This window comes from Uranotaenia lowii, chromosome 3 (assembly GCF_029784155.1).
Source record: "Uranotaenia lowii strain MFRU-FL chromosome 3, ASM2978415v1, whole genome shotgun sequence".
In the NCBI taxonomy this organism is placed as follows: Eukaryota; Metazoa; Arthropoda; class Insecta; order Diptera; family Culicidae; genus Uranotaenia; species Uranotaenia lowii.
The window spans coordinates 163,355,677-164,509,109 of record NC_073693.1 but is presented as its reverse complement, the minus strand read 5'-3'; the positions used below and the strand labels follow the sequence as shown (position 1 = coordinate 164,509,109).

The window sequence follows — 1,153,433 nt, the reverse complement described above, 5'->3', positions numbered from 1 at the left end:
ACATTGTTCGATAAGCTTTTTTAATATTAAATTTTGAATGATTTTATTTTTGAGATTATGGATGAGAGCCGAGATTTATAAAGGAAAATGACTCCATTTTAAATTTTAGTCAATAAGACGACTGTTTGGGTTTTGTTTAAAAAAAATCATCCAATAATTTAATCTTGAATTACTTCATTAATATACTATGTTTTGGATATCGCCTTTTCCGTATTATTTTCTCACACTTGTCAAATGTCGAGTTCGCAGCAACAAAAGATTCTACTTTATTGCACTGAAAGTCGAACCGAGGAGGGCTGCCTGCAGTGCTCTGATCCGGGAAATGCACCCAAAAAGCAAACGTCGCAAAGCTATTAATAGGCAAACTGGGACGATGCGTTGGAAATGTGCGTTAGACGCATGCAAAATGGGAAAATCGTGTGCAAAGTCGGTCGCAGATGAGCAGCATAGCGATGATCATTATGTGTTTTGGATGAGACGTCCCGTCGAATTCGGTGGATTCACACCTTCTTCCACGAGGCCATCAGATTGATCTCATCAGGAAGGAACTCGCAGCTAGTAAACGCCAAATTCAAATATTCTCAGTCATTTTTCCCGACCAGCAACTTGAGAAGCCAAAAAAAAATCAGTCTAGAGATAGAACAATAAACAATCTTGAGATGCACGCCCGTTAGCATTCGATGGGTCGTAAATCATGGACTTTACTATACCAAAGGCACTTCTTCGTTTGGAATCATCGTGCTCGTAAAATCTTCGAAGGCAAAGCGTTTGTTTTTGTTCCATTTTAACAATATCAAGTAACAAAAGTAGGGAAAACCTTTCAAATAAAATCAGCTTTTCACACGAACGAACAAATAAACTGACTGGAGGTACCGTTGAAAATAACTTATTTTTCATGCAACAGGCAACATAATTTGACAAACAGATATAATATTTAAAGCAAGCCAAAAAAAAAAAAAATTATTAATTGTTTTTTACAGTTTTTGCAGATCAATTCTGAGATCGACGGAAATGAGAACGCACCGCAGTTTCAACTGAGTAAATGAACATGAATTGTTACATGCACCGCAGAAATTATTTCCCCATTTACCTACTTTGCTCGCGGGAGATGAAATTACTCGTCAAAAAAAAAAAAAAAACGGCGAAAAACGGATTCAGGAAGCTCACCACAGAAATAAATGTGTCACCGGTGTCATCTTGCTTAACGTTTCCGAAGGTGGCATTTACGCAGTCTTAACGATGGTCTCATGTGCTGATATATTCAGAAAAAAATCACCAATGTTTTGGTTGTAGGAAATGTATTCTAAGTTTTTTCTATCAAATACTCGGTGATTTGAGAAATTTTGTGCAGTATCTCAAAGAACCTCTTTTCAAAATTTATAAACCATACCTGCCTTATGGCCATGTTTAAACTCTACATTTTCAGAAGTTCAAAAGACATCCATTGCTCGTAATGCCGTGCCTTCATTAACCACCTTGCACCCAAAAGGCGACGTCAGAGGAAAATATAGGTCAGCTGATATTCGACCAACAGGGTGATCGAGTTTCCACACACAAAACGGTGACAGATGAGTGGTCACAGGCGCTCAGGTAAAGTGCATTAGCCGTGGACGCGAGAGACATTTAGGGTGGCTCAGCAGCGAAAGGAGTGTTAGTTTTGTATATTGACATCAAGGTTTTTTGACGGGAGGCTTGAGATGTCTATTTAGACCTACACAGCAAAAAAAAATGTAACGCTGAATGATGTAATTTCTGGAGACGACGTAGTTTTAGGGCTTTTTGTTGTTATAATACATCTAAACGACGTACGCGAATGCGAACATGTCGTGTAGTGTAATATCACAACCTTCTATGTGATATCGCATCAAGTAGTCAATGTTTTCCTCAATTGACGTTCAAATGTTATTCATTTCAAAAAGTAAGAAACGGATTACGGACCTCAGCTGTATTTGTTTGGCTTGTAAGTACAATCAAAATGTTATAAAAATGTAAGCAAAACCATAGCTTCAAATATAATTTGATAAATTTTCCTTTTTAGGCAGATTCGGCAGGTTTGCATTTGCGGTACAAAAATAATTCTATAATTAACCAACAGCCGGGTACATCAAGAAAATGTAATATTAGGTACCATTTGCGACTCAAGTTATGTGCAGGTATTTGATGTAATATCACAACACTTTTTTTGCTGTGTAGATGTAAATATAACAACGAATCAGCAACCAAAGTTTCAGCCAAGTTGCTTAGTGCAGTCTTTATAGAAGTTTTCGCATTCGTGTAAACAGTCGTCTAAAACTTTTGTTGGAGCTACGCATTAACTCTCCGTTTCATGAAATTACGGTTGTTTATACATATTTTTAATACCTCTGATAAAGAAAGAACTATTATAATAAGCAGAGCTATGATGTGGGATAAGAAAATTTTTGGTTTGCAAGTTTCTCAACGGTACAAGAAGTGAACGCAAGTAATCTGGTTTTCCAGTTGAATAAATTCTGTGAATCATTTCACAAGCACGAATTTCATAGAATTCTTCGAATCGACACCCAATTAAGTTTGACTGAAGATGCGAAAAATGACTAATTCTCGAGAGCCTATAGACATATCTAACGCGCGCATTTAATGCAATGCGAAATCGATTTATTGATTGAGCCTGAGCATATAGTATAAAAAAAGAACAATAAAGGAATAACGGATAAACATAAGCTTTAAAATGTTTTAATTTTGTACATGAATCAAAAAATCTGGTGGTTGAATTCAGTTTTTTAAGTGTACCATAAATTTTGCCACACTGAATAGACACGTGCTTTTTCCAGTTGAGTTCGTTATCGAATGTAACTCCTAGATTTTCAGCATGTTCCACAAATCTTATTGTTTCCTGATTCATAAGCAAGAGTGGCGGCTCTAAGCGGTTTTTGCGTGTGCATAAAAGCATTGCTTTTGATTTAGCTGGATTAATAGGGAGAAGGTTGTGAACTGGCCATTCATGGATATTCTGAAGATCAACGTTAATTTCATGACTCATTTCTGAAAGAGAAAATAAGTTTTCTTTACACATGTTAATCTGAACATCGTCAGCAAACATTTGAATTTTACAGTGCTGTATAATCTTGGGCAAATCATTAATAAATAGTGAAAACAGAAGAGGGCCTAGAACTGATCCCTGGGGAACACCAGATTTAATATTAATAAAATTTGAAAATTGTTCTTCGAAATATACGGCTTGAGTGCGATTTTTTAAATATGAGAGAATCATTTGAGCTGCTTGTTTGCTAAAATTGAACTGATTCACAAGTTTTTGTATTAACTTCACATGAGAGACTCTGTCGAATGCTTTAGCAAAATCGATCAAAACTAAAATAGACACTCCTTTTTTGTCTAAAGCTAGCGAAATATCATTATGAACTTTCATGAGCACTGTTTCTGTGCTGTGTAACGATCTAAATCCGGATTGAAAAATGGTAAGCAGGTTATTGCTATTGACATATTCTGTAATTTGTAATTTAACAAGTTTTTCAAATACTTTAGAAATTGAAGGTAAAATACTAATTGGTCGAAAATTTGTTATTCCGTTGTTATTGGGTTTCTTTGCGATTGGAATAACTTTAACCTTTTTCCACTGAAAGGGAAATTTTGAAGTAGTGATAATTGTAGCGAATAAATGAGAAAGTAAAGGTAGTATTTGAGGAAGAATTAAACGGATCAGCTTTAGAGAAATGTTGTCAAGACCAATAGCGTCTGATTTTATAGAAAACTAGCTGATCCCATACGAACTCCGTTTCGCTTTCAATTTGGTATACGGCATTAACAGTTTGTTTAAAAGTCAATTGCCAAGCATTTTCCAGATGCACTTCCGAATTCATGGTTAAGAAAAAATTCCAAAAATATTAAACGATCACTTTTTCTGTCGTAAAATCGATTACCCTTCCCTCAAAACTCCCGTGTGCAAATTTTCAAAGCAATCCATTGCATAATTGCCCGTCCCTCAAAACTACCGGGTGCAAATTTTCATCCCAATCCGATGTATAATAACGATTATTATTATTATAATTTATTAGAGACCTTTTAATCACCCGGGTCATTCGGGTCTGTATAATAACGATGGTATTGCAAAAATATTGAAAGGTTAATATGGACGACCCCCTTTGCCGGCCCCTTACACTAAATTTCATACCTGAAATCGATTGCTTGTCCCTCAAAACTCTCGTGTTCCAATTTTCATCTGAATCCGATGTATAATAAAGTTGATATGGACGACCCCTTTTGCCGACTCCTTATGCCGGCCCCTGACTTTAATTTGGAATCGTGAAATAAATTATTTGTCCCTAATGACTGCTATGTGCGAATTTTCATTCCAATCCGATGTATAAAAACGTCAATATCACTAAGATATTGAAAAGTCTATATGGACGACCCCCTTTGCCGGCCCCTTACACTGAATTTGATACCTCAAAACAATTGTCCGCCACTCAAAACTATCGCGTACCAATTTTCATCTGAATATGATGTATAATAACGTCAATATCGCAAAAACAGCGAACAGTTAATATGGACGACCCCTTTTGCTGACCCTCTACACAAAATTTGATACCTGAATACCTGAAATTGTCTTTTAAAACACTCATGTACAAATTTTCAACACAATCCGACGAAAACTAACGTCAAAATCGCGAAAACAATATTTGTCTTGTATGGACGACCCCCTTCAGAAGAGGTCATCCGAAAATCTGAGAACATTTTTCATCATGCCTGGTCCTAATGAGCATCCATGCCAAATTTCAGACCTCTAGCTGTTAAGTCGGCTGAGTCTATAGAGGACAAACAAACAAACAAACAAACAAACAAACAAACAAACAAACAAACAAACAAACAAACAAACAAACAAACAAACAAACAAACAAACAAACAAACCCACAGAAATTGCTTTCACTAATTCTAAAATGAAAACCTCCCGCATTACTGGGCACTATAATTTTAGAATTGCAGCTTTGTGGAAAATTAGAAGAGAAGAATTCATTAATCTCGGAAACAGAATAGTTCAGGTGTATCCACTTGACGTTTATTAAGTCCAAGCCTTTTGAGATTGTTCCAAAATTTCACAGGAGCTAAATTTTTATTAAAAAAGTTTTTTGTCGCGGTTTAGTTTAGCTTTATGAATCAGACTCGTAACCTTGTTTCGTAATAATTTATAGAGAATTTTATTTTCTATGGTTTTCAATCTTTTCCAAGATCCAAGAATTTTCTTTATATTTTCTGAACTTTAGGGGAAAATACCTTTCTTGTAAATCTGTCAAAAAGTCGTTCAAAATTTGCACCAGCATATCGGAATCATTAATACTGTAAAATGAATCAAACGGGAAATTAGAAACATGATTAAAGAGTTCTGCAGCGTTATAGTTTATGTAGTCCCGGAACCAGTATTCATTAGGTTTTTAACTTGGTGAGAAATTCAAGGAGGCGAATATCAAATCATGATTGGCAAAGAAATTTGATTGAATCTAAAGATGAACTCTGGAGAATCAGAATCAAAATATCCAGGGGTGAATGACCATGGTTGTGAAAGTACGTTGGTTCAAAATTCACATGATCCATTGGCAGGCTGACAAGAGTTTCTTTAAAATTCTGAATTCTTCTCGTATTTTTTAGTAAGTCCATATTAAAGTAGCCAATAAAAAATGAATGGTTAAAATTCATTGCAAACTGTTGATAGTGAGTCGCAAGCAAATTTGAGCAGTCAGTGGATTGTAGTACAACCCAAATAGTATTTTGTTAGAATTGGAAATAAGCTCAAATAAAAGATACTCAGTTCTTTCAAAATCGGGTGAATGCTCCAAATTTACCGATCTAGCTTAAACCATGATGTTTAGATTACTTTTGACATAAGCACAAGCTCCGCCACTATGCCTGTTCCTGTCATTACGGATTTATTTATAACCACTAATCGATACAATCGAATCATGAATTGAAGCATCAAGCCAGGTTTCGCTCATCAAAATTATATCAGCTTTGCTCCCAACAAATAAACTCTTGAGCTCTTCGAATTTACAAAAATTACGAGCACATAAAGTTTATACGTTGATATGACAAATGTTAAGTTTTTCAAGACAAAATGCAGCATGTAGTACTACTTTAGATATAGCAGAGGTATTGTTGAATGAAATATCATCCATTAGGATTATTAGAATGTTTGAGAACGAGATTGGGTTCTAAGAGAAGTTCACTAACTAAGTTCACAACTAAAATTGAAATCTGCATACTAAAACTAAGGGCGTAAAATATCATTTTCACAGATTTTATCGACTTCTAGATTATTTTGAACAGCAATAAAAATAGTTCTGATAACTTGAATTTTTTTCAATTAGTTGTAGTTTTGTTTCGGTTGAGAATTTTAACACTGATTTGTTTTGGTTTTGTTTTGGTCGATAAATTCTTTACAGATAGCAATTATAATAGTTCCGATAAATTGAACTTGTTCATTTGGTTGTAGTTTTGTTTTGGTCGACAGTTTATCATTGATAACAGCAGTTTTTGTTTTGGTCGATAAATTCTTCTATAATAGCACTAACACCACAGTTGAACGTTACCGGTTTTTTCGAGATCGGATGATCTCTAAGCAGCAAGACGAACAGCATCTCATCGAACATCAGCAGCAATACAGCATCAGACTTTTAGGAGGGGTATAGCGGAGTCATGAGATATCGCAGGATAGGAGTCAGGGGAAAAGTGGAAAGGATAATGAGAATTATCAAGGAAAGGGTTTTTTAAAATGTTTTTACTTTTAGGAGCGGAATAGGAATCAAAGGATAATCAGGATCGGAGTCAGAGGAAACTGAGGAAGGAAGAGAAAAACTATTTGGGAAAGGGTTTTCAGCTTTACAGCAAAGAGCAGACAGTGGGCTACTACTCCTAACAGCGATCGGTTTCTCCTTCTCGCTCCGTTGGACGAAGATGTACCCATCTCGAATTCTTACTTGGTGAAGCCTTCCTAATTTCTTCATCTTGACCGCATCATTCCGTATATCTCGACCAAGCGGAGTGAGATTTTCGTTTACGAAGATTCTTCCGTCCTGCTCGAAACCGATGTCACGAAGATTGATAGTGTTTCTACCAATATAGCGCCGGAATTCTCGAGCTTCTTAACGCAAATTCACACAGAATTGGAGGACACGATCCACGAGTGATATGACCACGACCCAATCTTTTGAGATCAGCTAACGGGAACGTTTTGAAATCCAGGCGAGATGCAACCCGTTGAGAGACCCGGGAGCACTGGCTTATGGCTGATGCGAAATTTTCGGGAAGAAAAAGGAGTGATTTTATATAGATTGTAGCCCAAGAAAAACTTTTATTTTTCGTAATATCGTTAAATGCCGTGCCCGGGAGTGAATTCACAGTGGAGTTTTGTGAAAGAAAACGGAGTTTCGCGAGTTATTTGTGATTTTAGTTTTGGAAAATTTGGTCTTTGGATGACAATACGATGGCGTTTGTTCGAAAGCGCCGAAAAAAGTGTCCATAAAATGAAAGAAGATGACGCTGGGAAACTTTTAGATAAGGTTTTGGTCCAGGCTAAAGTCGACGTCACATATGGACAACGCGCAACGCAGGATTGAATGGAATGGAGAAGTTTTGTAATTGACCAAGCTAAGTACATTCTAAAAAAACTAATCGTTTTATTATAGTTATTTATTTGTTTTTGCTTTTCATTATGTCATTCTCCCACAGTATTAAAATAACTTTATCATGATTTTTTATATTATTTCGTAATTTGTTTACATCATGGTAGAGTTTGTGAGAGGAAATGGGTTTTTGCGAGTTACTTGTGAAATGAATTATGGTCTTTGGATGACAATACGATGGCGTTTGTTCGAAAGCGTCGAAAAAGTTTACAAAAAAGGAACGAAGATGACGCTGGGAAACTTTTAGATGAGGTTTTGGTCCAGGCTAAAGTAAACGTCACATATGGACTACGCGCAACGGAGGATTGAATGGAATGGATAAGTTTTGTAATTGACCAAGCTAGGTACATTCTAAAAAAAAATATTTTCTGAAATCAGTTGCTAAGCAAAAATTTTAATCAAGAAAAAAAGTTTTCCCTCTTTTAACTTTAATGAAAAATATATTCTAGTACTATGTTTTCTTCAAATTATTGAGTTTCGCAAGAGACTTCGGGCGGAACAGTTCGCGAAAACTTCGCCTGCTTCTTATTCCAAAATTTTAATTTTATTTAACTTATAAAAAATTTCAGTTCGAGTGCTTGGTAATCAAAGAAGCCTGCCATTAGAAGCTCCACAAAATTAAAAATGGATTTTCTACTAAGTTATAAATTATTTTCATGGATGTTACCAAATGTCTTGGCTACGATTGCTTTCTTCTTAGATTTTACATTTTTATTGACTAACGCATATTTTAAAATTAAATTAATAACTGTTTTTTCAATTAAAATTTCGGTAATTTTGGTTTCAGTTTCATATTATTTCACCTGTCTATATTTTAATGAGAGAGGAGTAGGCGTTGAGCCGTGGCGAACGCACGCGTTTTTTCTTCGCTCGCGATTTTTTTCTAATTTTTAGTTTTTCTTGTGATAAATACAAGAAAAAGTTTTGAAAAATATTACCGAAATACAGTTGAAAACGGTATGAGTCACAATGTGATCAAAACTACCAGTCGAAGAAGGATTTTTTGGTTCTATCATGGTTTTTAATTTGTGCTTTCCGTTCGGAAACCATTTCACAGCAAAAGTGATGCAAACCTTCGTTGGTGCTCCCCATTTCAGTGCGATTGTTGAAATCAGGAAAATTCCTTGAAAGAGATATGAGTGTTGGGTGTGTTGGAATAGTTTAAAGGTTCTATAAAAGAAGAATATACATTTTGGTGGAAAAAAGATTTCATGTTGGAACTCGAAGAAAATTTTCCAGATGTTTTCATAGTCAAGTATCTCAAAGACGCGACGATTGTTTTTAGCTTACTGTGATCTGGGAAAAATCTGCTACATACATAGTAAAGTGGTCACAAAGAATCGGTATACCTACAGAAAAAAAGTTGAAGATTGCTGCCTTAATCATACACTTTAAAATGATGTTCAAGATTTTAAATAGATTTATTTTAAACCGAAGTTTTGATTTTTCATAGTAAAAATCTATCGAATGGTTGGAAAAAATTGATATTCAATTTATTTGTTTTAATTTTTCGTTCATTTTGAGAAGCTTAGTTTTACAACATAATGTGTTGTTTTTAATTTAATTAATGATGACAAATGTAGAGAGACAAATATTTCTATCATGTAAATGTGTGTTCATATGTGTATGTATTCTTTTTGGCGCTGAAATCTTTAGAATGGAAAAATTCTAAGGATTTCGATGCTGTATTAATAATTTCTCTGCTCTTTCAAATCTTTTCAAAAGCGAGCAATGGCGCTATAACCATGGTCGATGACCTGAGATGAAGGTACAGGGATCCAATATTAAACAGTGTATGATGGTTAAAGAAGAATTTCTTTAATTATTGTATTGTTAAATTTTGAACTTCATGTAGAAAAACCTCATTTCCATCCCCTGAAGGAAGAATAGCAAGGCCCTACACCAAGGAGCATAGAAATATCTTAGCATCTATGCTCCCAACGAATTAATATCAAATAAACATGGGAACGTATGGTACTGTTGTCCACGTTTCTTCCTCCCCTGGTTCCAGTCGTCTCTGCGTTCAATACTGCACAGTGGGCCCGGCCTAGATAAGATGAATAGTGAATGTATTTTTACTATTCACCGGGATGCTGACAAGATCTGGCTGTGTACGTATCATAAGCATAAGCATAAGCATAAGCATAAGCATAAGCAGGCGAGATGCAACCCGTTGAAAGATTGCTTGCAGATTTTCATGATGATGGTACGGAACTCCAGTAATGATGACCTCGTTGCTATTGGCCAAGCAACGCATAGTTTCAGAAGCACTCTCTATTTCATGACGAACGTTGCTCACCAATAAATTCATTGAGTCAGCCCGCTTCGTGTTTTCAGTTTTCACCATAGATACATAGTTTATTCTCCAGCTGATCAATACGCTTTTCTAAGTCCGAACAGTATGTTTCAAGTCTAGATACAACATTTTCTAGTGACAGTGAAATTCTAGACCACAGTTCATTCAACGACTTTATTTTGCAATTCTTCATGTCACTCATTATTTTTTGGTGTGATTTCTCACAAAAATATCCGAGAACTTCTTTCTGAAGGGATAATTGTTTACTAGTTTACGGCTGTAAATAATTCAACGAGGTAGATGTTTGAAGATAGATTTTAAGCTTGGAAACTCGGCACCAATATCGATTTTTTTGTGTATCACGGGTATAAACTATAACGAATTATTCCCGGCCACTTTAGCGATTTTATATCAGAAAAAACAGGTTTAATTATCAAAATAATCTAGAGCACTTAAGAATTTTACTCTGTACTATTCATCCCTTCAGGAACGTGAGTATTTCGAACAACTCTTCCAAGTCACGAATAGCGATGGCCAACAGAATCCGCAGCTCGAAGCGTCAAAAATAAGTCGCATTAATGGCGTCAACTCGGAACCACTCTCGCTGACTGAAATAGAAGCGGTAATCAAAGACATGAAGTCCAACAAAGCGTCTGGGATCGATTGCATCCCTGCTGAAATGCTGAAAGCCGACCCTGCCCTGTCAGCACAAATGTTGCACCGTCTTTTCGTAGAATCTGGGATACTGCAACATTCCCTGCCAACTGGATACAGGGTATCCTAGTAAAGGTCCCGATGAAAGGAGACCTGACAGAGTGCGGTAACTGGCGAGGCATAACGTTGATCTGTACAACCCTCAAGTACTCTGCAAAGTGATCCTGATACAAGATTCGAACCGCGACCCTTCGAGATGTTAGCCAAACACGCTGCCACGAGGTCACGCCTAGATGTTGCCTTACCAGCAGCTAGAACTCGAAGTGGTTATAAGCTTCCCTAGAATACCTGCAAGGGCAGCCAGCGGCCAGCAGCGAAGACGCCTTTTTGGAACTTGAAGTCCATGGAAGGCTATTTGAGACCCAATTTGTAACTTTTATACTGAAGGGATGCGATTGACATGTCACAAAAAGGCTATTTAAGGAACTTAGTGGAACTTGAAGTCCATGGAAGGCTATTCGAGACCCAGTTTGTAACTTTTATACTGAATGGAAGTGATTGGCATGTCACAAATAAGCTATTTAAGAAACTTTTTGGAACTTAAAGTCCAAGGAAGGCTATTTGAGACCCAATTTTTCAACTTTTATTTATTTATTTATTTATTCGTCAACCGTAACGTAGACTAGTTTGATACATGTGCATTTCCTTAAGAATAGGTTTAAGCAGTGTCTGCTTTACAATTTCTCCTTAAGAGTTTAGATTTCTTCGATTAAAATATTGTTTGAGTTTTTGCCGAGACATTGTAAAGTCAATGGTTTCGCAGTGTTGATTGTAAGAGGCCATCAAGCGATTTATTGGCCCGTTTTTCGCGTAGTTTGTGCGATAGTGATTAATGAAAAATAAATATCGATTTCGGAGTTGCCGAGAAGGTGCATAAAAGTTTAATTTTGATAGAATTTCTTTTGAGTCAATACGCTGCGAAACAATATCGTTTACAAATGAAACCATTGCATATTCACGGCGTTCTTTTAGTGTTTGTATGTCAATGAGCATGCAGCGCGCTTTATATGATGGAAGTGGAAATGATGTCCAACCTAATTTACGAAGGGCATATAGTAGAAATTGCTTTTGTACTGATTCTATTCTTTCTTCGTGTGAAATTGAATAAGGTGACCAAACAACGCTGCAATATTCCAGTAAAGACCTTACATAGGCAATATATAGTGTTTTTATTGTGTATGGGTCTTGAAAATTAAAGCAAAAGCGCTTAATAAAGCCCAGCATGTTATTTGCCCTATGGATGATAGTATTGTAATGGTCTGTGAAAGTAAGTTTAGAGTCTAAGATAATTCCTAAATCCCTAACTCGTTCACATTTTTCTACATTCTGATCTCCTAGTGTAATTGTGATGTTTGGTGTTGTTCTTTTTCTGCTAAATGATATTAAATTGCATTTTTTTACATTGAGCTTCAGAAGGGTTTTTTTGCACCACAGGTAGAAAATGTGAATTTCATTCTGGAATATGCTGATGTCTTCTTCATTTCTTATTTCCAAATAGAGCTTCATGTCGTCGGCATAAATGAGCATTTTGAGATTTTTGAGAATAAAGGAAATGTCGTTTACATAAAGTATGAAAAGTAGAGGTCCTAAATGAGATCCTTGCGGAACTCCTGAAGTGACTTGAATAGGGAGCGATTTCTTTCCATTGAAATTTATTATTTGTTGGCGATTCATCAGGTATGATTCAAGCCATTTCAGGAGTTTAGATTTTATTCCAATTTTTTGTAATTTGAAAAGAAGCATTGGTATGTCTATGCGATCAAATGCCTTACTAAAGTCTGTATAAAGAGCTTCTTTTTCACGTAGCTGAAAAATTTCTTTGGACAAGTCTTTATTTCAAGCTCAGTTTTCTCATTATATTCTTCAAGTGCATTGCTAATGACCAAGTTCAGTTGATCGCATAAGTTTAAATATGATGCTAAATTTTCATTAGTATTGTGTTTTTTGTAAAATTTGTGTGCCTTTTGTTTCCGATTCTTTAAGTTCATGATTTGTCTATTGAACCAAACCGGGTACTTAGAGTTCCGGTGACGTCTTCTTTTCTTCAATGGTGTTTCTTGTGAGATAATTCCAAATAAAATTTTGTAAAAGACGTCAACAGCAGTTTCCACATTTCCTTCATTCCTAAAAATTTCTTGCCAATTGACACTGTTTAATCTATTCTTAATGTTTTCATAATTTGCAGATTGGTATTCAAAGACTTCTTCATATTCGCAGTCGTTGGGTCTTTGATGTTCATGTATAAATATGGAATATTCAATCGCCGTATGAAACGCCTCGTTTTTCCATAAAGGGTTTTGCGCTTCAATAACGCAAAAATCTTCATAAATGTTTGTTAGTAAAAGGTCTAAATAGCAATTTTGCTGGTTTTTTATGTGATTAATTTGATTCAATCCCAAATTAGCAATTTTGTCAAAAATGAACTGCAAAGTTTCATTGTTCCCAACGACTGGGAGTAATATGCTTTCATTTTCAGAGTCCTCGATGAAGTCAGCGTGGCGTTGATTGAAATCCCCATAGATATGAATTTTAACCTCAGCAAATAAATGGGATATTACCTCTTCTGCAGTGATGAGGAATTTTTCATAAGTATTTTTATGAGCATGGTCTGGTGGAAAATACACTGAGGCAAACACGTGTGTTTCACCTGCTATGTGTGCCTTCACCCAAACCTGCTCAAATTCATTGAATTTTTTAGTTGGAATTATTTCAGAATTAAAGCTATTAGAAATGGCTATAAGAACTCCGCCACCTGAAGTAATATCGAACAAAAAATGGCTGTTTTATCCTGTTTAAAATTACCAACACAAGGGGAAGAGTCAATTCACCTGAATAATTAAAAAACTTGAACATATCATTTTTGTCCAATTAGCCCCAGTAAATGTAAATGTAAAAGTAAATGTAAAAGTCATAATGTAAGGTCATGTAAATGTAAATGTAAAAGTAAATGTAAAGGTCATAATTCTCTTATTGTTGTTCGGAATCCATATAGGCTTGTTTTCTAGCCCGTTACGAAACGCGTCTAAATTTTCCCTTGATCTGTTTCGGTCTGTCTAGAAATTCGTGTGCAAAACGCACAAAAAACGCATTAGTTTTGGTGTAAGTATGTTCAACGGACGACCTGGTTGAAATCGATCGAAGTCAATTGGAAAGAGACAGATTACCAACTGTCAAAATCCATTCCTACTTGTTTCGACCTATTTCAACCTGTTTCGACTAACTTCCATTGAACACACATGATGTAATAATTTATTGAACCACCTTAAATTATGCCATTCTAGAGACAAGTGACGGCATTCAACAAACTCAGATGAATTTAACCACCACGATATCAGCCTAACGTTAAAAACAGGACGTGTTTATAATATTCCGAACCAACAATATTTCGAAATGCTAGGAATATAAAGAAATATTTTTCAATAAGCTTAAACTTTGCAAAAATTTCATTTTCCACTGAAAAAGTAGCACTCGATTTTAAATTGACACACTTACACAATTTTATACAGAAATTGAACTGAAAACACACTCTGAGGGGTTTTTCACGTTTACATGATGTAACCACCAAAACAATGTTGATTCGACACCCGCAAGGCTTTTCCTGCTGTCCATTTTCCCGGCAGCGCGTTTTCATTCAAGCCGAAAGCGAAAAATATCGGCCAACGTCAAGTGGTGAAAAACAAAGCCTCACTTCGTCATCGGCCGGCATCAGCTCGTTGCATCCTCGTGGTCAATGGAAATAAATGACAGACCTACTCCGGATCCCGGCCCGGTGGCCATTTGTCTGAGCTGGTAAGGCAAACGGGAATGTTTTAAACACACCAAGAGCGAGTGTAGGGAAAAAAGCAAACCTTAAAGCGAGAAAACTCGGTCGACTGCGTGGGATGACGAGGAAAACATTTCCCTGGACTTCACTGCGGGATGAGTCGGTCGAACAGCAAAAGTAAAAAGAAAAAGAAACAACCAAAAACAAATGGGACCAGCTGAACGAGCGAGAGCTGACTTGAAATGCAGTTTGTAGCGGTTTTTTGAAGTGATGTTCTCCACCATGTTCTACCAGAGTGGGTAGCGAATATTGCATAATTATGATGCGGTCATTAAAAATAAAGTGTGGAACTTTATCTGTCTCCCGCGTAATATGAGGATATGCTTCATTTGAGAACTGCTCGGGTAGCAAAGTGAATGTTTTGCAACACACTTGAAAGCTTTCAGGCGCCAAGATTGCCAATATGTAGCGAATTGAAAGTCATATTTACGTAGCTTATTTCCATGTATGATTTTCTACCACCCCTTTTTTATGTGCCAAGATAATTTAACGTTGATATAGCAGCTTATATTTTGTAAATAAAGAACTCAGGAGTAAACAAATTGAATTGACAAGACAAATGAATGGAAGAAATTGTCATTATACACTTTTATTTTAAGATAATGTCTACAACAAGCGAAGGGATGCCCGGTTTTGGTTGCTTTAACCTTCTCAGGACTTTAGGAGACTTAGACGTTTGTCCCTAATATGTAAGGCTCATCTACGGCCACTTCTGGCGAAGCGGTTGGTTGCACGCCGTGATTTGTCCAATATAAGCAACATTCACAATAAACCAAATGAAAGATCTGGGAACAAGCTATAAAATCTCACAGTACAATTTTGAGAATCTCATACTTTGAATGGACCAATAACGACGCTGGCCAAGTCCGAGTAGTCGATAGGGAAGAGAAGTGCAGCGCATGTGATGATTTGTCTTGCAGAGACCGGCTGTACGTCATATTTCCACAAATCTCATGCTGATAGTTTGGTGGTAAAGGAAATATTGTATGGAAATAACTTTGGTAAATGTTGTGGCCAACCTGTTCTCCCAAGTTTTTAAATTTCGTAAGTTTACTATTGAGACTTCTGACTAAGATGAGTGGACCAGGAAAATATATATAGAAAAAATAGATTCTGAACTATCATAGGGTTACTATATCTTGCGAAGCCAAAAAGAGTACATTGAGATTACTTTTCAAAAAAAATACATTGTGTACTAGAAGGTTTTAATTGAATATTCAAAGGCGCTTGTTGTTGTAATAGTTTAGTGCAGCATCTTCAAGGTAATTTTTTGAAAAAAACGATTACAAAAAAAAAGAAGGTAGTGTAAAATATTAAGTTTTCCACAGTTAGAAATGAAATTTTTGAAAAAGTGATTCTATAAATTTAATGACTTATTTTTTTCATATCACATATGAATGTTTTTATTTGCAACATGCTATTTGTAATTATAATTGTTTCTTTATTCACTGACTATTTCCTTCAATCTAGACATTTTCACGGTCAATAGTCACAACAATAAATGATGATTCACTTTTAACAAAACCTTTTCGATGATCTTGTTTTCATTCAATTTTAGTTTCCGACAAAAAGTTTCACTTTAAGCAGAAATGCAAATATTTGACTTTTGAAATTACTTGTCTATTTCAAGGCGATTTGAAACCATGTAAACAATATCCATAAAATTAATAAATACATAATAATAATAATAACATATTTTTATGTGAATTTTCATCGTTTTCGACAGTTAATAATTTCTGTACCAAATCGTAAAATAAAAAAGAAAAAAAGATAAAAATAAATCTCAAATAACCATGCTTATCATTTTTATCGTTTCAAACTGCTTTCAGTTGGAGATTAAGTTAATGTTATCCATGTTTCAAAACCGTTCAAAATTAATGAATAAAAAAATCAAAGTGAATCTCATGCACTGGAATTAATATAAATATTTGACACTATTTTTTTTGACATTAATTTTTTTATTTCGAGAAACAGAATTAAAAGATTTATGGTTGGTTCATTCATTGATAACAGAACTAGCATGTATGGAGAACTAGTTTCTCTATCATTTAACTTTTATTGATAGATATGTATCAACAATCAAAGAGCACGCTTTTTATAGAACAAAGCCGATTTTAAGTGTAAATGTTCGTGTTCCCGATCAATAAAGTGTTCACCAAAGAAGTTAAATGAATTGTTTTACCACAAAGGGTGGGTTTTCTCTAAAATTATTTACAACTCCTTAGTGAATTTAAAGAAATAAGTCTGTTTACTGTACAAATGTCTTTCAACAAAAAAAGAGTACAATTCGTATAATTTCACAAAAAGAAGAGTACACCCATTTTTCGATCGAAAAAGAGTACATGTACTCTTAAAAGAGTACGTATGGTATCCCTAAACTATCAAGAACAAATGCGAGTAAAAGAGTTTGCTTTGAATAACATTATAACCTAAACTCAGATTAAAATTTAATATGTACACACAGCCGAAAAAGAAACGTTAAATTTACCTGGATTTTCACGACGCCATTCGTTACGTGAATTTTTGCCTGATTTACGTGAAGCACTTAGGAGTTAACAAAAAATCACTTGATCTTTATCTGAAATTCACATAGTTGAAAGCTGTCAAAAGAATGGCACATTCGATTCATGTGAGAATCCAGTGATCCGCAAAGTACAGAGGGATTTTGTGTATCTATGTGATGTTCACGTAAAACCTGAATGGCTCATTCACGTAAAATCTGTGTGGAGGAATACCAGTTGCAATATGGCGCAGATCCGACAGTTGGTGCATACAGAAAAAAAAATCTAAGTGATGGAGAAGCTGATATTCTTTTCGTAAGTAATAAAGTTTTGTTGTTAGGATGCTATTTACATCTTTTGTTTATTTTTCAACAGGATTTGAAATTTAGGCAGCGGAGACGGCCAAGCAACCGCTAAAGAGGCCAAACCAAGGACACTTTTCGACGAATATGTGTTCAATAAATCAAGTGAAGTGAATGTTAATAGTGGAAATGAAAAGTGCATATGTTGTGCAAGTGTGGATTAAAGTAAAGAAGTTTGGTCGAATAATAAAGTTTACTTTCGAAATTAAAACATTTTTATTAAAAATATCCGAGAAAAAACCTCCCTACATTAATACTACAATGAAATCTACGTGAATTGCACGTAGCAAAACGAATCCCTGCCCACATTCGATCTACGTTCATTTCACATACAACTCATATGAAAATTACGTGAATTATGCTTGCTGCGCGAGCTCTGTTTGCTACCTGAAATTCACGTAGGTTTCACGTGATTTTCATGGTGGCAGAAATCCATGTACATTTTCACGTAGCGTTCATGTGAAGAATTCTTTCGGTGTACTGCCGAAATTGAAGTATATTGTTCCTGTACTGCACAGCTAATTGAAATTCTATTTGAACAATTTAAAAGGGTGATTTATACATAGATTAACCAGCTCAAATAAAACAAATTTTGATATACCCCCCTGATCAGCTGGAGGCGGAGTTTTACTTGCTGTAAAGTCCAGACTCACGGCTCAGCTGATCGAAGTTAGTTCCTGGAACAATTTGGAACTTCTTTGGGCCCGCAGTGATCTCGGTGATCGGAAACTGTGCCTATGCGTAGTTTAAGTGCCTCCTGATCGCTCTAGTTAGCAGGTTGAAGCAGAGTTTCTCGCGCTGCCTCTCGAAAGTAAGCTCAATCTGCTCTCTCGAAGATGACATACTTGTTATCGGTGATTTCAACATGCCTGGCTTGAAATGGTGCCCTTTACACGGTGCCTTTTTAGTTCCCAGATCCTACGCGCTCCTATTTCTCGACTCCTCCCAACATCTTCTTGGACTCTTTGAGCACCGCGACTTTTCGCCAGATCAACAGCTTCGAAAACAAAAACGGCCGTATGCTAGACCTCTGCTTCATAAACGAAGGCTTCAGGAATAATAGATTTAGCTCCCGCTCCTCTCGTCAAAATTGTTTCTCATCATCTAGCTTAATAGTAGTCTCACTCGATGTTTCTTACATTAACGCCCCTATAGAGGAAACTGCTTCCTTCTATCAGGACTTCAAAACCGTCGATTACGAAGCTATCTCCTTCGTTTTAGGTTCCATCGAATGGGAGAACGAGCTCGATCTTTCTAACCACAATGCCACGCTGCGACTCTTTCAAACATACTGAAGTACTTACATAATCGATCGTAATGTTCCGAAACGTAGCCCACCTTCCAACCCACAAGCTCCCTGAATCACTAATCAACTGCGACAACTAAAGACGGCTAAACACCGTGCTCTTCGATACTACAGCATGCACAAGTCCCTCTGCACAAAAGAAGAATACCGCAAGCTAAACACGGCGTAGAAAAAAAGCAACAGGCGTTGCTACCAGAACTATCTTCATCGGCTACAGCGCAATTTTAATACCATCCTGAGATCTTTCTGAAAGTATGTCAAAAATCAGCGGAAAGAATCCGGGCTTCCGTTTCATATGTTCTTGAGCGGCCCTGAAATAAGTGATCTTTTCGCTGAGAAATTTTCAAGCGTTTTCGCAACAGGTCCATTTCCTCAGAGCAACTGTACATGGCTGTATAGAATATTTCACCTCTAGATTCTTCCTTAAACGGTATCCCATTCGATGACGCAGTCAATTTGAAGGCATAAATTCATCATCTACGGGTCTGGACGGGATACCAGCTATCTTCTTGAAACGTTTCATGCCACATTTACTGACTCCCATTAGGTATATTTTAAGAGCTTCGCTGGTCTTCGCAATCTTTCCCTCGCATTGGAAAGAAGCCTACATGGTCCCTGTTCACAAAAAAGGAGATAAGAAAGATACAAACAACTACCGTGGCCTTTAAGCTCTCTGTTCGATAGCCAAACTGTTCGAATTGATTGTTCTGGATCCGATTTTCTCGTCCTTGAAGCAATACTCGACAACAAATTTGTTGACTTTCACATCGTTCGTGCTAGACAGCTTTGCCATGAAGTCCCAAACTGACGTTATCTATAGGGGAGAGTGGGGATACTTGATCCCCTTTTCTTATTTTCACCATATCTTTTTGGAAATATTTAGCAACTCGCCGTCTTTGACATTTTCTGATAGTTTGTAACTTCAAGTTTATATGCTCCAAAAATTAGAACGATACTTGAACCCGTTGACGAACTAGAAGCATTTTCGTGGGAGTAAAAAAATTGCGATTTTTCTGAAGTTAGGGGAGACTTGATCCCCTATTGAAGGAGACTTGATATTTTATTCAGGAAGCCCTAATCCTTGTACAAAAATCAAACAAAACCCCAAGATAGAATATTAATTGACTGTTTTGGTCATGTTTGTTCTCATTTCACAATTTAAAGCAGACATAAGAAGAAAATTCTATAACTTTGTCTCAACGCTACAACATTGCATACTTATAGGCGCTATTTTTATAATTAAGAGAAAATTAATTATTTTTGCTCTTTTCTTCAGACAATTGTTTGATAAATATTAGTTTTAAGATAAATATTAGTAATTTCGTAATCAGCAATCATAACGATCAATTCAGAAGAAGAATATGCCGTTTGGAAGGGGGATCAATTGTACCCAACTCTAGGGGATCAATTGTACCCATAATCAACATTTTAGAAAACTTTTTCTGAAAAAAGTTGAGAGTTTTCCATTGCTTTGAAAATATGGCATTATGAAGTTCATTTTACGCTCGAACGATTGATACATTGGAACAAATATTTTTTTATAATTTTCCCATGTAAGGAACATTTTAAAGTGATGAAAAAAGATCTTCAAGTTACATTTTGTGAAATTTTTCAAACAAAGTTAAATAACTCAAACAATTAGTTTGTTAAAAATTTTTTAACTACAAGAATTGTTATTTTGGTCATTTTGGCACATTTTTCTAGAACATTTAATCTTTGTAAGACATTCCAGTTTCGAGATATAGCTAAGGAATCAAGTATCCCCAGGGATCAAGTATCCTCATTCTCCCCTACTGATCTGTCTGCTGCTTTCGATAAAGTAAATCACGCAATCGCTATACTCGTACGCTCAGCATTCTGTGGATCATTACTGGACTGGTTTCAAAGCTACATCATATTGCATATCAGAAATGGATGGCGGAAAACAAATTGATGCAATTTATACTGATATTTCGGCTGCATTCGATTCAGTGAATCACGATATTCTCCTGAAAAAATTACAACGTTTGGGATGTTCTGAACGACTATGTGCTTGGATAAAAAGTTATCTTACGAATCGCCGTTTAGCTGTTAGAGTTGGTTCTGCAGAATCTCCTGATTTTATTCCAAAGTCTGGGGTTCCACAAGGCAGCAATTTGGGCCCTCTGTTGTTTACAATGTTCTGCAATGATATTAATTTGCTTCATACTGGCTGTGGAGTACTCCTGTATGCGGATGACCTAAAAATATTTTTGGTCATAAACAGTTTAGCTGATTGTTACGAGTTACAAGGCTTCCTGGACATGGTTGTGAACTGGTGTGCTGATAATTTACTGGTTTTAAGCGTAGCTAAGTGTTGTGTTATTACATTTGGTCGGAGGAAACATCCATTCATATATGAATACAGCATACTGGGTGAGTCACTGCAACGTGTGGATCAGATAAAGGATCTTGGAGTTTTATTGGACAGTCATATGACTTTTAAGCCTCATTTCTCTGTGGTACTCGAGAAGGCCACCAGGATGCTGGGATTCATTATACGCCTGAGTACGGAATTCACCGATCCCGTCTGCCTGCGAGCTTTGTACTGCTGCCTGGTTCGATCCATATTGGAATCTGCAAATCTGGTATGGCGGCCGTTTGAGGCTTTGTGGGTTGCGCGTTTCGAAGCAATTCAACGGCGATTTGTGCGGTATGCTCTCCGTGAACTACCTTGGGAAAACCCGTTAAATCTACCGCCTTATCCACAACGATGTGCTTTGCTTGGACTCCATACGCTGGCAAAGATCTTGAGAAATGAAATTGACTACTGTTGGCTACTTTCCCGTTGTAACATTTATGCTCCAGAACGAACCCTTCGTAATCGAGACTGGCTCTCACTGGAACCACGAAGTACGCGCTATGGCAGTAACGACCCCCTTCGTTCCGCAAAAATATGCTTCCTCCGTTATTATACCCTATTCGATTTTAATGTGTCCATTGCAACTTTCAAACAACGGATTGAGCATAGCATGAGTGAACGATTAAGAAACTAGCAAGATTTATGTAAACCTAGATTTAAGTTTTATTCATTCAGACACCCAACTTTGTCAGATGATATCAAGATAATAAACAAATAAACAAATAAACAAAGAAAAGTGCTAAAAGTTTCCAAATCAACCGTTACAAATGTAATTAAAGTGTTTGGTGAACGTTTGTCGACAGCCAGGAAGTCTGGATCGGGGGGAAATCGAAAACTGGAAGCCGCTGAGACAACAAAGAGAGTTGCCGGTAGTTTCAAGCGAAATCCTAACCTCTCTCTCCGAGATGCCGCAAAGAAGCTGGGTGTATCGTCTACAACCGTGCATCGAGCCTAAAAACGAGCCAGTCTATCGACTTACAAGGTGGTAGTGACTTCAAATCGCGATGATAAACAAAACTCGACGGCCAAAGCGCGATCCCGGAGGCTGTACACGACGATGCTGACGAAGTTTGACTGCGCGGTAATGGACGACGAAACCTACGTCAAAGCCGACTACAAGCAGCTTGCGGGACAGGAGTTTTATACTGCAAAAGGAAGAGAAAAGGAAGAAACTGTCAAAGTTCGCGAAGAAATATCTGGTTTGGCAAGCCATCTGTTACAGGTTACAGGTAAAGTACCTGTGGCTTGAAAAGCAGCATTTTCATAGCTTCCGGGACTGTCAACTAAGAAATTTACGTGAAAGAGTTTTTGGCATCTTGCCATTACGGATTTGGCATCTTGCCATTACGGTAAAAAGGCCATGGAGTTGTACGCCGCCAACAACGTGCAGGTGGTTCCCTAGGACAAGAACCCTCCCAACACGCCAGAGCTCCGCCCAATTGAGAAATACTGAGCTATTGTCAAGCGGAACCAAAAGAAGACCAAAAAAACTGCTTAGGACGAGCAGCAGTTCAAGGCAAACTGGCATTCTACGGCGAAGAAGGTGGACAAGGTGGCTGTACAAAATCTGATGGCAGGGGTTAAGCGTAAGGCCCGGCAATTCGGATTTGGAAAAGCGAAAGCCTAACTGAATATTTTTCCTGAATTTTATACTAATTAAACTTGAAAAAGAAATTTAATTAGATTTTTTAAATTAACGATTTCACCGATTTACACGCGTTTTCCTTTGACCAAATTTTGACCGTATCACCCTTTAAGTGTTTTAAAACTTTGAGGTACATATTACGAAACAGCAACCTCTCCCAAAATATTTAAAAATGAATGAAAAAAGTGATCAAAGTTCCCCCAGTTTACGGTACATAATTTGATCTTGTATTTCAACTTACAGTAATTTGTTGCGTTGTTTCAGATAATAAACGATACTTTAAATAAGTAATTGAGACAAAGGCTTACCTTAAAAAATCCTTTCTTTTTCCGTTCTTTTTTATAGGAAGATTAAAATCGTTCTATTTTTCTGACATTTGCGGCTTTTATCAACGTTTCAGTTTGCGTACAATTATTAAAAGCTTATCCGGTACACCTGAGTTAGAACTCGCGGACATTGCAGTTTTCGCTTAATGGCACGATTGAAGATTGAACCAAAATATGGTTTTAACTTTGAGAAACCTTTCAAAGTGCTATGGAAGGAAAACGATCGCGTTTGAAGGGATTTTTTTAGTATATTTGGCCGTTTGTTGTGCCAATCGTTATGTACCACTTATCGATTTGCATCTTCCACAGATTGTCAGACAAATTTAGTACTAGATACATTTTTTTTTAAATTTTTTTCTCGTTTTCGCTTTTTAATGAAACATTTCTGACAGGAGGTCTACCAGTAGTCCGCTAGAAAGTTCGTATCAATTCCTTTCACGAAATTTTTCAAAATTTCACACCGCTAACGGGTCTACCATTTTGAGCACGATTTAATCACCGTATTATGATTATTCTCTCGGTGGACAGTTTTTTTTATCATTGAGACACGTTGTTTGGTCTGTTGAGAGAATCAGACAGAAAAATTGACCTTCTTTACCACTTCTTCAATTGGAAGTTTCGGGTGGTGCTTTGGTAAACCACCCCATACCATAATGGAATTAATCATCCCTTGCTTCTATTCAAATTTAAGCTTACTGTAAGATCCTTTAGGACTTCTAGAACGATTTATCATTAGACGCTATTTAAAAGACTACTAAACAGATCGCAACAAAATTCATCTTTCCGTTCAAAAGTTATTCACAAAATGAAAGTGTTTCAAATTCAGTCCTTATACGGGCTCGTGTATAATCAAATCGTCAAAATCAGTATTTCGAATAAGGAAATGGAATTTAACTTGGAGAATACTCCATCTACAGTGTTCAGGAACCTTGTTTAATCGGCAAACCAACATTTTCATGCAGTCATCGATGCCTTGAAAACCGAATCGAAAAATTAAAAACTAATACTACCAATTTGTACCGCCTGATTTAAATTTCTTTCGTGTATTGAGAAAATGGACACAAATGGCCAAAAACAAATGGATTTCTGTCAAATTCTAAATTTGGGTTAATGTAAAGGGGTAAAGGAACGAACGATTGACTTGCCTGACTTTCTCCAGAGATGAATATGGATTACTTCTGCAAAACGGGAGCAAATGGCTCCAGTGTTTCTTGACATTAAAGAAGCTTCTGATTTAATCTCAATGATGGTTTTATCGGAAAAACCTCAAAACTTGAAACTACAGCTTACTCTAAAGGAAATATCTGAACTTTGTTCAAGAAGATACTGCAATGAGAAGGACTAACGTAAGAGTCATCTATAATTGTCCTTCGGATGGACGGATGACGGCGTAATATCTGTAACAAGATTAACAGAGTTCCATCTGCACATGAGATTGTCATCATAGGTTTTGAGGATTGGCTGGAGCTCTCTTCCAATTGAGATTGAGATCTGGACTATTTACATGTTTAAAATCTTCCTTCTTTAAAATGCTCGTCCATATTTTTGTGGTTGAAATCTGCTTTGCATGTTTAAGTCTCGTGCGACATTCCAATACCAAATACATTTCAGTTGGGGATTAACGCAAATGTCAGAAAAATTACATTAGGAGTTTTCGTTACTCGAATGAACCGAAACACTTTTCAACCGCTTAAAGCCATTGTGATCGGATGGAATCGTTTCTTGTTTTCCTCCTAAGATCTTCTCAAAGTCGTCTGTCAGTTAGATTGTTGCATTTTCTTCTGCTGTTAAATCGTGATTTGTGTTTTCTCAGGGCCCATAATCGTTAACGAGGAAGCATACAGGCTGCATCAGGGAACCCAAACACGTAGTCTAAAAACGTCTGCCGGTTAGTCACCGTTCGCATGACTAGAGAGAGAATCCGTTTTGCGCAAACGCACCACGCTTTTTTTTTTTGGCTCGTGCCCGTCGAGTTTTCATCGAGGTTCATCGGGACCGAATTTTCCGCCGCCGGCTCAGTCGCAGAATTTCGATCTTCCCGGATCGTCGGTGGTGTTTCTTCGACGTGTTTCGGATTGTCGATTCCGCGTGGTGGGGTTTCAGTTTTGCAATTTGCTTTATACCATTTTGTGTCCGGCGAAAAATGTGATTTAGTTGGGTTTTAATTTGCGAATTTATTTACTGCGATCGATTTCGATGAATTGCGAAGGTTTTTACGAATAATATTCACCCAAACGACATCCGATAACGAAGAAACTGATTGCGAAAGAGTTAGAGTTGACTATCGTCTCGTCAAGCGGTAGCACTTAAAATTGTAGTAGTAGTGGTGTTTTCAGTGCCTAGTAATGGCAATAATCTTGATTCACTTGCGCCGAATTCTGCTGTTGATCACGGTCGCCTATTTGTGCGGTACCCTGGTGAAAAAACTGCTGTATGGTGTTCGATACCCGAAGATCAATAGTTCCTTGTTCGCTAAACGTCTTCACTGCCAGGTGTGGGTCTACCTTTACACCGTGTATTTCTACGTCATTGTGCTCAACTGTATCGGCTGGAATCAGATCAACGTTTTCGAAGCATTCTTCGGATAAATGTAAGTGCAGATTGTCTTGATTAACAAATCCGGGAAATTCTTCCTACATACCTATCTACAGACATGTTCAAGATTGATAAACTTTGAGATGCTCTGGCGCTGTTTCAGTGAATGGTTCATTTTTGTTGGTATGAGGATACGGGAAAGTTGGCATACCAATTGCTAAAAATAAAGCGTGTAAACGTATCTCGCAGTTCGCGAGCAAGAAACGACGAAAACGTGGCGTATTTTATTTCATGTCTCTTTTGTATATGCAACTCGTGGAGGATTAAATCGATATAAAGCAGAATATGTTTCTTCATTCAGGGGGTACTGAGGAATTGTAATATTTATGTCACTTAGTAACCGAAAAAGAAAAACAACTACTCAAAAATGTTCCTAGTCATTGGGAAAAACTATTTGATGTCAAGCATGTTAGGTGATATTCAACTGAATCACATATTCGAAGTTTAGTTATGATTTATCAGCGCTTCTGAAAATGATTCATGTTTCATTCAACATACAACATTTCATTATATTTATAATTTAAATTTTAACGTCCCAGGGAAATATTGTTCCCTTCTACAGAAATTGTTCCGAAGAATAGCAAAACTATTCAAGTGAGATTTATAATAAACCTTACTGTTCGTTTGTGTTATAGTCCATAGGGAACATGGCCGTAGGGAGGGAAGGGGAAGGGGGGGTGGTAATGTTATACTCTATACTTAAAATTTCAAATTCTTGATCAAATTTTGATAAACTGACTCAAGAGTTACTAACTCGACTCAGAACTAAGGCAAATCCTCGAAATCTTATCACAGGTCACTATAGTTTTTCGAAACATTTTTCACAGGTTGATTGAAATTTGGTACCGAATATCGAAATTATATAAGATTAGACTTGACAGATTTTCCGGAATGTGCCCGGATGTATTGTGTCATTAGAATTATGTATTTTGCGTCTTAAACAAGGTCGAGGTGCACGAGACAAGGTCTGCGATCAGATTTCGGTTTCTGTATCCAGTTTATTGTTCTTGATTTTCAGTTTAGAGACAAAATATTGATTCGAATCTTGGTTTTGCTGCTAAAATTAGATGCATTTCCATATTCGATACCCATCATATGTAAAGAAAATATTTTAAACTACAAATTATTTTCAGGATTTGGTTCTGAAATTTTTACCCCTAATTCTTCTTAATAATTAAAACTTTTGAAAATTTCATAATGTTCATCAAGAATTGTTTATTCATTGTTCATCAACAGATCACATATTGATCCAAATGATGGGTTAAACATTAAAGACAAACTACAATTACACGGAATTTACCCTAAACTATACTTAAAGCACTAAAGATTCTTCTTTGGAATAATTCCCTCAAAACGTCAAAATCAAAATGATCGGAGAAGCGGTTAAACGTCCATATTGCATCAATTTGCGCTGTATTAGCTCTGTAGTCATTCTTTCGGAGAGGAGCAAAGAGCTGAAGATCACGATTCCTCAAGCCTCGAGATCGTACGCGGAGTTGGAGTGCTTCTAACAGTGCGGGGCAGTTGGTTCTCGACGAAAGCAGATCGGCGACAATACACGCCCGTGTTGAGGTCCGGCAGGCCTGCAGCGTTTTGATGTCGTTAAGGCGGCAGCGGTTTTCGTAGTCGGAACGGGTCTTGCCAGTTCAGGTTCCGGAGAGCGATACGCAAAAAACGCCTCTGGATGGCCTCGATACGCTCCGTGCCATTTTGGTAGTAGGGGCACCATACAGGCATTTTCGAGGAACGATCGAACCAAGCTGCAGTAGAGAGTCTTGAGACAGTAAATACCCTTAATGTTTTTTATTATGCAGAATAAAAGACCCAGGAATCTAGTTTGTAGTTTGTGTGGATCTTGAAATCCAGCCGTTTGTCCAGGATCACACCAAGGTCTTTCACATGCTCAACTCGTGAAACTGCCTCATGCCCCAGAAATTAATCAGCCGATAGCGGGAGCCGCTTGTGTAAAAACGAAATTACCGTACAATTGTTGGGATTCAAGGGAATGCAATTAACATCACACCAGGTGGCGAAGATGTTAAACTGGTTCTGCAAGACGTTGACATCTTCGGGGCTGTTGATGGGTTGAAACAATTTCATGCCGTCGGCATACGCCAGTTTTGGTCCACCGAGAAGCAGCAGCACGTCGGTAGATCATGAATATTATGGGTCCTAGGTGGCGCCCTTGAGGTACTCCAGAAGAGGCAGGAAATTGATTGGAAAATGATTCACCTGATCGTACAATAAGTTTCCGTCCTACCAGACAGCTATGGAACCATTCAAGTAAAGAGCCGCAAATACCGATACGATCAAGTTTGGCTATGGCTATTTTGTGGTTTACCTTGTCGAAGGGTGCCTTGTTTGAGATCCTCTGGCAAAGCTGTCTTGCACGCAGGGCCGGATTAAGCCATCGGGGGGCCCGGGGCAATTTTTCTCGGGGGGCCCCTTTGATTCGATTTTTTTTCAAATGCTATCCCGGAGAATGCAAAATATTTTTTAACGTGTAAAATAACTGGGAAAGAGCTCAGTATATTGTCTTCAAAAAGCCATGTTTACTGCATAGAAGATAGTTTCTGGTATCTTTTCAACCTTTATCCCCAATTACAATTCTCTGATTTAGGAAAATTCCGGGATAGATAATTTAAATGAATTTCATTTTATCATTGATCGTCTGATTTGTGTTTCATAGAGAAATAATCACCTCATGACAATTGGGAAGCATCATGAGCATTTGAAATATAGAATACAAAATTCAAAAAATGAAAAAAATAATTGAAATCAAGTGTCAGAGAGAAACAGATATAAGAGTTTAAGAATTCAAAACTTGAATTATATTTAGAAACACAATTCAATGTCTCAAATCTAAACCATAATTTCAAATCAAGTTTTGAGAAACAAAATAAGAATTAAATTTAAAAAAAATCTAAGTTACAATCAGAGTCAAAGTAAAAATTGCATCAAATGTTAATTTTAATTTTATTTCTTTGAAACACGAAAAAACGTTTTCATGAAATGTTTGAAAACAATTTTTTTCATCTGATGAGAATCATATTCGTTCTCATCAGATAACAAAAAAATAATTTTACAAATTGTTATTCTAAACGTAACAAAATTATCATTCCATACCCTCAAAGCCAAAGCACAGTGGTCCAGAAATGAAATTTAGCGGGAAACAATTATTTGCGCTCTTGCCTTAGGTTTAAGACATTTGGTGTCCAAGACAAAGTTGTACAACATCACAAGGCGCTACTTTTGAATGAAACATTTTTAGGGTGGTTCATAAAAATCCTTAGATACGAAAATTATTTTTTTACTGTAAAGAGATAGTGCTATATTATGTTCAGCAATTATGTAGAACAACATAATTGATGAAACTTTGTAGAAGACTTTGAATGTCTATCTATTAACGTTTAGGTTTTATGATGATTTTTCGTGTACAAGTTAGGGTGGTCCTACAAAAACAAGTTTTTTTGTTATAACTTTGTTGGGTATCAACTTATCAAAATTATGTGTTCGGCAAGTATTTAGCAAATCATTATGCGCATCTTTTGTAGCAAACCGATTTCTAATATCTGCTTTTGATTCGCAGTTATCATGAATTTTGTGTTCAAAAATGGCCGTTTTGTATGAGCCATAACTTCAAATGGAGCAAACCAAAAAATTCAAACTTTAATTCGTTTGAAAGAACATGTTAAAATCTACATTATATCAAAAAACTAGAGAGGTGTTTTTTGTTTAAAGCTTTTTATTTACATTTGAACTTGACCAAAATTGCCATTTTTCATATAACAAAATATATCACTTTTGCTCTGCGACATGGAATTCTTCTTTGCTTTCGCACCCTTAGTCAATCATTCTAAATTTTTTACCACTACAAAAGCAGAGTTTCTTATTCATAACCTTTTGTAAAAATTTTGAAAGACTAACATAGCCAGAGGGGCACAAATGAAAAAAAAATGAGGATTCTTGATTATTAATGTATAGAATCATAAACCGAAAACAATGAATTACTAACTACCCAACAAGAAAGTCTTGAATTGTATTTTTCTTAGAAGGAGTTATAATTCACTTATGTCCTTTTGACTGTGAAAGCCAGTTTTGGTTTCTCCGGTGATCATTTTGATCAAACCCAATATGATATTCTGTCCTAATACTATACTGAATACCTCGTATATCTGGCTATCGACTGATGCTGACTCACTCCTTCCACGTTCACCCAAACACTGTCGTATCCAGTTGCTCTACACGCTTATTCAGGATACCACACCCAAGTAAACCACACAGTTTTCAGTACAAGAGTTTCGATTATTCGTGATGAACGTTCAAAGGAAAGTTATAGTCGTTCACTGGCTGAAGGGGTCTAGTGAAAAAGATGTGGTTGAAGTTCTGTTAAAAATTGATCCGAAGCTTTCGAAATTAACATTGAAAATGAAATTAATTAATTAAATTAATTTGGTGGATCATACAGTGGAAAGGTTGTTGAAATATTTACAATATGATTCTACATTTCAGGGAAAAATGCTTCAACTGATTTTCAAATGGGAAGAATATGGTAGCTCAAACCACAGCAGGTATAAATTTATTTTGAATGAACCTTTATCTTTTGATCTTCAAACTATTTCAATATAGTTTTAATCAATCATTCATTGACGAAGATGATGAAGGAGACATGCGTGAATACAGTGATTCACACATTTTCGCGGTTTCTCTTGTTCCGTTACGTCTCGTAGATAAATCGAATGGGATACAAAACGTTATCTGGAGTAACGATTGCCCATCCTCAGAGAAACCAAAACTGGCTTTCACAGTCAAAAGGACATAAGTGAATAATAATTCCTTTCAAGAAAAATACAATTCAAGACTTTCTTGTTGGGTAGTTAGTAATTCATTGTTTTCGTTTATGGTTCTATACATTAATAATCAAGAATCCTCATTTTTTTTTCATTTGTGCCCCTCTGGCTATGTTAGTCTTTCAAAATTTTTACAAAAGGTTATGAATAGGAAACTCTGCTTTTGTAGTGGTAAAAAATTTAGAATTATTGACTAAGGGTGCGAAAGCAAAGAAGAATTCCATGTCGCAGAGCAAAAGTGATATACACTGAGGTTTTTTTTACGCGTTTTTTTTTACACGTTTTTTTTTACGCGGCTTTTTTTACGCGGATTTTCCAATTAACGCGGTTTTTTTTTTACGCGGATTTTCGAATTAACGCGGTTTTTTTTTACGCGGATTTTCGAATTAACGCGGTTTTTCAGAGAAAATATTCTAAGACTTTTTCAAAGGAAAACACTTAGAATCTTTTTGTAGTTGGGAAAATCTTAGCTCTGAGACTAAGAACGTGATACATGAGATCTGTGACCTGAGACCTGAGACTTGAGACCAGAGACCTGAGACATGAGACCTGAGATTTGAGACCTGAAATATGAGACTCAAGATCTGAGACACGAGACATGAGACATGAGACCTGAGACCTGAGACATGAGACATGAGACATGAGACATGAGACATGAGACATGAGACATAAGACCTAAGGCTTGAGACCTGAGACATGAGACCTGAGACATGAGACATGAGACCTGAGACATGAGACATGAGACATGAGCCATGAGACCTGAGACATGAGCCATGAGACATGAGACATGAGACCTGAGACATGAGACATGAGACCTGAGACATGAGACCTGAGACCTGAGACATGAGACCTGAGACATGGAGACATGAGACCTGAGACATGGAACATGAGACCTGAGACATGAGACATGAGACGATCTGAATTCCACACTGTCAAATAAGCCTCACTATATTCTACTATTCTATTAATCTAATTGATTTTGTTTTTTTTTCTTGAAAATAAACTATCATTGTACGTAAATTTTTAAATAATCATGATTCTTACGCGTTTTTTTAGTAACGTGCTTTTTTGCTCGAATTTTTTAATTAAAATGGATTTTTTACGTGGATTTTCGAATTTCGGGGTTTTTTACGTGGATTTTCGAATTAACGAGGTTTTTTTTACGCGGATTTTCGAATTAACGCGGTTTTTTTTACGCGGATTTTCGAATTAACGCGGTTTTTTTTACGCGGATTTTCGAATTAACGCGTTTTGTTTAGGCGGTTTTTTTTACGCGGGACGAAATACGGCGTAAAAAAAAACCTCAGTGTATTTTGTTATATGAAAAATGGCAATTTTGGTCAAGTTCAAATGTAAATAAAAAGCTTTAAACAAAAAACACCTCTCTAGTTTTTTGATATAATGTAGATTTTAACATGTTCTTTCAAACGAATTAAAGTTTGAATTTTTTGGTTTGCTCCATTTGAAGTTATGGCTCATACAAAACGGCCATTTTTGAACACAAAATTCATGATAACTGCGAATCAAAAGCAGATATTAGAAATCTGTTTGCTACAAAAGATGCGCATAATGATTTGCTAAATACTTGCCGAACACATAATTTTAATAAGTTGATACCCAACAAAGTTATAACAAAAAAACTTGTTTTTGTAGGACCACCCTAACTTGTACACGAAAAATCATCATAAAACCTAAACGTTAATAGATAGACATTCAAAGTCTTCTACAAAGTTTCATCAATTATGTTGTTCTACATAATTGCTGAACATAATATAGCACTATCTCCTTACAGTAAAAAAATAATTTTCGTATCTAAGGATTTTTATGAACCACCCTAAAAATGTTTCATTCAAAAGTAGCGCCTTGTGATGTTGTACAACTTTGTCTTGGACACCAAATGTCTTAAACCTAAGGCAAGAGCGCAAATAATTGTTTCCCGCTAAATTTCATTTCTGGACCACTGTGCAAAGGGTTATACGTGCAAAAATGATCGATGGATATAAAACTCAGAATAGATATTAAATACCTATTTAAAACACAGAATGAGTTATCATTGAAAAAAGTCAGATAAGGCATCAAAATGAGTGTAGTACCTTAAAAAAAGATCCTGAGTTCTCAAAATTTAGAAATACTATGAAACTGAATCTCAGTTTCTGAAGAAACAACTCAAGACTTGACAATCTCTATTAATTGACTCTGGAAAAAGATAAGATTGAAAACATAAAAATATTCATGTTAAGAGAATCACTCAATAATATTATATACTCAACTGTAAGAGCATTTTTATGATAATTTGAGAATAATCAGTTGGAAAATGCTATGCAGAATTCAGTATATTTACTTCATTTGGATTCATTTTGGATGAATCAATTTAAAATGTTATCATTCGAATTTCAAGTCAAGGACAGAATAGAGAGAAATTCAATAAAGAAACTCTGTATTATCGATTGGTCCAATTTAGGCAACTACAGTTTTTTAAAGATTTTATTTTCAAAAATAGGGAGAGAAAAGTGTTAAGAATTTATAAACCAACGGAAGTTTCAATAGTAATGATTGAAAAGTGAAAAGTTATAATGATACCGTAATCTGTGGTAATATTGATCACTTTTTTCAATATTTTTCGATTATTTTTCTTGTTAAGGAGAATGTGGCATGTTTCATATTTTTAAAACCAGTACTGGACTCCTATGAATTTAAAAAATGGTTGCAGAGATTTATTTGACTGCTTTAAATTTGATTTAAAAATCGATTTCGTCGCTGTTCAGGAATTAACGCTTTGGGGTAACATTGATCAGTCTTCATTTTGACGGTTTTTACAAATTTTCTTGATCATAAACTGTACAAAACACCTTCAACATTATACTAATAATATACTAATACTAATTTCTCAATTTCACCTTGATTTTTAACGTTTTCTTTTAAAAACATTTATAATCGAAAAAAAGAATAATTATGCTGCATACATCTAGGGGCAAAAATTATAACAATTGCTAAATAGTTTTAGCTTAAAAACACAAATGAAATTCCACTTTCACACATTCCCCTAGGCCGTCCCACTATTTGCATTTGCATTTTTTCTTCAAAATCAATCATTTGATAGGATTCCTATCCATTTATCCAATAAGGGCTTACTCTAGGAAAATGTCCATCCTTTTAAATATCAAAAATTCATCATTAAATGACTAAAAAATAGCACTATAACTATACATATACAAAGTATAAAAGTTGATCTTTCACATTCAACCTGATAGTGTCCGGGTAAAATTCTGAAATGTTTATCATAAAGCTTCTCTGCTCTCTCTTAGCACTGTTGGCCAGTTTTGGCGAAATTATCTGTTATTTTAGTGCAGTAACCATTACTTAAAGTTAAAGAAATAATTAAGATCATTATTGTGTATGCAATGAAAATGGGTAGATTTTTTTTCTTTGTTATACCTTTTCTGTACAGAATATCCTGACTGACATATTTCGATAAAAAAAATTAAAATTTTAGGTTTTTTTTACTCATATTCTTTTTATTTTTTTTTCGATTTTTTTCGAATTCGGTTTACATTATTTTTGTCCAGATATTAGGTTGAAAATTTTGAAATTCAATATCACGTTTTTGATATTTTCAGCACGCGAAATGCGGGAGAACTCCTTCACTGCTTACTCTAGGGGGCCAGTAAACTCATGTAAGAGAAAAATTATTCCCGATATTATTTCACGGGTGCCCCTTTAGTTGTTATATTTCAAGTCTTCATTCCGATTTTCTAGTGCTGATTTCTTTTCATAGATTTGAAGAAATTAAACTAGTATTATTAAATTTATGTTAAAACTTTTTTTTCCCTCGGGGGGCCCCCCTGAGCCGGGGGGCCCGGGGGCAATTGCCCCTTTTGCCCCCCCCTTAATCCGGCCTTGCTTGCACGGAAGATGTGAACGTCAACAAGTTTGTTGTCGTAGCGCGCTGAGGCATGAATTCATGTTGTTCGTTAGAGAAATAAAAAAGAAATTGCAATACGAGAAAAATGGATCTAATACAACCAGCGATCGCTCATAGGGCACAAATACCGTGATAATTGTTAACGTTCTTCCTATCACATTTTTTTTAGACCGGAAACATGTAAGCCTTTTTCCAAATGGAAGGGAAAGCGGATTCCGTGAGCGATGCTTGGAAGATTCGTTTTATAGGAGTCAGCATAAGTGATATATATCATTTTAGGAAAGTCACTGGAATGCCATCCGGATCTGCAGAAACACTGGATTTCAGCTTAGCAGTCGCCTTCAAGATGGTATCGTCATCGATTACGATGTGATGAAAGGGAGTACTCTGACGTGGGACGTTACTAGCTGCAATAGCTAACTGGTCCATGGATATTGAACCAGAACCAAAAGTACTACGAAATTTGACCTCTTTGAGGTTACAAATATCACGGTCCGAGGTTGCCGACTTGTCTTCCTAAAACATATAGGACGGTAAGCCCGATTCTTTTCGTTGGTCTTTAATGTACTGCCAAATCGATTTGGATCTAGTTTTTAAACCACTCTGTATCCGCATAAGGTAGCCCTGGTAACAACAAAGGTCAGTGGCTGCTGAACGTTTTGGTACGTGACGATCGATAATGTAGTTTATGAAATGGAGAGCTTCATAGCAGCGGCATTTGGATCAGAAGATTCGAGTTCAGAATCCCAGTCGATGGCCTCAAGCGTTTGTGAAATAGCGACAAAATCGGCGTTCTTTAAATCGACGAAAAGGATGCCGGCTTCTTGATAGTAGTCACAACTTCAGATATTTCCAGCGAAAGCAGAAGTGGTGGGTGATGAAGAACAAGCTTAACCAGAGGCGAAGGAATTATTAGGGACAGTGTTCCGAATATCACTCATTTTCAATGAATGTTTCTGATTGCACTTCGCACCTGAACGTACAACGGTCAGGTTTCGTTATTGATTGCTACTGGACCTACCCGATCATCGATCGTTCAATTCATCGCTAAAATACAGATCACCTCGTACGATGCTTGCTGTCAAAACAGTGCAGCACCATCATCAAATTGGAATCTCACCAATGCGCAATGCATATGGCGAATCTTGTTGGTCTTCGATCAGGAGTGAATGGATCAGGCAGTGAGTGAGTGATACATGAAGCCGATCATTAGCGTATTTTGTTTGATTTGATATATAGCAAATTAATAAATTTATTTGTTGTTATAACGTTTTTTAACATCAGTATGATCAAAATCAAATTGAAGTTGTGTTTGTGAGGGAAAGATGTTCACTTTCGCCATGTTTTTCAAATTTTACAAGTTCTCTTATTAAACTGTCGTCCGTCACGTTAAAACTACTGAGAATTTATGGTGTCCCGCACAACTGTTTGATTTTTCTCGTCCTGCAAAAAATAATTTTGAATTTCATATAATTCAGGCAGATACTGAGTGAGCTACATTCAGAATGCATCAGTTTGTATCTCACTCATCTCCGATATGCGATGTTTGCTAAACCGATGATTCTGAATGATGCGACTCGGTTTGCATAGCTGATAGGAGCACTGATCGAGATTGCATACCAGCCAGGCGAAGCAGTTGCGAGAGGCGCTATCCCATTATACAATCTGAATGTTTCCAACAGGAAACGCATCCTGAGTGTTTGTTTTGATTGATTTTCGGAAGACTGATTAGGGATTCAAATAGCAGATGATTTCATTGTCATAATTTTGTTCTTGAATCAAAACCAAAATTTTATACTCAATCTAAATCAAATCAGTTTGGAAACACAAACCAAGTGAATATGAAAAAAATATACAAATTGAGATCTTGATTCGTTATGACAATTTCATTCATAGAGGATTCTATTTAAGAACTAAATTTACAATGACTGTATCTGTAGGTGAAATTTCAACTGTTGATGTCCCGTAAATGATTTGTTATTTAACATTATTTTTATTACCAATCCTTTCAAAACCAACTTTTAAAATAAAATCTCAGATTTCAATCGATTTTAATAGAGTAATAAATCTGATTGGAACCGTAAAATTAGTTTTTTTCCTGGGCTTTGCTCAAATAAAAGACACTGAAAAAACTAATCTCCAGTTTTTTTAGTATCTAATATTTGTATAACAACCTAGTTATTGCAACAAAAAGCTTTTTTTGCCCTAATTGGAGATATAGCAGCTCAAAAATTGATAACTTTTACAAAATAATGCTAATATCAACTTGACGTATTTCTTTCAATTTTGCATTTAAAAAACCTAAAAACCCCTCATTTTGAAGGTGTGTGTATGTAGAATGTTGCTCCTATTTTGATTTTGGAATTCACTCTTCAGTTGTCAAAATGCCGTCCAAGGAAGAAGAGCAGCGTATCAAAATTTTGCTCGCGCATCGCGAAAATCTGAGCTACTCGCACGCAAAGCTGGCAAAATCTCTAAAAGTTGCAAAATCAACCGTTACAAATGTAATTAAAGTGTTTGGGTAACGTTTGTCGACAGCCAGGAAGTCTGGATCGGGGGAACCGGAAGCCGCTGAGACGACAAAGAGAGTTGCCGGTAGTTTCAAGCGAAAACCTAACCCCTTTTTCCGAGATGCCGCAAATAAGCTGGGTGTATCGTCTACAACCGTGCATCGAGCCAAAAAACGAGCCGGGCTATCGACTTACAAGAAGGTAGTGACTCCAAATCGCGATGATAAACAAAATACGAAGGCCAAAGCGCGATCCCGGAGGCTGTACACGCAGATGCTGACGAAGTTTGACTGCGTGGTAATGGACGACGAAACCTACGTCAAAGCCGACTACAAGCAGCTTCCGGGACAGGAGTTTTATACGGCAAAAGGAACGGAAAAGGTAGTAGACATTTTCAAGCACATGAAACTGTCAAAGTTTGCGAAGAAATATCTGGTTGGGCAAGCCATCCGTACCTGTGGCTTAAAAAGCAGCATTTTCATAGCTTCTGAGACAGTAAACCAAGAAATTTACGTGAAAGAGTGTTTGAATAAACGTCTGCTGCCTTTCCTGAAGAAACACGGTTGTTCCGTACTGTTTTCGCCGGATTTGGCATCTTGTCATTACGGTAAAAAGGCTATGGAGTGGTACGCCGCCAACAACGTGCAGGTGGTTCCCAAGGACAAGAACCCTCCCAACACGCCAGAGCTCCGCCCAATTGGGAAATACTGGGCTATTGTCAAGCGGAACCTAAAGAAGACCAAAAAAACTGCTAAGGACGAGCAGCAGCTCAAGGCAAACTGACTTTCTGCGGCGAAGGAGGTGGCTGTACAAAATCTGATGGCAGGAGTTAAGCGTAAGGCTCGGCAATTCGGATTTGGAAAAGCGGAAGCCTAACTGAATATTTTTCCTGAATTTTATACTGATTAAACTTGAAAAAGAAATTTAATTTGATTTTTTAAATAAATGATTTCACCGAATTGCACGCGTTTTCCCTTGACCAAATTTTGACCGTATCACACTTTAGCTTCAAAAGATAATAAGATAGCCATTCACAGTTTTCGAGATATTGATAAAGTGTTTAGAAGAACACATTAAAATGGTAGAGTTTCTATAAAAAAGTTAAACGCGAAAAACCGTTGCTCTATCCACTTTTTATATTCGAAAAAAGTAAGTTTTTCTTGTAAACAACCGCTGGACCCAAATGATTAAAAAGGTCGTAAGTAAGAAAACAACTGCGCTCATGTGAGTGCTGGCTGATAGATTTTAATAAAGTATAATGAAAATGGTAGAGGCATCCTATTAAATTTAAAATTTAAGTTTAATCGGTTTATGAATACAAATTTTTTAAACATTTTAAAGAACATATTTTTTTTCTAATAACGTTAAATGAAAGGAAAGATCTGAGATGTCATTTTTATCGCGTTTTACCAATTTCAACAAAACTTTCTCATCACACAAGAATTGTTTCCAACAACATAATTGCTTAAAATTTTAGTGCGTTTTCTGAAGCTACGATAATTTTTCTCTGAGTAACTTGAGCTGAACAGCTCTGCACACAAACCCTTCTGGTTGAAATCAATGACAGATTTAAGTTCCTGAAAAAAATGATAAAAGAATAGATTTATTTGAGGTCTGCCAGCCTACCTGAGGGATTCAGGGACAGATTTTTTTTACTGTGCAGGGTAAGAAAGTAACACTTTTCTAAACTTGTTTAAAAACAGTATTAAAAATTTCTTCATTTAAACACTGTTTTGTTGGAAAAGCATACTTTTTTAACAACGAGACTTTGTACTATTCTTTTTTTTAAAGGAATTTAACAGAAAGCTGCCATTATTCTCAATTACTTTTGTCCTGCTCACATTTTTTGATTTACTCTTTGATTTATTAATTTTTTTTTCGTGCTATTAAATATTTAAATAGTGTCACACAAATAATTCTCATGAAAACTAATGCAAACATATTAACTAGCCTTCACGCAAGTTACAATGACTCAACGCTAAATATATGAAAAATTACACTGCTGGAACAGTTTGGTAGAATTAACTACAATTTGAGAGTATCGTAAATTGGGGGAACTTTGATCAACATGAAATTTTTGCTGATAATCATCATTAGCCAAGTCTGAATTTAAAATATCTGAAAACTGTTTCCTACGTTTGAAAGCCTATAAATTGAGATTCAAATAGGCAAAATTTGGATTGTAGTTGAAGATTTTTTTTATAGTAGATAATTGAAATGTAGTTTTAAAGTTTTAAAATATCTATTTTTTCGAAAACTCACAAACAAACACCTGCTGATAAAATGATAGCATTTAGTAGCAAATGGTTTTTTTTATATGAAAGTATAACCTTTTTTCCTTTGTATAGTAATAGTGTTAGTGTTATCTTAATGGTCATTCTGTTTTAATTTTTGAATATTGTAATAATACGGTTATTTTCTTTGAGAAAGCCTGTATAAGAAAATGAATAAAACCCCTATCAAATGGTTAAGTTTTAAGAAAAAAAAACATGGGAGCAGTAGGAGGACCTTATTGATGGTTTAAGCCTTCTGTGCTAATTGATATCAAAACAATAGTTTTGAAGATGTTGAGATACGTTTAAACCGTAGTGTTCAAAATTACCACGAAACATGAAATCTGGTTTTGTAACAAACATTTAGTTACAGTCACTAATGCCGTTTGAATATTCTGCTATCAATGACCATGCGTTATACTCCATACCTCAGTTAGTATTTAAAAAAAAAATAGTGTTACAAAAAGCAACCCCTTCCAAAATATTCGAAAATTAATTAAAAATGTGATAAATATTCCCCCAGTTTACGGTATCCAATAAAATCAATGAATCCATAGAAAAAATCTGATCATAATATTTTCTGTTGGTAAACATGATTTTTTTTCAAGTTTTCAAAAAAAGTTGTTGTTTTGATTGATACACCTATCCCAAAATCCTCACTAAAATACTGTTTTTGTTATTTCTTTTACAGAACACGGCTTTCACCCCAAGTGGTGCAGCGCGATTCTCCGCTAGTGTGAATAATAGTTGATGTAAAAATAAAACAACAGTTCTGGCTCTAGAGATAGAAAAAAAGTTGCTCCTTTTGGTTTGATAGCAGCAGCAGCAGCAGAAAGCATCTAAAATTAATCTGGAAATCACGGCAAATGGAGAAAAAAGATATTCAGCCGCGGTGTGTTGTTGGGTGGTGCTGATGCAACAAGTTGTGGTTCGTGTTGTGTTCTATTTGAACAGTGTCAGTTCGAGTGAAAATAGTTTTGCAGCACTACACACTAGGTAGTAAGTCGGCGCTACAAATACCAACACGGAGAAACGGAAGAAGGAAGGCACCCATTCGGTTGGAGGGGAATGCGAGCAGCGTTGTGGGTGGGGGAAAAATCTAATTGTAGAAGAAAGCTATAATTGTGAAGGCGCCTGGTCGGACGTCGGAAAACGAGAAAAGGGAATAAAAAGTTCGGAATCAGTTCAGTGCTACGTCGACAGTTTTTTTTCTCCTGCCTATGTCAAACGAGCTGTTTTCAATGGTTGTTTGAAGAAAAACGTGTAAGCGGAAGTGTGTATGCGTATGATAACGGAAAGGACCAGGAAGAAGAAAAAGTTTGATAAAATAAGAAATTCCGGTAGAAGAAAAACTTCTCCTGGCGAAACACTAAATCATTCTAGCGTTGGTGGTTTGGTTTTTGCATAAGCTGTTATACAAATTTTGGCTGGTAAAAAGGCATAGGGGGGGAGGGTGGAGTTTTTATGACAAAGTGGATAGTTAAAGTGTTAAAACATAGTGAAAATGTCCTACCGGAGCAACTATAGTGTAAGTATTTTCTTTAAGTAATTAAAATCGTTCTTGTTATGAATTTCTTTAAGGTTACACGTTCTGAATTTAAGTTTTTCAAGTAGTTCAACAAAAATGAATAATGAAAAATGAATTGACGAACTCTTTGAGTCAGGAATAGTAATGATAAAAATTCCAAAATTGCTGCGCAATTTGCAAGAATTTGCACAATTTATCTGTCTTTGAGCAATGATTTTTCTCATTTTAAGCTCAGCTTAGCTTAGCTTGTTTTACAACTCATATCCACCTTAAATCATTAAGCCCCAAAAAAAAATTTCACCGGACGAGAAAAACTAAACAGTTGTGCGGGACACCATAGATTATCAGTAATTTCAACGTAACGGACGACAATTAAAAAAGAGAAATTTAAAACACGGCGGAAGTGAACATCTTTCTCTCACAAACACAACTACAATTTGATTTTGTTTATACTGATGTTAAAAAACGTTATAAAAATATTTTTTTTTATTAATTTGCCATGTTTAAAACCAAACAACATTCGCTAATGATCGGATTCAAGTATCACTCACTCACTACTTGAATCACTCACTCCTGATCGAAGACCAACATGATTCGCCGTATGCATTGCTCATTGGTGAGATTCCAATTTGATAATGGTGCTGCACTGTTTTGACAGCAAGCATCGTGCGAGGTGATCTGTATTTTAGCGATGAATTGAACGATCGACGATCGGATAGGTCCAGTAGCAATCAATAACAAAACCCGACCGCTGTACGTTCAGTTGCGAAGTGCAATTTGTAACTCCCTGATTGATCGAGGCCATCAATTTTGTACAAGGGCCAAAAGAATGCAGCTTGGAACTAGGAACTCATTTTTAATGCACAAAACTCATGCTCTTCCTTTTAAAAAAATGATTAATAACGGTCCCAGTAGTCAAAGAGAGATGAAGGAAGGATTGTTAGTAATATACTTTTTAGGATCAACCATAAATCTATTATTCCAGTTTTCTTCAAAAGCGAGTTTTGAAAACTCTAAAACAATGATAATTCAGTATCACCATCCATAGAAACCGTCTATACGTCTGCGAATCTATATTCAAGTATCTCAGGAAGGGTTGTTTTGGTAAGAGAGAGGCTTAGATCAGGAGTAATTTTTTGGAAAATGGTACGATTTTTGGTTGACCTACACCTCCTATGCTCCTAGATACTTAAGGAAACTCCTAATAATATTTAGGGTAACGGACTTATTTTGGACCAGTGGACCAATTTTAGACCACCTTGTATAGCTCTCTAATAAAACAACTTATAATGTAAAAAAAAAAAATTAGTGCATTACATTAAGTGTAAGGGCTTCAACAATATTTGCTAAAAAATTCGTGATTATTTGTTTTATAAGGGAGCTAGACAAGGTTTTTTTTTTCTAAGGGTCCAGCGCCGATTGACCGGCGCATAGGGCTGAGATAATAAATAGCTAGACAAGGTGGTCCAAAAAAAAAAATAAGTCCATTACCCTACAAGATGTTTTAATTGGAAAATTTAAAAAGAATTATGATCTCAAATAAGGCCGGAACAAATTTCAAATCCTTCTTTTGTCACTCAGAGTTGGAGCATCGCGAGGGGGGGGACAATAAATAATAATGCGAAAAACAAATAAATTGGAATAAATTGCACAAAATCTTGCATGCAAAAAATTGCATGCTATATCATTGCACAAAACCTATAAAATAATGATTTTTTTTATTGAAAAATTCAATAAAATCAAGAAGACACATGGTGAAATTACTTCCATCTTCCAAAATTCCTTTTTTGGTCTTGTAATCTTTCGGATACTTGAATTTTTTATCAAAATTTCCATGAAATACTTAAAACTTTATTTATTTCCCCCTTCGGGTTTTTGGAAATTTCGAAGGGGGGGGAGACAAAAGAAGAAATTGATATTTGTTCCAGCCTAATTAGAATAGCAACTATTTGAATTTCCTAGAAGCAACAGTACCGTTCATAATTGTATAGAAATTGGAAACAGGCGCACTGTCACTTCGACTTTGAACTTCCATTACTTTTCACTCCGATGATATTTTTGATCAAATTTCTCGTGTAAGATATAGAGTAGGGTGGGGTAAAAGTACGAGTTGGGTAAAAGTTCGTTTTGAAATGATCACAAACTGAGTACAGCAAAACTCAAAACTCTAGCGTCGGTTGACAGTGAGTTAGGGATCATCCAGATATTTTTTTTTCGTAGAAATGAAAATATTCCGAAAAATGAGGTAAAGTAGCTTTTTTGCATAAATGAAGTAATATTCAAGAAAACGGCAAACACGTTTGAGAGTTTGAGCTATCGAAATTCTGGCTTCCAATGAAAGTGTGAATGTGTCTGTATAGTTGTTTTCAACCACTATCAAATGCCGAAGAAAGAATTCCATTAATATGTCTCTGTTTTGCACAATACACTGTGAATCACAAGAAACCTTGAAGGGGCAAAAGTACGAACTGCAAATGGGGCAAAAGTACGAATGATATACAGAGTTCACTGAAGGAAAGATTTTTCCTTAAAAAAAAATGGACTGGAAACATAAGCGCATATTTTTGTTTCTTATTACAAGACCTGCTCGTGTAAAATTTTTTCTAATACGATGAGAACTGGATTTCGCAAATTTGTTGAATATGGACAATTATTGATGAACTAGGTTGTTCGCCGATGTATAGGATTTGTATCAGAAGCGAACACAGGAGCTGCTGCTGTAAGCAATGATTGATATAAAATAATTCTCCTCTTGACTTCATGCAGAAATGTGGAGTTTTGAATGGTCGTACTTTTACCCCACATCATTCGAACTTTTGCCTTCAGAGGTGGGGTAAGAGTACGTTTCGATAACAGTTATGCATTTTCACTACTGCTAGCAAATGTGGCGATCGAAAACCTTCGTAATTTTTCAGAAGAAAGATAAAAGTCTAGAGAATCAAATACTGTTCTTGGTTTTTTGGAAAATCAGCTACAAGATTTAATAATAACAGGAAATCACTAATGTCGTACTTCTACCCTACCGTACTCTATCAACTATCACACTAAAATCACACAAAATTTAAGCTTTCAAAATTTGTATGGCCTGAGACACAGTAATTCTTGCAAAATCGGGCTTTTTGAACTTTTACCATTCAAACGGCAATAGCTCAAAAACTACGCTGCGCTTTTCATTGAAATTTTGCAGAGTAATTGTTAAAATATAAAGTTAGTATGTCTGAAGTTTTTGAAAAGTTCTATCGATGGGATCGAAAGTTACGCGAGGTGCAATATTTTAGGCATGGGCTGATATGAATAAAGCTCTAGTAATTGCTTTAGCTATTTTCGAGCAGTTTTGTGAGTCAAATACTTCGAATGGCATACATATTTTTAATCTGGAACTGGTTGAAAGTAAATTTTTTACTTTGCTTTTTCATATCTAGTTGAGCAAATGCTTTTCAATTTTGCCATTCTAAAGTTCGAGCTAAGAAAAAGCAATTGCTGTTTTCTAATTTCCACCCATGAAGCTAGAAATGCGATTTCTATAGAATTTTGGACGAATGTTTCCATAAGAAAATCATATTTTATTTTCAACAACTAGTAAAACCTATTTAAATTAAACACTCAAAATAAAACCGTGAGATTCTGGTTTCAAAACACAAATATATCATTGATTCCATTTTTATTTTCTTTATTGCTTTTGCCAGACATTTTTTGACTGATTTGTGGATGGAAACGATATTGTTCCCATGAATCGTGCAAAATTCTATAGAAATCGCATTTTAAGGCTTATGCCTGAAATATTGTACCTCGTGTGAATTTTGGTCCCATCGATAAAACTTTTCAAACATACTAACATTATATTTCAGCAATTACTCTGCAAAATTTTAATAAAAATTGTGAAGTAGTTTCTGAGCTATTGAAATTTGAAAAGTAAAAGTCCAAAAAGTCCGTTTTTCGTTGAATTACTGTATTTTAGGCCACACAAACTTTGGAAAGTGTTTGTCGATCTATCTTACCTAGAAAATTTTACCAAATATATCATCAGGTGAAAAGTTATGGAAGTTCAAAGTTGCAATGACAGTGCGCATGATTTCAATTCCTAGACTATTATGAACGGTACTGTAGCTGTTTCCCTCACTATAATCTCTAACACATCACTGATTCTCGAAACGAATCTTGAAATAAAAAAAAAAAATAAATAAACACACAAAAATCATGGAATAAAGAATCAAAAAGTTATAGATGATGCCATTTGAAAACATGTTTAAAGGAGCAAGAGATAAGTAAAATAGAAATGTGTTTGGTGTTAAAAAAATTGATATTTGATCATAATTTTTTGTGATAAACATCATATAAAATGCTACTGAAACAAAAATACTGTGAAAATGATTTCAATAAATTATAGGAAACCTGAGACTATTTTGATTTGATTATTAAAATTGTATAAGGTTTAATATTAGAACAAGCTTCACATAGGGTAAAACTTCCAAACAAATAGTTTACATGGTTTACACTTCATTGGAATGTATGATTATTGGGAAAATAAAAAATAATTTCATAAAGGTCATGATCGTATTCAGTTACCCACCAAAAAGTTTATTTAGCTATTAAAATTCTCGAATGAAATCATTGCATACCTTTTGGACAAGTATCAATTGGCAAAAGGTATGCAACTACAAAACGTGACAAAACCATGTTTAGCTGGAAAAAATAATTGAGAAGCTTATTACACCAAAACTTGAATTCGAGATTGAAATGAATACATCATTCAGCATGAATAACCTAACTTGTAGCAAAAATATCAGCTACCATTTTTTTTATTCTAAATATTTTCTATTTAAATCTAACACTTTGTCAAAGAAAACAGAATCGGTCCACTTATCTGAGTGTGCCAGTTTTACTTCTTGGTTGAATTTCATGCCGCTCTTTCCTTAACAAATATTCTGGACCTGGTATTCGTAGCATCAGCCCCGTTGATTCAATCATTCACAACACTTTGCAAAAAAGGTAAATTTTCACCTATTCCCGATTAAACTTCACTCTTCCACGTTTTAAAACTTAAAGCACATTCCGCGGACGCAGTCTTTATAGTTCACCAAATTTTCTATTCGCGAAAAATAAACAAACGAAAAAAAACGGCTCAATGATTTTTCTCATTTTAATTCAAATTTACTCTTTTTCTCGAATTGTTTTACAAACTCCCAAAAAACCATTTATCTAAAACTACCTAAAAAAAGCGACCAACTTTAATTCAATTATTTTCCTTTTAAATAACGTAAATAAACCAAGTCCATATTTTGACTCTATTCAACCATATTTATTCTGGACACAGGCTAGAACGTAGTTAGCTTTACTTATCCACTTTACTTTGAAAACCCGGACTTGTCCGAATAAATCCGGGGAATCTGGAATGCTCACCTTCCAATATATAATAAACTTGGGTTATGTAATGGCTTTTCCGTCTTATCGTTAAATGATTAATATTATTTTATTTGTGCTTCATCCAACGTTTTAAATATTACGTTTTCTGTTTCAAGAAACTAAAATTGAATAGGAAAGCATAAAACATTAACTATTTTGAACCGCTTTGGGAAGTGGCTATGCTATTTTCTGAATTAAAAAAGAACATGTTAGAATTTTTGACTGCTTTATCCGTTCATTACGAAAATTATGGCTTTTTCAATCGAAACATATCGTCGTTTGTTGCAATATAACAAGATTTAAGCCTAAAAACTCGTTTCTTCGATCATTACTCTTGGGTGGTATTTTGGACCACCAGGTTTCTATTTTGGATCACCCTTGAACTAAATAGGTTTTTTTTTCTAAATTTTGCTATATTTACGACAGCGATCGATGCACAATTTTGCGAATAATTCAGTTAATCTTTTCCAAGTTAGGTTTGTTTACGTCGATTCATTCCGGAACTAACTTACTTCAACTTTTCCCCAGCCTCTATTTAGGTAAACTAGTTTGTTGAATATTCCTTTCTACAACCCCTTTTTCTAAAACTTCTTATGCTTTAAAACAATAATAATAGACAAGATTAGAATAAACACAGAAAAACTCCTCTGTTATATAGAGTGTTTCAAATGTTTTGAAAATCCCAACAGCACACTGCAATCTCGACGAAATTTGTTCTACAGTGTTAAATACTGGCCAGTTGGTTTATTTTTAGAATCAATTTTTAGAACGCAATCTTTTTCAGGTGACCCAATGATAAGTTGAGAAAGTATGACATTATCAACTTCTTGAAGGATTAATCACCGTAATTTATGTTTGTGGATTTAATTTATCGGCCTAGTGGTGAAAAGCGATGTCCTTTTTAGTAGGGACATCTAAAGATTAGGAATTTTTTTTGGAACTTTGAACCTAATCACGCGCAATCCTTCATAAAGTTAAAATAACTTTGGTCAAAAAGAAATAAAAAACACGACATCATAGCATCGGTGATAGGTCACTATCAGACTATTGACCGTACCGTTTCGCATCCAAACTCCGGATGTAACAAATGCGAAGATAACAAAAACTTAATTACAAAAACAAATGTGATGATATGCTTCCAAATGAATTCCGCTCATTTTCAACATCTTTCATTTCATCTAACCTTCTATCCATCTATATAAAACACTTCATAATCTTTAGATGTCCCTACTAAAAAGGACATCACTTTTCATCACTAGGCCGATAAATTAAATCTACAAATTATCAATTTCGTGACATCAATTTATCTATTTTGACTTAAAAAACCTTAGTGGATTAGGTTTTGCTTCAGTTCTGTGGAATACATAGATTCAAACAAGATAAGAATGTGCGAGAATTATTCGATCTTTTTAACCATCTGAAAATATTTTTTTCACTGTAAAAACCACAAAGTTTTGTCTTTGAAACAAGTTTTGTTTAAAAAAAAATCGTTGAAGTAGATTTTTTGATTTTTTTTTTTCAAAAATTGCATAACCTGAAACTGAACTGAAAAACTAGATTTTAGTATTATTTTTTCATTTGTAATTTAAAATATTTCAACAAATTTTTCCTAAGTTTTGATACACATTATCACATCGATCGTCGATATTCTGGCTACAAATTTGAACTCAAATCTTTATTCCAGTTTTAAAATTGAGGGGGAAACTGTGGGACGGACGGTTTCTAACGGCAGAATAGGCGCCGCATCCCTGGCCAATACCATCACATATTGAGCACGTAAGTTTCACAGTTTTCTCCTCACTTTTAAAACTGGAATAAATATATGAATTTAAATTTGTACCCAGAATATCGACGATCGATCAATGCTATAGGAGTGGATCCAGGGCCGTAGGAAGAACCGACTCATAGGGGAGGGGGGGGGGGGGGGGAGTTGGATTGCTTGATGCAAACTTGAACCAAATTTATGATTTTAGTTTGAAATTGGACATTAAAAAAAATGCAATATTAACAATGTTAAGCAATACACCGAGAAGAATTGTGTGCAGATTTTTTAGGTGAAGCTCAGGTACATGTTTCTTCAAAAGCAAATATTTTTCATAAAGAATCAATTCCATAATGAAAATCCTGTGGATGATTTTTTCAATAAAATTTGAGATTTTTTGCATAAAACAAATTCTACTTTATATTTGTGATTTTGAATTGACGAGCAATTGTTTAAGTTCATGTTCTCTTATATTCCTCAACAATTTTGGTGGATCAAGGTGGATTTACGAAGATTTCCGCATCAGAGTTGATCAACAGTGTATTTCAGAACCGTCACGAATAAAGGAAACACCAGGCGTGTTGTTTCTCGATCTACCGGAAGCCTTCGATATAATTGATCACAATTTTATGCTTAAGAAGCTAGAATTCCCCCATAATTTTGTGTTGGTTGAAAAACTCGTTTACAAGCTTAATCAAATCTTTTTCTGAATTTTTAATCTTCATTCTGAATCTGAATTCGAAACCTGAATTCAAAAATTGAACTTTCAATCTGTTTCCGAATTTCTATACGATTTCTGGAATGTACAAGAATTACGATTTCCGAATTCTAATTCCAGATCAGAATTTTAAGAGCCATGTTCTAGAGCCGTCAACCATGAATGTATTCTTTAAATTCTGTAGTTCTGTTTTAATCTTAATTTATTATTACAATTATTTATTTTTAATCTGTATCGTGAATCTGAGTTGAATTGTAAATTTCAAATGATGAATCTGAATCTGAGTTTTCAATTATGGATCGCCATTTAGAAGCTGTAAATGTATAGATTTTGTGAAGTTTGAGAAATTCGTATTTAAATGTAAAACATAATTCTTATTTTTTCTTATTCGGAGAACTATTATTTTGATTGAAAATTGAAAATGCATATGATTTTCGAAAAACATGATTCAAATTGGATATTAAATGCAAAACCAAATTTGAACCCGGATTTCAAAGAAGCTTTTCATTTTTAATTTCTTATGATTATTCGATCTGAAAATCAAGAATCCTTAACTGGATACAGAATAATAAAAAAACAAAATTACAACTACATTTTTGGTTAAGAAAAATGAAACCAAAATCTCCGAAATGGGTTAAACCCGCCCGAGACCGATTGCACGCCGTGTGTGCAATGGAATTTTTGTGCCTTTATCAGAACAATCATTTATTGTGAGTTTACTATTTCTCGGTAAAATATTATCTTTTTACCAACGGAATTCAGAAATTTTAGGAAAAATTTATAGAGAATTGATTTTGATGAAAATCAAACAACATAAAAGTTATGTAAGAGTTAAGTACTATGATTTTCAATGTCGCAAAAAGGCCTCCGTCTCGAATGGGTTAGTTTAAAATATAATATTCAGACCTGAATTTCTATGAACTAGCGAGAAAATTTTCTAAACTGTAGCAGATTTTTGAACTTGGAATGGGTTATTGAGGTTTTGGCATTAGTTTTTAGTCTAGACTGTTACTCTTGAATATTTTTGCTGTATCATCATTATTTCATAATGAATTTAAAACTTTAAGTGGAGAGTAGAAAACCTCGCTTGCTTTTTTGGATCCTCATGGGGGAGGGGGGCTCCACGGCCATGAGCGGATCTGTTTAGGACAATAACACTTATGTCCGAGTAAGTGATTAACATTCAATTGTTAATCATTAGAAATATGTTTTATGCCTTCCTATTCAATATTAGTTTCTTGAAAAAGAATACATAGTATTTGAAACGTTGGATGAAGCACAAACAAAAGTGTTTTAATCATTTACCGATAAGACCGAAAAGCCGTTATATAACCTTAAAATTATTCCGGTCGGAAAAATTATTTCATACTATACTAGCTAATCCCGAACGAACTTCGTTTCGCAAGCAATTACAAAAATATGATTAAATTAGATGATGTTATTCAAACAAATTAAAATAATCGTTACACTGAAAAAAAAAGTTATAATATCTGAAAACTGTTTACTACGTTTGAAAGCCTATAAATAGAGTTACAAATAAGCTAAATTTGGTTTTTATTAGGAGATTTTTGATATTATTTCAAATGTAGTTTTAAATTCTTAAAATATCTGGTTTTTCGAAGGCTCACAAAAAAAAATCTCTCCTGATCAAATTATAGCTTTTAGGAGCAAATGGGTTGATTTATGCGAAAGTTCAACTTTTTTCTTCGTTTAGGTTTAGTTTAAGTGTTATTGTTATGGTCATTTCGTGCTAATTTTTGGATATTGAAAAAAAACAAACGGTAATTTTCCATGAAAAAGCCCGTGTAGAAAAAATGGCTTACACCCTTTCAAATGGTTTTAATTTGACGAAAAAATAACATTGGAACAGTGTGAGGACCTAGGAAATTGCATGAAGGCAAAATTTCATTTGTTTTTGCCGCCAAAATTTTTTTAAAAATGTTTATAATTTTTACACCTAGATGTATGCAGCAACATTGTCCATCTTTTAATTATGAATGATTTTGAAAAAAAAATGGCACCATAACAATAATTTTGAAGGTGCTAATGGGCGTGAAAACCATATTGAACAAAGCTACCCCGAAAATCGAAATCTGGTTTTGTAACAAACATTTAATTATAATCATCAATGACGTTTGAATTTACTGCCCTCACTGATCATGTTTTATACTCCTTAGAGCAAGTTCACTGGTGTTGGTAAAAAGTGGTAGAAGTTTTGTCACTTTTAGCATATTTTGAAAATTTTGCCATGCAAAAACATTTTCAAGATCTGTGGCCTTCAAGTTTTTTAACAACACGTGTTGTAGTTTCGCATGCTGTGATGCAAAAATAGCAATGTTCCTATGACATACGGCTGAAATAGAAACAGTGCTGTAAAAAATACAACGCCAAAGATCTTGAAAATATTTTAACATGGTAAAATTTTCAAAATGTCAAAATTTCTACCACTTTTTCCCAACACCGGTGAACTTGCTCTTACCTCAGTAAGTGTTTTAAAACTTTTAGGTATTACGAAAAAGCAACCCCATCCAAAATATTTAAAAATGAATGAAAAATGTGATCAAAGTTCCCCCAGTTTACGGTATCTGTTTTTTTTTCCCCGAAACTCGTTCTTCAATCCGTACGTTTATCCGTATAATTTCCACAAAAATGTCGCGAAAACTGCTACTGGCTCATGAGAATGACGCTTTTCCTTTGCATGATGAACCGAGATTGAATACCCAAAATTCCCAATAAATTTTCCTCTTCGATCCTATGCATAAACTTTTAATTAATTATTCCACAATACGAATCGATTCGTTTTACCTAGAAAAAAAAACCTCGTGTGCTAATTTTTACATCCTTATAATTGCCCGTCTCTTGAAACTCTGATGAAGAATTTTTAATCCCAATCCAATAACGTCAATATTTGAAAACCATAAACAGTTAATTTGGACGACCCCTTTTGCAAACCCTTTAGAAAGTTTGTTTGGTTTTTTTTCAATCGTTCATATTTTAACATGCAAAACACATAGAGACACAATTCTGGTTTCGGTATGTAATGGAGGGTTAACTACCTATTTTTGCTCGAAAAACTGTAAATTTCCAAATAAAAGAAAAACAAACGACCTTTGCATTCCGATTGTATCCCGATAATTCTTCACAAAAAAAAAGAAAGAATTACAAGCCAGATGATCTACTAATCTATCTCGCAAACGATTGTTGTTCGCCTAATTACACAAACAAACATTTCTGATGGTTATTTTCCAATCACGTACCTTCAGCCGATCGGAAAAAATGCTCCTTCCATTAGGCAGTTTTTAAAAATTTGCCACAAAAGAAAATTCAAACACGCAGAGATGTATACACAAATGGTGTGTTGTGGTAGGTAGTAACTCAGCCAGTAGTAATTTTGCCATTCAGGTCGCGTTTATGTCCTTGTTTGTGCGCCCGTGTGGGTGTTTGTTTTGTTGTGTTTGCTTTTTTAGTTAGAGATCTGGTTCCGAAACACGCGCTCCGTGGCATATTTATTTACACAGGAAAACCGTCGTTAGTTCAATTCGATCGTTACAAAATCTTTGTCAGTTCAGTAGCAATGCGTCTGCAAATAACCAGACATCGGGGAGCAAACGTTACGAAACTGAACTCATGACGATGTCTTATAAGTAGGTGACTTGAGTAACCAAAAAAAGAACATTTTGTTTCGTTACCAGTCTAGCTTCAACAACAATCGGGAATGATCATATTTAAAACATATCTTTCTGTGTTAATATTAGTTCTTCAAACTTAAATAATCCAATCCGGAAATAAAGTCATACGTAAAAATTAGAATATTATCCACAGGAACGTTTTTACACAATGATTTATTATTTTGCCTTAATCAGAATACGTTTTCAAAAGAATTCAAATAAAAATGATTCATTACCCATTGGCGCTTCCCTCAGAAGCAAACCCTGAAAAGGATGCAATTTGTTGATTGCTCATTTTTGAAAACCATAGCCAAAGGTGAACGACATTGGTGGTTTCTATTACTGTTGAACCATTGAACTAAATATAGGCTATTGAAAAACGTTGAAGAGGATTATTCTAGGTAGAGCTTTTAAATTTAGAACAAACAAATCACCACAATCTTTTGGCAGACCTTTGCCTTTCATTGACAAGGTGAATAAAAAAAAAAGCAAGATTAGTGATACAAACCTCGGAAACGAAAAAAATTCTCCTCTGCGACAATTAAAACTCATGATACTTTCTTGTGGTGATGTATAGTTATAATAAGGGATGCCATTTTAAACAAAACCGGTATCTGGTTCTTAAAGTTCGTCAAAAGCGGTAATACCGGTATGGAGAATTTTTGTAAAACACCTTACAAAATACGTTTTCTATGCACAAAATGGAGTTGAGTTAATGGAGTTGTAATTCTTGAAACTCACAAAAATGTGTTTACACCAAGCGCAGTCCTATAGGGTGGGGGAAGGAGTGATCGGGGTGATCACACCCCGTTAATGTTAACGGTCACACAACGTTAATGTTAACCCACTTAAACCCAAATATTTTTTCGCTGAAAAATTTACAGAAGTTTTGTTAAATGAATACATACAATTTTAATTCAACGAAAAACTTTATCGTTACAAAAATTGATTTTTTTTCAAAAATTGCTTAAATAATTTCAAATCACTTGAAACTTTAATTGTTCAAATCACTCAATTGTTCATTGAAGTACAACAAATTTTTCATAAAATCCGGGTATCTGGGCCGGATCGGATTCACCTTAAATTTTTTCTTGAATATAAGGGCAGTCCGGATAAAACTGGCCAATCTGGAATGCTTATTTTAGACGGGGTTTATTTTTTTTTCTTTTCTGGCTAACATATGATTTTTTTTTTAAATAAATCAAAATGATGGTTCATTTGAACCCTTTTGATTTTAGATATTTGAGATCGAAAGCACATGGACCAGAGATTCCTGATGCTTACAAAATAATATTTTTTTGGAAAATATAATCATTTCCAGTTTTCGCATGTTTTCATGCTTCTCTTAGCTGGAGTTTTTAACAATTGCTTGTCAAACAGTTGTCATTAGTATAGATGGATTGATTTACATATATTGAAATATTCTGATTCTGCGCAAAAAATTAAATTAAAATAATGGTTCGCTTTGGGTTTATGCTGATTTTATCAAACCTCAACAAAAGGTAGGGTTTTTTTTCAATGTTTATCATTTCCTGAAAATTTTGAATAGAATTTTTTTTTCGATTATAATCGTTTTAACATCTTTCTGTCATTCGCGACTTACATATATTAACGATGCAGTTGGCGGACAGTCATTGAAAAACTTATCCAGTACAACTATGATTGATATTTACTCTGGGCTTCAACTCACGGACATCAGCTCAGGAGGTTACTGACTTACCAACTGACTATATCACAAGCCCTTGAACAGAAAAATTTAAATTTTTGTGATAAGCTTTAAAAAATTTTAATTCTGAATTTCTGGATACACTACGGATCTCAAGTCCCGATTTTGGCAAAAAGTGTTGATAAAGGCCCTATAGAAGCAACAAGTCATTTGATATCCTTAAGTTATAGTTAGGTGATATTTTGAAAATAAGTAAGACCCCTACATGAAAAATATTTTGTAATCATCATCTGGTTATATAATCTGGTTGAAAATAATCGCCTTCAAAACATGAGAGCCATTAAGATAGACGAAATGGAAGGAAATTGTAATAATCGTTTCTGTATTTTATTAAAAAATCGGCAGAATATTCGGCCGAATACCACTATTCGGTACATTTCTAGTTCAGAGACTAATTTGTTTTGCTTCAGGAGTAGCACCATACAAGGGCACAAACAACTGATTACAAAACCCTCAATATTCTGAGTTATTTTGCAGGGTAAAGCGGTTGGAACTGTTCCGACACTCACATCTTCTTCCTAAACTAGTTTTCTGATTGAAAGACCATTCTTAGTGCCCCATTTGTGCACAATTCGTTTCCTTTGCTCGGGAGAAAGGCCACGCATTTTCAGATTTCTACGCGAAAAACAACAAAAAATGACAACGCTTACATCACTAGGATGTTAACAACAGTACGCAGCCAAAATTTGATTGAACTCCATATAATTTTTGAAGTGGTGGTTATTTCATAATGTATCCAAAATATGAGCGTTAATCATCATAGCAGCTTTGCCTACTAGCGACACATCGCATACGTCGCGACGTTGAAAATAATAACGACGCAGCGCGAGTTTCCTAGGAGACTTGAATCATGCGATTGATGGCCTGAGGAAAATGTACAGTAAATAACATAAGCAATGTTCGAGTACTAGATATAGAAATCGCCTACTGGACTGAAAAAAGAAAAACAAACCTGCGAATGACAGGAATCTCGCTAGTAATAAAGCGTCGCTAGTCCTACTGTCGCTATTCGGTTTGGTGCTATACACCTAATATTTATAATCGGCGGAACAGTCTATACGTCGAGTGCTGGAAAAATCGAGTTTTGCAACGAGATGCATACAAAGTTTTCTGCAATACCTGAAAATACCTTTGAGAATCAAACAATTAGATACACTTGCTTACTTCGTTTGTAGTTTTTTTTTTTCAAATCAAAACTGTGTCAAAAAAGTAACACGATATTGTTTTGAAAACCGTTTCGAAATGTAGGGGAACATGCGCTATTATGCGCCACCTAAGCGAAACGCTGATTTTCTATGTATTTCACGTACAGATTGTGTTAAAAATAGGTGCAATCGTTGAAGAAAATTGTTTTCTACAAATGCCTATGATTTTTTATTACTCAAATTGCTATAGTTGCTTCAAAAACTTGATTTTTTAAAACCTTATTCAAAGCCACAGAACAAAACTGTGTTGCAAATACGCGCCGCTGTGTATTCAATACGCGCCTAGCAGCCGAACACACCCGAAAGCAGCCGAAGACCGAAAACACACCAATACTTACAGACACTTTGAATGAAAATAAAATCAAAATGGACTAATCAAAATTTTAAAAAAAATAAAAGTAGAAATTTTTGGGCCGAATTAACGCTCAAAATAAGGTTTTAGACTTTTTGTTCATTTTCAATGAAAATTGGCCTTTTTGAAAAATTAATGCTATTTTCAGCCTACTACGATTGGCGCGTTATAACGAGCGCATGGGCCGTGATAAAACATACCCATAAAAAGCATACCATAGCGAGTTCGGTATAACTTTTTAGCATTAAATCGTAGTTTAGATTCTCCTCTATCGATGTGTCAGAAAATATTGTCTTATTCGTTTTTCTCTGCTTGGTGACACCTTATTGAAAGTGTTTTAAAATTTAGATCGAAATGAAGAAAAACCTAAATTGTGAAATTATCACGACACAGGAGCATTTTAAGGAAAAATTCATACTTGCCATGACCAATCACAGCATTTAGAACAAATTGGTAATATTTTGCAGGCTTCAAATGTTTCAGATTCTTCAAAACAAAGGTGGCGCGTATTAGCTTCATGGGGCGTTATATGAACTTTTCCCCTATTGTCGCTGGCAACGGTTTGCATGCATTGAGAGCAAAACTTGCGCTCTCTCGCATACTGTCAGGATGTGCAGTAAAAGGTGTTGTATATCGTCCAATTTTTACAACTCTTATCGCTTAAGCCAGAAGTTAAAAATATGTAGGTATATTGCCTCCACTTTAGTACGTAAATGCTGTTTTTTCGAGTTATATAAGATGATTTTACAATGTATATGAAACGTATAGCAAAGTTTATTGAGAAATATACCTACAAAAATGTTTGCTGGGAGGGAGTCGAACAATGTTGTTTGTGCTAAAACACCTGAAACTTCAAGTAATTTAATGGTGCTTGTTGTGGGTTGAGATAGTTTCTGCTTATTCCGTGCTTATTCCGTCAAATCGATTCAATTGGGTTGCGCTAGCATAGGGTAGGGATACCATACTGTCGTATCCGATCACTTTTTCCACAACTAAACATCCATATTTTTCTTATTTACTCGGATACTCGATACAACAAAAATGCTTTATGCGAACTTTCTTTTCAAGCAATCTCTATAAACTGACCCAAGACCCGAACTCATTATCTCTTTTCCTCATCGAGCTAGTTCATCGCAGTAATCCCTCGCAGTTCTCGAGTTCATTATCCTATCATTATTCATTATCTATCATTCTGAGCGGAACCTCTCAATGAATCTATTCGTTGCTGTTTTAAAAACGATTTCATTTTATTTTACATTACACCGTGTCACAATTTATTGAATTATTTATTTTTTATATGCTCTCTCAATATTCTCTACACAGACGTATACTCTTTTAAAGTATATGTACTCTTTTCCGATCGAGAAATGGGCGTACTCTTCTTTCTGGGAAATTTTAGCAAATGTACTCTATTTTGTTGGAAGACAATTGATCAGAAAACCAACGTATTTCTTACATTTTATAAAGTTGTTTCACATCTTATGCAAAAACAACAAAATGAATACAGCTTACAACAAATTACTTAAACATTATGTTTTAATTCATTCATGTTTTGTCGTTATAAACAGAGAGTGTATGCTGACGGTAAAAATTTAAGCATAGTACCTATAAGAATAATTTAAAAGGAAATTATAATTTTTATTTAAATCACATAACCATAAAGCCCTTAACAGTATTTGATTCAATTGAAATATCTCGATTCCACCTCAGGCAGATCGAAATATGTTCAGTAGAACCCCGCTTATCCGAGCTCTGGGTATCCGAGCTTCCGCGTTATCCGAGCCACAATTTTTATCCAAAATCCATGTAAAAATGTGTTTCATCATCGCGACATCCTGTTTAGTCATTAAATTGACGTTTTTGGCAAGTTTAAAATCTAGACTTGCCAGAAACGTCGATTAAATAGAGAAATAAAATCCATGTAAATCGAGCTCATCCACGAGAAAAACTTTATCAAATCTATTTTTAGATCTTCAATTCTCTCTTGAGATGTTATTCAGAGTTTAAATTTGAAGGTTCAATAATAAAAATCATTTATTTATTCTATTTAACCTGTTATTTTAAGATGGAGGCATTTTACAAACATGATGGGGGCATACAAAAACACTCTATTATTCCACTATATAATCATTATTAAGCCTCCACAAAAGCTGAATTTGAGTAAGAAACAAAAACCATCCATTTACGTATTATTTTTATAAGTCGAATTTTTTGAAGCAAAAATCAAATAGTTTTGCAGGCTTCAAAAAATTTGTTAAATAAAATCAAACCTTTTTTTACCTTTATTCAGTAAGATTAGGAATACTTGTAAAAGTATTTTTCCAGATTTGAAAAACTGGAGAATTCATTATTTTTCAGATCATTCATTATCATTATCATGATCATCGAAATATTATTTCTTAATTGAATGATGTATAATAAACAAGTTCAGAATCAGTTTTTTTAAACTCCATATCAACAAAACTGGAGTTGATAGACAATATCTGACGAAAGATTCGAGTTCAGGACATCACTTTTTAAATGATTCGAAGTTTTATTGAACAAAATTCGTTCTCAAATGTTGAAAATCTTTACTTTTCCATCTTTACCAAATTTACCAAAAAAATTACTGTCAAATTATTTGAATTTTTCTGTAACATTTTTGATAAGTTTGTCTGAATTTTTCCATTCTGAATTTTTGTGTTCTAAAAACTTAATCTTCTTGCAGCGTGTAAATATACATTTTAAATAATAATAACATCGTTTCTAACTTTTGTCATTTCCAGGACCTAATATTTCAACTTATTGGGAAAAAATATTCAGAGCATTAAATCTTAAGCTATAAAAGCTGTGGTTGGTAATTTTTATTTAATATATATTTTTTTAAATTTTATTATCAATTAGGCCGGAACAAATTTCAAATCCTACTTTTGTCACTCTGGGATAGAACATCGCGAGGGGGACAATAAAAAATAATGCGAAAAACATATAAATTGGAATAAATTGCAAGAAAGTTTGTATGCAACAAAATTGCATACTATATCATTGCACAAAACCTATAAATCAAGTAACATTTTAACGAAAAGTTCAATAAAATCAAGACAACAAAAGGTGAAATAATTCCCATCTTTCACAACTTGTTGTTTGGTCTTGTATTCTTTATGATATTTGATTTTTTTTTTCAAAATTTACATACATATAATACTACACACTTTATCGATTCCCCCCTTCGTGGTTTTGGGAAATTAAATCATGATTAAAGGTTTTTTCAGTCAAATTTTTCAATCAACCCTGCATTTGTTAACATAGAAAAAAATGTAAATTAAGATGATTAGAAATTTTTAAATTCATTAGTTTGAATAAAGTTGATCAAAGTGTATGGTAAACTAATGAAACTACATGAACACTCAACGCTTCGTTTCATAAAGTAACAAATTTGCAACAATTAATGTATGAAAAAAGTGAAAAATCGTATCTTAGTTTAATAACTTCTTTCACGAAAAACAAAATTACTCGCGGTCTTCGAGAAAGTTTATAATTGAATTAAAAACTTATATTTTCATAATGTTTCAACAGTCTACAGTTTTGCCAAAAAAGTGTATAAATTTATTCAATGAAAACTATTTTCATAACATATCTTAAAAATAAGAGCTGATAGAAAAATACTCAGCGCTCCAAAACTAGTCATAATAAGCTATTTAGTTCTGTGCGTCTCTTTAAAATATGAATGTTGTTGCCTTGTGTATTAAAATTTTGCTAACCAATTTTTAATCATGGGTAATTTCTGACCTGTTCTGTTCTGTTCTGTTCTGTTTTTTTGAGTTTGTAAATTCATAAAATTCTTTCTTGCCTTATGTTCTAAGAGTATCATCCTCAGATAAGCCATTCATGTACAGACCCCGTTCGTTTTTGGCAACATTCGATTTTGGCAACATTCGATTTTGGCAACATCCGATTTTGGCACATGTGCCAAAATCGAACGGTTTTTAGAAACAACATTACTTTTTAGTTTTCATTATAACAGGACCAATTTAATTCATAAAAACACCATAAGTACGTTTTTATGTTCTTGAATGGTGAGAAAATGCAACAATAAAAACCAAAGATTTTTTAAAATTTTATAAAGTACTCAAAAATGATAAAAAGATGAAAAATTTTAAAAGTTAAAAAACAAATTCAAACAAATGACTGAATATGACGAAAAACAACTAAAAAAGATGAAGAATGACAAAAACAGAAAATATGACAAAAGAAAACAAACATTATAAACAAAACAAGAAAAGTGCAAAATGCACCAAAAACATGGTGAAAAAATAAAAAAAAATACTACAAATTGTCGTAAATTGACTAAAAACAACGTTTGTGATAAAAATAATAGTTATTTTGTTAAAATAACTTAAAACCAAGATGAGAAAAAAAACCGTTCGATTTTGGCAACATTCGATTTTGGCAACACAAAATGTACGGGCGTGTTGCCAAAATCGAACGGGGTCTGTATATCTAAGTCTAGTCAGCCATTTCATCAAACAGCCGTAGGGTCATTTAACCCGATAGGCCCAATTAGGAAACCTTTCCCCTACGCTGAAAATATCTTATTACTCTAATTTCCGCCAACCACCACCACCACCGCCGCCGCCACCTCCGCTAACAACAACTTTGCTACTATTTCATCAAGAATCGCTAAATCATTTATATGCTTATCATAATGTCAAACGAGTGCACAAAAAAGTGATACACCTTTGTAAAACCAATTTTCTGAAAAAATGAAATCAAAAAAAAAAAAAAAGAATGATGAGAAGGTCTTATGCCTACGGGAGCATGGACTCGAAAAGAGCTCAACTCCCGCGGGCTTTTCCCTGCTCATAAAAAAAAAGGATAGGGTTTGTCAATGTATTTCGTTTAATCCGAAGTTCCACTCATCCGAACTGATCCCACCCCCCACGAACTCGAAGAAGCATGGTTCTATTGTACATTGTACTATTTAAACAACAATTTTACTATTATCAAGTGCATACATAATATTTTTAATGAATTTCGATGATTTTTTTCGATTAACTAAAAATAATAATTTGAAATCATTTCTTTTAGTTCATTAGATATTAGCAGTACAAATGATCGGTGACTATTGATATTGTGCGACCCATGATTGTGGGAGGTATGTTCTATCTTGAACAAATGGTTTCTTTTAAATACATTCACGACACGATATTGAAAATTTTTCGATTATTTTTTGTTAATTTAGGAAGATTGAATAGTTCGTGCTTTAAAATTATTGTCCGCAATAAGGCCGAGTAATTTAAATCAAAACACACTTCACAAATTTAGTTCCGGTCAATTCCGATGGTTCCGATTTAGAAACCATTGAAATTTCAAATAAAATTTCCTAATCCTACGTGAAATTTTGTTAGGTCCGATTTCCTCCGATTGAATGTTTGTAGGAATCGGGACCAAATCTTACAATCTAAACTTGCTAAACAATACTAAACTTTTGCAAATTTTTACACGATACAACAAAAATGATACTATGCAGGAAAACCGATATGAGTAAGATTCATCTCAGGACGCTGATATAATGTGAAATAATTGTCCAGAGATCCGGAAAATTTAACGGATAATACTTTTTGTTAGAATGAATTTAATTAATATTCATATTTAAATTGAATTTATTATAAATGTATACGTTTGTCTGTAGACTTTGTGTAGTGATAAGTTTACATTTTCGTTAACCTATTTTGACTTCACCTTTTCTCCACAGTATTCCTCGTGGCAGTCGAGCTACACTCCAACGTATTCGTCGTATAGTTCTTCCCTGGGAAGTAGTAGAGTATGTATAGTGTTTCCCCGTCCAGCCCTCGCCTCTTTGTCAGTACTCATTTTCGTTCACTAAGTACCTCTCCGTTGTGTTTCCCCTTGTGAATTTGTCTTTGTGTTTGAATCTCCACAAACTTAACTTTTGTAATTTTAAAAATTTTGCTAAAGTAAAAATCATAATATTATGGCTGATGTGTTAGGGTGAAGTGAGCATACTCTGAACCTCATTCGATAGTATACCTACTGTGAAAATTTCCGACCCAAATAAAAGCTCAAAACCACCGGCAGCGTGTCGTCACTTGATTGACATTGCGTCCGTCGTCTTCGTCTTTTGTGTACTGTGCTCTGCTCAGTCAGCCAGTCAGTTGTCGACGCCGGCGGATTTGTGAAGTATTTTTAAACGCTGGCTGCTAAATACTCGACCGACGGCAGGCAACGGAATCTCGCAGCGCAGCCAGGCGTTGCATTTATGTATGTAAAGATCAAATCCCAGACTTCGTGACGAGTTTCTTTCTCTTGTGTTCGAGATTGTTTCGGCGTTTTCTTATGTAGTGTTTTCATGTTTTCTGGTACCCTCACTGAAGATTTGCCACTATGCAGGCATTTGTTGTGAAATAACGTGATTAGTTTAGATTCGAATCGACTTTGGCAAACGAAAATCATTGCCAATTTGGCAATCCGCTTCTGATTGGCGCCAAAATTCAAAATGGTACATAATTTATCGCCACCACTGTACAATGTTTATATGTTTTTTTTTTATTCTTGTCTATCTGTTCGATCAATGTGTCTTGGTGCTCGGAGATATAATTAATGAATTGTTTTTTCTTCATTTGTTTTCAGTTCTCGACCGAACCATCGAGCTCTAGGTTCGGATCGTTGAGCTCTGCAGGTGGTAGTAGCTTCCGACCATCGTACACTTCCGGGACGTATCGATCGCCTCGTACAACAACATCCAATGTGTCTATGTACATCAACCGCTATTCAACCCTTGCCACTGACAAAGAAAAGGAAAAAGAGCGTGAAAAGGCGAAAGAGGAAGAACGTAAACGTGAGCGTGAACGTGAGTTGCGTGAGAAAGAACGCGCTAGAGAGCGTGATCGTGAAAAAGAACGACTGATTGAGACATCGAAAAAATTGGAAGCTGAGCTTGAGAAAGAGAAACCCAAGTTAGTGAAACGTTCAGCTTTGATTGCTGCAAAATATGGCTCTTCCAAAGATTTGGATGGTGACGACTCTTCTAAAACAGCTTCAAAAACTCTAGCGTCGAAAACCAAGAAGGAAAATGCACCTCCCGTGACGTTTACCACACGTTATGGTAAAGCTGGTGTTGCAAAGGACAAATCCAGAGAGCCCAGTCCTGCTACTCGAACCAACTCTTCATCCAATTTGAATACATCTCGTTCAAGAGTACGTGATCCCAGTCCTGCAGGCGGGGCTGTTGCCAATAGAGCTAGATCTAGGGATCCAAGCCCAGCGGTAGAAACGAAACGTACAGGACGTTACACTGCAGCAATTGCAAACAAACTTACTTCCAAGGACGCGAATACTCAGTCATCTGCCAACGAATACAAAAGACAGGCTTCAAACACTCTCAGCAGTTTTCTTCAAAACCGCGCTCGGGATCCTAGTCCAACAGTTCGAACAAGAACTTCCAGGGAGCCTAGCCCTGTAGAAACTAAAAAGCTAACCAAATCTTTCAATGCTCGATCTCGAGATCCAAGTCCTGCTGCAAGTCGTTTGAATGTAACCAAGACAGCTACTACTGCAAGGCATCGATCAAGGGATCCAAGTCCTGCAGAACCTAAAAAATTCAACAATAGCATTTCTACAAAATCTGGCATTCGATCACGGGACCCAAGTCCTGCTGTAGATAGTAAGAAAATACCCGTCTTTACTTCAAGTAAATTAAGGTCGAGAGATCCAAGTCCTGCTTCGAATAGACAAACAACGTATTCTAGCACCACACCTAGAACTAGGGCACGTGATCCAAGCCCTGCCGGTTCAATCAAACAAACACCAACATATACAAGATCACTTTCAAGTAGAGACAAGCCCGTTGAAAACAAATCCTTGACCCTTCCAGTCAGAAAAACACGTGACCCTAGTCCTTCTGTGTCCAAAATCAGAAGTCGTGATCCAAGTCCTGCAACCAGTACATTGAGCACTCGGAGATCTTCCCGTGAGCCAAGTCCAGCTGAATCGATTCGAGAAAAGTATGGATTGAACACAAATTCATATAGACCGTACGGTAGATCGAGCACTACAAATTTAGGCGCCTCCAGTCCTGTTCCAGGGGTTGCTTTATCCTACATGACAAGCAGTGAAGCTGCAGTTGCTAGAACCAGTAGACCTTCGTCACGGCTGCTACTTAATTCTCAATCACGGGAAACATCACAATGCCCATCACCCTTGTTGGTTAGGAGCCAAATATTCTCTCCAGAGCCACTGAAAATCGTTGAAAACGACCAGAAGCAAGAAGATGACGAGAGTTCTTCTTCCACCGAGACAAGTTCGTCGGACGAGGAATCGTCCGAAGAAACTGAAAGCAGTGGCGAGCCGGAACCAAAAATATTCATTGAAATTACACTTGTTACCAGAGGAACTTCACCAACTCCTCCAGGATCCACCCCATACATAAGAGCTCGGCGTGCTGAAATGTGTAAAACCATCGAAAAGACAATTCAAAAGCAGCTTTTGAACGTGGAAACAGCAGACAAAGCTATTCAGTCGGATCGGATGGATGATTCCACCAAGTATCTGAGATACAATGCGACCACGACCCGAAATTGGTCTCCCTTTTTGGGATCTAGTGCTTCCTCGAATTATACGCGGTATTCGAGTGCATCTTCACGGTATAGCCGTGACAGTACTAGTCAAAGTCGAGAAACAAGCGTATGCTCGACTAAAAGTGAAGCACCCGAGAAGAAAGAGGAGAAAATATCCACTCTTGCGGCTCGAGTCAAGGAAATGAGTCTTTCGAAATCTGCTAGTCCAAAGAGCAATTTAGCTAACAGCAGATCTTCGACGAGTACGCCATCGTTTAAGCCAAAAAGCCCTCCAAAGCAGAAATCACCCGAAAAACCTCCACCTGCTCCAACCAAAGATGGTTCACCGTTGAAATCTGCTGCGAATTCCGGTGGTACCAAAGTTAATAAAGATTTCCGAAAATCTGTTCTCAACATGGGACCAGCCCCTGAAAGACCCAGAAAAGGGTCCAACGCTTCGAGTAAATCGAGCTCGTCCACAGCTTCTTCATCAACTGCTACTCAGGGTTCTGAAATTGTTAACCAAAATGGCACCAGCAAGATACCGCAAGTAAATCGTGCTAGTGCCAGTCCCTGTCGCCGTTCGGACCGATCATCGTCATCAAGCTCGGAGCTCAGTACAGCAACATCTTCAACGTCCGATAGCAATGGTCAACCATCGGTTGATGAGTATGGAAATGCGACGACAGATGCTTCGAATGCTAATAACGAGCTACTTATGAGAGCCATCCAACTGGCAACGAATTTCGTGAACAATAATAACAGAAATCAAGCAAACTGGTTTGATAACAACAGCACAACGAGTATGTCGGAGAGTTTAAACCAGGAAAATAATTCCAAATCCGGTTGGGAAGCTGGAACTCACTACATGGAGAGTATCAAGGATGACTCTTCGGAAGACGAAGAAGAACAAGACGATGAAGAGCAATCGTCAGGTCTTCAGCAGGCATCTTGGTGGAAAAATGACAACGGATTTGTCGAGCACCCACCGGTGCAAGCGGTCACGTTACAAAAATCTAGAAGTTTCAAGTTTAATATCAGACATATACAATCGGGGGAACGGGCTTGGTGGCAAGAGGACGATGACACAAAAACAGAGAATGAAGAAATGGCTGACACGACAGCGTGCAGCGAAAACTTAAGCAGCAGTTACAGTCCATTTGTACCCGTCACTGATCAAAAAGCAGGATCAGAAGAACGGCCCTGGTGGTTAACCGAGGCTGGAGGTAAGACTGAAACGGAAAATGAAGAACAGTCGGAAGATCAAGGTAATCGATCAAATGAGGTGTTTTCACCGTTCAAACCGATTAGAGTGACCCGAGTTGAATCCGGAGAGAAAGCTTGGTGGATGATGAGTACGGATGATGTGGCTGGTAAAGTTAAAGGTTCGGGAAAATCTAGCAAGCAAAACTCTAAAGAAGTATCTCCGGATAAAAAAAGTCCCGGTTATACGGTTTATACTTTGGAAGCAGAAGATGAAGCCTGGTGGAACGAAGCGATGGCTGATTTGGAAAAGAAAGAAAAGTCCAGTACTAGTGCCAGTTCCGCAGGTAGTAGTAAAACGCCTTCCAAAGAACCTACTCCGGAGCCAAAAACTCAAGGGCTTAAGCTGACACATGTTAAATCTGGAGAGAAAGCTTGGTGGCTGCTCAGCTCAGATAAAATAAATGAGGTAGCAAGCAGTGATACCTCCGTTCGAGAGTGTAGTCCCGTCAAGGCGACGCCATTCAGAATAACTCGAGTTGAATCTGGTGAGGCACCATGGTGGATGACTGAAACTGGAGACGTTACGCTGTCTCGATCAGCTTCCAAAAGTAATGCCGTCAGTCGTTCCAATAGTTTCAACAATAAACAAACCAGTCCAACAAAGTACAAAATCACTCGTGTACAGTCCGGAGAAAGAGCTTGGTGGATGGATAGCCCTGAAGAACAAGCTACGAGTCCTCAAAAGTTATCTTCCTTCATTGAAACGCACGGCGAGGAAGAAAATCATCAGTCAGGACTTGATCTTGATCTCGATGAAGAAATTCGCAGCATCAGTAAATTTGTTGCAGGATTGCCACAATTTCCTACCGATGGTAATGTTGTTATTGAGGTAGTTTCCGAGACGCCCCTAGGTGATCGAGCTAGTCCGGAAGGTGTTGAGGATTCCAAAAACATTACTGATCGATTATCTCCCTACGATAACATTCCATCAGAGCCGATCCCGACTTCGGTGCCAATCAATGAACCCCCGAAAATCTCCTACCAACAACCGGAGCTCGATCGCAAAGCTACTCAATCGCCAATTTTCATTTCGCGCCACACAAACATCGACGATCTACTGGGCGGATCGTGCCACCCGTTGAGTCCGATGATGGATCGAATGTTTGTGATGGATGGGTTGCAGCAAATTTCACCACTGGACGTGCGCATTCACGACGGTTCGGCGCACTACATTTATGGCAAGAGGTGAGTAATCGATCGCGCCACGCGAAAGCAAAGGCGCTTTTGTTGATGTGCTATAAAAAGCGCGTCAGCTTTTCATTCTCACCACGGTTTCATTCATGTCGCTCTTTTTTCTTATTTTGATTTTGTAGATCGGAAGAGAGTGGAGAACGAACAGCTGATGATGAGATGTCTCGGAGAGCTGAGGTGAGTACGTTTTCTGGGAGTTATGAAGGGCTTAACGTTGTTTATTTGGTTCATGCTACAATTAGCATGATGAGACTAGTTTTGATAAAAGGATCAAATGTTAACCTTTTTTCCTACGGAAATTTTAATATCTTTATTATCATTAGGTGGATTTTTTTTCTCCAGGCTAGGCAATTTTATTGTACTCCTAAAATATTTCGAAAAGTTAAATACCTATCGCCTATCAAGGGTCACTTTTTGCAATATGTGCAATATGGAAAACCTGAGTATAACCATGGTCTCCAATTTTCATTCAATCAGTATAACTCCAAGTGGAGTCATGTATCATTAGACTGAGTCAAGGTGGGGTCATTTTCGAATTTCTTAAACTCTGGGGTCTTAAAAGCTTCGTTTTGGTTCAAAGCTCATCCATGATTTTTTGCAGAATTTTTAATTAAAGTTTACATGAGTAAATTTGAACTTTCCTGGCCAAAATCATCCAGCAAACCTTACTTAATCCCGGATAGTAGAAAATGGATTTCACTTCGTTTAACAGCAATACAGTGTCCCATCTACAACTCAAAACTGAAAAAAATAGTATTTGACTGATTATTAATATTTTTGAATAAGAAGCCTGTTTTATACGACCTTTGAAATACTATAAAAAAGCTTAAAAATGCAGTTATCCATTCAAATAAGCCAAGGAAGCAAAATTATTAACTTTTCCACGGAAAATTAAAAAATATATATATATATATATTGATTATTGTAGAAAAACATAAGCGATACTATTATCATTTAGCACATCTTTTTCATAGTTTTGGCCCTCAATGCCAATTGCTTCAGCCGACAAAAGTAAACTTATACTTGATTTATCCGTTTAACAATTAAAAACAAATTGTAGAAGAAAATTTTAATGAATTTCAATCATTCTATTTAAACAAGCAAAACATACAGTGGTACTATTCTTGTTTTGTTCAATGTAGGGGCGATTGAGGAGACTTGATCCCTGGGGATACTTGATTCCTCCGCTATATCTCGAAACAGGAGTGTCTTAAAAATATCAAATGATCTAGAAAAATGTGCCAAACAGAACAAAACAAAAATGCTGTTATCTTTACTTATTTTAAAAATCTTAACTTTCGAGTTATTGAACTTTGTTTGGAAATTTTTACAAAATGTGATTTGAAGATCTTTTTTATCACTTTAAAATGTTTCTGAAATGAATTTTTTTTTATAAAAATATTTATTCCAATATGCCAATCGTTAGAGTATAAATTATATAATGCCATGTTTCAAAGCAAAAGTAAACTCCCAATTTTTAAAAAAATAAGTTTTCCAAAATTTAAGCTATGGGTATAATTGATCCTTAGAATCCGAAAAGATGTATTTTTCATCTGAATGGATCCTGATCCTTGGTAATCATGAAATTACTATTATCTGAACAATAACTAATGTTTATCCAGTAATTATCTGTTAAAAAGGGCTAAAATACTGTATTTATCTAAAAACTAGAAAATTGCGCCTGAAAGTATGCAATGCCTCTTGGGTAGAAAACAAACTTTTAGAATTCTCTTTGTCTGATACTTACAAACTGTGAAATGAGAACTTAAATGGCAAAAAATAGTCAACGGACCTTTTATCTTTGGATTTAATTAGATTTTTGCCTAGGGTCAGGACAAAAATCTAATAAATAAATAAAAATATCTCAATTTTTTATTCTTATGAAAATGCTTCTAGCTCATCTACGAGTTCATTTATCGTTCTAACTTTTGGAGCATATGAACTTGAAATTACACGCGGTCTGAAAATGCAAAAGACGACGAGTTGCTGAATTTCCCAAAAAGTTGTGATGAAAATAAGAAAAGGGTAGCAAGTATCCCCATCCTCCGCAACATATCTGAAACCGTGCTAACGGTGTTACAAAGATCCTGGGGTATAAATATCTAATAAAAAATTATTTTTTTTATTGGGATTCTGAAATACACTGGCAATTGCCATTTTCTGAAGACAACTTAAAAAAAAATTAAATTTTTTTTAGTCAATAATATTGGTTTTCGCAATGTTAGATAGTAGGCATGAATTTTAGTTAGGACTTTTTCGTCATTTTTGTTGTTGTTTCGATTATAGTCGTTTTACCATCTTTATGGCATTCGCGACTTTATCAACGGGGCAGTTGGTGGATCGTTATTGAAAAACTTATCCGGTACAACTGTGTTCGATGTTTACTCTTTGGCTCGAACTCGCAGACATCAGCTCAGGATTCAACAGACTTGCCAACTGAGCTATATCTTGAGGCCGAATTTTTCGTAATGCTAAACGTAACAAATCAGCAGTTCGATGAGATGCTTCGGTTAATATTGATCAAGAAAGAGGAATAAAAAATCCAGGAAACTGATTACGATCAATAATCTCACGTCCTTCCAATCCAAAGCCTGCTTCACTTCATCTGTTAAAAGCATTTCTATTCTGTCGATTTTTTAAATATCAAAATTGGTTGGTTACCAAAAAGATGTTTTGAAATCTGGAAGCTACTTTCAACTACATACATGTACATTAGACTGCCCCAAATTTGTATGGGCTGTAAGGATGATATTCATCAGTGTTTTAACCCTCATCCGCATTAGATTTCATTACCCTAATCAGCACTAGGAGTGTCAATTTGACACTCCAAGCTAAAATCGTCATAACTCCTTTTATATCTAACCATTTACAATAAAACTTATATCACTAGAAACCTTGTAATGTAAGTAAAATATGTTTAGAACATTATATATAGCTAAGGCTTCTAGTTTTCTCGTTATTCAGCATGAAAGAAAAAAAATCCGAAAAAACATGCCTCAGGAAAACTGCTGTAGTTCATATATTACACGTTCAAAAAAATATTTGCCTGATACATATGAAAGCTGAAGGTAATGTCTACATCATGGAACAAAGAAATATTTTTTTAAATTTTTTTTAATGAAATGGTCACAAAAAGTTCAAAAAAGTGGTCTGAAAAACCTATTTTTCATTCGATTGCTAGTAAATACTGTTTTAGCTATGGTAGAGTTTTTTTTTAAAATATGACTACAAACTTTATTAAAATTCTAACATTTTGCTGTCTTTAGATTTTCGATGCAACCAAAATTGAATTTACTGGAATTTTTCAAAGTTTACTACTTTGCGCGATTTTTTCACTAATTGAAATTTCATCTGTTTTTGTAGTCCACCGTCAGGTTGTACCAGGATTTTCAGAGCTTTCTCGCCGTTTGAAGCAATCAAAACTATATCCATTGAAAAGGGAATTTAATCTACATTCTAGTGAGGTGCTACAAATCACGCTGTGAGATTTCACAAAAATATGAAAATATAAACGTAAAATCATTTCTGAATTTCTAGAACTACAAGCAGCGCGTCCAGCAAAACGTGTTTGTTTGCTCTCCGAGTAGGTACGGTGGGTGGTGATTTGGTCAGAGAGCGAAGCCGACAAACGAAATAATGACGCGTGTCGTGACAAGCAAACGTGAACTCCTGTCAATAGAAAATTTCCAACCAAGAATCGCACGACACGCATCATTATTTCGTCTGTCGGCTTCGCTCTCTGACCAAATCACCACCCACCGTACCTACTCGGAGAGCAAACAAACACGTTTTGCTGGACGCGCTGCTTGTAGTTCTAGAAATTCAGAAATGATTTTACGTTTATAATTTTCATATTTTTGTGAAATCTCACAGCGTGATTTGTTGCACCTCACTAGAATGTAGATTAAATTCCCTTTTCAATGGATATAGTTTTGATTGCTTCAAACGGCGAGAAAGCACTGAAAATACGGGTACAACCTGACGGTGGACCACAAAAACAGATAAAATTTCAATTAGTGAAAAAATCGCGCAAAGTAGTCAACTTTGAAAAATTCCAGTAAATTCAATTTTTGTTGCATCGAAAATCTAAAGACAGCAAAATGTTAGAATTTTAATAAAGTTTGTAGTCATATTTTTTAAAAAACTCTATCATCGCTAAAACAGTATTTACTAGCAATCGAATGAAAAGTAGGTTTTTCAGACCACTTTTTTGAACTTTTTGTGACCATTTCATTAAAAAAAATTTAAAAAAATATTTCTTTGTTCCATGATGTAGACATTAACTTCAGCTTTCATATGTATCAGACGAATATTTTTTTGGACGTGTAACATATGAACTACAGCAGTTTTCCTGAGGCATGTTTTTTCGGATTTTTTTTTCTCTCAAGCTGAATAACGAGAAAACTAGAAGCTTTAGCTATATATAATGTTCTAAACATATTTTACTGACATTACAAGGTTTTCATTGATATAAGTTTTATATGAAGTTCATAATAATTCAAACGACTTAAATGGATTTTACTTTTGGAGTGTCAAAATGACCCTCTAAGTCGGAAAAGGGAGTTTTTTTGTCCAGGCTTCCAGGGTTCGTCCATAAATAAAGTAAAGATGCAAAATTAAAGAACTTTTGAATTCATTTATTGTCCCCGAAGATTTTTTTGTTTTTTTGAAGCTTCTGAAAAAAGTTACAAGCATTCAAACTTCAAATAGTGTCAAAATGACACTCTAATGCGGATGAGGGTTAATGAGGCGACTAAATGTCCGACCAGGACACTCAATGTGAAATGCATGCCGTTTCGTCAAATAATGACCGATTTGAACCGTTGTTGTTGCGCTCGATTGCAATTTTTGATGATTTCTAATATTTGAGTTTGGCTGATATTTACTTGATAGTTCGGAAAGAAGTAAGTGCGAAAAAATGCTTGACAATTTAAAATTAAATTCCATAACCACAGGGGCTTAGGAACATGACTTGACGATTTTTGATGCCAATAAAAAAAACAGTTTTTCATCAATCAATCATTTGGCGTTTAACTTTTTTTTTAAAGTCGGGTCGTTTGGGGCAATCTAATGTACATACATCAATGCTCAAATTATTTTTCATGAAACAAAGGCCTTAAAACCGTTCTCTTATCCCAACAACTTATCATTTTTGATTTTGCTTGAGTTTCTCAATTTATTTTTATTATCAACTTTACAATGGAACCATTTTTTAAATAACCAATATGTAGCCATTTTTTTTTATTTACACATAATTAAAAACTGTTTAAATTGATTTGCTATTTCCGAAAATAGTTATTTTTGCTTGAAACAAGACAACTTTAACATTTTTAAGCAGATTTAACCAAAGCTTACCATATTGCCTGATTTGTTTTTTAATACCAATTTTGAGAACATCTGATCCAGCCTGGTTGCACGGATTTCGTTGAAAAAAGCTCGGATTTTTCAACTTTGTTCGCAATTCCAAAAGAAAGCTCTAATTTAGTTAATATAGTTTTTTTGCAAAGGCTTATAAAAGAAATTTTTGGGCAAGTTTTTATAGAATGATTATGAAAGGTTTCAGAAAGTTTAAAATGAGATTCAAAATCTGCTGATTTGTTTCGAGGATAAAAAAAACTTGATTATATAGTTTTTTCTTTTTCATTTATGTTTAGAAATTCCTGGATTTTTACCAAATTTACTCAGATATTGCCCGGATTTTGGATTTTGTAATTTGAAATCAAATGCCTCGATTTTGTCAAGTTTATGAATAAAATAGCCCGATTTGTTCGGCCCGGATACAAGCGGAAAAATATGGTTTTCTAAATTTACCTTGTTATTTAGCTTTGTTAATTTTACTGCCGTATTAGAAGTTGACATTAAATATGTTATTACATATTCCTAAAGCTTAAAGAAAATTATACAATTTTGAATTCAATTTTATATTTTATTATCATTAAACTAGAAATTAAAATCATTTCGAAAAGTTAAAAACGATTCATTTTACTTCAGGATTTCAGAAGCTTAAAGTAAAAATTTTGAAAGGAAGTTTTCTATTAATAATCTAAGGCTATATAATCTAAATCTCTAAATTTATTTACAGACCCTGAAAACTTGTAATGAAAATTACAGAAGTGAGTTCAAGAAGGAAAAAAAAGAAAATCTTTAAATTTCCTACGTAAATTGAGAGTATTCAATGCCTTTTTGAAAAAAAAAAGATTTCATTACCCTTTGATTTAAAGTTGTTGTTAAACCGAATTCAATGAATATTTTTAGTATTCTTATTTTCTTCGTTCAGAACTTAAGCAGTCATATTTTGAAAAATATTATGTAAATGTAAATTGAACAAATGATCATATAATTCATAGTTGTTATTTAAATTCATTTCATGTAACAGATAGTGAATAACAGAATGTTATATGAAAAGTTGCTCAAAAAATATAAATAAAAATTTTTGAGCAACTTATTTGGAACATAAAAAAAAGCGAAACTTCATTCCATGAGATTTGTTTTTTTTTCTTTTTTTTCTCGATTATAGTCATTTTAACATCTGTATGTCATTTGCAACTTATAATAACGATGCAGTTGGCGGACAGTCATTGAAAAACTTTTCCGGTACAACTGTGATCGATGTTTACTCTTCGGCTCGAACTCATGCACATCTACTTAGGAAGCAACTGACTTGTCAACTGAGCCATATCATAAGCCCCATGAGATTTGTTGTTTGAAAGCACTGAAAATAGCAATGTGCTGTGTCTGCAAATTTGGTATACGGTGTGGAATACTTCTAACACGATTTTATAGAAATGGCGACAGATATCAATAAAACATTATCGAAAATAAAGAAATATTTTAAAACGGAAGAAACGTAGTTTTTAAGCTAATCTTGGAAAATATTTGATTCTTTGTAGCTTTCGCTTTTGGGAATTAACCCTCATCCGCATTAGATTTCGTTACCCTAATCAGCACTAGGAGTGTCAATTTGACACTACAAGCTCAAATCGTTATAACTTTTGACGATTTCAACCGATCTAAAAAAAACTTATATCAATAGAAACCTTGTAATGTAAGTAAAATATGTTTAGAACATTATATATAGCTTAAACTACCTACTAGTTTTCTCGTTATTCAGCATGAAAGAAAAAAAAATCCGGAAAAACATGCCTCAGGAAAAGTGCTGTAGTTCATATATTACACGTCCAAAAAATGCATATGAAAGCTGAAGCTAATGTCTACATCATGAAGCCAAGAAAAAATTTTAAAATTTTTTTTAATGAAATGGTCACAAAAAGTTTAAAAAAGTGGTCTGAAAAAACCTACTTTTCATTAGATTGCTAGTAAAAACTGTTTGAGCGATGGTAGAGTTTTTAAAAAGTATCATTACAAATTTTATTTTAACTCTGACATTTTGTTGTCTTTAGATTTTTGATCCAACAAAAATTGAATTTACAGGAATTTTTAAAAGTTGACTACTTTGCGCGATTTTTTAACAAATTGAAATTTCATTTGTTTTTGTGGTCCACCGTCAGGTTGTACCCGGATTTTCAGTGCTTATACTTTGTTTGGACCAATCAAAAGTATATTCATTGGAAAGCAAATTTAATCTACATTCTAGTGAGGTGCAACAATTCACGCTGTGAGATTTCCTAAAAATATGAAAATTATAAACGTAACATCATTCCTGAATTTATAGAACCACAAGCAGCACATCCAGCAGAACGTGTTCGTTTGCTCTCCGAGTAGGTACGGTGGGTGGTGATTTGGGCAGAGAGCCAAGCCGAGAGCCGAAATAATGATGCATTCGAAGGTTCTTTTTACCTACAAATAATTCAGAGCTACCTAGCTTGGACAATTTAAGGGAGGGATATGATACACTTTCTTCAGTCGATAACCCACTGAGGATGCTAGCAAGTAGCTAGTGAAATACTAGTATTTGGGTCTTTCAAATACTGTAGCTGAATTCAAAGGAATCTTCGACTACTTTGAAATAATAATTCTAAACATATTTTACTGACGCTACAAGGTTTATATTGATATAAGATTAAAATGAAATTAATTATAATTCAAACGACTTAGATAGATTTTACTTTTGGAGTGTAAAATGACACTCTAAGTCGGAAAAGGGAGTTTTTTTGTCCAGGCTTCCAGGGTTCGTCCATTAAAAAAGTAAATATGCAATATCAAAGAACTTTTAAATTCATTTTGGGTTCCCGAAGAAATTTTTATTATTTTAAGCTTCTGAAAAAAGTTACAAGCCTTCAAACTTGTAATAGTGTTAAAATGACACTTTAATGCGGATGAGGGTTAAAAAATAATCTATATATATAAAAAGCAAATTTCTGTATGTTTGTTTGTTTGTTTGTTTGTTTGTTTGTTTGTCCTCTATGGACTCAGCCGTCTTAAGAGCTAGAGTGCTGAAATTTGGCATGGATGTTCATTAGCACCAGGAATGATGAAAAATGTTTTCAGATTTTCGGATGACCCCTTCTGAAGGGGGTCGTCCATACAATACAAATATTGTTTTCACGATATTGACGTTATTTGTTGTCGAATTGTAATAAAAATTTGCACACGAATGTTTTGGAGGACAAGCAATCGATTCTATGTATCAAAGTTAGGAAAAGGGTCAGCCAAAGGGGTCGTCCATATCAACTGTTTGATATTTTTGCGATATTGGCGGGCGTTATTATACATTGTATTGAGGCGAAAATTTCCACATAGAAGTTTTGAGTGACGAGCAATCGATTCCAGGTATTGAATTTGAGGTCCATATCAACTGTTTAATGTTTTTGTGATATTGGCGGTATTATACATCGAATTGTGATGAAAATTAGCACATGAGTGTTTTGAGGGATGAGCAATCAATTCCAGGTTTTTAGTTTAGGATCAGGTTTCGCCCAAAGGGGTCGTCCATATCAACCTATTAACCCTTCATTTCATGATTTTTTATTTTTCCTTAAAAATCATTTTAAACAGTTGGAAATGATGAGTACATCATGAAAAAAAAAATAAAATACGATTTTTCACTTTTTTCATACATTAATTGTTGCAAATTTGTAACTTTATGAAACGAAGGGTTAATGTTTTTGCAATATTAACGTTATTCTACATTGGATTGAGATGAAAATTACCACATATGAGTTTTGAGGGACGCTCTATTGTTTTCAGGTTTCAAATTTTGAGTTGGGGGTCAGTGAAAGGGGTCGTCCATATTATTTGCTCATAGTTTTTGTAATATTGTCTGAATTGTGCGTAGGATTGTAATGAAAATTGGCACATGGGAGTTTTACAGTAAAAGTAATTGATTACAGGTATCAAGTTTTGGATCGTGGTCCAAAAAAGGTGTCGCCCATATTAGTTTTTCTCTGTTTTCGCGATATTGTCGTCATTATGCACAGGATTGAGATGAAAATCTGCACGTGGGTGTTCTGAAGAACGAGCAATAGATTTTTGAGGCATCGACCAAAGACCATCCATATGAATTTTTTACTATCTTTGCGATGTTGAGGCTAATACACATTGAATTGAGGTGAAAAATTTGCACATGGGAGTTTTAAGGGACAAATAATTGTTTTCAAGTTTCAAATTTTGGATCGAAGATCGGCAAAAGGGGTCGTCCATATTAATAGTTCACTATTTTTGCTATATTGCCGTGATTACGCACCACATTGAGATCAAATTTTGTACACGGGAGGTTTGAAAGACGGGAAATTTATTTCAGGTCCCCAATTTCGGTTCAGGGATCGGAAAAAGGGGTCATCCATATGAATTATTTACTGTTATCGCGATATTGTCTTTCAAAAAAAACTGTTTGATATTTTATGCAATATAGTATTGAAAATGCATCCCAATTACCATTTACACACACATATCACATATTTGAAATTAAAAACGAAACGGAGTTCGTACGGGATCAGCTAGTATCTAATAAATTTCAACCCCTGGAGGTAGGCATCACAATAACACTTCTTTGAATAACAAATAAAACAATCTCACTGTTGAATTTTGAGAATCAGGAGTCAGGAGATCCTTGAAACCTTACCAATAAAGACGGCCAAGTGCAGGAAAGGTGTTGATTTGTTTAGCAGAGACCGGTTTTACGCCATCCCTCCACAAATCTTCACGCTGAATTTTTTGAGGCAAGGGTATTGTGGTATGGAAATCACCTTGGTAAGTAATGTTGATAGTTAGAACTCCTAAAACTTTAATTTTTCCTTTTGAAACCTATAATCACCCCAAGAAATGCTCTAAATGAACATTAAAATAATTTTTAAAAATTACAAATTTATACGGAACTGCTTGGTGAAATATCTTGTTATTTTCAATAAGTGTTAGCTGTAATAGTATGTTTTGATTATTTTAACTGTATAGCTCTTTAATCGAAATGATTAAATTAAGCGTGTTTTGAAAATAAACAACCAAATAAAACAGTATGGGAGAGTGGGGAATCATGGGCCACTTTTTTTCGTTGTTCCATAACTTCTTTATTATAACAGATAAAATGAAAATACAAAATGGTATGGTTTTCTACATTTCCAAGGTATCATAATGTATTTTTTTTTAATTTTCAATAAGTTATTTTCCCCCAATTCTGACTGTTTGAAAAAAAGCTATATTTTTTGGATTTTGAAAAATGGTGGGAAATCGTGGGCCACCAAATCTAAATTGACCAAATAACATGCTAAGTTTATGAGTTGACCCAAAACTGTGATTTCCTAATTCATTTCGTTATTTAGAAGTAATTTTAGATTATGAAATAAAAAAGAGAGCTGTGTATGATCGCATAGATTCCAAAACATGGCCCGCGAACGTTTTGGCAAAATTTCTTATATAAGATGGATCAAATACTTTTCATAACTCTTCATTTGACATAAGAAAACTTTGCAGACAGGTAAACGTATTTTAAGTTCTGAATGTGTATAAAAACATAAAAATAAAGGTGATTCAAGATGTGTGGCCCATGATTCCCCACAAGCTATGATTTTTAAATTGGTTGCGTTTGTGTGACTTATTGATGATTCATCAAAAATTCCTTTGCCACGTGAAAGATCATGACAAAACCAAGATCATAAGCGTATGAGCTTATTTTTGTTGTGCACTTTAGGTTCCCCATCGATGAAATTAGCGAGTTTTTTTTTAATTATGTAAGTATATTTTTCTAACTTTTTTTAGCTTGATAAATAAAAGAAGCATATGATGCGTATTTCAGGCAACAACATATAGGAATATATGCTCACGCAAAGCGACGACGATGACAGTTTGTTTGAGATTTTTATCTCAACACACATCTGAGATATTAGAAGTGGCCCACGTTTCCCCATGGCCCACGATACCCCACTCTTCCCTACCTATAAATTAATTATTATAAATCTAAAATTGATTATCAGATCCTAACTTTTTAGCGCAGTGCTTCGGAATTCCCTTAACAGAGAGAAAAATATTAAGGAGCCACAATAAATTTGAGTTTTCCAAATTGACCCCGAAACTGACTTATGACCCTCAAACAACCGGACTGGAAAAGTGAATGTTTGTCTCATTTGTCTCCTGTCCTGAACTGCATCACTGCTGCAGCGTACGGAAACTTTTCGATAGGGTGGTTCTGGTGGAACAGACTTCCAAAATTTTGAATGTATGTGTAGGATACTCCGATCAGTAAACGGCTGCCAACGAAGCTTGCTGAAAAAAAATCTTGTTGATTATGATATTCAAGTAAATTGGTTCACCAACTTCGATCCACTCTAATGAAGCATGAGGTTGTTTAATTGAGCGGCGACACGCATCGCGAAATTTTGTTAATGTCATTTTGCTTTAACCCGTGCAAAGTAGGTACATCGAGAAATCGATTTGCGGAGTGTGATATTATTGGGTTTATTTTTTTTTCTTTTGAGAATCTCAAGGATCAAGTTATTGGAATTAAGTTGGGCAAAACAAAGAAAAGATAAGATGTATGTCAAAACTTTTTCCTCTCCCAACTTGAATGCATGTTTAAATTTTACTCGAACAGTATTTAGTTGACAGAGTAATTAAATTTCCAAATGCTTATAACATACCTACACCATTTTCTATCTCTCGAGACTTAAATAATATGGAATGGGTTCGTCTGATAAAAATCAAAGGACAGAAACGCCGATATCTCAAAACACCCTTGTTTGACGCCTTATGACGAATTAAAAACGGGTATCTCCGATGTTTACCTCTGAAAATAGCATATACGATTGAGGTGCAAATAAACCGCCAAAAATCCGGTGCCGAAAAATAAACGACGAGAGTAAACAAATGAAAAACGCATCATCCTCCTGAGGTCTTCAACATCCCGTACGCACGATGGATATTCCGTTTCGCACCCGCCAGACGGAGGTTTATCTCTCACTTTGACCTGACGACGACCATGTGGTGATTTGTTTTGAAGATCACGTCCTACCATCCGACGTCCTATCTCTCAATTTTGCATCCGTTCGTACGACAATGTTTGCGTATGGCAACATCGTGAAACGACCCAAAAGTACACACACCGCAAAGTTTGGGCAAATACATTTTATTTTGCTTCAAACTTAGAGGCATACCTACATGAAGTAAGTTAGCGAGACTCGAGTGAAATACACGGTGCGCGCGAATTGTTTGCCTTTAATCGCTTTAGTCAGCTGCTGAATCGAGAGGGGTTTGCGTATATGAAATATGCATATTTATTGCCGGCGAGCGTCACAAAAGTAAACTCACTTTCAGTCTTTTAATAACTGTGTAGTTCAACTCAATTTTGGAAGATCGAATAAACAAAGCAATTGATGGAGTATGACAGCATTACATGTTTCTGAAGAATATCGACCAATTTATTTGACCTATGCAAATACTTTTCAATTAATGAGCTATTATTAGATTCACATTTTGAAAATCTCTAAATAGTTAAATGACTGTACTCGAATAAAATTCATCACTTTCCATTTATATAAGGTGCCAATAACTTTATTGTTTTAGTTCATGTTATGAAAACTGATAGGTACCAAAAATCAGGATTTGTTCGAGTACAGCCTCTTCAAATTCTCTTGGTAAGTTTAAACTAGGGTGGTGTAACCGGTTTTACTCATAAATACTCATATTTTGGTCAATCAGTTTCAAAATCTAAGCTCAATAAACCTTACTGCTAGGTTTATCTGAGATTTGATTATTGCTAAAACTTGCCGATGTAACTTTTTGAATTAATGCTAGAGTGGTTTTCAAAAGAGTATTGACAAGCTGCCATCTCTCTCTTTCAGATGATATTTTTCCATGAAACTTTACACATTTCAGTTCAGCTATCGAACTAACGCTCCACAACATTTAAAGGCTGTGCAAGTTTCCAATGACTGAAAAAAGAAATTTAGTATTGCTTCACAGTAATCGCTGTATTTTTCATTGAAAACTGGAATTTGGTCTAAAGATGCAAAAATGTTTTATTTATAAACCGGCCAAGTTTATCAAAATCGTTTTAAGCGGTGCCGGGCTTTCAAAAATTTGAAATTTAATACTAAAAATTATGAAAACTGATTAGAAACTTCCTATTTTGTTTTAAAACATAAAATGTTTCAACAGAGTCAGCATTTAAACACATTGTAATTGTAATTGTGATTTTTATTTACGAAAACCTTGAAGTTACAATAAGAACTTAAATACTAGGTCAAGGAAGACACTTTAATGGAATACATGTGTGTAGATTAATGAAAAAAGAAGATTATTTTCTTCTGTCTAATGTCCTAAGTGATGTCATGGTGTACGCCGCCTCATGTTTCCAAACAGCGTACATTCGAATGGCCTATTCGAAGACTTTTTGTGGGGAAGGGATCAGTAAGAGGTGTATGAGGAAAGGGAAAGTGGGCTGGAGCAGTGTGGAAATTTAGGAATTTGAAGTGATAGAGGAATCCACGATATCCGTAGCAGCGTCAAAGAAGAGTGACCAGTCGTCACAATCTGCAGCGTGTTTAGCCAGTTGTAGTAGGTGCTCCGAGTTGTCGATGCGTGTGTAACGGAGTTGATTCGGCAGGCGTATTGAAACATTACCATTTCGAACAAAAACAGAGTCGATGACCTTTTGTTGTTTCAGTCGAAGGGCGAGGTTGCGAATTCGAAAGGTATGTGTCGGTAACACCTCGTTCAGGGTGAAGCGATATTCCAAGGGAACACCAATCTCCAAATTGCATAGTTTAAGTTCGTTGAATTTCTCAAAATATCGCTTCATAATGGTGTCCTTTAAGGCTGCTGTTATTGAAGCTGACGATTATCGTCGGTGTTATATTCCGGTCAGTCCATTTGGATGGCTTCGAGGGCAAACGGAAGCATTCAGTAACTTGCGACGGTTCCTCAGGAATGTTCAACAGCTCAAGAATTTTAAGCACTATAGTATTAATGTTTTCCCCTTGTTGGAAGGGTATTTTGTTGATAGCTATTTTGGCCCTATTAAAACTGCGAGAGTTCGTGTCGGCTAGTTTGGCTGCTGATTCAATTATTTCGAGCTTCTGCCCTAGATTTTCGAGTAGCTTGCACTGCACCTTTCGGCGGTCTTCAATTCTATCGGTATCACGAATCAAGTTTTGTATTTGGCTAAGTTGCTTTCCGTATTTCACTCCAAGGGAATCGAGCTCTTCTTTTAACTTGGCAACTTTAAAAGAGAGTTCTTCAAAACCGGAAGAACTGATTGTGCTAAGAGATTGGTTTTGGAGAAGGCTGCCACGAACGCAACAGTTTTCGCACGAGAACAGGAAGTTATCCAACTCAGGAATAAGATATAGGGGAATCCTGACACATTCAGTGTGAAACCAACTCGAGCAGTAGTCACAACCTATCCAGTTGATGTTTGTCGATTTTTCTTTCACATTTGATTTCTTAACACTTTTGCTAGATGTCGGGTTTGTTCTCCCACAACTACTACAGATGTCAATGCAGCTCATGGTGTTGGTTTAAGTATCCACACTATCTAACCGTTAGTTCACAAACACAGAAAAACTTAACGAAACGCAGGCGGCCAAGTCCAAATTTTTCACGTTTTTTACTGAACCAAAAACAACTAAAACCCGACTTATGGCGAAAATGTCCGGATAAAAAACACCTCTAATCTAGGGTTACCATATCCTGCAAAGCAAAAAAGAGTACCTAAAAGAAAAAAAAAATAGTAAAACCAAACGCCACTTATTCAAAAACCATGATGATTTAGGTTATTTAAAAACCGCCAATTTGTGGCAAGATATATGACTTACATGACAAATGCTCAGAATTTTAAGTTGGATTATTCAACGTTTTTGATTATATGCTGAGAAAGCACACCAAAGTTGATAAAAAACTGCATTTTAAGAATAGTTTTTTTTTATAGCTGCGTATTTTTTTTATTCTTTAAAAACAATATTGCTGATCCGTGCGCGTTCGTTTTGTGCACTATGCTTTTATTTAGGAAAGTTGTTGTTATGCATATTGTCTGCTGTCCAGGAGTTCATTGCATACTCAAAGGCGCTTTTTTAACAAAAATCCCGATTGAAATCGTTAATGTAGGGGAGAGGCGGGCTATATGCGCATATTAAGGAAAGCACTCATTTTCTCCCATATTCCAATAGATAGGAGTCTGAAAACTATATACACATGAGCGGACATCTTTTTAATATACGTTAGAGCAATTTTTCTGTTAAAATCTCTTACAGTTTTTGTGAAAATAATTTTATAATAAAAGAAGTCAAAATAGCCGATTTCCGAAACTGGCGGGCTAAATGCCCATATTTATGTTTTAAGCTATATTTCATTAACACTTGCAAAATTTGATATTATTTAATTTAAAATGGTAGAAACGGATGTTAAGCATACGTCAGTGCTGAAATTTCGGTGAAATTTTTTAAGTCACTAGTTCTTTTGCATGAAACATAATTAGGTATGCCATATGGCCATATTTCATGGCAATATTTTGTCCATATCGTATTTTTATCGGATCAGTATGAAGTTCTTCTTTTTTCGCTGTAAGATCGTGATTTGAGCGTAGATTTAATGTTTAAATGACAAAAAAGTAAAAAATTTATAAGACTAATCTATTTTTCTTGATATGGGCATTTAACCTGCCTTGATATGGGCATTCAGAACCTGTCTTTTATTCCAATATCTTATCATTTACAGTCCCCCCACAATCATTAGTCACTTAACGTATCATTTCACCACAAAATGTGCGTTCATTCGGGTGTTAGTGGACCAAACATCAAGCTTTGCGTGAATTTCTGTCATTAAATATTCCCTCTATGATTTCAAACATGATTTTGTTTCCAATTTGTTTGAAAAATAAAATAATTTACCGAAACAATCAACGTTTTTCAAAACCACAATTATTGGTCAAAATTGAAGCTTGTAACAATTATTAGTCATATTGCCCACAATTATTAGTCACATAGAAGTCCATGGCAACACCCGAATATCAACATGAAAATCAACAAGTTTCTGGCAAACATTTAGGGGCATTCTTCGCTAGTATACGTTCAAGGGGCAATTGGGTTGAGCTAGCAACCAAGAAATGTTTTGTTTTGCTTGCGAAAAAGTGACCCATGATTGTGTGGAACTTGGTGGATTGTATAACAATTATGGGTCACTTCTATTTTGCTAAATATTATTGAATTTTCGCATTTCATTCGCTCAGTTTTATTTGGAAAATGTAAACTCTTCTTTTGTGCTTATATGGGACCAATTCATTTGGTTGGAATCTTTGAAATACCCGCATAAGGGGCTTAACGGTTTAAGATGTCAACCTTATAACATTGGAATTTTATGCGATAGTTCCACAGCTTATAGTTCACCTTTGATAAAAAGTATTCAAACATCAATTTTACTGTTATCAAACGCACAAATAATATTTTTAATGCATTTTAATGATATTGTCGATAAACTAAAAATAATAATATGATATAATTTCTTTTGGTTTAGAAGATATCAGCAGTTCTAATGATCGGTGACTAATAATTGTGTGTGACCCATGATTGTGGGGGGACTGACAACTTTGCCAAAAGCTTCAATTTGTTGAATTTCCGATTTCCAGATGAATAAGAAAGAAAAATCATTGAAATGTTTGTTCTCAGAATCTGTACGCACAATAATTAAAGTTCAATATATTATAACAAAACTGACAAAAATCTTGTTTGAATTTTTAAATTTTTTTGGCTTTATATAACCATCAAATTTCTCCATGCCATGTTTCAATAGCGTAGTACCCTCAAACTGCACTGATTAGATACGTCAATCGGCTATATGCGCATATTACCCAACATGCGCATTTAGGAACACTTCCCCCTACTCGTGATTCCTTCCACTGATATCCATCCTTTGAAACATTCAACAAAAGAAGCAAAACAGAAGTGTTGTGCAACGAATGCATATTAGGTCGGATCTCTTGTATTTATAAGGATACAATATTTATTCATCGGAAGAAATAAGTTAATTTGTATGAGAAAGTTTTATCTAACTTCTTCCACAAAAAAAGAGTACATTTCGTAAAATTTCTCAAAAAGAAGAGTACGCTCATTTCTCGATCAAAAAAGAGTACATGTACTCTTAAAAGAGTACGTATGGTAACCCTACTCTAATCCAAATATCGATGGTGAACAAGCACGATTTCACCGGTAAAGATATTTAAACTCTTCTTGAACTTACTCCCATTTATCTTTTAGGGTACCAACTAGTGCAACGACCTTTCAGTATTTTTGATCCGAAAACCTTTCAGTGTTAGAATGTTTGTATGAAATTTCTCTAACAATATTTTCAAGGTGATTGATGGAACTCTGTTGTTTTTATTTTTAAGATAAAGCAGTTATAAAGTTTTTATAAATTTTCAACGGTATTGTAGCAATGAAGAGCATATGGATCAGATCCAAACAACTTTATTCATTGCTGGATTTCAACTGGTTTTATATAAGATTTTTATTTCTATTTGTTCGTTTTAATTTTGGAAAGGCAAACTTAATGCGATCACGACCTAGGTTGCGGGGAAAACATCCATATTTTAGACAAAAATAATCTGTAATTTTGTGAGTCAACCAAAAACTTTGTGATAGTGTTTTGAGTTTTGTTTAGTAATTAATTAGGTGATCTTTTTGTATATCAAATTTCATATCGTTTTCACGAAAGACTTAAAAAATCTTACTAGATAAATCTGTAAAATCTGTTCTTCAATCTGAATACTGTATTTCAGAGTTTAGGACAAAAATTCGTTGAAAATTATAAGATAGTTATAGATTGTGAGGATTTTATGCCATTACTACTGCAATTAGACAAAACATTTTCATGAATTCGATATACTTTGAAAAATACCGGTTTTACCGGTTTAATAAATTACAAATACCGAAATACCGGATTTGAAAATATAAACGATAAATCCGACCACCCTAGTTTAAACCTTTTGAAAAAGAACAAATCGTCTCTATTTTAAAAATGTAGGTAAAATCAAATCAGACACTTTTATGAAATTTCACCACATGGCTCAGACTCATCATTCAACGCTACCGTTTTGATACTAGTCAGTTCTTATTGTCTAGTATTATTAAATATTCATTAAAAAAATGGTTGTTACAAAGTATAACTAAATATGTTGTTCATTGAATTCGCTTTTAAAAAAATCACAAAAAGGGTTGGATTTAAGGCGACGTTTTATTCAAATATACCGAAAATTTGTGCCTATAAGCATTCCATCAGATAGTTTGGGTGATAATTTCCTGAAAAATGCTTAGGTTCTTAGTACGACATTGGAGCGTGTCAAAACTCAAATTTAAATTTAGTATCTATCGATTACGTTTTGGAGATAGATGCAGTATTTGGTAATTACTTTTCTATTATTACTGTTATCTTCGTTATCTTCCCTCTTCAAACCCCTAAAGAGAACTGTCAAGAAGTGCTTCAATTCAAATTAATCAATTAGGATCAAAGCCTTTCCTCGATTGATTTATTCATTTTATTTCACCATGATAATTTCGATTCGAAGCACCAAAATCGTTAAATGTCCAATTCACCTCTTAATAACCATAGATGCATGTGCGAAAATTGCTGTAATTTTTATTTTATTGATGTGCGCGGGGGCAGTCGGAGTTTTCGCTTCTGCAATTTTCCACGCCGGGAGCTGAAAAAAAACACATTCCACCGACCATCGAATTTGCTTTCGCTTTGCAGAATTTCATTGACCGACTCTACCTACTAACCCATAGCGCGTTGGCCACCTTTTTCCCCGCTCGAAATGGCCGTTTCTTCTCACTTAGTTGTCTCGAATCCACCCAGACCTAGGTCTACCTATTCCACGCATCCGATAGAGCAGCATCTGAAATGTCGGGCAGGCTCACATGTTCATATGTACATATGTATGTGAAAAAAAACCCATCATCGGTGTTGCATGAGTGCGATTCGTTTACCGACAAACCTAAAATTGTCCACCTTTTGCTGCCGGGTTAATTTTTCGCACGAGTATCCAGTGATAGGGTTATCGGTGTTTTGGAAACTATGATGAGAGCTCCAGGGACCTATTTATGAAGGTTTCAGAAAACTTTTTCAACTTCCGATATTTTTTCTTCAAACACTTTAAAAAAGCTTCAGATTCTCACCAAACATAAATTTCACAAAGCAAAAGCATAAATTTCATAGATCCATCTGGTAACCCGTACATTTCTGCACATGACGGACGAGTGAAGTCGCCTTTTCGCAGCTGTCACGACGAGAGGTGAAAGATGGACTCTATTTGAACGGATGAAGGAAAAAAGCTATGCAAGAGACCTTTCAAATATTTTACGCTTCATGAAATCCGCAGCCATGCGACGAATTTTATTGCACGTCTCCAATGTTGTTTGTTTTGCCTACTAGCTAAAGACACTCCGTCGATCTCCGACGGACAAGTTGTCCGGTTACTGGTATGAATTTTAAAACAAATTTAACAACTGCAAAAGACTTTTAAATCACTTTCACAAACTATTTCAAAGCAAATCCATCCCCAATTAACTCTTCCACACTTTCACGGTCAAAAGCGATATTTAGCGTCTATAATAAAATTATAAAAATGACAAAAATGACAAAAATCACAAAAATGACAAAAATGACAAAAATGACAAAAATGACAAAAATGACAAAAATGACAAAAATGACAAAAATGACAAAAATGACAAAAATGACAAAAATGACAAAAATGACAAAAATGACAAAAATGACAAAAATGACAAAAATGACAAAAATGACAAAAATGACAAAAATGACAAAAATGACAAAAATGACAAAAATGACAAAAATGACAAAAATGACAAAAATGACAAAAATGACAAAAATGACAAAAATGACAAAAATGACAAAAATGACAAAAATGACAAAAATGACAAAAATGACAAAAATGACAAAAATGACAAAAATGACAAAAATGACAAAAATGACAAAAATGACAAAAATGACAAAAATGACAAAAATGACAAAATTGACAAAAATGACAAAAATGACAAAAATGACAAAAATGACAAAAATGACAAAAATGACAAAAATGACAAAAATGACAAAAATGACAAAAATGACAAAAATGACAAAAATGACAAAAATGACAAAAATGACAAAAACAACAAAAATGACAAAAATGACAAAAATGACAAAAATGACAAAAATGACAAAAATGACAAAAAATGACAAAAATGACAAAAATGACAAAAATGACAAAAATGACACAAAAATGACAAAAATGACAAAATGACAAAAATGACAAAATGACAAAAATGACAAAAATGACAAAAATGACAAAAATGACAAAATTGACAAAATTGACAAAATTGACAAAATTGACAAAATTGACATAATTGGCAAAATTGACAAAATTGACAAAATTGTGAAATTGACAAAATTGACAAAATTGACAAAATTGACAAAATTGACAAAATTGACAAAATTGACAAAATTGACAAAATTGACAAAATTGACAAAATTGACAAAATTGACAAAATTTACAAAATTGACAAAATTGACAAAATTCACAAAATTGACAAAATTGACAAAATTGACAAAATCGACAAAATTGACAAATTGACAAAATTGACAAAATTGACAAAATTGACAAAATTGACAAAATTGACAAAATTGTCAAAATTGACAAAATTGACAAAATTGACAAAATTGACAAAATTGACAAAATTGACAAAATTGACAAAATTGACAAAATTGACAAAATTGACAAAATTGACAAAATTGACAAAATTGACAAAATTGACAAAATTGACGAAATTGACAAAATTGACGAAATTGACAAAATTGACAAAATTGACAAAATTGACAAAATTGACAAAATTGACAAAATTGACAAAATTGACAAAATTGACAAAATTGACAAAATTGACAAAATTGACAAAATTGACAAAATTGACAAAATTGACAAAATTGACAAAATTGACAAAATTGACAAAATTGAAAAAATTGACAAAATTGACAAAATTGACAAAATTGACAGAATCGACAAATTTGACAAATTTGACGAAATTGCCATAATAATCAAAATTGACAAAACTGACAAAATTTACAAAATTGTCAAAATTGACAAAATTGACAAAATTGACAAAATTGACAAAATTGACAAAATTGACAAAATTGACAAAATTGACAAAATTGGCAAAATTGACAAAATTGACAAAATTGACAAAATTGACAAAATTGACAAAATTGACAAAATTGACAGAATTGACAAAATTGACAAAATTGACAAAATTGACAAAACTGACAAAATTGACAAAATAGACAAAATGACAAAATAACAAAATTGACAAAATTGACAAAATTGACAAAATTGATAAAATTGACAAAATTGACAAAATTGACAAAATTGACAAAATTGACAAAATTGACAAAATTGACAAAATTGACAAAATTGACAAAATTGACAAAATTGACAAAATTGACAAAATTGACAAAATTGACAAAATTGACAAAATTGACAAAATTGACAAAATTGACAAAATTGACAAAATGGACAAAATTGACAAAATTGACAAAATTGACAAAATTGACAAAATTGACAAAATTGACAAAATTGACAAAATTGACAAAATTTACAAAATTGACAAAATTGACGAAATTGACAAAATTGACAAAATGGACAAAATTGACAAAATTGACAAAATTGACAAAATTGACAAAATTGACAAAATTGACAAAATTGACAAAATTGACAAAATTGACAAAATTGACAAAATTGACAAAATTGACAAAATTGACAAAATTGACAAAATTGACAAAATTGACAAAATTGACAAAATTGACAAAATTGACAAAATTGACAAAATTGACTAAATTGACAAAATTGACAAAATTGACAAAATTGACAAAATTGACAAAATTGACAAAATTGACAAAATTGACAAAATTGACAAAATTGACAAAATTGACAAAATTGACAAAATTGACAAAATTGACAAAATTGACAAAATTGACAAAATTGACAAAATTTACAAAATATACAAAATTTACAAAATTTACAAAATTGACAAAATTGACAAAATCGACAAAATTGACAAAAATGACAAAATTGACAAAATTGACGAAATTGACAAAATTGACAAAATTGACAAAATTGACAAAATTGACAAAATTGACAAAATGGACAAAATTGACAACATTTTCAAAATTCACAAAATTTAAAAAATTCTCAAAATTTACAAAATTGACAAAATTTACAAAATTGACAAAAGTGACAAAATTGACAAAACTGACTTATTGATAAAATTGACAAAATTGACAAAATTCACAAAATTTAAAAAATTGTCAAAATCGACAAAATTGTCAAAATTGTCAAAATTGTCAAAATTGTCAAAATTGTCAAAATTGTCAAAATTGTCAAAATTGTCAAAATTGTCAAAATTGTCAAAATTGTCAAAATTGTCAAAATTGTCAAAATTGTCAAAATTGTCAAAATTGTCAAAATTGTCAAAATTGTCAAAATTGTCAAAATTGTCAAAATTGTCAAAATTGTCAAAATTGTCAAAATTGTCAAAATTGTCAAAATTGTCAAAATTGTCAAAATTGTCAAAATTGTCAAAATTGTCAAAATTGTCAAAAATGTCCAAATTGACAAAATTGGCAAAACTTACAAAGTTTACCTTATTAACAAAATTTACAAAATTTACAAAATTTACAAAATTTACAAAATTTACAAAATTTACAAAATTTACAAAATTTACAAAATTTACAAAATTTACAAAATTTACAAAATTTACAAAATTTACAAAATTTACAAAATTTACAAAATTTACAAAATTTACAAAATTTACAAAATTTACAAAATTTACAAAATTTACAAAATTTACAAAATTTACAAAATTTACAAAGTTTACAAAATTTACAAAATTTACAAAATTTACAAAATTTACAAAATTTACAAAATTTACAAAATTTACAAAATTTACAAAATTTACAAAATTTACAAAATTTACAAAATTTACAAAATTTACAAAATTTACAAAATTTACAAAATATACAAAATTTACAAAATTTACAAAATTTACAAAATTTACAAAATTTATAAAATTTACAAAATTTACAAAATTTACAAAATTTACAAAATTTACAAAATTTACAAAATTTACAAAATTTACAAAATTTACAAAATTTACAAAATTTACAAAATTTACAAAATTTACAAAATTAACAAAAATTACAAAATTTACAATATTTACAAAATTTTCAATATTTACAAAATTTACAAAATTTACAAAATTTACAAAATTTACAAAATTTACAAAATTTACAAAATTTACAAAATTTACAAAATTTACAAAATTTACAAAATTTACAAAATTTACAAAATTTACAAATTTTACAAAATTTACAAAATTTACAAAATTTACAAAATTAACAAAAATTACAAAATTTACAAAATTTGCAGAATTTACAAAATTTACAAAATTTACAAAATTTACAAAATTTACAAAATTTACAAAATTTACAAAATTTACAAAATTTACAAAGTTTACAAAATTTACAAAATTTACAAAATTTACAAAATTTACAAAATTTACAAAATTTACAAAATTTACAAAATTTACAAAATTTCCAAAATTTACAAAATTTACAAAATTTACAAAATTTACAAAATTTACAAAATTTACAAAATTTACAAAATTTACAAAATTTACAAAATTTACAAAATTTACAAAATTTACAAAATTTACAATATTTACAAAATTTACAAAATTTACAAAATTTACAAAATTTACAAAATTTACAAAATTTACAAAATTTACAAAATTTACAAAATTTACAAAATTTACAAAATTTACAAAATTTACAAAATTTACAAAATTAACAAAAATTACAAAATTTACAAAATTTGCAAAATTTACAAAATTTACAAAATTTACAAAATTTACAAAATTTACAAAATTTACAAAATTTACAAAATTTACTAAATTTACAAAATTTACAAAATTTACAAAATTTACAAAATTTACAAAATTTACAAAATTTACAAAATTTACAAAATTTACAAAATTTACAAAATTTACAAAATTTACAAAATTTCCAAAATTTACAAAATTTACAAAATTTACAAAATTTACAAAATTTACAAAATTTACAAAATTTACAAAATTTACAAAATTTACAAAATTTACAAAATTTACAAAATTTACAAAATTTACAATATTTACAAAATTTACAAAATTTACAAAATTTGCAAAATTAACAATTGGCGAAATTTGACAAGATTAACAAATCTGACACAGTTGAAAGATTTGCAAACTTTACAAAATTGAATTAATTTTTTTATTTTTAATTTTTTTAAATTTTTCATTTTTTTGTCAATTTTGTCATTTTTGATAATTTTCCTGCATCGTCATCGTTCTTATTCTTTACAGCTTGTGAAATTAATCAATTTTTTTTATAAATATCATGTATTGTTTCGTCAAAAGGCATAAAATTGAAATTTTTTTTTTTACATTGACAATATTTTCAAAGATAACAAATATATAATATAATATTATTGTCAAAAACTGACAAACAAAGCAAAACTGACAAAATTTAAATCATTGACAAAAATTGTCAAAATTTCCTTTATCAATAGTTCATTCAACCGACCTTTCGTAACCGCATCATAATTTACTCTAGCGATGGCAATTTTACGCAATTATTTTTTCAATATCCTCGTTTTTTCCCTTCAGAGGTTACCTAGAGCAATCGACTGAGTCGATTTGGAATCTTTTTTGAATTTCTAAAATCCTGGGGTCTAAACGGCTTTGTTTTTAAGAATCGTTTACATGAGTGCTTATGGTGTTTGTGCCAATTTATAAATTCTTGAAGGGAAATTTTCCGCTGAACAACATTGTCGAAGTTGAAGTCTCAAAAAAGTTGTTCAGCAGAAAATTTCCCTTCAAGAATTTAAAAATTGGAACAAAAATCATGAGCAGTCAGAAATAAAATTAAAAAAAAAATCATGAGCAGGCTCCGTTTCATAGAAAAACAAAAATGATGTTGATTTTTTGTTTCACAATATTATTCCATACAAACCCAAAAAGTTCAAATTTATTGATACTAAACTCTATAAACTCTGATCCCAAATCGACACAGTTAACTCGTTGAATTATTTTAAACAGAGGGTAGGGTATCTTTTTTCAAATTGTTTCCTTCATTTTAAAATATTTTTTATTTTAAAGCTACCATATGCTGGAATTCCAAAAAGAGTACAATGAGATTATACTTATTTTGAAATTTTTCAGACTTTGTATGGATTACTGCGTTCAAAAGAGTCGAAAAGGCTAGGGATATTGTCAGAAAAAGCTGTCAAAAAAATAAAACAAAAAACTCCAATTTTCTGACAATTCGAATTTTCTATACGAAATTTCAGTTAGAAACCGTCGTGCTTTAAACTCATTTTGAAGTTCTGATTAAAATACTCTCGTTCGTCTCGATAAATAAGGACACTTTTTCAACCTCCGGGGTATGGAAAAAGGCCTATAAAGACCGACTGAAAGAAGAAAATCATGAGGCGGTGTAAGTAAACTATAGCTTTTAATTTTTTTCTTTTAAATTTTAAAGAGCTTTGCCTAAAAAGCTATCTAAATTATTTATTCTAAATTTATCGTTTTTTCAACTGTAGAAGTTTTTTTTTGTATCAGTTTGTACTACGATGTTTAACAGTTTAGAAACAATATGATGCAAATCTTATTTATCTCAAATCTTCTTGTAATTTTTAAGAATGCTCGATAAGATATCATAACATTTCAGATCAAAGTAGATAAAGGATAGATGATATATGGAAAGATGAAACTAAAACAGAAATAGTTCAAAACGCGCATGTAGGTACGTTTGACGCAAAGATCGATTTCGATCACGCGCTGCTCAACAGTGAAGTTGCCAATTTGTAAATGGAAATCAAACACAGATGGCGGCGGAAAACGAAAACTGAAAATGTAAACACGTGTTGCAATGCGAATTGTGTGTTTACTCCCATTGACACACATATTTCGCACACACTTGTTTCCTCGGTTGGATCAGCAGGAACAACGGAATGGGACAGAACCGCGAAGGTGGTTGTTATTTGGACACGAAAAACTACGCCAGACAAGATGGGAGTCGGTACAGTGGCCATTATTTTTAGATCACTTCGGTTCTGCTGCAAGCTCCCGGAGTTTTTCGACATCGCAAGTGTGGGTTCAGACGTGTAAAATGTTACATTTACGTAAATGAGCTCACCGGTTCTGGCAGCATGTTGAATTAGTTAGTCGGTTAAGTTATGAATCACTCACTAGCTTCGGGGTTATAATCTAATGGTAAATATTTGACAACAAAACTTATAGATTAGAACTTTCAGCTGCATTATTATTCAATTCAAAAACAGGTAGCCAAATTAATATAAATTTAAACAATAGTCCTATAAAAAAGTCAAACAACACAAATACTTAGGGTATGTAATAGACCATAATCTCAATAACAAAGAACATATACATCACCTGAATAATAAAATAAAGAAAAGATTAAATGTATTAAAGATAATTTGCAAAAAGAAAGATGGTGCACACCCCAAAACTGCACTGAAAATAAATAATGCAATTATAAGATCCCAAATAGACTATGGGATAACAATATACGGGAACACTGCAAAAACCAACTTAATGAAATTAAACTCAACATACAACGACTCAATCAGAACCTGCCTTAGATTATTAAAATCAACACCTATCAACGTGTTGTTCTCCGATGCTGGAGAAATACCCATTAAGCATAGAGCTAACTGGTTAGCAAAAAAAGAGGTAGTTAAATCATTTACATTCAAAAAGCCGATTACTTAAATATTAAATGAATTTTTGGATATGGAAAACCTTCCCAAGAACAGCTCTTTCCTATGAAAAAAATCGTTTGAACACAAAAACATAGTTGCTATGACAACGATTCAAGAAAAAAAAAATGAAACTAAAAACATTAAGGGAACAATAAAGGCTGCCACACAATACCGCGTCGGACGTCGCGTCGAGTCAGCTGTCAACGCCGTCGTTGAGTACTAAAACGCTGACGCGACGCACTCTAGAATTTTCGCACCACAATATAGCGTCCACTGACAGGGCTGACAGAGAAGTTTTGAAACAAAACTCGGCAAAATGTTTCATTGAATTTATTTTTATTTTTGAAAAACAGGAAAATAAAAATCAAGCTCAAATTTAAAATTAATCCTTTATGATTCCATCATTATGTCAAATGTATTTGAATGTTAAAAATAAATTTCAATGACGTTATTCAACAAATTTGTTTAATCGAGGAGACAAAATGAAGATGTCATGATTTTTGAATCTACTTGTGTCAAACATTGACAAAAAACATTAAAAAGGAATAGTTCAAACCCTTTTGACGCGCTAAAATTTTGAATTATTTCAAAACCAAAACGTCGACGCTGGAGAACGCTGCAGTTTAGAACAAGTTTCGCGTTTTAGTACAATGACATCACTGACGCGACGCACCACTGTGGTAATTCAAACGGAAAATGGCATTCCCAAAATCAAATGTCAACGCGACGCGACGACGGACGCGCTATTGTGCGGCCGCCTTAACAGATGAAATAAAAACTCTTAATAATAAAGATGAGCTAAGTAAAAATGTAATAAAAATTTTATTTAAACAACACTTAGAGAAAAACTATGAAAATTATAATAAAATATATACAGATGGTTCAAAAACAAATAACAACTGTGGGATAGGAATCTACTTTGAAAATGAAAATGAAAAAATTGAATGTCAAGTAGTGAAAGAATTGTCTATCATGAATGTAGAACTTATGGCTTTAAACATGGCATAAACACTAAAAATGCGCATAATTTCGTAATCCTTACTGATTCAAAATGAGCACTTCAAACATTAAAGAATGATGAATAATCAGAGCAAATTTTATAATATCAAAGATATACAGTAAGATTAACTACAGTAATAAAAACATTAAACTACAATGGGTACCAGCTCACAAAAGCATTGAAGGAAACGAGATAGCTGATCAACTATCCAAATCAGGACCCGAGCAGACATTTATGGCAAAATTATAGCAAATTTTGCTATCACGCCTTGAGAGTTGAATTTGCTGTCATTTTGGTTGACATAAGGTGGTACACAGCAAAAATGAGAGCAAAATTTTCCATACTTGGTTAGCAAAATGATACCAAATTTTGATAAAACTAAGACCCTAACTACACCTCGTTTTTCGAGAGCTTGGAGAGCACAATGATTTCAATATAAGCCATCAACAAATTTCCCTCGATAGCAAAAATAGATGTCAATGTGTTGCGCCCACTGCTAAAAAACCGCTCCTGCGGTGTAATCTCTAAGTAGAGCTAGGTAGCCGAACCCCATCAACTGACAGTTGCGAATATCGCTTGCACCGACACAAGCGCGCACTGTCTGTCAACGAGGGTCGACGGGTAGGAACGAGCTTGTCTAGCAGTTTCCGCTTAGTCAGGTACATATGGTGCCGTGACCAGGATCGTTCTGGAAGCCGCCATTACGATCCATAGAATATATTCATTGGACTTCGCCATTGAAACTCGACCACGTTTTGCGCCAGCCATCTTAGCGGACAGATGATTTATTAAAATACAAGGCCTTAATCCTTATGGCCGACGGTTAGTAGCTGTCCAAGATGTCCTGCTAACCCCACGGGTACGCTTTAGATGTTTTTTTATAGTTTTTGTTCGAGAACATTAGTCGCAATACACATATTGCAACCACGTCACTGAGTCACGTGTCTAGTTCCGGCTTACCGTTACACCCGTTGGATGCACGATTCCAAAGTAGTGTCCCGGATCATCCCATTCCATTTGGTTCCGTACATTGTCGAGCCACGACGCTCATGCTGAAACCTACTGGGCTACCGAACCACCTTGCAACTACCTCGCTACGTGAGGTTAACGGTTGCTTACTAATATAATAGTACAAGGCACAAATTGCCTTGGACCAGGTGAGTACCTGTCCAAGAAGTTTATTTTTTCTCCCCCGGAGCTACTTTGGTCCCTTTTTGCAGAGCCATCGATCCATTCATCCGTTCCGTCGACCGTTGGTGAAACGACTACTCCAAACCCGGCTTGCAACTACCTCGTTACTTGAGGTTAATGGTTGCTGACTATATTATTAAATAGTACAAGGCACTGATTGCCTTGGACCAGGTAAGTACCTGTCCAAGAGGTTTATTTCTTTCTCCTCGGAGCTACTTTGGTCCCCATTTTGCAGAATCTCTTCGACCATCTTCGCCGACCGTTGGTGACACGATGGCCCACGAGCTTCAGAAAGCCCAGCTGCTTTCCCGGAGGGACACACTGATCGCATCCCTGGGTCGGGCAGAGGCATTCATCGATGGATACGACGAGCAACGAGACCAGCAACAAGTGAGAATACGTTTGGAGTACTTCGATTCCATGTGGACGGCACTAGAGCAGGTGCAGGGTGAACTGGAGGACACCGAAGCGACTGAAGAAGGTAGGACACAAAATGCAGAATTGCGAGCCAATTTCGAGCCTAGATTATTTAAAGTTAAAGGAGACTTGATGTCTAAATTGCCCGCCACTACTTCCTTTGAAACGCCAAATCCTCAACCCTCTCTCTCAACCACACATCTTTCTGGAATCAAGCTACCCACGATATCCCTTCCCGAATTCGATGGTGACTACGAGCAATGGTTACCATTTCATGACACATACGTCGCTCTCATTCATAATAATCCCGACCTACCACCCATACAAAAATTCCACTATTTAAGGGCAGCTTTGAAGGGAGAAACTGCTCAGTTAGTTGAATCGATCTCCATTTCTTCGGCTAATTACAATCTAGCATGGAACATGCTTACTGGTCGGTATGCTAACGAGTACCTTCTAAAGAAGAGGCACCTACAGGCATTGTTCGATATACCACGCGTGAGAAAGGAGACCGCAGCTACGCTTCACAGCTTGGTCGACGATTTCGAGCGCCATACTAAAATCCTGCATCAACTGGGGGAGCCAACCGATAGCTGGAGTGCGATTCTGGAGCACCTACTGTGTACGCGATTGCACGACGATTCTCTAAGAGCTTGGGAGGATCATGCGTCCACCATCGAGAACCCGAATTACGCCTGTATCATCGAATTTCTGCAGCGTCGAATCCGTGTGCTGGAATCAATATCGGTCAACCACCACCCGTCAAGCTCAAACATCGTTGCACCACCGCAGCATGCAAAACGATTTACCAGCCACCAGCGCCTTTCATCCTTTTCGTCAACCGCTGCCACGAATTGGAACTGCCCGGCGTGTCATCAGCAACACACTTTGCTAAAGTGCTCGAAATTCCATCGTATGCCTGTCAACGAGCGCCTAAAGATAGTCACCACCAAAGGTTTCTGCATCAACTGCCTGCTACCAAACCAGGTAGGACACAACTGCTCTACCCACAATTGCCGACACTGTGGTCGTAGGCATCATTCGCTTTTGCACATTAACCGCTCAGATGAAGGAAGGAGAAACAACAGTGAACACCAACCGAACAGCTCGACACCTGTGGTAGTCCAAACAAATTCATCTTCCTCACGAGCCGGTCCGTCTCAGCAAACATCCGCAGCAACTGCTGCAATCGTTCCACACATCGAAAGCAGCACACCCATAAGCCAGCCGAACGAGACCGTTTTCCTAATGACTGCTATCGTAAATGTCGTCGACGCCTTCGGAAAACCTCACCCAGCCCGTGCGCTTCTGGACAGCGCGTCGCAGCCTAACTTAATCACCGAACGCATGGCATAGCTGCTACGCGTTAAACGACATAGGGTAAACGTGACGATTATGGGCGCAGGTCAACTTTCGAAACCGGTTCGCGAATCAATTTTTACCCAAGTTAAATCTCGCTCTAGCAACTTCTGCTGTGATGCCAACTTTCTTGTGATGCACAAATTAACCGCTAATCTCCCTGCACAGGACGTATCCCAATTAGGCTGGAAACTTCCGAGGGAAATCTCGCTTGCTGACCCCTCTTTTCATCGAAGTCAACCGATCGATCTCGTCTTAGGTGCTAGGCATTTTCACGATTTCTTCCCCACTGCAGCTCGTCTACAAATCGACAATCGACTTCCTCTCCTTGTCGATAGCGTTTTTGGGTGGATAGTATCAGGTTCCGGTACGTATGTTGGTCCCGATGGTGAAAAGGAAGTTGACGAAAGGCTACAAACAACCGTCGTATCCATGGTTTCCCTTGAGCAGATCATCGAAAAGTTCTGGACGACCGAAAGCTTGTGTATCAATGACACATATTCAGCGGAGGAGAAATTGTGTGAAACTCTGTACGATTCTACCACTACACGCAACGAAGAAGGACGATATTTGGTACGCTTACCCCGAAAAGCTGATTTTAACATCATGATTGGTAATTCGAAAATGAGCGCGCTTCGCCGGTACCAATTACTGGAACGCCGATTGGATAGGAACCCGGAACTCAAGGAGGAATACGACAGATTCATGCGGGAATACCTCTCCCTTGGCCACATGAAACTGGTCAACGCGGACGACGATCGCTCTCCCGTATCCTATTACCTGCCACACCATCCCGTAATTAAGGATTCAAGCACGACCACGAAGGTCAGAGTCGTTTTCGATGGCTCATCAAAAGCTTCATCCGGCTTCTCACTCAATGAAGCCCTTTGCGTGGGTCCTGTAGTGCAGGATGACTTGCTTACGCTCATTCTCCGTTTCCGTACACTGCCAATTGCTCTCGTAGGCGACATAGCAAAAATGTATCGACAGGTTCTAGTACACCCAGAAGACACACCCCTGTAGAGAATCCTCTGGCGTTTCACCAACCACACTCCAATCCAGACCTACGAGTTGCTCACCGTTACGTACGGTCTGGCCCCATCATCCTTTCTCGCGACCCGTACCCTGAAGCAGCTAGCGAAAGAAGAAGGTTCATCATACCCCCTGGGCCAGGCGGCTCTCGAAATATGTTTCTATGTGGACGATTTCATCGGAGGAGCCCAATCGATCGAAGAAGCCGTACGTCTGAGGAACGAGTTATCTGAGCTGCTGTCGAAAGGAGGATTCGAGCTGCGTAAATGGACTTCGAAACGTCTCGAAGTACTTCACGGTTTGAACGACGACCAAATAGGCACACAATCTTCTCTGCAGTTTGGCCCAAACGAGACGGTGAAAACGCTGGGAATTAGCTGGGAACCCGAGGCCGACTTCCTTCGATTCGATTCACAAGTCGAACCAAACGAAAAACCGTGGACCAAGCGAGCAATCTTGTCCACTATTGCCAAACTCTTCGACCCGATGGGCCTGATCTCGCCGGTGGTGGTGACAGCGAAGATGGTCATGCAGCAGCTCTGGCTACTACCATGTGGATGGGACGATCCAGTGCCAGAAAGCCTACAAGAGAAATGGAGAAATTATTGCCAAGATTTGCCCAAAATATCCGCATTCCGTGTTCAACGATACGCCTTTCTGCCAAACTCCAAGGTTCAACTGCATACATTCACCGATGCTTCCGAAGCCGCATACGGGGCATGCGTTTACGCACGATCTACAGATTCCAACGGCAACGTCAGAGTTCAGCTACTTGTCTCGAAGTCCAGAGTTGCTCCACTGAAGAAAACGAACATTGCTCGTCTCGAATTATGTGCTGCAGCGCTCGGCGCTCACCTTTACGACCACGTCAAACAAGCCCTCGATCTGGAAATTGAGGCTTCCCACTTTTGGACGGATTCTACAGTTACGCTGCATTGGCTGAAAGCTCCTCCACACAACTGGAAGACGTACGTGGCAAACAGAGTAGCTGAGGTACATCATCACACCCAGGGTTCGCAGTGGCGACATGTTCCGGGAACCGACAATCCAGCTGACTTTGTTTCGCGTGGCATGACTGTCGATGAATTACTCCGCTCTGAATGCTGGAACAACGGACCTAACTGGTTAGCTCTACCTCCGTCAAACTGGCCTGTATTCGATTTACCAGGAGCACCTTAAGCTGCACTAGAAGCGCGCCAAGTCGTAGCCACTGTTCAAATCATGAACGATATCAACCCGCTGTTCCTACGCTACGATTCCTACACCCGTCTGCAGTACGTGACCGGCTATTGCTTGCGTTACCTCTCCAACATCCGAGCCGCGATTAAAGCTAGAAAGAATCCACCATCATCGCCCAGTCCTCCCCCTAGCCGATCCTTAACAATCGACGAACTGCTAATTGCAAAAACACGCCTCACTCGTTTAGCACAGGAAGATGCCTTCAGCGATGAAATTCGGGAACTTGAAAAGGGAAAAAATGTGTCAAGAAGGTCCTCCATCCGGCTGCTGAATCCTATCCTAGACTCTGAGAGAATATTGAGGGTTGGAGGTAGACTAAATTTATCCCAGTTGCCCTATCACACCAAACACCCTGCCCTGCTTCCTATCAATCATCCCTTCAGTCGCATAGTTGTCCAATACTACCACCTTAAGCTCCTTCACGGCGGCGGGCGGCATTTGCTCGCTACGATTCTCCAAGAATTTTGGCCACTGAATGGCCGCCGATTGGTGCGAAGCATTGTACGCAATTGCTTTCGCTGCACCCGTTTGAACCCGGAACCAGTACAAAAACAAATAGGCCAACTACCGGCACAGCGAGTAGTTCCAGGAAGACCGTTCGAAGTCACAGGCGTTGACTATGCGGGCCCGCTTTATCTCAAGCCAGCACATTTTCGAGCACCAGCGCTGAAAGCGTACATTTGCATTTTTGTATGCTTCACAACGAAGGGCGTCCACATAGAGCTCGCCAGCGACTTATCCACCCACACATTCCTGAATGCTCTTCGCCGTTTCATAGCCCGACGCGACGAGCCTGCCCACCTTCACTCCGACAATGGGAAAAACTTCGAAGGTGCAAAAAATGAACTCATCGAACTGTACCGGATGCTGAACAACACGAACGACCGGGACCAAATCGAGAACGTCTGCGCCTCCGAAGGAATACAGTGGCACCTTACTCCCCCGAAAGCCCCACACTTCGGAGGATTGTGGGAGGCGGCAGTGAAGGTCGCCAAGAAGCATTTGTTTCGCCAGCTCGGGCCCACCAAACTATCGTTCGAAGACATGGCAACCGTACTGGCAGAAATCGAATCCATAATGAATTCACGCCCTCTGCTCCCGATAACTGATGATCCAGAAGACCTCGACATCCTTACGCCCTCGCACTTCCTCATCGGCACCAGTGCAACAGCCTTGCCCGACCCAGACGTCTCCACTGTTCCTGTTAACCGGCTGACCCACTATCAGCAGCTCCAGCAACATGTCCAGCAATTTTGGGTCCGTTGGCGAGACGAATATTTGGCCGAGCTTCAGCGAGATTCCAGGCACCGTAGCAGAAACGACGAAATCACCCCGGGACGAATGGTCATCGTAGTAGACGAGTTGCAGGGTCCGCTCAGGTGGCCTCTGGCGAGAATAACTGCTGTCCGACCAGGAAAAGACAACATCGTCCGAGTTGTCTCACTTCGAACAGCGAAAGGAATCATCACACGACCAGTCACCAAAATCTGCTTGCTGCCATTCTCCGATGCCACCACCGACGCAGAAAGATGTCCAGCTACCAGCAACCAACCAGCGAAAGAGTCAGCAGCATAATTTTGTATTGTGATCCTAGAAAAAAAACCAATTCCTTGCCGCATGTTTAGGAGATAGTTTTAGATTGATGAAGTTGATGTTTACGTTAGATTAGAATTTGTAAACAATTTGTATTAGTATTTGTGTATTGAATCGTATTCAAGGCGGCGGGTATGTTGCGCCCACTGCTAAAAAACCGCTCCTGCGGTGTAATCTCTAAGTAGAGCTAGGTAGCCGAACCCCATCAACTGACAGTTGCGAATATCGCTTGCACCAACACAAGCGCGCACTGTCTGTCACTGTCGGCGGGTAGGAACGAGCAGAGTGCCTCCAGTAGGGTGGGTGCATATTGAGGAAAAGTAGGCAAGGGGTACCAAAAGTTTCTCATTGGTGGGGGGTGGAGACGGTGCGCTTTTTGACAGCGAATTGTTCACCTACCATGCCTACGATTACGATTGCCTGTCACGCCTGTCACAAGATGGACGATTCCGTGCATTGGTATAAGAACACACCTGAAGCTTTACTCGCCTTGGGAACGAGCTTGTCTAGCAGTTTCCGCTTAGTCAGTCTGTATCAGAAGGTCTATGGCAATAAATCGTGCAAGTCCGCAATGTAGAACATAATTTGTTAGTCGTTCGTTCGAATAAATTTAAAATCCGTTGCGTAAACGTGCGTTTGAAATTGAGTGGATCCGGAAAGCTTAAAATCACACAACGTAGGGTCCGGTTTATCGCTCGACGGTACACTCTCAAAATTCTCAAAAAACGTGGTATCGTTAGGGTCTCAGATAAAGTAAAATTTGGCAAAACTTTGCAAACAACGTACGAAAATTTTGCTTTTCACTATGTACACCTTAAGTCAACCAAAAACAAGCAAATTTGGCTCTTAAGGCATGATAGCAATATTAGGATCAATTTTTTTGATAGAAAAAACGCATTGCATACATAAAGGCGTAGCAAAAAATACGTACCCTTCCCACTAATCAATGGTATACAGTATTCTACTCACGTTTGAATTTTGCCCACATCAATCATCATTGTTTAGTTTAGATCCTGTGTTTTTGTATGAAGCGATGACTACCTGTACAACCCTACATTCGAATCGTCACCAAATGGTTGCATTTTTCCAGGAAAAATTTTCTTTGAAAGCTCCGCAACTAGTTTACCGAATCCTTTCCAACTGCTGGATGGAGCTAAAATAGACACATTTTGCAGTTATTAGAACATTTAAAAAATAATCGATACACATTATGTTTTTTGTTTAATTTTGATATTTTTTGGAACAAATTAGTAAAATTTTAAAATTTCTAATTGATTGTTTATAATTTTAGTTTTGAGAATCTCTAGCTTTCTAATTATTTTGTGAAACGATTTATCTCTGACCTGGCATGATGATTCGTTAAAATAACTATAAAAATGCCTTTGTATGATGATGTTTCAATTCTAGAAAAGAATAACAAATTTTTTATCTAATCCGGAACAGAATTTGAAATTTTGAAAATGACAGTCAAATAAACGCCTTTGTATAGATAACGCAACTCGTAAGCATCTTTGAAAATAATAAATTTTGTTGTTATCATCTAAGTTGCTCCGTTGTTTATTCAAAGGGCCGAATGTATATAGATCGAAAATTTAATCAATTGTTGATTTGTTAAAAATACATTTGTAGCGCAACTTAAACAAAATTTTCATTAAAATGATCTCGAAGAATATCTGTATTTGAAATTTATGTGAAATTATGCAACACCCAAAACAAACGCCACCGCAACCGCCTAGTAGTAACTACTCAAAAGCAGTATTTAAATATAATTAGCTGTGTAGAAACATAGTATATATTTAGAAAAAAGTTTTTTCAACTTTTTGTAAAATTTAACAAAAATTACAAAAAATTGATCATATTTTCGGAGGCTATATATGCTATGGTTAACTAGACTACCCTATTATTCAGATGACACTAATAAAATTTGTTATCTTATGCAAAAATGCTTAACAGTTGCTTTATCTACATTTAGGCGTTTATTTCACGGCTGACAGCATTTCATAACTTGTAATTTGGATTAGAAAAATAGAAAAAAAAAGTTTAAATAAATAAACTTTTACTACACAAAGGCGTTATTATAATGATTTTGAGAAAAAGTACAGCAAGTAAAACGATAGAATTTTTTTAATGTTTGGTTGGAGCTCATGTTTTCGAAATTTTCATAAATAACCGAATCTTTTAATTGCCATGACAGGTAAGAGCTGAGTCTTGAACTTAATTTAAAACTCTTTCAGTTATCGAAAGTGAAAATGCTAGGGTCAAATTCGCTTTAAGTAGAGAAGAATCGGAACAATTCAAATTATATAATTCTTTCAAGCTGATTCTTTGGAAAATATACTACAGTGGTAAGTTTCAGAAAAACACATTCACGGGGCTATTCGAAAACATTCTATACTAGTAAACAGATGGAAATTAAAAGAATACTTACTTCGGAATCAATGACCGGATATGCTTCATCAGCAGGGTGTGTTTTACTTGATTATTCTGTCTTCCTGTAAAGCGGCCTCAGTGAAACTACTCAAATCCTTAGTTTCTCGAGTCAGCTGGATGTTTACGTAGATTGGATGGCGTGCAGGAAGATGAACGCAAGAAACAATCTAACCAGGTAAAGGTTGCTGCACACTGGCATAACTCTGTAAAACAGAAATACTGAGCAATTTTACGAATGTCGTACTGTAATGTAAACATACCAATCGGCGGCTGCATACTTCCGATGCAACGGATTCCTCGCAGGGCATTCCCAGCCTTTTTGCTCGTCCAGGCGAAGCGGCGCTTCTTCGGGCAGCGTCGACCACCAGCTAACGGGTGATTTTCCTTCGACGGGAAGTTCTTTCCCGTCGTTTTCGAAATGGAGTCCGCCTAACATGTTTACCGGTACGCGGATTAAATTTTGTTTTGTTTTGTTTTTTTTTTCTACACACTTCAATAAATCAAACAGCAGATTTTGCAAACTAGACTGGGTACCTTTGTACATGATGTAGTAAAAGTAAAAGAATATGGAAGGAGGCACTATCGAATTCTACTTTTGTTTTGTGGTATCCAAATGATGACTATTTTTGACGGAATAATTAAAAGTAAATAGAAAGCGCGCAATACAATTAATAAACGAATTTTCTGTTCTTTTTCGATTCAATTTATGTTTTTACACTAAAATAAAACTAAATTTTCATCACAGAATGTTTAGTACCAAATCGTGTGCCAAATTCTGCTCAATCAAATAATTGAAATGATGATTTCTTACATTTTTAATCTAATTTATTTCCTCATGTGTTGGCACTAAATATTTCGTTCGTCATTTTGTGTAGCAGAAAATGATATTGTCTTTTTTGGCCCGAAATTCCCCACTCTTCCCGAAAAACAATTAACATCAGCACTGTACCTTCTAGTACTTCAATTCTAAAGTGTCAAATTAAGCTATTCGGAATAAACAATCCTGAAAAATGAAATTAAAAAAAAAGTAGAAGTAGAGAAAATATCCAAATTTAATAAGTTTTAGGATTGAATTGCAGAGATTCTTTCAAGTATTTTCATCATTTATTCAAGTATTTTCATCAAATCGCACCAAGACTATACATCATGGGAGGTTTTGTGAGTAAACATATATCGTCGATAAAATCACCAACAGAAACCGTGTTATTTGGAATACTTGTAGGAAGTCTTCGAATAATGATTGTTTTTGAATGGTCCTCGAAATTGAAATGTTTAAAACAGCATTACCTTGAGCTCTTAAAACTCAGTTTATTACTTGAAATACGATATTTCAACTTCTCCGAAAAGACAAAGCGTGTTTGATCAACAATTTTGTCAAGAACAAGACGGAAAATTTAGCGCCTTTGCATAGGCAACACCATAATTTGTGGTGTGCAAAAAAGAACTTCTCATCTATCAACAAAGGGCGTGTTGTTGTTTTATTTGGGATTTTAAGCCACTTAGGTTTATTTATCCCATCACAAGTATCCACAAAATAGCAATAACATTTGTTGCAGATTTGTTTAAAAATAATTTAGCTTTTAGTGCAAGAAAACTTAAGAAAAAAAACCATATTCATACATTTAACGGTGCTATTTTTGAGCTCTCAAACTGGTTTTTAATTTTTTTCCAACAATTTTAATGAGACCATAATGATGCTTAATTTTGCTATCGCAGAGGAATACAGCAAATGATGCTATCATTTTGCTGTTAGTACCTCAATTTGGTCTTAAATTAGCTTAGCTTGTTTGACTACTCATATCCACCTTTCATCATTAAGCCCGAAATGCTTTAATTAGTCTTAAAAAATACCACCATTTTCATGGTTTTCATGGTTTTAATAAAAATATAATATTATATTGTATCAAATCATTCAATGCATTTCGAGTTTCATGATCGCTGGCGTGGCTAAGTAGAACGAGTTCCACATCGCCAATGGTTGCTACTCCGTGATTGATCGAGGCCATCAATTTTGTACAAGGTCCAAAAGTATGCAGCTTGGGATTAGCAACTCATTCTCAATGCACAAAACTCATGCTCTCCCTTTAAAAATGATCAATAACAGCGCGGGCCACGTCCTAGTAGTCAAAGAGGGATGAAGGAAGGATTGTTAGTAAGATACTTTTTAGGATCAACCATTCATCTGTTATTCCAATTTTCTTCAAAAACTTGTTTTGAAAAACTCTGAAACAATGATAAGTATCATCAGCTATAGAAACCGTCTATACGTCTGCGAATCTATATTCAAGTATCTCAGGAAGGGTTGTTTTAGTAAGGGAGAGGTTTGAATCAGGAGCCATTTTTGGAAAATGGTGCGATTTTGGTTGACCTACATCTCCTTTGCTCCTAGACATTTCCTAAGGAAATTCCTTATAATACTACGAGGTGTTTTAATTAGGAAATTTAAAAAGATTTATGAACTCTCAAATAATTAAAAAAGCAACCAATCGAATTTTCTACAAGCTAGCTGTTTCCCTCACTATAATCTCTAGCTCATCAATGACTCTTGAAATAACAAATAGCCACTAAAAACGTGAAATGAAGAATCAAAAAGTTATAGATGATGCAATTTGGAAACATGTTGAATGTTAGGAATGCTTTGCAGAAATTGCCTTTGAAAAACTTTGCGGCTCGTTGCCAATCTTTGCTTCATATTTTTGTAGTTTAATACTTTTTGGTTATTAAAGTAGATAATTTTGATTTTTCTAAAATTATTTTCAAACGTGCCACTTTAGAAAGTGATCTTTTAAAGAAAAAAAAATCAAAAATAAGGAAAAGTTACTTAGCTTTCAATTTCTGTAGCAGTCTAGGTCCGTCTGTCATATTTGTTATCCATTCACACCCAGTGAAATTGTTGAAGTAGGCGATATGGTACGTTCACACCAAAACACTTCTACACGACCGCACGAAACGAAAGAAAATGCACGAGGGACGTTTTTTAAGCGCACTTTAATAAGATTTCGGCCGTTTTCTGTTGTCCCTCAATTATCATTATCTGTAGTACTTCACTCTTAGTGACTTTACTTCACACTCCACGCACTTTGAAAAATGAAAACCTGCTGAACCAATCGGAAACCGCACTAAAATAATCGAAACAGGAGAACCCTAACGCACAACACCGATTCGGAATTCAACTCGGGGAGAAAACATTTTCTTCATTTCTGCAATCAGACGAAAAACTTTTCTGATAAAAACTTTTCTGATAAACCGAGCTTCACTACAATAAGAAATTATTAGATATTAAAAATTTTCATTTTCCCCGAAAATTCAAGCGCAAAAAAATTCACTAGCGAGGAAAACACGACCGCACTCGACCAAGGCTTGCTTAGATCTTCAGTACCTCAATTTGGTCTTAAATTGATATCAAATTATCATTAATGAAACCTTATTGATGCCTAATTTTGCTTTCGCTGATGCTATCGTTTTGTTGTTGACACCTAAATCTGGTTTCAGTTAGCTATCGATTTGGGCATCAAAGTCTACTCGGGGATGCAATAGCACAAATAAAATCGTCACCAAAATACCAAAAAATGATTCAATCAATCTTATAAAAGTAGAAACTTTAAATGTATGGGAAGAAGATTATAAGAAAATATCAGAAGAAAACGGAAGACAACATTACAAAATTTTACAAAAAGTGACACTAAAACCTTGGTTTGAAAAACTTAAACTAAATACAAACCAAACAATAACAGCAGGAAGACTTATAAACCTTTCACACTCTAACTAAGGACAGATTAAACACTTGGAAAATAGAAACCAATAATAAATGCGACATTTGCGGGGTAACAGAAAACGCAGAACATATACTCTTTGACTGTTACAGATATACAAACAACAGAACAAATTTCCCAAAACTTATACCTAACGAAGACATCACGCAATTGATAAAAAAAAAACAATGATGGCGAAACTTACAGGGAAATAAAAAAATTTTTTAAATATAAATAAAATAACATTTTAGACACTATTATAAATAACATTTCTCTAGAAGTACATTTCTTAGAGTAAATTACACTGATCACTGATCACTCGTGTAAAAATAAAATTTCGAAATAAATAAATCTTAAAAGAGGCACATTGAGCCCATTGTGCAAACTTTCGTGGTTTGAAAACAACATAGTTCACTAGAATGAACTGGCCATACGGAGAAAAGAAGAAGAAGATTAGGACTTTTTTCTCAGTCTTAATCGAAATAAGACTTTGAGGCTGTGACCGTCGATGACGGTTTAACTTTTGAAGTAAATTTTAGAGACCGTTCAAATTCCAGTTCCAACCTTGTTGAAGTGTTGTTGAAGTTAATTTCAAGTTAAAACCGAAGATTTTCCGGTATCAGCCCTACAAGACGTAGAAATTTTCAAGAGGTCTCAAACCCTCATTTCAAAAGTTTATTTGTCCTGTCTTCCTGGAATGCTGTCGGCCACTCATACTAATCGGGGATGGAACCTTCGGAATCATTTATTGATGTTTGGTATCCAGAAAACGTCAAAGCTAAGCATTCACATATTTTATTTATAATCAGTTGATCAAAACTTGTAAATGCAACTTAAATACCAAAATGTTGTCAATGTGAAAAAATATTCACAAATATTCGTGCCACATTATAATGATGCAAAAAAACATTTCGCAATTTTGATAGAATGATTTTCAATGTTTTTAAACTAATCGTTATTTCACCAATTCAAAATAAAAGTTTTATCAGTACTATTACAAAATTGGTCCTTTTTGGGTAAAAAAAATTAACAGTGATGGACTTATTCAATAACTTGTTTAGAATTTCAATATATCTCATAATTTTTTCCTTATTAAAATGTTCGAAACTTTTAAGCGATCATTATTCATTTATATCATGATTAAATCATAAACAGGCCTAAGTTAAATCTCGATGTTTTCGATCAAATGCGAGAAATCGTTACATGAATAGTTCAACCATAAGTGATGAAAAAATTAACATAGTTTTTATTCGCTTCATTTCTCTTTTGAAAAAAGGGAAAAAAGTTTTATTTGGTCTTGATTTCTCCAATAATACCATTCACTTTTTTTATTTCAATCTATTTCTCAATTTTTCTCCAAAATATTTGAACTTTTACACTTTTCATACGTTTTTAAATTCCTACATAAATATGATTTAGAACATCAGTTCGAATATCATTTCGAACTTTGAATTATGTGAGCTTCCACTATAACAGATACAGATGAAGATGGAAATCAAGTTTATACGATTCACTTCGAATGTGTTTTATTCATAATCACTTTTCAAAATTGTTGTTTCTTATTTCGCTAAAATGTTTAAATAAATAAAAAATATATTTCAGGAGTTAGGCTATCAGCATAACACTAGTCAAAAGTGTTTACTAATTATTTCCTTTCACCCACATTCCCAACCAAATTTTTGCAAGGATGGAGAGGTGACATCGGTCCTTAGGCAAAAAGTTGTTCTTTTATCCCTTTCTCATTTTTCCTAACCAATCTTTTGTCTACTAGGACGTGGCCGGCGCCGTGATTGATGTTTAAAGAGAGAGCATCAGTTTTGTGCATTGTGAATGTGTTGCCAATCCCAGGTTCCGTTCATTTGACCTTTGAACAAAATTGATGGCCTCTGTCAATCACGAGGTAGCATTGCAGTTCTAGCACTTGCGAAATCAGCGTTTTTCCCTACTCGCGCCTGCAACAAATCATTAACCTAGGGTTGCCATCCGTCCCGCAAAAGCGGGACATGTCCCGCTTTTTTGTTGAATGTCCCGCTGTCCCGCTTTTTCCTCAAAATGTCCCGCTTTTTTTCATGGAAAACTTTTAAAAAGGCCACTGACCTACACTAGAAAAATCTAACTTTATCCTCAATTTCAGTCTTCGTCTTTTCTCTCAAAATAAGCCATACAACACAAACAAATTCGAATACGTCTTTTTTTCTCCTCAAAAAAAATATCACTTTTTTAGAGTTCGTTCACATTAGACAATACTGAATAACCCTAATGTTACAGTAAGATTCTTTTCAGTTAAGCGTTTTTGGAGCTCGTTCCCAATGCAATTTTAATAAATTTGGTATAAAGAAAATATTTTTTAAGATGCTTTCAAATGATCCAAATGATGTATCTTAATTTTTCGACGGAATCTTAGTTAAATGTCTATTGATCATAAACTACCTTTTTCGACTCAGTTGCCAAAGTATAAAATGATGAAAGTTTTCTTGAGATTTAAAATTTTTAAAACAAATTTAAATATATTTGTTATTCCACAAAGGATTTTTACGCGATATCAAATCCGCCGTTTACGTATTGAAATACGCCGTTGAAATATTTCTCTCATATAACGTGTTAATTTGCGAAAACTGTGGAAAATAACCGTGTTTATTGCAAAAAACCGTGTAAATAGAAGTCATGTTAGGAAAAGTGAGCAAAATCAATCCGCGTTAATAAAAACCTTAATGTACTTTCTATGAATAACTTTTGCTGATGGTATACATAAGTTCGGCAGTACAATTAAGCTTTTTTTAATAGTTTCTTAAATGTCCCGCTTTTTTCGGCTGTGTCCCGCTTTTTTGTCGTTAAATGTCCCGCTTTTTTCTCAAAGTATCTGGTAAGCCTACATTAACCCAATCCTTCCTGATTCGCGTTTCAGTTGGCGGTAGATCTCCTCCACCGTCGCAGATGATCTGCCGATTATATCTATGTCGTTGGCAAAGCAGATAACTTGACTGGATCTGTTGAAAATCGTGCCCCGCATTTTGCCCGCCGCTCGTCGAATAACACCTTCTAGGGCCTCGTTGAACATCATGCAGGATAGATCATCTCCCTGTAGAAGCACCCTGCGCGATTCGAATGAAATCGACAATTCACCCGAAATCCGCACACAGCACTGCGTTCCATCCATCGTCGCCTTGATCAGTCTGATCAGCTTCCCGGAAAAGCCGTTCTCGTCCATGATTTTCCATAGCTCGTTACGGTCGATCGTGTCGTATGCGGCTTTGAAGTCGATGAATAGATGGTGCGTAGGGACGATGTGTTCACTGCATTTTTGGAGGATTTGCCGTAATGTGAAGATCTGGTCTGCCGTGGACCGTCCCTCCATGAAGCCGGCCTGATGATTTCCCACGAATCTATTTGCTTGTGGTATTAGGCGGCGAAGTAGGATTCGGAACAATACTTTGTAGGCGGTATTGAGGACAGTGATCGGTTGGTAGTTCTCACAGTCCAATTTGTCGCCCTTCTTGTAGATGGGGCATATTACCCCCTCTTTCCACTCCTTCGGTAGCTGTTCTCTGTCCCAGATCCGGACTATCAACCGGTGTAGGCAATCGGCCAACTTGTCCGGGCCCATTTTGAGAAGTTTAGCTACAATACCGTCCTTCCCAGCCGATTTGTTGCTATTCAGCTGACGAATGTCTTCCTTAACTTCACTCATCGTTGGGGTGGATCCTCTACTTCGTTGGCTTTTTTGTCACCTCACGATTGTCTGTCAAGATGCCTTCGTCCTTATCCCGGCTTAATTCGGCTTGCTGCATAAAGCCTTTGCGGATGCGTTGAGTTTCTGATAGAAATCTCGTGTTTCTTGGGAACGATGCAACTCCTTGAGCTCCTCCTCCTCCAGTTGGCGCTTTTTCTCCTGGAAAAGTCGGACTCGCTGACGCTTCCGCTGTCGGTGATTTTCCACGTTTCGACGAGTGCTTCTTTGCACTACTGCCGCCCACGCCTTCACCATCACCGGATGGTGGTCTTACTCGATGTTGGCGCCTCGACAAGATCTGACATTGATGATGTCTAACAAAACGTGGCCGATCTGTGATAACGTTTGGTACGGAGATTTCCAGGTGTACTTGTGTGTGAGTCGGTGCTGGAAAAAGGTACTACGTACGGCCGTTCGTTTGGAGGAGGCGAAATCTATGAGTGTTATGCCATATTTGTTGGTCGGCTGGTGCGCGCTGAACCTTCCATTTGTCGGCTTGAATTCCTCCTTCTGGCCAACCTGAGCGTTAAAATCTCCGATGACGATCTTGATTATCATGTTTTGGGCAGCTATCGTATTCACGCACTAGTGGGTCGATCGGCCACCACCCGATCACGCGCTTTCTCATCTTCCCCATCACTATGAAAGCTGTTCCAGGCTCGTGTGTGTGTAGATGGCATGATGGAACGTTCGTATCCTGTAGCTCTTCCTGCATATCTTCTACATCTTCTACATTTCGAATTTACGGCTCTTCAATTCGTTGGAGAGAATGTGGGCCCACGAAATTTAAAAATCAGCAGTTCCATGTTCCGAGTTTCTAATTGCTAATCTCTTTGTGTCGCGTGGGTTTTTGCCGATATCCAAAATTTTCCTCATTTACGGGCTCGCAAGGCTCGCAGCTAACACCACTATCTCGCAGGACGACAGTTGTGATGTTGCTGTTTTGGGTCACGAACACCACCAGAACGTACACCGGCTCCGATATGGAGAACAGACGCGTACGTAGCCCCCTATTTCAGTCTGTTTTATTTATGCGACCAAAGCATCCACCGGGGTTGGGTTCCTGATCTCTGCTAAGGTTGCTAAGGCTGCTAAGGTTGCTCGAGGTAGAGAATCGGAGCTGTAAGACAAGAGGTGATATGACCACTACCCGAAGGTTGGGTGTATGGGTAGACTGAGTCGATTTGGGGTCATTTTTTAATTTCTCAACCTCCTTTGTCCGAGATCAAGCGAGCACACTATCGCCACTGCCAGCATGAATCATCAAGGCCTACTAAAGGTTAAGCAGTGGGCCACATATACAACGCTCGGCTCGCGACGAACGAACAAGGAAACGAGAAAACATCAAACTGCCTCAAGCGAAGACGGGAGAGAATCAGCTGTAGACGATTTCTCATTCCACCAGCGTCAGCCACCGCGTATACTCGGGCAGCCTTTTTTTGTTCGTGAATTGTAATGTGTCGCCATAGTAAAATTAAGTGTAAATTGTTAAGTTATTAAATGTAGAGTGTTAAATGTTAATTTTTGTGTGGCCGTAATTTGGAACCCCGATGACAACGAAGAATCCCAGGATCATCCCCGAAACCCAGCCCCAGTTTCAATAACGAGAAATGTCATTGTTTCAGTCAAAAATATATTCACGAAATTTAAACAAATATTAGAACAAACATTTATGCTATCACAGAGTGAGTAATGCTTTTGCAACATACTTACAAACAGGAACGATATTGGATACAGCATCGGCCTGGATTTTTGGTAGAATGTACCGCGCTCAATGTGAACACTCTTGGAAGAACTTTTATTACCAGCAGATACCTTAGTACTTTTGTATCGTTGAACTAATCGACTATAGGTACCACTCTTCCGGCATTTTATTTTTTTTTTCTTTTTAAAATATAATCTCTCATTTCTAGCAATCTTGTTTTGATAGAAAAATATACTTTCTGCTAAGATCCTGGTTGTTATGATAATATTTATAAATCGTATTTCGTGTTAAAAAAAATCTTAATTTAGAATTATTTTATGCATAATCACGACAAAATCTGTCAATCACGGCTGATCATCGTATATCGGTCGTTACACGGATTTTTTGCGAATTGTCGTACACAAAGGTCAAGTTCATGTGTACATAAATACGAGTCTCTCTTCTTGTCGTAATAAAATCATGCAATGCATTCAAATACGATAAATAATATGCATGGGCCGCACATTGTAGGCACAGATATACAAAAATGAGTTTAAATATCATTCTATATGATATAATCTGTAAAATAAAATACGACTTCTGGTTGTTTGGGTTATTCTGGCTACGATTATTCATTCGTTTATCGGTTCCCTGCTAATGAGGGTGGCATGGACCAGCGAGCTTAAGAGGAAACCAACTCCTCGTTCTCGAGTAGCGCGTTCTTCTCGCATGCCAGAGTAAAGCAGGACTTGCCAGGGCTGTGTTGAAAATACCGCTTTTAATGTGGCATCACTGGTCTTAATGCCAGTAATGCGTTTCCAATCATATCATCTTTGGTAGGGGAAAGGTTTCCTAAATGGGCCTATCGGGTTAAATGACCCTACGGCTGTTTGATGAAATGGCTGACTAGACAGCTTATCTGACCAATGCATTTTGAGGGTGATACGCTTAGAACATAAGGCAAGAAAGAATTTTATGAATTTATAAACTCAAAAAAATTTAAAAAAATCATACAAGGTTTTGATACATTTTGATGTAATATTTCGACTTTTAAAAATTATACGTAAAGAAGCTTAAAACAAAAACTAGGATGGTTTTTGTTTCTTAGTCAAATGAACTTAAATTAAACATATTTCAGCTTTTGTGGACGTTTAATAATGATTATTTAGTGGAATAATAGAGTGTTTTTGAATGCCCCCATCATGTTTGTAAAATGCCTCCATCCTAAAATAACAGGATAAATAGAATAAATAAATGATTTTTATCACTGAACCTTCAAATCTAAGCTCTGAATGACATCTTAATGAATTGAAGATATAAAGACAGATTTGATAAAGTTTTTCTCATGGATGAACTGCCTCCATACTATGGCAACCCTAACTTTTGTTTATTCCACAAAATTATAATATACATAGATTTTTATAAAACTTCAGCTTTGTCGTACGGAAATTATTACTTTCTAGCAGTTTCAATGAAATTATACGGAAATATTGCCCAAAAAACAGAAATTTTGTTCAAAACATAAATAGGCGTCATATTAAACAACACTTACAATAAAATCGTTTTCTTGGATACAGAAGAAAATTTTAACATAAAAATTACTCCATTGTATAGAAAACAGATGCCTGCACACGTGTTTATAGTTTTTGTACACATATTTGACGTGATATTTGATTAAATCAGTGTTCTGCTTAATAGGCGCATATAGCCCGCTCCTCCCCTACAGTATACTTTTCAGCGCATTTTCGGCACAGAGATTTGCTAAATAGACATTGGATTTTTGCAACCACTTCTATGGATGTAGGGAAACAAAATTAGTACAAAATCAATTAGTATTACATGAATAATTTATTAATCTTTTATTTACTTACGAAATAAAACAAAAATTCTAGTGATTCAATAATAAATTATGTTTTTTTTTTATATTTCAGGTATGTCCAAAAACACTACATCTCAATATTGATCGTGCTCTCCTATAGTAAGTGAAAAGTTTTTATTATATTTTGAATATTAAAAAACAAAAAATAACATAATTAGTTAATGAGGCTATAGGCTACCCTTAAAAATCACCAAAGGAAATCGGGAAACAGGAAATCGGGTTGGTAGAAGTTCTTATTTCTATCAAAGGTCTATCTAAGTCATTTGGTATCCCAAATCCCCATTTCCAAGTCATTCGGGATACCAAATGTCAAAGAAATTACCAAAACGTTAAAAACTTGGTTTTATTTCAAAAATTTCTTTTTTTTCTTTTTTGCGAAAATCGACTTTTAGGATCCGTATTTCTGAAAAATGATAAATAAATCGCGAATATTTAGATTCAAACCTCATGTAACTCATTTGAATGTTTAAAAGGCATTACACTAAGATATTCCATTTGTTTTCCACTAGAGTGGTGCTAAAATAATTTGAAAACCTCAAAAAAGTTTCAATGAAAAATTGCATCAAGTATGGAGTAATTCTGATCAAAACTGAAACAAAAATGCCAAAGCTGAAAATGACAAGTTTGGAGCTTTTTGCGATTTATTTTCCTTGCTATGCGTATTTGCGCATAGGAAATGTTTCTCTGATATAATTTTAGACCCTCTTCTTCTTTCTGTGGTAGAAGATTCAACTTTGTCTGTTTTTACCTCTTCAAAACAGTTTATTTGTGTTGAACAAAAAATGGATATGTGATGAACAGCTTCCTAACTAAAACCAACCATTGTTCATTTTCAACACTTTTTAAAATCTTTTTCTCATCTACGATTTATCTATTTTTCAAAGTTTTTTTCTCAAAAAATATTATATTCACCGATGTAGCCGTCAAAATAAGTATTAACAAAAACTATATTTTTTCTGATTTGATCGAGAAGGGGATATTCTCTCTTTTGTTGCTACATTTTGCGCACTTAAACACCCGGGGTTCATCGATTACACGATCCCCTGTACTCTACCGTATAGAAATTGGGTCTGCTTCGTGAAGGCTCAATATAATGTAAGAGAATTTTGATTGTTCCCTCATAACGGAATTATTGAACGAATTCTGAAATTTGATATCGGTTTTAATTTTTTAAAAACTGATTTAGAACCACCCTCAACCCTCAGTCCAGTGTCCGCTATCACCGGCTTAAATCCAAAACAAACCATTAAACGAGAGATATACACATACGTGTGGCACCAACCAAGCTCACAACGATGCAAGTTTCCAAGAGTGGTCACCTGGTTGGAAGTTTGAAGTCACCTCCACCGATGTGAGTTACCTGCGAGCTACCTGACCAGGTACCAACGGCAGGAAAGCCGGCATTTCAGGTGAACTCGAGCGTCGGTCGTCGATTCGGTCACTTAGTTTTCCCAGGTGCCCAACGTCGTCGACGTCGACGACGCCATCACCGTCCCGGGTTCTTTGGGCATTCTACGCGAAGAGAGAAAAAGCGAAAAGGTAAAAATAACAAAATTCATTTCCAGCCGGTGCGGTGTGTGCCGGTTGATTTTTTTTTCTACGTTTAAAAAAATGCAATTGAAGAAGTCCGAAGCAGGGAAGAAAAAAAACTAGTTTCAAGACCGCGCGCGATCGATATGCTCCGGCTTTGACTCCAACTCAGGGTAGGTGTGCATGAATGGGTGGTTGATGAGAGAGATCCGGAGGTGCCTGGAGAGTTCATCCATCGTTGTTCAGTCATTCTGTTGCGGTGGGTCGGTTGGCCTGGCCTGGTCCCGTGGTGATGCCAGTGTTCACCTTCTTCTGTACGACGGCACAGGCAGAGACAGCAGTGTGTTGATTCACGGATTCGGTTTTTGCGCGAGAATTAAGCCAGTTAGTTGTCGAGTGTTCGTGGTTGGGGAAACTTTAACAGTTTCGCGTTTAAACGAGTTTGAAAAGTCGGAGGAGCTCTATCTGCGTTTTGCGATCGGTCGCGGATTTTTTTTCTGCTGTCTTTTGCTGTTAGAGTTTTCGGTGTTACGTGGAGAAGTGGGGAAGAAGAGGGAGCCAAGACAAGCGCCATCATCTCCAACTAGACCCGGAATTCTTTCGCGTTTCTGTGGGTCGTTGTTCTCCCCGGGAGTCATTTTTGCAACTTTGTGCTGATCCAGTGCTCTAGTTTGGAATTTGTTAAGAGAAGTGACCCTCCCAGTGCCAGTGCCGTGCTGGCCCTCCCCCCAAACTGCACCCGGTGATAATTGAATATCTTAGATCCAGTGCACGAAGTTAAAATCTAGCCCATATTCTGCAGATATTATTCTCTCTTGGGGTGTTTGAGGGCTGCAGCAACTATGCGCCGATGAATGTCGCGGCCCAGTTCGTTTTTTTTGTTCTGCTAAAGTTTAAAGTGCAAGTTTGGCGTTTCTCATTTGATTTAAGTGAACGCAATTGGGGAAGTTTTTGTTCCCTCAAGTGTCTACTAAAGTGCAACGGCTGGTGATTTTATTGGTGCAAATGCAACCGTGTCGTCGTCATTACCCTTAAAAAGTTTCCTCGATTTCACTGAAGCGTTCTTGGAAAAGCTGATCCACCAAAAAGTGTGCATCCTTTATTAATGCTGATTGATGGTAATTAGAGAAATCGTTTAAGTTCAACCGACCGGTCAGAATGAATTCTGACCAGTTGTTGGCGATAACAGAATAAAAAAATTGTTACGTTGTGTGGTTTTCCAAGATGGTTCAACACCTGTTCCTGCTCGAAGATGATGCCGATGATTGGCAAGTGCTGATGGAAAGATGAAAAAGAACCCTCAGGTACCGCAAAAGGGTTCTTGACTCGCAAAGAAGGAACACTTCAATATTCTTCAAAAGATGCTCAAGCAGTACGCTTTCCAATGAAAGGATGTTGCAGAATCGATTATTTGCCCACGGTTCTCCTGTGAGGTGATCAGGAAAAAAAAATTAAAAAAAACAAGAAGCAGCACCATATGGAAATAAGAACCCACTTCTTCCGTTTTGCGTTTAAAGCTACCAAATAAAAAAGGGAAAATTTTCAAAATTTAATTATATTCTGAGAGTGTGGTTCAAAACATGAACCGAAACACAAAGAGTTGTGTGGAAGGAAGCGGTTAGTTTGCTTTATTTTTCTATGCGCTCCTTTCTACATTATCTACATGGTAAGAAGCAACGAGAGTGGGAGTGAGAAAAATAAAGCAGATTATGAAATTCAACAAAGAAACATCTAGGTATCTAATAATGGGATGGAATAGATGGATGGATGGATAATGGAAGAGAGTTGAATGAATTAGATTGGAATAGGGAGCAGCCAGCCACGTGAGTTGAAGGATATTCTTAATTGTTTCCAACAGACTGCATGGGAAAACTTCGTTTCCGTCCATCTATATGGAATCAAGAATTCACTGTATTAATTTATATGAGTTTTCAAAAATTGAAGTAGGAAACATGGGAAAAGAAATTTGTTTTAAACTGTTCTGAACCTTTGAGCAGTAACTTTTTAACTATCTTTATTCCGTAGTGTGAGATTTACTCAAAACAAACTGAGAAGAATTTGAACGGATTTTAATTACTCTTCGTCGAATCTCTCTAAAAACCTACGGAATCGTTTGGATTGATGTTAATACAAAATTCGTTAACGAATGTTTATGTTCCTCAGTACAAAACAACTTTCATTCGAATATGGTTTATGAGGCTAATGAATGACTAACAAAAATGACTCAATCAATAACTGACAACGTTTATAAAGTGTTTAAAATACAGTAGAACCCCGATAACCCGAGATAGTTGAGGACCACCTCGGATAAGTGAAACCTCGAATTACACAAAATACATTGCCAAACCCTATATTTATGCTTCGGTACTGCATACATCCAAACGCATGGCTCGGTAAATATAAGATTTTTTTCATGCTACTTAGTCGACGTTTTTGGGAACTTTCGAACTTAAAGCCCGGTTTACAGTTCGAGTGAAAATGACCGTGAAAAAAATCATATGGGGAATGTGGCATGTTTCATATTTTTAAAATCAGTACTGGACTCCTGTGAAAGTAAAACAAGGTTGCAGATATCAATAAGACTACTTTAAATTTGTTTTAAAAATCGATTTCGTCTCTGTTTAGGATTTGATGCTTTGGAGTAACATTGATCAGCCTCTGTATTGACGGTTTTAACGAGTTTTTTTTATCATAAAGGATACAAAACACCATCTAAATTTCTGTGTATCTTGGTTTAAATTTCTTCGCGGTCCAAAAAAAACAACAACATCGCGGTCCTAAATGTGTTAAGGTCGAACATCAATTCCCCTTTTATTTTGGTCTTCAAACTTTACCGTTTGATAGGGTTTTTAGCCTTTTGTCCTAGACGGGCTTACTCTTGGAAAATGTCCCTATTTTTTTTAATATCAAAATGTTACCTCAAACTAAAATAAAAACTACACCAAATCTATACATTTACTAAGGAAAAAAGTTAAACTCTCACATAAATCAACCTGTTTGCTTCTAAACGCTTTGATTTCATCAGGAAGGATGTTTATTTGCGAGCCTTCAAAAAATAGATATCTCAAGATTTTGAAATAAAATTTTTACTTACATTTCATGTTTTCAAAAACAATCCAAGTTTTTCCCAATTTGAAACTCAACTTCTAGGTTTTTAAACGAAGAAAAAAGTTTTGAGTTATTTTAACAGTAGACTTAGTTTTTGATGATTATCTGGAAAAATTTCATGTCGATCAAAGTTACTCCGGTGATCAATGCTACCCCGTTTTACGGTACATATTTTTAAAATTTCACAATAAGAGAAGAAGTTGAACCTTTTTCACCCATTTTCTATATACACCCATAGAAGAGGTTGCAAAAATCCAATGCCTTTTTAGCAAATCTCTGTGCCGATAATGCTCTGAAATGTGCACTGTGCCGAAGACGGTATGTTTGAAAAACCGTAACTGGCATAAGGACTCGGCTCCCAACCAAAATGATGACCACTACATTCAAGCGAAACAAGAAAAACATTTTATGGGATTTCCTTCCTATTGGATAATTCATCCCCGAAACAAGAAAATAAAAATTAAAACCACAGCGCCGTAGTGAGAATCGAACTCAAGTTACCAATTCAATCGTCTCGTCTTGCCAGTCCGGCATTTTAACCAGTGTACTATTCGAGCTTCATGTAGGACGAGGGATATTTGTCATAGGCTTTCTGTCATCGATCAATCACAAAAAAACGCACAACGGCGGCTTCCCGGCGTTTGGCCTTCTTTCAATGCATTCCTTTGTCTTGCGATGGAAACGGGAAACGGAACGGGAGTGAAGGAACGGGAAACCAATTGAATGAGAACTGTGCTTTGCTTATTGCCTGCTATTACATACACACGCTGCATATACACAGCTGCCAAAGCCGGGCAGCTTGGCCGTTGGTTGGAAGAAATATTTTTGTTGTTGCTTTTGCTACACACGCATAGCTTAGCCGGTAGTTGTTTGCCGGTAGAATGAATTGAAGCAATGTTTTTTTTGTTGCTTTTACTACATACACACGCACAGCTTGGCCGTGGTTGTTTGCCGGCGAATTGAATTGAAGGAATATTTTTGTTGTAGCTTTTGCTACACACGCACAGTGCTCGGTTCGCTGGCTGGCTGGTTTTGGCCGGTATTTATCTATCCTTCTTCGTCTTGTGATGTGATAGGGAGGGACGTGAATTCGTTTTTATTTTGTTTCTTTCAGACATACGCAATTTGGTTAACTTGGGAGTTTAATGCCGGTGGGAGCAAATCGAATCAGCACCGGTCGCGTTATCTTCTTGTACCAATGATGCCTTGTACCAATGATGCCGCCATTGGCACAGAGGCTGATTTGTGGGTGTAAATGTCATTTTATAAATGAAAATAATATACATGTTGTTGAATAGAAGACCATTCTAAGATAGTTTTCAATTATCTGTTTTTTCCTAAGCTTTTTCATATCAGCGCGAGGTTAACACAACGAAATTTTAATGATTCTCATTTTGCAATGTTCTGAAAACAAACATTTGAGATCAGATTTTGATAACTATTGCTATGGATTTTTCAAAACTCTTATATGTTCTATTGTTTTGTTATATTCTGCTGAATAGTATTGCGCAAATTGGAATCGTGTTGTTTTGATTCATCCTGAAATTCATTTATTATTGAAAATTGTGACGAAGAATTTTATTTCAAAATCTCATCTTAGATCTGATATAAAATAATGAAATATGATTCTGAACTCTGGAGATTTTGGAGCTCTACTTTCATTGGTTTGCTATTAAATTTCATGCTCTCATCCTAACCTCATTTAATCTGAAACGAATTGAATAAAATTCAACCCCCTGTGTTTCGAAAAGTAAATAATTATCTTAAAGAATGTTTAAATAAGGCGAAAAATTGTTTTAATATTTCTTGATTTTCCAACATTTTAGAACAATTAAAAAAAAGAAGAATAAATTTCGGATAGCACAAGTCAAAATTCACGTTTTTTCGAAGTGAAAAAAAATAACAGCTTATTTTGATTGATTTGGGAGTGCTGAAGACAAATATGCTTATTCCTAATATTATAATCAGACATCAAAGGCTAACATTTGAAAATATGTATAAAATAATTTTTTTCATTCGTACTTTTTAAAAACTGTAAAATGTTACAAAGATTTTGAAACTAAAGGTTTTGAATCAATAATTAGCTTTCTCGATGGCTGAGAATAATTTAAAATTTCAAGAAAATGGAATGAAATTTGTTTTTTTTTTCACTTCTTTAAAAATCCAGAAATTTGACAAACCAAAAACCAAAGTGTAATTTAGCCAGTTTTGAATACGAAACGTGCTGCATTTTTTAACAAAGTTGTTAAATAAATTCAAATCTTTAAGATACAATTTTTTAAAACGTTCTTTAGTGATTTTCGAAAACCGTTATATTCTTTTCAATGAAATTTTCTAAAAATGACATTTCATTTATTTCTAAAGCATTGCATGTCTGAAACAAGAATATATAGGTAAAATCTCTTCATTAGATAAAGGATAGTGAAAAGGTCCAAAATAGGTTTTTATGTGGTTTTTCATCAATTAATGACTGATTTCAGTAAAACTAAGTAATGTTTAAAAACAAATCATGTTTCATAGCACCAACACTGAAAATTATATCCAAAATCTGACGAAATATTCGAATTCATGATACCAAAATTTTTCAAAGCCTGCTATCGAAACACCTGCATAAAAATACTGTTATCTTGTATAGTTAATATTGTTCTTTAATTTAGAGTCGTTATCAATTGAAATTTTTATAATCTACTTTTTTATCAAATTCAAAATAAGATTATAACTTTAAATTTTCGTTGTTTGAATGATCTGGAAACAATATTGACGATATGATTGGTGTGAATTCAAAAACCAAGCTGAGTGCGAAACCAAAATTTAAAATATGAGTTTTGAATTACGAATACATGAAATTTCATGATTTCATTCATTTTTGAGTTTCATAACTAATTTTACAGTGATGCCTGATTGTGAATTCAAAATCTGGGTTATGATTCTAAAATCGATATTCTTTTATATTTTGTTTTACTTACTTAATGATCCCGCGCCGATCCTCCGGTGCATAGGGCCGTGGTAAAAGACCTCCACTGTTGACGATCCGGAGCCAGCGTCTTCACCTGGTCCCAGTCAAGATTCTCGTCGACTGTTCGGATTTCAGCGGCTAGGCTTCGCCGCCACGAATTTCTGGGTCTGCCTCTTCTTCGATGACCTTCTGGATTCCAATCTAGCGCCTCTCTGCAAATCTCGTCTTCATCTCTTCGCAGCGTATGCCCAATCCATCTCCACTTACGTTCCCGAATCTCGATTTCTAGCGCCTTTTGATGACACCGGCGATGTAGTTCCTCATTCGAGATCCAGTTGCCAGGCCACCAAGCGCGGATGATATTCCGCAGGCAGCGGTTTACAAATACTTGCAGTTTTCGCGTCGTTACCGCATATGTGCACCAAGTTTCGCACCCGTACAGCAATACGGATTTGACGTTTGAGTTGAAGATTCTGATTTTCGTTCGTAGAGAGATCTGGCCTGACCGCCAGAGCAAATCGGACCTTTCTGATCCGGGTTTCGATGTCTTTTCTGGTACCACCATCAGGCGTTATCTGGCTACCAAGATACTGGAAGCACTCCACTTTCTCAACTTGTTGCCCAGCTACCATGAAACTGGAGGGATTTCCTGTGTTGATCTCCATCGACTTGGTCTTTCCGACATTGACTTTGAGACCTACTGCCTTGGAACTTTCGGTGAGGTCGTCGAGTTTGCTCTGCATATCTGGTTGTGTTTGGGCGAGCAAAACAATATCGTCAGCCAGGTCAAGGTCGTTCATTTGCTCCATTGTTGAAGGATTCCACGGCAATCCTCGGTTCGGTGCACAGTCAATCGATCCAATCAGAATCTCATCCATTACGATTAGAAAAAGTAGCGGTGATAGAATACATCCTTGTCTCACTCCAGCAGTTACCGGGATTGGTTCGGACAAGATACCGTCGTGCAAGACCTTGCACGAAAATGCCTCGTATTGTGCTTCGATGAGATGGACTAGTTTCTCTGGGACCCCTCGTCGCCTTAGAGCCGCCCAGATGTTTTCATGGTTAAGTCGGTCGAATGCTTTTTCGAAATCAACGAACACCAGCAGAAGAGAGTCCTGGAATTCGTTGATTTGTTCCAGTATGATTCGTAGCGTAGTGATGTGGTCCACACATGATCGTCCGGATCGGAATCCAGCTTGTTGCCGTCGGAGTGTAGCGTCTATTTTCTCCTGGATCCTGTTCAGAATCACTTTGCAGAGTACTTTGAGGGTTGTACAGATCAACGTTATGCCTCGCCAGTTACCGCACTCTGTCAGGTCTCCTTTCTTCGGGACCTTTACGAGGATACCCTGCATCCAGTCGGCCGGGAATGTTGCAGTATCCCAGATGTCAGCGAAAAGACGGTGCAACATTTGTGCTGATAGGGCAGGGTCGGCTTTCAGCATTTCAGCAGGGATGCAATCGATCCCAGGTGCTTTGTTGGATTTCATGTTTTTGATTGCCGCTTCTATTTCAGCCAGCGAAGGCGCTTCCGAGTTGACGCCATTTATGCGACTTACTGTTGGCGCTTCGAGCTGCAGATTCTGTTGGCCATCGCTATTCGTGACTCGAAAGAGTTGTTCGAAGTGCTCAGTCCACCGTCTGAGCTGATCTGTTCGATCGGTCAATAACTGACCTGCTCGGTCTTTTAGCGGCATTCTTGCATTAGTCCTTGCACCACTGAGGCGGCGAGAAATTTCATAAAGTAATCGGATATCTCCATTGGCGGCGGCTCTTTCCCCCTCTTCGGCTAGGGAGTTTGTCCAGGCTCTCTTGTCTCGTCTACAAGCTCGTTTAACTGCCTTTTCCAGCTCCGCATATCGTAAGCGGGCGGCTGCTTTGGCTGACCCGGTACATGCCAGCTCAATTCCGACTTTCGCCTTTCTCCGATCATCGACCATCCTCCAAGTTTCATCCGACATCCATTCACTTCTTCTTCCACAAACTTTACCGAGAGTACCATGGCTCGTCGTGATAAAGGCATTCTTGATTCCACACCACTGTTCTTCGACTGTTCCGTCTGTCGGCAGCTCCGAGGCTCGGGATTCTAGCTGTTCAACGTATGCCCTTTTCACCTCTGGATTCTCCAACCGGCGGACGTCGTATCGACACCCGACTTTCTCCTCGCGCCGTTGGACACGCGCAACTCTCAGTCGTATCTCGCCAAGTACGAGGTGATGGTCAGATGCAATGTCTGCGCTTCGTTTGTTGCGGACATCAAGAAGGCTCCTTCTCCATTTTCGGCTGATGCAGATGTGGTCAATTTGATTTTCTGTTCGGCCATCTCGGGATACCCAAGTGACCTTATGTGCTGGTCGATGGGGGAAGAGCGATCCGCCGATCACCATGTTGTTGTTGCCACAAAATTCTACAAACAGCTCTCCGTTTTCGCTCATCTGTCCTAGGCCATGGCGCCCCATGATGCGCTCAAGGTCTTGATTGTCAGAGCCAATCTTTGCGTTGAAGTCGCCCAAATGGATTTGAATGTCACCCTTCGGAATTCTCTCCACCACGCTGTTCAGTTGACTGTAAAACTGCTCTTTCTCCTGCAAGTCGGCAACGTCAGTTGGCGCATAACACTGGACCATTGTAAGGTTTCTAACCCGTGTTCTGAATCTGGCTACGATTATTCTTTCGTTTATCGGTTCCCATCTTATGAGGGCCGCATGGGCCTGCGGGCTTAACAGGAAACCAACTCCTCGTTCCCGAGTAGCATGTTCTCCTCGTATGCCAGAGTAAAGCAGTACTTGCCCGGACTGTGTCTTGTGTTCTCCAGTGTTAGGCCAACGGACTTCGCTCAGTCCCAATATCTCTAGCTTGAGGCGGCTAGCTTCTCTAGCAAGTTGAGCCAGCTTTCCTGGCTGGGCAAGGGTCAAAACATTCCAAGTTCCAATTCTAGTCCGTGTTTTCATGCTAAAAGTCGTTGCCAAAGTTCCAATTCGGTTATTTCTTCTCTCAGTTTCTGTAACAATATAAGGTATCAGGAGCAGTAGGTTGTTAGCCTAAAGTCCCTATCCCGCGATGGGGCTGCCATCTTGGACTTAGCTGGCGGGAGCCGCATTTCATAAATTCAGCCGCTTGCTGCAAGACAGACGCTGTTTGAGCCGCCCCTGACCTGGAGAACAGACGCTCGGTTGTTGTTGCACGCCGCCCCTGACCTGGGGAACAGACGCGTGCGGCCACCTTCTCAGTCTGCATGCGACCAAAGCATCCACCGGGGTTGGGTACCCGATCTCCGCTTAGGTTACTCGCACCCCAGCCGGTACCGCGGGGAGGTAGAGATAGGAGTTGTGAATAAGAGGTGATATGACCACCAAGGGTCTCGTGTTGCACATTATCCACCGTTTACCAGCCAATATATTTTGTTTTCATATTCATCTATTCCTTTTTAATCTAAAAAGAAAGTTTTGTTACAATATTTTGAATTTTATATTGGCTTCATGATTTTCCTTCGATTCCAAAAATATTTTTAACCAAACACTTGATGAGCAACTTAAAAAAAATTGGCAGCTATAAAAAATGTTGTTATGATCATTGCTTTGATTGGCTCAAAATACATGTAATTTATTTTTCCATTTAAAATCTTCCAAAGTAAATACCTTCATTAGGAAAGTTGATATTTTTTGTGTGGTAGGAAAATGGCCTCGTTTGCGCTCACTTCCGTATTTGCATGTTCCTGGGAGTATTTTTTACCAGTTAGTAAAACTGTACTCGTTCCATCTATACTAATTTTTATTAATCGAATAGTTGGTGAAAAATTTGAGGTAGGGCTTTTGTTATGTGCATATTTTTACTACTTTTGTGATTCTTTAATTATTTTTTTTTTTAAATTTTCAAATAACTTTTATTGTATTAGGAATTGAAAGGTGTTTTGAGATGCTTTTTGTCAAAATCGGGACTTGCTATTAAAAGTTTATCAATAAATTTAGAATTGAAATTTATTTCAAAGTTATAACGAAAAAAAATACCCTTTATTTAAAAGTTTTAAATTTTTCTGTTCAAATCATGTTAAACAGGCAATGATATACTATGACGAGGAAATATTTGAAAAAATGCTATTGCCTCTCTATGTTATACATGTCTGTTTTTAAATTTGTTTTTAAAAATGAAATTAAAAATAGAATTTTATTTACACTTTAAATATCCAACCATTATTTCAGCTATCTTTTTTTCGTAGGATGTTTCAAAATTCGTAATCAAACATTCCATATTAATAAATGACAACTATTTGACAAGAAGTTTTCGAAGCTACAAAAGCTACATCTACGCTCAAGCTTCAAAACATGAAAAAAACTGGAATCTTACCCTTTTTTTAAATTATAATTTAGGAAGCGTTCGAAATTCTTTGTTCACGTATTTTTCGATTTAAAATAGCTTTTGACAGTTAGGTCTAAATCTAACCACTATACTGGAGTTTATTATTGAAAAAAAAATAACAGATTCTATGTTATGTAGAAAAGTAAAAATTTGAACCCCGTCTAAAGGCGGGACAAATATATTCAATTTTTGCAACTGAAAAATTACTGAAATTAGGTTTTTGGCCCATGTGGTTATGCAACTTTTGATGAAAAATTGTTTTCTGAACTATAAAGTTTTTAGTCAAATTGAAGTCGAATGTAATCACAAGAATAAACTTCCGTGAATTTTTCAGCGAAAAAAAAATGGGAAAACTACTACGCTTTTATAGTGCCTTTTAAAAATGAATCACCTCAATGGAAAATGTGGCTGAAATTTGAATTTATCATTTAAACGCCAATTTAAAAACGTCTTGTGTTTGGTGAACTTTCCCACGCACAGTGGTTCAAATTCCCAAAAAGCTGGAAAAAAATCCATTTTTCAAGTCAACCATTTTTTTTATGTTGGAATCGAATCTCCAATATTCAAGGAACGTTATGATGTAATTATATATTTTCTAGGACTTTTTATACACCTTCCATGAAACAAACAAGAACGACAACTGAAAAACAAAAATAAAAAATAGGATTTTTAATTGTTTACTCCAATCAATTAAAAAAGGCATCTTTATTTTCAAAAATTCATAAATGTCTACACCGAACTGATAAACTATATTCTATTGTAAAGATTTAGGATGAAAAACATCCTCAATATCATGAACTAATAAAGTTTCGCTTGATTGACAACCTAAAACTTGAGGATAAAAATTATTCGATTTACTCTATTTATATTTCGGCAGCAAAAATATAGCATGCGCTGCCGATCGTAATTATCGAGTAAATTATATACCGTTGGATAAGTGAAAACCTCATCAAAAACATATCTTAAAATCAGCTGCTAGTTTTTGCTATATTTTAGATACGATTTCTTTGAGTTCAACGCTATTTGGTTCAAAAATGATAATTTTAAAATATTTATACAGAGGAAACCAAGCATTGTTTACTTCGATATATATGCAACTTCATCATAAAACATCAGTTTAAGTTTTGATACAACTAACCTAGGCGAAATTCGGAGCCCATAGTTAATTTTGACAAAAATATTCATAAATAATTTAAAAAGTATTCAATTTTACAGTATAAAGCTCAAACCCCGTTTTGGTAATTATAGAAGAAATAGCAAAAGTTGAAAATAAATTCAATTTCATATTTTTTTCAACTTTCCGCCCATAATCTTTAACAAAAAAGCTTTTTAATAATTGTTTCCAAATTTTTTTTTATTTTGAACAACTGTGCCACGGAGTGAAAAAATTTGAAAATTCAAGAGTCTACCGAGTAGGAAAAGTTCTACATTTTTATAGAAGTTCGAGCGTTTTCTTAAATTTTAAACAGGGGCCATTTGAGCCACTTAGCTCACTCAGTTAATATTTTTTCATTTAATTTTCAGATAAACAAATCAAGTGTACCAACTAACAATCTACGAATTTTGAATATTGTGCATGCACTAGATAGAGATACAAAAATTTCTCCGTTAAAAGGGAAATAGTTTTTTTCACATAATCCGCCTTAAGTTTGAAAAATTTGATTAAAGTAGCCCAAAATTTTGTTGAATAATCTGAAACAGTGGATTCTAGCCGGTTGACGCAGTCAAAAAATGTTTTAGATTCATCACCAAGCAACAGGCAATTTCCTTCTCAATTGGACGGATATTTGTGTGGAAAACATTCAAATCCTCAAACGTGCGTTGTCTTCTTTTAGTGTCATATTTTTCATTTAACCCGTATCAGCTCTTGAGTGTCAATATGAAACCAATAGAAGTTTTAAGGCTTGTTATTTTTTTCAGGCGCAACAATACAAAACAATTTCTTCGGGGGCCCCTAATAAATTGATGAAATCTATCATTTTGCATTATTAGTTTTTTTTATGGACGCTCTACGAAAACCCAGAAAAAAACTCCCTATGCAGACCTTGAGTGTCAATTTGACACTCCTGAAAGAAAAAAGTTCTAAATCGTTTCCACTGCTATCATTTTTTTTAAATACACCAAAAGAAAATTTTTAATGTCAGTATAAAATGTTCCGAACATTTTATACAGATATACTCACTTGCATCCTCGCAATTCAATTTCGAAAATAAAAAATCTGAAAAAATATCCTTTACTCAAAAAGTTATTGCTAATGAGTTCATGAAAGCTGAAGTTGAAAGCTTCACGATGGAAAATCGAAAAAAAAATTATACTTTGCATATGTTTGGGGCACATCACAGCATTATTTCATATGAATTTCAATTGAATTTGCTTTCCTTTGAATATACTTTTAATAGGTCTCATAAGTGAAAATTCACTGAAAACAGAGTGCAAACTCAGGAAAGATTACAAAAAAAAAACAAATTTCAAAAAATTACCGTGATATGATTAACTTTGTAAAACTGCAGTAGATTCAATTTTTTACGAATCCAAAATCTAACGACTGCAAAATGTTGAAAATACCATGAGTTTTGTAGCCGTATTTTTAAAACAATTTTTACATCTTTTAAACATTTTTTACAAGAGGTGAAATGAAAACTACATTTTTACACTACTTTTTCAAATTTTTGTTAGCCAATATTTTGAAAAATGTGGATTTTTTTTTAATATTCATTCATTGCTTTTAACTTCAGCTTTCATTGACACTAAAGCAGTTTTTTTTGAGAAAATTTTTGACTCGGGTTAGTTTTAGTAAGGGATGTTTTTTTATTTTTTTTATTTTAGAAGTTGAATTGCGAGGACGCAAGTTAATTTAACTGTTTAAAATGTCAGAAACATATTTACTGACATAAAAATGTGTCTATAGGTAGGTAGATGTATTTTTTTGAAAAAACAAAAAATGATTATAGAAGCTCAAAGTTATAAATTTTAAGCGAAGAATGTCAAATTGACACTCCAGGGACTATGAGGAAAAAAATCAGGAACGGATGAGGGTTAAATAATTCTTGAAGTTGTATGTTGGTTATCTACCATGGGTGCACGGATTCGCCGCAGTTTCTGTCTAAGTATGTGCTCACATGCATTCTTAGATCATTAAGTTCGACAAAACTCCAACGCGTACACCATACCCGGGCCCCATGACTTCGTATGAACTGTTATATACTGCTGCTCATAGCAAGTCCGTCCCATTTGCATTTTTGTTGAATTGAGAAAAACAGCATTGAAATATTGTAAAAAAGTCCAACGGTAATTCGGCACTTGTATGCTTTTCTTATTAAAATAATCAACAGAATCTGTCACTGCTACGGCTAATGAAAGATTTTCGCTTTATAAGGATTATTTTTTTGTTTTGATTTTGTTGAAAATCATTTGCTGGGCCCTTATGGCTGTGGGACCGACTTGCTATGATTTATGCCATATGGGACCGACTTGCGATCATTTGTTCAATGGGACAAAATAACTTGAGGTTTTTTTCAATGTTCATCAGAACAAAGTAATGAAAACAAAGTTTTCTCTTGAAACTACAGATAAAACTAAAGTGTTTCCAGCGATAAACTGAAAAATGATGAAAACGCAAATGGGACGGACTTGCTATGAGCGGCAGTATAGTGAATGTATTCTGTTGATGTAGGATATATTTTGGAAGAACGAGTCAATCCGTCAAATGCCGATACCGAGTATCGAACCCAGTACGCCTGGCATACCTAAACCAGACTCGCGCCAGCCTATCCGCTAGACCACATCGACGCTCATAAATGTAAAAAATATTATATATTACTAAATATCGAATATGCCACAAATATTCTCAAAAAGGTTTTTATGGAATAAATGGCAAAAATGTAGTAAATATCATAAATGTAATAAATGTAATAAATGTCATAAATGTCATAAATGTCATAAATGTCATAAATATATAAAAAAAAATAAAAATTTAAAGATGTTGCTTAAAAATTCTTGAAAATCGATAAAATTTTGATTCAGAAGGTTTGTTTCTAGCATAAATTGAAAAAAAAAATGTAACCCCCAAGTGAACTTCTTCTCTACTCTGGCTCATTATGTTCAGATGTTGCCAAATACCCAATTAGCTTTTCTCCGCAATTTTCTTACCACCGCCGCGCCCCAGCAGCAGCGTGTGATGTTGTAACAAGATTAAGATTAGCAACGATATCATTAGAGTCGACCCAAGTCTAGGCTGCTTGGCCGATTTTGGCTCGAGTAAACCCACCAACAACCATCGGATGTTTTTGTAACAATGAGTGCAAGACTACCACCAATGATGTTATTTTACACGTCAGCTTTGCATACGCTATCGAGGGCTGAAGGTTTAAAAACGACAAAACAGTCACAGAACTTTGTGAGAAAAACCGCAACAACTAAGTAGTATGGAGATAGGAGGTACTTATTGTCAGCTAAAGCTTGTTTCCAAACATCTTGTCTTAGAATAAATGACGAAGTTCTCAATTCCATCATGCAGTAAGGATAAATAGTGGACCGAACAGTTTAAATGTTAATAATTTTCAATTTAAATATTGACTCGATGTAATTGAGGCGTTCTTAACGCTTCGGCTCTTCCGATCGAACCCCATCTAGACAGGGATCGTTAGAATAAGTGCCGTTTATTACAGTATTTTTTCGCTCCTATTAAACCACTATAGATAGCTACTTGAGAAAGTCAGAGGCAGACAGGGAGAAAGCCCCCCATTGCATTGGGGAACAATTTATAGCAACTAATCCGTAATGGCAACGGCAATAACAGGAAAACCGACGAATGCCTGTAGTGACGGGACAACTATGGGAAGTGAAGCCGTATGACTTGAATTGAGTCACCAGAACCACTTTTAGCAGGAATTAGCGATAATTTGTTCAACCATTCAGTGTCAGGACAAGCTGAAAGGGGAACTCGGTGTGTATCGATCCCTACCGGACGATTCCGTTGTCCAGCGGATGTTGGAGACCATATCTTATTGAGCTACTGGAGCGAAAAGCCTGTTTTTTCGCTCCATACCTGGAACTCTATTCTACCTGGAATGATCTTGATTTACAGTTTCCAAAAATCAGACGTTCAGGCACCGCAAAACGGAATTGTGTACGAAAAAATTTAAACTGTTTTATCCACGTTTCAACTAAACCAGATTTTACACCTTTTTCGTTTGCCATGCTTTTTTCGAATTGTTAGAGATGGTGTATACTTTCAGGGGTAAAACGATTATTGACAATTTTTCCAATACTTCAGAAAATGATCTAATTATAAAAATTTCTGAATTCTTCGACAGCAGCTTTGGACATTTTTACTTTTCAAAACTTATCTAAGAATCTCCATTTCATGCGAATCGGTCCTATCTTGTTTGACGAATTCCGCAGGAGTATAAAAAAAAACAATCCAGATTAAACTGCGACACGTAAGTCGTAAACAAATTTCTCATGTTACTCTCGCAGCCTAGAAAACCGGAATAGGGATTTCACAATCTCATATTCTCGAAAAACCACACACAGATGTGACCGACCACGGTTTTGTGACTGGTTGACATCTCTAGGTTCTTGTCGGTCTTAAGCCACCGGTATGGCACTGCTCCGAAGATTCTAGCGTCTAGAAATCGGTCTTCAAAGTCTCAGGCGAAAGGGTTCCTTGAGCAAGCTGCTCCAGTTATTATGAGCCATATGTGAGGGCCATGATGTCAGTCAGTGCGAAGAGCTCCTCACATTGGCGATGATGAGAATGATGATGATGATGACGATGGCAGTGAAATATAATTCGCAATTATTATGTAAATAGCTGACGAATGGCAGTGGCGGTCTGTGTAGTTAGTCGCTTGGCTTTTTGGCTGCCCATCATTCGCACACTTGCGCTTCGCCGCATCGAAAAGTGAGAAATTATATCTGCAGCCACGTTACTTCTGTTGGTATAGACCAAACAATTCGGTTTTCAATTGGGTTTGCAGCTGGCACATGAGTTTATAGTAGGTAACTATCCCGGAAAAATTTTACATATTTTGAAAATAAAAATTTCCATCCAGCGACTTTGCAATTCAGTAGGGAATGTTTTGACTTTCATTAAACTGGAGCACCTACGTCTGCCTCAATCTTCGAAATCTACACGTTTTCCCATCATCAACAGACTTACAGCATCATCCAGCGATCTCCAAGTCAGTATACTACGAACCGAGAGCTATAATTAGACACTACCTATCGTTGGTTTGGGTTTGAGTTTGGTTTATTAGCACTTGGAAAACCCCGTCGCACTTGCTGCCACCCACAATCCATTGATGTGCGAAAATTATGTGCACATTTCACCGAAACTAATCACATTCACACCTGATGGGTGAGGTATGTGTTCGAATTGGTATTGGGAACTCATCTACTTCTCGTTGCGCAACACCTATTAAGACGATATGCAGCACTTCATCAACAGAAACCTACCTCAGCGTTTAGTGCTGAAACTGATATCAACTCATGAGGGTAGAACTTCTAAGTTTGATTTGGAGAATGTTTTTCAGGCCAGCATAAATAATCTAACGTTATAACATAACTATGAAAGAAACCTTCCATTATAAAATCCACTTTTCATGAAAATATTTCTAGTAGTTCTCGAATTACCGTTAGAAACGGTAACATCCCCCCAGAAATATTTAAATCTTTTGTAAAATATTGTGAATTAATTTCCTCCATTAGTTTTTTTTTCTGTTTGAGCATCATACATAAATAACGTCTGCATGTATTTCTATAATTCATAACGGGTGCACGGATTCACCGCAGTTTGACCAAAGTATGGATTCACCTTAATTGATTAGATAACTCCCAAATTCCATACCCGGAATTGTGGCTTTATCAGATCCCAGCAACGATATTCAATCCGTGTGGAGCACATCTCTCAGATTTAAGCTTTTTGCCTCAGATGTAAGCTTGTTTGTTTGTAGGTTTGTTCAGATGTAAGCTTTTTTACTCTGATTTGAGATTTCATCTCCTATGCTCTCAAGGAAAAAAAAGCTTATATATGAGGAAAAAAAGCTTCAAAACGAGATTCACTAAAACTTAGTTAAAGGATGTTGGTCACACGATACATACACAAATCGTGTAACGTTCAGGAGGCGGCAACGATACAGGATTTGTCCATGTATCGTGTGACCAACATCTTTTAAATAAGTGTTGGTGAATCTCGTTTTTAAGCTTTTTTTCCTCAGATTTAAGCTTTTTTTTGCCTTGAGAGCATAGGAGATGAAAGCTTAAATCTGAGCAAAAAAGCTTAAATCTGTCAAAAAAAGGGGAAATCTGAGAGACGTGCTCCACACGGTTTGAATAACATTGCCGGGATGTGTGTATAGCGAGCCCAGTGGCTGGGTTGCCAGGTGCCCAGATTTGTCTGTAAAACCAAGACTTTTGACCCTTCGTCTAGATATTGGCCAGACACAGATTTTGCCCAGATTTTTGCTCAGAGTGCCCAGATTTTACAGATTTCCAAATTAGAGTGATGAAATCAATATTCATGTATCGGATTTGATCCGTAAGTGCCAGATTAGAATGTAAATCCTGCTTTTATGCATGGGTATTTCACCTATCATTCATGAATAGTTATAGTTCTCAACTCGAAAATAAACCGAATACATCACAGACTTTTTTTCAAAACTGCCCAGATTTTTTAGCCTCATCACCTGGCATCCATGCTCAGTGCTTTGAGAGCGTGGTTTTAGCAGGAGGTGGCAACGATACAGGATTTGTCCAAGTATCGTGTGACCAACATCTTTTAAGTAAGTGTTGGTGAATCTCGTTTTAAAGCTTTTTTTCCTCAGATTTAAGCTTTTTTTGCCTTGAGAGCATAGGAGATGAAAGCTTAAATCTGAGCAAAAAAGCTTAAATCTGTCAAAAAAAGGGGAAATCTGAGAGATGTGCTCCACACGGTTTGAATAACATTGCCGGGATGTGGGTTTTAGCGGTTTTACACACACTTCGATCGAGCAAAAACGTAACAACCCATGGGCCTAGGGTACTTCTGTCCATAATGCCCTTGCGGGGTAAAATGCCAGCGACTATATTTTGATGAATTTTAAAGATATGCGAAGTTTTTAGTGGATTCTTTTTACACAAATGTGTTCTTAAAATCAATACCTTGTAATTTTAATTAAAATGATTACCAGATATTCATTTAAATACGAATAACTATCTAATTCAATTTCGTGGTGGCTATCCATCACTTAAGTTGTAAAAAGTGATCAAATGAAATAAGCTTTTACCCCAAGATGAAAACGCTTGAAACATCCTCATTATTGATTTTAATGGTTGTTCAAATTATATATTCGAATTATCAATTGATGGAAAACTGTGGTAAATTGTTGTTTTATGGGAAACTGAAGATTTATCAAATTTTAAATAACCGATTAAAATGCCCCCATCATTTTTTGGACAAATCGCCCTCCTCTCAAGGTGCTGTTCGCTAAGATGTAAACAAAACCACGTGTTTTATCCAAAATTTTGGAGTGCAGTTTTCCATGAATACAGACCGAATTTCGAAATGACACACCGATAATTTTCTTTGCTTAGTCCTAAATTATCATTAGGATGCATAATAATTACAACTTTCGATCGGGTTTGAGTAAAAAACGTACACCGAAAATCGAACCGGTTCACTTAATTTGTCGCCAAAAGCAGCAGAATAATTTGGTTGAAACTGACACAGTTCAAAATAAAGTCAAAAACTTCAAAGATTTTCATTTTTTCACTGGGAAATGTAAACAAAACACTTGTATTTATGTGTAGATAAACTTGGAAAAAAATATTTTTTTCAGATTTTTCCTAATTAAATAACAGAATTAATTCATTTTCACTGTGAATATTGTGATGTTTTTGAGTCGTTTTGATCCAATATTTTGGTGCATCATCTGCCTACACTGGGGCGTTTAACATCCAATGATTTCGAAGGTTGCTTTTAAAGGCGTTTGTAAAAAATCGATTTTTTTCATAGTTTTTACAATAAAAAGTTATATTACTGTCAGAATATGAGTAGAAGATAGAAATACGAAGCACATGTTGCAATGTATTCGGGTGTTCAGCTTATGTATTCCGCATACTCGATCATTTCCCTTAGCAGGTGCATATTCCTCCGAAATACCCTACTGAGCTTTCCTTATGCGAGAACAGTTCTAGCGACGTTGCCATTTTTCAGATTCTCGCTGCGAATAGTTGCTACTTGTCGATTTTTCGCTTGTCACATTTTATCTATTCCGCGTTCGTACTTTTGGCCAAGTGTCAATTTTTGAACCGTATTTTCTTGTTGTATTTTTGGGAATTCTCTTTCTGAGTTTCTCATGCATAGTTAGCTAGTGCAGAGCAAAGGCGGGACAATTCATGGGAGCTTTTCATCAACATGCCCTCTAGCCTAAAATTTCAACACCTATCAAGCTTTCTCCTATTGGCGCACTAATGCCTGTCTATCTACCTTTCTTTCAAACTTCTATAAAATTAAAATTTTCTCTAGTTTTCATTCCGCCGAACATGACATTGAAATTATAATCATAAAAATTACGGCGATTAAAATCATATAACATTTTAACTTAATGTAACAATATCGAGAAACAATAATAAATCTTTCTATCTATCTATAGGGGAGAATGAGGATACTTGATTCCTGGGGATACTTGATTCCTGGGGATACTGGATTCCTTAGCTATATCTCCAAACTGGAATGTCGTACAAAGATCAAATGTTCTAGAAAAATGTGCCAAATGGAACAAAACAGCAATGGTTGAAGCTAAAAAAATTTTAACAAAATAAGTTTTTGGGTTTTTGAACTTTGTTTGAAAAATTTCACAAAATGTGACTTGAAGATCTTTTTTCATCATTTTAAAATGTTCTTAACATGGAAATATCATAACCTAAATATTTATTCCAATACATCAATCCTTCGAGTGTAAAATGAACTTCAAAATACAATATTTTCAAAGCGATGGAAAACTCTCAACATTTTTCAGAATTTTTTTTTTCTAAAATGTTGATTTTGTTTACAATTGATCCCTAATATATGGGTTCAAATGATCCCGGTATATTCTTCTTCTCAATGAATGGATCGTGGTCATTGCTGTAAAAAATTGCGCCCGTAAGTATGCAATGTCTTAAGGGTTGAGAATAAGCTATAGAATTTTTTTTTCTGACAATTATAGATTGTGAAATGAGAACAAACATGACCAAAATAGTCAAAGAACATTCTATCTTGGGTTTTTTTTCCATGGATTAGGGCTTCCTGAATAAAGGATCAAGTCTACCCTGACTTAAAAAATATCGCAATTTTTTTACTCCCACGGAAAAGGCTTCTAGTTCATCTACGGGTTCAAGTATCGTTCTAATTTTAGGAGCATAGATACTTGAAGTTACACGCTGTCAGAAAATGTAAAAGAGTGCGAGCTGCTAATTTTTTCCAAAAAGATATGGTGAAAATAAGAAAAAGGGATCAAGTATCCCCACTCTCCCCTATATAAAAAAAGTAATTTCCTTTTGTTTGTTCGTTTGTTCGTTTGTATATTTGTCTTCAATAGGCTCACCTGCCTTAAGAGCTAGAGAGCTGAAATTTGACATGGGTGCTCATTATGACCAGGAACGATGAAAAATGTTTTTAGATTTTCGGATGACTCCTTTTGAAGGGGGTCGTCCATACAACAAAAATGTGGTATGGGTGTTTTGAGGGACGAGCAATCAATTCCAGGTTTCAAATTTAGAATCAGGGGTTGGCCAAAGGGGTCGTCATTCTTTTAATGTTTTTGCAATATTGACGTTATTCTACATTGGATTGAGATGAAAATTTCCACATAGGAGTTTTGAGGGATGCCCTATAACTTCCAGGTTTTAAATTTTGAGTTAGGGGTCGGTAAAAGAGGTCGTCCATATGATCTGTTCACAGTTTTTGCAATATTATCTTGATTGTGCATAGGATTGTAATGAAAATTGGCACATGGAAATCTTGCAGTAAAGGTTATTGATTACAGGTATCAAGTTTTGGATTGTGGTCGAAAAACGGGGTCGTCCATGTTAGTTGTTCTCTGATTTCGCGATATTGTCGTGATTATGCATAGGATTGAGATAAAAATATGCACATGGGTGTTTTGTAGAACCAGCAATTGATTTAAATTATCTAATTTTAAGTAAGGGTTGGACCAGATAGGTCACTATCTTTGCGATATTGAGGCTAATACAGATTGGATTGAGATGAAAATTTGAACATGGGAGTTTTAAGTCAAATTTAGGATCGAAGATCGGCAAAGGCGGTTGTTCATATAAATTGATTACTGTTTTTGCTATATTGTATTGATTACGGTTCAGATTGAGATCAAATTTTGTACACGGGAGGTTTGAAAGATGGGCAACTGATTCCAGGTTCCCAATTTTGGATCAGGGATCGGAAAAAGGGGTCATCCGTATGAAGTATGGACTGTTATCGCGATGTTGTTATGATTATACATCGGATTGTGATGAAAACAAGTTCATAGGAGTGCTATGAGCACGGGCAATTGATTTCAGAAGTCTAATTTTGGGGCCGGGCTCAGCAAGAAGGGTCGTTCCTATTTATTATTCAATGTTTTTGTAATAATTACCTTACTATGCATCGCATCGAGACGGAAAATCATACACGCAAGCTTAAAGAACAATCGATTCCTGATTTCAAATTCTGAATCAAAGAACAGAAAAAAGAACGTCCATATAAACTGCTTAAAATTTTTGTAGTAATTTAGTTACTATGCATTATGCGATTGAATTTTGATTCCATATTAACGGTTTTATATTTTTGCAAAAATTGCATGACTATGCATCCGAACAAGCTAAAAATTTTTGCCCGGATGTTTGAAAGACAATCAAAAAAGTATTTCAAAAATTCTGTTTAATATTTTATGCAAGTTTTGTATTGAAAATGCATCCCAATTTCCATTAATACACTCATTACATATTTGAAATTAAAAACGAAACGGAGTTCGTACGTGATCAGCTAGTTATCTATACAATGAATGAAAAACTATCGAAATCGGTCAACATTTGCGGCCAGGAGAACACACGCAAGCTTAAGGTCAAATATTTTAGAAATAGATTTGAAAGGATATTTTTATTTGGAACACATTTTTAAGAGCCTGTTTTTAAAACAGCTTGAAACTTCCGCGTATTGATAAAGCCGCAACAAATATAAAATGCCTCTTTAGTCAAAACTGTCGTTTTTAAACATCAAGAAATTTCCAAGAATGCCTTGCATAATTTTTTTCTAATTTCTTTGTTTGAAATGGATCATACCTTCAGGCTTCAAGGAGTCAACCTCGTTTTGCTTGTTAACAATTGGTTACTGAATATCTAGTGCATCACTTATTTTTTTCAAGAGAATAAGAAATCGATTGAATAACGCGAAAATAAAAAAAAAAATGTTAATGAAGTTAAACAGCTTTTAAGGAGGAGGTATATTCCGAGCATGAAATCACAAAATTATTGAGATGTCAAAAGAAATAACAATGTGTCTGAAAACTGATTGATATTCTGAAAACGATCAAGGTGTATGAAAAACTTGATATACTGTTTGATGAACTTTAAAAATATCCAGGAGAAGACAAAATTGCTTAGCTACAAAATCATTAACCGTTTTACGGCTGTAATATTCACTATAAATCGTTGCACAAATTTCAATTTCAGTATTTTTCATGAAGATTGAATTTAAATAGTACTACATTTTCCGAAGTAAGATTTCGAGTTTTACAATCAAAACTTTATAATGTTGTTAAGTAGAATAATGACTACGACCATGCTTTTGTATAATGCATTGGAGTTAATAAATAAAAAAAAGATGTGTAGCTATAATGTCAGTTTTGATATGATTTTGGAGCGATGATTCCAGCTACTGTTGACCAAAATTCCATTGAGTTCTATTGATCAATCTTTACCTTTCAATTCTGGACTTTTGGTTTCGATACTTGACAGGTTATTAGTAACTATCGGCCAGGTATGTGGGTAGGTTGAGTCGATACTTTTGCATGTTCTTTCAACCTTCGCTGTATGCAAAGAATGCATTCATCCACCGGTGCTTTACTTAGAAGTGGTGCTGCCTCCGTTCGAAATTTTCTGGCTTTCAAATGTGTATCAAATTGAAGGTGTAGAAGCTAGCTTTTTTATAGCCTTAAAATTTTAGCGCTGAATATTTCTGCCGTCGCCGTCATCAACGCTCTACAATTATTTGTTCTATTTTTTCTCTCTGTGTCACAGTACAGTACGTCTTTTCAAATCAAACGATCTGAACACAGGCATACCGATATGAAATGTGCGCGGTTTTAACGACTAATCTGAGCGGTATTATACACTTAGTCGAGGAATTATGTGCTCTACACGGAAAGCTGGATACTGGCAAAATCGATGATTCATATTGATTAGTTTTGTATTTCTTATAGAAAGTAGGTTAAATACTTGAGTTTTATCTCAAGTTCAACAATATGAAACTCATACTTGATCTGTTCTCTGGCAAGCTTGAATTATCAGTATTTTTTACTATACTGTAATAACCTTTAAGTTTTCCGTGTAAATTACCGCAAACCAAAGCTGTGACCTTGGAGTCGATTTCCAGTAAAGCTCGTGTTTAGAGTACGGGTTAGTTACACCGTTGTTTTTATTTTTCGGTGTTGGATTTCGTTCGGTAATGATCCTTCATCATAACGTTCTGGTACCAAGTGGAAAATTGCTGTTTAACAAGTAACAAACTTGAACTGTCACTGTCGATATCGGCGGTTGTTGTTGTGACATATCGGTTCTAGGTTTCAATGTTCAATTTCTTCGAGTTTCTTTCGCATCGGGACTCTGACTGGTTTATGGAGCCTAGCTAGGTTAGTCCCCGCACTTCCAAGTTCAATAATCACCTTCCGTCAAAGCAAGCAAAAAAAAAAGACGTTGGACACAAAAGAGACTCCCCAAGAGACCCCCAGTGCTGAAACAGGTTTCATTTGCGACTGGTTCATTCGCCCTACAAAATGCAAGAGTAAGAGAGCGAAAAAAATCCTATTCGTTTCATCGTTTTGCTTTATTTTCTCATTTAGGTTTTTTTTCTTGATCTGCACTGAGCCACACAACTGTCTCTACCTTTGTACCTACTTCAGGAGCTATGAGACCATATGCACTTGAATGAGCAGTTATGGCAAAACAAAAGAAAAATAAAACGTTGCAGAACTCGAATCGAGCCCTAAACCTGTTCAGGTGAAAAATCTTCTTGAAATTTCTTCGGCACAAAATCATGTAGCGAGGTGACCAGAAAATTAGATTGGTTGGTTATCAATGTTTCGAACTTTTCTGTATCGAAAGTTTTCAAGATCGTCGAGAGTCTCGACGACATGTAAAGTTTTCGATGATTTCAGACTAAGTATCAGTAAATCATGATAAAATTGTTAAATCACACGAAGCCACGGTGTCGGATATGCGGTGATTTGCATTGATGATTAGCCGAACTCATGATCTAAGCTCATACGTTGGCGAAACTGCGGTGAATCCGTGCACCCATAGTGGATTATTTACAAACATATGTACATACATAAGCTTAAACAAACGTGTTTTGAACTCAGATTTCATATTTGGGATCAATGATTTTTAAGTCAGTTCTCAAATTTTGGAAACGATGTTTTGACCATTGTAAAAATTAGGTTAGAAATTTTAAAACGCATTTAACACATTCCAGCGTGACGTAAAATCACTTTTCGGACTGTTCATAACTGTTATCATTCTAGAAGTAAATCAATTTATTTGAAACTGAAAACAATAAGAACAAACGGTCGCAAATTGAACTTCTTTCAAAATTAGTATAATTTAGTCATTAAAAATTTAAGTTGTTGTGTGTTGTGATCGATTACTTTTGTGATGTGAATTTACTCCAGTATTGACCATTTTTGACTTCCTGTTATGTCTGTCTGTGGAAATAAGATTCCGCTGTCATCCAATAAGTTGTAGAGAAACAATTACCCACAATTTGAAGTGCGTAGCTTTTTGATTGAACAACAACGAACTAGTTTATACCTCTGAATTTACTCAGTTTAAACAGAACAGGGTAGTGTACTGAATTCACGTCACGAAATTTCAGGTTATTCTGAATCATTTTATAGAACCCTCAAATTTTATGTATGGGAGAGTGGGGAATCTCGGGCCACTTTTTTTCGTTGTTCCATAACTTCTTTATTATAAAAAATAAAATTAAAATAAAAAATTGTATGGTTTTCTACATTTTCAAGGAATCATAAGGAATTTTTTGAAAATTTTTAAGTTGTTTTCCCCAAATTCTGACTGTTTAAAAAAAAGCTATTTTTTTTGGATTTTGAAAAATGGTGGGGAATCGTGGGCCACCAAATCCAAATTGACCAAATAACATGCAAAGTTTATGAGTTGATCCAAAACTGTGATTTCCTAACTCATTCCGTTATTTTAAAGCAATTTCAGATGATGAAATAAAACAGAGAGCTGTGTATGATCGAATAGATTCCAAAACCTGGCTCGCGAACGTTTTGACAAAATTTCTTATATTGGATTGACAAAATATTTTTCATTACTCTTCATTTGGCATAAAAAAAAACTTTACAGATAGGAAAAACGTATTTTAAGTTCTGAATGTGTATAAAAACATAAAAATATAGGTGATTTATGATGAGTGGCCCACGATTCCCCACAAGCTATGATTTGCAAATTGGTTGCGTTTGTGTGACTTATTGAGGTTTCATCAAAAATTTCTTTTCCACGTGAAAGATAATGAAAAAACTAAGATCACAAGCGTATGAGCATATTTTTGTTTTGCACTTTAGGTTCCCCATCGATGCAATTTGCGGGTGTTTTTTTTTTTTAAATTATGTAAGTAAATTTTTCTAACTTTTTTTAACTTGATAAATAAAAGAAGCATATGAAGCGTATTTAAGTCAACAACATATATAAATATATGCTCACGCAAAGCGACGACGATGACAGTTGGTTTGAGATTTTTATCTCAACACACATCTGAGATATTAAAAGTGGTCCACGTTTCCCCATGGCCCACGATACCCCACTCTCTCCTACACTTTTAAAAGTGATAGTTCGTTATTCCGACTTATACAATCATAAACTTTCAGTATATTTTTCTAACTTTTTCCTTATTTTAAATGGCACTTGAATAGCCACATATTGAGGAATCATACGTTAAAATTACTACTGTTTTTCTTAGTATTATTTGAAAATCACCAAAATAATGAAATTTTTATTTCAATATTCTGGCTTTTATTTTTGAAAATAACTAAATAATTAAAAGTCAATTAAATGATGTTCGTTTTGTAAAAATCCGACTATCGGGAGGGTCAAAAATGCTTTCAGAGCATATTTCCCTTACAAAAAAAAAAACAAATTTTTTAACGTGAATTTTCTCATTCGGGCTGTTGTAATCCTGCGTGGTCCTATGGGCGGATGATTGGCGTGATCATCCCCCCCATGCCGGAAAAAATCCGTTAAAAATATTCAAAAACGCTCGAATTTTTTATACAAATGTAGAATTTTTCCTAGTTGTTACACCCTTAATTTTCAAAATTTTCCACTCCGTGGAAATGTTTCCCTAACAAATAGCAGTCAAATTTTCCATTTGGGGTAATCAATTTTCAAATAGGCGCTTCAGAAGCGTAGGACTTCTACTGACAGTTTAACTATCTTAACTTTCTTTTAACATATTTTTATCTCATAAAATGGCACAACCACATGGGATAAACAACTTATTTATTTTATTTTATTAACCCTCATCCGCATTAGGGTGTCATTTTGACACCATTGCAAGTTTGAAGGCTTGTAACTTTTTTCAGAAGCTTCAAAATACAAAAATTTCTTCGGGGACCCTAAATGAATTCAAAAGTTCTTCAATATTGCATCTTTACTTTTTTTATGGACGAACCCTGGAAGCCTGGACAAAAAAACTCCCTTTTCCGACTTTTGGTGTCATTTTGACACCACAAAAGTAAAATCTATTTAAGTAGTTTGAATTATTATGAACTTCATATAAAACTTATATCAATAGAAACCTTGTAATGTCAGTAAAATATGTTTAGAACATTATATACAGCTAAAGTTACAAGTTTTCTCGTTATTCAGCATGAAAGAAAAAAAAATCTGAAAAAACATGCCTCACAAAAACTGCTGTAGTTTATATGTTACACGTCCAAAAAAATATTTGCCTTATGCATATGAAAGCTGAAGTTAATGCCTACATCATGAAGACAAGAAATATTTTTTTAAATTTTTTTTAATGAAATGGTCACAAAAAGTTCAAAAAAGTGGTCTAAAAACCCTACTTTTCATTCGATTGCTAGTAAATACTGTTTGAGCGATGGTAGAGTTTTGAAAAAATATGACTACAAAATGTATAAAAATTCTAACATTTTGCTGTCTTTAGATTTTTGATGCAACAAAAATTGAATTTACTGGAATTTTTCAAAGTTCACTACTTTGCGCGATTTTTTTACAAATGGAAATTTCATCTGTTTTTGTGGTCCACCGTCAGGTTGTACCCGGATTATCAGTGCTTTTACTTTGTTTGGACCAACCAAGAGTATATTCATTGGAAAGCAAATTTAATCTTCATTCTAGTGAGGTGCTGCAATTCACGCTGTGAGATTTCACAAAAATATGAAAATTATAAATGTAAAATCATTCCTGAATTTCTAGAACTACAAGCAGCGGTCCAGCAAAACGTGTTTGTTTGCTCTCCGAGTAGGTACGGTGGGTGGTGATTCGGGCAGAGAGCGAAGCCGAAAGACGAAATAATGATGCGTGTCGTGACTAGCAAATGCAAACTACTCTCAATAGAATATTTTCAACCAAGAAATGTACGACACGCATCATTATTTCGTTTCTCGGCTTCGCTCTCTGCCCGAATCACCACCCACCGTACCTACTCGGAGAGCAAACAAACATGTTTTGCTGGACGAGGTGCTTGTAGTTCTAGAAATTCAGGAATGATTTTACGTTTATAATTTTCATATTTTTGTGAAATCTCACAGCGTGAATTGCAGCACCTTACTAGAATGAAGATTAAATTTGCTTTCCAATGAATATACTCTTGGTTGGTCCAAACAAAGTAAAAGCACTGATAATCCGGGTACAACCTGACGGTGGACCACAAAAACAGATGAAATTTCCATTTGTAAAAAAATCGCGCAAAGTAGTGAACTTTGAAAAATTCCAGTAAATTCAATTTTTGTTGCATCAAAAATCTAAAGACAGCAAAATGTTAGAATTTTTATACATTTTGTAGTCATATTTTTTTCAAAACTCTACCATCGCTCAAACAGTATTTACTAGCAATCGAATGAAAAGTAGGGTTTTTAGACCACTTTTTTGAACTTTTTGTGACCATTTCATTAAAAAAAATTAAAAAAAATATTTCTTGTCTTCATGATGTAGGCATTAACTTCAGCTTTCATATGCATAAGGCAAATATTTTTTTGGACGTGTAACATATGAACTACAGCAGTTTTCGTGAGGCATGTTTTTTCGGATTTTTTTTCTTTCATGCTGAATAACGAGAAAACTAGTAACTTTAGCTATATATAATGTTCTAAACATATTTTACTGACATTACAAGGTTTCTTTTGATGTAAGTTTTATTTAAATCGGTCTAACACGCCAAAAGTTATAACGATTTGAGCTTGTGGTGTCAAATTGACACCACAAGTGCTGATTAGGGTAATGAAATCTAATGCGGATGAGGGTTAACAAAGTATTCCGTCTCACGACATAACTTGACGAACATAATTCCTAAAATTCACTCGGTCCATGGCAACCGTTCTCCAATTTCTCGGGCACCCTACGTTCGCCAGATCACGCTCCACTTGGTCTAACCACCTCGCTCGTTGCGCTCCCGCTCGCCTTGTTCCTACCGGATTCGTAGCGAACACCGGTTTTGCAGGACAGTCGTCCGGCATTCTCGCAACATGTCCCGCCCAGCGTATCCGGCCAGCCTTCACCACCTTCTGGATACTGGGTTCGCCGTAGAGTCGCGCGAGCTCGTGGTTCATCCTTCGCCTCCACACTCCGTTCTCCTGTACGCTGCCAAAGATGGTTCTTAACACTCGTCGCTCGAGTACTCCGAGTGTACGCAGGTCCTCCTCGAGCAATATCCATGTCTCGTGCCCGTAGAGAACAACCGGTCTAATGAGCGTCGTATACAGGTTACACTTCGTGCGAGGGTTAAGTCTTCTCGACCGCAGTTGCTTGTGGAGTCCATAGTAGGCACGACTTCCGTTGATAATTCGCCTCCGGATCTCACGGCTGGTGTCATTGTCTGCGGTCACCAGTGAGCCGAGATAGACTAAGTCTTCGACTATCTCCAGCTCGTCGCCGTCGATCGTGACCTTGTTATTACTGGACAAGCGGGTTCGGTCGGTCTCGGATCCGCAGGCCAGCATGTATTTTGTCTTGGACGTATTAATCATCAACCCAATCCTTCCTGCTTCGCGTTTCAGTTTGCGGTAGATCTCCTCCACCGCCTCAGATGATCTGCCGACTATATCAATGTCATCGGCAAAGCAGATAAGTTGACTGGATATGTTGAAAATCGTGCCCCGCATTTCGCCCACCGCTCGTCGAATAACACCTTCTAGCGCCACGTTGAACATCATGCAGGATAGACCATCACCTTGTCGAAGCCCCCTGCGCGATTCGAATGAACTCGACAATTCATCCGAAATCCGCACACAGCACTGCGTTCCATCCATCGTCGCCTTGATCAGTCTGATCAGCTTCCCGGAAAAGCCGTTCTCGTCCATGATTTTCAATAACTCGTTACGGTCTATCGTGTCGTATGCGGCTTTGAAGTCGATGAATAGATGGTGCGTAGGGACCTGGTGTTCACGGCATTTTTGGAGGATTTGCGTAATGTGAATATCTGGTCCGTCGTAGACCGTCCCTCCATGAAGCCGGCCTGATGACTTCCCACGAATCTGTTTGCTTGTGGCGTTTAAGGTCCACAACATAAAAACCGTGGCTAAAACTGCCAGAACTTTTTCAGCACGTATCCGGGCCGGACAAATACGGGAAATTTTACATACAAACTACAAACCAGGAAAAATCCAGGCATTTGATTTCATAATTAACGACCAAAATCCTGGCAATATCCGGACAAATTTTGTCAAAATCTAAAAATTACCAAGCAAAAATCAGGAAAAATAATTGATTAAAATTTTTTATCAAAACTCATGGTGAGTCATGAATAAATTTTAAATCGTATTGTAGGCATCCACAAAAACTTTTATGGTTATTTTTATAAAACTAGCTCAAAAATTTTAGTTTTGGCGGCATAAATAAAAAAATTTCAACACAATTTGTTTTTTTCCAGTTTGATTTACCAAATAAAGTGAATAAATTCGGGCCGGACTGCTCACAAATTTTGTGTTAAATATCCGTGCAAACACGGATAAAACCAAACAATCTGGCAGCCTTCTCCTAAGTTCTAAAAATTCTACGTTAAATTATTATTCAAAAAAATCAGTCGAATGAATAAGCTCACATAGACCGAGTATAAAACTGATAAAAGATTCTTGGGGGAACGTTCATTTTTTATGGATAAGATTTAAAATGTTTATTTTGGAATTTGCACTTTGGCAATTTCTCTGGTGTAGGTACCTCACACATGCATATTTTGAGCCAATCTAAATCGAAACAACTAAAACAAAATTTTCATGGTTGCCATATTTTAATCGTATGTTGTCTTTTGGATCTTTTGTGGTTTTGAATATTTTCAAGATCAAAGGGAAATCAGGAATCCAAAAGATCAAAATTTTGTAACAAATCTTAGTTTAAGAAAAAAGCGAGTTACTGAATTTGAGGAAAAGAATTGTAAAGAATTTGAATTCATTAACAGCCATCATAAAAAATTAAGTAATGAAACTCGGAAATTCATTATCGATATAATGAAATTTATATGTAAGTGTTTGTTTTTAAATTTAACTATCACAATTCCATTCAACATATTTAATTTGAAAATCATTCTATGAATTTTGTTTCCGACCTCAGCTTCAAGATCCATAGCAATCATATCGTTATTATTTTTTACAGAGCATTCATACAATGATACTTTAAATCAAAAGCTTTAGGATCTAGTTTCAAATTTGAGTGAAAAAGAAGATTGTTTTTCTCTTTATTAGTATTAAAATATCTAACTAAGGTTCTTGATATTGAATAATTTCGAGCCGACCGCTTTTTTGACACATTATTAATAGTATTCATACATAATATAAAACTAAAATTATTTTCTTCTGTTTTTGTTTTTGATTGGTTCTGTAATATCTTGATTTTAAAGTACACTTTTCTTACATTTCTATCAAAAATATTGACAAGTTTGAGACTTTTCAATACGCGAACAGATAAAAATCATTTGTGAGCTATGCAAGCGCGTGGAATGAGTCATTTTTGTTTATGGCAGTTCTTTTTTCTTCATCTTCTTCTTCTTCTAATACCACACTGAAAATATTTGACCCTTAATATGTAATCGACGATTGGAGTGAATTTTGACCATTTGTCATTTCATGTGAATTTTAAGTGACCATCAAGTAAATTTCAAGTGAGCGGCGGAATGAACTTTAAATGTTTGCTCAGGTCATTTATATCTTTTAGTAAAGATAATTTGCAGGTGGAATTTCGGAATTTTTTATGATCAATTAATGTTGTGATTCAAACCAATTTATCGAAATAATAAATAGAAAAATATCAGTTTTTTTTTTCAATAAATTTATTTGGTCCTCTTCATAATTCATCAAATTGAAATAATTTATTGGGTCCAAATAAACGTTCGGACTTGAAAAAAAACATAAATTTTTCACGCAAACAGGACACTTCTGTTGCTGTTTTCTGAAACTTTTCAGAAGATGTAATAAATATAATATTTTTTGATTGTTTACTTTATTTGCTGATACTTACTTTTATTTTTGTTGCACTTGACAATTTCCAAAAACACACAATTGAGTAGTGTCCCCAGGACTTTTTTATGGTAACGGTTTATTCACCTTTTTTAACAAACAACTAATATCATTGCAATGCTATACGAAATTTTCATCGAACTCAGTAAGTATGTACATAACTGTTTTATACTAATAAATAACTCTTTTTTTGCGTCTACTAGCACAAACACAAATCGTTTAAGTTTTCCCTCCAAACCACTTTAAACATATCCTATCTCAACATTGTTGACATGCGCCTATTCGTAGATTCATTTGAATTTTAAGTGATCGTTCAAGTGAGTGGAGAAGTTAGTGGACATCCACTAGGATTCAAGTGCCAGCACTTAAAATGATAAGTTAGTGAATATTGACTCGCTCACTGGCCCCTCACTTTAAGTGAGGGGCAAGTGAAATGCACATGAATTCTTACTTTTAAGTGAATCTTCAAGTGTATTTTGAGTGTGATTTTGGGTTCAGTGCAACATGGCAAAAACAAAATATCAAATAGAACGGGTTGAATTTTTTTTCGAAAATCACTTCGGAACGTTAACACAATGTTTATGGTGCTGCCGCTCTGCGAAGCACTGGAGGGGACATATATTTAAAGCACTGCTGCCGATTTGCTGTGCGTTGAAGCAAATAACCGCACTTTTACATCGAAAATCAATTGTCAAATCAATCAGAACATGGTTATGTTCACGGCCTCGATTTGTTTGAACACCAATAAAACTCGTTAATCCTTAGTTGCTGCTGGTGTCACGCACTAAATTTCTAGAACCAATAGCAATTTCCTGAATATTCCGCCCAAAAAAAAGAATTGCCTATTATGAGAAGCACCTTCTTAACACTAGAAGGACCGGCAAATTGAATATACCTATTCGGACCGTGACCAGTCAAAATGACTGGTAAAGGGGAAATTTTTTATATCGTAATATTTTTAACTTTTTTCTTTTGAAATTGTTTTGTTATTTATTCGATATCATTTTTGTTATAAAATTGAAATTTTTTTTCACCATGGGTGCACGGAATCACCTCATTTTGGCATAGTTGACGAATGCGTGTATGTCATAAAATGAATATTTCAAATAATTATCAAAAAATTAAAACACATTATCAATCTAATTGTAAAATCATGTTAGATGGCTATGGGTATTGACTATGGGTGCACGGTTTCACTTCAGTTTTGTTTTAGTAAATATTTTCTAGCATCCATCGCTCTGAAATTTTTAAACACGTTGCCTATAAATTATACCTGATTTTCTATAAGTAGAGCAATTTAACATGGGTGCACGGATTCACCGCTATTCATCCAAAATCTTTTTTTTTACATGCTAAAGGTAAAGAATAAAGGCTTTCAAAGATTCGAAAGAAAATTTGTGTTATATACATGGTTTTTCACTATGGGTGCACAGATTCACCGCATTATAATCAAATATTGGACTTTTTTTGCAAATTTTTAAAAAGCATTTTGACAAATTTTAACTTAACCAAAGTCGAAACTATGTCTTTTATGTTGAGACATAACGATTCAAATAATTATTTTTATTTTTAATTCCATTTTTTTCATTCCTGGAAAAAACAATATTTCATTCAAATCTTGGAATATTAAATTTATTTATTATTTATTGAAAAAAAGGTTTTTGCAATTGTATTTTTCTCTAATAAGATGGCAATTGAATCAACATCCAAGAAATTGGAAAACAATTACCATGGACCGAGTGAATTTTAGGAATATGTGCATCAAGTTATGTCGTGCGACGGAAAACAGTGAAAATAAAAATAATCAATCAACATTGTTAGATTTACACGTTGATTTGTTTTTCCTTAAAAGTTTATCGATTTGCCAATATTGCATTTCAAATACCTATCATATCTGACTCAAATATGTTTCGTGTTCTGAAGCAAGCTGAAAACTATTTCTTTCTATAATATACAACGGCGAATTTGTAGCCATTCCGTGCACCCATGTTGAAATATCCGCATCCGATGTGGTCTATCAGATTGGCTGGCGCGAGTCTGGTCTAGGTTTGCCAGGCGTACTGGGATCGATTCCTTGTATCGGCAAGAAAATTCTTGGGTTCAAACCCCATAAGTTGCCGACAGGCAAGATTTGTTTCCTCTTATAATAAGAATTTCAATCACTTGCAAGCTGGCCAGGTATATACACGGGTGCCGGAATACCTGTAAGTGAATTTCGATTGGAAATTTGTCGAGCCTAATAATCTAAGAATGCATGTGAATACATACTTGGGCAGAAACTGCGGTGAATCCGTGCACCCATGGTGGATAACCAACATATAAGAATATATCGTGCACCCATGTTCAAATATCATTTAAATTATTCAGTTTTATACCTGATGTCTTCAAATTTGAATAAATAAGCACTCAATTCATAATAATTTTACTCATTCTAGTGTAGTATAAAACATATTTATCACCTAAAACTACTCGATTACTCGAATGGACATGTGTTAAATCTAACATAACTTTTACAAATATTGATGAAATTTCGCCAAATTTTGACAGAAAGTTCGATTATAGTTGAGCAACAAAACAGACCAAAAAATTGGGAGTCAAGTGCTTGGAGTGCCACACAGTGGCCAATCCGAGAACTTTTTCTTCAAATCTTCACGACTTCGCATCGAAAATCAATAATTTCATAACGAATGACACACTTCTGCCCACCATAAATCAACTAGGACTCATTGTCTTGAATGTAGCTTGCAAATGAAACCAAAAGCAAGCGAAAAAAAATTATCTTGTTTGAGTTATAGGGTTGTGAATTTTACCAGTCATTTTGACTGGTCACGGTCCGAGTGTCCATGGCGAAATTTTTCTCGCTAACTAAAAGAGCTAGTGAAATAAAAAATACACAGTTTTGTAGAGATTCAAAATTCATGAAAAGTCGTATTTTTTGGCGAATTTTTAAAGCGAAGTATGCAAAAGATATTCAACAAACAAAGTGTCCAACCAGTCATTTTGACTGGTGCGGTCTTTCTAGTGTTAAGCGACCTAAACTGGTTGGTAAAGTACGTGAAAGAATTGAAATATAGGTCAATATGCAAGAATCTGCCGATTTTGAAATCGTGCAGGATGAAGCCAAAACTAATTAAATGTTGATTTTTTTTTTTGTGAATTTCAAACTGCAGACCCTTGAATTTTGATAAAAGAATAAGCTTTTTTTATGAAAGCAAAGATAAACTTCTGGCAACACTGGTGAGTTCAATCGTCAAAAAACGTAAAACGCACTTTCGTTTATGACAGTAGGGGAGATAAGGGCATAACAAGCACCCGGGGCATAGTAGGCACTCCTCTTTTCCGCGAAATTACAAATTGTCTCAAACAAAATTTCATGAGGACACAGTTTTGTAGTTCCTTTAGTATTAATTTTTCAGCAAAAAAGGAATCTTAATATCATCTTTACAGAAATATAAAAAAAACCAATAACACGCTCGGCCATATTGAACCATTAATGCTTGAAAAATAACCATAATCAAAGTTTTGTGGATTAAGTCGTTTTGTGAGTTTTCAGTGAAAACAGTAGGTATTTATTGTAATCGAACATATTTTATTATCCTTTGTCTAAATACTTACCCAGATTACGTGCCAATGTTTTATTGGAATTGATGAGAGAAAAAACAAGAAGTACCCATAATGTTCAATCCATCAGGGCTGGTTGTAAGTGTACTGAGGCGGAATCCATAAACTACGTAACGCAAAAAATGCACTTTTTTGACCCCCCCCCCCCCCCGTATGTCACAAATCGTAACGCTGCAACGCACCCCCTTCTGAAAATTACGTAACGCTGATAAATACTCCCCCCCCCCCTTCCTCTCATATTTTTTTATTTTATACTTCGGAGGTTAAAAAGAGTTTTATCATAGTATTTTTTGATGTTTTTCAAAATACATACAACAAATTAAATGAAGTTAATATCTGTCCAGATCGCTTCTTAATACTCAATAATAGCTTCGTTCAATCGTAAGTAGAAATTGGTTTCTACTGGTTCCTGTCAATTGGTAGTTGTTAAGAAGTATCTCTCTGAATCTTTATATGACGAAAAGAAACAAAACTGCTAAAATCATGTTATAAAACACACACAAACACATAAGGGATATCAATGAAGAAATTCCTTTCTCCTCACTCTAAACCTAAATCTTTCGAAGATATGGTGGCTAGCATCTTACAAATGCTGAAACCATTAACCTACAGAAAGTGTACTATGTACACCGTGAACGGGATTCGATATCATGCCCACTGGCAAAGAAAACTTAAAAGCTATCTTCTACGCCACGGGCTGCGGGTTTGAAGCTGTTGAAGCTTACAAATTCAACAAATTTGGTTTGCTCATCATTCCCCTGCAAAAATTGCATGACATAAAAAAAACATCGATTAAAATAAAAAATTTCGAAGGAAAAAAATCGTTACGTAACGATGAGCATACCTCCCCTCCTCCCTCATGTCACAATTCGTAACGCTCGGACTAACTCCGTCCCCCATAGGAGCGTAACGTAATAAAGACCAAGAACTAAGTTGGAGCACAACTTCCAGCACGAAACACTTCATGAACCTCTCCATTTGCCCAAGCAAATGTTTACAGCGATTGGATCATTTTTTTCTGAAACAATCAAAAGAACAAATTAAAATTTCGTTTAAAAAATTTTCACCTAGTTCACCGACTGGAAGGTAAATTAGAATAGCAAAGAAACACAATGTAAAACCATGATAGGAGCAGCTTAATCGGTTTAATGAAAATATTAAACTTTGGAGAAAGTGTTTCGTAAGAAGCAGCTTGAGCCATCGGACACACCAGATGTATGTTATCTCCCATCATTTAAACAGACGATTCTACTTGATGAGATTATCTGTAATGAATAAAAAAAAACATGTATGAGTATAGAGCATTTCCTGAGACAGATTGTGGTAGGGTAGCTTTTTGTTTTTGTTTTGAAAAATGTAAACACCAACTGGTCGCCATTTTGGTCTTTGATGATAAGCACTGTTCAATGCTTTCTTTTAAAAACTTCTTTAATTAAAATCATCAACACACCTTCATGCCTTAACTTGTTATGAATTTACAAATCATTAAATAAAAAAAATATATGCTCCTCACCAAGGTGCGCTTGCAAAACCACAACCATTGCATTGCCGTTTTCATATCGTTACTATCTGGTCATTGAACATACGTAATGTTGTTGTTATGCTTACTCTACCACGATATGCCGAGAAAATGTAAACATGAGAAATCAGCTGTTCGTCTGACAAGTGGGGAAATGCCTTATGGCCAATACGTAAACAATGTTTGAAAAAGCAATTTAGGAACCTTTGATTTTTGGTTCCAAATGGTTTTCTTTTATGTCCTCGTTATTCTAAAAACCCAGATAACCAGAAAACGTAAAGCAGTGTTTATTGTAGATTGTATAAGCATCCAGTTTAAATTGGAATTCTATAAACATCATGTTGTAGCTAAACCAAGTTATATTTTATCGTTTATGGTTTGTATAGTTCATTATGTACGATAACATTTTGTTAATCGTATAGAAAGATCAATAAAGTTGATTTAAATCCCAGTAGAATTGTGTAAAGATCAATATTTAATCCCACTGTAAAATTAAGCAATCTTTCATGCTTGCGATGTATGAGGACATATTATTTCCATGAAAGGTCGTACAGTAATTGTGAGAAAATCGTATAATGGAATTTAAACAATCTGCAGATTGTCGAATTGTTTAACAGTACAGTAAATAGCTTGCTAAGATCGCACAGCGCTGAATACAATTATTGATTGTAATAGAATCGTCTATGACAGGGGTGAGCAACCTTTTGAAGCAACGGGCCACTTTTAATATGAAATACTTTCGGCGGGCCGCATTAAAAATAAAATTTAGGTAATAATAGTTTTCAGAGCTGTACATTATTTTTATGAAGAGAATTTTTTGAGAATGACAAAACTAAAAAAGAATAAATAAAACTAGTTCATGTACTTGCATAAACTTTTTTATAAAAGCTTATTAAACCAGCCGAAATAGAATAGGTTCATCACTAAATCTTGATCTGATTTCAAAAACTTAAATGTTTTAATTAATGTTAAATATTTAGCGAACATATTTTATACAAAAAGGAAACATCATTCGCTTCCCTTTTATTTATGAAAAACGAAAAATTTCGAAAGTTTTTCTATGGTTCGTAAAAAGATTTGAACCGTTTTTTTTTTTGAGAAAAATCCTTCTATTATATGAAGCAACACGATAGTATTTTTCATCATCGTAGAGCTTAACCATAGCGATTGTTTATGTGCTTTTTTCGAAAAAAAAATTCTCAATTTATGAAATTTTTGTCGTGAAGTTTCTTTTTTCCTTCAAACGGCCTTTTTTTTAATATGAAGTTTCGTATGAAATCATTGCATTGAGATGGTGAGCATGGTTTCAAAAATTTCACAAATTTTCAACCAGTTGTCAATGTTACAGTTCACATTTTTTATTCTAGAATTTTTTTTACAGATTTCATAAATTTTCTTGATTCAATTTAGATACCTCTGCGATAGGCTTTCGAAGTCTGAATCAAGAAAATCTTATGACTTTAATAATTTTGATTTCTTATTTTTAGGTAAAATGGCTCGATTCAATCACTTTAATTTAATCAATGTTTGGAATGATTTGCCCATGAAATTTCTGAAAATGGCATAACAAAAGACAACAAAATTCATATTTTTCTGAGGTGCAAGGAATCTTAGAACTGATTATTGGGGGGCGCTGAATCCAAATATTCATTTTTTTCAAGATAACTTTAAAAATGGGTAAAAAAATAGTTATTCAATTTGTTTGACGAAAATTTAAAGGAAATAAAACTAAATTTAATCTTTGATATTCTTAGAGCCTTAAGTCAAATCATTTCGCGGTCTTCAACAAAGTTGTTGAATGAACTTAAATTCTTAATATCCAATATTCAATGACTTTTTTTTAACAGATTTCAGAAAAAGTTGTAGTCTTTTGTTTAGGAGTTTCTTTAAATTGTAGAAATCCCAAGATACAAGAATATCTGGGCAATATCTGAGTCCTTGATTGAATGAAGGGTAGTTATTGGATTATCGGTTATGTATGACAGATCGATTTCACCTAAAAATGATCAATATAAAAATTCACACACGCAAGTGATAGACAAAATCTGTTAATGTTTTGAGTTCAGGAGGCCAAAATCTTACAAAATCAGTTATTGAATCATAGGCACCCAAAATGCTGTTCCCCAGTGTAATAGCTACAAACTTTTTGGGTTGAATCACAGAATTGCATATATTGTTTTAGTCAAGAAATTATATTTTTTTTTGAGTCACGTCTATAAGAAATCTATAAGCGTTCACCCAGTCTTTGTTATTAAACTTTCCTTATTTCCGTCATTAATCAAGAACAAAAATATTTCACTCGATCATAAAATTTTAACTGGGTTCGAAAAGAAAAATAATGACTTACCAAACTCCTATATCACGTTTTTCCAAAAAAAAATATTGCATTTATTCCTTCAAAAGAACTTAATAAAAAGCTTAAATCCTACAAATAAAATCAACAATCTGTATGATTATGGGACAAATGCAACTGCAAACAAGTGACGTGCATATATGTATGATAAAGTTTTGAAAACATAATATTTTTGATTTAACAATTGTAAAAAATCGAGAAATAAATTTAATTTGAAAAAAACTTCGTGGGCCGCACAAACATGTCTCGAGGGCCGCAGGCGGCCCGCGGGCCGCGCGTTGCTCATCCCTGGTCTATGAGATAGGTTAAAGTTGCATATCAAGAAACGGCATCTATAAATAGATTTGGAGTCCGAAATGATGCAGTCAGTGGTATTTTATACGATCAACTTTAAACGGCACTCTCAACTGTACATGAACAAATTTGCTTGTTTGCATCAACATGAAATGGCGCCGAGGAAGTATCGAAGGAGAGGGATCGGAACGTTGTGAGTTCGAGACTGAGCGAAAAGAAACACATAAAGTTGTGTATGGTTCAATTTTTTTTCGCAGTAAACATTAAATTCTATTGTATTAATGTTCACGGCGATTCATAGTAAAATCGTAATAAGGGAAAAATGTAATTGCTTTGGGATACAGTAACAAAAAATTGTATTAAATGGCGAAGAAAGTTGTACAAACCTCAAGATACCTGCTAAAGGAAATTGTAATCAAATTGTAAGACCGGCAATGTAAAGTTGAAAGTTGTACAATCCTAAGAGTTTATGCAAAGTAAAGTTACTATCAAATTGTTGAAAACGCAATACAAAGTTTTATATTTTCAAGGTGAGCAAAATTTGGTCCGTATATTGCCTCCACTTTGGTACGTACAGGCTCATATAGAATATTCTATACAACCTTTTCAGATTGTACAAAAGTGTGTATATCTCAGAAACAACTGAAATATACAGACCCAAATGTTCACTGGGAAGTTCCTTTCAAGTTTTCGTGCAAAAACCATTGGCATCAGAATACAATTTGCACCGAAATAATCGAAAGAAAGCCGTCTATGGCATAGAGGAACATTTGTTAACCATTATTATGGTTTTTCATTGAAATTCTGAAAACGCTTTAAATTTAACAGTTCATTTCGTTTTAAAAATAACAATTTTCGAAATTTCCAAAGGAAAATCAGAAAAGGGTTGAAAAACTCAAAAAGGATTATAAAAAAATTAGCGTGTAGGTTCTCAAGTGACAAAAAAATTATAATTTTTGAGCAACGGAAAATAAGCTGTTATGATGGTTATATCACCTTGATCTATAAAGTACGTACTCCAACATTATAACAATCAAAATAATCGATCATGAATGGTAAATGAAAGAAAACACCCCGACCAGGAATCGAACTCTTCTGAATAAATCTCCGACACCCTACTAATAGGCCAAATCGTCAGATGAAACAAGTCAAGCTGTAGCTCTATAATCCAATTGACATAATCCAGTTGAACTCGCCGCCAAATTCTACGGCAGAAAACGCTCATCATGCCCCGAGTGATGGTGCTTATACTGCTCCAGTGGGGGTTCTCATTATGCCCCTTAAGTGACTGATTTTCAGCTTCCAGAAAAAAAAATAAAATGCATTTTTAAACTTTTTTATCTACTTTCTCAAGTTTTAGTCCGAAACAAATTTTTTTCTGGTGTCTGAACACGAAACAATAAAATAAACCACATATTAAGCTATTTTCTATAGTTCAATTAGCGTCCATCTTAAGGTGGCCATTATGCTCTAATCTCCCTTATTCATAGAAATTAAATACTGAAATTCGATGTCCTCAATTAATTTTGTAATATGCATAATTCCACATGCTTCCTGAACGGCTGTTTAACTTGATTTCAAGCAATACAGCCGTCCAGAAAGCACGAGGCGGTATAAATTTCTTCTCAGGATGACTGAAACTAATAAGCCAAAACGTAAAACAAATGTTGTTGTTTGATTTCAAATTCACTAAAAAGCCAATAATATTCATAGTGAAATTGGTTCATACTTTTCAAAGCAGACTCAACTTGAAGCACCGAACATTTCAAATTTTGCGTTCAAAAAACACCTTTTAAAGATTAAAATGCTGAACGTTTAATTTTCTAAGAGATGAGCCTTAGGAAAATTTCCGAACCACATCTGACCACCCTGCCAATAGCGGATGGAACCATCCATTCGCGCTGCTCCGGAGGCTCTCTGTGAACCTGACTGGGAGGACATCGCTAACCTTAGGGACTTGCTTTGGGTAAGAGCGCGGCAATTGGTAAAACCTGTTCCGGGGCTTAGCTTCGAGAAGATCGGTGCCCGTTCAACGACAAACCACGACGGCGACGATGATGACGACGACGACCAAGCGACGAGGACGTTGACGGTGATGATGACGACGACGATGATGATAGTGTACCTATAGTAAGGCCCGGTCGGTGGAACACAAATAGGAAAGCACACCAACCGAAAAAAGAACCTCGACAGACTGCTAACGGGCAAAAAAGAGCCTGCCCAAAGTACATAAATTGCAGCCGAGAACCTTATCAGTTGAGGAAAAGGCTGAAGAGAGAAATGAAGGAGGAAAAAAACGGAACCTGACTTGGGCTAGTTGGGACAAGTTTAAGTGTGCGGGCTTGGTTTTTGTGTGGCTTTGTTACATTCGTTGGTCCGGTCTCTTTATTGTAGAAAACTTAAAGGTAGAACTGATAACGCTCTTGCACTTCAGAAAGGTGTCTTCCGATTCGAAATATGTACTTACTTACTATTGCAAAATAGTGTGCCTACCCGCAAAATATTGCCGTATCACGAAATGAGCTACACGACTTTGAAATTGGTTCCTCAAACATGGTAGGGCTGAGTCGGAGTTTTCAAACCAATTTCAGACTATAAAAGATATTATTAAATGATAACACCTTTGATGGGTTTTTCATAGACATGGATAAATTTCGTAAATGAGTTCGTTTTATCGAAATTAAATATGGAAAAAAAATACTTTTAATGAGTTGAACAAAAAGGGCCAAAATTAAAATTTAAAAGCTACATTCAAATTTATTTTTCCTTGATTAAAACATATAAAAAGTTTGAGCCCTTTTGAAGACTCAGCAACTTGAGAAAAAAATTTATGAAGAATGAAATTCTTCCTTCCATCTTGTTTGATAATTTTGTGCTATGCAATATTTCTTCATAAACGTTTCTCCAGTAACACATGAAGTTCCATGAAAAAAAAAACAACATTGCCACCACTAATCTGCATTATTCGCCATGACGTGCATATCTGGACAAAACAAAATGTGTCCATGAAGAGGTCGCAAGTTCAAGAACCAACTCTCCGCCATGACGCCAGTTTTTTTCTTGAGCTCCAAATATTTTGTCCCACACACACGGCTTCAGCGGACTGTTCCGGTTCAGTACTTCCAAACTATATCAATCTTCTTCACTCGAGAAACAATCACAATCATACTGGACAGCAGCGTTAGAATCAGCAGGAAGAAAAAACGAAAGAATCACATTCCTTTCACACCATTGTGTAATGGATGTCCCTCATATTTTTTTCCTCCGAGGCGTTTAGGTCACTTTCCGCTTAATCACTCGGAAGAATCCCGCCCGCCGTCGGCCAAGAAAAGAGGAGATTACCCACGCCACCCGATTGAATACGTATGGGATCTTGTACCGGGCGCTCTATATTTAGAGATAGAGACAGAATACTGAAAGGACGGAACTAGCAAACCGGAACGACCGCCTGCCGGTGGACGAATGATTCCGGCCAAAGGGTCCTACACATGGGAGAATGTGCCCGTGTGCATCAGCACAGACTTTTATGGCTGGGAATTTTCGGATATGAATCCATGTGAACCGAAAGCAGCCGTGAATTTACAACATTAATTGAATTTTAACCTGACTCATCCTCGGATGGGGCGGTGGAACGTTTTAAAGGTTCTAAAGGAAGTTGAAAGGGAATCGCAAAAAATCGGTTCAGTGATTTTGGAAGAAAATCTTAACGAAGGTTTTTTTTTCAAAATTTGAAAAAAAAAGACTCAAAGAACATTGTTGTAATATTTAAGCATGTTGAGATATTTAAACGCTCTAGGGTAGGAAATATCTGTGATGCCGCATGCATTAAAAACTATTTTTTAATATGTTTGTCTTGACCTCATTTTTTGTTAAAAGGTGTTCAGAAAGTGCACCCACAAAACAGACTCTATTCCAATAATGAACTTCCTTGGAGGCGGAATTATCGTTATAAGATTCTATGCCGGACTTTTTTTTTGTTTCCAACCGACGCACAATGGGAAAAAAGTGTATATACCGCGAAGAAATTCAATATCTACCCTCGTACTCGAAACAAATCTATAAAAAGTACTTTTCTCTAGAGAAAATTTCCAGAGAATCGATTGGACATAGTTTCAGACGCCGCACGAGCTTACAAACGGAGTTATTGTGCCTTTTTAAGCCCTAATTCCCCTATATTTTTTGAATAATCCAGAAAAAAAACAATGGTATGGCTGTTTTTTTACCTTCATTTCCCCTATATTTTTCAATTATTTAAGAAAAAAGTATGTTCGGCCTTCCAAATAATGAACCAAATGGAACGTATCATGTGTGATTTTTTGCGAGAATCCAATGTAGGCTGTTTGAGCCACCGCACGCTTCTGGAAATGAAGTTAAGGCTGTTTTAACCCTCTATTCTCCTACATTTTTCAATTATTTCAGAAAAAAGCATGTTCGGACTTCAAAATTTTGAACCAAATGGAACGTGCCCTATGTTATTTTTTCAGAAAAATCCAAAGAAGCATATTTTAGCCACCGCACGGATTGAAAAACTGGAGTTATGGCTGTTTTACCCTCAATTCCCCACTTTTTTCAAATATTTCACAAAAAGCATGTTCGTAATTGAAAATTTTGAACAAAATGGAACGTATCTTGTGTGATTTTTTCCGAGAAATCCAACGAAGCTTAATTGAGCCACCGCATGGCATGGAAACGGGAGTTATGGCCTTTTTAACCCAAAATTGATGGTAAAACAGCCATAACTCCTGTTTGCAATCCTTGCGGTGGCTCAAACAGGCTTCGTTGGGTGGCTTGAAAAAAATCACACAAGATACGTCCCATTTGGTTCAAAATTTTGAAGTCCGAACATGTTTTTTCTGTATTAATAGAAACATGTAGAGGAATTGAGGGTAAAAACAGCCATAACTCCATTTTCAGAAGCGTGCGGTTGCTCAAACAGCCTTCATTCGATTTCTCGGAAAAAATCACATAAGAGATCACCCATTTGATTCAAATTTTTAAGTCCGAACATGCTTTTTCTCAAATAATTGATAAATCGACACCCCCGAACGAAGGAACGAATTGGCGGAGACCGACAAATAGGCAGCACTCTTCATTTTGCTTCAACTTCTACTGACACCGAGCGCACATTTCAAGGCACTTTGGAAGGCCCCCGATCCGTTACCACAGTTGAGCCGGTTTCCAAAGTATCTTCCAGCCGTCGTTGTCGCTCGGGCCCTGTTTGTAGTATTGGGGAAGGGGCCTTCCAACCTGCCACTGCAGGTATGTTTTCGTGTTTTCATGATCAGGCGTCTTCGCCCTTTGATAGTTGTTCACATTCCAGATCAACTCTTCGGTTATACTACCAAAATGTGAGCGGTTTGCGCACCAAAATCGACGAACTTTTTCTGGCAGTTTCGGATCCTGAGTACGACGTTATAGTGCTCACTGAGACGTGGTTGAATGACGAAATCACATCGGTGCAGCTATTTGGTCATCATTTTAACGTTTATCGTCGTAATCGTGACCCTATTATCACTGGTCTAAGAAGAGGTGGCGGTGTTCTTGTTTCTGTTTCCGACCGTTTTACATCCTCCCCTGTCATTGTTTTTGACGAAACCGAACTGAACGTCGAGCATTTGTGGGTGGCTATTGAGACTAACCAGAGAAAGATCTATATTGGTGTTGTTTACCTTAGTCCAGACGATGCTAGCGATCCTTCAATTTTGGATTCCCATCTGAACTCAGCGGTCACGATAGCGGATTCTTTACGACCCAACGATCAGCACATCCTGCTCGGCGATTATAATCAGCCTCTACTCAGTTGGATAAAAAATTCCGCAAATTTTGCCTATCCAGACCCTGCGGTTTCATCATTTACAACTTGCTCTTCCGCCTTATTAGACTGGATGGATCTTTTGGGTAATCGGCAGATGAACCTTGTCACTAACTCTCGTGGCCGCATCCTTGACTTGGTTTTTATAAATGAATTCGCTACAGAAAGTTGCAGCGTTTCGACCGCGATGGAACCATTGATAGAAGCAGATCTTCATCACCCACCGTTATTGATTGCGTCAACCTACACTAGCACCACACCGTTTGATAGCGCAACTGACACATGTTCATTGAATTTTTATAGAGCTGATTTTGCACAAATATCCCAAATATTGTTATGCACCAACTGATCGTTCATCGAGAATGTCACTGACGTAGATCAGGCTGTGGACTTTTTTACCTCTACGTTACATAAGTCATTTCGAGATCACGTCCCATTGAAGCGTCCTTTACGTAAACCACCTTGGTCTGATGCACATTTGCGTACGCTGAAACGCAGAAGAGCTGCTGCAATAAGACGCTTGTCGCGTGATAAAAACCCATTCAATAAACGCAGGTTTGGTATTGCAAGCAATGAGTACAAACGCTACAATCGACTCCGATACTCACAACACGTTGAGCTCATGCAAATTATGTTAAGCATAAATCGTCTAGTTTGAAACAGACGTGTAATCTTTTTGCTAAACATTTCGCCAGCGTTTTCAGTACTTAACATGCCTGCGGTACGTTCCTAGCAACATGCTTAATCTAAGAGGAATTATTTTCTCGGAGGATGAAGTTAAAGCAGCGATATCAAAGCTAAAACCGTCTTCAGCTGTAGGACCTGATGGAATTCCGTCTAATATTTTGAAAAATTGTGTTGAGGATATGCTGAAGCCACTGTCAGCTTTCTTCAACCTGTCCATTCGCACTGGTAAATTTCCAAGTTCTTGGAAGAAGTCGTTGATGTTTCCGGTTCACAAGAAAAGTAATAAGCACGACATAACGAATTACAGGGGAATCACTTCCCTCTGTGCCTGTTCTAAGGTGCTGGAAATCCTGGTGTCACAGAGACTTTTCAATGCCGCTAAGTCGTACATTTCTGTTGATCAACACGGTTTTTACCCGGGACGTTCGACGAACACGAACTTGTTGGAGTTCACTTCATTCTGCATTCGCACTATGGAAAAAGGTGGTCAAGTTGACACAGTGTATACTGATCTTAAGGCTGCCTTTGATCGTATTGACCATCGTTTGCTCCTCGCAAAACTACGACAACTCGTACTCGAAGAAGGACTCATTCTCTGGTTTGAATCGTTCTTGACGAATCGTTCTCTTACTGTCCGTCTCGGAAATGCCGAGTCCCACGTGTTCCAGAATAACTCAGGAGTACCACAAGGAAGCAACATCGGACCTTTTCTTTTCTGCACCTACTACAACGACATAGCATACGCTCTTCCGTCGGGGTGTAGAATGTTGTATGCTGATGACCTGAAAATTTATCGGAAAATCGAAAGCTACAGCGACTGCTTAGAATGTAAATTGAGAATTGAGTAAATTTCTTGAGTGGTGTAATTTGAATTGCTTAACGGTCAGTGTGGCGAAATGTAACGTGATAAGCTTTACACGGAAAAGGAATCCTCTGACTTGGAATTACACTCTTCATGATACCGCACTTGAACGAGTTTCCGTTGTGAAGGACATAGGTGTGCTTCTGGATTCCAAAATATCTTTTGAAAACCAATTGAATTATGTTGTAGCAAAAGCAAACAGAAATTTGGGATTTATGCTGCGAACCACCAAGGAATTCACAAATCTACGTTGCCTACGAACTTTTTATTGTGCTTTAGTGCGCTGGCACCTTGAAACAGCGGCTGTCGTCTGGTGCCCCAGCCACGATACCTGGATCAGGAGAATCGAATCCGTGCAATCGAAATTTAGCCGCTCAGCACTTCGGATTTACCCCTGGCCAGTTTTGGGAGAATCTCCCACGTATCTGCGACGATGTTCCTCGTTTAAACTGGACAGCCTCGCTGACCGACGTGAATTACTGAAGGCGGCGTTTGTTGGAAAGTTGCTGCTCGGTGCTATCGATGCACCAAACATCCTTGAAAGAATTGATTTCAACGAGGTACCTAGACAACTGAGAACGCGAGAATTTCTTCGGCTTGGTTTTCATCGAACGGTCTTTGGTCAGAACGAGCCTATTCGTGCCATGTGTGCAGTATTCAATGATGTATATAGTGAATTTGATTTTAATTTGTCCAGTGATACATTTGTGAACCGCTTACGAGCTACAATGCTAAGTTAATTTTTGGTTTGTACAGCGTTTTGAGGTTAGCTTCTATTTTGTTAATCCATTAGTGCTAGTTTTGCCTCCTGATAACTGTTGTATCGTTTATATAATCTTCTTAGATGGGTTTTTTGCCTAGTTAGTGCTTTTCCCATCACATCCATTTAGATTTTCGGTCCGATGGATTAAATAAATAAATAAATAAATAAACAAACAAAATAAATGTAGGAGAATTGAGGGCTATAACTCCATTTTCCGAAGCTTGCGGTCGCTCAAACAGCCTTCATTGGAATTCCAAAAAAAAAAATGCATAAGTTACGTTTTATTTGGTTCAAAATTTTCAAGTTATTGAACTGAGGGTAAACAGCCATAACTTATGTTTCCAATCCGTGCGGGGGCTCAAAATGGCTTCATTGGATTCCTCGGCCAAAACCACACAAGATGCGTTCCATTTGGTTCAAAATTTTCAAATCTGAACATGCCTTTTTTCTGAAATAATAAAAAAATGTAGGGGAATGGAGGAAGATATTTGGAGGGAATTGAAGAAATATAAATATTGTAATGAAATCTCAACTCACTCGAATTATCTCCAAATTTCAGACTCTCTTACCGTATTTTTACATTATTTCAAATGTCGTACTGTTCTCACAATTCATTTCCAAATCTCATGAGCTTAGCTTAACTTAGCTTGATTGACTACACACATCCACCTTAAGTCATTGAGCCCGAAATGCCACCTTAAACTTTTGCTGAAACTGGTTTCGTAACTATTGTGTTCGACAATATTTTCCGTCATCATTAATACTCATAGATTTCGGATTCTATAACCGTTGGCGAGGTTAAGTTGAACGAAATCCACATCCACATCAAACTTTACAGCATAATGATTTTATCTAAGATTTAAAAAAATAGTCATGATGACGTTTCTAGAACAGAGCTGATAGCTTTATTAGAGTTCTGGTGATGTTTAGAATTCGCTTTAGCATGTTATGAAGATTAGTGCGACAGCTCTTACGCAGTTGAGCTGACCATAAAAAAGCTTAAATTGTTTTTTGGGAAGTGAACAAGATAAGGAAAAACAAATGTGAGTTTCTGGTGGACTGATTGACACTTAATTCGGATAATTTTTTTTAAAGAAAATTTTTTTTCAACAAAATAATTTCCCAAAATTAATTATCGATCTTTCTCGAAACAACCGGAAAACAATTTCCCATTCTCAGATTTAAGCATTGGTAGAAACGTCTCCACAGAACGAATTCCAAGGAACATGCTCTATACGGCCAGCTAATAAAACGATGAGATCCATGCAGCATAAATACATCAAAAAGTTCACCGGAGCATAACTGAGAAGTTGGAAAAAGTTCAACCACTGAACTCGGCGGTCATAAAACATGTTGTAAGGGTCTTCCTACAATAAGAAGACCGTGTGTTATGAAGGGGGCATAAAACAAAAAATAGCAACACACATTCTTTCATGGGGTGGCTGAACCTAATGTGGGGATATGTTTCAATGGTTTATGACTGGAATTGAATTCTTCTCTAAGAGTCAAACTTCTGGCCACCGACCTTGGACGAAGCTTTTGGAAAAATTCTCTTTATACAATCCGTTCCCTGAAGACTAACTTGAGTTCAGACCAGCCAAATTCTACTTTTTTCTGTAACAGAGAGAGATTCGCCCAAATCTAACTAGAACGTAAGGGTCGAACGGATAAGAACAAAATAACAGGCAAATAAAGCAACAAAGACAAAACTAAACGAACACGTGCGCCCTCTTCTCCACTTTTTAGATTCGTGGGAATTCGTTTGCATAATGATATTTAATGTTTGTTCTTGATGGATGGTGTTCTTCAAGGTAAAGAGCTTCGCAATCTGATTCGGGGAAAGAGTACTTTTCCCACAGCATTTAAAAACCAAAAAAGAAGCATCACCTGTCTGTCTATCGCAGTTTCTTTTTAATTAGAAACCCTCCAGAGAATGTCTTCCCCGTTTTCGCCCACTGGCAGGGTCAGCAAGAATCCAGTAAGATCTCCCTTTCTTGTTCCAAATTCGAGATCGGTGGTAATTTAAGGAAAACATTTGAGTTAGAAAAGGCACAAGTGTTTTATTCCAAATTAGTCGAGGGGGGTTTCGGTGAATTGCCGAAGGTGATGATATCTGCTAGCAAAGATCTTAGGCGAATGGGAAAAAAATCAGCGGGAAGTAAACTAACCGTTTTTAAATCATTCCTTATATAAAACCAACAATAAATGGCTCTCCCACTATCATGAATAAAACGGTCTGCATTGTTGGGGGATATTGAAAACAAAGAATTAAAATTAATAGTGATACTGGTAGGTTCAGTTGAAAATATAACAATGGAAATGCAGTTAGATAAGATAATCTTACAAATTATATATCATACTTTTGATAGCACCAAATAAACGACACAAAATTTGAATTGACTTTTTCAGAAAGGACAGGTAGAAATTAGTGAGGATGAAAAAATAACAAAACTGAAACATAAATTTATAAAAAAAAATCAAATGAATCCGATGAACCATTATTCCAAGAATGAACTCCACGTGTTCATTAGTCGCACGCGAGTTAATTAGAAAAAAAAACTGAACTCGAACTTGACTTTCGCGAACAGCAGCGTGGTCAACGTTTAAAGTTTGGGCTTTGCCGTTGCTAGGAAATGGACCAGCTTGGCCACCAGCAGCTTGCATATGTTGGGTTGAGCCAGTCTGCAGCAGGTTGTTCAATCGATATCCCATTTCCAGAAATAAACCGTAGGAAAGGTCACTGGGGCCTGCTCATGACCGGCTGATGTTAATTTAATTTTCAATTGCTTTCCAGGGCGGTAGGGAGCAGTTTCTAATTTATGTAAATATTATGAACTTAAAGTAATTCGTTTTTAAGATTTTTTTAAGTTGTACTTCCCGATGGAGCTTGATGAACCAGACGACTAGCAGTATTATTTGTAATTGAATCGGAAGTTGAATTGATTAGGAATTTTGGCGGTGGCATATTTTTGTGCTGATGATTTTTTGAAAATCCGGAAAAGCTTTCTGCAGCGTGAACTCCAACAACACTGTATTGGAACACTACCTCGAAATGATGAATATGGGCCTAAATTAACCTGGAAAACTAATATTGAGACTTAATTTGGTTGGTAATTCACAAGTGGTCGTAGATGGCGGCAGGATAGTGCTGCCATCTACGACTTGAAACTGGAAACAGTGTGGTTTAATCTATATATATAAAAAGCAATTATCTGTATGTTTGTTTGTTTGTTTGTTTGTTTGTCCTCTATAGACTCAGCCGTCTTAAGATCTAGAGATCTAAAATTTGGCATGGATGCTCATTAGGACCAGGAATGATGAAAAATGTTTTTAGATTTTTGGACGACCCCTTCTGAAGGGGGTCGTCCATACAAGACATATATTGTTTTCACGTTATTGACGTTATTTTCCGTCGGATTGTGATGAAAATTTGCACATGAGTGTTTTGAGAGACGAGCAATCGATTACAGTTATCAAATTTAGGATTAGGGGTCGATCAAAGGGGTCGTCCATATCAACTGATTAATGTTTTTGCGATATTGGCGTTATTATACACCGGATTGTGATGAAAATTTGCACAGGAGTGTTTTGAGAGACGAGCAATCGATTACAGTTGTCAAATTTAGGGATAGGGGTCGGCAAAAGGGGTCGTCCATATCCACTGATTAATGTTTTTTCGATATTGGCGTTATTATACATCGGATTATGATGAAAATTTGTACATGAGTGTTTTGAGAGACGAAAAATCGATTACAGTTATCAAATTTAGGGTCAGGGGTTGGCCAAAGGGGTCGTCCATATTCACTGATTAATGTTTTTGCGATATTGGTTTTTTTTTACATTGGATTGTGATGAAAATTTGCACATGAGTGTTTTGAGAGAAAAGCATTCTCTTTCGGTTGGCGTGAGAGTGCGGATGCATACGAACAAGCGGTCCTTATTGCGTTGCGTTTTTGCTGCAATTTCATTGATACGCGGTTGATTAATTGCATATAAGTGAAGTGATTCATTTGTGGAAGTTGTGGGTAGTGTAGTGCGGCAGATAGTGGGATATGAGGGCTTTAAAAATTGTTTGAAGTGCTAATTTCCGGGCCGTGGATCGGCCATCTTGGGAAGGATATAAAAAGGCAGTGATTAAGTGGAAGGTGTAAGGGGGAAGAAATGAATTGCAGTCGGTAGCAGATAGAGAAGTGCGCGGAGTGTTTAAGTTGGGCCAGGAAGGGGGAATAGTTGAATTAGATTGAAAAGAAAAGCGCTGGAGCTTTTTAAGTTTCACAAATTGCGTAAACAATGAGTGAATTTTCGTTTTCCATACGGGGGAGGAGGAGAAAAAGGAAGGTAAGTGGCAATTTTTGCTTTGTATGCTATGAAACAGTCCAGTCAGAGAAGAGCAATTGAGAGAATCGATCAAAAGTCTACAAGAAGTAAGCAGATTTTTCAGGGAGGAAACGAGAGGATGGCGGAGGGTATATTGAGTGTAGAGTTGACGGTTAAGTTGAGTATAAGAGCCGAAGGTTGCTGGTGTGACTGGTGGGAGAATTCGTAGGATGGGGAAATGAGTTGCGAGAGGCATTGGAAGATCAGATTCAGGACTAGCACCACTTTAAAGAGAAAGAGAGACTTTTGTTGCTAGAGTTTCTTAATGCAGTATATGTTTGACCAAGATGAGCAGACGGGACATGAATGGCTTGAATTAGCAAATCTTTTGTGCTTGAATGTAGTGGTCGAGGCTTTCGAGACGAAATTTTTGAGAGTGAGAACAACATGCATAGGGGAAATACAGTCTTGCTGTGGTTTGAAAGGAATGAAATATTTGCGAGTGTTATTGATATTAGCTTCGTTCAACCGTTGGTTAAAATCGGTTTCAACTGGTTTCTGTCAACTAGTAGATGATCAGAACTTTAGTGGGTTGTGTGGATCATCAATCTAACTTGTTGAAAATATGGTTTAGATAGGAACATATCATTGCACTGGAGAGAGCAAGAGGTTTAAATATGACGAAGAAGGAAAAAGTGAAATAGCAAGACAGATAGATTAGACCGATTACGAATAAATTGGAGTGGTTGTCGGCACAAATAGAGACGAAGTTAACCGTTTATTCCTCCAATGAGTACGTGTGGGAGTTTGATGATGTTCGCTATACAATAGAAGTGTCAATGTTTATAACGGGTTTAGCTTTCACAGCTGAACGAAGGTGAACGAAAGGGATGGCATTTCGGGGGTAGATGTAGATGAGGAAGGAAAGGATATGCGGGGCTTTGAGAATATAGTTGAAAGGATATTGAATTGGAAAAAATGCGAGAGCTGATGTGGGGGTGAGAAAGGTTTATAGTAAAAGGATTTCAGGTTATAATTTTGAAATACAGTCTATGGAAAGATAAGGAAACTGTCTTTTAAGGGCGATACTAGATAAGTTATTAAATGGGGAGTATAGGCGAGTGGATAAAAATCTGATTAAATTAAATCTGATTAAAGGAATGTGGCAGCTAAATATTTTAATTGTAACAGGAAAGATTTGAGCCATTCTTAATGTAGAGCTTTGAAGAAAATTCGTTTCAGTTTTAGAATATGTGCGTAGAGGTGGAGCATGAGACAATGGTAGCGATTTCGGAATTTTCAGATTTTCGATTCTCTCAACATGCCTAGATCAATATAATCAAAGTAAATTTTTCGATTTTGAGCTTAAATTGCCACTTACCACAGCCTGTAATAACAGATGTACAATTGAATGGATATGTCAGGGTATCCTTTCATAAATGTATCCTTTTATAACTCATTATGCAAATAATTATTTATTTTATTTTATTTTTATTTTATCATATATTTATCATTATTTACTATATATTACTGCTATTTCATAATTATATGCTATTTATTATTATATCGCTGTACAATCCTATCATAATATTCAATTTCCTTATCTTCAAGATACATAAATCATTAGAAGGAATGCATCTGGGGATAACCTAAAGAAATCATTGCAAGCGGCACGGGTAGCCGGCCATTGTAGGTTTCTGAGGGTTGGATGCCTTCCTTCGACGAACCATCGGACCGTGGAAGCCCTAGAAGAAATTCGAAGGCCAAGCCACACAGACATAGGCAGGACCTTGCTACCGATGGGGGAACCATACATACATACATACATGAGTGTTTTGAGAGAAAAGCAATCGATTACAATTATCAAATTTAAGGTCAGGGGTCGGCCAAAGGGGTCGTCCATATTCACTGATTAATGTTTTTGCGATATTGGTGTTATTATACACTGGATTGTAATGAAAATTTGCACATGAGTGTTTTGAAAGACGAGCAATCGATTTCAAGTTTCGAATTGCGGATCAGAAGTCGGCTGAAGGAGTCGTCCATACCCAACTTTAATGTTTTTGAGATTTTGACGTTATTCTACATTGGATTGAGATGAAAATTTCCGCATAGGAGTTTTGAGGGACGCTCTTTTGCTTTCAAGTTTCAAATCTTGACTAAGGGGTCGGCAAAAGGGGTTATTCTCTGTTCACTGTTTTTACGATATTCTCTTGAGCATAGAATTGTAATGAAAATTGGCACATGGGAGTTTAACAGAAAAGATCATTGATTTCAGGTGTCAAGTTTTGAATCGTGGTCAAAAAAAAGGCCGTCCATGTTAGTTGCTCACTGTTTTCGCGATATTGTCGTGATCATGCATCAGATTGAGATGAAATTGTTCAGATGAGGGTTATAAACTATGAGCAATTGACTCCAGGTAGCATGTTCCGTGTAAAGGGTCGACGAAAGGGGCGTCTATATTCACTGTTCACTGTTTTCAAGTTCCTGACGTAATTTTACATATAATTTGAAAAGAAAAAATGGCACAAGGGAGATTTGAGGAACGTAAAATTGGTTTCAATTATCGAATTTCGGGCCATGGAACAGAAAAAGAGGGTTTCATTGAAAGTTCAGTGTTTTGTGCAATAATTTTGTTGGAGGCAGTTAATTGATACCATTTTAAGTGTGAAGGTCAAGCAAAAGAGTCGTGCACACAAACAAATAGTACATGTTTCTGCCATAATGTCTAGATTTTGCAACCGATCGAGAAGAAAACACTCTCACATAAATTTTAATAAAAAGCCAATCAACAGTTTAATTTGAATTTCAAGTAATAGTAATAGTAGCGACTTTAAACACTGTTGATTTTTTTCCCCAAAATTGTCGAAAGAATGTTTCGAATTCATTTTTTAAACTCATTTTGACGTACCAATGATTTAAAGCGAAACGAAGTTCGTACGGGTTCAGCTAGTCTATATATATAAAAAGCAATTATCTGTATGTTTGTTTGTTTGTTTGTTTGTTTGTCCTCTATAGACTCAGACGTCTTAAGGGCTAGAGAGCTGAAATTTGGCATGGATGCTCATAAGGACCAGGAAGGATGAAAAATGTTTTCAGATTTTCGGATGACCCCTTCTGAAGGGGGTCGTCCATAGAAGACAAATATTGTTTTCGCGATATTGACGTTACTTTTCGTCGGATCGTGTTGAAAATTTGCACACGAGTGTTTTGAAAGACGAGCAATCGATTTCAGGTGACAAATTTTGTGTAAAGGGTCAGCCAAAGGGATCGTTCATATTAATTGTTCGCTGTTTTCGCGATATTGACGTTATTATACATCGTATTCAGATGAAAATTGGTACACGATAGTTTTAAGTGACGTGCAATCGATTTGAGGTATCAAATTCAGTGTAAGGGGCCGGCAAAAGGGGTCGTCCATATTAAATTTTCTATATCTTAGTGATATTGACGTTTTTATACATCGGACCTATATGCAAATTTGCACATAGGTGTTATTAGCAGCAAACAACTGATTTCACTTATCTAAACTAAAATCAGGGGTCGGTCAAAGGGGTCGTCCATATAAACTATTCTCTGTTGATGCGATATTGTCGTTATTATACATCGGATTCAGACGAAAATTGGTACACGAGAGTTTTGAGAGATGAGCAATGGATTTCAGGTATTAAATTCAGTGTAAGGGGCCGGCAAAGGGGGTCGTCCATATAAACCTTTCAATATTTTTGCAATATCGTCGTTATTTGACATCGGATTGGGATGAAAATTTGCACACGGTAGTTTTCAGGGACGAGCAACCAATTTCAGATGTCAAATGTTTTGCCAGGGGTCCACGAAAGAGGTCGTCCATATAAAATAATTTTTACTGTTTTTAGCAATATTGACGTTATTATACAATGGATTGCTTTGAAAATTTGCACACGGAGTTTTGAGGGAAGGGCAATCGATTTCAGTCATCAAAGATTGTATAAGAGCCCCCGAAAGGGGTTGAGCTTTTTGGCAATAATTGCGTTGTTATGCAATGATCGAGTCGAAATTTATACACGTGGTTTTTTGGCACGGTCAAAGGATTTCTGATTTCAAATTTAGTAGCAGAGACAGACAAAGTGATCGACCAATATTTTTGCAATTATTACTTATCAATGAATTCAGAAGTGCATCTGGAAAATGATTGGCAATTGGCTTTCATACAAACTGTTCATGACATATTCCAAGTTGAAAGCGAAACGGAGTTCGTATGGGATCAGCTAGTAATACATAATTCAGAAAGAAACTAAATAAAATCAAAGCAACCATTTTTATTTTGAAATAAGGTTCCAGATATTATCTAAAGCCATGAATCAGACTTCCCTCATTCCATCAGAGTCAAAATGGGCGCTTTATTTTACTAATTAAACTCAAATGGCACAGATAAAAAATAAGGCAGTGAAGAAAAACTATTGTAAAGCCCTTAGAGCGAAAAGGATTAAGGTGTAAAAATGATCAATGTTGAATTAATTGTACCAAACACTTCTTCACATTTCAAACTATATTAATCAAATATTCCGAATAAAAAATTTCCATTTACTAGTCCAAAACTCAAGGTTCAAATAAAAAACTCAGAGTCCTTAAACAAACTTAAGATCATAATTCAATGTTTAAAACTCAGACGTTCTTAACCTTCCCATGCCGTTCGCAAAATATCCGTTTCGGGGAAATTTGAGTTGTAGTTTGATTTCGTTCTCCTGGCTGTAAATGTTAACCGATTTTGATGATATTATATTCATTGTGTAGGTAATTTATTCTTATTACTCAAAATTTAAAAATAAAGTCGATATGTATTACCAAGATATCAGAAACTGGTTCAGAATGTAAAAAGTCCGAAAAATCAATTTTATTTTTAAAATGCTCATCACTTTTGGCAGCTTTTTTGTATTTAAGTGTTTCATTGATGTTTGAAATCGTCAAGAATCCATCTATCCGACAGTGTATAGATATGTTGGGGTCCAATGAAAGTTTTGACCGCTATTTAAGATCTTCCGGTAGAAAAAAATCTAACTTTAAAAAAACGATATCCAATTTTTGCTTTGCTTAGCTGTATTTCATTTCCCAATGAACCGATTTTCAAAACTCAAATTTTAATTTTTTGACGTTAATTTGATCATTATTTTCATAGAACATACTTGGTCTGTCAAAATTACAAGTTCTTCAGTATATTGGAATGATGTTAAAGAGATTTGAAATGTGCGCTTCGGGTCATATTGACCCGAACGGCATGGGAAGGTTAAAATGACACGAAGCGCTGATAAACAAAATTTCTATAATTTATAGATAGAGAAGAAAAGCTGAGGAATTTTTTCGGTTATATTTTATGATTCAACTGTAACGAAATCTAGTAACTACTTACTTCTTATCATGTGTCTTCGAATGTTTAACGATCCTTTAATTCATTCTTTTTTTCTCCAACTCAGTCATTTCTATTGTTTAGCTAAAGCTGTCGCTCCCCCGGCTTTTGGTTCAAAATTATTTTTCAATGAAGCCATCAACAATCCACTGCACTTGACACTGAAAGACCCTTGTCGTCGTCGTCGTCTCGCAATCTGTTACAAAGTGAGGTTATCTGCTTTTCAGGGATCCCACATCTCGGATTTAACTTTCTCCTGTTAGGATGGGAAGCCTTGCTGTTGAGAATATTCTGAATAGTTCTGAAGGAAATTTGTTCAGGAAGTGTGACAATCTAGTTTTTACTTGACTTTACTAGTTTTTACATTTTAGGAAATGATATGATCTTATGCATCTTTTAAATTTTTATAACATAATATCATTTTGACACCTTGTACTACTTCTTCCAGTCTTCCAGGGTTTTTGTTCGTGTCATATAATGAATTTAATTACACATTTCTCCCCTCAAAAACAAGCACTGCTAATGAATGACTAACGCGATGTAGTAGAACAGCCACACAAATCCTTTTAATTTTCCTCATACGAGTGACGGGGGACATGTTCTGTGCATTCATTAAGTCGTGGTAAAAAGATGGATCAGCACCAGTTCTAGGATCAAGGTTCATTCACCGAGGGCTTTTCAGTACTCAGTAGGTGTAGTCGGAACCGGGGAAAATCCCAGTCTAGAAATCAGATTTTCCAGATTTTTACTCGTTCAGCCCCGGACGACTCGTGTTTCCTCTTACAACGTACAGTGAGGGGCAAAATAAAGTGTCCAAATTATTTTTTTTCAATTTCTTTTATTTTTCTGGTTAAAATTCAACGAAAACACATCGTAATCATTTTTAAAATATTGTTTATTATGTTCTTTTCAATTTTTGTTAATGTTGCGCTGGAAAAAAAAGAAAGTTTTTCTGATAGATAAAAAACAGTTAATATTCCAAAAAAAAACAGGGGCAAAATAAAGTGTCCAGATCGGTACAGTTTCAAATTGATTCAAACTGAAGACAAACAAGAACGATTTAATAATGGGTATGGCCGCCTTCGGCCTTCAACACCTTCTGAAAGTGCTTCGGTATACTTTCAACAAGGTTGTGCAAGTGTTATGGGTCGAGTTCCTCCCACGCATTCTCCATGGCATCAAAATAAGTATTTTTAATTTGTCACACCAGTCTTATCAATCAGAGCATCGAGGATGGCCCCCAGATTTTCGATGGGGTTCAAATCAGGACTTTGTGGGGGCCATTCAGGGGGTGTGATGCGGCAGGAACGAAAAAAAGGGCTTCATCAGATTGGCCGTATGCTTCGGATCGTTATTCTGCTGTAAAACGAAGCGCTCTTCGAGGCCCGTCTTGATGAGGGATACCTCGAGGTTTTCCGGCTGGATATTGCAATATGACTCAGCTGTCATGATTCCGTCAATTTTTACCAAATTGCTCACCCCACCCCAAGAAAAGCACCCCCACACCATCACGTTACTTCCTCCGTTGCTCCGTGCTCGATACCAATCGAAAACGCTTACTGAAGAAGATAGTAAGTTGCTATCGAAATACCGGTATCTGAACTTTTCATTTACCGTGGTTGAATTAAAAGGAATCTTTTGATTGCTTTGATACAGAGGAAAACATTGTTGTGGGCCGACGAATCCAAATTTGAGCTATTCAACCGGAAGAAGCGGGATCATATGTGGCGCAAGTCGGGTGAGGAGCTCCAAGACCGCCATATCCAAGGAACAGTCAAGCACGAAGGAAGTAACGTGATGGTGTGGGGGTGCTTTTCTTGGGGTGGGGTGGTAAAAATTTGGTAAAAATTGATGGAACCATGACAGCTGAGTCATATTGCAATGTCCAGCCGGAAAACCTCGAGGTATCCCTCATCAAGACGGGCCTCGGAGAGCGCTTCGTTTTACAGCAGAATAACGATCCGAAGCATACGGCCAATCTGATGAGGTCATTTTCCCGTTCCTGCCACATCAAACCCCTTGAATGGCCTTCACAAAGTCCTGATCTGAACCCTATCGAAAATCTGTGGGCCATCTCGATGCTCTGATTGATAAGACTGGTGTGACAAATAAAAGTACACCCAAAATTCAGCCTCTGTGCCAATGGCGTGTAGTCAATTACATAGCATCATTGGTACAAGAAGATAACGCGATCGGTGCTGATTCGATTTGCTCCCACCGGCATTAATCTCCCAAGTTAACCGAATTGCGTATGTCTGAAAGAAACAAAATAAAAACGATTTCACGTCCCTCCCTATCGCATCACAAGACGAAGAAGGATGGAAATAAATACCGGCCAACACCAGGCAGCCAGCGAACCGAGCACTGTGCGTGTGAATGTAGCAAAAGCAACAACAAAAACATCCTTCTAATTCAATCCCTTCAATCCACCAGCAAACAACCACGGCCGAGCTGTGCGTGTGTATGCAGTAAAAGCAACAACAAAAAAAACATTCCTTCAATTCAATCAACCGGCAAACAACCACGGCTAAGCTGTGCGTGTGTATGTAGCAAAAGCAACAAGAATATATTCCTTCAATTCACCGGCAAACAAGCACCGGCCAAGCTGCCCGGCTTTAGCAGCTGTGTATATGTAGCGTGTGTATGTAATAGCAGGCAGTAAGCGAAGCACAGTTCTCATTCAATGGGTTTCCCGTTCCTTCACTCCCGTTCCCTTTCCCGTTTCCATCGCAAGACAAATGAATACCTTGAAAGGCGGCCAAACGCCGGGAAGCCACTGTCGTGCGTTTCTTTTGTGATTGATCTGTGGCAGAATGCCTATGACAAATATCCCTCTTCCTGCATGAAGCCCAAATAGTACACTGGTAAAGATGTCGGTCTGGCAAGACCAATTAGTTAGTGATTTGAGTTCGATTCTCCCTACGGGCGCTGTGGTTATATTTTTATTTTCTTGTTTCTGGGATGAATTATCCAATAGGAACGAAATCCCATAAAATGTTTTTCTTGTTTGGCTTGAATGTAGTGGTAATGCAGCATTTTAGTTGGGAGCCAAGTCCTTATGCCAGTTACGGTTTTTCAAACATATCATCTTCGGCACAGTGCACATTTCAGCGCATTATCGGCACAGAGATGGGCTAAATAGGCATTGGATTTTTGCAACCTCTTCTATGGGTGTACTTATTTTGATGCCCTGGAGCATGCGTGGGAGGAACTCGACCCACAACACTTGCACAACCTTGTTGAAAATGTGCCGAAGCGCTTGCAGGAGGTGTTGAAGGCCGAAGGCGGCCATACCCATTATTAAATCGTTCTTGTTTGCCTTCAGTTTGAATTATTTGAAGCTGTACTGATCTGGACACTTTATTTTGCCCCTGTTTTTTTTTTGGAATATTAACTGTTTTTTATCTATCAGAAAAACTTTCTTTTTTTTCCAGCGCAACATTAACAAAAATTGAAAAGAACATAATAAACAATATTTTAAAAATGATTACGATGTGTTTTCGTTGAATTTTAACCAGAAAAATAAAAGAATTTGAAAAAAAATAATTTGGACACTTTATTTTGCCCCTCACTGTACAACCAACAGTCGCAAACATTCAACAGCATTGAAAAATTCATCCCTCGGCCCATCGGGGTTGATTCTTGGAGGGAAAAAAGCAGCGGGAACAGAAAAAAACGGGAGCCTGCTTGCACTGGTGAAAATTTGATAAAGCCATGCATTGGAAAAGTGAGCATACAGAAACATTTTCCCTACCGTTTTCGATTTTTGGTGGCGGGAGAGATGAAGGTGGTTGTTTGAAGGTACTGTCGCTGGTGTCGACATGGCGAAAATTTTGAGCTACAGTTTTGTTTGATTTTGTCGGCCAACAAACTAAAGCTAACGAATCGTCCATTATTCCGTTCGACGGGTTTAGAGCTAGCTTGTACGCTCAGCTGAAATTTTGTGACGGCTGGCAAAACCACTCCTGAATATTACATCTTCATCAATGCAAACGATTCTTATTTTTGAATAATTTTAAATCTGAATTATATATATCGCTTGATGTTACGAGTAAACAACTGTTCTGCATTCTGGATATTATTTTAGTTTTGTTTCATGATTCGTTCTTTGGTGCAAGATTAAACTCCAGATTCTAACAGGCTTCAAGTTTCAAAATAGGAAGAAGCTGATCCGTATAAAGACAATATTTGAAAAGTACATTTCCCGAATTAACGGTGGCTTAATAATCAGGTGGCATCCATATTTTTTTTACTTTCTTCTCTAGTATATCACAAATCGTAATGCACCGGACACACCCAGGAAAATTGCATAATACTGAAAAATACTCCCTCTTTTTCCCAATTTTTGGATCTTTTATTTGAGAAGGTTTAAAAAAATTTTTAAAGAATTGTTCTTCAAAAATAATTTGAACATTTCATCTGTTTGCGGCATACTAAACAAATGATCTAAATCGAACCAAACATCAAAAAGTTTCTAGATCTTAACTATATCGGAGTTCAGATTCAACCAGATTGCTACTTTATACTCAAAAGTGATAACCTTCTATTCTATTTTATTGATCTCTTTATTACGAATCGATCATCAACTGATAGTCTTGCTTGCTTATTTTATTATGCTCAAGAAGATCTTGTTGTACAAAATATGCTACACTTTGTAACATCCGGCTTTCTAATGGTTATTTTATGGAAATACAGTTTGAATCTTACAGAAGTCTCTTTGAGCATCTTCCAAAAAGGAACTGCTACAATAGATTGAGTCGATTTGGGGTCATTTAAAAATTTCTCAAACCATGGGGTCTAAAAAGCTTTGTCTAAGTTCAAAACTCTTCCATGATTTTTTGCATAGTTTTTAAGTATCGTTTACATAAGTTAATTTAAACTTTAGGTTTGAATAGGAAAATTGAATATTTTGTAGTAAAAAATCAACATCATTTTTCTTTCTTCTGTAAAACCAATCCTGTTAATGGTTTTCGTGTCAATTTATAAATTTTCTAAAGAAAATTTTCCGTTCAATAACTTTGTCGAAGACTGTAACTTTGTATCTTAAAAGGCAAAAAAGTTATTAGCTGTTTAACAGGGGTATGTCTTTTGGCATTGATGAACTATAAATTGAATTGACATCTCTGTTGGGTTCCTAGCGATATATTGCATGACTATTTTTCATGTAATACTTCGCAGGCACAAGCAGTGGTGTCAATTGAATTTATAGTTTATCAAAGCCAAAAGACATACCACTGTTAAACAGCTAATAACTTTTTTGCCTAATAAGATATGAAGTTACGGTCTTGGACAAAGTTGTTGAACGGAAAATTTTCTTTAGAAAATTTATAAATTGGCACGAAAACGATTTACAGGATTGGTTTCACAGAAGAAACAAAAATAAAGTTGATTTTTTAGTACAAAATATTCAATTTTCCCATACAAACCTAAAAGTTAAAATTTACTTTTGTAAACGATACTTAAAAACTATGCAAAAAATCATAGATGAGTTTTGAACCAAAACGAAGCTTTGAGATCCCAGGGTTTAAGAAATTCAAAAATGACCCCAAATCGACTCTGTTTATTGCTACAAGCCAGCTTCAATCTTGTTGAAGCTTATATTTTTCAAGCTGACTTCGGTTTGTTGATAATTTCGGTTCTGAGAAAAACTGTGATGGTATATCATAAAACTAGTTTCCAGCCAAATTAAATTTTCAAAAGGATGTAAATAATCTTTTAGTTTTATGAAGTATTTTTCCTGAAGGAAGCTTCAATAAAACTTTAAAAAAAATTTACAATATTTTTTTTGAAATACCCGACGTTTCGGCCACTTTTTGGGGTCTTTCTTAAGGGGGTAGTAGAGTCTAACACTTTCAAAAAATCGATTTTTTTAAATTTTTATTTTCTTATTGTAAAACATTTCAAAAATGTTGTGTCAAATTTTCAAGTCAATCGAAGCAAAACTGTAGAAATTATAGGCCTTATCTCCTCCTATCTAATACTGCAAGAAAGCAAGAGCAGAAACTTCAAACGCGTTTTTCTCGAAAGCACATTTTTAATGTCAGTGGACATCGTCATTTGAAAACTACTTATCCGATTCTTTTCAAATTTGGAACATATTTTCTACATATAAAATAGCAAACCCCAATAATTTTCTTTTTTTTATACTTTGGGGAGATTTTACAGATAAAAAATGGCGGATTTTTTCGTGAAAAATCGTAGTTTTTACTTCAAACAGCCACAAAAATTTCATTATATATTTTTTTAGTTAAATAAAATCGTTGGGGTCCAGAAAAACATCTATTAGAAATATTTTGCTCTGATTTTTTGACTTCAGATGATTCAGTGCTGAGATACAGTGTCCACCGCAAATCCTGTTTTCTAAAAGGCATCCTCGAAAGTGCTCCGTCACCGGCTCATTTTTCAATATTTTTCTACGAAAAAATTACTAAATGTACTTTTTACAATGCTTTGTATAATGCAAAAAATTTGATACATTTGTTTGAACGATAGCTCTAATAAAAAATCGTAAAAATGTTGTTGTTTTTTTACCCGTTAGACCCTACTCCCTCCTTAAGGGAATTATCTGTCTGCTGTTATTATCAATATCGTTCGTCCAGTATTTACAACTAATTTCAATCGGATAGAAAAGATTATTTTTCATCCGATTTTTTATGATCGCACTTGAACGCACCTTTAAACAGCTCTGACTGTTAAGGCTGCTGCTTTGATTGTTTGTTCCTTCGGTAAAAAAAACGGAGGGATTCAAAAGCGCAAATTGTTAAGCTGCTGCTTTGAATGTTTTTTTTTATTTGACCTTCCGGTGGAAAACGAAAATTGACTTAGGAAGCGCAAAATTTTTGAGGTTGCTGGTGCTGATTGTTTGTTTTGATTTCGCCTTCCGGTGGGAAAAGATGGAATTGGCTTACAAATCGCAGATTTTTAAGGCTGCTGCTGTTGATTGTTTATCTTGATAAGGTATTCCTGTGAAAAAAGCCGGATTGGCTAAGAAAGCGCAGATTTTCAAGACTGCTGCTGCTGATTGTTAATTGATTTTGCCTTTCGGTGACACACAAACGAATGGCTTAGGAAGCGCAAATTGTTAAGGCTGTTGCTGCTGATTGATTTTTTTTATATTTTGCCTTCCGTTGGAAAAATACAGATTGGCATAGGAAGTGTTGAGTTTTAACTGCTGCTGATTATTCGTTCTTACGGTAAAAAAGACGGCGAGACTAGAAAGCGCAGATTGTTAAGCCTGCTGATTTGATTGTTTGTTCCTCAAAAATATATGACGGAGATGCTAAAAAAAAGCGAATGTTAAGGCAGCTGCTATGATTGTTTGGTTTTGATTTAGCTTTCCTGTGGAAAAAGACGAAATTGGCTTAAGAATCGCAGACTTTTAAGGCTGCTGCTGCTGATTGTTTATTTTAATATGGCCTTTCCGTGAAAAAAGACGGATTGGCTTAGGAAGCGTAGATTCTTAAGGCTGCTGCAGCTGATTGTTTTGATTTTTCCTCCTGGTATAAAAAGATGAAATTGGCTGAGAAAGAGCAGATTTTTAAGAGTGTTGCTACTGATTGTTTCTTTTGGATTTTGCCTTTCGGCGGAAAAGACGAATCTGCTTAGGAAGCGCAGATGGATAAGGCTGCTTCCGCTGACTGTGTATTAAGACGAATTATATTAGGAAGCGCAGATTTTTAAGGATGATACTTCTGGTAGTTTGTTTTGATTTGGCCTTCCGGTGAAAAAAGACGGTAATTTTCATCCTACGGTTGAAGAGCTTAAAAATAAGCAGTGAAAAACGTTTAAACATAAAAAAAAGTATGACATCGAATACTTTTTCTGAGGTGAATGTTACGTTTGTGTTTCAAATAAACCTCAAAAATCAAAGAATAATTTGAATCCAAAGTTATACTTTTTTAAAGTTTCTGTACATTTCCCGCATTTTTTATTTAAAATTTTTGTTTTCTCATTCATATTTCCAACCAAGTTAAAACTCGTTGTGCTTATCAAGGACTGTATGAATAGCTTCCAAAATATTTATTACTATTAAGGGCAGTAATAACAACCAAAAAATACTAAGCTTGCTGCGTTACATGGCCGAAGAAACTGGTTTCATGAAACACACGGGACTTGCTTCTCCATGCAAAAGTTTTACATTTCAACTCAATAATGTGACTGGAATGTTTCAATTCTGATTCTGAACATTCTCTGTAAAAGTTTAGTCTCTATCAACCATAAACAAAAAAAATCTGAATTTGATGTACAATGTTTGTAGAAATTTGCATAATTGTATTGAAGTAAATAAACAATTGCAAAACATATTTGTTTACTGTGATGAGTGCTAATATACATTCAGCTCAAAATATCGGCTTCAAACCGGGTTTGTTTGGGTTATTCGAGTTTAAATGTGATATTATCACCTTAAAACGTGAGCAGCTTGAGTCCTTTCAAGTTGCAACCGTTTGTCATTGTATTGTTTAGTGTTGCCAATTCTCGTTTGTAATTAGCATATTATAAATTTCCCGCGAGAAAAGTTGTGATCGTTGATGACCCAACATTGCATTTCCCTTTTTTTATGAACTCATGAAAAGTAAAGATGTTTCAGATGTTTTTTAATGGTGATAATGAAAAAAGTAGGTATTTCCGTCGTTAAAATATATTATTTTACTTATACAAGAGAATTTTGAATCCACTCCTTTATTTGTATTGGTTATGTTTGGTCTCGAACGTATTGGTCACCCTATGTAGAATTAATAACGCCTGAAGGTAGACAAGTAGTTAGCATCGCTAAAATTTTGCCAGTCCTATTATGTAATTTTGTATTGTTCCAAGCCTGGAAAACAGATGAAAAAAACGCCCAAACGTCAAATTGATCTGATTAAATCACCGACCAGTGAGCAGGTAACAAATTTTGTTTCATTAGAATGATCATTATGAAAACTTTTTTTCAAGTCTTTTAGAGAGTTTGGCATTGAACAGGTTTACAAATTTCACCATACTGAGCATTGCATATCTATAAATCAATAGTTTTGATGAGTTTGTTTGGCTCCGGCACGAGTTTTTTTTTTCTTAAAAGATTACAACTCTTTTAAAAAATTGCTCAGTTTTTAGCCGAAAAGTAAAAAAAAATATTTTCCTGACCTAGGTATTGATTAAATTCGCAAGAAAAGTTGATATTTGAAATCGATACAAAATAAAATCTTACTTCATTTTAAGTCATCGACAAGAAAAGGTGTTTTATCTGTACCCAAATGGTCTGAGCCAACAGTTGTAAATAGACTTTACAGATGATAATTATAAATGTCTGTGGCTGATGTTTCCATGGATTGTTTACAAAATTCTCTTTTCGATTCAGGCTTCTTGTTTATTCTGATTGCTTTTAAAATTATTGTAAACCTATTGAATTTCCTTTTAACCTAGGGTTGCCATCCGTCCCAAAAGCGGGACATGTCCCGCTTTTTTAGAAAATGTCCCGCCGTCCCGCTTTTTTCTCAAAATGTATCGCCTTTTCCTGAGAAAACTTTTGTGGTAGGTTCCAGCTTATCCGATTCTTTCACTTAAAATCAGTTGCTCCGTGCTGGATGAAATTATTATGATGAAATTTATAAAATCTCTCCTCGATCATTTTCAACTCATGTCATTTTTTTTTCTAATCTTCTTTTGTCAAATTATAATTTTCAAAACTAGAAACGTTCTTACTTTAAAAACATGACATTCACTGATAAGGATATGTAAAATGAATAGGTAACACTTTTATGAAGTTTCACTTACTTACACTGGAACAACCTAAATTTAGCCTCAATTTAAATTAATAAACAAAAATGCGATTTCTATAGAATTTTAGACGAATGTTTCCATAGGAAAATCAAATTCTCTGTTTAACAACCAGTAAATCTATTTCAACCGAAAAATCACAACAATATCGCAAGATTCTGATTTCAAAACACAAATGGATCATTTATTCCAGTTTTTCTTTTCTTCATTGCTTTTGCCAGACATTTTTTGTCTGATTGGTGGAGGAAATGATATTGTTCTCATGAATCGTCCAAAATTCTATAGAAATCGCATTTCAAGGTTCATGCCTGAAATATTGCACCTCGCGTAACTTTTGATCTCATCGATAGAACTTTTCGAAAACTTCAGACATGCTAGCTTCATATTTCAACAATCACTCTGCAAAATTTCAATAAAAAATGTAGCGTAGTTTCAGAGATATTGCAGTTTGAATGAGAAAAGTCCAAAAAGTCCGATTTTCGTAGAATTACTGTTTCTCAGGCCACACAAACTCCAGAAAGCTCAAATTTTGTGATATAATAGTGTGGTAGTTGATCTATCTAACTCAAAAAAAAATTGATCTAAAAATATCATCAGAGTAAAAAGTTATGGAAGTACAAAGTCAAAGCGACAGTGCGCTTGCTTCCAATTTCTATACAATTATGAACGGTACTGTATATTTTAACACCAAAACACATAAGCAGATTTTAAATCGTATTTTAGGCTTGCGAAAACTGTTCATGATTTTTTAGATGAAACTTGATAAAAAAATCGTTTTGGACGCAAAAATAAAAGTTACAATAGGTAACTCAATTAAATTATTTTTTGTTTAATTTTGGAAAAAAGTGAAAAAATCTGTGAAAAATCAAGTTTTTTTTTCTAAAAAATCCGGGCAACCGGGCCGGACCGAAATTTTGTTTCAAATATCCGCGGAAGTCCGGGTAAGACCGGAAATCTGGCAAGTTAAGTGTTCTTTAAGCACGTTCTAGCAATGTTAACATTTTTCAATTGAAGAAAATATTCTTTAAGTTGCTATAACTATTATCAATAAAACTATAAATGAATGGACGAGTTAAATTTAATCAACTTGATTGATGATCGAAAACGGTTGTTCAAAAATTAAAAAAAACTTTCCTCATATTTCAGATTTTCAATTACTCTGAACTACAACATTTTCGACCGAAGTGTTCGTAGTTTACAAATATGAAAGTTTTCTTGAGAATTCAGTTTTCAAACAAATTTCATTTATCCAAATTTTATTACTTTCTATGAACTATTTTAGCTGAAGGAATATATACATATGTATGGATATGGTGATAAAAAAAAGAGTTTTTAAGAGGTTCCAAAATGACCCGCTTTTCCGACGATGTCCTGCTTTTTTCGTGAAATGTCCCGTTTTTTTCTGAATGTTTCTAGTAAAAAATTGTTAACCCTAATCTGCTCTTGAGTGTCAATATGACACTAGTGCAATTTTAGCGGCTTGTGATTCGGGTGCATCCAAATACAACAGTTTCTTCGGGGACCCTCAATGAATTCTAGAAATCTTTGATTTTGCATCATTACTTTTTATGAAAGCCCAGAGCAAAAAACTCCCTAATCAGACCTTGAGTGTCAATTTGACACTCCTCGTTTAAAACAGCTATATCCCTCATGTTTTTCAACCGATTTTTACACTATTTATAGTTTTGGAAACCTCGTAAAGTAACTTAAATATATTTCTCAGACAACATTCACGTACAAAAGTTCTCCTTAAATCAAAGTCTTAGAAAAAAATCCGAAAAACATGCTTCGGAAAAAGACTCCAGATCAGCTACGGAATGCTCAAAAACAATTATGCAGCGCTTATGTTATTACACCACTAGAATCTTTATGAAATTAGTTTTCTGATGAATATAAATTTATTGCGGAAATCTTTCGTTAATAAACTCAAAATCCTTTTTTTTATTTATCTGGTGAGATTTGAACAATTTTGACAACCTTTAAACATTTTTTTGTGTTTATAATCTTTAAAAAAAATCAGAAAAATATATCCTTACGTGAAACGTTTAGCTTCTAACTTCAGATTTCTTGGACACCAAGTGAATTTTTTTGGAGCATTCCGTAGCTGTCCTATAGGATTTTTTTTTCCGAAGCATGAATTTTCGGATTTTTTTAGTCTTTGAACAACAGAAAACTGAAGTGTTGTAGATGAATTCTTTAAAAAATATATTTTAGTTACGTTACGAGGTTTCCAAAACTATGAATTTTGTAAAAATCGGGTGAAAAAAACAAGAGAGATATGTTGGTTTTAGTCTGGAGTGTCGAATTGACACTCCAGGGACTGTAACGGGTAAAAATTTGAGGGCCGGATGAGGGTTAATATTAAAAATTTATCGTAGGCATATTTTTTTAAGATTTTGAATGCAGTTGTTTGATTTTTTGTTCGACAAAAAAAAATGAAAAAATAAAATGAATCTCGAAAGTTTTTGTCTGACAACTGTATAGAATTTTTCCTAGCAAAATTGATTCAGTTGTGGCTTTGTTAATTTATTATGTAGGTAGGACTCGTTTTTTGTGTGTTTAGAAGAACTTCATTCATGATGGAGTAGCAAATAACCCAATTGCGAGAGAATGACCAAACAAAAACCTCATGAGGTTGAATGAAAAAGGGAAATAGTACATCATAGATGCTGGTTTGGTTTTAGATAGCCAGAGGCTGAGTTTTTTTTTCCAGAGTGTGGGCGTACAATTCTAAACCAAATCTCATTATTTGCTAACGTTCCTGCTAGTTTGGAACAAAAACCGAAAATAGTTGCTCAAATTGAATTGTGAACTAAGGACATTATTTGTCCTGAGTGAGTTTATTTGTTCAACCGATGATGGTCTCCATACTATTCCGACGTGTTTAATTTCCGGGTTTTGTTTAGATTTTCGGATGGAAAAGCAGAAGGAAGTTCTGATCCGATCCTTTCCGCTTGGAACGGGTTTGGGTGGAAGAATAATTTGCAGGAGATTATAAACCAAAACCAAAAACCGGGAAGCCTCTAAATAAGGCCCACGCTCGCTCGACTGATCATGATGGGGGGATGATGATAAATTAGCTTTCAGTTAAATGACGACGCTCTCTTGTTCGGGATATTTCATGTGCGCAAACATGTGAGTGTATGTCTATATTTGCATTGCCATAATGTTGACTTGATTTATGTATGGCCAATCATTTCGGACCCGTCCGATAAATGGTTCATGCATGCAAATTAAACGGTTGAGGTACCTACTTAGTGTATTTGAACGAACCTGTACGAAGTCGAGTTTGGTTGATTCATCGAATAATTCGGTTTAAATGCATGAAGTTAAACCATTTCGCTGGTTAAATAATTGAATTTTTCTACACAAAAATTAATAAAATCAGCCCAGTTTATTTTCTGTTAACATAACTTGAAGGAAACTGAACTCAAAAGCTGAAACCTTGAAAAATTTGGCGAATGAAAACGTGAAAACTTTTGTTGTGCTCCCAAATTGAACGGCACAAGGTTATCAATGATAGCGACAATTTCGAATTTTCTGCTCCATGTTTCATGCACAGGTGCCATCTCGGGTGATTTATCGCTACTCGCTCGATCTAACATTTTGGCCAATTTGTACCCCAATCATCCGGTAATCGGATCTTAAGGTGCTTCAACCTTGAAGCAAAAAAAAAAGAAAATAAACACACAGCTGATATAATAAAAATTAACAACCAGCGACGCTTACTGATGATAGCTGGTTCGCAGCTCAAAAGGAACAGGTAGTTATTAATTGTTTTATTACTGGTACAAGAAGATTTAAAAATATTTAATATGATGTTCAATGTCAAACTTCAAGACTTTTTATGCTTAATCGTATACTTGCACATTTTAAGGTAGATGGTTCTTAGTGCTTTCAAATGCTTTAAAAAGGTTCTGATTTTCGTAGATATTTTTAAGAAAGTTTTTTTTTAATAATAGTAGGTATGTAGGTATGTATATAGTGAATAAATAACTACTCCATTCTTCTCAAAATTGCATAATCCCTTGATCAAACTTTATTTAGGAAGTCATTCGTCAGCCTCCATGATTTCCTGATTTTGATTCACGGCTCATGCTCAAACAAGTCGACATTTATGAGCATCTTTTTATATTGTACTCAACCCCCACACTCGGAAGCACAAAACACCAAGCTGCCAAAAATCCACCCGCAGCTAAAGCGCTAAAAAATGAACTTTCCCTGGGAGCAACAGTTAAGTATTTTTGCCTCTTCAGATACCATTCACACTTGGGTAAGACATTCATATCAGTAACACTTCGTGTTGGAATTGAAATTGATGAATAGACTACCGCAAACATTTTTAAGATGCTTATGATCATCTTCAAGTGGGTGAAAAAGGGGTGGATTTCTTTGTACTTGTTGGTCGCATTTTTCTAATTGGTCGACCCACACCCACCCACATCTCGCACTCGGCTTCAGTTTGTTACTCGTTTGTTTGTTTGTTCGGGTATGGAAATAAAAACTCTGAAGAAAAAAGCGGCGGCCAGCAGCAGGTTTAAAAGCTGGGTCCCTTTTACCTTTGCTCGTTTTTGTTTGATATCGTTTAAAGAGCCTTAAAATATTAAAACGGTTCCGGTGGAGCTTCTTGGGGGTGAATGAGACAGCTAGGAAGATGGCTAAAACGATGCGTGGTATAAATGTTTTCGGTTAACAATGCCCCAAACAAGAACCCCCGGCAGGCTGATTGTTTCGTTGCGTTGTTTAATGGGAAAAGTTAAAAAGCAGCTTAACCCATCCCTGCGATGCGAATGGGAAGTGTTTCAAAGTATTTAAGCTGCTCGGAACGGTAAACATCAATTTGACAATTGATTAGGATTTAAAGTTGTGATTCAAGTGCACGAATGACATCTCCTGCAATTATAGCTTTTAATTTATTGAAGAAGCCTTTATGTTGATTTTGAAGTTTTAGAGTTTTCTTCAGTCTAGGAAGGCTCCGCGAGGTTTTCGCTTACTTGAAGTGTTTATCACTAACTGCTACCTGAGAAAAAAAATCAACATGAAGAGTACAAATGGTCGGATTACCACCAGACCGAACTGAACTCCATGAACTTGATTTCGAGATAATTGAGTTCGAAGTTCACAGCCCTACCAATAGGTACCATTTCATAAGATATCTTATTTATTAATTTTACCAACAAATTTAGACTCTTTTCGTCGAAAAGTTTTCGAAGCATTGCACAGTGGTCCAAAATGCGAAAAACGTGATCGTTGCTTATAACTTTTTATGGTCACATTTTAGCATATCAGTGTCTTCGGAGAAGTTTGTCTGTAAAATCAGCTCTATAATAAAAAACTATTATTTTTCTGATTAATCCCCCTACAAGTGAGATAAAATTTCTAACTTCTCTGTTATAGGTTTTAGCTCTTTGATGCCTTCAACAAACTTGTTAAAAATTTTCTACAACTTTGTCTCAGATGCCAAGTTTCTAAAATAATTATTATCCGAGATATCGGCCAAATAAGAAACTTAACCTCTAAAAATCAGTTTTTTAATAATAACTTTTTTCAGTAAATTTTAAGTTTAATAAAATGTTCCACAAAGTTGTTTGTCTTACTAAAATACACCACTTTGTTGAACATTTCAAGTTTGTAAAATGTGATACTGCAGAGCTATGTTAAAAATATTACCGAAAATAGGGCTTTTTCACGCCTTATTTTACAAACATCGGGCAACATCGGGCAGCCCGCTTTAGATGCAAAATAAAGTCGAAGATTTCGTCTACAAGATGCAGGTAAAATCGTCAGTATCCACTTGTATCCAAGCAAGATACATCAATTTTACTTTTCCATGTTTGCATTAAAAACAACGATTTCTATGAAAGCACATACAGCGCATTCTACTAGGTACGTGTGTTTTCTTCTAGCTTTTCCCTGCGCGATGTCAGAAGAAGCAAAGGTTTGGAAGCGCATTTGTATTATTAGCATCTCCAGCTTGTAGAGGATATCTATTTGAATTGAACACACAATAACCTGTACTAATAATACAAATGCGCTTCCAAACCTTTGCTTCTTCTGACATCGCGCAGGGAAAAGCTAGAAGAAAACACACGTACCTAGTACATAGGTCGGCAACCTGCGGCTCGCGAGCCGCATGCGGCTCTTTGGATGTATAACTGCGGCTCTTTAGCTCAATGTGTGAAAATTTTGAAAATCCTCGAAATTTTCTGGAGTAAACGGACGCAAAATAAGTTCCTTCAGTTCAGATAATATTCCCAGGATTCCAAAAGAAACCAAAAAACTATTATAGAACAAATTAGCAGCAGTTGTCAGTTTGCAACCAAGTTGAGATTTAGAAAACAGTTAACGTTCTTCATAAAAGTCTGATATAGCATTTGGAAGCCTGGAGATTTTTTTCTTCGATGGCACGGGAAGTTTTCCATTGAATTTGATTTTCTGATTTAAGCGGATAAAAACCGAGTATTTTTTAATCGTCAAATAAAATCCCCACTGTTAAGATTATGAAATTGAGTTGGTTTTTCTTGAATTGAATTTTTTTTAAATAGATTTGATTTACCACCGTTCTGATCAAATATGAACATCAGATGGGGATTTTAATAATGCTTTGAATACTGATAATAATTGTTTTGTGCATTAAAATTTCTTTCTTGAAACATTTTGTTTATAAATATTTCAAATATTGAATTCCATCTATCAATGTTCCTTTTCAAATCCATGAAAAAAATCAAGTTCAAGTGAACAAAAACAAGTTTGTCAAAACATATTTTTGTAAACCGGGAGCTGAGTGCTGGTGTAATTTTAGAATTTCATGTATAATATGAATGTTTTTAGATATTTATTCGAAGGAGAAACATTATTTGGTAAAGAAACATTTTATGCCATAAACTTTAATATATCTTCTAACAACTTTCACTTTTCTTTTTTTAAATTTTAAACCTTATTCCTAATTCTGCAATTATTTTTAAAACGTCATGGCTGTTCTAAAAGTTGATTTTGATTTCTGAGTCTTTATAAGAATTTTGGTTTGGGTTTGTTCTATGAATTGATGACCAAAATAACGTCAAAAAACAAAAATTTGAGTTTCAAAAATCGATTCATTGAAAATTGAAATACAGCAAAGCAAAGCCAAAGTTAGATGTCTATTATTATGTACCTAACATTATTTATTGTTCACGAAGATCCGAGATAGCTATCAAAACTTTCATTTGATACCAGCATATTTCTACATCATCGGTAGAATCTATTCTTGACGATTTCTCAAATTCAAGATACACTGAAATACAGCAAATCTGTCGAGAAATAAAAGTATTTTAAAAATATTTTTTTGACGGTTTGAAACATTTGAAATTGTTTTGAAATATTGAAAAATAAGAATAAATTATTCACACAACGAATCATTAAATCATTAAAATTGGTTTACATTTTCGGCCAGGAAACCGCCAACAAACTACTATAATGTTTGACATTACAAATTGAGAATTCATTAAACAAATTAAAATGTTTGTTTGAAAAAATGAAATCGATTAAATTCCAAATCACTATTTGTATAAAAATTCAAAATATGAATTTGTGATTAGAATTTATAGAAACTTTGACAAAAGGATCAATCTGAATCCGTGATATTTTTGAGACTCAGAGGTTTAGACATTATTTTCAAGATTTCATTAGTATGGAGAAGAAACAACTTGGAAGGATTACGATTTTGAACATAATTGAGAATTTAAACTTAAATTTTCGTTATCGCAAAATATTATTTTTGAAGCTTTTTTTTTTTTTTTAATATTATTAGAAATTAAAATGAGAACTAAAGAGTTGAATCGGAATGCTTGTAATGAAAAAAAAAAAAATAAAAGAAATTTTATAACCACATTTTATAGACCACATCTCGCGACGGATTGTAAAATTTTGTCAAATTTTGACTTTTTTTTTTCAGTCCGTGAAGTGAGTATTTATGAATTAAAATTTGTTGGTTTATTTATTCTAAGACCTGGAAAATACATATTTATCGATTTAAAATGATAGTTTTATGCGCATAACAAACAAATGAACCTCAATGCATTTTAATGGATGTTCAAAACCCAAAAAAATTTAAGGCTTTTTAGTAGAATTTGAAGAAAAAATAATTGTGACAATCCCTCGTATAGTTTTTTTCATAATAATTTACATCTTGTAGTATGCATTTTTATGATATAAATTTTTCAATACTTCTTTTTAATATTTCAACAGAACACATCGAAAGTTTATTTTTTATCTGGGAAAAGGTGTTAGGAAAGAATTGCACCAAAGTTTAAAATGATAAATTTTATCAGGTCACAATGGTAAATCGCCAAAATTTCAACGTTACTAAGCTGTACCCGTTTTGAAAATGTATTGATTCAGAAGAAAGAAAATCGCTTCAGTTTGCCAATAAAACATCGAAAATCTGTGGCGTTGTGAAAAAGGATAATAAAACTGAGTTAACATCAGGATGCAATGTATCTTAACGATCACCATTTTTTTTAGTAAAGATAAAATGAATTGCGGCTCTTTGAAACTTGGACATTTCCTTAATTTGCAATTTTTGGCTCTTCTGTATCAAAAGGTTGCCGACCACTGACCTAGTAGAATGCGCTGTATGTGCTTTCATAGAAATCGTTGTTTTTAATGCAAACATGGAAAAGTAAAATTGATGTATCTTGCTTGGATACAAGTGGATACTGACGATTTTACCTGCATCTTGTAGACGAAATCTTCGACTTTATTTTGCATCTAAAGCGGGCTGCCCGATGTTGCCCGATGTTTGTAAAATAAGGCGTGAAAAAGCCCTATTTTCGGTAATATTTTTAACATAGCTCTGCAGTATCACATTTTACAAACTTGAAATGTTCAACAAAGTGGTGTTTTTTAGTAAGACAAACAACTTTGTGGAACATTTTATTAAACTTAAAATTTACTGAAAAAAGTTATTATTAAAAAACTGATTTTTAGAGGTTAAGTTTCTTATTTGGCCGATATCTCGGATAATAATTATTTTAGAAACTTGGCATCTGAGACAAAGTTGTAGAAAATTTGATTTTTAACAAGTTTGTTGAAGGCATCAAAGAGCTAAAACCTATAACAGAGAAGTTAGAAATTTTATCTCACTTGTAGGGGGATTAATCAGAAAAATAATAGTTTTTTATTATAGAGCTGATTTTACAGACAAACTTCTCCGAAGACACCGATATGTTAAAATGTGACCTTAAAAAGTTATAAGCAACGATCACGTTTTTCGCATTTTGGACCACTGTGCATTGAGGCAATACTGGTTGATTAATGATACCCAGTTTAGTACAAAATTGGATGTTAATGACGATATGTTTGCACTCAGTACCCTCTGGTCTGCAATGCTATATTATTTGACTGGGCAATTTTTTCGGAACTTAAGAGTCTTAAGTTAACCCTTCGTTTCACAAAGTAACAAATTTTAAAAATTAATGTATGGAAAAAGTGAAAAATCGTATTTTATTTTAACTTTTTTTCTAAATGTACTCATCATTTCCAACTTTTAAAAATGATTATTAGGGAAAAATAAAAAATCATAAAATGAAGGATTAAGAGCCTACTAATAGGCGCTTTATAGGCAGAACCCAACGAGTATGGCCGATGCTCGAAAAAATGCATTTTTCATTAGGCCAGAGCGAAGTGAGCCATACAAATTTTCCTCTTTCAAAATAGAAAATTTTTAGATTTAATCTTACCGGTTGTGTTATAAACGATGGTAAGCAACCAGAATTAGCTTCTATTATCATTAAAAGTTAAAAATCCTTACAATCCATTAGGAGAAATGTAAAACAAAAATCAAAGGACTCAGTTCGGTCTGGCTGAACGAAAATTCATTCAATTGCTGACGATCCGCAACATTCAGTTTTTGGACTAGAGCGTAATTCATCATTAAAATAATCAGTTTTCAGTTCTTACAGAGCGGGAGAACGGTTTCCCATCGGAAAAATGTACAAACTGCAGATTATTCCGTATAAAATATTTTTACCAATTCTGGACTGTCTGGAACAATGAATTTTTTTCAATAAAATCTTTAAAAAATTGGAAAAATGTTATGATTTTCATAGTTGCAATAGATAACTCTTTTTTCCAACTTGGCGTTCTGTTCGGTTTGGTCGAATCCCGACCAAAAAGAGTTGCAATTGAGGCCCTTGAGTTGTTTTAGTGGTTTTATTAATAGTTTTTTTTGTTGGAATTGCAGAATCTTATTTTTCATATATAATTTAGCTATTGATCAAAGTGAAATAGCTATATAGAGGATAAAGTACTGTAAAATAGGGTAGATTATGGCAGTTTTTGGACTTCCGTAAAATTTCTATCAAATGCTGCTCTTTTAGCTCTATTTGTTTTAGATTATGTATTTCACTGACCTGAATCAAACTGAATTCAAGAAAAAAAAAGTTGGAAATAATTTTTTATGTAAATTTTTAAACATTAACTTTTGTTCACCTTCCAAGTGGGCTGAATAAGGAAACTTGCTCATTTATTGGGAAACTCGTGTTTACCCAAATTCTATCTTGAAAAAAGTTACTTTGGTAGGGAATTGTGTGCCACCAAATCCGAAATGACCAAATAACATACAAAATTTAAAAGTTCAATAAAAACTATAATTTGATAATTCATTTAGTTATATTAAAGCAGTTTCTGGTGAGAAAACAGAAAAAGAAAGTTCTGTAAAATCTAATTGATCCAAAAAGCTGGCTCGCGTACGTTTTGGCAAAATTCTTCATATAGGATTTCAGTTCATCGTGCTCACTGGAATCGATAGGAATTTTTTATAACTCTTCAATTGGCATAAGAAAAATTCATATATAAGTATAAATTAACTTTAGTTATAAATTTGTATAAAAACACCAAAATATAGGTGGCCCGAGATACCCGTGATTCCCCATAAGCTGTGATTTGCAAATTGGTTGCGTGAAAAATTCCTTTTCCATGTGAAAGAGCAAGACAAAATAAAGTTTATAAGCATATGAGCATATTTTTATTATGAACTTTAGATTTCCCAGCGACGCAATTTACGGGTGCTTGTTTAGTTATGTACGTTAAATTTATTTTGGCTGGTTAAATAAAAGAAGCGTATCAAGTGTACAACATATGGAAGTATATGCTTACGCAGAGCGACGATAATGACAGTACGGTAGAAATTCTCATCCTATCTAACATTTCGTTTAATTAAGCTGATACAGGTGAGAAAATTGAAAATATAGTTTTGATTTTTCAAAGCTGGACCGAATCAAGGCCATTTCAGGAGGACGTGCCATTATTGGAGTCAACTTTCGAGAGGTTTTCTGCATAGCTATTTAACAAATCGCCGTCTTGTTGTTGAAATCGGAATATCTGAATCTTCAGATTTCATTCCGACTTCAGGAGAACCACAAGGAAGTAATTTGGGCCCTTTATTATTCACCCTGTTCTGCAATTATATTAATATGCTGCTTTTTGGATGCGGAGTACTTATGTACGCGGATGATTTGAAATTTTTTCTGAACGTTAACAGTTTGGCAGATTGTCAGATACTACAGCAATTCCTAGATACAGTAGTGAACTGGTTTGCTGTCAACCTACTGGCCTTAAGCGTTTCTAAGTGCTGTATCATAACATTTGGACGCAAGAAACTTCCATTTTTGTACGACTATTATATCCAAGGCGAACTTCTACATCGTGTTTATCAAATAAAGGACCTTGGCGTTGTTTTGGATAGTCATATGACATTCAAGGAACACTACTCTGCTACACTTGAAAAGGCCAATCGAATGCTGGGGTTTGTCATACGTCTGAGTAAAGAATTTACAGATCCTGTTTGTCTACGAGCTCTGTATTGCTGCCTGGTTCGTTCAATATTAGAATCTGCAAATCTGGTGTGGTGGCCATTCGAAACTACATGGGTGGCGCGTTTTGAAGCGGTTCAACGAAAATTCGTACGTTATGCTCTGCGTGATCTACCGTGGGATAATCCTCGAAATCTGTCACCTTATGCACAACGCTGCGCTTTGTTTATTGTTTATTTATTGTTTATTGTATAAAAATCAACGGATCAAATTTAGATCCTAATGATATCTTAATTATAGGTTACATATTAAAATTAACGTAAATCTACATTTCTCTTGATTTGTTCAATATGTTTCTACGGAAAACATTTCTGGGAACGCCAAAGTCAAAGTACTCCGAAAAACGGTTGAAGGTTTTTAGAATGCCTATAAGAGCGCCGTTAGCCCCATAGTTATTCAGCCGAACAGGAACGTAGAGTTGCAGATTCTGGTTTCTCAATCCTCGCGGTCGCACGTTGAGAGGGATAGCTTCCAGCAGCACGGGACAGTCAATCCTCGATGTGAGAAGATTCGCAACAATCAAAGCACGTGTAGCGTTTCTTCGGACTTGAAGCGTGTCTAAGTCTATCAGCTGGCAACGATTCTCATAACTGGGCAAACGAAAAGGATCTTGCGAGTTCAGGTGTCGAAGGGCATATCTCAAGAAGCGCCGCTGTATAGCCTCGATTCGTTCAACTCCATTTTGGTAGAAAGGGCACCAGACAGCAGAAGCATACTCAAGAACGGAGCGGACTATGCTACAATATAAGCTTTTTAAGCAGTACACATCTTTAAATTCTCTAGCCACGCGAAACAAGAAACCAAGATTTCTGGAGGCTTTGTCTACCACGTAGTTCGTGTGAGTCTTAAACTCAAGCCGTTGATCGAGAATAATACCCAGATCATTGATTTGGTCAACCCGAGAGATTATTTCATCCCCGAGAATGTACTCAGCATAAAGAGGGTGTCGCTTGCGAGAAAAAGTTATGATCGAGCATTTACTGCGATTTAGCGGCAGGCAGTTGTTGTCGCACCAGTCAGCAAAAATGTTGAACTGCCGTTGCAGGAAATCGATGTCGTCTTTATCATTGATGATGTGATATAGTTTCAGATCATCGGCATAAGCGAGTTTTGGACCATCTAGAAGCGAGAAAACATCATTCAAATAGATGACGAAAATTATCGGTCCTGAATGGCTTCCTTGTGGCACTCCGGAAGAGCCGAGAAACTGTCTCGAGAAGGATTCTCCAGTATGAACGGACAATTTTCGTCCCGTTAAGTAACTCCGAAACCACTCCAGTAAAGATCCACAGAAGCCCAAGCGACCTAGCTTTGCGAGAGCAATCTCGTGGTTCACATTATCAAATGCAGCAGACAAATCTGTATAAATAGCATCGGTTTGGGTCTTCATGGCAAAGCTTTCTTGTACGAAAGATGTGAACGTCAATAAATTTGTGGTAGTTGATCGTTTAGGCATGAAACCGTGCTGATCGTTTGAAAAGTGGTGCTTGCAGAATGAAAAAAATGGGATCCAACACAACTAGCTCAAACAGTTTTGCAATAGCACACAGAGCTGAGATAGCACGGTAATTGTTAATATCTTTCTTATCTCCTTTTTTATAAACAGGAAACATATACGCTTCTTTCCACAAAGCGGGGAAGATAGCACCGTCCAGTGATGCTTGAAAGATATGCCTGATAGGTGTTAGCAGATGAGGCATAAACCGTTTCAAAAAAGTAGCTGGGATTCCATCCGGTCCCTTAGAAGTAGAGTTTTTGAGTTTGGCGGTTGCTTTTAAGATAGCTGCATCGTCGACGAGAATACCATTTATTGAAGAGCCTAGAGGTGAGACATTACTCACAGCCCTGGTCAGTTGTTGTGCAGAAATGGACCCGCTTGTGAAAATGCTCGAAAATTTTTCAGCGAACAGATTACAGATTCCGGGGTCAATGCTAGCAATATCGCCGTCCAGGTACATTTGGGACGGAAGTCCGGATTCTTTTCGCTGGCTTTTGACATACTTCCAGAACGACTTCGGACTGCTCTTGAAATTTCGTTGTAACCGGTTCAGATATCCTAGGTGGCAACGTTTGCTGGCTTTCTTATAAGCAGAGTTCAGTTTTCGGTATTCATCTTTCGTGTTGAGGCACTTGTGCTTATTGTAGTTTCGGAGAGCGCACTTTTTAGCAGTTTTCTGTCGCCGTAGTTCTCTAGTAACCCAGGGAGTTCGTAGATCACCATCAACGCTGCGTTTTGGCACATGGCGATCGATAGTGTAATTGAGAATATTTGAAAATTTTTCGGCAGCTGCGTTAGGATCAGAAAAATCTAGTTCATCTTCCCAATTGATAGAATCCAGAACGAGGGAGATAGCTACAAAGTCTGCATTCTTGAAATCAGGATACAAGGATCTTGTTTTCTCTGCGGGAGCAAATATCCAGGCAACATCGATTGAGATCACTAAGGCGGGGTGATGTGGGACAGGCTTAACAAGGGGAGCGGGAGCTAAATCAATTGTTGGATTTCTAAACCCTTCGTTGACAAAGCAAAGGTCGAGCAAACGACCGTTTTCGTTTTCGATATTGTTGATTTGACGTAGAGTCGCTGTACTTAAACTATCTAAAAAGATGTTGGAGGATGCCGAAAACGAAGAACGTATGGGTGTCGGAAACAGAAAGCCACTACGTGAAGTACACCATTTCAAACCGGGCAAGTTGAAATCACCGATAACGAGTATGTCATCTTCAGGGGAGCACATAGAGCTAACTTTGGTGAGGCAGCGCGAGAAGGATTCAGCTTGGCCTCCACACGCTGTCGAATCGCCATGATATTAGCCAATCACTGTTTGTGGCGAACATTCTCAAAAACGAAATCGATTGCTCTTGGATACTTTCGCGCTGTCATGTTTATGCTCCAGAAAGAACCCTGCGAAATCGTGACTGTTTATCACTGGAATCAAGAAATACGCACTATGGTAGCAATGACCCCCTGCGTTCTGCAAAAGTAAGCTTCTTACGCAATTATGCTCTCTTTGACTTTAATGTCTCAACTGCAACCTTTAAACGCTTGATCGAATCCAGCATAAGTGACCAACTAAGAACTAATTTATAAGAAAACTTTGAATGTATGTCAAGATAGACCTAGATTAAGTAAACCATTAAGACATTTACGTCAGATGGTTTTTTATAAACAATAAACAATAAACAATAGCTGTGATAAATTTAACATCTATAAACATGTTCACTAGACTGAGTCGATTTGGGGTCATTTTTGAATTTCTCAAACCCTGGGGTCTAAAAAGTTTCGTCTTGGTCCAAAACTCATTTATGATTTTTTGTAGAATTTTTAAGTAACGTTTACATGGGTAAATTTGAACTTTTAGGTTTGTATGGGAAAATTGAATATTTTGTACTGAAAAATCAACATCATTTTTGTTTCTTCTGTGGAACCGAGCCAGCTGACAGTTTATGTGCCAATTTATAAAATTCTTAAAGGAAATTTTCCGCTAAACAGCTTTGTCGACTACTAACACTTTCAAAAAATCGATTTTTTTTTCTTATTGTAAAACATTTCAAGAATGTTGTGTCAAATTTTCAAGTCACTTGAAGCAAAACTGTAGAAATTATAGGCCTTTGTCTCCTCCTATCTAATACTGCAAGAAAGCAAGAGTAGAAACCTCAAACGCGTTTTTCTCGAAAGCATATTTTTAAAGTCCGTGGACATCGTCATTTGAAAACTACTTATCCGATTCTTTTCAAATTTGGAACATATTTTCTACATATAAAATACCAGACCTCAACGTTTTTCTTTTTTGTTTCTTTTTTACTTTGGGGAGATTTTACAGATAAAAAATGGCGGATTTTTTCGTGAAAAATCGTAGTTTTTACTTCAAACAGCCACAAAAATTTCATAAAAAAAATTTTAAGTTAAATAAAAACGCTGGGGTCCAGAAAAGTGCTCCGTCACCGGCTCATTTTTCAATATTTTTCTACGAAACAATTACTAAATGTTGTTTTAACAATGCTTTGTATAACGCAAAAAATTTGAATACATTTGTTTGAACGATAGCTCTAGAAAAAATTCGTGAAAATGGTGTTTTTTTACCCGTTAGCCCCAACCCCCCCCTTAAGCCACGGACTACGGCATATATAGTACAGACCTCGTTCGATTTTAGCAACACGCCCGTACATTTTGTGATGACATAATCGAATGTTGCCAAAATAAACAGTTTTTTTCAACATGTTTTTCACTGATTACTGCAAAAAACTATTGTTATTATGACACAAAAATTAAACAAAAACGACATAAAAACGACACAAAAATGACACAAAAATGACACAAAAATGACACAAAAATGACACAAAAATGACACAAAAATGACACAAAAATGACACAAAAATGACACAAAAATGACACAAAATGACACAAAATGACACAAAAATGACACAAAAATGACACAAATATGGCACAAAAATGACACAAAAATGACACAAAAATGACACAATAATGACACAAAAATGACACAAAAATGACACAAAATTGACACAAAAACGACACAAAACGACACAAAAATGACAAAAAATAACACAAAAATGACACAAAAATGTTACAAGAATGATACAAAAACGATACAAAAATGACACAAAGATGACACAAAAAAGATTCGAAAATGGCAAAAAAATTACATGAAAATGACTTCAAAATGACATAAAAATTATTCAAAAATGGCACAAAAATTACATGAAAATGACATAAAAATGTCACAAAAGTGACACAAAAATGAATCAAAAATGACTTAAAACTTAAATTAAAATTTTAAAAATATCTTAAAACCGACACAAAAATGATTCAAAAATTTTACTACATTTATACAAAAGTTACACAAAAATGACAATAAGTGACATAAATGAAAAATATGCCACAAATTTTAGTAAAGTAATACTAAAGTGATACCAAATAGCCACAAAGATGACATAAAAATTTCATCTATGAATCAAAAATGCCACAAAAATTACACAAAACTGGTTAATATCAACTGCTCTATAGTCTTTTATTGTGTGTTACATTTTTCAATTGTTCCTAATTTCTTTTCATTTATGTTATTTTATGTAGAATTTCGTGAGGAGCGCTGTTTTCTGTATGTGATTTGGATTACCGTGGCGCCCTAAGAGTCAGAAAAGAGAACCTCTGAGACGCCCGATGGAAGTGGTGAGACGATACGTCATAACCTCATAACAATTAGTTTTTAAAGCTATTTTTTTAAGTTGAAATATTCCAAGGTGACTAAACTTGATGTATAAAATCGATCATTTTTGTACTTAAACCCCTTTGGCTCTTCTGAGAGCTTTAATTGACAGAAATATCCGTAAACAGTCCCGATTCAGTTCATTTCACGGTACCAAGCCAGTTCCATGAACATGAATAATGATCTACTTCCCCGAAAATTATTTTTGTAAAAACTCGAAAGCTCAACAAAGTTTTCCCGGTCAGCTAGTAAATGATATAATATGTTACATGACCCAGAGTTCACAGCAAAAAAATCGATAATAAAATAATAAAATGCATGACATTCCAAAATTGCTTATTCAGATCCCTGGATGAGCCGAGCTTGGATTTCAATAAACATTGAAAATTGTCGTACAGCACATAAAGTGCTGTAATTTTAATCACACGAGTATATCGCAGTCCGAGATTGGATTGTATTACCAGCTGGTTATTGGAAAGTTGTTCATTTTTTTTATATAGGCACGCTTTATTAACTCATCCGTCATAAGCCAGTTGTATCGCATTCGTTTTTATCACTCTCGTACCCATATTCTATCATCGCTGACCTGATGATCGAGTGAAACAGATTTAATTGGCGATCGACATAAGTGAGGTTGAAATTCACCTGTGAGGAAACCTACTAAGAGAGAGGAAAAAAAGTTAAAGAAGGAAAAAAAGCGAAGCGAACTCGCACCGCATTGAGCGAGCATATTGAATTTTAATGACGGCTAATTACGGATTCGAGCAGCGTACCGCCGAAAATAAATTGAGGATGAAACGCAAATCGAAACTCATCAAAAACATTGCGCGCCTAGTGCCCAAATAAACAACAGAAAGAAGAGAAAGAGGCCACAACGAGGCAACGAGAAAGCATACACCTCAACTCAAGTACCAACTCGCCTAAAAGCAATATCGGCGACCCACCGACCTGCTGAAGGGAACATTTTCCAGCGACTACAAACTACAAAGATGAACTGTTTGCTCACTTAACTTCCATTGGTCCTCTTCTTCTGTTTTGCCCTCCGTCTTCTTCGTCAGCTTCTGCCGCACTTTTGATAGCAGACACATTACGCCATTCGCGAAATTATTATCCCATGGTGTTATTTAAGCCAAACAAAACGAGCTGCTCATTAGCGTGCAAATTGCGTTCGAAATGAATCATCTCAGCAAAGAAGGGGCGCGATCGCGGGGGTGAGCACATGATTGGAAAAATAGACGGAGAGAGAGAGAGAGAGACTGGGAAAAGAAGAAGGTACAAAAAAGCTGCCTGTCATGGTATTTTTTCGGGTCCTAATGGATTTCTGGTGGGAAGAAAATGTTGCGCCTCGGATTCGAATAGGTAAATGTTACCCACCGACATATTGGGCAAAATCAATTGTTGAGTAACTAAATAGCTGGGCTCGATTTGATGAGCTCAATTATTCATAGCAAACTTCAACTTTCCGATACATTCGAAATCCGTGACGAGTGAAGAATACCTAAACGAAATATTCGTTTATTAATTCGAAGGGAAAGGCAACGGAACAGCCATAAAATCGTGTAAGGGGGCAAACTGGCCAGGAGCACGCACTATTCCACTTCTATAAAGTTAGCTAATAAAACAAAAAAAAAAGGGTCAATTAATGAGTGACATAATACCTATTTGAATGTCAATCGAGCCAAGTTGTTTCGTGCATCTTCAAGCAGTGAAACCCATATGAAAACAGTTGCAGAAAAAACAGTTTATTTTGTAAGGAGGTGATATTTAACTTCCATTGTATCTGGAAATTGACCCAAAACACATTAAAACTAATAAGGTCAAATGATGATAATTGGGAAAAATTAACAAAATATGTATTGTCAAAAGTGTAATTTTATAGTGAACCTCATATTAATGGCTTTGGAAACTGCAACATAACTTTCATGAAACTCTTTACTTGTGCCTTGAACAAAAACACTTCTTTGCCATTGGGATTTTTTTTACATTTTGTGCCGGTGCCGGTGATCTTAAATTGTTTTCTTATGTACCAAATTTGGTTCATTTGAATTTGGTTATAGGTATTTAAGTTAAAATTTTATGGTCATGGATTTTTTAATTTTATTAAACTTACATCACTTTGTCCATTTTGCAACTAAAAACTTCACAACTCATTCTAACCAACTCAAATAAAATACTTTCAAAGTTTGAACGGCACAATTGTGCCTTTTGTTTCAACACAAACGAACAATTTTCAAGTGATTTTCATACAAAATTTTGAGTTTTCAACTTGTTCTTGTGTGATAATTTTTTAAAAGCCTTCTTGGTTTTTTCCCTTTTTATCCGTACTTTCATACATACCTTTCATACTGTCTGCCTGAGTCATAATTACCAGAACAAGGGTAAACACTGCGTGACCCGCTTAAGGGTGTTTTTGTTTTGGTTTGACAACATTCACCCCATTATTGTGCTACATCATCATGATCAGTAGGGGAGAGTGGGGATACTTGATCCCCTTTTCTTATTTTCACCATATCTTTTTGGAAAAATTTAGCAACTCGCCGACTTTGACATTTTCTGACAGCTTGTAACTTCAAGTTTCTATGCTCCAAAAATTAGAACGATACTTGAACCCGTTGATGAACTAGAAGCATTTTCGTGGGAGCAAAAAAATTGCGATTTTTCTGAAGTTATGGGAGACTTGATCCCTTTTTAAGGAGACTTGATCTTTTATTCAGGAAGCCCTATTCCTTGTATAAAAATCAAACAAAACCCCAAGATAGAATGTTAATTTACTATTTTGGTCATGTTTGTTCTCATTTCACAATTTATAGCAGACATAAGAAGAAAATTCTATAACTTTGTCTCAACTCTAATAACATTGCATACTTAAAGGCGCTATTTTTTATAATTAAGAGAAAATTAATTATTTTTGCTCTTTTCTTCAGACAATTGTTTGATAAATATTAGTTTTTGGATAAATATTAGTAATTTCGTAATCAGCAATCATATCGATCAATTCAGAAGAAGAATACGCCGTTTGGAAGGGGGGATCAATTGTATCCAACTCTAGGGGATCAATTGTACCCATAATCAACATTTTAGAAAACTTTTTCTGAAAAAAGTTGAGAGTTTTCCATTGCTTTGAAAATATGGCATTATGAAGTTCATTTTACGCTCGAACGATTGATATATTGGAACAAATATTTTTTTCATGATTTTCCCATGTAAGGAACATTTTAAAGTGATGAAAAAAGATCTTCAAGTTACATTTTGTGAAATTTTTCACACATAGTTGAATTACTCAAACAATTATTTTGTTAACATTTTTTAAACTACAAGCATTGTTATTTTGCTCATTTTGGCACATTTTTCTAGAACATTTGATCTTTGTAAGACATTCCAGTTTCGAGATATAGCTATGGAATCAAGTATCCCCAGGGATCAAGTATCCTCATTCTCCCCTGTATAAAAAAAATACAAAAAGCTGATTAACCTTCTTCGATGTTTTTTTTTTGTCATCTCTCTCGCCTTTCCCCTGTTCAATTATAAACTGCGTTTGCACACCTCGGTTTCGGTTTCGGTTTCGCGAAACTTATTGAGTAATTTAATTACCATGGCGAACATCTCAGCTGGCAGATAGTAGGTAGTTGGTTCGGAGAAAAGCAAACAACAGAAAAACCTTTCCATTCACACAACAAAAACAAAACAAAGCGGGTGCTGCCGTTTGTTGATGCCATCGACTTTTGTCTGTTTTTTCTTTTTTTGCTACACTGCCAACGAGACGAACTACGATAAATGGGGGGATGAGCAATGCACATCACATGTGAGACTCATGCTCGTGGAACCCTTTTAAAAATGAATTTCATTGTAACATTTCTTGCACAATATCTACGTACGGTTTAATACTTTTTGCGCATGTGGATCTTGTGACCTCGTGCCGCTTCCTAAATCGCTCGGTGAAAAGTGATTCCTTGAAATGGATAGGCAGATGTACCTAGTGTGATGGAATCTCGCATTCCAGTTTTGCACGAATAGAACGTATTGACAAAAGAAAGTTTTAAATAAATTCTACTTTATATCTAGTATTCTGAATCCGATTGCGATTTCAATGAGTAGCTCATCACCAATGTTCTAGAAAAAGATAAAAGAATTTCGGCAATAGATAGGAAAACCCTTCTTGTTTCTGACAGATTGTACAATAATGCTACAATTTACTTTATAATAGAAAAAACACGGAGGTTTTGTTCATGGCATTTTAACAAATTTTTTTCACGGTATCTGAAAGAAAAATCATATTCAGAATCATTTTTAATGGAAAACTTGAGAAATTTTTGAAGTTGTAGGAATCATAGCTCCGTAAAATGAGACATGAGACATGAGTCAATTTGAGACTCCTCGCTCAAAATCGCTATGTCTCTCTTGTTTCCCAACTGATTTTTACAATGTTTATAGTTTTGAAAATTTCTCAATGTAACTTAAATAACGGGTGGCAACTAAAATTTTGAAATTTCTCTTCCGAGTTGTGAAAAAAGTCAAGTGTACTTGAAGCAGATTTGATTTATTGGAATTAAAGGAACATTGTCCATTGTTGAAAAAAATAAGTGAACAGTTGAAAACGGTTCTTAACCGGCTGTTCGCCGAAACTTCCGTTAAAAGTCAGAACAGGAGCGTTGTACGACCTTCATATCAACTTTGTGAATACATCCCTTGATTCTACCAGTCAATTGTTCGCAGATCTTGGCTCTCGAATTATTTTTGTACACCACTGAGCTCGAAGTTCCGAAAAAATCTTCGAATGGGCGACACTGAGCCAGTTTTGTCGGGTTGTGGTTGTTGGGTAGAAATGGGATCGAATAGGTATTCAGGAAGGATTGTGCTTTTGCATAATACCATGAAGATTTATCCGGCCAAAACATGTATTGTCCAGCTGCATGATAATGGCATCAAAATTTTCCTCAACATTCATTCTGGTACACATCTTTACTGATAGCCCAACCAGACGGCTTGAACCATGGCCTAGAAATACCTCTCTCGGAAATAGCGATGAACAGCATTCATTTCTGTTCAAACTTATGCATTTAATGTTCGGAGATGTAGTAGAACTATCCTTGGAATAGTATCAATCGTTTCCGGGGATGTACGTCTTCGAAAAAGGGAAGTATAACTAAAGTTATAACTTTCGTCGTCTAAAAGAAAATATTTCCCGGAATCATCCAAGATCCTTAGTGTATTCTGGGGCTCTTATCTCCATTCGGCACTTAAATCCAACTTTTTGAATGTCTTGCCAATGTACTTGTGAGAACAATTGAACTTTTTGGCGGCCTCCTGTTGGCTCAGTGAATGCTTGTTGTTGGAGGCACGAGAAAGAGAACGAAGTCCTTTTGTTTCCATAATTTTGGCTGATCTGCCCAAGGTTGCAAAATCTCATAAGATTGAGATTTTTATGAGTGAGAATCTCCCACTTTGAATTTCACTGTAATGTTGATTAATCTCATCGTAAGCATCTCAAGCAATAAGCCTCGGATATTGACGTTTTCTCATCCTGAGAATCACAAGCAGAAAAACTACTTTTGCGAGGACAAAGATGCCATCGCATCGAAAGAATAAAAAATAATATTTTCGCAATCTCTTGAAAAATAAAAGATAAACTTACACAATTGTTTCAGTTCGGAAGACATAAACAAAACTAAAAATACTGGCGAAAAAAGGAGAAGAAAAGCTAACACATACACACTCTTATTTTTCTCTTAGTTCGTTTATGTTTGAGTTAAAATTCCAAAATTTTAGTTACCACCCATTATGTTTTACAGGCAATATTCAGCTACAAAATTTATGCTTTCCTTTTTTCAAAGTCTAAGAAAAAAATCCGAAAAAAAATCCTTCGGAAAAATACTGTAGATCAACAACGAAATGTTCATAAAAATTTCACTTAGTGTTCAAGAAAACACGTTACACATAAGGATATATTTTTATGAATTTTTTTATGATTTTGACTAGGATTGTTCGATCTCCTGGAAAAGATCGATTCCCAAGATCGATTCAGCTGAACGATTCCAGGATCGATCCAGCAAAAAATCGAAGCTAAAGGATCGATCTTTGCAAGATCGATCTTTTAAATTGTTGCTAAAAAGGGGTATACTTCCTGAGGGCTGCTTTATTCTGATGTAAATAGTGCAAAATGACAGGAAAGATCATACATTTGAATATCAAATGTATGAGCAATAAAAGATATGTTTCTAAATTCAATATCAGAATGTTTAATTTTTCATGACTTTGGTTAAATGTATATGAGAGAAACAGAAAATACCATCAATTCAGTCACAGGTCATAACACAAAGGAAACGTGTTTAGCTTTCATCTGGAAGGCTCATGTTTAATTCTTTATGTATCCAAATTTTAATTGTATAATTTTTATAAAGAGTAGAGTAAATATAAAAATATTAATTTGAGGAATAAATTGATCCCAATATGAATATAAACTTGAACGCTTTATTTTTCTAGAAATGCTTTTTGGTTGAGGTCGCATTAAAATGCTGATAAGCCTTCTACCAAGTTTCGACCAAAAGACAAGGTTTCCGAAAAAAAATTCTGAATTTTTGACAAATAAAAATCTATAATTCTGTGTTTTGACTTAAAAATTCTGTGACGATTTTCCGTGATGCTGATGTCATGAATTTTATAGAAAAGTCAAGTTAAATATTCACCAATTGAAACGTTTTCTAATATTCATAATTTCAAAAGTATGTTTTGTACATACTAAATTCAGTGTATTCTGTGAAAAATTTAATATTCTGTGATCTGTGACGAAAATTCGATTAAAATTCTGTGAAATTACAAGTTATTCTGTGATTTCGGAAACCTTGATGAGACTCGAAGGTTTCGATAAGTAGTAAAACTGTCTTGTACAATCCTTAAACCGGGATTTACCACCAGTGGTTACCAACAAAGTAGTTAAACTTTGAGCTTTCGATTACTAGAGCATTTAATAAAAGTTCTGGTTTATCTCAAGGGTATAGAGATAAAAAAACGCTACCTATTTCAGTCTCAATTTTATTGGCATGGAAGCACCAATAATGAAAACAGTCTTTAAGATGATGCAGGAATCAAAATTTTGCACAAAACTGAAGCTCGAAATCTCGTGAATATATAAAAGAAAAAAACTTCAAAAGATCGAAAGATCGAATCGAAAATAAACCGATTTAATCGATTTTTCCAAGGCTAAAGCATCGATCCAAAAAATCTAAAACTTGAGTTCAAAAGATCGATCTCGCAAAGATCGATCCAAGATCGACCAATCCTTATCTTGACCAAAAAAGTGGTGTAAAACCGTACTCTTCAATCAATAAACCGTCAAAATTATTTGAGTCATACGCATACCAGATAAATTTTAAAAAGAGGAGTGAAAAGTTGATGTTTTTAAAACTTTTTTTTAAATCAAACACACACGTATAGGATCTCAGTGAAACTTCATGTTTCTTTGAAGAGATCTAAATTATACTTATGACCTGGGGGAGGAAGACTGAATAAAAAAAGAAAAAAATCTTTCAAACGTCAAATTTCTCTCATCAATCTACCGACCAGTGCGGAGGTTCAAAATTTTACTTTCTTATTTAGTGATTTTAATAGAACTTGTTTGATGCTGAAAAGCACTTGTTTTGCATAAAACAATGATTTAATTTGGTTTTGTTATGCTCTGGAAAATTCTTGTATGATATGGCGTATTAAGTCGCTCAAATTTCGTCAAAGTTTGAAGCTGATAAATAATAATGGTTTGATTAATTGTTGTTCTAAAAATTTAGCCAAATCTAAAATTAGCACCCAAACAACTGAGTAACATGACTCGCAACACGAAACTGATCATCTAAAGTTGAAATTTGAACGATTGCAAATCTTTTCAACAATTGCTGGCTTTTTGCCGAACTGTAAAAAAACGATGCAGAAAACGATGCAGAAAATTTCAGTCTTCCTCCCCCAGCTTATGACTAAAGCCTACAACCCTCAAGGATATAATGGCTAGCATCTTACTAATGTTAACTCCACCAGCCCACAGAAAGAGTTCTATGTATGCCGTGACCGAGATTTGATCTCATGACCTGTGGCTTAGAAGACTGAAATGCTATCCTCTAGGCCACGGTATCGGTATCAATTTTTTTCAACTTCCAATTGCTCAGATTTTCTTGCACTTGCGCATAAATACTGGTCGGTATCGAAATTAGACAATATTAGGTAGGTTCAGCGTTTTTGACGCCGAAAGAAAAGCCGTAGCCCGAGGCGTAGAGGATAGCTCTCAAGTCTTCTAAGCCAGTGGGTATGAGATCGAATCCCGGTCACGGCATACATGGTACACTTTCTGTGGGTTGGTGGTTTTAGCATTTGTAAGATGCTAGCCATCATATCCTCGATAAATATACGCTTAGAGTTAAGAAAAAGGAATCTCTTCGAGGAAACATCAAGTTTCATTGAGATCCTTCATGGTTTATGTTCGTTTTTCAAAAAGAGTGTAGGCTACGTTCAACGCCAAAATATTCAACTGTTACGACTCACCCTATGATTTGTTCGTTATAATTCTAATTTACATATAAAATTTACGCTTTATTTTTCTAGAGATACTATTTATTGTGATTCCATTGCAAAGCTGAACAGCCCTATCGAGCATCGACTATGAAACTTTAAAGTTTAGATAAGAACTAAAATCTTGAGCTGAATGAAATGCTAAAGTTGCTAAATTTAAGGCTGAGTAAGCTTTCAAGTAACCGTTCTATGGAACTTTTGATTACTTGAGTACGACGCGATCGATTAAGTCTGTCTCGATTATATTAGTGGCATGGTAGCACCCATAATGGATAGTAGTCTTTGGGATGGTACAGGTTTCAAAATTCTACTCGAAACCTAATTTTCAAACCTCCGAATCAGAAGAAAAAAAAACTTCAAAAGATCGAAAGATCGTATCGAAAATAAACCGATTTAATCGATTTTCCAAGGCTGAAGAGTCGAACCAAAAAATCAGAAATTTGAGTTCAAAAGATCGATCTAACAAAGATCCAAGATCGACCAATTGAGACTAGTCCCTTGATATCACAAAGTATTGCATGAAAAGTAGTCATGCAGTGCATCGCTAGGCAACCAGCAGTGATGACAATAGAATTTATTGTTTTTCATAGCGAAAAGATGTACCCCTGTTTAACAGCTAATAACTTCTCTGCCTAAAAAGATATGAAGTTATGGTCCTCGACAAAGTTGTTCAGCGAAAAATTTCCTTAAGTGAACCATTACGAGATTCGGTTCCACAGAAGAAAAAAAAATTAAGTTGATTTTTCAGTAGGGGAGAATGAGAATACTTGTTCCCTGGGGATACTTGATTCCTTCGCTATATCTCTAAACAGGAATGTCTTACAAACACCAAATGCCAAATAGAACAAATTAAAAAAAAAATTCGAGCTATTGAGCTTTGTTTGTAAAATTGAACAAAATGTGATTTGAAGAACTTTTTTATCACTTTTAAATTCTCACATGAAAAAAGTATAATAAAAATATTTTTTGCAATATGTCAATCGCTAGAGTCTAATATGAACTTCATTATGCCATATTTTCAAAGCAATAGTTAACCTCTCAACTTTTTTCAAGAAGAAGTTTTCCAAAAGCTCAAATTAACTCATGTAAAAGTTACATAAAAATTTGGCAAAAAATCATGGATAAGTTTTGAACCAAAACGAAGCTTTTTAGACCCCAGGGTTTGAGAAATTAAAAAATAACCCCAAATCGACTCAGTCTATTATCCCTAGAATTTTATGAAAAGTGTACTTTCTCAAAAAAAAAAACGTGTTATTAATTTTAACCCATTTTGAAATTCTTGGAGCATTTCTTATGTCTGGCTATATTTCATAAAGCTTAAACAAATTTGTGTTCGTTTATTCTTAGTTCTACTTTCAAATACCCGAAACAAATTTCCCTTCTTGTTCTCAAAAGTTATACAACTTAATAACCTTAGGGCAGTAAAACTCAACCAAGACGCACCGGAATCGGAAAAACACGTCTTAATCATACATCAAACGAAAACAAACAAATCATCCATAAAGAATCTTTAATTAGACGGCATCTTTCCCGGGTGATGATTAGTTTCTGGGGTACCTTCCTACTGATTGGATTGGTTCTTCATCGTCGCCTTGTGTGGTCTCTCTTCATGGTGTTTCTCGCTCGCCTTTCGATGGTTCGATACCCAACTTAGATTTTCCGAAGCGCAGGTTCAGGTATGACCTGGCCAAACGATGGCCGTTGATTCCCAGCGAGAGAATAAGAACGAACAAGAAGGAGTCTAGTCAAGTGCCTGACCATAAAACTTCCGAACCGAGAACGATGGGATCGAATTAACGTTCCTTCCGTGGCGCGATTCCTTTTCGTGAGGAATGCCAAAGGCTACCAGCCCATGGGGACCAGATTGATGCTGCAAGGTGCACAGTGGGTTTTGGGTCAAATTAAGAACTGATTTTTGTCTTTGAAGGTAGATGGATGAAAATTTTTGGATAACTAATATGTACTACAAAAATTTTCAGACTTTTTGATCAATCTCTTATGACCATTTGAAACTTCAATCGCTCCCACAGTGCAGACACTTTTGATTTCCGATTCCTTCATCCTGAATTCCTTTCCCGAACATCAGGTGGTTCTTCGAACAATTTCTTCTGGCACTTAATCTGATTCTACTTCCATCACGCCGGCCCGCCTCCGTTGGCTACCTTACTTATTGTGGCATTCCTCTTTGAGGCTCAGCACCAACACAGTTGAAATCTTTTAATTTTTTTCCAGTTCAATTCACTTATCCATGGGAAAATAAAATATATGACTATAAAATTCCAGGATCGACCGGACGGCCGACAAAGAATATTTCCTCTAGCCACAGGAACGAGAGGAAAGTCTATAAAACAGTCTAAACAAAAAACCAAAAAAAAAACCTGAGACATTTGAGTCAGTCGGTGCCTCTCAGAGTCGATCGCCGTTGATGAGCATGATTTAATATTGAGTTATTTCGACAGGGCTGTAAATTAAATTTAACCATTAGTTGCGCTCACACCGGGCGGAACTTCTTGAAGATGATGATGATTGAAGATGAAGGTGATGATGGGAGTTCGTTCTATGTTGGAAACGACTTTTGGGTTCTTAAGAATAAAAATAAAGACTGGAGTCGAACACGTGGGAAAGTGATCTTTATGGGTTGATGCTTCTGTACGATTCTGCAACTTCTCTAATATTTTTCGTTTTTTTCTTTGGAAATTTGAAAATTGGAAAATGTCATAAATATTTTTTTAAAAATAAACTTTCGCGTATTTAATTTTATCAGATTATTTTTCTGATCATCTTTTACTTGCATTCATGACTAAAATATTTATTTAAGTATGATAATAGTTGAGAAATGAATTCTATTACACCAGGTTTTCAAAGCAATAAGTGACACTAAAATTTATAAATTACAGTTTTTTATATAATTTCTGTGGAATACAATATTGTTTCTAAGAATTTTCAATAAGATAGTTGTGACGGAATCAGGGAAAACCAAATTCAATTTTCGGTAATGGAGTTTTCTAACAATGACGCTGGAAAAAAAAGTTTTCAGACAATTTAAAGATTAAAAAAGCATAATAGGCTTTTTTCCATTATATAGCAGCATGTCTTTTTTGTTCAAAAAAATTACTTCATTATTTTGTGAAGAATTTTTTTTCTTTACTTTCAATCGTTTTTTTTAAGTCAATTTAATTTGATTATTTGTATAGCTTACATTTTCAATGGAATGAGAAATGAGAAATGAGAAATGAGAAATGAGAAATGAGAAATGAGAAATGAGAAATGAGAAATGAGAAATGAGAAATGAGAAATGAGAAATGAGAAATGAGAAATGAGAAATGAGAAATGAGAAATGAGAAATGAGAAATGAGAAATGAGAAATGAGAAATGAGAAATGAGAAATGAGAAATGAGAAATGAGAAATGAGAAATGAGAAATGAGAAATGAGAAATGAGAAATGAGAAATGAGAAATGAGAAATGAGAAATGAGAAATGAGAAATGAGAAATGAGAAATGAGAAATGAGAAATGAGAAATGAGAAATGAGAAATGAGAAATGAGAAATGAGAAATGAGAAATGAGAAATGAGAAATGAGAAATGAGAAATGAGAAATGAGAAATGAGAAATGAGAAATGAGAAATGAGAAATGAGAAATGAGAAATGAGAAATGAGAAATGAGAAATGAGAAATGAGAAATGAGAAATGAGAAATGAGAAATGAGAAATGAGAAATGAGAAATGAGAAATGAGAAATAAGAAATGAGAAATGAGAAATGAGAAATGAGAAATGAGAAATGAGAAATGAGAAATGAGAAATGAGAAATGAGAAATGAGAAATGAGAAATGAGAAATGAGAAATGAGAAATGAGAAATGAGAAATGAGAAATGAGAAATGAGAAATGAGAAATGAGAAATGAGAAATGAGAAATGAGAAATGAGAAATGAGAAATGAGAAATGAGAAATGAGAAATGAGAAATGAGAAATGAGAAATGAGAAATGAGCAGGCATGGCAAAAACACCGAACCGTGCCGCACTGGTGCCTTGTCCCATTAAGAACACGCCACCGAGTGCATACCATCAACCACTCAGTGGCAGTGTTCGATCGAGACGCTACATTGTAGCGATCATAACACCGGTGTCAGTGTCGGTGCTTTGCTTATCGTTCGGCAAACACCGGAGCCGAGTGCTTTAACTTCGGAAAGGCACTGGAGCCGAGTGCCTTCTGTTTCGTGAAAGCACCGGAGCTACATGCTGCTTGCTAGCACTGAGTAGCAAATTCGAACGATCATACCCAACAGCGCGGCGGTAGTAGGTACCGTGTGGAGTTTATTATTAGGATGGATTTGAATCATTTGGGGTGAAGTTTATAACTTCACTGTACAGTTGTCCATCAAGATAGAAAGTTCATGTCTTCAGCAAAGTTGTTTGTATTGACATAATCTGTAACTTTGACGAAAATATTAGTTTTCTATCTTGTTGGAGAACTGAATGGTAGAGTAATCAACTTCACTCCATTGATCAACTACACTCTGCTCTACGGTACCAATTTTTTTTATTCCGCTTCAGATCCTTGTGCTTTCCTAAACGGAAATGGTAATGCGTTGGGGATAAAATTGTTCGGGTGGAGAAAAAGTTGGTATAGAATGATTTTGTTTTTCGACAGCGGATTTAATTTTTGCAATAAGGCCGGAACAAAATTTTGTTCTTCTTTTGTCAATGGATCTTTTGGATGATCAAGAAGGGATGGTGGGGTGAAATAATCAAGAAGGGAAGGGGAGGAAAATAAAAAAATTAGAAATAAACTTATAAGATTTGATATGGAATTTTTGTTGGAAACACTCGACTGGCAGTACATACACCAATTTGTTGAACCATTCCATTCAGTGTATTTTGCAACAGATCGTTTGCAAAACGAATCTCTCGTTATGGGTGATTTTTTTTCATATCCCAAGTAACACAGATCAAGCCAATTGGCTTTTTCGAGTTTTAATATTGTTTCATGAAGACTTTTCGATGGCATTCAAATTTCAAAACAACCGCAAATCAGTCCACATAATTATTCGCTCAATTCTCATTGTTCGAATAAAAGCACACTGTGAATAAACGTTTTTTATCCATCATTTATCCATCCCTCTCTCTCAATGCGAAGTTAATCTATATTTACGTCATCCAATCAAGAGATAACAAAATTCATTTTGGATCAACCGATGAACGTTTGCGCCTAAGCGATAAAAACTTGGCAAACATGATGTTTTTCAAGTTGAACAGTGACCTATTTGCTATGGTACTTGTTAACTACCACTACCACCATTACCACTATTCAGAAGTTATTTATTATTTGTCTTGTATTTTTCTTAGCTGTAAATTTAGTATAATTAAATGTAGTTTAATAAATTTTTTGTAGTATTTCATATTAAATTTTAGTAATTTATATCAAAAAATGTACATGGATCTCTTAAAAGGAAATATTATTTCCACTGAGATTCATGTTGTAATTAAGTTTTGTAACGTAACATCTCCTCGCACTAAGTAACAATATTATTAAAGTTCTCAGCATGAGTAAATTTTTGTTCGCGTTTGTGTTTTTCCTTTTGCTGTCAGACATGCTGAGAACAGTTAGCGTCCATTACCAGGGGGCTCATTTGAGCTTCTTGGTGTGGGGGAGTGTGGCGGGCCGCTAAGAAAAAAAAAAAAAAAAACTACACATGTATAAGATCAATGCCGGATTAAAGGGGGCCCCCCTGAGGGAAAAAAAGTTTTAACATTCCTCTAATCATACTCCTACTTCAATTTCTACAAATCTCTGAAAAGAAATCAAAACTAGAAAATCGGAATGAAAACTTGAAATAACAACTAAAGAAGCCTCCGGGAAATAATATCTAGAATAGTTTTTCTCTTGCATATGTTAAAGGGGCCCCCTTGGGTAAGCAGTGAAGAAGTTCTCCTGCATTTTGCGAGCTAAGAATTTCAAAATCTTGGTATTGAATTTTCAAAAACATCACCCCAAAATCTGGACAAAAGTATGTGAACCGAATTCGAAACCAAAATTAAAAAGAATATGAACATGTCAGAATTCTGTACAGAACAGGGGAAATTAAGAAAAACATCTCCTAATTTTTCATTGCATACAAACGTCTTACACAATCATGATGTTTATTTTTATGTTAACTTTCCAAGTCATACTTATTGCACTAAAATAGCAGCTAATTTCACCAAAACAGGCTCACATTGCAAAGAGAGAACAGAGAAACTTTATGATTAACATTTCAGAATCTTATCCGGGCAGTATCCGGGTTAATACCGGGTATTTTTATTATTTTCACTTTTCGATCATTTATATTGAAATTTCCGTTGGTTTATAAATTTCTCAACCCTTTTTCCTCCAAAATTGCGAAAATAAAATCTTTTGTAGTTGCCCAAATTGGACCAATCAACAGTACAGAATTTCTTTATTGAATTTCCATCACAATATCTGTCTTGAAATCAGACAATATCAGACTTGAAATTCTCATGTTATGAACATTCAAATGAACATTCTCAACTTATTTTTAAAAATGATCTCATTGTTAAGTTGCAAATATCATTGAGTGATTCTCTTAACATGAATATTTCTATGTTTTTTAATCTTATCTTTTTCCAGATTCAATTAATTGACATTTTGAAGTCTTGTGTTGGTTCTTCAGTTACTGAAGTTCAGTTTCCTCCATCCTAATGACCATTAGGATTCCTTATCTGACTTTTTCTATCATAACTGAATCTGTTTTTTAAACATTAAAGCTCTAATCTATTTTTTTTTCAGCGATCATTTTTGCATCTATACCAGTTTTGTCACATTTAGAATAACAATATGATAACAAATTCTTTATCTGATGAGAATCACATTCATAAACATTTCATGAACACGTTTTTTTATTGTAATTCACAGATATAAAATTGAAATTCACATTTGGTACAATTTTTGCTTTGGCTTTGATTGTAACTTTGAATCTCTTTCTTTTATTAGATTCATATTTTGTATCTCAAAATTTTATTTGAAATTATGATTTAAGATTTGAGACACTGAATTGTGATTCTGAATTTAATCTGATTTTAGTGTTGAATTCTTAAACTTTTATATCTGTATCTCTATGAAATTTGAATTTCATTATTTTGTTTATTTTTTTGTATTCAATGTTTCAAATTACATGAAACTTCTCAATTGTCATGTAAATATCTCTCGATGAATCACAAACCAGACGATCAATGATAAAATGAAAATCATTTAAAATATCTATCCGGTCATTTTTCTAAATCAGAGGATTGTAGTTGGGTATAAGGGTATTAACAAAAATTGAGAACTAAATGTAAAATTTTGAAGCTAAAATCAGAGCTTTCATTGCTTAAAAATGTCCAAGCTTTTCCACAATGTTTGCAACTGATTAATTAATAATTTTAATTTGAAGGTACTAAAAACTATTCTTCTACCAAAAACTTCCTTCATATCCAGTTCTTTTACGTTTAAAATGTTTTGTGTTCTCTGGGTTAGCATTTGAACAAAAAATCGAATCATAGGGGCCCCCCGAGAAAAATTTGCCTCGGGCCCCCCGATGGCTTAATTCGGCCCTGTAGAAGATTGATCAAATAAAACATTTAAAAAAAAATGTTCCGGCCTTATTGCAAAAATTAAATCCGCTGTCGAAAAACAAAATCATTCTATCCCAACTTTTCCTCCGCCGAACAATTTTATCCCCAACGCATTACCATTTCCGTTTAGGAAAGCACAAGGATCTGAAGCGGAATAAAAAAAATTGGTACCATAGCGCAGAGTGTAGTTGATCAATGGAGTGAAGTTGATTACTCTACCATTCAGTTCTCCAACAAGATAGAAAACTAATATTTTCAACAAAGTTACAGATTATGTCAATACAAACAACTTTGCTGAAGACATGAACTATCTATCTTGATAGACAACTGTACAGTGAAGTTATAAACTTCACCCCAAATGATTCAAATCCATCCTAATAATAAACTCCACACGGTACCTACTACCGCCGTGCTGTTGGGTATGATCGTTCGAATTTGCTACTCAGTGCTAGCAAGCAGCATGTAGCTCCGGTGCTTTCACGAAACAGAAGGCACTCGGCTCCAGTGCCTTTCCGAAGTTAAAGCACTCGGCTCCGGTGTTTGCCGAACGATAAGCAAAGCACCGACACTGACACCGGTGTTATGATCGCTACAATGCAGCGTCTCGATCGAACACTGCCACTAAGTGGTTGATGGTATGCACTCGGTGGCGTGTTTGAAACAGAGAAAACAGTGCAGTGCGTGTTTTAGACATGCCTGGAAATGAGAAATGAGAAATGAGAAATGAGAAATGAGAAATGAGAAATGAGAAATGAGAAATGAGAAATGAGAAATGAGAAATGAGAAATGAGAAATGAGAAATGAGAAATGAGAAATGAGAAATCAGAAATGAAAAATGAGAAATGAGAAATGAGAAATGAGAAATGAGAAATGAGAAATGAGAAATGAGAAATGAGAAATGAGAAATGAGAAATGAGAAATGAGAAATGAGAAATGAGAAATGAGAAATGAGAAATGAAAAATGAGAAATGAGAAATAAGAAATGAGAAGTGAGAAATGAGAAATGAGAAATGAGAAATGAGAAATGAGAAACTAGGTTTGATTACTCGTTTCGTGTGGTCTGAGAAGTTTAGTTAGCAGAACTTGGATGATCAACTTCTTATTTATAGGTATGAAATACAAACTCTGTTTGTTAGGCATAAAATACAGACTCCGTTTCGCACATCTGCCAAAATCGAACGGTTTTTATAAACAACATCACCTTTTAGTTTTCGCCATAACAAGACCAAAATAATTTAGACAATAATCATACATGCGTTTTTAAGTTCTGAAATGATGATGAAATACAACAACAAAAACCAAAGTTTTTTTTTATACAAAATATATAAAGTACATACTCAAAAATGACAAAAAGATGAAAAATAAAAAAAAAACATATACAATCAAAGACTAAGAATGACAAAAAAACAACTAGAATGTGATGAAAAAATACAGAACAGCAAATATTACAGAAGAAAAACAAACATTATGCGATTCTAACTTTTCAATATGCGATGAAGAAAATAAAATTCTTTAAAAGAGGGAAGAGTGTGGAATGAGGAGTGAGGAGTGAGGAGTGAGGAGTGAGGAGTGAGGAGTAAGGAGTGAGGAGTGAGGAGTGAGGAGTGAGGAGTGAGGAGTGAGGAGTGAGGAGTGAGGAGTGAAGAGTTAGGAGTGAGGAGTGAGGAGTGAGGAGTGTGGAGTGTGGAGTGAGGAGTGAGAAGTGAGGAGTGAGGAGTGAGGAGTGAAGAGTGAGGAGTGAGGAGTGAGGAGTGAGGAGTGAGGAGTGAGGAGTGAGGAGTGAGGAGTGAGGAGTGAGGAGTGAGGAGGGAGGAGTGAGGAGTGAGGAGTGAGGAGTGAGGAGTGAGGAGTGAGGAGTGAGGAGTGAGGAGTGAGGAGTGAGGAGTGAGGAGTGAGGAGTGAGGAGTGAGGAGTGAGGAGTGAGGAGTGAGGAGTGAGGAGTGAGGAGTGAGGAGTGAGGAGTGAGGAGTGAGGAGTGAGGAGTGAGGAGTGAGGAGTGAGGAGTGAGGAGTGAGGAGTGAGGAGTGAGGAGTGAGGAGTGAGGAGTGAGGAGTGAGGAGTGAGGAGTGAGGAGTGAGGAGTGAGGAGTGAGGAGTGAGGAGTGAGGAGTGAGGAGTGAGGAGTGAGGAGTGAGGAGTGAGGAGTGAGGAGTAAGGAGTGAGGAGTGAGGAGTGAGGAGTGAGGTTTGAGGAGTGAGGAGTGAGGAGCGAGGAGTGAGGAGCGAGGAGTGAGGAATGCGAAATGAGGAGTGAGAAGTGAGGAGTGAGGAATGCGAAATGAGGAGTGAGAAGTGAGGAGGGAGAAGTGAGGAGGGAGAAGTAAGGAGTCAGGAGTGAGCAGTAAGGAGTGACAAGTGAGGAGTGAGGAGTGAAGAGTGAGAAGTGAGGAGTGAGGAGTTAGGAGTGAGGAGTGAGGAGTGAGGGGTGAGGAGTGAGGAGTGAGGAGTGAGGAGTGAGGAGTGAGGAGTGAGAAGTGAGGAGTGAGGAGTGAAGAGTGAGGAGTGAGGAGGAAGGAGGGAGAAGTAAGGAGTGAGGAGTTAGGAGTGAAGAGTGAGAAGTGAGGAGTGAGGATTGAGGAGTGAGGAGTGAGAAGTGAGGAGTGAGGAGTGAGGAGTGGGAAGTGAGGATTTAGGAGGGAGGAGTGAGGAGTGAGGAGGGAGGAGTGAGGAAGGAGAAGTAAGGAGTGAGGAGTGAGAAGTGAGGAGTGAGGAGTGAAGAGTGAGGAGTGAGGAGTGGAGAGTGCGTTGTTAGAGGAGTAGAACAGTTATCAGTTATTTACAGATATCAGTTATCAAAAGTCTGACAACACAAGAATATTACAAAATGCGTCAAAAACATAATAAAAAAAATCAAAAATGACTAAAAATGGTCGTATATCGACTAAAAATAACGTTAATGATAATAAAATTAGGTTTTTTGTAAAATTAAGAGAAAAAAATTGAGGAGAAAAAATCCGTTCGATTTTGGCAACATTCGATTTCGGCAACACAAAATATTCGGGCATGTTGCTTAAAACGAACGGAGTCTGTACAACTGCCCGGATTTGCTTGGGCCGGATACGTGCTGAAAAAATTCTGGCAACCTTACTCATGCATATGAATCAAACAGCGACTTTCTAGATTGCTTCAATCCAAAGGACAATTGACTTTTTAGAAACGCAGTCGTTAGTCGTCAGTTAGTTCGAAAGTCTGCCTTCTAAAGTAAAATTTGATAATACATTCCTTAATTTTCTCAAATTCTGTTCAAATTTATCCTTACCAGAAAAAAAAAATACAAAAAAAAACCTTACGTTTTCGTAACTATAAGTCAAGTTAGTTTATGTTCATTTTTGTTATCTGATATGATTGCCCGATTTTTTTCATGAAACATGATAAAACTTATTAAAGTTTTATGATCTTACTATTCGCTTGAGATTTTCTATTTGCCTTTTCTTTGAATGTTAACGAATTCAATAACCATTTAAATTATTTATAATTCATCATAAGCAATTTAACTTCTTACCATTTTGATAGTATTTAAGGTTCTATGTTTTCAATCATAAAGCGCGTTTTCATACTTTCTTGAGAGTTGTGTCTATTTCAAGGATTTGAATTAATGACCAATCCATACAAAATTGAGGAAAAAATCAAAATTTCCTAGAGGATTCCCTCTCAAGGATGCAATGCATCACTCAACATTTGCGAAAGCAGCAATTTCTCCAATCCATTTATTATTCGTTGTCGGTGTCCCGGTATCTATCGGATGCACGTGCATTTGGATAGGATTCGATGCACTCGAATGGCCCCGAAGATTTATTGATCCGTGATGCGTTCGACGAATAATGAATTCTGGCTCTCCTCTTCTGGACAGTTGCGAAGCGCCATGTCAACTCCAGCAGCAGCAGCAGCATCATCATCAGGAGATCTGACCATCTGCAGTGATTTTAATTTTTAACGTTTTTTTTCCTGCAGGCCTAGATACTCACAATTCAATCCGCCGTTGTTGTTTTGATTTTGTGGGCTACCTATGTCAATCGAAAGCTCTCCTGGACAAGACTCTTGGGTCGAATCGTTTGCACAGTTCGATTGGAATTTATTTATTGGTGCAGGTTGATGCGCCGTTAGCAAAATCACCAGTTTCCAGGTGTTATTTATGACCACTGGGTTAGTGGTGGGCTTTTTTCTCCTTTTCCCACTTGACACCTCGTTTGTTGGGGGGATAAAAAAAGAGCATGATTTAGGAGCATCGAATAAATCAGAGATTTGAACCTTGGTACGTAACCATTGGTTATTTGCATCATGTTCAAATGTACTTCAACTGAACATGACTACAGTTTAAGAGTATATTTTTGAACTTAAACCCTGAAAATGTAGATAAAAGATCACTTTGAGAGAGCGAACATTAACCCTTGACGTAATTACTTTTTCACTGAATCAACTATCTATCTTTATCTCAATAATTGAGCAATTCATGAAGGAAAAAATGTGTTATGGAAGCTACACAAAAGTCGGATTTCCGGTAATTTCCAGCATCCTCCAACTTCATTACTCTGCCCGAGAAATCATAATCATCGAAACAAAACCAGCCTCTTTTCATGTGCTTTTCCAATCAACTGGAAAAAAGAACCCACTAAGCTAAATCCACATACACCGAAAAAAAAATGAAAGAAAAAAGAGTAAAGTGCAGAAGCCTAAGCTCACCTGAACGGGCGGCTACACCTTTATTTGCGGATCCATTTTGGGCCGTTTTAAAAATTGCCGGCATCATTTTGAAGAAGGCAAGCGAGGGAAGGAGGTGGAAAATCGAAACAATTAAAACGCCCCCCGGCTCAAATCCGGCGAAAACGAAACCGAAAGTGGTGCGATGATTCGAAAGTCATTGATACATCATCATCAGCATCGCCGTTTGAACTGATCGACAGTTGCTGAACTCGAAATCCACATTCCCCCGAAGCGTGACGTGTTTGTTCTCAAATCTGAAAAATCAACATTCGAACCGATTGATGAGATGATCGGGGGCCCTGGCGCCGTAAGGGGTAATTTGGGGGTAAAACACTGATTGTCAACATTGTCATTTGAGGAACTATTTATCATTTCATACTGGAATTTTAACTTTTCTTAACTTATAAACTGTTTTAGAAAATTTCAAATTATGTATATCACAGTTTAATTAGCCCCAACTACCCACCAATGGAACCTCTTTCTTTGAATCGATTGAAACAAGTAGGAAAAACCGGATGTGGTCGTTCTCTATCTGCTTTGAATTATTACCATTTGAAGCACCTGACGAGGTGCGACTTCCAGCTCTGGTACCAAAGTCGATGGCAAACCTTCATCCACATATTTGCCGTTTTTTTTGCTACTTCTCTACTCTTTTAAACGCCTTCGACGACGAATTGAACGAATGGTGTTGATGAACTGCTGCAGCTATTCACAAGGTCGAGGTTTTCCCTTTGATGCGATCTGATTCATGATCAATTGATTGTTTTGGAAAAGTTTGAAAACTGATTGGTTTGAAAGTTGTTGCCGACAAATCAAGGCCGGATTAAGTGAAGGAGATGGGGTGGCTAACGTGCCCCAGGCGCCCTATCTGAAACTCCCTGCCCTCCGAGGAAAAAATATGTTAAAATCACACAACTTTTTAGGATCCGTACCTGATAGTTTTTTTTTGATTGCACCACTACATTTGGTATTGGCTTTCTGTGAATATAAATTTATTGCAAAAATCTTAAGTTAATATACTCAAAATCCAGAGCAAAGTTGTATTTTAATGCAAGAAATTCTCCCACAACAGCGCGACGCTTATGTAATAACAAACTTAAATCCGTATAAAGTTGCCTTCCTGGTGATTATAAATTTATTGTGAAAATCTTGCGTTAATGTACTCAAAATTCAGTGCAATGTGCATGAATATCTGAGAAATTGCAAATTGACAAAAAGCTCGAAAAACAACTACCTTTAAAAATTCCTCAAAAATTCTGTGTTTCGTATTTTGACAATCTAAAAATGCAAAAATGTGTCAAAAAATTGCAAATTGCCAAAAAATTAGAAAAACAGCTACCTTTGAAAATTCGTCAAAAATTTTGTGTTTCTATTTTGACAATCTAAACATGCATAAATGTGCCAACTCAGGTCAACTTTTCAAACTTCGTTTCAAAATTTATCTGGTGTGACAGCTATTTTATTCAGTTTTCCGTTTACTTAGCGTAAAAGAAAACTAAACGTTACTCATGAAGAAATATGTCTGTTATTTATTTTTTTAAGATGATGACCACAAAAAATGTAAGCAAGTGGAGTAAATTTTGAAACAAGTTGACGAAAGTTGGCACATTTTCGCATGTTTAGATTGTCAAAATAGAAACACAAAATTTTTGACGAATTTTCAGAGGTAGCTGTTATTCTAATTTTTTGTCAATTTGCAATTTTTTGACACATTTTTGCATTTTTAGATTGTCAAAATACGAAACACAGAATTTTTGAGGAATTTTTAAAGGTAGTTGTTTTTCGAGCTTTTTGTCAATTTGCAATTTCTCAGATATTCATGCACTTAAATTCAATATTGCACTGAACTTTGAGTACATTAACGCAAGATTTTCATAATAAATTTATAATTACCAGGAAGGCAACTTTATACCGATTGTAGTTTGTTATTACATAAGCGTCGCGCTGTTGTGGGAGAATAATGTCTGAAAACATATTTCAGTTACATCACATGGTTTTCAAAACTATACATTTTGTAAAAAATCGTTTTAGAAACAAGAGAGATAAAGCGGTTTTAAGCGAGGAGTGCTAAATTGACACTCAAGGTCAGATTAGGGAGTTTTTTTTCTTGCGCTTTCAGGGTGCGTTAATAAAAAAGTAATTATGCAAAATTTCAGCAAGATTTCAAGAATACATTAAGGGTCTCCGATAAAATTGTATAATTTGGATACACCCGAATAAAGTTACTAGCCGCCAAACTTCCAAAAGTGTCATACTGATACTCAAGAGCGGATAAGAGTTAAGTGCCCTCTGAGAATGAATGTTTTGACAAAATCTGCCGGTTTTTCATAAGTTTACCTTCTCACGCACTGACAAAAATTATCATGCAGCATTAATCATGATTAGATAAGTAATATGATTTTAATCGCCGTAATTTGATTAGATAAGTGTTTAGACTAAAATTGACAGCTCCCTCAGTCAAACTCTTTCTGTTATGGCCTTAAAAGTGGCTGAACAAAATAGTCAATTTTTTGTGAAAATTGAAAAAAATAAATAAGGAAAAAACTCTAAGACTGGTCTTCGTTTCATTGCAAAAGTTCCAGTTAACTAAACATTTTGAACATTTCGTTGAAAATTAATTGAAAAAGTAATCGAAGAAATGACGCAAAACCATATTCACACGAACAATTTCGGCCGCTTTTTTTTAATTTTCCGATAAAGCTCCGGAAGGCCGATTGGGGGGGTATTTTTTTCGTCTTTCCAAGTCAACTCATATTAAGATCTTCCATTGAAAATTTGCAGAATTCAAACATCTGTGTTGGTTTATTTTTAATCATCATTTGAAAAAAGTCCATTTATTTTATGCAAACGTTATGCTTCTTTTTTTAAAGTTTGGAAGGCCCTCTTAGAGGCATCCCAGTTTTTGGTCAAATTTCTTAGCTCAAACAAATAAGGGTTAAACAAAAGTGTGAAATAATATTTAAAAAAAATGTTTCGGATTTTCTCGAGTTATGTTCAAGCAAATCAATATGATCTAAAATCCATGCAGGAATGATTTAAAAGTCAATAGGGGGGATGAGGGCATAACGAGCACCCAGGGCATAATGAGCACTCCTTTTTTCTACATAAAGTCTGCTTCATTTAATATTGGAACAAATTCTTTTGCTCATTGAGGCGCTTCTAGTGGACGGATTTGGAAACTTTTTTCACCCACGTGTCGGGAAATTCATTACCTTTCACCATGTATTTATGTCATAACACCAAACGATAGCATTTTGAAAACAACCGCCATGGAAGCCGAACGGAGAGATCAAATTGTGCACAGTTTTCTTGAAAATCCATTGTTGTCGGCATCGAAGCTAGCTAAACAGCTTAAAATTAATATTTTTTTTATTTTTTTTTATGAAAGAGTAAAGAAAATGCTACATTTGTATGAAAAACAAATTATGAATTCGTTAATAAATGACTGAACTACACGCAATTGTTTGTGTTCCAATATTAAATGAAGCAGACTTTACATCCGTCGAACTTGGTCAGCACTTGGTCGTACAGCTTTCGAGCACGGATTCTGGCCACATTGTTCTGCTTCAGCGTCCGATTTGGCTGTTTGCTGGCTCGGAATGACCTTATTCCTTCCCGGAGACGAATTCGTCGCACCGTACTGTGAGCGGCCTGGAACTTATTGGCCAAATCGCGGTCTGAAAGATTGGGATTCCTCTTGACGGCCTTGATGACTTTCCCACGCAGTTTCCGGTCGACAGTTCCACTCCGACGCTTCGAATGCGGCTTCCGAGCCGTCGTCAATGTTTCCTTGTACTGCTTGATAACACGCCATATGATATTTCTGGGCATTTTAAGCTGTTTAGCTAGCTTCGATGCCGACAACAATGGATTTTCAAGAAAACTGTGCACAATTTGATCTCTCCGTTCGGCTTCCATGGCGGTTGTTGACAAAATGCTATCGTTTGGTGTTATGACATAAATACATGGTGAAAGGTAATGAATTTCCCGACACGTGGGTAAAAAAAGTTTCCAAATCCGTCCACTAGGAGCGCCACAATGAGCAAAAGAATTTGTTCCAATATTAAATGAAGCAGACTTTAAGTACGTATTTTCTTAAACAAATTTTCATAAGGACTTGTTTCGTACTAGCCATAGTATTAATTTTTCACCTAAAAAGAAATATCATTTTCATCTTTACAGAAATATTAAATAAAAACCAGCTAGGTTCTCAAGTGACGAAAATATTATAATTTTTGAGCACCACCAAATAAGCTTTTATGACCTTCAAATCATCTTGATCTGAAATGTATGCACTGCAACATGATCTACACATTGTTTCTCAATTTTCAACATCATAACAGTTTTGATTTTTCACTTTAATCAACTTAAAAACGCTTTTTTACTTTAATTTGTTCACTAGAGGCGAACAGAGCACTTTCAATGAAGGCATAATGAGCATTTTCTACCGGGGAATCTAGCAGCGAATTCAACTCGATGAAGTCAACTGACTAATAGAGCTCCAGCTTAGTTTGCTTCGTCTGTCGATTTGGCCTATTGGTAAGGCGTCGGAGAGGTAATCAGTAGACTCGAGTTCGATTCCTGTTCGAGGGGATTTTTTTTGCACATACCATTCATGATTTATTTTTTTTATTGTTACATTATACGGCTAATAGCATCAAAGCATCATCCGTCAAACAAAACACCAGAAACATAATGTATGAGCATGTGTTAATTCTTTGAATTCTACAAACAGACCTAGATTATTTTGTTATTGCTTTGTTTGATGAATCTCTGCCTCACCGTTCAGTGCAATCATGATCATCATCATCATTGATCATGAATGATAAATGAAAAAAAAAATCACCTCGACCAGGAATCGAACTCGAGCCTACTGATTACCTCTCCGACATCTTACCAATAGGCCAAATCGTCAGACGATACAAATCAAGCTGTAGCTCTAATAGTCAGTTGACTTCATCGAGTCGAATTTGCTGCTAGAATCCCCGGCAGAAAACGCTCATTATGCCTTCATTAATGGTGCTCATACTGCCTCGGGGGGTTTCTCATTATGCCTCTACAGTAACTGGTTTTTAGCTTTCGGCAAAAATTTTTAAAATGCATTTTCAAACGTTTTTATCTGCTCTTTCAAGTTTCATCCAATTAGGCAATAGACTATTTGAGTGTCTGAACACGAAACAATGATGTAATTCACATATTACTGCTGTTCTCTATGGTTAAATAAGCGTTTTCCTTAAGGTGGCCATTATGCCCCCATCTCCCCTAAATGGAGAAAGTGAAGGAACAAACTTGGAATTTAATTTTTTTTATAGAATCTCATAATTAGCGTTACAATCGAATTTCAAACTTAAACTTTCAACCAAAAATATGTATGAAAAATTTAAAATCAAAACTTAAAATATCTCGGAAATCATATTACAAGATGGCAAACAAAGTGACCAAAAAAATAACTAGATTTATGCAATCTAGAAAATTGTACAGTGATATTTAAAAATCGCAAAACTGTCATACACACAAAACGAGAGATAAAAACTCATTTTAATTTGTTCTATATTATTGAAAAAAGATTAAATTCTTGATTTGTTATTTTAGGATTTTTTTAAAAAGAAATTTTTGTTTAAGGCACCAAATTGATTTTATTTTTGATACTACTATTCTGTTTTTTTTTTTGTTTTACTGATGCTGTCTTAAAAACTTTAAATTTCAATCTGAATTCAATTTTCTTGGAACCAACTGAAACAGTTCTTAAAAAAATCCAAATATTTGATCTGATGAGAGTCTTATTCTGAATCTTAAATTATAATCCGCATGCCAATTTTAACATTTTCTTAGAACGACTAAGAAAATGAGATTAGCAACAGGAGATTTCGTTTTTTATTTGGACGGATGTTTGAGTGGAAAAAGCATGTGAAAAAGCATGTGAAAGCATGTGAAATTTCTTTTCACAAAATCAAAATTTTACACTAAAATGTTGTAAATAGATAATTTTATTCCTATTTCAATAAAACTGGAACTCAAGCGAAAGAGGGAGTTTGGCCCGTGCAAAAGACCCGTCCCTGGGAGGAAGGTTATCGAAATTTAAATGTAGCTAGAAATAATAACAATACAAAAACTGCACAGCAAATAAGCAAACCTATTTAAAAAACCATTTTCCAATTCATGTATGACCATCACACATACTAAAAAAAAAAATTAACTGATCTTAAGTCAAAATCAATTTGAAATTTGCTTGAAATTAAAATCAATCAGTTTACAAATTTGAAATCAATATTTCCGAAACTTAAGAAAGAGACTGCAAATTAAAATTTAAAAAAAATCCAAATTCAATGATTCGGACATAACAATCAGTGCACACAAATAGAATATAGAAAATATAGATTTAAAATAAAATCAATCCCTATTTGCAAAACAAATTTCTGACCAAAATAACCATGATTAAAAAATGTTCTGCAAAACGATAACAATTGTTGATTATGGATCATCTCTATATGAATTTCTTTCCTTACTTTTCAATTGGAGTGTTTATTAAACAACATGTTCAATTCATCGATGAAAGCTTAAATTGACAATGCAGGCAGCGTATAAGATGATTTCATGAATGATCGTTGATCAATAAAATACTGATAGAAATAAAAATAAGGAATTCTCAGTTTTGTTGAAAATATTGAAAGCACGAAGCAAATGCAAATTCTGTCGAAATTGTGCATTTAAATTTAGCTTTACAGAGCTGCAACTTCTAATATTTTTTTCAACTTTTCATAAATAAATCAAAAAATTATAATTTATTTTAAAAAAAATTATTTGAAATATAAAAAGAGGAAATTTTTTTCTTTTCGAACGCTAGTTTTATAATTTAAAATTTTAAGCTTTGAATATTTTTTAGCCGTCTATTGCAATATTGAGTCCTGGAAAGGACAAAATGTAGAAACAATGTTTTTCTTACAGAAAATTAGAATTATAGGCTTCCTAGAAGAGTATTTTTCCAAAACACAAAAATTCAGAATTGAAAAACAATGACAAAATTATTAAAAATATTAAGACTTAGTAAAAAGGTTACCTGAAAATTCGGCAAAAGAAAAACAATTCTTAAAATTTTGGTTAATTAATTTGCAAGTTAAAAAAAAATTTGAAAATAAAAAAGGGAATTTTCTGGCATCTTAAAGAATTTTTTTCTACATAATGGAAAGGAATGAAACAGGATGTTAAGTCCTTATTTTGAAAATTGGTAAGATTTTGATGTCCTGAACTCTAATCCTTTGTCAGATTTTGTCTATAACCTCTATTTTTGGTATTATAATATTAGAAAGTTTTGCAATTAAGTTGAGTTGAGTTTTGAGTGAAATCAATCTTTGACTGATAAACTTATAAAACTACTTGAAATAAATAAGACTGGTTATGAATTTCATTAATCTATTTCATTCAATTAAGGAATAATATTTTAATGAAAATTATGATAAATGATTAAAAAAAAAAGAAGAATTCTTCAATTTCTACAGTACACTTTTCACCACAAGTATTACTGAAAAAAGTTGGAAAAGTTTTCCATTGTATTTTTTTAATCCGCCAAAACGATTTTACGTGTGCTATAAAAAATATACAAAATTTAATTTGATTTAATTTTTTTTTATTTGTTAAAAATCCCATATTTTATAAAACGGGGCGAAGGTTAACGAATAGAAATCTTTGTACCTTTTCCCGCAGAAGTTGAAAGTACTTGCGGGTTTGAGGAAAGTCATTAATTGGTTTGACATCTTCATTTCAAATTTATAAGGTTTTATCAAAAAAGTTGCAGAAATTTCTTAAATGATTGTCTGTTTTCAAAGGTTCTTTTCAAAATTAAAGCTGTTAGAAAAAAAACTAATTGTCTATTTGGATTCAGGAAACCTAAATTAATCATACTAAGTTCTTAAATTATTTGAACCTTGACAAAATGTAAATTGTGTTGCCTTCTGTAATTTGCCTTTTGTAATTTATCAAAACTTTCACTTAAAAATAAGTTTCAATTCTGGATCGTCATATAGTGTCGTCTAGAGTGATCTAAGCAGCAAACTAGAAATAGTGAAAATTTCATAAAAAATAACAACTAAGAGAAAAATGGCAGCTTGTCTAGGTTTGCACTACATCACACGGTTTCAAAATTTTGTGAACGTTACTGTAAAAGACCGGATTTAAAGTTTAAAATTTCGCTATTTCTCAATCCTCATAAAAGAAAGTTATTACTATTATTTTTGGCGAAGTTCAAATCATATTAATATATTAATTTTTGAGTTTTTCAAGAACAGAGATGTTCATAGATGATTAAAAGTAACATTTTTAAATTATTTCATACCTAGTAGAGTGTCCATTTCCCAACCGTTTTAGCGTTCCCAGATATCGAGAAATCTGACGATCCTTCTTTCTAGGTAGTAGATTGCAAAACATCAAACATGTTTAATGCCTTAAAAATTTAATTAGCAGTTAAAGAACCCAAGACCCAAAAACTAAGTACTTCAATCGACAAATTCCCCCTTCTTACTAACCCCCAGTTATTAAAAATATTCCCGGCGCATAAAAACTTTATAAGTTAAATGCTTTAATAAAACCAACCTTGGAGCCAAAGGGGTATAAGGGCATTAAGCTTATTCCGCTAAAACACGCTTTTAAATTGTTGTGTGTTGCCATTTTCTATATATTTTTCGAGAATTTGTATTTTTCTAACAAATGTTAAAATATGTAAAAAAAATCTAAAAATACGAAAAAAATCATCAATTATAGTTTGAAATATGAGGAATTGTTTGGCATCATTAACTCAAAATGGACCATTTTGTTACCTATACCCCTTTGGTTCTGAGGGTCTCAATTGTAAATAATAAAAAAGAACGACAAACTAGACTGATTCTTGCTGCAAAAATTTGAAATAATCGAGATAGATTTTTCACTATCGGTAGAAGTTGGTAAGGTTATTCAGGTTATTGAGAATGGCTAATCGAAGTATTGAAATTAAGCTTTTACAGAAAGCAAAATTTGGCAGGAAATTGCGCTATTGATAAATGAAGGCAAATTTTTGACAGTACACCACCTTCATTCGGGTAAATTGATACCAAATTCAGTTAACAGGTCACGATAACAAAAAAACTTGTAATGCTTTGCCCGGTACAATTCATTGTATTTTTTTTCAATTTTTCAAAAGGGCATAAACACAGAGCAGGCGGTTTTGTGATACAACACGAAAAGCTTTTATATATTTGATGTTATGAAAATAAATAAAGCATTAATGATACCTCATTGAGCGTCGCAGTTAAATCAACACCTTATCGTGCTAGCATTTTGCTACTAAAGCTTTACTTTAGTATTGATTTGCCATCAAATTTTAACGTATTGGTACTTTAATGAAAGCGGATTTTGGCATCGCAAAAAATCCAACACTAAATTATTCTTTCATTTGGGCACTGATAGCTCATTTTGGCTATTGTTTGCTATCGATTCGGGCATATAGGGTACTTTGGAAATTTATAATATTAAATATACTTTAAAGGGGAGAAATCACCGTGAATTTGTTTTTGAACATTTTGAGCGGCTTTATCGGTGAGTATAAAAGATTTGAATTGATAAACGGATAGACCATAGGAAGAAAGTTCCTAAGGTGTTGAAAAGAGCAAGGAGCATTTTTTGAATAGAAGCTGGAACACATACTGAAATTTTTGTCCTTCACCAACCAGCTGTATCAACACATTAGTAACTTTCTTCCTATGGTTTATCCGTCTATCATTTCAAATCTACAATACTCACCGATAAGGTTACTCAAAATTTCTATAAGGTGTTCTTTGAGATTGCTTTGAAAAAAAAAATCGTGTAAGGGGCACTCAAAGGCTAGATCTGGCACAGCCGCAATTGAAAAAAAAAATTTTTTTGGAAGCTTAAAATTTGCCAATTTTATACCATGTGTGTTGATCGATAACCTTACAAAAACTGATGTCTGCAGTTTTTGCATCCAGAAAAACTCGATTTTTCTTTTCAAAGCTGGTTATGTAAATAACAATGTGCCAATCAAAAAATCTTATTTGCAGTCATATAGAAAAAAAAAAGAAAATCCAAACGAGAGTGTTTACCTCAATTCTCGTCATCTAAAATAGTTAAAATTTTCATGAAGCATTTCCCTATCAGGAAAATTTCAGTTTGGTTAACCAACAATTGCATTTCGCTGTTATTTTCCCCCATACTCATAAGCAGGCTTTCTCGTTTGTGCATTTTCACCATTTTTGGGCGAATAGAGCCACGATATTGCGCGGATCCGGGATCATAAATAATGCAATCAACAGCACAGCACTAATGAGCGGCCGGGAAAAACAAAACAGAACCCTTTGGAGAGAGCTCAACGTACTCATGATCAGCATCCAGGGCAGGAGGGTGTAATTATCCCTGGCCTAATGATTTATCGAATCGAACACCCAAATAGTTGTGGGTCGGCCGACTGGCCAGAAAAGGGCACTTGTGGCCTATTTGCTGGCAGGGGCGGAAGAAGTCAAAAGGGCAGCTCAGCCGACCCCACCTCGATTCGCTCATAGATCTTTTTCAAAAAACGCAGCAGGACAGGTTGCGGCCAGTTCGGACCGAACCAATAATTTATTGACCTTTAATTATTGCTGTTTAAGATGGCAGCAAGGCAGAGGTCGAACGGGAGTTTCTAAAACTAAACATCGAGTTGCAACAGGTAAATTTGTGCGGAACGCATATGGGACTTCTCGGTTGGGGCTGACCAATAACGTAGAAAATATGAAAACTTAAACCACGAAGGAAAAACTTTCCAAAATAAGACTTCAGATGTAAAAAATAATTCTACAGTGAAACTGCTCAATTAACCTTGTATACAAAAATATGTCGAGAAATATATGTACTGGATAATCCGTATACTTTTCCTTTCTTTCTCTTGCAAGAATGACAATTTCAATCTTCAAAATTTTTTACAAATGTCCTCAAAGCGCTTGAGAAACACTTTCAGGATTCGATTTTCTTTCAGCAATCTTCTTCGAGCAGTTGAATCGTCGGAAAACCACACAACGAACAGCTTCCAACTAAGAGGATTCTGGAAGGAGGCTTCTGCAGGAAGCATCCCAAACCGAAACCCATTACATGAGGTGTCTTAATTTTCTATTTCGCAGGTTTTTTTCATGTGCTTGTGGGTCAGTCGAGCTGCGAGATGTGAAGTGTTGTAGTTGAGGGGAAAAACCAAACACGGAAATCAATTATTGAGTGGTCCCCTCCTTTGCGGTGATTTTTTTCGTTCTTACTCATCAATCTGGGTGGGTTTTTTTCTCGTGATCAAATTTAAAAGTGAAAAGAGAAAAGTGATTTTCGGGTTGCAACATCCGTTTGAAGACCCCCGGATAACATGGATCCGGATGACCTGATCACGTTGCGGGTCCAGTACCTGGTCGACAGTGATCCCTTCAACAGCTTCGCCATGTATCCGATCCCTTCGAGGGCGCCTGCGTTCTCATTTGTCAGTTCGGTTCCGCTGGCCACACAACTCGGGGCCCTGCTCCGGCATCTGGGAGCACCGCAGAGGGTAAGCTAATACGATTATTTTTAAGGTGATGGTGGTTTTATGATAATAGTTATATACCTAGATTCTTATATGGTATGTTTATGATGTTATTACAATTGAAAGATATCTAAATATCATATTTTCCGAAAAGTTAGACCTCGATAGTTTTTGATTTCAAATTATTCGAACTATTCCCTTAAGATGTATCAGAACGTTCAGCGCTTTTGTATGTGCAACAATACCGTATTGGACAAAATAAAGTAGGAGAGAATGAGAATACTTCATCCCTGGGAATATTTGATTCTTTAGCTATATCTCGAAACTGCAATGTCTTACTTAGACCAAACGTTCCAAAATTTTCCAAAAAGAACAAAATAACAAACCTGTTATCTAAGAAAAATTTAAAAAAAGCTGCACCCTGATTAAAGGGTCAAGCTCCTTTAACTTTCAAAATATCACAATTTTTTTAGTCTGTCGAAAACGCTTCTAGTTCATCTACGGGTCATGTATCGATATACTTTTTACAGCATATAAAATTGAAATTGCTGTCAAAAAACTCAAAAGACGGTGATCTGCAGATTTTTGCCATAAAGATTTGATAAAAATCAGAAAAAAGATCAAGAATCCCCATTCTCCCCTTAGCATTCGCTATCAAAATTTCCAAACCCCTGTTTCTTTTTGCACATAAGGAATATAAAGTCAAAATATTCAAATGAATTGTATAATATTTTAAACCCTAACGACTGCTGAAATTTTTTTGTCAAAGTATGTTCTTCACGCTAAAGTGTAGTTGTAGGCAAGGTCAAGTATTACTTGGACAAAATAAAGTACGCATTTCTGAAAATCTTAACAGATCTTAACAATTTATTTGCTTTAAAAATTGTTCCGTCTTTGCTTTCGCTAAAAAGGCTTCAATTTCCAGGAAAACCCTTCGGAACTTGGGGTTTTATTATTTGTTCGTTTATTATTTGTTTACACTGGACGCGATCGATTCCGATAAGATAGTGAAAAGGCAAGTTTTCGCATATATATATAAGCTTCAAGCTGAAAATGTCAGGAAGTTATTTTTCAACAACAAGTTGCATTAAAATATGTTAAAAACTAGTCAGGAACTTGGATTTAAAAGAGAAAAGCGGAAGCCTACAATACGTATTTTCAAGAATTTCTTAAGAAATGGAATACTATTTTCTGGTCTAAGACTAAGAATTCAACAAATATATACTCAACCTCACTCAAGAACGGGCGCGTAGAGAAAAGTTGTTTCTAAGCTGAGTTTTTAGTTGTGGAATCAAGCTTCAACATGTGGTATTTAGTTTATGGACCCACTTGTCCCATTTTACCCTAGATGTTCTCAAAAATAAGGAGAAATAATACTTGAAATCGCGATATTTTCGGGAGGAAAAGTCGAATAGACTTAAGATCTATAGTGCAAAATGTACGTATTAAGTATCCAAGGCAGTTGCGAACATCATATTTATGTAGATTCAAAACTAATAATAGTTAAGTATAAAAAAAATTAAATATGTTTTAATCTAAAAGCATTACAACTATGCACCGAATAGAGATGGAGCTTTTATTATTTCAGCAAAGTTTCAAATTTTGATTACAGTCCCCCCACAATCATTAGTCACTTAACGTATCATTTCACCACAAAATGTTCGTTCATTCGGGTGTTAGTGGACCAAACATCAAGCTTTGCATGAATTTCAGTCATTGTTGAGGCCAACTGTACATCCGTCGACCCTCCGATTCGAGCAACGGCTCAGCTAAAAACGAAACTGGCAACTATGCCAAACCAAGCAGAATTGGTGAGGGTGCACAAAGAAGATCTGTCACCGAACGGAAATCAGAACATAGAGGAAGTACCAAACGTGGTCGAAACAGCTTAGAATAAACCGTGGAACTAAAACCCGATATCTTTTCCAATTGTAAGAATTCAGTTTAAACACTAAAATCTTTTAAGCTGATCAAATCAAGCTAAAAAGGGTGTTTAATATTGCGTTCGAAACCCTGTCGCGAAGCTAATCCGCAACAGTCATTAAATATTCCCTCTTTGATTTCAAACATGATTTTGTTTCCAATTTTGTTGAAAAATAAAATAATTTACCTAAACAATCAACGTTTTTCGAAACCACAATTATGGGTCAAAATTGAAGCTTGTAACAATTATTAGTCGTATTGCCCACAGTTATTAGTCACAAAGAAGTCCATGGCAACATCCGAATATCAACACGAGAATCAACAAGTTTCTGGCAAACATTCAGGGGCATTCTTTGCTAGTATACGTTCAAGGGGCAATTGGGTTGAGCTAGCAACCAAGAAATGTTTTGTTTTGCTTGCGAAAAAGTGACCCATTATAGTGTGGAACTTGGTGGATTCTGTAACAATTATGGGTCACTTTTATATTGCTAAATATTATTGAATTTTCGCATTTCATTCGCTCAGTTTTATTTGGAAAATGTAAACTCGTCTTTTGTGCTTATATGGGACCAATTCATTTGGTTGGAATCTTTGAAATACCCGCATAAGGGGCTTAACGGTTTAAGATGTCAACCTTATAACATTGGAATTTTATGCGGTAGTTCCACAGTTCCATAGTTCACCTTTGATAAAATGTATTCAAACAGCAATTTTACTGTTATCAAACGCACAAATAATATTTTTAATGCATTTTGATGATATATTGTCGATTAACTAAAAATAATAATATGATATAATTTCTTTTGGTTTAGTAGATATCAGCAGTTCTAATGATCGGTGACTTATAATTGTGTGTGACCCATGATTGTGGGGAGACTGTATATCTACAAATTTTGTTTCTATTTCCTCAAACATAGAAGTTACTGTTTATATTTTTATTGTTGTAGGCTGTGACTAATTTTTGAAACTTTCACGTTATGGAGAACGATCAAACTAATAAATGTTCTGAAGACACCTAAAAGTTAAATGAAAAACAAAAGTACTATGATATTCAAGGGTGATACGGTCAAAATTTGGTCAAGGGAAAATGCGTGTAAATCGGTGAAATCGTTTAAATCAAATTAAATTTCTTTTTCAAGTTTAATAAGTACGATGTTGTGACAGTTTACTCCGCTAGTGTCAATCCGTCAGTACGGAGAAAACAAACAACAGGGCATATAGCCATAGATACTAGGACTAGATGAGTTAGCAGAATCGAAACGTATGTAAAGGCGCGCGATTGAATATACATTACGAACAGGTGTTAAAGTTCCATTTAGCTATTAAATTACGAAGTTACCGAGTAAATTGAGGACACTGAGAGATATTGTTGGTTGGCACAGGCAATCGGTATGTTATATGCGATAAATCGGTAGATAAAACTGTTATAAAACTGATATTTCATAGCTAGGTTAAAATCAGCAGTAGAAGAGCCGCGAATTCCGCAAGGCTACCTATTCAGTGGTTTTGAACCAAATTAAAGAAGTGTCTGAGCCAACTAACCGTAAGTACCGTTGAAAATAATATTAAATCCGATTAAGGAAACAAAATCTATATCTTGTAGATTGACCACATTCGTTCGTACAGTGCTCAATATCAGTGGTTCTCAATCAAGCTAGTAAGCCTGTTTCGTTAATGTGAGTATGAAGCTCTAAAACAAATCAATATATATGATACCTAACTATTATTAATAAATTAGAAAAATTAGTTACACCAACGGTGAAGAAAACCGGGATCTGCTGAGGTTAGTCCGGAGTAGGAATTTGATCCAAAGGAAGTTGTTAAGCTTATAATTTATTACTAGAAATTTGTAAGTACTATTTGTGAATTTAAAAAGAAATTAACCTGTTCCTAATTCGAAATACATCATCATTTCAGTTTGAGCTGTACTGCTACAAAACATCTAGTATTTATTAATACGATCCGCAACAAACTCAAAAAATTTCTATTGGATCATGGCTACCGTATTGGATTCGGATCAATCGTTGGATTTAACCCTCACCCCATGTGCACTCTGTAACAAAGTGTCTGAAGAAAACGAAGGCATGGTACACTGCGGCTAAAAGGAAGAAGACAAAAAAGGATGATATTTCGGCTAAATCCGACAGCAACATTCACACTCTTGAGTATCGAATGAAGGAACTCGAACGGCAAGAAAAGGCTAAGGATAACGAGTTAGAAATAGAAACTGCTTTGCGGGTGAGACAATTAACCCTGCAAAAGGCTCGGCGTTTGAAGCAACTGGCAGTCGAAAATGATTTGAGAGCAATGGAATTGGAACAGGAGCAGGAACTGAATGCTAAAGCCCTGAAGGAGAAAGAAGACCATTTAGCAAAACTGGAAGCAATGCGAGCATCATTTTCGTCGAAGCTTAATGTTGTCCAAAGTAAAATTGACAAGTTGGGCAACTGTTTACACGAAAGTGAGCTAAAAAGGAAACCAAAATGTGAGAAACTGAAGCTTGAGGGTAAGCCTGAGCCATGCGCAGATTCTGATGAACCAAATAGTGAAACAGAATGGACCTCGTCAGGTGATTCCAAAGATTCAGATTCTGGAAGTGCGAGCAGCGAGACTAATATTTCTACTGAGATAGAAAAAAATCCTAAAAGGCATTTGAAGAAATCCAAGTCAGACGGGCTGGGGTGTCAACCCTCACAGGCACAATTGGCGGCAAGGAACGGAATAAGTCGAAAGCTTCCTATATTCTCCGGCAAAGCTGAAGAATGGCCGTTATTTATAAGCAGCTTTACGTCTTCTACTTTAGCTTGTGGCTATACCGAGGTCGAAAACCTGGTGCGTTTGCAAGAAAGCATACAAGGCGAAGCTCTCGAAAATATACGTGGTCAACTTTTACTTCCTAAATCAGATCAGTTCCAAGGGCGATAAAAAAGCTCCGACAGTTGTATGGACGCCCAGAACAACTTCTTCGGTTCTATTTAGAAAAGGTTCGAAAATTGGAAGCACCAAAGGCAGACAAATTAAAAACATATATCCCGTTCGGTAACGCCGTCGAGCAATTATGCGAACACCTGGAAGCCGCAGATTTGCAAGAGCATTTAGTAAATCCAATTCTCATCCAAGATCTTGTCGACAAGCTTCCAGCTAGTGACAAACGGGATTGTGTGCGTTATAAAAAACGTAGACAAAGCGCTGATCTACGCGTTTTTAGTAAATTTCTGTCCCGAATTGTAGGTGAAGCATGCGAAGCTAGTGTTTCATACAATGTTATGGTCGATTCCAAAATGTCAGCTAACATGAGAAATAAGGAGAGAGTGTTTAATCACGATATTGCTGAAATAGAAGAAAATCATGAATCCTCGTCTCGCGATTCGTTGAAGCACGATCAGTCATATTCCCACATGAAACCTTGTAAAGTGTGTAGATTCTCACATCGCCTTCGTGATTGCCAAGAATTCAAAGAGATGAGTGTATCACAACGTTTGGAACTGGTAGAAAAATGGAGATTGTGTCATGTATGCCTGAACGATCACGGAAAATCATGGTGCAGGTTCAAAATTAGATGTGACGTTGGAAATTGTCAAGAACGTCATAACCCATTGCTACATAAATCAATTCGCCAAGTGGTCATGAACACACACATCCGTTGCGGATCCTCAATTTTATTCCGCGTTATTCCGGTCGTATTACATTCTGGTAATAAATCCATAAACACAACCGCCTTTTTAGACGACGGAGCGTCGGCCACGCTGATTGAGCAATCACTAGTTGATGAGTTAGGAGTAGTTGGTGAAAAGGAACCACTTACAATTACGTGGACAGCTGACGTATCGCGAGTTGAAGAAAATTCAGTACGAATGAACCTTCAAATTTCGTCTTGCGGTGATAATCAACGTTGGTGGTTAGATGGAGTTCGCTCAGTGGATGAATTAAAACTACCCAACCAATCAATGAGTTTTGAAGAGCTGGTTGAATCACATACGCATCTAAGTGGCCTGCCTATTCAATCGTATGAAAGAACCCGCCCTGGTCTCAACAATTTACATTTAATGGCCCCACTGGAAACGAAAATGGGTGGCATAGGAGACCCTATCGCAGTTCGGTCTAAGCTTGGTTGGGCTGTTTATGGCCCTGCGGGTAGGCGAAATTCCATGGGACATTCGGAATTTTTTGGCGTTCATGTAGAAGTGAGCAACGAAGATTTGCATGACCTCATAAAACTGCAATACACCCTCGAAGAAGCCACAGTATCGGGAAGTCCACGAGAATCTGCTGAAAATGTAAGAGCAAGAGAAATTCTCGAAAGCACCACTGTTAGAGTCGGTGACAGGTTTGAAACGGGTCTATTATGGAATACTGACGATCCAACATTTACTGACGGCTATCATATGGCGATACGGCGAGCAAAACAGTTGGAAAATCGACTGCTAAAGACTCCTGATTTGTTCGCAAATGTATGTCAACAGATACAAGATTATCAAGAAAAACACTACGCTCATGAGGCAACACCTCAAGAACTAGCATCAACGTTATCCAACAAGTGCTGGTATCTTCCGCTCAATGTGGTTTTGAATCCATAAAAACCAGGAAAAGTGCGTCTAGTATGGGACGCAGCTGCTACGGTATCCGGAGTATCACTGAATTCACAACTGCTTAAAGGCCCTGACATGTTAGTGTCATTACCAGCAGTTATAAGCAGATTCCGAGAACGACGGATCGCGTTTGGTGCAGACATTCGCGAAATGTATCACCAGTTGCGAATTCGGAAGGAAGATCGACAGGCTCAACGTTTCCTGTTTCGCACCAATGTGAACGAAAAATTCAAGACATTTGTTATGGATGGTGCGACGTTTGGCTCCACTTGCTCGCCTTGCTCAGCCCAGTTCGTCAAAAACCGAAATGCTGAAGAGTTTATCAAGCAGTATCCCGAAGCAGTTACCGCCATAACCGATAAACACTACGTGGACGACTACTATGACAGCACCGATACGGAAGACCAGGCAGCAGAAAGGGCTTTACAAGTAAAGTACATTCATTCGAAAGGAGGATTCGAGCTTCGAAACTGGGTGTCAAACTCCAGTGAGGTTCTTGAGCGCGTAGGAGAACCCAAAGCCGAACAGATCGTCCACTTCAACAAAGATAAAACATCGGAAAATGAACAGGTTTTGGGAATCATCTGGAATCCTGAAGAGGATTGTTTATCATTTTCCACCGACCACAGAGAAGATATCAGAGAGTATCTGGAAAGCAACAAAAAACCGACTAAACGAATCGTATTAAGTTGTGTGATGGGGTTTTTTGACCCGTTAGGACTTCTGGCGCCATTTACCGTGCACGGAAAAATGCTGATCCAGGATCTTTGGCGTAGCGGATGCGACTGGGATGAAGAAATAAGCAATGAATGTTTGAATACTTGGCAACGTTGGATTGATCTTCTTCCCTCCGTTAAGACTATCTGCATTCCCAGATGTTACCTCGGTCAGATTCATTCGAACAAAATTACATCATTGGATCTTCACATATTTACTGACGCCAGCGAGAGCGCGTATGGATGTGTCGCGTACTTCAGGGTTACGTGGACCGGTGGAATCAAATGTGCACTTGTTATGGCGAAATCAAAAGTTGCACCTTTGAAGCAACAGTCTATACCTCGTTTGGAGTTGATGGCAGCAGTGTTAGGAGCAAAAATGCATCAAGTCATTAAGCAAAACCATTCATTGAATATTTCTAAAACCCTTTTTTGGACAGATTCACAAACGACTCTCAGTTGGATACGATCGGACCAACACAGGTTCAAAACTTTCGTCGCGTTTCGGATTGGCGAAATCCAAGAATTGACAAATATTTCTGAGTGGCGCTGGGTTCCCAGTAAACAAAATATAGCGGATGTGTTAACGAAGTGGGGGCAAGGACCACCACTCGACTCAAACAGCGCGTGGTTTAATGGTCCGGAATTTCTTTACGAACCAGCTAATCAGTGGCCGAAACAAGAAAATTCTAATCATATGGTCGAGGAAGAATTAAAACCAGTTTATATTTTAGCTCACGGAACAAATTCATCGAAACGACTGACATTTTTTAATGATATTTCAACGTGGACCCGCATACTCCGCATCACAGCTACAATGCTTAGGTTCATATCTAATATCAGGAGGAAGAAAGAAGGTCGACCCATGTTAGTTACAAAAGCAACCGAACGTCAAGAGAAAATGATCAAGGCTAAATTTGAAACGAAGCAGTATCCGTTACAAAAAGAAGAATTGACCGCAGCAGAAACAATTCTGTGGCAGCAAGCTCAATACGAGGCATTTCCAAATGAAGTGCGCATCCTCAACAGTAATTTGAGGCGAAAAAATAATGAGCCCTTGCAGCAACTGGAGAAGTCAAGTGCGTTGTATAGATTGACCCCATTGATCGATGAAAACGGTGTCGTGCGGATGGGTGGTCGAATAGAACAAGCTGAGCACATTCCCTTTGACGCTAAGTTTCCCATCATATTGCCAAATGATAACATAATTACCACTAGATTGTTGCAGTATTTCCACGAGAAGTGTGGCCACGGAAATAAAGAAACTGTATACAATGAAGTCGGCCAAAAATTTTGGATCCCTAAACTACGAGTGGCGATTCAACATGTTATGCGCGAATGCATGTGGTGCAAAGTCTACAGGAGCAGCCCCGAAATACCTCGGATGGCGCCACTTCCAGTTCAACGACTCTCAGCAAAGCTGGGTCCGTTCAGTTCAGTGGGGATTGATTATCTTGGCCCTCTAGAGGTAACTGTCGGTCGACGCAAAGAAAAGAGATGGGTAGCAGTATTCACATGCTTAGCGGTGCGAGCAGTTCATATGGAGATAGTGTACAGTTTATCGACACAATCATGTCTGATGGCTATCCGGAGATTCATTTGCAAGCGTGGGACGCCCGAAGAGGTATTCTCGGATAACGGTACCAATTTTCTTGGCAGTTGGAATCAGATGCGAAAGGCGATCGATTACGAATGTGCGGAGGTAGTGAGCAGTTCTAAAACCAAATGGCATTTCATCCCACCAGGCACACCTCACATGGGTGGCCTGGGAGAGGATGGTCCGATCTGTGAAAGAAGCGCTAAAGACATTTAGTGATGGGCGAAAGTTGACGGACGAAATTTTAATTACAGCGTTATCAGAAGCGGAAGATCTGATTAACTTTCGACCACTCACTTACAAGTCGCAGGAAACAACCGGTACGGAAGCGCTCACCCCAAACCACTTTCTTCGAGTGGTGAAACCTATCGATATGGAAGGAGAAGAATGTGAGATGGCTGATGCGTTGAGAGACATCTACAAGAGATCGTTGTACTTGGCTGATCAACTATGGCAGAGATGGTACAAGGAATATCTACCAACAATCAACAAGAGGACCAAATGGTTTGAGGAACGTCGAACCCTGAAAAAGGGAGACTTAGTGTTTATGGTCAATGGGAAAAATAAGAAGCAGTGGCATCGAGGAAAAGTAGAGGAAATTTTTGCGGCTCCGGATGTGCAGAGTACGACAGGCTTTAGTAAAAACTAGCAACGGGATCCATCGAAGATCCGTAGCCAATTTGGCTGTTCTGGAACTGGGAGTAAATCCGGGCACTATGTAAGAGCACCGGAGTTTACGGGCTGGGGAACTGTTGTGACAGTTTACTCCGCTAGTGTCAATCCGTCAGTACGGAGAAAACAAACAACAGGGCATATAGCCATAGATACTAGGACTAGATGAGTTAGCAGAATCGAAACGTATGTAAAGGCGCGCGATTGAATATACATTACGAACAGGTGTTAAAGTTCCATTTAGCTATTAAATTACGAAGTTACCGAGTAAATTGAGGACACTGAGAGATATTGTTGGTTGGCACAGGCAATCGGTATGTTATATGCGATAAATCGGTAGATAAAACTGTTATAAAACTGATATTTCATAGCTAGGTTAAAATCAGCAGTAGAAGAGCCGCGAATTCCGCAAGGCTACCTATTCAGTGGTTTTGAACCAAATTAAAGAAGTGTCTGAGCCAACTAACCGTAAGTACCGTTGAAAATAATATTAAATCCGATTAAGGAAACAAAATCTATATCTTGTAGATTGACCACATTCGTTCGTACAGTGCTCAATATCAGTGGTTCTCAATCAAGCTAGTAAGCCTGTTTCGTTAATGTGAGTATGAAGCTCTAAAACAAATCAATATATATGATACCTAACTATTATTAATAAATTAGAAAAATTAGTTACACCAACGGTGAAGAAAACCGGGATCTGCTGAGGTTAGTCCGGAGTAGGAATTTGATCCAAAGGAAGTTGTTAAGCTTATAATTTATTACTAGAAATTTGTAAGTACTATTTGTGAATTTAAAAAGAAATTAACATGTTCCTAATTCGAAATACATCATCATTTCAGTTTGAGCTGTACTGCTACAAAACATCTAGTATTTATTAATACGATCCGCAACAACGAAATTCAGGAAAAATATTCAGTAAGGCTTCCGCTTTTCCAAATCCGTATTGCCGGGCCTTACGCTTAACCCCTGCCATCAGATTTTGTACAGCCACCTTCTCCACCTTCTTCGCCGCAGAAAGCCAGTTTGCCTTGAACTGCTGCTCGTTCTTAGCAGTTTTTTTTGTCTTCTTTAGGTTCCGCTTGACAATAGCCCAGTATTTCTCAATTGGGCGGGGCTCTGGCGTGTTTTGAGGGTTCTTGTCCTTGGGAACCACCTGCACGTTGTTGGCGACTTACCGCTCCATGGCCTTTTAACCGTAATGGCAAGATGCCAAATCCGGCCAAAACAGTACGGAACAACCGTGTTTCTTCAGGAAAGGCACCAGACGTTTATTCAAACACTCTTTCACGTAAATTTCTTGGTTGACAGTCCCGGAAGCTATGAAAATACTGCTTTTCAAGCCACAGGTACAGATGGCTTGCCAAACCAGATATTTCTTCGCGAATTTTGACAGTTTTAAGTGCTTGAATATATCTGCTACCTTTCCTCTTCCCTTTGCCGTATAAAACTCCTGTCCCGGAAGCTGCTTGTAGTCGGCTTTGACGTACATAGGTTTCGTCGTCCATTACCACGCAGTTAAACTCCGTCAGCATCGTCGTGTACAGCCACCGGGATCGCGCTTTGGCCGTCGTATTTTGTTTATCATCGTGATTTGGAGTCACTACCTTCTTGTAAGTCGATAGTCCGGCTCGTTTTTTGGCTCGATGCACGGTTGTAGACTATACACCCAGCTTATTTGCGGCATCTCGGAAAGGGAGCTTAGGATTTTCGCTTGAAACTATCGGCAACTCTCTTTGTCGTCTCAGCGGCTTCCGGTTTTCGATTTGCCCCCGATACAGACTTCCTGGCTGTCGAAAAAGTTCCCCAAACACTTTAATTACATTTGTAGGGGAAAGGTTTCCTAAATGGGCCTATCGGGTTAAATGACCCTACGGCTGTTTGATGAAATGGCTGGCTAGACAGCTTATCTGACCAATGCATTTTGAGGGTGATACGCTTAGAACATAAGGCAAGAAAGAATTTTATGAATATACAAACTCTACAAAATCTAAAAAATTATACAAGGTTTTGATACATTTTGATGTATTATTTCGACTTTTAAAAATTATACGTAATGAAGCTTAAAACAAAAACTAGGATGGTTTTTGTTTCTTACTCAAATGAACTTTAGAAATTAAACATATTTCAGCTTTTGTGGAGGTTTAATAATGATTAAATAGTGGAATAATAAAGTGTTTTTGTATGCCCCCATCATGTTTGTAAAATGCCTCCATCGTAAAATAACAGGTTAAATAGAATAAATAAATGATTTTTATCATTGAACCTTCAAATCTAAGCTCTGAATAACATCTTAAGAGAGAATTGAAGATCTAAAAACAGATTTGATAAAGTTTTTCTCATGGATGAACTGCCTCCATAGTATGGCAACCCTATTTTTTTTTTTATTCCATAAAATTATAATATACATAGATTTTTATAAAACTTCAGCTTTGTCGTACGGAAATTATTACTTTCTAGCAGTTTCAATGAAGTTGTACGGAAGTATTGCCCAAAAAACAGAAATTTTGTTCAAAACATAAATAGGCGCATTTAGCCCGCACGGTTTGAGGTTCGGCATTTTAGACAACACTTATAATAAAATCATTTTCTTGGAAACAGAATGTATAGAAAACAGATGCCTGCACACGTGTATATAGTTTATGTATACATCTTCGATGTGATATTTGATGAAATCAGTGTTATGCTTAATAGGCGCATTTAGCCCGCTCCTCCCCTAACGGTTGATTTGGCAACTTTTAGCCCGCTTTTGCCAGCTTTGGTGCGAGTTGCTCGGATTTTCGCGATGCGCGAAGTTGTGATACGCTGCTCTTTGCATTTAGACAACTGAAGACTGAATTCCAAAATCAAAATAGGAGCAACACTGTACACACACACACACACACACACACACACACACACACACACACACACACACACACACACACACACACACACACACACACACACACACACACACACACACACACACACACACACACACACACACACACACACACACACACACACACACACACACACACACACACACACACACACACACACACACACACACACACACACACACACACACACACACACACACACACACACACACACACACACACACACACACACACACACACACACACACACACACACACACACACACACACACACACACACACACACACACACACACACACGCTTATAAAAATGAGGATACCGAAATATCTCTACAAATTAGTGGAAAGCTATTTCCAGAACCGCAAGCTTCTATACATGACGAGCGAAGGATTTCAGGAAATGGATGTTACAGCTGGAGTACCGCAAGGGTCGATACTGGGCCCGGTTCTGTGGAATATTACGTATGATGAGGTGCTGACATTGAGCCTGCCAGAGGGAGTAAAGTTGGTTGGTTTCGCGGACGATGTCGTGCTACTAGCGACGGGTTACTCTACAGAAAACGTCCAGCTAAGAGCTTCAGAGGCTGTAGATGCGGTAGAGAGCTGGATGCACTCCAAAAGTTTGCAGTTGGCTCACCACAAAACCGAGATGGTCCTGATATCAAACCTGATTTCACCGCAAACAGGCAGGATTACAGTTGGATCATGCACTATCGAATCAAAGCGTGAGCTTAAATATTTGGGTGTGATGATTGACGACCGGCTCAGCTTTAAAAACCACGTTGAGTATGTGTGCAAGAAGGCGGCAACAGCAACGGCCGCACTCACGAGGATAATGGCGAACAACTCGGGGATCCGAAGTAGTCAGCGAAGGATCATTTCGAGTGTAGTTTCGTCAATCCTTCGATATGGAGGGGCGGCCTGGAAATCTGGTCTTAACATCCAGTGTAACCAGCAGAAGCTGAACAGTGTACAGAGGCGAATGAATTTGCGGGTCATCAGTGCATACCGCACCGTTTCGTCGGAGGCTGCATGCGTTGTAGCGGGAGTCATGCCCATCTCGGTTTTGTTGGTGGAGGACTCATATTGCTACGAAAATAGAGGCATGCAAAACGTGAGAACACGAGCCAGAGATAGCTCCATGGCTAACTGGCAGCAGCTGTGGGACAGCTCGGAAAAAGGGAGGTGGACCCATCGTTTGATCCCAAACATCAAAGAGTGGATGGAGAGAAAGCATGGCGAAGTGGATTTCTACATGACGCAATTCCTGACTGGTCATGGATGCTTCATGAAGTATCACCACAGGTTCGGACATGCGGCCTCGCCGGTCTGCCTAACATGCGGTGACGTGGATGAGACACCCGAACACGAGGTATTCTATTGTCCAAGATTTATATGTTGCAGAAGATGTGTGATGACATTAACACATGGCAGGCAGTCAGTGATGGGCTCGCCCGGATAATGGCTGCTTTGCAAAGGAGTTGGAGACCGACGCAAATTGCAATTGACGCAGGATAACGTAGGGTAACTTTACTAAGCTTAAAGAGTCCGAAGCAATGAAATGAACAACGCAAAACAATCAGCGTAGCCGATGGGACGTGAAGATGATGTTGGGCGGTCAGGATGATATTTAATTAAAATATGAACTTCTTGGCGAGTGTTGCGAAAGTAGCGCTATGCGTGAATTAGACACCCCCTTACCGAAGTATTGCCTTAGGGCAGGTACCGGTTTGGGAATTAGTCTGACGCCCCAGGTGGAGTTTAGGGCATATGTATATACGGATGAGTATATAACGAGTTGACCCATTGTTCCCATGTAGACACGGCACTCGACGTGCATTGGGAACAATTCTTAAAATTCCTTCTTCGAATTTACCACCTGGGTAACCAAAAAAAAAAAAAATAAAAAAAAAAAAAAAAAAAATAAAAAATAAAAATAAAAAAAAACACACACACACACACACCTTCAAATGAAGGGTGTTCAGGTTTTTAAAATGCAAAATTGAAAGAAATACGTCAAGATATTGACCAAATTTTGACCGTATCATCCTTTAATCCGGTTTGGGTACAAAATTTTAACGACTAGGGTGAATGTACCCAATCTTGGCCCCTAAGGCATGGTTGACTAGATTTCCCATGATTGTAGTCTTCCTGTAATGTGTACCTTCAAAAGTCCTTCGACAAATATGATTGCTTACTAGCCTGAAATGCAGTAAAAATATGTCCTTGCTTGAAAGCGGTTGATAATTTGCGATAAACCTGATCAAACTATTGATTGAAATGCTCCTTATTGTAGCCCCCGCGCCTAATTTTGGCCCTTTATGAGTTCCTTAAATTGGCCGTCTCTAGGAAAAACTTGCCTAACTAATACAACAACAGCCCCCACGAATTCATTGAAAATAAAGCTTAGTTCTTTTAGAAATGGGACAGTTACGAATGACTGTATCTCAAAAACCATTCGTTTGATCGAAATACTTTCTATGAAGAAATAGAAGGTAATGTTATGATCTTTCATGAAAAAATTTGAAAAAAAATATTTACCGTTTTTTGTTAAAGAAATTTCTACTTTATTCTTGGTATCTCCCATTGGCGGGCGCACACTTTTTTCAGTCATGGTATAGATCAGTTTCTTCAACTTATGCTTCGTAAAATCTATAATTTTGGTGGCTTCACCCTAGTTCTTCAATTTCTGACACTTTTTGGTCCAATACTTCTCTGGAAACTGGAAACTGGAAGCATTTTAGTGGATACAGTTGTTTCGAAATTAACAAATTTGATTATTTTTGACCACATTTTTGAACGTTTTTTTTCGGTACCGGTTTTACAGCTTAAGAGCTTTGGAACTATCAAAAAATGGTTGTTTGAGGTTGGATTTCAATGAGTCATCACTAGGCAAAACTTTCAGCTTATCGGAGAAAATAGTTTTGGACATTTCAGCGATCTACCCTTAGTTTTTCGTTTATTGAAAATTAAAAATGCTGGTATGAGACTTGACTTCCTTGATGACCCTGAACCGTTGTTGCCGATCATGTGCTTCACTCCAATGCTTGATTTGAACTTTGTGGACATTATTAACAGTGTTTGCATACTTATCCACCACAAAAACTCAGTGATTCTTTGAATAATCAACGGTTTTGTCAGCTATCAATTTGATATTGACGAATTTTCAAGGAAACTGTGCAAAATTATTTTTTTCTTTTTCTCTTGTATCGTACATATCTCAAAAACGCGTAAATTTTAAATTTTGAAAAAAATAGGTCGAATAGTACTTTTTACAGGCAACAAAATGCTGTCAAAATTTTTAATATCCAATAACTAGTTAACGAGCTTTTAGCAAATGAAAGTGTCCCATTTCTAAAAGAACTAAGCTTTATCCCGGAAGGAAGCACATCAATGTTCTGTATTGTTTTCAAAAAGTCGGAATTACGAAATCAATTTTTATAATTGAAATTTGCATGTAAAATTATAATGTTACGTCAAAAAGCATTACTAGTTTATTTCAGTTTTTGTGTATTCATAATTTCTATTATAAGTTCCAAACTATGGCATAAACATAACATAAATATGATCATTAATCAAGCAAACAAATCGTTTGCTTAATCTGTAACATGCAATCATGATAGATCTGTTTCCATTGAAGTTAACAGGTTAACATAAGATAGTAAATGTTCATATTTTTTTATTCCATTCCCATAAAAGGAGGACCGACATTTTAAAAACTATTATGATCGACGCAAGAAGCAAGCTAAAGCTAAAACTTAAGTCAGCGAAAGGTTCTTTTAATCATACATATTTAAAATGTCGCCCTTAGGAATTTTCTAGCAATCGTTTGCGTACACCGGGAAAGCAAAACAAGACAAACTTTCGCTCACTCCAGCCAGTCTGATAGAAATAGATTGCATCTCACTCATTCGTTTGGAAACTATAGGCAATGGCAGCGAACAGCAAATTCAAAAGCTGGGTGAAATTTAAGCTGCATCCCACTCGCACTCATGCAAAATCATCACCCAAATTCGGCAGCGCTTCTTTCGCATATTCCTTTCTTACAGAGAACAAACGTCATCAACTCCTGCTGATGCATAGTGATCTATAATAAAAAACAAACTTGGTCAAAATATTATTTTTGATTTCACATGAAACTGCAAACAATAAAAATTCAAGTTCGTTACAACATAGTATTCCAACATTGCAGTGCAATATTTTTTTTTAAATAAACATAATATTTAGAGTGTCATAATTTGAGCTTTATAAGAATTCTTTTCAAAGCGACACATATACAGCAGCAAATCAAATTAAATCAAAATACGTTAAACCTCATTTCCAAATGTGGAATTTTTTGGGTATGGATATAGTAACATCAACATTGAGATCCAAGATATCAATTCGGATTCGGATCCGGTAAATTAATTTATTGAGAGGTAAATTTTATTGAGAAGAAAAGTTCTCGAAATTTACCATAAAAGAGCAGCTCAAATTGTAGCATTATATATTTCCAACTAAGATGCCAAATAAGCTTGAGTCGACGTGAGAGATAAATGAATAAATTTTAGTCCAAAATACATTCATGATATTTTAAATTTATTTCATTCATTCATTTTACTTTTGACCGGCTTTTCAATTTCCAGACCACTGTGCACCGTCGGCCGACGAACGGCCGCCGGCTGCCGGCTGCCTGCTGATGTCGTTTTCACACATACACACATACTTCTATTTGTGGAATTGCATGCCAAGATTAGGCCAAAAAAAATGTTTTTATTTTCTTAAATTCAAGATAAAAATGTACGTCGTTTGGAGTAAATAATAATTCTATATTTTTTGCCATGTTTCGCTGTAACCAACGGTAATTTTTAGTGATTTTTCCATGATGAAGTGTGTTTTCAAAATCAATCCGAAGTTGGCAGATGCACTAGCAAGGTAGATTCATTTAAGATTTTTTCCTTAGATCATAATTTTATTTGCAGTTTGTCATGTGAAAAAAAAAATTTCGTAGTCATTTGGATTCAATTGTGAACAAATGCTATGCAGAATGTTGCAATATGAGATTTTCTGTTAAGTTTGATTTTTTTTTTAATTTTTTGGCGTATGTTTGACATCAAAAACACCAAAATGCATTTTGGCATGCCAAGATAAGGAGCATGCCAAGTTAAGGCTCACTTACCCTAGTACGTAAATTATTGGTCAGAGTGTTCCTGTTTATATATTATATGTTCATAACTCATCAGCAGTTTTTAAATCGTATTTTAGGGTTCCAAAAAACCTAATATATAATTTTTTTTTTTTAAATTATTTGTTTTTTTTTTGTTTATTTTGGCAAATAATGTGAATTAATCCGGGGCCAAATTGTGGCTTTTTCTTAATGGAATCAGGGCAACAGTACCGGACCACACTTTTGTCATATTTTGTATAAAATATCCGAGCAAATCCGAAAAAAATCGGACAATCTGGATACCTTAAATTGAATTTATTATCCAATATGTTGATGGTTCCAGATTTTTACTGAGAGAGGCACTGATGGTTCTGAGTTCAAAATGCAGCTGGTATTGATTTCAACACAACGATTCCAGAGAGTCTTCTTCCTTTCGGAGCCTGACATACGCGTCGCGGTTGCATAGATATATGCATAGTATATGCACATAAAGCCAGAAGCCGATCGAATCGGCAGTTAATCTTGTGGAAATGAATATTGCAAAAAAAAAAAACGATGATGACACAACATGATCTACAACCATTCGTCGGGACTGATGAAACAGCTCGACAGAAGGCATACATCAAACCCTTCAAAGCACAAAACCACCAAACCAAACCACACGGCCGCGCTGACGCTTTCATTCAATTCCAAAGCTCGACGGAAGATGCTCTCGGGCATGTTGCAATTGCAGATTTGTGCGGTTTTTTTTGTACCAGGCACCAATTCAAGTTTGGCAAGTTTTTCCCGGTACAGTTCCCGGTTGGTGGTTTTTTTTCTATACCTTTGCTCCTTTGCTACTTATCTCGCAACATCCAACCACCCACCAATCCCTAAACACCTGCCTCTGTTTCCTGCTCTCCCATCCACTAGGAAGTTATCGATGCATTTTTCGAAATCAACTTTCGCTTTCGCGATGGCAATTTCGTCTGTAGCTCGATCGACTCAACTGAACGTCTCCGGCTCGAAGAAAAATGCTGTGATTGTGGATTCGAAAATGCATTCGCCTCGGATGCGTATCGAAGCAGAGTAGATTCTTCGGTGATTGAAGATGGAATGTCGGGAGATTTATGTGCAATTACCTTCTGCTGTGGTCCACAATGTTGTAGCTGATGCTCATCGTTGTCTGACTGGAGAATTACGCACTGAATTCGCTGATGAAAGTCGTAACTTTGGTTTTGAGAAGTGTGACATTTCCTGCCCCCCCTCGAGGATAATCGCTGATCCCATTGACACCTGGTGGGCTCTTATGTCACAACTCACTAGGTACATATTAAGCTGAGAGCGTGATTTGAATTGAGGTGTAATGTATATTCGGCTCATGCTTTTTTATACATCTAAAACATTTTTTTTAACAAAAGCTACTGTCTCGGAAGTGATTAGTTTGCTGTTTTGAATTTACTCTAAAGGATCTTAAACCCCTTAAAGCAAAGTATTTTGTAGAAAAAAAAACACATTTAGAGTTTTCTTGTCATTATTCAATGATTCCGTGGTTGTAATCAAACTTTCCCGGATTTCAGGTTGACAATTTTGAAATTAAATACCCAGATTTTGTCTGGTTTTAAGCTAAAATTGCCCAGATTTGTCCGATCCTGATAGGTCCGGGAAAAATTATGGATAAGTTCTCTAATTATACAAAAAATTGTACTTCTCTTCCCCTCTCTTATTCCAAACTGGAAGGTAAAATGGTTTTTTTTTTCAATAAACATAGAATCATTTCTCGTACCCTTATACTCTCCTTTGTAAAATTTGGTTAAATATATTTGATGAGCTCTTGAATTTATCAAAACAAACGTATGGCACCTCTCTTCAATTTCGTATCCCGTCTGCTCAATAAATCTTTGCTATTAAATTTGAATAATAAGTTCTAGAAGTGATCCAAAAATATTATATGAAAATCTCCTTCAATCTTCCCCTCTTCCCCTCTTCCCGTTGGAGAGTGGGAGGGGACTCGAAACTTAATAATTCTCAAGTAATGCATAAAACTGTATGGGAGATCCCCTCCCCCCCTTTTATCACCCTAGGACAGATGGGTCTCACACTTCGTTGAAACTTAACTCGTAGCCTTATATACCTTCCTATGTAGAATTTGGATTTATCGTATGATTAGTTATCGAATAATGCAATTAATTTTATGGAAGCCTACCCCTCTGTTTCTCCAAAATCGAAGAGGGTCCTAAATAATCATAGAAAAATTTCTAATTTCTAGTACCGTTATCCGGGGTAATATTGATCACTTTTTTCAATATATTTCGATTATTTTTTCTGTTAAGGGGAATGTGGCATGTTTCATATTTTTAAAACCAGTACTGGACTTCTACAAACGTAGAACATGGTTGCAGAAATTTATTAGACTATTTTAAACTTGATTTAAAAATCGATTTCGTCTGTGTTCAGAATTTAATGCTTTGGGGTAATATTGATCAGTCTCTATTTGAACGGTTTTAACGAGTTTTTTTTATCATAATGGATACAAAACACCTTCATAATATTTACAAATGCTAGTTTTTCCATTTTACCTTGCTTTTTACCTTTTTCTTTCAAAACCATTTATTATCGAAAAAAGAACAATGATGCTGCATACATTTAGGGGCAAAATTTATAACAATTGCTAAATAGTTTTAGCTTCAAAATACAAATGAAATTTTACCTTCACACATTCCCCTAGGCCCTCCTTTTATTTTCATTTTCATTTTTTCTTCAAAGTTACCCATTGGATAGGGTTTTTATCCATTTGTCCAATACGGGCTTACTCTATGAAAATGTCCTTATTTTTTAAATACCAAAATTTATCATTAAATGACTATTAAAATAGTACTGTAACTATACATATACAAAGAAATACAGTTGATCTATCACATTCAACAACCCGTTTGCTTCTAAATGCTGTTTGGTATCATCAGGAGAGCTGATTGTTTGCGAGCCCTGGAAAAAATAGATATTTTAAGATTTTGAAATTACATTTTTATAAAATGAAAAAAAAATTCAAATGCAAACAAAATTTTTCCTATTTGATACTCAATTTATAGGCTTTCAAACATAAAAAAACAGTTTTCAAAAATTTAAACTATAGACTGAGTTATTGGTGATAATGTGGAACAATTTATTGCTGGTCAAATTTACCCCTGTGATCAATATTACCCCGTTTTACGGTACCCAAAATACCACCCTTGTCAAATTTGGTTCCATTTGCTTGATTAGTTCTCGAATTTTACAAAAAATGTATGGGAGGCCCCTCCCCATTTTTTATCTCCACACTGGAAAGAGGGAGGAGTCTCAAACCATCTTTAAAATGTTCTTCCTAACCCTCGCATGCCCAATTTTGTTCCGTTTGCTTGATTAGTTCTCGAATTGTGCGAAAAATTGCATGTGAGCCCCCGTCTCTGCTTAGTGTTTCCCCATATAGGAAGAAGGGAGGGATATAAAACCATTTTAGGATCATTTCTCATACCCAAATACACTCCCATACCAAATTTGGTTTCAATTGCATGATCGGTTATTCAAACATGTTTCTTTTGTTTCAGAGGCCCCCTCCCCTTTCAGAAAGTGAGAGGGGTCTCAAACTATTATAGGAAATCTCCCCGGCCCTCAAAGACCCCTCCGGCCAAGTTCCACGCGAATCGGTCCAGCAGTTTCCGAGTCTATAGGAAACAGACAAACAGACAGAAATTCATTTTTATATACATAGATTCAGCATTTTAGACTAGCGGACTCAGACTCCTTATAAAGGGTGATACGGTCGAAATTTGGTCAAGGGAAAACGCGTGTAAATCGGTGAAATCGATTATTTAAAAAATCAAATTAAATTTCTTTTTCAAGTTTAATTAGTATAAAATTCAGGAAAAATATTCAGTTAGGCTTCCGCTTTTCCAAATCCGAATTGCCGGGCCATACGCTTAACCCCTGCCATCAGATTTTGTACAGCCACCTTGTCCACCTTCTTCGCCGCAGAAAGCCAGTTTGCCTGGAACTGCTGCTCGTCCTTGGCAGTTTTTTTGGTCTTCTTTAGGTTCCGCTTGACAATAGCCCAGTATTTCTCAATTGGGAGGAGCTCTGACGTGTTGGGAGGGTTCTTGTCCTTGGGAACCACCTGCACGTTGTTGGCGGCGTACCACTTCATGGCCTTTTTACCGTAATGGCAAGATGCCAAATTCGGCCAAAACAGTACGGAACAACCGTGTTTCTTCAGGAAAGGCAGCAGACGTTTATTCAAACACTCTTTCACGTAAATTTCTTGGTTGACAGTCCCGGAAGCTATGAAAATGCTGCTTTTCAAGCCCCAGGTACAGATGGCTTGCCAAACCAGATATTTCTTCACGAACTTTGACAGTTTCATGTGCTTGAAAATATTTGCTAACTTTCCCCTTCCTTTTGACGTGTAAAACTCCTGTGTCGGAAGCTGCTTGTTGTCGGTTTCGTCGTCCATTACCACGCAGTCAAACTTCGTCAGCATCGTCGTGTACAGCCCTTTGGCCGTCGTATTTTGTTTATCATCGCGATTTGAAGTCACTACCTTCCTGTAAGTCGATAGTCCGGCTCGTTTTTTGGCTCGATGCACGATTGTAGACGATACACCCAGCTTATTTGTGGCATCTCGGAGAGGGGTTAGGGTTTCGCTTGAAACTACCGGCAACTCTCTTTGTCGTCTCAGCGGCTTCCGGTTTTCGATTTCCCCCCGATCCAGACTTCCTGGATGTCGACAAACGTTCCCCAAAAACTTTAATTACAGTCCCCCCACAATCATGGGTCACACACAATTATTATTCACCAAACATTTGAACTGTTGATATCTGCTGAACTGAATGACATGTAATCATATTATTATTTTTAGATTATCGATAACAGCCTCAAAATGCATTGAAAATATTATGTGTGCGCTCGGTAACAGTAAAACTGCGATTTGAATAGTTTTTATCATACGTTAACTATTATGTGTTGAACTATCGCATAAAATTTCGATGTTATTAGGTTGACATCTTAAACCGTTAAGCCCCTTATGCGAGTATTTCAAAGATTCCAACAAAATAAATTGGTCCCATATAAGCACAAAGGACGAGTTTACATTTTTAAAAAGAAACTGAGCAAATAAAATGCAAAATTTCAATCATATTCAGCAAAACAAAAGTGACCCATAATTGTTACAGCACCCACCCAATTCCACACAATCATGGGTCACTTTTTTGCAAGCAAAACAAAACATTTCTTGGTTGCTATAGCTCAACACAAATGCCCCTTGAACGTATACTAGGAATGAATGCCCCTGAATGTTTGCCAGAATATTGATGATTTCCATGTTGATATTCGGGTGTTGCCATGGACTTCCATGTGACTAATAATTGTGAGCAATTTGACTAATAATTGTTACGCGATACAATTTTGACCCTTGATTATGGTTTTGAAAAAAGTTGATTGTTTCGGTAAATTAAGCTATTTTCAAACAAAAATGAAAACAAAATTATATTTGAAATCAAAGAGGGAATATTTAATGACTGAAATCCATGCATAACTTTATGTTTGGTCCACTAACACCCGATTAAACGAATATTTTGTGGTGGAATGATACGTTAAGTGACTAATGATTGTGGGGGGACTGTACATTTTTAACGGTTGATTTGACAACTTTTACCGATTTTGACAGCTTTTCGTGCGAGCAGCTCGAATTTTCGCGATGCGCGAGCAAAATTTTGATACGCTGCTCTTCTTCCTTGGACGGCATTTAAACAACTAAAGAGTGAATTCCAAAATCAAAATAGGAACAACATTCTACACACACACTTTCAAAATGAGAGGTGTTCAGGTCTTTTAAATGCAAAATTGGAAGAAACACGTCAAGTTGATATTGACCATATTTTAACCGTATCACCCTTTAAATCATTGATAAAATCGTTCTTAATGATTTTTTAGTGGTAAGAAAAATCGTTTGTATAATTTGTATTTGTTAAACGATGCACATACATTTGTGAAGCATTGATTTTATTCGTCCAATCTCTATCAAGTAGGTAGTTGAACGAGGCTTTTAAAACGGGACATTTTATCAAGGCGATAGAAAACACTTTTGAACAACGGTTTCAACAATTTGATAATCGTTTCTCTACTTGGAGTTTGAATTCTTTGTCATTGCTAGCAATATGCGAAAGTTCAAAATAGGGGAGAAAGGCCACCTTAAGGAAAACGCTTATTTAACCATAGACACCAGCTTTTATATGTGAGTTACATCATTGTTTTGTGTTCAGTCACTAAAAAAGTCTATATTCCAACTGGCTGAAATTTGAAAAGGTAAATAAAAACGTTAAAAAATGCACCCCCCCCCCCCCCCTGGGGCAGTATAAGCACCATTTATCGGGGCACGATGAGCGTTTTCTGCCCTATAATCTAGCAGCGAATGCAACACGAAGAAGTCAACTGAATAATAGAGCTACAGCTTGACTTGTTTCATTTCTCATGCGTTAAACAGAGAATAGCCTCCACTCCAATTTCACTCCGATTACCTGTCATTCTTATGGAAATCTGTGTTAGAGTAAAGAGAAAGCTTTATTCTTTTTAGCAGGCTCAACCCCAATTGGTGAGGTGACGGAGAGATAATCAGAGGCCAACTCGTTGTTTTTGTTTTGTCTGGGATTTTAACAAAAGGTCAAATCGTCAGATGAAAATGAGACACGCTGTAGCTCTATAATTCAGTTGACTTCATCGAGTTGAATGCGCTGTTGGATTATAAAGCAGAAAACGCTCATCGAGCCCCGATTGATAGTGCTTTGTTCGACCCGAGTTAACAAATTTAAGTTAAAACGCGTTTTAAAATTGAATAAAGTGAAAAATCAAATATTTTATGATGGTGAAAATTGAGAAACAATGTGTACATAATGTTGCAGGGCGTACATTATAGATCAAGATGATTTAAATGTCATAAAAGCTTATTTTATGATGCTTAAAAAATTTTAATATTTTCGTTACTTGAAAACCTAGCTGATTTTTTTTAATATTGCTGTAAAAATGATAGGCAGATTTCTTTTTTGGTGAAAAATTCATACTATAGGAAGTACGAACAAATCCTCATAAAAATTTATTCATGAAAATACGTACTTTTGTACAAAAGAGGAGTGCTTACTAAGCCTCGGGTGCTCGTTATGCCCTTATCTCCCCTACAATTCAAAGTGCAGCACATCGAAACTTTAACGACTAGGCTGATGTTGAAATAGTTAGATTCGCCAAATTTTATTGCGAGCTATGGTCTATGGTTTCGTACAAGAAACAAAAAATCAAATGGCCAACAATGCTCAACAGTTTAATGGAATCACACTTTCGTGTCCGAAATCGATTCCATTCACCAATCAACGTGTTGTCAAAATCGTAGTCGATCAAAGATAGGGAAAATTACAACCGAAACCCATAGAAATGACTTTCTGCTGTTTCTGTTTTCCATCACTCTCGAGATCTTCTGCATTCAAGAGGTGCCCCCAAGCTGAGTAACTGCCAAGCCAAGCCTGAACAGGGACAGGTTTCGATCCTATTTTTATTGCCAATTACACGCCACAGAGCAAACACGGCGAAAATCGGTTGCTCGGTCGTAAAAACTGGACCAGAAAGGCGTCCGAAAAGCGAGCGACACGACGCCATCAGCCGGCCATTCCAAGAACCTAACGAACGAATAAAAAACAGAAGAAGACGGCGAGGATTGTGTGAATTTCTGTTTGATGCAGTTCATGTTTTTACAACTTGGCTGCCAATGAGTCGTTGTCGTCGTTAGAGATGAGGCAAACTACCGTTTTACGACACTTTTCTTTACTAGGGTTGCTCTTGAAATCATCTTCGATTATTTATCTGATTGTGACACCTCTTGTGAGTTGTATTTAAGCTTATCTTTATCGTTATTCTAGTAAACGAACATCCAAAGCTATAATTGAGGGATGAATGTTTTCCTATCCAAATTGTCTTCCAACAGCTAGAAGCACCACCCTAAGATAAGAATAATTCGCTGTTTCCTCACCCGGAATCAACGGAGCAGTCGGATTGGCCGAAAGGCAGCACCGTTTTTGACAAACATCCCCAAGGCAGTTTGGAATTGAATTCGAAATGTAGGTAGGAAGGTCCTAGAAGCGAATCACCGGTGATCGTGCAATTTTATTGATGCTTTCGGATCGAGGTTTCCAGCTGGATGTGCCAAGCAGGGCGATTAATGTTAATTCAATTTTGTTTTCCGGAATGGCTTTAACATTAAACAACATAAACCTTTACGTGTAAGCAGTTCAAATGAATAAAATATATTGAAATATATTATTTTTAAATTTGACAATCAAAAGAATTAAAATTAAGATGAAAGAAAAGAAAACATTAAATTAAAATTTAACAAATTTTACGGATCAATAAGCAAATCAATATTTTCGAATTTGTGTATATAATTTTTAATTTGCTATGCGTTACAAAAAGCATTAAATCAACTTTGACTTTAATGTTTAATATTTCTCGCTGAGAGAGAAGTTTTGCGGGATTTTCCTTTAGTTGTTCAACATCATCTTTTAGAAACGAGAATTTGGAGATAATTTTTACATATTATACTACGTAATTCAATCATTTTTTTTACATTGAAAAGAGATCTTTTTCTTAATGTTTTTTTTCTTTTGTCTGTCTTTTCAGGTTTGTACTGTTCCAATCATGAGATCTTCATTGCAGAGAAATAAGTCTTACTTAAGCCACGATAAGTATTTACGTATATTGATCTATTTTTATGCTCCCCTCCTTGTTAACACTGATATTGATTTCTTGAATATTACAAAATGTAATATTCAAGTCGTAGGATCAGCTTAACCACATCAGGATTCCAATTCCACTTCACTTTTAGATGAAATCTAGTCTGTGTAATATCCCGTATGAATAATCCAACTTTACCTTACTCGATCTATACCTTAAGTCAAATATTTCAACCAAGCTTGCAGAAATTACAGAATAATCATTCCTGAAGTAGTTTTAATTTCACTTATTTTATACCATGTCACGTGGGGCTAAGTCACAGAAATTTAGCTAACTTTGAGACACTAATCGCTTTGTTGTTTCTCAGTGCGAGGTGTAAAAAACTTTAAAAATTCCATTTGGAGCGAAAGGACTAAGGTTCTAGTTCAATGATTTTCAAACGTGAAGGTTTAGAATAGTGATCCTCTGTTGGTAGATGTTTTTCCCAACTTAAAAGTGGCCTTTAGAGCTTTTCAGGCTAAACGGTTCATTTCGTTCATAATTTTGAGCAAACTTATTGGGAGTTGCTTCAAAATTGTTTATTTTTTCATCACAATAAAACATTTATTTTCTTAAAAGCATGCATTACCAAAATGAGACTTCAAGTTTTTAACAGAAAAGTAATGTAAAAATTATTAAAAAGATTGTGCTTCAAAAATGATTCAAGAGCACGCAGTTTGACCGAAATTAAAAGTTCCTTTTGCCAAAAAGAATGTAATATTTTTATTTTATTTTTGGGAAAATTTGTGATCTATTTACAATTTGAGTAAAATTAAGTTTTCTTTTACAAATATTATTGTATGACTCGGGGTCTCTAGTATAAATTTAATGTTAGTTAAAAATCCTTTGAAGTCTGAGGTTCACGTCTTGTGATTGAAATATTTTCGATAAAAACGATTATATTTTCTGTTTTGAGTTGTCTGTGGGTTTTGTGTCACATTCAGGATTTAGCCATCGGAGGCAATTCTTTTCGAGGCCCCTTTGAATCGTTTTTTCCATATGCCATCCCAGAGAATAAATGTGGAATTTAAAATATACAAAGAAACATGAAAAGAGTTCAGTATATAGCCTTCATTTCACCTATTTTGCGTAGAAGGCTATTTCTGGTATCTTCATGCAATAATTATTAAAAAATCACGAGCAATCATTGAAGAAGAGTTGATCAACCTATAAAAAGTGAAAATTCTGATTAAAATTTTGCAATTTATTTTGTCGCTGTTAAGTCAAATGAAGACACATTCATGCGTGACGTGACACTTTTTACAGTTTCGTTACCATAAATTGTCAATTTATTATGTTTTTAACCTCAAAATCTCAACAAACTATGCATATTCTTGAAGAATTCTAAATTTCCAATTCAACAAGCTAGTTTTTGTCTTTTAAATACTTGCGGTTCCAAAGAATTTATTTTTTTTCAATTTTAAACACATTATATTTTACTAGGCGATTGTAGTTCTTGTATTGAATACTGTTGATCGCTGTTTCGTACCTACAACCAGTGTTCCGAAAATCACTCATTTTCAATTAATGTTTCTGATTGCACTTCGTACCTGAACGTACAGCGGTCGGGTTTCGTTATTGATTGCTACTAGACCTACCCGATCATCGATCGTTCAGTTCATCGCTAAAATACAGATCAACTCGCACGATGCTTGCTGTCAAAACAGTGCAGCCCCATCATCAAATTGGAATCTCACCAATGCGCAATGCATATGGCGAATCATGTTGGTCTTCGATCAGGGGTGAATGTATCAGGCAGTGAGTGAGTGATACATGAAACTGATCATTGGCGTATTTTGTTTTATTTGAAACATATCAAATAAATAAATTTATTTGTTGTTATAACGTTTTTTAACATCATTATGATTTAAAATCAAATTGTAGTTGTGTTTGTGAGGGAAAGATGTTCACTTTAGCCGTGTTTTTCAATTTTTACAAGTTCTCTTATTAAACTGTCGTCCGTCACGTTAAAAACACTGAGAATTCTTCACGTCTAATTCTCGTCCCGCAAAAAATAATTTTTAATTTCATATAATTCAGGCAGATACTGAGTGAGCTACATTCAGAATGGATCAGTTTATATCTCACTCAGCTCCGATATGCGATGTTTGCAAAACCGATGATTCTGAATGATGCTACTCGGTTTGCATAGCTGATTGGAGCGCTGATCGAGATTGCATACCAGCCAGGCGAAGCAGTTGCGAGAGGCGCTATCCCATTATACAATCAGAATGTTTCCAACAGGAAACGCATCCAGAGTGTTTGTTTTGATTGATTTTCGGAACCCTGCCTACAACGTTCCAGAATTATAAAATCGTTTCTATTTAGGATGAAATTGTAGAACTTTCAAATGTTCTGCAATGCCGTTTATTTTATTGATATAAACAAATTTGAACAAAAAACTTTAGCCCTCAAATGCTCAATTAAAAAGTCACGGTGTCTCTGATGGAACGATTTTATTTATCTAAAATTAGCATCGCTAATTTTTGCACCATTCGAAAGATGGAACTTCCCTCTTTCATTTGAGCCCAAATTTGAAATGATCCACCGGGGGGTCTAGAACATTTTATTTTTTTGAAGATTTTTTAACCTTTTTAACGGTTTTTTCAAAGACAAAATCATACTAATCACTGTGAAAACGCTCGTCTTACCTTTAGTGTAAATCCAACTTCACATGTCAATAACATGATTTAATAGGAAATTTCCCTGGCTACAATTTTGTAGAAGATATCAAAGTGGTATAAATTTATAGAAAAGAGTTGGAATGCCACGAACAGTGTGATTATTATTTCATTTGAAAAATCTAATAAAGCTTCTCACCACTGATTGAACTGAGACCAGAAAAAGTATCCAACGAGCTTAGTTATTGATTGTAGAGTGTATAAATGTTCAAAACGGTTTATTTGCATTACAAATTCAATCTTTAACATAAAATTTATCAGGATTAGCTGAAGTTATGAGCATTTTTGGGGTAAGTATTTTGATCTCGAACTAGCAATTTGTTCCACAACACAGTTTTCGTTGCGTTACATCATTTTATTTACCCTGTTTATTTCTCAACCGACTTTAATGCTGTACTGCAAAAGCATTCAACATGGCTTCAAAAGTTTGAAGAGAATTCGAATTTTCGTTACAATAGAGCCTCAAAAGACCTCTAATTTCCATTGCGTAACATCTTTAAACACCTTTTTTTTATCCTCTTTAAATCCAAAATCATTAAAGATTTTCTCTAAACGCCTTGACACCCAGTAAGCCGTTGACATTCGCCATGTTTTTGTTGAATTGCATAAAAAAGTCGAAGAATTTGCCTTTCAAAATGTTTATAAGAATTTAAACAAATAAGAAAAATAAAAAATTATTTCATTCTGAACAGGCGCGTGGAATGGGTCATATATAAGATCAATCATTTAACAAAATTTAGATCAGGAAATGAATTTAACTTTAAAAATGATCTCAAGTTCTTAAAACTCAATTCTGTAGAAATAAGTCTTTTTTGCTGGATAAAGGGTGATACGGTCAAAATTTGGTGAAGGGAAAACGCGTGTAAATCGGTGAAATCGTTTATTTAAAAAATCAAATTAAATTTCTTTTTCAAGTTTAATTAGTATAAAATTTAGGAAAAGTATTCTTTGAGTCTTCCGCATTTCCAAATCCGGATTGCCGGGCATTACGCTTAACCCCTGCCATCAGATTTTGTACAGCCACCTTGTCCACCTTCTTCGCCGCAGAAAGCCAGTTTGCCTTGAACTGCTGCTCGTCCTTAGCAGTTTTTTTTTCTTCTTTAGGTTCCGCTTGACAATAGCCTAGTATTTCTCAATCGGGCGGAGCTCTGACGTGTTGGGGGGGTTCTTGTCCCTGGGAACCACCTGCACGTTATTCGCGGCGTACCACTCCATGGCCATTTTACCGTAATGGCAAGATGCCAAATCCGGCCAAAACAGTATGGAACAACCGTGTTTCTTCAAGAAAGGCAGCAGACGTTTATTCAAACACTCCTTCACGTAAATTTCTTGGTTGACAGTCCCGGAAGCTATGAAAATGCCGCTTTTCAAGCCACAGGTACAGATGGTTTGCCAAACCAGATATTTCTTCGCGAACTTTGACAGTTTCATGTGCTTGAATATATCTGCTACTTTTCCCCTTCCTTTTGCCGTATAAAACTCCTGTCCCGGAAGCTGCTTGTAGTCGGCATTACGTAGGTTTCGTCGTCCATTACCACGCAGTCCAGCTTCGTCAGCATCGTCGTGTACAGCCTCCGGGATCGCGCTTTGGTCGTCGTATTTTGTTTATAATCGCGATTTGGAGTCACTATCTTCTTGTAAGTCGATAGTCCGGCTCCGGCTCGGGCCTTTTTTGGCTCGGTTGTAGACGCCCGGTATCCGGTTGACGGATACACCCAGCTTATTTGTGGCATCTCGGAGAGGGGTTAGGGTTTCGCTTGAAACTACCGGCAACTCTCTTTGTCGTCTCAGCGGCTTCCGGTTTTCGATTTCCCCCCGATCCAGACTTCCTTGCTGTCGGCAAACGTTCCTTAAACACTTTAATTACATTTTTAACGGTTGATTTGGCAACTTTTAGCGATTTTGCTGGATTTTCACGATGCGCGAGCAAAATTTTGATACGCTGCTCTTCTTCCTTGAACGGCATTTTGACAACTGAAGAGTGAATTCCAAAATCAAAATAGGAGCAACATTCTACACACACACATCTTCAAAACGAGGGAGATATTATTTCACGGGGGCCCCCTTAGCTGTTATACATCACGTTTCAATTCCAATGTTCGAGTTTCGTTTTCCTTTTCTTGAATTCTAGAGCGTAAAGTAGGTAATATGATCAAAATAAAGTTAATTTTTTTCCTCGGCACCCCCCCCCCCCCCCCCCCCGCCTTGAGCCGGAGGGTCTTGGGCAACTGTTCCCATCACCCCTACTTTAATACGACTCTTATTAAATTTTTAGGCACCATCTGATTCTGATTAACAAAAAACAGCAAATTTGGAGCATGAAACAGCCTTGAATCACCTGTTCGATATCGAAAAAGCAGAAATCATCGACAGATGTGACAACGAAAGCAAATTGCTGATCCTGGAAAGTTGTCACATATAAACTACAAAAAACTAGATTGGTCTAACCAGTTTTACCGAAACCTGTAAAACCGGTAAAACTGTCCATTTTCCAATACCGGAGATACCGATTTTTAGGACGGTTAAAATCGGTATTTCCGGTAAATTATTCATCATTCTTTGGTACTGTAATAAAATTGACACAGCTTAATTTTATTTTTTTTCGCCAAATATGTATGAATACAAATACTGAGGAGTAGGCGATGATCGATTGTCATCGTACGTGTTTTATTTTCGTGGTCCGATTTTTTTTTTGATTATTTCTGGTTATTTATATAACTGAAATTTTCAGAAATTGATAGGTGACACAAACAGATGACCGGATGTTCACTGGAAGAACGGCCACCGGAAATAGTGCTTGAAAGTTGAAAGTTTTTAATAGTATTTAAATTTTTTTCTAGTTTTTCCTCTGTACGAGGGGTCGTTTCAATATAATCGGGCGAAAATTATTATTCTTAAGTGTGAGAAAAGCTCAGTGAAATCCAACATTTAAAAATGGTTATACGTTGAATGATCTACTTTTTTCAATGCTGGAAAGGACTGCTGAAAATAGCGGTGATTTTTCGAGAGTGTGTTGTAGATTTCTGTGTGAATTGCTGTGGAAGAAAGCTTTTTTTTTCTACTAAAGTTTTTAAGAATCTTCATACTACTGATTAATAATCATGAATTGTGAAATCATCAGAGATTACAAAAGATTACAAAACGAAAAGTTGTGAAAATTGACGATTATCTGTGAATTTATGTGAATAGTTTCAAAATTCTGTGTTCTTTGGCATAGATTCGGTGATGAAAATTTGCTCAAAATTCTGTGAAATTATATTCTTCTGTGATTTAAGCAACCTTGCTAGAGACTTGGGACGTGAAATTTACTTTGAGAAAAGTGATATGTGAAACGAGAAACCTAAGAATTGAGTCGTGAGTAACAAGACAACAAACATTTTAGGAACTTAGTCTATGCTTCTCTTAGCATTTTTTTTGACTTATAGTTAATGTCCATAGACCAACATGTAAAAACTTCGAAAATGCTCCTTCTAACAAAATAAAAAGATTCAAAAGTCTGCCCAGGACAAAGATCGGGCGACAAACGACCAAAACGTATTTACTACACTCTTATCTTTGCAACATCCCCCATTCGATTCGAACTCTTTTGCGCGGAAGTCCACAGCAATTAAGCTGAATTGCGACCGAGAAAAATCCGGAAGACGCGGCTCTGTGGAGAAGCAGCATTCACACCACACTATCACGCAGCCATACCAATTTATAGTTATTGTTTTAGCAAATTTACACCAAACACGCAGCATGCATGCCATTCGGTTGGTTTAGATTTTCTCGAATGGGTAATCCTTAGAAAACCCGATAGTCTTATGCTAAGAACAAGATCAAACTTATTAACAGAATCTAGCATGAGGCGCATAGTTTGTGTTTCGAATTTTGGTGACTATCTGAGTGTTACATAAAAACGTAAACTGTCATCATTTATGATCACTCCATGCAGCAACCAATGTAAAATGATAGATCAAACTATCTCAGATGATAGGATGTCCACCAGAGAGGCATTAGGATGTGCAGAAGGGAAATTTCCTTTCTCAGTTTATCAACGTTAAAAAAATTGAATTGATTATTATTGTTTCCTACTGAAATAATCAGTATGAATTTTCACTACTGAGAACTTAAATAAGCAAGTTTTGAAGCTTTGGGCTCATTCTCCAGTCCGGTCCAGAAAATTTCGTTCAGTTCCTCCCACTTAACCAGTTTGTTCAAACAAAGTGAACCTTCGAGGCGTCTCGTCGTCGTTGCTTTGCTTTGATTTGGAAACCATCATGTGTGTGAATGTTTTTGAACGATGGCGGCATCGTCGTGTTCTCTTCAGTAAGGTCCTACGTGCAGACAAAAAGTCCTCCTAACTAACCGAACACGCGACCTGGCTTCAAACGAACGCACATCTGTCACCAAGACGTGACCTAATCGTGGGAATTATTTACAACCCCTTTTTGCTGCTGATGCTGGGTCGCTGGGGGATGTGCAAACAAGAGACCCGGAATCAAATGGATGGAGAAGCCTCCGGGTGACTTTTTGCCATGGTACCTCCTGCCTGGCTGACTGAGTTAGGTTCAAATGGACTTTTGAAGCAGGATGCTGGAGTGACATCGTGGCTCGACCGATTCCACGCACAAACGTTTGAAAAAAATATGGTAGCTGATACTTCTGGTTTTCTCATTTTGTAGGATTCGTTTGATGTTGTTTTTTCAAAACGTTTACGTGAGCTTTCAAAATTCAGGCAGTTCAAGTACAGCGATTTATGAAATGAAAAAATGTTGTGTAGGTTTGTTCCAGATTAGTCCTTAATTATTTGTCTTAAGTATGAGGTATTATTAACCCGAATGGCGTGCACAACTTATCGCTTTAAGTCTTATCGAAATAAAAAAAAAGACACAAACAATCTTTTGGACCGCTTGTGTTTGAAGCCTTCCTGATAGGAAACGCACTTAATCATGACTCTTATTTCTCATATCAAAAACTTAAAAAACGAACACACTATATGATCTAAGTGAAACTTCATGTTTCTTTGAAGAGAACTAAATTCTACTTCAGACTAAGGCGTACATATTTCAGGGATATAATGGTTAGTATTTTACTTGCATTATTAATGCGTTAAATTCATTTTTGTAGTTGCATTAGAGTTTCAGATGCTTGGTAAAGATTTAAGAAAAATATTCCTACTTATCCACATTGCAGTCGTTGATGGTGCAGCTTTTTACAAAATTGCTGCTGTTCTCTCTACATATCATCTGCCAAATCAGATACTTATTTATGAATTTCGACAAATTAATGTTTTTGAATATTATCCCTTCCATTGAAAATTGGATTTCTTGTAATGTTTTGCAGTCGCAGTTAGCCGTACAAAGGTTGACTGAAAAGTGGTTAGCATGTAGAACTCCGACAGATTTTACACTTTTTCCAGGAATTTAATCAAGGTCATTCTTCTCAAGATTTTAAACTGATTTGACTGGTCGCAAAAATGAACGAATTGGCACAAATGTCAGTCACGAGTGCGCAGTTCAATTTAATTCGCTTGAAAACATCGCTTAAAAAGAGAATCTAGTGTACATAAATGCGTTTCTTGCGATGACCAGAGCAAAATTTGTTCCATTAAAAGGCATATTTTAAACGCTTCTTTGTAGGCTATTATTGCATTTTTAGATCTAACAATTTTTATCCTGTTGTATGATATGTATATCACCAAAACCATACAAAGAATTGTTTAGTTATTTGTTAAATTTAACAAATGTTGCCCGGATACATGGAGGAAAAATAACACATTGCCTACAGACCAGATGAAACTTCTGCCACCTACCTACCAAACTACCTGAACCCAGCTGCAGCCTCAATGAAGAAAAAAAAACACTTCTTATAACGCCAGTATGTGAACAGAATTTCGCGCTTACCAGAAAATCATACACTCTGCCGGTCAAACCGTTCCAGGTCTAGTTTATCTTCTACTTGACTACCGAAGTCACCACCGGGATCATAGCCGCTTCAGAAGTCCTAATCTGATCGGTACTTGCTAAAAATCAAATCCTGAATGAATTTGTGTCTTTGTTTCATTTAATTTGGGGAATAACCACAGCGAAAAAACCCCTTTTAAACCAGTGAATGAGGAACCGGTAGAATGTACCTTTTTGCTAAGTGAATCTCAAAAAGGTAAAATTTACCTTTTTTCTAGGTGAAAAGAAAAACGGTACAATTCACCTTTTTGCTAGGTGAATGAAAAAAAGGTAGAATTTACCTCGAAAAAGGGGTGGAAAAAAATACCGCGTGTGGTGGATATTGAAAGATATTGAGATATATAAAATAAAAATTAAAATATATAAATCACAAATGATATTGGTGGATATATTCTATGACAAAAACGTTAGACATAATTTGACGTGTAGCATTTAAGAGAACTTAACGAAAGAGCTTTAACGATTCCATTTGGAAGACATTTGAAAGAAAGAGAGCGGAAACAAAAAGTGCACACGAAAGAAAAGAAGGTCGTGTTGCGCGTCATTCTGTTAACGAATTTTACGAGGAACAGTGATGTCGTGTTTGTGTTCTGGAAGCTATCCGAAAATTAAAGCTTCAAGTACGACAATGGCGCAGCTGGTCAAACCTACGTTTGGTAAGTTAGTTGAGTAAATGTATTGTACAAAGATCCTGCATAAAAAAAAAAGATTTCCCGCAGCACCAATTCGATTACAGATTCGGAACAATCGTAACGAGTGCAATTTGAATGCCGATGAAAGACTCGCGCTAGTTGAATGAATGATACCGATGAAAGACTCGGGGTAATTTGCTTATGATTCGATGAAAGACTCGAATTAAATGGCGTGTGATAATTTCGATGAAAGACTCGGAATAGTTATATGGATATTAGAATTAAACCGATGAAAGACTCGGGCAGTACTTTTGATTTATTTGTTGTATTGAATCAAGAAGAAGCGGCCATCCGATGGAAGACTCGGAATTAATACAGACGAATTCTGCCGATGAAAGACTCGGGCTGATAAACTATTGACTCGATGAAAGACTCGAAAGTAATTTTTCCGATGAAAGACTCGGAAGGAATTTTTCCGATGAAAGACTCGGGCTGATAAACTGATGATTCGATGAAAGACTCGAAAGAAATTTCTCCAATGAATTTTCCAATGAAAGACTTGGAAATTTCACAATCTCGTTAGGCAGAATTTTTTTTTAATTGATCAGTTGATCAACTAATTAAGGAGATATTTAGAGGCTGTCTGATGAAAGATTCGGAACATTTACTGACTTATGGAAATTGATTTCTGATTCTGTGGATTTTTTGATTAATCAAAGTCTCGGACTGAGACTAATGATGTTTCATGGATGATCCTATGAAAGACCAGGAATGAATTAAGATCAACCAACGAACGACTTTTTTTCAGATGAAAGAGTCTGAATTATAGTAGGTAGTTTGTTACTTACAGATTATCATCATAAAATCATATCATGAAATCATATTCATTCTGTGGAAGTAGTTTAGAGGAAAGGTGGAGATCATATAAGAGAATATATGTAATAATAGAGGATGAAAAAAAGATAGAAGAAACAGTTAAATAATTCAACATATAAAAAAGGAGAGGAAAAACAAAAGGAAAAGAGAAAGTCACAAGAGAAGTGAGGATAAGGACTATTCTAAAAATATCAAATTAGACCTGATAGTAGGTTTTAGATGGAAAACAGAAAGATAAGAAAAATTTGCCAAAAAAGGAAATGCCTTGCGGAATCATGGAGAGAGAAGTGGTGCAGAAATGCGGACAGAATAAAAAAAAGGAATATAAACAAAAGTAAGTGGAGATAGAAAAAATTAGGATCCAGAGAATAATAGTTTTATAACTGAGCTACAAAAGTTTAAATAAAAAAAAAATCAGATACGAATGAGATTTAATAGTTAAGAGGAAAGACGGAGAACATAAAAGGGAATAGAATTATAGTAGAGGATGGAAAAAGGAAACAATAGTGAAACATAAGAAAATCGGAAAAGAGAATCAACGAAAATACTGAAGGAATGAGAAGGTATAAATGAAAAAAAAAGAGAAAATAACAAATAAACAAAAGGAGAAAATAAATAGAAAGAAGAGAAAACAAAATTAATATTGATTAGAAAAAATATTCAACTTATGAATACAGAATAAATTTACTAATTGAATGGTTAGATGAAAAATTTCGATGAATATTGTAACTCCTATGAAAGATTTGGATCTTCCGGTCATCCTGAAAAAGAAAGTCGAATGATTCGAAAAAAAGACCCTCAATTATTTAGTACCAACGATAACCAATTTGGCTTACACTTGAGTGAGAAACTGAATGAAGAAAGATAAAAAAAAGGTAAAAAAAAACATATTTAAAAAAAGATAAAAAGAAAGAAAAGATAGAACCAAATGAAAAAAAAAAAAAAATAATCATAAATATGAAATAGAGTCGTTAGTTAATATTTGAGAATCAATTTGATTACCAAATAAAAAAAAATTAAGAATCTTAACGAATAATGATATTAGAATGGGTAAAAAAATCATTGATGGAAGATTTTAAAAATTTTGCATATTGGGACACAAGAATCTGACTTAATAAGCATATAGATTTAATGATTCAATGAAATAATCAACTTTGATGAAAGATTTCGAGATTGAAAGACTGAAGTTCGACGAGAAGCTAAATGATATTTATTCTTGGTTTGATTAAAATTTTGAAATTCAAGCTATTACATATTGGTTATGTAAAAAGAATTATGAAGTAAGCTATTACATACTGAAAGAATAGTTAAAAAGCATGAATACCATTGAAAGACTCAGAAAATGGATGAAATTGATTCAAGATTCGTATCATATTTGAAAAAAGAAGAACAAGAACGCTAAAAAAATCTTATTTCATAAGATTATTGTTAGAATGATTAAGAAAAACTCTCAGAGTAGAGGCGGGTGGTATTGTGGTGGATATTGAAAGATATTGAGATATATAAAATAAAAATTAAAATATATAAATCACAAATGATATTGGTGGATATATTCTATGACAAAAACGTTAGACATAATTTGACGTGTAGCATTTAAGAGAACTTAACGAAAGAGCTTTAACGATTCCATTTGGAAGACATTTGAAAGAAAGAGAGCGGAAACAAAAAGTGCACACGAAAGAAAAGAAGGTCGTGTTGCGCGTCATTCTGTTAACGAATTTTACGAGGAACAGTGATGTCGTGTTTGTGTTCTGGAAGCTATCCGAAAATTAAAGCTTCAAGTACGACACCGCGCTACTCGGTAAATTTTACCTTTTTATAATTTTCCGTGGATGGCACTAAAGCACTGTGGGAACGAACACGCAGAGAAAAGTCAAAGTCATATTTTTGCATAAAACTAAATTTATAAACTTTTTTATTTAAAATTCTGAAACAAAAAGTATTTAAAAAAATACGTTTTAAAACACAGCAAAAAGTTTGCATTGCTCTTGATCAAAACAAAAATATGACTGTGAATTTGTACTGTGATATAGTAGTAACCATCGGAAATGTCAACAAATGAAGTGCACAAACAGTACAGCATCTGAGAAATATCCGTAAATTCAAGCAAATAGAAGATATGGCTGAGATATAGCGATGATATGATCTAGTGTCGATTTTGTAGTTTAGTCAAAAATAAACTAAGGCTGAAATGTTCAGGCAAACATCAATTTTATACTTTACCGGCAAAATATCTGGTTTGCTTTAGTAATTGCAAAAGTTTATTTATTATACCTGTTTTTTATTCAGCCAGGTTCATGTTGCCTCTAACAAACCATCGGAATTAAGGCTGTCGACGATTGAACTTCCCGGAAAGCTGCACGGTACTGGACACTGGTCACTGGTGATAACCGCTTAAACTCCCATACGGACTGAATTCAATTCGCACGTCGGACTTTGGTTCCAAAATTTGTTGGGAGTATTTTGTCTTGTACACACCTATGATTCGAATGAAAAAGAGTTTCATCTAGAATGAAATGAATTCCCCACTCATATAAGAGAGATATTTTATTTTCCGGAAAAATCTATAGAAAAAAAATTGTGAGACATACCTTATTTTTATATTTCATTTCAATTGCAAAAAAAAGTGAAATCTTATTTTCTAAATAAAGCAGGGTTTTTCCGGATGTTGTAGACTAAAATATCAACTTTTTTTTAAACTAAATTTAATTTATTGATATTTGCAAAGTAAAAATAATCTTTTTAATTATTTCAATCAGTTTTCAAAAAGATAACTGATCAAATAACAATAAAATAAAATTATGATTGCTACAGAGCTATTCATCAATTTTTCAAGTATTATAAAAAAACGTCATTAACAAATTCATAAATTTTAAGCCGTGATTCCTTAAAAAAGCTATTCATGATTTTTCTATGATTGTTTAAATTTCAGATTTATTTGTACATGCATTTAAACTTTATTAAATTTTTTAAGCTTTATAGTTGCCAAAATTAAAGATTATTAAAAAAATATTTACAATTTCGTTTTTAATAAAGCTATGATTTTTTTTTGAATAAAAAAAAATATGATTAATCCCAAACTTTGATTTATTTATCGAAACAATAGGTAGGTACAAAATACTTCGATTTAGCAATACTTCCAATAAACTTATTGTTAACACAACAGGGAGCTTATTTTCATAAATGTTAGAACCAAATCATGTTATTCTTTAAGTGACATTCAGCATTATGATTATTTAAAGAAAGCCGAAAAATATTAATTTTATTTCTTTTTCAATTCTTAAATGCATCTCACATTTTTAATTATTTTGTATTGTGGATGTTATCATTTTGATCTCAGATTTGTACTTAAGAAAAAACTAAAAGCTAAGTTAAACCTAGTTTTGCTATCAAATAAAAATCTACATAAAATTGTGCGAACAGCTTGCTGTTAATAGCTTTTTGTGGTTACAGCATGTTATTAAATGAATTTTTCTGACGCTTTAATAATGCCTAATTTTGCTATCATAAAAATGGCAACAGCAAATGCTGCTCTCATTTTGCTGTTGACAGCTTATATTGGCCTCAGTTTGCTATTGTTTCGGGAATCAAAGTCTACTCGGGAGGAAAATGCTGCTTTTCAAGCCACAGGTATAGATGGCTTGCCAAATGTGCTTGAACAATTTGCCACCTTTCCCCTTCATTTTGCCGTATAAAACTCCTTTCCCGGAAGCTGCTTGTAGTCGGCTTTGACGTAGGTTTCGTCGTCCATTACCACGCAGTCAAACTTCGTCAGCATCGTCGTGTACAGTCTCCGGGATCGCGCTTTGGCTGTCGTATTTTGTTTATCATCACGATTTGGAGTCACTACCTTCTTGTAAGTCGATAGTCCGGCTCGTTTTTTGGCTCGATGCACGGTTGTTGACGATACACTCAGCTTATTTGCGGCATCTCGGAGAGAGAGGTTAGGGTTTCGCTTGAAACTACCAGCAACTCTCTTTGTCGTCTCAGCGGCTTCCGGTTTTCGATTTCTCCCCGATCCAGACTTCCTGGCTGTCGACAAACGTTCCCCAAACACTTTAATTACATTTGTATCGGTTGATTCGGCAACTTTTAGAGATTTTGCCACCTTTGCGTGCGAGTAGCTCGGATTTTCGCGATGCGCGAGCAAAATTTTGATACGCTGCTCTTCTTCCTTGGACGGCATTTTGACAACTGAAGAGTGAATTCCAAAATCAAAATAGGAGCAACATTCTACACACACACCTTCAAAATGAGGGGTTTTCAGGTTTTTTAAATGCAAAATTGAAAGAAATACGTCAAGTTGACATTGACCAAACTGCCGCTGACCGTGGCCTAGAGGATATCGTTCAAGTCTTCTAAGCCAGAGGTCATGACATCGAGTCTCGGTCACGGCATACATAGTACTCTTTCTGTGGGTTAGTGGTGTTAGCATTAGTAAGATGATAGCCATTATATCCTTGAAAGATGTACGCATTAGTCTTAAATAGAATTTGAATCTCTTCAAAGAAACATCAAGTTTATGTGTGTGTTCGTTAAAAGAATTTTTTATAAACAGGTTGAATTATTGGTAACAAACTTACAGAAAATAATATGTTAATTTCATGGTTTTAAATTTTAAAAAAATATCACCGCTTGTTCATTACAATTTTCAAGGTCATGGGACATTACTTTATAAAAATTAAAATAAATATAAACATTAAAATGAGTTGTGTTTCCTAGGGATTTGCCAGTTCCTAACGTGTTCTTGTTGAAATCAAGGATAATGTTTATCAACTGTATACATGTTTTTATTTATCAAACAAACAAAGCATATTTCAAATAGCTAATGATCTTTTTGAATTGTGTTTAACTTTCATGATAATCCTATTTTCCTGTTGCTAAAAAAAACATTTCCATAGCAGAGTTTTGATACTTTGAATCAATTTTGAAAAGTTGAATATTTTAAAAGATAAAACAAAAATCAAGTTACGGATAATCAAAATATTCATAATAATATAATATTGGATGGTGATGCGAATGTGATTCGATGGATTTTTATAACTATTTAATTAAAATAATCTTACTGTCTTCCCGAGACCTTCCAAACTCCTTATTCCTCAAAATTTAAACTAGAGTCAGCTTGAATTGTCTTATTGATGGAGAAAAATGTTAACACCTACGATAAGAAGTAATCAAAAACAATCGGAAAATATTGCAGAATGTGTGATGGAAAGTACATATAATGTGTCAAATATTGAACAATTTTAACAGTTTTAAAATTGTATTTGGTTTTTCAACTGTTTATTCAGTGCCGGTAGCCTCACAACAAATTGCTCACATAAACAAGCATAACAGTTCTCTAATAAGATCGCATTGAAACTTGATGTTTCTCGAAGAGATTTTATAAAAAATTCTCAGGATTTTATTTTGAATGTAGTTGATTTAAATAAAAGTAACCTTCATCCAAATCATAAGTAGAACTTGGAAAAAACACATTCTAAAAATTTGTAAATTCTGGAAATAGTTTCGCGGGCCACAAATAGTCAGCCGCGGGTCAAATGTGGCCCGCGGGCCATGGTTTGGCCACCCATGCTTTAAAGGGTTAAATATGAGAACAAACGTATTCAATAAAACTTTCGTCTACCATTTTTAATATCGTCTGATGACCTGTTATCTAAAAGGATACAGCTTCTATTTCTTAGGATTGATTTGGAATTAAATTGCTACGAGTTCATCCACAATAATAAGGTGTACAAACGCAAAAGACTTGCGCTCATGAACTTGTAATGAAAAGCCATCAGTGTTAGATTAGAAAAAAAGCACTGCCCAACGCCAAGATCGCATGACTCGCTGACATTTTCGTAAATAGTTTCTCGTAAAATCGTACAGTGCATCTTTCCTGGAAACGAACGTCTTCTAGTCAGCCCATAAAGTTCAAGCTATAGGATGCAACACTTCTAGTTATGTTTTAAACATTATACTCGCTTTGCGACGTTCTTCATTGCCGTTTTTTCCCTTTCCAAGCTCCTTTCCCGAAACTCCTTTTCACAGTACATACTCGAACAGCATAAGAAACATAAAAAAATACCAACTACTTCCAAGTAGATATGTTTCATTGTAAGATTTGTTCCGTGAGACAATTAAACGAGAACTGCGCCTTTCTCCCCGAGGCTGGGCTGGCTCGCTAGCTGAAATGGATTGCAATGGAACCTAACGTTTCGTTTCGTGTTTACCCCTTCGTCAAAATTGACCTTCAGGTGGTTCTTGATCCAGAGATCTACTCGCTGAGATACGGAGAGCAAGTCAGCATTCAGCATTCGGACGAGACTTCGAAGGGGAAAATGGGGATGCAGTAAAGGCCTTCCTTCCTACCATAGACCTATGCATGTATCTGGCATCTTCTCATTACGAGAAAAAGGTGTCGTTGATGTTATGACAGCATTTAAGAAACCGAGTGCAGTATCGTATTGCGTTTCGTTTCGTTTCGTTTCTTTTCGTGGAATCAGACGCATAGCATGGAAAGTTATCTACCCTGGGAAAATGCACGGCGGATTTCTCGCATTGTAAGAAGAGATGCAATTTTCGCACTTAAATTAACTTAAAATTTTATTCGAACGACTAACTGCAATGAAAATTTTGATTTTTGATTTTCAATAAAAGTTTCTAAGAAAAATTTCTTTATGCAGATAGTAAACAAAGTTTAACACGCATTTTAATATTCAAATAAAAATCGTTTCTCTGATATTTTGGCAAATCGTTTATTAAAATTATTTTTCTTATTCCCACTAGACAGAAGATCGAAATTTTTCTAAGCATATTTTTTTCTTTATATATTTTTAGCTGGACGATGCAGCGCTACAGGTGTTCAAAGATGGCGATTACGGGGCCTATATGGATCTGGAATCTTCGCTGGCCGAACAGTCCGAGGAAATCGAAGGGCTCAACTCAAAGTAAGTATCCGTTGGCCGTCGTTTTTCCTTAAATTTGTCAAAAGAGAGTGCTAAAAATTTTACAAAAAATATGTCCAAGAAAAATACAATACCAAACTGTCAAAGTACCTTCAAGCAATTTTCCCATTTTCCTACTCAGGAACTAAGTTAGATCTCGAGTCTTATTCCCTCCCTAAAAGCTTCATTAAAAGTGACAAATTAGCTGTTTTTGACAACTTTTACGAGTTTCTCCTGCGTTCGCTGCCTACGTTAGGAAATGTTTCATTTTCGCAGGTTATTTAATGATCTGTCGTTTTTATCATTCTTTTCATTTGGTTCAGAATGCAAAACGAAATGAATTTCATGCATACGATATTCTCTGGTAAACCATAAAAAATGAAACAGAATGAAAGCGTAACGGCCTCTCTCTTCCTGAACCAGAACAATTAAAGTTTACGATTGTGCAGTTTTTTAGCTTCGCACGTAGGTACATCTACTTTACCTGAATTTATGTTTCGTTTCTTGTTTTTGTTTTTATTTACAGTCGCAAAAATTCTCTCGTCGTCCGGACTCAGCTCAGCGTCAGAGTTCATTGTATCATAGGTAAGTCAGAAAAAGGGGCTCGTATTTATGTGGGTAGTAAACAATGCATTCAGTTGATTGCTTATACCTCGCTGAAATATGCAATCGATAACGATAAAATATACGTATCTTTCAAATAAATTCCATACACATTATAAACATAAATATTATATGCACTCGTTTGGATAGATAAAAATCTTAATTAAGTAGTGATTTGTTTAAAAAATTAAAACCCGAAGATTCGAAATCAAAACGTTCAAATTCACTCACTCTTATTCACAAGGTTTCTAACTTTTAAAAATACAAATATTGGTTCCTAGTGTTAGTCAAGGATCAAAAGATGTATGATTTTTGTTAAACTACTAAGATAACAGAATTTGGGATGTTTGGAGTTTTTAAACCTCATCCGTCCCAGAAATTTTTACCCATTTGACACTTCTGACCAAAATCGCTTTATCTATTTTGTTTCTCTACCGATTTCTACAAAATTTATAGTTTTAAAAATTTCGTAATGTAACTCAAGTGTGTTTTTCAGGCAATATTCAGCTACAACACTTTAGTTTTCCGTTATTCGTTGAAAAAAATCCGAAAGTACATGCATCTGAAAAAAGACTGTAGATCAGCTACGAAGTACTTAAAAGAAAATTCACTTAGTGTCCAAGAAAGTTAAATTTTGAAACTATACGTTGCGCACAAGACTATATGTATATCTATATATATAAAAATGAATGTTTGTCTGTCTGTCTGTTCCCTATAGACTCGGAAACTACTGAACCGATCATCGTTAAACTTGGCATCTCAGGGTTTTTGGGGCCGGGGATGGTTTCTGTAATAGTTACAAACCGCTCCGACTTAAGGGAGTGGGAGCTTCCATACAAAATTTGTAGTTTTTCGAAACAAATTAAAGTCATGACATCCATTTTCTCGTGATTTTTTTTTCCTTTGGGCGGTTTGTTTTTCGTCTCCATGGTCGAGGCGTCGTGAGTCAACGTCGCGAGAGGATAGTAACCATGGCATAGCATACTGATCAGTGGGAATATTTTGGCGCGTATTTCTCAACCAAGCATATATTCAATGCAAGAGGTGGCGATATGAAGCCTTGATGTGATTTTTTTTCTAATTGATTCCTAGCTCATTTGTACACCACATGGTTATGAATGACGCCTAGATGTGATCAAGATTGACATTTTGCCGATCGAATAAAACATATACATTTTTTTTTGCCAAAATCTGAAATTGAAAAGTCATGGCATCCATTTTTAGAGATTTTCTTTCCTTTGAAGGGTTTGTTTTTCGTCTCTATGGTCAAGCAAATGTCGTGCAAGTGGATAGTAACCAAAGCTGTTCGTTGATCGCTGGAAAAATTGAACAATTAGGCGCCTGTTTCTCAACCAAGTATCTATATTTCTTATGCACGTGGGGGCGATATGCAACCTAGATGTGCTTTTCTTGCCTAATTGTACACAGCACGTGGAAATAAAAAATATAAATTTAGTTCTGATGCTAATGAAATAATGGTATGACACTTTGCGAACAATTGAAAAAAAAAACACTGAATTAAAAGAATTAACATACAATTTTTTAACCCAAGGTTATTTTTGAATCATATTGATAACAGAAATATGAATAAGCTGTCTACATAGGTAGATCGGAAACATTTTGTTGATCATGTAAAAATGTTCTTAACTGAAAAAGAAGATAAAAAAATCTGATCCGACACATGAACTGATCAAGAGCCTTTTCTTTAAATTAGATAAGATAGGACTGACGTGTTCATAAGTGAAAGGTATCAGTGAAATAAACTGATTTTTATTGACCAAAAGTGCAGGAATTCATTTTTCGAAAGAATTTTCATTCAAGTAATACTAGAGCATGTCCAAACGTTCAACTTTACTCTGTTCCAAAAAAAAATATAAAATTATGTTTTCTTCTAAAAATTGTTACTTCAGCCCAAATACACAACAGAAACGAATTTAGAAATGAAAATGGGAGCTTTTTATTTTAAATAATTCTGAAAAAAAAACATCGTACTTTTTGCTTACATACCAATTCAAGTACATACTTAACATGAAAACTGTTTTTGTGTTACATGGCTGCATAAAAGAGACTTTTGGCCCGCTTCTTTTTTGAAAAGTGAGACTTTAAAACTCATATTCAACTGGAAGCAAATATTTTATGTGAAATTTTTAGTATACTTTGAAAGTGTTCAAAACAATATCCCCTCCTGTCAACTTACACGATGGGGCAAGGGCAAACGTCGAACTTTTAAGAAATTCATCTTTAAAACGATTCAATATGTTGAAAAGACCAGAAGGGGTATTCCGAAAGTTGAAGCTGAAGCGGATATTTAAAATTCTTAAATGTCTTTGTAAATGAAGGTCATTTGCATTGAACAGCATTCGTTAAAAGTGGAATAACAAACATAAATTTATACTGCTGGAATACTGCAGATATATAAATAAAACTTGATAAAACAAACAAACAGATATACGTATTAAATCCATTTCAAAGCCATTACTCTGACGCATCTGAAAATAAGCTTTCCATTAACACGTGCCCCAATATACGGGACAAATGTTATCTTAGAAATTTGTTTTTGCCATTTTTTTTTAATATTTGACTTTCAAAGAGAAAATAAAAAATGTGGAGAATTTATTATGTAATGTAACTGATATTTTTTGCTTTAATAAATTTACTAAAAAGAAAATAAATTGCACTGTATAAAATCGATAATTTTCATTCCATGATATGTGTTTTTTGGGAAAACTTCAAGCTATAATGTCTCATGTCCACGAGTTTGGCATATGGCAAAACATTTTTTTAACATAATTATGACGCAAAAAGGATAGATATTCAAACTGCTTCGGAAGGAAGTGCTCATAATACAGAATTTTAGGAATATACTCAAAAACTGGCCCGATTCACGCTATTGATCGGTTTTCAAAAATCTATTTTCATAAAGTACAATGTACAATAAATTCCAATATGCGAATAATTTTCTTTCAATTAGAAATTTATGTAAACTCGAGCCGGGTAAATCAGCCTACCTTTTTCAAGCAGTGGGGGACAAAATTGGAAAAGATGGGGGAGCTCCCATGTAAGTTTAAGATAAAGAGCTTTTAAAAGAAGGGACCATATTTTAAAAGAGGTTTTTTTGCGTACGGATATTAAGCATAACTCAAAAATAGATGTGACAAATGTTTTTATAGAAGTTCGTAACTTCCCATTTTGGGGAAAAAGGTGGAAAATCCATAAATATTGACATTATTTGAGTCATTATGAAGCTTTAAAAACAGAGTACAAATTTCAGAACTTGAAAAACAAGTTTAGAGGTCAAGCTTCAGTAAATAATATATACCATCTTTGAATTGCAATTCTGAACTCCAGCTGCAGCTCTCATCTCAAGGTTGTTGGTTCTAAACCATGATGAGGTTTGATTTAAAAACAAAAAATGCTTACAAAAATCTTAATTTGAATAAATTTTTAGAAATTACATTTATTTTTGCAAGGTGTAGCAATGCACACCGGGTCAGCTAGTATATATGGGTCATTCCATGTCAAGTGTGCACAGCGAAAAAAAAAATCTTATCGAAAATTCGCCAAATTTGGCCGAAAGACTTTCTGAGGCCTACAAAATAAATCCTCAATTTTTGAGAATGATCCGCCCACCCCTCGTTGCAGGACCCTCCCTTCTTTTTTTATCGATTTTGAAAAATTCATCATTTTTAAAATACTATATCTCCGGACTAGAAAATCATACCAAAATGACAAAATATGCGTTGTGTAGATTTTATTAAAATCTATCAATTGATGTTATTTATTTTTTGAAATAGTGACGTTTCAAACGTCAAAACATAGCTCTAAAAATAAAACGTTAATTTTCGCAAGGAAAGTATATTTTTTTCTTGAATTTTATGATTTCATTGTTTTTTTGAGAAAATTTTACGTAAGAACCACTTAAAATCCCAATATAATATTTCTTGTTTTCGAGATATGAAAGATTTAAGTTAAAACCTTAAACTTTTGGTAATTTTTTTTCTCTAACTATAGACACTTTACCAGTTTGTTTTGGTAATCCCATTCACTATTTTCTGGACGATTGAAATTTAAAATCAGCATACAATTGATGTTACCTTCTAGTGAGCAGCAAATTTTTGTAAAGATAAGATGCTTTAAAAATATAATAACACTTTTTGTTCAAATTCGTTTTGCTATTGAATAATAATTTTATTCACTATCACACTGTATAAAATCATTAAGCAACAGCTTTCTTAGCGAATACTGCGGACGAATAAATGTGAGGATTTGGTTCATTTTTCCATAAAACTGTTAAACTTATTCACAGAAAATGTGTAAATGTCGAGAATCTGCTTGTATGTTGATTACCTACTAAACTTACATGAATTATGGCGATACTGGTCTAACAATACTGACTATTGACGCACAACATTTTTTCATTGTATAACGTTGTATAGTATTGTATTGTATAATTGTATAATAGTTTTGTTTTTGTTGACACCGAGTGGCACTGAACAATAACAATTTTTTTTAACTGATTCACTGACTATTGTGAACGAATTGTTGCCTCAACAGCTCGCTTGCTGCTACTTACTAGTACCTAGTTATGAATACAACTTCTAAAATCGAAGATTGCGGTTGAATTATCCAGTTGCCTTCTGTTACTGCGTTAGAACGGAGTTGTCTTGGTGACTTTTTTGTTAAGCTTCTAAATAGTCGGGAACAGTTTTCCGAGCATGGCAAAAGCAACGTGTTCAATTGGAAAAGAACTTCATAAGCGATGTTCAGTGGATATATTTTTCAAGAACACACGACTTTTTACCTCAAGGGAGTGGAATTTGTTCAAATTGCGATCAGAAGTGCATAATCTAAAGTCTGTCTGCAAAAACCATTCTAACAAGTTCGGTAAATTGTATCCTGTTTCGCAAAATGTTGCTTATGTTGAACGCTTTCAAATCAGAATAACATTGACTGGCAGGTTTGAAGCATCTATGATGGCAATCAAAGGAATTCGTTCGTTTCACGCCGCCTTCTTTTTAGATGCTGGAAAAATTGGAATGAAAACATTTTCAAGCTGCACAGAATTTGAAATATTCAATGTATGCAAAAAGAAAAGACAATCTAAAGATGATTTAACTTGCAGAGTTGGAACGAAAAAAAAAAGAAGGAGCAAAATAGTTATACTTCGAATAAAAATATTTCAAAAACCGATAACATTGTTTTCCGTTCATTCAAAATGTTATTTCAAATTTTCTTTAGTTATAAAACAAATCACGAAAACAAAACATCTGTTCAAGCATGGAAGATGTGACTGAAAATTTCGACGATTGTTGCACTCTAGTGAAACCACTGAGCGCTGCGAGTAAATAACCCGAGCAGACTTTAATGGCAAAATTATAGCAAATTTTGCTATCACGCCTTGAGAGCCAAATCTGCTCTCATTTTGCTTGACATAAGGTGGTACACAGCAAAAATGAGAGCACAAATTTTCATACTTGGTTAGCAAAGTGATACCAAATTTTGCTAAAACTGAGACCCAAACTACACCTCGTTTTCCGAGAGCTTAGAGAGCACAATGATGCCAATATAAGGCATCACCAATTTTTCAATGAAAGCAAAATTTGGCATCATCATGCTTTCAAAACTTTCATGAAAATGACAGCAAAACGAGGTATATTTAAGGTTTCATTACAAGCAAAATATGACACTTCTTTGCTGTCCGCGTTTGAAAATTTCGGTTTCATTTTTGCGCTGTGTACTAAACTTCAAGTCAACCAAATTAAAGCAAATTTAACTCTCAAAGCGTGATAGCAAAATTTAGTTGAATTTTTCAATGTACCCATAATTAAGTTTGTTAGAGAATGCGTTGATTAGAAGAGGAATGCAATCATTCGAAACAAAACTTTCCTTTCGTTAGATTAAACGCCTGGAGTTATACTAGAAAATAAAATTGTGCAATAATAGAACATAATTTGTTACTGGGAAACGAATCTGCTAATAAAAAGAAGAAGAAAACATTGGTAATTTTAAATATCTGAGTATAGTCCACGTTCAAAATGTGCATGTGAGTTAGAAACTAATCAGAAAAGCTTCTTCTGAGAATCGATCGATGTGACGAGACGCAAATCATTAGACACTCGAATACAAGTTTTCAAAATACTTTAACGCTGATCTGAATTGTGAATGTTTATTCATGAACGAATAGGGATGTTGAATTTGAATTATAATACCTGAAAATTAATTCTTGATAAAAACTAAAATCCAAAACTGATATTAAAATCAGAATTTTACACGAGTATGTGAAATCAGAATCTGTATCTCATATTTGTAACTGAGATTTGTATCTGGTAGGTTGTAGCGGAGATGTATGGTGACCTCAACTCCTCAAAAACTTTCGATTAAAATACATATGTAGAAACATCGAATCAAGAAACACAGCTTTATGGAGTTGCTTTGTGGTAAATTCAGAGAAGACCATGAGGCGTTCAAAAGGGGCCGTTCAAATATTACGTAACGCAATTTTTGGGCATTTTCATTTTCCCCCTCCCCCCAACGTAACACATTCGTCTCAAAATTTCGAAGCAAAATCCACAAAGCGTAACAAACTGCTATACCCCCTCCCCCCTTAAAGCGTTACGTAATATTTGAATGGTCCCAAATAACCGAATGTGTCTAAAAAAACATAAAAAAAGCTTCTACCCACTACATTATAAAAACACATGTTAAATTCCCAGAATAAGTGCTCAATCCATTGAATAAGGAAAGGTGACTTTTCGAGACATAAACAGTATGAACAATCTAGTTGGGTAACGGACTTATTTTGGACCAGAGGTCTTATTTTGGACCACTTTGTCTAGCGTCTTTAGTGCAATATATTTAGTGTCGAAAAATCACCTTTCCTTATGCAACGAGCTGAGCACTTATTCTGGGAATTTAGCATTGGTTTTTATAGAATACAAGGTGGTAGTGTATGCATTTTTTTTGTGCCACGTTTTTGTAAAAAAAAAAATGCTAAAAAAAGAAATCGTCGGGTTAAATTCTTTAAAAACTCAAATTTAGTTGCAATCACAAAAATTACTTATTTTTCTTTAGTTTTCGAAATAGAAAAATATTTAAATGAATGTAATTACCTCTAAAAAATTTCATATTACAATTAAAACTGTGTAAATACCACGATATTCAGCTTTATATAGACACTCTAACTTGGGCGATAAGCAACTAAAATAAAGTTTTAACCTGAACGAACTTCAGTAAAATCAATCCTAGATATGAAGTCTAAACAAATCTTCACAGGTATCCAATCAGCTAAACTCCTGAGTTTGTGCCTTCATCTCCATTAAAAACACGCCTTCATACTGACAACGCAGAGCTTATGCATGAGGAAAGAAAAAAAAACTCAAATTATACGTTGCCTATCTAAAGGCGCTTTTAAATTTGCTTTATAAGTGAATTTGCAAATTTTGTTCTTGAGAAGCAACAGCACAAGCAGCACTGCAATTTATAAATTTGATGGCTTTTTTAAAAATTTAATTGCTGATCTATATAAGTGTGCAAAAAGATTTAAATTAGATTTCATCTCGAAAATCAGGCATTTAGGAAATGCAAGAATTCAAAGGTATTATAGAATTTGAGTGAATATATATATTATGTATAATGATAAATACGTTTGTATGATTGTGATTATAATTACTTTCTAAAACAGTTGAACGCTTGATTCGTTCAAAATTTTTGAAAATTTACGAAAATAACCTCAACTGATCATGTGATGCATGCAGCATGGTCTTTTGGAAATCTTTACTCTTGGCAATTCATCAGTTTCATCGCTAACAGTGACGTTTTATCGGGACAAAGCAACCCCGAAAGATAATAATGGAATGTCCGGCGCAGTTAAAAATATTCTGGAAAACAAGCGCACTAAGCCCATGATAATAAAAACTGCACTTACCGATAACTAGCAAATTGAATCTGCATATCTTTGATGATTTTCCTGGAGCGTCAGAAATGCTTGGTATTTTGCACCGAACGCAGTTGACTAGAAACCGACCGTACACTATTCAGTTGCTGATCGCCAAATTTCCGCTTCAAGACATTGGCACCGACCTTTGCGTCCAGAGTACTGCTGTTGACATTCCGCAGAAAGCCATCTTCAAGCGCGCCACCTTGTTGTTGCTGCTTCATATTTCTTTGCATTTCTATTGCTCGATCAGTTTTGCTGGCCCTTTAGGTGACCAAAACCATGAAACCGCACTTTATTGTGAACACTGTTTCCTGAAAATAAAATATCCTTAAGTGGAGTCTTTAGATTGGAATGTAAAAAGTATACTCACCTGTATCTATCAAATAATGCAAATAAGGCTTCTTAAAAACGTTTTCGATTGTGGGCGATAACGCAAACGGAGGATTGTCAAACGGCAGCGTACTTTCGGTGTTGCGGGAGCTTCTTTTCTACGGCTGCTCAGCTGTTTTCGTTTCAAAACAAAAACACACCAAAATTTTGTTTTCATTTCGCAGCATCCAAGTGTGGACTGGTGACTTCGACTGTATGTCTATTTCTATTTTCACGATTACTAACTTTAATTAGAGTTAAATGGTTATGTTACGGCTGGGTAGAGTGGAGTGATAAGAAAATATTATTAATATGTATGTTTGTATGTGTTTTGTTTTTATTATGAAAAGAAAATATGTTTTTAATAATTGCGATTTTTTTCAAATAAAATCAATGAAACGAGCTCGATACCAAACAACCATAACAAACAATTATATAAGATCAAGAATTAAGAGTTTGATTCATGATCATTTTTTTCGTATTGAATTCTCAATTCAGCGTAACTACTTAACTACATAAATTTAAAAACCGGCATAATAAAGGTTGTAACCAAATTGTTTCCACTCTATTTGTATTTGAAATTAAGAACAAGTTTGAATCAATAAGAGCCGATAAAAGTTTAATTTATTGTCATTTTTAAATATCATTTCATGGAGTTTTAGCCCTTTTCACTTGACACATCGTAGAAATTCACCTCTTTCAATATATTCTGACCTATTGACGTTGTTTTGTGTTGAGTTACACTTCTTCCTAACAACAAACATGAAAATCTTCTAACTCTTAATATCCAAACTACAAGTTTTTCAGAAAATTAAAGTTTCTCATAAAAACATCAACCGGAATCCCGAAAACCGAAAATACGCCGTCGTTTTGTTTTCATTATCTAGTTTAAGTTTGATTTCTGTTTGAAAGAAATTATTTCCTGTTGAAGCCTATTTTATTTAAAGAAATCTAAACTTTTCCAAGATCTGTAAATAAAAAAAAAATACTAAATATCATAAAAAAGTCAAGTAACTTTTGTTTTAAAAAAAAATCTGTAAACTTTTACCTTAGATTTATTCTTCATTCTAAGTACAATGAACAAAAAAATACTCAAACAAAGAGGGTTGCAAATATTATTGTAAATGTTTTTACTTTTTCGTGCAACGAAAAACGTCAGCACTTTGATCATTGACTACACTGTATTGCTAAAAAGCCAAATACCGTTCAATAAGCATCACATAAAAATTAATGATACTTTTTTTACGCCTAGTTTTGCTTTCAGCAGTAAACCTTGGAACGAAATTATGTTATTATTTTGTTTGTGTTGTATACTATATTATGAATAATTGATACTTTAACTACACCTACTTTTGCTGTCATAGGGAACATAAGATAAAATTCACTTCGCTGTTGGTATCTTAATTTGGTTTCACATTGCTTTAGAAAAAAAAATCGTAACACCAAAGTAATGCCTAGTTTTGCTATCCTGTTGAATCCTACATCAAATTATGCTACCAGCTTGCTGTTACTACCTCATTTTGGTTTCAGTCTGCTATCTTTAAAAATATTTTGAAAGCTGCACGATGCCTTATTTTGCTATCGCAGGAAATTGAATACCAAAAGATGCTATCACTTTGCTGTTGACACCTTAAATTGCTTTCGGTTTGCTATCAGTTTGGGCATCAAAGTCTGCTCGGGAATTGTTAGACAATTCAACTTAAATCTTTCATATCTCGAAAACAAGAAATATTATATTGGGATTTTAAGTGGTTCTTACGTAAAATTTTCTCAAAAAAACAATGAAATCATAAAATTCAAGAAAAAAATATACTTTCCTTGCGAAAATTAACGTTTTATTTTTAGAGCTATGTTTTGACGTTTGAAACGTCACTATTTCAAAAAATAAATAACATCAATTGATAGATTTTAATAAAATCTACACAACGCATATTTTGTCATTTTGGTATGATTTTTTAGTCCGGAGATATAGCATTTTAAAAATGAAGAATTTTTCAAAATCGTGAAAAAAAGAAGGGAGGGTCCTGGAACGAGGGGTGGGCGGATCATTCTCAAAAATTGAGGATTTATTTTGTAGGCCTCAGAAAGTCTTCCGGCCAAGTTTCGCGAATTTTCGATAAGATTTTTTTTTTCGCTGTGCACACTTGACATGGAATGACCCATATATATTTTTGTTATGATCATGACAAAAAAAATGTTTAAAAGTGTTGGGAAGGGAACGAGCTTGAAATTGTATGGGAACATTAAAACCAGTTTTTCATCAAAAACTTTGTCCTTCTTCTGCCGATTTCTTTTGAAACAGTTTTTATTGAAGCCTTAAGTATGAAAAATTATTCGATGATAGCATTTCGACTAGAGTTAAGATCAAAACGGTATGAGGCTTCAAAAATGAGCTAACTTTTTTAAAGGGTGATATTTATCACTTTTAATGAGACATTAAAATGTTCGGCCACCCCGACCGGAACCCTCAAGCTGAAATGCATGCCATTTTGTAAAATAGTGACCGATACCAACCATTTTCGATGCTTTAGATAGCAAAACCTATAGATTTTTCAAATACTTCGTTATGGATAATATTAAAATGTTAAGGTGGGGGCGATGGAAGGCGACACGCATCAACGTGAAATCGTCTTCAACGAATTTTACTATTTGGTTCGGAGAAACTCTCTTGTCAACTGGCAGCGCAAATGGGACAAGGATGAGTTGGGTCGGTGGCTCCACTCGATTATCCCAAAGGTAAGCCTTAAACCATGGTTTAATAGATTGAACTTGAGTCGGGATTTTATTCGTATATTTTCCCGTCTCATGTCCAATCATTATTACTTAGACGCGATACTCTATCGTTTTGACATTGCTGGCAGCAATTTGTGTGGTTGCGGCCAAGGTTACCACGACATCGAGCATATTGTTTGGTCGTGCGAGGTCCATCTTGTCGCTAGAACGAATTTTATAGACTCCCTTAGGGCCCGAGGAAAACCACCCTATGTTCCAGTGAGAGATGTGCTGGCTCTGATAGATTTGGACTACATGTTCGAAATATATCTTTTCCTAAAAGCTATTGATCTTCGACTATAATTCTTTTTATTTTCATATTTCCCTATCTAATTGCTTTGCTATTCTAATAAAAAGTGATGAACTAGATTTAAGCACACAATTGTAAACAAACAAAACGAGTTTGGCTCCTTGAAGCCTTAAGGTATGAGCCGTTTCAAATAAAGAATTTACAAAAAAAAAAAAATATTAAAATGTTAATTCGGAGAAAAGTTCAGGGGAACCTGTAGGGGAGAGTTAGATTATTTGATTTCCTGTGTTGATTTCACTTTTAGGGAAAATTACCCTTTTCAAGCCCCATTTTTTCACTAAAAAATTCACAGAATATGACAGTATTATGATTAAACAACTTTTGTTGAACGAAAAATTTTATAGTTGAGGAAAACTGTTAGACAAATTTGCTTCAATTCCTTAGCCCTTCTGGCTATGGAATTGAAGCAAATTTGAATTTTTTTTTTTCAATTTGGAAACATTCAAAACTTACGTATATTATAGCTACATTTGTACATCAATCTTGTTAAAATAATTTCGCGAATTACTGAGTTAATTCAATTTAAACGAAAAGTAAATATTTGTACGCCTTTAGGCGAGGTTCTGTTCATCTCTTTTATCTAACTGATGATAATTTTTCTCAAAAAATCAATTCAGAATGATTCAATCTTTCAGACCTTACTACAAAACTAAAATATTTAGATAAAAAATACGGACCAATCATTTATGCTGCTTCCAAAAAGATAGTTTTTTCGAAAAATAGGTCCATTAACATTTTTTTAATCGTTTTTAAGATTCTCTTAGCTGTAGCTTTTTCTAATCAAGAATGAAGGTTTATTTATTTATAACTTTAGTGTGCTTTGATGCGCCTGACTACTCTCTGAACTATTACATGGATATTATCCGAAACCAAATATTTGCAAAATCTAAAGATTTTTCTATCTAAGGCATAAAAAATTTTTGAAATCAGGCATTACTTGACGAAATGGCCTGCATTGCAGTTTTATTGTTCCGGTCGAGTGGTCGAACATTTTTGATGCCTCATTAAAAGTGATATAGTGATATAGCCCTTAAAAAGTGAGCACATTTTATAAGCCTTACTAGCTGATCCCGTAAGAACTCCGTTTCGTTTTTTATTTAAAATATGTGATGAGTGTGTGTAAATGGTTATTGGATACATTTTGAACACAATATTGCATAAAATATTAAACAGTATTTTTGAAAGACCCTTTTGATTGTCCATCCAACATCCGTGCACGAATTTTTAGCTTGTCCGGATGCATAATCACGCAAACAGGTAACATGAAATCAGAATTCTATCGCATTATGCATAGTAACAGATTTACAGCAAAAAATTTAAGCAGTTATTATGGACGTCCCATTTTTCTGTCCTTTGATGCAGAATTTGAAATCGATTGTTCTTTAAGCTCCCGTGTATGAATTTCCGTCTCGATTCGATGCAAAGTATAGTAATTATTGCAGAATAATTGAATAATTAATAGGAACGACTCTTTTTGCTGACACCTACCTACCTAAAGGTCCGGCGCCGATTGACCGACGCATAGGGCAGAAATAAAAGATCTCCACTGCTGGCGATCCGGAGCCAGCGTCTTCACTTGCTGCCAGCCAAGGTTCTCGTCAGCTGTGCGGATTTCAGCGGCTAGACTTCGCCGCCACGAGCTTGCCTGCCTCTTCTTCGATGCCCATCTGGATTCCAGTCAAGCGCCTCTCTGCAAATCTCGTTTTCATCTTTTCGCAGCGTGTGCCCAATCCATCTCCACTTACGTTCCCGAATCTCGATTTCTAGCGCCTTTTGATGACACCGGCGATGAAGTTCAACGTTTGAGATCCAGTTGCCAGGCCACCAAGCGCAGATGATGTTCCACAGGCAGCGATTCACAAAAACTTGCAGTTTTCGCGTCGTCACCGCATATGTGCACCAAGTTTCACACCCGTACAGCAATACGGATTTGATGTTTGAGTTGAAGATTCGGATCTTAGTTCGTAGAGAGATATGGCCTGAGCGCCAGATATTTCGGAGACTCGCTAACGCAAATCGGGCTTTTCTGATCCGGGTTTCGAAGTCCTTCTTGGTACCACCATCAGGCGTAATCTGGCTACCAAGATACTGGAAGCACTCCACTGTCTCAACCTGTTGTCCAGCTACCACGAAATTGGAACGATTTTCTGTGTTGATTTTCATCGACTTGGTCTTTCCGACATTGATTTTGAGACCTGCTGCCTTGGAACTTTCGGTGAGGTCGTCGAGTTTGCTCTGCATGTCTTGTTGTGTTTGGGCGAGCAAAACAATATCGTCTGCCAGGTCAAGGTCGTTCAGTTGCTCAATCGCTGAAGGATTTCACGGCAATCCTCGGTTTGGTCTACAGTCAATCGATCCAGTCAAGATCTCATCCATTACGATGAGAAAAAGCAGCGGTGACAAAATACATCCTTGTCTCACTCCAGCAGTTACCGGGATTGGTTCGGACAAGACACCGTCATGCAAGACCTTGCACGAAAATGCCTCGTACTGTGCTTCGATGAGATGGACTAGTTTCTCTGGGACCCCTCGTCGTCTAAGAGCAGCCCAGATATTTTCGTGGTTCAGTCGGTCAAATGCTTTTTCGAAATCAACGAACACCAGCAGAAGAGAGCCCTGGAATTCGTTGATTTGTTCCAGTATTATTCGTAGCGTTGTGATGTGGTCCACACATGATCGTCCGGATCGGAATCCAGCTTGTTGCCGTCGGAGTGTAGCATCGATTTTCTCCTGGATCCTGTTCAGGATCATTTTGCAGAGTACTTTGAGGGTTGTACAGATCAATGCCACGCCAGTTACCGCACTCTGTTAGCTCTCCTTTCTTCGGGACCTTTACGAGGATACCCTGCATCTAGTCGGCCGGGAATGTTGCAGTATCCCAAATGTCAGCGATAAGACGGTGCAACATTTGTGCTGACAAGGCAGGGTCGGCTTTGAGCATTTCAGCAGGAATGCAATCGATTCCAGGCGCTTTGTTGGATTTTATGTCCTTGATTGCCACTTCTATTTCAGCCAGCGAGGGCGCTTCCGAGTTGACGCCATTAATGCGATTTACTGTGGGCGCCTCGAGCTGCGGGTTTTGTTGGCCATTGCTATTTGTAACTCGGAAAAGTTGTTCAAAATGCTCAGTCCAACGCTTGAGCTGATCTGTTCGATCTGTCAGCAGCTGACCTGGTCGGTCTTTCAGCGGCATTCTTGCATTAGTCCTTGCACCACTAAGGCGGCGAGAAATATCATATAATAATCGGATATCTCCAATGGCGGCTGCTCTTTCTCCCTCTTCGGCTAGGGAGTTTGTCCAGGCTCTCTTGTCTCGTCTACAAGCTCGTTTAACTGCCTTTTCAAGCTCTGCATATCGTGAGCGGGCGGCTGCTTTGGCTGACCCGGTACATGCCTGCTCAATTCCGACTTTCGCCTTTCTCAGATCATCGATCATCCTCCAGGTTTCATCCGACATCCATTCACTTCTTCTTCCACAAACTTTACCGAGAGTACCATGGCTCGTCGTGATAAAGGCATTCTTGATTCCACACCACTGTTCTTCGACAGTTCCGTCTGTCGGCAGCTCCGAGGCTCGGGATTCTAGCTGTTCAACGTATGCCCTATTCACCTCTGGATTCTCCAACCGGCGGACGTCGTATCGACACCCGACTTTCTCCTCGCGCCGTTGGACACGCGCAACTCTCAGTCGTATTTCGCCAAGGACGAGGTGATGGTCAGATGCAATGTCTGCGCTTCGTTTGTTGCGGACATCAAGAAGGCTCCTTCTCCATTTTCGGCTGATGCAGATGTGGTCAATTTGAGTTTCTGTTCGGCCATCTCGGGATACCCAAGTGACCTTATGTGCTGGTCGATGGGGGAAGAGCGATCCACCGATCACCATGTTGTTGTTGCCACAAAATTCTACAAACAGCTCTCCGTTTTCGCTCATCTGTCCTAGGCCATGGCGCCCCATGATGCGCTCAAAGTCTTGATTGTCGGAGCCAATCTTTGCGTTGAAGTCGCCCAAATGGATTTGAATGTCACCCTTCGGAATTCTCTCTACCACGCTGTTCCGTTGACTGTAAAACTGCTCTTTCTCCTGAAAATCGGCAACGTCAGTTGGCGCATAACACTGGACCATTGCGCATTGTAAGGTTTCTAACCCGTGTTCTGAATCTGGCTACGATTATTCTTTCGTTTATCGGTTCCCATCTAATGAGGGCCGCGTAGGCCTGCGGGCTTAACAGGAAACCAACTCCTCGTTCCCGAGTAGGGTAAATGATCTTGAGCGGAACTAATTGGTTCAATTCGACGCAACGCGGAACAGTTGACCAAGCGGTATGGATAGGGGTTAAATCCAAACGAAATTTTTTTTAGTTCAGCGGATAGATCTTGGTTTCTGCTTTCTAATGATGATTTGTAGAATATTTTAGAGTAAACCCTGATCACTCTAGAGCTTTTTTACTGAAGAAAGAATTCTGATCTTGAGCGGAACCATGCTGATCTTGAGCGGAACTAAAATATGATCTTGAGCGGAACCATTTTGTACTGTCAACATCTTTAATAGCTATCATTCCAAATCTTTGTGTAACTGTGAAAACTTCAATTAAATTTCATCTTCAAAGATATTAAAGTTCAAAAATTGATGTTTTTACGTAAATTCCAAAAACTTAGCCTTCCAGAGTTGTTCTCAAAATATCCGCTCAACTTTATTTCTTACTTCAAAAAAGATTCTCTTTGATTCACTGTATCTTATTTTGAAAGAATAGATTCTCTAGACTCAAATTTTAGTTATTTTATCTAAAAAATTAGGATCGTTAGTGTATTTGAGTGATTATTTGAATGTGCGTTTTTAGGGTCATATTGCCCCGAACAACTTTTGAAGGTTACGACAAAGTCAGTAATACAAAAGAAGATGCCTTAAATTTCAGATTTTGCAAATAAAACTGTACATTGCTCTAAATGAAAATGTTTTGAGAAAAAAATCTGATTTTTTTGTACCTCTATCTAAAAACTCAGTGATGGACTTCGCTGATGCTAATTTCTTTAATTTCATTGAAAATTTTTTTTACTTCATTTTTTATATTTTAATAGGGGAAACTCAGTTAACATTGAAATGCATATCAAACTTTTCTAATTCAAAGTAAGAAAGCTTAATAATTTTGGAAATCTATTCAAAATTCAAAAATACCCTGAAATCTGTGAATATTTCAAATTTCTTTGTTCAGTGGCACAGATTCTGTGATAAAAATTTGCTCAAAATTCTGTGAAATTTCAGATTTTTCTTTGATTTCAGCATTCTTGCTCGAAACAACTTATTCATAGAACAAAGTTTTTAATAAATTCCAGTTTCTTATGAATCCCGATAAAATTAATTCATATTTAAAAAAAATGGAAAGCATTGGAAAGCGATAAAACACTTATTTCCCAAACCGATTTCCATGAGTTCCAGCTCAAGTCTAAACATAAAACAATAGGATAGGTTTTCAATAACAGGCCACCAATTGAATCGTTAAGTATTATAAAATAGCTAACCAGATGTGCATCACAATTTAAAACTGAAGGAATTTGTTTTGAAAATAATTTGAATTTTTGTTTATTGGTATATCGATTTCAATTGGAATTTCAACATCAAGAACAACCTTTTTAAACGAAAGCTGCTTCTTGGAGATCGAATAGTAACGGCAATGAAGATTGATTCTTATTCTGAAATAATGATTTTACTTTGAAGCTTCATTAGTTCTCAAATTATGCCAAAAAATATGTATCAAAGCCTTCCTCCACCTGACCGTCGTCTTTCTGAAAAAAAGAATCGAAAAACATTTCTTGTACCTACTTGTACTTGTAGGGTGTTGCTTACATTCAGGGGTAAAACCTGCGTGTGAGACATAAGGCATAAGGCAGCGCACCTAGCGGTTTATTTCGGAAGCTAGTAGTTCCGCTCAAGATCATATTTTATTTTTAAAAACTAAGCGATTAATTGATATTTTGAAGGAAAACTTGTTACAAAAACCCGAATAATGCTTTTTTAAGAATTTTTCTACCATTTTAATCATTGAGAATCAGTTTATAGCGGCCAAGGGTTGCATAAATTGACGTTCAAAGGCAGCATAGATTGGTGAAAATTGCAGCTGAAAAGCGTATGTTTTTAAAGCTTTTATTAACATTATTTCATTTCATAAATTTTAGTTAAAATGAAAAAGATTGTATGAAATGATCTTAAAAAAGTGTTTTTTAAACATCTCGATAAGATTCATAAATAACCATTGCCTAGATCTTAGGAAAAGTAAATGGTTCCGCTCAAGATCAGATTTCGACTAGTTCCGCTCAAGATCATTTACCCTAGCATGTTCTCCTCGTATGCCAGCAGTACTTGCCCGGACTGTGTATTGTGTTCTCCAGTGTTAGGCCAACGGACTTCGCTCAGTCCCAGAATTTCAAGCTTGAGGCGGCTAGCTTCTCTAGCAAGTTGAGCCAGCTTGCCTAGTTGAGCAAGGGTTAAAACATTCCAAGTTCCAATTCGTGTCCGTGTTTTCATGCTAAAAGTCGTCGCCAAAGTTCCAGATCGGTCATTTCTTTCGGATTCCGTAACAAGTTTATGAATCGGGAGCAGTAGGTTGTTAGCCTAAAGTCCCTATCCCGCGATGGGGCTGCCATCTTGGACTTAGCTGGCGGGAGCCGCATTTCATAAATTCAGCCGCTCGCTGCGAGACAGACGCTGTTTGAGCCGCCCCTGACCTGGAGAACAGACGCTCGGTTGTTGTTGCACGCCGCCCCTGACGTGGGGAACAGACGCGTGCGGCCACCTTCTCAGTCTGCATGCGACCAAAGCATCCACCGGGGTTGGGTACCCGATCTCCGCTTAGATACAATACACACCTCACAACTATAAATGTTTCAATATTATGAAAACGATAAACAGAGTAAATAATCTCAACCAAAACTTTAAAAAGACTATCAACATTTAAAAAGCTTACGTAGCCGAACATGGGCCAAATTTCTTATAATGATGAATATAAAGCTTCCAAAATTTCGAAAAGTAAACCGACTCATCATTGATTGCAGAATATTTAAATAACATTAGTGGCCACAACTAAAAAATTTTCAAAAGTATTTTTTGGCAAAGATTAGCTTAAAAACAGCAATAAGCAAAGTTTTTCGTTAAGCATTAACTGATTTTTTACGTTTTCTTGCAAAAATATTCATAATTGGAAGATGGACAATGGTATTACATAAATTTAGGGGCAAAATATTGTTTAGCTACAGAAAACATATGAAATTCTACCTTCATAAAATCTCCTAGGCTTTCCACCATTTTTTTTTTCAAACTTTACCTTTTCATAAGGTTCCTAGCCATTTGTCATATACAGGCTCGCTTTTGGAAAATGTTCCTTTTTTAAATATCTTAAATTCAACACAAAATAACAATTTAAAAAATACTAAAACCATATCTAAATTTACAAAGGAAAAACGATGAACTTTTATCTAAAGCAACTCGTTTGCTTCTCAATGTTTTGTTTTCATCAAAAGCGGCGTTTGTTTGCGAGCCTTCGAAAAAATAGGTTTTTTTTATTTTAAAATGTAAGTTTTGATAACTGTAAATTTCCTAAAACTAATTGAATTTTGCCTGTTTTATGCTCAGTTTTTAGTCTTCCAAACGTAAAATACAGTTTTCAGATGTTTGAACTTTAGACCAGGTTATTGATGATTATGTCGGACATTTTTATAGGACCACCCTAACTTGTACACGAAAAATCAACATAAAACCTAAACGGTAATAGATAGACATTCAAAGTCTTCTACAAAGTTTCATCAATTATGTTATTCTACATAATTGCTGAACATTATACAGCACTATCGCATTACAGTCAAAAATTAATCTTCGTATCTAAGGATTTTTATGAACCACCCTAAAGTTGTTTCATCCAAAAGTAGCGCTTTGTAAAGTTGTATAACTTTGTCCTGGACACCAAATGTCTTAAACCTAAGGCGGGAGCGCAAATAATTGTTTCCCGCTAAATTTCATTTCTGGACCACTGTTCATTGTTTGGTCAACCTGTTCAGACGTGCGTCGATTTTATTCAAAAATAAATATGTAAGCAGTGCCATCGATGGATCGAAAGAGCGAACGTTGAATTACCTCGATGCAGCTGACGCCTGGATTCATTGATTGTTGGACCCAGACCCAACTGAGCTTTCGGGGGGCAAACATAAACCCGGGAGGAGGGAAAACAAATCAATCAAAGGCATGTGCCAACAGGCTACCACCAAAAACGTGATTCAACCTCCCAGAACAGTACGCCGGCCGCGTAGTGGCGTATAGATCAATTTCACTCCTCCGTGCCATCGTGGTGCGTCTCAAATTAGCATACCTGCCCCTTGCCAATATTGAAATATGTGAGTTGAGCTGTGGCGTTCGATTCAACGATGGCTGGAGTATGATATACCTACTTAGTTTTGGCCGTGTTTCGATCCGTTGCCCAGATTTGGTCCCTTCTCTCATCCAGAAGCGAACGAGCGAATAAACCAACGCCGAACGGAAGCAACGTGCTGAATTTTGCGGTACCGTGACAGGTTTTCGGAATCTTCGATAGGCAGATCCAATTATTTCGATCGCATGTGGATGGCGGATTACTGTGTTTCTAAGTTGGGTCAACCGATTCTCAGCTTCAATCTGGGTTGCAACTTTTGAATAATAACTTAGATTTAACAATATTTGTTTGTGTCAATTGTTTCACTCCACAGATCCATCAACTTTAGTTTACCGAATCTTGTTTTAGCTTCATTAGTTTATTTTATTTACGAAAATAATACAACGATGCCAAATTTCGGTTGTTTTTCACTCGATAAGCAGTGCAATTTTCTTCCAATGTGGCTTTCAAATTTTCGATTGCATAACACATTCACAGGTGGGTAGAAAAGATTCGAGCAAGTGTTCTGAGAATCGCTGGTGATTAGCCAACAATTGCCCAACCAAACGTTCGCTCACGTACTTTCCGGAACAATTTCAACTTTGCAACATTAAACCTCTCACACATTGTTAGGAGCCAAAAAGATAGGTTCCGTACGTTTTCGTTTTTGGCGCTGGCTACTGCCGCTAGGACTATCGTTTGTGGCCTTTTTGCCTTTTGGTCCTCCGGGGAATGACTCAGTGTAGTTCCGAAAGTGATTTATTCAAGCGATGTGCGTCCGTGCAATCTTTGAGCCGTGACTTTGAATACCTTTGGAAGTGGTTTGCTCTATTAGTTGGTAGCTAGTGGATCCGTTTTGTATTCGGCCGAACCCGGAACAAGAGCGGAACAATTTGATTACTTTATAACTAGGTGATTTGGGAAAGACACAGCTAGTATCGAAGCAGTATAAATTAATAAGTCCTTCTAAATATTTGTTTCTTAAGTTAGGCATTTGTTAAAGGATTTTTTTTTAAAGTTATTCGAGTGTACGTTGATTTATATCGAATTTTTGGATTTCTCATGCATGGTATTTTTTTTTTAATTTATATGTACATACCTGTTGCAAATCAGTATAGCTCTGAAACTAAATATTTTTTTTAATGTCAGTTAATATTTGAGTTTGTATCTAAAGGTAACAACCAATCCGATGGGTAAAAGAATTATTCAGTGTAGAAAACAGAGATACAATGTGGCTTCAAAAACTGCATTCAAGAAAGTGTTGCCATCTACAACTTGAAACTGGAAGAATAATGATTTGTATGTATGGTTCCCCCATCGGTAGCAAGGTCCTGCCTATGTCTGTGTGGCTTGGCCTTCGAATTTCTTCTAGGGCTTCCACGGTCCGATGGTTCGTCGAAGGAAGGCATCCAACCCTCAGAAACCTACAATGGCCGGCTACCCGTGCCGCTTGCAATATTTCTTTAGGTTATCCCCAGATGCATTGCTTCTAAGCTGTAAAATAAATAGTATACTTTCAGTAAGGAAAATATGTAAATTAAATCGATAATATAATAAAATGTAAATAATTATAATTATGGCATATCTTACTATAAAAAGGATACGGATCTGAATTGAAAATATTATTAGAACATTTAAAGATTTAAATTAGTCACTGCACAAATAATTGATGCATTGATGTCTGTTGGTGCGAATTTCACACTGAAAATTATTTTTATTGAGTTGAAAATAATTGGAAACGTGGAAATAATTTTTTTTATTAAATAGGTAAAAATGTACATAAGTAACAATCGAATCACTACCAGAATGTTTTCGCAAACACAGATAACATTGTTTTAAGCATAAAACCAATGGATTAAGAATTGTCTGTAATGCTGTAATTATTTTTAATTATTGTCTTAAATAACGATTATCTGGCACTTGCTGAGATCGTGTTCATAGTATTTTTAAATAATCATTTAAACTTTTAAAGTGCATGCAAAGCAAAATATATAACTGGTAAAAAAAATTAATGATAAAAATTAAAATGAAATGAAAAGATTTCTCAGAATTGAATGTAATAAGGAGTTAATTTGTTCCCATACGAAGTCACGTTAATTGGTATTCAATCGAACTTTGACTAGGTTTTTTGAATAATTAATGATAAATTATTACCAACGTAAAGTTATAACTATAACAAAACTGTGATTGCACAAGTATTAAAAGCTGAATAATTTATTGCATTATGTGGCTGAAACGTTCCATATTTCATAATCTTAATTTAAGTGCTATCACATAGAAAGGAAATTTAGGCAACAGTTAATGCAATCCGCTGGAACAGTTCCAATTTAAATCCCTACTTGACACTAGAAGACGAATATGCATTCCGTTTGTAAAACCTAAGTCAAGTCTCGAGTCTCCCCAACAACATAGAGAAGATCTGCTACTTGACACTACCACCAAAAAGCGCCGCTGTCGCCCAAAGTGAGCCCTCAATAGCAACGACACAAACCTGCGCGAACCACACGAACGCTTAGCGCATAAACCACGCTCCCAAGTCAAGGATTACTACGATGGAAAAAACTTTTTCTTTCTGTACTTTTCCACAAATGAATGCAATAAAATCAAGTTATACTCATTATCATAAATACGCTTTCTTGTCGAATTTCACAAATTGTTCGTATTACTTTATCTTGTGATTGAATAAAAATTTTACCTAATAAATGTGGAAGCTAGATAAAAGATAAAAATTATAGTCATTCAATTAACAAAACTACGACGAAAACTATGTTTAGAAATATTGAAAACAGAAAGTAAGAAATTGTAAAAAAAAAATGGCGCCTTAGAACGCTCTCACCAAGTTTTGCTCCATCTCCTGGGTCGCACCGCATCCATGTCTTTATCGGGCGTTATCAACTTCTTTCACTTTCAGGATCACTCCAGCCAACAGCAAACACACCTTTTTCAAACTACATATTGTATTTTTCTTGCTTCGCTCAAATGAATCACAATGCTTTCTTTGCTGATTCATGTTCAAATTTCCAATCAACAAATTTCCAGCAAATGGAACTCGTGATGTCGCAAACGCCATTTTTTCACGTTAAGCTTTTTCACATCCAATTTTCAATCAACGGAACTTATGATGCTTTTTCTTTGAAACTTCTAAGCTTTCTCCCCTAGGGCACGGTACATTACAAAAAACACGACCGACAGCAAACCGAAATCTCTTTTAAGAAACTGGAAGAATAATGATTTGCCGAAAAAAACATTTTTAAAAAACCACCCCACAGTGGTCCAGAAATGAAATTTAGCGGGAAACAATTATTTGCGCTCTTGCCTTAGGTTTAAGACATTTGGTGCCCAAGACAAAGTTGTACAACATTACAAGGCGCTACTTTTGAATGAAACATTTTTAGGGTGGTTCATAAAACTCCTTGCAAACAGATTTCTAATATCTGCTTTTGATTTGCAGTTATCATGAATTTTGTGTTCAAAAATGGCCGTTTTGTATGAGCCATAACTTCAAATGGAGCAAACCAAAAAATTCAAACTTTAATTTGTTTGAAAGAACATGTTAAAATCTACATTATATCAAAAAACTGGAGAGGTGTTTTTTGTTTAAAGCTTTTTATTTACATTTGAACTTGGCCAAAATTGCCATTTTTAATATAACGTTTCTATATTATTTTTGACTACTTTTGGCTGCGTGAGGAATAACCGTTCACATCGTAACATTTATATGTGTTTATATCATCATTATAGTTAACAGATCTGAACAACTTTTTTAAAAACGGAAAAAAAGTTTATTTGAGAAATAAAAAAAAAAATCATAGAAAACAAAAAAAAACACTTAATGTTAGAATGTAATGAAAGTAATTCAAAAAAACGCGTCAGGGGTCCCAGATCAAATGACGGCTGCATTCAGGAAGGATGATTTATGAATATTTCACACATTTTCTATTGGATAGTGAGATGTATGGATCTGATGTCAGGAGGAGTCTTTTGAAAACATCCTCCAGACTAACCACACGATCGAACATTCTGGAGTGGTTTTCTCGAAATCTTCGTAAACTTTTGTTTCTTGTTTCACCAGCTTCTTCCGAAAACATGCCTATGGGTAAAATATGATGCTTTATGACTGCTGCTCCATGAACTAACAATTTGTGTACGGTTGGAGAAACGGGATACCAGCTATATAAATAGTTGTAAAGCACCCGAGTTTCTTCAGCATACCCTTCAAACGATTCAATGTTGATTACGGAGCTACTGTTGATAATGTTTAAAAACACGTAAAACTTTTCCAAAAGCTGATCATTCAGTTCCGTAATTTGTGTCACTTCAATCCGTTTCTCGAAGAATTTCCTGGCAATATTTCCTGTATTGGAATTCCCACCGGTGACCCTAGGCACATCAGTACATAAGTTCAGTTGTTCTTTTAGTATGTTTCGAAGACTTTGACGCCGTTCATTCACTTCTGTATTGGTTTTCCTGACTCTCCAAGTGGGTTTGTCCATGCAAAGACGATCTGCGGTCTTTATATTGTCGCTGAATCCCCAAACCGGAGTTATCGTCAATGAGCGCTGGCGACATTTACTGGCGACACTCACTGGCGACAAGTTATTATCAGGACGTGTACAACTTCGGGTGTGTTCTTATACCAAAGATTTTTTATTTCAAAGGAAAGTGCCGCAAAAACAAAGGATTTTTTCCTTTGGTTTTGGTATAAATAAAAAATCCTTTGGTTCAAATGCATTTTCCTCTGTTTAAAAGATTTTTTCTTTTGAAAAATCTTAGATTCAAAATATTAATGCTTTGATACAAAAACCAGTTTCATTTGATTTAAAGTTATTATCTTTGCTCAAAGGTAATTTAGATATAGATTTAAAAGCATTTATTCATTGAACCATTTTACATTTATTCCAATTGGAAGATTTTTACCCTGTTGTTTCGAAGTTCCTATTAGGAGTTTGAATAATAAAAAAAAACAATTTTAGTTCTTAAATTCTTTTTTATTCACAAACACATAAAACACTGGTTCACTATAACCGAGTAGGGTCCTCAACCCTCCAAAGCCGTTCGGGTCAATATGACCCGGAGCGCACATTTCAAACATCTTTATCATCATTCCAATATACTGATGAACTGGAAATTTTGACAGACCAAGTATGTTCTATGAAAATAATGATCAAACCAACGCCAAAAAATTAAAATTTGAGTTTTGAAAATCGGTTCATTGGGAAATGAAATACAGCTATGCAAAGCCAAAATTGGATGTCGTTTTTTTAAAGTAAGATTTTTTTCTACCGTAAGATTAGTCATAGCGGTCAACACTTTCATTGGACCCCAACATATCTATACATTGTCGGATAGATGGATTCTTGACCATTTCAAACATCAATAAAACAGTTAAACACAGAAAAGCTGTCAAAAGTTATGAATGTTTTAAAAATAAAATTGATTTTTCGGATTTTTTACTTTCTGGACCAGTTTCTGATAATCTGGTAATACTTATCAACTTTATTTTGAAATGTTGAGTAATAAGAATAAATTACCTAGACAATGAATATAATATCATCAAAATCGGTTAACATTTGCAGCCAGGAGAACGAAATCAAACCACAGTTCAAATTTCCCTGAAACGGATTTTTAGCGAACGGCTTTGGAAGGTTAATATCGTTGACAAAGTTTCGCATTCTCCGTGGGCCGGTCAATAAACTTCCGAAAGCCACTCCAGCTGCTGGCTGGTCCGACTGGTGATTGCCGTTGAAGAGGGCCGAAAAAATACGACCGCGGGATTTGGGGAGGTGTTACTTTGCGCAGCTTTCTCCATGTTCGAGAGACTTGGAAATCTATCCGTCGGCCGTGGTCCTGTAACTATACAAACGTTTTAGAAAATCTTGAATTCACTTAAATATTCAGTATTTATTAACTTACACTTACCATTTTGTATCCTGAATCCTCCTTATTTATAGCTTACTCCGATTCACTGGTTTGATTTTTAAAACGAGCGGCCGAATTTTATTCGATTTTTCGGTTTTCTGTTCTTCTTGCAAGTCAATGCAAAATATCTTCTAAGTTTGAAGTTTTTGTTTCAAAAAATTATTCTTTTCAGTTTAAAACATTTTTCTTCGGTTGAAAGAAAATTTACTTTGTTTCTAAAGAAATATGCAATTGAACAAATTTCTTTTGAATCAAAGAATTTGTTTGAAATCAAAGTCCAAAGTTATTCAATTCAAAAAATATATTCTTTCTTTCAAAAATTATTCTTTTCAATCAAAACTATAATTCATTGATTCAAAGAAAACAGGAGCTGGATTCAAAAAAATGAATGTTTTGAATCAAAGTCAGATTTAATTCGTTCCAAAATTCAAGTTTACTCTGCGTGAATACACGGAATCGTCCATCTTGTGACAGGCAATCGTAATCATAGGCATGGTAGGCGAACAATTCGCTGTCAAAAAGCGCTCCGTCTCCACCCCCACCAATGAGAAACTTTTGGTACTCCTTGCCTACTGTTGCTCTATATGCAACCACCCGTAGCTGTATAGGCACGCTGGTTATTACTTTACAAAAGCGTTGCCAGTAATGATATTTCACAAGGTCGCTAGTTGGCAAGGTTGCCGATCACCAGCGCGAAAACTTCGGATTTCAACTTCAATGACAATATACATTTCCATCGTTCGTATGCGTGCATGCAAAGGTGACAATCCGTGAAGCACGTGATTGTAAGCCGGAAACAAATCAACACCTTCATTAAGGCTTGTCATACGAGTATCCACGTATTGAGCTTGATCTCCTGCGCTCGGTAGGTTCAAAAACACCATTAACTGGATTGGCGGAAACAGTTTCTACAGCTTTTCCTGCTAGACGATGTCCTTCAGCCCTCATACATGATGCCGTCGTAAGGTTTGATTGCAAATCTCTAACTTTTATCAGTTTAGTTTTTCGGCAGCTTTCGGACAAGTTTTGCGATCTTCTTCCTTGTTTTGTAGCTAACGGAAAGTGTATCTGAGCAAGAAGCCAGTCCGCATTCAGCTTTTAAATCGACTTCGGTTACGATTACTTTTCACCCAGAGTCTCGAAAATTTCAACTTCTCTATACTTAATTTCTTTTTCAATGTTAATTTCGAAAGCTTCGGATCCATTTTTAACAGAACTTCAACCACATCTTTTTCACTATAACTTTCCTTGGAACGTCCATCACGAATAATCGAAACGCTTGAACTAAAAACTGTGTGATTTACTTGGTTTTGATCAAAATGATCACCGGAGAAACCAAAACTGGCTTTCACAGTCAAAAGGACATATGCAGTGTTCGGCATCGCTAACTGGAAAGTTAGCGGCGCTAATAAGATCGCTATCTCGGTCAAAGTTAGCGATCGCTAATTAAAGCCGCTAAATGTTGCGTAAAAGTTAACGATCTATAATAAAGCGCTAATCGCTAATCGATAGTAGAAAGTTTTGAGAAAGATAAGCAAAACACAAATTTTGCAGCCATCTTTAATTATAATATTGACTAGAAAAGTTGTTAAATGATATCAATAGGGGCAGTTTTCGAACATATTTTGTTATATTTCTGTACATATCATTCCACTTTTAGTTTTAGTTAGCGTATTTGGTGGAAAGTAAAAGGAAAAAATAGCATAAAATTTTTCAAAATATTCACCCGTTTATTAATTTTTTTACATCAGTTAATGTAAAGATTCTCTATAGGAAGATGTTTTGTTTTGTCCAAAACAGTTTTTTTATTTTTTGACATTAATACACTTATTTTGTTCTGGAAATTTCAATTTCTTACAACTTTTTCATTTCTGTTATATTCAAAGAAGGCTTATGCTTAAGACATAAATTGAGGTGAAGACAATTAAAAAAGACGCTCATTTCTATGATTCCAGTCAAAATCGAGATCGAATAGTTTCTGAAATAAATATTTAAAGAAAATTTATATACCTGATCGGATTCAAAATTTTTAATCTGAATGATGCCGAATTTATGAGCTTTAAGTCTATGGCCAAATTAACACTTCAAAGAGTTAGCGTTCTTCAGTTAGCGGAACTAAAAATTAGCGGAACATTCTTATCCGCTAGCTGAAGCAAAATATAGCGTGAAAATTAATTCGCTAACCGAAAGTTAGCGGACTAATTAGCGATTAGCGGATTAGCGTTTTTGTGCCGGACACTGGACATATGTAAGTGAATAATAACTCCTTCTTCGGTGCGCAAAGGAGCTGCTAAAGCTAAAATAAGATCTAGAATGTGTCCCGGGTTAACACCTGTGATAGCACTTACCGGTATCGATGAACGGCCCCTAAGAAAATTACAATTCAAGACTTTCATGTTGGGTAGCTAGTAATTCATTTTTTTAAGTTTATGGTTTTATACACTAATAATCAAGAATCCTCATTTTTTTTTATTTGTGCCCCTCTGGCTATGTTAGTCTTTCAAAATTTATACAAAAGGTTATCAATAGGAAACTCTGCTTTTGTAGTGGTAAAAACTGTAGAATTGTTGACTTAGGGTGCGAACGCAAAGAAGAATTCCATGTCGCAGAGCAAAAGTGATATATTTTGTTATATGAAAAATGGCAATTTTGGCCAAGTTCAAATGTAAATAAAAAGCTTTAAACAAAAAACACCCCTCCCGTTTTTTGATATAATGTAGATTTTAACATGTTCTCCATTTGAAGTTATGGCTCATACAAAACGGCCATTTTTGAACACAAAATTCATGATAACTGCGAATCAAAAGCAGATATTAGAAATCTGTTAGCAACAAAAGATGCGCATAATTATTTGCTAAATACTTGCCGAACACAAGTTTTTGATAAGTTGATACCCAACAAAGTTATAACAAAAAAACTTGTTTTTGTAGGACCACCCTAACTTGTACACGAAAAATCATAATAAAACCTAAACGTTAATAGATAGATATTTTTTTTTTATTTTTTTTTTTTTTTATTGAAATAAAAATACATATTAACATAAATTGGTCACATCTCTATGGTCACTTGTTCATGATTCAATCACTATTTCAAAAATCTTCTATATTTAATTCAGCAATACTGAATTAAGCAAGAATGAAATATTACGTTTCTAACGAAAATGATCACTTATTTACTCTTTGAACGATACAGTAATTCACTTCTTTTATTTTGATCTTGATGTTGTTTCGTTTCCATTTTCGGATGTTTGCACTTGCTTCTCGTTCTTTTCTCTTGTGATTCCAGAAACGATACTGCTTCGGGAATAAAAATTGGTGTTCCTACTTCCGAGCCGTTCGATGAGTGACTTTCGCTGTCCTCGTTCCTCATAGGTTTCCTTCCACGCTTTGGCACTCGTTTCCACTGCTGCGTCAATGGTAGCTCAGGTTCCGTTTCTAGCGCGACGCTGATTTGAGGTTTTCCTGCTGCTTTCTCACTGACACTCTCAGGTTGCTTTATTTCTGCTGGAGGAGTTTTCTCGACAACCACTATTGTTTGCGAAGAGCTTTTGGTTTCCGTGAGTACCGCCTTTGAGTCATCTATTGGTTGATTTTCAGAGTTGGAGAGAAGCGTCTCTACAACTTGAGTTCCTGCTGCTACACTGCTGTATAAACGACCTTGAACCGAAACACGTGTAGATGTACCATTACGTCGTGGGCAGTTAACCTTATAATGATCACTGCCTTGACATAAAAAAACAATTGTTAACCATTCCATCATGATGCAAACGAGCCTGGAAGTGGCCAATTCGAAGCTGGGTGGGGATCTCCTTGTTTATCTCCATATATGCCCCTCTTACCGTTGAGAATACTGGGAAACCTGTGCTCGGGTGATACTTTTCACGTACCTGATGCCTTATGATTCCAAACGGCTCTAACACCTTGTATATTTCTCTATCCTCAAGTTCAGGGGGAAGGTTGAAGATCATTATGTACCTTTTTTTTTTTTTTTTTTTTTTTTTTTTTTTTTTTTTTTTTTTTTTTTTTTTTTTTTTTTTTTTTTTTTTTTTTAGCAGGGAAAAGCCCCTGGGAGTGTAGCTACTTTCAGGCCACTTCTCCCAAAGGCATAAAACCTCCTCATCACTTTATTATAAGATTTTTTTTTCAATGATTTTTTACAGCATTTGGTTTCACAATTCTAGTTTTCATAACGACAGATTGATATTATGCACTTTATTATTGGGCGATGCGGTGACGGTGGATGGAGGCGATGTTTCGTGGCGGTGGGCGGTGGTGGAGGGCGGTGATGGAGGGTGGTGGCGGCTGGTGGCGAGAAAAAAAAATGTGTATACAGTATACACACATGCATTAGTTACAAAGCGTGATGAGGAATCAGGTATTGCGCGCGTTCTCAGTGAGGAGACCCTCTTTTAAGAGAACGCAGTCTGTTAGGTTACCGGAAACCGGACTGTTGGCTTAGATCATTGGATGTACATTTCTAAATTAGATCTAATGTGCCTCTTAATGAGCACTTTGAATTTGGCGAGGTTTCTTTCAGATCGTATATTTGCCGGCAATCGATTATAACAGACTTTACCATAGTAGGTAAAAGCTTTCTTGGAAAATTCTGAAGTGGGCTGTTGTACGTACAGGCTACTTTGATGTCTCAAAGAATATCTGTGGTCTGGACGATCATATTGCAGATTATGATGTGCAAACGGGTTATGTAGGTGATTGTGGATGATAGATGCAGATTGTAGTTCTCTCAATGCATTCAGTGGTAGAGTAGACTTTTCTGCTTCGTGGTAAAGGCTCCTAGTTGGATACAGCCTAGGTCGCTTGTATACGGCCTTTAAACAGCGGTTTTGAGCTATCTGTAAGGGTTTGATACTCGTTTTGGATGCGGCTCCCCAGATGAAAATCAGGTACTGTAATTTGGATTGAACAAACGCCTGATACATAATGGAAAGTTGCTTTTGGGGTACGAAGCTATTTATTTTCCAGTACAGCCCGCACGCTGCGGCAACTTCATTTTTGAGTGTTTTAATATGGTGTGTCCATTTTAAAGCTGAGTCGATTGTTAATCCAAGATACGTGAAATTCGCCACTCGTTCGATTTTAACTGATTCAACAAAAAGCTCACATTGTTCAGTTTCAGCGGTCCGAAATGGATTCAAAACCATGTGCTTCGTTTTGCATAAGTTCAGAGACAACATGTTTTCACTGAAGTATTCCTGGAGGAGTTTTATATCTTCAGCTTTGTGCTGGATCATATCGTTGAGATTGGTTTCGGTATACAACAAGCAGGTGTCATCAGCAAATAATCGTGGTTTTCCGTGGAGCTGCAAGTTAGGCAAGTCATTGACGTAGATGAGGAACAACAAAGGGCCCAAGTTACTTCCTTGAGGCATTCCTACTTTAAGGGGGCGAAGATGACTTTTAAATCCGTTCAACATTACATACTGGTTTCTGTTAGACAGAAAGCTTTTGATGAGATCGTACGCTTGTCCACGAATTCCATAGATCGCTAATTTCTTTAGAAGAATAGTATGGTCAATAGTGTCAAACGCCTTTTTGAGGTCTAGAAAGAGAAGGCCATTTCGCTTTTTCTTCTCTAGTGCGTGATAAATTTCAGAAAATAAATCGCAAGTTGCTGTGGTGGTGCTTGAGCCTGAGCGGAATCCATATTGGTGTTCGTAGATAATATTATTTTGTTGGAAATAATCTGTTATTCGTGAGACTAACATTTTCTCGAAGAGTTTACTCAGGACTGGCAAAATTGAGATTGGACGGTAGTTGTTGGAATCTGTTTTTGACCCTTGTTTATGAACAGGGACAACTCTGGCAATTTTAAGGCAATCTGGAAACTTTCCAGTTGAAAGGCTCTCGTTAAATACGTCTTTTATTAAGTGCGAGAAAAAATTGAAGTGTTGCTTGATAAAATGGGTTGGAATTCCGTCATCACCCACACTTTTATTAGAGTCAAGGTCTTTGATAAGCAAGATAACTTCCTGGAAACTTGCAGGTCGAAGAAATATTGAGCTTCGTTGAGGCGTAAGTGTACCAAATCTATTGGGGTCTCCTCGACTATTAATCGTAGCAGCAAGCTGGGGCCCTATTTCACTGAAAAAATCGTTGAGTTCGTTGGCAACCAATTCTTGATCCTCGATAAGTTTTCCTTTTACATTTAACTTGATTTCTTGGCTCTCTTTTTTCGATCCCACAAGTGAATTGAGGCATTTCCACATGTTTTTCGAGCTAGCATTTGTTAACAGGTTCCTATAGTATTCTCTTTTAGACGTTTCTTTCAGGATTTGAAGATTTTTGGAAGTGTGCTTCAAAAGGTCTCTTAGGTAAAGGCTATTTGGATTTCTCTTATATTTACTTAGAATTTTATCTTTCATTTTCATCCACTGCCAAAGATCTAACGTAATCCAGGGACAGAATCCTTTTACCTTTGCTTTGATTTTATAAGTGAATGAACATTCCTCCTTCAGATTTTTATACAAATCAATTACCTTGATCAAACGTTCATGTGGTGTGTATTGTTCGAGATCGCTTAAGTTTGCTTCGAATTTCTCACTAAGTAAAATATTTTTGACGACAACTTTTTCAAGTTCCTGGTGACATACGCTTTTCCGTAATCCTATCGACGAAATTATGCAACAATGATCGCTGATATCTGTCAGAACAGTTTCATTTATGATCCTTGACTGAACTGCTTCGGAGCATAAGACATGGTCTAATATGTTGCTGCTTATAGGTCTCGTAACATTCGTATTTGTTACACAAAAATTGTAAGATTTTAACAGATCTGTATAGTCGACAGTATTTGGATTGATGAGATTATTAATCGGAATGTTTATATCACCAACTATCACACAAGACGAGCCCTGCTTTGATTTTGATAGGATAGATTCAAGTTTAGAAAAGAAGTTAATAATACTGTAATGTTAATATGGTGAAAGCCAGCATCATGTTCACAACTGATTTCATCATATTTTAGCGTCTCTTTCACAAAAATTGCGAGTCCACCTCCCGCACTATCTGTTCTACAAGAGAATAAGCTTTTATAACCAGGGATTTTTAAAAGATGTGTGCGTTGTACCTTAAGTTGACTCCTGCGTCTGCCATCGTCACTTCGGCAGTAGTTCCATTTGCATATGAAAAAATTAGCACTGGTTGCAGATCCTGCACATATTTATCCAGTAACAACTTTGATTTGAACTTGACGAAAATCGATCGTAGCTCTCTTTCCTTGTGGACCGAGTATAAATCTTCAGGCCTGAAACATCTGTCCTGACAGAACTGGAACATTTCAGCTTCCGTAGGTTCTATTGCATCCCTTGCAAATGAGAACCGGAGAGTGTTAACTCTTATTTTAGTTTCCGACATTATTTCACGTGTTCACAATTTATAACCTCAAAATTCCACTTTGTATCACATAACCCTTCGTATCACAAAAGCTATGAGAGCTCAATTGAGCAACCGTTCCGCTCAACGTCTCGTAGTAAACTGATGTTCAAAGTCTTCTACAAAGTTTCATCAATTATGTTGTTCTACATAATTACTGAAAATAATACAGTACTATCTCATTACGGTAAAAAAATAATTTTCGTATCTAAGGAGTTTTATGAACCACCCTAAAAATGTTTCATTCAAAAGTAGCGCCTTGTAATGTTGTACAACTTTGTCTTGGACACCAAATGTCTCAAACCTAAGGCAAGAGCGCAAATAATTGTTTCCCGCTAAATTTCATTTCTGGACCACTGTGCACCCTGTTTTATCTGATTCTGTTTTAAGTTTAACCCGGAATATTTGTTTCAAGAAGAATTTATGCATGTAACTGATGGAAATATTCAACTTTTGAATTCCGTGCAGCCATTATGACGGAAGAAAAAGTAAATCGAAGCAAGAAAATGTTTCGCTGAAAAAGCACTAAATTTTTTTTTGGTTCGATTATAGTCGTTTTGAAATCTTTCTGTCATTTGCGACTTATATCAACGATGCAGATGGCGGATAGTCATTAAAATATTTATCCGGTACAACTGTAATCTTGGGCTCGAACTCACGGACATCGGCTCAGGAAGCAACTGACTTGCCAACTGAGCTATACCACAAGCCAAAAGCACTTAATTATTTGGCCAGTATCATCAAAATTCTCAAGGATCGCCTTCAAACACAAGAATCTATGATTGGTAATCAAGAACAGGTTTCAGTTGAAAATAATGTTATTATAACCGTTCGTTTGACATGTAAAAAATTCAAATCTACGATGTCTACGAAAAACAAGCCTCTCATACGTGTAATATTTAAAGATACATGCACTAAATTAAAGAAATAATTAGATATATAGGATCTTTGTGACACTTCATGTTCCTTTGAAGAGATCTTAATTCTACTTAAGACTAAACCGTACATCTTTCAAAGGTAAAATCTTAAGTAGAATTTAGATTTCTTCAAAGTAACATGTCACTGAGATCCCATATGTGTGTGTTCGCAAAAAAAAATCGTTCTCAAGAAATTTAACGCGTGAGACATGCTTAGAAGTTTTTAGAATTTAATCACTTTTTAGTAGGAACAACAATGTGCTTCGTACTTTTATTCGTAGCTTAGCAGATTTATGTAGGTTTTCTTTTTTTTAATTCAGATTTGGGACCTTTTTCATTACGTCAGTACGATGCAATGACGAGAAGTGTATGCTTAAATCTTCTGATTTTTTTCACTGATTTGATCAATCATACAAAAAGTTTGACAAAAAAACACCATCGATGCTCAGTGGTAACCAATATCTCGTTTCAAAACAAAACAAGCTAATTGCACTCATTCGTTACTGTTCGTTCATATGGTCAGCATTTACAAACCTATGTAATTGTACTTACAGATGGCCCGAGGATCGCTTCGAAAATTCTTCACGGGAGGCTCATATAAATTTTAGAGCAGTTTCGTGACTTCTTCCGATTCGAACATCGCAAGTAACAGTAAAAAAACGACCGACCGAAACGGTAAAGATCCCATTACGCTCAATTGTCATCGTGACTAGTTAAAAGCCCTACCGGTTGAGTTTTTTCGTTCAGCCTAGGCGATGTAGGGTCCCAAATGGGGAATTTCGTTCTTCCGGATCTTATACCTACTCGGGGAGATTCTCGGGGCAACTCAACAACTCACTGTCGTTCATGTACGTGAAGGTCTAGGGTACTTCAGCGTTTCAGATTTTTTTTGGATCCGATTTTTCTAGAATCTTCAAATTCTTACACTCGAAATTTTGAAAATCAGTGGAATAAAATGTTATGGATTGCGTTATAAAATATTCAAATTTCAGACGAAGTAATTGAATTTCTTGTTTTTACAACCTTTTAAAGGTCAATTAATGACACGGTCACAAGAAATCAATGAACCACCCTAATGTGTGGGGAGGGTATGTGTTTGTTTTCTGTTATTAATTGCTACATTTCTGCAACGTTATCCACTTTGGATCCCGTTGATTTTTGCCTTGGATTCGTTTAATCTCTTGGGATCAACCACGCTTCATCAAAGATTAAACGTGCTTTCTTCCGCCGTTGTGCCACAACTTTTTTTTTTCTTTTTTCCCTTAACCCCCCCAAGTTTTGGTTTGGTCATAGCGCGACAACTTTATGTCACGAGCATCATAAACATGTGCTTTATTGCACTCTGCGGTAGCTTTTCGAGTTGATTGTAATTTTTTTGAAAATGGTTCCTCTAGTTTTTTTTTAATATGTGAAACAAATTTCTGAGCTTTATTTATTTATTTAAAAAAATCTTACAAATAGTTTAGAAACTCCTTCGAATTTATAAATATAATCGATATGAATTTGTTAAAATATTCATGACAAATTCGAAGAAATAAGAAATATATCATTCCCTCAGTCAGGCATTAAGAGAGCCCATATCACGTTACAGTTATGTCGAATATCATTTCAAAAACCAAGAACATTTCTAAAAACTGTTATCTTTGTAGTTCAAATCTTTGGTGAAATTTGAAATCTTATGTTAAGTGTTCCATTCCATTTCAAAGATACATTTTATCCATTCAAGTATTTTTTTTTTTTTCTAAACAAGGTGAGAGCAACGACTTGCTCGATGGAGGCTTGATTTAAAATTTATAATCATTCAAATTTGCATTTAAATTAAATCGAAATTTATGATCACGAATCGAGCGAGAGAAAAACACGGTTGTAAAAGCCAATCAATTCCGCGTGAACAACACTATCAAAATGCAAATCTTTACGGCTTTTGGCTCCTGGAATTTGCGAGCTTCCAAAAAAAAGCCTCATAGCAGAAAACGTTTGGCACTCTCAAATGCTTTAAAAATATTCATCCAACAGAGATAATAAAGCTTCCGTTTGCTCACTGAGAATGGCCAGCAGCAAGAGGCAATAATCCCTGCAGAAAATATCGAACTTTAAACAAACATATGTTAATCACGTGCTCAGTCTTTGCTTGTTCGCGAGCTTAAATTTATTTATAGTTTTTCGGAATTCCTATACGAGCACATGCACAAGTTTTCACAAGAATTTTGGGCGCCATTTGCATAATTCCAAAGAAGCTGGATTAACATTCAGGACTCATTCCTGGCGCAAGCATTCGCATCCACATATTTGAGCAGTGAATAAGTTCTCGCTCTATTTGTTTGTTGGGATGACAAAAATTTGTTCCCAGATCGTTCGCTGGTCCCGTTTGTTTCAATTGCGATGCCAAACGGGTAATTTCGCTGAATAAATTTCTAATAATTGCGTTCCCAATAGTTTTTCTATATGACGTCTTATTTAAAGAAATTTTAAGGCTTCATTTAACTACGTGTTTCGAAAAAAAAGTTCATACAATCGAAATGAGCGTAATTAAAGCTTTTCAAATAACAATGCCACATGAAGAAGTTCTAATACATCAAGTTTCTTCAGTTGGAAAAACCTCAACAATTGACGAGTATGTTCATTGACAAACCACCACAACTCAACAATCAATCTCCAACAGAATGCTTCAGCTCAACATTATTCAAAACCCCAAAGCCCGGCAACAGGTGCATTAGTCACGTATGAATTCGGAAATATGCATGCAGGTTGCCTCTTCTCGGCCGCCCGAATGTATGCAAGACGGGCAACTTAAATATGCTGGCATTATTCATTCCTCATTCGAATAGTAGCTTGGCTCCAACGTTTCGACTTTGCCTTCTCGAGGGTTTGTGCGGTTTCAAGAAGGTAAAGTCGTTCCCGAAAACCGGAAATAGACTGTTACAAGTCGCATTATTTCCCTTCGCTTTTCCAGCTTTGCATGATTTTTGGCGTTCGCCCAAGTTATACTTTGCATTCATTTCCCGGGTCGCTTGAGAGCAAAAAACTTGGCGATGGGTGGAGGAAATTTAAGCACAGATTTTATGGGAATGGGGAACAGAGCCCAAGCTTAAGGCTCCCTCACGATCTTCCGCATATCATAGTTTCCAATTAGAAATAGGAAGAAAAAAAACTATCATTTAGACAAAGTGGGTGATAATCGTGATCATTCTGGGCTGGGAATTCCACATTCCCACATTCTATCGTCTTCTGGATGGATTCCATTTGGTAGGAGAAAAAAAATCTCCTCTAGCCGCAATGACTTACTGCTGTTTGGTCTTAATCTATCAGCCCAAGTCGTTTCCCGGTCAACCAAATCCCAAACCATTCGTTGACTAAATGAAGCAATTATCCGATTTAGCCTGAATCTATTTGCTCAATCTCGAATAGTTGGGGAACGAACGGCCGATTCAATGGAACCGATTCTTTGCTCGTCGTGTAGGGCCAGGATTTTCTCAAATCAATCGACCGGCTTTGGAAAAGCCGCACATTTAGAGACGAAAAAAAAAACTTTGCACGTTGATGAATTGGTTGAGTGCCACGGTTGAGAAAATGCACCAGAGTGATTGATTGTTTGTAGATTTGGTGAATGAGTGCCAACCCTAGCTGGACGAACAAAAACCCCGTTCGAGAAGGCACAGTTTTGTCGATCTACTAAAGATTCACAGTTTAGTTTCCTGTTCAGGGTCATTAGGTTTGTTTGATCACTTAAGACCAAGGGCCAGCAATTAACTGTGCGCTGGCTCGTTGAACTGAGGAGTGCAATTTGGCAGAAGTAGAACAAATGTCTAAATTTGTCGTGAAACTCGGTATTTTGCGACAAGTTGTATATAAAGATAACATAAAACATGCAAAATTTAAAGCATTTTTCCATTTGCGTTCCAATGGACGTATTGTTTTCAATCTGAAAAAATATCATTTTTATTCTGTGGTAATCTTTTTTCCACATGTTGGGCTGGAAATAGTGGAAAACTACCCAATTTTTGTCGAGTTGATTTAAATAATTTGTGAAATTGAACAAAAAATCATATAATTAAATAATTTAGACAATAATATTGTGACTTTACACCCCGCAGAAGTACAAGAAAGGAAAACACTAAAACTCGACGATCTTTATTTCGAAAACCAAATTCTTCAAGTTTAGTATTGTTAATGCTGTAAAACGGGGTAACATTGATCACCGGGATAATTATGATTAACATAAAAAAATTCCAGATAATCATCAATAACTAAGTCTATTGTTAAAATATCTCAAAACTTTTTTTTACGTATAAAACCCTATAAGCTGAGTTTCAAATTGGGAAAAACTTGGTTGGTTTTTATTTTTTTTTATAAATTTCAAATTTCAGTAAAAATGTAATTCCAAAATCTTGATGTATTTTTTTTTTTTCGTAAGCTCGCAAACAAACACTCTACCTGATGAAATCAAAGCGTTTATAAGCAAACAGGTGGATTTATGTGAGGGTTCAACTTTTTTCCTTAGTAAATGTATAGTTTTGGTGTAGTTTTGGTAGTAGTTTGAGGTAAATTTATGATTTAAAAAAATAGGGACATTTTCCAAGATAAAGTCAGTTTAGGACAAAGGCTATAAATTCTATCAAATGGTAAAGTTTGAAGGGGAAAAATAAATAAAAGGAGAATAGTGCGAGGGCTTAGGGAATTGATTGAAGACAAAATTTCATTTGTTTTTGAAGTTAAATTTAATTAGTTTTTTTTTTGTTTCGATTATGGTCGTTTTACCATCATTATGGCATTCGCGACTTTATCAACGTAACAGTTGGCGGATCGTTATTGAAAAACTTATCCGGTACAACTGTGTTCGATGTTTACTCTTGGGCTCGAACTCGCGGACATCAGCTCAGGAGGCAACAGACTTGCCAACTGAGCTATATCACAAGCCCGCATTTAATTAGTTATGTTAAAAAAATTGGCCCATTAACTTATGCTTAAAAGTAATTTTAAAAAAATTTAGTCCTCAACTTATGCAGCATCATTGTCCATTTTTCGATTTTAATTGTTGTTCGGCCTTAACACATTAAGGATCGCAAAGTTGTTTTTTTATGACCGCGAAGAAATCTAAACCAAGAAACACAGAAATTCAGAAGGTGTTTTGTTTCCTTTATTATCAAGAAAACTCGTTAAAACCTTCAAAATAGTGACTGATCAATGTTATCCCGAAGTATCAAATTATAAATGAAATCGATTTTTAAATCAAACTTAAAGAAGTCTAATAAATTTCTGCAATCATGTTTTACGTTCATTGGAGTCCAGTTCTGGTTTTAAAAATATGAAACATGCTACATTCCCCTTAACAGAAAAAATAATCGATAAATATTGGAAAAAGTGATTAATCTTACCCCGAATCACGGTACCTACATATGTATCAGCATTCATCCTAGACATATTGCTTTTGGTTTGATTTTTTTTTCGCTAGTACAAAAATTTGGTGGAGAATAAAAGTGAAAACCAAAATAATCTAACAAAATTGAAGCAGTCAAATTAGCGATTTAATACCGGATACTGCGAGAAATATTTGTTGGGCGACAAACTTTCTCCTGAATGTTGTCTGAAAAGACAGAAATTGAAACCTGGGCTCTATTTTTGTTATGCCTCTAGTTTTTGTGCTACACTATTATTTTTTTTAATATTTCAATCATCTAAACATGCTTATGTTCAGTAATTTCCTAAAAAAACTATTTCCCTCAACTATTCTTTGTGTTTTCAGCTAGCTAAAGTTAAATATTGCATTTATCCGGACTTGTCTGGATATTTGAAATTAAATAAAAAAAAGCCCGTACGGCCTGGTCGCCAGCATTCATTGAAAAAGCTTAAATTTTGCCTGGATTCATTAACATTATTTGCAAAAATCTAACAAAACACTCAAATAAACTTGTTATTCTTTTTTTTTACATCCAAAACGATTTATTATGAAGTATTATCTACATTATCATGAACGGTTATATAAAAGCCTAAAATACAATTGATGTGTTTTGTTAAAAAAATAAGTACTAAGAATACGCTCTATAAATTGTTTATACAAATTAAAAATCATAGTTATTCGTTTCAAACTTTCTTTCTATTCCAAAACATTCCAATTGTTGAAAGATGTGGATTAATTAAGTTTTTGTTCATGATCTTTGTTCTTGATATTTTTTTTTCTTTCGAAACCTCGGTTTACAACTTTAAATATGATTTTTTGATCTACCGTTGGATAAGGGTTTATGAAAACTTGCTTTACATTGGATTTATGTGTGCATTTATAAAACACATTACAGATGATCCAAAATTTCATACGTTATCTTTCCGAGAATGAAGAGAGGAAAAATTGAAACATAAATTCATAAATTGAAATTGAGTTTTTTTTTACAAATTCTTCGAAATCCACTTTGCCTTTGAGGAAATGATTCGAACCAAAAATTTGTCTTTGAAAGACAACATGATTTTTGAATATTGTAAATCATCAAAATGTTAATGATTTGCAATTCAAGACCTTCTCAAGTTAAAAAATTTAACATATTTTGGCGTCATTAGATTCTTAGGATACGAAACACAGAAATAGCGACGAATTTTCAAAGGAAGCTGGTTTTTTTTCAACTTTTTGTGTATTGCAATTTTTTAGATTTTCCAACACCTAAATTCCACTTTACACTGGATTTTCTGTATATTAACATAAGACTTTAGCAATCAATTATTTTCGCCGCATATTTAAGTTCCATTACAAATCGACATTCTAGATCCCAAAAGGGAATTTTTTGTCTGTGTTTTCAGGGAGCGTCCATAAAAAAGTAATGATGCAAAATTATTTTTTTTATTTGGATGTGGCCCCAAACTTCCAATAGTGTCATATTGACACTCTTAAGTGGATGGGATTAATATCCAGCATTTAGGATAAAAAAAAATTACCGAATTTTGAAGTATACTTTGATATTCCTTATTATTGAGTTCTGAAAACACAATGATGCTTTTGCTTTTGAGAATTGAGTTTAATATTGAAGACTGTTCAAAAACAAAAGTGTCATTGTGTTTTCAGAACTCCAAATCTAAACTTTGGAAGGTTGAAATAAATAATGAACTTTAAACTTGTGCTTCAGAATATAAATGTATTTCCTTTTTTTTTCGAATCGATAAAATCCTAAATTTTTCTCTGAAAAGTGCCTAAAATGATTCAAAGTAGAACCAACCAATTTTTCCTCCTGCTTATTGAATTTCGATTCCAGTTTGCAAACACACACCTACATTTTAAATACAAGTTTCCAGTGAGGAATTGAACGCATGTGATATACCTACATTAGAAATATTGAAATTATTATAAATCTCAGAAATCAAATTTATCAGCCCTTATTAATAAAGCTGAAAGAATTTGATAATTTAAACAGTTATTTCAATTCTAATTTCGATTACTGAACACTTTCTCCTTTCTTTTTGTTACCAAATTAAATTTTATAAATTAGATTATAAACTGTATGCTTTGTTATTTTTTGGGAGGCTCACAATATTTTAAAATTGTTTTTTTTTTATCAAGTATTCTCACTTGAATGCATGATAAAATCTTTTTCCAAATTTAAGGTACGACAAATTCAAGATTTCACAAAAAAAACATCTTTTGAAAATAAACAAAATTAAATAAAATTATAACTTTAAATAGATTTTTTGATTATGATGTTAATTATTGATACTTGACGTCTTATTTAAATTAGTTGATTCTATACCTCATTTGTTTCTAACCTGATATTTGGACCAAACCTAGGATTATATTTTCCTGAATAAGAAATATTTATTGTTAATCTTTTATTTTCTGATTTAATATTTTAAACGTTTTTAATTTCTGTGCATTTGTTTGAAATTCAATTCTGGTTAATATTAATTCGGGATATAGGTTGATTTGCCAATCGTTGCACAGCTATGCACTTGATTTTGGGTTTTAAGCTGTATTTCAGTCATTTAAACCGAATTCACTTGACTGTTTCATCGATTGCACTCATACAAGATTGGTCAACAAAATCCAAAAGTTCAAGTGTTCGAAAAAAATGACATGAAAATTAAAAAAATCATTAAAAACAGCTTGTCTGTGTCCAAAAGTTGCACAGACAAATTTCATGTCGTGCCTTATGTTGTCCGATTTTCCATTGGTTGCACATTTTAAAAACATTCTTAAGGCTCAGTCACCATGTGGTCTAAGAGGCTGATATTTGTTACAGAAGTTTATTAAGAGCACTTCAAGTTCAAATGAAAACCAATTTGGAGACGCTTCTTTTGGGTGGGGGGGGGGGGGGGGTCTTCTATATGAACCGTCCAATGCACAAAAGGAAAATTCGGACGAAAAAAACACGAAGCAACCGGTTTGAGAGTCTGGAAGACCATTTATCACACGTGAAATTTCCTCAGAAACTCAAATCTGCCGCTGAATTTAATCGGAGTCATCTGAGTGTTATTTGACGTTATTCGCCCAGTATTATGTTATCCTACCAACATAAAATTTTGTGTTATTTAATTTCCATTTAAAACATTTTATCAAAGAGCCTATTTACAGATGAAAGGACAAAAGGACGCGATCTGTTTGCTCCCCTTTACCTGTATGAAGATGTGATGTGATTTTATAAAAAAAAATTGCTTTAGGACGCACTTCTAAGTCGATAGATTATTACATAATGAATATCAATTTAAAGCTTAAAAATGAACTCCACCACGCTCTAAGTTTCAGATCGTTCGTCTGATTTAATGAATTTATCTCTGCTTATGCTTATGCTTGCTTATGCTTATGATACATACACAGCCAGATCTTGTCAGCATCCCGGTGAGTAGTAAAAGTACATTTACCACTCATCTTAACTCGGCCGGACCCACTGTGCTGTATTAGACGCAGAGACAACTGGATCACAGGGAAGAAGAAACGTGGACAACAGTAGCATACGTTTCCATGATAAGATTTTTTTTTTTACGTTGGGAGCTTATTTGCTAAAAGAAATTAGCTCCTGGATACGGGTCCTTAGTTGTTCCTCCTCAAATGGATGAAAATAAGGTTATTTCACACAGAAATTCAAAATTTTTGGCGAAATTTGATTTTTAGCTGTTTTTTTTAAAGTTAAAATTCTTTGCTTAAATTTATTAAACTTGTGATGTAAAATTTTGAATTTCTGTGTACCTTATCTCTGGTCATTGACCTTGGATATAGCGCCATTGCTCGCTCTAGAAAAGAAACATTGATAGAACAGAAAAAAACACGTTATAAAAACCTCCATAAAATCCTTAAAAAAAAAATTAACTTTTCAAAAGATTTTATGAATTTAAATGAAATCATCAATCTCATATACATACCTTTTGTTGAAAAAATTTACTGTTAATCCTTAGAAACCTGTTCTGACATTGATTGAAATATCTAAGATGAAACAAATTGTCGAACTCAAAGACCTTACCGAAAAAATTAAATAAATTATTAAGAAAACATTTAATTTCGAAAACTTTATTTCCTTCCCTTTCATCATGATAAAATTATTATTCAGCAAGCCTTGACTTCTCCACGCCTGATTGCAAAAGAATGAACGAGAATACCAACATAGCTCAACAGCAGATTCTGTGATATTATTTCAATTTGTCTATAAATGTTTTGTTAGGCAAACGAACTCAAACTGATTTCATTGGAATACTCAGTTATATAGTGTGAAAAACAACTGAATAAGATTATTAATGATTAAAAACATATCACTTAGCTTTGTTTCCTGTGTGGTTGAGCGCTGGGGCCAACATTTGATTTTTGCTCCGTTCCGGTCCGTTCAGCAAGCAGATTGGAGGAACGGATGAGACAGTAAGGGGAACACATGAAACACGAATAGAAGTTTTATATTTTCAATATTTCACAACTTCCCCAACACTTGTTCACTTTCACTATTTCACAGGTAAAACACAAATATTCGGGGATTTGTCAGATATTTGGCCTTGCAGATGAGATTCCAAAACCATAATATTTTTCACACCCCTGAAAATTTCAACTCAAACGTTTTCCGCACAATGTATTCTTTTTCTAGTTCCATCGGATGGTTGCCTTTGTTCGGAGTTTTTCTGATTTAATGAATTTATCTTTTTTAATGAATTTATCTTTTTAAAAAGTCAATTTATTTTGAATATCTTTTTCATGAAAGTGGAATTATCTGTAGCATTTCACCAATCTTCAAGCCACATAAATTTCCATTAGAATCTTTCCCAACAATTTTTCGGCTGAAAAACTGTTTTGTTTTTACGAACACAAACACATACAGGATCTCAATGAAACTTGATGTTTCCTCGAAGAGATTCCTTTTTCTTAACTCTAAGCGGACATCTTTCGAGTATATGATGGCTAGCATCTTACAAATGCTTTAATTACCAACCTACAGAAAGTGTACTCTATGTATGCAGTGACCAGGATTCGATCTTATACCCGCTGGCTTAGTAAACTTGAAGGCTATCCTCTACGCCACGGGCTGCGGCTGTTTCGATCAAATTAAGTTTCGCGAAGTTTATTTTTCTAAATAATAAGGGATGATGTTCTTTAAGAGTTGGCGTCTCGAAAATAAAGAAATAGGGGTTTTTTTTAGAACAATCTGTAGATTCTAAGCATAAAATGTTGAGTTAATAGTCGGGATAAAGGATCTGATAAAAAAGTAGTCCCTCAAAGCCAAAGCGGTTCATGTGACTTTGACACTTTTCAGACTAGCCCGAATTTTTATTACATATAAATGTTTTTCAACGAGTTTAATGATCTCAAAACTTCAATTTTAATATTTGAAAAAGAAAAAATATATTCATGGATCTATGAAGTGTCTTTGAATAAAGGTTGAACTATTGAAAATCAACATTGAGTGCATAAAATATAAAAATATTGAATGGAAAACAGTTAATGAGACCACAGAAATTACTAAAATTAATAGTTAAACGTTAATATCCACAAATTTAGCAAAAAAAGTAATATTAAAAGATAATCTGAGTGTATTTACATGAAATGTATATCAAAAACCAAAAAATATTTCAAAAAAAAAAAATTAACTTTCAGTACATTCTTGGTGATTTTTGAATGAAAATTTTCATTACTCGTACAAATCAAAACACGTTACGCTATTTCAGTACTCAGTTAATTGCTTCTAATAACTTTATTGCTTTTTTTGTAAAAACAACCAAACAAAGTTTTTGTACGCATAAAAAATTAATAAATTTAAAATTTCCGTACAAATCTTGCAGCGAACTTACATATGTATGTACAACAATGGGACAGGAGGAAATTAAGCGGACCAATTGTTGCACAATCTGATATTTTCTCTGGTTATGTATGGATCGTTATTTATTTCCAAAATCATGGTGTTAAAATTGTCCAACAAACGTTTTGTAAAGAAAACCGATGCGAATTTTTTTTTGTTTTGGTGCAAAACCTAATTTGCCATAAAAGGAATCTTGAGGTTTTGTTGAACAATTAAGACAAAAATCGCGCGAAAAAAAAACAAGAAAAAATAAATCTGTTGTAGATGCATATTTTACAGCAGAAGTTATCGTAAAAAGCCTCATTTCATCAGTTAACATTCCAATTAACATGATTCAGTATTATTTTTAGGAAAAAGTTGAAAACAGCTGAAATATTGCCAAGCAATTTTCTAATCAATAAAAAGGAACACTATTTTGAGGAAATAAAATTAATTGCAAAAAATTAATACTGTTTACTGTTTAATTTTTTTTTTATTTTTTCATATTTATTAATTTCCTGACTTTTTATGAAATTATTTGTAAATGTTAAAGATTTTTACGGCCTTATCGGTGAATATCATGTTCCTTCAGTAAGAGCATTTCAAGATTTGAAAATCAATTAAAAAAAAGAAGGTTAAAAGACAATTTTCGGTGTTGAACAAAATGAACAAACGATAATCTCGGAGATTAATCTTCATATGTATATTTAGATCTACAAATTTACAAAGGATATTTGAGCTTTATCTGTGAATGATTCTTCCGTCATACATGACTAAACCTGGCGATAATATTTTAACAAAACAATTGTAAAACCAAAACTTTGTTCATATCGGCCCGTGATCGCATTACTATCGGTTGCATTCAGCGGTTTTCTTTAAAAGAATATTTCCATCTGCACCAAGTCAAGTATATGCAAAGTTGAGTTGTTATTGTTTATTTCGCAATTCTTGGAGTAGTCCGTAAATGATGGGAGTAATATAAATAATCTTGAGCGGAACTAATTGGCTCAATTCGACGCAACTCGGAACAGCTGACCAAGCGGTATGAATAGGGGTTAAATCCAAACGAAATTTTTAGTTCAGCGGATAGATCTTGGTTTCTGCTTTCTAATGATGATTTGTAGAATATTTTAGAGTAAATCCTGATCACTCTAGAGCTGTTTTACTGAAGAAAGAATTCTGATCTTGAGCGGAACCATGCTGATCTTGAGCGGAACTAAAATATGATCTTGAGCGGAACCATTTTGTACTGTCAACATCTTTAATAACTATCATTCCAAATCTTTGTGTAACTGTGAAAACTTCAATTAAATTTCATCATTAAAGATTTTAAAGTTCAGAGTTTTTGCAACTTACCCCTTTTTCTTGGTAGGGTGAAAATCGCATGTTATTGTAAATTAAAAAATAACTGGTAAAACCAATATTTTTTTCTGACTACGTCAGTTTGGTGTCCCATCAACCAAATAAATTTTTAGTTTTATTCGAACTTAATTTTATTTTTTTTCTGTCCCTAAAGCTGATATAAAAGAAAAATTAAAATGTGTTGTATACATTCAGGGGTAAAACCTGCGTGTGAGACATAAGGCATAAGGCAGCGCACCTAGCGGTTTATTTCGGAAGCTAGTAGTTCCGCTCAAGATCAAAGATGGTTCCGCTTAAGATCATATTTTACTTTTAAAAACTAAGCGATTAATTGATATTTTGATGGAAAACTTGTTACAAAAACACGAATAATGCTTTTTTAAGAATTTTTCCACCATTTTTATCATTGAGAATCAGTTTATAGCTGCCAAGGGTTACATAAATTGACGTTCAAAGTCAGCATAGATTGGTGAAAATTGCAGCAGAAAAGCGTATGTTTTTAAAGCATTTAATAACATTATTTCATTTCATAAATTTTAGCAAAAATTACAAAGATTGTATGAAAAGATCTTAAAAAAGTGTTTTTTATACATCTCGATAAGATTCATAAAGAACCATTGCCTAGATCTTAGGAAAAGTAAATGGTTCCGCTCAAGATCAGATTTCGACTAGTTCCGCTCAAGATCATTTACGGGTAAATGATCTTGAGCGGAACTAATTGGCTCAATTCGACGCAACTCGGAACAGTTGATCAAGCGGTATGGGTTTGGGTTGTATCCGAACAAAATTTTTTTCAGTTCAGCGGATAGATCTTGGTTTCTACTTTCTAATGATGATTTTTAGAATATTTTAGAGTAAATCCTAATAACTCTAGAGCTGTTTTCCTGAAGTAAGAATTCTGATCTTGAGCGGAACCACGCTGATCTTGAGCAGAACTAAAATATGATCTTGAGCGGAACCATTTTCTTCTGTCAACATCTTTAATAGCTCTTATTCCTAATGCATGTGTAACTTTGAAAACTTCAATTGAATTTCATATTTGAAGATTTTAAAGTTCAAAAATTAATGTTTTTACGTAAATTACAAAAACTTAGCGTTTCCAAAGTTGTTCTCAAAATATCTGTTTATATTTATTTCTTGCTTAAAAAAAGTAAAATTTTCACTTTGATTCACTGTATCCTATTTTGAAAGGATCGATTCTCTAAACTCAAATTTTAGTTTTTTTATCTCACAAATTAAATTCTTAGTATATTTGATTGATTTTTGGAAAGTGCGTGTTTAGGGTCATATTGCCCCGAAAAACTTTTGAAGGTAACGACAAAGTGAGTAATACAAAAGAAGATGCCTTAAATTACAGATTTTGCAAAACAAAATGAACTTTGCTCTAAATCAATGTCTGATTTTTATTATTTCTTCCTTTAATTTTATTGGAAACTTATGATAAATTGGGTCATTTTTATATTTTAGTTGGAAAAAATCAGTTAACGTTGAAAATCTTTTCATAATTTTTCTTTTATATTTTAGTTGGGAAAAATCAGTTAACGTTGAAAATCTTTTCATACTTTTCTAATTCAAAGTAAGAAACCTAAATTTTATATTGACCAAAAAAAAAATACAATTATGGAAATCCATTCAGAATTCTAAAATTCTGTGAACTCTGTAAATATTTCAAAATTTCGTGTTCTGTGACACAGATGCTGTGATAAAAGTTTCCTAATTTTCGAAGGTGATGGAAAGTATTAGAGAAACATGAGGTATCATAGAATGAAAGAACACAAGCCGAAAATATCATGAAATTTTCGAAAAAGATACAAAGGCTCACCGGCAGGACTTGAATCCGCAATCTCCGGTACAAAGATGTACCAAGACAAATCATAAGAGTGGTGTTGAAAAGTTTCCTCAAAATTCTGTGAAATAACAGACTTTTCTGTGATTTCGGCAACTTTGCTCTAAGCAACTCATTCATAGAATAAAGTTTATAATAAATTTCAGTTTCTTATGAATCACGTTAATATTTATTTATATTTGAAAATTTATGGAAACATTAATTATTTAGCTCAACTGATAAAACAAGTATTTCTCAAACCGATTTCTAGTTCAAGCTCAAGTGTAAAGTCATACACAAGGGAATCGGATAGGTTTTCAATACCATGCCACCAATTGAATCGTGGAGTATTATAAAATTGCTAACCCGGTATGCTTTGCTACACTTTGTAAAACTGAAGGAATGTGTGTAAACAATTTTTGTTTATAAGATAGTATATCGTTTTCAATTGGAATGTGAACATCTAAAACAACCTCTTTAAAAGAAAGCTACTTCTTAAAGTACGAATAGTAATGGTAATGAAGATTGATTCTTATTATGAAATAATGATTTAACTTTATTGGCTTCATTAGTTCTCGAATTATGCCAAAAAAATATGTTTGAAAGCCTTCCTCCTCCTTCCCGTCGTCACTCTGAAAGAAAGAATCAAAAACACATTTCTTGTACCCCAAGAAATTAAACTTTTGTGTGCCTATTTTGGTACTCTGTTACACCAATTAATTAGTTTATGTTCTATTCAAGCTTAATTTTACATCTTTTCTGTCCCTAAAGCTGATGTTATAAGAAAAATACAATGGTGCTGCATACATTCAGGGGTAAAAAACCGCGTGTGAGACATAAGGCATAAGGCAGCGCACCTAGCGGTTTATTTCGGAAGCTAGTAGTTCCGCTCAAGATCAAAGATGGTTCCACTCAAGATCATATTTTACTTTTAAAAACTACGCCATTATTTGATATTTTGATGGAAAACTTGTAACAAAAACCCGAATAATGTTTTTTTATGAGTTTTCTACCATTTTATTTATTGAGAATCAGTTTTCAAGGGTCAAGGATGACATAAATTGACGTTCAAAGTCAGCGTAGATTGATGGAAATTGCAGCAGAAATGGGTATGTTTTTAAATCTTCTAATATCATTATTTCAGTTACTAAATTTAAGCAAAAATGTCAATGCTTGTATGAAAAGATCTTGAAAAAGTGTTTTTTCAACAATTTGATAAGATTCATAAAGAATCATTGCCTAGATCTTAGGAAAAGTAAATGGTTCCGCTCAAGATCATTTACCCTACTAATTTTGATTTAATATGTTTTCATTTATTGCCTCATCTGACAAAGAATGGTCTCCATGATACTTATTAAAGCTATGTTATTATCCGTTACATTCTACAATGCAAAGTATGTGATACTAGACTGAGTCGATTTGGGGTCATTTTTGAATTTCTCAAACCCTGGGGTCTTAAAAGCTTCGACTTGGTCTAAAACTCATCCATGATTTTTAGTACAATTTTTAGTAACGTTTACATGAGTAAATTTGAACTTTTGGGTTTGTATGGGAAAATTGAATATTTTATACTGAAAAATCAACATCGTTTTTGCTTCTTCTGTGGAACCGAGCCAGCGGACAGTTTTTGTGCCAATTTATAAAATTCCTAAGGGATTTTTTCCGCTGAACAACTTTGTCTAAGACTGTAACCTCGTTTCTTTTTAGGCAAAAAAGTTATTAGCTGATTTACAGAGGTATGTCTTTTCACATTGATAAACAACAAATTCAATTGACATCACTGCTGGAGCCTCGCGAAGCATTACAAGAAAAATAGTCTTGCAATAGAGTATTTCCTGAGACAGATTGTGGTAGGGTAGCTTTTTGTTTTTGTTTTGAAAAATGTAAACACCAAATGGTCGCCATTTTTATCTTTGATGATAATCACTGTTCAATGCTATCTTTTAAAAACTTCCCTAATAAAAAGCATCAACAAACCTTCATGTCTTAACTTGTTATGAATTTCTTCGGAACGAAATCGACTGCTCCTGGCTCCTGGAACCTAGAAGCACGCGATATGGCAGTAACGACCCTCTCCGTTCCGCAAAAATATGCTTTCTACGTTATTATGCTGTCTTCGACTTCAATGTTTCCATTTCAACTTTTAAACGCCGTATTGAATCTGATTTAAGTGACCAACTAAGAAATTAGGAAAAGTATCGTGTAATGTACAAATAATATTAAGTAGATCATTAAGACACCTAAATATGTCAGATGATTTTGTATCAAATAAACAATAAACAAAATCATTACATAAAAAATTTACATGCTCTTCACCAAGGTGCGCTTGCCAAAACCACTAGAATTGCATTGCAAATTTCATTTCGTTACTAACTGGTCATTGAACATGCGTAATGTTGTTGTTTTGTTTACCCTACCACGATATGCCGAGAAGATGTAAACATTAGAAATCAGATGTTCGTCTGACAAGTGGGGAAATGCCTTATACCCCGCTAGGCGCCCTGCAGGGATGTCAATTGAATTTATTGTTTATCAAAGCCAAAAGACAAATCCTCATTCAACACCTAATAACGTTTTTGCCTAATAAGATACTAGGTTACGGTATTCGACAAAGTTGTTCAGCGGAAAAAATCCCTTAGGAATTTTATAAATTGGCACAAAAACTGTCCGCTGGCTCGGTTCCACAGAAGAAACAAAAACGATGTTGATTTTTCAGTTCAAAATATTAAATTTTCCCATACAAGCCTAAAAGTTCAAATTTACTCATATAAACGTTACTTAAAAGTTCTACAAAAAATCATAGATAAGTTTTGGACCAAGACGAAGCTTTTAAGACCCCAGGGTTTATAAATTCAAAAATTACCCCAAATCGACTCAGTCTAATGTGATATGCAAAATTATAAGTAGGAACGAACGATTCAAAAAAGTTTCGTTAAGATTCTGCAGTTCATGTGATTTACGAATTTTGGCTTTGTAATTTTAATTAGTCATCTGGCAATCATAGAGAGCGTAGAACCAATAAAATATTTTGGACATTGATCTCAGTCTAAGAATTGGTCAGCGTAACCTCGAAGGGTTAGGCAATCATTTTCTTGTTTAATTTTCACAAAAAACATAAGATCATCGATGTAGACCATTGGTGGCCAACATTTTGAACAGGCAGGCCAAATTTTTGAAATGAAATGCATCTGCGGGCCAAAAAGCTTTAAGCATATTTTATTTCTTTTGATATTTTATACATATTTTTTAAACCATTTTTTTTTTCAAACTAATGATAAATAACAAATTCAAATTTGTTTGAGTATTCTATAATTTAACAGAGTTGATTTTTGGTATTTCAATCGCCTTTTTATGTATGAGTTCGAAAAACTTGAATGAATGTCAATTTTTTTTACAATTCGTTTATTTGAAACGGCTCTTACCGTAGGTTTTAAAGAGCCAATGTCTGATTTTTGTAATTACATTTCAAAGTTTTCGATAGATTTAGATATTTTGAAGAAGAAAGTAGTAGTTATAAACGGAGATCAATAGTGTTACCGTTAGGGTATTTTGCCCCATTGGACCCATAGGGAGCGAGCCACTTGAAGCATTCCTTCTGAGTGCTCAAGAAGTTCGTCGATTAAATATCGACGATGTTCCGCCTCATTTTGTATAAAAACAACACAAAATTGTCAAACAGGAAAAGATTAGGAGATAGGTTCAATAAAATAAAAACGAATAATTTAAGCACTCCAAATTAAAAAGTAACGGACAACATTCAGCAGATCAAAAATTCAAATACAGAACGCAAACAAAAACACATAACACCAACTGAACGGGCGACGGACATAAAGCTTAGTTCTTTTAGAAATGGGACACTTTCATTTGCTAATAGCTCGTTAACTAGTAATTGGATATTCAAAATTTTAACAGCATTTTTTTGCCTGTAAAAAGTACTATTCGACCAATTTTTTTCAAAATTTAAAATTTACGCGTTTTTGAGATATGTACGATGTAAGAGAAAAAGAAAAAAATAATTTTGCACAGTTTCCTTTAAAGTTCGTCATTATCAAATTGATAGCTGACAAAACCGGTGGTTATTCAAAGAATTACTGAGTTTTTTGGTGGATAAGTATGCAAACACTGTCAATAATGTCCACAAAGTTCAAATCAAGCATTGGAGTGAAGCACATGATCGGCAACAACGGTTGAGGATCACCAAGGAAGTCAAGTCTCATACCAGCATTTTTATTTTTCAATAAACGAAAAACTAAGGGTAGATCGCTGAAATGTCCAAAACAATTTTCTCCGATAAGCTGAAAGTGTTGCCTAGTGATGACTCATAGAAATCCAACCTCAAAAAACCATTTATTGATAGTTCCAATGCTCTTAAGCTGTAAAACCGGTACCGAAAAAAAACGTTCCAAAATGTGGTCAAAAATAATCAAATTTGTTCATTTCGAAACAACTGTATTCACTTAAATGCTTCCAGTTTCCAGTTTCCAGAGAAGTATTGGACCAAAAAGTATCAGAAATTGAAGAAGGAGGGTGAAGCCACCTAAAATATAGATTTTACGAAGTATAAGTTGGGGAAACTGATCCATACCATGACTGAAAAAAGTGTGCGCCGGCCAATGGGAGATACCAAGAATAAAGTAGAAATTCCTTTAACAAAAAACGGTAAATATTTTTTTTCAAATTTTTTCATGAAAGCTTATAACATTGCCTTCTTTTTCTTCATAGAAAGTATTTGGTTCAAACGAATGGTTTTTGAGATACAGGCATTCGTAACTGTCCCATTTCTAAAAGAACTAAGCTTTACTAATGTCAATGGAAAATGGAACGGAAACTGGCAAGGGTGTGAAAATCAGCTCCTTGACTAAATTAAGTCTTTCCGCTTGCAATCACGATAGCGACTAGATCGTAGTGCAACAAGTTTTACTTAAAGTAATACAATTAAAAAGTGGAAAGTGCCTATTTTTCATAAAAGAGCCTAAGTCAAGTGAGTTTCTCACATCTGTCTTTAAAAACCCATCCTAATGCCTGTTCCGATTTAGGACCCCAAAGTTTCTGACCAAAAAGGTTTCTGGTCTCGAGGATTCCGGTCACAGCAAATCTGACCGGATCGACTCGACACAGTTTGGGTTCACACAAGGCGAACGGACCAGTGAGCCAGATCCCGTTTCTATCCAGAGTTTTCTGGAGTCTGCAAATTAGCGTCAACGAAGCATCAATTTGCACGAGGCAAACGAGCTAGTGAGCCTATTTCCCAGGTCCACAAGCGACAATGCAGACATTGGTTAGCGGAATCCGCTAGTTGGATCCAAACAAGTTGCCGTGTGCCCGAGGCAAAGGATCCAACGAACCAGTAAGCAAATCAGAACCGCGAATGTTCTGAGAGACGTCCTGAAGCCAAGATTCCGAGCAAAAGAGGTTCCGGCATCCACCACGAGGACAACCATAACCGCCAAACCGACCCATCTCGATCTGGTTCCAGAGGGTGTTGTTTGATCCCTTCAAACGGGTGCGTAAGAATTCAATCAACTACCCTCCGGTTCCATTGCATCGAATGGTCAGTTGAAGACCACGTTTGGAAGCGCAGCGACGAATTGGACCCGTTACGGTCGGCCGGTACCAGCAGCAGCAGATTATACACCACACACTCACACTACACGAACGTAAGTTTTTATAATACACAACATTTTGACCAGAGTCCCTAGTGTTTTATTGGATATCCGACCAATCTCCTAAAGCGAGAACCGACCTTGAGCCCAAGTGGTTCTCAAGCTCTAGCTGGCCCATCAAAAGAGGCGTTTGTAGCCCACCCCAGACGGTTGCCGTGGCTTGACCAGCAACTAGGGGCTATTGGCGACCTCCTTCAGAGTGAGCAAGTAATAATAGCTTTGAGAAAGAGGTAGATTTCGAGCATGTAATCAATGTCTATCGCAGCTAATACATCTCTCACTGGGGTGTTGGGTGGTTTTCCTCGGGTCCGAAGGGAGTCTATTAAATTCGCCCTGGCGACAAGGTGGTCCTTACACGACCAAACAATATGCTCGATGTCATGGTAACCTTGACCACAACCACATAAATTGCTGCCAGCAAGACTAAAACGATAGAGTAACGCATTTAAAGAACAATGATTGGACATGAGACGGGAAAATATTTGAATAAAATCCCGACTCAAGTTCAACCTATTGAATCATGGTTTAAGGCTTACATTTGAAATAATCGAGTAGAGCCACCGGCCCAACTCATTCTTCGTTCCATTGCCAAGTTGACAAGAGCATTTCTTTGAATTAAAAAGTAAAATTCGTTAAAAGCGTTTTGTCGCTGATAGTTGTCGCCTTCTGCATCTCCCATTTTCGCCAGTTAGTCTGCTTTCTCATTGCCCATTAGCCACATTAGCCACATCCACAGAAACGTAATAAAAAAGCGACGTCTATATAAAGCACTCAACACTACCCGTATCTTCTCGAGGAAGTATGGGGAGTGTTTCCCGGGTCTTATTGAACGAATAGCCTCAACGGAGCTGAGGCTATCTGTAACAATAAAAAGTGATCATCGGGTCTTGATGCTATGCTGTCTAGTGCCCAATGTATAGCTGCCAGCTCCGCGATAAACACTGAGCACGGAGATTGAAGACTGAAGGAAGCACTGCAAATTTGGTTGAACGCTCCAAACCCTGTACATTCATCGATAACGGATCCATCAGTAAAGTACATTTTATCAGCATTGACGTGCCCATACTTTGCATCAAAGCTCCTAGGAACAATAAGAGAACGATGTTGTTCTTGAATCACACAAATTTCATGCTGCATGAACAAATCAAACTGTACAGAAGAGTTGTCGAAGTCAAGGTGACAAACACGAATAGGAGAATACGACGAAGGATTAACCTGCATAGACATGAATTCATGATACATATATGGTCAAATATCTTGATTAAAGATTTCGCTCAAGAAGCTGATCAAAATTTGTAATCACCAAAGGGTTCATGACCTGATGAGGAACTGAAGTGATAATGAATAGAACCGATCCTTCAGTGGGAGCATGCCTGCCAAAACCTCGAGACTCATATTATGCGTTGAGGGCATACAACCCAAAGCAATTCGGATACAACAGTAGGGGAGAGTGGGGTATCGTGGGCCATGGGGAAACGTGGGCCACTTTTAATATCTCAGATGTGTGTTGAGATAAAAATCTCAAACCAACTGTCATCGTCGTCGCATTGCGTGAGCATATATTTCTTTATGTTGTTGACGTAAATACGCATCATATGCTTCTTTTATTTATCAAGCTAAAAAAAGTAAGAAAAATTAACTAACATTATTAAAAAAACACCTGCTAATTGCATCGATGGGGAACCTAAAGTTCATAACAAAAATATGCTCGTACGCTTATGATCTTAGTTTTGTCATGATCTTTCACGTAGAAAAGGAATTTTTGATGAAACATCAATAAGTCACACAAACGCAACCAATTTGCAAATCATAGCTTGTGGGGAATCGTGGGCCACACATCTTAAACCACCTATATTTTTATGTTTTTAAACACATTTATAACTTAAAATACGTTTTCATTATCTGTAAAGTTTTCTTATTTATGAAAAATATTTTGTCCATCCTGTATAAGGAAATTGGCCAAAACTTTCGAGAGCCAGGTTTTGGAATCTATTCGATCAAACACAGCTCTCTTTTTTATTTCATCATCTGAAATTGCTTTGAAATAATGAAGTGAATTATGAAATCACAGTTTTGGGTCAACTCATGAACTTTGCATGTTATTCGGTCAATTTGGATTTAGTGGCCCACGATTCCCCACCATTTTTCAAAATCCAAAAAATATTTCTTTTTTTAAATCAGTCAGAATCTGGGGAAATAATTTATTAAAAATTTGTTTGTTTGTTTGTTTGTTTGTTTATTTGTCTCGTGGCATAAAGGTTCACCTTTTTAATTTGCCACTATCGGGGTATTCTGGTGTACATTATTTAACATTATAAGTTATCTATCAAATTATACAAGATTTTCTGAATACAAATTCAATAAATTTCGGTTCCAAAACTCTAGGCAGCTCCTCTTAAAAATTGCTTCGTGAATCGGTTGTTTTAATGTTGAAGGTATCGAATTCCAGTGTACCACACCTCGAACGAAAAATGAGTTTGAATACGTTGCCGTATAGTTCGATGGGATGATGATGTTTTGCAACCGTTGCCCTCTTGATGGTAATAGCTTCCTGGTAAGCGTTGACGGAGATCCAGTTGTTATCAGCTTGCGAATGAATAAACAGGATCGATGAGCGTACAAGTTTTTCAAAGGACAACCTATTAAGTTTTTCTGGAGGTGACTTACGTGTGCGTATCTATCCAAACCATAGACGAAGCGTCAGTTTACGCTCGGACGCAGTCGAATACAGACGCCTTTGAAGAGTGCTCTCCGGAAAGTCTTTTTTCGTTATTCACCTCGCGTGAAAGTTTCATTAACGGATATTAAAAAGAAACGGACATGGAGACAAGAAAGAACACCATGAAGCTGCAGTTCACCACCGCAATAAAAACCCCAAGTCATATGGAAATCTTGCAATTTATTGCAAAAACGGTGAAAATTCCGGCTTCTGATGTACACAGTTTGTACAAAGATGAAAACGACCAAGCTTTCTACGTTAAATTTATGGACGAGGCGGCATTCAATAAATTTTCTGAATCAATGGAGGAGCGATATCGATTTACGAGCAACGAGCGAGAGACGGCATACGTGAAATTCGAGATGGCAAGTCGGCAGTTCCGTTACATTCGAATTTTTAACCTCCCGCCAGAAACAGACGACAAAGAAATTGGCACGGTGATGGGTCGCTATGGAAAAGTACGGCAACATATTCGAGAACGATATCCCAACGCATATGGTTACCCTGTGTACAGCGGAATAAGGGGAGTACACATGGAGGTAGAACAAGAAATTCCAGCAAATTTGTTCATCGGACACTTTCGGGCCCGAGTATTCTACGAGGGCTTGAAAAACAAGTGCTTTTTGTGTAAAGCGGAAAACCACGTCAAAGCAGAATGCCCAAAGCTCGCCAGTCTCCGTCAAAATGAGATTGATGCTGATGCTGAGAAACCAGTTACTCGTTCCTACAGTCAGGTTGCGGCCAACATTCGCTTGGCTACAGTTACAGCTTCGTCTTCGGCAGCACCCCCAACTATATCGATGACAAAGCTACCAGTCAAACCTTACGCACCACGAGTCATTACGCCAAACCCGACCGTGAATAGTGCCGAGCATCAAGGAATGATCAACTTCCAGCAACCCACTATCATTCCAACGAGGGCATCAACCAACGAGAAAAGCTCCGAAGCAATAATTTCCCCTGCAAACCAACATACGAACGAAACCGAAGGGGATCGATTGGCAAACACGATCGATGACGATGGAGCTTCTTCATTCACACCACCAGCGAACGAAAACGAATCAGCGCGATCGGATACTGCGGTCGCCAACTCATCAACCAACTTCAAATCGCCAGCCATGAAGGATCGTGACATCGTTCGAATGGACGATACTGAAACAGACGGAGAGGAAAGAAGCGGGACGGATTATGAAGAGGCAGCAACCGAAGTCAACATGTTGAGAGAGCAGAAATCGGGAAAGCGGCGAAATGCATCGGTGTCATCGGTGTCTTCTACTGAAGCAGATGGTGAAAAACAGCTAGGGCCAGGTAAGGGTAAAGGGAGAAAGATAAAGAGCGCTAAAAAAGTAGAATCTGTGCTAGGTGCGATCGCAAAGCGTTAGTGCCTTTTTCAGAAATTTAATTGATTTATTGATTTAAGCTCATATCTTTGTTTCTTTACCTTTGAATAGATTTTCATTTGGATCTTTTTAACTTTTAAACTATCCTTTGAATTTTGAATATTGTATTTAACTTTTACTCCACTTTGCTTCATATCAAGGTTCCTTTACTGATTCTCTTCTTAATCAATCGACATTTAGATTTGTTTTTCTTTTAATTTTTTGGATCACCTCTTGAATTCTCTAATTTTTATTATGTCCTTTTCGAGAACTATTGCTACTTTAAATTTAAACGCAATCAGCTCTCATCTAAAGCAATCTCTACTAAAGGAATTTGTGTGGAATCATGACATCGACATTATCTGTGCTCAAGAAGATGCGTTTGAAAACTGGTGTTTCCTATCCTCTCATTCAGCCTATGTTAATATAAGCTCGGATGGTAAAGGGACGGCAATTCTTGTTCGAAAATCAATTGAGGTTTCAAATATCATCATGCATAACAATGGAAGAATTATTTCAATGGAATTTGATGGAATAAATTTTATTAATTTGTATGCTCACTCTGGTTCTGGGTATAAAAAGGAGAGAGATCATCTTTTCACCAATGATATTCTTATCCATTTGAGCAGCAAAAATAATAATGTGTTAGTAGGAGATTTTAACTCTATCATCTATTCAAAGGATTCCAATAGTAATATAAAAAATATTAGTAATGGTCTAAAACATTTAGTGACATCCTTAAATTTGATTGACATTGAACACCACGTTAAAAAAGGAAAAACGATGCATTCGTTTTATCGCGGTAAAAGTTCATCAAGATTAGATCGAATTTACGGTTCATCTGATTTCATCCAAAGAGTTAAATCCATCAACAATTTGCCCTTGGCTTTTTCAGATCATCACGGAATCTTATTAAAATATGAAATTGAAAATAGAAATCCCATTTATGCAGGAAAAGGATATTGGAAAATGAACTTGGGATTATTATATAATGATGAAATATCCGATGTGTTCGTTGATGAATATCACAGACTCAAACAAAGAAATTCATATTCTAGTCTTAGTTTTTGGTGGAACAACGATTTAAAGAAAAAAATCAAATCATTTTTCAAATCTGAAAGCTACAAACTAAACCAAGAGTACCACAGAGCAAAGAATTTTTATTACATTTGTTTAAAAGAATTAGCTGAAAATCCTAATGTTGTAGCTAGATATACAGACGAAAATAAATATTTGAAATCAAAAATCATGGATTTAGAGCAACAACGTTTAAATCAATATAAATACAAATTGAAAGCAAACACTATATACTCAGATGAAAAACTTTCTTTATATCAGTTATCATCTTTTATTTGTAGAAATAGTTCTAAAACTCAGATTAAACTGAAAATTAATGATCAAGTGACAACGGATACAATCAAACTGAAAAACTTTATTTATGAACATTTCTCAGAAAGTTTTAAAGATCATGAAGATCATAATTTAAACGAACAAGATTTTCTACAGTGTTTAACAATCAATCTAGATACAAATGACCGTAGCAAATTAGAAGAACCAATTACTTTGGAAGAATTAAAAAATGCAATTAACGGATCCTCAGCGAAAAGTTCACCAGGTGTTGATGGAATCAGTTATGAATTTTACAAGAAATTTTATGATGTTATTAAAGACGACATGTTGTTACTATTTAATTCATATTTAACCGGAGGACAATATCCACCAGCTTTATTCTCAGAAGGTGTAATAGCCCTTATTCCAAAAAAAGGTGATCCTTTGGAATTGAATAATAAACGTCCAATAAGTATGCTCAATACCGACTACAAGATTTTCATGAAAATATTATGGAATCGTTTACAACCTTTAATGGGAAAACTGTTAGGCCCGGGACAAACGGCATGTATAGAGGAAAAATCTTGCGTGGAAAATCTAAAAATATTGAGAAACTTGATAATAAAAGCTAACAACTCTAAACAGCTGAAAGGAATGATACTAAGCTTAGATATGGAAAAAGCATTTGATACAGTGAATCACAAATTTTTGTGGGCCATTTTGAGAAAATATGGGTTTCCTGAAATATTTGTTGGGTGTTTGGAAAGAATATATAAAAATGCTACATCTAGAGTTTTGGTTAACGGATTCCTCACCAACCCTTTTAAAATAAGCAAATCGGTAAGACAGGGCTGCCCGCTAAGTATGGCATTATTTGCAATTTATATCGAGCCTCTCGTCAGGATAATTTATCAAAATATTAACGGAATAATGCTGAATAATAATTTTGTGAAAATAATAGTTTATGCAGATGATATTCATGTTTTTGTGAGAAATAGTAATGAATTTGATAAAGTTCTTGAGTTGGTTAATTATTTCAGCATATTTTCAAAAATAAAGTTGAACTTCAATAAATCTAGTTACTTAAGATTAAATAATTGTTTATCCAGCCCGCATCAAATAAGAGAATCAGAACAAATTTCTATACTCGGAGTTATTTTCTGTCATTCAATTGAAAATATGATAAACATTAATTACGATAAACTGATTTCCAACATAAAAGTCACTCTAATACAGCATTCCAGAAGAAATTTAAATATATTTCAAAGAGTATGGATACTAAATACTTATATTTTAAGCAAACTTTGGTACATTACTCAAGTGCTTTGTATGGATAACCGTCATTTAGGGTTAATTAGACAAATTTGTATAAAATTCATTAGGCAAGGATATTTCTATTTTGTAGCAAGTAGTGAATTTTATTTATCAGTTGAAAAAGGTGGTCTCTCTTTATTCGAAATTGAAGCAAAATCTAAATCCTTATTTATAAGAAATCTTTTATATAACAAGAATGGCCAAACATGTTTCGACGATTTTATGTTTGATCAATCCAGAAACCAAAAACTAACTCGAAATTTCAGAGATTATATTATACTGGCACAAGAACTCAAAAATTTACCGCATTTAAATACCAGTAAATCAATTTATGATTTTCTAATTAGCAAACAAAACTTCAAGATAAAAATAGAACAAGATTTACCGTCACTGCCATGGGATCGTATTTTTGAAAATTGTAACAAAAACTTTTTGACGTCAGATCAAAAAACTGTAATGTTTACTTTATTCAGAGATTTAATAACGACAAGAAAAAAATTGTTCAAACATAACGTTCGAGGTACCGATTCTCCCTTTTGTATTGTTTGTAATTTATTGGATACATCTCAACATCGAATTAAAAATTGCACTCTCTCAAAAAATCTTTGGAGCTGGTTAAATAACAAATTAAAAAATAATTTAAAACTGTCAATTAACGATGCCGAGGACATTTTTTCACACCCAATTCATAATAAAAATCACAAGATGAAAGCTGCTTTGTGGTTAACTGTTTCAACTATAGAATATATTTTAAAGAATGGAGATGATGTTACTTTGGACGGTTTTCGTGAAGTGATCCAGAAGGCGCGTTGGAATAAAAGATTGTTATTTTCAAAACATTTTAAAAATTATTTGAACTTTGATTGAAGCAAAAGTTTTTTTTTGCTTATTTTTTAACACTCCTTTTAAAATTTTGAAAATGATATCAAAAATTAGGTAGCTAGGATTTAAACGTTTTATATTCCTAAAAATATTTTCATTTCTTGTTTGACTTTTTTTTTTTTTTTTGACTTGACATGTAATTATTCTTAAGGTTAATAATAAACATTAAAAAAAAAAAAAAAAAAAAAAAAAAAAAAAAAAAAAAAAAAAAAAAAAAAAAAAAAAAAAAGCGTACGCAGCAGTTAAGAGCAACACGAAGTCTATCGAAGCTTCTGGCACTTGGTTTCACATGAAGTAGATCGCCAAATAAAAAGTGAGGTAGGATTAAGGCCTTAAACAAATTTAATCGTGTGTTTAAAGGAGCCAGCATCGCACTGCCACGCAATAAACGAAGACTCGCATACACCTTGCCGCATTGTTGGTTTATCAATTCGTCCCACTGAAGGTCGGTTTGAAATACGAAGCCAAGATTTTGAGCACTTTGCGTCCAGTTGATGACCTGACGACACAAAGTAATGGCTTCTAGTGGGGTCACGTTCCGTCGTCTTCCGTTTAAAAATAGGGCTTTGCTTTTCGCAGGATTTACAAGAAGTTGGTTCAGATGGGACCATTGCTCGATATTCTTCAGGTCTTCGTTGACCATGTTGATGATGTCTCGACCGCAAGGACCGAGGCGACCAATATACAGTTGAACATCGTCGGCGTAAAGTTGGATGGAGCAATGCTTTAAAACACCAGGTAGATCGTTCACATGACAGCAAAAAAGTAGTGGACCAATCACTGAACCTTGAGGCACCCCAGACGGTACGGCGGCACATTCTGACTGCTGGTCCCCACAGAAAACCGTTTGAGATCGTCCATTCAGATAAGATTCCATAAGTGTTACAGCGGAGTTTGAAAAACGAAACTGGGTGCTTAGTTTAGAGCAGAGTTTTCCATGTGGAATTGTGTCGAATGCCTTTGAGAAATCCAGCAGCACTAATATGGCAGTGCCTTTTTTATCGACAACGCGAGCCAGGTCATCGTACACGCGAAGTGATGCTGTTTTGATGCTGTGACCTTTATGGAAACCAGCTTGATGTACAGTAAGTAGCTCATTTTCCGCAATAAAGAGTGACATCTGTTGCTTCAAGAGTTTTTCAAAAACTTTGGATATTGTACACAAAATACTTATTGGCCGAAGATTGCTCACTGAATTTAAGTGTGGTTTTTTTTCGCAATGGTATTATTTTGGCATGTTTCCAAATCGATGGGAATACTGAGGTTTCGATAATTCTGTTGAAAATAAACGTTATAGGTTCTACAATAAACGGAAGCGTAATTCTCACGAACCTTATCGGCAGTCCATCTAGACCCGTTGCATTTGATTTGATTTCTCTAATAGCGTTAACAACTTCCCACCATTGAACAGATCGAAAGGAGAAAATATTCAGTGAGCCTTGCGATTGTCTTCTTTGATCTTTGTGCGTTTCGTTATGTATGTAGTGAGACAGAAAAGTGCGATTTACTTCATCTGGATCGTGTTCACAAACTTGCACGGACTTTTCCCTGCCTACACCAACGGTTTTTAGTCGCTTCCACAAAACTGAAGAAGGCAAACGACTATCCAAAAAAGTTGCAAAAAGCTGTCGTTTTGCTCTAAACACCAGAGAGTTCACTTTGTTTCTGAAAATTTGAAAACGTCTCCGAGTTAACGCCTTGTTTACTGGTGGAGCATTTCTCCAGTCTCTGTAGCTCAGATCACGTTCCAACGTAGCTTTTTCGATTGCGTTATTGAACCGTGGATTGCATACTTTTCGGCGTTTGCATGTGCGTAACGGAATACATCTATCATGAATCAACTTTAAATGAGTGTTGAAAAAACTTACCAATTGGTTTGGGTCTTCCATTTGGTAGAATTCATCCCAGGGAACAATGGATATTTCCCTTTCTAAGACTCTTGAGTCAAAGTGAACGTAGTCACGAAACGGTTCTTCTCTTGGAGCAGCGGAGATATCAAAATTCAATGAACCATAAATGAGATCATGGTTAGAAAGCGTTGCAAAACTCACTTGGTTGAACTCATAATACCTTGAAAATGTAAGAAATCATACCATTTTTTATTTTCATTTTATCTTTTATAATGAAGAAGTTATGGAACAACGAAAAAAAGTGGCCCATGATTCCCCACTCTCCCATACTGAATACGCTCGAGTTTATGTGTTTTGGCAGCTGATTGGAAACATAAACTGCCATACTCCATCCCAGAGAGGATCGTTGTACGATACAATTTTATGAGATCTTCAGGATATGCTCCCACCAGGTGCCAGTGATTGATCGGAGAAAATTAATTCTTTGCTGGCATTTTCCTTTCAAATATTCAACATGAGCTCTCCAAGTACACTTGGAATCAAACCAAACCCCAAGATACTTAAAACACCTCGATTGAGTGATCGTTCTACCTAGGAGTTGAAGCTTTGGCTGAGCTGGTCTACGCTTCTTAGAGAAAACCACCATCTTCGTTTTCTCTGGAGAGAACTCAATCCCAAGCCCCAAAGCCCAGGAAGACAATCTGTCTAAAATATCTTGTAAAGGTCTGTGCAGATGTGACTCAGTATTACCTATACAGATACTATGCCGTCATCTGCAAATTGTCTTAAAGTGCAGCTTTCAGAGAGGCAAGTGTCGATGTCGCTAACGTAGAAGTTATACAAAAGAGGACTCATATATGAACCCTGGGGTAGGCCCATGTATGAAGTTCTTCTTATTGCAATATCTCCATGAGCAAAGTTTAAGTGTTTCTCACAAAGCAAGCTGTATAAGATGTTGTTAAATAGAGGAGGCAAACCTCGGGAGTGCAACTTGTCTGACAAAACATCTATTGAGACTGCATCAAAAGCTCCCTTTATGTCTAGAACCAGAGCTGGTAATGGTGACTGTTAACGACTGACATTTAACGAAAATCCCAGCTAGATTGAAATCATCACCATTTCTTGAACCCAAAGCATGCCATCATAACATGTGGTTTATCAGTCTAGAGCGTTTTCGTTGATAGCATCGACCCATACCCAACCACTTTCTTAACTGTAGTGACGGAGTCAGTTGCTGAGATTTAGCGAGCAAACGTATGTCACCGTGCTACTGAGTTTGTGATTGACATTTTACGGTCATTGATTATAACAGAAAATGGGTACCGTGATATTAAGTAAAAATCGGGTTTACATTCATGTACACGTGACTGTGCGTTAAAATAGAATAGGAAATAAAAAGGCGGGAAAATCCTTGCTCTCTGAAACATGTTGCAGTCGTTTTATGGGCTATCTAGTTAGCGGCTCGACTATATAACAATAATATGGAGATTTCGCTGTTGCCAGGTTAGATGAGAAATAACAACCTATAAATATCAACAACCGGCATGGAAGCGAAATTTTAGCAGGCTATCATCTCAATGGAAACCAATAATATTGAATATTTACTATGCTAGCTTTCATTGAGAATCAAACAAAGAGCCTGCTGATGATCGCTGACTGTGGCTCGGTGCATAGTTGAAGTTTTCTGAAGTGATAATGAATGGAAAAAAACAGTAGCCATCTATAACTCTGTCAATTTTTCCCAGCTCTGTCTAGAACACTAAAGCCATTTGCTCGCGTTTTGCGTATGCCATTTGTATCTCTGAAGACAGCAAAGCGAGACAATCGTTTGTTCCTTTGCCCCTGCGAAACCCCAATTGAGTATCTGAAAGGAGACCATTTGTTTCCACCCATTCATGTTGAGGCTATTTATACCGACTTTAGCAAAGCCTTTGATCGCATTGACATACCCCTTTTAACCTTCAAATTAAAAAAATTGGCTTTCATCCAAATCTTCTCTCCTGGTTACAATCATATTTAACTGGTCGAACACCTCGTGAGACCTCTGGTGTGCCTCAGGGGTCTCATTTAGGACCTCTCCTTTTCATTCTGTTCGTTAACGACATTTCCTTTATTATAAACCGGATTGAATACCTAATATACGCCGATGATATTAAACTATTTCTGAGAATAAAAACAACTGAAGATGTTGAAACATTTAAAAACGAAATCAATGTTTTCTTTGAATGGTGCAACAAAAGTTTACTTCAATTGAATGTTAAAAAATGCAACTTTATATCATTTAGCAGAAAGCAACCCTACCATTGAAACAAAATTAGGCAATCAACCAGTACAAAAATGCAAAATTGTAAGGGATTTCGGCGTCATACTGGATTCAAAACTCGCGTTTGTAAAACATCAGAACAATATCATCAATAAAGCAAATTGCATCCTAGGATTTGTAGAACGTTTCAGCAAACACTTTCAAGATCCGTACACCATAAAATCACTTTATATATCCTTTGTTCGTTCGATATTGGAGTATTGTAGCATCATATGGAATCCTTATTCAAATATTCACGAGCAACGTCTCGAATCAGTTCAAAAACAATTTTTGTTATATGCGCTACGTAAAATCAATTGAACCACTTTTCCTCTGCCATCGTATGAATCTCGTTGTAAGCTTATTGATATAGAACCTCTCAGTAAACGCAGAGGATTTTCCCAAATTGCATTTGTAAATGATGTTGTTACACAAAGAATAGACAGTCCTGAATCACTTCCAAAACTAAATTTTTACGCACCCTCCCGTCCACTAAGAAATAAACATTTGTTCTACATTAAACTTTACGACAAAGACTATGCAAAACATCAACCTATCAATCAAATGATGTACAAATACAATTTACAAAGTGAAATTATAGACGTAGCGATGAACATAACACAATTAAAAAAGGCATTCAAAAACAACTTCATAGAACAACAAAACTATAGCTTACATTAGTTTTAAGTAGTTTTAAGTATTGTAGTCTACATAGTTTGACTTAATAAAATAAATAAATTTATCCAAACGGAACAAAATCATTTTATCCATCAATTTCCGCTATAGGTCGGTACGAATTATAATCGGACGGTGGTTTTCCAGGCTTTTGAATAGCACTCTCACTTGTCTCCAATCTTCGGGAACGATGTTATGTTCCAAGAATTGATTAAATAAATTTAACAAGCGAAATTTAGCGACATCAGGAAAGTTCTTCAGCAAGTTAAATTTTATTTTATGAATTCCCGGAGCTGAATTGTTACAAGAGAGAAGAGCAAGTGAAAATTCTACCATCGAAAAACTGGATTCCAGCTCACACCTATCTGGAGATACTTCCCGAATAATTGTTTACACTGGTGAGGAATCATGACAGATTTTTCGTGCAAATTTGAAAATCCAACCATGCGAATTTTCTTCACTTTCATTCGTTGAATTACGATTGCGCATACTTCGTGCCACTTCGTTCCACAAAGGGCTTAAAGATGTCTCACAAGAAAGGACTCCCACAAAATTACGCCAATATGCTTGTTTTTTCCCTTTTATCAGTTTTTAAAACTGATTTTCGAGGGAAAAGTACAATTGGAAATTGTCGAGAGTTCTATGCTTTCGAAAGGCTTTGAATGCCTTCGATTTGTCCATAAAAAGCTTGGAACACTGGTTGTCCCACAACGGATTGGGAGACCTTCTAGAAACAGATGAATTTGGAATGGGCTTTGTTTGAGAGGAAGTTCAAAATAAGGAACATAATATTAAAAAAATTATCTTCTCAAAATTACCTGGCTTTTTGAATTTTGAAAAAGTTACAATTACACACACCCTTTTTTTTTTAAAAAAAAAAAAGACCACCGTCTTAGCCAATTTAGGCTCACAGACTGAATAAACGTGGACAACTTGAGATTAACATTTAACACCCTGTACCAAGATGGGAATCGAGCCCATGCCTCAGGTGGTCCATGCGATTACCGTGTCACCACGCTATCCACTCGGCCACCGAGACGTACATTATTGGTTATTGAATATTGATTTTTAATATACCAAATTTGAGTCGATCTGTTTTATCAGTTTATCTGTAGGTGACTTTGAATGAAGAAGTCCTTAATTTTTTTTTTTCAAATATAGTTTCTGACAGCTGATTCAATAGTTCTTGAAATGGTCACGAATACATCCATTGAAAAATTAGATTGGACAATTTTGACCGGAACTTCCGGTAAAAAAAATCTTACTGAAACAAAGGGGAATCAATTTTTGTTCGGATTACTTTATCTCATTTTTCATTGAACCGATGTTCTAATCTCAAATTTTAGTTTTTCCTAGTTAATTAATAAGATAATAATTTTTTTCATTGAAATATTGAGTTTCTTATAAATCTCAGTTCTTAAGCATATTGGTACTATTGAGAAACACGTCTTTACGTTTTCGATTATCGTCTATTACAGGACAACTTATTATACTAGGCTGGTTGCTTTTATACCCTAGTCGTTGTTATTTAGTATTGCCATAGTAACCACAACGTCTAGGATACTTATATACCACGGTGTACAATATAATAAGGTGATATCTTCCCGATAATGTCGTCATTACTATCCATCTAGTGATCCTCGATGTATGCACCATTATCTTATGCGCGATAACTTTTTGCCTGGCACGCTATAGGCAGATAGTAATTACGTCACTAGTTTGCATTCAGACGAGTTTTTTACTCGTCTTAGTAGCCTACCTTATATACTTATACCGTGCTTATATACTACGTTCATAGCAACTTGAGTTGCTATGCTCCTTATATAAAAATAGCTGTAAATCGTTAACGTTAAACGTTAACGTTAAACGTAAACGTTAACGTTAACGTAAATAATCTTTGTCGCTCCAATATCATATGCTAAAACACACACTGGTAATATGGATTCAACAAATGAACCCTCTATGTTTTATCGAACAGATGATTCTTTATCGAGCTCCGATTATATTATTTCATCTCCATAGTACGTATTGCTCATTTCATCCCACAACTACTGGATCACAACAATTTATCATCGGGTGACGACAAAATGGTACCACCATGTTTAATTCATGACGCTTTAGTTAGTGGGGTGGCATCCCGGCGCTATCAAAATTGGCAAGAAAAAAGAAAAACAATTTTAGCGATTTCTCAAAGTAAATTGCCGACGCCGCCGCCGCCTGGCGAGTCGTCGACAGAAGCTTTTATTTCTAAATGAATGTTTTATGGCGCTGCGTTCAGTTGCGCAAAAAAAAGGACATGGAGGGCGAGACGCTGCCAAGAAGATTTCCCAAGTCGGACATCCATTGGAAGTCTCGAAAAATGATGACCATATTTTATGTCAACGAACGAATATGTGCCACCAATTGGCGAGGGCAACAATTCTATGATTAATGTAATGGCCAACGGGCTCGAGAGGGTGACTCAATTCAGTGCTTGCTCAACTTGGGTGTTTTGTAGATTAGTTGTGAATTGTTCGATCACCGCATGGGGCAACAATAAAACATTTCCCATATTCGTGTGCGGATAATTGTAACCAGAAAAAAGTAAATGAATACTAAATCTACTTGAAACTTTGACTCACTTTCTTTCGCAACGCATAAGCCATCTGGATATTCCCAAAGCAAAAGTGCAACAATATGGCTGCTGGTAGAAAGGTGTATGCAAATTCTGTTAGGAAAGTAAACAATTTTCTGATGTTTTTGCATTGTTTCCAGTGCGAGGAAGACATTGCAATAAAAGCGATACCAATCGAAAGAAAGGTCCATCGATGGTGCTGTAAAGATGACCAAGATGACGCTGATGATGATAATGATTATAATAATAATGACCACTCATCGATTCTTGCAGTGAAAACAGACTCATCGATTGGAACGGCAGAAAAACGCAAACAAATAATCTCATTCCTCTAACTCCAACCATAAGGCTCAATGGCCTTACTTTCTAGGAAAGTATGGGCTTTTCTTCCCGGATGGATAAATATCTATCGCTTCTTCGATGCTCTACGGGGTGGATTTTGTGTCTGACTGAATGGACGATCTTCTTCAAAGATGCTAAGCTGGGCAGACTCAGCAATGCATTTGCAACGAAGCCCGGAAAGTAAATATCTTCAGAATAAACAGGGAAGAAAGATATTGCAGTTCAAGTGTATCTATCTATCAGGGGGGCCTTATGGTAAATATTTTTCCTAGTGTAGTAAAATTCTACGGTTATGAGACTGTTGTTTCAGTCTTTAAATGCTTTCATATTCAAAGCAAACAAGTTAAAGAAGGTGCAACATTAAAAACAAAGACTCTTGACAAGGGATTGTTGATGAAGAATTTAACACTAGGTTTAATGGCGAAGGAACTCCGTTTTAATTCGTCATTGCGTCATTTATCTACGTTTTGAAGAGGTCTTAGGACCTAGGACTGTGTTATCTCTTCGTCGAAGTACGACCGATGGAATTCATTCTACTATAGATAAAGGGTGCTCAAACGTGATTGCGTAAATAAGGCCGGAACAAATATCAATTTCTTCTTTTGTCAACCCCCTCCCCCTTTGGAATACCCTTTAAACCCGATGGGGGGAATAGATACTTTTCGAAGTATATCTGGAAATTTCGAAAAATATATCAAATATCTATAAGCTTACAAGAGCAAAAACAAATTTTTGAAGATGGGAGTTTTATCACCTGTATTCTTGATTTTATTGATTTTTTCTGAAATTACTTGCTTTGTAAAGTATGCATTTTTTCTGCTTACGGGCTTATGTGCAATTTATTCAAATTCATTACCCCCCTCTTCCCTTCGCAATTTTCAAACTCCTAGTGACAAAAGAAGGATGTGAATATTGTTTCGGCCTAATCAAATAAAAAAAACCCGATTTAATACACTTGACAGTGGATTGTAGCCTTTCTTACAGATTGTTAATTATGTTTGGATGTATATGCAAGACACAATATACATAATTCCTAATAAAAACCGGAAATCATATTAAAAAATACTATTTAAAAAAAGGATGCCCACCCATGTGTTTCAAATGATTCAACGTTTATTCTGAGAAACCTCTGGAGTGCAGGATACGGGGATTTGCAAAAAATAGTTGGGTTGCAGCATATTTGCATCTCACTTACTTTCAATCATGATACTTATATCTATAAGTCATATTTGTGTCAGTTTTGTTGGCATATTTTCAAGATGGTCAATTTTGTAAATTAAGTTTGAATAGTTTTTGTCATTTTTGTCATTTTTATCCAATTTGTCAGATTTGTGAATATTGTCAATTAATGTAATTTTTGTTAATTTTGTTTGTATGTATGTATGTATGTATGTACAGTACCGTTCATAATTGTATAGAAATCGGAAGCACGCGCACTGTCAATTCGACTTTGAACTTCCATAACTTCTGACTCTGATGATGTTTTTTGATCAAATTTTCTGCGTTAGATAGATCAACTATCACACTATTATATCACCAAATTTGAGCTTTCTGGAGTTTGTGTGGCCATAGATACAGTAATTCTACGAATATCGTACTTTTTGGACTTTTCTCATTCATACTGCAATATCTCAGGAGCTACACTACATTTTTTGTTGAGATTTTGCAGAGTGATTGTTGAAATATAAAGTAAGCATGTCTGAAGTTTTTGGAAAGTTTTATTGATGGGATCAAAAGTTACAGGAGGTACAATTTTTCAGGCATGTACCTAAAAATGCGATTTCTATAGAATTTTGGACGATTCATGAGAACATAATCGTTTCCATCCACAAATCAGTCAAAAAATGTCTGGCAAAAGCAATGATGAAATGAAAAAATGAAATTAAAGATCTATTTGTGTTTTGAAATCAGAATCTCGCTATATTGTTTTGATTTTTTGGTTGAAATAGATTTACTGGTTGTTAAACATAAAATAGGAGTTTCCTATGAAAACAATCGTCCAAAATTCTATAGAAATCGCATTTTTAGGTTCATGCCTGAAAAATTGTACCTCCCGTAACTTTTGATCCCATCGATAAAACTTTTCAAAAACTTCAGACATGAAAGCTTTACATTTCAACAACCACTCTGCAAAATTTCAATAAAAAATATAGCATAGTTTCTGAGATATTACAGTTTGAATGAGAAAAGTCCAAAAAGTCCGATTTTCGTAGAATGACTGTATCTCAAGCCACACAAATTCCAGAAAGCTCAAATTTTGTGATATAATAGTGTGATAGTTGTTGATCTATCTAACGCAGAAAATTTGATCAAAAAATATCATCTGAGTCAAAAGTTATGGAAGTTCAAAGTCGAAGTGACAGTGCGCGTGCTTCCAATTTCTATACAATTATGAACGGTACTGTATGTATGTATGTATGTATGTATGTATGGTAGCCACCTTGGGTGCACGGTCGTTCCGCAGTTGTGGCTAAGGCTTCATCAACAAATCACCGTAAGTTACCACATATCCATTTAATTACAGCTGGATGCGACGTTCAAGGGATGGATTCGTTAGTAGAGTAACTTACGATATCCGAAGGGTTAGGATCGATTGGTCTCGAGATGTTATTGCCGAATATAAAACTAACTCACTATGCAAGTCTCTGTAATTCCCGTCCCCGTCCCCAAGATTTGTTTTTAGAAGAACGCGTCTATTGAAAATTTGGTCAGTTTTGTAAGATGTATTATTTTTGTAAAAAAAAATTAATTATGTTATTCTTGCGATTTTGGTCAGTTTTGTGAAATTTTGAAAATTTAACAGATTTTTATTTTTTTCTAAAATTTGCGAATTTGGTCAGTTATGTGAAATTTGTCATTTTGTCAATTTCGTCATTTTGGTTATATTTTTCATTTTTTTTCCAAATTTGTCATGTTTGTCATTTTAGTTTAATTTGTCAAGTTTAAGAAATTTGTCAATTTTGTTAGTTAAGACATATTTATAATTTTATCATTCACTCAGAGAAAACTTGGTGTTGAAACCAAAACAAAATTGATTTTGATAAAAAAAAAGTTCTATTGAAACAAACTTCTTTTTATTTGAAATAATGTAGAATGAGTTTGATTCTGAAGAAATAATTTTGGAACAAAGGGTTTATTCTTTGAACTAAACAAACCTTTAAATGAAAAACTAAAAAAAACACCATTTAAATATCATCTAAACCGAAGATTATCCTCTGTTAATTTGATTCAACTATTTTATAATAGATTTTCTCATAGTTTAAATACAAATTCGTTTAAACTTGAGAGGTTTTCATAAAAATCAGGACAATTCGGGACATTTTATGCACCAATTTAAAAAAACCAGGACAACTCGAGAGTTTAAAAAAAAAAATAGGACGGTCTCTCAAAAATCAGGACAAATCCTCATTAATCAGGACACTTGGCACCTCTGAGCACAAGAGAAACAACATCAACAACTGAACAATTGTAATGCACGTCAGGGGTGCCAGGTGTCCTGATTTTTCAGGATTTGTTATGACTTTCGAGAGGTTGTGCTAATAATCAAAAACTTTCGAATTGTCCTGATTTTAGAAAATTTGTCTTCAAAATGTCCAGAAATATCCTGATTTGTCAATTTTATCAATTTTGTAAATTTTGTAAATTTTATCCATTTTGCCAATTTCGTCAATTTTGTCAAGTTTTCCAATTTTTCAGATTTGTTAACTTTGTCAATATTGTCAATTTTGTAAAATTTGTCAATATTGCCAATTGTGTCAATTTTGTCAACCTTATCAATTTTGCCAATTTTGACAATTTTTAATTTTGTCATTTTGGACAGTTTTTTCTTCTGTTTCATTAATTTTCACAATATGTTTTGTCAATTCTGTCAATTTTCTTAATAACAACTTATACTCGACAATATTTAAATTATGTATTTTTGATATTTGTTTTCAACAACTTGTCAGGATACATGCTAATACTAGATGAATTGATCCCAGTATGACATTATTTTTTTCCAATAAGATTCTATTTTCCCTACCCAACATGAGATCGGCAGCGGTATCGATTATTTCAAAAGCACGTACGGCCAAATGTAAACAAATGAAGTTGTCAGCTGGGTGAAAAAGTACCGTTCGAAGACCTACATTACAGCACAATTTCTTTTTTTGTCACTCCAAAATTAACAAAAAAACCCGAAGGGGGAGATAAATAAAATTTGAAATATTTTATGTAAATTTTGAAAAAAAAAATCAAAAATCCGAAAAATTACAAGATTAAAAATAAAATTTTGGAAGATGGGAGTTATTTCACCTTTTATATTCTTGATTTTATTGATTTATTTGATAAAAAATAATACTTGATTTATAGATTTTGTGCAATGATGTAATATGTAATTTTGTTGCAAACAACATTTCGTGCAATTTATTCCAATTAATTTGTTTTTCCCATAATTTTTTATTATCAGCCCCCATCCACCCTCCCCCCCCCCCCCCCGCACGTTGTTTCAACAGGATTTGATTAAATGTTCCGAAATTTCAAACGCGTTTTTTTTCGTTCCGAGCCAACTGCTAGTTTCGCCCTTATGAAATGCTACGCTTGGTTTGTTTACATTTTGCGCGTTCGCCCATTTCCAAATTTACTACAAAATCATCTGACAGATTCTCGCTCGCGTCTTAACTCTTCTAAAATTTTAGCACAAAACGATCGCGGTTTGGGCACAGGCTAAAAGTTTGAGTCAATGCTACTAAATGGAGAAATTTCGTGCGTATGATTCGGACGATTCACACCAACTCAATTTCTCTCATGCTCTCACGAACGACATAAGCTAGAACGGTATGAGAGAAATTGAGATGGTGTGTTCCGCTCGCGTCCCTTATGTGGTTTCTCCTTCTAAAGGAAACCTTTGCTTGCGAATATAGCGTTGGGCTATCGAAGCGAAGCCCGCCATCGCTGCAGAAAAATGCGATGTCAGATGTTACACCCATCGATTGGATTGTAGTTGAAAAATCCTTGAAATAATTGGAACTTGGGTTCGGTTAATACTGAGACATGTTCCATTTTGAACTCTTCGTCATTTTAATCGAATGTTCAGACTCTTTCAAAAATGTCATTTTGTTATTTGTAATTTTTGTTTTAAATGTAATTTAATTATTTGTCATATTTTCGGTTTAGAGAATTTTGACATTTTTGTAACTATTCGGTAGACAAAATTGACTCGATTGAATAAATTGACAGAAATGATAAAAATAAGAAAATTGAAAGAAATTTACAAAATTGACCAAATCAACAAAACTGACTTAGTGGACGAAATTTTAAAAAATTGAAAAAATTGACAAAACATATTGTCTATATTGATGAAACAGAAAAAACTGTGCAAAATTAACAAAATTGAAAAACTTGACAAGATTGAAAAGCTTGACAAATTTAACAATAAAGACAAATTGCAATCTTGTTAAGTTTTTCAATTTTGTTAATTTTGCACATTTTTTATCTGTTTCATCAATTCATATTGTTTTGTCAATTTTTTCAATTTTGTCAATTTTTTTTTCAATTTTGTCCACTAAATCAATTTTTTCGATTTGGTCAATTTTGTATAATTTTTTAAATTTTTTTTCAATTTTGTCAATTTTTTCAATTTTAGTCATTTTTGTTAATTTTGTAAATTTTGTTAATTTGTCAAATTTATCACAATTTTTTCAATTTTTTTCAATTATGTCAATTTTGTCAATTGGCACAATTTTTTTTGTTTCAACAATTTTGACAATATGTTTTGTCAATTTTGACAATATGTTTTGTCAATTTTGCCATTATTTTTCAATTTTGTCCACTAACTCATACTTGTCAATTTTGACGATTTTGTCAATTTTGTAATTTTTTTCATTTTTTTTCAATTACGTCAACTTTGTAATTTTTGTGTTGGAATGGAGCGATTGCTGCGATTGCAAACAATTTTTCAAAAGAGAAAAACTGTGATGTTTTTAAGCCAAGGAAATCATTCAGTGCCTACATTACGTTTTCCTTTATTAACATTTTGTTCGAAATTAGTGATTGTAGTGAATAATTGTCTTAAAATTGATGAAAACTCCTGAGGTGTTGGTGTGTTCGGGAAAACCGGGAAAATATCGATAATAAATCAAATAAGAGTGCCACCGTCGAAGACTTTTTCCGCTGATTGCTTGGATTTCTTCAAGGCGGAAGCAGGTCGCGCAAGAAGAGGTTTTGTTCAACAAAGGAATCAAATCAGCTAAGTATTACTAAGAGCATTGATCATTTTGAATTTTATTATATAAAACAGTAAAATAGCTTAACTCTATTATTGGGGATTCGTGGGGGGTAGGACAGGGCATCAAATGAGCGGAAAACTGATATACAATGGATTGTGGGTTCAAGCCAGCCGGAGTATCTCGGCAAATTTGGGATCTTGACTAGGTAACTCTGGTACCTTTCCAGGATTCTTCATTTGTTTCGAACAGTTTGAAGGGAGTGAGATGAAGCCAACCTGTCCCAAGCCAGTGGTAACGGACCCCTTGGTTGTGCTGCAAATATTGTTGATGAGTTAAGCATGAACAATATTTGAATGTGCGATCGAGACTTCCCGTACCGACTCGGGTCGAAAGACCTATCAGCCACTGGTGGGTTCTTATACATACATACATACATATATATACGTCAACTTTGTAATTTTTGTCATTTTTGTAAATTTTGTAAATTTTTTCAATTTTGTTAATTTGTCAAATTTGTCACAATTTTGTCAATTATTTCAATTTTGTCAATTTCGCCAATTTTGTCAATTGGCAAAGTTTTTTCTGTTTCAACAATTTTGACAATATGTTTTGTCAATTTTGACACTATGTTTTGTCAATTTTTTTTCAATTTTGTCCTCTAAGTAAATCTTGTCAATTTTGTCGATTTGGTCAATTTTGTAAAAAAAATTTCAATTTTAACAGTTTTGTCAATTTTTTATTTTTGTAATTTTTGTTAGTTTTGTCAATTTTGCCAATTTTGTTAATTTGTCAAATTTGTCACAATTTTGTCAATTATTTCGATTCTACCAATTTCGCCAATTTTGTCAATCAGCACAGTTTTTATCTGTTTCAACAATTTTGAAAATATGTTTTGTCAATGTTGACAATATGTTTTGTCTATTTTGACACTATGTTTTGTCAATTTTTTTCAATTTTGTCATTTTTTTTTCAATTTTGTCCTCTAAGTAAATCTTGTCAATTTTGTCGATTTGGTCAATTTTGTAATTTTTTTTTCAATTTTGTCAATTGTTTCAATTTTGTCAAATGTGTAATTTTTTGTCATTTTTGTTAATTTTGTAATTTTTTTTTTAATTTTGTCAAAATTGTCATTTTTTTCATTTTTTTCAATTTTGTTAATTTTGTCAATTTTTTTCAATTATGTCAATTTTATCAACTTTGTCAATTTTGCCAATTGGCACAGGTTTTTCTGTTTCATCAATTATGACAATATATTTTGTCAATTTTGACAATATGTTCTGTTAATTCTGTCATTTTTTTTTTTTTTTCAATTTTGTCCACTAAGTCAATTTTGTCCACTGTAAAATTCCCAATTTTGTAAAATTTTCGATTGGGTCAAATTTGTATTTTTTTTCAATTTTGCCAATTTTGTCATTTTTGACTATTTTACTAATTTTTCAATTTTGCTAATTATGTCAATTTTTTTAATTTTGTTGATTTGGACAGTTTTTCCTGTTTCATCATGCTGACAATATTTTTTGACAATTTTGTCAATTTTCTTTTAACAACTTATACTCGACAATATTTAAAATATGTATTTTTGATGTTTATCTCGTCAGGATACATGCTACTACTAGATGAATTTATCCCAGTATGACATTTTTTTTTCCAATAAGATTCTATTACATGATAAGATTCTCACCATGAGATCAGCAGCGGTATCGATTATTTCAAAAGGACGTACGGCCAAATGTAAACAAATGGAGTTGTCAGCTGAGTGAAAAATTACCATTCGAAGAACTACATTACATCTCAATTTCTTCTTTTGTCACCCCGAAATTTACAAAAAAAAACCCGAAGGGGGAGATAAATAAAGTATGAAATGTTTTATGTAAATTTAAAAAAAAAAAAATCAAAAAACCGAAAAATTACAAGATTAAAAACCAAATTTTGGAAAATGGGAGTTATTTCACCTTTTGTATTCTTGATTTTATTGATTTATTTGATGAAAAGTTACTTGATTTATAGATTTTGTGCAATGATATAATATGCACACCCATAGAAGAGGTTGCAAAAATCCAATGCCTTTTTAGCAAATCTCTGTGCCGATAATGCTCTGAAATGTGCACTGTGCCGAAGACGGTATGTTTGAAAAACCGTAACTGGCATAAGGACTCGGCTCCCAACCAAAATGATGACCACTACATTCAAGCGAAACAAGAAAAACATTTTATGGGATTTCCTTCCTATTGGATAATTCATCCCAGAAACAAGAAAATAAAAATTAAAACCACAGCGCTGTAGTGAGAATCGAACATACATCACCAATTGTATCGTCTTGCCAGTCCGACATTCTAACCAGTGTACTATACGAGCTTCATGCAGGACGAGGTATATTTGTCATAGGCTTTCTGTTACCGATCAATCACAAAAAACGTACAACAGCGGCTTCCCGGCGTTTGGCCTCCTTTCAATGCATTCCTTTGCCTTAAGATGGAAACGGGAAAGGGAACGGGAGTGAAGGAACGGGAAACCCATTGAATGAGAACTGTGCTTTGCTTACTGCCTGCTATTACATACACACGCTACATATACACAGCTGCTAAAGCCGGGCAGCTTGGCCGGTGTTGTTTGCCTGTGAATTGAAGGAATGTTATTGTTGTTGCTTTTGCTACAAACACACGCACAGCTTAGCCGTGTTTGCCGGTTGATTGAATTAGAAGGATGTTTTTGTTGTTGCTTTTGCTACATTCACACGCACAGTGCTCGGTTCGCTGGCTGCCTGGTGTTGGCCGGTATTTATTTCCATCCTTCTTCGGCTTGTGATGCGATGGGGAGAGACGCGAAAACGTTTTTATTTTGTTTCATTCAGACATACGCAATTCGGTTACGCTGGGAGGTTAATGCCGGTGGGCGCAAATCGAATCAGTGCCGGTCGCGTTATCTTCTTGTACCAATGATGCTATGAAATTGACTACACGCCATTGGCACAGAGGCTGAATTTTGGGTGCAGTTATATTGCACATATACTTTCGTGCAATTTATTATTTTTTTTCGTTTTTCGCATTATTTTGTTTATTATTTATTTATTTATTATATTTTATCGCGATGTTCCAGCTGACTGCTAGTTTCGCCCTTATGAAATGCTACGCTAGGTTTGTTCACATTTTACGCGTTCGTCCTTATACAAATTTACTACAGAATTATCTGACAGATTCCCGCTTGCGTCTTAACCCTTCTAAAATTTTAGCACAAAACGATCTCGGTTTGGGCACAGGCTAAAAGTTTGAATCAATGCTACTAAATGGAGAAGTTTTGTGCGTATGATTCGGACGATTCACACCAACTCAATTTCTCTCATGCTCTCACGAACGACATAAGCTCGAACGGTATGAGAGAAATTGAGATGGTGTGCTCCGCTCTCGTCCCTTATGTGGTTTCTCCTTCTAAAGGAAACCTCTGCTTGCGAATATAGCGTTGGGCTATCGAAGCGAAGCCCGCCATCGCTGCAGAAAAATGCGATGTCAGATGTTACACCCATCGATTGGATTAATCTAATTCGGGGTGATACCCCCGTATGAAAATCCATAGGTTTATAGTGTGGTTTGGAGTTTCGACTTCAAAATTTTTGAAACCGGTTCGGTTAATACTGAACTGGTACAAAACAAGAAATTAATTAATTATGCATGAAGAAAATTTTCTCATTCGTTCTACTATTTCCTCTTACTCGTTTAGTCGGCATGATGACATCATGAGTGTGAGTGAGGCTGTATTTTAAACCACCGCACACAGTGAGCACGCCCATCATGTTTATGACGTCATGTAAAATATGACGTCATATATACAATAATCTTGATTTTAGTGATTGCTGGTTGTGGCTAGCAAGCCCAATTGACACGTTTTTTGGAGTGATGATTTGATGATAATTACTATGAAAATTTATTTTTCAAACTATTTTGTTTTTTTTTTCTTTCTTTTATACATTGAAGAGGGAAAAAAATCAAATTTTTTAAGACAAAAATCATGTTTATTGTACTTCCCAGTTTTGCAAAAACGTGGTGACAAAGTTTACAAAAAATCACACCAGCACACACAAATACACTGACATCGTCTGAACTCGTCGAGCTGATTCGATAGGTACCTTTAAAGGTATATCTAAGACCCATAATTAATGATCTCCCAAATCGACCGATAACTATACCTTTCTGAAAGAAAGGCAAAAACATTCTACTCTAGGTATCAATGAGATGGAACTTGGATAGCTGTTAGAGACCTCATTTTCCTCATAACTTCAAGTCTCTTTAAAATGCTAAAGTTTTTGATATAGAAAGTGGTTTGGAAAAAAAAATTAAATATTAGGGGAGAATGAGGATACTTGATCCCTGGGGATTGATTCCTTAGCTATATCTCGAAACTGGAATGTCGTACAAAGATCAAATGTTCTAGAAAAATGTGCCAAATGGAACAAAACAGCAATGGTTGAGGCTCAAAAATTTTTAACAAAATAAGTTTTTGGGTTATTAAACTTTGTTTGAAAATTTTTACAAAATGTGACTTGAAGATCTTTCTTCATCATTTTAAAACGTTTCTAACATGGAAATATTATAACAAAAATATTTATTCCAATACATCAATCTTTCGAGTGTAATATGAACTTCAAAATGCAATATTTTCAAAGCGATGGAAAACTCTCTACTTTTTTCAGAAAAAGTTTTCTAAAATTTTGATTATGGGTAGAATTGATCCCTAATATTTGGGTACAAAAGATCCCGGTATATTCTTCTTCTCAATGGATCGTGGTCATTGCTGATAACGAGATTTCTAATATTTATCCAATAGCTAATATTCATCCATCAATTATCTGAAGAAAAGGGCTAAAATAAATGATTTTCTCTTGTTTATAGAAAATTGCGCCCGTAAGTATGCAATGTCATAAGGGTTGAGAATAAGCTATAGAATTTTTTTCCGACAATTATAGATTGTGAAATGAGAACAAATATGACCAAAATAGTCAATCAATATTCTATCTTGGGGTTTTGTTTGATTTTTTCCATGGATTAGGGCTTCCTGAATAAAGGATCAAGTCTCCCTTAACTTCAAAAATATCGCATTTTTTTTTGCTCCCACGAAAATGTTTCTAGTTCATCTACGGGTTCAAGTATCGTTCTAATTTTAGGAGCATAGAAACTTGAAGTTACACGCTGTCAGAAAATGTTAATGAGTGTGGGTTGCTAATTTTTTCCAAAAAGATATGGTGAAAATAAGAAAAGGGGATCAAGTATCCCCACTCTCCCCTATACTTTCTTCAGTTGTTCCGTTAGTTTGTCAAAATTGGCAAAAAATTGTGAGATGTCGTAAAGACTTGAAACACCAACACTAAATAAATGGTAACAGTTCAAAAGGACCGATTTTCGTAAAATTGTTGCATCTCAGGTCAAACAAATCTTATGATTTTCAAATAGTCTAAAAGTTGATCTTTCTTTAGAAACAAAAAATATCTGCAGAGTGGAAAGTTTATTGAAATTTAAAGATAAAGTAACACTGTATTAGGTGGATATGGGTATATGAGAAAAATGACATGATCGAATTTTGAAAACTGAGTATTTTATATTTTGCAGATTGGCCCAAAAATCGGACCTGTTCAAAATTAAAGCTCAATCAGACTTGATTTATAGGTTCCTCTAGCGCTCAAAGTTTGGGCTTTTAGCCTCAAAAAGGGGGAAGAAAATCTGGAAAATCGATATTTTAATATTTAATGCCAAATTACTTAGAAATATAACACGTCAAGAACTTGTGTTGTATTTAGGTCCCAAAAAGTCGATATTATTTCTATTTTTTTTTAGATAACACCATATTTGATTTAAAGTTGAATTTGTAATCTTTTCCTTTTCCATATTTAAACAGCTTTAACTTACATTCCCAGAACTAAATGTGATCAAATAACGTTTGTTGAGTAATTGAAGCCAATTTTATTTGTCGAATTTTCACTCTCTGCTTTTATTTGCATAAATTCGTCGCAAGCTTATAGTTATGAACAAATATTTTCGCTCTATCATCTTCGCTTCTAAATCCATTTTTTAAATAATAAAAGATGATTTATTTCATAATTACGGATTTGTTTGTTTATCGCCGCGATAAATTGTGAATTTATTAATCGACTTTTTCGGCGAGTTTTGAATGATTTAAAACCTTTTTTACCAGTTGTCCATACGTTTCGAGCTACTATGGCATTCGCTCTTCTTCAGTGGACACTAAAAATATATTTTAAACGATAAATTTTAACTTAACTAACAATTTTAAAAATCTTGCAATTTACTGGCCTCTGTCTATTCTTTTTTGTTTTCGGTCAGTTTGTTTTGTGTTGCGTTTACATTTGTTTGTCAGTGTCTGTTTCAATTTTGAGATTACAGGGTCGTAAGCTGTTTTAAAGTTACACGAGTCCCTCTGTCTATTTACTACATTATCATCACCTTTAATTTTAATGTAAAAAGTCTCAGCAGTTATTCTAGCATTATAGCCTGCTACTCTTTCTAGTATATTTGTTTTTTCAAAATTAAATAGGTGACCAGTTTCTATACTGTGTTGTGCTAGTCCTGTACTCATTTGTTTTGTTGATACATTTGTTTTATGTTGTTTTATTCGCTTTTCTAGGAATTGACTAGTTTCACCTATGTATGACTTTTCACATTTTCCACATTTAATTTTGTATACAACATTGATATTTTTGTTTTTGGGGATTTTATCTTTGGTTTTTGTTAGAATCAGGTTTTTAATTTTATCTACCGGTTGAAAAGCAACATTTATGTCAAATTGCCAAAGATATCTCGAAAGTTTTTCCCCTAAGCCTGCGCAATATGGGATGGTGACAAAATTGTTTAGTGTTTTTCTGGTTACACTGAGACTGTTATAAATTTTGTGAGTCCGCTCTTTAATTAAATTTGTAACAATATTTCTAGGATAGTTATTTAGTTTTAGGATATTTCTAACCGTGTTGAGCGTTTTTTCACTGTATTTTGTGTGTGTGAGTCTGATAGCTCTGTCTACTAAAGCGACAACAGTGTTCTTTTTATGGGAAAATGGACTTAAAGAATTGAAGTCCAGATAGTGTCCTTTTTCGTCCTTCGGGAACCACTCCGTCGTTATCTCATGATCCTCCCGGCGTAAAATTGTGTCGAGGAACTTGATTTCTCCATTTTTCTCTCGTTCGATGGTAAACTGTAGCCGTTGATGAAAACCGTTGAAAGTTTCAACGATTTCAGTTTGTTGATCACCTTTAGCAGCCACCAAACAATCATCAACGTACCTCTTAAAAAATAACGGCGTGATCCCCTTGGACCGTAACTCAGCAAGCGCAGACTCTTCGATTCGTTCGAGAGCTATCGAAGCCACCACTGGACTCAAAGGTGAGCCCATCGGGACCCCAAACTTCTGGGCGTAGAATTTTCCACCATATTGAAAGAAAGTAGATTTCAGCACTAAGTTTAATAGTTGCAAGAAATCACTTTTTTCAATTTTGGTATGTTGTTTTATTTCGTCCCAACGTGTCTCGATCGTTTCCATCGCAAAATCCACAGGGACTTTTGTGAATAGCGAAACCACGTCCAGTGAGAACAAAACCGTCTCTGGGGGGAGAACCTTTGTTGGCGAGATGAGGCCAACAAAATCGAAACTATTGTTGATATGACGATTTCATAATTGAGAGATCAACAACGAAGGTCTGTTCAAACCGAAGACAAAAAAATTTGAAAACTAAACATTAAAAAAATGAATTATGCTTCAAGATTTAAGTACCGATTTAAAATATTTTTTCGAGTGTTAACGAGTGTTTATATGAATGAAAACTCAAGCATTTGTACCCTGCAGATCCTAAGCGTTTTTAAAGTGTTATTTTTTTTCGGTTTCACCAATTTAAAATACACAAAACAATAACACTTTCAATAACAATATTTATTAAAAGTATTTTAATCAATTGATGTGAAAATCGATTAAATCTGTTAATTAAATGTTCAGTGTTTTAAATTAGAATAGTTAGAATTGGAACATGAGTGTTTGAGTTTTTTTTCTGAATATAGGATTAAAATCTTCTTTAAATCTGTTTTGAGAGGAATTTAATTCTAATTGGATTGGGAGCTTGGTCCAAATTTTTAAACCTTAAAAAGGGTGGTTTTTTACTGTTTACTATTTAAAAAATCGGCATACAATTTCGAAATTTAAAATAATAGGAATAACAGCAAACAACTAGGTTTTTTTTTTTGAAGATAAGATAAACTACAAAAACGATCATCATGGCTGTAAAAATATCTTACGCATGCATTCAGAGCTAATCTCATGCATGTGTCTAAGTGTTTAGTGCTGATATTTGGTTAGTTGTTGAATTATAAAGCCTTAGTGCTAATATTATATCTCTATGAGTTGAATAAATTTTCGAAGTATTTTTATCAAATATGACTAAGGTCTCCATTTATGATTAAATTCGGTGGCTCTAAATCAAACTTGCTTCTAGAAAAAATGATGGCATTGGTTTTGAATGAGTTCATCGCTAAAACGTTATTGGCGAACCATCCTACAAATCAAAACGCTGCAACGCAACACCTTCTTAAAATTACGTAACGCTGTTAATTACCCCCCCCCCCCCCCCACTCATATTAAAAGGTTAAAAAAGAGTTTAAACATAATTCTTTTTAATGTTCTTCAAAACACATAAAACTAAATAAATTAAGTGAATATATGTCCACATAGTTTCTTAATACTCAATAATAGCTTCGTTCATTCTAAAGAAGAAATAGCTTTCTAGTGGTTTCTGCCAACTTAGGGGGGGAGGGGGGTATGGAAATGTCCACGCTTTTCAACGGAGAGGGGGATAGGGGTTTGGGTCAGGTCCACGTGGACAAACATACTTTCAAAATATTTTCTAAAGGTGAATAAATATTAAGAAGTTTAAACCAAAATCTTATAACTTTTATAAAAGTTAAAGTTTACACATTTAAGAGCTACTTGAAAGCAAGTGATGAATATGATAATTTAAAAATTTAATATTTTTATTTAGTTTTATATCAGGAAATTCTTATTCGGTTTTTTTCAAAATCAGCCATTTCAATAACAAAATGGAAAAAAGTGATGTTTTCTGTCAAATTAGATTAAAAAAAAAAAACAATTTCAAATTTGTCCACGTGGACATCCGGGAAGGGGGGTAGGGGTTTGCCAAATGTCCACGCTTGTCCACGGATGGGGAGGAGGGGGTCAAAAATCTCATTTTTCTGTCCACGTGGTATCTGAACGGCCCCCAACTGGTAGTTGTTTTGGTCGAATCTAGTCAGGTCGTTTTTCAATGAAACAAGTTTAAACTAGTCAAAGTTGGTCCATCTCAGCAGCAGGATTTTTTTCGACCTGGTAGAAATCGATCGAAGTCAATTTGAAAGAGACAGATGATCAACTTTCAAATCATTTGTACTTGTTTCGACCTCTTTCGAGCAGACTGAATGAATACTCTTACCCCGAAAGAAATGACCGAACTGGAACTTTGGCGACGACTTTTAGCATGAAAATACGGACACGAATTGGAACTCGGAATGTGTTAACCCTTGCCCAACAAGGCAAGCTGGATCAACTTGCTAGAAGAGCTAGCCGCCTCGCCTTAAGCTTGGAATTCTGAGACTGAGCAAAATCAGTTGGCCTAACGCTGGAGAACACAAGACACAGTCCGGGCAAGTCCTATTTTACTCTGGTATATGGGGAGAACATGCTACTCGGGAACGAGGAGTTAGTTTCTTATTAAGCCCGCATAAGATGGGAACCGATAAACGAAAGAATAATCGTAGCCAGATTTAGAACACGAATTAGAAACCTTACAATGGTCCAGTGTTATGCGCCAACTGACGTTGCCGGTTTGCAGGAGAAAGAGCAGTTTTACAGTCATCTGCATCAGCCGAAAATGGAGAAGGAGCCTTATTGATGTCCGCAACAAACGAAGCGCAGACATGGCATCTGACCATCACCTCGTCCTTGGCAAGATACGACTAAGAGTTGCGCGTGTCCGACGGCGCGAGGAGAAAGTCAGGTGTCATCCGTCGGTGGGAGAATCCAGAGGTGAAAAAGGCATACGTTGAACAGCTTGAATCCCTAGCCTCGGAGCTGTCGACAGACGGAACAGTCGAAAAACAGTGGCGAGAATCAAGAATTCCTTTATCACGACGAGCCATGGTACTCTCGGTAAAGTTTGTGGAAGAAGAAGTGAATGGATGTCGAATGAAACTTGAAGGATGGTCGATAACACTAGTTTACAAAATTTAAAAAAAATCGTGAACTTGATTAACTGACCAACATTTCTAATGTAAAATCGGGCGCTGAATCCGAAAATGAAATTCAAAAAAATCTCAGTAGAGCCGTTTTTGAGTTATGCTCCAAATATGAAATTTCGAAAAAATTAAAAAAGTTCTTGTACTTAGATTGAAATATCTCGGACGGCATAACATAAATTTGAAATCCCTCTTTCGCATATTGAAGTTGAATAAATTTCCTATCGATCATCTGAACACTGTTTTTGCGTTTGACCAACAGTATTGCTGATATTAGTGACTTTATGAGAAGAAAAATTATAAAAAACGCATTTTTTTAGAGAAAATTTTGTTTCAACGAAAGTTTTAGACTCGATGGTAGCATTTAAAAAATCTGATTTTCTTTTGCGCTAAAAAGTCAATTTAAGACTAAGATTTCAAGTGGTTATTTATCAAAATCGGTTGAAAATTGAAGAAGTTATGGCTACTTTACCATACCTGAAATTTTTGGAGTTTTTAATAATTTAACGAACCGCAGTACACTTATCATAGTATAGGAAGAATGAAACATGAAAAATCTCACTCGCTCCTAGTCAAAATTATTTATTAGCTTACCAGAAGGTCACATGCCAAGTTTCAGGAAGATCCGACCATAGGGAGGGGTTGCTTTAGTCTCAAACGTGAATAAAATTTTGAGGTATTTTGGCCGGAAGGAACGAAAAATACCGGTTTTTCATCAATAACTTTTTTCATCACTAGCTTATTGTTTTTTACGGTTGATTTTATTGAAGCCTAAGTTGAGATAAATATTTCACCCGAAGACTGTAACTCGATTGGATTTGAAACAGAAAAGTTATTGCGGTTCAAAGGCCGCAAATTTTGTCTAACACGTAATGAGTACTTTTTACGCATTGCGTTTTATACGACAATTTTCGACCAAAATACAATCTTTGAACCGCAATAACTTTTCTGTTTCAAATCCAATCGAGTTAGAGTCTTCGGGTGAAATATTTGTCTCAACTTAGGCTTCAATAAAATCAACCATAAAAATCAATCAGCTATTGATGAAAAAAGTTATTGATGAAAAACCAGTATTTTTCGTTCCTTCCGTGCAAAATACCTCAAAATTTTATTCACGTTTGAGACTTAAGCAACCCCTCCCTATGGTCAGATCTTCCTGAAACTTGGCATGTGACTTTCTGGTAAGCTAATAAATAATTTTGCCTTGGAGCGAGTGAGATTTATCATATTTCATTCTTCCTATTCTATGATAAGTGTACTGCGGTTCGTTAAATTATTAAAAACTCCAAAAATTTCAGTTATGGTAAAGTAGCCATAACTTCTTCAATTTTCAACCGATTTTGATAAATAACCACTTGAAATCTTAGTCTTAAATTGACTTTTTAGCGCAAAAGAAAATCAGATTTTTCTAAAGCTACCATCGAGTCTAAAACTTTCGTTTAAACAAAATTTTCTTTAAAAAAATGCGTTTTTTATAATTTTTCTTCTCATAAAGTCACTAATATCAGCAAAACTGTTGGTCATACGCAAAAACAGTGTTCAGATGATCGATAGGAAATTTATTCAACTTCAATATGCGAAAGAGGGATTTCAAATTTATGTTATACCGTCCGAGATATTTAAATCTAAGTACAAGAACTTTTTTAATTTTTTCGAAATTTCATATTTGGAGCATAACTCAAAAACGGCTCTACTGAGATTTTTTTGAATTTCATTTTCGGATTCAGCGCCCGATTTTACATTGGAAATGACCTTCAGTTTACTGAGTTCAAAAATGCTGTAAACTAGTGTAATCGGAGAAAGGCGAAATTCGGAATCAAACAGGCATGTACCGGGTCAGCCAAAGCAGTCGCCCGATTAAAGGGTGATACGGCCAAAATTTGGTCAATATCAACTTGACGTACTTCTTTCAATTTTGCAGTTAAAAAACCTGAACACCCCTCATTTTGAAGGTGTGTGTGTAGAATGTTGCTCCTATTTTGATATTGGAATTCACTCTTCAGTTGTCAAAATGCCGTCCAAGGAAGAAGAGCAGCGTTTCAAATTTCCGAACTACTCGCACGCAAAGCTGGAAAAATCACTAAAAGTTGTCAAATCAACCGTTACAAATGTAACTAAAGTGTTTGGGGAGCGTTGGTCGACAGCCAGGAAGTCTGGATCGTGGGGGAAATCGAAAACCGGAAGCCGTTGAGACGACAAAGAGAGTTGCCGGTAGTTTCAAGCGCAACCCTAACCTCTCTCTCCGAGATGCCACAAATAAGCTGGGTGTATCGTCTACAACCGTGCATCGAGCCAAAAAATGAGCCGGACTATCGACTTACACTTTCTAGTGACTCCAAATCGCGATGATAAACAAAATACGAAGGCCAGAGCGCGATCCCGGAGGCTGTACACGACGATGCTGACGAAGTTTGACTACGTGGTAATGGACGACAAAACCTGCGTCAAAGCCGACTACAAGCAGCTTCCAGGACAGGAGTTTTATACGGCCAAGGGGAGGAGAAAGGTAGCAGATATTCTCAAGCACATGAAACTGTCAAAGTTCGCGAAGAAATATCTGGTTTGACAATCCATCTGTACCTGTGTCTTGAAAAGCAGCATTTTCATAGCTTTCGGGACCGTCAACCAAGAAATTTACGTGAAAGAGTGTTTGAATAAACGTCTGCTGCCTTTCCTGAAGAAACACGGTTGTTCCGTACTGTTTCGGCCGGATTTGGCATCTTGCCATTACGGTAAAAAGGCCATGGAGTGGTACGCCGCCAACAACGTGCAGGTGGTTCCCAAGGACAAGAACCCTCCCAACACGCCAGAGCTCCTCCCAAATGAGAAATACTGGGCTATTGTCAAGCGGAACCTAAAGAAGACCAAAAAAACTGCTAAGGACGAGCAGCAGTTCAAGGCAAACTGGCTTTCTGCGGCGAAGAAAGTGGACAAGGTGGCTGTACAAAATCTGATGGCAGGGGTTAAGCGAAAGGCCCGGCAATTCGGATTTGGAAAAGCGGAAGCCTAACTGAATATTTTTCCTGAATTGTATTCTAATTAAACTTGAAAAAGAAATTTAATTTGATTTTTTTTAAATAATCGATTTCACCGATTTACACGCGTTTTCCCTTGACCAAATTTTGGCCTTATCACCCATTAAGATATGCTGAACTGGAAAAGGCAATTAAACGTGCTTGTAGACGAGACAAGAGAGCCTGGACATACTCCTTAGCCGAAGAGGGAGAAAGATCCGCCGCCAATGGAGATATCCAATTGCTTTTATAACATTTTCGCCTTAGTGGTGCAAGGACTAATGCTAAAATACCGCTAAAAGATCGAGCTAGTCAGTTATTGACCGAACGAACAAATCAGCTCAAACGATGGACTGATCCAACAAAGCACCTTGGATCCATTGCATCCCTGCTGAAATGCTGAAAGCCGACCCTGCCTTGTCAGCCCAATGTTGCACCGTCTTTTCGCTGACATCTGGGATACTGCCACATTCACGGCCGACTGGATGCAGGGTATCCTCGTAAAGGTCCCGAAGAAGGGACACCTGACAGAGTGCGGTAACTGGCGAGGAATAACGTTGATCTGTATGTGTGATGTGTGGACCACATCACAACGCTAGGAATCTTACTGGAACAAATCAACGAATTCCAGGATTCTCTTTCACTGGTGTTCGTTGATTTCGAAATAGCATTTGACCGACTGAACCACGAAAACATCTGGGTTGCTCTTAGACGACGAGGGGTTCCAGAGAAACTAGTTCATCTCATCGAAACACAGTACAAGCATTTTCGTTCAAAGTCTTGCACGACGGTGTATATTCCGAACCAATCCCGGTAACTGCTGGAGTTAGACAAGGATGCATTTTATCACCGCTGTTTTTTCTCATCGTAATGGATGAGATTTTGACAGGATCGATTGACTGTAGACCAAACCGAGGATTGTCGTAGAATACTTCAACAATGGAGCAACTGAACGACCTTGACCTGGCAGACGATATTGTTTTGCTCGCTCAAAGACAACAAGACATGCAGAGCAAATTCGATGACCTCACCGAAAGCTCCAAGGCAGCAGGTCCCAAATTAAATATCGGAAAGACCAAGTCGATGGAAATCAACACAGAAAATCGTGCCAATTTCGTGGTAGCAGGGCAACAGGTTGAGAAACAGGAGTGCTTCCAGTATCTTGGTAGCCAGATAAAAGTTGTACCAAGAGCCTGATGGTGGTACCAAGACAGACATCTAAACCTGGATCAGAAAAGCCCGCTTTTCGTTTGCGAGTCTCCGAAACATCCGCCAGATCTCTCTACAAACGAAATTCCGAATCTTCAACTCAAACGTCAAATCCGTATCGTTGTACAGGTGTGAAACTTGGTGCACATATGCGGTGACGACGCGAAAACTGCAAATATTTGTAAACCTTTGCTTGCGGAACATCATCCGCGCTCGTTGGCCTGGCAATTGGATCTCAAATGAGGAACTACATTGTTACCAAACAGTGTAACAAAGGCAAAGATAGGCGTGTTAGTAGTTTTTTTCCGTGTTTACTTCCTCATTCCTATCCCTTGTTATGCTGCATGGGTCGTCATGAGAATGACAGGTTGCCAGGAGTAAGATTGTCAACACTGGAGGACAGCGCAAAACGGAGGGAGGAAAAAGAAACACGGAGAGCAATCGGGAGGTAACTTCGAGGTGGAGTTTGATCAGCTCGAGGAGTTGGATTGCGACCACGATCAAAGTAAGACCATCGTCTACGTCACCGGAATACTACGAAGTCCCGTTCGCCACGTGGGACGTCTTCCGGTTTAAGGGTCAAGCCAAACGACCCCAAAGGAAATCGTCCGTCGCTACTGGTCATCCGAGCTTAGTCATCCGTTCGCTCCTGCTGACTACGACCGCTATAGTATTCACCACCTCTAAAGCCGTCCAGGTTCGTTCACCCATCATCCAAGCCATAGGTAGCCACCATCCGCCCGGCTTCGGTCCCACACCATCCGGCTCTGCTTGCTGTCCGGGACCCACAATCCGGTTTTGTTCGCCGCCGTGAGGCTAGGCTCAGGCGCTTCCGAAAGCGTGCATCCTTTGCCACAACCACTCGCTCGGAGCACCACGTGGACCATCAGGTATGAGCTTTACCGTGTTAGCTTTCAGCGACCCTATGTCAGTATAACCTCCTCAAACAAACTCCCTCTCCAAAATGTCCTAATAAAATTTTAAAATGTAATTCCCACCTGTTTTGTGCACGCCATCCGAAACCCCCCCCCTTTTTAAGTTTGTTCTGCCCAAGTCCGCTGTTTTATACTCGTGCCTAATGTCGAGAGTCTTCTTCTTGGATAGTGCCAGGCCGATCCTGAGAAGAACAGTCCGGTTGAGCTAGTCGGCTGTTACAACATCGCCGGTGTCATCAAAGGGCGCTAGAAATCGAGATTCGGGAACGTAAGTGGAGATGGATTGGGCACACGCTGCGAAGAGATGAAAACGAGATTTGCAGAGAGGCGCTTGGATGGAATCCAGAGGTACATCGAAGAAGAGGCAGGCCCAGAAACTAGTGTCGGCGAAGCCTAGCCGCCAAAATCCGAACTGTCGACGAGAATCTTGTCTGGGACCAAGTTAAGACGCTGGCTTCGGATCAGATCAGATCATTAGTGAAGGTCTTTTACCGCGGCCCTATGCTCCGGAGAATCAACGCGGGACCATTAAGTTAGTGGTGTTATAAGTCGACGACGCTTGGAAAAAATAAAGTGAATTGATTTTGGTGAGATTGGAAGAAGCAGCAGATAAAGAGTGAACAAGTCAATACCATAAATGTTAAAATATACTTGAGAGACGATGACAGTTGGATTGCATTTGTTAACTAGACACACTCTTTATAGTTATGGCCATCGTTAATTCATGGTCCACGGTCCCTCGATCCGCCGTACTATTTCTGTGTTTTTTTTTTCCTTGTAAACTTATTTCAAATGCCAAAATTTTTCCTATCAATTACATACCTACATAATAATAAAAGACACAATTGCATTTTTTGAAAAAAATCTTGTGTCATCGTTTATTTTAAGCCGGAGGTAAAAAGAACGGTTGAAAGAGTTTGAAAACTTCATAAGTTTTTTCTCTCAGTTGATCTCTACGGACACGAAACTTGGACCAACGCGCTTTAACACTAGAAAGACCGCACCAGTCAAAATGTCTGGTTGGACACTTTGTTTGTTGAATATCTTTTAAACACTACACTCTAAAATTTCGCAAAAAATACGACTTTTCATGAATTTTGAATCTCTACAAAACTGTGTATTTTTTATTTCACTAGCTCTTTTAATAAGCGAGAAAAATTCCGCCATGGACACTCGGACCGTGACCAGTCAAAATGACTGGTAAAATTCACAACCCTATAACTCAAACAAGATATTTTTTTTTCGCTTGCTTTTGGTTTCATTTGCAATCTACATTCAAGACAGTTGAGCCCTAGTTGATTTATGGTGGGCATGAGTGTGTTATTAGTAATGAAATTATTGATTTTCGATGCGAAGTCATGAAGATTTGTAGAAAAAGTTCTCGGATTGGCCGCTGTGTGGCGCTTCAAGCTCTTGATTCCCAATTTTTTTGGTCTGTTTTGTTGCTCAACTATAATCGAACTTTCTGTCAAAATTTGGCGAAATTTCATCAAGATTTGTAAAAGTTATGTAAGATTTAATACATGTCCATTCGAGTAATCGCGTTGTTTTAGGTGATAAATATGTTTTATACTAAACTAGAATGAGTAAAATATTTATGAACTGTTTACTCATTTATTCAAATTTGAAGAGACCAGCTATGAAACTGAATAATTTAAATGATATATCAACATTGGTGCACGGAATATTTTTTATATGTTGGTTATCCACCATGGGTGCACGGATGCACCGCAGTTTCTGCCCAAGTATGTATTCACATGCATTCTTAGAATATTAGGTTCGACAAATTTCCAATGGAAGTTCACTTACAGGTATTCTGGCACCCGCGTGTATACCTGGCCAGCTGGCAACTGATTGAACATTCATATTGAACATTCTTATTATAAGAGGAAACACATCTTATCTGTCGGCAACTTATGGGGTTTGAACCCAAGTGTTTTCTTACCGATACCGAGAATCAAACCCAGTACGCCTGGCATACCTAAACCAGACTCGCGCCAGCCTATCTGATAGACCACATTGGCGCTAAGATATTTCAACATGGGTGCACGGATTGACTGTAAATTCGCCGTTGAAAATTATATAGAAATAAACAGTTTTCAACTTGCTTCAGAACACAAAATATTTTTGAGTTAGATATTATAGGTATTTGAAATGCAATATTGATCATTCAAAAAACTTTTGAGGAAAAACAAATCAACGTGAACATTTGACAATGTTGATTCTTTATTTTTATTTTCACTGTTTTCCGTCGCACGACATAACTTGATGCATATAATTCCTAAAATTCACTCGATCCATGGTAACCGTTTTTCAATTTCTTGGATGTTGATCAGATCTTATCACGTCTCGGTGGTCGAGTGGTTAGCGTGGTAAGACGGTAATCGCTGGTCCACTGATGGCATGGGTTCGATTCCCATCTCGGTACTGGGTGTTAAATGTTAATCTTAAGTTGTCCACGTCATTTGTTCAGTCTGTAAAGCCAAAATCGGCTAAGACGGTGTATGTCTTTTTAAGATAAATATACGATTGCGAAAACCTGTTTTTAACTAAAAAATAAATAAATTTATTATTTTAAGATATAATTAAAATATTTTTTTCCAGGAATGAAAAAACGGAACTTAAAATAAAAATCGTTATTTAAATCATTATGTCTCAACATGAAAGACATGGTTTCGACTTTGGTTAAGTAAAGATTTGTAAAAATGTTTTTTAAAAATTTGCAAAAAGTCCAATATTTGATTAAAACGCAGTGAATCCGTGCCCCCATAGTGAAAAACCATATATTTAACACAATTTTTCATTTGAATCTATAAAAGTCTTTATTCTTTACCATTAGCATGCAAAAAAATTGAATTTGGATGAATGGCGGTGAATTCGTGCACCCATGGTGAATTGCTCTATTCATAGAAAAAGTATGCTTCAAAACCTACATTATCAGGTATAATTTATAGGCAACGTGTTGAAAAATTTCAGAGCGGTGGATGCTAGAAAATAGCTACTAAAACAAAATTGAAGTGAAACCGTGCACCCATGGTCAATAGCTATAGCCATCTAACATGATTTTATAATTTAATTGCTAATGTGTTTTAATTTTTTGATTATTATTTGAAATTTTAATTCTATGACATACACGCATTCGTCAACTATGCGAAAATGAGGTGATTCCGGGCACCCATGGTGAAAAAATATTTCCGTTTTATAACAAAAATGATATCGAATAAATAACAAAATAATTTCAAAAGAAAAAAGTTAAAAATATTATGATATAAAAATTTTTCTCTTTACCAGTCATTTTGACTGGTCGTGGTCCGAATAGGTATATTCAATTTGCCGGTCCTTCTAGTGTTAAGCATTCGTAGAGAGCGAAAGTGTCGCCTTATCTATGGGTTATCAATACTGCCTTCCCAACATTTTGAGTAACAACAACGGCTTGCATGTGAATAATATTTTATTGGATTTTGATCAATAACAACAAATTCAACGCAACTAAATCAAATATTGCTAAATATGACAGGATTTAATCAGCCAGAAGCTTCCGAACATATCTACCTATTTACTGTCCGGCGACTCAGTGCAGTTGTTGAACCGGAATATGGGCCTGACAAAGGTTTGCAAAATAATGCTGCTTACATTAGTCGGAGCACCACAGCTGGAAATCCTCTGCTGGAAACACGACCGAACGGCTTCCAAGTTAGGACAACCCATTTCCAACAGTGACAAATATTCCGGCTCGATGGCACACTCGAGGGTCATTTTCCACAACTGATCCAGACACTGAGCGTATTCGGGTTTGTAAAGTTCTTGGAAAAAATTGTTAAAAAAACTTTCTAGTATCTGTATCGATTTGTAAAATAAGCATAGTATCAGTCACTTAACTTACCAACGAAATATTCCGAATCATTTTCGCAAAGTTTTTTAGCTAACTCGCCAACCACTTCGTCAACCAAATGTTTAGCTTGATTCAGATCGTTTCCTCCTAAACATAAAGCAATTCCGTCTAGAGGATGTTCGAAGCATTTCAGCCACTCGCCAGATCTCGGACAATATCTGTGGAACAAAAACGTTTTATAAACTACATATTTAAAATCAACCAATAATCACAGTTACTTTTTGACTTGTTTGATTTTGTTTTCGGTTGTAGGTTCTTGCTCGAAGTCGGCTTTATCTATAACCTGGCCAATGCATTTTTCCACAACGCTCCCACTTTTTAGCATTTTTTCATAACCGGCTTCCGAACCGCTGTTTCTGACGCACCACTTCTTGATGGGATCGTCTTTCGGTACATAAGGTTGGCTTGCGTCCTCGGCAGCAACCAAAATATCTACAAAAAAAAAACAGAAATTTTTAAATACTGAATTTTTCTATTAAGGAAAAACAAACATGAAACAGCAAACCATAAAATGAATTTTCCAACCATTCCGATCGAAGAGCACTAATATACTACGATTCCGTTTTGAGCTGGATCCGTCGAGGCCAGTAGTTTATTGAAATCGATCATCAAAAAATTGATTCCATGGCAAACGTGATGATTATCGTGGGAGGGTACATTTTTTTTTAAGCGAAGGGGGTTTTCATACTATTCAACGTGTTCCGAAACTAGTTTGTATTATTCGCCTCCCTTAATTGCATATATGAAACTCGGTGTGACATCGAGAAAAACATGTGTTCAGTAGAGTGATCTTTTTTTTTGTTAACACTAGAAGGACCGGCAAATTGAATATACATACCTATTCGGACCGTGACCAGTCAAAATGACTGGTAAAGGGGAAATTTTTTATATCATAATATTTTTAACTTTTTCCTTTTGAAATTATTTTGTTATTTATTCGATAACATCATTTTGTCATAGTTGACGAATGTGTGTATGTCATGAAATGAATATTTCAAATAATTATCCAAAAAAAAAAATGAAACACATTATCAATCTAATTATAAAATCAAGTTAGATGGCTATGGGTATTGACCATGGGTGCACGGTTTAACTTCAATTTTGTATAAGTAGATATTTTCTAGAATCCATCGCTTTGAAATTTTTCAACACGTTGCCTTTAAATAATACCTGATATTGTAGGTTATGAAGCATATTTCTATAAGTAGAGCAGTTTACCATGGGTGCACGGTGTAACCGGAGGCGGTTCGGTTGGGGGAGTTTTTTAAAAGGGGTAGGTAAGTGGCCGATTTATGCGCCACTCCCCAGAGGGAGATCTTCCACCTGTTTTGCTTTGCCCGGCTATGAGACCTATCCGCAGGGCGGGTATAGTCCTTAGTTTTAACCCAAATAAGATTAAGCCCCCAACTGTCCCTGGGATCCTCAACAGTTGATCGATGCCAACCGAATGTTCGGTGGAAAATTTAAAAATTTTGAGAAAAATGAATGTTCGGTTGGCTAAGAGAGAAACTCTGGAAAGTAACGCAAAATTATCATAGGTCAACCTCTTCTGACCGGGATATCCTAGATTGCTTTGGAGGAAGAAACGGAGGTTGGAAAACATCGGAGCCAACCCAACTCAAAAGAAAAATACGCCCGATGAAATGTGAATTCCCTTCCTCTAAAATTTCCAGTAAAACTAAATTTTATCGGTAGAAAAACGAAAAGAGTTTTGTATTCAAAAAAATAATTTCCATTATACAACTTTTATTACAATCTTGTATTCGGGATTCAACTCCTTCTTGCTAGCTAGCTTCTATTTATAACTCGGCACCCTTGGTGCGGCCTACTCTGCAGATTTTCCCCCAATTAACTTCTGAGCTACCTAATTTGTTCTATTTTTAGCTGGAACTCAGGTGCGGAAAAGTAGTGCGTGTTCTAATCAAAAAAACGGCTCAGTAGTTTGCTGGCCGGCCATGGACTTGACGGCTAATAACGACAACCGTCTTAAAAAAAGCAACTCAGTGCAGAAAAAAATGATTGGTCTAGATCCAAGATTCGAACTCAAGTCATTGGATCGTAAAGCACCAACGCTGACGACTAGGCTGTCAGGTGGTGGCGAAAATGGTCGTCTATGGACCAATCAGGTTACATCACATGCGCATGGATATATGTTTCATAAGATGAGTACTCACTCTTAGAGATTCATGGGGCTTGGTGTTTAATTACCCATCGAATCTACCGTTGCTGTGCTGCTGTCGATGCTGCTGCTGCTGATGTTCATAGCACGGTTACAACCGCCAGTGGGTTCACCAGCGTGCTTCACCGGATGTCGACGTCGTTGTTGAGGTCTGGTCAATGCCGTCGGCGTCCCGATGAAATCGTAGTCGTCGAGCCGAAGACTGAAGCCGTCTTGCGTATGCCGCTCAGGGGTAACGGTTGCTATTCCGCCTGAACGTACCACCGTTGTTGTAGGGGTGGAGCTTCGGCTGGCGTGTTTTGTCACGAGTCGGTGATATGCAGTACCGGAAGTGTGATCTGAATCTGCTTTTGGGATTAGAGTTAGAACACGCTACGCACTAATAATTTTCCGCATAATTTACCTAAGGATTTTCTGAATCGCACTATCAAGAAAACTCCTATGATTTTCGAAGCACTTTATTGGCGAATGCTTCACTACACTACGGGGGAAAACGACAAAATTAATTCTACTAAAAACTCAAAGGGTAGAAAATTCACATTTTAAGCTCTACCTTTAATAAGAGCACACGATTCACGGATTATAATACCCGGTCCTGCCTCTACCACAAACTAGGACAAAATGGACGAGTCAAGGTATCAATTCCTCAAAAGAAGATAGCGAGTCCATACATTTCTTCAAAACCGAAATTCGTGCCGACTCTCGAAGTCACGACTTTCTCCGAAAAAACATTTCTTTTCAAAACTCAAATTTTCGGTTGCCCATCCCGAGGCGTCGAACGAAAATTGAGAATCGAAGTTCGGCTGAGATATAAAATTATAAGAATAAAAAGAAGAACGTCTTCCCTCTCTTTGGATCAGATTCATACACGGACAAAGCATCCCAAACGGTCATCGCCCTCTAAAGGTGTTGCATATATCAAATTTAGAAAACCCCAAATTTAGAAGATAGCCGCCCGCGCTAGGCAACAGAACTCATTCAATCTTGCGGCGGCTAAAATGACTAAGCGAGGACACAGTCACTTGCGGAAAAAGCTTTTCAGAAGACGGCGGCGAATTTGAGTACTGGTCGGCTGGAAATGTTTGTGAGTGATTATACGGTGGGTTCTCTCATCTAAATCTCTCGATAAAATAATGTCTTTGTTCACGGAGTTTTAATAAAAGTTAAAGCTAAATTGTATTAAGAAATAAATGAAATTTCTTAATTTTGCTACCTGTTACAACGGATTCGCCGCCATTCATCCAAAATCATTTTTTTGCATGCTAAAGGTAAAGAATAATGACTTTTACAGATTCAAATAAAAATTTGTGTTATATACATGGTTTTTCACTATGAGTATTGGACTTTTTGCAATTTTTTAAAAAGCATTTTCACAAATCTTAACTAAACCAAAGTCGAAACCATGTCTTTCAAGTTGAGACATAATGATTTAAATAACGATTTTTTAAGTTCCATTTTTTCAATCCTGGAAAAGAAATATTTCAATTATTTCTTGAATTAATAAATTTATTTGTTTATTATTAAAAAAACAGGTTTTAACAATCGTATATTTATCTGATAAGATCTGATCAACATCCAAGAAATTGGAAAACGGTTACCATGGATCGAGTCAATTCTAGGAAATATATGCATCAAGTTATGTCGTGCGACGGAAAACAGTGAAAATAAAAATAATGAATCAACATTGTCAAATGTACACGTTGATTTGTTTTTCCTTAAGAGTTTTTCGATTGAACAATATTGCATTTCACATCATACTTAACTCAAAAATATTTTGTGTTCTGAAGCAAGTTGAAAACTATTTATTTCTATATAATTTACAACGGCAAATTATCAGCCATTCCGTGCACCCATGTTGAAATATCCTAACGCTGATGTGGTCTACCAGATAGGCTGGCGCAAGTGTGGTCTTGGTATGCCAGGCGTTCTGGGTTCGATTCCCGGTATCGGCAAGATAACTCTTGGGCTCAAATCTCATAATTTGCCGACAGGTAAGATGTGTTTCCTCTTATAATAAGAATGTTCAATAAGAATGTTCAATAAGAATGTTCAATCAGCTGCCAGCTGGCCAGGTATATACACGGGTGCCGGAATACCTGTAAGTGAACTTGCATTGAAAATTAGTCGAACCTAATAATCTAAGAATGTATGTGAATACTATAACATAACATGATAATTTGGCTTTCGGTGCCCGGAATTAAAAACAACGCAAACTTAATTTCAGGCAACAAAATGTTGCAAAGTTAGGTGTTACCCATTTTATTGACCCTTCTTAATACAAAGCATTGTGTGACTTACGTGGTTTTCCATCCCTTTTTAATTCGTCTTGTCCGGCGTTCTGAGGCAGTGTCGAAGCCTCCCCACCTGAGATTGCTCTCCTGGGAATGTGATTTCAACTGGACTGGATGACGAGCGAATAATCCACCTTCCATCTCTGCTATTATCCGGTCAAGAAACACGACGCCCTGTGAGCGCCAGATGCGCAGACTGACAGCTGCACACAATGCCCGTATCTTGCTGTACTTGGCCGAATGCATTTTGGTTGAATACGGGAAAATCAGCACGACTGCACTCCGGATGGGTACCCTCCGGAAGCTCGCACCGCGAACTCCAAACTTGTCACCTCCTGTGGTCGTGACTGGATGCAAGTTCGACAGCTTTTGTTTCTCGCCCCTCCGATGATCGACCTCGGACAACAAATTGATCGTGGACGGAACGAGAAAATGTCTCGCGGACGAATTGTCATCAGCGCCAAAGAGCTGCGAGTGATGATAGCCATAAAGGCGCACAATCCGGAATTTCTGGGCCCCGTTTCTGCTGCACCTCCACCTGGGCAAAAGATTCTCCTCCATCTCGTACGGGACCGGAGTCAAAATCATTCCCGAGATTCTGATAGGGAGTCAGACTTCCAACCGAAACTGTGAACGAAAGGGGCCCTGACGGAGAAACAAACTTCCGATCAGGAAACGATTTCGGTCTTAAGGGATCTTAGTTACTCACGTGTTTTTCACGGCCCCTTTGGCAAGTTTCCGATGGTCCTGGCAACCTTTTGATCCCTGTTCTCGGGATTTTATTGACCGAATGGCTGAGCGCAATCAAACTTTTTTTCCCGGTTCCGTCACGGACGAAATGCTTGATAGCCGACGAGCGGCCGGTTTCTTCCACTCTTTTTTCCGGAAATGAATTAATTTACAGCATCAGAGCAGCCAACTTTGCCAACGTGAAATATTGTTTCCTTTCTTTTATGAATGTTTTTGTTGCTTCGCAAAAAGGGGTATTCACTTTTCTTTTTTCGTCTACACGCTCTGAATTTTTAAAAGGGAATGGGTTATTAACAAGAAGTTTGCAAAAAAGCTCTTTACCGTATGATGTAACTTTAAACTAAAAGTTGAAACGTAACAATACATACTTGGGCAGCAACTCCGGTGAATCCGTGCACCCATAGTGGATAACCAACATATAAAAAATATTTATCACCTAAAACTACTCGTTTACTCGAATGGACATGTATTAAATCTAACACAACTTTTACAAATCTTAATGAAATTTCGCCAAATTTTTACAGAAAGTTCGTTTATAGTCGAGCAATAAAACAGACCAAAAAAATTGGGAATCAAGTGCTTGAAGCGCCACACAGCGGCCTATCCGAAAACTTTTTCTACAAATCTTCATGACTTCATATCGAAAATCAATAATTTCATAACGAATGACACACTTTTGCCCACCATAAATCAACCATGGCTCATTGTATTGAATGTAGATTGAAAATGAAACCAAAAGCAAGCGAAAAAAAATTATCCTGTTTGAATTATAGGATTGTGAATTTCACCAGTCATTTTGACTGGTCACGGTCCGAGTGTCCATGGCGAATTTTTCTCGCTTATTAAAAGAGCTATTGAAATAAAAAATACATAGTTTTGTAGAGATTCAAAATTCATGAAAAGTAGAATTTTTAAAGCGAAGATATTCAACAAAGTGTCCAACCAGTCATTTTGACTGGTGCGATCTTTCTAGTGTTTAATGAATAGCTGAATATAATACGTACTGAAACCCTCATTTACGTCCAACAGCACAAATCATTTTTGGGCGTGTGATATAGCTCAGTGAGCAAGTCAGTTGCCTCCTCAGCCGATGTCCACGAGTACGAGCCCAAGAGAAAACATCGAACTCGGTTGGACCAGATAAGTTTTTCAATAACTGTCCGCAAACTGCAACGTTGCTTTGAATTCACGACTACCCTAAAGAAGGTAAATTTTGAACCAACATATTTTTTTCAATTTTATAGCATAATAGGTTCTGAAAAAACTGAATCAGGAATGTTTCATATTAAAATTTTATACCGGCATTATGCATACTGGAAATATAAGGTTTGGAGAATGTTATTGAAAGGATTTTAAAAACTGTTGAGCTATGCTCAACTCGGCTCGCAATCCGATTTTTTTATTTGAATCTGAGTTCAGAATTTTTTATATCTACTTAATTTTGAATGTGCTTTATTTCTCCAATAATTCCAAATGTAAATCACAATTATAATTCTGCATTTTTAATCTGAGTTCTTGAAATGAATTTAAAATCTAAACGTTCATGGACGCTGCCGGAAAGCCCAGACAAAAAACTCCCTTATCAGATCTTGATTTCAATTTAACACATTTTCGCATCTTTAGAATTTCAAAATAAGAAGTATAGAATTCTTGACGAATTTTCAAAGCAAGCATTTTATCAATTTGAAATTTCTTAGATTCGTCAACACCTTAATCCAAGTTTGCACTGGATTTTAATTACATGAACCCAAGACTTCCGCAATAAAATTGTTCTGCATTTTGCATTTTGATACCGCCTTTAGCGATGTTATAACATTAGCGCTTCATAAAGCTTGCTTCATTTAGCATTGGAACACACTTTGCTCATATTGTGGCGCTCCTGGTGGATGGATTTGGAAATTCTTGGCGCTCATGTGTCGGGAACTTTGTCAGCTTCACGTATATATTTTTGACACTTCTCAAATCAATTAATCAATCAACATTGGAGCCGAAAGTAGGGAAATAATTCTGCACAGTTATCTGGAAAAACCACTGTGGACTGCATCTAGGCTAGCTAAACAGCAAAATTTTCCCGGAAATACCGTATGGCGCGTTATCAAACGGAGCAAGGAAACATTGACGACGATTCGGATGCCTCAAGCCAATCGTCGCGTTGATTGGATTAAGAGGAATTCCAATATGTTGGACCGTGATTTGGCATGAAAATTCGGTGCTGCTCTCAGTACCGTGAGAAGATATCGACTCCGCATATCGAGCTAGCAAACAGCCAAATCGTACAATAAAACAGAATAGTGTGTCCAAAATCCGTGCTCGGAAGCTATACGACCAGTTGCTGACAAATTTCGACGGATGTCTTCGGATGGACGATGAAACCTTTGTCAAGGCTAACTGCGGGCAAATCCCAGGTCGAAAATTTTACTTTTCAACGGCTCGGGGGGTTGTTCCAGCGAAATTTAAATTTGTTTCTGCCGAAAAAATAATCCAAATTTACAATAAATAAATTGGAACAAATTGAACAAACTTTACATCGCACAAAATTGGAAAATCAAGATTTTTCAATCAGAAATTTGTCAAAGTTTGACGCTTTCAACTGTTCGAACAAGAATTTATTAAATTTTCCAATAAAATACCTTAAAACTTTTTTTTCAACTTCGGGATTTTTGGAAAAATCGAAGGGGGTTCCGATCGTAATCGCGAAGATCTTTCGTTTATATTTTCAAAATCCAGTGCAAAATTGAATTGAGATGTTAAAACATCTGAGAAATTGCACATTGATAAAAAGTTCGAAAAACAGCTGCACGGTGTGTTTATGGAAGATGTTTAAAAGAAAAAATACAGTAGCTCTATTTTTTTTTAAATTGGAAATTTAACCTTTTTATGAATCATTTTCAGGTAAAATTAAGGTCAGTAAGTGCCCATACGTTTTGTTTTTATGAAGATTTGCAATCCATATTTATAAATTATTATCTGTAAAATTATTCCAGGAATAGTAACTTTTTTCATGGAAAATTCATTTCTTATTTTTACTAAAATTTTTTCTTTCTGAAATAATAAAAAATGTCAACGCCCGGAAACATAAGTGATTTGGGCTTTCTGAAAAACTTATTTTTATACGAACATTTTATTTAAAATTTTATTATTATATGGAATACCTTGTTATGATTGGTGTTATCCAAATGTAACATGAATTTGTATTTATATGTGTGTATCTTGGAAAACTAAATTGGTTAAATAAAAAATTGTGATACATGAATAAGAACAGTCCAACACCATTTGATTGGTTTCCAACAAAATATTAAAAACCTTTTCTTTTTCTCAAAATTATTCTCTGAAATATTCCTACAATATTTGCAGGCTATGATGCTTATGGGTACGCACTTTAGAAAACAAAAATTAAATTTTTGATGATGTCTTTTGTTTATGGCATTTTTAAATTAAATTTAATGATTAAGATTAAATTTAAACATATCTAAGACGACCAGTTTTCAAAAAAATAAGTTCAAAGTTAAAGTATTTGCACTGAAATCCGCCTATCTTCAGCTACATAAAATCAGTTTTAATTTTTTTTTCTCATATTGATGATGAATAAATTTTCTATAAATCATTTGAACGTCATTTTTGCTTAAGAATTGAAGTACTGCTGATATTTTCGAATTCATGACCAACAAAACGATGAAAAACTATTTTTTCAGGGAAATTTCAATATGATCGAAGGTTTTAGACAAGATTTATGTGTTTTATTTTTTCTTATGGATTTCTATGGTTTATTTGAATAATATTTCTATAGTTTTTACCATAATTGATATAAAATTGTTAAAGTTTTACTGGCTATTGATCATTTGCAATTCACTTTTGCCAACAATACTGTTGATTTTTGTACTCAATCAAAGCAATCAAAAATTCCTTTTAATTCAACCACGGTAAATGAAAAGTTCATATACCGGTATTTCGATAGCAACTGCCGCAAATAAGCTGGGTGTATCGTCTACAACCGTGCATCGAGCCAAAAAACGAGCCGGACTATCGACTTACACCTTCTAGTGACTCCAAATCGCGATGATAAACAAAATACGAAGGCCAGAGCGCGATCCCGGAGGCTGTACACGACGATGCTGACGAAGTTTGACTGCGTGCTAATGGACGACGAAACCTACGTCAAAGCCGACTGGTTGGCCGGAATTGACATCTTGCCATTACGGTAAAAAGGCCATGGAGTGGTACGCCGCCAACAACGTGCAGGTGGTTCCCAAGGACAAGAACCCTTCCAACACGCCAGAGCTCCGCCCAATTGAGAAATACTGGGCTATTGTCAAGCGGAACCTAAAGAAGACCAAAAAACTGCTAAGGACGAGCAGCAGTTCAAGGCAAACTGGCTTTCTGCGGCGAAGAAGGTGGACAAGGTGGCTGTACAAAATCTGATGGCAGGGGTTAAAAGTAAGGCCCGGCATTTCGGATTTGGAAAAGCGGAAGCCTAACTGATTATTTCTCCTGAATTTTATACTAATTAAACTTGAAAAAGAAATTTAATTTGATTTTTTAAATAAACGATTTCACCGATTTACACGCGTTTTCCCTTGACCAAATTTTGACTGTATCACCCTTTACCCTAGATTCATTGCATACTTACAGGCACAATTTTCTCATTTTTAGATAAAAGCTCTTTTTGGGCCCTTTTTATTAGGAAATTGTTGGATAAATTCAAGTCATTGGATAAATATTAATGCGAAAAATCTCAATAAAAAGTGTAGCGTAGTTTCTGAGATATTGCAGTTTGAATGGTAAAAGTCCAAAAAGTCCGATTTTCGTAGAGTGACTGTATCTTAGGCACAAATTTTAGAAAGCTCAAATTTTGTGTTATAATAGTATGATAGTTGATCTATGTTACGCAGAAAATTGGATCAAAAAATATCATCAGAGTAAAAAGTTGAGGAAGTTCAAAATCGAAGTGACAGTGCGCGTGCTTCCAATTTCTTTACAATTATGAACGGTACTGTACATGGAAAACTTTTTCTTAAGAAAATTTAGAATTTACTATTGCTTTGAAAATATGGCATTAAGAAGTTAATATTATACTCAATTGATTTTCATTGGAATAAATATTTTTAATATAATTCACCCAAATGGAAAAGTTTTAAAGAACGTCATAAAGTTACATTTTGTTAGATTTTCAAACATGGCGAATTTTTCTAGAACATTTGATCCATGTAAGACATTCCAGTTTTGAGATAGCTAAGGAATCAAGTATCCCCAGGGATCAAGTATTCTTATTCTCTCATTAACTTGGAATTCAGTTTAAAAAGATGTTCAAATTATCAAATTTTCTGTCAAATTTTATTTTTAATTGGAAAGTATAGCTTGGCCTGTTAAGCGTAGCAGCTGAGCTTTAACTGAATAGTCGTAGAAAATTGGAACGAACTCTACACCTAAAAAAGTAGCATTTTTTGGTAAAGTTTGTTGGTACAGCTATTTCAACCAAAAAAAAACAATCACGATTTCGTGAAACAGAATTTGAGCCATAGTTTTCAACTTAACTCTTTTCGGAAAATATTTCAATGATTTGAAAGTTTCAAGAAAAATGGATCAATATTCAGGTGATATGTAAAGAAATTATTACTTCAAATTTTAATAACAAGGATAAAAAGGGGCAATACAGATCATTCCTTAACCTTTCTTTTTGGTAAAAAATACGTAATTATCCGATTAGGATCATATAAACACGAATTACTATTGAAGTTTTTTGAGTTGTGAGTTTCTTATTTATGTTAATTCTAATACATTATTCGATAATAAAGTTTAAAATTTGCGAGTAGTTCTTCTTGATTTCAGGAAAAGCGTAATTCGAAAATCAATAAACCCCACTTTTGGTTTTTAATGCGATAAGTTCAGATCCTTACATTTTATAAGGAGGTTGATCACTAATGAGTCGCTACAAAATTAATATATCGTTTTCATTGAAAATGAATGCGAATAAGGTTAATTTTTTAATTGAAATTCTACTCTATTGGGCCATAAAAAGATATCAGCTTTTTCTGAGTAATTTATGTCACATGGATCTTCACTCAGATGGCTCGGGTCAAAACTGCGAATGACATGAATAAAGCGATTTATTATTCAGAAATCTAGAAAATTTTCTTACATAAATTTTTATTTACTACGTACTTACAAACTTTAAACTCAATAAAGTTTTGTATATGAATGTATAATGATATAATGAATGTATAATGAAATGAAAAAAAAAATCGAATAAAATTCATTTTGAACGGTTTCCTGGTGAGTTTTCCCAATTTTATTTTGTCTTGTATCAAAACAAAATCAAGGTTTTATGTTTTAAAGAGCTGGCTTGGGATTCTGGAGGTGTATTTGGGTTTCAATTTTAAAACAAGTTTAGAGAAGTTCCGGTATTCATAATTTTCATGAAAAACGTTGAAAATTTTTATGTCAGGATATTTGTCTCTTTTCATGAGAATTCGTTGAGAATCTTTTGAAATGAAGAATCTAAGGCTTTGATATGGATGGTATGAACTTTACTTCTTAACTGCTCACAAATTATAGCAGGAAGAAAAATTGATCCTTCTAATATCTAGTCATTTTACTCACGATGACCACCGATCTCGCATCAAACTCATAAAAAACACAAACACAAACGCTCCTAAATCAAGTTAGATAAGCGTGCTTTTGTTGCGAAATTATCAAATTTTTATTTCCCTCGAACCTGGAAAAGCAAATCGACGGACAATCGTGAGCTGAGCTGAGCGGCTCAAAGTTCTATTTCCCTCAAACCCACAGCACAGCCCCGGATATTCAGGAAGGTAATGGCCGGAAAAAGTTTTTCCTGTCCCGCAAAATCCACTCGGCGAAATTTTATCTTTGTTTTCTCCCCTGTGGCGGAAGCAATTGTTTGTCTTGGAGCAGCATCTTCTTTTCCTTTTCGTTTTCTTTTCTTCTTTTCAGTATTTCCGCCCTATCAGCGGATGGTTTTATGAGATTTTGCATAAGAAAATTGTTTCGCGAAGCCGGAATCGCTTTCTATTCTATTGTTATTGCTGCGGAAAACAGCACCCAGAAAGAATAGGTTCGGCTGAGTGATTATCTTCCGTAAACTGTGGGGGTTTTGTTATGCTTTGTTTCTACACAAATTTCCCGTGTTTAATCCTCGATGCAATAACGACTGAACTTTTCTTTTCTTCCTTTCCAGAAAAACTTCTTTCCTCGGAAGGCCGAGAGTTGAGACGGGCATTGTTCTCGCTGAAACAAATCTTTCAGGAGGACAAGGATCTGGTGCACGGTTTTGTGGCCCTCGGAGGACTCAATTGCCTGGTTCAGATTGGAAATGAAGCAGATCAGAACTACCAGAACTACATTCTGAGGGCGTTGGGCCAGGTCATGCTATACGTCGACGGCATGAATGGAGTCATGAAACATTCGCCGACCATTCAGTGGCTCTACTCGCTGATTGCATCCAAGTATCGGTTGGTGGTCAAGACGGCCCTCAAACTGCTGCTGGTGTTCGTGGAATACTGCGAGGGGAACTGCTACCTGATGGTGAGCGCGATTCGATTCGTGGACACTGCCCTCGGTGTGGTGCCGTGGAATAATATCATGAGGTAAGCATTGCCAAATTTTAGGGAATATGAATAATTATTGAAAAGGGGCAGAAAAATGATTGCAAACCATTTTCATGGTGTCAGTTTAATTCATATACACTGAGGTTTTTTTTTACGCGGTTTTTTTAACACGGTATTTTTTTACGCGGCTTTTTTTACGCGGATTTTCGAATTAACGCTTTTTTTTTACGCGGATTTTCGAATTAACGCGGTTTTTCAGAGAAAATATTCTAAGACTTTTTCAAAGGAAAACACTTAGAATCTTTTTGTAGTTGGGAAAATCTTAGCTCTGAGACTAAGAACGTGATACATGAGATCTGAGACCTGAGACTTGAGACCTGAGACCTGAGACATGAGACCTGAGATTTGAAACCTGAAATATGAGACTCGAGATCTGAGACATGAGACATGAGACCTGGAACTTGAGACCTGAGACATGAGACATGAGACATGAGACATGAGATATGAGACATGAGACATGAGACATGAGACATGAGACATGAGACATGAGACATGAGACCTGAGACATGAGACATGAGACATAAGACCTAAGACATAAGACCTGAGACATGAGACCTGAGACATGAGACATGAGACCTAAGACATGAGACATAAGACCTGAGACATGAGACATGAGACATGAGACATGAGACCTGAGACATGAGACATGAGACATGAGACATGAGACCTGAGACATGAGACATGAGGCATGAGACCTGAGACCTGAAACCTGAGACATGAGACATGAGACCTGAGACCTGAGACATGAGACCTGAGACCTGAGACATGAGACCTGAGACATGAGACATGAGACCTGAGACCTGAGACCTGAGACCTGAGACATGAGACATGAGACCTGAGACATGGAACATGAGACCTGAGACATGAGACATGAGACGATCTGAATTCCACACTGTCAAATAAGCCTCACTATATTCTACTATTCTATTAATCTAATTGATTTTGTTATTTATCTTAAAAATAAACTATCATTGTACGCAAATTTTTAAATAATCATGGTTCTTACGCGTTTTTTTAGTAACGTGCTTTTTTGCGCGAATTTTTTTATTAAAATGGATTTTTTTACGTGGATTTTCGAATTTCGGGGTTTTTTTACGTGGATTATCGAATTAACGAGGTTTTTTTACAAGGATTTTCGAATTAGCGCGGTTTTTTTCACGCGGATTTTCGAATTAACACGGTTTTTTTTACGTGGATTTTCGAATTAACGCGGTTTTTTTTACGCGGTTTTTTTACGCGGGACGAAATACCGCGTAAAAAAAACCTCAGTGTATAAAAATCGAGACACATGTTGCATTTGGTAAGCATGAATAGTTATTTTTTATAAATTGAGTAGGGGAAATATGGGCTTTATGGCCACACGAGGTAAGATGGGCACATTCAATTTTATTGTTTTTCCAGGAAAAAAATCAGTTTTGATGAAATTTAAACACTGGTATGAGTGAAAAGGTACACCTATCAAACAAAGTGCATCTATTTAGGGAACAACTTACTCCGTGGAAAACCATTTGATTTGTTAGCGCATTTGCAAAAGGTTAATCTTGCACTTTTGCTGCTTATCACATGTTTCAAGTGTCTTACAGCCCTAGATGCTTGCTATAGATCAATTATATGAGATCGGGATTCGACCAGACCTAACTAAACGCCATAAACTTGGTTTCGAAATAATTGACTTCGAACTGCAAGGATCCGAAATTCGCTCATTTCCTCTAATCACCAAGCGAACCAACTCATCACAGGAACAAAAATTTTATTTTTTCTTCCTGCTGCAATCAAGTTTGCCACTAAGGCATTCAAGCGAATGCAACAAAATTGTATCGGGTTTTTATATCCTGACCCAGCTCGTTCCTCATTCTCAGTACTTTCTGGAATTATTTTTGACTCCATAAGCACAGCCACACTTCATCAGATCAATAGCGTCGAGAATGAAAACGGACGTATGCTTGATCTATGTTTCGTGAATGAAGGAATTAGAATGCCGACAATTGAATTAGCTCCCGTGCCTTTGGTCAAATTGGTTCGTCATCATCCAGCTTTGCTCATCTCGATTGAAGTTTCCGGCTTGGATCTTTCTTCTGAGAAACCAGCTGGATTCTTTCTCGACTATAATAAAGCAGACTTTCAAGCTATCTCTGTTGGGTTAGACTCTATAGACTGGGAATCCGAGCTTGCACTCTCTGATCCCAATGCTGCGGCTGAAACTTTTTCACATGTCATCAATTATATTATTGATCGCCATGTTCCGAAACGTTTGGTGAATGAAAATTCAAGAGCGTCCTGTATCACCAAAGAATTACGCCAGATGAAAACTTTAAAATGCAAAGCCTTTCGCAATTATCATAGGCACAAATCACAAGGCGCTAAAGATCATTACCGTAAACTTAATTCTGCGTATAAAAAAGCTAGCAGCCGATGCTATAGGAACTATTTGACGCGACTGCAACGTAACTTCAAGAAACGTCCAAAATCGTTCTGGAAACATGTCAAGGATCAGCGGAGTGAGTCTGGACTACCAACCTCTATGTTCCTGGATGGCGAAACGGCTTGTTCGGACCTTGATATTTGTAATCTGCTCGCTAAAAAATTTTCTGGTGTTTTCGCTGATGAACCAATCTCTGCCGATCAAATAGTTAACGCGGTAAGAAATGTCCCTTCCCTGAACTTCTCTCTAAACAACATTACCATAGAAGAAGGGAATATCTTAAAGGCGACCGCTAAAATGAAAAACTCCCTTTCCTCGGGCCCGGACGGAATATCTGCCACATTTTTGAAACGCTGCATGCCTCATTTATTGTTTCCTATTAAACGAATATTCCAAGCATCGCTCGATAAAGCTATCTATCCTTCGTTGTGGAAGGACGCTTACATGTACCCTGTGCACAAAAAAGGGGACAGAAGGGACGTGAATAACTACAGAGGAATTTCCGCCTTATGTGCTATTGCGAAATTATTCGAACTGGTTCTATTGGATCCTATCTTCTCTTTTTGTAAGCAACACATTTCAAACGATCAACATGGTTTTATGCCCAAGCGCTCAACGAGTACAAACTTATTGACTTTTACATCTTTCGTGCAAGACAGATTTACAGCGGGTATCCAAACTGACGTAATTTATACGGATTTGTCCGCTGCCTTTGATAAGGTAAATCATGAAATAGCTATTGCCAAACTCGGACGTCTAGGCATCTGCGGTTCCTTGTTGGACTGGTTTCGCAGTTACCTGTGCGGAAGGAAACTCACCGTTAGATCGGCGGATTCGTATTCCAGACAGTTCCCTGCCACATCAGGGGTGCCACAAGGAAGCCATCTTGGGCCGATCGTCTTTCTAATTTATTTTAATGATGCTCTTCTTATGCTTGACGGACCAAAACTCGCCTACGCCGACGATCTAAAATTGTTCAATGCAATTAAAACCCTAGAGGACACTGCTTCACTGCAAAGGCAATTCCACCTGTTTGCTACCTGGTGCAAGGACAACTGCCTGACGTTGAATCGCAGTAAATGTTCCGTCATAACTTTTTCGCGCAAACGGCACCCTATATCTGCAGATTATTTTCTTTTGGACCATCCAATCGCTCGCGTGAACCACATCAAGGATTTAGGGGTGATTCTTGATCCAAAATTGGACTTCAAGACACATACCAACTATATAGTTGATAAAGCTTCTCGATGCTTGGGCTTTATATTCCGTGTAACGAAGGATTTTAAAGACGTATACTGTTTAAAAAGCCTCTACTGCAGCCTTGTTCCCTCCATTCTGGAGTATGCATCGGCTGTTTGGAGCCCTTTCTACCAGAATGGCGCTGATAGGATCGAGGCTGTACAACGACGTTTTATGCGGTATGCTCTACGCCATTTGAACTGGTCTGACCCGTTCCACCTTCCAAGCTACGAGAATCGCTGCAGCCTTATTTGCCTGGACACGCTACAAGCCTGCCGAGGAGCCACTCGAGCATTATTTGTCTCCGATATTTTGGCGTCGAGAATTGACTGTCCTTCGCTTTTGGAATCGATTAACCTCAGTGTTCGTCCTCGAGGACTTCGAGACCGGAATTTACAGCTCTACATTCCCCTTCGTCAAAACAACTATGGGGCTAATAGTGCACTGATTGGCGTTATCAGGACCTTCAATCGTTATTCCGAACATTTTGATTTTGATACATCGAGGGATTTATTTAAAAGACGAATTTTGACAGCATCGAGAACAGCGTAGTGCGTAATCCTGTTTATTGATATATAATTTAAACTACTTTGTTTTATATTCATTTCATCATTGGGATCAACATGTGATCCGTTGATATGTTATCGAATAAATAAATAAACACGCAGAAGTGCGTCGAATGAGAAAGAGCAACAACGAAGACACTCTATGGTGATTTGCAACATTCAAAATTCTAGTTGTCGCTGATCATTGCCGAGCGCATCGTTGGTGAACTATTCACGAGCAGACTATCCGAACCGAGCTGTTTTTGTTTTCCTGATTGTCGCAGCAATCTTTGGTCAGAATTGCTTGTAGCTTTTAGCAGGGGAAATATAAATTTTTTACCCCCCAAACATTCCCGCCTTACCCCGGGTAAGTTACCCGGCGTCTACGATTGGTATATAAGCGATACATTTTGAGCAGTTCACTTACGAATGTTTCACTGTACATAGAGACGATCGCGAGCGAATGCAACAAACGAAAAATTTCCCCTTCTAAGATCGCTTAGCAACTATGCATCAGACGGAAAATACTGTTGTTAGTCGTCCATCAATTTGTGTTTTGGGCAGAGCCTTCCCCTCATCCGTAAACAAGAAAACGGAAGTCCCGCTTTAATAATTTGAAAATTAAATGTCGCACAGCATTTCCTCGGTTCGTACAGCAAAGGCAGGGGCTAACCAACGCTGCCTGAGGATGCTATGAGAAAAGTGTATAGATTATAGATAGAAGCTATTGCGATCGAATTTCGGAACCTTGGTTCGAAGTTCCCAGCCCTACCAATCGATACCATTTCATATAATATCTTGTTTGGCCATTTCATCGTCAAATTTAGGCTCTTATCAAGGCATGAAGGCTTTGCTGGTTGATTTACGATATCACGTTTAGTAGAAAATAAGATTTCCGTTTTTATAACGGGGACCGGAAAAGAGCAAGGTTCGCGGAAACACACGATTTAACTTGCAAAACGCGACGATTTCGAACGTGTGTTTTCTCTATCAATCTATTGTTATTACTCACACTCTTCACAAAGGTTACTCAGGGATGGGTTATCATGGAGGCAATGTGTATATAATACTAGGTATGACAACTCTCACACCCCCCCCCCCCCCCCCAAGCGGCAAAAAACCGTTACGAAATACTTGCAAACGCTGGATTTTATATAAAAATTCAGAACTTTTCCAAGTAGGTGTACTTTCAAATTCTCAAATTTTTCCACTCCGTGGGGGTGTTTGTTCTATAAAAGAGTTTATTAATCACTTAATAGCTTAAAATCGAAAAAAAGTCGGTCCACCAAACTAAAACAGCTGTAACTTGCAATTCCCTGGAACGATTTTCACCAAACATCTTTTGTTGGGGTACTTACAGCGTTGAATTAGAATTTGCTGACCATATTCGCTACCGGCCATAAGTTTGGGATCACCCCCTCAAAAACAAAAAAAAATGATTGATCATATCTCTGTCATCTTATGGCATATTGCATTTCTTTTGATCTCATTCTAAAGTCGATGATCAAAACCTTTTCTTACGCTTTGGCAAAATGTATATGTTAACTTAATATGACTTAAACTTGGCTTAAAATTGGAAAATTTCCTGAAAAACGGTCTTTATATTTCAACCCGATCAGTTCACGGTTGGGTGGACCAAATTTGAAAATTCGAGTTGCATTTGGATCTTTTTTCATAAATGTCAAAACATATTTTTTTTAAATTTTGTGTTTAAATGCATAGTGCTTTAAAAAGATAAAATAGTTACTTAAGTTATCTATCAAAAGTTTGGACTCACCCCTCAGTATTATGGTGTATAGGCAAAAAGTTCAGGATCCTGTAAAACATGCAATTTAATTTCGTACGTATCTCTGTCATCAAACAACGGATCGCTAATCTGAAAAGTTATATTGAATGCTCTTGAGTTGTTTTCGCTTTTTGGATGTTTAGTGAAAATATTTTTCCAGACTAACTTCGTTAAAACTTTAGCTCTAGTTTGATCATTTTTTGAAAATGTTCAGCAAATAGTCGACATGTTCAGTAAATACCTGCGAACTTGTTTCGACCATTACTTTATTATCTAACTAATTATCAAATCTAGTGTTCGGAGAATTGTAAGTTATATCTAATACTACATTTCCATTTCTTGGCTTATTTTTCATTGCAAGCTCCAATTTTTACACAATGCATCCCAATTTGAGATTCTAAAAGCCCATATTTTTTTCTGAATGAAAGATATCGAAACTGTCTAGACAATTTTAATTGAAAAGATACATTTAAATTTCAGATATTTTTATGTAAATAATTTCTTATATTGGAACGTTTTTGAAAAAATGAGCTTTGATTGTATTTGCCTCGACGTAGCAAAAATCGATTTTGATTTATTGATATAAAACGATTCTTCATAATTCAAACTATATTTGGTAATTTTTCAGATATTAAGAAATTTAATTTTCATACTTTTAAGTTTGAAAAAGAAATAAAAATTTTAAATAAATATATGGAAAATTACCAATTACATAAAGTTAAAAATGTGTTTTCTCGAAATAAGTTTCTTTTTTTTAAATAATTTACTGTGATATTTTACGTCTTTAATAAGCTTTTATGCAAACAATTTTAAAACTGATCAAAAGTTTTTATAAGAAAATCCATGCTTTAATTTAAAACTTTTAAAATTAAGTTATAATTAAGTAAGAAATGGTTACGATAAAGTTGTTCTGAGACCAAATTATGATTTAAGTTATAAAAATAAATTTCATTTATGGGGATTTTAGGGTAATAAAAAATTACATTAAAAATGTGAAACTTTGATTACTGATTGAAGCTTGATATCATTTAGGTATGCTTTAAATTCTATACAATGCACGAGATTTTTTTGATTTTTTCACCTACTTTGATTAGTACTTTTGCTCCAAAGCTGTAAGAGGCTCGGGTTACCTGCGTATGTATGTGAGTGCAGTTGTTCACGCATTGTTTGTTTTCTATGCAAAAAGTGAAATATATTTTCATCAATTCTATCATCACTTTTAAAATATAACTCACAATGGTATTTTTTTGCAGAATAATCGGTGGTGCAGACGGTACTTTTGAACACGTTTTAAGCTTATTTACGATTTTTCATGTTCAGAATATTCGTTTCACCGAATACATGAAAAGGGCCAATAGTCGGTATTCGGCTATTTGCACTATTCGGTACATCTCTAATGATATTTATTCAATTTTCGAAAAATACTGAAAATACTACTTCTGAAACTAGAGGTGATGGATAAAATCTGGAATCGAGTCCAGAAATTTATTTCCAAAATCAGTTTTTAAAGTACAAACACCAAAAACCTCGCCCATGTTTTAATTTTTCCTAGGTGAGATAAACCTATTCCGTCATCCTCGACTATTTTCTGGGAAACAAGGCAATCGCTCAAGTTGAACATTCGCAAGACATTTTTCCTATTTTTACCAACAAGGCTGGATTTCAGGATTAACACCAATTATATCGCCGATACTGTTTTTAGCTTATCTTCCCAATAATATTTAAAATTTTGTGTAGACATTCAAGCATAATAATTCAGGTTAAAAATCCACTCTGAATCTGAAAGCTTAATTAAAAATCGAGTTTGAGAGCTTGAAATTCAAGATAAAACAAATAAAAATTAAGTTCCAAAAGCTCCATACCTAACAATATGATTTTGAAGATCTTATTTTAGAATTGAATTTATATTTAAAATTTGGAGAATTTGAACAAGAATGTAAAATATCTCAGTACTTTCGAACAACGATTCAGCAAAATACTTCAGAAAAATAATAATATTTCAGTTTTTAATTCATAGCAATTATTAACACTTTTCTCAAATAATTGTTTTGGAATCGTTGCAAAATGAGAATCATTAAAATTTTAGTGAGTGTCTTACCCTCATATGAAGATTCCCAGAACAAATATTGTGGATATCTTGAACTTTTTTAACATTTTCTTCTACGAAAATGAGTGTTGAATTTTCATTTATGAAATAACATTATTATCGGAAAATTCTTCGAAGAATTCTTAAAATTATAATTTTTTAACTGCCAAATTTAAAAATTACGAAAATAATCTTTTTATCAACGCGGTGAACATTATAAATTCGCGGATTGTTTTATAAAAGGATATCGAAATAAGTATGTATTGAGGAAATTTGTTAAAAGTTTTCACTATTTTTCTTTAATTTAAAATTTTTCAAATCACGAACCTACAAGTATACAAATCTACAAAATACAAGTCTCATTTGCAACTGGAAACCCCCCCCTACACCACCCCTCCTCCATATTCCACTCTGTTTCTCAAAATAATCGTTTTTTCGCCAGATTTTTACGATCCCTTGTATTGACTGATTTTGAAAAATTTGGAAAATCACCCCCCCCAAGAGCCATCTCTAGGACCGCCCCTGCCTTTTAAAGAGATTCTTATACAATACAAAGAAATTTACAGACTGAGCTTCTGTGGTGCTCTCTTCTTCGGATACCACTGTTGGAACCTTTGGTATCTGTGGCTGGACTACGTTGACATCTACGATTTTATTTATTTATTTATTTCGTCTTTGGTTTAGTTACCGTACAGACTGATGACTTAAAAACTAGGAAATTCTTCTTAAGCCTATTTTAAAACGACGTTTGCACAAATTAAAATTAAACAAATGATACACTAAATTAAAAAGCTCACAACACTTGTCAATAGGGTGGTTTTGGCCATAGGCAGTACGGTGGTGAGGAATTGAAAGAAACTGACGTTGTCGAAGTGTTCTCGTTGGTACATAAATGTTAACACGTTGTAGAATGTAAGCACAGTCAATACGGTTGGTCAATGTGTCGAATATAAAACCTTGCTGCAGTTCGACGCGCCGCTTTTCGAGTGAGGTTAGGCATATCAGAGCACACCTTTCCTCGTACGGTGGAAGTTGGATCGGGTCATTCCAGGGAAGACGCCGTAGAGCGTATCTCAGGAAACATCGCTGAACTCGTTCAAGACGATGGCATTGTGTGCTTTGAGCTGGAGCCCACACCTGGACGGCGTACTCCAGTATGCTACGTACTGAAGCACAGTATATGGCTTTCAATGCATAAACGTCATCAAAATCCTTGGTGTTCCGACGCAGGAATCCGAGGGCAGCAAATCCTTTTGCAGAAGTAAGCGCGACATGTTCTGCAAATGTGAGCCTGTTATCGATCTTTACTCCTAGGTCGAGAATAGACTGCACATTCTCCAGCCTAATCCCGGTTAGTTGATAGTCAAAATGAATCGTTCTTCTTGCACGAGAAAAGTTTATAATCTTACACTTTTTTACGTTTGCTAACATTCCGTTTAAGCGGCACCACTCATCTAGTCTAGCGATGTCAGCTTGCAGGGCCAGACAGTCAACAGTGTTATGGATCTTTCGGAAAATCTTCAGATCATCGGCGTAGAGGAGTGTATCGGACTGAAGTGTTGAGCACAGGTCATTCACGAAGATTATAAACAGCAAGGGTCCGAGATGGCTCCCTTGAGGAACTCCAGACGGTGTGGCAAACATTCGTGAGCGCGTGTTTCGTATCCTGGTGAAAGCCTGACGGTCGGTTAGATACGAGGCAATCCACTCGAGTGCCCAAGCCGGGAAACCTAGTCGATTCAGCTTTGCAACCAATATTTTGTGCGGCACACGGTCGAAAGCTTTGGCAAAGTCAATATAAACTGAATCCACCTGACAACCTTTCTCCATACTTTTATTCAGTGAACTTACGTAGCACATCAAATTAGTAACTGTTGACCTTTTCTTGACGAATCCATGTTGATATTCCGAGATCAAAGGTTTAACAGCGGCATACATTCGCTCGTGCATCAGTATTTCGAAGATCTTCGATATTGCATTTAAAATCGATATTGGCCGGTAGTTTTCCACGCTGTGAGCATTTCCAGACTTGTGTATCGGAGAAATAGCCGCAACTTTCCATGCATTGGGAAACGATCTTTCAGTTACCGATCGGTTTAGGATACTGCAGATCGGAGCGGATAAAGATGCAGCGCAATGTTTCAGTAGAGCGGGAGGTATTCTATCTGGACCAGGACCCTTGGAAGCATCAACTGTGGACAACTTTTCATAAATATCCTGTTCGGTGAAGCACGGTGAAGGCAAATTTACATTGTAAGATGGCAACGATGCGAGATAGTTGCAGTCTGTATCAATACCAGCAGAACAATACACGTTTTGAAAAAAGTCCGCGAACAAATTTACCGATTCAGCTTGATTGCAAGCAGTGACACCATTGAAGCTAACATCTACGGGTACGTGGGTGATTGCACTTCAACACTCTTTGGTGACGCTGGCGATTGAAGATTCAACGAAACCGTTTGTGTTGAAAGCTCTGGTCCGGCCTCCATTGTTGTTTTCCTGGCGTCCGCACTAGTAGCACCTCTGTCTGGGTAAACCACAGCACTAGTGCTACTATTCGTTGGTAGAGGATCGAACGATTGATTGCTGTTCGGCGTTCCTCGGGACATGAGCTCGGTTCCACCAACGATAAGGTGGACGTATCATTTCCAAATTTGGCTATCCTCAAGGCGTACCGCATATCGCAATTTCCCAACTTTGGAAACTATTCTGCCAAACTGCCACTTGGTGTTCGACAAGAAATCCCGAACACGCACACGATCACCGCGCAAGACCGATGTGCGCAAGACTAGGTCGGGAGACTCTTCCTTGGATCGCATCTGTCTGCCGAGCATAAGCATTGAAGGAGACTGACCAGTCGAGGATGGATCGTTTTCCGGTAGGTCAGGAGGATGTTGGCCAGTTCTACATTCAGCTTGGACTTGGGGTACTTCAACGCTTTGAGCGTATGTTTGAACGTTTGCACATATCTTTCGGCCTAGGCCGTTTGTGGCTGGATGGTACGGCGCACCCATTTTGTGTACCACCTCATTGAGCTTCAAAAAATGTTGGAACGATTCGGCGGTAAACTGGACTCCATGGTCACTGACAACAATTGCTGGGATGCCGTAGGAAGCAAATATTTCACGGCACATTGTTTCGGTAGCTTCAGCGGTAATAAAACGACACACACGTATTTCGGGCCACTTCGTATAGGAATCGACGAAGTTGAAGATGTACGAATCCATAAAAGACCCAGCAAAGTCGGCGTGTACTCTCTGGAAAGGTTCAATAGCAGACTCCCAGAAGTGCGGCTTAAGTTTCGTCAGTTCGGGGTGTACTGATAGGCAATCAGTGCAACTGGCTACCATATCCTCAATCTCCTTATCCATTCCTGCCCACCAGCAATGGCCTCTCGCAAGAGACTTGGTTCTTGAAACACCAAAGAAGGTGGAGTGCAACTCTTCAAAAACGCGCTTCCGCGACTCAGGGGGAACGTAGACACGTATTTCACGCAACAGGCAACCCCTCTGGACCAAGAACTCGGTCTAGTTGATACCAAATCGATCCTACCCATCCACTCGTTGTCCGTATTTCAACCCTTGTAGCAAAACTTTGACAGCATTGTCGTCCGACGTTGCTTGGGACAACTTCGTTGCAGCTAGCGTAAGTGATTCTATTTGGTGAACTTCCACAACATCAGACTTCTCGATGACGTTTTCCGGATCGCAATGTTTCTGTGGAATTCTCGAAAGTGCATCTGAATGAGCATCGTTCGCTGATCTTCTGAAGCGAACTTGGTAGTCGAAGGATTGGAGGAACGTAGCGTAGCGCTGCAAGCGTATCGCTGGCATCACAGGTTATTTGTTATTTGTTTATTTTCATCAACAGATCACATATTGATCCAAATGATAGCTTAAAAATTCAAGGCAAACTACAATTACACGGAATTTACCCTATACTATACTTAAAGCACTAAGGATTCTTCTTCGGAATAATTCTCTCGAAACGTCAAAATCAAAATGATCGGAGAAGCGGTTAAACGTCCTTATTGCACCAATTAGCGCTGTATTAGCTCCGTAGTTATTCTGTCGGAGAGGAGCAAAGAGCTGAAGATTACGATTCCTCAAGCCTCGGGATCGCACGCTGAGTTGGAGTGCTTCTAGCAGTGCAGGGCAGTCGGTTCTAGACGAAAGCAGATCGGCAACAATAGAGGCCCGTGTTGCGGTCCGGCGGGCCTGCAGCGTGTCGATGTCGATAAGGCGGCAGCGGCTTTCGTAGCTGGGGAGTCGGAACGGGTCTTGCCAGTTCAGGTTCCGGAGAGCAAAGCGCAAAAAACGCCTCTGGATGGCCTCGATACGCTCCGAGCCATTTTGGTAGTAGGGGCACCATACAGCCGAGGCATATTCGAGGGACGATCGAACCAAGCTGCAGTAAAGACTCTTGAGACAATAAATATCCTTAAAGTCTTTTGTCATGCGGAATAAAAGACCCAGGCATCTGGAAGCTTTATCGACGATGTAGTTTGTGTGGACCTTGAAATCCAACCGTTCGTCCAGGATCACACCAAGGTCTTTCACATGCTCAACTCGTGCAATTGCCTCATGTTCAAGAAAGTAATCAGCCGATAGCGGTAGCCGCTTGCGTAAAAACGAAATTACCGTACATTTGTTGCGATTCAAGGGAAGGCAATTGACATCACACCAGGCGGCGAAGATGTTAAACTGGCTCTGCAAGACGTTGACATCTTCGGGGCCGTTGATGGATTAAAACAATTTCAAGTCGTCGGCATACGCCAGTTTTGGCCCATCGAGAAGCAGCAGCACGTCGTTGAAGTAGATCAGGAATATGATGGGTCCTAGGTGGCTCCCTTGAGGTACTCCAGAAGAGGCACGGAATTGATTGAAAAATGATTCACCTGATCGTACAATAAGTTTCCGTCCTACCAGGTAGCTATGGAACCATTCCAGTAAAGATCCGCAAATACCGATACGATCTAGTTTGGATATGGCTATTTTGTGGTTTACCTTGTCGAAAGCTGCGGTCAGGTCGGTGTAGATTACGTCGGTTTGAGATCCCATGGCAAAACTGTCTTGCACGGAAGATGTGAACGTCAACAGGTTTGTTATCATAGAGCGTTTGGGCATGAATCCATGTTGTTCGTTAGAGAAATAAAAATTGCAATACGAGAAAAACGGATCTAATACAGGTTGCCCCTTATGTTCGCCGAATATTTTTTTTTAAATTGCCTGGTTCTCCGTCAGTAGTAAAAACTTGCGGCCTTAAAAATATAGAAAAAACTTTTTCACGCCAAAGATTATCGCTTATTCTTCTTTGTCAACTTGCAGATATTTTTGTTGGGTACTGTTTAGCGATTGTGACGCAAATTGGATTGGTCTTTCCAGGGAGTAATGTACCAATCAGTTACTGCTTAACTCGACGAAAGGCATTCTCGCATTCTCTAGTCCACTCAAACACAACGCTATCTTTAAGTAGGTTATTCAGGGTGTAATTGAAAGTGCTCAAATTTTCAATAAAGCGACCGTAATAATTTGCAAGGCCAATAAACGATCGCACTTCATCTTTATTTCTCGGTCGGGGCATGTCCCGGATAGCTTTCATTTTATTCATCTGCTTATGAATGCCATCACGATCGATCAAGTATCCGCAATATTCGATTTTATTGGCAAAAAATTGGTCTTGGTTTAATCTCTGTCAGTAATTATAATCTCTCCCTGGACCAAATCACCACGATTGGTAATTTAAAGGGTGATACGGTCAAAATTTGGTCACTATCAACTTGACGAATTTCTTTCAGTTTTGCATTTAAAAAACCTGAACACCCCTCATTTTGAAGGTGTGTGTGTGTAGAATGTTGCTCCTATTTTGATTTTGGAATTCACTCTTCAGTTGTCAAAATGCCGTCCAAGGAAGAAGAGCAGCGTATCAAAATTCTGCTCGCGCATCGCGAAAATCCGAGCTACTCGCACGCAAAGCTTTCAAAATCGCTAGAAATTGCCAAATCAACCGTTACAAATGTAATTAAAGTGTTTGGGGTACGTTCGTCGACAGCCAGGAAGTCTGTATCGGGGGAGAAATCGAAAACCGGAAGCCGCTGAGACGACAAAGAGTGTTGCCGGTAGTTTCAAGCAAAACCCTAACCTCTCTCTCCGAGATGCCGCAAACATTCTGGGTGTATCGTCTACAACCATGCATCGAGCTAAAAAACGAGTCGGACTATCGACTTACAAGAAGGTAGTGACTCCGAATCGCGATGATAAACAAAATACGACGGCCAAAGCGCGATCCCGGAGGCTGTACACGACTATGCTGACGAAGTTTGACTGCGTGGTAATGGACGACGAAACTTACGTCAAAGCCGACTACAAGCAGCTTCCGGGACAGGAGTTTTATACGGCAAAAGGAAGGGGAAAGGTAGCAGATATTTTCAAGCACATGAAACTGTCAAAGTTCGCGAAGAAATATTTGGTTTGGCAAGCCATATGTACCTGTGGCTTGAAAAGCAGCATTTTCATAGCTTCCGGGACTGTCAACCAAGAAATTTACGTGAAAGACTGTTTGAATAAACGTCTGCTGCCTGTCCTGAAGAAACACGGTTGTTCCGTACTGTTTTGGCGGGATTTGGCATCTTGTCATTACGGTAAAAAGGACATGGATTGAAGGCCGCCAACAACTTGCAGGTGGTTCCCAAGGACAAGAACCCTCCCAACACGCCAGAGTTCCACCCAATTGAGAAATACTGAGCTATTGTCAAGTGGAACCTAAGGACGAGCAGCAGTTCAAGGCAAACTGGCTTTCTGCAGCGAAGAAGGTGGAAAAGGTGGCTGTAAAAAATCTGATGGCAGGGGTTAAACGTAAGGCCCGGCAATTTGGATTTGAAAAAGCGGAAGCCTAGCTGAATATTTTTCCTGAATTTTATACTAATTAAACTTGAAAAAGAAATTTAATTTAATTTTTTAAATAAACGATTTCACCGATTTACACGCGATTTCCCTTGACCAAATTTTGACCGTATCACCCTTTACCAATAACAAAAAAACCTTCTTATTACAACTTGTGGCAAACCTAGATTATTTTTTTTATTTAAAACCACAGTTTCTAACTAATAAAGTTATAAATTACTTAAGTATTTATGTTTTTTTTTATGTATCTCTCACAGACTGCTTAAGGACTACGAAAATGCGGACACCGAGCTGCTTATCTACGCAACCTCACTCATCAACAAAACCTTGTCCGGACTGAGCGATCAAGATTCGTTTTACGATGAAAGCGATTTCCTGGAACAGCAAGGCATGGAAGGCATCATTCAGCGTTACATGTCCCGCCAAGGTACGGATCTGGATCTGTTGGATCAGCTACAGCTTTACGAGACCGTGTTACGATTTGAAGACGGCGAAACCGATGCTAATTGCATCCCGGATAATACGGTGCGGAAAACCCTCCGGTATCGTTCAAATGAGAACGATCGACGAAAATCCCGAAGACACAGTACTGGGACGGCTCCTGCTCCGCTACCACCTCCAATACCTCCTCCTCCACCTCCTATGCTGCTGGCTTCTCTGCCACCGGGAGTTCCTCCTCCACCACCTCCGCCTTTACCTCCTCCTGTAGCCCCAGTCACACTTTACGGTGGCTTGAAGTTGCCAGGTCAGCAACAACCCGACGAGGACAGTTCCAGCTCAGCCAACTCAGCAGATCACATAGCCGGTGGAGGTTACCGGGATAATTCCAGAGATACTACCGGTGTAACACCTGGCCTTCGAAGACGTCGGGAACGTGCCGAACGCCAAAAGACCTTCATGAGGGAACAGCAAGAACTTGCCCAGTACAAACCACCAGATGATACCAATGGTCACGGTAAGTCGAACTTCGATCCCTAATTTATTGTTTGAGATAAGTTTTGATATTTTTTTTTGTAACTAACCATCCATCATTGCATCCCAAATGCGCTTTCCGTGTGATTCTGTTTCATTGCCATATAGGACATATTCTAACCCAAAGTCATCAGCAACAGCAGCCTCAGTCTGGCCCGCAGATTCAACCGTTGAGGTATCGCAATGGCAGCAGCCACGATTCCCGTATTGCACGGCTTAGCATTCAACAGCAACAGCAACAGGTCGCTCCAATCAGCGAGCATGACCCTATGAATCGGGTTCCTGCAACACTAACTCCATCTGTGATTTATAGCAATAAGCATAGCGCTAGCATTAATCATAACCATCCAATTAGTAACGGGGATCTCGGACAGCCCAAAGTCACAACGCAAAACGGGGATCATCAGATCGAGTACAGGAACAATAGGAATCTGCTGCTGAGCAAACAAAATGGCGTAAGTAATGGCGGCGGTCACTATCACAGCAACGGTAAAATCGACCTCAATGGAAACATGCCCGGTGGGCGGGGCGCCGAAAGTCCCCAGGAGCTGGACGAGAACGAGAGTCCGAACATCAAAATGAACGGTAACATTAACTATGTGGATTTGAACAACGCTTACAATGGCAACGGATACCATATGAATGGGTACGGTAAAATACAAAATGGTAAAGACGAGCAACAGCAGCGATGGAGTAACGGTTATTCTAATGGTAACGCAGTTACGACTCCAAATGGTGGAAACCATCACCATTTGTATCTGGTGGAACAAAATGGGACTCCGGATCAAAGTCAAGGTATGATTTTTGTGTGTTTGCCAAGCTTGAAGAGATTTTTGCCAATTGTTTCTAATCATTGAGTGTAAAACAGTGTTATCAAAGCTTTTTTCTACACTGAAAAACCGGGATGATGAAATTTATGGAAGAAAAATAAGTAACAAATTCCATAGATGCTTACAGAGACCTACAAGTTACTATGAGAGTTGATAATGCTTTCGTCGACCATCGATTACCGAAAAACTGGTCAAATCTATTTTACAAAACTTAACATGTTTATTTGGGATTTTGACCCATAAAAAAATTTTTGAAAAAGGTCATACCTTTTTCAAAATTTGGGCTAAATTGAACGTGATTGAGCAGCGCATTAAGCAGAGCATTAAGTTATTTTAATATATTTTTTGTGGCTGTGATCCATATATTCCGAAAAACATCTAACATTTTTTAAAACACGAAAAATAAGCTGCCGAAATCATAAAGCATAACAAAAATGAAAAAAAAACGTCAAAAATGACAAAAATGACAAAAATGACAAAAATGACAAAAATGACAAAAATGACAAAAATGACAAAAATGACAAAAATGACAAAAATGACAAAAATGACAAAAATGACAAAAATGACAAAAATGACAAAAATGACAAAAATGACAAAAATGACAAAAATGACAAAAATGACAAAAATGACAAAAATGACAAAAATGACAAAAATGACAAAAATGACAAAAATGACAAAAATGACAAAAATGACAAAAATGACAAAAATGACAAAAATGACAAACATGACAAAAATAACAAAAATGACAAAAATGACAAAAATGACAAAAATGACAAAAATGACAAAAATGACAAAAATGACAAAAATGACAAAAATGACAAAAATGACAATAATGACAAAAATGACAAAAATGACAAAAATGACAAAAATGACAAAAATGACAAAAATGACAAAAATGTCAAAAATGATAAAAATGACAAAAATGACAAAAATGACAAAAATGACAAAAATGACAAAAATGACAAAAATGACAAAAATGACAAAAATGACAAAAATGACAAAAATGACAAAAATGACAAAAATGACAAAAATGACAAAAATGACAAAAATGACAAAAATGACAAAAATGACAAAAATGACAAAAATGACAAAAATGACAAAAATGACAAAAATGACAAAAATGACAAAAATGACAAAAATGACAAAAATGACAAAAATGACAAAAATGACAAAAATGACAAAAATGACAAAAATGACAAAAATGACAAAAATGACAAAAATGACAAAAATGATAAAACGACAAAAACGACAAAAACGACAAAAATGACAAAAATGACAAAAATAACAAAAATGACAAAAATTAAAAAAATTACAAAAATTACAAAAATTACAAAAATTAAAAAAATTACAAAAATTACAAAAATTTCAAAAATTACAAAAATTACAAAAATTACAAAAATTACAAAAATTACAAAAATTACAAAAATTCCAAAAATTACAAAAATTACAAAAATTACAAAAATTACAAAAATTACAAAAATTACAAAAATTACAAAAATTACAAAAATTACAAAAATTACAAAAATTACAAAAATTACAAAAATTACAAAAATTACAAAAATTACAAAAATTACAAAAATTACAAAAATTACAAAAATTACAAAAATTACAAAAATTACAAAAATTTCAAAAATTACAAAAATTACAAAAATTACAAAAATTACAAAAATTACAAAAATTACAAAAATTACAAAAATTACAAAAATTACAAAAATTACAAAAATTACAAAAATTACAAAAATTACAAAAATTACAAAAATTACAAAAATTACAAAAATTACAAAAATTACAAAAATTACAAAAATTACAAAAATTACAAAAATTACAAAAATTACAAAAATTACAAAAATTACAAAAATTACAAAAATTACAAAAATTACAAAAATTACAAAAATTACAAAAATTACAAAAATTACAAAAATTACAAAAATTACAAAAATAACAAAAATTACAAAAACTACAAAAACTACAAAAATTACAAAAATAACAAAAATTGCTTAAAAACATACTTGAAAAATGACAAAAATGACAAAAATTTCAGACGTTTCAAACATTACAAATTTTTCAAAAATTATAACAATTACTAAAGTTTCAAAAATAAACAGACTCTCGTTGTGCAGAATACATAGATCACTAGACCAATGAAAAATTGACTTTTAACTTTCGTCATCAAGCATCCGAGTAAAATAGGAATTGATTTGGTTGCTTCCTGAATAAGCGCGCATGTTTCAATTTTGTATGGAGGAAGAAATTTTTACATACAAATCCATGCAGAAAATTCATAGAAATTTCAATTCAAGTTTCCCTACAACTATTATAATTGCTTATTCTAAAGCTTGGCCTTCTGCCAAAATGAAAAGAATTATTGTTTAAAACGCCTTACAAACTAAACAAATGTAAAAATAAATATTTTGCACTACATCTGATCTCATCATATTTAAAACCTTTTTAGCAAGTTCACAGGTGTTTCTACCACTTTTTTCCCACCACCAGTGAACTTGCTCTAATGAGCTAACGAGGAACGTTGTAAGTTTGTTTGTTTGTTTTATTCAATGCCAAAAGACCCTTATTCTCCAGCTTATTACTAATTAACTGAAGAGCAAGTTCAGTCGTGTTGGGAAAAGGTGGTTGAAATTTCGACACATTTTGAAATTCTACCTTGTGAAAATATTTTCAAGATCTTTGACAATACTGTGTCTATTTCAGCCGTACATGATAGAAATCGAACTATTTTTGCAACGTAGCATGCGAAAACCAATACCTGTTGTGGAAAAACTTGACGGCCACAAAGCTTGAAAATCTTTTTGCATGGCAAAGTTTTCAAAATGTGCTGCAGGCTGCAAGTGTCGAAAATTCTACCACTTTTTCCGAACACGAATGAACTTGCTCTAAATAAATACAAAGTACTCATATTTTCATTTTTAAACCTTTTTCTGGTTTTTTTTTTTCAATCATAAATTATTGAAAATGGATTCAGTCTATTACACAGTCAGTTTTTTTTGACAATCCATAAAATGTACCTGTATGTAATATGGTCCGTTTCTGAAAATTCAACTATCAAATTTCTCCCATTTGCCATCCTATTGTACTGTTCAGCGGCTGAATTTCAGCCTCATGGAGAAATTTGACGATGACTTGAGAATTATAAATTATGGATTCCTTTCATATGTTGAATCTTTACAATGTTGTGATTTTTTTTGGTCCAGGAAACTTAAAGTTTCTATAAAGCAACAGTTGAAATTTTGTTGTTGACGGTTTAGCCTAGAAGGCCGTCAAAACCGAATAATAAATCTTTCGAATCATCCAAATGGAATTTTAAATCATGTTACAGCATAACCAATTGTGTTCTTTTCTTCCACCATCAGCTGAATCGGACAACGAGGAGAAGAAGCTGATCCTGCAGCTGGTGAAGGACCACACCGTCAAAGATCTGACCCAAAAGCTGAGCAATCTTCCGCTGAGCCCCCAGGAGGATAAGCCACAAAACCGGATTGGCGACATGTCCGGACTGATTTCGAAAGCCAAAGAAGGGCTGGCAAAGAGCAAAAGCAACAAGGACATATCCCGATCGCCAAGTGTGGATAGTGACATCAAGAAGCTGGCCACGGCAACGGAACCGAAGAAATCGGAAAACGAGCTGCACTGGGAGGAGATTATCAAAAACATGACCCGGAAGTTGAATCTGTGCGATTTGGATTTTACCGATCTCACGTCCGACGACGATAAGGACATCCTGGCGCCGAGGGGCTTCGGAGGGGCGGTTCCTCCCCCTCCACCTCCCGGGGGGCTACTGAGTGGTGGTCCAATGGGAATTATGCCTCCGCCACCGAGCATGAGACCCCCCATGGGCAACATGATACCGCCTCCGATGTACTCGAATGGACTATCGATGTCCGCCCTGACCAATGGAGACGCTGCCGGGGACATGAACACCATCAAGAAAAACAAAAAGACTGTAAGTACTCTTCTTGTGCTTAATTAAGTTAGCTGACACGTTTCGAAAATTTTCAAAAGGCAAACGAGAATCATTTTTATATGGGTTGTGTCTACGGATTCAGAAACATATTAATTTATTTTGATAGAGTCGTTGAACAAATGGAAATTGAAAGGTAATGCTAAACAAGCTATTTAAACACGAACTTTAATTGTTATTTGCGCTAAGTCACGTTTTATGAAAATCGCAATCAAACAGTAAAAAATTTAGTTTTCTCTTGACCCCCTAAAACTTGAGTATTTTTTTTCCTTTGATCACATAAGCTGGTCGATAAATTCCACAATTAAGGCCGGAATAAATTTAAAATACTTCTTTTGTCACTCGGCGTTGCAACATCACTTGGGTATGGGGGGAGGCGTGTTTTTGGTGGTGTGGTAAAAAAATGCAAAATATTAAATTGTATAAATTTAGCAAAGGTTCCATGAAAAAATTATCAGCTTTTTTTAATTATTTAAAAATTCAAGAAAACCAAAAATCAAGAAAACATACATTCCAGTCTTCGACAGTTTGTTTTATGTTCTTGATATTGTTCCTCGAAATTTCTCTAAAAAAAATGTTTAAACTTAATTAGTCTCCATTTCAGGTTTTGCAAAAAAATCTAAGGGGAGAGGGGGCAAACACGAGAAAAATGTTGAAACTGAGTGTTTCAGGCAACAGGAAATCCATGCAGAAATGAAATTTAAATAAAAAAGTGTTGGGTTTTAAGTTAATTCCTAACTTTTTCATGACACGAATGATATTTTTGAAATAAATTTAAAATTATAAGAACGTTAACTAGTACAAATTTTGGTGTTCATTCTGTGTGTTGAAAAATCAACATATTTTGGAATCATAATGAAAACTATGGGTGAGCAAATCCATAATGGAAAATTAGTTTTTGAAAGTTAGAATTATTGGATTCCAAATCAGTTCTTCAATCGTTTTGAGAAATATAACCGTAAAAATATGCGGTGTTGAGTTCTCTTAGCTTCATTTCACACTACTATGAAACACGTTTCTTTATTATGAAAAAAAAAAGTTCGATTTCGCAACACTTAGCAAGTCGTTTTTGGTTTATTAGAGACACTTGTGAACTTTCGGACAAGTTAAAAGAACTATAGTTTAGGGGCCATTCAAATATTTCGTAACGCGTTAAGCGGGAAAAATGGGGGGAGGGGTTGTTAGAGTTTGTTACGAATTGTGGATTAAGGATAGAAAATCTGAGACGATTGTGTTTCGTAGGAGGTTGGGGGGGGGGGGTGTTTAAGAATGCCCGAAAATTGCGTTACGTAATATTCGAACGGCCCCTTATTGATTTTGCGAAGGTAGCCCTTTGCTAGGTACGGTAACATTCTTCTTTGATGGTGACCGTAAAATAATTTTATAAATAAATAAAGGATAGCGCTCTCTTTCGGCTAGTGGATTAAATGTGCCTACGGCTGGTAGAACAACATATCTAATCTATATATTTTAGGGATTATACGCTTTGAGCATAATGAATGAATTTCATGAATTTACAAATTCAATTTGTTCAGGATTCATACAAGGTTTTGATACCTTTTGATGTAATATTGTGACTTTTAAAAAATAAAAGTCAAGAGCCCAAAATCAAAAACTTAGATGGGGTTTGTAACCTGTTCAGATGAACATAAAAAGTACAACAAATTTTAGCTTTTATGGAGATTTGACAATGTGTAAAACGTTGAATAGAGGACGTTTTTGTATGCCCTCAAAATGTTTGTAAAATGTCTCTATCCAAAAAAACGTAAAACAGAATAAATTTCGGATTTTTATAACTAAAACTTAGAATCTTTACTCAAATCAACAACTGAAGATCTCAAAACAGATTTTGTAAAGTTTATCATAAGAATTAACAGATGCCAAGGTATGGAAGCCCTAACTTTTGTTTTGTTCTATAAAATTATAAAGGACACAGATTTTAAATTCAAAGATCCTGATAACGAGTTTGGATTATAATTGCTGAGTTCATCTCAAAAAAAATATTGAAATTTTAATGATTTTATTCCTTCCCAGTTAAAATAGCCAATTACCAAAAAGTGGTCAACTTAAGTTCGCCGTTTTCTTTCTAATCATTCATATAAAAATAACCTGAACATCCCAATTTTTTTAGGTGTTTGTGTGTGTAGAATGATGCTTCTATTTGGATTTTGATATTGGATCTTTAGTGGCGTCCAAGAAAGAGGAGCAACGAATCACCGAAAGGCGAAAAGCAAAGGTGGCAGACATTTTCAAGCATATTCAACTATCAAAGTTTGCCAAGAAATCTGTACCTGTGGCTTAAAAAGTAATATTTTCGTTGCAACTGGGACCGTCAACCAGGAAATTTACATGGAGAAACATGACTTAACTGTGCTGTTTTTCCCGGATTTGGCATTCTGCATAAGAACCGTCCCGACACAACAGAACCTTAGTAAGAATAATTAGGTCAACTACCATTTTAAAATTTCATTAAGGTTTTACTATGGCATTTGATTTGGAGCTATTTTTATTATTGTTTTATTTATTACGGCTATGAAAAATGCTTAGATTTTTGATTCAACCATTTGTTTTCAGGCAGTTCTAAGAATGGCAATAAAGCTTTTACTAAATATACTGTTTAAGTTGTTTTAAAAGAGTACTGAAAGCTCTCTTAAAACTCCAATAAAAAATAAACCAAGAAGTTTGTTTCAAACTTTTCTTGCATGTTTTATAAAGGCACGCAGTGCTTGATTTTAAACCGAAATAAAATTAGGTGACAGTTTTCGATCCAGATGTCAAAACTGGACACGCTCAGGCTAGATTATACATATTTGAATTGGAACTCCCATTTTAACACTTTTTTTAAAAGTCATGTGTGTAATTTTTGAGTAAATTAAAAAAAATCTTTGAAATACTTCAAATCACCGGAAGACGTTTGATTATATCTACAATGTGAGTATTGAGTGGAAATGCCCAACATGCAGGAGAAAAAAACTGTTTTTTGCCATCATGAATCTAAGATGGCGGCCTCCGCTTTTCTTCTCAAATTTTTAAACGACTGTCAATCTCATGTAAAATCCACAATATTGGGTGAAAGGGATAAACGAGTAGAAGTCGAATTCCACAATCTGACACTATCTTGAAATCTTTTCTAATCAAATGATTATAACTGATTATAACTGGCAATAGCTTGAAAACGCCATAATATGGGTACTGAAAGGAAGGGTAAAACAAACTGAAGTCGAATTGGCGGCTTCTACTTATGTATAAGATGCTATAAATCACTGGAAATCAAGGCTATATAAGAAGAAGTCGAATTTGGTATTCAGACGCTACCTTGAAATCCAAGATGGCGGCTGCGACGTTTCTTTCAAACGTGTTTATTTTTGATAATCGCTTGAAACCTCCATAACATGAAAGTCGGAACTTAAAATGCTGTAGGAGAAAATGTTCCTAAATGCGCCTAGCGGGTTGAGTGCGCCTACCACCGCATACAGAGGTAAAGCGTAAAACGGCGATTAAAACTATTTTCTATGGTCACCTATGGTGTCTTCAAGGCAAAGGGGCTATAAAATGTACTTATTGAAAAAAAAAATAATTGAATCACCTGGCAGTGACATAAAAAAATTGTTTTTTGTAATATCCATTTTAGAGCTATAATGTCTGAGAAAAGCATTTAGCTTGTACCAATTCTAGCAACTTTGTCATAGAAGTCATTGTCGTATCGAGAATCGTTTGAAAGTTATGACTATTTCTGAAAAATTATCATCTATTTTCAGTTTTTCAACCGTAACTTTTTTGTTCTACAAAGTTTTAGGCAAAGCTGCACATTTTTGCCGCAGCCCGTGGCGTAGAAGATAGCCTTCAAGTCTTCTAAGCCAGTGGGTATGAGATCGAATCCCGGTCACGGCATACATAGTACACTTTCTGTGGGTTGGTGGTTTTAGCATTTGTAAGATGCTAGCCATCATATTCACGGAAGATGTACGCTTAGAGTTAAGAAAAAAGGAATCTCTTCGAGGAAACATCAAGTTTCATTGAGATTCTGTATGTGTTTGTGTTCGTTTTTTAACATTTGAAGAGAGATTAGAAGTTCTCAAAACAGATTTTATAAAGTTTATCTTAAGAATGAACTTATTTTTAAAGTATGGCAGCCCTAACTTTTGCTTTGTTCCACAAAATTATAAATGACATAGATTATTACAAAACTTCAGCTTTGTCGTATGAAAGTTATCAGTTTCTAGCATTTCCAAAGAGTTATACGGAAACATTGCCAAAAAAACAGAAATTTTGCCCAAAACATGAAGAGGCACTTAATATGCATGATTTGTGGTTCGGCATTTTAGACAACAGTTATAATAAAATCGTTTCCTCGAAAACTGAAGGCGATTTCAACATAAAAGTTACTCCAATGCACAGAAAACAGATGCCTGCTCATGTGTTTATAGTTTTTGTACATATATTCGACGTAACATTTTTTTAAATAAGTATTCTGCTAGATAGACGCATATAGCCTGCTTTTCCCCTAAATGACTAAAAATCGCATGAAAACCCCACAATATGGATCATGTGTGAAAGGGCTAAACTAGAAAAAGTCGAATTTCGCTATCTGATTCCGTTGAATTTCAAAATGCTATAAATGGCTGAAAATCATTTACTTTACTCATGATTAACAACTCAGAAATTAGGAACTCATCCTACGATTGTAGTTGGTTGGCTTGAGAGAGAAACGTCAAATTTTAGCTAATCATATGGCTCTTTTAAAACCGTTGATTAACTAATTTGCCATTTAAATTACTGTGATGAAGCTATAAAGCATTAATTAGACTTTGTTAAAGCTTTGGTGATCAAAATTTGAAAGCATAATGATTTTTATCGAAGATTAAAAAATAAGCCTTGATGACGTTTTTTAAACAGGAAAGAAGAAATTTTAGCTTTATTTGAGTTTTGGTGATGTAAAGAATGCGTTATAGCTTTTTATGAAGATCAATGCAATAGCTCTAACGAAGTTGTGCTGACCAAAACAAAGCTAAAATTATTACTTGGAAACTTCGCCCAAACAAAAAATATTGGATGATACCGTCAAATTTTTAATTTAATGTATTGTAACAAAATGATGATGACCTAATTTTTCGCATCTTAAGCTAGTTTTTTTTAAAGTTTTTTTTAATAAAATTTGGAAAATTAAGCAATAAATGTACAAATTTTAACATTTTTTGAAGAAAAAAACGTTACCCAGTATGACGGATTGGCTTGATAATATTACCTACAAACTTTTTACTGGTTTCCTTATACTATATCAACACTCTTGGTGTAAAAATATTTTCGAACAATCAACCATTTTTTTTTTTAAATAAACATTTTTATAATTCAGTTAGGTGTCTGGGGTTAAATGCAACAAAATGCAAATCAAAGAAACACCTTGTAAACCTCGTTTCCATGTGCTGGAATATGAATGTTTTGCATCACGCGTTTTTGAACATTGAAATTTCATTCATCCAAATATTTATTTTTATGATTTCAGCTTTTAGAATTTTTCGTAGTATTTTTTAACCCGTAAATGTATGCAGCATCCTTCTTTTTAAAAAAAAAGTGTGAAAATTAGTTTTTACAGACCAACGAATAACTGCAATCGGTGTTGTCATGCGTAATGGTCTTTGAGGCATCGCAAATCAATTAAAAACTTTAAATATTCATACGTGTTCATAAGATTTTTCATTAAAATCCAAGTTTGTTGAAAGTTACCCCATTTTCTAAGGAGGGTGAAAATCGCATGTTTTTAGAAAATTGAAAATAACTAAACAAACCAATAATTTTTCATACTACGCCAATTTGATGTCCCATCATCCTTAAAACTTTTGATGCATAAGGGGTAGGATTAACTGTGAACATAAAATTTTTAGAAGCCATTGAAGTTGAAAATTGTTGCATGTTGACCCAGTTGACGGTAATTGAAAAAAATAAAAATAAAAAAGAAGGAGAAAAAGCTACATCAATCAATTAATCAATGTGCCCAATTCTAATAATTAGGCATAGATTTATTGGAGTCCCAAAGTAATTTTTGTTAGCAGCGAGAAGCAAATTCAAGCTAACTGGCGTTTTGCACCGAAGAAAGTGGATAAGGTGACTGTATAAAATCTGATGACAGGAGTCAAACGAAAGTCTTGCCAATTTGGACTAGTTCGGCTGGAATCTTAACTGAATATTTTTTACCGTCTTTTATACAAATTGATCTTCAAAAAGAAAAAAAACCTTGATTTATTAATTATCAATTAATCGATTTACACGAAATTTAGTTTAACTTTTGCTCCAAACACCTTTCGCAATAATTAATTTACAAATGGTTTTATTTCGGCATTTTACTTAGAAAGTTTTTATGTGCCAAGAGTATTTTCCCTAATTTTTACTTACAAAAAGCGGGACTTCTGTTTTTCAAAAACAGATTCTTGGAGATTTTAAGAAGATATTAAATAGAACAAAACAACTACGTTTCAAATTTTGAATTTTTCAATTGAATATTTAAATTTTAAAATAAGTGACTTGTTTATGTTTGGCGTTTGCGCCCTTTTCAATATTCGATAGAAATTTAAATCAATTTTATTTCGTGGACATCATTTAAAACCTTGACGTAATTTTTACCCTACATTAGCCAACATTATTTTGAACTAATTATATCGGATTCGAGATAAATATATTTTGGCTTTTTTCCAATTATTTAAAAAAAATTGAAAATGTTGAGATATTGTGTTAGAGTCCTATGAAACTCGGCTTTTTTTTTCAAATAATTTGAAATAGATGAATTATTTGTCGAGAATATCTGAAAAAAAATATTTGAAGTTAGAAATTTAAAACAGTGTGAATCATACTAACACATGAACTTTTTTTTAAATATTCATTCATGCTAGAAGCGCTCATAACCACTTTATCTTCACATTATTCATTTAGTTAGTGTCGTGTTCGTTATATCTCTCTTAATTTGTTTTTCGATTCAAGAATTGGATAAACTACCGTATTAAACAGAGCGTAGTGTGCATTAAAACCGGTTAAATGACCAGGAAACAATCCACCAAATCATTGCTTTTCGGAGTAGGTAGTAGGACAACCCATTGATGTCTATCAATAAGAAAATTTATTTCCTCCCAGCCGAACTGATTCTTCCGGTTCCATCTCCTACCGGGTCAAATCTGACAATCGGTCCGAAATCTGAAAGCAATTTAACTTTTCCACCCCGGTGCATCCGAGAATGACCACTGACTGGCTTTTCCTCTGTTCTCTCTTCTCTTTCATAGGTAAAACTTTTCTGGAAAGAAGTCCGCGAGGACATGATCCCGACCACGATACAGCGCACCATTTGGGACGAACTTCCGGAGGCCAACGTGGACACCCAGAAGTTGGAGCATTTGTTCGAGTCCCGTGGCAAGGATCTGATGACCAAGGTAAAATGAAAAAATAAAAATAAAACTCAAATGGAAGCAGTTTTTCCACTCTTCGTTCATACAATTCGCAGCGTGGCGGGCGGAAGTTGGTGAAAACTTTTCCCAACCGCCGCGCAAGTTGTGAAATTGTAGAACAGTTACAGAATTGTAGGAGGGCTCGTTCGTGTGGAGCACATTTTTCATCTTTTCTCTTTCACAGGCTGGTTTTTTTTTCACTCAGTAACAGATTGCACCATTTGTCATTTCGTGATTCACGGTTTCGCTACTTTCCGTTGGTATTGTTTCGCGAACTACTAATTGTGAAATCCATTCAAGCTTGTACTAGCAGCTGAATCTAATTTACGGGATGAGATTAAAAAGGTGGCGGAAATTGGCGTTGTAATAAAGTAGCTCGCACCAATTTTTATTCACCCTCTTTTATAACCAATCAACTGCCAACATTTGAAATTGTAATCATAACTTATCAACTGTGTATGTATCTTTTCTTCCATTTTCCCAAACGTAATTTCACGCTATGTCTATCCTCTGTTCAACAACTTTGGCCATTTGTTATCGACTGTCGACTCAAAATTCCAAAAAATCACATTTGGATCACCACCGGTTTTGAAAACCAATCATCACTTCAAAATTAAACAAACCAAATCTTCACGCTCATTACTGAAATTTCTGACATTTGTAGGAGGTGAGTGTTCTGTGTTATTTTTTTTTTGTTCTCTGTATACTTCGCTATCTGGCACAAGTTTTATTAGAATCCTGTAGAATGATTTGTCCTATCTAACGAATGTAATATCCTCAGTGTTAATATATATCCATAGTTTCAATTCTTCTTCTTAACCAACCACTGAATTTGTTTCTTTCCTATTTACTAAGTTACTTTCTTCTCCTATTGATGTTACCTTTTCAGATTTGTACCTTAGTTTATCCTTACCTCAAAACATTTCAATATTAAGTGATTTTTCAGTGTTTGATAAACTTAATTTTGTTATTAACAGTTTCCTAATTTAAAGTTCTTTCTTTTCGTACCTCTGTTCTGATTTTTTACTCTTAAACTTAAAAATATTTAAAAAAAATTGAAATCAGAGACAAACCAGCTAAACGCTTTGATCCTCTTTAATAAAGACAATAAAAACATACATTGAAACAAAATATCTCGTCTAAACCCTTAACATATCTAGCGGCTTCATGTTATTCAAAACATCTAAGAAACTTTTTCACCCATAACATACTTTCCATCATGTCAAATTGTTGTCCCTTTATATAGAAACATAACATTCCGGCAGCCAAAGTTCAAAACCACAGATTCTGTTTACCCAAAATTTTCTAAATGTCATGAAAAGTTGTTTCTCTTTCTTTTCTTCAGTTTCCTGCCAATGTTTGTACGTATACCGAAAGCATACATCCTCACACAAAACTCATCAAAATCATATGTCCCACACATTGTTACCCCGTCATTTACCGCAATGGCATCAAAATTCAAACGTGTCGGCAAGTTTTCTCAACAGAACAAAACAGGGGATAAAGTTTTCCCTCCGTCCCTTCCTCCTCCTGGTGAAATAATCTTAAGTTTTTCCTCGAAGGGATGGCTACCGATCCAGAAGAGTTTTGCCATGTTATGTTACATATGTTGTCTGAATGAGCCAGCAGTGACAAAGAATAACAAAGGTACTAATCATCATTTATTGAGAGGGGTTTGTCGGCTCCCGAACAAAGAAAGATGAACATTTTATGAAGCGATCTTTACATTTGGAATGACGAGAAAATGTATGCTCTTCTTGAAACAAAACAGATAACAAGTTGTTTTCTTTGATGTATAGACGAATAACAAGAAAAATATATATCTAATGCTTTCAAATCGTCTAGAAGATATTTTTTTCTTTTTAACATCTAGATTTGTGAATTGCTTTTAAGGTTCTGTAAAACCGGTGCAAAATAACGGGTTTTTAAATTACAAAAAAAATGTAATCCTTTTGAAATCAATTGTTTAAACGTTCAAAGGCGCTGGTGTAAGAAAAAATCATCAGTGGACGCTAAATGAAATCTTTGTTGTTATATCAACGTCAATAAGATACATAATTTCTCAGCAACTATATGACATGTTTAATCGTTGCCCCAGTTGATCTGGATATTAAATTGAAGGTAAATTTGTAAACATTCTTATCATTGATTTTTCATGGGTTTCATTGACAAGCGATTTGTTTCAATAAACATCGCTTTCTCTTATGATAATGAATAATGTGAAATTGCTTTTACAAAACAGGCTTTTCACACTGTTCGTTACTAAAATAGATCAGTTCAATAAAGGTTGTTTTCTTAAAATACTACGTATAAAGGGTGATACGCTCAAAATTTGAACAAGGGAAAACGCGTGTAAATCGGGAAATCGTTTATTTGAAAAATAAAATTAAATTTCTTTTTCAAGTTTAATTAGCATAAAATTCAGGAAAAATATTCAATTAGGCTTCCGCTTTTCCAAATCCGAATTGCCGGGCCTTAAGCTTAACCCCTCCCATCAAATTTTGTACAGCCACCTTGTCCACCTTCTTCGCCGCAGAAAGCCAGTTTGCCTTGAACTGCTGCTCGTCCTTGGCAGTTTTTTTGGTCTTTTTTAGGTTCCGGTGACAAAGGCCAGTATTTCTCAATTGGGCGGAGCTCTGGCGTGTTGGGAGGGTTCTTCTCCTTGGGAACTACCTGCATGTTGTTGGCGGCGTACCACTCCATGGCCTTTTTACCGTAATGGCAAGATGCCAAATTCGGCCAAAACAGTACGGAACAACCGTGTTTCTTCAGGAAAGGCAGCAGACGTTTATTCAAACACTCTTTCACGTAAATTTCTTGGTTGAAAGTCCCGGAAGCTATGAAAATGCTGCTTTTCAAGCCCCAGGTACAGATGGCTTGCCAAACCAGATATTTCTTAGCGAACTTTGACAGTGTCATGTGCTTGAAAATATTTGCTACCTTTCCCCTTCCTTTTGACGTGTAAAACTCCTGTGTCGGAAGCTGCTTGTAGTCGGTTTCGTCGTCCATTACCACGTAGTCAAACTTCGTCAGCATCGTCGTGTACAGCCCTTTGGCCGTCGTATTTTGTTTATCTTCGCGATTTGGAGTCACTACCTTCTTGTAAGTCGATAGTCCGGCTTGTTTTTTGGCTCGATGCACGGTTGTGGACGATATATCCAGCTTATTTGCGGCATCTCGGAGAGAGAGGTTAGGGTTTCGCTTGAAACTACCAGCAACTCTCTTTGTCGTCTCAGCGGCTTCCGGTTTTCGATTTCCCCTGATCCAGACTTCCTGGCTTTCGACAAACGTTCCCCAAACACTTTAATTACATTTGTAACGGTTGATTTGACAACTTTTATCGATTTTGCCAGTTTTGCGTGCGAGTGGCTCGGATTTTCGCGATGCGCGAGCAAAATTTTGATACGCTGCTCTTCTTCCTTGAACGGCATTTTGACAACTGAAGAGTGAATTCCAAAATCAAAATAGGAGCAACATTCTACACACACACACACACCTTCAAAATGAGGTGTGTTCAGGTTTTTTAAATGCAAAATTGAAAGAAGTACGTCAAGTTGATTTTGACCAAATTTTGACCGTATCACCGTTTAGCAATTTTACGTGCTTTCGGCTTACGATATATTTTTATCGAATAAAGCACTTGGATTGGAGATTTTCCTTTAATAGTTATGTCAACCTTACAAAACTTCTAAATTCGGAATAAGATATCAACAACATAACAGTGCATTGTTCCTGTTTCATACATCAACTTTAACCTAATTCAGCTGTTAAAAAAGACACCGTTGAAAAGGAATTTTCTCAGTTTAATAAAATATCAATACAGATTACATTCCGAAAATTTATAGAAAAACTTGGTCTGGTCTGGTTGCCCAGATATCATAGAAAACAGTCCGGATTTTACCCGGATTTGTTTAAAATAATGTAAAATTTTTGTGTTCAATTTCAACAATCTTAACTAGTTCTAGCGAAATAAAAATTAAAGTCGGAATAAATTTCAAATTATTTTTTTGTCAACACCCCCTCCCTTAGCCCTCCCTTTGATATTCCCGGAAACTCCGGTGGAGGAAATAAATAAAGTAAAATTTTATATGGGTCATTCCATATCAAGTGTGCACAGCGAGAAAAAAATCTTTTCAAAAATTCACCAAACTTGGCCAAAAGACTTTCTGAGGCCTATAAAAAATACTCAATTTTTGAGAATGATCCACTCCTCGTTCCAGGACCCTCCGTTCTTTTTTTTCAAGATTTTGACAAATTCATCATATTTAAATTAAGATATCTCTGGACTGAAAAATCATACCAAAAAGACAAAGTATGCGTTGTGTAGATTTTTTTTTAAATCTTTCGATTGATGTTATTTATTTTTTTAAATAATGGCTTTTGAAACGTCAAAACACTGCTCTAAAAATAAAACGTTATTTTTCTCAAGGAAAGTATATATTTTTCTTGAAAATTTCAAAAAACATTTTGAATGAAAAAAAAATTGATTTCGGATTTCAACTGGTTATTACTTAAAATTTTCTCATAAAATTTAAGAAAAAAAATTCTTTCCTTGAGAAAAATAACATTTTATTTTTTGAGCTGTATTTTGACATTTACAACGCCATTATTCCAAACAGTGTATAACATCAATCGGAAGATTAAAAAAAACAACTCTACGCAAATTTTGTCATTTTTGTATGATTTTTCAGTCCAGAGATATCGTATTTTAAAAATGATCAATTTGTCAAAACTTTGATAAAAATGAAGGGAGGGTCCTGGAACGATGAGTGGGAAGATCGTTCTCAAAAATTGAGTTTTTTTTTTTGTAGGCCTCAGAAAGTCTTTTGGCCAAGTTTGGCGAATTTTTGATAAGATTTTTGTCTCGCTGTGCACACTTGATATGGAAAGACCCATATATAATTTGCTTCAATATTCTTCGATAGAAAGTATATTCAACATTTTTTTTAATATAGAGTGAACGTGAAAGTGATACACTTTAATTATTGCATGAAACTCAAACCATTTGTTATTTCCCTCCGAAATCAATTTTAACATCATCTAATGGCCAGGCCCATAGAAAGAACCGAATCATGAAGGGTTTTGGTGACTGATTTTAACCTAAGATATTTTACGAAAACTAATAAAAAAATTGAAATAAATTATGTTTGTTTCTATTTAGTTATTCTTTTTTATTTAGAACTTTAGCATTTAGAACGTAAGATACAAAATATTTGCGGATCAAATTTGCTTAATGCAAACAAATTCATGATTTTAGTTATAAATTGGACTTTTTAAAAACTAAAATAATCATAATATTAAATATCAAATAATACACATAGAAAATATAGAATTATGTGCAGAGTTTTTAGGTGAAGATCAGGTAAATGTTTCTTTAACAGCAATATTTTTCATTAAGAGTCAAGTCTATTATAAAAATCCTGTGGATGTTTTTCTGTTAAATAAAGTTTGAGTTTTTTGCATAAAACAAAACTTAGAGAATAAACTCAAATTCTACTTTAAATTAGGGACTATCAGCTGAACTGTGTGTACAATTTTATTTTGATTAAAAATTTGAAATGTAGAAAATGAATTGACAAGCAAATTTCTAAGTTCATGGTGTAATGTTGATTTTATATTTACTCATTTACTAGCTACATCGTTTTCTGAATTTTGAATTTGAGTTTTGTATTTATCACCGCGATTGTTTGTTCTTTGAAATTATCGACGTTATTCGGTGAGTTTTTATAATAATAAAACAGATTTTCCAGTTGTCCAAACGTTTCGAGCTACTTTGGCATTCGCTCCTCCTCAGTGGACACTTAAATTATATTTTGCTTTTTAACATTAAACTTTAAATCTAAATTTTTAATTTTAACTTACCATTGACTGGCCATCGTCTCAACTATTTTGATTTTGGACAGTTTGTTTTGTTTAGCGTTTACATTTGTTTGTCAGTGTCTGTGATAATTTTGCGAATATGGGGTCGTAAGCGGTCTTAAAATTTAACGAGTCTCTCTGCCTATTAACGACATTAGCGTCACCTCTCAATTTGATGTAAAATGTTTCGGCAGTTATTCTAGCATTGTATCCAGTAACTCTTTCCAATATTTTGGTATTTTCAAAGTATAAAATGTGTCCAGTTTCTAGACAGTGCTGTGCTAAACCTGTATTTATTTGTTTTGTGGTTACATTTGTCTAGTGTTGCTTCAAACGTTTTTCTAAGAACTGGCTTGTTTCTCCTACATATGATTTACTGGATTTTAACTCCATTAGCCCTTTTTCACATAAGAAAAAAACAATAATCGCATTGGTGGACAGAGCCTGTATGTGTTTGTGTTCGTTTTTTTAAATATATTTTAGTGCCCACTGAAGAGGAGCGAATGTCTGGACAACTGGTAGAAAACGTTGTTTTATTTGTAAAACTCGCTGAAAAACGTCAATAAAATTCAACAACAATACATCGCAGCGATGATCCAACATTCATCATATTTATTCGACAAAAAGATGGTTTCCTTGATAAGGACTGCATCAAAAAACGAATCTTAATGTTTATTCTAAATTCGTTGTTTTAATTATTTATTTTTAATCTGTATTGTAAATCTCTTTAAGAACATTGAGTTTGAATATCACACAGATTTTTATTAATTTTTTTTTTCATATTCGGAAAACTGTTACAAAAATATTGAAAATGCATATGATTTTCTAAATTGATTTGAAATGCAAAACCATATTTAAACCAGGATTTCAAAGCAGCTTTTCATTTCTTATATCGTATGATTATTCGAACTGAAATCAAGAATCCTAAACTGGAAACAGAATCCGAAAAACGAAAATAGATATAAATTTCTGTTATAGGAATATGAAACCAACAATTTGCAACAATTCGCACATTCTCTCTAGCCTTCAACATCTGGGGACATATGCTTGATTTGGTATGAAACGCTGAACTAAGTGGTGCATGCGGTTTGCAAAACTCCGAAAAGCCTCTAAGGGCGTCTCAAACCAAATCTTAATTATTTTTGAATAATTTAAAATTTTTGATCGATTTGAACTTTTTCACGAATATTCATTTTAACTAACAGAAACCAAATTTGCTCCCCTTCTTAATTCGAAACGAACATTTTTTAAAGGCGTTCTATAATTTGTAAAAAGATTTTTAACGTTTTTTTAGGAAAAACCCTTTTCTGTATGGACTGTTATTACCATTCGTTATTACTTCTATTTAAAGTTTTAAGGAGCTTGAAGTGAGAAAAATATATTTTTTGGAAATCACCGTCTTTTTAGCGGTGGAAGTGGAATTGTTATTCAAATTCAATTTTCTGTGCACAATTTTTAAAACTTTTATGCTCAATTCAAATTTTGTCTTTGAAGACCTTTTTCTTTCTACAAACGGTAAAAAAACAAAGTTTTCTAATTTGCTGTTCCAGGATAGTTGTCAAAATGACAGAAATATCATAATTTCATTGTTTTTCAAGCCAACTTCGTCAAAATTACAATTTACATTAATGATCGTATAAATAATCTATTTTTACAGATTTCATGAATTTTCTTAATTCAATTTTTATATTGACGACTAGGCTAAAACTTTCTAAAGCTGGTTTTTAAAAATCTTATGACTTTGATAATGTTGATTGCTTATTTCGAGTTACTCAATTTAACGTTGTTTGTAATGTTTTTTTTTGAAGAAATCATAGCAGATAATCGTGACAATCTTTTCAGGTCGAATCACTGAATGACACTGAATTTTTGTTGAAAATTCGGAATTATTGATAGAAACCTTGTCGTGAAAAATCCTAAATCGTTCACCCAGCTTTTCTTATTCAACTTTTCTTATTTCCGTCAATATTCAAGAACAAAAATTATTGACTTATTGATGGTCTGCATTTTTGTTCGGAACTAGCCTTTTTCCAAATTTGATGAAATAATTAAATTTCAAAAAATCTGCTGAGCATATTCATCATACTGCTTTATTTTTGCTTAAAACGAAAAAAAACTTAGACTTAAAAATGCCTTCCTATTTTTTGTTCGCCCTCCCAATCCACTTTCAAAAATTGAAACGAAAAAACTTAAACATTTCGTTTGGTCAATTAATAAATAGAAAAATGCATCTAAAAGAACACAATAAATGCTTAGCATTTTAGAAAAAGTTTTCAATCTGAGTGATTGCGGGTCAAGAGCAACTACAAGCAAGTGAAGTTTTACTTGATCAAATGACTGAAAAATTTATAATTTTTTATTAAATATGTTTGGACCAGTATTTTATGATGAATAACAATCTATAGTTAAAAAAATGCGAAATAAATTAAATTTGAGAAATGCTTCGCGGGCCCCACAAGCATGTCTCAAGGACCGCGGTTTGCTCATCCCTGCTTTAGATAATTTATACATTAGCACTGGCATTGGTCTAATTCGATTTTTGACTAGTTGAAAAATCATGCTCTCAAACATGTATGTTGTAAAAGGAAAATTAAGTGAACACTTCAAAAATCATGAATTTATTTCTATCCTATAGTTTATTTTTTTAAACAAAATCGAAAGAATCATAAGAAAAAATATCCATGCTGTCAAAACATTTTAAGTATAACCATATTCCAGTTGAATCTGGCTGGCTCAAACAACATTTCCATCATTTTGATCCAATCAATACTTTTGTTTCATCGATCTCATCCGTTTTACATCTTTCCCACTTATTTTTTTCTTCGCTCCAGACTTTCTTGACATTCGTTAAATATGCATGAAATGCCTCTTTATTTTGCTCGCTCCATCTCACATTCCATTGAAGCTTACACAGTTGCTTTTCATTTTCCCTCGCATTTGCACGTTTTCAAAATCAAATTATGCCATTTACTACCGCCATAAAGAAGCTTTTCTTTTCTTTTCGTATTTATTCTTCTGTTCGTCATTGATGGAGGCAACCTCAAAGAAATCATACGACCACACTGCGAGGAGGCTGCTTGCCGGAACAATTCCTCAAGAATCCCGACAGCATCCGTCCGACGACGTTGTTGGGCCGTTTCTGGTATTTGGTTGGGCTCTTGCTGCATGGTCCGGATTTGCACATAAGATTTCTTATTTTCGTGGTCGCTTTCGATTTCGCTTTTATCCCCTAGTCTAGAACAAATCACCAGACTCGGAAGCCCAAATCCGATGGGGAGGAACGAAGCTTATTCTTTCGCTTTTCTTTTCCTTCCTGGGATGTCTGAATTCCATTGAAATTCTTGCGCTAGAAAGATAGAAATTGAGTTTTCGTTTTTTTTTCACCCCAATTGTAGAAGCAGCAGGAGATCAACAAAAACAAGGAAATAATCGTGCTGGACCACAAACGATCTAACGCGATTAACATTGCCATGACCAAATTGCCTCCCCCGAGAGCTATTAAGGCGGCCATCTTAAAGATGGACTCTACTGTGGTCACACGAGAAGGCATCGAGAAGCTGCTCAACATGTTGCCATCGGATGAGGAGCGATGCAAGATTCAGGAGGCTCAGATGTTGAATCCGGAACTTCCTCTGGGAACTGCTGAGCAATTTTTGCTTACGCTTTCTTCGATATCGGAACTGGGCGCTCGACTTAAGTTGTGGGCATTCAAACTAGATTTCGAGAACATCGAGAAAGAAATCGCCGAGCCACTGATGGATCTCAAGCAAGGCATTGAGCTTTTGAAGGCCAATTTGACCTTTAAGTGTATTCTTTCGACACTGCTCAAGGTAGGCATTTTTCTCAATGGGGCTCCCGTGAAAGGGTTCCAAATCGATTATCTAGCCAAAGTACCGGAAGTCAAAGACACCGTCCATAAGCACTCCTTGCTGCATCATCTGTGTCACATGGTCATGGAAACCCAGGCCAACACCACGGATCTGTACTCGGAAATTGGTCCCATAACTCGGGCCTCTAAGGCCGATTTCGGTGAGCTGGCTCACAATATCAACTACCTGGAAACCGAATGCAAAGCCTCGTGGGACCGACTTAAGTTAATCGGAAAACACGACACCGCACCACATCTGAAGCAAAAACTGATAGATTTTCTAGCCGATTGCGCCGAACGGATCATCATCCTGAGCATCGTCCATCGGAGGGTACTCAATAGGTAAGATAATCCCACATTTAAACTCTGACAAACGTGAATTCAACAACTTTACTACTTCAGATACCGCAAGTTCCTGCTTTGGTTGGGCGTTCCGCAGCATCGGATTTCGGAGTCGCGGCCGAACGAGTTCTGTCGGATAGTGTCGGAGTTTGCGTTGGAGTATCGGACTACCCGGGAGCGAGTTCAGCAGCAGATCGAGAAGAAGGCTAACCACCGAGAGAGAAACAAGACTAGGGGCAAGCTGATAGTGGATGTGGGCAAGTTTAAGGGCTCCGCAGCTGCTGCTTCCGGTGCCACCCAGGAGGACCGAGCCGATGTGGAGTTGAGGTTAGTTGAATTTTGGATACTTTCGTTTGAAAAACCTTAGCATTTGTTTCAACCCAGTCTTTTAAGATACTTTGTACGAAAGAATAGAGGAGTGCGCTTAGGTGCCTCTTTCTCCATTTTTGTATTTTTGTGTTTCTAGGATAATTATGTAATTGCCAATCCCAGCCTAGAACTACCACACAAGCAAAAAATTGCGAGGCTATTTCCATATGTTGTTTATGTATCTTTGAAAACAGATTTATTTCTACTTTAGATAAAAAATGGTTATTGCAATAAGAATACATTTAAAAGCTGAAACAAGTTGAGCACCACTGACTCTCAGTGTGTGCTGCACGGCTAACTTTTACCTAAAACACAAACACGCAAAACCCAAAATTTTTAGCTATAACAATAATTTATTTCCACAAGACATTTTAAAAAACTAAACTAAAATAGGAAAAATTTAGTTTGTACTAGCTGATTTTACCCGGCCTTGCTCGGGTTCACAAAAGATATTAATCAAAATGAGTCGTTTGATTTTTCGAAATATTGGAAGCTTTATATTCATCATTTTAAGAAATTGGGCCCATGTTTGGCCACGTAAGTTTTGTAAGTCTTTTAAAAGTTTTTATTGAGATTATTCACTGTGTTTATCGATTTCATTTTTTTAGAAGAAGCTTATAGTTTGAATTTCAAACTAACTTCCTTCTTCTCTATCACAAAAAACTTTAATCTCTTTTGGAGACTATCCCACTTTTCAAGATGAATGATCTCCCTGTACAATGGTATATTTAAGTTTTATTTAATTAAAAATTTCTAAAACCACTTCCGAACCTTGATGAATCATGTTTAAGACTCATTAGGCATGTTTTCAATTGTATGTTTGCTTTTTTCTCTTTTTAATTTAACAATGTTTTTCTAAAACGTTGAAAGTTGCACTAAAAGTTTCTTGGAGTTATCGAAAAGAAATCATCTCTGAACCGAAATAACCATTTAAATGTTATGGAAATGGTGTTATTTGAGTTCCATTAATTATTTTGAAGAGTGATCAATGTTAAAATTCTTTGAAATCATTTGTTTGAACTCGCAGTACCAAACGGTTTTTTTTCAAAATTTTATGGTAGAATTGAACACATTGATGACCAAAAATAAATCAAAAAGTATAAATAAATTGGCCATTGAAATAGGATGGTATAAAACTAAAAACCTCAGATTGTATTATCTAATCAATTTTCTAATCCCCCATTTAGATTCCCCGGCGGCTATCAAAGCGTTGAAATTGCAGCCTTCAACATATATGTAACTCTGAATCTAATGATTTTTTCTTTCTCTATAAGGAATCCTAAAAATTTGAAAATGGCTGGTTTAAAACTGGAGTTTATGAAAATCGGTTCATTAGTTTTTCAGCATTCAGTCCAAATAGTTATTCAGCTGAAGAAGCCAATTCACTGTTGACTGTTCAGTTCACTGTATATCCTTGTAAACTCTCAAAGCCCCCCAGCGGGGCGGTAGGCAGCACATTGGAAATTACTACAATTCAATATATTCTTTACAGGATAGTTGTATTTTTCAATACAAAATGTAGGCTCATTATTGCATCCAAATATCTCGTACCGGTACCACGTGTTTTGAACAGTAGAAGGAAAAAACACCCGCCAAAATTTTACCTTTCAAATCTTTGATGCTCAGCAAGCTTTGATTTGCTTTCCAGTCCACGTGAACTCTTGATGGTCGTTTCTAATGCCCAGCCCATGGTGATGATGAAAACAATCCCGCCAAAGGGAAAAAATTGGTTCTGAAAAATGGGTGCCATGACTTTTGGTTTGTGGGAAAAAAAACGAAAGTTCTATGGGAGGGTCCCTTTTCTCAGGTGGGAGGGGCTCAAAACTATTACTAAAACCTTCCCATGGTCCAAACACATAACTGTACCAAATTTCAGGCTGATCGGTTAAGCGGTGTGGATTTGTATAAGGTGCATACAAACATATATAGTCCAACTCATCTTTATATATTAGATTTGAAATTTTTTCTGTGTTTTAAGATGTAATTTCAAAATCTTAAAAAATCTATTTTTTTAGGACTCGCAAACAGCTCTCCTGACGATACCAAATAGCATTTAGCAGCAAACGGGATGTTGAATGTGATAGAACAACTATTTTTAATTGTATATGTAGGGGAGAATGAGGATACTTGATCCCTGGGGATACTTGATTCCTTAGCTATATGGGGATTTTTTTTTATTATCTGACGAGTTTGCGCCGGGGGTCTTCAGATTTTCCCCAAAATTGAAAATTTGGTTCATTTTTGCGACTTAAAAACAAATGTATTTTTTCAGATTTCTAACATTTTTATTTTCTGAGTTAGCTTCGGTTAGATTTTTTTGTAAATAAAAAATAACCATTTTTCAAAGCTACATAACTCTGTTGTTTCTCAACGGAAATTATAAAATAGCACATCAAAATGCATTGAAATTTTATCAGCTTTCCAAATAGAATAGTTGAAAAAAATTAAATAATGACCTTCAACATGAAAAGTTGTAAATAAACTTTAAATGGCGTCTAAAAGTACCGTCTGCACCACCGAATATTTTGCGAAAAATACCATTGTGTAGCTCGATTCATGATGCAACTTTCATCTGAAGACACCAAAGTGGGCCATTAACACCTTGAAGAGTTATGAAAGAAATAATGACAATAAATCTCTTTTTTTGCATCGAAAACAAACAATGGTCGAACAACTGCACTCACATATGGAGATAGCAAGCACTTCTAACAACATGGAAACAAAAGAACTTATCAAAGCTGGTAAAAACACTATTTTATCGTCCTTTTCAGACTGCTTTTACTCGCATAACAGTCCCATATGAATTTTCGTCATTTTAGGTCAACATAAGGCTTCAACATAAAAGACTAAAAAAAGAGGTGTTGTTCTAGAAATTTCGAAAAAAAATATCAATTCGTGGCAGTCCTATATGAAATATACCTGAATAACAGTCCCATATGTGATATACCACGGATTTGGTTACTTTTCAATGTTTCTTTCGGCGAAATAGTCTTTGGTTTATTGCTTCGAATCATTTAACCATTTTTTTAACTCACTTGATGTCGAATGATGCACACTAGTTTTCGAAGGCAGGTCTGACTTTCTTAGGAATGACTTCCTGAGCGAAAAACTATCGGATGCAATCAAAAATCGTAAAAAGATTCAACTTACAATGTGGAATTCATGATATATTTTTGCAAAAGTATGTTTCTTTTTCTTACAATTGCATTTAGAAGTTCAAAAATGATCAAATTCAAGTCTTAGAAAGTAGCTTGGTGAGAAAATTTTTTTATGGGACTGTTATGCTAGTAGATTCGAAAAAGGTTTCAAATATGCTCGATTAACAGTCCCATAATGAATAAAAATTGCGCTCTCGACCTTACCAATTTCGAAAATTTCAGGCCTAACGATTTATTATGACAACCGAGAAACGATTTTCGTTTATGCTGAAAGTGGTGGTCACAAGTTAAAAATATATTCCAAAATAGAAAAAGCTGATTGTCTCGCTTGCTTATTTTTTTATATGGGACTGTTATGAAAGAAGGGGCGGTAGATTGTTGCAGCTTAACTGACTTCATGTTATATCCAAAAATCTATTAACGTATTTGTTTATACCCAGTTTTGCACCAGGTCACAACAAGTTATGCACATTTTACTGTCATTTTTAGAAGTTTATGCGCTAAGTTTTGCATCCGTAATTCCCCAGATTTGATTTAAAATGGACGGTGGAACACTGAAGATTCGTATGTGAGCGATCGAGGTAGCAAAACACTGACGACGAATTATGTTCGTTCTAGTATGGTAAACCTCAAAACTGTGCGAATGTAGAAAACGAATACGGTAAAAGTATCATATTTCCATCATTTTACAGCCTGGGCTGGCCATACTGAGCTCTTTGATTATTTCTACAAAATTTGTGCCACTTTCTCATACTTTTTTGATCAATGGGAAAGAATTGTGGTGTCCAGTGCTTAGCTCCCGATATAAAAACTATGTATACCACGTCTATATTTCATTTTTTTAATCACATTTTTGTGATCCCAAACACAGGAACTGAACCTTCTACTATTGGCATTGATTATGCTTCACAATGATCTTTGATCGAAAAATTAATAAGTTACATGTGACCAGGTTGAAAAAGCAACATTCCCATTATAAGTTATATCACTTAAACAATACGTTACTCAAAATTTTGGTTAAAATTCAAAGTCAGTTTTGCTGCAAACAATCTACAAAGCACGAAAAATTAGTGTTTTTTACCTGCTTTGGTAAGTTCTTTTGTTTCCATGTTGTTAGAAGTGCTTGCTATCTCCATATGTGAGTGCAGTTGTTCGACCATTGTTTGTTTTCGATGCAAAAAAAGAGATTTATTGTCATTATTTCTTTCATAACTCTTCAAGGTGTTAATGGCCCACTTTGGTGTCTTCAGATGAAAGTTGCATCATGAATCGAGCTACACTATGGTATTTTTCGCAAAATATTCGGTGGTGCAGACGGTACTTTTAGACGCCATTTAAAGTTTATTTACAACTTTTCATGTTGAAGGTCATTATTTAATTTTTTTCAACTATTCTATTTAGAAAGCTGATAAAATTTCAATGCATTTTGATGTGCTATTTTTTAATTTCCATTGAGAAACAACAGAGTTATGTAGCTTTGAAAAATGGTTATTTTTTATTTACAAAAAAATCTAACCGAAGCTAACTCAAAAAATAAAAATGTTAGAAATCTGAAAAAATACATTTGTTTTCAAGTCGCAAAAATGAACCAAATTTTCAATTTTGGGGAAAATCTGAAGACCCCCGGCGCAAATTGTCAGATAATAAAAAAAAATCCCCATATCTCGAAACTGGAATGTCTTACAAAGATCAAATGTTCTAGAAAAATGTGCCAAAATGAGCAAAATAATAACGCTTGTAGTTTAAAAAATTTTAACAAAATAATTGTTTGAGTAATTGAACTTTGTTAGAAAAATTTCACTAAATGTAACTTGAAGATCTTTTTTCATCACTTTAAAATGTTCCTTACATGGGAAAATTATGAAAAAAATATTTGTTCCAATGTATCAATCTTCCGAGCGTAAAATGAACTTCATAATGCCGTATTTTCAAAGCAATGGAAAACTCTCAACTTTTTTCAGAAAAAGTTTTCTAAAATAATGATTATGGGTACAATTGATCCCCTAGAGTTGGGTACAATTGATCCCCTTTCCAAACGGCATATTCTTCTTCTGAATTGATCGCTATGATTGCTGATTACGAAATTACTAATATTTATCCAAAAACTAATATTTATCAAACAATTGTCTGAAGAAAAGAGCAAAAATAATTAATTTTCTCTTAATTATAAAAAATAGTGCCTTCAAGTATGCAATGTTATTAGTGTTGAGACAAAGTTATAGAATTTTCATCTTATGTCTGCTATAGATTGTGAAATGAAAACAAACATGACCAAAATAGTCAATTAACATTCTATCTTAGGGGTTTGTTTGATTTTTTTTACAAGGATTTGGGCTTCCTGAATAAAAGATCAAGTCTCCTTCAATAGGGGATCAAGTCTCCCCTAACTTCAGAAAAATTGCAATTTTTTTACTCCCACGAAAATGCTTCTAGTTCATCAACGGGTTCAAGTATCGTTCTAAGTTTTGGAGCATAGAAACTTGAAGTTACAAGCTGTCAGAAAATGTTAAAGACGGCGAGTTGCTAATTTTTTCCAAAAAGATATGGTGAAAATAAGAAAAGGGGATCAAGTATCCCCACTCTCCCCTACAGTTAGAGTGCTATTTTTATAGTCATTTAGAGCAAGTTCACTGGTGTTGGGAAAAAGTGGTAGAAGTTTTTACATTTTGAAAATTTTACCATGCAAAAATGTTTTCAAGATCTTTGGGCGATCAATATTACCCCGGATTACGGAAATCAAGAATTGTCGTGCCGTTGAGAAGATAATGACGAATTCTAATGTGAAATTGTCCTGAAATTGAAAACTTGGGACAATCACCTTCGCTTATGTGGGTAATCCATCTGATTTTGTAATAATGAAAAATTATGCGACCAGACATAACCTATCTGAGAAGAGCTCTTGGCTGAACTTAAAGAAAAAACCATGTTAGAAGAGGTACAGGGACGAAATATGTCAAAGTTATCGGATCGAGACTTGCGACATATTGATAGAAAACTCTTGGCCTCCACATTAAGGGAATCGATAGCAGATGCATTTCGAGGTCACTAGGTTGAAGCCATGGTAAATCTGGCTGGTTTCGGAATGGAATCTATTGAAGTTAGTGTACATAAAAAGGTGTAATGGTGTAATGATGAAAGTTGGTTGACATTTTATATATGGGATCCGCTGGAATCATAAAGGGCTGGAATTATGAATGAGGAGCACTTTTAATGATAAAAATGAAATTTATTTTTAAAGACATATTTCATTCCGGAACCGGCCAGATTGACCATGGCCACAACCCAGTGTCCTCGAATCGCTTCTCATATCGATTTCCTTCATCAAGAGGGCAAGACCTTTCTATCAATATGTCGCAAGTCTTTATCCGATAACTTTGACATCTTTCGTTCCGGAACAGGCCAGATTCGCCATGTCTACGACCAAGTGTCCCTTAATCGCTTCTCTTATCGATTTCCTTCATGAAGAGACCAAGAGCTTTCTATCAATATTTCGCAAGTCTCAATCTGATAACTTTGACATTTCGTTCCGGAACCGGTAAGATTGGCCATTGTCACTACCCAGTGTCCCCAAATCGCAACTCCTATCGATTCCCTTCATGTTGAAGCCAAGAGCTTTCTATCAATGTGTCGCAAGTCTCAATCTGATAACTTTGACATATTTTGTTCCGGAACCGGACAGATTGGCCATGGCCACGACCCAGTGTACCCAAATCGCAGTGTCCCCGAATCGAATCTCCTATCGATTCCCTTCATGAAGAGGCCAAGAGCTTTCTTTCTATCAATATTTCGTTAGTCTCAATCCGATAACTTTGACATATTTCGTTCCGGAGCCGGCCAGATTAGCCATGGCCACGACTCAGTGTCCCCGAATCGCTTCTCCTAGAAATTTCGTTTATGAAGAGACCAAGAGCTTTCTATTGATATGCCTCAAGTTTCGATCCGATAACTTTGACATATTTTGTTCCGGAACCGGCCAGATTGGCCATGGCCACGACCCAGTGTCTCCAAACCGCTTCTAATATCGATATCCTTTATGCTAAGGCCAAGAGCTTCCTTCCAATATCTCGCTAGCTATGATCCGATACCTTTTAGTTGGTATTTTCGGAACCGCTTATCCTTATATTGGAAAGTTGGGACAATGTCATTATCATTCGATAGTAGGCGATTATTGATTCACTGCTTATTAGTATTGATTTCTCCCACACAATCCCACACAATAACAATCAATTTCCTGCGCTATCTGTCGACCGTCTATCGAATGGGCTTCTCGGAGGCCGCTGGCTTTCGAACTGGGCTCTACAAAATTGTATGCATGATGGGACTGGTTGGCATAGGGGTCTATAATGGTTTACTCACCCATTCGTGTTGTTTGCTGTTGTGGATACTTTCTTTCTGTCCTCTATTTCTTGCGCTGTAATTGTTCCGGTCGCTGTGAATATCTGCGGTGAAATCCAACTTTCTTAGAATGGCCGTTCGGAAAAATAATACTAGCCTTATCTACGTTTCTATTGCGCTTGCTCCTCTCCACCAGATCCTCGTCGTTGCAATCGGCGCCGTTCCCCTTGGCAATCTGTGCTGAGTGTTGCGAAAGTCAATTTGTTTTGCTGTTCCACAGTGTGTTTCAGCTATTTCTCACCTTTATGTAATGTTGCTCCTTGAGCTTATTCCTACTGGCTACGGTTCTGCGATGCGAACGGATTACAGGCCACTTTTTGCTGGTGGAAGAATTGCGCAAATGCAATCGCGAATACAATCGCTAAAAACGTTCGGACGATGCTGTTTTGTTTTCGCTTACCCTTGTTTACCTTTTTGTCCCGCGTGTGCGTTTGACGTATACACTCTTAACTCTAAACACTCATTCTTTGATTAACTGTCCTCTCTAATGGTAGGCAGGCTTCGGATTCATTTGAGACTAAACACCCACGGAGCTCAAATCTGCTCCCACTCTTTAGGCTGCAAGATGGAATGAGAAGGAGTTACCATTTGCCTCAATGATGCAATGCTCCTAGGGAGTTCTTTTTGCCTCTCGCTCTGCTCTGAAAAGAGAAATGAGCGCTCTACGGGAGTAGCTTCTTAGGAGCACGCTTGTAAAGCAAACGTTATGTGCTAGGTATCTGGCTGGCCCTTGTTAGTTTGTTTTGGTTTACGCCGGCGGTGTCATTTGGGAATGATTTAATACGAATAGCAATCGATAGAACGTATCTCCGCTGATAAGTTCTGTGTGAAGTTTACATGAAAAGTTTAAGTCCGATAGCACAAGAAGGAATCGCGCAACAAGCCTCAAGGTGCCTCAAGTTAGTAGAGAAATTTGAGATATTTTGTTGGCGTAGCTAGTATTTCTTCAAGAACCGTCAAACGATGTATCATGCAACAGCAGGGTTAGATGCTACCTTTGTACATCACAACACTTATTCAATTTTTTTTTGAATAAATATATCTAATGTAATAAAATTATCATTCAATGATAATGATGATTACTCAGTTTCTAACATCGCAAGATAGATTTTTAAAATTTTGATTCTCATTTTCTCAATTTAGAAAATTTTACAATAGATATACAATTTTTCACATTTTTCGATGTTCTAAAACATTTTACCAAGTTTGACGGATTGGCTTAATGATATCACACACAAACTTTATACTACTTTTATCACCCCATAACAACTCTGATGCAAATATTTAAAAAAAATAAAAAATGAATAATTCAGTTACCTGTTTGGGCTTTCATCAAATTGAAATCTCGATTTCATATGCTTGAATATGATTGTTTTTCATCACGCGTTTGTTAATTATAAAATTTCATCTATCATAACATGAACTTTTATGATTTGAGAGAGTTGATTTTTTTGTAGTATTTTTACTCCTAAATATATGCAACACTTTTATGCTTTTTTTGAAATCATTTCTGACAGAACTTTTTTTGAATATCATTGTTTTGCATCACTCGTTTGTTAATTTCAAAATTTCATCTATCATAACATGAACTTTTATGGTATAAGCTAGTTGATGTTTATGTAGTATTTTTTACCCCTAAATGTATGCAGCGCCCTTATGCTTTTTTTCAAATCATTTTTGACAGAACAAATTCGAAGAAAATCGAAACTTGCTAAAATTAGTACTTTATACGTGATGACATCACAAATATATCTAGAGCTATAAATATTCAAACGTTTCCATTTGTTTTTTGATTAAAAACAAGTGTCATCTTGCCCCTTTTTAGTAGGGTGATAATCGCATATTTTTGTAAATTTAAAAATAACTGGGGAAACCAATTAGTTTTCAGACTACGTTAATTTGATCTCATATCAATAATGATTATATGAGAACGTTACGTTTTTAGAAGCCATTCAATGTGAAAAGTGTGCAAGATGCCCCAGTTGACGGTACTTCTTTTAACACCGGCCGATTTCTTTGTAATACATGTTATCTGAAAACCAAAAATACGACAAACGTTTTACATGATCATTGAATGTAAATTAAAGTAATAATTAAACGTTGTTAAAGTTAAAAATAGTCTAAAACTCGTTGTGCTCGTCGCCGCACAGCCAACCATCAGCTAGCCAGCAGCAACTTGAAGCAATCAAATATGTACCTAACGCACGCAAAATGATTCCTCCCAAGGAGGCCTCTTTGGGAGGAACGCAGAGCCTCTGGGAGAGCAAAGAGTGACTGGCGCTCTTAGAGATTCTGGCGTTATAAGGAGAAGTGAGAAAGAGTTATTTTCGACTGCCAGGAGTTTGGGAGTTCCTCCTCTATGAGTGGTACTGCTCTGCCTCTTTTGGGTCGCACCTCAGGATTCGTCTGAAGCCTGATGGTAGGACACTCTCAGTACTAAATAGCTACACGAACCTACAAAAGCATTTTGTGAAAGCTTTATTTATGATGAAATTTCTTGGTTATGTGGATGAAAATGATAATTGAGGGATATGGTTTAATTTACATTGTCATATCTTCAGTCTTACTATATACTTAATCTAGTACCATGATCAATCTGTAAAATTAATTTGACAGAAGCTGGTTTTTTTTCGTTTTGATTTGCCTGCTTTAGAAACTGCAAGCCTCTACATCATGGGTGGCCAATATTTTCAACAGGCGGGCCAAATTTCAGAACTAAGATTGGCTCGCGGGCCAAGCAACAAAGAAAACAAATAATATCAGATTTTTTGAAAAAGCTACTAAAATTTTTACTAATTTTGCTCCATTTGATATTTAGTAGAAATATTACACAGTACGAAATGAATTATCCCTCTCAACTTACGTATGTACGTCAATCTTTTTATATAATTTAAAACCTTCTCGGTTTATTCATCCCAGAAATAACAAATCACGTGTCTACAATGGACGTTTAGTCAATTGTATGGTCTCCAAATATAAAAATAACCGCCCATTTTCCAAAGTTTTCACCGTTCTTCTTAGACAAATTTGATAGACAAATTAAAAAAAAAATAAAAGCAGAATGGAATTATTGATAAAAATAACGTTTTGAAATTTAAAAGAATAAATTTTTGAACGAAGTTTCGTTATATCTATATATATAAAAATGAATGTTTGTCTGTCTGTCTGTTACCTATAGACTGGGAAACTACTGAACCGATCATCGTGAAACTTGGCATCTGAGGGTTTTTGGGGCCGGGGATGGTTTCTGTAATAGTCAAAACTCCGTCCGATTTAAGGGAGTGGGGGCTTCCATACAAAGTTTGTAGTTTTTCGGAACAAATTAAAGTCATGACATCCATTTTCTCGAGATTTTTTCTTCCTTTGGGCGGTTTGTTTTTCGTCTCCAAGGTCGAGGCGTCGCGAGCCAACGTCGCGAAAGGATAGTAACCGTGGCATAGCACACTGAATATTTTGGCGCGTATTTCTCAACCAAGCATATTTTCAATGCACGGGATGGCGATATGAAGCCTTGATGTGATTTTTTTCTACTTGATTCCTAGCTCATTTGTACAGCACATGGTTATGAATGACGCCTAGATGAGACACAGATTGAAATTTTGCCGATCGAATAAAACATATACATTTTTTTGCCAAAATCTGAAATTGAAAAGTCATGGCATCCATTTTTAGAGATTTTCTTTTATTTGAGGGGTTTGTTTTTCGTCTCTATGGTCAAGCAAACGTCGTCACAAGTGGATAGTAACTAAAGCATACTGTTCATTGATCGCTGGACTAATTTAACAAACAGGCGCCTGTTTCTCAACCAAGTTTCTATGTTTCTTATGCACGTGAGGGCGATATGCAACCTTGATATGTTTTTTCTTGCTAAATTGCACGTGGTAATAAATAACGCCTAGATGTGACACGGATTGGTAATTTATCAATCGAATCAAAACCATTTGAAATATTTGAATAAAATACTTCCATATTTAGTTCGTGTTAATGTAGGTAGCATTCGACTTTTCATTCAAGGAACATCAGAACATGTTCAAAAGTTCAACTATTTCTGTTAAAAAAAAAATTAAAAATTATGTTTTCTTCTAGAAATTGTTACTTCGGCCCAAATACACAACGGAAACGAATTCAGAAATGAATATGGAAGCTTTTTATTTCAAATAATTCTGAAAAAACCATCGTACTTTTTGATTACATACTAATTCAAGTACGTACTTAGTATGAAAAGTGTTTTTGTGTTTCATGGCTGCATAAAAGAGACTTTTGATCCGCTTCGTTTTTGATAAGCGAGACTTTAGAACTGATATTCAACTGGACGCAAAATTTTTATGAGAAATTTTTAGTAAACCCTTAAAGTGATAAAACCAATATTCCCTCCTGTCAACTTACACGGTGGGGCAAGGGCAAACGTCGAACTTTTAACAAACTCATCTTCAAAATGATTCAATATGTTGGAAAGACCAGAAGGGGTATTCCGAATGTTGGAACTGAAGCGGATATTGACAATTCTTAAATGTCTTTGTAAATGAAGGTCATTCCCTTTGAGCAGCATTCGTTAAAAGTGGACTAACATACATAAATTTATACTGCAGGAATACTGCAGATATATCAGTGAAACTTGATAGAACAAAAACAGGAATACGTATTAAATCTATTTTAAAGCCATTACTCTGACGCATCTGTAAATAAGCATTGCATTGACACTTGCCCCAATATACGGGACAAATGTAAAATTAGAAATTTGAGTTTGCAAACTTTTTTAAATATTTGACTTTCAAAAAGAAAATAAAAAAAAATGCTGAGAACTTATTTAGTGATGCAACTGATATTTTTTTTAAATATTTATATTTTTTGCCGTAGTAAATTTATTTAAAAAAAAAAAATAAATTTGCACTGTATTTGATACAGAACAAATTCAATATATTTTTTATTACCATGATAAGTGTTGTTGGGGAAAACTTCAAGCTATAATGTCTCATGTCTACGAGTTTGGAATATGGCGAAACATTTTTTTAACATAATTTTGGCGCAAAAAGGATAGATATTCAAACTGCTTCTTAGGCGAGGATGGTGAAAAAAGCTGTTTTAAAATGGTTATTAAAAATCATTTTCATCGTTTTTTTTTCAAATTTCTATAGCTTATTTTTTCAACTCAAAAAATACCCCATCTAAAGCTTATCAGGAGCTGGAAGTGCTCATAATACAGAATATTAGGAATATACTCAAAAAACTGTCTCGATTCACGCTATTCATCGATTTTAAAAGTTCTATCTCCATAAAGTACAATTTGCAATAAATTCCAATATGCGAATCTTTTTCTTTCAATTAGTAATTTATGTAAACTCGAGCCGGTTAAATTTGCCTACCTTCTTCAAGCAGTGGGGGACAAAATTGGAAAAGATGGGGGAGCTCCCATGTAAATTTAAGATAAAGAGCTTTTCAAAGAAGGGACCATATTTAAAAAGGTTTTTTTGGGTACAGAGTACAAATTTCAGTTCTTGAAAAATGAGTTTAGAGATCAAGTTTCAGTAAATAATACATACCATCTTTGAATTGCAATTCAGAACTGCAGCTGCAGCTCTCATTTCAAAGTTGTTGGTTCTGAAGTATGATGAGGTTTGATTTAAAACAATGCTCTCTAAAATGTAAATTTGAATAAATTTTTACAAATAACATTTATTTTCGGAAGGTGTAGCAAAGCACAACGGGTCAGCTAGTCATCAATAATATTGATTTTTCATAGTACGGACCAAGGTTGCCGAAATCACAGAAAAATCTGTAATTTCTCAGAATTTTGAGATAATTCTCATCACAGAATCTGTGTCACAAAACACAGAAATTTGAAAAATTCACAGATTTCACAGAAAGTTTGAATTTAATATGGACTTCAAAAATTTTAATTATTTTGCCCAATATAGAATTCTATTTTTTTACATGGAATTAAAAAAGAATGATAAAATTGGTAATTTTTAATGATTGTACCCAACGTAAATGTGAAAAAAACCCAACTTATCATGAATTTTAAAGAAGATTAAAGGAAATAGCATCACAGAAAACCATCACAGAATTTTTGGGTAAAATCACAGAAAGTCAGATTTTTTTTCAGAAACACAGAATTTATTTCGGCAATCTTGGTACGGACCCCAACTTCAATTCAATCGAATTCTCGAGTATCTCGATTTGACAAGTGTATTTCAAAAGACTTCAATAAACAGGATGAATATGAATTAGATTTTTTTTTAATAATTATTGCATTTTTTGAAGCAATAATTTTGCTTAGAAATAGTCGTTTTTATGAGAGATTTGTCAGCACAAAAACGGTTGTAGTTGAATTCTATTACAAAACTCTAAATTCTGTCTAGTTTTCCATTATCGATGTACATAAATACAGAGCACGTTGCCAATTAAAATATATTTGGAATTGGTTTAATTTACGTAAATTTACCCTTTTCTGTTGAAGCTTAGCAAAAAATAACAAATTGAAATAAAGTACAGAGCAAACTTTTGATATTTCACTCAGTTTGCCAAAGTTAGTAAATTTTGATGGATGAACGAAGTTTTTGAAGTAGCATTCAAGTTACGAAAGGTTGAATTTGTTGTAAAAGTCTAATTTTTAATATGATGTTGATATGATTCGGGGTTTTTTTTTACGATTTTTAAACGATTTGGATGCGATCTTACATTTTTTTATGAGGCAACCCAACTAGAGTTCGCTTGAAGGCTCTTCATTAGACTGAGTCGATTTGGGGTCATTTTTGAATTTCTCAAACCCTGGGGTCTAAAAAGCTTTGCTTTGGTTCAAAACTCATCCATGATTCTCTTCATATCAATGATATGTAATCATAAAAACCCAATCGGAAAACATTGAAAAATGTGTAATGGAATCAACAAATTATGTGTCAAATATGTCAAACCGTATAATTGTACGTAATCGTTATTGCTTTTTATTCAGTGACGGTAGCCTTTTTTTGTAAAATTATATGAGGCCCTCAGAACCTAAGGAGCATAAGTGAAAACATGATTGATTTTTAGTAAAAAATACCAAACGGTTCTCCATGTTTCAAATTATGTTAAGTGATTTTTTTAAATTTTTAAAGTTTATCGTTTGAGAGAAAATTGCAAATGTTCGAAAAATGTATGGAAAATGGAAAAACACAATAATTATAAATCTTTTTTTCTCAAAAATTAGTTTTCATACACTTTTACCCCTTTGACTTTTATCAATTCAAAGAGATTTTCAGATCTTTATTTTGAATTTATTTATTGTAGACTCAGGTATATTTATAAAAATGATGTATGCAAACTAAGAAAAACATTCAATTCTTAGAACATGATTTTTCCAAAAAGAGCTTCGCGGGCCACAAAAAGCTGGTCGCGGGCCACATGTGGCCCGCGGGCCATGGTTTGGTCACCCATGCTCTACATAGTAATTTCGACATTGTGGAACAAATTCATAAGAACTGATAGTAATTTAAATCTGGAATTTGAGTACCTACTGGAAAAGAATCTTTTTTGCCTAGTTGTCATGTCTTTTTTCTTAGTATCCAGTGATTAATGCCGAACAACTTGTTTGCTTCCCTCTTGCCCACAGAACTCTACTAGGCACCCCAACCAAAGGCCCCGGTGGCGACGAGGTGGAAAGTAGTGGAACCCTGACCTGGCGCCGACGACGGGGAGACGCCACGGCCTCACCGGTGACCTTGATAAATTCCAGTGCAACCCTCGGAGGCAGTAATTTCACCGGAAATAATCACAACCGGGACGAAAGTTTCACCGACGGCGACGACGAAATCCTGGAATCGCTGGTGAAGACGGCAACCAAAGCGGCGACCCCGAGGCCTACCCAGCGGGAACGAAAACGAACCCGACAGGCGGACCGGAAATCCTGTAAGTTTTGTCTATCCAATTGTTCAGTTCCAGTGGCGTTTTCGAGCGCAAGCTGCTTTATAAATAGTGCAATTCAACTGTGGTGGATGGCAAACTTTGTAACCTTGTTTCTCTCTTTCTTCTTCCGTCATTGATAATTTGGCACATCTTTGGCCGTGGTTTTTCCCGGTTCTTTCTATTTGTTTTCATCCTTTAGTTAAGAGGTCAAGAACGCGTGAAGGTTTTGAGGTGGAACGCAGTGGTCACTCGCCGGTCTAACACAACCTCAAGTGACACTTCCTTACTTTCTAGTTGTAGATAGTTAGTTGTACGTCCCAGTTTAATGACCGTTATACGTTGTGATAAAGGTAGCTGAATAACAGTTTATGTTTTGTTTTGAGAATCTGCTTGACCTTTAAATTTTGTTTGAATGGTTGAAACTACTAACAACATACGAAAATTATCTGTAGGTATGGAAACACTATAACCTCAGCTGTTAGAAGAAACTTTATAACAGTTATTTTAACTTATAGTGAAGATATTTTCATTGCTAATGGTAGGTTTCGCGTCACATTAACGCGACCAAACACGATATCGTACAATACAGTTATTCGGTATAGATTATGTATAGATTTCGTAATATTCCTGTCAATTCCTGCTCTGTTAGCTCTCAATATGATTGGATTGATTCATTTCATGAGTCATGAGATAATGGAAAAGAATAATTTGATTTTTAAACATTCGTTTAAATTTATCCACTGAGGGAGTTCAAATTGTGAATGAATTTATCAATTTAATTTACAAATTTTCACCGTTTAACTTAAAACCAGTGAAACGTTCTTCGCTCAATAGATATTTAAATTTTCCTAAATCCTTCGTTCACTCTAGATTGTCAATTTGGCATCACAAGAAGATTGCGCTGTGTTATTTTATAAAGTCGCCCAAAGAAATGTTTTTTCCAGGGAACCCTGATGAATTCATGAAATTGTGAATTTCGCTTCCTTACTTTTTTATGATCGTTCTCTGAAATCCAGTCTAAAAAGAAGCTTCCTAAAAAAAATCAAATAGAAAACCCTGTGAAACCAGCAGTGAAACATTTAAAAAAAAAACCCGCTCGGTAATAACCATAGTAACACCGATAGTTTTATTGGACTCCTCAAGACCCTTTTCAAACCAAAACTTTATCTAGTTGCCTACTATAAAACTTAAAATGTTACTTGGGAATTTTACCTAAGAAGATTTCAAAATTATGGATTTTGTACCCATCGGTAGCGATGAAAAAATGTCGGCTTTAGTCCAGATTGTCCAATTAACACTCCTAAAATTTTAAACGGTAAAGAAAAACTGGGAATTATAAGGGTTAATCGATCATTTATTCACTGCTGTGCATACATTTAGGAGTAAACCGTGCGTCGATTGACCAGCATTAGCGAGTATTATTTACAATCAAATGTACCCATGGTTAGAAAGAAAGATTTTAGACCTTCAACAGGCTGATTGAAAAAGCGTTCAACAAATTTGGCGGAATTCGTTTCTGGAACTACTCAGTGGATGATGATCAGTTCTTTGTTAAAATTGAATTTCCGGTACTTGCCTGCCGTGGATTCGTTCATACCTAACAGTAGACTCTTACTGTTCGTAAATCTTGGGAATGCGAGATCCAGCGTATTCTCGGTTAACAGTGGTGTACCACAAGGGAGTCACTTGGAACCCCTTCTTTTCATCACTGTTATCAGTTTCCCGGAGTGCTGCGCGACGTGTATGTTTTGATACACGCAGATGATTTGAAGATGTTCCTCCCAGTGCTAAACCCCATGCATGGATTGCTTGACACCGCAAAACGCGCTATATACCTAGGTTTTCTGAGTACTTCAGCGCTTTTGGATTGAAAATTAATGCCTCAAAATGTAACGTGATAACCTTTGCTCGGAAGATGAGTAACATCATACAAAAATATCGTTTCGAAAACAGCAGTATCATTGCTAGAAAATCGTAGGTAAAGGGCGTGGGCCTTGAGTTGGATGCGAAGCTTAGTTTTCCAAAACATATCGAACAAGATGGTAAGTAGGATTTTTCACGAGCTGGAAAATCCTGACACCATTGTTTTGATTTATGTTGGTCTTATCCGAACTGCCATCGAATACGCCAGTATTGTGTGGCAGCCATACTTAAATGTACATAAAAACGGAATAGAACAATTCCAAAAAAGATTTCTGAGATACGTCCTGAGGAACCTTGGTTGATATGACGAAATGCCGGAATATTGAGCGAGCCTTATGTATGCTGGTAGGATTGGATTCCTTAGAATATCGTAAAAAATCAATCGACGTGTTGTTTTTAAAACATCTAACCACTGGGAAATATTTGTCACCGTAGAGACATGGTAATGGTCAACTTCGGTACATCTGAAGTTCTAATCTCTGCCTAATGAAACAGCCGACATAATTCTGCGAAGATTGAAACTTGGCTTGGTTTGGACTTTGAAGCATCAGTTTGAAGCAGCTGACGGAACTATGTTTGATTCGAACTTTTTCACTATACACTGTTTCACCATTTTTACACATTTTCGCTACAAATTTGGCAAGAGCGAAAAACCTGCTGTTAAGCCAAGCAATGCCTACTCAGCGACAATCAATCATGTTTTTTCATTTCTAAAAATTTTTAATTCATTTACTTTATAAACTTATTTTGATATCCTTCGATGCAACTTCAATCTGCGAATATATGATGTTCCATGCAAGAAAATGTTGATTATATGATTTTCTTATTTTGTATACCAGGGAGTTCAAAAATATCGACTTATAAACTCATTCAAGAATCTCTCGTTATAAATGTTATTTGATTAAATGAACATGACCAACGCTCAATATTCTAAATGCAAAGAAGTTACGAGTAGTTTATGTCAGTGTTTTTATTTTTTCGTTAAAACTTTTGGTTTACATTTTGTGTCATACAACGCACAGAGGAGTATATAGAACAAAAGGTGGTATGAATAAGTAAAAAGCAAATGCTTCGGAAGCTATTTCTTAGGTCGAACCTAAAAATGGCACATTTTTAAGGCATTTGCTCAACAAGGTATGAAAAATCACAACGAATAATTCTCTTTACACCTGCTCCGGAAAAAAAACTGTTCACACTAGTCGAAGTATTTGACTCACGAAACTGCTCGAAAATAGCTAAAGCAATTGCTAGTGCTTTATTCATATCAGCCAAAGAGTTGTCCAAAAGTGTTTTTGATGTTTATACTCAGTCATACGTTTGAAGATCTTGGAATAAGACTAATAAAGTATTATTAGAGATTAAAAAAGTAATTGTTAGCTAATTTAATCACCTAGCAGTGATTTTTAAGCTTTTCGTTATTTAAAAAAAACGATATCAGTAACGAACCCACTTGATACTTCAAATATTATCTTCCGATTGAATAACACAAATATAATTTTATTATTCTAATTAAAATTCTCTTATTTTCTTACCACTTGATTGTAGTTGGTTGTACTGATTCTATGTAATGGGCTTCAAAAAGACTCTGCAATTGACCCGCTTTGCCATGTGTCTGAGAAACTTTTTTGATTATTTTTGAAGCATGCGTTTATCGTTTTCTGTGTTTTTTCGCAATTTTTTTCGTCTATTTGGAGCAAAACGTGAAATTTCAATGAGCCTTTTCTTTAAAAGAATAAGATTTGCTTCTATAGAGCGATATCGATACTTTAAACTGCTTGATAATTCTAAACAGCTCAGCTCTGAAAAATGAACGTTTAGGTATTTTGCAAAAAAAAATCAAATTAATTTGAATTCTAGAATTTAAACCCTTAATTAAAAATCCAAAAGCTTTCTTTGTTAACTTTTAAAAAAAGAACAGTGTATAACTTTCAAAAATTCAAAAACAACACATGCTCCATGAGATTAACATCAATTATTTGTATAAATTATTTGTAATAAGCACGAACAAACAATTTTGACTATAATTTGAAAGACTTCTTCTTTTAGCAACTGATTAAAATAAACTTGGCGCATTGAAAGAATTTAAAAAAAAAAGAAGACAAATTTTTCAATTCATTGAAACTGTTCGTAAGTATGCTGAAGTTTTTTCTTCTGTACATGGTTCAATGAACCATGTACAGATGAAAAAACTTCAACATACCATTGGTTCATAAAGGTTTAAATTTTCACATGATGTAAAATTAGATGCTGGAACTTGCTGGGAACATAAACAAAAACAATTATTTAACAAAAACAAGTTTTGAAAACTACAAACAAAATAAATAGTTTTGAAGGCTCCATTTTCTCGAATGTGAGCATGAAAGTTACAAAAGGTTCCTCAAAAAGCCTTCTATGGACTTGAAGTTCCAAAAAATTTTCTCAAATAGCTTTTTTGTGACATGTCAATCGTATCCACACAGTATAAAAGTTACAAATAAGGTCTCAAATAGACTCCTGTGGACTTCAAGTTCCAAGAAGTTCCTAAAATAGCTGTTTTTGTGACATGTCAATTGCACCCACACAGTATAAAAGCTACAAATTAGGTCTCAAATAGCCTTCTGTGAACTTCAAGTTCCAAGAAGTTCCTCAAATAGCCTTTTTTGTGACATGTTAATCACATTATTCAGAATAAAAGTTACAAATTGGGTCTCAAATAGCCTTCTATGGGCTCGAAGTTCCAAAAAGTTCCTCAAATAGCCTTTTTTGAGACATGTCCGCCATTTCATGAATATGAAATGTGAACGAACATCACAAAAGGGCATTTTTGGAGCTTGGAAATTGTTGAAATGTATAATTTTTATTGATACTTCAACTCAGAACAACATAAAACTAACTCGCAAATGATTGTTTTTGAAAAGAGTAAATATTTTGACTTTATAAAATTTCGTCCAATTGTATTTACTTACCACGAATTTATCACGCATTGAAAGTCAGTGGAAGCAATTCATTAATTAAATATCAAGATAAACTCAAGAATTTGTTTAATTTTTAGCTTAACAGCTTAAAACATGGAATTCCATTTTTTTTTAACCGATATTATTTTAACGGATGATTGATTTATACGCCGTTTCGTAACGTTCTTAGTCATAATCAACATAAATATGTCTTTGCTGCTGGCTGCTGGCTGCCCTTGCGGGTATTCTAGGAAGCTTATAACAACTTCTAATTTTAGCTGCCGGTAAGGCAACATCTAGGTGTGGTGTTGTGGCAGCGTGTTTGGCTATCATCTCGGAGGATTGGGTTCAAATATGGTACCAGGACTAATTTTTCCATTAGGGCGTTTGATTGCTTGAGTAAGCGAATCAAATAATTGTGTAACAGAACTGGCGTGCGTGCTGGCATGTGTCGAACAAAGTTAAAAACAAAGCAATTAAGTAAGAACAATTGAGGGAGGTGATGGGAGAAAAAAAGATGGATGCCGAGAAACCGGTGGTGACCAAAGTAAGAGAGAAGAGGAAAATTATTTTTTTTGTTTTCGCTGATTAAACGTTTACTTGTGGGCTGAATAGAAGGCCGTTCAAATCTGTAATGAAACTTCAAAGTTTCAATATGAACTTAAATTTTGGGGTGAATAAAACGAACTTCAGCACATTGATTATGCTGATTAAGCTGTGTTCGACCTTTTTAATGAGACTTTTGGTTGCTTGGGTTGTTGTTGAATGGAAGTGAATTTGGATGGAAACTTTACGTTCGAAAAAGTAAATATTTGAGATGAGTTTTTGATAACAATTGCTATGAACTAAAAACTGATGTTAAAACTTTTTTTTCTGAATAAAGATTCAGTGAGTTGTTTTTAAACATTCTGAAACTCATTTCTTATTGTGGATTGTGGCCGGAAAACTTAATTTCAAAATCTTTATTTTATTCTGAAATAAAATTATGATATACGATTTTGAGGTCTGGAGCTTCTTAACTCCACTCATTGGTGTTCTTTTGAACTTCCAACTTCTATTCTTGATTTTTATTTAACCCTCTTAAACTCTTCCCCGTTCTAAGATGGGGTTAACTAAAATCTTTTCACCATCATTTCCTATTATTTATATTTAAATTTTTCGAACAACTTTTCAAAACACGTTCATCTTACTATCCATACAAATGACAAATTTCTGACAAGCAGTTGTAAAAAGCAACAGCCAAACAAATGATAATAAATAAAATGGCAATTTACGGTTAGGTCTAGGATTTTTTACCATTCTGATAGATTTTTTCAGAAAAAATGAATTTAAGTTGACTATAAAAGATGTACGTTACATAAAGTCTGAAGGCAATATATTTGAAAGGCGCCTTTTGTGATGTCAAGAAAAAGTTATTTTGATTTCAGTTATTTTTTTTTTAAATTGCAGAGGTTATTTTTTTTTTAAATATTCTATCACTGAAACTAGAAAATGTTGGCCAAACCCTGGATCCTACATTGAATAAAGGATAATAAAATGATTGATATCAGGTTTATGTTTTTATGATTTATTAGTTTATCAGCTACCAATGATCGATTTCAGTAAAAATTGGTAAATTTTAAAATTTGCACGAGCCATAGCGTCAAAACTATAGGTGACAGATAAAATACGACGAACGATTCAAATTCAGGACGCTATAATCTTCCTAAGTCCGGTATTTTTCTAGTGTAGTTGTCAATGGAGAGTCTTTGTCAGTTGCAATTGAAATAATCAGCTGGTTTTTTATCAAACATGAAACTGAATTAATTGTTCTTAATATTTTAATTATCATTATGTGGAAGTTCTGGAAACAGAATTGACGATATGATTTGTGAAAATCTTGAAACTCAGCCGTGTTGACTTAAAAATCTCTCCAAGATCATTCGAGTGTTCAACTCGACCGATTGCTAGTTGACTATAAAATAGTCGACTGATATCGGGATAGTTTGAATAATTACTGTGAGTAAAATAATTTTAGAGCTGTATTTAAATGTGTTCTAACTCATATCTATATGTGTAAAGTATTACAGCGGTGTTGTTATTACACCACAAGAATCGGTTTGAAATAACCTTTCCGGTAAATATAAATTTATTTTAAAAATCTTGCGTGAATATACTCAAAATTCAGATCACAGATGAATTTAAGTCTAAGAAAATCTAAAAAATTGTGAATTGACAAAAATTTCGAAAAACAGATACCTTTGAAAAATCGTCAAAAATTCTATATTTTGTTTTTTTTTTAAATATAAAAATACAAAAATGTGCTAAATTATGTCAACTTTTCAATTCTCTTTTCAAAAAAATTCATCTGTTATGACTTAAACAATTTTGACGATTAATTGATTGAAAAGCACGGGTTTTGCACGCATTTTTATTTTTTCAAGGTCATGGTCTTCAAAAATTTCAAAATAATATATTCTTGTGTGAAATTTTGAAGTGAAGTGAAATATGTTTTGAGCATTCCGTGGGTAATATACAGTCTTTTTTCGAAGCATGTTTTTTTCGGATTTTTTTTTCTTAGACTTTAAAAAACGGAAAACTTAAGAGATGGACATTGTCTGAGAAACACATTTGATTTAGATCACGAGGTTTCTAAAACTATAAATTTAGTAAAAATCGGTTGAGAAACAAGAGAGATAAAGCGGATTTAAACGAGGAGTGTCAAATTGGCGCTGATTAGGGTGTTTTTTATCCTGAGCTTTCAGGGAGCGTCGATAGAAAAAGTAATAGTGCAAAATTAAAGATTTCTAGAATTAATTGAGGGTCCCGAAGAGTTTTTTTTTTATTTGGATGCACCTGAATAAAGAAACAAGCCGCCAAGCTTCCGATACTGTCATACTGACAGTCAAGGGCGGATTAGTGTTCATTTAAAATTTTAAAATCAAATGATCGGATTTTGCTAGGTTATTAGATAAAATTTCCCGGATTTGCCCGGTTCGAACATGTGCGCCAAAAAATCTGGCAATCTTTCGCCATTTTTACGCATCATCAACAGCATTGTTGATATTAGTGACTTTATAATAGGAAAAGTATAAAAAAACGCATTTTTTAGAGAAAATTTTGTTGCAGCGAAAGTTTTAGACTCAATTGTAACATTTAAAAAATATGATTTTCTATTGGCCTTAAATATGATTTCAAAACAAAAATTTCAAGTGGTTATTTATCAAAATCGGTTGAAAATTGAAGAAGTTACGGTTACTTTACCATAACAGTAATTTTTGCATTTTTTAATAATTTAACGAACCGCAGTATACTGATCAATGTATAAGAAGAATTGCGGTTCAAAGATTGTATTTCGGCTGAAAATCGGAAATGCGTAAAAAGTACTCATTGCGCGATGGACAAAATTTGCGGACTTTGAACTGCAATAACTTTTTTGTTTTAAGTCCAATCGTATTATAGTCTTTGAGTGGAATATTTGTCTCAACTTAGGCTTTAATAAAATTAATCATAAAAAACAATCGGCTAATAAAGAAACAAGTTATCAATGAAAACCAGTATTTTTTGCTTTTCGCGAGCATAATATCTTAAAATACTAGTCACGTTGGAAACTCAAGCAACCCCTCCCCATGGCCAGAAATTTGGCATGTGACCTTCTGGTTAGCTATTAAATAATTTTGACTGGGAGCGAGTGAGATTTACTATGTTTAATTCTTCTTATACTATGATTAGTATACTGCGGTTCGTTAATTCGTTCGTTAATTTTCAACCGATTTTGAAAAATAATCACTTGAAATCTTTGATTTGAATTCACATTTAAGGCCAATAGAAAATCATATTTTTTAAATGTTACCATCGAGTCTAAAACTTCCGCTGAAACAAAATTTTCTCTAAAAAGTATGGGAGAGTGGGGAATCATGGGCCACTTTTTTTCGTTGTTCCCTAACTTCTTTATTATAAAAGATAAAATAAAAATAAAAAATGGTATGGTTTTCTACATTTTCAAAGTATCATAAGGTATTTTTTTTTAAATTTTTAATAAGTTATTTTCCCCAAATTATGACTGTTTTAAAAAAGCAGTATTTTTTGGATTTTTAAAAATGATGGGGAATCGTGGGCCACCAAATACAAATTGACCAAACTACATGCAAAGTTTTTGAGTTGACCCAAAACTGTGATTTCCTAATTCATTTCGTTATTTTAAAGCAATTTCAGACGATGAAATAAGAAAGAGAACTGTGTATGGTCGCATAGATTCCAAAACCTGGCTCGCGAACGTTTTGGCAAAATTTCTTATATAGGATGGACAAAATATTTTTCATAACTCTTCATTTGGCATAAGAAAACTTTACAGATAGATAAAACGTATTTTAAGTTATTAATGTGTATAAAAACATAAAAATATAGGTGATTCAAGATGTGTGGCCCACGATTCCCCACAAGCTATGATTTGCAAATGGGTTGCGTTTGTGTGACTTATTGATGTTTCATCAAAAATTCCTTTTCCATGTGAAAGATCATGGCAAAACTAAGATCATAAGCGTATGAGCATATTTTTGTTATGCACTTAAGGTTCCCCATCGATGAAATTAGCGGATGTTTTTTTAATTATGTAAGTAAATTTTTCTAACTTTTTTTAGCTTGATAAATAAAAGAAGCATATGATACGTATTTCAGTCAACAACATATAGGAATATATGCTCACGCAAAGCGACGAAGATGACAGTTGGTTTGAGATTTTTATCTCAACACACATCTGAGATATCAAAAGTGGCCCACGTTTCCCCATGGCCCACGATACCCCACTCTCTTCTACGTTTTTTATATTTTTTCTGTTATAAAATCACTAATACCAACAATACTGTTGATGATGCGTAAAAATAGTGTTCAAATGATCGATAGCAAATTTGTTTACCTTTTATATGCAAAAAAGAGATTTCAAATTACTGTTATGCGGTCATATTTCAATCTAAGTAGAAGTACTTTTTTTATTTTTCCAAAATTTCATATTTTGAGCATGAGGTTTTTTTGAATTTCGTTTTCGGACTCAGCGTCCGATTTCACATTAGAAATGTAGGTTTCTTAAATTTTGCAACTATTGGATTAACATTCGAATCGAATTTTTCATCTGTTCTTTTTTTTTCAAACAGTAATTGGTTTGTTGATTTATGATCCGGATTTCAAGCAACAATTTGATGAAGTATTGTGTTGTTTTTACCACTTCAGGTATAATTTAATAAACGTTAACCAAGAAAAATATTTAATTTTGTCTTCGTCGTATATAATTTGAAAGAACTAGATATATATCTGATTTTAGTTTTGAGTAGCTTCAGGGCCAGCATAAATTTAAACAGATTTAGTGACCTTTAAGAATTGTCAAATGAAATTTGAAAACTCATGATTTACCAATCTATCTAATCTATGTTATAGAACTCCGTAAACTTCTAAAAAATATAAGTAAACTAACATTTTAACTGAATTACGTCTGACTTTGACTAGTGTTTGTAGCTATCCTAACATTGTTTTCTCTGTCATACTAACACTAAAGTTCTTTTTTTCACATGAAGAAAAAACTTTCCAGCATGAACTCATCGATTTCAATCCTTTCCCCCGAGAGTGTTCCGCATGAGATTCCGGAGTGCAACCACGTCATGCGAAACATAACCCTAAAAATTTATCAAATATGTAAAATTCAATTCTCACTCAACCATTTTATCTTTCTATTACTTGCAAAATACTACACGAAAACTTCGTCCTCCACAGTAAGACGAACGCTGAAAAATGGATTATCTGAGGAGGAAAAGCAACATGTGGCCTCGCTGATAAAAGGATACTGAAAGCGGAAAAAAAAACTGGACCAATCATCGTCACGTGGAGCCGCTCGCTTCCGGAATAAACGGAGAATGCAGTGGATTACGGCACCATGCCAGTCGGAGTCCTACGTTTAACTTGATGTAGATGAGACAGCGAAACTTTTCCGGAGGACCCGTTCCTTGGTCTTAAGTTAGTGGGTGGGTGACGATGACGACAAAATTCGGAGCAACGTTGAAAAATACTTTCAAATGTGATACTTAAGATGAGAAAGAAGAGAAAAACGTGGATTAAAACGGATTAGTGTGTAGTTAGAGCGAAATTATAAAAACAGTAACAGTAGAAAGCGAGCGCAATGCGATCAACTTCCGGGCTCAAAGTTTCAAGTAATTTCTTGCAAACAGCTAAAATTTTCAACTATACGGACTAGTCTTTGCTAATTGGATCTTCAAGAAAGAAAAAAAACACGTGAACAGATAAACGAGAGTGAAATGAAACTTTAGATCCCGGAGCACGACGAAATTCGTTCAGACTGTGCCGGTAGCAATTTAGAGAGAACGGATTAAACGAAAATATTAAGAAGAAGTAGAAAGCATTGGAGCGAATATTTGAGTAACTGTTTCTTATCCAAGTGACTGTATAGACCAATTGAATGTTATAATAGAAATTCCTAAATGATGAATACTAATGACATCGATAAAATAAATCGAAGTAAAAAAAATAGATTCTGAGAAATGAAACATTTCTATACTGATAACAGTAATGTAGCTTTATGAGTAGAAAAATATCGAAAATGAAATAATCAAATACACGTACTTACTATGAAGAAAAATCAATAAATAAAGAAAAAGTCTAACAATTTAAATATATGATACTATATGAGTTTTGAATGATGACATTTCCATTTTAGAAATTTATTTGCAGTTCAATGATATTTAAGTTTCCTTTAAAAACTTGTAACACTGGTAGACGAACTAGTGCAGTGGTTTTCAAACTTTTTTCGCTCACCGCCCCCTTATGCTATATTTTCGAGTTCAACGCCCCCCTGTGCAAATTTAAAAAAAGTCTTTAGCAAAATTTATATTGAGGTCGTTCAAATACCATAAGTTTCGGACATTTTCTTGTAGTATAATTTGAAAAGGTTTAATGAAGCACAAAAAAAGTGTTATAATTAACTTCAGGAGACTGTATCAACTATCAACTGTAGAGCATAATAAAACTTAAAACTCCATCAAAATATATTGCTTCAATCCTCGAGAAAAAAATTGAAAAAATATATGAAATTCATAGGACCAATACTTAAATATGTAAAAAAATAATGTTTTATTAAAACGCCTGAATTTTGGCAAACCAAATTCTTTTCCAATAAAATTTCCCATGTTCGCAAAAAAATCACTGTTAATTCGATTAAATAGCATAAAAAGTATAATGCATAGTTTTATTTCTTGATAAAGTAATTTTTTTATGTGCAAAGATTTGAATGAATTGTAAGTCTCATAAGTCTCAAATAAACAGGAAATTTAAAACTTTCTTTACGAAAATCTTCTTATATATAAAAATGGAGGCGTTTTCTTTGTAACACCATCACGTATAAACGGACGGTCGAAATTAAGTGAAATTTGGTATCCGAGGGTTTTTCGGGTCAGAGATGGTTTGTATAATAGTTTCAAGAATCTCACTTTTCATGGAAGTGGGGCTCCTATACAAAATCAATCAGAAACGGGATAAAACTCGAACAACTTGAAGACGATTTTTATGAAAACTTATTCACGAGCACGAAGAAAGAACTGTAAACATTTTCCAACGATTTATTAAGTAACGGGTTAAACGAAGTTTACCGGGTCAGCTAGTTGTTGAATAAATTTGATAACTGTTTTAAGTTTAGCAGTATTTACGGGTCTAAAAATTTTACACAGGTTTCAACAAATGAATTCGGACAATTTTTGTAAAAAATAGAATTACTTTTGATGTTCAATCATGAAAAAGGCAGAGTATATCTTTTTTATCAATTGAATCAAAGACAAATCATAACTTTCAAGCATTGCTAACCAAAATTTATGCTTTTGACTATTACCCTAAATAACATACATAACCAGATCAATATAGAAATTTCACAATAAAAATGTATCTGTGTTAAGAGGCAAAATCAGATAACTCTTTTAACTAACAGATATTTTAGTTATTAACCTGGTTTTCAGAGTTTGTTTTGGTATTCCGAGTTCTTCAATGTAGTTTCATTGTTGGGCATTGCACGTACACGTTGTCATTTAAATTCTAACTTGTTTTGTAATTCGAGAAAATGTGAACTTTAAAATGAACTCACCGCCCCCCTGAGCCCTTCCAACGCCCCCGAAATTTCAAAATTGCGCTCACCGCCCCCCATAGAAGCTCTAAACGCCCCCAAGGGGGCGGTAGGGACCACTTTGAAAACCACTGAACTAGTGTATTCACAATAATCAAGATATTGGAAAGCTTTTCATAACGCTTGTTAATAAACGAGAACATCATAAAATGTTTCTATTTTATTGAACTCCAAACTGTCTGTTCGTCAACAATCGCCGATGTATGATCTGCAACAAATCACAAACGGTGCGTTATTTCACGCCCCGTTGACAGAGATTAAACTTTCGTCACGTGGCTGCGGCACAACATGACATGACATGTATTTCATTCATCAAATACCTACCTACTGGCGGCTGATGGATTCTGCGAACGCAATGGATAGGTACCTACGGTTTGTTGAATGGCAGGCCTTCAGTAGGTATCCACTTGACACGAGCACGACGAGAGAACCTAAATATCGGAAGCCCTCGCGGATCTGGATCGTATTCCACCACCACAACCTGAACTGGGGAAGATAAATCGGTTGCTAAATTTCCACGGTTCGTTGACAATCAATCGTGTTGTTATTGCGGTGCGGTTCAGACTTTGGAATACCGGGTCGTTCGCTAGAGTCTCAATCGAGAATACGCTAACGTGACGACCGAAATTGATCTTTTACATAGATAATACAGGTAAGGTAAAAGCAGAAGTGTTTTAAAATTGCTTTTCAAATTATTTAAAAAGATAATCAATTGGAACGAGTGGAGTATAGTGTTCCGAAATCCACCTAACGGGTTAAATGCGTCAACAGTCTTATCAATGCATTTTGAGGGCGATACCGTCAACTGGGGCATCATCACGCAACACTTTAAAACTTCAATGGCTTCTAAAAACTTAATTTCCACAAAAAATCAGAAAAATTATAAATTTTACCAGTTATTTTTAAATTTACAAAAACATGCGATTTTCACCCTCCTAAGAAAAAGGGGGAAGTTGCCACAAACTTTTTTTTGAATAAAAAAAATCAAATGAAGTCGTTTGAAAATTTATAGTTTATGATATTTTTTTGATGTCATAACGCACAAAGCACCAATTGCAATAATTTTTGGTTTTGATGGAACTAAATTATAAATTTGTTTCTGTCAAAAATGTTTTACAGAAAAATCAAAAGGGTGCTGAATACATTTAGGGGCAAAAAATACAACTAAAAATACTTCTAGCTGAAGTCATAGAAATTAATGTTTGGATGGATTCAATTTTGAAATTAACAAACGCGTGATGCGAAACATCAAATTCCAGTATATGAAAAGGATAAAGGGTGATACGGTCAAAATTCGATCAAGGGAAAACACGTGTAAATCGGTGAAATCGTTTATTTAAAATATCAAATTAAATTTCTTTATCAAGTTTAATTAGTATAAAATTCAGGAAAAAATATTCAGTTAGGCTTCCGCTTTTCCAAATCCGAATTGCCGGGCCTTACGCTTAACCCCTGCCATCAGATTTTGTACAGCCACCTTGTCCACCTTCTTCGCCGCAGAAAGCCAGTTTGCCTTGAACTGCTGCTCGTTCTTAGCAGTTTTTTTTGGTCTTCTTTATGTTCCGCTTGACAATAGTCCAGTATTTCTCAATTGGGCGGAGCTCTGGCGTGTTGGGAGAGTTCTTGTCCTTGAGAACCACCTGCACGTTGTTGGCGGCGTACCACTCCATGGCCTTTTTACCGTAATGGCAAGATGCCAAATCCGGCCAAAACAGTACGGAACAACCGTGTTTCTTCAGGAAAGGCAGCAGACGTTTATGCAAACACTCTTTCACATAAATTTCTTGGCTTGCCAAACCAGATATTTCTTCGCGAACTTTGACAGTTTCATGTGCTTGAAAATATCTGCTACCTTTCCCCTTCCTTTTGCCGTATAAAACTCCTGTCCTGGAAGCTGCTTGTAGTCGGCTTTGACGTAGGTTTCGTCGTCCATTACCACGCAGTCAAACTTCGTCAGCATCGTCGCGTACAGCCTCCGGGATCGCGCTTTGGCCGTCGTATTTTGTTTATCATCGCGATTTGAAGTCACTACCTTCCTGTAAGTCGATAGTCCGGCTCGTTTTTTTGGATCGATGCACGGTTATAGACGATACACCCAGCTTTTTTGCGGCATCTCGGGGAGAGAGGTTAGGGTTTCGCTTGAAACTACCAGCAACTCTCTTTGTCATTTCAGCGGCTTCCGGTTTTCGTTTTCCCCCCGAACCAGATTTCCTGGCTGTCGACAAACGTTCCCCAAACACTTTAATTACATTTGTAACGGTTGATTTGACAACTTTGAGCGATTTTGCCAGCTTTGCGTGCGAGTAGCTCGGATTTTCGCGATGCGCGAGAAATATTTTGATACGCTGCTCTTCTTCCTTGGACGGCATTTTGACAACTGAAGAGTGAATTCCAAATTCCAAAATCAAAATAGGAGCAACATTCTACACACACACACACACCTTCAAAATGAGGGGTGTTCAGGTTTTTTAAATGCAAAATTGAAAGAAATACGTCAAGTTGATATTGACCAAATTTTGACCGTATCACCCTTTACATATTGCTGCGATCACTGAAACTTTTTCAAAGCCGGAAAATAATTTGAAAAGCAATGCTGTCTTTAAAATTTTACAAAATGATCGACTTGATCGACAAGGTGGGGGTGTAGCTATTGTCTTCAATAGTCGTCTCAAGTTAAGACTTCTTCCTTCTTTCAATACTGTTCAGTCCGACAAGCGGACTGAGAAAGGATAGACGCGAGAGCACCGCACCGAGAGAGCAAGACGGTTGCTCTCACTTAAAAGCAAGATGGAAAGTTCTAGGCGGTTCCATCTGGCGCGAGTTTGGTTGTGTGCTTGCTCGTCAGCCTATTTAAGGGCGCATTCTTTATGCGCCTAGGAGTCAGTCGTTATCAAACCGCCAAGCCGTCAAGAAGGGACGGTAGTGTTAACACTAGAAGGACCGGCAAATTGAATATACCTATTCGGACCGTGACCAGTCAAAATGACTGGTAAAGGGGAAATTTTTTCTATCATAATGTTTTAAACTTTTTTCTTTTGAAATTGATTTGTTATTTACTCGATATATTTTTGTTATAAAATGGAAATATTTTTTCACCATGGGTGCACAGAATCACCTCATTTTGGCAAAGTTGACGAATGCGTGTATGTCATAAAATGAATATTTCAAATAATAACCGAAAACTTAAAACACATTATCAATCTAATTATAAAATCATGTTAGGCGGCTATGGATATTGACCATGGGTGCACGGTTTCACTTCAATTTTGTTTTAGTAGATATTTTCTAGCATCCATCGCTCTGAAATTTTTCAACACGTTGCCTATAAATTATAACTGATATTGTAGGTTTTGAAGCATATTTTTTCTATGAATAGAGCAATTTACCATGGGTGCACGGATTCACCGCTATTCATCCAAAATCAATTTTTTTGCATGCTAAAGGTAAAGAATAAAGACTTTTATATATTCAAATAAAAATTTGTGTTATATACATAGTTTTTCACTATGAGTGCACTGATTCACCGCGTTTTAATCATATATTGAACTTTTTTCAAATTTTTGAAAAACCTTTTTCACAAATCTTTACTAAACCAAAGTCGAAACTATGTCTTTCATGTTCAGACATAATGATTTAAATAACGATTTTTATTTAAAGTTCCGTTTTTTCATTCCTGGAAAAGAAATATTTCAATTTTATCTTGAAATAGTAAATTTATTTATTTTTTATTGCAAAACAGGTTTTTGCAATCGTACATTTATCTGATAAGATCTGATCAACATCCAAGAAATTGGAAAACGGTTACCATGGACCGAGTGAGTTTTAGGGATTATATGCATCAAGTTATGTCGTGCGACGGAAACAGTGAACATAAAAATAATGAATCAACATTGTCAAATGTACACGTTGATTTGTTTTTCCTTAAAAGTTTTTAAATTGACAAATATTGTATTTCAAGAACCTACCATGTCTAACTCAAAAATATGATGTGTTCTGAAGCAAGTTGAAAACCTTTTCTCTCTATATAATTTACAACGGTGAATTTGCAGCCATTCCGTGCACCCATGTTGAAATATCCGCATCCGATGTGGTCTATCAGATAGGTTGGTGCGAGTCTGGTATAGGTATGCCAGGCGTACTGGGTTCGATTCCTTGTATCGGCAAGAAAATTCTTGGGTTCAAATCCCATAAGTTGCCGACAGGTAAGATTAGTTTTCTCTTATAATAAGAATGTTCAATCAGTTGCCAGCTGGCCAGGTATATACATGGGTGCCGGAATACCTGTAAGTGAACTTGCATTGGAAATTTGTCGAGCCTAATGATCTAAGAATGCAAGTGAATACATACTTGGGCAGAAACTGCGGTGAATCCGTGCACCCTTGGTGGATAACCAACATATAAGAATATATCGTGCATCCATGTTGAAATATCATTTTAATTATTCAGTTTCATAGCTGACGTCTTCAAATTTGAATAAATAAGTACTCAATTCATAATAATTTTACTCATTCTAAATTAGTATAAAACATATTTATCACCTAAAACTATTCGATTACTCGAATGGACATGTATTAAATCTAACATAACTTTTACCAATCTTGATGAAATTTCGCCAAATTTTGACAAAAAGTTTGATTATAGTTGAGCAACAAAACAGACTAAAAAAATTGGGAGTCAAGTGCTTGAAGCGCCACACAGCGGCCAATCCGATAACTTTTTCTTCAAATCTTCACGACTTCGCATCGAAAGTCAATAATTTCATAACGAATGACACACTTCTGTCCACCATAAATCAACTAGGACTCATTGTCTTGAATGTAGCTTGCAAATTAAACCAAAAGCAAGCGAAAATTTTTTATCTTGTTTGAGTTATAGGGTTGTGAATTTTACCAGTCATTTTGACTGGTCACGGTCCGAGTGTCCATGGCGAAATTTTTCTCGCTTACTAAAAGAGCTTGTTAAATAAAAAATACACAGTTTTGTAGAGATTCAAAATTCATGAAAAGTTGTATTTTTTGTGAATTTTTAGAGCTAAGTATGCAATAGATATTCAACAAACAAAGTGTCCAACCAGTCATTTTGACTGGTGCGGTCTTTCTAGTGTTAATATTGTAAATAGTAGTTTGTAAATTAGTAGTAAGTGAAGAGAAATAAAGAAGTATAAGTCAAGAAATAGTTGTCGTGATTTTACGAATCTCAATTCAGAGATTCACTTAAACAACGCCAACTCACGGGTAGGAGCCATAATGATAGCATAAGGACCTTGATCGGCCGTTTCGAGGCGAGCCATTTTCGGGAGCGATTGAATCCAAGTCAATAGTGGAATCAGGAAAGCCAACGTCTTACCGGAACCGGTTTCGGCAATACCAATAATATCTCTGTTCTGCAAACCGATAGGGATGGCTTGCCTCTGAATTGGAATCGGATCTTTGTAACCGACTTTATCGATGATTTCCAAGATTTCTTTCGGAAAGCCAGACTCCTTCCAGTTACGGAATGGATTAGGAATTTTGCCACCCTTGATGGTGATATTGTAATCTTCTCTAAAAATACGCCAATCTCGCTCAGTCATTTCATTACATTCTTTTTCGGACCAGTGACGATCATCCCATTTCTGTTTCTCCTCCTTCTTCTTGACTTTCTTCAGCCGGACCTTCTCTTGTTCTTTCTCTGCTTCGGTTCGACGTTTTTCCAGAAGATCGCCGTAGAATCGACTTTGCTTTTTCTTTTGCTCTTTGATATCGATACCGGCTATATTCCCACGGCCGAAGAACTGCACATGATGTCGTTCCTTGTACAAATTGTTGTAATCAATCGACGTATCCTCACCGGCATCCCAATCGAAAACGAACTTCCGATCGTTCAGCCTCCTAACTCGTCGTTTCTTTTTGATAATCCCCAAATACCTTTCCCGGATAGCTTCCTGTTCCTTTTCTTTATCCTTGGTAGTATTTTCTTCTTGTCCCAGTGATTTGCGCTTATCATCCTCTTCTTTGTCACGATCCTTTCCATCTCTTTCCCTTTCTCGTTCTCTCATCCGATCTCGTTCTCTTTCTCTTTCCCTATCTCGCCGATCATACTTCTCCAGTGGATCCCTTTTCTCCCGATTCAAAAGAGAGGTCACTGGAACATCCCCAAATTTCGGTACAGCACTTGCCGATGCAGCCCTCATAGCGGCGACCTCCTCCTGTCTCCGCTTAAGAGCTTCCGCTGCCCTTTGTTCCTTCGTAATGAAAACCGGTTTGCTACGAGCTTCCTCTTCCGGTTTCTTCTTAGCCAACAACTCTTCCAGCGAAAGTGGTTCCTTTTTCTGGGATTCCCTCTTAACTCTGGCCTTCGCTTCCTCGCTATCCTCATCCGCAGCTTCTTCTTTCTTTTCCTTTTCGTCCTTCTTTTTCCGGTCGGTCTCCTTCTCCCGTTCCCGCGACTTTGACCGTTTCCTACCGGATTCTCCCGTTGACTGTCGTTCCGAGCGTCCTCCACGATCCCTCTCCCGATCCTTTTCCCTTTCTCGTTCTCTATCCCGGCCAGCATCAAACCGATCCCGGTCTCGGTCCCGTTCCCGTTCCCTCTCCCGATCCATTCGGTCGAACCGGTCCCGGTCTCTTTCTCGTTCCCTTTCCTGATACCGGTCCCCCATCATCCGACCGCCTTCGCCACCACCGCCACCCACTCGTTCACGGGAACGGGAACGTCGTTTCTTATCTCCCCCAGCCATTATTCAATGTTAATTTGTCTCGATTCGAGCTAAAATTACGGAAATGTTACAATTTTGAAACGTATACGGAACGATTTTTCCTGTTTGACTTAAAGCTGAGATCTTCCCTTACCTTTTAAGTTTTATTAGAAAATCCCAAAAGATCCCGACCGATGACTGCTTCCGATTACTTCAAACTAGATTTTTCAAAGAACCAACAGCTTTTTAAAGGAGTTTCCATGTAAAAATTTCAATATTTTTGGAAAAGATTTTGAAATCGGCTCCGCGCTCGAACAACTCTCTAAATTTGAAATACCCAGAGCCCGCCTACCTTTTACTCAGACGTCGCCATATGTATGCACTGAACCTCGAAAATACCCAAACTTGAGAACTTTCCCCGCCAACCCGAATGAAACTCCCTCCCTACAGGTTTGGCTATTGGTGGCATAGCTCAAAGTTAAGCTCTTAAAGGAGAACTCATCCCCCAAAATCTGATACCACAATAAAATGGAAATCAGAATAAAAAAAAAATTTCGCCAGGTACAGGAATCACACCCATACCTGCAATGTCTATGCGATTACCATCTCAGGATGCTAACCGCTCGACCACCGGAGAGTTGTTGAGAGAGGTATCTACATCATCGTATATGTGAGACTTTCTGCGAATGAAGCGGGAATAAAAGTTATCCCCCAAAAAAAAACAGTTCTTCGCTTTGAACTTACCCCCCAAACCTAAATCTGCCACGATGGAGGTAACAGAATCAGATGCGCTTACAACAAAAACCCCCCAAAAAACAGTTCTTCGCTCGAAGGACAAGTTTGGCTTATTGGCAAGCTGTGATTTTTTCACAAACTTAAGTTGTCAATCTTGAACTTAGGTTTGGCGGGTGGCAGTTCTCAATGAAGAATATACAGAAAATAAATCAAATTTAATAAGGAATAAAATAAAATAATAGTTGTATTAGGCAACACTGTAGATGAATAAAATAAAATAAATTTCTATGAGTGAGTACATTTGCTATTTTGGCAGCACTTGACAAACAAACAAACAAAACAAAGTCAGTCATTGATCTATTCTTGCGAGTGACAGACGTGTTTAAGTGAATCTCTGAATTGAGATTCGTAAAATAACGCCAATGTCGATTTATTTTCTGTATATTCTTCATCTCATCCCTACAATAGTGTCTTGATCTTCTTCGCTGCTTCGTTCCGTCGCCTTGCTCCCGTGTCAAGCTGCCACAATCGGCTCTTTTCAGAGCCCTTCCCATCTGAAAGAGTTTGGATCTATGTCAACCAGGCGATCGAGATCCCCCGAGCCTTGGCCGCCAGGCAGCGTCATGAGGACCTGCCTCCACTGCACAGTGGTCCAAAAGGGCTAAAAGTGGAACTTTTTTCGTAGCGCCTCTGTCTTTCATCTTATCTCTTAAGTGTCTTCAGAACATTTGCTTCTTCAAACATGCTTCATAACTTGAAAGTATCAAAAGTTAGTCAAAGTCCACTATAAAAAAATTGAAAATTCTAACTTTTTAATTTCAATAGATAGAGCTTTACTTTATACTACAAAGTTGTAGAAAACGTGAAAATATGAAACTTTGTTGAATACTTTAAAACTCTAACTCTTTTCAGAGCAGAGTTATAAAAGTTTTATTTTGAAAGTCATTTTAAAGTTAGTTTTTTAAACTTAACTATAGCTAGATGAGGATTTACATGAATAAGATGTTCTGAACATTTGTTGGAACATTCAAATGACACGTTTTGCACATGATTTCAACATTCTACGACGTTTCCTAGCCTACTTATTGCAACTTTAAGTTTTATTTTTACTCAACTTCACGAGCGTTTGTTTCAAAAACGTGCAAGTGGATTTTTTAAACAAATAATCCACATTGAAGCATGAACTAAGTACAACAAATTGGTGTTGTTGTCATTTGTCTCCACGCGCTTATATTTGAATACAACAAGCATTTATTTGATGTGTTTTACGTGTTTCCATACATAGAGTTGACATAGAGTTTTAAAGTATTCAACAAAGTTTCATATTTTCACGTTTTCTACAACTTTGTAGTATAAAGTAAAGCTCTATCTATTGAAATTAAAAAGTTAGAATTTTCAATTTTTATAGAGTGGACTTTGACTAACTTTTGATACTTCCAAGTTATGAAGCATGTTTGAAGAAGCAAATGTTCTGAAGACACTTAAGAGATAAGATGAAAGACAGAGGCGCTACGAAAAAAGTTCCACTTTTAGCCCTTTTGGACCACAGTGGCACTGATGGGACAACCATGCATGGTTGTCTCTTAAGGTCTAATCCCACGAGGGGAGCGGACCATCAGTCGTAGTTTTCCCAAGCGCTCACATCGACGCGGCCTTGGCCTCCAGGTACAGTCCAAAGGACTTGCCTCCACTGGTGAGACAGCCACCAGGGGTTGTCTAGAAGAGGCTCACTCCCGCAGGGGGGAGTGAGTCCCACCAATGGTCGTTTTGCCAAGCGCCGCACCCACAGTCCATCAAAGGCTTTTCATGGCCACAACAAATACAAAAGTCTTAGAAACAATTGAAATTGAATTAGAAACGTCTATGGGGAAAATTATAATTATTGCCGCATATTTGCCTTTTCAATGTAACGATGAACCGAAAAAAATTTTGCAGGGAGATTTACAAAAACTCGCCAGAAATAAATCTATTTTTTTTATTATTGGTGATGTTAGCGCCAAAATAACAACAGCACGACTCAAGCAACAATCAATCATCATCAACAATAAGCATCAAATTCCATTTCCTTGTCGTAGGTACGTATCTGCAGGGATCAGAACTACCAAGCAGCAATATGTAATTGAGTGGATATTATTTGGCTAAATTAGGCAAAAGAATAACTGATAGCCAAACGGGGTCGATCGCCTATTGTTAACTGGTGATGGCTAGCGCGTTAAGAATTAGAAGTAATTATCGGTCGTTTGTACCACAAGATACAGTCCACTTGTTGTTTGCTATTTGTCGTATCGTTCAGTGCAGTGATGGTAAATTTCGCCCGTCACGCTTGACCCGACTAGTTTTGTTTCATCAAACGACTGGCACTGTTCTCAATTGACGGAGCCTCACTACTCGCATGACGGATAAAGCACGACAACAATCAACATTTCTCCATCATCGACTGGCGAAGCTCCTACACATGGTCAAAATTTCTCCTGAGAGTGACTGGCAAATCTCTTCACACTTCGATCGGCTGCTGACGGCAGGTACAACTAATTTAACGACTTGCTGGCAGAGAGCAACAATAGCAATAAAAAACTGAAAACGAGCTTGCTGGCAGGAGCAACAATAATAATAAATGCTTTTCTTGTTCCTCTTCGGTCGTCTTCGGCTTGCTGGCAGGAGCAACAATAATAATTAATGCGTTTCTTTTTCGTCATCGGTCGGTTGAATGCGATTGCTTGACTAGGTTAATATTTTAGCTTCAAATGACTGGGGAATGAATGACCGGCAAACGAAGTGACTGGTCGTTAAGGAACAGTCAAATGAGTTTGACGGACCAAGAGACTCAACAGTCACAGTCATTTGACTATTGACGTTGATGTATGCCAACCCTGGTTCAGTGTTTTAACTAAGTGTCACAAATAAATGATTATCCTGTGAACATATCACTTGTTTTAAGTGCTACCAATTAAAGTTCGAACCCCCAAACGTCTGGAAACTCCGCGGGTATTTTGAACCAGTGCAAAAACCGGGATTGGCCCCAACAGGCGACTTTAATGCAAAACACCTATCTTGGAATAATATTTCATCGAATTCAAATGGAAATATTTAATTTAATGACTGCTCTGCTGGTTATTATACTGTTGAATATCTTAATGGGCATACTTGTTTTTCTTCAATTAGAAATCCCTCCACAATTGATTTGGTTCTAACGGATTTAGGCGAGCATTGTAGTCAATTAGTTACTCATGCGGACCTCGATTCAGACCACCTTCCAGTAACTTTTTCTTTATCCCAAAGTCCCATTGAAACCCCTTTAAAATCAGCTTTTAACTTTCAAAAAGCTGACTGGGAGCGGTAAAGGAATTTTATTGAACGTAATTTAGATGTAAACGTTTCACTGAATTCAATAGAAGATATTGATTTGGATGTAGAAAATTTGACAATTTCAATAGTCAATGCTAAAGTCGCTTCAATACCTAAAGTTAAACATAAATTTAATCAACCTTTGATCGATGATGATCTTCAGTTTTTGATACGACTGAAAAACATTCGTCGACACCAATATCAACGAACTAGAGATCCTTATTTGAAATTTATTTATTGCGACCTTCGAAAAGAGATCAAACGTTGTCCGTAATGAAAATTTTGCGTAAAGCAGTAGAAGACATAAAACCCTACTCAAAGCCGTTTTGGAAATTAACTAAAATTCTGAAAAAGCCCCAGAAGCCTACTTTGAAAGATGGGGATAAACTTCTTTTAACTAATGCAGAAAAAGCTCAAAAATAAGCCCAACAATTTGAGTCTGCTCATGATTTTAATTTAAACGTTGTAAGTCCAATTGATGCTCAAATTTCCCTTGAATTTGATGATATTCTTTCTGAACAAAATGTATTTGAATGTTCTTGTGAGACAAATATTGATGAACTTAAATTGATTTTCAAAAAATTTGAAAAAATGAAAGTTCCGGGGGAAGATGGGATTTTCTATATTCTTATTCAAAAGTTGCATGAAAGCACATTTAATTTCTAGTTAAAATCTTCAATTAATGTTTTCAATTGGCTTATTTTCCCAATAAATGGAAAAATGCCAAAGTTACTCCAATTTTGAAACCTGGAAAAAGTGCTTCAGAGCCTTCAAGTTATCGACCAATTAGTTTGCTTCCATCTTTAAGTAAACTATTTGAGAGAGTTATTTTGAAAAAAATATTGATCCACATTAATCAGAATTCTATTTTCCCTGATGAACAATTTTTGTTCTGGTTGTTGATGGTTTTCGTCATGGACATTCTACTACACATCAACTTTTGAGTGTAACTAATATGATTAACGCTAAAAAATCTGAAAGTTGTTCAACTGGTGTTGCTCTTCTTGATATTGAAAAAGCTTTTGACAGTGTTTGGCTCAAAGTAATTAGTAGTTAAATTAGCTCGATTTGATTTTCCTGTATATTTCACCAAAATTATACAAAATTATTTGACTAGCCGAACCTTACAAGTAAGCTATCAAAATTCATGCTCTGAAAGGACACCCACTAGAGCTGGTGTCCCTCAGGGTAGTATACTTGGGCCAATTTTATACAATATTTTTACTTCTGAGCTTCCTGATGTTCCAGAAGGAAAAGGTAGAAGATTATTTGCTGATGATACTTTGCTTTCAGCCAAAGGTCGAAATTTACGGGTGGTACGCAGTAGATTGCAACAAAATTTAAATTCCTTTTTGAATTACTTGAAAATGTGAAAATTCCTCCTAACGCTTCCAAAACTCAACTTATTTTAATTCCCCATAAGCCAAGAGCTCTATTTTTAAAACCTAATGAAAATTATTTCATAACTTTTAATGGGGTTTCATTAGAATGGTCTGATCACGTGAAGTACTTGGGACTCACACTTGATCGAAATCTTACTTTAAAAAATCACATTGAAGATATTCAATCTAAATGTAATAAATACACTAAATCTCTTTATTTTCTCATCAACAGGAAATCCCGACTCTGCCTGAGGAATAAGATGCTGACATATAAACAGGTGTTCCGACCAGCGATAATGTATGCATAATGTATGGTTCTGAAAATGATTTTGCGGCTTCCACCTTGGCACAGCACCGAAGATCTTCATCGGATTGCGGGCATTGAATCGATCGAAGAGATGGCCAACAAAATTATCTCTAACTTCAGAGGCAAATCGATGCAGTCTTCCATAGCAGAGATTCGTTCTCTTTATAATTAGTTTAATTTTAGGATGGTTATGTTAATGTAAATGTTATGGTAATGTTAATAATAATAATAATAATAATAAAAAATATAAATGTAATGATGAATTGGTACGAATAAAGACATATAAAATAAAAACAGTTATTGTTACAGTTAGTTAGAACTCCTGAGCAATCTTAATTTTTTTTTTTGTGATTAATATGATTGTCAAGCACTGACAAAAATGTCAGTTTACTACAATATCTCAGTACAGCCTTCACGTGTAAATTCAATTGTTCCAAGATTGTGCATTGTGCTGTAACCTGGTATTTAAATGTTTACTTACACCAATCGTACAGTCTACCGTTTTGTCACATGTGAGCTCCCAAAATGTATCAACAATAGCTGCTTCTTTGAGGAATTGAATGGTCACAGACAAACGATTCGAATACACACCTTACACGATCGAACAAGAGAAAAAAAAGCGCAAATCACAGAAAAAAACCAAAGCAACATGCATTCATGCTCCAGCATGATTATGTCTACAAGGTGTGCATAAACAATGAAAAATTGTCAATGAGAGCGGAGAAATTATAAATATGATTACATCGGTCGCACCCTCTGGCAGTTTGGTTTAGCAACATTCAAACGTTGGACGTGTGTGCGGATTTGTCGCAATTGTCGTCAAAGCGATTTGAATGTGAATTGATCATTTGATCCAATTTTTGCACAAGAAGAACAGTTTTTAAATTATGAAATTTGCTTAAAATACGTGAATAACTTGAACTGTGAAAAAATGATGAAACAAATCAGAAGACTTACTATTGCTGTTGTTGCATTCATAAGTGTTGTGAATCGTGAAGTTCTGGCCAGTGAAAGCCGAAAATCTAGAGCCATCTCTAATTATGGAAACTATCGAGATGGAAGATGTAAGTGTTAATTGATTAATATTGAGTTTGAATTTAAAAGGGAATTCAGTGTTCTGATTTTCAAATTCGTATCTTCTGCAGTCTAAATGTGTTTAGTGGAAGGTTAAAAATAAATGTGATGTAAATATTTTACTTTCCCGTTGAATCCGTTGAATGTGTTGTTAACAATATTTTTAAAATAAATCATTTTTGTGCCAATCAGTATGTACCACCCACTGGTAAATATGAAAAAGGGTTTTATTATTTCTGAACATGATTAAAAACGAGGCTATGACCGTTTCCACCAGTGTGTCAGATAAGATCACAAAATATCCTGCATGAAATTGTACCCAATTTGCTCCCATGATGCCCCATGAAGAGGAACAATTTATAGCAGCGCTGGTAATTGAGCCATAAAGTGTACTTCATCATTTTTCGCTTTTCCACCGCAAATTGCTAGGGGTAGTTAAATCGGGCAAGCAGGCAGCATCCATCCAAAACGAAAACCTACCAGGGTGAAAAAGTATATATATGAGAGCAAAAAAGGCTGACAAGCTAGGAAATCCAGCCTAACTTTTCTGCTCCTGCTTCTGCGGCAGCTTATTGGATTTGACTTAGAGAAGCAGCTTCCATGGTTTCTAAATTCCGATGGATTCCATCAAAGTGCTATCTCGCCATTGAATCTCAATCACCCAGCTCTGGGAGAAGACTGGCGGAATATGATGGTCGACCGGGAAAGAGTGATTTTTTGAGCGGGTGAAATCAACGCAAACAAGAAGCAGCTGCAAAAATTTACTCGAAATCAGGAGTGTGCGTTGATTCTGGTAGAACGTTCATGTAAAAAATTATCGAAAAAATACATTTTCAAGAGCACAATTTAGCAGAAATAGAAAGGTTCTAAAATTTATATATTTTAAACAAGTATTATAAAGTTTTGTATCATACAATTTCTGACGAATATTTGGTCAAATTAATTTTCGTCGATAAGAAATTGGATATTATTAAAACTTTCCTTCCGTCTTCTTCGTTCAAGTTTCTCTTAACATATTTGGGTTGCTTATTTTAACAGTATAACAAATTTTCAATATTGAGTTTTTTGTACTTTAAAGTGTTGGAAGTGCTGAGTAGGGCAGTGGGGTCATTTTTTAACAAGTTCAATGACAACTAGTACGTGCAATGCCCATCAATGAAAATTTTTTATTCGACTTTGAAGAACCCTAAAATCCAAACTAAGGAGTGTATTCGAAAAAAATGCAACACTTTGTTTCGTGAATAACTTTTAAATGCACAGATTTAAATTTATGAAATTTTCAGCAAAGTAGTTTGGTAATGTAATGTTCACATGCTCAAATTTTTTGTTTTGTAATGTCTAGTGGTTTTTGAGATAGCGACCAATGACGAATTTTTTTGACTTCAATTTTGAGCAACACGTTCGCCATCTATAATGCATACTATGAACCACTCTTTTTTTTAATCATAGCTATTTTTGAAAACGTTCTCTGTTTCCTAATGCTTGACCATCAAAATAGCTCAAAATTACCAATTAGGTCGAAGTTACAACAAATTTAGCCGATTGTCCTCGTTCGGCACAAAAACAACAAATTTTACTTTTTATCACACCACCACAGTTTTTCGTAATGACACGATTCCAGATAAAACTCAAACAGAGTATAAACTTTGTGGAACCTATTGAAGTGCTTTTGAGGGAAAACGATCGCATTTGGAGGTAGTCTTCTTTGTATTTTTAGCCAATCACCGTGTCAATAGTTATGAAAAACTGAGTTTTAATTTGTAGTTGCCGCAGAGCGTTAGCCTCCTCACATTTACTAGACATTATTTTTTTCATTTTTTTCTCTATGTTTATCTCCGGGAAATACAAAACGGGCAAGTCTTTTTAACGAAAAGTTTCTGGTTGGAATCCTGCCAGGTGACCGCTAAAGATTCGATTTTCCTGTCCATTACGATTTTTTTTCAAAATATTTCCCCACAAGCAGTCCAAATATTTTGTGCACGATTTGACCACTGTATTTTGTATATTTTAGCGGTGGGCAGCTTTTCTACCTTGTAGAAATGAAATCAGGCATATTTTTAAGTTAGTCAGAAATAAATGACTTTTTTTTATCACTTCCTCTATTCTGATTTTCGGATTTCATTCAAATTTAAGCTCACTATTGGATCCTCTAAGACTTTATAAATGATTTACCATGACAGTTTTTGTCGAATAGTTTGTTACTAGTTGTTTTTGGGTACTCCACTTGAACTTTCTGTATTTTTTCTCAATTCTGCCCAAAAATGAACTTCAGCAATAAACGCTATCTCAAAAACCACTAGACAAACTTTATACACGTAAATATTACATTATTAGAAAGCTTGACTGAAAATTTCATCATTTTCCATTCATGCAATCAGAAGTTATTCACAAAACAAAGTTTTGCCGTTTTTTTGAATACTCTCCTTACAGCCATGGTTAATATAAAAATATCTTTAAGTGCACAGAATAATGTTGAACTGGTTTTATATACCGTAAACTGGGGGAACTTTGATCACTTTTTCCATTCATTTTTGAATATATTGGAAGGGGTTGCTTTTTCGTAACACCTAAAAGCTTTAAAACACTTACTGAGGTTCAGAGTATTAAACATGATCATTGATTGCAGAATATTCAAACGACATTGGTGGTCCTAATTAAATGTTTGTTACAAAACCAGATTTCGAATTTCGGAGTAACTTTGATCACTATGGTTTCTACGTATCTCAACATCTTCAAATTTATTGTTTAGATGCCATTTAGCATAAAATATCGATAAAAGTAATTTATTGTTTGGACTCAATTGAATTTTTCAACGATTTCTTTCAAAAACAAATATACTCAAAAGATGGATAAAGTTGCTGCATACATTTAGGGGCAAAAATTATAAACATTTCTCAATACTTTTTTGGCCTCAAAAACAAATTAAATTTTATCTTCATGCAATTCCCTAAGTCCTCGCACTGTTCCCATGTTCTTTTTTTCTTCGAACATAGTCGGGCTTTATCATGGAAAATTACCGATTTTTTTTAATATCCAAAAATTATCATCAAATTACCATAAAAATAACACTTGAACTAAACCTAAACCAAGAAAAAAGTTGAACTTTCACATTCAACAGCCCATTTGCTCCTAAATGCTTAAATTTGATCAGGAGAGATGTTTGTTTATGAGCCTTCTAAAAATGAGATATTTTAAGATTTTAAAATTACATTTTAAGTAACATAAAAAATCTCTTAGTTAATTATGGTTATCTGCGAAAATTTCATGTTGATCAAAATTACCCCGCTGATCAAAGTTTCCCCCACTTTACGGTACTTATTTTGCGTTATGCAAAAATGCAATCCCCGATAACTATTATTTTTTGTTCCGGTTTGACGATCTTTTATTCAATCAGTCAAAAAATACGATTCCGCAGATTTCCATGATAAAACTTTTTAAGTGTTTCGATTTCACTAAAATTGTCGAAGTCCAGTTATCGGAACCTATTTCAAAGTTTTAGACCAGTGAAAACACTAAACTTTGGAAAGAATTCAAATTAAGTCTACCTTAATTTAATTCTTAAGTTTTTCATGTATCATAATCAAAAGTTTTAAATTTATTTGAACTAGAAATAATACTATGTACCTATTATTCATTTCAATGCTTTTTCATTGTAATACCACTTAACTTAATAGTCATTATTTTGTCAACAAAAATGGCAAATTTGTTTATCAATGTTTATAATTTTGTATTTAGACAACTTTTATATTTTCAAGCTCAAGTATTTGTCCTGGAAATTCAATATTTTTTCATATCTTTCTTGAGGTTTGAAGCAATTTAAATTTGAATGAACTTGAGTATTGGTTTGCTACTATTGTTAGGTTCAAACGTTTGAATTGAACTACAATGAAATGTAAAAACATTATACTTTGGCCGCTTTCAAGCCTACCCCTGTTCTGAAAGCATATTTTCTGCTCTAGATATTTTCCTGCTTTGTTTTGCAGCGAATTTTTTTGGCATTTTGAGCATATTTTCTGCTCAGGAGGGCGTTGAGCTAAAAAAATTAGCAACAGAGGGCGCTGACTGAAAAAAGGTTCGAAAACCACTGCAGTAGGAGGTTAAAAGATCCACACCGATAAAACTTTTCACATGAATGCTACGTGAAAATGTGCATAGATTTTTGCCACCATGAAAATCACCTAAACCCTACGTGAATTTCAGGTACCAAACAGAACTCGCGCAGCAAGCAGAATTCACGTAATTTTCATATGAGTTGTAGGTGAAGCGTACGTGAAAACATTGTAGATCGGATGTGAATAAAGATTCGATCTACTGCATACTTTTCACGTAGATTGAATATGAATAAAATGTGAATGTATTTTTTTGTATTTCGCATCAATTAAACTAAAAATAATTTATTCGGAGAAAATAAAAAAAAATCGATTTTTTTTTATTTTCTTATTGTAAAACATTTCAAGAATGTTGTGTCAAATTTTCAAGTCAATCGAAGCAAAACTGTAGAAATTATAGGCTTTCATCTCTTCTTATCTAATACTGCAGAAACAATAGAGCAGGAATTTCAAACGCGTTTTTCTCGAAAGCACATTTTTAAAGTCAGTGGACATCGTCATTTGGAAACTACTTCACCGATTCTGTTCAAATTTTGAACATATTTTCTACTTATAAAATACCCAACCCCAACGATTTTCCTTTTTTTACTTTGGGGAGATTTTACAGATAAAAAGTTTAAGAGGTTGTATATTAGACACAACCACAAGGTTTACGTAGAATTGCGGCATTTTTTCAATTTCACAAAAACTTAATAAATTTGTTAAATTTTCACTTATATATTTTTTCTTGTTATCGCCAGTGTCATTTCTAGTCAGCCCTAACCCCTTAACACTGCAACATGTAAACCAAATAAGCACCAGCTCCAGCGCCGACTCTCTAAGCAAGCCAAGCCCTAGTTGAACTTGCATGTGTTTAGTTCAAAAGTTGCTGAGCAACTAATCGAATTCGCTCTAATTTTGATTTTATATGCCGAAAATATCTTAGTGCACGCAAAATGAAGGAAAAGTTCAAAGCATAATGACGAAATAGGGTGGAGCACACGTGCGAGTATCGACGAACAAAGCTTGCTTTGATCCATTGGTTTTTCATCCGGATCAATTCAAAGTACATTGCCGGCCAAAAGAATGGGATCAACCCTTTTTAAAACATGAAAACATACTTATCAAAACACATTTGTTAAATTTTGAGCAATAGATTGCATTGTGCTTCAAATTTTCAAAATAGCTACTAACACTGATGGACATAAACATCCGAAACTTTTAATGTTCTGTTGAAATTTTTGTTGTTTTAACGTAATCTTTCCTCTTATGGAAACTTTATGCCCTTTGATAGAGAACATTTCCTAGAATCTATTCACATAAAAAATATGCAAATATAACAAACTTTTTGGAGTTAATATAATTGCGATGAGTTAGCATGTGTCGAATACTTATGTCCATCTGCTTCATGAATACTTCAAGTGAAGATTGATTATTTCCCGATCACTTTTACCAAGATTTATAAAAAATCCTGGAATTTTTTTTCGCCTTAAGCACTATTATCTTACGAGTTCTTGCGAATCTGTTGGGCTTAATATATATTTTTTGCCAATAATATATGAAGAAAAGATATGCAATGTACCATAGATTTGGTGAGATAAGGCCATCGAAAATGGTTTCCAAACTTTTGGCCGGCAGTGTAGGTACACCAACTACTCTAGGGAAGCAAACAGCAGCACACACATAATTTTTGGTCGCTCCATCCGACCACCGGGGAGAATGGCCAATAATTTAATGAAACCGAGACGGCGCAATCCTTGCCCTTTTATAACTTCGCATCTAGTGCAGTTGGGGTCGACTGTCGGGGTTTTTTCGCTCGGGTGTTTTGCGCACCAATTTGTATTTGTGTTTTATTAGTATTGGTGTACCAACACATAGCCGACCCAAAATGATGTACGGAAAAGATGTCTGGTAAAGAGGCGTTTTTCGTGACGCGAGATTCGTTCGCGAATTTCAATTTGCCCCCCTATAGTGTTGCCGTAAGACGTAATTCTACGTCAAAAATGGCGGATTTTTTCGTGATAAATCGTAGCTTTTACTTTAAACAGCTACAAAAATTTCATAAATTTTTTTTAAGTTAAATAAAATCGTTGGGGTCCAGAAAAACATCTATTAAAAATATTTTGCTCTGATTTTTTGACTTCAGATGATTCTGTGCTGAGATACAGTGTCCACCGCGAATCCTGTTTTCTAAAAGGCATCCTCGAAAGTGCTCCGTCACCGGCTTATTTTTCAATATTTTTCTACGAAAAAATTACTAAATGTTCTTTTAACAATGCTTTGTATAATGCAAAAAATTTGAATACATTTTGTTCTGGCACGAACACGTTGCTGTGAACCATCCTAAGCATCAAAAGGGCCCAGTAAAATCATCGCCATGCTGCTGGCATTAACGGCTAGCAATGCGCGCCAAAAATGTCGGCTAAGATCGAAACCGAAGATGATTTTCTGTAGGGTCTAGCCATAGTCCTTCCATGGGTCGATCTCTTTTCCCATCCAACCACCATCGGAGCAAGTAAGGTTCATCGGAGGCCACAGGGCCAGAGTCAGAAGCCTATATGGCCAGTGTCAGAGGTCCAAGGGACCAGTGTTTGTCGGAAGTCCATAAATGTAATTAAGTCTAAATTGTTTGAAGTCAATATACAGTCCACTAAGTTTGTAATGTTTCGAATGAGTGAGTTAATTTATTTCGTAAAGAAAATCTGATGCTATCGCGCAAGCCGTCAGGGGCATTCCTGAACATTGATTGGTCCTTCGAGCCGGATGACCGTCCGGAAAAGTGGTTCCGAAACATAATTGGACTTTAAGTTAAAAGTGAAGAACGCCGATCGGCGCAGCAAAGTGTGAACCATTTTCTGTTCACGAAATCGCCATCGCAGTGCTGGACTAAAGCAATTGTTGTTAAGGACAAAACAAGTGCATCCTCTTTTGAAAATCTAAGACTCCAGTGTGTCAGCCATTGCAATTTTGAACAATAAGTGCTAGTGGAGAAGTGAAGCCGATACCTGGAGCAGCGGAGCAGAAATCCTACACCAAGCAGAGGACAGCTGATTGAACAGCAAAGGACAGCTGATTTTACGAGCAGCAAACGACGCAACGTCTGAAGGAGCAGTTTTTTGGAATTAATAAAGCAGGAAGTATTCTAAGGCTTGGTGCATGAGGCATGGTGCATGGATAGTGCGAATAAATAAAGAATTGAAATTGAATTGTTCTTTTAAGTTGCATGAAGTTTGTGCCTGTCCGTTAAACTAGAATTGGTCTTGGTAATTGATTGACATTTTTACTTGCTTTACACATTGGTTGTGCCGCTGCTGTCAATATCGGGTTGCTAGTCGGAAATCGGATCGTCGCGATCGGATGGAACGTAGAGTTGATCAATTTAAGTCCAAACCAATCCGCCGTGTACTTCACATCGCCAATAAAAACCCCACCAATCAAATCGAAATAAAACTTGTGTTTTTAAGTTGAGTTTAAACCAAAGTTATCGCGAGTTCTTATTCGTGTCCGAATTAGTGTTCCGGCCCAAAACACATTTGTTTGAACGATTGATCTAAAAAAATCGTGAAAATGGTGTTTTTTTACCCTAGTTAGACCCTACTCCCCCTTAAGCCATTACGCATAAAAGCACCAATTGCAGTAATTTTTGGGTCTGTTGAAACTAATTTTTACATTTTCAGAACCTAAAGATGCTGCATACATTTAGGGGTAAAAAAACTGTATAATTTCTTCTTGCTGAAATCATAAAAACAAATGTTTGTATGAATGAAACTGCAGTGTAGATAAACGCGTGATGCAAAATAATCATATTCCAGCACATGAAAAAGAGATTTACAAGGTGTCTCTTCAATTTTCATTTTGTGGCGTGTTACCCCAGACAGGTAACTGAATTATAAAAATATTTATAATTTAAAAAAAATGGAGATGGTGCTCGAAACATATTTTAATTCCAACAGTGTTGGTACAGGAAAATTAAACCAGAGAAAAATTGTAGGTGATACTGGGTAAATTTTTTATGGTATCGAAAAATGTGAAAATTTGTACAACCTTTTAAGATTTTTTTTTAATTTTGAATGAAAATGAAAAATTTTAAAATACTAGTTTAAGATGTGAGAAATTAAGTCATCACAATTTTGTATTCAATCAATGATAACTTGATAACATTATATAAAATTAGAACAGGGCTGTGGTATAAAAATTTAACATCTAACCCCGCAGTTGCATGATGCCTCGTTTGACGGTAATGTGAAAAAATTTAGCCCCTGAATTTAGGCAACATCTTTGTTCATCTTTCGTCTGAAAATTAGTTTTTACAGACCAAAAAACTACTGCAATTCGTATTTTTCTGCATAATGGTCTTCACGCAAATATATTAAAAATATAAATATATTAAAAAATATAAATTTTCATACGTGTTCATAAGATTTTTCATTGGAAACAAAGTTTGTTGCAAGTTACCGTCAAACGGGGCATCATGCAACAGCGGGGTTGAATGCAACATTTATATAACACCACACAGATTCAATTTTTAATTTAATGTAATGAGATAAAGTTATCTTTTAATGATTACAAAATGATGATGACAAAATTTCTTGAATCCTAAGATAGTTTTTTTAAGTTTTTGATTTTCATATAAAATTTGAAAAATCGAACAATGAATGTACAATTTTTAACATTTTTCGATGCCGTAAAAAACTTAACCCAGTATGACGGATTGGCTTGATAATATCACCTACAAACTTTATACTGGCTTCCTCATCCTATACCAACATTGATCATGTGGAAATATTTTTCGAACAATCACTCAATTTTTTCAAATAAATATTTTTATAATTCAGTTACCCGTCTGGGGTAAAATGCAACAAAATTCAAATCGGAACTAAATCTCATAAATCGCGTTTCCATATGCTGGGATATAATTGTTTTACATTATGCGTTAGTTAACATTAAAATTTCATCCATTCCTAGATTTATTTTCATGTTTTGAGCTAACAGAATATTTTGTAGTATTTTTTACCCCTAAATGTATGCAGAAGATGAACACTTTTTTCTTAAAAACATTTTTGTCAGAAAAAATTAAAAATTTAATTCGAACAAAACCAAAATTTACTGCAATTGGTGCTTTATGCGTTATGACATCACAAATGTACCAAAAACTATGAATTTTCAATCGTTTTCATTTGATTTTTCATAAATTACAGAGTTTGTTGCAACTTACCCCTTTTTCTTAGTAGGGTGAAAATCGCATGTTTTTGTAAATTTAAAAATAACTGGTGAAACCAATAATTTTTCTGATTACGTCAGTTTGGTGACCCATCTACCTTAAAACTTTTTGTGTACAAGAGGTATGATTATCTGTAAACATTAAGATTTTAGAAGCCATTGAAGTTGAAAATTGTTGCATGTTGCCCCAGTTGACGGTATCCCATTTTCTAAGGAGCGTGAAAATCGCAATAAGTGATGAATCCAATAATTTTACGAGCTACGCCAATTTGATGTCCCATCATCCTTAAAACTTTTGATGCATAAGGGGTAGAATAAACTGTGAACATAAGTTTTTTAGAAGTAATTGAATTTGAGAATTGTTGCATGTTGCCCCAGTTAACGGTAACAATTAAGATGCTGTGTATTTTTTAAGTGTAGTGAAAATATTTTTTTTGTTTCAAATTTAGCCGTTTTACCATTTCCATGGCGTTCGCTTCTTTTATATCAACATTGCAGTTGGCGGACAGTTATTGAAAAACGTATCCGGTACATCTGAGTTTGATGTTTACACTTGAGCTCGAACTCGTGGACATCGGCTCAGAAGGCAACAGACTTGACAACTGAGCTATACCACAAGTCCATATGAACATAAATATTCTCCGAAGAACATTGCTCCGGGTTTTACAACAAAATCAAACATTCTTGCTTGGAATCTTTTTCATATCGCATCCTAGTACTTCCTCTGGACAGAACAACCACCTTCTCAATTTTTCGAGAAACAACCGACAAACTCTGGCTCGCATATGGTAAAACGTGAGAAGAATTCGGTGGTGCGACTTACAACAGCATTCGGCGGCTGAAGATTGCAGCACTTTCAACCAAAATAACGGATAAAAAGGAAAAGCCAAAGGAATATTCTCTGTCTGGCGATGTCTACACAACACCACTATTGAGGAAGTGTGATTATCCGGCCTGGCGCCACCATCCTACACAAGAAAGAAAGATTGAAGACCCCACCGCATCGAGCCAAAGCCCAAGTCAGGCAACTCGGCGGAGTCAACTCTGGAGGCGTTAACGAGTGCCATGTTCTACTGGGTTGGGGCGGCACAACTTCTTTCAACTTTTCTTCCCGCAGATTATCTTTTTTCCTCCGCTTTTCTCTGGGCATCAACAAAAAACCGGGAAACCTCATAGCCGAACCATCGGAAAAAGCTTTCACATTATGGCTTATGGTGAGGTGGTATCTCAAACATACATAGGCATAAGAAGACCCATACGGCGGAACATTAGTAATGTAAGCTCAAACACTTGACGCCCGGCCGCCGTCGATTCGAAGGTCCTTCTGGAGGAGCCAAGCCATGCCAGTGAGTAGGTTAAGTGCGAAGAATCTGCGATTAATCATCTCGCTCTCTTTGGTGTGCGATGGCAGAGTTTTGTTTGCTTAAACAGCTCCGGGCGAAAATTGGTTCCGCGTCAACAAAGGAACTGTTTACTTAATCCACACTCAATGATTTGCGAATGGTCGATAAATTGTGGCTTCAAATGTGTTACGTATGCGGTTCGGAGTTGAAGTTGGGAAAAATTTTTAATCCCGCTGTATTTATGTAACAGGATTAATATGATTAATGTTGGAAAAATAAAAACGTCAATCACTTAGATTGCAAAATCACACAAAAACATAAACTGATAAGTTTTTATTCTGACCGTATCTGTTACATTACCTTAATTGCACAGTTATCTGAATTTCAAGTTTAAATTTAAATACTAAGAGAAGAGTGGACTAACGTTGACCATCTCAATATCACATATGTGTGTTGAGATAAATATCTAAATCCAACTGTCAACGCCGTCGCTCAGCATATTTTCACACTATGTAATTTACCTAGGTACGCAGATATACGGTGAGCGAAATAAGAATAGAATGTTAAAATATGAATGCCGGGTCCAGGACGGTTCAAGCTTTAAAAACCCCTCAGATGACCACCCAATTCCGGTTTTCGGGTCCGAAAAATAATGCACACAGCGATTAGATTACTATTTCTTTTATTTTGCCCTTTTCGCGATACCGAGCTACTGCACGGTTCGTTGAGTACCGTCAAACGGGGCGTCATGCAACAGCAGGGTTATATGCAACATTTTTATACCACAGAACTGATTAAATTTTTAATTAAATACAATCTTATCAAGTTATCTTTGAATGACTATAAAATTATGATTACTTAGTTTCTCACATCTTAAGCTAGTTTTTTTTTTTAATTTTGATATCCATATCAAATTTAGTAGCAAGCAATGATTGTACAAATTTTACTTTACCCAATATGGTGGATTGGCTCAATGATATCACAACCAAACTTTGTACTGGTTTTACAACACTTTTGGTGTAAAAGTATTTTTCGGACAATCATCAATATTTTTTAAATAAATATTTTTTAAATTCTTTCAACCTGTCCGGGGCAAGATGCAACTAAATGTTTAACGAAGGGACACCTTGTAAATCTCCTTTCAATATGCCGGATTATGATTTTTTTTAAATCACGCGTTTGTTACCATTGAAATTTTATTCATCGAAACATTTATTTTTATGATTTTAGCAAGTAGAATTTTTTGTGGTAGGGGAACATGCTCTATTATGACCCACCTAAGCGAATTGCTCCTTTGCTATGAACTCCATGAACATTTTGTGTTTGAAACGAGTGCACTCGTCGAAGAAAAGTGTTTTCTACAAATGCTTTTGATTTTTTATTAGTGAAATTCCTTGAGTTGCCTTAAAAACTTCATTTTTAAAAACCATACTCAAAGCCACAGAAAAAAGACTGTGTTGCGAATACGCACCGCTGTTTATTTAATACGCGCCTAGCAGCCGAACCCACCCGAATGCAGCCGAAAACCGAAAACACACTAATTCTTACAGACACTTTGAATAGACAGAAAATCAAAATGGACTAATGGAAATAAGGAAAAAATGAAAAATTGATTATTTTTGGCAATAAGGCCGGAACAAATTTCAAATCCTTCTTTTGTCACTAGGAGTTGAAACATCGCAAGGGGGGGGGGGGGGGGGGGCAATAAAAAATAATGTGAAAAACAAATAAATTGGAATAAATTTCACGAAACCTTGTATGCAACAAAATTGCATACAATATCATTGCACAAAACCTAAAAAAAACAAGTAATTTTTTATCAAAAAATTCAATAAAATCAAGAATACAAAAGGTGAAATAACTTACATCTTCCAAAATTAGTTTTTTTCGTCTTGTAATCTTTTGGATTCTTGAATTTTTTTTTTCGAAATGTACATGAAATACTTCAAACTTTATTTAGCTCCCCCTTTTTTGGAAATTTCGAGGGGGGGGGGGGGGCGGGGGTGATAAAAAAAGAAATTGATATTTGTTCCAGCCTAATTAACGCTCCAAAAATGGGTTTCACTTTTTGTTCATATTCGTTATAACGAGCGCATGGGCCGTGATAAAACATACCCATAAAAAGCATATTTTAGCGAGTTCAGAATTTTTTTTTTGCATAAATTCATAGTTTAGATTCCCCTGTATCGATGTGTCAGAAAATACTGTCCTATTCATTTTTCTCTGCTTGATGACACCTTATCGAAAGTGTTTTAAAATTTGGATCGAAACGAAGAAAAACCAAAATCGTGAAATTTTCACGACACAGAGGTATTTTAAGAAAAAAATCATACTTACCATAGCCTATCACAGCATTTTAAACAAATTGGTAATATTTTGCAGATTCTTCAATATTATTAGAAATGTTACAGATTCTTCAAAACACGAGTGGCGCGTATAAGCCATATGAGACGTTATATGATTTTTCCCCCTATTTTTCACCCCTAAATGTATGCAGCAACCCTATGTTCAGAAAATAAGTAAAACAGAGTTTAAAGCAGTGATTGAAATCCTCACCAATTTTCTCATCAGAGGCTCTCAAAATACACGCTTTGAGGCCTCGCATAGCAATACAGCAAACGATACATATACATTCATTCAAACCTCCCCCATGAGGAGGATCTGCTCTGAGAGACACTATTCGTTTGCTGCCCCGAACGAACTCTCTCAGCGTTCGGTTGCTACAGGCTACATGCAGCGTTGCCACATTTAAATCTGTATTTTCGAGGCAAAAAATCTTTTTTATCTGTATAAAATCTCAAAAATCTGTATTAAAATCTGTATTCAAAATTTTGATTCCGGATACTAACATTGCACTACGGCGACCTTTTTTATAAAGCGTGGCGCACTTATCTAGTTGCCGTCTTCATTATTGCGAACTGCGACATATGTGCAATCTTTCAAATCAGTGTTAATCCTGTGATTTTGCTACATGCAATCCGCTTTTTGTTTTGTTTGTACAAATAAATGCGACTTCGAAACATTGCACGAAATCCAATTTCTAGTACAGCGAACAAAATACATATCTGCTACCGCTACATGTAAAAATAAGGTCACGCCAACTTTAAAGTAGATATGTTTCGTAAAATGCAACGATCTTTGTCCATCCGAGGTTTAACAATCAGATGGGATTTGAAAATTGTGTCAATTTGTCTCTGATCGGTTTCTGTATTTAGTTGTAATCGCTGTATACTGCAAGAAAAATATTCACAGCAGCTGAAGTAACTCAATGATATTTAACTAGAACACAGGTTTGAAAACTGTTTTCTAACCCTTGTATTGATGCAGTTCCGAACAATTATTCTGGAAGATTTTTCTCATTTGTGAGCATGACAATTGATGGCTTGAACGTTGGATCATCAAAGTAGATTATTCTCGATTAACTCAAAGCATAATCAAAATATCATAGAATTTTTTTCATTTGCTGAAAATCTGTATAAAATCTGTATAAATTTCCAATTATCTGTAATCTGTATATACAGATTCTTGGTTTGAAAATTTCAAAAAATCTGTATGTTCACTGAAAAATCTGTATATGTGGTAACGCTGGCTACATGATGCATGAAGAAGACGAGACACACATACTCATTTACGTTATTGAATTTGATGGACTCAAGCCGATAGCTGTCGTTGAGGAGAACATCTTCAACCTCGCCGCAAAGGTTGAGGCAACAACGACAACAACCGAACTTATTGCATTGTATAGGTCCGCAACGTATGGAGCAAGGAAGGGGGAGGCAAAAGAAACGAAAACACTAGCTGCCTGCGTGCGGTTGCTGTGCAATAATAGCAATAGCAGAAAAACCTCGGGTATTCGATCCAGGCACAAACGAGGAGACTCGGGTTTGCTGTGCCTTTTGATTTCGGTTCCCTCAAGAATCTAACAGGAGATGAGTGAGAGCCATTCGTTTGGTTTTCTGTATTCGCTGCCTCGAATGTATATTGCTTCGTGAAGGCGGGCCATGTTGAGAGCATATGCATCATCGGTTTTGTCGTTTTCGCTGCCTCAAAGCAACCTTTGCTTCCGAGTAAAGCGTTGAGCGAGAGAAGGTTGATCAATTCAATCTCATCCAAATACAACCACTGGTTTAAAGAGAACTGCAAATTACTGCAATTGTTGTTTTTATGCGTAATGGTCTACATAGCAAAATTTTTTTTTCAAAAACTCCAAATTTTCGTACATTTTCATATTTTTTTTCATTAAAATCAAGTTATGTTGCAAGTTACCCTTTTTTCTAATTATATTGAAAATCGCACATTTTTAGAAAATCAAAAATAACTAAAGAAACCAATAACTTTTCTGACTACGATATTTTGATGTCCCATTAACCTTGAAACTTTCTATGCATTATGCAGTATGATTAGCTGAAGACATAAGTTTTTTAGAAGCCATTGAAGATGAAAAGTGCTGCATGTTGCCCCAGTTGACGGTACTGTCCTAGTCGGCTCAACACTTGGGAACTTGGTGTACAAGAGAAAATCGAAAATTTATATACTCTTAAATATTACACGAATGCCAAAAAGATGGTAAAGTGTCACTAATAAAACTTAATAATAAAATAAACTCTTTATTACACTTGATCGATATTTCTAGGTACGATCAATCCGACATGAATGATTGAAAATCGTCGAAATTTTCTTCTATTTTTTTAAACTGTTCAACGGATAAAAAATAAAGCATAAGATTACATTTTTTAGGATGAAACAATTGGCGTTGAGGACCAAAAATAAAAAAAAGGTTGGACAGTAAAAATAGTATCGTAAACTGGGGTAACTTTGATCAACATGGAATTTTTGCAAATAATCATCGTTTACTAAGTCTGAAATTAAAATATCTGGAAACTGTTTGAGTTTCAAAAAAGGGAATTCGGTTTGTAGTTGGAGTTTTTTTATTTATATTAAACAGTTGTTTTTTGAGTTTAAAAATATCTGTTTTTTCGAAGACTCACAAACAAGCTCCGGGGTAAATTTTACCAACAATAAACTATTCCACATTATCATCAACAATTCAGTCTATAGTTTGAATTTTTGAATATTGTTTTCTACGTTTGAAAGCCTATTAATTGAATATCAAATAGGCAAAATTTGGTTTGTATTTCAAATTTTTTTTTCTGTTAGTAAAAATCTAATTTCAAAATCATAAAATATTTATTTTTCCAAGGCTCGCAAACAAACAGCTCTCCTGATAGTACCAAAAAGCATTCAAAAGTAAACGGATTGTTTGAGAAATAACAACCTTTTTTCTTTATATATGGACAGTTATAGTGCTATCGTTATCGTCATTTAATGAGAATTTTTATATATTTAATAAATAGGTACATTTTCCAAGTGTAAGCCCGTATTAGACAAATGGAGAGGAACCTTATTAAATCGTTGGCTTTAAAGAAAAATGAAAATGATATTATTTCTATGATTTGCAATTGATTCGAAAGTCGAGTTGAGGAGAAACTTAGGCGGTAGTAAATTATTGAGCTGGGGATTTTTGCAAATCCAGAAAAGCTTTCTTAAGCGTTAATTCCAACAAAACTGTATCCTCCAAATGATGAATATGGGCCTTAATATACCCGGGAATCAATATTGAGACATAATTTGGTACTTTCAACTGCAAGAAAATGCTGCCATCTACGACATGAAACTGAAAAAAGTTCAGTTGACAGAAAATTAAGTAAAGTTTTTAGAATTTCAACTTATTTATTCTTAGTTATTCTGATTCAGAATCAATCCAGATTGTCTATTTCATTATTTCACGTCTTGAGGAAAAAACCAAAGGCGATTATTTTATTAACCATTTATTTCTTCCAATTAAATTCCCTCATGTTTTTGAGTCGATTATTTTCAACCAGATGAAGTGTTACAAGGTTTTTTTTGAAGTAGGGGTCTCTCTGTTTTTCGAAATGTCACCAATAACTGAAAGAACATCAGATGACTTGTCGGTAGTAGGGCGTTTATCACCAATGGGAATTGATTTCTGTGAAATCTGGGACAAAACATGTCGAAACAGATGCCAAGCAGTCTGAAATTGCTTATTTTGCATTAAATTAGATGATGTTGAATTTGAGCAAGATATTTTTAGAATAGTTAAAAAAACGATAATAAAGCATGCTTTTTACCACACGTATCCACATGGTAGGACAATTTTTGACGATTTTTAGAAAATTTGTAAAAACAAACGACAACCCTGAAAAAAATCCAGGCGATATTCTAAAACATACAGGATAAAAAATAATTTAACGTTTTCATCGAACCACAGCAACAGTGTTAAAATTGTATCTGAAGATTAAACAGGAGGATTAAACAAAAATATACGTTAATCTTGATTATTTTTAAATCGTTTTCGAACACAAAGTCCAAAAATTGTCTAAGAGAAATTGAAGTTTTTTTTACTTATTTTAGAAAATAATCTTAGAGAATCCAGGCTAAATCTGGGAAGTTTCAAACAATATCTAGACATTTCGGCCAGGTTTGACTTATATCGAATTCCCTAATGGATTTATGGGCAAGCCTGGCTACATCTAGAAAATCTGGATAGAAACGATAATTAAAGTATAAAGCGATACTTTTCGGCATTCTGCTGTACGATCACAGTACGATGTACAGTGAAACATACACGGATACACCTAAGATGTTTTATTGCTACTTGCTACCATAAGTTTTTGATGATTGTGAAGCATTTTCAACATTTCTTTTTGATATTTTTATGAATTATCCAAAGTCGTTTTAAAATTTTGACAAATCTATTATTTCATCAATTTTAAAAATAAATATTCGACCTATTTGGCCGAATTCTTAGCTAAACTATTCAGTGTACCGAATATTTGACTTAACGGTTATAAGGCGCCGAATATTCTGCCGGCTGTATATTCGGTATACCGTAATCAGGGGTAATATTGATCACTTTTATCAATATTTTTCGATTATCTTTTCTATTTAGGGGAATGTGGCATGTTTTATATTTTTAAAACCAGTACTGAACTCTTATGAACGTAAAACATGGATGCATAAATTTATAAGACTACTTTAAATTTGATTTAAAATCGTTTTCGTCTCTGTTCAGAATTTGATGCTTTGGGGTGACATTGATTAGTATCTATTCTGACGGTTTTAACTAGTTTTCTTGATCATAAAGGATACAACCTTCATTATATTTACATATGCTAGTTTATCAATTTAACGTTTATTTTGAACGTTTTATTTTAAAAATATTTAGAATCGAAAAAATAACTATTATGCTGCCTACATTAAGGGGCAAAAAATAAAATAATTGCCAAATAGTTTGTGCTTCAAAATACAAATGAAATTTTGTACACACATTCCCCTTATCTCTTCCCCACTATTTCCATTTTCTTTTTTTCTACAAAGTTAACGGTTTAGTAAGGTTCCTATGCATTTGTCCCATACGGACTTACTGTTGGAAAAAGTCCTTATTTTTAAAATATTAAAAATTTATCATTAAATGACAATAAAAACAGAACTATAACTATTCATATATCTACAAAGAGCAAATGTTGTTCTTTCACATAAATAACCCGTTTGCTTCTAAATGCTTTTTGGTATTATCAGAAGAGCTGTTTGTTTGCGAACCTCGGAAAAAATAGATATTTTAAGATTCTGAAATTGAACTTTTACTTACAAAAAAAAATTTAAATAAAAACCAGATTTTGCCTGTTTAAAGCTCATATAGGCGTTCAAACGTAGAAAACAGTTTTCAAAAATTCAAACTATAGACTGAGTTATTGATGATAATGTTGGAAAATTTATTGTTGGTCAAATTTACCTCGGTGATAAAAAATACTCCGTTTTACGGTACTTTAGTATTGAAGCTTAAGTGTTTAATTCCTTAGAGGAAAATCTCTTAAAACCCCCTTGAAAACCTTTGGAATACTAGAAAACGCCTAAAAGCAGTGATTTATTCAAATAAGTCTTACAAGCCTTATTCTTCACTTTATTTCTGTAAAAAGTGAAGAATAAGGCTTCTAAGACCCATTTGAATAAATCACTGCTTTAAGGCGTTTTCTAATATTCCATTTTTTTTTTTTTTCATTTTATTGGTCCTAAACACCAATTAGGATATATTGACAGTTTTACACGAACACCACCTTAGCAGGAGGCCTCAGCCCTAACCTCAAACCATGGGAGAACAGAATCAATTTTTGAGAAGGGCGCACGATAAACGCGATTTTGCGGTACTAATATCGACAAATTCGCCCTGTGGAAAAGCGACACACAGACGCTCTTGTTTTGATTTTTTTGGGTGGTCAGGGCTGCCAAGTGCATTGATATTTGGAAAATGATTATATTTTAAATTGAATTTTTATTGAAAAACGTTTTCATGAGTACTGAGAATTTGCAACTTTCCCCTACACTCAGAAATAATAAAAATATAAAAATGATTTAGTTTTATTTATCCCGCAATTATTAGGCGAATAATTTTTTTGGGTCTTAAAAAATAAGTTTCGCGATATTATTTTTTATGCATTGGAAACATATTTCCTTGAGAAATAATTCTCTGCATAAAATTTAATGACGCGAAATATTTCAATCTGTCAGTTTTTACGGCTCATTTTGTTTACTATTGCATTGTTGTTGTTTTCTGGAATTTTCGCTACCTCACTTCATCGAATCGTCTCCGGTTCACGTGTTCCAGGAGCTGATTATGATCAACTAGTAATAGAAATTCCGGTGTTTATTCTTCCGAAACAAACCAGTGAAAATATCACTTCATTCAGCATTGCCTTTGACGGTAGGTAGTACTAATTGATCTTATCTCTTGAGAAATGTGAAAATGTGTTTGCAATGAAGTCAGATACAGTAAAGATTTTATTTAACCTTCTATTTTTCTTTCGTTTACAGCAAAAGGATAAGATCAATCAGCAAACAAAAATCTACCATCCGGTAGAAACCTGCATGCCTACAAGCGTATCCACCTTTGCAACATGGGCCAGCATTGCTCCTATTGGGACAACACAGGAAAATGCCTAGGAGAATAGTGGTTTGTTTCGTTTCGATTGATCCGGAAACGATTCCCTTGTTGGAACGGTATGCGCGTCAAAATTTAAGATTATTTTAGGAAAAAATGTTTTATGAATAAGTGAAATTCCAAATTATATTATAAAATTAAATTAAATATATGTATTAAACAGTAAAGTTAAAAAATCTCAAAAAATTCTAATTTATTTCTCGTTATACCTCCAAAATAAATTCATTAGTTCAACCGTCGCCTTAAATTTCGTTTTGTTTATGACCACCAGATGTCACTGATGTCCATTCCTCAATGCATAAATTTTAATCGCAGAAAATATTTCTCAGTGAGAAATATCCCAGTAATTACTCCATGAGAAATATCCTTGTGCGTAAAGAGGAAGAAACGTGAAAATACCTAAAAAATAATTGTTTGATATTTTATTTATTTCTGAGTGTAGATTTCTATTAGAATATGAAATTAAACGCAACATTTATCTGAACTGAATAACAACTGTCTGTATCGCACACTTAAACGATGTAGCGAATTATGTGAAAATGTTATAAATAATCAGAGCATGCAGGCTATTATTTTCATAGTCAACATCAACGTGGCTTTTATTAATTTACTTTTTTTTTTGTAACAGTGAATGATTTTGCATTCGTTTAGAAGTTGGAAACAACTCTTTTTACTTTACCGAGCAGTACATGAAAATATATTGCAGATGTTTTAAATTCACCTTGAAAATTCATTAGCGGAAGATGGCTTATCTTCATCAATTTTATTAGAGACGCCCCGTAATTAATTCAAACGATTAGCTGTTGTTATAAATTTAATCAATTCAGAAATATTATAATTCGTTTAAAAAAAAAAACAAATACTGATTTAGTAACGCGCCTAGCATCACTGGTGAGGCCGTCAGCTCATCAAAGTTTGAGGTTATGGCTGAGGCCAATTTTTCGCCAATACTGGCGCCCGTATATACCCTTATAGCTTCATTCAAAACTGTAAACTTTTGCTTGTTTAATTCGTTGAACAATTCACAACAAATTATAGAAGAAAATGTTGACGATTTTCTTTCTTTATTATTTCAACACGCGAAACACATAGTGGTAACATTCTTGTTCAGCTCACTGTAAGTATTTTATAAAAGAAAAAAAAATCACTGTACGTACTGCTTCTATTGAAACTTGCTTAAATTTGTGTGTCTGCAACATTTTTAAGCGCCTTAAATCGCATCGGTGGAAAACTTGACGTTCATAATTCAACGTTGCAGTTGGCGGACAGTTATTGGAAAACTTATCCGGTACAACTGCATTCGATGTTTACTCTTGGGCTCGAACTCGTGAACATCGGCTCAGGAGGAAACTGACTTTCCAGCTGAGCTGTACCATTAGCCCTTATTGAATAGTGGAAAGCACATTATACCGTTTTAACTATTACAAATATTTAGTAACATCAGCAGTTCCATTTGTCGAACATATTTACTATTAGCCCAATAGTTTTGGGATTTATCCAGCATTTTTTCACCGTTTGAAGATTAGTTATTTCTTCAAATAAATTGCCATCAAATTATCTGCAAATATTAAACCTGACGCCCGTTCAATTGTATGTATATGAACTACATTCTATAGCTTTTTCTTTTTTTACAATCTTGTAATTCTTTTGAATAAAGGCTTTGAATCAGTTGCCAAATTGCATTAAAAGTTCAGGTTGAGTTTTTCTTTTTTGAACATAATGTAACACAAATATTGTTTTTTTTATGCTTAAATGGATTCATAATTTTTTGCCGCTTAACAAAGCTCAAATTGCTTTGCTGTCTATTCATAATAGTTTTGTGTAAGTTTGGTGGGAAGAAAAAGAACGAACAAAATTCATGTTCGTTCAGGTTATGTTCTGTTTACTTAAATTTTTGATTTATTTTTTCGACTGGCAAGACATTTTGCACCTACTGTTTTTAGCTTTATGTCGGCTACCGTAAAAAGCTATGTATCACAAGGCCGTGCGAACGGGGGGGGGGGGGGGGGAGGGGGGTTTTAGGGGTTTAACCCCCCCCCCCCCCATGGAGATTTTTCCAAGTAAAATTTTCAGTACAAGAAATGAATTTACCGGAAATTACTTGATCCCAAAAGGTGTTTAAAAATTAGTGTCGACAAATATTTTAGACATTCGGCTCGCCTCCGGTGGAATTTCGTCTTAAATCATCCTCAAGGCCTAAGACTTTTCGTTTCACGACTCTATATGACATTCACAAATTTAAACTAATCAATTGTAGGTTTCGATTTGCAATTCAGTTAATACCTTTTGTATTGAAACTCAAATCTTTACTCACAAAAACTCTAACTCGTGTTTAAAATGGGTTTTTACTAAGAATGGTAACTAAACAAGTATAACATTTGCAACCAACTATTCGAACTTAAAAATTCATTCATAGAGTACTTATTTTACACATCATAAGTTGGTTAGCATGTGAAAGGTGTTGAACACGCACGATAGTCAAAATCCTAGTATCGATGACTTTATAACTAACCACTTGGATTGTAAAAAAAGGTAAATGTATAAGATATTCCTAAAGAAACCAATTTCAGCCTCAATTGTATTTTGTGTTTCTCATTCTTTTGAATCCTAAACTCTATATCAAAAAAGTTTTTGACAAATTACTCAAGGCCTCAAATTTTACATTTTTTCTAGGCGCAAATAATTTAAGAGATGATTTTATATAATTTGGGTGCCCAAAATCCAAATATGCAATTAGGTTTTTGTCTAACAGCTTTGGTTTTTACAGGGTGACAAAAAAGTCCGGTCACACAGGAAAACCTCAATATCTCAAAGAATAAGAAGAAAATCTGAATCTGGCTTTCATAGCTTTATTCAGTAACTCGTAAAGATACTTCACAGACGATATCTCGGAATTACACCACCTTTATCTGATCGAACCAGCTTCAGACGTCTCGGAAAGTCGTCGCAAGCGGCGCGCACCTGCTTTATCGGCATCTTGTCCCAGATTTTCGTGATAACTAGCTTGAATTGCTCCAAATTTGCTATTTTATAGTCGTTCAGCTTCGACATCATGTATCCCCACACGAAACAATCCAGTGGATTCAGATCCGGAGACGACGGAGGCCATTCATTCTTCGAAATGAAATCGGTCAAGTTTTTCTCACACCACGCCTGAATAACCTTTGCGGTGTGGGATGTTGTGCCATCTGTCAGGAAGCAAGACTGACGTCTAATTTTGGAACCGTGAACCTTTCAGCTTGTCTACAGGAGCTTGCTGGAGGCTCACACTCTAAACTCGATCATTTTGGCGATTGACTGTTTGCTCCAAAACGAACAGCTTCTCGTCCGAAAAAAAGAGCTCGTCATCTGCGCGCCAAACCGAGCAGCGATAACCGCTGCCCTTAACTCTGCCATGGCTCACAACTCAATGTAAACAAACTGCCCAGAAACGAAACTCTGCCACTTTGGGCAGCAAGGTTAGCCCTTTCAATTGACATATAGAAGGCACCAGAGAGATGCAACGTGTAGTCTACAGGCGACCCCAAAAAAGTGTGACCGGACTTTTTTGTCACTCTGTAAATCACTTTTATCACAATATGTGAACATCATTTAAGAATTTCTTTTTTGACTTTTTTGACAAATCTGTGAAACTTAAAAAAAAATAAAAGGCTTCAAATCAATTATCCACTTTCCCCTAGATCGCAACTTATTTTGGTTTCTGCGAAAAAAGCAGTCTTCGGCTTGTTCACGATACTTCTTTTAAATCAAATTTAATTTAAGATATTTGTAGGCGAAAAATCAATGCAGATTTCAACAAATTGGTAAAATTCAATAATATATTTTTTATTTTAAATTTCTTTACTAGAGTCGGACATGCTTGTAATGATATATTCCAAGTTTATGAAAACTGTAGAATTTAACTTTTTTAGATCATGCATTATCATCATCATCTACATTATTATTCCTGAATAAATTAAGTATAATAAGCAAATAAGGAATCATTTTTTTTCTTCAATTTCATGAAGATTTGTTAGAGCATCAGTTATCAATGATAGATTTCACTTAAAACTGATTCATGTTTAAACTTACAAACTCCACACAGCCGCCGACCATGGTCTAGAGGATAGCGACCAGGTCTTTCAAGCCAGAGGTCATGAAATCAAGTCTCGGTCACGGCACACATAAATAGTACTCTTTCTGTGGGCTGGTGGTGTTAGCATCAGTACGATGCTAGTCATTAAACCCTTCAAAGATGTACGCTTTAGTCTTAAGTAGAATTTAGATCTCTTCAAAGAAACAAGAAGGTTTCACTGAGATCCTATATGGATCCTATATCGATACTAGAAACGTTTCTTTTTAACGTCTTATAAATAACCAAATTTTTTAGTTTTTTTTTAAATTTTAACATGAATTTCCCAATTTTTATACATATTTCATTATAATTATTATTATCATTATTATTTTATTATTTTTATTTTTTTTTAATATTTTATCAATTATTTTTAATTTTTTTAAATATAATTTAAATAAATTTCTCAATGTTTTTCGAGTCTAAATTTTTGTTTTCTGAAAACAAAATGAGCCTAATAATCTAATTTTTAAAAAGAAAAACTTAGTTTTCTCAGAATATAAGAAGTGATGTTGTAAACTTCAGAAATGCACTAAACTATTTCAGTCTTCTAGGTTGATAACTGGACGAAATAAAAAATGATGTTATCTCTGATTTTGATCACTGGTACTCTTGAAATAAAATTGATATTCTTCTCTGTATCAAATTAAATGTAATCATCAAGAAGGTATGTGTTTCGGATAAGCCCGAAGCTTTAAATTCTGTTTTTATTCAAAATTTTAAAGCGCATTCGTTTTCTGTGTTTTCTGAAATATTGATGTTAGATTTGTCAACTTGATTGCTTCGTATTTATTTTCAAGCAAATGTCTAGTTCAGAAAAAGGAACATCATTTTCAATAATTAATTGATGATTTGCCGGACACAGCACTGATTCAAAATTTGGAAAATCTGGATTTTGAATTTTGAAAACCCCCCCCCATGAACCGGTCCTTCGCACGGGCCTGATGTATCATCATTACTTTATTTATTAATGTGCCAATAATTTTCATCTCTTCCTCAGTCCTGCCAATTTTCACCGTTTTTCAATGGGGCCAAGGACTGTGCTCGTCCAACTCCGGTGAATACGGTTCCTGTCAGCCGAACAACGAATGCGTTTTGCGAGGTGGCATCCCAGCTGGTCCCTGTGCAGGAGGTTATGGAACCTGCTGTATTTGTGAGTTTTTGTAACTTTTCTAATAAAAACTCAAACTCGTTCTAACCTATGTTCCTTTTTTTTTTGTATGTTTTGCAGTTATGGCTTCCTGCGGAGGAGTAGCGAGAGAAAATGGAACCTACTTTGTGAATCCCAATCATCCGGATACCACAGATGGGACAGGTAGTTGCCAACTAACGGTTCTTAAAATGCATCCGGACATTTGTCAGATCAGGCTTGATTTCGATCAGTTTTCCATCAGCGGCCCGGAGGTTTCGAACCACATTTGCAACAACGATCAGTTCCTAGTTTCCGGCGGAAGTCCAGCCCCAACAGTCTGCGGAACGTCCAACGGAGATCATAGTAAGACGTTTTCAACAAATTCTTTGGGCGATCGAACTTTATTTTTTTTTGTTTTACTCCACAGTGTACATCGACGCTGGAATGGGCCAGAGTAATCCGATTATTTTGACCGTAATAACCAGTGGGCCTAGCTTTCCACGATCCTGGAGAGTTCGCATATCCCAGATTCCGTGTGGTGCGATTTCTAAAGCTGAGCAAGGCTGTCTCCAATACTTCACCGGAGTTAGTGGTCGATTAAAGAGCTTCAACTTTGATACCACGAATGGGAGACAGCTCTCTAATCAAGACTACAGTATATGCATTCGAACGGAACGTAACTTTTGCAGCATCCACTACACGCAATGTCCGGATATCGGAAGAAATAGATCCCGAACATTTACCTTGTCCGGTAATTCCAACATGGCCGTCCAGACGATGGTCGGTGGAGGCACGCAGGGGGCGCCAAATTCTTGCACAAATGATTGGTTGTTGATTCCATGTGCTAAGGTGGCAGATCGACTTCCTACGGCTAACACCTGCGAGGACAAAATCTGTGGTGGGACGTTTAATGCTGAAGTCAGTTCGGTTTCGCGAACGGTGGTTTCCAACATTCGACCTTTCCGATTAGCTTTCCATTCCGATTCCATAGAGGCACCGGTGGATGTAGATAATCGAGGTTTCTGCTTAGATTATGTTCAGCAACCTTGCACTAGTAACTAATATTTGTAGGATAATAAATAACAAGGTTTCCTGAATGAAATGCGAATTCTCAAACTCTTTCAGACAAGAAAACACTTAATGTTACAGAGAAAGCTCCCACGGTTATTCTAGGTTTTGGGTTATGTACACTGAAATTATTTTCCTTCTCCTTATACTAACTCCTACATCGTAACTCGTGACAGCCACCCTACAACGATTTACAATATAAAGCAGGAAAATATCTTCTTCATTGAATATGTGGTCCTTGGTTGTCGTTTATTGCAGCCCAGCACTGAATGGCCGAAAGTTTTTATTCTTTAATACAGCCTAAGGGTGGCTTTAAATAGTTGGGTGATTTCGTGGCCTTATCACCTTGGAGACAGTTGCTTTGGCGGCGGTGCCATCAGGCACTTGGATATGTCTACTTTATATGGTTATGGATATATTAGTGCCCTCGAAAAATATTCCATACCTGAACACACCAATACTTGCAAAACATATTGAGGTATTTTTAATTTCATAATCACCGTAATTTATATTTGTAGATTTAATTTATAGGCTTAGTGGTGAAAAGTGGTGTCCTTTTTAGTAGGGACATCTAAAGATTATGAATTTTGTTTTATATAGATGGATAGAAGATTAGATGAAATGAAAGATGTTGAAAATGAGCGGGTAGAATTTATTTAGAAGCATATCATCACATATTTTTGTTCCACACGGGCCTACTACTATGAAGCGGTAGATACAGATAGAGTTGCATCTACCACCAGACATTAGTAGGCCTAGCGTGGTCCGCCCCACAAGGGAAAACTTGCAGTGCGGACGAACAAAAAGATGATATGTGATCGCTCAGATATACTCGCTTTAACTCAGAATCACATTTATCGATGTATAGTCTTCTCAGTTTGTTATCATCGCGTTTTTGGTTACATCCAGGGTTTGGATGCGAAACAGTACGGTCGATAGTCTGATTCCACCTATAATACTTTCATGCTCTTTCTAAATATTCTACCTTGAAGTTTCACAACTCGCCGAAATGCCAAAAATTAAATAAGAATATATCCCAGCGGCGATTAAAATAAGATAACAAAATACTTGAGTGCATGGAAGAAACATTCTTCCTTCAGTCCACATTTATTTGCATCCATAAATCCATCTTTGACAGCCATTAAATCGTTGTGTACTGAATTTGTTGACCTGTGCTCAAAGTTATCTCCCATCCCATCCCATCCAGTTATCTACATCCTTGGCAAAAAAAAGGTAGCAGACGGGCTTAGAAGCCCGAAAATATCGTGCAGAGCTAACGTGTTGCCAAGTACATTCACAAGCACAGCTTGAATTATGTCGGCTGTTTCGACAGTTACCCTGGTTTCGCTTTTAAGGATCTTCAGATCATCTATCGAAGGTTTCAGCACGTTTGTGAATCCAAATAATTTGCAAACACTTGCTTTTACCATGAGCAAATAGTGGTTAGTGTCCAGTTTGGCAATGACACGCGGATCAAACTTTTAAATTTAAAAAACCACATTGATCAGCTTATTCCTGCCTTTCCTTGAGCCAAGAGGCTTGGGGTATTTACCGTCATCTAGATGAACCGATAATCTGCTGTCCATCTAGATAAGAACGTATATTGCCATCTAACGAGGGTTTTTCTCCATCTACCGTTTTTCTAAATAGCGTTGGGATTTTGCATCAAAAGCTTAAGGGTATCAATCAACGAAATATAGTTCCGAGGCACATGTGAAGCTAGAAGGCATGAACGCATCACTGGGAGAAAAACTTGAAACATATGTATACTTGCCATAGCATGGCAATTGGAAGCCTCCCCCTGAACAACCTGACCGATTAACGGGACGACTTGCAGCAGGAACAGTCGGTCGTTGATGGCCAGAGTAGAGAACTTCCGAATTGGCATGAATGATGCGTCCCGGAGTCAAGATAAGGTTTTCTGATGGCTGGTTACTGTTATTGTTGAGGACCGCGAAACTGCTTCGAGCTGTAGTCCACGAATTCCCGGAAATACAATCCTATTGACCAAGAATCAGGATTCAATGCTTTTGATTTTAGATCGGGTGATAGGCCAACTTTAAATGATATAAAACGGTAGTTGCTAATATCATTTCCTTTTGGAACCAGTTTAACATCATTCGCATCCTCCACACCAAGGTTGGCATGGACCATTGCCTTGACAGCATCTTCAGTGACGTCAGGTTTGATGCGTGACAAATAAATCCAGACCAACTTGGGGTTTTCGTCATCACACAGTGGAACGGATACTAAATCGTTTTAAGCAATTCTGGATCCAAGTAAACACGGCTCCGTCGAAACAGCATCAGGGACCCGAATTCGCTTCATTGGACGCCTTAGCTTAATAGGCGTGGACGTGGGCGTAGACTTATTCCACAGAGGGGTACGGATCGGTTTCGGAACAAGCTGCTTGATGTCTGAACGCAATTCGGTTATTGCGTTTGTGAGTTGCGCTATTGCATTTGTTTCAGCAGAAGCATTAAATGCCATCGAACGGAAACTAGGATTTGAAATAATCGCTGCACAGTCATCACAGAACCAGAAAACATTATTAGACGTAGTATCAATTTGTCTGGCCAAACTTTTAAACAAACAAGTGCACACGATGTGGAATCGCTTGCTGCAGACTCCTTTGCAAGTGATTTGTTCGATACCAGTGATAGCTTCACGGCAAGTCCAGCAGTGCTGTTCCATTGCGCCTTCAGTTATGCAATTGACTTCGCAGAACTGATAGTCGAACTAGGTTTTTCCATCTTACCACTAGTATAATTTTGTTCAACTGTTACAAGAATGTCTTTTTTGGGCGCGTCCTGCTATTTTATACCAAAAAGATGTCCGTGCTAGAGACACTCCTTCCAAGCGCATTGTGAAAACCACTTTTTTGAAGAATTTGATTTGTGATTTTGAACGTTTTTATTATTTATTTATTTATGTATTGTCTTCGAGTACAAATGTTTCGTATAGACTTATTATAATGATAGTTGCCTTAATCTATTTTTGTACACCTGTTTTGAGATTCCAAAATCGAAGATGCTAGCACATTGATTGAAGTAGCAGTTGCAAGTGTCCAAAGGGTTGTGGAAACCATCATTAGTCCGATGACCGGGATTCCAGAGGAACTGCTGATGTCGGAGTGACCGTGTAGGGACGGACAAACTAACATTTTGTAAGAGTTCGTCATTGTCGATGTTTCCGCTCAATATGTCGTATGTGAACAAACCCTGTAAAAATTTTCTTCTCCTGGCAAGCGTATCCAAATGTATAAGATTGCAGCGATGTTCGTATAGAGTAGCGATTTCAGGATTTCATCTAAGTTTCCGAAGAGCGAAGCAGATAAAGGCTCGTTGAACACCTTCAATGGATTGACTTAGCATCGATTGGTACGGGGCCCAAACAGGAGCTGCGTACTCAAGAATGATTCTGACAATCGAGCAATAAAGCGTTTTGTGGGTGTATACATCGTTGAAATGAATTGTATTTCGACGAAGGAAACCAAGCATTGCATAAGCTTTTGCAGTTATGGTAGTTATGTGCGTGTGGAATCTCAACCGACTATCAAATGTAACTCCTAGGTCCTTGATTGTTTCAATCCTTTCGAGGGAATGGTTGCTCATAGAGTAATCATAACGAAGCAAGTTGCGTGATCTTGAGAAACTCACTATTTTACATTTGTCAACATTCACCAGCATACCGTTTTTCATGCACCATTTCGTAACCGCGTTCAGATCATTCTGTAGTAAAATATAGTCTAGCGGTGACGTAATTGACCGAAAAAGTTTCAAATCATCTGCGTAGAATAGTTTATATGAAGTCATTCGATCGCACAAATCGTTCACTATCTTGTGATACACCACAATTTCTCTAAATTAATTCTGATACAGAGTTTAATTTGTATATTTTAAGTTTATAAAGGAAAAACTTGAACTATTTGGCTACATAAAAACCAAATTTAGCTTAAAATATCGAATAATACAGCGGATATAAGCCGAAACTTATATCATTTCGATCCTTTGATCCATTTTCATTGAATCTTGTTAGTCATATTCTTATTTTTCGTTTCTCTTGACCGGTATGTACTAGAATAGTGTTCAACATCTTTCTCCTTTTTATAAATCACGGTGTGCGCTGGTTGTGTCTGAAGTCTTGATTAAAAGTTTCTGTTAAGTGATGGTTTTAATACTTCGTTCATCTTTATGCGCCTTTCTCCTAAAACAATTTCTTCGGGCTCAGAAATTTGGCATTTTGTCTTTTGGGTAAGAAAATTGACGTTGTCATTTTGATTCCATAAACCTCCAATAATTTTAGGTATGAGTAGACAATCGACTTAGTTAGCCGCTTCTTCAACATCCAACTGACTGGAATGTTTCAAAATTAATTCTCTGACAACAGACATTGTATATCGTTGAGAGAAACACAAAATTTGATTGGCAATATCCAAGAAACACTTTATTTTTGTTCATTCAGGGCAACATCACATCTAAGTTGTGTAACAAGCTTTGCTATCGTTTGTGTGATACTTTCTACAGATATGTGCTCAGTATTGAAGTATGGAATTTTAGTTTTCCGATTAAACTGATCCTTCTTCTTCAACATGTGAGACTTCAGCATCATCTTCATCTCGTGTCTCGATAGTAGTTGTACGTTTTGCTGGATGGTTCCCAATAAGATGCCGTTTATAATCGACCCAGTACTCATAAGTATAACTGCAAATTCCACACACAAATGGAAATACCGGTTTTTACTAGTTTAGATTCCATGTATGTCAATGAAATGACGCTTAAGCTCTTCAACATGACCATGTTTTGGTATATTAGCACTCCCGTAGCTGTAGTCTACCGTACAAAATCTTATTGTTCTCTCAAGCGATACCAGCGTTATCTGTTACTCAGCACTTCAGCTATCCTTGAATAACATTTGAAAATGACTCATTTTTGCGAGAAATGTGTTCAGACTTTTGAAGGCGATTTCATACAATGTGAAGGTTTTTGCTCAACAAAAGTTTGTATGAGATGTTCTGGCTTATCAGAAATTCTGATGATTGGGAAAGCAAAAAAATCATCATTTAATTTGGATATGTAGGTGTTGCAATAATCTGCTATCAAACGCGCGTTTCTAGAATGCTATGATATCAGTTTCTATGACTTCGTTAACTCGATCAAAACTTCAGTGAAAAATTAAATTCACGACAGCATTGCCATTCTTAAACTGATTCCCACTGAATTATGTTCCGGATTGAAGGACTTTCCGACACCTACTTAAAACTACTCCTAACGTTAACCAACTCAATGTTCCATTGCTAAGTGCCAAACGACGACGTTTGTTACGAGTGAGACTCTCGAATTAAAGCGTAGTTCTTTTAGAAATGGGACAGTTACGAATGCGTGTATCTCAAAAACCGTTCGTTTGATCGAAATACTATCTATGAAGAAAATGAAGATAATGTTATGATATTTCATGAAAAAATTTCAGAAAAATTAATTATCGTTTTTTGTTAGAGAAATTTTCATTTTATTCTTGGTATCTCCCGTTGGCCGGCGCACACTTTTTTCAGTCATTGTATTGATCAGTTTTTCCAACTTATATATCGTCAAATCTATATTTGAGGTGGCTTCACCCTCCTTCTTCAATTTCTGATACTTTTCGGTCCAATACTTCTTTTTTAAAAGAAACTGGAAGCATTTTAGTGGATACAGTAGTTTCGAAATGATCAAATTTGATTATTTTTGACCACATTTTTGAACGATTTTAATGGAATTTCTTCTGGCAAAATCTGACAATAACGAAGTAAAACCATCATAAGATTGAACTTGAAGTAAAATTGGTTAGTATAAATCATAGGTTGTGGATGGTACATACAAAATTACTCTTTTTAGGCTTTTAAAAACAGCGAAAACCAAAGTTTTATTTTGAAAATTTTTGTTTTTTTTTCGCAGGAGCAGAATTTTAGCAAATCATTATAATTTTAACCAAATAACCAGCAAATACATACTTTAATATGCTCGGGATCTGGCATCGAGCAGACATGGTATAGGATTCAAACGCTGGAATTTGTTTAAAATAGAGTATTTCATAAGTTTTGTCGTTCATCAGAAATCATCTGTCCCATAGCCTCGGTACCGGCTTTACAGCTTACGAGCTCTGGACCTAGCAAAAAATGGTTGTTTGAGGTTAAGTTCGAATGAGTCATCACTAGGCAACACTTTCAGCTTATCGAAGAAAATTGTTTTGGACATTTCACCGATCTACCCTTAGTTTTTCGCTTATTGAAAATTAAAAATGCTAGTATGAGACTTGACTTCCCTGATGACCCTCAACCGTAGTTGCCGATCATGTGCTTCACTCCAATGCTTGATTTGAACTTTGTGGACATTATTGACAGTGTTTGCATACTTATCCACCACAAAAACTCAGTAATTCTTTGAATAATCAACGGTTTTGTCAGCTATCAATTTGATAATGACGAATTTAAAAGGAAACTGTGCAAAATTATTTTTTTCTTTTTCTCTTGCATCGTACATAATTCAAAAACGCGTAAATTTTAAATTTTGAAAAAAAATAGGTCGAATAGTACTTTTTACAGGCAACAAAATGCTGTCAAAATTTTGAATGACCGATAACTAGCAAACGAGCTATTAGCAAATGAAAGTGTCCCATTTCTAAAAGAACTAAGCTTTAAAAGTGGCGCAATCCGTGACCAAGTAAAAAGAAAAAGGCTTATACTTCCGGCCTAATGTCGAACACCCTAGAGTGAGATATATGTGCGTGTCACTTACTTTTTCAGGGTGGCCACTCAAAATCAATTTTTAATTTCCCGCATTTTTCCCGCATGGTCTCACGAAATTCCCGGTTTTATACAACAGAAAATCAAAAAAATTCCGAATGCTCATTTTTGAAACCATATAAACGAAAATCGATTAAGCTTACTTTTCGTGGTAAATGATCTTTACATGATTTTTGTTTCAGCTCTGTTAACCAATTAACCTACAAACCATTAGATTTATATGCAGGGTTTTTTCTTTAATTTTTAAAACTATGCCACTCGAGTCGACCAAGTTAAACAAAAGAAAAAGGGTTAATTGATTTAAAAATGTTTGATTATCATTTTTCAATTTTATTCGTTTCTCAGATATTTTTAAGTATTTTAATTTTTTTCGTCCATCAAGCTTGCCTCTCGCTGAGCGTCGGAAAGCACCTTCATTTTTTTCGCTTCCAGTTCCTTAGCCTCCTTTTCTGCCTCTCGCTTCCGTTTTGCTATAGTTTCCTTCAGATTCTCCTCCATTTTTTTTTCTTTCAAGGATTCGACATATCTCGAGTGAGAATTGCGGGCATATTGAATTAACGATTTTGTTACCGTTATAGCTGCAACTTCTCCCGACATGTTGATTCCGTCGTATACGATACGTTGGGCTGTCAGACTCTCCTCGGTTTGGTTTTCAACTAGGCATTTTGCGTTAATGGAAAATCTTCTTTCCATCGTCGCGTTGCCATGAGACAAAATAAGAATTTTCTTAAATAAGGTCAAATTGAAGAACTCCTTTTTCGATTCGCCAATAAGTTCCATCCAAAAAATGTCCAATCGTTGTGTTTTTCTTCGATATCCCGAAAATGATGTTTTCATTGAAGGTATTGCACATAATTGTCCGAATTCGTCCTTAATTTTATCGGCACAAGCTCCACTTAAGAGTTGCTTGTCAACAAGTACTTCTAGACACAGGTCTAAACGTTTTTTGGCAATATCTGGATAGTGTGCAATCACATCGGGATTAACGTCTGATAAATACCGAGTGATGGGATAAGTCAAGGGCGATCGTATTGCCATTTTATTCAAAAATCCACAGTAAAACGAACGACAGCTATTTCTGAACACAAGGATATCCTTGTCGGAAACATGACCAGACTCTTTTGCTTTCTTAATTGCCGATTTAGTTGAGAATCCAATTTCCAATTTCTTTACAACATTCTCCATCAATGCTCTTACAAGCCCGGTTAAATCATCGAAGAGAAACGGAACCATCGGTGCTTCTGTCTGATATTCGCGTAAAAAGGACTCAACAGTCGAAGCGGCCGAACAAAAAAACTCAATTTTGGTCCCAGCAAATTATCATCTACAGCTTTAGCAACAATGTCGAATACCTTCAACCGGAAAATCGATGGAAAACTCTGCTTAAAATTTGGATGGTTTTCCTTAATCTTTTGCTCCTCTAGGTTTTAAACCTCGTCGACAAATCGTTTGAGGTACGGTAGCATTTTGGCAGCACGTTCTGCAACGCGTTCATTTTCCACCCAGCGAACGTCACAAAATTTTAACGGAAATACAGTTGAACCCGTTACTGCAGTATAATCTGCCCTTCTAAGTGGAACTTTTTTGAACAGGCTATACAACGCCCTCAAAAACTCATCCAAATTCCATTCACTTTTCCTCAGTCCCTCCTTGAACGAGTTATGTACAGTGTGAAGTCCACAGCTTCCAATGGTGAGAATCTCGTACGCCGGATTCGAAGCAAGTTCTTGAACCTCGCTAGTTAGTTCCTTGAGCATTTTCCAATTTACTGCTGGACCATCCATGGAACACTGAATCACTCGTTTCAGTAGATCAGGATTTTTCGAAAAACATAGTTTCAGGTCATTCAAAAGGTCATTCGAGCGCGTCGACGATAAGAATGCAGATCCAATATACCTTGCTTCAAATAGGTTTGTATTTTGATTCCAGAAGCGCACACCAACATCCATTTGTTGCTTCTGCACAACCTTATTTAACGTTTCGTCAAATCCTAATACGAGCTCGCTGAAATTCTGTAGTTAATTTAAAAACTTCATTCACAAAATAGGGAGCAATACCATGTGTAATCAAATAGCCTATTTTTGTTCTTCCCATTTCCATTCGATTAGCAATCTGGCTGTCCAAGAACATCCTTTTGAAGATCGACACATCGGAACCAGAGCTGCGATAAGAATTATGGGTGTACACAGTTTCCATGGCCCATAGAATTTCAGCTGTGACCACTTGCTCATTCAGCACAAATTTGTTGAGGACACTCGAGGATTCACCAGTTTTATGCAGTTTCAACGGCGTCTGGTTAGTAGTAGCAACTTGGGTTTGGACTGCTAGATTAATCGCATCATCTAAAAGCAATATTAGTGCCATTAAAATTTGAAAAAAAGAAACACTTTGTTTAGTTACTTCCTTCACTGCGTATAGAAACCGAACTTTGGATTGCTGGACTATCTGCGCCACTGACGTTCATTGGGACATCCGGATTATCTAAAATTAAAATCAATATCTTTAAAATGTTACGAATAACATTTGATTTGTTGTAATAATTAACCTCCAGGCGTTTTTAAAATGGAAAAGTTGTTAATTTATAGGTTAGTTCACCGCACTTGAACTTCCCGTTGATGATTTTTTCCTTTTTCATGACTGGTGAAAGCTACCTTTCCCGTGGAATTTATCTTAAAACTCCGATTGCACCACTTGCATCGAGCTTCGAGGGAACAATTCCACATACCGAGAAGAAAACGCTTTCGATCTTGGGGTCGACATGACACCACATTCGCGAAATGAATGAAATATGCTGAATGATTTTCTTCACTTCGCTACAAAAACTAAAATCAGATCGAAATTGTAGTCTTCTCTTTCTCGCGTTACCGCTTAATACGTACGCATTTTTAACCGTTGAAATGTTTTTGTTTCTTTCTTTGAAAAATCAAGGCTGAAACTAAGAAAGTATGTTTTCTCATTCCAACAAACGAAAAACGTATGCATGAAACATTCTGCTCTCTCTTTTCCTCGAAATTAACCGACGAATCAATCAGCTGCTACACTAGAGCTTGAATCAGGGTGGCCACAACCTTTAAATTTTGAAATTCCCGGTTTTTTCCCGGTTTTCCCGGTCATAAATTTAAGGTTTTCCAGGCTGTTATGGTCGAATTTGGTCGAAATATAAAAAAAAATCAACTTGATTCATTGATTTGTTTTTCAGACGAACTTGATTAGGATTTTTATCACTTTTTCTAAAAATGATTAAAAAAATTCTACACAAAATCGATATGGGTATAGAAAAGCTTAACTTGTTTTAAGGCAATGTTTGATTATTGAAACTTACTTTTTATGATTTAAATACTTATAACCATCCAGATCTTGAAAATTAGTTCCACATAAAATATGAAATGTCAAAACGAAAAAAACACATAACTAATGGATGGTAATTTTAGAAATATCACAAATTTTCTTTACAATTCAATAAAGATTTTTTCACTAGGTATTTTGGAAAAAAACAATAAATTGAATTTTTTTTTAAATCCTTGTTAAAATAGTTTTTTTAAACACTTAATCATACATGGTTTTTGCAAAATAGTTCCAAAATTCTCATTACATAACTTGGAAATAACGATCTTCATTTAGAGTTCTCATTTTGAAAATTAAAAAAAATATGGGCAACAAGTTAAACAGTCTAGTTTCTAGATTAGGGAATTATTTATCAGCATATTAAATAAAGGCTGGTAAACGGTGGATAATGTGCAACACGAGACCCCATAGTGGTCATATCACCTCTTATTCACAACTCCTATCTCTACCGCCCCGCGGTGCCGGCTGGGGTGCGAGTAACCTAAGCGGAGATCGGGTACCCAACCCCGGTGGATGCTTTGGTCGCATGCAGACTGAGAAGGTGGCCGCACGCGTCTGTTCCCCAGGTCAGGGGCGGCGTGCAACAACAACCGAGCGTCTGTTCTCCAGGTCAGGGGCGGCTCAAACAGCGTCTGTCTTGTAGCAAGCGGCTGAATTTATGAAATGCGGCTCCCGCCAGCTATGTCCAAGATGGCAGCCCCATCGCGGGATAGGGACTTTAGGCTAACAACCTACTGCTCCCGATTTGAAATTGTTACGGAATCCGAAAGAAATGACCGACCTGGAACTTTGGCGACGACTTTTAGCATGAAAACACGAACACGAATTGGAACTTGGAATGTTTTAACCCTTGCCCAACAAGGCAAACTGGAACAACTTGCTAGAGAGGCTAGCCGCCTCAAGCTTGAAATTCTGGGACTGAGCGAAGTCCGTTGGCCTAATACTGGAGAACACAAGACACAACCCGGGCAAGTCCTGCTTTACTCTGGCATACGAGGAGAACATGCTACTCGGGAACGAGGAGTTGGTTTCCTGTTAAGCCCGCAGGCCTACGCGGCCCTCATTAGATGGGAACCGATAAACGAAAGAATAATCGTAGCCAGATTTAGAACACGGGTTAGAAACCTTACAATGGTCCAGTGTTATGCGCCAACTGACGTTGCCGATTTGCAGGAGAAAGAGCAGTTTTACAGTCAACTGAACAGCGTGGTTGAGAGAATTCCGAAGGGTGACATTCAAATCCATTTGGGCGACTTCAACGCAAAGATTGGCTCCGACAATCAGGACCTTGAGCGCATCATGGGGCGCCATGACCTAGGACAGATGAGCGAAAACGGAGAGCTGTTTGTAGAATTTTGTGGCAACAACAACATGGTGATCGGTGGATCGCTCTTCCCCCATCGACCAGCACATAAGGTCACTTGGGTATCCCGAGATGGCCGAACAGAAAATCAAATTGACCACATCTGCACCAGTCGAAAATGGAGAAGGAGCCTTCTTGATGTCCGCAACAAACGAAGCGCAGACATTGCATCTGACCATCACCTCGTACTTGGCGAGATACGACTGAGAGTTGCGCGTGTCCAACGGCACGAGGAGAAAATCGGATGTCGATACGACGTCCGCCGGTTGGAGAATCCAGAGGTGAAAAGGGCATACGTTGAACAGCTAGAATCCCGAGCCTCGGAGCTGCCGACAGACGGAACAGTCGAAGAACAGTGGTGTGGAATCAAGAATGCCTTTATCACGACGAGCCATGGTACTCTCGGTAAAGTTTGTGGAAGAAGAAGTGAATGGATGTCGGATGAAACTTGGAGGATGGTCGATGATCGGAGAAAGGCGAAAGTCGGAATTGAGCAGGCATGTACCGGGTTAGCCAAAGCAGCCGCCCGCTTACGATATGCAGAGCTGGAAAAGGCAGTTAAACGAGCTTGTAGACGAGACAAGAGAGCCTGGACAAACTCCCTAGCCGAAGAGGGAGAAAGAGCCGCCGCCAATGGAGATATCCGATTACTTTATGACATTTCTCGCCGCCTCAGTGGTGCAAGGACTAATGCAAGAATGCCGCTAAAAGACCGAGCAGGTCAGTTATTGACCGATCGAACAGATCAGCTCAAACGATGGACTGAGCACTTCGAACAACTCTTCCGAGTCACGAATAGCGATGGCCAACAGAATCTGCAGCTCGAAGCGCCAACAGTAATCGCATAAATGGCGTCAACTCGGAAGCGCCTTCGCTGGCTGAAATAGAAGCGGCAATCAAAAACATGAAATCCAACAAAGCACCTGGGATCGATTGCATCCCTGCTGAAATGCTGAAAGCCGACCCTGCCCTATCAGCACAAATGTTTTACCGTCTTTTCGCTGACATCTGGGATACTGCAACATTCCCGGCCGACTGGATGCAGGGTATCCTCGTAAAGGTCCCGAAGAAAGGAGACCTGACAGAGTGCGGTAACTGGCGAGGAATAACGTTGATCTGTACAACCCTCAAAGTACTCTGCAAAGTGATTCTGAACAGGATCCAGGAGAAAATAGACGCTACACTCCGATGGCAACAAGCTGGATTCCGATCTCGACGATCATGTGTGGACCACATCACAACGCTACGAATCATACTGGAACAAATCAACGAATTCCAGGACTCTCTTCTGCTGGTGTTCGTTGATTTCGAAAAAGCATTCGACCGACTTAACCATGAAAACATCTGGGCGGCTCTAAAGCGACGAGGGGTCCCAGAGAAACTAGTCCATCTCATCGAAGCACAGTATGAGGCATTTTCGTGCAAGGTCTTGCACGACGGTGTCTTGTCCGAACCAATCCCGGTAACTGCTGGAGTGAGACAAGGATGTATTCTATCACCGCTACTTTTTCTAATCGTAATGGATGAGATTCTGATTGGATCGATTGACTGTGCACCGAACCGAGGATTGCCGTGGAATCCTTCAACAATGGAGCAACTGAACGACCTTGACCTGGCTGACGATATTGTTTTGCTCGCCCAAACACAACCAGATATGCAGAGCAAACTCGACGACCTCACCGAAAGTTCCAAGGTAGCAGGTCTCAAAGTCAATGTCGGAAAGACCAAGTCGATGGAGATCAACACAGGAGATCCCTCCAGTTTCATGGTAGCTGGGCAACAAGTTGAGAAAGTGGAGTGCTTCCAGTATCTTGGTAGCCAGATTACGCCTGATGGTGGTACCAGAAAAGACATCGAAACACGGATCAGAAAGGCCCGATTTTCGTTTGCGAGTCTCCGAAACATCTGGCGGTCACGCCAGATCTCTCTACGAACAAAAATCCGAATCTTCAACTCAAACGTCAAATCCGTATTGCTGTACGGGTGCGAAACTTGGTGCACATATGCGGTAACGATGCGAAAACTGCAAGTATTTGTAAACCGCTGCCTGCGGAATATCATCCGCGCTTGGTGGCCTGGCAACTGGATCTCGAATGAGGAACTACATCGCCGGTGTCATCAAAAGGCGCTAGAAATCGAGATTCGGGAACGTAAGTGGAGATGGATTGGGCACACGCTGCGAAGAGATGAAAACGAGATTTGCAGAGAGGCGCTAGATTGGAATCCAGAAGGTCATCGAAGAAGAGGCAGACCCAGAAATTCGTGGCGGCGAAGCCTAGCCGCTGAAATCCGAACTGTCGACGAGAATCTTGACTGGGACCAGGTGAAGACACTGGCTCCGGATCGTCAACAGTGGAGGTCTTTTACCACGGTCCTATGCACCGGAGGATCGGCGCGGGATCATTAAGTAAGTAAAAAATACTAAATATAGAGATTAAAAAACAAGAGTGAAACTTTAGACCAGCGGTCGGGGAACCGGGGTAAATTACCCCAAATGGGGTAAAAGTGACGTTCTTGTGAATAATTTTTGAGAGAAAAGTGTATATTTTCATTTTGCAATTTTATGAATTTGTTGGTGCATAATATGAAGATTAGACTGAGTCGATTTGGGGTCATTTTTGAATTTCTCAAACCCTGGGGTCTTAAAAGCGTCGTTTTGGTTCAAAACTCATCCATGAATTATTGCAGAATTTTTAAGTAACGTTTACATGAGTAAATTTGAACTTTTATGTTTTGTATGGGAAAATTGAATATTTTGTACTGAAAAATCAACATAATTTTTGTTTCTTCTGTGGAGCCGAGCCTTCTTATGGATTTTGAGCCAATTTGAAAAATCTCCATGGGAAATTTTCTACTGAACAACTCTGTCGAAGACCTTAACTTTGTATCTTATTAGACAAAAAAGTTATTAGCTGTTTAACAGGGGTATGTCTTTTGGTACTGATAAACAATAAATTCAATTGACACCACTGCTGGGTGCCTAACGAGACAATGCATTACTACTTTACATGCAATGCTTTGTAGGATTCAGAACAAGGTTCTGAAAATGATTTTGCGGCTTCCACCTTGGCACAGCACCGAAGATCTTCATCGGATTGCTGGCATTGAATCGATCGAAGAGATGGCCAACAAAATCATCTCCAACTTCAGAGGCAAATCGATGCAGTCTTCCATCGCAGAGATTCGTTCTCTTTATAACTAGTTTAATTTTAGGATAGTGTTTAGTTTTAAGTTTAAAATATTTTTGCCATTACAGGATGTTCTCCTACATTAAATACTTCATTGCGCTAAGCAAATTTAATTCTTACAAATAAATTTTTAATATCTAGTTAATTATAGGGCTCTGAACAGTTCATTATTGAGCTGAACACCTAATTTAATGAAAAAATGTAATATAAATGTAATGATGAATTGATACAAATAAAGACATATTTAAAAAAAAAATGCAATGCTTTGTGAGGCACAAGCAGTGATGCAAATTGAATTTATTGTTTATCAATGCCAAAAGACATACCCATGTTAATCACCTAATAACTTTTTTGCCTAATTAGATACAAAGTTAAGATCTTCGGCAAAGTTGTTCAGCGGAAAATTTTCCTAGGAGATTTTATACATTGGCATAAAAACCATAAGAAGGCTCGGCTCCACAGAAGAAACTAATATGATGTTGATTTTTCAGTACAAAATATTCAATTTTCTCATACAAACCTAAAAGCTCAAATTTACTCATGTAAACGTTACTTAAAAATTCTGCAAAAAAACATGGATGAGTTTTGAACCAAAACGAAGCTTTTTAGACCCCAGGGTTTGAGAAATTCAAAAATTACCCCAAATCGACTCAGTCTAATGAAGATGCCGAAAAAAATTTGCTCTTCGTCATGGGGTAATATCAACTTAAATAAAAATGTTTTGGGGTAATGGTTCAAAAAGTTCCCCGACCCCTGCTTTAGACTGACTCAATTTGGGGTCATTTAAGAATTTCTCAAAAGGCTGCGGTCTAAAAAGCTTCGTAAATATTAGTTAAATGTCATCCATGATTTTATGCGGAATTTTTAAGTAACGTTTACATGAATAAATTTGAACTTTTAGGTTTGTGTGGTTTTTGTGTCAATTCCAGTTGAATTGATTAATTTGCAATGCCATACCATACCGCAAAAGGCATTCTGCTATTCAACTACTGATAACTTTTTTTACAATAAGATACGAAGTTACAGGTACAATCTTCCACAAAACGGTTAGGCGGAAAATTACCTTAACAGAATTTATAAATTGTCACAAAAACCGTAAACGGGCTTGGTTCTATAGAATAAAAAAATGAGGTTGGTTTTTCCGAATAAAATGTTCAATTTTCCCATACAAACCTTAAAAGTTTGAATTTACTCATTTAAACGTTATTTAAAAATTCTGCGAAAAATCATGGATTAGTTTTGAACTTATACGTAGCTTTTTAGACCTCAGGGTTTGAGAAATTCAAAAATGATCTCCTACCAACCTACCTAAGGGTCCGGCACTCCAATCGACTCAATCTAATGATACATTTGTTTCAATTTAGATTAACCCACTATTTTTTTAGTAAAAGAATTTCAATTTCGAAATGAATGTTTAAACAAATATGGAAAAGTTATGCAAAATTGTGATATTTAAATTTATGAATTAAATGAAAAGTTCGAAGACCAACAAACATTAGAAAAAAAATCATTGTTTAATAGCATAGTGTAGTCAAATTGTAATCCTCAATTTTGCAGTTTAAATCGATTTAAAATCGAATTGAACTGTACTATACAAAACTCTGAACACTGAATTCAAAACCCATGATTTTCATGGGTTTTCGCGTAATTGGATGGTGAAATTGAACACATTGATCAACATTAATACAAAAGTCAGAGATTGACCGATAAAATTGAATTGTATAAACTTAAAACCTCATACTTAATTTCAAATGAAGTTTCTTGCGTTGGATTTGGTTTTTTAAGATAATGCGCGTTAAATTTTTGTGTCCTCCATTAAGATTTCTTGACGCCTTTCAAAGCGTTGAAATCACAACTCTCAACTTATCTGAATTAAATTATTTTATCTTTCTATATGCGGAATTCTAAAAATTCGAAAATGGTTGGTTCTAAAAAGCTTGATTTTAAGAAAATAGCTTAATATGTTTTCAGCACTCAATCCAAATTCATAATGAAGATAGATCAAACCTAATTTCATTCAAATGCTCTCATAAACTCTTTAAAGTGTAGGTAAAAAAAGTCTGTTTCAAGGGTATTTAAGTAAATTTTCAATGTAAATTTTTCAAATTTTCTTCAATTTTTTTTGTCACGGGTCAGGTATAAAAACAGTAAATTCGAAATTTTTTGTAAATTTTTAAAGGAATCGTAAAATTTTCAAGCTTTAAAAAGTGTAACTTGAAGTTTTCTGGATAAATTATGACCATTTGTATACAAAAAAGTGAAATTTGAAAGATCAACTTTAAAAAAAAGCTTACGGATGAGTTTTTTTTTTCAAACAGAGTGTTTGATAGGTCAGAGTGTCAAGGCCATATATTTTTAATTTCTGTTTTGTGTTTAAACTCTTGAATTGAATACCATCACTGAAAAATATAATATTAACCTTTTTTTACAATTCCAAATAGTTCAGGGTAGTTTGTAAACTTCAAAAGTTATGATTTTCTTACCACATGTTTTTTTTAACTCTTCTTAAATTCTTACATAGAAATTTAAATAATAACTCTGAATTTTGAATGTTGGGTTGAATCCCTAATCTCGGAACCCAATCTGAAATTTGGTTTCTTTTTGTAAATTTTCCCGGTTTTGAGTCTACATTCCCGGTTTTTTCCCGGTTTTCCCGGTTCGATTTTCAATTTCCGGTTTTTCCCGGTTTTCCCGGTTTTCCCGGTTCTGTGGCCACCCTGTTGAATGAAACAACACATCACAAAGCATGCACTAAAAGCTTGAAGCTTCGTTAAATCGGTTTCGACATGGTTTTTGTAAACTGGTAGCTGTTCAATGAGCCAATGTTTTGGTCGAAACTAGTCCGGTCGTTGTTCAATGAAGCAAGTTCAAACTAATCGAAACCGATCCAGCTCGGTAGGAGGATTCGTTTTGACCTGGTAGAAATCGGTCGAAGTCAATGGGAAGGAGATAGGTGATCAACTTTCAATTTCCACATGTTTCGACCTATTTCGACTAAACTTTATTGAACAGACTTTCACTGAGCCAAAAATTCCCGGTTTTTCAAAAAAATTCCCGGCTTTTCCCCGCTTTTTTCCCGTTGGATTTCAAACCCCGTCTTTTTTCCCGCTTTCCCGAATGGGTGGACACCCTGCTTTTTGTTTTCGGCAGCAGCGCGGTGATATTGGCACCAAGAGATCCCTCAGGAAGGAGCAGGTGAAACTCTTATATATTTATTAAATTGAAAAACCGTTACACGTTATGATGAGAGAGAGAACCGAGAAAACTGACACATCCTTGCTGAATTCTGAACCCGTCATACTCACGTTTCACAATACCTAGCAGTATAGTTCACCCCGGCGTCTCGGATGACAGAGTCCTTGAAATGATCCGCAATCATCTAGGAGACGAAATTGTAAAAATTAGAAAGCTCGCACCTATGAGAAGAGACATCAACACGCTTTCATTCGTTTCATTTAAAGTGAACATGAATGCAGACTTGAGAGGTAAAGCTCTAGCAACGGAAACTTGGCCAGTGGGTATCCGTGAGTTTCAGAAAATTTTGCGGGAATGGAAACAGCGGACTACGGCTTTCTACAACACACTCTCTGCAAGCGACCATGACTGTATACTTATCACAGAAACCTGGTTGAACGATAATATACGTAATAGTAACTCACTGTCACGTATATTATCATTTGGATGAAGCTTCGAGTTGCTCCATCTTTCGTTGTGATTGCAGCTTGGAGGCGAGCCCTGCACTTACAGGAGAAGGTGTCTTGACCGCCGTGAAAAATGGACTAAACGCAATTCCTTCTTATATGAAAAGATTATGTTCGATGCACACTGAAAAAATACTGCACGTATATAGTGGCGCAATCTGATCATGAGGAAGAAAAGCAGTTTACTGAATTCGCGACGTTTTACCACTGGGGCATGCTGTCAAATCAGGAGCGTTAGCAGCAGTGGGCTGAAAAGAAAACAAAAAGAGTAATTTCCGCTCTTTCCATCAGGCCTACAGTATAAAAGGCCCTGGTCTCTTTTTCCGACAGTGGCGGCCGAGCTGTAAACAACAACAAACCAGCCCAGCAGAGCAGATCATCGAATAAATTAGTGGTGAAAATTAAAATTGAAATTTTTACATAGTTGTAAATAAAATAGTAAATGAATATAACATTAAATGTAGTGCAAGAAATAAATGTGGTGAACGTAAAATTAGTGAAGAATAAACTTACCTGTGTATTCAACCGAACCTGGGACTTAACTGCGAGAACCTGAAAAGAAATTAATAGGAGAGGATTCCAACGGCGAATAAATAGGTACTTCCGTTCTGAATAATCACAATATTTTATGTTTGTTACTTTAATTTATCGGCCTTATCGGAGAAAAGTGATGTCCTTTTTAGTAGGGACATCTTAAGATTATGAAATTTAATAGATAAATAGAACGTTAGATGAAATGAAAGATGGTGAAAATGAGCGAGTAGAATTTATTTCGCAACCAAACCCACTGCCAAATTCACTGAGGTAAAGAGCATGATCATTGATAGCAGAATATTCAATCGACATTAGTGGCTAAAACTTTATGTTTGTTACAAAACCCGATTTCATGTTTCGGGGTAACTTTGATCACTATGGTTTTAACGTATCTCAACATCTTCAAAATTATTGTTTTGATGTCAATTAACACAGAAGGCTAAAACATCAATAACAGAAGTTTTTGGTTTGGACTCATCTGAATTATTCAGCGTTTTCTTTCAAAAACAAATACACTCAAAAGATGGACAATGTTGCTGCATACATTAAGGGGCAAAAATAATAAACATTCCTAAATACTTTTTGGCCTCAAAAACAAATGAAATTTTACCTTCATGCAATTTCCTAGGTCTTCCCACTGCTCCTGTTTTTTTTAATTCAAACTAAACCATTTGATAAGGTTTTTAGCCATTTGTTTTTTAAGGCTCTCTCATAGAAAATGTCCGTTTTTTTTTTCAAATATCCAAAAATTATCATATAATGACCATAAAACCTAAGTAAAATTTAAAGTTTTATAGGAGGCTATTAGATAAAGTTTTGGTTTTATAGGGGGCTTGAAGAGTCTAATAAAACACTCGGTGTTACTTGGGAAATAACTCTAAAACTATACCTATACAAAGGAAAAAAAGTTAAACTTTCATAAAAAAAAATCTCCAACTACAAACCAAATTTTGCTTATTTGAAACTCAATTTATAGGCTTTAAAACGTACAAAACAGTTTTCAGATATTTTAATTTCAGACTTAGTTAATTGTAGTGGCGCACCCCTCGTCTGAATGAGACCAATTGTCAATGACAGAAAAGGACGACTAGAGATTCATCGTCCTTGAGAGGGCGGAAAACGATCACCGCCATTGTTAAGTGGACGTTCAGCCAGCGCGCGTGGTTTCTAGAGAAACAATAAAGTTCTGTGTGTTTAACTATCAAAAACAAGTGGTTTTCCTTAACTATTACATCTGGCGACGAGGATTATGGACAAGCTGGTAAGTTGCAAACGATGAACTATTAAAAAAGAAGTGGAAACAGTTTTTTCAAAAAATTGATTCGAAAAGTAGGGCGTAGGCCCATTCCGTAGGTTACATGTTGAGGTTATGTAACACTGCTTGGTGAACGAATGTAAAATCTCGCGTACTTACATGAAAATCATTGATTTCCCAGATTCGAAGAACTGAAAGATTTTCTAAACGAATAGTGATTAATGACCCTGAGGGGTCGAGTATTTTCCGTGTTGCTTTACCGTCACTCGGAAGAGTGTACATACTAGTTCTGAGGAACTGAAGTTTGACTTCGAGGAGTCAAACACTTTTTGTACTGCCTATCGTACTATTACAAGAATGGGTATCTGCAGTTCTGAGGAACTCAGCTGACTTTGAGGAGTCAAACACTTTGCCAACCCTATCGTACTGTTACGAGAATGGGTATCTGCAGTTCTGAGGAACTCAGTTGACTTTGAGGAGTCAAATTAATTCACAATTTCACGCTGCGACTTCGAGGAGTGCAGATTAATCGCTTGTACATACGCGCAACAGTTGCATTTGCTTTGAGGAGCAATTCTTATCAATTGTAGTTTGGCGGAATTAAACAATTCGACGTTTTGAGAAGCGTTTTTTGAAAAGTTTCAAAACGGAATAAAGATTTGATTAAACAAGAAAAGTGTAACGATAGCTTCAATTTTTTTTTCACAGATGGATGAGACTCGTCCAATTCCTCCCTTTCGATGTGAGGAAATAAAGAGGAACCAATTAGCAAAGGAATGGAAAAGCTGGAAAACTGCTCTTGAGATTTACTTCGATGCATATGACATTTCGGACCAGAAGAAAATGAGGGCTAAGCTTTTGCATTTTGGTGGCAAACAACTGCAGAGGGTGTATGAAAATTTGCCCGATGTCGATAAACAGCCTCTTATTTCTATTAAAGCGAATTGGTACGATATTGCAATCTCTAAGTTAGACGAATATTTCGAGCCAGGACGTCAGTTCATTTTGGAACGATGTCGTTTACGCAAGCTTCGTCAGGAAAAAGATGAGCGGTTTGCTCATTTTGTTCTCCGAATCCGACAGCAACTAGCTGATTGCGGTTTAGAGAAATATAACGCTGATATTCGAGAAGTACTTACCGAATTATTTGTCATCGACGTGATTGTAGAAGGTTGTGTATCAGAAGAACTTCGACGGCGAATCTTACAGAAAGATGTTACACTAGCGGAAGTTGAAGCAATGGGAGCGATGATGGAAGGAGTAGAGCAACAAGTTGTTGACTTAACTACTCTTAACGCGAAAGATTCACTGTCAGAAAAAGTTTTTCGTGTGGAGGCTCGTCAAGGTACAAGTCGTCGTATACCTGTCAATAATAAAGATCAAAATAATCCGGACATCACTTGCTTCAACTGTGGTGCCAAGGGACACATTGCTACGTCTGTTAAATGCAAAGCCCGAGACCAAAAGTGTCGGTGGTGTAAAAAACTGGGTCATTTCGAAGCATCTTGTCGGAAACGTTCATCATCCAGGGCTCCACCGTCTTATTCAAATAAAAAGCCGAGAAATGTGCGCCTGGTTGAAATCGATGAACAGGAAGCGAATGTTGATCAACCTTCTATTGAAAAACCGAATTCTAATCCTAAATCGTATTATTGCTTCCATTTCGGAAATGAATCAAACATTCTTGCTTGCGTTATCGGAGGTGTTCGTTTAGAAATGTTGGTCGATTCTGGCTCGGATGTAAATATAATTCATTCGTTGGCTTGGGAACAACTAAAACGAGAAGGAATAAAGGTGCATAATATGAGAAAAGGCTGTCGAGAAGTGATCAAGGGATATGGAAGCAACGTACCTTTGCGTATACTGGGAACATTCAGCAGTGATATTAAAATTGGAATGCAGCAAGAAGTGGCCACATTTTTTGTCGTCGAGGAAGGCCAGCGCTGTATCCTTGGAGATGCTACTGCAAAAGCACTTGGTGTGCTGAAAATCGGGACCGAAATCAATCATCTGACCAAACCGGATCGACAAACTCCTTTCGGCAAAATTAAGGACGTCCAGGTGCAAATTCATATGGATCCCACATTCAAACCGGTGTTCCAGCCAGTACGACGCGTTCCACTTCCGTATGAATCTGCAGTGAACACTAAGCTGGATAAGTTGTTGGAGCAGGACATAATTGAGGTAAACCGTTAATTTCATTTGCTATTAACTTAACACCTCTTTGACCGCAATAAAGAAATATTTTCTTTGATACACAGAAAGGTTTGTTTTTATTTTTTCGTCAACTTTGTTGAGTATATTTACCTGATATCCTTCAATCATGTCATTGTAATGTTTAAGTAATGCTAGGTCGTTACAAATGGAAATTTTCGCTGATGCTCAAGTCATCACTCTGTTTTAGGTGAAAACGGGTCCAACAACTTGGGTGTCACCGCTAGTCGTAGTCGGTAAAGCTAATGGTGAACCCAGAATTTGTTTAGATTTGAGGCGAGTAAATGAGGCTGTAATGCGAGAACGCCATCCAATGCCAGTAGTGGACGAATTACTCGCACGGATAGGAAAAGGATTGATACGAAGTAGACTTGATATTCGAGATGCGTTTTTACAAACGGAACTAGCTCCTGCGTCTCGAGATATTACAACATTTATCACGAGTCGTGGACTTTTCCGATTTAAAAGGCTTCCGTTTGGATTGGTGTCGGCTCCTGAAATTTTTCAAAAAGTGATGGAAGAAATTTTAGCTGGATGTGAAGGTAATTTTCTAAATTCTTTTAAATAAAATCAATTCATTGATTGCAATTATAATTACCATCCATTCAAATCACACAGGCACGGTGTGCTATTTAGATGACATATACGTGGAGGGCGAGAACTTAGAACAACACAATGCTCGATTAAATGCTGTTTATGAACGTTTGCAAAGTCGTGGTGTAGTTCTTAATCACGATAAATGTGTCATTGGAGTTGCTGAAGTACAATTTCTGGGACACATTATTTCTGCAGCTGGTATCCGTCCTTCACCATCTAAAATTCAAGCACTGGTTTCGATCCGTCCACCGGTTAATTCAACGGAAGTGAAAAGCTTTTTGGGGCTTGCAAATTATATGAATAAATTCATCAATAATTTGGCAACCTTAGATGAACCTTTGAGAAAGCTTACTGAACAGACTGAAAAATTTAATTGGAGAGAAGAGCACCAACAGTCATTTGATGCGATCAAGGAAGCCCTTTCGAACTCTGCGAGTCTAGGATATTTCAATAGCAAGGATCATACATCAGTGATAGTAGATGCTAGCCCGTCTGCTTTGGGTGCTATATTGGTGCAAACCAATGGAGATGAAGATCATCGTGTTATATGCTATGCATCAAAATCTCTCACTAAAACGGAAAAACGGTACTGCCAAACGGAGAAGGAGGCTTTGGCTGCAGTTTGGGGAGTCGAGAGATTTCAGATGTACCTTCTTGGTAAGGAATTCGATCTAGTTACTGACTGCAAAGCATTGCAATATCTATTTACACCACGCTCTAAGCCCTGTGCCCGTATAGAAAGGTGGGTGCTTAGGCTCCAGGCTTTCGATTATAAAATAAAACACATAGCGGGTGAAAAGAATGTCTCAGACGTTCTTTCTCGTTTATCCACCTTAGAGGCAAAGCCTTTCGACTATTCGGAAGAGCTTTTCGTAAACGAAATTGCGAGTGCAGCTGCGAATAATGCAGCTATTAGATGGGAAGAACTTGAAATAATATACAGACAAGATGATGAAATAATCCAACTTCTTGAGACGATTTCTAATAACCGTTTGTTTGATCTGCCGATTGAATATCGTGTTATTGCTCAAGAGCTATGCCAGGTTGGAAATATATTGATGCGTGGTGACAGAATCGTTATTCCAAAGTGTCTACGGGAGAAGGTGCTAGCTTTAGCGCATGAGGGTCACCCAGGAATACAAATGATGAAAAATCAATTACGAGCGTCCGTATGGTGGCCTAAGATTGATATGGACGTTGAAACTTATGTGAAGAAATGTCGTGGATGTACTCTAGTTTCGGCTCCAAGTCTTCCAGAACCTATGGTACGACATAATCTACCTTCTGGACCGTGGGAAGACCTGGCAATAGATTTTTTGGGGCCATTACCTGAGGGACAATTCTTGTTGGTAGTTATAGATTACTACAGCAGATATTTCGAAGTATGTGAGATGAGTAACATAACTGCTGAGAGTACTATTGAGGAATTAAGAGTAATTTTTAGTCGTTTTGGTATCCCTATTACTCTTACCGCAGACAATGCTCCCCAGTTAAGCGAGGATTGTGAAGAATTTTCAACTTTTTGTAAAAGCTATGGCGTCAAACTTATAAATACTGTACCATACTGGCCGCAGATGAACGGCGAAGTTGAGCGTCAGAACCGGACAATACTGAAAAGGCTTCAAATTGCACAGGAGCTTGGACAAGATTGGAGGATTGAGCTTCAGAAATTTCTGCTGACGTATCGAACTTCGGCTCATTCTACAACTGGTCGATCGCCGGCGGAAATGATGTTTGGTCGTAAAATTCGCAACAAGCTTCCAAAATTGACAGCATCCAGACCAAATGATGAAGAAACCAGAGACCGCGATTGTATCCAAAAGGAAAAGGGGCGAGAGTATGGTGATAAAAAACGAAGAGCAAGAGTTAGTGATATATCTGTGGGCGATTATGTATTGTTGAAACGAATGAGAAAAGATAACAAGCTAAGTACAGAATACATAAACGAAGAGTTTGTTGTATTGAACAAACGAGGAGCGGATATAACTGTGAAATCTATAATCACGGGTAAGGAATACAGAAGAAATTCAGCACATGTAAAGAAAATCGAAAAAACAAATATACCATCAAGCGAAAGTACGGAAGACACGGACAGGCAGGAGATCTCAGATGAATCTAGCACAAACATGACGCATAATCAAAGCGCTCCAGGAACATCTTCAGAGCATCTTCAAAAGCGTAAGTCCAAGGAGCCTGCTTGGTTTGAAAGTTATGTGCCTCATTACGTCAAGAAGTGTTAAGGGGGATGTAGTGGCGCACCCCTCGTCTGAATGAGACCAATTGTCAATGACAGAAAAGGACGACTAGAGATTCATCGTCCTTGAGAGGGCGGAAAACGATCACCGCCATTGTTAAGTGGACGTTCAGCCAGCGCGCGTGGTTTCTAGAGAAACAATAAAGTTCTGTGTGTTTAACTATCAAAAACAAGTGGTTTTCCTTAACTATTACATTAATGATGATTATCTGCTAAAATTTCATGTTGATCAAAGTTCCTCCAGTTTACGGTAACTGGGATTTCATTGATCAATTCGTTACTGCATTTGCACCTTATAAACGATTGCTCCATCCGAATTAAAAAAAAAATCAAGTCTTAGCGATATTTTTGGTGAGTGAATGACAGCGTTTGGAATAAAATAAGTATTCCAGATTCCAATGAATTGAAGCCCAAAATTTTAAAGGCGATGCAATCAAGAGAGAATGCTGTGTTTGATGATCATGCGTTGCAAGCTTCCGTATATTTTTATCCACGCTTCTCTTATGATGGTTCTTCATTGTTTTCCATCATGCAACAAGAAAACATCGTGGTAAGTTTAATCAAATTTAATTTCGAAAAGATTCTTACAGAAACTAACTTTCAGTGAATTTTGGTGGCTCTTCACAAAAAACGGGGATCTTCATCAGCACCGATCGTTGGTTCTGCTGAGGAAAATCCTTCTACATAATCATATTCGTCTTCCGAAATTTAAATTCCTATAAAAAATGAAAAAAAGTTTTAAAGAAATTAAATTTCAATGACTTCCTTTCCACACGAATTGGTGTTGCAAAAACAACTCAAATTCAAGAGGAATCAATAGAACAACGAATCGGAAGTCTCCAATATCAGAATCGAGTAGATGCAGACCTGCAAGACTTCGATCTTGTGCAGTATTGGAATCGAAAAATGTTTGAAGACAACGACGTGCATGAATTAGCGATGATAGTTTTCGGTGCTACTTCTAACTAACATGATCTTACTAAGCGTGTACCACCAAATATTCCGATCTCGGAAACAATCCACCAACCTTTGATAAAAATCCTCAATTACAATATTCACGGTATGGCAAAATCCTTCTTCCGAATCGAAACTGATTTTCTGCGCGGTTGGAAACAAAGAATGTTTATTTTTTACATAGAATTACGTCTTACGGCATTACTATCGGGAGACAAATTGAAATTTGCGAAAGAATCTCACATCACGTAAATAGCCTCATTAACGGGCCAAAGGATTATGACGTCATAACTAAACCAAAATATAAAAACAGTGTAAAAGAAAGAAAACAGGGAAGCTCCGCCTCTTGATGGATTTTGAATTTCCCTGCCTACTAAAGGTATAAAAGAAAGGCTCATCGGTCGAATCGTTTTCAATGTCTGTTTGCCATCGAACTGAACAGACGTTGCTGCGCTTCGATCTGAGTTTGGACACCACCAGTGGTAATTCGACTCAGATATAAATTTGCAGTAGTTCAGTGGCAACCTTGGAGCAACATGGACCAGCGAGCAGCGATGAGGGCCAACGAAAATCTGTCACGAGTAAGTCTATGGTCGTCAAACAACATGCTTTCACTAAATTCAAATAATAGTTATGTTATAATTGCTACTTTAATTTATCGGCCTTATCGGAGGAGAGAGATGTCCTTTATAGTAGGAACATCTTAAGATAATGAAATTTTATAGATGGATAGAACGTTCAAAGAAATGAAAGATGGTGTTGGCGTTCGTTCGCACTGCAAGTTCTTCCGCTTGTGTGGCGAACCTCGTTTTTCCTACTAATGTGTGGTGGCGTAGATGCAACTCTCTCTGTATCTACCACTTCATAGTAGTTGGTCCGTGCGGAACAAAAAATTGATATGTGATGATAATTCTTCTAAATATATTCTACCCACTCATTTAACCATCTTTCATTTCATCTACAAAATTTTATGATCTAAAGATGTCCCTACTAAAAAGGACATCGCTTTTCATCAATAAGACCGATAAATTAAAGTAACAAACAAAAATTACAGCATGGATCACGTTTAATCTGGAAGCTTTAAAAAGGGTCTATCTCGGTGCTATGTAAACGAAATGATACTGTTTATTATTCAATATGTAGGGTTTTTATTGTACTTTAAAGGAAAAATAATAAAAAAAAATATTCCGAAGTTGTTTTGATAAAATTTCAAACTTTCCGTCGAGCACCACTCATTATAGTTTGGACACCCTATTCGCTGACCTCAGTGGCCATTTTGTTCCACAATCTCTTCGTCTCTGTTGCATTCTTCATCTTCTGCTTGACAATTGCCCAAATTTTTGTCCTTTCATTGATTAAACACAGCTTTTCTTCTTATTTTCTACTTTTTATAATTAATTAAACATTCAACGACGAAAAAAACGATCCTTGGAGATCATCAGAATCGCCAGATTGATCTCCATGGATCTCATTGAATATTTCCTTATTTGTTCTTATTATCAGGAGGTCGGATATAGTCTGCGGAGCCAAACGAGTGCGGTGTTCTGTGAACAAAAGTGCAAATGCACTGAATGTTTGCTCAACAGACACTTGATTACTTGGCACAGCCAGCAACACCATCGCTACCTCGTACATTAAAGCATTGGTTGCCTTTTGAGCTTCCCAATGCTGACAGATGTCGTACTAATATCCTCTACGCACTTCCAGATCCAGTTGAAGAATGCTCTGGTCTATATTCTGGTCGAGGTTGGGAAAATCAGCGCTTGGAAGGGTACTCCCACACAGCTCGGCCAAAAATTCATCCATTTCGTCAGGTGGATCCATGTGGATAGTTTTTGCAGGAGACGATGAAGTTGCCTGTGCCGGTTTTATCCTCTCTATCCGCTTCCCTATTGATTTTATAAATAGAGCTATCTATTCATGTGTCGCAAGTTAAAATCTGATCATTTTGATTTTTCGGATTCTGGAACCGGCCAGATTGGCCAAATTTCTCTGAGAAGGGGAAAACGACACGGGGACGTGGACGATGCATGCACACCTCATTTTCTCACGTGCCGTTCGTGCTCAGGAAGCTTTTTCCTAAGCACGAACGACAGGAGAAAATTTCGTTCGTGGAAGCAAATTGAATCTATTAAGACAAATGCTCCTCAATCCTCTCGAGCTTTACGCTCTCGGGCTAGTTTTTTTGTTCCCTTTTCTCTTCCTCTCTCCAGATCTAACGTTGCGCGATGAAAGCTTTTCGTTCGCATTGAAAAACCTGTGCAATTGTTCCGTTGTTGCTGTTGGGGTTGGTGTCTAGCAAAGCGATGTCTGCTTGGGAGTCAATCCGAACTCTCACTTGCTGAAGCCAATGGAAAATAAAAATCAAACAGTAGCGCCACCAAGTCCTCAATAGTAAAGTTTAAAGCATTTGGAAATGTTTTCGGAACATGCATAACATAATCATAATAGCAAAGCTGAAGAAACAGAAAACATTGTCCGAATTCATCATTTGAGCAAGGTTGACCTAATACAAAATTGACAAAATCGACAAAATTGGCAAAATTTGACAAAATCGGCAAAACTGACAAAATCAACCAAATTGACAAAGCTCGTAAAATTTGACAAAATCGGCTAAACTGACAAAACTGACGGATTGACGAAATGGACAATTGCCAAAATTGACAAAATAAACAAAGGTAGACAAAACTGACAACATTGACAAAATGATAAAATTTACAAAACTGACAAAATGTATAAATTTGACAAAATTGCTAAAATATACTAGGTATACAAGACTGACAAAATTGAGAAAATTGACAAAACTGATAAATCTGACAAAATTGGCAAGATTGACAATATTGCCAAAATTTCCAAGGTAGACAGAACTGACAAATTGACAGAATTGACAAAATAGATGAAATTGACAAAATTTATAAATTTGAAAAAAAATGGACAAAATATACAAAGTAGATAATATTGAAAAAATTGAGGAAATTGAGAAAATTGACATAACTGACAAAAATGACATAATTCACAAAACTGACAAAATTGATAAAATGGACAAAATTAATAAAATTGACAAAATTTACAAGGTAGATAAAACTGACGAAATTGACAATTGATAAAAATGACAAAATTGACATATTTGACAAAATTGACAAATATTGACAAAATTTTACAATATCGGCAAAATTGGCAAAGTTGACAAAATCGACCAAACTGACAAAATTGACAAAACTATAAAAACCGATAAATTTAACAAAATTGACATTGACAATTTGACAAAATTGGCAAAATGGATAAAATTGACAAAATTGCAAAACTGAAAAAAATGAAAATATAGAAAAAAAGACAATATTGACAAAATAAACATGATTGACAAAATTGACATTTTTTCTAAAATTGACTAATTTGCAAAATTGGCAAAATTGAAAAATTAACAAAATTGACAAGTTTGACAAAATTGTCAAATTTGCCAAAATTTACAAGATTGAAAAAAATTTACAAATTTGACAAAAATTTAAAAATATTGTCAATGTTCATTATTTTTAAAGTTAGTTCTACCGATTATGGTACTTTATGTTGCCGCATCGTATTTTACTCTAGCATTTGTAATTTTATCCAATAGTGTTATCAATGTATTTGTTTCCATTGAATTATTGGAAATACATGGTCGGGCATCTTTTCTAAATTGTTTTTCAATTGTTATTCCCCTCCCATTTTAAAGTTACCATATACTGTAGCTCCAAAAGGAGTAAATAGAGTGAGATAATAATGTCATAGAAACGGAATCATTCAAGAAATTCCAGAATCCAGTTATTCAAAAATCTCCTACCTATTAGTTGCAAATAATGTTATTTATCTGAAAATTATGATCAAATCAAAACTCTTTTATCCTATAAAAAACTTTGAATCTTAATTTCTTAAATTGTTAAATGTTATTTATCTGAAAATTATGATCAAATCAAAACTCTTTTATCCTATAAAAAACTTTGAATCTTAATTTCTTAAATTCATTTTTGATTTACTGCGTTTGAAATTCTTTAATCATCATTATGAATTTATAAATCTATCATTTTTTTTTATTGTTTTGTGTCATTGTATTCAAATATAATTTACAGGCTGTAAGAAAGGCTACAATCCACTGTCAAGTGTATTAAATCGGGTTTTTTATTTATTTATTTATCGTCTTTGATTGAATTACCCTCCAGACTAATAGCTTAAATCTAATAATTCCTACTTAGTACTAATTTAAACCTACATACGTTTATACATATTAAAATCAAACAAGCACCGAGTTAAAACGTTCACTACACTTGTCTAAAGTATCCGGATTAAATAAAACACGACTGTTTCGTTTTAGGTATCACAAGGCAATGCCAGCTTGCGCCTGTTTATCTATTTTCATTCCTCAATTCTCTCTCATTTCATGGCAGTGTGGTCAGTAGGACACAACAGTTCTTCCCCTTTTACAACGTTTTTCTTTTACAATTTTTACTAAATTAGTTTCCACTTAACATTTTAAATTCATTAGAAATAATTATATTCGGATTGCATTTTAGATCTTTTGTTTCTTTCTGACCGCCGCAATTCCACACCAGGGTCAATTGCTTTTCGCTTCCTTTTCAACTGTGTCCGGGAATCCAAGAAATTCTTCTTTTTCACTTTTGATGGACTCTGTCGTGGTTGCTGGTCGTACTTCTTTGTTGGTTGTTCTTGACAATTGTATGTTTACCTTTGGCCTATAGAAATTGTCTTGGTGGGCCGGGATCCTTATTTGTGAACGATTTTTATACCATATCTCATCACCCTCATTTAATTCCCAACATTTTGTTGAATATCTTTGGAAGACTGCGTTAATGCTTGTTTATGTTTTAATCTAGGATTTAATAGATCCATTATCGTATTTGGTTTGTATGAAAATATAATTTCAGATGGAAATTTACCATCTTTCGTTGGACTGTTTCTATAATTAACAAGAAACAAATTTATTTGATCTTCCATTTTCAAATCAGCAAACTCCGGATCTAACAAAAATTTTATTAGGACATCTTTGGCCGTTCTAACTAACGTTTCGGCTTGTCCATTACTGGAAGGATTGTAAGGCGGGCTTCTTAGGGCTTTAATGCCTTGATTTTCAGAAAAATTACTAATACGTCTGGTAATCCAAATCGAGCAAAATATCCCACCATCCTTTTTAAAACTTTGCTGTAATCCGTTCCGGTTTTCATCCAAATTATTTCTAACCATTTGGAGAAACTGTCAATTAATAACAAAAAGGTGTGATACTTTTTCTTTTTCCAATTTATCAAGGTACAAAACAACTTTCTCTCTAAGTCTGTATGGAACATCTTAGGCCTTTTTAAAAATAGGGCTGTCGACATTAATCACTAATTCAGCATCAAAAATTTTGATAGGAGTGGAAAAGTCTTTCACAAAAACATTTGCAAACTTCTATTTAATGTTAGATATAATTTCATCTCTGTCAAAATTTGCCACACCATTGATTGAAGAATTTTTTGAAAAAAACAATTCTTCAATCCGGAACAAAAATATCCAATGGTCTTCCAAGCTAAGGCGAAAAATTTTTATTGCAGTTTAGTACTATAAGATTTAAACATGCTTCCCTACCATTATACTGTACATTTACCTTACCTTCACCTTCAATTGATAGTTTTCCGCCATTTACAACAAATAATTGTTTAGATGGTGCTTTTAAAGGAAGGGAAAAATATTTGAAATATTGATTTTTGCTTATAACAGACACCACAATCTATTTCCATCTGAATAGTTTCACTCTCAATCTTAACATTTACCAAACACGGGACATTCCCTTTATCTTTAGACGTCACATTCATACACTGAATATCACCTGTATCGGAATCGCTATCAGAATCCGATCTAGCAGCTCTTAAGCGATTCAGCATTTCGCTCAGGTGTTTATCTGTGGTTAGCCCCGAACTTCTCGATTCTTCTACAGCATCAGTAAACTTCACCGCATCTCTTTTTCGATTTTTGAGTTCAAAACATTTATGAACCAAATGGCCCTTGCGATTGCAATAACTGCAGGTGATGCGGTCGTAGTCAGGTTTACGCTGTCCTGGATAGTGTTTTTTTTTTCCTTCGAATCATCATAACGTTGACCGCCCCATTTGTAATTGTAACCAAAACTGCGTACATTTTCCGAACGATAAGGTTCACGCCCCGCTGGCCTTGAACCCAGTCGACTTTTAACAGAACCACGCATTGATCCAAGAACGCCAACAGCTGCAGTTTGAGCCTGACTATGCTCCATCACCTTTGTGTGTTTCCAGTGTTAACTCATAGCCCGCAATTATCTTTTCAGCCACACTAAGCGTCAAATTGGGTTCTCTAATTTTTGTGGCCATGAAAAGCCATTGGACTGTAGGGCGGCGCTTCGCGAAACAACCACTGATGGGACTCACTCCCCCTGCGGGAGCGAGCCTCTTTTAACTAGACAACCCTTGGTGGTTGTCTCACCAGTGGAGGCAGGTCCTCGGACTGGCTGCCTGGAGGCCAAGGCCGGTTGATCACTAGCTTGCAGTGATCCCAAACTAAACTCTTCTAAGTGGGGGCTCTGATAAGAGTCGATTGGATCGGAAGCAAGCGAGGAGGAAGCACAGAGGAACAACACCAATGTAGTACTGGAACATTCTGGATTTTATTCTCTCGGTTTACTTTTTACACTTGTTTCGTCCTATGCACTGTTGCTGGCACGCAACTTTTGCCTCTGCTTCCGGTGGTCTAGGATTAGACCATTCCTGGCTGGTTCGCTGGTCCTCCTGTGTCGACCACTCCACTGGACCGATGTGGCCGCGATGATGGTTAAAAACAAACTGATGATGCAACGCGTGCATCTCCTCTCGCTCTCTTCTCAGTCCGCTCGTCGGACTGAACACTAATCAACAGTTGTTTCAGTAGGATATCGGTGACACCAAATAAAAGTCGGTCACGAATCGTCTTGTCTATTCCCTCAAAGTTGCAGAATTCTGCCATCAATTTTAATGATAATAAATAGTCTTCGGCTGATTCCCCTGGCTCCTGGAAACGTCCACCAAAGGATGAACGCTGAGAAACCTCATCGTCTACCTTATCAATGTACGTTTCAATGCAGCCACTATCTAGCTAAAGGATGCCTCTGTCAGCTAGCCAGGACCAGGGAATAACAGCTTCAACTCCGTAAATATAAAAGGCCCAGCCAAGGTGATGAAGTTTGCTTTCTTATCGTCATCCGATATTTTGTTCACTAGAAAGCAATACCCGAGACGTTTAACCCAGTCAGAAAAGGACGTTCCTCTTCTGTAGGGTTCGATTGAAGTAGCTAAGTTTGAGTTAGCCGCTGATTCTGCCATTATGAGCTGATTGTTATTTCCGGTACGAATTTTTAATTTCCAAACAAGAGAAAAGTAAAATTAAAACCGCTTACCTTCCAGACCCAGCGCGCATGGAATATAAACAAAACTTGCCACAATTTTGTCAGCACCAACAGCGAGTTCACTCCTAATGCATCAACGGCCACTCAGCACGAGAGATGCAGTTGCGGAATAGAAGAAACTTTTATGTTGAGATCTCAAACGAACCCTTCAGAAGTTGAGACACTCACTCTCAGTAGGTACTTGCTTTCGTTGTTTTGCGAGGACAATGCCTACTGTGATGGAAAAGGAAAATTGAACAATTAAGTCTGTGCGATTTCACAATAAGACACTACGCGAAACTTGTTCTTATTCCACTTGTATAAAATGATGAAGAATCGATAACGCTATCAATTCTTTCTTCCAAATAGGAATTTCTTACTTGCCGTTCAAAATTTTCGCGAGCGATAGCTTTGGCTCTGGTCAATTTTGACTTCTGGCTCTGCGTATCACTTTTCACAATTTATTTTCCGAAAACCTTGGTCAATTTTTACTCAAAGCCTTACCGCACCGTTTTGCCAATAAGCAACACTTTCACGACACCGGAAAACATCGATTATATTTTTTTCTCGTCACCAGCTAAAGTATCCGGAGTAAATAAAACACGACTATTTCGTTTTAGGTATCACAAGGCAATGTCAGCTTGCGCATGTTTATCTATTATCATTCCTCAATTTCCTCGCATTTCGCGGCAGTGTGCTCAGTAGGACACAACATTGCCAATAGGATTATGTCTGTCGTATGCGGTACGATGATGAGGTATCCAAAGAAACTGGCATTGTGGAAGTGACCTTGTAGGTACGTAGATATTAACGCGTTGAAGTTTGTATGGGGAGTCGACACGACAAGCCAAGGTATCAAAAATTTGCTGTAATTCGATGTGACGCTTTTCTAGTGTGGTTAAGGGTATCTTCTGAAGATCCGATCTAACCAATCTAACCAACAGCAACAACTCTCGGAGTTTTTTAACGGAACCAAAATTAACATCGCACCACACGTAACACTTAACACCTGCCAGCGAGTTGTCTCCTGTGAAGAAGCAACCGAACTTTCCGACGAGGAGATCCAGGAAAACTTAGCGGAACAAGATGTGATCTACCGTTTTGTTAAAAAAGGGGACGGTCAAACGATACCAACAAATTCCAAGGTCTTGACAATTAAAGGAACAGTCGCGCCAGAATATATCTACTTCGGCTTCCCACCCGATCGTACTAGAGATCGCTAATGCGCCTGAAATACGGTAAGTTCAGGCACTCGAAGCTTAGGTGCGAGCAACCCGAAAAATACTTGAACTGCGGATATCCTTCTATCCACTCAAAATGCGAAAAAGAACCGCATTATTTGAATTGCGGTGAAGCCCATTATGCCCAGAGCCGCTCTTGTCCTGTACAGCTTGAGGAGCAGGAGATCGTTAGGATTCGAGTGAATTTAGGGATTCCCCAAGGCGCAGCAGTGAAGGAATTCCGTAATCGTCAAAAAAGCAGCACAAAACATCAGTCAAACCCAACAACGTCTCAACATATCTTCAGAACCAGAAAAAGCCAAAGATCTTCGAATACTTGAACTTGAACAAAAAGGAGCACAATTAACTGGACTGCTCCAACAACTACTGGCCTGCCTGGAATTCGAATCGACATCGGAAACCGACAATTCGGACAACTCCACAACCACAACGATCACAGCCAACAGCCAAATCTGTTCAAATTCGAATGCCTCTAAACCAGGTCCAATGATGACAAATTAGCCAATACCGTCTCTATTCCCAAGAAACAATGCCTCGAACCAGATAACAATCCAGGCTCTTTACAAAGCTTCAACACCCGATCCTACAAATAACAACAGATCGGTAAGTCAATTCCATAAAATCATTCTTAAAAATGGCTACTTACCTCAACAATATGAACCATCACATTCACAACACAATCACCCCTGCCAACAATAACCAGAAAAAATAATCAGTGTTTGCCATCCAATGGAACCTATTCGACTTAAAAACACGCGTCTCTGAACTTCAAACTTTATCCTACCAATTTTTTCCAATTATTTTTGTGCTGCAAGAAACTATGGTACATCCATATCTCATACAAAAAGATTATATTAAGGGCTATCATCTACACTTCCATCACCATCCGGGCTCGCAAGGCTCCGGACTAGCCATAAAAGTTGGATTTCCTAACTCATCTCTATCGATTAACTCGACCCTCAATGTTGTAGCTGTCCGTTTAAGATCTCCTGTCGATATCACAGTTGTTTCGCTTTATATTTCCCCGAAACAGCCATTCACCGAATTTTGCTAGGAATTGGAAAACATAATTAGCCAACTTCAAGAACCGATTTTACTTATGGGCGATTTAAATTAACATTGAACGGTTTGGGTGCAACTCAAACCGACGGAAAAGGATCTTTTCTCGTAAATCTTGTGGACAACAACAACTTGTTTATCCTGAATGACACACTACCCACCCGAATTTGTCCCTCAACCGGGAATACTTCCGCCTCAGACCTTAGAGGAGAGTGGGGATACATGATCCCCTTTTCTTATTTTCACCATATCTTTTTGGAAAAAATTAGCAACTCACAATCTTTTACATTTTCTGACAGCGTGTAACTTCAAGTTTCTATGCTCCTAAAATTAGAACGATACTTGAACCCGTTGATGAACTAGAAGCATTTTCGTGGGAGTAAAAAAATTGCGATATTTTTGAAGTTAAGGGAGACTTGATCCTCTATTGAAAGAGACTTGATCCTTTATTCAGGAAGCCCTAATCCATGGAAAAAATCAAACAAAACCCTAAGATAGAATGTTAATTGACTATTTTGGTCATGTTTGTTCTAATTTCACAATCTATAATTGTCAGAAAAAAAATTCTATAGCTTATTCTCAACCCTCATGACATTGCATACTTACGGGCGCAATTTTTTATAAACAAGATGAAATCAATTATTTTAGCCCTTTTCTTCAGATAATTGATGGATGAATATTAGCTATTGGATAAATATTAGTCATCTCGTAATCAGCAATGACCACGATCCATTGAGTAGAAGAATATACCGGGATCATTTGTACCCAAATATTAGGGATCAATTGTACCCAAAATCAACATTTTAGAAAACTTTTTCTGAAAAAAGTTGGGAGTTTTCCATCGCTTTGAAAATATTGTATTTTGAAGTTCATTTTACACTCGAAAGATTGATGTATTGGAATAAATATTTTTGTTATAATATTTCCATGTTAGGAACATTTTAAAATGATGAAAAAAGATCTTCAAGTCACATTTTGTGAAATTTTTCAAACCAAGTTCAATAACCCAAAAACTTATTTTGTTTAAATTTTTTGAGCTTCAACCATTGCTGTTTTGTTCCATTTGGCACATTTTTCTAGAACATTTGATCTTTGTACGACATTCCAGTTTGGAGATATAGCTAAGGAATCAAGTATTCCCAGGGATCAAGTATCCTCATTCTCCCCTGTCGGGATTGAGCGTCACTTTTTCCATTTTTACTTCACTCGAGGCAACTTTCTTTTGCAAAGTCTCTTTCCAGAATGACTCTCCGATGCCACTCCGTATGCGGTTTAACCGTTGGGTCATCCTTTTTTTTCACTCTTCTCACTCAGATGTTGCTCTCTCTCTCAAGAGATTGAATGGCATTTGACAGATATTCGATGTCGTTGATTTATCGTTTTATCGCTTCTACACTGAAATAAATAATTCTGCGTGTTTCTATTCGAAACTTTGAAATTCAATCAACTATTTTATTTCATTTCTGAAAAGAATACCTTTTTTTCTGTTTTGAGCCAATCAATTCATTTTGTTATTGTATTCCCTACATTGCCCCTCTTCTCTAAATTTTCTTTCTATTTCTTATTTTTTACTTAAAGAGAAAAAAAATATCAGTGGATGATAAAATATATATTTGTATTCGCCGTATGGTAATGACAATTTTCACCTTATTTGTGTTAGCAAGTCAATCGTCAACACTATACAAGAATGTATCGTTAAATCTGGATGAACGTGAAAGGTTTTCGCGATCTCGTAAATTGAACTTTTTGGGATTCGGCTTCTCCACTTCATCACCTTGAACAGGTTCCTCTACGGGTGCTTCAACATGGGTTGGCTCTGAGATATGATCTTCACTTTCAGATGTATCGTCATCACTAATAATCTTTTTAACATCCTGCACGTTCCGTGAATACAAAACTCCATTCTTGTTCATGACCGCTACTTTTGCGCCTTGTCTCGCTGCAACTTGGTAGCGATCTGCAGAGAAATTTGGATCTGTTTTTGTCTTTTTTTGAACGGCTACTTTAACAAAATCGCCTACAGTAATTTGAGATTCCTTGGCGCCTCGAATTGAGTCAGCGTATTTCTTACTAACAAGTTTCGTTTCTGCGTCCCTTTCACGAACGTCTATTCTGTCCAATTCTTTATTATGTCTCTCGTTCCACAAGCATGGAAAGACACCTCGGTATTTTCTACCAACCATCAACTCAAATGGCGTTACTAGAAGTCTAGAATGTGGGACAACGGTGTTGTGCCTATGAACATATTCATTTAGGGCTGACTTCCAATTTCTACCGTCGATTCTTGCGGCCGAAACCGCTTTTATCAGGCCTTGATTTTGGCGCTCCACCGCTCCATTAGACTGCGGACTAAGTGGTATCGATTTCCTTATTCTAACGCCTTTTTCTTCCCAAAATTTACAAAATAGTGAACTCTGGAAAGGAGGACCGTTATCGCTCTGTACTATTTTCGGTAGTCCCCATGGCTTGAAGATCTCCATCAAAGCCAAGTTTGTCGTTTCTGCGTCCGTTTTTCTCATTTCAGCAACTGAGAGGTAACGAGAATATGTGTCAATGGCTATTAGAAATTCACCAGAACCAACTCTAGGGAGTGACAGAAAGTCAATTTGAAGTATCTCCCAAGGCTCGTTTGGCATTTCTCTATTCGACAGTGGAATTGGTGGATTTTTTCTAGCAAGCATGGTGCAGGTGTTACAGCTTTTTACATATTTGATTGCTTCTGTGGCCATTCCTGGCCACCAGAAATACTCACGCAGAATGCGCTTCATTGCGGCTTCACCCACGTGACCACTATGAGCTGAAGCCAATGCTTTTTGTCGAAGGGCCGATGGTAAAACAATTCGTTCGTCCTTAGAAATGAGCGACCCCACATGATGCAGGTTATTTTTATGGCATTCAAACTTCTTTAGACCCTGTGGCCAAATCCCAGTGTTCATTGCATCTCGAATCTGGGTTATTTCTTGGTCTTGGTCAGCGGCTGATTCAATTTTACCAAGAGTAATTTCCATAGACCCAGCATCTAATGCGTAAAGAAAGTGGCTTTCACTTTCTTCTTCAAAGGGTGTATCTTGCGTCTTTTGAACTAACCTTGACAAGGCATCTGCCACGTTTTGCTTTCCTGTAATGTTCGTGTGTGTGTGTGTGTGTGTGTTTTTTTTTTAATGAAAATTTACAAAGATAATGTACATATAAACAATATTTTTTTTTTAACTCACCCGACACTCTTTTAATCTGCATGTCATACGGTTGTAGGCGCAGTGCCCAGGCCTAAGCCCTAGATACTGCCCTCTTGCCAATTCGATGATGTCCATTGAAAATGAACTCGTTCGCTTCCTAGTCCGTTCTAACGACAAAGGAACGGTTAACTAAATAAAAAGAGAAGCGCTCTACACCCCAAACTACTGCTAAGGACTCTCTGTGAGTCTGCGGGTATCGTTTTTCTGCAGTGCTTAGAGCTTTTGAAGCGCAAGCAATAATGCGGGGAACCTCTTGCTGATTGTATTGGACGAAGACGGCACCAAGTCCAATAGGCGAGGCATCTACAAAAAGCTCGATACGGTCCGTTGGGCTGTAGTAGCCTAATTTTTTTTATGCTATTCAGTGCTTCCATTTTCAGGTATACAAATTCTTTCTCGTGATTATCAGTCCAAGCAAACGTATCTGCCTTAGCTAAATTCCTTAGGTGCTCAGTTTTTGTAGCTCTATGGGTTATGAATTTATCAGCAAACGTGATTGTTCCCAAAAAGCTTTTTACTTCGGAACAGCTTTCTGGTCTCCTGAAGTTACGAATTGCTTCCAGTTTCTCCTCTTCCACTTTCCAACCCGAATCCGTTAGTGAAAAGCCAAGGAATTCAACCACTTGACTATTAAAGACTGATTTTTTTAAATTGATTTTGACATTGTGTTCATACAGTCTTGACAAAGCCATTTCGAGGTTGCGATCGTGTTCTTCTTTGGATTTCCCATAAATAAGGATATCATCTAAGTAATTCTTCGTTCCCTTGCAGCCTTCCAGTATAATTCTTTGCATCACCTCTTGAAAGATGTCAGGCGAATTTGTCAAGCCAAAGGGAAGTCTTTTGCATCGGAACATTCCGAATTCTGTAAAGAAGTTCGTCAGGTGTCTTGAATTTTCATCGATTTCTATATGGAAGAAAGCATTCTCAAGATCAATGGTTGAAAACCACTTTGATCCGGTAAGATCAGCTAAAATTGCCTCTAGAGTTGGCATGCTGAATGGCGTTCTTCTTATGTAGCGGTTAGGGCCTCTCAGGTCAATGACGAGACGAATGTCATTGCTCCCTTTTGGAACCACCATAATTGACGAACAAAAGGAGGTATCCATATCGTTTGTTACTTTCTCGATTATATCAGTAGAAATTAGCTGAGTAAGTCGCTCTTCAACCAGTGGCTTTAATGGTGCTGGCACGTTAATAAAAATGTTCCTACATGGTGGTTTGGTTCTATCGTAATCTATTTTGACTGGCGATATATTAAACTTAGGAAATGGTTCATTCAAATTCACAATAGCAATTTCACCAGCTTTAATTTTTGAGAATGAGTCTTCCTCGACAGTTAACATCGGAACCTTAAGCCCGAGCTGCAGAACGCTATAACGTTGCGCAGTTGGGCGACTTAGGAGACATCGACACTCTCGCACCACGAAAAATTTCTCGATAAGGACTGGTGTGTCTACCGAAATAAAAAGAGGTGCTTCAAATGTACATGTAATGGGTATTGTGCCTTCCGTGGCATAAGCTCTTAGTGTTGTGTTTGATTTCCAACTAATATTCAGTAAACTCGCCTTATATACTGAGTTTTCCGACAGCTTCTGATAAACATCCTCCGTGATCGTATTTACTTGAGCGCCCGAATCAATCATAAAAGTACATTTTAAACCAGCAACTTCCGCTACTATAAATCCGTCTTCGATTCTCTGCCCTATAGCAACCGTTGAGATTGATAATTGATCGGCCTTAGACGTATTCATCTAGTAAAATAAAAGTTATATTGAGAAGACTTGATGCATTTGAATGTAAAATTTTTTTTTTTTTTTTAGTTCCTTTTTCTCGTTTTTCTATGACATAAATAGAGGTACTACGAGTTTGAGGTACCACTTATGGAGAAAATAAATTATGCTATGCAACGTTTAATTAATCAAAATAGTTTTTTTTTTTGCTTCGAAAGTTATTTATTGTTTACTGTTAACGGAATAAGAAAGTGCTTGAAAGTAATATTTTAAAATAATTCAACTAAATTTCAAAATAAAAAATGGTACACTGCATTTGTAAATGGATTATTCATCCATACGTACGTCTTCATCCGGTTCGGACCTGTTTTCTTCCTTTTCAACTACTGCAATCTTCTTCGTGTCACCTGAGTCCGGGACCAAAGTGGATTGTCTCTTAAGCGGTTTGCGATTCTCTTGTCGTGGCCATTGATTGATAAAATTTCCCGAGCGGCAAGCCTTGTCAATATGACCCCAGCGAGAGCATATTTTACACTGCTTGTTTCTGTGTTCACACTCAAAAGCTTTATGGGAAGGACTATCACAGCAATAGCAACGTACCTCTGTACGTTGTTCCGGGCGAAATCTCACTGCACCACGATAGGTACCTCTAAAGCTTCCAGCTCGACGATAGTTATTTACTCGATTACCAATTTGTCCTTGTTGTCTAAATACACGTGAACCGCCTTCTCTGGGATTAGTGGCTGCAAGCGGAGCCAGAGTGACTGCCTCTTGTTCATGTCTCGATCTGAAATATTCTTCGTTGATCTGAATCGTTTCGATTTCACGCACCTTGTCAACTAAGTCCGAGAAACATTTGCTTCGACCCAGCAGTTTTAATGCCGTTTTACGAACATCTTGGTTGCGCGCATGGCCTGCTACGACTGTGACTATTTCTTTGAATTCCTTATCGGGTTCAAAATCACAGAGGCGTGCTAAAGCGCCAACTCGGTTGATGAAGCCTAGATCGGATTCATCTGGTTTTTGGGTCATTAGTGCCAATTTCCTTCTTTGTAACATAACATCAGAGCTAGAACTGAAATATGTTCGCAAACGAACCATCGCATTCAAGTATGGATTAACTTTTGCGTCAGGTGTTTCGAGTGTACTTCTAGTATTTCGGAATATCTCCAGCAGTTGTTTTCCGGCCTTGAGCTTAAAAATGGTAAAGCGAATATCCTCGTCTACTATACCCGCCAATTTTAAGGAACCTTCAAGTAGCTCACTCCAGTCTTCGAAAACGTGACGGTCTATTTCTTCACCAACGTTTGCTGGTCGACATTCGGGAATATTGATTGACGATACTGAGATTTGATTCATTGCTGCGAATAGCCGAGTTTCTTCCATATTTGTACTAATGGATTGTGAACCGGAAGTATTGACGAGCTGTTGTCTCGCCTGTAAATTAATTATGTCACAATCCGAACTAGATTCGACGTCGTTTCCAAGAGAATTTTCAGTTTGCGGCCTGAATAAACGAGTTTGCAATGACGTAATGGCTTCCATTGCCTTTTTCAAATCTCTTTCCAATTGAGCAGTCTTTGATCGCTCTTCGCTCAATTGTTTGGCCAATGTGTCCACTTTATCCGGTTTCTTCGATTTTCTAAAATTAGGCAAACATAAATAAATTCAACAATGTGTTCATTACGTACGCTCATCTTCACAGTAATTTATCTGTTAAAGTCGACATAGTTTTGTTATAGATTCTTAGCGTAAAATTGGGAACTTAAACTACCTATGTTATTTTTATTCGGGGTTTTTTTTTTATTTTATTTTTAGTTTCATTTAAAAATTTGCAATATTGTGATCAATGTCTTGTTTTTTTTATGCAATGACCTTACGTCTATTTTCATTTAATTTTGTTTTGTTTTAATTTTAAATTATAATTTTATAATTAGTTGTAATTATTATTGAACTGTTAAATGTCATTTAAACACACTTTTATATTTATCAATATGTTTTCTATCTTCCTCCCTTGTTTAAACTTTAATTTGGCCAGGATCGTGTACCCATTGATCACAACTTCTGTTTTTTTTTTCATATTACTTCCACTTTTTTGAGTGCCATATAACACCTTTATTTCTTTTATCGTTTTATTTATTTATTTTAAACAGTCATTTAAAAACAGTACCATAATAATTTTTTTTTTTAAATTTCATTATTTTTGCCAGTGTCACATAAACATACTTGTTGCAATTTTCGCTAACTAATTTTTTTCCAGTTTCAATTTAACACATTGCTATCGTTTTTTAGATTTTTCATCATTTTCTTAAATAATGATTACAGTTTTTTTTTCACACTTTCCGTACATTCAGCCATTTTCGTTTCGCTTAATTATTATGAGTCACTTGAACTCCATTGCAAGATATTGTCTATCATTTACCCAATTTTCAGCCATTATGTTTTAAATTTATTTCTTTGGTGTCACTTGAAAGGCTTCTTATAATTTATCCGTTTTTTCCATAATTCCCACTTTTTTTTCCAGTGTCACATAGACAAAGTTGTTACCAGTGTCATTTAAACACATTGCCATTACAGCCATTTTTGTTTCGCTTCAATAGTATGAGTCACTTGAACTCCTTTGCTAGATAGTTTCTCACATTTACCCCATTTTTAAGCCATTTTGTTTGAAATTTATTGCTTTGGTGTCAATTGAACAGCTTCTAATAATTTATCCGCATTTTTCATAATTTCCACTTTTTTTCCAGTGTCACATAGACAAAGTTGTTACCAGTGTCATTTAAACACATTGCCATTACTCTTAAATATTTCCATAATAATACTCAAAGCATACCTTCAGCCATTTTTGTTTCGCTTCAATAGTATGAGTCACTTGAACTCCTTTGCTAGATAGTTTCTCACATTTACCCCATTTTTAAGCCATTTTGTTTTAAATTAAATTCTTTGGTGTCACTTGAACAGCTTATAATAATTTATCCGCATTTTTCTTAATTTCCACTTTTTCCCAGTGTCACATAGACAAAGTTGTTACCAGTGTCATTTAAACACATTGCCATTACCCTTAAATTTTTCCATAATCATACTCAAAGCATACCTTCAGCCATTTTCGTTTCGCTTCAATAGTATGAGTCACTTGAACTCCTTTGCTAGATAGTTTCTTACATTTACCCCATTTTTAAGCCATTCTGTTTGAAATTTATTTCTTTGGTGTCACTTGAACAGCTTCTAATAATTTATCCGCATTTTCATAATTTCCACTTTTTTTTCCAGTGTCACATAGACACAGTTGTTACCATTTTTTTCCAGCGCCATTTAAGCACACGCCACCACTTTTAGATTTTTCCATAATAATGTTTAAAGTATTTTATTTTCCACTCATTCAGCCAATTTCCGTTACGCTTCACTTGACCACCTTTGCCTTTTTGACCCAATTTTCCGCCATCTTGTTTTAGATTTTCTGTTAGTGTCACTGTTAGTTTTCCCGCATTTTTTCACAATTTTACGATATTTAAAAAAAATCACTTTTGAAAACTATTCAATAACCTTTCATAATTTTCTTTTTTTAAAATTAAATTTTGAATCACACATTTTGTTTTAATCCTTCCATCTTTTTTTTGCATGTCGTAACTAATTTTTCTAATGGATACTTACGATTTTCTTTCCGCTGAGTTCTTGTCGGCAGCACCGGATGATTTATCCGCTTGTTTCCCGCTGGAAGCACCTGATGATTTCTCCGTTGGTTTACTACCGGAAGCACTTGATTTTCCCGCTAGTTTCTTCGCGGAGGCACTCGTAGACTTTTCCGCTGGTCTCTTCCCTGAAGCACTTGAAGATTTCCCGGCTTCGGGAGCCGACGCGCCATTGTCGGGATTGAGCGTCACTTTTTCCATTTTTACTTCACTCGAGGCAACTTTCTTTTGCAAAGTCTCTTTCCAGAATGACTCTTCGATGCCACTCCGTATGCGGTTTAACCGTTGGGTCATCCTTTTTTTTCACTCTTCTCACTCAGATGTTGCTCTCTCTCTCTCAAGAGATTGAATGGCATTTGACAGATATTCGATGTCGTTGATTTATCGTTTTATCGCTTCTACACTGAAATAAATAATTCTGCGTGTTTCTATTCGAAACTTTGAAATTCAATCAACTATTTTATTTCATTTCTGAAAAGAATACCTTTTTTTCTGTTTTGAGCCAATCAATTCATTTTGTTATTGTATTCCCTACATCCCCTACTTTGGGTTCTGGTCCAGGCTGAGGGACAACCCATGCCGGAATCCGGTTCACTACCGGCCTAGGCTTCGGCTGGACGGGAGATGATGGTTCCTGCTGGCGCTTAGATACACTCGCTTTGTTGATACGCGTCTTCTTCCACTGTCGGTTGGATCACGTCTGACTTTGTTGGAACGAGAGCGTTGGTATGACTGAAACGGATATTTTTCGTTAACTGTTCGTCTAGGGGTGTTCAGGTGGTTTTACAGAACCATTATTTATCGCGTATTTACATTGATCGAGTAACTTGAGCCTGTCAACATATAGGCTCCCACACTTACCATAGTCTCATGGAATCTGAGTTCAAAAATTAGATGAAAAGAGCTTTATGATTCCTACGGAAGCGGTCCTTTTCCCATCTCTATCTCCCTAGAGGTTTCGACCCCTCAAGTTTTCACGAGACCTAGGAGGAAATATGAAGATGCAGACTGGATTGGGTACAAGATTTACATTGACAAAAATCTACATATTCAACCCAACCACAACATCGGATCCTGCTCGAAACTACTGTTTGATATAGCAATAAAATACATTCCTAGAACTAGTAGAGTACCGGGGAAATCTTCAGTTCTCTGGTGGAACCCAGAAGTTCGAGATGCAGTTAAGCTACGCCGAAAAAAGCTAAGATCCCTGAAACGACACCCCAATGACGATCCACGAAAAGCAGTGGCGTTAATCGAACTTAAATTTGCACGGTCTTCGGCTCGCTTTACAACTAACAAGCTGAACAAGACTGGAAACATTTTGTGGAAGAAATTAACCCCTCTACTCCTCCAGCTAAATTGTGGGAAAAAATAAAACGCCTGAACAGCTCAAATAGAACCAACCGATTCCACCTACTGCTCAACCAACAATATTTCTACGATCCTGCCATGCTAGCCGACTCCTTCTGTAATTTCTTCTTCTCCGTATCCTCTCCCGATCCGAACTCCCTTCAAAACCTACACACCAACTTTTCCACCCACCAACAACAAGATTACTACGCCGATTTTAACATGTTTGAGCTTGAGAAGGCCTTCCAGAATGTCAAAGGTTATTCAGCAGGAATGAACCAAATCAGATATCCTATGTTAAAAAATCTACCTCCCTGTGTGGCAGCAGGAATACTTGGCAACACTGGAACGGTTTATGCTTCCATCTCTCGCCAGAGACTCGTGAGCATCGTAGCAACTACGTCCGTCGTGCAGCATCGGACATCCTCCCTTTCGTGTGCTACCAGTGAAGGAGGTAAGACGTGTGCCGACTACATTGGGACGTGCTGGGTGATTCCTCGGTGGTTCTAAAGTGATAACGGTAATTCCCCTGTTCCGGGTTATCCTCACTCCCCTAGGTAGAACTGTGATCAGTGGTAGAACTATACTTCTTAAAATCCTAAATCAGATCTAGCAGAACGGTACCATTCCAAAACAGTGGAAGGAAGGCTTGGTCATTTCCATACCCAAACCAAATCAAGATCATTCCAAAGTATGTATGTGTATGTATGTATTGTATCCACCTTGGGTTTACGGCAGCGCCGCGGTTGTGTCAAAAAAAAAAAAATAACCCACACGTCTATCCTAGCTACCACGCAACACAATCATAACCACTCAATGAGACTTTTAAGGGAATGGAATCGTAAGCAGAGGCACTTACGGTATCCAGGGTTAAAAGTCTCGAGAAGCTATCACCATGTTGTTGACTAACCAAGATAGCATGCAAACTATAATCCCGCCGCCAAGGCTTCTGAAAAGAGAGTGCGTCCTTATTTTACAAAAAGTAATCAAATACTTTATTTTTTCTCAACCATGCCAAATTCCCTTGACATAAATTGAGGAACGTCTAGTATTCGAAACGGGAACTAGCATACACGGTAATCCACCCTTTTGTAAAATGAGGATACCCAGATGCCCCTGCCCTTGTTGTTCAAATATATAAATGAATACAATGAAGACAAACGAAATAATATAATAAAATACAGTATAGTGTAATAAAAAATAGTAAAGTAAAAAACAATGTAAAATAATATAATATATGCCAAAATATAATATCTATGTAGAAACATATAAATAATTTAAAAACTGTTGAAAAAAAATGTTTTTACAAAGACGTAGTTTCCAAGATCCATCCTGTTTTAGCAAAATTTGTATCATAAATATATTATCTAATAACAACTCATTACTTTTACTTTTTATGATCCGCTATTATTATCCTGCGACGATCTGAAACTCGCATACATTTATGTTAATATGGTTACACAACACAAGATATGGTTTCAAAAGTAGTTGAAGTGAAATTTATTAATAGAATTTGATTGTTTCCTTATCCAAAATCCTGCAATTAGAAATGTATGGAGTGGCCACCTTAGGTGCATTATCATTCCGCAGTTATGGATCAGAGTGGGAAAAATAAATATTTAAAAATTATTTCGAGATTTAGCCAAAAGGAATTTCCTTCGAAAATCGCTGGATTGAGCTGCAAAATGAAATGAACATGTTCAAGCTAAAAGAAATGTTCAAATAATGCTACGATACCAACCATGTGAGAAAAAAAAAACAAATAAATATCGAAATAATAGATCTCCATCACCTGTGTGAAACTGTTTTTAAAGAGCATACACGAGTCCAAAATAATACTACAAAATCATTACAATGAAGGAGAAAAGTTCTTTGAAAAAAAAGTTAACCATTGAATGCTATTTGGAAGTGTAAAAGTAAAATTTCAATTTGAATATAAATCTTAGAAGACACTACAAAAGCTGAAGTCCTTAACCATGAGCTGTAATACGATGAGGATTATTAAGAAATTTTATTGATTTTTTTTTATAAAATTTTAAAAGTTCATATACATATAATAATAACCGTTCAAACAGTATTATCAAATAATAATAACGCAATAAAACCACTAAAAAAAACTCTTTTTTTATATTATTCAATTACAATTGTTCATGAAACAATTCATATGACAAAGTTTTATCAATTTATTGCTATCTGATCTGCCTAGATGGTTCCTATAGTTTAAAAAAAACGAGAAGATGAATGAGGAAGAAATTTGAACATTCTTCTAGGCAATGCTGAAATGATCAACTAAAAATATTGGAATGAATAGAATAAATCAATCAAAATCGAATAGAGCATACAATACATCAAACTGTTAACATGATCAGTGCTTTGAAAGTGAATTCAAATAATGTTTAAATTCAAGTTTTCTCCATAGAGTGATCAAATAAATTTGTTTAGAATGGAAACCTAAAAGCAAGTACCAAAAAATGTTATGAAACAACGATAACAAAAGGCATAGCACTTTTTGAAAATGAGAAGTCACCACAACGATAAGAACTGCTTTAAGAAAAGTATTGATTACTGCAACAAACTCAAATATCCACATTTGAAATATACCTAGAATAACAATAATTTCTTCAATTTTTAGTTGCATTCAGAGAGTTTACTTTATACTTTATCGATAATATTATAGCATTCGCTGAATAAACATGATTGAAAATTTGAGCTGAAAACAAACGTTATTTAAATTTTCAAAAGCCTTCATGCTTTTAAATGTTCACTACGCTGAGCTGAAAGAGAACATTATGATTCCCAATTAACACACGACGTATTACAGGACATGACACTGAACGTTCTTACAAACGGAAAAAAGGATTCAAAATTACCTTTTTTGTCGACCGGTTTCGGGCTCGATGTTGCCCATCTACAGGACGATGTCCGACTGATCACACGAAGAAATTACTGGCAGGATCGTACTACGAGTGTCATAGTATTCGTCGAAGGATGGTTCCTTTTTTAAATTTTTCTTTTGGTGAAGGTGAAAAGCGGCGACATAATTGGTGGGTCATCTTCATTCATTAGCGGTTTCTCTGAAGTGCTAATGAACATCGACTTCCATGCGTTCAAATGTGAGGCTTTTCTTACACATTTCTTATAGGTCACTTTTTCCCAGTTAATGGAGTGACCCATTTCCGTTACGTGGGTGGCTACGCTAGATTCATTGGCCCTGTTGTTGTCTACAGCGTTTCTGTGCTCTTTAAGTCGAACTTTAAATTTACGACGAGTTTGGCCAATGTAAACAGCTGAGCAACTCTCACAGGGAATTTCATAAATTCCGGATCTCTCATCTTGCGGGATCTTATCCTTCAAGGAGACCAACCGATCCTTAAGCGTGTTGCCGCTCTTGTGTGCCGTTTTCAGATCATGTTGAGAAAGAATTTTTGTTATCCCATTAGTTAGTTTTGGGTGGAACGGCAGGCTAACTCTATAGGGCTCTTCTTTCTCTGGCCTAAAGGTGGTGACATCACTTCGGTACTTTTCTCTGGCATGTTTCCGGAGAATTTTGAGGACAAATTCGTTGTCAAAACCGTTCAAAAACCCGCCTCAAGGATTTTATGTTTATTTTATGCAACAAAATATAAGACGCTCTTTTGATATTTTGAGGATACACATAATAATAATCTATATATATAAAAATGAATGTTTGTCTGTCTGTCTGTTCCCTATAGACTCGGAAACTACTGAACCAATCATCGTCAAAATTGGCATCTGAGGGTTTTTGGGGCCGGGGATGGTTTCTGTAATAGTCAAAACTCCATCCGACTTACGGGAGGGGGGGCTTCCATACAAAATTTGTAGTTTTTCGAAACAAATTAAAGTCATGACATCCATTTTCTCGAGATTCTTTCTTCCTTTGGGCGGTTTGTTTTTCGTTTCCATGGTCGAGGCGTCGCGAGCCAACGTCGCAAAAGGATAGTAACCCAGGCATAGCATACTGATCAGTGGGAATATTTTGGCGCGTATTTCTCAACCAAGCATATTTTAAATGCAAGGGGTGACGATATGAAGCCTTGATGTGATTTTTTTTTCGACTTGATCCCTAGCTCATTTGTACAGCACATGGTTATGAATGACGCCTAGATGAGACCCAGATTGACATTTTGCCGATCGAATAAAACATATACATTTTTTTGCCAAAATCTGAAATTGAAAAGTCATGGCATCCATTTTTAGAGATTTTCTTTTATTTGAGGGGTTTGTTTTTCGTCTCTATGGTCAACCAAACGTCGCCGGAAGTGGATATTAACTAAAGCATACTGTTCATTAATCGCTGGAAAATTTTAACAATCAGGCGCCTGTTTCTCAACCAAGTACCTTTATTTCTTATGCACGTGTTTTCTTCTTGCTTAATTGCACGTGGTAATAAATGACGCCTTGATGTGACACGGATTGGTATTTTATCAATCGAATCAAAACCAATTGAAAGATTTGCAAAAATACTTCCATATTTAGTTCGTGTTAATATAAATAGGCAGCATTCGACTTTTCATTCAAGGAACATTAGAACATGTTCAAACGTTCAACTTTTTCTGTTAAAAAAAAAATTAAAAATTAGAAATTGTTACTTCGGCCCAAATACACAACTGAAACGAATTCAGAAATGAAAATGGGAGCTTTTTATTTTAAATAATTCTGAAAAAACCATCGTACTTTTTGCTTACATACCAATTCAAGTACGTACTTAACATGAAAAGTGTTTTTGTGTTACCTGGCTGCATAAAAGAGACTTTTGATCCGCTTCGGTTTTTGAAAAACGAGACTTTAGAACTGATATTCAATTGGACGCAAAATCTTTATGAGAAATTTTTAGTATACCCTTAAAGCGTTAAAAACAATATTCCCTCCTGTCAACTTACACGGTGGGGTAAGGGCAAACGTCGAACTTTGAAGAAATTCATCTTCAAAATGATTCATTATGTTGGAAAGACCAGAAGGGGTATTCCGAATGTTGAAACTGAAGCGGATATTGAAAATTCTTAAATGAAGGTCATTCCCTTTGAACAGCATTCGTTAAAAGTGGAGTAACAAACATAAATTTATACTGCAGGAATACTGCAGATACCTATCAGTGAAACTTGATAGAACAAAAAACAGGAATTCGTATTAAATCCATTTTAAAGCCATTACTCTGACGCATCTGTAAATAAGTTTTGCATTGACACTTGCCCTTATATACAGGACAAATGTAAACAAAAATTTAACTTTCAAAGAGAAAATTAAAAAAAAAACGCTGAGAACTTATATAGTGATGCAACTGATATATTTTTTAATATTTATATTTTTGCCGCAGTAAGTTTATTTAAAAAATAAAGAAATTTGCACTGTATCTAATACATAACTAATTTAATATATTTTTCATTACCATGATAAGTGCTGTTTGGGTCTCAAGCCGGTTAAATTTGCCTACCTTCTTCAAGCAGTGGGGGCAAAATTGTAAAAGATGGGAGAGCTCCCATGTAAATTTAAGATAAAGAGCTTTTCAAAGAAGAAACCATATTTAAAAATGTTTTTTTTTTTTTTTGGATACAGAGTACATATTTCAGATCTTGAAAAACGAGTTTAGAAATCAAGTTTCAGTAAATAATATATACCATCTTTGAATTGCAATTCAGAACTGCAGCTGCAGCTGTCATTTCAAAGTTGTTGGTTCTGAAGTATGATGAGGTGTGATTTAAAAAAAAAATTAAAAATTACATTTATTTCCGGAAGGTGTAGCAAAGCACAACGGGCCAGCTAGTAATAGTAATAACACAGAGAACAGATATCGGGCCCCGAACAAAAATTTGTTGAAATCGTGTGTGAGAATACCCACCTAAGTTTCAAACCAAATTCGTAAGTGGACTAACATACATAAGATGTCGCTACCAGTACACATATTTTTCCATTTTTTCGACACGCTTAGAAATTAATACTCATAGCTTATCTCAAATGAGGCCATTGCAATGTATGAGAGTAACACAACTTTTTGTGTGATAAATTTTAAGAACATCTTGATTTAAAAAAAATGCAAATCATATTTCAATCATACTTTAATCGCTGTCATATGTCCCAGCATATGCCCCATATTGTTCAATCAATATTGGCGCTGAATTGAAAGTTGAATTCCAAGTTTTAAAGTATGTCTGTCATTAAATAGTTTTCTATAACAGGGAATGTGAACATAAATGTTATAATTGTTAATTATGGGTCGGTATTCCGGTTGATGGTATCTTGTAACTCATGTTTATAAATAACTTAAATCATTTCTACTGATTACTAACCCTGAGTTACAAGTCCTCATATATCGATCTCAGGTAACATCAACCAGAATATCGAGTCATAGTTTACAATTATAACATTTATGTTCACATTTTCTGTTCTAGAAAACTGTTAACTGATAGTAAAATCCCAACACATACTTCAACACTTGGAATTCAACTTTCAATTCAGCGCCAAAATTGTTTGAACAATATGGGGCATATGACAGCGTTCAATTGTGATTGAAATATGATTTGCATTTTTTTTAAACCATGATGTTTTAAAATTTATTACACCGAAATTTGTGTTACTGTCATACATTGCACTGGCCTTCTTTGAGATAAGCGATGAGTATTAATTTCTAAGCGTGTCGAAAAAATGAGAACAAAAATAGGTGTACCGGTAGCGACATCTTATGTATGTTAGTCCACTTACGCATTTGGTTTGAAACTTAGGTTGGTATTCAAACACACGTGTTGAGCTCCAGCTCGAACTCTGTTCTCTGTGGTAATAATAATAAAAGAATGAAATAATCATATGTCAAAAATTCAGTGACAAAAATTTAAAATAGAACTGAATAATTTGCTTTTGGTCTTCTCTACATTTTTTTTAAATTTCTATTGACATGATATCTTGCTCATTGTTATAAGTTAAATAAAATTTTAATCGGAGTTGCCTCACCGGATTTTCTTTCCTTTCCTGGTCAGCGGAAACCCTGTTTTTAAAACCATGACTCTCCAAATATGCGATTTTTCAAATTCCCCTCGCGATCTATACTTTTTTTACAAATCACGTTTCCTTTTCCTGTTTTATACTAAACCCTTGAATATTTTACAAAAACCGTAGCTAAAAGCGGCGCCTTCAACATATTTAGTCGCAGCCTAGCATGCATTCCCAAAAAAAACACATTTCCAATACGCAACACTGCCTTCGATTTCCTTTTGCTTATGAGAATCGAAACGTGTACCGCTTGAAAGTATCTTACCACGCGAACAACCGCTGTAAACATTTCTGTTGGACCTCCTTCCCAAGTAACCATTAGGCCGTAAAAAATGGCCCTTGGTCAGCCTTATAGTTGAATATAGAACCTGCTTACAAAGCCTGAAAGCTCTATATTCAACTATAGGGCTGCCCAAAGGCCACTTTTGGCGTGTATTTCGGCCGATATACTGCTTGTCAAAATATTTTTCCAGTGGGTACAACCCACTGGTAGAAGAAAAAAACAAAAAAAAATCAGAACTGTATGTTTTTGTCTTTTTTCTCGAAGCTATTTGTCTCTCCATCTTCCTCACTCCTTCTTTTCCCAGCTATTCATTTTTTTGTCTATTGGAATTTGATTGCATAAACTGGAATCGAACTCTCGACACAGCGGAGCTTAACATTCATCACCGCCCCTGTCCCTTCAACCATTTCAGCGATTGACTAATCGTGATAAATTTGGCATACTTAAATAAAAATTCTGTTTGGATATCCTTCTGATATGATTTCTGCTTATTTTATATAAATAATGTATTTCCATAAGTCTATTGTTTGCTAAATATAATTAAATATTTTCCCCCCGATTCTCTCAATATTTCATAAAACACAATCAGCAGCAAAAAAGTTACATATTGAGGAGAAAAAATCGACTTGAAAATCCATCAGTTCGTCTTATTAGTTTCTCCAGGGTCAATCGGTAGCACGCTTTGGAGAAGGGTCAGCTACAATCTAGGCTTCCAGCGGCATAATTTTGTTGAAAAATTCCTTCCACTTGGTATAACGCAAACTATTTTGAACTGCGAGGTTGCTTCACGGTTCGCACGGATTTTCATCTGCTTCGTGGGATCCATCGGCGCCATCGGCTGATCGAATGTTGAGCAGCTTGGTCGTCAGATTCCTGAACTGCTTAACCTGCTATTTTTATTTTTTATTTCCGATAAAAATTCGCGAGTAGATGAGCAGCTGGACCGTAGATTGTTACGATTGTTGTTGTTTTTAATATAACCCACTGTTTGTTTTTTCAAATGTCATCCTACCAAGCCGGTTACAGGCTTTAATAGGTATAATTCACTAGGCTTATGTAGGGCTAAAGTGCCAATTGAAGGTCACAGGGCTTAATGGCATTTGTTAATACAATATACAGCCAATAGGTACTGAAATGCTATTGTATGGCTTTTAAGCGGCTTAGAACAGTGCTTAATGGTTTGCTGGGTTTCTTCTTTCACTTGCAATGCAACCCAATCTACATATCTGAGCAGCACTCATTATGGTAATGACCTGATGTTTCAACCCAATCTTTTTTTACAGAATTGCTATAATTTACTAAATTTTACATTTCGATTTTCTTTCTCTTAATTTCAATTCATACTCCACCAATTCAAACTTTTTTTTTCTTCAACAGCCTGTACATGATACTTCTACCCTAATATTCACTCAGGTATTCGCTTGCCGCCATGATGGCATACATCCATTGGCAGTACAAATAAGAATGCACCTAAATTTTTCGCACATTTTCCCGCACTTTTACTCCTCTTCATTTTCCATCCAATTTTCACAAAAACCACTCCAAAAAAAAAAAAAACACCAACACAATGAGGCCACCACGGGATCAAAGAACATCAAACCCATCACGAAAAATTTAGCCCACGCCCGGACTCCTGGGGCAAAAACGTAAAAAGACCCAAAAATATAGAAATTTCTCACAAAATTCGAAGCCCTCTTATTAAGACACAACTAGTTACACAACTCAACGAATTATTTCGCGAAAAAGGTTTTGAAAACGATTCGAAATCGGAAAACTTTGCGGAGCAATTTGAAAACACGCGTGCCTGGCATTCCGAGTTGCCAGCCTGTGAATCAAGATCATTCCAAAGTGACCAAATAACATGCAAAGTTTATCAGTTGCCCCAAAACTGTAATATCATAATTCATTTAGTTGTTTTCAAGCAATTTTGGGTAAAGAAATAAAAAAGGGAATTGTGTATGATCAAATAGTTTGAAAAACCTGGCTCGCGAATGTTTGGAAAAATTCCTTATATAGGAATTATATGCGTCTCTATCGCATTTAAAAAAAATTACAGAATATTATTCATTTTGGCATAGGCGGCATCCATAAATTACGTAACGCAAAAATGCACTTTTTTGACCCCCTCCCCCCCGTATGTCACAAATTGTAACGCTGATAATAACCCCCCCCCCCCTCTCCATCATCTAAAGTTTTAAAATACTGATATTCGAAGATCAAAAGAAGATTTTAACATAATTTTGTTTAACGTTCTTCAAAACGAAATTGACATCTATCCAAACCAAATCGCTTCTTAGTACTCATTGATGCTCTCTAATTAAATAAATTGATTGTCTTATTACGAGTTGTTCAGTGTTTTTTCACTAATGATTACCTAGTTTACTTCATTTTGTTTATATATACTCCAACTTAGTAATATTCATCTGAGTTATCAAAATTGCATTTTAAATCCATTGAAAAAAATAGTAAAATTTACGGTTTAAGGTTGAATTCAATTCTTGGGGGTAAATGTACCAAATATTCGGTTTTCCGACGGTTATTTCACGGATATTAAATACACTTTTTAAGGTGTCTACCTCAGAATCTTTAAAGAGGGAAGTTTACTAACCAGTTTCAATCATGTTGAAGCTTACAAATTTTAAGCTGATTTTAGCAAAAATTGCATGAAATCAAAATAGCTGCGATTAAGTACATTGAAATTTTTAAGGAAAAAATCGTTACGTAACGATGTGCATACCTCCCCCCCCTCCCCCATGTCACAAATCGTAACGCTCGAGCTTACTCCCTCCCCCCCCTAGGAACGTTACGTAATTTATGGATATTTATGGTATTTATGGCCCCCATAACAAATTTTACAGATCTGAAAAATTTATTTTAGATTATATGTATGTGTATGAAAAATACAGGTGGCCTAGATTCCCCTCTAGCTATGATTTGCAAATTGGTTGCGTTTGAGTGACTTTTGACAATTCATAAAAAAATCCTTTTCGTTGTGAAAAAGCAAGACAAAACTAAGACCATGAGCATAAATGAGCATATTTATGTTATGAACTTCAGGTTTCCCAGTACTACAAATTGCGGGTGCTTGATTAATTATGTAAGTATTTTTTTGGATAGTTCAATTAAAGAAGCATATAATGCGTTCACTTGGTCAAAACATGTAGGAATACTCTGTTGTGTTGTGTAGAAATATATGATGATGACAATTGGATTGCGATTATTATCTCAACATTCATCCGAGATATTCAGAGTGTCGCACGTTTCCCCATATCCCACGATACCCCACTTTCCCCTATTATATTCAAAAACCCTCATTCTGAGTACTATGTGTGTACTTGCGTCTTTTTAAATTGTTACAATTGATCTATTGTAACAATTTAAAAAGACGCAAATCTTCAGTTAAGTGTAGGAGCCAGATAGAAAAAAATCGATGCGTAGTTTCTCAACTCAAATAAGTAAAACAACGTTTTTTTTTTTTTTGAAAAATTGAGATTCTCTCTGAAATTTTCTTTATTGATTTTGATTTTCACACTGGTTCTAAATTCTGTAAGTTTTGTTTTTCTGTTCTGCTTCACTTCTGCCTTAGCCAACATCTGATTTTTCTGTTTTGTTTTGTTAAACTGTATCTTGCTTCCTTTACCTTGCAATAAACACTAAAAAGATTTCATAACTATAAAGATTGTTTGTATTGAGAGTTCTTCCCCTACAGATTATTACCTCGGTTTTTCCCTACTGGCATTAGAAGAAGATAAATGCTCCTGTTTTTATTTGTTATGATTTGATCTCTTACTCTTAGTTTCGAGTCATGCACGTGTGAAATTTTCCATTCCGAACAGGTTTTAGTAGAAAACTTTGACATCAATAATAATTTTAATCATGATAATAGTCAAACACGTGTTTATATTTTTTTTTTGATTTTCGTTCAAACGTTTCATGCTTTTTGGTTTAAATGTTTTGGTTTTTTTACTTTAGTTGATCATGATTTACATCCATTGAGATAAACATCGAACCGAGAAATTTCTCAGAGAAAAATGATCAGTGAACCTATACAGAGAAATGTTTTTAAAAATTTGATCGTATCGTAATTTTTAAGTTTTTATTTTTTGTATCAATTCAATGAGAGAAATTGTTAACAATTCTTAGTGATGATTTTCCTTGTCTCCGTAGGTTGATAACATGAGCTTAAGTTCCGTAGATGTTAAGTACAAGAATTATTGACATTTTCTTTCGTGTTCACCCCTCTTGCTTCCACCTAACTGATGTACGACTGACTAACTGCTGAATATTTCTTACGTTTAACTATTCTCATACATTTTGACACTTTCAGAGTACGCGAACGAAAAGTGCGGATTTTTAGTGTTTGTTTCTCGTACTACTATTAAGTTTCTTTTTTTGTTAATAAAGATTTTGTTTCTCAACAACGTATAAAATTTAGCTATAATTATGATTTCTTTTGGTTTTCACTATTCCGAGTTCTATTCGTTTGCTTAAACTTCATCGGCTGTGAATCGTATCCTGAATAATTTCTGCTTCTTGCTTTTTCCACTTCATTTTTTTTGTTATTTCTAGACATGTGTTGGTGAGATGTGTTTTGTGATTTTCTCTGTTGATGTGCTGCATTCACGCGTTGCGTTTGTTTGTATTGGTGAGATGATTTCTAGATGATACATTTAGGTAATAAGAGCTGCTCTATTCTCATTGATAAGATGAACATTTTTGAAAATATGTCTTGGTTTTCCTTTTTCTTTGATAATGCTATTCATTACATTGACCTGTGATGTTTTTTTTCTGATTTGTCATAAATAATACAGATAAATTCGCAACGTATGACTTAAACATTTGTAAACTACTCCCATCGATAAGTGAGGAATGATTATTTTTGATGCAACAGGCAATGTTTAAGTTTCAGCAATCACCTTCATTTCTATAGTTCAGTAAATGTAAGTTTAATATGTTTATTTTTTATAAATACGGCAATACATGACAACACCGACATCAAATTCGTATTTTGTGGGATTCATTCAACAAAATATGGTTGACTTAAGTTTAAGGGTTGTGTTAGTGTGTGTGTGTGTGTGTTTTTCTGTGGGGTGATTGAATAGTTTCTGCTCATTGGCCGAAACTACAGGTGATGTGATTAGTTTACACCTCTAATGTGATTGGCTTTCTAATATGATTAGTTGCTCTACGTAAGTACTAAGACTTCAATAATGTGAATTTACCTTTTAAAGCTTATATCACCTTTAACGAGTTTTTTGATTTATTGGTCATCATATTCAGATATATATTTTTAAAGATTTATATTGTATCGTTTCTTTGAATTTCAACTTTTCATCCTTTAACGATTTCTTGTTGTTGTTTTGTGGTATCAATCATTTGTATTTGGCTAGCTAAATATTTCTGTTTCCTTAATTTGTTTACAATATCCTTTTCCTCTATCTCATGTCTGCTTGTTTTTTTATGTATGATTTATAATATTTTTGTTCATATCCACTATCAACAATGTCCAACGCATTATAACGATTTCAAACAAAACAAATTGCGCGCTCATTGCTTTTAATCAATAGTGTGACTCACTTATGCGATGACGATGCAATTTTAGCTTAAGGTTTTTTAAAAACTTAAACACTTAACAGTAGACGCAGCATATGACAGTAAATGTGAAACGGTAACAATTGTTGTTGTGAGTTTTTTTTTGGGTTTAAATACAGCAATTTTTTAGCGATTTTTTCTTGGGCAAAGGCTGATCTTACGCGGAGTGTTCGACAAATAAAACGGCATCTTGATTCGTAAATGCTGAAAATTATTGTAGGAGCGCACTCTAAAATACACACACATGTGATAGAGTACAGTTGGAAATCGTTATGAGAATGAGGTTCGGATTAGTTCGCGTTTTCGCCCCTCGTTCACGAATCCGAAACCTACTTTTAATGTGTGCGTAAATATTCGCCTGAATGTAATTACGCTTGCGCTACTGTTATGACAGCCATGTATGGTCTTTTTCGATATACACTATAAATAAAATATAATAGAAAGTTGCGTTAATGCTTACATTTATAATTCTAAATTGTGAATTGCTTTTGTGTTGAATTAGAAGGTTTTATCATACAAAGAATTAGATTGTTATTTTGGTTTACTTGGATGTTATTTCCTATAAATTTTCGGAATTTATTTATTTTTTAATAGTTCCAACTGTACTCTACCACAACACACAATAAGCAAACATTGCTCATCGTAGCTATTTGCAGTGGGATTTAAAAACCATCTGAACTCTCCGGAGCAACAGATTTTTTGTTTGAAAACGCAAAACAAGGACTCCTCCGAGTTACCAGAGTTCTTCAGTACCATTTGCGCTCATCAGTCACGTCAAAACTGAAATTAATTGACTTCTGAAATCATTCTTACTTTGTTATCATTTCAGAATATGACTCCTCAAGGTCATCCTTGCTTATTTCTTTTTTAATTTGATTAAACTTACGGTTCCCTCCGGCGTCCGGAACAGAGCAGACTTCTGCTGCCACGAGCAGAACCAAAACATTGTTTGTTTTGGTTCCTCTAGCTATGTTGAATTCACAATCGAGAACAATAGATCAATGATTGCTGATGACAGGTGATGATGATAAACGCGGTACAAATGTTTACATCATCTAACGGTTAGGCGAGAATACTCTAATTGGGTTTGGGGTAAGACAACAGTGTTGCCAGATATTCTGGGTAAGAGTATCAAAGAACTTATTAAGAAATGAGTACTTTCCCGGTTAGGGAATATGATAAGTGGAGATCGTGACAATAGCAATCGCTTATGAATTGTGTAGTTACATAAGGACTTGACGAACAAATCTGAGCAAAGATAACTTTATTCCCCCACTGAAACCTGCGATGATTACTCATTTCAACATAATTCTTTTCCGAAATACAATTAATTTTTTTTACTGTGCTACTACAAACAGCCAGGTAGCTTCGGGTTACGACGTTTTTAGGTTAATTTTGGAATTTGTCAAAATATCTTTTTCTAACCTCCTTAGAGGGAGCTTCTTTATTTCCTTCTGGCAATTTTTCCACCAACCATTTATCAAAGATTTTTTTTTTTTCTTTCTTAAAAAAACGGATATTTTTTTGTTTACCTCCTCGGAGGAATCGCTTTTTTCCGTCTCAGAAAATGTCCTCTATTCCTCTTCAGAAGAAAAAGATTCACCTTCCGAGGAATTGAATTCTTCTCCTCAGAGAAGTTACCTTATTCCTCCTCAGAGAAAATAAATTATTTCTCCTCAAAGAAAATGCAATTTTTCCTACTCAAAGGAAATGGATTTATCCTCCTCGAAGGAACTGAATTCTTCTCCTCAGAGACGTTACATTATTTCTCCTCAAAGGAATTGCATATTCTCCTCACAGATGTTACTTTATTCCTCCTCAAAGGAACTATAGTAAACAAAGAGGCGCAATCTGATCCCTTTTGAAATAATGAGCTCGCAACCCTGTTGTAGGTCTGCCTTCAAGACAGGGGTGTCGGGTGTCCTGATTTTTCAGGATTTGTCCTGATTTTCGAGAGGCCGTCCTGATTTTTCAAAATCGCTTGAATTGTCCTGATTTTTTTAAAATAGCCCTTAAAATGAACAATAAAAACAGTTATACAATAAATAAAAATAAATTAATTGTTAAATGATCAGAACATCAAACAAATCTTTAATCAAATAGCTTAACCAGTTTCAGCAATGATAATCTTCAAGTTCAAATTATATTTAAATGGTGTTTTTCTGATTTTTTCTTCGCTGTGTCCTGATTTTTTTCTAAACGACTTAGCACCTCTGCTTCAAGACTGCTTGGTTTTGATCGATTGGAATGACACTGACAGAAAATCAAAAATTTCAATCGTGACATTTCGTCTCTTTGTTTACTATAGGCTCGTTAACTGAAACCCCTTCAGAGGTGCCAGGTGTATAGATTTTTCAGGATTTGTCCTGATTTTCGAAAGACCGTCCTAATTTTTCAAAAATGCTTGAAATGTCCTGATTTTTGAAAAATGGTCTGTTAAACGTCCTGATTTTCATGAAAATATCTAGATTATAACTGAATTTATAGTTAAATGATAAAAACATCAAACAATTCAATCATAGAATAATTTTGACCGATGATAATCTCTGGGTCAGATGATATTTAAGTGGTGTTTTCAGACGTAAACTGCAGACCAACTAAGGTTCTCATCACTTCAGTTGCATAGTTTTAGGCGTTTTCAGTACCTGTATTTCGCCTTTATACAACAGAGCTGCATGTTATTTCCACCAATCTTGGGTGTCCTGAAAAATCCTGTTTTTTTTCTACGCGTTGTCCTTGTTTTTGACAAAATCACCTGGTACCCCTGCTCGCAACTGACAGTTCTCCTTTGTCCAAGGTATATCAAGTTTAGCAGGTTAGGCTAGTCGCGATGTACAGTTGTATGTGTGTGCTAGGGTTCGCTCCTACAATCAAGTTTGTCATACTTAAATTTTATTCAAAGAGTAGCACCTAGAAGGGTTGTTTTAATGATTAGTTGAAAGAGTTTAAAAGATAATTTTTTTCAGAAAAACCTATGCAGCTTTGAAATTAATGTAACAAAACGAGTATTCTGAAACACTGAAAAATAAATATTGTGAATTTAAAAAAAAAAATTGAACGTCGCTGGTGAACTGGCAAAAAACACACAGACTTCCGACAATCTAGTACTTCACTGTTCTTTCTAGGAAGTCTTTTGGAAGTCGGAAGTCCGGACTTCCGAAGTAAAATTTAGTGCTGGCGCGTTAATATATGAGTAAACCAAACAAGTCAATCATTGGTTAATTCTTTTGAGATACAGATGTCGTTTAAAAAATGTTTAATTGATTCTCGGAATCAGGGTTGCCAACATTTTTTTTCACAAACTCAGGGAGCTTGAAAATTAATATCAGAGAAAAATCAGGCTTACATAAATTGATCGAGCTGAGTGCCTTTTTTGGTCACCGTTAATAATTTTTCAAATATGTGATTCGGAAGTTGTTTGAAAATCTACCTTTTTGGGCTTGTTTTATTCAAGCTTCAATATTTGAGATACTTGTCAGAGCCTTTTGCAAAAATTCTTCATAGTAGTTCTCGCGATGTTAAACTCAAAAGTGGCAGATTCCAAAAGTTTTCGTAGCAAAAGATGTGCAAGAACAGTTTTAGAAATTTGAAACAAACGATCATTCATGTTAATCCTCTAGTCAATTGATTTTTACAAAAAGTACATTTGCTTACTTTGAAGCATTAATCAATTAATACGTTTCCATACTTATTATTTTGAAGATTATGTAACTGACTGATTGTTGGGCAAAAACGTGATGTGTTTAACCTTGAAACGTCCAGCTTTTAATGAGGAGTTTTGCAATATCTTAAATAAATAGCAACTGTAGAATAAAACAGGATTTTCAAAATTAAAGTTTTTACGCAATAATCAACCTTCCCGAAGACTGCAATTAATTTTGAGTTTGAAGTTAAAGAAATTTATGTTATTTTTTTTCTTCTGTGGTGACAAAATTCCGATGAAATTTCAAACCAAAATGAATTATAGACAGTTTTCAAAGTATAAGTTAAAGCGTTAAACCAGTTATAAAATATTGATAAAAGATTTGAATCCAACAGAATGTAAAGTTATTGAGTTCAAGGTTGGAATGACGACAAGCAAGTTCTGAATTAAGTTTTAAACGGATCTGTACAAATTTTCTGCGATCAGGTAAAATCAGACTTATTCACAAAAATCAGGGGAATAACGAGGCTTATCAGGTTATCAGGCTAGACCTTCATAAATCAGATAAATCATGAAAAATCAGGGATATTGGCATCTCTGCTCGGAATGATAATCAGTTCATGACCATGGCAAAGTTGGCAGGATGAGCAAACATTTTAATACTGTTAAGACTTATTTGGCTCCTGCAAATAAAATGGATTTGCTGGAAAAGCTTATATTTTCAAAGCTGTCGTAAGATTTTCTAGACTGTTCTAGCTCCGGTCTTTTCTGCGTAACATCTAATGCAGAATTGAAGAATGAAAGTACATCGAAGCAAAAACGCCTAATCATAGGCAATGCAATTTGCATAAAAAATAGCTAGCTTCTCCAGAAAGAATTCCCAATTTCCATCATCTGTCATCTATTCTGAGGTTTCCAGAATTTTTCCAGCACGTATCCAGGCCGAACAAAAATTCAGGCATTTGACTTTAAAATGTCGAACAAAAATCCGGGCCATATCCCGAAAAATTTGGTCAAAATCCAGGAATTATTCAACACAAATCAGAAATAAAAAATTTGAGGAAATTTTTGTTTTTTTTTCATCAGAAGTTTTTTAATCGTGTTTTAAGACTTTCAAAAAACTTCTAATGATTATTTTCATAGAATTGACTCAAAAAGTTTCGTTTTGGGCGCATAAATATAAAAATTCACCACACAATTTGTTTTTTTTTTGCTTGTTTTGACAAATTAAGTGTAAAAATCCAGGCAAAATCCGGACTTTTTTCAATAATAATCCGGGTAACTGGGCCGGGTCGGACTTTTGTAAAATTTTGTATTAATTATCCGGACAAACTCAGATAAAATCGGGCAATCTGGCAATATGAATCTATTTCCATTCAAGAAAATAACTGATCTTTGCAAAAGTTTTACCAACCAAATTTTTAATTGATTTAACATAAAATAATGACTTGATAAAAAGCCCACTGACGAAATCGAGTGGAATCGAGAATAAGTTAAAAAAGTCACTGCCGATTCGTTGTCTCAAATTAAATTGAAAGAACGAGCCAAAAAAAACGACAGAAACAAAAACAACAAAACGACACACTTCTGTCAAACTGCGAAAACCCTGGTCGTTTCGAAAAAAGTAAATGCAAATTGGAATTAATTATTAAACTTCAATTTACCTTTCTGTCGAGCTCTTGGTCGAGAAGAAGGCATCCAAAAATAACAAAAGCCAGAAGAGGAGACAACCAAAAAAAAAAAAAAGAGAGAATACAAATGAGAGATGAAGGTTTGCTTAACTTTTCAAAAGATGACACCGGGGGAAAATAAGAATTTTTTCTCGCCGGCCGGCTGGCTGTTGCTGGTCCAAAATTTTCGCATTTTCCCCCGAAATGGAGAACAAGTCCGAACTATTAGCCGTCGAGTTTGCATATTTGTTGACAGCTTGTTACCGAAGGCTTTGTTCGTTGAATCGAAAATTCTTAACACTTTTTTAAAATAGCAAAAACACCTTCAAAGTAGATAAAGTTGTAAGATTGGCCTGTGCATTTTAGTCAAGCAAATTTATGATGGTGTCGTCCTTGGATAAACCGAAAGAAACCGAATTTAGATAATTGCCAAAACTATTCGCCTTTCGAAGTTTTTCCCCCGAACAGCCGGAGGAATCTTACCCAGCTTCTTCGATCAGAGAACTGAGCCACCCAAAAAAGCGACCGAGTTTTCCTTTTCCGTAATTAATATTCCGATGACAGCTTTCTGGGAGATGAAGTCTGTCCAAATCTGCGAAGAGCGAAGAAGATGAAACACATTTCTCCAAGACTAAGCGTCAGCGATTTATCTTTCTCTCATTTTCTTCAAACTGCCCAAGAAAGCCTCCAGTCAGAGTAGTTGAAGGAAGAAGCTTCATCCAGGCTTCTGGAGAACTTCCTCGCAGCCGGGATATTATTCTTTAATTTAAAATTTAATTGCGATAATTGAGCCCGCGTAGAAAGTCTACCTGCTTGGAATTGAATTACTATTTCAGTTTCTGATTAAAGTAAACAAAAACATCCTAATCCTGACAATGAATTGACACTCAAAAGCTGGTTTTTAAAATCGGTAATAAAACATTTTGGGGATCGTAAACCTTTTTCATTTTATATTTCAAGTTATAACGTAAATTTTTCACTAATGTCAATCCATTGTGACTTTTGAATGAAAACAGATCTAGAAAAGAAGAAGATTTTCTGAAGATACTTTTCCAATCATAAAGAAGAATTATTTTTTACTTATGTAGAATCATTCTCCATTCTTGAAATTTTAAACTTACGTTTAAACTTACAAAACTACGTCCCAATTCCGTTCATAAATATTGACAATCGCATTTCATGTAGAATTAGACTGAGTCGATTTTGGGTCATTTTTGAATTTCCTCAACCCTGGGCTCTAAAAAGCCTGTCTTGGTTTAAAACTCCACCAAAATTTTTTGCAGAATTCTGAAGTAACGTTCACATGAGTAAATATAAACTTTTATGTTTGTATGGGAAAATTGAATATTTTGTACTGAAAAATCGACATCATCTATTGTTTCTTCTGTGGAACCGAACCTGCTTATGGTTTTTGTATCAACATATAAAATTTCTAAAGGAAATTTTAAACTGAACAACTTTGTCGAAGATAGTAACTTCGTATTCTATAAGACTACAAAGTTATTAGTCGTTGTCTTTTGAAATTGAAAAAAAAAATACAATAAAATCCAATTGACATCACTGCTGGGAACCTAGCGAGGTATTCCATGACTTCTTTTGATGCAATACTTTACAAGGCATCAGCAGTGATGTCGATTGAATTTATTGTTTTTCAATGCCAAAAGAGATACCCTTGGTAAAAAGCTAATAACTTTTTTACCTTATGAGATACGAAGTTACAGTCTTCAACAAAGTTGTTCAGCGGAAAATTTCTTTAAGAGAATTTATAAATTGCCACAAAAACAATTAGCCGGCTCGGTTCCACAGGAAAAAAAAAACAAAAATAATGTTGATTTGTCTGTACAAAATTTTAATTTCCCTATACAAACCTAAAAGTTCAAATTTACTCATGTAAACGTTACTTACAAATTATTCAAAAAATCTTGGATGAGTTTTGAACCAAAACAAAGCTTTTAAGACCCCAGGGCTAGAGAAATTCAAAAATTATCTCAAATTGACTAAGTCTTATGAAGTTTGTCACATGTTTAAAAGCCTGTATGTAGGCAACAAATTGAAAACAAAATCTTTTAAGTTTTAGAAAATGGTAGTAAGGTTCAAAATTTTTGTTTTTTTTAAGCATTCTCATGAAATGTTCAAAAAAATTTAAATTTTCATGGAGTTTTTTTTTAACTTGAGTCAAAATTTAACTCTGGCTGCAAACAGCAATTTTCATTTGACAAAACCTTTGGCTAAAACAAACTTGGGAAAACTAAGGCGAAGAGAAAAAAAAATCAACCCGGAAACTGCCTATTAAGAATTAATGGCTAAACTTGGAGCACTTTCAGGCAGAATGGCGAAAACCGAAGGATTAAAAAAAAAATCATCGTTTTACTTTGTGTGACCGTAACAAAAACAGAAGCAGCATCAAATCAGAACAGTTTGAGGCGGGAAAGAATGAGCCGATAAGGCTGTACAACGATGGACCGAGCCATTACTTATAATTGAAAGAACTTTCTCTTTTGGATTTTTCTTTCACTTTACCAGTTGCAAGAAAAAGTTTTCAACTTTGGTTTTAATTTTCCTCCGCGGAGATGTCCTTCGATGGAGTGCCTTAAAAATCAAAACAAAATCAATTTAATTGCTTATAGAGTGGTAGTTTAGAATTTATGATTGCAAGCTTAAACAAAGGGGAACTTTGAATTGGGAAACTCGAAAAAAAAAATTAAAAACATAAAATTTAAAAGACGACGTTTTATAATAAAACATTAAAATTTGAGTTTGCATCACTATCAACCTGCCTTAAACTAACTTCTCGATTTAGAACAAAATTAATCAACTGTGTTGAAAATAAATCTTTCCTCGGCATTTAAACGCCTGAAAGTAGACAAGCATTTTTGATTTTTTTTATTATCTGACGTGTTTCGTCGAGAGTCTTCAGATTATCCCCAAAAAATCAAAATTAGTTCATTTTGCGAATTTTTCTGTAAATTTTTAAAGGTTTTTAAGATAATTGAGTTTGAATTTTTAGCTTAGAAGTCAGAAAATGAAAATTCAAAAAATCTGCAATTAAATATTAAGTTTTTGGAGTAAATCTGAAGACCCTAGGCGCAAACCCGTCAGATTATAAAAAAGTATCTTCTTTGAAAGCTTGTCGTAAACATAAACTAAAGAGTGTTATATTTGTTAAATTTTTAGAAGAATTTCGTAAAACTGAATAAAATGATTTCAGAGTTTTGGCCAATCCAATATGAAGGTAATGAGTCTGTTAAAATTGGTGCATACATCCAAAGATAACAACACCAATCAAGATATTTTTCGAAATTCTGAGATTGTGTTTCCCAATTTTCCCATTTTTTTTATTTAAGAAATATAATTGAAAGAACTTTCTCTTTTGGATTTTTCTTTCACATTACCGATTGCAAGAGAAAGTTTCCAACTTTGGTTTTGTTTTTCCTCCGGAGATGTCCTTCGATAAAGTGGCTTGAAATCAAAACTAAATCAATTTAATGGCTTATTAAGTGGTAGTTTAGAATTTATAATTGCGAAACTAAACAGAGGGAAACTTTGAAATGAAAAACTCAAAAAAATTTTGTATTAAAAAAATAAAACTTTGAGACGAAGTTTTCGAAATTTGTGTTTGTATCATTAACAACCTACCTTGAACTAATTTCTTGATTTAGAACGTCATTTATCAACTGTGTTGAAAATAAATCTTTCCTTGGCATTTAAACGCCTGGAAGTAGGCAAGGATTTTTGATTTTTTTTAAATATCTTACGTGTTTCGTCCAAAGTCTTCAGATTATCCCCAAAAATTCAAAATATGATCATTTTTGCGTATTTTTCGGTAAATTTTGAAAGGTATATTTTTTAGAAATTTGGGTTTGGATTCTTTGTTTAGAAGTCAGAAAATGAAAATTCAAAAAATCTGCAAAAAATAATGTGCTTTGCAAGTCGAAAAAATAGTTATAGGCGCAAACCCGTTAGATTATAAAAAAAAAGTATCTACATTGAAAACTTGTCTCAAACATAAACTAAAGAGTGTCATATTTGTTAAATTATTAGAAGAATTTCGAAAAACTGAATAAAATGATTTCAGAGTTTTGATCAATCAAATATGAAGGTAATAAGTCTGATAAAATTGGTGCATATATCCAAAGATAACAACACCAATCAAAATGTTTTTCCAAACTTTGATATTGTGTTTAAATATAATTGAAAGAACTTTCTCTTTTCGATTTTTCTTTCACTTTACCAATTGCAAGAAAAAGTTTCCACCTTTGGAATTAATTTTTCTCCGGAGATATCCTTCGATGGAGTACCCAAAAAATCAAAACAAAATCAATTTAATTGCCTATTCAATGGTAGTTTAGAATTTAGAATTGCAAAGTGCAACAAAGAGAAACTTTGAATTGGGAAACTCAAGATAATTTTGTATTAAAAAAAATAAAACTTTGAGACGAAGTTTTCGAAATTTGTGTTTGTATCATTAACAACCTACTTTGAACTAATTTCTTGATTTAGAACGTAATTTATCAACTGTGTTGAAAATAAATCTTTCCTTGGCATTTAAACGCCTGGAAGTAGACAAGCATTTATGATTTTTTTTAAATATCTGACGTGTTTCGTCCAGAGTCTTCAGATTATCTTCAAAAATTCAAAATTTGTTCATTTTGCGGTTTTTTCTGTTTATTTTGAAAGGTATTTTTTTAAATATATTTGAGTTTGGAGTTTTTTGTTTAGAAGTCAGAAAATGAAAATTCAAAAATTTTCGAAAAAAAAATAATATGCATTTCAAGTCACAAAAAAACCAAAAAAATTCTAGTAAAGCTGAAAACCCTAGGCGCAAAAAGTATCTTCATTGAAAACATATCGTAAATATTAACTTAAAGGTGTCGAAATTTTATTGTTTGTTAAATTTTTACTAGAATTTCGTTAAAATGAATAAATTGATTTCAAAGTTTCGACCAATAGGGGAGAGTGGGGATACTTGATCCCCTTTTCATATTTTCACCATACCTACCATACCTACTATATGAGGGAAATATATCTGTTAAAATTGGTGCATATATTCAAAGATAACAACACTAATCAAGATGTTCTTCAAAACTCTGAGATTGTGTTTCCCAATTTTCGAATTTTTTAATATAATAGTAAGAACTTTCCCTAATTACTCAAATTATAACGTTTATCAACTGTGTTGAAAATAAATCGTTCCTTGGCATTTAAACGCCTAGAAGTAGACAAGCTATTTATATTCTTTTTAATTATCTGACGTGTTTCGTCCAGAGTCTTCGAATTATACCTAAAAATTCTAAACGAGTCCATCTTTACGATTTTTTCTGTAAATTTTGAAAGGTTTTTTTTTGATATTTGGGTTTGAATTTTTTGTTTAGAAGTCAGAAAATGAAAATTCAAAAACGAGGAAGAATGACCTTAACGGGTTAAACTCCTATCAAAAAAGAAAAAAAAACATTAAAAAAATCTGCAAAAAATTATTTGCTTTTGAAGTCGAAAAAATAGATAAAATTTTAAGTTTTTGGAGTAAATCTGAAGACCCAAGGCGCAAACCCGTCAGATTATAAAAAAGTATCTACATTGAAAACTTTTCTTAAACATAAACTAAAGAATGTCATATTTGTTAAATTATTACGAGAATTGTGTAAAAACGAATAACTTAATCAAAGTTTTGTCAAATAAAATATAAGAGTAATGAGTGTGCTGAATTGGTGAATATATCAAAAGATAAAAACACCAATAAAAATATCTTTCGAACTTCAGAGATTGTTGTTCCCAACTTTCACATCTTTTTTTATATATAATTGAAAGAACTTTCTGTTTTGGATTTTTCTTTCACTTAACCAATTGCGAGAAAAAGTTTACAACTTTGGTTTTTATGTCTCCCGGAGCTGTCCTCCGATAAAGTGGCTTAAAATCAAAACAAAATTAAATCAATAGCTTATTAAATAATAGTTTAGAATTTATAAATGCAAAGATAAACAAAGGAAAACTTTGAATTGGAAATCTCAATATAATTTTGTATTAAAACAAATAAAACTTAAAGACGAAGTTTTCGAAATTTGTGTTTATATCATTAATAACCTACCTTGAACTAATTTCTCGATTTAGAACGAAATTTATCAACTGTGTTGAAAATAAATCATTCCTTGGCATTTAAATGCCTGGAAGTAGGCAAGAAAATTTGATTTTTTTCTAATTATCTGACGTGTTTCGTCCAGAGTCTTCAGATTATCCCCAAAAAATCAAAATTAGTTCATTTTGCGAATTTTTCTGTAAATTTTTAAAGGTTTTAAAGATAATTGAGTTTGAATTTTTAGCTTAGAAGTCAGAAAATGAAAATTCAAAAAATCTGCAATTTAATATTAAGTTTTTGGAGTAAATCTGAAAACCCTAGGCGCAAACCCGTCAGATTATAAAAAAGTATCTACATTGAAAACTTGTCGTAAACATAAACTAAAGAGTGTTATTTTTGTTAAATTTTTAGAAGAATTTCGTAAAACTGAATAAAATGATTTCAGAGTTTTGACCAATTCAATATGAAGGTAATGAGTCTGTTAAAATAGGTACATACATCCAAAGATAACAACACCAATCAAGATATTTTTCGAAATTCTGAGATTGTGTTTCCCAATTTTCCCATTTTTTTTATATAATTCAAAGAACTTTCTCGTTTGGATTTTTCTTTCACTTTGCCAATTGCAAGAAAAAGTTTCCAACTTTGATTTTAATTTTCCTCCGAAGATTTTCTTCGATGAAATAGCTTAAAATAAAAAAAATCAATTTAATTGGCTATTAAATAGAAGATTGGAATTTAAAATTGCAAAGTAAAACAAATGGAAACTTTGAATTGGAATACGCAAAATATTTTTATATATAAAAAAAACAATTATAGGACGACGTTTGAAATTTGTGTTTGTATTATTAACCACCTGCCTTGAACTAATTTCTCGATTTAGAACCTAATTTATCAACTGTGTTGAAAATAAATCTTTCCATTGCATTTAAACGCCTGGAAGTAGGCAAGCATTTTGGATTTTTTTTTTAAATATTGGACGTGTTCGTCCAGAGTCTTCAGATTATCTCAAAAAATTCAAAACTTGTTCATTTTTGCGATTTATTTAGAATTTTTTTTTAAACATATTTTGGTTTGGATTTTTTGTTTAAAAGTTAGAAAATGACAATTAAAAAAATCTGCAAAAAAATAATGTGCTTTCCAAGTCGTAAAAAATATCTGTAATTTTAGTTTGTGGAGTAAATCTTAAGAATTTAGGCTTCAATCCTGTCAGATTATAAAAAAGTATCACATTGAAAACTTGTCGTAAACATAAACTAAAGAATGTCATATTTGTTAAATTATAATTAGAATTTTGTAAAAATGAATAACATAATCAACGTTTTGACAAATAAAATATGAGGGTAATAAGTCTGTTAAAATTGGTGCATATATCCAAAGATAGCATCATCAATCAAGATATTTTTCAGAACTCTGAGATTGTGTTTCCCAAGTTTCCCATTTTTTTAAATATAAAATTGAAAGAACTTAATGTTCTGGAATTGACCAATTCCAAGAAAAAGTTTCCACCTTTGGTATTAATTTTTCTTCGAAGACGTCCTTCGATGGGGTACCTTAACAATCAAAACAAAACAACGGAAAGGAAAACTTTGAATTGAAAAATTCAAAATCGTTTTTTTTTTCTAAAGAAATAAAATTTGAAGAAATCATTTAAGAATAAAACATTTGTAGGGGAGATGAGGGCATAATGGGCACCTTAAGGAAAATGCTTATTTAACCATAGAGAACAGCTGTAATATGTGAATTACATCATTGTTTCGTGTTCCGACACTCAAATAGTCTATTGTCTAATTGGATGAAACTTAAAAAAGTAGATAAAAACGTTTAAAAATGCATTTTAAAAAATTTTGCCGAAAGCTGAAAACCAGTCACTGTAGAGGCATAATGAGAAACCCCCCGAGGCAGTATGAGCACCATTAATGAAGGCATAATGAGCATTTTCTGCCGGGGAATCTAGCAGCGAATTCGACTCGATGAAGTCAATTGAGTAATAGAGCTACAGCTCAACTTGTATCGTCTGACGATTTGGCCTATTGGTTAGATGTCGGATAGATAATCAGTAGGCTCGAGTTCGATTCCTGGTGGAGGTGATTTTTTTTTCTTCATTTATCATTTATGATCATGATTGCACTAAACGGTGAGGCGTAGATTCATCAAACAAAGCAAAAACAAAATAATCTAGGTCTGTTTGTAGAATTCAAAGAATTAACACATGTTCATACATTCTGGTGTTTTGTTTGACGGATGATGCTTTGATGCTATTAGCCGTATAATGTAACAATAAAAAAAATCAATCATGAATGGTATGTGCAAAAAAAAAATCCCCTCGGACAGGAATCGAACCCGAGTCTACTGATTACCTCTCCGACATCTAACCAATAGGCCAAATCGTCAGACGATACAAGTTAAGCTGTAGCTCTATTATTCAGGTGACTTCATCGAGTTGAATTCGCTGCTAGATTCTCCGGCAGAAAATGCTCAATATGCCTTCATTGAAAGTGCTCTGTTCGCCTCTAGTGAACAAATTAAAGTAAAAACGCGTTTTACAATTGATTGAAGTGAAAAATCAAAAATTTTATGATGCTGAAAATTTAGAAACAATGTGTAGATCATGTTGCAGTGCATACATTTCAGATCAAGATGATTTAAAGGTCATAAAAGCTTATTTGGTTGTGCTCAAAAATTATAATATTTTCGTCACTTGAGAACCTAGCTGGTTATTATTTAATATTTCTGTAAATATGAAAAGGATATTTCTTTTTTGGTGAAAAATTAATACTATAGGTAGTACGAAACAAGTCCTCATGAAAATTTGTTTAAGAAAATACGTACTTATGTAGAAAAATGGACTTCTCATTATGCCTCGGGTGCTCGTTATGCCCTCATCTCCCCTATATGTGTTTGTATCAACGTGCCTTGAACTAATTTCTCGATTTAGAACGTAATTTTTTACCTGGGCTGAAAATAAACCCTTTCCTTGGCATTTAAACGCCTTGAAGTAGACAAGCATTTTTGAATTTTTTTCAATTGATCCTGACGTGTTTTTTTTTCGATTCACTCCAAAACTTCAAAATAAGTTCATTTTTGCGAATTTTTCTGCAAATTGTGAAACGTACTATTATTAGATATTTGAAGTTAAATCTTTATGAGAAAAAATTACAAGATATTTCGCTTTTAGCTAACTTTGTCATTTTCATCAGTTTTTCAAAAATGATAATAAAAACAAAAGTAGCAAACTTCTACACGAAAAAACATAAATTAGCATTGAAAAGTTTTCAAAATCATCATCTGTATTAACAAATATATGTGCTGCAAAAATTTTAAATTTTCAACCCATTTTATCTTGCAACTTTCATTTGAAGATATCAAAATGGACTATTCTCGCCTTTGAGCATTATGAAAACAATAATGGCTATTAATAATATTGGCTATGAAACGTTATTTTCCGCAGAATATTAGATTTCGCAGATGGTATTTTTGAACTCTTTTTGAAAACTTTTTCACGTTTTTTTTTTGTGTGGAAGTTCACTTTTTTTTTTTAATAAAAAGGTTATAAAATTTTAATGCATTCTGATCTGCTATCTTATAATTTCTGTTGAAAAAAAGACAAAAATATGAGCTTTAGAAATATGGATTTCTCACTAAAAATCTAGCCTCAAAGAACTCAAAAAGTGAAAATTCAAAAAATCTGCAAACAATGAACAGTTTTTCAAGGCACTACAATGAACTAAATTTGAAGTTTTTGGAGAAACAGAACTGAAGATCCTAGGCGCAAACCTGTCAGATTATAAAAAAATACCTAAATTGAAAGCTTTTCGTAAACATAAATTAAATTATCCTCACAGCTTTCGAAAATGGGTAAATAATCATTTAATCAATTTGAGCACTTTTCGGGCAAAACTGTAAAACATTACAAAAACTTGGAAATTCAAAGTTTCAATTTAATGATCAACTTCCTAGAAGATGGTAACAACTTTTGACTTTTGAGAAAAAAAACTTATCTATAGAAATTTTCTTTTTGATTATTTTTTTCCAATTTTTCCAATTACGGCAATTTTAAATATATTTCTTAAACCATAAGTCCAATCGTTTTGCAGTCTTCAACAAAGTTCTCAAATGAATTAGAATCATTCAAATAAAATACTCGTAGACTTTCATCAGCAGTTTCAGAATTAGTTGAAATGTTATCTATTAAAACTTCCTAAAAATTGTAAAATTTAGTATTTTTGAAGCCATGTATCTCTGAATGTTTGAAATCTAGGTAAATCCTTGATTGAATGAAGGATAATCAATCATTTCAAAATCAATTTTTGTTTTTAAGGAAGGTTTGTTGGCTAATCAACTATCAATGATCGATTTGACTCAAAATCGATCAATTTCAAAAATTTCCACGCGCCATACACTAAATTAAGATCTGATAGACAAAATCTTACATATGACTTGAATTCAAGACGCCAAAATCTTCCAAAAATAGTTATTAAATCATAAGCCCCAAAAACGCTTTTCTCTAGACACAAGAGTCTAGTGCAACACAAAAAAACCCCTACCCTGTTTTGAATGACGCAGTTATTACGTTTTATTTTTAATATCATCAGTATTGTAAAAAAGCTTTTAAAAAATTAATCGGCTTTGTTTCTGAACCCAATTGGTCACACTATAATGCATTTTCTGTCAAAATCGGGGATTCACTGCATGTGCTTTCTACTATTTACTGCTTTTTATGCTTATCTTTCGATTAACAACCAAGTTTATCAACTGTGTCAAATGATATCAGTTCTCTTGGTATTTAAACGCCTTGAAGTAGACAATAAAATAAAATTTCATATTTATACACCTTTGCAAACTAAGTAGAGAAAATTTCCTTGTTAAAAACTTAAACTTAAGTATTTGAAAACTATAATAAATTGTTGAATATTTGATTGTATTTGAGTTTAACAAAAGCATATAGAAACTTAGATTAAATAAGTCCGTTTCATGATTCCAATCAAGTTTGAGATGAATTTGAATTCATTGAATTTTTTTATGATACTGAAACTATCGAATAAGCAATATACAGCAGCTGTCAAATAATAAATATGTAACCTAATTCCCGTTTTGTTCATTCCAGGTTTTATAACTTTTCCATTATTCACCCTAGATTTCGAAAAAAAGCTGACGGTATTGCATACATTCAGGGGTAAAACCGATGAAGATATTTTTCGAAACATTGAAATTGTATGCCGTCCCCGATTGCTCAGTGCATTTCTTTGCTTGTGCTGAGGCTCAAGTTATTCAAAAAAAAAAACCATTTCTGAAAAAAAAAATGCAATAAATATGAAAGTTAATTGCAAGTCTTAGCGCCTGCAAAAGCCTCTAAAACAATTGTTCAAACAATAATATCTCACAGAACTAAATCTCATTAGAAGTTGTTCTCTAGTTGGAAAATAAATTCGGCACGCTTAAAACTTTTCCCATCTGCTCCAATATATCCGTGGCCGCTCTTTGAGGTACCAAAAATATCCTTGATATAACACTAGATTTAGAGTACCAACAGTGTCAGTACATATGTGTGTGTGTATGCTTGTATGTATGCCTTGTATAGTAATAATGTCCTACGACGATATCTACAATGAGAGTTTGCTGCCTCAGATAAATTTTTCTCCTTACTTCCCTTACCTAGGTTTCGTTTATAGTCTGAGAGATTGAGAAAATGAAAAGATGTCCCCAGTAAGAGATGCTACACATTACAGTACATTTACGAAGATGATGCGATGGGCCAGTTTTTGGTTTGCTGTTGTTGTTGTTGTTATTCGTTTTCTGGTGGGGAGACACCCTTAAATGGCCGTTTTGGTTGCTCCACCGAACACCGAAATATTTATTTATAAAATTCGTTCAAGTCTCATAACTACCGCAGTGTTGTGTGTCCTTCAGTAGAAAAAGTTTTCCTTTTAATCTAGGCAGAATTTGGGGAGGGGGCAGAAAAATTTGTGGTGGAAAAGTGGGGATTATGAATGAAAACTGTCTGTCTGTGTATATGTGAGGAATAAAAGTGACCACCGACGTCAGCGACATTTTTCTATCCTACAACTTTTGCCACCTGGTAAAAGCCGACCTGCGACGTTTCGGTTGTGGCTTTTGGCGTCGGCTTTGGGATTGAGACAGGAAAAATGCCTTCAGCGTGTCGGCTGGCATTTGGTACATGGGCGTCAGGGGAAGGTCTACGGACCTTCGTGGATGTGGAGGGGCGTTGGCAAAGTTCCGAGAGCAGAGGGGGCCCTCGAGATCCCGCACTCGAACGGCCACTTACTACTGGGGGGCCACTTTGGCCTTCATGAAGTAGGTCAGGATGTCGATGGGCAGCGGGAACACGATGGTTGAGTTCTTCTCCGCCGAGATGGTGTTCAGCGTCTGGAGGTAGCGCAATTGCAGGGCTGCCGGTGAATCGCCGATGACCTCCGAGGCCTCACGCAGAGCTCGGGACGCTTTCTGCTCACCCTCGGCTGCGATGACCTTGGCGCGTGCCTCACGAGCGGCCTCGGCTTCGGCTGCCATGGCACGTTGCAGTTGAACCGGCAGGCGGACGTCCTTGCTGCAATTTAATGAAGGGAATAAAAAAATCGTGATTAGTCACCCCAAAACTCATGCTTCTTAATTTGCTTAGGTACAATGAACTAAATAATGCCAGCTTAGCTTAAAAAAATGGTTGGGATATATCATTCACAACATTAAGACTTTTACACCACCAGGTTGGTGAATTTCATAATCGTCATTTATGCCAGTACAAGACGTATGTATTTCATCGTGATTTTTTGCGAACACACATTCGATGATAAAGATTTGTTTACAGTTTTGAATTTTTACGCAGTCCTAAAACGGAGAAATGTTTTGCCTTTCCTACAGAAAGGTAGGAGAGTGGGGATACTTCATCCCCTTTTCTTATTTTCATCATATCTTTTTCGAAAAATTTAATAAAACAGAACAGAACAAACAGAACCTCAAGATAGAATGTCAATTGACTATTTTGGTCATGTTTGGTCTCATTTCACAATGTATAACAGTTAGAGGAAGAAAATCCTATAATATTGTCTCAACGCTAAAGACATTGCATACTTCAAGGCGCTATTTTCTATAACTATGAGAAAATTAATTATATTAGCCCATTTCTTCAGACAATTGTTGGATAAATATTAGTAATTGGATAAATATTTGTAATTTCATAATCAGCAATGATCACAATCCATTCAGAAGAAGAATATACCGTTTTTAACTCTAGGGATCGATTGTACCCATAAACAACATTTTAGAAAACTTTTTCTGAAAAAAGTTGAGAGTTTTCCATTGCTTTGAAAATATGATATTATGATGTTCATATTACGCTCAAACGATTGATTTTTTGGAACAAATATATTGGTTATGATTTTTCCATGTAAAGAACATTTTAAAGTGATGAAAAAAGATCTTCAAGTCGCATTTCGTGAAATTTTTCAAACAAAGTTCAATTACTCAAACAATTATTTTGTTAGATTTTTTTGAGCTTTTAGCATAGTTGTTTTGCTCCATTTGGCACATTTTTCTAGATTATTTGATCTTTGAAGGACATTCCAGTTTCTAGATATAGCTAAGGAATCAAGTATCCCCAGGGATCAAGTATCCTCATTCTCCCCTATAGTTATCGATCGATTGGAGGGATCATTAATTATGAGTCTTAGATATATAATCAGCTCGGCGAGTTCTGACGATGTCTGTGTATTTGTGTGTATACGTGTGAACAACTAGCACTGAATTCTAATGACACAAAAATTACTTGACACGGAACGCGATTATTTGATGTAAATTTACATCACATATAATGGGAATAAAAACATGCATGACATATGCCGGAACTTCAAGAGCGATTTAAATATTACACGCCTTAAATATATTACATGTCTTTCATGTTTTATATGTCTGTTGAAGTTTACAAACGTGTAATATTCAACTCACACTGAAAACTCTGACATATTTATTTACATCATAGGTGATGTAATTTTTTAGATTTTTTTCATAGTGTTAAAATCGAATTTCAATTACATTAATATCACATGACATTGCAAGTGTTTTGCTAATGTAAATTGGAAATTCTTAAACCTTCAGAACACTCACCTTCCAAGTCCCTAAAACGACACGAGAACGAATGTTTTACTAGCATGAAATCTACACAAACAACTGACAGACCATATTCAAACGAGGTGAAATTTCATTCGGATGCATATTTATTCTGATAAAAGGTTACAAAAGTAAGTAGAACCAGCATTATTTGACGGGTTCAAACTGTGTCAAAGTTGAATTAAGACAATTTATGAAAGTTGTCTGTCGCATTTCGATTGAATATTGCTCAAGGTATAAAGGTTAAATTTAATGACCAGATCTATATGCAAAGATTCACTGCCGGACAGCAGAAGTGATAGTCAACGATGATTGGAACATCTGCATTTCATGAGAAAAGGAGGCTTATCAGGTTGTCGGAATGGGCCTCCAAAAATCAGGCGCGTTGGCAACCCTGCTTGCGAACAGAAAAAATCATTTCCGAAGATTGCAGCATGCCTGCAAGTTACATCCTTGCTGTGCGGTGATGCGTTGTACGTTTGCCAACTTGCAAGTTACAGAACGCTAGAATCTTTTTTGTGCGGTTCAATACATTACCCCAACGACGATGAAAAATGCAAAACCACGAATCCAAACGTTCGGTTCGACTCGTTCTTGTGTTTCTGAGGCTCGGTTCGTTCCACCAACCTAAAACGAGCCCACGGAGGAAGAAAGTGATACCAAAACGTCAACCAACCTTTCAATCAGAGTTGCCAACTATGTTCTTCACGTCAAGGGTGACCACTGCGCAAAACCGGTCTCCTCTCCTCTTCTACAGCCTGACATCAGTGCTACCTTAAACATGTGGAAGCGGCAGCGATTGGTGCTCCTGCCAAAACCGGGCAAGCCACCAGGTGACTCATCAGCATTTCGCCCGATATATCTCCTGGATACTGCTGGAAAGGTGTTAGAGAAGGTGGTACAGAGCAGGATCCAGCTTTACACCGAAAGTGCGAACGGCCTATCCGATAAACAGTCCAGTTTTCGGAAAGGCCGCAGTACGGTGGATGGTATTCGACGTTTTGTCGAAGGGGCAGACGAAGCCAGACTGAAGAAGAGGAGAGGAGACCGGCTTTGCGCAGTTGTCACCCTTGACGTGAAGAATGCCTTCAACAGCGTCAGTTGGGGAGCGATTGCGTTGTTGCTTTTTCATATGAGGATTCTGGCTTATATCTGTAGGATGGTGGAGTTTTACTTCCGTAACCGCCAACTACAGTATATGACCAGCGAGGGAGGTTCCACAAGGATCGATACTTGGTCCGGTGTTGTGGACCATTGTCTAAGACGAACTGCTGAGACTGCAGCACCAGTGGGACAGCTCGAAACGCGGCCGGTGGACCCATTGCTTGATCCCTAACGTCGGATTTTGGATGAATCGGAGACATGGAGAGGTGGATTTATGTATGACGCAGTTTTTGACTGATCACGGATGCTTCATGCAGCACCACTATCGCTTCAGAAATGTGGTCTCGCCATTCTGCCTAACCTGCAGTGACACAGTAGAGACACCAGAGCACGTAGTGTTTAACTGTCCGATGTTCAAAGAGGTACGCGCTAACATGCATACCGCCTGCGAACCTGACACGACAGCCGACAACATCGTGCGGAGGATGTGTAAGGATGCCAATATTTGGCGCGTGGTCAGCGATGGCTTCACCCGGATCATGACTGCCCTGCAGAGGAGTTGGAACCAGCACCAGTCCGCGACCGTTGTAGGTTGACTCCTTTTTCGGGTAGCATCTGAGTAGTGTTTGTCCAATCCTGGCAGAAAAGCATGCAAAGATAAGACTATACCTTCTTCGTCTGCCGACCTGTTAGGTACGTCGCGCGTCTGTGTGTAGGATACATCCAACGTTATCGTCTAGGGGTATCCGAGTCGAACGCGCCCTCTGCGACGGAGGCATGACCTTCTTCGCAGTCGAACTCCTAGGGGGAAGAGTATTTACGCCGCGAAATGCTCTCGGGTAGGGTGACTTCACGTCGTCGGCGGGTGAGTCACTCGAGTCGGTGTAGGATGACGTCTTCGCCGGGAATCATCCGAGTAGTTTCGTAAAGACGTATGCTGTGACAGGCGCGTGTTCAGGATAAGCTGCTCTCGATTTGGCACACGGAGGGGCAAAGAGGATAGGGCTTTGAGCCAAACCAAGTGGAGCCAAGATCTCGAGTCGTTAGAGGAGAGGTCATTGGTCTCTTGCAGTGGTCTCGAACAGAGGTGGAGCGCACGACAGTCGTGGAAACCAAACGAGCATCGAGTTGCGAGTAGAGGCCGGACCTCGAGTCGTCAGAGACCTCTCCTTAGTCTTGAATCGTAACAAGAGGCAGGGTATATATGTTGGAGTTTTGACTTGAAATACTCAATTTCAAGTCGATTAGCCGATGAGCGCTCGCCGTGCCTTGGAATGCAATCCGTAAAAAGGATTTACCACCTGGGTGATCAACTAATAAAAAAAACATCAGTGCTGCGTTTGCTGCCGCAACCGGAAGTTTCGCGAACGCCAGCTGTGTTCCGAATTTGGAAGGGCTTTTCCGCATCCTGATCGAGATCTTGCACAGATCCGCGTTCTTGATCTCGCTTTCCGTGGCTATCTCGTCAAGACTTTTGATCCTGGCGGTAACCTTGGTGCTCAGGACACGGATTTCCGCCGTTTCCCCGATTGTTTCCTGCGTGAGCGCGTTGTACTCTGTGCTCTTGGTAGTTGAGCCTCGTCTGAGCTCAAGGATTATCTCGCTGGAAAGTGCCAGACGGATTCTCCTCACGTCTCCTTCTTGGCTTCCGGTGCCTTAACCACTAAGGCTTCCCCCTTATCCCTGACGCGGTTGGGTTTGGCTCGCTCAGCTTGGGAAGTTGGCCTCTCTCCTCGTTCTCGTTTTTGCTCGGATTCTGCCGGAACTTAGGATCCCGGGCTCTTTTCTTCTCCAAATCTCGTCTCCCCTGGAGACCCTCTTTTCCTTTTGCCGTTTCTACGGTTTTGCCGTCTGCACGAAGACGCTGACCTTCTTCGGCCGAATAGTTTCAGCAGAAGTCTCAGAGCCCTGAAGCTCCGGGGAGCTTAGGAGTTCCTCGACTGCCGGCTGAGCTTCGACGAAGAGGTCTTCTCTCTTTCCGACTTTTACCGGCGTCCTCACCGGCTCGGCGCATTGCCTAACCGGCGAGCGCCTCAGCTCGCACCTGCCAAACGCTTGATATAGCTTGAAGGCGACCTAAGTGACTAAGTGACCTTTTGTAGAGCCATTCCTTAGCAGCGCCAACGTTGAGTGTTGAAGCCGCCTGAACTGTTTGGTATTTGCAAACGTCTTTTGACAGTACTGAATGACAGTTACCGGAACCTCTTTTGATCACGTCGATTTGATGTATCGATTTTTATGAAACTCGACAAGATCAAACATTGCGGCATATTTTGCTCAATTTTTATGTTTTTCCAATGATTTTTTTTTTTAATTTTCAGCGAATACTGCGAAACAATCTCTAATTTTATTTTTAACCCTCATCCGTCCCTGAAATTTTTTACCGTTACAGTCCCTGGAGTTTCAATTTTACACTCCTGACTTAAACCGCAATATCTTTCTCGTTCCTCAACAGATTTTTACAAAAACAATAGTTTTGCTAACCTCTGGCTTGAATATATTTTTCAAAAAATCCGAAAAACATGCTCCTAAAAAAAAAGACTGTAGATCAATTACGTAAGTAATGCTCAAAAAGAAAAATTCACTTAGTGTCCAAGAAACAACACGAAGCACATAAGTAAATATTTTTTAGAATTTTTTTTAAGATCATGACCACAAAAATTGTTAAGAGGTTGTGTATAAACCGTACTTTTCAATCAGTGCACCTTCCAAATTGTTTCCGTCTTATCAGATAAATTTTGAAAAAAAATATACTTATGTGCAACGTGCGGCTTCAAACTTTGTTTTTCTTATTTTTAGTTTGAACATTACTATCAACAGTTTTTTTTTTCGAAGCATGTTTTTCATGGTTTTTTTTCCTAGACTTTTATAAACGAAAAACTGAAGAGTTATACGTTAGTAATGTTTCAAAGACACATTTGAGTTAGTTTATGAGGTTTCCAAAACTATATTTTTTTTAAGAATCGGTTTAGAAACAAGAGAGATCTAGCGATTTTAAGCGAGGAGTGTATAATTGACACTGAAGGTCTGAATAGGAAGTTTTTTTTCTGGGCTTTCAGGGAGGTCCATAAAAAACGAAATGATACAAAATTAAATATTTAAAAAATTCTTTGAGGATTTCCGAAGAAATTCGAATTTTAGATGGCATGTTCGGCGGGATGAAATTCTAGAGAGAAATTTTGTTTTATTTTTCTAGAATATGAAAGAAAGATGGATAGAGCATTACTGTGCCAATAGAAGAAAGCTGAATAGGTATAGTGTAGAGCAAAGGTGTTACAATTCTTTTGAGCTTTTCATCAACATGCCCTCTAGCCTAAAATTTCAACACCCTTCAAGCTTTCTTCTATTGGCGCACTAATGCCTGTCTATTAATTTTTTTTCATATTCTATAAGAATTTAAAAAAAAAATCTCTCTTGAACTTCATTCCGCCGAACATGCCATCTAAAATTTCGTATCATAAATATACGGCGTTAAAAATCTTAAAGTTGCGAAGAAATTGTGTTATTTGGATGCACTCGAATAAAGCTACAAGATGTCAAACTTCCAATAGTGTCATATTGACACGCAAGATCAGATTAGGGTTAACAGGAAAGCGGTTTTTTTTATACAGTTAATGTACAGTCTTCAACTTTTTCGAAGCGTTTTAATTGGATAGCTATTCTTAATTGTTAGAAAATTTCTTGATTATATTTCAGCCGTTTAAAAAAGAATGAAATCGTGCAGAGCATCGCACAAATTTCCAACTTTGACAGGCTGCCGTTTCTCTCACAGTTGATATTTTTTCATGAAACTCTCACACAAGCTAGTTCAACTTATAAACTCCTCATTTTTTGAGCTTTGAACATTCTACGTGCACTAGGATGAGAGGATAACACAGATAAATAGATAACTTCTACTATAGTAGTAAAAGGATGGATACCTTATCAAATCGCCTCACTAAATAAGCAGTTTTCATTCTCAAATGGGATGTTTTCATCCCGAAATTTTGTAAGTTTTTGTACTAGAATATTATTTTTTACATTATGGACAAATTTTATCAAAATCAAGCAACGCGATCATAACTTAAAGTGGTAAACATAATTTTTATGAAATTTTCTCTCTTTTCAAGCAAATTGACAATTAGGAGCTTGGAATCCATTTTTTTAAACGGATTTCATACAAACGAGACATGTTACTTACATTTCCACTCGTTCCACCTTGATGCCCCAGGCCTCGGTCGCCTCGTCCAGGGAGAGCTGCATGCTGCCGGAAATGGTCATCCGCTCGCTGAGAATCTCGTGCAGATGCCGGGTACCCATCGTGTTCCGGAGCGTCGTCTGGGCCAGCAGCCGGGTCGAGTGATGCGCATTCTCGACGTTGGCAATCGATACGGTTGCATTCGAGACGCGATAGTACACGACGGCATCTACCGAAACCGTCACGCTGTCCTTCGTCAGGACCTGTGAATGAAATGAAACGGTCAGAAAGGGAATTCCCAAATCTTAATCTCAATTCTGAGATCCGATTTTTTTTTATTCCTTTCTTGATTGTTATCATTTTTGAAAACATCCAATTTGTTTGTATCTAATCTACAAAATAAGAAAAACATATCTCAGAATTGCGACTAATGTGGATGCCAGAATCAAGCTTGGCTCCAATTTCTCATTGTTTAATCTTCCGACATCTAACCAGATCTGGCGAAAGCGCTTCACTTACCTCTTGCGGTGGGACATCGTAGGTTCGGGTACGCAAATCAACCCGGGCGTAGGCATCGATGCAGGGCAGAATGAAGAAGATACCTGTCGGAGTGTAATCAAGAAAAACCGTCATCGGAGGAAGAGAGGTAAGAAAAGATTTCTCCGGTTAGATAATCCCGGTAGCAGATTCGAGTCATCATCGTTATCTGCCGGTATCATGAATAGTTGATGGCAAATGTGACCCAATCTGTCCTCGGCGTTTGTTCCGGAGCATGAAGTATATGCAAAAATGGTACGGATTGAACTCACCTGGTCCTTTCGCACCACCTTGGACGAGCCGACCGAGACGGAAAATAACGGCACGTTCGTACTCCTGCACGACCTGCAATGAGAAAGATGATTGGAAACCATTGTAGAAAGAAGGTTAGAGGAAGAGAGCACAGGAGGGTTTTGGCAATCGAATGGAAAATTTATCAACGTTCGCAATCAATTCTATGGAACAGAATTGAGAGATTTTTTACCCATGGTTGGAAGGAGTCATGTTTTAAGGAGAAAGCACTTTTGAGGTAACTAGTATGTTGTAGGTAGGATATATTTATCACTGTTATTGTTGAGTACTTATTAGACTGCCCCAAATTTGTATGGGAAATTTAAAATCTGTGAAATGTTACACGCTGCAGGCTAAAATTCAGTGTTCGGCATCGCTAACTGAAAAATTAGCGCCGCTAATCAAATCGCTAACTAATACAAAGTTAGCGATAGCTAATTTAATACGCTAAATGTGCGAAAAAAGCTATCGCTTTAAGCTTAAAGCGCTAATCGCTAATCGCTAACTGTTTATTTACCAACATTAAGGCCGGAACAAATATCATTTTTTTTAGTTACGCACTTCCCTTTCCGAATTTTCCAACTCCCCAAGGGGGAATTGATGAAGTTTCAAGTATTTAATTTAAAATTAGATAAATTGATCTTATTTTCATAAAATTATATGAGCAAAACCAAAACTGTCAAAAATAGGAGTGAAAGCGAGTCTTTGTGTTCTATAAATTAAAACGATTTTCGAACAATTAAAGAAAGAACAAAAGAACAGAATGTGGAAAATGTGAGCTATATCTCTCTTTTTTTTTTAAATTTAAATTTTGGTTAAAATTTACACGATTCATCGGTTTTGTGCAAAGTAGATAGTATGCAATTTTGTTGCAAATAATCTTTTGAATAGCACTGCAATTTTGCAATATTTTTGTTTTGGCATTATTTTACATAATCCTCATTTAAAATCTTAAGCCTGTTTTCCCTTTTTTTCAAATTTGAAGGAGCATTGACAATGCGTGAACATTTATACAATTTTTATTTGAACTTAAAACGAAGGATACAATAGTGATTTTATCTTATTTTTATATGAACTGATCTCTAAAATACTGTATTGTCAAAAATAAATCGCTCAACCACTTGAAAACAAATGCTGATGAAGAGATGTTGAAAATAGTTTTATATTGTTTAACACCTTTCATTTGTAAAAATACAAAACGAGTTCGGCTCCTTAAAGGTATGAGACGTTTCAAATAAAGAAATTAAAAAAAAACCTTTTATTGTTATCTTCTTCTGTAAAAGTTTCTAAAAAAAAGAGCTTAAAGAGAGAAAAATGACACTTAATGAATCTTTTCTTTCAACTCTAGTTCGCATTCCTCCAATGAATCCAATTAAACAATCAGAATGATGCACAATGTCACTTTGACTTATTAATCAAGTTAAAAAGTTAATTCTATCACTAAGAATTCGAGAGATTGATACAAATATATGGAAGTTAGCGATCTTCAATTAGCGGAACCAAAAAATAGCGGAACTTTTCAATTCGCTAAATCAATCCAAACTTAGCGGCAAAATTAAACCGCTAACAAAAAGTTAGCGGACTAACTAGCGAATAGCGGATTAGCGCTTTTGTGCCGGACACTGCTAAAATTGATCCTGGGCCTAGTACAAGATCTCATGCCAATTTCGAGACATTTTGTTCGAGAGGAACATGAAAAACCAGTTTTTCGTCAGTAACTTTTGTCTTCTTCGACCGATTTCTTTCAAAAACGGGTTTTCTCGAAGCCTTAACTATGACAAATATTTCATCAGAAGGTTGCATTTCAATTAAAGTTTAGATAAAAAAGTTATTAAGCTTCAAAAATTGAAGCTAATGAGGCGACTAAATGTCCGACCAGGACACTCAATGTGAAAGGCATGCCGCTTCTTCAAATAATGACGGATTTTAACCATTGTTGTTGTGCTCGATAGCAATTTTTAATGTTTTTCTAATATTTGAGTTTGGATGATATTCACTTGATAGTTCGGAAAGAAGTAAGGGCGGAAAAATGCTTGGCCATTCAAAAAAACATTGCATAACCACATGGGCTTAGGAAAATGACTGGACGATTTGTGATACCAATAAAACAGTTTTTCATCAATAGCTTTGGTTCCCGCCGGCCGATTGCTTTCAAAAACAATTTTTCTAAAAGCTTAAATTATGAAAAATATTTCATCCGAGGACTGCATTTCGATAAGAGTTAAGATAAAAAAAAGTTATTAGGCTTCAAAAATAGGCTAAACTTTTTACGGTGGTATTCATTACATATTATTACAGCGACCAAAGTTATTGACAAAAAACTGGTTTTTCATGTTTCTTCCGAGCAAAATGTCTCAAAATCTCATACAAACTTCAGGCTCGTTGAGCGACCCCTTCCCGTGATCCGATCTGGCCCAAATTTGGTAGAGATCTTGTACTAGGACTTGAATCAATTTTAGCCTGCAGCGCATAACATTTCACAGGTTTTGAACTTTCCCATACAAATTTAGGGCAGTCTTTTGTACATATTTCCGCCTTTGGGCGGGGTTTATGTTTCATCTTTTCTATCTTACTCAGGATCTTTTTTTTTCCCAAAAAACCTATTCAGAATGGTTGTTACTCTCAGACCCAACCGCCAACATTTTTTTTAGATCGAAAAACACATGTACCAACGCTTTATGAAGCCAATAAAATAATAATTATTCGAAAGAAGGTCCTTTTACATTTTTCTCACGTTTTTATTATATTAGCTGTAGCTCTCTTTTGATAGAGAATGAAGGTGAATCTTTTTATTGTCATCACCATGCTTGTCCAACACCTCGCAAACAGAACAGAGCAGAGAACGACTTACACTTTTATCATTTCGAATTCCGAGTGCACTGTTCTGCCGATCAACTTTCACAAATCTTTTTGCCGAGTGCGCCCGATTGCAGTTGCTCTGACGGTCGGGTGGACGTCGTTCGCTCTAAAGAAATGAGAAGGAGCTGGCTAAAAAATTGCGCTCTAGCGACGCTGCTGTGTAGCTCAGTGTATCAAGCCAGAAAGATTTCAATGCAGGAATGTTTTCTTAAAAAAAGCCGTCATGCAGTGCGGAACAGTGCATCAGTTGAAGAGGTTTCCAATGTAGGTTTATGTATTAGCATTTCAGAACTATTTTTGTACGTATGGTTTGATTTTTGATTAAACAAACTTTTACAAATCCGATACTCGACAAACAATTTAAAACTGAGTTTGATTTTCTTGTTTCATTTGCCAAATAATGTGGATAAAACTGGGCAAAATCCAAGTAGTTTTTTTTAACAATATCCGGGCATCCGGGCCGAAACTTTTCTCGAAAATTGCATTTAAACACTGGGCTAGCCCGGATGAATCTGTAAACTTAAGTTTATGTACGCGGGTAGCATTAATTTACAAAAGCACCGTTTCGCAAGATAACATTTACTAAAGTTATCCGAAAATCTTTGTCTATTAGACAAACCGTGAAAATTACGCAGGGATCTGGGACAAATTTTAGAAATAAAACTGGAAAACCTCCACAAATCGTAAAAATCAGGATTAATCATCCTTTGCTACAATTTTAATATTTTTCGACCGAATAAAGCTTCCGTAGCTAATCATTGGTTCTGGTGCAGAACCTCAATCTAGGGGAACTAAATTAATATCGCCCTGGAATAAAAAGATAGGTGTTTTGGGCAAAGCTGTTAATTCGCATATTTTGATATAAAATTTAAAGTCGAGAGTTTCAAAATTTGCGCAATAATAATAAAAACGTTTTTTGAAAGACATCGGTCGAAGAAGACAAAAGTTATTAGCTTAGCTTAGCTTAGCTTGATTGACTACTCACATCCACCATTAATCATTGAACCTGAAAAACTGTATTTATTTTTTGTAATAAATTCGAATTAAAATTTCATTTGATTGCTTTAATAAATTTCATTGATACTCTTCGATGGTATGATTGATATTGAATTAAATGCATTTCGAATCCCATGATCACAGGCGTGGCTCAGTAGAAATAGTTCCACATCGCCAATGGTTGCTACTCCGTGATTGACCGAGGCCACCAATTTTGTTCAAAGGTCAAATGAATAGTGTCTGGGACTGACAGCACATTCACAATGCCCAAAACTGATGCTCTCTCTTTAATCATCAATAACGGCGCTGGCCACGTCCTAGTAGTCAATAGATAGATTGGAAAAATAGAGAAAAGGATGAAAGAAGTAAATTTGTGCTTTAGGACCGAGGTCACCTCTGCATCCTAGCAATTAATTTTGTTTTGGAGAGTGGGTGGGAGGATATGATCAGGAAACACTTTTGACTAGTGCAATCTAGTTTTTGATCCTATTCTCCAAATTATTATTCAATCATATTCCTAGCTTACTAGTACCTTTTTAAGTTTTCTTAATCCTTCCAACGCCTTTTCATAAACTATTTGATCGTGTAAAACGTTTTGATTGCTCAGTTGATGAATTTATTAAACTAGAAACTCGAATTATCAGAACCAATTTAGGTAAATGGTGCGATCATAAATTTTCATACACTTTCCATTGATAAAAAACCTTCATAGCAGCAATGCCTTAAAAACAGTTAAAAAATACCCTAAATTGTGACTAGGCAACATGAACACGATGATAATTCGATTCAGGTTTTGTAGAATGCAACCGCCAAAAATAAGCTATCTTACTTCGTAAAGTCTATAAAATTGAATATTTCATAAAAATAAATCGGAACGGACTCACCAATGCAGGATAACTGGAGTCAATTCCAGCAAGCATTACGTCGCGTTCTAACATGCTAGATTTTTCATGTCAGCATGTGAAAGATGCAACCACACGTTCTAGCCGATCGAATCAATATAACCGAAATCTAGAAGCTAAAAACCGGAGGTTTAGATGCGCCATTGACCAAATTCATTGAAGGCACAATTCTGGAAGGTTCATTTCTTGAAGGCGTGTATTCAAAACTTTTTGTTTCCGTGGTTCAATTTTAACGCAGATACGCGGTTTAAACAGTCATATTTAAAATATTACAAAAATAAAAGAGAAAATTTGCGCGGAGCTGTAATGAAAATTTTTTTCTCCAAAAACGCGACCGTCACTTTCAGGCACACCCGGTCGAAGAAGACAAAAGTTATTGACGAAAAACTGGTTTTTCATGTTCCTCTCGAACAAAATGTCTCAAAATCCCATACAAATTTTAGGCTCATTGAGCGACCCCTTCCCGTGGTCCGAGCTGGCATACCTATGCATTAATCTGCAGAACAATGTGCACAAAAAAGCGCACATATCTAAAATACTGTTTGTTTAAAGGAAATATTCGCTATTTTTTTTAAAAAGAAGCTCAGTATTTCCCTACGTTTGGTGAGGTTTGTTAGCTTGACAACAAACACTACTTTCCCTTTTGAATAATCCAGTTAGAAATATTCAACCTCGAACTTTTCACTTTTCAATAGCTAAAGAATGCTCCCATTCGAGACGGAGGATTTTTCACGACATTCGAACTCATAGTACTTCACTGTTAGATAACTTTTATGTCGTTTGATTTTCATCAAAACCATTTCCCAATACATTCTGCCTAACATTTGAGGATTCCATTGGTATAAGAATATTATTTTTCCGAGCAATAGTAAACTCACAATGAAAGATTGTTCTGACAAAGACACAAAAATTCCATTGCACACACGGTGTGCAATCGGTCTCGAATGGGTTAAAAGAAAAAATACTTTTTCTTATGTAAGTCATCCAACAAATTAGCAGTATTTGAATGACTTTAAATAGCTCATTTTTTTTTATTATATAACGTTCTTTCTTACTATGTAGTTAAAAAAAAGTTACCTAAATTTAGGGAAGGCTTATATGCGCCTTTTAAGCCGAATACTTATTCGATCAAATATTACATCGAATATGTGAAAAAATCAATATGAACATGATCAAGCATCTTTTTTCTTTACATTGGATTAAGTTTTAAGTTGAAATCTTCTCAGTTTTCGAGAAAACTATTTTATTACAAAAGTTGTTTAAATTATTGAACCACAAACCGTGCGGGCAAAATGCGCCTGTTTATGCATTCAGCTAAATTTCAGTATTTTTTGCAATGTTTTAGTTTTGTTATATTGAAAATACTTGAAACTAATAACTCTCAATAGACAAAGGTGAAATTTTATAAAAATTTAAGTATTGTTTAATTTTATGCAATAAAACAATAGTAAGAGTTGCAATAAACTTTCTTTACTTCCGTCATTAATCAAGAACAAAAATATATCGATATCACTTTATCATTCAATTTTAACTCTGCTTGAAACGATAAATGATGACTTGACTAACTCCTATATTACGTCCAATAAATAATATTGCGTCGCGTCCATAGCTTTAAAGAAACACAATGAAAAGCTTAAATCCTACAAAAAAAAATTAACAATCTCGATTATTATGGGACAAATGCAACTACAAACAATTGACGTGCATAACTAGTTATTGATATGATATACCTATCGTTTGTTTTTGTGGTTAAGTAGGGATTGCTCTTTTATAATAATTAACAATCTATCGTAGAAAAGAAAACGTAAAATAAATTAAATTTGAGATAAGCTTCGCGGGCCACTCAAACATGTCTCGAGGATCGCATGCGGCCGCGGGCCTCAGGTTGTTCATCCCTGATCTACACCATTATCAAAAACTTATACTTTCAGTGAAATATCTAGGGTGTATCCGTGTACCTTTACTGTAGATAGTTTTTTACTTGATGCTCGTTCATTCCAGATTTTCTTGATATATCCAGGCTTCCACATAAATCCAATACAGAATTCGAGATGAGAAAAATCTGACCTGAATGCTCAGATATTGTTTAAACTTCCCGGATCTTGCCCGTGTTGATACAGATTTTTTGCTAATCAAATTAAAAAAAAACTCAAATTTCTCTTCTCTGCTTCTTCCAAGGCTCGCAAACAAACAGCTCTCCTGATGATATCAAAAAGTATTGAGAAGCAAACGGGTTTTTGAATGTGAAAGAACAACTTTTATTTTTTGTATATGTATAGTTATAGTGCTATTTTTATAGTAATTTAATGATAAATTTTTTATATTTTAAAACCAAGGACATTTTCCAAGAGTAAGCCCTTATTGAACAAATGGAAGGAATACTATCAAATGATTAGCTTTGAAGAAAAACTGAAAATGGAAATAGTGGGAGGGCCTAGGGGAATGAGTGAAGGTATAATTTCATTTGTATTTTGAAGCTAAAACTATTTAGCAAATATTATTATTTTTGCCCCTAGATGTATGCAGTATCATTGTTTTTTTCGATTATTTTATTTTATTTATTTATTTATTTTTTTTCGATTATAAATGTTTTTAAAAGAAAACGTTAAAAATCAAGGTGAAATTGTTAAGTTAAAATTTGTAAACAATTATGAAGGTGTTTTGTATCCTTTATGATCATGAAAACTCGTTAACACCGGTAAAATGGAGACTGATCAATGTAACCCCAAAGCATCAATTCCTCCTGAACAGCGACAAAATCGATTTTTAAATCAAATTTAAAGTAGCCAAATAAATTTCTGTAACCATGTTTTACGTTCATAAGAGTTCAGTGCTGGAAACATACCACATTCTCCTTAACAGGAAAAATAATCGAAAAAAAATTGAAAAAAGTGATCAATATTACCCCGGAAAACGGTATTCTTAAGGTTAAAGATCATCGTTATTTTTAACAAGCATTTTGAAAATATCTTGCTCAAATTCGACATTTATCAATTTCGGTATGAAACAAGCAATTTCGAATTGCTTGGATTTCTCAGAAACTAATCTATTCGGTGACAGATGTGTCCTTTAAGCGACAAGTCATCTGATGTCCGTTCAGTTATTGTCGAAGTTTTGAATATCAGAAAGATCCCTACTTGGAAAAGATCCTATAATTCATTATCTGCTTATATCAGCTGGTTGAAAATAATCAACTCAAAAGTATGAGGGTCATAAAATGGGAGAAATAGAAGGGATATTAAATCATCGCTTTTGTTTTTATTTTTTTTTAAACTCAATAGCATACTCGACCGAATAGTTGCAAAGGTCGATATTCGGCCACTATTTGACACATCTCTAGTTCGGAGTTACCTTAAAAAATTACCAATTATAAATTAAACTAATTGGCTTCACGTACTCGGAAAGCCTTTTCATCTTTACCTGCCTCAAGCTAAATTTTCTCGACCCTGCTGGAAAGAAAAAATAATTTTTTTTTCTTTGCGTTGCATTTGTTAAAGTTGGAAAACACCATCAAAGAAAAAAACTTCCAAAAGACAGGGTGAAAGTATATTCGAACTGGACCGAGCGAGGCCAACCGAGCCGGCGAAAAATGATCGTCGTACAGGCAGAACTTGGCCTGAAGGTTACACTAACCTCTATCTCGCCTTTTTTTTTTCTCTCTGGCTCTCTCACTGGCAAAGTGGCGCTATTAAAACTGGTGCTTGGTTTAATTAAAACATAAAAAGACTTTTTTCTCACTCTGACCCAGGCTCAGGCCAAAACGGAAAAGTCATGCATAGTGAAAGGCGACTTCAGCACCTCGCTCATAAAAAGCTTACAAAATGTATATACTTTGAAAGATTTTTTCTCGTTTTTTGTCATTCAACTCTTTTCCAACGACAGTCGAGGGTTTTGTATAACGTTATCCTCAATTGATGATATCACACCCAGAGGGTTGGAAGAGGAAAATGGCAAAGTTGAGTTGAAGTGAGGGAGGGATGGAATAAAATAACTTCACAACTCATATACATACTAATTCATGGGCCAGCTGGAGACTACAGACTCCTGCAGAGTTTTCAGGCGCGTTTGGAAAATGGTTACTAGTGAGCAAAGCAACAGGACACAAAAAGCCGTACGAAAAAATTATGAAATCAATTGCAAGAGGAATGTAATATCGTTATGAACTAAAAACTTTCATGAGTTACGGTGAGTCGACTACAAAGCTTTGGAGAAAAAAAAAATAACGATAGCACTTTGGACACAATTTATTGCAAAATTAACCCGTTCATTTAATCATTTCATAAAAAAAAATTGTTCAGCTTATGTGTCTGTTTTGTTCAATCATTTTTTTCATATTTTCCATGCCCGAAGCTTTATGTTCATAATAGTCTTCTAAAACGAACACACACAGTTGTAGGATCTTAGTGAAGAGATTCAGAGGATACAGGATTTTGTTATTTTTGTTCCAGGAATTGGGTCCTAAATCCTGAACAGCTCGAATAATCGGGAGTAACAGCAACAACTTTGGTCATCACCTTGACCAGCGATGGCCTCTGCATTCTTTCCATTGAGTTTAGCAGCGGTATTGCTTATTCGTTGTGAAAAATCTTTCAATACTCGAGTAAGGGGTGGTCTCTGCGAATTTTCTTTTCTTCGGGAGAAGAAAAGATTATAGAATGCACAGCAGAAATATAAACTTCGACAGCCGGTTGAAGCTCTTCTTGGTAAGACAAATTAGCAGGAGCACCGGCGACCATTGCCTCATTGATTCGCCTTATAAATATTTTTTTGATCACTTATTAGAACTAGAGTCGGGGGTGGGGTGGGAGCTACACCCATAAATATTCTTAGTAGATTTAGTTTTGAAAATTTGATTATTTCATCAAATTCGGAAAAAGCTAGTTCTTTTAGCACTCAAATACTGGAGAAACATAAATTCAACAATAAACAAAGAAATATATTCGTTATTGAATATTGACAGATATGAGAAAAGTTTAATAAAAAAATTTTGGTTGAACGATTTAAGATTTCTTATCGACATGACAAGTCTCCGACAAAAATATGAATTCTCGACAAATAATTCTGTGATTCGACCCAAACAAATTGTGAGGTTTATATGTGATCCTTTTTTATGGAAATTTCACTGAAAAATCGTTCCAAACATCGATAAATTGAATTATTTAACTAAATGTTTAAATTTCAAAATATAGAAAGATTACTGGTCATAATTGAAATATACTGATTGAATCATTTTAGACATTATGACTTATTTGGGAGTGCTGAGTAATCATTTGCATTTAATCTCATAATATTATTATCTAAATCCGTATTATTTTATAATCAATTTCTGCTTTGAGAAAGTTGTATTTTTGTTTTGGAAGATCGTCTTTTATAAAAAAGCGGAAATATGTAAGTGCATCTAATGCATAATCTTAATTGAAATTGTTTAGTGATTATGATTGTCTTAATTAAAAAAAAATAATTTTATTAAACCTCTTAAAACCAACCCCGCTTTTAGACGGGTTCCACTAAAATCAGCATAATATCAAAGTCGATCATTATTTGAACTGTTCAACTATTTGATTAGTTGTCAAAAGCTTCATCTTAGAAAAACATGAGAAAACTGGAAAAAGATTTATTATTCGAATAAAACATGATTTTAATAGCGTCAGAAAACGTTGGGTTATGTGTTTTCGATCTGAGATAGCTATTGATATTTTAGGTCCAGAGCTTACCACCGTTCGTGATTAATGTTTTGTAAGAAAAAATTATCGTAGAAAAGAAGGAATATAGAAGCCGTCTAAAGGCGGAATTGGAAAATCTGTCAACAAATCGACAAATTTGTTCAATATTTGCAACCGAAAAATTAATTTGTAATAGATGAAAAACATGCTTTCTTCACAATATAGTTTTTTAAGAACTTAAGTTAAATGTAATAATAAAAATAAACATCTTAGATTTTTTCAGCCAAAAAACTGGCACTTATTTTAAAGTACAGAAAAACCGGGTAAGATTGTTAACTTTTTTCAATATTTCTCGATTATATTTTCTGTTAAGGGTAATGTGGCATGTTTAATATTTGGAAAACCAGTACTGGACTCCTACGAACGTAAAACATGGTTGTAGAAAATTGAATACTTTCAAATTGATTTAAATATCTATTTCGTCGTTGTCTAGAATTTGATGCTTTGGGGTAACATTTATTTATTTCTATTTTGACGGTTTAAACGAGTTTTCTTGATCATAAAGGATACAAAACACCTTCATAATATTTAAAAATGCTAGTAATTGATAAACAAAGGCAGTTCGTGTGTTACGGCCGAACAACAATTAAAATCGAAAGATGAAATATGATGGTACATAAATTAAGGGGCTTAATATTTGAACATTACTTATTAAATTTTAACTTCAAAAAATGAAATTTGGCCTTCATTAAATTTTCTAGAACCTAGCACTATTCTCTTTTAATTTTTTTCTTCAAACTTTACCATTTGATAGCATGTTTAGAGTTTTGTCCTAGACTGGCTTACTGGCTAGACTCCCGACTTTTTAAATATCAAAAATTTACCTAAAAATAAGACAAAAACTACAAACTATAAACTGACTAAGGAAGAAAGTTGAACTGTCACATAAATCAACCTGCTAAACGCTTTGATTTCATCAGGAAGGGTTAAAGGCTTAAAAAATAGATATTTCAAGATTTTGAAATTAGATTTTACTTATGTACATTTGAAATTTTCAAAAACAAACCAAGTTTTTCCTTTTTTGAAACTTGACATGTAGGTTTTTAAACGTAGAAAACAGTTTTAAGATATTTTTACTTTAAACTTAGTTAGTTATGATTATGTGGAAACATTTCTTCTTGATCAAAACTACCCCGGTGATCAATGTTACTCCGTTTCACGGTATGAAGATAATATTAAACAATGATTACAAGGTTAAAAGAAAGATGAGAAAGTAAGATACTGCCAATAAAAGTCCAACGCTTCTGAAGCAACTATTGCGAATAGATCACCCCAAATTTTCTAAATTTTTAGGGTAACGACTAGGAAAAGTTGTATCTATTATATAAAATTCTCTTGTAACGGTGTTTGTAGTACTACTCCTCCGAAATGATCCAACCGATTCAAATGAAATTATTTTTAGAATATTCTGTGGGCATGCGAATCGGTTTATATCGAGCAAAAACAACAAAAAGTCGCATCAATTGTCCGTAATCATTAAATTTGTAATAAATTGAATCAAATTAAAGTCATGGCCTTCAATTTTATCGAGATTTTCTTTCTTTTCGACGCCGGGCGGTTTGTTTTTCGTCTCCATGGTCGAGGCGTTCGCGAGCAAGCGTCGTAGGAGGTTAGTAACTATGGCATAGCATACTGTTTAGTGAGAATATTTGGGCGCGCATTTCTCAACCAAGTATAATTTCAATGCATGTGGTGGCCATATGAAGCCTAGATGTGTTTTTTCTTCTTGATTCCTAGATCATTTGTACAGCACACAGTAAAGAATAACGCTTACATTTGATCCTGATTGATATTTTGTCGATCAAATCAAAACCATTTAACCCTTTAATGCATGACTTTTTTTAAATGGGAATATCAGTTATTGATTCAGTGAAATAATAACATTTTAATTCGAATAACACAACTCAAGAGGTTTGAAGTCGTTCTTTTGAGTATTGTAAAAGTTATGGCCCATCAAAGTTGAAAAATATTTTTTGAAATTCTTAATTCATTTCAAAACGATTTCGCAAATTTCTTCAAAACCTTCTCAATTGGGTGCAGGAAGGTGTTTGTGATTGATTGAGGTTAAAAAATTTGATAGAATTTGCGAATCTGAAGAAATATCAGCAATTTTCCAAAAACTACTTTTTTCGAAAAAATAAATAAATTTGAATTTTGCATTTTTTCCGCCTACTTTGTTCGATATCTCACAAAAACAATGAGATACCGTAATGAAAAATACCATGAGCTAATTCCTTTTAATCTCAAGAACATTTTTTGTCCATACATCTTTAAAAAATGTCCGCGCATTTCCGAGATATTTGGATTTAGATTAGTGTTGTTTTAAAACAACACTATGCATTAAAGGGTTAAACGATATGAAAAAATTAAAACTTTAATTCGTGTTATTTAAAGAAGGAATTGTTGTCTGAATAATATGAATTTAGTACTGATGCGTATGAAATAATGGTATGACTCTTTGCGGACATTTGAAAAAAGAAAAATGGAAAGATTTGGTTTATAATCCAATTCGCTAGAAATATTTTTCGAACATGTACAAATGTGCTTCACAGAAGTTGTATCAAGCGCCATTAATTTTATAGAACAACCACAAAATCCGTTGCAAATGAACAGACACATGAACTGAACAAGAACCTGTCCTTTAAAATAGATTATATAGGATTGATGTTCATTTAAAGGCCGAATGCAAAGAATTGCAAACGTTCAACATTTACAAAAAAATGTATGCATGGTTTCTTAATTTATAAATGGTTGGGCCCAAATACACAATCTGACTAAATAAACTTAACTTTTTTTTTAAATCGTTCACCAAAAAACTGTTTACAGGTTCCCTGTTTATTAACACAGAATTCAAGTACGTACTTAACATAAATGTGTGTTTTTGTTTAACAAATTTTGACTACATAGAAGAGACTTTAGATCCGATTGTTTGTGTAAATTTTTTTTGTGATTGATTTTCCAGAAGCATATTTTTTTGATAGCAGAAGCAAAATTTTTTTTATAGGTTTATAGGTTGTACTCCATTTACCCGAAAACCATTGCCCAGAATGAAAAATCCCCAGAACTCTAATCGCCAGAAAGAACCATTCCCCAGAATTTTTTTCCCCAGACGAACCATTCCCCAGAAAAATTTTCGCCAGAATGTACCATTTCCCAGAATTTTTTTCACCAGAATGAACCATGTACCAGAATTTTTTTCGCCAGAAGGACCATTTTCCAGAAAATTGAAAACATGTATCCTTACTAGAAATTATTTTTAAAAAAAGGAATTGTTACAAAAAAAAATGGGGTTTCATAACTTTATTCTTTTGCGGCAAGGCCGCAACCAACGAGGATGAAGGGGCTGAGGCGGCAAAAAGCCGACGAAGCTTCCAAATCCGAGGAGGCCGCCGACCCGCCGTCGGAAGCGGCGGCCCTAAGACATTGGTCTAGGTCTGCCGGGGCTTCCTAGGTCTGCGTGAAAGCTAGGGGTGATCCCTTAGCCCCGTCCGCCCCGCGACAGCGTGAAGGACAAAACGTCTTTCAAGTTCGAACGCGCAGCGTGAGGAGTCGGATACCAAAACGGTTTTTTAAAGGACCATGGTAAGCATTGAATCAATTAAAGTGCCCAAACCATAAACAAAGCACAATATTGGTTCTAAAATAAATTTAGTTGGAAATTTGAAAGTCGTAGTTTCATTATAAAAATCATTTTGAAAAAATTAATTTCGAATCGTATGAAATATTCAAGAATTCATCAGAAAAAAAACAAATAAAAATACTGGGGGAAAAAATCTGGGATTTGAGCCATTCTGGTAAATGTTCCATTCTGGGGAAAAAAATTCTGGGAAATGGTCCATACTGGGAAAACAATTTCTGGTAAATGGTGCATTCTGGGGAATCTTTTTCTGGGAAATGGTTCATTCTGGGGTTTGATTTCGGGTATTTTTCATTCTGGGAAAAATTCATTCTGGGCAATGGTTTTCGGGTAAATGGGATACAATCGGTTTATATTATGACCTAAAAGTGTTGAAAATAATATTAACTCCTGTCATTTCACACGGTGAAACAAGTGGCAACACGCCTTTTAGCCATGAAACATATACCAATTTTTCTCTAAAATAGTCAGATAGGGTATCCCGAGTGTTAAATTTGAAGCGGATATTTAAAATTTTTAAATGTCGAGGTAAATTTCAAGGTAAATGTACATGAAAATTTCCAGAAAAAAGAATGAAATGATCGTAGCCTTAAAAGATTAGTTCTTTTTTTATGTATTTAATCCAATTAAATGTTCTTGAATCTTGAAAATATCACATAATCTTAAATAGAATCGCAAATCACCTTCAACACTGTTTAGGAAAATTTTAAATCAGACAACAATGGTTTAAATTGGCAGGTATGTCTTTAAGGAAAAAAAATGAAAATAAAAATGCTTTAATACGGTTAAATAACAAAAAAATTAAACATAAATTTTCTCCTTTCAAAACCAAATTCAATTCTCTCGAACATTAACGCAATAAATAAAGTCTTCTTGATTTAATTTGCATTTTTTGCTCGAACAAATAAAAAAAAAGGGCGAACTTTTTTTTTAACATGATATTGATGAAAATATGGAAATAAAAAATCACTGCTTCCAAAGGCGAGGAAAGCGAAGCTGCTTGAAAATGGTTTGTAAAAAATCTTATCTAATGTTTTGATTTCTTCAGTTCTAAAAAAATATACCATCAAAAGCTACTCGGGAGCTAAAAGTTCTGCGCTAGGCAGAATATTGGGCAAAACTCCATAAATTGTCCCGATATTAAAAATTCTTCTTCCATAAAGTTTCATATGCAATGAATTCCAATAAATGAGAAACTTTTGATTTCGATTTAAACCTTAAAGGGAACTCGAGCAAAGCGGAGAAAATCAACTAAATGGTATACAATAATTAAAACATAGATATAATCACATATGTTATTTATGGAACAAGTTATAAAGAGTAGATTTTTTTTAAGCAAGAGGCTTGCCAAGTTTGATGGTAACGTTGCCACGCGTTGAGTGCTGAAAAAAACGAATTTGCAACGGGAAGCAGTTACCTGATTTCATTCGCCAATATTCAAAGCATCCGAATCAAAGAAAAGTAAACGAAAAGGATTCATGTAATATGCATGTAAAATTGATAGGAGAGAATTTTTTAATAATTTATGAAAAGACCCGTGGAATTGAGTTAAAATTCCTAGATTTGATTCCGATATAATTGAGCGGGACAATTCGTGCAAACGGAAAAGATGGATATGTTAAAAAACTAGGACATGTTCAAGAAAGCGATACGATTAACAACTCAAGACTTGATGTTGTTTTTAAGTCAAATAGCGAAAAAAAAAATTAAATTGACGCCAAATTTAACATGGTAAGACGAAGATTACCGGGTCTGCTAGTTTTTTTTATAGAAGTATGAGCGTTTTCGTGTATTTTTTAACGATTTTTCCCGTGCGGGGGGTTACCACGCATGGCCACACAGGTGATTATTATTTTATAATTTTCCCTTGAGCATTATAATTTCAGTTTTTTTTTTTTGCGATTCTGTATTAAATATCACAATATCATCATCGTCAAAAAAAATTTGCTCTCAAAAAATCAGAAAAAGTGATTCATTAGCCATGTTGACTTTTTTACAAACGAAATCGTGAGCACCAAATTGCCTTCAAACCGGCAATGTTTTTGTGTTTTGTTCCACATTTTATTAATCAATTATTTAGACAACTAAAACAAGTGCAGAAATAGTAACACAAGAAGTGTCAATCTTTTTGCAAAAGCACGAATTCCTACCAGAAGAACCGATCACTGTGTGCAGAAATTAATAAAACTGTTTGAAAATTGAAAGAATTTACAAAAAATAAGTCTAAGGTTGCAGGCGTAGAAAAGGAAAAAGAATTTTTTTACTGAGTCTCTAGATGATCTCTTTGATGTTACTTATGTATTAAGATCTAATAAAGCATTTTTTGCTTATGTATGCGGTTTTGAATTTGGAAATCAAACGGGACAAACTATGCCATTTTTGAATAAAAACCTGGCAAAATCCGGGCATTCGATTTCAAATTAACGACCATAAACCCGGGCAATATCTGGGCAAATTCTGTCAAAACTCAGAAATTCCTCAAAAATAAAGAAAAAAAAATATTTTTTTATCAAAACTCATCGATAGATTTTAAACCGAGCGCCGATGTGGTCTAGTGGATAGGCTAGGACAGGATTGCTCTCAAATTTAGTAGGGGAGAGTGGGGTATCGTGGGCCATGGGGAAACGTGGGCCACTTTTAATATCTCAGATGTGTGTTGAGATAAAAATATCGAACCAACTGCCATCGTCGTCGCTTTGCGTGAGTATATATTTCTATATGTTGTTGACTTAAGGGGGGGGGGGGTAGGGTCTAACGGGTATAAAAAAAACACCATTTTCAAGATTTTTTTCTAGAGCTATCGTTCAAACAAATGTATTCAAATTTTTTGCATTATACAAAGCATTGTTAAAAGAACATTTAGTAATTTTTTCGTAGAAAAATATTGAAAAATGAGCCGGTGACGGAGCATTTTCGAGGATGCCTTTTAGAAAACAGGATTTGCGGTGGACACTGTATCTCAGCACAGAATCATCTGAAGTCAAAAAATCAGAGCAAAACATTTTTAATAGATGTTTTTCTGGACCCCAACGTTTTTATTTTACTTAAAAATATTTTTATGAAATTTTTGTGGCTGTTTGAAGTAAAAACTACGATTTTTCACTCAAAAATCCGCCATTTTTCACCTCTAAAATCTCCCCAAAGTAAAAAAATCAAAAAAGAAAAACGTTGGGGTCTGGTATTTTATATGTAGAAAACATGTTCCAAATTTGAAAAGAATCGGATAAGTAGTTTTCAAATGACGATGTCCACGAACTTTAAAAATGTGCTTTCGAGAAAAACGCGTTTGAAGTTTCTGCTCTTGCTTTCTTGCAGTATTAGATAGGAGGAGATAAAGGCCTATAACTTCTACAGTTTTGCTTCAATTGACTTGAAAATTTGACACAACATTCTTGAAATGTTTTACAATAAGAAAATAAAAAAATAAAAAAATCGATTTTTTGAAAGTGTTAGACCCTACCCTCCCCTTAAATACGCATCATATGCTTTTTTTATTTATCAAGCTAAAAAAAGTTAGAAAAATTTACTTTCATAATTAAAAATACACCCGCTAATTGCATCGATGGGGAACCTAAAGTTCATAACAAAAATATGCTCATACGCTTATGATATTGGTTTTTTCATGATCTTTCTCGTGGAAAAGGAATTTTTGATGAAACATCAATAAGTCACACAAACGCAACCAATTTGCAAATCATAGCTTGTGGGGAATCGTGGGCCACACATCTTGAACCACCTATATTTTTATGTTTTTATATACATTCAGAACTTAAAATTGGTTAAAACTATATGTAAAGTTTTCTTATGCCAAATGAAGAGTTCTGAAAAATATTTGGTTCATCCTATATAGGGAATTTTGCCAAAACGTTTGCGAGCCAGGTTTTGGAATCTATTCGATCATACACAGCTCTCTTTTTATTTCATCATATGAAATTACTTTAAAATAACGAAATGAATTATGATTCCCGATTCCCCACCATTTTTCAAAAATAAAAAAAATATTGCTTTTTTATTAAAACAGTCAGAGTTTGGGGAAAATAACTTATTACATTTTAAAAAACAAATACCTTATGATACCTTGAAAATGTAGAAAACCATACCATTTTTTATCTTTTATACACACAGCGAACAACGAAAATAGTGGCCCATGATTCCCCACTCTCCCATACTAAATATCCGAGCAAACCCGGATAAAACCGGGCAATTTGGCAACCTTAGGATAAAATCAAGCACCGGTCAATACCGGCAAACAACCTGCCTGTTCGCAGTCAGCCTCGGCCTACATTGGAATCACGGCTGGGTAATACCCGAAGTGATTTTAATGTTACCTGGGCTGATTCTGCGCCACAGACTCGTTGTTTATCGTTCTCAGAAGTGGTTGAAAATGGATTGCCCTCTTCAGGTTTAACTAATAAAAATGGGAAAAAACCAAGTCTCAACGTTCATGCGAAGGCATGGGAAAATCCCCGAAATTCAAATACTTTTTCTTCTCCTTCCTCTTCTGATTCTAACAATTTTGTTGATTTGGGTGAGATTACTGAGGAAAAATTAAAATTTTTGCATCAAAATTTAATGGAAATGATGCAACTTATGTTGAAAGCAAATTCAATGTTTGAAGCTTTCCAAACTTCTTTTAATTATGCTAACAAAATTATTATGACTTTACGATTCCCTCATGGATCCAAATAGATGTTTTAATATTATGAATTGGAACGCTAGATCTTTGCTGGCTAACCAAGATGAATTCTTTTTATTTTTGAAAACTCAAAACATACATATTGCTGCCATCACTGAAACTTTTTTAAAGCCAGACAATAACTTGAATAGCAATGCTTTCTTTAAAATTTACGAAATGATCGACTTGATCGACCAGGTGGAGGTATAGCTATTGTCATCAATAGTCGTCTCAAATTTAGACTTCTTCCTTCTTTCAATACAAAAGTCTTAGAAACAATTGGAATTGAATTGGAAACTTCTATGGGGAAAATTATAATTGTTGCCGCATATTTGCCTTTTCAATGTAGCGGTGAACAGAAAAATTTTTTGAAGGGAGATGTACAAAAACTCACCAGAAATAAATCTAAATTTTTTATTATTGGTGACTTTAATGCAAAACACCGATCTTGGAATAATATTTCATCAAATTCAAATGGGAATATTTTGTTTAATGACTGCTCTGCAGGTTATTATACTGTTGAATATCCTAATGGGCATACTTGTTTTTCTTCAATTAGAAATCCTTCCATAATTGATTTGGTTCTGACGGATTTAGGCGAGCATTGTAGTCAATTAGTTACTCATGCGGACCTCGATTCAGACCACCTTCCAGTAACATTTTCTTTATCCCAAAGTCCCATTGAAAACCCTTTAAAATCAACTTTCAATTTTCAAAAGGCTAACTGGGAGCGATATAGAAATTTTATTGAACGTAATTTAGATGTAAACGTTCCATTGAATTCAATAGAAGATATTGATTTGGCTGTAGAAAATTTGACAACTTCAATAGTCAATGCTAGAGCCGCTTCAATACCCAAAGTTAAACATAAATTTAATCAACCTTTAATTGATGATGATCTTCAGTTTTTGATACGACTGAAAAACATTCGTCGACGCCAATTTCAACGAACTAGGGATCCTTATTTGAAATTAATTTATTGCGACCTTCAAAAAGAGATCAAACGTCGTTTAAATTTCATCCGTAATGAAAATTTTGCTAAAGCAGTAGAGGACATAAAACCCTACTCAAAGCCATTTTGGAAATTAACTAAAATTCTAAAAAAGCCCCAGAAGCCAATTCCTACTTTGAAAGATGGAGATAAACTTCTTTTAACTAATTCAGAAAAGCTCAAAAATTAGCCCAACAATTTGAGTCTGCTCATGATTTTAATTTAAACGTTGTAAGTCCAATTGATGCTCAAATTTCCCTAGAATTTGATGATATTCTTTCTAAGCAAATTGTGTTTGAAAGTTCTTGTGAGACAAATATTGATGAACTTAAATTGATTTTCAAAAAATTTAAAAATATGAAAGCCCCGGGGGAAGATGGGATTTTCTATATTCTTATTAAAAAGTTGCCTGAAAGCACTTTAAATTTTTTAGTTAAAATCTTCAATAAATGTTTTCACTTGGCTTATTTTCCCAATAAATGGAAAAATGCCAAAGTAACTCCAATTTTGAAACCTGGAAAAAGTGCTTCAGAGCCTTCAAGTTATCGACCAATTAGTTTGCTTCCTTCTTTAAAAAAACTATTTGAGAGAGTTATTTTGAATAGAATGATGATTCACATTAATCAGAATTCTATTTTCCCTGATGAACAATTTGGTTTTCGTCATGGACATTCTACTACACATCAACTTTTGAGTGTAACTAATATGATTAACGCTAGCAAATCTGAGGGTTATTCAACTGGTGTTGCTCTTCTTGATATTGAAAAAGCTTTTGACAGTGTTTGGCACAAAGGTTTAGTAGCTAAATTAGCTCGATTTGATTTTCCTGTATATCTCACCAAAATTATTCAAAATTATTTGACTAGCCGAACTTTGCAAGTAAGCTATCAAAATTCATGCTCTGAAAGGATACCCATTAGAGCTGGTGTCCCTCAGGGTAGTATACTTGGGCCTATTTTATACAATATTTTTAACTTCTGATCTTCCTGATGTCCCAGAAGGAAAAGGTAGAAGATTATTTGCTGACGATACTTTGCTTTCAGCCAAAGGTCGAAATTTACGGGTGGTACGCAGTAGATTGCAACAAAATTTAAATTCCTTTTTGAATTACTTGAAAATGTGGAAAATTTCTCCTAACGCTTCCAAAACTCAACTTATTTTATTTCCCCATAAGCCAAGAGCAAATTTTTTAAAACCTAATGAAAATCATTCCATAACTTTTAATGGGGTTTCATTAGAATGGTCTGATCACGTGAAGTACTTGGGACTTACACTTGATCGGAATCTTACTTTTAAAAATCACATTGAAGATATTCAATCTAAGTGTAATAAATATACTAAATCTCTTTATTCTCTCATCAACAGGAAATCCCGGCTGTGCCTGAAGAATAAGATGCTTATTTATAAGCAAGTTTTCCGACCAGCGATAATGTATGCAGTTCCGATTTGGTCTAGCTGCTGCGCGACGAGGAAGAAAGCCATCCAGAGGATTCAGAACAAGGTTCTGAAAATGATTTTGCGGCTTCCACCTTGGCACAGCACCGAAGATCTTCATCGGATTGCGGGCATTGAATCGATCGAAGAGATGGCCAACAAAATCATCTCCAACTTCAGAGGCAAATCGATGCAGTCTTCCATCGCAGAGATTCGTTCTCTTTATAACTAGTTTAATTTTAGGATAGTGTTTAGTTTTAAGTTTAAAATATTTTTTTTTTCACTACAGCATGTTCTCCTATATAAAAATGCTTGATTGTGCTCAGCAAATTTAAGTCGAATAAACAAATTTTAGTGATTATTAAACTATAGGGCTCTGAAAGTTCATTATATTGAACTGAACACCTAATTTAATGTATTAATGTAATATAAATGTAATGATGAATTGGTACTAATAAAGATATATTTAAAAAAAAAAAAAGCACCGGTCAAAGGCCTGGAGGCGAGCGTGAAAAACAAAACGAATGAATCGACCGAGCTGTGGGTTGTTTTTTGAGGATTCAATCCTATACCGTGATAGAAAGACTATGACAATTAGCTCTCGTTCTCTAACTGACTCAAGAAGCACATGGCAAAGTTGTGCAACTGACAGGACGAGTAAAGACATTTGTTTTAAGTTCGATGGTCAATCTTCTTCGGCATTTTATTTTCTTGTGGGATGGGAATAGGATGGAAATCCCTGCTAAGAAAATCCTTGTTTTGTATTGAGTGTCAGAAGTAACATAGGTAATCATGGCATCTTTGGCGCAATACACGTTTCAGCACATTTTTTTCAATGAGTGTGTCCCAAGCTGAGTTTGCATGGGCTCTGTTTAATTTTCTTCCAAGACCCTTTGTTCATTATCTAATGATCAAATCTTTCATTCTATTGATTGCACATCACATCAAGGTTGCAGAAAAGAATACTCTGCGATAAAAAAAATCAGACTTTCTGTGTTTTAACCCAGAAATTCTTTGAAGGTTTTCTGTGATGGAAATAGGATAAATTTTTCCGAAAAGCCATGAATAAATGACACTTTTTTACATTTAACTTTAGAAAAACCAATTAACATTATCAATTTTATCATATTACTGTAAAATGAAGATAGAAATCTAAAATGTATGTTGATATAAAATTTATAACTTTGGAAATTCGAACAAAATTTAAAAATCTGTAAATATTTTCAAAATTCTGTATTCTGTGACACAGATTTTGTGATTAAAATTTACTTAAAATTCTGTGAAATTATAGATTTTACTGTAATTTTGGCAACCTTGCATCCCATCCCATGTATGGATCATCGATGATTCGTTAAGTATACTCTTTTCAAAATCAAGGATTTGAGAATGATACAACTTGCAACCGTTTGGTGAGTGTAAATTTTTTTACAATTTTTTTTAAATATCCTGAAATTATCAGATTTTTTAAAAATCTGTTTCTCCTCAATTAATGCAACACCTTTATATTTGTTTAAAACTTTAAGTTAATTGGCAGAAAATGTAAAAAACTTCCACTGTACTTGCTTAAAACATCTATAATTGCTTCATAAACTTTTTTTTTATCAAGTTAGGGTTTTATTTTCGGCAATATCTTGCTGTCAAGAAGTGAACAAAATTTTATTACCCAGAAATTGAATAACACCCGAAAACTTAATCCGAAGCTCCGCCGGACCCAAACACTATCAAGCTAGCTGGCTAACAAGCAATAGCTATCTCCAGTCTATTTAACTGAACGCTTCATTAGACTCGCAAATAGGCGGCAAAAAGGGTGCAATAAAGTTTAACCTATTTTCTCGCTTTCGATACCCGTCCTTGGTCCCTCCCTCCCTGCCGCTTGACTTCAGTTGCCCATCCCATATCCCGGAGAATGTCGGATAAAATTCCCGTCTCCATCCCAAGGTGGAGGAAACTTGTTCATTTGGAAATGTACTCGCCAAACTGCTGCTGCTGCTGTTGAGCAGCAACTTTCAAGGTGCAAGATATTTCGGAAAATGGAAAATTTTAAAATTAAATATCCCTCTTCTGGCTTCCCTCCCTCCGGCGGCGCTTAACTTACCTTGAAGCAGACCAGCAGACTGAAGGGCATCGTCAGGACCACCAGGACCCAGGACAGAAAGATGAGGATCCGACCACAGGTCGACGCTTCTCCGTTGGACTCATCCTCGGCTGCTGCGGAAGTCATGTTTTGGGCGTCGGGAAGAAAAGAAAACGGGAGAAAAGGGATAATTTCCGGTTAGTTCGTGTAAGTTTGGGTTAAGGTTGATTTTTAAAAGTTTCATCAGAATAATGCTTCAGCTGATTTTAAAGATTATGTTTTTCGAGTTGAACAAAAGTTTGTTGAGGCAAAACAAAAAACGGATGAAATTAGTTTTAAAATATACACACTTATCATGCAAATACTTTGGGTGCATCAACTACTTCTACTGCTCATAACTTGGACGTCGAATTACGTCTTACGTTTAAACTAATGAGATATAAATTTTAACTTTCGAACTTTGAAATTGTGCTACTTTAAAAACATTTTAATTTAATACATCTCACGGTATTATCTGGTCTTTTAAAGAATAACCAAGAATACCCTTGTATTCAAGTAATTTTGAAAACAATTCTGTTCTTACTCAGATCTCTCTCAGAACCTGTTTCTTGTAGAGAAATACAAAATGTTGTTTGATTGAATTGATGATTGATTCAAAACTCACTTCAAATAACGAAAATCTACTTGTGCCCTTCCTTATCATAATTTTTTTTTTATTAGAGACGTTATAACCTTATTTTTTATATGGGATAAATTTAAGCTCGTTTTGTGGACACTTATAATGTATTGCATACAGAAAAATAAAAAAATAATATAGGTTCAAGCTGAAAAAATATTTAGTTTCTAGGAAGTAACCGAGATTTAGGATGAGCCTATAATTGATTATCTCTAACATGGACATATTAGACTGCCCCAAATTCGTATGGGAAATTTAAAACCTGTGAAATGTTATACGCTGCAGGCTTAAATTGATCCTGGGCTTAGTACAAGATCTCATGCCAAATTTGGGCCAGATCGGACCACGGGAAGGGGTGCTCAACGAGCCTGAAGTTTGTATGGGATTTTGAGACATTTTGTTCGGGAGAAACATGAAAAACCAGTTTTTCACCAATAACTTTTGTCTCCTTCGATCGATTTCTTTCAAAAATGGGTTTTCTTAAAGCCTCAAGTATGACAAGTATTTCATCTGAAGGTTGCATGTCAATTAGAGTTAAGATAAAAAGTTATTAAGCTTAAAAAATTGGCTGACTTTTTTTAAGGGTGATATTCATCACTGTTTTAATGAGGCGACTAAATGTCCGACCAGAACACTCAATGTCCAATGAACAATTTGTTGTTGCGCTCGATTGCAATTTTTAATGTTTTTCTAATATTTGGGTTTGGATGATATTCACTTGTTCGTTCGGAAAGAAGTAAGGGCAGAAAAATTCTTGACAATTTAACAAAAAATTCCATAACCACAGGGGCTTAGGAACATGACTGGGCGATTTGTGATGCCAATAAAAAAAACAGTTCTTCATCAATAATTTTGGTTTCCGTCGGCCGATTTCTTTCAAAAACGGGGTTTCTTAAAGCCTAAATTATGAAAATTATTTCATCCGAAGACTGCATTTCGATAAGAGTTAAGATAAAAAAAGTTATTAGGCTTAAAAAATGGGCTAATCGGTCGAAGGAGACAAAAGTTATTGACGAAAAACTGGTTTTTCATGTTCCTCTCGAACAAAATGTCTCAAAATCCCATACAAACTTCAGGCTCGTTGAGCGACCCCTTCCCGTGGTCCAATTTGGCCCAAATTTGGCATGAGATCTTCTGCTAAGCCCAGGAACAACTTTAGCCTGCAGCGTTTAACTTTTTCAAAAGTCGAGTCATTTGTGGCAGTCTAATGGACATCTTTTAAAAAATATTCGCTAGATCTATGTTTTAATGAATGCTTAGGGATGAATCAACCCGTATGATGAAAATCTATGAAAAAAATAATGTATTCCCTGTACCTCACACCGCATCGACCAGAGCGACGTACAACACAGTTTATGTTTGATCGAGATGTTTCTTATATATTATGTGTATTGTTAGTTTCAAATTAAAATTTTATTTAGATTTATTTAACGAAAATCAACCTAATGTTCCAAGTCGATTTTTTATTAAATATCTCCGTTTAACTAAACAAAAACCCTCTATGTAGTAAAAGCGCAGTAATGCAGAATATGTAAAAAGGTACCGTTAACTGGGGGAACATTGATCACTTTTTCATTTCATTTTCTAACATTTTGGAAAGGGTTGTTTTTTTTTGTATGTATGTATGTATGTTGGTAATCCACCATGGGTGCACGGATTCACCGCAGTTTCTGCCAAAGTATGGGTCACATGCATTCCTTAGATTATTAGGTTCGACAAATCTCCAATGCAGCGCGCCACCATACCCGGACCCCATGGCTTCGTATGAACTGTTATGTGGTGAATGTATTGCGTGTGTTGATGTAGGTATATTTTGGAAGAACGAATCAATCAGGTGAGCTAGTTTACTTACAGGTATTCCGGCATCCGTGTATATACCTGGCCAGCTGGCAACTGATTGAACATTCCAATTATATAGTCAGTTATATAATGAAACACATCTTACCTGTCGGCCCGCTTATGGGATTCGAACCCAAAAGTTTTTCTTGCCGATACCGGGAATCGAACCCAGTACGCCTGGCGTACCAATACCAGACTCGCGCCAGCCTATCCACTAGACCACATCGGCGCTCTTGGAAAGGGTTGTTTTTTTTTGTAACACTAAAAAATTTTAAAATACTTACTAAGGTAAGGAGTATAAAGTATAAATATTAAATATAAAGCATGATCATTGATAGCAGAATATTCAAATGACATTAGTGGCCATAACTAAATGTTTGTTACAAAACCAGATTTCATGTTTCGGGGTAACTTAGATCACTATGGGTTTAAGGTATCTCAACATCTTCAAAATTATTGGTTTTATGCCAATTAGCACAGGAGGCTTAAAATATCATTAAAAGTAATTTTAGTTTCGACTCAATTGAATCTTTCAACGTTTACTTCCAAAAACAAATATACTCAAAAGATGGACAATGTTGCTGCATACATTTAGGGGCAAAAATTATAAACATTTCTCAATATAGACTGGCCTCAAAAACGAATAAAATGTTATCTTGATGCAATTCCCCAGGTCCTCATATTAATCATATCATCTTTTTTTATTCAAACTTAACCATTTGATAGGATTATTAGCCATTTGTTCTATGAAGGCGTTCTTAAAGAAAATGTCCGTTTTTTAGATATCCAGAAATGATCATAGAATGACCATAACATTAACTCTAAAACTATACTTATACAAAGGAAAAGAGTTAAAATCTCATATAAAACAACTCATTTGCTTCTAAATGCCATCATTTAATCAAGAGAGGTGTTTGTTTGAGAGTCTTCAAGAAAAAAAGATACACATATTTTAAAACTTTAAAATTTCATTTTATACTTTTAACTAAGTCTGAGGTTAAAATATCTGAAAACTGTTTTCTTCGTTTGAAAACCTGTAAATTGAGTTTCAAATAGGCTAAATTTTATTTGTAGTTGGAGATTTTATGTATTAATTATACATAAAATCTCCAACTACAAATCAAATATAGCCTATTTGAAACTCAATTTATAGGTTTTCGAAGAAAACAGTTTTCAGATATTTTAACCTCAGACTTAGTTAAAAGTGATTATCTGCCAAAATTCCATTTTGATCAAAGTTCCCCCAATTTACGGTATCGAATTTTATAATTCGTCTGAAGTCCAAATATTTTTTTTTCTGGCAACAACAAAATTTGGTAATGATTTTCCTGAGAAATGCAGAATGCATGATGCTTGCACAGAATAGACAACATATTTTTGGAAAACATTCAATTGGTTTTGACTGCCTCTTAATATGCACTTATGCAAAATATGAAACATTGTATCGCGATAACAATCTGAGAAGGCAATCCATCGATAGATCAGTTCTGAGTTTAAGGGAGCTTCTCTGAGCGATAAAATAATTTTCTTACTTCCTATCCGTCTATAAAATTTCAAATCTTGAAATGTTTTCACTAAAAACGACATAATTTTCAACGATAAGGCCACTTCACTTATTAACAAAGTACATTTTTTTTTAAATAAAAGGGCGTGGATTGATAAAATGATTACCCATTAGAGTGCCCCAAATGACCCGACTTTTAAAAAAGCTATGCGCTGCAGGCTAATATTGATCCTAGGCCTAGTACAAGATTCCATGCCAAATTTGGACCAGATCGGACCACGGGAAGGGGTCGCTCAACGAGCCTGAAGTTTGTATGGGATTTTGAAACATTTTGTTCGGGAGGAACATGAAAAACCAGTTTTTATCAATAACTCTGGTCCCCTTCAGCCGATTTCTATTGAAAACGGGGTTTCTTAAAGCCTGAATGATGATAAATATTTCATCCAAAAACTGCATTTCGATTAAAATTTACAGATAAAAGTTATTAGGCTTCAAAAATGGGCTGACATGTTTAAGGATGATATTCACCACTGTTAATGAGGCCGTTTTTCTTAAATTTCATAACCACAGTGGCTAACGAACATGTTTTTGCCTTTCTTACAGAAAGGTATAGTTATCGGTCGATTTGGGAGATCATTAATTAAGGCTCTTAGATATACCTTTATAGGTACCTATCGAATCAGCTCGACGAGTTCTGATGATGTCTGTGTATTTGTGTGTATTTGTGTGAATTTTTGTAAACTTTGTTCTCGACGTTTTTGTGAAACTGAGCAGTACAATAAAAATGATTTTTATCTTGAAAAATTTGTTTTTTTTTCTTCTTCAACCTATAAAAGAAAGAAAAAAATACAAAATAGTTTGAAAAAAAAATTTTCATAGTAAATATCAAAAATCATCACTCCAAAAAACGTGTCAATTTGGCTTGCTAGCCGCAACCAGCAATCACTAAAATCAAGATTATCGTATAAATGACGTCAAATTATATGTGACGTCATAGATACGCGCTTGCTATCTAAAAGTATGGATCTGTCGATGTGTGGAAGGGAGAACAGACAGGCTTCACTCCCACTCAGATTCGATGTCTTCATGACAGAAACCGTGTGGGAGGAAGACGACAACTAAATTTTTCCCGGCCAATCGTTAAATTTTTTTATTTTAATGGTTCAGTTTGCAACCGAACCATTCCAAAAATTTCGGAACCGGAGTTCCGAACTATTAAAGGTAACAATGGTTTTCACCAAGGAGTACGACCCCGAAATAAATAAAGTCGTTGATGAGTACGTCATGCCCACACTGCATGGTACGAAAGCGATAGTAACTTCGTCCGAAATTATATTCAGGTACAGATTGCTCTGAGAAGGGGAAAACAACACGGGTACGCGGACGATGTATGCACATCCTCTCATCTTCTCACGTGCCGTTCGTGCTTACGAAGCTTTTTCTTAAGCAGCGACGACAGGAGAATATTTCGCCCGTGGAAGCAAATTGAATCCAATAAGACAAATGCTACTGAATCCTCTCGAGCTTTAAGCTCTCGGGCTTGTTTTTTGTTCCCTTTTCTCTTCCTCTCTTCAGATCTAACGTTGCGTTGTTGTTGTTGGGGTTGGTGTCTAGAGAAAAACGATGACGGCTTGGAGTTCAATCTGAACTTTCACTTGCTGAAGCCAATGGAAGATGACAACCAAACAGTAGCGCCACCAAGCCCTCCATAGTAGAGTTTGAAGCATTTGGTTTTTTTTTTGGAACATGCATATAATGCTAAAAAGCTAATAATCATTATTGACAAAGTTGAAGAAACATGAAAGAACTCCGAATTAACCATTTTCGCCAGGTTGACCAAATACAAAAATGACAAAATCGACAAAATTGACAAAATTGAAAAAAATTGACTAAATAGACCAATTTCACTAAATTGACGAAATTGAAAAACTTGACATAATTCATTGATTTGACAAAATTCACTTAGTTGAAAAAATCATAAAGTAATAAAATTTATAAAATTGACAAAATCGAGAAAATTGGCAGAATTGGCGATGACAAAATGGACAAAATTCATTGAATTGACAAAATTGACAAGATTGATAAAACTGACAAAATTAACAAAATTGACAAAATTGACAAAATTGACGAAAATAACAAAATTGACAAAAGAGATGACAAAATCGACAACATTGACAAGATTGATAAAACTGACAAAATCGACAAAATTGAAAAAATGGCTAAATTAACGATGACAAAATCGACAAAATTCACTAAATTGACAAAATTGACAAGATTGATAAAACTGACAAAAATCGACAAAATTGACAAAATTGGCTTAATTAATTGATTTGACAAAATTCACTTAGCTGAAAAATCATAAAAATTGATAAAATTTATAACTATGACAAAATCGACAAAATTCACTTAATTGACAAAATTGACAAGATTTATAAAACTGACAAAAATCGACAAAATTGACAAAATTAACCAAATTGACCAAAATGACCGAATTGTCAAAATTCACAAAATTGACAAAGACAAAATCGACAAAATTCACTATATTTACAAAATTGACAAAATTGAAAAGATTGACAAAATTGACTGGCGAAAGTTACAGAATTGACCCAATTGACCAAATTTACCAAATTTACAAGATTGACAAATTGACAAAATTGACAAACTTGACAGAATCGAAGAAAATTGACAAAATTGAGAAAATTGGCCAAATTGACAATGACAAAATCGACGAAATGCACTTAATTGACAAAATTGGCAAAGCTGTCAAAATTGACAACATTGACAAGATTGACAAAATTGACTTATTTGATAAAACTGACAAAATTGACAAAATTAACAAAACTGACCAAATTGACAAATTTGACAAATTGACAAATTTGACAAATTGACAAATTTGACAGAATTTTCAAATTTGAAAAAGTTGACAAAATCATGAAAACTGTTAAAATCGACAAACTAACAAAATCTAGAAAATTGGTTAAATTGACAAAATTTTCTGAACTAACAATGCTGACAAAATCATGAAAATTGATAAAATTGACATTATTGACAAAATTTAAAAATGACCAAATTAACAAAATGAACGAAATAGACAAAATCAACAAAACAGAATAAAAATCTCAAAATAACAAAATTAAAAATACTACGCTTTCAAAATTTTCAATATTTTTAATTTTCAAAATCTATTGTGCCGATTTTATACATTTTGGTATCGTATTTTACTCTAGCATTTGAAATTTTATCCAATAATTTTATGTATGTATTTGTTTCCTCTACTTGAGAAGTTGAATCATTTGAAATACATGGTCAGGCATCTTTTTTCAAATTGTATTCTTAATTTTTATACCCCTTCCATTTTGAAGATATCATATGCTGTAACTCCAAAAGGAGTAAATTGAGTGAGATAATAATATCATAGAAACGGAATCATACATGATATTTCAGAATCTAGTCATTCAAAAAGGTTAATTTATATGAAAATTATGATTATATAAAAATACTTTTATCCTAATAAAAACTTTGAATCTTTATTTCCTAAATTCATTTTGGATTTATTGCGTATGAAATTCATTAATCATAATTCATAGTTCATTTTGTTTTATATGTACCCAAATATAATTTACAGGCTGTAAGAAAGGCTACAATCCACTGTAAAGTGTATTAAATCGGGTTTTTTCCGGTTGTAATGCATACTTCAACCATTTTTTCCTTTATGTGGAAACATTTTAGATTGACTCAAGGCTACATGTCTGTATGATTCTTTTTAAAATTGTTTCACAAATAACTGAGATTTTTTTTTACTTTTAGAAGCATGCTCGATAGCAGATTTATCGATTCATTTAAACGTAATAAATTTATCAAATCAGCACTTCGAAACATCAACACAATTATCTCTTACCCGAATAAAACACTTTTTCCAATCATCAGCCAATAAAACGATAAAACCTTCATTCTTGATTCAAAACATGCTATGGCTTGGAGAATCCTAGAAACGAAAGAAAACTGTAAACGGAACAATTTTTCGAAAAATTAACATTTTGGCAGTATTAGAATTCCTTGGTTTATGTGTTTTTTTTTCAATCTGGTAGTTCTGATTGATACAACCATTTTAGATTGATTGAAAAAAAATCCTAAGTTAGGTAGAACAAATGTAACATAAACTTCGCCTAAAGGCGTATAAATATATAAAATATATATTTTTCGTATATGTTGAGTTATTTCAGTTATAAATGTGCGCTTGTGATATAGCTCAGTAGGCAAGTCTGTTGTCTCCTGAGCCCATGTCCGCGAGTTCGTGCCCAAGAGTAAACATCGAACACAGTTGTACCGGATAAGTTTTTCATTAACGCTCCGCCGTTGATAAAGTCGCGAATGCCATAAAGATGGTAAAACAACTATAATCGAAAAAAAAGTTATAAATGAAACAATTTTAAAAAGAATAATAAAGAAATGTAGCCTTGAGTCAGTCTAAAATGTTTCCAAATTAAGGAAAAAATGGTTAAAGTGTGGCATGGATTACAACCGAAAAAGTACTGAAAGTCCAACCGAAAAAGTACTGAAAGTCATGTTCCTTAGCTCCTGTGGTTATGCAATTTAAGAAAAAACGGTCAAAAATTTATCCTCAACGATGAAGTTTTTTGCTTGGCAAAAGTCGTTTATAATCATCATACTTAGCCTATGCGCATTTTACAGCGAAAACGGGGTTCTGTGGTGTAATTTTCACTTGAAAATATGATGAAAACAAGAAATGGGGATCAAGTAATTTAATTCTCCCCTAAAGTTTGCCTGAACTTCTCCCCGAACTATCACTTCATCTGTGCTATAACGTGAATATTATCCACAGCCACAACCAAGTATATGAAAAATCTTAGATTTTACAATCTAACGCAGCAAATAAATCTAAATCGGTCATGATTTTAAGAAATGGTATGCATTTCAAATTGAGTGTTCCAGTCGGGGTGGTCGAACATTTTGACGCCTCATTAACAGTGGTGAATATCATCCTTAAACATGTCAGCCCATTTTTGAATCCTAATAACTGTTATATGTTAACTTTAAACGAAATGCAGTTTTGGGATGAAATATTTGTCATAATTCAGGCTATAAAAAACCCCGTTTTCAAAACCAGAGTTATTGATAAAAACTGGTTTTTCATGTTCCTTCTGAACAAAATGTTTTAAAATCCCATACAAAATTCAGGCTCGTTGAGCGACCCCTTCCCGTGGTCCGATCTGGTCCAAATTTGGCAAGGAATCTTGTACTAGGCCTAAAGCATGGATAATGATACATCTGGAATCTATCTCGGAGCTATGTAAACGAAATAAAACTGTTTGTACTTAAAATGTAGGATTTTTATTGCACTTCAAAGGAAAAATAATAAAAAAAATTATTCCGAAAGTTTTTTGATGAATTTTCGAACTTTTCGTCGAGTACCACTCATCATAGTTTGGACACCCTATTTGCTGACCTCAGCGGCCATTTTGTTCCACAATCTCTTCATCTCTGTTGCATCCCGAGTCGTCCTACCATTCCTCTTCACCTTCTGCTTGACAATGGATGTCGGATGAAACTTGGAGGATGGTCGATGATCGGAGAAAGGCGAAAGTCGGAATCGAGCAGGCATGTACCGGGTCAGTCATAGCAGCCGCCCGCTTACGTTATGCGGAGCTGGAAAAAGCAGTTAAACGAGCTTGTAGAAGAAACAAGAGAGCCTGGATAAACTCCCTGGCCGAAAAGGGAGAAAGAGCCGCCGCCAATGGAGATTATGACATTTCTCGCCGCCTCAGTGATGCAAGGACTAATGCAAGAATGCCGCTGAAAGACCGAGCAGGTCAGTTATTGACCGATCGAAAAGATCAGCTCAAACGATGGACTGAGCACTTCGAACAACTCTTCCGAGTCACGAATAGCGATGGCCAACAGAATCCGCAGCTTGAAGCGCCAACAGTAAGTCGCATAAATGGCATCAACTCGGAAGCGCCCTCGCTTACTGAAATAAAAGCGGCAATCAAAAATATGAAATCCAACAAAGCACCTGGGATCGATTGCATCCCTGCTGAAATGCTGAAAGCCGACTCTGCCCTGTCAGCACAAATGTTGCACCGTCTTTTCGCTGACATCTGGGATACTGCAACATTCCCGGCCGATTGGATGCAGGGTATCCTCGTAAAGGTCCCGAAGAAAGGAGACCTTACAGAGTGCGGTAACTGGCGAGGCATAACGTTGATCTGTACAACCCTCAAAGTACTCTACAAAGTGATCCTGAACAGGATCCATAGGAGAAAATCGACGCTACACTCCAACGGCAACAATCTGGATTCCGATCCGGACGATCATGTGTGGACCACATCACAACGCTTCGAATCATACTGGAACAAATCAACGAATTCCAGGACTCTCTTCTGCTGGTTTTCGTTGATTTCGAAAAAGCATTCGACCGACTTAACCATGAAAACATCTGGGCGGCTCTAAGGCGACGGAGGGGTCCCAGAGAAACTAGTCCATCTCATCGAAGCACAATACGAGACATTTTCGTGCAAGGTCTTGCACGATGGTGTCGAACCAATCCCGGTAACTGCTGTGGTGAGACAAGGATGTATCTTATCACCGCTACTTTTTCTCATCGTAATGGATGAGATTTTGACTGGATCGATCGACTGTGCACCGAACCGAGGATTGCCGTGGAATCCTAGAACAATGGAGCAACTGAACGGCCTTGACCTGGTTGACGATATTGTTTTGCTCGCCCAAACACAACCGGATATGCAGAGCAAACTCGACGACCTCACCGAAAGTTCCAAGGCAGCATGTCTCAAAGTCAATGTCGGAAAGACCAAGTCGATGGAGATCAACACAGGAAATCCGAACTGTCGACGAGAATCTTGACTGGGACCAGGTGAAGACGCTGGCTCCGGATCGTCAACAGTGGAGGTCTTTTATGACGGCCCTATGCACCGGAGGATCGGCGCGGGATCATTAAGTAAGTAAGTTAGTCTGATTTGAGGAAATTTTTAAAAGAGATTCGCGTTACTCAATTGGGTTAACATCGATAGGAGCCATTGACATTTGGGCTCGATAGATTGGACAACTTCTTTAACCCTTTACGAGAAGGATCATTAAACTCTTGCAATGTATGGTGATAATTGAACAAACTCGGAAAAAGTAACAATCCCAGAAAGTTTCATCAACTGAAGTCCCATTGGTCAAATTAATGTGCAATTTGCTTAAACTGACAGCTTTTGAAATGCAAAAAAAAAAACTAACAAACTCAAAATTTTCCACCCGTTTTCAAAAACCAAAAGAAAAAAATCGACAACTAACCCCACAACCAGTGGCAATCATAGCGAGCATCACAGTCATTAAACCACAATAAAACGCTTTCCCGAAACCAATTAAAATCTCCATCGTGTCGTCACCCGTCGCCATCGTTAAAAAAAGAACAAATTCACCAAAAATTTGGTTTTGTTGTTTCGTTGATGGTAGTGTGCGACGCCCGGTGACGATGGATGGAGGCGTCTCGACGCTTCCGTCGTCTCCATCGTCGCCAGTTGGTCTTCGCATTTGCTGCTACAAACCACCCGAAAAAGTAAAAATAAATTTTTATTGCTAATTAAATGCTCCATCCAACCAAGTGCCATGCCGTCGTCGTCCTCGTCGTTTCATTAGTGTCTGCATCGAAAATCTGCTGCCACACTATGCTATCGAAGGCTCGACATTGGAGTTTTCCTAATCCGGATGCCAAATGGTGGGGATGAGGACGAGGGTTTGTGGTTCAGGGTCAATTAAATGCCGGAAAAATGTTTCCAAATATCTTGCCCCAAGCCGTCATAACTGAGCTTCAAGGAATTTGTAGATCCTTTCAATTGTTTTTATACATTGTGAACTTAAGATCTAATTCAATTTAACACCTTAAAAACATTAAAAAACATTTTTAAATATTTTTTAAGAAATTATAATTTAAGATACAAAAAAACATGTCAAGTGGCTTTCTGAAAGATTCCATGGGCATAAAAAATAACCACTTTCATTTCTGTCATTTTCTCAATTTCGGCATGAGACTCTCGCATTTAGCGTGACGACAATTGAGTGGCAGTTTTGTCACATTTAGTTGACTCCCTCGAGTCTTTCAGCCTTGATTAAGAGGCCCTGGAAAATAACCATTGCTTATGATGGAACGATTAAGTTTTGGATCTTTTCGTTTGCTTGAACGAGTCGGCTTTCTTGAGGGTTATAATTTTTGTGATATTTTGAGGCCAAGCTAAAACAGTAAGCTAGTTTTGAAGCTATATGTTTTGTTCCAGTTCCAGGAAAAGAAAACTTAATTAATAAGAACTATTAGAATTCAAATATGGATTGGAACGAACAAAAGAAATGGGTTGCGGAGATTTAAGAAACAATTTTAGGAAAAAGAAGAAGAAGAAGAAAATAAATTTACACAATAAAAATGAAATAATAATGAATACCCAATTTTCATAATTTTGCAAAGATTCATTAGAGTCTAGAAGTACCTAGTTTTAGAGATGAACATCACAAGTCAGTACCGTCAACTGGGGCAACATGCAACACTTTTCAACTTCAATGGCTTCTAAAAAACTTATGTTTGCAGATAATCAATCTGTTTATAAATTAAAAGTTTTAAGGATGATGGGACATCAAATTGACGCATTCAAAAAAATTATTGTTTTCCTCAGAAATTTTTAATTTTTCTTAAATATTCGATTTTAACCATTTTTTTCTGTCAATAAAGCTGATAAATTATGTTGCATACATTTAGGAGTAAAAATACTACAAAAAATTCAATCTGAAATCATGAAAATAAATGCTTGGATGAATAAAATTGTTATGTTAACAACACATAATGCAAAACAATCATATCCCAGCATATGCGAGATTTAGGAGGTCTTATTTCGATTTACATTTTGTTGTATTACTGAACTATAAATATATATATTTAAAAAAATTTGATGGCTGTCCGATTAATATTTTTACACCAACAGTGTTTGTATAGGATAATAAAACCAACATGAATTTTGTAGGTTTTATCATTCAACCAATACGTCATACTGCGTAAAGTTTTTTACGGCATCAAAAAATGTGTAAAGTGGTACTTCTATTGCTTGACTTTTAAATATTCTATGAGAATCAAAAACATCAAAAAACTAGCTCAATATGAAAAAACTATGTCATCATCATTTTGTAACAGGTTATCGCAGGTCTGCAGGGAAGGCTTGGACAGAACACGCGAAACCTTTCAAAATGTACGAAACAGAACTTCATATGTCAGCAGGAATTTTAATGAGAGGAACTAGAATTGTTATTCCAAAACTTGTACAAGATCGCATTCTAGAAATCGCCCACGAGGGACATCCTGGAATCGTAGTCATGGAACGACGATTAAGACAGAAAGTGTTTTGGCCTGGATTAGATCGTGAAGCCGAGTTGTTTGTAAAACGTTGTGGAAAATGCACTGTGCATTCAAATCAAGGGCCTTTAGAACCCTTAAAACATGCGGAAATGCCTGCCTTTGGTTTCATGGGTCCTTTGCCTTCGGGGCATAACCTAATCGATCTTATCGACTATTTCAGTTGTTTCATAGAGGTAGAGAGAGGTAACAGCAAAACTTACAATTTAAGCCCTGCTTGAAACTTAAAAAAAAGACATACAACGTCTTAGCCGATTTAGGCTTTACAGAATGAATTTAAATGACGTGGACAATTTAGGATTAACATTTAACACCCAGTACCGAGATGGGAATCGAACCCATGCCATCAGTGGACCAGCGATTACCGTCTTACCATGCTAACCACTCGACCACCGAGACGTACAAGCCCTGCTTGAAACTTGCTGTCGTTATGGTAAATATTCCGGAATTCTGTAGGGGAAAGTGGGGATACTTGATCCCCTTTTCTAATTTTCACCATATATTTTTGAGAAAATTTAGCAACTCGCCGTCTTTGACATTTTCTGACAGCTTGTAACTTCAAGTTTCTATGCTCCAAAAATTAGAACGATACTTGAACCCGTTGATGATTTAGAAGCATTTTCGTGGGAGTAAAAAAATTGCAATTTTTCTGAAGTTAGGGGAGACTTGATCCCCTATTGAAGAAAACTTGATGTTTTATTCAGGAAGCCCTAATCCTTGTATAAAAATCAAACAAAATCCCAAGATAGAATGTTTATTGACTATTTTGGTCATGTTTGTTCCCATTTCACAATTTAATTTTTAATAACATTGCATACTTAAAGGCGCAATTTTTTATTATTAAGAGAAAATTAATTATTTTTGCTCTTTTCTTCAGACAATTGTTTGATAAATATTAGTTTTTGGATAAATATTAGTAATTTCGTAATCAGCAACCATAACGATCAATTCAGAAGAATAATACGCCGTTTGGAAGGGGGATCAATTGTACCCAACTCTAGGGGATCAATTGTACCCATAATCAACATTTTAGAAAACTTTTTCTGAAAAAAGTTGAGAGTTTTCCATTGCTTTGAAAATATGACATTATGAAGTTCATTTTACGCTCGAACGATTGATATATTTGAACAAATATTTTTTTCATAATTTTCCCATGTAAGGAACATTTTAAAGTGATGGAAAAAGATCTTCAAGTTACATTTTGTGAAATTTTTCAAACAAAGTTCAATTACTCAAACAATTATTTTGTTAAAAAATTTTAAACTACAAGCATTGTTAGTTTGCTCATTTTGGCACATTTTTCTAGAACATTTGATCTTTGTAAGACATTCCAGTTTCGAGATATAGCTAAGGAATCAAGTATCCCCAGGGATCAAGTATCCTCATTCTCCCCTATACTAATCGTAGACGTCACAACAAAATGTTGATGCAACTCAAACAGAAATGAAAAAACGGGAACGTCCGCGTCGAGAAATCAGAAAACCTGCATTCTCAAGAGACTACCATTTGTCATTACAAATTCAGGGTTTTAAGCAAGGATGTAGTGTCTGAAATCTATGTCATAAGGAGCGAATATCTAGAGAGCACCGATACATATAACACATACTTTGAGAAACAGTGGGAACTTGAATAAAGCAGTTTAATTCGGACAGGCAAACCCGAACGGTTGTTTTATTGGTGATAGGTTCTAGCTTTAATTTGTATGAATTTGAATTTGAACTTGACTGCGTTAAGCAGAATCCATCTCCTACTTAGAAAACTGCAGTCCAGCCCTGCTTAGAAAAACGCATCTCGATGCACAATAGTTTGCGCGGCATTAAGCACATTTTGTAATTTCCGGTTATTCACTTTAGAATTATCTTTCGAACGAACAGCATCCAAACCGGTCACCAACAGCAGAAGAATAAAAGTATTTTATATTAGAACGCGTGTGAAATAAAGTTGTTTTCCTAAAAATTGGAATTTCAATAAACGGTTGTTATTAGTAAAGTAACGCGTCGTGTGTTGGTGTTTTAACCCGAAATAATTGCCCGTGATACGATCCCCTGACATTACTTATTTGGTGCCGTGACCAGGATCACGGGTGTACCATTGGATCAACCACGACGATAATCCCAATCCCATTCAACCACCCGGAGTTCCAGATAGCAGTACCTGCTCAAAAAGTACAAGGCCTGTTTAAGACAGGCTCCATAATTCCACGTGTTCCTGCTGAGGATCACCGATCCGTTTTGCTATACCGGTGCTATTGCCGTTGTGGTATACTATCCTGAAGTGACAGTTGCTGTTCCTAACCTACAATTATCCTGGGGAAAATCCTGGAAGAACGGAAATCCACATCCAATATCGGATTTCAATCCTAACCATCCACTGGAATTTGAGACACCCTACCCGTGATCATCCTACTTGGAAGTCATCCCATTCAGTTGTTCGAGAGTTCCTGCTTTTTAATAAAACCAAAGGCCTATTTTTGAATGGGCACAGGTGAGTGCCATTCCAACCCTGTATCGTCATCCGAAAGGTGCTTCCTGGGTCTTCCGTTTATTTTAGCCGTTCCTGCACTACTCTAAACCTAACCTCATCATGGCGGAGAAGAAGATGAAGGCAAAGGAGCTGAAACGGAAAAACATCCTGGATTCCATACAGCGCATCCAAGACTTCCTGACGAATTACGATGAGGAGCGAGACATGAACGAGGTAGCGATACGTCTGGCCCGACTTGATAACCTGATGGAAACTTTCGAAGCGATCCAAGGAGAATATGAAACGTACGACGATGAACCAGAATTTGCTGCAGCTAATGCGAAGGTAAGGGCAAGGGTGGAAGAGCAGTACTTTAGGGTAAAAGGTGGTCTCGTAAGCAAGGTTCCTCCCCTTCCTCCAATCTCAACCAATCCATTAAACCAACAAGGTGCTCCAGCAATTGCTCATGTAACCGGTGTGAAACTCCCCACTATCGAATTGCCTAAATTTGACGGTGATCTGAATGAATGGTTAACGTTTCGCGATTCCTTTTCATCACTGATTCACTCGTCGCCAGAAATCCCATGCATCCAAAAGTTTCAGTACCTCCGATCTGCTTTGCGAGGTGACGCGCTAAAACTCATTGAATCCTTAACCATCACCGCAAACAACTACGCGGTAGCTTGGGAAGCACTTCTTAACCGCTACTCCAATACATACTTATTAAAAAAGAAACACTTGCAAGCTCTAATTGTCCACTCGAAGGTCTCGGGAAAATCCGCTGCTGGTTTACGTGCTGTTGTAGAGGATTTCCAACGGCATGTCAAAATACTCAACCAACTAAATGAAGCAACCGCGCATTGGGGCAGTCTCTTGGTTCAACTACTGTGCGCTCGAATCGACGATTACACCCTGAAGGAATGGGAAGAATTTGTCTCTGCTAATCACGAACCAACGTATGAAAACCTCATCGAAGTACTAACCCGTAAAATCCGGACTTTAGAATCCCTTCACATTTCGGCTGAGATGTCCACTTCTTCTTCCCAAGCAAAGCACAATCTCCCTGTCAGGCAAACTAAACCCCAAAATCCTACATCGTCGAAAATCAACTCCTACACTGCAGTGGAACGGTCCCAACCTGAATGCCTAGCTTGCCGCGATTATCATCCTTTGGTGAGATGTCCGGTGTTTGAAAAGATGCAGCTTAAAGATCGATTGAACCTGGTTAACTCGAAGCGGATTTGTAGCAATTGCTTCAGGGGAAACCACTTCGCCCGGAATTGTCAATCCAACTTCTCCTGCAAGCATTGTCAAAAACGCCACCACTCCTTATTGCATCCTGGGTTCGATGCATCAGTATCGAACAATAATCCAAATTCCAGCGGGCTACAAACCCGAACAACCCAGAATCCTCCGAAAGCCAACGAATCCTCAACAGTGGCAAAAAATCCTGAAGTGATCTCGTCCAACTCCGCTGTAGAATCCCGTGGAATGAACGTCTTCCTATCGACCGTTGTCGTCAAGGTGCTAGATGGCTATGGAAATGAGCATTTGGTCCGAGCGCTGTTAGACAGTGGATCACAAAGCAGTCTCATGAGTGATCGCCTTTGTCAGAAACTAAGATTGCTTCGTCATCGTATTGACCAACCCATCCTTGGTATTGGTGAATCTCCCATTCGAGCAGTTTGCTCCGTGACCACCGAAGTGAGATCGAGAGTTGATGACTTCTCTATTCCCCTGAATTGTTTGGTGCTCAAAAAGCTGACTGCCGATCTACCCGCTGTAACCATTACTACTGCAAACTGGCAGATACCGAACGACATCACACTTGCTGATCCCGAGTACAACATCTCACGAAAGGTAGACCTCATAATAGGTGCCGAACACTTTTATGCAATCCTCCAGGGTGGCCGGTTGCAAATTGGCCCACCATCCCTAACCTTAGTTGAAAGTAGGTTCGGATGGCTTGTTTCAGGAACAGTGCCCTTAGATCCCATACCCCAATCGCTGGTTTGTTGTCCGTCTATTTTGGAAACCCTAAACGAGAATATTGAAAAATTTTGGAAAATAGACGAATTTGAAAATTCCAAACCCACCCTTTCACCCAATGATCAATATTGTGAAGATTTCTTCAAGGAAACGGTAAGCCGTGATTCCACTGGTCGATATTCTGTAAAATATCCGAAGAAGGAAGGATTTGAATTGATGATAGGCGAGTCTTTTTCCAACGCTAAAGCCCGTCTCATCAGCTTGGAAAGAAAATTGGACAAAAATCCCATCCTTAAAGAAAGGTATCATACCTTTATGGCCGAATTCATCCAACTGGGACACATGCGAGAGGTACCTGTAGACGACCCAGAACCTACTGTCGTATGCTATCTTCCTCACCATGCCGTGTTGAAAGAATCCAGCACCACTACGAAGGTACGCAGTGTTTACAACGCTTCGGCAAAAACAAGCACTGGATTCTCTCTCAACGATTCGCTCCGAGTAGGCCCTGTCATCCAAGATGAGCTTTTCGACATCTTACTCCGCTTTCGCAAAAATTTGGTGGTATTGTTGGCTGACATAGAGAAGATGTATAGGCAAATCGTTCTTCACCCCGATGACCGACCCCTTCTGCGTTTGTTGTGGAGATTCAGCCCGAACGACCCGATTACGAAATATGAGATGACAACAGTGACATACGGTTTGGGCCCATCCTCGTTCTTGGCTACCCGCACACTTCATCAACTTGCGGATGATGAAAGTGCTTCTTTTCCTCTCGCCGCAGCCTCTGTGAAGCGAGATTTTTACATGGATGATTTTGTACGGAGTGAAGAAACCATATCTACAGCAATCCAACTGCGTAAGGAGATGGACGAACTGATGAGCCGTGGAGGATTTTCCTTGAGGAAATGGTGCTCTAATTTTCCTGAAGTTTTGGAAGGAGTACCACCAGAAAACCTAGCCCATCCTAGCACTGAAAACCCAGAACCTGGAGAGGTGGTAAAAGTCTTGGGAATTTCCTGGGAACCCGAGCATGATTTATTTTGTTTCAAATTTGCCCCATTCTCAACCGACGGAAAGATTACCAAAAATCGAATTCTTTCCGTAATTGCCCAACTTTATGACCCCTTGGGATTAATTGCCCCCGTCGTTGTACGTGCGAAAATATTTATCCAGCAACTTTGGTTGATGTCCATCGAATGGAATGAGGAAGTCCCAAATGAAATCCGAACTAGGTGGGAAGATTTTGTAAAGGACTTGTCATCGCTAGCTGAGTTTCGGATCCCGCGGTTTGCCTTTGACAGGGGGGAGGTGCAGCTACATTGTTTTACGGACGCCTCCGAATCAGCTTATGGAGCCTGCATCTACGCTCGGACGGAGAAGGCCAACGGGGAAGTGAAGGTGGTCTTACTGGTGGCGAAATCCCGAGTAGCACCGCTTCAGAAACGCAGCATCCCGAGACTTGAACTCTGCGCTGCTCAGCTAGGCGCTCGCTTAACAACGAGAGTTGTTGACACACTGGACCTGAAATCTGCACCCATCTACTACTGGACCGATTCGATGGTTGTTATTTATTGGCTACGAGCACCATCACAAACCTGGAAAACCTTTGTAGCTAATCGGGTCGCAGACATCCACATCCTAACGGAGAACGCATCATGGCAGCATGTTCCCGGAGTAAACAACCCAGCTGATGTTGTCTCCAGAGGCTTAACTGTGCACCAGCTTCTGACCTGCAAACTATGGACCGATGGACCAGATTGGTTGGGAAGGGGAGAGGAATATTGGCCGAAGTTGAAGATCCCGAGAACCACTAATGTTGATGGAGACACTGAGCACAAAACCACCACCTTGCTAATCCAAAATCCACCACCACTTAACCCTTTGTTTACTCGATCATTCTCGTACAATCGTTTGCTCCGTACGACTGCTTATTGTTTGCGAGTTTCTCGGAAGGCGAGAAAAGAACTCAAAGAATCCACTCTAACCCTCACTCCCACTGAACTCGAATCTGCCAGAGACTGCCTGGTAAAATTAGTTCAAGCTGAATGTTACCACACCGAGTTGAACTTACTACGAAAAGGGAAATCGGTATCGAAAAAATCCGCCCTGCGTTTATTAAACCCTTTTGTTGATGCATCGGGAATAATCCGAGTCGGTGGCCGGCTCAAATTGTCCATGGAAACCTTTAGCACCAAACACCAAATCCTGCTTCCCGGATTCCACCGTTTCACTCGAATGCTTTTGTTGTCATTTCACAACAAATTGGTTCACGGAGGAATAGCGCTTACTCTGGGTGTAGTTCGTAATGAATATTGGCCCACAAATGGGAGAAGAGCTGTGCGCAGCGTAATTCGAACCTGTTTTCGTTGTACTCGAGCAAACCCTAATCCTCTCAAGCAACCAATTGGCCAAATACCCCTTGCCCGAGTTACCCCAAGTCGTCCCTTCGCATCAACAGGCATTGACTATTGTGGCCCGGTGTTCGTTAAGTCCCCGAACCGTAAATCTGCTCCCACCAAAGCCTATATTGCCATATTTGTCTGCTTTACCACAAAAGCAGTTCACATTGAGCTTGTGGGGGACCTATCCACAGCCTCATTTCTCTCTGCTCTACAACGTTTCGTGGCCAGACGTGGCAAACCCCAATACATTTACTCCGACAATGCCACAAATTTTGTTGGAGCTCGAAACGAGCTACACGCTCTCTACGAAATGTTCTCGAGCCCTAAGGAAACCGATCGTATCGCTACCGCTCTCGCAACCGAGGGCATACAATGGAAAATGATCCCCCCGCGTGCACCCAACTTTGGCGGCCTGTGGGAAGCCGCCGTGAAGGTTGCGAAAAAACATTTGGTTCGTCAGTTAGGCAGCACCTCTCTACTGTACGAGGACCTAGTGACGATTTTGTCGCAAATCGAGGGAGCAATGAACTCGAGACCGTTGGCTCCTTTGTCTAAAGACCCCAACGATTTCGAAGCCATCACTCCAAGCCACTTTTTGATTGGCTCTCAACTGCAAGCCATTCCACATCCCGACCTGAAGGACGTACCTGAGAACCGGCTGAAGAATCGCTATCAGGTCATCCAACAGAAGCAGCAGCTGTTTTGGTATCACTGGCAGACAGAATACCTCAAAGAGCTGCAAAGGCAATCTACTACCAATCCGCAGCAAGTGAATCTGAAAATCGGTCAGGTGATGATTCTTCAAGATGATCTGTTACCCCCCGTGCGCTGGCCTCTCGTGCGCATCATGGAACTACATCCTGGAGCTGACGGTGTGACACGGGTGGTGACCGTCCGCACACCCACTGGTGCTATCTTCAAGCGTGCTGTGGTCAAGCTGTGTCCGTTACCTACGATGGACGAGGAGGAGTCATCGACAGCCGCCCCCGCACTAGGTGACATCAATGTTGATTGATTGAGAAGCCATGAGTTTAGTTTTTTTATATTGGAAATAATTTGATTTGTATTCTGGCTAGGTATTAGTAGTGAAATATGCATTTCAGGTGGCCGGAATGATAGGTTCTAGCTTTAATTTGTATGAATTTGAATTTGAACTTGACTGCGTTAAGCAGAATCCATCTCCTACTTAGAAAACTGCAGTCCAGCCCTGCTTAGAAAAACGCATCTCGATGCACAATAGTTTGCGCGGCATTAAGCACATTTTGTAATTTCCGGTTATACACTTTAGAATTATCTTTCGAACGAACAGCATCCAAACCGGTCACCAACAGCAGAAGAATAAAAGTATTTTATATTAGAACGCGTGTGAAATAAAGTTGTTTTCCTAAAAATTGGAATTTCAATAAACGGTTGTTATTAGTAAAGTAACGCGTCGTGTGTTGGTGTTTTAACCCGAAATAATTGCCCGTGATACGATCCCCTGACATTACAATTGGTATATCCGACAATTCATTAGCCTCCCTTCCAAAACAGCCATGTTGCTTACATACAGACGTTTGAATTAGAGATGCACCGAATATCCGGTAGCCGAATATTCGGTACACCGAATAGTTGAGCTAAGTATTCGGCCGAATAGGCCGAATAATTTTAAATTTCTACAATAACAGACTTGTCCATTTTTTTCAAATAATTTTGGATAATTTATGAAATATCCTAAAGTAATGTTGAAAGAGCTACACAATTATCAAATCCTTATGGTTCAGCATCTTAGGGATATCTGTATACCTTTCACTGTAGATTGTACAGGAGAATGCTGACGAATATCGCTTTATACCGTCAAACGGGGCATCATGCAAAGGCAGGGTTAGATGCAACATTTGTATACCACAACACTCATTCAATTTTTTATTTCAATATACTGTATTAAAGTTATAATTAAATGATAACAAATTGTTGAAGACATAGTTTTTAACATCGTGAAAGAGTTTTTGAAAGTTTTTGATTTTTATAAAAAAATTAAAATATCGAGTAATAGATGTACAAATTTTAACATTTTTCGATGCCGTAAAAAACTTTACCTCGTATGACGGATTGGCTTAATAATATCACCTACAAACTTTATTTTGCTTTCATTATACAATACCAACACTATTGGTGTATAAATATTTTTCGGGCAACCACCAAATTTTTTAAAATAAATATTTTTATAATTCAGTCAGCTGACTGGGGCAAAATGTCACAAAATATATATCAGAACTAAATCTCATAAATCGCGTTTCCATATGCTGAGATATGATTGTTTTGCATTATGCGTTTGTTGACATTAAAATTTCATCCATCCTAAGATTTATTTACATGATTTAAGATAATAGAATATTTTTAAGTATTTTTAACCCCTAAATGTATGCAGCAGATTAACACTTTTTTCATAAAAACATTTTTGACAGAAAAAGGGAAAATTTAATTGGATGAAAACCAAAAACTACTGCAATTGGTGCTTAATGCGTTATGACATTACAAATGTATCAAAAACATTAAATTTTCAATCGTTTTCATTTGATTTTTCATTAATTACAGAGTTTGTTGCAACTTACCGCTTTTTCTCATTAGGGTGAAAATCGCATATTTTTATAAAGTTAAAAATAACTGTTAAAACGTATATTTTTTCAAACTACGTCAGTTTGGTGTCCCATCAACCTTAAAACTTTTGATGTACAAGAGGTATGATGATTTGTAAGCATTAAGATTTTGAAAGCCATTGAAGTTGAAAAGTGTTGCATGTTGCCCCAGTTGACGGTATTTCTTTTCTTTGATTTTCTTGATACATCCAGGCTTGCTCATAAATCTAATAAAGAATTCGATATAAGTTAAATTTGACCGGAATGTCCAGATATTGTTTGAAACTTTCCGGATTTTGCCCGGGTTTATTCAGTTTTAATTCGCTAAATCAAATAAAACCTAAAATTTCTCTTTGAAAATTTTACGATTTTGTATTTAAAACCGATTTTTAATAAATTTCAAAATAGACTTACATTTTTGTTTGATCCTTGGATACGATTTGTGCACTGCTGCTGTGATTCAATGAAAAAACTTTTAATTTCAAGTTTTTTCTTTCTTTTTCCTCATTAATATAAGAAAATAAAGCCTAGATTTTGTTCAGATTTGCCCTTTTTAAATTTTTTTTTTTTCAAAAATCGTCTTTAATTTTTCATGTAGATATGGTGTTTTTAACAATTATTTTGAAAATATTCTACCTAAGTTAAATCTTCATCGAAATCGATCTTCATCTAATTCGTTATGAAATAAGCATTTTCAAATGGCTCGGCATCTGTTTCAACATGTTTTGCCTCAGATTTCACAGGAACTCAATCTCCTTGTTGATGAACGCCCTAGAAGCGACAAGTCATCTGATGTCCTTCCTGGATGAAAATAATCAACTCAAAACATGAAGGGTATTAAAATGGGAGAAAAAGAAGGAAATTGAAATAATTGTGTAGTGAATAGAATTGAGAAAATAGATAAAGTTAAACACTTTACTCAGAAATATGAAATTTTAGAAAAATTAGAACATTTCTTGCTAGCAATCTGTGTACGAAAATTCAAGTTTATTGTAGGTCCATAAATGATCGAAAAATCATGAGCGTGTAAGCGTTACACATACAAGAATGAAAAAAAAAGAAAAATATGTCATGCTGGTGATTAAATGTGGAAGTAAAAGACGTTCGTTTTTTCGAATCGTGTGTTCAAGGCAATTTTAAGACGGTTTATTCCAAATTATCATCGAGAGTTACGACAAATTGTTTTTGTTTTTTCATCAAAAACTTAATAGAATATTCGACCGAATATTCGTTTGACCGGTTAGCTGAAAAAGCGGTTCGCCGAATACCTCTATTCAGTACATCTCTAGCTTGAATATTATCTGTATATTTAGAAACCCTTGCGCCTTGGTATTTTTTTGAGGGCATTCAGGGGTTTAAGCACTGTTCCGAATCATGTATGTGACCCATTCCAGCGTTGTGTCGTATCATTTGGAAACTTTTAGGTTGTCAAATTTAACCAGACAAACTATGAATCACCATGCTTAGCACAAGTTTATATTTAATTTGCAATCAATAAAAAGGGTTTTTCTATGCAGTGGGTTACAAGATAAAGTCTTTTTCCTATGTCGCACAACGAGGCCACTTTTCAGAGTTTTGAAACTATTTACGGTTTCGAAGATTTTTGCCCTGTTTAAAGACGGAATTCAACGAAATTTTGTGAAAACCTTTGTTATGAATTAACAAATTACTTTCCACTTTCGTTGCGTCACATCATACGATTTTGTTTGCAACAGGGTTTTGCTTGCGAAAAAGGCAGCATTGGTTTCTCATTAACAACTTATTCCAGTAGAGATCGATTTGCTTTGAATTTAAGTTTTATTAATGCTTTTATCTTGGTAAATACGCTTAGAGTTACAATAAAAAAGTGATCGATCTCATCATTTTCTGTCATCCTGACATAATACTGAAACGCCTAAAAGTATACAAGCCGACTGATCTATCCGACTACCGTTAAGATGTCTGTTTACGTACCTTGGCGGTTTTACGTTTCAGCCTTAAGGATCCTTATTTTCACATTTAAGCACGAAAAATTATAGTTATGAGAGTTGACCAAATAAACGGTCCATTTTAAGTTCATATGTAAACGTGATAAGATGTGTGATCATTTTCTGTCCGAAATAAAAGAAATGATCATTCTATCAAATATATCAAATCTATTATTTTTTCCGAAATGGTCTGACGCAACCAAAAGTTATAATGGTTTGAAAATAATCTAAAATTCTAAGTTTTAACTCATCAAAAATTTGCAATGTGTGTAACAATACGATTACGAATACGTAAAATGAACGATCAATTAGTTCCACATCACAGTTTTATTTGCGTTGTTTTTATTTCTAAACCGATTTGAATTCAATTACATCGACATCAAACGTGACATCAAATGGTCGATAAAATCCAAACTTTCGTTGCAATCGAGCTTCAGAGTGCGTTGTAATCCCTGAAAACCTCTCATTTCTGTTGCGTCGCATGTTTAAAAATACCCCCTCTTTCACCTTCTATATATCTGAAATTATAAAAAAATTGCACCAAACGCCTTGAAATCCTGAAAGCAGTTGGCATTGGCCATGTTTTGGTACGGTACGATGAAATTTTTTGGAATATAACCCGCCGTGTGCTGAGAAAAGTTATAACCATTCATTAAAAGGTAAATTTTTGTTTTAAAAAATGAATGTATTGAATTGTATGCATCTCCTTTTTTAAAAGTTAAGTTTTGATGTATTAACCATATTTGTACTTCAATTCGTTTCCGAGAAACAGTTGCTTTATTATCCCGGATTCTAAGCGAACATAGCTATTTATGTGTATATGCAACACTCAACCAGCCACTCGCATTTCCAGCTCCCTTTGAATTTATTTTCCAACAAGGTTCAAAAATCATGACAGACCATATTAGAAAACCAGAAATATCTTAACCCTTAACGTGCCAGCTTATCATTAAGGGTTTTGTTGGCTAGTATCAACAGAAAGGTCCGCAAGAGTTTACGACGCACCAAATTGGAGCCCAAACATCGTCAATTCCGTTCAAAAACTCATCGCAAGGAACGACGATGACGACGACGGGAAGGAAAGAATATACGTTCTACAAGTTAAGCTCGGTATCAGTTTCCCCGCATCGGGACAATCTTGATCCATCCATCTATTGTGCGTTTTATGGGAAATGACAGCGACATGCTTATGCTGCTACACAGTTTCTTCCTTCTCAGCTGAGAAAAGCTGGAAGATGTCGAGTAGAGGATGGGAAAAAGGTAGCACTGAAATTTCCATCTTTCATCCAAAGGATGTTGGAAGTGCAGAAGAAAATGAGATTCCGAATATATGTATCTATCTTTTAGATTAGGTTGAATCGCATTTCGTTGGTTGGTAGAAAGTTGTGTTGTTTTTTCACCAGCTCTCACTGGTTCCTCCGCTCATTTCAAAGGTGAGCTTTCGAGCGAGTTATGTCTCGGGATTAAGTTACCGTGGGAAATTGCCGAAAGGACTTTCCGTGCAAAAATGAACATAGGTAGAGTTCAACCCTGGCAGCCATCTTTTTTTTTCTGTATTTATTTTGCTTCATCTCCACCAAAGAAAGCGAGAGAAAACTGATGGACCAAGTCTGAAGGGGCTTTGCTGATGCCGTTAACGAGACAGCTAAACGAAATTACTTTTTCTGGTACAGAGATCAGTGACGGCCATCGAGCTGCCGTCAGACGCAGGCCGAGACGCAGATGATGGAACGGTTTTAACGAACCACCATTGTTTGGGGACTGGGTTTCATTTTTAATACGGTGTGAATTGGCAGACTTCTTGGAAAAATGTCATTCATTCCGAAGCCGAAAACCTCTTCGGAGTAGACAAATCTGGGTGATTTATTGGATACTTTAGGCTCGAACCACTCTTTCATTCAATTGACTTAAGTGAGTGATGTCAATATAGCGATGTGAAATTCGAATAGGTTTTCTATGCTAATGTCTAAAAGTAATCACTTCAGAAGACGATAAAGTAGGGTGTTGTTTTGAGTTTTTCGAATTCATTTTAAAGTCAAACATCGCAAATAAAAAAAATCACATCGACTTTTGACTTGATGTTTGAGCGCCTGAATGCGCACTGAACACAAAGTTGCAGAATGTTTGTAAATAACTATAGGAGAGATAATGTCATAATGGCCAACTTAAGAAGGACGCTTATTTAACCATAGAAATCTGCTGTAATGTGTGAGTTGCACATGTAAATGTAAATGAATAAAAATAAATAAATAAATGTGAGTTACATTATTGTTCCGTGTTCAGACACTAAAATAGTTTATTTCTTGGAAACTTGAAAAAATAGATATAAAAGTTTAAAAATGCATTTTAAAAAATTTTGCCGAAAGCTGAAAATCAGTCATTGTAGGGGCATATGCTTATACTTTTGCTTATGTTTATGATACATGCACAGCCAGATCTTGTCAGCATCCCGGTGAGTAGTAAAAGCACAGAGAACAGACATACAAGCTAGCCCACGAAAGTTGTTTGAAAATCCCAACACCTTTTTTGAACCAATTTTTTTTCTTTTGGCTGGACCACCAGATGACTCCAAACACACCATAGAGAACTGTCAAAACAAAGCTGACTATGTTTCAGTCAGTTTTCTAAAGGTCGTATGTGTTGCTTAGCATGCTTCAAGAAAATCGCTGTTGAAGTTTCGTTCGAAACTTGATGAACGAACGATCATCATGTTGCATGAAAAAAATAATCATAAAGGTTAGATATTATCTTTTTCCTTAAAATTTGTTAGAAATACATAGTTTTAAACTGCTGGATGCTACACCCATAGAAGAGGTTGCAAAAATCCAATGCCTATTTAGCATATCTCTGTGCCGAAAATGCGCTGAAATGTGCACTGTGCCGAAAACGGTATGTTTGAAAAACCGTAACTGGCATAAGGACTCGGCTCCCAACCAAAATGATGACCACTACATTCAAGCGAAACAAGAAAAACATTTTATGGGATTTCCTTCCTATTGGATAATTCATCCCAGAAACAAGAAAATAAAAATTAAATCACAGCGCTGTGGTGAGAATCGAACTCAAATCACCAATTGTATCGTCTTGCCAGTCCGACATCCTAACCAATGTACTATTAGAGCTTCATGCAGGACTAGGTATATTTGTCATAGGCTTTCTGTTACCGATCAATCACAAAAAAACGTACAACGGCGGCTTCCCGGCGTTTGGCCTCCTTTCAATGCATTCCTTTGTCTTGCGATGGAAACGGGAAAGGGAACGGGAGTGAAGGAACGGGAAACCCATTGAATGAGAACTGTGCTTTGCTTACTGCCTGCTATTACATACACACGCTACATATACACAGCTGCTGAAGCCGGGCAGCTTGGCCGGTGTTGTTTGCCGGTGAATTTAAGGAATGTGTTTGTTGTTGCTTTTGCTACATACACACGCACAGCTTAGCCGTGTTTGCCGGTCGATTGAATTAGAAGGATGTTTTTGTTGTTGCTTTTGCTATATTCACACGCACAGTGCTCGGTTCGCTGGCTGCCTGGTGTTGGCCGGTATTTATTTCCATCCTTCTTCGGCTTGTGATGCGATGGGGAGGGACACGAAAACGTTTTTATTTTGTTTCATTCAGACATACGCAATTCGGTTGCGCTGGGAGTTTAATGCCGGTGGGCGCAAATCGAATCAGTGCCGGTCGCGTTATCTTCTTGTACCAATGATGCTATGAAATTGACTACACGCCATTGGCACAGAGGCTGAATTTTGGGTGTAAAGTGATATGTGAAAGTAACCCGCTTTGAGATGCCTAGAATCAATACTGCTGGGTAAGACTGATCGTCAAGAATGTTCTTGTATTTGACTGGACATATGTGATGCATTTTCTTACATAAATTACTGTTCAAGAAGTGCGAAAACTTAAACCGAAGCTGTTAGTTATCTTAACAGTCATAGTAGTGCAAAAATAAAGAAAGTGAAATTTCGCCCAGTTAAAAGTAACTCTGATTTCATTTATTTAGCAATACATTAAATCCGTCCATTTTACAGAGACATTGGATTCATTTTTTGTGAGCTCATATACGATTAGGCCTTTTTGAAAACTGGGCACTTTAAAGTTGATTTGAAACTTTTGAACGGCGCAATAGATGGCACTGTTTGTAGTCAATTTCTAACGTATTTTTTGGGTGATAGAATTTGAAATTTTACTCACTTTTTTGACGATTTTTTGTTCGAGCTTGTACGTCTGTTCTCTATGGTAAAAGTACATTTCTACTCATCTTTACTCGGCCGGGCCCACTGTGCAGTATTGGACACAGAGACAAGTGGAACATAAGGAGGAAGAAACGTGTACAACAGTACCATTTGGGGTCATTTTTGAATTTCTCAAACCCTGGGGTCTATTTGGTTCAAAATTCATCCATGATTTTTGACAAAATTTTTAAGTAACGTTTACATGAGTAAATTTGTAGTTTTAGGTTTGTATGGGAAAACTGAATGTTTTGTACTGAAAAATCAACATCATTTTTGTTTCTTCTGTGGAACCAAGCCAGCTGTTGGTTTTTTGCCAATTTATAAATTTCTTTAACCGCCGCTGGGATATATTCTTATTTAATTTTTGGCATTTCGGCGAGTTGTGAAAATTCAAGGTAGAATATTTAGAAAGAACATGAAAGTATTATAGGTGGAAAGATCAAAGCTAGAGCGCTTTGGGTAGAAGAAATTGAATAGTTGGTGAAAATGTGAGCAGGGCTTTTGTTGTGTGAACAGCTTTTTAACTACTTGCGTGATTCTTTGCCGCGCGCCGTTTCAATGTTGATAGGAAGCGATGAAGAAACCCATCGCATTCCTACCCACATTGAAACACGGACGGGTCGAACACATGTGAGATTGTGTCCGACCGGGCAAAAAATCACCCAAGCAGCGCTCACATGTGCTGTTCTATTGCTAAGCCAATTCTATCGATGCGTGCTACATTTTTAGGTACATCGGATGGAAATGGGATAACAAAAATTACAACACAATTCACCACGATGCATTTGGCAAAAAAAGTAAGGCATCGGATGGATAATATGCGAGAACAAAAGTAGCAACCATCCGATGTACCTAAAAATGTAGCACGCATCGATAGAATTGGCTTAGCAATAGAACAGCACATGTGAGCGCTGCTTGGGTGATTTTTTGCCCGGTCGGACACAATCTCACATGTGTTCGACCCGTCCGTGTTTCAATGTGGGTAGGAATGCGATGGGTTTCTTCATCGCTTCCTATCAACATTGAAACGGCGCGCGGCAAAGAATCACGCAAGTAGTTAAAAAGCTGTTCACACAACAAAAGCCCTGCTCACATTTTCACCAACTATTCAATTTCTTCTACCCAAAGCGCTCTAGCTTTGATCTTTCCACCTATAATACTTTCATGTTCTTTCTAAATATTCTACCTTGAATTTTCACAACTCGCCGAAATGCCAAAAATTAAATAAGAAATTTCTTTAAGAAAATTTTCCGTTGAACAACTTTGTTGAAGACCGTAATTTCGTATCTTACTAGGCAAAAAGTTATTAGCTGTTTAACATACGTATGTCTTCGCTTTGATAAACGAGAAATTCAATTGACATCACTGCAGAGTGCTTAGCGAGGTATAGAGTTGTTTATATTGACATTTCTTACGCACACTTGTTGAGCATGTACAGATGAGACGGGACAATTACCCTCAAAACTCTCGGTACAAAAAACGGGCAGCCGGTCGACACACATGGTCGTTTTTGAGGTTGATTGTCCCAAAACTGGAAAGTGTTGGCGAAACAACCAGCATAATATCACCAACACTACCAGTGGCAAATAGGACTATATACCAGGGGTGCCAGGTGGTTTCGTCAAAAATCAGGACAACGCGAAGCAAAAACCAGGATTTTTCAGGACACCTCTTTTTTCATGGAAACAACAAGCAGCTCTGCTTTGATTGCAGAAATAAAGGCGAAATACAGGTGCTGTAAACGCCTTGATTTATGCAACAGCAATAAGCAGTTTGTTGGCTGGCCTGCAGTTCTTATCGAAAAAACACCATTTAAATAACATCTGAACCTAAGATTACCATCTGTTGAATGGGTTTTATTATTTTGTTTCATATTTATTCGATTTTCTCAAAGTTTTACTATAAATTCGATTATAATTGAGATGTTTTTATGAAAGTCAGGAATATTCAGGACATTTTTGAGACCAATTTTAAAAAATCAGGACAACTCGAGATTTTTTGAAAAATCAGGACGGTCTCTCGAAAATCAGGAAAATCCTGATAAATCAGGGTACCTGGTACCTCTGCTACATACTTCGCGAGGCTCCAGCAGTGATGTCAATTGAATTTATTGTTTATCAATGCGAAAAGACATACGCCTGTTTGACAGCTAACTTTTTCTGCCTAATAAGGTACGAAGCTACGGTCTTCAACAAAGTTGTTCAGCGAAAAATTTTCTTTAAGGAATTTATAAATTATTACAAACAGCATCAGCTGGCTCAGCTTCATAGAAGAAACAAAAATGATGTTGATTTTTCAGTGCACAAACTATTTTTTTCTATTTTTACCACCAATAAGTGAATCACAAATTCCTGATTTCTTGGCACTATTATTCGGAGTGTGTCACTTAAACAAAAGCTTGAAAATATAAATAATGTATTTGTACGAGATATACAGCTCAAATTCGAAATAATTTTACGAAAACTCAAACTTAAGTTAAACTAATTAGTGTAAACCTTATTACTTAACAACCCCAATAATATGTACCACAGGAATTTTTTAACCAGTCAGCGGAATAAATAAAATCGGTTCAAAAAATCTGAGCATAATTTTTCTTAGTGTTATATTCAGAAAAAAATAGCAACGTGAAAATCCAAGTGAATTTAACGATCGCTTTCCGTCTGAGCGTCATCTTTTGTATTCGAGAGTCTATTATATTTTTCTTTATCTAAAAAAAATTGATATTTCGATTTTGGGCAATACAGATTGTATGCAAGTTTTTCGCATGCAAGCTTTTGTCCAATTCACGTGATGATTGTGATTTTTTATTCCAAGAGGCGAAAGAAAAATTCCAAATGTTTTCCGGCTTTTTTATTTTTTAACAATTTTTTCATTACTTGCATAACCGAAGGGCTTAAAGAACTTAATTTTCGGAACAATTTTGGTTATAGCTTTTACACACTTCAATATTTCTCAAGCCAGCAACAGCGTAGAATGGGGATCTTGATCCCTTTTTTCTATTTTCATCATATCTTTTAGGGAAAATTTAGCAACTCGCCATCTTTTGGATTTTCTGACAGCTTGTAAATTCAAGTTTATATGCTCAAAACGTTAGAACGATACATGAACTCGTAGATGAACTAGAAGTAGGTATTTTCGTGAGACTTAAAAAAAAGTAATTTTTTTGAAGCTAAGGGAGACTTGATCCTTTATTCAGGAAGCCCTAATCCTTGGAGAAAAAAAAACAAACAAAACCCCAAGATAGAATGTCAATTGTTTATTTTGGTCATGTTTGTTCTCGTTTCACAATTTGTAACTGATAGAAGAAGAAAATTCCATAACTTTGTCTCAACGCTAATGACATTGCATACTTAAAGGCGCTATTTTCTATAGTTCAGAGAAAATTTATTATATTAGTCTTTTTCTCAGACAGTTGATGGATAAATTTAAGTTATTGGATAATATTAGTAATCTCGTAATCAGCAATGATCACGACCAATTCAGAAGAAAAATATACCGTGTTTAACTCTAGGGATTCAATGAAACCCAAAATCGACATTTTAGAAAACTTTTTCTAAAAACAGTTGGGAGTTTTCCGGGGGGGAGCTTTGAAAACATGGTATTAAGAAGATCATATTACGCTCGAACGATTGATATATTGGAACAAATATTTTGGTAATAATTTTCCGGGTTAGGAATATTTTAAAGTCATGAAAAAAGATCTTCAAGTCACATTTCATGAAATTTTTCAAACAAAGTTGAATGTTAAGCATTTTTGTTTGCTCCATTTGGCACATTTTTCTAGAACATTTGATCTTTGTAGGACATTCCAGTTTCGAGATATAGCTAAGGAATCAAGTATCCTCACTCTCCCCTATTTTTAGTCCTTTTGAATAGATAATTACTGGATAAACACTAGTTTTTGTAGCATTGTAGAAATTTCATGATAACCAATAATAACGATCCGTCCAGAAGAAAAATATGTCTTTTTGAACTCAAGGGATCAATTATATCCATAACATATATTTTGAAAAACTTGTTCTAAAAAAAATGTGAGATTCCTTTTGCTTTTAATAATATGGCATTTTGAAGTTCATATTATACTCTAACGATTCACATATTGGAGTAAATATTTTTTTTATGTAGTTTTTGCATGTGAAAAACATTTTGAAGTGATAAAAAAAGATCTTCAAATCACATTTTGTGAAATTTTTCAAACAAAGTTCAAAAACTCGAAAAATAAAATTTGTCGAGATAACAGCATTGTTGTTTTTTTTTGCTATTTAGCACATGTTTCTAGAACATTTGATATTTGTGAGACATTCCCGTTTCGAGATATAGCGAAGGAATGAAGTATCCCCAGGGATCAAGTATCCTTATTCTCCCCTACATAAAAAATTGATTGTTTAAACAGGGCGAAGTTATGTCAGAAATAATGCCTTTTATTATGCAATAAAAACTTATTTACTGAAGCTGTGTGTTTCGAAAATTTGTATTTAAAATTGAGTTAGTTTTCTGTCGGTCATAAAATTTCAGTGACGCTATTTTTACTTACCTGCAATATATGATATATTAATTATTCTATAGATGATTGAAAAAATCTTAACAGTTTTGAAAAAAAATGATCATGTGTTTGAAAAAAAAATAAAAATTTATTGAAGAAATTCAGAAGAATTTCAAGATTCTATCAGTGACCGTAATCGTTGACATGAATCGTCTATCGAATCAATTACCTGCTACCTTCAGTAGATACTTGCTGGTAACCGAACAAATAAACGCTATTAGTGCAGGATAAACACGAGAAGAGCTACTTGCTTGCTTGCTCAACTACACTTAGAGATAGACAGATGTATGTAGCAAGGACCAAACACAGAAGATGCAATCGGGTAGGAAATGCAATGTCGTTTTTCTTCTCTCTGGGTGGGAAAATATAAAAAAAAGGAAGAGGAAAAACCCGCTCAAGACGTGAAGAAATACTGACAGCCCACATGCAAGGACCATAAATCAAAACCATCGCCGGAAATCGTTTATTTGGTTGAGAGTTTTTTTTTCTTCTCTGTTGATGCTTCTTTGCTTTTCCGTCCATCTTTCTTGCTGCTAACCAAATCACCAGAAGAAAGTTGGGGGAGTGATTTTCCGGGGATTTTGTGAGCTATGCTGGAGCCTCACTTCTGTTGATTTCCCAGACGATCTGGCAAATTTCGTCAGGACATACCGACAGAATAGGAACGGAGCGCTGCTGAAATAAATAATCCCAACCAAATACGCTTCTCACTTTCCGAAAGATTGGACGGATTGAATTCACCTGATGGGTGTTTTATTTTTTTTATCTAGCTTGCTTTTACGAAGAAAGTTGTGGGCAGAGGATTTTCACATTCTCGGATGCTTAAGATGAAGACAGGTGAAGGGTTTAAGGGCACCGGCAAGAATCGAAATCTACTTCTAATGGAGGCATGCAATGAATTTAAAGTAGGGCCAAAGTGAGGAAAACAACACCGAGACTATTTCGATGGAAATCAGTGAGATAAAAGTTTTTGAATGGGTCAGGTGAGAGGAATTTCTATGCAAGCTGAAAGATTTTGGAAAATCCGAATAAATTGAGAAATAAAACTATTCAATCGAATAAATAATTTTTGAATCCAATTCAGATTAAGAGAAAAAAAAATAATTTAATTATTTAAAAAAATGTATGATTGAAAAAAAAAATAATAAAAAACAGGGTTTAGTCAGAAGTTCAATTACTACTTGAATAAGACTACTGAGGGAATGGGTTCAGAGCAAATCGAAGAAAAGAAGGGACTCGAATGAAAAAGCAAATTTTTTGACCCCGAAGAGCACGTGTCCAGCCTTGTTTCGATTTGGTTTCCGCTTTTTGTAGGGAGTTGGCCGATTCTGGTTCCGTTGAGGACTTGGATCGACGTGTGAGGCGAAAGACGAAGAGTTTCGAGAGCGCGACCAGAAGAAGTAGAAGAAGAAGACCAGGCCGTCTTCCGGTGGGACTTACCATAGAGCAAGAGGGATTTTCTCTTAACATCTAAAAATAAAAAGACAGCGCAATGAAGAATGAAGAAAAAGATGAATTAGTTCTACAATGATTTCTGGCTCGATCGGTGGGTTGTTGTGCAGTTAGATGGATGCTGGATGGTTTTCTGATATTTTTTGATTTTTTTTAGTATGGGATTTCTTTTGGATTTTAGTTTGTTGGTTTTGGTGATGATGATGGTGATGGTGATGGGGTTGTTTTGAAATTTTTTCCCGGGTTGGTCAATTTGGGTGATGGAAAAACATCAATCGGGTTGTGATTCGACGAATTTGGGATTCTCATGGGACAATCATGCACATAGTATGGAAATTCCGATTGGAACTGTGATTATTTTTTTGTAGATTTTGAGTGTTTGATACTGTTCTGCACATTGATTGTTAGAGTGTTGGTTGTCTCTGAAAATTTAAATGAATGGGTTGGTGAATTTTGATGAAACATGCCACATCGAAGTACATCGATGTTGATTTTCACTACTAACTCACCAGTTTTTATCACGTGTGGGTTGTTGCTGAACATTTACATTTGAAGAATTATCGAGATACATATACTTTTTATGATATAAAAGATTTTCATAAGCTTCTAAATGGCAAAGATTCTAGTTGAAAGTTGTTCTAAGTAAAGCGTTAGTCATTATTTGTGTTTTCGTTAAACAAATTTCATGAACATTAGTTTTATAAAATTTTGATTTAAACACATCCAATTCATTTATGAAATCCTTTATTCTTTTTTTTGTTATGGATGTTAATGCTTCCTTAGTAAGAATATATGGGGTTCTAATTTTTATCGAACGATGTTGAAGCAAATAATTGAATTACTAAAGCACTACATTGAAGCGATATAAATCTACAAATTTATTTAAGTTACTATGTTTTTTTTTCTACTGAAACATCAAACAATGAATTTATTATTGTTAGAAATTTTCAATAACATACGCTTCATTTTCCAGTTTCTCCTTTAGATGTAAATTTTTTTTAAATGTTCAAAGCTTGTTGCGTGTTCTTAAGCGTTCAATACTGAAACAACAAAAATTATAATGTTTTTATTTCTCAAATTTATCGGTCGATTTTATGTAATTAAAAATGGGAAGGATGTGGATGTCACTGATTGTTGGAAGTCTTTTAAGAAGTAACTTATAACCCAGTACCGTCAAATGGAGTGAATGGCAATTGTGTCTTTTTTACCACCCTACCATATTCTTTAATAATGTTCAAGACCCAAGCATGACACTCTCAATTGCAAAATGTTGGATTGGGTCTCAATCTAGTAAATTGATGATATTTTTGTAAAGAAAATTAAAAACGACAAAAAAACAAAATTGTTGAAATTGACAAAATTTACAATGTTGACTAAAGTCACTAAATGGCGAAACTGATGACATTTACAAAATTGACAAAAAAAAACAAAATTGACAAAATTGCCAAAGTTATCAAAATTGACTTAATTTTCAAAATTGATTGAATTGACTAATTGGACAAAATTGACAAAAACTACAAAATTGACAAATATAACCAAATTGACAAATCGAAAAAAATGACAAAATTTTCTAAATTGACAGAAATGGCAAAACTAATAAAATTGACAGAATTATCACCAATGACAAAACTGAAAAACTAGGCAATACTGTAAATATTGACAAAACTGGCAATAATAATAAAGAACACGAAATTGACTAAAGTAACAAAAATGACAGAACGCAAATCACAAAAATGAAAAAATGTCCTAAATTACAAAATTGACAAAAATATCAAAATTGACGAAATCTGATTATTTGACAAGTTTGATGTATTTTTACTAAATTGACTTATTTTAACAAAATTGTCAAGGTTTTAAAATTTTACAAGATTGATATAGTTGACAGAATGGACAAAATTGACAAAGTAGATAAAACTGAAAAATTTTACATGTTTGATATGTTCGAAAATTTACAAAAGTGACATAAGTCAGTGACCAAATGTATCAAATTAACATAAATGATTAAATTGGCAATATTAATAAAAGTGTAAAACATTACTAAATTGACAAGAATTGCAAATTTGACATAATGTACAAAATTGACATTATTGACTTAAAGGACAAAATTGAAAAAATTGACAAAGTTGACCAAACTAGCAAAATTGACAAAATTGACAAATTCGACAAAAATTAGTAAAGATTACCAAATTTCAAAACTGACATCGGACAAAATTGACGAAATTTAAAAAGAAAATTACAAAAATGATAAAATTTGCATAAATGGCCATTTTGACAAAATTGACAAAACTGAATAAATTGACAAAGGTGGTAAAATTGAAATAAATGACAAAACTGACAAAATTAATGTTTTTCACAAAATTGACAAGTTAGTCAAATTTTCATAAAATTTCCAAAATGGGAACAGTCGACAAGATTCACAACTTACTTACTTACTTAATGATCCCGCGCCGATCCTCCGGTGCATAGGGCCGTGGTAAAAGACCTCCACTGTTGACGATCCGGAGCCAGCGTATTCACCTGGTCCCAGTCAAGATTCTCGTCGACAGTTCGAATTTCAGCGGCTAGGCTTCGCCGCCACGAGTTTCTGGGCCTGCCTCTTCTTCGATGACCTTCTGGATTCCAGTCAAGCGCCTCTCTGCAAATCTCGTTTTCATCTTTTCGCAGCGTGTGCCCAATCCATTTCCACTTACGTTCCCGAATCTCGATTTCTAGCGCCCTTTGATGACACCGGCGATGTAGTTCCTCATTCGAGATCCAGTTGCCAGGCCACCAAGCGCGGATGATATTCCGCAGGCAGCGGTTTACAAATATTTGCAGTTTTCGCGTCGTCACCGCATATGTGCACCAAGTTTCGCACCCGTACAGCAATACGGATTTGACGTTTGAGTTGAAGATTCGGATTTTCGTTCGTAGAGAGATCTGGCGTGACCGCCAGATGTTTCGGAGACTCGCAAACGCAAATCGGGCCTTTCTGATCCGGGTTTCGATGTCTTTCCTGGTACCACCATCAGGCGTTATCTGGCTACCAAGATACTGGAAGCACTCCACTTTCTCAACTTGTTGCCCAGCTACCATGAAACTGGAGGGATTTCCTGTGTTGATTTCCATCGACTTGGTCTTTCCGACATTGACTTTGAGACCTGCTGCCTTGGAGCTTTCGGTGAGGTCGTCGAGTTTGCTCTGCATGTCCGGTTGTGTTTGGGCGAGCAAAACAATATCGTCAGCCAGGTCAAGGTCGTTCAGTTGCTCCATCGTTAAAGGATTCCACGGCAATCCTCGGTTCGGTGCACAGTCGATCGATCCAATCAGAATCTCATCCATTACGATAAGAAAAAGTAGCGGTGATAAAATACATCCTTGTCTCACTCCAGCAGTTACCGAGATTGGTTCGGACAAGACACCATCGTGCAAGATCTTGCACGAAAATGCCTCGTATTGTACTTCGATGAGATGGACTAGTTTCTCTGTGACCCCTCGTCGCCTTAGAGCCACCCAGATGTTTTCATGGTTAAGTCGGTCGAATGCTTTTTCGAAATCTACGAACACCAGCAGAAGAGAGTCCTGGAATTCGTTGATTTGTTCCAGTATGATTCGTAGCGTTGTGATGTGGTCCACACATGATCGTCCGGATCGGAATCCAGCTTGTTGCCGTCGGAGTGTAGCGTCGATTTTCTCCTGGATCCTGTTCAGGATCACTTTGCAGAGTACTTTGAGGGTTGTACAGATCAACGTTATGCCTCGCCAGTTACCGCACTCTGTCAGGTCTCCTTTCTTCGGGACCTTTACGAGGATACCCTGCATCGGCCGGGAATGTTGCAGTATCCCAGATGTCAGCGAAAAGACGGTGCAACATTTGTGCTGACAGGGCAGGGTCGGCTTTGAGCATTTCAGCAGGAATGCAATCGATTCCAGGCGCTTTGTTGGATTTCATGTTTTTGATTGCCGCTTCTATTTCAGCCAGCGAGGGCGCTTCCGAGTTGACGCCATTTATGCGACTTACTGTTGGCGCTTCAAGCTGCGGGTTCTGTTGGCCATCGCTATTCGTGACTCGGAAGAGTTGTTCGAAGTGCTCAGTCCATCGTTTGAGCTGATCTGTTCGATCGGTCAATAACTGACCTGCTCGGTCTTTCAGCGGCATTCTTGCATTAGTCCTTGCACCACTGAGGCGGCGAGAAATGTCATAAAGTAATCGGATATCTCCATTGGCGGCGGCTCTTTCTCCCTCTTCGGCTAGGGAGTTTGTCCAGGCTCTCTTGTCTCGTCTACAAGCTCGTTTAACTGCCTTTTCCAGCTCCGCATATCGTAAGCGGGCGGCTGCTTTGGCTGACCCGGTACATGCATGCTCAATTCCGACTTTCGCCTTTCTCCGATCATCGACCAACCTCCAAGTTTCATCCGACATCCATTCACTTCTTCTTCCACAAACTTTACCGAGAGTACCATGGCTCGTCGTGATAAAGGCACCACTGTTCTTCGACTGTTCCGTCAGTCGGCAGCTCCGAGGCTCAGGATTCTAGCTGTTCAACGTATGCCCTTTTCACCTCTGGATTCTCCAACCGGCGGACGTCGTTTCGACACCCGACTTTCTCCTCGCGCCGTTGGACACGCGCAACTCTCAGTCGTATCTCGCCAAGGACGAGGTGATGGTCAGATGCAATGTCTGCGCTTCGCTTGTTGCGGACATCAAGAAGGCTCCTTCTCTATTTTCGGCTGATGCAGATGTGGTCAATTTGATTTTCTGTTCGGCCATCTCGGGATACCCAAGTGACCTTATGTGCTGGTCGATGGGGGAAGAGCGATCCACCGATCACCATGTTGTTATTGCCACAAAATTCTACAAACAGCTCTCCGTTTTCGCTCATCTGTCCTAGGCCATGGCGCCCCATGATGCGCTCAAGGTCTTGATTGTCGGAGCCAATCTTTGCGTTGAAGTCGCCCTAATGGATTTGAATGTCACCCTTCGGAATTCTCTCTACCACGCTGTTCAGTTGACTGTAAAACTGCTCTTTCTCCTGCAAGTCGGCAACGTCAGTTGGCGCATAACACTGGACTAGATTTGCAAAACTGACAAAATTTACAACATAAATTTTGTCGATTTTATAGAGTTTTGTGCATTGTGACAATTACCGTAAACTGGTGGAACTTTGATCACATGATCATTGATTGCAGTTAATTTTAACGACATTGGTGGTAATAATTAAATGTTTGTTACAAAACCAGGCTTCGAGTTTCGGGGTAACTTTGATCACTATGGTTTTTACGTAACTCAACATCTTCAAATTTATTGTTTTGATGCCATTAAACAAAGAAGGCTCAAAACATCAATAAAAGTATTTTTTTTGTTTGGACTCAATTGAATTTTTCAAGGTTTTCTTTCAAAAACAAATATACTTAAAAATGGATAATGTTGCTGCATAAATGCATGCAGCAACATTATCCAAAAAATATATTCATTTTTCAATATTTTTTGGCCTCATAAACATATGAAATTTTACCTTCATGCAATTCCTTAAGTCCTCGCACTGTTCCCATGTTCTTGTTTTCTTCAAACTCAATCATTTGATAGGGTTTTTTGCCATATTTTCTATACGAGCTTTTTCATGGAAAATGACCGGTATTTTTCAACATAAAAAATTATCTTCAAATGACCATGAAAATAACACTTAAACTAATCCTGAGCCAAGAAAAAAGTTGAAATTTCACATTAAACAACCCATTCGAACCTAAATGCTTAAATTTTTTCAGGAGAGATGTTTGTTTGTGAGCCTTCAAAAAAAAAAACAGATATTTTAAGATTTTAAAATTACATTTTAAGTAACATTAAAAATCTTCTAATAAAAACCAAATGTAGCTTATTTGTAACTCAACTTATAGGCTTTCAAACGTAGTAAATAGTTTCAGATACTTAGTTAATGATGATTATCTGCAAAAATTTCATGTTGATCAAAGTTACCACGCTGATTCCCCCAGTTTACGGTATGTAAGATTTGTCCATTTTGCCAATTTAGTAAATCTTTTGATTGTATTCAATTTTGTCAGTTTGGCCAATTCAATCGTTTATTTTTCAATAATGTCGATTTGGTCAATAACGTCAAATTTGTCAATTTTTTCAATTCAGCTAATTTGGCCAATTTTGTTAATTTGATACTAATTTGTGTATTTTTACATTTTGTCATCTTTTCAATTTTATCTTTTTTACCATTTTTATCAATTTTGTCTATTTCACGATTTATGTAATTTTTTAATAATTTTGTCAATTTGTCCAACTTTGTCATAAATGTCATCAGTTTGGTAAATTTAATCGCTTTTGTCAACTTTTTCTATTTTTCGATTTAGTAAATTTCGTTAATTTTGCCATTTCAATAACTTGTCAATTATACCCAATTTGTCAGCTTGGTAAATCTATCAAAATATTGCAATTTTTGCCATTTTTGTGTGTTTTGTAAAAAAAAGTTAATTTTGTAGCAATTTTTTTAAATTAATTTTTGTAAAAATTCTTCAATTTTGTAAAAATTTACATATTTTGTTGCTTCGACAGTTTTCTCATCAAATACAAAATAACCATTTTGGCAAATTTTGTCAATTTTGTCACTTGACATTAGTTGTAAAATTTGGTCAATTTTACAAAAGTGCCCAAATTTACCTAATTTTCAAAAGTTTCCTCGCTTCCTTCTCTTCGTAGGTTCTCAGAACAAACGTTTGAATTATTTGAAAGACTTGGTTGGGCGGGCATTCTTTTTTTAAAATGTCTTCTTTATTTTTTTTTATTTTGTTTAGTTTTGGTAACCATACGCTGTCATTCAAAATAAAGAGTACATTAAGATTACCCTTATTTCAATTTTTATTAATAGAAACAGAATAGCTTGATTCTGAGACAAACAATAAGTTACAAATTATGTTATTATATGTTAGTTCAATGACTCTGCGGTGAACGTTATGAGGAAAATTCTTGAAATAAGAATGAAAGATTGAAATTGAATGACGGGTAGACAAAGCAGATGCTAAGAAGAAGACAATTTTATGGGTTTTGAAATTGAGCTAGGAGCATATTTTTAGTAAAAGCTTCAAAGGTGCAATCAGAACGTTCACAACAATGTCATTAATCTAACAGTTATGGCAACTTTTGGGCACAGAAAAGCTGTTTTTAATTATTTTTCAAACTTTTATTTATTTTTTTTATTTGAACACTTGAACTTTTGGATCTGGTTGACAAATCCTGTATGACTACAATCGTTAATAAAAATCGAGTGAATTCGGTTGAAATTAGGTACTAAAATCTATTTATATAAAAATTAATTTCTGTCTGTCTGTCTGTCTGTCTGTTCTCTATAGATTTGGAATCTACTGAACTGATTTGCGTGAAACCGGGCAGGGTGGGATATTGCAGGCCAGGGACGGTTTCTATTATAGTTTGAGACCCCTCCCTCTCACAGAGAGTATGGAGGGGGCCTCCCAATTAAAAATAAAAAGTCTTCATAACTCTACAACCGATCTTGCAAATAGAACCAAATTTGGCATGGGAGTGTATTTCGGTACGATAAATGTTTTTATTATAGTTTGCTTTTTCTTATAAGGTGATAAGAAGGGAGCAGGGATGTTCTCTTAAAAAAAATTTCATAACTAAGCAAATGGATCCAAATTGAGGGTATTTGAAAACGAGGAATGTTTTTATGGTTTTATGAGTCACCTCCCCCTCTCAGCGAGGAGAAAGAAAAGGGGAGGGGAGCTTCGTATTATTTGGTACCTATCACTCTTTCAAAGGGGGTGATAGAGATAGGCGGGGAAGCTCACTTACAATTTTCAGCATAACTGGAGAGGTGATTTAACATATGGAACCAAATTTAGCATGTGATTCAATTTGCATACGAGAAATCCCAAGTAACCAAAACTCACATAGCTACATCATCTTGTAAGATTACAGTTGACGTTTCGCTGAGTAAAAGGTACTCGAGCGAAATAAAATCCGTTTCCTTGAGAGCTTCATTTGGACTTCTAAACGAACATCAAAAGTCTAAACAAGTAGCATATAACATATTTGTGGGTTTGGGCAGAATGACAGCTTGCTGTTAAATTCCTTCAAAAAAAAAAAAAATGTGCGTTCTATATACCTTAAAAAGTCCGGATATCAAGCTTATCGTGCTTCGTTACGAACTTCTTGCGAACTATTTGATTCCATGCGGAACTTCTTATGAACTTTTTGGTTCCCTGCAGAACTTCAATGTGAATTGAGTTGTGTCAAAATTTTCAAATGGTTTGTTTACATTCTCTTAGAAAATTTTTCGAAGGCGTTCTCAATTTGTGAACAAAAATGGATTATTTACAAAAATAAGAAAGAATGCTCTGTTGTGGTATGAGCCTACTTGGTTGAATGATTCAACTGAATCAAAGCAATCGAAAGATTCCTTTTAATTCAACCACGGTAAATGAAAAGTATTTCAAGTTGAAATACTGGTATATTTATGAACTTTTCATTTACCGTGGTTGAATTAAAAGGAATCTTTCGATTGCTTTGATTCAGAAGAAAGAATGGTTTCTTTATTACCGTCGCCGGCTATTGGAACAAAAATGGGATGAGGAAAGAACATTACATAAGTAAGTACATAAAAAAATAGTATTAGGAGAATATTTTTCTAATTAAAAGTTAAATTTAAACACCAGTTTTCCTTGAACCAGAGTTGTCAAACACAAACCCTTCAGTTTTGTAACATCAAATAACCTTTCTTATGTCGATGGTGAATTGGACAAAAAATGGGTGGAGGGAGAAACATAAATAAAGTTAAAATTATTTGGGAAATGCATATATATCAGCGATTGTATGTTATAAGGTTACAATTTAAATAACATATAAATATTCACTTTCAGACTACATTTCATAGTGTTAACGTTTTCCGCATTAGTAGAAACATAGTAATTCCGATTCTTCTTATTTCCCTTTTCTATGAAAGTAACTCTTACTGCAACATCCAGCACCTAGTGCACTCCTACAAACATCAAAGGCAGAATATTTCGACGGGAAGTACATTGATGGACACTTTGGAAATGTGAGTCGATTGAGCTCAATATTTTTCCAATGTTGAATGCGTTGATTTGATTTTGATTTTCTTAAATTTAGTTTTCTGGTTTCAGCCAATCTAAAATGTACAGAGTAAGGTGGGGTAAAAGTACGAGTCGGGTAAAAGTACGTTTTAGGATTATCACAAACCAAGAACAGTAAAATTCAAAATTCTGGCGTGGATTGATAGTGATTTAGACTGCCAACAACCTGCTATAATTTTTTTTTCGTAGAGATTGAAAATACTCCGAAAAATGAGGTAAAGTAGCTTTTTTGCTTGAATGATGTAATATTTCAAATAACGGCAAACATGTTTATGCAATCCAAAGTCTAGCTTTCAATCAAAGTTATAATGTGTCTTTTTAGTTGTTTTCAATCACTACCAAATGCCGAAGAAAGAATTTAATTACTATGTCTCTGTTCTGCACAATAAACTGTGAATCATAAGAAACCTTGAAGGGGCAAAAGTACGAATTGCAAATGGGGCAAAAGTACGAAAGGTCTACTGAAGTAAATCTGAACGGAATATTTTAACTTCTTTTTTAAATGCTCTGGAAACATCAACGCATATTTTTGTTTCTACAAGACTTGCTCGCGCGAAAAATTACTCAAATACGATGAAAACTGGATTTCGAAAACCTGCTGAATATAAACAGTAAGTGTAGAACTTCGAATTCGCACAGGTTATTTGCCCATGTATAGGATTTGTATCCGAAGCGAACAAAGAAGCCGCTGCTGTAAGCAGAGATTAATACAAAATAATTTTCCTGTTGACTTCATGCAGAATTCTGGCATTTTGAATGGTCGTACTTTTACCCCACATCATTCGAACTTTTGCCCCAGAGGTGGGGTAAGAGTACGTTTCGATAGCAGTTAGGCATTTTCACTACTGCTATCAAATGCGTCGATCGATTATCTTCGTAATTTTGTAAAAGAGAGATAAGAGTCTAAAGAATCATATGCTGTTCTTGGTTTTTTAGGAAACAACCGGCAAAATTTTCAAAAAATAGGAGAGCACTAAGGTCGTACTTTTACCCCACCATACTCATGTGTTTTAATTTAGTAAAATATTAAAAAATTAGAAATAAATTACAACTTCCTTCTGTAGAATCTGTTTCTGCAGTTTTTAAAAATTGGATTGTATTGTAAAGAAATTGTAGCGGCTTGTTCACGGCCCACATATTTAAGTATATTCCTTTTTGAACTGCAAATAAACATTATACAATGATATACAAATGTCACAGAAAAGAATTCAGCTCGTGCGCTTACGTTCAAATTTAAATGTTGCGGATATGACTCACACGGAGATTATCTATGTATTCATGATGTGCAAAACTGAAGACAAGGATAATTTATTTCGTACGGCAGCCCTCGTTTCACAACTTTTGTTTTGTGTTTACGAGTTTTGCGAATGTTTACGGATTTTGGATGCAAATTAAATAAGACAGCCGTTTCGGAAGCACGCGGCGATACAGTTTGTAAGTGCAGAAATGTGAAGTGATTTTAGAACATATTGTGTAAATTAAGTGTGTTAATTCGAAAAATTTTTATATTTTTTATCTGAATACAGTTTTTATGAAGATGGCCGAAATTATCCAGTAGGCTGAAACGTAAGAAATTATTATTATTTGACTCGACAATCACCGAAAAATATCAACTTAAAAAGATAACAACAACTTTTGTTTATACTTTTTGAAGCTGATTGATTACTGTTTTTCAAGATCAAAGCAAATCAGAATTCAAAGTAAAAAACGACTTTAAAACGCTTTATTTTTGCGAGATGTTTTTTTTTTCAAAGTTTCATTTGAAGCTGAATAGCCTCAGTCTTGTTTATGGAACTTGAAGTATAAGAACTTAAAATTTCAGCTGAGTAGAACGCTATAAAGCCTTCAATCAGGGCTGAGTGAGCTTCTATGGAACCATTCTACGGAAATTTTGGTTACTTGGGTTGATTCTATGATAAATTGAAGCCCTTCCTTTCTTTCAGCGGGGAGATATAAAGTGGGAAGTGGGGCTTTCATACATTTTTTTTGCATTAATCGAGAAATAATCAAGCATATAAAATCAAATTTACCATTAAAGGATATTTGAAAACGAGAATAATTACTATGAATATTGAGTACTCACTCTTCTATCCAATATGGAGATAGGGAGAAGGATGGGCTTCTTTTTAAAGGTTTTGTATAACTCGAGAACTAATCAAGCACATACCTATTTTGGCATGCGTTGGTGTTTCAATACGAGAAATATTTCTATTTGCAACAATTCCTTATTTGCAGTAGTAGAATAGGATTGGGAATATAGAAAGTGAGGAGATAGGCTTCCATATATTTTTTGTATAATCCAAGAATTTATCTAACAAAAGGACAAATAGGAAGTGGGGAGAAAGCCCCAACACAATTATGTAAGTAGAAGTTCTAAATTTATGCAAACAAAGCCAGCAAATGGACTCAAGCATGGCATGGAAAGGTTTTTGGTATATGTTGTTACGTTTTTTTAAAGACCCTTACGCCTTACAGTGTGGAGAGGGGAAAATTGGGGGTGGGACGGACAGAAGGGCTCCCTTTAAAGTTTGTGCCACACGAATACACAAAAATGCCTAAAAGACAATAAAAATTTGAATAATTTCTAAAAAAATTCATTCGTTTTTTAAAGGTGTAGCAAAGCTAATCGGGTCAGCTAGTACAGCATATAAACCAACATCATGTGCTTAGCTGTGCGACGATTATCAAATCACCCAATAATTCCAGGTCGAAAATATACATAAATCTAAATTGTACAATCTGTGTATAATTTGAAGAGAATCTTAAATCTTCTTTTCTACTGCGATAACTGGAAACCTATAGGGAAAATCATTGTCAATATTGGTTTATCGATGTTCAGGAAATGTTTCAAATTATCAAACTTCTTTTCAAATTTTGTTTTACCATAATCAAGATTTTATTATTATACAAGAGTTTCATCTGAATCCAACCAATTGAAAGTGAATTGTTTTGAAAAAAAAAAAGGATTCAAGTACAACTCTCTTTTACTAAAGTGTACACAATCTAAAGTCCTAGATAGTCAACGTACCTTCCTACCTACTTGAGCTATTTTTAGAGCCCTGACTTTGAGATTGTTGAATGACAGAGTCCATCCGTTCGTCTGTGTCGGTTTGCTGCTGTCTGTCCGCCTGACTGTCTTCTCCTCTGTCCTTCTGCTCGTTTTGTCGGATGATTTCCGAAGCTTGATCTCAGCTGCTGCACCCAAGAATTTGCAAGGATATTTAGCATTTTGCTTGAACATTCGAGCATTACTCTTGAATGGAGCAGACCGTTTTCGGAGCTTTGTTTTGGCAATATGTAAACTGCATAGCAAAATGAATCTTTATAGCTTTATGACTTGAATTTCTTCGCCGGCGGAGATCTGAGTAAGTAATTGAAACGTGAGGCGTTTACAGACAACGTACTCGAGTTTGGAGAATTGAAAACTTTTTGTGTTTTTTCCTCCATAATCAAATGAATCACTTTTTATTTTAGATTTTTCAGAGCTTTATGATTCACCATTCTCATCAGAGAAAAGAATTTTTAATGAAAGTTTCTCTTCGTAGCCCCCGTTATTTATGGTTTTGGATAAAGCCTGTAAAATTCCCCAAAAACATTCAAACAGTACAAAAGCCACAACGAACCACAAACGATTGTCACGTCGAAAGTGATACCAACTTTCTGTTATGTTGGCGTGGTGGTACTGCTAATGCAAGCAGCATCAAAACCGACAGAAGTTGGTACCATTCCAGTAGCAGCATCCTACCGTTCATTTCCGCCTCCATTTGTGGAGCCGTTTGTGAAATTTCGAAATTCCGAGAATGGCATATAGTAGCTATAGGATGGCACCTAACTACACACAGCGAACGGAATCCGGCCGGAAATAAACCTCATTTCAAAGTTATTCTGCACCCATTGGTCCGGAAGTGAGACAGCAGTGCCGCTCGAGTGGAGCGAATGTGACACTGCTGCTTAGTGTGCTCACTGATGCTGTGATACTGGTTCAGAGGCGTAGGCGAAGTTATTAGTGGGGAATTATCCTTTGCTTGAAATGCAAACACTTTTGATTATTTGCTTTATTAAAAATATTTTTGATCTAAAATTTTATTTTTTTTTTAAATTTAATGCCTTAGCACAACATTCTCGGCCGAGGGATGCAGAGTATCCTCGTAAAGGTCTCGAAGAAAGGAGACCAGACAGAGTGTGGTAAATGGCGTGGCATAACTCTGATCTGTACAACCCTCAAAGTGCTCTGCAAAGTGATTCTGAACAGGATCCAGGAGAAACTCGACGCTACACTCCGACGGCAACAAGTTGGATTCCTATCCGAACGATCATATGTGGACCACATCACAACGCTGTGAATCGTACTAGGACAAATCAACGAATTCCAGGACTCTCTTCTGCTAGTGTTCGTCGATTTCTTAAAGCATTCGTCCGACTTAACCATGAAAACATCTGGGCGGCTCTAAGGCGTCGAGAAGTCCCAGAGAAACTAGTTCATCTCATCGAAGCACAGTACGAGGCATTTTCGTGCAAGGTTTTGCACGACGGTGTCTTGTCCGAACCAATCCCGGTAACTGCTGGAGTGAGACAGGGATGTATTATATCCCCGCTACTTTTTCTCATCGTAATGGATGAGATTCTGACTGGATCGATCGACTGTGCATCGAACCGAGGATTGCCGTGGAAGCCTTCAACATTGGATCAACTGAACGACCTTGACCTGGCTGACGATATTGTTTTGCTCGCCCAAAGACAACAAGACATGCAGAGCAAACTTGATGACCCCACCGAAAGCTCCATGGCAGCAGGTCTTAAAATCAATGCCGGAAAGACCAAGTTTATGGAGTTCAACACAGGAAATCCTTCCAATTTCGCGGTAGCTGGGAAACAAGTTGAGAAAGTGGAGTGCTTCCAGTTCTTGGTAGCCAGATAACACCTGATGGTGGTACAAAGAAAGACATCGAAACCCGGATCAGAAAGGTCCGATTTGCGTTTGTGAGTCTCCGAAACATCTGGCGGTTATGCCAGATCTCTCTACGAACGAAAATCCAAATCTTCAACTCAAACGTCAAATCCTCATTGCTGTATTGGTGCACATATGCTGTAACGACGCGAAAACTGCAAGTATTTGTAAACCGCTGCCTGCGGAGTATCATCCGCGCTTGGTGACCTGGCAACTGGATCTCAAATGAGGAACTACATCGCCGGTGTCATCAAAGGGCGCTAGAAATCGAGATTCGGGAACGTAAGTGGAGATGTATTGAGCACACGATTCACAAATAAAAACTGTATCAAAAAGTCATTAACAACTTATTCAAAAATGGGTGAACTTATTTTTGTGTGCATGAAATCAAAAGTTTGTTTTCATAATTCTAAAGTGTTGAGCAATGAATTTTTTCGGATCAGTTTTTTCATCTTCACTATGGTTTGTATTGATCTTGAAACTAGAAATAAAGTTCTGCATTGAAAAGGGTAATACCTAGAACCAAATCGCAAAACGGTTCAAAGTACCCACACAAGCGTGAAAAATATCATCGACAAATATGGCAACGAGTCTAGAGTCATTTTCCGGCCATTTGAACGTTAATAAAATAATAAAGAATTATTCGAAAAACAAATAAATTGGAATAAATTACAAGAAAGCTTGTATGCAACAAAATTGCATACTATATCAATGCACAAAACCTATATGTCTATCAAGTAATTTTTTAATAAAATTTGTTTAAATAATTCAAGAAAACAAAAAAAAACTCCCATAAAATAACTCCCATCTTTCAATATTTATGTTTTGGTCTTGTAAACTTTCGAATATATGAATTTTTGTTTCGAAATGTATGTGTATGCTGTATGTTGGTTATCCACCATGGGTTTACGAATTCACCACAGTTTCTGCCTAAGTATGTGCTCACATGCATTCTTAGATTATTAGGTTCGACAAATCTCCAATGCAACACGTACTTCATACCCGGACCCCATGGCTTCGTATGAACTGTTATTTATTTATTTATTTATTTATTCTGTATTTATGCAACGTAAGATTGGAAATCTTTTAATTTGTTACATTGTGAGATAAGATTCGTTTGAGAAAAAAAAACAAAGATCAGAAATAACTGTTTCTGAAAGTGTACCTATTCTTTTTGTGTATACTAACTTTAACTGTTCAGTTTTGCCAATAAACTCTCCCTAAAACCTCTTCTACTATTAATGTTCTTGATAGCATTAGGTAGTTGATTCCAATTTGCGATACCTCTAACTAGAAATGAGCAATTATAGTAATTGGAGCTATGGTTTGGTATTTGGAAGCTGGAAGAGCGTGAATTTCGAAGTGGTATGAGTAGAGATCTTAAATACATTGGTTTTCTTATAGTAATTAAATTGTGCATTACCATACAACAGCGGAACTGATAAAATTTTTCAAAACAGCATCCGAGAAGATGTTTCTGTAAATAGGTGACACTGGAAAAACGAGATAGTTTGAATACGTATCTAACGCAGGCATTTAAAGCCACTTTGAGTCTAACAATAAAACTAGACGGTGCGTTGTGAACTACAAAATTGCCGTATGTAAAATGAGGTAAGATGAATGTTTTAAAAAGTTTAAGCTTGGATTGAACACCTAAGGATCTTGTTGTTATATTTAGCTGTTTGAGAGTGCAATAAATTTTAGCGCATTGGTTTTTTATTTGAGATCCCCAGTGAAAGTTTTTATCGAAAATTACACCAAGGTTATTTACTTTGTCAACAAAAGTCAGAGGTTCAGAATTCAGAACTAAATCGGGAGGAATAAGTGAACGTTTTGATTTATCGATGAAAAGGGCTTGGGTTTTTGAGGCATTTATAGGAAGCAAGTTATTTGTTGACCATTGGTATAAACTCAAAAGATCCTGATTTATTTTTAGAGTCAAATCAGAGCAGTTATACTTGCCATAGTTACAAAAATACAGTTGCACATCATCGGCAAACATATGGATGGAGCAATGAGATAGTATACGTGGGAGATCATTGATGAACATTGAGAATAAGATAGGTCCCAGAACAGAACCTTGTGGAACTCCCGATTTGATGTTTATAAATCTCGATAAATTTTTCTGGTAAAAAACCGCTTGTTGCCGATCCTCCAAGTATGATTTGATGAGGTTTGCTGCGGATGAACTGAAGGAAAACGAGGAAATTAGTTTGTTATACAATTTGCCATGTGAAACGCGATCGAAAGCCTTCGAAAAATCAATCAAAAGAAGTATAGCAATTCCTTTCTTGTCAATGCATTTGGCAATATCATCGTGTACTTTTATCAAAGCACTTTCAGTACTATGATTTTTACGAAAACCAGACTGGAAATCATGTAAAAGCTCGTTTCGGTTTATATGCAGAGATATTTGTTCCTTTAAAATCTTCTCAAAAACTTTGGATAACGCGCAGAGCAGGCTTATGGGTCGTAAATTAGAAATTGCATCACAGTTTGATTTTTTAGGCAGAGGTAATATTTTTGAAACTTTCCAATCAACAGGAAATTTAGAGAAAGTGATGATACAATTGAATAAATGTTTGAGAACAACGAGAATTTCGGGAAGAACAATTTGAATTAGCTTAATAGGAATGTTATCGAAACCAGTCGCATTTGATTTGATAGAATACACGGCGTTTATTATTTCATAATCTTCGACTAGCTTGAACTTGAATCCATAAGAGCTAAGTGGTGGTGTAAACGAGCTTGGACATTCCGTAAAATTTGTAGAAAAATAAGTATTAATTTCATCTGCTGAGTAGTCACTATTTTGATGAGGTTTGGAGGATTTTTTAGTTAAACCAATTTTCTTGATGTTTCTCCAAACAGCTTTAGGTGGAAGATTAAAGTCGATTCTTTTTTTGTCGAAGTTTCTTTTAGCATTTTGAATGAGAGTGTTAACTTGATTTCTTAATTGTTTAAAGTAGAACAAATTATTTGGAGTTTTATTGCGTTTCCAATTTTGATAAGCCAAATTTCTATTAATAATGGCAAATTGTATATCATTGGTGAACCACAGGTTTTTCTTGAATTTCTTAAATTTTAAAGGAAAGAACGTTTCATGAATATAATTGAGTTCAGTATTGAGAATATTCAAAATTATATCAGGGTCGTTAATGCTTATGTATCTTTCATAATTTATATTTTGAAGCGCTGAATTTAAACTGTTGAAATCGTAGTTTGTGTAATCGCGATACCAGTATCCTGTAACAGGATGATCACGTTCGAAGTTAAGTGTACAGAAGATAAGATCGTGGTGAGAAATTCCAGGAACTGAGACTTGATTGAATTTGGATACTAATTCTGATGAATTTGTCAACAGCAGATCGAGTAAGGAACATCCTATATTGTGAAAAAATGTTGGTTCTGTGCCTACACTTCTTAATGATAATAACTGTAAAGAATCTTTAAACCGCTGGGAAAATGATGTGCGCTTCAGTAAATCCGTATTGAAATCACCTATAAGGAATGAATGTTCATAGTTGAGTCCAAATTCATGGAAATGATTGATAAGAGTTTCAGAACAGTCATTTTTCGGAGGATTATAATAAACCCCAACCAATATTCGGTTTACACTTATTGATAATTCAAAAATAAAATATTCTGAGGAATTTCTAGAATTCATAAGGGTGGTAGATTTTTTAAGAATTTTATGCTTCAAATTATTTCGTATATAGATACATATACCCCCACCGTGACGATTTCGGTCATTCCGAAGGACATAAAAGCCATCGATGTGTATTTGAGGATTGTATCCCATTTACCCGAAAACCATTGCCCAGAATGAATTTTTCCCAGAATGACAAATACCCGAAATCAAACCCCAGAATGAACCATTTCCCAGAAAAAAAATCCCCAGAATGCACCATTTACCAGAAATTTTTTTCCCAGAATGGACCATTTCCCAGAATTTTTTTCCCCAGAATGGAACATTTACCAGAATGGCACAAATCCCAGATTTTTCCCCTAGCATTTTTATTTATTTTTTTTTTCTAATGAATTCTTGTATATTTCAAAATGATTTTTTAAATGAAATTACGACTTTGAAATTTTTCAACTAAATTTATTTTAGAACCAATATTGTGCTTTGTTTATGGTTTGGGCACTTTAATTGATTCAATGCTTACCATGGTCCTTTAAAAAACCGTTTTGGTATCCGACTCCTCACGCTGCGCGTTCGAACTTGAAAGACGTTTTGTCCTTCACGCTGTCGCGGGGCGGACGGGGCTAAGGGATCACCCCTAGCTTTCACGTAGACCTAGGAAGCCCCGGCAGACCTAGACCAATGTATTAGGGCCGCCGCTTCCGACGGCGGGTCGGCGGCCTCCTCGGATTTGGGAGCTTCGGCGGCTTTGTGCCGCCTCAGCCCCTTCATCCTCGTTGGTTGCGGCTTTGCCGCAAAAGAATAAAGTTTTGAAACCCCATTTTTTGTAACAATCCCTTTTTTTAAATAATTTCTAGTAAAGATGAATGTTCTCAATTTTCTGGGAAATGGTTCTTCTGGCGAAAAAATTTCTGTTACATGGTTCATTCTGGTCAAAAAATTTCTGGGAAATGGTACATTCTGGCGAAAATTTTTCTGGGGAATGGTTCGTCTGGGGAAAAAAATTCTGGGGAATGGTTCTTTCTGGCGATTGGAATTCTGGGGATTTTTCATTCTGGGCAATGGTTTTCGGGTAAATGGAGTACAACCGTATTTGAGAATTGCGAATTGTATCGTCCATCCAAGTTTCAGTCATGCAAATAACATCTGCTTTGCTGTCATGAAAAATATTCCTCAATTCTTCAAATTTAGTCATATGACGTGCACAGAGGCTTTGTACATTAATATGGCAAACATTTATATAACTGTTACTCATGGCTGCATTTAAAACTGCCTTGGTTATATGTGAAGAGGTATCGTTGGAACTAGGACTAGCCATTGTCAATTAAATAAGCTGTGAAGAAGAAGGTCAGAGAGGGTGTCTTGGCAAAACTTAGAGCTAATGTGTGAGGCATGAAAACTAGATTACTATTCATTTCTAATAACCAAAATAAGAAAAATCGTATGAAAATATGTGGTATGTACTGGTATGATTTAGAGCATTAAAATTTAAACAAAAAAAAAAAAACAAGGAAAGCTTAATTCAAACGAACCTGTTAAGTGTTGATAAGACATGTTTATCATCAAGTGTGAAGCACAGTGTAAGCTAAAACAGGAGAAGCATAGCACGGAACTATTTTCCGCACATTCAGGAATGACGTCAGCAGGATCCGATCAGCAACAACAGCTACAGACTTTCAGGAAGGGCATGGATACAAGGATAACTTAAGGAAAGGATTATTGTTGGGAAGGAAAGGGATTTATCAAGGATAGGTAAATACTTTCAGGAGCGGACGGAGTCAAAAGGATTGCTAGGATGGAGTCAAAGGAACATTTGGGAAGGAAATGAAAAGCTTTTAAGGAAGGGATTGATGACATTGGCCGGGCAGTTGGTCCACTCGTTGTATTGGTTTAAATTCAGATGAACCAGGCAGCTTAATGAACACTGTTCCGTCTCTCGTCTGCACGTTTTGTAGAGCACCCACCTTCTTCAATTTAATCGCTTCAGATCGAATGGCTCTAGCATGTTGCGTCAGATTTTCATTAATGAAAATACGACTGTCGTTGTCAAATCCGATGTTACGCAGGGATAAGGAACGGTTTCTCAGGTAAGCCCGGTAGAATTCACTTTTAGAGTTCCGTAAAGCAAATTCGCAGAGTAATAGTGGTGATGATCCATGTTTAATTGGTGGTTTGGAGAGGCGCAATAACTTTGCCAACGGATAAGTGGTAAAACCAAGCGCCGAACATATATTTTGGTAAATGACATCCAGATCCTCTCCCTCCAGGTATGGAATCCCGGAAAACACGAGCTCGCGATTTCTTTCTAGCTTTTCGGTACCTTCGACACTGTTTTGTAGATCAGCACGAATAGATTGGATGTCATTGTTGATTCCGGTGACATTCCCAGAACATTCCTCTTTCAACACTGCAAGCTGCTCTTCCAGACACTCAATCCGTTGCCGCAACTCACCGGTACATTTCTCAATCTTGGCCTCGATGCCGGATAGAACTCTATCATTCTCTGCAGCCATCATTCGACGCATTTTATCCCACAGATCGGTAAGAGACTCTACTTCTTCATTGTCGCTGGAAACCATCAGATCTTCTTTTGAGCGTTTCGGAGGTCTCTCATCAGCAAACAAGGCTGGCAGAGATGATGTGGATCTGGTTGTTATTGCTGTTGGGCGGCAAGTGTTGAGGGTATTCACAGACTTGTTTTTGTTTTTGTCCATTACTATTACTTCTCGTTCTTCTTCGGTTTTTCTGAAGGGGTAAGCTTTTTGTTATCACAAGAGTGAAATGTTACACCAATGGGGTAGCACGAACTACAACTGAGTTATTTCTTAATTTTTGGATATAATCGCTCGAAAAAGTTTTCACTTTCAGTAACGGGACTCACTACCGCACTTCACTGATGGAATCGTTTGAACTTTATTTAGTAATGGATTGTATTTTGGGTGGTAATTAACGATTTTCTCACGATAGTCTTAAACACGCGTTTGTTTCATTACCCTTCAGAAACCCATGTTATGTAGTGAATGTATTGTGTTGATGTAGGTATATTTTGGAAGAACGAATCAATCAGGTGGGCTAGTTTACTTACAGGTATTCCGGCATCCGTGTATATACCTGGCCAGCTGGCAACTGATTGAACATTCTTATTATATAGTCAGTTATATGAGGAAACACATTTTACCTGTCGGCCAATTATGGGAATCGAACCCAAAAGTTTTTATTGCCGATACCGGGAATCGAACCCAGTACGCCTGGCATACCAAAACCAGACTCGCGCCAGCCTATCTTCTAGACCACATCGGCGCTTTTTTATGAATTTTTCTTTCGAAATTTACATAAAAAACTTCAAACTTTATTTATTCCCCCTTCGGATGTTTTGAAAAATTCGAGGGGGGGGGGCACAAGAAGAAATTGATATTTGTTCCAGCCAAACTGGAAAAGATTTTTCACTTTCGATAGAAGTTGGTAAGCTAGACTTCAGATTATTCATCAAATCTTGTGAAAACTTACCATCCTTTTGTTTCAAAATATGCCATTTCTTTACCGATGATTTAGCTACTGTCAACAGTTTTCGAAACGGAAGAACGCTGACAGAATCGGTGAAGATTACGTGGGAACCAACTTCTGTAGGGGAACTCGGTCCAAAATGCGCAGAGCGGGCAAGATGTCCCACCATCAGTATTTCACTAATCAAACATTTTTCAACATTTCTGAAAATGCCAGTTTATTCCATTTACACTTTTGTGCGTTCATAAACATTTTTGGATCTTTTGAGTATCTTATATCACGTAAATTTGACGAAAAACGAAAAGAAAATTTTAGGAAATTTTCTTGCAATTTTTCAACTTTTCCCGTAAGGAATAACGCCAACTAAAAGCAAAAAAATCCACCTGTCATCTGTTTTTATGATAAACACTGGTCTTTACATTCATCAAAAAACAAAAAATTCTAATTCAATAATTATTCATATTTTTTGAGCGATTTTAAATGAAAATGACAAGGTGGGGCAAAGCGCGCCACGTCCGCTTATCTTCAAGCATGTTTCATATTTATTTAAACTTATGTTCAATTTTTATCACAATACTTTAAAAGAAATTTCTATGTTAAATTTGAAAACATAACTTTTATATAAACGGAAATATTTGAAATTCCTGAATTTCATAAAGATTTAGTTAACTTTTCACAAGAATGGCTGTATATCTGGCAGCACTGCGCGTAGCAATACATTTTTCAATCTGTGAAGTAAAATACAAGTGTTTTAAACTTTAAAACACTTTCGGGGGCACTTCAATCAACATACACGTAATAAACGTTTAATGGCGCGTTTGGGTACACGCATATGCGCATTATGCCCCTTCTGAATCTGAAATCCTATTTTCAACCTACTCTTAAATTTCATCAAATTTGTGGCCTTTTTTGACCTTCCAGTTATTCAAACTATCAGATTTAGACAAAAAATAAACCTAACTTCCATAAACAATCGAAAATTAAAGTTAATCTTTTCAAATGTACTCTAAAATAAGGCTTTCTTCTTAACGTGGGCATTATGCCCCCTCTTCCCCTACTCATGTTCAGCTAGCGATTTTTTTTCAAATAGAAAATTGTTTTCCACTTTGTATTACGTTGAAATAAATGATTGTAGCTGAATTTTGTCTGAGAATCATATTTGAGTCACGTTATTGTGAAAATCGGTTGAGAAACAAGAAAGTCTTAGCGGAAAAAGTGTCAGGGGTCATTTGACCCCCAGGCGGTATAAATAGGCATATACAAAGTGTCGATATGTTTAAAGTTAACTTAAGTCAACAAATCTTCGTTCAGTATTTTCATAACGATATCTGGTGGTTATTTGATGAGTTATTGTTTTCTTTAAAATAACGGTTGGCATTCTTGATTTGAGTTGCAGTTAGGGCCGGATTGAGCCATCGGGGGGCCTGGGGCAATTTGATTCGATATTTTTCCAATGCTATCCCAGAGAATACAAAACTTTTTAAACGTGTAAAAGAACTGGAGATTAGTTCGGTAATACTGTCTTCAAATTGCCAAGTTTACTGCGTAAAAGATAGTTTCTGATATCTTCAAATAAAAATTGGTAATTGATCACGTGCAAACATTGCGGAAGAATTGAGAAATGTCTCAAAAATGAATGCTGAATTTGAGCTGCAAAATGCTAAATTTAATGCTCATTTTTCGATAACCGAATCACCAACTTAAATTCTCTGATTCAGAAAAATGACCGGATAGAAACTTTAAATAATTTTCATTTCATCATTGATCGTTTGGTTTGTGCTTCATCGAGAAACATTTACTCAATGACAATTGGAAAGTATTTCGAAGATTTAAAACATAGAATTCAAAAAATAAACATAATTAAATTCAAATTCAATAGAGATACATATATAAGAGTTTAAGAATTGAAAAATAAAAATCAGGTTATATTTGGAACCACCATTCAGTGTCTTAAATCATAATCATAATTTAAAATTAAGTTTTAAGAAACAAAAAGTGAATTAAATAAAAAAAAGAGATTCGAAGTTACCATCAGATCCAAAACAGAAATTGCACAAAATGTAAATTTAAATTTTTATATCTTTAAAACACAAAAAAAACCTGATTATTTCCAGACCTTTCCCATGATCAGGTTTCGGGGTTTAATTGAAAATACAACTCGTCTCGTGAACGGTAAACTTAAAAAGAGAGCGTTTATTTAATCTTCATCATTCATTACAACTTTCAGCTTAGCTTAGCTTGGTTGACTACTCATATCCACCTTAGATTATTGAACTTGAAGTGCTGTATAGATATGATCATTCATCAAAAATATACTAAAAAAAGTGAAACTTCTGATAACATATTTATCTAGTCCTTTACTCGACTTACGCATTTCAAATGCTATGATCGCTGGCGTGGCTAAGCAGAACAAGTTCTACCTCGCCAATGGTTGCTACTCCGTGATTAATCGAGGCCATCAGTTTTGCACAAAGCCCAAAAGAATGGTGCTTGGGATTAGCAAAACATTCTCAATGTACAAAACTCATGCTCTCCTATTCTATAAATGATTAATAACGGCGCCGGCCACGTCCTAGTAGTCAATGGGGAAAAAGGTAGGAATGTTAGTATGATACTATTTGGGTTCAACTAGCAACCTCTTTCTCCTGCGTACTCCAAAAGCTAGAAAACTAGCAACAATAAGCACTCAACAAAAAAATGGGTACAATACAAAGGATAACCCATCGACGACTGTGACGTTCGATTCAGGGTGACCATTGATGTTGAGATTCAACAAAACCTTTTCATGGGATGTTTATGAATATGATTCTCATCAGATGAAAAAAAAAGTTATCAAATTGTTATTCGAAATGTGACAAAACTTTTATTCGATGCCCTCAATGCCAAAAAGGTATAAATGCAAAAATGATCGATTGAAATAAAAAATCAGAATAGAGATTAAATGTTTAAAACACCGAATCAGTTCTTATTGAAAAGAGTCAGATAAAGAAGTCAGGGCCTTAAACAAAGATACTGAGTTCTCCAAATTCAGAAAAACCATGAAACTTAACTTCAGTAACTGAAAAAACAACACAAGACTTAAAAATGTCAATGAATTGAATCTGGAAAAAAGATAAGATCAAAAAATATATAAATAATCATGTTTTGAGAATCACTTAATAATATTAGCAACTCAACTATGAGATCGTTTTTATGATAATTTGAGAATAATCATTTGGATCTCTTAGCACTGTGAGCCAGTTTTGGCTAAATAAGCTGCTATTTAATTGCAGTAACCATTACTTGGAAAGTTAACGAATAGATGTTTTTCTTTATTTTATCTATTCTGTACAGAATATCCTGACTGACATGCTTCGAAAAATTAAAATTAAAATGGAAGTGTTTTTCCTTATATTCTTCATATTTTTCGATTTTTTTCGAATTCGGTTTACATTATTTTGATCTAGATTGGGGGTTGAGGATTTTGAAATTCATTACCAAGATTTTGATATTCTCAGCCCACAAAATGCGTGACAACTCCTTCACTGCTTACTCTAGGGGGCCCCCTTAACTTATGTAAGAGAAAACGGTTCTAGATATTATTTCATGGCCCCTCAAGTAGTTATATTTAAAGTTTTCATTCCGATTTTCTAGTTATGATTTCTTTAAATGGGTTTGTAGAAATTAAAGTAGTATGATTAAAGTAATTTCACAACTTTGTTTTTCCCTCGGGGGGCCCGAGGCAATTTTTAAAATCCAAAAAAATATGAAAATTCGTAATGTTTGAATATTTCAATTTTACCCAAATTGAAAATAACCAACTCAGCAAGTCTTAAAACGAAAATGAAACTTTCATTCCAAAATAACAGCAGAGTGCAAACGCTTCACTAGAAATTGTTGAGTCGCCCAACTATTTCTTCATACCGGCTGTGTCGGTCGAACTCGAGGAAGCTGAGTGGTTTTTGGTGAATAAGCAAGTTGATTCTTCTTGTTGAATGTTTGTTTAAAATTTTGACTTCGTTCCGATGCACACACAAAATAAAGGCAGCAGCAGCACAACAAAAACAACATTCTTCGTACATTTCACTTTACATCTTTATAGTCTGTGTTGTAAGTAAGGCAGTGTGGTCTTTGTTCCTACTTAGTCTGACTTCACCCCGAAATCGAAGAAGATGGGATTCTGTTCTATTCTGTTCAGTTTTGCCCTTGTTCCCATTGCATTGTAGTCTGGCTCGGCTTGTGGCTTCCCAAGGCAAGGCGGGTGTTCTCTTGCTTTCATGCATTGTTTTCGGCTGGCTTGCTGGCATAAGAAGCGCAACTTTATGGAGCATTTGTGCACTTTACGTTATTTTAGGGGCAGATTCTTGACGGGAACTTCATAATGTCTCACAACATTGTTTCTTCAGAAAAGGATTTCTCTTCATTTCAAAGCAAAGTTAATAAAAGTTTAGTTTCACTTTATTGGCTCCGGAAGGTAAATTTATTCAAGAAGGATCCATATCAACAGATCCTTATTTATTTTTGTCCAGAACCAATTCTTGATCGAATGATAAAATACAGATGGAATAAAACTGAACACTTGTTTTTATTTCACTTCAAGAGACTTACAAAAAATTTTCAACTGTCAACTGAAGTAACTTTAAAAAAACTTATTCTAATGGAAAATAGGTATTTCAAACTTATGAATAATTTAAGGTGTAGATATACCAAATTTCCGAAGGCTGAAGTGCCATAAGGCAAAAAAATACCAATTGCAGTATTATTTTTTTCGGTTTTGTTGAAATGAAAATTTACATATTTCTGTCACTTAAACAGGTATAAAAAAGCATAGATAAGGGTTATGCATAAACTTAGGGCAAACATATTATAATCAACATTGGTAACTCTCAGTATGCTTCATATACTTCAGCAAAGACATGTACATCAGCACCACCTCATGGAGAAAGTTCTTACTAGAAGCACAGAGAACAGACGTACAAGCTGGAACAAAAAATCTTCCAAAAAGTGTGTAAAATTTCAAATGCTGACATTCAAAAAATACGTTAGAAATTGACTTTAAATAGTGCCATCTATTGCGCCGTTTAAAAGTTACAAATCAAAATTTCAAGTGGCCAATTTCCGAAAAGGCCCAGCCAAAAAAAAAAATTGCTCAAAACTATCGTTGGAAATTTTACACAAGTTTCGTGGGCTAGCTTGTATGTCTGTTATTGTGCTAGAAGAAAATTTCAAGCATTGAGGAACTGAGGCAACTCAGAACATTCTTTTCATCAACCGTAGGTTCGCGTCTTAACTAGAAAAGTTCGTGTTTAAACTTTAATTTCTATGACCACACAGAAAACTATGTTTATGTTTTATTTTCAACATAGGAATTTCAGCCTTCTTCAACTTTTTTCCGTGTAGCAAAGTATGTTGCTATGGTTCTCAGTTTGTGTTGTTTTCTGTAGAATTGAAAAATGGTCCCGATCGACGGAGTATGCTAAAATATCTTTAATTTGAGATTCTACATGTTATTTGAGTATTCAATTTGGAACAATCATTAATGGAAATTTCACTTTTTGGACAAAACTGAATATTTCATCAAAGGAATCATAAGAGGTAACAATTTTATTAAGTAAATTGAATGAAACAATTGATCTTAAAATCGACTCTGCAATATGATTTTAGGTTGATTGATTATCACAAAACACAACTCAATTGCTCTAGAGCACTTTCGGTAAATGGAAATCCGCATTTCTCTAAAAATGAATGAGCTGGTAAAGGAGAAAAATCTTTGCGCAGACTTTGCTTTTTCAATACCTTTTATTTAGGCTCATCTGATTTTTTGAAAACTTCAAAACATGTTGAACCGATAAATAAAAATCATATTTCAAGTATAAAATTTATCAATGAAATTAAATAACTTTTCATGTAAGATATTAAGAAAAAATGGTATACTTGTGCTATGGTATAATTGTAAGATCGGGACACAAAGTTTTTGTGATAATGAGTTTCACAGTTTTCGCCAAAAGCTCTCGTAGAAAAAAAAATATGTAAGGCAACTTAGGTCTTCTTAGGTCTTCCTCACATGGAGGCGCGTTCCATGTGTTCTTCAAATATTTGGGGAGTGAGGAATATTCCTACTATTATTATATTTGCTTCGGGTTAACTTTTTTTTACAGAAACAAAATCTATTCACTGAATTCTCAAAACATATGCTTGGACGGATGAAATTTTACTTTTAACAAACGTTTGCAACACATTGCAGGGTGTAAAAACGAGATTCACACTGAATCACTTTGATTTGCATTTTGCTGCATGTTACTAAACTAGGTAAATGGATTTTAAAATGTTAATTGATAATAATTTAGTGACTGTCACAAAAATATAAATACACCAACAGTATTGTTATACTTGAAGTGTTCAAAAAATATAATATTTTTCATGTTTTTAGGTAAGCTTCATTTCGAGATACGTAATTTAATTATATTTGCATTGTCCTAATTCAAAATATTGTTTTTTTTTATTAAATAAAAGTTACGTAAATTTGTTCGTTGATTAAACCTTTAGAAAACATCCTACCCTTTGGAAATGGTTTATGTTGAGACAGGGCCGTAGGAAGAACCGACTCATGGGGGGTGTTTTGGTGACTGAATTTAATCTATGATTTTTTGTCCAACAATCTACGATAAATAAATTAAAACAAATTATGTTTATTTTATATAATTATTTATTTTTAGGTACTTTTACATTAATAATTTTTGTATTGAATAGTAACTTTAGTAAATTGGTTCTAAACCTAAAATGTGCGGTTAATTTTTATGGTGAAACCTTCAGTAACAAAATTCGGAAATAGATTTCATCGATGGGTAAAATCGTTGAATTTGTTTATGAGTTTGGTAGATCAAATTTATTTGTTTCTTGCATAAATTTAGTTTTTTTTGGAGAGCATTCAATCTCTTAAAAAAAAATTTATTCTGTACTAAAATCAAACAAGCTCAACCTTCAAAATTCTTTTGCAAATTCAAAGATTTTAACCTTTGATGAAAGTAAATCAAATTAAAAAAAGTAAGAGATAAAAATTTTGCGAATCAAGTTTGCTTGATGCAAACTTAAAAAAAGTTTTTGATTTTAGTTTGAAATTTGGCTTCAAAAAAATCACTGCAATTTAAAAAAAAATTAAACAATACACCGGGAAAAAATAAAATTTCGTGCAGATTTTTCAGGTGAAGATATGGTACATGTTTCTTTAACAGTACATATTTTCTATTATGAATCAATTCCATAATAAGAATCCTGTGAATGATTTTTAAAAATAAAATTTTGATTTGTTTCCAATAAAACAAAACTTAGAAAGATAGCTCAAATTCTGCTATATATTTGGTATTTTAGGCTGATTGTACTAACAAACTACTTTTTTAAAATTTGAATCCTGGAAATTGAATTGACAAGCATATTTTTAAGTTTATGATTTTTTGAACTCCTGAACCATTTTATGTTGATTGTATAACTCATTTACAAGCTAAATTGATTTCTGTATTTGGAATCTGCATTCTGTTTCTGAATTCTGAACCTGAATCCAAATTTCTATACGATTTCTGAAATGTACAAAAAAAAAAAATGATTTTAGAATCTTAATTCCATATAAGAATTTCAAGGCTGAAGGCATTCACGAATCTATTATAAGATAATGTAGTTCGTTTTTTAAATTATTTATTTTAATCTGTTTCAAAATATGAATTTCAAATGATGCATCTGAATCTGAACTTTCAATTTTTGATCGCCTTTTAGAAGCTTTAAATGTTTGAATTTTGTGTAAGAATTAAGTTTAAGAACTTCGAATTCGAATATGAAACATTTTTTTTCTTTTGTTTATTTTCGAATAACTACTATCAAAATATTGAATATGTGTGTGATTTCCGAAAAACATGATTCAAATTTAATATGAAATGCAAAACTCAATTTGAACCAGCATTAAAAAGCAGCTTTTCATTTCTAATTTCTTTTGATTAATCGAACTGAAAATCAAGGGTCCTAAACTGGATACAGAATCCGGAATACGAAAATAGAAATACAAATTTGCCTATTGGAATATGGAACCAGAACCTCCGAAATGGGTGTAACATTATATTCAGACCTGAATTTCAATGAACAAGTGAAAAATTTTTTAAAAACTGTAGCAGAATTTTGAACTTGGGGTGGGTTTTTGAGGTTTTGGCATAAGTTTTTTGTATAAATTGTTTTTTATGAATAACCTTACTCTATTATAATAATTTGATTATAAATTAAAAATTTTGAGTGTAGAGCACAATATCTCGCTTGCATTTTTGGATCCTCATGGGGGGGGGTTTAACCCCCAAAACCCCCCCCGTTCCTACGGCCATGTGTTGAGAAACTCCTCGATGTCAACTTAATTTTTTTTTGCTGCATGGCGAAATTTTTAGTATTTCAGTAAACAAAAATATTGCCAAAAAGATTTCAATAGTAATGCTAGTGACAGACTGCTTAGTGTCCCATTTTTAGATGTTCTTAATCTTAAAACGAAACTTAAGTGTCATTTACAGTGTAACAAATTATTCATTCTAACAATTATAATACAGATATTAACTTTCAAAAGCAAGCATTGTGGAAATAAAAAAAAACTTGAGATATTTTTAAACGAAAATCGCTTGTAATGCTGATCATTTTTCCAATAACCCTTTTCATTCTTTTTTCAATCAAAGTATTTTCAACAAATTTGAGTCATTCGCATTTTTTATCTATCGAAGCAGTTGACGGAAAAGCATTGAAATCCTTAAATTTGTCTTCGATGTTTACTCCTGGGTTTAAAATCATGGAAGTTGAATCGATTGTCGATGTATACAATTTAATATTCAAATATAAAAGCACCGCACTTTCAAAGCTAGAGAATCTACCAAAAACACAACAACGTAAGGCTATGATCATTTAGTATCCGGGCAGTTACAAACGTGTGTATTTCAAAAACTATTCATTTGATCGAAAAACTTTCTATGGAGGAGATGAAGGTGTTAATATGACATTTAATATAAAAATATAAAAAAAATATATTTATCAATGATTTCAAGAAATACTCTTACTTTTTCATAAAATCTCTTTTTTTATCTTTGCACACTTTTTTCAGTCATGAATTTATTTATTATTTTTACCACAGAAGCAAAACCTCTGCAAAATCATGATATTTTAAACAAACTCACCTGGAAAAAACAATTGGATTCTAGTTGGAACCTTTTCATGAGTAGGCATCTCGAAGAATTTGATCTCTTAAATCCGGTTTTAACATAAATTTCTTCATCCATCAGGACACATCTGTAACATTGCGTAGAAACCAGTTGCACAGATTGCGATCTAAGAAACTGCTCACTATTAGTTATTTACTTGGTGTCTACTAGTCAGACAACACTTTTTGACTACCGGAAATGGATTAGTTACATTATTTTTAGGGGTTTGCATTCAGTTATCCCCAAAACCATAGAATTTTTACCATATTTAAGATCAAGGGTTCCATTCCGATGCTGAGTTTGAACTTCGTATGGATCCTAGAGTGGCTCCTAATACATCTTAACCATTTGGTTCAAAAAAGAATAAAAAAAAATCAACAGTTTATGAGTTTCCAAGTCAACAATGAAGAATTTCGAGGCGCATAATGCGCAAAAGGCACAAATTTGTGCAAAATTATTTTTACCATGTATTTTTGTATCTTAAATATCTCAAACACACGTTAACTTAAAAATCTGGCAAAAATAGACAAGATAGTCATTTTTATAACCAACACAACGCTGCTAAAGTTTTGCATAACCGATCTCTAGTAATGTAGCTATCACCGAAATGAAGTGCCCGGATACTAAATGATCATAGCCTTACATATTATGGCTATTTCAAATATCCTTTAAAATGTCCCGCTTTTCTGGCTGTGTTCCGCTTTTTTTGTTCAAAATTATGGCAAGCCTACACTCCATTGACCTCACTTAATCGATTATTATTAATTCTAATACGATCCTTTGACCTCGACAGTAATGAAAGGTTTAACAGAGATAAGATATCGCGCGTTAGAAATATTTATTTAGTAAATATAAACGAAGAATAAGAACTGTTAGCGGACTTGCTTCTACAGCGTAGGGTGGTGATTTCGGGTATTTACAACACCGAAAGAGAATACAAACAAAATGATCACAATTTTTTTTGACGTTCGTTTTTGCTAGTTGACTGACATAGCAGGCACATTCAGCTTCAGTGTGACCATCTCTCCGATTGCTGCGGCAACAGCAAGATTTTTAAACATTTTTATGAGGTTTGAAACAAAATAGATCAATATTTGGGAAACTTTGCCGTCATAATTTTCCAGTCATAAAAAATCAACTTTCTTGATTAATATGTCGGTTTCAATAGACTTGGTTTTTTCTTGAAATATTAATTTTTCTTTAGCCTTACCTTCGTTACATCCAAGTATCCATTTCCTCTACACATTTATTTACTTGTTTCTAATTTTGACTTATTATTTGTTAAGTCATTCGTAAGACTAAAGGATAAAGGAGAGATTTAAATAGCTGACATTACATTAAAATACATAATCTAGCTCTTGTTTCTTTTCTGTAATTTTGTGGAAAGCCTAAATTTTTTAGTTGAGGTCTGAATAAAGCCATCCAGTTTTGACTGCTGAAAACAAAAAAAAGTTAATTCTATTCAAAGCACAAAAAAAATATTGTGAAAAAACTTTGAAAACCCTACAGAATAGGGGAACTAGGCAAGATGCGCAACCATCAGTATTTCACTAATCAAACATTTTTCAACATTTCTGAAAATGCCTGTTTTTTATATTCACACTTTTATGCGTTTGTGGAACATCTAAGTTTTTAACATCACGTAAATTTGACGAAAAACGAAAAACAATATTTTTTAGGAGTTTTTCTTGCAATTTTTCAACTTTTCTCATAAGAAATTACGGCATTTGGAAGCAAAAAACCCTCCTGTCATCTTTTCTAATGATTAACATGGGTCTTGACATTCATCAAAAAACAAAAATAAACCTTATTCAATAATTATTTATATTATTTGAGCGGTTTTAAATAAAAATGTCGCGGCAGGGCGAAGCGCGCCATTTTCGCTTATCTTTAAGCATGTTTCATATTTGTTTGAATTTATGCACAATTTTCATCACAATACTTTAAAGAAATTTTTATGTTAAATTTGGAAACATAACTTTAATATAAATGGAGATACTTGAAATAAATATATTTCATAAAAATTTAATTACCTTTTCACAAAAATGTCAGTATTTCTGGCAACACTGCGCGTAGCAATACATTTTTCAATCTGTGAAGTAAAATACAAATGTATTAACCTGTCAAACACTTTCGGGAGCACTTAAATCAATAAACACGTACCTACAGAGATTTGAAATTTGTTTTTTTTGTATATATTTTAATGCAAAATCATTGGAAACTTCAAAGCAAAATCAGAATTCCGTTAACTACTTTACTTCTTTTCTCAATTGGATGGAATCTTCGGATTTTTTTTCTATCTAATAATATTGATAATCCTTTTAAGTTTGAAAACTACAGTCCTACAGTGCGGCCAGATGTTAAATATTGCCGTTTAAATTCTTTTCGAAATCTCATTTGCATTTTTGGAACCATTTTAAACATTTCTTGATGTTAGATTTTAAGTTCAAGAGAAAGTTTATCGAAGAAGATCCTAGCAGGAAAAGTTGCAGATATTTTTTTAATTTTTTTAATTCTTCATATATCTATATTTCACTGTTTTTTTACAGTGTTGCCAGGATTTATTATAATTTTTTTAAAGGATATTGTTAAGTTTTTTCATAATTTTTTCAACTTCTATGCGGTTGAGGTACGCCTAAGAATTGTCCAATAAGCGTGAAATTTTGCACAGTTTGTTGTCATGATTGAACGATAATATAAGGGGATGGGGGCAGTGAGGCTTCAACAAAAGTCATATAACTCAGGGTAACCTTAATCTAGGGTTACCATATTCTGCAATGCTAAAAAAAATCCCAAAAAAGTGAAAAAAAACTTAGTGAAAAAAATATAGAGTCATTGAAAACAATGAAAAAGCCTGGTCCGACCCGGTTTCAAGGTATCGAGAAAATGCCCGTATTTATCCAAAATCTAAGCAAAATCCAAACCAAAACTAAATTTTTTTTACAAAATGTATGATTTAATGTATGATAGCTTGTTTCATCGAAATACACGTGCAAACCTTTTTTTGGAAATGTTAATTTTAAATTAAACACAGCTGATGTGACTCAACAAGGAATAATTTTTTATGTGTTCATTTTTCACTGTTTCTCTTGAATTTTCATGACTAAAAGCGTCGAAAACGAGCGTATTTTTGTCTGATTTTTCCGGATATTGCCCGATTTTTAACTGAATTTTTTTAATCTAATGCCCGGAATTTGCCTAGTTTTCGGGTTAAAATTCCCGGATTCTCCTGGCCCGAATACGCCCAGAAAAAGTTTTGGAAAGCTGGAATGACGTATATAACTATAATAAATTTTCTCATAATTTTTTTTTTCGACCTATGGAAAGAGAAAAGTCAGGGATTGAAGATTTCTTTTTTGATTATTCGATGAAAAATTAGTATTTGATGTTATATTGCCAAACCACACCCAACCCATTGAATACTTGATTTAAACAAAAATTAAGAGGTGTATATTTCCATTCGAACAAACAATATATTATATTTGTGCGTTACGAATCATTTGAGTATATTGCTTTTGTACTCTTTGATATATAACTGTTCTGGGGTTTATTGTACTCACTGTAAATTACGATCATAAGACGCTTTCATGAATGCGGGACGCTGAGGAAAGGTATTGAAAGTTTTTGTAAGCTTTATTTTTTTCGTATTTCGTATAAGATGCGGTAAACACACTTCATATACTGAAACAAACAACTTCATTTTTCTGATAAAATTGCTTTCATGAAAAAAAAGAGTACATTTCGTAAAATTTCGCAAAAAGAAAAGTACGCCCATTTCTCGATCGAAAAAGAGCACATGTGCTCTTAAAAGAGTACGTATCGTAACCCTACCCTAATGGACACACAAAAGTTCTATTAGTGTGTCTGCTCACTCATAAGTTTGAATAAACAACACATTTCAAAGTTAAAAGTTTAATGTTTTGGTAAGCTATCTTCACTACAGTCTGGAAAAAGTCTATAATGAGTCCCAACAAGCAACATTTACAAGATTTTCAAAAATGTTTTAAAATGAAATCTTGAAAGAAAGTTTCAAATAGTACATTCAAATTTCAGAATCGCTGCATGAACAAAAATCTGGAACGTTCATACTAGTTTTAAAAGTGAACTTTGAAATTCAATACCTTCAGTTTTGAGTACGGAGAACTTTCAAACGAATGCTAAATAAAGATATTTGAGGATTTTATGGCACTTTTAATTTCAAACATTTGTTCAAGTTATAATGATAAAAAAAGAAGTACCGAACAGAATAGTATTACTGGTATTATTATGGAATAAGTTATTTACTTTAACCATCCTTTGAATGACTGTTTAAGAAATATACAAAATTTGAAAAAAAATATTTACTCGCGTATCCATATTACATATCAATCTTCGAAGAATATTTTTTTAATTCAACAATTTTCTCCATTCATTATTTTTACACCACAGAAATATTTGTAAATGAAAGTGCTTTACTGGAAACACACAAGCCAGCTTTCACTCCAAAAATGTTCATCTGGCAGTGAATTCAGCGAATTGAAAACGAAAAACCTCTTGTTCTGGTGGTTGCATCAATCGTCTGATTCTACTTACAAATTTCCCATTTTTCCCGCACATCTCCCACTTAAGCCTGTCAAAACAAAGCAAGGAAAAGCTGTGGCGTGGTGTGATGGTAAATAAGGCAGCTTCAATTCCTTCCGTGGGCCGGAGATTCGGCTCGAGTTTCATCGACATCAACTAGAACGACGATGATGGTGGGAGCGGATTTTGGTTTTTCGTTGCGGAAGGAATTGTGTTCTGTGCATTTTTCGACAACCAGGGAAAAGCTCGTGTATCTGCCCAATAAACTCCACACTCTCTCACACCCACCCACATCCCCGTTGCGGGCAGAAGGTGGAATTTTCTTTTGATTTTCGTTCCGGATGCAGCCGTTCCCGGAATTCGGTTGCGGATGAAAGCGCTGGCAAAATTCCACCAGAACAAACGAGCTCTCGTATATGAATGAATGAGTCTGGTGTGTGTGAGTATATTTTTTCCATTCAGCAAAATAGTGCTCTGGAAGAATAAGTTTCTATTGACGATGTCATCATTATGGAAAATAATAGAACTTTTGTAAGCCATTCGTATGCAGATTGGAAACCCGTATCTTGCAGATATTGTATGCAGAAATATTACAAGCATCTTAAGGAAAGAGATTTCTTAAATAACTGAAATAACAAGATGTTTTCCTTTTAAAATTTAGGATCTCATCATAAGGTGAGTTTTCTAGTTTGAATTTTTAGTTCGAAAAAAAAAAAGTTTCAAAACATGCCTTCTAAAATTAAATAGACATGTATTTCTTGTTAAATGATTTAAATTTCAAGATTATACCTAACTCAGTGTAAATGCTTGTAATTCCTCATACCGAGAAAACTTTCTTTCTTCATTCATAAAGAGGTTATTAAAGCCTAAGACATCCTTCATTAAAAAATAAAACAACAAGTTTTAACAAAAGCAACATGTGGATTCGTGACGTTCGTGAGATTAAATTTTCTGAAGCACATCGCACTGGTTGTTCAATACACGAACCATACGAGGAAAATCCATGAACCGTGTAGATTTTTCACAAGAGCGTAACGATTGCAGCAACAGCAACAGCCATGGCGTGTTCTATACAGAACGCTTCTTGTTTCTTCCATTAGTAGAGCGGCATGATTTTGGACGTGTGCTGCACCACGAGCAATGACAATTTATCCAAAACAATATTCTGCCTCCGACGACGACGACGACGACATTTGTTGCTGCTTTTCGTGAGTGCCTTTTGCAGTTATATTTCTGAACTTGCAAGCCTTTTTCGTTATCACGCTCCACGAGTGTGAAGGTGAATTGGGAGTTTTTAGAGCTCTGATTTAAATAGTAAACTTTTAAGTTGGAAAATATCTTATGAAAATTTTGGATTTTTGGTATTTTTGGTATGAAAACAACAGAATTCCAATAAAAGTTTTCCAAACAGCAAATTGAAGCGAGAAAAATCAAATGTTTGTTTCAAAGAGATTTAATAGTTTTTTCGAAACGACTATAACGAAGATTTTGAAATCAAAGTTTGATCTGAATAAGATAATAATGTTTGAGTTTGTGTTTGAGAAGTAATTTTGAAATGCTCTCCTGATCGAGATCTTTTCTATAATTTTATGGTGTATTCCCGACCAGGAGAGTATATAAAAATTATTTCACACATTGGAATGTTTTTTTGTTGTGTTTGGAGTGTGTTCGAAAAATATGCAACAATTTATTTTTTTGAATATCTTTTGAATTCACGGATGGAAACTGGTGAAATTTTCAGTGTAGCTGCTAATAATGTATAGTTTTGGTGCAGTTTTTGTTGTATTTTGAGATTACATTTTTATATTTAAAAAAATTTCCAAGAGTAAGCCAGTAAAGAACAAAAGGCTGTTGTAAGTAATGTTGTAAGTAATGTTGTAAGTAATGTTGTAAGTAATGTTGTAAGTAATGTTAAAAAATTTAGCCCTTAATTTATGCAACAGCATTGTTCATCTTTCGATTTTAATTGTTGTTCGGCCTTAACACATTAAGGACTGCGATGTTGTATTTTTACCGTGAAGAAATCTAAACGAAGAATCAATTGCTGTAACCGTTGTATATCTCAGAATTCACAGGACCAGAAGTTTACAAATTTAGTATCATTGAGCCACCGAGAGTGTTGTGTTCAATTTTGAAGAGTTTCATTTTGAATTTTATATCATTTGAGTTTGTTTCGAACTGCCTTAGCAATTAATAAACTAGCATTTGTAAATATTATTAAGGTGTTTTGTATCCTTTTTGATCAAGAAAACTTGTTAAAACATTCAAAATAGAGACTGATCAATGTTACCCCAAAGCAAAAAATTCTAAACTAAGACGAAATCGATTTTTAAATGAAATTTTAAGTAGTCTAATTCTTGCAACAATTTTTTACGTTCATAGGAGTCCAGTACTGGTTTTAAAAATATGAAGCAAGCCACTCTCCTCTTAATAGGAAAAATAATAGAAAAATATTGAAAACAGTGATCAATGTCACCTCGTCACCTGTAGGCACAATTTTCCCGTATGTTTGGATAACGTGCCGCTATTAAGCCTACCCCCATTCTGATACCTGAACTGATTTGCAGCTTAAACAGATTGTTTCTTACTGGAAACCTGTCAGGTGCCCTCTAAAAAGCTCGCTTTGCTGTTCACTTTTTACAAAATATCTACCCGCTTGTTGTCCAAATATTTTGCGCACGATTGGACCACCGTATTTGTTTTTTTTAACGTTAGACAGCTTGTTACCTTTTAGAAATAAAGTCAGGCCTGTTTATTAGTCGCTAGATGAACTAGTTCGAAAAATGTATCTTTAATTTTTTTTTATTTTTAATGGAATCAATCATCTTCCCTTTTATGATTTACCGTCAACTGGGGCAACATGCAACACTTTCCAACTTCAATGGCTTCTAAAATCTCAATGCTTACAGATAATCATACCTCTTGTACTTCAAAAGTTTTAAGGTTGATGGGACACCAAACTGACGTAGTCAGAAAAAATATTGGTTTTATCAGTTATTTTTAAATTTACAACAACATGCGATTTTCACCCTACTAAGAAAAAGGGGTAAGTTGCAACAAACTCTGTAATTAATGAAAAATCAGATGAAAACGTTTGAAAATTTATAGTTTTTGATACATTTGTGATGTCATAACGCATTATGCACCAATTGCAATAATTTTTGGTTTTGTTCGAATTAAATTTTCCATTTTTTCTGTCAAAAATTTGTTTAAGAAAAAAGTGTTAATCTGCTGCATACATTTGGGGGTAAAAAATACTACAAAATATTCTTTTAGCTTAAATCATGAAAATAATTCTTAGGATGGATAAAATTTATATGTAAACAAACGTAAAATCCAACACAATCACACCCCAGCATATGGAAATGCGATTTATGAGATTTAGTTCTGATTTGCATTTTGCCCCAGACAGCTAACTGAATTATAAAAATATTTGTTTTAAAAAAATTGGTAACTGTCCGAAAAATATTTATATACCAACAGTGTTGGTATATTATAATGAAAGCAATATAATGTTTGTAGGTGATATCATTAAGCCAATCCGTCATACTAGGTAAAGCTATAAACAGCATCGAAAAATGTAAAAATTAGTAAATTTATTGCTAGATTTTTTAAATTTTTAAAGACAATCAAAAACTTTCAAAAACTCTTTCCAATGTTAAAAACTACGTCATCATCAGTTTATTATCATTCAATGATAACTTTATTACAGTATATTGAATGAGTGTTGTGGTATACAAATGTTGCATCTAACCCTGCTTTTGCATGTTGCCCCGTTTGACGGTATTTAACAATCTTTGCAGATGCTACCAATCAGGCCCGTGCGAAGGGCTTGTCCAAGGGAGGGTTTTCGAAATTCAAATTAAGCTGAAAATAATAGCAAAATCAAAAATAAACAATAAAAAAGGAAAGGAATATCTAACACCATTTCTTACTCATGATTACAACACAAACTGAAAAAAATATTTACTGATAAAAAAAATCATATCACACAATGAAAGTTTAAAATTTTTGATAAGTCATTGATAATTTATTTCAAAATGATGTTCTTTATTCCAACCTTGAAATTTCTAGGCAAATTTAAAATAAACGTGTCCAAAACACAGAGTTTTAAACAAATATGAATTCTCAAATAAATGTCCAATCAGATAAAAACTAACTAAGCGAGAAAGAATGACCTTAATGGATTAAATTCCTATAAAAAAGGAAACAAATATCAAAATCTAACCATGAAAGTTGTTAAAAAAATGATAATAATTGTTAATTTTTATTTATCTAAATTTAAATTCCTTTCTTCATTTTCAATTTAAGGGTTGATAGAAAAATTCTGCTTTAGTATTTTGAATTTGAACAAAAAAATATTTAATCGTGATTTTAAATATATTCGATAACTGAAAAAAATCAATTTTGAATTTTGAAGAATTTATTCAATGATTGATGGTTTAATTTAATTTGATGGAAAACATAATATATTTATTATTATTTGAGAAGTGCCAGTGATAGAAGTCAGAGATAAAACCTTTTTTATAAAAAATTCCTCCAGTTGTCAAAATAAACGGCTTAAAAAGTTCATTTTTGAAGTTCCAAATTATAACTTCATGTTCACAAGGAAATGTTTTCAATCATTTTTCAAACTTTTTAAGATTAATTTAAAAATTCATAATCGATTCATATAACACGATTTTATTTAAAAAAAATTAAAGAAAAGTTTTTACACTTTCAAGGCAGGTTTAAAATTGCAACCTCTAAATTTTTGGTCACTTTTGATTGAAATATTGGCTCCAGTAAAAACAGAAGGTTGAAATTAAGTTTTTCTTATTACAAATCTATATTCAAAGGCTTATGTGTCAAGTACACAAAAATTCAGAATTAAAACACAAAAATAAATTCGTTAAAATTATTTCTAAAATTTAATAAGATTGACTACAAAATTCGGCAAGTTGAAAACACTGTATTTTGAAACTCGGTAAATTTATTTGAAAATTTAAACAAAACATGAAAATGAAAAATATAAGTGTTAAAAATATTTAAGAAGATTTTTTAAAATAAACACGTTTTACCATAAGCTTTTACATAATTTTATTGATGACTCAAGGCAACAGCATTTTGGTGTTTTTTTTTAAATGTTTGATTTGGTAGATTTTAGCGCCGTGAGTTCGAATTTTTTATCAAATTTGGTCGAACACTTTTAGTTTTGGTGATAAGGAGATTTGAAATGTATGTATCAGTTTTAAGTAAAATCCAACATTGATATCTGTTTAACCAACAAACTTACATATATGAAAAAATCTGATTCTGCTTCTGTTTATCTCACTTAATCCAATTAAGAAATAATATTATGATGAAAATCATGCATGATCTAAAAAAGTAAAATTCAACATTTAAAAAAATGGAAAGGAATCATTACAAGTATTTTTGACATTACTGCAGAAAGTGTAAAAAAAACATGGTTTCTTTAAAAAAAATTTCTGACTTGCTTCTTAATACTTATGTTCAAATACATTTGAGATCAAGTTATTTTCCAATACTACAGTGAAAAATTTTTCTTAGAAAAAATCTTCATGGGGGGGGTTAAACCCCTAAAACCCCCCCCGTTCGCACGGCCTTGCTACCAATTATTTACAGAAATTAAACTATCCTATTCTAGCTTTGAAAACAGATATCGAGATATTAAAATCAAATTCACTAGCAACTTCATTAAATCTAACACAACGTACATCTAAAGGGTTGTTTTGACTGATTGAGTTCGACGATGAGAGAGTCTCAGCAATTCCTGGGATTGGGTAGTACTTAGAGGAGCATTAAACGGTAAAAGTGATAACAGCTCTGGACAATCCACGTTATCCATGCAAGATGTTGAAAATGAAGAGTCGTTGTAGGAATACGCGCTTTGATGCCAGCGTCGGTAGATTTAGTAGCAAGCAACGTTGTTCGTAAGGCGGAACTTAAAGGGCGTCGTTTCAAGATAGTTGGCGTAGAGCGTATCTGACGAAGCATCGTTGTACTATCTCTATTTTTTTCGATCGCACCGCCTGATATGGTGCTCAAATTTGCACTCCAAATTCGAGAATGCTACGCACAAGAGCACAATAAAGTGAATCCAGACTGTAAGAGTCACTAAAAAACTGCGTGTTCCGTGGTATGAAGCCAAGAACTACAAAACCTTTAGCTACTGTCGTGGAAATATGCTGGGAGAAGTTGAGCTTGTTGTCTAAAGTGATACCAAGGTTGTAACAGTATTCTGTACACCGTTTATTCGAATCACCTCAGTATACATGAGTGGTGTCTTGGATAAACATTTTAGTACAACTGTGGCATTCTTTCTACCTTTCCCACTTACTCTTAGGTTCAACCGAAATCCATTGTGTGAGTTTGGCGGCTTATCCAAGGGATTGGTAAAGCCACGAGGAGCTGACTCAAGCCTCTTTGTTCGTTGGGCTTCATCGAGAGCAGTTCGAGTTTTGTGCACGCAGCAGATTCTAAGTGTTTTCGTTTCTGTTCGATAGTAATGGTAGGCAATGAGGAAATATCACGTGGTGAAATATAAAGTGACAATTTCTTGCAGTATTTCCAACCTTTATTTACTGTCGTTAAAAGTATCATAGCTGCATGCGATGATTAGCATGTTTTTAAGTGAGTTAAAAGCAATTTTGTAAAACATAAGCAAAACACTACAGTATATCCATTTTCATATTAGAACTGCTCTAGCAATACCAAATTAAAGCTTAGGAAACAAAGAGATCTATCCGTTAGATCAAAGAAGATCAACAGGTATGACCATTGTCCGTTTTTCGTGTGGTATATAACCTAATCATACACGTGTGTGTAGGTTAAACCTCACACGAAGGTTTTTCTGTAGATTCTACAATTCCGTCGTCTCGGCCAGTCGGTTCCGAATCCAGCCTCTTGAACCGAGTCTGGCCAGTGGGAGAAAACAACGTTTGGGCCGAGTGATCGGCAATAGCGTGGTCAAGGTCATCCAGGCAGCTTGCACGTCCGTAGGAGGTACCAGTCGCCGCCTCCGAGCCAAGGGACCCCGGTCGGTTAGTGGTCGAAGACGCAAGCCATCCGGCTAGCGTAAAAGCTGTGCTCACCAGCCGAATCAAGCCGTAGGAACTCCCGTTAGGGTTCCGAGCCAAGGGTTTCCGACACTTCCGGGTCGGCATTGCATGCTGTCATCCTGCATGCTGTCTCTGCCCTGAGTCAGTGGACACGGCTACCGTGGATTCCCCATCGGTTCCTCCGATAGGCGATCCGAATCTAGCTCACGGATTAGGCCAGGTCAGTAGGAGCTCACATCCGAGCTCTGAGTCAACCAGACAAAGTCTCGATAGTCGCTGAAGCCGTTCGCCTGTGGTTCGACCACAAATATTGTCACCACCGAAACGGAACCGTGAACAACAATCTGACTACGTCGTCAACAAATAAGGTCAGATCTTCTCTAGACTATAAGATAAATATATAAACATTATTACATGAAACATTTAGTTCGACCAAAGATTTATAATATGGTTTGCAAACCCAGGGTAAATAACTTCAGGTTACAATAACGAATATAATATTGTACTCTGTAACATGTTGTTTGAAAATTATCGAAAATAAAGCTAAAATGGTATTTTGTGATTTTTTTTCGGGGATTTTCATCCGGTTGGATGATTCATCCCGTGAGATGGGTATTTTGTGAGCAATCTTGATTAGTGAGCGAAGCTCCTTTGGGCAAAGTAAGTTTTGGGTTGGTTCGTCTCGTATTGCAAATTCTTCACTTTGCGTTTTGGGTTTCGCCTAAGAGTATTTATCCTTTTTCGTCCGCTTGGCCCGTCCTGAGAGAAAGTTTTACTAGCTGGGTAGCCAACACGCTGTCTCACATGGACGGATGATCCCCGTCGTTGGCGCACAAGTCAGGTGGTCATTAGCAGTGCAGGTTTGCGGGACATTTCGGATAACAACTTACTCTATACGAGTTACATTTTTCCCCCAGAGTAAATGTGGTTACAAGGTCTTTGACGACCGATGTGCGATTCAAGTTTGTCAGTGACATTTTGTACTCGAATGTGATGGGAATTCGTTGTCGAGTGAACGTGATGGTAGTCCATTTGGTAATATTCGGAGTCATGCCGTTTTGATGGCACCCATCTAGCAGACTGTCAATGTCCTTTTGGAGAGCGCAGCAGTCGACCAACGAAAAAATTGTTCGGAAAATTTTGAGGTCATCGGCTCAAGAGTAGCATTCAAATTGTTGATAAAAAGGTGGAATATCAGAGGTCCCAGGTGACTTCCATAAGGCACTCCCGAGGTAATTTTGAAAGGTGTCGAGTAAACAGAGCCCAGCCGTACGAAAGCAGTTCGGCCTACAAGGTACGAGGCTATCCAATTGCAGAGCCAATCAGAAAAACCCCAATCGCCGCAAATTTTCAACAGATAAATCATGCGGTACCTTGTCGAAAGCCTTACTCAGATCTACGTACACGGCGTCAACTTGTTTACGTTTATCAAGCCTGTCATCTTATTTCGATACGTACGTCATGAGGTTGGTGGTCGTCGAACTTCAGATTATCGAGAGAGTAATCGACAAAGACTCAGCGTATTTTTTTTACCACGAGCGGTGGGATGCCATCCGGGCCTGGACCTTTCGTTTCGTCCAATGAAGCCATCTTATGAAACACATCATTAGGAGTAAAATTCAGCATAGTTAGATTGAAATCTCGATTCTGCAAACTACTCAACACACTCTGGAAGAATAACGAGAATAGATTTGCAGCAGCATACGGTGTCTCGGCAGTGGTTTCGTTGTATTCGATGACTTGCTGAACACCGGTACTTTTATTCAAATTTGTTAGAACATTGAGGTCTCCTAAACGATTGACTAAAAGAATTTCGGTCAAAAAGTTGATTTCGAGTTGTTTTAGAGTCTCTCACTGGAACTAACCCGGATTTTCGACGATCCTACCCAAAAATATGGGTCAATAAGCTTCTTCATTTGACGCTATCTCAAAAACCACCTGAAGGATCGTACTAAAAATTGTCACAAGTTAACATTACAAAATAAGGTGGCTTCACTGAATATTTCATTTACTTGCATTCATGCATTCAAAAGTTATTCACGAAAAAATGTGATGCATTTTTTTTCGAATACACTTTTTAGATTGGTTGTAATTTTTATCATATTTACAGAAAGGGATAGCTAACGGTTAGTTGGGGCTATCATTAATTAAGGGTCCAAGACCCCACTCTATATATACCAATCGACTCAGCTCGACGAGTTACGAAGATGTCCGTGGATTTGTATGTTCCAATTGAAATGGTCTTACCAACTTTTCTCCTATTCTGGGTTTCACGATTTTCATGAAATTTTTTTTTTTTGATGTAGGTCATATCTTAAAAACAAAAAAAAAAACAAAATTGGTTAAAATTGTTCTATTCCATAGTAAATATCATGCTTATGTTGGCTCCAAAAAAGGTAGCCATTTGCTCAGTAGCAGTAGCCAGCAATCTCTAAATTAATTACGAGACTATCCAAAATTTTACAAAAAAAAAACATCAATCTAGCAGCGATATGATCCCACGCCCTCTAACGCGTTAGTCCCGGATGCTAACCACTAAACCACCAGTGAACGCTTGGAGTAACGATGTTCAAACTGAAAGAGTTTGAAACATTTTGATAGTAGGTACAATTCATTCCGGTGTCTTGGCGGATTTTCTATTTGTCGGTCCCATCACAGCAAATGGCTTTTCAATACAGCAATGGCGGTTTTCGACAAGTAACGTTACAACAGGTTTTTACATTGTTTTTGGTTTTTCGCTTTCGATTTCATATTATCGTATGATTCAGGAATAAGGAATCCATTATTGTGCCATACGTATCAAAAAACAATTCACACTCTGTAAGAAAGGCTCCAATCCACTTTAAGTGTATTAAATCGGATCTCTTGTATTTGTTTTTGAGATTCATGAAATTTTTATGTTATGTCATTTTCGGACTTTGTATTTTTTTTAATTTTTTGTTATAATTTGCCAACATACAACGTAACAGAACGTAATAACGAAGATATGATGTTCGTCAAAATTATATATGTTTGTCCTGAAAAAGCTGAAAGCAGATGACATATCAATGAAAAGAACGAAATGACCGTGAAGAATGCAGAGCCATTTGTCGACTGAGGAATTGACATACTCGAGTAACACAATGTGGGTTGTTCTTGGTGACAGAGTTATTGTGTTTTTTTTTTGTTTTGATTATAGTCGTTTTACCATCTTTATGGCATTCGCGACTTTATCAACGTTACAGTTGGCGGATCGTTATTGAAAAACTTATCCGGTACAACTGTGTTCGATGTTTACTCTTGGGCTCGAACTCGCGGACATCGGCTCAGGAGACAACAGACTTGCCAACTGAGCTATATCACAAGCCCAGAGTTATTGTGGTGCATATGAAAAATTATTACCGGTTTCTTATATACTTTTGGATTTTCACAAATCCAGCCAGGAAGATATTTCACTGAATTTTTTTTTAAAAACATTGAAATTAGTCAAAAGACGATCATGTTTGCCTAACTAACTCCATAATCCCCACTCATGACTCTAAAGCCATCGCCATTGAGCTTTCGAAGAAACATACTCCTGAACTGGTTGGGTGCTTCGCGTTCTTCACGGTGTGCTGGATAATTTAGTGTCGGCACGGAATTCCAACACTTTTCTAAAGCTGCAGCTCCGTAGGACTAGCTTCGACGATCTGCCTCTGAATGGATGCAGTTCTTTTGTCTCTTTTATACCGACATAGTACATTCATATATTATGCCTACACTACTGATACACATACACACGTCGAAATGTGTGACACGAATGCACAACCAAAAGTGAAAACACGCGAGCTGGGTGGTTCATTAAAACTTATGCTTTTCGGAGGGAGGTGACATGGTTGTTGGCGTCATAAACTTCTTTGGAGTTTAATTCTTTTTCCCCGCTCTTCCAAACGACGATGTTATCTGCCTTGGTGGTGCTTTGTGGCGTGGCATGTGGTCGAGTTGCAGTTGAATCAATGGACTTGGTCACGATCCAGCCAATTGTTCTCTGTTAAACCAACTATCATTACGAGTTGATTACAGTAATTAGTGTGGAGCTATTGAAAATTGGTTGGAATTTATTGTCACACGGCATGGATGAACTACATGGGGCAATCATCGGTAGAATTGGGGCCAAAACACACCCATAATCCATTAACTAGAACCAATTAAAATCAAAAGGAACATAAAATTTTAATAAATGTTACAACACTATGCCACATCGATAATTATGTAAAATTTACCATGCCACAAAAATTCTATGATTTCACAAAATTTTGAGCAAATTATCACTGAATGTCAAATTTTTCGTAGAATTGAAGAATTTTTTAAGTTGACAAAAATGACAAAAATCACAAAAACGACAAAAATGACAAAAATGACAAAAATGACAAAAATGACAAAAATTACAAAAAATAACATAAAATTTCATAAATTTTTTATCAAACAGAAATTACCAAAATTACTCTGAAAAAAGATGCTTGAAAATTATTTCAAATCTCCCTTTGCTCATTCAAAAGGGCTTATTTATTCATTGGACCAACAAAATATAATTCCTTACCAATGAATTTAAAGAAATCAATTCTCGATATTTTTTCAAAGTCAAATTGCTTCAAATATGGTTACATTGTGGAATTTATTGTTGATAAATAAAAGATATAACTTTCTCTTTTAATTTTAATTTTAATTTAGAATTACTTTTTATATGAATATTTATTTAAAATTCATCTTATAAAAGGCAATCTTTTTCCATTGAGATTCATAGTGAAAATTAGTTTAACTTGTTTCGCCACATTTCCTCGTATTAAATTATAGTGAATATATCAAATTGTGCAATTATCTCGTTCACGCGGAAGCCTAAACCATGGGTGGCCGGCGCACAGTGGTTCAAATCTCCAAAAAGCTGGAAAAAAAAGTCAATTTTTAAAGCCAGCGACAACCAAATTTTTTATGTTGGAATCGAATCTACAATATTCAAGGAACATTATGATGTAATTAGATATTTTCTAGGACCTTTTATAAACCTTCCAAATATCAATTTCAATTTTTTTTTCAACCACAAAATTTTGGAAATATGCTTTGGTTGTGGACCCAAAAAAAAAATTACACAATTAATTTGGGGGTTAAACCCCCCCCCCCCCCCCCCCCCCCCCCTCATGAGAGTAATAAATGTCAAGCAAAATGTCCTTTTCTAAACTAAAAAACACAAAACTGATAAAAACAACTAAACAACTATTATAAAATAAGATCTGAATTTATTTTCAAAATAACGAACTTTGAAAAATCTAAACTTTAATCAAATTTTTTCACAGGATTTTAATAATGAAATAAACTAATAATGGTAATTTATTGTTATTAAAATAACTTGTTTGTAGACATTGTTTACATTGTTGTACGAATCGGTACGAATCGGTAACAATGATAAAAAAGTTATTAGACTTCAAAAAGTGGGGTAACTATTCTCAGGGCGATATTGATCACTATTAATGTTGCATCAAAATTTTCGAAGCAGTGTCTTTCATTAATAATAATGAATATCACCCTTAAAAAAGATAGCTATTTTTCGATGCTTAATAACTTTAGTCTTCAGGTGAAATATTTTTTATAGCTTAGGCTTTCAGAAAAACCATTTTCAAAAGAAATCAGCAGAACCGAAGTTATACACGAAATACTGGATTTTCATGTTCTTCCCGAACAAAATGTCTTAAAATCCTATACAAACTTAAAGATTGTTGAGCGACCCCCTCCCGTGATCCGATCTGGCCCAAATTTGACATTGGACCTTGTACTAGGCCTAGGATCAATTAAAGCCTGCAGCGCATAACTTTTTCAAATGTCGGGTAATTTGGGCATTTTAGTGTTCCTGTTGAATAGATATTCACCCTTATTCTTGTTTTCGATCGAATGACATTCGTTCGAAAGTTTGGCAATTTCGAATTCTTGTTTTCGATCGAACGAATGAGAACAGTTCGATCTTTCGAACATCGTTCGTACGAACAAAAAATTGCATTCCCGTTTTCGTTCGAAAGTATTTTTTCTATGGACTGACAAACGCGAGTCTAATACTGCGAATGGTGACCGTTTAAAGGAATTGGTGAAATTTTATTCAGATTATAAAATACAAATGTGGTTCAAAATAACATATTTTGTGAAAATCTTATGAGAAACATAAAAAAATCGATCCACAGCGAATTGACCCAACTGACATGGAAACCTCTGCCAATATATAAGACTGGTTGTAGAGAACAAAGGTGTTTTTAAATTTAAATTTTTACGGGATCAATAATACAAAATGGTATTTTTTATTCGAAAATAACAAAATTTTCTGTAGAATACAAAAACTCCTTTTTATGAAAATAACTTTGAATTTATTATAAATATTCTGCCTCGAGTTCCGATCTCCTACGGCCAGCGGGGCAACTTTCCAACAGCAACAGCGATAGCATCACCTCCACTGAATAGTATGGGTTCCGATTTTTCGGTCTTTTTGAAATCACTGCTGCTGATGCTGCTGCTGTTGGAGGTTTTGTTGATGGGCCTGATCCGTTCGAGCCTGGTTTGCTTTTCTCCTTTGTCCCTGGGTGAATTTTTTTTTCCTTGCCGTACTCCGGCCCGATAATACAAATTTCACAAAATCACATTAAGAACATTTGAACATTGTTTACATTTGAATGGCACACTAGATATGTCATTTTGATACAGCAGGGCTGCTTAGAAATTTCGATGTTCATCTGGTAACACCAACATCGAACGTATCACGTTCGAACGAAAACAAGAATACCATTTTCGAATTCGATCGAAAGTATCCGTTCGAACGAAAGTCAGATACGCCGTAAACAAGAATAAGGGTGATTAGCTTCATTCAATTACAAAATTCTCCATATCTGTAGGTGATTCCAAAAAATAAAATCATCAACAAACCATGTTTATTAAATGCAGAATAGGGGAAAAGTTCATATAACGCCCCATGTGGCTAATACGCGCCACTCTTGTTCTGAAGAATCTGAAACATTTTAAGCCTGCAAAATATTACCAATTTGTTTTAAATGCTGTGATTGGTCATGGCAATTATGAATTTTTCCGTAAAATGCCTCTGTGTCGTGATAATTTCACAATTTAGGTTTTTCTTCATTTCGATCTAAATTTTAAAACTCTTTTAATAAGGTGTCACCAAGCAGAGAAAAACGAATAAGACAATATTTTCTGACACATCGATAGAGGAGAATCTAAATTATGATTTTATGCTAAAAAATCATACTGAACTCGCTAAGGTATGCTTTTCATGGGTATGTTCTATCACGGCCCATGCGCTCGTTATAACGCGCCAATCGTAGTAGGCTGAAAATAGCATAGATTTTTCAAAAAGGCCAATTTTCATTGAAAATCAACAAAAAATCTAAAACCATATTTTGAGCGTTAATTCAGCCCAAAAAATCTATTTATCATTTTTTGTTAAATTTCTATTAGTCCATTTTGATTTTCTTTTCAGTCAAAGTGTCTGTAAATATTAATGTGTTTTCGGTCTTCGGCTGCTCTCGGGTGTGTTCGGCTGCTAGGCGCGTATTAAATACACAGCGGCGCGTATTCGCAACACAGTTTTGTTGAGTGGCTTTGAACATGGTTTTTAAAAATCATGTTTTTGAAAAAACTATAGCAATTTGAGTAATGAAAAATCATAGGAATTTGTAGAAAATACTTTTCTTCAACGATTACACCCATTTTTAACACAATTTGTACGTGGAATACATAGAAAATCAGCGATTCGCTTAGGTGGTGCATAATAGGGCATGTTCCCCTACTTCGTTCAAATATATTTTATACAACTCTTCCAGACCAACATGATGAAACTTTTACTTCGACCATCTAAAACTCACATCAGCCTTTAGACGGGGTTTACTCAAATCGAGATAAAACCAAAGCCAATCATTAATTAAAAAAAATATTAATCAAACAATTCATATCAATGAAAAATGCTTGACAAGCAGTTGGCAAAAAGTACAGATGAAAAAACCTTTGAAACATGAGAAAACTGGAAATGGACATACTTTTCGAAAAATGATCATTTCGGTAGCCTTCAAAATCCATTTCGGAAATTGGTCCATGTGTTTCTCGACCTTTTGAAAATTAAGGGCAGTTAGGTAGAAGAGTTTCAACCATTCTTGATTGATTGTTTGTGAAAAAAAATTAACATATACCTCGTCTAAAGGCGGGGTAAGAAAGACAGGAAATCGAAAAACATTTGTAGTATTACTTTTTTAAATTTAAAATTAAATATCTCAGTTTTTGTGGAACAATTTTTACAAAAGCTAAGACAAATTTACCAATGGGCCAGTCTTAATATGTTTCAAAATTTATGAAACAATTATTTTATTGTGTAAAAACTTCAACCGGAGAAGCATTGAAAGTTATGTTTCCTACCCAAATAACCATAAGCATTAAGCCAAAACACTTAATCAGCATTAAATCAACCCTTCTAATGCAAGTTAGCATTATATCAACATTCATAATGCTTTTTAGTTTTAAATCAGCATTATTAATGCAAAAAAGCAATAAAAATGTGGTGTGACCCGAACAGTACTTGGAGTACGGGTTTTTTCACTCACCTCATCAGCATCAAGAGTGGTCGAAATGGTAAAGGCACAAGGAAAGATAAAGGCTGCTGCGGGAACCTCGGTTCGAGACTCTTCAAATGTAATTCATAATTCAATTATAATCACTTCTCATTTCATTGAACCCTTCATTATGCATGCATAATAATTCATTCAGCAGGTTGATTGATGTTGTAGATAATAATTTTATTTTTTGAATTTCCGTTTCACATCAATCACGATCAATCAATTAAAAAAATTAAAAGGTGTTCTAAGTATGCATTGTTAATGCTTTTATACGGCTTGCGAAAAATGACGTTTTGATGATGCTCTAATTCAACATTTGTAATGCTTTTTAAAGGCTATGTTGTGATAGCATTTATTCAGCCGGCTATTTCACCTTCTTAGCATTAAATCTGCACTATGTAGGCATATAGTGCAAAACAAGCATTAATTCAGAGCTATATATGGGAATATAGTGTTGATTAAGGGCTATGTTTTAGTGCTTATGGTCACTTGGGTAACCATATGGTTATGCAATTGAAAAAAAATATCAAAAAATTTCATCGTCTTTGAAGATTTTTGTAGAAGAAAAGTTATAAGTTGTAAGCTTCTGGAAATTTTTCAGCGAAAAAAAAAGTCTGACTTTCCGAGGGTTAACTGTTATTAGAGCGCATTTCATAGTGCATAGTGTATTTATGTATATCGATCCTTCCAAAAGCTAACGTTAACGGATAATGGTGATTGAATTGTATAAAAATTAGACGATGCATTCCAGAATCTTTAATTTTGTCTCTAATTTCCATATTAACTTCAATATCTTCTCAGTGTATATATAAATATTGAGAAGACTGGATTTCATGTCAAAATGTCGAATAAATTTCAACGTTGAATAGTTCCTGCGGATTTCCAAGACTAAAAAAGCGACTTTTTACTGCCTCCAAAATAACTCATAATTTTTTATTAATTTTTAAAAGGGCAAAAATTTTAAAAAGTTTTGGATAATCTTAAAAAAAAACCCATTAAAAAAGGAGTTCACAATTATATTATGACTTTGATCTATTTTGTGAGTATAATTCTCCTTCCGTAACATTGAAGCCAATTAAAGCTTTGCGGGCCACGGTTTGGTCACCCGTGATCTAAACATATCACGTGGAAATATCAAATATCTGGTGAACCATAAGAAAGAGAGTTTTCCTCCAGGGACCTTGGACTTATGGAAAAATACTCATTCAGCAGTATTATTCGAGCTTATCCGGGCGTATCCGGGCTGGACAAATTCGGAATATTTTATTTTAAAACCTGGAAAAATCCGGACCTTTGATTTCAAAATAATTGATCTAAAATCCAGGCAATTTGCGGGAAAATTTGGTCAAAGCCCAGGAATTAAAAATCAAGAAAAAATACATGAAAAAAAATTTACATCAAAATTCATCGGTAGATATTAAATCGTATTCTAGGATTCCAAAAAACCTTTCCTGATTATTTTTATGAAACTCGGTAGAAAAATTGCGATTTGAACACATCAAAACCCTACAAAACATTTTTTAAGTTTGATTTTAGAATGAGAATGAAAATAAACTCGGACAAATTTCAGATTCTTTTAATAAAATCCGTGCAACTGGGCCGGACCGGATTTTTATCAAATTTGATATTAATTATCCGGACAAACCCAGACTTTATTGTAGCATTAGTTTGCCAAAATTTTTTTTCAGCACGTATCCGGGTAGTAAAAATTCGAGCAATTTTTTATAAAAACCTGGCAAAATCCGGGCATTCAAAACCGACGACATAAACCCCGGGAAAATTTGGTCATAATCCAGAAATTACTCAATAAAAATAAAAATAAATTGAAAAACATTTTTTTTTATCAAAATCTATCGACATATTTTAAATCATATTTCAGGCTTCCAAAAAACCTTTCATAATTTTTTTTATAGAACTTTTTCAAAATATTTGGTTTTTGGGACATAAATTTAAAAAAATACAACACCAAATAAAGTGAATGAATCCAGCCAAAATCCTGGCCGGACTGTTCCTTAATTTTATAATAAATAAAAATCCAGGCAGACCCGAATAAAACTGGGCAATCTGGCAACCTTATGCTAGTATAATAGCCAAAATTTATATAAATCTATGATTAATCACAAGAAGTTGCTTTGAATCTTTGATCTATGATTAATCCAGAAATTACTCAATAAAAATAAAAGTAAATTGAAAAACATTTTTTTTATCAAAATCTATCGACATATTTTAAATCATATTTCAGGCTTCCAAAAAACCTTTCATATTTTTTTTTATAGAACTTTTTCAAAATATTTGGTTTTTGGGACATAAATTTAAAAAAATACAACACCAAATAAAGTGAATGAATCCAGCCAAAATCCTGGCCGGACTGTTCCTTAATTTTATAATAAATAAAAATCCAGGCAGACCCGAATAAAACTGGGCAATCTGGCAACCTTATGCTAGTATAATAGCCAAAATTTATATAAATCTATGATTAATCACAAGAAGTTTTAAGAAATTCAGGAATCCATACTGCCTACGATCCCTGTACTATTCTTTGATGAAATCCGGGTTTGAAACAGCTTCGGTTGTCTGGAGTCCCTACACGACATACTGGACCAAACGTGTTGAAAACAGGTCAATCAAGGTTCGTTAAGTATGCCCTGTGACTTTTACCTTGGAACAATCCTGTTGCGCTTCCTGATTACAAACATCGTTGCTTGCTGATTGGAATAGAGACACTATCTGGAAGACGCATAACCGAACGAGCCATCTTCATGAAAAAAAAAACTCATCGACGGTGACATTGATTGCGGCAAGTCCATATGAACATCATACCACAACGCTTCGAAGGAAGTGAATTCCTACAAATCCCTACAAATCGATATTCAGAAAACCAACTACCGCGGCCCAAAAGAACCTCTGCGTGCAATTTTTCACTTCCACTTTCACACACTTTCAATATTTTGTACAACATATTTGAATTCCGTATTTCAACTAATGTTTCTAAAACAAGAATTAGAAAATGTAGACAGTTAGCACGTCTTGCAACTTAAAAAAACGACAACTGCATTATAAATATAACGTAGTAAGAACTAATTCCTAAATTCATGTAGACAACACTATCAGATGAAGTAAAATACAAATAATACAATTACAATACTTATTTTCATGTTCAAACAATCAAATGTTACCTAAAAATATCAAAAATAAACACTACCTTCAAATTTCATCAATATTAAATCATTGCGGAACTGCGCCGTTAAAGCTGAACTGTTTGTCCATCAAAACGCAAACAACTTTCCCACGACCATTGGAGCGCACTATTCACACACCTTTCCCTAATTTGATTCTTATCGTTGCTCCTGGAATAAGGATATTGGATCAAATTTCATCCCCCGAAATGAGTGCAAAAACCAGAAGAAGTGACAGATTTTATAGCAGTGGTTTCATTTTATCGACAGCCCCACGAGTTTGCAAAACGACGATGTTGAAACTTTCCCATGGCGCCGTTGCTTTTGAAGGTGGGGTGATATACAAATAGAAAGAAGCGGGATGGAAAACCCGTAAAATGACACTTTCAAGTGGAAAATCGAAATGGCGCAAATTTTAAAGGCATCCACACTTGGCGTCGTCGTCGGTGGAATTCGGTTTCAAAACCACTCATTGCTTCCCTCATCCTCGTTTCTCCCATAGCCACAAGTTATTATGTGGGTGTTTTGGGAGGGAAATTGCTTCGAAGAGTATAATAACACAGAAAACCTTCTCCATCAGATGCAGATCGGAAGCTGGTCGCTCGCAAGCAAAAGGCTGCCAAGTTGACTTCGTTCGGTTTACTCGATTTATGAGCTGCTAAAGTTAGTCTCGAAGCTCGATTTTAAAAGCTGCAAAAAGACTTCAACATAAAAGAAGAAAAAAAACAGGGTGGGCGAGTGAGCAGCAAGAGTCGCATTTTAAGTGACACTCGATTTGCAAGCATAAATATTTTCATGTTCTAGTTTTCGCCCTCGAGGGCAACGCGAGGAACCAGAATAAAAAATTCACACTTTGCATTTGGAAGTGATACTGACTGACTGTTTGGTGGTGGCGTTTGGTTGTTTTTGTTTTAAAAATTTCTCAAGTCTGAAAACTTTCTACCATATAACTTGTTGACCTCAATTGTAACACGACTTGCGATGGCACATTGCTTTATTTCATGAAGAGTCGTTCTGAAAAAGTTAGAGTGCTGACAAAATTTTTTGATGCCTAGTTTTTGTCAGATACATACCGTAATCCGGGGTAATATTAATCACTTTTTTTAATATATTTGAATAATTTTTTCTGTTATGGAGAATATGGCAATTTTTTTTAAATTTAGAACCAGTACTGGACTCCTATCCTATGAACGTAAAACATGGTTGCAGAAATTTACTAGACCTCTTTAAATTTGATTTAAATTTTTTTTTTTTGTTTCGATTATAGTCGTTTTACCATCTTTATGGCATTCGCGACTTTATCAACGTAACAGTTGGCGGATCGTTATTGAGAAACTATCCGGTACAACTGTGTTCGATGTTTACTCTTGGGCTCGAACTCGCGGACATCGGCTCAGGAGACAACAGACTTGCCAACTGAGCTATATCACAAGCCCTATTTAATTTAAAATAGTTTTTGCCTCTGTTCAGAATTTGATGCTTTGGGGGTGACATTGATCAGTCTCAAATTTACTCATGAAAACGTTACTTACAAAATCTCAAAAAAATCATGGATGAGTTTTGGACCAAGTCGAAGCTTTTTAGACCCCAGGGTTTGTGAAATTCAAAAATGACCCCAAATCGACTCAGTAGAATGCATATGTTCTTTAATAAGTGAAATATACGCCTTTGTCTACGCAATTAAACATTTATGTTAAAAAAGCGAATTTTTTATGGCTTTTAGATTGAAATTTGACTAAACTGATTGGTGGGTAAAAACTTATATTATTTTGTACATAGTACTAACCTACCGTGATACGCCTGGATATGCTAAGGCATGATTGGTTATTATTTATTGTTAATTAAAAATGTTATCTCCTGACATATGTGTCTTAACACGTTCGTCGCCATGTTCATTTTGGTAGTTTTTCTAGCCAGGCTCAAAGATACTTTTGGAGCGGAAAAGTTAGGAGGAAGAACTTCAAGATTTGCAACGTGTGGCTAAACTGAGCGGCTTACTTGAGTAAGAGAACGTCACACGATTTTATGTGACGGGGTCTCCCAGAAAATACACCCGTCACCCGAATATGAGTCCCATGGCGACGAACTTGTTAATGATCTACTTATTATTATTTTGTAACACGGAGGAAAGAACAAAAGAGAATTCTAAAGAAACATCTGTGGCAAGCATGATTCCTCAAATTACCTAACAATAAACCGAACTTTACTAACAATTTTGTTTACTAGCCCACAAATTTTTGTTGTTTCACTCATTTCATAATCGCTCATTTCCACTCGCTAAAAGTGATGTCAATCTTCAACCTTTTTCTAAAAGGATCTCTAAATGTTTAAAAGAACACCCCAACACCAGAGGGTGCTGATGGTTTACTCTGTGGAACCGATTGATATTGAGTATATAGCGAACACAACATTTCAAAGCTATGCGAAAACATTTCATTAGAATTGCTGTAGCTTGTAACAGGAGTTCAGTCCCAAAGATGAAGTGTGGAAGTCAAAGTCAAAGAGCTTGTAAAATATAATATTTTATGGTACACTGAGCATCTACGAATGCATTCCATTGTTAATCTCTTTGATTATGTAGTTACGCCTAAGCTTGTTGCTTTTTCGACATACTGAATATTTTAGAATACTGGTCGAGTCGAAGGACGAAGGAAACAAAATAATGCTTTAGTCTTATCTTTGTTGATATTCATCAAGTTAATTGCTTGGTGTGGGGAGACTTCTGAATAACAAATGTAGATTTGCACGTCATCAGCAAATAAATGAATATTGGAGTTTGAGCAAACGTTTTCTTAGTCGTTAATGAACAAAGAGAAGAATAAGGGTCTCAGAATACAACCTTGTGGCACTGCTAATAAAACGTTAGCTGGATTTCAAACATCATATCCAATAGAAACAATTTGGGTTCGATTTTATTAAAATGATTGTATAAGAGAAATAGCATTGTGTGAAAAATGGAATTGTATGGATAACTTCTTCAGCAAATTAATGTGAAAACTCTATCGAATGCCTTAGAGAAATCTATCATCAATAGATTGACAGTTTGTTTCTTATCCACCAGATTTTTATGTCATCGATTACTTTTTACATTGCCGACGATGTGCTATGGTGTGCCTTTAATTTTGACTGAAATAGACTTAGCAAGTTTATACTGTTAATGTAAGACTAAACTTGTTTATTCATTATGCGTTCAAATACCGTAAACTGGGAGAACTGATCACTTTTATCATTCTTTTTTGAATATTTTGGAACGGGTTGCTTTTTCGTAATGCCTTAAAGTTTCAAAAAACTTACTGAGGTGAGGAGTATATAATGCAGTAAATCCAAACGACATTGGTGATTATAATTAAATGTTTGTTACAAAAACAGATTTCGAGTTTCGGGGTAACTTTGATCACAATGGTTTTTACGTACCTTAACATCTTCAAAAGTATTGTTTTGATGCCATTCAGCACAGAAGGCATAATCATTAATAACTTTAATTTTTGTCAGGACTAAACTGATTTGTTCAACTTTTTTTTTTTTCAAAAACATATATAATCAAAAGATGGACAATGTGGTTGCATACATCTAGGGGTAAAATTATAAACATTTCTCAATTTTTTTGGCCTCAAAAACAAATGTAATTTTGCCTTCATGCGGTTCCCTAGCACTTTTCCCATGTTCTTTTTTTTTTTTTCAAATTTAACGATTTGATAAGGTTTTCGCCATTTTTACTATACGGGATTTCTCATGGAAAATCATCGTTTTTTTTTGCAATATCGAAAAATTATCACTAAATGGACAATAAAAATAACACTTAAAATAGCCCTAAACAAAGAAAAAAGTTGAACTTTCAAATAAAATAACCCCTTTGCTCCTAAATGCTTACACTTGATCAGGAGAGATGTTTGTTTTCGAGCTTTCGAAAAACCAGATATTTCAAGATTTTAAAATTAAATTTTGAGTAATATAAACAATCTTCGAATAAAAAATAAATTTAGCTTATTTGTAACTCAATTTATAGGCTTTGAAACGTAGTAAACAGTTTCTGATATTTTAACCTTTTACTTAGTTAATGAAGATAATCTGCAAAAATTTCGTGTTGATCAAAGTTCCCCCAGTTTACGGTACTTTGAAAAGTGAACTTAGAATGCGTATGGGAAGCAGGTTTAAAATCAGTGTTCGGCAAAAAAGCGCTAATTCGTTATTCGCTTGTTAGTCCGCTAACTTTTCGTTAGCGATTTGATTTTGCCGCTAAGTTTTGATTGTTTTAGCGAATTCAAAAGTTTCGCTATTATTTGGTTCCGCTAAATGAAGATCGCTTACTCCCGTATATTTGTATCAATCTCTCGAATCATTAGTGATAGAATAAACTTTTTTTCATTAATCAAGTAAAGGTGACATTGGACAGCATTCCGATTGCTTAATTGGATTGATTGGAGGAACGCGTACTCGAGAAAAGATGTATTTAGTGTCATTTTTCTCTCTTTTAGCACTTTCGAGTAAATTTTTATCCAAAATTTAAATTAAAAAAAATAGCTCCCATCTTCCACATTCTGTTCGTTTGCTCTTATAATTGTTCGAAAATTTGGTTGTTTTTATTTGTAGAACACAGAGATTTGTTAAACATTCCTATCTTTGACAGTTTTGGTTTTGCTTATATAATTTTATGAAAATTCGATAAATTTATCTAATTTTTAATAAAATATTTGAAACTTTATTTATTTCCCCTTGCGGAGTTGTAAAAATGTAAAGGGCGTGACTAAAGAAGAATTTGATATTTGTTCTGGCCTTAATGTTGGTCAACAGTTAGCGATTAGCGCTTTAAGCTTAAAGCGATAACTTTTTCGGTACATTTAGCGTATTTAATTAGTGATCGCTAACTTTGTATGAGTTAGCGATGTAATTAGCTGCGCTAATTTTACAGTTAGCGATGCCGAACACTGTTTAAAATTCCTTTTTCTCAAGTATTTCTTTTTAATTGCTATTATCTTAGCAATCTTAATTTCATTTTAAGTTTTCCTCTCAATTCACTTGAAATTGTAGTCAAAACGCTTAGGCTGTCACCCCAACTCGCCTCTCAGTTTTAGCTGTCCTCTCAACTCGCGTCAATATGTTCTGGCTGTCCTCTCAACTCGCCTTTCAATTTTAAGCTGTCCTCTCAACTCGCTTCAAATTCACGTCAATATGCAACTCTCAACTCCACATCCAATTTCAAGCTGTCGTCTTAACTTGCTTGAAATTGTAATCAAAACGCTTAGGCTGTCCTTTCAACGTGCATTTCAATTTTAAGCTGTTCTTTGAACTCGCATGAAATTCACGTCAATAAGCACTGATGGTCCTCTCTACTCGCTTGAAATTGTTACTAAAACGCTCATACTGTCCTCTTTACTCGCCTTTCAGTTTCAAGCTGTGTTTTCAACTTACTTGAAACTTGGGTCAATATGTTCAGGCTGTCCTCTCAACACGCCTTCCAATTTCCAGCTGTCCTCTCACCTCGCTTGAAATTTGTGAATATGCTCATGCTGTCTTTACGACTCGCTTAGGATTGAATTTCAGCTGCCCCCTAAACGAACTTGAATTTCTCGTAAATTAAAAAATAATCAACAATTACAGTCAAAGTGTTCGTAAAACTTGAGTGAGTCACGTACGATCACCAAGTATCTTGTTTCCGATAGGCAGCATCCCAAAGACCTCAAGCACAGGCTTGCTTGTTGGATTACATTGGCTAGCCTTGGTTTGTTCGATAGCCAAGACCGAAGACGAATAGCAGTGGCGAGACGAAGTGACGAGGTAGTGTGAAAAAAACGGAGCACCAACTTATCCGGAAATAAGACGCAGAGCGCAGTGAGTTGACCTTGATCCGTGAAGCCCATCACCGAAACCCGTGTGCGCAAATCCATCCAGCGCATTGATTGTATCGACAACCTTTGGTGTGCCTACGGCCAGCGTGACCGAGTCGGGATCAGCTTGGTGTGTGTGCGGCTCTGATCAGCTAATCATCGTAGCCCGAGGTGCGCGCTTTGCTAATAGCGCGTGGCTGGTGTGCTCGTCCAACTGGAGAGAGATAGCTTCATCTAGTCGAGAGTGTGTGGTATGGCATGATCGTCTCCAAACGTTGCGTCCGGTGCGACAACGGTCCAGCCGAGAGGTCCCATAGGCACGTGTTAGTTTGCCTATTCAAGCCCAAGAGAGAAACCGAATCCAGTCGTAAGTGCGTGGTACTGCACTTCCCCGTCCGTAGGGGTCGACCGGCGTGTGGCGACAAAGACGACCGAAGAGGTATTTATTCTTTTACTTAGGAACTCACCTATCCGAAAACTCCCCCAGCCTAACATACGCCCTGAGACCCAGGAATCAAAAGAGACCCTTGAGCGCCCAAACCCAATAGACCGCGTGTCTTAGATCAGCGACTGGGTGTTACTGGGTTGACCCGTTCCTGGATAAAAACCAAAGTTTCAACAGTAATTTTTTATATTCACTTTCATCGATATAGCAAGTGCCAATCATCAAAAACTGCCTCTTTTCGCTACAACAGCTTTCACACATAATGTTTATTCTAACTACTCGCTTTACTACAGTGTTTTCACAATGGGTAACAAATTTTGCCAGCTGAGCTGAATTATAGAGTACTACTTCAGACTGTTTCAAAAGTCCAACGTGTTTCTAAAAAAACTCTAACTGATATCCCTTTGGAAATTGACTTCTGAGCTTATGAAGCAAAACTTTCTTCTGAATTCTATTGTTTATAGCATCTCAGATACAGATTTATCGAAAATGTAAATTTTGCCCCAGAACATACCTACATCTTGGCTGCAAAAAATGGCTAGCACATTTCCATCTTGCCTACATTGCACCCTGTAATTTGTAACCCGGAAACAGCAGACCGGAAATCATCCGCAATGTGAATGTGTCCGGATTTATTCCAGTAGGGCACACACGGTGCTGCTTTGTGTCTGAGCTGCTGTTGGATGGAAGGACAGTCTAAAATTACACTCATCATCTGTGGTGCACAAGTCTGTCTGACTGGACGGACAGACAGCTTCCTTTACTGTTCCGGAGATGTTGATTCCAAACTTTGGATCTAGGGGAAAATAATTTCCCATCACAGGCATTACTAGGGCAGGAAGGCAAAATCTGGCACACATCATAATGAAGTTTTATTTTTAACAAAAGGGTCGGGTCTTCCCATGTCCCAGGATAGAACTCTCAGCGCGATGTTGACGGATTCTGTGAGCATGGTTCAATTCGAAATTAAAAAAAAGCTATTGATGAATCAATTTGATTGGTTTCAATCATTTTGAATGAGCAAAAGTGTATCTGTGAACAAATCAAAGAATTGATAAAAACTGTTTAGTGTAATGGTGTTGTTGAAATATATTTTTAAGAATCATTCTTCGATTTTTGTAAAATTTCGAAAATCATGCATGTAATAATGGAGCATCGATTGAAAAAAGCTAGAACTGGTGTCATCTAAACCTCAATTCAACGACTTCGTATAAATTTAATCCATGTTAATTTTTTGCCTAACTTCTCCTCATGCGGTAGATTTTTATTAACGATAGTGCGACAAGATAAATGGAAAAATGCTGCCCTGTAACGGTCTAGTGGCATAAATTTTGCGTCATATAGACATTCAATATTGGAAAAACTTTTTCCTCTCACAGCTCAACAACCCACCAGCAGGAAAACACAACACAGATGCCAATCGAAGATATGTCATCGTGATTGCTGTTGTTCAACAACAACGTAACTATCCTGGCTGTTTTCGATATTCTGGATACCAAACACTATTATAGCTAGAGTCAGATGTTTTGCAAAATATCATACCACACTGACTGGCTACTCCTCGTAGGATCAAGTCTGGTTGGACCAGTAGCAAAAAAAATGGAAAAATTTACCGCAAAAAGAAGAGGGACAGCACACAGAAACATACTCAGCTTGGTCCTCGGCACTAGGTCAAGAGTTGTCGGAAATGGGGTCCTGGACTTTTATTTTATTTTATTTATTTATTTCACACACCGTCTTGGATTCAAATATCCTACAGACTGATCTTAATATCTAAGGTTCTTAATCCTATGTTTAAACATCGTTTTGGACACAGTAAAATCAAACAAATTGTTCACAACATTAAAACACTGAAAACAGCTGGTCAGAGGATTATTCTGCCCGTAAGTAGTGCGGTGCATGCCTAGCGCTAAAAGTTGTCTTCCTCGTAGATGTCTGGATGGTGCAAGAAAGCATACTTCATTAAGTAGAGCTGCACAATCCACGTTGCCGGTAACCAGATCAAACACAAAAAGCCGTTTTAGTTTTACACGTCTGGAAGAGAGGGTTTCTAAATTGATCAACACGCACCGACTCTCATAATCCGGAAGATTGATGGGGTCGTTCCACGGAAGTGACCTAAGAGCGTAACGAATGAATGATCGCTGCACTCTTTCGATTCGAAGACTCCAAGATGTATGGTAAGGAGCCCACACGCAAGCGGCGTACTCCAATACACTTCTCACCAAGGAACAGTACACAGCTTTAAGAGTGTATACATCCTGAAAAGATTGTGAATTGCGCCTCACGAATCCAAGAACAGAGAAAGCCTTCGCTGTGATGGCACTGATATGGTCGCTGAACGTTAGTTTTTTATCTACGATGACGCCCAGATCGTTCATGGAGCTGACTTGTTCGATGCTGGTACCGTTGATACTGTACTCGAAACAGACATTGGACTGACGGCGACTAAAAGTTATGGACTTGCATTTTTTTATGTTCAACTGCATCCCATTTTCCAAGCACCACAGGAGAAGCTCGTCAATGTCAGATTGAAGAGCGTGGCAATCTAGAACCGATGAGATTATTTTGTAGATCTTAAGGTCATCAGCATATAGCAGCATACAGGATTTCAAACGGAAAGCCAGATCGTTCACAAAAAGAACAAAAATTAAAGGGCCTAGAATACTGCCTTGCGGGACACCTGAGGTCAAATAAAAAATACGCGAACGTGATGTATTGATCTTGACAAACGCTCTTCGATCGGTTAAATACGATTGAAGCCATTCGGTCATCCAAGGGGGAAGACCCATGTGAACCAGCTTTTCAATGGCGAGTCTATGAGGAACTTTGTCGAAAGCCTTACTAAAGTCAAAGTAGACTGCATCCACTTGTCGACGCTTCTCGATTTCGGCTGATAGGAAGTTGGTGTAACACATCAGGTTTGACACTGTGGATCGCTTCCTAACGAATCCGTGTTGATAGTCAGAGATCAAGTGACGAGTGGCGTTATAGAGCACCGAGTGAACCATGCTCTCAAAGACTTTGGCTATGCAACACAGGATTGAAATTCCTCGGTAATTTTCCACGGAATTACGGCAACCGGATTTATGTATCGGAGTTATCGAGGCGGTCTTCCATATCGTAGGAAACTTCCGTTCGTGAAGAGAACGATTGAAAAGCAGACAGATAGGCAGCTTCAGAGATTCTGCGCATTCCCTCAAGAATACTGGTGGTAGTAGATCAGTTCCAGGACCTTTTTTGATGTTCAGCTTTTCCAGCTCGGATAGGACATCACGTTGCGTAAAGTTAAAGGATGGTAGCGTAATGTCATGCGTAGGAATACCCTGTCTACTCGCATCAGAAAGCTCAGGTGAATTGGGATTGTTCACGCTGCTGAAGAAGTCGGCAAACAGATTGGCCGATTCCTCAATTGAATCTGCGGACAATTCGTGGTACTTCATTTGCTCAGGTATACAGTTGCTTGACTTGCGGTTCTTCACAAACGTCCAGAAACTAGATGGGCTGTCCTTCAAGTTTAATTCCATTCGGTCGATGTAGCTACGAAATGATGCGGCTTGGCACTCGTTGTATCGAGTTTCGAGTTGTCTTAGACTTTCTTTATCCTGTTGGGACTTGGAACGTAGAAAACGCTTTCGAGCCTTGCGTACAATATTTCGAAGATGACGAAGTTCAGAAGACCACCACGGAAGTTTGGTTGTGTTGAGACGTATCCGCTTACGTGGGATGATCCTATTCATGACATCAAAAAGCTTTCCGTAAAACAGCACCGTTGCGTCATCCGTTGATTTGTCACCGAGTAACTCAAGCCAGTTGATCGAAGACAGACTTTGATTCAACACAGTATAGTCACACCTTGCAAAGTCGAGCTCTAATTCACCGTAGTTGGTTGGAGAGTGTGCGTCACCGTTATTATTGATGGTAACGCAGAGCACGAAAGGCTTGTGGTGTGCATCTGGTCTCAAAAGACTTGAAGGGGGTTCAATCACTTCAATGTCACAAGTGTCACTAACGAAAGCGAGATCAAGAATACGGTCATTTGCGTTCCGTAGAGAATTAACTTGCCTAAGTCCAGTAACCAACATCGTTTCGGTGAATGTTGACTCTGCTTCAGTCGATGCATTGGTGGGTATATAACAGTTTAGTTCCTCGTCGTAAACCCAAACAATTCCCGGCAGATTATAGTCCCCCAGAACAACGATTGTGTCGTTTTCAGAAGAGAAATTGCAAATCTCCTGAACAGCCGAAGCGTGCAAAGAGTAAACTTCAGCAGGAGAAGAAGGCCGTATGTAGATACCACAAAGATAAATCGTGGACTCCGTGAGTTTCAAAGTGACAGCCACTTGTTCCAAGGGGCTGGAATCACTCAGCGTGACCGATGAACAATGCAAAGACGACTTTACAGCAATTAGCACACCACCACCCCGAAGAAAGGAACTAGTTTGAACGTTACGGTCACATCTAAATACTGAATAGTGCGAAGTGAGCTCGGAATTAAGAACGTCAGGGCGTAGCCAAGTTTCCGTTAAAACGATAATGTCATAATCGCAAGCAGCCGCGCTGAGATAGAAGTCGTTCGTTTTCGTTCTCATACCTCGGACGTTCTGGTAGTATATTGTGAATTGACGCCGGGAAAGGGTGGAAGTCAGATGCACGGTGCGTTCGGTGTGTTCTGGAGGAGCGGTTGATGTGAGTCCGACAATGGTAGTACACCCGTCAGGCTGCGTCGAGGTTCTGGTATAGGTGTCTCTTTCGGCGCTGGATTCTCGGATGCAAGCGATGAACTCAAATTGTTCCCCGCGAGTGCTGCGAGAAGAGAAATCATCAGGGCAGAACGTCGCTCTACAGCCATCAAACTCACCTGATAAAGGAGCTTGGGAGATCCCTTGACCAGGTCCACACGCAGGAGCGGGGCGACTTTGATGGCTGGAACCAGATGCGTGATTCATAAAAAGACCGGGTACAAGCTCGACTGCGGTGGAGGGTCCAGGGACTCCCATAATACTCGGCTGCAGGCACCCCGCTGATGTTGAGCACGAAACAGTTGTTGTCGGATTGGCAAAGTCGTCTGTGGTATGCATGCTGAAAACCGGAAATACTTGAGGCAGGCGATTGGAATGATTGTTTGAATACTTGCCTGCGGGTGGGATTCGGAAGACCCCTTCCCGTTCCACAAAGACAGGACCGGGATGACTCTGAAGGCTGGAACAAAATGAATGTAGAAATCGGCTGTTGATGATGGACGGCACGACTGTTTTGGGTGGGTAAGGGTCTTCCTTATGACTTCCGCAGGTGCATCCCGGTAGAGGTTCGGAGCAGGTAGGGCTGGTGCTTACATTCTCATGAACATTGCTGGCATCGTGATACGACGATGAACATTCGCTGCAATCCGAAAGTGCATCAGGGAAAGGAACAGTTGAACTCAATAGATTTTGATACTTGCCTGCGAGGAGAGTGCGAAAGACCCCACCCATTTCCGCGAAAACAGGGCCGGGATGACTTTGATGGCAGGATACGGACGACTGAGGTAAACTTTGATAGTGAGACTCGATGTTGGACGGCGCGACTGTTTCGGGTGGGCGGGTGTCTTTCTTACGGCTTTCGCAGGTGCATCCCGGAGAATATCTATAGCTGTTTAATTCACTGTTGGAGTAGCGTTCGGTATTAATGGTGATAATACAGGAGCCGCATTGGATGACTTCCGAAATTTTTGCGATCCGTATTCCTCAAACTGTCGGAACATTAATCCTTCAGGCCAATTCGAAGGATCAAGTGCCTTATCCTTCATAGCAGGGTCGAGACCAACTTTAAATGAAACGAAGGTCATATTGCTGGTGTCAGTGCCTTTGGCCACCAGTTTTACGACCTCGGGTACAGTATCCATCGCCAGATTCGCTCTTACCATGGCAGATATCGCTTCGTTCTCAACATGGGGTTTGATTTGGGATATGTAGAGCCAGAACTTGCTAGCTGCTTTTTCGATGAAAGGGACAGATACAACGTCTTGGCTGATTTGCTTCGAACCAGATTGACACGCAGAGGCGGTGGTTACTGCATTGTCATGGCCACGAGGACGCTTGGCAGCTCTTATTGGTTCGCTTATCATCGGCCACCGGTTGAGTTTGGGAGATGAAATTGGTGGAATGGGCTTCGATGAGATTTTTTTTATCTCTACCTGTAGACTGGTAATCGCTTCGGTAAGAGAGGTGAGTGGCGATTTTTCGTCTGCTTGGTTAGTGATAGCTCGGAGGTGTGAATTTTCGAACAAGTTCGCACATTTATCGCACATCCAAAAAAGATTGTTACGATGCGTAGTGAAATAATTCATCATTGCGCGTGAAACGCCAGCGCAATTCATATGAAAAGCACCTCCGCAGTAGCCGCGGCAAGCAACCGAATCAATGCCAGTAATAGACTGGAAGCATTTGTCGCAATTTCTTTCCATCCTTCGACTGGTAAATAGGCTTCCACAAGAGCTTTTATGGAAGGTAAGCTTGGTACTGTGCAAGGTTTCAGGCAAGTCGTAGGTTGCTATCTTTTCCGCGAGATGTCGCTTCTCTCGAAAAATTTTGCGCGGGGAGGTTTTATGGAGGATGATAATGTTGTCACTTTTATGCACCTTCCACAACACTTTATGTAAACTATAACCACAATCTATCACTGTTAACGTGAAACAGGATAACAAACAATGACTTCAGACGATGATTCACTAACAGAAATAACAAGTTCACACGTTAAAACGATGAAAAATATTGCACACGAAATGAACTGCTGCTGTAAACAACCAGTGATGCCAGTGATGAGTTTATGACCCCGGTATCAGTGCTGGCTGCCTCTAACTTTCTACACATAACTGATGTATAGAACAAGTTCTTGACTTTTCTCTCTTCCGCTGTCTGACGCTATACTCTCTGCCACTCTTATGAAGCCGGGGAAAATCACATGCAGTTCCGCAGTGATCGGCAGGGCCATTTTCCAGCGGAAGAGCACGAAACGGGAAGGATGCTGTATGAATTTCCTGCTCAATTTATACGAAACAAGTCATTGTGACGCAAGTGTTGTTTTTGCCGATCGGGAAACAAATAGGTTGTCCCATTCGTTATACTCGTCGAAGCTACAATACAAATCTACTTCCAGCTAGCTGATGGCAGTCGGAAAAGTCGATGCCAATGATGCATTTCGGAAGAAACTTCCCTTCTTCGATTCAATATTGGATGCCGGCAGCGGCTGGCTGTTGTGATGCAGAAACAATCTGCATCGGTGTACCTATTTGCTCGTGCCAACATGGGGAAAGAGAATTATTTTCCACCCGATGATAAATGGAACGCACTGATTGCACATAACTTAGACAAACGATTTTGTTTCCAGTGTATTCATCACTTTCGATCGATGCGCTTTGCGAAACAACAGACAAGTAGATGGGACATCATGTTTTATTGATACTTTTTTAAGAAGTTTTGTACAATGATAAACGTCATGGTTATGAACAAAAGTAATGATGGAATCATTAAGCTTTGAAGACTAAATGTGGCAATTTTTAACATAAGCCTACAGTAGAAAAGTTCAGCGTAATTATGTACTTCATAATTTCGAAAACTCGGTTTTTCGAAAAATCTATTTTTCTTTTATGAAGTTTTAGAACTACTGATCATGATTTGAAATTTTCCCTCATTAGTGAGCTGAGAAAATTGTGATACCGTTGGGTGAAATTTGAAATAATTTATACATCACATTTTACCAAACTCACACAAACAAAATTTATTTATAATAATTTGCCCCGAAGAGAGGGAGAAACAATTAGAAATATTTCAAAAGACGACTGTTGAGGAAACACGTGGCACAAACAGTGTTTTTATTCTGAATATGGCTCGAATTCAGTTAGCCGAAACGTATACAGGTTTCTTTATATCACCTTACATAAATCAGCGGAGAATTTCAATAAAAAAAACCATAGATATTTTAACTTTTTAATGCATGACTTTTTTTAAATAAGGATTGCAGTTATTTATTCAGTGAAATAATAACAATTCAATTCGAATAACAAAACTCAACAGGTTTGAAGTCGTTATTTTAAGTATTAAAAAAGTGCTGGCCCATGAAAGATGAATTTTTTTCTTCTGAAATTCTTCGTTCATTTCAATACGGTTTTGCTTATTTCTTCAAAACCTTGATAATTGAGTGCAGGAAGGTGGAAGGTGCAGGTGTGTGTTTGTTGGAATTTGCATATCTGAAGAAATAACAAAAATTTTCCAAAACCTACTTTTCTCAAAAAAAAAAAGAATTAGATTTTTGCAATTTTCCCGCACACTTTGTTCGATATCTCACACAAACGTTAAAATATCGTGATAAAAAATACCATGGGTAATTTTTTTTTAAATCTCTAGAATATTTTCTAAGAATACGTCACTCAAAAATATCAACGTGTTTTCGAGAAAGTTTGAGACAGTTCCGCTATTTTTTGGATCCGCTAATTGAAGACCGCTAACTCCCATATATTTGTATCAATCTATAGAACTATTAGTGATAGAATAAACTTTTTTCATTAATTAAGTTAAGGTTCCATTAGGCATCCTTCTGATTGCTTAATTGGATTCATTGACATTTTCAGAAGAGATAACAATAAAAGATGTTGAACAATATAAAACTATTTTTAACATCTCTTTATCAGCATTTGCTTTCAAGTGGTTGAGATATTTACTTTTCACAATAAAGTTTTTAAGATATTTAACAGATCAGTTCGTATCAAAATTCGATAAAATCACCATTGCAGCCTTCGTTTTAAGTTAAAATAGAAATTGCATAAATGTTCACATTCGACAATGCTCTAGCAAGTTTGAAAAAGGGGAAAACAGGTTAAATATTTTAAATGAGGATAATGTGAAATAATGCCAAAAACAAAAAAAATGGAATGAATGGCACTAAAGATTGTTTTCAACAAAATTGCATTTTATCTACTTTGCACAAAACCGATAAATCGAGTTAAACCAAAATTTAAATTAAAAAAAGAGATATACATAGCTCCCATTTTCCACATTCTGTTCTTTTCTCTTGTAACAGTTCGAAAATTCACTCGTTTTTATTTGTATAAATTTCTATTTTTGATAGTTTTGGTTTTGCTCATACAATTTTAGGAACAATTTATCTTATTTTAAATTAAATTCTTGAAACTTTATTTAGTTTCAAAATCGAAATGAGGAAAGGCGTGACTAAAGACGAATTTGATATTTATTCCGGTTATTTAGCTTATTTAATTAGCCGCGATTCAACCAGCGGCGCTAATTTGTCAGTTATAGTGCTGCCGATCACTGAAAACAGTCTGTAGCTCATGGCCGTAGGAAAAGAGGGGGTTTTGGGAATTAAACCCCACCCATGAGGATCCAACAATGTCAAGACAATTGCTCTTCTCTAAACTCAAAATTTTAAATTCTACAGTTTTTCAAAAACAGTCTCACTTGTTGATAGATATTCAAAGACTGTACTTCAAAAAAACGCTATCTAAAAATATGCACAAAATAAATTGGTGCAAGAATTTTGGGTGCAGTTCAAAGTCCCAAATATCGAATTTTATTCGAATATTAATAAGAATTCGAATAAGATAAGATAAGACTCACTAAGTAAGGTTGCCAGTTTGCCCGGATTTAATCTCAATTCATAAAATTTATTTGCAAAATCAAATAAAAATTCGAATTACGTGGTCACAATTATATAACTTGCGTCCAAAATAAGTTTTTGAGCAATTTTTTTCCAATAATACGTGCTGATGTGTTTCGATGAAAAAAAATCGAGTTTTTTCTTCATGATTTTAACTAAAAAATTCGCTAATTTAGTTGGATACCCAAGTAACCAAAAGTTGCATATATACTTAATTTTGTGCATCAAAAGTTCACATTTGGCTGGATAAAAGGTACTCGAGAGAAATGAAAATAAGTGCTGGTTTGGGGATTCTGAACGAACATAAAAAGTCTAAACAAGTAGCATAGAACATTTTTGTGCCATGCAAGTTTTTTAAAAAATCCAGGACTCAATTTGGCTTAGCGTGCTTCGTTACGAACTTTTAACGAATTTTTTGGTTCCATACAGAACTTCTTACGAACTTTCTGGTTCATGCAGAACTTGATACGAACTTTTTGGTTCCATGACGAACTTCTATAGAACTTCAATGCAAACGTTAGCGTTAAGGTTTTTCCAAGAGTGAATAACAAAATAACAGAGCTACGAATATACGAACAACGAATTAAACCCTCAAATAAATCCACTGTTGAAATCAAAATGGATAGACGGCATAAATCTAACATATATTTCACTTTTATTTTATTTTCACAATATTCATATCTAACAAACTGAAAAAAACAGCTGAAGCTGGAAAACTCCCAGCACCTAGAGCAAATTTATTACCAGCTAGTACCGACGGTAGCTTTTCGCAGCTGTTAGCAATATATTCTTCAAAAGGATGAACTTGACTCTAACTTTTTCTATTCCTTTTCTATATTTGAAACAGTCCCTCAAATCTTGATTGTCATGATTGGGAAAAACCTTGATGAGAAATCACATGAAAGCGCTCTCCATTTTTAAACTAAAATTGGAAACAGATAGATCAGATTAAAAAAAAAAAATAAAAAATAAAATTACTTACGTTTTATTTCGATTCCTCCTAGTTTGTTTTGGAAAAAATGAATACATCCTTTGGTGAATAGATACGAATGTTTACATTTTTTAATATCGCCTGCTTTGAAAAAGCGATAATTCTAAGATTCTTTTATATTGATGCAATCTAAGCATTGGCCATGGTACAGAAGTAGCGTGTTCAGTTCTCACCTCGTTGGTTCAGGTTCAAATCTTCAAGCATTTAATTTTTTCAAGTTAGTATAAAACTCATTCCACAGTTACATCAACATTTAACTAGAATAAATAGGTATAACAATCCAAAGCAAGGAAAAGTATGATTCTTTTTTTTATTAATTTTTATTTTTCGAGGTCTCGTGTGGAGGTTGAATAGCCTTCTACTCAGCTTCATCGTATCGATAAGAACTTAAATTTAAGACAGAGTAGAATGCTATTCATTCGTTAAACAAAGCTGAGTAAGCTTCTAAAAACCTGTTTTATGGAACTGCGAATTGAGTTGTGTCAAAATTTTCAAATGGTTTACATTCTCTTAGAGAACTTTTCGAAGCCGTTCTCAATTTGTGAATAAAAATGAATTATTTACAAAAAAGTAGAAAGAATGGTTTGTTTTATTACCGTCGCCGGCTATTGGAACAAAAATTGGATGAGGAAAGAACATTACATAAGTAAGTGCATAAGAAAATAATATTAGGATAATACTACACTAATTAAAAGTTAAATTTTGAGCACCAGCTTTCCTTGAACCAGAGTTGTCAAACACAAAAACTTTAGTTTTGGTACATCAAAGAAGCTTTCTTAATTGGTAACAGTTTAATCTATCATGTTCATTCAGAAGTTTTCCCAAAAAAAGTTGCTTAATACCTACGTCGATGGTGAATTGGACAAAAATGGGTGGAGGGAGAAACATAATTAAAGTAAAAATTATTTGGGAAATGTATATTTATCAGCGATTGTATATTATTAGGTTATAAATTTAATTACGTATAACTATTCACTATCAGAAAACAATTCATAGTTTTTACATTTTCCGCATTAGAAGAAACATAGTAATTCCGATTCAATGAAAGTAACTTTCACAGCAACATTAACGACACATTCAGCGCCTAGTACATTCACACAAACATCAAAGGCAGATTATTTCGACGGGAAGTTCATCGATGGACACGTAGGAAATGTGGGTCGATTGAGCTCATTATTTTTCCAATATTGACTGCGAGGATTTGCTGTAAAAATCTAAAAATTCTGATAATTTTCTTAAATTTTGTTTTCTGGTTTCAGCCAATCTAAAATGTACATAAAATGTGATTTAATTTAGGAAAATATTAAAAACTAGAAACAAATAACAACTTCCTCCTGTAGAATCTGTTTCTGCAGATTTTTAAAAATTGGATTGTATTGTAACAGAAATTGCAGCGGCTTGTTCACGGCCCACATATTTAATAATATTCCTTTTTTGAACTGCAAGTAAACATTATAAAATGAGACACAAATGTCACAAAAAAGAATTCAGTTCGTGCACTTACGTTCAAATTTAAATGTTGTGGATTCTACTCACCCGGAGATTATCTATTCACTGTGTGCAAACTTGAAGGAAAGGATAATTTATTTCGTACGGCAGCCCTCGTTTCACAATTTCTTTTTATACTTTTTGAAGATGATTGTTTACTATTTTCATCCCGCCTACATTTAAAAAAATAACGCATAAATTATTTCAAACAGATGTTTTAAATATCACTGAATTAGAAAACAGCCATGGTTCAAAGGTAACGTGCTCAGCTTTCATTCCACAGGTTTAGGTTGAAATCTCGATGCAAATTTTTCAAGTAAGTTTAAAATTGTTGAAAATAGAAACAAATATAAATAATAATAAATAATTTTGCAAAATTTTTTTAAAAGCTTCATTTGAAGCTGAATAGCCTTCTACTCAGCTTTGTTTATGTAACTTGAAAGTATAAAAAAGAACTTAAAATTTCAGCTGAATAGAACGCTATAAAACCTCCAAGTTGCAAATCATAGATTCACCTTTCAAATCTTGTTTCCATGTGCTATGATGGGGTTGCATCATGCATTTGTTAATTTCAAAATTTTAATTATTCAAGCATTATTTTCTATGATTTCAGCTAGAAGAATTTTTTGTAGTATTTTTCTATCCTTAAATGTGTCCAGCATCCCTATGCTTTTTCAGTTAAAAAAATTCTGTCAGAAAAAAATGTAATATTTATTTCCAACAAAATAAAAAATTACTGCAATTGGTGCTTTTCATTATGACATCACGAGTATTTCAAAAAGCCTATACATTATCAAACTTTTTTTTTGATTTTTCGTTAAAAGCAAACTTAGTTACACTTACAGCTTTTTATTAGTATGGTGAAAATCGCATATTTTTGTAAATTAAAAAATAACTGGTAAAAACAATAATTTTTCTGACTACGTCAATTTGATGTCCCAACAACCTTAAAGCTTTTGAAGTATAAGTTGTAATTTTTTGAAGCTATTGAAGTTGAAAAGTGTTGCATGATGCTCTCGTTGACGGTATTAAACAAAATTCAAATTCAACCTAAATATCAGTCAGGACCAGAACGAAAATATCGAATTGTTAATACAAATTTAGAATAAAGGTTTTGGTCGAAGTTGAATAGTTGAAATTGCAAACTGAGCTCAGATTGAAAGTTTTACTATCTATGAAAAAAATCATATTAATAATATTCATGTTCATGTTTTTAGATTATGAATTCCAATGGAAAAATCAGATTCAGAACCCATAATTTAAATTTAAAATCTAAATTTTAACTCTAAATGAAAAAGATAAACCCTGCTCGTAGTTATTAAAAAAGAATACCCAATAAAATTTGAATTGAAGTTTTTAAACTTGACTTATAATGCAATCCATTTTTCAACATTTAAGAGGAATTAGTACGGAATTCTATTACAAACTTTTACACTACAATACCTTATAGTATGATGTATATTGTAAACCCAGGAACAAGATAAGAAGATTTTTCATTTTCAAATCACTTCCTCATATTTTCGAAGGAGTTACAATATGAATTTTAAACTTTATAGGAATTTTCATGCTCTCAATTTTAATTCTTCTTACTCATACATTTTTCCACAAAAAGTTTTGAACCCTTATGATATTTACACGTCTACTTCAAATATTTCTGTCAAAATTTGTTGATAAACCATTTAAAAATCTTTTAAAACTATCTAACATCACATCACTCAAAAACATAATGTTCAAATCAGCACCAACATGTGAAAAGGGTATAAAAGACAAAGTAAACAAAACCCATTTTCAGTGGATTCACATAGGGACCGTTCACATAACACGTGGACAACTTAGTGGGGGGAGGAAATGTCTACGCTTGTCTACGGGGAGGGGGTTAGGGGTTTTGGTCATGTCCAGGTGGACATACTTCCTGTCAAAATATTTTCTAAAGACGAATAAATATTAAGATGTTTAAAACAAAATCATAACATGGCAGACCTTTCCAGTTTAAGTTTAAACAATAAGTAGCTACTTGAAAGCAAGTAATATATTTGATAATTTAATTTTTTTGTATCAGGAAATTATTATTTGGTATTATAAAATCAGCCATTTCTATAACAAAAAGGGCAAAAAGCGGTGTTTTCTAACTGCCAAATTATAAATATTTAATAAAAAACTTTTTCAAATGTGTCCACGTAGACATCCGGGGAGGGGGGTAGGGGTTAGCCAAATGTCCACGCTTGTCCACGGAGGGGGAGGAGGGGGTAAAAATCTCATTTTTCTGTCCACGTGGTATCTGAACGGCCCCATAGCCCAATATTAGCTCTACTTTAAACAGAAACCGTTTTAAGTTTTTCAGTTTTCTTAAATTTATAATGCAGTTTGAGCAAAGGATCTAAAAAATTTAGAGCCATAAAATGACATTATCCTCACACAGATTGTTGTATATACCCTTTACTCCACAACAAAGCAAACGGTCTAGATGCAAAACATTAAAAGAGGATGAATGCGGAAAGCTATTCACTCACTCCTATAGCGAAAACCATAAACCTTTGTCAAAATTAGAGGAAATTTTATCTCCATTTCGCTCACACGTATGAGACATACAGCACAAAGCAAAGGGTGTATAAAACATATAGACGAATGTCATACTCCAGCTAGGGTCTATAAATAATTGCGAGCTATTTTTTTCATGACAACCTCGTCGTATCGATAAAAACATATTAAGAATGATCCTACGCAACGTTTTGACCATACAGACTTGCAAGATTCCTCGTGAAATTTAATTAGCGATTTAAAAAAGATTGCAAAATTTTCAAACGCGTTTTTCTCGAAACGTCATAAATGAACATAGACCCTTTTCACGTGTTGGTGCTGAAATGCAATCTTATTACTATCAAGAATATGATGGGCAGGGCAAATAGTCTTAGTTACTGGCCCTTTCCCCCGAACGGCTGAGCTGAAGGGCAGAAGCTGTTCAAGTAAAAGGAAGAAGAAGAAGAATATGATGGGCACTCCAAATCCTCCAAATAACAAACTGAGCATTTTTTCTAAGTTAGGATCAATTTTGCGACAAAACTGTTGTCCGGAGATTTCTTGCACCATTTCAACGTACAACGGAAACAACCGTTTTTATTTTTGGGGGGAGATTCCAAATGAAAAGCATCGGACGAGAACAAGAAAACTGGCCCCTTAATGAAGATAAAGAATTTCCATTTATTGGAAATTGGCAGAGTAAAAATAAATTCAGCCATTTCCGAGCGTGCGGAACCATCTCACTCTTGTTTCCGGCGGAAGTGAGAAAAGTGTTTGCGGAATCCTTTGGTTTATGTTTGTTGTTTTTTCTTCGCTTCTCGAAGCTGCTTTTCTTATGCTGCCTCGAAGCTGCTCAAGGAATCCAGCGGGTGGAGTCCTTCCAAAAAAAAAGGTTCCCGGTTTTAAGTTGTTTTGTCGGTTTCTCCCAAGAAGAAAAACGGATTCACCCCGGTTTGCCATTGCAAATAAATTCTCTCTCCGGTCGATGGCTGAAATGGTCCACTTAGTTATGGGATTGTTTTGGCAGTGTGGAAGATGCGAAAAAATGGTGTTGTTTTTTTCTTGAGTCGTTGGTTGGCTGGCTTCGCTACGTAGTGTTTAACTATCAAAAAAGTTACTTGTTTCTCGGTCATCCTTGTTAAGTAAGATTTGATCCACGTAATTTAAAAATTGAAACAAACTCCAATCGACAAGCCGCACTGTTCCACCTGTTTTCTAGAACAAACCGATGCGGTGGGTGGCAAATGGACATAGACTAAGGAAGATAAATTGTCTGGGTGGAATCGTGCCGGGAAACCCATTTCGATTACGACGCGTCCGGTTTCAGCAGTCCTTCCAGCTCTAGCTCAGTTAAGTTCAGTTCAGTTTGGTTCAGTTCAGGACTTTGCGTCGTTGCTGCAGAGCTGTGGTGGGTACACAATTTTCAAAGTGGCCATAAATTTTTAAACGGATGACGAAATTTCTGGGTCCTGGTCGCCTGGCTTGGGATGGACTAAGGAGCTGACTAGCTGCAGAAATGTTTGGAAATGTGTTATTTCATGGCTGCGTGGTGGCTCCAGAGCTACCATTAAGCAGCGTGCATTTTAAGACAAATTATTCAACAGTTCAAGCTAGGCATACGACATTGATAAGAAAATTGGAGCTTGGATGTTATTTGTATTTTGACAGCACATAAGATTCGCAATTTTCATAACAAAAACTCAAAGTAATTGAACAATTTATTTTTTCCATTTCATATTTTTATATTTTTAACCGTCAAACAGTGTGACATAAACAAAATGGAGAATCGGAAAATAGTTGTAAAAACTACTGTGTTTATTGTGTTTTTCTATACATAATTTTTTTTCCAGCTCTTCAAATCAATTCGTTAAAGTAAGTATGAATTTAATTTGCGTTACTTAACCAGGACTTAACAGCAGAACTTTACTGAATGTACAGCAGGGTGGCAATGGATTTAAATTTCATGATCAAATTTTGAAAACCAACCATCGAAATACTGTAGATTAGCTCAAAAACCTGTCCTGTGCAAAATTTCAGCGAAATCGTGCTCGATTTAGAGGTGCCTCAAAGCAATCAAAGTTTCGATTTTTTGATCCTCAAAAATCAAGTAAAAGGGGAACAATGGAAATCGGAAAAATCAAAATTTTGATTTTAATGTCAAGTCACCTTGAAAAAATTGTCAATAATGGACTTTCTGTGACCGGCCAATTTTCGGAAAATCGACTTAGTTCTATATAGAGTGTCCATTTCCCGGCAATTTTCTCGTTCCCGGGAATCGGGAAATTTGGTGGCCTGTTTCCCGGGAATTCCCGGGATCCCGGGAAATATTCAAAAACATGTAAAATACAGTGAGCGAAATAGGAATAGCACCACTATGTGTTTTGCTTGTTAAAATATGGATGATTGAAAATTACGAAAATTTTCTTCCACAGATTGTTCTGAATTGCTTAACGGATAAATCAAGCATAAGTTAACTTTTTTTGGACAATTGGCGTTGAGGACCAATAATGTGAAAAAGGGGTGCGAAATAAGAATAGAACCACTTGAGTTTTTCCAACAAAAACTAAATAAGTTTTAAATATTTACTGTGTTAAAGTGAATTATAATGCTTTTACGAGTTATTTGAATAGATAACTGCATTTTAGGAGTTTTCAAGAATTCCAAAGGATTTCAAAGGTTTTAAAATGGGGGTTTTAAGAGATGCTCCTCTAGCGTTAAGGAATTAAATATTTGAGCTGTAATTCTTTATCAAATTACTAACTTTTTTCATTAAAATGACGTGAAATGATGAAACAAACATTCGGGATTAATTTTTAATCAGAAAAAATAGGTTGGAAATCAAAAACTTTGATTTTGTTCAGTAAATCACACTTTTTTTTAGTTTCAATTCGTAGATGGCAGCACTATCTTGCAGTTAAAACCAAATTTTTGTTTTTTTAGGCCCATATTCATCATTTTGAGGTATTTTCCCATTACAGTTTTGTGGAAGTTCACGCTGCAGAAAGCTTTTCCAGATTTGCAAAAGAATCACCAGCACAAAAATGTACAACCGCCAAAATTCCTGCTCATCTCAACTTCCAATTCAATTGCTAATCATACCAATAATACTGCTAGCCGTCTGGTCCATCAAGCTGCATCCCAAAGTATAACTTTATTCAAATAATCGGTCCAAAAAATACACTTTTGGTGACTTTGATGCAATTCTATTTTTTTTGGATTTAGTAATCTTAGAATTTCCAAAGCGTTCACACGGTACATGTATTTATTTCTTGACCAAAATCATCCAAATATCCCTTATTAATCCCGGATATTCGGAAATGGGCATGAACTTGGTTAAATGGCAAGAAAGTGCTGCCATCTATGACTTAAAACTAGAGAAATAGTGTTTGATTATTAAAAAACATTAGTATTTTTAAATTCCAACCTGCTTTTTGGATTCAAACTCAGCCTCTAATCTATGTTTCATCTTTTTGCATCATAAATATGAATGTTAATGAAGAAATCAAGCAGTTTGATAAAGTTTTCTAGCTCAAATATCTAATTCCTTAACGTTAGAGGAGCATCTCTTAAAACCCCCATTTTAAAACCTTTGGAATCCTGGAAAACTCCTCAAATGCAGTTATCTATTCAAATAACTTGTAGAAGCATTATTATTCACTTTAAAACAGTAAATTTTTAAAACAAATCTAGTTTTTGTTGGAAAAACTCAAGTGGTTCTATTCTTATTTCGCACCCCTTTTTCACATTATTGGTCCTCAACGCCAATTGCTACGTCCAAAAAATGTAAACTTATGCTTGATTTATCCGTTAAGCAATTCAGAACAATCTGTGGAAGAAAATTTTTGTAATTTTCAATCATTCATATTTTAACAAGCAAAACACATAGTGGTGCTATTCTTATTTCGCTCACTGTATTTTACAAATTTTCGAATATTTCCCGGGATCCCGGGAATTCCAACTTTTTTTTGTTTTTTCTGAACACTTTACATATTTGCTCGATGTTTGCACGATGTTTTCTTCATTTTTAAGTTTTGAAATTCATCTAGCTTTCGAAACCAGAGGGAAACAAGTGCATAAATGTTACTTTCGAGAAAACACAATGTGCCTACCTGCTGCGCGATTATTCATATATTATTCGAAGTGTTGTGGGTTTTCGTTCAATGAAAATGGTGTGGAATTTCGTATAATCTTTTTTAACTTATCTATTTGAATAAAAACAATTGCACCAAATGGCTGCAAAATGTCTACTGCCACAGAAATCGGCATACTTTAAATGAGTTTTGTATAACTAAATTTTCAAAAAAAATTCATTAAAAAAGGTTCCCAAGGCTATCAGGCCTCACAAGAGAAATAATTTCATACATGTCGGGAATTCCCGGGAATAAAACTATGATTCCCGGGAATCGGGAATTCCCGAATTTTTCAAATCCCCGGGAATTCCCGACCGGGAAATCCCGGGACAGACACTCTAGTTCTATAAAGTCGATTTTTGGCAACAACAAAAATCGATATAAGACCAGATCTTGACGATAAAATTAAAATTCAGATTATCCGGATTTCCTTTGGTCCGCTTTTTGGTGATTTTTGAGGGTAAAAAACCCCAAATTCAAGTCTATTTTCGCTGAAATTTTGCACAAATCAGTTTTTTGGCCAATCTACAAAATTTAAGTGAATGACTGTTTTTTGCTGGGTAATAAGGACCAAACAAAACTTCGCCAAGATGTTTCCGGTTCAACTTGACGACAGATTTTAATTTCTGAGAAATGTTCTGAGAAAATTTCTCATGAGAAATTTGAGAAACAATAGCTTTACAGAACAACATTAATTTTTTTTGCATAAAATTTTGAGTTAATGGTTGGGATGAAGACTTTCAAAATAAATCTGATAAAAAGTAGTCTTTCTTGACTTTTTCGAAACATTGCAAGCTGCCCGACTTGCAGTATAAAGGTATGATTTTCAACGAGTTCAATAAACTCAAAACTTCAACCTGAACGCCTGGTAAAGAATAAATGGATGTACAATAGATGGTAGCAAAAATTTACTTTTTACTCCTATATGTTTTTTCGTTGTCCACCAAGAACCAGTACAAAATTTGAGATAATTTAATAAAGAATGACATAGAAGCGCCCACCAGGAATCAACTAGGGATCATTGATTTGAATGAAGATTGCGAATAAAACTAAAAGAAAGCGAAAAAATATATCCTGTTTGAGTTATAGGGTTGATAATTTTACCAGTCATTTTGACTGGTCACGGTGGAATATGAAATTAATGACTCATCTTCATATTTATTGACTTTTACAACTGATTTGAAATATGGAATGAGGATTGAATACTTTAAGTCTATGTTTTTTTTATTTATCCTTTTTTGAAACAATCTTGTATTTTTTTACAACTAAGTATTAAACAAATTAAATTCAGAATTATTAGTTCCAGATTCACTAATTGAAGGTTATCGTATTTAAATTTCCAGGCTCACTTTCAGGGTAGGCTTAAAAGCAGCCCGTTATCCAAACAAATAGTTTGTAGAATATCATTTCGTTGTTACATTTGCTCAAAAATGATTTGTTTCATATTTGGCCTTCAACGTGATAAATGATTTCGATTAAAAAGTTTTTTTTCCACTGTTTATTTGAAATCTAGTCTTAGTGTCAAAAAAATCAAAATTAACCCTTTATTTCATGATTTTTTAATTTTCCTTAAGGGGGGGGGGGGGGGGGGGGTAGGGTCTAACGGGTATAAAAAAACACAATTTTCACGATTTTTTTCTGGAGCTATCGTTCAAACAAATGTATTCAAATTTTTTGCATTATACAAAGCATTGTTAAAAGAACATTTAGTAATTTTTTCGTAGAAAAATATTGAAAAATGAGCCGGTGATGGAGCACTTTCGATGATGCCTTTTAGAAAACAGGAATTGCGGTGGACACTGTATCTCAGCACAGAATGATCTGAAGTCAAAAAATCAGAGCAAAATATTTTTAATAGATGTTTTTCTGGACCCCAACGTTTTTATTTAACTTAAAAATATTTTTATGAAATTTGTGTGGCTGTTTGAAGTAAAAACTACGATTTTTCACTTAAAAATCCGCAATTTTTCACCTGTAAAATTTCCCCAAAGTAAAAAAATCGAAAAAGAAAAACGTTGGGGTCTGGTATTTTATATGTAGAAAATATGTTCCAAATTTGAAAAGAATCGGATAAGTAGTTTTCAAATGACGATGTCCACGGACTTTAAAAATGTGCTTTCGAGAAAAACGCGTTTGAAGTTTCTGCTCTTGCTTTCTTGCAGTATAAGATAGGAGGAGATAAAGGCCTATAACTTCTACAGTTTTGCTTCAATTGACTTGAAAATTTGACACAACATTCTTGAAATGTTTAACAATAAGAAAATAAAAAAATAAAAAAATCGATTTTTTAAAGTGTTAGACCCTACCCCCCCCCCCCCTTAAAATCATTTTTAACAGTTGGAAATGATGAAAACAACAAGAAAAAAAATTAAAATAAAATACGATTTTGCACTTTTTCCATACACTACCTAATTGTTGCAAATTTGTTGCTTTATGAAACTAAGGATTAAGAAAAGTACTAGCTGATTTTACCCGGCTTTGCTCGGGTTCACGTAAAATATAAATCGAAATAAGTCGTTTGACTTTTTGAAATTTTTAAAGCTTTTTGTTCATCACCATAACCAATTAGACCATGTTTGACCATGTGAGCTTTGTAAGTTTTGTTAGTCTTCCTCAAGTTTTAATTGAGATTATAAGCAAAGTTTATCGTTTTCATATTATTGAATAACTAAAAGTTTTTTGGTTTGCTAATAGAAATTTGAACTAATTTCCCTTGAATGCTTATCTATTCTATCACGAAAAACATTTCAATGTAAGATTGCAAGGTTGCCCGAATTTATCCGGATTTGCTAAAACATTTGACTCAAAATTTGAGGTAAGTCTGATCCGGCCCGGTTTCCCGGATTTTGTTGCAAAAAGCCCGGATAACATAAATTGAGATTTAATTATTATAATTTTTCATTTTAACGTTCGAAAAGACGTTATAAATGGCAAGTATTAAAAATAGTCATGACTCAAATCTGCTGATGTGGTTTGTTGAAAAAAAATACTGCAAGCATATTTTTCGTTATTTTTACTGAATAATTCCGCGGTTTTGACCAAGTTTGCCCGGATATTGCCAGGATATCGGTTTGAACATTTTGAAACCAAATGCTGGATTTGGCCAGGTTTTTCGATAAAATTGGCTGGATTTGTCCGGTCCCGATACGGCAATTCTGGCAACCTTATTTTACACCCACCATTTTTCAGGAAGCTTGAATTGAAATACCATTTTTTTTATCAAATGATATCATTTTTTTTATCTTTTCCATGGGTTATCTAGTGAAAATCCCATGTATTAAGCTTTTAAACAAATGTTAACGACCTTTTTTCAAGATCTCCCCGTAGAATGGAATTCCCATTTAAGTTTTATTTTGTACTTAGAAATTTCTAAATAGATTTCCGCTGAACCTTATAAAAGACTTCCTCTGCATGTTTTCAATGTGCTTTTAAAGTTCTCTTATAATTGGATGGTAGAATTGAACACATCGATGATCAATAATAACTTAAAATTTATAAATTTACAAATGAAATTGAATTGTACAAAACTAAACACCTCAGATTCAATTACTAAAAGTCTCGTGCGTTGGATTTGTTTTAATTTTTGGATAAAATAAACGTTTAATTGTCTAATTCCTATTGTCAATTAAATTCCTATACGACAATCAAAGTGTAGAGATCGCAGCCTTGAACTTGCAACCCTCAGTTTTATTAATAGTTTCCCTATGAGGAGTTCCGGAAACATGAAAATGGATGGTTCCTAAAAGCTGAAACATTAGTTTTCAGTCCAAATAGATATTCAACTGAAGAAGTCAATTCATAATGAACATGAATTAATGTATCCATACTTTACACACTGCATATTCTAGTAGATTCTCAACCACTGTTCTTCTCAAAATATATTTCTACCAGGCGAGTAGTTTTTTCTACCCTAAATGAAGGCTCATTATTGCAATCAAATGCCTCGCACCGGTACCACGTGCTTTGAACAGTAGAAGGAAAAAACACCCGCCAAAATTTCTCCTTTAAAATTTTTTATGCTCAGCAAGCTTTGATTTGCTTTCCAGTACACGTGAACTTAGGATGGTCGTTTCTAATGCCTAGCCCATGGTGATGGTGAAAACAATCCCGCCAAAGGAAACGAAAATCGGTTGACAAATTGGTGCCATGACTTTTGATTCGTGTGAATTAAACTTTTTTTTTTTCAAAAGTCAAAAACTTTAAAGCCTTGCCAAAAAAATCCCCGCATTTCCCCATACTCTTTTCACTATCAAGATCTAGTTTAAAGTCCTAAAAATACAATGAAAGAGATTCCAGGCACCTTAAATCACCATTTTTTGAGTTATAGTCAAATAAAGCTGAAAATATCATGCAAATGGGTAATTTTTACCCATTAATGAGTATAAATTCAACAAAGTTGATGTTGGTTTGTCAAAAATATGTTTCTTAAGATTGATCAAACATTTCACACATTTTTCTCTTGAGTTTCATGAAATGTCTTGATGTTATTTATCATTTAATAATCAATTAGTCCAAAATCCGGTTTTCAAAAGAAATAAAAAGTAGGGTCAAAAATAACACCAAGCATCGTATTTTAAAAGTTATTTATACAAAATTTTTGTTAGAATTTGTTTTAAGTTAGTTAAAATAGTAATTTTCAAACAAAATTTTCAAAAATAACAAAATAGTCTAAAACACCTAATCATACTTTTTGCCGCCTCATTGTATGGAACTGCCCCATAGTGCACTGTACCAAATTTCAAGCTGATCAGTTAAGCGGTGTGGATTTGTGTAAGGTGCATATATATAAACAAACATATATAGCCTAACTCATCTTTATATATCAGAAAGAAGAAAGATACATCGAATTAGGTAGATAAATTTTAATCGAAGCCGATTCAGGCCGGGTAAATTTTTCTTTTGGTTAAGTTTGAAAATAAGTAATATTGAAATTTTCGAGAGCCAGAGCGATGTTAGACTCTTTACATTTTATGTACCATGTTTGCTGAAAAATTTAAATTGACTTTTTTTCAAGTTGCGCCTCACATTTCAATCAAGAGCAGATGTAATCAAATTAATTTAACTGATAAGATCTATTGCCCAGCCAAAACCCCCAAATATGTACAGCTTTCGATCGTTTGGTCACGTTTCTGATATATCTTTAAAAATAACAGCTTATCTGATGCCATTGCTGTTTGTTTGCCGAGAGAAAATCGGTTTCCCTTGAATGTAAATACCTTCTTTCAGCTGAGATCCCGAATCAAAAACGAGCTAATGGCGAAAATCCTCCATAGAGCATGAGCTATACGAACAGTAAACATAGAGCAACAGGGCGGGCACACCGTGAATCAAATGGGATTAGGTTTCTTCGCGAATACGAAATTTGTGCATTCAACCTTCTACCTTCAATCCTGCTGCTCTCTTTTCGGTTTTTCTGTTTCCGGGAAGCTTTCTACTTCAGGGAAACACACCACACGTTTTTCCAGAAGTAAACCTGTTTGTTACCGGTTGAGATTTTCTTCGGGTACAATTCATGTTTTTCTTTCTACGAAAAAAAAAATGTAAATTGTTGTAAAGAATTTTTTTTTTTTTCGTGTGAGCAGAATTTAGGTTTTTTTTTCATTTCAAGATATATCATTTTTCTAAACATAAAACAAAAAAATATATGATATGAGTTCAGAAGTTTAAACAAGTTATTCAATGGCTCGTATATAACCTAGCTCGCGTATATTAAAAAAAAATTGGCATTGTGTCATTTTTGGCCATCAAACGTTCGAGTAAATGATGAAACACTTGAAAAAATGATTTACATGAAAACATAGTTCTCGATAGAAAACTTTATCATGATTCTGAGCTTTCCATAATATCAACTAAAAATATGACTCAGAGTCCTTCAAATGCACTCAACAGCATCGATTAACTGGAAAAGAGTGGTAGTTAAATCTCAAACCACTCAATCATCAAAACTGACAGTGACATTGAACTTGCAAATTCGTTCAGCCAGAGAGAGCCTGATTTATACGATGGAAACGCATAACTTTCAATACTGCTCGCCTCGTTGAACGTTATCGGGTAAAATTTGACACAGTAATTGGTTAAACTTTGATGATTTATGATGAGTAGCATCGTTTCACCACCATCAGTTTCAACTTTGTTGTGCAAAATGTTCAAGGAGCTCACATACGCGTAGAGTTTCCAGCTCTTTCAGTGCACACCAAAAGGAATGTTTCCACTCGCTCATACGTAAGCCACACAGGCCGAGGCGCGTTGATTGCGTTTTGGTGAAAAAGTTATAAAGTTGATCCCCCTGGAAGCCTGCGGTTTTTCCATATCCCAGATACACATCAACCGGCAAATGTAACGGCCTACAATTTTACAACCTTGTTCCCGGGAGCTTTTGCTTGTTTTGATGCTTATGCGTGAGTATGAAAAATTACTCTTCGAATGTTGTTTGCAAGTTGCGGCTGCCAATGTTTCACTCTATGGAGCCACCAGGTGTCAATCTGAAATTAAGCTCAACGAGTTATAATACCATCAAATTTAAAACTGAAACAAAATTTCCTACAGATCACGGAAAAACTCTAAAAACTCTAAATTTTAATTTAACCGGATAAACTACTTAAACTGATGGACAAAAGTATTCGACACAGTAACTCAAAATAATTAGTGTTGTTGTCTTATTTTCAATGTAAATAGATTCTACGAAATGTTCATCAGATCAAAAATCAAATAATTCGAAACCAACCCCTTTCACTTCAAAATTTCATTCATGGAATACAAATTATACACATCAACAAGCCACGATAGTCAAGAGATTCATCAAAAAATACATAAATTTAGTATCCATTTCTTTATTACTCATCACTTTGATTATAAATAAAATCCGTTGTGTTACTACAAATTTAAAGCTGGTGCAAAACACTCTTCAAGAAAATATTTTTTATCTCAATTTAATTTTTTGTTGTTGTTTAGAAAAACAAAAAATAAAACTCCACATTCAAAATTCGCATTTTTCTAAACTGCAATAATTAAAGAGTCAATTTTAATCAATTTGGAGGTCCTGAGTCCAAATTTGCATTGTTTTTATCAGCTTAAGTTTAAAAAAAATTAAAATAAGTAAAAATTTGAAATTTAAAGATAAAAAAATTTCTGCATTTTTATACAAAACCTTAAAACATAACAAAAATTTGCAAAATTTATAAAGAAGATCTAAACCAAATTGAATTAAAGATATTTTATGAAGCAGGAATCAAATCGTTTTGTATAAACTCCATATCAACGAAACTAGAGATGTTAGACAAAATCTGACAAAAGATTCGAGTTCAGGACGCCAAACATACCAAATCAATCATTAATACATAGGCACCAAAATGCTGTTCCCTTGAGTAATCATTCGTATTCTAAAAATTAGTTTTGAGAATGATAAAACGTTTTTTTTTAAAAAAAACCTTATAAAATGTTAAAAAAATCATCTTTTTGATCTTTATTTTGTATAAATTTTCAAATATATTTACCGAAATTTGTAGGTTGTCTTTGTTCATCAATTCTGATTTTTTGTGTTCTGGAAACATAATATTTTCAATCTGAATTTTTAATTGGAAAATCATAGTTCTACCTTTTGTCCTTTGCACTCTATATTTCAATTGACGGTGACACAATTTTAACAGCTTAAAATTTTTATCTTTTAAACCTGCGCTTGTAAAATAAAAAAAAAGTGAAGATTTCGACATCGAAATTAATAGCGAAAAGTGCTACTTTTCAGCACCGATTTTAGTGTCAAAAAGTACATTCCACCACCTACTTGATCATACATTTTCAGTTGTTGATAAGATCTCCCATATGTTGTTTTTTTTCTAAATTTGCCTCTTGTTTGTCAATTGATGATTTTTCAGCGGAATAAAATTGTGTATGCAACACGTTGCAAAACTACTTTTTCCAGCACTTTACGTTATAATCCAATTGTGATGATAGAGTAATGTTATTCGATAGTAACAATCTTGACTCAGAACTGATGTCAAAACCTTGAAAACTTGTGTCAGGTTCAGAATTCAGCGACAGTTTTCAAAATTTTCTCACTTTTCATTTCTGAATATTCAATTTAAAACAAGATTTGACTCATTTCAGAGATTCTGGTTCATTATAATCAAATTCGAAATAGTATTTGTGTTTTCATATTTCGGACTATGTAACCAGTTTAGGATTCTTGATTTTCAGTTCGAATCATCATTAAAAATTTAAACCTTTAGCCGCCGACCGTGGCCTAGAGGATAGCGTTTAAGTCTTCTAAGCCAGAGGTCATGAGATCGAGTCTCGGTCACGGCATACATAGTACTCTTTCTGTGGGCTGGTGGTGTTAGCATTAGTAAGATGCTAGCCATTATATCCTTGAAAGATGTACGCTTTAGTCTTAAGTAGAATTTAGATATCTTCAAAGAAACATGAAGTTTCACTGAGATCCTGTATGTGTGTGTTCGTTTAAAAAAAAATGGAAAGCTGTGTTTGATTCATGATTTTCGAAACTCACACGCATTTTGTACAATAAGTTAATATTTATCAGAATTTAAAAAAAAATTATAAATCATTCTGAGCTTTTCTTTCATATTCATATTCGAAGTTCATGAACTTTATTTCTGCAAAATTCCAACATAACAAAGTTTCAAAATGGCGATGAAGTTTCATCATTCGAAATTTTTATTTTTAATAAAGTCATAGTTATTTTATTTAAGTCGGATTAGAAATACATAATTTTAATAAAGAATAATCATTGAAATTCCAAACATCCGAATCATAGTTATGGATTCATGATTAAGGGCTCTCAAACATATTTTAATTTTCGGCTCATATTGCTAAATTTAGAAACCGTTTTCATGTTCATTTCAGAACACGTATTGAAATTTCGAAACAGATTGAAAATAAAAATTCTGAATTCGGGTTTAAAATTAAGATTCCGATTTAAAAATGAGTTCAACAATCAAAAGAAAATGATCAAGATGACTATTTCGGTATAGAATTTATATTGCAAGATATCGCAGGCTCATAATCCTGATTGTTAGTACGATTATAAAATTTTACTAAAGTCAGTCCGTTAGAACAATTCAGTTAAAAATGACAAAAATGACGTAAAATTTCAGTTTCTTTTGCTATTTTTTTTTTCTTTATTATAGAGACTTTCAGCCTCGGGCTGGTTCTTCTCTTAGTTTCTTTTGCTTGTTTTGTCTTATGAAAAACTTTTTTTAAAAAACCAGTGATTTTTAATGAAAAGTAATTGATGATAAAGAGAGATGTATCTTTGTGATTGCAGGGTATTCTACACAGATTTTTTTTTGACTATTACGTGTCACTGAAACTGCAACCTTTAAAATAAATCAACCTGTAATTAACAAAACCTGTAGTTTTAAATTGTTTTCCTTGAATGTTAACGAAGATTCATTTATTATTACAGCAAATGTCCTATAAAAAAGTTGTACACTGAAAATTGAATGTCACGTTATTTGTTTTTTGACCTGTCAAATTACAGTAAATGTCCTGCATCTTTTTTGTTACAGGCGTAATTTTACAGGAAATAATTTCTGCTGTGGATATGGTTTGGCGCATTGTCTGACATTATTAATATTGCAGTTTTTTTTCAAGAACCAAATTTAAAACTAAAATCTTCAATCAGGATCGAGTTTGCACAAATCTTATTTGAATCGTAAAATTTTTATCTTTTCCTTTTTTTTTGGAATATTGGGTTCATTTTAAGAAGAAAAAAAAATCAAAATTGAAGCTTTTCTTAAATAAAAAATTGTAAGTTCAAATCAAACAAACAAAATTAAGCTGACCGGATTATCGGATTTTACATGGACTTGTTCGAATAAAACCAAAAAAAAATAAAATAGGAAAAGCTTTGGCCCGGCCCGGTTGCCCAAATCTCCTGATTTTGTCCGGATTCATTCACATTTTTTTGAGAAATGTAACGAAAAATTGAAATTGCATCATTTTAATTCGAAATTTTTCAAACTAGATTTATTAAAATAAACATATACGATTTTTAAAATTTCAACTATTGATGAAAGTATGTTTATTACTTAAAGATTCTTTTAACAAATGCTAATCATCATTTCAAGGATTTTAATATGTATCTTCAAAAGTTTCTATTTCACACGAAAAACTATTTATGTAAAAGAACTTTAAAATGAATGATCAAATAGTTTTTAAAATAATATTTTTAATTTAATTCATGCACTGTTTGAGCAAAAATTTCATATTAAATATGAGCCCCCCATGAGCCGGTTCGCGAAAGCTTGCATGCAACAAAATTGCATACTATATCATTGCACAAAACCTACAAATCAAGTAATTATTTATCAAAATATTTAATAAAACCCAGAATATGAAAGGTTATAAAACTCTCATCTTCCACAATTTGTTTTTTGCTCTTGTTATCTTTCGGTATTTGATAAATTTTTCGAAATTTCCGTTAAATACTTAAAACTTAATTTCTAATTTCGGGTTTTTTTGGAAATTTTGAAGGAGGGAAGGGGTGACAAAAAAAGAAATTGATATTTGTTCCAGCTTAGTGGTTTCAGGAATAAATTTCTTACTTATAATGTATTTTTTATATTGCTTTGAATTTATACAAAATTTGAATTGAGAAATCCCCCTTCCTCATTCCCCATGGATGGGTCCTTCCCACGGGCCTGATCTGTATATATGTATGAAGTTAACGGGAATTGGGTTTAAAGTCCGTATGTTCTTTGTAAAGATATTTATATACAAAAATTATTTATATCTTCCTTCGGAATTTTCAAAAATATCGAAGGAGGGAAGGGAGGTGGTGACAATAGGAGAATTTAACATTTGTTCCGGCCTAGTTAACTTAACAGCTTTGTAATTTATTGCTTCTGTTTTGAAAAAAATACTTTAAAGAGTGTTTAACCTTTGCATGATTTGCATCAGTCTCTTACTTCTGTTTCCCAAATTCAAAAATCAATAATATTGAGATTAAATTTTTTTAAATTTTATTCAGAGTTGGGAGATTTGTTATTATAAATTTAAATCTCGTTAAAATGTGTACAATTCGAATTAAATTTTAACACTAGCGAAATTGAAAGAATATTATACATTACTCTTCATTTGGCATAATCAAAATTTTCAAATCGTAAAAAATGACTTAAAGTTATAAATGTTTTTAAAAACATCAAAATACAGATGGCCCAAGATACCCCACATCATTAAGCCCATGATTCCCCACAAGCTATGTTTGGCAAATTGATTGTATTTGAGTGACTTGTTGATATTTAATTCATGAAAAATTCCTTTTCCATGTGAAAGAGCAAGACAACACTAATACCAACAGTATATGAGCAATTTTTTTGTTATGAACTTCAGGTTTCACAGCGATGCAATTAGAGGGTGCTTGATTAATTATGTAAGTAAAAATTTTTTTTTAGCAAGCTTATTTCAAAAGCATACGAGGCATTCATAAGCTGAAAACATATGGAAATATAAGCTTACGCAGAGCGACGATGGCGATAACTGGATTGAGATTTTAATCTCAACAAACATCCGAGATATTAGGAGTGGTCTATGACCCACGATAGCCCACTCTCTCTACAATTTTCTCATACAAAATTTTTAATTAAAACCCGGGTGGGTACCTAAATCTCATTTTAAATCTGCAATTATCCTGTCTTTCGCTTTGACCGAAAAGGAAACTTTTCGGGCTACAGGGGTTTTTATATTCGGAAAACACACCACAATGTGTAGTTTTCAAAACCACAGGTTTAAAAAATTAGATTTCTTGTTGCTACATTTTGTTTTTTAGATTTCAGGTTTTTTTAAAGATACTCTACAACACTTCCCAAATTGTTTTATTATTGTTTGAAACCCACAGTTAAAATATGCAGTAAGATTTCCAATTCAGAATAAAGATTGATGTTGTTGTTCAGATCAATTTGTTTCATTACTTTCGAAACATCGTTTGAAAATTTAAGTGATTTAGCCTTTCGATAACCCATTAGTAGCGAGGCTCTCAGCGTAAAGTTCAAACTCACTAGCTGCTGCCTGATTAACATACTAAATGAAGAGCACTGAACAGCCTACAGCAAGCCATTACTCAGGCGAGAACCCAAATGTGATTCTTGACCTTTGGAGCGGCAATCGTCATTCTTTTACGCAAACCGAGCACGCTCGCTGCCTCAATTATGGTAATAATCTTCTTTGAGCAACTGCTGAATAATTCAATCAAATCCACCGGAAAACCATTTCCAAGTAGTGTAACTTCCAATATTCATACCTTTTCCCGAATACCTCGGTTCCTCGTTTTGGAGGATTTTGGGAAGCTTTCGAGGGGGCTTTTCTTTTTCTTCTACTTCGACGGGGAGACGGCGGCACTAATGGGCCTCAGCTTGGTATATGACCGCATCCAAGTCCCGAGGAAAACCCTCATCGGCACAATTGTCACGCATTTGGGATCCCTGGGCCAGTCCACTCGCCTCCATTCACAGCCATCGATTCCATTATAATCCGCCTCCTCTCAGGGAAAATCTTGTCTGCATTTTAGTTCTTGCTGTTGGTCGTTAGTATGTTGGGAAACAAAAAGCTGGCCAGTGCCATTTGCACCCGGTAACGGGAAACTTGGGGGAAGGGAAGGCGCCGGTAAAGCAATTCCACCCGCTAACATGAAGCCATCAATGGATCGGTAATGGCGTGTTTTTCTAGGGTCTCTTATAGCAGGTTCCTACTCTCTCTCGAGGGATGGACGCTGCCTCCGGGTTGGGTTGGGCCTGCTCGGGGAATTCCTGCTTCTGCTTCTGCTTCCAGCCGGGGCGATGATTATGCTGATAGCGGTCGTCGAATGTTGTTTGCCAAGGATTCCAGCGAGAGACCTGTTTAATTATTCACTTAATTACAAGCCTCCTCCATCAGCAAATTGTGACTTGAAGCATTTTCTCTACTACGAAGTGCGTTTTGAATTGACTGACAGTGACGATATCGGAACTTCGGTGCTCTTGGCTTAGATGGATCCAACGGCTGTGACACATTTTATAGCTAGTTAGTTCTGCTTATCATGAATTTTTATTGCTCGTGATATTGATTTTCTTTGCAAATGGAGAAAACTTAAAGTTTAATCATGAAAAGATGTTTATACTTAGGTCTTAGCATGTTCTTGTACACTGCAAATATTTTTACCGAAGTAAGAAATTTTGAAGATTTGAATGCTTGGAAAGTTGACGAATTTTTAAACATATTGGCAAAATTGGATTCTGAGAAAAAAAAACTCAGATTCTTTTATCAATTTTCAATGGTAGGGGAGATGAGGGCATAACGAGCACCCAGGGCATAATGAGCACTCCTTTTTTCTACATAAGTACGTATTTTTTTAAACAAATTTTCATAAGGACTTGTTTCGTACTATCCGTAGTATTAATTTTTCACCAAAAAAGAAACATCCTTTTCATCTTTACAGAAATATTAAATAATAACCAGCTAGGTTCTCAAGTGACGAAAATATTATAATTTTTGAGCACCACCAAATAACCTTCTATGACCTTTAAATCATCTTGATCTGAAATGTATGCACTGCAACATGATCTACACATTGTTTCTCAATTTTGAACATCATAAAATTTTTGATTTTTCACTTTAATCAATTTTAAAACGCCTTCTACTTTAATCTGTTCACTAGAGGCGAACAGAGCACTACCAATGAAGGCATAATGAGCATTTTCTGCTGAGGAATCTAGCAGCGAATTAAACTCGATGAAGTCAACTGAATAATAGAGCTACAGCTTGGCTTGTTTCGTCTGTCGATTTGGCCTATTGGTAAGGTGTCGGAGAGGTAATCAGTAGACTCGAGTTCGATTCCTGTTCGAGGGGATTTTTTTCGCACATACCATACATGATTGATTTTTTTTATTGTTATACAGTAAGCGAAATAAGAAGGCACCACTATGTGTTTTGCTTGTTAAAATATGAATGTTTGAAAATCACCAAAATATTCTTCTATAAATTGTTTTGAAATGTTTAACGAATAAATCAAGCATAAGTTTCCTTTTTTTGGACGTTGCAATTGGCGATGAGGACCAAAACTATGGAAAAAGGTGCGAAATAAGAATAGCACCACTAGTGTTTTTCAACAAAAACAAGATTATTTTTAAAAATTTACTGTGTAAAAGTATATAATAATGCTTCTACGAATTATTTGAATAGATAACAATATTTTAAGAAGTTTTCTAGAATTCCAAAGATTTTCAAAGGTTTTAAAATGGTGATTTAAGAGATGCTCTTCTATAACTAAGGAATTTGATATTTGAGCTGTAATTCTTTACCAAACTTCTTACTTTCTTCATTAAAAAGACCTGAAATGATGAATCAAACATTTTCGGTTGATTTTAAATCAGAAAAAAACAGGTTGGAATTCATAAACTTAAATTTTCTTCAGTAAACATCTCTTTCCAGTTTCAAGGCATAGATGGCAGCACTATCTTGCCGTTAAACCCAAATTAAGTCTCAATGTGGATTTTTTCAGGTTTATTTAGACCCATATTCATAATTTCAAGGTAGTTTTCCAACACAGTTTTGTTGGAGTTCACGCTGCAGAAATCTTTTCTGGATTTGCAAAAAAATCACAAGCATAAGAATATATTTTTAAACTGTGACCCAAAGATGGGTCTTGACTCAAACATTCAGTCAGCGAAACTTTTTTTTTTTTTTTTTTTTTTTTCTTTTTTTTTTTTTTTTTTTTTTGTAAAGAAATGAATCCAACTTAGATGAAATTTCAGGGACTAGAAAGGGAAAATTGATGTTGAAAAACATGCGAAAAAAAAAATTCGCCTTGTCTCCCGGTGAGACTTGAACCCACATCTTGCGCCTCTCCGGGGCCCATGTATTAACATTCTACTACAGGAGACCAACCTGGCGTATGAATATTATACTGGTTGAGTGTCGATGTCTATCGGAATGAAGGGAATAGTTCTCCCATGTGATCATAATCATTTTTCTTGGTCTATTTCTATTCCCATCTTTTTCATCTTACGGTAGTTGGACTCAAATTTGGATATTTTAGGCACGGCAAGATTTGCATTGCCTTCTCATATACTGCACGGGTTGTCAGTTATGATGAGAAATGATGCGTTTGCCGTATTTGGATATCCAACCAAATTCGGTGTTTGGCACCGCCTTATTTTCTATTTTTAAAAATAGAAAATAAGGCGGTGCCAAACACCGAATTTGGTTGGATATTTTTAAAAATAGAAAATAAGGCGGTGCCAAACACCGAATTTGGTTGGATATCCAAATACGGCAAACGCATCATTTCTCATCATAACTGACAACCCGTGCAGTATATGAGAAGGCAATGCAAATCTTGCCGTGCCTAAAATATCCAAATTTGAGTCCAACTACCGTAAGATGAAAAAGATGGGAATAGAAATAGACCAAGAAAAATGATTATGATCACATGGGAGAACTATTCCCTTCATTCCGATAGACATCGACACTCAACCAGTATAATATTCATACGCCAGGTTGGTCTCCTGTAGTAGAATGTTAATACATGGGCCCCGGAGAGGCGCAAGATGTGGGTTCAAGTCTCACCGGGAGACAAGGCGAATTTTTTTCGCATGTTTTTCAACATCAATTTTCCCTTTCTAGTCCCTGAAATTTCATCTAAGTTGGATTCATTTCTTTACAAAAAAAAAAAAAAAAAAAAAAAAAACATAAGAATATACTACCGTCAAAATTCCTGCTCATCTCAACTTCCGATTCAGTTTCAAATCATACCAATAATACTGCTAGTTATCTGGTTCATCAAGCTCCATCGGAAAGTACAAAATTATTCTGATTATCGGTCCAAGAAATTCACTTTTATCGGTCCTTGATGAAATTTTTATTTTTTGATAATGTGATCTTGGAATTTCCAAGGCGGTCACACGGTAAAAAGTACTTATTTCTTGACCAAAATCATCCAGCACACCTGAATTAATCCCAGATATTTAAAAACGGGCATCAATTCAGTTTAATTGCAAGATAGTGCTGCCATCTATGACTTGAAACTAGAAAAATAGCGTTTGACTATTCAAAAACATTAGTATTTTTGAATTTGAAGTCTGTTTTTTTATTCAAATTCAGTCTAAAATCTATGTTTCGTCAATTTGCATTATACAAATGAATGATAATGAAGAAATAAAGCAGTTTTATAAAGTATTAGAGCTTAAGTATCAAATTCCTAAACGCTAGAGGAGCATTTCTTAAAACCCCATTTTAAAACCTTTGAAAATATTTGAAATTCTAGAAAACTTCTTAAAATATTGTTATCTATTCAAATAATTTGTGAAAGCATTATTATTCACTTTTACACGGTAAATTTTTAGAAATAATCTTATTTTAGTTGAAAAACACTAGTGGTGCTATTCTTATTTCGCACTTTTTTCCATAGTTTTGGTCCTCAACGCCAATTGAAAAGTCCAAAATAAGTAAACTCATGTTTGATTTATCTGTTAAACAGTTAAAAACAATTTGGGGAAGAAAATTTTGGTGATTTTCAAACATTCATATTTTAACAAGCAAAACACATAGTGGTGCTATTCTTATTTCGCTCACTGTATTATACGGCTAATAGCATCAAAGCTTCATCCGTCAAACAAAACACCAGAAACATAATATATGAGCATGTGTTCATTCTTTGAATTCTACAAACAGACCTAGATTATTTTGTTATTGCTTTGTTCGATGAATCTATGCCTCACCGTTTAGTGCAATCATGATCATGAATGATAAATGAAAAATAAAAAATCCCCTCGACCAGGAATCGAACTCGAGCCTACTGATTATCTCTCCGACATCTAACCAATAGGCCAAATCGTCATACGATACAAGTCAAGCTGTAGCTCTATTATTCAGTTCACTTCATCGAGTCGAATTCGCTGCTAGAATCCCCGGCAGAAAACGCTCATTATGCCTTCATTAATGGTGCTCATACTGCCTCGGTGGGTTTCTCATTATCCAATTTATTTATTTATTCCGCCAAACAGTGTAGGCTACATATATATAATAACTTAAACCTAGAGATTACAATGTTCAAATAAGCTTAATAATAATAATTTTTCTTTACATTTACAAAGTCAGGTTCTTCGGTGCCTGTTACCGTAAAAACCTTTTTTCAGCTGCTGTTTTGACATAGTTAAGTCTATATTCTCATAATGTTTATTATAACTATACATTAAACAATTAACAGGACTATATTTTCCATAATCAGTTCGAGTAGAGGTTATAATGAAAAGATTTCTTGTTCTTAAATGACGGCAAGGACAATAAAAGTTTAATTGATTTAGTAGATAAGCAGACTGAACGCGCTGATTAATTATGTTGTTTACAAAACAGATTGCAGCAAACTCTCTTCTTACACTTAATGTTTCCATGTTTATAAGCAGGCAACGTGATTCATAGCTAGGTAATTGGTTCTGAGACCATCCTAAATTTCGTAAAGCGAATAGAACAAATTGTTTCTGGACTGATTCCAAACGGTTTTTATGTAAAATTTGAAAAGGCGACCACACAACGCTACAATACTCAAGAATAGATCTAACATAAGCTGTGTACAATGTTTTTATTGTGTATGGGTCTTTAAAATTATAACTGAAACGTTTTATAAATGCTAACATACCGTTTGATTTCTGGATTATTGAGTTATAGTGATCTACAAAGGTAAGTTTTGAGTCCAATATAACTCCAAGGTCTCTAATCTTGTTGACTCTCTCGACAGGATCATCTCCCAATTTGACAATTTCAAATGACTGACATTTTCTTCTGGTAAATACAATATTTGAACATTTTGCCACGTTAAGTTTGAGCAGACTTTTAATGCACCATTTGTTAAATACATTAACTTCGTTTTGAAAGATTCTAAAGTCTTCTTCGCTATTCACTTTCATATAAAGTTTCATATCATCAGCATAAATTAGCACATTTGACTGCTTGAGAAGACAAGTTATATCATTTACGTATAAAATAAATAATAAGGGGCCGAGATGGGAGCCTTGAGGCACACCAGAAGTAACGGAGATACTTTTTGAAAGTGAACCATTAAATCTAACAACTTGTGAGCGGTTCGTTAAATAGGACCTTATCCATTTCAGTAGGTGTGAACTGAAACCCTGTTTATTTAATTTAAAAATTAACATGGGGATGTCAATTCTGTCAAAAGCTTTACTGAAGTCCGTGTATAAAGCCTGTACAGAATTACCGCGATCCATACAGCTAATATTATAGGTAACAAACTCGAGTAAATTAGTGGCTGTAGATCTTCCTTTAACAAATCCATGTTGCTTTTCAGTAATGAGTGTTTTAATTTGGTTATATATTTTTGCATTCACTATAGCTTCGAAAAGTTTTGGTATGCACGATAAAATGGCTATGCCCCTGTAATTGTTTATGTCAGATTTTTTTTCTGACTTGAATATGGGTACAAGAAATGATTCTTTCCATACTTGAGGAAAAACACCTGATTTCAATGAAGAGTTAAATAGAAAAAACAATGGCATACTCAGTTCATTTACTAGATTTTTTAAAAGAAGTGGAGGAATTCCATCAGGCCCGGGCCCTTTAGTGCTGTCTAAGGAAGAAATGGTTTTACATATTTCTTCAAAGGAAATTGATTCTACTACAGTAAGTACCGTTGAATCAGAGAGATAACTAAAAAACGAAGTATCACGATCTTGCTCGGAAAAACTAGTGTAAACAGTTTGGAAAAAGTCGGCGAATAGACTACAAATTTCGTCAGAATTTTGACCTTCTATGCTGCCAAAGTGCATGCGAGATGGAAAACTATTATTTTTTAATTTTGTATTGACATATCTAAAAAAGTTTCTTGGGTTCGATTTTATGTTTTGCTCAATTTTTATATTATAGTCTTGGAAAGAAGTATTTAAGCGTATTGCTAGTCGATTACTGGCTTCTTGGTGTTCTAACTTAGTGACTAATGATGGATTCTTTTTCCAGTTTTTATGTGCCTTCTGCTTTTTATTTCTTAAATGCACAAGCTCTTTCGTGAACCATGGCGGATTTTTGTTATTATTTGTTCGTCGCTTTAATTTTGTTGGAACGTATTCATTGAGAATATTACCAAGAATTTTGTAAAAAATCTCCACTTGATCGTCTGTTGAGTTTTCAGCTCGGAATATTGTTTGCCAATCAACAACTTGTAATTTTGTTTTAATCATATTATAGTTAGCATGAAAAAAGTCAAACGTCTCTATAAACTCGTAATCATCTGGTAAACGTTTTTGATCAGGACATATGATTGAAAATTCGATAGCAGTGTGGAAGACCTCGTTTTTCCAAATTGGATCTGAAGCTTCTACAACACAAAAATCATCAGTCAAATTGGAAAATAATAAGTCCAGATATCGACTACAGGCGTTTTTTACATGATTTGTTTGATTAAGACACAAAGAAGCCAGATTATCAAAAAGAATTTGCAGTGTTTCATTATCACCACAGATCGGCAAGAGAATACTTTCATTATCTTCATCAATTAAGAATTGGAGACTTGATTGGTTAAAGTCGCCATAAAGGTGTATTTTAAATTCGGGCTCAAAATTTGCGAACATTTCAGTAATGTCAAACAGAAACTTTTGAAAATATTCTTTAGTGGCATATTCTGGCGGAAAGTAAATCGACCCAAAAATATGCGTTTCATTGAAGATGCGGGCTTTGACCCACACCTGCTCGAATTCTTTGTGTTTAGTCGTAGGAATGAGCTCAGAATCGAAGACAGAGCTGATTGCCACAACCACACCACCGCCAGATTTCTTGTCAGAAAGAAGAAAGTTTCTATCATCTCTAAACACGTTGAAACTAGAACCAAAAACTTCTTCGCTCTTTATGTTTACATCCCAGCTTGTTTCTGTGCCCAAAATTATAGTATAACTACTAGCTGCTAAATTTTTATAAATTATATTCAATTTCGATGCACTTCGCATTCTGTTAAAATTTTGACAATAAGCCACAATTTCATTATTATTTACTATAGCGGATGTATTCAGGGCAGAAGATGTTCTATGGTCGCGCGAACGAATTGTAACGCGATCCGCTTGGTCAACATTAATCAAAGAGCTAGTACCTATAGTGGCACGCGTCGATGGGGCAGAAAATATGGATACATTACCGGCAGTGTTTCAAACAAAACGAGTTTGAATTGAAGATCCATGCCTCGTTCAACGCTACACTCGCGAGCGAAGGATGCTTTGAAGAGGGGAAAATAAACAAAAACACGAAGGACACTCACTCAACTTGGCGGGTGTTCATGAAGTAATATGCATTCGAGGAATCAAAATTGAAAAAGGAAACGAATGGCACTCACTCATCACGACCTCCAAGCTTGAGGGAACCGAATTCAAAGGCACACATAATGTCGAATTGCCTTGTTAGCGCGTGGATCGAATGTTTAAGGATTATTCTGCTATTGCTCTGCTACCAAAGGCAGGCAGCTCGTTTTTTCGTTCTTTTTTCTTTCCCTCTTTGCACCGTATGTTGGGCGCCTTCCTTTTGCTTCAAACGACTTGTGCGATTCGTTTGGTCGTTGTTGTTGCTTCAACCTTATCGCCGAGCTTGAAGATGCTCGCCTCAACACAAGCTGTCGGCATGAGGCATTCAAATTACTGGATAAACTATTTGAATTTTAACATATTTCCATATTTTCAAACGAAATTTGAAATTCATTCTTCAATTGGAATTCTTCAAACCAGGGATGAGCAAATCGCAGTTTTTTTCCGGAATTTTTAAAACAAATCGCAGCCTGTCGAGCGTTCCTTAAAAATTTTCAACAGATTGCATTATATTATTAATCAACCAGAAATTAACAAAATGCGTCCCGCGGGCCGGTTGCGTCCCGCGGGCCGGTTGCGGCCCGCGAAAATATTCTCAAATTATATTTATTTCGCGAATTTTCTCTACAATAGAATCTTAGTTATCAAAATATACAAGTTAATACTAAATCGGGGATGAATGATATGTTTATTGTTGGTTCAAATATGCACTTCATGTGTTTTATTTTAAATTTACCTCACAATCATTTGGCTGAACTTATTTTTAGAAATTTAAATTCTAGTAAAATAATCGGAACACTACTGAAACACATGATTATGATTATTTTTTCACTTCTGTCCATGAGAATGATGTTTGATAAATATACTTTACTGATAATAATTTAAACCAATTGATCAAAAAACAAAAGTTTCGTTATCATTCAAATCTGGCAAAAATTGAAATCATTAAAAAAAAATAGGAATAGAAACGGATTTGTCTTTGATCATCAATTAGAATTATTCAAAAAATAATCACAAAAACAGACTTTGATCTAATAATTATCAGCTGGCATTTCAATCTTACACAAACATGTTTAACTTCTTATCTGATTCATTATACTTTTTAATTTTCTTTTCCACGAATTTGTTGTGGTTTAAAATTTTACGTTCTTATGTTATTAAGTTCTGCCAATTATTAAAGACTGTCGAAAAGATTTTGAGTTTAAACTGACCCGACATAAGCCAACATAAATTATGTTCTAAATTTATGTATCTAACCAAATCAACCCTTCAAATCTTTGTTTTTCCTTTTTCTTTTTTTTTCTTATTTTAAGTTTATGGCATATTGGCAAATTATAATTCTTTTTCTATTTTAAATGTGTATTCTATGTATGTATTTGTATTCAAAAAGTTGATAGCTTCAATTTTTTATTGTTATTCAAAATCATAAATCGTTATTTAAAAGCTTTATTTTATTACAATATTCAATTTTAATTATTCTTTTTTGGTTCAGAGCTATGATTTTTTAATTAACTTCTAAATTTTCTCTTGAAATTTGGTACTCTTTTGTTGTATTCCAATTCTTAATTTCTATTTCTCCTTTCTTCTAATTAAAAGTTGTTACATTCTGATGAGTTTAAAGAACTAAAATATTTCAATGAGAATTTCTATCCATGATTGATCATCATTATTTTTGTTGAATTTTTATTTAAAGTTTAGGATTCAGATAACAAATTTATCAAAACAATAATAAACAACAATAAAGTTCTAGACATTCATCAAAATCTTTTCGATGTTTTCAATAATTGTGTTGCTACAGGAAATGGGATAGTTAACTTCTAAATCTTTTTTTTTTTTTGTTTATTACGTTATTTTGCATCCGAACAAGACGAAATTCAAACACGGGTGTTCCTTTCAGCGATCTTTCAACTTCTTATTTTTAATTTAAATTTCATAGACAAACAAATGGGTTAAACACAGCATTTAACCATTTAAACACATTATGGACTATTTTCTGGATGTTCGAGTCAGTTTGTTCACGATTAACTTCAAACTTATCAAAAACTTCCACTTTCAAACTGCCATTTAATTAGCAAAATATAGTTATAACCTGTGCGTGAAAACTTGGATCAAACACATAATTTTTGTAATGTTATTGCATTTCATTTTTTTCAATTTTGCCAATATCGTCAATTTCATAAACATTATCATTTTTTTTAATTTTTAGTCAATTCGGTAATTTTTTTTTTCTATTGAATATAATTGACATTTTTTGTCGATTAAAAATTTATAAAATGAACATAAAAAAATGAAAAACAAATCACTACACTGATAAATTGTTTTGTCGTTATTTGCATTTAAGAAATGTTTGTAAATTTTAATATGTAATTTGATTTAATGTAATTTAATATGTATAGCCAAAATATTCAAAACATGTTTTTGTTGATAGCCAAATTCAGGTGAAAATGTTTTATGGAAAAAAAAGGTTAAAATCTAAACGATAAATTTTTTTTTGTTACTTGTAAGTATATTTAACAAATTTATAAATTACTAGCTGACCCGTTGTGCTTTGCTACACCTTCCGAAAATAAATGTAATTTGTAAAATTTATTAAAATTTAGATTTTAGAGAGCATTGTTTTAAATCAAACCTCATCATACTTCAGAACCAACAACTCTGAAATGAGAGCTGCAGCTGCAGTTCTGAATAGCAATTTAAAGATGGTATATATTATTTACTGATCTCTAAACTCGTTTTTCAAGATCTGAAATTTGTACTCTGTACCGAAAAAAACCTTTTTAAATATCGTCCCTTCTTTGAAAAGCTCTTTATCTTAAATTTACATGGGAGCTCTCCCATCTTTTTCTATTTTGTCCCCCACTGCTTGAAGAAGGTAGGCAAATTTAACCGGCTCGATACCCAAACAGCACTTCCCAAGTAACACTGATTGTTTTGTAAGACTCTTTAAGCCTCTTATGAAACCTAAACTTGGTCTAGTAGCCTGTTATAAAACTTAATTTGTTACTTGGGTTATCATGGTAATGAAAAATATATTAAATCAGTTACAGTGCAAATTTCTTTTTTTTAAATAAATTTACTACGGTAAACATATAAATATTTAAAAAAATATCAGTTGCATCACTAAATAAGTTCTCAGCGTTTTTTTTATTTTTTCTTTGAAAGTCAAATTTTCAAAAATTTAGTTAAAAACAAATTTCTAAGTTTACATTTGTCCCGCATATTGGGGCAAGTGTCAATGCAAAGCTTATTTACAGATGCGTCAGAGTAATGGCTTTAAAATGGATTTAATACGAATTCCTGTTTTTTGTTTTATCAAGTTTCACTGATACCTCTGCAGTATTCCTGCAATATAAATTTATGTTTGTTACTCCACTTTTAACGAATGCTGTTCAAAGGGAATGACCTTCATTTACAAAGACATTTAAGAATTTTCAATATCCGCTTCAGTTTCAACATTCGGAATACCCCTTCTGGTCTTTCCAACATTGTGAATCATTTTGAAGATGAATTTCTTAAAAGTTCGACGTTTGCCCTTGCCCCACCGTGTAAGTTGACAGAGAGGAATATTGTTTTTAACACTTTAAGGGTAAACTAGAAATTTCTTTTAAAAATTTTGCGTCCAGTTGAATATCGGTTCTAAAGTCTCGCTTTTCAAAAACGAAGCGGATTAAAAGTCTCTTTTATGCAGCCATGTAACACAAAAACACTTTTCATGTTAAGTACGTACTTGAATTGGTATGTAAGCAAAAAGTACAATGGTTTTTTTCAGAATTATTTAAAATAAAAAGCTCCCATCTAATTTCTAAATTCGTTTCAGTTGTGTATTTGGGCCGAAGTAACAATTTCTAGAAGAAAACCTAATTTTTAATTTTTTTTAACAGAAAAAGTTGAACGTTTGAACATGTTCTAATGTTTCTTGAATGAAAAGTCGAATGCTACCTACATTAACACGAACTAAATATGGAAGTATTTTAGCAAATCTTTCAATTGGTTTTGATTCGATTAATAAAATACCAATCCGTGTCACATCTAGGCGTCATTTATTACCACGTGCTGTGTACAAATCAAATAAGCAAGAAAAAAACACATCTAGGTTGCATATCGCCCCACGTGTTTGTTTTTCGGGATGAATGATTCACATAAATAATTAAAATCCCGTGAAAAAGGAAAAAAACCCACGTGTTTGAGAAACCGGCGCCTTATTGTTAAATTTTCCAGCAATCAATGAACAGTGTGCTTTGGTTACCATCCTCTTGCGACGACGCTTGCTCGCCCATGGAGACGAAAAACAAACCCCGCAAAGAAAATATGCTTGGTTGAGAAATACGCGCCAAAATATTCCTACTGATCAGTATGCTATGCCTGGGTTACTATCTTTTTGCGACGTTGGCCGCGACGCCTCGACCATAGAGACGAAAAACAAACCGCCCAAAGGAAAAAAAATCTCAAGAAAATGGATGTCATGACTTTAATTTGTTTCGAAAAGCTACAAATTTTGTATGGAAGCCTCTCCTTCCTTAAGTCGGATGGAGTTTTGACTATTACAGAAACCATCCCCGGCCTCAAAAACCCTCAGATGCCAGTTTTGACGATGATCGGTTCAGTAGTTTCCGAGTCTATAGGGAACAGACAGACAGACAAACATTCATTTTTATATATATAGATAGAAATTTGTTTCAAATGTCATATTGTCATGTCATGTCATGTCATATTGTTATGTCATGTCATATTGTCATGTCATGTTATATTGTCATGTCATATTGTTATGTCATGTTATATTGTCATGTCATATTGTCATGTCATATTGTCATGTCATATTGTCATGTCATATTGTCATGTCATATTGTCATGTCATATTGTCATGTCATATTGTCATGTCATATTGTCATGTCATATTGTCATGTCATATTGTCATGTCCTATTGTCATGTCATATTGTCATGTCATATTGTCATGTCATATTGTCATGTCATATTGTCATGTCATATTGTCATGTCATATTGTCATGTCATATTGTCATGTCATGTAATATTGTCATGTCTCACGTCATATTGTCATGTTATATTGTCATGTAATATTGTCATGTCATACTGTCATGTGGCTTGTGATATAGCTCAGTTGGCAAGTCTGTTGTCTCCTGAGCCGATGTCCGCGAGTTCGAGCCCAAGAGTAAACATCGAACACAGTTGCACCGGATAAGTTTCTCAATAACGATCCGCCAACTGTAACGTTGATAAAGTCGCGAATGCCATAAAGATGGTAAAACGACTATAATCGAAACAAAAAAAAAAATACTGTCATGTCATATTGACATGTCATATTGTCATGTCATTTTGTCATGTCATTCTGTCATGTCATCTTGTCATGTCTCACGTCATATTTTCATGTCATATTGTCATGTCAAATTGTCATGTCATCTTGTCATGTCTTATTATCATGTCATAATGTCATGTAATATTGTCATGTCATATTATCATGTCATATTGTCATGTCATATTGTCATGTCATATTGTCATGTCATACTGTCATGTAATGTCATATTTTCATGTCATGTCATATTGTCATGTCATGTTATGTCATATTGTCATGTCATGTCATGTCATATTGTCATGTCATGTCATATTGTCATGGCTCACGTCATAGTGTCATGGCTCATGTCATATTATCATGTCATTTTGTCATGTCATATTGTCATGTCATGTCATGTCATACTGTCATGTCATGTCATATTGTCATGTAATGTCATATTGTCATGTCATGTCATATTGTCATGTCATGTTATGTCATATTGTCATGTCATGTCATATCGTCATGTCATTTCATATTGTCATGTCATGTCATATTGTCATGTCATGTCATGTCATATTGTCATGTCGTGTCATATTGTCATGGCTCACGTCATATTGTCATGTCATATTGTCATGTCATATTGTCAGGTCATTTTGTCATGTCATATTGTCATGTCATGTCATGTCATACTGTCATGTCATGTCATATTGTCATGTCATGTCATATTGTCATGTCATGTCATATTGTCATGTCATATTGTTATGTCATATTATCATGTCATATTGTCATGTCATGTCATATTGTCATGTCATATTGTCATGTCATACTGTCATGTCATGTCATATTGTCATGTCATGTCATATTGTCATGTCATGTCATGTCATATTGTCATGTCATGTCATGTCATATTGTCATGTCATGTCATATTGTCATGTCTCACGTCATATTGTCATGTCATATTGTCATGTCATATTGTCATGTCATGTCATATTGTCATGTCATGTCATATTGTCATGTCATGTCATATTGTCATGTCATGTCATATTGTCATGTCATGTCATATTGTCATGTCATTTCATATTGTCATGTCATGTCATATTTTCATGTCATACTGTCATACTGTCATACTGTCATGTCATGTCATATTGTCATGTAATGTCATATTGTCATGTCATGTCATATTGTCATGTCATGTTATGTCATACTGTCATTTCATGTCATATTGTCATGTCATGTCATATCGTCATGTCATTTCATATTGTCATGTCATGTCATATTGTCATGTCATGTCATGTCATATTGTCATGTCGTGTCATATTGTCATGGCTCACGTCATATTGTCATGTCATATTGTCATGTCATATTGTCAGGTCATTTTGTCATGTCATATTGTCATGTCATGTCATGTCATACTGTCATGTCATGTCATATTGTCATGTCATGTCATATTGTCATGTCATGTCATATTGTCATGTCATATTGTTATGTCATATTATCATGTCATATTGTCATGTCATGTCATATTGTCATGTCATATTGTCATGTCATACTGTCATGTCATGTCATATTGTCATGTCATGTCATATTGTCATGTCATGTCATGTCATATTGTCATGTCATGTCATGTCATATTGTCATGTCATGTCATATTGTCATGTCTCACGTCATATTGTCATGTCATATTGTCATGTCATATTGTCATGTCATGTCATATTGTCATGTCATGTCATATTGTCATGTCATGTCATATTGTCATGTCATGTCATATTGTCATGTCATGTCATATTGTCATGTCATGTCATATTGTCATGTCATTTCATATTGTCATGTCATGTCATATTGTCATGTCATATTGCCATGTCGTATTGTGATGTTATATTGTCATGTCATGTCATATTGTCATGTCATATTGTCATGTCATATTGTCATGTCATTGTCCATCTGTGCCACACACATCACTTTGGATTGCACTATTCAACATAGTCCCTTCCAAATGACTGATTCTTTCAGCGCCTCGTGCTAAGTTCAAGGCATGAAGCATTAAAAATTTGTTGTTGCCTCATCCTTTGCGCCGAGCTTGAAGATGTTTGCCTCAACCAAAACTACCAGCTTGAGGCCGAGGTATTCATCTTCAATAATGTAAGCGAGTATCGGTCGTTCGGCCTCTTGAGCCATCAGGAAGCAAGGAACGCTTGAGGGATGTACATTCCCCGCAGCAAATGAATATCGTCACTCAGAACGAATCCTGCTTGAGAGGGGCGGTTAGCATGAACGTGTAGGTATCGTCTCCGGTAGCACAGGGCGAGCGCTCAAATTGTGTTAGTTGAGTGCTTCAGGGGAAAAATGGCACGAGCGATGGAAACACTGATTACCGGGTTGTTGAAATCAAATGCATTAGGGCCATGGTGGTAGCAGGGGCCGGCAAAGGGTGCACTGAATGAAGTGGGACACGGATTGAACGTTGCATATGGCGGCATGGAAGTCGATGGATGATGTGTGCACATATTTGCTTGGTACGGTGAAGTCGTTGCCGCAGCAGTAGTCGGGAACCTAGCCGGTAGCCTATCATGATGTGGTGGCGTATTAGGTGACACAGAAGAGGGTCCAGGGTCAAGTGGTGGTGTATTTGATGATACAGTAGAGGGTCCAGGGTTTAGAGTATCTCCACGTTGAAAATTGATGAAGGTCGGGATCTTTGTTTTCGGCTGAGGTTTCCTATTAAACGTGACCTTGGCGGCAGCAAGCAGTTCTTTGTCAGTGGAAGGCTTTTTGATCGGTTTGATTCGACGTTGACGTTTTCTTCGTTTTTTAGCTTTATCAGCGTTTTTTTGTTGCTCTCTGCGACGCGACTGGCGAATATCGAACTCTGCCCAGTCAGCTTTCCACACCTTTTTTGTACCCAGAAGTCGCCAACCTGAGTCATTTAATTTTAATTTTCTGTTTAGCTCGATATCTAGGCTTGGGTAATCTGGTGTCGGAGGTGAGGGAGAACGACAACGGGCAGAGGCTATGTTGGCTGATAATGTTTTTAACTCATCCAGTATATCAAGCTCCAATACTGGGTTTGACGTAATCGTGCAACTTGAGGCGATTTCCATCGACAGCTGTTGTAGCTGACTGAGTTCCTCATTTATGTTGCACAGGTCTTTGGAAAGACCTGACGTCACTGAATTAATTGACTTTGTTAGGCATTCCTGCGAAGTCAACATAGCCGTGTCGAAAAGCGATGTCGCATGGTTTTTCAACGCAGCGACAGATTCAGCTAAAGTGCTGTTTTTATTAATTGTAGTGAGCTCTAATTTAATGGCCTGCATAGCTATTTCTAGCCCTTCGATCGCCTCTAAGATCATGTTTGACTGATCATGCTGAAGCGCGAAGCGATGCGCCACCTCCGTGTTTTTGTGAATCAGCTCAGCTAGTTTTTTTTGTTCTTCAGCTAAACTGTTGATTTCTAGCTTAGCATTAACGAGCTCCTGGCAAGTTTGACAGCACGGTAAGAGGTACGCACTGGAATCCACTTTTTTGCTCCTCAATGTGTTTCTTTGAATAACAACTCCCACACAGGATGCATGGAAAACTCGCGGGCAACCAATGCACTTCCACATGATTGAATCAGTGGCAGAGTCCAGAGAACAAATTTCACACTTCATTTTAATTAATTTAAAAACAGCGGGCGATAAAAAAAAGTTAAACGCAGAGTACGGAGGAGCGGAAAAAACACGTCCGAATCGATTGACAACTAGTAAATATAAAAATGCCTCTACAGTGACTGGTTTTCAGCTTTCGGCAAACATTTTTTAAAATGCATTTTAAAAAGGTTTTTATCTACTTTTTCAAGTTTCATCCAATTAGGCAATAGACTATTTGAGTGTCTGAACACGAAACAATGATGTAAATCACATATTACAGCTGTTCTCTAATAAGCGTTTTCCTTAAGGTGGCCATTATGAACCCATCTCCCCTACCTAACACTTTTTTCCAAGCTTTTTCTAGATTTGTCAAAGATTTTTCGAGAGATTTTTACAACTAAATTATAAGCAGAAAAATGCAACACTTTGTTTTCAGAATAACGTTTGAATGCATGGATGGGAATTATTGGAATTTTCAGCAAAGCTGCTTGGGAATTAATAGTATTTACATGTTCAAATTTCTGTGATGTTTTCTCAAGTGGTTTCTGAAATAGCGTCAAACACCACGTGTGCCATCTATAATAATTTTTTTTTTCAAATTTTTGTGGCCCGCAGACAAATGTCATTTCTAAAATTTGCCCGCCTACTGAAAATGTTGGCCACTCGTGATCTAGAGGTTCAATCGAAGATAGCAATCAATTCAGTGCATTGGTCAAATAGTACTTGGGAATCTAATTTTGCAGCTACTTTTCCATTGATAGAAATTGAAAATGTATTGCAAGTAAAACCTGAGAAAGCTGCTTAAAAATTTAATTTTGTTTAAAGGTTGTCTAAGTGTTTCCGAAGAACTTATTTTTTTTATTGGTATGGTCTTATCTTTGATTGAATCAAGATTGGGAGGTCATGGCTAGGTTTAAAAAAGGCTACCCTAATACTCATTTACATATTATCAACAAATTGAGAAGCTTAATAGGGAAGAACATGATAAATACTCCAGAAGACTTAAACAAGTGTTTAGTTCAAATACTGGAACAAGTTTCGAAAGATTTATTTGACTGTATCGATTTCCACTGTATCCCCCAGAGAATTTCTGATTCGGCCAACATTTTCTTCCTTCATTCACCGAAAAAAACATGTTCGTATGTTCTTGCAAATGTGTTACTCATTGTACGCACGTATGTATGGGAGTGTGCTTTTCTATTCACCTTCGTATTGTTTTTTATTCCCTCCGGGGCTCCCATGGAACTTTCTTTTATTGGTGTTTCTGTCAAGAAATAAATCCGAGCGAATCGCTCGAAAAGGCACAAGGCCCGGCACAAAGCAGGGAAAACAGAACGAACCAACGAAGATTAATCGATCAGCGAACGAGATGTGCTTTTTCGATCCATTTAATTTTGGGGTGTTTCATTTGATGGCAGAACGCGCTCGACAATTTGTCATGAAGCTTTTATTTTTTGGGTGACGACGAGAGGTTCCTCGATATCGCTCTGTTTTAAATCTTCTTTGTTTCGAAATCATGTTAAATTTTTGTTTTTAATTAATCAAGTTGAGGGAAAACAGAATCAATTTAAAGTTCTTCAATGATAAACAAAATATTTACGCTTGTTCACAAATTAGCAGTTCTCTTTCTCACTAGGAGTTAAGGAAGACAATTTTAAGTTGCGAACAGACAGTCAGCAACAGGTAAGTGTTTGCCGTAGTAACTTTCCCCATTCACAATCAGCCGCCATGCATAATGAGGAAAATCCGCTAGTTTATGCAAATAAGCAGCAGAAACAAAATGCTTAGCTGTGTTCAACCATACAAATACCAGGGAGCCTACATTTTCTGGTATAGCTTTAACGATTCTTCTACAAGCTTTTTTCGCCACGGTCGGTATTTAACACTAGCGCCACAAATTGGCACACATACAAACCGACACACACATACACGCTCCTGCACCCATATAAACGCCTATAAAATATCGCCACATCTTATCACCATAACACAATCGCGCTTCATTTAAATTTTCGAGCACGCGACCGGCTGGCGTTCAGTGAGTAACCCTAAACCTACATACAAAAAGAGGATGGAAAAAAGCTCTCCGGTGTTTGACGCATCGCTCGACTTTTGCTGAAAGCATCAGGCGTTATACGATTTTCTTTTTTTTATTTATATTTTTCTACCTACCTTTTTCCCTCATTTGACCGAACGTTAGTTAGGATTCTGATAAATGGGGAGGAAAAACAAACATCCACACAAATAAACGCTCAAACCGCGACGACGACAATCGACCGCAAATGACGCGAGGCATATAGGACGACGAGAGCAAACTTTCCCAGCGGAAAAGTCCAAGAGGGCCCCTTTACGATTTACCCACCACCAAGGTGCCAATATAAAAAAAATACGACCAGCAAAAGGTTTGTTTATGTTCGGTGGTGTTGATTTTGCCTTGGGGCAGCAGGATATTTTTGGCAGCCATGGTTTGTGAATGAAGCACTAAAAAGGGAGCCTGGGATTTTGATTACGTTCTGCGTTTAAGATGCAGTTGAGTGGTAAACTTTTTGAAAGATTATCAAGTCATGGAAGTGTTATTAGGCTGAAAAAATGAAATCCGTATGGATATTTTCATACATATTTTAACTATCGGTATATGGTTGATTGACCTCGGAAATTTAGTCACGCAACTGAACGAATAAATACCAGTTATTACAGAACAAACACTTGTAGCCAAGTACATAGACTTGGTGTTCCATAAATATTTGATTCCAATTCACCTGAATTTTCGTCGCGTTTACACCTTCTTCACCCTTGTGTGGTGGATAAATGTTGATTCAAAACCCCTGGGAACAAAAGGCGGTTTTGTATTTCGAAAAACAGAAGTTTTCGTTAGTTCCAATTTTGACTGTGTTTACTTAGAATAAAATGGAATAAAATTTAAAAAAAACATAAACGCAAAACCCTAAATCTGTTAAAGTTGTTCCGCAGCATCAATAATAAATTCAGTTAGTTTTCCATGAAAAAATTTTTAAGGCATAAATCCAGACTATTAGTAATAGGACAGTTAGAAATGTTTCTGATAAAAAATCTGTGTGCTGTAATAAAGTTTGCTTCATTTAGAATTGGAACAAGCTTTCGCTCATATTGTGGTGTTCCTGGTGGACGAATTTTGAAGTTCTTGGCACCCACGTATCGGGAACATAGTCAGCTTCACGTATATATTTTGACATTCAGCAAATCGACTGTACTTTGTAAACGATCAACATGGAAGCCGAAAGAAGGGAGAAAATTTTGCACAATTATTTGGAAAATTCATTGTGGTCTGCTAGGTTAGCTAAACAGCTGAAATCGCCCACGATTCGGAAGCCTCAAGCCAATCGTCCGAGTGGAACTGTCGGTCGGAAACTGCGTGATAAGATTTTGAAGTCGATGAGGAAGAATACCAATCTGTCGGACCGTCCGATGCTGCCTATAGTACCGTGAGGAGAATTCGACTCCGGGGAGGAATCAAATCGTATCGAGCTAGCAAACAGAATAATCGGACCATAAAACAGAATTGTGGCCGAAATCCATGCTCAGAAGCTATAGGATCAGGTGCTGACCAAGTTCTCTTCTGATGGACGATGCAACCTATGTCAAGGCTGACTTAGGGCAAATCCCAGGTCAAAAATTTTACTTGGCAACGGCTTGGGGGATGTACTAAGAAAATTTAAATTTGTTTTTTTTTCCGACAAATTTGCACGAGAATTTATGAATTGACAGAGCATTTCCAGCTGCGGCAAAAAACGAAAATTTTCGTTACAAATAAGACAATGACGTCGGAATTATACCAAAAAGAGTGTCTCAAAAAACGAATTTTGCCGTTCATTCGATCCCACGACCATCCCGTAATGTTTTGGCCAGTTTGGCAAGCTTTCATTACAAAAAAGTCGTTCAAGAATGGTATGCAAAGAAAGGGGTCCAGTTTGTTCCAAAAAACCTTCACCCACCCAACTGCCTCCAGTTCCACTCTATTGAGAAATACTGGGCAATCATTCAGAGAAAACTCAAGGCAAAGGGAAAAGTTGTCAAAGACAGCAACCAGAAGAAGACCTGGTTGAATAAGATAGCTAAGACGATGGACGAAGAAGTTACGTGCCGCCTAATGAGCCGTGTTATAGGAAAAATCGAGAATTCCTCCGAAACCGTGACGAATAACTTTATCCGCATATTTTTCCTAAAAGTCTGAAGAAAACGATACAATTGTATAGAAAAAATCTTGATTTCAATAGTAAATAATTGAAGTACAAGCATTAAAAGGTGCCCACGATGAAATTGCCACACTATGAAATTGCTCTTACATTTTAACCGTTGGGTAAAATTTAATGAAAATTTTGGTATATTTAGTTCATAGTGCATTGTTTACATCCTGTAAGTTTTAAAGTCCTGTGATCAAAACTCGCGAAAATGGAATCGGAAAAACAGCTCGTGCGTGTTGAATTTTGCGCATTCCTCACTAGAACAAGCATCTCTCGTATCGTTCTATTGTTGAGATTCGTCTCATCGAAGCAATCGATGAGATGAATAGCAACACACGCATGGTGGTGTTATTAGAAATAACCAATAAGGAAATGTAACCATAGAGATGGTTTTAGTATAAATAGGACATAATGTATTGTAATAATAATGTAGAGGTGGGGACAAGACTACCCTTGCACGAGTGTGAGAATCAGTTTTTTCAATGTTTTGATTGCTACGTCACAATCGTTCACGGGCGTCTCGACGTTGGAGTCGCCTTGCGACGACAGTTTTCATACGTACATAATACCATCGAGCTTGGGTATTCAGTGAAGTCATAATAATGAAAGTACTTACGTTCAAAATTGAAACTTATTATCCTTCCTTGTGAAAGCGTTTAAATAATTTCCAAATGATTCCAAATACTTACACAACTCGTACCGTTTGTCCATTTTGAGAAGTTCAATTATGAAATTTTTGTTAGAAATTCGACAAACTGGCACTAAACTTTATTTAAAAGGTGATCTTACATTTTGCATTCTATACAGGCATTTTCGGAATTTTGAAATAGAAGCTGTTCATGAAAATGATAAAATAAACTGACTAGGGATTTATACTTTAAAACGAATTTCGAATGGATTCCTCTTAAGTCCCCCAACATATTCTGCTCCGCCAGCTTCTTCTAGGAACTTTTGATGCACCAAAAAGCTGCCGTTGCTGCTGGTTCCGATTTCATAAGAGTTTTTGCCGGAAAAATACTTGGGAGCAATCGAATCCGCCAAACTATTTCGAAAACCCGAAAAATGAAATTGAAAACTAATATTTTAAACGCACCGAGAATGATTACTCATTCCACAACACGACGGCATCTTGAAAACTTAGTAACAAGCTTTCATAGTAACGTCAATAACAAACATTCTGGGACGTTGCTACGGTTTCATTGGTGCGTTGAACGTTCGCCACCGCGATGGCGTCGTGTTACGTCACAATCGTTCATAAACAACTGTATGGATACAACGAACTAACACTAAAGTTTTTGATTGTCCCCACCTATAGATAAACCACATGGGTTTCACACTACACTCCCAGCGTGGCGCAGCCGCGCTCTCCAGTTCCCAAGCCTGCCGGAAACCTGCCTACTCCAACCAAAATAAAGCTTCCGCCACTGGTGGTGAAGGATGTCCCCCTCTGATCCCCCCTAATTGTGCTGTTCAGCACATTAGCATCAGTGAACGCCCACGCCGAGTACAAGCTTACGTCGATTGGCATAAAAGTTGTACTTTATGTCAAGGACGATTTCGTTCGAGCCACGAAGATCCTCAAGGATTCCAATATGGAGTTCTTTACCCACGACATCCCTGGTGAGAAACCATTCAAGGTGGTTATCCGGGGGCTTCCTAACATCAAAACCGATGTGATTGCGGCCGAACTCACAAACCGTTACAAGCTGGTTCCCACTGGAGTTTTCCGCATAACGCGGAAAAATGAAAGCACCCGAAAACACCCGGATTGTCTTTTTCTGGTCCACTTCCAGAAGGGGACAGTCACGCTCAACGCTTTACAAGCTGTCCGTTCCCTCTTCTCCATCATCGTCCGGTGGGAGCCGTACCGTGGTGGTCATCGTGACGTCACACAGTGCCAACGGTGCCTAGGCTTTGGTCATGGCACTCGAAATTGTAACATCGCTCCAAGGTGCAGCATCTGTGCCCAACATCATTCAACATCTACCTGTCCGGTGGCGGAAGCAGCAGTGTTTACATGCGCCAATTGCGGAGGTGCGCACCAAGGTTCGGATCGCCAATGCCCCAAACGCGAGGAGTTCAAACAGATCCGAAAACATGCATCAACCAACCATCAGCCTGGTCGAAACAGAAAACGAATCCCCCCGGCGTTCACTGAAGCTAATTTCCCTGCCCTCCAGACCCGCGGTCTGGACCCCAAACCATCAATCAACCCCCCTGTTGGCCAACAATCACCCCCCCCCCCCCCTGGCTTCCGATGGCAACCAACTCCCTCAAACAACAACTCCGATCTGTTCTCTGCGAACGAACTGATGGAAATCTTCGTCAACATGTCCGGCGCTTTACGCAAGTGTCGCAGCAAACCGGAGCAAATCCAAGTGCTCGGCAAATTCATCATCCAGTATGGCTGCTAAACCATTAATCATATTCACCTGGAACGCTCGCTTCATCAGAGCGAAAGCAATTGAGATTGCTGATTTCCTCCACAAGCACAGCATCGATGTGGGCCTCTTGACGGAAACCCACCTTAAATCAGACGACAGCTTCTGGTTGCCAGACCACAACATCATCCGACTTGATCGCACCAGCTCCAGGGGGGGTGGTGTTGCGATCATCGTGAGAAAGGGTATCCGGTACCTTATCCTGCCACACTTCCGCTCTTCGGTGATAGAGTCCCTTGGTGTGGAAGTGCAAACATCATCTGGTAACATCCAAGCCATCGCTGTGTACTGTCCCCGACTGTGTACAGCCAGCAACGACCTAGCAGCCAAATTCAAGCGTGACCTGACGGCCATCACTCGCAACAGTTCCCGTTTCATCGTGGGTGGAGATCTCAACGCTCGCCACGCAGCATGGCGCAATTACAAGCAAAATCATAACGGGCGCTTGCTGTTCGATCACTCCCAGCACGGACTGTATACGGTGCAGTTCCCAGACGAGCCCACTTTCATCTCTCCGGCGGGAAATCCTTCCACGCTGGACTTCTTCTTGACGAACATCAGCGTTACCAAGCCGGTAGCGCACAACGACCTAAGCTCCGATCACCAACCGGTGGTGGCTGAAGTCGATGTCAACATAGCTCCAACCCCAAGATTCCAGCGCAAGGACTACCACCACGTGAACTGGGTGCATTTCGGTCGAGTGGTGGACGACCTATGTGGTTTATCTATAGGTGCGGACAAGACTACCGTTGCACGAGTGTGAGAATCAGTTTTTTCAATGTTTTGATTGCTACGTCACAAACTTTCAAGTGCGGCTCGACGTTTGAGTCGCCTTGCGACGCCAGTTTTCATACGTACATCATACCATCGAGCTCGAGCATCGATTGGAAGTTATAATTAGAATGTGCTCTAAGTCGAATCACATGTTCGGTATCCTTCTTTGCAATAGCGATTAGATAACTTCCAAATGATTTTAGACAATCTTACTCATTTTGTACTGTTTGTACATTTTGAGTCATTCAATTACGAAATTTGTTCGAAACTCCTAGATACTGGCACTATACTCTAAATCAAACTATTAGATCTTTAAATTGAACCTGAATACAGTATAAGAAATCTTGATTTGAGTTTCAAATCTGATATGGAAAACCTGAAATGTGCAATTTGAACCTGAGCTCTTAATCGAAATGTGATCATAATTTTTGCATACTATATTGGCATCTGACTTTTTATAAATAAACTTTTTTATAAATTCACAATAAAATTAAAATCTGAATTTTTGAAACAGAAGCTTTTCATAAAAATGATAAAAAAGTTTTTGTTTTCAGTAACTGACAAAATACCAATGATTCCGAACGGTATTCCTCAAATTCCTCAACATATCCTCCTTTGTCAGCTTTTTCTATAGGGACTTTTTACCCATCGTTGTTGTTGGTTCCGATTTCAGTAAAGATTTTTCTGGACAAAATTTTGAGAGCAAACGAATTCTTTTACAGCTAAATCCGTCAAACTACTTCGAGAACCCGAATAATGAATTTTAAAACAGAAATCTTAACCGCATCGAGGATAATTTTGCATTCACAACACGCCGGCCTCTAGAAAATTTAGTAACATTCTATCATGGTAACGTCAGTAACAAACATTCTGGGACGTTGCTACGGTTTCATTGATGCGTTGAATTTTTGCCACCACGACGGCGTCGTGTTACGTCACAATCGTTCATAAACAACTGTATGGATACAACAAACTAACACTAAAGTTTTTAGTTGACCCCACTTATAGATAAACCACATAGGTGGACGACAACATCAGCGATGACCCGACAATCAACTCTACAGAGGACATCGACGAAGCCATTCAAGAGTTCCAACGTGCCATAGCAGTGGCCGAAACGAGGTGCGTTCGACAAGTTCCTGTGAGGGGTAAGTTCATCACCTTAGATTCCCATACCCAGATTATGATCCGATTGAGAAACATCCGTAGACGCCAGTTTCAAAGATCTCGTAACCTTGAAATCAAACGTGAAGTAATCAATTTGAATAAGTGCATTGCATCCCGTATGGCCTCTATCCGAAATGAAAACTTCGAAAAGCTTGTGCAAAGTCTCGATGAACGATCTAGACCATTTTGGAAAGTAGCGAAAATCTTGAAAACCCACCCTAAGCCCGTTCCACCTTTGAAAATAAACGATACTCTTCTCATCACTCCGAAGGAGAAAGCAAATGCGATTGGAGACCACATCTTGACTTCGAATCTTCTCGGTTCGAACATCCAAAGTCCACTCGAAAATCAAGTCAATCAATGTATCCACCAACTAGAAACCGCTTATTCCGTTATTCCGTTATTCCGCTCGCATATCGAAAGGGTTTTGATCAAATGCTCAAGTCTTGTTCGGTGCCTGTATCCTCTCCTATGTCGAAGATCAAAGCTCTCACTTACCAACAAACTGGCGATCTATAAACAAATCTTCACACCAGCGATACACTACGCATCTGCGGTATGGGAATCCAGTGCCCAAACTCACAGGAACAAACTCCAAGTGGCGCAAAATAGGACCCTAAGAATGATCTTGAATCGTTCCCGCTACACCAGGATTTCTCATCTACATGAAGAAGCAGACACTCAGTTAGTGGACCAGCGAATATCCGACACTAAAAACAGATTTGTACAAAAATGTAACACATCCGAACACACATTAATTCAAAATTTGTATATATTAGATTAGAGTGTAAATAGTATGATAGTTTGTAAATAGTAGTATTAGGTTCTGTACATAGTAGATATAAGTAGCTTTTTGAAAATTTCAAAACTGAACAATTCCACAAGATTGGACAAAACTTTTTGAAAATATTTAAAATTTTGTAAATGTAGAACAATCTCAAAACCACATTTCCACTAAAGCTGAAAAGAAGATTCTGTATCACTTAAAATTGAATATGTAACCACACAAAGATCCCTGAATGAAGATTAATTTAAAGTCAAAAAAAAAAAAGTAATACGTGTTCTACCACCGTACAGTAACAAGTCTCTCCTTACCACTGCCCGAAGTGCTGCACAACAGGTTATGGGCCCAGCACTAGTGGAAAGGAGGAGTGGAATCATCAGTGGAAGTAGAACCAGCCAAGAAGCCAATGAGAGGACGAGCCAGCGCCGGCAATCCAAAGGAACGTCGTCGAGGCAGAACCGTGTGAGGTTGTCGGACCAGGAGACTGGTAGGTCGTCGGACCGGGAAGTCAGCTGGAGGTCGGCAAGCCAGGAGACATGGGAGGGAGGTCGTCGGCAGGTGCTTTGGAGGGTCGTTGGTCCGGAGCCATTGAGAGTTGGCTGGAATCACTGGCGGTTCGTCATGCCGGGAGTCATGGAAGGTTGGCGGGCCGGTGCCGTGGAAGGTGGTCAAGTTATAGGCCAGGTGGTAGTCGTCAGACCAGGAACCTCTGGTGGACTTACGAGCCGGGAACTACGGAAGGTCGTCAAGCCGGTTCCATGAAAGGCGTCGGACCGGGAAACAAAGTGAAGGTCGTTGGGCTGGATCCACTGGGAGGCGTCAGGCCTCAGGAGGAGCGTCGAGGCGGAGAGCTTCGATTTGCTGCGAATAAGGGCCGTGCGAGCTCTGAGAAACGGCATCGGTGTCAGAAGGGTGTTGGGTCAGACGGAGGTTTGTCTTCAAGCGATTCGAAGGAAGGTTCTCATCAAGTGGGCCGGACGATGGTCATTGAGCGAAACCTGGAGAGGGTCGTTGAGCTGAAGGCGATGAATATGGTCCGGCGCGGTGCATTGCTGAGCGGCGAACAGCGTGTGTTGAGGAGGAGTGTTGAGATTCGTCTCATCGAAGCAATCGATGAGATGAATAGCAACACACGCATGGTGGTGTTATTAGAAATAATCAATTAGAAAATATAACCATAGAGATGGTTTTAGTATAAATAGGTCATAATATATTGTAATAAAGTATTCCAAGTTCTACCACCAACTATAGAACATGTCTCTCCTTTCTACTGCCCAAAAGCTGCACAACATCTATCGCTAAAACGTTGGGAATCGCGAATTTCACGGTTTCGCGAGTGATTAAGCGGTTCGAGGAACGATTGACCACCGATCGGAAGCCCAGAAGTGAAGGAGAAAGTATTCCGTACAACACCAAAAATCACAACCGCGTAGTTGAGGCCTTCAACCGAAACCCAAACGCCTCAGTTGGGGATGTGGCTAAAAAGCTGCACACAAGCCGAAGTTTTGTCTAGAAGGCCAAAACTAAGGCTGGGCTTCGAACGTTCAAGGTACAAAAGGCCCCTAATCACAATGAAAAGCAGAATAAGCCCGCCAAAACCCATGCCAGGAAGTTGTACCTCAACATGTTGACGAAAGATGAATGCTGGATCATGGACGACGAAACATATGTGAAGGCCGACTTCCAACAGATCCCCGGCAACCTGTTTTTCGCGGCCAAGGATATGTTTAGCGTTTCGGAGCATGTCCGCACTAAGAAGATGTCCAAATATGCGAATAAATTCCTGGTTTGGCAAGTCATCTGCACGTGCGGGATGCGGGTGCACCTTTCGTGACCCAGGACATGATGAACGGACAGGTGTACATGAAAGAGTGTCTCCAGAAGCGGATGCTTGCGACGTAGTTTCACCTCCCCGTGGTGCAGAGTCGAAACGTGTCTGCAAGTCCGGCGTATTGCAGATGTACGGCTAAGAGAACTACACCAAACCCACTAGAGGCTGTCGACGGGTCTGCCAAACCCGCGCGGAAGAAGCGGTGGACCCGGGTACTTAGGTAATAGTACTAGGGTGTGTGCGTGATGGTCCAACACGCTTTCGAGGGGTCATGACCCTGATATGCGGACGTGACCGGAGGGAGAGCGATCGCCAACTCGTTTTGCGCTTCGGTGGGTATAGACCCAACTCGCAAAACGAGTAGATGCTCAAAGTGGTGGCCAATGGTGGGCCGATCACTTGGGACGTGTTCTACACGTCAGTGTCTGAGAGGAAAGATTTGCCGGAGGTGTCAAAGTTCGACACGCGTTTCGGGAATTGTTGCTCCTGAACCGCGAGTGTGACCTGATGAGGGCGGTCTATAGCTCGATCTGCGCTTCGGGTGGTCAAGCGCCCAACTTGAAGATTGGGTAGTTGCGCTGAGTGGTGACTTAAGTCAACACTATTTGTGAGTTCGGAGGAGTCTGAGTCCTACACGTGGCTTAGGGGGCTTACCCCCCCCCCCCCCCCCCCCCCGCCTGCCCGCGTGTTTGAACAGAGAAAGTGTCGTCGACAACTCGCCTTGTGTTTCCGGACTTCCTGGACTGGATTCAAAAAGTTAGTAGTTGCGCTGCGTGGGGGCCTCATTCACCCGATGAGATGTCGGGTCCTAACTCGTCAGAGGAGGGGTTGCGCATCAAGTTGTGTTAGAATGAGGTATTGCTGACAGAGGATTCGAAAACGCATATTGCTTTGGAGCGCACTAGCGCGAATTGACCTCCCACTATTGAAGCAAAGTGTGTCAAACAGTTCGAGGTGGAGTGGCCCCAGGTGGACTTTATGGCTTAGGGGGTACAGTGTTCCTTAGCATTGTATCATTAGTCGTCCAATTGCACCCATGGACCCAGAGTAGCAAACTGGGGGGACGCGGTGGCTCGCCGCACCTTGGAATGCAATCCGTAAATTGGATTTATCACCTGGGTTAACAACTAATAATAATAAAAAAAAAAAGAAGCGGCTGCTTCCTTTCCTGGAGGCACACAATATCCCAACAATCTTCTGGCAGGATTTGGCCTCATGCGACTACTCCAAGGATGTGCTGAAGTGGTATGTGGACAATTGAACAGATATGAAATCATTAGGGAAGTGTTGCCAATATGAACGATGGATAATTCAAATAATCAATCACTATTGTAACATGACCTTTTTACCAGACTTGACGAGAATAAATTTGATTATATTATCAGTTTCCGATACAAATAGTATTGCGATTTATTTCAATGTTTGAAAATGCATAAATCATTTGTCTTATCTTGATTTGATTTTTTGGATAAAATCTCGATTTAGCCCGGATTTTGGAATAAAAAAAAAAGCCTGACCCTTGATTACTTGATATTTTCAGGTTTATAAAAAATCGTCGGGATTTTCCCACCTCGGATACGTGTGGGAAAATTATCAATTTACATCCAAGCTTATGTTCAGTGTAAGATAGTACAACTAAAGGATGATGCAATCTTCGGTAGGCAATTGAAGGTAATCGAACGGTGACTGCAGATTTCCTTACTACCAGTCAGTTTCAAATATGTTAGTTAACCCTCCAAAAACGAGGTTTCGTTTCCATCTTTCATTTTATTTTTTACAAAAATCAAAAACATCTTCGGATCAAACCTTCACGTGAATTATAAAAAAAAAATCAATCTTTCGAAAGTCACAGTACGTTGATTCTTTGGTTAACCAGACACTTCTATGTTGTTGATTACGTAGACGTATTTGGCACACATTTGATGCCCTGCTCGGCATACAAACGATCAACTTTTACTCGAGGAAAAGTTTCTGGCCAAAGTCACGGTGTGGGTGCAAATATTTCGATGTTCTTCGTCCCCAAAACTTTAACTCAGCAAGTTGGGGCCGCCCTCATCAAATTATGCCACCAGCGACATGCCATTTGACGTTTGTCTAACTCCTTCAGCCAAACCAAACCGCCAAAGATATCTTTGAGTCCATGTTTGAATACTGCTCGTTTGCTCACAAATCCTATAAAATCGTGTTGAAAATGTTCTCGTTCCTATGATTCTAACGACAATGATGATCATCATCGTGGTGGTGCCGTATGAGATAATATTGGAGAATGTAGTGGAATGCGCCTTTTCCAAGGGAAGTGTCATTTCCACACTTTCGTTTTGGGCTTTAGTTTTCATGCCGCCCGGATTTGCATCGGGAAGCCATTTCGTCGATATGCTTGAATGGGCTTGGAATTTTAATTGCTGTTTATGACCCAGATGACACTTCGAATTGAATGGCGAAAAGTTTAATGTTCTCCGCTCGGATTTATCTGCACTGGTATATTTTTAGACCGATTGAGTTTAACCCTCTTTCTAACAACTTTAAATTCTTCAAACTGTTAGCATTTTTTGTCTTTTTAATTGAGAAAAATCAAATGAACAATTCAATAAACTATGTTAGTTTAAAGAAGCTAAATATATCAAAAACATAAAAGATTCATATCGCCACGTTAACCAAATCTGTCAAAGTTCCCAGAGGGGAAAGTTTCTGGCACACCAATTTTCCCTTCAAGGGCCTCGGAAATATTTCATAACTATCCGAAACCCCTCTAATTAACAAAACAATGTCGAGACCTTCCGCTTCAGCAACTTTGATAACAATCCAAGGATAAATAGACCAGCATAGCGAGGCCCCCGAAAAAAAAATACTTCCATTATCCATGATTGAACGACCGTGTTAAAACTTCATCATCTGGAAGAGCTGCTGAACATTCTATGCCCGGTTACTAAAAGTGGTACGCCTGGGCTTGGACATGGAAAATAATCGTTCCAGCCAAAAACTAGAGCTAATGAAAAATAAACAGCTGCTCGTCGTGGGTGGATCGACGGATGGAAGGGTTGAGTTGAGTTGAGGTTCAGTTTAGTTGGTTGATTGTTGGCAGTCAGGAACTATGGGAAGCATCACCTGTTGGTTTTTTGGTCCTGTCCTTTTTCGTGTGCTAGACTACATGTGTTCATTGGACGGACGTGTCACGAAATGGTCCGAATGAGGTTACAAAATAACCATTCAGACACTTTTGATGAATTTGGAGGTCTGTTTCGAAACCGAACCAGTTGACTGTGTCACTAAATCATTTTAAATTCATTTTTTAGGGATACCGGAACTTGGTTTTCTACTTAATAAATTATGGAAAAAAAAACCCATATTAAACTTAAGCGTAACTCAGCGTATGGAACAGGACCGTACGAAGATTTGACTTATGGGGGGGGGGGGGTTGGTGGCCAATTTTTTCTATGACATTATGAATATAAAATATTATTTTTCAATACTATTTGATTATTCGATTTTAACCTTCCAAAGCCGTTCGCTTAATATCTATCTCGGGGAAATTTGAGTTGTAGTTTGATTTCGTTCTTCTGGCTGTAAATGTTAACCGATTTTGATAATTCATGGTGTAGGTAATTTGTTATTATTACTCAACATTTCAAAATAAAGTCGATATGTATTACCAGGTTACCAGAAACTGATTAAGAAAGTAAAAAGTCCAAACAATCTAAATTTATTTTATAAATGCTCATAACTTCTGACCAGGCTTCCGAAAAGTACTGCCGAACGACAGTATTCTTGCGAACGTCGCACATCCACTTCGGTGAAAGCTTTCCGAATATTTCTTCCCCGACAGTTTTAAAAGGCGCATTCGTGCTATGTACAACGACGCCTTGGTTTACCTCATGCGAAAGTTTGCTCGTGGATATGATAGCCTTTAAAGCTCCGTGACAGTTTTGGGGAAATCTTCGTGACAGTTTTCAATGCGTTAAACTTCGCATGACAGTACTGCTAATAACGTCCGACTGTAGCCGAGATTCGCATTGGATCATCATCGGCTCACACTCGGGTCGATTTAATTTAGAATTAACGAACTTCTGCTTGAAGCTCAAGCTCAAGCTAGCTACTGCGGCTGGCTATCCTTACGTTATTAGTTGGTCGACACGCATTGATGCGTGTTGTTTTCCAGCCTGATATTGGATGTCGTTTATGAATAATAAAGTTCAAGGTTTTAGATTTCAAATTGAAATATGCGATTTCTGATTTCAGATACAAATTCGGATTTCAGATTCATACTTCAGATCAAGATTTTAGATTCCAATTCGGATTTCAGATTCAAGTTTAGGATTTAAATTTCAGATTCAGCTTTGCAGACTCAGATTTCAGATTTAAATTTAGGGATCAAATATGAGATTCAGATTTCAGATTCAGATTTAAGACTCAGATTTTAGAAACGAATTTCAGATTCAGATTTCAGAATCAGAAACAAATTCAGATTTCAAATTTAGATTTAAGATTGAAATTTTAGATTCAGATTTCAGATTCAAATTTTAGATTCAAATTTCAGATTCAGATTCCAGATTCAGATTTCAGATTCAGATTTCAGATTCAGATTTCAGATTCAGATTTCAGATTCAGATTTCAGATTCAGATTTCTGATTCAGATTTCAGATTCAGATTTCAGATTCAGATTTCAGATTCAGATTTCAGATTCAGATTTCAGATTCAGATTTCAGATTCAGATTTCAGATTCAGATTTCAGATTCAGATTTCAGATTCAGATTTCAGATTCAGATTTCAGATTCAGATTTCAGATTTCAGATTCAGATTTCAGATTCAGATTTCAGATTCAGATTTCAGATTCAGATTTCAGATTCAGATTTCAGATTCAGATTTCAGATTCAGATTTCAGATTCAGATTTCAGATTCAGATTTCAGATTCAGATTTCAGATTCAGATTTCAGATTCAGATTTCAGATTCAGATTTCAGATTCAGATTTCAGATTCAGATTTCAGATTCAGATTTCAGATTCAGATTTCAGTTTCAGATTTCAGATTCAGATTTCAGATTCAGATTTCAGATTCAGATTTCAGATTCAGATTTCAGATTCAGATTTCAGATTCAGATTTCAGATTCAGATTTCAGATTCAGATTTCAGATTCAGATTTCAGATTCAGATTTCAGATTCAGATTTCAGATTCAGATTTCAGATTCAGATTTCAGATTCAGATTTCAGATTCAGATTTCAGATTCAGATTTCAGATTCAGATTTCAGATTCAGATTTCAGATTCAGATTTCAGATTCAGATTTCAGATTCAGATTTCAGATTCAGATTTCAGAATCAAATTTCAGATTCAGATTTCAGGTTCAGATTCAGATTTCAGATTCAGATTTCAGATTCAGATTCACATTTCAGATTCAGATTTCAGATTCAGATTTTAGAATCAGATTTCAGAGTCAGATTTCAGATTCAGATTTCAGATTCAGATTTCAGATTCAGATTTCAGATTCAGATTTCATATTCAGATTTCGTATTTAGATGTAAGATTCGAATTTCAGATTCAGATCTCATGTTCCAATTTCAGATTCGGATTTCAGATTTCAAATTCTGATTTCAGATTCTGATTCCAGTTTCAAATTTGAGATTTATATTTCAGATTCAAATTTAAGATTGAGATTTCAGATTCTTATTCAAATTTAATATTGAGATTCCAGGTTCTAATTTTGAGATCAGGTTTCAGATTCAGATTTCAAAGAAGGGTTTTATGTTTAGATTCGGATTAAAATTCTACATTCAGATTTCTAGTTGAAGGTATCAGGTTTAGATTTATGTTTCATGTTCGAATTTCAGATTGAGATTCAATACAAGAACTCACTTCGAGATTTTCACCCCGAAATGATTATTTCTACGATTATTTATTTTATGTTTCATGGTTCCCATCACTTGCCTTTTATATTCGTTTTTTACAATTCGTTTTCTCAATTTTTTTCATTTTTTCTAATACTCAAACAAATTCTAGAGAAAAATTATAACGGCCAAGTTTCCCTTCGAATCGACACAAAAAATGTGTTCCATCCCAACCCACTTCTCCCGTGGGTGAAATATTTCTAAGGCTATGATTCTAAATAAAAAATAAAAATAAAATAATAAAAAAGTATTATATTGTAAATTGAATTCATGTCTTTTTAAGGTTTTTATTATCGAAGGTAATTATTATAACAATTTTCGCATAACCTTCACCGAAACCACACATCGCGTTACGCCTCGGTCGTATGCTGCTGCTCGGTTGGAATAGATTACTCGTTCGGTCTATTCGAATCGAGCAGCAGCATACGACCGGGCATGGAAACGGTATGGGCATGACAGTCGCCCGTGACAGTCCTGCGCAAAACTGTCACGCCCTACAGCCGACGGTTAGGATGAAATTATTTGCGAAACAGGAGGCATGAAAGAATGAAAATCGAACTGTCGGTTCGGTTCGCTACAGCTTAAAGCACAACACTTTCGGCAGCGCAAGCTTTAGCCGATCGTTCAGATACAGTCTTCGTTCCCGAACGTGTGCGACGTAGCCGAAGCGTTTTTATTCGTCACCGACGGTACAGCAGCGAACCGAGTGGAAAGGCAAACCGAGACAGTTTGTTCGGCGAAGAAAAAGCTGTCATCGCAATGCAGTACTTTTGGAAAGCCTGCTTCTGACAGCTCTTCTGAATTTGAGTATATCATTCATGTTTGAAATCGTCCAGAATCCATCTATCCGACAATGTATAGATATGTTGGGGTCCAATGAAAGTTTTGAACGCTATCACAGATTTTCCAGTAGAAAAAAATCTCGGCTTTGCTTGGCTGTATTTCATCTTCCAATGAACCGATTTTCAAAACTCAAACTTTGGTTATTTGCCGTTAATTTGGTCTTTATTTTCAGAGAACATAATTGTTCTGTCAAAATTACCAGTTCATCAGTATATTGGAATGATGATACAGATGTTTGAAATGTGCGCTTCGGGTCATATTGACCCGATCAGCTTTGGAGGGTTAAGTGCTTTTAAAGGGTTAAATGCAGATTATTGAAAATACATCCAAAAATCTTTCAAATGTTGATTAGGATCTGTTTAAAAAATCCTTTAGTAACGAATTAGAAATCTTATTTGAATCGATGATTTCAACATCTTAAAATTTGCATCTAAATGTGGTGAACTTAGCTGAAGATTGCCGGGCAAATCCGGGCTATTTCATTTAAAATCAGGCAAAACTCGGACATTCTATTTCAAAATTTCTTAAACCAAAATCCAGGCAATATCAGTGAAGATTTGACAAAAATCCAGAAACCATTCAACAAAAAACAAGAAGAAAAACATTTGAACCGAAAGTTTTTCATCGAAAAATCATAGCAAGAATTTTGAGCCTGAGTTCAGAAGAATAATTTTCAATCTGTTTTGGAATTTCAATACGTTTTCTGAATTGAACATGAAAACGGTTGTTGAATTTAGAAATAAGAGCCAAGAATTGAAATCAAATTCAGAGCCCTCAAGCCAGGCGCGGTCCTATTGGGGGGGGGGGGGGGGGGGGGTGGTGGTGATCGTGGTGAACCCCCCCAAGCGGCGAAAAACCATTATGAAATACCCGCAAAATTTCGAATTTCTATTAAAAGTTAGAATTTTTCTTAGAAGATGTGCTTTTAAATTTTCAAAATTTTCCACTCTGTGGAGGTGTTCATTCAGCAAAAAAGTTAATTTACTACTTAAGAGGCTCAACATTGAAAAAAGTCGTTCCACCAAACTCAAGTAGCTGTAACTTGCGATTCCCTGAACTCTGAATTATATAAAATAACTTTTGTTGATAAGTAACTCAACAAAAGTGTGTTGTTGAATGTCGATTTTGAATTTGCTATTAATGAAATCATGGGAAATTTTTTTTTAAATTGTCACTTATTTCCTCCATATGCCTAAATTAATTTGAATAAATCGTAATAAATTGTATATTTGCTTCAAATTCAAAGGTTCTAAATTCTTGATTTTGTTTTGAATTTGAATGAAATGACAAATTTGAAAAAGTCATATTGGGGGTGAATATGGTTATAACAATGAAATACTTGAAATATTTGCTCTGCTGTCGTCATACATTTATTGCCTTCAATATGCAGTTTCTTTTTCTCAGATTTAGAAGGATCAATAACAAAAATCACTAAACTATAAACGTACGGAATCATGTGATTTTCAATTTTCATTATGTTAATAAATTTCTACCATGTTTAATGGATTAACAGATCTTGATCGTCAAGTATTAAATAGCTTTTATTGTAAGAAATTTAAATTTTAGTTAAATTATTCATCGGAGTGATAAGTTTTCCAATAGGCGTTTAAGAAACGTATGACTTTCCTAAATTCCTTCTTGATAAAGTTTTGAGCAGCGAAAAGCTTCTTATTAGGATTTTTTGTATTTCAAAATGTTTTTCAAATCGAAGGAAAATTATCATTTCGAAATCAGGAAAAATCATCCTAATAAAAACTTACGTTAAGAATAAAAAGCTAATACATATCTGAAACTAAAATATAAATATGAATTAATAATTGTATTTTTGACTTTTGTTTACAGCTGGATTATTGTGAATTTTTAAACTTTATAAAGTCATACCAGATGTCTAATGCTAAACTCATTTTAAAAGTTAAAGTAGTGCTTCACTTGCGTTTACAACGAATTTATGACTTACTTACTTACTTATTATTTATTGCAAAATAATAAGAATTCAGGTTCTGAATCACAGTAAAAATTTTCTTTCGCGAGTTATTTTCACCCTCAATTTCTCACCATTCAAATATGAATTATAAACTTAAAATTAATAACCTCTATTATGACATTCAAAAAATTAAATTTAAATTTCAGATCTGATTTTATTTAATTCTATTTGAAATGTATCACATCAAACGTTATTATTATGGATGATCATGAAAAAAATAAGTACTGCCAAACAGAAATCGAATATAAAATATTCATAGTTAGGAGTTTAAACTTAAAAGAAAAACTTCTCAATAGATTACAGCAAAAATAAATCGAAAAACGAGATTACGTGTTATGATTTTTGCGTTTCCTATGAGTTTTTAGAGCCAAAAAGGAACAAAAAAGTATTAAAAAAAGCTTTATCAATATGAAGGAATTAGTGTTGGCGATAGAGTTTTTCAAATTCATCTGCAGAACCCAAAATCTGCATTAAAAACTATAACACAAGGAAACAAAACTCACATTTCCGTGTTGCAAAGAATTTGAAAACTGATTTCGACTCAGTTAGGAGCACCACTAAATGCAAATTTGTATTTTTTATCAACTCTTGTTTCCGGTATAAATTTTGAAAATACAAGGTTCATTGAATAAATTTGTGTACATTTTAACAAAAGTGTAAGATATCAAAAAGAATTGGAAAAATTGGTTTTAACTTAATGATCAATTTTTATGAAGACTGTGAGTAATTTACCATAAGAGAAAATTATAGAAGTAAGTATGTTTCCCCATTTTGTAAAATACGAAAATTATCTAGACGAAATCTGAATTGTTTTTTTTTCCGGGAATTGGTCGTTTTTTGGAATTCTTTCCTCTAATATCTAATTTAATCTAATCTCTAATTTTGAATGATAACTTTAAATTCAAGTACAAATCAAAAAAATTAGGTTCCAGAAGCTTCATATTCAGAAACAGATTTTGAAAATAATATGTGCTACATAATTTATATTTAAAGTATTGATTTTACATATATATTGTGATTCCAAATTTAAAAATAATAATGCTAAATTTATAAATCACGATTCAGTTAAATACCCCAAAGAAGAATTTAATGCCCGTTAGTTATGTTTGTTCATTAGTTAACCGGCCTTATCGGTTAAATACTTTCGAAAAATTATAAAATATCAGAGCGCTAATATTGAGAAGCTCAAGAAAAAAAATGAAGCTAGCTTGAAAAAAAAAAATCTTCATTTTCATCGCTCAACAACATGTGTATGATTTTCATTAAAAAAAATTACATTTATAACGAGAAATTCTTAAAAGAGCTCTTAAAGTGGCAATTTTTAAATACCAGATATACATGCGTACCTACAAATTAAAAATGAAATAATCAAGATTTTTTTCGCAGTGGATATTATAGATTCACTGGTTGTTTTATAAAAGGATGAGTAAGTTGTGAAGCAGAATATTGAAATGAGTATATAGATAAATTTTGATAAAGTTTCTATTATTCATCTCTTGTTTCATACTTTTTTGAATACATCTTGTTTAGTGAAATTCATGGGGGAAAGAGAAGCAGTGTACAGCTTATATTGTAGACTCATTTGCAACTGAACCCCCCCCCCCCCCCGCATGCAAACCCTCCCCCTCCTATCGCTCATTCAAATGATCGTTTTTTCACCAGTTATTAACGTTTCTTTATATTAACTGATTTTTGAAAATTCGAAAATCACCCCCCCCCCCCCAAGAGCCAGCTCTAGGACCGCCCCTGCCTCAAGCATGAATCCATAATAAGAATTCGGATGTTTCGGATTTCAATGATTATTTGTTATTAAAATTATGGAATTCTAATCTGACTTGCCAGTCTACATAAAAATAAAAATTTCGAATGATGGACCTATATCGCCATTTGGAAACCCTGTTATGTTTGAATTTTGCATAAATAAAGCTCATGAACTTCAAATTTGAATATGAAACAAAATTCAGAATGATTTCTTTATTCTTTTTTCATAATCGAAATATATTAACTAAATGTAAAAAAGGGGATATGATTTTCGAAAATCATGAATCAAATTTTGAAGAAAATGTAAAACCAAATTTAAACAACGATTTCAAACACAGCTTTTTAATTAAATTTTTAATGATCATTCAAACTGAAAATCAAGAATCCTAAACTGGACACACATTCCGAAATATGAAAACACAACTACAATTTCGATTTTGGTCATAAGGAACCAGAATCTCAGAAATGAGTCTAATCTTATTCAAAATTGAGCATTCAGTAGTGAATATCTACCAATAAGTGAGAAAATCATCAAAACTGTAGTTGAATTCTGAATCTGGGATGAGTTTTTGAGATTTTTCTGAGTCATGATTGTAACTATCGAATAATCTTACTCCATCATCAAAATTTGATTAGGAACAAAACAACAGCAAATTATAAATGTAGAGTTGAATACCTCGCTTGCCTTTGATAGAACCTCCCCTAAGTCCCCCCCCCCCTCTTCCCCCCGTTCCTACGGCCATGGTACGGAATACACATTTTATTGAGAAAAAAATATTTCAATGCTCGATAATATAAAATATATTTTCAATTGAACTTTCCTCAGATGCCTCCAAAACTTGCTAAGGAAAAAAACACAGATTTTCATAATTTCTAAAATTTAAAGTGGGTAAACATACTTTTGGTAGATAAATTCACACTAGAGAATACGTTATACAAGTGACATAAAGGCACTTAGAGTGAAAGAGTTATACATGCTTGAAAGCAGTATTCGAAAAAACGTAAATAAAAAATATTCACGAGATACACTTGGAAATATCTTAAATCGTTATGTTAATCCATTAGAATATGTATAAAACTTTCTTCAAAAATTTGTTTAAATGAATGCAGTTAATTCCACAATTAATCTGCAAAATTTCATAATGTCGTTTGTTGTCGATACCGTTGGAGGAAAACACTGTTTTCTGATAGCAGATGCTTCAAACTGCAATTTATTTTGTGTTTAGGTTCATTAGGTAGGATGAAATGAATAATAATAGGGGAACTTACAATTCAAGTGCATATAGGTGTTTATACGGTATTTTCGACACTACTTCAAAGGCTTTGCCGATTTGCCAGTTCCTGTTTACAAAGTAAATATGAGTGAAACTAACGTTGTCGGGTATTTAATGAAAGGTTCTTACCGAGAAGATGAGGATATAATATTAGATTTCCTTCTGAGATGATAACTCTCACTGTGGAACTGGGTAACAGACTGTCTAAGTATAATTTGGTAAATAATTGATCAGATAACTTCTATCGATGTAAGGCAAGCACGTTTTTGAATAACCTCTAATTGACGTTTATCATTTGTCATCATTCTACACTTCTCCGTGAGTGATAAGATCAATTACAGATGTCGCCGGGACTCACTTCTCAGCAGACGTTGGCACAGTGGGCTCGTCAACATCGTTCATATAAAATTCGAAATTCCTTCTTATAAGTACCGGTATTGATTGTATTCATTTATTGATTGTATTTAATTTGTTTGCCATTCAAATAAAAAGAAACTAAAAAATATTATTAGAAATGATAGCTTAAATCGTTAACAATGTTAATGCGAATCGCAATTTCTACCAAATAAGTAAACGATCGTAAAAATCTTTACTTAAAGTTAAACCGGATATGATGAAAAGTCCGCCGTGTTTGCAAATTTGTTCTCGCGCGCAAGATTCAAGTGAGAAAACTACCCTGTTGTTCTCTCTGCGATAAGCAGTTCAACCAGAGTGTTAAGAATCAGATGGTTCATTTGGAAAAATTGTCCTATGACAGATGCAGCAATCATTTTCGCTGACAACGGCTTGTATGCAACGAGAGCAAAACTTGCGCTCTAACGTGTACTTTCAGGAAGTACGAATAAGTTGTTGAATATCCAATTAGTATAATTCGTATCGCTTAAGCCAGAAGTTCAAAATATGTAGGTATGTATCAGACTCGTGCGAAGGGCCCGTCCATGGGGGGGGGGGGGGGGGTTCGAAATTCAAATTGAGCTTGAAACAATAACAACACCAAAAATGCACAATAAATCCGGTAAGTCAATAAAAAAATATTCAAAATTATGTATTTTCTTGTAAATATTTCAAAAAATAAAGCATTTTAAAAACATTGAAATATTGCTTCAAATTTGCTACTTGTAATCATTATTTTTAATTTTTCATAGATTTACTAAAAATTCAGGATCGATTCAAAAATGATGATTGAGAATAATAAAAATACGTGAAACGTATGTAAACTTTAAAATGCATATCAAATAGTTTAGAATTTCAAGCTATAAATATTTTTTCGCTGCCAATCAAAATACTGAGTCCTGATAAGGATAGAACTTCGAAATTGTGTTTTTCTTAATAAAAATTAATGAATATTTTGTTTTCAGAAAACAAAAATTCAGAGTTAAAAAACAAAAACAAACTTATAATTAAATATCTCAAAAAAATTAAAATCGTTCTCCCACAATTTATTTGACAATTTGAAAAAACTATACAATAAAACTCGGTGAACTTATTTTAATATGCGAACAAAATATAAAAACCAAAAAGAAAGCTTTTAAGAAGAAATTTTTCAATAAAACTTCTTACGACTTCGAAAATAATTCATTGAATTCAATTGATAGCTAAAAAAAACCAGCACTTTATGCCTTTGATAATTTGTTAGATTTCGAATTTTCCTGAAATTTACTAAATTTCCTGAATCTTTACATAGATTTTGACAATCGCCTCTAGTTTTGGTTGTATAGAGTTTATAAGTTTAAAAATGAATTAGTGTTGATTGAAAACAATCATTGATAACTGATTAGCTAACAAATCTATACGAAAGAACAAAAAAGACTCTGGATTTGTTTACTTCATTTGACTAAGAAGGAAAAATATTTTGAACCTGATGATGATGAATAATCTCAAAATAATAAATTTAACAGTTTTAAAAATTGGAGAAATATCATAACAATACAAAGGGTTCATAGAATTAAACCTTATTGTTGAAGCCTGCAAAATTATTTAATTTTTACTTTAAAAATATCTAAAATTTAATTTATGTTGAAAATTTGTTAAAATTCCCTTTTAAACAGAAAACTTATCAACATTTTTTCACAGAAGTCAAAATAACTTGTGGTTTTAGAAAAAGTTGATGAATAAATTTAAACCTTTATTGTTTTTTTTTGTAAAGTTTTGTCTCAAAAATTCCGATTATTCTTAAATTATTTTTACACATTTAAAAATTATATCAAAAAATAAAAACTGATAGAAGAAAAAAAAATAACTGCATATTTCGATTAAATTAATTTAATGAAAATCAGCTATTAAGTTCTATGCACTTCAGAAAGATGTAAATTTTGTGGCCTTGTGTAGTTAATAAAAAAAACCCTTTGAATGTGGAGTTGAGTATTAGAAGAACAAGAAACACAAAAAAAATTGAAGCTAAAATTTGTTTCTTGAAGAATAATTATAATTCGCATGAAATTTGTAATGACCTTTTTTTTTTTATTAAAAGTGATAAATAATAAAATTGAAGTGAAAGTTTTTTTTGGCTTATTCTGATGACTATCGTAAGTATTGAACGCCTGTCACATTTCTACCAATTTGTTGATATGAAAATAAGTATTCGATGAATGAGTTTTGTTACCTTCAAATCCTGAATTTGCTTGGTATCAATTTGGAAACGTCTTAAAATGAAATGTTTTAAACCTAGAGTGATTTAAAATAAAATTCAGCCGGAGGCGAGAAAATTTTCTTAAATGTACGGTAAAATCTTTTCTTGAACTGATAAATTTTATTAGAAAAAAATCTCCATGGGGGGGGGGGGGGTTAAACCCCTAAACACCCCCCCCCCCCGTTCGCACGGCCTTGGTATGTATATTGCCTCCAATTTGGTAGATGAATGCTGTTTTTTTGAGTTTTATGCGATGAAACGTAGAACAAAGTTTCTGCGAAATATACCTACAAAAATGTATGCTGGGTCTTTTAATAAAAATCGCGTTGAATTTCGACATAAGATTTTATTGTTCAGCAAAGTTTTAAAAATGGCAAATCAAAAAAATTTTATTGATGCACTTTTTATTGCAAAGTTCCAAGAAAAAAACATTTTGGAAATCTTGTAATCGCGAATATTGATTTATTGAAATTTCAAAGGGCGTTTCTTCCGCTTTCGGAGCTTTCGGATGAACTCGCGTTCACAGGGTCGCGTTCACTCCGGCTTTTCCGGCTACAACTTTGTTTCATTTCCGAACGACGGCTTCATCCGGCCCTGCTTGGGTCCCAAATAATAAGTTAATTATCTTCTAACTCACAACACTCTAATCTCTAACTTCACAAACTCAGAATAAGTTTTCAGATGTTGGTGTTAATACTTTCTTCGATATGTTTTTTCTTGTTTCATATTCCATGAGTTTTCAATCTGGGTTTATTAAATGCTTTTTTTTTTTTTGTCATGACGAGAAAGCGAAATATGTTTCGTTTTTCTCACGTTTCTTCTTGAATTAGATTCGACAGATTAGATTCAAAGATGTAATGGAGAGTTTCAAAATACAACTTTAAATACCTATAGTATTTAAAGAAAATTTCAGTTTATTTATACTTCAAATAAATACTGTATAAATTTCAGAATTCGAATTAATTCAGGTTCAAAATATTGTAGGATTTGAAAAATCAGGGGCTGAAATCCAAATAGGAATTTTTAGACGTTTATTTTTAGAGTCCAGAAATTTGACGTCCGAGCCATAGCGCTTCAAAAATATATAATAAAATAACTATAATAAAACTACTGTTAAATAAAAAGATCCACTAAAAACCATAACAAAGTTTATAAGCCATCAAGATCACTTGAAGATTAAAATTTTTCGAAAATTGCACAAATTTTGTTTTGGTTTAGTTTTGCATTTCGTTTATTGCTCAACTCGAAAACTAATCGAAAAAATGGAACCAAATACGACATGGAAAGCTAAGGTTATCTGAATGATTTATTATCATTATTGTCATTCTAGTGGGAGATTAATTTTATTAATAACATATTTAACATCTTTATGTCACTCGCGACTTATATCAACGATTCAATTGGCGGACAGTCATTGAAACTTTTCCAGTACAACTGTGATCGACTGTGACTCTTGGGCTCCAACTCACGACCATCGGCTCAGGAAGCAACTGACTTGCCAATTGAACTATATCACAAGCCCTGAGAGATTTATTGACATTATTTCTTTCATAACTCCTAAAGGAGTTGTTGACCCTCTTTGGTGTCTTGAGATGAAAGTCGCATCACAAATTGTGTTACACAATGGTAATTTTGCAGAATAATTGGTTATGCAAATAGTACTTTTAGAAAGCATTTAAAGCTTTTCAACACGTTTTCATGTTAAAGGTTATAATTTATTTTTGTTTAATATTTTATTTAAAAAGCTGATTAAATTTCAATGCGTTTTGATGTGCCATTTCATCATTTCCGTTGGAAAATAACAGAGCTACATATATGTAGCATTGAAATGTTTCTAAATCGTAAAAAAACGAATCAAAGTTTCAATTTTGGGAAAGATCAAAAGATCCCTGGCGGTAACCCGTCAGATAATAAAAAAAATCGGTGAAAACTTTAGAATAAAAAAAATGCTACCCAAAGGTTTTAACATCTTAAATTTTCGATTTCTTCGATTCCGATACAGATAAGTGATTTGAATATATAAATGTTTTCCATGATTGTATCCCATTTACCCGAAAACCATTGCCCAGAATGAATTTTTCCCAGAATGACAAAAACCCGAAATCAAACCCCAGAATCAACCATTTCCCAGAAAAAATTCCCGAGAATGCACCATTCACCAGAAATTTTTTTCCCAGAATGGACCATTTCCCAGAATTTTTCCCCCAGAATGGAACATTTCCCAGAATGGCACAAATCCCAGATTTTTCCTCTAGTATTTTTATTTCTTTTTTTTCTAATAAAGTTTTGTAAATTTCATATGATCCGAAATTAATTTTTTCAAAATGATTTTTTAAATGAAACTATAACTTTGAAATTTTCCAACTAAATTTATTTAAGAACCAATATTGTGCTTTGTTTATTGTTTGAATAGGGCTAGGTGGGGTAATTATGAACAAAATTTCTTCATTTGGCACACTTACAGCCACCATATGATTATTTCTTATCACAAACTCTGAAATGCTGCCAACAATGAATGTTTCCGTGCTCTTCATCATTCTGTAGAACAACTTTTTTTTTGTGGTCGCAACCCATGTCTTTGAGACGTCTGTTCATAATTACCCCGTCTGTTCATATTTACCCCCCTCTCTAGGGGGTAATTATGAACACGGATTACGAACTTGGTATAAATTTTTTGAAAAGTAACAGTAGTTATACGTTACATTTATCCATATTAAGCAGTGTATGGTGATTTTTTACTTAAAAAATTATGTTCATAATTACCCCAAACTCTGTTCATAATTACCCCGAGATGTGTCCAATATGTTTTATATGGTGTCGGAAAATCTCAATTCAACACCAAATAATGAAAATTATCAGCAGTAATAAGAAGACTTCCATCTTTATTCATATTTTCTCTTTTCTTTCCAGCATGGGGAAGTCTTCGGCCGGCTCAAGGGCCGGAAGAAAACGAATTGCTGAACCTAATCCAGGGCCATCTGCCAAAAAAGTTGAAATTTCCAATTCATTCGATGTCCTTCATAACATCGGTGATGAGGAAATATTCATATTTAATTCTGATAAGAGTACTAAGAAACCTTCTTCTTCTTCTTATACTCTTAAAAACGAAAAGATTCCACCAATAACGGTCATGATTCCTGACTTCAATGCCTTTCGAAAAGAAATCGTCACTTCCGTCAAGGATGTGAAGATTTCTTTTCAGATCGGTCGAAGGGGAACTGCTCGTATTTTGGCGGAATCTTTTAATGATTTTCAAAAAATTTTAAATTATTTGAATAATAAAAAACACCAATTTTTTACGTACGACACTAGAGGTGATCGTCCTTTTAAAGTTGTACTTCGTGGTCTCACCGGCGATCAGACACCGGATGAGATCACAAATGAATTAAATTCTTTGTTAGGTTTTTCTCCAATTCAAGTAATTCAAATGAGGAAAAGAACCAACACGAATAATACCAGTAGTGTTGGTTTTGCTCCTGAACTTTATTTGATCCATTTTAAAAAGGATCAGGTTAATAATTTGAAAATTTTGGAAAAGGCTCGTCTTATGTTTCATTGTCGAGTAAAATTTGAACCTTTTCGTAAATCCCATACCAATTTTTTACAAAATATTACGCAATGTCGTCGTTGTCAAGCTTTTTGTCATGGCACGAAAAATTGTAGAATGAATGCCAGATGCATGTTTTGCGGCTCATTCGATCATGAAAAATCTAAATGCCTTTTTGGTGGTGATAAGCCAAAAACAGAATTTTTTAAGTGTGCGAATTGCGCAGGTAATCATTCCTCGAATTCTCTAGATTGTCCCGTTAGGGCAAAAATTGTTGCTTCTAGGAAAAACCCCAAAGTTTCCAGAAAAATTTCTTCTCCTCCTTCCTCTTTTTCGTCTACACACGTCAGACCGGCAAACAACCTGCCTGTTCGCAGTCAGCCTCGGCCTACATTGGAATCACGGCTGGGTAATACCCGAAGTGATTTTAATGTTACCTGGGCTGATTCTGCGCCACAGACTCGTTGTTTATCGTTTGCAGAGGTGGTTGAAAATGGGTTTCCCTCTTCAGGTTTAACTAATAAAAATGGGAAAAAACCAAGTCTCAACGTTCATGCGAAGGCTTGGGAAAATCCCCGAAATTCAAATACTTTTTCTTCTCCTTCCTCTTCTGATTCTAACAATTTTGTTGATTTGGGTGAGATTACTGAGGAAAAATTAAAATTTTTGCATCAAAATTTAATGGAAATGATGCAACTTATGTTGAAAGCAAATTCAATGTTTGAAGCTTTCCAAACTTCTTTCAATTATGCTAACAAAATTATTATGACTTTACGATTCCCTCATGGATCCAAATAGATGTTTAAATATTATGAATTGGAACGCTAGATCTTTGCTGGCTAACCAAGATGAATTCTTTTTATTTTTGAATACTCAAAACATACATATTGCTGCCATCACTGAAACTTTTTTAAAGCCAGACAATAACTTGAAAAGCAATGCTTTCTTTAAAATTTTGCGAAATGATCGACTTGATCGACAAGGTGGGGGTGTAGCTATTGTCATCAATAGTCGTCTCAAATTTAGACTTCTTCCTTCATTCAATACAAAAGTCTTAGAAACAATTGGAATTGAATTAGAAACTTCTATGGGGAAAATTATAATTGTTGCCGCATACTTGCCTTTTCAATGCAGCGGTGAACAGAAAAATTTTTTGAAGGGAGATTTACAAAAACTCACCAGAAATAAATCTAAATTTTTTATTATTGGTGACTTTAATGCAAAACACCGATCTTGGAATAATATTTCATCAAATTCAAATGGGAATATTTTGTTTAATGACTGCTCTGCAGGTTATTATACTGTTGAATATCCTAATGGGCATACTTGTTTTTCTTCAATTAGAAATCCCTCCACAATTGATTTGGTTCTAACGGATTTAGGCGAGCATTGTAGTCAATTAGTTACTCATGCGGACCTCGATTCAGACCACCTTCCAGTAACTTTCTCTTTATCCCAAAGTCCCATTGAAAATCCTTTAAAATCAACTTTTAATTTTCAAAAGGCTAACTGGGAGCGATATATGAATTTTATTGAACGTAATTTAGATGTAAACGTTCCACTGAATTCAATAGAAGATATTGATTTGGCTGTAGAAAATTTGACAACTTCAATAGTCAATGCTAAAGCCGCTTCAATACCTAAAGTTAAACATAAATTTAATCAACCTTTAATTGATGATGATCTTCAGTTTTTGATACGACTGAAAAACATTCGTCGACGCCAATATCAACGTACTAGGGATCCTTATTTGAAATTTATTTATTGCGACCTTCAAAAAGAGATCAAACGTCGTTTAAATTTCATTCGAAATGAAAATTTTGCGTAAAGCAGTAGAGGACATAAAACCCTACTCAAAGCCATTTTGGAAATTAACTAAAATTCTGAAAAAGCCCCAGAAGCCAATTCCTACTTTGAAAGATGGGGATAAACTTCTTTTAACTAATTCAGAAAAGGCTCAAAAATTAGCCCAACAATTTGAGTCTGCTCATGATTTTAATTTAAACGTTGTAAGTCCAATTGATGCTCAAATTTCCTTAGAATTTGATGATATTCTTTCAAAGCAAAATGTGTTTGAAAGTTCTTGTGAGACAAATATTGATGAACTTAAATTGATTTGCAAAAAATTTAAAAATATGAAAGCCCCAGGGGAAGATGGCATTTTCTATATTCTTATTAAAAAGTTGCCTGAAAGCACTTTAAATTTTTTAGTTAAAATCTTCAATAAATGTTTTCACTTGGCTTATTTTCCCAATAAATGGAAAAATGCCAAAGTAACTCCAATTTTAAAACCTGGAAAAAGTGCTTCAGAGCCTTCAAGTTATCGACCAATTAGTTTGCTTCCATCTTTAAGTAAACTATTTGAGAGAGTTATTTTGAATAGAATGATGATTCACATTAATCAGAATTCTATTTTCCCTGATGAACAATTTGGTTTTCGTCATGGACATTCTACTACACATCAACTTTTGAGTGTAACTAATATGATTAACGCTAGCAAATCTGAAGGTTATTCAACTGGTGTTGCTCTTCTTGATATTGAAAAAGCTTTTGACAGTGTTTGGCACAAAGGTTTAGTAGCTAAATTAGCTCGATTTGATTTTCCTGTATATCTCACCAAAATTATTCAAAATTATTTGACTAGCCGAACCTTACAAGTAAGCTATCAAAATTCATGCTCTGAAAGGACACCCATTAGAGCTGGTGTCCCTCAGGGCAGTATACTTGGGCCAATCTTATACAATATTTTTACTTCTGATCTTCCTGATGTCCCAGAAGGAAAAGGTAGAAGATTATTTGCTGATGACACTTTGCTTTCAGCCAAAGGTCGGAATTTACGGGTGGTACGCAGTAGATTGCAACAAAATTTAAATTCCTTTTTGAATTACTTGAAAATGTGGAAAATTTCTCCTAACGCTTCCAAAACTCAACTTATTTTATTTCCCCATAAGCCAAGAGCAAATTTTTTAAAACCTAATGAAAATCATTCCATAACTTTTAATGGGGTTTCTTTAGAATGGTCTGATCACGTGAAGTACTTGGGACTCACACTTGATCGGAATCTTACTTTTAAAAATCACATTGAAGATATTCAATCTAAATGTAATAAATACACTAAATCTCTTTATTCTCTCATCAACAGGAAATCCAGGTTGTGTCTGCGAAACAAGATGTTAATCTACAAACAGGTCTTTCGACCAGCGATCATGTATGCAGTCCCGATTTGGTCTAGCTGCTGCGCGACGAGGAAGAAAGCCATCCAGAGGATTCAGAACAAGGTTCTGAAAATGATTTTGCGGCTTCCACCTTGGCACAGCACCGAAGATCTTCATCGGATTGCAGGCATAGAATCGATCGAAGAGATGGCCAACAAAATCATCTCCAACTTCAGAGGCAAATCGATGCAGTCTTCCATCGCAGAGATTCGTTCTCTTTACAATTAGGTTAGTTTTTAGGATTTAGGATTAAGTTTATACATTTTTTTTTTGCTCAACAGGATATTCTCCTATAAATCAAATTATTTATTGCTAAAGCAAATTAAAATCAAATAAACAATGTTTAAAATTAACTGTATCAAAGAGTTGAACTGATCATAATTGATCTGAACACTTTAATTTAACTTTAATAATGTAACTTAAATGTAATGATTAAAAGACTAATAAAGACATATTTATAAAAAAAAAAAAAATAAATCAGCAGTAATAAGAAATGGGTTGTTTTATAAAAATTCAATTCAATTCAAGTATAAAACTTGCAAAATATACAAATGGTATCAAAATTAAGATGCAAAAGAATAGAGAAATAGCTATTTAGTGTTCGTTTTTATTGATATTTTTTTATCTTTCGTTTCGAGAGTTTAATTTCATTGTTGAATCTTTCACGTTTTTCTTGGTTTCTTTTTTCCGTTTCTTTATGTCTTTACAGAACATTTTTATTTGATAGGACCTCGCCATACGCGTAAAATTTTAGACGATTTAGGCTACTCGATAGTTTTTTCATCCGTTTAAAATGTCCTGCGCAGCAAATATCAAGTCTTCACCAAAAGGCACGGGCTAGGCTTTACACGTACGTGCGAGGTATCATGAAATTGAAACCTATACATATACCGAAAATTTGAAAATATTTTAAAATGATTGTTTCACAAAAACATTCATTAAAATCTTCTTGGATCAGTAAACGGTCATTTTTTACAAGGCTTGTCAGTTCTATATGATCGACTGTTTTGAAAAATATTGACACTTATAAATTTTTTTATCACCTGTATCAAATTTCACATAAGTAGCTCTTTTCTTTCAAAAAATAAAATTGAAGTACTACCGAAGTTTTCCTCAACAAACTGAAAGAGAAAATCTTCAACCAAACGATATTCATTTTGCACCAAATTAAAAAAAAAATATTCGAACAAATTAACATTGGAAAAAGTATCTAAGTATAAAAATTAGACTGCAAGAAAATAGATTTTGGATCTTTGACATCCGGATGTAACACATAAACAATTATTATTTGCTGTAATTCAAATGTTCTGAAAAGCAGCACGTTGTCCAAACATACAGGAAAATAGACCTTTGCTTTGTGTACTTATTCACTAATAAAAAATTATCAAAGTTTTTCATTTTTTTTTTGCTGACCACAGAGATTTAAGGTTCATAATAATGTTAGTTTTCACACAGTTATGAATAAAAGCTCGATCAGCAAACCTTTCGTAAACAAATGGTGAAATTAATTTATAGTAAAATTAAACATTTCTACAAGTCTGGTTTATAACCTTGTTATTTATCAATTACCAAAAAACCAGGTTTTGAAAGCACGTAAAATCTGTATTCGGTATTCCTGGGATACAGGTTTTCGGTTTTGGTAATACCGGTAAAACTTTTGACTGCCTTTTTTCTACCAACGAAAGCAAGTTCTTATTACTTTATATTTTAACAAATTTAAGACTTGTTTAAATTTGGTTACGGATTGAGCTTTTTTTTAGAATTTCTGTTTTATTCACTTTTTACACTTTTGAAATTTTATTTCCAGTAGAAATGAAATGAGGTTCAAAAGTTTTTTTCAAAGACTGAAAAGAACTGGCATAACTTTTTTTCTCAATCCGAATCTCATTTTTAGAAGAAAAAAATCAATTTCTCAAAAATTTACAAACTTATCACATTGCAGACCTAATTTAATCATGAAATTTATTGAATTTGGTCCAGTGGACAGTGGATTCTGGGATATAAATGCCGAGTATTGATGTTTCCCGGCTAAGATTTATTCACGGTCCTTAATGTTTTTTAAGATCTTATAAAAAGGGAGGGGGAGTAGTTTTTTAAAGAAATTTCTTACAACGGGAGGAGGGGAAGGCATCTGGAAATGCTTGGGTAATTAGTGAATGGCCCCCTAAGTTGATGAATAAATCATTTGACCATAAAAAAGCATTAGAAATGTCGGGAAATGCATGAGAAGATGTGTTCATAATTACCCCATAGGACGAAAACTATGGGGTAAATATGAACACTCATCTGTAAATCAGTGCGAATAAAATTTTTCAAAATTTCTTCAAAATCCAGACAGAGCATCATAAACTGGATGTAAAACAAGTGATAACAACATTCCAGCTGGATTTACTATGATCAGATATTTAAAACATTAAACACTGTCCGAAACGATTTCCGTTTCACGGGGTAATGGTTTTTTAAAACATTTAAAATGATATCATTATGATTTCAAAACAGATCGGAAATAGCTTACAGCTATCAATCGGATGTTAAACTACCACTTTTGGAACTTTTTGTGTTCATTCATCCCCCACAGCAGCGCGTTTGGCACTTGTTCGGAATTACCCCGTGTTCATAATTACCCCACTTGACCCTACTTTAATTGATTCAGTGTTTACCATGGTCCTTTAAAAACCGTTTTGGCATCCGACTCCTCACGCTGCGCGTTCGAACTTGAAAGACGTTTTGTCCTTCACGCTGTCGCGGGGCTAAAGGATCACCTCTTTATTTTTTTTTTCGATTATAGTCGTTTTAACATCTTTATGTCATTCGCGACTTATATCAACGATGAAGTTGGCGGACAAGTCAATGAAAAACTTCTCCGGTACAACTGTTATCGATGTTTACTCTTGGGCTCGAACTCACGGACATCGGCTCAGAAAGCAACTGATTTGCCATCTGAGCTATATCACAAGCCCTGGGATGAACCCTAGTTTCCACGCAGACCTAGGAAGCCCCGGCAGACCTAGACCAATGTCTTAGGGCCGCCGCTTCCGACGGCGGGTCGGTGGCCACCTCGGATTTGGGAGCTTCGGCGGCTTTGTGCCGCCTCGGCCCCTGCATCCACGTTGGTTGCGGCTTTGCCGCAAAAGAATAGTATTATGAGAATCCAATTTTTGTGGAAAAAAATCATTTTAATTTTTTGAATTTCAGGTTGGATAAATATATTAAATTTTCTGGGAAATGGCAATTCTTACGAAAAATTTTCTGGGAAATGGTTCATTCTGGTAATTTTTTTTCAGGGAAATGGTTCATTCTGGGAAAAAAAATTCTGGTAAATGGTGCATTCTGGGAAAAAAAATTCTGGGGAAGTGGATTTCTGGTGATTGAAATTCTGGTAATGTTTCATTCTGGGCAATGGTTTTCGGGGAAATGGAGTACAGTCGTTTTCCATTGAAACGCCTATTGAGTTCAAAATCATTGGTTTGCACTGAATATTATTGGCAGCGATAATTTATCCTCTAATGGCCAGATAATGGTTGTAATTTATATGTGAAATCTTTATTCAAATTCGTTTTAATCGTTCAATTTACTTTGACATCCCTAAGAAACGAGTTTGCTTTTACTTTCTTTTGATGAAGGATTAAGCTCAATTAAAACGCCAATCAACTATTTGGCTATAATCAAGGGACAGGGTTTTTCATTTCCTGGACGTTTACATTCCTCAATTTTCATTTTGCCAGTTGGCTTAAACGTTTCCAGCAATCGCAAATCAATACCGATTAAGTGCAGTTGTAAAAACATGAAATCCTTCCCAATCACTAATTATTCATAACCTCTACAATCCAACAACAGAACAGAGGCAGCCATAATCCGTAGATATGAAATCGTTGGCCCCTGGCCGGAGACCTTCATATATATTTTTATCCTACCCATAGACATATTTCCGTTCATATGTCGGTCGTGAGATGATGATACCCTCACTACAACACAATGGAAACATATCAGAATTCCATGTAATTTTAGTTTGTTGCACCGAACCGACAGTCGAGTTTGCACGGTGAGTTTAGTTAACGGAAAAAGTACACAAAATCAACAAACAAAAAGATTCAGGCCCCCACTTGCTGCCAAAGGATTCGGGATTTATTGGGTTGGGCCACGTGCGGGTTTAGGAAACTGTGCGCCGAGCAATCGGAACTCAACAAATTAAGCCCATCATTTCCGCTGGAGGGCGAATGGTGGGAAGGAAAAAGTGGGGGTGGGGCCTCCCCTCACACCTAACCCCACTCACCGTCTTCCTTTTAGTCTGGAATGGGTGGGTGGGTGTCTTTGGATGTGGGGGTGGGTATCTGTTGCTGGTTTTTCATTGGAACTTGTGTGTGGCATCCATCCGCAGTGTGTGGTAAATTAAAATCAACAACTACAACTGTACTGACAACATGGGTAGTTCGGATGAGGTAGAGTAACTACTCGACTCGGGTTCGACTATTTTCGATGTACAACCAACTGTGAAATGTGCACTGGAAAATGGAGGTACTGTACTCAAATGGTTGGGTAAAGTGACTACGGAAATAGGCACAGGAGACAGGAAACTGTAACTTTAAGGGTAAGTCTACTAGAAGGGGTTGCAGCAAAGTTTTTTTTTTCGACCTCCCTTTGGCTTCGTATGATAAGGAAAGGAAATGCGGCAAGTGTGAAGTTTAATTAAATTTTTTCACGGTACACTTGGTCCCACAAATCGCTCATTTGGTTGAACTTCTGTCAGTGTGTATAAGTGTTGTGTTTATGGCAGGTGAGGGACCAGAGCTGGATTTGAGTTTCACTTAATTAAGATTTGATAAGACGTCTGTATATTATCTGGAATTGGTGTGAGAAATGAAAAATCAACTATTTCCACAAATATTCTTTTAGACAATGTTTTGTGGTACCTATTATTTTAGAGTAGACTTGATTATTTTGTCTATTTTTCAGAGTTCAGACTAACGCGTTTCTGAAATATTAACGATGCCAAGGAAGAAGCAAAAGTAATTAAGCACAATTTGTGTAAAAATCCATCATAACCGATTTGTGATGTCAAAAACCTGTTGTTTTGTAAATGTTCTTATGTCGTGAGTGTTGAAATTTTTTTAAGAAGCTGTCGAAATTTTAATATTTAAGTTTGCACTTTTTTTTAAACGAACACAAACACATACAGAATCTCAAGGAAACTTGATGATTCCTCGAAGAGATTCCTTTTTACTTAACTCTTTAATCTGATGTACAATATTTTTTACAATTTTCCATGCCGTGAAAAACTTTACCCAGTATGACGGATTTGCTTAATGATAATCACCTGAAAGCCTAATATTGGTTTTAATAGCCTTTGTCATCACTATTGGTGTAATCATAGTTTTCGGACAATCGCCATTTATTGTTAAATAAATATTTTTTAATTCAGTTACCAGTCTGGGCTCAAATGCATCAAAACGCAAATCAAAGATTAACCATTTAAATCTCGATTCCATATGCTGGATTATGATTGATTTGCATCACACGTTTGTTCATATCAATATTTCATCCATCCAAACATTTATTTATATGATTTAAGCTACTAGAAATTTGTGAAGTATTTTTTTACCCCTAAATGTATGCTGTATCCATATGCTTTTTCTTTAAAAACATTTATGACAGAAAAACTGAAAAATTAAATTCGAAGATAACTAAAAATTGATGCTTCATGCGTTCTGATACTAAAAATATATCACAAACTATAAATTTTTACACGATTTCATTTGATTTTTCAGTATAAACAAAGTTCTTGGCAACTTGCCCCTTTTTCAAAATATGGTGAAAATCGCATATTTTTGAAATTTAAAAATAACTAGTTTATTTTTGCTGACTACGTGAATTTGATCTCCCATCAACCTTAAACATTTTGATGTACAAGCAGTATGAATATCTGAGGACATTAAGTTTTTAGAAGCCATTGAAGTTGAAAAGTATTGCATGATGCCCCAGTTGACGGTACATCTTTCGAAGATATGATGGCTAGCATCTTTCAAACGATGGTTTAAAAACTAAACACTAAAAATTAAACTCACTTAACGGATTTTCATGATTCTCATGGTGAACCTGTAATGATTTGGTCAGTTTTTGACAGCTGAAAATCCAGTGAAACTTTTTTTAGTGCACAAAAGTAACCAAATCCAGTTAATTTCTTAACATCTAAATCCATCAAAGTGGGTTCAGGATTTCCAATTGAGAATTATTGAGCTGCAGGGCAGTAATAAAAAAATAAAAGAATAAAAAAATCAGTCACCTAAATTATTGATGCGACGAAGTGTCCGTGGAGAACGCTGACCCACGCCATGACTGAAAAATGTGTACCCTTCCTAAAAATATAACATGTAAAGTAAGAATAATTTGTTGAAAAACGGCTTATCTTATTTTTTCATGAATTATCATAAAATAACATTCATATCCTCCAGAGAAAGCATTTCAATCAAATAAATGGTTGGTAAGATACAGGTCATACTCGAGTCTACACTGCTGGACAAAAGTATTCGGCATAAATTAACGTATCGCATTTATTTAATGTAACTATTATTTGATTGTGATGTGATATTCTTACTTCTTATTTCAGTATGCTTTCATAATAAGAAGGGAAGAAGAAGATAAAGTTCACAATTTTTCGTTGGACAAAAGTATTCGGCACATTACAGAAAATGCCTATTTCTTTACCAAATAGATTTAAAATTACCTTAAATGAATGAAACTAAGTCATTTAACCCATTTTTGTTTGATTTTAAGAAAAATCGGTTACAATTTCTCTATTATTCATTACATCTAATCTAAACATCTTCTTCTTGAAAAATGTTACTCTGGGCCATGAACTTTTGTTGAATTGATGGTAGTCGCTCTCTGATAACAACCACCACGAGATCGTCCTGGAAGACCCTGGAACTGCATCCTTCTACATTCCATGCCTCAGCTATCCAAAACATTGCAAATTTAATGTTAATATGCTTAAAATTGTCTTCAAATTTTCCTGAAAGACTAGGAACACTTTACAACAGTCAATTACTACATCCAGATTTGATCATCTGGAAAATGTACCATCAGCTGATATTTGGAGGCAACAGTAGTTCAGATCTTCAGTAGGTGAGCTGAACAATTACACAATACTAGGACAGGATAGTGTTTTCTAGAAAAGTCGTGATCTTGAGAACAAACACCTTCAAATAGGGTGAGTGCTCCTACTTTGGACCTCAAGCTTACTTTAGTCCTAAAATGCAGAAAACTGTAAATAATTCATTTTACTAGCATAGAATAAAGATACTCCTGAAGCCTATCATACCCTTTTTGCCGTAGAAAGTCTTTCTGATAAAATTTTCAACGTTTTTAAAAATGTACCATCTAATCAGTGGTAATTCAGACAGCTCGCATAGTGGGGCGGTTTCAAAATCAAAGTGAATAAGGAAAAATCCTTTTTTTTTACTGTCCAAGCCAAAGTTAAAAGGGAAATTATTTTCACTTTGAAGAATATGAACCACACTACCTATTTTTCCAAAAATAAATGAAAGTCAATATAAAACCCGGAAAATTTGGAAAGGTTCAAAAAATAGGAGACTTTTGACTTTGATGTTCCATTCTTAGACTAGTCATCACAAAAACTTTGTTTAAATACCCACAAATCAACAAAAGTGCGATGTTGAAATTGAGGCACAACGTAAAAAAAAAATTAAACATTTCGAACATTTTTTGTCTGTTTTAGGCAAATAAACAACAACTAAGTAAACACAAATAAATTTCAGATATAGGTCTGTTGATAAAGCTAACGGAGAGTGAAAGTGTTTGAGATATTCATCACAGAAATTTAAGTGTTTTTATTGTTAAAAATCTGTAATACTTTTTTATGATAATATTTGATTGAGGATTCCATGAATGAAATGAATGAATGAATTTTCGAAAAATTATACTTTATATAGGAGTTTTAGATCTAGGTGCAATGAAAAAAACCAGTTCAGTACCAAAATAGGAACAGTAAATTCAAAGATGGAAATTTGGATCATCCATATCTTTGCAAATTGAAAATTTTCATTGAAACTTGTAGACTAGATCATGAACTATAAATGAATTTCTTTAAAATATAAACCTCTCGCCCATTCATGAGAATTACGTGATTATTTGAAAAGCACCGCTTAATAGGTCTAAAGTAGGGCAACTTACCCTACCACTTTTCGAAAAGTTTACAAGTCATCCACGCGTTTCTGAAGCCATTACACGGGTCACAAACTCTAAAGTAAGTGTACCTACTTTTGAAATGAAATTGTCTGCATTCAAAATTTGTCTCGCAGTCAAAAAAAAAAATCCAACGCTTTCTTTTAAAAAGAATTTTATACGCTTTTTTACTCCCTGACAAATGTAGTTAAAAAAAAGTCATGGCTTTTTGAATCGTTCATCGTTTGGATTTATTTATCGGTTTCAAATGAAATGGGGAAGAACGCATAATCGAGTCCGGCCTGTATACGCATACATATTTGTCAAATTTCTAAACGAATACCGCTTTAGAATAAAAGCGAAAATTCCACGCACTTGCGTTCTGAGAGTCGAAATTTTCAAATAACTCCCGCAGCTAAAACTTTCAATAATTTAATTTATAATTTAATTAAGTATGAAGATCGACTCTTCTACTCAAAACCAAAGCAGCAAACACTAAATGTTTTCCTTAGCCTCTAAGGTTTAAGTTGAATGAAAACTGCGATAGAAATACCAATCTTTTTTTTTTCTTATTTCTTATTTTTAATCAAAGTTTCATGAATCGGAGTTTTTTACATACTTTTTAAATAAAACGAACCTTTGTTATTCAGTACACACAGGATAGAACAAATTATCAAATTCCACTTCTGTTTTTCTTTTCCCTTTCCGATTTTTTAAACCCTAAAAAAGGAAAGAAATAAGTTGATATATTGAGTATTTTAACAATTATTAGACCGAACAATAATTTAGTTATTCAGTTCAATAAAATAATAGAGTGTAATTAAAAATATTAATATTTTCGAACAAAAAAACTATTTCTAAGATTTTGTACGATATACACAGAAATTTTTTTGACTATTACGTGTCACTGAAAACTGCAACCTTTAATATAAATCATCTGTAATTAACAAAACCTGTAATTTTAAATTGTTTTCCTTGAAAGTTAACGAAGATTCATTTATTATTACAGCAAATGTCCTTTTTAGTGGAACACTGAAAATTAAATGTCACGTAATCATGTTTTCGACCTGTAAAATTACGGTAAATGTCCTGCTCCTTTTAGTTACAGGACATTTGTGTAATTTTACAGGAAATAATTTTTGCTGTGTAGATTATACGCAATTCAGTTTAATATAAAGGTTTTTTTTAACTTATTCCAACTTGTTTATATTCCAAAATCAATGACTGTAAAGCAAGATGAATCAGAACATTTGTTTGCATGTGTGTTGTAATACTTTATTTTAATTATGGATACTTTAAAAAATAAATATAACGATAACATAGTAGATTTTAATTTAGCAATAGGCAATAATAATAATAAAAATCTACGAATATTTCAATGGAACATTCGGAGTATGAATGATCTGGAAAAGTTTGATAACATCCTTCAGGTTATTGAACTTTCTAAAGTGATATTTGACGTGTTAGTGATGTGTGAAACCTGACACGTGAAAGAAAACTTTAACTCTATAATATACCTGGATACTCGTCGATCTTATCGTGTAGATAGGTGTCAGTCCGATTAGCGATGTACGTGAATAATAATCTAAATTTTAAAATATAAAGCAATATTGAACTAGATGGTTTCTACAATATCAGCACTGAGCTATCGTTAAATAGCCAGTTTATCAACATTCATGGAATTTATAGATCACCGTCCTTTGCTTTTAATAATTTCTGTGACAGACTTGAAAATTTCCTGACAGTCACTCTTGTTTGATAGTTGGAGATATAAATGTTCCAGTTAATCTAGAATCCAACAACGCAGTTATAAGACACAAACTCATCATTGAGTCGTTTGGTTATATTTGCACAAATACATTTCCCACGGGACCAAGAAGTCCATCCATCTTTTGATAATTTGTCATTTATAAATAGAGTTTCAAACACATTTTTTTACGTCCTGCAAGTAGTAACGAAGTTGTTCTCATAATCCAATCTTAAAAAAAAACAAAAAAAAGTAGTGGTCCTGATAAATACATAGCAGTCTGCTAAAATCTAATTGTTTGGAATTTTCAAGAATACTTTCTGAGTGTTTCAATAATATTTTGGAAAAATGACATTTTTTATCCAGAAATTTTAAAAATCGCAAAAGTTGTTCCCGACTTTAAATTAGGTGATGCCACATGTATCAACAATTACTGTCCAATTTCAACGCTTAGCGTATTCAGTATAGTGTTTGAAAAACTTCTAATAAGCAGACTAAACCAATTCATTAATGAAAATAATATTTTATACGACCTGCAAAGCCGGCTGCGTTTCACTGATAGCTATGTGTGAACTGATTGATTCTGTCATAGAAAATATAGACAAGAAAAAATCGTAGGAGGATTGTTTCTAGACTTGAAAAAGCCTATGATACTTTAGATCCACAAAAAACTCGAACGGTATGGAATAAGAGGTGTTGATAATACCATCATTAAAAGCTACCTTACAGATCGGAAACAATTTATTTCTATCGACGAAACAGAAAGTTCCTTGGAACCCCTTGATGTGGGTGTACCACAAGGCAGTAATATTGGTCCATTGTTATACTTATTATACATTAAGAATTTAAGCAATTTACCTTTAAATGACATTCCCAGACTGTTTGCGGAAGACACTGCTTTGTTTTGTCCTGAAAGTTGCCTAAAAAATATAATTAAACAAATGGAAAAAGACTTAGAGATTCACAAATATTTCCATAGTAACCTTCTAACTTTAAACTTATCGAAAACTCAGTACATGATCTTTCGCTCGTTCAGAAGAGTTATCACCAGAAGTAATCACCTTGTTTTCGCAAATTCTACAATTGAAAAAGTTGACGACTTTAAATGCTTGGGGTTGACACTAGAGGAAACACTTTCCCGGAGTTTTCGTATAAACAACATCATCAAAAAAAACATCGTCCTTGAGTGGCATTCTTTGGAGAGTTAGAAATTTTGTTTGTACATTGGACCATTATCCTAAAACAGTCTTCCAGAAGTCTTAAAAAGCATTAACAACCTCAGCTCTTTGAAATCCCAACTCATTCGTCACCTCAAAGAATGACTTTTAGTCTTTAACTAAATCACCTAGCCAGCTTTTTTGGTGCTTTTTAATCAATAATTTTATTTCAATATGTTAGTTTTAATTAAGTTGTAGACCTGTTTTAAATGTTTTCTTTGGAAAACATTAGTTGATTAAATTCTAGTTATTTTTTTGACTTTTTTTTGTTGTTTTTGTTAAATAAAATGAATCTCTTAAAAGGAAATCTTTTTTCACAAAGATTAATGTCGCAATTCAGTTAATTGTATCAAACCATACCTTTTTTTGCTGTCAGGCATGCTGTGAACAGAAAGCGTCCATAATCAAACAAACGTAACGAAGCAATCAAAATGGCTGATTCTGAAATTTGATAGATCGGATTACCTGCTATTAACCCCTCTTGGCCTATACTGTGCTCCTGAATCACACCAATTGACAGATAAAAGTTAGAGCTAATACACCCACAAATAATACCTATAAAAATCGTCAAAGCATACCAAAACAAAGTCCAAAAATTTTCGCTTTTCATTATAGTTCATACTGTATAAATTGAACAGAATTAATCCATGTTAATTTAAATTGTGTTTTATAATTTTCATGCGTTAGTAAATTGACAAATAAATTGATTTAAAGGTTTTTTTTTCGATATCCACTAATTTTGCATTAAATGATCAACGATTGGTTGGAATCGTATTGAAATCAATAAACTAAAATAATTTCAAAATTAATTTTAATACATAGGGGAGAATGAGGACACTTGATCCCTGGGGATACTTGATTCTTTCGAAACAAGAATGTCCTACAAATATCAAATGTTCGAGAAAAATGTGCCAAATAGAACTAAAAAAAAAATGCTGTCATCTCTTCAAATTTCAAAAATTTAATTTTTCGAGTTACTCAATTTGGTATGAAAATGTTTTGTGACAAAATGTGATATGAAGATCTTTCTTTATCACTTTAAAATGTTTCCCACATGAAAAAAAAATATAATAGAAACATTTATTCCAACATGTTAATCGTTAGATTGAAATTCAAAATGCCATATTTTCAAAGCAATAGTAATTTCTCAATTTTTTTAGAAAAAGTTTTCCAAAATAGATGTTATAGGTTTAATTGATCTGTAGAGTCCAAAAAGATGTATTTCTCTTCTGAATGGATCGTGATCATGATTTATCACAAAATTACTAACACTTGTTAAAATAACTTATGTTATCTAGTAATTATCTGTTAAAAAGGACTCAAAATACTGTATTCATCTTAAACTAGAAAATTGCGCCTTAAAGTATGCAATGGCTTTAGGGTAGTAACCAAACTTTTAGAATTCCCTTTGTCTGATACTTACAAACTGTGAAATCAGAACTAACATGGCAAAAATAGCCAACGAGTCATTTTCATCTGGATTTTGCTAGATTTTTTCTAGGGTCAGGGCACCCTAAATTAAGGATCAAGTGTTCTTGAGTAAAGGATCAAGTATTCTTTAACTTAAAAAATATCACAAATTTTTCGTCTTATGGAAATCCTTTTAGTGCATCTATGGGTAATGTATCGTTCTAACTTTTGGAGAATATAAACTAGAAATTACACGCTGCTGTCAGAAAAAGCAAAAGACGACGAGTTTCTAATCTTTTCCAAAAAGATTTTATAAAAATGAGCAAAGTAGATCAAGTATCCCCATTCTCCTCTGCTATGATAAGTGTTTACTTTAAAACCCTCCAAGGCCGTTTGCAAAATATCCCTTTCAGAGAAATTTGACTTGTTGTTGCTGTCGTTCCTGTGGACGCAAATGTAGATCGATTTTGATGATATTAGATTCATTGTGTAGGTAATTGATTTAAGTTTTTCAACATTTAAAAATTAAGTAAATTTGTTTCACCTGGTTGTCTGTAGTTGGAGCCGAATGAAATCAATTATATTTTCAATTGGCTTATAATTTTTGTCAGCTTTGCAGTGTTACAGTGTTTTTTTGATTTCTGGAACTGTCAAGAATACATCTATCCGACGATGTTTAAATATTGGCGGGTATTCGTCACAAGAACTTGTATTTGTCGTGCGTGTGTTGTATTTAAAGTGTTTTATTGTACATAAGAGATATAAAGCTGGATTATAAACAATAATTATTTTCTCACAACCCCGTTCAATTCCTACAGCACACAATACAAAATTGTGTGTATTCTGTAGAAACACTAAAAAATATAACACGATTTCAACTCAATTTCAATGCAAAAAAAAAAGTTAAAAAGAACAGCTGCACGTTGGCCTAATTAAATTGTCTATCCGAGCTCGCATGAGATGTAAATCCAGCTCTGGTTCCTCCAAAAAACCAGTCCTCTGTCGATTTCCCTCTCCCCCGTGAGTTAAGTGTCAAGTGTAGCTGAAAAGTGTGTTTGCAAGGGGTTTTAGGGCTAGAGGTGGATTATGTGGACCGGAAGGGTGGGGGAATGCTCATCATTTGGGGAAGATCAGCAATAATAGCAGGGATTAGGGCGCGTTTAGACGCCGAAAGGACATACCTTCAACCATGACCGCACTATCTTCGGGCATATTTCCGTTTTCCAGTGCGGTACCGGAGAAGTCTCGGTTTGCCGTGTTGAAGTTCGTTGTTGCAATCGTCGTTGTCTTCGTTGGGTCCCAAAGTAGAGGAAAGAGAAGGTACCTCAGGCTTCTTGGGATGATCGGCTTCGGAGAATTCCACTTGTGGTTGGGTTGGCTAATCCAACTGGGGTTGCGTCGACGTCGTCGTCGTTATATTGGTTTGGTAATTTATCCGAATCAATATTCCATAAACAAGCAGCCCTTATTAGTGGGGGCCTCTGGCAGACGATTTGATGGGGAAATGGAATATTTTTCACTGGCTTTGGGGTTGGGGTTTAGGCACACACTTGGAAACAAAGGACCTAATTTTCCGAACTCTTCCTTCACTTGGCTGATTGTTGGGACATATACGTACACGCGTGTATATCTATAAATTCAAGACACGATGGCTGAAGGCAATTGAACGCTATCTACCTCTAAGCCTTCACGTATCGATCATATCGTATCGACTGTGTGAGCATATTTTCTTTTTCCAATTCCAGGGCTTTGATGGTGGAGGAGTATAAAAATAGCCCCCACAGCACTGTAATCCTGAACGTCACTAACTAGTGAATCGACTACTGATGATTGCTGTTGCAATCTTCACACACAAAGGCCTCATCAGCAAAAGGCAAAAGACTTTTGACGGGACTTCGGTGGGCGGCTTGCTTGCGTTTAATGGGCGACGTCGTTAGAATATCTGCTCCTCCTACCCACTCTAATGGACAATTAAATGGGACACATTCAACCGATATGGCCTCAAACGACTTCCAGTAAATCAATCTATTTCCACACTCTTCTTCTCTATACACAATATATCGAACAACTACGTAGCTAGGCTTATGATACAAGTAAATTTGATTCTTTCGCAATCATCGCACACAAGCTCTTCGATTTCCCAACCCGAGAACACTTCACTCAAGTGAAATAATCATTATGCTCATCGCTCTACTTTCCCCGGATAAATTTCCATACACTCTGACAATGAACAATTTCGGTCACCAAGAGGAAAAAACCTGGATCGTTTATCACGGCTCCACAAAGCAGCTTCCCATCGGAACAGCCAAAAAATATAATCCTCTCCTCCTGAGTTAGCCCTTCCTTCTTCCTTAAGCCCCTTGCTTCCCGCAAACTTTCCAAGGAAAAAAACAGATACACTTTTTAAATTCGCACAATTCAACTCAGCTGCAGGAAGCTGCGAGCAGCAGTGTCAACACGAAAAACACCAACAAAAACCGCGCCACGTTCACGTTCTCGAACTCGAGCTTAACCAGTGACCAGAGACCAGTGACGAAATCAACCACCCGGGAAAAGCTGGGAAACGATCTAGCTGGGTCCGGATCCGAATGTAAACTAACCCCCGAAACAAACGGAGCAAAGCCATGCAGCAATCTAGTCCTGGCCAAGGCAGAAAGGAAAGCTTTGAGGAACCACACTTTTCTCCCACCCCCTACTTTAGCTTTTCCTCGGTGGAACAGAACTTCTTCAGTTAACACAAAGCCCTCACTCTCGCAAAGCTCGGAAAGCAAACTGTTCCACACTCAATGAGAGAACCTCCACGTGAGAGATGTCAAAGTTTAGCGGATGATAACACGATAGCGCGGCTGTTGAGAGCGGGAAAAGTGGAAAGCTTCGGGCACTGAGAAAGCTTCGATATCGTCGGAAAGCGCGCTTTCGTCAGTGATGCCCCCCTGACGAGGAAGAGGGTCTAACTATTTGAGATTGTTTGCTTTTGGCTGGAATCCTACGTATGAATTAGAGCAAAAAATTCATTCAAAGATTCAATTTAACCAATTTTACTGACAGGTTTCACCTTTTAAAGTATGTAACGAGAAATAATAAAAAATGGAAGAAATTAAAATTAAAACTCAAATCTTACAAAAAAAAAAAACAGTAATCCGAATTTTTCTTAACTAAAGCTTCGATCACCGAGCAGTAAGCGCGCTGAAACGAATTCGAATCGTACAACTGAAGAAATTTGAAGCTAACAGAAGTATTCAATTTCTTTCATCATCCATCATTATAAAATCGATAGCTGGCAAAACCGCTGATAATTTATAAAATGTTTGTGCATGAGTGGTGGATAAGTATCCAAAAACTGTTAAAAATGTCCACAAAGCTCGAATCATACTTTAGAGTGAAACACATGATCGGTAAGTACAGTTAAGAGTCATCAGGAAAGGCAAGTCTCGTATAAGAATTTTTTAAATATTAATAAGTGAAAAACTAAGTGTAGACCGCTGAAATGTCAATTTTTTTTCTCCGATAAGCTGAAAGTGTTGCTTAGTTATGAGTCATTCAAATCTAACTTCAAATAATAATTTTTTGTTAGTTCCAGAGCTCGTAAGCTGTATATCCAGTACCGAGGCTATGAGACAGATTATTTATGATGGATGGGGGGGGGCGTTTAGGGTTTTAACCCTCCTCCCCCTCATGGAGGTTTTTTTCCAAGTTAAATTTTTAGGTCAAGAAATGAATTTTAAATAATAACCGGAAATTTCTTGATCCCAAAAGATGTTCAAAAATAAGTATAAACAAACGTGTCAAAAATTTGGCTCGCCTCCGGCGGAACTTTGTTCCAAATCACTCTAGGCCTGAGACATTTCATTTTACGACACTTAATGACCTTCACGAATTGAAACCTATTTTTAATGTAAGTTTGTAAGTGTAGTTTAATAAAACTTTTATTTCGAAACTCACATTTTGACACACAAAACTCCATCCTAAAGAATGGGTTTTTATTAAGAAGAATAACTGAATAATTTCAGAATTTGAAACCAACCATTTTGACTGTAAGTTTTATTCGTTGAATATTTATTTTCAACTCATCAACAAGTTGGAAGCCATGGGACAGGTATTGAATATTCACAATAGTCTATAGAATAAGCAAAAAAAAATATTTTAATATCAAGTATGCCGTTATAAATGTTGTGCTAAATTGAAATATTCTTCAAGAAACCAATTAACTCTCAATTAAAAAAATCATGTTTTATCAATGCTCAACTTCACATTCACATTTTAAAGTTTTGATAAATAACACGGGGCCAAAAAAATCTATTTTTTTTAAGGTGAAAAGAATCTTAGAGTTTTTATGATTAATTTGGGTGCGCGGAATAGAAATATAGGTTTAATAAGTTTTTTTTTTCGATCAGCTTTAATTTTTGAAATAACCTTGGAAAATATGTAGATAAAATCATTTGACAAATGTCTGCATTTTTTTTAAAAAACCTTAAAATTTCAAAATAAAGATTTTAAACCAATTATCAACCGCAAATACTTTCAACTTATGCGAAAAAAATTATAGTAGATTTTTATTTTTTGAATATAGGATATTTTTTTTATAGCAAACATCAAATCGTTTTGCAACATGTAACAAATTTACTAAATGAAATTAATTTTTTTTTCAGGCTTTCTTCAGTAATGTCCCTCATTCTGGTGATGATATGTTTAAAAATTTTAAAAACTGTGAAATCTAACTTTTTTATATTATTTTTAATTGTCTTTATCAAACAATTATTCCTTGATTGAATGATGTTCCAAACTCATATACATCGTATCACGAAAACTAGAGATGACAGACAAAATCTGTCAAAAGATTTAAATTTAGGACGCCAAATTTTACTATTTAGTTTTACCGCATGTTTTAACCAATTTTTTTTACATTTGTTATGTTTTTTATAAATTTTTTCTTGTTTTTCAAATAAATTGAAATTTCAGATAGATAAAGTTTCTATATTTGGTCCTTTCTATGACCCAGTTTTCCAAAAGACGGCGACAAAATATTCAGAACTTAAAACTTTAAACTATTGAATCAGCACTTGAAAATAAAAATGTTTTATTTATTTTTATTGCTTCGAATCATCTTTCTTGAATTGATCATATTTTTATAATTATTCTATGAAAAGATCGAAAAATGATTCGATGTAGCAGCTGTAATGCGCAATGTTAACTAAAAAAGTTCAATAATTACAAAAAAATATTGAGCATTCTTTATGTTTATTTCTAACAGCTCCTTATTGAACACACAAGAAATCACCCATTCCCCAACGTGTACATTGTCAGTTTAAGCTTTCAATGCTGATTTTTTTTGGTTTTTAAATTTATTATTTAAACACTTCTTCACTACAAGACTGTCGCCTCAGTTTTACATTCTTCTTATTATTCTCCTCATTATTCTACTCTATTTATATGAACTAATTTAAATTTAGCCAACTTTCGAAATTTGCAAAATTGATTTTCGAAACCCTCCCTCTCCCCCTCCCATGGACGGGTCCTTCGCCTGGGCCTGACTCGTGGCAAGGTCCCTAGCATATTAAAGTATGTATTTGCTGGTTGTTTTGTACAAAAAATAATGATTTGCAAAGATTCTGCACCTGTGGAGAAGAAACAACAATTTTCAAATGAAAAACTTTTGTTTTTGCGGTTTTGAATAACCTCAATAGAGTAATCTTTTGTGTACCCTTCAAAACCTACGATCTATACCTACTAACTGATAATACTTAAAATGCAATTTCAGGATTGTTTTACTTCGTTATTGTCAAATTCTGTCAGCAGATATTCCATTCAAAAAGCTTTTAAGCGGCTTCACAATAATCTAGTTTTGTTAGTGTTGGAACAGCTGTATCTGCTAAATTTCCCTCAGTTTCTTTTAAAAAAGAAGTATTAAACTGAAAAGCAGCTGAAATTGAAGGAGGAGGATGCAGCTACTTAAAATACAGATTAGACGAAGTATAAATTGGAAAAACTAATCAATATCATGACTGAAAGAAGTGTGTGCCGGCCATTGGGAGATACCAAGAATATAGTAGAATTTTTTCAAACAAAAGAGGATACATTTTTCTTCCAAATTCATTCACGAATTATCATAACATTACCTTCGTTTTATTCATAAGAAGAATTTCGATCAAACGAATGGTTTTTAGATACAAGTATTCGTAACTGCCCCGTTTCCAAAAGAACTTAGCTTTTATGCGGTTTTATAGATTTCTACAAAACAAAGATGCATATATGCAGAATGATGAATGTGATTAAATGAGACCTGAAGTTTTGATAAAACTTAAAGATCTGAACTAATAACATTCATTTGCAGATAAAAAAACAATTTAGCTCATGCACCTCGCCAAAACATACCATTAGGTGATTATTGCTTTCAATTTCTTGATATTTATTGTGATAATATCCCAGAAAATATACACGCTCAAGAGGTATTTTGATTTTAGTTAGTAATGTTTTGAGACATTACAATGAAGAAGCAGGGCCGTAGGAAGATCCGCCTCATAGAAGGGTTTTATAGATTAACTTTTTCTATGATATTTTTGCTCAAATAATGCATGAATTAATAAAAAATCTTGGGTACCTTATTTGATTTTTTATTTTTAAATTCTGTTACTTTGTAAGTTTTCCGAATTATTTATTAATTTACTAACTAAAAATACGTCCTAAAATAATTAAAATGGTAAGCTAACTTTGTTCAATGAAGCAATAAGTAACTTAGAAAGGAAGCTTTGAATTTGCACAAGAGTATGGTTAATTGAGGCTTTAGATTTGAGCAAAACAAAGTTTTTTAGTCATCTTTATGTGGCTTTTGTAAAGACTAATGTCTGGCACTGTTGTAGATTTTAATGATCAATTCGAAAATAGACTGCAGTGCTGATTTCAAAAAGAAAATCAATACTTACCACAATTAAATAAATTTTAAAAATAAAAAGTGAGAGCTGATTTTTCAGTTCAAACTTTATTCAAGTTTAAGATTATAGTTTAAGATTATAGTTTAAGATTCGACTCTTGAAAAAAAACTGCAATATTTCTAAAGTCTAGAAATAGATTGATAAAGACGGCATCCTCCATCTTAAGATCAGAATTTCAAAAAGGAACCAAGAAGTGAAATTTTGTTTCCAAAATCGACTCAATTAAGATTAGGCATTCCAAAATGTCATCAATCAATGTCATGAATCATCAAGGCTTGCCCAGTTTTGCAGTGAAATTTTCGAACAAATTCCGGTCCGTCCCGAATGCCCGGATATTGCAGAAAACTGTTCGGATTTTGCCTGGTTTTATTCACATTATATGGTAAATTAAACAAAAATCTAAAAAAAAAATATTTTTTTAAAACTTTTTCCTTAATTTATTTTGGATTGTTGCCTGCAATTTGCTCAGATTTACCCGGTTATTATCCGATTTTCAGAATGTTAAATAAAGATCAATTATCGGTTTTGCTAAAAATTTCTGGCCTGGCTACGTGCGGTTTGATTCGAAACAATTCTGGAAAAATTATACTTTGAAGTTTTTGGTTTTAATCTGATTTCATTATAACAATTATCAATATTTCATCCAACTTGTAGAACTGATTCAAAATATAATCATGATGACTGAGTTTTTATTTCAAGATCACCATTTCCAAGCTTTGTTTTGTTTGATCTTTGCTAAAGAAATAGGTTCAAAAACTTCAAATTTAAATAGGAATAAAAAATCCAAAATGGTTCCTATATTATTTTTTTCATATTCGGAAATCATGAGTCAAATTTGAATCAGGATTTCAATTCAATTAATCTTTTCTAATTTCTAATGATGATTCGTACAGAAAATCAAGAATTCGAATTTTCGTACAGTATCCGAAATTTGATAGCAGAAGTACAATTTTTATATTTTTGAACCAGATTCTCTGAAAAATTTCTTTTATAAATTCTTCTTACCATATCGAGTAAAACTGGGACGGCAGAAAGAAAACGTAAATTCAATGCAGCTTTTAAAAAATAATGTTAGAAAAAAAAACATGATAATTTTGGTTCAGTGGAGTTCAATTTCATGATATGACGGGTACTCAGATGAATAATATTTTGATCTATAAGTGATCTGTTGATCAGAATAAATAAATAAATAAATGAATAATGCAAATTTTTAAGGCTATGATTTTTCAACTGATCTTACTATTTGGAAAAGTTATTCAAGTGACTTTTAACCTATTGCTGGTAATTTAATCATTACATTATTAAAGCTCTTGATTTTTCATTAATTTCGTCTTTTTTCACGCACACAAGCTATTATTATCTACTGAAATACTATTTCAACATTTCAAAATGATTTTCAAAGTGCAAAAAGTTTCTTAAATATTCAAATAAACTGGAAACATTTTGAAAAAAAATATTATCACGAAAATCGGTTGAGAAACAAGAAAGATATAGAGGTTTTAAGCGAGGAGTGTCAGATTGACACTCAAGGTCTAATTAGGGAGATTTTTTCCTGGGCTTTCAGGGTGCGTCTATGAAAAAAGTAATGAGGCAAAATTGTAGCAAATTGTATTGTTTGGATGCACCCGAATAAAGTTATACATTTTCCTGATTTAGCTCCGTGTGACTATGTGTTTGGAGACAATTTGGCCAAAGGATTTTTCAAAGTGTTAAGATAAGAGGAAAAGACGTTGTAATATGTGTATCGCAGCGAAAAAGGATTGTTTTGAAGAGGATTTATCTGATTTGGAAGAATTTGGAAGAAAATTTACCCTTCAATTTGATCACATTAGTATTTCTACGGTTGATAGGAAAACATCCTTCAAAATGACAATACAACGGATATGTAAGGCTATGATCATTTAGAATCCGGACAGTTACAAACGTCTGTATTCTAAAAACTATTCATTTGATCGAAAAACTTTCTATGGAGGAAATGAAGGTGTTAATGTGACATTTAATCTAATTTTGAAAAAAAAAATCTATGATTTCAAGAAATACTCTTACTTTTTCATAAAATTACTTTTTTTTTCTTTGCACACTTTTTTAAGGCATGCATTGATCTATTATTTTTAACACAGATGTAAAACCTTTGCAAAATCATGATATTTTACACAAAATCACCTAGAAAAAGCAATTGGAGTCGGGTTGGAACCTTTTCATGAGTAGGCATCTCGAAGAATTTGATCTCCCTAATCCGATTTTGACATAAACACATCTATCACATTGCGCAAAAATCGGTTGCACAGATTGCGATCTATTGAACTGCTCCCTTTTCGTTATTTAGGTACATGGTGTCTGCTAGTCGGGCATCACTTTTTGCCTGCCTGAAATGGATTTATTGCATTATTCAAGGGGTCTACTTAAAGTTATCCCCAATAACCATAGACTTTTTACCTTAATTAAGATCAAGGGTTCCACTCTGATGCTTGGTTTGAACTTCGTGTGGATTCTTGAGTGGCTCCTTATACTTCTTAACCATTTGATCCAAAAAAAATCAGAAAAAATCAACAGCCATGAGTTTTTAAGTCAATAATGAAGATTTTTTGAGGCGCAGAATTCGCAAAAGTCGCAAATTTGTGTAAAATTATTTTTACCATGTCTTTTTGCATCGTGAACATCTCAAACACACGTTAACTGAAAAATCTGTCAAAAATAGACAAGATAGTCCTTTTCATAACCAACACAACGCTAAAGTTTTGCATATCCGATCTCTAGTAATATAGCTATCACCGAAATGAAGTGTCCGGATACTAATGATCATCGCTTTAGTGAATAAAATATGATGAAAAAATAAATCGATGATTACAAACTGAAAATTTTATCGTAAGACAACTCTCCAAAGCTATCTAGCAAATAACTGATTTTCGCTATAAATTTACAAATTAGTCAGCATCAGCAAACACTCTTGTAAAGAAGAAAAAATGTCATTTTCGTAAAAATATTTTTTTAATTGATTCACTGACTTAAATCCTATCGAATGATGTAATGTATTACATGTAAATTTAAAATATAGTTTTGAGTACATACATTTTCAACAGTTGCAAAGATTTTAAAATCACATAATTTTATTGTTCCTGAAACATATCATGATTAATCTTTGGACGTTAATCGTAATTAAATTTCAATCAACCATCATTATGTTCAAACAAATCCAAAAACAAAAAAGTTTTCGTCGATAGAAGCTCCATAAATCGAACCATAAATGAAGAAGCAAGTATATACTAAAGAAAAGCAACACAAAACTGAAAAATTTGTGATAAGATGTACAAAATGAGAAAACAGTAACTGAGAAAAAGCGTTAGAAATTTTCAGAACTGGAGCACTAAACAAAATAAAGAATAGAGTGAATGCAAAATGATAATAAATTATCAGCTACAGTCTTTTGTAAAGAAAGTTTTAAGTCAAGACAAAAAGAACTCCTAATAAATAAACATTATTTTGTAGAAATTATTGAAACGCAGTATCAATAATTGGAAATTTTTTGTAAATTTTGGCAAAATCGAAACTCAATGAAGTATATGTAAAAAAATTTAAACAGTTAGGTTTCGATATGTGGGAGTTTCAATTCAACAAAGCTTAAATAAAGGAGCAGAAGCACAAATTCTGTTCAAATCCTTTGTTTCCATATTATTATTCTATAGTTTTTTATTTTGGAAACGATCAAAAAGATTATTCTTCTTCAACTGAAAAAAGCTTTTCGACCTTTTGAAAACGAAAGCTCAAAAATAATTGACAGTAAGATCTAGAAAAGCACGGCAACACTGTTGCTAGTACCAAAATTTATACAAAAGAATTCAGCAGGCGGCGCTCCGATCGTGGGAAAAAGCTCCAAGAGTGAAAATTCATACAAAAAAATAATGTTGGCTCATCTACAAGAACTGAGCGAACGCTCAGACAGGACGAAACCAAAGCTTCGACCTCTGTTTTGATAAGAGAAGCTTTCCCATACCATTACTCTCGTTGAAATCCTTCGAAAGAGCAAACGCGTCACACACTGGTTGATAGCAGCAATTTATTTATTGTTGCTTCCGCTTTTCCGCTCTCTGTTTTTCACATTTTCCATCTCGTGGCCCACATCGTTCTCCCTCTCTGTGTGTTATTCTCTCACGTTCAGAATTCGAACGCACCAACATGACCTTCCACAACCTTTCCCCCGGCCATTCCGGAAACCTACTCACAGCAGTTAGTGGCCTTGCTGCCGGGGACCTGATCTAGACCAAAGGAAAATCCGGTGAAAACATTCCAAACAAATCCAGTCAAATGGTTGGTGACATTCTCCTGTTTTTCTCAGCTGTAGAGAAACTTTCTCTCTCTGTTATAGCCGACTGTTTTCGGTTTTTTGTCGATTCTCTTCTCCGTGTTGGGTGGTTTTGTTTTGTGTTTCCCTACTTTTCTGCTGGGTGACGGTGACACACTGAGAGACATTTGATAGGCGCGTTTCCTCCTGCCCCAGACAAACGGCAGCGGGGCAAAAGTTTTGAATCCTGGTGTTTTCTGATAGCGTTCGTGCTCTTTGTTGGCGCTTATTTTTAGCTCTCGGATGTTGTGTTTTTATTTAGATATTTTGCTCCACTTTTTGCAGCTGGAAGTTGTAGCCTTCGGGACGATGAGAGTCGTGTGTGGGGGGATGAAACAGCTGATAGGGGAATGGTTCTTTAAATAAAGTTTCCGGATGTCGTTCGATTTGCCGTGATTTTATCAAAAGTTTACTAAAATTTCACAGTTTTAAACAGAAACAGTGTTCGGCAACGCCAACTGAAAATTAAGCGTCTCCAATAGAATAGCTATCTATGATTTAATGAAACCACTATACCTCCCCCCATGGAGATTTTCCCAAGTAAAATTTTCCCAAGTATAATTTTCCCCGTAGAAATAAAAAATTGCTTGGTCGTAAAAGTTTTTAAACATACCTAAGTTTTATCTAGCAAGTCAGGAATTTGGCTCGCCTTCAGCGGAATTTACTTTTAAATCACCCTACAGGTTATTCAATAAGTTCGAATACATTTTTTAACCAAATGATGTGGTAGTGCCGTAGCATATACATCTAACTTTTTTTAGATTTATGTTGACAAACTATTCCTGGTGTCGAAGAATTAATTTTCATTAAGTGTAAGTTTGTTATCAGTTTTTTCACACCACAAGTACTGGTACAGGCAAAAAATCCAATTTATTTACCAAAATAAAAGTTTACAGGTCACCTCCTTAGCCTCCCTTTGGTCAAATTCTCATGATCATTGATGATGTCGAGAATAAACAAGTACAGAATTCCTAAACTTGTCTCATATATGTAGAATCTTTTTTTTCGTATTATGTGTGAAATGTCGAAAAAGTAGCTACGTGCTAGCTGATTTTCATCAAAAAGCTTATCAACGTGATGGAGCAAAGAATAATTGCACATCATAAATTGATAAAAACTCTTAAATGTGTGCTTGTGTAACATTGTTTTAAGTTCACATTGGTTATTAATGGATTTTTGGCTAATTTAGCATGTAGTGTTTTTTTATAGGTTATTTTACACAGAATAATACAAGTTTTTGGAAATATTGGCTCAAAATGAAAAGTGCCCTTCAAATATAGCTCTCTTGGATTGGTTAGTTATATCATACATGTTATCGAGAATAAACAAATACAGGAAACCTATTTTGAATCTCTAGAAAAGTTGTCAGCATTCTTATGGGGAACGAAATTTCAACAATAGAGGTGCGCATGAGGTGGACTCAAGAAACCGCAGAAGCCCATCAAATTGGTTTAAGGTAAAAAATTTCCTAATAAAAGGTGTGATTCACCATTATTACCTTTCCATTTGAGTAAAAAAATTTGTCCAGTTGATTTTGAATTACCGTTATTTTAATTTGTATTCGAACATATTGAACACCCTGTAGGCTTGAGACATTTCATTTCACTACACTGTATGACGTTAAAAATTTGAAATTGGTTTTTTATTATTAATTTCGATTTGCAATTTTATTAACATATTGTATTGAAACTCTAAACATGACATTCAAAAACAAAACCTTGTCTAAAGAATGGGTTTTTTTTAAAAAAAAAAAGAAGTGTGATCCCCACTATTAACTCATCGAATACTAATTTCAAACATTACCAAGTTGAAAGCCATGCAACAGGTGTTTACGACAAATGATGGTAACTAACATAAGAAAAATCTAAAACCTAGTATTCTCTTCTTTATTTCTAAAACTTTCGATTTAAAAAAAAATGTTATAACAAGTTTTATGTTGACATGAAACATTCTTTAAAAAAAATTACAGTATAAATTTTAATTATTGCTTCTTGTTTTTTTAAATGTTTAAAACCACATTTAAAAAGGTTTACATGAATTACACAAGGTCTCAAAATTTACATTCATCTGAGGTGCAAAGAATTTTAAAGCTAATTTTGACAAATTTGCTTGCTCTCAATCTAAATATGCATCTTTTCTATCACCTGCTTTATTGAAATTGCTTCTAAAAATAGATTAAAATAATTTAAGAAATTTTAGCACTGTATTGAAAAAAAAATTAATATAAAAACAAAGCATTTTAAGATAAAAGTTTTCCATCAATTATCAACTTTCCTCAAGACATAAAGAAGTTTTGAGTTCTGCCAAAAAAAATATACAAGTTTTCTTTTTAATTACTTTTCTCCAATCAACAAATTTTAAAAGAAGTGTTTAACCAAATTAAATTTTATTTTATTTAAAAATATAAATCCATTCGTTTGCAGGTTTCAAAAAATTCATTAAATGAAATCAAGTCTTTTTTTATAACTTTTTTCAGTAATATCAGAAAATATTTTTCCAAATTTGTATAAACTGTAGAATTTTACTTTTTTAGATCGTCAAAATATTATTCCTTTATTAAATGACGTACAGTTAACAAATTCAGAATAAGATATTTTTTTCTCAAATGTATATTTGTTAGCTAATCAGTTAACAATGAATTATTTGACTTAAAACTTTTACATCTTAAAACTTATAAACATCATATCACTAAAACTAAAGATGATTGAGCAAATTTGACAAAAGATTCGAGTTCAGGACGCTTAATTCCACCGCATAAGTCTTCAAAACATTGATTTTAGACGTGTTCATTGGAAAAGAAATTCCTTCAAAAATGTTTAAAAATTTTTTTTCTTTTCATCTTCATATTTTGCTTTAACTCTCAAATAAAATTACCAAATTTTAAAGCCAAACTATTTAAAAGTTTAACAAGTATTTCAGTTCGTTTTTTTTCATCTCTGAATTTTTTTGTTCTGAAACATAAGCCTTGGAATTTAAATTTTCAAGAAGAAAAACATAGTTTCTAGCTTCTGTTCTTTTGGGGACCCAATATTTTAATTGAAAGTGACAAAATCTTCAGAGCTTGAAATTTTAAACTTGAAAACTTGCGATTGAAAATTGATAAACTTTTCATTGTTTTATGAATCGATCATGATGATCATGAACTAATCTTTAAAAAGTTCGAAAAATGATTCGAAGTTGAAACTTTGAAGCTTGATTTTATTGCGCAATATAACTTAATTTGTATTTGACTTGTGCGTTCAAAATTTACAACGAAACTTATTTCCTAACTTAGATTTTTTTATCAGTTTCTTTTCAATCATTCGGGACATGACATGTAGATAAACAGTCAGTATAATTGAACATGATGATATAATTGGTTTCGTCTGGATATATTTTCGGATGGGAAATTGCCAAGACATCTTCGCTAGTAGACAACTTAAACTTAAAAGAGTAATTCATTGTCATTTCATTATAATTACCGCAAAAATCTTAGTATAGCATATGATTTATTTTGAAAATTTGGATTTTTTTGATCAGTAGAATTTTTAATTTTTCTAGTTTGTGTGAAAATCATGAGTAATAAAATGGTCTAAGAAATCAATTTTTTTATTTATTGTGTATTTTTGGCATTGTTATTATTTTTAGCTAAGTTTGAATTTGCTGAATTTTGAAGCAAACGTTTTATATCAATAGGTATTAAAACTTGTTAGTTGCAACAATCTTAAAAAATAAGTAAAAAATGTCCAATCGATCTTATTTTTATTAATATTAATATCGTCTAACTTTTGTTCAATTAAAAAACTCAGAGTGGGATATTTTACTGTCACTGCACTGGTCACTGTTTACTTTGCCCCATATTTTCTTAGTTCTATGACATGAAATGAAAAAGATAAATGATATATGTAGTTTTCAATATATATATTTTTTAATTTACTAGTTTACCCAGTCTGCTTTGCTACACCTTCCAAAAATAAATGTAATTTGTACAAGTTTGTTTAAATTTTGATTTTTGTTTGCATTTTGTTAAATCTCACCTCGACATAATTAAGAAGCAACAACTTAGAAATGGGAGCTGCAGCTGGAGCTCCATATAGCAATACAAAAATTATGTCATTTTATATACTGAAACTTGATCTCTAAATTAGTTTTTCGAAATCTGAAATTTGCACTCATGATTTCGTAAATAATGCCAACTTGTTTGTTTCACTGGTATTGGTATGGATTCTCCACCTTCTCCCTTTTCCAAAGTTGAAGGACTCACGAAGTTTCATAAAAACTTTTGATATATTGATTTGATAAATTTTCAAGTTATGACAAATATTTGTTCTCATAAGACCTCTCTTATAAAATGCCATCTATGCCAAAAAATATTTGTTTTCTCAATCTTTTCTCATTACACTCGAATTTACATAAATTGAAATAGAAGTTTCTCATTTTGGAATTGATTGCATGCTGTAATTTATAAAAAAAAAAATTTGAATTGCGGTCAATAGGGTGGTGAATTCGGACAATTTTTAAAATATTTTCCTAATATCCTGCGTTCCAGCTCTTCTAGAACTTCAGCACTTCAGAGAATCTTTAGGCAGTTTTTTCTGCTGAAAAAAGAATTCTGTAGAAATAAACAACGATGAAGAATATTTGAGATAACCATTTTCAAATAAATATTTTTCACCATCCTCAACCTTCGAAGCAGTTTGAATTGAGCTGCTGAAAGTTGTCAATTGTTTGTACCTATAAAGTTTGTATTATTTACGTTAAAAAAGCACCACCTTTATGCATTTCTCAGTATAACTTTAAAAGCTTACATTTTACATGCTTACAATGATCAAAAATAATAATTATAATAAAGACAAAAAAAAATTGTATTTTGTTTACTAGAATATCTTTGTACAATGTTTTGAAGATTTTAAAATGATCAGAAAAGAGTTATGATTTAACTCAAAAAATGGATGTTTAACTAACTTTACGTTAAAGACAAAGTTTCATAAATTTGCATTATAAATAATATGTCGAGGACGGCAAAGAGAATGGTTTAGACGTTAGATTTTTTATCTCAGTGCCAGATTGCCTGGTTTTATCCAGGTTTGCTCGGATATTTAATACAAAATTTGGAAAAAGTCCGGTCAGACCCGGTGCCCGGATTTCATTGAAAAAAGCTCGGATTTTGCCCGGGTGTTTTCTTATTTTCATTCTCAAATCACACTCTTTAAAACAAATTTTATTTAATTTTTTTCATGCGTCCAAAACGAAATTTCCTGAACAAGTTTTATAAAAATAATCATCAAAGGCTTTTTGAAAGCCTAAAATACGATTTAAAATCTGTTGATAAAATTTGGTGGAAAATGTTTTTTTCAACTTTTTTTTAATTGATTTTTAATAATTAGTTTTCAGGTTTTTATCACGTTTGTCCAGATATGGCCAGGATTTTGGTCAACCATTTTGAAATTAAATGCACAGATTTTGCTAGGGTTTTAAATAAAAATAGCTCGATTTGTCCGGCCCCGATACGTGCTGATCAGGCAACTTCACTATAGGGGAATTCATTGAAAACTAAAAACATTTTCTTATAGAACTTGCTTTATTGTAAAGCTTCTTCGAAGACATCTAGAAAATAAAATGTAAAACAAAAAAAGTTATAAGCAACGATATTGATCAGCATCCATATTCCTTAGAAAAATATGAATATTTTCAAAAAAAAATATTAGTTGCATGATGGCAAGGAAGAATTCAGTTCTCCTTCTAGTTCTCAACGTTTAAAGTTCGCTCGTTAAAAATAAAATATTCAAAAATATTGGCAAAAACAAATTTCTTAGCTTACATTTGTCCAGTAATGGGGCAAGTCAAAACACATAGCTTATTTTCAGATGCCTTGATGTAATGGCTTTAAAATAAATTTAATAAGTGTTTTGTTTGTTTGTTTTATCAAGTTTCAATGATATATCTGCTGTTTTTCTGCAGTAGAAATTTATGTTAAGTATTTCACTTTTACTGAATGCTTTTAAAAACAAAAGAAATTCAATTACAAAGACATTTAAAAATTTTGAATATCTCCTTAAGTTTCTTTGAGATACTACCCAAGCAACCAAAAGTCACATATTTACTTGAATGCAGGCATTGAAAGTTACATATTGGCTGACAAAGAGAATCAACTGCCCAATTCTCTTTAGTGAACTTTATGTACTCATTAATGAACTTGAAAGTTGCAAAAGTGATTAATATGTACGTTGTATGTGATTTTTTTGTCCAATTCCCATTGGTGAACTATATGTACTCATTAACGAACTTGAAAGTTGCAAAAGTGATCTATATGTACGTTATACGGGACTTAAGTCACATAAAGGGCACAAAAGTGCTCAATACGGGATTTGGTAAGTCACATAAAGGGCACAAAAGTGCTCAAACGGGATTTGATAAGTCACAAAAAGTACATTGATGTGCTTTCAAAATCAAATCACCTCTTCGAGTTTTAGTTTCAATTAGAACAACATCTAGGCGTGGACTCGTGGTAGCGTGTTCGATTCTCACCACGAAGGTCGGGGTTCGATCCCCAAGCCGGGCAAGTTTTTTTTCAATAAGTAATTTTGTACTTGAGTGACCATTCTGAAGCGATATATGTAGGAAATGTAGGACGCAACAATTGAGCAATTTGTCGAGTTTGAAATCCGGCGCGTAGCATCATGGCGGCACCGGTACAGAACACAGTAATCAAGAGAAGGTGATATGAACCGAAGCTAACGGTTCAGTTGAGATAGAGAGAGATTTTTTTGCTCATTTTGGGATTTTTTGGAAGCTGAATTAAGAGGCCGCTGGAAGCTGAATAGAAGATCATTAAGACTTGTTTTGGGACTTGAAAGTATCAATAAGAACTTAAATTTTGAGCTGCATAGAACGTACTTCATATCAATGATGGGGCTGAGTAAGCGTTTTTGTACCTGTTTTATGGGACTTTTGGTTGCTTGGGTACTTCTGACCTTTCTAACATAGTGAATCATTTTGGAGATAAAATTCTTGAAAAGTCGATGCACCTGCCCGTGCGAGCTTCCAGATGAATATCAGGTCCAAAAATTCACTGTTTAACAAAGAAGCGGATCAAAAGTCTTTTTATGTACCCAAAATATGCAAAACAAAAACACACTTTTATTGTTTAATACATAAATACTTGAATTGATTTTCAAGCAAAAACTACAGTATTTTTTTGTGAATTATTTAAAATAGAACGATTCCATTTCCACATCCATGTCAATTGTGTATTTGGACCCAAATAACAACATCCAAAAGAAGACAGATTTTGATTTTTTTTTTTGACACATAAAAGTTGTACGTTTTAACTTGCTCTAGTGTACCAATTCTTTCGTAAAATGAATACCTTCACTATTTGTCATTGAAAAGCGATCCTATCTTATCCATTTTTAAAGCGATCGAATATTCGGCCGAATAATCGTTTTTCCGAATAGTTAAAAAGGTCAATGTTCGGTACTTCTCTAATAAAAACTAACCTTTTTGTCGAAATGAATTGAAAAATTGTATATAACACTTCCCAATTTTTATTCAGTTGTCCGCAAATTGTCATACCATTATTTCATGTGCATCAGAACTAAATTTAATTTTTTTAACAACAAATGTTTCTTACCTTAGCACAAACTTAAAACGTGTTATTTTTGAAAATCGTTCTAATGTTTTTTATTCTTTATTCTTGGCGTCATTTATTACCATGTGCTGTGTACAATTAAGAAAGGAGTCAAGAAGAAAAAAAATCACATGCATTGCATGCAATCCATGTGCATTGAAAATTTAGTTTCAAATGTTGAATTTTCCCAGCAATTAATGAACAGTATGTTTTGGTTAATATCTTCTTGCAACGACGTTTGCTCGCGACGCCTCGCCCATGGAGACGGAAAACAAAACCACAAAGAAAAGAATATCTCGAAAAATGGATGACATGACTTTTCAGTTTCAGATTTTGCAAAAAAATGAATTAATCAAATTACTACGAACAATTGATACAACTTTTTTATTTTTTTAAATGATGAAATCCTATTTTAATGCCTGCTGAATATCTGAAAAAAATTCGTGAAAATCGGTTGAGACATTTCGAAGAAGTAGTGCGACTAACACCTTTACACGTCAATTTAATATAGGTAATAGATTTCTCCATGTTCTCACCTTTTGTTTTATAAGCATTTTTTTGGAAGAAAAATTTGAAAATTTATAGTTTTTGAATATTTGTGATGTCATAACGCATAAAACAACAATTGCAGTAATTTTTAGTTTTTTTCGAATTGAATTTCACATTTTTCCGTCAAAATATTTTAAAGAAAAAGCATAGAGGGTGCTGCATACATTTAGGGGTAAAAATTCTACAGTAAATTCTAATAGCTGAAATCACAAAAAAGATGTTTCGAAGGATGAAATTTAGAAATTAACAAACGCGAGATACAAAACAATCATATTCCAGCATATGGAAACGAGATTAAAAATGTGAAACTTTCATTTGCATTTAGTTGTATTGAGCCCAGATTGGAAACTGCATTATAAAAATATTTATTAAAAAATAGATAGCAATAGATAGCGATAGAAAGTTTGTATAAATAACTTTTTTGGTGAATCCTGGAAAACACAGCACAAAAAAATGAGAAATAATATTTCAAAGGAAAACAAATTCTAACAAACAGTAGGTAAGCTTTCATAATGCTTAGACTTGCTTGTACTACTTGTGTTATCTCATAGAACACATCTCGGTGTCATTGGAGAATCACTTCTCGTGGCACGATGACACTCAAACAAAATTCTGCTGCTGCTCCTTGGAAGTGAGATGCAGAACAGAGCAAAAAGTGAAACGGATAAGAATTTGCAAAAGCGTTGTTCCACCCAAACCCAGTCAGAGCTAGATGGGTCGTATTTTTTGCAACACAGCCATTCCTTCCTTCCTGACCGTCGACTAGACTAGCTACTAACAACCCCGGACTAGTTGTTGTAAGTCTAGGAAAACAAGAAGTTAGAGTCACTGGGAGGACAAACGTAAGCCTCCGCCTACAGGTTGCTCGTATCGTAGTGAAGAGGGAAAGGCAACAAAAAAATGCCTTCCATTATTCGAAGTGGAATGGCTTTTATGCTTATGAATTTGTGGCCGAATAAAGCATCACAATCAGGCAGGGCAGGAACACACCAAACAAACAGGGGTTTGGCCCGGAGCATTATAAATTCCGGGAAATCTGCGGTTGTAAATATTCTGAGCCGAAAGAAAAATGAAAAGAAGACGGAAATAATATGTTTTTTTTTTTCAACAGAAGCATGCTGATGAAAGAACATCCACTGAACTTTTTGATTCAGTTTTAATACCTAGTCATTTAAAAATTGTTATAAGGATTTATTGAAACATTTGACAATTTGCGGGGAGTCTTCAGATTTCCGAAAAATTTCAACATTGGTTCATTTTTACGACTTACAATCATACGATGTTTCGTAGATTTTTTTTTACATTTTTATAGATATTTGAGGTTAGAACTTTGGTGCACCATATCTCAAATACCCATAACTTTGTCGAGTTGCAACAGAAATTACCAAATAGCACATGAAATATATAGAAAATTAAGCAGCTTTTCAAATCAAATAATTTTAAAAAAAAATAGTAGGGAATTTCCACATGCAAAATTTAATATAAACTAAAAACATGTTTAAATGAACCGTCTACATCACCAAAGAAATATTCTGCAAAAATATTATTAAGTGGTCTATTTCATATTGTAATTTTCAATTGATGAAGACTTCAAAATGGGTCGTTCACTCCAATGAGAGGTTTGAAAGAAATAATGACAATAAATTATTATCTTTGCATACACATATGGGGCCGTTCACATACCACGTGGACAACTTAGGGGAAGGGAGGGGGGTATGGAAATGTCCACGCTTGTCCACGGAGAGGGGGGTAGGGGTTTGGATCATGTCCACGTGGACACATACTCTTTCAAAATATTTTCTAAAGGTGAATAAATATTAAGATATTTAAATCAAAATCTTAAAATGGCATACCTTTCCAATTTAAGTTTAAAAAATTTGTAGCAACTCTAAAGCAAGTAATAAATATGATAATTAAGAAATGTAAATTTTTTTTATTTTTTTTATATCAAGAAATTCTTATTTGGTTTTACAAAATCAGCCATTTCTATAACAATAAGGCAAAAAGTGGTGTTTTCTAACTGTCAAATAATAGGTATTTAAAATAAAAACTTTTTCAAATCTGTCCACGTGGACATCCGGGGAGGGGGGTAGGAGTTTTCCAAATGTCCACGCTTGTCCACGGAGGGGGAGGAGGGGGTCAAAAATCTAATTTTTCTGTCCACGTGGTATCTGAACGGCCCCTATGCAGGTAGCGCGCGCTACTAATAACGTCGGACCAAAAGTACTTTTAAAGCATTTATAGAACTCGTTTGTCGTGCTTTTTACAGAGTTTGGAGCAAAATAGATTTCAAGTTTCATTTTTTTGCCCCGAAACTGTTAAATATTAAAATCAAAAGACGAAAGATGCAACCTGAAAGGGACTACAAAATGGTATTTTTTGCAGAATAATTTTGGTGATGTAGACAGTAGGTACTTTTGATCACTTTATAAAGCTAACTATCTATTATTATAGTGAACTATTAAATTTTTATAAACAGTCTTTAAGAAAAGTTTTTAATATCCTATTTCAGAGTTGAATAAAATGATGAAATATTATAATTTATGTGAATTTGAAAAATGGTTTGATCTAACCTCAAATTCATAGGAAAATAAAATATTGAAAATCTACAAAAACATTTTTTTTGTGGGCGCCAAAATAAACGGAATTCTATATTTTGGGGAGAATCATATTCTTGATAAAACATATTCTGCTTTAAGAGAACTAACACTTTAAAAACTTGATATTCAAAATTTGTTAGAAGAATCAATAAAACAAAATCATAAAAATTTTCGAAGTCACTGAGGACCTTTCCAAATTTTTGTATTACAGATTTTAATGCTTTTGACAAAATTTTTGACGCTTAATATTTTAACTTATGCTTTGATATCAATTTCTTGAAATTTCATAAAAAATTTAATATTTGAACGAACGGGAATCAAAAATAAAAATAAATCTTATTAAAACTCTTCATAAGAAATAAAAATCATAAATATATCCCAAGAATCTAAATAATTGATTAAAAGCCAATAATTTTAAGACAAAGATTTTTTTTTTTTGTCAAAAATACTTGAAATTTTAAAACGAAATTTCCTTAAACTAGACTGCCGTTCTATGCAAGAGTGTCGCATATGACTTTTGGGTCATTTTCACCTTTTTACTGCCTGCCTCTTTAAGTCTAAATTTTCGAAGAAAAACGCAAACGAGTATACTTTGTTCTTAACTTATGTAAAATTTTGATCAAGATGGTTGATATTTCTACGTAAGAATGTCACATTACATGTAAAATTTCATTTTTTTTTTTTCGAAAAACCGCTTTTGAGATAAGTTGAGTCGAAATAAACAGTTATCCAATGTTGATGGCACAGGAAAAGTGGGTGAGAAAGAAAAAAGGAACCTTTAATGCGTTTTTTATTTGAATTGTATGTTACTTATAATGAAAAAAATATGCTTTAAGAGAAATGTTGCAGCTCTGATGTGGTTGAATAACTCAAAGAAATGGTTACAAAACTTTACTTTATTAGCAAAACAGACATAATACGAGCTTTTAAAGGAAGAAAAGGCATAGTTTTGCGTAAAAACTCATATCTGAATGCTATTAGATTCTTCGCAAAAATGTCACACTAAGCATTTTTGACTATAAATTCCAGATTGTCGTAGGAAAAGCAACTTTTTTGACCGATTGTATTGTAAATTTGTCAACTTGAACTATTTACAACGATGAATTCCAAGCAATTTTGTCCCAAGTAAAAAAAAATACACAATCTAGAAAATTTCGATTAAAATTTTACCCGTTTTTTATTAATCTTTCTCGTAAATTTGGATTCCACCGACGCACAATGGCAAAAAAGTGTATAAACCGCGAAAAAAAATCAATATCATTCTTCCTACAAGAACCAAATCGTTGAAAATATACGTCCAAAAAATCGATTGGACATAGCTTCAGAAGCCGCATGATCTTTCGAACAAAATATAGTGTATTTTTAACCCCTAATTCCCCAATATGTTGTAAACAATCTAGGAAAACACTGATTTGGTCAAAAAAATTTTGAATAAAAGTAGAACTACCTTGTGTGATTTTTTCCGAAGAATCAAATTAAAACTATTTTAGCTGACACACACTTTGGAAAATGGAACAATGGCTGTTTTTACCCTCAATTCCCCTATATTTTTCAATTCATCCTAAAAAATGTATTACGTCTTGAACATTTCAAACCAAATGAGTATTATCTTGTTTGATTTTTTTCGGGAAATCTAATGAAGGTTATTTTAGCCACCGCATGCATTGTAAACTGGTGTGATGGCCGTTTTACCCTTAATTTGCCAACATTTTTAATATAGTCCAGAAAAAGTTTGTTCGAACTGAAAAATTCTGGAGCAAATGAAACCTATCTTAAGTTTTTTTTTCGGGAAACCGAATCAGGGCTGTTTGCGCCACTGCACGCATCGAAAAATGAGTCCATGGCTCAACTATATGAAAAATGTAGGGGGATTGAGCATTAACACAGCCATAACCCCATTTTCAGAAACGGACGGAGGCTCAAACAGCCTTCATTCGATTTTTCAGAATAAATTAAGCAAGATAGGTCTCATCTGGTATAAAATTTTCAAGTTCTAACATGCTTTTTCGGCATTAAATGGAAAAAATAGGGGCATCGAGAGTAACATCAGCCATAACTCTATTTTACGAAGCGTGTGGTGGCTCAAATTGCCATCACTTGGTTTTTCGGATATAATCACACAAGATTAGTCCCATTTGGTTCAAAATTTTCAAGTCCAAACATGCTTTTTCTGAAATATTAAAAAAAGTAGGACAATGTAGGAGGCCATAGCTCAATTTTCCGATGCATCCGGTGGCTCAAAAAGCTTTCGTTCGAACATTGGATAGATTTTCGTTCGAAAAAAATACACATGAAAACACTCATTAAATTCAAAATTTTCAAGTCCGAACATGCGCTGTTAAAAAAAATTGCAAAATGTAGGGAATTAAGGGTAAAAAACGGCCATAACTCTATTTTTAGACACGTGCAGTGGCTCAAATAACCTTCATTCGATTACTCAGAAAAAATCACACTAGATAGGTCTTATTTGGTTCAAATTTTTCAATACATAACGTGTAAGTCAGTCATTTTGCTGCTTCTAAGGATTTATTGAAAAAAAAAAATCAGGAGACAACTTGTCCCTGTTTTGTTAATCATATGTCAAATCCGAGCCGCTACGTTTGTATTAGATTTTGTTCATTTTTGTTTTAGAAATGCAAACATTAAAAATTTAAAATCCTCCCTGTTCTCCACCCACTTTTTCAGCATCGTGCAACATCCCCTACAGTAAGCAGTGAAAGAGTTCTCCCGCATTTTGTGAGCTGAAAATATCAAAACCTTGGTATGGAACTGCAAAATTTTCTACCTATAATCTGGACAAAACCGAATTCCAATTAAAATCCGAAAAAAAACAGAAGAATGTGAGTCAAAACAGCGCAAATTTTCATTTTTTTTATCGAAACATATCAGTAAAGATATTCTGTACAGAACAGGTAAAATATAGAAAAAAAACAACTCCTCATTTTTATTACATACAACATACATTATTATTTTTATTACGTTAACTTTCCAAGTAATGGTTATTGCACTAAAATAGCAGCTTATTTCGCCAAAAATGGCTCACAATACTAAGAGACAGCAGAGAAGCTTTATGATAAACATTTCATAATTTTCCCCAGGTAGTATCCGGGTTAATACCGCGAATTATTATAACTTTTCACTTTTCAATCGTTATTATTGAAATTTCCGTTGGTTTATAAATTCTTAACCCTTTTCCATCCCTATTTTTGAAAATAAAATCTTTAAAAAAAACTGTTGTTGCTTAAATTGGACCGATCGACAGTACAGAGTTCATTTATTGAATTTCCATCACAATTTCTGTCTTGGGCCTGAAATTCGTGTTGAAACATTTTCAACTGATTAAATCAAAATTTTATCATCTACTGAAGTAATTCAGCATAACATTTTTCAAATGATCATTCTTAAATTGTCATAAAAACGATCTCATAGTTGAGTTAGTAATATCATTGAGTGATATTCTTAACATGAATTTTTCTTTTTTTCAATCATTTTTTCAGATTCAACTCATTGAGATTTTCAAGTCTTATGATGTTATTTCAGTTACTGAAGCCCAATTTTATATTTTTTTTCTGGATTTTGAGAGCTCTTTATCTTTGTTTAAGGTACTAAACGCATTTGGATTCCTCATCTGACTTTTTTCGATAATAACTGATTCTGTGTTTTAAGCATTTAGTCTCTATTCTGTTTTTTTTTTTTCAACCGATCATTCATACACTTATACCACTTTGGCTTTGAGGGACCGAATGGACCTTTTGTCACATTAAGAATAACAATTTGATAACATTTTTTTATCTGATGAGAATCATATTCATACACATTTCATGAAAAAGTTTTTTTTTGTATTTCAAAGATCTTCAATTAAAATTCGCATTTAGTGCAATTTCTGCTTTGGCTCTGATTGTTACTTTGAATATCTTTATTTTAATTTTATTCATATTTTGTTTCTCAAAACATTATTTGAAATTATGTTTAGGATTTGAGACTCTGAATTGTGGTTCTGATTATAACCTGATTTAAAGATTTGAATTCCTAAACTCTTATATCTGTATCTCTATGGAATTCGAATTAAGTTATTTTGTTTATTTTTTCAATTTCGTATTCTATTTCAAATCTTCGTGATACTTAAAAAAAGTCATTAGTTTAAATATTTCTCGATGAAGCAAAAACCATACGATCAATGATAAAATGATAATTGTTTAAAATATCCATCCGACCATTTTTCTAAATCAGAGAATTTAAGTTGTTCATAAGGATATTAAAAAATTGCATTATAAAGCTCAAATCAAGCTTGCATTTTTGAAAAATTTCTAAACTCTATCCTTGCGCAATGTTTGCACGTGGTTAATTAACAATTTTTATTTGAAGAAACCAGAAACTATTTTCTACGCAGATAACAAGGCTATTTGAAGACAGTATACTGAACTCATCTCCAGTTCTTTTACACATTTAAAAGGTTGTGTATTCTCTGGGATAGCATTTGGAAAAAAAATTAATCATAGGATTCCCCCGGGAAAAATTTGCCCGGGCCCCCGATGGCTTATTCCGGCCCTGATAATGATCACCAAACCCCTAAATTTATGCACAATTTTCGCTTTTCTCAAAGTTTTAACCTACAAAATCGAAAAAAATCTTTGTTTGATGAAATTCTAACTCTTTGCGCAGATCCAAAAACCTAAAACGGTTTTCTGGAAAATCTTCACCTTATAGATATATTGTGTTCATCAAAATCATTGAGGAAAATTTAAAAATTGGATGAATGAAAAAAATACCCATAACAAGGTGAACTATAAAACCGAAGCCGAAATCGCTTTTATTGCTTTGCTAACGTGCTAGTTTTCTTTACGATTCCGAGCAAGGATGTTTCCTTTCCTTTGTTTGAAAATAACTTCCTTAACCCTGACTCGGTAACATATCCGTCGCCGGATAAGATTGTAAAGACGTCCGTATTCATACACATACATATGTGAAAGTGTTCAAACACAACGAAACTTGCCGAAGGACGGTTTTCCAAAACCTTCGGCAGCATTTGGAGAAAACCTTCAACCAGTAGCGACATTTCCAAACGGAATCAAAACAAAACGGGAAAACTTTACTGTAGATAGTTCTTTTCTTCACATTCGACGAGTGCACATGAGCGTAAAGATTTTCAAATCTTGGACGAAGGGTACAAAAGTCATAAAAAAGAGAGAAAATTCATCTCCAGTAACGAGGAGGATGTTTTTTGAACGAATAAACTCTTCACAGGAAACAATTTACGAGGGAGAGAAATTCACACATACATACGTCCATGCAGTGTCACACCCCACGGACAGCAGCAGGAAAAAAATCTTAAAACCATATGTCTGCTGTTATAAAACTGAGATCATAAAGACAAAAAGCTTATAGGAGAGTCGTGTCTGCTAACAAATCGTCATCGGATTCTGAGTCAAGCGTAAGCTCAGACCAGTATAAACACATAGACAGATGGTGGTCGTCTTTGCCCACACATGCTGCTACTGCTGCTGGGTGGGAAAACATAATGAAATCCTCACACCAGAGCGCTTCCCCGGATGGAATCCGATATACTTAACTCAATTCTTACGCCTTCAGTTTGGGGGGAAAACCGGTGAGGATAACGATGGTGGACTCTTCAGAATTCAGCTTCACTCAGCTCAGCTTGCATTTACTGCTTCCCGTTTTTTTTTGTTCTCATCTCATTTTCACTCTAGCTGCCAAGAACATACCTCAAAGTATTTATCACTCGCTTCTTTTTGGAGCAGAGGAAAATCTTATCGTTGCCACCGTTAGTGTTATGTTCGGAAAAGTTTCAATGTGACATAGGAGTTAATTGAATTTAAGTTGATTGTGTCAGTGACGGGATAACTAAGAAAGTTTTATTTTACCTACAATATGAATCTTTAATTCTCTAGCAAAATCAAACTAACTACTGTTTTATGCTAGAGACCTGCTAGAGCCTTATTGAAAAAAGTCAATGCTTATTTTTGTACCATTAAACCATTTTGTGCATTTTATGGTGAGAAGGTATTTGGCTGCCATCTGAAAAAAAAGCACAGGCTGCCATCTTTTTAAAAAAGCACGATATGTTTCAGGTAAGTATTTGAGAAAAGCGAGCGACAAAATATGCATGAACTCAATATCTTCAAAATATTTTTTTTTTTCGACACATTTGAGAAAATTCCAAATTTTTAAGTCAAGTGAGAAATTAAAACCGAAATTGCAAGGAAGAGAAACAAAAAAAAACTTTAAATATAAATACTATAAACTGTTAATTTATTTATTTATTACAAATCAACGGAACGCATATTGGTTCAAATATTGATTAAATTGAATATAAAAAGAGTACAAACTCTAATTACAGGGTTCTCAATACACTTAAAATTTTACTACAGAAAGCATCTCTCGAAACGTCGAAGTCGAAGTACTCACAAAAACGGTTGAATGTTTTCATAACACCGATGATAGCGCTATTAGCTCCATAATTGTTCAATCGATTGGGAACATACAATCGAAGATCTTGGTTTCTAAGTCCACGGGGACGCACACTTAGAGGAATGGCTTCTAGGAGCGTGGTCAGTCAATTTGCGATGTCAAAAGATCGTCGACGAAGGAAGCTCGTGCTGCGTTTCTGCGGGCTTAAAGAGTGTCTATGTCTATGAGACGGCATCGATTTTCATAGATTGGCAAGTGAAACGGGTCTTGCCAAGGCAGGTGTCTGATGGCGAATCGCAAGAAGCGCCGCTGTATAGCCTCGATCCGTTCGGCCCCATTCTGGTAGAAGGGACACCAAACAGCTGATGCATATTCAAGGATAGAGCGAACAATACTGCTATACGAACTTTCCAGGCAATACACATCCTTGAAGTCCTTGGACACTCGAAACAAGTATCCAAGACTTCTCGAGGCTTTGTCGACAATGTAGCTTGTGTGTGTCCTGAATTCCAGCTTTCGGTCTAGAATTACTCCCAGATCATTGATGTGTTCTACGCATACGATTGGCTCATCTCCGAAGAAGTACTCAGCGGAAAAAAGCTGCCGCCTTCTTGAAAGGCTGATGACAGCACATTTACTGCGATTCAAAGGCAGGCAGTTTATATCACACCAGTATGCGAAGAGGTTAAATTGATTTTTTAGAAAATCAATATCGTCCAGGCCGTTGATGTTATTGTAAAATAGTTTTAGGTCGTCAGCATAGCATAGCTTTGGGCCGTCGAGGAGTGAGTGCGCAACGTTGAAGTAGATTTAGAAGATAATCGGCCCTAAAGAGCTTCCCTGAGGCACTCGAGATGAAGCAGAGAATTTTCTGGAGTAAGGGCAGAAACACAGTGCACGCGAGCGAGCGAGCGATTCGCGCGAAGAATCGCACCTCATTTGAACACGTTGAAAACTGTGAGACCGTTCACAATGCAAGCGACGCGATTCATACTACTCCTGCGAAATATCATTTTGAAAATTATCCGTCGCAGCAGTCGCGTGAATACTTTGTTTTGGTTCACCCAAACTTCATATGAACCTGCACTGAGATTATTTCTTGGCAATTTTAGTTGAAAATATATCGCGTTATTTTTAAATAATAAAAAAAAAACAATTTTCCTCGACTAACATTTAAAATAAACTTGAAGCAGAGGTCAATTTCAATTATGACAAAGTTTTTCCAGGATATATCTGTCAATTGTCCAGTATACGGACGAAATGGTGACCAGCAATTTCTGAAGAGAAATTCGTATCATTTCGTGGCACGATCAATTTGAAGTGATGAATGCTCTTTCGCCAAGCTGCATAAGTTGCATATTTCATATACCGGCGCGCGTTTTTTTTCTCTGATTATTTGAAACCTTTGGAGATTCCGCTGACAAATTGCATGGTCATCAGGTCTCGCACGATCCAAAATTTTTTCATTCCATTTTTAATGGCTTGAATAATTTAAGAACGTGAAATTTTGATGCCAAAATAAATAAGATGGTTTATAAAACATAATTTTCTTCTAAAAACAAATACTCCTTTTCTTTAAGAACTAATAAAATAACTTCTCCTAGAGAAATTGATATATGGATATTTTTTTAAATATTTAAAACAAGAGTAGGTTCTGAGCTGAAAGCTGAGCTGAAAAATATATACCATATATAAATTTTGGAGGACTAGCTACAAAAATGGTTATTCATCATTTCCCTTCATCTTAAATTACTTTAATCATGATTATACAGTTCAAAATATGTCAACTGGAGAAGAAACGCAGCTGCCAGATCAAAATCAGTTGCTTGGATTCACAATGAAAACCCCTAGAAAAATTTTTGGCATCCTTACATCTGTAACCAAAGAAAACAATCAACTGCTGAGCACAGAACATTTATATCCAGAAAAAGGTAAATTTTACTTGTTCAATCTGTAACATGAGCAAGGATAACGATAAAATTAAATCATTAATATGACTCTAGAACAAATTTATCTTACATTGAAATGCTTCTGAAATAAAATCTTTGGTGCTTATTCTGCGAATCACGTGACGTGGATTTGTCTGGTCAACATGATTTGACGTCAGTGAAAGTCGCCGGCGCTGATAGTGATGAAAACTCCGGTTTGTGGATTTGGCGATAAAAATACTTGAATGGTTTTATGATGCTGTTAAAAATTTTAATTGAATGACACTTACGAAGTATTTCATAATGATTTAAACAAAAATAACCTCTTAAAAATTATTTTACCAATTCCCTATAAATTGATTCACATAAGTATTCTTTCCTTTACTATCCATAAAGTTTTTTCTCAGTGTCAATCGCATCCCGTTCGTCGCGTGCACTGTGAATGATCCTGAAAAATGTTCGCGCGAAATTCATTTCAGGTTCATTCAAAAATCGCTCGCTCGTTCGCTCGCGTGCACTGTGTTTCTGCCCTAAGAGTCCCCGTGCGAACTGTTAATTTACGTACAAATAGGTAGCTCCAGAACTAGTCAAGAAGAGAGCTGTTCCGATAATTTCTTGTTTTTTTCGATTTCCTGGTGAAGAAATGTCATTTCAAACTTTTTCCCGAAATTCCCGAAATTCCCGGACTTGCAAGTAACCCTTCATTATAATATGATGCAGGATACTTCACCTCATCCAAATTTGTTTGATGAAGATTTTCCTGCAGACCAAGATGATGATATTTTTTCTTTAACTGGATATCACAGCACATTTTGCGATGTTCCATTATAATAATTCTGGCAAAAAGTTAAGTTAACGGAAAATTGTGTTAAAAATGCATAAAAAGCAAACGTTGCATTCCAAGATGTTGGAATCTGTGTCAAATTCCAATATCAAGTCCAAAACTCAGCGAATTTTGGCATTTTAGAGGTGTTTAGCTTTTTTTTAAAGCTTTTCAATAAATTTATACGTTGAGTAGTTCGCACGGATTTTAATGTCCAATGAAGCGACTTTCTACTGTCTCCAAAGCTACGAAATTATTAAATTCAAATTCTTAAAACCGAAAATTTGAAATTAATTCGAAGATTTTTTTTTCAATTTTCAATTTACAAGAAGTTCACAAATTTTATAATCTTGCTCCGTTTTATAAGTATAATTCGTTTTTCATAGCTTTGAAACTTATCAAAGCTCCGCGGGCCACAAATTGACTTTCGCTGGCCAAATTGAGAACTAATCGAGCAAATAACCTTGGTATGGGTTGGTAAATGGTATGTCATTAAATTATAGAAAAGTACCTGTTCGGATGACGTAAGTGAAACCACCAAGATTTGATAGCCGTAAGCTTCAAAGCTAAAACATAATATAAGCCTTTTAATATTAATTCAGCTGATAAATTAATTGAACTTACATTTTAGTGTTCACAATACTTCGAGCGGTAGTGTAATCTGGACTATCTCGAGCTGAACTCGAATTTTAACGTCGATACTAAATAATTTGTAAAGTTATCATATAACGTAATTTAGGTAATTTAATCGTTGGACTTACGATGAACTATCCGATTGCTACGTATCTCGTGTGATACTTCCAATACGTTAATCCGAAACGTCTATTTGCCTTCTTTGGCTAGTTTCTTTAAACTTGCTGCACTTTGATTACAATAGTGAATTAGTTAGTTATTGGTGTGTAAATTATTTTTATAATTGTAATACTAACCAAATACTGCTATTAATGTAACGCAACAATTGTGCTAACGATTTCTGCTAAGCTGAATATTAATTATAGGGTATTACTGATATTGAAAATGCCGCCGCCAGTTTCACGTTCTTCTTGACATTCCTTTTAAGTTCCGCTTCGTAGTCGGAGAGGTGCAAAAGTTCAAACCGTCGTAAATCACAACTTCTGACAGAACTGCTGTTATCGTTGTCAAGCACTGTGGGCCGCGTGAACATCCCCCCACCCGTGCATTTCCGACGGATCTGGAACGTTTTCTGCTGACCCGGGCTTAACCTCGAGTAGCGCCAACTTTACCACCGGTTTTAAACTTTCACCGTTGGCAGTCACCACATACGCCTTTCGCACTTGTCCATCGGGGGCTTTGACGACGCTAGAAACGCGACCTCGAATCCAACCGTTCCGTTTATTTCCGTCTACTACGAGCACAAGATCTCCTGGTTCCAAAGGTTTCACCGGCTGGAACCATTTTGTTCTTCGAGTTATAGTGGGTAGATATTCTCGAACCCATCTGTTCCAGAATATGTCTACTAAATTTCTAGAGAGTTTCCAACTATCTCTGAGCACTGTTCCTTCCGGTTCCGCCAGGCTCATCGGTTGGGTGATACCGTGTTCACCATACAACAAAAAATGGTTTGGTGTAAGTGCCTCAGAATTAGCCGTTTCTAGGGGTATATAGGTAAGAGGCCTGGAATTGACTATCGCTTCCGCTTCGAGCGCTACTGTCTCCAACACCTCATCGCAAGGATTTTGCGGGTGTTTCGAAATTCCCTCCATAGCCACTTTAATAGAACGAACCATTCGTTCCCACGAACCACCCATGTGAGGAGCGGCAGGTGGGTTGAAATTCCATCGTGTGGTAGAATTGGTGAATGTCACAGCGCACTCCTGATGAATGTGTTTTAGCTGGTCCGCGAGGATGTTTTTCGCTCCTTGGAAATTGGTTCCATTATCGGAGAAAATTTCTGCGGGTGAACCTCTGCGGGCAATAAATCGACGAAATGCCAGAAAACACGAACTCGTTGTTAAGCTGTGTGTTATTTCAAGGTGTACTGCTCGTACCGTTAAACAGGTGAATAGTGCAATCCAACGTTTGACCAAGCTACGACCTTGCTTCACTAATTGAGGTCCGAAGTAGTCAACACCCACAAAGGTGAACGGCTTGACAAACGGAGTAAGTCGAACTCGGGGAAGTGGTGCCATTATCGGCGGTCGTGGCTTGGCCTTTCTGAGTATGCAAAGCTGACAATCCGCGCTGACTCGCTTGACCTGGGCTCGGAGTCCACATATGAAGAACCTTTGTCGCATTTCGTTCACTACTGTCTCGTTGTTCCCGTGTAAGTAGCGCCGATGATAGCTGTCAATGATAAGGTTTGTCAGACGGTGCCTTTGCGGAAGTATAATAGGATACTTAGCTTCGAATGGGGTGAAGGGAGCTGCCCCAATCCTGCTGTTCATCCTTATGACTCCGTTCTTGTCGATATACGGTGAGAGTTTATATAACGGGCTCGACTTTACTATCGGTGGTGCAGTATTAGTTCTTGGATTTTGTTTGAGTGTAGCATATTCATCTGGGAACGCGTCCATCTGCGCCATACGCCAGAGAAGATTTTCCGCCGCTGCATATTCATCAGATGTTAACAAACCCAGTACTCGATTTTTGCGAAATCCGTTAATAGCTCGAACCAAAAATGTTGCTCGACGAAGAAGGGACCTCCAACAGGAGAACCTTGTAAAGTCAATCGGTGAATTTGGAGCTTCTCCGTGGTGTAGAAATACGGCGCGAAGTTCATCTTCTGTGTTAAATTTTGCATTGTGGTGGGTCGGCCAAAAAGATTCGTGTTGCTTAAGGAAATCCGGACCTGTGAACCACCGATTTTGGGCGTTGAAACTTGGACCAATTCCCCATTTAGTTGCCTCGTCTGCTACGTTTTGTTTGGTTGGAACATAACGCCATTCGTCGACGCGCGTGTTCGTTAGAATTTCGCCGACTCTGACTGCCACATATTGGTGAAATCGTCGGCTATCTGATCTCAGCCAAGCCAGTACTGTCATGGAATCCGTCCAAAAAACGCGTTTATTGATCGGTATATTAAGCGATGAACAGGTATCGTGACCGATCCGACTTCCGAGAACACCGGCTTGGAGTTCTAGCCGAGGTATGGACAACGGTTTTAATGGTGCCACTTTTGTTTTCGCTGTAACTAAAGACACTTCAAATTTGTCTTCAATAGCCGCGCGCAAATAGGCCACTGCTGCGTAGACGGCTTCACTGGCATCTACAAATATGTGCAATTGAATCTCAGCTAAATTATCGACTTTAACACTACTGAAAAAACAACGCGGAACTCTAACTGTGTCCAGTTCTTGTAACAATTGACTCCATCTGGTCCACTTTTCAGTCAGCTCAGCAGGAATTTCGTCATCCCAATTGGATCCGAACTTCCAGACTTCCTGCATGAGTATTTTCCCATGGACAACAAAGTGTGCCACTAAGCCCAACGGATCAAAGAGGCGCATGATCGTTCTTAAAACTTGACGTTTAGTTGGTGAATGTTGAAAAACGTAGTTCTGAATGTCGTCGTATATAGCAGTATTGATTGAGAAAATGTCGTCCATTGGTTTCCACAGCATTCCCAGAACACGTTCTGCCTTTTCTGGATGATCCAGTCCAGGTTCAAGATTCAAAGGCTTGTCGGTTGAACCATGAACAACTCCAAGTTGCTGCAAGACTTCGGGGGAATTAGATAGGAAGTTTCTTATCTCGAAACCGCCTTTTAGGTGAATTAATTTCACTTCATTCACTCTTCTTATTGCTTCCTGCGGTGTATCAAAGCATTCCAGATAGTCGTCGACATAGTGCAAATCGATTATTGCTTCTGCTGCTTTGGGGTATAGTGAAGCATGCTCTTCTGCATTTTTATTCTTCACGTACTGTGCCATACATGGTGAGCAAGTAGCTCCAAATGTTGCTACATCCATGACATATATTTGTGGAGCATTATTAGTGTTGTATCGGAACAGAAATCGTTGAGAGTGTTTATCAGCCTCCCTGATCTTCACCTGGTGAAACATCTCTTTTATGTCTCCGGATACTGCAATACTACGCTGGCGGAAACGTAACAAAATAGTAGGCAGGGATGTCAGCATATCAGGGCCTTTGAGGACCATGTCATTAAAGCAGATCCCGTTAACCTTTGCTGAAGCGTCCCAGATTAAGCGGACCTTATCCGGCTTCTTCGGGTTTCTGACAACGCCGAGAGGTAAATACCACACTTTATCAGGATTTGCCTTCATTATTTCGTGATCGGTCGCAAGATGAGCATAGCCTTTATCGACATAACTTTTGATTTGGTCATGAACTATTTGCTTCAATTGGGGATCCTTCTCTAAACGTTTTTCCAGACAAAGCAGTCTTTTTTTTTCCATATGAATGCTATCTGGAAAGCGGGGAGAATTATATCTCCATAGTAGACTTGTCTCGAATCGATCTCCTATTCTCTTGGTATGCTCCTTCAAAATTCTCAAAGCTCGTTCGTCGTGTACTGAATTCGGAGGTGGCGATACACTTGTCAGCTGACTTTCGAAAAATCTACCCATCTGATGATGTAGTTCATCATTACTTATATTGTCTGTCGTATGGATATTCAGCTGTTCTATTGCGTTAGAATTTGTAGCATGCTTTCCGAAGACACACCACCCAAAACGTGTTTTAGAAGCTATTGGGTCATTATCCCGTCCCTCGCGAACTTTTAATGATACAAGCATTTTAACATGTTCGAGACCTACGATCATTTTCGGTGCAACATTCGCATAACTTTGCACAGGCAGTCCTCTCAAATGTGGGTATAGCTTTTGCATTTCTTCATAATTAAAGGATTGTCGTGGCAGCTTAAGCTGTTGCACAGTTCTGACATTATTCAACGAGAATCGTGTTTTCAACCCTTTTCCTCCTACGCACAGTGATAAACGCTGGGATCTTTTTTCCTCCCGTGAGATATTGCCAGTCCAAGTTAGGCAAAAGGATTCTTCTGGACCACTTATTCCGAGCTCAGTTGCTACTGATGCCTCCAACATTGACGATGACGAACCATCGTCTAAAAATGCAAATATTTCCACACATTTATCGTTTCCTTCCACCACCACAGGAACATATCGAAATAAGGAAAGGGAGGTGGTACTATGATGGTTATTGTGCTCAACAAGCCTCGTAGAATCGATATTTAGTTGTGGAGTTGGGTTAGGAGTGTGTAGAAGGGGATGATGCCGGTACCTACATCCGTTAGTACCGCACTCTTTACTCGAGCGACAGGGCCATCTTTTATGACTCGCGAGACATGTACGACAGAGCTTCTTTTGCTTGATGGCCTTCCATCTTCCATCCAAGTCTAATGTTTTAAACTGATTGCACTGGTTTATTTGATGATCGATGTCATTACAATATCCGCACTTCCTTTGCGAATACTCAGGCCAGGCACTTTCATTAGGCTTACGTTTCTACAGTTGTAGTGAGCGTGATTCCGAAGACCTATTTTCGATTGTGGAGATGCGTTCTGGAATCTTCTCTTGCTTCTCTTCTTCGGAATCGGTTTCCTGATGAAGGTAAAACCCTTGACGGTTGGTTTTATTAGATCTATCGTGAAACTTCGCACCAGCTACTGGAATGACAACATCAGCTGTGACTGCTGTCAAGTCTGACATGAAGGTGCTGAATGTTTGTAGATTAACGACTGTTTCCTGCCTTTTAAATCGCGCCCAATCAACCCTCATTTGGGGGGGAAGCTTTTCAACCAGCTCTTGAAGCAGTAGTGGATTATACAGGTGATCATGTAATAGTGCGACAGTCATGTGATCCACCGTGTTTTGCACAGCCAACCCGAATTTTATAATTGAACGGAGATTGTCTTCTTTTGGAGACGGAATTCCACGGAGCTTTTGTATCATTGCATGTAAGAGGATCTCTGGTCTGCCGTAAAGCATGTGTAAGATTTGAATTATCTGTGGAACCGATTCCGGAATCAACAGCTTACTACCAACAGCTTCGCGAGCTTCTCCTTTTAAACATCGTTGTAGTCGGTCTAAATTCTCGGCATCACTAAATCCGCATGACTCCGTAGTGTTTCGAAATGTACCAAAAAATAAGGGCCACTCCTGGGGATCTCCCGAGAAAATGGGCAGGTCCTTAGACATTACATGACGGGCAGCAAGTTGAACATTAGATGGTCCGAAACTTTCGCCTTTCCGTGCTACTTTCAAACTACTCGAAAGATTTTCCCTGCAACCTTCATTCACTAAGCTTGGACATTCCAATGATTGGGATAATAAATTTGGCCCAGGTGAGCCTTTATTTGGCTGAGAACTGAATTCTAACGAGCCAGACGGGCGGGCGCGACCCGGATACACGGAACTGCTAGGGATAGGTGCCGCATTTCTCGGATCTGCAATCCAAGTGACGTCATAAGTGTTTGGGCGTGAGTTTGATGTTGGTTGAATTGGGTTCCATACGAGACTAGGGGATTGTTTATTCATAGATGCCTGACAAGTTCCTGAACTGACTGCTGTCACATGTATTTGGCGTGAAATCTGTGGTTCACATCTTTTTTTCAAATCATTGATGGTCGTAAATCGATTGTCAAAGGTCCACGCGGAGTTGTTGTTGCCAGACACAACAGTTGTTCCAACGTGTTCATCAGATATTGTAGAAAAATTCTGGAGAATTACTTCTTCAGCTTGGGGAGTAATCCTGTGCTCAGTTAATTCCAACCCTTTAGACACTTTTGCGTGAACGATCTCTGATGTATTGCGTTGAGCTGGGTAGGGACGATTGAAGTATGACATCCTAGTATTTCTTCTGATATTACCGATTTCTTTTGAAAGTAAATTATAACTGGATCTTGAAGTTTCCAGTGACGAATCAATCCATAAATCCTGAGGTTGAATAGTGGATACTGGAACCTGTGGTAGAGCTTCAAAATTGGGGATGTTCAGTATACTAGATGTGTTGTTGTTCTGGTTACTTCTTTCTTCAGATATTGTGGAAAGAAACTCGCGCTTGTCTAGCGATTTCTTCGTTCTTGTATCCAATGCAGCAGTTGGCGGTAGAGAAACGTGTACGTTAGCAGCTTTCATCTCCGTTGACCCAGTTTCAATCGCTAAATCAGTTGCCTTTACTACAAAGGGATTCGGAACGCTCACTCTTGGCACCAGACGTGATGCAGAAGACGTATGGACCACTGGGCGCGAAATTGTTAACTCTGCCAAGCTTTCAATGACGTTAGGAGTTAAAACAGTATTTTGTACTTGAAAAACCGGGGTGTTTTGTGGAGTGGATGTTGATGATGCTGGTAACCGAATATCATGAGGTGTTTCATTACATAGAGCTACGTTAACGTTTTGAAACAATGCACTTGTCTGAGAGGACGGTTTGGAAGTTATGGGTGCTGGTGGAAACTCTAACTGTGGGTGTTGTCCCGACATTCTTCCAGTTCTATTTATAGTCAACCAATCCTCCACTTTCTCCCGACTCTTTTGGCTGATCGACGCGCTCTTGTTGCTAGCACTTTCTCCTGAATCCCTTGTCAGAACATCATACTTCCGATTCAAATACTCAGTAGCTATTTCCTTTTTCTTTTCCACAAATTTCTTTCTTCTGGCCTGTTGAAATTCTTCCTCTTCTTCCAGATCCTTCAGGGCCATGGCTTTTTCCTCCTCTAGCCTCAATAACTCCGTGTCGACACGGATGGACCGTTGACTACTGTGTGAGCCTGCTTTTGAAGCACCTTTACTGCGAGATGATATACTCTTGCTTTTACCAGGCTGGCAGTTCTGGCACTTCCAAGTTTTATCGGTCCCTTCGATGGAACTTGTCACCCCGGCACAATCGTAATGGGCCCAAGCCGAACAGTTATCGCATCCAACCAGATTGGCAGCTGAGTCTGGTTTGCTGCACATGAAACAGTTGTTTTCCATTCCAGACACAGCTTCGTTTTCCTGTCTACCGGTCATATCGAATCCGAGATAAAATCTTTAAAGAATGTTCGGATGACGTAAGTGAAACCACCAAGATTTGATAGCCGTAAGCTTCAAAGCTAAAACATAATATAAGCCTTTTAATATTAATTCAGCTGATAAATTAATTGAACTTACATTTTAGTGTTCACAATACTTCGAGCGGTAGTGTAATCTGGACTATCTCGAGCTGAACTCGAATTTTAACGTCGATACTAAATAATTTGTAAAGTTATCATATAACGTAATTTAGGTAATTTAATCGTTGGACTTACGATGAACTATCCGATTGCTACGTATCTCGTGTGATACTTCCAATACGTTAATCCGAAACGTCTATTTGCCTTCTTTGGCTAGTTTCTTTAAACTTGCTGCACTTTGATTACAATAGTGAATTAGTTAGTTATTGGTGTGTAAATTATTTTTATAATTGTAATACTAACCAAATACTGCTATTAATGTAACGCAACAATTGTGCTAACGATTTCTGCTAAGCTGAATATTAATTATAGGGTATTACTGATATTGAAAATGCCGCCGCCAGTTTCACGTTCTTCTTGACATTCCTTTTAAGTTCCGCTTCGTAGTCGGAGAGGTGCAAAAGTTCAAACCGTCGTAAATCACAACTTCTGACAGAACTGCTGTTATCGTTGTCAAGCACTGTGGGCCGCGTGAACAGTACCCAAATTTTGGAAAAAATCTTTTTTAATTCCGATTTTCAAGTCCGGGAAAAAATCAGATGTACGAAATTATAGAGGAATAGCTATTTTGTCTTGCATCCCAAAACTCTTTGATTCAATAATAAATGAAAAAATTTATCAACAAGTAAAAAATATTATAACGAGTAAACAACATGGTTTCTTCAAAGGACGCTCTACAGCATCAAATTTTCTCGAATTCGTTACATACGTTATCGATTCTATGAGCAAAGGCTTTCATGTTGAGGCTATTTATACCGACTTTAGCAAAGCCTTTGATCGCATTGACATACCCCTTCTAATCTTCAAATTTAAAAAAAATTGGCTTTCATCCAAATCTTCTCTCCTGGTTACAATCATATTTAACTGATCGAACACAAATCGTTCGTTTCCAAAACGAATTATCCAAATCTGTAGCTGTGACCTCTGGTGTGCCTCAGGGGTCTCATTTAGGACCTCTGCTTTTCATACTGTTCGTTAACGACATTTCCTTTATTCTAAAACGGATTGAATACCTAATATACGCCGACGATATTAAACTATTTCTGAAAATAAAAACAACCGAAGATGTTGAAACATTTCAAAACGAAATCAATGTTTTCTTTGAATGGTGCAACAAAAGTTTACTTCAATTGAATGTTAAAAAATGCAACTCTATATCATTTAGCAGAAAGCAAAGTTACCCCATCATTGAAACAAAATTAGGTAATCAACCAGTACAAAAATGCAAAATTGTAAGGGATCTCGGCGTCATACTGGATTCAAAACTCACGTTTGTAGAACATCAGAACAATATCATCAATAAAGCAAATTGCATGCTAGGATTTGTAAAACGTTTCAGCAAACACTTTCAAGACCCATACACCATGAAATCACTTTATATATCCTATGTTCGTTCGATATTGGAGTATTGTAGCATCATATGGAATCCTTATTCAAATATTCACGAGCAACGTCTCGAATCAGTTCTAAAACAATTTTTGTTATATGCGCTACGTAAAATGAATTGGATCACTTTTCCTCTGCCATCGTATGAATCTCGTTGTAAGCTTATTGATATAGAACCTCTCAGTAAACGCAGAGAATTTTCCCAAATTGCATTTGTAAATGAAGTTGTTACACAAAGAATAGACAGTCCTGAATTACTTTCAAAACTAAATTTTTACGCACCCTCCCGTCCATTAAGAAATAAACATTTGTTCTACATTAAACTTTACGACAAAGACTATGCGAAACCTATTAATCAAATGATGTACAAATACAATTTACAAAGTGAAATTATAGACGTAGTGATGAACAAAACACAATTAAAAAAGGCATTCAAAGACAACTTCATACAACAACAAAATAGCTTACATTAGTTTTAAGTAGTTTTAAGTATTGTAGTCTACATAGTTTGACTTAATAAATAAATAAATAAATAAATAAATATTTGAAAATGAGAAATGATTCTATGACCGTTTGTACTACACCCCCTCCCCCCACCCCCCTCCCCCATTCTCCCATGGGGGCTCTCATACAACTTTTGACATAACTCTCGAGCTGATCAAGCAAATGAAACCAAATTTAGTATGGGAGGATGTTTGGGTACGCGAAATGCTTCTTGAACGATTTGGATTACTTATTTGAAAGAAATGTTTCTAGCACTGTTTAAGACCCCTTATCCCCTATTGTGGGGAAATAAGAAAGGAAGAAGATTGCTTCAATCTTTTTATTCAATACGATAACTATAACTAATCAAGCAAAACAAAGTAATTTTTTCATGAGAAGCTACACAGCAAAAAATTTCTAAAAGTACACGGAATCTAAAACACGAGTGATCTATTTTTTCTTGAGTGTAATTACAAAAAAATGTAATTTAAACTTCTTTCGATGTAATATTAGTCTATTTTCCAAAATTGAATAGAAATAAACCGTTTTGATTTAATTTACTGCATCATGCAAAAATCAACCGGTCAATGAAATTCATATCACAAACAGTATAAAATTGTATCTGTTTGATTTAAAATTGAATGCAAATATTTAAATTGTGTCTTTTTATATTTCAAGTTAGTTTGCGCGTCGCACACAAAGTAAAGAAGTCGGAAAATTATTCGGAAACGAGTCATTCAAAGGCGTAGCTACAGGAGCACTTTAAGAGTCTTTAAAGTAGTAAGTTTATGAGACGTGAAATGAAGAATATGGTTGAAACTGATTAGTTTTCTCTCCATTACAGCAATGTCAGATTTTTCGCAACGGCTGATATCCGGCCAGTGATTATCCGGAGAAACTTTTGTCAGAACAATTCAAGTGTGCAGGATGCTGACGGAAAAATTATGATTTCCGGAACCATTCGAGGATGCTGATCATGCTGATTCGAAAAACATCCCCGTGCTGGGAATCATCGGATGAAACAACAATATCAGCCTGACGCTTTCCGAATGGTTTTTTTTATGTTCAGTTTTGGAAATAAATGTGAATTAAAAATATGCGGCGTATTTATTCAAGACAGAAGCAAAAACCGTTATATTTAGAAAAAATATCAATATTTACGATAATAAATTTTAAAATTTACAGCCCTGTGTATTTTTACACGACGGCTTTTGTGATCCAATCTCGTGCATTGATTTCGATCTAAATTTACACGCCTCAAAAATTACATCCTCGAAAAAAAACACCGTGATAGAATTTTACATCAAAATTGATGTTCCGTATTCGTGCATCGTTTTCGATCTGAATTTACACGAATTTTTCTTGATGTGTATTGTAGTGATTCGAGACCCCTCCAGACGTACTGATAAAAATTTCAATAATTTTGAAAGGTATTGCAAAACACACCGGGTCAGTTAGTAGTTTTTAAAAATCTTTCAAAATCGTAGCCCTGCTTACTAATTAATCAAATCGAAAAATCTGAATTACAAGTAACATTCTATGGAACGGTGGCAACAATATCAAACAAAAAAAATCAAAGATTGAATATTAATGCCCTCCCACGACCTCAATACATTCTTTCTGTCAGTTGCAAATACCTCCGACGATGCTCGTTGGCACTTTTTCCGTAAAGGTGGTCAGTGCCATTATTGGGTCATATCCGGTATCACATCGTAAAGCTGACAGTTTTTCCTACAAGATGAATTATTTGGGATATTCGTTTTGGGTATCGATCTATGAGTTTGGCAGGCTCATATTCTTGATTCTATAGTTTTAGCATCAAAACAACTTTTTACAATAACAATTGTCAATTTTGTAGATTTCGTTTAGCTCCATGCCTACTGAAGCTGTTAATCCATCTGGAGCAAGGTGCTGAGTTGTGTACGGCTTTAGTGCGTCACGGAGGATCCGTTGCTGAGTTGTTAGAGCAAGTTCACTGATGTTGGGAAAAAGTGGTAGAATTTTCGACACTTGTATCACATATACTATGCAAAAATGCTTTCAAGATCTTTGGGCGTTGTATTTTTTTACAGCACTATTTCTATTTCAGCCGTTTGTGATAGAAATCGAGAAAATTTTGTATCACAGCATGTGAAAATAGAGCACGTGAAATAGAAGGCCGAACTGCATTAAGGATCTTGAAAATGTTTTTGCATGGTAAAGTTTTCAAGTGGCAAAACTTCTACTAAACTCAAAGAACAGCTCAGGAGTTCTTCCAGGGTCACAAGTTTGATCTTTTTACGGAAAAACCCGGAGATTTTTTTAAGACTTTGTTTTGCTCTAGAATATTTCTGCTCACCCTCTTTGACCAATTGATGGTAGTGAAATGTCTCTGTTTTTAAAATCTTGGCGTTTAGGAAAAAAAACCTGTAAAAAGTTGTAGTAGCAAGCAGTGTCGAAAGCATGTTCCACTTACTGAACAATCGTATGGAAGTCTAGAGAAGGCATTTTGAGCTATTCGTGTATTTTTTCGGTTCAACCTGATAGCCAAGATTCCCAAGAATGTTATTATTGTTTGGTTGCTTCAATTTGTTTGTTTATAAAAAAAATATCTAGGTTTTTGAAGTATTTTTAAAAAAGTATGGAAACTTTGCTTTCGCCTTGTATGTATATTAAGCCAGTATTTTGAATTTCTAAAAATATTTAAAAAAAAATCAGTATCAAACACTGAATTCTTAATTCATTATTTCTGCAAAATTTTTATTCAATAAGTACCTTCAAGTGTTCACTATACAAATTCATCACATCTGTTGTTCAGGAAATAACCATCAACGAGTAGGTTCGAGTACGTAGTAAATGAAACCTCCCAGCTACAGGTACATGATGGGTTCTCGTTGTTTTCCATGGCAATCAGTCTAGCATTTGTCGACGGAAACAGAAGGAAAACAACTGTTCCGGATGTCAACCTCAAACTGGATCGCTTTTTCAAACTAACGCTTTCGGAAAACCGCACAATCCTGTGGTGGGGTCTGGTGATGGTTCTCGGCGTTGTCTCTCCATGGGGTTCCTGGGTTGAAAATTCCAGGTGCACCTGCCTGCCTGCTGACTGCTGGTGGTGTTAGTGGTTGGTGTGTGCCCCTGGAGAGGGTTGACATTTCCCATTTGCTTAGCAAACTTTTGGTTGGGAATTTGCCCCTAGGGCTGCCAGTTTAAGATAAAAGCTACTGACTTCTAACTTACTCACTAGAAGGTTTCTTTTTTTATTTAAACATTTAATCAAGAAATTTGTTCATGATTTTTGCTTGATTAATTATGTCTGATAACCCTGTACAGCAGGCTCCGGGGGCTAAATGTTAATGGAATCTAAATTACTCGGCTGTTGGGTAATACAAATTGCGAAATAACGACAACCATCCCCGAGGGTCATCCATCGTTCGGCGGAAACAAGAATGGATTGAGACTGCGGGGGAGGGGAGGACAGCAAAAAAGGAGAACTCCCCTCCTAATGGCAGCTCCCACGTGCTTCGAAATCAGGAAAATTCGAAGAGGAAAAAGAACCAAACCAAAAAAAACTATGTCAAAGAGTTGGGGAAGGAAAAATGAAGTGAGGGAGGGGAAGTGAATGGTTGCACGCGAGTTCTCCATTAATTAATTGTTTCTCACTACTGGTGAAAGCAACCGACTGGTGTGACGTTAATGTGCCGAGTTGACTTTTGGCGGCTTTTTTCTCACATTGTTGAGCGTAGGTACTTGGGCTGGGTCTATTTTTTCCGTGGCAGGATGAAAAAGGACGAGGTTTTATAAAAGAAAAATTGATGACAAATAGGGCGCTTAGCATTTCGCGTCACCAGGCGGTAGAAGCTTTTGCAAAATAAAATTGCGAGCTTAATTCAAAGAAACTAGGTTAAGGTCGCGGTTCAAACCTTCGCTCAACATGAACGAAACCAACTATGGCCTTTTCTTTGAAATTGTTGCATTAATTACAGGCATAATACTGCTTGAAGACTGATTGTACAAACATTAATCGATTTTCAATTTAATAGAAGGGTCCTCTCGGATCTCATCGGAAAATTTAATGTGAAAATACCAAATCATTTGAAATTATCAACAAATTATTAAGTTAACAATACAATTTCAGTTTATGAGTAAAGGCTATTTGTGAACTTTATCCAAAGCGTATTTAACCAGCTGATGATTTTTCGAAAAGGTTTTTGGTAAGTCGTGAGGAAGAAAATAATAAACCTTATAAATAATTATTTGGGTGAGCAACCTGTTGAACAAACGGGCCAATCTGTATATAAAATATTTTCTGCGGGCCATACTCAGAAAAACACTCATTGATGATTTTTAAACCTTCATGGACAGCTTCATATAAGTATTAATATCCAACATATTTTTTTTACTTTCGACGAAAAAAATTAAAAAGGAAAGATTAAACGAAAATCCATTTTATTTATTTTTATATCTTTTTAACGAATAGAACGCACTTTTGAAGCTTTCCATAAAATATGCTCTTGGCTCATTTTCAACTTCTATAAATTTTCTCCTACTAAGCATCAGCTTTATCTATCCTTAATTTAATTTCAATCTTTAATTCTCTAGCAAGAATTTTCGTCGTAAAAAAGTTCACCGCAATGCCATTAAACTAATATATAATTATTTCTATTACTTTATTACTGTCTACGAGAATTTAATGTCATTCAGACTGATTACTTAATTTTATCTTAAAACTATCCTTACTTAGTATGAAATCAAAATATACACACAGTTTTTTTTAATCTTCGAAGAGCACTTAAACATTGTTTTTAAATGATATGTGGACAATACCAGTAAAATTGATTAGGTATATGATTAAAGCCTGGGTTGTTGATCTTGTTTTCTCAAAACTGTCAAAAATATTGATAAGCCATGTTTTGAAAACTAATATAATAAAAACCAGAAAAATCATAATTTTTAACCGAGAAAAATCGGCAAAATATTCGAAATTTAAAAAGGAAAATTCGCTAGCAATCCTAGATATCGCCTAAGGAAGTAACTGACTCACCGCAAGAGCTATATCAAAAGCCACTGCTCTGGATATTGCTTTTCAAATGAGCAATTATTGATTCAGCAAAATAACATCATTTTTGTTTGAATAACACAACACGTTCTTTTAACTCGTTCATGCCGTTATTTTACAAACCATGACTAAGAGTCAATTCCTTTCAAACACTGGAATATTCTTACAACTTTTAAATGCATTTTTCTAAATTTTACCCGATTAAATATGTTGAAAACACACTTTGAAAGTATGAAAGGAAAAAAATGTATATAAGAATTTTTTGGCCCGCAGACATATCATTTTTTTAAATTTGGCCCGCCACCTGAAAATGTTGGTCACCGATGCTCTAGAACATGGGTGGCCAAACCATAGCCAGCGGGCCACATGTGGCCCGCGAAGCTTTTTCAGAATGATCACATTTAAATCTTAGTTCTATTTAAAAGTTGAGGCTTTTGATGGTTACTGTACCATTTTGAGATGCAGTTTATCAAAATCTGTCTCAATCATTCAAGAATTCGGAACTCAATTCGGAGTAAAACCTGTATATTTTTTAATTTTACAATATTTAACACATGAACAGTAATCTCGAATATGTACTGCGATAAATTAGTCTTATTTGATTACCTTAGCCATTATTCTAAAAGCAATAAGAAGCGGATGCATGACACTAGTTTAAATTTTGACTGGTTTTTAAAGGCTTAAATGATAAAATAATATGATATTTAAAAAAAACTGTAAAATTTAGTACGAAGTTCTACCGAAAATTAAAACATATTTATTAACGAATTGAACTATTTGCTTGTCAAAGTGTAGTATTTTAAGCAGTTTAGATAGAAGAATTTCCTTCATTTGTTAGCTTCCATTGAAACCATCGACATTTTTCCTGTAAATGTTACGGGAAATTGACATTCATTTAGAGGGAATTTGCGCATGATGTCTTCAGATTTTCACCCACTTTTAAAATTTACTCATTTTTTGCAGACGGTACCATTTAATAGTTTTTGTACCTTATTTATAATTTTTTAAATAGATTTTCACTGCTAATATTTTGAAAATATTTCATTTTGAAAGCTGTGGAATTTCAATGCATTTTGATGTGATATGTTTTAATATCTGCATTAAAATAAAAAAAAAGTAATGTGGATTGCAAATATGGTTTTTGCTACGCAAAAATGTTAAATCTAATACACCTGAAATACTAATTTTAGAAGCTGCAAAATATCATGTGTTTTGAAGTCGCAAAAATAAACATATTTATTAATCTTACAGAAATTTAAGGAAGCTTGTCACACACCCGTTAGATTTTAAAGTTTTCCCCATATCGATGATACATTCGCAAAAGTTCGAAACCATTGAACATCTTCGTTATTATTATGTTAAAATTGTTAAAAATTATTCTATTATAGATAAATATGTTAAAAGTTTGCTGTCATTGTCAAAATAAGATTGATTTATTTTTAAAAATTGTGTTTCAACCATGATTTTAAGCTAGTGCAAATTGTTAAAAAAAATTAAACAATTCTCACAAAATTAAAAAAAAATGAACTTTTGAAATATGATGAAAAGATTGAAAAAACATTAGAATCAATGAAAAATAAATGATAAAACGTAGCTTTTTCGACTTTGCCGGAAAGAAAAGATTGCGTTTTTTTAGTTCCTCTATCTTCGGTTTCATTTTCAATCTTCAAATTTTTGAAACCTGTTTGGATAGTGTCAAAATTTGAAAAAAAAAGTATTCTTTGGATGTTTCTATAGCCGCGAAGACTGTTTGAAAATCCAATTTTATTGTACGCATTTCATTTGTAACTGCATTTTGAATTCCTGAAGATAGTTCAGTTTGTAAACTATAATGAAGGTATGGTTAAAAAAGTTTCTGAACAATTTGGTTTGAAAAAGAATTAAATGATCGTTCATTTTTATGCAACGCTGCCGATTAAACTACGACATCTGAAATGGGCATTTTTGAAGCAGTACGCACATGTTAAAAGTGAGTTAAAAAATTTTTCAAGACGTTTGCAGTCAATACCTATCATCACATCATTTTGTTTGTCCTTTTTTTCAAGTTAAAGTTGGACAACTCAACAGGATTCAGAAGTCAAAAATCTTTTTTTTTTTATTTGAAAAATTTATAGACCATTAAAAAATCTAATGTCCTTTGTAATTTCCACACTATTAGCCATTCCTACAACAAATTTACCCACCCAAAGCTTAAACAATAAATTAAAAACTTAAAAATTTGACATAACCCTTGCTCTATATCATTTATATCGATATTTAATTTTGTCTGCATGAACACAAATGTTATTTAAGTCGTAAAATGTTTTTAATTTAGTTATGATAATAATATTTTTTTTCTGGGAAACGAGCTCTCATCTTCAAAATTTGGCCCGCCACCTGAAAATGTTGGTCACCGATGCTCTAGAAGAAGGGAGGGATCTCAAATCTGCAAAGAAATATTTCTCGTACCGAAATACCTTCCTTTGTCGAATTCAAAATGTATATAACGGAAAAATTCTTCAATAGCATTGGCTCTATTAACAATAAATGGAGAGGTTTTTCAAAACAACAAATAATCTAACAAAACTCGTTTTATATCAATTTGAATAAATATTAGTGTAATTTGTGGCCTTTGTGTCTGTTCGATAACACTAGAGTGGACTGTAAACACTCAATCGTAATCCACTTTAAGGGACAGTCTGGCACCAAACAAGCACTTTCACCCCTTTCCGTCGCTGGCGGAGCAATTTTGTTTCACCCGATGATGGATTTTCGGATCGTTTAAAAAACGCGAACTACTTTGTGTGGTGGTTTGATCGAAACTTATGCTTTATTGCCGTTTGTTTACTTCTGCAAGTTTGGCTCTCTGGTGCTCTCACAACATATCAACGGTGTAACCAGCAATACCACATAAAAATCGGTATTTTCAAGCCCGACAAAATCGGTATTCGGTAGGAAAATTTCAAAAATCGATATATACCGATTTTTTTAAGCTTTTTAAACAAAGTTAATTGAAAGAATATTGTTTGAAGTTGAAGTTTCATGAAAAAAAAAACAGTCAATTATAACATTTAATTCAACATTCAGTTGTATATCTTATTCAATATGTACAAAGGACGAATGACCCTGCGTGGTTAAATCCCTCTTGAAAAATTTAATTTTCTTTTTCCCTTTTCTATTCGTATAGAATGCTGAAACACCAGAAAACTAAAGTTTTGATAACCAACTTATCTTAAGATCCATGTAAAGCTTTTCTGCTGTTTCAAATAATTTTTTCGCAAATTAATGATCAATTAGTTTAAAAAGTTTTAAAATATGCTGGTTTCTATAACTGTTTGGTAATTGAAATTTAGTTCTTTTCTGTTTGCTTGAAAATCTGTACATAGGAAATATTTGTAAATTTTATGAAGGGTTTAACAATCTTTTGTGTATTTCTCTCAAGAAACTTTAGCATATGTTATTAATCTTCGTATCAATCATTAGTCAGACTTAAGACAAAGTTGGATTAGCGATTTTACATTCGCTAAGTATCGCAATTTTAAAACATTATAATTTCTGTTAAGGAGACAGTCCTCTGCAGCTATATTGTATTATTCACTTTAAACACTTTATTATCATTTAGTATTTTTATGCAATTGAGTTCCTTAAACTGAATGCTTTTCATCTCGAGCGAACACTTATCTTAGTTCCTATTTTTCTTTTAAACATTCATCTTCAAAATATCATCTATTAACGTCCGAAACTGCTATAATATCTAATATACTATTTTGATGACCAAGATTCCATCTAGACAGTTGGCATAACAAACAAAGTTCCTATCCACTAAACTGAGGCTTGCTTGTTTATAACTAGCCTCAGATTAGTTTGAAATATGACAATAACTATGAAAAACGATAGTTTTAATTGCATTTTGGAATTAATTTTTCTGTTAGACCAAATTCATCGAAAATCGATATGAAATCGGTATGTTTCGTCAAAAATCGGTATTCGGTATAAACCGATTCTTGGTCGAAAATTTCTTCAATAATCGGTATGAATACCGATAAATCGGTATGTGTGGCATCGCTGGGTGTAACAGTGAGACGTGAGAAATTGAGCGAATCAATGAACGTTAGCACGTCACACTTGGGGCTTCGAAAATCTAACGGAATCCAACTACCATTTCTAAACAGTGTCAATATTATTGTAATGCTTAATGTTCGCTGTTTACACACTTTTATTATTCTTTGGGACTCAGACATAAGTTCTGGCTGTGGAAGTACGATAAGTGGTTAGTGTGTGATGTTTATTGTTGGCTGTATATTAGAGCCACCCTTTGTCGACCATTTATTTTTTTTATTGATTTTTCCTTAATCATTCCTAATTTGTAGCATTTAAATCATAATATGGCATGTGTTTGAGGTTGGAACATTGTCATCCGATAATAGTTTCAGGGGAGTCTGGAGCCAAATGACGTGATTTTACGAATCTCAATTCAGAGATTCACTTAGACACGTCTGTCGCTCACAAGAATAGATCAATGACTGACCTTGTTTTGTTTGTTTTGCCTGGTGTTGCCAAAATAACAAACATTGCCATAGACATTTATTTTATTTTATTTTATTCTCTATAATAAAGATATTAAAAAAAATATTTTATTTTTCGTCAGTGTTTCCGAATACAACAATTATTTTATTTTATTTTTATTTAATTTGATTTATCTTCTCCTTATCTTCCTCCCTAAACCAACAGATGTGGTATGAAATTTCTTCAATTGCAGCTTAATCATTTAATTCTTTTGCGTATACCCTGATGAGTTTCTGATTTCGAAAGTCGATCCTTGCCAAAATTTCCACTTATCAATTTATTCATAATACTTCGAGCTACCAAATAAATAAACAAGTTTTTTTTTGCCTTTATTACAGAGACTTTCAACCTTTGGCTAGTTCGTCTCTGTATAAAAAAAAACCGAGCAAACCTAATATCCCTGTAATTTTTTCGAGTACATCTCTGCTTACATCAAAACGGTAAAAATATACAGCAATATTTTAAAACTAAATTGAAAAGCAAGGTTTGAAACTTTACTTAATAAAAACATAAAAATATTTATGTAGTGAGAATCATTGAAAGGAAATAACCAATTCATAATAAGTATGGTACCTTATATTATGAATATATTTTAACGTTTGTCAAAATGAAAATTTTCTGGCACACAAAAAATATCTAATTGAATTGATATTTTGGAAGTAATTTTTTCTCAAATCATAAGCATAAAATAATGTTCAAATCAATTTGAAAAAAAAATCAAGAAAATTAAAAGAGCTTGTTCAAAATATCGAAATATGACGATCGTTGCTGAAGATAAAAAGCCTTATCCATGACTATAAATTAAGAGGTTTCAAACTATTGTAGGTCTTCTTCATAGGACTGGAATGTACCCTGATACTTGATACTTTCATGTTTTGTATTTTTTTTCAGTTTTTTGTTCAGCATATTGTTAGTAAGTTTGTCATCATGTATATTCAGTGTTATTCTCTGTCATCAAAGGTTTTTGATAATAATAATAATATTTGTTAGAGGATCCTGTAAAACGAATAAAGTTGGAAATTTTTAATTGCTTATCTGCGAAAAAAATTGAAAAGTAATGTTAGTAAAGTTTAGAAAAAAAAACTCTCTTCATGCAATTTTTACTAATACCATGTTATTTAGAAGAAAAAACCATGCGACTGTAATGTGAAACGATCTAAATACATAGAAAAAAGATACAGACTTAGAAGTTTTATCAAATGTGATTGAAAAGTTTCAAAAATTAGAAGAAAAAAAACTATCTAAGACATGGATAAACGGTTTGGTTCATGCGATTTTTAAAAGGATAAACTTTATTTTTATTAATGTTCAAGGTAATACCATAATTTATTATTGAACAAAATTCAAAATAATAGTGATTTCAATCTACTAACATAGAAAATGGATATCAGCATTAGCATATTCTGTCTGTTGACTTAAGTTTTTGTAACTGTTCAAGCTAAATAGTTTGGTGTCTACCAGCTTCATACAGTTAATACAATAAGCAACGTTTTAAAGAAGGGAGAGAAAAAAACTTTCGCTTTACCGGGAGGACTGTACGTGAATTGCGCCTTTTGAGAATGTCTCTCTGTAAAAAAGTAAAGTTCGAAAGAGGGGAATTTATTTCCTGAATAGATGGGGAGTAATATACAGTGAAATAGATAAAGTTAAAATGACTTTTCTCAAATCGATACCAAACTACTTACTCCATTAGAGGGACGCCGTGCTCTTACCTGAAATTGAAAAATAAACCAATTATTAGATTTTTCTTTGTCGCTTACATTGTTATCATTTTTTATTGTAAACCAATTAAAACTATAACCGGGCCAAGAAAAGCTTCAAGTAGATTGTAGAGAAGAGAAAAAACCTTAGTTCCAAAAACTTTTCCCCAGTTTGCAACAAAGCTCGAGAGTACTTTCCCGAAATAGGATTAAGGATGTAAATTTTGATCAGAGTCTGTCGGCTGGAAGCTCCCAAGCAACACTCGACGTAATAACTCCGAGGAAACTCAATTTGAGAGGCCCTTCTTATTCTGGCAGCCAGCAGCATCCTTCCGTTAGCAGAGATGAGCAGACTAATATTAAAAGTTTTACTGCTTTTATGAGCAATGCGGCAAAGTATTTATAGCGAAAAAAATGTTGCAGCCTGTTGAAAGTTTGTTGAGTCGTGAGCCACCGAAATGCAATGAAATCTTAAGGTTAAACAACTTTGAAGGCTGTTTCGTTGGAAATCTACTTGGAAGTTACATTGAGAAATGTCGAGCTTCAGAGCCAATGCTGTAAAACCCCCAAGCACGAGGAAATGAAATTGTTGTCTGATCCTGATGGTGTAATGATTTTCGCTTCGCTTGGCGGTGTTTGTGGAGGAGTTTTTATTTTTCCGGTTTTCGAGATAGAATAATGCGCAACAAGGCAGCAAAAGTATTTCAGGATTGTAACGAGCTCGAGTTTGCTCGAAAATGTTTAACCTCTCGTAGCGGTACAATTTATGGAGAATCATTCCGCTTGGAAAAAAAATAATCTAGATTGAAGTCATCTTTGATTTAAAATTACAAAAAAAAAATGAAATAATTTTTAAAAATTTCATTTATTTTTAGAAGGTGAAGCAAAGCACACCGGGTCAGCTAGTTTTAAATAAAATTGAATGCAAAAGAATGTATAAACGAAATATTAATCGATTGTTCATTTCTACAGGTTGCAGAGAATAATGCTGGTGATCTGCCCTCCTGTCAACCACAAAATCGGATCAACTCGTGTGGTAACTTTATATCCTCTTTACACAAAATTGTCCTCAGCCAAGACAGGATGAACCATTGTTGATCAAACGTTTTGACTTAAAAAAGATATACCCTTAGATATGTGGCTGCATTCAAAGCTTTCATTTCGTTTTCTTCTTTCTTGAGCCGGAAGCAATGAGCAGAAACTCAACTGACTGTCGCTTAGTTTGCCAAATTTCCTTCCCAAAAGGCGGAAAAACCATGCTCTAGGCAACTGGCCTTTGTTCCCTCGAATAATGTGGAGATAGATTTACAGAGCTCTTCTTCTTCTGCATACCTACAAACATAGAAGGACGATGGAAAACAGACAGGCCAACACATGACTGACACAGAGCTGTGGGGAACCTGTTAGAAAGGTTAGAAAACATGTATGTAGAAACGAAGACTGGAAGTGGGAGGTCTGGTGGAAAACCCATGCATGCACGACTTTCGTATGGAAAGATGGCACTGTGCAGATAATTAAAGCAAACATTTATGAGCAAATAATACATAAGAGCTGGGCAAATATTTACTCCTCTGCTTTCTGTGTTGCTAATGCACAGATCCCTACATTTATGGTTGGCTCTGGCTGGCTGACTGCCGAGAGTGTACCGGATGAGGTCTCCGGTTTGCACATTTTCAAGGAACAACAACACTAGGAAAATGTATGAAGGTAAGTGGTCTATGATGGGATGTGGCGGTTCCAGGAAGATAGCACAGGTCTGGGTCATGTATTCGGAGCAGTGGCGACGTCGTTGTTTTTTTTTAATTTAATTTAATAAGTTTAAGTCAGTTTAAACTTATTTGGAAATCATTTGACTGTAAAATTGTGTTATTCTAAAAAGTTTTAAGACTGTTTTCATGATATCCCATTCTACTTGTAACGTTGTTACAAAATGATTGAAAGGTTTAATAGATTGTTGTTAATTTTTACAGCAATCGTTAGATCTTTTATACGATTGATTAGCAAACTTCCTTCTTACGTTAATCGAGTCGAGGCATAGTTGCTCAATTTATAAGTAGTTATTTCAGTTCCGTTTAAAATTAGATTTGCGTCCCAAGTGGTGGGAGGTAGAACCACAATTCGGTAACCGATCGTCGTCCGATCCAAGGTTGCCGAAATCACAGAAAAATCTGTAATATTACAAAATTTTGAGCAAAATATCATCACAGAATCTGAGTCACAGAAAACAGAATTTTGAAAAATTCACAGATTTCGCAGAATTTTTTAGTTTTGAATAGAAATCAAAATCATATTTTTTTTGGCCAATATAAAATTTAGATTTTTTACTTTGTATTTAAAATGTATGATAAGATTGGTAGTTTTGATTGATTTTACCGAACTTAAACGTTAAAAAGATCCAATTGATCATGAATTTTCAATTAAATTTTAGGAAACTAGCTGACCCGGTAAACTTCGTTTTACCCGTTACTTGATAAATCGTTGGAAAATGTATACAGTTCCTTAATATCTTCGTGCTCGAGAATCAGTTTTCATGAAAATCGTCGTCAGGTTGTTCGAGTTTTGTCCCGTTTCTAGTTGTTTTGTATAGGAGCCCTCCTTCCATGAAAAGTAATAATCTCGAAACTATTGAACAATCTCTGACTTGAAAAATCCTCGGATACCAAATTTCACTTCATTCCAACCGACCATTCATACGTGATGGTGTTACAACGCCTCCATTTTTATATATAAGAAGAAGCATCACAAAAAACCATCACACAATTTTTGTGTAAAATCACAGAAAGTCATATTTTTTTTCTTGAAAATACAGACTTTTTTTCGACAACCTTGGTCCGATCATCCATCTCTCCGGGTTAACGGAATTTCTGACCAATTCCGAGAGATTAGGATCAGATAATACATTTATTGTATAAGTGGAATTTGTTTCGTATTTACAATATCCGGGGGTCAATACCCTCGTTTGCCAATAATAATTCTTATCTCGATTTGTGCGGCAATCAGCTGATACGTTTGCCAAGTTAAAAAGTTATGTGGTTTGTGATTAGAGTTATCAGAATAAGTCACTAGTTGGTTTACAATCACAAAGTAAGCTTTGAAGTAAAACCACTGTGAATAAATTACTGTGAATTAATAATATAATTACAGTTACAGTTTCGAGAAAAAACCTCGACGTTGATAGATCGTCGCTATTCTTCGGTTCAAGTGATCTGCCTCTACGCTCCACCTGATTAATCAAAAATCAGATGCTTTGAACAAGATTTTTAAAACACCTCCTTTAGGGGCAGGAACCAAATCCGGATGTCTCGATCGACGACCAACTTAGCGTAGGAGTTGTTTAAAACCCGTAAGTTAAAAAAATATCTAAGCAAATTTTTAATTGAACAAAAATCTTTAGTCCGATACCAGGATCGAACCCAGGTTCTCCAGCAGCGTGGAGATACTTATTTGACCATCCTAAAAGAGAATTAGCTAGGACCTAGAAAACTGTAAAGATCACAATTCTGTATCAAATTGGTAATTATAACGTTTCTCGTTCGCTTGAAAGAATTTCCTTCAAGCGAAGGTGCAACTAGTGGTTGCAGATAGTGCCGGTTAGTCAGATCGACGCTCTCCAGGGATTAGTCCCTTTACCCTAGGGTCAGTGGCCAACCTCCCGCGCATTCACGGGCCCAGGTGGAACCGTCTGTCCACTTGAGATCTTCGGTAGTCGTCAATTGCTTCGAGATCTCCAGGAGCCTGAATCTCGTGGTGTAAAATCCGCCGCGTTTATGTTCCAATTTATAATTTTTTAAAGTAAATTTTCCACAGAAATTTTTTTTCGAAGGCTGTAACTTCGTATCTTCTTAGACAAAAAAGTTATTAGGTGTTGAATGGGGACATGTCTTTTGGCATTGAAAAATATTAAATTCAATTGACATCACTGCGGGGTGCCAAGCGAAGTATTGAATAGCTATTTTTCATGCAATACTTCGCTTGGCTCCAGCACGAAACCATGAGTAGGTTTGTGTCCACAGAAGCATAAAAAATTATGTTGATTTTCTAGTACCGTAAAACGGGGTTGTAACGCCTCATTTAGAACTTATATCATTTCATTCAAATTCTTCGTCAAACCAATACACAAAAGTATAGAATTATCCGTTTATTATTAAACACTGTAGCATCCAATTCCCCCCAGCTAGTTCAAACTGGATAAGAAAACCCCTAGAGTTGATACAAAAGATCAAGGGAAAATGGGAGAATCACCGATAAGCCGAAAAAGTACCTACGTCGTTGGAGCTGGCGCGAGGAGTTTGGAAGCTATAAAAGGGCTGCGACGCTGGCGATCGAGCTCATTCTGTTTTGGGGCACTATCCCATGTGGTCACGAGTACGACTAAAGTGACAAATAAAACCAGCTAGTGGCAAGTGGTTCGCACCAACCAGCAACCAAGGTTGTGTGTTATAGTGTGTGGTTTAGTAATCGTCGTGGGATCGTGCGGAGGGCCGTTCGCTGACCAGGGCGCTAGGCACACACTTCACGAGATCGATCGTGAGAGCGGTCGGGGTTTTAGTCCCCACATACCGATACCGCTTGCAGAAACGGCCGTTTTCACGGCTAATAAATTATTGAAAGAACCACAAAAGAATCGATCGCTCTCACTTGCCGGTGTGTCCAACCACCAGGAAGCCGAGTAAGTAACTCTTAGCTACCAGTGCAGTGAATGAAACTAAATTCCACCCGTGGTTTCATCCATAAAACCATTGGCTTCTACGTTTTGGTTCTCCTCTTAAGAAACCGGATTCAGCTGAAGGACGCCGCTCCTGTCGGACCGGATGCTGTTTCCGTGAGCGCTCACGTTGAATTAGTTTCCCTTTTTTGGCCAATTAGTTTTTGTAAATCCTTGCTCTCAATACAAATTGTAAAAATTGAAGGGTTTTTGCATCTTTCTTGAATTAGTATCCTTGAAAACAAGCTACGGAACCACGACTTCCCGCTAGCCGCCGGGCAAAGGAAAGTGAGATTTTGGCAAATTCAACTTTGAATTTGGCACTTAAGCCAATATCTTTCGTTTTGGACCTTTAATCAAGTTTAGATAATTCCTTTCCTTTCAAAACGTTACAACACTTAAAATATCTTAAAACACTATCAGTAAGTAAATAATAATAATTCAAACACACAATTCACTTAGCAAGATAACTTCAATCCTAAACAAAATCTGTTTCGCGTGGAAAATAAAATGAAAACAATTCGCGGTAGAGCAACCACCCTATTAGACAGTCATTAAATCATCACGGCGCCTCTGTTTTCAAACATGTGGTTTAAGATGCTGCTTCTCAAGATCACCAGCCGCATTCCTATTTTGCGTCAGGTGAATGACCTATTTTGGAAGCCTTTGTGCACCTATTTTGGGCTTGCAAAAGATCGGCCCCTGGTTTTGTATCTCGAGGGGGAAGACAAGGGCTAACCGAGAATTCGCGAAAGGCGATTTGATTGTTTGACTTCGCGATTAGATCACATCGTATCGGGTTGTTCCGGTTACGAGAATGAGCCTGATCAGGTCGCCAGAGGACTCTTGAGACTTCCAACCCACTCACGATTGGTGATTCGAAGATTCGTGATCTATAGTAGTTCATGCGCGTTGTGGTAATTAAAATAAGAACAACTTGGGATTCCCAGACTGAGTGCTCTAATTTTATATATCAGCCCTCTTATTGCCAACAACTAGATACAATTCCAAGGGAGCCGAGCAGGAGGGGAAAGAAAACCCGGCTCACCAGCATTCCGCTGGGGTTGTTGTTCAACGACCATCAGCAACCGCCCTTCTAGCATCCGAGACGAGGGCGCACGCTATTTTGGCCGCCAAATAGTGGAAACGAGTCAATAGCGAAGCCGAAGCCAGAATACACGTGCTCTAGCCACGTGGTTGGCCTCCAGCCGATATCACGACATCCGCTACCATCATTCACCAATAGGCGATGGAAGCGCTGCAGAATTTGGGTGATGGTTTTGCAGTAGTGCAAGTGGGATGCAACTAAAATTTCACCCAACTTTTGACAGATCTTACGGGATTTTCTGAAAGAGAGAAAGAATAAGTTTTCGATTCCATCGCCCATTCCAATGTCTGGTCCGATCGAGTCACGACCAGCATCTTTGATCAGCTTTCGCCGACCGCATAAGCAAAACTGGCATAGCACAGCAAGGCAGCAAATAAGCGGGGAATTGACATCGCCAAAGCCCCTGAAGTTAAAAGAACACAGTGAGTACTCACACCCAACCAACTTGTTTCTATAGCGATTACTGTACAGTGTCACTTTTCGGCTCGTAATATTGCCGATTTACGCCGCGAGAGCGTGAGACATTAGCCCGATACGTTGTAAGAACGGACTGCTAAGCTTATTCTGGACTGGCGAGCCATACAAAGTAGCCTGACTCTGCCTGACTTCTTCCCGCGAACGGAAATATCAACTGATCGGATGAAAAGCCGGTAAACAACCGATAACTACGAGATATCTTGCGCCTCCACTAAACGCACTACCCGCATAGTTTTTTTCAAAAGAGGGAAAAACGTTAAACGAATGAGTTAGGCTTAACACACTACATCAATGTAAAACCACCTAACACGTTTCGAGCAGAATAACAAGATTTATGTACAATCGAATTATCAGCGGAAGTCGTGCCTACTATGGACTCCACAAGCAACTGCGGTCGAGAAGACTTAGCCCTCGCACGAAGTGTAACCTGTATATGACGCTCATTAGACCGGTTGTTCTCTACGCGCACGAGACATGGATATTGCTCGAGGAGGACCTGCGTACACTCGGAGTATTCGAGCAACGAGTGTTAAGAACCATCTTTGGCGGCGTACAGGAGGACGGAGTGTGGAGTGAACCACGAGCTCGCGCGACTCTACGGCGAACCCAGTATCCAGAAGGTGGTGAAGGCTGGCCGGATACGCTGGGCGGGACATGTTGCGAGAATGCCGGACGACTGTCCTGCAAAACAGGTGTTCGCTACGAATCCGGTAGGAACAAGACGAGCGGGGCGCAACGAGCGAGGTGGTTATACCAACTCCCCTTTCAACGAACTCCTGCAGTCTTTCGTCTCGTCTTCGGGGCGGCTCGAAAGGGCCGAAGTACAGATACAATTTCAGAGACCCTTCCGTTTCTTTCCCAAAATAGGGAATCAAAAGGAACTCGCGATCGAGTCTCATACAGCTGGGCAAAGTAAGAAAAGGCAGGTGGTCTTCCATTCGGTAGTGGCGCTAAAGCCACCTGCTTAAGACAGGAAGCGTGTCGGGCCTCCCGTTATAGGGTAACATTGATCACCGGGGTAGATTTGATAAACATGAATTTTTTCCACATAATCATCAATAACTAAGATTAATATTAAAATATCTTAAAACTTTTTCCTACGTTTAAAAACCTACATGATGAGTTTCAAATTGGGAAAAACTTTGTTTGCTTTTGAAAATTTCAAATGTAAGTAAAAATGTATATTCAAAATCTTCAAATATCTATTTTTTCGAAGTTGCTAGTCTTCGAAAAAATAGATATTTCAAGATTTTGAAATTACAAAAAATTACAAACACTCTTCACGATGAAATAAAAGCGGTTAGAAGCAGCAGGTTGATTTATGTAACAGTTCAACTTTTTCCTTGGTATATTTTTAACATTGGTGTAGTTTTTGCTTGTTTTTATGTTTAATTTTTATATCTTAAACATAGGGACGTTTTCCAAGAATTATCCAGCGTATGACAAAAGGCTAGAAACCCTATCAAAAGGTGAAGTTTGAAGAAAAAAATTAAAGGGGAATAGTGCGAGTGTCTAGAGAATTGAATTAAGGCAAAATCTCATATTTGTTTGTAGTTAATATTGTATAAGTACCTAATGTTAAAAAATTTTGCCCCTAAATTTATGCAGCATCATTGTCCATCTTTCGATCTTAATTGTTGTTCGGCCTTCACACACGAACAGTCTTATTTTATCAATTACTAGCATTTGTAAATATTATGAAGGTGTTTTGATCAAGAAAACTCGTTAAAACCGTCAAAATAGAGACTGACAAATGTCACCCCAAAGCATCAATTTCTTAAAAGAGACGAAATCGATTTTTGAATCAAATTTAAAGTAATTTAATAAATTTCTGCAACCATGTTTTACGTTCATAGAAGTCCAGTACTGGTTTAAAAAATATGAAACATGCCACATTCCCTTGACAGAAAATAATCGAGAAATATTGAAAAACGTGACCATTTTTACCGCGTTTTACGGTACAAAATACTCAATTTTCTTAAACAAACCTAAAAGTTCAAATTAACTCATGTAAACATTACTTAAAAATTCTGCAAAAAAACATGCATGAGTTCAAACCAAAACAGATCTTTTAGACCCCAGAGTTTGAGAAATTTAAAAATGACCCTAAATTGACTCAATCTAATGCCTAATTCACTTCACTCTAGCCATACTAAACAATAAATGGATAAAAAATCTTTTTGAACAAAATTCAAAGTCTACCAGGGACTTGGAAGATCGATCAATTGAAAAATTGAACCGGCTTGACCACCTCAGTTCTCGCACAGATAGATATGTATGTATGTATGTTGATTATCCACCATGGGTGCACGGATTCACCGCAGTTTTTGTCAATGTATGTGCTCACATGCATTCATAGATAATCAGGTTCGACAAATCTCCAATGTAGTGTGTACACTATATCCGGACCCCATGGTTTCGTATAAACTGTTATGTAGTTAATGTATTGCGTGTGTTGTTGTAGGTTTATTTTGAAAGAATGAGCCAATCAGGTGAGCTAGTTTACTTACAAATATTCCGGCATCCATGTACATATATATCTGGCCAGCTGGCAACTGTTTCAACATTCTTATTATATAATCAGTTTTAACACATCTTATTTGTCGGCAACTTATGGGATTCGAACCCAAAAGTTCTCTTGCCGATACCGGGAATCGAACTCAGTACGCCTGGCATACCAAAACCAGACTCGCGCCAGCCTATCCGCTAGATTACATCGGCGCTTACCTCAGTTCTCGCACAGGTAGGTATATCCAGAAAATTCGTGGAACTTGTGTAAAAAATCCAGTTTTCATCATCCATATAGTTTTCTTATAAAACCAAGTTTTTGAAAAAATTCCAGTGATAAAAGTTGCAAGAAGGAAGAAGATTAAAATAATAGCTTAACTCAACTTAGTCGGGATAATTGCACCGAAAGTGTATATTGTTCGGTTTGAACTAAAGTTTTTTTTTGAAGCAATGAAAATTATAAGAGTGGAAGAGGTAACTGATTTTATGTTATTATAAACCTTTCAAACTGAAATTTCAATTCATTACGCATATGAACTACGAAATCATACTTCGGTACCGGAGATAAAACTTCTTAGTTTCAACCAGACTCACCCAAATCTAAACCACATATAAGTAGGTATACCTACGAGGATTCACAGATGTGCTCCCATCATCGTCGTCATGCTCCGGCACTGATGGTTGGCAACAAACATCAGAGGTCGATGTAAAACGACGAAGAGTAGGCAGAGAGCAACCCTTTCCTCATCCCATAACTCACCCCATTCGAAGGTCTGGTTGAAACTCCTCGAAAAACTCAGCTGTTCTGTATCAAAGTTTTACATATCCAGTCACACAGCCTATCCGACACATTCAGCTAGCTCATGATGTGGCTGAAATTTGTAACACAGTCTGGATTCCCAGCATTTATTAGTAATTGAAAGATGGCAAATTGAGCCTTGAAGGACTGCCTCGGCTTGCTGAACTGGCTGACTGACTGCTCTTGGCAAGTGGGTGTTGAAAGATAGATTGCATGAGCCGCTTCTGAGTAGGAGTACGAGAGTGCAAGAGTAAGTAGCAACATGCAGCAACCAGCAGCATACGACGAATGCTTCTGCTAGTGCTAGAGCTATATTGCACACTTTTGTGGTTGAATAAGCACTTCAGGCGGTTTTGCCAACTTTGTTGCACAGCAGGGTTCTTTCGGAAATGCTGTTGATCTTTGTCATTTGAATATTAACACTGGCTTAAGGGTGTAAAACAGTCATTAGTAAGAATGTAAAGCAATACTTTCTCCGTGTTTTTTTTTGTTCAATGAAATTCTTTCATGAATTTTGAAAATTTTATTTCAGTATTCTTTTCAAAACTGATGTTTCAAGAATGTGTAAGGTCAAACGAGTTTTATTATAGATTTTCTAAAATTTTTCAACTCTAAATGGATGAAGCTATTTGTATGATAATCAGTGATAAAACCCCCTTTTCACCCAATATCGCGCCTCGAGCCTGTCGACAGCATTCAGTCAATCCATTAGTCTCGCTTTATTATCTTTCTGTTCCACTGCCAGCGGCCGTATTTTCACAGTCTTATTCAAACAGAAATTCCCATTTGCAATTTTTCCACGTCCACCCGATTTTTTTCAATAAGAATCTGAAATTGAATGCAGCGAAAAGAAACGACGGAAAGTCGAACGGCGAGAATCGTTCGTCGCACTCTCGCAGATGAATTGATGCGGAAAACAAGAATCGAGATAAATTACCCTCACATCCGTTTTGCTACGGAGTTCCCCTTAAATGGCTCCTGCAGAGCTTGAACTGCGCGACATCTCAACAGGGGCAAGATGGCGCAAAAAAGTCACTGAAATGGAACTAGAAATGTGTTCCATTAAGGGGAAACTGAGTTATGGAATACATGCTTATTCATTTTACTTGTTTATTTTTACCGTCATTACCTATTATCTTTTATTATTTAGCATATATTAAGCAGCTTTCTGTTACTTTTCAAGATTGATTCTCACAAAAAAAGTTCAATGTTTTGTCTGAGCAAGGGTTGGGCAACCTTTTGAATCGATAAACTCGAAAATCTTCAGTGCCAAATCATGCCTTTAGACGGGGTATATTAAAATAGTCATAAAACCGCAGCGAAAAAATATGTTTATTAAGCAATCCTTGTAACTGAAAACTGTTTTACTAGCAGTTGACCAAAGGAACAGGTAAGAGAAGCTTAAAAACATGAAAAACTGTGAAAGGACCTATTTTTCTAAAAAAAGATCAATTTGTTAGCCCTAAAAATCTTTCGGCAATGTGTTTTTCGATCTAAAACAAAGGTTGAGGGTTGGGTCACAGGGTTACCTCCATTCTGGATTGATTTTTTGAGAAGAAAAATCCTTAATTAGGAAGGAGTTGGAAATCATAAACCTCGTCTAAAGGCGGGGTTCTGAAAAATATGCACAAAATTGGTTAAGGGAGCCAACCCAGACAACCAAAAGTCGTATTTTATTTTACAGATTATATCGTATAGAATGTTACTTGAACTCATTTTCGTATGTCTTTAACTAAAATGTGCGGCCCATGCATATTATTTATTGTATTTAAATGCATTGTATGATTTTATTACGACAAGAAGAGAGACTCGTATCAATGTACATATCAACTCGACATTTGTGTACGACAATTCGGAAAAAAAATCAGTGAAACGACCGATATACGATGATCAGCCGATATTGACAGATTTTTTCGTGCTTTGCATAAATAATTTGAATTTAAGATTTTTTTTAACATGAAATACGTCTTATCATGACAACCAGGTGTTAGAGGCAAGCGAACGGTAGACAATTGCAACTCGAGACCCCATACACCCAACCTTCGGGTAGTGGTCATATCATCTCTTGTCAAGTGGTCACCTCGGCTCTGCGACGTAGTTCCACCTCCCCGTGGTACAGAGTGGAAACGTGTCTGCAAGTCCGGCGCCCGAATTGAAGATCGAGTAGTTGCGCTGAGTGGTGACTTATGTCAACACTACTTGTGAGTTCAGAGGAGTCTGAGTCCTACAGTGTTTCCGGACTTCCTGAACTGGATTCACAAAGTTAGTAGTTGCGCTGCGTGGGGACATCATTCACACGATGAGATGTCGGGTCCTAACTCGTCAGAGGAGAGGTTGCACATCGAGTTGTGTTAAAATCAGGTATTGCTGATAGAGGATTCGGAAACGAGTATTGCCTTGGAGCGCACTAGCCCAAGACCTCCCACTATTGAAGCATAGTGTACTAAACAGTTCGAGGTGGGAACCAGGTCTGCGGCCCCAGGTGGAGTTTAGGGAGTAGGGGGTATACACGGAGTATATCATGAATCTTCCCATTGTACCCATGGACCCAGAGTAGCAAACTGGGGCGATGCGGTGACTCGCCGTGCTTTGGAATACAATCCGTAAACCGGGATTTACCACCTGTGGTTACCAACTAAAAAAAAAATATCACCTCTTGTCTGCAACTCCGATTCTCTACCTTCCCGTGGTGCTAGCTCGGGTGCGAGCAACCTTAGCGGAGATCGGGTACCCCAGTGAATGCTTAGGTCGAATGTAGACTGAGTCAGGGGGCTTCGTACGCGTCTGTTCTCCATGTCAGGGGCGGCGTGCGGAGTGCAACAACGTCCTGGTGGTGTTCGGGACCCAAAACAGCAACATCACGACGGTCCTCCTGCGAGATAGTGGGGTAAGCTGCGGGCCTTGCGAGCCCATGACTACAAATACATAAGCAACGAACAACGAACACCAAATTTCGGATGGAAATCGACAAAGCCCCACGCGACGAAAAGGGACTAGCGATTGGTAACTTGGAACATGGAACTGCCGATCTCTAAATTTTGTGGACAGTACCCACGTGCTCTCCAACGAATTGAAGAGCCGCAAATTCGACATCGTAGCACTGCAGGAGGTATGTTGGAAGGGCTCCACGGTACGAACGTACCCAGATGGTCGTGCCATCTACCAGAGCTGCGGCAATACACACGAGCTTGGAACAGCTTTTATGGTGATGGGAAAGATGCAAAAGCGCGTGATCGGGTGGTGGCCGATCAACTCACGAATGTGCCGGTTGAGAATCAAGGGCCGGTTCTTCAACATCAGCATCATCAACGTGCACAGCCCTCACCTCGGAAGTACCGGTGACGACAAAGACGAATTTCACGCGCAGCTGGAGCGTGAATACGACCGTTGCCCAAAACATGATATCAAGATCGTCATCGGGGATTTTAATGCTCAGGTCGGCCAGGAGGAGAAATTCAAACCGACAATTGGAAGGTTCAGTGCGCACCAGCTGACCAACGAAAACGGCCTCAGACTGATAGATTTCACCGCCTCCAAACGAATGGCCGTACGTAGTACCTTTTGTCAGCACCGCCTCCCACACAAGTACACCTGGAGATCACCGTACCAAACTCAATCACAGATCGACCACGTTTTGATTGACAGCCGGCACTTCTCGGACATCATCGACGTCAGATTCTGTCGGGGCGCCAACATCGAGTCGGACCATTATCTGGTGATGGTGAAGATGCGCCCAAAACTCTCCGTAGTGAACAACACACGACTGAAGCAACCTGAGGTCGCGGCAGACTACGCGCAATCGGTCGAAGCAGCGCTGCCGGCAGAGGGTGAGCTTGACGAAGCCCCTCTCGAGGACTGTTGGGATACCATCAAGACAGCCATCAACAGTGCTGCGGAGAACGTCATCGGTTATGTAGAGCGAACTCGACGGAACAACTGGTTCGACGAGGAGTGTAGGAGGAGGATGGACGAAGAGAATGCCGCGCGGGCGGCAGTGGTGCAGAGCGGCACCCGTCGAAATGTGGAAAATCACCGACAGCGGAAGAGGCAGCCTGTCCGAATTTTCCAGGAGGAAAAGCGCCGGACGGAAGCATCCTGACGGACAATCGTGAGGTGATCAAAAGGTGGAAGCAGCACTTCGATGAACACCTGAACGGCGCACATGCAGGAGATCAAGACGGTGGGGGAAGGTACATCGCCGGCGTAGCCAACGACGTAGAGGAGTCACTCCCAACGATGAGTGGAGTTAAGGAAGCCATTCGCCAGCTGAATAGAAACAAGTCGGCTGGGAAGGATGGCTTCGCAGCTGAGCTCATCAAAATGGGCCCGGACAAGTTGGCCGATCAACGTGGCGCTAGATGGTGTTATTCGACGAGCGGTGGGCGAAATGCGGGGCACGATTTTCAACAGATCCAGTCAACTTATCTGCTTTGCCGATGACATTGATATAGTCGGCAGACCATCTGCGGCGGTGGAAGAGATCTACCGCAAACTGAAACGCGAAGCAGGAACGATTGGGTTGATGATTAATACGTCCAAGACGAAGTACATGCTGGCCTGCGGATCCGAGACCGACCGAACCCGCTTATCCAGTAATAACAAAGTCACGATCGACGGCGACGAGCTGGAGATAGTCAAAGACTTTGTCTATCTCGGCTCACTGGTGACCGCAGACAATGACACCAGCCGTGAGATCCGGAGGCGAATTATCAGCGGAAGTCGTGCCTACTATGGACTCCACAAGCAACTGCGGTCGAGAAGACTTAGCCCTCGCACGAAGTGTAACCTGTATATGACGCTTATTAGACCGGTTGTTCTCTACGGGCTCGAGACATGAATATAGCTCGAGGAGGACCTGCGTACACTCGGAGTATTCGAGCGACGAGTGTTAAGAACCATCTTTGGCGGCGTACAGGAGAACGGAGTGTGGAGGCGAAGAATGAACCACGAGCTCGCGCGACTCTACGACGAGCCCAGTATCCAGAAGGTGGTGAAGGCTGGCCGGATACGCTGGGTGGGACATGTTGCGAGAATGCCGGACGACTGTCCTGCAAAACAGATGTTCGCTACGAATCCGGTAGGAACAAGACGAGCGGAGGCGCAACGAGCTCGGTGGTTTGACCAAGTGGAGCATGATCTGGCGAACGTGGGGTGCCCGAGAAATTGGAGAGCGGTTGCCATGGACCGAGTGAATTTTAGGAATTAGGGTAAATGATCTTGAGCGGAACTAGTCGAAATCTGATCTTGAGCGGAACCATTTACTTTTTCTAAGATCTAGGCAATGATATTTTATGAATCTTAACGAAATGTTGAAAAAACACTTTTTCAATATTTTTTCATACAAGCTTTGTCATTTTTGCTAAAATTTGTGAAATGAAGTAATGTTTTTAGAAGATTTAAAAACATACGTATTTCTGCTGCAATTTTTACCAATGTATGCTGATTTTGAACGTCAATTTATGTAACCCTTGGCCATTATAAACTGATTCTTATTGACTAAAATGGTAGAAAAATTCTAAAAGAAGCATTATTCGGGTTTTTGTAACAAGTTTTCCATCAAAATATCAATAAATCACGTAGTTTTTAAAAGTAAAATATGATCTTGAGTGAAATCATCTTTGATCTTGAGCGGAACTACTAGCTTCCGAAATAAACCGCTAGGTTCGCTGCCATATGCCTTATGTCTCACACGCAGGTTTTACCCCTGAATGTAAGCAACGCCTTTTTATTTTACTTATTATATCAGCTTTAGGGACAGAAAAGATGTAAAATTAAGTTCGAATACAATTAAAAATTACTTTAATTGGTGTCACAGCGTACCAAACCAGGCACTCAAAATGTTTAGTTTTTGGGGTGCATGAAATGTTTTTCGGTTTTTTCTTTCAGAGGAACGACGGTCAGGGGGAGGAAGGCTTTCATATATATATTTTTTGGCATAATTCGAGAACTAATGAAGCCAATAAAGTAAAGTCATTATTCCAGAATAAGAATCAATCTTCGTTGCCATTACTAGTCGATCTTTAAGAAGCAGCTTTCGTTTAAAGAGGTTGTTCTTGATGTTGAAATTCCAATTGAAAACGATATACCAATAAACAAAAATTCAAATTATGTTTAACACCAATTCCTTCAGTTCTCAAATGTGTTGCAAAGCACACCTAGTTAGCTATTTCATAATACTTAACGAATCAATTGGTGACCTGGTATTGAAAACCTATCCGATTCTCTAGTGTTTGATGTTTAGACTTGAGCTGGAACTCATGAAACCGGTTTGGGAAATAAATGTTTTATCAATTGTGCTAAATGCTTAATGTTTCCATATTGTGTTAATATAAATTAATTTTATCGTGATTCATAAGAAACAAGAAACTTTATTCTATGAATGAGTTGTTTAGAGCAAGAATGCTGAAATCAAAGAAAAATCTGTAATTTCACAGAATTTTGAGCAAATTTTTATCACAAAATCTGTGCCACTGAACACAGAAATTTGAAATATTTACAGATTTCACCAAATTTTTGAATTTTGGATAGATTTCCAAAATTTTAATTTTTGGTCAATATAAAATTTAGGTTTCTTATTTTGAATTAGAAAAGTTTGATAAGAATTTCAATGTTAACTGATTTTTCCCAACTAGAATATAAAAAAAGAAGCAATTTATCATAAATTTTCAATGAAATTAAAGGAATTAGCATCACTGATATCCATCGCTGAATTTGGGGATAAAAGTACAAAAAATCAATTAGGGCTTGTGATATAGCTCAGTTGGCAAGTCTGTTGTCTCCTGAGCAGATGTCCGCGAGTTCGAGCCCAAGAGTAAATATCGAACACAGTTGTACCGGATAAGTTTTTCAATAACGATTCGCCAACTGTAACGTTGATAAAGTCGCGAATGCCATAATGATGGTAAAACGACTATAATCGAAACAAATAAAAAAAAACCAAAAATCAATTTTTTTTTCTTTCAAAACACTTTCATTTAGAGCAATGTACAGTTTTATTAGCAAAATCTGTAATTAAAGGCATCTTCTTTTGTATAACTGACTTTGTTGTAACCTTCAAAAGTTGTTCGGGGGAATATGACCCTAAGCACGCACATTCGAATTATCACTCAAATATACTAACAAATTTAATTTTTTAGATGAAATAACTAAAATTTGAGAATAGAGAATCTATTTTTTCAAAATAAAATACAGTGAATCAAAGTGAAAATTTGGTATCTTTTTTAAATAAGATATAAATTTGAACGGATATTTTGAGAACAACTTTGGAAGGCAAAGTTTTTGTCATTTACATGAAAACATCAATTTTTGAACTTTGAAATCTTTAAAGATGAAATTTAATTGAAGTTTTCACAGTTACACAAAGATTATGAATGATAGCTATTAAAAATGTTGACAGTACAAAATGGTTCCGCTCAAGATCATATTTTAGTTCCGCTCAAGATCGGCATGGTTCCGCTCAAGATCAGAATTCTTTCTTCAGTAAAACAACTCTAGAGTTATCAGGGTTTACTCTAAAATATTTTTCAAATCATCATTAGAAAGCAGAAGCCAAGATCTATCCGTTGAACTAAAAAAAATTCGTTCGGATGTAACCCCTATCCACACCGCTTGGTCAACTGTTCCGAGTTGCGTTGAATTGAGCCAATTGGTTCCGCTCAAGATCATTTACCCTATGTTTGTCAAGTTATGTCGTGAGACGGAATACAATGTAAATAAAAAAAAATATTAGTGTTAGATCTTAGCAGAAAGTTCATTTTTCTATCAAACAAGATTGCTAAAATGAGAGATTACAATTGTTACAATTGTTTCGATGTTTCCACCACTTTTTTGTGAACTTTGTATTAAATTTGATGAATGGATGGGCTTTATGCCAACTTCAATAGTTTGAATTTATTCGTTCCTTTTAGAGGTTTTGTTCAGATTTCACAGATAAATGATGAAATCTTTGATAAAAAAGGCTTGGCAAAATTTTCGCGTATGTTTGGATAACGTGTCGCTTTCAAACCTACTCTTTTTCTGATACCTGACAATTCAAGAAAATAAGTGCTCACCGAAAATTATTCCATTTTTCAGCCAAATCGAATCGCTTGCCCCTTAACTAATTTTCCGGCATTACGTCTAACCGTCGTCACCCGTTCGCTTTCTATAAGACTGGCACTGAATGAATGAAAGTCTCCGGGCATTCTATAATAACGATGGTGGTGAAAGACGAAATTCCCATTTGATACGCTCTCTTTTTGGAATGTTTGTTCCGGATTGGTTTATGTGTTATTATTATGGGTTCGGCCGTGGAGCGGAAGAAGAGCTTCCAGCCGGCGCAGATTCTCGGGGGAAGAAGGGGGAAAGCCAATCGGTTATCCTCTTGGGCATGCAACAGCAAATGGTAGCACTAGCAGCTAGTGGATGACAACCCTCTCTGGAGCCACTCACATGAGCTGGAATAGTTTTTTTTTTCCGATGAGCTTCTCTGCTTTGCTGTTCGATCAAGTATGAGGTGCAATTTCTGCCGGGTGCAGCATACGTAATATAAACGAAAGTTTTCGATTTGAATCGGAGCCAAACGAAGGATTTGAGTTTGGCACCCGATGACAGATATAAGACATTATTCCGGGTCGCGGATTGAATAGCGGAAGAGCTTTGTGAAAGTTTGAGAGTGGATGTTTGATCAGTTTTTTTCTTTATTATTAAGATTAAGTTTCCTTTGCTTTTCTTCTAAATTATTTTACCGTTTATCTTGTTTAAGCTCAAACTGTTATTTTGGAGCGTATGCACGATCGTTTTAAAGAGGGTATTGATGAATAAACACTGTCGACAGACAAATTTTCATGATGAAGACAGTTCAAATGAGAAAAAATACATAATTTTTTTTCATCAAACTAAAACCATAAACGACATGATTAGAAAAGCCAATAAAATGCCTGACATCTGAAGAATGTGCAAAGCTTTGTATGTTTTTTTTTTCTGGCTTTCATTAAGGCTCTTCTTTTATTAAATCGACGACCTTAGCAGGCGGAAAAATATTTTTCTTTTTTCTGGAGATGGTTAAAATTAACAGTAGATCGAAACGAGAAAATGAAAGCGAATCATTTTTTTTTTTTTTCAAAACACCACCGAATTCACCGATTTGACCTAAATAATTTGTCATGCCATCGGAACAAGAACAAAAACTCTCCTCACTAGAAACGATAAATAAAATATGATCGATTTGTTCAATCGTTTTGCTAAGCTCCAAAGATGTTGGACGATGAATCAGCACTGATTTATGAGAACATTCTGCATCCTGACATAATTCCTTCTGTAACAGAAATCTCATTCCATCGCCGGCCATTTCCGCAGATCTCAGACAATCTCAGAAAAAAAAGCGTTCCAGAAAACACCTTGTCACTAACGCCCTGCCATCTACTTTATCATCAATGTGTCCGTCAGATGAAACATAGCATGAAGCATGAAGCGCATGAATGTATGTAGGTACCAGCATAAGCCCAAAGCCCATCATATTTTGTCGGTAGGCTTTCTGACTGGTCCAAAGAATAGCAACTTGCAACAGTTTGTACCAAACCAAAGTGACCAACATATTCATTCCGATCATATTTGAAACTTTATTCTTGAGCAAAGTCTAAATAGTTTTATGTTTCTTGAATCATTTTTTTTTTAAATTTGGGCTTCATTGAATACTGTTCCTCATTTTTTGGTCACCTTTCTCTAAGAGTAACCTTCAGAATAAGTTCATTCTGTTCGGCATGTTGTCTTAAAACATGTCCTAAAACTTCCAATCACGATGTTTGTGTGCTTGTGTGATTTTGATTGAATACCGGAAAAAAACGCCTTCGAAGAAAAGTCGTAAAGACGATGGCTAGAAGTATGGGTCGATGGAGAAATTGAGCCGGAAGCTGGAACTTTTTTTTCGCTTTTCTCTTTTGCGACCGGTGTTGCCTTTTTGCAGTTCGACACACAAGCAAGTGAAACAAGCAAATCATCATCACTCATTTCCGTTCAGGTTGAATTAAGGAAACGAGACGTCTGAAGGATTGCACGGCTAAAAATTTGATTTAATAACTTTCCATGATTTTTTTAAGATTCGTAGAAAGCTTTTTAACTGAAGCATGTACATTTTCCCTAAATTTTGCATTGAATGGTTTCTTTCAATTTAAGTTACATTTGTTATTAAAATTTACAAACAGATACCTACACCTCTGGGTGGCAAAAGTGCAAACTTTGAAAACTTATCGACGTTGTTGGAAACAAGTCTAGCCTTCTTGGCTATTTTGATTGATGGTCTTGCTTTGCCACGTGTCAAAATACAAAATTTTCTTAACTTCGTAAGAAATCTTTATCCAAGAATAGAACATAGAAAAGTTTTCCTCTAAGTTCACTTCTGTTATCAATAAGATTTCCGAAAATCCGTTGTGAAGATCATTAATATGAAATTAGATAAAGAATTATTTCTTACCTAAATAATCCTTAAATGAGGCATCTATTTTTAGCTTTAATCCCCAGAGCTGGTACGAGTTCAACAACATTCTACCGGTATTGTACGTGTGCTACTTTCACCTCATGCATATGAAAGTATCTATCTAGCTCGAGGAGGATAACACACTTCCTGGAAGGCACCGTATAAACGTTCGTCAAAATGAATATTCATGTCAATTTTTTGTCATTATTTTCGTTATTGATTTTCTACCACCCCCCCCCCCCCCCCCTCCCCCCTGGTTCCCTTCACGTGGTCATTTCAACGTAAACGAATAGCGGCACGTGCTGCCACCTCGTGCCCCTAAAGCGAAGACCCGGTCATCAGCCAGATACATAGGTCGTCGGACACCCAATGCAATGTACGAGCAAGAATATGCGCTGTGTCCATACATAGGTCATCAGTCTGGGGCATCACCGTAAATACGGAAACCGCAAACATGACATGCACTCACGCAAACGAGGACAAACCAGAGGCAGAGGTCCTTGCTGGCCGTCAGTTGGTGAGAAACGATGGATGGCAGCAGCCTTTACCTTCCCAAATACACGACGACGGGTTCAATTCACTTCCTGGAAGCTTCCTGGAGTGGACTGCATTGGCAAAGGGGTTGGAATCCGTTTGACCGGTGTGTTGCCGGACGATGTCCATTTTAAGCTGTGAAGAACGATGCTTCCAGATGGGATGCATTTGCAAAATTTGGAAATCTAATATAAAATGTAAATTAAAACCGGTGGATGCTGGTGGAATTATTTCAAGTCAAACTTGAACTGCTATTCCCTCTACTTGAAGTGCACGTTTAAGCTTACGACAACTATTTATACAAGTGTGTTTCTTTTTCGATGCATCCATATCCTACACAAGATCCAAACTATGAATAAAACTCTTTTACACAATCTATGCTTAACAGTGCAGTCTCGACGTTGAATCAATTGAATTCTTTTTTGGTGCTGCTGAAACCATTGATCTTCTTAATTTTTGAAGCATTTTTTCTTTTAAAGTTTGAAGATATTAGGAAGTTATTATAAGATTGACAAATTGAAAGCAGCCATCAACTTATGATAATAACTGTCGAAGTGGTATTTTTTGTCAACTCTTACTATTATGAATAGGTTATGAAACGCCCCAATTCCAGAGAACGGTCCAACCGAAAACCAAGCCGACGACGAACCAATCGGATGCACACCAAGACGACGGCTGATTAGGAGCATCTATCTGATGTCGATTTCAAATATCGTACGACGGCCGTAAAGGAAACACGCGGCAAAACAAGTTGTGAGTTTCGCGACAGTGTGCACTAGAATAGTTTTTTAAAATTTTGAATTATGTTATTAGAAAATTAATTATTTGTGAAAAAATTTGTAAAATTGATGTTATATTTCTTTTCAATTTAAATAAAGTTTTCTGAGGATGGCTGAAATTCAGTAAGCCGAAACGTAAAAACAGCAGTTTTATTTATCGTCGTAAATCACCGAGAAATATCAATCAAAGAAAACCACAGTGATATTGGGCCAACGGGTGGATTTTGTCGAAAAGGACATCAATCCACCCAACTGCCCTCAATTCCGCTCTATCGAAAAATTTTGGGCAATTGTCAAGCAGAAGATGAAGAAGAATGGTAGGACGACTCGGGAAGCAACAGAGATGAAGAGATTGTGGAACAAAATGGCCGCTGAGGTCAGCGAGACAGAGTACATCAGGCAAGCGGGGCGCGATCGGATGCGTTTTATTTTCTTTTTATCTTTCTCTTTCCGTTTGCATAATGCGTTAGAACGTTTTTGCTCGTTAGATCGTTCTTGCTCTTCTCGTTTAAACGCGTGATAAAATTCGGTGAGTTGCACCGGTGCCAAGTGCATTGTATGACAATGCCACGTTAGTACGATTTTGCTCTTCTAGTTTTAAGCGCGCGATAATTTCGGTGAGTTGCACCGGTGCTGAATGCCTTGTACGTGTACGACAATACCATGTTAGGACGTATTTGCTCTAAATAAAAGAGCGGTGTGTGATAGTGAAGATAGTGTGCGAAGCGACAATCATTAAATATTTAACTTTGCTTTGATCACATCCCTTCCCAAAGGGAATCCAGATCATAATTACCTTCCCCACTAACAAACCACCCTTCCTGTGACGACCGTGGAGATTTAGAGGTGTATTCGGTCTCTAGTAGCAACGGAAGTCGAACAAAGAATCCTCCCCTTTCCCCGATGAACCGTAAGGACGTGGCCGGCGCCGTTATTGACCATATACGATAAGGAACCTTCGAAACGTGTACACAGAAAATGGTAAGCTAATCCCAAGCCCCATTTATTCGGATCTATGTACAATTTTGATGGTGCTTGTCAATCACGGAGTAGCAACTACTGAAATGTACGGTTTATCTAAGCTCAAGCTCAAGCTAAGCTCAAAATGGCCGCTGAGGTCAGCGAATAGGGTGTTCAAACTATAATGAGTGATACTCAACCAAAAGTTCGAAAATTCATCAAAACAACATCGGAATAATTTTTTTTATTATTTTTCCTTTAAAGTGCAATAAAAACCCTACATTTCAAGTACAAAACATTTTTATTTCGTTTACATAGCTCCGAGATAGACCCGTTTTAATGCGTCCAGATTTGTAGTGATCCATGCTTTACATATAAGTAGGTACCCCTTGGGTAAGGTTTCCAGATTGCCCGGATATTTAAAACAAAATTTATGAATAAATGTTGGATGAACTCACTCATGAACTGACAGGAAAGGCCCCTGTAGTAATAGGAGGAGACTTCAACGCTTGGGCGGTTAACTGGGGTAGTAGGTGCAATAACCTCAGGGGCCACAGTTTGCTAAAGTCCTTCACGAGACTGGAGGTTGAACTGTGCAACACTGAAACCATCAGCACCAATCGCAAGCATGGAATACCAGACAAAACGTCAGTAATTGATATCACCTTTGCGAGTCCATCATAAAAAACGACATGAATTGGAGAGTGTGTGACGATTAAACACACAGCGATGTTATTGATGTAGATAGTTATGGTAACAACGTTCACTGGATTTTTTTATAAACGGAGTTAAGTTTACGATATATATCCCTAGTGTAGGATGATGTTTGCTTATTTGTAGTTTCGAAGAGCACATCTTTTTGCCGTCTTCAGTTGTCGAGTTGTTCAGAGCGTTTTGGAACGTAACGATCGATGACATAATTCAGAATGTGTGAAAAAGTATCAGCGGCAGCGTTGTGATTTGAAAGATCAAGCTCAGATACCCAGTCGATAGTGCCCAGAATGTGAGAGATGTCGTCGAAGTTAGCGTTCTTGAAGTCGAGGTAGAAGGTCGCTGGTTTCTCTACTGTAGCATTCAGCCTAGTTACTTCAAGTGATGCTAATAGAGCAGGGTGACTACTTTAACAAGCGGTGCAGGAGGAGCGAATTCGATGGTCGGTAAACGAAGTCCATCATTGGCAAAGCAGAGGTCCAGCGTACGACCGCATTCGTTTACCACGTCGTTGATCTGGCGCAAGGTCGCTGCACTCAGGGAGTCCAATATGATGTTTGAAGGCGCCGAAAAAGTAGAGCTTGCTAAGTCCGAGTACAGAAAGCTGCCATGGTTGGAGCACCACTTCAAACCGGGCATATTGAAGTCGCCAATGACAAATAAGGCGCAGCGAGAAAACGACTCAGCGAGGGCAACGTCTCTTGAGCGATCAAGTGGCAGATACACTACACATACGTACAATTTTTGGTCTACAAGATCAATGTGAATCCATACAAGTTCCAGATCACACCAGGAATTGTTGTCGATGATCTGCGTTGGAAGATTCGACTTCAGGGCAAGTAGCACCCCGCCTCCACTGGACTTTTTGCTGTTACGGGCGCTTCGGTCACAACGGAACACTGCGTAATCAGGGCCGAAAATCTGACTTGATAGTGTGCGGTCATTCAGCCATGTTTCCGTGAAGGCGATGACGTCATAGCAGGTAGTCGGTCAGACAGGAATTTGTACCCCCCACATTCTGGTAGTAGAGGGTTATGGTATCTAAAGGGCCCGGAGCGGATCTGAAGAGACGTGCACTGGAAAGTAGAACATCATCAGGCACAGGAATGCAATCAGGGGTACAGGGGTAGCGTAGCGCGACTGAGTCGATGGGCTCTGAGGTCTTTGTCAGGCCTGATGCGTTGCGTCCCGGTTAAGAATCTGATAAGGTCACTAGTTCGTACGAATCAGCCATATCCCCGTTATCGATACGAGAGAAAGATAGTAGGAGGTTGTAGTCAAATCGAAGCGTTGTAGGGATAACAGGTGGTCCATCATTATCGTGAGTGTTGATTAAAACCCCGGAGTAACATTGCCCAACACATGAACAAGTCGACCGGATGCACCAATTGGAGTGACTTAGCTTGTGGGGGCTATTTGGGATATGCGATTTCGAGTGGTTTGCCTGTACAGGTTTTTTGAGCCGGAGTCCTCAAATTCACGAAACAATACACCGGCTGGTCATGTGCTCACATCTAGGCCACAGATTTCAGGGTAAGGTCTACGCCGACTTTGAATGACACTGAGTAGAGACAAGTCGGTATCTTTCTTTACCAGGAGGTGAGCCTCGGCAGAAACGCAAGATTACTTTACAAGGTCTACGATGCCATCGGTCGTGACGGTATTTTGGAGTCTAGCCAAATAGATCCAAAATTTCTTTTCCGGGGGGGGGGACCACTGTAGCAACACTTTTTGCTGTTGTTGTTCTAGTGCCCACTACTGGGGTTGCCATTGACTCGTGATAGGAACTTGCTCGGCCTTACCGGCGGGCGGCGGGGCTTACTCGATTTGACGAAACGTTCGGACGAGAGCTAGAAATCTTTTCCAAGCTTGCATTAATCTTCACTAGCTCAGCTTGGACATCGGAAGTGACTGTATCATGCTTTTCTCTCATATCACGAAACACGGTTTCGTAACTTGCTAAAGCGTGTTTGAAAGTCACGTTCTTCATTAGCTTGGTACATTCCTCGCACAGCCAAAGAAAACCTCTCACTTCACTTCTGGCCTTGAAGAGCGATGGAGTAAGGCCGGCACACTTGAAGTGAGAGACGAAGCTACAAAAGCCTTGGCACGCAGTCGTTTTCGCTTACCGGCTTCGAGCATTTATCGCACGCCATGTCGTAAGATCTTGTCGAAGAAAAATTTCGATTCGACAAATCACGTGATTACCGGATACCGATTTGTTTCAGTGTTTGAGCAGTCTGTTCGCCGCATAACTGTGCCAATCGAATAACCACAACAACAGCGGTTGCGATGGTGGACAATAGCCTCAAGAGCGAAAATCAATCGTCGATTTTGCAAACAAAAAAAAAACGAGTCACAAGCACTTTAAAAGAACGCGAAAACACTGATAACATTATCGGACACACTCAGTAAAGGTAAGAAACAACAATAAAAGCCTCTCATCAGTACAAAGATCAGTTGTACGATCACTAGGCGATTTGCTATAGCGTAGGAGACCGAAATCCGGTGGCAGTAAGGTAACTGCCAGTGAATGAGCGGAGATGGAAGACTAAAATTTTCGATAAGAAAGTGTGAACCTAAGTTATATACATGCGGGAAGCATCGCAGGTCTATAATGCTGAGCAGCTGACGAAAATGATGGTAGCGGTGTGCGACCCAGCAAACATGAAATCGTAATAGAAATGATGATCCAAATCGACTAGTGAGACATTTTCAATAACGATCGTTAACACGTTGGTATTGAGTGATTTTCTATAATACATTTACGACAAGCTTGGCCCAAAAAAAGTTGAATCGGATAGCAGTTGAGTCAACTCGTAAATATGTCTTCAAAAAGTTGAGAATATGCTTATTCGACATAAACGATTTGAGTTAACTGATTTACAATAAATGGGCGGTCCTTCAATTGACACTCTATTCGGTCTCTCCCTTTCTTCCTTTGACCGGTTCGTAAAAAGCAAATCCCACCTATAGAGCTATAACGTGATAGACATCAACTGATGTGTTGGCATCGTAGTAAGATATCGGACGGCGGACTCGGAGGAGTTCAAATCTTGGTCGGGGAAATTTTATTTCGTTTTAATCAAATTACATAAAATCGTTTATTTTGCTTTTTGTGGGTATATCGAATCGTTTTAATCTTGTCATTGTAGATATATCGCCTCCACTTTTGTTGCTATATGCTATTTTTGTAAGTTTAATACAATGTTTTCATCAAGTATATTACTTTGAATAACTCTGTTGTTCCTGCGATGTACCTTCTTAAATGTTTGCTGGGGACATGGCCATGCCCAGAAGGAATACACCGAAGTGGTGGCGACGACCAGCTTTCTGGTGGACCTCAGAAATAGCTGAGTTTCGTACAAATGGTCTTAAAGCCAGACGACGAGCTCAACGGACGAGAAACATACAAACTGATACAGAGCGTTATACCAAAGCGTAGATGATAACGCATGTGGCCAAATCTATATAGTTGCACTGGTGAGATTCGGTGGCCCAAGGCGACCGAAAAGTGTTCGTAAAAGTGAGAGAGATCGTTGCACATCTTTTCCCGCAGTAAGACGCGGTGCCCACGACATCGAGCCAATAACGAACGGGGAATTTGTGGCTATCGCTAAGAAACTTGCGGTGTATAAGGCCCCTGGTCCGGACGGAATCCCAAATGCAGTGCTGAAGGTGGCGGTACAGATACTTTCATAGTGGTCCAAAAAAAGTGACGACGGGGGATCTTTTCCCAATTCGTGTCTATCTAAACCTGGAAAACCCCGAGAGCATCCATCATCATACAAACCCACTTGTCTGCTGGACACCCTGGGTAAGCTAATGGAGAGGATAATATTTAACAGACTTATTATCAACTCAGAAGGCGAAAGTTGACTGTCAGACAGACAGCTCGGTTTTCGTAAAGGGAGATCTACGGTGAACGCCATACGAATGGTGACAGAGTACACGAAGCGAGCATATAAAAAGAAGGGGACAGGTGTTCGTCACTGCGCCAATGTAACAATCGATGTTAAGAATGCCTTCAACAATGCCAGCTGGGAAGCGATTGCCAAAGTACTTCACAGGATGCGTGTTCCCAAAACCCTCTGCAGGATAATAAGAAGCTTCTTCGAAAATCGAGTCCTGACGTACGAAACCGAAACTGAGATACGATCAACTGCTCTAACAGCGGGTGTTCCACAGGGTTCGATATTTAGACTTGTGCTTTGGAATGCCATGTATAATGAGGTGTTAACGCTGAAAATACCTGCAGGCGTGCGGATTTACTGACGAAGACCTTACAACGGTGTCCGTAGAAAGGGTTGGCATCTGGATGGAGGGAGTAAAGCTTCAGATAGCTCACCATAAAACCGAAATTCTTTCTGTTCATGACCAATAAAAGAGTTGTGCCGCACATGGTGATTACTGTTGGAGGGCACATGTCATCTTCGAAACAGCAGCTGAAATACCTGGGAGTATTAGTCCAATGAGGTACAAAGAAAGGTGAAGAACAAATACTTACACTATTCCAGAACTCGTTATTCAAAAAGCAAAAAGGTAAACAAAGCCTACGTCACTTACCAGGATGTTAATGTATCCTAGGCAAGAATGGCGTATATAGACCCCCTTCATTCCCGTTTAACATGTTTTGTGATCAAATTGAATCTCTTCTAACGTCTGTTGCTGATAATCACTCCAGCTTCATTGTCGGTGACCTAAACGTTCCTGTGAATTTGATTAACCTGAATACCGTAGCAAAATATAGATCTATCTTAGAATCTTTTGGATACGCTTGTACAAACACCTTTCCTACTAGGCCAACAACTCAGAATATTCTAGATCACGTTATATCGAAGCAAATTGACTTAGATCGATTGAAAAATGATACAATCTTTTCTGATGTTAGTGACCATTTACAAATACTCACATCATTCAATTTATTATGTGATAAAAATGTAACAATTCTTAGGAAAGAGATAGTTGATAACGCTAAACTAAACAGCTTATTTGTGAATTATTTAAACAGTATTCAACTACCAGAAAATGTTGATGAAGGCCTACAAGAAATCACATCAACTTACAATCGCTTTGTGAAAATTTCTTCTCGAACACTTAATAAAAGGGTAAAACTTAAAGGAAATTGCTGTCCGTGGATGACATTTGACCTCTGGACACTCATCAAAATAAAAGAGAATTATTTAAAACGATCGAAAAAGCATCCAAATGATATCAATTTAAAAGAGATGCTAATTCACATAAATAAAAAATTGAGTTCAAAAAAACAAGAATGTAAAAGGCTCTATTACGAGCGCTTATTAAATAATTCACCACATTCAAAGCTCTGGAGAAACATTAATACGCTCTTAGGTAAATCTAAAACGACTTCCTCAATTAACCTTTCAGATGAAAGAGGTGTTATAACCAATAGTACACAGATTTGTGAGAAATTTAACAAACACTTTTCCACAATTGGAAAGAACCTGGCTGAAAAGATTCCAGTAAATACTGAAAATGATCATTTGACTCAAATCGAACAGGTAGAAAATACAATATTCTTACGGCCCGCTAGTGTAAACGAGGTTCGACTTGTAATTTTTTCACTTAAAAATAAAAAGGGTCATGGACCAGATGGTTTCCCTGTTAATGTCTTGAAAAATAACCACGAAACATTCTCGCACATACTTACACAATACTTTAATAAAATTTTGGAGTCAGGAGTTTTCCCGAACTGTCTAAAAATTGCGAAAGTCATCCCTGTTTTTAAGGCTGGCGATTTGCTTGACGTCAATAACTATCGCCCTATCTCGACTTTAAGCGTTTTTAGTAAAGTGTTCGAGAAGCTTCTTGTTAATAGAATTGTAGACTTTCTAAATCAGAACAATATACTTTATAAACTGCAATATGGATTTAGATCAGGTTCGAGCACTCAAATTGCCATCTCAGAATTAGTTGACTCCATCATATGTAAAATAGAGTCAAAAAATATTGTTGTGGCACTATTTTTGGATCTCAAAAAAGCCTTCGATACTCTAAATCATGACATATTATTGTCCAAACTGTATAAATACGGGATAAGAGGAACAGCAAATAATATCCTTCGTAGCTACTTAGAAGGTCGCAAGCAGTATGTGGCTATTGAAAACACAAGAAGCGAATTAAGAAATATTGATATCGGTGTACCACAAGGGAGTAATATCGGGCCAATACTTTTCCTTTTATATGTCAATGATTTATGTAACCTTCAACTTAAAGGCACAGCACGTTTATTTGCCGATGATACAGCAATTTTTTATTCTGAAACTTCACCTGATATTATAATTCAGCACATTGAAGACGACCTAAAACTGCTTTCAAAATATTTCAATTCAAACCTACTTTCACTAAATTATACTAAAACAAAATACATGTTGTTTCGTTCTTCGCATAAAAAGCTACTTCGTACTAATGACCCAGCTATGAATGGAAATACTATTGAGAGAGTTAGTTATTTTAAATACTTGGGAATTTACTTAGATGAAACTCTCTCATGGAATCGTCACATTGAACACTTGGAAAAAAAAATTACTCCTCTTTGCGGTGTTCTTTGGAAACTGAGAAATTTTGTTCCACAACATGTTCTCTTTAAATTTTATTTTGCGTTTATCCACTCTCAATTGAACTACCTTATTATGATATGGGGAAGAGCCTCCTTGTCCCACTTACAGAAACTTCAAACGCTCCAGAATAGATGCTTGAAAAACATCTTAAAGCTCCCTTTGTTATACCCTACCCTTCAGCTTTACTCTTTAAGAACGCATAACGTTCTTCCAATATCTGAACTCTGTGATTTGCAAACTGTTGTATATGTCTATGATAATCTACACTCAATTGAAAATATTCAAAACCTCCATTTTACTACGGGGTTGCGAACTCATAACACTCGCCAGTCAGATTTCTTGCAACGAAGCCGATCCACAACATCATTAGGGCAAAAAAGAATTTCATTTATTGGACCTACTAAATACAACACCTTACCAACGGATATTAAAAACATAACCAATCGTTCCATGTTCAAAACCAAAGTGATACAGCTTTTGAAAGAAAAATTGAACCATTAAAACAGTCGATCATCAACCAGTCTTTGTTTTGTTTACCTTTTGTACTTTTGTAGCGTTAATATCTAATATTATTTTTCTTAAAAATCTTGTAGTTTGTATTTTATCTTATAAAATTATTGAACATAACATAATAAAATTAGCAATAAATAAATAGTATATTAGTAAATATCGAATAATGAATCTCTTCAAAGGAAATTATTTTCCATTGAGATTTCATATTGTAGTCAATTTAGTTAAATAATACATTTCCTCGCACGACATTATAAATATTTGTGTTCTCAGCATGATTAAAATTTGCTCGCGTTTACTCTTATTATCATTTTGCTGCCAGACATGCTGAGAACAGTAGCGTCCATTACCAGGGGGCTCAATTGAGCCTTTTGGTGTGGGGGAGTGTGGTGGGCCGCTACAAAAATTAAAAAAAAAAAAAAAAAAAGAAAAGAATCGTAAACAGCAGTTGGAAATGATTTTGTTCTCTAGTTTTCGCTGATGGTTGTTTGTTTGAAAATGCAACTGACGTCACCAATTGTCATGGTTACAATGTTTATAAAAAAAAACTTCTACTAACACTTAGCACGGGTTTTTTTTAGTTGGTAACCGCAGGTGGTAGATCCCGGTTTACGGATTGTATTCCAAGGCACGGCGAGCCACCGCGTCCCCCCAGTTTGCTACTCTGGGTCCATGGGTACAATGGGAAGACTCATGATATATTCCGTGTATACCCCTACTCCCTAAACTCCACCTGGGGTCACAGACCTGGCTCCCACCTCGAACTGTTTAGCACACTATGCTTCAATAGTGGGAGGTCTATTCGCGCTAATGCGCTCCAAGGCAACACTCATTAACGAGACCACTTTCAGCAAAACCTCTTATCCTTACGACTCGACGCCTGAACTCTCCTCTAACGACTTGAGAACTGACATCTCCTCGCAATGACTCGAGATTCCCACACAAACCTCTCCTCTTTACGACGCGAGGCCTGATCTCTCCTTTAACGACCCGAGATCCGACCCCTTCTCGCATCGACTCGAGGTTTACCTCTCCTCTGCACGATTCAAGGCCCGATTTTTCCTCTAACGACTTGAAATCTGACCTCTCCTCGTAATGACTCGAGGTGACCACTTGTACCCCTCCTCTTGTTGATAAGGGGCCTGATCCCTCCTCTTACGACTTGAGACCCGGCCTCTTATCATAAAGACTCGGAGTTGACCACACAAACCTCTCCACCTGAAGGTTTAAGACCTGACCTCTCCTCTAGGCCCGACCTCTTATCTTCAGGGTTCGAAGTTTGCCACCTTGCCCGTCGTGTGCCTGATCGAGAGCAGCTTATCCTAGACTCGCGCCTGTCACGGCACACGTGCGAGACTTAACGCAACGACTCGGATAATTCCCGACGACGACGTCATCCTACTCCGACTCGAATGGCTCACCCGGCGTCGAGAGCCTCTCTACCCGTGGGTATTCCCCGAACGTGGAATAACCCTTTCCCAACGATTTCCACTGCGAAGAAGGTCAAGTCTTATCCCCGCAGCTTCTGTCGTTAAGAACCGCTCTACTCGGATACTCCCCGAAGGTGGAGCATCCTACGCACGAACGCGGCGCACCCACGGCATCCGCTACGCAGAAGGTATTGTCTTATCTTTGTAACTTCAAACCGTGGGGTCGGACGCACTCTACTCGACAGTCCCCCGCCGATGGGGTCAGTCTTCTCCGACCGTTGTCCGGTCTTCTTTATCCCTCTTGGCTGGCAACCCTAGGATTTTTGGCCCGCGGATTTTTCTGCTCGTTGTGTGCCAGGTCGAGAGCAGCTTGTCCTGGACTCGTGCCTGTCACGGCATACATTCGGGACTTGGAACGCTACGACTCAGATGTTTCCCGACGGTGACGACATGCTACCCCGACTCGAGAGGCTCGCCCAGCAACGAGAGCCTCTCTACCCGTGGGTATCCCCCGACAGTGGTTATCCCTCTTCCCTCGAGATCCGCTACGAAGAAGGTAAAGTCTTATCCCTGCAGTTTCCCTATTAGTAAGCGGCGCTACTCGGATACCCCCCGACGTTGGGGTATCCTACACACGTTCGCGGCGCATCCCTGACCTCCGCTACGCAGAAGATGTTGCCTTATCTTTGTAGCTTCGATCAAGGGATCGGACGCACATTACTCAGATGCTCCCCGTCGATGGAGTCATTCTACACCGTTTGCGGACTGCCGTTGGTTCCACCTCCTCTGCAGGGCAGTCATGATCCGGGTGAACCCATCGCTGACCGCATGCCAAGTGTTGGAATCCGCACACATCCTCTGTGCAACGTTGTCTGCTGTCGTATCGGGCCCACAGGTGGCAAATATGGTAGTACGTACCGCCGCAAACCTCGGACAGACAAACACCACATGCTCGGATGTTTCCTCTACATCCCCACAATCTGAGCAATGTGGCAAAGCCACAACGAGATGAAGGGTCCTCCTTCCACCTGTGAGCTGTCCTACAGCTGCTGCCAGTTGGACATCGAGTCCTCATTGGTGATATCTCGTACGTTGGGCGTGTCTTTGTTGTCATAGCAGTAGACATCCTCCTCTATCAAAACCAAGATGGGCAGGCATGACACCCGCCATTACACAGGCGGCTTCGAACGACATGATCCGGTATCCGCTGATAACCCACAGGTTCATCAGCCGCTGAACGCTGCTAAGTCGCTGCAGGTTACAGCTTCTTCCCAGGGCCTGCCTCCGCTGTTCCGTACCGCAAGATTGATATGGTCACACTTGCCAGGATCTTCCTTTTACTACTTCGGATTGCCGAGGAATTCGGCATCATCCGTGTGAGGGCGGCCGTGGTCATTGCCGCTCTTTTGCACACGTAGTCGACATGGCTCGTAAAGCTGAGCCTGTCATCTATCACCCCTAGGTACTTGATTGCGCGTTTAGACACGATATTGCACGGTCCAACGGCAATGGTACCTGTTTGGGGTGAGATCAGGTTGGTGATTAGCACCATCTCGGTTTTGTGGTGGGCTAGACGCACTTGAAGTGCATCCAGCTTTCCTCTGCCTTGAAGCTACCGTAGCCAGTAGCTCAACCTCCGCTGTTGAGGAGCCTCTCGCCATGAAGACTACATCATCCGCAAATCCAAATACTACAGTTGGCGATTGCGGAAGTAACTTTCCAAAAGCCTATACAGATATGCCGGGATCCTCATTTGGATGAGCGACAACGCAATCGCTGTTCCACTGACACTGTTGAAGGCGTTCTTCACATCCAGAGTGACCACCGCCCAAAAGCGCCCAGCAAACATCTTTGTAGGTATATTTCTCAACAACTTTGAAAGAGCCGTGGACTGTATTTTTGCTCGACTTTGGGGACCGTTCGAAAAGTCCGAAGACACAATTTCCCGGATGTTAATTGGAAGGAGTTTGACTTATAACTTGTCACTTAAATGTTCTCTATTTACAGTTTTATTTACACTATTTACACTTATAATTAATCGAAGGAATCATAACTTAAAGGAGGAAGGAAAACTTAACTTGGAAGGAATTAAAGGAGGAACTTAACTCAGCAGGAACAAACTTGGAACTCGTTGGAACTTCTTCTTAAAGAGCCACGTCTTAACTGGCCATGGTAATCGGTGGATCGCTCTTCCCCCATCGACCAGCACATAAGGTCACTTGGGTATCCTGAGATGGCCGCACAGAAAATCAAATTGACCACATCTGCATCAGCCGAAAATGGAGAAGGAGCCTTTTTGATGTCCGCAACAAACGAAGCGCAGACATTGCATCTGACCATCACCTCGTCCTTGGCGAGATACGACTGAGAGTTGCGCGTGTCCAACGGCGCGAGGAGAAAGTCGGGTGTCGATACGACGTCCGCCGGTTGGAGAATCCAGAGGTGAAAAGGGCATACGTTGAACAGCTAGAATCCCGAGCCTCGGAGCTGCCGACAGACGGAACAGTCGAAGAACAGTGGTGTGGAATCAAGAATGCCTTTATCACGACGAGCCATGGTACTCTCGGTAAAGTTTGTGGAAGACGAAGTGAATGGATGTCGGATGAAACCTGGAGGACAATCGATGATCGGAGAAAGGCGAAAGTCGGAATTGAGCAGGCATGTACCGCGTCAGCCAAAGCAGCCGCCCGCTTACGATATGCGGAGCTGGAAAAGGCAGTTAAACGAGCTTGTAGACGAGACAAGAGAGCCTGGACAAACTCCCTAGCCGAAGAGGGAGAAAGAGCCGCCGCCATTGGAGATATCCGATTATTATATGATATTTCTCGCCGCCTTAGTGGTGCAAGGACTAATGCAAGAATGCCGCTGAAAAACCGAGCAGGTCAGCTGCTGACAGATCGAACAGATCAGCTCAAGCGCTGGACTGAGCATTTTGAACAACTTTTTCGAGTTACAAATAGCAATGGCCAACAGAACCCGCAGCTCGAGGCACCCACAGTAAGTCGCATTAATGGCGTCAACTCGGAAGCGCCCTCGCTGGCTGAAATAGAAGCGGCAATCAAGGACATGAAATCCAACAAAGCGCCTGGAATCGATTGCATTCCTGCTGAAATGCTCAAAGCCGACCCTGCCTTGTCAGCACAAAATATGCACCGTCTATTCGCTGACATTTGGGATACTGCAACATTCCCGGCCGACTGGATGCAGGGTATCCTCGTGAAGGTCCCAAAGAAAGGAGACCTAACAGAGTGCGGTAACTGGCGTGGCATAACTTTGATCTGTACAACCCTCAAAGTACTCTGCAAAGTGATCCTGAACAGGATCCAGGAGAAAATCGACGCTACACTCCGACGGCAACAAGCTGGATTCCGATCTGGACGATCATGTGTGGACCACATCACAACGCTACGAATTATACTGGAACAAATCAGCGAATTCCAGGACTCTCTTCTGCTGGTGTTTGTTGATTTCGAAAAAGCATTTGACCGACTGAACCACGAAAACATTTGGGCTGCTCTTAGACGACGAGGGGTCCCAGAGAAACTAGTCCATCTCATCGAAGCACAGTACGAGGCATTTTCGTGCAAGGTCTTGCACGACGGTGTCTTGTCCGAACCAATCCCGGTAACTGCTGGAGTGAGACAAGGATGTCTTTTGTCACCGCTACTTTTTCTCATCGTAATGGATGAGATCTTGACTGGATCGATTGACTGTAGACCAAACCGAGGATTGCCGTGGAATCCTTCAACCATGGAGCAACTGAACGACCTTGACCTGGCAGACGATATTGTTTTGCTCGCCCAAACACAACAAGACATGCAGAGCAAACTCGACGACCTCACCGAAAGCTCCAATGCAGCAGGTCTCAAAATCAATGTCGGAAAGACCAAGTCGATGGAAATCAATACAGAAAATCGTTCCAATTTCGTGGTAGCTGGACAACAGGTTGAGACAGTGGAGTGCTTCCAGTATCTTGGTAGCCAGATTACGCCTGATGGTGGGACCAAGAAGGACATCGCTACCCGGATCAGAAAAGCCCGATTTGCGTTTGCGAGTCTCCGAAACATCTGGCGGTCACGCCAGATCTCTCTACGAACTAAGATCCGAATCTTCAACTCAAACGTCAAATCCGTATTGCTGTACGGGTGTGAAACTTGGTGCACATATGCGGTGACGACGCGAAATCTGCAAGTTTTTGTGAATCGCTGCCTGCGGAACATCATCCGCGCTTGGTGGCCTGGCAACTGGATCTCAAACGTTGAACTTCATCGCCGGTGTCATCAAAAGGCGCTAGAAATCGAGATTCGGGAACGTAAGTGGAGATGGATTGGGCACACGCTGCGAAGAGATGAAAACGAGATTTGCAGAGAGGCGCTTGACTGGAATCCAGATGGGCATCGAAGAAGAGGCAGGCCCAAAAGCTCGTGGCGGCGAAGTCTAGCCGCTGAAATCCGCACAGTTGACGAGAACCTCGGCTGGCAGCAAGTGAAGACGCTGGCTCCGGATCGCCAGCAGTGGAGATCTTTTATCTCAGCCCTATGCACCGGTCAATCGGCGCTGGACCCTTAGGTAGGTAGTTCTTCACTGGCCGGAAACTTGGATCTGAATGGAATGACGAACACGCCGATTGCTTGGATGAGGCTGATTCATTCACACGTACACAGACATCTGCGTGGACGACGGAAATTTCCATTGCTTGCTGGCGACGCAACGGCAGGCAATTGTTGTTGTACGCCGGTCGGCGTTTTACCGGCGTTTTTTATGCACACATATGAATGCATGGCCTTGAATGGACAAACAACACACAAAAGTAGCAGGCGGTGATCGGTGATTATTGGTGGCGCAATTGCGACGTTGCCAATTCTTCGAGTTTGGCTCGAACAAACTTTGTTATACGTTTCATATACCTACACTATAAAATGATCGTATGAAACTCGAAAAAACAGCATTTACCCACCAAAGTGGAGGCAATATACATACATAGTAAGAATGCAAGAGAGTACAAGTTTTTTTCGCTCAGCGCATGCAAACCGTTGCCAGTGACAATATTTGCTGCTTCTGTCATTGGGCAATTCTTGCAAATACACCATCTGATTGTTATCAATCTGGTTGCACTGCTGGTCGCAGAGAGAACTTCGAAGCTGTTCTCTCACTTGTCTCAAGCGGGAGAAAAAAAGGAACGAAATCGTCTTCAAAATCGGCAAACATGGCGGACTTTTTATCATATCCAATTTAAACCATTTATTCCGAGTTCAAGTAACGATTTTTACGACCTTTTACTTGCGTTAGTAGGAATTACGATTCACAATAACGTTTTAATGACTTGAGTTATCATTTTTAATGCGATTTCATGTTTGCTGGGCAGAGCCCTCTCCTCTTGGTTAATCTGACTCTGTCCGCTAACTCGATGACCGAGCGGATGGCATCTACAACGGGGTTTCCATCGCCACCTGAGATATGTATACAGGTTGGTAATGGTCGACAATTGCTTAAGTTTTGGTGCGCACGTCAAATACTGTTGTGAAATGGCATCGAAAGTCATAGATTCATTGGCCTGGATTATGCCGAATTTCCATGGCTCAAAGAGTAGCAAGAGACGTCTCCTTACGAGCGTAGCACTGTCGAAACTACGATACGGAGGAGCGGCCTGGAGCTCCGCGATAGAGGTAGAGCGCAACAGATCTAAATTACGGAGCACACACCGGCTGATAGCCATGCGAGTTTCCTGTGCATACAGGACCATATCATCAGATGCAGCTTTTGTCATCGTGGGCATGATTCCCATCGACATAACTCTGGCGGAGGATATGGAGTGTTACAAAGCAAGATCTGTTAGAGGAGTGCGTTAAATTCAACGAGCAGCATCAACACAGAAAAAAAAATTGACTATTACGTGTTACTGAAACTGCAACCTGTACATAACAAAACCTGTAATTTTGAATTGTTTTCCTTTAAAGTTAACGAAGATTCATTTATTTTTACAGCAAATGTCCTGTAAAAAAGTTGTACACTAAAAACTAAATTTCACGTAATTTGTTTTTCGACCTGTAAAATTACGGTTAATGTCCTGCTCCATTTTGTTACAGGACATTTGCGTAATTTTACAGGAAATAATTTTTGCTGTGAATGCTCAAGTGGAAGGAGCAATGTGACGCATCGATCAACGCAAGATGGACGCATAGGCTTATCCCGCGACTTTCAGACTGGGTAAATCGGAAGGATTCTGGAAAGTATTTTGCAGTACGGATAAACATCATGGGTAAAATTAAAAGATGTGTGTACAACTCGATGCAAAACTTAGTTTTTCAATCACTTGTCGAAAAAGCTACTTTTTTCAACTTGTTGCATGAATAACTATTTAACATTTTGAAAATTCTACTATTTTTTTGCCAGGCTTTGTAAATATTAACAGGAGATAGTTCCATAATAAGTAATTATTTTAAGTTCTGATATCCTAAAATACGAAGCTTTTAATTAATATGTATAAATATTTCAAATCCAAAGATTGAAAGATGAAAAATAAAACAGATTTAAAGGTTTCACAAACATGCATCCTTTGACATCGGAATTGATTAAAAAAGAAACAAAAATTCAAGCCCAATTTATGTAACCTTGTTCCCTATATTACTGTCTATCTCATGATTGTTCCCGTTAGCCGATTCATTGACAATATAGGGCGCCAGAAAATAATGGTTCGATAAATGGCCCAAGCAATTGATTAGAAATCGCCATATTTCGGTACCGCATCCCAAACCCGCCGCCAGCCAGTCACGAGCTCGAGGACAAACCGTTTCCTGTCTTTTGCTGGGAAAGATTGATGGGTATTGATGCCACATTGAAGTGTTCTGTTATGTTTCCTGGCGCGATGCCGATGGCGTTGGTGATGGGAACGGGGAGTCCAAAGAGAGTGACAGCATAAAGCTCGGGAAAGCCAAAAGGGGTTGATAGAATGGGAAACGCGATGAAAAACACCCACAAAAAACTCGACTATCACTATTGTGCAGGTCTATGAGGGTGGGGTCCCAGAGCTAGTGGAGAATGACGGAAGACATCAGAATAAGTGATGTTCAATATGTGGCCGGCTGTGCGGCTGTTGCTGCTTTTTGGCATCCCACAACATTTCGGAACATTCGGACTTATTGGATATTGAGTGAGGGTTTTTCAGTTTTGTCTGTCAGCCCGTTTTGACCGGAGGACGTTATTTTGTGGCTTTTTGACAGAATCTTTCCACCGCACCGTCGATGAAATCGCACATCAGTGGGCCAATCATGAGCCGATTCTGTGTCCATTTGCCAGGAGGGAGTTTTTTTCTCCATCAAACTTCCTTACAAAAAATGAGTTTGTATTAGCCCTAGCCCTATTTATACGACTATTAAATTGATATTCCTCCCGGTTCATTTCCGAACAACACACAGAAGGATAAAAATAATGCAAGAGGCGGCTTCGAAAGCGGAAATGATTTCCAAACCAGTGAGCGCTAAATTCAGTTGGGATTTATAGGTCGGATCTGGGTTGGGCGTTATTTTCCGGTTTATTTTACCAACCAAGAGGGCGCAACGTTGCAGAAAGTATGGAATAACGCCACGAAGTGGGAGAGTTCTTTCGATGGCATTTGTTTAGTCAGCAATATTTCTGTCGTTTAATATGGTGTGGAATAAGGTACACCGGATTAAGTGTGGACAGTGGCTATTAAAACAATACTGTGCACTATTTTTTCAAACTTTCAATGCAAAATGTTAGATTTAGTTGTAATCCATCCAATAGCTGTAAAAGAGATACGGTTCCGACAAAAGCGGATGTTTACAGCGACTTTTTTGTTAATTTTCTATTTTTAACTACGATGTCGAGTTGATGTGCATTTTTTTTAATTGCAAATTTCTCTTAAACCAGCTCTTGACGAAAAACTCTACATTGAAACAATCCTTACATTCGAAACAACCAGTAAGGAAAAGAAACGGGGGTCAAAAATGAAGAAAAAAGAGTTTATTTAAAAAAACTAACATTTTGTGCTGATCTTGCGTGGTTCGCACCGCGAAACTTGCAGTGCGAACGAACAAAAGAAAAGCATGTGGTCGCTCTGAAAAGCTCCCGTAAACAACGGTTCTATCGACGTCAGACTTGTACCGGTTGTTATCTTTGCGGGCGATCCAATCGGGTTTGATTGTGTTTCGCTTCGGTCGCAAGATCAACTATTGTGTTGTGTTAGACTCAACCCTGTCCGATTCTAACATTTCAAAATAGTTGATCCGTGATTGAACAAAAGTTAAGTATGTGGTGAAAATGCTTCTTAAAAATTTCTACCCGCTCATTTTCAACACTTGTAATTTTCTTCTAATCTTCTTCTATCCATCTATAATTTTCAATTCTTGAAATGTTCACACTATGAGAACATAACATTCACCGATAAGGCCGTAAAAAATTAATTTCAAAAACAGTAATTTTCGGGCCAAATCTGTTCAAATGAATACAGGCAACCAAAAAGAAGATTTGTGCAAGCTAGGCTGAACAGTGCAGAGGTGCAACTCCAGTTGGACACCGGATCAGATATCAGTGTTGTATCTAAGCGTGTGTGGGAGAAAATCGGAAAGCCTTCCATCCAGCATTTACTGCTTCTGGTGCCCCTCTCCATCTGCTCTTCAAGTTTGACTGTGACGTCAACGTCAATGGTCAGCAGGGCCGTGGCACATTTTACGTGGTCGACAAACTCCTTAACGTGCTTGGTATCGATTTGGTCGACGCGTTTGGTTTTTTTTCGGCACCCAGCCCTTCACCACAGCGCTTTTCCACCTAAAATCGGATGATTTGTGGACACTTGAGCGAGCCATACGGAAAATTCGAGGAGGGAAAAAGCTTGGCTCCTATAAGCAAGCCCAAGTTCTGCAAGCCAATCTGAACTTCGTTGGATTAACCGCGCCCATTGGTTCAAGTCTCAATTCCACAACCGAACGCAAACGGGCCATCCAATGCCAAGACTCGGTGACTCAGCCAGTTCCAACGCTTCCATTGACCGTTATGCTGCACGCTTGGAACTGATAAAAAAATGTGCGCACCCCAGCCTGTTTCATCAGCGCATGTTACTTGAGACCCAAGTCTGTCTCTAGTTCTCTCACCGATGTCACCGTTACTCTCCACGTCTCCATCTCCCTCATCTAAAGCTCTGAGTTCATATCAACCAGCGAAAAGCTGAGCAGGTGCCTCGTCGTTCTTCGCGGACCAGAAGACCGCCGATTCGGTTCAACCCGCACCGGCTGTATTAAGGGAGGAGATGTTAGGGCGTGAAACACCCTACAAACAATACCGCTGGGCTCACTGCTGGCAGCCTATCTGTCAGCCGATCGACGCGCCAACCAGCGCCAATCTCACTTCGTCCAGCCCGAGTCTCGTTCTCTTTCATGGCTGCCATTCGCTTGTCTCTCGGAAAAAGCAGTCTCTTTAGCTCTTCTGCTTGCTGATGCGCCTCTGCGTCTCCGTCACCCAAACCACCTCCTCCGACGCACCCGAAACAGCTTCCAACCGTCGAATACAAGCTTGCGCATGCTAACTGCAGCGCAACTACCAAGCACGAGAGTAATCCTTTCGACTTGTAATGGCTTTTTGTTCTACTGCTTTAACGCTTCGAATCTCCAAAAAGCCGGAGAGCAACGTTTAGCAGCTTGAGTCCGATCTGGTTCTGATGTGTTGCTGAAGTTGCTGGCAATTAACCGTTGATCAACACATCTCCTCCACATCCACATAAAAATCGTACTGTTGGCTTGGATGAGCTCACGCGTACTGATCGCAGCGTAACTACACATCACTAGAGTAACCCTCTCGACCTTCAGTCCTGGCTTATACTCCATCTGGAGCATTAGGACCGACCAGTCCTGGTTACAGAATCTTGCTTGCTAACCGCAGCGTGGCTCGTGACGGCATCGAGAGTAATCCTAGTGGTCCACGGATCTTCCCGGACTCGACCTCTTGCGGAACCTCCTGGCTAGACGGGGACATTTCGCTGGCAGGTCTCTGCGCTGGCGGTCCTCCATCAGCTGGCTGACCCTCTGTGGTGGTCTTCTGGCTGGTGGCTGGCCCCTCTTCCTGGGCTGGTCCATCTGCGCTGGCTGTTGGAGCTTTTGCTAACCACAAGTCTAATAAACTTGAGAGAATCCCTCTCACTAGCTCGTTAACAATTTTCCAGACGTATCTGGACCCATAACCTGTTGAAAACGCAGGTTTCAGTGGTGGAATACAGTTATCTTTTATTCACTTTTGGTTTTTGGAGTCCTTAAACAACTACCCATTACATTAGCGATAGCTATTTGTCACCTCCTCTTTTAAAACTCTTCATCCGGGAAAGTACTCATTATTAAGTTGTTTCCCATTGGAAGAGTTGAGTGTTCAGTTCTCTACAAAAAATTGCGTCGTTTCTCTAAGAGTGATTCCATTTTTTTGACATTCAAAAAAGTAAAAATAAAAAAAATCCATTGTAAACAATAAACTGTCAGCTACATCTATGCAAGTTTTCAAGCCATATAAAAAAATGAGCGATTTTCTCGTCGTTTGCTTAGAGGTTAAAATTTTATGTGGGACACCATTCAATGTTGCATTTAATTTGGGGTTGTGATATAGCTCAGTTGGCAAGTTAGTTGCTTCCTGAGCAGATGTTTGTGAGTTCAAGCTCAAGAGTAAACAACGATCAGAGTAGTACCGGATAAGTTTTAGAATTATAGTCGGCCAACTTCATCGTTGATTTAAGTCGCGAATGACATGAAGATGTTAATCGAAACAAAAAATCTTTTATTTTTATCATTTCATAACAACGAAACAGTTTAAGAAAAAAATATAATAAAAAAAACTAAATAGAAAAGTAACAAGAAAAAAGAAAAAGAAAAAATTGAGAAGTGAAAAGTTAAAAGTTTTGGCAAAGTCAGAACTGGTTAAGCAAGACAAAAAACCAACGAGAAATGATATTCAAATTATAAATATATAAAGTAGATATAAGTGTAAAGAGGAATATTTATTGAAAAGTGTGAATTTAATAACCCTTTTAACTCTTTTATCTGATATCATCTTGTATTGAACTGAAGCTGTTCATGATATATTAGAAACAGCAATTGATTCGATAAAGATAAACAAATAAAGATTTTAATTTGACAGATTTTAAAACACTATCAACAGAGCCGTAGGAATAACTGACTCATGGGGGGGTGCGGGTGGTGGGGGTTTGGTTATCTATTTTTTCTATGTAATTTTTGCTCAAATAATGCATGAATAAAAAAATTAAAAATATTATTTTTAAATACTGTTTCATTATTCATTTTTTTAGTTCTTTAAATTTAATAGTCCATCGTGTTAAATGAAAACTTTTGAAAATGCATCCTAAAATCATTCAAAAGATGTATAGGATTTGTATAAAGAATCCTAGGGTAACAAAATAGGAAACTTACTTCCATGGATTGTTGAAATCATAAATTTTGCAATAAAGTCTGGTGAACTCAGCTTGAGATTTCCAGATGTGTCGGGCTATTTTATCTAATACCTGGCAAAATTCGGACATCATATTTCCAATTATTTTTTACTAAAATCCGTAAAAATCTTTTATGTTTATTTCATTTTTAGGCGTCATAATGATGCAATTTTTCGTTTGATTTTCCAAAAAAAAAAAATCATCAATTACTTTTTTTTATCATCAATTACTTTTCATTACGAATAAATTCATGTGGATGGTTGTTTTAAATGAGTATTTCATAAGACAAAACTAACAAAATGAACTAAAACTCTACTTAATTTTTGTCATTTTCAGTTGAATTGTGCAAACGAACTGACTTTAGCTAAAATTTCAAATCGAACTTTCAATCAAAATTAAAAGCCAGCGATCTCTTGCAATTTAAATTCCTTACAGAAATAGTCAGCTTGATAAATTTATTTTCATTTTGGACCTCATTTACAAGCTGAATCTGAAATTGAATTTTGAGCCTTGAATAAAAAATTTGAATTTTAAATCTGTTTCGGAGTTTCAATACGTTTTCTGAAATGTACATAAAAACGGTTTCTGAATTTAGAAAAATGAGCCAAGAATTGAAATCAATTTCAGAGCCCTCAATCATTATAATTTGGATGTTTTGGGTTTCAATGATTATCCTTTATTTCTGTAATGTATTTCTAATCCGACTTGCAAATCTCAATAAAAAGAAAAATTTTGAATGATGAATCTATATCGCTATTTTAAAACTTTGTTATGTTTGAATTTTGCATTAGAATAAAGTTCATGAACTTGGAATCTGATTTTGGATTTGATATTCGTTTATTCGGAACTTCGAATCTGATTATAAAACAAAAACTTAGAATTTTGTCTAAATTTTTTTAACATTTTTTGTAGAGAAATGAATCCAACTGTGAACATTTTTTAAACATATTCGGAAAAATATAATCGAAATGCAAAAAATACGCTTGAATTTCGAAAATCATAAATCTAATTTTGAAGGAAATGTAAATCCAAATATAAAAGGCGATTTCAAACACAGCGTTTTATTGACATTTTTAATGATGATTCAAACCAAAAATCAAGAATTCTTATTTCATAATCCTGAATATGAAAACACAAATACAATTTAGATTCTCATTATAAGGAACCAGAATCTCTAAAATGAGTCAAATCTTTATTTAAAGTATTCAGAAATGAATTCCAAACAAAAACTGAGAAAATTTTGAAAAACTGTAACTGGATTGTGAACCTGGGATTGATTTTCGAGGTTTTGACATCAGTTCTGAGTCAAAATTGTTACATGAATAACATTACTCCAGGATCAAAATTTGATTAAGAATAAGAAATTATAAGTGTGAAGTAGAATATCTTGCTTGCTTTTGATGGACCCTCATGGTGGGGTTTAACCCCCAAACCACCCCCTTCCCCCGGTCCTACGGCCATGACTATTAAAAATTTGATGCTTCCAGGCTTCGAAAAAAATTATTTATCCTGATCCCCATTTAGGTTTACTCTTTTTTCAAAGGGTTTAACTTAAAACCAAATATTTTTTATGAGGAATGTATTCAGGTCGTGGGAGGCAAATTCGAACCAATCTCGAAGTTTTTTTTTGTTTGATGTTGTTTCCAAGGTTCCATAGAATATTACTAGTTGTTCAGAAGATTCAATTTGATTATTAAGTAAGCAGGGTAACTATTTTGAAGCATTTTTAATGCGTACGGGATCTTAATTGTTACCTGTGAATTCACTCAGTTTAAACGAAACAGGATTGTGAACTGAACTAACGTCACAAAATTTCATGTTATTCAAATTATGACATTTCGAACAGACTTTTATGGCGAAATTAAACCTAATTTTGCTTTCATTCCTTGAAAGTTAAATATGGTATCATTATGCCCGAATAAAGGTGGTACAATGCCAAAATTTAGATCTCAATTTCCATATGTAAAAACCTCAGTTATGCCAATTGTAGATTTCACTGAAACCTTAATAGTAACCCGTTTAGCCTTCATTTAAAAACGCGTTTTGAGAGCACCGAGATGCCATTTTTTAAAGTGTCGAGTGATTTCATAATTTGGCATCGTTGTGCATTCAAAACCCCTTCGATGTGAGTAATTTTATTAAATTGATTTATTTTTGATAAAATTAAATTTTATCAATTGGTGATAAAATTTATAAAATAAAAATACCTTAATAAGTTTTGTTGTGACAGAGAAATCAAAACAAAATAATGCGCGTATTATGCTGGTATTTAATGCCTAAATAAGTAATTTGTTCTCAGCTCGATTTAAATTTTCGATTTTTAATTTTTCTTAAATTAGATACTAAATCTACTGAAGCCATCATTTTGATCTCACTGGACTAGGTGGGCTGTGACCGTTATGACGGGTGTTTTTTTAGGCTGTAAATTTATGCTCCTGAAATTGAATCAAATTGAAGAATTGAGATTTGTGCTAAACTGAGTCTAAGGGACTAGCTCTTCGCCTTCCGGACTGGTTCGGGATCATCTTCCTCCGTGAAAGACGGTAACCTTCGAAGGACTCATTAAGATAAGTGTTTTTCTGTATTATAATTTTTATTCAGTTTACAATGTACATTTCATTAATTTTTTATAAACTTACGTATAGGAAGCTTTCAAGAATCTGAAGTCCATGTAAAGTAGATGAATAAGTTAGCGATGATGGTGTGAAAGTTTAAGATCGATAAAATAGACATTTCCATCGAATTCATCATTTTTTTTACATTCCTCTACAAGCACAGATTCCAGATGTTTACATTTTTCCATAAGGGAATATCCAAGTCAGACATTTTTCTTTTCAATACATTGATTTCGTAATTTCCTCGTTTATAATTTTGAACGAATAAAACAGTTTACGGTTCAATCCTATTTTTTTTTATTTATCAGCAAAAAAAAATCGTGTAAAAAGGTACGATATAAAAAATTGAGATAAATATTTCCAACATTAAATATTATCAACATCATATAAACATTATTTTAAGAAGTTATTCTTTCTTGATAAATGTATTTCCGTTTAAAAGTTTAAAAAAATTGAAACAACAGTAGCTTTTACCTAACCGTGTCTAAATTCTTAAAGAAAAACGAAATAGAATTCAATCGGATTGAAGTTCAGAAGCTTTAAGTTGGGAAATGGAGTAAGAATTAGTTGAAAGCTAGAGAGAATTCAAATTCATGACAAGTTTAATAGGATTTATTATTGATGATTTCAGCTTTTAAGTGAAACGAATACAAAAGATATAGTTTATTCCTAATTTTAAAAAAGTTTAAGTAGTGGACCTGTATTAAATTGGTTGGAATCGAGATTATTTTCTGAAAACAAAAAATGATCCTGCGAAAAATGTTTGTTTTTTTCATTGAACGTAGTGCTTTTAAAAATCTTTTTTATAAGTATTATTTGTGTTAAAATATATAAATTTTTAAAATTTCGAATGCTGTAACTCGTTTTAAGATGCATTAAACACGCTGTCAAGTCTTATCCGGTTAAATTGTTATCAGAAGTCAAACTGTATAATTAAGTATAATAACTTTTTATAAATATCCACGTAAACAGGCAAGGAAATAAAGAATGAAATAAAATTCATTACATATTCACTTAAACTTTCAGGTTATAGGACTGCAAAGACTTTTTCAGGTTTCGAATTAGATGAGAAAGTTGAAAAAATGTTGAGATATTAAAATAGTAATATTTTTCTGTATTGTTTTCAAAACACAACAACCCAATAGATCCTAGAAATAACAAAAAGTTAATATTCACTTAAAAACAACAAATAGAATATTTTTCTTTAAACTTAAAATGCAAAAAAGAAACAGGCCTTTAGAAAAATGTTCATAACATCAGAGAATTCTAACACTTGAAATCTAAAGACTTTTTATTATGTTCGTACAGTTTTTTTAAATGAAAAATTCAAATGAACAAAATATTAGTTAACATTGCTTATTTTCCAAAGTTCGAACGTTTAAAGATTTTTTTTACAAAATGCAGCCAAGCAAGTTCGGTAGAGAAAAAAAGACATCTAAATTCCATTTTACATTTCATGTAGCACTATTTTTAGCTACAGTGCTGAATTTTTGTCGAATTTTAAATATTATATTTTTACAATCGTTAAACTCTAAACTAGGCATGTGTTAGTTACACGTCAACGAACTAAAAAATATACTTTCGGAAGTTTGAAAGGCAAGTTTTGTAATGATCTGACTAGTGGATTTTGAAAAGCCTAATGTTGCATGATATTTTACTTTTTATGATTCAACCCTGGAAGCTAGTAAAATCAAACTATCTTATCTCTTTTAAATTGTCGATTCGAACTTGTAACCTAAAACATACTGGATCTCTCCTAATTTTCAATCGATCGTAAACTTACTGTAATAAAACCACAATTCTAGGCAATGCTCAACTATGGCTATTCGTTTTTCCGCTATCGGTGCCAAAGAAAAAATAATCAAGAAAAACATGCTCTATTTCATAATTTATCAAAAGTTATGTCCTAAAAAAAACTTCTTAAGGGTGGTGCAACATGTTTCAGATAAAGCTTTACTATATCGTCAAATTATATAAATTAAAATGAACAGGATCCATAAGAATTTTTCTGAACCACATAATTAGAAACAAAACGATTACTTTATCCAATTCCTTTGTACTCGATGTCATACTCAGTTGTACGTTATGGCTATAATTATAACGAGTCATTTTCAACATACGTTCTCGTCCAATTTGCTGCACGATTAAAATATAACCCCATCCCTTAAGGTCATTTAATTATTGATCCACTCGTGTTTCATGTGTGATTGACCTAGTTTGGTGAACTCAACCGCTTATTATTGAGACAATGCAAAAGAACGATTGGGTGAATATTTTTAGAGGTAGCTTTAATATTCAAAGCTTGAAAACAGCTTTTAGATTCCACTACTCAGAAAGTACACCGAAACATAGCAACTTCCGGTATTATCACTCCAAAAACCAACGAAAGCACCATGAAGTGAATCGTGAAACCGAAAACAGCACGAAGATTGACAGTTTCCGACACTTGACAGAATGTGTTTGTTCTGGCCCACCAAATTCAATTATTCAAGTTTCGGAAAACCGGATGGACGAGAAGCTTTGAAAATTCCAGTAGGTACAGCTAGAACGTGAAACAAGCATAAGTAAATACACACAACAACGAAAGTAGAGAACAAAAAAAAAAAAAAGATTCCTACAGAGTGTGCAACACCTTGCCATGTTCCCAACCTAAAACGAAATCGTGGGAGAATGAATGAAAATTGAATTGTGGAAAAACAGTAAACGACTGTCAGCTGCCAGTTTTCATTATGAACTGAGCGAGATGGAATAAATTGGAATGGGGATTTCCGAACCGAAAAAACAGTGGAAAATCAAAACTCGTACTAATAGAAAAAAAGCATCGAAAACGGGGTAAAAAATCGGTTTCCCTCTTCAATAAAATAGAAACAAAAAAACCGAACCAATCGATGAAAATGGCTATTTGACGTCTATTCGGTATCGGAAAATATAAAGCGCTATCACGTTTGTGCTTTTATCCGTTCTTAATTTATGATGGGAGCACGAACATTTCTTTCAAGTTGTACATTTAATCTGTTTTGAAATTTTGAGCTTTAAATGATTGCTTGATTCGGACACTCTTACTTTCTTCCGTTAACGGAAGGAAGAATTGAAGTAAGAAAGAAAGGAAGGAAGAAAGGAAGCATAAATTTTTCCATTAATTTCATTCAAAAATCCTGGCAAATTGCGTTGTTTTACATGTTACTCACGAAAAATCAATTAACATTACAAATATTATCAACATGTTTCCCATTCAAAGATAATTACCAAAAATTTCTTTTGACATTAACATTAACATTACAAATTTTATCAATATTAATCCCATTCGAAAATAATCACCAAAAATTGCTATTGGCAAGAAAAACTTGTTTTTTTTTTAAATACGACTAAAAATTAAATATTCTGTGAAATCTGTGAATATTCTTACAATTCTGTGTTCTGTGACGAAAATTGGCCCAAAATTCTGTGAAATGATAGATTTTTCTGTGATTTCGGCAACCTTGAATATAAGTTAAACCTATATTGCCTTTCTTCCTTCTTTCTTTCTTTCTTTCTTTCTTTCTTTCTTTCTTTTTTCCTTCCTTTCTTCCTTTCTTCCTTTCTTTCTTCTTTTATTTCTTTCTATCTTTCTTCCTTTCTTCTCTTATTTCTTTCTTTCTGTTTCTCCTTCCTTCTGTTTAAAATTTTTTCTATTCTTTCATTACTTTTATTTCTTTTTTCTATGATTCATAAATATTTTGAAATTTTATTCAATTGTTTTTATTTCATTATTTTCACAAATGTTTATATAAAAAATAAATAAATATTTCTTATCAAATTGCTTGCCCGTCTTCCTCCTCCTGTATTTTTTGTAGTTCCTTTTAGGTTTTTTTCTGCTTCTTTGAAAGATAACCCTGCAATATTTCACACATTTAGCTTAAATAAATACATGTTCCTGAAATTGTTTTTTACTCTTCATTTTCTATATTTTGGTATTTGATTTTTCAGTTCTTAAACTTGATTTTTCGATTTTGCACACTAGTTTTTTTAGCCCGTAAATGCATATTTTTACAACACTAATAAAAATTAAAAAATCTCGTTAACGCATGAACATTTTTGACTCATATTGTCCCAAAACAAAAATTTTGGAAAAAAAAGACTTTACCCTTGTTCAGTTTTTTTTATTCAAACTAAATTTATATTATTTCTTTTAATCAATGAATAATGTTCTCATTGAAAAAAGAAATGCATAGAAGTTTAAAAATCCCACAAAATTTTTTTGCAGTCTTTTTAAATGAATTTTCTCTCATTCGTTAAAGCATAATGTTTAAAATCAAAATTGCAAACTATTTAGTCTTTTTAATTTTTTACTGATTTCATTTTTTCATGATGATTTTGAATATTTCATTAATATAAAATATATTTTTCATTTGATTGAAATTCTTCCTCAGTTTTTTTTTAATTTTTACTCCTTCTTTCTTTTTTGTTTGTCTTGTTTTCAATTCATCATTTGTTTTTCTTTCATAAGTTTTCCATATTCCTTTATTTATTGAAGTTTTGTTCTTATAATCACGGTTTTCCAGAGGATCTATCTTCATATGAAATTTTTCAGATTAGTTAAAATATTTCTATAGCATTGCGACGAGATAAATTTGAAAGAAAAATCAGAATCTTCTGATAAATCTCGTCATTATTTCATCGACGGTTTGAAATATCTTTATTATTTTCATTTTTTGATATTTCACAAAATATTTCTCTTTTATTCATATCCTTAATAGTTTTTTTTATTTTTCATTTCAGGGGTTTAAATTCCTAAATTTTTCTTCGTTAGTTACAATTGAGCTTTTCTGTTCTTCAATTATTTTTGCAAACCATGCGTATCCCGCATTTATATGCATTGTTGTTCTCTTTTTTAAAGAAAAGTTTAAATAAAATAGTAGAGATGTACCTAATATTTGGTTGGCCGAATATTCAGCGCCGAATACCGCCAAAAAACCGTTAAGCCGAATATTCGGTTGACCGAATAGTTGAGTTAAGTATTCGGCCGAATAGGCCGAATATTTGTTTTTTTAAAATTTATACAAAAACAGACTTCTTAATTTTTTCAACTGATGTTGAAAAATCTATTAAATATCCAAAGGTAACGTTGAAAAACCTTCAAAATCATAAAAAACTTATGGTTTCGGTTAATCATTTTAGATGTATCCGTGAATTTTTCATTGTAGATAGCTTTTTACTTTGATTATTTTTTTTTGTTTTCTTGAAATATCCAGGCTTGCTCTTAAACCAAGTTAAGAATTCGAGAAAAGTTAAATCTGACTGGGATGGCCACATATTTTTTAAACTTTCCGGATTTGAAGTCTGCTGTTGTAATTCGATGAAAATTTTAAATTTCAAGTATTTTTATTTCTTTTTCCTCTTATGTTGTTGAGAAGAATGCCTAGTTTCTGTTCAGATTTGCTCTTTTTTCAAGTTTTTCAAAAAATCGTTCAGACCCGGCCGTGTTGATACGTGTCATAGAAAATTTTGTATGCTTTAGGTTAAAGTTCATCATTAATGACATCTAGCAAATTCTAGACATTCTCTAATTCGATTTAAAAAAAGTAGTTTCAAATAGCTTAAAACCTGTTTTGGCATTTTTGTTCCAAATTGCACCGGAATCCAATCTGTATTGTAATAAACGTCCTAGAAGCGACAAATCATCTCATCTAAGTAAGGGACATTAAAATGGCAGGAATAGAAGATTTCTATTAGAAATAGTAGTACAAATAGAAGTATTTCTATTGAAAACTCAACAGAATATTCGACCGAATATTCGGCCGAATATTCGTTTGGCCGAATTGACTGAGAAGCCGAAACGTCCTAAATTAGAATATTTCTAAATTAAAACTTTTTTTAATTTATCCCTCATTTCAGAAATTTGGGACTACTGTTATTAATTTTATGTGTTATTTTATTTATGGTCAATTGTTCACTATATAGTATTTATCCTATCTTTTATTTATTTCTCAGTCATTTTCAGTTTTTTCCTCACGTCTGCCATCCATGTTGCAACGTGAGATAACTTATTCCAATTTACAACTCTTCGTTTTTGTTCCGATAAAAAAAAGTTACTCAAACCTACTAATGCTCTTCGAATCATCTGAAGGGGTGGCCAAGAGCAAAATACTCTCTCGTAATGAATTTAAAAAATGAGATTTTTAAACTCAAAATTAAAACTTTTGATGGTAGGAAAAAATTGGAAAAAATATCATCTTAAAAATGATTTTTTAACACTGGTTTCAATATCCTGTTTGAAATCCAAAAAAAATTCAATATATGAAGGTAAGTCCAACTCGAAGGGAATTCAATTACACAATAATTCACCGTCGTATTTACCCAGCGGGAAAAGTATACGTACGAGACCGTCCAAAGTACCCCTCGAGCGACATATCGGCGATATGTAATAACCAAATTTTGTTCTCATGAATACGTAATACAGTTTGCCGCTCCCGAGGAAGTGAAAGGTTTGGAGAAAAAATCCAACGAGACGAGACCCACTGACTGGTTCATTCCAAAGTACGTTGCTAGCTGGGCAACAACAGAACGGCACCATCATCGTCATCATCTTCATGGGTTCATATTCGGACAGCTGGCCATACACTCAAAACTGAGCTGAGGGATGCACAGAATTTACAAAACTGGAATAAATTTTATTTTTCATCAAAACTTTCATTTTCATTTTTTTTAAATTTATCTGCCTATTTTTATTAAAATCTAAGAAAAAACCCCGAAGTATTTGAAAAAAAGTCAAAGAATTTCAGGTTGAGAGCAAAAACTTTTTTTTAAATTAGGACTCAAACTTTCCTCTGAGATTTTTGAACAAAAAATCAGCATCTTTATCAAACCACTTGAGTTTTTTTTTTCAAATTTTTGAGTGTTTAACCGATTTTGGGTTCCTTCCCTACTAGTTATATGTTTACTTATTCATGAGCGATGTCACTTTTTCCATCGGAATAAATTTCGGTATTCCAATCCAATCAGCATACCCTTCGGCGATGGGAAACAGATGGCCAGCGCCAATTTTCCGAGAAAAACTGATTGCTCGTTAATTGAAATGGTTCGAACTTTTCAAGGATGTGTTTCGATAATGAGCGCAAAATCTGTAACGCGACTTTTTGTTATGAATAAAACAGAATTTTAACATTCGATCCACATCACTTCCACTATAATTCAATCGATTTTTCCACCAAACTCTGGCACCGAACGGTAGGAGGAAAAAAGTTTTTCTGTTACAAACTTACACAGAACGGATGAGAAATTCAATTTTCGTAAATAACATATTTTACTTCCTCGTTGTTGGAGTAAAACGAAAAAAGCACACCATGTAAACGAAAAAGTAAACCAATAGTGCTGTATTCCATAGGTTTTGTTTTCTATTTGCTGCTGGGTGAGAGAAAAAAAAAACAAAACAATTTTATTCGATAAACGTGTGTGAGCGAAATTGGATAGAAAAAGGTTTAATGCAATGAAGGTCCGGGTCATTCGCAGATGCCACCCAGGGGAAATTGGGAAAATGATGATTCCGATAGGTACCTAACTACGGAATTGATTGGAAAGGTTCGTAATCGGAAGCAGATGCCAACTGTGAAAATACTTTTAGAATTATATTTCATTTGATGAAAAAAATCGTCAAAAATTCATCAAAAATATTTTAAAATCAATTCGTTTACAAAGCTTTTGGTTTTTTTTATTCAAAACAGGTCATTCAACAAAGTTCAAATTTGTTGAGTATGTTTGCACTGTTTGTACAAGTTGGAAACGTGCTTTTAAAAATATGAGATTCGATCAAAATAATTTTGAGGAAAGGTTCTGCAAATTTGGTTTAAAAATCTTCTCTTTAGTTCAAAGTTGAAAGCACTATAGAAGCATTTATAAAAACGATAAGTTGAGGAAGGCCATACCACAAAAGTTTTGAAGACCATATTCTAAATTCGTTAAGAAATATTTAAAACGATTTATAAGGAATTTAAAAAAATAAACTTTTCGACAGAATTTAAAAAAAAATGAATTATTTAGTTTTGTACTTAAGGAAGGGCTTGAAGCATATTATTAAACCTCATCCTTTTCCTTTGGAGAAAGATAAAAAATGTTTGTACAATTTTTTATTTAACTTTTTTTCTATAACATTTTTGCTTGAACAATGTACCTATACTACTTAACTTATTGTGAAAAAATCAAAAGGTTTCCTATTATTATTTAGGTTTGAGTTATTTTACCTTCAAATTTGGTTATTTAGCTGAATTTTCACTTAAAAATAAAGTACAAGTTCTTTCACCAACACAAATTCACGATTAATAATTTATTTCGTGATTAGAATCTTGTTATTTTTTTACAGAAATCTATATTTTCCAAAGAACTAAATTTCCAAATGAATCCTTACTTAATATTTTATTTGGGATTTCTTTTGATTTGTGGTTCAAAACTGACTCTGATTGAATATAAATTTAATTTTGAATCCTGAATCCAAATTATTAAACTACGAACTCCTGCTATTTAAATCCTTAATAAAATTCTCACATTGATATTTTAATCTTGATTATAAACTTCAAGCTTTTTTTTTTTTTTTGTACCTTTTATTTAAAGCTGAATTTGAATCTGAGTCTTTAATTTTTTTTTTGTTCAAAGTATGAACCCTACCTTAACCCATTCGAGACGGAGGCCTTTTCACAACATTCGAACTCGTTGAATTTGGATTTATCGCCGCGAAAGTTTGCTCTTGGATTTTATCGACTTTTTTCGGCGAGTTTTAATATAAAAACAAATTTTTACCAGTTGTCCAGACGTTTCGAGCTACTCTGGCTTTCACTCCTCTTCAGTGGACAAAATTACTGGCCACCGTCTAAACTACTTTGATTTTGGACAGTAATTTTGTCCACTGAAGAGGAGTGAAAGCCAGGGTAGCTCGAAACGTCTGGACAACTGCTAAAAATTGGTTTTTGAAATTTAAACTCGCCGAAAAAAGTCGATAAAATCCAAGAACATTCGAACTCATAGTACTTTACTCTTAGATAACTTTAATGTCGTTTGATTTTCATCAAAATCATTTCCCAATACATTTTGCCTTACGTTTGGGGATTCCATTGGTATAAGAATATTATTTTTCCGAGCAGTAGTAAACTCACAATGAAAGATTGTTCTGACAAAGGCACAAAAATTCCATTGAACACACGGTGTGCAATCGGTCTCGAATGGGTTAAAATCTAAGTTCAAATTTGAATTCTGAAATTGAAAACGTTTTTTTGAATTACGTTCCAGATAATTATTACCACATAGTAAATTTTTGCCGCAATTTCCAGGAAAAAAAATGCTGGAAACGTTCAGCAATCCAAATTTTTGCTGGTTCGGTTTTATAATTGCTTGATTTTTCAGCATTCGGTTGTGTTCTTGTCTTTTTGCTGAAAAATTTGCAATCGGTTTTCAAATTGCTGGACTTTCCAGCACCCAGATAACCAGAAATCGTAGAGTAATGTTCATTGTAGATTTGTATAAACATCATGTTGTAGCTAAACCAAGTTATATTTTACCGTTTATGGTTTGTATAGTTCATTATATACGATAACATTTTGTTGATCGTATAGAAAGATCAATAGAGTTGTTTTAAATCACAGTAGAATTGTGTAAATATCAATATTTAATCCCACTGTACAACTAAGCAATCTTTCATGCTTGCGATCTATGATGACATATTATTTCCATGAAAGGTCGTACAGTAATTGTAAGAACATCGAATAATGAAATTTAAACAATCTGCAGATTGTCGAATTGTTTAACAGTACAGTAAATAGCTAGCTAAGATCGCACAGCACTGAATACAATTAATGATTGTAATAGAATCGTCTATGAGATAGGTTAAAGTTGTATATCAAAAAACGGCATCTATTAATAGATTTGGAGTCCGAAATGATGTATCAACATGAAATGGCGCCGAAAGACAGGGATCGGAACGTTGTGAGTTCGAGACTGAGGGAAGGTATAGATGAAGTTGTATATGGTTCAATATTTTTGCAGAAACATTAAATTCTAATGTATTTATGTTCACGGCGATTCATAGTAAAATCGTAATTAGGGAAAAATATAATTGCTTTGGGATACAGTAACAATAAATTCTATTAAATGATTAATAAAGTTGTACAAACCTCAGGCTACCTGCACATGGAAACTGTAATCAAATTGTAAGACAGGCAATAGAAAGTTGTAAGTTGTACAATCCTAAGATTTTGTGCAAAGCAAAGTTGCTATCAAATTGTTGGAAACGCAATACACAGTTTTATATTTTCAAGGTGAGCAAAGTTTGGTCTGTATATTGCCTCCACTTTGGTACGTACAGGCTCATATAGAATATTCTATACAACTTTTCTAGATTGTACAAAAGTGTGTATATCTCAGAAACAACTGAAATATACAGACAAAAATGTTCACTGGGCAATTGATCTAGTTTGCTGAAAAATCAGCAATCGAGTTGCCAATTTAGAGTCTGTTTCTTTCGTACGCTGATGCAATGTGAACTCTATGTTACGAATTATGGTAAGATTTACAAAATTATTTTTATTCTTCTCTATATTCCAGCAACCAGACATCCATTCAATAGAATGTCCTACACGGGATTTCGCGGTCGAGAATTCCCGAATCCCGGGAAACTCTTAAAAAATCCCGGGAATTCCCGAAGTCAGTAAAAAATGCTAAATTAATACAAATTTACACGATCTAAAATTGAAAAAATTATCAGATATAGTAAGGAAAATGATAGTTCTACCACTGACCATACTGACTGGACACTCGATTTGGTTTGTTGGATAATTTTTCCAACAGTACCCAATATCGATTCCAGAGTGCGGATGCAACACTTATCATTTATAAATTTCGTTTCGGATACAGTTTACAGTTGCAAAATCATCAACAAAGAAATGACATATTGTAAAACAAATGGATATCAGATAACAAATGGATTTCAGATAACTGAAAATTTACAATATTTGATGAATAACCTGAAGTCTAGCTAACTTACTTTCATAGATAGTGAGAAATCTATCTCAATAATTTTTTAAAAAAGATTTCAGCTAGAATCAGACCACTTTGTCGGTTAAAGTACTTTTTTTGGGTCTTCGGTTTGTTAATTAAATTTTTAAACATTGAAAAAGTTTAAAAAAAAAATTGCTGGAAATAGTGCTAGAAAGTCAGCGGGACTATAACTAGCAAAATTTTGCTGGTTTCCAGCCAACAAAAATTTGCTGTGTACATATTAATTATTAATTAAAAAGCGTAATTTGGTTCAGAACCCTGAAATGGTAATCTCTTATTTGAATTCAGATTTTCTAGATTTAAATATGAATTCTTTCTCCAGTTATTTATTCGAAATTCAACTTGTGAATTTAAATGAAAAAAGCGAATGATTTTTTTTAACAATATCAAGTATTTCCTTTATATTCCGAATTGATTAATTTCGATTCGACTAGGGAAAATACAACTTGTTTAAGTTTGAAAAGCAAAACCAAGATTCGAATCATGATTTTGTGCCAATGATGAAAAACTAAAATTCAGGAATGATAAACTGGATACATATAATCCGAAATCTGATAACAGTCATCAAATTTGAATGTTAAGAAGCAGCTCTAAACCAAAAAAAAATCTGGAGTAATTCTAACCTATGCAATTTTTTTTTGTGAAGACCCAGGCCGTGCAAATAAGGACTTTTTTCCTAATTATCGGCCAATATCAAAATTATTCAATTAAAATTATGAAGAATAATACTTTAAAAGTTGTTTTTTTTATTGAAACACCTAAGTAAATTTGAAATCACATTTTAAACTTCCAAAGATCGTTAATGTTAATTTTGCTCAAAAAACTTTTAAGCACAATAAATAATTCGAATAACTCAATTAAATTTTTGTTTGCTTTTAGCTTAGCTTAGCTAGAGCTCCACCTTTAATCATTGAATCCGAAATGCCTCATCATTAGATTTGAAAAGATTCAATTAAATTTTTGTTTGCTTTTGCAAATAAAGTCTAAAAATTCGGACAAAATCTGGACAATCAGACAAGCCTAATTATGGTGAAATTCAGTATTTAGCACTAAATTTCTATCAACAAGTGAGGAAATTTTCGAAAAACTGTAGTAAAATTTGTAGGGAATACAATAACAAAATGAATTGATTGGTTCAAAACAAATAAACAATATGGTATTCATTTCCGAAATGTAAAAATACAGTTAATTGAGTTTCAAAGTTTCGAATCAAAACACACAGGATCATTCATTTCAGTGTATAAGCGATAGAAACCAACGTCAAAACGATAAATCAACGACATCGAATATCAGTCAAATGCAGGGTTGCCAACATGTTTTGACGTAGAATTACGTCTTACGGCAACACTATAGGGGTACAATTTGAAATGCGCGAATGGATCTCGCGTCACGAAAAACGCCTCTTTAACGGACATCTCTTCCAAAGATCATTACAAGATGGTTGTGTGTTGGTACACCAATACTATTAAAGCGCAAATACGAATTGCTACTAGAAAATTTATAAATATACCTGCCGCTAAAATCAATTGGCAAGTTGTGTTTAAACATTTCAGAGTTCTCGACGTGTGATACCGAAATTGGTTACGCGCGTGAATGAAAACGCTCTTAGGTTCGGAGATAAGGAACCTGGTGCTGGCAGCCAACAAGACAAGACGTTGGAAAAGCGCAACGAGTCGCCTCTCCGTATGATTTTTTTTTAGGATCTTAACCATGGCCATTACCTCCTTCTAGAAAGCGGTATACTTTACCCCAGCATTAAGCACATGAGAGCATTCTTCCCTAGAATAGTTGGTGCACTTACTACCTACACTACTGGCTAAAAGTTTGGAAACACCCTTTCAAATCATGAAATTTTTGCGGCCATATCTTTGCCAACTTATGACACGTTGCATATATTTTCTTCGTATGTATTTGGGAAAAAATATATTTAGTTCAATAGATCCGCAGTTACCCGTAAGATGACAAAGTTATGATAAAAAAAATTTCCAGGTATTTTTAGGTCAGACATTTTGGTAATTTTTTTCGGAACATAATCAATCTTTAATTGAAGTTTTCATGACAAATTTTCTAGACAAAATTTAACTAAATATCAAACAATAAGCTTAATAGATAAGCGATACGCTGTTTAACAAAAGCGATACAGATGAAATAAAATAACAAATTTTTAAAGACCGATCCCAAACTTTTGGCAGATACACCATACTGCGAGATGCACCCAAACTTTTGACCGATAACTTACATATGTAGCTATTTGATAATTTGAAGTTCAAGTCAATTTATTGCTCAAAATTTAACAAATGTATTTCTTGATAAGTGTGTTTACATGTTTTAGAAGGGGTTATCCAAAACTTTTGGCCGGCAGTGTACTTTCAATTGACCTGGAAGAAAAACCAACGGATCAAAGCAAGCTTTTGTTCGTCGATACTCTGCACGTGTGTACCCTTTTTTCGTTATTATGCTTTGCACCATACCTACATTTTGCGTTCGCTATGATATGTTCGGCATATAAAATGAAAATTTGAGCAAATTCGGTTAGTTGCTCAGCAACTTTTGAACTAATAACATGTAAGTTCAGCTCGGGCTTGGCTTTATCGCTTATTCGATAGTGAAGCAATGCTTAGGATGTTGACGCTGGAGCTGGCGCTTTTACATGTTGCAGTGTTAGGGCTAGCCCACTCAAGGAGACAGTTGGTCTCGAGGCGGTTTAAATGTGTCTTATTTTATTCGGGACACACTGAGATTGTCTCATGTTTCCAACAACAACAGACAACAAAGTTCGTCTCACCATAGAAATCACAGTTCAAGTTGCTTGGTGTGGATTAGGCGTTAAGGTGTTAAGGCTGACTAAAAACGCCACTTACAATAACAAGGAGAAATTAGATGAACTAGAATCTTATGATTTATTCATTACGAATTTTCTGAGTTCTCATTGATACAAACTTGCCAAAAATAGTATATGAAAGTCAAAATGATTCAAAAACGACGAACTCGTAAAGAAAAATTTATTAAATTCTCGTGAAAGGTATTTTTTTTCCTTTTTTATAGGAATTTAACCCATTTAGGTCATTCGTGAAAGGTATGAAAAAACCGTAATTCTACGTAATTCTTGTAGTTGTGTCTTATATACAGCCTCTTTAACTTTTTTTTTCAAAAATCAGGGAACAGGTGAAATAAAAATCAGGCAAAATCAGGCAGCGTTAAAGTAACGGACATTTCGCTCAAAGTGATGATCTTTTTTTTATCATCGCTCCACATTTTCACTCTAATATGTGTTGTGTGTCTATTTGGTTGAATAATTCTACTGCATCAAGCAATCGAAAGATTCCATTTAAATCCCTTTTTTAACCCTCCAAAGCCGTTCGGGTCAATATGACCCGAAGCGCACATTTCAAACATCTTTATCATCATTCCAATATACTGATGAACTGGTAGTTTTGACAGACCAAGTATGTTCTATGAAAATAATGATCAAATTAACGCCAAAAAACTAAAATTTGAGTTTTTAAAATCGGTTCATTGAGAAATGAAATGCAGCTAAGCAAAGCCAAAACTGGATGTCGTTTTTTTAAAGTAAGACTTTTTTCTACCGGAAGATCTGTCATAGCGGTAAAAACTTTCATTGGACCCCAACATATCTATACATTGTCGGATAGATGGATTCTTGACAATTTCAAACATCAATGAAGTAATTAAATACAGAAAAGCTGTCAGAAGTTATGAGTATTTTAAAAATAAAATTAATTTTTCGGACTTTCAACTTTCTGAACCAGTTTCTGAAAACCTGGTAATACATATCGACTTGATTTTGAAATGTTGAGTAATAAGAATAAATTACCTACACAATGAGTATAATATCATCAAAATCGGTCAACATTTACAGCCAGGAGAACGAAATCAAATTACAACTCATATTTCCCCGAAACGGATATTTAGCGAACGGCTTTGGAAGGTTAAATAAGAATTACCGGGAATCTTTCGATTGCTTTGATTCAGCCACATTTTCACTTTTTCACTTCAGCTATGGTACCTACTCAAGTTCCTTACTACCCATTTTTCATGACATTCACAAAAATCAGGCAAAATCAATGCCTGAAAAATCAGGCACATTGGCATCTCTGGTCAAATGCCATTACTCTCTTTAGAGAGAGAGCAATATCTGAGTGAGAAGAGTGAAAGAAAAAAAAGATGACCCAACGGTGAAACCGCATACGGAGTGGCATCATTCATTCTGGAAAGTGACTTTGCGAAGGAAAGTTCTTGCGCAAATCCTCATCATGGAAAAGTGACGCTCAATCCCGACAATGGCGCGTCGGCTGCCGAAGCCGGAAAATCTTCAAGTGCTTCAGGAAAGAGACCAGCAGAAAATTCTACGAGTGCTTCCGCGAAGAAACCAACGGGAAAATCAAGTGCTTCCAGCAGTAAATCATCAGTTGCTGCCGACAAGAACACAGCGAAAAGAAAATCGTAAGTATTCATTGCAAAGAATTAATAACGCCATGCAAAAAAAAGGATGAGGAGAGTTGAAAAAAAATGTGATGCAAAATTTAAAAACAAAATCATAAAAGGGTATTGAATAAATTCCAAAAGGTGAAAATTCTGTAAAATATTAAAAGATTGTGAAAAAATGCGGCAAAACTATGGATAGCGGTTCAAGTGACAATTACAGAAAACTGAAACAAAATGGCGGAAAATTGGTCTAAAAGTGAGAAGATATGTGGCAAAGAAGTTCAGGTGCTGAATGAATGGAAAGAAAATGCTGTCAGCATTATTATGGATAAATCTTAAAGTGAAAAAGAGAAAATAATTGACAAAGGAGTTCAAGTGACTCATAATAATGAAGCGAAACGAAAATGGCTGAATGTACAGAAAATGTAAAAAAAAAACAAAAACAAAACATACACGAACATTACAGGAAAGCAAAACGTGCTGATGCCTTGTCGAGGTTATTTTAAAAGACGCAGGATACACCTTTCGAAGAGGATAGTGAAAGCCACTTTCTTTACGCGTTAGATGCTGGGTATATGGAAATTACTCTTGGTGAGATTGAATGGAAACACATTCATAATTTTCTCGAAATTCTGTGGAATAACAAATTTTTCTGTGATTTAGGAAATCTTGATTCAGATACTCTTAATCTCCATTCTGATATATCGAAGAATCAAGATTTTGTAGAGACCAAGTATGTTCTATGAAAATGATAAACACATAAACGAAAAAAAGATGAGTCTTAAATATCTCATTATTATGAAATGATATAAAGCAAAGCTCAAATAGGAAGTTATTTATTTATTCAAGTGAATTTTTTTCTTCCAGAAAATCCGGGATAGCAGTCAAAATATTCATCGAACTCCAACATATTTATATATCATTGAAAAGATTTATTTTTGAAAAATATTAAAGATTAAAGAAACACTTATAAACAGCAAAGATGTTAGAATATGAATAATTTAAAAGAAGAATTGTTTTTCGTGATTTGTTTCATTAGGAACCAACTGTAACCTCCTACTCGGTTACAACCTGCATTTTATGAATTTCGGTGGCAGTTTTGCCCTGATAAACATAAAATGTAAGTAAATGTAAATATTCACGCTTAAAAGTTTTTCTTATATAAAATTTAATTAACGAATTAATTTAAAATGGGCCTTCAGTAAACCTTGTTTCGAAAATAGAAAGATAGCAGTTGTTTTTCAGTGTAGCAGATTAGGTTAGCTCAACTGCTGTAACCTCATCTAGCCGAGACACCATCCACGCCATAAGGAATCCGCGCCACATGCGGAACCACTAAGAAGATGACGTGGCCCAATCAGGAGCGTCGACATCACCGATTGGTCGTACCGGAGGAGGTGATAAAAGACCGACGCACCAATGGGCCGGCCTCTTATACCTTGGGTACGCGATTCCGAAAAGTGTCGTTCGACAGTTGTGCGCGTATCGTATAAACCGCCAACTTACTTCCGTTAGCCAAGCTTCACCTATATCGAAGATCTTGGCAGTTTAGTAACGCGAGTGAAAAATCCTCACAGATCAGCACCGTGATAAAAAGTGCTAACTGCGTCCCAAGAGGGTCGAACCGCCGTCCGTAAACATACGGCGCAGGACACGGCCGTCCGTCAACATACGGCTTCCCGGATACGCCGTTCGTTACCATACGGCAAACGACTTTCTCTGGCCGTACAACAACACACGGTGCAGAAAAGAACAGAGAACTGTAGTTCTCTCGACAAGCCATCCTACAGCCGCCGGTAGTATTCCGAGGCCGCATCTATCACCACTTTGAGGCCTGAGGCAGAACCTGCGCGACGCACCAGGGCGTCCGCTACTACGGGAAAATACCGGCCAATCCGGCTGACGGAATCCACGTGGTACCACGGCAGCGAGTTCCAGCATCGAGGTGTCCGGCAGCATCGACGGGTACCCGCACCAGCACATCGAGCAAGCAGTGAGTTAAAAGAGTTTTTTCTATAAATAAAATCTGAATTTTGCTCCTTGATAACTGAAGTTCGAATTAGCTTTCAATACACGTTGATTTTATTGCCCTTAAAATTTTCATTTCACTTTTATTGCGTGCACCGAAAGAATTTAAATACGGGTTATAACTGGGTGGGAGGTAACGACATCGAACAGGTTGGTAAGTATTTCCTAGCTACGACGAGCCGACCCTGAGATTGGCTGGAGTCCTGAGCTAGTCGAAGGCCTAGTTTCAATTGGCGCCCACTCGTAAAAAGAAAATGCGAACTAGTTTCACATTTTCTTCGTAGCTAGGGGAGACTCACTGATCTCCTTCCGTTACAGTGATTAAGCATTTATTTGAGAAAAATTCGCTAACTTTCACTGCTAATAGTTTGTTCTGCGAATTAGTGATCAAAGAAACGGATGTGATATTTATCTCTATTCGATTTCTTAATTCGAAGTTAAATTCTTTTATTTTGGTTTTATTGTTTGAAGTGATTGATTTTCGGATAAAATTAAACAATTTAAACGCTCATTTATTTTCATGGTGTAAACTTTTCCATTCATAATACGTGTATTTATTAAAACAAACTTATTTCATTCATAAAACACTCATATATCGCTCTCACAATGAGCACCACTAGCAACACACAGGCAATAACCAGGATGGAATCACTCCATCAACGATTTTATGATCTTCGCGTTGACTTCCTCAGCGACGAAGAGCTCGACTACGAGCTTGACGTTAGGGAAATCCAAATCGAAGAAGGCGCCCAAACCTCTCGAAAGAAATCCATCTTACGAGAAACCCTGAAACGAGAAAAACCAGAAAACATTCTCTGTATGATCAAATATAATTATGACCAACTAATTGATTTTCAGATTTGTTCAGAAAAACTTACCCTTTTGAAAGACAGCTTAGCAAAGAATTGCCAACCAGCACAACTCGTTCGATACCAAACAACATTGCTCCATTTGGCCGTTAGACTTTCGCGTTTACTTCCAGTCCCCGAAGAACAAATTCAAAACGACGCGAAAAGATTATTTACCGAAGTGATAGACTTATTAAACAGGTTCTTCTATAAAGATCACGACGTCACGAAACTACAACCGGGAAAAATCACGCTGACTTCACTTTTTGCTACGCCAACAACTTCACTCGAAAATATAACTTTGAACGTAAACACCGAGAAAGCTAAAGTAGAAGAAGAGGAAGAAATCGATAATGATATAACTCAGTGTTTGTCGAGATTAGGATGTGACACTAGCGCGTATTTTGAAAATCCCAAACAAGAACTTCGAGAAACCATGTTAACTCTTGAACATGAACTTTACGCTCTCAGGCAATTTAAGAGTTCGGTCGAGAATAATCCCCAAAAATTGGTTCCCAGAGTTCCTATACCCCAATCAACATCAGCAAACATGCCGTATTTTGGTATCTCAAGCGAAAGCTTTCATCCACCTACCTCGGTTACGAACTCAGTGTCAGTTCCCCGAGTGGTGACCACTGTCAGTTCTATTTTGCCTATTCCCACATCTAGTGCGTATTTACCTACCCGACAGACAACTCTCCCAGAAAACTATCCAGCAAGTTGTAGTGCGTATACTCGCAATTCAACTGGAGCATGGCCCTCATCAACGTATTCGAACCCGACATATCCAATACCTCATTTTAGTAATCCAGGTGCACTACCCGCACATAGTCTACCTTATGGTCAAATCTATCCCAGCAGTTCTGTTCAGAACATTTTACACCCTAATGATCTGTTTGCACCTGCTCACTCAGTCTACCAGCAAATCCCATCTTTTGCCCCGCCAACCTCGACCGTTTATCCAACCAGGTATCCATCGTTTTTTTCATCCGCTGCTCTGAACCCGAATAATTTTCAGGAGCAATCGCAGGCACCGAGGCCGGTTTATAGCCACAAATCTCTCCCAGTATCTAAATGGAAGATCAACAAGTACTCAGGGAACGATCAGGGTAGCAACTTGAATGAGTTCTTGGTGCTAGTTCAGCAACTTTCGCTTGCGGAGAGGATCTCCGAGCAGGAATTATTCGACTCTGCTTTTCACCTCTTTACAGGCCCAGCATTAAATTGGTTCATGTCATTAAGCTCAAAAGGTCAGCTCAGAGATTGGTCACATTTAGTGAATGAATTGCGAAGAGCATTTGTCCACCCCGAACTGGATTCTCTTGTCCGTTCTAGGGTGTATCTAAGACGTCAACAGCGAAACGAAACGTTTCAAGATTATTTTTTCGATATGGAAAAACTTTTTAGGTCTATGACTTTTCAAATGAGCGAACCAGAAAAATTAAACGTAATTAAACATAACATGCGAGGAGATTACAAAAAGCAAATTTTATGGCAAGTTATCGATACAATTGAAGATTTAGTCGAAGCAGGTAGAAAAATGGATGCTTCAAATTTCTCTCTTTACAATAAAATGTTTGGTTCCGAAAAATTCACCAATGCGATTTCGGAAAGTCCACCCACATCGAACCCCAAAATTATTATTCCTAGTAACAATAATCAGAATCCCCGGCAACAAAAGGACAACAATTTTGTGAATAGGTCTGTAAATAACAACTCAAATCGAATTAATCCTTTTAAGCCTAAAACGGAAACTTCCGGTAATCTAAAACAATCCAAGACCGTCCCTGGTTCGGAAAACCCGCGCGAAGGTTCTTCTAAGAAACCACGATCCTTTGCCGACCTTATTTCCGCACACAAACCTCCAGATTCCGATGAATGTCTTTATTGTCGAAGCAAAAATCATTCTCTAGAAGAATGTCGATCGAGTCGCGGTTTAATTTGTCGTGTTTGCGGATTTAAAGGATTCGACACACAAAACTGTCCCTTCTGTCGAAAAAACGGGTTGCAGACGATTTAAAACCGCAGATCGTCGACGCGCGCGTAAATTCATCCGAAATATTAACCACCCCATTCGAATTTTGGGAACCCACTCGCGATCAAATGTATATAAATGAAAACGTTTCAGAAATCTCGTTATCCGAACCCGAAGATAATCGTCCCTACGGTTACGTGAAACTCTATGACCTTTCGGTCAAAGGTTTACTTGATTCAGGGAGTAATTTGTCCCTGATCAATCGGAAAATCTACGAGAAATTGAATCACCCTAAACTCCAATCTTTGAGTACTCCCATTCAATTAAAGACCGCCGGTGGAACCCCATTAACTATTTTAGGAAAAATTTATATACCGTATTCGTTCGACGGGAAAATGAAAATTTTAGCCACGCTCGTTGTGGAAGATTTATCTTTAGATTGTATTTTAGGAATGGACTTTTGGAAAAAGTTCAATATTATCCCAACCGTGAATCAATGCGCTGCTATCGAATCCAACTCCGCGTCGTTGAATGAAATGCCGTGTACATTATCGGAAACCGAATTAAATGAATTAGAATCGGTCAAATCTTCTTTTAAAATTGCAGTCCCGGACGAAATTACGCATACACACTTACTCGAGCATAAAATCGAGATTCAGGAAATTTGGAAGGATAAACCCGCGATCCGTCAATATCCGTACCCCCTATCGCCGAAAGTTCAGCAAAAAGTGCACGACGAAGTTAATCGGTTACTTCAAATCGGAATAATTGAGAGATGTCACTCAGATTGGTCTCTAAATATTGTCCCCGTCATCAAGCCGAGCGGTAAGGTCCGCCTATGTCTCGACGCGCGAAAATTGAACGAGCGAATAGTTCGCGACGCGTATCCGTTACCGCATCCCGGTCGAATATTAGGGCAATTGCCGCGAGCGCAATTTCTGAGTACCATCGACCTCTCAGAAGCTTTCCTCCAAATACCACTTCACCCCGAGTCTCGACGATATACCGCGTTTTGCGTTCAGGGTCTTGGTATGTTTAGATTTACACGCCTTATTTACGGTTTAGTAAATTCACCCATGGTTTTATCGTATCTTATGGACACCATTCTAGGACACGGCGAGTTAGAACCTCACGTGTTCGTCTACTTAGATGATATAGTCATCGTAAGTGAGACATTCGACGAGCACGTGAGGCTACTCAAGGAAGTAGCGCGTAGATTATCAGCAGCAAATTTAGCCATCAACATTCAAAAATCCAAGTTCGGAGTGCAAGAATTGCCTTTTCTTGGTTATCTATTGTCGACTCATGGTCTGCGTCCCAACCCCGAAAAGGTTAGAGCGATCGTAGAATATGAACGACCGACCACACTTACAAAATTGCGCCGTTTTCTTGGCATGTGTAATTATTATCGTCGTTTTATTGACGATTTTAGTGGTATTACTTCATCCCTCACAGATTTGCTAAAAACAAAAAGTAAAACACTAGCGTGGAACGAAAGCGCAGAAGAAGCTTTCAGCTCAATCAAAGAGAAACTCATTTCCGCCCCAATCCTTGTCAGCCCTGACTTCTCTCGAGAATTTTGTATACAGACCGACGCCAGCGACGTCGCTGTTGCAGGGATACTCACCCAAGAGCACGACGGTACAGAACGCGTCGTGGCTTACTTTTCCCATAAATTGACTACGCCTCAACGTAACTACCACGCGTGCGAGAAAGAAACGTTAGCTGCTCTTCTTGCAATAGAAGCATTTAGATGCTATGTCGAGGGAAGTCATTTCACCTTAATAACTGACTCGTCAGCCCTTTCACACATAATGACCACTAAGTGGAAAACTGCGTCGCGTTGTAGTCGTTGGTGTTTGACGCTACAACAATACGACGTTACCATACGCCATCGAAAGGGAAAGGAGAACGTTGTGGCCGACGCTCTGTCGAGAAGCGTCGCAGTAGTGTCCACTCGAAAGAACTCTCAATGGTACACGGAAATGTTGCAGAAGGTTTCAGAGTCACCTGACGACTATGTGGACTTTCGCATAGAAAACGGTCAGCTACTCAAATTTGTATCTACCCCTAACTTACCCTTCGACCACCGATTCGAGTGGAAACTTGTTCCCTCCCCTGATGATCGTGAGCAAATTATTCGTCAGAATCATGACGAAGCGATGCACTTAGGCGTAGATAAAACCACGGAACGCATCAAACAACGTTATTTCTGGCCACGATTAGCAATCGAAGTCAAAGACTATGTCAGTCGCTGCACCACTTGTAAAGAGGTTAAGGCAGCATGTGTACCGGTAGTCCCGCTGATGGGTGAGCAAAGGATCACTACGCATCCGTGGCAGATTATAGCAATCGATTTTATAGGACCCCTCCCCCGTAGTAAAAAGGGTTACCAATACATACTGGTGGTGTTGGATCTTTTTAGCAAGTGGATTATGTTAAGCCCCATGCGTAGAACTGACAGTAGCTCACTTTGCGAGATTATTCGAAACCAATGGTTCTTCCGCAATTCTACTCCCGAGGTTATCATCACAGATAATGGCTCATGCTTTTTATCTAAAGAATTCAAATCGTTATTAGATCGCTTCAAAATACGTCACTGGTTAAATGCCAAGTACCACTCGCAGGCAAACCCTGTCGAGCGAGTGAACCGCACGGTGAATGCGGCTATTAGGACTTATGTCAAAGATGACCAGAAACTCTGGGACACCAAATTATCAGAGATAGAAACCATCATTAATACCTCCGTTCACACAGTTACTAAATTCACTCCTTTTTTCATCACGCACGGTCACGAAATGTTCGTTACAGGATCAGATCACAAGGTAGGATCAGAAGAATCTGAACAAACCCAGGAAAGTCGCTCCAATGAACAAAAGGAAATATTTGATCGTATCTTTGAATTAGTACAGAAAAATCTTAAAGCAGCACATGAAGTTCGGAAAAATCAATATAACCTTCGTCATCGCGTACACGCAAATTCGTTTCAGGTAGGACAAGCGGTCTATTATCGGAATATGAGACAGTCAAATGCAGCTCAGAATTACAATGCGAAATACGGAGCAATGTATCTTCCCGCGAAAATTCTTTCCAAAGTCGGATCCTCTTCGTACGAAATTGAAGACCCTCAGGGAAAGTCCTTAGGGGTGTGGCCAGCAGCTCACCTCAAACCAGGTTGAGCTTAGAAAACTAAATTGGATTGAAATACTTTTGTACATATCTTTGTAAATAGTCTCATTTCCATTATTATAGTTTATTAAAAGCTGGATTGAATTTGAAGCTTTAATATTATTATTACATTTTGTTTATTTTTTTATTTTTTTTAGATTTTATAATTTTTTCACTTACTTATTTTAAGCTGTACATAGTTCGTTACTTTTTCATATTTTCCAAAATTAAAATCTAAGAATTTTGTTGCAAAATTTATTTGATACTGCAACCTCTTTTGTAAATATTGATAGATTAGGAAAAACAAATAGTCGTAGGATAGGATAAGGATAACTTTGTAGATTTAAGGGTAATTCGAGTAATTATTAGAGAGGGAGTAAACAATCCGCCTTCCACATCAGGCCTATCCTGGTTATAACTGTTTTTCCTCTTTTAAATTCGCTGCTAGTTCATATTCACTCATTAGTATCCTAGCTCTAGACAAATGAAGTTGACTTGACCGACGTGTTCGCTGGAGACCGGAGGCCCAGTGCCGCTGATGGTCAGTAAAGGTATCAAACTTTGTTTTGACCCTCCAAATAGATATGGAGTCAGAAATGACGATGAACATATATGACCCCGAATAACTGAAGTCTTGCCTAACTCTTGTTTGTTCTAGAGCAACCAAAAAGAAAAAAAAACACAGAAAGAATAAAATCCAATAATTACACCAATGAAATGTAATGAGCGTATTTGAAAAGTAAATAAAAGAGGGCAAAGATGTAGCCACATCATGAGCTTCAAACTTTAAAATCAGGATAGATGAAAAACTACGTTTCACAATTCCAGATATCTATGGCTTTGGAAACAAACGAATTATTTTTGAGTTCTTGTGTAATCACTGATGAACAGAAAAAGGGTTCATAATAGTTTATGCCCCTTTTTCTCCCGGAGAGGTGAATATTGTAACCTCCTACTCGGTTACAACCTGCATTTTATGAATTTCGGTGGCAGTTTTGCCCTGATAAACATAAAATGTAAGTAAATGTAAATATTCACGCTTAAAAGTTTTTCTTATATAAAATTTAATTAACGAATTAATTTAAAATGGGCCTTCAGTAAACCTTGTTTCGAAAATAGAAAGATAGCAGTTGTTTTTCAGTGTAGCAGATTAGGTTAGCTCAACTGCTGTAACCTCATCTAGCCGAGACACCATCCACGCCATAAGGAATCCGCGCCACATGCGGAACCACTAAGAAGATGACGTGGCCCAATCAGGAGCGTCGACATCACCGATTGGTCGTACCGGAGGAGGTGATAAAAGACCGACGCACCAATGGGCCGGCCTCTTATACCTTGGGTACGCGATTCCGAAAAGTGTCGTTCGACAGTTGTGCGCGTATCGTATAAACCGCCAACTTACTTCCGTTAGCCAAGCTTCACCTATATCGAAGATCTTGGCAGTTTAGTAACGCGAGTGAAAAATCCTCACAGATCAGCACCGTGATAAAAAGTGCTAACTGCGTCCCAAGAGGGTCGAACCGCCGTCCGTAAACATACGGCGCAGGACACGGCCGTCCGTCAACATACGGCTTCCCGGATACGCCGTTCGTTACCATACGGCAAACGACTTTCTCTGGCCGTACAACAACACACGGTGCAGAAAAGAACAGAGAACTGTAGTTCTCTCGACAAGCCATCCTACAGCCGCCGGTAGTATTCCGAGGCCGCATCTATCACCACTTTGAGGCCTGAGGCAGAACCTGCGCGACGCACCAGGGCGTCCGCTACTACGGGAAAATACCGGCCAATCCGGCTGACGGAATCCACGTGGTACCACGGCAGCGAGTTCCAGCATCGAGGTGTCCGGCAGCATCGACGGGTACCCGCACCAGCACATCGAGCAAGCAGTGAGTTAAAAGAGTTTTTTCTATAAATAAAATCTGAATTTTGCTCCTTGATAACTGAAGTTCGAATTAGCTTTCAATACACGTTGATTTTATTGCCCTTAAAATTTTCATTTCACTTTTATTGCGTGCACCGAAAGAATTTAAATACGGGTTATAACTGGGTGGGAGGTAACGACATCGAACAGGTTGGTAAGTATTTCCTAGCTACGACGAGCCGACCCTGAGATTGGCTGGAGTCCTGAGCTAGTCGAAGGCCTAGTTTCACAACTTCAAAAAAATTTTTAGCTCATATCTACTTAATTTTTAAATATTAAGAATCTAGAATTCATTATCTGCACAAAAAATCAAATATAAGAATCGGTTAACATTTGCGGCCAGGAGAACGCAATAAACTACAGGTCAGGTTTCCCTGAATCTGATATTTAGCGAACAGCTCTAGAGAGTTAAAATAAACACCACAAGACAACAAAATATACAATTTTCCGAGATGATCAGTACTTAAGACCTCATTTTGACTTATCTGCGATCGTTCATTCCAAAGATTTAGTTTGTTTTTTTTTTTATAACAGCTTTTGTTTTCATGATTACTTTGGAATATTGGAAAACATTCGTTTAATAAATTTATGCACATTTCACTAATCACTAATCGTACTTCCATAGCCAGAACTTATGTCTGAGTCCCAAAGAATAACAAATGTGTTATTATTCTTCTTGTCTTTGTTCATGTTTTTAATTATTTTAACATTAAAACATTAAAATGATCAAAAACACAAAATGGTTGGGCCTACCATGGAGCAGAGAACGCAGAGACAACCGAAACACAGGAACAGGAAGAAACGTGGACCACCAGTACCATACGTTTCAAGTAGGCAGAGTATGTATCGTTGGAAGCATGCTAAGAAAAATGCTCCTTGATGAAGAAAGCCCATGTTACCTAGAGTAATTTGGCCAATCACTTGGGTCATTCTGAGGGGCTGGAAATGATTTATTAGGTACACAGAAATCACAAAATCTAAGTATTTTGAAGAATTTGCTGTAAAAAATAAAATAGCTTAAGAAATCTAAGCTTATTTTGTATTTCTTGAACTGTTTTGGATTTCAGTGTACAATCATTTCTGGTCATCGACCAAGGATAAAGCGCCTTTACTCGCTCTTGAAAAGAAAAAAGAACAAAAAAACATCAAAAGAACACAAAACCTAACGAGTCATGTTGATAACTCGAAAGGTTTTTAAACGACTTTGACCTAGATTCATAAACAATTGACTTATTACATTCCTTTAAACATATATTGAATATTGTTAAGGTTAATGGGTATAAAATATTATGAAAAATAAGCACAAAAGATGCAGGAATTATACTTAGCTTTCATTTCTCCTGCTCATGATGATTATCACATTTCCTCAGGTAGATTTCAGCAACCCAGTTGGTTGCACTTCCCCCCAAAAAATTGAAAAGATCGCAGCAGTCACAAAATTTATCAGTTTGATCACAAGTTGTCAGTGACAAATATTTTTTTTTTTTTTTGCAAAATCTACTGAATGAGTTTCGACCTCAGATACCGAAAAATTCACATTCAAATGATATTGGAAATATCTTCATTCTAGAACACTTCTGAGCTCACATGCGTAACAAAATTCTTCTGCATTCTCCTTCAATTCAGCATGGCTAAATACTCTTCCCCCTCCGCACAAAACCTTTTTTCACTTTAATTTATAGCTCGTTACAAAACGTATGGCTGATAGATGTAATATTTTTCTTGTTTCGCCATTAAACTTAAAACTCTTTTTTGTTCACAATAAATGTATTAACTTGAATAACTTGCATGTTTGTAATAACATTTTGCCAAACCAACAACGCACATATAGCAAAACATAGGATCGACCGATTCCTTTGGTAGCTCACGAACGGCTCCTCCTGATTCACCCGCGCATGTAGCTCAAAAACACTGTATTTGTACATTTTCCATTTTCTCTGACTGTATTTGACAGTATTTGTTTTGAAATTCCTCGAAAATATAGTTTTTTCCAAATTTTTTAGTAAAATTTTTAACAGTACAAAAAAAAAACACGTGCTGACGGTTCAGCATACGCCTACTCTTTCGTTTAATAAATTTATGCACATTTTTGGCAAAAGTGACATTAAAAAGATTTGGAAATTTTTAAATTTAAAATCAACTTTCCAGGAGACCGTGAATAAATTTGACTTCAGAGGAAAAAGGTATAGAATTTTTTGTTGTTGTTGTTCAAATACGGTTATTTCTATGAAATTAAGAAATAATAAAACCAGTGTTCGGCACAAAAGCGCTAATCCGCTATTCGCTAGTTAGTCCGCTAACTTTTCGTTAGCGGTTTAATTTTGCCGATAAATTTTTATTGATCTTGCGAATTAAAAAGTTCCGCTATTTTTTAGTTCCGCTAATCCAAGACCGCTAACTCCCATATATTTTTATCAATCTCTAGAATTATAAGTGACAGAATAGAATTTTTGTCTTTTATAAAGTTAAGGTGACATTGGGCATCGTTCTGATTGCTTAATTGGATTAGTTGGAGTGATAGAAAAGATGTATTTAGTGTATTTTTTTTCTTTTTTAGCACTTTTTTTTCGCATATCATTTACAGAAGAAGATAACAGTAAAAAGTGTTCAACAATATAAAACTATTTTTAACAAACTTTATCAGCATTTGTTTTCAAATGGTTGAGATGTTTACTTTACAGTTTTTTTAGAGATTTTACAGATCAGTTTATTACAAATAATATAAAATCACCATTATAACTTTCGCGATCGTTTTAAGTTCAAATAAAAATTGTATAAATGTTTACGTTTGACAATGCTCCTGCAAGTTTGAAAAGGGGTGAACAGTTTAAAGATTTTCAATGATTATAGTTTAAAATAATGCAAAAACAACAAAATGGAATGAATAGCACAAAAGATTGTTCACAACGAAATTGCATACTATCTACTTTGCACAAAACTGATGAATCGAGTAAATTTTTAACCAAAACTTAAATAAAAAAAAAAGATATAGCTCCCATCTTCAACATTCTGTTCTATTGCTCTTGTAATTGTTCGTAAATTCATTTTTTTTTAATTGTAGAACACAGAGATTTGTTAAAATTCCCATCTTTGACAGTTTTTGTTTTGCTCATAATTGTTTGAGAATTCGATCAATTTATCTAATTTTGAATAAAATACTTGAACCTTTATTCATTCCCCCTTGGAGGTTGAAAAATCGAAGGAGGGAATGGCGTGACAAAAGAAGAATTTGATATTTGTTTCGGCCTTTATGTTGGTCAACAGTTAGCGATTAGCGCTTTAAGCTCAAAGCGATAACTTTTTCGGAACATTTAGCGAATTTAATTAGCGATCGCTAACTTTGAATGCGTTAGCGATCTAATTAGCGGCGCTAATTTTTCAGTTAGCGATGCCGAACACTGAATAAAACCAAATTGAATCTTAGGTATTTCTGCAAGCATGAGTCGAATCGTTTTCAGTCTATAACGAAGTTGAATTAAAATCTTCAATATCCAATGCTCAAAAATTTTCTTCAGTGTTGACAAAAACAATTGTTATATTATCTATTCAAATTTCTAAACAATGAAAAATTATTTTTGTGAAACGTTGTGTCTCTAAAACTTGAATATCTAGACAAAATCTGAATCCTTGATTAAGAGGAGGGTAACAGATAGAATTAAAATCAGTTTTTGTTTTCCATATAGATGTTGCTTCATCATTTATGAATGAACGATTTTTCTCAAAATCGACCTGAAAAGGTATCTTGTCTCATGTCTCATGTCTCATGTCTCATGTCTCATGTCTCATGTCTCATGTCTCATGTCTCATGTTTCATGTCTCATGTCTCATGTCTCATGTCTCATGTCTCATGTCTCATGTCTCATGTCTCATGTCTCATGTCTCATGTCTCATGTCTCATGTCTCATGTCTCATGTCTCATGTCTCATGTCTCATGTCTCATGTCTCATGTCTCATGTTTCATGTCTCATGTCTCATGTCTCATGTCTCATGTCTCATGTCTCATGTCTCATGTCTCATGTCCCATGTCTCATGTCTCATGTCTCATGTCTTGGTCTCGACCAGATTCAAGTGTTTTCCTTTGAAAGGGACTTTGGAATATTTTTTTCCAAATACTGCGTAAATTCCGAAAACCGCGTAAAAAAACCTTGTTAAATCCCGAAAATTGTGTAAAAAAAACTTCACTGTATTTGGTTTGTATGCAATTACAAGGATCAATTGAACAGCTTTTAATACATACATTTGGAAAAAATACCTTTTTTGAATTGATCAATACAATTTGTCTTGAGAGCAAGTAAATGAATGTAAAAAAATGTACTTTGCGTAGAAAGTGAGAAATTGGTACGAGTTAGAAATTTCCTGGAAGGGTTGTATCCCAAATAACATAAGCAAAGTTTGCCAAAATAGCAATTAAAGGTCTCTAAACTAGTTGCAGAAATATTGCGATTAGATATCCTTTTCAAATATTCAAAATACTATGCTCACGCTCACATTAAATTTCGGAGTTTCTAGAGCATGCAGCTTGAAATTTGAATTAGAGAAATAATGGCTTTCTCAATCCATCTCAATTTAACACAGAGTATAAATGTGTAATGCCGTGTGTAATGTGTAATTTGAACATTATTTTCGTGTAAATGTGTAAATGTGTATGCTTTTTAAAAATTACCCGATTATGTCACTGTCCCCAATTTGTCACCCAAAAATGCATCATGGAGATGACAAAATCGGAGAAATTTACTGTATGCGCATTTAGGAACACTATCCCCTATAGCCGATACCGAGGCAATGGGGCTGGTGATTTCCAATGGACGACAAAACTTTTGAAAAAACCCTATTTCAAACAAATTCCAGCAGTTGAACCCTATAACATTTCTGATCGCGGCAAGGTGTTTTGTAAAAATTATGATCATTTGCCAAAACACTGCTCCTGTGAAAAAATAGCAATTTTCAAAATAAAACTTTGGTTTCCGCTGTTTTTAAAAGCTTAAGAAAAGGACTCTTGTATACATATTTCACAACCTACAATCTTAATCAACCGTTTATACTTGAAGTTCAATCTAGTTTCTTTCATAAGTGAATTATTGGGCCAAAAAGTAGCCGAAAATGCAGCCACCCAAAATAAAGATTCGACGGAGTATTGGGAAAATCTGATCAACAACACGACTGAAAAATGTGTGCGCCGGCCGTTGGGAGATAACAAGAATAAAGTAGAAAATAAGCTCAATCAATTTAAAAAAAATTTCAATTTTTTACGATTTTTAAAAATATTATCTTAATTTCCTTCTTATAAAGTTTTTCGATCAATCGAATGGTTTTTTAGATTTACGTATTCGTAATTGTCCCATTTCTAAATGAAATAAGCTTTATTTACTCAAAATTGATAGTATGTATGTGCAATGTAGTCTACATAGTTTGACTTAATAAATAAATAAAGCTAAAAATACCTCTTCGACCCTGAGGGACTCATATGCCTTAATTATCATGTATTGTTAGACGAAATATGGAAACTTTTATAAAACTCATACAAAAAAAAAACGGGCTTAGTTCCTCCATAGTTTCATGATTCAGATGCATCTGGTTTTCAGTGTTTTTGAGCTTCATCGACAGGCAAACTCTAGAATCTGATTCCCTCTTTTGCCAACAGCACTCTTCAGCTAACTCGGAATGGAAACCTCAGCAAAACATCGCACTGAAACTGAAATATTAAAATTCATTATCACATTTCGAATGCAATATTCATCAGGAGCATTCGTTTGCAAGTGCTTTTGCCGTTTACCAACTACTAATGGTGGGGTTGCACTCGGTATGTTAGTCGTCTATCCCGCTGTATAAAACCTCTCCAATTCCTAGTGGGTATAATTTCAAACCATTCTTTCTCACTTCTGTGCTATCTATCTATTCGTTCAGTCTGGTAGTGGATTTGGGCTCGGTCAGGATGGAGCTTATCCTGGATAACGCAAACCGTTGGCAAGATCGGGTTGGCTTTTCGGACAACCACTTTTTGCCAAATGAACCACTGAGGAGTCGGAAAATTCCAGCGATTTAGCTACGCTTTTAGATAAATAGTGCGAAAAAACAATTGCATTTGAGGGTTAAAAAAAACTACGGTTTAACATAATCCACAATCAAATTATTTAAAAAATCAACATTTTTCATTAAGAAATTCATTAGATTATAGTTCTAATGTCATTTTGTCCTAAATTTGTTATCTCACTGTTCAAAAATGCACTCACCCTACCAGGAATGCTTAAAACACAATGAAATTCATACCGAGAGCATTCATTGACCAACACCCAGGAGAATCGTGAAAGTCAGAACCAAAATACGAATCAAGTTAGCTGGATGCTGCCAATTCTTTCCACAAAATCCGTTGAATCAGCAGTATCGTTTTCAGCTCATTCTCCATTCTCAGCACCATCGACATGCGGATTGCTTTTAGAGAATGCAACGGACTTCTCTGCTACTCAATGAAGGTTCGCAAATAAACCGTCATGCTCTAGAGCCGAATCACCTCCAGTTGGGCAGCGGAATCTAAACAGAAGCTGAGTATTCGGATCGAATCAAAATCCTCATTCCAACAACCCTACTAACGCATAATCTGATACTTTTCACTACCTCTGCTGGCGTCAGGATTGTCAGAAACAGTAAATAATCTAAGGTTACCAGAAGAGATGCTTGAAAGAGGACACAATTAAAGACTTTTATCTCCAATACCCCTGCTAAATTATAACGAAAGCTTTTCTGATTATTTTTATGATGACGAACTGATATCGACTTAAGTAGAATAGCCTTGAAAATGGAACGGAATAGAGATTCAAACCATCCCATCATATCCGGCAAAAGTTTCGAAACTCTATCACCACTTTTCCCAGAGGGTAATTTAATTTACAAATATTTATGGCTGCTTTCGGAATTATAATGCGAATAAACTACACCGCAAACGGGGGCTAAAATGTGCGTCCACTTTGCAAATCCGGATTCCCATCTCGAATTTCTCCCCCTTCCCCAAAAAAACAATCCAAACTCAAACTCGAGCTCATTCAAATTCGACGAGCCGACAAAAGCATTCTGCTATCCATATTCCGCCACAATATACCATTTTGGAACATTATTATTTCACAGGAAGCGAAATGGCGATTGGCCCCCATCCAGTCGCCTTTCCCTTGCCCAATCTTCTTTCTCGCTTCTCTGTAAACACAAAACAAGCAGACGTACGAGCACACACACACATTTACACTGACAAAGGTACAAACAAGCAGACAAACACACGTACAGACGTATCAGCACACTGTGGAAGCTCGCCACCCCTCGATTAGAATTCAAGCTCAGCGAGTTTGGTTTACAGACAGTTGGAACTGGGATGGGGATGGTGATTCTGTTAAACCGTGGGCCCAAACAAAAGTTTCGTGAAAAAAAAGATTTGGCGTCATTTTTTGGACAAAATATCGATGAGATTTTTCTACCAAGTGACAACTCTTGATGTAGAAACATGTTAACATGTTTGATCTTCGTTGACAAGAACTCGAACGTTCAATCCAACATTAAAATATAAATACTATGATATTCATATAATAAGTTCTTATTAAGTATCGTATTCTTGCATAATAACTTCAAATTAGAAATTGGCATTTAACAATAAAAGTTATATTTTTTAATTTTTTTTTTCAATTTTGCATTAACCTATGAGGAGCTTTATACTGTTTTTCCCATACGTAAAAATTAATCAAAACTTACCAAAAACGAAAAAGGTGATACGGTAAAAATTTGGTCAAGGGAAAACGCGTGTAAATTGGTGAAATCGTTTATTTAAAAAATCAAATTAAATTTTCAAGTTTAATTAGTATAAAATTCAGGAAAAATATTCAGTTAGGCTTCCGCTTTTCCAAATCCGAATTGTCGGGCCTTACGCTAAACCCCTGCCATCAGATTTTGTACAGCCACCTTGTCCACCTTCTTCGCCGCAGAAAGCCAGTTTGCCTTGAACTGCTGCTCGTCCTTAGCCGTTTTTTGGTTTTCTTTAGGTTCCGCTTGACAATAGCCCAGCATTTCTCAATTGCGCGGAGCTCTGGCGTGTTGGGAGGGTTCTTGTCCTTGTGAACCATTTGCACGTTGTTGGCGGCGTACCACTCCATGGCCTTTTTACCGTAATAGCAAGATGCCAAATTCGGCCACAACAGTACGGAACAACCGTGTTTATTCAGGAAAAGCAGCAGACGTTTATTCAAACACTCTTTCACGGAAATTTCTTGGTTGACAGTCCCGGAAGCTATGAAAATGCTGCATTTTAAGCCACAGGTACAGATTGCTTGCCAAACCAGATATTTCTTCACCAACTTTGACAGATTCATGTGCTTGAAAATATCTGCTACCTTTCCCCTTCCTTTTGCCGTATAAAATTCCTGTCCCGGAAGCTGCTTGTAGTCGGCTTTGACGTAGGTTTCGTCGTCCATTACCACGCAGTCAAACTTCGTCAGCATCGTCGTGTATAGCCTCCGGGATCGCGCTTTGGCCGTCGTATTTTGTTTATCATCGCGATTTTGAGTCACTTCCTTCTTGTAAGTCGATAATCCGGCTTGTTTTTTGTCTCGATGTACGGTTGTAGACGATACACCCAGCTTATTTGCGGCATCTCGGAGAGAGAGGTTAGGGTTTCGCTTGAAACTACCGGCAACTCTCTTTGTCGTCACAGCGGCTTCCGGCTTTCGATTTTCCCTCGATCCAGACTTCCTGGCTGTCGACAAACGTTCTCCAAACACTTTAATTACATTAGTAACGGTTGATTTGGCAACTTTCAGAGATTTTGCCAGCTTTGCGTGCGAGTAGCTCGGATTTTCGCGATGCGCGAGCAAAATTTTGATACGCTGCTCTTCTTCCTTGGACGGCATTTTAACAACTGAAGAGTGAATTCCAAAATCAAAATAGGAGCAACATTCTACACACACACACCTTCAAAATGAGGGGTGTTCAGGTTTTTTAAATGCAAAATGGGCGATGGAAGCGAAAAGTTATTCTTTATCTTGTTAAGAAAAACGCCTTTAGAACTGTCAAAAGTTGGGTGAAATTATAGCTGCATCCCACTTGCACTAATGCAAAACCATCACCCAAATTCGTCAGCGCTTCCATCGCCTATTGAAAGAAATACGTCAAGTTGATATTGACCAAATTTTGACCGTATCACCTTTTATACGTTTATAAGTTTGGGAGAAAAAAGTTCGCTATAATGAGGCCTAAGAGCCAACCAATTAGTTTACGTCAATGCATCTGTAAAACTATTGTATAAAGCAATGCAATGGTTTATCTATGCAATTTTTGGATTGGGTTGGATTAATTCTAGAGTTTGTTTTGATTAGGTCGTATGAACCAATATAAACAAAACTGAGTTCTTGGCTGCAAACGATTGATAAACATGCATTCTGTGTTTGATGAAAACTTGGTTTCATTTAATCAACGGATAACTTTACCAAGATGGTTTGAATTTAGGACGTATAATCACTTTATAATTTTTGAGTGCAGGTTGTTTTTTGCGTCATATTGCGCTGCCGTGCATTTGCCGTGATGCAAAACGTCGCAAAAAAATTGTTCATCGAGTTGGTTATACGACGTTGTGCATCGTCACGGAAATTTCTCGAGAAGTGATAAAGTTTACATTAAAACAAAACGAAACTGTCCACAGGAATGATACTATCGATTTGGCGAAACACTGAAAATTGTTGTCAGGTGAGTAGAATGTGCTGTTTATAGACTTTATTCTTCAACGTGTGAAAAGCCATTTTCAATTTCTCTCGTTACAGAGAAAACCAAAACATTTAAAAGCTATGCATGCTTTCAGACATTCCTCGAACAGCCAGTGGAGTCACAGGTATTGCCCGGTAAAGTCCTGGTGGATTCCCAACAGCCATTTCCGCCACGCAGTAATTCCAGATTGCGCCAGATGAAGATTTGCGTGGATTTATTGGATGAAATTATTGATAAATGCATTTCTTTAACCCTTCATTTCATGATTTTTTTATTTTTTCTTGAAAAAAATCTAGATAGTGCGCAATGATGAGTACATGAAGGGAAAAATAATGAAAAAATATAATTTTCACATATTTCGAGTATTTAGCCAAAATATTAATTGTTGCAAATTTGCAACAACATGAAATGGTTATACCTTTTTGTTCCTCACACAAAACAGCTAGATATAAATGTTTACTCTTAGTTTATCTTGCGATAACCATAGTTTTAGCTCAAATACTTCGTAAACCTAGTGCCTGGACACCATTTAGATGGGGGAAGAACCTATGTATGCTGGTTATCCACCATGAGTGCACGGATTCACCGCAGTTCCTACCTAAGTATGTGCTTACATCATACATTATTGAGATTGATTAGCGACAAATCTCCAGTTCTTTTTCAGTAACTTCATTTTTTGTGAAAAATTTTATGATCTTCGTGTTCATGGTTTTTTAGCGCAATATACAACAATCTAAAAAAAAGTTCATTCTCGGCTGACAACAACGAATTATAAAACCATTTATAACAGAAAAAGTTATTGGTCTACTTATTTGCAAAGAACCAAGTAACTTGAAAATCAGGGAATACAAATTGTTGAAGAAATAATTTGCATTGTTTATTGAAACACCAATAATGAAACAAAAAACAAAAAACAATATTTTCAATATTCCTTAATAAAGAAAACCAATAGATAAAATACCTTCAAAATGCACTTATATAACTTTTGTTGATTTTTTTTTTTGAATCATTGGTTTATTTATTAAGGCATTTTACTTACAAAAGGCATTAAGGCATTTTACTAGTTTCATTTATCCGAGTGGATCACTATTTAATCCATTTTAGTAGAGGAAGGAGCCGTGATAGTTGCGGTGACTCAACTGTTAGCTTTCTCTTCTGATTTGGAAGAGGGAAGGGAAACGTTTAGGGTTCAATATCGAAAACGATTTTCCGATGGTACACATTCAGAAGAGTTAACGGAATTATAAATAAGTAGGACTAAAATGAAACTGCTATTTCACCATCATGCACCGTTTCCTTATCACATTCGTTCTAAAAACATTAATACTCTAAACATAAATACTGTTTAAATGATAAAAAGTAATTGATGCACATTATGGAACTCATGTTACAAACTAGTGTACTACATTGAATAATGTTGAAAACATGTAATGCATTTGCTCTTAAAAAAATTCAATGTACTAATATGGAAAAAAGTATGTTAATAATGAATTTACAAAAAATGCAAAAATATTTATTTCGAACCCAGAAAATCTTTCCCGGGGATCACAATATAATATTTAAATCATAGAAACACAGCGCTTGTTGTATTTGAAAAATTAAAGATTCAAACTATTACTACAAATACTTCAACTACTCAAAAGTCACAAAACTGGACTAAATGTGACCCTTTGGAAATATATTATCGAACTTAATAATCTGAGAATACATTTGAAAACATACTTAGGCAGAAAGTGCTGTGAATCCGTGCACCCATGGTGGATACCCAACATTCAACATACATACATATATGACCCTTTGGAAATACAATTTTTCAACTTTTATGCAGGATTTCTAACGAGGTTTCGTAATTAATGCCATTTTTTAAACTTTATGATACAAATGGTTGATGATCTAGTCAAAAGGATTTTTTACTGTTTTTTTTTAAATATTTCTACAGTTAGTAGCCATTTTGTTCAGTTAGAGGCTAATGCATCTGCATTATTTTTAAAAATGTCTCGATAACATGATAATATAACATTAAAATAATAATACTTTCATCGGGACACATATACACTGTTTAAACGATAAAACTTTCGAAAACACTCTTTGTAGCCCATATACGTAACTAAAGGTGCTACCGTTGCATGATGTTGCAAATTTGCAACAATTAATAAAAGGCCATTATATCAGACAAAAATTAAAAAAATCTTCAAATTATATTCAATTGTGTTAATTGCATTACTGAAAATGCGAAAATATTTTTTCCAGTCAAATTTTGTTTCCTCGGTGCGAATTGGACTAGGTCAAAGTTCTGAAAAATAAGCCTATTTTAACATTTCATATTTTTCAGATTGAAGTGAATCTAGTTTGTACATATATACTCGGAAAGTCATTTTTTTAATTGAATGGTATCTTGAAGTTAGAAATATGATTGTCATGAAGAAAAAAGTTGACTAGTTGAATTTCTGCATAATTTACAACAGCTTTAATTAATTGTTGTAAATTTGTTACTTTATGAAACGAAGGGTTAATCAACTCCGAAAGAATTATGGAAAATTTGGGCGAATCAAATCAGTTTTTGCAATCCATCTTATCGATTGCCAAAAAACGTTTACGCCAAACGAGAAATGCATTAAGTCGTAAGTACATCTTTATTAAAAATAATTCAGTTTACACCTTATTCGAATACATCAGCATGTTCTGCGTCAAGTTTTACGTTTACTTTCTAATTTGCAGACAGATTTGTTCAACAATAATAATATGAGAATTGAAAATGTGATTCGAAACTTAAACATCGATTTTCTCAAAACATGTTTAGTGGCTCATACGACCTAATAAAAAAAAAACTCTAGAATTGCTCTAATTAATAATATGGACAGTTCCGAAACATTAAAAATACAATTTTATCGGCCTTATCGATGAAAAGTGATGACCTTCAGTGTAAAAACATCTTAAGATAATGAAAATTTATAGACGGATAGAAAGTTGAATAGAAAAAATTAAAGCTGGTGAAAATAAGCGGGTAGAATTTATAAGAAGCATTATCATCACTATCATGATCATTATCATCATTTCACTCCTAGGCAATACACCCATCATCCTAATATGAGTCCCATGGCGACGAACGTGATAAATAAAGGAAGTAATGGTTGAAAAAAAAATTTATTCTCAAACATACTGCAAAATAGTGTTTTCTTTCCATTCATGATCCATTTAGAATAAGTTTTGTAGGGTAGCCGAGTTCTTTTACTTTTCTCAAATATTACTCAGTGCTTTATCCGAATATTTTTACCACTTTAGGTCAGTCTTGAATTTTTGAACACTGTCCGCTGGTTTCGTTATTTCCCTCAGATTTGTCTTTGTCAAAGCTCATAAAGTTTTGATTGGACGATCATCTGGACTGTTTGTTGGGTTCATGTCTTTCGGTAAACATGTGCACTTGTTGGCTTCATACCACTTTAATGCGGTAGAGTAGTGGCACGAACCGAGATCAGGCTAAAAGGCGGTAGGGTTTTCATGCATTTTGATAATCAAACTTTGATTAAGGGTAGCATTTTGATAATCAAACTTTGATAAAGGGTAGCATCCTTTTTTGTAAACATTCTTACACGTTAATTTTGCCATTCATTGTATCTGTGGTTATGAAGACATTCAACCGCATTGACATATCGCTTGCAACACCATAACCTTCTTCCAAATTTTTCAGTGTAAATGGCTTTCACTGATGCAAGAACATCCTTTCCCTTTGATGATTTATAAGATTGTGGACCAAGCAGTGTTTTATAGTCGAGTTTCATGTTAGTTTCATCATCCATGAAAACACAACCCAATTTCTCGGTCTGAAGATTGTCGTAGAGTTTCCGAGCCCTCGGTTTTACGGATTCAGCCTGTTTGGTACTATTTTTTGGTCACTGCTGCTTTCGATGGATCTGAAGTCCAATTTTTTTTGGCACGCCACTGTCTTAGCCTGTTGAATTATTACAGAAACTGAGAGAAGAAATAACCGAATTGGAACCTTGGCAACGACTTTAAGCATGAAAACACGGACTAGAATTGGAACTTGGAATGTTTTGACCCTTGCCCAGCCAGCTCAACTTGCTGGAGAAGCTAGCCGCCTTAAGCTAGAGATATTGGGACTGAGCGAAGTCCGTTGGCCTAACACTGGAGAACACAAGACACAGTCCGGGCAAGTACTGCTTTACTCTGGCATACGAGGAGAAAACGTTACTCGGGAACGAGGAGTTGGTTTCTTATTAAGCCCGCAGGGCCATGCGGCCCTGATAAGATGGAACCGATAAACGAAAGAATAATCGTAGCCAGATTCAGAACACAGGTTAGAAACCTTACAATGGTCCAGTGTTATGCGCCAACTGAAGTTGCCGATTCGCAGGAGAAAGAGCAGTTTTACAGTCAATTGAACAGCGTGGATGAGAAAATTCCGAAGGGTGACATTCAAATCCTCTTAGGCGACTTCAATGCAAAGATTGGATCCGATAATCAGGATTTTGAGCGTACCAAGGGGCACCATGGTCTAGCGCAGATGAGCGAAAACGGAGAGCTGTTTGTAGAATTTTGTGGCAACAACAACATGGTGATCGGTGGATCGCTCTTCCCCCATCGACCAGCACATAAGGTCACTTGGGTATCCCGAGATGGCCGAACAGAAAATCAAATTGACCACATCTGCATCAGTCGAAAATGGAGAAGGAGCCTTCTTGATGTCCGCAACAAACGATGCGCAGACATAGCATCTGACCATCACCTCGTCCTTGGTGAGATACGACTGAGAGTCGCGCGTGTTCAACGGCGAGAAGAGAAAGTCGGATGTCGATACGACGTCCGCCGTTTGGAGAATCCAGAGGTGAAAAGGGCATACGTTGAACAGCTTGAATCCCGAGCCTCGGAACTGCCGACAGACGGAACAGTCGAAGAACAGTGGTGTGGAATCAAGAATGCCTTTATCACGACGAGCCATAGTAATCTCGGTATAATTTGTATGTATGTATGTCGGATGAAACCTGGATGATGATCGATGATCGGAGAAAGGCGAAAGTCGGAATTGAGCAGGCATGTACCGGGTCAGCCAAAGCAGCCGCCCGCTTACGATATGCGGAGCTGGAAAAGGCAGTTAAACGAGCTTGTAGACGAGACAAGAGAGCCTGGACAAACTCCCTATCCGAACAGAGAGAAAGAGCCGCCGCCATTGGAGATATCCGATTATTATATGATATTTCTCGCCGCCTTAGTGGTGCAAGGACTCATGCAAGAATGCCGCTGAAAGACCGAGCAGGTCAGCTGCTGACAGATCGAACAGATCAGCTCAAGCGTAGGACTGAGCATTTTGAACAACTTTTCCGAGTCACAAATAGCGATGGCCAACAGAACCCGAAGCTCGAGGCGCCAACAGTAAGTCGCATTAATGGCGTCAACTCTGAAGCCCCCTCGCTGGCTGAAATAGAAGCGGAAATCAAGGACATGAAATCCAGCAAAGTGCCTGGAATCGATTGCATTCCTGCTGAAATGCTGAAAGCCGACCCTGCCTTATGAGCACAAATGTTACACCGTCTTTTCGCTGACATTTGGGATACTGCAACATTTCCGGCCGACTGGATGCAAAGTAACTGGCGTGGCATAACTTTGACCCTCAAAGTACTCTCTCCCCCCCAAGTACTTTCTCCTGGATCCTGTTCAGGATCACTTTGAGAAAATCGACGCTACACTCCGACGGCAACAAGCTGGATTCCAGTCCGGACGATCATGTGTGGACCACATCACAACGCTACGAATAATACTGGAACAAATCAACGAATTCCAGGACTCTCTTCTGCTGGTGTTCGTTGATTTTGAAAAAAACATTTGACCGACTGAACCACGAAAACATCTAGGCTGCTCTTAGACGACGAGGGGTCCCAGAGAAACTAGTCCATTTCATCGAAGCACAGTACGAGGCATTTTCGTGCAAAGTCTTGCACGATGGTGTCTTGTCCGAACCAATCCCGGTAACTGCTGGAGTGAGACAAGGATGTATTTTGTTACCGCTGCTTTTTCTAATCGTAATGGATGAGATCTTGACTGGATCGATTGACTGTAGACCAAACCGAGGATTGCCGTGGAATCCTTCCACAATGAAGCCACTGAACGACCTTGCCTTGGCAGACGATATTATTTTGCTCGTCCAAACACAACAAAACATGCAGAGCAAACTCGACGACCTCACCGAAAGCTTCAAGGCAGCAGGTCTCAAAGTCAATGTCGGAAAACCAAGTCGATGGAAATCAACACAGAAAGTCGTACCAATTTCGTGGTAGCTGGACAACAGGTTGAGGAAGTGGAGTGCTTCCAGTATCTTGGTAGCCAGATTATGCCTGATGGTGGTACCAAGAAGGACATCGAAACCCGGATCAGAAAAGCCCAATTTGCGTTTGCGAATTTCCGAAACATCAGGCGGTCACGCCAGATCTTTCTACGAACGTCAAATTCGTATTGTTGTACGGGTGCGAACGCGAAAACTGCAAGTATTTGTAAACCGCTGCCTGCGGAATATCATCCGCGCTTGGTGGCCTGGCAACTGGATCTCAAATGAGGAACTATATCGCCAGTGTCATCAAAGGGCACTAGAAATTGAGATTCGGGAACGTAAGTGGAGATGGATTGGACACACGTTGCGAAGAAATGAGATCAAGATTTGCAGAGAGGCGCTTGAATGGAATCCAGAAGGACATCGAAGAAGAGGCAGACCCACAAACTCGTGGCGGCGAAGCCTATCCGCCAAAATCCGAACTGTCTACGAGAGTCTTGACAGGGACCAAGTGAAGACGCTGGCTCCGAATCGTCAACAGTGGAGGTCTTTTACCACGGCCCTATGCACCGGAGGATCGGCGCCAGAATATTAAGTAAGTAGATATTTATTTTTTTAAAGGGTTGTTATTTTTTTAACGATTTGTTTATCCTGTTTGGCCCACAGTTTCCAACTGCCACCCATCGCCACCCACTGGGACTTGTTTGCGTGATCGAAGTGAGAGACAGTGAAACGGGAGCGAGAGGGGGTGGCATTTCAACCAAAGACACAATTACGAGCCACACCGAGTAGAATGAAATCGATACACCCAAACCTGTAAAAGCAAATAGAAACAGGAATGCCCCCAAGTGGGGAAAAGTGCACCCTTACCAGGCGGCGCGATGCTGATACCAAGGTACCAACCAATTTTTACCGAGTCTGATTTGGATGTTTGTCAATGATCGCAAATATGCTGAGGCCCGGGATTGTGCGGAAAATGGAATAAGCGGACAAATATTTGCAAATATTTGCCGAAAATTTCGGAGTAGGAAATACGATTCTAACACAAAAAGGAACAATAGGCAACGATGGATGTTTGCTGCTGGAATTTCTCATCACGACCGGCAGTTTTCTTTCACTTCGATTGATCCATTCATTTGAGACCATCTCATCCGGTAACGGATGGTATCCATCTAAATTGATGATGATCTCACGTTTTTCTGTCAAATCAAATCTAAAGCATAGACGTATCTCGCGATTTGATGCTTGAATTAAAAAGATGTCTTCTTAAAGTTACGAATAAAATGAATAGTTTCTATAATTTCAGATTTTTTTAACAAGAGTTTGTAAATGTTTGAGAAATAAGCTATGATTCAGATTAAATCGGTAAGTACAACATAATTCGAACACTTTTATGATAAGTTAAAAACAATCAATCAATTTTACTAAACAAAATACTTACAATACTGGCTGAATTTATAAAGAAGTTTTTCTTACCTGAAAATAGATAAAAAAGATTTGATTAGCTTATTAAAATCTCATCATAAATGTTCAAATTAGGATTCAACAGGAAAAATTAAAAAAAAAAAACACAGTTGAATTTATTATGATTTGCGAAGTAAGTCAAAAAGACCATTTTTATGAAATCTAATGTTTTGAATACGTTTTGGACGTTTGTTGTGGTCATGATGGGAATAACTTCAGACTTCAGCTTACTTGGCACGATTTTTTTTATGCAATTCATTTTTTAACAAAGAATATTTCGACACTAAAAATATTATCGAAATGTTCAAGTTCGTCGTTGGCATGGCACGTTCACATGTTGTTATTTGTTGACAAGTGTGTCTTGTAAAGTAGTTCATTTAAAAATGGGACATTTTCTGTTAATGATAGTCAAATTCTAGTTATCGGACATTTAAAATTTTGACAGAATTTAGCATAGTTTCCTTAAAAATCCATCATTATCAAATCGATAGCTTGCAAGCTGATCAATTACTCAAAAAAATGCTTTGCGTCGATTATTCAAAAAAAAAAATCTTTGCGAGAGTGGTGGAAAAGTATGCAAACACTGAAAAAATGTACACAAAGATCGAATCAAGCATTGATTGCATTGCACATGATTTGCAACTACGGTTAAGGGTCAGCAGGAAAGTCAAGACTCATACAAGCATTTTTAATCTTGAATAAGCGAAAAACTAAGTGTAGCTCGCTGAAATGTTCCGCAAATTTTTCTCCGATGAGCTAAAAACAAAAGCAATTTCTCTCAAAAGAGAAGTATTGAGCCAAAAAAAGCGGAAATTGAGAGAGGAGGATACAGCCACCCGAAATACAGATTTGACGAAATATAGGTATGTAGGAAAACTGATCAATAACATCACTGAAAAAGTCTGCGCCGATGGGAGATACCAAGAATAGAGTAGAGTATTCTTACAAAAACGATTTTTTTTTAATTATTCCATGAATCATAAGATCTTTATTTCCTCCATAGGAAGTTATTCGTACAAACCAGTGGTTTTTAGATATACGCATTCGTAACTATCCTATTTCTCAATGAGCTTAGCTTTTGGTTTATTAAAAAAAATCCAAGGGAATTTTTCGAATTTGCATAAAACAATTTGGATAAATTTCAGACTCGTACTGAAAAATTCCACTTTTGCAACTTGATACATATCTAACTATGTGAGTTTAAGGTCCGAAGACTTTTTCCGAAGCATGTTCTTTAGACTGTTGTTGCTGAATATAGACTAAAGTTCATACTCATAAGTTGTGAATTTTGTTCAAATAGATTGAGAAACAATAAAGATGTAGCGGTTTCTAAATATTGAATAAATATCTTGAATTCTTGATTCATGAATTCTTGTGAAAGGGTTTTGGTCCCCTTTCCATGTAGATTTTTTCCAAGTAAAATTCAGTCACAAGTCTCAAATCACCCTAGGCTTCAAACATTTCATTTTTCGACACTATATAACGTTGTGGAATCTAACTCATTTCTAACTGTAAATTTCGATTTACAATTCAATTTATTTATGAGTTTTAAACTCTAAGCTTGACATAAAAAAAATCTATCTCGACTTTAAAATAAGTTTTGTTAAGAAGTGTAACTTAACAAAAACAGAGATTGAAACGAACCATTTTAACTCCAAAATTTATTGATCGAATACTAATTCAATACATCGGCAAGTTAGACACCATGTAATTGGTGTTTACCTCTCACGATGGTCAACAGTTTATTGGAAAACAAATCGTAAATCTAATATCCTCTTCTTTATAACTAAAAGTTTTGATTAAAAAAAATTGTTTAAGTCATTACAAATGTTATGCTTATATGAAATATTCTTAAATAAACCAATTTCAGTCTTAATTAGTTTATTTTGCTCGTTTTATTCGATGTTCAACATCACATTTAAAAAGGATTTGATGATTTTCACAAGGCCACAAAATTTATATTTTTCCGAGTTGCAATGAATTTAAAACGCAATTTTGAATTATTTTGATGCCTTGAATATTAATATGCAATTAATTAATCAGTTTTTGTTGTTGAAATAATTTTTGAATATAAGTAAAAAAAAAACAATTTTAGTAAAGTTACGCATTTTTTTAACAAAACTTTATAACAAAAACACAAAATTTTAAAAGAAAAGAAAACTTTCCTCAAGGCTTCAAGTATTTTTGAGGTCTGCGAAAAAAGCTGTAGAAGGTTTCTATTTGTTTACTGTTCCTCATTAAACGATTTTACAAAGAAATTTCAAACCAAACTGAACTTCAGATATTTTTAAAAATATAAATCTTATCGTTTGGCAAGGATCAACACATTTTTTTTAATGAAATCAAATTTTTCTTAAACTTTCAGCAGTCATATAAAAATTAATTGTACCTAATCACATTTTTCCAAATTTTTTAAAAAACTGTTTAATTTTACTTTTAAGATCTTGCATAATCATCATTAAAATATTATTACTTAATTGAATAAAATAAAATAAACAAAAACAGAATCATTTTTTAAAAGTAAGCTTGAAAGTTTATCATTAATCAATGATTGATTTCACTTAAAAATAACACCTTTTAAAACTCCATATCCTTAAAACGTAATGTGATAGTCCAAATTTGACAAAAGATTCGAGTTCAGGACGTTAAAATCTCCCAAATCAGTTATTTAAACATAAGCAACGAAATGCATCTCCCTTTAGTTATCAATTAAATTATGGAAATAAGTTTTTATAATTTTAAGACCTTTTTTTGAAAAAAAAATTCTTCTTAATTGGTAAAAATCTTAATCTTCATATTTTATTCAATTTTTCAAATGAATTTACAAAATTTTATATTCAATGTATTTAAATTTTTTGGAATATTTTTTTTTTAATTTGTCTGTGTTTTTTAACTCAGAATATTGGATAATCTAGAAACATAAAACTATAACTTTTTTAATCAAAAATTCACATTTTAAAACACGACTAATTTTTATTTTCAAATTCAAAATACTACAGCGAAATTTTCAATCATCTCTTTAGTTGAAAATCGAGAAAAGATATGCAAATTAAGATGAATAGTATATAACAATTGTTATGATTTTCCCAATAATTAATAAGGTTAATTAATTTACCTGATTGGACATTAAGTTTAGAGTCACATTGTTTTTAAATTGGTGTTTTGAGAATTTTTTTTTTCAAATTAAAAACTAGTCTGCTTAGAAATTTTGTTGACCAAATTTTTATTAAAATAGAATAAGAAACATCATTTTGAAAAGTTTATCAAAGAATTACCAAAAAAAAGAATGATTGATTTGCAACTTTCATTGTGGTTTGTTTTTGAAGTTTTAATTTATTTTATTTTATCAGCAAAATTAAACATTTTTATGGTTGTGAATAATTATGAGTAAGTAAATTACGTTGTAAATCAATTTCTTATCGTTTATTATGTATTTTTGGTATTGTTATTATTTTGCTTGTTTTTGTATTGTTATTGCATGCTTTAAACAATTTCAATGATGCAATTTAACTTAAATCATCCACAAATCATCCATCATTTTACCTATTTTCAAAGCAGCCTCGAAAACAAGAATGTGCCCCCGACGTGGCCTCAAGGATAACCATCAGGGCTTCTAAGCTAGAGGTCATGAGATCGAACCTTAGTCACGGCAAACATAGTTCTCTTTCTGTGGAGTGATAGTTCTAGCATTTGTTAAATGCTAGCTAGAAAGTCTAGAAAGATGTAAACCTTAGAGTTTAGTAATTTAGATCTTTTCAAAGAAACATGATGCTTAATTGAGATCCTATATGTGTGTGTTCGTTTTTCAAGTACAGTACCCGATCGTAAATCGGACACTGTTGGGACCGAAAGGTGCGTCCGAGTGCCGAAAACGTCCGATTTTCGAAGGTGCCTTGACAGAAACATTATTTTGGGCAAAAGTTTTGACTCGACACACGATTTTTCACTACAATAATTGATACATTATTGAAAATTGAGACAAAATCACTAAGAAAAACTTAATTGAATGATTTTTAAGAGTTACGAACATTTAATAACAAATATATGAAAAGAGAAAAAAAAACTGTAACAAACATAGCCAGGCAGTAAATCCAGCAATAAATTTTAACAGGCTAGAGATCTATTATTAAATTAATTATAAAAAAAAACTTGAAATTTTTGAATAATTGTAACAAAACGTAGAATTCTTGCGTAAAACTGGCTGTAGAATCAGTTCCCAAAAACATTCGATTATGACCGATCAAGTCCGTTCAACGAACGAATACTGTTTAAAAAAAAAAGAGCTGATAGAAACAAATGAATATTTAGAAACAACGCCCCAAAATTATTCAAACTAAGCTCTTGTATTCCTTGCACCTAGAAAAAATGCGAATTTTTTCATTGTGTAATCGAAAGATGGACAATGATGCAGCACACATTTCATAAAAACAAAAATCAAAAACAATGCTTGTTTTTCTTTTGCTACAAAAAGTAATTGAAATTCTACCATCAGACAATTCTCTAGGCCCTCCCACTATACCCGTTTTCTTTTTTGCTCCATACTTAGCCATTTAATAGGCTTCTTTGTCTTTCCAATATCAAAAATTGATCACAAAATAACATTGAAAAATGCACTAAAACAAAACATATACGGAAAAAAAAGTTGATCTTCACAAAAAAAAAACCCGTTTTATTCTCTGTTTTCATTGAGAAATGTGTTAATTTGCAAACTTTTGAAAAAAAAAGATTTTTTAAAATTTTGAATTTAAACTTTTATAAACAGCAAAAATTTTCAAAAACAAATTTATTTTTGCTTTTTTCAAGTTCATTTTATAGGCCATCCAACGGTTTCAGATATTTAAAATTTTAGATTAAGTTATTGATGATAGTGTGGAAAAAATTCATATTGATAAAAGTTACTACACTTTAGAAGAAATAAAATAAACCATTAAATTGAAAAATAGTTTTTGATTCCAAATAAGATTTCTGATCCGTCAAAGATGTTGTCTTTTTCAACATTTTTATCAAAATTAACACAGTTTTAACGCCTTCCAATGGTTTTCGGGATGTAACGTCAATGGATTGGTCAATACCATTGAAAGGCTATCCTCAATTCAATGCGAAAAGATTAGCTCAACCTTTCCATCTTCTTCGGGTTCAGTGAGCCGGATGCTGCTGTAAAGAGGCCACAGATAGACAGCCCAGCCAGAAGCCTAGCGGAGTGACAGTGAGAACGGAAATTCAAGATTCATATGCATCAATCTGTCAGTATCGATGCCTACCAGGGGGATTAACCGAAAGGAGCCTCGGTTCCACTTTCTAGAATGGAGGATTCTGGAGGGGTCCAGAAAAGAAGGTGTTTTATTGCTCTGCGCGTAATGTGACAGTCGTTGATTTATACGGCTCATGTGGCATTCAATGACGTGGAACCGAAACGGATCAAGGACAAATTCTACTTCAACTGCCTTTCGATGCCGATGAAGCGATGCGTCAGATGGATTACTGCTGATCCGGGGTGTGAAAATACTTGCGTTTGCCGAAATTGGGAGGCCATTACTGGGACGATGAGTGACAGCTTGTCTTGCGATAAATCTTGCCGGAATATGAAGACTTTTGCGCTTCAATCATTATTATTGTTTCATGACTTTATGCCGCGCTCCATCGTTTGCTGAAGTCGATCAATCTGGGCTTTTCTGGTGTCTAATCGATAGCATGGCTCTGCCATCTCATCATCATCCCATCAGACCCCCATCATAACATCCGCCAGATTGCGATTAGTAAAACATAGAGTCATTACTATTCTATTGGTATCGTTCGGGAAAATCTCCGCAGCACTTTGCACTTTCGTCGCCCCAATTTGGAAGCCACCAGAAGCCATAATTACCAGGCCACTGAAAATCTGCCGGAGGAAAATCTGAGCTTCCGTTCTTGGCTTGGTTTGGTTTGGTGGCGGCCGTCATCGTTTCATTTAGACAACCATACATACATACATCTACCAAGTAACTGTAGAGATAGAACCTTCATCGACGACGACACCAAAGTTAGAGCAAAGCGGCCGGGAGAAAAAGCTATTTTGCAATTAACATAAACGGTATAATCCTGCTCACCCCACACACAGCTGGTGGCTCCACTTCCGGAAAATGCGAAGACGAATATGCGGATGTCGTTGTTTTGCGTATTTTTTTTTCGTCTTGGGGTGTCAGAACTGGTGGGGTAGATCTAATTAGGAAGAGCTGATTCTTACATAATATGACATTCGATAAAAGTAAGCTCCCCTTTCTCTAGGAATGCTGGTTTAACTTTTGTGAGAGGTAGAACGCGAAAGTTTCGCTATTTGCTCATACGGATGTGATTAAATATTGCTTGGGATTGACGAAATAGGACTGCATTGACGTAGATGAATATGTGATTGAATAAAGGAAAATACTTTTCCTTAAGTCGAAGGGATTTATGTACGTACCGTCAAATGGGGCAACATGCAACTTGGGCTTCTAAAAATTTAATGTCCACAGATAATCATACCTTTTGTACATAAAATTTTTAAGGTTTATGGGACACCAAATCAATGCAGTCTGAAAAATTATTGGTTTCGCCAGTTATTATTGAATTTACAAAAACATGCGATTTTCACCCTACTAAGAAAAAGGGGTAAGTTGCAACGAACTTTGTTATAAATTAAAAATCAAATAAAAACGTTTGAAAATTTATGATTTTTGATATATTAGTGATGTCATGTCATTGTGATGTCACCACCAATTGCAGTCATTTTTGATTTTGTTCAAATTCAATTTTACATTTTTTCTGCCAATGTTTTAAAAAAGTCGTAAATTTGCTACATACATTTAGGGGTAAAAAATACTAAAAAATATTCTATTAGCTGAAATCATGAAAAGAGATCTTAGGATGGATGAAATTTTAATGTTAACAATCGTGTTATGCAAAACAATTATATCCCAGAATATGGAAACTAGATTTATAAGGTTTAGTTCTGATTTGCTTTTTCTTGCATTCTGCTTCAGACAGGTAACTTAATTATAAAAATATTTATTTAAAAAAATTTGGTGATTGTCCGAAAAATATTTTTACACAAACAGTGTTGGAATAGGCTAATGAAAAAAATAAAAAGATTGTTGGTGATATAATTAAGCCAATCCGTCATACTGGATAAAGTTTTTTACGGCATCGAAAAATGAAAAAAATTGTACCGTAAACTGGGGGAATTTTGATCAGCGGGGAGCTTTGATCAACATGAAATTTTTGCAGATATTCTTCATTAACTAAGTATTAAGGGGGCATCCATAAATTACGTAACGCTCCTAGGGGGGGGAGGGAGTAAGCTCGAGCGTTACGAATTGTGACATAGGGGAGGGGGGGAGGTATGCTCATCGTTACGTAACGATTTTTTCCTTAAAAATTTTAGTTTAATTGCAGCTTTTTAGATGTCATGCAATTTTTGCAGAATAATTAGCAAACCAAAATGAGCCTAAAATTTGAAGCTTCAACAAGATTGAAAATGGTTTATAACCTTTCCTCTTTAAAGATTCTGAGATAGTCTTCATAAAGTATGCGTTAGATATCTGTGAAACAACCGTAGGAAAGCCGATTATTAGGTGCATTAACCCCCAAGAACTCAATCCAATCTTAAAACGAAATTTTTACAATTTTTTCTCAATTGATTTAAAAAAATGTAATTTTGGTTATTCCCACGAATATTACTACGTGGAGTATTTTTTGCAAAACAAGTTATGCTCCTGGAACAAAACAAGGTAGTTATCATCAGTTAACATCAGTTATCAAGCACAGTGTAACTATAGTAATAAGACAAATAATTTATTTTATCAGAGTGTTATCATCAATGAGTACGAAGAAGCGATTTGGATAGATATTAATTCCGTTTTTAAAAACGTTTAAAAATTATGTTGAAATCTTATTTCAACTTCGAAAATCAGTATTTGTAAACATGAGAAGATAGGGAGTGGGGGGGGGGGGGGGTTATTGTCAGCGTTACGTAATTTTTATAGGGGGGTACGTCGAAGCGTTACGATTTGTGACATACGGGGGAGAGGGGGTCAAAAAAGGGCATTTTTGCGTTACGTAATTTATGGACGCCGCCTAAGATAAAATATCTGAAAACTGTTTACTTCGTTTGAAAGCCTATAGATTGAGTTACAAATAAGCTAAATTTGGTTTTTATTAGGAGATTTTTAATGTTACTTAAAATGTAATTTTAAAATCTTGAAATATCTGGTTTTTTGAAGGTTCACAAACGAACACCTCTTCTGATCAAATTTAAGCATTAAGAAGCAAATGGGTTATTTATTGGGAAAGTTCAACTTTTTCTTTTAGTTTAGTTTAGTTTAAGTGTTATTTTTATGGTGATAGGATAGGATGATAATTTTTGGATGTTGAAAAAAACGGTCATGACTAATGACTAAAAACCCTATCAAATGGTTAAGTTTCAAGAAAGAAAGAACATAGGAATAATGCGAGGACTTAGGGAATTGCATGATGGTAAAATTTCATTTGTTTTTGAGCCTAAAAAATATTGAAAAATGTTTATAATTTTTGCCCCTAAATGTATGCAGCAGCATTGTCCACCTTTTGAGTATATTTGTTTTTGAAAGAAAACGTTAGAAAATACAATTGAATCCAAACAAAAAATTACAGTTATCGATGTTTGAGCCTTCTTTGCTAAATGGCATCAAAACAATAAACTTGAAAATGTTGAGATACGTCAAAACCATAGTGATCAAAGTTACCTCGAAACTCGAAGTCTGGTTTTTTAACAAACATTTAATTATTACGATCAATGTTGTTTGAATTAACTGCAATTAATGATCATGTTTAATACTCCTCACCTCAGTAAATGTTTTAAAGCTTTAAGGTATTACGAAAAATTAAAGCCTTCCAAAATTTTCAAAACTTTTTCACCATGTTCTACGTTATGTCATCATCAATTTGTTATCATTCAATGATAACTTTATTGGCTATTTCTAACCCTAAATGTATGCAGCTCAATCTTTAATTTACCCTTTTTAAAACCGAGCGAATTCACCGATTTTGCACAGATTGACAAAAAAGTTTGGTAATATTATTAAGTACTTATCTAGCATGCCGTCTAACGACATTAATTAATAAACATAATTCCTCCGATTCGCTCGTCTGATCAGAAAGTGAATTTATAAAAAAAACAATTAAAATGAAGTCGATTCATTAAGAATTAAAGATGGGCATGTCCTTTTCAATAATTCAGAATAAATCTGAATCCTTATTTGAAGTGTCTATGGTTTAAACAGGAGTTTTAATTTTTTTAATCCTAGATGTTTGTTGAAATTTCATATGTACAAACTAACGTTCTTCCCTTTTCCCTAAAAAAAGATACATTTCACGTGCTGCTTTCGAAACATTTGGTATTTATGTGGTGATAAACGTATGAGACATATGAAGCCCTTGGAGCCAAAAGGGTATAAGTGCATGAAAGTTAATTTCGAGAAAACACGCTTTAAAGTTGTTGTGTTGGCCATTTTTCATATATTTTTCGAAAATATGTATTTTGCTCTCGAGCATAAAAGTTTGTTAATAAAATTCGAAAAATCTGAAAAATCACCAAATATAGTTTAAAATGTGAAGAATCGTTTGGCATCATTAACTCAAAATCGACCATTTTGTCACTTATACCCCTTCGAATCTGAGGATCTCATATGATGATAATTAGTAATAATTGTATCCAAAAGTATCCGGGCCAGGCAAATCCGAGCTTTTTTTCAACTTGGCATAAGCCGAGATTATTATTTTAAGTTTTCAAATTCAAAAACCGAGCAAATCTGAGGCTTTATTCAAAGTAGCAATCAAGAGAGAAACGAATCAATCATTTGCAGGCCCGTACGAAGAACTCGTCCATGGCGGGAAGGGGGTTTTCGAAATTGAAATTTAGCTAGAAATACCAACAAAACCAAAAAAAAGGCAAGGTGTGTTTAGTAGAAGAACATAAGGAAAAAAAATAACTGTAACGCATATTTTTGCATGGGCTGAAAAAAGAGCTTTTTCAAGTTCATTCCCACTAAATTCAAAAATATTACAGAGACACGAAAGCCACAACCGTGGTAAAATGTCGTTAATTAAATAAAAATTATTAAAATATTTAGTCGGTGACCCTCCGTATAAAATATTTTTCCGAAATTTTTCTATTTAAAATATTGAAAAATACATATATTGCTAATTCCTAAATTTCTACTTTCAATAATATTATTTAACTGGTTAACTCAACATTCTCATCAAAATCTATAAAAAAAATCAAAATTATTTTAAACTAGTTACAGAATAAACGCAAATCAATGAATATTGCTTTTAAAAATATTTCCTAATCTTAAAATTTTAAAATAGCAAATCTTGTCAGCAGTCTTGGATGGTTGAATGTGGTTGAATTTTTACAAATCATAAAAAAATTCTGTAATTATATGAATCCATATATGATTCCATATGGATCCATTCTCTTTTGATTCTCTGATTGTGAAAACATTGGTGATTTTTTTATTAACAAGATAAAAGATTTAAAAAAACTATTTAATACTTGAAACCACTTTAACTTTTTTGTGATAATGCTTATGTAATCTGAAGTTGGAACGCATTTCATTATAAAAGCTCAAGGAAAACTAAGAAAATCAAATAGTAATTGAGTCAACATTGTGCATTAAAACAAAGCTTTGAAGTTGCTACTTCGAATCAATTGTCGAAATTTCATTGACAAAAGCTAGAAACAAAGGTATCTTCATGGCAAATTTAGATTTTTAGGCTTCCAAAAAGATTACGTTGTCAAAATACAAAAATTTTGACTTGAAAAACAAACACAAATTTATTAAAAATTGTTCAAATACTCTTAAAAATTCAGAAATTCGGAAATTTAAAAAAAACAGTATACCTTGGTAAATTTGTTTGGATATTATAATAAAATGTTAACTCAATTGGTTGGCCTTGTCGGTAAAAGTCATGTTATTTTAATAAGAATATTTCAAAATTTGTTCCACGAAGAAAAAATTTATGACATGTAATGAAAGTTATTCTTATTAAATTCTACTCGCTAATTTTAAATGTTTATTCATCTAATTTCTTTCAATCTGCCTAATTTTTTTATAGAATTAAATTCATGATTCAAATAAACGTACTTCTTGAAATCTGTAAGACGATTTGATTTTTGATTTAAATATAAATATATTCAGTTAATACATCTTTAAATTTCGTTTAAAATCTTTTATTTTACAAAATTGGAAAAAGGGATCAAATGTAAAACTTCAATAAGTTTTTTTTCGCAGAAGTCAAAATGACTTACGGTCTTGAAGAAAAAAACCTTTGTTTTAAATTTGTTTAAAATGTTGCAAAGTTTTATTAGAAAAGTGCTGAATTTTCTTTTTTAATAAACATATATTAAACACATATGTTGAAAAGTGCAAGACACCAAAGTTTATCAAAATAAGATCTTAAATTCTTTGCACCTGATTTAAATATGAATTTCATGTCCTTTTGTAATTTATCAAAATCCTTTAGATGTCAAGTTGAGTATTTAGATACACATTAAACGCAAATCTAGTTGATTTTGATATTGGTTGGTCTCTTGAAAAATAATTCATATTAGCATTAAATTTGTTATGATTTAAAAGTGTTTTATTTTTATAAACATGATTAGTAATAACGTAATGGATGAACTTGCTTAGGTGCATTTCTTAAAAAAAAAAAACGAATTTCAAAGACAAGATAGGGTTTTATTTTAAATTGTAAATCGAAATTGAAAGTTCAAAAGTATTTAGTTTCAATTCTTAAATGTTATACTGTGGAAGAATGTTTTAGCCTAGGTTTGTTAACACTTATTTATAAACACATTTACTTTGAAATAATCTCCATGGAAGGGGGGGGGGGAGTTTAAACCCTTAAACCCCCTCCCCCCGTTTGCATGGACTTGATCATTTGTAATTATTTATTTTTATTTGAAAACCATGGGCAAGGTTCAAAACGCATGTAACATTAGCAATTTTTTGATAAATTGTAAAAAATACCATTTTTACAACTGAAAATCAAACAATGGTAAATCCATGAGAGTCCATTGCTTAATTGAAGAAATATCTCTCATCTCTATGAAAAATCATTTTTGTCATTATTTTTTTTTTAAATTTTGTGATTTTTGTCATTTCTGTCATTTTTGTAATTTTTGTAATTTTTGTAATTTTTGTCATTTTTGTCATTTTTGTCATTTTTGTAATTTTTGTAATTTTTGTCATTTTTGTCATTTTTGTCATTTTTGTCATTTTTGTCATTTTTGTCATTTTTGTCTTTTTTGTCATTTTTGTCATTTTTGTCATTTTTGTCATTTTTGTCATTTTTGTCATTTTTGTCATTTTTGTCATTTTTGTCATTTTTGTCATTTTTGTCATTTTTGTCATTTTTGTCATTTTTGTCATTTTTGTCATTTTTGTCATTTTTGTCATTTTTGTCATTTTTGTCATTTTTGTCATTTTTGTCATTTTTGTCATTTTTGTCATTTTTGTCATTTTTGTCATTTTTGTCATTTTTGTCATTTTTGTCATTTTTGTCATTTTTGTCATTTTTGTCATTTTTGTCATTTTTGTCATTTTTGTCATTTTTGTCATTTTTGTCATTTTTGTCATTTTTGTCATTTTTGTCATTTTTGTCATTTTTGTCATTTTTGTCATTTTTGTCATTTTTGTCATTTTTGTCATTTTTGTCATTTTTGTCATTTTTGTCATTTTTGTCATTTTTGTCATTTTTGTCATTTTTGTCATTTTTGTCATTTTTGTCATTTTTATCATTTTTGTCATTTTTGTCATTTTTGTCATTTTTGTCATTTTTGTCATTTTTGTCATTTTTGTCATTTTTGTCATTTTCGTCATTTTTGTCATTTTTGACATTTTTTTATTATTGCCATTCTGATCATTTTTGTCATTTTTTTATTATTGTCATTTTTGTTATTTTTATAATTTTTGTAATTTTTGTTATTTTTGGAATTTTTGTAATTTTTTTCATTTTTGTAATTCTTATCATTTTTGTCATTTTTGTAATTTTTGGAATTTATGTCATTTTTGTAATTTTTGTTATTTTTGGAATTTGTGTAATTTTTGTCATTTTTGTAATTTTTATCATTTTTGTCATTTTTGTAATTTTTGGAATTTTTGTAATTTTTGTAATTTTTGTCATTTTTGTCATTTTTGTAATTTTTGTTTTTTTTTTGTTTTTTTTGTAATTTTTGTAATTTTTGTAATTTTTGTAATTTTTGTAATTTTTGTAATTTTTGTAATTTTTGTAATTTTTGTAATTTTTGTAATTTTTGTTATTTTTGTAATTTTTGTAAATTTTGTAATTTTTGTAATTTTTGTAATTTTTGTAATTTTTGTAATTTTTGTAATTTTTGTAATTTTTGTAATTTTTGTAATTTTTGTAATTTTTGTAATTTTTGTAATTTTTGTAATTTTTGTAATTTTTGTAATTTTTGTAATTTTTGTAATTTTTGTAATTTTTGTAATTTTTGTAATTTTTGTAATTTTTGTAATTTTTGTAATTTTTGTAATTTTTGTAATTTTTGTAATTTTTGTAATTTTTGTAATTTTTGTAATTTTTGTAATTTTTGTAATTTTTGTAATTTTTGTAATTTTTGTAATTTTTGTAATTTTTGTAATTTTTGTAATTTTTGTAATTTTTGTAATTTTTGTAATTTTTGTAATTTTTGTAATTTTTGTAATTTTTGTAATTTTTGTAATTTTTGTAATTTTTGTAATTTTTGTAATTTTTGTAATTTTTGTAATTTTTGTAATTTTTGTAATTTTTGTAATTTTTGTAATTTTTGTAATTTTTGTAATTTTTGTAATTTTTGTAATTTTTGTAATTTTTGTAATTTTTGTAATTTTTGTAATTTTTGTAATTTTTGTAATTTTTGTAATTTTTGTAATTTTTGTAATTTTTGTAATTTTTGTAATTTTTGTAATTTTTGTAATTTTTGTAATTTTTGTAATTTTTGTAATTTTTGTTATTTTTGTAATTTTTGTAATTTTTGCAGTTTTTGTAATTTTTGTAATTTTTTGCAATTTTTGTAATTTTTGTAATTTTTGTAATTTTTGTAATTTTTGTAATTTTTGTAGTTTTTGTAATTTTTGTAATTTTTGTAGTTTTTGTTATTTTTGAAATATTTTTAATTTTTGTAATTTTTGTAATTTTTGTAATTTTGTAGTTTTTGTAGTTTTTGTAATTTTTGTAATTTGTGTAAATTTTGTAATTTTTGTAATTTTTGTATTTTTTGTAATTTTTGTAATTTTTGTTTTTTTTTGTAATTTTTGTAATATTTGTAATATTTGTAAATTTTGTATTTTTTTCATTTAAGGTATTTTTTGTAATTTATGTAATTTTTGTTGTATTTGTAATTTTTGTAATTTTTGTCATTTTTGTAATTTTTCCGACTTTTGTCATTTTTGTAATTTTTGTAATTTTGGTCATTTTTGTTATTTCTGTAAATTTTGTTTATGACCATGTGTTGCGAGTGATGATTTTATGAAGTTTATAGTCAAAGAATATGTGTTTCATTCTTTTTTTCTTCTTCTTTAATTATTCGTCTAATATATTTTTAAATTTTGAAATGTACTCATTTGATATTTCTTGAAACGATTTTGATTTTTAAGAGTATGTATATTTAAGAAGCCTTCATTTTATTTTCTTGCTAAATTCTACACATTTTTTTATCTGAGGAAGTGAAACAGCTCGAACCCTTCTTATCCAAAAGTAAGCCAAAATAATGCAATAGTAGATTCAGTCATCGAGATGCTGCACCACTCCATTTTGCTAAACGAGAAACAAACGATGGCATCCGTACCATTAACCATAATCATCGACTTCAGCTGGGAATGTGAGATTAACAACACTCTCGTTCGAAAACAGCTGAAAATACAATAAAAATAAAACCATTCGCTGACAGCGCACAAAAAGATAGAATATTTATTATTCTGAAATCTCCCACGCAAACAGACACATACACATACACACACACATAGATTTCGAACATCCTTCGAATTGTGACACACATACAACGGGGTACACACAAAAGCACTTTAACGGAAGGCAAAAAACAACGCCAAGAAGCCAAGGAGTACCTCTTTACTCCCTTTCGAAAATCTCTTGTTTTGCAACAATCTAGCAATGCAACAACGACAACAACAACAACAACAAGAGAAGCATCAGAAGCGACAAAGAATGAATAGAAGACACTTCAGGGAAGATTAAGTGTCCTGGGTAGGGAAAAGCAATCCTTAAATGTGTTTGTTGCTGTATGTGGGTGTTTGGTACGTGGATTGGTTTCGTTTCATATAGTTTGACTCACGCTCGAGTACGTAGCAGCAGCAAAAATACTGTGACTGCTAGCTTCTACTTACTAAAAGTTGGGTGGATTGAAGATTAAAGGCATAATTTCCCGAAGGGATTTTCAGGACCAGTAGCTTTTTGCCTCACCAGTTGTTGTTGCTGTTGAAAGCTGCAGAGATGGCAGCAGAGATTTATTCGAAAATTTAATCCCACTTTAGATCATTGTCTCGATTCATTTTAAAAAGAAATATTTCAGTTTTTTGTAAATCTGGTCAATAAAAGAAAAGTTCATTACGAAGGATCTCGGAATAATGTTCGGGGTGAGATTCCAGAAGCTTTCGTAAGTCGTTATCTTTACACAAAATACACACCAACGAAGTTGAATCAGAAAAAAAGGCAATATTCCGTGCACCCCAACTAAAAAACAGAAGGCAATAAATGGCAAAACTTTCGCCTTCCATGCAACGGAAACTCTATCCAAATTTCGGCAGTGGCAAAATAAACTTTTTCCTTTCGTCTTTCTTCGGTCGCAAGCTTCTAGTTCTCTTCTGTCTGGAGCCAGTTTCCAACACTCGTCGTTTGAAGATAAATAAAGTGGAAAAGAAAACCAATCGGAGGCAGCCATGCGAGAGATGAAGACTGGAAAACAATTTTCCATCCTCCATACGGGGGACGACACATATCGGTAGGTCTCTCTTGTTCGTGTACATTACATGCGCCCATACGCCTTGAAGAAAACACACTGAGAAAATATGGTTCGAATCGAAACTCAACATGTTCAATATTCTGAATCGTTTCATGAAGTTTTTAATGTACATACAAAACATAAAAGGTAAAAAAGGGATACTTTCAAGTATCTCTGTGACTTATGAATTATGAAAGGTGTGTACCTTTGCATGAATAATGAAACCTGGAAAAAATGGGCTAAAACCGTTGAGTTAATGGCATTGACATTAATTTTTTTTATCTTTTTGTTTAATCGAACCAAACTTTTCAATAGTTTTTCTTATATAGCTTGTGTTTCTAAAAAGATTTGATTCTCTACTTGAAAACATATTAGTAAAAACACAAGTGAAAAATCATTTAATTTGATCGTTGAATTGAACAATTTGTTAACGGAATTTTATAAATTTTTGGATATTTTCCCATCTACTTACGCCACATTAAATATAAAATCATTAACACTGTTAAACGAATCACTTTAATTTCATTAAAACTAAATTGTAGTTTTTCTTTAAAAGTCTTTTCGTAGTTAGTAAATTGAAGTTTACTAACTTATCTGCCTAAGGGAAGTTAACATATTAATATTGATTTTAGCTAGACTACTAACATCAACAAAAACGAATGATTCTGGTTTGATTTTCATCAAAGTACTAGCTGACCCTGTGTTATTTGCTACCCTTCTCATAAAAAAAAAATAAGTTGGTCAAAATTATTTTGATTTTAATAAACTTCAATTTAAATTGATTTCAACATTTTTGAAAAGAAAACCTATTCCATCCATGGTAGCTTGAAGGATCGAAGGAGCCACCCTCTACAAAAAGTAGAAGGCAAAAATAATCCTATTGAGTTTCAAATAAAATGACCCTTTTTATTGCAAAAGAAGTATTTAATACAGGCAAATATCCACTTCAGCCAAAAGTGTGAAAACTTTGTGGAAACACTAAGAAGTTAGTTTAGTTGATAACATGTATACTAGAGTGCTCCATATTTGTATGGGAAATTTGAAAACCGTGGAATGTTATGTGCTGCAGAAAAAAAATATTCTAGGCCAAGTACAAATGCCAAATTTGGGCCAGATCGAACAATGAGATGGGGTTCGGGGGATCTCTTCAAACCGATTTCTTTTGATTACGATTTGTCTCAAAGTTTAGTTATGACGAATTTTTCACCCGAAAGCCGAATTTCGATAAGAGTTAAGATACAAAAGTTATTAAGGGGGGGGGGGGGTCTAACGGGTAAAAAAACACACATTTTTTCTAGAGCTATCGTTCAAACAAATGTATTCAAATATTTTGCATTATACAAAGCATTGTTAAAAGAACATTAAGTATTTTTTTCGTAGAAAAATATTGAAAAATGAGCCGGTGACGGAGCACTTTCGAGGATGCCTTTTAGAAAACAGGATTTGCGGTGGACACTGTATCTCAGCACAGAATCATCTGAAGTCAAAAAATCAGAGCAAAATATTTTTAATAGATGTTTTTCTGGACCCCAACGTTTTCATTTAACTCAAAAAAAATTTTTTATGAAATTTTTGTGGCTGTTTGAAGTAAAAACTACGATTTTTCACGAAAAAATCCGCCATTTTTTATCTGTAAAAACTCTCCAAAGTAAAAAACAAAAGAAAGAAAAACGTTGGGGTCTGGTATTTTATATGTAGAAAATGTGTTCCAAATTTGAAAAGAATCGAATAAGTAGTTTTCAAATGACGATGTACACGGAATTTAAAAATGTGCTTTCGAGAAAAACGCGTTTGAAGTTTGTGCTCTTGCTTTCTTGCAGTATTAGATAGGAGGAGATAAAGGCCTATAGTTCCTACAGTTTTGCTTCAATTGACTTGAAAATTTGACACAACATTCTTGAAATGTTTAACAATAAGAAAATAAAAAAATAAAAAAAACGATTTTTTTAAAGTGTCAGACCCTACTACCCTCAAGAAATTCGAGTAACTCGTGATAGCGGGTAATCCAGACATCACTTATTCAGGGATGATATGATTTTTTTTTATCTTTTTCTTGCGCCATGAAAACTAAAAAAACATTAAATAAATGTAATAAAAAAGGTTTCAAGAAAACTTGTCCATTTACCAACAAAACGTGTTCTGAGCAATTGTTTTCGATTAATTTGTAATGAGATTTTATTGTTAATTACTGTTTACCCAGAAAAATAGATGATTTTGAATGCTTCAATATTTTATTTTCAAATCTAATGATTTTGAATTTAGTCGCCTTTTATAGAAGAACTGCTCAACTTTGCTAAATGAGATGACCACCAAATATAATGTATTATTTTAAAATAGTTACACATGTTAAAATTAGGGGAATTTCAGTAACAACTGGAAGCAATAAAAAAAACACTTCTTGATTCGTTTGTGGTCACTTCAAAAAGAGAACGACTCTTCGTTTATTCTTTCAATAATCTTTGTACAAACATGAGCACAGCTCTCTCACTAAGTCGATAGTCGACTTAGTTCCCAAATGGGATTTTGCTATTACGTCGAAACATGGATACTACACTAAAAAAATTTGCAAACCAGTAGTTAAGAATAATAATAATAATTTGTCTATGCTAAATGACGGATCAGATATTTTAGTTGAACTCAAGTTAGTTAAACTAAATCAAAAAGCCAATTGTTATCCATAGTATATCAAATTTGAAAGGTACAGTGTTGGTTAGAGGTACAAAAAAATATGAGAAACAATTTAATAATTGGTAACAAAGACAATTTTTTAAACAAATTGCACTGATGCATTTTAATGTAACGAACAATATCTTTTAACGATTTTAGATCCAACAATGACGTTGTTTTGGTCTTGTGCTATGTTTTTTTTCGTTAGTAAATTTCAAATCAAATCGACTAAACAACATTAAAATAAGAGGTTGGTAAGACCATTTATCAAAGCTCTGTCATACATATAAGAAGATTGTACACAGCTTGCAGACATTTCTTTTTGTTGTTGATAATTATTGAACCAGGTATAAAAATTAAACGGTTACAAATGGTTCCCGAAAAAAAAATAACAAAAGGTTAACAATTTGTCAAGGTTGCCTTACATGAAATCAATAGCCCCTTCTCTCAAAACTCTCATGAGCAAAATTTCATCACATTCTGATGCATAATCACGACAATATCGCAAAAACGTTGAACAGTTGATATGAACGACCCCTTTTTCAACCCCTGACCCAAAACTTGGAGCCCGAAATCAATTACACCTTCTTTTAAAATTCATTGCGCACATTGTCATGTCAATCCAATGAATATTAACGACAATACCGCGAAACGAGTTACAGTTTACATGGACGACCCCTTTGGCCGACTCCTGAAACAAAATTGCATAACAAAAAAGAATTGCCCGTTCCTTAAAACACCCATGAGCAAATTTTCATCTCAATCCGATGCACAACATCGCGAGAACAGTAAACAGTTAATATAGACGACCCCTTCGGCCGACCCCTGATCTAAAATGTTATCCCCTGATCCAAAATTTTATACCAGAAATGGATTGCGCGTCCCTAAAAACCCTTATGAGCAAATCTCCATTTCAATCCGATGCATAATAATGACAATATCGCGAAAACTCTGAAAAGTTAATATGGACGACCCCTTTAAGCAACCCCTGACACAAAGTTTGATACTTGAAATCGATTTCCCGCCCTTGAAAATCCCCGTGTGCAAATTTTCATTTCAATCCAGTCAACCATAACGTCAATATCACTAAAACAGTACGTGTGTTGTATGGAGGACCTCTTTTGCCGACCCTTCACACAAAATTTGATACCTGAAATCAAATTCCCATCCCTAAAAACACCCTTGTACCAATTTTCATCTCAATCCGATGTATAATAACGTCAATATCGCTAAAACAACATTTGCGTTGTATGGACGACCCCCTTCAAAAGGGGTCATCTGAAAATCCAAAAGCATTTTTCATCATTTCTGGTCCTAATGAGCACCCATGCCAAATTTCAGCTCTCTAGCTCTTAAGGCGGCTGAGCCTATTGAAGACAAACATACAAATGAACAAACAAACAAACAAACGAACTAACGGAAATTACTTTTTTATATATACTAGCTGATCCCATACGAACTCCGTTTCGCTTTCAACTTGGAATATGTCATGAACAGTTTGTAAAAAAGTCATTTTCCAGATGCCTACTTCCTAATTCATTGTTTAGGTATTAATAATTGCAAAAATATTCAACGGTCACTTTTTCTGTTGTCTGCTACTAAATTTGAAATCAGGAATCAATTAACCGTGCCAAAAAAAACCCGTGTGAAAATTCCGACTCGATTGTTGCATAACAACGCAATTATTGCCACAAAGCTTAACCCCTTTCGATGACCGCTTATACAATCTTTGATATTTGAAATTGATTGCCCTTCTGTCAAAACTCCCGTGTGCAAATTTTCTAAGCAATCCATTGCATAATAACGTCAATATTGCTAAAACAGTGAAAAAATAATTAATATGGACGACCCCTTCCATTGACCCCTGGCAAAACATTTGACATCTGAAATCGATTGCCCGTCTCTGAAAACTACCGTGTGCAAATTTTCATCCCAATCCGATGTCAAAATATTGAAATGTTAATATGGACGACCTCCTTTGTCGGCCCCTTGCACTGAATTTAATACCTGAAATCCATTGCTCGTCTCTCAAAACTCACGTGTACCAATTTTCATCTGAATCCTATGCATAATAACGACAATATCGCATTAACAGTGGAAAGTTAACATGGATAACCCCTTTGGCCGACCCCTGTTTGCAATTTGGTTAAGTGAAATCAATTGGTCGTCCCTAAAAACTCCTATGTGCAAATTCATTCCAATCCGATTTATAAAAACGTCAATATTAATAAGATATTGAAAAGTTCTTATGGACGACCCCTTCCATCCATCCTAAGATATATTTTCATGATTTAAGCTTATAGAATATTTGTAGTATTTTTTACCCCAAAATGTATGCAGCAAATTCACACTTTTTCCTTAAAAACATTTTTGATAGAAAAATGTCAAATTTAATTCGAACAAAACAAAAAATAACTGCAATTATTATTATTTTTATTATTATTATTATTATTATTATTATTATTATTATTATTATTATTATTATTATTATTATAATTATTATTATTATTATTATTATTATTATTATTATTATTATTATTATTATTATTATTATTATTATTATTATTATTATTATTATTATTATTATTATTATTATTATTATTATTATTATTATTATTATTATTATTATTATTATTATTCTTATTAAATCATCGAACATTAAAGTTAAAATGAATAGTAGAAACACGGTAAAACTGAGTTTAAAAAAATCTGGATTGGCGTATACGACGAACAAAACGACTAGTAGGCTCTCCCAACTGGTATAGATGTTTAGTATCCCGGAACAAACGCATCATGGCACTTAGTGGCTCGTTGAATTTGACTTGCGAGTAACGAATTAGATCGTAGATCGATAGGGCACTGAAGTTTATCAGACTTAGCAGCTTAGGCGATTGCACTTCTCCATTCATTATTTCGGCAATGTATGCGGCCTGTTCAGTCTTTCGGCGGCATCCAAGAGTTTTAAGACCCAAGAGCTGACATCGGTCTGGATAAGCAGAAAAATCTTCGGGATGGCGCCAGGGCAGGTGTCTCAAGGCGAATCTGATAAACCGCTTCTGAACACGCTCTATTCGCAGAATCTAACTTAACTGGTAAGGAGCCCACACAATAGAAGCATGTTCAATCACTGACCTGACGAAGGCACAGTACGGAGACTTCAAGCATAGAGGATCTGTGAAATCACGTGCCACTTTGGTGATGAATCCCAGTTGACGATTAGCTTTGTTGATGACTGAAGAGCGTTGACTGTTGAACGTGAGTTGCGAATCAAGTATTTCTCCAAGGTCATTTGCCTCTGAAATCCGGTTCAAAATCTGGTTGCCGATGTTATAATCATAAAGAAGTGGCGTTTTACCTCGATGGAATGTTATGACAGTGCATTTCGAGACACTAACGGACAGTTTGTTTAGTTCACACCAATCTCCGAAACGATGCAACAGCACTTGAAGGTGAACGCAATCAGCAGTAGTTTCAACGGGAACAAATATTTTTGAATCATCAGCGTATCCAATTTTGGTTTCGTCGTCTTTACTGAGAATTAGATCATTAAAGAATAGCGCAAACAATAGAGGTCCCAAATTACTTCCTTGAGGAACGCCAGATTGATTCGTGACGGGAAAAGATATGCTATTGCCAAGCTTTATTCTTATGCATCGCGCAGTAAGAAATGAATTCAGCCAGACAACCATGTTGTTATGCATTCCAAGCTTAAATAGCCAGCTTAGCTAGTAGAATTCCATGATCAATTGTGTCGAATGCAGCTTTGATGTCGGTGTATACCGCGTCAACTTGTTTTTTTCTTTTACAACAGTTTCAAACAAAAAGATGTGTATTCCAAAAGATTCGAAGAAACTGATCTGCCTGGCATGAACCCGTGCTGTTCAATGGCTATATACTGCCTCACCGCAAAAGAGCATCGCTTACAATAATTTCAAATAATTTGAATAATGAACGAATTTTTCCATATATCAGGAAACTTACGTTTCTGAAATGACTGATTGAAAATTCGAGCGAAGGGCAATGACAAAGCTTCGATGCAACGACAGTAAACAACAGAAGGAATTCCATCGGGTCCTGGAGCAAACGACGTTTTGAGTTTCCTTGCTGCAGATTCGATCGAAAGATCGATCGAAAATTGGTGCTTTATGCGTTATGACATCACAAATGTATCAAAAACTATAAATTTCAAACGTTTTCATTTGATTTTTCATTAATAAAAGAGTTTGTTGCAACTTACCTTTTTCTTAGTAGGGTGAAAATCGCATGTTTTTTTTTTAATTTACAAATAACTGGTAAAACCAATAATTTTTCGGACTACGTCAATTTGGTGTCCCATCAACCTCAACACTTTTGATGTACAAGAGGAATGATTAGGGTAAAACTTACAAGACGCACCAGCGGGGTAAGATGGCCGATGCCATTATTTCTCAAATATACACTAATTAACGGCTTCGAATGATTTTTTTCTTCATTCATATTGTAGCGAACAAGCTTTTTCATCATTCAATAGATGGAAAGTTCACAAAATCTACTTTAGTTCTTAAAAACAGAGGAATTCATGGAATCAGCGTGAAACTTGTTTTTTTTATAAGTAACATATAAGGTTTCATGGTAAAACAGCCTGTGCAATCTGATAAAACTACAGCTTATCGTTTATCCACTCATGTGCACTTTCGGAGACTATAAAGTTTTTGTTGTATTTCATTAACTTCCTATAAATTTTATCAAAAATCGTTCCTATGAAAATTGAGGCAGAATGCTCACAAGACCACGTGTTTTACGGTCAAATGTTAAATGCTGTTAACTTTTGAGGAAACCCGAATATCAAAACAAAATGCCATTATTTTTATTTGCTGACTTCCAAATTACGATAACAATGCATAAATATGACAAATTTCGTCCTTGTTTGATTTAAAACGGTGCACCAATATTCGACTCGAAAAAATTATCCTCCGCCATTTGCCGCGATATCACTATATCAGTCAAAAAAATTAAATTTCGTTGCCTACTTGAAGGCGTTTTACATATAAGGATATTAAAAAGTGTATTTTGAAAAGCGAAATTTTCGTAGAGTTTAGCAATACTAAATGATTTTTAGCCAAAGAATGGTTAGTTTACAAAAATACGATGAGCATGTAATCAAACATTTGATTTGTTTCAATTTGGTTCTTGAATGATTGGTATCACTGTAAAAGCAATTATGCTTAACTGGTGCCTCTTTTACAGTTTTTCCCTATCTGTAGGCATTAAGATTTTAGAAGCCATTGAAGTACTTCCATTTCTGTCGTCAGATCTCCCGTTTTCTTGTTAAGTGGTGTATATCGGTTAAAGAATATTTGATTTAATGTTTAAATGCCCGGATTTTCACAGGCATTTAAACAAAAAATCTTGGCAAAGTCCGTGGATTTTAAAAATTTCATCTTTAAAACTGGGTAATATCTGGAAGAATTCAGCTTAAGTCTAGGTATTTTTATAAAAAATCGAAGAAAAGGTGAAAGATAAACACATAAAAATTATTTCTTATCGACGCACATGAGTGACATTAAAATTCAACTTTACAATTCCAAAAGAGTGTTAGCAAATTCACTTCAATGGAACAAGCTTCAACATTTTGCTTTTGGACGCGAAAAAAATAGACTTTGTGAAATAGATTAAAAATTTTGATTTAATTCCTGCTGATAACATCCGGGATTTTTCGCTTGATACCGGGCGACCAAACCGGACCGGGCTTTTCATAATTTTATCTTTAAAAATCCGAGCAAGCTCGGATAAACTGACTGATAAACTGACAATCTGGAATGCTTATTGTGGTAACTATCGATGTGCCACGGTCGAGAGTCTACGTGAGAATGCCCGAGACAGTTCACCCACGATGCTAGCGAGCTCGCCATAATCGTTCGCTGCGTTCGTTTGTGTATTCGTATAGAAGATAGTACTAACAGTATGATTGGGAATAATTGCATCACCACACTTACACTAGAAGCATCAATGCTTCATAGTATCTTTGAATTAAAGTTGAATTATTGAAACTATAAAAATTCTGAATTATAAACAGTAAGCTAGAACACATAATTTAGCGAAAACAAAAGTCATATTGAGAGAAAACTCGAGCTTTTACAGTTTGATGTTTTTCATTTTTTATATCATCTTATCAAGCTTGTTTTTAAGGCTGGCAGGAAGAGAATTAATGGATGTATAACAATGGGTTAAGGGAAGACTGAGCCGAACAATGGTAGCACGATCCGTTATTTTTTCTAGTCCTGTATGGATCAAATTTCTTTTTATTCGAATTATGGTGTTAAAATGTTTTGTTCTGACGTAAAACCTTATCAGCCATAGAAGGAGTCTTAAGGTTTTGGTTAATAATTTGCACAAAAAACCGCGAGAAAAAAAGGAGAAAAGTAAAACTGTCATTAGAATTATATTTGAAAGCAGAAAATATTGTTGAAAGCCTATTTCATAAAAAAACATTCTAAATATCTTGATCCAGTATAAGGTATTTTGGAAAATTTTCGAAAGGTGGCTAAAATATTGACAATTTTAGTCATCCTGTAAAACGATGGGGCAGAGGAAAAAGATTGGCAAATCACCCTACCATCTTATTATGTAAAAAGCTATTTTTCATTTTTTAGATATTGTTTCATCATGTCGAAACGCTAACGTTTAATAAAAATGCTTCGAAAATGTTCGAATTTTGTCAGCATTTTATTCATTTTGTATGGGGGTCGGAGGGGTTTCAAAGTATTGTAGAAACCAATCCTGGTCTTGACAACTGGTGAATACCAAATTCCACGTTAGTCTGTTCAATTTCCGAGGATATAGGGAACAAACAGAAGTGACAACAACGAATACTTATAACCACATCAAGGTTTACAAGAATCCAGATTAGGAGTAGCTTTGTGGCAGGGTGCTATATAGCTCTCCATAAAAATTGAAGTTCAAATTTCGAATTTAGCAAAGATTTTTTTTTCGAAACCAGAATTGATTCTTTGAGTTTGAATATGAAATCCGTTAATAATTTAATAAATCGAACTTGGGACTACGGTCATGCGGTCTAATATTTAAAAAAAAAATTGTCGGTGAAATTCAAGCATTAAATTTTGATGAAGAATTTTATCTTTTATCACCAGTTAATTATTCTTTGGTTTATTCAATATGCCTGTACAATCCAGACTAAGATCACAAATATAACGGAAATAATATTCTGAATTCAGTCTTGACACCAGTAAAAGATACAATTAAATGAAAATCAATATTCTCTATTGTACAGATTTCTTCCGTCGATTTTTTTCAGCATTATCGGATGATAAAACTGAATTGTGAATAATTTTAGATTGCAATCATAGAAGATGGAATTTATAACAAAAATCTTCACTATAATTATGTAAATTAGAGGGAATTCAACTTTCTGTGTTTTTTACAGTTCCCAGTTTATTGAGAACTTTTTCTTCATGCATACACATTTTGCAAGATACTTGTACTTTGCTGCAAAATTCAATTATACTAGGTAAAGTCCAATAATTGGAATTGATGTTCAACAATTAACTTCCAATCATGTGTTTTAATGAAATAGACAAAGTCGAAAACAATGTTTGATAGAATCTCAGAATATCTGGCTTTCTAGGATCCCACACATTTAGACTTTACTCTCTGGAGCCACTTTTTATACAAATATTTGCAGTTCTATTTCATGACAGTGAATAATAATTTTAGCTGAATCTGTTGATGCCTAGATATGACTGCCCTGATATGAAAGTTTCTTCATTAATCTCCTCAACGGCGCTGATACGAAACGTTCTAAATTAAACCTTCCAAAGCTACAATCACAGTACGAAATTTGACAGCATTCAGAGTGAGTGAGCAGCAGATTTTTGTACCGTTTCTGCTCGCTGTGCAGTGCTGGCAAAGTGTTGCTTTCTTCAACCAAGCTTCGAAACCTGGGAAAAAGTGGTAAAACGTCGGAAAAGCTGCATACCAACCAGCCAACAACCGAAAGAAGAATATCTTTCGACTGGTTGGCAGATGTGGAACAACATTTTCCTGACAGCAGCCGCATGCCTAAGTAAAAGTTTGCCGTCATCTTTTTTTTCGTCTTTTCGTCGGCTGTTGTGCTCCAGCTCCGAATCGTTCGGGTCAGGTCTTTCTTGTTTTGGTTTATTTTGCTGCTTTCCGTCTAACAGTGTCTGCATCTTCATCTGGTTTTTTGACTACCCTCTAGGAAGGTGTGGGCGGATCGGGTTAAAAGGCACGTGAAGAAACTTGGCTGTTCTAAAGATGTTAACTTTCGTCTTTCGCTGGACAAAATTTTTTCAACATACCCTCCTTTCTATAAAATCTCAACGCTTTTCGATATGTTCATTGTTGCAATTTAAATAGCATGCTGACAAAATATATTTAGTAACATTAAATTACAACTAGCCGGAAATGTAAGGAGGGAACGAATGAAAGCTTTACTTGTGGTAATGATTAAAAGGGACGTTGAATCTTAACATATTTAGTGCTACTCTATCCTGAAATTGATTAAAATCATGCGATACCTTTCCCCATTCTTAGCACATTCACAGTTGAGTGTTACCATTGTGTCAACACGGTGTCATTATTTGTCACCTCAAACTAAGCATTGTAGTTATTTTTATGAAGCACACAAAAAAAAGACGTCATTCCCAGCTACGCATCGCCAAATCTTGACAACTTTTCTGAGCTAAACGAGGCATCCATTACCATTAAATAAAAACCTCACCGTTCGTTCTTCGTTTTCTTTTTGGAAAGGCTCCGTCACAAAACTCCAAAATTTATAATGACTGCATTAAATATTCATTCATTTTACCAAAGTTGCTTCCTCATCCGCAAATCATCATATTCCAGAACGGTCCCGTAAAAGTTTTATCGTCTTTTCCGGGCAGAGGAAAAAGAACGTTAGATTCCGGAGCAGAGCGAAGAAAAAAGAAACGGAAATCGTTCATTTTCCGCCGACCAACCGGAAAACGACGACGTTGTTGGCCGATTCAGGAAAATCTTACCCCCAAAGACATTGAGGCTGTCAAAATGAATGACGGAATGACTGACTTAGGCCGCTGACTGGTGGTCGTCTAAGGGAAAGTGTGGCACAGGAAGGACGGACAGGAATAAGAACTGCTCCCGAGGATTACGGCAGAAGAAATATTACGCATATAAAAATTCAAATATTGTCCTTTTGGCTGCGCTCAGCGCCATTTGACGACCCCAGGGGATTTTGGCGTGGCATCGTCTTGTGAAGTTATTTCTACACTTTCGCCACCAACGTCAATGTCAATGGATGCCGGCTGACCCAAACACTCACATAATCCATGAAATGTGACGTGGGCAAACTGTACCGCTCCAAGTGCCCATCAACCTAACGAAGGGTGGTTGTCCCTAAAGTTGTCTCGAGAAGAGGGTCATTGAGCGCGTTGTTTTTAGAAGTAAAATATGATCTTAAGCGGAACCACTAGCTTCCAAAACCAATCGCTGCCTCATGCCTAAATGTCAATTCCTAAATTTTACTATCATTGATGGCACAGCGTACCAAACCGGGCACACAAAAATTAAATATTTTTTTTTACAATAAATGTTTTTTGATTCTTTCTTTCAAAGGAAGACGGGAACGCATAATTCAAGAACTTATGAAACCAATAAAAGTAGAGCCACAATTTCAAAATAAGAATCAATCTTCATTGCCATTGCTGTTCTTATTTTAAGAAACAGCAGAGGTTGTACTTATCAATCAATTTATACCGAAATATTAATAAACAAATATTCAAATTATTTTAAACACAAATTTCATCAATTCTTCAAAGAGTAGCAAAGCACACCGGGTCAACTATTTTATACTGCATAACAATTCAATTGGTATTGAAAACCTCGGTTTGGGAAATAATTGTATTATCAAATACGTATCGAATGCGTTTTAGCTAAATACCTAAAGTTTCCATAATTTTTTTATCATATCTAAATTTTATCGTGATTCATAAGAAACTGGAATTTATTATAAATATTATTCTATAATTGGGTTTTGTGAGCATGGTTACCAAACTCACAGAAATTCTGTAATTTCACAGAATTTTGAGAAAATTTTATCACAGAATCTGTGTAATAGAACACATAATTTTGAAATATTCACAGTTCACACCGTTCATTTCCAAAATAATAATTTCATTGGCCAATATTAAATTTAGATTTCTTACTTTGAATATGAAAAATATGATAATATTTCCAATGACCCAAAAGACCCAATTTATCATGAATTTTCAATGAAAATAAAGGAAATAGCATCACAGAGAATCATTGTAGAATTTTAAGGTAAAATTCTAAAAAAAGCCAGATTTTTTCTTAAAAATACCTTGGTTTAGAGCAATGTTCAGTTTTTTTTTTGCAAAATCTGTAATTTAAGACAGACTTTTGTATTACTAACTTTGTCGTTACCATCAAAAGTTGTTCGGGGCAATATGGCCCTAAAAGCGCACATTCAAATCATTATCCAAATATACAAAAGCCGGGATGAGCAACACGCGGCTCGCGGGCCGCTTGTCGCCCTCAAGACATGTTTGTGCGGCCCGAGAAGTTTTTCTGAAATGAATTTTATTTCCCAATTAATTGCGATAGATTATTAATCATCTTTAAATACTGGTCCAGTCAAATTAAAAAACAAAAGATAAATATGTGAGATATATGATCAAATATGATTTCACTTTTTCGTAGTTGCATTTGCCCGCAACCATTCAGATTGATAATTTTTTCTAGAATGTGAATAATTTATTGTTTAAATGCATTTTATTGTTATTTAATAGCAAAACGCAATGTTTGTTTTTTGTTCCAATCAATAAACGCGAATCGGGAGAGCTAACGTAAACTCGCAAGACTACAGATGATCACAAGCATTTTTAAGTCTAAGTCATTTTTTTTAAGCAAAATAAAGTTGTAACCGCTGAATATTGGTTTTTTTATGAAAATTTAATTATTTCATCGAATTTGGAAAAAAAACTAGTTCTGAACGTAATTGAAGACCATTAAAAAATAAATAATGTTTTGCTGTTGAATATTGACGAAAATAAGGAAAATCGAATAAAAAAAACTTAATGAACGATTTCAGATTTCTCACGACAAAGTGTGTCATTCTGCGATGCGACTCAAAAAGTTTGTGACGTTTATATGTGATGATATTTTCATCAATTTCGAAAGAAAATCATGCCGAAAATCAATAATATGAGTAATTTTACTTGAAAATAAGCAATCAACATCACTGATCTCATAAGATAACCAGGTTTATAAAGCCATTCCCAGTGGTATCTAAATTAAATTAATAAAATCCATGGAATCTGTAAAAAAATATTTATAGAATTAAGAATGCAAACTGTAATTTTGACGAAGTTTGCTTAAAAACCTGAGAAAATATGAATTTTTGTGTAATTCTACAACCTTACTACATAATGCTGTAAAATTGCTTGCTGTATCGAATTACAAAGCAGTTTTTTACCCGTTCGTAGAAAATTAACCAGGTCTTCGAGGACAAAATTTAAATTGAGTAAAAAAACTTGAAAAAATGTGCACACAAAAAAGGATTTAAAGTCTTCGAATTCCAATATCGATTCAACGTCTAACATATACACTTTTTAAATTGAAGTGATGACGAATTGTAACAACAGTTCGTACTGAAAACAGGTTTTCCTAGAAAACGGTTCAAATGTTTTTACAAACTATAAAAAATTTGCGTCAAATTGAGCCATTTAGTTAGGTTCGCATTGAAAACAGTACCATTAAGATAAGACTTTACCAGGTTTAATGCGGATGAACTAAAGTTAAAACAAGATAAAAGTTTCTCACAAATTTTGGATTGTGACACTCTATCAAATGCTTTCGAAAAATCAATCATTAACATAATTGCAACATCTTTTTTGTCGATGCACTGGGCGACGTCATCATGGACTTAAATATGTGCTGTTTCAGTACTATGATTTGCGCGGAAACCTGACTAGAAAGCATGAATAAGATTAAAGTCTTCTGTGAACTTTTCCAGAAAAAAATGGGTTCCAGAGGGTTCATTAAAAAAACATTTGGTTGTTACTTTAAATGTGCACTGATGTAAACTTTACTTTCAATCCCTCAGATTAAGTACCCATCGAATTTCGTTGTAATAAAAATGCTAGGAGCTATCAAAAGAGCACAAATATAATATTTCAGAGATGGTTTTATTTTTAAATTCACAACCTGTTTCCATATATTTCTTCTGGAAAATATTAGAATGTTCGATTGTTGCCATTAACGAATCTACGTAAAATGAAGATGAAAAAGAATATTGGTGTGGAAATCCTAATTTTTTGCCATCTTCATACGAAATGTTTCTGAACTACAAAGATATTTTGAAAACAGAAATGCAAATTGTGCATACGTCAAATTAAATGATATAATAACGTTTTGATAAATTTTGTAACTGTATGACTTTTTTAAAACAGATAAAGCGATAATAATTCAATTAAAAAACCCAACTCTACAAATTTTGACTGAAACTGAATTTTTTGATAGAATTAAGATTTTTTGTTCAAAAAAGCTGAATTTTGTTGAATAAGTTTGATTTTTCAATTTATGGCACATGTTCTTGAAAAATCATCAATAAAAATACCATGAGTAAGGAGTTGGCTTAATTCCTTATTATGTTTTGTAAATACATATTCAACAAATCTATACGCATTTCCGAAATTTTTGGATTTAGTTTAGTCTTGTTGTTTTAAAACATCACAATGTAAAGTAAAGGGTAAATATCATCCAATTTTGAAAGGTCAAATACCAAAAGAGGGGAAGATACATGCGAAATTAAAGAAACACACATCCATTGACCTGAGGTTGCCAGATTTCCGGGTTTATCCAGGGAACCCAGATTTCGTAGAAAAATGCTCGAATTTTGTCAAGATTTATTCACTTTTTTGGCAAATCATTCGATTGCATACTTTTTGTTGAGTAATTTTTGGGTTTTGACTAATTTTGCCCTGATATTTCCAGGGTCGTCAATTTTGAAAACAAATGCCTGAAGTTTTCCAGGTTTTTTTTTATTAAATTGCCCGGATACGTGATGGAAAAAATTTGGCAACCTTACATTAACCATTACCATAAATGCTTTATTTTTATTGGCATAACGTAATATTGGAATTTTTTCATACAGGATACATTTTAATTATTTAACTCCTGCCACTTTGAAAAGCGAAATCCTTTAAAGTGAGGAAGAGCAGCTAAAATTGGAAGCTACACATGATCAAAGGAATTTTGAAGTCCGTTAGTGAAGTCATTATTTTCGTTTCAAGCAAAAATAAAGTTGTATGACTAATAATATGCTCAGCAGTTAATTTTCTATCTAAATCGGTGAAAAGACTTCTTCTGTTAGCATTCAAATACTGGCAAAAATATACCTTGTGAAATATTTTTTATATATGAATATTGGCGAAAAAAATTAAAGTTTAATAATAAAGCCTGGGTGAACGATTTTTGTTTTGCATCAACATGAATCAGCCGCATTTCTAGTTACCAACAATAATTATTAGTTCTTGATAATAGATATCTGAAACTCTGTGATTCGACCAAAAAGTTACGAAAAGCTGTGATGCTTTTTTTTTTCAGAAATTTGATAGAAAATTTATAACAAACATCGATAAATTGAGTTGTTTCACTCAAAATATGACTTTAAAAATTCTATCTCGATGATATCTAAATAAGATAAAAAAAAATAAACAGTTACATTTGGCTTTTATCGGTCTTGGATGTAGATCAAGCAACGATCTTTATTTTATAAATTATTTAACAACGCTCATAACACAATTTATGTAATAAAACTTCTAGTTCCCTTGAAAACGACCAACAAAACTGGTTGAAACGTCGGGTATTTCAAAAACAATCGTTGTTTGATCTACATCCAAGACCAAAAAAGCCAAATTCAAATGTCATCCACGGTCGAAAACATAAACCTAAAATTAAAAATTATGAAAATCTGGATAAAAATTCTAGAATCAAGCATGTAGTTTTGAAGAAAGTTGCTATAAAATTAAGAAATTGAACATTTTTCTGTGATTTCGACAACCTTGCTCAACATCTCAATGCAATGATCCAATACAGAACTTCAATTAAAAAAACGAGGTTCTTACCGTTTGTTGGAAAAAATCTAGGCTTTGAGGACAACTTTTAATTGTGGAAAAAATCACAGAAAGTCAATTAGCAATCCAACGATAAGAAGACGGTGTTTGACTATTGAAAAATTGAGAGAAAGTTAAAATAGCAAGGATTTTGTGAGATACCTAAAGCTCTGCTAATTATTAAAAAAGGTTATTTTAAAAGCGGCCCGCCGACAAAATTTCTAATTTAAATTGGCCAGTTGGTTCAAAAGGTTGCTCACCCCTGGTTTAAGCCATTATCTCAATGATTTTTATGTTAGATACATACTGTCAAACAAACTTATTGCCTTAGCTTTATTTTCAAAATAACTTTATACGAAATTGACATTGATTACAGTGATTAATAGAATCATTACATGGTTTTAGAACTTCAATAAAATAAAACGATTAATTGAAAGACATTGAAAAAAAATATAAACATAGCGTTTGAATCTTGCGTTAGATTCTTTCTATATACCGTCAACTGGGGCAACATGCAAAACTTTTGAACTTAAATGGCTTCTAAAGCTTAATGGTTACAGATAATCATACCTCTTGTACATTAAAAGTTTAAAGGTTGATGGGACACCAAACTTACGTAGTCAGAAAAAATATTGTTTCTACTAGTTATTTTTAAATTTACGAAAACATGCGATTTTCACCCTGCTAAGAAAAAGGGGTAAGTTGCAACAAACTCTGTTATTAATGAAAAATCAAATGAAAACGTTTGAAAATTTAAAGTTTTTGATACATTTGTGATGTCATAACACATAAAGCACCAGTTGCAGTTATTTTTGGATTTGTTCGAATTAAATTTTACATTATTTTCTGTCAAAAATGTTCTTAAGAAAAAAGTGTTAACCTGTTGCATACATTTAGAGATAAAAAATACTACAAAATATACTATTATCTTAAATCATGTAAATAAATCTTAAATAAATCGTGAAAATTTGAAAATCTTTTGCTCGATTTTTTAATTTTTTTATGAGAATCAAAAACTTAAAAAAAAACTCTTTCACGATGTTAAAAACTACGTTATCATCAACTTGTTGTCATTTAATGATAACTTTATTACAGTTTATTGATATAAAAATGGAATGAGTGTTGTGGTATACAAATGTTGCATCTAACCCTGCTTTTTGATGATGCCCCGTTTGACGGTATATTTTTTAAATTACGAAGAACGGCTGGTATGATATAACGTAACTTTTAGAATAAAAGTTTATTCATACACTTTCAAGATAAGATAATGTTATTCATTGGCATTGTATAAAATCATAAATTAATTTCAGCATAAAGGGTGATACGATCAAAATTTGGTCAATATCATCTTGACGTATATCTTTCAATTTTGCATTTAAAAAACCTGAACACCCCTCATTTTTAAGGTGTGTGTGTAGAATGTTGCTCCTATTTTGATTTTGGAATTCACTCTTCAAATGTCGAAATGCCGTCCAAGGAAGAAGAGCAACGTATCAAAATTTTGCTCGCGCATCACGAGAATCCGAGCTACTCGCACGCAAAGCTGGCAAAATCGCTAAAAATCAACCGTTACAAATGTAATTAAAGTGTTTGGGGAACGTTTGTCGACAGCCAGAAAGTTTGGATCGGGGGGAAATCGAAAACCGGAAGCCGCTGAGACGACAAAGAGAGTTGCCGATAGTTTCAGGCGAAACCCTAACCTCTCTCTCCGAGATGCCGCAAATAAGCTGGGTGTATCGTCTACAACCGTGCATCGAGCAAAAAAACGAGCCGGACTATCGACTTACAAGAAGGTAGTGACTCCAAATCGCGATGATAAATAAAATACCACGGCCAAAGCGCGATCCCGGAGGCTGTACACGACGATGCTGACGAAGTTTGACTGCGTGGTAATGGACGACGAAACCTACGGCAAAGCCGACTACAAGCTGCTTCCGGGACAGGAGTTTTATACGGCAAAAAGAAAGGGAAAGGTAGCAGATATTTTCAAGCACATGAAACTGTCAAAATTCGTGGAGAAATATCTGGTTTGGCAAGCCATCTGTACCTGTGGCTTGAAAAGCAGCATTTTCATAGCTACCGGTACTGTCAACAAAGAATTTTACGTGAAAGAGTGTTTGAATAAACGTCTGCTGCCTTTCCTAAAGAAACGCGGTTGTTCCGTACTGTTTTGGCCGGATTTGGCATCTTGCCATTACGGAAAAAAAAGGCAATGGAGTGGTACGCCGCCAACAACTTGCAGGTAGTTCCCAAGGACAAGAACCCTCTCAACACGCCAGAGCTCCGCCCAATTGAGAAATACTGGGCTATTGTCAAGCGGAACCTAAAGAAGACCAAAAAAACTGCTAAGGACGAGCAGCAGTTCAAGGCAAACTGGCTTTCTGTGGCGAACAAGGTGGACAAGGTGGCTGATGGCAGGGGTTAAGCGTAAGGCCCGACAATTCGGATTTGGAAAAGCGGAAGCCTAACTGAATATTTTTCCTGAATTTTATACTAATTTAACTTGAAAAAGAAATTTAATTTGGTTTTTTAAATAAACGATTTCACCGATTTACACGCCTTTTCCCTTGACCAAATTTTGACCGTATCTCCCTTTACTGCATATTAGTTATTTTTCAACACTGCTTACCAAACTGGCAGAAAGGCTTCATCAGATTTTATTGTGGGTTCAGTTTTTTTCAAAGCTATTTTATATAATTCTAACGGTTAAGACGATAAGGATTTAAAGAGCCAAACTCGTTTTTTTAAAGAATCGCTTGCCTAGCTTATGAAAAAAAGGTTAATAACAAGACAGATCGCGGAGACAATATAAACTTCAGTTTAATGATTCCAACCAACGACGACCTATACAGCTAAAAAAATATTTGGTGTAATGAATATTTGATTATCAAGAACCGTATCAACATCAATTATTAATCCTCAACTACGTTTTTCATTGGTTCAGAAAACTTCAAGTTAAAAAAAACTGTTGATCCTCTATACTGAACGCAAATCCTTCACCCTCCCCCCAAAGCACTTCGGATCAGAATTGGCCGTAGTTTAACAAACATTTGTCATTTCAACAGAAAGTTCGTCCCTTCCCTATCCTGATTTGCCGTGAACGTGGAATAGGAAATGGGAAAGCATCGCCAGAGAGCAGCAATCAAAACTTCCCAAAAGCACAAAACCAACCCCTCCGGACTCTTATTTATGCATGTGGTCTCCGAAAAACACCCCGAAGGTCATGACACTACTCACCGAAAGCTGACTTACTCGAATGGGGGATATGGTTTGCTCCTTTTTTGTGTGTGATGCTCCCCTTTTACAGATTTTCGAATACCTACAACGTACAGATATGGTTGATGGGGATTGGGGATATTCCAAAGGCTTCGACCGATTTCAACAGGATTCTCGAGAGTAAAATTTGATGGGACGTGGTTTTTGGCTGGTCTGGCCTCCGAGTCCCAAAAGTAGCAACAATTTGTCAGAAATCTCAATCAATGTCGGGATCTTGCTTTCCGATGAACATGTGAGAAGGGTGAATGGATTTGGGATTTCGATTTTATACCCAGCATCCACACACACAGACACACCTACATACGCACACATACACACATATTACGGTTGGCTACACAAAGTTCATAAATTATTCGTTACATGTGTGACGTTGAAGGATTGGCTAATATTTTGGCAAACGGCTTCGTGTTTGATTGACGGATAGCAATGGGGCAACATCATTCATGCATTAGTTAGCCTCGCGCCATCTGGGTGTGAATGATTTAAAACGAATCTTATGTTTCGCCTGCGGCTATCAAATTGGCTTATGGCGTTCTAGTAATTGCGTTTAATTTATGAAACAATCAACTGGGAAAAACTGTAATTACATAAAACGTCGCATTATCAAGATTTGTTCCATTAGTTAAAATGTAGATTCTTAATTTGATAAATCTCGCGTGAGCTTTCATTACGTATGAAACAAAATGTATACAAACAGTTTTATTACGAAAAAAAAATCATAAACTGACATAAACAAGTCACAATTTTTTCCTGTTTCGAATATTTGTAGCCTGGACAACATATTCTATTTGTGAAATAATAATTTTGAAGTTGGTTTTATAACTTTTGCAGCAGTTTTCTGTGAATTTTTAAGACGTTCCATACGACGTAATGAAAGCTCACGCGAGAAATAAGCAGCAACTGCCATGAATGGTACTTATTTTTGCAACAAAAAAATGTACTCTTTTGTTCCCTGGAGAAAAATTATTAGAAGAAAGATGGAATCATTAATTTTAAGAATATCTTTCTCTAAGAGATTTCCAAACTGTCTACAAAAATCGTTCTCTTATCTGATACTAATCATACATACATTTCCAAAACTTTACAGATATGGAGTTCCAAGCTGACCTTACAAATAATATTTTAAATAAATTTTTGACTATACATATCAAACTGAAAAATGTTTAAATGTTCTATAATACGATAATCATTATTCTGAGGATAAAAGATTTTAAAATTTTTGATAGATTCTGGTATTATTTTAATTTTCTAAACATTACTCTTTACCCATTACATAACTTAAAAAAGTTCTAAGAAATTTCCATTTTTTTAATCCAATAATTAGACTAAGATACTTTAACACAAAGATTAAAAGTTGTATAAAAACAATAAATAAAGAAAGATGATTGGTGTTATTTTTGATAATAGCTGATGGCGACTGATTTATAATCTATATATATCTATATATATAAAAAGCAATTTTCTGTATGTTTGTTTGTTTGTTTGTTTGTTTGTCCTCTATAGACTCAGCCGTCTTAAGAGCTAGAGACCTGAAATTTAGCATGGATGTTCATTAGCACCAGGAATGATGAAAAATGTTTTCAGATTTTTGGATGACCCCTTCTGAAGGGGGTCGTCCATACAAGACAAATATTGTTTTTACGATATTGACGTTATTTGTTGTCGGATTGTAATAAAAATTTGCACACGAGTATTTGGAAGGAAAAGCAATCGATTGTTTGTATCAAAGTAAGGAAAAGGGGTCGGCCAAAGGGGTCGTCCATATCAACTGTTCAATGTTTCAGCGATATTGGCGTTATTATACATTGAATTGAGGCGAAAATTTCCACATAGAAGTTTGGAGTGACGAGCAATCGATTCCAGGTATTGAATTTGAGGTCAGAGGTCGGCCAAAGGGGTCGTCCATATAAACTGTTTAATGTTTTTGCGATATTGGCGGTATTATATATCGAATTGTGATGAAAATTAGCACATGAGTGTTTTAAGGGACGAGCAATCAATTCCAGGTTTTTAGTTTAGGATCAGGGGTCGCCCAAAGGGGTCGTCCATATCAACCTATTAATGTTTTTGCAATATTGACGTTATTCTACATTGGATTGAGATGAAAATTACCACTTATGAGCTTTGAGGGACGCTCTATTGTTTTCAGGTTTCAAATTTTGAGTTGGGGGTCAGTGAAAGGGGTCGTCCATATTATTTGCTCACAGTTTTTGTAATATTGTCTGAATTGTGCGTAGGATTGTAATGAAAATTGGCACATGGGAGTTTTACAGTAAAAGTAATTAATTACATATATCATGTTTTGGATCGTGGTCCAAAAAAGGGGTCGTACATATTAGTTTTTCTCTGTTTTCGCGATATTGTCGTCATTATGCATAGGATTGAGATGAAAATCTGCACATGGGTGTTTTGAAGAACGAGCAATAGATTTTTGAAGCATCGACCAAAGGGGTCGTCCATATGAATTTTTCACTATCTTTGCGATGTTGAGGCTAATACACATTAGATTGAGGTGAAAAATTTGCACATGGGAGTTTTAAGGGACAACTAATTGTTTTCAAGTTTCAAATTTTGGATCGAGGATCGGTAAAAAGGGTCGTCCATACTAATAGTTCACTATTTTTGCTATATTGCCGTGATTACGCATCACATTGAGATCAAATTTTGTACACGGGAGGTTTGAAAGACGGGAAATTTATTTCAGGTCCCCAATTTCGGTTCAGGGATCGGAAAAAGGGGTCATACATATGAATTATTTACTGTTATCGCGATATAGTCTTTCAAAAAAAAAACTGTTTAATATTTTATGCAATAGAGTATTGAAAATGCATCCCAATTACCATTTACACACACTTATCACATATTTGAAATTAAAAACGAAACGAAGTTCGTACGGGATCAGCTAGTCTATATATATAAAAAGCAATTTCTGTATGTTTGTTTGTTTGTTTGTTTGTTTGTTTGTTTGTTTGTCCTCTATAGACTCAGCCGTCTTGAGAGCTAGAGGTCTGAAATTTGGCATGGATGCTCATTAGGAAGGAATGAAAATTGTTTTCATATTTTCGGATGACCCCTTCTAAAGGGGGTCGTCCATACTAGACAAATATTGTTTTCGCGATATTGACATTATTTTTCGTCGGATTGTGTTGAAAATTTGCATATGAGTGTTTTGAAATACAAGAAATCGATTTCAAGTGTCAAATTTTGTATAAGGGGTCAGCGAAAGGGGTCGTCCATATAAACTATTTAATATTTTTGCGATATTAGCGTCATTATACATCGGATTTTGATGATAATTTGCATATGACTGTTTTGAGGAACGAGCAATCGATTTCCGATATCAAATTTAGGGACAGGGGTCAGCAAAAGGGGTCGTCCATATCAACAATTTAATATTTTTGCGATATTGGCGTTATTATTCATCAGATTTTGATGAAAGTTTGCACATGAATGTTTTGAAGAACGAGTATCGATTCCAGGTGTCAAATTTATTAACAGAGGTAGGCCAAAGGGGTCGTCCATATTAACTGTTAAATGTTTTTTTGTGATATTGGCGTTATTATACATTGGACTGAGATGAAAATTGATTCACGATAGTTTTGAGTGACAAGCAATCAAATTCAGTTATCAAATGCAGTGTAAGGGGCCGCCAAAAGGGGTCGTCCATATAACTTTTTAAATTTTTAGTGATATTGACGTTATTATACATCGGATTTGTATGAAAATTTGAACATAGGACTTATTAGAGACGAACAATTGATTCACTTATCCAAATTTGAGTCAGGGGTCGTTCAAAGGGGTCGTCCATATAAACTTCACTGTTTTTACAATATTAACGTTATTATACATCGGATTCAGATGAAAATTTATACACGAGACTTTTGAGGGACGGGCAATCGATTTCAGGTATCAAATTTTATCCCAGGGGTCGACGAAAGGGGTCATCAATATTAATTAATTTTCTACTTTTTTATGATATTTACGTTATTATGCAATGGATTGGATAGAAAATTTGCATATGAGAGTTTTGAGGGAAGGACAATTGATTTCAGACATCAGAGATTGTAAAAGAGGTCACTGAGAGGGATTTAATTATTTGGCAATAATTGCGTTGTTATGCAACGATCATGTCAAAATTTATACACGAGGGTTGAGACGGTCCATTAATGTCTGATTTCAATATTTGTATCGAAAGACAAGAAAGGGGGTCCACAATATTAACTGTTAAATTTTTTTTGCAATAACTTTTAAATTTGTTTTTGCAATAACTGTAACTATTGTTTTTGCAATAATTAAGCGAGTTTGTATCACATCGAGACGAAAATTCATACACGGGGGTTTTTGGCACGGCCATTTGATTTCTGTTTTCAAATTTAGTTGCACACGACATACAAAGTGTTCGTCAAATATTTTGCAATTATTGCTTATAAATGAATTTGGAAATGCTTCTGGAAAATGCTTGGCAATTAACTTTCATACAAACTGCTCATGATATATTCCAAGTTGAAGGCGAAACGGAGTTCGTATGGGATCAGCTAGTCAATATATATATATATAAAAGACATACACCGTCTTAGCCGATTTAGGCTCACAGACTGAATAAACGTAGACAACTTAAGATTAACATTTAACACCCAGTACCAAGATGGGAATCGAACCCATGCCCCAGGTGGTCCATGCGATTACCGTGTCACCACGCTATCCACTCGGCCACCGAGACGTACGTATATAAAGCAATTTCTGTGGGTTTGTTCGTGTGTTTGTTTGTTTGTCCTCTATAGGCTCAGTCGTTTTAAGAGCTAGAGAGCTGAAATTTGGCATGGATGCTCATTAGAACCAGGAATGATAAAAAATGTTTTCAGATTTTTGGATGACCCCTTTTGAAGGGGGTCGTCCATACAAGACAAATATTGTTTTCGCGATATTGACGTTATTTTTCGTCGGATTGTCATGAAAATTTGCACGTGGGGGTTTTGAGAGATCAGCAATTGATTTCAGGTATTGCATTTTGGTTCAGGAGTCGGAAAAGGGGTCGTCCATATGGACTTTTCATTGTTTTTTGAAATATTGACGTTATTGTACATCGGATTTAGACGAAAATTGATACATGAAAGTTTTTAGGGAATCGATTTCAGATTTCAAATTTTGTGTGAGGGGCCAAAAACGGGGTCATCTGTATAAACTTTTCGCTATTTTTGCGATATTCACATTATTATACAACGGATTTAGATGAAAATTGGAACACGAGAGTTTTGAATGATGTGCAATCGATTTCAGGTATCAAATTTAATGTAAGGGGCCGGCAAAAGGGGTCGTCCATATTATCTTTTCAATATTTTTGTGATTTTGACGATATTATACATCGGATTGAGATGAAAACTTGTGCTCGGATATTTGAAGGGACGGGCAATCGATTGCCGGTATTAAATTTTGTTTGAGGTGCCAGGTTAAAGGGTCGTCCATATTAACTGTTCGCTATTTTTGCTGCATTGACGTTATTATACATCGGATTCTAATGAAAATTGGTACACGAGAGTTTTGAATTACGTGCAATCTATTTCAAGCATCAAACTCAGTGTAAGGGGCCGACAAAAGGGGTCATCCATGTTACCTTTTCAATATTTGTGTGATACTGAAGATATTTCACATCGGATTGAGGTGAAAATTTACACATAGGAATTATTAAGGACGAACAGTTGATTCCAATTATCCAATTTTGGGTCAGGGGTGATAATGACGTTATTATGAAATGGATTGATTTGAACATTTTTACACAGGAGTTTTGAGGGAATAACAACTGATTTCAAAGTTTGTAAAAGAGGTCACCGATAGGATAAGGGTTTAATTTTTTGGCAACAATTCCATTTTTAAGCATGATCGAGTCGAAATTTATACACGGGGGTTGGAACGGTCAATTGATTTCTGATTTCAACATTTGAATCAAACGACAAAAAGGGGTTCTTCCGTATTAATTGATAAATTTATTCTTGCAATAATTTTGTTTCGCATCGAGGCGAAATTTCATATACGGAGGTTTTTTTGGATGGTCAATTGATTCCTGATTTCAAATTTAGTAGCATACGACCGGAAAACTGATCGTCCACATCAAGTGTTCAAACATTTTTGTAATTATTGCCTAACAATCCATTCGGAAGTGCATCTGGAAAATGCCTGGCAATTGACATTTAAACTGTTCATGTCAAATTCTAAATTAATTGCGAAACGGAGTTCGTATGGGATCAGCTAGTTAAATGATATATATTATCAAAACATATAATGAAACTCAAAAGATAATAATTCTTGAAAATAATCTTATATATGGGTAAAAATTTAGCATTTGCATGATATTTAAGCATATTTTACTATAACTCTAAAAATGATGCATCATAGTGCCTGTAAACTTTTCATTGTATTTTTACAACCCAAACCTAGATCTCAAAAGTGAAAAGAGTTTGGGACAATGCGAGACTATTTCTTAACTAAGCTTTTTGACTTTTTAAATAATTGGTAATTTACTCATTTTTATCGGGGAAAATTAAGTGTGTTTGAAATTTAATCGATTCAAATCAAATTTTTTAACACAAGCTTCCATATGGTGTACTAAAAAATTTACAATAAAATTTTTATTTCATAGCAATATATGTAATTTAATTTTTTTTTTAAATTATATAAATTTATCACTTTTCCAAAGTCTGATGTCTGTGGTGCGTATATTAAAGGGTGATACGATCAAAATTTGGTCAAGGGAAAACGCGTGTAAATCGGTGAAATCGATTATTTAAAAAAATTAAATTAAATTTCTTTTTCAAGTTTAATTAGTATGAAATTCCGGAAAAATATAAAATTAGGCTTCCGCTTTCCCAAATCCGAATTGCCGGGCCTTACGCTTAACCCCTGCCATCAGATTTTATACAGCCACCTTGTCCACCTTCTTCGCCGCAGAAAGCCAGTTTGCCTTGAACTGCTGCTCGTCCTTAGCAGTTTTTTTGGTCTTCTTTAGGTTCCGCTTGACAATAGCCCAGTATTTCTCAATTTGACGGAGCTCTGGCGTGTTGAGAGGGTTCTTGTCCTTGGGAACCACCTGCACGTTGTTGGCGGCGTACTAGTCCATAGCCTTTTTACCGTAATGGCAAGATGCCATATCCAACCAAAACAGTACGGAACAACCGTGTTTCTCCAGGAAAGGCAGCAGACGTTTATTCAAACACTCTTTCACGTAAATTTATTGGTTGACAGTCCCGGAAGCTATGAAAATGCTGCTTTTCAAGCCACAGGTACAGATGGCTTGCTAAACCAGATATTTCTTCGCGAACTTTGACAGTTTCATGTGCTTGAAAATATCTGCTACCTTTCCCTTTCCTTTTGCCGTATAAAACTCCTGTCCCGGAAGCTGCTTGTAGTCGGCTTTGACGTAGGTTTCGTCGTCCATTATCACGCAGTCAAACTTCGTCAGCATTGTCGTGTACAGCCTCCGGGATCGCGCTTTGGCCCTCGTATTTTGTTTATCATCGCGATTTGGAGTCACTTCCTTCTTGTAAGTCGATAGTCCGGCTCGTTTTTTGGCTCGATGCACGGTTGAAGATGATACACCCAGCTTATTTGCGGCATCTCGGAGAGAGAGGTTAGGGTTTCGCTTGAAACTACCGGCAACTCTCTTTGTCGTCTCAGCGGCTTCCGGTTTTCGATTTCCCCCCGATCCAGACTTCCTGGCTGTCGACAAACGTTCCCCAAATACTTTAATTACATTTGTAACGGTTGATTTGGCAACTTTTGGCGATTTTGCCAGCTTTGCGTGCGAGTTGCTCGGATTTTCGCGATGCGCGAGCAAAATTTTGGAGCGCTGCTCTTATTCCTTGGACGGCATTTTGACAACTGAAGAGTGAATTCCAAAATCAAAATAGGAGCAACATTCTACACACACACCTTCAAAATGTCGAGTGTTCAAGTTTTTTAAATGCAAAATTGAAAGAAATACGTCAAGTTGATATTGACCAGATTTTGACCGTATCACCCTTTATTCAAGATAATGAGTTGAAATATTGGGGATATCTAATTCAAATATTAAGTTATAAACTGGTAAACATAAAAAAGCGATCCAATACAGTTTAATTTTTGACCTTTTACCGCCTTAAACCCACATCGCCCATCGTTTTATGCAAAAATCTAGTAAAATGACAGCAAATTTGCCCGAATGAGGAAATGCATGGTTTTTTCAGGGCTGCGTTTTAATAAAGCTAGTTGTACAATACATTTGACAAAATTTGACAATAAATGTTCTGCCCAGTTCTTTTCTGAGTATCAATTTGAAAAAAAAAGCAAAATGTGTTGATTGGAAGTGATGTTGGAAGTTGTTTGAAAATAAAATAAAAAAACAAGATGGTAGCCTGAAATCGGTCATAAACGTTTTCAATTCATTTACTCATACAAATTGAGTTGAAAATTTTATGAAATCGGCTATTGGCTTTTTTTCCCTGAAGTATTTTGCATTTTAAAAGAATCGATGCAAAATACTGTTGGAAACTTCTGAACACCGAAAACGATACCTACTTTCCTCCATTTACTCGGGTTGTATTTTATTTGGAAGGTTGGTATTAGTCCGTGTCATAATAGTTGTAAATTAGATTAACTAGTAGTATCATCATGGTCTGTAGGAGACTTACCAAAAACAATTAAATGAATACGCCCTTACCTGCAAGAAAATAGAAAAGCCATCGTTATTATGAGCTGATTTTGTGTAGGTACATTAAACTATTTAAAACGGTCCCGATAATTTTGACAAAATGTTCCTAGTCAAATGTTCCAGCCTTGTTCTAAATTTTTACCAAAACTAAACATGCTTATAATGTAAAAAAGGTGGTGTAAAAACCGTACTTATCAATGAACTAACCCTTAAAGCTGTTCCAATTACAGTAAATAAAAAATTAAAACTTAAATGGAAAGTAGACCTCTTAATATGATAACTTTAGATTTATAAAATACGAAACACAGAATTTATGACGAATAATTGAAGACTGTCCAAAATTCAGAAAGTAGGTACTTATCTCTTTAATTTATCAAATTTTTGTCAAGTATTGTACTGCCCTTTATTACATCACTGGAATTGTTGTGAAATTGCATTTCTTGTACATTTTTTTTTAAATTATTTTAAGTAAACCTACTTTAAATCGATTGTAAAGTAAAATGCAGGTGTTGGCAATTCCTGATTAAGGGGGCAATTGACCCGGGCCTTCTGGCCTGGAGGGCCTCCAAAGGAAACAAAAAGTTTAACATTACTTTAAACATATTTACTACCTTCAGCTCTAGAAATCAAGAAAACAAAACTAGAACGATGCATTTATAACACCAAAGTGGGCCTTCTGAAACAATATCTCGAATAGTTACACTGAAATAAAAGTTTAGGGGGCCCCCATTAATAAACATTGCAGATTTTTTTCCCGCATTTATGCTGGCTATTGAAATCAGGAGTTTTCAGAAAAGGGTTAGGACAACCAATCAGGAAATTTTTTCCTAAAATTTGGACATTTGATTTCAAAATCCAATAGAATTAAGTGATTTTTCAAAGAAAATTTAAGAAGAAAGTGAGGAAAAACACCTTGCGTTTTAATTTTTTATCGAACACGTCAGTAGTTTTCGTATCGTTCACTTTACTTTGAAAAACCTGAGAATGCTAAAAAATCCGAGAAATCTGTTTACTTGAATTAAATAAAATAAAAGACTTTTCAGAACTTTTCCACTCCACTCCAGAGTTTCAAACAGCCAACATTCAGGTAAAAAACAAGCATCATTAAAATTAAAAAAAAAAAAAAAGAAAGTACGAAAACCATTGAAAATAATTTAAAAATTAATAAGTTTTCTAGAGCTTTGCTAGAAATAAAATAGATAAAAAATGGGCAGTATTGAATGCTTACTTTAAAAGGATGAATAATGAAAACTAAATGTATGCTCTGAAATCAGTTTATTAAAAAAAACCAACAAGAATGGAAAAAACTACTATAGTTGCTCAAATTTGACCAATCGGCAATACTAAGTTTCTTCATTGAATTTCTATTTCAATATCCTGAATTCAGCATTTCATTGACCAATCCATTTTCAATTAATGTTCAAGATAAAAACATTCTCGTAGTTCAGTTGCGAGTTTTCATGATTGATGTATGTATGTATGTTGGTTATCCACCATGGGTGCACGGATTCACCTAAGTTTTTGCAAAAGTATGTGCTCACATGCATTCTTTAGATTATTAAGTTTGACAAATCTCCAATGCAGCGCGTACACCATTCCCGGACCCCATGGCTTCGTATCAGAGTTGCAAGTTTTCAGATAATCATTTGATTTTGATACTCATCATAATGAAAATCAATTCAGAAGCACAATAAATTTCGTTGTGACGCTCAAAGCTTTCGATGTCAAACGAAATTCGCTGAACATCACATCTAGAAAAAAAATCACAAATCCAGAATCCCATTAGAGAAATCTTCAGCTATGTTCCCCACTTTTCCCCCTACTATTTTTGACGACAATTTTATTTGTAATGAATCTATGGAATATTTTATTGTACCATATAATGTGATGATCGTTTTCACACTAGCAGCATGCCAAGATGAATAACTCCAAACGCTTCGATATAAAAAATACGAAGGAGCTTTAATGATTGGAGTTTATGGAAACTTTTTAATAACTGAAGTGTTAAAGCTCGTGGAACCTAGGTTTAAAAAAAGTGTCTATGTACACAAGATACAGCTGTTGACATACAAAAGAGTAACATATATTGAACTGTATTATAATTACAGTCATCAAATCTCATGAAGTCTCTTCTTCAAAGCATGTTGTGTACGAGTCTAGGATATCTAAATTTGGAAATATTAATGAAGATCATGTATTCTAAAAAATATGTACACTCAGAATTAAAACTGACTTTTTTATATCAACTAAATAAAAAATTTAATGATAGAAGCCGTGATGTTCGTGATAAGCTGTCTTTTGTTTCAACTTCTTTAAATTCTCTTTTCAAATGATCTTTTTTAAAACGTCCTTCGTCCTAGGCATCCCTTCTCTTTTCCAAACTACTCATAAGTGGTGCAGTTCTCTGCAGAATTTTTGACATTCCCGATTTCACAAAGACCACTTCAAAATGATCTACTAGGCTGTAAATGATTAATTTGCAGTCTAAACTAGCCATTTCTTCTAAAATCAATCAATGTTTTTCCTATGGGTTTCACGAACTTTTTTGAAAGGGCATTTTTAAACGTACAGAAAAATCGTTTAAAAATATCCAGTTATGATAATAAAGACAATTCATTTATGATGCATGTCTAAGAAGCTCATAAGATCATAATCAAGAAATTATTAGTAAGGCAGCTTAATCTTTCATTTCATGATTTATTTATTTTTCAAGAAAATAAAAAATAAAAAAAATACGATTTTTCACTTTTTCCATACATTATTTGTTGCAAATTTGTTACTTTATGAAACGAAGGGTTAACAAAAGGGTTAACAAAATTACTCCAAATGGTAGTGTTGAGGGTTTCATGGAATGACCATCGTTGCTACCAATTGAAATATTTCTCACCCAGTTCTTATCAGTGAGATCGAAAGCCCACTACCATATGTCATCCCATCGGCGAGTGACTGAGTGATACGAGGACAGCAAGATCACCATGCCGATGACCATACCAGCGGGCGAAATTCAGTCTTCGTCAACCATCCGTCGGGAACGCACTATAGGGGTAACCCTTGCGATTTTTATATTTGTATAGAATAAGATTAAAATTAGTCTAAGTTTAATAAATGTGTTAGAATCAAGAATAAATGTTTTAGCCAGTTACAATAAAGTTGTTAGTATTCAATAAGTGCAATAAATTGTGTTATAATTGTCCAGATCGTGCGTTATTTTTTGGACAAAAGAACTTAGTCCATACAACCGCATGCTAACTCAACCACCCGAGGTCATTGAACCTGTGCCTGTGGAAGGGACTTCAGGGCTCGCTGGACAACACGTACGACTCAGCGGTAGGACCGAGTTTTTGCCCTGACCCCAAACAGGTAGTACAAAATTGTTTGATCCATCTGGCTATTCAATGGCACATTATTATTTCCGTCATATTCGTTTTTCTTTTTAGAATTCTATAAATCTTGTAGAAGTTTGTTTGTTTGAACTATTTTTTCATTTATATTAAAACTCTACATAACTACCTCAGAATTTCAACTTCATTTTTTTAGGTTGCCACTACAAGTAGAAGCAAAGCATAGTTCGAATGCTATAAATAAAATCTTGAAACTTTTTTCTGCAAAATTGACAAAACACTACTAAATTTGCAAAAACGTTTTTAACAGATTTAAAAGTACATTACTGTGGGAAATACAACTTCATAACTTGCATGTCTTTAATCGTCTGAATACGAGCGAGACTTATCACATCAGAATAACATATTTCAGTGCTAAGTGTGGTCATAAATACCTTTTGCTCATTCTGTAAAACTTTCATTAACAGAAGACAGAAATATTATAATCAAATTCTTACAAGTCATGATAATACATTCTTTAGAAAGATGTTTTAAAATGAAATTTTTCATTCACAATCAACGTTAATGTTTCACACTGAGATTCAAAAAATAAAAACCAGAAACCCCTCACTCGATAAAATCTCAATCTAATGGGATTTCACAACCTTTCCTAAGACAGAAATAAAATAAACAAATTCTTATCATTAACCTGATAAAACTGAACTTTCAACAGTATGTTCTCTTTAAATATGTTTTAAAATTGTTCAACTGACCTTTAACATTCATCAGGTATAACTGGCAGAGTTTTAAGAAGTTGTGGTATGTTCAGCTTTTCCTGAACTAGAAAACTTGTTTCATTGTTCAAGAGTTTGCACAAATATTATTCCATGGCATCTCTGCCCTCAAAAAAGTAGTTTTTCTGCTTGTGACTCTCAGGCTGAGAAGGCGCAAAGGACTGAAGCAACTGTCAAATCACATACAAACGGACCGTACCGACTTTTCGGAACCAGAACGTCAGTTCCCTTTGGATTTCAATGGCATTTTGGTACCAAAACGTCAGTGCGGTACTGAAATGTCAGTTCGGAAAGTTCCTTCTCTTTCAGCCCCTTGAGAAGGCGTCGACATTCAAGACAAGAACCGTTTGTGATGCTTACGATGAGATTACCTAACATCACACAGAGATTCAAAAAGGGAATATCTCACTCAACAAAATCTCAATCTCATGAGATTTCGGAACCTTGCTTCGTATGAACTGTTATGTAGTGAATGAATTGTGTTGATGTAGGTTTATTTTAGAAGAACGAGTCAATCAGGCGAGCTAGTTTACTTACAGGTACTTCGGCATCCGTGTATATACCTGGCCAGCTTGCAACTGATTGAACATTCTTATTATCTATTCAGTTATATAAGGAAACACATCTTACCTGTCGGCCACTAATCGGATTCGAACCCAGACTCGCGCCAGTCTATCCGCTAGACCACATCGACGCTGATATATGGAAAATTGAACATTTTGTACTTAAAAAATCAACATCATTTTTGTTTCTTCTGTGCATCCAAGCCAGCTATTGGTTTATGTGCCAATTTATAAATTCATTTAAGGAAATATTCAATTTTCCTATACAGTGCTAAAAGTTCAATTCAATCATGCAAACATTATTTAAAAACTAAGCAAAAAATCATGGATGAGTTTTGAACCAAAACGAAGCTATTTAGACCCCAGGGCTTGAAAAGTCTAATACCACATTCGTTATTCGAGAACAACAAAACTCAGAAAAAATATAATAATGAAAATATATTTTCATTTTGAAAATAAAAATAGTCCTGTAGTTAAATTTGCGGCGCAATTATGATTTAAAATTCAAAAACAGTCATTTGACCACCTCCGGTAGGTTTAGTGTTAATAAATGAGATCCATATTCAATTTATTGACTTTTTCAGTTTTAAACATCGTGATATGAATGCTTAGGAAAGATATTTTTGGAATAGCTACAAAACATCAATAAAACTCAGACCATTTTGTTTGCTGCGAAAGGGAAATTGTGTAGTGCACAGTTTAGAGGGAACAGTACATTCTAAGATCCACCCGAAAAGTCACGTAATTTCGACAGCAGAAATCAACGCCAATGTGCAAAAAAGGAAACCTCAATGGTTGAGAGTGGTGCAAGTGAGGAGCACTTGTAATAATGATGTCGTATCTAACAACAACCAATTAGGCGGAATGCCTTTGCTTTGTCCCGAGCTTCGGCATCGCTAATGGCAGTTGTAGGTACTACGTAGAGTCTCAAATCTCGCCGGCACAACTGGATAATTATCCCAGAAGACTGTTGATTCCTTTACGAGACTCCCCCACGGGAAGCCACAAAGGGAGGGTGGCGAACCATTACACTTCTTCTTGCTTCTTCCCGTTTCTTCCTCTTGAGATTGGAAGTCGCTCCACCAATGAATGGCGGAAAATAGAATAGAAGAAATACGACGCTTTCCCGCCAAGCGATGTGCAGTGCATTGTTCCCGGGCGCTATTTCAGCCAGCTAGCAGAAAATCGTACAATCGAGAGACTGCGGAAAATATGATAGGAACGGCTTTGGGATTATTCGAATCGCTGTGTGGTTGCAGAAGGCGTCAATGGAAGATTGCGCGCCCACGACACACAGAAAGAGAGAGAGAGAGAGAAACCCCGAGAAGGAATGAAAGGATCACCGCTGACCCTAACATAGCGCACATACACACCTACAGCACACATACAATTTTGTCCGCCACCGCCACGATGCGGTTCATAAATCAGCCGGAATGGTTCATAAATTCCGAGGATGTAGCGGATTCATGAAGAGGGAGATAGAACCTGCGAGAAACCTTCGGAGACCCTCGAGATCCGATGTCCAATAAAAGAAAAAAAGTCTTATTCTTTCTGTGGTCCAGAAGCGATCGATCTGTTGCCATGGCCCCCAGCAGTAAATAGGGTTGTCCAGATATGTATTAGAAAAAAAAATCAGATTCTCTTCGGTAACGTTTGAAAACATTTGGTATTGAAAGTGAGGTGTGAATACATTTATTTCAGATTGAAAATCTTGAATGAGAATTTAAAACAAGATAGGTATGTATCTATATTAGACTGAGTCGATTTGGTGTCATTTTTGAGTTTCTCAAATCCTGGGGTCTAAAATGCTTCGTTTTGATTCTAAACTCATCCATGATTTTTGCAGAATTTTTGGGTATGATTTATATAAGTTAATTTGAACTTTTGTATATATTTGTTTATATTTGTAACTATTTTGTACTGAAAAATCAGCATGATTTTTTATTCTTCTGTGGAACCGAGCCTTATGGTTGTTGTGCCGATTTTGGATTCTCTTAAGTAAACTTTCCGCTTAACAACTTTGACGAGGGCTGTAACTTCAAATCTTATAAGTTATTAGCTGCTTAACAGAAGTATGCCTTATGACATTGAAAAACAATAAATTCAATTGACAACACTGCTAGGTGCCTAGCGAGGTGTTGCATGACTAATCTTCACAAGGCTCCAGCAAGGTTGCCGAATTATATTCTGTTCTTTTGAGGAAAACAAATATGTCTTTCTGTGATTTCACCCAAAAATTCTGTTATGGGTTTCTTTGATGCTATTACCTTCAATTTCATAAAAAATTCATGATAAATTGGGTCTTTTTAATATTTTAGTTGGGAAAAATCAATTAACATTAGATATCAATCTTATCATTCTTTTCAAATTCAAAGTAAGAAATCTAAATTTTATATTGACCAAAAAAATTTTGCCGAAAATTCTGTGAAATCTGTGAATATGTCAAAATTCTGTGACACAGATTCTGTGATGAAAATTTGCTCAAAATTCTGAGAAAATGCAGATTTTTCTGTGATTTCAGCAACCTTGGGCCCCAACAGTGATTTCAATTGAATTTATTGTTTATCAATGCCAAAAGACATATCCCTATTAAGCAGTTAATAACATTTTTGCCTAATAAGATACCAAGTTACGGTCTTCTACAAAGTTTTTCAGCGCAAAATCTACTTAAAAAAATTTAAAAATTGGCACAAAACCCATTTGCAGGCTCGATTCCAAGAAGAAACAAAAATGATGTTGATTTTTCAGTACAAAATAATCAATTTTTCCAAAAACAAGCTTTAAAGTTCAAATTTACTCATGTTAACTTTGTAAAGAAAATTCTGCAAAAATCTTGGAAGAGAAGCAAAACAAGACTTTTAAGACCCCAGGATTTGAGAAACTCAAAAGTGACCCCAAATCGACTGAATCTCATGTTGTATATAAAAGGCCTGCAGAAAAATCGCAAATATTTTTAATCCTTCGAAATGATTTATCAAAGGAAAATTCATATTTCTCATTGTAAAAACCATGCCATTAAATTTCATTGCGTGCGTGGGTATTTTTTAGCAATTTATGTGTGTTGGAAATTAAGACTTGAATAAGCTTACATGCTTTAGGCTATTAAGAAGTGTATTCGAGATAAACTCAACACTTTGTTTTGTGAGTAGCTATTGAATGCATGGATATTAATGAAATTTTTATTGAAGCTACCTCCCCAAGTAACAATTTTAGCTTTATTATGGTCAGCAAAATATCGTTTGGACTATCGCATAAATCTCCATAAAAAGCTAAAGCGCATTCTATAACATCACCTGGACTCTAATAAAGCCAAAATCAGGGTATTTGGCCCTACCATAGAAACGTCATCAAGACATATAATTGTTTGTCATCAATGTTGGTCACCAAAGCTTTTAAAAAGCTAATATTAAACATGTTAGAAATTTTTGTTTTTTTCGGTTCTGTCAGTTCTCGGAGTTTTGTTTTATTTTTTCCAGCAATCATAATGGTTGATAAATAATGATTGCATTATTCAGATATGATCTGGTAAAATTAATAGTTAAAAAAAAAACAATGTTTTAACCATTTATTGAGCTTCTTTTCTACTGCCAGTCAAGATTTTAGGTAAAATGTGTATGAAATAGTATCTTAAAATAAATGCGCCTCGTCAAATCTGATGGTCAATCATGATGGAATTGATGGAAAAAAGCCTGAAAAAATATGTTCCAATGCTTGCATTGTGAATCCATCAACATGGCGTCATTTTGTGCCCTTCGATTTTGCAACCAACATGGCGTGAGTCAATTCATAGTTTTATTATGGTTTAATGAAGACCCCAAAAAAAGCTACGATTTGACGTTTCTCTCGCAAGCCAACCAATTACACGCTAAGGTTGAGTTCCTCATTTCTAAGTTGTTAATCATTAGTAAAGTAAATGAGGACAGACTTTTTGAATGAAAAGGGATTGGTTATGAATGACCCGTGGAATAAATCATGAGTTGAAGTCAAATTTCGTTGTCTGACGCCATCTTGAAATCCAAGATAGCGGCTTCCGCTGAACTTTAAAATGGTGTAAATGACTTGAAATCGCATGAAACTCCAACAAAATGGGTATCGGGTGAAAGGGCTAAACGAGTAGAAGTTGAATTTCGCTATCAGACGCCATCTTGAAATCCAAGATGGCGGCATCCGCTCAACTTTTAATGCTTAATGCTGACAAAAAGTCGCATTAAACCACCACTATATGGGTATTGGCTAAAAGGGCTAAACTAGCAGTCGATTTTTTTTCTTTCCGACGCCCTCTTGAAATCCAAGATGGCAGCTTCCACTGAGTTTAAAATACTGTTAATCAATGAAAATCGCTTGAACACAACTTTTTTTCACGTAATACTACATTAAAACTACTATTTTAAGACAATTTAGTTCATTTTAAATCACTTTTATTATTTTTTCATTATGTTTCTAATGCATTTAGCACTTTTCTTGTTTTGTTTATAGTTTTTGTTTTTTTGCCATTTATGTGATTCTATTATTCCTATCATGCTATTATGTTTAAATTGTATTGGCCTTATTCTAGCGAAAACTATAAGGTTATGTTGTTTCTGTTAACCGTCTGATTTAGGCACATGTGCCAAATTCGATGTTTCCAAAATCGAATGTTGCCAAAAACGAACAGGGTCTGTATTGTGATGGTTTTTGTGGGATTTTCAGTCACTTACAGATTTTCAGAGAAACGCGAAAAGAGATATTTGACTTCTATCATTTACAATATATTTGGGAGTTTCATGCTATTTTCATTCATTTACAGTATTTTTAAGTTCAGCTGAAGCCACCATCCTGGATTTCCAGATAGCGTCAGAATGCAAAAATAAACTTTTTATAACTTATCCCAATTGACAAACACCCATATTTTGGAGGTTTCATGCGATATTCAATGATTTAGAGCATTTTTAAAGTTTATAGAAAGCTGCCATCTTGGATTTCAAGATGGCGTAAGATAGTAGTAAGTAGTAAGATATTCGACTTCTACTCGTTAAGCCCTTCCACCCACTACCACCTGGGTTTCATGTCATTTTAAGTCATTCACTACATTTTAAAGTTTAGCGGAAGCCTTTATCTTGGATTTCAAGATGGCGTCAGATAGCGAAATTCAACTTCTACCGGTTGATTTCTTTCAACTTATACCCCTATAATATAGGTTTTATGCGATTTTCAGTCATTTACAGTATTTTCAAGTTGAGTGGTAGCCGCCATCTTGGATTTAAGATGGCGACGGGCAACGAAATTTGACTTCTACTCGTTTATTACTTTAACCTAATAACCAAATTGTGAAGGTTTCACGATATTTTCAGTAATTTACAGCTTTGAAAATAAAAGCGGAAGCCGCCATCTTGAATTAATGATGGCGTCAAGCAACAATTTTTTTCCTACTTTTTGGGCCCTTTCACTCAATACTCATATTGTAAAGATATTCATATCACTTTCGGTGATTTCAAGTTTTCAAAGATGTATTTTTTTAATTTTAGCTCAAAACCAACACGCATAACTTACCAAAAATGTGTAAAAATGGGAGTTCCAATTCAAATATGTGCTATCTAATCTGAGCGTGTCCTGTTTTGACATCTTGATCGAGAACTGTCACTAAGTTTTATGGCGGTTTAATAATCATGCACTGAGTGCTATTATAGAACATGCAAAAGAAAGCTTGGAGCAAACTTTTAAGTTTGTGTTTTATTATAGTTTAAAAAGAGCATTCATAACTCTTTCAAAATAACTAAAACAGTATGTTTAATAAAAGTTTTATTAGCGTTTTCAAAACCATCTGAAAACATATGGTCGAGAAAAAATTATAAGCATTCTGCATGACCATAATAAAACCGCCATAAAACGAGCTGCACAAAAAAATGCCATAATTAAACCATAATAAAACTTTCTAATGCTAGTTGGCATAATCTGTGTTACTTGGGTCGTAATGTTATGTTTACATGTGAAACCCCATAGTTGAACTATTCTTGTTTCGCTCACTGTTTTGATTATTTAGACTCAAAATGTTGTTATTTTATCATTTTGAAACATGAGTAAAATGTTTTAAGTAATTTTGTAACATCCTAATAAAATGGAAAAAAAACACGATAAAGCTCAACAATTTTATTCGGCATTTCGAATTATATACATAGTTTTATGTTAATCAATCTGATTGAACATTGAGAATATTTATTCGAATTCACAAATTCAAATTGATAACTAAACCAAAATTTAAAGTACTGAGCAAAAAAAAAATTAATTTCTAAAATCGAAAGTTGTGATTCAAATATTGCATGCTTCTGAACGCTTATAGAAATTTCAGAAAAAAATATACCTAAAAGAAGTCATTTTTTCAACGAAAATCTTGGGAAATAAAGACGTTCAGAAGCTTATAGAAATTTCAGAAAAAAAATTCCTAGAAGAAGTTTTACCTAGAAGAAGATTTTCATTTAATCTTTGGAAATACATTTTTAACACGTTTTGAGTGCTTCAAAATTAGTTCAAGAGAAGTAAGAGTTATTTTAAAACATCAACTTTCAATGCATCAGCCCAGCGATGAATAACGCCAAAAATCAGGGCGGTTCCAATCGATGAAGTGCGAAAATCGTGGCTCCAGAGAGTAATTGAAGCTGTCAGTAAAAATTCCGTTTTTTAAATGTGCGGTCTCATAATCAGCCACTGGATGAGTTAAGCACTTCAACAATAACTATCTCATGCAAATCTCTGAAGAACTTGGCATATAAGCTGATTCATTTATAGTCGTGGCTCCAGAGAGCGTCAATATTCGTGATTTTCATTCAATCGTTCAAATGAACAAACAAACATATAAAGTTGAACTCATCTTTATATGTAAGACAAATTTATTGCAAAGCAAAAAAAAAGTGACCCATGATACCGGTCACTTTTCTTTTTGCTTCATAACTTCTTTATTATAAAAGATAAAAAAGACAAAAATAACTGAAAAGGTTTTCTACATTTTTAAGGTATCATAAGACACTTTTTTATTTTTTTAATACATGAATTTTCCAAATTCTAACTGTTTAAAAAAAATATTTTTCGATTTTGAAAAACTTCAGGGAAACGTGAGCCACCAAATCCAAATTGACAAGATAACTTGCAAAGTTTATGAATTGACCCAAAACTGAAATTTCAAAGTTCTTTTAGATATTTTAATGCAATTTCAGATGAGGAAATTAAAAAAAAGAGTTGTGTATGATCGAATTGTTCCTAATTCCTGGCTCGCGAACGTTTCGGCCAAATTTAACATAGATATATGATTTTTGTTCGTCTCTATTGCATTGGAAAAATGGACAAAATATTTTTCACAACTTTTTATTTGGCATAAGAAAACTTTGCAGATAAGAAAAAACGTATTTTAAGTTCATAATGTTTATAAATCACCAAAATATACGTGGCCCACGATTTCCCACAAGCTATGATTTGCGGATTGGTTGCGTTCGTGTGACTTATTGATGTTTCATCGAAAATTCCTTTTCCACGTGAAAGAGCATGACAAAACTAAGATCATAAGCGTATAAGATGCAATTTGCGGGTGCTTGTTTAATTATGTAAGTACATTTTTCTAGGTTTGTTAAATAAAAGAATTATATGCTACGTACATAAGTCAACAACATATAGAAAAACATGCTTATGCAAAGCGACGAGTTGGCAGTTGGATTGAGATTTTTATCTTAACACACAGCTGAAATATTTAGAATGGCTCACTTTTCCCCATGGCCCACGTTGCCCCACTCTCCCCTACTCAAAATCCAGTGTAAAGTTTAATTTAAATGAGAAAAGAAATTCCAATTGACCAAAAGTTTCAAACACAGCTACCTTTGAAAACTCGTCAAAAATCTGTTTTTCGTATTTTGAAAATCGAAAGATACGAAAATGTGCCAAATAATGTAATCTTCCCAATCCTTTTTTTTATTTATCTGGTGTGACTTAAACAGTTTAGACAGTTCATTGATTAAGAAGTACGGTTTTACACCACATTTTCATATTTTTTGTGGTCAAAGAATAAATTGAAAAAGTTTATATATACTTATGGGCAATGTATTGCTTCTAACTTCAGCTATTTGAACATTAAAAGAAATTGTTTTGGGCATTAAGTAGCAGAGTAGAGTCTTTTTTTTTCAAACCATGTGTTTCTGATTGTCACAACGTATCTGAGTTACATTACGAATTTTCTATACGATAAATTTTGTAAAGATCAGTAGGGAAACAAGAAAGATATGGCGGTTTTAAGCGAAGAGTGTCAAATTTACACTCAAGTTCTGATTAACGAGTTTTTTTCTGGGCTTCATAAAAAAGTAATGATGCAAAATTAAAGATTCCACGATATCATTGAAGGTCCTAGAAGATTTTTTTATTTGGATGCACCCGAATAAAGCTACATAAAAGCAAATTAGGGCTAAGTATTTTGTGGATTTTGAGGTTTCACCAATCTGAGCTGGTAATTCACCCGACTACCTCAGATAGGTGGGGTGAGCAACCTTTTAAACCCACGGGCTAAATTGAATTTGAAATTTTTGCCACGACCGAGTCGCACTCAAAATAAGATTGATTAATGACTAGCAGAGCTTAACCTTTAAACAATTTCTGACCAATCCCAATCTGAAAATTGAAAGATAAAACGATAAGGTTAAGAAAATTTAAATTTTCACCTATTTACCAGCCAAAATGGAATAGCTGCATCATTTGGTTTATTTTGATCATTTTATATAAATCTTAATTTTCAAATTGGTTTGTACTTCTTCGCAACATTCGGTCTTCAAAACGGAGAGGCCTTTCTGAGTTTCATAAAAACAGTTTGGACAATTTTTTCAAAAATCCTCGTTTTCTCAAACCGTTGTAACTACTTGTTATCATTTCTATTTGAAAAATTTCTGGAATGAAATCACAGAGATAGTTTATAGTGAGTATAATATACTTCAAAGAAATCACTGTCTTCCCGGCGTTGGACATTGAATCGTTATTGAACATCAAATTCTTTTTTATGTGAGTATTTTCGAGAAGCTCTTCCACAATATAAATTTGTCATCGATGTCCCGATCTTTTAACTTACAAACGGTGAAAAACTTCGTTTTTACGTTAGAATTTTCGTATAAGATCATGCGTTGGGATGTTGAATAAGGTTGTCAAAATCATAACCAAATCCATAATTTCTAAGATTTTTAAGCAAATTACGTCAAAATTGCGGTTATTATTCTAGATTCTGGAATTTTGTTAACAGATTTAGTTGATTTTTTCAAAACAATTTGAAAACCTTAAGGATAGGATTAATAAAGTTGATTCAGAAAGTCTTGCGATTTTGGTTATGTGGATTTCTAGTTTTTAAGAAAAATGACTAAATTGATCGAATTTTAAGCTAAGCTAAGAACCGCAGAGCTAAAGATTTGTTTTGTCAAAAGCCCAGAATTTTTTTAATACTTGGTCATGCCGATAAGAATTGTAAAATTGTTCACCCAGGCTTCATTATTAAACTTTTCCTATAACCGTCATTATTCAAGAACATAAATAACTTACTTATTAATTGAGGGCAAATACAGCTCCAAAGAATTGGAAAAAATTAAATTCAAAAAGTAAAAAAAAAAACGAAACAAATTCAATCTGAGAAAAGCTTTGCGGGCCGCGCGTTGCTCAACTCTGATCTACTGCAATCAAAAACATTAATTGTTATTCAGTAAAATGAAGTATGTGCCTAAACAAAACAAATAGTCTGATAAACTTAAGCTGCAAACTTGAAATTATAATGAAATACAAAGGTTCAGAACTGAATTCTAATATTCAAATTAAAAAATAGTATAAACCAAGGATGAAAATTGATAGCTCTAATCTTTAACAATAACTTTGATGAAATCATACGTACAAATACATAAAAATATTCAAAAAATCGTCCTTGAATGTAGGATTTCTAAACAGTAATATAATCATGAAACACTTAGCTCCATCTTTCCATAATATGCTGATTAATGAAATGAGAATGGAGTATGGAGATTTAAAAGATGACTTACGATTGGAATATAGAATTGAGTATTATGTGAGTACATTATTTAGTGGTACAAAGTATTTAGTACTTATTGAGATTCTCTCCATCTGGGATTTGAATCTTATGTTTTTGAGTTTTTTGATGAGAAACAAAATTTAGCAAACAATTATTGTTAACAAACATTCAAAACTATCATCGAAATAAGGAAATAAAGAAGTGTATAAAACAATTGGGCTGGTAAACGGTGGATAATGTGCAACACGAGACCCCATAGTGGTCATATCACCTCTTATTCACAACTCCTATCTCTACCTCCCCGTGGTGCCGGCTGGGATGCGAGTAGCCTAAGCGGAGATCGGGTACCCAACCCCGGTGGATGCTTTGGTCGCATGCAGACTGAGAAGGTGGCCGCACGCGTCTGTTTCCCAGGTCAGGGGCGGCGTGCAACAACAACCGAGCGTCTGTTCTCCAGGTCAGGGGCGGCTCAAACAGCGTCTGTCTTGCAGCAAGCGGCTGAATTTATGAAATGCGGCTCCCGCCAGCTAATTCCAAGATGGCAGCCCCATCGCGGGATAGGAACTTTAGGCTAACAACCTACTGCTCCTGATATCTTGTATTGTTACAGAAACTGAGAGAAGAAATAACCGAATTGGAACTTTGGCAACGACTTTTAGCATGAAAACGATTGTATCCCATTTACCCGAAAACCATTGCCCAGAATGAATTTTTCCCAGAATGACAAATACCCGAAATCAAACCCCAGAATGAACCATTTCCCAGAAAAAAATTCCCCAGAATGCACCATTTACCAGAAATTTTTTTCCCAGAATGGACTATTTCCCAGAATTTTTTTCCCCAGAATGAAACATTTACCAGAATGGCACAAATCCCAGATTTTTTCCCCTAGTATTTTTATTTGTTTTTTTTTTCTAATGAATTATTGAATATTTCATATGATTCGAAATTAATTTTTTCAAAATGATTTTTTAAATGAAACTACGACTTTGAAATTTCCCAACGAAATTTATTTTATAACCAATACTGTGCTTTGTTTATGGTTTGGGTACTTTAATTGATTCAATGCTTACCATGGTTCTTTCAAAAACCGTTTTGGTATCCGACTCCTCACGCTGCGCGTTCGAACTTGAAAGACGTTGTGTCCTTCACGCTGTCGCGTGGCGGACGGGGCTAAGGGATCACCCCTAGCTTTCACGCAGACCTAGGAAGCCCCGGCAGACCTAGACCAATGTCTTAGGGCCGCCGCTTCCGACGGCGGGTCGGCGGCCTCCTCGGATTTGGGAGCTTCGGCGGCTTTGTGCCGCCTCAGCCCCTTCATCCTCGTTGGTTGCGGCGCAAAAGAATTAAGTTATGAAACCCCATTTTTTTGTAACAATTCTTTTTTTTTAATAATTTCTAGTAAGGATAAACGTTTTCAATTTTCTGGGAAATGGTTCTTCTGGCGAAAAAATTTCTGGTACATGGTTCATTCTGGTGAAAAAATTTCTGGGAAATGGTACATTCTGGCGACAATTTTTCTGGGGAATGGTACGTCTGGGGAAAAAAAATCTGGGGAATGGTTCTTTCTGGCGATTGGAATTCTGGGGATTTTTCATTCTGGGCAATGGTTTTCGGGTAAATGGAGTACAACCCATGAAAACACGGACTAGAATTGGAACTTGGAATGTTTTGACCCTTGCCCAGCCAGGAAAGCTGGCTCAACTTGCTAGAGAAGCTAGCCGCCTCAAGCTAGAGATATTGGGACTGAGCGAAGTCCGTTGGCCTAACACTGGAGAACACAAGACACAGTCTGGGCAAGTACTGCTTTACTCTGGCATACGAGGAGAACATGCTACTCGGGAACGAGGAGTTGGTTTCCTATTAAGCCCGCAGGCCCATGTGGCCCTCATAAGATGGGAACCGATAAACGAAAGAATAATCGTAGCCAGATTCAGAACACGGGTTAGAAACCTTACAATGGTCCAGTGTTATGCGCCAACTGACGTTGCCGATTTGCAGGAGAAAGAGCAGTTTAACAGTCAATTGAACAGCGTGGTTGAGAGAATCCCGAAGGGTGACATTCAAATCCATTTGGGCGACTTCAACGCAAAGATTGGCTCCGATAATCAGGACTTTGAGCGCATCATGGGGTGCCATGGTCTAGGACAGATGAGCGAAAACGGAGAGCTGTTTGTAGAATTTTGTGGCAACAACAACATGGTGATCGGTGGATCGCTCTTCCCCCATCGACCAGCACATAAGGTCACTTGGGTATCCCGAGATGGCCGAACAGAAAATCAAATTGACCACATCTGCATCAGTCGAAAATGGAGAACGAGCCTTCTTGATGTCCGCAACAAACGAAGCGTAGACATTGCATCTGACCATCACCTCGTCTTTGGCGAGATACGACTGAGAGCTGCGCGTGTCCAACGGCGTGAGGAGAAAGTCGGGTGTCGATACGATGCCCGCCGGTTGGAGAATCCAGAGGTGAAAAGGGCATACGTTAAACAGCTAGAATCCCGAGCCTCGGAGCTGCCGACAGACGGAACAGTCGAAGAACAGTGGTGTGGAATCAAGAATGCCTTTATCACGACGAGCCATGGTACTCTCGGTAAAGTTTGTGGAAGAAGAAGTGAATGGATGTCGGATGAAACCTGGAGGATGATCGATGATCGGAGAAAGGAGAAAGTCGGAATTGAGCAGGCATGTACCGGGTCAGCCAACGCAGCCGCCCGCTTACGATATGCGGAGCTGGAAAAGGCAGTTAAACGAGCTTGTAGACGAGACAAGAGAGCCTGGACAAACTCCCTAGCCGAAATTGGAGATATCCGATTATTATATGATATTTCTCGCCGCCTTAGTGGTGCAAGAATGCCACTGAAAGACCGAGCAGGTCAGCTGCTGACAGATCGAACAGATCAGCTCAAGCGTTGGACTGATCATTTTGAACAACTCTTCCGAGTTACAAATAGCAATGGCCAACAGAACCCGCAGCTCGAGGCGCCCACAGTAAGTCGCATTAATGACGTAAACTCGGAAGCGCCCTCGCTGGCTGAAATAGAAGCGGGAATCAAGGACATGAAATCCAACAAAGCGCCTGGAATCGATTGCATTCCTGCTGAAATGCTCAAAGCCGACCCTGCCTTGTCAGCACAAATGATGCGCCGTCTTTTCGCTGACATTTGGGATACTGCAACATTCCCGGCCGACTGGATGCAGGGTATCCTCGTAAAGGTCCCGAAGAAAGGAGACCTGACAGAGTGCGGTAACTGGCGTGGCATAACTTTGATCTGTACAACCCTCAAAGTACTCTGCAAAGTGATCCTGAACAGGATCCAGGAGAAAATCGACGCTACACTCCGACGGCAACAAGCTGGATTCCGATCCGGACGATCATGTGCGGACCACATCACAACGCTACGAATCATACTGGAACAAATCAACATCTGGGCTGCTCTTAGACGACGAGGGAACCCAGAGAAACTAGTCCATCTCATCGAAGCACAGTACGAGACATTTTCGTGCAAGGTCTTGCACGATGGTGTCTTGTCCGAACCAATCGCGGTAACTGCTGGAGTGAGGCAGGGATGTATTTTGTCACCGCTGCTTTTTCTCATCGTAATGAATGAGATCTTGACTGGATCGATTGACTGTAGACCAAACCGAGAATTGCCGTGGAATCCTTCAGCAATTGAGCAACTGAACGACCTTGACCTGGCAGACGATATTGTTTTGCTCGCCCAAACACAACAAGACATGCAGAGCAAACTCGACGACCTCACCGAAAGCTCCAAGGCAGCAGATCGCAAAAGCAATGTCGGAAAGACCAAGTCGATGGAAATCAACACAGAAAATCGTTCCAATTTCGTGGTAGCTGGACAACAGGTTGAGACAGTGGAGTGCTTCCAGTATCTTGGTAGCCAGATTACGCCTGATGGTTGTACCAAGAAGGACATCGAAACCCGGATCAGAAAAGCCCGATTTGCGTTTGCGAGTCTCCGAAACATCTGGCGGTCACGCCAGATCTCTCTACGAACTAAGATCCGAATCTTCAACTCAAACGTCAAATCCGTATTGCAGTACGGGTGTGAAACGACGCGAAAACTGTAAGTTTTTGTGAATCGCTGCCTGCGGAACATCATCCACGCTTGGTGGCCTGGCAACTGGATCTCAAACGTTGAACTTCATCGCCGGTGTCATCAAAAGGCGCTAGAAATCGAGATTCGGGAACGTAAGTGGAGATGGATTGGACACACGCTGCGAAAAGATGAAAACGAGATTTGCAGAGAGGCGCTTGACTGGAATCCAGATGGGCATCGAAGAAGAGGCAGGCCCAAAAGCTCGTGGCGGCGAAGTCTAGCCGACTAGCCGCTGAAATCCGCACAATTGACGAGAACCTCGGCTGGCAGCAAGTGAAGACGCTGGCTCCGGATCGCCAGCAGTGGAGATCTTTTATCTCAGCCCTTTGCGTCGGTCAATCGGCGCCGGACCCTTAGGTTAGGTAGGTAGTGAGAGTCATTTTCAATAACCAACTTTCAACGCATAAGCCCTGTGGTGAAAATGATGAAGCGCGAAAATCGTGGCTCTAGAGAGTAATTGAAGCTTTCAGGAATAGTTACGTTTTTTCATCCGGTCTCGTAATCAACCACTGGATGCGTTAAGCAATCTCTGAAGAAGTTGGCATATAAGCTGATTCATTTATATTCGTGGCGTTCCAGAGAGCGTCAATATTCGTAATTTTCTTTCAATCGTTCAGAAAGGAAACAGAACATAAATCGAAGATGTCAATAATCTCAAAACAAAGCAAAAATAAGCTTATTAAAAGTAAATAAATCGTTCGTTAAGGTTCTATAAGAGATCCGGGAGTTAAAAAAATAATTGCTCCAAAATAAATTTTACAAATGCATTCATTTGAACCAGGAAATCCTAGTTTCGGTTACCCAAGCCAAACCGTTATCCATGCCATTGGTGTACATGAAAGTGCACTTTTTTGTTCATCCCATTTTCTGGGGAAAGAGGTATACTTTATTATTAAACTTGATACTAGTAAATATATTCCTGAGAGCAAGTTCACAGGTATTTGGAAAAAGTGGTAGAATTTTTTCACTTTTAGCAATTTTTGAAAATTTTGCCAAGCAAAAACTTTTTCAAGTTCTGTGGCCTTCAAGTTTTTTTAACAACACGTGTTGTAGTTTCGCATACTTAGTCTCGAGTCGCGCGCGGGTCCGCGTTCTGTCTTTGCTCTGGGCAAATGTTTGAACACCATAGGCTTTATTCAAATTTTATATCAACTCGAATCGAAATTTGTGTGCGTGTGAGCAGGTTCAGCAACCAGGTGTTTTGTGAAAAGTTCATAATGAGAACCTTATTAAGCGTGTGTCCATGCTACCAGTTTTTCTAGAACAAACCCCGAAAACCGGAAAATTTGGCAATTTCGGGATTTCAGTGCTTCTTTTCTTCTGCAGATAATTTGCAAAGCTGAAAGCTCATCCAAAACAGATAAAAATCATTGTAAAAAAATACAAATGTGCTTTGAACTTACAGTTAACTTTCCGACAAATTTACTTTCCCACAACATCACCAAACACAATTCCCAAAATAAACCACTGCCCCAACTATTTCAGCCGAATCATAACGAATCATATGACCGAATCTTATGTCTTCGCCCAAAAACATTTTATTAAGTTGACCAACAAAATGCAGAACTTCAAATTAATGGGATACGAATTCTAGACCCAGAAAACATTATTTTCTTCTTGCCCGGCTGGAGCTTACTATAGTAAATAAAACAAACAGACTATTCAACACATTCTCTAGTAGCAAATTGAAATTGAAATTTGTTTCTCTGGTAAGCATTTCTTTAATTGCTCTCTGATGGTTTGCGGAACCGTAGTCTTTTCGCTTTATTGAATCAATCTAGGCAAAGGTTGCGAAGTTTAGATTGCTGGACAACCCGTGGGTCTGCATGTTGTTAGGTGGACTCCAGCCGAGACATGTTTCGAACAAAATAAGAAAACTTCGATTCGTTGCGGTGGCCAAGGTGCTAAAATAATAAATACTACAGCAAAGCGCATCAATTCATCCGCTCTGTTTTTCCTACATCTTCGGGTTAAATGAAATTCTGATCTGAAATTATTGTGGCTATGAAAAAAATCAATTTTTTAAATAAAGCAGTGTAAATATAAAAATTTTATAATGAATAGTGATTGCATGATGGATTGAATTTTACAGTTCAAAGTTTCGATCTTTTAAGAGTCATTCAAATAATAATTTTTACTCAATAAGCAGCATTTGAGTTGGTTAAACTGAGGGTTCATAATTTTTTTTCTTTAACTATCAGATTTGCTTGAACTCTATTCATTTACATTTCATTTCCCTCAATGTAATATCTTTGAAATTTTAACGAATAATCCTAAACTACACTGTGTTTTTATTCTTGCTGCGGCTAGTTTCGGATCTGCGGAGCAAAACGCTATTCGACAAAATGTTACCGTTATCTTGTGTGAAATAGACAATTCAATGGGATTTGACTCGTTCATCCAAATAACACATACATTTACACATACTACATTCCTTTCATAACAGTTCACACGAAGTCATGGTGTTGGGTATGTGGTAATTTGTGAAACTTGTAAACTTATCCAATGCTAAACTCTCTCAACGACTTAAAAAAAAGTTTTAAGAATGGTCATTCTAATGAAACGAAATTTGATGCCTGCTCACTGGTCGGTAATTTAATCAGATCAATCTGACATTTAAGCGCCTTTTTATTTTTGTCCGCGCTATATCCCAGAGTGAAACTCAGAGTCACGTTTTGTTGATTATTCAATGAGTTCTCTTCTACTTCAATCATAAGGTTTGACAGCTCTTTGCCCAAGTGGCAACTCCTCTTAAAAAATAAGTTTTTTTCCAGTGATTCATCAATACAAAAGTTTTATGAGAGGTTGAAACATCACTGTACAAGTTTCAGCCTTATCGGTTAAGCGATGTGGATTTGTAAAAGGTGCATACAAACAAACATATAAAGTTCAACTCATCTTTATATATTAGTTTAGATAAATTTATTGTTAAAATCGTGCGTTTATATACTCAAAATCCAGTGCAAAGTTGAATTTATGTGTTAGAAAATCTGAAAATTTGCAAATCGACAAAAATTTTGAAAAACAGCTTCTTATGAAAATTCTCCAAAAAAAAGCTGTATTTCGTATTTTAAAAATTTGAATAAACGAAAATGTTTCAAATTACTTCTACTTTCCAAACCTTTTTTTTAAATTTATCTGTGAGTAAAACGATTTTGACGGTTCATGGATTGAAAATAACGGTTTTATACAACTTTTTTACAGTTTTTGTGGTCATGATCTTAAAATCAATTCGGACTTGCACGTATCGTATAGTTTCTAACTTCAGCTTTCTGGGACATTAAGAGTTTTTTAAGCATTTCGTAGCAGGTCTACAGTCCTTTTTTCGAAGTATGTTATTTCGGTTTTTTCTTAGACTTTGAATAACGGGAAACTGAAGTGCTGTGGCTTAATATGATCTTGATTATACAAAGCATGAGAATTGATAACTCAAAATATTAACAATAACTTCATGAAGAGATTCATCGCCGTAATTTACTTTTGTTACTTAATTTATCGGACTTATCGGTGAAAAGTGATGTTCTTTTTAGTAGGGACATCTTAAGATTATGAAGTTTTATAGATGAATAGAAAGTTAGAAGAAATGAAAGATAGTGAAAATGAGCGGGTAGAATTTATTAGGAAGCATTATCAGCACATAGCAAATTTTTGTTCAACATGGGCCTTCTTCTATGAAGTGGTAGATATAGATAGAGTTGCATCTTCCACCACTCATTACTTAGTAGACCAAGCGTGGTTTAGCCCCACAAGTGGGAAAACTTGCAGTCAGACGAACAGTCGAATTTCATAATCTTAAGATGTCCCTAAAAAAAAGGACATAACATAGGCATATAAATTAAGTTACGTATTCAACAATAACTTTAGTGAATGTATACATACAAATGCCTAGAAATATCTTCAAATAAAATCTAACAATGAAAGATTTCTGAAAAGTAATAAAATCATGACTCTTGAGGCACTAACCTTAATTCAATAAATGCTGATTATTGATAAGATAATGGGCTGTGAAGGTTTTAAAGCTGACTTACGATTTTAGTGTGGAATTTAGTATTCTGTATATAATTGAGTAGTTGTACAAAGTAGTACTGATTAAGATTCTTTCCATCTAGGATTTGAATCTTATGTTTTTGTGAAAAAAAAAATTAGCAAACAATTATTGTTAACAAACATTCAAACTATCATCGAAAAAGGAAATGAATAAAACAATTCTGCTGAACGGATAGTGGATGGCTCCTTTTTTTTAAATTCCTTGTTGTTTGTTTGATCGTATTTTCAAAAGTAATCTTAACCATAATTTCTCTCCAGAAAAAAATGATCACCACTTCCTCCCTTTAAATCCAGCTAAACTTTGGGTGTAACAACAGAACAGGTTTTTACTCTCACGTACTTTTAAGTTTTAATAAAGCGTCGAGTAACAATCCTAGCAGAATAATTAAAACACCCTGCGGCCCTGTCAATCAGACAACCCTATAGCATCTGGAAGGATCCCATTTGTCCAAGAAAACACGTTTTCCCTGTCCATACTCATAAGAATACATCAGCCGAGCACCCAACCCGCAAACGTAGACTAAAACCTTCGCTGCTCTACCAAGACCACCGTCTTCCCCAAGAAAAGCCAGGACAACTTTGTGTGAGTTTCGGTTGGAGCGCGCAAATTGCTCGTAATAAACATTAACGCTAATAAAAATGAGAATTTAACGATTTTCCGCTCCGAAGGTTCAACGTTGCCGCGCCGTTTTGGCCGGGATTTGGATGGGTCGCGCTTCGCTAGGAAAGGATGAACTGGCTGAACAACGAAACGCCGCGAAGTATGCCAACAAAACGGATAGGATAGGTGCAGATAGGGTTTTCCGTCCTCCGGTTGTTTCTTCTTACGTCGGGGGGTAGTAGCTGGGAGGCCTAAACGCAAGGTGGCTTGTAAATCGGGATGTTTTTAGGATCTTTAGGGATTTGTTTATCTCGTGGCTAGTTTATGTTGGATACAATGAAGATCGAAACTTTTGCAATAAAAAGTTTGGGATACTCTTTAGTAAGGATCAAAAGCAGACTTACGTCTTAATCTAGGTTGTAACAGAAACCAATCATACTGAGATAAATCAGCATTTTTTTAAAGACATAAAGCTTTCTTTAAGTTTTCTTTTTGTTGCCGATTATTTGAAATAATCAACTGAGTAACTCAAATGGTTGTCTTAATTATGCAGACCCCTCAGTTTTCATTTTGAACTGGATGGCCAAGAAACTCCGATTCAATTGCGTAGTTTATACGAAGATTATGTCAAAATGACATATTTCTATCAAAGGTGAAATGTTACTTTAATTAAATTTGAAAAATAGCATTCGAGCAGTACCGTAAACTGGGGGAACTTTGATCACTTTTTTCATACATTTTTTAATATTTCGGAAGGGGTGGCTTTTTCGAAATACCTAAAAATTTTAAAACACTTACTGAGATGAGGAGTATAAAACATGATCATTGATTGCTTTAAATTCAAACGACATAGGTGGTTACAATAGAATGTTTGTTACAAAACCAGATTTCGAATATCGGGGTAACTTTGATCACTATGGTTTTTACGTATCTCAACATCTTGAAATTTATTGTTTTGATGCCATATAGCACAGAAGGCTCAAAACATCGATAACAGTAATTTTGGTTAAGTTTAAACTGATTTTTTTGAAGTTTTTTTTAAACAAATATGTTTACTCAAAAGATGGACAATGTTGCTGCATACATCTAGGGGTAAAAATTATAAACATTTCTAATTTTTTTGACGTAGAATTACGTCTTACGGCAACACTATTGGGGGGCAAATTAAAATTCGCGAACCGATCTCGCGTCACGAAAAACGCCTCTTTCAAAGACATCTCTCTTAAAAGACTTACCAAGCCTGCTCAACGTTGATTGGCTATTCGAAAATGGAAAAAAAATTTGACGCCCCGCCCCTTCATGAGTTTTGTTATTTCCAGCCTACGAAAGGTATAAAACAAGGGGTCAACTGACGGTTTGGTTCATTGTATCAGAGAAATTGAAACTAGTGACACGGGCAGTAGCAGAGCTGACCAACAGCGGCGGAAGCAAGTTGTGTTGTGACAGCTCAGAACCTCACTAACCCACCTCACTAACCCATCACACACACACACACACACACACACACACACACACACACACACACACACACACACACACACACACACACCCGCACGTAACACACCACCCGCCCATCAAATACCACCACCACCCACCCATCGCACACCACCCACCCATCGCACACCACCCATCCATCACACACCACCCACCCATCACGCACCACCACCACCCATCGCACATCACAGCTCATCACACATCACCCACCTATCACACACCACCCACCCATCACACACCACCCACCCATCACACACCACCCACCCATCACACACCACCCACCCATCACACACCACCCACCCTTCACACACCACCCACCCATCACACACCACCCACCCATCACACACCACACACCCATCACACACCACCCACCCATCATGCACCACCAACACAACGCACGCGTCATCCACCTTTTGTAAAAGAAAAGTCAAGCGCAACTCTCTTTAAGATTTTGGCCCTGAAAAGGGCCTTTTTTTGTTATTTGTAGATATGAAAACATGGTCAATCTAACGCTTTCTCGGGAATCTCGTGTTTAAGCAACAGTTTAAGCTAGTGATTGCTACGTGATCTTAAGGGAAATGAAAACATGATACTGATTCCAATCCAACGAGACGCATGAGACTAAAAACAGATTGAGAGCTTTTGCCCTGAGTCAAGCGTTTAGATCAAAGCAGTCATTGTAGGCTTTTCTCGCAAGCGTTTGATACAAAGCTCATGTGTTTATCACATTATTTGCATAACTGCCGGGCGCATAATTTCGACGACATCGGCCTTGTTTCTGCTTATACTATATTTAATTCGCCTTTTGTTATGCAGTTGAAAAAGCTGCATACTATCTTTATGGGTCGATTTAGACCATTAATAGTTATTAAAACGACAATTTATGGAAGAATGATTTTTTTCGAAGTTAAGATCCTTTAAAAAATTCGACATACTTTATTCTAGAATGCTTATTTGAAACGAAAAACACATTGACTCGGGATAGGCTGTAGTAATTCTACGTGAACTTCTCGGTCGTTTCATATATACAACCACTGTAACTTTTTTGGCCTCAAAAACCAATGAAATTTTGCCTTCATGCAATTCCCTAGGTCCTCCCACTGTTTTCATGTATTTTTTTTCTCCAATTTAAGCATTTGATAGGATTTAAGCCATTTATATGGGCTTTTTCATGGAAAATCACCGTTTTTTTTTTCAATATCCAAAAATTATCAAAAAATGACCATAAAAATAACATTAAACTAAGCCTAAACAAAGAAAAAGGTTGAACTTTCATATAAAACAACCCATTTGCTCCTAATTGCTTTCATTTGATCAGGAGAGATGTTTGTATGTGAGCCTTCGAAAAACGAGATATTTTAAGATTTTAAAATTACATTTTAAGTAGTATCAAAAATTATCCAATAACAACCAAATTTAGCTTATTTGTAACTCAATTTATAGGCTTTCAAATATAGTTAAAAGTTTTCAGATAATTGAACTTTTAACTTAGTTAATGATGATTATTTGCAAAAATTTCATGTTGATCAAAGTTACCCCGGAGATCAAAGTTCCCCCAGTTTACGGTAGGTTGTTACAGGATGCGTTTATGTAGCAACCCGGTAGCAACTATTAGAAAATAAACAAACACAAATACCAACCTGGATGGCAACAATGGGTGTGAAAATCAGGAAGTATATAAAAACGCAGCCGATCAAATCATCTAAAATACCGACCGAAATAGCAACGCCCGGTGGGCTTGGTCTTAAGTAAGATTCAATACGGGTGTTTTAAATTTGAAGTGGAAACATTGAAGTCGAAGACATTATAATAACGTAAAAAGCATACATTTGCGGAACGAACAGGGTCATTGAGAGAATTTTTTTAAAACACATATAAAGCGGCCCACCACACACCCCCACACCAAAAAGCCCTTGGTAATGGACGCTTTCTGTTCTCAGCATGTCTGGCAGCAAACAAAAAAACAAAAACGCGAGCAAAATTTATTCATGCTGAGAACCTTAACAAAAATGTTTTTTTTACTTAATGCGAGGGAATGAAGCTAGACAAGTAAACTAAACTAAACTAAGAATGAATCTCAGTGGAAAGAGTATTCCTTTGAAGAGATCCATATTTTATAAATAATTAATACAAAAGAAACAAATTAAAAATTAATTGATAAAGCTAATATACTAACTAGGAAAAAATATTTACAAAAAAAAATGTTAACGTTATTTTAGAAAAAAAAATGTTAAAATATATGTGTAACAAAAAAAAAATACTGGCATGATGATAATCATTGCTGTCATTGCTGCCATAGCTCGTGCTTCTGGGTTCCAGAGAGAGCCAGTTTCTATTACGCAAGGTTCTTTCTGGAGCATAAATATTACGGCGAGAAAGTAACCAGGAGTAGTCAATTTCGTTACGAAATATTTTTGCCACAAACAGCGATTGACCGATGGAACGACGATCCGACAGCGTATGAAGTCCAAGCAGAGCACAACTATGAGCGTATGGCGGTGAATTTAAAGGATTCGCCCAAGGTAGCTCACGAAGAGCGTAACGCACGAACCGACTTACCAAACATTAAAAAAAAATCGCTTTTACAACCTTTATGGGAGAAACATAACATTACCATCTAACGCTGTTCTCTCGAAACGCTTCATGGATGGTTCTTGCCTCAAGCAGGTATATCAACCAGCTTTTTTTTTTTTAAATTCGATTATCTGTCGGTACACTCAGGCTTCTCAACTCACCTTTGAATTTCAAGCTGTCCTCTCAACTAGCTTGAAAATGTGAACGATCTGACCAAGCTGTCCTTTCAACTTGCTTTATATCTCATGTTCATCAATACCAGTTTTGGCGATATTTCAAAATCTCCTCACTCATTAGAAAAAGCGCCGATGTGGTCTAGCGGGTAGGCTGGCGCGAGCCTGGTTTTGATATGCCAGACGTACTGGGTTCGATTCTCGGTATCGGCAAGAAAACTTTTTGGTTCGAATCACTTTTTGGTTCGAATCACATTCACTCCATAACAGTTCATACGAAGCCATGGGGTCCGGGTATGGGGTACGCGATGCATTAGAGATTTGTTGAACCTTATAATCCTAGAATGCATTTGAGCACAAACTGCGGTGAATCTGTGCACTAGACTAGTTCACAACGCCACTTACATGGTTTGATCACCTTTGATCTGACATCTATTTCACCAAACAGTCATATTTTAAATGACCGTGCAAAAATGTAAGTGCTGCAAAACAGAAATCGAATATATCATATAAAGAGTTTAAATTTTAAAAATCTTCTCAAAATTCTAAATTCCATTTAATGCGTTAAAACACAAAAGATTCCAGTAACAACAAATCAAGAGAAGAGGTTATGTGTTTGTATCTTTTGCGTTACCTATGAGATTTAAGAACCTAAAAGAATAAAAGTACCTAGTATTTATAAAATGCTATTTTAATATGAAGGAATTGGTTTTTTGCAATAGAGATTTAAATTAACTTCCAGAACTCAAAATCTAAATTCATATTATAACACAAGAAAACAAAATTCATATTTTCCTAGGTGTGAAGAATTTCAAAACTTAATTTGACTTATTTGATATATTAAACTAAAATAGGTCAACATCAGTTTTCGAATTCTTCTCACCTATGAAAATATGAATTTTGCTTTCTTGTGTTTAAATTATGAATGTAGATTTTGAGTTGAGCAAAAACTATTTTTTTCATATTGAAACAACATTCATGAATACTTTTTATTCCTTTTTGGCCCTTGAAAACGGAATACAAATTGTATTTTTTCGATCAGCTTTTATTTCCAGTATATCATTTGAAAATACATGGTTAAAAATCATCAAAAAAATAGTGCACTTTCTAGCAAAAGTTTAAAATATCAAAAGAATTAAGAAAAAAGGTTTTTTACTTGATTTTCAATTTTCCTGAAGACTGTGAATAATTAACCATGCCTTCTTGGCAAAAATGTTATAAAACTAAGTACGTTTCCCCGATTTGTAAAATACGGGGTTTTCGATAACATTCTAAACAAAAATCAATCATGGATATGTTTAATTCAAAAGCGAAATATGAATTTCCTGAGAATAAAAAATTATCCCGTTATCAGTCGACTACTTTTTCGCCAACAAATCAATCTATCAGGCTCAACATTCGGAAGATCATAAAGTGCTGAAATTGCTTCCAGCTCATCCACACAACAATTTTGAAATTTTAAGTTTAAATCCAATTAAAGGTTTGATACTCTGCATCTGAAAGTTTGGCTATTTCAATTGCAATTAATGTAGATTTTTCACTAAAGAATAGTATTTACTATCAGGATTAACCCATAATTTCATGATTCTTTAATATAATTCAAAACCATTCTAAAGATTTGGAATTATGTGTATGTACCTACATGTAAGAAAACAATTTTTCACTTTCTTTCTTAATTATTTGTTGCAAATTTGTAACAAATTCATTCTTTTCAGTACAATTTTGTAAGATAACTTGAAGTTCAAGAACAAATCCATTAAAATTAAGTTCCAGATGATTCATACTTCAGATACTGAATTTGATAATCTTATTTTTAACCAAATTTATATTTAGGGTGTTGATTTTTTATATAAGAAAATTGAAAAATCAAAACCAGAATTTTCAACGAGAATTGTGTTTTTAAACGGAAAATTATAATACGAAATTTCCAAATCACGACTCAATATTTAAAATACTCCACTGAAGAAGATAATCACCGTTAGTTATTTCTGTTGATCATTATATTGGACTTATCTGTGAAAAGCGAAATACTTCAGAAAAATAATGAAATATCATAATTTCAAAACCAGTTTGCAATTCATAGCAATAATTAATTAACACTCATCTCAAATGTTTGCTTTTCAAACGTAGAGCTGCAAAATGAGAATCGTTAAAATTGGTTTTGAGCCTAGCGCTGATTTTCAAAAGCTCAGGAAAAAATGTAAATTAATTGTGGAATTTTAATCTACATTTTCATCTCCCAACAACGTGTGTATTAAATACTTTCATATGTAAAGTGACAATTTCAACAAGAAATTCTTTAAAGAGCTTTTAAAGTGATAATTTAAAACTACGAGATATACAAATTACGACAATTTTTTTATCAACATTTTTTTCCGCAGTGAATATTATGCTTCTTGTTGTATAAAAGGATGTACAAGTTGTGTAGAAGCATATTGAAATGAGTATACATATGGATTTTTTTTAAGTTTCCATAATTCTTCTCTTATTTCCTATTTTTATCTTTCTCTCTCTCTCTCTCTCTCTCTCTCTCTCTCTCTCTCTCTCTCTCTCTCTTTCTTTTTCTCCAACAAGTTGATTGTTTTTACACCAGATAGATTTTAAATTTTCCTTGTATTGACTACTTTTTAAGGATTTGGAAAATCACCACTAAAATACAGATATTTCTGGTTTCTTAAAATTTTTAGAAATTTAATGAATTTGTTGGAAGGAATTTCAAGACTATTTTTCCATCAAATTAATTGAAATTAAAAAAAAAATGAGAAACTGATAATATAGAATAGTGTTAACACTTAGTTCAAATATTGAACAGAGTCAACCAAGATAATTTGAAGAACTTTACAAGACATAATTTGAATCTACGCAATAAAAGTGATTCATTTAAAATCATATGCACCAAAGATCAATAGTAATAAAAAAAAACAGAAATTTATTTCCAAACTGGAAATACTAAAATCGAATCGCTTCTTTCTTTAAGTGCTCAAATTTTCGCGTACTGGTCTATGCATAAAACTCAAAATGAAAAGATAAAGGCACATTTTGGAACCAAGTCTTTGATTGCAATACTAATCCCATATTAGGGAGTTTAAGAAACAAAAACTAAATCAAATCAAAACTGAAACTCAAGCGATACAAACTGAAGAACGACCTCCATTTCTAATTGTTAGCTTTTGAATAATGTTTGGAATGTATGAAACCTTTGTTTTTTGCAGCAACTAATTTACAAGAGCATTTGTATGAAAAATGTGGAAAATCCGTTTTTTTATACTGACATACATACGCATAATTTCAAATTGTTTAAAATGATTTTAAACCCTCATCCGTCCCACAAATTTTTACCCGTTACAGCCCCTGGAGTATTGATTTGAACCTCCTGACTAAAACCAATATACAGTGGTGTTCGAAATAATAGCAGCGCAAGTGAAGCGCATCGAATTATACTGCGTACTTGTATGAGTGTTGTCCTCCGCTAACAAATGTTACGCACGTTAGTGTATTGATGAGTGATGAGTGCAACGCTCGACTATTTCGATGCACAACGCACTTGTTTACTTTATTCGGTTGCCATTTTGAAAACATATCGTTCTTGGGCTGTTCGAAAAAATAGCAGCACAGGTAACAAAGTGCACTAAATCGCTGAAGTTTTGAAGAAATTCATAGTTTTCGATGTGAATTTGTTGTGGTAAGAGACATAAAGGTTCCATGATGAGTTTTGGTTGATTATACATTACCGAAAATCTGCAATATTTCAGCAAAATGGGTCGCTCGAAGCATTGTACGTTCGAAGAACGAAATCACATCAAACGACTGATTGCAAGCGGAAAAACATATCGAGAAGTTCAGGAACTGCTTAACTGTTCTGCGAAAAAGATATACAATGCATTGCACTGGAAGCAGGGACCGACAAAAAACACAAACACAGCACAGTACATATCGTGCAACACAAATCCTGGAGTGCTGACACATAAATTTTCGTGTGCGACACTTCGGTTTGGCACAGCACTTCAATTGTGTTGTGCTGCATCAAATCAACACGACACAGTTCCCAGTTGTGTCGTGTCGAGAAGAACACAGTTGTGCTTAGCACGCAACACAGTGTGTTTTACGAGCAAGGCTATTTTAACCCGTCGCGCTTGATTAGACAGCATTTCTCCATATTTTACATGGCGAAGTTCTTCACTCACATTGTGTCGAGAAAGAAGCTTGAAAGCAAACGAAAAAAATCTATCCAGTTAGCCTGCTGGCAGATTTGCAACAATTAAAATCTCATCGTTTCGGGACCGGCACACGAACACACTGTGTCGTCAACTGTGTCGGATTTTGTGTCGCATGCAGTACTGTGCTGTGTTGCGGCCGACACGCAACAAAAGAAGATCAACACAGACACAGCACAGTTTCGTTTCGGATGTGCCGTGTCATCAAATTGTGTTGCACTTACTGTGTTCGTGCTGTTTTCGGTCCCTGACTGGAAGGAAAAGGGTGAAACTCGTGGCAGAAAGCGAGCAACAGCTTCACGAACTGACCGGAAGATGATTCGGTTGGTGAAAATGCAACCACACATCTCATCAAGAGCACTGAAACAAGAGTTGGATCTTCCCATCAGTACCTCAACAGTAAGAAAACGTCTGATTGAAGCTGAATTGCAAGCTAGAAGCCCGAGGAAAGTGCCCCTACTAACTTCACGACATATTCATAACCGCTTGAACTTCGCCAACTCTCACGTCAATTGGCCCATCCAAAAATGGCGTAACATTTTGTGGACTGATGAAAGCAAAGTAGAGTTGTTTGGTTCCAGCGGTAGGCGAATGTTCGTCAGACGTCCTCCAGGTGCAGAATTCCAACCCCAGTACACCGTGAAAACGGTTAAACATGGTGGTGCCAAAATCATGGTGTGGGGATGTTTTTCGTACCACGGTGTTGGGCCCATCCATCGTATAGACGGTATCATGGACGCAGTTGGTTACGTGGAAATTCTTCAGAATATCATGCTACCATACGCAGAAGAGGAAATGCCCTTGAAATGGATCTTCCAACAGGACAATGACCCGAAACATACCAGCAGACGAGCAAAAGCGTGGTTCCGGGACAATAACGTTGATGTGATGGATTGGCCGGCTCAATCGCCGGACCTCAATCCTATCGAAAATTTGTGGGGAGACATCAAAAAGGCCGTTTTCGAGGCAAAGCCGACAAATGCAGAGCAACTATGGGTTGTAGTTCGCCGTGCATGGTCAGAAATACCTGTCGTACGGTGCCAAAAGCTTGTGGACTCTATGTCACGCCGTTGCGCTGCAGTGATCAGAAATAACGGGTACACTACGAAGTATTGATGTCATAAATGACTTTCACATAGAGAAAGACTTGGTATTAATTCATTATTTGTTTTTAAAAAATATTTAATTTCTTGCTGCTATTATTTCGAACAGGGCAAAAATCATTTTTTTATTATTCTCAGCCTGCAATTGATATTCTGATCCTCAATCTTTTGTATTTCTAATGTACCACTAATATGCTTACTAAACCAAGAGAGAATTGAAATTAAAGTGACAATACAGAAAAATGCCTAAATTATTTTATCAATTTTCGAGCCGCTGCTATTATTTCGAACACCACTGTATGTATTTCCCTTTTTTCTCGACCGATTTTTACAAAATTCAAAATTTTAGAAACCTCGTAATGAAACTTAAATTTGTTTCTCAGACAATATTCAGCTACAACAATTCCAGACTTCCAGTTCAAATCAAGTGTAATGTTATAATTAAGTCTATGAAAATCTATGAAAAAATTCAGTATTTTTCAATCAAAAAATCTAAAACAGCCAAAATGTACAAAATTACTTAAGCTTTTCAAACCTTTTTTTCAAAATTTATCTGGTATAACTTTTTGACGTTTCATTGATTGAAAAGTTTGGTTTTTAAACCACTTTTTTGACATTTTTTTTTGGCCATGATCATAAGCAATTGCAAAAAAATATAATCTCATTCTCATTCTCATTCGTGAGACAGAACACCAAATAAATAATATTCTCATGTGAAACTTACTGCTTCTCACTTCAGCTTTCTTGGGCTTTAATTGCATTTTTTAAGCATTCCGTAGCTGGTCTACAGTCTTTTCCGATGCATGTTTTTTGGGCTTTTTTTTAGACTTAACGGACTTTTTTTCTTAGACTGAAGATGCATAATGTCTGAAAAATATATTTGAGTTATTCTACGAGAATTTCAAAACTATAAACTTTGTTAAAATCGATTGAGAAGCAATAGAGATATAGCGGTTTTAAGCGGGATTGTCAAATTGACACTCAAGGTCTTATTAGGGAGTTTTTTATTCAGGGGCTTTCAGGGTGCGTTCATAAAAAAGTAATGGTGCAAAGTTAAAGACTTTAAAAGGTGTCAAGGATTGAAAAATAACTATTAAACTGCATTTTACAATTTCACTCGTTTTTTATTTACATTCCATACGCAAATGCCCGCACCTTGGTCTTAACCCCGGCTATAAGATTCTGCACAACCTGTGAATCAACCGTTTTTGCATGTAAATCCATACATTCTTCAGTTCCTCGACTGTCTTCACTACCTTAGGCTTACTTTTTTCTTCACTTCTGGGCTTCCGATCGCACGAGCTCACGCACGCACGAGCTGTTCTTTCGACTTCATTTACGCGAGTTTTGATCACAGGACTTAAAAAATTGCAGGATGTGAACAATTCACTACGAACTGAATCAACCCAAATTTTCATTAAACTCCACCCAACGGTCAAAAAGTTAGAACAATTTCGTAGTGTGGCAATGTGAACACCCAATAAGAATTCATTAAAAGTCCCAGAAGATTTTTTTTTTCGTGACCCGAATAATGTAACATCCAAGCCACCAAACTTCAAATTTTGTCATACTAATGGTGTCAAGAGCGGATTAGGGTTAAGGAAAAATAAATAATCAAGGGTTAAGAAAAATGATTGTGTATATTATTAATTAATTAAAGCTTGAAAAGTTTTTAGAAGGTGTAGCAAATCACACCGGGTCAGCTTATAAACTATAGATAAATGATTTTATTAGACGCTGTAGTTTAACTCTTAAAAAAGTTTTTCATCCTCCATTGCCCTTTACCGTATGCTTAATCGTTCATGGCTTTGGAAATTTCAACTAATTCTACATTTTGTTAAGTCCGTTGAAACTGAAAGTCTTATCCTTTAGACAAGAATCGAACTATAAATGTATTCTGTAAACAACTACCTACCTTCATATATTATTGACATTCTCTGGAGAAAAAAAATATTAATGTCTTAAACTCAGATTGAATTTGTATTAAATAAACAAGTCGGATGTAAAATCAAGCGTATCATCTTTCCATTTCCCTTGATTTATCGTTGTAAATGTTTCTCAATTAACTCTGCTAGCATCCTATCGACCAGATCTCCGAGGGATGTACGGAAGAAAATGAACGTGACTAATCTACGTCTTTGATTTCACAAAACCCCGTCAATCGAATGGATGACAGAGAAAGCTCCTAAATTGATAATGACTTTCGGGAGTTATTGATAGCCGCCAGAAGCAGCAGGGCCATTGAACGATTGACGACGATCGCAGAGGGAGAGAAAGTCTTTGTGGCCGATTGCTTCTGCTGAGGCTGTCGATGAGGATGTTATGATTAGTTTGCGTAATTATCGACATGACGAGCATCATTTTCATTCGATTTCCTCTTGCGTTGGTCTCGAATTTGAACATCCGCTGAAAGCTTTTTCGCCAGGCTGTGCGAGTCAGATTGGGCTCGGGTCGGAGAAAATCGATTATGACACGTATTAGCGATGATTGCTGTTTTCGTCTGATTAACAATGCCAAATGGAGGCCAATAGCTATTCAATTAGTGTGGGTTTGGTTTTGCGGTTTGGAAGCGTTTGAGGCTATGTTTTCTCTTTTCGATAATAAGGATGTTAAAAATATTTTTAATTCTATAGCTTTGTTCTTTTATTTTATTTTCCTTTATCCAAAGTGGGATCTTGTTTACCGAAAGTTATTTCAGTTTTTATCGTTCCATTCCACATTTAATCACTTTCCTGTACATCGTTTAGGGTTTCGTTTTCTCTTTTTATTCTCTGTCTGCAAATCCACCCACTTGGTTTTCGATTAAGTTAAATCACTGTAAACGATTTTCAAGCAACAGCCTTCAACATTCTTCAGCGGCAGCATGAATCTTTTACCGGAACTTGATAGTCATCGGAAAGGCAACTGTTTCCGGGCTGTCAACCCCAAAAGTCCAAGAAAATCTCCAATTCATGGCGGTACAATATATTTATACTTGGCTGCTATCCTTCCATTCATCCAGTTGTTGCTTGCGGTGCGGTGCTTGATTGCGGGCGTTCGGATCGTTCGGGTCATGATCCCTCTCACTCCGCTTTTTCTAACAAACGACAACATAATAACATTGCTTGGCCAGCCAACGGAACTATTTTGCCTGCTAACGACATAAATTATCCTTTCGGACGACAGCAACGGGAAGAACCTTTTGTCGGGGGCCCGGCTTTCGCAAAGTGTAACTTTTCACTTGGCTTCGAGCATTCGAAAATAATGGGTAGAAAAGTTGCCTTCCACAATTTCGCCAAGCTTAAGGGGTTGATGCCAGTCAGTTGGTAATTAGCTGTCCTAGTAGCAGACTGCAAATTTATAATAACTCTGTTCGCATAGATCACATTTCGAGTGATAATTTTTGCAAGCATGTTGCCATGAACTTGTACAGCATGAAAATGATGATAATTTATCAATTAAAATTTGATTTATAAATATAAGGAATTAAGTTTCTTCTTTTCACGGGTAAAATTAGTCGTCAAAAACAGTGATTTTAAAAGTGATGGATTTGAATTAGTTCTATTTTTCTCCGCAAGGTGGCGCCAAAATCTAAAATTTTACAGAAGCAAGATACAGGCATGGTATCTTCTACAAAGTTGTTCATTATACCTTTCACATCAATTATTCTACGCCTTTTCTACGAGAAATGCGGATATTTTTTTGAAAAAGGTCTTTAAATATGTGAATTTATATTGAAAGTTAACCAATTTAATTAAATCATTTGGCAAGGAACCAACGAGAATCCACCGATATTTTTAACATGCATATAGATCATAATCACAACTGTCACTTCTCGAAAAATGAGGTGCGCCAAATTGCTCGCAAGCAAGCTATTGCAATTTGAAAAATGTATCATTTTAACCTATTTTTTGCGATTTTGACAGAAAAAATTTGCGAAACGAATAAGTTCTCCACTAGAATATCTCATTTGAGTTCATTCCAATCGAATACTGTGGAAATTTGAGGTATTGTATAGCTAAAAACAAAAATAGGTGAAAAAAACATTTTTTTGCAAGTTTTCCTTAAAATATTATTTTTGCAAGGTAAGTACACAACATAGAGCTTAACAATGTTCTACAAAGTTCATGTGAAATGTCATATTTGGCTCCATTTGTTTGATAAATTGTTGGTTTGTGCAAACCAATTTTATGTGAGCTCCCCTGTTCCCTAACTATATCCCCAATTGAAGGAGAAAGGAGTCTCGAATAAGCATATTACCGTTTATCGAATCCAAATGTCCTCCCAAATCCAATTTGTTTCCATTTGCTCGATTACTTTCCGAGTTATGCGAAAAATGGTAACGTAGCCCCTTTCTCTCCTTCAAATCAGGAGGCAGTAGTACCAAATATTCATAGAAACATTCCTCGTAGCTACTCAAATACCCAACCAAGTAAAATTTGGTTCCATTTGCTGAATAAGTTCTCTGGTTGAGTAAATAATTGTATGAGTGCAACCTCCCACCTTAAATTTTCCCCACAGGAAGAACAGAGGGTTCTCAAAATATCATAGAGACATTTCATTTCATTTCATTTTCATTTTCATTTCTTTATTAATACATGTAACATAAGATCAATGATCTTTTTCTCGAGACATTTCTCGAATTAAAATACCTTCCCATGCCAAATGTAAAGGAGCCCCCTTCCCTCCTTTCTATTTGTCCACAAAAAGAAAAGAAGGGATAAAAATAATCAATGAACCCTTTCTCTTACCCAAATACTCCTCCAAGCCAAATTTGATTCCATTTGCACAACTGTTCTCAAGTTATGTTATGAAAAATATATAGAAGCCTCCCCCCCCCCCCTTCCCTCCCTGCCTATATCCCCTCTGAAAAAAAGGGGGATATAAAATAACCATAGAAACATTTTTTGTGTTCCAATGGCCTCCCATCAAGTAAAGTTCGAAGTGAAATAATTTACTTCATTAGCAGAAAAGTTAGAAATAGCGAAATGACCTTCTGATTTGGTCAACCCAAACTTTTTTAAATTATTCCAAAAAATCGCGATACCAAAAGCCATCTGGCTAAACAATCTTCGTAAAATTCAGCGATGAGAAAATAAAAATTAATGTAATATCTATATATATAAAAATGAATGTTTGTCTGTCTGTCTGTTCCCTATAGACTCGGAAACTACTGAACCGATCATCGTCAAAATTGGCATCTGAGGGTTTTTGAGGCCGGGGATGGTTTCTGTAATAGTCAAAACTCCATCCGACTTAAGGAAGGAGAGGCTTCCATACAAAATTTGTAGTTTTTCGAAACAAATTAAAGTCATGACATCCATTTTCTTGAGATTTTTTTTTCCTTTGGGCGGTTTGTTTTTCGTCTCTATGGTCGAGGCGTCGCGTGCCAACGTCCCAAAAGGAAAGTAACTCAGGCATAGCATACTGATCAGTAGGAATATTTTGGCGCGTATTTCTCAACCTGGGGTTTGTTTTTCGTCTCCATGGGCGAGCAAACCTATGTGGTTTATCTATAGGTGGGGTCAACTAAAAACTTTAGTGTTAGTTCGTTGTATCCATACAGTTGTTTATGAACGATTGTGACGTAACACGACGCCGTCGCGGTGGCAAAAATTCAACGCGTCAATGAAACCGTAGCAACGTCCCAGAATGTTTGTTATTGACGTTACCATGATAGAATGTTACTAAATTTTCGAGATGCCGTCGTGTTGTGAATGTAAAATTATTCTCGATGCGGTTAAGATTTCAGTTGTCAAATTCATTTCTCGGGTTCTCGAAGTAGTTTGACGGATTCATCTGCAAAATTATTCGTTTGCTCCCAAAATTTTGTCCAGAAAACCCTTTCCTGTAATCGGAACCAACAACAACGATCGGTAAAAAGTTCCTATAGCAAAAGCTGGAAGAGGAGATTATGTTGAGGAATTTGAGGAATACCGTTCCGTATCATTGATATTTTTCAGTTACTGAAAACAAAAACCTTCTTTTATGAAAAGATTCTGTTTCAAAAATTCAGATTTTAATTTCATTGTGAATTTATAAAAAAAAAGTAGATTTATAAAAACTCACATGACAATATAGTGTGCAAAATTTATGATCACATTTCGATTAAGAACTCAGGTTTAAAATGGCACATTTCAGGTTTTCCATATCAGATTTGAAACTCAAATCAAGATTTCACATACTGAATTCAGGTTCATTTTAAAGATCTTATAGTTTGATTTAGAGTATAGTGCCAGTATCTCGGAATGTTGAACAAATTTTGTAATTGAACGACTTAAAATGTACAACAGTACAAGATGTGATAGATTTTTTTAAATCATTTGAACATTGTCTAACCGCTATTGCAAGGAATGATACCGAACATGTTATCCGACTTAGGGCACATTCTGATTATAACTTCCAATCGATGATCGAGTTCGATGGCATGATGTACGTATGAAAACTGTCGTCGCAAGGCGACTCCAACGTCGAGACGCACTTGAACGTTTGTGACGTAGCAATCAAAACATTGAAAAAACTCATTCTCACACTCGTGCAACGGTAGTCTTGTCCGCACCTATAGATAAACCACATAGCGAGCAAACGTCGTCGCAAGAGGATAGTAACCAAAGCACACTGTTCATTGATTGCTGGAAAATTTAACAATAAGGCGCCTGTTTCTCAGACACGTGGGGCGATATGCAACCTAGATGTGTTTTTTTTTCTTGCTTATTTGATTTGTACACAGAACGTGGTAATAAATGACGCCTAGATGTGACACGGATTGGTATTTTATCAATCGAATCAAAACCAATTGAAAGATTTGCAAAAATACTTCCATATTAAGTTCGTGTTAATGTAGGTAGCATTCGACTTTTCATTCAAGGAACATTACAACATGTTCAAACGTTCAACTTTTTCTGTTAAAAAAAATTAAAAATTATGTTTTCTTCTAGAAATTTTTACTTCGGCCCTAATACACAACTGAAACGAATTAAGAAATGAAAATGAGAGCTTTTATTTTAAATAATTCTGAAAAAACCATCGTACTTTTTGCTTACATACCAATTCAAGTATGTACGTACTTAACATGAAAGGTGTTTTTGTGTTACATGGCTGCATAAAAGAGACTTTTGATCCGCTTCGTTTTTGAAAAGTGAGACTTTAGAACTGATATTCAACTGGACGCAAAATTTTTCGGAGAAATTTTTAGTTTACCCTTAAAGTGTTAAAAACAATATTCCCTTCTGTCAACTTAGAGGGTGGGGCAAGGGCAAACGTCGAACTTTTAAGAAATTCATCTTCAAAATGATTCAATATGTTGGAAAGACCAGAAGGGGTATTCCGAATGTTGAAACTGCAGCGGATATTGAAAATTCTTAAATGTCTTTGTAAATGAAGGTCATTCCTTTTGAACAGCATTCGTTAAAAGTGGAGCAACAAACATACATTTTTATTGTAGGAATACTGAAGATATATCAGTGAAACTTGATAGAACAAAAAACAGGAATTCGTATCAAATCCATTTTAAAGCCATTACTCTGACGCATCTGTAAATAAGCTTTGCATTGACACTTGCCCCAATATACGGGACAAATGTAAACTTAGAAATGCCTACATTTTTGAATATTTGACTTTCAAAGAGAAAATAAAAAAAAATCGCTGAGAACTTATTTAGTGATGCAACTGATATTTTTTAAATACTTAAATGTTTACTGAAGTAAATTTATTTAAAAAAAAAAGAAATTTGCACTGTATTTAATACAAAACTAATTTAATATATTTTTCATTACCATGATAAGTGCTGTTTGGGTATTGAGCCGGTTAAATTTGCCTACTTTCTTCAACCAGTGGGGGACAAAATTGAAAAAGATGGGAGAGCTCCCATTTAAATTTAATATAAAGAGCTTTTCAAAGAAGGGACCATATTTTAAAAGGTTTTTTTGGGTACAGAGTACAAATTTCAGATCTTGAAAAAGATCTTGATCAAGTTTCAGTAAATAATATATACCATCTTTGAATTGCTATTCAGAACTGCAGCTGCAGCTCTCATTTAAAAGTTGTTGGTTCTGAAGTATGATGAGGTTTGATTTAAAAAAAAATGCTCTCTAAAATCTAAATTTTAATAAATTTTTACAAATTACATTTATTTCCGGAAGGTGTAGCAAAGCACAACGGGTCAGCTAGTCGTTAATAATTTAAAAATATGGAAAAATATTGTGGGCTTCCATTTTGTGCAGAATAACCCTATAGTGCCCTGATCAAAAAATAGAAATATTCCATAAAACTGTCACCACAACGAAACATCTATTTTGACTTTATTAGAGTTTGAAATGAGGGATCCCAATGCAATTAAGAAACCCAATTTTTTGGGCAAAAAATCTTGGATTTACGTGGCCCAGACACGTACAAATAAAAAATACGGCAAGATTAGTATAACTGGGTACGATGGTAATTACTGTTTAAATTTTAATAAGCTCGATATGTAAAATCTTATAAATATATGCTTTCTAAAAAAAGAAAATAAAAACTAGAAATTAGATATGGATTTTTACTACTCAGGAACAGGGAACTTGATTCTCATATAAAATTTAACAAATCGAACATTAGATGAACCGTAAATTGGGGGAACTTTGATCACCTTTTTCATTAATTCTTGAATATTTTGGAAGGGGTTGCTTTTTCGTAATACCTAAAAGTTTTAAAACACTAACTGAGGGGAGTAGTCTTAAACATGATCATTGATTGTAGTAAATTCAAACGACATTGGTGGTTATAATTAAATGTTTGTTACAAAACCAGATTTTGAGTTTCATGGTAGCTTTGATCACTATGGTTTTTATGGTACTTCAACATCTTAAAAACTACTCATTTAGCATAGAAGGCATAACCATTAGTAACAGTGATTTTTGTGGGGACTTAACTGATTTTTTCAACGTTTTTTTTCAAAAACTTTCATAATCAAAAGATGGACAATGGTGCTGCATACATCTAGGGGTAAAAATTATAACGTTTCTCATTTTTTTTGGTCTCAAAAACAAATGAAATTTTACTTTCATGCAATTCCCTAGGTCCTCGCACTATTCCCATGTTCTTTTCTTCTTCAAATTGAACCATTTGATTGGGTTTCAGCAATTTTTACTATGGGAGCTTTCTCATGGAAAATCGCCGTTTTTTTTTTTTTCAAAGTCCAAAAATTATCACCAATTGACCTTAAAATTATCACTTTAACTAAACCTAAGCAAAGAAAAAAGTTGAATTTTCACATAAAACAACCCAAAATGCTCCTAAATGCTTAAATTTGATCAGGAGAGATGTTTGTTTGCGAGCGTTTGAAAAGCCAGATATTTTAAGATTTTAAAATTACATTTTAGGTAATATCAAAAATCTTCTAATAAAAACCAAATTTAGCTTCTGTGTAACTCTATTTACAGGCTTTCAAACGAAGTAAACAGTTTTCAGATATTTTAACTTTTTACATAGTTAATGATTGTCCGCCAACTTCATCGTTGATATAAGTCGCGAATGACATAAAGATGTTAAAACGACTATAATCGAAAAAAAAGTTAATGATGATTATCTTCAAAAAATTCATGTTGTTCAAAGTTACCTTGGTGATCAAAGTTCCCCCAGTTTACTTTTTTTTTTTTTTTTTGTTTCGATTATAGTCGTTTTACCATCTTTATGGCATTCGCGACTTTATCAACGTTGCAGTTGGCGGATCGTTATTGAAAAACTTATCCGGTACAACTGTGTTCGATGTTTACTCTTGGGCTCGAATTCGTGGACATCGACTCAGGAGACAACAGAGTTGCCAACTGAGCTATATCACAAGCCCTAGTCCCAGTTTACGGTAAGTACAAATATAAACAATTTTTCGATGCTGTAAAAAACTTTACCCAGTATGACGACTTAAAGTTTTCACCCTCAAACTTTTTATTGCTATTATCATCCTATACCAACACTGTTGGTATAAAAATATTCTTCGGACAATCACCAATTGTTTATAAATAAATATTTTTATACATCAGTAAGGTACTAGTCTGGGTTAAAATAGGGTTACCATATCCAACGACTCCAAAAAGAGTACATTGAGACAAGGCCGTGCGAACGGGGGGTTTTTAGGGGTTTAACCCCCCCGCCCCCATGAAGATTTTTTCCAAGTTAAATTTTCATATCGTAATATCGGAAAATAACTTGATTTGAAATAAGTGTTAACAAGCAAGTCAAAAATTTGGCTCGCCTTCGGCGGAATTCAATCTTAAAACACCCTTGGTTTGAGACATTTTATTCACCCTTGGACACCCTTGGTATTACGACACTTCATGACGTTCACGATTTGAAACTAATATTTAATTGATAATTTTGATTTGCAATTCAATTAACCTTTTGTTTTGAAACTCTTAACTTGACATACAAAAACCCTAAACTGAGTCTTTAGAATGGGTTTTTCATAAAGAATTGTAACTAAACTAGAACAAAGTTTGAAACGAACCATTTTAATTTTAAAATTAATTTATCGAATACTAATTTTATACCAATTCCAGGCTTAATTACATTTTGTATTTCTTGTTCTTGCTCAACATCAGATTTGAAAAGGTTTTGATTAATAACACAAGACCACACAATCTACATTTTTCCAAGGTAAATGAATTAAAAAAGTAATTTTGTCTAACTTGAGTGCCCTGAATCTAAATATGCAATCTTTCTATCAGTGATCAGCTGTTATTGAAATAACTTTTCAAAATAGGTTCAAATCTTCTAAGGAAGTTCTGGACTTTTTTTTAACAAAACTTGAAAACAACAAAAAACATTTCGAAATAAAAGTTTTAAATGATTAAACATTTTTTTCAAGACTTTAAGTGATTTAGAGTTCTGCAAAAAAAAGTAATAGTAGTTTTTTATTTGTTTACTTTTCTCATTGAACGAATTTTTAAAGAAGTTTGAACCATTTTTTTAAACCTTTATGCAGCAATGTCAAAAATACTTGTAATGATATCTTTCCGAATTTTCAAAAACTGTCGAATTTAACTTTTTAAATTCATGCGTCATCGTCAAAATATTATTCCTTAATTGAATTAAGTGTTATAAAAGAAACCAAAACCAGATTTTTCCTCGAATGTAGGTTTAATAATTATGCAGTTATCAATGATTGATTTCACTGAAAACTGACACATTTTTAAACAAAATGTGATAGTTCAAATTTAACAAAAGATTCAAGTTCAGGTCGCTAAAATCTGCCAAATTAATCATTAAAATATAAGCACCAAAATGCTTCTTCCTTCAGTTATCAATTAAATTTCTTAAATAAGTTTAAAAATGGTAAAATGTTATTGTTAAAAAAAATCCTTTTTAAACTTATCTTTTTCATCTTAATATTTTGTTTCAATTTTCAAATGAGTTTATCGAATCATAGTACAGTTTTTTCCAATTTTCAAATAAATTAACCGAATTTTAAAGTCAAGCTATTTAAATTTTTATAAATATTTCTAAAAAGTTTGTCTATGTTTTGCAATTATGAATTTTTGAGTTTCAAAACATAAACCTTTAATTTTTTTCCTAGGCAAAAATTCACATTTCAAATCGCGATCATTTTTTTTTTCATATTCAAAATACATCAACGCTTGAGTTGAAAATGAAGAAAAGAAATGTAAATTAAGATGAGTAATAAATATCAATTATTATCATTTTCCTAACAATCAATCATAGTTAATTTTTTACCTTATCTGACATTTATTTATTGGACATTATTCGAATCAAAATTTATTTTTAAATCTGTGTTTTGGAAATATTTACATATTTCAAGTTTGAAAACTAGACTGCTGAGAAATTATTTTGAAGCAAATTTTTAGCTCAGAGTAGAAAACATCAATGATTTAAAATTTTCATTCTGATTTGTTGCAAAAAGATTGATTCATTTTATCACTAAAATTTATTGTTTTTTTAGTTTGTGTGAAAATAATCAGTAAGAAAATGATGTAAGAAATCAATTTTCTACTTCATTGTGTAATTTAGTATTGTTATTATTTTTATCTAAATTTGAATTTCAAACTACTTCACCGATTCTTTTCAAATTTGGAACATATTTCCTACATATAAAAAACCAAACCCCAACTATTTTCTTTTATTTATTTTTTACTTTGGGGAGATTTTACAGATAAAAAATGACGGATTTTTTCGTGAAAAATCGTAGTTTTTACTTCAAACAGCCACAAAAATTTCATAATTATTTTTTTTAAGTTAAATAAAATCGTTGGGGTCCAGAAAAACATCTATTAAAAATATTTTGCTCTGATTTTTTGACTTCAGATGATTCTGTGCTGAGATACAGTGTCCACTGCAAATCCTGTTTTCTAAAAGGCATCCTCGAAAGTGCTCCGTCACCGGCTCATTTTTCAATATTTTTCTACGAAAAAATTACTAAATGTTCTTTTAACAATGCTTTGTATAACGCAAAAAAATTGAATACATTTGTTTGAACGATAGCTCTTTAAAAAAAAAATCGTGAAAATGGTGTTTTTTTACCCGTTAGACCCTACTCCCCCCTTAAACGAGGAACTTTAATCAAATTTAGCTGAAAAGCTGCTACTCAATATACAATTTTCTACAATTTTCCATAACCTATCCAATGTTCAAGAAAACAAACTGTATCTAAAATGACAATATTGATTTCATTTGAAGCATTAAAAAATATCGAGGAAAATGACTATTCGATTTCTGCATTCCAATCTTCAGGCTCGTTTTCGATTTGGTATTGAATTTTGGATTTTGCTGCTGGATATTATTCTTCAATTATCAAACGGTTCCGAAATTTCCGACCAATCGCGACTCGGTTTCGCCATTTCGACGCGAGGATAAATTCGCAAAATATGAAGGTTCCTTCTTCGGGATGCACGTCACATATTTATAGGAAAAACCAATAAACCGTTTTCCGAACCTTGATAAACAGTTATAAAAAGTTTCATTCAACCCAAACGACCGTAATCAATTTTAGGCACCGCGAGAGACGAACGATGACGACGACGATTTAGGTTCATGCGTTCATGCTTTTCGCAATCCTTCGCTAGTTATGGGAAAAACAACTGCTCCTTTTTCGTCCTGCCCTTCTTTCAATCCGATGTTCGGATGTACGCTCTTAAACTTTAAGAACACACTACTGTTCGGCTTGGGGATGATCTCATCCCAGCACAAAGATTTATTTGCATCAAAACTGTTGCCCGGAAACAGATCCTCCTATGGGTACAAATTACTTCTGCCATAAATTTCCTCACCATTCGCCGGACAACTTGAGCCGATCTGGCTCGTGGAATTCGCGCACATTCGTGTCGGTATGTTGCCATACGTGAATCTACACAGTGTGTGCGTGACCCTGTATGTGCGTGTGCTCGCTTGGTAAACAACACGATAAATCACCTTAACACAAACACACATTCACACACTCGCTGCTCGACCGGATCCGGAAGGGATGTGAATGAGCGAACGAACGACGAAAAAAAAACAACTCGGCGCGCAGCATTCAATGAACCTTCACAAAGCATTCATTTTGCAATGAGTTCGAGTGGGGTTCGGATGGGGGCGGATTGTGTGGGAGGGTCGAGGAAAAAAACCACCACCGTCGCCATCGACGACGACGACGACGACTTCGAATACAACTGCGACCTGATGACGATGGCGACGACGACATTGGACAAATAGCTGCTTTCCTGAGCTTTCGGCGGTTCCTACATCAAAAGTTAACGAGCGAACGCAAATAAAATTAATGTAAGTGGAGCAAGCCCGGTGTACACCATTTACCCATCATCAGCATTATTCGTAACTTTTTACTGTTTTTACAGCGCCGCGGCGGCCGAGTGCAGTTGGGATATAATGTTGAGGTTTGGAGGGGCTGAAAAAACATTAATGTTGTTTAAAAAAATGTCTTACAAACTTGCCGCCTGCCACCGAATGAATGTGGCTGTGATGGGCCAAGTGGGAATAAGGAATGATTTAACATACTCCACATAATGTCGAAGCTTTTTGGCTTGAAGCCAGAGATAATTTTTATCAATTTTTTAATGTTGGCTTTAAAAACGAATTTTATTTGTGAGCAACATGACAGGTTTTTGAAACTTTTGATGAGGCATATTCGTATTAGCGAGAAACAAAATTTAAAAAATGGCAGTTTTTTTTATCAATACCGTCAAACGGGGACATTTCTATAGTACAACACCTATTACATTTTTATTTTAATATAATGTAATAAAGTTATCATTTAATGATAATAAAATAACGATGAAATAATTTCTTACAACGTGAGATTTTTTTTCGAATTTATTCTAATAGAAAATTTAAAACATCGAACAATAGGTGTACAAAATTGACCATTTTTCAGTGCCGTATAAAACTTTACCCAATATGACGCATTGGCTACGCATTACCTACAAACCTAAACCAAAACGTATGCAGCGCCTTCATACTTTTTCTTAAAAATATTTTTGAAAGAAAATTACTGCAATTGGGGTTTTATGCGTTATGACATCTCAAATGTATCAAAAATTTTAAATTTCCACACGTTTTCATAGAATTTTTAATCAAAAACTAAGTTTTGAGTTTTGTACAACTTTTACGTAACCGACATCGAAATCTGCACGAAATCCGTGAAATCCCGGATCAACAACGTTCGCTTCTTTTTTTTGTAAATTCTTTATTTGCATCATTTATTTATTTATTTATTTATGATCCTGGGCTGAAGCCTATTATCTGAATTGAAACTTCGATATTCACATCGACTATACTTTTAATTTTATGTAAAACTAGCAGATTTTACCCGGCCTTGCTCGGGTTCACATAAAATATAAATCAAAATGAGTCGTTTGAATTTTCAAAACTTTGGAAGATATTCATCATTATAAGAAATTTGTTAGTCTTTCTAAAGTTTTTATTGCGGCTATTCACCGTGTTTATCGTTTTCACTGCGCTTATTTGTTTCATTTCGTCTTATTTTTTTTATCTTCAAATGGTATAATTGTTATTTATTTTTCCCATCCTTCCTCTAAAAAAAATCTCTTACTTTTAATGATGGTTCCCTGTACAATGGTATATTAAAGTTTTATTTACTGAAACATTTCTTAAAAGACTTCTGAATCTTGTGGAATCATGTCAAAAACCCATTTTTCAAGTTTTCAGTTGTATGTTTGCCTTTACCGCTTTTTAATTTCACACTGATTTATGAGTATTTGTTCTTAAATGTTGAATGTTCCACTAATAGTTTTTGGAAGTTTTCGAAAACGAATCATCTGAACTGAAGATACTATTATAATGTTATGAAAAAGGTTTTATTTGAGTTTTATTTCAAAGTTTCTATTCTTGTTAAATTCAATGTTAAATTTTTTAGATATCATTTGTTTGAATTCGCAGTTCTAAATGGTTTTACAATAAGTGTTTTCAAAATTGGAAAGTAGAATTGAACGCATTGATAACCAAAAATAACTCAAAAATTATAAATTGGTCAATGAATTTGAATTGTATACCTACCACTAAAAATCTCAGATTTAATTATCTGATCGATTTGCTAATTCCCCGTTTAAATTCCCCAACGACTATCAAAGCGTTGAAATCGAAGCCTTCAACTTTTAACTATAAATCTTATGATTTTTTCTTTCTCCCTGAGGAATTTTAAAAATATAAAAATAGTTTGTTCGTAAAAGCTGGAATTTATGAAAATCTGTTCAATAGTTTTTCAACACTCAGTCCAAATTGTTATTCAGCTGAAGAAGTCAGTTCACTGTTCACTATTCAGTTCACTGTATATTCTTGTAGACTCTCGAAGTCCCCCAGTACTTTGAAAACCACTTCAAGTCCTAGTCAATAAGTAAGTAATTAACAGGCTAGTTGTATCAATCCAAAATGTAAGCTCATTATTGCATAATTGCATCCAAAAATCTCGTACCAATACCACATGCTTTCAGCAAAAGCATGTACAAAAAACACCCGCCAAAATTTTACCTTTCAAATTTTTAATGCTGAGCAAGCTTTGATTTGCTTTCCAGTACACGTGAACTCCTGGACGGTCGTTTCTAATGCCCGGCCCATGGTGATGGTGAAAATAATCCCGCCAAAGGAAAAAAAAGCGGTTGCCAAAACGGGTGCCATGACTTTTGGTTCGTGTGAATAAAACCGAAAGTTGTATGGGAGGGTCCCTTTTCTTAGGTGGGAGGGGCTCATAACTATTACTAAAACCTTACGCTGGTTCAAATACATCTCTGTACCAAATTTCAGGCAGATCGGTACAGCGGTGTGGATTTGTATAAGGTGCATACAAACAAACAAACAAACAAACAAACATATATAGTCCAACTCATCTTTATATATTAGAAGATACTTCTTAATGTCTACTATCTTTAATTTGGTTTCTGGACATATTTAGATTGATTTTATCTACGTACTCGTCGTAAAGTTCCATCATCCTGTACATTGGTTCGTTATTCGCGTAATTCTGTATTATGTTTAAAAGCTGGAATGACCTTACACTGCGTAGACTACTGCGTCTTTGGGCATATTTGTGAAAGCATGTACGGCGAATAAAATCTTCCACTTGTCAAATCCTTGAAAAATAATGCATCGTTTGACTTCCTGCGATTTTCTAGCGAATCCAATCCGACCAGCATGCACAGAAGGGTGTCCCAAAATTGCATAATGTCTAGGAATCTGGAGGCTTACCCTTCAAATGGAAGATGAGGATGTGAAGAACAAACTTTTGTATGGGGCCAACTAAAAAAAATCATGTTTAGAGGTTCTGGTAACACGATCTTTATAAAAGCCCACTTTTTAAAATTTTGATTTTTAATAAATTCTGGGTTCTGGAGTGTTTCCAGTATCTTGGTAGCCAGATTACGCCTGATGGTGGTACCAAGAAGGACATCGAAACCCGGATCAGAAAAGCCCGATTTGCGTTTGCGAGTCTCCGAAACATCTGGCGGTCACGCCAGATCTCTCTACGAACTAAGATCCGAATCTTCAACTCAAACGTCAAATCCGTATTGCTGTACGGGTGTGAGACTTGGTGCACATATGCGGTGACGACGCGAAAACTGCAAGTTTTTGTGAATCGCTGCCTGCGGAACATCATCCGCGCTTGGTGGCCTGGCAACTGGATCTCAAACGTTGAACTTCATCGCCGGTGTCATCAAAAGGCGCTAGAAATCGAGATTCGGGAACGTAAGTGGAGATAGATTGGGCACACGCTGCGAAGAGATGAAAAGGAGATTTGCAGAGAGGCGCTTGACTGGAATCCAGATGGGCATCGAAGAAGAGGCAGGCCCAAAAGCTCGTGGCGGCGAAGTCTAGCCGCTGAAATCCGCACAGTTGACGAGAACCTTGGTTGGCAGCAAGTGAAGACGCTGGCTCCGGATCGCCAGCAGTGGAGATCTTTTATCTCAGCCCTATGCGCTGGTCAATAGGTAGGTGGGTTCAAAAATGTTCACAACATCCATATATTTTATATTTTTTAAACTTTGTTTGTATTAAATTCTACACGTAAAAAATAAAAAATTAACCAAATTTGCATCAAAATTTAAAATCAGCAAGCTATTTTTTGTCCAAATTATGTTGTTTGTAAATATCAATGTGTGAAGAGCTATTTACGGTTCAATTCGTATTAAAAACCACAATAAGGGATTTTTTTTATTCAATTTATCCAATTCGTTTTTATAAATACCTACTTGAAAATCAAAACACGCGCAAAGAAAAGACTCAGATCATTCAAATGAATAATTGAAAGATAAAAGGTATGGATTTCTACGTTTCTCACGTATCATTTGGTAACACTATTTTTTTCATATTTTTCCCTAAGTTCTAATTTTTGGATTTTAAAAAATTGTGGAGAATTGTGTACTACCAAATCCATAATCCAAAATGACCAAACAACATGCAAAGTTTATGTATTAACCCAAAACTGTTATTCTATAATTCATTAAGTTATATTGAAGCAATTTCAGGAGACGAGATAAAATTGATTTGTGTATGATCAAATGTGCCAAAAAAAAACTGGCTCTTTAACGTTTTATCCAAATTCCTTACATAGGATTTAAGTTCATCTATTTCACATTCGATAAAATTGATAGAATATTTTCCATAAATCCTCATTTGGCATAAGAAAACTTTACATGTAGAGAAAATGTCATCAATGTTTAAAAAAATAGGTGGCCCACGATACCTAATACTTAGTCGATTTGGGGTCATTTTTGAGTTTCTCAAACCTTGGGGCAGAGCTGCAAATTATCAGTGTCAGAAAGCCAATTTCAGCCGACTTTGATACTGCTTTGCATGTCTATGTCCTGCGATACTGATTTTTGGTCTGCGACATGTGCTCACAATGTCATGACCAAGTTGAATGAACGACATCATGCTTGCTGCGACTTTTTTCTTCTTACGGCCAACAGCTACATTTTTTCAACTGTTGCGTAACTTATAACGTAAAATCCCTCAAAAAACAGCCAGAAAATAAAATAGAAAGATGATCGTATGTGTGGGGCGAGTGGAGTGTAAAAATGTCATTCAATATTGACATTGCTGCCTGACCGACATTGTAGCTTGGTCATTCAACTCGTAGATGACTTTGATATTCTTTCGATAACATTGACTACTTGACGTCGGTCGGTTAAAAAAAAATTGACTGAAATTTATCAGCCTTTCTCTGGGGTTGATAAAGCTTCGTATTGGTTTAGAACTCATCCATGATTTTTTGCAGAATTTTTAAGGTAACATTTACATGTCTTTTGGAATTGAAAAACAATCAATTTAATTGACATCACTGCTGGAAGCCTAGCGAAGTTTTGCATGAAATGTAGTCATCAGCCATTAGTCATGTAGTCATTAGTCAAATTTATTTGTTTTGTCGTTGTTTTTTTCATGAAAATTGATACTCCTCTATTCTAACGTATAGGGGATGCTTCTAAAAATCGTTTGTCTTTCATAAAATGAAACATTTCAAGTAATTTTTTATAAGCGATTTAAAACAGGTTGTATTTTTTTTTCAAACGCGTTTTTCTCGACTCGCCATATTTGGAGATACATCCTTTTCATGTGTTGGTACAGATTTGTTTAGATTAAAAAAATTCTTTGGTAGATATACAAATTTACTTACAATATAAAGATGATGTCGGAAGTTTTTTTTCTTACCTGTAAAAAAAAACAAAAATAAACATCAGCAAAATTACGCAAATACATTTATTTAGCAAAATTGAGATTAAACTGATAGAAATCAATTGAACAAGAGAAAAAAATGGAAAATTTCGACTCAGATCCATCCAAAATACGTCGGATCTCATTGCTTTTACAGATTTTCATGAAAAGTTATGCTAGAGAATAATAAATTCAACGTTATATTTTGTGTATATGTTACAAAATATAACGTTGGATTTATTATTCTCTTGCGTACGCGGGACATTGGTCAAAAATCTAAGTCATTATTGAATGTCTGCCTGTAGCACTATCGTGCGTCATTGTATTTATTTTTATGCGAGTATTTTTTCCATGATAACCTACTTTGGACCCCAATTAAAGATTCGTAGGTTAATAGATGAACGGTTGGTATTGAAACCAAATTTAGATGATGTTAGGTCTGAAAATGGAATATCATGGTCGAAAGTGTCCTATTTCTGAACTCTTTACAAATATTCTAGATTTTCCATCGATTTTCTTATGTTTTAAGAAAAATAAGTAGTTTAAATCATCCTCATCAAAGTGATAGTGGTTTCCTTTCGAACTTTAGCTTGGATAGCTCGCTCTGATTTCTCAAAATGCACCCCACTAACTGAGCTGTCTGTTATAGCACTGAAAAGAAGGTCCATTTTTAAAAACGTTGGATATTTTATTTTCTAATAATTTAAATTCTTTACATGTTATAAGAAAAACGGTAAAATAGGATTAAGGAAGAATAAGAGTTCAGTTTTTGCATAGGAGTGTCTTTATCCTAGGCTAAGATTTTCGTGCAGAAATTTTTAATCAAATTTAGATGTTTTCGGCCATATTTTCGAAATTTTATTCCTAGACAATGAAATGATCATGTGAAGTGTTTGTGGAAAATATAATTTTGCCGAAGTGGTACTTATTAGCGTGATATTATTATTCAAGTGGGTTTTTTTCCGAAGCAGCTGCGTAGAAAGGGGCTAGTACTACGCCCTCCCGGACCATCCAACGAAAGCAGTGATGAGTCAAAACAAGTGGTTCGAGTGGAGAGATGTATCCTTGTCCAAGATAAGTTATTTTTGTTTCTTTATACATTTAATTGACTAATTAGATTATTCTATTGATGATAATAAGTAGCTACCGTTCCAATTCAGGAAATTCTAAAATTTTTATTCGAAGCAAGGTTCGAAATGATGTTGAAAAATTTCATCGTTAACTTGTGTTAGAACTTCTACACAAGTCAGGCTGCAGTCGTAAGGTTCGTTTCCCCACTACTCAAAGCTCAAGAAGCTTCCAATTGTTTCCACATATTTTCATTTACAAAGTGGCGCTAGTGTGACATCTCAATCTAAAATTTTTAAACTGTTTTGCCTTTCTAACAGAAAGGTTTGGTTATCGGTCGATTTGAGAGATCATTAATTATGGGTCTTAGACATACCTTTATAGGTACCTATCGACTCAGCTCGACGAGTTCTGTTGATGTCCGTGGATTTGTATGTGCCATTTTAAAAATGTCAAGAACGTTTTTGCGAAACTGGGCTGCACAATTAAAATGATGTTAGTCGCAAAAGAATGCATTTTTTTTTCTACACAACCCTTTCAAAAACGGGGAAAAAACAAAATAGTTGAAACCGTTTTCTTTACGAAATACATATCATACTTATTATGGCATAAAAAAAAGTTGCTAGTGGCGCCTCGAAGCAGCAGCACCAGCAATCATTTATAAATTAAAGATAATCAAAATAAAAAATTAAAATTTAATGACTCGGGAATCGAACTAAAAACCTTCAGATCCCAAGGCGCAAACGCTATCCAATAAACCATTAGCACGCTTGACAAAGAGTGGCTCAAACTCAAATAACTAAAAGGCATTACTAAGACGCATCGTGGTCTGGCAGTTTCTCAGTCTGCTGGGGCAAATACGGCAACAGTGTTTATATCTTACACTTCTTGCTTTTCAATGCAGCAAATGGCGGATGGGCGTTTCCTTCAGAGTCCGCCATGCCTATTAGACACTATAATTTCATATATGAAATTATAGTGTCTATAGCCATGCCGGGTGTCAACAAAATGCAGAGCCGTACAGAAAACTGTGGTGGGGGGGGGGGGGGTTGGAGGGGGGAATTTATATGAAGATTTTATGACCTTCGTTTTTTTTACCCGTGTTGAAGAATGAATTTATGTTTTTTTTTTTTTTTTTTCATTTCTACATACTCATACATAATTTAGATTCAATTTCAGATGCAGAATTCAGATTCAGTTTTCAAATTCAGAATACAGGTTTAGGAATCAGAATTCAGGATTCAGAATTCAGAATTCAAAATTCAGATTCAGAACTCATATTCAGATTCAGAATTCAGATTAAGAATTCAGATTAAGAATTCAGATTCAGAATTCAGATTCAGAATTCAGATTCAGAATTCAGATTCAGAATTCAGATTCAGAATTCAGATTCAGAATTCAGATTCAGAATTCAGAATTCAGATTCAGAATTCAGATTCAGAATTCAGATTCAGAATTCAAATTCAGAATTCAGATTCAGAATTCAGATTCAGAATTCAGATTCAGAATTCAGATTCAGAATTCAGATTCAGAATTCAGATTCAGAATTCAGATTCAGAATTCAGATTCAGAATTCAGATTCAGAATTCAGATTCAGAATTCAGATTCAGAATTCAGATTCAGAATTCAGATTCAGAATTCAGATTCAGAATTCAGATTCAGAATTCAGATTCAGAATTCAGATTCAGAATTCAGATTCAGAATTCAGATTCAGAATTCAGATTCAGAATTCAGATTCAGAATTCAGATTCAGAATTCAGATTCAGAATTCAGATTCAGAATTCAGATTCAGAATTCAGATTCAGAATTCAGATTCAGAATTCAGAATTCAGATTCAGAATTCAGATTCAGAATTCAGATTCAGAATTCAGATTCAGAATTCAGATTCAGAATTCAGATTCAGAATTCAGATTCAGAATTCAGATTCAGAATTCAGATTCAGAATTCAGATTCAGAATTCAGATTCAGAATTCAGATTCAGAATTCAGATTCAGAATTCAGATTCAGAATTCAGATTCAGAATTCAGATTCAGAATTCAGATTCAGAATTCAGATTCAGAATTCAGATTCAGAATTCAGATTCAGAATTCAGATTCAGAATTCAGATTCAGAATTCAGATTCAGAATTCAGATTCAGAATTCAGATTCAGAATTCAGATTCAGAATTCAGATTCAGAATTCAGATTCAGAATTCAGATTCAGAATTCAGATTCAGAATTCAGATTCAGAGTTCAGATTCAGAATTCAGATTCAGAATTCAGATTCAGAATTCAGATTCAGAATTCAGATTCAGAATTCAGATTCAGAATTCAGATTCAGAATTCAGATTCAGAATTCAGATTCAGAATTCAGATTCAGAATTCAGATTCAGAATTCAGATTCAGAATTCAGATTCAGAATTCAGATTCAGAATTCAGATTCAGAATTCAGATTCAGAATTCAGATTCAGAATTCAGATTCCGAATTCAGATTCAGAATTCAGATTCAGAATTCAGATTCCGAATTCAGATTCAGAATTCAGATTCAGAATTCAGATTCAGAATTCAGATTCAGAATTCAGATTCAGAATTCAGATTCAGAATTCAGATTCAGAATTCAGATTCAGAATTCAGATTCAGAATTCAGATTCAGAATTCAGATTCAGAATTCAGATTCAGAATTCAGATTCAGAATTCAGATTCAGAATTCAGATTCAGAATTCAGATTCAGAATTCAGATTCAGAATTCAGATTCAGAATTCAGATTCAGAATTCAGATTCAGAATTCAGATTCAGAATTCAGATTCAGAATTCAGATTCAGAATTCAGATTCAGAATTCAGATTCAGAATTCAGATTCAGAATTCAGATTCAGAATTCAGATTCAGAATTCAGATTCAGAATTCAGATTCAGAATTCAGATTCAGAATTCAGATTCAGAATTCAGATTCAGAATTCAGATTCAGAATTCAGATTCAGAATTCAGATTCAGAATTCAGAATCAGAATTCAGAATTCAAATTCAGAATTCAGATTCAGAATTCAGATTCAGAATTCAGATTCAGAATTCAGATTCAGAATTCAGATTCAGAATTCAGATTCTGTAAATTTATTTTTCGGCATATCGGTGAAATGTAGTTATGAAATTGATAAAGATGGATAGAGAAGTGAGAAGAGCCCGTCCGGAGTATACGTGTTCACCACATGTAGACTTCGGACCAACCAGATTTCATTGTATAGGTTAAGGTAGTGCCACCACTATCCCGGTACTACTTCTTCTAAATAATGAAATGTTGCAGGGTAAAGTATGGTGTACGTTAATAAGTTTCCTCGCAAAAATGCTCTTTCGCTCTTTTCAACATCTGTAAATTTTCTTCTCACTTCTCTATTCTTTATCAATTTCATAACTTCTTTTCACCGATATGCCGAAAAATAAATTTACAAAATTAATTAACGGTGGTTAACTTATCTTAGAATTCAGATTCAGAATTCAGATTCAGAATTCAGATTCAGAATTCAGATTCAGAATTCAGATTCAGAATTCAGATTCAGAATTCAGATTCAGAATTCAGATTCAGAATTCAGATTCAGAATTCAGATTCTTTAAGATAAGTTGACCACCGTTAATTAAGTTTTGTAAATTATTTTTCGGCATATCGGTGAAATGTATATTCTTGGAGAAAGAATATCAGAAATGAAATTTTATGAAGATGGAATTCTGATTAAGAATTCTGATTAAGAATTCTGATTAAAGATCAACCTGGAATTTGAAATTGGAAATTATATTCAAATATTAGACTAAGTGCTGTAACTCAAAATTCAAACTTTAGAATCAGAATAAGATTTCAGATTTAGTTTTAAGAATGAGATTAATCATTTAATAGTCATATTACTTTCCCCTGCTTTTGTGAGATTTTTTTCTTTTATGCATGGTTGAGCTCTAAAAAAGGTATCATGCTAGGCCACGTGTCACGGCTATCCATCAATATTGTAGTTGGTTTTACTTATTCAGTAAAAAAAAGCATAAAAAAACAGTAAGATTCGAACCGTGACCAGCATCGTGAAATTCAGCTGTTTAAATACCATTCTTTCCATACATAAAATGAACTCCTTACATACCAGTTCGCTTTTCCCCAAAAAACGTACTATGCATCATTTTTTTATATTGAGATCGGAATTTTTCTTATTTGAATATCTGAAATCATACTTATATGATGCAGAGGGAAGGAATCTATCATGTGTGTTCTATATTATTTTATATATTTCCAAATATAACTTACACTCTGTTAGAAAGGCTCCAATCCACTGTTAAGTGTATTAAATCGGGTTTTTTTTTCTATAAATGCAATTTACAGCCTTAAAATAAGTTTTAATTTTTCGTTAAAAGACTTTATTTTGTACTTTTAATGTTTGTGTTGGAATATCCTGATTTGTTGGTGGTTATATTTCAATAGTAGTTCGAGATCAATTCGGGCTCGTTAGCAGTTAAAGGTTCGTATTCAAAATGAAAACAAATAAAATTCTGGAAATTTTAAATTACGGAAGCTTCAATTTAGTTTCGTTCAGATGAAATTTGGAAAAGTATCTTATCTATAGAGTTGTAAGATTTACAAGTTGATTTTGAATCAATGTAAGTTTTTGAAAAAGTCTTATAATTGATTTCTATTTCTAGGTAATTAATGACATTCGTTTTGATTAAATATGTATGTTGGTATTATTTCGTGTTTTATAATATAATATCAAGGTGTAAAATATGAAGGGAAGTCAATATTATGAGTTTGAAGGTTCTCATAATTTGACCAGAATAGTTTATTTATAATTCCAATCTGTTTCCAGTTTTATTTTATCTCAGTATAGCGAACAGTATTTCATGACTTAAAATGTATATGTTGATCCAGATTTATTAGATTTAGTTCCTTGATCCCAACACATCTAGCTTAAATAGTCATTGATGCAATGGTATGCGCTAATACAATGAATTCATGGGAAAAATGTACTAAACATAAGAGCTCAACATATTATTATGAACAATCTGGTAAAAATCGGTGTAGCAAATAACGTAGTTCAAAATAAAACCTACTATTTCCAGTTTTTTAGTATTTTTCAAACTTTCCTCTAATTAGTTCGATGAATCGCGATAGCTGACAGATAAATATCTTAAACAAGTAAAATTGGTAGACAATCATACATAGGCGCACAAAAATATTGGCCATTGTTTTAACATTTAACATTAACTTTGCACGAAAAACCTAACGGTAAAAAGAAGAAAGGTACAAATCTTAAATTCAGAGATTAAAAATGTAAATACGTTAGAAAGTTTGTTATGCTCTAATAATTACAGCTGCTTTCAATTTTATGAATATTTCTAATAATTCCACTTTTATTTATTAACGAATTCGTTATTTAAAAATCAACCTTTTGAATAAAAAATGTAAAAAAGTTTCAAATCGGGACAGAAAACAAAAGGAATCATCTATGGTTAAACGGGAAAATTGGAGGTTCGATACTTATTCTGCAAGTATTCGAAATGTGACTCACCATAAACCCGGATTGAAAGATAAATATCAGATTTTAATATATAATAACCATCTGAGACAAACCATTACCCAATATACAATCAGAAAAGTCCATCGTAGGCCCAATTGGTGCTTTCCGAATTGTAATTTTTTTAGATTCTGTTTTTTTTCTTGTATTAATCGTATTACACTTAACAAAAACATTTTATTAATGACACATTAATATTTTAACCTTATTTAATTTTTGGCATTTCGGCGAGTTGTGAAAGTTCAAGGTAGAATATTTAGAAAGAACATGAAAGCTAGAGCGCTTTGATCTTTCCACCTATAATACTTTCATGTTCTTTCTAAATATTCCACCTTGAATTTTCACAACTCGCCGAAATGCCAAAAATTAAATAAGAATATATCCCGGCGGCGATTAAAATAAGATAACATATTTTAATGTAAAATCTTTTGTTTGGCTGAAAATAAGGTTCAAATTTTCATGCATTTATGCAGTAATGGTCAAATGATAGATGTTGTTGCATTTGTGTATCTTACATTCATATCCCTTTTTCTTCCATACGTATATAAAAAAAAGACATAGTTTAGCATTCAGTAGTGAACGTTATTTAAACGCAATCCTCAGGCTTGGCCCGAAAATCTGAGTTGTTATTTTTGAATGAAACATGTTTTTGATATTGAGAGCGCCGATGTGGTCTAGTGGATAGGCTGGCGCGAGTCTGGTATTGGTACGCCAGGCGTACTGGGTTCGATTCCCGGTATCGGCAAGAAAAACTTTTGGGTTCGAATCCCATAAGCGGGCCGACAGGTAAGATGTGTTTCATTATATAACTGACTATATAATTGGAATGTTCAATCAGTTGCCAGCTGGCCAGGTATATACACGGATGCCGGAATATCTGTAAGTAAACTAGCCCACCTGATTGATTCGTTCTTCCAAAATATACCTACATCAACACACGCAATACATTCACCACATAACAGTTCATACGAAGCCATGGGGTCCGGGTATGGTGGCGCGCTGCATTGGAGATTTGTCGAACCTAATAATCTAAGGAATGTATGTGAACCCATACTTTGGCAGAAACTGCGGTGAATCCGTGCACCCATGGTGGATTACCAACATACATACATACATACATGAAACATGTTTTTGATATTGTAGCAGAATTTGAAGTTACAAGAATTGGGGTACAAGTTACACAAATGGCATACCGTAACAGGGTTTTTAATTCAACTAAGCAACGAATAAGGTTCAATTGAAAATTTCAAGTACCAGCCAAGTTTTACTAGAAATTAAAAAAAGAACTTTAAGATATTGAGGTTAAAAGTGAATCTTTCGTAATGCAATTTTCAAAACATGAATTTCAAAATTCAGACCTCGTCGGTGGTCAGATTAATAAACAGGTGAGGCCGTAGCGTAGATAGGTATACCCAGAGCAACTATAAGGAAAATAACATGCATTGTGGTTAAACAAAAAATAATATCTATTTTGCTTGCTATGCTTTGTTCTGTTCTTTGCTGTTATTTATTTTTGGTTGTTAGCACTCTGCTACAGAAAAACAGTTTAGAATCCTTAGGGTTAAAATGTGATTATTTTAAACTCATATAGCTCAATCATATATTAGTCACTTGCGAATTTATTACAAGGCCTCATTAGGAGCAAATAGGAGTTTCAATAGGAAACGTAGGAAGTATCGGAGACTATTAGCATAGGTTCAAAGTGGTTACTTTACCTACCATGGTAATTTCCCATGCCACAATACCTTTTCCCAAACATTCAGCGTGGAGATCTGTGGAGGGATGGCGTACAGCCGGCCTCCGCTAAACATATCTTCACATGTGCTGCACTTCCCTTCCTCCTATCGACTACACGGACTTGGCCGGCGTCGTTATTGGTTCAAATAAATGTAGGAGATTCTCAAAACTGCACAGTGAGATTGTGATGCTTGTTCCCAGCACCTTTCATTTGGTTCATTGTGCAATGGTGATTATCTCGAACCAATCACGGAGTGCAACCATTATGCCATTGGGCAGGGGCCGTAGGTGGACCGTAGTTGATAGCAAGCTCAAGCTCAAGCTCAAGGAGTGTCTTAATCCTAGGCTAACGGAAAGATTCAATTTTCGGCATTCTAGGAGCAAAGTAGGCTCTAGGACCAAAGAAGGCTCACTCACTCTAGTTTGGTATGCCGTTTTATGTTTATGCAGCCGACTGTGGCCTAGAGGATAGCGTTCAATTAGTAAGAGGTCATAAGATCGAGTCTCGGGCACGACATACATATTACTATTTCTGTGGAATGATGGTGTTAGCATTAGTAAGATGCTAGCCATTATATGCATGAAAGATGTACGCTTTAGCCTTAAGTAGAATTTAGATCTCTTCGAAGAAACATTAAGTTTCACTGAGATCCTATATGTAGGTACAATCATTATCTTATGATCATATGAAGCAAGCCTTTCCTCCATTGAGTGAGAAAGGTAGTGGAGACGGGAGCCCCATACATTTTTCGTTGTCTATAGAATTAATCATACGAAAAAAGCCAAATTCAGTATGGAAGGGTTTTTGGAAACGATAAATTCTCATATGCTTATTTGAGAACCCTCCATTATTCCAGTAGGGAGATAAATAGGGAAGAGGGAAGCTCTCAAACATTTTTTGGTATAACTCGACAAGCTTCCTAGCAAAGGGGCTATATTTGGCATGAGAGAGTAAATGAAAACAAAAAAAATGAATGTTAGAGACCTTTCAGAGTCTTAATTTAAGCTACAAAATAATGATTGGTTTACAAATTTTAGATCAGGCTTTCAGAAAAGCAACTAGTTATAAGAAATAACATAATTAATCTTCTTAGTATTGCAATTCGAAACTCAAGCTACAGCTTCTATTTCAAGGGGTTGATTTTTGATGATGAAAAAATTTAAATATGAAATAATGTTCTACCTACTTACAGATTTTTAATCAAACCATTATTCATTATTTCATAACTAATGAACAGTGTTCGGCATCGCTAACTGAAAAATTAGCGCCGCTAATTAGATCGCTAACGCATTCAAAGTTAGCGATCGCTAATTAAATTCGCTAAATATTCCGAAAAAGTTATCGCTTTGAGCTTAAAGCGCTAATCGCTAACTGTTGACCAACATAAAGGACGAAACAAATATCAAATTCTTCTTTTGTCACGCCATTCCCTCCTTCGATTTTTCAACCTCCAAGGGGGAATGAATAAAGGTTCAAGTATTTTATTTAAAATTAGATAAATTGAACGAATTCTCAAACAATTATGCGCAAAACAAAAACTGTCAAAGATGGGAATTTTAACAAATCTCTGTGTTCTACAATTTAAATAAAATGAATTTACGAACAATTACAAGAGCAATAGAACAGAATGTTGAAGATGGGAGCTATATCTTTTTTTTATTTAAATTTTGGTTAAAAAATTTACTCGATTCATCAGTTTTGTGCAAAGTAGATAGTATGCAATTTCGTTGTGAACAATCTTTTGTGCAATTCATTCCATTTTGTTGTTTTTGCATTATTTTAAACTATAATCATTGAAAATCTTTAAACTGTTCACCCCTTTTCAAACTTGCAGGAGCATTGTCAAACGTAAACATTTATGCAATTTTTATTTGAACTTAAAACGATCGCGAAGGTTATAATGGTGATTTTATATTATTTGTAATGAACTGATTTGTAAAATCTCTAAAAAAAAACTGTAAAGTAAACATCTCAACCATTTGAAAACAAATGCTGATAAAGTTTGTTAAAAATAGTTTTATATTGTTGAACACTTTTTACTGTTATCTTCTTCTGTATGCGAAAAAAAAGTGCTAAAAAAGAGAAAAAAATACACTAAATACATCTTTTCTATCACTCCAACTAATCCAATTAAGCAATCAGAACGATGCCCAATGTCACCTTAACTTGATTAAAGACAAAAATTCTATTCTGTCACTTATAATTCTAGAGATTGATAAAAATATATGGGAGTTAGCGGTCTTGGATTAGCGGAACTAAAAAATAGCGGAACTTTTTAATTCGTTAGATCAATAAAAATTTATCGGCAAAATTAAACCGCTAACGAAAAGTTAGCGGACTAACTAGCGAATAGCGGATTAGCGCTTTTGTGCCGAACACTGCTAATGAATCAATCAATCGTTTCATCAATTTTATAAGGTGAGCACACCGGGTGAGCCAGTTAAAAAAATAGCAACAAAAAAAAACTTTGGACTTTAAATTTATTACCACCTAGTTAAATAAAATTTGCTCTGATATTCTGACACCATGAGTAACGTCAATTTTGTACACCTGAGAAATTAATTAAAAAAAACTTCAACGCAATTTTCAAAAATTATTGTGGACTTGGTAAAACAATAATGCGATTTTCAAGCAAATGCAGAACAGCTTCCAAAGAGTATCTATAGCCTCTAAACCATCAGCACACTTCAGGATTTATCAAAGTAAACACAAGTAGGAAAAAAATTTTCAAAACTTCATTAGCGTCCCAGATTTCATCACCACTCCAAGGAGGATCGATAGCTTCTCCCGTCTCAAAACCAACATGCATTTGCATTATGGTTCTTATTTTCGCGCCATCGCCCGAAAAAAAACTCCATCTTCAGTTCATCATTTATCCACCCCGAACAAGGCAACGTGGTCGTCGTCTCATTCTCAGCGTCTCAGTCGGGCTCAGTCGGAATTTCCCTACCGGATGATGATGTCGATGCCTCTCGAACACATAAAGAACACGTTCAAACGGTAAAGAATGTGCCCGGTCGCTCAATTTTCGAACCATTACATTCCTTAACAGAGCGTTTCCTCGTTCGTGGGTTTTTTCTCTTCATTTTGTCGGGGCCATTTTTAGAATACACAAGAGGGATAGTCGCGCGGTTCCATATTTTTCCAAGCGCCAAAATCATAAGAAAAATGGAAACCTGAGCTGGAGCAACCGAGAATATCAACAGCAGCAGCTGGCTGACTTATTTACGTAGGCTTTTCAATTTTCCTTCAATATAACATCCTGGGCACACCGATGAGAACATCAGGCAGGTTTCGATCCATCCCCAAGAACAGATGTGCTTGAACAGTTCAGTCACGTGTGACTTCCATTACCATCTCACACAATCCGGACTGGGGCTTGGCTGTAGCTCAAAGAAGGTACCTTCTATCCAGAGCAGCGTATCTATGCCAATGAAGCATGTCGTGCTTTTATGAAAATTCTAGAAAAAAAACAACCATTGGTTCCATGAACTTTGAACCAATTGCGTGGTTGTAGGCTAAGTACCTTCACCCACACTCTATACTTGTTGGTGGGCCGTATTTCTTCCATGCCGAGGCGAGACAGGAAAAATCGTTTCAAGAATCCTCTTTGACCTTATCGAGTCATCTTAATAGATTATTGATTACCTTCTAAATCTTTATGTATGACATCAGTTATTCATGCTAATATGAAAAAAAAAATTCTTGCGTGACATTTAATATTTAACTTTTTAACAATAGACACAAGGAATTTTACTTTTTATTTAAAAATTGGTGGCTATTTTCGAGTACCAAGACTAGAAATTGATCGAATATTTGGCATAACAATGAAAATAATCTGCAACCCTGAGTGCTTAAAGATCTTTCAAATTTGAATCCTTACATTTTGATCATAAAAATTAATTGCAAAACGAAACATAATATTCACGAAGTGTTACAAACTTTAAAGGGAGCGTTTAATTCGTAAGATTTCCTTTTTTGGCACATTGAAGTTCGTTTTCATTTCAAAAAATCGGATACTTCACATCTAATTTTTCAAAGGATAAATAAAATAAATGATCTTCAGTGAATAACATACAAATGAATTGAGACGATTATAGACTACTACAGTGAGCGAAATAAGAATAGCACCACTATGTGTTTTGCTTGTTGAAATATAAATGATTTAAAATTACGAAAATTTTCTTCTACAGTTTGTTCTGAATTGCTTAACGGATAAATCAAGCCTAAGTTGCATGTAGCAATTGGCGTTGAGGACCAAAAATGTGGAAAAGGGGTGCGAAATAAGAATAGAACCACTTGAGTTTTTTTAACAAAAACAAGCTTATTTTTAAAAATTTACTGTGTTAAAGTGAATAATAATGCTTTTACGAATTATTTGAATAGATAACTGCATTTTAAGGAATTTTCCAGAATTCCAAAGGTTTTCATAGGTTTTAATTAGGGGGTTTTAAGAGATGCTCTTCTAGGGTGAAGGTATTTGATATTTGAGCTGTAATTCTTTACCAAACTACTTATTTTCTTCATAAAAATGACGTGAAATGATGAAACAAACATTCGGGATTTATTTTGAATGAGAAAAAAATAGGTTGGAAATAAAAAACTTTGATTTTGTTCAGTAAACCACACTTTATTGCAGTTTCAAGTCGTAGATGGCAGCACTATCTTGCAGTTAAAACCAAATTTAGTCTAAATATTGATTTTCCAGGTTTATTTAGACCCATATTCATCATTTTGAGGTATTTTCTCATCACAGTTTTGTGGAACCTCACGCGGCAGAAAACTTTTCCGGATTTGCAAAAGAATCACCTCCACAAAAATGTACAACCGCCAAAATTCCTGCTCATCTCAACTTCCGATTCAATTGCAAATCATACCAATAATACTGCTAGCCGTCTGGTCCATCAAGCTCCATCGCAAAGTATAACTTTATTCTGATAATCGGTCCAGAAAATTCACTTTTAGTAACCTTGATGCAATTCTATTTTTTTTTTTTGGATTTTGTGATCTTTAAATTTCCAAAGCATGCACACGGTACATGTATTTATTTCTTGATCAAAATCATCCAGCACTTCCTAATTAATCCCGGATATTCGAAAATGGGCATGAATTTTGTTAAATGGCAAGATAGTGCTGCCATCTATGACTTAAATCTAGAGAAATAGTGTTTGACTATTAAAAAACATTAGTATTTTTGAATTCCAAGCTACTTTTTGGATTCAAATTCAGCCTCAAATCTATGTTTCATCATTTTGCATCATATTTATGAATGTTAATGAAGAAAATTAGTAGTTTGGTAAGCAATTACAGCTCAAATATCAAATTCCTTAACGCTAGAGGAGCATCTCTTAAAACCCCCTAATAAAAACCTATGAAAACCTTTGGAACTCTGGAAAACTCCTTAAAATGCAGTTATTTGTTCAAATAATTCATAGAAGCGTTATTATTCACTTTAACACAGTCAATTTTTAAAAATAATCTTGTTTTTGTTGAAAAACTCAAGTGGTGCTATTTTTATTTCGCACCCGTTTTTCACATTTTTGGTCCTCAACGCCAATTGCTACATCCAAAAAAAGTAAACTTAAGCTTGATTTATCCGTTAAGCTATTCAGAACAAACTGTGGAAGGAAGTTTTCATAATTTTCAATTATTCATATTTTAACAAGTAAAACACATAGTGGTGCTTTTCTTATTTCGCTCACTGTATTATAAGAGATTAAAACATTTCCACAAACTGTAAAAGTTTTCTGTTCTATTAAAAGAAGCGAATGCCCGGGTAATCCAATAAGGGTATATACGGACGATAGAAATGGCGAAAAATTGGCCTCAGCCATAACCTCTGTCTGTGTCTAAAAAAGTGATATTTGTGAACAAAATACTAGATTTTCAATCTAAAAATTGCTTTGAGTTCCACGATAGTTTTATATGGTAATGATTCCTCTTAACACCATAAATAAAATGCACATTGGCTGATGGTGCAAAAATTTGCGCAATTCGATAAACTTTTCTTTAAGATGAATATATTTCAAATTTTCAGAATTTTATTTACATCCTTTTACGTTCGAAAGAAAGAGGCATATTTTCGAAAAACGTATGAAAATTACCCAACATAGCAACGTAAATGCGTGTTTTCTCGAAATGAGGTTTATTGCAAGTCTATTTTAAATCAGAGCCCTCGAATTAGTTACACTTAGCTCTTATATTCTTGGAAAAAATTGTGTTACTTTGTGTAATTGATGAACCGAGAAACCAATAACAAAGAATGATTCAGAATTTGTTTATTAACCTGCATTCAATCAAACAATTCTAATATTCTGATTTAAGAGAAATAATGATAAAAAAAACTTTGCAGATTTTAGAAATTTAAACAGATACAATTGAAAGTTTTTCAGACATTACTAATGAAAGTTAAAAAGAAACTGTTTTTTTTTCTTTTAGCAATTTTGTTGAAGAATGTAAAACGAGTTGGCTTTTTCTTATTAGCTAACTTATTTCAACATTAGTTGAAATTCTTGTAACTTACAGAATGGGGAGAAGTAAATAAATGATTTTTTTCACTTGTTTTGCAGAAGTGAAAATTACTTTCGGTCTTCGTGAAAGTCGATCATTGATTCAAAACCAACATTTCTAAAAAATTTCTAATATTTCACAGTATTTTTTAAAAAGTTTAGAAATTTCTTAAATGATATTCTATCTATGATATCCTATTACCAAAAGTTTTAAAAAAAAGCTGATAAATAAAAACTTATTCCATATTTGGATTCCGGGCGCCCAAATAGATCAGAATTAGCTTTCAAATATTTTGCACATCATAAAAATTTTAATTATGTGGCCTCGTGTAATTACTCAAAATCCTTTTAAATGCAGAGTTGAGTATTTAGAAGAACAAGAAACTCAAAATAACGTTAAAGCTGATTCAAAGTGATTGGTCATAAAGCAACGAATTCATGGTTTTTTATTTAACGCTTATGCTTAGTACTAATTCTGTTGATGATGATCAAATACTAATTTAATGTATTTGACAAATGCATTAAATTGATTGGTTTCAAATTTGGACCTTTTTAAGTTACACCTCTTAAAGAAAACCCATTCTAAAGACGAGGGTTATGAGTGTCAAGTTTTTATTTTCAGTACACAAGATTTTCAAATCAGCAAAGCAGTCTGATTAATCCGAACATTCATTTATTATCTATCCAACTTGCTTTGTTGGCACCATTTTAAGGGAAACTACAATTTTTATTTTTATTATTAGAATTAGGTGAAAACAGTTTTGTTATAAATTATCATATTGTTGTACGGTCCTAATGTGACAATAATGTGTTTGTTCTTTGTTGTGGAGCTTAAGTTAAGTATATTGTCGGTTTGTTGGTCGATCAGTAGTTTGCATATGCTGTGAGGTCAGATTTTGCATGAACACATTATAAGAAGTTTGAATTTGAATAAAAAAACATAGGGGAAGAGGGGCATAATGCCCACGTTAAGAAGAAAGCCTTGTGTCAGCGCAGCTGGCAGCCCTGCAGTAGGAGCATTGAATTGAGCTGATCATCAGTGATTAACGTCAGTATAGAAACAAACAAAAACGAAAATACGTAACTTCCTGTTCGATTACAATAGGGCACTTTAGCTAAGCAGTCAGTTTTCTCGTGCATCCGCACATTTTCTGTATATCAGTGAGGAGTGGCTAATTTAGTTTCTCGGTCGATATATATCTATATTCCAATACCCGTAAGTACTGAAGATAAAGTTGAAGATTGATAATGTATAATCATTAGGTTTATCAATCTGTAGATTCGGTTGGCAGTGATAAGTTGTGCCACAGCTGGCGTTTGATATATTCTGTTTGCTCGATAAGGTAACTAACATTGCTTTCATCTATAATGCATTAAATAATGTGAAATTAGTTTGCTAGGGCTAAGGTGATTTTGAAACGAAGATCGCAGTACCGCGAGGCAAAGATTGTAGAATCCTGCACTAATTTGTAAGTTTATCGAGATCTTCGATCATACAGCTATCCATACGGTTATCCTAACCTCGAAATCTATTCTAGCTTTGAAGCGTAATAAAACACGATCTACAAACATAGTGCTGCGAATCATTTGCCTCAACAAACTTCAAAGAAATTACACGAGATGATCCCGATTACTAATCCCGATGGTGAAAATAGCGCCCCGGCAGCCGAGGAGCGACTAGACAGAACGGCGAACTGCCAATCTTGTAACCAAAACGACTCCTTCGACGATATGGTTCAATGTGATAAGTGTGATACTTGGTGGCACTACCGGTGTGTGGGAGTAAGTGAGTCGATTAAAAGTCGTGATTGGATTTGCCCGAAATGCGTCGATGCTTCTAACAATCCCCGACCAGCATCCAACTCCAGCTCTGCGCTCAAGCGTCTAAAGGAGCGACAGGAGCTTGAACGACAACGCATCGACATTGAACTACGCCAGAAGTTCCTCGATGAACAGAACGCACTCATCAATGGCAATGGCGAAGAATTTCAGAGTTTTCAAAGTCGAGCCAGTATTGCTGCAGCTGAAAAACGCACGAAGGAATGGGTAGAGAGTATCCACAGTGACAATGGCACCCGCGAGAAGGCACCAGCCGCCTCAGCTACGAAGTCCAAAGAACCACTGCGAGCTGCCGCCAACAATGAATTGGCGGAACCCAACAACCAGCGCGGAATGTACCCAGGGAGAATCATAACAGATGATCGGTTAGTCGAGTTTCAACGACAGCTGCAGCAATGCCAAGAAATGCTTGCTGCCCTTTCACCAATTGAACACAACGCCGAATCAACCAGGATGATTCCTTCTGACAACCACGGTGTAAATCGTTCTGGTGCTATTCCCAAGACGGTCAAAGTCGGAAATGCGCTGGTCAACACGGAAGGATTTTCAAACTGGAAACCGACATCAGCGGATCAGGCTCAAACCGGTGAGGAACATTTAGAGCCCTCAGGTAAGTGTCAAGCCTATCCAACATTGAAACGTTTTGCCCAAATTAATCGCCCCACAATCAATAATATGCATGTAACTGGGCAGCTGCGCCAAGAATCCGCGCGCCCGTCATACCCTTCGTCGTATCCAAATTATTATGAAGCCCAACCCTCGCTACATCCCGAAGATCCACTAATAATACCTTCGGCCCCGGCTAATCAAACTGCGCCTGCAACTTTCATGCGCGAATCAAGGAAACCCACGTCGTCATTTCCTAGGGCGATGTCTGAAATTGAATACTATAGATCCAATCTGCCCATAAATCATTCGCAACTTCCACAGTCCACTCCGCGTGTCAGGATGCGTACAAACCCACACGAAAATGTTACCCCAAGTGAATTTCTGAACCCAGTGCATCTCACGGCCCAACAGTTAGCAGCAAGGCAATCATTCGCACGTGAGCTGCCAATTTTTACCGGTGATCCTGCAGAATGGCCCGTTTTTATCGGGAACTATGAATACACGACTGCCGTGTGCGGATATACGAATGGAGAGAACATGCTGCGGTTGCAACGAAGCCTCAAAGGATATGCTTTGGAATCGGTGAGAAGTCGACTGGTCCTCCCTGCTGCCATTCCGCAAGTTATTGAAGCCCTACGATCAAAGTTCGGTAGACCAGACTTCCTCATCAACTCCCTTCTACAAAAAGTGCGAGCAATACCAGTTCAAAGATCTGGCAAATTAGAAAGTCTCATCGAATATGGGGAAGCCGTTCAGGAGTTGTGCGACCACATCGAAGCTGCCAATGAACATGCCAACTTAGCCAATCCTCAACTTCTTCAGGAATTAATCGAAAAGCTACCGGATGAACAAAAAATGAAGTGGGCTGAGTATCGCCGCGACTTGAAAGACGTTGACTTACGAATTTTCGGGGACTACATGACAATTATTGCTCGAGATGCCTCAAGCGTCGTCAGCTTCAAACCACAACCGAGAAGCTTCAATAGAGAGAAGCCAAAATCGAAGGGATTTTTAAACACACATACAGAATCAGTCGAATTTTCTGATCCATCCGACTTACAAGATCAACAAAGGCCGACAATAGTAGTTTGTATATTCTGCAACAAGTCTGGTCACCGATTGAAAAATTGCTACAAGTTCAAAGATTTGTCCGTCGAAGAAAGGTGGCAACAGGTCCGTTTATTCAAAGCGTGTTTCTCCTGCCTGGGCAGTCACGGAAGACGTGCTTGTAGAAGTGGAATAAAATGCAACATCGAAGGTTGTGACTCTCGTCATCATCCTCTTCTTCATTCCTACGACAATCTGCAGAAGAATACATTGCATGTGGCAGAAGTATACGCACATCATACCATTGATTCAGCCACGATCTTTCGAATCATCCCAGTAACCTTGCACGGCCCTAGCTGCTCATTGGAAACGTATGCCTTTATAGACGAAGGATCTGACTTGACGTTAGTCGAACATGATCTCGTAGCGCAATTAGGCCTTAAAGGAAGCCTTCATCCTCTCTGTCTTCGATGGACTGCCAATACGACCCGAGTGGAAAATAAATCCATGATTGTTAACCTTGAAATTTCCGGTATAAGACAAAAAAGACGATCCACCATAACGAATGCCAGAACTGTTCAAAGTCTGAATCTCCCAGCACAAAACTTTAACGCAGAGCGTGCCGCGGATCAGAACGAGCATTTGCGAGGTATTCCTATTAAGAGCTACAGCAACGCAAAACCACAATTGCTGATAGGAATCGACAATCTACGTTTGGCCGTCCCCTTAAAGGTCCGGGAAAGGGTCGGATCGGGCGTTATTGCTGCAAAAACCAGATTGGGATGGTGCGTTTATGGAAAGTCCTCACAAGAAAACAATGTGTTCCACAGTTTTCATATCTGTGAAAGCACAACAGACGAACTTCATGAACTAGTTAAACTTAGCTTCAATGTTGACAACATCAGTACAACACCCACCATACCTTTATCTCAGCAAGATCAACGAGCCATGTCAATACTTGAGCATACCACAAGACGGGTAGGGGATCACTTTGAGACCGGCCTATTGTGGATCGACGACGAGGTTATTCTTCCAGATGCCTTTAACATGGCCCTTAGGAGGCTCGAATGTCTCGAGCGTAGAATGAATCGTAATCCAAAGCTGAAGGAAAATTTGCACCGACAGATTGAAGAGTATGTTTCAAAAAAGTACGTCCATAAAGCAACAAACGATGAACTAGAACATGCGAATACTAAACGAACATGGTACCTTCCGTTGGGGGCTGTTATAAACCCAAAAAAGCCCGAAAAGGTACGCATCATCTGGGATGCCGCGGCAGAAGTTTCTGGAGTTTCTCTCAATAAAAATCTACTTAAGGGACCCGACTTACTTTCATCACTCCCTGGTATCCTGTTTCAATTTCGTCTATTTCACGTAGCTGTGAGTTCTGATGTTCAGGAAATGTTTCATCAGATCCAGATTCGACCGGAAGACCGTAATGCGCAAAGATTCCTGTGGCGATCAGACCCGTCCCACACTCCAGATGTTTACCTGATGGATGTAGCTACATTCGGGTCGACTTGTTCGCCAGCGTCGGCACAGTTCGTTAAGAACCTAAATGCAGAACAACATTCATCGAAGTATCCTGATGCAGCCAAGTCGATCATCCATAGGTATTATGTGGATGACTATTTCGAGAGTTTTGACGACGTGAACGAGGCGAAAAGGATTGTTGGAGATATCCGAACGATACAGAAAAATGCAGGTTTCACTCTTCATAATTGGAGGTCCAATAGCATCGATGTACTAAACTTTGCGAACGGTGCGAAATTAGAAAGAGTCTTAGGAATGCTGTGGAATCCAAGCACGGACGAGTTAGGATTTTCTACGCACATGAGTAATGATGTACGAGACCTTCTGCAATCCGGGAACAGGCCAACAAAGAGACAGATCTTGAGATGTGTAATGTCGCTATTTGACCCGCTAGGTCTGTTGGCCCCTTTCATAGTTCATGGGAAAGTAATAATTCAAGACCTCTGGCGGTCAGGAATCAGTTGGGACGAGGAAGTAGGAGATTTGATACACTCACGATGGAACGAGTGGACCAAGATGATCGAACACATTGACACTATACGGATTTCTCGCTGCTATTTTGTGGAAGCCACAAAGTTGACATATTCAAACACCGAATTGCACATTTTTGTAGATGCCTCCGAGATTGCGTACTCTTGCGTAGCTTACATACGTATAATACGTGCTGATGGATCCGCTGATCTCAGCCTAGTTTCAGGAAAATCAAAGGTAGCACCTCTTAAACCCATGTCCATTCCAAGACTGGAGCTTCAGAGCTGTTTCTTAGGAGCACAGCTATCGATTTTTATCAGAAATAATCACGACATCACCTTCTCGAGGACTATACTTTGGACCGATTCGCGGACTGCACTTTCATGGATACACTCAGACCCTCGTAACTATCGTCCCTTTGTTGCACATCGAGTTGGCGAAATTTTAGAGCGCACAACGCCGGCAAACTGGCGATGGGTTCCATCTAAATCAAACCCGGCGGATGAAGCCACTAAATGGGGAAGTGGACCGTACTTTACAAATAATTCGAGCTGGTTTACCGGACCAAATTTCCTTCGGCTGCCCGAATCTAATTGGCCAACCTTAGTGGATCGAATAAAAATTACTGAGGAAGAACTGCGAGCTTCTGTCTTCTTACATGTAGAGCATCAATCCATTATTGAGTACGACAGATTTTCACGTTGGGAGCGACTTTACCGGGCAATAGCCTACGTTTCGCGATTCCTAAAATATTACCCGAAGCACATTACTAAACTGTCAGACCCCTTGGAACAATCAGACCTGGTGACCGCAGTTCGGTTGGTAATTAAACAAGTTCAATTAGAAACTTTTCCCCGAGAAATAACAACTTTGAAGCAAAACCCCGAAGGGGCAATCAACCCAGGCAGCAGCCTTCGAAAGTATGCACCGTTTCTAGCCGAAGATGGACTACTTAGAGAGAATAGTCGCATCCGAAATTCCGAATCAGCAGCATTTGGGACACGTTTTCCGATAATACTACCAACTAAACACCGTGTGACGTTCCTGGTTGTGGATTGGTATCATCGTCGTTATAAGCATGCCAACTTTGAAACAGTCGTGAATGAAGTACGTCAACTCTATACAATCCCGGGGCTTCGATCATTAGCTAAAAAAGTAAGTCGAGGATGCCAAATGTGCAGATTACGAAACGCCAAACCTGTTCCTCCTCCAATGGCACCTTTACCGCTGTGTAGACTAGCCGATCGAGAACGTCCGTTCACCTTCACAGGGCTGGATTACTTCGGCCCCCTTTTTGTCATCGTTGGACGCTCCAGAGTCAAAAGGTGGATAGCACTGTTTACTTGCCTCACTACTAGAGCAATTCACCTAGAGGTAGTTTACTCTCTATCTACAGCATCATGCATATTTGCGGTTCGCAGATTCGTTGCTCGACGAGGGGCTCCGGCAGAGTTTTATTCAGACAACGGCACGAACTTCGTGGGTGCGTCGAACATATTACGGGAACAAATACGCATGGAAATGAAGAACACCTTTACTAACTGTAACACAAAGTGGCACTTCAACCCACCGGGGGCGCCCCATATGGGGGGCGTGTGGGAAAGACTTGTGCGGTCAGTCAAAATGGCTTTGAATGACGGGTACAACGAGGGCAAATTGGATGACGAAGGGCTTATGACTCTGATTGTGGAGGCCGAGGGCATAGTTAACTCGAGGCCTCTGACATACCTTCCTCTAGATTCTGCTGAGTACGAAGCTCTCACTCCCAACCACTTTCTCTTGGGGAGCTCGAATGGAATCAAACAACCACCTGTTCCTATGGGGCAGCGTGGGAACTTAAGAGACTCTTGGGATTTGATTCAGCATGAATTAAACATCTTCTGGGACCGATGGATCAAGGAATATCTCCCCGTAATCCGGCGACAAACGAAATGGTTCGAGTCTATCAAGCCAATCAAGGTTGGAGACCTTGTGATGGTGGTGGATAACAAGACCCGCAATGGCTGGATCCGAGGTAGAATCCGAGAAACCATACCAGCACCCGATGGGAATATCCGTAGTGTTATTGTTGATACAATTAACGGGCCTATTCGTCGAGCGGTTCACTACCTAGCTGCACTTGATGTCACGAACGACAGCGTAGTCTCGGGATCTACCGAGATACACCCGGGGGAGGATGTCAGCGCAGCTGGCAGCCCTGCAGTAGGAGCATTGAATTGAGCTGATCATCAGTGATTAACGTCAGTATAGAAACAAACAAAAACGAAAATACGTAACTTCCTGTTCGATTACAATAGGGCACTTTAGCTAAGCAGTCAGTTTTCTCGTGCATCCGCACATTTTCTGTATATCAGTGAGGAGTGGCTAATTTAGTTTCTCGGTCGATATATATCTATATTCCAATACCCGTAAGTACTGAAGATAAAGTTGAAGATTGATAATGTATAATCATTAGGTTTATCAATCTGTAGATTCGGTTGGCAGTGATAAGTTGTGCCACAGCTGGCGTTTGATATATTCTGTTTGCTCGATAAGGTAACTAACATTGCTTTCATCTATAATGCATTAAATAATGTGAAATTAGTTTGCTAGGGCTAAGGTGATTTTGAAACGAAGATCGCAGTACCGCGAGGCAAAGATTGTAGAATCCTGCACTAATTTGTAAGTTTATCGAGATCTTCGATCATACAGCTATCCATACGGTTATCCTAACCTCGAAATCTATTCTAGCTTTGAAGCGTAATAAAACACGATCTACAAACATAGTGCTGCGAATCATTTGCCTCAACACCTTGTTTTAGAGTATGTTTGAAAAGATTAACTTTAATTTCCGGTTGTGTTTGGAAACTTGGTTTATTTTCTGTCTAAATCCAATAGTTAGAATAACTGAAAGGTCAAAAAAGATCACAAATTTAATGATGTTTGGAAAATAGGTTGAAAATGGGATTTCAAATTCAGTAGGGGCATAATGCGCATATGTGTGTACCCAATCGCGCCATTTAACGTTTAATAAGTGATTCAAGTGCCTCCGAAAGTGTTTGCCAGGTAAAAACACTTCTATTCTACTTCACAGATGGAAAAATGTATTGCTACGCGCAGTGCTGCCAGATATACTCAAATTCATGTGAAAAGTTAATTAAATCTATATTAAATTTAGAAATTTTAAATATATTCGTTTATATTCAAGTTAGGATTTTCAATACAATATATAAATATCTTTAAAATTGTTGTGATGAAACTGCATTCACATTTAAACAAATATGAAACATGCTTAAAGATAAACGGACATGGCGCGTTTTGCCCCACCTTGACATGTTTGTTAAAAATCGTTCAAAACAACAGGAAAAATAATTGAATAAGGAAATTTTTCGCATTGTGATGATTTCCAAGACTAATTTTGATCATCGTAACAGATGACAGGTATTTTTTTGCTTACTGATACCGTAATTCCTTGCCAAAGTTAAGGCACAAATTGCAAGGAATATGGCTTGAAAAATATTTTTGGATTTTTGCAGTGATTTATCGCAAATTTGATGCTAATGTTTTGTACAAAGGGTTTCTACTGTTAAGGAGAAGAGAATACCGTACAGAATTCTGAAAATAAGTGTATATCTAGCTAGATAACGCAGTGGGGCGTTTTGCCCACACTGGGCATTATACCCCCAGTTCCCCTAGATTAATTTCTTACAGAAACGGTTTGATATTTTAACCTATGGCGGTCACAAAACAACTGTGAAAAGTTTGAGCTTTCGTTTGTGATGATAGATTTATTCTGTTCACTGTGTTCATTTTGAGAGCTTTTGAAGTTTTGTTGGTTGTGTTCGTTCAATTTGTCAAATATAGCTGCGTACGCAGTGTTGAGATTATTATAAATAAATGAAAATAATTAAAAAAAATAAGATAAAATAAATAAAATAATAATAAAAATAAAAATTGCAGTTTCCCTGAAGATGGTGCCAACAAAGCACCGAAACGTTGAATAGATAATAAATTAATGTTCGGATTAATCAGACTGCTTTGCTTATTTTAAAATCAAACAACGTTCATTCATCATTTTCATCCAATCAGTACACAAGTTTTGTGAAATTAAAACTCAAATTTTACAATTGAATCAATTTAGATATTTGAAAACATCGAAAACATTTTTTCGGATGATGGCCGAATACAAGTAGGCCGAGAACGTTTAAAAAAACACCCTCATTTTCATTTATGGAATCACCGAGGGACAACAATCGAAAAAGATCATAAATTTACAATTAAAAATTAGTTTCAATTCATGAACGTCTTATAATGTCATAAAAGGAAATTTCCTAGGCCTAGAATGATTCAGAACTATCCTTTTGGGATGAAACAGTTTCACGTGACTACAATAAAATCATTTTCAGAAGATATTACTTGGAAAAAATCTCCATGGGAGAGGGGGGGGGGGGGGGGGGGTTTGACATGAACCCCTAAACACTCAATCAAAATTAACTAGTTTATGTGGGAGTGTATAAAGGCGTAGTAAAATTTTTAAGGACAATTTCCACAAAACGCCACAAAGAGATATGATTTTTTCTATAAATGTTTGATGTGACGATTCCAGGAGAGAGTTTCATCTAGAAAAATGCCAAAATATTTAAAACAATTAACTTTTTCAGTTCCATCCATAGCTGGATCAGCGATTTACAGTATTTTTTTACGCGTCGAACGAAATAAAATTTATTTAGTTTTTTTAAAGTTCAGCGAGAGTAAATTAAAATTGGAGTATTTAAAAGTTAGTTTCAAGTCATTTTCAATTTGTTGAATAATCACATTTGGTAAAACTGCTGAGTAAAAACTTGCTGTATGATCATTAAACAAGCATGTTGTGAGTACCCTGCAATGGAAAATTCCATGAATTATTTACATATTATAAAAAAAAATAAAGGTACAACTCAATACGCTACTCACTTTCTGTATTTTCAGTAACAACAAACTGCATTCGCCCCTCTAGATAACCGCGAAGGATAGTGTAGCTGTTCCTCTTATTCCATTTCGAATGCTTTTTTGAGATCCAAAAATAATGCCCTCATTAATGTTTTTCGATTCTATTTTAGAAATGATGAAGTCAACAAGTTCCACATGGAGCCTGATCTGAACCCATATTGCAGCTTGTGCAGTAAACTATTTTGGTTTAAAAAGTCAACTATCTTATTCACAAGAAGCTTCTCAAAAACTTTACTAAAAAACACCTCTCGCGTGAGGTTTCATTATGTCGGATGAAACATATTAAGAATTTACAGAAAACTACTGCAAAAGTTATCAAAACAATATTCAAATTTACATTTCACATATAGAATATGTTGTCCAGGCTGCAAATATTCTAAATGGAAGAAGTTGCGACTAGTTTATGTCAGTTTTTGTATTTTTTTTTTCATAATAAACATTTTGTTTACATTTTGTATCATGCAACGTAATGAAAACTCATGCGAGAATCAATGTTGAGATGGGACGATAATTGTTGACGTCATGTAAGTCATCGTTTATAAAAAAAACTTGAATAACTCTCGCTATTTTTAAACAACCTAGTACACTTCCAGGTCATCAAAATTGCCTTTTTAGTTACCTTCACTTCACAATATTTTTTGTCTTTTAATTGTTATAGTATGGAACATATTCGAGAGACGAACTAAAGTCCCCTGAAATTCAATTTTCAAAATTTATATTCCTTATTCCAAATTTTTCTTATTTATTTCTTTATGTAAATAAAATAATTTCAAATTTTTTTTTGAAATTTCACCAAAACAGTTAAAATTTATTTATGAAGAAGGTAGACCAATTTTTTTTTTGTTTTTCGGTAAAAGAACTCTATAAGTTCAGGGATTTTTTAAAGCTTCGAAATATTGAAGATTTTGGTCAAACTTAAACTAAACTTGGAAATATTGACGTGAAGCGTAGAGAAGCAATGAACACATTAACTTCAAGCGTTATTCCATCAACAACGGAACCTTACGCAAACAATTTGACTTTAATCATGTAAATCTTCTCAATTGCTTCTTCACTTATAATCTTTTTTTGCTAACATAAAATCATTTTTGTTTTCGATTTTTTTATCATTAGAACAAAAGTTTCTCTTTCCATATGCACATTTATGGCTTATTTTATTCGAGATCCAGTTTATTCGAAAAACCCACCATTAAAAGCATGGGAATTTTCAATTTCCACATCATTGAATCTAAACTCGTCCCCGTCGTCGGCAGTAAAAAGAGGCACCCAGCTGTTATGATCCATATACTCGAATATTTGACCGCACATTAACGAAAAAACTCAATTACGCTCCGGACAACCATAAACAACTCCATAAAGTGTTAATACGGGAAATTATGCCAAGCTTTGCGAAATAACCCTCCACTAGTAGTGGGTATGTATAAAACGTTCTACGGTCTATTAAATATTTGCCCCTCGTCGAGTTGACAGCAAAAAGGGAGGCAAAAGGCAAGGAGAAAATGAGGCCTTTCGAACCGGAGCCGAGCCACGACATCCTTCCATCAGTTTTGTAAGAAAAAGGGTCATAATTGCTTTTTCCCGGGCGGTGTCCCTCGGTAGTCATTTTTCTCTTTGGAAATTATATTTTTCACTCTGTTTACCGTGCCAAAACACCCCGAGGGCTCATGTGAAGTGTGGGCACAGCAGAAGTGAGGACACCAATCCAACTATACTTTTATACTGAAAGTCTTTTCGCAAACCCGCAGCCTCTAACCTCGATGACATGTCCTATCTAGTCGCCACCGCAACAAGAATTGACAACAGCTCGTAAGTCTTGGGATTTCGCTCCACGTTTTATCAGTGGGTTTTTTTGTAACTTTGAGCTAGTCAATGAAAAACCCCAACGGCGTAATTGGAAGGATGTCATTAATGGCTTGGTTTTACTTATTTTAATTAAGCAACTTAAACGTAGTTCTCAAAATAAAAAACCTAGAGTTTAGCTTATGGATTATAGCAAAAAATAATCCATAACAAGATTCGGAAATCGACGGACAAAATCAAAAAGCGCCACCATTAAATGTTGCTTCAGAAATGCAACTACTCAGTATAAACACACTAAGGAGAAAAATCTAATTTACAGGTTTTGAAAAAACTAGTGGTTTGAGGGTTAATTTGCAAAACAGTTACACTGAGGTCTTTTTCGACGTGATTTTTGTTGCAATATTCTTCACGTGGTCTTGGTTCTTCAGAATTAGTTTTTCAGTATCAGAGTCAGTATTCGATATTCAAAGTCTTTTTCCATGAGAAATTTTTCGAAATGTCAATAAATGACCAATGGCATGAAAATCCTACGATATGAGTATTAGATGAAAAAGTCTTACGAGTAAAAGATGAAATTCGTTGTTCGCTTAACTTTCAAATGCTGTAAATCATCAAAAAAATCGCACGAAACCCCCAATATAGATAGTGGGTAAAAGGATTCACAGGAAGAATTTAAATTTCTTTCTGAACAAAAAAAACCAAGATATAAAAAGGTAAAGTAAGGTGAAATAATACTTAACTAGGTACGATTTAAACATGATAAATCAAAATCAATCATGGTTAAAAAAGATCAAGTATAAACCAGATAATTTTTATGTGCATCTAAATGAGCTAAACTAATTTAAATTGAGGTCTTGCAAAAAAACTGTGTTGTAACATAAATGATGATACAAATCAAAATAAAAAAAAGTAGCCACATCGCCAAAAACCCTTGATAAAAAATGTGCAATTATCACAAACTAGTTAGAGTTATTGAGTAAACTCCAATAAATGCGATGAGTTAGCGTGAGTTGAATACTTTTGTCCATCAGTGTAAGTAAATAACATAAGTTTTGTAACAATCCAGTAGAAACTACAACCTCAAGCCACCACTGCGGTGAAAAAATAATGTTCATTTGATATACTGAGCTTTGACAAACAGTCGCCAAAACTGAAAATAATTACAATACTTTCCTTGAATGTCTTCTGAGCTGTTAAAAATCTTAATATACGGTGTGCCAAAATACGTTATTAAAAATAAAAAATGACCACCAAACAGGAACTCGACATTCGAAAGATATAGTATTCAGACATCCATCCTGAAAATTTGCAAATGTTTCATCGGGATTTTTTAAAATTAGAGCGATTTTAAATTTTTTAGTCAATTTGCATTAGATTCCCAATGGGGTTTTTCGACCTAATGTTCTATGACCATGGATTTTTCTGACTATATATTTTATGACAACCGCCCAGTTCAATGACTTTATAGAAAATTTTATGCCCGACAACTTTGTCGAAGACTGGATAAAGATTTGAGTTGATCCTGAAAAGTTATTGGCAATTTTCTAAAACTTTAGTAGACTGATTGAAATTTTCCCAAGTTTCTTAAGTTTTTTTCCAATTCCGCTTCACTAAAAAGCGAATATCTTTCCAGGCGTAGTTTGAATCATTTTGGGTCTTTGATAAAGTTATTTGGGATAAAATTTTCAGCACAAATGTGTATGTAATAGTAAATGTATGGGTAATAGTCATCATACGAGCAAGCTTCTACTGTCACAGATACCTTTTCTAACATTTATATGACATGAAAGATAATCTAGATTAAAAAAGTTATGAAACTCAAAATACTTTTTTTTTAAAGTGAAATATTAATTGAAAAGATTCGAAAAAGAACATACAATTCACTGAGCTTAAAACTAAAATAAACGAAACCCTAGGTGACTTTTTTGTGGAGAAAAAACTATCAATATTTTTAAACTTTAAACTAAAAAATATCAAAATTGCACGAGTTTGTGCGATTTTTATCTATTGCACATGATTTTAGAAGTTATCAATTTTCAAGTGATATCAAACATTTTCCCAGGACTTGCTAGGAACATAAACAAAAACACTCATCTGTAAAAAATCAACTTTAAAAACAACAAATCAATAAAAGAATTTTAAAGCACTGCAGACCGTTTCTATAATCATCGAATTTTATCTATTATACTTAAAATTATTCAACATCCCTTCATTGAAGTTTTCCATTTAAAAATTTCATTTTTTGTCACTTAAGAAAGTTTTATTCATTGATATGACTTAGTCGCGCTGATTCAATGATTTATAGAAAATTTCTGTCTCATAAAAATACTAAAGTTGCTACAGCTTATAAACAAATCAGTTTAAAAAAACTGACCGGTACATGGTGCTAAATTTATTCAAGAATCAAATACAAATTGACATAAAAAAAAACAATGAGATTTAAATTTCGAGTTTTGGCCAGGTTTTTGGGTGAAATACTCTTCTGTGCGTCGTATGTGCATTATGCTTTTCGAAACAAAGTTGTATGCGAAAGATAGCAGAAAGTCAAAAGGAGGTCATCAGTACTAACTTCATAAGTCGTTCTAAAAGTTGTGAAGTATATTACCCTGACGTTCTTTGCAATACTTGTCGAATTGTCTGCAATCAATACGCTGCCGGCAATTTTGAACGAAAAATATCAGTGAGGAAGAATCTTAAACTGCCAAACTCTTCCAAATTCCACATTCTACGATTCCATGTAAAGGATTTTTGCGAATACACCGGAAAATCGCTGGGTGTATTCGAAGCCTCGGAGAGTGTTAATCATGAATTTTCAGAAACGTGGAAACGATATCAAACCTCCGATACATCGAAATTGTACTAAGACTGTGGACTATAACAGTGGTCATCTGTGTTGATTTTTAATTTAAAATAAAAAAATATCGTTTATTTTTATTGTTAAATCCAAGAAGGCAATCAAAAATGTCTATTTTAAAGCCAATATTACGCTATTTACCTTGTTCGACTAAGCACATTTTAAGCACGAAAAAAATGGTTGAAGACCCAAAAACGATTCAAACTACGCCTGGAAAGATATTCGTTGTTTAGTGAAGCTGAATTGAAAAAAAAACATGGAAAAATTTAAATCAGTCTAATAATGTTTTAAAAAATTGCCAATAACTTTTCAGGATAAACTCAAATCTTTTTCCAGTTTTCAACAAAGTTGTCGGGCATGAAGTTTTCTATAAAGTCATTGAACTGGGCGATTGTCATGGAATATATAGTCAGAAAAATTCATGGTCATAGAACATTAGGTCGAAAAACCCCATTGGGAATCTAATGCAAATTGACTTAAAAATTTAAAATCGCTCTAATTTCAAAAAAGCCCGATGAAACATTTCCAAATTTTCAGGATGGATGTCTGAATACTATATCTTTCGAATGTCGAGTGCCGTTTTGGTGGTTATTTTTTATTTTTAATAACGTATTTTGGCACACCGTATAATGGCTTTGCTCCGATTGATATCAATTATTACATCTCTCAAGACTGTAATTATTGTCACATTTTTTTTGTGAATCAATGTCTTCAATTTTTTTTTATAATGTCATTACTTTTCACAAGAATATTGGATTTAAATTTATCTGAGAAAAGAGAAGAAACGTGAGGGCTTTGTGAACGTCAGTTCTCATCTGTTATGATATTTACTATTTTTTATTGAGTAATTTGATTGCGCATAAAGCAAGTTACCTTTTAATTGAGTCTGTGGCATAGGTTTCCTTCAAAAATGGGTTAAATTATGCCAGAGTGCATTTTGCAAATACATTCCAAAATTGAATGAAAGATTTTCAGAGTGCATTTTAACCCCCCGAAACGAGGAGAACGAGCGAAAACTTTAATTATCGAGAAATGTTGAACTTTTCTGTCAGTAGATGGTGTTGATGTTGGTTAAAAGATTGTCTGTTGGCATTTGCATGAAAATTATGTTTTAATGCAGGGTTCCTTTTGAACCATTTCGTAAAAAGTCTATTATTTTATTATTCAGAATATAACTCAACGTCGTAGTTGTCAAGTTTTTTGTTACGGAACTAAAAATAATAGAATGAATGTCAGATGCATGCTTTGCGGCTCATTCGATCACGAAAAATCTAAATGCCTTTTTGGTGGTGATAAACAGAATTTTTCAAGTGTGCAAATTGCGCAGGTAATCATTCCTCCAATTCCATCGACTGCCCCGTTAGGGCAAAAATTATTGCTTTTAGAAAAAAAAACCCAAAGTAGTCAGAAAATTTTCTTCTCCCCCTTCCTCTTTCTCGCCTTTACACATCAGGCCGACAAACAATCTGCCTATTCCCGGTCCTACTCGATCAACCTTTGAATCACGTCTTAGTAATGTTCGAAGTGATTTCAATGTTACCTGGGCTGATTCAGCACCACAGACTCGTTGTTTGACGTTCTCAGAGGTGGTTGAAAATGAGTTGCCTGCTTCGGGTATAACTCATGGGAAAAAATCAAGTCTCAACGTACATGCGAAGGCTTGGGAAAATCCCCGAGATTCAAATACTTGTTCTTCTCCTTCATTTTCTGATCCTAACAATTTTGTTGCTTTGGGTGAAATTACTGAGGATTAAAATTTAATGGAAATGATGCAACTCATGTTGAAAGCAAATTCAATGTTTGAAGAAGTTTTTATTTTAATTATGCTATCAAAGTAATTATGTCTTTACGATTACCCTGATGGATCCCAATAGATTTTTAAATATTATGAATTGGAACGCTAGATCTTTGCTGGCTAACCAAGATGAATTCTTCTTATTTTTTTACTTTGATATTGCTATCATCACTGAAATTTTTTTAAAAACCAGACAATAATTTAAAAAGCAATGCTTTCTTTAAAATTTTACGGAATGATCGACTTGATCGACAAGGTGGGGGTGTAGCTGTTGTCATCAATAGTCGTCTCAAATTTTGACTTCTTCCTTCTTTCAATATACAATACTTTAATGCATGGGTGGCCAAACCATGGCCCGCGGGCCACATGTGGCCCGCGAAGCTCTTTTTGAAATTAACATGTACTCAAAATCGAATGTTTTTCTTGATTCATATCATTTGAAAAATCGTCGAAAATTCATCGACTTCATTCGAAATGAATGTCGGTAAAATCTCCTTGATTTGATACGATGTAATTTTGCAAAAAGGTTCTGAAAAAGGATCAATTACAATTCCATTCACAGGAGAACAGCATTTTTGCTGCCCATTTTTAATAACTGATTTTTGAAGATCTCTAAAGATCGTCTTGAATATAAATCATTTGTCGGATTTTTTGCTATCCTTCTGAATTTAGTGATATAAATCGAGTGAAAATACAAAAATATATCAGTTTTACGTACAATCGATCTTTTATAACAAATAAATATATTTATAAACCTACGTGGAGACTGAAACCAGATTTTGAATCTGTTTATTATCCTTTATTTAATCACAGATTCAGATCTTGCTTGGCTCTTCGTTTGAAAAAAATAGCTTAAAAAATGAAATCTCACAATTTTCAGAACTTGGAATGGATAAGATAACAACTATTTCTAACATCATTCTTCTTTGAGTATTTCAAATTGAAGATTTTAACTCATTTAACAAATTTGTTGCAGACTGTGACACGATTCGACTTATGCTTAAAAATATCAAAGATTCAAATAGGGGCTTATTCTGCGACTCGAGTGACGTGACTCACGAAATTTCACTTTTTCGTACTGACTCCGGAAAAACCTCCAGAAAAGCAATTTGTGTATCGATGAGCTCTGAAGATCAATAACAGCTCATCCGAACGAAAATTTCGAGACTAGAGAGGCTATTTAAGCCAGCAAAACGATTTAAAATTTCGTGAGTCACGTCACTCGAGTCGCAGAATAAGCCCCATAGGCTTAAATCTTTTTTAAAATTTTCTTCAAATTTGCCGTATTCTTGCAAGATTGGGAAAAATTGAAAAAAGAAAACGATTTTTTTTCTCAGATGACAAAATTATACGCGGTTATTTGAAAAGTTGTTCATTCAATTGAAAATTTGTTTTCAAAATCTTTGAAATGTTAAATAGTCTACCAAAGAAGTACGAAAATTTAACTAATGAATTTTTCCTTATTTTTAAGAGTTATCTCGAAAACAAGAGCTGATAGAAAAATTTAATAACATTGAAATCCAATAAATTAAAATTAGCTCTTAAAGATTCTTCACCTCGGAAAAATGTAAATTTGGATGGTTTGTGTTATCTGTACTTTACATATCATAATTGTTAATATTTTTCGATTGTTTTTGGTTATTTCATACCATAGATTTGTTAAGGGTTCTCCAACAGTTGTTTGAGCGTTGTGAGTTTTCGAACGAACTCTATCTTTAATTTAGGGAAGTTTTGAGGGCCTCAGGAAAACAGATCATATCAAACTTTAAAAATTCATCATAATCAAAATAAAAATTTAAAAATTTTGTTTCTAAAACATCGAATATACATAAAAATTTTACAACATTCAAAAATAATGAAAATTAAACCAAATTTGAAAAGCTTAGAATTGGTATTGTGTTCTTAAAAATTAGAATATTATCAAAAATGCCACTGAAATTTTTTTGTGTGCAAAAAAGGGTAAATTTTTAAGTAAATAATCTTTTAAATGCCGAAAGCTTATGAACGGTACAATTTTTCAATAATTCCATTCCATTAAATTTTTTTTATTTAGAAACACTTACAAAATTTTTCAGGGAGATCGGTAAACTTGAAAATGGGCGGCCATTTGACATTTATGGAATAAATAATTAAAGTTTCAAACCGCTTGAAAGAATTCTTTGATAAAAAAATGCATAAAACAAAGTTTCTTACGATGAATCTGAACTTGAAGCAGAAATTTTTCATTTTAATAGCGTATGCTGTTTTTAACTTGAATATGAATGAAAAGTTTCTTGTTTGGCCCGCGAGCTAATCTCAAATCGAAAATTTGGCCCGCCTGTTGAAAATGTTGGCCACCCATGCTTTAATGCAAAACACCGATCTTGGAACAATATTCCATCAAATGCTAGTGGAAGTTTTCGGTCAATTTCGTTAATATTATTAGTTGCGTAACAGTTGTAAAAATGTTATCCGAGACCGTAAGGAGAAAAATTCGCTGTAAGCAAAATGTCATTAATTTGACTTAGTCATGACGCATTGACGCGACATTGCTTATGTCGCTGACCAAAAATTAGTATCGTATGACATAGACATGCAAAGCATTACTAAAGTCGACTGTAATTGGCTGTCAGGTTATTATACTGTTGAATATTTTAATCGGCATACTTGTTTTTCTTCAATTAGAAATCCCTCTACAAATGATTTGGTTCTAACGGATTTAGGTGAGCATTGTAAATAGTCAAATAGTTACTCATGCGGACCTCGATTCAGACCACCTTCTAGTAACTTTTCTTTATCCCTTTGAAAATCCTTTGAAATCAACACTAAACAAACTTTCAAAAATCTAATTGGGAGCGATATATTTTGTTGAAAACATTTTAACCTAATATAAAGTTCAGTTTTTCCTAAGCTTTCAAAATCGAACGAATGCCCCAGCAGACGCTGTTGCTTTCAGCCATACCGCTGCTGATCTCATTTATTCGGAGAAGCCGAGCACAGGAAAAAAACCTCAACCAACATTTTTGAACCCAGAAGCAGCAAGCGTGTGGATGCTTATTTTTCCATTCCATTCACAAAAATTTTCAGCTTTTCATCGCGATCTGTGGAATGTCGCATGTCGGGTGCGGAAATTCATTGTTGTTGGCTTGCAAGTGAGGCTTTTCCACTTTTTCATGTTCCCCTTCGCTTTGCCTTGTCCCTTGCTGCTTCCCCCGACCTTGAGATGTTCTCCGCGTCTTTCAGCTTACACATTCCACCCATTCAGAATATAGCTTCCGGTTGTTTTTCTTCTCTCTGTCTCAGTCTTCTTGGCTTTCATACTTCTGACGTCCGCGCTTTCTTGCCTTCATTAACGTTACCCTTGTGTAGTAGTTGTGAAACACACACACTGATAGACCAACAAGATTTTTTCTCTGGGTTTTGTTCAATCATTTTCGCTTCACTTACCTGCCTTTGGGGAGGCAATGGTTTTTAAAATATCTGTACTTATATCAATCTTTTGCCCAATATTCCTTAATCTTTTTGACGCTTGATTGAAATGGAGATAAGGATGAACATAAAAGCGCTTTTTCCCGGAAATTTTTAGAGAAAGTATTTATGTGATCATTTGAATAATTAACGTAACACGTCTTCAAAAAAAGAATTTCTTATTGCCTTTAGCTTAAATTCTGCAAGTAAATAAAGGGTGATAGGGGAGATGAGGGCATAATGAGCACCCAGGGCATAATGAGCACTCCTTTTTTCTACGTAAGTACGTATTTTCTTAAACAAATTTTCACAAGGACTTGTTTCGTACTACCCTTAGCATTAATTGTTCACCAAAATAGAAATATCCTTTTCATCTTTACAGAAATATTAAATAACCAGCTAGGTTCTCAAGTGACGAAAATATTATAATTTTTGAGCACCACCAAATAAGCTTTTATGACCTTTAAATCATCTTGATCTGAAATGTACGCACTGCAACATGATCTACACATTGTTTCTCAGTTTTCAACATCATAAAATTTTTGATTTTTCACTTTAATCAATTTTAAAACGCTTTTTTACTTTAATTTGTTCACTAGAGGCGAACAGAGCACTATCAATGAAGGCATAATGAGCATTTTCTGCCGGAGAATCTAGCAGCGAAATCGACTCGATGAAGTCAACTGAATAATAGAGCTACAGCTTGGCTTGTTTCGTCTGTCGATTTGGCCTATTGGTAAGGTGTCGGAGCGGTAATCAGTAGACTCGAGTTCGGTTCCTGTTCGAGGGGATTTTTTTGCACATACCATTCATGATTGATTTTTTTTATTGTTACATTATACGGCTAAGACGCATCAAAGCATCATCCGTCAAACAAAACACCAGAAACATAATGTATGAGCACGTGTAAATTCTTTGAATTCTACAAACAGACCTAGATTATTTTGTTATTGCTTCGTTTGATGAATCTTCGCCTCACCGTTTAGTGCAATCATGATCATGAATGATAAATGAAAAAAAAATCCCCTCTACCAGGAATCGAACTCGAGCCTATAGTATACTGATTACTTCTCCGACATCTTACCAAGAGGCCAAATCGTCAGACGATACAAGTCAAGCTGTAGCTCTATTACTCAGTTGACTTCATTGAGTCGAATTTACTGCTAGAATTCCCGGCAGAAAACGCTCATTATGCCTTAATTAATGGTGCTCATACTGCCTCGGGGGGTTTCTCATTATGCCTCTACAGTGACTGGTTTTCAGCTTTCGGCAAAACTTTTTAAAATGCATTTTTAAACGTTTTTAACTACTTTTTCAAGTTTCATCCAATTAGGCAATAGACTATTCGAGTGTCTTAACACGAAACAATGATGTAATTCATTACAGCTGTTCTCTATGGTTAAATCAGCGTTTTCCTTAAGGTGGCCATTATGCCCCCATCTCCCCTACGGTCAAAATTTGGGCAATATCAACTTGACGTATTTCTTCTAATTTTGAATTCAAAAAACCTGAACATCCCTCATTTTCAAGGTGTTTGTGTAGAATGTTGCTCTTATTTTGATTTTGGAAGTCACTCTTCGGCTGTCAAAATGCCGTCCAAGGAAGAAGAGCAGCGTATCAAAATTATGCTCGCGCATCGCGAAAATCCGAGCTACTCGCACGCAAAGCTGGCAGAATCGCTAAAAGTTGCCAAATCAACCATAACAAATGTAATTAAAGTGTTTGGGGAACGTTTGTCGACAGCCAGGAAGTCTGGATCGGGGGAAAATCGAAAACCGGAAGCTGCTGAAACGACAAAGAGAGTTGCCGGTAGTTTCAAGCGAAACCCTAACCTCTCTCTCCGAGATGCCGCAAATAAGCTGGGTGTATCGTCTACAACCGTGCATCGAGCCAAAAAACGAGCCGGACTATCGACTAACAAGAAGGTAGTGACTCCAAATCGCGATGATAAACAAAATACGACGGCCAAAGCGCGATCCCGGAGGTTGTATACGATGATGCTGACGAAGTTTGACTTCGTGATAATGGACGACGAAACCTACGCCAAAGCCGACTACAAGCAGCTTCCGGGACAGGAGTTTTATACGGCAAAAGGAAGGGGAAAGGTAGCAGATATTTTCAAGCACATGAAACTGTCAAAGTTCGCGAAGAAATATCTGGTTTGGCAAGCCATCTGTACCTGTGGCTTGAAAAGCAGCATTTTCATAGCTTCCGGGACTGTCAACCAAGCAATTTACGTGAAAGAGTATTTGAATAAACTTCTGCTGCCTTTCCTGAAGAAACACGGTTGTTCCGTACTGTTTTGGCCGGATTTGGCATCTTGCCATTACGGTAAAAAGGCCATGGAGTGGTACGCCGCCAACAACGTGCAGGTGGTTCCCAAGGACAAGAACCCTCCCAACACGCCAGAGCTCCGCCCAATTGAGAAATACTGGGCTATTGTCAAGCGAAACCTAAAAAAGACCAAAAAAACTGCTAGGGACGAGCAGCAGTTCAAGGCAAACTGGCTTTCTGCGGCGAAGAAGGTGGACAAGGTGGCTGTACAAAATCTGATAGCTGGGATTAAGCGTAAAGCCCGGCAATTCGGATTTGTAAAAGCGGAAGCCTAATTGAATATTTTTCCTGAATTTTATACTAATTAAACTTTTTTCCTTTCCTTTATTAGTGACACTTTACACCTATGAGGCTATTCGTGACTAATTAAACTTGAAATAGAAATTCAATTTGATTTTTTAAATAAACGATATCACCGATTTACACGCGTTTTTCCTTGACCAAATTTTGACCGTATCACCCTTTAGTGTAAAAGTGGATCTATCTAACGCAGAAAATTTGATCAAAAAGAATCATCAGAGTAAAAAATTGTAGAAGTGCAAAGCCGAAGTGACAGTGCGCTTGCTTTGAATTTCTATACAATTATGAACATTACTGTATATATTATACGCAGCGCTGTATATCAGACTGCACACTTATGATTGCGACATTTGCGCGAACACGTACATTTATATGACCTGTCAAATCAGTGTAAAATCTGTTTTAGTTCAACACGCTATCCGCTTCCCAGTCAACTATTGTACGAATAACTGCGAATGCAAAACACTGCACGGAATTCAATTTCCAATGAAAGGGATAAAACTTTTTTTCATTTTTTATAAGATATTTCCTAGTGTTCCCTACAATACCTTTCCAAAGATAAACACAAAATATAAACAAAATGAGTAGAAAAAAATTGTAAATACAGTTTGGAACAACTTCCAATTTTTGTGTAATAATAATTATCTAAAATACCATTCCCTGATTTACAGTGATTTTTTTTATTTCTTCATTTAAGTACACTTCCGAAACAAGATTTTGACAGAGTTTTGATCCTTTTTAAAGGTTTAATTTGGCACCACTATAAGACAAGGTTGTTTAGAGTGATTTGATACTAATCACTAAAATTATTTGGGGGAACTTGTAAACTATCGGACACTTATGGTTTTTAAGCAATAACTTAAAAAAATATGTTTGTTAATATTGGTTCCTCTACTGATTTGAAGAGTATCCATATTATGATTACTAAGCTATATTAGAAAACAATAATAATTTAGAACATATTCATGTGGTAAAAGAAATCATTTTATGTTAGTTTCCATTCATTTCCAAAAGTGTTGTATATGGCCGGACACTTCGAATTACTTCATGAAAGTTGCCATCAGTGGCACAAAACCGTAGCAAAATGATTCAAATCACTTGCACAGGTCTTGTGAGTAAGTGTTTTGGAATACTGATCATTCTATGAAGCCCTTTAAACAAGTATGTTTGTCAAACCAGAAAAGAACATTTGGTAGAAAGAACTGGAGTAAAATTGTCTACGATTGGAAAGAAAAAATAGGGTTTCTCAGAGGACCAAAATATTTAAGTTTTCAAGTTCCTGTCTTCTACTAGCCATGATATGGTGCTATTAGAGATGAAAAAATAAAAGTTTTGAGATGAAATCATTTTTAATTTTGAATATTTTCTTGTCCGGTCATAGACATATCGCATTTTATTTAAATTTTCATTTTTCGTGAAAATCGTAGTTTTTACTGAAGTAAAAACCGCCACAAAAATTTCATAAAAAAAATGTTTAAGTTAAAAAAAATCGTTGGGGTCCAGAAAAACATCTATTAAAAATATTTTGCTCTGATTTTTTGACTTCAGATGATTCTGTGCTGAGATACAGTGTCCACCGCAAATCCTGTTTTCTAAAAGGCATCCTCGAAAGTGCTCCGTCACCGGCTCATTTTTCATTATTTTTCTTCGAGAAAATTACGAAATGTTCTTTTAACAATGCTTTGTATAATGCAAAAAACTTGAATACATTTGTTTGAACGATAGCTCTAAGAAAATTCGTGAAAATGGTGTTTTTTTACCCGTTAGACCCTACTCCCCCCATAAGGTTTTTATGATTTTAATCCAGTGAATTTTTCGTTTAAAAATCAAAAGCTCGTATATAATTTATATGAGCACCCCTGCTTCCCAACCGATCGCGAGACGCCATAATTTTTCCGTACATATTCTAAATACTTGCGCTGTTGTTGCTGCAATGCCTGAGATTTCGGAAGCTTCATCCGAGTGCGGTTCCTGAGCCAACAAACGCTTTCAAGAGCGTGTACCCTACCTACAAATAGCCGGATGGAGCACATGTGCAATCTTCCGGCAGATGAGATCCCGAAAACACATGGAACAGGAAACAAAAAAAAGTTGGTTGGATGCCGAAAAAAGCTCATTTCGCCTCCAGCTACCCGTTTAATTCCGTATTTTCTCTCTGTCTCTCTCTCCGCCGGCCACAGAGGAGATAAATTGGTTAAGATTTTAATCCACGATGATAAATAGGTCTTTAATATTGCCCACAGCTTGACCGGTGTTTCTCGGATATTTGTTTTTTTTCCCTCGCTTTCTTGGTTTCCGGTCTTCTTCCCCGAACCAGCCACAGGATGCGATGTTGTGCAAATAATGAAGCCAGGAAAAGTACCTTCCGACCTGATTTTTTTCTGCTTCCGTCCCAAACCATCAGCAGGTATAGAGGTTGAAAGTGAAAACCGAACTTAATCAAGGACCCCGCAAAAGTTTCTATTTTGCTAGGTCTCTCTTGTCCTTGGCTTTCTCCTCACCTGACAACACTCTTCATCGGTGGTCATCAGTCGGATAAAGGAAAAGAAAGCATCCGTCCACAAACGCAGGGATTTAGAGATAGAGATCTTACGTTTGCAGTAGCTTCTTTTTTTCGCACAAATACACACACATCCACCCCAGAAAACCTAATCAAGTATCTTTCATCCTGCAGCAAACGTGAATGGAATAAGAGCAGCGCTTTTCAATCTTAAGCCACCCGCAGGCTATTTTTGGGGCAGAAATAACTGAGATGCTGGTTCGGTTTATGGCTGGAGCAATTTTACCGGTAAGATTTGTTGCTGATGGAAAACATGGGCTTCGATTGTTGGGTAGCAGAAAAAAAGAAGCCACATAAAAGTGCCTGCAATCGGATTTATTGGATTTGGAAGCGAGGCAAACAATTGCGTTGCTCGTTCTAACAACAACAACAACAACAGAGTGCAATAGAGTTTGCAAACATGTTTACTTCTCAGATTGAATCAGAAACAAGTTGATTCTGAAAATTAATTTCTGAAGTGAGTTATACAATGGTTTGGTGTAAAGGTCATAGTGGACCTAGTGGATGAGAAGCTTGCGCTTAGTGTTACCTTCACTGACGGAGAGCCATTTAATTGTTTCTAAACGATTCATCAACAATATTTTTTATTCCTTGTTATAAAGATCAGTTGTTAAAACTCCACCATATAACAAGAAATGGTTTTTTAGATTTAATCCATATTAAAGGGTGATACGGTCAAAATTTGGTCAATATAAACTTGACGTATTTCTTTCAATTTTGCATTTAAAAAACCTGAACACCCCTCAATTTGAAGGTGTGTGTGTGTGTAGAATTTTGCTCCAATTTTGATTTTGGAATTCACTCTTCAGTTGTCAAAATGCCGTCCAAGGAAGAAGAGCAACGTATCAAAATTTTGCTCGCGCATCATGAAAATCCGAGCTACTCGCACGCAAAGCTGGCAAAATCGCCAAAAGTTGCCAAATCAACCGTTACAAATGTAATTAAAGTGTTTGGGGAACGTTTGTCGACAGCCAGGAAGTCTGGATCGGGGGGAAATCGAAAACCGGAAGCCGCTGAGACGACAAAGAGAGTTGCCGGTAGTTTCAAGCGAAACCCTAACCTCTCTCTCCGAGATTCCGCAAATAAGCTGGGTGTATCGTCTACAAACATGCATCGAGCCAAAAAACGAGTCGGACTATCGACTAACAAGAAGGTAGTGACTCCAAATCGCGATGATAAACAAAATACGACGGCCAAAGCGCGATCCCGGAGGTTGTATACGATGATGCTGACGAAGTTTGACTGCGTGGTAATGGACGACGAAACCTACGTCAAAGCGACTACAAGCAGCTTCCGGGACAGGAGTTTTATACGGCAAAAGGAAGGGGAAAGGTAGCAGATATTTTCAAGCACATGAAACTGTCAAAGTTCGCTAAGAAATATCTGATTTGGCAAGCCATCTGTACCTGTGGCTTGAAAAGCAGCATTTTCATGACGACCGGGACTGTCTACCAAGAAATTTACGTGAAAGAGTGTTTGAATAAACGTCTGCTGCCTTTCCTGAAGAAACACGGTTGTTCCGTACTGTTTTGGCCGGATTTGGCATCTTGCCATTACGGTAAAAAGGCCATGGAGTGGTACGCCGCCAACAACGTGCAGGTGGTTCCCAAGGACAAGAACCCTCCCAACACGCCAGAGCTCCGCCCAATTGAGAAATACTGGGCTATTGTCAAGCGGAACCTAAAGAAGACCAAAAAAACTGCTAAGGACGAGCAGCAGTTCAAGGCAAACTGGCAAACTGCGGCGAAGAAGGTGGACAAGGTGGCTGTACAAAATCTGATGGCAGGGGTTAAGCGTAAGGCCCGGCAATTCGGATTTGGAAAAGCGGAAGCCTTACTGAATATTTTTCCTGAATTTTATAATAATGAAACTTGAAAAAGAAATTTAATTTGATTTTTTAAATAAACGATTTCACCGATTAACACGTGTTTTTCCTTGACCAAATTTTAACCGTATCACCCTTGATTCTGTCTTTTCTTATACACTCATTTTTTTTTTTTTTGCAAAAAAACATCGACATTCTGTTTCTTTCACCAATGTTACTGCACTGTTATTCGCATTTACTCATTTTTTGAGTGCATTAGCTGTTTTTACACAAGTATGATCTAAGTAACGTTAAACAACACTACCACAAGAAACTCAAAAATCTGTTCAAACCAGGAACGACATAGAGACTATTCAGATCAAGAGGTTTATCCTCAAGTATATCTTGAGCGGTACGACGAAGCTGGACTTCAACAAAAATAATACACATGAGCTCACCAGATCGGTCGATCCTTAACGCACAAAGCTACAAATACATAACGACAATCCATGTTGCCAAAAATGATCAGTACACCAGGCAAGCTGGCAAAGTCGTCTCTATGCCGCCCTAACCACCCTACTATCAAACAGTCTTGCGGTAAACATTCATACGAAATCGGCCATTAGTGCTTTGAACGATGCCGACAAGAACTGCTTCCCATTGTCTTATAAAACGATCCGAGGTCTGGAAAACTTCAGGAAGATCTGCTGCTCCAAAAACTCGACCATCTTCGCTGCATCTGCCGATCGCATCGGATGCGCAATCACATACTTCGTCACCCAATCAACGACTACCAGCATCACCGTGTTGCCAGCTTTGGAACAAGCGAACGGCCCTACAAAGTCCACTGAGATGAGTTCCCAAGGCAGCTTCGCTGGTTTCATGGCTCCCATACTCGGCATCAACGTTGTGGTTGGTGATTTCCACGCCTTGCAAGTGTCGCATCATCTTCGGCCAGTAGAAGTGAGCTTGACCTTCGACCAAGTCTTCCGGAACCCTAGGTGTGCTACAGAAGCCGAATCATGGAATTTCTGGATGGCCTTGAAGAGCTTCTTGAAGAGCTCGCCATGGACTAGCTGGAAATCTGGGAACTTTTCTTCTTCCTTCTCGACGCGTTCAACCAACTTTGTGTACCAGGTGTCCTGAACTGTAGAAACTGTCAACACCCTGGCAGTGGCGATCCTTGGAAGGGCATCTGGAACAACGTTGATGGATCCTTTCCGGTACTTGATTTCAAAGTCGAAGGCATCCAGGCGTAACAACCAGCGGCTCCTCAACGCCGTCGAGTTTTTCATCTGCTTGAGGTAGCTTAGAGCGGCGTGATAGCAGAAGATGACGAAGCGAACGCTCTTCACGTACCCTCTAAACTTCTCGAATGCCTGAATCGCCGCAAGGCACTCTCTCTCTATAACTGAGTACTTCCTTTCCGCTAACGATAGTTTCTGCGAGAAACAGCAAATTGGATGCTCTTGACTTCCCCACTTCTGCTTCAGCACTGCGCCTATCGCTACGTCGCTTGCGTCACACGCGATGGAGATGGTTGAGCGTTTTCTGGCATGGCAAGTACAGGTGCGAAACTAATGCTGACTTCAACTTAAGGAATGCGTCTTCCGCCTTCTCCGACCTCTGAAACTTTGTTTTAGCCTTCGTCAGCTCGGTTAGTGGAGAAATCTCAAGCATCAACAACGCTCTAATAAAAAAGCTGTGAGGGACGCCCCGAATCAAAAGAACGATCCAACCAAACATCAAACCGACGACGAACCAATCTGAAGCACACCGGGACTGCACAATACACTTGATCTTCTCATCGTCAACGTTTCACCCCTTCTCGTTGAGTACATATCCAAGATATTTCATCTCCGCTCTACAAAACTTTGATTTTTCCTTCGATATCGTCAGCTTAGCGCGTCGCTATCTGGCAGCGACTTCCTTCAGCGTCGTATTGTGCTCGTCAAATGAGCGCGAACAGATGATGGTGTGATCCAGATAGTGGGACACCTGTAGCTCTAGATCCGCGAACAAAGGTGTCATTAACCTAGCTAACGCTTGACTTACTGTTCAAAGTCCAAAGGGAACTACCTTGAACTGGAAGTGTCCATGTTGCGGCACGGTGAACGCTGTAAGCGGCCTAGAGTTCTTTTCGAGAGGCAGCTGCCGAAACGCGTCCTTGACCACCGAGACAACCGAGAAGCGAACAATTTGAGCCACTGTCCAACAATCCAGTCATCTGCTCGCCTAAAACATCTACTACGGCGTGCGGTATGTTATCGTTCTCCAAGTTGATGATTAACGTGTTGATTTGTCGGAATACTGGAATACTTGAGGGATTGTCTACATAGTACGAGGATTCTGCTCCCTCTGTGGTTGAGTCCCCGCCCGCGCGTTTCCCGAACGGTGTTGACAAGACGGACAACTTTGGAGTGAATAGCCCTTCTGTCCACAATGATAACAAAATAGAATGGATTGAGGTTTTTGCAATCCGTAAAGCGGTGACCAGCTTCGTCGCAGTTCCAGCATACGCTGTCTACCTGACGTTGCCTGTTTGCGTCCTTGAATTCTCTTGGTTGCTGCGGCTGAACGTTGTTCTGGTTCTGGTTCTGCGATCTAGCTGCTCCTTCGTTGCGATCAAACTTCATGCGTAAGGCGTCGACCTGTTGTATCAGCATCTCGATTTTGCTATCCATGTTGTCGCTTCGCTCCTCCGATACGGTTGCTTCACATTTCATCTGCGCTGCTTTCAACTTCGCCTGTTGAACTGCATTCGCCTCCATCACGTTGACACGACTGAAGCGTTGGTTTTGAATCGCCGTCCTGTGTTGATGCGTTGGTGCAGGTGTTGCTAACGTTGGTTCTAAAATCAAATGCGTATCCCTCAAAACACCCATGTGCAAATTTTCAACTCAGTCCGATGTTTATTAACGTCATGGACTAAAATTTTTTAAAGAGGTCATCCGGAAATCTTAAAATATATTTTAAATCATTTCTTGTCCTAAGGAGCACACATGCCGAATTTCAGCTTTCTAGCTCTTAAGACGGCTGAGCCTATTGAAAGCAAACAAACAAACGAACGAACGAACAAACAAACCAACGGAAATTGCTGTCATAGAAATTTAAAATGAAATAAATATAAAAAACTAAGTTAAATTGTTGAGAAGTTTATTCTAAAAAAGTTGCAACATATTGATTTGCGAATAACATTTTGCATGGATATAAATTTCAGTTATGGTGCCTCGTAATGTAATGTTTACATTTGCAAACTTTTGGTGACGTTCTGAAAGTTAATTAAAAAAAATGTAAATGTTTTTATCTGGTAACCCTTATCTAATTGGATTAGTCAAGATTTTTGAGACTTTTCATACTAGCCGAGTAAAAATTACATTTTTTTAAATCCTTCGTATCTTTGCAAATCATGTATTGATTTAAACTTCAGATAACCATCTGGCAAAGATTTTCCTAAGATTTAAAATAGGATTCAGAACTATAATATGGCTGGGCACTTCGAAAAGTAATTCTTTCTCTTGGAGATGCTTACCAATTTAGCAGAAAGATAAAGTTAAAATTCCTAATATTCTCCGTGAATGAAATCAGTACACTGTCCATACTATACTTACGTCCATACTATAAGACCGATAATTCATTCTGCTCATCAAAAATAAACTCCTTCTCGTTTGAAAACACCACATAATCTGTATTCATCCTCAAACTTATCATAATCTATAAAAACATCCCGAAGGTAGAATTGAAACTTCAGAGGGAACAGTCTCATGGAATGGATTGGATTTTTGCGAAAAGGCTAAATTCAAATAATCATAATTCAAAACAACTACACAGAATAAAGAACAATTTTTACTCGGCTAAAATATAAAATCTCAAAAATTTGATAAATCTAATTGACTCAATTCCAAACCAAATATTTAACACTTTAATAACACAATCCAAACAGTCATTCTTAATTTAAAATTAGTACCTTTGACCTTCCGAAAGCTTGTGTTAGATTTTCCCAAATTAAGTTTCATTATTAAATGTATAATATTTGAATTATGCTTCTAAAGTTGGCACCCACGCGGCGACCAAAAAAAAACGAGATATCTCGTATTAAGACAGCAAGGTGTTAATAAAACATGTAGTGTGCTTAGAGAAATTTCCACCCCAAAAATGTGTATGTTTTAATTAACTCGGCTAAGGAAGATTGAATTGAGTTGTGTTATGGTAAAATAAGTGTAGGAATTTCTATCATTGTAGCATATGATAATATCGTGAAAAAAAAACTAGGAAAAAAAATAACAAAAATGATCAAAATGCCAAAAATGACAATAATGACAAAAATAACAAAAATAACAAAAATGACAAAAATGACAAAAATGACAAAAATGACAAAAATGACAAAAATGACAAAAATGACAAAAATGACAAAAATGACAAAAATGACAAAAATGACAAAAATGACAAAAATGACAAAAATGACAAAAATGACAAAAATGACAAAAATGACAAAAATGACAAAAATGACAAAAATGACAAAAATGACAAAAATGACAAAAATGACAAAAATGACAAAAATGATAAAAATAACAAAAATGACGTGTATTCAACTTTAGAAATAAGTTTTGATTTTGCCGTTTTGCTTTTTGTGTTTTGAAAACCAGCCTGGTGGGTAATAAATAAGCGGCCCTGAAAATAATAAAAGTTCTTAGCAAGTCAATTTTTACCCAAAATTGGTTTTAAATATCAGCAAATATTTAATGCATTTGTAGGTGTTCAAACATTAAAAAAAAGATTTCAGTTAATTTGTGGGTGATTTTTGAGCGTTTAAAAATCGCTTTGAGGGACCCTTTAATAAATCCGATTGAGCTGAAATTTGGTTCAGTTTTTGACCAATTAACGAAATGTATTCGCTCAGGTTTTCGACGAGTTAATTTTCCCGGCTCGTAATGTTCATGTACCTACATATGAACTTAATAAAAATCAATAAATAATTTTTAGGATTGAGCGATTTGAGAATGATTCATTTCAGAGAAATATAAAAAATAAATCATTGATCTGTTGATTGAAAATTTATATCATTGCCCATAAATCCATAAACAGTTCTACACTCGCCCATGGAAATCGTTTGCTTGCCAGTGCAAATAATTTTTCGCTCAACGAAGCATTGATAAACGAGCGTTGATAATTAATATTATTGCTGCCTGAATAATTCAAACTTCTCGATTACCAACTATTTTTTACCCTGGCGATGTGTGAATAACTGGATGGTTATGTTTTTGTTCTGTAGATAGCACACAAACAAATATCAAACTCTACCTGGTGGCAGTACATGAAAAATCATTTTAAATGCAAGCAGTTGATCGATAAAATTGCAAAACCACACTCACTCATCAGAGCTGGGTCAGGTAACTTTTGAATTTGGATGCCAAAGAATGAACAATAATAATAACGTTGACCTGCGTGTAGACCTGCTAGGAAATTTGCATGACATTGTACAACATTGTTCTGGCTGCAAACATTTTCATATCGTCGATTGAATAATTTTCCATATCATGTGTCAACTTTGGAGCAACAACTTCCAATTAATCAACACTTTTTTGACATGTGAGGAAAATATGAGTCAAAGTTGATTTTCAGAACGATACTTTTTCATAATATTCATCGTTATACTCATAACTTATTCTTTATTTTCTTTCGAATTTATTCAATTCAAATAATTCAATAATTAATTCTATTAAGTTTTCTAACGAACTTCACTCAAACATAATTCTGTTTATATTCTCAACAATGGTCACCGTCTCTTGATTGAAACTGGATGTCCTGGTGTACATCTCAAATAGTAAAACGACAACTGCTGTTATTTTTTTTCGCCACTCTCAAAACAGAATCCATTTACGGAAATTAAAAAATAATAATTCACCACACGTATGAGACAGAGCTTTGCTTTTACTGCTCTGGTAATGGCTCTGCATTGTATAAATATGACGCATTCATAGCTCGGTCCGGAATTTTCTCAGATTGTTTTTTTTTTGGATAGTTTTACAAACGCTGACAGTAGCTGGTGTGCCATCAGTTGGACAAACTCGGCACCCAAACATGTTTTGAGCTTTCGAAAGCGTAAAAAAGTAGTGTAACAATACGGCATCATGAACATATTTACAATATGAATATTTCTTTTTATTAAACGGACAAGACCATCATCGGGGGAAATTTTTCAGGACACAATCCGGTGTACGAAGATTTGGACACCATTATTTGCACTGGTAGCTTTATTCTCATACGTGGTTGGCGTATTTTAGTTGATTTTGCAATGAGCATTTTTTTTTCTTAGAAATTGTCTCTTGGAAGGTTATCTTTGTTTAAATGGTTGAATGATCCATATTTGTTGTATAAATTTACCCATTACTTTTTATTGAATTAACGAAACGATAGTAAAACTTCTGTACAAGTTGGTAGTTTATGATTTTTTATATTTTGTCCGTTTGTTTTGAACGATTATCAAAAACAGATCCATTAAAATTCATACTGGTTGATACTATAACAACTATGAATCATAAAATTATCGTTTTATATTAACAAGGATAAGAAGATTTTCATGAAAAATTGACTTTTTTCAAAAAAAACTCATTGCGCAGAACAGAGATTATTTCAAAAGATCTAAAATTTGGCAGAAATACCGTAAAACGGAAAATTGAGCCTGAGCCTGAGCCTGTTAGTTTAGTATCAAGTAGGAAAAATGTTGTTTGTATTTGAATTTTTTCCTGTTTTTAAAAATGCAATTTCAAAGTCTTAAATTAACTATTTTTCCAGGGCTCACAAACAAACAGCTCTCCTGATGATACCAGAAAGCATTTAGAAGCAATGGGTTATTGAATGTGATAGAACACCTTTCTTTCTTTGTATACATATGTATAGTAAGAGTGCTATTTTTATTTGCATTTAATGATAAATTTTTGTTATGAAAAAAATAAGGACATTTTCATAGAGTAAGCCCGTATTGTATTTTAAAGCTAAAACTATTTAGTAATTGTTATAATTTTTGCCCCTAAATGTATGCATCATCATTGTTCTTCTTTCGATTTTAAATGTTTTCGAAAGAAAACGTTAAAAAGCAAGGTAAAAATGATAAACTAGTATTTGTTAATATTAAGAAGGTGTTTTGTATCCTTTATAATTAAAAAAACTCGTCAAACCGTCCAAATAGAGACTGATCAATATTTCCCAAAGCAAAAATAAAAAAACAGAGACGAAATCGATTTTTTAATCAAATTTAAAATAGTCTAATAAATTTCTGCAACCATGTTTTACGTTCATAGGAGTCCAGTACTGGTTTTAAAAATATGAAACATGCCACATTCCCCTTAATAGAAAAAATAATCGAAAATTTTTGAAAAAAGTGATCAATATTACCCCGGATTACGGTACTTGAAAATGCATGAGGAACAACCCATATGAGTTGAAGCCGAAAAGTTAACTAGTCTAACTTAGTGAGCCTGCATATAAAAGAAGCGACATCTGATCCCTCTTAAAATGAAATATCTGGCCACATCACCGAAAGTTTGAAAAAAAATTCCTCAGCACTGTTTTGTGGCTCAATGTTCAAGCTCTAAAGTGAACGCACAGTACATCCAACAAAACAATATTGAATTTGATGCCCGGTGGATCGCAATAACGGTACGAAATATTTGAATTTGGTTATAATTTTATTACTACGAATACAAACCACCAGAGCAGTCAACAAAAATTGCACCAAGCTATAAATTCATATTTGTTATTTGTTATTTATTTGATATTCCTGATCAACAGATCACATATTGATCCAAATTACGAATGAAAATTAAATTAAAACAAAACATTTGGGTCTAACTACGAAATCCTCAACGCACTTATAACTTTTCTTCAGCTTCAGGACAAAATTGATGGGATGTAATTGATTGGAATCGATTTTGACAGTTCTTTTGTATCGATTGGAATTTCCTGTTTCAGGCGTCGCTTCTCTTACATGTAGGTTCACTAGTCTAACTGTACCCCAGCAAACAAAAAATCGCATTAAAAATGATAATTCAAGTCATTTAAAACGTTACTGCGAATCGTAATTTCAACTAACGCAAGTAAAAGGTCGTAAAAATCGTTACGTTAGCCTATGTATCAATAAGTTGTCGAATATCGTCCAATTTGTATAGGGGAGAGTAAGAATACTTGATCCCTGGAGATACTTGACTCCTTCGCTATAACTCGAAACAGGAATATCCTACATGTACCAAATGTTGTAGAAAATTGTGCCAAATAGATGCGGTTATCTCAACGAATTTCAAAAAAAAAAAATTTCGAGTTATTGCACTTTGTTTGAAAAATTTAACAAAATGTGATTAGAAGATATTTTTTTATCACTTTAAAATGTTTCTCACATGAAAAAATTAAAATAAAATATGTATTCCAATACGTCAATCGTTAGAGTATAATTTGAACTTCATTATGCCATATTTTCAAAAGAAAAGGAAACTCTCCATTTTTTAAGAAGAAGTTTTCCAAAATGTATGTTATGGGTAGAATTGATCCCTAGAGTCCGAAGTGAAATATTTTTCTTCTGAATGGATTGTGATCATTCGCTTTAGTAAAATTTCCAATATTTGTCCAATAAATAATGTTTATCAAATATCTGTTAAAAAGACTAAAAATACTGTATTTATCTAAAAACCAGAAAATTGCGCTTTAAAGTATGCAATGACTCTAGGGTAGTAGACAAACTTTTGGAAATCTCTTTGTCTGATACTTACAAACTGTGAAATGCAAACTAATATGGCAAAAAATAGTTAACGGACCTTTTAGCTTCATATTCTATTAGATTTTTGCCCAGGGTCAAGGCACCCTGCATTAAGGATCAAGTCTAATTTAGTAAAGAATTCCTGTAACTTAAAAAAAAAATCACAATTTTTTTAGTCTCACGAAAACGTTTCTAGTTTATCTACCGGTCCATGCATCGTTCTAACTTTTAGAGCAGATACACTTGAAATTACACGCTGTCAGAAATAGCAAAAGACGATGAGTTGCAAAATTTTCCCAATAAGATATGATGATAATAAGAAAAGGGGATCAAGTATCCCCATTCTCCCCTTCTCATATCGTTTAGCCAGAATTTGAAAATATTTATGTATATTGCCTCGTTCTATAATGTATATAAAACGTATAACAAAGTTGTTGAGAAATATACCTACAAATCTGTTTGCTGGGAAACTTTTATAACTTTTTTCGCAGAAGTCAAATTACTTGCTTCCTTAGGGAAAGTTGCTTAAAACATTTATTTTAATTTTTTTTATGTTTCAAAGTAAGGAAATAATTTTAACCATTTTCAAAAGTTTCAGGGCACGAAAATGAATCAAAATAAGCTCTAAAATTCTTTGCACCTAACAAAAATGTGTATTTTGTGGTTTTGTATAATATATCCAACCCACAAATTAAAATTGAGGTTGAAATTGGTTTCTCGAAAGGTATTTCATATCACCATGAAATTTGTAGTGATTTAAACGATTTTTTTTTTTCAAATCATTAAAGTCATTAGTTATATAGTGTAAGATGAACTTGTTTGGAATGATTTCTCAATAAAAACTAATTTTATAGGTGAGGTAAGGTTTTCGTGAGTCAATATTTGAGTTTCTATACAAAGTGTTCAATAAATTGCAAATCGAAATTGATAATTCATAGTAACTATCAATTCGTAAACGTCAGATAGTGTCGTAGAATGAAAGTTCTCAGTACTAGAGTGATATATTTAGGACTAAAAACCGCTGGAGGCAAGCCAAATTTCAGTCATGTTTTAAACATCTATTTTGAAACACCTTTTGGGATCATCTAATTTCACTTTACAATGGTAAATTAATTTCTTGAACAAAAAATTTTACTTGGAAAAATTTCCATGGAGGGAGGGGATAAAACCCCTACATTAGACTGGCCCACAACAAAAAAAAATCCTTATATTCCACAAGGCACCCCCTAAATTTGTGCATTTAGGTGAAAATTAACTTTCTGAAAGTTTCAGGTCATTTGGAAGAAGCACGAGCTGGCACAAAGGACTTGAAATTTGTATGGAGATTTCCGGCAAAATGTATGAAAAATAGGCATACTTTCACTCTTGGTGTTCTAAAATATGTTATCAATATGCTAGAAAGCTCAGAATTTCAGGAATTTTAGTTCAAACAATGACAAACAAGTTTGTAGAACATTCTGATGCGATACGAGTTGACTCTGATGAGTTATCCGCAATTTAATGTGTGTTTTTTTCGCGTTTCTTTAATATATCGTGAACGGAGTATGGGCTAATAATCGTACTAACTTGATCGCATCGTCACACAATAATAATAACAAATAGAAAGTTTGTGACCTTTCTTTCAACTTTTTGCAGATATTTGTTATAAAACAAGCTACAACTTCGCCTAGGACACAAACTTTCTATCTGTTATTCTCATTGTGTGACAATGCGATCAAGTTAGTACCGTAAAACGGGGTAACTTTGATCACCGGGGTAAATTTGACCAACAATAAACTTTTCCACATTATCATCAATAACTCAGTCTATAGTTGGAATTTTGTTAAACTGTTTTCTACGTTGGAAAGCCTATTAATTGTGTATCAAATAGGCAAAATTTTGTTTGTAATGAAAATTTATTTCTGTTAGTAAAAAATCTAATTTCAAAATTTTAAAATATCTATTTTTGCAAGGCTTGCAAACAAACAGTATCATCAGGATGATACCAAAACGCATTTAGAAGCAAACGGGTTGTTTAACCCTTCGTTTCATAAAGTAACAATTTTGCAACAATTAATGTATGGAAAAATGGAAAAATCGTATTTTATTTTAATTTTTTTTCTTGATGAACCCATCATTTTCAACTGTTTAAAATAATTTTTAAAGAAAAATAAAAAATCATGAAACGAAGGGTTAATGTGAAAGAACAACTTTTTTTTCTTTGTATATGGACAGTTACAGTGCTATTTTTATAGTCATTTAATGATAAATTTTTTATATGTAAAAAATAAGGATATTTTCCAAGAGTAAGCCCATATTGGACAAATGGACAGGAACCCTATTAAATCGTTAACTCCGAAGAAAAATGAAAATGGAAATAGTGGGAGGGCCTTGGGGGATGTGTGAAGGTAAAATTTCATTTGTATTTCGAAGCTCAAACTATTTAGCAATTATAATTATTTTTGCATCTAAATGTTGGCAGCATCTTAGTTCTTTTTTCGATTGTAAATATTTTCAAAATAAAACGTTAAAAATCATGTTTAATTTGATAAACTAGCATTTTTCAATATTTTCATGGTGTTTTGTGATCAAGAAAACTCGTTAAAACCGTCAGAATAGAGACTTATCAATGTCACCCCGAAACAACAAATTCAGAACAGAGACGAAAACTATTTTTAAATCAAATTTAAAGAGGTCTAAAAAATTTCTGCATCCATGTTTTACGTTCATAGGAGTTCAGTACTGGTTTTAAAAATATAAAACATTCCACATTCCCCTTAACAGAAAAAATAATCGAAATACATTGAAAAAAGTGATCAATATTACCCCGGATTACGGTACTAACAATCGACCTATACACCGTTCAAAATATATCGATGAAACGCGAAAAAAAATCACATATTCAATTGCAAATAACTCATCAGAGTCAACTCGTATCGCGTCATAATCTTCTACAAACTTGTTTACCATTGTTTGAACTACAATTCCTAAAATTCTGAGCTTTTTAGCATACTGGAAACATATTTCAGGACACACAGAGTGAAAGAATGTCGATTTATCATACATTTTGCTGAAAATTTCCATACAAATTTCAAGTCTTTTGCGCCAGCTCGCGCTTCTTCCAAATGACCTGAAACTTTCAGAAAGTCATTTTTTCATTTAAATGCACCATTCTAGGGGGTGCCGCGTTGAAAAAAATGTTGTAAAAATCAACCCATACAAATTTGGGCCAGTCTACCCTACATCCCTCCCTTTCACACGGCCTTGAATCCTTAGATACAATCTAAAAAAAAAAAACTGCACAAGTCAAACCATCAATATAATCTTGTATCATTGTAAAATTTAAATTTGCATGAATGTAAAGTAGCATTTATAGAATAAAAAAAATAACGCGAAGAATTGATTCCATACATACAACAATAAAAAATTTAAGAAATCACACTATTAATTTTTTGGTGTAAATTTATGTCAAATTGGATGCACAAAATTGAAGCATCACTTTTGACATACAATTAAAGCAAAGAAAACAGAAACGCTTGAAGACATAAATTCTCAGACTTAAATTGAAGGCATATTCGACATAATGTTATATCATAGATGATGTAAATTTATGTCAAATTGGATGCACAAAAGTAAAGCATCTTATCTGACGTAAATTTAGATTGTCTCTGAAATAACATTGCTTTGCGTAAAATTTCAGTGACATTAGCTTTCAGAGATATTAATTATTAGGGCAATAAATTTTCATTAACGTAAATTTTAGTTAATTTTCACACTTTGCAAAAAAAAATTATTTATCGTTATTTTTGTTCCAATTCAATGAAATTACGATTCCCATAATTTGGAATAAAAATAAGGATGAATGACTTTTTTTTCAAACTGTGAAATTTCACTTGAATTTATATTAATAAAAATTTATTTCACTCAAATTTTTGGATTCCGAAAGCTTTAAATAGTAATGTAAATGAAAGAGAGATAGTATCAATTAGTTTTGATTTGTCATCTTCGTTATAACAAAGCACAAACGCTATCTCTTTGTAAATTAATTTTATTACAAAATTAAAGTAAAGATACAGTTTACTTACGGTTTTCTATAGCACTTTTTAACCAATTTACTTTTGTGTTGACATTTTTGTACCAAATTAGATCCCCCATGGTGCTGCTGGATTCAGTCCCTCGGTTGTTGTTGTCGAACGGAGCCGCTGCTTTCAGCGTTAGTCTACTGCTGTTGATTCCACTTATTGCTGCAGCACTTACGTTCAGCTCCGGATTGAAGGTTTTTTTTTCAACTGAGAAAATATTTAAAACACATAACATTATTTTGAAAACAAAAGATTTCTCACATTACCTTTTCAGACGGCTACAGATAAACTGAAAACCCCATGAATTCCACTCGATTTTACAAACCGACGATCTCCATTTTTACTCTCTTACTAACGGAAGAGGGAAATGTTTTTATTCATGTCCCTCAAATCAAATCTGCGGAAAGCTACTTGAATGGCTCAGTGTAAGTCAACGACTGATTGAATTCAACTCATGATTTTACATATACGCTATCGTCACAGACAAACAGACAGGACACTCTGAAGAAAATCCGGTAGATTTTTCGCAAAGCTATCACACTGCCATCTGTTGCCGACATTGCCTACCAATCAATTTCGATAATAGAAATGATCATGGTTACCTTTGAAAATTCGGCGTTTTGTTTCGAAAAGTAAACAACCGTTTTATCATTTTCAGAACAGCATATTGTTATTCAATCTGTATGAAGTGAAATGATTATTTTTCAATCTTTTTTCAATATTGAAGCAGCGATAAACTACCATCCAGTGACTAATGACTGCAAACCAGACCAGGGCGAGCTTACAACCCTTTTTTTCTGAAGAGTAGAATACCTCAGATGGATTTTGATGAGGATGATTCATAATTCACTAATTATTATTATACGTTTTTATCAAGATTTTTCTAAAACAACTCTGTGGAATTCCAACTAGGTCTCCTGAAATCACCTGATAACCAGTACCAGTATAGTAACTCACTCTGCCATGTTCCTGCCACAGTTATGCTCGTTGATCTGTCGAGAGTGGAGAGTGTTGACAATTTTCACGAAGATCAAAACTGCACTACATTACTTTGTTCTCATTTCAAGTCCTTTAGATAGCCTAAATAGTATTCTAATATTTAAAGATTATGATAAGAAATATCTTGTAGGTACCTAAATATTTATTCAATTTATAGATTCCCAAGGAAGTTGGAACCGTAACATTTTCACCCAACAATTTTTTCTGTCATTTATTCAGTAAGATATTATACATAAATTTATAACATTCACACAAATTTATAACACATACGCTTCGAGAATCCTGTGCGCTTTACACAGGGAAAAAACTCTGAACTGTGCTTCATCCTGGGAACAAAGTGATACTTCTAGGTCCAAGATAAATTGCACGATGTTTGTCATGTTCCGAATAATTTGCCGTGTCAACCTCCGTGGTCGTACTCCGAAATCCACTTGGGTAAGCTGGATTCACAGGCTGGATTCATGTCTTCTGAAATAATGTTGCAGATCATGTTGTTGTTGTTGTTGTTGATCAGATTTTCAGGGTCAAATAATACACATACCTGCATTTTTTACTTAAAAAACAACTGTTTTTTTTAAACAGCTTCTGCAATCCATAATCGATCTTAGCTTTCCGCCAAGTAGAATCACTGTCCAGGCACCATCGGAAGTTCAAATAACCGGATATCGCCATGCAATTTACAAAGAAATTTAGAATTCACATCCACTTTTTTCTTAGTAATTTTCTAGGTTTCGGGTTGTCAAAGTAAACAAACAAAACCGCAAGGGCCACCATGATGGAAAATTTTGATTTCTCTCAAATTTAAGCAGTGCTACCTGGTGGCGACATTGCCTAGCTCAAAAGCCGTTTTGCGAAGAATGAAAATAGAGTGTCCTGTCTGTTTGTCTGTGCTATCGTTTTTACATTCACATAACATAAAAATACATCCCTTATGAAATAAATTTAAATCTTTTCGAGCTTAACGTTCGTGGTGTGTGTAGTTTAGATAAAAATGATGTAAAATTAGATCTGATCTGAATTAGGAAATGAAAACAATTAGGTGTTGAAGCGTTTCTGTCTCGTTTAATTTTCGAAAATTTTTGGTGTGAATGGCTTGTTACCCCGCAACTGACAACTGTTCAATTTGCTTTATTTTTTGATCGCGTGGATCGATTTTGATAAAATTTTACAAGTCGCGAAAGCCATAAAGATGGTAAAACGACTATAATCGAAACAAAAAAAATAAAATTTTGCCTGCTACAAGAATGTACTTTTCATTAATAATCTTACAAAATTTTGAAATGAACTACACACCAAAAATTTTATAAAATTAAACGTGCCAGAAACGCTTGAACACCTAATTTTTTTCTTATCCTAACCATGAATCATCTGCTGACAAATGTAACCTTTTTGCAAAGCATTTCTCCAGTATATTTTCAAGTCAATCGCCAACAGAAGAACAAATTAGCGCAGCCGTGACACGATTGCCTACCGATGTGTTGAATCTCGACGTGTTTGCTGTTAGTGAGGATATGGTTTTCGAAGCTATCAAAAACTTAAAGTACTCTACCTCAGCCGGGCAGGATGGAATACCTGCGTGCGTGTTGAAAAAGTGTTGCACTATACTTGTTAAGCCCCTGACATATATTTTTAATCAGTCCTTACAACAACATCGGTTCCCTGCCACCTGGAAAAGATCTTTCATGAGCCCAGTCTTCAAAAAGGGTGATAAGCAAGAGGTTCGCAATTATCGTGGTGTCACATCACTAGCTGCCTGCTCGAAGGTCCTAGAGAGGATTGTCAACGATGTTATGTTTTCAGCCTGCAGGAACTGGATTTCGGACAATCAACACGGTTTTTTTCCGAAACGTTCGGTAACGTCTAATCTGGCAGTGTTCACATCATTTTGCATATCTAACATGGATTGTGGCAAACAAGTCGACGCAATTTACACGGACATCACTGCGGCGTTTGACTCAGTTAATCACTTAATTTTACTTTTAAAGCTAGCACGCCTGGGATTATCTGAGAGATTTTGTGCGTGGATCAGAAGCTATTCAACAAATCGTCGTCTTGCTGTTAAAATCGGAACATCTGAATCTTCAGATTTCATTCCGACTTCAGGAGTACCACAAGGAAGTAATTTGGGCCCTTTATTGTTCACCCTGTTCTGCAATGATATTAATATACTGCTTTTTGGATGCGGAGTACTTATGTACGCGGATGATTTGAAAATTTTTCTGAACGTTAACAGTTTGGCAGATTGTCAGATACTACAGCAATTCCTCGATACAGTAGTGAACTGGTGTGCTGTCAACCTACTGGCCTTAAGCGTTTCTAAGTGCTGTATCATAACATTTGGACGCAAGAAACTTCCATTTTTGTACGACTATTATATCCAGGGCGAACTTCTACATCGTGTTAATCAAATAAAGGACCTTGGCGTTGTTTTGGATAGTCATATGACATTCAAGGAACACTACTCTGCTACACTTGAAAAGACCAATCGAATGCTGGGGTTTGTCATACGTCTGAGTAAAGAATTTACAGATCCTGTTTGTCTAAGAGCTCTGTATTGCTGCCTGGTTCGTTCAATATTAGAATCTGCAAATCTGGTGTGGTGGCCATTCGAAACTACATGGGTGGCGCGTTTTGAAGCGGTTCAACGAAAATTCGTACGTTATGCTCTGCGTGATCTACCGTGGAATAATCCTCGAAATCTGCCACCTTATGCACAACGCTGCGCTTTGCTTGACCTCCATACGCTGTCGAATCGCCATGATATTAGCCAATCACTGTTTGTGGCGAAAATTCTCAAAAACGAAATCGATTGCTCTTGGATACTTTCGCGCTGTCATATTTATGCTTCAGAAAGAACCTTGCGAAATCGTGACTGGCTATCACTGGAATCAAGAAATACGCGCTATGGTAGCAATGACCCCCTGCGTTCTGCAAAAGTAAGCTTCTTACGCAATTATGCTCTCTTTGACTTTAATGTCTCAACTGCAACCTTTAAACGCTTGATCGAATCCAGTATAAGTGACCAATTAAGAACTAATTAATAAGAAAACTTTGAATGTATGTCAAGATAGACCTAGATTAAGTAAACCATTAAGACATTTACGTCAGATGGTTTTTTATAAACAATAAACAAACAAACAATGAAAAGCTTTAATTTTACATCAATTCCAACTCAAACAAAACACACACAAACACAAATCGCCAATACATAAATTTATACGATCTTTATGGATCATAAGACCTATTTTTAAGATAACCTAAATTAACCTAAATTAAATAACCCGAATTAAATTTAATCCGTCCGGTGCGTTTTGTCAATGGGGCATGTCGGCAAGCGCCTGCACATAACGACCGCTTGGAACCACCACTAGTTCCCTCTCTCAGTGAAGACTAATGAAGAGAGGGAATCTGTTAAAAAGAGAAAATTTCCTCCGTTTTGTTATGTTATTGATTTTCCGTGTTTATGTTACACGCTTAGCTTGGAATACTAAAAAATTGCACCTAATTTACACGTCTTCGAAAACGACACTGAAATATAGATTTGTCTAAATTATGATATATATGAAACAGACATTTATGAATGCGTTCATTTTATTCTTATTTGAAGATAAATGTCTTTCATTTGCACGATAATTTGGTATAACACGTCGGTGACCTTACGGCTAATCGGAAATTTCGCAAACCAAAATATCTTTTGAATTATAGGCTGAGGATTTAATTTAAAGGAATCATTCCATACAGTTAAAGTCATTTTTTTGGTTCAAATAAGTTTAGAATGTTTCAATAAATACTCCTAAAACGGTGTAACCAGTGGAGTATAAATTAAAAAATGTAAATGTTTGTATATAAAACTGAATAAAGAAACTAAACTTAACTAAACTAAATAAAAACTAGCAATTGAACCAATTATTTAGGGCTTTGTTGCTATAGGGACTGTTGTTCTAGAATGTTTCGAATCAAAGAATTGGTTTAAAATCAAAGTGCAGAAGTATTAAGATAGGAAAAAAATCATTAATTATTTTTTTTTTAAATTTAATCCTTAATTCTTCGATTCAAATAATACAGAAGTCTGTTTTAAAAAAATGAAAGTTTTGAAACAAAATTGGTTTGTTTTGTTTCAAAGACCTTGTTTCTCTGCCTATTAAAGCTGTTATAACCTCATCTCCCCTATTTGAAAACTTCTCAGTTAATTAAAATTACCTACCTAAAACTACGTACTTTTGACTTAATAAATTCTTAACAACCGAGCGGTGAGTAGTGGTTGGTATCTCTGCCCGTTTTAAAAAAATCACAGTAAGCTATTTTCGACTGTCGTGTAGCAATCGTTATGTTTTGCTTTGATTCCTTTCCTTCGGTTCTTAAATTATGTTGCTGCGCTTTCAGGAAATTTCAGGCTTCCGTTTTTGTCACGCTCGACCAGGCCAGTTTATACATCGAGTTGGACATTAAAACTATCCCAAATCCGGGACAAATGGATGCTCCCCTGGTTCGAGTTGAAGATGAAAAGTAATAGTTCTGCTGAGAGGTGGATATCGAGTAAGCCAGCAGCGGCTAGTACACGGCCTGTTCGACGAGGAGTCTTCTGCTACCGCCCGAAAAACTCTGCGTCTTCAGCGAAGATGTCCTGCCGTTTAAGGTTCCAGCTCAGATGTGAGCAACCTTTTGATAATAAGGATAAATTTTAGTTTATAATTTTTTTTTATAATTGAAATTACACTTATTGTGCATTTAAATATTTTTTTTAAACGTCGCTGGTGAACTGATAGCTGAACGCACACTTCCAAAAATGTAAAACTTCATTTTCCTTTGTCGGAAGTCCGAACTTCCGAGGTAAAATTTAGGGCTGGCGCGATAATATCAGTATACTGCGGAACTTTATGATTGTCATTTTAATAAAGAAATTTAAAAAAAACCTTAAATTTTTTCATAGCCAAGACAAAAAATGTTTTTTACAGATACAAGAAAAAATCAATCGAATTCGAAAAGTTTTTTTTTCACAATACCAGCTGAAATTGACAAGGTTTAGAAATCACTTATTTTTAGGTAATTTATGTGGTTATTTTTTATTTATTTTATTTATTCAATTTCAATAATCGTGAACATTCATTTCCTGATCCATTAACATCATGATGTTTTTTAATATTAAAATTTTCGTTCCATTCCTGAGATCATTTTTTTTTAATCTAATGGTAACTACTCAGCTCTTCATCGCTTTTATTTAGAAGTCTTATGAAACTATAAAACCACAGCAAACATTTAGAAAAGAGGAACATTTTGTTGCAACCAATATCTTTTCATCTTTGGACGTTGAATCTTTTTAAAATTTATTGTTTTTCTTTAAACATGTTTTCGAAAAAAAAATCCTCAGTATATTTTTTTCCTCGAAGCACTGATTTTTAATCCTTCAAAGGTTGCCGAAATTCCAGAAAAATTATATTTTAAAAATCTTTTAAACAAATTTCGGCAACAATCTAGGAGGAATTTTGCAATTTCGAAATAAAATACAATACTGTCCCGAGGGTCGAGGGTTGCTCAGCCATGCTCTAGCCAAGAATGTTGTGTCAAGCTTCCCTGATGGCTGCAAAAGTCCCTAGAGCAGCTCGGAATTTGATTGCCCTAGACGTTGCACCGAACTGACCAGCTCTTCGTTAGGAAAATTAACACCTGAAATTTCAATCAGTTTTGTGCTGAATATTCGGTTCAACTATGTAAATCGAAAATTATTCTTACCTGTTATCTATTTTGGTGAGAAGGGCTGTGGCAGATCTCGAGCGACTTCTCTTGCGTTTTCGGTGGAATTTGGAGCTTTTTGGATGGTCATTCAGAGCCGTAACATGTACCAAATCAAGGAGTTCAGATATATGTATGCGGATATCCTGTACACCACCTTGATCGGGAGCTGCTCATAGGCACAAATCTCTTCGTTTTGTTCCGAAAGCTATTTGTTCGGCTTTTGCTGCAGAAAACGTATCTATAATTCTATCGCTTCGATTCTTCGAAGCGATTCAAAACTAATTTCAATGTTTACACTTTGACACTGTCAACCAATAATCCACAAATTTGAGTAATTCAGTCAAGTATAATGTGTTTTTCACATAATTTCAATAATTTTAACGTTTTATTATTTATTTATAATATTTCGTCTCGTGCAATTTTATTATTTTTTAATTCAGTACTTTAAAGATTCATGATTATTATATTGACATAAAAAATCGGGTTCCGTGTTATGTAATTTCAGTGTTGTTAGGAATTATATTCCTGTAGATATGTAAATTTACTTTACATGGTCGTATTCTATTCTTTTTTGTTAGGTTTTAAAGTCGTATTCTATATAATGTATTATTGCTTAGATTCAATTTAAGAGCTTTTAACAATTTCAGTTTTTTACGTTGAAATGTCTTGGAGCTTTTATTGTATAAGTTTAACCGAAACTGTTTTTTTTTTTTTGCTGCGTTTTACTGCTTTTTGCCACATAGGAGCAACTGAGATCCAACTTGGCTGATTTAACAATCGAAGCGATCAAAGATTTTACGTGTTACACGTGCTAACGAACTTTACATGTTTGAATGCAGTTTTAAATTTAATTTTATGAAATGGTTGAACTGTTGATTCTCCGGAAATTAAAGAAAGGTTACAAATTTCCGGAACCGGATTTTGCTGTTTTGGTAAAGATTGTATTTATTGCTTTTACAGAGATGTGGACAAGCTTGACACTTCCGGTCAAAACAACACGCAGTGAAAAGTGAATTGTTTTTTGAATGTAGTTCCGGTTCGAAATGAACTCGCTTACAGCTCAGCTCAGCTCAGCTTGGTTGACTACTCATATCCACCTGAAATCATTGAACTTGAAGTGCTTAGACATGACCATTCAGAGAGCCTCAGCTAACATATTTGATTAGACTTTGTTCAACTTACGCACTTCGAATTCCATGATCGCTGGCGTGGCTAAGCAGAACAAGTTCTACCTCGCCAATGGTTGCTACTCCGTGATTGATCGAGGCCATCAATTTTGTGCAAGAACCAAAAGAATGGTGCTTGGGACTAGCAGTTCATTCACAATGTACAAAACTCATGCTCTCCCTTTGAAAATGATCAATAACAGCGCCGGCCACGTCCTAGTAGTCAAAGAGGAATGAAGGAAGGATTGTTAGTAGGATATTTTATAGGATCAATTAACAACCTTTTGTCCCTTTATATTCCAAAGATAAATTTCGAAAAATTCAGAAACAAAGGTATGTCAATATCACCAACTATAGAAACCGTCTATACGTCTGCGAATCTATATATTTAAATATCCAAGGCCAGGGTTGTGTTAAAAGGGGAAAGGTTAAAGATCAGGATCCATTTTGGTCAATGGTGCGATCGAGTTTTCCTACACCTCCTATGCTCCTAGATTTTTCCTAAGGAAACTCCTATTTCTATCTTTGAGGCAGTAGAAAGAAACTAAGAAAGACCTACCTAGTAAAGTGAAAAATGTGTTTAATTTTTTGACTAACTTGCGTTCCTTACTCTTATTCCTGATACACTAATGTTTTCCAAAAACAACTTTTTAGAGTTCAGATACTTTTATCATACTTCTAAGCATATTTATAAGGAAATGTATAAAATATTAAAATGTTGTTGATGGATGAAGTGAATCGTCTCTTTGTTCTAGTTGATTTTCGACTTGTTATGTAGTTTGTGATAACTGAATTAAACCGTTTTTGAAACTCATTAGTACAATTCAACTCTTTGCCTCATACTCCTAATGAAAAATTTATCTCATTTTAACAAAGTTTTATGACGGTAAAAATGTTTAATCATTTATTAACATCCGTGATGGTTATAAAAACACTATGGAATTATTAATTATTTATCAAAGTATAAAAAATGCAATATGTTAAAGTGAATCATTTATTGACCCATATTGTTTTATATCAACTTACAGCACTGTTTATTATTATAAACAGAATGCAAATTGAAAACTACGTTATTGAATCTTAAGGTATCACGACGAAATGATTGAAAATTTGATATGTTAATACTATTGTTGATTGTTTATATTGCTGAAGATAATTTGATGCAGGAATAGGTGCATAACTAATTTATTTTGATACTGATGACTGAATGATAAATTTATGTTGGTGATTAATAACAGTTTCAAATCAATCTAGCTAGATTCAAAAATATTTATTTTAATTATCATTTCCAATCAATAATGCTTTCTTGAAAATCCGCTATTTGTTTTCTCAGCCTCATGGTGACAAGGCTTTTTGAAAATCTACCTTTACAATCCAACCTTACGAGAGAATAGTTTTGTTGAAACATCTATAAACGCTAAAAATAGATGGTTTTTCCTTTGTCCATACTTTAGCAACGCGTTAAAATAAACACTCATAAATGCTATTCTTATAAAAATAGATGGTGAAAATAGCTTCTCAAATTTACGATAATGCCTTTCAATTAATCGTTACCATTGTTCAATTCATCAATTCAGAGTTTAATGTAAAATGTAGTAAAATGATGATAACAAAAACTTTAATGCAGTATAATTTCGGTAAATGAGGCCGGCTCATTTCGTCGGAATGACCCAAATTCAAACAAAAAGCCAACAAATCATATTTAAAATAAAAATTACAATACTTGACCAAATGTGAGGGTCAAACCTAGTCGATCGTAGCCCATTTAGATGCATCAAATCGCAGATCTTTTAAGCTGCTGAGCGGATATGAGACTCATTTCGAGTCTCCCGAACAAGACCAAAGATCCGTGAACCTCCGCAGCCATCAAAACAGCGTATCCCAACGGATTCCAGGCTTCAGAACGCTTCTCCGAAAAGCAAACAAACAAAAAACTTTAGAAACGAAATACTTATCTGAAGTGATGTTAATTCCTTCGGACATTCCAAAAACAGAAATCGCTTTTGCACGATGTTCTCGATACGATGTTTCCTCACGTATCGCCAGCAGTGATGTCAACCTTCCAGATTTTGTCTGGATCTTCCAGACTTTTTGGACTTTTGCCAGACATTTTTTTAGGTTTCCAGACTTCCAGACTTTTGGCATTTCTTCCAGACAATTCCAGACTTTTGTGTTTGGACATAAATTGTTCTAAGATTCTATGAAAATTCAATTTTGTCAGGGTGTAATATGGCAGGAAACAGGGTGGCCACCCATTCGGGAAATGCGGGAAAAAGACGGGATTTGGAATCCACCGGGAAAAATGCAGGAAAAAGCCGGGAATTTCTCCCGAAAAGTCTGGAATTTTTGGCTCGGTGAAAGTCTGTTCAATGAAGTTTGAACGAAAAAGGCGAAACAATTAAAAATTGATTCACAGTTGATCATCAATCTCTTTCCGATTGGCTTCGACCGATTTCTACCAGGTCGAAATGGATCCTCCTACCGTGTTGGATCGGTTTTGACTAGTTTTAACTTGCTTCATTGAACAACGGGAATAACCGTAACGAAATCGATAATCCAGTATGCTCGTTATACTCACTCGAGAGATGTCGAGTCCTATTAAAACAAAAAAAAGGAAAACAATCTGTTATAGAAACTATTGCAAATCGGAAGCGAGAGGCGGCCGAGGAGGCGAAACAATTGAAGCTTCTATCCGACGCTCATAGAGAGGAAGTATGATGGACGACAAAATTTGTACTCGGCCAACGGCCAAATACCGAATATTGACCTTTTAAACTATTCGACCAAACGAATATTCGGTCGAATACTCCAGAGAATTTTCAATTATAAAACCAAGAGCGATTATTTCATTTTCCTTATATTTGTTCCATTGTAATACCCCTCATGTTTTGAATCGATCATTTCCAATCAGATGATATTACCATATGATGTATTACGAGGTCTTTTTCAGGTAGGGGTTTCTCTGATATTCAAAATGTCTCAAAGAATTGAAAGGACATTAGATGACTTGTCGCTGCTAGGGCTTTGGTTACCAAAGATATTTGGATCTTGTGAAATCTGGAACAAAACATGTCAAAGCAGGTGCTAAGCAATTTGAAATTGCTTATTTGATATTGAATAATATGAAGGTCGGATTTGAGCAAAATATCTTCAGAATACTAGTTTCAAAGAACGATGATTTTTAACTTACATAAAAATACCATACTTTCCATCACCCGTTTATGGTCGGGCAATTCAGGACGATTTTTGAAAAAAATTTAAAAACAAAGGCAAATCTTAGAAATCTAGGTCTAGGTAGGTGGATTTTTGTTTTGTTTCCTGTTTTACAAAATCGGGAATTTCATGTTAACATGCGGGAAAAAGTCGGGAAAAATGCGGGAAATCCAAAATGGATTTCGAGTGGCCACCCTGAGGAAATGATTAGTAGAACCTATGAACTATGAATTCAATAAGGGTTCGAAACCTTGGCAAATGCTTTGAGGATGTATGTTAAATTGGATGTATGTTAAACTGAGAGCACGTGACTGATATAGTGACAGAAAAATACTATTGTAACATTGAGATCTGGGGACCAAAAAAAAGGTCGCCACCTTCAAAACTTAGGTGTCCAGACATTTGCAGAAATTTCCAGACATTTTTTAAAAATCTTCCAGACTTTTCTAAAAAATAGTTGGCAACCCTGATCGCCAGTGTTATTCCAATATCTCCTGTTCCAGTAACGGCGTATCGAGGCCGGCTATCCATACACATAGTTTTTGCTTCGTTACGCTCAATGAGCGGATTTTGACACTTCAACCATAAAATGATCACTTGGCACCTGATGATTTTTTCTTCACAGAACTAATCCGAATCCGCTTAGTAGCAGAGTTATATGTCGATCTCAACTCTCATAGCCTAAATTCTCCAGAAATATAAAGACATTTACAGCTTCGAAAAATTTGATGTCAGAATTTTTCGAAATGAACTCGCTTACAGATAAACAAACTAAATTTCTAGTTTGTTTTCTCGCCAAAAAGAAAAAGGAATTAATTTTGAATACCACGCACTTCCAGTTTGAATTATCTTAAGAAGGAAAAAGGAACTTAACATTATGTTTATAGAATCAGAATCTAACTATGTCTTAAAAAAAGATCCAACTCAATTTTTAGTGCCATCTCGTGAGCATGTATAGTGTGTGGTGGTTAAAATGTTTGTTTATTACATGAAAATTTCAAAGCGTGTATAAAACGGAGAAGAAAGCAATGAGCAAAACAAAAAAAACGGGTTGGAAGCAAAAAGGATGCCAGCCTTTTTTTAACCGTTTTAGAATTTGAAATAAAAAGTGAAATTATTTAGCAAACCTGCCAGTTGACCGATATTGATTGCTGCAACTTATCTTAACAATGTAATTTTGTTCGTTAAACATTGAGATGAGTATTTCAAACAAAATGATACTTGCAACTCGTTTTTGCGACCAATATAGAACGCCGTCTCTTAGTGTAGAAATGTAGAAATAATATTTTCGCATCAGTTCACCAGCGAGTCTAAAAATTTTATTTAAATGGACAACATTCGAAACGGTTGGAGTTTCGTGGAAATATTTTATGATATTAATATGCAAAGTTAAAATTGTTTTAAAAAACAGTCGTTCGTAGTTTTTGATTTTCAGAATTATAATAAGAAAAAAAAAAAACAGTTGAATGTCATGCATGACAAACGTCAATATAAACTTGATAATAGACCGTCAATTCGTTCCTTTACAAAGATTTTGCGTACAAAACTGCAGCAAATAAAATTGTTTATAATTTAGTCTAGCTCAATTACTAACAAATCCTTCCGATCGCGTATACTCAATTTACGAACGCTCTGTAACAGAATTTCCACAGACACCTGACATTACGGTTTACTACAAACAGTATAAAAAATCATATACTTGCATTTTTATTGCTATGTTAATGTATTAAATTGAGGCAATTTTGCGAAACATTAAAATATATCCCAACTGGCAGTCCTGCTGGCCCTAGAATAGAAAATCAAAACAAAAAAAAATTACTTTCTCACCAAAAGTTTTTCGCGATTTAAATTACTTTCACCACCTCGTTCGATACCAGCACCGGGTGCAAATGATCCGGAAAATTCGTGGGAACCTTTGGAACCTTTGAAAAAGTGTGCCAGCTTCGTCCAAAAAATTAAAAAAAGGTAACTCTCAATTTTTCCATACAAAATTTTCTCCAAAAGAACCATTTTGATCAGCGCCATCTCTAAATGAGAAATTGAACTAGTGATTAAAAAAACTCACCCCATTGGATCGACTAATTGACAAAGATGGCGGCAATCAAATACAAAAGTCTATATTTTTTTCTATATTCGGTTCGATCACCTTGACTGACTGCTGATTGCTCTAAAATCGAACGGTGTTTGTTTTGCAGTGCAGTGGCAACCGCTGTAACGAAACGAAATAAGCGTGAAAACTGTCAAAAGTGAAATTGCATGTCAACAAAAACATCCAAGACTCCGCGGAATCTGCTACATTTTCTCGCTTTTAGATGTTGGTTTGAAAGGCTTTGTAGGAACCAGACTGGTCGGTAGCACCGGTGCCAGCAACTAAGGTGAGCAATAATCTGAACAACGGAAGTGCGGTGGCTGGAAATACCGGGATTGATGGACTTTTCTACGAACAAAGGTGGCATCGCGGGACAGCTGGCCATCACGAGGAAGTGTTGCCTCGAGGAAGTATTGGGGAAGTTCAATGATGATGAGCGACTGCAGAAAGTTGTAACTACCAAGGTTTGCAGCTATTAAAAATATGGCTCATCAATTTTAAGTTTTAATTATTCTTATCTCATTGCAGGTAGGTCGGTTGTTAAAGTTTTTTATACTGGAAGCTGTGAAATCTATGAAAAAAGTTTCTCCAGACAAAGAAGTAGCTTTAAATTTCATAAACTAGATAAGCTGATCAGTTCGCTTCCAGATTCCAGTGGACACCACCGCTTGTGATCAACTAACCGGGCTCCATCCGTATCTGGTCTAATGCATGACAACGTACTTGGCCGAAGTATCTCTTCCTACGGCCCCCCATTCGACTGTCGCAGAACAGCTCTGCCGGCAAACCAACGGGCGATCCATGGCACAACAAAAGCAAACCATTCCCGTGACGTAACTATCACTTATGGTCTGATTCGTCCACTTCAGACGAAAAGTCGTTGGTTCTTAAGACTGATCAGGTGGCGGGATTTCAGAATTCAAAACACGGTGGCATCCGCGAGAAAAGGTAATAAAAACTAAATAGGTAGGTAAATCTATTTTGAAATAGTTATTCTCTCATCGCGAATCATCAGTTGTTTTTATTCTAGTTGCAATGATAATAATTTTATGTCATTCTATGGTAGAAAAACTGCCTTCAATAGACCCTCATTGAAAGTTTAAAAATTCAATTACCTTGCGAGAAGTTAAACAATTATGTGTTAATCGTTTTATTTATTTCAAGGCCTCTTCATCGACAATCGTAATCAGCGTCATCGACAATCATGAACTTTGTAAATGTGTGCTGACAGCTCTTAAAGAGTATCATCGGCAATCGGTGGGCATCAATTCATTTTTGATGTAAATTAAAATTAAGCAATCTTAACATATCAATGCCAACAGTTACTACCACTGGTCCCGGCATATATACTCCAATAGAAAGGGTTTGAGCTAAAATGATGAAGAAGTACATTTAAAAACAATCAGAAAATATCCAGAACTTGTTGCTGCGTCAAAACTCAAACAACTAGCTCCACAATTTGGAACCGCAAGCAACTACATCCAGAAGCCAGAACTGTCTGACTGCCATTATTGAAACCATCCAAGCTGGTAAGTTTTGAAAGCAGGTTTCTAATTCTAGCAGTCTGATAAATGAATAACTTTTTTTTCCAGATGTTTCTCATGTATTTATGTTCCGGTTCATTTAACAAAACATATAATGTTGATTCAAATTGTATAACTTTCGAGCCATGACCCCGCTTTGACGCTGGACTACGCCAAGTTAAACTGCAATCAATTTGCCTATCCTCATCTGCAATAGATTCAACAGGGAAAAGTTACCAAGGAATTCAAGACGTTCTCTTAAAAGGATTTTGGAAATGATGAGAAATGCCACGTTGAAAAAATGTTAGAACAAAAAAGGTGAGTTTTATTTTTATGTACTTTAATTTGAACATGGCAGGAATTTAATACAGTGAAACATTTTTAACGTTCAAACAGATTTGTTTATATAATGGTACCTATTTGTTAAATAGTTTTCTAAATTCTAGTATGTATTAAAATACTTGAACAAAGTAGGCAGCCCCGTTGAATCAGAGTATTATAATTTTTAATAAGGAAAATGCTGCAACTTAACCTGTAATTTTGGTGAATTAGTTAACAGTCAATTGTACGATTGTTATTTTTTGACATTCGTTTTCAATTTCACTGTAACTTAGGATTTGGCTGAGGACGACAAGAATTATTTAGAAAACAACTGCCGAGGTTGTAGAATTGTTTATATGTTTCCGCAATCAGTCCGACAATTATTTGGCTATAGCGCGCGAATATAGAGAATGTAGTCTGAAGCCAACAGTACGTTTATTATCAAAATATTGGAATACTTAGTGCTTAATTTTCTTCCAACAGAATCTAAGATAAATTTGAATGGAACTACCCCCTTAATAATTCCGCACAATGGCAATATGGCAGCGACGGAACGCGAATCCGGAAACAAGGTCACTAAGCTTTCCGTTATGGCCCAAAACCGCAGAACCGAAACGATCGACGACCAATATATTCTTTCAATGAAATATAACCGGGTTTCAAAGTCTTTTAGTCGTCTCATCATCCGCTGCAGACAAAACAAATAAATTTTGAACGTGCAACAAAAAAAAAATTTGGTTTGAAATAAACAAATAATAAATCAAAGAACGCTTCTTAAAATGATGTCTTCGAAAGCTCATATTGTCGATAAATAATACGACGTAATTTTATTTCTTACACGATCTAATTTTATGTAAAAAATGATGCTACGCTTTTGTGCGTCCTACTTGACGTAAATTTACATCATTGATGATGTAATTTTATGTCAAATGTGCTATTCAATTATAGCCGGACATTTTATGTCTTCAAGCGTTTCTGTATTTTTCAGGTTAATTTTATGTCAAAAGTGATGCTTCTTTTTTGTGCATCCTTTTTGACATAAATTTACACCAAAAAATTAATAGTGTGTAACTAACTCATTATTTCATTAAGTTATCATTAAGATCAACATGTGATCCGTTGATGTTTTTACAAATAAACAAATAAACTAGTTTTGTCCCAGATTTCACAGATTTCACAGGAAAACGAAGAATTTGACAAAATATCAGCTAATTTTGTGAGGAAATCTCTATTTTTACTACTTCTGCTGAATTTTGCTTCCTATTTCCCGCGAGATGTTCAAAACTCATTCAATGAAGAGTTTATAAGTTTATCGAGCTTTTGTGAAAGTTTCATATAAATAATATCAACTATGAGAGAAATGGCACTCTGCCAATGTTGAAAGTTTGTAAGCTGCTCGCCGCGATTTCAATTTTTTCGAACGCAACAGTAGTTTTGTGATCAGAATATTGATACTCTTCAAATCAGGGGAAGAACCAATATTTATAAAAATATATTTTTAAGTTTTTGCAAAAAAAAACCTCAAGTGTCCTCAAGTAGACAAGTTACCCCTACATGTTATATTTTTGTTCGTTTTTTCCCATATTCAGAAATTTATCTAAAAAAAACATACTTTTTTAAATCAGTACTGGTCGGATGGGATAATTCATAAACTAACACAAGCCAACAATATTCAGTATTCATCAAAGTAAAGTTGTTGCATAAATTAAAATCTTATTCCAAATGCAGAAAAATATGATGTCAGAAATAGTCAAAGTTTTTTTTAACTAATTTTCTAAAAGTATTCAAATGCTTATTTTCGTAGCATTGAATCTCTGAAACTAGAATAGTTGCATTTGAATCATTGATGGAATGGAGTTAGTAAAAAGATTCAAATCAGTTATTGTTTTTCATTATGTTTCAAAATCGTCTGTTTATTGTTTCTTCATGTGAAATAGGAAAGTGTGGGGTTTTTTGAAGCACCTTTTTCATTTGTTCCATAACTTTTTTCTAATATATGATAGAAAGAAACTGGCTAATGGAATGGTATTTATTAACGTTTCAACTTTTGGCTTTTTACTGTTCAATTTAACTGTTGTAAGCGTGGTCCAAAAAGGGATTTGTTTGCGATTTCAAATCTTGGGGGCTCAAATTGTTCTATGAACTAGCAGAAGGCCTCATGCCAATTTTGAGCTCAATCGATCAACTCTAAGGTGGAGCCGCTGAACGATGCTCAAATCAAGGGAGCTTCACAAGATGTTCTGATGAGATAAAACGAGGTATTTTTAGCTTTAGTTCGAGCTAGTAGAAATTGAAAACAGTGAAATACATTTGTTTGCCACTTAACAATTTGTTTGAAACCACAAATTACTAAATGGCAGCATTTGTGTAGAATTATTTAAACGACATTTCAATCAAATTTTTAGAACTATCGATCTCGAATTACTTAATTTAGAACCAAAAGAGCTATTTTTGCCGCCGAACATGAGCGTCGTTGAACAACCCTTAAAAGTAGATCAAAGAACAGTTTTAACCCCCAAGATTTTAAATCGGAAACATACCATTTCGTTTGGATCATCCTACTGTGTGTATATGGAGCATCGAGTTATAATTATACTGACCCATGTAGTCTAATAAATCTCCAGACTAAAGCCTGGCTATACAAAAACTAAATATCTGCGACAAACCAAATGAACTTATTTTGTGTAACTCCGTTAAGCGCCACATCAAGTTGTATGCTAACAATATCAACCCACTACCTACTACGCCGCACAGTGGGCCAGGAACCACACTTTTGCGGTCAAAATTGACTGCAGGCCAGAGGCTTCGTTGTAGCTCATTGGTGTCTTCCACAAAGTTATTCGGCTATATTTGCGCTATCTATTGATGGATTTAAATTAGTACTATTTTTATCCGCATGGTGGCGCCAAAATCTAACTTTTTACAGAAGCAAGATACAGGCATGGTTTCTTCTACAAAGTTGTTCATTACACCTTTAACATCAACTTTGTAGAACATTGTTAAGCTCTATGTTATGTACTTAACTTGCAAAAATAATAATTTAAGGAAACCTTGCAAAAAAATAGTTTTTTTCACCTATTTTTGTGTTTAGCTATACAATATCTCAAATTTCCACAGTATTCGATTGGAATAGACTTAAATGAGATATTCTAGTGGAAAACTTATTCGTTTCGCCGATTTTTTCTGTCAAAATTGCAAAAAATTGGTTAAAATTATACATTTTTCAAATTGCAATAACTTGCTTGCGAGCAGTTTGGCGCACCTCATTTCTCGAGAAGTGACAGCTGTGATTATGATCTAAATGCATGTAAAAAATGTCGGTGGGTTCTCGTGGGTTCCTTGCCAAATGATTTAATAAAGTTGGTAAGTTTTCAATACAAATCAACATAATTTAAGACCTTTTTCAAAGAAAACATCCGAATTTCTCGTAGAAAAGTCGAATTTTCATCGTTCAATTATTGGAGTTGCTGCTTGAATAAATAATTCAGCACATTTTTCGCACTTTTAATCTAATTAGAAAAAAAATAAAAATTTTCAAAAATTAATTTAAATAAAAACAGTTTTAAATTATTTTTTTATTTTTTTAAATAAATTTTACCAAATGTGCTTAATCGCTTAATTAAGCATCGCAATGGACTAAAGCAATAAAAAAAAAGACGAAAAAAAAGGTCTTAAAATATGTTGATTTGTATTGAAAATCTACCAACTTTATTAAATCATTTGGCAAGGAACCCACGAGAACCCACCGACATTTTTTACATGCATTTAGATCATAATCACAGCTGTCACTTCTCGAAAAATGAGGTGCGCCAAACTGCTCGCAAGCAAGTTATTGCAATTTGAAAAATGTATAATTTTATCCAATTTTTTGCAATTTTGACAGAAAAAATCGGCGAAACGAATAAGTTTTCCACTAGAATATCTCATTTAAGTCTATTCCAATTGAATACTGTGGAAATTTGAGGTATTGTATAGCTAAACACAAAAATAGGTGAAAAAAACCATTTTTTTGCAAGGTTTCCTTAAATTATTATTTTTGCAAGTTAAGAACATAACATAGAGCTTAACAATGTTCTACAAAGTTGATGTTAAAGGTATAATGAACAACTTTGTAGAAGAAACCATGCCTGTATCTTGCTTCTGTAAAAAGTTAGATTTTGGCGCCACCATGCGGAGAAAAAAAACTAATTCAAATCCATCAATAGATAGCGCTAATATAGCCGAGTAACTTTGTGGAAGACACCAATGAGCTACAACAAAGCCTCTGGCCTGCAGTCAATTTTGACCGCAAAAGTGTGGTTCCTGGCCCACTGTGCGCCGTGAGCTCAAGCAGCGAAATCCACACTTTCTCGACCACCACGCGACGGCATAAACAGCACACAGAGAGCACATTCTGAACACGTTTTCCCACTTTCACTAATTAGCTTCACCCCCAACTCGCCGAAAGCTCGCCAAAATAAGCAACAGTAGCAACAGCAGGAATGAATTAATGCTCCTATATAGTTTGTTTGTTTATTTTTCGTTGCCATTCAGTTTTTTTCTGTTGCTCGTTGCGTCCCCCTGGCTCGAGAGTACTACGCGAACGATGTGCAAAGTTTGCGCAAAAGTTGAATTACTTTCTCAAAGTCGCCCCGTCGAAAGAATGTTTATCACGTTGTTGGAACAACTGCCACCCACACATAGACACATGTACATAGAACGTTATCTACGCAAGCCATTTGTTTTCAGATCTGGTGGAAAATTTCCCAACCAGCCTCCGGGCTGTGTGATGATTTGGATTAATGACTTCATTCAGGCAGAGTGTATTTCGGGTCTGAATTATTAAGCTGCTCGATCTGTTGCAGGCTGAGCAAAGAAGAGATATCATAACAGTTGGTTTAATTGAAACCGTTGATAGCTTTAGGGGCTATAGTTAGTATCCAGTATTTTATTCAGTCTTTTGACTATCATTTATAACGGGTTGGGAAAGGGGAGACAACTTTTTTAGGTTTATAAAAATCTATCAGCGGGTAGGTATGTGCACTTTAACAAACTAAATTCTTTAAACTCCTCGAATGTTAGGCTTAATTCCAAATTGACCGAAATTTTCTAATCTCCCTAAACGTGTGAAAAGATTTGAAAAGTTCGTCACAGAGTTCACCTGATTTTTTTAATGTCTGGCTCGGAATAAGGCTGTGCTAACGGAAGGGGGATTAAGGGGCTTAACCTCCCCTCCCCCAAGGAGATTTTTCCATGCCAAAACTTTAGTTCAAGAAATGAATTAACCGTAGTAACGGATCCCAAAAGGAATTTAAAAATAGACTCGCCTCCGGCGGAATTTGAATCAAAGACTAAGACATTTCATTTTACTGCATTGAATTATGAATTTCGAATTGCAATGCCCTTAAATATTGGCACTCATAAACCCTACCTCCTCTTTGGGAAAGATTACTTTAAGAAATGATACTGATAAGAAATATACCTTAAAAAACTCTTATCCTGTTTAACTCCACATTCGAAAGTGTATTGATAATTTAGAAAAGGCCACGAAATTATCATTTTTAAGAGCAAATTTTGATAAGTATGTGTGCCCTGAATCTAAATGACAATTATTCGTAGTTTTTCTATAAGTTTTTGATTTTTCCTAATTGATTTTAAAATTGATTAATAGTAAAAGTCAAATAGATTTTCTGTCTTCAACAAATTTGTTAAATAAAATAAAATTAAATTGAATAAAATAAATACTTACTTTAGTGATGCCGGGAATGATATCTTTTCAAATTTCTTAAAATTGTAGAATCAAACGTTTTAAATGAATGTACCCCTTAAGTTTGAATATCTAGGCACTTTTTTATTTATTCCAAAACTTCATACTCAGAGCATAACTCAAAAACTGTTCTATTGTGATTTTTTTTAACTTCATTTCGGATTCAGCGCCCGATTTCACATTAAAAATCACCTTCAGTTTAGCTAGTTCAAAATTGCTGTAAACTAGTGTGATTGATTTAATTTGAATCTGATTGATTCTTAAACTAATAAATACATATCATTAGTGATCTAATGATCAAATCTTCCAAATCAATCGTTAACCCTTCAATACATAGTGTTGTTTTAAAACAACACTAATCAAAATCCAAATATCTCTGAAATGCGTTGATTTTTTTTAGGGATGTATTCACAAAAAAAGTCAAGAGATTAAAAGAAATTAGCCCATTGTATTTTCATTACGATATTCTAATGTATTTGTGAGATATCTAAAAAAGTATGCGGAAGAAATGCAAAAATGAAATTTAATTAATTTATTTTTTTTTTGGAAAATGTAGTTTTTGAAAAATCGCTGTTATTTCTTCAGATTTGCAAATTCCAACCAATTTTTTAATTTCAACTAATCACAAATATTTTGTGCACCCAATTAACAAGTTTTGGAAGAAATTTGCAAAATCGTATCGAAATGGATTAAGAATTTTCAAAATTATTTTTCAACTTTTGAGTATTATGAAAGATATGGCCCATCAAATATCTTTCAAAATACTCAAAACTACGACTTCAAACCTGTTCAGTGGTGCAATTCGAATTAAAATGTTATTATTTCACTGAACCAATAAATGGTATTCTAATTTAAAAAAAAAGTCTTTCATTTAATGGGTAAAACATGGGCAACAAAAATTTTGTTGAATTTTATAAATAAGATTTTTAAATGGTAAGACGTTTTCATTGAAAAATTTTCTATTTAAAATTTAAAAAAACTAATATTTTTCACGGAAGTGATATTATTAATTTTCAAACAAGTTTTCCGAATTGTACATTTCCATAATAGATTATTTTAGAGTTTTTTAGATAACTTCTTATTTGTTTGTCAATTCTGAATATTAGTTTTTAAAACACAAATAATAATTTTACAACTAATCCTCCAAAAAGCTTATACGTACATCTAAATTTTGAATCAAAAAAACATTGTTTGTACCTTTAGTCCCATTATTTAAATTGTCGGGGACAACGTATTCAGCAGATCTTTAAATTTTCTCTTATTTTTATTAATGCATAATATTAACTAAATTAGTATTTGTTATGTGTTTTCAGTATTTGAAACAAAATTTGGAATTCCATTTTTCATATGGCCTGGCTTCGACCAGACCGAACTGAACGCCATGAGAAATTTTTTAAACTGCAGATTTTGAAACTCATGTAATTCGTTTGCGAGACCAAAATAAGTAAATTGATTCACTGGGATGTGTTCCTTGGGTTAAAAACTATTGGTTCTGGTAGATAAGTTTTACAGATTTTGTCCAAAGTTGAAAATATTAGTACAATAAACTCAAGTGTCTCGGAAAACTGCTGATGGCGTTCAGTTCGATCTGGTCGAATCCCGACCATATCATCTTAGATCATTAGAAAAATCGATTCTCAACTTAGATTTTGTTAGTAAATAGAAATTTTGAATGATGAATTGATCATGTTTCATTATAAATATATGAGGTAAATATTCTGAAATGCAAAACAGTTTTTTAACCTTTTGTTATGGAACTGGAAGAATTTGAATATAAAAATCTATCACAAACATAGATTTGATCACTGATACTCTTAATACAAAACTCAATTTATTATTCTTTGTATTTAGTTAAATTCAATTAGCTGCTTCGGTCTTTTGATTTCAAAATGGATTTTTTTTAACCTGAGCGAGAATTTATATTTGAAATCGTGATTAAACGTTTTTTTTAATTCATGGTAAATTTCTGACAAGATCTGATTTTTTTTAGAATTCGGATTTAATCTTTTTTTTTTAAATCTGGTTTTATATTTTATGTATTCTATATATGCACTGATTTTTATGTCCGAAGCTTTGAATTCTTGTTGTATTCGAAGCAAATTTCTAATTCAGAATAAATAACTTCTATTTGAACAAAAAACCTATCGAAAAAATTATAGATTTGAAAATTGTATTCCAATCATTTCGAATCGTTACAGTGAAGTTTATTATATGCTCGGGTTTGTGTGATGGCCATATTAGTAGGAAAGTGATTGTAAAAATAAATTTTCTTAGTTATTGACCATTTTTGATAATGTTATTATTTGAAGTTGAATATGAATTTTTGAACTGAAACTTGAAAGTGCAAATAAAGTAAAAAAATTAGAACAGGAAAGTCGTACAAATCATGCAAAACCAACAAAAAAAAAGAGAAAACAAATTTTCACATGTTTTAATTAATTTTGAAAATCAATTTTTTTGTTGGAAAAAGTGTAAATGTTGACAACTATTAATTAATTAAAATTAATAAAACTATCGTACTGGATAGTAGTTTCAACAAACACACTCTAAACTTTCTAGAGATGTGTCACATATTTAACACCAACAATACAGTCAACCAACGCACAGATGTAAACAATCTCAACACTATCTTTGCCTCAGTATTAGATATATTACACAAACACAATTATAAAAAACCATATGTCAAAAATACCGATAGCCATAAAGAAACAAACGCCAAAAATACCGATAGTCATAAAACAACGCAAGAAGAAACTATGTTATAGCAATCATACCGCCTAAAAGTACTGATAAGTGTTTTGTGTGTAGAAAATTTGAAATTTAATTACGTAAGATAGATTTTATAACACTTTGATCAACAAAATCACAAAATTATATATATTTACAGTGGAATCCAACAAAAAATAGACCGGACAATACGCTTTTACTAAAGCACAATAAGATTGACCATTTTGTAAGTAGGACTAAGTATAAGCTTTTAAAACACAAATCATTACACTTTTGACGTAGAATTACGTCTTACGGGAACACTATAGGGGTACAAATTGAAATTCTCGAACGGATCTCGCGTCACGAAAACTTTCCAATTCAAGGACATCTTTTCCGGATAATAATTCGGATCGGTTGCGTGTTGGTACACCAATACTAATAAAGCGCAAATAAAAATCGGAGCGCAAAACACCCGAGCAAAAAACCCCGACCGTTGACCCAAACTGCACTAGATCTGAAGTTATAAAAGGGCAAGCATTGAGCCGTCCCGGTTTCATTTGGTTTTTGGGCATTCTCCCGTGTGGTCGGCTAGAGCGACCAAACTTTCGTGAGCGCTGCTGTTTGCTTTGTTGATGACGTACGTGCGACCAATCTTGCCGATTGCTACCCATGGGCGCGACTTATGGTCCTTCTCACACAGTCGAGAACTAAAATCAAAAGGCTCTCACGGGATAGGGAACCTGGTGCTGGTAGTCAAAAAAATACGCTGAAGGAGCCCAACGAGTCATATTGATGTATGACGTTATTTCAAGGATTTTTATTCGTTGTCCCCCGATTCAAGTTTTTGACGTGGCTATTTCTTTTATCTAGAAGGCTTTGTAGTCAGCCAATCTGCTCTGGGTGTGGTACGGCAAAAGACCACCACACAAATTTCTAGGCAAAAAGCCACAAAAATTAAAACCAATTCTGCCCAGGACAGGACGAAAAACAAATGCGAAAGGCTACAAGTATCATTTTCCTTAGTAAATATTTAACACGGTAAATGGCGACACCAGCTACAGTTTTGTTTCAATATAACAGTTTTGTTTCAATATAATAATTTCATGACAACTTTGTTATTATTCTCTAGAGGTAGTTGGTATACCTACACTGCCGGCCGAAAGTTTGGAAACAAGTTAAATATGAAATAAAGTTACATATTTTTGAAGACCGAACTTACACTGATGAACAGAAATATTCGACACGTGCTAACTCATCACATTTACATAAACTCTGAAAAATTTGTGATATTTGAATATTTTTTATGTGAATAGATTCCGGGAAATGTTCTCTATCTAAGGGCTTTCTTTTTATGTTAAAACAACGAAAATTTCAACATAACACTAAAAGTATCGAATGTTTATGTCCATCAGTAGCTATTTTGATAATTTAAGTAAATTTAACAAATATGTTTTGATAAGTTTTCTCGTTTTAGAAGGGATGACCCAAACTTTTGGCCAGCAGTGCACTCAATTGATCCAGAAGAAAAACCTATGGATCAAAGCAAGCTTTTGTTTGTCCAGATTCACGCGTGTGTTCTACCCTTTTCCGTTATTATTCTTTGAACTTTCCCTTCATTTTGCTTGCGCTAAGATATTTTTGGCATATAAAATAATTTTTTTAGCGAATTCGATTTATAGTTGCTCAGCAACTTTTGATCTAAACACTTTCAAGTTCAACGAGGGCTTGGCTCTATTGCCTTTGTGATAGTGTAGCAATGCTTAGGCAGTCGGCGCTAGAGCTGGTGCTTATTTAGTTTACATATTGCAGTGTTCAGGGGTTAGGGCTGACTGCACTAGCAATAACAAGAAAAATATAAAAGTCAAATTTATTCAAAATCAAGAAATTCGTGATAAAATTCGTAAAAAGTTTATTAATTTTTTGAGAAATGTAAAAAAAGATGCAGTAATTCTACGTAAACCTTGTGGTTGTGTCTAATATACCTACAACCTCTTAAACTTTTTAAACCACACAAATTGTAGGATCCCTGATGAAGGTGTTATACGACACCGAAACGTAGGATTAAAATAAATTTTATAAGAAACTGGACTGATTTGCCGAATATAATTTCATCAAAACATACAGTCGAAAACTCAACATCAACATTAATAAATAAATTAATTAAAATAAATCCACATATTTATTCTGGAAAACGTTTTGAAGCCAACAAATACTGCTTCCCTGTGTAGAAAACATATTTTTTAAATATCCAATAGAGCTGTTTTAAAAAGCGAACAAAAACAGTCGAACAAATGAGTGAATTCACGTTACAAAAAGAGGAAAGTTTTAAAGTTTAGGATAAAACTTTAATAATTTTAATAATAATTTTATAGCGAAAAAATTTTCTTTGGAAATGATGAGACGATCCAGAAATACTAAATTTCATGAAAATCGGTTGGAATCCAGCTGAGTTTCAACAGCTCGAATGAGAGAATTCACGTCACGAAATTTAATATTTTGTAAAATTTTCCAAGGAAAATATGCTATGAAAGCTATTTTGACTCTCCAGATGGTCGGATTTTTACAATAATTCGGTTGATTTTAAGTTCGTTTTTTTTCAAATAAAAAAATAATGAATGAAATTTAAAACAAAAATTTTGCTGAATCTTCAAATAAAGACTGGGAGAAACTGTAGTAATTTTAACGCATGATTCCGCAATATGTTGTTATTCAAGTGCCAGTCAAAATAACGGAAAAGTAAAGAAAAGTTACAGAAAATTTATGATTCTACAAGTCAAAATAACCAAATATCTCTTTTAAAAGTTTACATAAAAAAGTTGATGGCTCTAAAGAATTGTTCAGAATAACTTTAAATTTTGTGACGTGAATTCAGTCCACTACTCTGTTCTGTTTAAACTGAGTGAATTCACGTCACAACTTTAAACAAGCATAACTTTGACTTTTGTTCTTCAATTGAGAAGCTGCGCACATAAAATTTTAGATTATTGTTTTCTCTACATCTTATTTGAAGACATCGAAATCCTATTTCCACAAAGAGAACAGGAAATCAAAGTGGTATATACTGAAGTCAAAAATGGTCAATTCTTGCGTGAATTCACGTCACAAAAGTAATCAATCACAACACAAACAACTAAAAGTTAATTAAAGTTAATGATCAAATAATATTCATTTTGAAGAAAATTCAATTTGCGACCGTTTGCTACTTTTTTTTTCATTTTCAAGTAAATTGGTTAACTGCCAGAATGATATCAGTTCAGAAAAGTCTGGAAAAGCGATTTTAAGTCACGGTGGAATGTGTCAGTTGCACTTCAATTTTCGGACCCTGTAACATACTGACATAACTATGACATGGCCTAGAAATACGATTCGAAGTGCAATCCCAAATGTTTATTCTTCAGTTTTCATATTTAGACTTACAATTATTTATAGGATTAGTTTATTATATTTCCGAATACAGGTTTAAAGATGCACCTGTTTGAGTTTTAGTACCAACTGTTTCTGAATAACGGTAATCGACAGTATAATACAAATCAAAACAAATAAAATTAAATCGAAAAAAGACTAAAAAAAACTAGTCGAAGGTTTTCTATATCTCGGTCTACTGACGCTCATTAGACGGTTTCTCTATAGGCTCGAAACATGGATATTGCTCGAAGAAGACCTGCGTACACTCGGAGTATTCAAGTGACGAGGTGTTAAGAACCATCTTTGGCGACGTGCAGGAGAACGGAAGTGTGTCGTGAGGCGGAATACTATGTAAATAAAATACAATATGCCAAACCTCGGTAAAACAAGCAAAATACAGTTTTAACAAAATGAAAAATTATTGAAAAATTTGAAACAACCAAAACAATACAACAAAAAAAACAAATTTCGGCTTTCGATTTTGAAAACATTTATAAACCGCAAAAAAAATAAAATTAAAAAAAATGCATTTTTTTATTAGATTTTTTTGTGGTCTATTAATGTTTTCAATTTGGTTATATATCTGATAACGTAGACTAATTTTATTTTTTGGGTTAACTTTGCTATGTTTTCTTTTTGTTTTGTTTTTTTGTTAGCTTTTGTCTACTTCTATCTTGTATTTTTATTTGCTCTGTATAATATGTAAGGTCTTGTTTCAGCTTGACTAAACTCGATTCGTTTTGTTTGATTTACATAGAAAAAAACACGTCTTTTTTACATGTCTTAAAAACTTTACGCGTTTGTTGAAAATAAACAGACGTGTAATATTAAACTCGCACTGTAAGGTCCATAATATGTGATGCTTCTTTTTCGTTACATCATATGTGATGTTATTATTCAAATTTTTTGGTCTCACCAAGTTCTCAACAACACTGAATTAGAAGTTTTTTAGAATTACACAATATGTAATGTTACAAGAACATTGAATTTGAATTTATTCAATATTACAACGTGAGAATGACATGTAAAATTATAAACACTCAAGAACAGGACCAGATATATGCAAACAAAGTGTTAAGTCAAGCCGTGCACCGATGTATTTTGTTTAAGCAAATTTCCAGCGAGTAAGTTTATCGGCTTTGTTGGTTCCCAGAGATCTTCGAGAAGCAGGGATGCGGTTCTAGAAACGACTCCAAGTAACTCAGTAACCAAGTACAAAAAGGATGAATGGGACTTCTAAGAAAAAAAAAAAATGGGATAAAAAAATGAATCAAATTATTTAGCGATTTTTTTTTTATCAAGAGATGAAAAAATTCCACTATTAAATTATATTAACAATAAATATAACAAAACAAATTGAAGTTGGAAAGTTTTTTTTCCAAAATTCAATGATTTCATAATTAACATCATTTTCAATTAACATATAAAAATTTTTACATCTTTTTTTTATTTTACACGTTGGAAAATTTTACTGGCGTGTAAGTTCCAGCTAGCACTGAAAATTTCGTCATTTATGATGCTTCTTTTTATTAACATCATATGTGATGTGATTTGATATATTTTTTCCGTAGTGTGTAGATATGTTTTGTGCCCTGTTTTTTTTTGCTTTATTTTACGTTATCATGGTTTATCTTATTTTTTCAAAAGGAATCAACCGGAGTTCAACAACTTGATATCATGCTGATTTCTTTTGCTTTAAATTAAATTATTCTTACTTATATTAAAATCCAAACAAAAAATCTTGATTGAACAATTTACAGGCTATGTCAGTAGGGAGAAAAAATATTTTCTTCCACAATAATTTAATTTTCGATGCTGGAAACTCCTTTTAAAAATGAGCAGGAACATAATACGGTATCATTTTGGCGAAGCTATCATTGTGAATATTCTTAGATATGTTGTCAAATAGATCTCGCGTGAGCTTTCATTTCGTCGTATCAAACATGTTAAGAATTCACAAAAACCTGCAGCAAAAGCTATTAAAACAACTTTAAAGTTTATATTTCGCTAATAGAATGTGTTGTCCAGGCTGCAAACATTCTGAATGGAAAGAAGTTACAACTACTTTATGTCAGTTTTTGTATTTTTTCGAAATAAAACTGATTGTTTACATTTTATTTCATACGACGTAATGAAAGCTCACGCGAGAGATGATAATAACATCAGATATCAAATATTTGTTAAAATAAATTGTGTTGTTAGCGGCCACTAATAATAAAACTATTTCTGTCAAGATGTGATGATGATTGTATTTTTTGTCTAAATAATGTTTGGAAATTATTCAACCTAACTCATATATTATTCAAAGTTGCAATATTGAAACACTGTTTACAGTCCTTATAAAATTATTTTGAAATTTTTAGAAATGTCCATAACTTCTGAGTCAAGGTTTGAAATGCACTGAAATCGTTTATGGTTTACTGTCAACCACAAACAATATTTGAAAATATGGTTATTGGTTTCCCCGTGGACTCAATTTGCCGACATACATTTATAAATCGTATCACCAACACATACCTGAGGTGTACATGGACGACCCCGAAGCCGTGGTATCCGGACGCCTCATCGAACTGGCCCGCGAGTTATTGTTGGTGTTGAATTGGAGCATTTTAATCGGATGCGTCGCCGGATTGATAGTCGGTGCCATTCAGTAGTTGCAGCCCGGTATTCCAGGCATAGGCTGAAGAATGATGCTCTCAAACTGCTATGTAGAAGTCAACCGGGACTCGTTTGGTTGTGGTGATGAACTTTTTTTTTCTCTCGTTTGGTTGTTTGACTTTATTTTATTCTACGTTGTGTGGTGTGGTGGGGAGCCCAAAGTGGCGCGGCAGTGTGCGTGTTATTAGTTTAGAAGTGGCCCCAACAGCTCGTTATGTTTCTCCTGTTGCTCCTAAAACATTGCGTACGACGACGTTCCAACGATTTATATCCGTATGTGGCAGTGTGGGAGGACGCAATGGTCGGTTATCCGTTCTGATATGAAACACCCAATCTAATTTATTTAAATCACACCTTGGATTCCCGCTACACTCTACACATAAAACACGTGCATGCGGTCGTGGAATGTAAATCGCTAGGCCGTTAAATATTCAACGCTAACCCAAGCGATATTCAACATTCAAAGCCCGCAAAATTGCCACTGCAACAAGCACTTTACAGACCCACCAAAAAGACCCGCCAAAATCACTTTAAAACTATTTCAAGCCGACTTTATCACTCTCACTTGAGCTCTGCTATCAACACTTGACGGCCTGTTGAAAACTTCCGATGAAAACTTTAACCTCCGAAGAAAACCGCGGAACACAAAATAGTAACTAACTAGCGTATTCCGATTGCTCTCGCCGCCGAAGAACGGAAAACCGATTTCTTGAATAAGAAAATATCGTGTGCCACCTGAAGGATTATTCTACTTCTCGTAACCACCCACGCGTTCCGAAAACCTTACCGTACTAAAAGTGACTCCCGAACCGGAAATGGGTTGAGCCCCAAAAACAACGAGACCAAAAAGGCCAAAATCAGGACCGTACTACGGTAAAGTTCCGATAATTCTCGTACTAGAATGGTCTGTTTCAACCCGACTCGAAGCGGACAGGAACAAACGAAAACACGAATCCTGCGTACCACACATACAAAATTCATGCACCTTCAATCGGTAAAGGACACGAACGTCGACTAAACGTTACTCTGGCTGGCTGAGCTGAGCTGAGTCCTTTTTCACTCGACGGAAAATCGGTGTGGCTATTCCTTCCATCTACTATACGACATTCTGCCGTTTTGCCTGTTTTCTTCTCTTACAATCCCGTACACAATCCGACTAGACGATGAGACGAGACGATGCGAAACGAGGCTGGTTTTACCACCCCATTCTTCGCCCATCCAGCCCACTTTCTATGAGCCCCCGGTGGCCACACTTGGTTGTAGTAGATTCGCCACAATCTCATCATTCCGAAGGGATAGGGTAGATTCGTTGAAATGTGCTTCTTCTCTAATTAATTTTTGGTAATAAAGTTAGTTTGAAAATGCATAAAACGAAAAATTCTTGAACAAAACAGTAAAATAATCGAAATATCGACTGCTCATCCATTTAAGAATACAAAAAAGATAAAATAATAGACAACTACCGATGTCCCTACTCTGATGTTAGTTGAAGGAAGCATAGTTGCTCCATCGCTTCCATTTTTTGGTTGAGTTTAATATCATGACAGTGTTGCCAGTCCATCTTTTTAATGGAAAATATATATTTTTTCTTTCCTAAGATAACTTGAAAATTCATACACGGTTATAAAAAGATGTATTAGAGAAAGTTCTATATATTTATCAACCCAAGATTTATCTATCATAATGCTATTTGGAGCAATCTTTACAAACCGAGGTTAAAACTTGATCATAACCTCATTTTTAAGGACTTATTTACTCTAATTCTTTTCATATTTCAATGTTTGATGTCCATCTTTTCTTTTCTACTATTGAACTGTTGTTCTTTTTCCCACTGTCTTTACTTCATATCCATATGAATAGCACTTGCTTTGCTTTTTTTATTTCACTGTCTATAAACGAAATTCTTAATTTTAATTATATATATTTTAAAATAGATATTTATTAAGTTTGTAGGGCTAAGTGGGGTTATTCCGAAGAGACTTGGTAGGCTGTGACTGAACGTGACGGTTTTATTTTTTTCGAGCAGAAAATTTTCAAATCTTCAAATAGAGAAAATTTTATTATCTCAAAGTGTTCAACCGAAGAAAATTGAAGTTTTCTTTTGAAAGTATGGTGCATCTAGTATGCATATAGTGCACGGGGCAAACGCTACCCCACCCAGATTACTAAGGAATGCTACTGCCCAGATGAAGGTACCGCAACATTCTTCTTGCGGATTCTGAGCCCGTGATCCTGAACCTGATAAGGATAAGTAGAATTTTTCCATTATACTCGGCTGACGAACTGTGTAAAGGTTTCTTTGACGTTGCGTTTTTCGTTTTTTTTTCGCTAGAATCAAATTTGTTAACTGTGATTTCGTTTTTAATTATTGTTATACTGGAACTGGGGGAGAACGACTGAAATTTGCTGTATCGTTTTCTGTATCGTTTTTTACTGTTCGGCAAAAAGCCAGTAATTGTTGAAAAGATTTGTAATCGTTCAAATTTTAACTTTAGATGATCAGTTTCGTGTAGCGAGTCATGCAACTCAGTTGCTTAGGTGCTAAATTTAGATTTAGCTATTTTTAGAATCACCATTAATCAAACCATTTTAATTTATGAGCTTCAAAACTTTAACGAAATTTGAGTGACTTAATACGCCTGATCATGCAAGAATTTGCCAGAGCAAAATAAAACTCAATTAAATCATAGTTTTATGCAAAACAAGTGCATTTCAGTATCAAAAAGTTTAATTAAAAATCACTAAATAAGAAAGTAAAAGTTTGAACCTTTGCCCTGGTCGGTAGATTGATGAGAGAAATTTGACGTTTGAAAGATTTTTTTTATTCAGTCTTCTTCCCCCTGTACTGGAATAATACCTAAAAGAATTTGATTGCTGTGAGGCAACGATTAGAAACAAATTCAACAATTTAAAAGAACAATATTCGGTATTTGAAAATTGTTTAAATTTTCATTTAAAAGCTTCAAATCATGTTTATCATTTAAAAGTGTTATATTATTCTTAGATACTAAACTCTTCCTGAAGATTTAGGATATTGAAATAGTTGGTTATTTAAATAAAATTTCAAAAACCGTTCAATAAATTAGAGAATTGCACATGGATTACAAAAGGGGAAAAAGCTAGAAATTTAAAATAAAGTTTTAAATTATTTTTAAACTGCGACCCAGAGGTGGGGCTTGACTCAAACATTCAGTCAGCGAAACTTTTTTTTTTGTAGAGAAATGAATCACACTGTGTTAGATGAAATTTCAGGGATTAGATAAGAGAAAATCGATATTGAAAAACATGCGAAAAAAATTCGCCTTGTCTCCCGGTAGGACTTGAACCCACATCTTGCGCCTCTCCGGGGCCCATGTATTAACATTCTACTGCAGGAGACCAACCTGGCGTATGAATATTATACTGGTTGAGTGTCGATGTCTATCGGAATGAAGGGAATAGTTCTCCCATGTAATCATAATCATTTTTCTTGGTCTTTTTCTATTCCCATCATTTCATCTTACGGTAGTTGGAATCATTGGCTGGATATCCAAATACGGCAAACGCATCGTTTCTCATCATAACTGACAACCCGTGCAGGATATGAAAAGGCAATGCAAATCTTGCCGTGCTTTAAAAATGTCCAAACTTGATTCCACACAACCCTTCTTGAGATACTTGAATATAGATTCGCAGACGTATAGACGGTTTCTATAGCTGGTGATACTGACTTATCATTGTTTCAGAGTTTTTCAAAACGAGCTTTTGAAGAAAACTGGAATAAAAGATTTGTAGTTGATCATAAAAAGGGTGATACGGTCAAAATTTGGTCAAGGGAAAACGCGTGTAAATCGGTAAAATCGTTTATTTAAAAAATCAAATTAAATTTCTTCTTCAAGTTTAATAAGTATAAAATTCAGCATAAATATTCAGTTAGGCATCTGCTTTTCCAAATCTGAATTGCCGGGCTTAACGCTTAACCCCAGCCATCAGATTTTGAACAGCCACCTTGTCCACCTTCTTCGTCGCAGAAAGCCAGTTTGCCTTGAACTGCTGCTCGTCCTTAGCAGTTTATTTGGTCTTCTTTAGGTTCCGCTTGACAATAGCCCAGTATCTCCCAATTGGGCGGAGCTCTGGCGTGTTGGGAGGGTTCTTGTCCTTGGGAACCACCTGCACGTTGTTGGCGGCGTACCACTCCATGGTCTTTTTACCGTAATGGCAAGTTGCCAAATCCGGCAAAAACAATACGGAACAACCGTGTTTCTTCTGGAAAGGCAGCAGACGTTTATTCAAACAATCTTTCACGTAAATTTCTTGGTTGACAGTCCCGGAAGCTATGAAAATGCTGCTTTTCAAGCCACAGGTACAGATGGCTTGCCATACCAGATATTTCTTCGCGAACTTTTACAGTTTCAAGTGCTTGAAAATATCTGCTACCTTTCCCCTTCCTTTTGCCGTATAAAACTCCTGTTCCGGAAGCTGCTTGTAATCGGCTTTGACGTAGGTTTCGTCGTCCATCACCACGCAGTCAAACTTCGTCAGCATCGTCGTGTACAGCCTCCGGAATCGCGATTTGACGTCACTACCTTCTTGTAAGTCGATAGTCTGGCTCGTTTTTTGGCTCGATGCACGGTTGTAGACGATACACCCAGCTAATTTGCGGCATCTAGGAGAGAGAGGTTAGGGTTTTGCTTGAAACTACCGGCAACTCTCTTTGTCGTCTCAGCGGCTTCCGGTTTTCGATTTCCCCTCGATCCAGATTTCCTGGCTGTCGATAAACGTTCCCCAAACACTATAATTATATTTGTAACGGTTGGTTTGGCAACTTTTAGCGATTTTGCCAGCTTTGCGTGCGAGTTGCTCGGATTTTCACGATGCGGGAGCAAAATTTTGATACGCTGCTCTTCTTCCTTGGAAGGCATTCTACACACACACACCTTCAAAATGAGGGGTGTTCAGGTTTTTTAAATGCAAAATTGAAAGAAATACGTCAAGTTGATATTGACCAAATTTTGACCGATCACCCTTTACAATCCTTCCTTCACCCCTCTTTGACTACTAGGACGTGGCCGGCGCTGTTATTGATCATTTTTTCAAAGGGAGAGCATGAGTTTTGTGCATTGAGAATGAGTTGCTAATCCCAAGCTGCATTCTTTTGGCCCTTGTTCAAAATTTATGGCCTCGATCAATCACGGAGTAGCAACCATTGGCGATGTGGAACTCGTTCTACTTAGTATTTGACACAATACAGGAATATATTTTTATTAAAACCACGAAGAAATGGTGGTATTGTTGAAGACTAATAAAAGCATTTCTGGCTTAATGATTTAAGGTGGATATGAGTAGTCAAAAAAGCTAAGCTAAGTGGGGTTATTCCGAAGAATCAACGCAAGTGCCGTTAGGGTCATTGCAGGGTCTCAAAACTGATCAAATGTTATAATCTATCATTCTATTGATAAGTTACAATTAAATTTTGTAGTGTCAGTTATTAACAAAATTCATGTCTATCAGAAAAGAAAATCGTTTCGATACGTGTTTTTTTCAATTGACTCTCTCGTCAATGTGAATGGAGATAAAATGTTATGTTTTATAGTTTTACTTTTAATGATTGATGCTCCATAAGATGTGATATGATTTTCTGTTGAAAACAATTTCCACCCACGCACAATGAAAAAAAATTCAATTGACTAAAATTTACTTTTTACAGTCAAAATTACTATAATAAGCCTAAAATATTTCTTTATAAGCCTTTTAGAATTGTGGATCTGTGATTATATGAAAAAATGCCTCCCACTTATGCTAACCTGAAATATCCCATAACTTCTCAAAAGTATATTTTAAAAATCAACAAATCTCACTAAAATGCATTTAAGATGTGTTTTCAATCTTGGAATATTGCCAATATCAAAAGCCATCACGTAACAAGAATCGTAACAGTGTTTATAATTATCCCATAGACAAGAGGGTAATTATAAACATACGGGATAATTTTTACGCCCACAAGCTGCAACTTAAAAATTAGAATAAAAATCCTCAAATTTACAAGGAAATCAGTCGTTCATTTTTGGTTTTTTCCAGAACTTGAACATGAAAAAGCTACTTGTCTGAGTTGATAATATAAAAAACTGAGTAATTCTGTTCATAATTACCCCACTTAGCCCTACTAATTAGAACGTTACTCAATCAGATATTTGCCTTCAAACTGCCACGTTCAATCTTTTTTGACAATTCTACTTCTAAATATATTTTGAAAGGATCGAAACAACCCATAGGACTGTCAAGACGTGAAAAAATTTCCTCTTCCAAAAACTGTTGAAGTTTTCAAACAAATTGAAAATTTTGAAATTTGGTTTGGTGCGAGTTTGGCTCCTTCAAACCTACTGGTACGAGCCGTTTCAAATAAATAATTGTTAAAAAAAAAAAAGTTGGTTTGGTGCAACGGGGAATGAAGCCGAATTTGCTGTGATTGTGATGGATTTGTGCTGTCCAGGTTTCCGGTTCCCTGATCTAATGCCAAGCTACAAATCAGGCGCCTTGGACCTCCGGACTAAAGACGGCACTAAAGATGAAGGAAGTATAGATGCAGGTATTTAACAGTTCTTGGACCGGGACTCACAGCTAAGTACCGTAATCCGGGGTAAGATTGATCACTTTTTTCAATATTTTCCGATTATTTTTTCTGTTAAGGGGAATGTGGCATGTTTAATATTTTTAAAACCAGTACTGGGCTCCTATGAACGTAAAACATGGTTGCAGAAATTTACTAGACTTCTTTACATTTGATTTAAAAATCGATTTAGTCACGGTTGAGAATTTGATGATTTGGGGTGACATTGATCAGTCTCCATTTTGACGGTTTTATCGAGTTTTCTTGATCATAAAGGATACAAAACACCATCATAATAAAATTTTAAATGCTTGTTCATCAATTTTACCTAGTTTTTAACGTTTTCTTTTAAAAACATTTATAGTCGAAAAAAAGAACAATGATGCTGCATACATTAAGGGGCAAAAGTTATAACAATTGCTAAATAGTTTTAGCTTCAAAATACCAATGAAAATTTACCTTCACACGTTCTTCTAGGCCCACCCACTATTACCATTTTCATTTTTTCTTCAAAGTTAACCATTTGATAGGGTTCCTATCCATTTTTCCAATACGGGCTTACTCTTGGAAAACGCCCTTTATTTTAAAATATAAAAAAATTATCAATAAATGACTATAAAAATAGCACTATAACTACACGTATACAAAGAAAATAAGTTGTTCTTTCACATTCAACAACCTGTTTGCTTCTAAATGCTTTTTGGTATCATCAGGAGAGCTGTTTGTTTGCGAGCCTTAGAAAAGATACATATTTTAAGATTTTGAAATAACATTTTTACTAACAGAAAACAAATTTCGAATACAAACAAAATTTTACCTATTTCAAACTCAATAAATAGGCTTTCAAACGTAGAAAACAGTTTTCAAAAATTCAAACTATAGACTTAGTTATTGATGATTATTTGGCAATATTTCCTGTTGATAAAAGCTACCCCGGTGATCATTGTTACCCCGTTTTACGGTACCATTTTTTATCGTAACATTGTCATCACATTTATTGCATTCTAACGGAACGCCCGTAAATAAGTTTTTCTATCGAAGCTTTCGTGAATCGTATATTTTTAGAGGATGTTTAATCTTTTACAAAAACTTTTACATGAAAATCTGCTTAGAAATTGTTCGTTAATGATTTACGATCAAAAGCTTAATCACTTTCATTTTGCTTCGACCAAAAAAAAACAAAACGTGGTTTACAAATTTCAAGTAAAGCCGAAACGAATTTCAATTTCTTCGTTTGTCACCCACCCTCCGTTCGATTTTTCCGAAAATCCAGAATGGGTAGATAATTAAATTTCAACGAGTTTTATTATAAAATTTGACAAGTTTTTCTATTCGAACGATTGGAAGAGCGAAAGTTTTTGTTTTCTGATTTATTTTCATGATTTGAGATAAAACATGAAAAATTAAATGATACTGTATAGTTCAGTGCACATTAGGAGCAACCTGCCATCCATCAGTTTTAAAAACGATCCAGATATGTGAAAATCTTAGGAGAAGGCCAGAGAGGATGTTTTCGTACTTCTGATGGATACCGCTACATCTAAAAAGCTAAAAGCTAAGAAAAAATCATCAGGAGCTAAGTATCTTTCAATGTTATTTAACTTTGATATTTATCGGTTGATGGACAGTTCGTTTCTTCTCGCGTTACGTTTCGGGCACATGACTTTCTTTCTAAAACGCTGCTCTTAAATGTTAGCTTATAATTTTTACATCTGACGATTAGTGGAAAGAGGTTTTGAATGATATTTGAGAATAGACTAGCTATTTAACTAGGTGGTGGGAAAAAATATGAAAAGTTTATTAATTTTCCACCTTTTCATCGCAGTTACAAGATTTTTATTTTTTTAAGAATTAGTTTAAAGATTTGAAATGATTTGGACTGTTTAATTAATGAATCAAGCTTGTTTAGTTGGTGAAAAGATCATACGGAAAACATTCAAAAATCTGCGTTATGAATTAAGTTTCATTTTCAATTTCAGTAAATTTTTCTAAGTACATAACGCTAGTCAAAAGTGTTTCCCGATCATATCCTTTTACCTAATCCACACAAAAATTTGTTTTGCTAGGATGCAGAGGTCACCTCGGTCTTAAAGCGTGAATTATTATTCATTCAATCCCTTTTCTATGTTTTCCTTCTATCCATTGACTACTAGGACGTCGCCGGCGCCGTTATTGATGTGTAAAGAGAGAGCATCAGTTTTGTTCATTGTGAATGTGCTATCAATCCCAGATACCATTCATTTGACCTCTGGATAAAATTGATGCCCTCGGTCAATCACGGAGTAGCAACCATTGGCGATGTGGAATTCGTTCTACTGAGCCACGCTTGCGATCATGGAATTTGAAATGTGTGTATTTTAATATCGTTAAAAAAATAAATTAAATGGTTGACGAAGCTTATAAGGAACTATTGATTTACAATATTTTTCATGTTGTGTTTCAAGTTCAATGATTTAAGGTGGATGTGAGTACTAAATCAAGCTAAGCTGAGCTAATTGTACTTTTAAATATATTTTGTTCTTAAAAACCAACATACCAAAATAAAGAAAAAAATTAAATATTCACATTGAATATTTTGTGGTATTCAACATAAGTTGGTGTCCCATTTTTATGCCTGTTTCGCGTTTTACATCCTTAGATTATTTATTTGATCTTCACTAACTCTTCGTTTTGTTCCTTTTTAATTTTCCAATTTCTGGTAAAACATATATTCTAATCTTCTTATTATATATGTTTATACACTCGAAACTGAACCTATATTACCGACAATTGAAACCTTCTCTAACCTTTATCTCGTTTATTTTTTTTGTCTCTCCCTATCTTTTATATTTGCATTGTTTTTTAATTACACTTCATATTCACTATTTTCTTCATTATTTCGTAAAATGATTCCTTCACAGAATTATTTATGATAAACACTATTCAATCGTTTCTTTTGTAAATATTTTGCCCTATCCTTCTCATTTTTTTTTTCAACCTTGTTAATATTTTTAAATTTCCTTTTTTGTATTACTATAACAAGCTTCATCAGTTCTTCACTTCAGAATACAGTAGACCTCAACCTACAAGCAATACATCAATCGCTACCTCACATCAGCAAGTTCCAGTAACATATTTCCCGAGAACTTATAACTTCATGAACCATGGACAGAAGAAAAAAAACTCCCACATACTTCTGCACTCGTGATATTTTCAATGTTGAATTTGAAAAATTTGTCTTCTTTTTTGAAAATCCTATTAATGCGCCATCATTATTTTTATCAGTTGTAAAAGATTATAATCATTTCAAAATAAGAAATCTCAGTCCATTGAAAAGTGTTGAAAAATGGCAGTCTTGGCTTTCGGGGGCTTGCCGAAATTTTATGAAATATTTTTTGCAAAGGTTACACAAATCAACAAAATCAAATCCTCCAATAAAATAGCTCCAAGCAGTCGAAAACGCTAAAATAAAAAAATACATTTGAAACATTTTTTGTATAAAATCGAATATCTTTTCAAGGTTAGGTTTGTGGTACATGAAATGTACCGTAAGAATCAAAAAATAATAATCAATCAAAGTTATATTTCTCTTTACTTCTAGTATATCTCTGGTTATTTTGGAATGACAAATTTTGTTTTCCCATTTAAATTTTTAAATTTACATTTCCATCTACATCATCTACTCTTTTCCCTTTTCTCTTTTCTCTTTTCTCTTTTCTCTTTTCTCTTTTCTCTTTTCTCTTTTCTCTTTTCTCTTTTCTCTTTTCTCTTTTCTCTTTTCTCTTTTCTCTTTTCTCTTTTCTCTTTTCTCTTTTCTCTTTTCTCTTTTCTCTTTTCTCTTTTCTCTTTTCTCTTTTCTTCTTAATCGATTTGTACACCTTTTTTTAATTCTCTCACATTATTTTTTATATATGTACCGTAAAGTGGGGGAACATTGATCACTTTTTTAGTCAACTTTTGAATATTTTGGAAGGGTTGCTTTTTTGTAATACATAAAGGTTTTGAAATAGGTTCTGAGGTACGGAGTATAAAGCATGATCATGGATAGCAGAATATTCAAACGATATTAGTGGCTATAACTAAATGTTTATTACAAAACCTGATTTCATGTTCCGGGCTTGATCACTATAGTTTTTACGTATCTTAATATTTTCAAAATTATTGTTTTGATGCCAATTAGAACAGAAGGCCTCAAGCATCAATAACAGTAATTTTTTGTTTGGACTCGTTTGAATTTTTCAACGTTTTCTTTAAAAAACAAATATACTCAAAAGATAGATAATTTTGCTGCATACATTTAGGGGTAAAAATTGCAAACATTTCTCAATTTTGTTTGGCCTCAAAAGCAAATGAAATTTTACCTTCATGCAATTTCCTAGTCCTCCCACTGATCCTATGTTCTTTTTAATTCAAACTTAACCATTTAATAGGGTTTTTAGCCATTTGTTCTATACAGGCTTCCTCATAGAAAATGACCGCTTTTTTTAATATACATAAATTATCATAGAATAACCATAAAAATAACTCTAAAACTCTTCACATTGGAAAGAAGTTAAACTAAAAAAAACAACCCATTTGCTTGTAGATGCTATCATTCTTTCAGAAGAAGTGTTTGTAAGTCTTCGAAAAAAAACAGATATTTAAAAACTTTGAAATCAGATTTCAAGTCATATAAAAATCTAAAACTACAAATCAAATTTCGCCTATTCGAAACTCAATTTATAGGCTTTCAAACGATTTAAAACAGTTTTCAGATACGTTAACTTCAGACTAAGTTAATGATGATTATCTGGTATCCTTTTTGGAATGTATGAGTAATGAGATAACTGGCTTTTCATGTTTCTCCCGAACAAAATGACTCACATAAAATCGTACACAAACTTCAGGCTCGTTGAGCGACCCCTTCCCGTGATCCAATCTGTCCCAAATTTGGCATGAGATCTTGTACTAGGCATAAGATAATTGAATTTTAACCTGAGGTAGTTTTAGTGGCACGTTATCTAAACAAACAGGAAAATTGTTTTATAACTTTTATTCCTATCAGTTTGAGACTTAATGTTTTTGATCAAGAGCAAGAACTATGGGGATAACATTTCAGTTTGAACTTTGAACGTAAAAAAAAACTTTGCAAAATGCAAAATTATTCATTGTTTTATTGTGCGTTGTAACTGTTTTGAATCTATTACCATACTATCAGAAACATCCATTTTTGCAACATGCATATTATGCATGCAAACATTATTTTCTCTAAGGATACAAAAATTAATAGAATGGTGGCTTGTTTTTCAAGGAGATATTTTTTATTTTTTTTTACTACTAGCAGCAATAAATATTCGATCAATAAAATAAAAACGTTGTAATTCAATGACCTTGGGCACAAATGAAAATAAAAACAAAAGCAATGATAGTTTTGCGTTCCAACTTTGGTGAATTCTACTAAAGATTTTACTAAATATTATGCGAGCCTCATCAACAGCAATAATGGCACATTGCGAACACTGCCCAGCAACACTGGTCGGTAACAACGTTTAGTGAACACGCAGCAGAGCGTCGAAAAGCAGCAAAACCGATGAGATCAGCCAGCCAGAAGCAACGTGCTCCCGTGCTTCGAGTAGAGAAGAAACATTCATCCCCCAACAAAAAATCAACCACGAGGACGAGCCCCCGACTACTCCTATTTTAGTAAGAACGACGGGTTCACAATCAGCTGAGAGATTGAAAGAGAACTTGGGCCACCCGTAAGGCCAAAGAAAGAGAGCGCAAAATGTTTCGAGGGTTTTCCGTTTTGGCGGTACGATGTCCTTCCAGATTGAAAAAATGAGTACACAGTGGAATAGAATGTTTCTTACTATAGAGACTGATAAGTTAAAAGATTTTTTTTAATTCGGACTTTAAAAGCTTAACCGATTTTGACGTTTGTCTAGTTCGTATTCTCTGGAGCCATTAATTTTACTTGTAAGTCATGTTCAATTTTAAGCCTATGTAACCTAGAGACACAAAAGGATTGAAATGTATTTCAGCAACACACTTTATTTCGATCTAATATTCTAAATGTTATAACTATACATTTAACTAACATGGTAAAGTAAATTTAGTAAAGTTTTCAATATCGAATTCTTCGAAGCCACTTTTCGTGCAGTTTTGAGAAAAAAAACAGCTTTTTCCAATATAATTTATTCTTTCTTCTAATCTTCACCTATTGCTGGAAAAGGAAAATTTTTTTAGATATGGTGGCTCCAGAGAGTATAAATATAAAAAGGCTATGTATGGGACATAAAATTAGACATCAATGTCTTATTTCGGTCCAGTGTGCATAGTACAAATGAAAACAATGTGCCGAAGAACCTCCGTTCTTCAAAGCCCGAGAGCATGCCGCTCATTTACGAACGCGTGCAACAAAAGTAGCGAACATTCCGGCGCATGCCATTTGAACTTCTTTTGCCATGTGCCTCACAACAGCATGCCTCGTATCGAACTCAAACCAAAAAAAACTCTCTCCATACCGGGTAGCATTTTCATTCAACAGCCAACCCTCGTTCAGTGCCAAACTATAATGAAGGTACGAACGAAATAACCGTAACTTTCTCAAGCAAGACTCTACTGGGGCGTTCTCGGTCCTTAATCAACTGCTGGAAGACGACTCAAACTCCGAGGGATAGGTAATATATGAGCTGCCATTGCGATAAGAGGAAGCTCTCGAAAACTCGAGGCGATTCTGAACCAGCTACCAGTTGAAACCGTTTTCTCGGAATGTTGTTTTCCGTTCGATGACCTTTGTGTGATAAGAGCTTTTCCTAATGCAATCGTAGAAATTTGGAGGTGATTGAAGAAAAACTTGCGCTCGCATTTTCGAGCAAAGGGTGTGTCAATTTTGTTCTTGACGGAAGGATTGCAATGAAGTCTCCTGGGGGTTTTGACAGTTTTAGACAGTTTTAGACATTCATGTGTATTTAGTTGAGAGTATATTAGATAGGAATATCTTGGTTAAATTTCTAACAATGAGGACAACTTTTAAAATGTAGATCTTAAGTCAATTAGCAAATTGAAATTTATGCGGTACAGTTCATAATACCTCAAACTTTCTAAAAGAGTCAAAGCAACTATTCCACTATTAACGAGAATGCGCGTTTCTTAATCCTCTACTGCAGTGGTTTTCAAACTTTTTTCACTCGCCGCCCCCTTTTGCTGTATTTTGAAGCTCAACGCCCCTTTCCAAAAAAAAAATATCTAAAAAACAAAATGCTGTGTGGAATCATCAAAAACCAACTCTGTATTTTGTGGAAAAATTCTACCTTCAAATAAAACCCATTATTTTTTAAATTTAAAAACTACAAATCTTCAGAATTCTGGATAAAAGCGGAGGGTAGTAACGCAACTTATCATAGCGTTACTTGATCAAAAAAAATCATACATCTTTTTATGATGATTTTTTCAACATCATTTTTTGAGGAAACTAAAATTATTTTCGAAATAAAATAGACTTGTGGAAAAGTATAATATAAGGCATGATAATCAAATGATTTCCAAAGGTTATCTACACTGAAATCGGTTCAAGTTTCCAATTCGCGAAACTGAATCGTTAAATGCACGGACTAGTATTTTTACGTGACATTCGGCCGGAAAAGTACTTCACTAGCTTCCGAATTTTTTTAATTCGTTCTTAAATTTGTATTCAATATATAAAATTTTTAATCTATTTATTCTGAGAATTTAGGATATTGATAAAAAAAATCAGCTGGTATCAAGATACTGACTTCAAAAATCATTGAATTAAAAAAAAAAATATCGATAAAGTGGAGCATAGTAAAGAAACTGTGTTAAAGATACTGGAATCTTAACCAGTATGAACTAAATAAAATATAAAATTTCCCGAACTTATAAGTACTCTAGCTTGAAATTATTCAGTTTGTATTGAAAATACGACGCCTATCTCCAATTTTGGTGATCAAAATTCTTTTCTGCTAAATTCACCATAATTGTTAACAAACTTTTTACTGCAATTTCGGAGAAATAAAAGAAAAAGGCACAATAAAGCATCTACGAGTCTTAAAATTACCTCTGATACCAATAATTGAATTTCGGTCATTTTAGTTATACGCGAATAGTTTTGAAAGTTTGGCCATAAAAAATGCCACAGTTGAATTTTCGAAATGATTTAATCAAAGAGGAAAAAATCCAAACTTAAAAATAAAAGGACAGAACGTCAAAATTCATTTTTTTCCCCTAAAATCTATCTAAGCTTTGCCTTTTCACAATATTTTAGAAAACATTTTTTACTCTGCAAATATTTTGAGTGTATATTGCAATACATGAAAATTTCCAAGCATTGCCATTCAAAATTAACGCCTTTTGTTAAACCCAATATTAACTAAACTTTAATTTGGTATTTAGTTCTGCATTTCAATTTCATTGTTGTCCAATAGTCTTACTCGTTGTCTTTTTAATTCTAAGTTGTTTCGTTATTGTGACATTCCCCCTTATTCTACGCCACGCGTGAGGTGAAGATAGTCGAATCACCCTTGTCACCAGATTCCAGTAGTCGCTTTAGGTGAGAAACATCTTTAAGAATGAACTTTTTGAGTTCTCATCCTACTCTAGTAGTCAACTAAGCATGAACCTCTCTCATATCGGCTTCGGGAATAAGGTGACAAGACTCAAGTGACTCCGACTCGACTTGACTATCGTCACCTCACGCGCGGCGCAGAATAAGGGGGATTATAAATTTTGATGACTTCCCCGCCCCCCTGAGCCCATCCAACGCCCCCCAAATTTCAAAGCTGCGTTCATCGCCCCTCTGGCAACTATCAACGCCCCCCAGGGGGCGGTAGGGACCACTTTGAAAACCACTGCTCTACTGCATACGAACCCATGTATGGTATCGAAAATATTCTTTAACATTATTTAGCTAAAATCAGTAATGTAATGTATAAGATTTCAAACAATGTTAGACATCAAAAATTCAATGAGTTATTATAAAAAGTAAAAAAAGATTGTTTTCAATCTATTCAAACAAACCAAATTTTTAAATATTCAAAGCTTAAAATCGAGTTATGCAGAATAGAATTTTTAGATATAATTAAAAACATTGACCGATCAAAATAGCAATTTGGCCAAATGAAACGGTATATTACTCAAAAGCAGCAATACTGGCAGAATCTATTCTATTCTTTTCAATTTTATTTATACATATATAGAGGATTTTAACCAACTTAGCCATTCGTCTTCCTAGGAGGTTTATAACATTTATATTGTTACTTAAATCTAGATTTTATCTAATATTCTAGCACTTTTCAAAAATAGTAATAGTTTGTCTTCGTTCATTGCGCTTAATGCTGTCGATAAGTCGTAACTAATTCCACTGTTTTGCCCTTCACTGGCAGAATCTCTTTATTTTTTTCTTGTAGGAGAGAAACCACTTCGACCAGTAGTTGATCTATTGTGCTAGTTACCTCGCGATACGATATAGCATTTTATTTACAGCAAGTTTTATAACCGTTCTATTATGGTCTTGAAAAATGCTTAGATTCTTGATTCAACCATTTGTTTTCAGGTTATTTTTAAAACGTTAAAAAAGCTTTTACTAAATAAACTATTTAAGTTGTTTAGAAAAAGCTCTGAATGCTCCATTAAAACTCCAATAAAACAAATACTAAGAAGTTCGCTTCAAGCTTTTTAAAGCATGGTTAATAAAGGCAAGCAGTGCTTGATTTATAAAAAAAACCTTTGAAATATTTCAAATCACTGGAAGTAGTATGAATATCTCCACAATATGGGCATTGGGTGGAAGGGCTAAACGAATAGAAGTCAAATTTCGTTGTCCAACGCCATCTTGAAATCCAAGATAGCGGCTTTCGATAAACTTCAAAAATGCTATGAATCACTGAAAATCGCATGAAAACTCCACATTTTGTTTATTGGGTGAAAGGGCTCAGCGTGTACAAATCCAATTTCGCTATCTGACACCATCTTGATATATTTTATTTTCAAACCAGGATATAACTGATAATCGCTTGAGACCCCCATAGTATGGGTATTGAGTGAAAGAGCTATACAAGAAGAAATCGAATTTGGCATTCTGACGCTATCTTCAAATCCAAGATGGCGGCTTAGACTTTTCTTTTCAAACCTGTAAATTATTGATAATCGCTTGAATCCCCCATAATATGGGTTAAAGCTGAAAAGGCGTTCATAGAAGAAGTCAAATTTTCTTTCTGACCCCTTTTTAAAATCCATTACGGTGGCTTCCGCTGAACTCAAAAATGCTGTAAATCACTGAAAATCGTATGAAACTCCCGGAAGTTACCATTTTGGGTGGCGTCAGATAGCGAAATTTAACTTTTACTCTTTTAGCCCTTTTCTTCGAATACCTATTTTGTTTGGGTTTCATGTGATTTTAAGTCATTTACAGCATTTTAAATTTATTCGGATGCCGCCATTTTGGATAGCAGTATAACGTCAGAAAGCGACATTCGACTTCTTCTGGTTTAGCCCTTTCACCCAATATCCATTGTATGTCGTATACAGAATTGTAATGCTCAGTGGAACTCGGCATTTTGGATTTCAAGATGGCGTCAGGTAGCGAGATTCGACTTCTTCTAGTTTAGCCTTTTTACCCAATACCCATATTGTTGGTATTTCATGCGAATTCAAGTGATTAACAGAATTTTAAAGCTAAGCGGAAGCGCCATTTTGGATTTCAACATGGCGTCACAAAGAGAAATTCGACCTTTTTATATGAGTTTGGATCATCATTGGGAAAAAATCCTGTATTGAATTTCAGTTTTGCATTTCAAACTTCTATATTCGAAATTTATCATTTCGGAATATGAAAAAAAAATATTTAAAATTACAAACCATGTGTTTTATTTACGGCAAATCAGTCCATTTAATTTGTATAAACGACGTTTATTTTATTCCGACGTTTCGGTGTCTATTAACACCATCATCAGGGATCCTACAAAGTTTTTTTTTTTTTTGATAATTGATAAACTAAAGTGTACTGTTTGTGTTGATTGTCCTATTTTCTAAGCCTACTTACAAAGTTGTCGTTTATTACTTGTTTTTTGTAAAAACGTACTGTCCGGATTATTTGGTTTAGAATCACTGTAACGATAGTTGATAATGTTATAAAAGATCACTTGAAACTGTACTATTTCTTACATTTGAAATTCAAAATTTAAATTTATCTCCAAACTTTCTATGAAAAGCACTGTTGTGTACTTTCAGGCGGTACTACTGTTTTGCAATGTTTCTTCTTGCGTTGTTTTTGGTTCGTTTTGACTTTCGATATTTTTGACATCTTTTCGATTTGTTTTCTTGTAATTGTGTTGGTTCAATATGTTTAATACAGATGCAAATATAGAGTTCAGATTGTTTATATCTGTTCTTTGGTTAACTGTGTTGGGTGTGTTAAAAATATGGCACATTTCGAGGAAATTTAAGGTGTATTTGTTGAAACTTGTATCTAATACTATTGTTTTATCGATATTGAATGTGTGGTTTGTCTCTATAATGTGGTCTATGAGTGCTGTATTGTCTTTCTCTCTGGTTTTTTCCGTTGCTATTGTGTTGTTTGTATTTCTATCCTGTTTCTTCTTTAACATTTTTATGTTGCTTTTGTGTCCGGAGAGTCGTTGATCGAGAGTATTTTTGGTAAGACCAATGTATACACTCGAACACGGCTCTTCGCATGGAATTTGGTAGACGACGTTTGATTTCTCACCAATACTCTTCGGATCCTTTACTCTGCTGTACATGTCTCCCACTGTCATGTTCCTCCTGCTGGCGATCTTGACATTGGGATAGTCAGTGGACAGGCAACCGAAACGTCGGAATAAAATAAACGTCGTTTATACAAATTAAATGGACTGATTTGCCGTAAATAAAACACTAAAATATACAGTCGACATCTTCAAAATCAATATTACAAACCATTTTTAGGATTTGAAATTTTTAATTTTAATTGTAGAATTATGCAGAATTGTAGCTAAAGAAAATTTCATAATGGTGATTCAGAACTGGAAAATCTGAACACAATTTCATCATTCGCAATTTTCATTCAGGCTCACAAGTTGAATTTCGAATGAATAACTGAAGAAAGAATTCACCTTGAAAGTCAAAAATTCAGAATTCAATTAAGAAATTCTTGGTTGAAATTCTGATTCAAATTCCACTTTTTGGTTCATTATTAGTAAAAAAATTTATTTGAAACTTAGATAAAAATAGTTTTCAAATTCGGAATTAAGATTTCGAAATCAGGTTCAAAAGACAGTTTTCATATTCGAAAACTAATATCAATCTTCAGATACAGCTCGAAGTAAAGTTTTATAATCAAGATTAGAATTTAAAAGTGAAAATTTCACAAAGGAATCAAATTACAAGCGATCGCAGTTTCATAATTTTGATTCGAAAATTCAAAACTAAAATTTAATATTAAATCAGAGTCAGTTTGGAACAGCAACCAAAAGAAATCACCATTAAAAAATAAAATTTTGGTTTTTGAGAAACATAGAATTTATTTAATTTCACAGGATTATTATCATGAAATAAATTTTTATTGATAATTTTTTGTGGCCATCAATCTGGTAATTTATTTTCAAGATAAAGTTCAACTGAAAACATGTGGTTTTTTGTTTAAAATTATTTATATTCCAGATTAATCTTAAGAAAAAAAGTTTCAAACTAAAATCTTTGATTTCAATTGAGTTTACAAAGTAGATGAAAAATCTGAATTGAATCGCAAACTTAATCTTTTACTTTTATTTCTTACTATTTGATAAATTTCACCCAATGCAATGTCTCAAATTGCCATGCTTGTGGTTGAAAAGAATCAGCTTTCTGCTTTCTAATATAAGTAAATATAATCAATCAAAATGCCTAATTTATTTTTTATATCTTCTTCAAAAAAAAAGGCAACTTCAAGGATTTAATATTGAAAGTTAGTAATTGAAATAAATAGCTAAATTTTAAATTTAAATAACCTGTAGGGGAGAGTGGGAATACTTGATCTCCTTTTCTTATTTTCACCATATCTTTTTGGAAAAGTTTAGCAACTCGCCGTCTTTGACATGTTCTGACAGCTTGTAACTTCAAGTTTCTATGCTCCAAAAATTAGAACGATACTTGAACCCGTTGATGAACTAGAAGCATTTTCGTGGGAGTAGAAAAATTGCGATTTTTCTAAAGTTAGGGGAGACTTGATCCACTATTGAAGGAGACTTGATCTTTTATTCAGGAAGCCCCAATCCTTGTAAAAAAAAAACAAACAAAAGATAGAATGTTAATTGCCTTTTTTGGTCATGTTTGTTCTCATTTCACAATTTATAGCAGACATAAGAAGAAAATTCTATAACTTGGTCTCAACGCTAATAACATTGCATACTTAAAGGCGCTATTTTTTATAATCAAGAGAAAATTAATTATTTTTACTCTTTTCTTCAGACAATTGATAAATATTAGTTTTTGGATAAATATTAGTAATTTCGTAATCAGCAATCATAACAATCAATTCAGAAGAAGAATATGCCGTTTAGAAGGGGGATCAATTGTACCCAACTCTAGGGGATCAATTTTCCCATAACCAACATTTTAGAAAACTTTTTCTGAAAAAAAGTTGAGAGTTTTCCATTGTTTTGAAAATATGGCATTACGAAGTTCATTTTACGCTCGAACGATTGAAACATTGGAACAAATATTTTTTTTATAATTTTCCCATGTAAGGAACATTTTAAAGTTGCGAAAAAAGATCTTCAAGTTACATTTTGTGAAATTTTTCAAACAAAGTTCAATTACTCAAACAATTATTTTGTTAAAATGTTTGAAACTACAAACATTGTTATTTTGCTTATTTTGGCACATTTTTCTAGAACATTTGATCTTTCAAATGTAAGACATTCCAGTTTCGAGATATAGCTAAGGAATCAAGTATCCCCAGGGATCAAGTATCCTCATTCTCCCCTTTATCTATAAAGAACCTTCAATTTGTTTTTACTACTCTTCATATATGCATTGTTCAAGCAAAAATGTTAGAGGAAAAATATTGTCCCTAAACCTGAGCCGGTTTTTTTTACGGCCCTGAAATGTGAGAATTTTATTCAGAATTTAAATATCAAGCGATCACAGTTTCGTTATTTTTATTTAGGGTTCAAATTTTATTTTTAATTATAGTCAGTTTTGAGCACAAACCAAAAGAAATCACAAATGAAAAATAAAATTTTGATTTTTGAGAAACCTCGATTTTTTTTGTTATTTCACAGGATTCTAATCATAAAATAAATTTTGTACTTAATTTTATAGTTAAAATTCAACTGAAAACATATTTTACTGGTTTTATATTTATCATTATTTAAATTGCAGATTCTTCTTAAGCAAAGTTTTAAGCAAAATCTTTAACTTTGATCGAGTTTATATGATTATTGTTTTTACAAGTTTACAAGAGTAGAAAATAAATCTGATTAGATCCACAAACTTAATCTTTTATTTTTATTCCTAAATATTTGATAAATTTTTACCAATGCCGCAAATGACCATGATTTTTGTTAAAAAGAATTAGCTTATTACTTTCCTATTTAAGTTAATAGGTATAAAAAGTTGTTTTTTTTTTCAAATTTAATCATCAAATCCCTTATTTTTCATTCAAATTTTCTTTAAAAAAAACAATTGGCAACTTCTAGGATACATTTTCGAAGGTAAAATAAATGAAGAATTTATCATGGAACCAAATAAAAAACAATTCAAATTTCACTGTTAAGATAATGTTTGAAGCATTTCGGGTTAAATAATTCAAGGTGGATTTAAGTGATCAACTTAGATAAGCTAGTTTTAATTCAAATAGAAATTTGCTATTAAATTTTTATTTTTTTTATTGTATGTCAAAAACCTATTACTCGTTGTTCAACATTGATTCTGAAATTTAATTCTCAAATAAAACTTATAATATGTCAGAAATTTAAATTTTAGATAAGATCTCGAGATAGCGTTAGAAGAAAGATATTTATTATTTATCATTATTTCTGAGTTCTAGTTTTAAATGTATATTTTCACGCGGCATGGCGATTGGCATTATTTTTTTTTTATTTTGCTAGTCTCAATTGAAAACATGGTGGTTTTTAAACAACAATAACTAATATTTAACAACAATAACTAATATTTAAGTATGTCAGAAACGCATGAATATTTTTGTGTAATATTGACAAAAAAATTGAAAAAAATTATAGCTTATACAGAATTCTTTGAAAAAGTACAAAAATAAAAAATAATTGTTTTAAAAGAAATTGTTTTGAGAGAATTGCTGAAAATTTTACAAAATTTCATTTTCTATCAAAACATCGTTCTGCTCTTAAGGGGGGAGTAGGGTCTAACATAAGGTTGCCAGAATTTTTTCCACTCCCATCCGGGCCTAGCAATTCCGGGCATTTTTTCAAAAAAAACCTGGCAAAATACGGGCATGGATTTCAATTTTTCAAATCCAAAAACCGGGCAAAATTTTGGTGTTATTGTATTTAAAAGCAAAGAAAAAAAGGCAATAAAAATTAAATTAATATTTTATTAATGTAATTGCAGACTTCCAAAAACTTTTTGGATCACTTAAATATATAAATGTTTATAAAAGTAAATCAGTGAAATTATTTGAAACAACCGTTGAAAATTTCCATACCGGTCATCGATTTTGCTGAAACTTAATCAAAAACTTTCATTTTTTTAGTTTCTTTGTGAAAATTGTGAAAAAATCCGGGCAATATCCGGATATTTTTCACGATATCCGGGCAACCGGGCCGGACCGGACTTTCTCGAAATTTTGCATCAAATATCCGAGCAAACCCGGATAAAACCGTGCAATCTGGCAAGCTTAGTCTAACACTTTCAAAAAATCGATTTTTTTTATTTTCTTATTGTAAAACATTTCAATTATGTTGTGTCAAATTTTCAAGTCAATCGAAGCAAAACTATAAGCCTTTATCTCCTCTTATCTAATACTGCAAGAGAGACAGAGAGCAGAGCAGAAACTTCAAACGCGTTTTTCTCGAAAACACTTTTTTAAAGTTAGTGGACATCGTCATTTGAAAACTACTTATCCGATTCTTTTAAAATTTGGAACATATTTTCTACATATAAAATACCAAACCCCAACGATTATCTTTTTTTTTACTTTGAGGAGATTTTACAGATAAAAAATGGCGGGTTTTTTCGTGAAAAATCGTAGTTTTTACTTCAAACAGCCACATAAATTTCATAAAAAATTATTTTAAGTTGAATAAAATCGTTGGGGTTCAGAAAAACATCTATTAAGAATATTTTGCTCTGATTTTTTGACCTCAGATGATTCTGTACTGAGATACAGTGTCCACCGCAAATCCTGTTTTCTAAAAGGCATCCTCGAAAGTGCTCCGTCACCGGCTCATTTTTCAATATTTTTCTACCAAAAAATTACTAAATGTTCTTTTAACAACGCTTTGTATAATGCAAAAGATGTGAATACATTTGTGTGAACGATAGCTCTAAAAAAATCGTAAAAATGGTGTTTTTTTATCCGTTAGTTCCTACTCACCCCTTAATGAACAATATTTGGAAAAAAAAATGATAGGTCATATTTGAACCTTAATAGCTTTTTAATAATAATTCTAATCAAAATGTAGTCCTCGGGTGAAATATTTTCCATTATTTAAGTTTAAAAAACAATATTCAGAAAAAATCGTCCGATAAAGAACGAAGCTTTTGGTGGAAAACTGATAATTCATGCTCTTCCCAAACAAAATGTCTCAAAATTCTATACAAACCTTGGCTTGTTGCGCGACCTCGGGCATATAGTCAAAGTTACTAGCCCTTAACCCGAGCTGCTCGTGAAGCAGCTCTAGTAGAAGAAGAAGTAGAAGAAGTAGAAATAGAAGTAGAAGAAGAAGAAGTAGAAATAGAAGTAGAAGAAGAAGAAGAAGAAGAAGAAGAAGAAGAAGAAGAAGAAGAAGAAGAAGAAAAAGATGAAGAAGAAGAAGAAGAAGAAGATGATGAAAAGATTAAGAAGAAGAAGTTGCGCGACCTCTTTCCTCGGTCCGACCCATATTTTGCATAAGCCTAGGATCCACTCTAATGTTGAATCTTATTATTATGAATTTTACTTGATTCTTTGGCAGAAATTGTCAAATAACATTAACATAACATCCCAGCTAACATGAAATCGTAATAGAAACGATAATCCAAATCGAATATTAAGACATTTTCAATAACCATCGTAAACAAGCTGGTATTGAGTGATTTTCTATCATTCATTTACGAGAAGCTTTGCCCAAAAAAAGTTGAATCGGATAGCAGTTTAGTCAATTCGTAAATATGTCACCAAATAGTTGAGAATACGCTAATTCAACATTTACGATTTGAGTAAACTGATTTACGATAAATAGGCGATCCTTCCTTCTTTCTTCCTTTGACCGGTTCGTGAACAGAAAATCTCACATATAGAGCTATAGCGCAAATCATTTCATCTTATGAGTTGGCTTAGTGGTAAGATACCGGACAGACAACTCGGAGGCTGGAGTTCAAATCTCGGTCGGGGATATTTTTTTTTTTTAGTTTTACTCAAATTACTGCAAATCGTATATTTTACATTTTGTGGGGAAATCGAATCGTTAAAATCTTGTCATTGTAGATATATCGCCTCCACTTTTATAGCTATATGCTATTTTGGCAAGTTTTATACAATCTTTTCATCTGGTATATTGGTTTGATTAATTCTGTTGTTCCTGCGATATACCCTCTTGAATGTTTGCTGGGATAGTGCATGTAATGAAATGATTATTTAATGAAGTAAAAAAGTTTGAAATTGCGTTCAATGTATTTTTTTTTAATATTGTGCTGGTAATTTATGCCTCCAACTATTATATTAGATTTGTTTTATTAACAATAATTATTGCATAGTTTTCTGAGCTCTGAAATCGATCTTAATATCGACATTTTTTTAACACCATTGTTGACTATTAGGCTCAAGATTTAATACCCCTAAAAAGTTCTGGCCCAAAAGCTATTTTTAGAAGATGAATTTTGTGATAGGTTCGAATAGACAAACATGAAGTGTGATTCTTCTGTGTCACATTCTTCATTCTTGAGAGAAAAAAGCCCTTTGAATTTACCCGAAGTATCTCTGTGTAGGCAAGAAGTTTTCCTAACTCTATTCAGCAGCAAGCAAACTCTCGAGTGCCATTGTATAAGAATTCCATCCACTTTGCCCTTAGCCAACCTTCACCTGGGAAACATTTTCTTTCTGATCCTTCAAGCTCGTTGCTTTTGTGGTCTATTTGGCCAGATTTGATTCAGCAACTAAGGGGCTGTTAGGCTTTTCCATCCTCTCAAGCACAGCTCCTCAGCAAAGTTTTCCGGCGGGCGGGGGAGGGGGAAAACGAAATGAGATAGGATAGCCTATTCAAAGGCACCTCCCACAATCCCACTGCACTGCAGGCAGACATGCAGAGTGGCTCGCGTGGATGGTAGCAGGACGAGTGTTTTTTTTTTCGTTATTTTTGGTAACCATCCGCTTGGAAAAGACACAGCAGCAAAGGTTTTGCTTTGGCCGACCTCACTTTGTAGCTTCGAGACAGTTTTCCGTCGAGACATTCTGATAGCACACCATCTGAGAGCGACTGATGCTTGTTGACAGCAACGGTAAGCGGCTTACATCATACGAGCCAGAGGGCAAACTCGAGGTTCCTCAAGTTTGTGAAAGGTTTCGACGTTTGCGTCAAGAGTTTGAGGACATTTTTCTTGTTTTTTGTGCCTTGCAAACAAAACATTAATAACATAAAATCTTCCAATCGATCACTGTCAAAGGCTTTGGTAAACTAAGTTTTTCTTAAAAATCATAACCCAAGTTATATTAGCTAAAGATTTCACAATTCACTAATCACTAATCGTACTTCCACAGCCAGAACAGAGTTCCAAAGAACAATAAGAGAGTTATTATTGTTCTTGTCTTTTTTCATGTTTTTAATCATTTTAACTTGAGAAAAAACATTCACATCATCACTAACATAGACGAGTTGGGCCTACCATGAAGCAGAGAACGCAGAGACATCTGGGACACAGGAACAGAAGAAACCTGGACGTATCAAATTGGGAAAAACTTGGTTTGTTTTTGTAAATTTCAAAATTTTCACGAAGAAATCTTAACCAAGAAACGCCGAAATTCAGCATTCTATATCTCAGAACTCACTGGTCCAAAAGTTACAAATTTAGTATCTTTGAGCCACCGAAAGTGTTGTGTTCAATTTTGTAGAGTTTCATGATTAACTTTATAGCATTTGAGTTTGCTCCGAACTGCCTTAGCCATGTTTAGCGTTAGCTAAACAAGCTTTTGTGAATATTATGAATGTGTTTTGTATCCCTTATGATTAAGAATACTCGTTAAACCGCAAAATAGAGACTGATCAAGGTTACTCCAAAACATCAAATTCTAAACAAAGATGAAATCTATTTTTAAATCACATTTAAAGAATTCTTATAAATTTCTGCCATCATGCCCAGAATTTTTTTTTGACTATTACGTGTTACTGTAACTGCAACCTTTAAAATAAATCAACCTGTAAGTGACTAAACCTGTAATTTTAAATTGTTTTCCTTAAAAGTTAACGGAGATTTATTTATTATTACAGCAAATGTCCTGTAAAAAGTGGTACACTAAAAATTAAATGTCACGAAATTTGTTTTTCGACCTGTTAAATTACGGTAAATGTCCTGCTCCTTTTTGTTACAAGACATTAGCGTAATTTCACAGGAAATAATTTTTGCTGTGTGTTTTATGTTGATAGGAGTCCAGTACTGGTTATCAAAATATGAAACATGCCACATTCCCCTTAACAGAAAAAATTATCGAAAATATTGAAAAAAGTGATCAATCATAGTTGGAAGCATGCTAAGAAAAATGTTCCTTGATGAAAAATCCCAAGCGTAAAGTAAAGAAACTTCGCCAATCTTTGGGACCATTCTCCAGCGTTTGGAAATGATATTTTGTACACGGAAATCATAAAACCTAATTATAAAAAATGTTATGAAGAATATGATGTCATACATAAATATAGTTTAAAATTATAATTCTTATTTTTCTTCGTAAAACTGTTTTGGATTTCAGTGTATAATCATTTATGGTCATTGGCCAAGGATTAAGCGTCTTTACACGCTCTTGTAAATAAAAAACTATAGGAAGAACACAAAACCTTTCGGGGTCTGTTGAGGACTCAAAAGTTTTTTTTTTAATTTGCCGTTGTAGTAACCTGTCAGAATTTTTTTTGCACGCACAAAAAGATAGAATTAAAAAAAACACAAATTAACTAAGAAAGTCGTATAGTATAGAATCTAAAAACAAATTAGTAAGGTAATCTACTAATATAGAGCTTACCAATTTCGTTGAAAGGTATAGGCAGTAATTTCTTCGTGTGATCAGTGGGACATCGTTCTGTAGATGGACAACATCGACCCCGAAACCGGTCGACAAAAAAGGTAATTTTGAATCCTTTTTTCCGTTTGTAAGAACGTCAAGTGTCGTATCCTGTAATACGTCGTGTGTTAATTGTGAGGTATAGGAACTTCGCAGCTTTCTTTTTAGAGATCCGGGCGTCGACAAAACAGTGCAGCCTTCCAAATAAATTCAACGGGTAGGAACTGATTAGAAGATTTTTTTAATCTCCGATTTTTTAACCGTTTTGAAGTATAAATCTTACACAGGTTTACTTTTTTGCATATTAGCTGCTCTCCTCCGAGTCTTGCGTACACTGGGCTCAATAGGGTTCATTTCTGGAATGAATGCCACCACTGGGACCGACGTTTCTTTATTTTTTGGTTTTATTTTATTCCTTATTTCTTTATCAAAAGCAGAACTGGGGCTGGAAATAGCTCGTTTCAAATTTACCTTTTCCAGATCAATTTTATCGTCGTCGTCAACATCAACGTTTTCGTCATCTTCACTGGCGTCGTCTTCGTTATCATTATCGTCACGAGTATCGTTGTCGTCGTCGTTGTCGTCATCGTTGTCGAGCTTGTCTTCGGCGTCGTCTTCCCCATTGTCGTCCAATATTTCTCTTATTTCTTCTGCGTTGTTTATTGTTTCTGCCAACGCTTTCAGTTCTGTGGCAGCCGATGCCTGAACAATCCCACTGAGTATAGCTGGCGATATGCGTCTAGATCTATTGGTCAATTTCAACGGCAACGTTGTATTGTTTGTATGTAGTAAGATTCCCGATTTTTGAGGCAGCCCTATTTGTCGCGTTTATAAGTACGTGGCTGTATGATGCACTTGTTTCAGATGACTTTTCAGGCAATTGACGGCTTATCAGTTTTGGACACTCTGCTTCAAAATGATCTTCGCTCTGGCAAACAAAACACCGATTTTTCACACCGTCATAGAATAGTCTGACCTTGAAATGGGCGATGAAAAGATTCGCTGGCAGTTCCTTGGCGATTTCCAAATGAACGCCACGAATGCTGCTAAATACGGGGAATTCCAAGTTGGGTGCAAGCTTTTCTCGCACTTGCTTTTTAACTGACCCAAATTGTTCTGAAACAGCCGCGATCTCACTGTCGTTTACTTCTGGAGGAAAATTGAAGATTCAGACATATCGAGAAATTCTGCTTGACACGTATAATTTAACCGCAACCCTGGTTCCATCTTCATACGAAAATGTGTACTCGGCAGCCATTTTCTTAGAGAAACTACTGAATGTGGTTTCATCGATGAATTTCACAAAAACAGCGTTCGTCTTCATCCTTGTATAATGAATGCACTATCGACGGTTCTATCTTCAACACATTTCCGATAAAACGAAAAACGTCCATAAAAGCCGGAGGTTTAGCAGACGCACCGAATGCAATCTGAACCGTATTTTTTTCGCATTGAATCCATATCGACACTTCGAACCAAAATCTCACTGATCATGAGCTCATTTCAACATGACTGATCGCACCAACGTTCGAGTGCTAACTGAGGTTCAGAATCCAGAATCATAATCCAGTTTCAGAATTCAGATCTAATGTCTTTTTTTACCAAACATTGCCGAGGATATTTTTAATTACCTAATAACCATCCAGAGATCATGTTTACCGGACAAAGCATGCTGAAGGAAGGAAATTTTAAATTTTAATCGTTTTTTTGTTCCTTCTACTGTTTGAAGAACGTGGCACCGGCACGATGTTCTTGGATGTAACATTGAGCCTACCTTCAGGAGTTTACGGGTCACGGATGTATTAGCCGGAATACTCTTTGTTTGAATTATGGAGATCATCATTGATCTTTTTTATGAAATGAACTCTACATTTGAATTACTATTTGGAATGAGGATTCGAAACAAATAAATCATTTTTGAAAATATAATATATTTTTAAAAGCTTTCAAATTTAGAGTTCTGTACAGACTTGACTTTCAGAAATACAGTGAGGGGCAAAATAAAGTGTCCAAACTATTTTTTTCAATTTCTTTCATTTTTCTGGTTAAAATTCAACGAAAACGCATCGTAATCATTTTTAAAATATTGTTTATTATGTTCTTTTCAATTTTTGTTAATGTTGCGCTGTTAAAAAAAAAAAGTTTTTCTGATAGAAAAAAAAACAGTTAATATTCCAAAAAAACAGGGGCAAAATAAAGTGTCCAGATCGGTACAGCTTCAAATTGATTCAAACTGAAGGCAAACAAGAACTATTTAATAATGGGTATGGCCTCCTTCGGCCTTCAACACCTCCTACAAGTGCTTCGGTATACTTTCAACAAGGTTGTGCAAGTGTTGTGGGTCGAGTTCCTCCCACGCAAGCTCCATGGCATCAAAATAAGTATTTTTAATTTGTCACACCAGTCTTATCAATCAGAGCATCGAGGATGGCCCACAGATTTTCGATGGGGTTCAGATCAGGACTTTGTGGGGGCCATTCAAGGGCTTTTATGCGGCAGGAACGGGAAAATGACTCCATCAGATTGGCCGTATGCTTCGGATCGTTATTCTGCTGTAAAACGAAGCGCTCTTAGAGGCCCGTCTTGATGAGGGATACCTCGAGGTTTTCCCGCAGGATATTGGAATATGACTCAGCTGTCATGATTCCGTCAATTTTTACCAAATTGCCCACCCCACCCCAAGAAAAGCACCCCCACACCATCACGTTACCTCCTCCGTGCTTGACTGTTCTTTGGATATGGCGATCTTGGAGCTCCTCACCCGACTTGCGCCACATATGATCCCGCTTCTTCCGGTTGAATAGCTCGTATTTGGATTCGTCGGCCACAGCAATGTTTTCCAGTACTCGAGCCGTTTATCGGCGTGTTCCTTGACGAACTTGAGCCGCTTAGCCTTATTCACCTGGCTGATGAAAGGCCTTCTCACTGCGATCTTTCTATGGTACTCCTTTGCATGGATGCGGCGACGGATAGTACAACGCAATACCGAAAATTGGAGCTTTTCCTGTATCTGCCGGATCGTTATTATTGCTTTATTCTTCACTTCAAGAATGATTTTCTTGTCCGTTCTGGCATCTGTCTTGGGCTTCAGTCCTCTTCCTGAGCGATCCATCTCCGATCCGAAAGTTTTCATCTTCTTCATGATTTTTGATACCGCTGTCTTGCTGATTTCGTAGTTCTTGGCCACTTCCCGGTGCGTTTGACCGTTATTCACATCACGAACAACCAGTTTCCGGATGGACAACGGAATGGAACCAGAAATTTATGCATTCTCCATATTTTACAACTTATTCGAATGTAGACACCTGTTTGAATACTCCAGAGCCAAGCCAGTTGTTTATGCAACGTCAAAATACACAAAACAAACAAATTCGAAGGGCCTCGCGATGGAAACTTATCGAAATTATATACATTTTTGAGTTGGACACTTTATTTTGCCCATTTTTTTTTGGAATATTATTTGTTTTTTTTTTCTATCAGAAAAACTTTCTTTTCTTACCAGCGCAACATTAACAAAAATTAAAAAGAACATAATAAACAATATTTCAAAAATGATTACGATGTGTTTTCGGTGAATTTCAACCAGAAAAATGAAAGAAATGATAAAAAAATAGTTTGGACACTTTATTTTGCCCCTCACTGTAACAATAAAATTCGAAGAAAATGATTTCGATTAAGAATTAAGATTCTGAGTACAGATTCAGATTTAGGATTCAGATTCGAATTCAGATTTTAGTTCCAGGATTCAGATTCAAATATATGTAGGTAAATTCTAAAAGTAAATTCTGGATATCATTATATCCAGAATCCAGAATATCATATTCCGAATTCAGATTCAGGATTTACTTTCAGAATATAAATCGGAATACAATGGGTTTAAGAGAGTTCAGAACAAGAATTTTTAATGCAAATTCAGAACTCAGATATAAAATTCTGATTCTGAATACAATAATTAGAATACATTTTGAGATACAGATTCGAAATTCAAATTCAAAGGTCAAAATTAGAACTCACAATTCTTTCACAGTCGGGAATTCCCGGGAATAAAAAAAATCAGGAATTCCCGAATCCCGGGAAACGCTTAGAAATTCCAGGGAATTCCCGAATCCAATAAAATGTGCTAAATTACTAAAACTTTATGCGATCTAAATAGGAAAAATGAATCAGATTGAGGAAAGTAAATGAAAGTTCTACCATGGCTTAGTCTTAAATATTTTTTTTATGCAAATTCTGCAAAAAACTTTTTTCCGATCGAAAACTTTGTGTAAAAGTGAAAAACGACAAAGAATCTATAAAACCAAAGAATTCCAATAATGAAACGCTACGGAAAGAATTCTATTTTGCAGCACTCATCATTTAGAACTTCCGTTTCGGATACTGTTGACAGTATTAAGCAAATTCGTTCGCAAAAAAATAACATATTGTGGAAGAAATGGATAGTAATCTGAAAATTTACGGTATTTGATGAATAACCTGAATTCTAGCTTACTAGCTTGTTTCGATAGTGAAACATTATTTATCTCAATTATTTCAAATTTTTAAACCAAAATCAGTTCAGTTTGTCAGTTAAAGTACTTTGTTTTTGGGTGTAGGGTTTGATTATTGAATTTTTGAGGTAAATAAAAAAAATGATTGGGAAATGGACACTCTATTGAGTCCTTAAAAGGTATCATTTGCCTTTGATGTTTTTGGCTTAGTAACAAAAACAAATTTTTCAATTTTCCCAAACAGAAATAACAGCTACAATCTATTAACAACACTATTGATTTTGGTGCGAGAGCGTCGATTTTCTATTCAAATAGGAGGGTTTTGTTTATTGAGATTTGTAATACAAAAATCTGCTCTAGAGATTAAAATGCATCATTTGATAATGATTTCCATCTAGCTATTCGAAATAAGCGCTGTGAGCTTTCTTGTCAAGTTTTTGACCCTTCCTTATAAACGTTCTCAATGAAATATCTGTTAATTGCAATACTTGGATTAATTTTTACATAACATAGTACGTGAATCGACAACAAAATTAAAGAACTTTTATTGACAAAAAATCAATTCATTTTGAAATGAATATCTACTTCAATGAGAGGTTTTCGCTTTCCATAAGAGGGTCCTGAAATTCAATTTGCGCAGTTGGATTCATTTATCCACATTAAGTTATGCTGACTGAATGCCCATCTCTGGGTCACAGTTTAACCCTCATCCGCATTAGATTTCGTTACCCTAATCAGCACTAGGAGTTTCAACTTGACACTACAAGTTCAAATCGTTATAACTTTTGGCTTATTCAACCGATCTTAACAAAACTTATATCAATAGAAACCTTGTAATGTCAGAAAAATATGTTTAGAACATTATAGGATAACGGACTAATTTTGGACCGCTTTGGGAAGTGGCTAGGCTATTTTCTGAAATAAAAAAGTACATGTTACAATTTTCAACTGCTTTATCCGTTTATTACAAAGATCAAGGCTTTTTCTATCGAAACATATCGTTGTTTGTTGCAATGTAACAAGATTTAAGCCCAAAAACTCGTTTCTTCGATAATTACTGTGGTCGGAATTTTGGACCACCAGGTTTCTATTTTGGACCACCCTTTGGACCTATTTTGGACCACCCTTAAACTAAATAAGATTTTTTTCTAAATTTTGCTATATTGACGCTAGTGGTTGATGCGCAATTATACGAATAATTCAGTTAATCTTTTTCTTCCTTATTCTTGTAGTCAAGTTTTTTTTTGTTCATGTTAATTCATTCCTGAACTATCTTTCTTAATTTTTTCCCCAGCCCCTATTTAGGTACACTTGTTTGAATATTTCCTACTCCAACAATCTATATTTCTCTACAACTTCTTCTGCTTTAAAAAAGTAATTTTCGATAAGAATAGAGTAAAAACAGAAAAACTCTCCCGTGATATAGTGTGTTTTAAATGTTTTGAAAATTTCGACCGCACACTGCAATCTCAACGAAATTTTTTCTGTAGTGTTAAATACTGGCCAGTAAGCTAATCTTAAAGATCAATTCTTAGAAAGCAAATCTCCTTCCGGCGATCCAATGAAAAGTTGAGAAAGTCTGACATCTTCAACTTCGCGACATCAATTGATGCATTTTGACTTCCAGAACCTTAGTGGATTTGATTTAGCTTCAGTTCTGTAGAATACATAGATTCAAAAAAGATAAAAATGTGCGAGAATTATGCAATCTTTTAAACCATCTAAAAGCCAGTTTTTTTTCGCTGAAAATTTCACAAAAGTACAGTTTTATCTTCGAAACAACTTTTGTTATACGAAAAAAATTATCGTGATCGTAATTTCTTCAACAATTATATTTTCAAAAATTGCATAACCACAGGGGCTGAAAAACGAGATTTTTAGTACTTTTCGATTGAAATATTTACACATTTAAACCATTTTTTCCTAACGTTTGAATCATGTTTAATCTATCTCATAGCTATAATTGAATATATTATCTGTTAAAATTGTTCTAATATTAACTGAGGTATTTCAACTCTTACAAATATTAAACTTAATTAGGTCCACATTTATTTTCCGATTTGTTGTCGTTTTTTCACAACCCCTACTTTAGAAGGGGTTTATGTTTCGTCTCGTATACCTAACCAAGATTTTAATTTCTCGAAAATCAACCCTGTATGGTTGTAACTTTTAGACAAAACTTGCAATAATGTTTCATGAAGCATCACAAATATTGAATTAATAAAAATTGAAGAATTTCCAGTTTTTTTCATGTTTTAAACCTTTATTAAGCTGTAGCTTTTGAAAACTGCCTATCTATCAAACAGTTGCCATTAATGTAGATTGTAAGATTAACGTTGTTTGAAGCATAGTGCTTGAAAAGTAAGTTAAAACAATGATTGGCTTGGTTTTATGCCGATTGAAGTGAACTTCGTCTAAAGGCGGGTTTGGACTTTAGCGAGTTGATTGAATAAAATAATGCCAAATTTCTCAAAAATTTATTTATTATAAGCGGTTGAAATAGTGTGCATTATTTTTTTCATATAATGTACAACGCACAACGTTTTATTACGTTCATGAACATTTAACAGCCGGTTTAATACTCAGGTTATGTTGGGTGGTCCAAAATAAGTCCTTGAGGAATTAAGTAGGACCTATTTTCGACATGGGTCAAATTACTACGAAAACAAGTTTTTTTAGTCCTTCGAGCTTGAAAACTTGTTTTCAAGTGTTTAATCATAACTGTGAACATGATTGATGTTGTTAAATTCATCACAGATAGGCAGAAAACTTCTTGGAAGTTGACTTTAATAATGGCACGTCCTCCTGAAATGGACTTGATTTGGAACAACAGCGAAAAATCAAAACTTTATTTTCAATTTTCTATCCCTTATCAGCATATTTAAATGGAATCGTAGATATGATTGGAATCATTAGAAGTAGCTTCAACTATATTTGTTCAAAAGTTTCATGTTTAACATGATTTATGAGAGGAAAATTGGAAAAAAGCTGCAAGGTGGTCCAAAATATGTACCTGGTCCAAAATAAGTCCGTTACCCTATATAGTTTAAGCTCATAGTTTTCTCGTTATTCAGCATGAAAGAAAAACTATCCGAAAAAACATGCCTCAGGAAAACTGCTGAAGTTCATATATTACACGTCCAAAAAAAATATTTGCCTTATGCATATGAAAGCTGAAGTAAATGCCTACATAATGGAACCAAGAAATATTTTTTAAATTTTTTTTAATGAAATGGTCACAAAAAGTTAAAAAAAAGTGGTCTGAAAATCCTACTTTTCATTCGATTGCTAGTAAATACACTGTTTGAGCGATGGTAGAGTTTTTGAAAAAATATCATTACAAATTTTATTCTAATTCTGACATTTTGTTGTCTTTAGATTTTTGATGCAACAAAAATTGAATATACTGGAATTTTTCAAAGTTGACTACTTTGCGCGATTTTTTTACTAATTGAAATTTCATCTGTTTTAGTGTTTCATCGTCAGGTTGTCCCGGAGCGAGTACACAGAGAGTAAACAGAGAGCGAAGCCGACAGACGAAATACTGATGCGTGTCGTGACAAGTAAACGCGAACTACTATCAATAGAAAATTTCCAACCAAGAAACGCACGATACGCATTATTGATATAAGTTTTATATGAAACTAGCTGACCCGGTGTGCATTGCTACACCTTGCAAAAATAAAGGTAATTTGTAAAAATTTATTTAAATTTAGTTTTTTGTAAGCATTTTTTTTTCAATCAAACCTCATCATGGTTTAGAACCAACAACTTTGAAATGAGAGCTACAGTAGGAGTTCCGAATCACAATTCAAAGATGGTATATATTATTTACTGTAGCTTGATCTCTAAACTTGTTTTCAAGATCTGAAATTTGTACTCTGTTTTTGAAGCTTCATAATGACTCAAATAATGTCAATATTTATGGATTTCCCACCTTTTTTCCCAAAGTGGGAAGTTACGAACTTCCATAAAAACATTTGTCACATCTATTTTTGAGTTATGCCAAATATCTGTACGCAAGAACCCTCTTTTAAAATATGGTCCCTTCTTTGAAAAGCTCTTTATCTTAAACTTGCATGGGAGCCCATCTTTTCCAATTTTGTCCTCAACTGCTTGAAGAAGGTAGGCTGATTTACCTGGCTCGAGTTTACATAAATTTCTAATTGAAAGAAATAGATTCACATATAGGAATTCATTGCATATTGTACTTTATGGAAATAGAATTTTGAAAACCGATCAATAGCGTGAATCGGGACAGTTTTTTGAGTATATTTCTAAAATTCTGTATTATGAGCACTTCCAGCCCCTGAATAGCTTTAGATGATGTATTTTTTGGAGTTAAAAAAATGAGCAATCAAAATTTGAAAAAAAAAACGATGAAAAGGATTTTTGATAAACATTTTCAAACAGCTTTTTTCACCATCCTCGCCCTTCGAAGCAGTTTGAATATATATCCTTTTTGCGCCAAAATTATGTTGAAAAAATGTTTCGCCATATGCGAAACTCGTGGACATGAGACATTATAGCTTGAAGTTTTCCCAAACAACACTTATCATGGTATGAAAATTATCGATTTTATACAGTGCAAATTTCTATTTTTAATAAATTTATTAAAGCAAAAAATATCAGTTGCATCACTAAATAATTTCTCCGCGTTTTTTATTTTCTTTTCAAAAGTTAAATATTCAAAAATGTTGGCAAAAACAAATTTCTTAGTTAACATTTTTCCCGTATATTGGGGCAAGTGTAAATGCAAAGCTTATTTTCAGATGCGTCAGAGTAATGGCTTCAAAATGGATTTAAAACGTATATCTGTTTGTTTATTTTATCAAGTTTCATTGATATATCTGCAGTATTCCAGCAATATAATTTGATGTTTGTTACTCCACTTTTAACGAATGCTGTTCAAAGCAAAAGATCTTTATTTACAAAGCAAATTTAAGAATTTAAATATCCGCTTCAGTTTCAACATTCGGAATACCCCTTCTGGTCTTTCCAACATATCGAATCATTTTGAAGATGAATTGCTTAAAATTTCGACGTTTGCCCTTGCCCCACCGTGTAAGTTGACAGAAGGGAATATTGTTTTTAACACTTTAAGCGTAAACTAAAAATTTCTCTTAAAAATTTTGCGTCCAGTTGAATATCAGTTCTAAAGTCCCGCTTTTCAAAAACGAAGCGGATCAAAAGTCTCTTTTATGCAGCCGTGTAACACAAAAACACTTTTCATGTTAAGTATGTACTTGAATTGGTATGTAAGCAAAAAGTACGATGGTTTTTCAGAATTATTTAAAATAAAAAGCTCCCATTTTCATTTCTAAATTCGTTTCAGTTGTGTATTTGGGCCGAAGTAACAATTTCTAGAAGAAAACATAATTTTTAATTTTTTTTAACAGAAAAAGTTGAACGTTTGAACATGTTCTAATGTTCCTTGAATGAAAAGTCGAATGCTACCTACATTAACACGAACTAAATATGGAAGTATTTTTGCAAATCTTTCAATTGGTTTTGATTCGATTGATAAAATACCAATCCGTGTCACATCTAGGCGTCATTTATTACCACGTGCTGTGTACAAATCAAATAAGCAAGAAAAAAACACATCTAGGTTGCATATCGCCCCACGTGTTTGAGAAACAGGCGCCTTATTGTTCAATTTTCCAGCAATCAATGAACAGTGTGCTTTGGTTACTATCCTCTTGCGTCGACGTTTGCTCGCCCATGGAGACGAAAAACAAACCCCAGGTTGAGAAATACGCGCCAAAATATTCCTACTGATCAGTATGCTATGCCTGGGTTACTATCCTTTTGCGACGTTTTGGCTCGACGCCTCGACCATAGAGACGAAAAACAAACCGCCCAAAGGAAAAAAAATCTCAAGAAAATGGATGTCATGACTTTAATTTGTTTCGAAAAACTACAAATTTTGTATGGATGCCTCTCCTTCCTTAAGTCGGATGGAGTTTTGACTATTACCGAAACCATCCCCGGCCTCAAAAACCCTCAGATGCCAGTTTTGACGATGATCGGTTCAGTTGTTTCCGAGTCTATAGGGAACAGACAGACAGACAAACATTCATTTTTATATATATAGATTAATTATAATTCAAACGACTTAGATTGATTTTACTTTTTGAGTATCAAATTTTCTGAAGCTTTTGAAAAAAGTTACAAGCCTTCAAACTTGCAATAATGTCAAAATGACACTCTAATGCGGATGAGGGTTAAAAATACTCTTACCCGTAAAGTATGAAATTCAATAAATTGATTGATACTGAGCTAAGAAAAAATTGAAAATGAAATTTTAATTTGAAAATTATCTTGAAATTACCAGCTTTTCAATGTACTGATTAAAATTTTGAGAAGAATCTGAGAATCTGAAAAAACGGCATTTTGAATTGGACTTCTATTTGTACCGGTCACTGTAATCAGCCATAGATCGAAAACATGCTTTAATTGAAGATGTACGTTCAAACGAATGGCCGTGTAATCAACAGCCATATAGGCGAGGTATAAGGTAAGTGAAACGTTCAGAGCAAAGGGGTATAAGAGGAAAAATATCGATTTTGAGTTAATAACGCCAAACAAATCTTAATCATATTTGCTGATTTTTTTCAGATATATGAAATATTAATTATATGCTTTTACGTTCGAACGAAACATGAAAAATTTCTGAAAATATATGGAAAATGGCCAAACATAACAACGTTAAGGCGTGTGTTGTAGAAATGACCTTTATGGACTTGTACTTGTAGGGCTTGTGATATAGCTCAGTTGGCAAGTCTGTTGTCTCCTGAGCCGATGTCCACGAGTTCGAGCCCAAGAGTAAACATCGAACACAGTTGTACCGGATAAGTTTTTCAATAACGATCCGCCAACTGTAACGTTGATATAAAGTCGCGAATGCCATAAAGATGGTAAAACGACTATAATCGAAACAAAAAAAAAACTAGTACTTGTATTTGGCTCCAAGGACGTCACTCAAGTGAATTAAGCAATTTATATATTTTTTTTATAACATGCATAAATTTACAACAAATTTATGCAATAAAAACGATGTAAACAGATTTTTTAAAATCTGGCAATATTTGATGTGTTTTGCTGTCATCCGATTTTTATTCGAAACAATTCAAAATATATAGTGACTCCATATTGTTCCAACCATCATTCTAACTCGATTCGATGACTAGCAAAAAAAAAGTTTAGGAAGGAAGACACGCCGGATTGAAAACTCGCGGGCATGTTGTCATGCTTTTGAGTATGCACGTTTGCTTTGGGAGGAGCAAATCGTGATGAGACATGAGCGTGAGACTTTTCTACCCTTAGAATCGCTCAGGGTTTCGATAAAATTAAGTTGTTTCAAACAGTCTTCCGAAAATCAATCAAAACAAACACTCAGGATGCGTTTCCTGTTGGAAACATTCAGATTGTATAATGGGATAGCGCCTCTCGCAACTGCTTCGCCTGGCTGGTATGCAATCACGATCAGCGCCCCTATCAGCTATGCAAACCGAGTCGCATCATTCAGAATCATCGGTTTAGCAAACATCGCATATCGGAGATGAGGGAGATACAAACTGATCCATTCTGAATGTAGCTCACTCAGTATCTGCCTGAATTATATGAAATTCAAAATTATTTTTTGCAGGACGAGAAAAATCAAACAGTTGTGCGGGACACCATAAATTCTCAGTAGTTTTAACGTGACGGACGACAGTTTAATAATAGAACTTGTAAAATTTGAAAAACATGGCGAAAGTGAACATCTTTCCCTCACAAACACAACTTCAATTTGATTTTGATCATACTGATGTTAAGAAACGTTATAACAACAAATAAATTTATTAATTTGCTATATATCAAATCAAACAAAATACGCTAATGATCGGCTTCATTATCACTCACTCACTGCCTGATCCATTCACTCCTGATCGAAGACCAACAAGATTCGCCATATGCATTGCGCATTGGTGATATTCCAATTTGATGATGGTGCTGCACTGTTTTGACAGCAAGCATCGTACGAGGTGATCTGTATTTTAGCGATGAATTGAACGATCGATGATCGGGTCCAGTAGCAATCAATAACGAAACCCGACCGTTGTACGTTCAGGTGCGAAGTGCAATCAGAAACATTCATTGAAAATGAGTGATATTCGGAACACTGGTTTCAAACATGTAATAATGTTAAATCTTTAGAAGAGATAGTTAAAAAAATTTAAGATTCCGACAAAAAAAAATATTTTATAATCCATTTCTAGAAAACTTGATTCGGCAAGATACTTCTCAGATACTGATTGATTATCGTAACAAAAAAAAACAAAATCGCATTTTCACAAACATTTCACCGCAGAAATCTTCTATGTAACCTGGCAAATTCCATTGCGTATATCGCCTGAAGGCTCGCAACGTTTTCCAAATATGTAGGCCAAAACCAGAGTGCTTGTTAAATTTTGAGCGCTGCTACTAGCTAGCTAACTTCATAATGTGCGCCGTCATGTCTTTTGATGAAATTTTGGAGCCTAATATGAAGGGGGAGCATTTCCATATCGTGTTGCTTTGTAGTGGAATGATGATTGTTTTACCTTCTATTTGCAGATTTGCTCGACGTTTATCAAACAAACATACACCGAGCACTGAGCCAGTCGTGCGGTAGCTTGGCTTCTGTTCTGTAGCTTTGCTTCCTCGGCTTTGACGTGGCTTAAATTTGTAATGAATATTAATGAACATGCAGTCAGGACCCAGCCAGCCAGCGAATGTCGAAACGCTCTGGAATGTGATTGTGAAAACCAGGGTAATTATGTGACTGACGTGAGGTACAACGGTATCCGTTGCTTGAGTTTCTACATCATTCAGGAGCCTTCTTGGGACTCTGATAAGTACTTCCCAGACATTATTTGATTCTTTTCCCACGTTTCTAAAACAGATTTCTAAAGACGATTATATGTTTTTTTCACTGAATTGTAAGTCCGATAGTATTCCTGACATTCATACCATTTCATTCCCTATGAATCCTATAATATGATAATAAATGTAAGCTAAGGAGCTTTAAGAGTTCATGTGAGTTTGTTCGTTTCAAATAATTTTATCTTAAAGTAGTTTTTCCATCAATAATCGATTTTAGTATGAAAAGATTCTCTGCCATATCTGTTGCTTCTTCCCAAATCATAAAGTTTACGGCTCGTTTTTTATCCTACACTCGTTTCAATTCAGCTCTCAAACTTGATCTATGGATTTTTTCCCATCTACAGTTCTGGAAATTTGTCGCTGCCTGTTTTTCTTCCAACAGTCCTGCTCAATTAAGATTCGTTGATTTGGAAAACGAGTCTTTTCCTCGTCTGTTTCGGCACACCGAGGATATGCAGCATGTTTGTACGAATGGATGATTCCTGACACCATCGAACATTGCAAAACGAAGAGACGAGACGGGGACAACAAAAACGTACGACAGCATAATGACAGTATGGAACGGTATGAAGGAAAGAAGGAGGATGGAAGGGAAAGTAAGGAATGAGCGGGGAATGATGTATATTTGCCTTATCGTGCCCCAACATCATCGGCACCACCCACGCTTTATGGGATGATGTTTAGCTCGGTGTGAAACCAGACCTCGTCCCGGTCCCAAAATGCTCACTTCTTCTTCTTCTGGCCCATTTGTCTGATGTGTGTTGAGAAACACCATCACGGTGCTTTCATAAACCATTGTTCTTGCATAAAACGTTTTAACGTGGAAAATTTCAATTGAATTCAGTGCGTTAAGTTGGTTTTGTGAAAATATTTAATAAAAAAAATCAATGTAATTAAATTTGTTTCACTTTCCCACTTTGTCCTAATTATACTTTTTCCTGCAAGGACAAAACATGAAATGGTATGCAACGACTAATGTCCAAGTTGTGCTCAAGATAATAATTCTTAAATATTCACTACCAAACTAGAATTTAATTTTTTCAAAATTTTTGAATAGCCATAGCAGATTCAAATGAAAAACGCTTTGATTTTTTGCCTAAGAAATTAAAACAAATTATTTTTGCTGCTATATGATTATTCATATTTAAGAATTTTGACATTAAAAGTTTTCGTATTAAATAATAACTTAAGAAAAGTGGTCCTAATAAGCTTTTTTAGGAGAGTCTTCCATTTATTAAAACAAAACTTATTCTTTACTCAAATCAAACAAGCCCAATTTTCCAAACTATTTTTCAAGTTCAAAGATTTTAACATTTGATGAAAATAAAACAAATTTTCAAAAAAAGTAAGATAAAATAAAATTAAAGATAAAATTCATCATATCTTCTTATCAAATTTTCTTGGTGCAAATTTAAACCACATAAATGATGATAGTATGAAATTTGGCTTTAAAAAAACACCAATAATAACACATTGCAAATACGAGATATTTTATTTTTCGCTAACCGCTAGTATGCTCCATTAAATAGCATAATTCAAATGTCACCTCATTTAACCTCATTTTACAAAATGTAATACAAAACTTCCTTTTACTCAAATATCTATATTGAATTAGCAGAATTTTGGCTTTTGATTTCTGAAACATAAAATGTCAAATTTTTTGTGTTTGTTTGTTCAGTGTTAATAATGTTTAACGATACATTGGGAAAATATAGAATTTTGTGCAGATTTTTTACTATACTATACTATACTAAACTATACTATACTATACTATACTATACTATACTAAACTATACTATACTATACTATACTATACTATACTATACTATACTATACTATACTATACTATACTATACTATACTATACGTTACTATCCTATACTAAACAATAAAAATGAACAAATGTGTTAGTTAAGGTAATGCAAACTCTCTCTGGCATTACTTATTTAATATAGTTGTCTCATACTGGTCAAAATTTCAGAATGTGATGAAAATGTTTCTCATAATTTCTCTTTCGCTCATCTCATTATTGATCGGTACTGAACCGATCAGGAGTTCAAATTGATTTCTGTTTGTAATGTGTCCTTTTTATGTTCACTTGACACTTTAATCAATTTGTTCGCAAACACCATTATCTGTGCACGTACCTTAGAATAAGCATAACTCTCTCGCAACATAACAACTTTCACCGAGAGAGTCTCACACAATAGTATGTAAGCCATTTTAGATATAAGTTCAGAATAGAATCTAGAGTTGAACGAATAGCACGGAATTTCACTTCGTCTTCAAATAAACTTCAAAGTTAAGTCCAAGCAAGCGACTTTCTATTCTAGTTCCGAAATCGAGATCAAGTAATAGTGGCAAATTAATCGCCAATCATATTGTGTTGTGTGCGGAAGAAAACCTACATCGAAGTGCAAACAAATTCTCCCCCCAGCGGGTGAAACAGCTGTTGTGCATCAAGTGTCGGTGACTTACCTGGAGTTATTGCTGCTGGTGGATGCCGTCGCCTTAGAGACGGGAAGAAAACCCTCGAATTCCGAACCCCCCCATCGGCCGAGCCCGAACATTTGGTCCTTCGAGCCGGATTCGAGGACATCATCTCATCAGGAA

At 35.5% G+C, this 1,153,433-nt stretch overlaps 7 protein-coding genes and 1 long non-coding RNA gene across 21 annotated transcripts; 4 read left to right on the top strand and 4 right to left on the bottom strand.

The window, feature by feature from the left end:
• The first annotated feature begins 39,864 nt into the window (after positions 1–39,864).
• On the top strand, positions 39,865–451,201 carry LOC129757316 (FH1/FH2 domain-containing protein 1). Of its 5 annotated transcripts, XR_008739671.1 has the most exons (16): positions 39,865–40,701; positions 61,270–61,338; positions 62,166–66,541; positions 66,670–66,724; positions 277,061–277,170; positions 277,694–277,752; positions 385,204–385,612; positions 400,871–401,568; positions 401,694–402,380; positions 405,781–406,370; positions 413,657–413,803; positions 423,073–423,887; positions 423,948–424,214; positions 439,398–439,693; positions 439,890–440,040; positions 450,289–451,201. XR_008739671.1 is itself a non-coding variant. In XM_055754497.1 (15 exons), exons 1-15 carry the CDS (start codon positions 40,678–40,680, stop codon positions 450,360–450,362), a joined length of 8,676 nt encoding a protein of 2,891 aa, XP_055610472.1. In that variant the 5' UTR covers positions 39,865–40,677; the 3' UTR covers positions 450,363–451,201. The 5 variants fall into 5 exon arrangements, 4 of the variants coding, with proteins under 4 accessions (XP_055610472.1, XP_055610473.1, XP_055610474.1 ...); XM_055754497.1 differs by lacking the exon at positions 439,890–440,040; XM_055754498.1 differs by lacking the exons at positions 61,270–61,338; positions 439,890–440,040.
• Positions 372,338–373,389, bottom strand: LOC129757318 (uncharacterized). The gene is made up of 4 exons (XM_055754501.1): positions 373,280–373,389; positions 373,007–373,220; positions 372,780–372,946; positions 372,338–372,699 (listed from the first exon to the last, which is right to left on the bottom strand). The coding sequence occupies exons 1-4, from the start codon at positions 373,314–373,316 to the stop codon at positions 372,449–372,451; spliced, it is 669 nt and encodes a 222-aa protein (XP_055610476.1). The 5' UTR covers positions 373,317–373,389; the 3' UTR covers positions 372,338–372,448.
• Positions 451,202–457,907: 6,706 nt separating the features above from the next.
• Positions 457,908–459,666, bottom strand: LOC129752809 (probable ATP-dependent RNA helicase DDX23). The gene is made up of 2 exons (XM_055748587.1): positions 459,529–459,666; positions 457,908–459,445 (listed from the first exon to the last, which is right to left on the bottom strand). Exon 2 carries the CDS (start codon positions 459,414–459,416, stop codon positions 457,908–457,910), a length of 1,509 nt encoding a protein of 502 aa, XP_055604562.1. The 5' UTR covers positions 459,417–459,445; positions 459,529–459,666.
• A 6,253-nt stretch (positions 459,667–465,919) lies between these two features.
• On the top strand, positions 465,920–492,191 carry LOC129756464 (uncharacterized). 2 transcript variants are annotated; one of them, XM_055753355.1, is made up of 4 exons: positions 465,920–466,207; positions 490,996–491,148; positions 491,227–491,490; positions 491,555–492,191. In XM_055753355.1, the coding sequence occupies exons 1-4, from the start codon at positions 466,075–466,077 to the stop codon at positions 492,187–492,189; spliced, it is 1,185 nt and encodes a 394-aa protein (XP_055609330.1). In that variant the 5' UTR covers positions 465,920–466,074; the 3' UTR covers positions 492,190–492,191. The 2 variants fall into 2 exon arrangements, with proteins under 2 accessions (XP_055609330.1, XP_055609331.1); XM_055753356.1 differs by lacking the exon at positions 465,920–466,207 and adding an exon at positions 472,814–472,915.
• Positions 492,192–513,205: 21,014 nt separating this feature from the next.
• Positions 513,206–517,413, top strand: LOC129752808 (uncharacterized protein K02A2.6-like). The gene is made up of 3 exons (XM_055748586.1): positions 513,206–514,546; positions 514,767–515,118; positions 515,195–517,413. Exons 1-3 carry the CDS (start codon positions 513,206–513,208, stop codon positions 517,411–517,413), a joined length of 3,912 nt encoding a protein of 1,303 aa, XP_055604561.1.
• A 12,349-nt stretch (positions 517,414–529,762) lies between these two features.
• LOC129752807 (uncharacterized protein K02A2.6-like) lies at positions 529,763–531,034 on the bottom strand. Its single transcript, XM_055748585.1, has one exon. The coding sequence runs from the start codon at positions 531,032–531,034 to the stop codon at positions 529,763–529,765; it is 1,272 nt and encodes a 423-aa protein (XP_055604560.1).
• Positions 531,035–567,340: 36,306 nt separating this feature from the next.
• LOC129751162 (band 7 protein AGAP004871) lies at positions 567,341–1,111,438 on the bottom strand. 8 transcript variants are annotated; one of them, XM_055746503.1, is made up of 7 exons: positions 1,110,303–1,111,438; positions 840,293–840,334; positions 599,915–600,027; positions 576,584–576,656; positions 576,294–576,376; positions 575,778–576,037; positions 567,341–568,937 (listed from the first exon to the last, which is right to left on the bottom strand). In XM_055746503.1, the coding sequence occupies exons 1-7, from the start codon at positions 1,110,430–1,110,432 to the stop codon at positions 568,655–568,657; spliced, it is 984 nt and encodes a 327-aa protein (XP_055602478.1). In that variant the 5' UTR covers positions 1,110,433–1,111,438; the 3' UTR covers positions 567,341–568,654. The 8 variants fall into 8 exon arrangements, with proteins under 8 accessions (XP_055602478.1, XP_055602479.1, XP_055602486.1 ...); XM_055746504.1 differs by having other exon boundaries at positions 599,915–600,024; XM_055746511.1 differs by lacking the exons at positions 840,293–840,334; positions 1,110,303–1,111,438 and adding exons at positions 635,966–636,046; positions 789,136–790,528.
• LOC129751163 (uncharacterized) lies at positions 1,094,202–1,096,640 on the top strand. 2 transcript variants are annotated; one of them, XR_008738627.1, is made up of 7 exons: positions 1,094,202–1,094,367; positions 1,094,442–1,094,545; positions 1,094,730–1,095,029; positions 1,095,246–1,095,338; positions 1,095,404–1,095,610; positions 1,095,674–1,095,922; positions 1,096,409–1,096,640. It is a non-coding gene; the product is annotated as an uncharacterized LOC129751163 (long non-coding RNA). The 2 variants fall into 2 exon arrangements; XR_008738626.1 differs by having other exon boundaries at positions 1,094,202–1,094,545.
• Positions 1,111,439–1,153,433: the final 41,995 nt, after the last annotated feature.

What these genes read in the sequence shown, in the direction of transcription:
- LOC129757316 (XM_055754497.1), top strand. Translation starts at nt 40,678, where the DNA reads ATGTCCTACCGGAGCAACTATAGT. An exon ending in CTTCCCTGGGAAGTAGTAGA is followed by an intron (nt 61,339 to 62,165) that starts GTATGTATAGTG and finishes ATTTGTTTTCAG; the next exon opens with TTCTCGACCGAACCATCGAG. An exon ending in AGATGTCTCGGAGAGCTGAG is followed by an intron (nt 66,725 to 277,060) that starts GTGAGTACGTTT and finishes ATATATTTTTAG; the next exon opens with CTGGACGATGCAGCGCTACA.
- LOC129757318 (XM_055754501.1), bottom strand. Translation starts at nt 373,316, where the DNA reads ATGGTTGGAAAATTCATTTTATGGTTTGCTGTTTCAT. An exon ending in TTTATGGTTTGCTGTTTCAT is followed by an intron (nt 373,221 to 373,279) that starts GTTTGTTTTTCC and finishes TTTTTTTTGTAG; the next exon opens with ATATTTTGGTTGCTGCCGAG. An exon ending in AAAATCAAACAAGTCAAAAA is followed by an intron (nt 372,947 to 373,006) that starts GTAACTGTGATT and finishes TTTGTTCCACAG; the next exon opens with ATATTGTCCGAGATCTGGCG.
- LOC129752809 (XM_055748587.1), bottom strand. Translation starts at nt 459,416, where the DNA reads ATGGCTGGGGGAGATAAGAAACGACGTTCCCGTTCCCGTGAACGAGTG.
- LOC129756464 (XM_055753355.1), top strand. Translation starts at nt 466,075, where the DNA reads ATGATGAAACAAATCAGAAGACTTACTATTGCTGTTGTTGCATTCATA. An exon ending in TTATGGAACCTGCTGTATTT is followed by an intron (nt 491,149 to 491,226) that starts GTGAGTTTTTGT and finishes TATGTTTTGCAG; the next exon opens with TTATGGCTTCCTGCGGAGGA. An exon ending in AACGTCCAACGGAGATCATA is followed by an intron (nt 491,491 to 491,554) that starts GTAAGACGTTTT and finishes TTTACTCCACAG; the next exon opens with TGTACATCGACGCTGGAATG.
- LOC129752808 (XM_055748586.1), top strand. Translation starts at nt 513,206, where the DNA reads ATGAGGGCTAAGCTTTTGCATTTTGGTGGCAAACAACTGCAGAGGGTG. An exon ending in TGGAGCAGGACATAATTGAG is followed by an intron (nt 514,547 to 514,766) that starts GTAAACCGTTAA and finishes ACTCTGTTTTAG; the next exon opens with GTGAAAACGGGTCCAACAAC. An exon ending in AATTTTAGCTGGATGTGAAG is followed by an intron (nt 515,119 to 515,194) that starts GTAATTTTCTAA and finishes CAAATCACACAG; the next exon opens with GCACGGTGTGCTATTTAGAT.
- LOC129752807 (XM_055748585.1), bottom strand. Translation starts at nt 531,034, where the DNA reads ATGAACACTGGGATTTGGCCACAGGGTCTAAAGAAGTTTGAATGCCAT.
- LOC129751162 (XM_055746503.1), bottom strand. Translation starts at nt 1,110,432, where the DNA reads ATGGCACCGACTATCAATCCGGCGACGCATCCGATTAAAATGCTCCAA. An exon ending in AGGTGGTGCGAAAGGACCAG is followed by an intron (nt 576,377 to 576,583) that starts GTGAGTTCAATC and finishes ACACTCCGACAG; the next exon opens with GTATCTTCTTCATTCTGCCC. An exon ending in ACGATGTCCCACCGCAAGAG is followed by an intron (nt 576,038 to 576,293) that starts GTAAGTGAAGCG and finishes TTTCATTCACAG; the next exon opens with GTCCTGACGAAGGACAGCGT.